The sequence below is a fragment of the Typopeltis vanoorti genome, chromosome 2 (assembly GCF_054136105.1).
Source record: "Typopeltis vanoorti isolate ZY-2024b chromosome 2, IOZ_Tvanoo_1.0, whole genome shotgun sequence".
In the NCBI taxonomy this organism is placed as follows: Eukaryota; Metazoa; Arthropoda; class Arachnida; order Uropygi; family Thelyphonidae; genus Typopeltis; species Typopeltis vanoorti.
In genome coordinates, this window is record NC_143550.1 from 22,122,069 (window position 1) to 23,037,435 (window position 915,367).

General features: G+C 36.0%; 3 protein-coding genes across 8 annotated transcripts; 2 read left to right on the forward strand and 1 right to left on the reverse strand.

Moving 5' to 3' along the window:
• The first annotated feature begins 19,674 nt into the window (after nucleotides 1-19,674).
• LOC150108870 (sphingomyelin phosphodiesterase 4) lies at nucleotides 19,675-315,496 on the forward strand. Of its 3 annotated transcripts, none has more exons than XM_090403908.1 (17): nucleotides 19,675-19,722; nucleotides 42,851-42,934; nucleotides 69,049-69,264; nucleotides 100,400-100,502; nucleotides 111,271-111,332; nucleotides 129,155-129,321; nucleotides 155,250-155,535; nucleotides 169,853-169,915; nucleotides 188,599-188,744; nucleotides 198,517-198,607; nucleotides 234,181-234,296; nucleotides 255,492-255,615; nucleotides 270,767-270,806; nucleotides 281,041-281,240; nucleotides 296,642-296,860; nucleotides 309,942-310,217; nucleotides 315,002-315,496. In XM_090403908.1, the coding sequence occupies exons 1-17, from the start codon at nucleotides 19,678-19,680 to the stop codon at nucleotides 315,365-315,367; spliced, it is 2,604 nt and encodes an 867-aa protein (XP_090260034.1). In that variant the 5' UTR covers nucleotides 19,675-19,677; the 3' UTR covers nucleotides 315,368-315,496. The 3 variants fall into 3 exon arrangements, with proteins under 3 accessions (XP_090260034.1, XP_090260041.1, XP_090260049.1); XM_090403923.1 differs by lacking the exon at nucleotides 19,675-19,722 and adding an exon at nucleotides 20,018-20,084; XM_090403915.1 differs by lacking the exon at nucleotides 169,853-169,915.
• Nucleotides 315,497-351,244: 35,748 nt separating this feature from the next.
• On the forward strand, nucleotides 351,245-661,616 carry LOC150108871 (beta-1,3-glucosyltransferase). Of its 2 annotated transcripts, XM_090403934.1 has the most exons (13): nucleotides 351,245-351,392; nucleotides 390,998-391,057; nucleotides 424,027-424,154; nucleotides 461,169-461,248; nucleotides 498,199-498,310; nucleotides 514,496-514,632; nucleotides 520,599-520,659; nucleotides 546,376-546,492; nucleotides 560,409-560,478; nucleotides 593,377-593,593; nucleotides 627,582-627,704; nucleotides 633,113-633,260; nucleotides 661,437-661,616. In XM_090403934.1, the coding sequence occupies exons 1-13, from the start codon at nucleotides 351,362-351,364 to the stop codon at nucleotides 661,575-661,577; spliced, it is 1,425 nt and encodes a 474-aa protein (XP_090260060.1). In that variant the 5' UTR covers nucleotides 351,245-351,361; the 3' UTR covers nucleotides 661,578-661,616. The 2 variants fall into 2 exon arrangements, with proteins under 2 accessions (XP_090260060.1, XP_090260068.1); XM_090403942.1 differs by lacking the exons at nucleotides 514,496-514,632; nucleotides 520,599-520,659.
• Nucleotides 661,617-664,220: 2,604 nt separating this feature from the next.
• Nucleotides 664,221-886,636, reverse strand: LOC150108872 (uncharacterized). 3 transcript variants are annotated; one of them, XM_090403964.1, is made up of 11 exons: nucleotides 886,498-886,636; nucleotides 854,873-854,960; nucleotides 829,840-829,905; nucleotides 825,726-826,975; nucleotides 772,010-772,241; nucleotides 757,252-757,382; nucleotides 754,118-754,295; nucleotides 740,014-740,161; nucleotides 725,485-725,552; nucleotides 702,686-702,822; nucleotides 664,221-667,223 (listed from the first exon to the last, which is right to left on the reverse strand). In XM_090403964.1, exons 4-11 carry the CDS (start codon nucleotides 826,908-826,910, stop codon nucleotides 667,158-667,160), a joined length of 2,145 nt encoding a protein of 714 aa, XP_090260090.1. In that variant the 5' UTR covers nucleotides 826,911-826,975; nucleotides 829,840-829,905; nucleotides 854,873-854,960; nucleotides 886,498-886,636; the 3' UTR covers nucleotides 664,221-667,157. The 3 variants fall into 3 exon arrangements, with proteins under 3 accessions (XP_090260090.1, XP_090260082.1, XP_090260100.1); XM_090403956.1 differs by lacking the exon at nucleotides 829,840-829,905; XM_090403974.1 differs by lacking the exons at nucleotides 829,840-829,905; nucleotides 854,873-854,960 and having other exon boundaries at nucleotides 886,498-886,629.
• Between the last annotated feature and the right edge of the window lie 28,731 nt (nucleotides 886,637-915,367).

Sequence of the window (915,367 nt, forward strand, 5' to 3'; positions counted from 1 at the left end):
AGAATAAGTACAACATTAGTGTTTGAAAGCAAATTATAATGTTTTTGTAGTTTCAAGAATCTTGTAAAGCAAGTTTGTGTCAAGTTTTTCAGAAATAAATAACATCACTAGAGTTACATCAGTGAAATGCGTATGAATGTGTTCTAAAAGTATACGTATAAGCGAGCATTCATTCTGCGTAATGATCAAGACTTTCACCAGCTTTACCACTCATCACAAGTCCGAGTTCTACTGGCGCAGTCGACAGGATCTACAAGGTGAGAGCAATTCGTTATGTAAATGCATGCTCCCATGTTTTAGAGTTCTATTTTGATTATTTGGGTGTAAGTCTGTTTTAATACAAAAAAAATAGTGTTCGGAGTTTGTTCCATCCTGGAACAGTAGTAGTTTTGACTTCTCGCCAGAGAAAAAATACATCAGTATTCAAATTTTGTTCCATCCTGGAACAGTAGTACAACAGTTTAGATAAATGAAGAACACGCCAGTGTTCGAGCTATATTTTCGATAAATCAGAATAGTTTTTTTTTTTTTTTTTTAATTTTAAATTTATTTTGTTCTGCAGTTAACGATTTGTCCTGTTTTGCATGTTAGTTCCATCTTGGAACAGTCAGTACTTGTGATTTCTCGCCAGAGAAAGAACACGACAGTGTTATCATAGTTAATTTTTGCATACTGTTTTGATAGTTCTGTTTCGAGATTTCAGTTATTATATAGTAGCGGTGTAAAATCGGAACTTTTTTTTTGTTTTGTTTTTGTTTTATATATTCACACAGATATATATATATATATATATATATATATATATTTGTGTATTTGAAAGTGTAGTAAATTGTGTAGTTGAAGTTTTTATCTGATAATATTGTAAGATTTATCTATGTTTACAAATGATATGTTGAATTTAATTATGAGTCCCATAATTGGAAATGTATACATCTCTTTTTGAGTATTTAAAAAAAAAAATTGCAATTGATTCTTTTTTAAGGGTGATTTTTTTTTAATCAGTAAAGAGAGTTATTGTTTAGCACCATGACTTATTTAGCAAAAGGTAGAAAGGAAGATTTACGTAAATTGGCTGAAGAATTGGGAGAGAAGCCAACTGTTGAAATGAAAGTGATAGATCTTAAAATGATTATTATGGGAAGTAAATTTTATGAAGAAGAATTTGTTAAAGGGATGTTGGAGACGATTATTAGTACCAGACTCGAGGAAGAACTGATGAAGAAAGAAGAACTAGAAGCCCAATGCCGGAAAGATGAATTGGGAGCCCAACAGAAAAGAGAACAAATGGAGTTCGAGTTGAAGAAACTGGAAATTGAAGCGCGTGTTCAACCAACCTCAACTCCAGTATCCAGTGACAATAAACCATATTGTCTTGAACTAATTAAGCTAATGTCTAGGTTTAGATTACAAGAGGATGACATTGTGATATACCTATCCCTGTTTGAAAGACAAGCTAAGAGAACAAAAATAGATGTTAAAGACTGGATATCATGTCTCTTGACTTTGTTACCATTTGAGATTGTCCAATTAATTGGTAGAGAGTCAGAAGAAAATTGCGAAGATTATGAATATATTAAAACAATTCTAATAAAGAGATTTAGACTGAATCCTGAAAGTTTCAGAAAAAAGTTTGTGATGCACCAAAAGGTTGCTGAAAAATCTTGGAGGGATTTCTGTTATGAAATAACTAATTATTTTGAAGAGTGGATTGGTGGCCTTGATATCAAGGATTTTGAAGGGTTAAAAGATCTAATTATTACGGATCAACTGAAGAAGAAAGTACCACATGAAGTGAGAGAACATCTCTTAGACGACTGGGCAAAATTCGTTTCTCCAACCAAGTTAGCTGACAGATTGGACGAATACGACAGTGTTCGTAGTACATCAAGGAAGCCCATCGGAGCTATTCCGAAGGACAAGGTTACTGAAAAGTTTAGACCTTATACTCCACCTGCTGAGCGAACATTCAAGAATAAGTTATTATCTCCCTCTCAAAGTCCACCGAGATGGTACCAGCCGCGGCGAAATGATGATTCATACAAGCCTCACTACAAACCAACTTGTTTTACTTGTAGAAGGGAAGGTCATATCGCCAAGTTTTGTATGAAAAATAGTCAACCAAAAGGTACTCCTACTACAGCACACAGTAACCTAGTTCAAACGTCTACCACTGGGGATGACGATAAATCAGGTGTGTTGACTGCCAAAATTTCCATTCCAGTATCCAAATCAGTGGACATTGATCGAAACGTAGATGATTTGAAGGTCATCAAAATCAAATGTGGAAGTAGGGTTTTAAATGGAATAATAGATACGGGAGCGCAAATATCGGTAGTGCGCGAAGATTTAGTGGCAGATACGCCCCATGATGGAGAAAGTAAGATAGAAATATCTTCTGCTTTCGGAGAAAATGAAATAACACCCTTAAGGATTTTTGAAATGAAGATTGATGATAATTTACATGGTAATGTTCCAGTCACCTGTGCCGTCTCAAGAAGACTGGTTATCGATCTGCTACTGAGCTCCTCTGCCTATGAAATGCTGGTCGAAAGCGTCGAGCTACATGAGAGTAATCATCATTGGGAGACACCGGTTCTGAAATCAAAAGATTTAAGTGATAAACGGTCAGAAAATGATGAAGACGAAGACATGCCTTCGAAAATAACCAGTACAGCATTGGCAGTAAGTACGATAGAGTCCCCACCAGGTGCAGAAAATGAGTGTATACCAGAAAAAACAAAATTCGAATTTGGCAAACTTCAAAAGGATGATGAGACGCTTCGAAGGTGTTTTGAATGGGCAAAAAGGCAGAAAAATTCCTATGCGTTTGACAATGGGGTTCTGCTTCATAACGAACATATTTGTGGCGAGAATATTAGACAAGTAGTGCTACCGCGTGTGAAACGAGAAAATGTCTTAAAGATGGCACATGAAATCCCCCTTGCTGGCCATCTCGGCGAAAAGAAAACCCGTCAGCGAATCAAGCACTCATTCTTTTGGCCTACCATTAAACAAGATGTGAAAAAATATTGCGAAAGCTGCAAGGAATGTCAAATGAGAAGGACTGCTACATATAGAGATGGAATCCCCATACGACCTATCGTCAGACCAGAAACTCCGTTTGAGGTATGGAGCGTGGATTGTATCGGACCGTTAGAACCTCCATCGGGAAGAGGACATCAATTCATAATATGTGCTGTTGATTTATGCACTAGATGGGCCGAAGCCATACCTGTCAAGGAAATAAGTGCTAAAACCACATGTAGCGTTCTAATGAGGATTTTTACTCAGACTGGATTTCCTAAAATGGTCTGTACCGACCAAGGTACGAATTTCACATCTAAACTCACTCAAGCTTTTGAAGATCTGCTAGGCATAGCTCCACGTTTTTCCACTCCAGGACATCCTGAGAGTATGGGCGCTGTTGAACGTTGGAACAGAACTTTAAAAGAGATGATGAATAAGAATATACAGGAACATGGAAGAAACTGGGATTTACATCTTCCCTATCTTCTATTCGCATACCGAGAAGTACCACATAGCACTACTGGGTTATCACCTTTCCAGTTGGTATATGGAAGATTACTTCCAGGCTCTTATCTTTGTTAAAAGAAATTTGGACTGTCGGACGAGTCATCCCAACTGCTGCTTCTCGCTCGGTTGAAAATTATTTACAAGAGCTTCTTGAAAATCTAAGAAAAGCTCATGAAATTGCATCCGAGAATGCCAAAGGGTCTCAAGAACAATACTCCTCCAGATATAATCTTCGTTCCAAAGAAAAATCCTTCATTGTTGGTGAAAAGGTTTTAGTATTGTTACCTTCATCCTCTCATAAGCTTCTAAATACTTGGACAGGACCTGCTACAGTCGTCCAACTTACTAGACCACATTCTGCGACGGTTGCGATGAAGGATGGAAGTATCAGGGAGCTCCACATAAATAAGCTTCGACCATATATTCAAAGAATTAATCATGTTGGTCTAGTTTTCGAACTAGATGAAGATTTCGGAACACTCCACTATGCACCTGCTGACAAGATGAATAAATCAGTTGAAGATATTAGGAAACACCTTGAGGATATGAAAGCTCTCTTGACGGGAGAACAAAAACAAGAACTTTTTGACATCCTCCGGAAATATGCAGATGTTTTTAGTTCCAAACCTAGTCATGCCAAAGTTGATGGACACTCCATCAAAGTTACAGAGAATTGTTCCCCTAAGAGACTCAAACCCTATAGGGTGCCAATCACTCTACAAAAGGAAGTAGATCGACAAATCAAAGAACTGTTAGATATGGGTCTCATTGAGTCAAGTGTCAGTGAATGGGCTCATCCCGTGGTTTGTGTGGCTAAGAAAAATGGAAGTGTCAGACTATGCATTGACTTTAGATTGCTAAATAGTTTTACTATTCCAGATGCTTATCCAATGAAAATAGCTAGAGATTTATTATTTGAGGTAGGACAAGCAAGATTTATCACTGTAGTTGACCTCACCAAGGGATATTGGCAAATCCTTATGGAAAAGGAAGCAAAGCCCTTTTCCGCATTCGTGACGCATTCTGGTCACTATCAATGGAACGTCTTACCATTTTTAATGAAGAACGCTGGAAGCACATTCCAGAAATCATTAGATAAAGCACTAGCTCCTCATAAGGCATACTGCCGATCTTATATCGACGATTTGGCTATATTTTCTAAAACATGGTCTGAACATCTCACCCATATAGATGAAGTCTTCAAAACACTAAGAGAGGTAGGTTTAACAGTAAACCTAGAAAAATGCGAATTCGGTAAAAATCAAGTGAAGTTCCTAGGTCATTTGATTGGATCTGGTCAACATTCCCCAGACCCATAGAAGGTCAAGGTTATAAAAGGTTTAGCGACACCAGCAACAAAGAAGGAAGTAAGAAGTCTACTTGGACTGGCTAGCTACTACCGTGACTACATACCACGATTCTCCCAAATTGTATTACCACTGACAAATCTGACTAAGAAAAGTGTCCCAAACAACATTCCTTGGACTACTGATGCTGATGAAGCTTTTACAAAACTCAAAGAAGAGCTTATAAAAATGCCTTCTTTGCATACTCCAGATCTCGGCAAGCCGTTCCAGTTGTATACGGATGCATCAGCAACAGCAATTGGCGCATGCTTAGCTCAAAACAACGAACAAGGAAAAGAATTGCCCATTGCTTTCTTCAGTAAGAAACTAAATTCCTGTCAAATGAAATGGTCAACCATTGAAAGGGAAGCTTTTTGCGTCTTGGAGGCGTTGAAAAAGTTTGACACATGGGTATTTGGTGCTGAAATACAGGTAATTTCAGATCATAACCCTCTGACCTATCTAACTAAAAGTGCCCCTCATGGTGACAAGTTGTCCCGATGGGCTTTAGCCCTACAACGTTATAATCTGACCGTTACATATAGAAAGGGTAGTCGTCATGGTAACGCTGATGCCCTTTCCAGATTAAAAACTGATATAATTAATTAATGTTATTGACTTGTTTCTTAATAATGATTATATATTTTCTTGATGTTTAGTTAATGATAATTATATAGTTTTTTTTGTGTGTGTGGGAGCTGCATCGCACCATAAAGCTCTCACCTCATTTCTTGTATTTTAGAGTCAATTACTCGCCTGAGTTTTTTTTTAGATGCAACATCGACACTCCTGTGACGGATGTGCTTCCCCCAAAGGGAGTTGTAAAGATTTTTATCACAAAGACTTGCGAATTCTCTTTAAACTGTGTACTGTGGCAAGGAGGCGCTGCAGTCGTGACAGAAGCAGACGACGTTTAGGACTTCATTAGCAAAGTTTCCGTTGTGTGTGGTATCCATTTTTTTTAAATTTGCCCGAAGTGAAAGAATAAGTACAACATTAGTGTTTGAAAGCAAATTATAATGTTTTTGTAGTTTCAAGAATCTTGTAAAGCAAGTTTGTGTCAAGTGTTTCAGAAATAAATAACATCACTAGAGTTACATCAGTGAAATGCGTATGAATGTGTTCTAAAAGTATACGTATAAGCGAGCATTCATTCTGCGTAATGATCAAGACTTTCACCAGCTTTACCACTCATCACAAGTCCGAGTTCTACTGTGTTCGTCAGCTGAAATGGCTTTTATATATTTCTCTTGAATCAAAATTAAAATTGCTAATGTAATTCATTTTTCCTCGTTTAATAGATAAAATTGCACATTTATCTAAGCCAAATTCCATTTTGATGTCCTGACTGAAAATGCGAACTATGTTCAATAAAGAGTATTTGCTATAAAGAGTATTCGATTTTCCATATAACTTCAAGTCATCCATATACAACGAATAGGAAATTTTAATATTACATTTAGGAATTTATGCAACTTTCTGTTTTCTTTCTAGAGATATACTCAAAAGATCTGAACCCAAAGCATACACGTCATTCATCAGATAACCCTGCTCACTGACATTCACATCATTATCGTATTTTCATACCATACTGGAAACACACACACACACACACACACACACACACACACACACACACACACACACACACACACACACACACACACACACACACACACACACACACACACACATTTTCACTGTTCCTCTCATTAAGATCTAGTTTCCCTGACTCCCTGTATTAGGTATTGCTCCAGACTTCTTAGGTCAAATTCATTCACGTGCAGGCCATCCCTCTAAAACAAGTCTTTTCCTCAAACTTACTCTACACATCTGAAGACTGGCATCCATTTTTTTCCTACACATCCTGCGCACTGATAATTTACTCTCCTTCTTAACTCGGTACTGTCGTATCTTGACAACAAACCAACAATTTTCACTCTGTTACTTTTCTTTCCTGCTTCTTAGAACAGTCCTTTCTTATCATTTCTCATACTTTTGCTGCTGCTTAAATGATTAGTTCAAACAATCACCACTGTCTCTTTTTTTTTCTGTTCCTTTATTACTTTTGTAACATTGTAATTTTCGTCCCAGGGAGGCTCGAAGGAGTGCCTCTTTCGACAAGTCAAATTTCAGAGATTGCATCGTAGCACCATATTACTTCATTTTACTTATATTTTAATTGACTTATCTTGTTGTTATTTTTATTATTCTTACCAACCTCAGTGCTTTCCGGCTTCTTCTTCTTCTTCTTCTTCTTCTTCTCCTTATTATTATTATTATTATTATTATTATTATTATTATTATTATTATTATTATTATTACGGGCAACTCCAAGGAGTCCTTAGACTCATCGAAAGAGGCCCTAACATCATGTCAAGAACAACTATTTACCATTCACACAGTATCTATCATTCTTCGCCTTGAACTCATTCACAGTCATTGCACCCACAACAGACTCTGGCAGTTTATTCCACTCATTCACCACTTTCCAAGTAAAAAACCTTGCTCTAACACCCTTGCAAACCACACTCGCGCCCAGTTTCCATGGATGGCCACTAGTCCTCCAACCACCAGTCCTGTTCTCAAAATATCCTCTGAATTAATCCTATAGAAACCCTTCAGTAATTTGAATGTCTCAATCATATCACCCGTTTTCCACCTATCAACCAATTTCTGCAACCCACAAATCTTCAACCTGTTCTCATAAAGTTCATTCCATAGACCTACTATCATCTTGGTCATTCGCCTCTGGATCCTCTCCACCTTCTCCCCATCAAGAAGAAACCCTGGCTCCCAGATCTGGGCACAGTAGTCAAGATGAGGTCTTATGAAGGCTCAATACAGAGGAACAATAACTTGCATGTCTCTGCTCGTCTAAGTATTCTTCAGTAACCAAGTGATTCGATGAGCTGATTTAGCCACTTTTGCGATGTGCCCCCTAAACGTCAACTCCTTATCCACCAAAACTCCCAAATCCCTGGCCTCGTCAATCTCCTGGAGTACAGTTCCACCAATGTGGTATACTCAGGGCCGGTTTTATCATTAGGCAAACCTAAACAATCGCCTATGGGCGGGTAACAAGACTTCGGGGCGTCAGATTTTGCTATATATAAAACTATATAAAACTAACAGGCACTTCTGTATTCCATAAAATTCATGTACGTAAGCATACCATTTCTTTGCTGGACGTATATGCCCGTCCAGCAAACCTGGATAATATTCTGTCCACCTGCTGAAAGAACATGGATAAGAAGTGTAATTTAATAGTCATGTCCATTAAAAGGGACAATAATCCTTCACGCTGAAAAGAACACTTAACTAGATTACTTGGAGTATGTTGCAGCTATGTTCAGTTGCCTACATTAAGAAACGCAGTTGCTTGCCGTTTGCTCGGTACCGGAATCTAAGTTATATCAGACTAAATACCTATGAGTTATATCATTTTGCTGCTTGTTTTATCGTATAATTATAGTTTTTAATGCCAGCGCAAAATAAGAAATCCTTTCATATTTCTTCACTTCATATTGTATCACTATGGAAGATCAATGTCACTATCAATTTTTTAGCTAATTATTTTAATCACCAATACATTTTAAAATTCTCCCAGAACTTGATTGAAGATAATTATTTTTATCAAACAATTATTTTATAAATTCATGAAAATCCGAATCTAAAAAGGAATATAGCCTCCCTCTGTTCCAAATTAAGCTTTCTTTTTTATTCATAATCTTAGTTCGAAGGTTAGTTCACAGATTGCGCCAAGGTTCGCACTTTTAAATTTTGCTTTAGAAAGAATCATATGTAATGAATAATTTTTATAAACGTAATCTGTAGGTTTTTGCATTTCAACTTTCTTGGTTTCTCCCAATCACTCCCTACAAATCGAAATAAACGGCAGTTATGAAGTCAACTGTTATGTACTGTACATATTTTCGGTATTATGCAGCAGTTTTGAAGCAGCGATATTTTCCCTACACACTTTATCCTTCGAAACATGTGTAGGTGCATGCATCACAATGAAATTTTATTTCCAAAATTTTCATAACAGAATTAATTCGCCTTTAATGGCTAACTTCCCCCCTCCCAAAATTATCACACACACACACACACACAACAAATACTGCTAGATAACATATGTGCACTTTCTTTTTTTGTTTGAATTCGTGCTAATTTTCCAAAGTAATCGTACTGTTGTAGTTTTAAGCAAAAGACAAAGGCGAAGAAACTCTGATAAAATACCATTGGATATAAATTTTTGATATTAAAAAGACTCACAATCGGAAACCCCGAGTAACAATTTAACATCATTTTTTGTTCATTAAAAAAAAAAAAAAATCATTCCTAAAATTGAAATGTGCGACCCATATAATTTTATTTCGCAAGGAAAGAAAGCAAAATGCCATATTTATTTCAATAAATGTTATTTTAAAAAATATAAATATTCGACATAATCTTTCCAATGTAAACAAACGTTTTGATTATTTATTTTCGCACATGTGAAATTCGTTTTTATTTGGGAAGAGACACAATAAATAAATTGCGCAGCAAAAAAGTGTCAAATATCGTAGGACAGAAAAGAAATTCCAAGTAATACAGTGCACATAACGACAATAATACGTTAATGGCTTTTGGGGGGGTTTATTGCATTTTAACAGATAGAATGCTGATGAAGTTTCATCAGCTTTCTACATTTTTATTAGGTCAAAGGGATTTTGAGTATATTTGCAAACAGATATATTCAACATAACTTAGCCAGTTTTGTTGTAAAAAGTGCCGCATTTGAAGAAATCTTCTTCTTCTTCTACGCGTTATTCCCGCTTCCTATGCAGGGTCCGCGTGTTACTTTAGATGCGACTTCTTGTTAGTACCACTCCCAACCGACCCGTCGCCTGGTCTGCCGCTGGGAGGGGGGGGGGTATTTTATTGACTGTAGAGGCGTATGTTCACGGGGCCGGTTTGCCTGTTTGCCTGTTTGCCGGTTTGACTAGGCTAACCGCGCTGTCATTTGAGAAATATTAGCGGCATAATAATAAAATAGCAAAATTCATAATACTTCAGAATAACCTCATAATTTTGATAATACCAAAACAAGATGAGACACATCTGTAGAAATCTATTATTATTGTTATTATTATTAGAGTCCTTTTAATTATGAACTCTATAAAGATATATTTAATAAATTGGCTGTATTTTTATGTTTTAATTAAATAAACTAGTTTCATTTTGTCACAGATGTTCTTCGCTTCTGAACTACCTGGACTATTGTTCTTATCAATATTACTAAATTCCAATCTCCTTCTCTGGAAATTTTCTCTTACTAAATGTTTGACTTGCGTTGACCAATATTCACTGACTTAGCAGTTTAATCCAGAGATTAAATATATGGTCAGTTTAATTCATAACGTTCTTAAGAATATTTCACCCTGTGATTTCCCTGATCCTGTTAGGAAAGAACAGATCGCTGAGTATTGAACTAGCGATCATTTTGAACCACGTTTCTGAGACAACAGAGGTTTTTTTTGTGTGTGTGTGTGTGTGTGCTGCTGCTATTTGTATTAATTAGTGGGTAAGAGCAGTTTAAACACAGAATATGATTTTCAAGTTTATTATTATTTATAAATTAAATTGATTTTTCAGTTCATTTTTTTGTACATCAAGATTCTAGTTATTTTAGGGTAAAATGTCGAGTAAAAAAGTGGATGTTAGCAAGCATAGCAAGTTATCGTTACTATTTATTGCCTCTACATTTTAACTAAAGCTAGAATTATTATGCTTATTACTGCAACTTAAAAAAAATCAAATCTGGAGTTGAATAAATCTTAATAATTGTACTGTAAAGTTGGAACTGAATTAATCCTATATATATATATATATATATATATATATATATATATATATATATATATTCAATTTTTTTCAATTCAATTTTTTTTTTATTTTAATGAGAATATCTGAACTTTACAGTTGATGAAGTTTCTATTTTTTACCTTGATTAGCAAGCTTAATTTGATTGCATTTAAATTCTTTTCTTTTCTTTAAGAAAAAAAAATCTTTTATCCTTATACAATTATTTAAGACGCAACTTGCACCAAAAAAACAAGTGACCTGTCGTTATTATGCATTGAATCAGATATAATGGACTCGATTAATTATGATGGCATTATAGATATATTTGCTAAAACTAAAGCCAGAAAAAAAAAATTAGTTATTATTTTTTTTATTTAAATTTGAACTGATTTATTTTTATACTTTTTTAAAATGCAGATATATGTATACAATGTTGTATTGTGTTATTAAAATTAGTTATCATTGAAATGTTGACTTTTATTTTCAATAAACTAAAAAAAGTGCTTATTTTTGAGGCCTCATAATGATGTTGCGCCTCGGGTCTCCAGAAGTATAAATGCAGCCCTGGACACTGTCTGTTTGTAATGTTAGCAGTGAACGCTCATTTTCTATACTTAAATTCGTTAAAATATTTACACAATTCGTTAAGTCAGATGCATTTGAGAAGTATGTCAATTATGTTCATAGAAAACGATATTGTTGAATTGTTAGATTACAAATGTATGATAGATAATTATATAGTTATAACTTATATATAATTGATAAATATTTCATTAAGTAAATGTATAAAAATTTATTTGTGAATTACTGAATAGTTTAAAGTCCATAGTTTTTATAATTAAGTTTATTTTTATTTATAAATATTTCAGTTACTGGATTTTGAAAATGGATAAAAAGAAATCGTGTTTTCAATATCGCAAACGTAAAGCGGAAAAATAAGAAAGTTTGAAAAAACAAGGTGCATTTTTAAAATATCTTTGTCGAGAAGATCGTAATCGCATATAAGAAGAAAATCTTCAAGATTATTCGTTGGATAATTCGTCTATAGTTTCGATTAATGAATCGGAGGAGAATTCTACAGATACCAAAAATTGGATTAAAACATTGAAAGAGAAATCTACAGATCATATGAGTATTGTTGATTCTGAAGCTGGTTGTTCTACAGATTCAATCATAAAAGGATTTGATTTTACGAATTTAAATTATAATGATCCAGCAACTTGGTGTCCTGTAAAATTTTCCAATATCAATCAATTACGTGAACTATTAGTTAAACATGGACCTGAACAGATTCATAATTTTGATTTTCCGAAAGAACAATAATAGAAAATTTTCAATGCCTCATTATACTCGAAGACTATTTAACGGCGAGACAATACAGCGTTTGTGGTTATTGTATTCAAAATCCAAGAATTCTGCATCTTGCTTCTGCTGTTTATTATTTGATCAATGGCGGATTAACCTTGTTGATTCTGGATTGAGGGACTGGAAAAATGCTTCTTCTATTTTAGCTACGCATGAAAAAGTCAAAGACACGTTGAAAATTACCATAAGTGGAAAGAATTAGAAATTCGAATAAAAGAAAAGAAAAAACCATTGATGAAGAGAACTTGCTAGTTATTAGAAAAGAGGAGAAACATTGGGTGCAAGTATTAGAACGATTCTTTGCTTTAGTTCAGACGTTAGCTATTCAAAATTTATCATTTCGAGGAACAAATGAGACATTGTTTTCGCATAAAAACGGAAATTTTTCGAAATTTGTCGAATTTCTAGCCAAGTTTGATCCAATAATGAATGAACATCTTCGAAGAGTAAAAGATAAAGATACATATGTGCATTATCTTGGAAAAGATATTCAAAATGAAATGATAAACATCGCCAATGCGATAAAAAAAAGAAAATTTTAGAATCTGTTATTGGCGCAAAATATTTTTCCATAATTATTGACTGTACGTCCGACATTGGTCACACGGAACAAATGAGCATAGTACTTCGTAGACACTAGTAATAACACGGTTTCTATTAAAGAACCTTTTGGGATTTACAGAAATAAAATATATCATTGGAGAATTTTTATCAAATGAAATACTAGGAACTCTAGACAAATTTTTATTGCCAATACAAGATTTACGAGGTCAAGAATACAATAACGCCAGTAATATGAAAGGTGATATAAAAGGTGTGCCGCGACGAATTTCAAAATATTAACCCGAGAACAATGTATGTACCCTGTAGTTCACATTCATTAAATTTAGCAGTGAATTGCACTGCTAATTTTTTGAAATTGTGTGCAATTTTTTGAAAAAATGCTCCTGCATCTTAGATGTCACAGCATTTTTTGACGCGGTACATCGTCTATATGTATTTTTTTTCAGGTTCGACTCGTCGATGGGAATACCTCAAAAGGCACATAAGTAATTTTACACTCAAACCAGTCTGTGATACACGACTAGAGAGTCGAATTGACACATTAAAGCACCTAAGATATAATTTGTCCGATGTTTGCGAAACACTGCAAGAAATATCTCAAAATGATAGTTTATGTGGATTAAGCAGAAATACCATGAAATTAAACGCAAGTAGTTTTCTTAAAACTTTAAGGAAGTTCAAATTTATCGCATCCTTAGTAATGTGGTATAATATACTTTTTGAAATAAACTTTACAAGTAAACAACTTCAGACTACAAGCCTTGATATAAATGGTGCCATAAATTGTATTAATGACACAAAGAATTTCTTAATGAAAATCCGAAATGAGGATGAATTTAAAAAGATGTTAACAGATGCGGAGAAAATAGCTTAGGTCTTAGGTGTAACGCCTAATTTTGAACAAGTAACAGTTAGACTTAGGGGGGAAAAAAAGAAACAATTTGTGTGTGAAGCAGAGGATGAATTCATAACAGATTTTAAACAAAAATTTAAGGTAGATTTTTATTTTTCAATTATTGATACCGCAATTGCATCTTTTGATGAAAAAGTCAAGCACATGTCTACAATTAACGAAAAGTTTGGTTTTCTTTTAAATATATATGAATTTCAAAAAATTACTTCAGCAGAACTGCTTAAAAAATGTTTGATATTGGAAAATATTTAACACATAGTAATTCTAGAGATATTGACGGAACAGATTTATGTAGTGAATTACAAATAATATCAAGGCGAATTCCAGAAAATACTTTCTCATTAGATGTCCTTACACTTACACTCGCTCTACGATGGCTCAGGAACGACTCACTAGTCTAGCAATAATATCTATAGAGCATGAAATTGCATCTACAATCAATATAGATGAATTAATTCAAAACTTTGCCCAAAGCAAAAGCCCGAAAGATTAATTTTTTATAATTATTGTACTTAAGATGTAATAATTTTCTTGTTATACAGATATCAGGAGTAATCATATATGTATACAAATGTATTGGTTTTGATTAATAAATTTTATATATGACATTTATATATAAATTTTATATATAAATGTTCATAATGATATTATTTTTATAAATATCAACATGTGTAGGCATACCTGTGTTTGTGTGAGTATGACAAAATATATATACAGTAATCCCTCGATTAGTGCGCCAATGCGTTCTTTAAAACAGGCGCATTAATCGAATATAATAACCTATGGGAAAAAGTATAATTCGTTCCTCAAATTTCTTTTTTGAACCTTATTTTTTTTAAAATGAATTAAGGTAGGTCTCAGGGCCTAGTTAAAGGAAAACCATGAAGCTGAAAGACTATAAAATATATTTAGAATATAAATTTTATTATTCTACTTCTTAACAAAGAACTGAGCTAACGTAGTTTGGTGGGCATTTTGTTTATCTTTTTCATACAACCGACGGTATGGCTCTATTGCTGTTCTACTCTTCTGCAAATTTTACTGCTTCTCTATTCATCAGGGTTAGCTTCTGCATTGCTGCTTAAAAACTTCGCTTGTACGAAAAACATTATACGCCGCCGATTGTTATAATCCGCTTCAGGCAATTTTTATGACAGATCAAAAACAGCGGCATTCCCTTTCCCAAATGGTGAAAGGTTTCGATGTGTGAAAATTAAGACACAAATGTTATTAGGCGTTCTGGGTCCGAGCTTTTCGACATATTCTCGAATATTATTCTCCTCAGAATATTTCCACTAAAAATATTTATTCATAAAAAATGTTTAGAAAACTAAAACGACAAATTCCAGGAACTTCTCGCAGAACACAGTTTGTGAAACCCTGGTATACATAGTGTACATGAAAGTAGTGTAGTATGCCATTAAAAATAACTTTGTAAAATGTTTTAAATCGGTAACTAAATTATTTCATTCTAGTGAGTGATTTTTTAAAATAGTTAGCCATAAAAATGTATAGATTGAAAATTTTTTAAATCTGTAACATTTATTTTTAAGATGTATATAGGCGCACTAATCGAATTTTAGAGGTGCACTAATCGAATTTGGGTATCGAAAAAAATGACGCACTAATTACTGCATAGGGACATTGTATAGGAGCGCCTAAATTTTCTTTGCTTAGGGGCGTCAGGTACTCTCGCATCGGCCCTGGGTATACTGCTGCTAATCTTTTCACCCCAAAATTCATAACCTTACATTTTGCCACATTAAATTGACATCCATTCTCCTTAGCCCAGTCCTCCAAACTATCTAAATCATCCTGCAAAATTTTGACATCATGTGTATTCACTACCGCTCTATCCAACTTTGCATCATCAGCAAACAAATGAACAGTTCTCAGATCCTTTCCTATATCGTTAATGAACAAATTAAACAGTAGTGGTCCAAGAACCCTGCGGCACACCACTAGTCATAGGCTGTCTTAAGCACTATGCTCCTGAATAAACTACTTTCTGATACCTCTCCATCAACCACCCTCCTATCTATCTCACCGACCCTATATCGATCCCTATATGCTGCAGTTTACTGATTAGAATTCATTGTGGTATCCTGTCAAAGGCCTTTGCAAGGTCCAGCAGAATCACTGTAAACCCCCGCTCGGTTAACCTAGTGGCTATGCGCTTCTCAATCATATGCCTCGGGAAGGAGTGTCCTGGGTTCGATTCTCGTCGCTGACGTGAGGCGCTTAAGGATCTTCCTCAGCCATAGCCAAGTTAGCTGGTCTTGGGCGTGGACAGCAGTTTATCTGGGATTTTTTCATCCCGCAAGCAGGTAAACCGGCCCCGTGAACACACACGGATCTACAACCATAAATACTTAACCCTATTGCGGCTCAACTCTCACTAATAGGGACCAGGGAGAAAACTCCATATGAATAAATAAATAAATAAACTGTAAACCTATTACCCTTATCCTTCACTGTGCTAAAAAACGTGAGCAAGTTACTAAGGCATGATCTATCCTTCACAAAACCATGCTGTCCCCCATACAGTATCCCATTTTCATCTATCCATTCCTGTATTTTTCTCTTGACTACTTTCTTCAAAACCTTGACAACGACTCCTGATATGCTGATCGGTCGGTAATTTGCAACAGCAGTCTTGTAACCTCCTTTATGCAGTGGAAATATTTTCCCCTCCTTCCACCCCCTCGGGACTAACCCAGACCCGAGACTCAAATTAAACAAAATGGTCAAGGACATTGACAATTCTTTAGCCGCTTCACGTACGACACGAGCTGGTATACCATCCAATCCCACCGATGTATTCACATTAAGGTTTTGTAATAGACTATTCACCTCCACTTCATTCACCACAATTCCCGCATAAGCTGTTGGTTCCTTCATTCCTGCAATATCACCACCAAGATGATATACAAAGTATACAATATACAAAAAAGTATAAAATATACAAAATATAAAATTCTTTTTATGATTATCTTCCATATTCTGTCTAATAATAATAACATCATTATTAGGTGGTGTTGTATACAGTTTTAAATACTCAATTTGTTCCGAATGTATCTTTTGTACTGAGGATACTTTATTGCAGTGTTTCTCAAAGTGTGGTACGCGTACCCCCATGGGTACGTGAAAGGTGTTCAGGGGGGGTCCTTGGCAATTTTCGGCTATGCATCATTAACTCATGGAATAAAATTGAATGTATCCGTGAAGTTCGAGATCGTAAAACGTTGCTATTGTATCACTGAATAAGGTGTCCGTGCGGTTAGCCTAGTGGCTGTGTGCTTCGCAACCATATGACTGGGGAAGGAGTGTCCCAGGTTCGATTCCCGTCGAAGACGTGAAGAATTTGAGGATCTTCCTCAGCAATAGTCAAGTTAGCCAGGCTTGGGGACGGGCAGTAGGGTTTTTCCGCCAGTTTATCTGGCATTTTTCATCCCACACAAGCAGGCGAACTGGCCCCATGAGGTTGAGCCCCCTCATGGGGATACTTAATCCCCATGAGGGGGGGGCTCAACTCGCCCCAATAGGAACAGGGGAGAAAAAACGGAGGAAATTCCATACGAATAAATAAACTGAATAAGTACAGAGACATCTGCAGGCTGTGTAATATGTTTCTCAACAAAGAGTGCAATTACAGAACTGGGATAAAAACAGCACTAACTAATGAATCGCATGTCCCCTCCCACATAAAATGCTGTATAGTAGACTCAAGCAAAACCATATGTTGCACCGGCAACATATGGTGTTGTTTGAGTGAACGTGTTAAAACTAAGAAATATATAGTGAATGTGTTTCGGATATTATATGAGAAAATCGGTTGAAGAGAATTAGCATTTCAACTCAACTGTCGGCTTGCCTTTGTTATTCAGTAGCGCGATTTTTTGTTAACACCGCATCAATCCTATGAACGTCTTCATAGCTGCTTTATCTCTACTGGCCTACCAGTGCTGTCTGTTTCGAGTTCTGCTTTCACTAGCCATTTGTTGAAGGACTGTTCGTTAAATACGAAAATTTTTTTAGCTTTCAAATTCTTAAGTGTGGATCATTGGTTAAAGGCTGGATTTTTAAAATGCACAAAAGAGAGGAACATGGCAGATATGTACAAGTAGCTGTCAGCAACAAGAAAACGTTGATATTGTATCTGGATCAAGTGAAATTGATAAGGGTATGTCATCTGACATCTCTAAAGATCCAACTAGGAAGAAGATGAGAAAACTTCGTAAGTACGATATAAATTACTTGAAATGTGGATTTTCATGGACGGGAAATGAAGAGGAACCTATTCCATTATGTGTAATTTGCGGTGAAACTTCAAAAAATGAAAGCATGAAACCATGTAATTTAAATCGTCGTTTTGAATTGAATCATAATGAATACAAGCACAAACCTGTCGAATTTTTTCAAAATAAACTAAAAAATTTAAAAGAATTTCAAAAAGAGGTGTTGATCGTGTCAGGAAGTGAAAATATGAAGGCTTTAGAAGCTTCATATCGTGTGTCGCTATTAATAGCAAAAAGTGGTGTGCAGCAGAAACAATTGGTGAAACTTTGGTCAAGCCTGCAGCAAAAATAATAACAGCAATTATGATCGGAGATAATGCAAAAAGATAATTTGATCGGATTTGCCTTTCAAATAGTAATGTTCATTGAAGAATCACTAAAATAGCTGAAAATATAAAGCAAACATTATCTGATATACGTAAGAGTCATTATTATGAGTCGCAGGTAGATGAATCCACCGACATATTTGCGAGCAAAGGTTGGTCGATTGGTAGAGCCGCTGCTACTAATGGCTCACGTAAAAAGTTAAGCAAGTTTGAGCGCGGTTAGTAGTTGGAAGGGATCAATCGCTCGATGCTGTTGGCACGCTCTCCCTCGATGAGTCTCTGGACTCCCTGGAGGTGTCAAATAACAATAACAACAATTACAAATTTTTCAAATCTTCTAGTGTTCGGTAGGTACGAAAAAAATCAAAAAAATTCAAGACGACCTTTTATATTGCCAATCCTTGCCAGAAAATACAACAGGAGAAGAAATATTCAAGAATATAAATACCTTTATGCATCAAAACAAGCTTGATTGGAAAAGTTATGTTGGTATAAGCATGGACAGAGCAAAATCCATGGTCAGATCTAAAAAAGGGCTTGTTTCAAGGATTCCATCTGTTGCACCACCGACATTAAATGCAAAGTCGACATACTGCTGCATACACAGGGAGGCTTTGGCTACACATATGATGTCTACAGACCTAAGAAAAGTTCTTGACGAAGCTGCAAAAATCATTCATTATATTAAAGGCCATCCTCTAAACGCCAGACTATTCTCTCAACTTTGCAAAGAAATGGGAAGCAACTATACACAACTTCTTTTCCATACCGATGTTCGTTGGCTTTCTCGTGGAAAAGTTCTTACTCGTTTATTTGAACTTCGGAATAAACTACAATTCTTGATGAAAAGTTTGAATTGAAAAAGCATTTACATAATTGAAATGGCTCAGTCAATTAGCATACCTGGCAGATATATTTACTGTATTAAAAAAATTTTAGCTCTAAGGTTCATTTTTCTATTTCCAAATTCATATCTGTATGAAGTTGGATTTTCGGCCCTTGTAAATATTAAGACGAAGAAGAGGAATCGCATTATAGATGTCGAACCGCATCTGAGATTGAAATTAACAACTATAGAGCCAAATTTTGCTGAAATTTTATCTCACCATAAGCAATTTCACTCCTCTCATTGATGATAAATTATTTCAAGGAAAAATTTATAGTATCTTTATAAAGTTTGTTTTATTAAAAATAAATCATATTGTTTACATGTACATCTAAATTCAAATAAAATAGACATTTAACGAAATATATTTTATTTATTATTATTATTATTATTATTATTTTGATAAGGGGACACTTGGTAATAATGAAAATTTAAAAAGGGTACGCGGATGTCTGAAGTGTGCGAAACACTGCTTTATTGTGTAAATTATTATAATTTATTAAATCGAAATTGATCCGCAACGCGGGAAATTTTGAGTTCCGATAGGTGGGTAGTACGTTGTATAAATTTTGGGTTTTAGAATAAAGTTAGAAGCATGGCGTCGTCTTTTGGAAGTCCGGCGCAAGTTCAATCACCTGCGGTAAGTGTTTACAATTAACTTCTTTTTTTTTATTTATATTTATTATAATTGAAATAATGCAGTATTTCACCTTGATATTTAAAAATTGATGGAATGCGATAGCATAAATACCATTCCGTGAAACCACGCAATGAGTCGAAAGGAGTGTAAGGCCGAAGGTTTGGCGTTTCCAATTAATCTCCAATGCGGAAAGTTTTCTTCTAATCCTTTGAAGATAATGAGCTCCTTCATTTGAGGGTGGATACGGAAAATATAACTTCGTCACTTGAAGAATTTCTTGCATAGTAACTGAAACACTATGAGCATGTGTTTACTTTCAGGTTGAAATACAGATACACATACCATATTCGTATTTGATCAAGGTAATATCTAGTGCTGAATAAGACGATCTATATGATGATGAATAACAATATAGAAGGCGTGTATCCTTGGCTTACTCTGGATAGAGTATCAAACCATCGTATTTTACTACCTCCTTTTTTAACTGCTGACTTACAACTCGCATTTAGACTATATTTTACTCTGTATGATGTAAGCAAAGATATATCAAAACTTTGAGCATTACCGCCATTGTTTATTTATCCCCCACCCATTATGTTTTGGTTAAAGGAACGGTACTTCTAAACCCAGAATCAACCCAATACTGCTTTTTCTTTCATTGAGTTGCATCTGTGGTTTTTAGAATAATTTCTTTTTAATAAATGCACATATGTACTTAAAATCTCATTTGATATAAGTGCTTTTCTTAGAATTAATATGAATGTGCGCCGGCCTGGGTGGCGAGAGGTTAGCGTATCCACTTTCCAGCCAAAAGGGTGCAGGTTCGAATCCTGCCATGGGAATGGTTGTTTGCAATTGTCTCTGGAAATACCAGTGGGTGGTGGCAGTAGATGGCATTGGTGTAGTTGCAGTTTTGTGGAGACAGCTGTAGAGTAGGTGCCCTCCCTCGATGAGTCATTGGACTCCCTGGTGGTGTCACATAATAATGTGAAGGCTGCACTTTTTTATTTGAATTTTTTTTTCCCTTTCAAGAAGACTTCCATGTTTGTACCAGTAGCATATCTTTTGAATGTGTGCTGGTTAGATAAGTGCAAAAATTAGGAGGTGCTTCTTAACAACCATGTTGGCATTAAGCATTTGTTACTTTTAAAGTATGCATGTTTATCAACATTCATCACCAGTGCTCTTGCATCTAATGCAGATTTTAGCATCCTTTGCCATTCCCCTTTGTTCAGCTGATTCAGATCCTGCATACTCTCTCTCCACACTACTTCTTCACATCATCTACATATTTTTGTCATGGGCATCTCTTCTGTTGTACATCTATTCTAACAAACATCAAGTTTTTGATCTTTCTGCTCTTATCCATCATGCAGATATGTCCTAAATGCCCATATTTCCTTCAAATTAGTTTCTGCAGTAGATTATATTTGTACTTTTCTCTATAGTTCATTTGTTACCTTTTTGCATCCATTCACTTCATAAAATCTTTCTATAATGTGTTCTTTCAAATGCCAATATTCATCTTGGGATCTGACAGAACCATAGCATGCTTGTGAAGATGCATGCTTCCAACAGTCTTAGCTTTATGGCAAGGCTTGCTGATTTATTTTTCCTTTGACCTTTATTTGTCTTTTCATCCTCTTCTCTCCAAATATCATTGTTTTAGTTTTTTTTTTTTTTTATGGGATATTCATATCTCCTTCTTTCTTCACTTAACGTCTCAGCACTGTTCTTTCTATTTCTACATCTTCTTCAATAATGACTTTCATTTGTAAATTGTAAATTATTGATGATTGTACCTTGAACTTGTACTTCATTCATTTTATATTCTTCTTTGACCTCCATTGTTCTTTCCAACAGCATCATAAAAAAGCTTAGGGTATTGTCTCATGCCTCTTGTTGTCCTGGAACAGTCTTCCTGTTTCTTCAACATTTGTCACACAGCCTCTGCATAATTGTTTGATATTCTGCAGTAAATATCAGGTTCCTTTCCATTACATTAAGATTAGAGTACCATGCCGCTTCTTATCTATACTGTTGAATGCTTTCTGAAAATCATCAAAGCAGATATGGATATTTTTTTAGATGGAGCTTTCTCCACAGTTCTTAACGTTAATATTTGACGAACAGTACTTCTGCCTGTTCTGAATATTGATGGTTTAACTTCTAAATTTTCTTTAATTAGTTTCAACCTTCCTGTTTAATATCATAAGTACTTTTCTCACACGATTTGTTAAAGAATTGTTCTGTAGTTTTTGCAGTCCATTTTTGCTTCTTTTGTTGTGAATCTGTGTTAGAATCAATCTTGTCCATTCTTTTGGTGCTTTCCTTTCATGCTATGCATTGTAACACAACTGGTGTAGTTTTCATCACCTTGTCTTCATGTTTCAATATCTCCCCATATTTTTAATGAATTTAACAGTAGGTATGTGCTAAGTTGATATTTGATAATGAGATAGTCAAAGATAGCCAAAACAGGACTATAACTATAAATTTTGAGGTAAAGACAATGTATACTGTTATATTAATTAAAAAACTTTAATTAATACTTCCTATATTTCGGTAATGTTACATTACCATCTTCAGGGAACATAAAATTAATGATATGTGCACGCAGGCACTAACACTGAACAACTATGGCTAAAGACAACTTAAGTCAGTCCTAAACAGTGCCACCTAGTGGGCTAAAGTGGGTGGTAGTCTTGGCTGATGTTTTAAGAATGCAAGTTTCCAAATTTGTTGAGGTTTGGGGAGTTTTTTTTAGAGCTGAGGCGGATTCCAAGAATAATCTCTCATATTTATGCTTGCTGCTGTGCAGTAAGGTAGCTTTCTTCCAGCGTATTTTGTGGCTGGTGTCCAAATCATGTCAGCAAGTCCTGAGTGGCTGTATTGGTGAAAACGGACATAATCCTTATGTTTGGATATCCTGATATTAACTGTCCTGCTTCATTGTCTATAGTAAGACAGTTTGCAACTACAAGGGATCTGGCATACTCTAGGTATGTCTAAGAGAAGTGACTGGTCCTTGGGGGAGCTGATAAGAGATGCCAATTTTTTATATGGTTTATAACAAGTTGTCAAGTCATATATTTTTTTTTAGGATTTTTGTTAGCTTTTTGGAAGTATCCTGAATATAAGGAATGGTGAAAATTTAGAGTAGTCCCTGTTATGAAGGTGGGAGGGGGGGTTGAAGTTAATTGGTTTTAATATTTTTAGGATTTTATGGGGGTTGTAGCCATTGACTACAAATGTGTTAAGAATATGGTTACATTCAGTGGTAAGGGCATTGTTATCTGAACTGATTAATTTTGCCTTGTTATATAGGGTTTTATAATCCCATATTGTTGGGAGAGGGGGGGGGAGATTTCTGGTGAATTTATCTACCTGTATGTGTAGCTTTTTTGTAAACAGAGAAAGCCAGGGATCTATCAGGTTGGCATGTAATCAGAGTGTCTAGGAAAAGGAGATTGTTACTGTTTTCTTTTTCCAAGGTAAACTGGATCCTGGGGTGTTGATTGTTTAAGTTTTGATAAGACGTTGTGGAGAGTGTCCAAGCCATGTGGCCAAATAGCGAACACATCATCTACATAGTGCAGCCAAACAGTAGGTTTAAGTGGAGCCGAGTTTAAAGCTTTTTCTTCATAGGCCTCCATAAAGAGGTGGAGAGAGAGTGGAGAACCCATAGCTGTCCCTTCTATTTGTTTATAGAATTTTCCCTACCAAATGAAATTTCCTGAGTTCATGGTAAACTGAAATAGGGCTGGGATATTGGGAGGAAATTTGGCTTGGATGAGGTCCAAAGTATCTTTTAGCGGGACATTGTGAATAAGGAGGAGACATCAAAACTGACCATTATGTCAGTGTGTTGGAGTGAGAGATTTTCTATACTGGCTTTAAAGTAGGCTGAATTTTTTATGTGTGAAGGTGTGTTGCTGGTATATTGTGTGAGCACTCTGGCTAAATGTTCAGCTAATTTGTGTGTGTGGGGGGAATCAATGCTATCCACAATGGGACGTAATGGCACATTCTGTTTATGGGTTTTTTGGAAGTCCATATATTCTGGGGGGGGGGTCTAGAGCTAAAAGGTTTTAGTTTGTTAGCCACTTCCACAGCCCAAGAAGTAACCTTCTTAAGGAGCCTATGGAATGTTCTGATTTGCCACAAAATATGCTGGAAGAAAGCTATCTTACTGCACTGCAGCAAGTATAAATATGAGAGATTATTCCTGGAATCAGCCTCAGCTCTAAAAAAAAAAAAAAAAAAAAAAAAAACCCCAAACCTCAATACATTGGGATGCATGCATCTGAGACTACCCTAAATATGGGAAGCTTGCATTCTCAGAGCATGAGCCTAACACCCCAAGACTACTACCCAATTTAGCCCACTAGGTGGCACCTTTTAGGACTCTAGGACAGTGTTAGTGCCTGCGTGTGCATATCATTAATTTTGTTCCCTGAAGATGGTAATGTAACATTACCATAATATAAGAAGTATTAATTAAAGTTTTTTTATTAATATAACAGTATACGTTGTCTTTTCCTAAAAATTGACAGTTATGTATCACAACATATAAGTTTATCTACAAGAGCCAAAACAGGAGTGCTGTCCATAGAAAAAAATAAGGGACAGGGGAATCAAAAACTCAGTGTACACATTTCTTCCCATATGCAAAGTGGCTAGTTCAGTTTAATGCACAATTAACATGTTCAAAATTTTGTTCAGAAATTTAAATCAATTTGAGTTGTTTAATCATAACTGGAATTCATAAATGAAGAAGAGTGAATCCATTATAATTTTTGCTCCCAATTCTGAATAGAATTGTTGGAAATTAGCTTCATTGTTAGCAACTGTATTGAGTAATCTACCTTATTATACATTGGCAACTCGCAGGAATGAGGAACTTGACAAGTGCAGGGAGGCGACTTATACAAGTCATGTTGAGAGTTTATTTTTCACTTGGTTAGACTATAATAAGTTTAGTTTAATCCTTTATCCAAGTGTGAGCAAACAAAGAGTGCACCTGAAAGTATCTTCAGGACTGGGGTAAGGTAGTGCAACACCAGGAAACTCGTTGCAAAGGTGGAGAAAGCTCTCATTACTCCTATCTCAGTATCTCCCATAATGCAAAGCACATCTCCTTGCGGATATGTGTAATGCTATGCATTAAGGCAAGGGCCACTACCCATACCAGTTTTGACCTTTATTAAGGTCTCGTCAGTGGGAGCCAGGCCCAGTAGTGGAGATACAAAGGTAGAAGCATTGAGAGGTCATCCTAACCTATAGGAGATGCCAAAGGGTGTGCAACCTTATTATTAAATTACTCTGGATTCAGAGAAAGATGTTGAGAGTTTATTTTTCACTTGGTTAGACTATAATAAGCTTAGTTTAATCCTTTATCCAAGTGTGAGCAAACAAAGTTTGCGCCTGAAAGTATCTTCAGGACTGGGGTAGGGTAGTGCAACACCAGGTAACTCATTGCAAAGGTGGCTCCCACTGACGAGACCTCAATAAAGGTCAAAACCGGTATGGGTAGTGGCCCTTGCCTTAATGCATAGCATTACACATATCTGCAAGGAGATGTGCTTTGCATTATTGGGGATAATGAGATAGAAGTAATGTTAGCTTTCTCCACCTTTTGCAATGAGTTGCCTGGTGTTGGCACTACCTTACCCCAGTCCTGAAGATACTTTCAGATGCAAACTTTGTTTGCTCACACTTGGATAAAGGATTAAACTAAACTTATTATACAAGTCATATTATGTGATACCTTCAAGGACTCATTGAGGCAGGGCACTCTACTTTACAACACAACTCCCTATCTTCACTAAATGCTTACCATCATCTCTCTACAATGGCATCTACTTCCCACCACCACTATTTTTTTTTTCTTTGTCTGTAAATTGCATGTTTCCTTTTGCCAAATTTGCTTGTATGTGGGATGAAAAACCTGAGTTTCCAGGAGGGAAAAAACCTGCTACTGCCATATGAATTAGCTAACTCACCTTCAATGAAAAAAGCTCGCATAAAGATTTCTCTTGTTACAACAAGAATTGAACTTGGGTATTTTCCAACTCAAGGATGCAATGTTATCATAATTCTTCCGGTTGCACTACGGAGGAGGTTTATTCTATTTACTCACCGGTTGCTGTGGGAAACCTGGACTGTATGTGCTTCCAGTTTACCCTTGAATTCTTCCTCTCTCTCTCTCACACACACCTGAGGTGGTGTGATACTAAGACAAGTGATGAGCTTAGTCCACCTTTACCATGAGTTGCCTCAGTCCTGAAGATACTTCAGGTGCAAACTTTGTTTGTTTATAATAAACTAAATTTATTATAATCTAACCAAGTGGGGAAAAAACTTCCTGACAGGTAATTGGTTAGTAGGCACTGGAACCGAAGTAGCATGTCACATGCTAGGGGAGAGGACTAGCAACAGAAAAGAGAAACATGCCAGATCTTACATGTTATTGCAATTTGTAAGATTGTGTAATACTACATGATTACTAGTTTCCTGTCAATAATTTTCTTCCAGCTTAATCTTATTTGTCAGATATTCATATTATATAAAAAAAACATGGAAACAATTTTGCATTATTGGTAGACACCTGAATATTTCCCTTTTAAATCATTTATTTTCATTGAAACCATGTGGGAGCAGTAACTTTGAGTTAAAACATAGCCACCAAATGTTTTGACCTTCATATATGAAAGTCATCATCAGGAATACAGCCTTAGCCTGACTGTCTTGCGAGAGAGAAAGATGGGGGGGGGGGGAGGGAACAAAAAACCCCAGTAAATAAATATCTTGTATATATATGGAACTACATCAGTAACCATTTTGCCCAAGGTTTTTTTTATTTATTTATTTTTTTTAAATTGTCTGAGGAACACGCTTGTAGTATTGTTTTTTTGCTAGCTTTTGCATCTATTATGTAGTTACTTTGTGCTTGGCTTTTGGGGTTCTTCAGTCATGTTCTTTATATAATCCTTATCACTAGATGGTATTCAAGATGTTGCAAATAGGCCATCCATCCAAGGTCTAAGAGTGAGGTATGTGGATGAACTATCTGCAACAGATCTAACTTTTGGTGACAAGGATTATTAAAAAATCAGGCTATAGACACTTCCACAATTCCTAAAGGCCAAGCATAAAATAACCAAATATTGGATATAGAAACCAGCAAAAAGAGAACTATAGGCCAATGGTGTTCTTTAGAATTTAAAAAAAAAAAAAAAAAAAAAAGGACAAAAAATAACAAGACTAGAAAAATAAGCATTAGCCAGTAGCCATTACTGTAGTTCCACAAATGAGGTCTGACTGTTAAATAATGAGACTGGTTGCAAAAACGTGGTTTATTATTACAATTGTACATCTTAATTGTTATCGCCTTCAACATTCTCCTCTATCTATGCACTGTTGCATACGAATTTTCCATTGTTGGAATCAGTGCTGCAAGTCATCAGGTGTTATCTGCTTCAGTAGCACTGCCGTTTTCTCCTTTACCAATGACTGAAAATGGATGTCCTTCAATGCAGATTTCAACTTGGGAAAAAGGTATAAGTCACATGGAGCCAAGTCTAGCGAGTAAGGTGGATAGTCCAACACTGGGATCATCTTATCAGCCAGATATGCTTTACAGACGGTATCTGGCTGATAAGAATGCTTATCTGGCGAATGCTCCAGCACTGTGGGCTGGAGCATTCGCCTGATGGAGAATCCAAGCATTGTTCATCCACAGATCAAGTCTCTTCTTCCTCACTCATTCTCTCAGTTTTTGCTAGAAACTTGAGATAATAATGTTGATTATCTGTCTGACCCTCTGGTATCCATTCAACCATTTCCGTATTGAAGGGCACCCATTTTCACTCAGTGGATGAGGTAAAGGAGAAAACGGCACTACTAAGCAGATAACACATGATGACTTGCAGCACTGCTTCCAACAATGGAAAATTCGTATGCAATGGTGTATAGATAGAGGGGAGAATGTTGTAGGGGATAACAATTAAGTTGTACAATTGTAATAGTAAACCACATTTTTGCAACCAGTCTCATTATTTAATAGCCACATCTCGTATAATCAAATTGTATTTATTTTTTCTTCTGTCTAGAGGTCAGACTAGAGTCGAATGTTAACCAAAGCAGTAATGTTTTAATCCACTGTGGTGAATGATTATGTAGCTTGTGTTCCTATGTGTATGTATTTCTGATGATATCCTTAATGTAAAGGTTGAAATGTCAGCTAGTTATTTTGAGTTACATTTTACACCACTATAGTAATTATTTTCATAACATTTTTCTTTAATGAATGTTGATCTTGTAACAGTGAAAGAAAAGATCTCTGTTATTGCCATATCTAACATTATATTCATCTAAGGCACTGCTGATCGATCCACCTAGATCTTGGACATCTTCTGGTTCTTGTTCCTGCCATCCTAACATCAAAGAACTGTTTTGCTGAAAATTCTGTTCATGTGATCAAACCAAATCACATTAGCTTTACTTGTCAATTCTTAAATGCTAAATTTGCGAAGTTCATCTCTAATCTTCATTTGTAATGATTTTTTCCAATGTTGCCACTTATTCATGCCTCCCCCCCCCTCCAATTTTCTAACGGTCCTGATGTTTCTGTAGTCTTTGATCAATTTTATATCTAACCCTTGTCAACCATGCCCTTATACAATTTCCAGGGGCAATCCCTCATTCTCTTCCTTCTTGCCATGTATTGAAAAAATCTTCAGTGTTGATCTATAAAAATACCTTTTTTAATAATATTTCTGTTGAAAGTTTTTCACTTGGTTATATTATAAATTAAAGATACCAAGAAATTATATACTTTGTTTAATCCATTATCCAAGTTAGGCAAACAAAGTTTGTGCCTGAAGTATCTTTTAGGACTGGGACAACTCGTGGCAAAGGTGGCATGACTTTACATCACTTGCCTTAGTATCCCATAATGCAAAGTACATCTCCTTGCAGACATGTATAATGCTATGCATTATGGGAAGGGTCACTACTCAGACCGATTTAGACCTTTATTGAGGTAATCAGTGGGAGCCAGAGATGGGATTCAGACACGAACTTTGTTTTCTTACACTTGGATAATGGATTAAACCAAGTATATAATTTCTTGGTATCTTTAATTTAACTTATGTTTCTATTATGCCCCCTTTTTTTGCTCTCCTAAAGGAATCCATGCAACCAGATTCACAGTGCCTGTTGTAATCAATATGTGGCTTTATAAAGCATAAAAGGGAATGATGATGATTATTCCTGCTTCTCAGTGTGTTCCTCAGCATCCATGTAATCAGATGTGCTATTTTAACCACCTTTCAATGTGTTCTTTAAACTTGGAGGAAGTAGGGGAGACAAGAGATCTGGGGTTGATGATTGATAGAAACCTGAAGTTTAGAGGACATATTGCAAAGGTGGTGAAGGTAACACAGAGGATTACTGCAATTATGAGAAGGACACTGACCTGCAGAGATAAGAGGGTTATCATTCCGTTGGATTAGTCTTTCCCTCAGCCGATCCTCATAGTTATGAGGATCGGCTGAGAGAATGTGGACTGCAGAGTTTGATGGATAGAAGGAGGAGAGGTGATACGATTGAGACTTTTAAACTATTGAGAGGTGGTTACAGGGTTGACACTGGGGAGTTCTTTCGCTTGGTTGAACAGCGGGAAGGAGTGATGACAAGAGGCCATCCCTGGAATTTACGAAAGGAAACTGAGCAAGAGGGTGAGGAGTGGTTTCCTTGCGTGGAGGGTGGTTGAACCGTGGAATGCATTGCCTGATGGAGTGGTGAGAACGAGAACGGTCAGTGAGTTTAAGGAGTGGTATGATAGACTTTGTTTCTTAGGGCGGGGGACCTCCCCTAGATGAGTCTTGACAGACTTTATGTTCTTAGGAAGGACCTCCCACGATGAGCCTTCTGACTCCATGGAGGCCTGAATAATAATAATAATAACTTCTGTCCATTATCACGCCTAAATCCCCCGCCACATTATCCTTATGCCCATAGTCAACCATGAGTCGCATCATGGTAGTCAACCTCCTGGATGGAGACAACACACATGATGAGTCTTAGTAACTCCTGAGACCTTCAACCTGTGCTCATGAGACTGCGAATCCTCTCCATCACTTTCTAATCCTAAAGGTATCCATGCAAAGTCTGGTTTTTTGTCCTTCAGAACAGGCAAACCAGTCCTGTGGAACACACACAGCCTTAAATACCTACAACAATGTGGAAGGGATAGGGTTCTCACCACATTATCCTTAGGCCTGTAGTCAACCATGAGTCACATCATGGAAATCATTAATAATAAATTTAATTTAATCCTTTATCCAAGTGTGAGCAAACAAAGTTTGCGCTTGAAAGTATCTTCAGGACTGGGGTAAGGTGGTACAACACCAGGAAACTCGTTGCAGAGGTGGAGCAAGCTAATATCACTCCTATCTCAGTATCTCCCATAATGCAAAACACATCTCGTTGCGGATATGTAAATGTGTTTTGCATTATGGGATTAGGATTAAACTAAATTTATTATAGTTTAACCAAGTGAAAAATAACCTTTCAACATCATGGAAGTCAACCTCCTGGATCAAGACGACACACATGTTGATGAGTCATAGTACCCTGAGACCTTCAGTCTGTCCTCATGAGACTGCGAATCCTCTCCATCACTTTTTAACCCTAAAGGAATCCATGTAAATGTGCCTGCTATAGTCAATATGTATCTTTATAAACCATAAAAGGGAATGATAATTATCCCTGCTTCTCAGTGTGTTCCTCAGCATCCATGTAATACCGATGTACTATTTTAACCACCTTTCATGTGTCCTTTAAACTCTAACTCCTGTCCATTATCATGCCTAAATCCCCTGCCTCCTCATTTTCCTGTGGTGAATGATTATGTCATACAGTGTAGTATATAGCTTGTGATCTCTTCATTTCAAAGTGGCAGTTTTTATCCCATCCATACCCAATGCTACCATTCATCTTGCAGGATCTCTACATCTTAATTAATTGTCATTCTATTTTCTATTATTGGCTGACAAATATTTCCCCTTAATCATTTCGTATATTTCATGTACAAGATAAACAGCAGCAGACCAAGTACCAAGCCCCACAGTAACACTGTCGCCTGCTGTTTCCTGGATTCTGTTTTCCCATATACTACTATTTGATGTCTATCCGTTAGTTACCCCCCTGCCCAAATCACCTGCATCATCCATTTTCCATCTGAAACAGTTTATATAACAATTCTGTATGGTATCCTGCCCATTGCCTTTGCAAAGTTTTGTCATTTCCTTTATCTAACTTAAACTTTTGCCAATTATCAACATCCCAAGTACTGCAATTGCCACTCCTGATTAGCTTATAATTGGCTGTCTGTGAGCCTCCTTTATACAGCAGAGCTGTTTTGTCCTCTTTCCACTTCCTAGGCATCAAATTCCTGACATGTATCCTCAGAGTGTATAGGATATTATGATAGTACTACATGAAAAAGTTACATCATTACTAACTTCTTATAAGATTAGTTCTGCTAACACATTCTTGAATGCTAGCAATGTCAGTTCCTAATTTTTAATTTATTGCTGTCATTGATGCCATCTGTTCACTCTCCTAATCCTTCTGACCTCTGTCTATTGTCTTTGATCAAGTATTTTGTTTCTTATCTAACTCTCAGATCCATAAGTTAAAACAGAACACTGTACTGTGTACAGCTAGTTTTGTTTTGACTAATTCTTATTCCATGTAAATTTATTCAGTTTACTTCTTACCATACCAGCTTTATTTTGTTCTAAGTTGCCTATTGGAAATTGTCCATTTCCATATTTAATTTGCTATCTTCACTAAAAATTGTGCAAAAATAGCTAAAATCTTTTGTGTATACATTCTCTTTCAGGATGTGGTTGATGTTTTCAGCGATTCTGCTTGTTTTCATTGCCTTTTTATTGTTGATTTTCATATGAAATTTATTACAGCAGTCATTCAATTTAGTCAAGGAATGGTGCAGACTTGTACTGAATTTATTTAGAAGTATGACATCTCTAAAATACAGAGCTGAGATTAACATCTCCAATTTTGATATCAGATTTAATACCACTTTTCTTCATAGTGTATTATTCATCATCAGTATAAGGTGATGAATAACATCTTATACTGACGTGGAGATATTGTGTACCCGATTTACACCAGGCTATCTTCCTGTACTTCTTTCAATTCTAACTACTGACTTCAGTTCAAATAAGTATTGTTTGTTATAATGTCCCATTTATGCTATATAACTAGTATTTTGAACAGCTTTTTTCTTGCCACCTTTTCCAGGTCTAAGAAACTTAAATACAGATCCTTGTTATTCCCATGATTTCTCAACTATTTTTCTTAAAGTGAAAATCTGATCATGACAACCTGTTTGGCCTGAATCCAGCTTGTTCTTTTCCAAGCTTGCCTTCTGCAGTTTTTCTTGTGCAGTATTTCAAGAATATTTCAAATAACTTGCTCATGTTTTATAATATAGTGACAGCTGAGTTGGATAAAGGTAACGGTTTTTCGGTAATAGTGCTGGACTTTGCAAAGGCTTTTGACAGGATACCACATGAATTCTAATCAGTAATTTACATCACATGGGAATGGATATAAATTGATGAAGTGGATAAGGGGGTAGTTGACGGAGAAGTATAAGAGATTTGTTTATTCAGGAATTTTTTTAAAAGAAAAACTGCAGGTTATGTGGAGGGCACACCCAAAGGCATTGGTCACCAGGTAATTTTTTGTACAGTGGGTTAACTTGGTCCTTGGTCCTGCTGTTAAGGAATGCCTTGAGGTCAATGCCTTACCCCTGCAAGCCTTTCTTGTCCTTGACAATGCTCCTGCCCATCCACCAAACCTTGACGACTACATCCTGGAGGAGTTCAGCTTTATGAAGGTTCTCTACTTTCCACCCAACACCACCCCTATCCTACAGCCCATGGACCAACAGGTGATCTCCAATTTCAAGAAACGTTTTACTAAACACATGTTCTGATGCTGCTTTGAGCTTACGGAGAGCACAAACCTCACCCTTCGAGAGTTCTGGAAGGACCACTACAACATTGTCATATGCCTCAAAATTATTGATATGGCCTGGCAGGGTGTTACTAAAAGGACCGTGACCTCTGCAATGAAAAAGCTGAGGCCGTGGCTGAAAGGGACTGAAGGATTTAGACCTGAACAGGAAGTGCTGGAGGAGATTGTGTCCCTCGGAAAGTCCATGAGCCTGGAGGTGGATGAGGGAGACATCGAAGACCTTGTCGCCTCACATTCTGAGGAACTGACGACGGAGGAGTTGATGGAACTACACATTCAGCAACATACAGAGGTTCTGCAGGAGATTGGTACAACTGTAGAGGCAGAGATCTCTTCAAGTGAGATAAAGTGTTGGCAATATGGGAATAAAGTTTCGGACTTTATTGAAAATAAACACCCTGAAAAAGTTGCAACTGGTCGTGCAGTGGTGCTATTTAATGTCACTTGCCTAACTCATTTCAGAAACTTTCTAAAAGGGAGGAAGAAACAAAGCTCCTTGGACAGGTTTCTATTGAAATGCCCTGCGGATGAAAGTGCCGAAAGCGTGGCAAAAATAAAAAAATAGTGAAGAAGAGAATTAAGTTAAGCAAAAGTGAAGTGAAAGAAAAAATTAATACCATACGATAATCTGCTCTGCCAACATCTGTTTATTTCTTTAGATTCTCGTTTACATGTATGTATGTACAGTATTTGGTTTTATTTTGTTTGTATACAATATTTGTTCATTATAAATACATTATAAAAAAATTGGAGTGGCTTTTTAGGGACTGGTACGAATTAATCTCGTTTTAATTAATTTCAATGGGGAAAATTGATTTGAGATAAGAGCATTTTGATTTATGAGCTCGGTCATGGAATGAATTAAACTGGTATCTCAAGGTGCCACTGTATTGACAATGAAATAAACACCTTACTACTGATACTTTTTTTTTTTTTTTTTAACAGCTTGCGACACATTACCTCTTTGTTTTATATTCAACTCTTCTATAAGTGACCTTTAACTGACCTCTCTTTTTTCAGACGACTCCTCACTAAACTAGCTTTGCTTATTATGTTGTTTTCATATTTAATTTGCTCTTTTTCACTAAAATCTGCCTAAATAGCTGAATTACTTTACTTTATAAGTTCTCCATTCAGGATGCAGCTAATGTTTTCAGTGTTCTTATCTAGTTTCAATATTGCCAATAAAAATATTTGTCTGTTTATTGGCAATACTGATTTTCATAACAATTTGTTATGGCAATTATTTAGTTTAGTTAAGGACTCCTTCAGACTTAGACTGGATTTAAGAAATGTTATCTGGTCTTTAAATGTGGATTGGTGATTGCTAATGCTACTTTTCTTTGTAATGTGATCCATGTAGATGATGAATAACAGTGGAGATGATGTGTGTGTGTGCCCTTGTCTCGCATGATTTGACATCAGATTATTTTCTTGTACATTCTTTACTTCTAACTACTGGCTTGCATCTCAAATATAGACTATATATTGTTCAATATACTGCCTCACTTCACCGTATAATTGTAACATTTAAAACAACTTTTGTCTTATATCTTGTCATATGCCTTTTCCAGGTCTACAAAATTTAAATACAGATTGTTGTAACATTATCCTCTTGCTTTCTCAACTACTTGTCTTAAAGTGGAAATCTGATCCTGATGCCCTCTATTTGTCCTAAACCCAACTTGTTCAGGTTTTGATTTCACATAGAGAAATTTCTGTAATTCTCATTCAGTCCTGTTTTCCTTTCTATAGATGGGTGCTATGAGATCTCTACTTCAATTTTAGGAAATTCTATGTTCCGATTAGTCTTCTGAATTATGTAATTCAGTCACTGTAAAATTTTTCCTTCCTTCTCATCCATTCCTTAGGATGGGTCAAGTCTCCTAATGAAGAAGAGTTTGAATGAATTAATGCAGCCAGCTCGTCACTTTTCTGCTGCATCCTCCCAAGGGTAAGTATTTATGACTGTAGATCCATGTGTGTGCACAGGGCTGCTTTGCCTGTTCTGAGGAATGAAAAACCCAAGCTTCCAGGTGAAAAAACAGTCTCCTTGTGAGATTGGCTAACTCTCCTTTAGTCGAAAGAGACCAGATAAAGGTTCCTTGTGTCATAGACGGGAATCGAACTCAGGTCTTTCTGATCAAAGGACTCAGTCTATACTGACTGAGCAATGGAGGCTCTGTAAAATTTTTATACCTCTATATTTGAACATTTCTGTTTGAATATCATCTATTCCAACTGCCTTTCCTGAATTTTTAGATTTTTTTTTTTTTTTTTCCTTACCTCGCATACCGGTGAGCATTCCTCATTGCATTCTTCTTGAATATTTTATACTCCTGTTCGTTCACTTCTTGTTCATTTAACATTATTTCAGAATACCGCAGACACTTAGGATGTCTTAATCTTCAGTTTTCATGACACTTACGTCTGATTCCTTTTTACTGTACTCTTCCTCTGTTTCAGACTATTTTGTTTCAATAGCTTTCAAAATATTATGCCACCTTCCTTGGTGTTTATTTCCTGTATTCTTACAAGTTTTCTGATGAGTTTTGTATACCTACTTTTACAATGCTTTTCTTTCTTACATTTTAATCCATGTGTTAAGGCTTAAGTGCTGGGAGGACATCATGTTTGAGATTTAATGGAATATTTACAAAGAAAGGATTAAAAACTAATTTTAATGCTTCCAATATGTCGTCTCTGTCACTGAGACATCTTCAGGGATTACAAATAACTTTAATACACATACACACACCATACAATACTAAATGAAACACGTGGGTGACTTTAAAGTATTATTTAGGTGGTGTGCCCTCTTTAGGCGTTGTAGGCAGCCTAGGATGTAAAGTGGGATCTCTGGCAATCGTTTCCCAAATTTTGGGAAGTTTTATGCATCTGTAGAAAGGCTTAGACGTTGGTTATACATGCTTATTAAATTACTTAAGGAATTTACACCGTACAAATGATATAAATTAAATTTTAATCTATATTCCAATATTTCAGCAACATCACGTTGCCATTTTCAGGAACTTAAAATAAAGACGTGCACGCAGGCACTACACAGAGTAACTGAGGATGAAGCAGGAAGCTGTTATTTCTCCTAAAAGTTCTGATGGTTCCTCCCTAGCAGGTTATGTACGTATTCTCGGCCATTGGGAAGGTCTTCTGATGCAAGTCTCCCAAATTTGGGGCAGTCTCATGCAACCAAATTTGTTGAGGTTTGGCATGTTTCTTAGGGTGAGGCTGATTCCATGAATAGCCTTTCAAATTTGAATTTACTATGGTGTATTACCGTGGCTTTCTTCCACCGTATTCTGTGGAGAGTATCCAGGACATGGTCTGCAAGACCAGAGTAGCTGTACTGGTGAAAACGGATGTAGTCCTTGCGTTCTGAAATTCTGATATTCCTGTCCTGCCTGTTTGGCCAAAGTAGGACAGTTTACAGCTGCATGGGACCTGGTATACACCAGGTAGGTTTAAGGGAGGTGGTTGGTCTTTAGTGGAGTGGATAAGGGATGCCAATTTTTTATATGGTCTCTAACAAGAGGTCAAGTTATGTTTTTTTGGGATTTTGGTAATTTTTTCCAAGGTGCCTCGGATGTAGGGAATGGTGATGGATTTAGAATAATCCTTGTTGTGAAGGGAGGGGTTAACTGGTGTAAATATTTTTTGGATTTTTTTGGGTGTGGGGTAGCCATTGGCCGAGAAACTGAGGATGTGGTTTAGTTCCGTGGGTAGGGCATTGTCATTTGAACAGATACGTTTAGCCCTGTTGTGTAGTGTCTTAATAACCCCATATTGTTGTGAGGGGAGGTGGTGGGATTGTTGGTGAATGTATCTGCCTGTATTGGTGGGTTTTCTATAAACTGAGAAAACCAAGGTTCCATCAGGCTGGTGGGTGACTAGTGTCCCTAAGAAAGGGAGGCTGTTATTTTTCTCCTTTTCCAGGGTGAACTTAATTCTGGGGTGTTGGTTGTTTAGGTGTGTGTTAAGAAGGAGAGGAGTGTATCAGAGCATTGTGGCCAAATAGCGAACACATCATCAACGTAGCGAAGCCATATGGTTGGTTTCTTTAGGGCAGAGTTTAAAGCTTTCTCTTCAAAAGTCCATAAAAAAGTTGGTCAAGGGTGGGGAGAGTGGTGAACCCATGACTGTCTCCTCTATTTGTTTGTAGAATTTTCCATGCCAAACAAAATAGCCTGACTTCATAGTGAACTGAGATATCGGGAGGAAATTTAGCTTGGATTAGCTCTAAGATTTCTTTGAGTGGGACATTGTGAATAAGGAGTAGATGTCCAAACTGACCATTATGTCAGTATGTTGGAGTGTAATGCTGGCTTTGAACCACTTCCCTTAGACCTAACTGGTGTATACCAGGTCCCTTGCAGCTGTAAGCTGTCCTATTTTGGCCAAACAGGCAGGACAGTGAATATCAGAATTTCAGAACACAAGGACTACATGTGTTTTCACCAGTACAGCCACTCTGGTCTTGCAGTCCATGCTCTGGATACTCATCACAGAATACGGTGGAAGAAAGCCATGGTAATACACCGTAGTAAATTCAAATTTGAAAGGCTATTCATGGAATCAGCCTCAGCCCTAAGAAACATGCAAAACCTCAACAAATTTGGTTGTATGAGACTGCCCCAAATTTGGGAGACTTGCATCAGAAGACCTTCAGCCCAACAGCCGAGAATATGTACATAGCCAACTAGGGGCACCATCAGGACTTTTAGGAGAAACAACAGCTTCCTGCTTCATTCTCAGTTACTGTGTGTAGTGCCTGCATGCACGTGTCTTTATTTTAAGTTCCTGTGAAAATGGCAGGAACTATTGGAATATAGATAAAAGTTTAGTTTTTAATTTATATCATTTGTACATTGTAAATTCCTTAAGTAATTTAATAAGTAGTTATGCATCTGTATTTATTTAAGCTAGGTGATTTCTGAGTGCCGATGCAGATTCTAAAAACAGTCTTTCGTTTTTAAATATGCTATGGTGGAGCATGGTAGTTTTCGTCCAGGAGATCCTGTGGGTTGTATCCAATATTTGGTCTGCATGGTCTATAATCCAGATTGACCATAGTCGCTGATCTTCCTGTCTGTCTTAAGTATGCCAATTTGCAAGAACGGATTACTTTATAAACTCCAGGCACTGAGAGAGGTTGCAGCTGATCTTTGGTAGAATAGATAAGTATAGCAAGTTTCCAGTGGGGTTTAAAAGCTATGTAGAGGTTGTAGTTTTTTTAAAGACCTGGCTATTTTTTCGGATGTAGGGGATGGTAATGAGATTTCAGAAATCTTTGTGATGGCCAAGGAATGGAGGAGGAGCCGATTATTTTTTTTTTTTAATTCCATAATTGCTGTAACCATTGGAAAGTAAGGTGTTTCATAAGTGATTGAGTTTGATTGGAAGGGAGTTTCCACTGGAACAGAGATTATATGCTTTATTGGTTAGCTTTAATAATGTCATATTGTTCAGAGGGGTGGTGGTGGGAAAGTTTGTGAATGAATCTTGCTTGTGTGAGTAGATTTTGTATATACAGTCATACCCCGACTTACGCAAATCCGGAGTTACGCGGTTTCATGTATGTACACATTCCTTTCCCACTTCATGCCTCGCCACTAGTCGTATCTTTCCGGCCCCAGCTGCATTTGCCAGTGTCGCGTATGCTGTGAACAAGCACTGACGTGTTTCGCGCGGTCTCCATTCATACACGATTTTTATAGTTTACAAACCTTGTGATTGTTTAATGTTATGTTCTTCATAAAAATTTTATCACAAAAAATAATGTCATCCAAAAGAAGCAAGTCTGATTCTTCTACAGCTAGCAAGAAAAGAAAAACATTGACTTTGGAAACAAAACTTAACATTATTAAGGATTTTGAAGGCGGAATGAAAATATGTGAGCTAGCAAAGAAGTTTGATCTACAGGAATCCACAGTAAGAACAACCATAAAAGAAAGGTTGACAGATTTTGGAGGACATAGATTCTAACAAGGAACGAATTGTAACCACAAGGTAATGAATAAAAAACTCATTAGCTGGCTATGAAGAAATTTTGCATGACAAGAAAAATACATTATGCTGTCAGACGAATCTATTAGATTTTATGAAACCATTGACATCGAAATAACTTTTTTTTTATGTATGAAAAACTACAATTATGATTATATTTCTTAAAAAATATAGGTGTTTTTGTAAACCTTTGGTCCCAATTAACTAATATTTTGTATATTTGTATGCAAAATTATACCCGAGTTATGCGAATTCGACTTGCATGCTTTTTGTTGGTCCCACTTACCACATAACTTCGGGGTATGACTGTACAAGAAAGAAATGTTTGGAAGGTGTGTTGCTAAGCTGTCTAGGAATGGTAAATTACTATTTTCCTTTTCCATCATAAACTGGATTCTTAGATGTAAACTATTGCAGTGACTGAGGAAGGAGTCTGTCTCTGAGCCATGAAACTAAGTAGAGAAAACATCATCTATGTTACCTAGATAGGTTTGAGAGGGGCTGAATCTATTGCTCATTTTTCAAAATTTTCCATCTAAAAATTGGCCAAAGGAGGTGAGAGAGGGAACCCATGGCTGTTTCCTCTATCTGTTTGTAAATTTTGTTCTTCCAAGAAAAATAATTAGAATTGATGGCAAAGAAAAAGAGATCTAAGAAATCAGGTATAGAATGTAGATGTAGTTTTCCTGTTTGTGTAAGGAGAAAAGCAACACGAGCATAAATAACACATTTTTATTCACTTTTATTAATGCATTCTCAGGCTGTACTGTTCAATGTTCTGGCATGCCACAAACTGCATCCTTTGCACGGTGTGTTCAACAGCAGAATGCAGCTGGTCTGGACTGATGTTGTGCACATCTTGCATTATACTGTGTTTCAGTATCAGTTATTTGTGGCATCGGTTATCAGGATGATCCAGATTAAACCCTGTCTTTGAGAAATCCTCAGAGCTGGAAATCACAGGGGATCAGGTGAACGAGGTGATCATGCAGTGAGAAACACCCACTGATGTGTGGAGGGGCCTCGTCCTGCGTGAAAATGATTGAATCCATGCACAAGTGCTGCTGTAGCTGTGACACAATAAAATTGTTTATCATATTGCTATACCTCTCAGCAGTAGCTGAGCAGATCACAAGACCCAACTGGCAAACATCCTCAAAGAAGAATGGTCCAATGATAAATGAAGCTGTAACCCTGCACCAGACAGTAACTCTGTATGAATGCAAAGAAATTTGTTGGATTACATGCAGGTTTTGCTTGGCCAAAACCTGGTAATTGCAAGCGTTCAGGTGAACGTGAGCCTCATCTTCCCACAAAATCATCCACGGCCACACAGCATCCAGCTCCACTTGAGCAAGTGGAGCTGGATGCTGTGTGGATAGTCAATTGAATGTCGGTTGACTATCCACAATGTAATGCAGGTACAACTGTCAGGGCTATCTTGAATGGGTAGAAATGCAGAATCTTCAGTAGAATTTTCCAGACAGTTGTGTGAGGCATGTGTGTCTTTATAAAGCATGTGCACTGCAGGAACTAATACTGTTATTCATGTTCTGCCCCACAACAGCAGTAGCAATTTCATTCACTTGTTGTGAGCTGATTGGTTTGTGACCTTGGCCAGGTCTTAACTTCAAACAATTCTGTTTCTTCAAAATGACTAATCATTCATTGAAGAGCACATGGAGATAGTGGAGCTCGTCAACATTTGTTTAGGTGATGAAATTCGTGGAGTGCAGCAACAGCATTGCAATTATTTAGATAGTACAGCTTCACAAGCAAAGCACATTGGGACAAGGTTAGAGCCATCACTGAATGGTATTAACAACCAGAATGAAGGGAACAATCCTGTGTCCATCTTTTTAAACCATGCTTGCACCTGCCAAGTTGCGCGATATGAAAATTTCATTCATTTGGTGTTTACAATGCCCATGGTCATGGTCTTCTCACATGGGAGAAGAAGGTGCCAGAGAAATATGTCAGGTTGGTGCAGGAAATGTACAGAAATGTGAAGACAAGTGTTCGGACCTGTTTGGGACAGACAGAAAGTTTTCAAGTAACAGTTGGCTTGCATCAAGGGTCAGCATTAAGTCCTTTTCTGTTTAATATTGTGATGGAGGTGGTAACAGAGGAGGTGAGAGAAGATGCACCTTGGACAATGCTGTATGCAGACATCTTGCTGTGTGTAGATTCAAGAGAAGAAGCGGAAACTAAACTGGAAAGATGGAGAAAAGTACTGGAAGAGAGAGGTATGAGACTGAGCAGAAGTAAGACAGAGTATATGTGTTGCGCGGTGGGCGGTGGCCAGGAGACAGACCTGGAGCTGGAAGGAAATGTCATCAGGAAGGTGAGAGACTTTAGATACTTAGGTTCGACAGTGGAAGAAGATGGAGGAGGTGAGAAGGAAGTGGGATGCAGGATACAAGCAGGTTGGAGGAACTGGAGGGAGATGGCTGGAGTGTTATGTGATAAGAGGGTGCCGATCAATCTGAAAGGCAAAATTTATAGGACAGTAGTGAGGCCAGCTATGACATATGCTATAGAAACTGTGGCCCTGAGGAAAAATAACATTAGCAGGATGGAAGTAGCAGAGATGAGAATGGTTAGGTGGATGTGCGGTGTGACCAGAAAGGATCATCTGAGAAATGACTATGTCAGGGGAACAGTGAAAGTTACGAACTTAGGAGCGAAAATACAGGAGGCAAGGTTGAGATGGTTTGGTCATGTGATGAGGAGGGAGGACGAATATGTGGGAAGAAGGGTCATGCAGATGGATGTGCAAGGAAGGCGGAAGCGTGGGCGGCCAAAGAAGAGATGGAGGGAGCTGGTAGAAGAGGACTTGAAGATGAAGAACTTGGATGTGGTGACAGCCCAAGACAGGAAGGTGTGGAGGAGACTCATAAGAAACAGTGACCCCACTTAAGTGGGAGAAGCTGCAGAAGAAGAAGAATGCCCATGGTCATGAATATTGGGTTTTTTTTTTTCCCCTCAGATATTGCTTTTGCATGATACACAATGTATTCTTGCAAAGTTTTGCAGCATTTCGATCAGTGGATGGCACTTCACAAGGCCTTAAACGGGGATACTTTAATTTTGATCACCCTGTACTTGCGTTTTCTGGATCGTTGTGTGAAGTTATTACTGTCAGTGATATCATAGTCAGTTACTTTTCTTATTCCTTGTCTGTTCTATCCATGGTAATTGGTACACATCTTTATATCAGAATGTTGTGTTAGTAATGTTTAGTGCATGTCCTAAACAGAAATCCAGCAAGTACTCACCATTATTTTTAACTTTGCTCTTTTGTCCAAATTTTCTCAACATGTCTATGTATAGTATTCATTTCATACTCTTGCTGTTTGGATCACAAACCACAACCAGCTTTTCTTTTTTTTTATTTATCACCTGCCTTCTCTAATTATTAGAACAATTCTTCTGCTTCATTAGCATAACCTTCTGTTTAAACAAAGGCACAAATTAGTCTCATTGTCCAATTTCCTATTTAGATGTTTGCCAACAGCACTACTTAATATTGCTTGCCCTTCAGGAAGATTATCCTCATTTTTAATGTTGAATACTGTGGCTGCTTCTTCCTGGTCCATTTTCATTTATAAATTATAGTACTATCACCGATACTTCATTTCTAGCATTGTATGACTAATTGCTTAATGGTTAGATACAGTATTCAGTTGCTGTTTTACTTGTATATATACAAAATTTAAGAGCCCATGTTTTTTTATGACTGGAACATATAGGTATTTAAATGATCTTATTAAAAAGTAATTTATAGCAAAGAATATCATGCTATGTAATGCATAATAATAGTGATTTTCATTCCTAACTCTCAATGACTGTCAATTCAATGTGTCTTCCACTACATGACATTCCACTACGCATACTACAAGGCAATTTCCTTACTTTTTTTTTTTATTTAGTCTTTTATATTTAAAAATATAAGTTTTAGTTACTATGAGTTACCTTTTAAGTTGAGTAAGTTTGGCATAAACATTTGATCTATTGAAAAATTTGATAGGTAGTGTTCCAGAATGCATTACTTGCCCCACTTTATCAGAGGTGTATGGACTTGACACAGCTGCTGCAAATTGCTACGCCCAAAGTGAGTGATATTAAATGCAAAGCAAGTTTTAAGTTCACTCGTTTTCTTAATTTTTCGCAGTAGATTTTTATTTATTTTTTTTTTTGCGTTCCTGAATTTATTATGAAACATTTAAAGATTCTGCATAAATTTAAAATCATTAATGTTAGTATAAAGAATAGTAATATAGTCATTTTTCGGTTATCTTTGCATTCATATGACAAATAAGTCAATTGACAACTTAGTTATTTGCTCTTTAATGGGGTGGATGCATAACAAATATTCATAACAGAATTGCTATTTATTTAAGAATCTATGAGCATCTGAAATAAGGGAGACAAAATTGTCCCGTGCCTTGATTGATCTCATTGCCTAAAAATTTTGAAAATAAGTGAAACATGATAGGGTGAATGTTGATATTCTGATAGAAATGGGAATATACATTTTTTGGGAGGAGAGAAAGAGCAAGAAGGGAGGTAGTGTCATTGATGAAAGTAAGGGAATAATGCCCACATAAGGTGAAGATTGAAAGGAGAAATAGTGGCAGTGGTTTTAAGACAGTATGGTGTAGGGTGTGACAGAATGAGATGTTAAGTTAGATGTTGGTCTAGGAATATGGCAGCAGAGACACGGAAATGTATAGGATAATTGGCTTAGGGAACAACAGAAGGGTAATCATTGAGTGATTTTACCAATTATATATTTGGTTTAATCCTTGATCCAAGTCTAAGCAAGCAAAGTTTGCACCTGAAGTATTTTCAGGACTGGGGCAACTCGTGGTAAAGGTTATTATTATCCATGCCTCCATGGAATCAAGAGACTCATCGTGGGAGGTCATTTTTAGGAAACACAAAGTTTATTATGCCACTTCTTGAACCCATTGACCGTTCCTACTCTATCCACTCTCTCAGGCAATGCATTCCACAGTTCAACCACCCTCTATGCAAAGAAACTGCTCCTCACTCTCTTACTCACAGCCTCCTTTCGTAACTTCCAGGGGTGGCCCCTTGTCATCACTCCTTCCTGCTATTTGACCAAGCAAAAGAACTCCACAATGTCTACCCTGTAGCTGCCTCTTAACAGTATAAAAGTCTGTCATATCACCTTTCATTCTTCTATCCACCAAACTTTGCAGTCCACATTCCCTCAGTCGATCCTCATAACTGGCATTGTACTGTCCTGAAACCATCTTTGTTATTCACCACTATACCCTTTCCACAGTTAATTTATCCTCTTCAAATCCTGGGGACTAAACATGAGAACAATAGTCTTAAGTGTGGTCTGATCAGGGTCTTATACAACGGAATGATAACTCTTTTATCTCTGCAGGTTAGCGTCCTTCTCAGTATTGCAGCGATCCTCTGAGTTACTTCACTACCTTTGTAATATGCTCCCTGAATTTCAGTTTTCTATCAATCATCACCCTTAGATCTCTTGTCTTCCCTACTTCCTCCAGTATAGTTCCTGCCATCGATGGTTCCCAACCTTCAAGACTTTACATTTTGCTCCATTAACCCTTCCTCCCATTCATTTGCCCATCTGTCTAGTTTATTCAAATCCTCTTGCATTGCTGCCACATCTGCACTATTACTGATAACCCTTTAGCACAGTTCTATAGCACATTCTCTCAAAACCCATGGTGAAATAGAAAGTTCTCATCACTTGCTTTTGCATCTCTCATAATGCAAAGCACATCTCCTTGTGGACATGTATAATGCTAGCTATGCATTAAGGGAAGGACTTCAATAAAAGTCAGTCTGGGTAGTGGCCCTTCCCTTAATGCATAACTAGCATTATACATGTCTGCAAGGAGATGTGCTTTGCATTATGGGAGATACTAAAGCAAGTGATGAGAACTTATACCACCTTTACCACGAGTTTCCCCAGCCCTGAAAATACTTCAGGCACAAACTTTTGTTTGCTTACACTTGGATAAAGGATTAAACCAAATATATAATTGGTAGCATTAGTAAAGTGAAAAAACTTCCATCAATTGTGAGTGAATTTTATTATAGTTATTATATATAGGAATGAATGACAATGGAAATACTATGGAAAATGAAATTTTTCGATTTTGAAGAATAGCTGTCTTAGGCATGAGGATCAAAAATCTTAGATCTGATCATTATCAAATATGAATGGGTTGTCAAACCTAGGGAATAATGCCCACACAAGGTGGGCATTATTTCCAATGTTTGAATAGGGAATAGGGATGTGCTAACCCATGACTTGGCTGAATACTGAATGTTCAGTTTGAAATTCAGCCAATGCATACCAAATTAAATTTTAATAAATATATATATTATAACCTGATAAAATTTTAATGTTTGTGTGTATTTTGTTCAGAACATTTAATTCATAATGTTTAAAATTTAGCATGCTTCAGTCAAACTGCAGAATGAAGAAAGAGTGAAAAATGTGTGTAATAATACTTCATTTAACCTGTAACCACATGAAAATAAAAAGCACCACCCTTATTTCATAACAAATTATATATATGTTATTTGATGCAATGGATTTACTCAGCTGTATGACATAATTTAAATAAATTTAATGACTTGCTCAAAGCGTTTTTCTATTTTGGTAGCTGAGAAATACCAAAATAGTATTTTTCTATGTTATTCTTCTAAAAAGACTAGCTTAGTCTTTTTAGAAGACTTCATCAGTTGCATAACATGAAAAGAGAAATACCAAAAAAAATAAGAGAACAAACAGCTATAAATTAACTTGCAGATGTATTGGTGACGTTTGAAGGATGCCATAATATTGTAAAGCATGTTCACATAGGCATAATCTCATGTGTGCCAAAGTTGAATAGCTGAATAGTGACAATCAGATAGGTTATAGCTAAGGTTAGAAATTGTCCTCAATCTGGTCCATTAAGACCAACTGGATTGAGGACAAGTCGGTTGATTCCACAATTCTTCTCTCCAGCTCATTGTGGCATCTAAAAATGTTTTCTGATTTGTTCTAGAGCAGTGGTTCTTAACCTGGGCAGTAGCGCCCCCCCCGAGGGTGCTGTGAACACTATTGGGGGCGGTAAGTGTTATAAATACTACTAATATATAATAAAAGCAAAAAATTCTGTATTCAATCTAGCATCCCTGTTGATATTTTATGTTTGGCAACACTGTTCAGAATATTGTATATCTGGCAATACTGTTCAGATCTATTCGCTACTTATTTTTAGAAATTTTACATTGAAAGTTAAGTGGACTACTTTTTTGGTCTTAGTTTTCTACACTGAAAATAATTAATTTAGGCTATTTTTAGCAGAATCCATGACTTTTATAAGCTTTATTTGCTACTTTTCCTAATGCCTATATGACAACCCTGGTTTGCAGTTTCCATCTGGCCCTTGGTATTGTGTGGTGCACTTCGTTGATATTGTGTTGCACTGTAGCTCATTAAAATTAGTGAAAAGAAAGTGTCATGAACATTTTAAAATATGGAGTTATTCTGTTTATAAATAATGAGCAGTTACCAATGTGCTTAATATATTTAAAAAAACTTTCTCAGATGAAGTAATGGAGCCTTCAAGAATGATTGAGCATTTAAGAACAAAGCATCCAAATAAAGCAAAACAGGATGTAAAGTACTTTCGCAAATTAAAGATTAAATTTAAAAATCATCCTGGACTTAAAGGGTTGGTTGCAAAACAAAGTAACCAACAAGAGAAGGGATTTGTTATAGCTTACAAACTTTCAAAATTAATTGGCCAAATATTGGGAGAACTGAAGTTTCCAGCTATAAAGGAAGTTTTAGATATGATGATTGGCCCAGGTAAAATGATGTCAATATGAGTATTATGATGTCGTCGGTTCCATTCAGCAATAGTTCAGCATCAAAAAGAATTGACAAAATGGCAAAGGACATTGGGGGGGGGACCCACTTTGTGATGATTTATAAACCACAGAATTTTCTGTGACTCGAGACAACTTTATATAACAACGAAGCTTTGTTAAGGGCCTATGTATGTTTATATAAATACTGATGAAGAAATTATTGAAGAGTTTCTATTTGCTGAACAACTGAAAATTGACAGGATTCTACAATTTTTAAGGTTGTTAAAGACTTCTTAATGCTAAAAACATTCCTCTCACAAATATTATTGCATGTGCAACCGATGGAACTATGATTGGTTGTGACCAGTAATTTATAGCACATATAAAAGCAGTTCCAAATATCTCTACAATTCACTGCATTCTTCTTGGACAGCACTTAGCGATAGACTAAAGATTAAAGGCAGTGAATAAAATAAAAGCCCAGTCATTGAATACCCATAGTTTTTGGGAACTTTGCCATTAAAATTAAGAATTCGAAACGTCTTTTGCTTCACAGTGAAGTTAGATGGCTCTCGAATGGAAACTGTCTGTAATGCTTTAACGATCTCTACTATACTGTTTTGGAATTTCTTTTCACATGATGACATGTGTAATGTTCTAAAAAAGGAAAAGGTTGACATTGCATATCTTTCTGATATTTTCACCAAATTAAATGACAGCTAACATCAAATTGCAGGGAAGCAACATGAATATCATGTTGCTTCCCTGCAACTTGCTCAAATCTTATTTAAGTCAATTCCCTGCTTTGCTCAAATCTTATTTAAGCAGAGGGAATTATAAATGCTTTTATCAGCAAATTAACATTCTACAAGCAGAGCATTGCAAGATGAGATTGTCTGCTGTTTCCAAGTCTACAAATAATAGATAATGATTTAATATTAGATACAGATTTGGATTGTTATTGTTCTCATCTTCTGACACTGAAAGAAGACTTGATGATCAGATTCAAAGACTTTGAGCTTAAAATACCAAATTGGTTCATAAATCCATTTCTTTCTGATGCCACTTCTTTTCATCCAAATTTGTGTGAAGAATTTATTGACTTAAAAAATTAGTTTGAAGCTCAAGTACAATTTCAACAGTATGGATATGAAAGATTCTGGCCAAACATGCCAGAATCTTTCATATCTTTAATTCCAGAATTAAAGCTTTGGCGAGAAATAAAATTAATGCTCATTGCTTTCCTTCTTCATACTTGATTGAGAAAAGATTCGGCATCATGTTGCAATTAGCTAAGCAGCGAAATAGATTGCAAATAAGTGAAAGAGGAGATTAGATTTTGTTTGTCGAACATTGAACCTAATATTGAAAAATTAGCAGAATCTCATCAGGCTCAAGGTAGCCATTAATGATAGACTTATTAAATACAGTATGTTTTACATCTTTTTTTGAGTAAAAATTAATTTGTATCAAAGTAATTTTTAATTAACTATCAGTTCAAATATGTTGATGGTAATTTAGGTTTGATTATTAATATATGATAATTATCTTGAGTCATTAATCTAGTGTAAAATTGAGCAGGGGCACCAGGCCATACAAATTGGCAAAAATAGCCAGACAAAAAAAAAAAAGGTTAAGAACCACTGTTCTAGGGCAATAGATGAGTGACAGAATCATCATCGTTAGGTTGAGCAGAATTAAGAACATGATTACATACTGTGCTAGCCCTAGTCTTGCTTATGTGATGTCTCTCATATGTTTTTCCATATGCAACTCAATGGATGATGCCTAAAGTATCCAGGAGTATACAGTCTGTAACTGCAGTGTGCCCTATTTTGGTCAATGTCTTCATTTTGGCATTTGCAAAATAAACAGTTCAATCTATATTTCATAGTAAGGTGTGTATGTATGTGTGTAAACATGGAAAGTTTTAAAAGTGAAAGTAAAATTTTTGCTTTTCAGAAATATAATAAAACTGTCAAATATTAAAATTAGAGCCGAGGTCCTTCAGATTGGCAATAGCAATATATTGAAAGGAGGATATTATGAATTATTAATCACCTGATTAATTACTCATCTCTTACCAACTCATTCCTCCAACTTTTGCATAGGCATTTGGTTTCTGCAATATGTGTACTCTATAAATATTTCCTTAATTCTATATATCAATATTTGTTTATGCACCTACCAAGAGTTTACTTATAATGATAACCTTTTGACTTTGGGTTGCTGTGGAATATTTAACACAGGGTGTTACTCTTTTTTGTCCAAGGAGAATGAACAGTTTGTAACATTTACATCTAGCTATAAAATATAATTGAATTCATATTATTCTCCATTACAATACAAATAATAAAACTATCACTAAATTTTATAGGAAACATGCATCTTCACTTCTAAAAAGAACTAGGATTTCTCTTTCACCCAAGACATCACTTTGCCTCTGAACAGCTGTTAACCTTGGTCAAATCACAAATCTGCTTAGCTATTGAATACTGCTCTTGCATTTGGAGTGGAGTCCCTAAGAGCTCCCTAAAAATGCTTGACTCAGTACAAAGGAGGACAGTTAGATTAGATTTATAACCCATCTCTTACTAACTCACTCCTCTCACTTTTGCATGGCCATTTGGTTTCTGCAATATGTCTACCCTATAAATATTTCCATGGCAAATGTTCATCTGAAGTAGCATCAGTAATTCCCCCACTCAGTACTAAGTTAATCGGATACATGCAGCTGCCACCCAGCATTCCTTCACTGTCACAAGTACACCTTGAAACTCACAGAATGAGTTTTTTTCCTCCTCCTCCTTCATCCCTGTTACTGCTGTATTGTGGAACAGTCTTCCCCCTGATGTGTTTCCCAAGGAATACAATATGCAGGCTTTTAAATCAAATGTAAGCAAGTTCCTCCTTTCCCAACACGCTAATTCATACATGGTACTAATGTACTAGAGCTTGATTAACCAACCTCTCATGTATGGGCTCAAAATAAAATTTAAAAAGCAGTACAGCATAAAAATCAGAACATATATTGCCTATATTTCTTGAATCTTGAAATAAAATAAAAGTATTAACCGAACTATAGAAGTTCAGTTAATACTTATAGAAAGTATTAATGGAACTTAGTGAAATATAGAGCATAATTATGGGTTTATATATTAATCAACATGAATTTGCAATAAATTATGATGTAGGAAAAGAAATTTTTCACTGTTCTGGAGAAGCCTACATTGTTTTTCGTAAATATTTCTCCCTCATGAAAGAACTGTGGTGAATAAACTATTAGCTGGTACTGAAAGAAATTATAAGATGGAATGAGTTTATTCATTAGTCTTGTCATTTTTTTTTTTTGGAATAATTGTGTATGGCCTGTTATCTAATGCAGTGATTTAAGCTACGTGGAAAGATTTTGCCTGTTTGTCATCTATCCATTTTTTGCAAAAATGTAAAACATGCAAAATTTTAAGACTGCATAATATAAACTAAAATAAAACCACCGAAATATGAAGTGGCAGAAGATAATAGGTTTTTCTGATTCATTGCCTTAGTTATGCCACGTGTAAAGGAATTTTTATGCTTCGGCTGGCCAAATACTGAATCATTCCGCAGATCCAGCTGAATACTGAAGCAAAACCAAATGTTCAGTGCATCTCTAGTCAAATCTTGCCTTAGTTGGCAGGAATTCTATAAGGTCACTTTTGCAAACCTGGGTGGTTATCAGCCATGTGAAGACTGCGAGGAAAGGATGTAGAACTACAAAGCTGGTAAATTGTAAAATACTATAGAAGATGGCTCGGAGCTATTGCATAGAATCAGGAGTTAAGCAGAAAGAAGACAAATACTGTATGGCATTGATCAAGAGCTATTTAACACGTTCGCTCCACGCTACTTTAGCATGGTCTGTTCCCCTACGCCGAGCAGTTTTACTTCAAGGTCAGTACGATAATCTCGTTACCGGAGGTAAACGTCCTACGAGTATACTCGTAGTTGGCTTGTACAGAGCATATACGGTCTATGAGAATACAGTTTTGATGCTAGCCCCAAAGCCAAGGATTTTCACTTCTTCAAGGTCACTACAATAATCTCGTTCCCGGCGGTGAGCGTCATACGAGTATACTCGTAGCTGGCTTGTGAAGCAGGTTTTCCCACTACGAGTATACTCGTAGTTGGCAGCGAACGTGTTAATAGCAACAATGTCTGAATGTATTCCAAACTTCAGAAGATTAAATAAGGTAGGTATGAGTAAGCATCCAGTTTGAAGGAAATCATAAGAGACAGCATAGCATGAGGAGTACAAAAAAAAGCTGGTTAGGAATGTCACTCCACATGGGGCAGCAAACATGATAGAGCAGAAGTTACTCAGGAAAAAATATACCTGGCAAATAGAAAAAAAAAGTTAGAAAACACTAGATTAGTAATAACTGCTATAGAGGATGTAGTATAGGTATATTCACTGAGCAGTTAGACATTTCACCCTTATAAGTGAGACATCACAAGGAGCTGCAGTGTAAAGTATACAGTGAAGGAGGGACTTGACTAGTGGTGAGTGAACAGGAGGTATGAGAAATTAAGTACACTTAATATTAATATGGGCAGTAGGACCTGATAGTGTATCGCTGCATTAAAAGAATGTTTTTCGTGAAGTTAAAAGTAGCTGTGGCATACCTTTTTTAAATAAGTCTTGGAATAATGTGAACAGAGTGAGAGGGTAAAATTTTACTCCACAGAGGGGTAATACTGATGCTTGAAGTTGTAATGTACTGATATATAGGCTTAGGTGTCAGTATTTATCCATAACAGCACTTTTTTTTTTTTTTTTTTTGTATTGTTTATACTAAAGTTCTTCATAAATGTAATCTTGATGCTTCTTTCAAACCATACATCCAACTAGCAATCTTGATCCATTCTATTATGGATCAGCATCATTTGCCTGCATGCTGTGGAATGTATGTTCCTTGTAACTGTATCGTGGCTTTCTTTGGACAGAACAGTAGATCTTTTTAATGCCTATTCTGAACATCAGAATTACATTACTGATCACCTGTATGACCAGTTAGGCTGGCAGACCATGCTCTAGATAAGGATTAAATGAAAGCATTTACTGTGCTGTATAGAGGCACAGTGAAATCTTATTTTTAGAATCAGTATGAGCTGCGAAACACTCTCTTACCTTCAGTAAATGTGTGTAACAAATACACTTATTACTACTGTTATAAACATTCTGTATTTTTATTAACCTGCTTTGTCATAATTTTCTTTACTTAATATGCATGAATGGCCGACTGCTGCCATTTATTTCTACTATATCTTATTTCTCATGCTCTATACTAGTCTAACAAATTTATTTGTTTTATGACTGTGCCAGTCTGATTATGTATTGAATGTGAGATTATAAGATTTTAAACTAAAGACAAAGCAGATATTGCTAGCATTCCCCGCTTTTGTTAATCTTTACTGTTAATTAGTCGTGGCTTGTTTATTGATAGCCTACACTTTATCTTATGCAGGTTCGAAATTTTCGGGATAGTGCACTGACAGAATCAGTCCAATGTATGGTTCACAAACCATTTGATTAAATCAAGAAGGAATATTTACAATTTGATTTGCATTCACACACACACACAGTTAATGCAAATCAAACTGTAAATATTCCTTTTTGATTTAATTAAATGGTTTGTGAACAATACATTGGACTGATTTTATCAATGCTTTGTTATTTTCAATTCTTCCTAATTCAAACTTAGTTCTACTTTAATTCCTTAAGCTAAATCACAATCTAGAATTTCCTGCTAGTTATGTATACACAAACTGACAATAAAGCATACCTTTTGAGTAAGTCTAATTCAATATCAATTTACATTATCTTATTGTACCCATAAACAGACATGCTAGATGTACATTCTTGTTGTGAATTATCACATGCATAAGTACTTACAATTCTCGTTCAGCACTGTCTTTTTCATGAATATTTTGTTCCCACACAAAAGTGCTCCTTTTTGTCTTTCTTTCCATCTGCTGGCTCATTCTTGATTTCCCACCAAATGGCAGCAATATGCAGCTCTTTCCTTTCGGTTCCTGACATCAGACCTCGCGTGGTGGTGGACCCGGGTAGAAAACTCGGAAACTTGCGTCGCTTCTCTTTCAATTACTGACAGCGAACCTCACATGGTGATGGTGGACCCAGGTAACAGAAGGTGAAAACCCCAAGACGAAGTCCTTCTCGACATCTCACCTCATATAGGCCCAGAGTTCTGTTGTTTTATCATGCACACATCTCTCGAAACTTTCATATATGGGCATGTATTGACATCTGACCATGATGATAATGTCATACTTTGCATCTTTTGAAATTACCATATATGGCAATTCTTAAATTCTTCACTATTCTTAGAATTAGTCTTGCTAATTAGATGTCGTGCATGATGGCGTCATGCACGACATTATTTTAACAAAGGCTCATGGTTAAATTATTACAAATGCAAGATTTATTGCAGACAAAATTGCCATTTCTCCTTAAAAAAAACATATAAAAGCGATCAATCACAATAAGCCACATAGTTACATATCATGAGATTTTACACTACAACTGTTGGTATGTTTAGATTTTGAAGGTTTGCCACATAAGTAAATTGCAATGGATGGGGTCAGATAATTGATTGGTAACTGGCTGTCAGATAGGTATTATCAAGTTGTGTATAAGGATATTATCCCAAAAGAGAATGGCTACCAGTGGAGTGCTATAAGAGTCCTGTTATCGGAATCTTTGTTGATTAACTTGCATTGTTAACAATATCAAGACAGGTATTAACTAGAGATATGAGACTGTTGCAAATAGAATGTTGGCAAGAACTCAGAGTACAGCCTAATATAGCCTTAATGGATGATTTGAATAGACCACATTGGACAAGTTAGTGTACCTGTACATGTCAATAAATTTGGCATGCAAGGATAGGGGGGTAGAGTACAATTAGGTGAAAATTTTTAAAGGTGGTGTGGAAAAGTTGGAGCATCTGGAAGTGGGTCATAATTGCTATAATTTTAGGATTAGAGCTAGCTGTATAAAGTTTTTTCCAGTGTATTAACTACTAATGCAGACAAGAAAAAATTTAAAAACTTTTTGGAAAGTGGGATCTTGGAGGCATTCCTTTTAGACTAATCCCTAAGGGAGAACCCCTCATTATACTTGAATTCCCTTCTCCACATACCTAGTATTACCAGTTCAAGAACTTATACAAAATTTTGAAACCTTAGAAGACAGAAAAATAGATCCACTTTCCTTTTCTTCTAAAGCCATAGTACAATACTTAAAACCATAATTTTTCATGTTTAGTCGTAAATAATAAATATTACAGGCATCACAGAAGCTGAAGAAAAGCAATTATTATAGTAAGCATGTGCAATTTTTTTGGTTCAGCCAATATCAAGAAGCTAAAGGAATTTCTTCAACTATCAAAGAAGCATGGAAGATTTGGGCTTCCAGTCTTAAAATTCTGCTATTTAAGTAATATAGCTTCAAAAATCCATAAAATATTGCAGACCAGTCACACTCGTACAGACCTTCTCCTACTACCTGGGTTTTCATCTTCTTCTGTTTGGAATGAATGATTATAAAGGTCCAAAAGCTGAGCGAGTTCCTGAATACTACAATACTCTGTGCTTAACTCTGAGGATGGCTGCCATCAACATAGCATAGCCAAACCACTGGTTTGAGAATTGCTGTATTCAAGGTTAGCTTTTCCAAGTGTTTTATGTAGAAGCCACTCTCAAACCAGTGGTTTGGCTGCGCTATGTTGATGATGTGTTTGTTAATTGTCCACATGTTCCCAAAGACATAGGATACATTTTTAGTGCATTTAAAAAATAGCGAACACTCTAAAATGCAATGGGGAAACTGACTGTCTGCCCTTCCTTGATACACTAATAACACTGCTTCCAGATGGTTCGTTATTTTTTTCTTTATAGAAAACCCAGTGAGCTAGAGCTGTTTGTTCCTTTGTTGCTGAACTCGCTCACTTATGTCACACCTTCTTAGCCAATTGCTATAATCTCCATAGGATAGAAAAAATATTGAATGCTCCCTAGAAATTCCCTGCATGATCTACCACACAGGACTGTAGCAAAACTGTTACTATTCCATGCATTCAAGCACACCTAAAAAGATATCTAGAGTGCTCAATAAATATCAGCTACACACCGTTGTAATATTTTTTGTTATATTCTGATATTATTATTATTGATTTAATCATTTTTCTAATTCAAGCAATGCTTTAAACTTAATATCCGTCAGTTGGCTATTCTATCTTCAGGACATACAGGTTCTATATTTTATGAGACAGTGCATTGGTAAGGCAGAATCAGGCAAGCTATTATCAAACAAAACTGTTTATTCATTCGAAGTCAAGATACTTACAAAGATTAAAATTACACATATCAAAAATATCTGTCTCTGATTAGCTTTGCTAAATAACACTGCAGACAAAGTAAAGCACGTGTCTTGTTCTCCACTCGATTAGATTAGCCATTCTTGCTTAAGCTCTATGACAAAGAATGTGTGTGTGTGTGTGTATATACACATACACACTCATGGCAATCAGACATGGGTAGACATATACACACTCTAACTAAACTTCACAATCAAGTTCCCTTTCATCACATAACATTAGCAAATTTCTCTGAAATCTGTATACAGTTAGATCACAATTAATTAGAAGTGCGGCTTTCCGCGTTCACAAAATTGTTCTTTACCTTAACTATGGGATTGGCATTCTTAACCTTAATTTTCGCAATCTAGGTAAGTTCTACAAAATTCTTACTTGCAACCTTGCCAGCTAGTTCATTGCACTAGATCCTAGAGATCACGTTCCCCTTCCTTCCGGTAAAAACCACATTTGGGCACTAGTTCATGGCAGCAATGATACAGCATATTTGGAGATCGTCAAGAAACTTCATGGCGGGACTTCTAGAATAGACCGTCACTGCTATTTTACGAACCTATCATTGTTGGACTTCTGCTGGCAGGACGTGATTCCCCGTCCTTGGAGCGGCTGGATACAGGAACCTCTTCGAAGCGAGGTTGGAAATGAGAGCCAGGAACAGAGCAATTTGGCCCCTCGATTTCTCCCTTTTATCCTATTTTCTCTCAATCTTGGACTGAAGAAGAACTTATCCACTGAAAATTCGTAAGTCTAAATTCACTTTCTGTGGACCTGTGTGTGTGACGTGATGTATATCTCTAGACTAGTGTGGAAGTTGTTCATGGCATGACATTTCTTAGCAGCATAAAACTAACCAAAGGAAATCGCCTATCTTTCCATGGATTCATAAAAATGAATGAAATGTTGGTGGTAAAAACAGACAAAAATGAGAATTTTAAAATTGCATGTATCTTGGATATAGTTGCAATTACTTATAATCCCCACCCCCCAAAAGAGGGAGGGGGAATGAGGGCTTGGTATGTTCTCAGCTGCCATAATCTCCACACCTTTAAAGCTTGTGATCTCTGCTGCAATGGGATGGCTTACGTACCATACCACAGATCACCATATCTTGTGCTAAGTACCATTGTGAATGTCATGATTGTGCCAGTTCAGTCATAAATTGTTCATGCTTAAACTTTTATTTTTCATTTTTTTTTTTAAATTTTATGTATATACCCACACAGGGTGTCCCAAAATTCACGCAAGAAGTAATTTTGATAGAAAACACAGGTTTTTAATTAAAAATTGTAATTTCTTATTGATTCATAAAGTATACAGTATAGGGTTATGCATGGAATAGCATATCGGGTAAATGGCCCCCACGGCTTTGCTGGCACATACGCGCTCTTTTGTCGAAATTTTCCATGACCGTTTTGCATAAATGTGGCTGAATTTCATTGATACAGCGCTCGATTTCCTCCTTCAAGGCGTTGTTTGTCGTGGGCTTGTTGGCATAAACCTTAGACTTCAAAAAACCCCAAAGAAAAAAGTCCAATGGCGTTAAGTCACATGATCTGGGCGGCCAATTCTGATCACCAAAACAGGAAATTGCACAACCAGGAAATGACTCATGCAGTAATTGAATTGTTTCTCGGGCTGTATGGCATGTGGCACCGTCTTGTTGAAACCACATGTCATCCACTTCCGTATCTTGCAATTTAGGCACAAAAAACTGTATTATCATGTCGCGATAGCGAGCACCATTAACTGTTATTGCCTTACCAGCCGCATTTTCGAAGAAGAATGGATCGATGATGCCTAGCCCAAAATCCGCACCAAACAGTGAACACATTGTGGATGTATTTGTTTCTCAACAATCGCTCTTGGATTTTCTGAACCCCAAATGCAACAATTTTGTCGATTAACAAAGCCATCAAGATGAAAATGAGCCTCATCGCTGAAGATGATTTTGTTCGAAAAATAAGCATCCACTTGTTGTTGTTCCATAATCCATTCAACGAACTCTCTTCGCTGTGTGTGGTCATTTTTAATAACCCTGAACTGTCAACTGTCACGCTGTCTTTTTTTTTCTCGTTGGCAACACTTTACCGCACAAATGGCGCTAAATTTAAATCTTGCGTGAATTTTGGGACACCATGTATAAGGAATTTATGAACATATTGCAGGTAGTGATGTGACCTTTAAAGAAATGTTTTAGAATTTTCAGCTTTCTTTTGATTTTATTGCATCAGCTTTTATAAAAAATTGGAAAGAAAAGGAACTGGTTGTATGCTCCTTTACTTAAGCCTTTTGCAATGAAGGAATGAGGGTACTTTTTTATATATATTATATCCAATTATATTGTTCTTTGTTTTTGATTGTAAATAACCGTAAACAGGATGGTACTGAAATTTGCCTAGCATACTGGGATTTAAAAAAACGCACGCACACACAAAAAACACTGTCTTGTCAATTAAGTACAGTTATAATTTTTTCTAAAAACATAGTAGTTTCAAAATTTTGATATGATATTTTCTTTCTCATTGTTTTCTCTCTACCTGACATGAAATTCAAAATTTTACTTGCATCCTATACTGTACAATCCTTTAACTATATATGTTTTTTTTATATATCCTTTCATCCTCCTATTTCTCAAGCTTTGAAGATATCATTTCTTCACTCTTTCATATGCACAATTCCATAAGCCATACTATCCTTTTAGTTACTGCATCCTTTTGGCTGTCTTTCTTTATAGGAACCTAGGTGAACATTAAGAATAACAGTCTGTATGTAGCCTTCTCAAAGACCTGAAAAGAGAGAGACAAAATGTTATGACATAATCATTTTTACAATTCGGCATTCTTTTCAACATTGAAAAGATTGATGGGAAGAGTTGACTACCTAAGTATTTTGGCTCATAAAATTCCATTGGCATCTGGCTATATTGACCACTTGCAGCAATATTGATGTCCTCGTTTGAGGACTGTGGTACCTGTGTGGGCACACAGGTATTTAGATACTCACTATCCTCCCTTTAGATTTAAGTCTAAAGGGAGGATAGTCACTATCCATATCTCAGTTTCTGATACCTGTCAGCCATTTATTATCCATTACTCAAGTATGTACACCTATCCCTTTTGAGGTGTAACATCCTCTCATATGGAACTATTTCCAGATAGCTTGCAAAATCCAGACATATAACATATGTCCATTTTCTTTATCCAAGTGTTGTCGTTGCTATAGAATGGGAGTATTCTCTTTACAGGCAAGTTGGCATTCTGAGAAACGTGAAAATAGGGCTGTAAATAATGTACTCTGAGGACCCCATACTTGCTCTACTGTATATGCATATTATATACAAATAATATTGTGAGTGGTGTGTTCGTTGACGTATAGCTGATCATCATAAATACTGCTAATGTGGTGGCTCTGAATTATTGAGTTTGAATCTTTTAGTATTGCAATTATTTGAATGGTGATGTCAGTCTGTTGTGGTTTATCATAACAGACTGACAATTTAGGATTTAGAGATATTGGAATGTATGCAATTTCAGTGGACTACATTCCTGAAGGTGGTAAAGGGCCTTCATTGCCTTGTCTTCAAATTGTTCTAGTTCTAAGTGCATATGAGTGAATTTTATTCTATCTTTATTGTCTGAATACTGCTAGTCAGACTGCATCTATTTTTCGGCTGTCCTTAAAGAAAATGTCCAGCTCATAATAGGATTAACTGCTAAAGCAAGGGCCTAGCACCCGTTCCAAACTGCTGCCACTGGAGGTACAAAGTCACAAGAAACAACTTTTTGAAGACTAATTCAAAGGAAGCATCGCTTCTAGAAACAAGCAGCAAAACTGAGTATATTTTCTTAAGCTTTGTACCTTTTAGAAAACTTAGCAGTTCAATAGGAAAGTTATAATACTACAACTTTGAGTAATGTTAAGATGGCAGCATGGGACAAATTAGAGTTCAAAAAAAGCCCTCAATTTGCTGCATAATATTGCCAAAGTAACCTGTAATCTAAGAAATTATTTGAAAAGGACATTAACTGCAGTGAGCGAACTAACAAATTTTATTCAGAAAAATGAAACTGAAGTATCGGCAGAACTACAGTCTACTACGAACAAGCAGGAACAGGATAACTTAGCTCGGCCTACTCAGCTCTATTTGCAAGTCATTAAAAACGATACTAAAAACAGACGAATCTGAAAGCAATCCTTGTTATAAATTAATAGTGAAGCCGATATCTCAACTAAACAGCTAAAAAACCAAAAATATCATAAAAGAAAAAATAGACTCAAGAAAAATCAGAATCACAAAAAAGAAAAGTATTTATAATGGAGGAGTCTTAATTGAACCAAAGAAAAGACCAACATAGACCTGCTACATAACGAAATATCTAAGGAATGCAAAGACACGTTAGTAGCAAATCCCATTAAGAAACATCTTCCAAGACTAATTATATAGGATATTCCCAGTGAAATTGATACAAACAATGCAGTGGATTCAATCTGAAAAAACTCTTCAGTGGCGATACAAAGATGAAACAGAAATTCATCCAAAAAAATAAATAAATAAATACGAACAAGATAAATTTAATTATTGAAATTGATTCAACGGTGAGGACCAAATTGCTGAAAACCGATGTTAAAATGCTGTAGAGAATTTGCCAGTGCACAGACTACGCAACTGTTCTGTAGTGCTTTGATTGCAATAAAGTCCACCATCGTACATGAGAGTGAAGGGGGAGAAAAACCACCTGTCCATTCTGTTCTAAAGAGCATGGGTTCCCCAAGTGCCCACTTATTTCGTGGGCACTTGGGAACTGCTAAATTGCCAAAACCAAAAATTGCTGCAAACACATGGCACTAAGCAGAGACTGCCTGACATACAACTACTATAGACAACTCAAAATTCAAAACATAGCTTATGGAAAGTAATAATAAAGTTAGCAGAAACAGTACTACTTCTCTGGTGTAAATAACTTAATAAAACTTATAAATAGAAAAAATATAGGCCTAGGATTAATACAAGAACCTTACAACATCAACAAAATATGTAGCTTTTCAACTAATTATAAAATATTTTCTCAAGGATCAGAAAAAGAGAGAGAGAGAGAGAGCTGCAATACTTGTGGTCAACCCTGAAGTTGAGGCAGTACTACTTTCTCGGTACAGTAACGAGGACTCAATACTTATTGAAATTACATACAACAGAATTAAAATTTTTGTTGAGTATGTATCTAGACTATCATATTGATATAAAATAAGACTTTGAAAAAATGGGCAACATCATGGATTTTACCATCAATCACAACCTAATTCTTGGAATAGATAGCAATGCCCATTCAGTTTTATGGTTTAATAAGAGCACAAACAATACAGGTAAAAATCTGGAAGAGTTCTTAGCATCAAATTCCCTACACATACTAAACAACTGTAACATTCCATTTGAAAATACCAGAGGGTAGCAGCTTCATTGATCTGACAATAGCAAACAGTGCTATTTTACCCCTGGTTTCTGAATGGAGATGACTGAATATAGACTTCCTTCTTGCAAGGAAGAGGAAAGCTGTTCTAATCATCACATATTAAGTTTCATCATCAGTAACAAAAAATTTCAACGGAATACACAACACAAACCATCACATTAACATCAAGTACTTCACCAATAAAACCAATCTAGAGATATTTGTAAAACCATTAAAAAGAGAATTTGCATGCTTAATGCTTATCTCAGAGCATCACTTTAATGGGATCAGCGAACAACAGCTCAGCTTAGACAAGAACCTAGTCATTTGGGCATCAGCATAAGTCAATATAGACTTCCTTGCTTCTGTGTTTTCATCAGATCTGAAAATATCAAGCGACCAGCCATTCAGAACAACCAAGAAGCTAGACATGGAAGAAAATCAGTACCTTGGTGAAATGATGAACTAACGCTCTAGAAAAAATACATGTAAATGCACTCAAACGACTATATCAAAGAACATACAATAATCAAGATTTAAGACAGAGTAGAAGACAGAACTGCTACAATGCCAAATACAGTTATCAGTCCAAAATTACAAATATAAAAAACAGAATCATGGAAAAAATTCTGTACTGTCTTATTGAATCCTTGGAATTGTATATATCAATTAGCAGCAAGCAAGAATAAGGCAGTGCCTATATTATCAACTATTAAGAAAACATAGCACATACTAAAAACTTAGCATAAACTGGCTATTATGATAAACAAGTTTATTCCTGATGACAATGAATCGACAGATGAAGAAATCCAAGACTTATTTGCTAGAAACTTTTGGTATGCTTTCTTTTTTTTCCAGGACTGCTTCTTTAACTTCTTGTGTCCACCATGGTGTTTTTATTTTTCTATTGTTGCAGACAATTTCACCACATAAGTGCCACTGAGACATAACAAAGAATGAAAACGGACACATTCCTAATGACTTATAACTTATGAAATCGAGTCAGCAGTAAGATCAATGGACCCAAGAAAAACTCCTGGAGAGGATACAATAACCAATGATATACTCCTAAGAGCATAACAGTTTACAGAATGCCTTAAAAAAAAAAAAAAAAAAAAAAAAAAAAAAAGCAATTTTCTTTATTATGGAAACACTCTAAAATTATATCCCATGATCAAACCAAGAGAAAAACCATCTGATGAAATTAGCAAATACAGGCCAATCAATCTTGTAAATGTTGCTGGTAAGGTACTAGAAAAACTTTGATAAACCAAAGAATGCGCTTTGTCTACTCAAGAAACCTATTAAGCAGCAATCAATATGCATTTAGACTTCAATCAAGCACAGTAGATGCAATTATGCAGGTTAAAGAGGTCATAGAAGACTGTCTACAGCAAAAAAAAAAAAAAAAAAAAAGTACTGCTGATCTCACTTGATGTACAAGGAGCCTTCGGTGCTGTGTTGGTGGCCAGCCATAATCAATCAATTGAGATTCAAAATGTCCATAAACTTATTCTACCTTACAAAAAATTATTTTAGACAGAAGAGCAACCATGACATTAAAAACCACCGCTGTAACAAAAGAAGCCAAGCAAGGCTGTCTGCTGCAAGGTTCCTTCTGTGGACCAGGATTCTGGAACATGATCAAAGTACTCAGTCTGCTATAAAAACATTTGCAGAAGAAAGAATGGAAGACATCAAAAAATGGATCAACAAAAGAATTCTTGCCATGTATCAGAAACAGACTATTGCTGAAAAAACATGCCTATTCTCCAGTGTGAGTCATACGAGAGAGTAGGCATGTTTTTTCATGCCTACTCTCTTAAGACTTCTCTGTACTACTGAAACAAGTCATCGCTTTTGCTGATGCGATAATAACGATTTGGGAATGCATCAGCTTGCAGTTAAAAATAATGGCCAACAAAGAACTCTTTAAAATTTCAGAGTGGGCATGCGAGAAGAAAGTTATCTTCAATAGCACCAAGTCTAAAGTACTCCACATCTCATGTAAAAAAAAAAAAAAAAAAAAAAAAAATCAAAACAACCTGTAATGCTCTTCCTAAATGGGGAAGTTCTTGAGGTAGCCAGTGAACTAAAATACCTGGGCTAACAATAGATGAAAAATTTACCTTCAACAAGCACGTCTCATATCTTGCCAAAAAAAAAGCTTACAAATAGTAAATCTTCTTAGCTAAGTCAGCAAGGATTTAATGGAGATTAGTCCTGTGAGTGTTGAAAACAATATATATTTATACCAGAGCTATATACCACTGGTATCTTGTGCTTCACCTTCCTGAAAACATGCACTAAAATCAAATAAAAAGCTAAAAACAGAGTTCAGTGCCTTATAGCAATACATGTAATTAAAGGATACAGGACAGTATCTTTCGATGCAGCTTGTTATTGCTGGTCTAACATTGATCTACCTGAAAATGCAAGAATCCTCTTATGCGAAGTCACTTCCCGAAGATATAACAAATTCCAACATTGATCCAATTTGCTATGAACGTCCGTTTCACTACAGTAGGTGGCCTCACCCAGCAAAGAGACCATATATTAAGGAGAAGGAAAGCTCCACATATACATTGACGAAGCAAAACCGAAGGGAATATCAATTCTTTTATTGTATATAACAGATGTTCCATTATACAAAATGCTGCTCTAGACTGCATCCTCTGTTCCAACAATCAAGCAGAACAACTTGCTACAGTTCATTCACTTACATATCTCTGGGAATTAGAACTTTTTATTTATTCATGTGGAGTTCTCCCCTTTCCTAGACTGCCCCTTAGGACTGGTTAAGCCCTCTTAATGAGGGATTAAGTACTGTAGCCTGTGTGTGTTCACTGGGCTGGTTTGCCTGCTTGCAGGATTAAAAACCTCAGATAAACTGGGGAGAAAACCCTGCTGTCCTTGCCCAAGACTGGCTAACTTGGCTATGGCTGAGAAAGCTCCTCATGTTGTCGACAGGAATCAAAAACCTAGGACACTCCTTCCCCAGGCATATGGTTGTGAAGTGCAAAGCCACTAGGCTAACTGTGTGGAATTAGAACTCAACACCTCTCATCAAAAGACAGCAACAATTTACAGTGACAGTCGAAGTCTTAAAAAAAAAAAAAAAAGAAAGAAAAGAACAACCATATAACATTAACAGAAATATTAACAAGAAATCTTGTTTAGAATCTCTAGAGGGATGGGAAATCAAGTTCTGTTGTGTGAATGTGCATACTGGGGTAGCAGGGAACGAGAGAGCAGCTAGAAACAGGTTACCAAAAGTACTCAATCTGCTATAAAAACATTTGCAGAAGAAAGAATGGAAGACATCAAAAAATGGATCAACAACAAAAGAATTCTTGTCATGTATCAGAAGCAGACTCTTGCTGAAAAAATATGCCTACTCTCCAGGTTTAACCATGCTACTAATGAGACACGGAAAACTAAGGCACTATCTACACAGATTCCATATCATGGAATCCCCATCATGCTGTAAAATGTGCCATATTTGCATTATTAATATTATTTATACTTTGACGTACTTTATGTATGTCAAAGGCTACGCCATTGTAATATGTGTGGCTATATTGTATTATTGTAAACTCTTATTTATTGCAACTTTGATGTTCTATCATATACTTTGTAATACTTATTATTCAATTGCCTTTGTTAATTTCTTTATATTTAATTTACTTCTTCTATATCTCTATTCTTCATTATCCTTCGATCTATTTATCTTTACTCTATATTTATCTTTAATTTCTTTCTTCTATCTATGTATTTATTCTATCCCCTTTTAATTCCTCTTTAACTTTACTTAATCCTTTCATGTACTATTAACTTTGTTCTCTTTTGCTCTACCTTCAATATTCTTTATTCATACCGGAGATCTCTAGAAATTTATTTTTGAATTAATGACTGCACCACCACAAGACTCCTTGTGGTATAAGAAATATCAATACTTCTAATAAGGCTCACTTTCTATCTTAAGGCCTTTCTCAATAATATTTTACAGTCGTGGCTAACACTTAACTTCAATTTGCAGCTAATTATAAACTCCCCGCTCACAGGATCGCATTTTGTTGGAAACAGTGCATTGCGTAAAAGATCAGACGGCACTCTTTGTAAATAAAATGAATATGTTTATTTGTACTGAAACAATTAAACAATTTACACATTAATGACTTACTACTTCTTATTTAAGGTGTTACTTATTCAAAGTTTAACACCTTAGAGAAAAACTTCTTATAGAATATTTACATAAGCATGCAACATAATACAAATCATTAAGCAATTTAAAGAGAAACTATTAGCCCATTTACAATACAGGAATTATCATGCCTTGTTAATTAACTATAAACTCCTGCTCTCACTTTATATAAACTTCACTTTATGCAAATTATTTTTCATACTATGTATAGTAACTATAAACTTGTTAGTCTTTCTAAAACAGTCTCTCATAACATAGACAAAATTTCACTGACAATAAACTCATGTGACTTCTTTTTCTGTGTAGTGCACTTGCTCACATTTCCTTTACTGAATTCTCTGGCTTCTCTTCCATATCTGGTCTTTGGCTTTTACTTGAAGATTTCAAGAACACAGACATTTCATCGTCGAATGGCTGGCAGAACTTGCAGCACAATTTCCTGGCGTTATAGACTCAGGCAAAGGTCTAACGATCAAGGCCTCATGCAGGTCGGCCCACTGGCAATGCATTAGGTCGAGTGGCGTTGCTCCCACAGTAATTAATCAGCTCTTGGGGCTTTCCGTCTCAACGTCATCTGAACTGGACGAAAGTCGTGGATCGACGATACTCTCTCCTCTTTTCCTCCTTTTTCTTCTCCTGGTGTTGATCCCATTTCTTTTTCCATGATGCGTTATATTCAGTTTTCGCGGGATCCTGGACGAAGGTTTCAGACCCCAAACTTTCACGCATAAACTCTTGACCTTTTCTTCAACACGGACTTCTAGCTCCCTGAAGTATGCATTTAATCTCCTTAACAGAATGGCATAGCCACATTAGATGTATGCCACCCATTTTAACACTGAACTTGAAGGCAGTATTGGACTTGCAGGTTTCTTTTACATTTTATCTTAAATACTAACATCAATGTATTTCTGATTTCTACAGCATTGCCCTTGAACTTAACATGTTCATACATCTTATTTACACAATTTATCATGCTAATTCCTCTGGACTTTAATACATGGGCTCTTAGTATTATTTACATAGAAAATTACAAATTTATTTTGGTGAATTTTGGATGTGACCCCTGTAAAAGTCGATGTAATAAAAAATGGAAAAATTTGCTCTGCATTGAATTTTACAATGCATTTGTCTGCACCTTCAACAGATTGTTGATCACATACTTTACAACTGTTAGCTACTGGACACCATCCAGATGCCCCTAATACATGTCATCACTTTTGGAGGCAAGTGGCCAGTGTCAAAACACTTATCCAGAAGTATTACACAAAATTAATTAAATTTGCTAATAAGATCAACTTCCAGTCATTGTAATGGAACATAAATTACTGATAATATATGAATTATGTATTCTAGTAGTAAGACTTATACGTTGGTTAGACATAACTGGTAATTAATTTACGGAATTGACAACGCATATAAAGTAAATTAATTAACGATAACTTTAATGAATCACTTCTATATTTCGGCAATGTCACATTGCCATCTTCGGGAACATAAAGATATGGTATGTGCACTAAGGAACTAACAAAGCAAATGAGGAAGAAAATAAGAACTAATTTTGTTCCTAAAGTCCTAATGGTGCCCTCTTGCGGGCTAATTTGGTAGTTGGGCTGAAGTTCTCAAAATGAAAGTCTCCCAAATTTGGGGCAGTTTCATGCACCCAAATTTGTTAAGGTTAGGAACGTTTTTTAGAGCTGCTGAAGATTCTTTGAATAGTCTTTCGTATTTAAACTTGCTGCGATGGATTATTTTTGTCTTCTTCCATTTAATTATGTAGTTGCCAGCATGTGTTTTCTTACTGTGGTGTGGTTGACTGAGAAACGTCGCTAGCAGACACTCTAGTGTTTGAGTGTTTACTGAGCTACTACGACATATATGTATCAAACTTAATTTTAATGTTGAATATACCTAATTGTTCTATTTAATTTTTTTTTACATACATGCGTATTAAAATTGATAAAGTACGTAATTACATACTCTGATAATAGAAGTGCAGAAAAATTAGCAGAACTTGGTGTTAAGAAGGCACGGAAATCAATCGCACTTGAAAAGAAGATGGAGGTGATTCGAAGAATGGAAGATGGGTAGACACGTGCTAATGTCTAGAAGTATGAACTTATCCCAATCGACTGTTACTACAATTATGAAAAATGCAGATGAATAAAACAGTGCGCAACAATCTACGGCAGCACTAAATGCAAAACATGTACATTATAGCAGGGATAAACTTCATGAAAAAATGGAAAATTATTGTCATTATGGGTGGATGACTTGAATCAGATAAACATTCCTCTGACACAGGCTGTTATAACTAAGAAAACAAAAAAAATTTTTTGAGGATCTTAAAAAGACAGATGGAGGTGAAGAAACATTTTTAGGGAGCAAAGGTTGGTTCATGAGATTTCAGTCTCGAAGTAAGTGCCACAGTGTCAAATTATGTGGTGAGGCGGCAAGAGCAGATGTTGTGGCAGTGGCTGCTTTTCCTAAAAAAAACTTCAAGACTGTGTAGAATAAGGAAGTTATCCTCCTGATCTCATTTTTGTTGATGAGACTGGGCTCTACTGGAAAAAATTGCCATCGCGCACCTTCATTTCCTGTGAAGGACGTTCCGCTCCAGGTTTTAAAGCTGCAAAAGATAGGCTTGCGCTTTTGTTGGGTGTAAAATGTCTCCGGAACTTTGAAGCTTAAACCAATGTTGGTGTACCATTCACAGACACCATGCACCTTCAAGGGTCTAAAAGCCATGCTGCCAGTCTATTGGAAATGGAACAAGAAAGCTTGGATTACACAAGATGTTTTTATAGATTGGTACACAAATTATTTTTGTCCTACCGTGCTTCGCTTCTGTAAAGAAAATGATTTGCCAGCCAAGGCATTGCTTCTCTTGGATAATGCCCCTGGACATCCTCAAAACCTTGCTGAAGTAAGAACACCATTGGATGTCAAGGTTGTTTACATGTCCCCAAGCACATCGCTTTTGCAACCGATGGATCAGGGGATTATATCAATCTTCAAAGCCTATTACCTCCATATAACATTTATGGAAATGGTAAGAGTCTTGGACACTTCAGGAAAAATATTAAAGACTATTGGCAGTCTTTAATATTTTTCCTGAAGTGTCCATGCATCCATATCAGGAAAAATATTAAAGACTATTGGCAGTCATTCAATATTTTGAGGGGCATTAACAACATTGAGGAAGCTTGGAACGACGTGTCAGCAAAGTATTTAAAAGGAGCATGGTGAAAACTTCTTCCAGCATTTTTGCATGACTTCGAGGAATTAGAGCAAGAGGAGAATGTTATTGAAGATGTTACCAAGCTTGCACTGGAGGTGGGATTGTACAATATTACAGCTGAAGATGTGACAGAAGTCTTAGAGAGCCATGATAAACCGTTTTCAAATGAAGACTTAAAAGAATTAGCCGAACAATTAAGTCACCATCCAAAGGAAGAAAAAGAAAATGAAGAAGGTATCTTTTCAAAGTTTCATATTTTTTGTATATAGTTTTGTTTTCGTTATTAATAATTTTATTTTAACAAATATATATGTGTTATCAAAGCTTTAAACATAACAATGTTACACATATTTCATGTGCATATTTTTTGACTGCAGAACATAACATCATGCCTCCCATTAAAATTGGGTTCGTTTTATGCCCTTTTTTCAGGAATGGAACTGAGGCATAAACCAAGAGCTGCCTGTATATATAAATATGGATGTAAAGGTCGGAATATGTACATATAGATGTAAAAATATATGAATATTGATACAAAATTGGAAATATAAATGTTAATCTGTACTTGGAAGTTGCATTTAATATATGCATTGTATGCGATGGAGCATGTAAGAATAAGATGGGAGGAAAATGCAAAACACACAGAGATGAACAAGGCAGTTTGACTATAGGAGAGGGGTGATATAGAGGTTAAAATTGAGAACTTACTAAATAGATATTAGGGAATTTTTTAGAGTGGAAGGAATAAAAAGGTTAGAAACTCTATATAGGTTATGGTAAGTGTCATGAGGAATATTTTTTTTTGTATGTATAGCAGTGGATGAGGGTGCATTGTCAAAGTACAATAACTATGAGGATTTTAACAGAATTTAACGTTCTCTCCATGGAGGTATGTTGTATAATCTTAAACTAATGCACTCGTGCATTAACATATTTATAATCAATGAATTTTAACTTGTATTAAGAAAAAAAAAATCATTTTTATAGTAGCTGTAAAGAGTTTTATTTTTTTATTTTTAGGATTTACAGAATCTTTTTACTACACTTGTTGAACATATCTTTGGATTTGGAAATCACCCAGGATGGAATCTAGGATTGCTTGTTCGGAATTACCACTATAGAGATTTTGATTCAGTAAAGGCATTTTTAGCACCTGAAGGCCCTCTCTTACATTTGTCATATAGACTGCTTGCTGATGATTATCCACGATATGAATTTCCCATCTCCTGTCTTCCAGTATGTGTTATGCTTAATTTTCTTCTTTGATAGAAAAGTTTTACACATCAGTATAAATTTTATTAAGTAAGGAGCTAATATTTGATTGGGACACATTTCCTGGAGAACAATAGTTAAATTTTGAACTGTCAGATCTCAAGAATTAAATGTTATAAGAGTTCCCAACTGAAAAAAATCATACCCTAGTTTGTTCTTGTGGAATATAAAAAAAAGCTTCATGAGGAAATTATGATTTGCAAATATATAATTACTTCATTCACTCCAGTAGATTATGATAGTAGAATATTATTATTAAGAGAGACCTCCAGGGAGTCAGACTCGTTTAGGTAGGCTGCATGCACCAGCTATCATACTTATTCTTGAATTCATTCACACTGCTTGCACTAACAACATCCAAAGGCAATCCATTCCAACCACGCATCACCCTCTGAGATAAAAAAAAAAAAAATCTAGCCCTCGCATCCTTCTTGGCGGCCTTCATTCTCAGCTTCCAAGGATGCTCTCTTGTCCTTTGCCAACCCTCCATAAATTGAAAAATTCCATCAGTTGAAATCCTGTATGACCCTTTCAGAAGTTTGTAAGCCTCTATCATATCACCACTCTTGTTTCCTAGTGTCTGCTGTCTACAAATTCTTAATCTGTCTCATAATCAGTATTCCATAATCCTGGTATTATTTTTAACCTCTCCTTTGCACTCTCCCCATTGTATCAGAATCGCAACGGAAACCAGGAGACCACACCTTGGCACAATGGTCTAAGTGATGTCTTATATCAAGGCTTTGTAAAGAAGCAAAATGACATTCTTAACTTCATATGAACGTTCATTTCAGCATTGCAATTATCTTTTGAGTTGTATTTGCAATATTTGCTACTTGGCTCCTGAACTCAACTTCCTATCTATTAACACTCCAAGATCCCTAGTCTCATCAGTTTCTTCTAGCCTAATCCCACCAATATAATATGACATTGGATATCTAATCATGCCAAAGTGAATAACTTTTAACTGACATTGAACTGACACCCATTTTCCCATGCCCACAATTCCAGCCTATTCAAATCATTCTGCAAAGACTGCATATCAGCAGCATTTTTGCATCATCAGCAAATAACTGTATGCCCCTTGTCAAATCCTTCCCAATGTCATTAATGTACAGATTGAATAACAGTGGGCCAAGCATTGATCCTTGTGGTACACCACTTGTTACCTTAACCCGTGCAGACTCAGATCCCCCGTATACCACTTTTTGATATGTCAGTCAGCCATCCTCTTATCCATGCTAGTATTGTATAACCCAAACCCATTTTCTCCAATTTATGCAACAGTCTTCCATGCTGTATTCTGTCAAAAGCCTTAGCAAAATCCAAAAGTATCATAGTGTATCCATTTCCCTTGTCTGGTTCAATGGTAACATTATTATAGAATGTGAGCAAGTTGCTAAAACATGACCTTCTCTTAGTAAACCCATGTTGTTCATTGCAAAGTAGATTCACTGTCAACCCATTTCTGAATGCGGGCCCTAACCAATTTTTCCAAAATCTTCACCACCACTCCTGAGATACTAATTGGTTGATATTTGGATTTATCAGTCTTTGCACCACCCTTGTGCAATGGAATTACCATACATTCCTGCAGAATCTTTCCTGTTCTGAGACTAATATTAAACATCCTGGTTGAAGGAATGGCCAGTTCAGCTGAACACTTTTAGCACACGTAATATTCCATCAGTGCTCTCACAGCTTTGAGTAGCTTCAGCTTTAAATCCAAATCAATCATCCAACAAATGTTCTGGATAAGGATTATTGATCTGAGCAGAGTTTACAGGTGGTAAAAGAAATTGGCTATTTGGTGTATGTATGACGGTATGCTAAAAAGTTGTGATAATCACCATGAAGGAATTGAGATATAACCATGTAACATGCATTATTCTACATATTCACTCATGAAGTGTTACAGTGCTACTGCATCATTTGCAATCCTTTGAGAAAAAGTCTTTCTTGTTGCACAAACCAGTCCTCAGCTGTAGATATGATTTCATCATCTGTGATAAATTTTGTTCCTTCAAGTGTTTCTTTAAATTTGAGAATAGGAAATAGTCAGATGGAACCAGGTCTGGTGAATAGGGGTGGGCAAGGCAGACATCCAAAGCCCCAAGTTGCATATTGTCTGTTGGGTTTCATGAGCAGTGTGAGCAGGCGCATTGCCCTCCTGCAAAAGCAACATGCCTCTACTCAGTATCCCACAGCGTTTTTTCCTTCAGAGCTGTTTAATAGACTACTGCTATAAGGGGAGTTCTGGCTTTTTTCAGTTCTTGGTAAGGATTACACCATCAATATTATCATCTCAGACCTCCAGGGAGTTGAGGACTCATCGAGAGAGGCTATAAATCACCCAAACCAGCTATCATGCCTTCCCTTAAATTCATTCACACTAGATTCACTCACTCTACCCTAAGGTCAAATTACTCCACTCACCCACTGCTTTCTGGGAGAAAAACCTAGCTCTTATCCCTTTCTTGACTGTGAACAAACTTAACTTCCATGGATGCCCATGTTCTCTCCCCACTGTCCATATAATGAAAACTTTCATCAGTTGATATCCTATAACACCCATTCAAAAGTTTATAGACGTCTATCATATCACTCCTCTTTTCCCTGTTAACCAGAGTCTGCAATCCACATACTCTGCTGAACTGGTCACCTATTATTCCTCCACTTTCCTCCAAAATCATTAAAACAAGAGCCACTGCTAACCAACACCCTTTTATAGCCCATCTCGAAACTCACTGAACGAACTTCACTGCCTCCTCCTGTCATTCCATCTACTTCTGTTCTTTGGAACAGTCTCTTCATTCCTTCCCCAAAGATTACAACCTTCAGCTGTTCAAGTAAAATGTGAACAGATTCTTCCTTTCTTCTATCCTCTGGACAACACATGGCACTAATGTGCTATAGGTCCTGTGGTTTTTCATGTATGGATCAGATATAAAAAAAAAAAAAAAATTGGCAAATAACACTTGGCATTTCGGCCTCTATATCAAGGTCACCATCAGGTGACCACTGCTAACATACATATCCACAACATACATATCCACAAGCTGCATTACATACATATCCACAAGCTGCATTACACTACACACACAAATGCAAGCTAAATCTATATATATTGTTAATCATTTACACTAGCCTGCCTTTTTGTGAAAAAAATAAAATAATTAAATGGATATATATATATATATATATATCAGTGACATCACGAGAGGCTGTGTAGCTCAGTAGAAGTGGCATTTGCATTCTACGATGCTTGACCGCACGAAGAAAGAGACTTTTGTTCAAATCTAGTCGCTGACTAGAGGAACATTTTGTAAGCTTTTTTTTTTTTTTTTACCACTTCTGAAGTTAGTCCATCTCTGGCACGAGCAAGCTGATTTTTTAGTCCCATAAACTCGAGAAATCAGCTGTCGGACTCGCACTATTTTCAGACATTAAAAATATTGTGTTGGAATAGGGACCAAGAGATGGCAGTACTTGTTAGTTGCCTTCTTCACTGCATACCGATTAATTAGTGATAACCTTGGGTAAGCTATCTCTAATTGGCTACCAGGGGAGATTGAACTGCCCACTCAGTCTTCAAAAGTTAGTTAGGCCTAAACCAGCCTCATCTACTCCCTATATGGGAACAAAAAAGTGTTTGCAGATTTTTGATATCAGTGATGTCACCAGTGCCATGCTGTGGATAGGAGGCACCTTGTGCAAAACGTTTTCAGCGCCCCCATAAAATAAGTTTCCATGAAAAATGTTTGCAAAAAATTTTATTTTGTCAAAAGTACAAAACAGTTTATACGCATACATAAAAATAAATTTTATTTAACAATAGTAGAACATTGTATAGTACGCCCACACTTTGTAGAGCATTGCTTGGCTTTCTGCCAAGAATAGTGTCGATTCATGCTGAAGGAGAGAAAGAAATGAAGGATGTACGAATTGGTCGCCAACATGCGAAATCACGTGCTTTCTTGTCTGTCGCTGTACTGGTTTAAAAACTACAATGTTCGTAAAAGAAAAGCTAAATTTTCCGACCTGTAATAATAAACAAACTCATCCCAGAAGATAGATCGGTTACCTTACTATTGGAATGGATTCTCCTTTTTGTGACATGCGCAGAAGTGTCGAAGGGTCTCGAATATGTGGGCGTACTATAATCACTAAAATTCATTAATAAGGAATTTTTAATAATAAACATTTTCAAATATGTTTAATTCGTTAATATATAAATACAACAGAATATATATATATATATATATATATATAAACAAAAATTACTTTTATTTTAATATAAAAAGAAATATTACATAACAAAGATAATTTGGAGATATGCTTTTTACTATATAACAATTAGGATAAATGTAGATTTATTTTGCATATTTATCCGTCTTGCTTTAGCCACCACAAAATTTTTAATATCTTTAATGTCTAATGAATCCATAATATTATTTTCAATTGATATACATTATTATTTTATAATAATGTAATATAATATTATTTGTAATTGATAAATCCGTTACATGCTCTCCAGACATTGACCTCAAATAATTTTTTTTTATTATTTGTAATGTTAAATAAATACGTATTACAATCGCGGTATTTGGAAACGTGTCGGTTAATTTATTTTCGTATATATATAATTTAAAACATCCTGAGGAGCTGACTCTTTTTTTAATAAAACATTCCAAAGTTTTTAATTCCTCAAAGTCATACCATCAATATTGCGATTGTCGCTCAGTTTTAAGTGCAAATCTTTACAATGTTTCATTAAATCTTCATTGCTTCAATCTCTTAATTTGCTAATGTCTCTTGTAACTTTAAAGTCCTTGCTATGTTGTTTTAAGAGTATGAATCTTTCTGTGACTGAAGTTATTGTGTCTAAAATCGCGAAGAAAAAATTTATTTAAAAATTTTGTTTGTCATGCGATCCTAAACAAAATTAGAATAAATTTATATATATATTTTTTATTTCCCGTGGTGAAATGGCATCCCTCATCTTCAAGCGTCCTTGTGCGTGGCACAACCGCACGATGCAGCCCTAGATGTCGCATGCCCATTTCAGTTGGGTGTGCTGTCGTGGCTTATGTAACCTACACTACAAAATTCACTTGACCGTATGATTGCATTTTTATCAATATATCCAAGTTTTTTAAGGTGCTCATCTTAATCACATCAGTGCTCATCTTAATTGGTCTAATGCAATTAATTGTAGGATAACTTTGAACACAAGTTATCAATTAATTATAACCAAATCTGTGTAGATTGGGGAACTGTGTGTGTTTTCTAATATACAGTATCTTAAAACAATGGAGAATGCTATTTTTGGTTGGTATATCTGAATTACTCAAAAATATAAAATTTTGAAGAGGAGGACGAGGTTTACCTTCTTTGATTACAATACTGTTTTCCATTGTAAATATAGACAAAAAGTTATAAATTTATGAAAAATTATGTTAAAACTGTGTCTATATTATGTATAAAAACAGATGAAACTCAGAAAACAAAAATAGCAACTCATGACAAATGACAATATTCAGTTGGATTGGCTGAAGCAATAGCCAATCACAGCCTCTAGGTGCTATTGTCTTAGAGTTCATCTTGCCTCACCTTCTAGCTGGATTAAAACTACTAGAGCACTAAGAATTTGACCAGCTGCACTATCTGTACATCTTTTCAAAGGGCTCAAAGGTGTATGTATTTTGAACGCACATCCGGACTAATAACGCAAATGTGATGCAATGTTTGCGCATTGAAAAATGTCCTCTTCATGATGCATTAGTATATTGTGTTTACTTTTAGGAATCGCACAGTCTGGAAACAATTAAAGGAGTCTTTAACATTAATAAATGCAAAAAATATATTGGTTATGTTGCTATTCGGTGGATCAGCACCATTCTCTTAGCACACCCTGAATATTCACCCCTGATATATGCACATTAAATTTTAAAAAAAATTTAATGTACTTATAAAAAAATGTAAATATATATATTTTTTAAATTTTATATACAGGTATAATAATATACAGATGATTAAAAAAAATTACAATGGAACTACATCAAACACAAAAATGTCTAACGTCCTTTTATCTTTATTGTTTTCTTGTGTTGGGATAATGCCTTCATGGTCGAGATCAGTATTTCTCAAAGTGTGGTATGCGTAACCCCAGGGGTATGCGAAAGGTCTTCAGACAATTTTCGGCTATGTATCATTAATGCATGGAATCATTATTAAGACAAAAAGAATTATTTTAAACGTATATATTTCTTAATAAATTATATATTATATATGAATTCTCCTACTCAAATTGCGAGTTACTATTGCCAGGACATGAACGTCCTGGCAATAGTAACTCACTCCTTACGGTAAACAACACAGAAGAATAAGTAGTTTTATTTTATCACTGAATAAGGTACAGAGACATTTGCAGTCTGTGTAATATATTTCTCAACAAATAGTGCAATTAGAGACAACTGGGATAAAACGGCACTAACTAATGAATTGCATCTCACCTCCAACAGAAACTGCTATATAGACTCAAGCAAAACCATATGTTGCCTGTGCAACATGTGGTTTTTGCTTGACACCACCCCACACATAAAAACTAAGAAATATATAGTGAATGTGTTTCAGATATTATGGAATTCGGTTGAAGAGAATTAGCATTTCAACTCAACTGTTGACTTGCCTTTGTCTTTGATTCGTGCGATCTTTTGTTAATACTGCACCAATCATATGCACTTCTTCATGGCTGCTCTATTTCACTGGTGCTGGCCTACCACTGCTGTCTGTTTTGCTCTCTGCTTTTACTTCTCATTAGTCATTTGTGAAGGATTGTTCATTATTTATCCCAAGTCTTGTAAATTACTGATAATTTTTGCTTGAAATAATGGGAAATAAGATGAAGCTATTTGGGCAGATGACTTTGACAATGCACACAAGGAAACTGTTCTCGATGCCAAAAGTAGCCATAGTGAATACGGAGCTTCTTGGTAAGTCGCACCATTCTCAGTTTTTTTCTGAAAACTTTAGTTTCCGAATACCCCCTCATATAACTAGCAAGATTTATTAACTTTAATTTTGGGGAAAAAGTGAGTGTTATATTCGAGTAAATACGGTAATTTTTTTTAGTTTTCAAATTCATAAGTATGGATCATTGATTAAAGACTGGAATTATGAAACGCACAAAGAAGAGCAATATAGCAAATACAAGTAGCTGTAAGCAACAAGAAAACATTGATATTGTATTTGGATCAAATGAAATTGATGAGGGTGTGTTGCCTGACATATCTAGAGAACCAACTAGGAAGAAGATGAAAAATCTTCCTAAGTATGATATGAATTACTGGAAATGTGGATTTTCGTGGACTTGAAATAAAGAGAACCTATTCCAAATTTTGTTCTATTAAAAATAAATCATATTTTTTGTTTACATGAACATATAAATTCAAATAAAATAGACATTTACAATTAAATATACTTTATTTATTTATTATTACTAATTATACGAAGAGCCAAAGGCTTCAATTCGGCAACATGAACTTATTTAAGTTAAGGGATATTACATCCCATATTGTTTCTTAGCCGAATAAGAAACTCAGAGTTTCATGCCGAATATAGAAACTATATAAAGTTCGGTGATTCCAAGCATAAGCAAATACATGAATAGTGCAACACCTGACCCATTTTGTAGTGCAAACTGAGGCAACTCATAGTAAGGGTGGAGCAAGCTCCGATCACTATTCTTGGTATTTACCCATAATGTGAACTTAGCTCCTAGCAGTTGTATTTACTGTTCTACATTATGAGAGAAGGTCATTACCCAGACCGGTTTAAACCTTTATTGAGGTCTCATCAGTGAGTAGTTAGACCTAGTTAATACCAAGTTTGTAGCGAACAGAACTTGCATCCCTTCTATGAGAATTGCCAAAGGTTTCAATTCGGCGACATGAACTTAGTTAAGTTAAGGGATATTACATCCCATATTGTTTCTTAGCCGAATAAAAAACTCAGAGTTTCATGCCGAAGTTCACATTATGAGTAAATACCAAGAATAGTGATCAGAGCTTGCTCCACCCTTACTATGAGTTGCCTCAGTTTGCACTACCAAATGGGTCAGGTGTTGCACTATCCAGGTATTTGCTTATGCTTGGAATCGCCGAACTTTATATAGTTTCTATATTCGGCTAAGAAACAATATTGGATGTAATATCCCTTAACTTAAATTAGTTCATGTCACCGGACTGAAGCCTTTGGCTCTTCATATAATTAGTAATTAATTAGGACACCTTCTTGGCAGTTCTCATAGTAGGGTATGTAAGTTCTGTTCGCTACAAACTTGGTATTAACTAGGTCTACCTACTCACTGGTGAGACCTCAATAAAGGTTGAAACCGGTCTGGGTACTGACCTTCTCTTATAATATAGAACAGTAAATACAACTGCTAGGAGCTAAGTTCACATTGTGGGTAAATATCAAGAATAGTGATCGGAGCTTGCTCCACCCTTGCTATGAGTTGCCTCAGTTTGCACTACAAAATGGGTCAGGTGTTGCACTATTCATGTATTTGCTTATGCTTGGAATCACCGAACTTTATATAGTTTCTATATTCAGCATGAGACTCTTTGAGTTTCTTATTCAGCTAAGAAACAATATGGGATGTAATATCCCTTAACTTAAATATTTATTATTATTTTGATAAGGAGGTACATGGTAATAATGAAAATTTAAGAGGGGGGGGGGGTATGTGGATATCTGAAGTTTGAGAAACTCTTGTCTAGATGATAGGTTGTTGATGGATCCTCCAGATTCTTGGAATTAATGATCCATCATTCTTGTTGAGATTAGGATGATATTTCAGTCTCACATGCTTACTTGAATTATCTTTCCAACCAGGTTTTCGTGCATGTAGGGACTTGGTGCCTTTTCAGATGATTCTGCAACATGTTTGAAGTGCATGGTCTAACAGGCCTGTTTTATCACAGTGAAAGAATTAATGTGGCATTTATGTTCATCCTTTCTTGTTGGAATGGTGCATTCTGTTTTTTCCCATATTTAGGATAGGTTGCAAGTGCAATGAATTTTGTAAACCCCTGTGTAGGCAAGGTGGTTAAGGGGATCCTTGGATGAACTGATTATACTTTTTAATTTTGTGGGAAGTTGGAAGGTTTCCTTAATGTTGTATTTATGTAGTGTTCTTGTATGTTTTCTAATATACCCCTAATGTATGTTATGGCTTCTTTGCTTTGCATTCTACCATAAACCTGCACACTCAGGCCAATACATACACAAAAATTCATACCACTATCTAACACAAAAACTAGAGTTTATTAGCACCCTCAAACATAATAAATCCCAAAAATTGGCTCCAATGAGCAAGCACTGAAGAAGGAATTTGAAATATTAGCGAAACATTCATAAAAAAATAGCTAAACAGAAGAAAAAAAAGTTCAAAATGATATCATGAAAAGCAAAAATGATTGCATACTACATTTAAAAATGATTACTTACTACATTTAAGAATTCTTTACCTTTAAATGTATTCTGCTGATATATAATTGTATTCTTTTTCTTGTTTTCTGTCTTTATGCATCATTATTCAAACTCCTTTAGATTTTCTTTCATGTTTTTCTGTTCCACATATTATGTAGTTTCCAGTTTGCTTTATATACTTGCTATATATATATATATATATATATATATACACAAGGTGTTCGGGATAAATTTGACAGTTTCGTAAGGAAAAAGAAAATCTTCTTTGTATCTATTAAATTTAATGAATTGACAAAAAAACATTACAGGCAGAGTTAATTACAATACTATCAACAAGATTTACTCAAAATAACCACCATTAGCATCGATCACAGCTTCAATTCTGCTTCGGAACCTCGAACAAGCTGATGCTACAGTCTCCCTGGGAAGGGCCGCAAAAACTGTTTTAATTTTATCCATTAACTGGGCTTTTGTATTACTGGAAGTGCGATTGGTGTCTTTTTCAACTGCGCCCCATACAAAATAATCCATGGGGTTAAGGCCTGGGGAGTTTGGAGGCCAAACATTTGGACTGGTGAAGTCGTAGAAATTTTCAGACAACCAACTTTTCCCAGAGGTGTGGCAAGGGGCCGAATCCTGCTGCCATACATACGGCCTACCATTGGCTACCCTTGTTATCCAGGGCTTGACTACAGTTAGCAACTCCACGAACAAAGCCCGAATTCCAATGCCAGGGTTCTTCAACACCTGTTCCTGCAGATTTGCGAGGAATTCTGCTGTACGAACGCAATCAGATCGTCTGCTAGGGATCTTTCTTCTTGCTACATCCTCGTAGTCACCATTGCAAGTCTCTAGTTCATGCCTGATTGTTTTTACTGTATTCAGGGAGCATTGGGCAGCAGTCGTAATATCCTTATTTTGATGGCGGGCACGAATCATCATGATACAAGTTATTCTCTTCCATGATTCAGGTGGGTTCCAGCTATCCATCCTTTCTGACATCTTGTATATGAATGAAGAAGGGTCCAAACTTTTAAATGAAGAGAAGTGTGTGTTAATACATGTAACTTACGGAAAAATATAATTAATTATAAATATGTCAAATTTATCCCGAACACCCTGTATATATATATATATATATATATATGAATTAAATTTTTTACCTTGGGGGTATTGTATATTAGGATAACCAAGTTATTTTATAAACTTGGTTATTTTAACTCCTAATCCCAAGTATGCAAACAATTAAGTTTGTGCCTGAAACAAAGTTCAAGTCTAAAGATGATACAACACCAAGGCAACTCATTGTAAAGGTGGGTAAAGCTCTGATCGCTATTCTTCGTATTTTCCCATAATGTAAAGCACATCTCACTAGAAGATGTATACTGCAATGCATTATGGGTGGGGTCACTACCCAGACCGGTTTCAACCTTTTTTGAGGTCTCCTCCAGAGATTTTTATTAAAAATAAAAACACCTTGTTGCAACTTCTATAGGTAAAGTTGATAAGGCTCTGTATTACTATAACCTTGGTATTTAGGGTCTAGCTACTAACTGAGGAGACCTCAAAAACAGGAACAAATGTTTTGTTGCTGCAATAAAACACCTGTTCTATGGGTCGAAACAGACCAACCCATAAGAAAATTTTAAGAGAGACAAGGCGTCCCAGAGTCGAGGGTGTAAGATTACATATCTCAATCACTTTTACAATTGTCATTTGTGGGATTTTTTTTACTCTATGGGGGGGGGGGTTGCAGGATTACTGAATACTTCTGCATAGAGTGGAGGGAGGACAATCTGTGGGTTTTAGGATTTATTAGAAAACAATGAAGGTTAATGCTATACTTAGTTGGTATATTTGAAATACTCAAAGATGAAAATAAGTGAACCATCATTTATAAGATATGTAAGAATAGGAAAGAATAAGTGTGAGTAGAAACACTTTCATTAATGGTAAACGAATTATTAATAATTATCATTTGTGATATGTGTCCTATAAGTTGCTGGGTAGAGCGAATAGCACGATCCTATAAAGTCTAAACATGAATAAGTGAATTTATCATGACCTAATTTAAAAAAAAAAACCTTGAGGGAGAGAAAGTGTTGCAGGAATAAATATGGTTTGATGGAGCAGCAAATCATCTCATAAAATTTGTTGGATGTGTTGTGTATTTCTCTGGTTGATGTATATTTCGCTCAGTTTTCCAAGAATTTTATTTTGTGTAATGAGACTCGGTATACATAACATCCGATCATTATCAGAATTATCCATACTTTCGGGAATTACATTCATTAGGTTTTTTAATTTTTATTGTTTTAGTATCCGTGGTTCTTTTGTCTTATCGATCTCACATGGTATTTTGTCGTAAATCAACATCTTATAATACACAGAATATTCATTTTTATTCAGGAATAGATATTTTTTTACTATCTGTTTCTGAAGACTAGAATAAAAATGTCTCTATACCGTTAAAAAAGAACTTTGCGACCTCAACAGATGCTATACTGCACAAGCAAAAGAAAAGACAATTAGCATTTTTCTTCTAACATCCGCTTTGAAATTTTCAGTTCCAGAAAACAGCTCTTTGTAATGCAGCCATCGGATACAGAAAGTGCACAACTCATGACAAGTGACACCATTCAGTTGGATTGGTTGACACCAATGTTCCCTCTAAGCTGTGCGCATGTGCACACGTACACATTTTACAACTAGCACACAAAGCAAAAAATATGTGCACACTAGATTTTCAAGATGAAATTAAAATTTATTAAAGAAGTTCCACCTAAACATTAACCTATAAATTCTTTAAAAAATATGGTAACTCGATGCTCAAGCCTATAACCTCTCATTTTTTATTACATTCTCAAAGTTGCACAAAACTTGTTAAATTATTAACAGTAACCCTATTTGAGGCTAGTGATTTGATGCCAAAGTGAAAGGGGTGTGGCTTAAATGTGTCATTTTTAAGTAGCATTTAGAATGGCGCGGTTTGTTTACATCTCAGGCTTGACTCATGGAAAATTCCCAAATGTGATTGGCTGATCAAATTAGTTCAAGATCATGATGAATTAAAACAACGGTTTCATAATTTTAATAGAAATAATTAAATATTTTGCCAAATTATTCAAATTATTCAGTGAATAGTGTACATTCGTAAATTTATAAAAACAAAAAACATTCTTCAAATAACAAAATTGCAAAAAAACTGATGCACCATGTCAAATTCAAAGGAAGCAAAAGGTGTGAAGCGAAAATGAATCGCTAGCTGCTTTAAAAGTGAATGGCTGGATGAAATAGTGAAAACTGCTACGCCAAAAGCTCATGAGTTGATAAACATTCAGCTGCATGAAATATTTATGTATGATGCTACAATTGGTGTTGTTTGTATGTATTGTCGTGATGCAATGGTTGCTGGGGATTTTGCTAATGGGAAGAAGTTTGATGTCACTTGGAAATTGGACTTTTTGAAATGCCAATTGACAAGTAAAATATATCTGAATGGTGTGCACAAACTTAGGCAACAAAATTGTTCATTGCCAGCTACAGGAGTACTGTGTATGCTTCGTGAAAGTTCAGATGACCGAGAGAGAAAACGATCAAACCCAGAGCAGATTAAAGTTCTTATTGACTGTGTCTTATTAGTTAAGATGAATAACTCTTTACTTTCAATTCAACATATTAATGAACATATGGAAAAGTATGTTCAACTCCCAGACAGCTGGCGAAGCAAAAATTATGTGTGTGAATTTCTGGAAACAATCAATTTAATTGTTGAAAATGACATGTTTGAGCAAATTGCATCTGCAAATTTTCACACCTTAACCATTGATGAAAGCACTGATATAACTGTTAACAATTGTCTCATTCTCTATTTTAAGTTTAGACCTAAAGATTGTAATGAATATAAAACATATTTTGGCAGAATAATTCAGTTGCAGGCATGTGATGCCTCCTCCATTGTGTTGGCTATTAAACAGTTTTATCAAGAAAAGAAACTTCATCTCCAAAAAATTGCGATGTTTACCTCTGATGGAGCCGCAGTGATGCTGGGCAAAGTTAATGGTGTTGCTGCAAAACTTAAATTAGAAGTTCCACATCTTGTCCAGCAACACTGTGTAGCTCACCGTGAGGATTTGGGGATCTGTGATACGTGGAAGGAAATTAAACTAATCAGAGATATTAATACATTGATGAGAACAGTGTACACACTATTTTCTTGTTCCACAGTGAAAAGACATGAATTTAAAGAAATTGTCGAGGCATCTGAAAATGAAGCTATTGCCTTCAGACCATTCAACGAAGTGTGGTGGCTATCCAGACATTTTGCATTACAGGTAATAATAAGAAACTATGAGGGACTGATCACATATTTTGAAAAAGACAAATCAAATGATCCCGTGGTTAATTATTGTCACAATAAATTAACTAACCTGACATTCAAAGTAGCTGTTAATGTTTTAAGTGATGTTTTTGAAGAAATGGCTTCCCTGTGCAAAATCTTACAAAGGAGTAACCTTACACGACTAGACAGTCATCATTTTGCCAGAGGGAAGATTAACGGAATCAGTATTTGAAAGGTGATGCTTGCTGGAGTGACAGAGTAAATGCTTTACTTAAACAAGAAGATACTGAACCAGTAGATACTATGCTCCTGTTAAATTTTATAAATTGTTTATGTGCACATTTAGAGGACAGATTCCCTGAGAATGAGATAGAAGAATGGTCAGTGTTTGATATCTCCTCTATTTCACATTGTGATTTCTCATTTGGTAGTGAACATGTTAATGCCCTTTGTCTTAAATATCACGATTTTCTGGATGATACTACAGAAATAATTAGTCCGTTTAATGATTTCATATTTTCTGTACAAGAAAAAATTAAATGCAAAATGATATCAAATTTTACAAAATGGTTGTATTTGCTCTTTAAAATGAGCAGTTTTGTGATTTGGCAAAGTTGATGGATATTGGAGGAACCTTCCTTGCATCTATTGCAGACTGTGAGCGAGGTTTTAGTCTAATGAATCAAATAAAAAACCAACTTAGAAACCGTTTAGGAGAATGTCATTTGGATATGCTAATGAGAGTGAAAAGTTACCAATTATATGGAAATTCAATTAATTTAGATAGTGTGTATAAAGAGTGGGTGAATGTCAAAGACAGAAGAGAAAAAAAATAGAGGTAGAAGCTAGAACTTAACAAGATGAGAATTAGTAATGGGAACATTTTATTATGTATGTTTAGAGTTATTTGCAAAGTTAAAAAATTTAATTAAAGGCAATCAGTCACTAGTGTTATCTTTTTTTTTTTACTTTATTTACTTATCAGATCAATATTAAATACATATAAAATATTTGTTAGCTCTGTGATTGATGTCACACAACCTACTTGGTGATGGTAATAATACACACACGCTTATCTAGTACAGTTGGTATCGTGTTGGCCTCGCATGCACAAAGTCCCCGGATCGAGTCCTGCCCAAGGCTTGTGAATTGTGATTTCTGACTGTTTACTGGGGAGGCTACTGCTGTGGGGAGTTGGGGTGACCTGGCTGATGTCTCATTGACACCAGAAGGTAAAGAGTGAACTAAAATCTTTTAACTTTTTTGCTTAAATGATCAGTATGGTGACTTGTATGGGTGCGCACATACTTTTCAAAAGAAGGCAAGTTTTGCACAAATGCAAATTTCTGCGCACACTCACAGCAAAAAATTAGAGGGAACATTGCTTGACACAATAGCCGATCACAGCTGCTAGGTGCTGAGTGAGCTCAAAATGTTAGCTCACCCAGCCTCGCCTTCTCAGCAATTTAAAAATACTAAAACGCTAACAATTTGACCAGCTGCGCCCACTTTACATCTTTTTGAAGGGCTCAAAGGCGTATGCATTTTGAAAATACACTCATGCTATTAACGCAAATGTGACACAATATTTACTTGTCAAAGTGCCCCTCTTCATGAAGCACTAATGCTTTTATCACCTGCATGAAGAGGACAATGAAGCATTGGTATATTGTGTTTAATTTTTAGGAATCGTCGAAGTCTGCAAACAATTGGGGAGTCTTTAACGGGAATGCAAATATATATTGGTGATACTGATATTTCGTGGATCAGCAATGCACACCTAGCACACCCGGAATATTTGACCCGATATATATATATATATATATATATATATATACAGGGTGTTCGGGATAAATTTGACATATTTATAATTAATTATATTTTTCCGTAAGTTACATGTATTAACACACACTTCTCTTCATTTAAAAGTTTGGACCCTTCTTCATTCATATACAAGATGTCAGAAAGGATGGATAGCTGGAACCCACCTGAATCATGGAAGAGAATAACTTGTATCATGATGATTCGTGCCCGCCATCAAAATAAGGATATTACGACTGCTGCCCAATGCTCCCTGAATACAGTAAAAACAATCAGGCATGAACTAGAGACTTGCAATGGTGACTACGAGGATGTAGCAAGAAGAAAGATCCCTAGCAGACGATCTGATTGCGTTCGTACAGCAGAATTCCTCGCAAATCTGCAGGAACAGGTGTTGAAGAACCCTGGCATTGGAATTCGGGCTTTGTTCGTGGAGTTGCTAACTGTAGTCAAGCCCTGGATAACAAGGGTAGCCAATGGTAGGCCGTATGTATGGCAGCAGGATTCGGCCCCTTGCCACACCTCTGGGAAAAGTCAAAAATGGTTGTCTGAAAATTTCTACGACTTCACCAGTCCAAATGTTTGGCCTCCAAACTCCCCAGACCTTAACCCCATGGATTATTTTGTATGGGGCGCAGTTGAAAAAGACACCAATCGCACTTCCAGTAATACAAAAGCCCAGTTAATGGATAAAATTAAAACAGTTTTTGCGGCCCTTCCCAGGGAGACTGTAGCATCAGCTTGTTCGAGGTTCCGAAGCAGAATTGAAGCTGTGATCGATGCTAATGGTGGTTATTTTGAGTAAATCTTGTTGATAGTATTGTAATTAACTCTGCCTGTAATGTTTTTTTGTCAATTCATTAAATTTAATAGATACAAAGAAGATTTTCTTTTTCCTTACGAAACTGTCAAATTTATCCCGAACACCCTGTATATATCTGATAGCACACAACTTTTAATGTTACAATTTTCAAGTTCTCACATTATTCTTTTCCTAGCAGGATCATACGTTCGAGGAGCCAGTATTCAGTATTTCCTCATTTGGTTTTGTTTATTCTATTTCACGTCGGTTCCAGTAGAGTCATCTTAGTTTCTTTTGAATAATTGGGTTTAATGTTCTCTGGTGAGCTGCTAAGCCAATCAGAAAACACCTGTGTTAGCCAGTTATGGGATATTGATGATGTAGCCTTTCAATACCTAGGGTGGCCCTTCTGGATGTACATGCTTCGGTATGCTTTGCCTACATCACCTGTTTATTTCCACACCAAGATGGGATAGGATTTGTGTTTTTCAGTTATCTTATTTAATACCTCTCACTGTTATGCTGATTATTATTAGTTTGTTTATCTTTAATACCAGAGTCCAAAGAATTAGTTCTCATGTTTGTAATTGTTAGTCTGTTCTCTTGCATTGAAAATGTCATTAATATATTTTTTACATGATTTCTCTTTTTATTATTATGAAATGTTTTCCCTGAGGCTACATGGAAACAATTGTATTCTAATATTGATCTTATGTAAATTATGGATTGCTTAAATGAGATTTGATGTGGGCTACAGAGAGGCAGTATTGTTCTCTTCACTGGGTGAGTCTGCAAGGATGTATGACAGTTAAAAAAAAAAAAAAAAAAAAAAAAAAAAAATTAAAAAAAAACGTTCCATTGTTCTAATTTTGAATATGATACTGTAGATTATTCTCCTTAGAACTAATATGTATATGGATAAGATGCTCAGTGTTTTTTTTTATTTGTTTGAAAGAATTCTCAAATTAAGGTGTTTAATTATTACTTCAGCTCTCAAAATACTTTTTTTTTTTTAATGGATAAAGCCTTCTACACTTCGACTTTATATCCTGCTAATATACTTAGCTAGTGATCTTTATGACTTCATTTTTGCTTTTTATACAAAAAAAAAAAAAAAAAACGTGTATACATCAAGAGATACAAGAGATACCACAGAAGATTATGTGACAAGCTTCTGATTGTTAATTTTTTTTCTTTTTTTTCTCTAGTTTATATCATTTGTCAGATATCTGCAGTTTCAGTTTTCTGAACTTCTAACTGCTCCCAATCTCTTAGTGTTCTTCTGTGTCTTCTTCCTACCATTTGTTCTTCAAACACTTGTTTTGATAATCTTTCATATCCCATTCTTTAAGTGCCCATACCATCTTAGATTTTCTTCTCATATGTTCTTGAATATTACTTTTTTTCCATGTGAAATGTATCTAAATAGCAAAAAAGTGTAATTTCTTTGAGTTCACTCCTTAGAATGCATTTGATTTTTCTGGCCTATAAAAATAGGCCAGATATTTTTTATAATCTCACTTTCATGCCAAATTTGTTACTGTAATTTCTAGACGAGTTCGGGTGACCTTTAGGCATTGGAAGGCTACAATCTTCACAGATTCCTCATAAGATTGCACACTTCATACATAATACATTTTGCTAAAATTATAAAGGTCATATGCATACAGCATGAATATCGATATCATAACATTAAACAAATATTAAAACTCTTAAATGTGTTTTATTTATAAACAAAAAATTATTAATAAAATTAATTTAATAAAATTAACATAAATGTTTGCATTTATTTGCACTAACATGCAATAAACTGTGTGAAAATGCACCCTTCCATTGTGAACACCACATACATTATGCTGAAGCAAGTTCCTGTGGGCATTGTTGGCACATTCAGACACTGCCCAGCATTGATACGTTTAAAAGTTAGAGGTTGTAGTCTCCATGAAATACTTAATGGAGAAGACTGTTTCATATAACAAGTAAATGGAATGAAAGATGACTGGGTTTGGTGGGTCAGCAGTTCAACTGTAAAAGGGCAGCTGTTGATCATGCTGCTGTACGTTTAGCAAAAATGGGGGTGAGGGACATAATGGATGCTAGTTCTGCTGCTGCCTAAAAACAGTGCAAATTGAAATAGAAGAGACAATGTGAAAACTGTCTGTGAGAAAATGGCCAGAGAGGTCGTTAATCAAGAATTTCAGTGATGTTTTAGATGCACTATCTCATTTGAGAACAGTATCCAAAGGGTGGTTGGATTTGGGATTTACATAGTAACTGCACTGATGAAAAGTAACATAGCAAAAAAAAAATAATAAAAAAAAAATGGCAAGTTTTCTGGAAACTGAGGATGCTATAGAAGTGATGTGATTATGACAGGAAAGGCTAGAAGTAAAATAACATTAGAGTAACAATTTTTTTTGCAAGTAAATAGACAAAACTGTTTTGGAAGTGTTGAAGGTGGCTAAGTCATTACTGCATTATGAAATAATGTTATGGAGATCATTGTTTAAGGCACTTATCATAGATCTTGATGTTAGAGCGCTACAGGGTTTGTCACGAGGAGGATGCGCAGAGAATGCTTTCATCAAAACTCAGCAGGATTTTGAGGCCAGTGAAAGCAAGTTGTTTAATCATGTGATGAAGAGAGTGGATGAAATAACAGGATCCTGAGGAACACAGACCTTAATAGTAAAATATAATCAAAACAAACACCTTCAATTGCATGGTAAACAACCTAAGAGAAAACTGGCAATCATTTTCAAATTGAGGAAGGCAAATCACGAGAGATTCAGATATTGCTGAGAATCTCTGTGTCAAACCCTATCAAATGCCTTTGCAAATGTCAAGTGCAACAGCATCCACGTTTCAATGATGAGTCCCAAAGTGAGTGATGTATATGAGATCTGCTATGAATCTTGATTGGTGGAAAAAAAAAAATCCACAGTAATGGTTATTGATTAGTCAACAGTTCTCCAGGCATCAAAGAAAAATTACTATGGATGATCATTTCCATTACTTCAGACTACTGATGCAAGAGCAGTTGTCAATGGGTAGATTCCTCTTTTTTGGAAGGATTTATGTGGGATTGTCACATGCTGTAGGATGGATGCCAACTGACAAAGATGTTAGGTCAGAACTCTTCTCTGGAGCACAGTTGGTAGTATTCCATCAGAACCAGAAATCGTTATCTAGGTTTTACAATATTATTTTGGTGTCTTGTTGGTTGAAGGTCATAGGAGGCATTCATTGCATCATTCCAGATAAAGTAATTTTGTCTCAGTGTTATTTATTCTAAATTTATCATCAAATTCCTGACATGTACCCTCAAGGGGTGTACAGGATATGATAGTACTACATGAAAAATTTACATCATTACTAACTTCCTATCTACAATTTTCCTCCAAATCAGTCTATTACTTGTCAAGACTCCAACATTATCAGATCTTATATTTCTATCGTCTAAGGCACATTGTACCATATCAATCCACCTATATCTTGATCTTCCTCTGGGTCGTTTTCCTGCCAACCTAGCAGAGAACACTAGTTTTGCTAATCTTTCCTCGCCCATTCTGTTTAAGTGACCATACCACATGAGATTAGCTCTGCTAATGCATTCCTGGATGCCGACAATGTCAAGTTCTTTCCTAATATCCTCGTTTTTAATATGATATTACCATTGATGCCATCTGTTCATGCCTCTAATCTTTCTCAGGACTCTCATATCTGTGGTCTCTAGTCTTTGGTCAAGTGTTTTACTTCTGACCCAGCTCTCAGATCCGTAAGTTAAAACTGGTTTGAACACAGTCTTGTACACAGCTAATTTAGTGTTCCAACTAATTTCTCTCTTATTCCATATGAATTTATTCAATTGACTTCCTACCATACCAGCTTTGTTGATTCTGTTGTCTATTTCCATATTTAATTTACCATCTTCGCTAAAAATCGTGCCTAAGTAGCTGAAATGTTTTACTTGTTCTACCCGTTCACAACACAGTTGACATTTTCAACAATTCTACCTATTTTCATTGTCTTTGTCTTTTTAATACTGACCTTCATACCATATCTATTACAACAGTTATTCAATTTAGTCAGGGAATCTTGCAGACTTGTAGCAGATTTATTCCGAAGTATAACATCATCCGCATAAAGCAAAGATCTGACATTAACATCTCCAATTCGGATATCATGTTTAATACCACTTTCCTTTATAATGTGATCCATATAGATAATGAATAACAGAGGGGATAATGTACATCCTTGTCTCATACCAGATTTAACATTTAAACCATCTTCCTGTACATCCTTCAATTCTAACTGCTGACTTACAACTCAAATACAGACTAAGTATTGCTTGATATTATGCATCATTGACACGATATAGCTGTAGCGTATTGAATAGCTTCTCTCTTGGCACCTTGTCATATGCTTTTTCCAGATCGACAAAACTTAAATACAGATCTTTGTTATATTCTCATGCTTTCTCGACTGTTTGTCATGAAGTGAAGATCAGATCCTGAAGATCTGATTCAGGCTAAATAGTGTCCTGAATCCAGCTTGTTCACCAAGCTTTTCTTCCACAATTCTTCTCGACCGTTTCTAAGTATACTTGCTAGGAACACTCAGTAGGGGAAATACCTCTGTAATTCTCACATTGTTTTATTTCCCTTTTTATATATGGGTACTATTAGAGCTCTACTCCAATCATCGGGAATTCGTCCCTCTGTCCAGACTTTCAGAATTATGCAGTGCAGCCACTGTATAACTTTTATACCACCATACTTCAGCATTTCTGATCGAATATCATCTACTCCTGCTGCCTTTCCACATTTCAAACCTTTAATGGCTTTTCTACTTCGAGTATGGATATGTATTCCTGACTGTATGCCTGTTGGGTGTTTTTTTACCACTGTGCTGTCATCACTGCTTGTTTCATTTAACAATTTTTGGAAGTAATTACTCTGTACTTCAAGGATATCTTTTTCTCCTGTTTTCATGTCACCTTTATCATGTCTAACTCCGTTTACAGCACTCTTTCCCCCATTTCTAAACTTCTTCAACAACCTCCAGAATATCTTACCACCTTCGTAATATTTATTTTCTATGTTCTTGCCAAAGTCCTCTCATGACTTTTGTTTAGCTAGTTTTACAGTGTTTCACTTTCTTACATTTGTCTCTGTATTCTCTAAGAGCACAAGCAGACTTATTTGCCAGGAACTTTTGATATGGTTTCTTCTTTTCCTTCACTGCCTCTTTAACTTTCTGTGTCCACTGGAGTCCTGATTTTTCTATCCTTGCAGACAACCTCACCACATGCCTCTCTGGCTGAATTAATCAGAGTTTTCTTCAAAGCTTGCCACTGAATCTCCAAGGTTTGGTTCCTGTTCTCAAACTCTTTCATTTTTTTCTTCAATAATCTTTGTGTATGTTATTCTACTGTTCACATCTGAGAACTGTTCAACTTTTATTTGCTTAAAAACTTTCTTACATGTTATTCTTTTCAATATGAAATTCAATTTTATCCTGCTCAAGACTAAATAGTGATCACTTCCAATTTCAAATCCTCTGTACACTCTGGTGTCCTGCACCAGGGAGAAAACATCATTATCAACAATAACATAGTCAGTGAGACTTTTCTTACGCCTTGCCTCTTCTCTCCATGTGAATTTGTGCACATTTTTATGTTGGAACATGGCGTTAGTAATCACCAGTCTATGTCCTGAGCAGAAATCCAACAGGTATTTGCCATTATTATTAGCTTTGCTCTTTTCTCCAAATTTCCCCAAAATATTTTTTGTATGTCACAATCATTTCCTACTCTGCTATTTAGATCCCCAACAAGGACCAACTTTTCCTTTTTCATTGTGTCGGTTGCTTTTTCTAAAGCATCAAAAAATTCCTCCACTTCTTCCTTAGTAGAACCTTCTGTGGGACCATAAGCACAAATAAGGCTCATTGTTCAGTTCCCCATTCTCATATTTGCCCACATTACTCTACTTGAGATTGCCTGCGATTCAAGAAGATTAGCCCCGTATTTTGTGTTGAATACTATGGCTACTCCATCTTTTCCTTGATTGTCATTTCCTGAATATAACATTTTGTATTTATTGCTCAGAAAGATCTCACCAGTTTTTGTCTTTTTTGTTTCAGTCACCCCTATTATGTCTTATCTGGTACTTATCTAATTCCTCAGCTATCTCCATTTCTCCATTTCTAGCTCAATTTTGTCATGTTAAAGCTGTATAACTGAGAGGAGACCTCCACATAGCCTTTAAAGGAATGCATAGAACCGACCAGGGCTTTTGACCTAATGTCCAATCTTCACCTTCTCTGGTGCCCCCTGTTGGGTATCTACCTGGATACTGAACGAACGAGAATGGGCTGGCAATTTGGGATTTAGCCGACCAAATTGTATTCTTATTGGTTAAACCAAAATAAAAAAAATATTCTAAAGTTGGGTGATAAAAATGATGCAAGGAGATCAATTTTATCTTTAAGTGATCTTATAGTACTATCATCTAGTTGATAGAGGTGAATGCATTATTATTATTACTACTACGGGCAACTCCAGGGAGTCCTTAGACTCATTGAGGTAGGTCCTAAACATCACGTCCACACAGCTATTCGACATTCTTACAATATCTATCATACCTTGCCTTGAACTCATAGAACCCACAACAGACTCTGGCAGCTTATTCCACTCATTTACCACTCTAAAAGTAAAGAACCTCTAACACCCTTGCTAACCACATTCTTGATAAGCTTCCATAGATGTCCCCTAGTTCTCCCACCACCAGTCCTGATCTCAAAAATATCCTCTGAATTAATCCTATAGAAACCCTTTAGCAATTTGAATGTCTTAACTCCCCTTTTCCACCTATCAACCAATTTCTGCAACCCACAAATCTTCAACCTGTTCTCATAAGGTTCATTCCATAGACCTGCTGTCATCTTGGTCACTCGCCTCTGAATCCTCTCCAGCTCCTCCCCATCAAGAAAAAACCAAATCTGGGCACAGTAGTCGAGATGAGGTCTTATCAAGGCTCGGCATAGAGGAACAATAACTTGCTTGTCTCTGCTCATCAAAGTATTTTTCAACAACCAAGTGAGTAGATGAGCTGATTTAGCCACTTTTGCAATGTGCCCCCTAAACTCCCTATCCACCAACACTCCCAAGTCCCTGGCCTCATCAATCTCCTGGAGTACAGTTCCACCAATGTGGTATACTGCTGCTAATCTTTTCACGCCAAAATTCATAACCTTACATTTTATCACATTAAATTGACATCCATTCTCCTTAGCCCAGAACTCCAATCTATCCAAATCATCCTGCAAAATTTTGACATGTGCATTCACTACTGCTCTACCCATCTTCACATCATCAGCATACAAATGAACAGTTCCTCTCAGATCCTTTCCTATATCATTAATGAACAAATTAAACAATAGTGGTCCAAGAACAGAACCCTGCGGCACACCATTGTCACAGGCCATTTTAAGGACTATACTCCTGAATAAACTACTCTCTGATATCTCTCCATCAACCACTCACCTATCCATCTCACCAACCCTATGTCCATTCCCATATGTTGCACTTTACAGATTAGAATTCCATGTGGTATCCTGTCAAAGGCCTTAGCCAGGTCCAGCAGTATCACTGTAAACCCATTACCCTTATCCAGTTCAGCCGTCACTGTGTTATAAAACTTGAGCAAATGACTGGGGCATGATCTACCCTTCACAAAGTCATGCTGTCCCCTGTACAGTATCTGATTTTTATCAATCCATTCCTGTATTTTTTCCTTGACTACTTTCTCCAAGACCTTGACAACGACTCCTGATATGCTGACGGTTGGTAAATTGCAACAGTAGTCTTGGATCCTCCTTTATGCAGTGTAACTATTTTCCCCTCTTTCCACACCTTCGGGACTAAACCAGACTCAGATTAAACAAAATGGTCAAGGGCACTGATAATTCTTTAGCCGCTTCACATAAGACCTGTGCTGTTATACCATCCAGTCCCACAGAAGTATTCACATTAAGGTTCTGTAATAGACTATTCACCTCCACTTAATTCATCACAATTCCCATATAAACTAATGGTTCCTTCATTCTTTCAATGTCACCACCTGGATGATATACTCTTGCAAAGTGCTCACTCAGTAATTCCACTATATCGAATGATTCAGTGACCTCCTTACCATCGGCATTCCTTAAAATCATTCTGCTATGTACAGTTGCTGTTTTTTTTTTTGCTTTCAGCATATTGAAAGAGCTGTTTGGGATTCTCTTTAGCTTGCATAGCTAGTTTCCTTTCATAATCCACTTTTGCTTTTCTTACCACACTCATTACCCTTCTCGCCTGCACTTTATACCATTCGTGTGCCTGCAGGTCACCTTTCTCTTTAAATTCCCTCCACAGTTGTTTCTTTTTTTTTTTTTTTTTTTTGCAGCTCAAGCTTAATGGTGTTATTCATTCATTTAACCCCTACTTGTTTTACTATTCGGACCCTAGGTATACAATCAGCCATAACCTCCTGTAAATACTCCTTGACCACTTCCCATGCTCTATCGACATCCACCCTTGCAGTTTTACATGTCATGGCACTGAACTAGGCAATCTCCTAAGCTTGTCATACTTGCCAGCATGGTAATTCCACATATACCCTGTCTTAATCGAAAATTCTACACGTTTAGCCACCTCCCAGGTCAAGACCTTATGATCACTCTCACCAATAGGTGGCAACATGATCATATTCATTACAGTCAAATTCTCAGATGCTATTACCAGGTCAAGCACTCTCAAACCCCTAGCATTTTCAATTACATGCTGTCTCAGATAGTTATCCCTTAATAATTGAATAAAATCCAGTTCCTTCCTCACATGTGTCCTCTCCTCCTTCCAATCAATGTTACCATAGTTGAAATCTCCCATAATAATTACCCTCCTTCCACTCATTTCATCAATTTGTTTTTGCATACTATCTCCACCATCTATTCTATAGCAGCATCCAACTGTATATTTTGTTCTGCCAGTCTCAGTCTCACACCAAATATCCTCAAATGAGTTCTTTTCACTATCCTGCAATACAACTTCAATTCTCCTTGGCTGCAGTTCATCAGCTATCATCAATAACACTCCCTCCCTCCCCAATTTATTCTCCCCCCCTTAACACAGTATAACCTACACATTCTATCCTGCTAACTATATCATCTTCCATCAGCCATGTTTCACTAATGCCAATAATTTCTGGCCAGGAAGAGCCAACCAAGGCCAAAAATTCTTCCTTCTTGTTCCTAATACTCCTGGCAATAGTATACATGAAATGAAGAGGTCCCTTTGTCCCACCCCTATCTTGATGCGTTATTCTATCCCATTTCGATTACTTGTCCTTAGTACTGGCTCGGGTACATAATATATATATTCTTAAAATCAACTGTCTCACTGATGTCTGCATATCCACTTCCCTCCCTCCTTGGTAGTTCTAGTTTCCCTGATTCTGCACATTCATTTTCACTTCATTCAACAACACTTTTTCCAGTCTCTGCACACTAAATCCATTCAAATGCAGGCAATCCATCTTGTATAAATCCTTTCACCCATCAAACTCATTCCACATCCACAAATTCCACACCACGCCTTCTGCATAACCTGCACATAACGTCATTTGCAATTATGGCCCTCCTTCTGAACTCTGTCGTACCGTGGCAACAGACTCGCCATCCTAACTCTGTCGCTCTTTTCTTTCACTACCTTTAACAATACTTTCAAGTCCTCATAAAATATTTATCTCCTTTCAATTCATTCATACCTGCCACAACTATCGATTCTTTCACCCTCTGTTTTTGCGCTCTAATACTCTCACTTACATCCTTACATTTCGCACCCAGTAAGTACGATTTAGTTAAAAACTCCCATCTATCACACCTCTTAATAACGAGTCACCGTACAATACTCTTTCCTTCATTTCTGAAACTTCCCACTCTTATGCTTATTTTTCCTTTCAAACACTTGTTTATTTCCATTAGCCAAGGCACTCTGGAAAGAGAGTTGCAGGTGTTCCAACTGCCGCTGCGCAATGTGTATTACTCCGCATAACCTTGCAATCTCACTCCTTAAAAATAATTCCTCATTTTTTTCATCATTTAAACCATTTTCTCTCTGTATAATTTCTTTCACTCTCTCTTTGATCACCACTCCTCTCATTACCATCTTGTAGAACATCGCAATTCCCTATTAAGCCACTATTTTCACTCGCATTCTGACTTTCTTCAACCACAACAATCTCACGACCTGACACATACTTCAATTCCTCACTTTCTGCACAGTCTCTCACCACTATCATTTTCCATCCAAACTCCAGCCTCTTTTGGGAACGCACACATCCCACACATCACACTGGACAAACTCCCTCACATTAAAGTTTTTGAACAAAGGCATCGTATTTTTGGACGCCATTATTTTTCGTCGCATTGGTGCCATGTGCTATTCTATGAAATGTATCTTTAAAATACTAAGTTAAATAAAACTGAATTCACACCAAAATCACATAGAAGCAACAAGCTACCAAAAATAAACAATACTACATTAAGATTTAAACCAATATTCTAATTTTCACTCAAAATTATACTTAGCTTTCGGGAGCTCTCTGAAAACGCTACACACCATGTAGCCCTCTAGCAGCTCTTTGCATAGATACAACATTTGTGCCAGACAACTTTGAAGGACCAGAAGGTGACAACTACCAATGCCATAGGTGGCAGTTTTCTACTTTCAGCTATTTCAAAGCCAGATTTATCCCTGTTAGTGATGAACTTGCAAGTGTTATAGGTTTCAGTGTAGGCTTCTTCATTCATAGCCTACAATGAAACTTGAATAAGATTGTGATATGAGTTACCAAAAGGAGCAGTCACCTCAGTAATGAACCTGGAAGGAGAATTAGTTAAGTAAAGATTGAGTGTTTGGTAAGTGAAGAGAATTTTCAGAAATTCTGGTTTTGAAATGAATGCTTTGCTTTATGTCATTGCTTGCAGTGAATACATCCACTTTTCTTCCAACTTGGTTTGTGAAGTTGGAGAGAGGAAGCCAGTGGGAAGGATAGAGATGGCAAATGAGTGATACATAATGTGGCAAGGAGATCTTAAGCTACAAAAACACAAGGAGATTGAAGATTAGGCATTCTCTGGCAAGGAATATCAAATTGTGCAAAAGCACAGGTACCCAACTGTGTGGCAGAAGGAATCATACATGATATAGTTTAGATAAGATACAATGGTTGTTGACTGATTTGGGTATGTCAAAAATAGAACATCAAGTTTGAATATCTGTTTGGATGTTACCAACAATCATGATATTATGAATGTTAATAAAAATAAATGTAGAACTTTTTTTTTCTCTCTCATTTTTTAAATATTGTTTTAAATACAAGATTTTGAAATGTTTTGTAGGAATTTTTAGGGGTGGGTGAGATAGGTTAGTCTTTTATTTTAACTACAGTGATTCTGTATTTACTACAGGTGTATTGTTATGTTGATATTTCAAAGGTAAAAGCGGGGGGGGGGGGGGAATAATGGGTAAGACATACTCTTAAACATATCACCCATGTAGAGAGCATTCAATCCTCATGTGCCACTGTGTTTCAATTGCCATGTGGCAGAGCATTGTGTATGTTTATTAGTGCTTCTGAACGATTGCTCAGTTTTTCATAATGTAGTTAATAATATTAAGTCATTGGAGTTTGTTTTATATAGGTGTGTGATTGACTGAGTTTAGCTAAGTAAACCTATTTTTTTGTTTAAATTAGATGTTGTTGGTATGGTGCCAATGTGCGGTAGAGCAATAGAGGCAAAAACGTCATTGGAGTGAATTGAACTTACGTGATTTTGTGCAACATAGTGTGTGAGATGTATTCTTCTTAAAAGTTAAAGGGTTTATGGAAGGAGAGTGAAACTGCTGAGCAAGTATGTGTTAAGTGTTTTGATAGTGAAGTTGAAGTTGGGTGGCAAGAATGAAGCAAGTGTTAATAGAGTAGATAGTATCGACAGTAGAATTGAAACGTTAATGCAGCAATGGAAATACAAGAGAACAAAATGGACCTAAATAAGGAAATAGCACACTTGCATGTTATCCTTCACAGGACAGAGCGCAAAATCAAAAAATTGCAGAAATGAGAAATTAGCAGGCCTGAGAAGAGAAAGAAACAGTTGAGCCAGGGTAAGAATTGAGATCATATTAAACAAGAAAAACATGGTAACGAGAAAATTATGTATGGAGACTATGTGATCAGAAGAGTACTTGCTGAAATTATAACAAAATCATGTTTCCCTGGTGGACAAATTAATGAAATTAGTCATGCTACCTGGATGCAGAAAGGTAAGGCAAAAGAACTAATTGTCTTGGTTGGCACTAATGTTCTGTGGGGAGTATCTTATGAGAGATGATGTGAAGGATTTGTTGGATGAAGAAAAAATGAAGGGAGACAAGTGTTAGGATTAGAAACGAAATCAGCTGTTGATTGCATTAGATATTAATAAGGATGTATGAATGGATGACATATCACCACTTATTTTCATGAAATGTGCATAACAGTTAGCATAACTCTGCAGAATGACTGGATGAATAACTTTAATAAGTACTGGTGGTGATGAGATGACAGAAGCAGATGAAATTGTTGAGCTACTGAGTGACCACTTTGTAAAGGTATATCATCCAAGTGAGGTTACTGCTGTGACCTATGTGTATAATAGATAAAAATTTGGAGAAAAAATGTTGTCCAGCAGAAAGCAACAGCATTATGGTAGTATGGAGAATATCTCAAAAACTACAGGTGTTCCGACAAGATAATGCACATTGCCTATATTGCTTCAAAGTGTTTTATTGAATGTGACAGCAACTTCCAGGTTGAATTCACTGGATTGAGATATTCCCTGTTTGTGAATCCTACATTCCCGAACACCCATATTTGTGACAAGTAGTCTGGATGGTGTCATGCAGCATACCATGTAGTGGCATTTCTAGTGGAGGGGGGGGGTGCTTTTATTATATAAAGTATTAGGATGGTCAGTGCCTGCATTTAGTCTTTTTCTTGTGTGCGCGATTAATGTTCGGTGCCTTTCCAAAAAACGTTTTTTTTTTTTTTTTTTTGAATAAAGTGTGAATAAAACAAACAGGAAATGAAAAACAAATGAAAACTGCATTTACAGTATAATGTTACCTACACAGACCCAGCTGGTGGCGTGTGCAATATACACAGACACCACAGAAAAAAAGTGCCTAAAAGATCTCAGAAAATATGAGATAAGAATTTAAACAAACAATGAATGGTACATATAATTATGAATGTGCGTCGTCTTCCATTCGGGCCCCTCAGAACTTCCATGTTGAATTCGCTGGATTTTAATCCCATATACCAATTATATCACTGTAATTTTTGATTAAAATTTACGAAAATATACCTAAATTAGTTCTTTATTTTTTGATGTATCATAAATCAACTTATGATTAATTATTGAGTTCCATGTAAAAAAAAATTTGTATAAGCAGGACTAATTTGTAGGTAACATTATACTGTAAAGCGATTTTCATTTGTTTTTCATTTCCTGTTCATTTTATTCATACTTTATTCAAAAATAACTTTTTTGGAAAGGCGCTGAACATTAATCATACACACAAGAAAAATACTAAGCGGCGGTGCTGTACCTACGGATTAGTCCTGCTTATACAATTTTTTTTTACATGGAACTCGACAATTCATAAGTTGATTTATGATACATCAAAAAATAAAAAACAATTTTTGGTATATTTTCATAAATTTTAATAAAAAATTAGTGATATAATCAGTTTCATCCTTTATCCAAGTGTCCAAGATACAATTTCAGAATTTATTTGTTCGTTTCCAGGAAGATCTGAAGGGACCCGAACAGAAGACGACGTACATTCATAATTATATGTACCATTCGTTGTTCGTTTAAACTCTTATCTCATATTTTTTGACATCTTTTAGGCACCTTTTCTTCTGTGGCGCCTGTGTATATTGTACGCTTCGCACATGCCACCAGTTGGGCCTGAGGATGGTGATCATAATATTTTAATTGTACTATGTAGCATTAACATATACAACACAGGTATTAACATATAAATTGAGAACAATAATTCTAATTGCAGGAGCTGCATTTGTTCATGCAATATGTTATCAGAAAATTGTAGTTTAGTAATACACGCATGGTCATAAAATCACTAGATCAAAACCAATCTTTTTCTTGTTTTTAATTACTTTATTAATATGCTTTTTAATTATTTTAAATAATTTTTTCCTGCACCAGCTTTTATAAAAGTATATAGAGACAGTTCAGAAACATTTTATTACATACACATACATAGGGCAAAAAAAAACTTGACATAAGTATATTATAAAAATCAGTTCATCCAATGTAAAAAGCCTGTTATATAAATCCTGATGCAAATCTGTTGTTAATAAATAAATTTAGGTAAGAATGACAGCACTTTCAGGTTTGCCATGTTAAGTGCTTAGAAAAGTCCTTAAAACATTGTGTATCAATGTATTCCATACTTCAGAGATTTGCTGCTTTGACTGCATAAGAGATGGGTGCAAATAAAGTAATTGTCTTAATTATTTTTGCAGACTACTAGCCGTCGCATGTTAGAAGAAGGAACTGTTCCTCTGTTATATACAAATAAGCTACAGTTTCATAGTCCTGGACGTCCAGCATCTCACCTCTTGCTCAGTATCCTTAAATTGATGAAATTTTAATAAATGCAGCTTGTATGATTATAAATTAGAAACCTTTCTTGAAAGTTCTTTTTCACTTGGTTATAATATTAATTAAAGATTCCAAGAAATTATATTCTTGGTTTCATCCTTTTTCCAAGTGTAAGCAACTAAATTTTGAGCACGAGGTCACTTCACAACTGGACCACTTGTATATAGAGGCCATTGACTTCACATCATTTGCCTTAGTATCCCATAATGCAATGCACATATTCTTACAGACATCTATTTCTAATCCAGAGTATTTTAGTAATTTATTTGACACCTTTTGACTACTTATATTATATATGGAAATAGGACTTCTGCATTACTTCAACCTTGGCATCGCTTCTGGGTCTGGTTCCCACTGATGAGACCTCATTATTGGTCGAAACCAGTCTGTGTAGTTGCCTTTAATATGTATAATGCTATGTTTTCCATAATACATAGCATTATACATATTTGTAAGGATATGTGCATTGCATTTGGGATACTAAGGCAGTTGATGTGAAGTTATAAGCCTCTGTATACGAGTAGCCCAGTCGTGAAGTGACTTCACGTGCATGCTTTGTTTGCTTACACTTGGATAAAGGATGAAACCAATAATATAATTTCTTGACGTCTTTTAATTTATAGAAAATTTTCTTTTATATTGGCTTTAAATTTTCCATTTTGATTAGAAATTAGTGACAACATCCACTCTGTTAATATTTTCAAAGTTTTTAGGAAATATCTGCGTGCAGAAGGCATTTGCAGATATCTTTAGTAATTAGCAAACAATAGTACAAATACAGACACCAACAGTATGCACTAACTCCAAAACTACAGTGAACGAAGGTGATATCTGGAAATAAAAAATATGATGCTCAGTTTTCTCCGCATCAATCCTATAAAAGTCATTTTAAGTAACTTAAGTATTTCTATCACATCTGTAATTTTCTGCCTGTCAATCAACTTTTATACCCCCCCCCCCCCAAAAAAAAATCCTCAATCTATTCTCATAGAGAGCGTTCCACAGACCACTTGCCTCTGAATCTTTTCCACCACTTGTCATTCCTAAAGATCCAGGTAACAAAACCTGTGCACAGTAAGCTTTATAAAGAGGAATGATGACTTATCTCTGTCTGAGTGTTCCTGAATAGCCAAGCAATCCTATGAGTTGCCTTGACTTTACAGTATGTCCTCTGAACTTCAGTTTCCTATTAATCAGTACCTCAAAATCCTTTACACCATTGATTTCTTGCTGTACAGCTCTGTCAGCTTACTGTCTGTCCTTTTCCTTATTAACATGGTGCCTGTTATTTTTTGCACATACTGTGAGCTAATTAAATCGTCTCACAAGCTCTTTGCATCACCGTAACTACTATTATTAAGAAAGACCTCCAGGGAGTCAGGGACTCATCGAGGAAGGCCATGTACTGCATGCACCAGCTATCATTCTTGAATTCATTCACACTGCTTGCACATCCCACATCTCATGGCAATCCGTTCCAATCATGCACCACCTTATGAGAGAAAAATCTAGTCTTTCTTAGCAGCATTCATTCTCAGCTTCAAAGGATGCCCTCTTGTCCTTTCCCAACCCTCCATAAATTGAAAAATTCCGTCAGTTGAAATTCTGTATGAACCTTTCAGAAGTTTGTAAGCCTCAATCATATCACCACTCTTTCTCTTGTTTAGCTAGTGTCTGCAGTCTACAAATTCTCAGTCTGTCTTCATAATCAGTATTCTACAATCCTGGTATAACTTTTAATCTCTCCTTTGCACTCTCTCCACTGTATCAGAATCACAATGGAAACCAGGAGACCGCACAATGGTCTAAGTGAGGTTGTATCAAGGCATTGTAAAGAGGCAAAATGACATCCTTAACTTCATATGAACGTTCTTTTCTGCATTGCAATTATCTTTTGAGTTGTATTTGCAATCTTTGCTACATGGCTCCTGAACTTTAACATCCTATCTATTAACACTCCAAGATTCCTAGCCTCATCAGTTTCTTCTAGCCTAATCCCACTAATATAATACGGCATTGGATATCTGATCATGCCAAAGTGCACGATTTTACATTTATTACTGACATAGAACTGGCATCCATTTTCCTATGCCCACAATTCCAGCCTATTCAAATCATTCTGCAAGTACTGTATATCAGCAGCATTCCTGATTACCCTACCTATCTTTGCATCATCAGTAAATAGCCGTCTCCTGTCAAATCCTTCACAATAACATTAATGTGTAGATTAAATTTTGTTAGCAAACAGCTGAATATTTTCCTTGAGATAATTTCCTATATCACTTATATAAAAATTAAACAGGAGTGGTTCAAGCATGGAGCCCTGCAGCATAACTGCTAGTCACTTGCTTTCTTGGAGATTTTTTTCCTCCTAATGCTACTATTTGGTATCTGTCCTGTTAGTTGCCCTTGTATCCACATCAGCTTCATATCCACTCCTATTTGTTCCCATTTGTGTGCCACTTTCATATTTTATCCTGTTAAATGCCTTTTGTAAAATCCAACAGTATATTTGTATAGCCATTCACTTTATTCAACTCAACTGTCACGCTGTTGTAAAAAGTGAGTAAATTACTGAGGCATGGCTTTCACAGAGCAATGCTGGCCCTATAGAGTATGACATTCTTATTCACCCATTCCTGAATTATGTCTTTTTGTCCACTTCTGAGGACATATTTTGCTCTATAGCTGAGTTAGAGGTATTGCCAATAATACATAATGAGCTGATATGAGAGTAGATATGAAGCTGGTAGCAATAATGGGGGGGAACATACCAGAATAGTATTGGAATTTAATCTAAAAGAATGGGAGTTCCTCAGGTTTGGTACTAGAGCCACTACTCATATATATATATATATTGATATAGCAAAAGTTTTTTTTGGTGGGGGGGGGGGATATTCAGTTGTTTGCTGATGATGCAAAATTGGGGAGGGCGACGGTTGATAATGATGAAGTAGATATCTCGTAGGATGATATAAATAAATTAACATTGTAAGCAAAGAATAATGGTTGTCCGTTTAATGTTGAAAAATGTAAGGCTATGCACTTTGGTTTGAAAAGGTTACAGACTGTGTATCACATTTGAGGTTAGAGACTTGGGTGGGAGGGGGGTAATGGTGGACAGAGAATGAAGGACATTTTATCAAAGTTGGTAAAATAGCTTAAAGGATTGCTTGGATGTCAAAAAAAAAAAAAAAAAAAATAGTAATAAGTAAAGATAGGGGTTATTTGTTCTTCTTTATAAGGCTGTGATTCAGCTGCATTTTCACTAATTCTGGTAGTAAGGCTTATGTTGATTTTTCGTAACTGCTTTTTAAGGAAATTACAACGTATGTGGAATGTTGATTACAATAACTTGAATACTTCTGATATTTTGGGCAGTCAAATTACCATCAGAGAATGCAGTGCAATATGACATGTGCATGCAGTCACTAACATAAGTAAATGAGGTCTAAGGATGTCAACCAAAGTTGAACCCTGAAGTCCTAAATAGTGTCCCTTAGTGGGCTCATATGGGTAATCTTAGATGTTAGACCGAAGTTCTGAGGATAAGTGCTTCCCAAATTTGGGGCAGTTGCATGCACCCAAATTTGTTGAGATTTGGTAAGTTCCTTAAAGCTGAGGCAGATTTTAGGAATACCCTCTTATTTGCATTTGCTGTAGTAGAGTAGAATGGCCTTCTTCCAGTGCATTCAGGTGTTCAAGCATAGTCAGCAAGTCCTGAGCTGCTGTAGTCTTGGAACCATGTGTTCAGCAATTTTGATGTCGACTGTCTTGCCTGTTTGACCATAGGACAGTTGGCAATTGCAAGTAAATACCTGGCAGGATTAGGGAGTGTGGCTGGTCTTTGATAGAGCAGATAAGGGAAGCCAATTTCTTATATGGTCTGTAAGTTGTTGTAGGGTTGTATTTCTTTAAGATTAATTTTTCAGATGTGCCTTGGATATATGCAATGGTGGTAGATTTTGTGTGGTCTGTTCTAGAGCTGGGGGTGCAGTTTGGAGATTTAAATATTTTTTGGTTTGGTGGGGATCAAAAGTGTAATTGTTTTAAAACTATAGTGATATTCCCCTTATCCACTTTCATAATTACCATTCTATTGTTAGTGTTTTTTTTTTAATTTCCTGTAGTGCTTCATATTCCTTCCTTGAGCAGTTACTTTTAAATGATGGTTTTCCTTGTGTCTGGCTACTTCCTGGCTGCCTTGAACACAGAGCTCATACAATCTGCTCCTCTGATCCCCTTTTGTTATATGAAATGAATAAAATTAAAAGCAATCTGTTTTTGTTGTATCCATTATATTTATACCATTCAAAAAATTATTGATACTGCCTACAAATTCCTATAGAGGATGCACGTGGGTGACTAAAGTCCTAGATAGGACTTTAGAGTCACCCACATGTTTCACTTAGTATTGTATTGTATTTGAGTGTGTTGTTACAAAAGTTTATTTGTAATCCCTGAAGATGTCTCAGTGACTGAGACATTTTAATTGGAATTGGAAGCCTTTTAAAAAAGGACAAAACTCATGTATTCATTGTTCTTTCTTTACATATTTTTTAATTTAAAAAGTAACTTACTATGTCAGATTAAAAAAAAAAAAATTTATTATTATTTTTACAGCTATTTTTGCCTGTTTTCATTTAAGAATGTTCCTTATTTTAAAAACATTGGCTTTTTACTCAAGAATTCTTAGGGCATTATAGGTGTGTTTTAAAGATAAATATATGCAACCTAGTAGAGGAAGAAATTCTGCACATACCTTGTTTGGATGTTAGGTTGTCTTTGTTAGGCTGTTAAAAGGGAACATTAATTAGAAAACCCTTTTTTTTTTTTTTTTTAATGTTTAATAATATATATTATGTTTAAGGGCACTTCTTTGGAGAAGGGTGAGGGTTTTATGGGAAACAGGCAGGGGAGAGTGTTAACGGGGTGCGAGCCATTTCAATCGTCATCGGAATATTTTGGGATAAGTGTAGGGCTATGTCATGTCAGCTTGGTGTTTCTGTCTTTGAGGTGCTTGTGTTATCAATTATTGGTCGAAGTTGTGACCTAATTTTTATGTTGTGGAGCTTCCAACATTCAGAGATTAAGTAGGGTCGGGGACGTTGATTGAGTTTTCATCACATTTTATGGCTATCGTTTCTGATATTCTAAGCATTGTTTCGTTGTCTTGTTTGTCTATTATTATGACCTTGTCAATTTGCAGGGTATGTTTCTGTTCAACGGCGGGAACTGCTATTTCTGTCTTCTCTGTTTTTTTTGTGTTTAAATGTTGTTTAATTCTGGTTTATTATTTATTTTTTGTTTTTCATTTATTTCTTTGATTTGCTATTTTAAAGTATGCTCTTTGTAGGTTGGTCATCTTTTTTTTGGATAGTGATGTAAATAGATATACTGTGCTGGGAATTATTCTTGTACTCCATGAACTAGCTGGCTAGTGTCAGTATCTTGGTTATTAATAATAGTTTATTGAAAGTTAGTTGGAACTAATCTTAAAAGAAGCTTATTTCTCCAATTGGTAGTGTTTTTTGGAAATGAATGTAAACTAACATTCCCATAGGTTACTTATCTACTTTGTTTCCAGACTAATTTTTATGTATTAATCTTGAGAAAATAAGTTCTTTTGTTACTTAAATAAAGAGCCAGTAGGCTTCACTTCGGCGATGTAACATTATTTAAATTAAGGAGATATTAATTATTTGGTTTTGAAACAATGTGGGATTTTGTCGTGACGTTCTATTTTCATGTTATGTTCTAAATCTGCCATCTTGGTTTCAATTCACTCTTATAAATAAAATAACTAATTTGCAAATTGATCACCGATCCAAAAGTAGGGAAATTTATAATTATACTGCGCCACCCTATTTTAGATTAGTCTATATAAGATAGTAGGATCAATTCTTAATTAAGTTAGCAGTCTTCTCATTTAGGCAGAATTATTTACTATTCTACTTGGGGCACCCGCAAGATTCGAATTTTTTATGAACGGTGCAATAAAAAGGAATTCAGGCAAACACAATAATTAGATTAACAAAATAAAACATTTAATATAAGCTATATGACACATACATAAATTCTACCTCTAATTTTAAACAATACAATAAAGTTAAATATTAGGTCAAGTCAATCACATTAGTTCAATCTTCCAAACATTACATCCACTTTCTTAGTTTCTGAGTCACAAAATTCCTACACTTAATTAAACACAATAGAACTTCCCATCTGAATGGTTTCCACACAGTTCTCAGCTAAGCTATACACTTAAAGAACACCGCAGGCACTAATTGCTGTAAATATCTCTCAACAATTCTTATTTTCAAATTCTCATCCGTAAAGAATTTCCACAGTTAAAGTTAGGTTAAATGTAGCGTAACTAATATTCAATTCTTCATACATTGAAAATGATCAATATGTCAGTGCTTACCAGAAACAGTTCCTAGTACATCAATTACGTTGCGAATAACTTTCAAAATATATTTGTTGCACTTAAGAACACATTTATAAGACTTCTTCGCAGTTATAACTAAAACACTATTGATCACGTTTCACGACTATGGATATCAACTGTAAGGTACTTTGATTATCCTTGTTACCACTCAATAAATAATTAAACACTGTGCAGTTCTGCTTAGGGCGATTTACAATTAAGTCGCAATTCTAGATTAACTGGGTTTAATCAGAATTCTTCACTGAACGTCCAGTTTCTTCATATTATCTGATTGCGGCATTAAATTCCTTTAATTATCACTGCTGACTTTACTTTCGGCTAACTATAAAATTCACTTCGTCTTTACTCGCTTATAATTATTATCCCGCCCTTGAGAACTTTTTATTTACTTCCACCTCTCTAGTTTATACCCTTGCTTCCTTTCACTTCAAAATTTCCATTCCAACTCCCTCTTGTTACCTCTATATAATTTCTTTTATTATCCTTCTCCTAGCTCATGCTCTGTTCCACTCACGCTCACTTCTTCGTGCGTCTCCATGACAACAAATAAAATATAATAAAATTGAGCTATTGCATAACTCTAAACTTCTATAACAGAAATAAATAGAGACTATTTACATTTCAATTAATACGCAGTTAAATTACAAATATAAGTTCTTACAATATTGACAAAATAATAAATAAAACAGCTTAATAATATTTAATACAGAATTATTTACCATTAAAACATTTCTTTGATTAAGCAATTAAATATTTGACATAATTAAGGTAGTTATATGATATCAATTACAATTTATGTTATTTACATCAAATAATATTTACAAATATAGTTCTTGTGACGGAAAGTCATGTTGGATTCTGAATCAAACATTTATTCTATTTTCTACATAATTAGAATCCAACAATTTAATATCCCCTTAATTTAAATAAGTTGTTTTGTAGTAATTCTTGTATAGTGATGCCATTCATTCATTCATTCATTCTCACAATGGAATCTTAACCTCTATTTGGTTTAGATGTGGAAGTATTCATTGTCATTTATTTGAAACTATATAATTTTTATCATTTGGGACTGATATCATCACTAAAAATATTCTTTTTTTAAGACTACAGGTTTGGGTAGGAATATAGTTTCACTCTAGCTAGATGGAATTTATCACTTTGTCTCATTCTAAATAATGTTTAAAGTGCCTTAAAATTATCTGATTTAGTACTGATTGTCAAAAATCCATCCATCCAAAATTACACGTCATTAGAGTAACTAGATGGATTTAAACAAGCTTGTTCTTTGTAAGGATGATGTAGGGCTAAGCTTGCTGCATTTTATGATATATGCCTAAAAATTCATAGCTGTTATTACATTTTAAAATAAATAAATAATAAAAAAATCTTCTTTCTGCTTATATGCTTAAAATACTGTTATGTGAATACTGCAAAAGGTTATGAACATTGGTACAGTGCATGGGCCAAATGTGAAACTTTTCAAACCAATTCAAGCCTCCAGTAGGTAGGATTAGTCTTACATTAGGTAAAGAAATTTATCTTCTACCTAAAGACATTCACAAAATCAGTGAGATTTCAATCGATAACTTGTTAGTTGGAGAGCAGGTACACTGTCCACTTGACCAACCAGACTGGCATTATCTTGCATTTTGAACATACTTATCTGGAGAAGAATAAACAAAATTTGATTTTAAAATGTTTGAAAAATGCTTAGATGAATACAATCACTTCTTACTATAGAACACTGGCTCCTTAACTGTCAAACATTCCTAGCATCATTTCTGTGTTAGAGCAATTCACTATAGTAAGCCTGTTCAAAAAAATAAAATAAAATAAATAAATATATATATATTCATTCCTTTTGGTTTTTCCAAGTGAATTATAGTGTTTTAGCTTGGGGTGGGATGTAAAGCAATATCTTGCACCTTTACTTAAATTACATCACACCAAAACTTGGTATAAGTGCAAATTTAAAAAGGCATGTGAAATTTTTGATTTACCACCCTAATCTCAACAGCAATGATGGTCTAAAAATCCCAAGAAGATGGATGGCACACATTCTATCCTTTGAAATCACATCCTATCACTTTGAAAAAGCGTTCGACAAAGTTAAAAGAAGCATTTTATTTAACATATTAAAAGAAAGGTAAATTCCAAATAATATCCTAAAAGCTATAAGTATATATGAAAATAATCAAATACAAATGAGATTAAATCATGAGCTATCATATACGAGAGAGATAAACCAAGGAGTCTGACAGGGATGCCCCCTCTCAGCAACTCTCTTTAATAATAATAAAATGGAATAAAAATTTCCATCAAGGTATCCAACTTTCTCCTACTGTTAACTTAAACACTCCTCTTTTTGCCGACGACCAAATGATAATTACAAATTCTGAAGATAACTCACAGAAAGCTATTTTAGATCTAAATGAGATAGCCAAAGATTATGGTATGATAATATCAACAGAAAAATCAAAAACTATGGCCTTTAAAGGAAAAGATCCAGTGAGAACTAAAATAGTAATAGATAACAAGATCTTAGAACAGGTGAATTCATTTAACTACCTAGGATGTATGATCACATATGAAAGAGATATAAACCTAAAAATGAAAAATATTTAAAAATAGCAGGTGTAATTAACTCTATATTTAAACGAAACCTAGTTCAAAAACAAACCAGACTAAAAGTATATAATACATTAACCCTACCAGTCTTATTGTATGGAAGTGAAATCTGGACAATAAAACAAAGACGAACGAAGATTAATAATAGCAGAAATGAAGTTTATGAGAAAAACTGCAAAGTATTCTCTATTCGATCGCAAAAGAAATGAAGAAATTATGAAAGAATTAAACCAAGAATCAGTAATAGAAAAAATTAAATATAAACATAAATGGATGGAATATGTTCAAAGAATGAAAATAGAATGGTCACCAAAACATGCCTTAAAGTACAAGCCATTAGGAAAAAGATGATGATGACACATTCTATCCACATAATCTTTTGTTTAAGATGTCACTGTAATTTATAATTAGAACTGTAATACTCCATGATGTTAGCCTTAATGTAGCAAACATTTATATTAAATTATTGATTAGGCCATCACTGTTGCTGCATTAAGAGTATTTAAAAAAAAACATGAAATTGTTCTGTGTGGGGGGGGGGAGATAAAGTTTTAATGTAGTTTTTTTTTTCCTTCTTACTCACTAGAAGTTAGAGGCTAGCAGATCAAATTAGTTTCACTTTGCCATACTGTTGAAATTGTAATGTACACTCGCTTTGTGTGTGTCTCCTTCAGATGTGATGACCTTAATATGAAGTACAAAATGTTGGGAAATTAAAGTAATTATCCTGAACATGGTAGAAGTCTCCATAATTTATTAAAATGAATGCTGATTACCATGTAGCATTAAAAGAGAAGGGGGGGGGCATTGGAAGTTGTCATGCAAAATGTAAGGGAAAAAATGAAATGATACAGCATGCTGATTCGATCATTAAATTTGTGCTTGATACTAGTTTTTGCTTTCCAGAAGCAAAAAGCAGAATGTGATAAATGCAGTTGTTCATCAGTAGAAAAGAAAAGTTATAATAGTGCTCCTAGGAACAAATGTTTTAAGTAGTGAGAGGACACCAGAGGATTTCTGGAAAAAGCAGGAATCAAAGAAAGTAAAAAAATGGTTACTCTATTATAAAGATAAATATTGAAATATTTAAATATTGAAACATAAGCAGATGACATGACAATAATATTTATTATTTGTAGAAATGTCAGCTAGGTTTCTTAGTTAAAATCAGTACATTAGTAGAAAAGAGATGAACACAATAAGAACAATTAAACTTGCAAAGGTGTAACAATATATGCTATCAATTGCAGGAGGATAACTCCATCTATAAACTATTAGAATTCAGAGAAATAAATTTAATTAATTACATTATTAAGGAACATGGAAATGAGAGGTGCTATTTAGGATGACTTCCAAAAATTGGGAAAGTTTAAAGGCATCATTTTTTTGTTAAGGTTCGGATTGTGAATGCGAGTTTCACAACTTTGTTTATATAATCTTTCAAGAAGAAAATAGCTAATGTATGGCTTTAGTTTTGTTCCAGTGAATTTAATCTATGCCATAGATTAAAAATTTTTGTGATATTTATTAGGGATAAATTGAAATATTCTTACTGTTTTGAATTACATTACTTTAACAGAGTACTTGTTTGAACATCCAGAAATTAAAAATTTTGAATAGCAAGTCGTGGTTGACCTTATCTATTTGCAGATGCCTTTGAATATTATCTATTCCATTTTTCTTACTATATCACTAATCCTTCACAAAAGAAAGTAAGTATTCTTATTTTACATCACCCTTTAGAACATATTTTTAGCTTGATTTTATTCAATTACTTGTATATATTGTTTTCATTACTTGTAGTGTGGTGCCTCCATAGCACAGTTCAGAGAACATTGTGACAGTGCACCCTTATGGCAAATACTGGGTTTCATTTCGGTTGAAGGTGGAGATTAACTGTTCTCAGAGATGGAGGTAATGGGATTATCTCTTCTGGAAACCCAGTTTTTATCGCTTTCAAAACATGTACACTACTAAACTAGACAAAAACACATCTGTTGGATGGATTGTGTAGTTCAGAATTGGCTCCTACAATTAATTCTGAAACCTCATTGGAGCATGTAATGTCAATATCAAAGGGAAGTTGAGGTGACTGGAAATGATAGAGGAATAAGCTTATTTCACAAACATGTTACAAATATGTAATTTGTAGCCTGTTTGTTAAAATGTACAGAAATTTTAAATAACTCCAGTAAGACTTAAAAATATCACATAATCTCTCAGAATGAAGAGATTTCAGACAAGAACAGAAATTAAGACAAATTACTGTGCATGAAAGATCATGCACAGTTTATCTTAAAACTAAAGACATGAATTTAATTTGGAGATACATTTAGAGTACCAGAAAGCTTTGATAAAACAAGAATATCAATTGCATTTATTATATAAAGATACATAAGGTTATACTGTTTGTTAATAAATTAACAGATGAGATTGAAATTAAGATGTATGATGGGAATGTAGCTGGTCTCCACCTCTGTTCAATATACACACACTGATTTAAAAAAAAAAGTCCATAAGAAGGTATATGGAAAACAGTAAAACCAGGCATCCAGTTAATGAGAAGAAAAGTTACACCCCAACCGGCCATAATGTCTATAGACGTCCAGCTAAATCTAGATATGATTCTGAAAAAAACACCCGTTGAATAACATGAATAAGAAGTGCAATTTGGTCTCGCTATTTCATCCACCTTGGCCCGGTAGGAAGGTTGATATAATGCATTGCTGTATGCATATATTACAAGATAACAAAGATGGCTTTCAAAAAACAATTAATGAATTAAATAAGACAATACAATCTAAAGCACAAAAAACAAAACTCATGGCATTTATGCACATTGGATCAAAAATAGTCAAAGATAAAATAAGTGACACAATTATTTTGGGTGCATAATAATATATATATAAAAGACAGATGAATAATATATTGTAGTTTGGCTCACTGTTATTTTATTATTATGTGACACCTCCAGGGAGTCCAAAGATTCATCGAGGGAGGGTACCTGCTCTACCACTCAACCCAACAACTACAATGAATTGCACCTACACCAATGCCATCTACCACCACCATCTAGTATTTTCACAGACAATCGCAAAACTTCCATGCCCCTGGCAGGATTCGAACCTGCAGCCTTTTGGCTAGAGAGTGGATACGCTAACCACTTGGCCAACCAGGCCGGCTATTAATAGTTGATTTGATATTGATAATTTTATGCTCAGTCCAGCTAAGCATGAATCTGATCAGTATTGTTTTTCTCATCAATCCTAATAGCCTATTTTGCTTATTTTCTAAAGGACCCCCCCCCCCCCTTGTATTCCCTTGTATTAAATCATTGGCTTTTTACTGGGATTAAATTAAGACATGAATGATATGTATTTTAAGCATATATTGAAAGAAAAATTGATACAAGAATAATTTTTGACATACCTTTAAGAGAATCTTCATGTTTCCTTTAAAATTTTTAATGCAGAAAATATAAATGGTAAAATATAAACATAAGTCTTAGAACGATAACGAGTTTTTATACAATAATGAGCTATAAAAGGAGTTGTAAGGACTGTCAATTAGATTAAAAATGCATTGGGACTTTTTTCAGAAGGGAATAGAATAGAGATAAAAATATGAAAATTAAAAACAGAGGAATACATACAGCAGTGCCATAATGGGCTCTAGGAAGAATGAACTACCGAAAAAGATAAAAATAGAAATTACGGAGTGTGAGACATTTTGACATATGAGTCATCTGCAGAGCTCATTTTATCTCTGAAGTATGTATTCCTGTTTTTAATTTTCATATATTTTTATCTCTATTCTATCCCTTTCTGAAAAAAAAAAGTTCCAATGCATTTTTAATTTAATTGACAGTCCTTAAACTTCTTTTATAGCTCATTATTGTTTTAAGCGTTCCGTTTTAATTTTTACCATTCATATTTTCTGACATAGTTTCATCAAAAATTTTAAAGTAAACATGAAGCTCCTCTAAAGGTATGTCAAAAATTATTCTTCTTGTATCATTTCTTATTCAATACATGCTTAAAGTACATATCATTCATGTCTTAATTAATCTTAAATTCCCCAGTAAAAAGCCAATGATTTAATATAAGATGCTCTTTTAGAAAATAAGCAAAATAGACTATAAGGATTGATGTGAACTTTGAGGAGCAACATGAAAAAATTTCAGAAAAATATTGTATATTTAGTTTGCTTTATGTATTTTGTAAGGTTCACATTACAGGAAATCTGCAGAGCAATTAAAAGGACACTAAAGGAAAGTATGAAATAAGAAATCCAACTTAAATTTTATTAAGTAATGGCCACTTCTACTTTAATGTAGTTCAGAAATATGGACTATTAAAAATTAGGTGTTTTAAGAATGATTAAAGGGTGCACAAAATTATATCATTTAAAAATGAAGCTATTAGATAGTTTATAGTTGAAATGAAAAGATCAAGGGATATAGAGAGAAATGGGAAGGGCATATGTATAGGGTGTAAAGATGGATTACCAGATGAAGGGGAAATTATATATATCAGAGGTGGATATTCTAGGCGTGCGGTGTACATCCACAGAATAGTAATATCACTGATATTTTTGTATTTATTCCTGTTAACGACTCCCCTAACTGTTTCCTGGCTTTGTGCGATTCCTAAAATTAAACACAATATACCAATGCTTTGTAAAGAGGACACTTTTCTATACATAAACATTGCATCACATTTGTGTTAATAGTCTGGGTGGACAGTCACAACAAATACATACACCTTTGAACAGATGGTGCAACAGGTCCAATTCAGTTCCATAGAACCAGCTTGGGAAAACTGTCTCAATCCCATCGCAATCCTGGCCTGACCAGATAGACCAGCTGCCACCTCACCCTTCTATGTTGGTGACTTTAACTCTCATCTCACCATATGGGGCTGTTCCTCTAACAACCAAGATGCTGATAATCTGGTTAACTGGATGGTTACATATAACCTATATTTGATCTATAACACCAAGCAAGAAGGCACCTTTCACTCAGCCAGATGAAACAGAGCCTACACCCCAGATCTGTGCATAGTCTCTAAAGATGCTGAAGACCACCCTATACCAACAACCAGAACCATCCTCAACAAATTCCTAAACAGCCAGCACTGTCCTACACTAATAGAAACCGGCACATCAATCCCAATCTTCGCTGGCACAGCAATTGCTAGATGGAACTTCACAGATCCAATTGGAATATATTTGAGAAACAAATGGAACAAACCATTACAGCAACACCACCCACCCTCTAATAGCTACCAGATAGATTTGTTAAACTAATCAAAACTGCAGCCAAAGCTTCTATTCCCAGAGGTTATTGAAAACAGTATATCCCATGCTTGAGCAAGGAAACTAGGAACTTTTAGCCAAGTATGAAGAAACTGAAGACTCAGCTGCTAAGGAGCTCATAGCAGTGTTTGACAAAAATAGAAAGGATAAATAGATCTCAACTATCTTATAAAGATCTACATAATAGATCTCAACTTGACTTCGCTAAGACTAGCCAGAAAAGCTAGTCACTTCTGAGAAAATTAGGTGGGGCAGAACCAATAACATGCAAACCACCAGAGATAACTCCAGACCAAATGGCTAATCATCTGTTGAAAACCTCCAAGATATGTCCCAGCTCTATCAGAAAAATAACTGTGCAATCTACCACCTGAACTTGTATGCCTAGTATCTTTTGGAGACGTACAGGAAGCCTTAAAACTCACCAAGAATGGCAAGGCTGCAGGAGTGGCTGCCTTGTTCACAAAAATTATAACAACTGGATAACTACCAACACTATAGTGAGAAGCCAAAAAAAATTGCTGTACCCAAACCAGGAAAAGATGCAAATAATATCAAGAATCTACAACCTATCTCTTTGCTTTACTCCACCTTTAAGCTCTCTTGAAAAAGTTCTTCTTAAAAGAATTTCACTATTCATTGAAAGAGCATTCCCGATTCAACAAGCTTACTTCAGGAGTGGGAATAGTTGCTGTGACCAGGTCCTGATCCTGACAACACAGATTGAAGCAGGCTTCCAGAAGAAACTTAAATCTGCAGTCAGATTTCAGTAATCTAGCATCATCTTATGAGATTCTGGATCAGAGGCCTCCTTCTAAAACTAGGCAATATTATAAGATGCAAAAAAAAAAACTGTTCAGCTTTTTGAATCCATTCTCTCCAACAGAAAGATCCAGGTCCATATTGGTGGAAAAAAGAGCAGGTCCAGATTCCTTCACAATGGTCTCCCACAGGGCTTTATGTTAGCCCTATACCCTTCAACATACATGTCCAACATACCAGCTCAAGCAAATATATGTATGCCAATAACCTAGCGATCTTACACCAGTCTATCTCCTATGTCAACTTGGAAACAACCTTGAACACAACCCTAAACATGCTGGAAGAGTACTTCAAGCAGTGGTACCTGAAGCCAAATCCAACAAAAACTGTCCACAGCATTCCACCTAAAGTGTGCAGAGGCAAATCAACCCCTCAACCTCTTTGTGCAGTGAGATGGAAGAACATGCGCCTCACCCAAAATGCCTTGGATTGAGCCTGGACAGAAGCCTAACCTATAAAAGGCACATCACCGACCTGTCCAACAAAATAAAAATTAGAAATAATATCATTTGAAGGCTTGCTGGAACAACCTGGGGAGGTCCTAAGGTCATCTGCACTGGCCTCGCATCACACTAACATCATGGATACCCAGCTGAACTCTACCATGTGCACAATTAATGGGAGACTGATAAGCATCCCTCTCCCTTGGCTGCCTGTCCTATCCAACATTACTCCACCAAACATCCGGAGAAGACAAGCCTTGACTAAATCATCATCATCAAATTCCTGACATGCCCTCAAGGGGTGTACGGGATATTATGATAGTATTACATGAAAAACTTGCATCATTACTAACTTCCTATCTACAATTTTCCTCCAAATCAATCTGTTACCTGTCAAGACTCCAACATTATTAGATCTTATATTTCTATCTTCTAAGGTACTTTTTACTGTATCAATCCACCTATATTTTGGTCTTCCTCTGGGTCCTTTTCAAGTGACCATACCACCTGAGATTAGCTGTGCTAACAATTTCAAGTTCTTTCCTAATATCTTCATTTTTAATATGATATTACTATTGATGCCATCTGTTCGTGTCACTAATCTTTCTCAGGACTCTCATATCTGTGGTCTATAGTCTTTGGTCAAGTGATGCATATGTTAAAATTAGTTTGAACATGGTCTTGTATACAGCTAATTTAGTGTTTTGACTAATTTTTCTCTTATTCCATATACATTTGTTCAGTTGACTTCCTACCATACTGGCTTTGTTGATTCTGTTGTCTATTTCCGTATTTAATTTACCATCTTCACTAAAAATTGTGCCTAAGTAGCTGAAATGTCTTATTTGTTCTATAGGTTCTCCATTCACAACGTAGTTGATATTTTCATTGTCTTTGTCTTGTTATTCCTGATATTCATACCAAATTTATTACAACAGTTATTCAATTTAGTCAGGGAATCTTGAAAACTTGTACTGGATTTATTTAAAAGCATAACATCATCTGCATAAAGTAAAGAGCTGAGATTAACATCTCCAATTTTGATATCAGGTTTAATACTGCTTTCTTTCATAATGTGATTCATATAGGTAATGAATAACAGAGGGGATAATGTACTTCAATTCTGACTTACTACTCAAAGACTAAGTATTGCTTGATATAATGCCCCATTGACACCATATAACTGTAGTGTTTTGAATAGCTTTTCTCTGCACCTTTTCATATATGCCTTTTGCAGGTCTACAAAACTACAGATCTTTGTTATATTCCCATGATTTCTCAACTATTTGTTGTAAAGTGAAAATCTGATCTTGACACTCTCTATTTGGCCTGATTCCAGCATGTTCTTCACCAAGCTTCCCTTCCACAATCCTTTTCAACCATTTTTCAAGTATACTTCCATAAATCTTCCAGGAACACTCAGTTGGGAAATTCCTTTATAATTTTCATATTCAGTTTTATTTCCCTTTTTATATGGCTACTATTAGAGCTCTACTTCAATCATCTTGAATTTGCCTTGCTGTCCAGGCCTTCTGAACTATACGTTGCAGCAACTGCAAGACTGTCATACCTCCATATGATATACATATATGTATAAATTATACATACAGAGTGATTCTAAATTATTGTCGAGGTTTCTGTGGCCTGTAATTTTCAAACCATAAACAACAAAATGACTTACAGAATATAAAAGTGCAACTCAAAAAAAATTTATTTGGCAATGCTGTCCTCGTCACATTGATGTCTGGGAGATAATATGATGTCATACTTCAAAATGGCAACTTCAAGGCATACTTTGGTTTTTCGAAACAAAGTCCATTACCATAGCACTGCATCATTACAGAACTCAGCATGGAAAACATCCACCTTCAGATAATGTTATCTGGCGTTGCTTAAAGCAATTTCAAGAAACTGGTAGTGTTTGGCACCAAAATAGGAGTGGGAAGACCAAGCACTTCGTATTTATTGAATTCACGAAGCACAAACAGCTGTTTGGAGGGTTGTTTAACTGCCTTCAATTCCACGCCTACAGACTGCAGATTGTGTGCAGGCTTTTCAGCCAGATGATAAACCCTGCCATTTCCAATTTGCTCAAGACATTTTGTCAAAAGTTGAAACTAATGAATATTTAGTGAAGAAGCAATGTTTTGTGTCTCAGGGAGGATAAATTGTCATAACTGCAGAATAAGGAGTTCATGAAATCCTCGTGCTATTCGAGTATTCGAAAGAGATAGTCCAGAGGTGAATGTCTGTTGTGCTTTATCATGTTCAGAAGTTTTGGGGCCCATTTTTCTTTGTGGAAAAAACAGTGACAGTGGTGAATTATCTGGTAAGAGCTGTATCTGTTACCTCAGTTGGAAGATCATCGGCCAGATGTGGTGTTCCAGCAAGATGGAGCACCGCCACATTGCTCTTATTGTCCGAGAATTTCTTGACATGGATTCTCCTGGGTGCTTGGTTGGGCATGGTGAACCATTCTGTAGCCTCTGCACTCACCCGATATTACACCGCTTGATATTCCTGTGGGGATACGTGAAGGACATTGTTTAGCAGACCTCTGCGATCTCCCTCGATGAACTGAAAACCAGAATTATTGCTGTGATAGAAACATTTACACCACAAATGGTGGCAGACACTTGAAGGGCTATTGATTATCACTTAGACATTTTATGTGTCACGAAAGGCACACGTTGAAGTTGTTTTGCATTCTGCAGCATTGAATGTAAGCATTTTTATTTTATTGTTTCCAGTTTGAAAATTATAGTCCATAGAAACCCTAGCAATAATTTAGAACCACCCTGATTCAAGATCCATAGATGACATGTATCTTGAATAGTGGAATCCATACTGGTGGTTGCAGATTCATTTACCTCTAGAGGGTAGAGAAGTTGACTTTGTTCACTTTCCCCATTGTATCAGAGAGGATTAATGTGATTGGAGATTGGTCAGTAGCAAATCTCCATCACCATCAATTTGATAGTAACCTTCTCTCTTTTTCAGAATATGCTGAGCATGTGATTGCTTCCACGCTTTAGGATAAGTGCTAACTAAGTATAGAAGACTGTAGAGATAATGCAGGATGTGTTAATCTCTAGAGCACAAATGGTTGATCATAGTTGGAGAGATGCCATCAGAACCAGATAACTTTTTCGTGTCCATCTTGCTTAGTATTCTGGTATGGTAGGAGATGATTTGCCTTGATCATCTGTTTAAGATTTGGAGAAAGAATAATGCTAAGAGGTCAGCTTCATCTTTGGATGCTGTAACAGTGGTGCTATCTAGAAGAGAGAGGTGGAGGCAAAGGTGAGCAGAAGTTTTGTCTAACGGCTTTAGCAAGGGATCAGAAGGCACATCTTCAACTTTGGTACATTTTCTCTTGAACATGAGGAATGAAGGCCTTCATGCCAGTTAGGATAATTTCTGTGACATGTTCAGAGTAGGTGCTTGGGTCAGAAGAGCCAAAGAAATAGTCAGACCCTGGAAAGGAAGAGTAGAAATTATGAAGGTCATCCCACTTGATAACTTTGTTAGTGCCAAAGGGCACAAGGTTGAGTGTGTTAGAGGAATCGAATTCTATGCAAGAGTAAAGTTGACCTCTGCAGGATATCTGGAAGAACCAGTTTAAAAAAAAAAAAAAGGCAAGTATTGCGAGAGTGAAGAGGGTTATCAGGAATTTGAGTAGGTTGATATGTGATTTGCAATGAGTCATTGTTTATAGCATTGACTGACTACTGTATCTTATTCAGCTTGATCAGTAGTGCTGTAAAAGGGGAACTAGTTGGAATCATGCATGTTAAGGTCACTTAGGAAGATTACCTCAGTATTCGGATAGGTGGATTGCAGATGGTCAAGTTCTGTAAATGCAGCATAGAAATCTTGAGCCAAAGGAAGGCAAATGCAGGGGATTTTAACTCACTGCACTTGGACTCTGACTGCAGGACACATGCAGTGAGAGTCCAAGTAGTTTGGAGTTCATAGTTTGTGTACCACAAACAGAGGTCTGAGGCCAAACCCAGGAAAAACCGAACTATACCATCACACTGCTACCTCCAAATTTCATAGTTGGAGTTATGCCCTCTTGTAAGAGACATTAACTGGGCATCTGCCTCACCCATCCATCTGCTTGGTAGCAGGTGTAGCATGATTCATCGCTTTATATCACAACTTTCAAAGTTTCCAATTCCCACTGTACATACTCTTTGCACCGTTGAAGACTATGCTGTGTATTGGTTCATCTAATGTGGGTGGGGTGCTTGCATATTGTGGTCCTGCCATGGAAACCCATGATATGAGCTTCAGTTCTTGTTTTTGTGCAGATTCATGTTCCAGTTGATGGCCAGAAGTCCACATTCAGTGTTAGCTGATGAATGGCAGTTTTCACATTATCCTTCATAGCACCCTAGGTCATGTTGTTCAGTGAGTGTGGTGGATAGCACTTGCAGTTAACTCCCTGTGCGTCCATCTCAGTAAGGTATCATGGTTTGTTGATACCTTACTGAGATGGAAGCGCAGTAAGGTATCATTGTTTGTTGACCTGGTCAAGTCATGAATAGGCCTGCAACATGGCATCCTATCACAACACCTCTTTCAAACACCGTCAGTTCCCTTTTTGTAGCCATTTCACCCAAATCCAGTTGCACTGACTTGAGAGCATCATATTCCTCCAGTTTATACCAGCTACAAACACATTACTTGTTATGGCACGGTGCACCTGCCTCATGGGAATGTCTGTTAACTTCTTTCCAAGCAGTGTAGTCAAAGCTTATCTGAAGGAAGCAATATTGCATTGTATACCCAAGGTTAGGAGAGTAAATCAGGTGGGAATAAGATGGATGCATGGTATTATTAAGCATGAGCATTCAAAAAAATTAATATTGTGGAGGGTATATAAGGAAGAGAATAACCAGCTTACTCATGATTACACAACAGTAGGCTTGGTTTGTTTTATTGCACAAAGACTGCAGCAGTCATACTGCACCAAAACAAAAATCTTGCATACACAAGATTTACAGAAAGTTACAAAAAATTAAGCAAAAGAGTATTTACACATAGACAAAATGATAGCAAAGGCTATAGCTGTGTGCAGATAGTCAGATACATTAGTAAATAAAAATATGTATACTAAAATGTACAACTTTGTACATTTTAGTATACATATTTTAAAGTTAAGTCTTCATATAAATAAAATTACAACAAAAGTTACAGCTGCACATAAGGGCACAATAGCACACAAAATAATGTAATATACATTAGTACATAAAAATGGAAATGAAAATATGTATAAAACTGTATAAGGTTAAACAATACATTATCTGCATATAAATAAAATTACAGCAAGGTTACAACAATACATAAGGTTAAACAATTATTCACAGGTAATCAAGGATAAAATCAGTGTGTATGTACAAAAATCAAGTAAAACAATGTGGCTTCTACACAAAAAAAAAAAAAAAAAAAAAAAAAAAAAAGCTGCAAAGGCCAAAGCAGTTACAACAGTTTGTCAAGCAGTAAATGTTATGGACAAGATTAAATTAAACAGCATGATATTTACATATAAACAGAAGTGCAGTAGAAGTGTACATCGGCACACAAGTAGTTGAGGAAACTTAGCATATACTATAATTGTACATACAAGGATCAAATTAAGCAGTTACCATTCACATATAATTAGAGCCACATCTAAGGCCACAGTAGTACTTAAAGGTGGAGATTACAGAGCACATAAATAGTTGAGGTGATGTATTAAATAATATATTAAACGTACCAAAATCTAATTGAACAATGTGATGTCTACATATGAGTAAAATTGTAGCAAAGTTATAGAGCAGTACATAAATAGTCAAAAAAAAATAAGTAATGAGATTGTGAATGTACAAAATTGAGCAATGTGGGATCTACTTATAGATAAAAAATTAGCCAAATGTGCTTGTACATGTGGATTTTTTGGTAGAAATTTAAAAGCATCATACAACTTGTCTGAGTGTATAGGGTTTGGCCAGATGAGTAAAGATGCTATTCTTTTATTGCGTGAAGTGCCTGCATTCCACCAGAATATGATTAATGGTGACATGGGTGTTGCATTCCTTGCACATAGGTGGGTTATCAACCCTCAGTAAATGAGTGGGTCAGATGGCTGGCCTATGCAGAGCCGAGCTAGAACTACTACTTCTCTCCTGTTCCTATGTTGACTAGATTGCCATTGCCTAATTTCATATTTAATCTCATGCAGTTTGTTTGTTAGTTCTTCTGGCCAGGAGTGCTGCCATTGGGCCTTTAACTTTGATTTTATTATTTGTGTGTAATTTATGTATGGAACGCTCAAAGAAGATGTTGAGAAAGAATGAACTGATCTAGCAGCTGCATCTGGGATGTCATTTCCCATAATTCTGATGTGGTTGGGTATCGAGCAAAACTGAACATCGAAATTAAGGATCTTTATTCTATATAACAGTTGTAACACCTCACCAAGCACTGGGTGTGGATTATACACCAGAGAAGAGATAGCCTGTAAAGAGCTTAAAGAGTCTGTATAAATTACACTTTTGGTAGGAGTTTTCTTTTATATGAATAAGTGTGAGCTTTAATGGCTTGTAACTCTGCTATATAATTACTACAATCGGATGAGATTTGGTTCAAGATAGGAAACACAGCAGCACTGCCAACAGAGATCTCTGATCTTGAACCATCAGTTTAGTTGGGCAAGAAATCAGAGTGAACTGCTCTGTGGACATTGAACAGTTGAAGGTAGACAGGTGGGAGTGTATGAGAATTCTGTAGTTGATTGAGCTAGGGGGTTGCAAGATGGGGGGTGCTATTTTGTTTCGTACAGATAGTGTTGTTAATGTTAATGCCTATAGCTTCTTTGATGCGCATACCAAAAGGATGAATGACAGTCTGGCATGTGTAATATTGAGCCTCATGAAGTAGGGAAAAGAGACTGGTCTATGTAGGGTGATCAGGAAGGTACTTTATTTTTGGACCATAGTTGAGTGACACATATTTTTGTTGTTGTTGTTGTTGTCTTGTCCTTTGAAGAGTCTTAGATGTTTCCGTGCGCTCTTTGTACTGCTTTGGCTATGTCTGTGATTTTGTTTGTATAGAGCTGTTGTTCAGGATTAGGATCTATTTCTTGCAAGGCTGCTGTAATTGCTGGACAGGTAAAGATGTGAGTGGGTGTCAGTTCCGTATTGGGGCAGTTGTTGCAGTTTCTATATGTTCTCGTATCATCTGTATTGATCTTCATATTTTTGTCTCAGACATATTTTTGTCTGAGTGATAAAGGGGGTTCATTTTATTCTACATAAAGGCTTTGAATGAGTGGTGTACAAAAGGCACCAGTTATTCGGATACCCTGATAATAGATAGGGTCCAACCACTGGAGTGTGCTCTTCCTTGCAGAACTACTGGGATCCATAATCAAGTTTTGAGCACACAAGTGCACAATAAATGCATAGTAAAGAACTTCAATCGGCACCCCATTCAGTAGAGGATAGGGTGCAGAGGATATTCAATGTTTTTTGCACTTTTCTCAAAGATAACGAATATGCGTAGAGAATGGTAATTTTCTTATAAAGATAAGTCTCAGAAATTTGGCCTCTTGTGCTACTAGGATATTAGTCCGTCCCATTCTTGAATCAGGGTGAAGGGTGTGTTTCCAGCAGAAGTGCACACAGACTCTCTTCTCTGCTGAAAGCTTGAATCCATGACAATGAGCCCAGGAAGAGACATACTGATTGCTTGTTGGATTTGCCTTTCATTGACCCTCGTATTGAAAGAATGACAAATTGTGGAGTCAGCATAAAATCAATTGCTTATTGTAGGAGGAAGCTGTTCAGTGATAGAGTTCACTTTAACAGTGAAGAGAGTCACACTTAAGACAGCCTTTAGCAACACCCTCTTCTTGGTAATATGGCCTAGATAATGTACTTCCCACTCTGACTTGGAAGACTCGGCTGGAAAGAAAGTTTTTAATAAAATGGATAGGTGTCCCCTGAGAACTAAATTGAACGGGTCTTTTAATATACCATATCTTCAGGCTGTGTCATAAGCTTTTCAATGTCAAAAAAAAACTGAAATCACATGTCCTTGTTTCAGAAAAACATATCTTATGTATTTACTTTACTAAAATAAAGAGCCAAAAGGCTTCGTTTCAGCAATGCAAAATTATATAAATTAAGGGGATATTAAATCCAGCATTATTTCAAAGCCGAATACAGAAACTCTAAAAGTTTCATATGAAATTTGGCCAGAGAGCTCACGGGAATGCACTTGCCAACATTTACGAGTTGCCCTAGCTGAAACGAAACTTTTATAGTATTGGCATTTGAAATAATGCTGGATTTAATATTAAATCTGATTAATTTATATAAGTTTGCATCATCGAAATTAAGCCTTTTGGCTCTTTATTTTAGTAAATATGTACCGACAAAGAGTTCGCTTACAAAAAAATACACCTGACACTTTGAGAGGTGTTCTTTAGTACCAAATGAGAGTTTTTGCTCTCTTAAGGTTTCTGTCTGGTCTTTGAGGAGAACCAATCGGTTTGAAACAGCTGTCAGGTCAGTCAAACCTTATCAAAATAGACCAGTAGGAGGCGAATATATGGACGCTTGGGCAGCGATCATGTTCTCCTATAAGGTCTGGCTAGAACAACTAGTAAATGATAAGTGATGTCATTGGTATACTCTTGGATCATGGTTGGGTTGTGGCTGTTGCACTTTTGATCATTATGGCGTAGTTGAAAGAACAGATCACACTCTATGGCTGAGAGATCTGAATTTGAATCCTCTCCCAAATGTGTGAGAATTCTTTATAAGGATTTTTTTTTAAGTTAAGATGAACAAGTATTGTCATTCAACAATGGCAAGGATTTTACTTTTGCAAAATATATGAACTAAGGAACATATAAATAGAGGATATATGCTTGCTTCATACACAAGCATTATTGAAGAAAAAACGAAAGAGTTTGGGAATAGGAACCAAATCTTGGAGGAGATTCAGTGGTAAATCCTGAAGAAAACATTGATTGATTCAGCCAGAGAGGCATGTGGTCTGCAAGGATAGAAAAATCAGAACTCCATAGTGGACACAGGAAGTTAAAGAGACAGTGAAGAAGTTGATAAGAAGTAAGCTTATCAAAATTTCCTGACAAATAAGTCAGCTTGTGCTCTTAGAGAATACAGAGACAAATATAAGAAAGCTAAACACTGTAAAGCTAGCCTAAACAAAAGTCATAGGAAGACTTTGGTAAGAACATAGAAAATAAATATCAAGAAGGTGGCAAAATATTCTGGAGGCTGTTGAAAAAGCTCAGAAATGGAGGAAAGAGTACTATAAAAGGAATTAGAGATGATAAAGGTGACGTGAAAACTGGAGAAAAAGATATCCTTGATGAATACAGTAATTACTGAAAAATTGCTAAGTGAAACAATCAATGACATCACAGTGATAAAAAAACACTCCCCAAGTAAATCCATACTTAAAATAGAAAAAGCCATCAAAAGCCTGAAATGTTGAAAGGCAGCTAGACAAGATGGTATTTGACCAGAAATGCTCAAGTATTGAAGTATAAAAACCTTACAGTGGCTATACTGTATAGTTCAGAAAACCTGCACAGAGGCCTGAGAAGGATTTGGGGCGTAAACAGATGGCATCAATGGCAATATCATATTTAAAAACGAGGATATTAGGAAAGAACTTGAAATTATTAGCATCCAGGAATGTGTTAGCACAGCTAATCTCGGGTGGTATGGTCACTTAAACAGAATGGGAGAGGAAAGAATAGCTAAACAAGTCTTCGCTGCTAGGTTGGCAGGAGAAGGACCCAGAGGAAGACCAAGATATAGGTTGATTGATACAGTAAAAAGTGCCTTAGAAGACAGAAATATAAGATCTGATAATGTTGGAGTCTTGACAGGTAACAGATTGATTTGTAGGAAAATTGTAGATAGATAGGAAGTTAGTGGTGGTGTAACTTTTTCATGTGGTACTATCATATCCTGTACACCCCTTGTGGGTACTATCAGGAATATGATGATGATGATGCTTGCCTCATATTCTAAGTTGCTTTGCCATATTCTCTATATTGGGGAAGAAAGCAGTATAAATGTTGATCATGGAATTAAGCTTTTCATTTTTCTGTCTCATCTGCATTTTTGGCTAATCATCTAACCTTCTTTTAATTGTAATGCCTTTGAACGTGTCTCTAAAATTCCTATTTCCTTCTGAGTCAATAGAAACTTGATCATAGCTCTTCGTTTATAGCAAACCTTTCTTTATAATTCTATTTTTAAAGGGTTGTGAAAAGTAATCAAAGGTGGAAAACTCAGTAAAAAATATTTGCCTGGTTTAGCTTGTTTCATGATTACTAAAAGAGGTAAGATTGTTCATTGCACTTTCATTATAATGTCTCATCTCTTGCATGTTAAGCTCGGACTGTCACTGCCACGTAACTTGGCTTCTTAGTCACCTGATTAATGCTTTGATAGAGCAGTTAATCCTGTCTGCATAGTATATCATAGCTGTCAATTACATGTGTTCCTGAGTTTCCAGGAGAGGAAGCTCTGTCAGCTCCATATGAGACTGGCTAACTTGCTGTTAGTTTTTTTTTTTTTTTCCCATTCTAGACAGGTTTTGACCTCACATCTTTCCAACCAAAAGGCATTGTTGAAGCCACCTGAGTGAGCTATTGAGATTCTTTAAATATGGTGTAGGAATGTCAAATGAAGCTCTGTCAACTGTATTTGGAAAAATGATATCAGGAACAAAGATGAATGTGAAATAAATTAATGGAAACAAGCCAGATGTGTGAGGTAGAAGTTAAATTATCCAAGAAATTGAAAATTTGTTCTTGTATTAAGGTTGCATTTCATGGCCTTCGCCTGTGCCAAGAAGCCAAGAGAGTTGTGGCACAGGCGAAGGCCATGGCATATCAAGATCTGTATGATCAATTAGAAACAAAGGAAGGACAGAGAAAAATTTACCAACTAGCGAAATGTAGAAATAAAGCAGCTAAGGACATCTTACATGTGAGGCAGATCAAAGATGCTGAAGGAAGAGTATTATGGAGGGATGTAGACATAAGAAACAGATGGAAAATATACTTTGAGGAACTTTTGAATGAGGAAAATGCAAGGACTCACAGAGGAGATGGGCAGCCTTCTGAGGGGATGGTGCAGAACATCAGTAGAATGGAAGTGACGGAGGCCATGAAGAGGATGAAGAATGGAAAAGCAGTGGGCCCCGACAGAATTCCAGTGGAGGCATGGAAGGCACTGGGGGAAGAGGGAATCGACCTGCTGTGGGACCTGTTCATGAAAGTTTGCCAACAGGAAAATATACCCGAGGAATGGAGGGAGAGTACTCTTGTTCCCATCTACAAGGGTAAAGGGGATGCACAAGACTGTAAAAATTACAGAGGAATAAAGTTGATGTCCCACACAATGAAGATCCTAGAAAGGGTTCTTGATGGTAGATTGAGGGAGGAGGTGGAGATTGCAAAGGAACAATTTGGCTTCATGCCTGGTAGATCAACAACAGATGCTATCTTTGGGTTACGACAGATGATGGAAAAATATCGAGAGAAACAAAGGGAGCTACATCTGGTATTTATTGATCTGGAGAAAGCATACGATAGAGTGCCAAGGCAAGAAGTCTGGAGGTGTCTGAGGGAGAAGAAGGTGCCGGAGAAATATGTCAGGTTGGTGCGGGAAATGTACAGAAATGTGAAAACAAGCGTTCGGACCTGTTTGGGACAGACAGAAAGTTTTCAAGTAACAGTTGGCTTACATCAAGGGTCAGCATTAAGTCCGTTTCTGTTTAATATTGTGATGGAGGTGGTAACAGAGGAGGTGAGAGAAGATGCACCTTGGACAATGTTATATGCAGATGACATCTTGCTGTGTGTAGATTCAAGAGAAGAAGCGGAAACTAAACTGGAAAGATGGAGAAAAGTACTGGAAGAGAGAGGTATGAGAGTGAGCAGAAGTAAGACAGAGTATATGTGTTGCGCAGTGGGTGGTGGCCAGGAGACAGATCTGGAGCTGGAAGGAAATGTCATCAGGAAGGTGAGAGACTTTAGATACTTAGATTCAACAGTGGAAGAAGATGGAGGAGCTGAGAAGGAAGTGGGATGCAGGATACAAGCGGGTTGGAGGAACTGGAGGGAGATGGCTGGAGTGTTATGCGATAAGAGGGTGCCGATCAATCTGAAAGGCAAAATTTATAGGACAGTAGTGAGGCCAGCTATGACATATGCTATAGAAACTGTGGCACTGAGGAAAAATAACATCAGCAGGATGGAAGTAGCAGAGATGAGAATGGTTAGGTGGATGTGCGGTGTGACCAGAAAGGATCATCTGAGAAATGACTATGTCAGGGGAACAGTGAAAGTTACGAACTTAGGAGCGAAAATACAGGAGGCAAGGTTGAGATGGTTTGGTCATGTGATGAGGAGGGAGGACGAATATGTGGGAAGAAGGGTCATGCAGATGGATGTGCAAGGAAGGCGGAAGCGTGGGCGGCCAAAGAAGAGATGGAGGGAGCTGGTAGAAGAGGACTTGAAGATGAAGAACTTGGATGTGGTGACAGCCCAAGACAGGAAGGTGTGGAGGAGACTCATAACCAACAGTGACCCCACTTAAGTGGGAGAAGCTGTAGAAGAAGAAGATTAAGGTTGCATTTCATACTAGAAATGAAAGAAAAAAATTGGGTAGTGAATTGTTTTGCTAATCCAGTAATTACTAATACTGATTTTTATATGAATTGAGCTGTAAATAGATTCAAATAAATAGCTATGATAATTTTGTCGCTGATGTTTGGTTGTTACTGCTACAGCAAAATTTTAAAATGAAACTAGTGTGTTTACATTTATTTATTTATTTATTATATACTTTCTCACTGTAATATTGTGCTAGAATTTTAAGTGAAGGTTTATTTTATATTTTCTAATACAGCACGTCCTTGAATCTATCAATTTATCACCTTCCCTATACTGCTGTCTCCTTGAAGATTACTTGGCTTTTTTTCTACCATCAGATGGTAGTACCATTCCACCATTACCAATCCCTACTAATCTATTAACACAAGCTGGACAGCAAGCATTTCCCACATCTTACTTCAGGTAATGCATAAAATTTTAATTCTTTTTTGTTACATTATGTGCATTTTTGTGTCAGTGTACTTGAGCATTTCTCATCTCATTATTGTTTGTTATTGTTGTTGAAGGTGTTGGCAGCTTGGGGTTGAGGAATGCATTTCATCTATTTCATTTTCCCACTTCCCACTATATTTTTAACATTAAATTCAGTCTGCCACTTGTAATATATTACATGCAGCTCTCTTGATTCAGGGCATTGTTCTTCTCTTGTATCACTGTTATGGCTGTAGCAAAACAGGATATTCAGAAGATAAACATTTCCATTATCAAAAGAGATTAAAGATTTCTTTTAAAGAAAACAGAATCATTCAGAAGGTTCAAAGAAATTTACTCGAAACATAAGCAAACATGACTTGAAAGTATCATTTAATAAAAAATAAAAAAAATAAAAAAATTATTTCAATCTCCAAATCAGACTATAAAAGCAGCAGTGATTCTCTCATATGTACAATCAGTCACAGATAAAATAGCAAGATTGCTTCACCAACAAAACTTTAATGTTAGCTTTTTACCAAATCAATAAAATCTGTAATCGCCTTAAACCGCCACATCTGCCACTTTAAAAACCAGATATCTACAAGGTCAGTTGCAATTGTGGTCTACACTACATAGGACAGACAGGCAGATCTGGAAAGATGCACTGATCGGAACACTTCAGGAACATTGAAAATAAAAGCACCGATCAAGGCTGGCAGTTCACTAGAGATGTTAACTGTTTTTTTACTTGCTTTCTAATTTTTTAGTTTATTCATGTTATTTCCTGATGAAGTGAAATAAAGCATTTCACGAAATTAGTTGAAATAAAAAATAGTATCTATTTGGCATCTTTGTGGTGAAATAATGGATAAAATATTTCTATAATTTAGTAATTAACATTGAATGACTTTCATTTTGTGTGGGTGAGATTAATTATACTTTGATTGGTCGTTGCAAGCAAAGAACTCTCAGATGATAATTTCAAGAGATCAGTGTAATATGATACTTTATAACTTCAGAAAATTTTAAAAAAATCTATTGATATTAGAGGCCTAACATACTTAAGACTAATTTGTTGTAAAAGTTAGTGCTACATGTTTAAATTACTCATATCATGGTATTCTACATCCCTTGAGTGTACATACCAGGATTCTGATAAAGTAAAAACCATACTCTTGAGAATTGTACATTGTTCACTCTTTTACTAGATAACTAAAAGTTGTTGAATTTCTCCATGGGGGTCAGCAGACTCATCATGGGAGGTTCATTCAACTAACAGTATGGTTATCATATTGAATTTTAAAATCCTTAACACTCCCTGCATCATTCACATTGTAATGTTTTCCATTCACTCACAATTCTCCAGTAAAAAATCTACTCTTTACACCCTTCACCATGCTGTTATACAATTTCCAGAAATGGCTTCTGGTTCTTCCTCTTTCACCTTCTATTTTTATATTAATCTGATAATTCTCTCCCTTACTTAAATATACATCTGTCATATCACCTCTTTTCCTCCTCTCTGCTAAACCCTGTAATTCCTTTTAACCTCTCTCTCCCCCACATTCAAGAATGCTCTGATAATCTCTTAGTCATTTATCTCTGGATATTCTCCAATGTTTGCACATCACAATGAAACCAGGTGACCAAATATACATACCAGATAACATCTAACATAGATTTTGCTCTTTAGCAGAACATGCATATACAGAATATCATATACTGACTGACTGTATGTTTTGCTATCACTATTATTTTATTATATAACAATAAAATAAAATATAATAATAATAATCTGTTTCAGTTGTTGTAAGCAGGCAGCAAATTTTGAACCTTGAAGTTAAGCATCGCTGCATAATAATTTCTAGTTACTTGCACATTGTGATCAAATGTAATTTATCCACATTCGTAACAAAGTTCAAATTTAAAAAAGGAATAGAAGTTGTAACAAATCAATAAGTTGAAAGTATCTGATTCAGTTATTGTTGCATTAATGGAAGCATCACATAAAGTTTATAATGAATAAATAATGCTTCAAATTTCAAATTGCACTTTTTAATCAAGTGAGAGAAAGACTTAAATTTGATCACTCTGTAGACACATGGATATATAATACATACATGAAAATTGAGGAAATAAGTTTTCACTGCATGAAGAGCTGTTATCTGATTTTTCTTCTAACATTGTGTCATATAATTTGAGAAATAATTCTTCTCTTGAACCATGTGTTAAGCTTTTTTAATGAATGTGCCTATATGAAAGTAAGTTTTAACATTTAATAAAACAAGCAAAAAAAAGCATTTATCATATTCATTTGGGCAGATATTCTACAGTAAAGCTTTTATTAATGAAACTCACTTCAGGAATATCTGAATTTTGTTCAGATATGAAAGTTCAGAATTGAAGATTCTGTTAAATTTGAGTAACATCAGTGCATCTTAAAATTATTAATTACTGTTATTTTGTTAAGATAATGGATATATTTTTCTCTTATAATAGGTGTGAATCAAAATGATGTGCACAGTTTGATACATTTATTGAGGAGAAAAAAGTATTTGAAAAAAAAAGACATTATTATTATATGACACCTCCAGGGAGTCCAAAGACTCATCAGGGGGGGTGAGTGCCAGCAGCATCGAACAATTGAATCCCTTCCAACTACTAACTGTGCTCAAACTTGCTTAACTTTTTTGCATGAGCCATTATTACCAGAGGCTCTACCAATCGAGCAACCTTTGCTGGGATTATGGCATCATTTTGACTCATCCTGTATTTAACTATTCCAAAGGGATGTTACATGTTTATATGACACTAGGTTCCAATTTTAGTATATGAGTGGCAAGATGCATGTTATTACTTGAAAGCATTCTTTTTTTTTTTTTTTTTAAATAACAAAACCTGTGGTGCGTTCATAATTAGAAGAAACACACGTATAAACCACAGTGAAAATTATTTAATTGTAAATATTTCATCCTGAGTATCTGAGGACATCATCAGAACAGTATTTAAACAAAATTAGGAATAACATACAGTTAGTGCACATGATTACAATAGAATCTCATGAAGACGTGCATAACGTGCTAAAGTAGTACAAAAAAACGTTAATTATTTAACACAATTTTGTATGATAATTTCCCATACTTTAGGAATAGTAAGAACATCGTTGCGGTTTAGGTTTGGTCTGTGTAGTAGGGCTTCAGAACTTTCTTTGTATAAACGTTCAATAAAGATCTATGTAAAAGTTCTCGGAACATCAAGACCACATTCGTCTTCTTAAACCGTAGAAATCTGGCCTCTCTCAACATGGAATTGAAAATCCAAACCATAGGATCCATTGGGAAAAGGCTAAACTTTTACATAGATCTTTATTGAACGTTTATACAAAGAAAGTTCTGAAGCCCTACTACACAGACCAAACCTAAACCACAACGACGTTCTTACTATTCCTAAAGTATGGGAAATTATCATACAAAATTGTGTTAAATAATTAATGTTTTTTTGTACTACTTTAGCACGTTATGCACGTTTTCATGAGATTCTATTGTAATCATGCGCACTAACTGTATGTTATTCCTAATTTTGTTTAAATACTGTACTGATGACATCCTAAGATACTTAGGTTTGAAATATTTACAATTAAATAATTTTCACTGTGGTTTATACGTGTGTTTCTTCTAATAATTAAAGCATTCATTGTTCCAACTTGCAGTTCTTTACACCTAGAAGGGGAGGAGTTTTTCATCAAAATATTTGGGGGGTATGTTAGCACGTAAATCAACATACTACTAGTACTTTAACTAGCAAATATTGCAGTCAGGTGGTTTATGTTAGCTTGGTATGTTATTATTGAAAATGGTTGTGTACATTTTTGTTGAAAAATATAGTTAGCATTTTGTGCATTTTTTCGTTTTAAACATGTTGTTATGGACTTTACAACTGTGTTATAAATAACTATTTTAATTTCCCGACATTTCACCCTTCATATTAAGGTCATCTGAAGTATATACAGAGACAAGCTGAATTACATTTCACACAGTATGCTAAAGAGACAATGATTTGATCAATGGTTATTCTACTGGCATGACCTCCAGTGAAAATAGAATATTAAAAAAAAATTAAATAACAAAAAATACAAATAAAAAATAAATTAATTAAAAACTATATCAAAGCTATATTCTACTTAAGATAACATCAGAGAAACATTCTTTCATATAGATAGCTTTCTTACAGTAACAATGATGTCCTAATTTTACATGACAATTGTTATATTAGATTTAAGATTCTGGATTACTTATGGTTGTATTTATAGTTAACACTGAGGGAGGAAGGTTAAGTGGGTAGAATATGTGCCTTCCATATGCTTGGAAGTTTTAGACCATCATTATTGTTAATGATTAGGGTGGTCAATAAGGATCTCACAAGCTTCCTTAAATTTACGTTCATACCATGTGTGTGATGTAAACAAATAGATCTTTTCCAGTCAATTCTATGTAAACTGTTCAGGGCATGATCAGAAAGACCAGCTTCACCATAATTATTTAATGTGTTGTTTGTTTCTTTTGTCTGATAAGAATTGTTCATCCTGTTTCCCCTATATAGGATAGATTACAGGTGCAATAAATATGGTATACTTCAGGGTGGGCCAGCAGAGGGAGCGGGTCTTTAGATGAGCTGAGTAAGCTCTTTAATTTTGTAGGAGGTTTAAAGGTGGTTTTAAGGTTGTATTTCTGTAGTATTCTGTTTATTTTATCTGATGTTCCTTTAATGTATGGAATGGTTATAGTTTTATTGTGGTCTAGTTTATCTTTGTTTTTTAGTGAGGTCTTGTAAAGAATTTTGTTGATAATATTTTGGCTGTAACAATTTTTTAGGAAAGTATTGCTGATAACTTTAAATTCATCTTTAAGTGCTTGTTCATTGGAGCAAATATTCAAAGCCCTGTTTTTTAGAGTATTAATGACACCTAGTTTTCGTTTCGGGTGGTGGTGGTAGGAGTTTGTGTGTATATATTGGCCACTATGTGTTGGTTTCTTGTAAACATTGGAGGAAAGACTGCCAGAAGGAAGACATGTGACAAGTGTATCTGGAAACGGAAGTGTTTTCTGCTTTTCAATGTTCTGCTTAAAGACCCACTCCCTCCGCTGGCCCACCCTGGAGTATACCATATTTATTGCACCTGTAATCTACCCTATATAGGGAGAAACAAGATGCACAATTCCTATCAGACAAAAGGAACATAAACGACACATTAAATATAATAACAATGATGAAGCTGGTCTTTCTGATCATGCCCTGAACAGTTTACATAGAATTGACTGGAAAAGATCTACTTGTTTACATCACACCAAAACATGGCAAATTTAAGGAAGCTTGAGAGATCCTTATCAACCACCCTAATCATTAACAATAATGATGGTCTAAAAATCCTAAGCATATGGATGGCACATATTCTACCACTTAACCTTTCTCCCTATCCAGAATCTTAAATCTAATATAACAATTGTCATGTAACATTAGGACATCATTGTTACTGTTATAAAGCTGTCTATATGAAAGAATGTTTCTCTGATGTTTTCTTAAATAAAATATAGCTTTGATGTAGTTCTTAATTAATTTTTTATTTGTATTTTTTGTTGTTTAATTTTTTTTTTATATTCTATTTTCACTTGCTCTCATGCCAGTAGAATAACCATTGATCAAATCATTGTCTCTTTAGCATACTGTGTGAAATGTGATTCAGCTTGTCTCTGTATATATGTATATACTCCAGATGATGACCTTAATATGAAGGTCGAAACGTCGGAAAATTAAAATAGTTATATATAACACGGATATGCGAATGCTGATCACCGTGTAACACTAAAGGGAAGGATTGTGCATGATTTGTAACTTCGTTTTGACAACTGTCACTGATAAATATATATCAGTTTTGGTTTTCATGAGTTCTCAAATTAATTTGTGTTCATTAATGGTGAGCAAGCATGTTATTTCCAGGAGTGTGTCATTTACTGTTTAGCACTGTGTGCACGCGCGCGCGCACACACACACACACAGTCGATGTTAATACTATAAATACCTTAGTATTTCTTCCTGTGAATCTGGAAAATGTTTAATAAATGATGTATTCATATCAAATGAATTCAACAACTTCACCATGCAGAGAATCCTACCATTGGTTTGGTGTACACCTGATTTCTACAATTTTTTTGCCAGCAGGATAAATAAAATGCAATGTGAGGTAACATTTCTTGACGTGGAGTTGAAACTCCCTAATTGATGGATTTATTGTGATCCTCTGCAATTTATATTGCAGTAGTTAAGTGATAGTTATGCTGGATTTTTAATATACAGATAACCACCCTCTTAGAGAATATTCCTCTGAAACCTCAGACCCAATTATTGAAGTATATCACCATGTATTTAGACTTAGATCCTTGGTTACTCATAATAAAATTTAATAGAATGAATACAGCATAGTGAAATAATGAATGGCAGGTTTAATTGTTCTGACATTCTCTCTCTCTCTCTCTCTCTCTCTCTCCTCTCACACACACACACACAAAATCAGTAAAAAAAAATTTTTAAGCCTAAAGCCCTATGAGAGTTGCTCTGTATGGATGCTGTTTGGCAGCAGACATAAGAATTAGTTTCCCAAATCTTGAAGTTTAACACAACCATATTTATTTAGATTATGGCTGTTTTTTAACCATAATATCATTGTTTGAAATTTAGATTAAAGATTTGAAATGATTGAGATTTTTTTATGAGATGAAGTGTGACCAGTAAGTGAAATTAAAGGTTTTGGCTAATTTAAAGGAGGGGAGGTCATCAGCATCTGCTATGGGATGGAGAGGATAATTTGGTTTATGAATTTTAGTTGATTTTTATTGCTTTGAGGGGAGGGAATAGGACTAAAAGGTTTTTTAACAACTTCAGGAACCCAAGATGTGACATTTTCTGCTATTAACGCAGCCATTAGCTCTTCTCTTCTATTTTCGACCCTGAACTTTGGAGCATTCTCTGATATTTTAGATAAATCTGCCCACAAAGAATTTCAGAAAATAAAGGATAAACATATTAAACAACATAACCTTTACAGATCTTCTCAGCAACAGATGCAGCCTCTTGAAGCTGTCTTTAACCTTTAAAAAATGTATATTTTTTAAAATAGCTTTTAAAAAATAACATCCTGGCCTCCTCAAGTTATTAAAAAAAAACTCAAACCTTTTAATCTCCCCCCCACCACCAATATATACAGATTAACCTCATTGTCTCATAGTAGATGCCACTTACTTCTCCCCTCCACTCCTCTAAATCTTTAATCTCACGTATTGGCCACAGTTCATCTTATCTAAAAAAATTCCAAATCTTTAATCCAAAATTTAGTTTTAACCAATAATGATATTGTAGTGATCTTTGACACCTGCTTATTTACAAATATCCCTCTTTCTGACACTTTATTTAAATTTACTGAAAAGGTTTCTTATCCCCCCCCCCCCAAACATCATTGATCTCTTTTTTTGGCATCCTTACTTCTCTTAGAAGGACACCTTATTGAAACAGAAGGTACTTCCATGGGTTCACCCCTACTCTGTCCAGTTTCTGTATAGAGAAACATGTTATTGAAAAACATGTTTCTCTTGATGCTGCCATTCTCAAACCTTCTATTTGGATAAGATACATTGATGTGTTCTCTGTTTGACTAGATGGCTCAGACACATTACTCTTTCCTCCTCCACCTCAGCCAGCACTGCAGAATCTGGTTCACTATAGAAAAAGAAAATAATAGCCTGCCTTTTTTGAATATTCTAATTGTGCAATGGTCAAATTGGCATCCTTTCTTCCTCAGATTACAGAAAACTCATCAACACAGGTAGATGACTGTCCCACTATCCCCCCCTCCCCTCTTTCAACAATATGGTCTCATTAAAACCATTGTGAACAGAGCATCCATCCACTGTTCTATCCAGGCTTTAATTAGTAAATTTCCTTCATAATGCTTATTTATTTATTCATGTGGGTCCCCCCCCTTCCTCGACCGCCTCTTAGGACTGGTTGAGCCCTCCTAATGAGGGATGAAGTACTATATCTTAAGACTATCATCTGTGTTCACGGGGCCAGTTTGCCTGCTTGTGGGATGAAAATCTCCAGATACATCGGGGGGGGGGGGGGAGAGATAAGAAACCTTTGGGCATGGACCCTACAGTCCATGCCCAAGACCGGCTAACTTGACTATGGCTGAGAAAGATCCTTAAGCACCTCACGCCATTGACGGGAATTGAACCCAGGACGCTCTTTCCCTGGACATATGGTTGCGAAGTGCATAGCCACTAGGCTAACTGTGCAGACCCTTCATAATGGGATCCATATGAATAATGAATAACAGAGGGAATAATGTACATCCTTGTCTGACACTAGATTTAACATCAAACATCTTTCTATACTTCAGTTCTAACTGCTGACTTACAACTCAAATAAAGACTAAGCATTGCTTCAAATAATACTCCATTAACACCATTTAACTATAATGTTTTCAGTAGCTTTTCTCTTGTCATATGCCTTTTTCAGGCCTACAAAACTTAAATACAGATCTTTATTATATTCCCATGATTTTGCGGCTATTTGTCATAAAGTGAAAATCTAATCCTGGCGGCCTCTATTTGGCCTGAATCCAGCTTGTTCTTCACCAAACTTCCCTTCCGCAAACCTTCTCAAGTATACTTGTATAAATCCTACTAGGAACACTCAATAGGAAAATGCCTCTGTAATTCTCATATTCAGTTTTATTTCCCTCTTTTTATATATGGGTATTATGAGAGCTGTACTCAAAATATCTCAAATTCATCCCTCTGGCCAGGCCTTCTGAACTATGCAGTGTAGCCACCATAAGACTTTTATACCTCCATAGTTGAGCATTTCTGGCCGAATATCATCTACTTCAGCTACCTTTCCACATTTCAGGCTTTTGAAGGCTTTTTCTATTAAGTATGGATATATATTCCTGATTGCAAGCCTGTTGAGTGTTTTTTCTACTGTACTGTCATTGCTTGTTTCATTTAGCAATTTTTCAAAATAATTACTGCATATCAAGGATGGGAGAGGGGGGGTGCTTAAGGATCAAAGCTGTATAACTGAGAGGAGACCTTCACATAGCCTTTAAAGGAATAATACAGAGAACCAACCAGGGTTTCTGACCTAATGTCCAGTCATCACCTTCTCGTGTGCGCCCTGTTAGGTATCTACCTCTATACCAAATGAACGATCATGACTTGGCAATTTGCGATTTTACTGGCCAGATTGTATTCTTATTGGCTTAAATGATGTGGCAGAATTCCATGTTGGCTGGGGCATTGGCAGGTTAAACAAGGCCCTTATTGTCTTTTCCAGGGAACCTGGACGAACTGGAACACATCCTGAAACACGCCCCAACTCAACATCACCAGAGTTCAAGAACGGTACTATCAACATAAGAAGCCTGAATGGCAAAGAAATGGAGCTAGCAGAGAAATTAGATAAATACCAGATTGACATAATAGGAATGACTGAAGCAAAAAAGATGAAAAGTGGTGAAATCTTTCCGAGCAGTAAATACAAAATGCTATATTCAGGCAATGACAATCAAGGAAAAGGAGTAGCCATAGCATTCAACACTAAATACAAAGCAAATCTTCTTGAATCGTAGCCAATATCAAGTAGAGTTATGTGGACAAATGTCAGAATGGGGAACTGGACAATGAGACTTATTTGTGCCTATGGTCCCACAGAAGGTTCTACTAAGTAGAAGTGGAGGAATTTTGGGGGGCTTTAGAGAAAGCAACTGACGATGAAAAAGGAAAAGTTGGTCCTTGTTGGGTATCTAAATAGCAGAGTAAGAAATAATTGTCAGACATACAAACATATTTTGGGAAAATTTGGAGAAAAGATCAAAGCTATGGCAAATACCCATTGGATTTCTGCTCAGGACATGGACTGTATATTGCTAACACAATGTTCCAACATAAAAATGTGCACAAATTCACATGGAGAGAGAAGAGGCAAGGAATAAGAAGATTGTCATTGACTATGTTATTGCCGATAGTGTTATTTTCTCCCTGCTGCAGGACACTAGAGTGTACAGATGATTTGACATTGGAAGTGATCGCCATTTAGTTTTGAGCAGGAGAAAATTGAATTTCATATTGAAAAGAAGAAGAATGTTTTAAAGCGAATAAAAGTTGAGCATCTCTCAGATGTGAACTGTAGACTAAAATACACAAACATTATTCAAGAAAAATGAAAGAGTTTGAGAACGGGGACTAAACCTTGGAGATTCAGTGGCAAACCCTGAAGAAAACATTGATTAATTCAGGCAGAGAGGCATGTGGTGAAGTTGTCTGCAAGGATAGAAAAATCAGAACTCCATAGTGGACACAGGAAGTTAAAAGGCAGTGAAGGAAAAGAAGAAAGCTTATCAAAAATTCCTGACAAATAACAGAGAGAAATGTAAGAAAGCTAAAAAAAAAAAAAAAAAGTCATGGGAAAACTTTGGTAAGAACATAGAAAATAAATATCAAGAAGGTGACAAAATATTCTGGAGGCTGTTGAAAAAGCTCAGACATGGAGTAAAGGGAGGAAAGAGTGCTGTAAAAGGAATTAAAGGTGACATGAAAACTGAAGAAAAAGATATCCTTGATGAATGGAGTAATTATTCTGAAAAATTGCTAAATGAAACAATCAACGACAGCACAGTGGTAAAAGACACTCTACAGGCATGCAATCAAGAATACATATCCATACTTGAAATAGGAAAAGCCATCAAAAGCCTGAAATGTGGAAAGGCAGCTGGAGTAGATGATATTCGACCAGAAATGCCGAAGTATGGAGGTATAAAAGTCTTGCAGTGGCTGCACTGCATATTTCAGAAGGACTGGACAGAGGGATGAATTTGAGATATTTTGAGTAGAGCTCTCATAATACCCATATATAAAAAGAGGGAAATAAAACTGAATGTGAGAATTACAGAGGTATTTCCCTACTTAGTGTTCCTGGTCAGATTTATGCAAGTATACTTGAAACGGCTTGAGATGGCATCAATGTCAATATCTTATTAAAAATGAGGTTATTATGAAAGAACTTGACATTGTTAGCATCCAAGAATGTGTTAGCAGAGTTAATCTCAGGCAGTATGGTCACAACAGAATGGGAGAAGAAAGATTAGCAAAATAAGTGTTCTCTGCCAGGTTGGCAGAAAAATACCCAGAGGAAGACCAAGATATAGGTGGATTGATAATGTTGAAGTCTTGACTGGTAACAGATTGGAGAAAAATTTGTAGATAGGAAGTTAGTAATGATGTAAGTTTTTCATGTAGGACTGTCATATCCTCTCAGGAATTTGATGATGAAATAACATAATTCCCCATGTCACAAACTTACTAAATCTATGCCTAGAAGAGGGAAAGATTCTAGAAAACTGGAAGGGAAAAAAATGCTACTTTGATATTTTTATTTAAAAAAGGAGACAAAGAAGTGGTAGAGAACTATAAACCAATCTGTTCAAAATTATCACAGAAGTAATAACAAACAGGTTATCCCCTCTTCTAGACTCAAATCAACTTATAGAACAAGCAGGATTCGATAAAGGCTTTACCACAATTGATCATATTCATGCATTACATTTATCGTCTTTGGTAATAGCAGTGTATTCGTTAGTTTTCAGATTTTAAGGCCAATACTTAGTGGTATATTGTAACTTAGTATGTTAGATGTTTTTATCTCTATTCTATTGGTTATATTCAGAGCAAAGAATTGCAAACAAAACCAAGAAGGAAGCCAAGTCTGGAATTTGTTGAATGGAACAACTGTCTGTACCATGTTTTGAGGATTCTTGAGATTGGTTTGGAAAATACCTGAAATGTTTGGAATTGAGACTATGTGCTGTTTCAGGGTTATTTGAGGCAGGCTTATAAGAATCAAAAACACATTATAGTCCTTAGTGAGAAGCTATTTAGTTATATAATATGGATATGGAGAAGTTCCTGTTTGAGATCTTGTGGGTTAGAGCATACAACATGAGCATGATGCGGTAAAGTTTTTATGATTCCAAATTTTGGGAAAGGATGGTGGGTAGATTGTTGTTCTATGTAGCGACCTGTGAAGGTCAGTTTACAATGGATGGAGATAGTTCACCTGAAGAAGAACAGTAGCAGGACATTGAGACATCTAGTGAAGCCAATTTGTTCTTTTCTTTTCAATGGTGAAATTTATTCTTCAGTGTAGATTATTTTTGTTAGAAAGTCTAGTAAGCAATGTTCCTTCTAAGCTATGTGCATGCACACCAGTTGAAAAGGGAACAAGCATACATAGTAGCTGTGCATTTTTGCTTTCAGAATTTCTAACTTACAGTGAATCATTTCTTAATGCACCATAGAAATGTATTATGTGATAAATCATACTTGTTACTTATTTAGTAATTTCTCCATTGTTTCCACTGAAATATTACTCTAACGTATTCCAACTTAATACACTAATTAGTTACATTTAGCCTCTGCCATGTGGGTGAATTGCCACTGATATCAGTAAGTTGCAGAGGCATGTTTCTTTAGAGCATTGTTTCCCAAACTTTCAGAATCCCCTTCTTCCTTTAATAATATTATTTCATTCAAAAATTAATAATTATAAAGGTATTTATTTTTTAACATTTAATATAATGAATTACAAGCATGTGAAACACTCAACAACTCTTACAAACATGGAACAGTTTCTTTAGTTATGTGAATCCATAGCAAAAACAAAAATTGTGAAATTAAATTTTTAGTAATAAAAAAAATTTTAAGTTTAATGAATGAATGAAATTGTTGGTTGGGAAGAACTTAGGTTGGTGAAATCTAGTTCTGTTGTGCCTTTCAAATATTCCATTTTTAACCAGTGACTAATATTAAAGGGTTTAAGAAATGTGAAAGAGAAGGATAGCATAGAATAATTAACTATTTTAATATTAATCATAATTAGAATGCAATTCGAGAATTGTTGATAATCAACACAACTGTTAAAAAAAAAAAAGTATTATCTGAGCACATAACTTGTACATCTATCACAACTTGTGAAATGAACACGATTAAACATGTACAGATGCACACAGATATGAAACAATCGCTGAGCACCATGTGTCCTCAGTGATTGTATCAGTCTTCAACGAGACACAGGTCTAACAAAACAGTTGATGCATGCCAAGAGACATGCTGTTTAAAATTCCTTTAGGTTTTTTTTTAGTTATTAAAAAGTTACCGAATACAGTGACATATATATAAAAGATAATCAGAATTAAAAAAAAAAAAAAAAAAGTGCCTCTTATCTCCTAGACCTTTTGCAGACTCTTAAGAATATTCATACCACACTTTGGAAAACACTTGAACTCTTGCAGAAGGCGATGAATTTTTGTAGCTTTCAGCAAATTTATTTAGTGCCTGCAATTTTACAGGTTTTTGCTAGTCAAAAAAAGGGCAGCATTATGAGAAATATTACATTACAGGTTTTGGTGTGCTAAACTCTCAAAATGTCACTTCCAAAATTATAGTGGAAAAGAACTGCAAATTCATTTTAAATTTGAGTGGCTGGACAAATTAACATTTTGTTTATAAAGTTGCATATGTGCAGTATTTCAATAGCTGAAGGAGTAATTATGTTCTAACTTATAGAGAGAAACATTTTAGCATGCGATAAAAAATCTTTTAACAAAGATCCTGTCATCAATTTTAGGCATATCAGATTAACACGTTCATTGCCAATCGCGCGATGCGAGTTTTCACCAAAACGGCAGATTACACGTTATCGCGTGGACGTAGCTAACTAAATAAAAAAAATAAATAAAACAAAAAAAAAAATTGGCCACCACACGAAATTCCAATTTTCAGCTTGGCAATGAACGATATCATGGAATGCGAGTTCTCACTAAACGGCCGATCACGCATTATCGTGTGGACGTCGCTAACTAAATAAAAAAATTTGGCCGCCACACGAAATTCCAATTTTCAGCTTGGCAATGAAAGTGTTAAAAGTGTATGGCTTGTGGCATTTGCAGACTGGAAACTTTCACACAAAATGTTTCTCACATGCATGTGGGCCAACAAAAATTAGTGGGAACATTGTGAAGATAAATGGTGAAAATGTAATCGATGTATTCTTTTCTGTGGAGAAAATATTACAAGAACACCAGTCTTACATTGTTTATAAGAAATCTGAGAAATCAAGTCTAGCAAAACATGGAATCACCACCAGCCACAGAATCTTCTGGTCTAAGATGTGCTTACTCCACTGTTGCCAGTTCAAGTTTAAATAAATGTTCAAAGAGTGCTGAAACCCTGTTCCATCATTCTAACCAAATCATAACAACTGCTTATCCATACCAAAAATGTTTTTCTTGTAGAAAGGCTTATACGCTGGTTAAACATGATTATTAAATACTTAAGGAATTGACAGCGTATACTTTGCCAACAAAGGTTGGTCGACTGGTAGAGCCACTGCTACTAATGGCTCGCAAAAAGTTAAGCAGCTTTGAGCGCGGTTAGTAGTTAGAAGGAGAAAATCATTCGATGGTGTTGGCACAATCTCTCTCAATGAGTCTTTGGACTCCCTGGAGGTGTCAGATGATAATACTAGAATATAAATTAAATTAAACTTTAATATATACTTTCCAATATTTCGGCAACATCACATTGCCATCTTCATGGGAACTTGAGATAAAGACACGTGCACACAAGTACTACACAACAACAAATGAGAAACGAAGCGAGGAAGCTACCGTTTTCCTAACGTCCTGATGGTGCCACCTAGTGGGTTATATTAGGTGTTCTTGGCCTTTGGGCTAAAGTTCTCTTGATGTATGTTTTCCCAAATTTGGTCTGTCGCATGCATCCAAATTTGTTGAGGCTTGGCATGTTCCTAAGGGCTGAGGCTGATTCCATGAATAGTCTTTCATATTTGAACTTGCTGCAGTGTATTAATGTGGCAAGTATCCAGAGCATGGTCTGCAAGCCCAGAGCTTTACTGGCTGTACACTGGTGAAATCGGATGTAGTCCTTGTGTTCTGAGATTCTGATATTTGCTGTCTTGCCTGTTTGGCCAAAATAGGACAATTTACAGCTGCAAGGAATCAGCCTCAGCCCTTAGGAACATGCCAAACCTCAACAAATTTGGATGCATGAAACTGCCCCAAATTTGGGAAACATACATCAGGAGAACTTCAGCCCAAAGGCCAAGAACACCTAATATAGTCAGCTAGGGGGCACCATCAGGACTTTAGGAAAACGGTAGGTTCCTCGCTTCGTTTCTCATTTGCTGTTGTGTAGTACTTGTCTGCACGTCTCTTTATCTTAAGTTCCCATGAAGATGGCAACATGACATTGCCAAAATATTGGAAAGTATATGTTAAAGTTTGATTTAATAATCATGACTACATAATGTTGTTCCTTATGCCATCACTTGGTTCATATATTTTAAATAATCCATTCACACTGTAACGTTCTGCCTAATGTTTGTCTGCCTAACAGCCACTGATGACCTGTAATAAGATTGAAATAAATAATTTTATTTTAATCCTTGTGTCCATGTGTAAGAGTCTCATTTTGTGGCAAGTGTTGCTAAAACATCACTTGAACTTGGACTGGAAATGGATGCTTGACTATCTTACTCTCATTTTTATTTTATAGGCTGGGGCAAAGTTCAGGAAGATTATGGAATGGTAACTGAGCTGATCTCCGTGCAAATATCTATAGAGAAATATAAAGTAGAAACATTATCTCCAAGATAGCAGTTATTAAACTAGTCTGGGTAGTGATCCCTTTCCCATAATGCATAATGTTATAATACATATTATAACAGTATTATATTATAAGACTGCTTGTCTATATACAAGCAGTCCAGTCGTGAAGATGCTTCACATGCAAATTTTTTTTTTTTTACACTTCAATAAAGGATTAAACCAAGAATACGATTTCTTGGGATCTTTAATTTATGGCTGCAATGTGTCATTGATGTATACAACTTTTTTGTCAGGAATGATGAAAGAATTAGGGCATCTCAAAATCTACCTTAACAACTTGCACCGAAACATAAAATTCACTGTAGAATTTTATGATAATCTAAATTGGAACTAAACATTCTGGATTCACCCACAAAAAAAAACAACAACATTGGAATATATAAAATTCACTGCTCTTTCGACATATGCTACATAGGCCAGACAGGATGTTCTAGAGAGAGAGAGAAATATCCGTATGTTGAAACATGTAAAAGTAGAAAAGAAAACAGACTGGGATTACCTGTCATACAACTAACAAAGGGCACAATGTATTATTGCAAAACATGTAAATGCTTGTACATTGATCATAACTGTTTTAAAAAATGCTGTGCATTTCTTAAACCTCACATTATAGTAGACTCTAGACTATCCAGAGCCCGGATTTTATCACGGAGAATTATAATAATACAGTAATTCTCCGTGATAAAACGAGGAATATGTACTGTAATTTACTTTGCCAAGGCGTTGCAAGTGGGCGTTTGCTACAATCCTCCTACGTGCCATGTGCATAACACAAGGTGAGACATGCAAAGTGTGGATTTCCCCGCTTCGTCAGTTGTGTATCGGATGTCCACTGCAGAATACGTTTGCCACTGTTCCTGGTTACGTTAGTAAATTGTTAGTAAAGAGATTCGAAACCTATCACTTGTCAAGTCTTGGAAAATTCTTTTGGACCATGAAGGTGGACATTTCAACCTTGAACCCATGTGTGAAACCGAATTGGAAGATGAAAACGATAAACTTGTTTCGTTGCTCAAAATTGTACCGAGCTGTGACAATGTCAATGCAGAGGACATTACAGAATGGATGTCAAACGACAAAGTTGATGAAATAACTGACAACGATATTGTGGAAATGGTGACACAGGGGGGAAGAGGAGGAGGAGGAGGCATCCTTAGATGACAGGAAAAATCTCATCCCACATTCAGAAGGGTTCAAGATGATTGAGGCAGCGCTGCAGTACATTAGTGAGCAGGAGGAAGTGACGCCATCTGATATCATCTGCTTGCGTAAGTGGAGGGACATTGTGTTGTGGAAGAGGACTAAAATGGTGAAGCAGTCATCTATCAAGGACTTTTTCAAAAACTAAAAACTGTAAGTTTTGACTCTTTCATCTTAGGCCTATCTTTTCACATTTGTGTGAAAAGGTAGGCCTAGAACTCCGGCCTATCTGGCTTTTGTGTTATCCGGCCTGCCCTTCCGCCACATTAGGCTGGATAGTCGAGTCTACTATATAGTAAAAACTAAGGCCTGATGCTACATCAGGTTTGGTCTGTGTTTATTAAAATCTGTGAACTTCGGATATGACCTGCATTATGTCACAGAACATGACAGTATTAACTTGTGCTTGTTCCATTGCATGTATATTGTTTATTTCAACTGTTTTCACTCTGTTGATGTGTATTACTTTTAACAGAAGTTTGTAATTTTTTTGTGTGATTATACTTTTTTTTTTTGTTAATCAGTTCAGTTCTACTCAAACCTTTTCTCCTAATGATGTGAGTGATAACTTATGAAACTAGTTAAGTTTTATTATTTTTCATAAAGCTAATTCTCTTTGCTAAATATCGCTATATTGGCATCTTAACAATTTTCTAAAAGTATTGTAGCTCAGCTAAGGATATGCCTGGATAATTTGCTTACTTTGGACAGTGGTGGAGAGCTGTGTAAGTACAATATAAGAATTATGAACATAACACACAATACCCAGGGAGTTACCCAAATGTTCCCAAACTGATTGAAACACAAAATACAGATTTAAGTACAGATCACCATTGTTTCTTTCAAAATAGTGCTCTTTTAAATAGTACACAGACATTTAAGGAATTCAACCACTTTTATGCGAAATGTAGAACTAATTATGACAACTGACTAATCATAATGAAGCAGTACAATAATACCTGCTGGCAGCAAGTTGTATTACCAACTGTCTGCATCTTGCATTATGCCAAGGTCTGGATTAGCAGATCATACTTCAGATACCCATGTCTTATGCCTAACTGATGCAGATTTGCAACAGTTAGACATAAGTCCATAAAATAACCATAACTTTTGAAAGGCTTTCTATTGCATTTGCAAGGACTTTGAGCCATTTGCTCTTCAGTTGGTTGGAAAGGCCCTAATATGAATCCTGCCTAGGATGCCAACCTTTATAAGAATGTTTCACTTGAAAGCAAGTTGGCCAATTTCATACAGAAGGCAGGGTTTATTGTCTTCTAAAAAAAAAACAGAGAAAAACTGAAGATATTGTGGAACCAAGTGTGCAGGAGTGGTCTGAGATAGTGGTCAGCACTGGTGGGGGGCCTGCTCACAAACTACCATTTTATGGTTTGCCTTCTACCATTTGTCTCGGCTCTTTGTATATAGTCACCTCTCCTCAGATTTCCCCAATAATTCGGGAGTACCACAGCTCTGTACCATAGTACTTCAGAATTGGATACCCATTCTCTTCCTCGTAATTGGCATTACTGAGATAATGTCAATTACAAAGACAAAAACAGGTAAGAGCCTACCAAATAATAAGTATAGGATGTTATATTTAAACAATGATCAAAGAAAGGAAAGAGTAGTAATAGCATTCAACACCAAACACGAAGATAAACTTCTTCATTGGAAGGTAGTTTACAGTAGTGATGTTGGCTCATTTCAAAATGGTGGAAATGGACAATGAACCTTATTTGTGCCTATGGTCCCAAAGAAGGTTCTTCTAAGGAAGAAGTCGAAGAATTTTTCGTGTCATTAGAACAGGCAGCTGAGTAGGAAATGAATCCCACCAGACAAATGGGTGTCAGTTCAATGTCAGTAAATGTAAAGTCATTCACTTCGGCATGATTAGATATCCAATATCGTATTATATTGGTGGGATTAGGCTAGAAGAAACTGATGAGACTAGGGATCTTGGAGTGTTAATAGATAGGATGTTGAAGTTTAGGGGCCATGTGGCAAAGATTGCAAATACAACTCAAAAGATAATTGCAACGTTGAAATGAATGTTCACATGTAAAGATAAGGATGTTATTTTGCCTCTTTACAAGGCCTTGATGAGACCTCACTTGGACACAAAATGATATCAGGATTGTGGAATATTGATTATGAAGACAGATTGAGAATTTGTGGACTGCAGACACTAGCAAACAGGAGAAAGAGGGGTGATATGATTGAGACTTGCAAACTTCTGAAAGAGTCGTACAGGATTTCAATTTATGGAGGGTGGGGAAAGGACGAGAGGGCATCCTTGGAAGCTGAGAATGAAGGCTGCCAAGAAGGGTGTGAGGGCTAGATTTTTCTCTCAGAGGGTGTTGCGTGATTGGAATGGATTGCCATTGGGTGTTGTGAGTGCAAGCAGTGTGAATGAATTCGAGAATAAGTATGATAGCTGGTGTGTGTAGTATGTGGCTTCCCTCTGAGTCTCTAATTCTTTGGAGGTCTCTCTTAATAATAATAATAATATAAAAAAATATGGGAAAAAGAGCAAATCTAATAATATTAAATACCGTATATGTCTGCATATAAGACGACTCTCAAATACTACAGAAAACCCCCTCGAAATCATGGGTCGTCTTATACGACGAGTATAAAAAGGGAAGCTTAATTTCTTGGATGAACATTTAGGTAGTTACAATACATCGTTATATAAAAAAAAAATAGGCAGCATTTATAAACAAATCAGATTAATTTTAGTTTCATAAATTTATTTAAAATATTACAATAGATGTAAAAAACAAAAAAAAGTCTTAAAACAAATAATTAACTTCAATTTTCATGTTAATTTTCTTCATCTGTTGAAAATAGTTCTTCAGCTTCATTGTTTAAATGATCGTCATATGGATCCCACTTCTAATCCGGTGAATTGATTTCATTTTCATCGTCATCAATGTCCCACAACAGATCATCTTCCATGCCATCCATAAGATTAGAGATACCACACTTTTTAAATGATTTTATTACAGTCTCTACTTTTTGGTTATTCCATGCTTTGATCACAAAATTGCACAACATATCAAGTGATGCAGCGTGCATAGATCCCTCATTTGTAAATGATTTTTCACCAGTCAACATACAATTATTCCACTCTTCTCGCATGTGATCTTTAAATGGTTTGTTCAAGCAGACGTCTAGTGGTTGCAATATTGAAGTTAAACCACCTGGTATAACAGCAATTTTTGTGTTATTTTTTTTTTTTTTGTAGATGACTTTTAGTATTCTCAGTTAAATGACTATGAAACATGTCCCATACTAATAAACTGCGTTTCTTTATTATACCGCCTGGTCGTGTGTTCCACACATTATTTATCCATAATTTCACACCATTTTCGTCCATCCATCCTTTTTTGTGAAAATGTACAAAATCACCTGAAGGAAATTTTATCTTGGGTTTAGTTTTACGTTTGAAGATGATCATTGATTTTAACTTGGTATTTGACAATAGAAATTTATGTTCTTGTCTCAACTGAATAATAAATTTATGGAAACTGGTAAGTTTGTGGTCGAGATCTGGTAATTTTTATGCAATTTTCATTTTTTGTCGTATTACCAGATTTTGTCTGTTCATGAAACGATTATGCCATTCTGAAGTAGCTTGAAATTCTATACTTTCATCCAGATTCAATCATCACCATTTTAGTGCATATGCTCTAATCATATTTCTTGTAACAAGATAACCATTCTGCCTTTGTTCGAATACCCATTCTGCAACGTGATTTTTCAGTTGCGGCCATTCAGTGATCCCCGTTCTCATTGCACATTTTTTCTTTGGCAATTTTTTTTTAAATATCTTCTTTCTTCCTCCATTCTCTTACTATCTTCTCAGTTATGTCAAACTTTCTTGCAGTAGCACATTTATTAGTTTGCTTTGCCATTTTAATTATCCTTATTTTAAATCGAGCTTCATACTAAAGTCTAAAATTTAGGCCTCATATTATACGCCGGTTGTCCTATATGCTGACATACACGGTATTTGCTGGATTTCTGCTCAGGACATGGACCAGTCATTACTAATACTATGTTCATAATAAAGATATACATACACAACATAAGTTCATGTGCAGAGAAAACACAAGAAATAAGAAAAATCCTCATTGGCTACATCATTGTTGATAGCGATTATCTTCATGCTGGTTCAAGATATAAGAGTGTGAGGATTTGAAATTTGTAGTGACCATTACTTAGTGCTGAACAGGATAAAAATGGATATTACATTGAAAAGAATATGTAAGAATGTTTTAAAAAGAATTCAAGTTGAGCAGCTTTTACAAGTAAACTGTAGATGTGTTTATACAAACATTATTGAAGAAATTTTGAAGCAGTTTGAAAATAAGAACCATACCTTTCAGTCTCAGTGACAAACTCTGAAGAAGACATTAAATGATTCAGCTAGGGAGGTGTGTGAAGAAGTTGTCTGTATGAATAGAAAAATAAGAACCCCCATGGTAGACACGAGAAGTTAAAGAAACAGTTCAGGAAAAGAAGAAAGCAAACTAACAACTAAGTTTGCAGATGCCCTCCCTCAAAAAAAAAAAATAATAAATATGCAGAGAAAAATGTAAGAGAACAAAGCTATGTGTGAAAGTAGCTAAGCAGAAGTCATTGGAAGACTAGGGTAAGAGTATGGAAAATAAATATTAGGAAGGTGGCAAAATGTTCTCTTAGAAATAGAGGAAAGAGTACTGTAAAAGAAATCAAAGATAATGATAAAGGTGATATGAAAATTGAAGATATGGATATCCTAGATGTCTGGAGTAATTACTTTGAAAGACTGCTAAACAGACCAAGTAGTGATAGAACAAAATTTTCAGGAGAAATGCAAAGAGGAGTATATATCAATACTTGAGGTAGAAAAAGCTGTCAGAAACTTGAATTGTGGAAAAGCATGTGAACTAGATGATATTTGACATGGACCTAATACTACCCCCTAAATGCTTAAGTAGGGGAGAATAAAAGTTTTGCGGTGAGTACATTGCATAATTCAGAGGTTCTGGTCAGAAGGTTGAATTTCAGATGATTGGAGTACAGTTGTAATAGTTTAAAAAAAAGGGAATAAAGCTGAATGTGAGGATTAGAGGAATTTCTCTTCTAAGCATACCAGGTAAGATGTATGCAAGGATACTTGAAAGAAGATTGAGAAAGATTATGGAAGAGAAACTTAGAGAAGAATAAGTTGGGTTCAGGCCAAATAGAGGCTGTCAAGATCATATTTTCACTTTGCAACAAATAATTGAGAAATCATGCGGGAATATGACAAGGATCTATACTTAAGTTTTGTAGATCTGGAAAAGGCATATGACAAGGAGCCCAAAGAAAAGCTTTTCAAAACACTAAAATTATATGGGATAAATGAAACATTAGAGAAATACGTAGTCTATATTTACATTGTCAGTCAATAGTTAGAATTACAAGAAATACAGGAGGATGGTTTGATTTAAAATCTGGGGTAAGACTAGAATGCAGACTATCTCCACTCTTTTTCATCATCATACATGGATCACATTATGAAAGAAAGTGGCATTAGGCTGATATTACAATTGGATATCAAACTTAGCTTTTTGCTTTATGCAGTCAATGTTGTACTTCTAAACATCTATTGAAAGTCTCCAGGATTCTCTAAGTAAACTGCATAACAGCTGTAACAAGTTTGGCATAAAAATACACAGAAACATTTAACATGTCAACTGCATTCTGAATGGAGAGCCTTTAGATCAAGTAAAATATTTCAGCTTTTTAGGCTCAGTTTTTTTTTTTTTTTTTTACTGAAGATGGCAAGTTAAATCTGAAACTAGACAATAGAATAAGAAAATCTGGTATGGTAGGGTAGCCAACTGAATAAATTTATATGGAGTAAGAGAGAGAAATCAACCAAAACACTAAACTAGTAAACACTGTGTTCAAACCAGTTTTTAAGTTATGGATCTGAGAAGTTTATTCAATAAGAAATGCAGTACGTGGTTTCTTGTAAAGGTTAGAGAAAAAGCACTTGATCAAAGAGAAACCATAGATGTGAGTGTTCTGAGAAAAATTAAGGGAATGAACAGATGGTTTCAGTGGCAGAATCATATTAAAAATGAAGACATCAGAAAGGAACTTGACATTATTAGCATTCAAGAATGTGTAAGCAGAGCTAATCTAAGATGGTATATCCACTTAAATAGAATTGGTAAAGGAAAAGTTAGTAAAACAGGTGTCTGATGGCAGGAAAGACACAGAAGAAAACCAATATCTAGGTGGGTTGACTCAGTCAGAGGTGCCTTAAAAGTAAGAAATGTTAGTTCTGACGAGAAATAGACTTACTTGGAGGGAAGTCATAGATAGGAGATTAATAATAATGTAAACTTAATCATGTATTGCTGTCATAGTAGGCTGAACACATCTCACTCAGAGGTACATGTCAGGAAATTGATGATGATTCTCATTCTAGTAATGGAATTATAAATACATATATAAAAATATATGATATCTATATGTAATGTAATATGATATATTCCATTCCCCTCCTTCATTGTTACAAATGAAATGCAGTACGTGGTTTCTTGTAAAATCTTGCACTACTTTCCCTTTTATTTATATATATATATATATATGTGTGTGTGTGTGTGTGTGAATCTGATCTCCAAACAGGATAAGATTTTTCTTCTTGGACTTGATTTTACGTCTGCAACCTCTTTAAAAAAAAAAATCCTTTTCTGCTCAGGACACTACTCACCTGTAGAACTGCTTTACAAAACATAAATCTACTCAATCTTGTAATACTGCTTTCAAATTGGCAGTGTTGCTCCAGAAACTACCCTAAAAGTGCTAGATTCTGATCAGAACAGGATAATCGAACGAATTGCCAACCTCTCACTCTCTTTCTGATGATTCACTTCTCATGTATTTTGCCTTCTTCTATAAGTATTTTTAAAGGCAATGTTCTGAACTGGGTACTGCCATTCCTCCACTTTTTTAGAAGAGGTGTATTAGCAAAAGCAGCTGCTGATCAGTAAACCTATTGAATAAACTTCTCTTCCTCATCTTTCATTCCATCTACCTCTGTTCTTTGGAAAAACTCCTTAATTTGTCTATCCTAAAGATTACAACCTTCAGCTGTTCAAGAACATAAGACTCCTCATTTCTCATAGCATTCCAGCCTTCACGTGCCACTCGTATGTTGATGTGGGTTTTTGTAGTGTTTGTTGTTAAGGATAGATTAAAAAAAAGAAGAAAGCTGTCATTGATTAAAAAATACAGTTTAAATGTATAATCCAAATAAGTTAACCTTCTTTTTCTGCTTTCAGTAGAGACCAGCTTTCTCCCACTTTCGTTCATAGTTGATCATTGTAGTTTGCTTGTAGAAATAATATAAGACTCATTACATTCATTGAACCAGAAAAATTTTGAACTACAAGCCATAGAAATTCATGGAAAATGAACAAAGAACTTTGCAGATGGGTATTTTTAGCATAAGAGACAAATTTGTAGATGTCCATTTTTAGGAAAACTCCAGAAGAAGGCTCTAGGACTATATATAATAGAGATATAAAGCCATACAATTATTATGTATAGTGGTTGTATGATGTACATTAGTTGTAGATTTTTTTTTCTTCAATGTTATATGTTGTATTAGTAATATTAGTTTAGTTAAAACATGTTTTTATAGATCTATTCAAATATACTGCAGGCACACTACCTATTTTCCAGCATCCTTGGTTCCAGAGCGTTGCAGGATTAGCCGTTTTTCCAGACCAAACCTAGGTCATGTAATAATAATTCATCAGTACACCTTTGATCCAATAATTATACATTTCCCATGTTCTCTGAAGTGCCATGTACCTAGAAAATTAAATGTTATTTAAGTGATTAAATGAAGTACATTAGTATAAAATTAAATAAGAATCATCAGGATTCAGAATAATATAATTTCAGAACCCATACTGAATAAGTCATTTCTTTGTTAGTGTTCATCCAGTTGGCCACATTTTCTTCATTAAGTGTACTTGGTATGCCCTGGGTGCAGATCCCTTAACACATCACATACTCAAACAACTCAAGAACAACTTTCTTGATACATTAAATCCTGTAAAATCATTGCCAGTGTTTCCGTTAGAATTATCAAGCATCAAGACATGCCACAACTTATGCCAAGTATTTTTCCTGTAGTATTTACACGTGTGCCTTATGTAAGTCACTAGCAAGATACCAAAGCACATCTTTGATGTTAATTTCTTTACGAAATGTCTACCGACTTGCCAGCATTTTCATCTGACAAATATTTCAGTAAAAGTGAGTGATACTTAGCCTTCACAGAGCATAATATTCTTTGTACGTTTGTCTTGGATAAGGAATGTACAGTTTGGTTGTAAATACACCATATAAACTTTTTCTTACACAGGAGTTCAGATCTGGAGTAAGCTGAACAGTAGTCCAGAATGTGAAGAATCTTGGCAATCTTCAGGTAGGCCTATAGATGTGCATTTTCATCAACATTATACACCCACTAGGGACTTAGACACTCGTCAGTTATAGGTTTACCAATCATCTGCATACTCAATAGTTCCTTAGTGGTTTGCAGACCATTTTTCACTGAACATCACAGAGAGAAATTCCATGATGCTTCTAAACATTTGAAGCCATCCTTAACCACAGTTACTCACATTAATTAAGTGAGCAATTGCATCTCTAGTGGCCCCTGTGAAGTAGTCCAGTGGTCACAGGAATTTCAAATGTGTTCTTATAATTTTGTCTGGACTGAAGGAAGTACTGGAAAATTAGTGGCATACCTGTAGTTGTAATCTAAGAAAAAAAGGATTGAAATAATTCATACAGCATCTTTTAACACAGTTCTAATTAAAATGTTGTTTAAATTATTCTAAATATGTTAAACTTTATTTAGTTCAGTATATTCAAGTTATGGTACAGGCCCAGGAAGAATAGGAACCCTTCATAGCCCTACTCATCCAGTGGTAGCAAGACCACATCTGTATATGTTTCCAAGGCCGTCCATCTTTAAACAGAGTGCTTATGCTTTGTTACCATCTCCTGGATGCAGCTCATCTGGACCTGCCGACTCTAGTCAAGTGGAAACCTGGCGATCTGAAACATTAGTTTTAGTACTGACTGAATTCTGGTTAAATCAAAATTCTCTGGAAAATCGAAGAAATAGTTTGAGCCAGTCTGTAGTAAGCAAACTTGATTTTGGTCAAAAATCTTATACATAAAAGCAGCTATTCTTTTTCTATAATTTTAGTAAATAGGCCAGTTGGATTTTATTAAGATTTCTCTGAATGCATTTCATTGCCTGTCTCATATTGTAGGTGACAGGAATTTTATTCCTCATGGAAACTTGAGGTTTTCACCATCTCATACACTCTCAAGAGGTGAATAGGATACTATGATAGCACTATATGAAAAGTTTATGTTATCCTCACAAAACAGGGGGTGGGGACTTATTAGAAACGACTGTGAAAATAGCACTCCCATTTTCATAGTTGTTTAGAAAGTGTTTTTTTTTTTTTATATCCCTATCTCTTTCCCCCCCCCCCCCCATCTCTATACATGCACATGAAATCACAACACCTTAACATTACAGTTGCATGTGGAGAGGGGATTAAGCAAAAAGGAATACATGTGCTTCTTGAACAGCAGGATGTAGTCTTTGGGGAAAATAAAGGGAAGGATGTTGTAAAGAATGGAAGGATGCATTCATGTAAAGAATGGAAGAATGGATAGAATAAAAGAGGAGAATGAAAAATTGGTTCAGTAAATTTGAAACTGAACTCTGTATGACTGTCTAGCAGTTGCTTGTGATTTTATGTTTAGGGGATGGAGAAATCATGATATGGCCAATCCTGTTTTTTTGTAATAGTGATATCCATAAAATTGCCTAAAGACAAATGATAGAAGCATAATATCTATGAAAAAGTGGTTTTAGTAAGTCAGAGAAAAAAAAAGTTGGGTGTATATTGGATGGATTTAGGATTTATATAGTATTAAATTGTAAAGGTGAGAAGTAATTTCAAGCAGACAAGAACATCAGTTTTTTTTTAGAAGTTCTTCAGCTTCCAAAAGTTGGGCATATGGATGGATTTAGCATGAGTATAATATGTTTCTGCCAGAGTAAGGAGAGCAAAGTAAGATCTTTCTTATGAGAAAGAATATTGGACTATTTTGGTAGGGTTGAAACTCACAAAATTGTTCTCACACCAGTAGTAAGTTGATTACTATTTAAGACATTGGTTAAAGATGAAGAAATGAGGGCTGATTTTAAAGCATGGTTTGTTTGTAAAGAGAAGGAATGGGACATGTATTTCTTGAATATGTATCATTCAAGTGTGAACAATATATTTTAGTGAAATTACTTACCTCTGCACAATGGCATATTTCAACAGCAATATTGGAAATTTAAGATGGAAAGATGGAAGGACTTGTATGTTACTGATGTAACCTGAGATATTATGCAACATCTTACTAGCAACAGACAAATGGTTTTGAAAATAGCATCTGGGATCAGATAAATGGTGGAAAATTCAAAGTTATGGATTAATCAGGATTGACACTTTCCATAAGGTTAAAGAATAAAACAAAAGTTAAGTTCATTTTATGGCAATTGATATGCTGATATCAGTCTTCTTACAAGAATGTTTTGAGAAAACAAATAACTATTAATAACACAGTCCAACACAATTTTTGCTGACTTTTATACGAGACTTGTTTTTTACTAATTTGGGTGCACTGATTTCAAATATCAAACCCATTTTTCTCTATCACATCAGGTTTTTCCTCTATGGCATTTTCTTTTTGCTAATTTGTAAGTTTTTGATAGTTTTAAGGAGGCAGTACTATTTAGAGGATCAAAAAAATTGATTTTTTAATATTATTTTCTGAAAGTATGTACTTTTAAAAATCTGTTCCTAACTTTTTATCAAGAAATTTGAAAAATTCCCGAAGATATAGCCTATTATTCAAAGCGGTGCACTGATCAGAATCGGAGCGCTCGCTGCTCTCGCTTGTTAGTAAACGAATAAATGCGTAAGAACCTGCAACGGCATGTATTGGCGCTTTGAATGTGAGAGAGGCTGATAATTAGATACATAACTAAACAATATTCATTAAAATTACAAGAATATTTATAAAAAAATAACAATTTTACTTGCACATGAGTTTCAGGGAATAAATTTTTGTTTGTAGCAATTTCTGCTGTGTGTTCTGTTTTGGCAATCCCTTTGAATACTCCAACAGTAGTCGGCCATCATGTGAGAATCCCATCTTCCATAGTTAAGTCTTGATGAAATCTTTCGCCTTGTTCATCGCTTACAGCACCTAAATTCTCAGGAAATCTATCAAGATGACTGTATGGGAAATGAAGCTTTATGCTCATGTTGCAACCTAAGCGCTGGAAATTTTCAAGCATTGTTTCCACTAGATCTTTGTAATTGCATGCTTTTTTGGTTCCAAGAAAATTATTCGCAACCATCGTAAATGAGGTCCAGGCCTCTTTCTCAATTTCGTTCATAGAGTTGATGAAATTTTGGTCTCTCATTAAAGTTCTAATTTGTGGTCCATCAAATACACCGGCTTTAATATTTTCATAACTAAGTCATGGAAATTTTTCACATATGTATTGGAAACAGTTACCTTGTAAATCTAAAGCTTTAACATTCTGCTTCATAAGACCTAGTTTGATGTGTAGAGGTGGAAAAATGATTTTTTCTCTGCCGATTAAAGGTTGATTTCTAACATTCTGTTCTCCAACATTTAAGGATATTCTAAGAGGCCAATGTTTCTGACTCCAGTGTTGGTTTTTAGCTCGACTATCCCAGAAGCACAGAGAACACGGAAACTTTGTATATCCTCTTTGAAAGCCAAGTAAAAAAAGCTCACCATTTTAAGATCCACACAGATGATCCAGTTATGGTCTGTATATTTTAATAACTTCAGCACCTTTTTAATGCCCTCATATGTTTTCTTTAAGTGGACTGAATAGCCAATAGCAATTGAGCCATATACATTCCCATTGTTTAGTTAGACACACTTGAGACTTCTGCTTGAACTGTTGATAAATAAATGCGACTCATTTGGATGATATTGTACAACACTCATTTCAGTTAGTAAACCTGACACATTGTTACAGTAAACAAACCTACACTCATGTTTAAAATGTTGTACAAGATTACTTTCCCTGCTGTGATAAAAAGTTATCTTCGCATCTTGCTCCAGTAAGTTTTTTTTCATTTAATCTTGAAGCTAACAATTCCAATAATTCCTTTGATAGGCCCAAATCTCTCACTAAGTCATTCAATTCTGCTTGAATAAAACGTTGTGGTCCAGAACTAGAAATTAAATTTTCATTGTCTAAATCAACATCCGGGTCTTGCTCCTCAGGACCATCTGGCATATCCCGATCATGCTCGTTCTCAAGTAAAGGAAGTCCTTTATAAATTGGCATGGCTATTTCATTGGAATGAGCAACTGGCCGAATTGCTGAGTTGAGATTTGGATACACAATTTTTTTCTTATTCTTCTTATTATAACCAGAAGTCTGAACTAAACAAAAATAGCAATCATCTGCATGATTTTTCGGTTCACGCCAAATCATTGGAATGCCAAAAGCTAATTTTGGCGTTTTCCCTTGCTCCACTGTCATAAATTTTCTATACATGACTTACACACTTTATTTGGACCCCATGACTTGTCCTGATGTGCAATTTTTACGTCAACATATGCAAAGTACACTTTCTTAACGAAATCAGTGATATTTGTCCTTTGACTGGGAACAGTAAAGCTGCCACAAATGTAGCAGAAGGAATCTACACTATTGACACAATTTTGAGTAGTAGACATGATGTATTTTCTTCACTGCCGACTAACATGCAATTAACAAGACAAAAAAAACCAGAGACTTTATTGAAACGTTATAAGTGCTCATCATACTTTCACGATAGATTAACGATTGACTGATTTCGATCGTTCTTTGTCCGCTATGACGCATATAGCATTCATTTGTTTTAGGCAGTTGTCATCGCCTACTTTTCATCACCTAAATGTATTAGGTTGGTTATTGGCCTCACTAGCATTTAAAGTGCCAGTATGTGTCATTGCAGGTTCTTACGCATTTATTCGTTTACTAACAAGCGAGAGCGGTGAGCACTCTGATTAATTTTTTGGCTCTTTGGCATTCAGAATAGGTAAATACACCAAAAAAAGAAAAATCATAAACCCATCATTACAGATGGGTCTTCAGCAATACTATAGATAGCATTTATGGCCAGTGAAAGAAAGTTGTGAGGTATAGGAGGAAGAGTAGCAAAAGATCTGTCATTTTAAGTGCATCCTCCAACCTTAGTCCAGTAAGAGCAGGAATTTGATCTAGCCATCTACTGTGGAGCCTGCTTCTTATCACCTTGCCCTGCATGATGAGTTTTTCACTGTTCTTCCATCAGGCAAATTTTGGACACATCTCAAGAAGTGGTCTCTCTTCTTGAGATGTGTCCAAAATTTGTCTGAGGAGTCTTCTCTCCACCATGTTATTGCAGAGCCTCATTTCAAGATGCAACTGATCTAGATGTTAGTTTTTTTCTCTATTCAAGGAATCCAAAGCATCTTCTTCTTCCAGGTCCTTGTTATAAAAAAAAATGATTTTCTTAATTGCCTTCTTCACTGTTAAAGATTCTGAGCTATAAAAAAACCACTGAGAAGACCACGGATCTAGCCATTCTGATCTTTGTCGATAGATATTTTTCTATTCTTTCACATCTTATTGAACTGAGGCATTGTGGATCTTCCCATTGTAATCTGTCTTCTTATTTCCTCTATATGTCTTGTTGGTAGAGAGCAATGAGCCCAGATAGATAAAATGATCAACTTTATGTTAGTAAGCAATCTTGAAGTATTTCCATTATGATTCTTATTTAGGATCATCATCAACATCATTGTTTTATTGATGTTTATCCTGAGTCCATATGCTATGTGATTGTTTTTCCAAGATGTTATTTTCCTTTTCTGTTGTTAGTACTATATCAGCAGCATATCTTAAGTTATTGATTCTTGAGATGCCTATTAGTATGCATCTATTCTAGTCATCCAGAGATGTTTTGATCTCTACACCATAAAGATTGAAGAGTCCAGTGAATAGTAAACAACATTAAATGGGTTTACGTGTTGGCAGTTCATGATTAGTTTATTTAACAGTTTTAATTCGCAAAATTTGCAAAAGAATAATAAGAAAATAATTAATATTTAACTTATTTTTCTGATTTTGCTGATTATATCTAGCATCTTCAGACCTCAAAAACAGTTTGTCACAGTACATGAAAAGCGACAATTAGATAACAGTGGGACCAGTTTAAAAATTCTAACAGACAACACTAGGAGCTAAAGTCCTATTTGGCACCACCTATTATTGGTAAAAGAGACAGTTAAGAAGTATTAATTTGATCCTAAATGACTTTCTCTCAGATTTTTGGTAAATTGATACAGCCATACTTGTGGATGTTTGGGAAATTCTTTAAAGCTGCTGCTGATTCCAAAAACAGTCTCTCTGGCTTATAATGACTTCTATGTAGCACTTTTTTTTTTTTCATTTGATGCTATGTGAAGGTGTTCCCAAGGAATGGCCTGCTAGTCCTGACTTGCCATAATGATGGTAATGAATATCTTTTTTATGCTCTCCAAGACAATGTCAACAGTTCCTGTCTGTCCATAGTAAGTCAGGGCACTTCATACACTTGATTTAAGGAGAGAGAGGGGTATCCCTTTTACAACCTTGCCGTACTCCTGTTTTTGTAAATAACCAACCTGAGAATGTGTTATCATTTATTATTGTCAAGTTGACTTATAACTGGATAAGATGTTAGGGAAAGCTGTGCTTAGACATTATTTCAGGCATCAGTTTCCAATTTGCAGTGTGGCTTAGGTGAAATCAATAAAGCATAAGTATCCAGGGCTATTGAAATTCTGTTGATTTTTCTATAAGTGTCTGAGATTTTAGATTTGGTCTCTGACACCTCTTCCCTTAATGAACCCTGCCTGTTCTAAACAGATATAAGCCTTCAAGTGTTTATTAATTATTTCTTTGATAATACAGAGCATGATTTCACTTGCATTTGAGATTAGTGCTATTTTTCTTGGTTCTTCATCTTTTATGGATTGGCATAAAGACTCTTCACCCAACCATTGGTCAGATGCCAGGCACCATACTTGAATGCATAATTTTAGCATTCAGTCCCTGCTATGCCAATTCTCTTTATCATCTCACTATAAATTCCATCAATACCTGTTGCCTTTCCAGTTTTTATATTTTTGATAGCTAGTTCCACCTCATCTCCTGAGGATAGGAATTTCATTTTCCCATGTTGATTTCAAGTATTCATTATCTATCCGAATTTTTGTGTAGATACTCACAGTATTCTTTCCATCTCTAAAAATTTTTCTTTTTTCATTTAGGAGGTGCTCATTTGTAATTTGTGTTGTAGTTTTGCCTTGAAACTATTAGAGAACACTTTGATATTTGAGAGAAACTTTGTTTTATTACTGTCTGCATGGGACTCTATCTCCTCACAGCATTTTATTACTGTATGTTTCTTTGTAATAATTATTGTTGCTTCATTGACCAATTCCTGTGGATTTTACAATGTTTTATTTTAATGATTTTTAAATGGATCCTAACATTAGCACTCATCAATTGGTGATCTGATCCACACATGGTCTGCTCTGGAAAAGTCTTTGAGTTTTGTACCATAGTTTTCTGTCTGTTTCTAATCATTATATAGTCTATTTGTTTTCTAAGCCTATCTCCATTGTAATGTTTTCTCTTATGTTGTTGAAAAAATGTGTTCATGATGGACAGTTCATTCTCAGGGCAAAAATCTATTAGCGTTTGTTTTTTGCCTCTAATTTCTTCCCATTCTTAATATTTTCCTAAGGTAGATTAACTTGTTTCTTGACTAATTTGATGTTGAGTTGAGAAATGGATCAATTTGGTTAACGTCATAGTCTCTCAACAGTTGACTTGACTGAGGATGCATGTTCCTTTTTCCTGTGTGCACAGAGGTGCCACCTTAGTATTACAGGTTGGTGGCTGCCCAAGTCTATTTTGAAAACATAATACATTTAGGGTCTCATAGGTTAATAGCAGAATGGTTTCCCTTTGCCTTCTCTACAACATCACATTGCAAACAAAGTTGATCATTTCAACCCTGCTCGTGTGGGTCCATTCTGCTCAACTAGGGCTCTGCCTTCCATAAGTACTAATAGATCTGCTTCCATCTATCAGGGTGAAGAGATTCTTTAATGTTGGTCCACAACTTGCTATGTTGCAGTACCATTATAGGAGATATTTGAGGTGTTTTATAGGAATGTTATCGCCACATCCCAATTTATTCTGGTAGCTTTTCTGCTTGTCCATATTGACTTATTTGGCTGATGATTCAGCCTTATTCACAGCTATCCAGTATATCCAATGGATTTTTCCCCCAAATCCACTGGAGACAGTGGATATAGCAAAAGTGCTTATCCCACCATTATAGGATAATCTGGAGCAAGGAAACCATCCACTATAACATGCAGTGAATAACCAGAAAGGAAATTGGCAACCTATTTACAAAAGGCTGAAGGTAGACCATAAATTGATATCATGGCAAGACCTGACCAAATGCTCTGGAAATGTTTCTCCATATCTTTTCATGGTTTGTGTCCAAAGGTGGATAAAGTCTACTGTCCACGATCTGTGGCAGTCAGTACAGAATGCATATTAGCGATCACTGGTTAGTGTACCTTCAGGTAGTAAAGAAGTTGGTTATTGATGATCTCCTTTTTTTTATTTTATTTATTATTATTTATTTTTTATTTTTTTTGAGAAGTTTTGATTGAAGAATGAGAAGACCAGTTGGATGATAGTTTGGTTGACTTTTATCTCCCTTTTTTAATATGGATGAGCTGCACATAGTCTAGCTTCCATGCTGTCAGATATCTACTAGATAATTATGCATTTTTTTGTAGGTGATATCACATGGATATTAATTTTGGAATACAAATTGTGAATACAGTTTGGGTGGAGATTCCATGTGGAACAAGAAACTTATTGTTATCTAGAATATGAAGAATTTTTCTTCATTGCAAAATCAGAAGAAAGATGCAGTGAGCTATTCACGATATAGTGAAAGATGATTTTCCTTCGTTGTCTGTACAAGTTCAGTTATATCTTTGGATGCTGTTAACATACTATTATCTGAATGAGAGATGGGGAGGAGTATGGAAGAGGTTATTTTCAGTAGCTTCAGAAAACACGTCCTCCTTTTTGAGCAGGATGTGTTTTCTGCATTTAGCCCTTTAAAAATCCGGTTTGGATTTGATGGTTTCTGTTGCACATGTTGCAGGATATAGTGTAGGCTGAGTATGAAGCTTGGGTGAATTTTTATGTGGATTGCTTTGACATGTTTGTTAAACCAATATGCTTGGAGAAATTGTATGTGAATAGTGGTTTGGAAGTTTTGCATGATGTGAGGATGAAGCCACTCTTTACAGGTGAGGATTGTTTCAGTTATTTGTTTAACATGGATATTTAGATCAGGAGAGTAGTAGCAGTTATCAGATTATGAGAAAGAGGTGTAGGAATCATGCAGTTCATCCCATTTCATCCCAGTTCTGTGATACTGTTGGGGTACCACAGAACACAAGAACTATGATTGGCTATGAAGGAAAAGGAAAACAAAAATGAGTTTATGGTCAGTTACTGAAAAAGAAAACTGATAACTAGTGTATTTGGAGGGGGAACTGGTTAACATGAAGTCCAGGATGTTGAAAGAATGATGAGAATTATCTGATATTCTCCATAAAAATAACATTTTTAGATTCACTTTCTTAATATTCATGGCTTTAATTCAGACTCAAATTATGTGCAGCACTTCTTACATGCATCAAAACTGGAGTAGTTTGTTTCTTCTAGGCAGTACGACTCCTGTGAGAAGGGTGGTATATGTGCATTCATCTGCCTGCTGAACTTAAAATCTTCCCTGTACAAACTGCTCCACTTCAAAAATTTCCTTGCTACTTTGCACCACAATTCTGACATTTACTTTGCCTTTTGATTATTTTTAAATGTTATTTTTCTATAGGCACATTACCCAAACAGATAGCATCATCCTTGGAAATGTCACAGATCAGGCCAGAAGATCTTTAATTTTTTTTAGAAGCTGAAGTAACTCCTACACAAACAAGCATAGAAAGAACCTGTAGCATGATGAACTTATAATTGGCTATCAAGAAGAAAGTATAGTGTTCCTTCTTTCCTAACCTTCTTATACCCTACACCCAGCACTGATGTATGCATGGTGTTGAGTGGATTGGTAAAGAAAGGACCTTTTCACGTGCTTGTTGAAAGCTGGGTGTTGCAAGTTGTTTGGGAACACTTTGTGAGGAAGGCTGTTCCAGAGAACTGAGACAGATGAAATAAAAGTGGAAGTGGAGGAGCAGGTTAAATGCATTTGCAGTTATACTATAAAATAATGTTGATTCTGTTAAAACACAAACTACAACTTTGTTTTAACAAGCCCAATGGAATGTAGAAGAATGATAGCAGATGTCAGTTTAGTGAAGCAATGTCCATAGAAGGTATCTCTAGAGAAGTCCTGCAGTTGAAACAGTCTGTGAAATAGTGGCTGAAGTAAGTCAGAGAAGGGTCATCAGCTGAATAGTTTTCCTCTAAACAGCATCAAGAACTTTTAGGTTTTTGATGCATCATTTCAAATCTGTGAACAGTATTCTAAGGATAGATGGATTTGCAGCAGAAAGTTAGTAGCTGTATGGATGAAAAAAGTTGCAGTCTTGAGCAGAAAATGATGCTTTTTTTTAGAAGCTGTTGATGTAATGTGTTTATGTCAGAAAAGGCTAGAAATAAATCTTAGTCCAAGGAGAGAGATTTATTCCTGTCCAGTGATTAGCTTGTTATCAATTGAAGATAAGGAAAGGAGAATTGAGGGTTTTTTTTGAGGAAGAGGTCTTCAAGAGCTTATAGCTTTGAATGTTTAACTACTGCAGGGTTTGTTGAATGAGCAGGATGAACAACATATACTAACAAAACAGTTGATAGGATTATTGATCAGTGAGACAGTCATGAAAAGACTTGAAATTGGAATTTTAGGAATGAGTGAAGTTAGGTGGCCAGGATCAGGCAAAACTCAAGTCTATGACATGACAATGTATCACTCTGGAAGTTGTGAAAACAACCATCAAAACTGAGTTGGAATAATAATAAACAAAGAGATCAATAAGTCACTGTTGAGCTTCATCCCTTACTCAGATAGGATGATGTTATTAAAACTGAAAGGACAACCACTAGATGTTAATCTTATACAAGTCTATGCCCCTACTGCTGACAAGAGTGATACAGAGATTGAAGAATTTTATGATCAATTAAAAGAACTAATGAAAAATACAAAAAAAGAATGATATTAACATAGTCATGGGTGATTTCAATGCTAAAGTTGGGAAAGGTAGAAGTGGAGATGTAGTTGGCGAACATGGACTGGGCACAAGAAATGAGAGAGGTGACCGTCTTTTTCAATTCTGCCAGGAAGAGGAGCTAATAATCACAAACACATGGTTTAAGCTACCACCTCGGAGATTGTATGCTTGGCGATCACCGCAGGATAATAATGGAAATATAGTCAGAAACCAAATTGATTACTTACTAATTAATCAACGATTCCGAATCAACTCCACTATCCTAGTGCAGATATTGCTTCTGATCATAACCTACTGGTGGCAGTGTTACAACTTAGACTGAAAGCTATGCTTAAGAAACATCAACAAAAAAGGTTTGATTTGGGAAAATTAAAAAACACAGAGATAAGAAGCAAATTGAGTCAAGATCTGAATCAAGAGCTAGCACTTATCAAGAATGATGACATCACGAGGGTTGATGAATCGTGGGACAAATTGAAATCTGTCTTCATAGAGAAATGTACCAATACCTTATGTCCTAATAGAGCAGTAAAAAAGAAAGATTGGATGACTGATGAAATTCTTTCTCTCATGGATCAACGCAGATCATATAAAAATCATAATCCAACAAAATATACAGAGGTTCAGAAAATTATTAAACTCAAGATCAAAAAAGCAAAAGAAATCTGGATGAATGAAAAATGTAAAGAAATAGAAATTCTACAGGAAAAACATGACAATTTTAATCTACACAAAAAGATGAAAGAGACCTCAGGTATATATAAGAAAAAACAATTCTGTATCCTTCGAAACAAAAAGGGAGAAATTATATCCAAAAAGGATGACAAAATACAAGAATGTGTGAAATATATAGAACTCTTTACTGATGACAGATAGAACCCAGAAAATACTTATGAACATATGGAAGGTCTATGCATTCTAAAATCAGAGGTAGAATGTGCATTGAACTCAGCTAAAAATGGTAAAGCCCTAGGACCAGATAGAATACCGGCAGAAATAGTAAAGTTATTAGAAGGTGACAACATTAACATATTAGTAAAGCTATTTAATAAGATCTACGATACAGGCATAATCCCTCAAGACTGGTTACAGTCGACCTTCATCATGCTACCTAAAAAAGTAAATGCGAAAACTTGTAATGACTATAGAATGATCAGCCTAATGAGTCACGTTCTCAAAATGTTTCTGAAAATAATTCAAAAAAGAATATACAGAAAATGTGAAGACACCATCAGTGATAGCCAATTCGGCTTTAGAAATGGCTTGGGAACAAGAGAGGCTCTTTTCTGTTCTCAGATCTTATTTCAAAAATGCATCGACCAAAACAAGGTAATATTCATTTGCTTCATCGACTTCGAGAAAGCATTTGACAAAGTCCAACATGCTAAAACGATTGTACTATTAAAAAGAATTGGATTAGATGGTAAAGACATCAGGATCATTGAAAACTTATACTGGAACCAAAAAGCATCTGTTCAAGTTGATGACATTATTACAGACTCCATTAACATCAAACGAGGAGTAAGGCAAGGATGTGTGCTGTCACCTCTTCTTTTTAACATCTACTCAGAAGCCATATTTCAAAAAGTCTTGGAAGGAAGAAAGGAAGGGATTAGTGTAAATGGTGAAATCATCAGTAACATCCGATATGCCGATGATACAGCTCTTCTGGCTGACAATATTCAGGATCTTCAAAATCTTTTGGAGCTAATAAATGCAGAGAGTGAAAAAATGGGATTAAAAATAAATATCACCAAAACTAAATTCATGGTCATAAGTAAGAAACCAATTTTTAATTTAGCACTTTCTTTAAATAGGAAACAAATAGAAAGAGTGGCAAAGTTTAAATATCTCGGATGCTGGTTAAATGAAGATTGCAATCCAGAAATGGAAATAAAAGTTAGAATTGAAATGGCAAGAAAAAATTTTCTCTTGATGAAATCAACACTGTGTAACCGCAGTTTAAACTTAGAGCTTAGAATACGCACGGTTAAATGCTATGTATGGTCTGTACTACTGTATGATGTAGAAACTTGGACCTCGAAGAAAACATCAATAAAAGACTTGAAACTTTTGAGATGTGTTATACATATGAATGGTAAAAATCCCATGGACAGCAAAAACGTCCAATCAGGAAGTACTGAAACAAATGGGGAAATCACGTGTACTTTTAGATACCATAAAAAGGAGGAAAACTGCATATCTTGGTCACCTACTTCGTAATGAAAAATATAAGATACTTCAATTGATTATAAAAGGGAAGATAAATGGAAGAAGAGGACAAGGAAGACGAAGAAAATCTTGGCTGGCAGATATCAGACAGTGGACTGGTATGAACTCTGAGAGACTGCTCAGAATAGCTGAGAATCGCTCAAAATTTGCCAAGGTGATCGCCGACCTCCGATAGGAGATGGCACTCAAAGAAGAAGAAGAGACAGTCATTTATGTACAGGAGAAAGAGACTAAGCAGTAGAACAAAGCCGTAGGGAACACTTGCATTTATGTAGAAGTTGAAAGAGAGGAAGCTTTTACCATGCCATGCAGTGAATTACTGGATAAAAACCTGGTAATTCACTTTACCGGTAAAGGTTGAGTAAATATTGGAAAGTTACTGAGCAAATCTCGGCTGCAGATAATGATGAACAGTGTAAGTAAGAGATCTGCTAAGGTGGCAGAATTCACACTGGTGGTCATTGATACCAAGTGTTCATGCTTGGTATATTCATTTCCAAATCATTTATCTTGATTCTTGCTGCTTTGTTTTGGGTGTTGCCAAATCCAACCTACTTTTCCTTTTGGCTGCTGCTGAGAGTCTGTATTTTTTACACAAAAAAAAAAAAAAACCTACATTTTTCTCATTATCCCCTCTCACTTAAAAGATTTAGGGGAGGCACTAATGAACTACTGTATGCAAAATTGGTTTGGACATTTATCTTAAGAAAAGAGGATGATTTAGGAAGCAGTTGAAGCCATAAAGCAAGCTAACACCAATAAGAATTATGATCTTAATGATTTCTGAGAAGATATGAATAGCTTCTTTTCCTCATCCTTGACAAAAAGTTTTTTAATAATTAAAATATATCCCAGACTGTGACTTTAAGAGTTCTTTTTTATTGGTTATTGTTCTCAACAACAAAATTAACTGAAAACATACATAAACTGTTCATTTTTGGTCTAAGCTGTTAAAACCGAGAACTTTTATTGTTAAAAGACCATAAGATTTAATGATTACAAATACAAAGAGCCAACAAGTTTCACTAGCCACTGTCTAGCATTTTCAAGGCTGTACTGGTATGAAAACAAATGCATCATATTACATGAAAATATACACTTTAGTAACTGTTAGGCTGTTACATTTGAAAATTCATGTTTGATGGCGTGCATGTGTTCAAATGCTTTGGTCATGTACTGGATTCTGACTGAAGCATTCGAACGCATGCACGCCATCAAACACAAATTATCATGTGTAACGGCCTAACAGTTACTAAAGTGTATGTTATCATGTAACTTGATGCATTTGTTTTCACACACCAGTACAGCCTTGAAAATGCTAGACAGTGGCTAGTGAAACTTGTTGGCTCTTTGTATTTGTAATCATTGAAAACATACATATTAATCCATCCATAAAATGCATAATGGCCAGTGACGAATAGAACTTTCGATGGACTTAGATAGTCTTGAGGATTGGGGGGAGGACCTAGACTTCACTTTTTTTTTTGAGAATTAGATCACATCTTATTGAACTTCTGCCATATCGTTTTTTCATCTAAACCAGTTCTACACGAGGTCCTCATGATGACACAGTCATTGGTGTCAGATGTTTTAATGATTCATATAGCCCACAGAAGCTTGATATCAGTGTAATTTTCTCTGCAATTTAGAATGATTGTTTCATCAAACCACTTTATTTTTTGATTTTTTTTTTTTTTCCAAATCTCTTAATTGTGTAAAATATTTATAGTAGCATGACTAATTTGCTTTTTTTTACCTCTTATTAAAGAATATCAGGTTATCACAGTATGCTTCTTTTACTCACAGGCTCAACGAACAATTTTTGCAGAATCGCCTGAATTAGAGAATAGATTTGTTACACTTTTTTCCGTAAGTTTTTATCTGTTTCACATCCAGGGACTTTATATGATCATTTACTAACAGTAACCCACTCACTTGTTTACCTTAATTGAGCTTGATTTTTGAAAACTAAGGACTACTGAGAATACTAAACCAAGAATAAAATCTTATTTTTTATTAATAAATAAAGTTTATTTATTTTCAAAAAAATAAACTTAATTATATTTGAAAAAAAAAACTTTTTTAGAAGTGGCAAGAGCATAAAAATTATTAAAGAATGTAGATTTTTAGTATTTAAATGTGACTTTTATTCTTAATCAGGAGCTTAATGATAAAAAGTTACATACTGGAGCATCAACGTGTTGGTAACATCTACCTCTTGAACTTAGACATAAGTTGCATAAATGAAAACTAAAGTGTGAAAAACCTAATATTTTTAATAGGTAGCTTCTATGGGTTTAAAGGAGCTTTGGTTAGTCAACTTAGTCCCCTAAATTTTGGATAGTTTCACATATCCTTGAGTTTGGCGGTTTTAACTCTCAAATAATTCAATTTTTCCGATTTTATCTCGGTAGGTGTAGTTCCCACTTCCAGTGGTGTGGGACACCATATTTATTATAGAAATTGTACCATGTGTTTTAAGCTGATGTTTGTAGTTCTCTCACATCAAAGTGTAATTTGCAAACAGATAGCACCTTTATAGCTTCTTGAACATGCTAATACTACATTTGTAGTATTCAAATGTAGCAGAGGTTATATTTTGTTAGTACTTTGATCTTTGCTGATGTGCACTATGTATGAAATTGGAATGGATTTGCTGGTAGGTGCTTGAAGGGAAGTCAGGGGGTGGGTGGGAATGATATTCATTAATTTTCTGGGCAACATATAACTGGTGGCAGAAATGTAAATCTTACATTTTTGAGCTTATTAGAAATAGCAGATTTTGGCTCTGTTTGCTAAAGTTTTGATAACTTACGTTTCCTGTAAATATTCTCTTTAGATAGGTATCAGAAGTCTTTTCTAACTAGATTAAAAAGTCTGAAATGATGGAAATGTTCAGATTGTCATGTAACTTTTTGAAGACTTCCAGGTTAGTTGTAGCAAATAATCTTGCTACAACTATTCTACCAGCTTTGTCCAGAAAGATTCTGAGTGGTGGTATGTGCAGAATTGCTAAGGTCACAACTTGTAAAAGAGTTGAGTGAAATTCTCCTTATATATGTGTGTCTGAGAAAAGACTCCTACATGTTGAGTTTGTCATCAACATGCCTCTTCTCAATTGCATCTTACCTTAAACAGCAACTATGAAAATAGAGAAATAGATCAGAAGGTAAAAAAAAAAATTAAAAAAATCCTTCAAACTCTACAAATATAAATGGTTTCAGTTTCAAACTTAGTTGATGTCCAATTCCATAACTATTCTGTCAAATTACACTAACTAAAACTGAACTTTTAATTTCAATCAATTTCACTTTTTTTTTTTTTTTGCATACATTACTTCTTATATATCATCCTCTCTCTCTCTTTGTATGTGTGTGCAGGTGCAACTTAATCTCCTTTTTTATCTTTGGCCTAAAATTTTTATATACCATCATTCTATCAAATTTGTTTGCTGTTCCTGTTGCTCTGTAAATGCTGCCATTCTGAACTTTTGTTTTTTTTTAATTCATCATCATCAAACAGGATATGATAGCACTACATGAAAAATTTACATCATTACTAACTTCCTATCTACAATATCCCTCCAAATCAGTCTGTTAAATGTCAAGACTCCAATATTATCAGGTCTTGTATTTCTGTCTTCTAAAGCACTTTTTACTGTATCAATCCACCTGTATCTTGGTCTTCCTCTGGGTCTTTTTCTTGTCAATCTAGCAGAAAACACTTGTTTTGCTAATCTTTCTTCTCCCATTCTGCTTAAGTGACCATACCACCTGAGATTAGCTCTGCTAATGCATTCCTGGATGCTGACAATGTCAAGTTCTTTCCTAATATCCTCGTTTTTAATATGATATTGCCATTGATGCCATCTGTCATGCCCCTAATCTTTCTCAGGACTCTCATATCTGCAGTCTCTAGTCTTTAGTCGAGTGTTTTACTTCTAACCCAGCTCTCAGATCCATAAGTTAAAATTGGTTTAAACACTGTCTTGTATATAGCTAATTTAGTATTTTGGCTAATTTCTCTCTTATTCCATATAAATTTATTCAGTTGACTTCCCACCATACTAGCTTTGTTGATTCTGTTGTCTATTTCCATATTTAACTTACTATCTTCACTAAAAATCATGCCTAAGTAGCTGAAATGTTTTACTTGTTCTATAAGTTCTCCATTCACAATGCAGTTGATATTTTCAATGTTACTAGCTATTTTTATCATCTTTGTCTTTTTAATGCTGATCTTCATACCATATATTTTACAACAGTTACTCAGTTTAGTCAGGGAATCTTGCATACTTGTAGTGGATTTATTTAGAAGTATAACATCATCTGCATAAAGCAAAGAGCTGACATTAACATTCCCAATTTTGATATCAGGTTTAATACCACTTTCCTTCATAATGTGATCCATATAGATATGAAAAAGAGAGGAGATAATGTACAGCCGTGTTTTTTAATTTTTTGTTTAATGTTTTTGTTTTTTAATTTTCTTTTTTTAAATCTTTTGAATTTCTTCGGTCAAACTTTTCTAATAGTTCTATTGGTTGTAACCATTTGAACTCTTTTCTTTTGGATTTTTCTGAGATTCAGTTTTCCTAAAAGTGAAATTGCCTTCCTAGGATTTTTTAATCCATTTGCTTTCTTTTGCTGACTACACTAATTCAGCAGATAAAAGCTCCTCATCACAGTTAAAAGGAAGACTTCACGTTTGCCTTTTTGTAGGAAAAGTCTGTGTTCAAATGCAGTTAAGACATAACTGGGTTTTACGGTGATTCGAGTTAAAACAAACTGGATGTAGAAATGTCAAAGTTTAGGCTATAGTCATAAAATTAGCACACTTATTTGTCTTGAGATCTTATAATGATAAATGTTTGTCTTAGGGGAGTTAAGCTCACAAGATGTGAGCTTAACTCCCCTAATTTCTGAGTTAAGAATTTTGAATTTTTAATTAAGAATTCTAAGTTAAGAATTCTGAGTGCAGATTTCTAGAGACAGGCTAGGAAAGATAAGGAAATACATCTGAACAAAAGGTGCAAGGAAATTGAAGAAAGCAATATTACTGGTAGAACAAGAGATATGTTTAGAAAAATGATGTTACAGGGAAGTTTATCCTTGGATTATGAGTTGTAAAAATTAATTTGGGAAAATGTGATGGAAGAAGGAATAAAAAAGATGGAAGAGTATGTAGAAGATTTGTACAAGAAAGGAGAATTTGTCGAGGAAACTATAATAATGAAACGTGAAGTAATATCAGCAATGGGACAGCTGCCAAAAGCTGGAACTGATGGAGAGTTAGTGGAATTATTGGGAACAGCTGAGGATGAAGTAGTGAATATATTGACTAAAATTTGTCAACAGGTTTGGAAGAAAATATGTCTTAGAGATTGGAAAATATAAGTATTCATCCCAATTCCAAAAAATTCAAATCCATGAAATTGTGAGAATTATAGAACCATCGCTTTAATTTCACATGCAAGTAAAGTTAATGCTGAAAGTGATCAAACAAAGGCTTGAGCCATGAATAGAGAAATACCATAAGAACAGACAATGTTTGAGTGGGGAAAAAAAAAGGTGTGGCAAATTTTAATATGTATGGTGAATATATTATGAGAATAACTGACTTGGACGAGGATCCAGCTGGAATTAAGAATAGTGGTGAAAAAATATGTAATTTAAGATATGAGATGATACAACCCTCATAGCAGAAACTAAGGAAGATCTGGAGCAGTTAATATTGGTTAAGACGGAAAGTAACAAAGCCGGGCTTAATTTAAACATCAGCAAAACAAAAGGGATGGCTTATGGCAATTTAAATGAATTTATAATAGAGGGAGATAAAATAGAAATTGTTGAAAGTTATGGTTTACTGGGATTCAGAATCAGAAATGATGGTAAATGAGAAAATAATTAAAAAGGATAGTTATGAGGAAAAAAACTATATTAAACCTGACAAAAATTATGAAAGATAGAGGTGTGAGTAAGGCCACAAAAGTTAGAATTGTTGAACAGTGGTATTTCCAGTAAGTATGTATGGATTGTTCACAAGATCACCAAGAGTTGAAAAGGACTAGATGGCACATAACATGGACATAGGACAAGGCTTGTTGAATAAGAAAGTGAAGTGTAATCATTAGTCAAACTGCAAATTGGATTTTATAGCAAACTGGAAAAAGTTTGTGATGTACAGAAATTGGACGAGTAGGTGAAAGAATGGTGGTATCCGAATATTTATTTCACTTACATCACATCACATGCTCACATTTCCTCAGAGTTTGAGGGAATGTGATATTGAATGGATTGCATAAGTTAAAAGTTAGTAGTCAGTTGTAGAAATCAGAAGTGAGACCATATGATTGGATCTGCATATTAGTTCTTTAAGCTTAGATGTCTTAGAGATAAACAGCAATCACTTTGAGTATCTCCTAGCTTCATTTTTCCTAAGGTGGATTACATAAGCAAGAAGATCCCCTGTTAATTGATAGCATCTGAATCTATTACACTGTCATTTATTAGGTGAGAGATTACTAAGTAGCATTAAAGTTAATTCATGAATTTCACTATTACTTTAGAATGATTTAAGAAAGAACAATAGGATAATGATTTGGCATTAAAATTTGTCAGTCTTAAGAATACATTGTATAATTTCCAAGCTGCAGGATAAATATCACTGGAACAAGTAAGTATATAAAAAAAAAGTCAAAAAAAGGTAAGTCAAGTTTGTACGTGAAGTAAAGTGATCAAAGCTTACTCCACCTTTACCACGAGTTGCCTCAGACCTGAAAATACTTCAGATGCAAACTTGACTTACCTGCTTGTTTGTTTACTTGGGGAAAAGGATTAAAATCAAGTTTATAAAATTGCTTGGTATCTTTAATGTATAGTATACCCAAGGTAAAAAACATTTTGTACATCTTTCTCTCATCCTGAGATTTTTATTTAATAAGGTTAAAGCACTTTGTGGCAACTTGTATAGGTAAAATTTATAAGCTCTACATTACTTCAACCTTGGCATCTCGGGGTCTGGCTCCCACTGACGAGACCTCAATAAAGGTTGAAACCGGTCTGGGAAGTGGCCCTTCCTTTAATGCATAGTATCATACATGTCTGCAAGGAGATGTGCTTTGCATTAGAGGAAATACTAAGGAAAGTGATCAGAGCTTACTCCACCTTTACTACGAGTTGCCTCAGACCTGAAAATACTTCAGGTGCAAACTTGACTTACCTACTTGTTTGATTACTTGGGAAAAAGGATCAAAACCAAGTTGATTAAATTGCTTGGTATCTTTAACATATATAAAATTTGTGTGTGTGTATCAGGTTACAATGTAAAAAGTATTTATTATTGTGGGTTGCAGCCAGAAAAGTTTGAAAAACATTGGTCTAGGATGATGAATGACTGTACATGTAGTAGACAGGCATGTTTTCTAGCCATCTAGAATGCTGACCATGCTCAAGAAGTATGTAGCTGTCAAACAGCATGCTATTATGTGTTCCTTATGGGCAAAAGGACTTACTATGCAAAGAACATGCATGAAGAGGTAAATGCTTCTCACCATAAATAGAATGTCACATGCAGCAATTTTTGCGTGAACGCTTGACGCTTCGTGATGAATGCAGATCCCATTGTCCTGTTGGGATTGCAACAGAAACCACTGTGATATGAGTGGCACAGATAATCTGAGATGACAAGTGGATAATGGGACAGTGTAACAAATGCAATAGGTTGTTCTCATGGTCTAGCCTACAGCTTTATGCATGATTGCTTAAATTTTTGGAAACTGTGTGTTTGGTAGGTGCCCATATAACTGAGCCCTCAACACAAAATTAACTGGATGTATGGCCTTGCAACATCTCTTCCACTAAGGCAAATGGAGAAAATTAAACAGGATTTTTACATAAAGTGTGCATTCAGTTCAATGCAAACATCCCATTTCACCTGCAAGCAAGAAGGTTTAAGGTTATGCCGCCAGGGAAAAAGCTTATGCTTAAGTCTTTTGAAATTTCCAGAGGGTAATGCTGGCCCCTTTCATAAGTGTGGTGAAAATGTGAATGCCATGTTGTACTCTGAAATTTTATTGAACCTTTGGGATGCAATTTGCTGAAAATGTCCAGGTCTACTGGCAAAAGGAGTATTGCTCCTTTATGACAATGCAAGATCTCACAGAGCTACATGAACCCTGGAGAGAATTCAAGAACTTCCTGGCAACTCGTTCAACATCCATCTTACAACAACTTAGTGGCAAACATTTTGCTAATGATAAGGAGGTTGAAAATGAGGTGTGGTATTTGTTGAGGCTGAGACAACAGACATAAAAATTCTATGCTACCAGTTTTGAAGGACTGATAAAGCAATGGGACAAGTGCATATGTTTTGAAGGGGGATTATGTAGAGAAATAAATGTTCTGAAGATCATATTTCAGTTGTTTTATTTTTTTATAAACATTTATAACTTAATGACTTTCCATCCTAGATACATATTTTTGTTTACAACTAGAGTTAATCATTAAAACTTGGAATAAATCATTGATCACAAAGTTTTCCAGAATACTTATGCTTATTTCCGGTGAAAAGCATTTTTGTAAAATAAACAATTTTTTAGATGCCCAGGTGTAAACTTGGCCAAATATCTGGCAACTGTTGGGTATGCTGGGACACAGCACCCTAAAGTCTCGCACAAAGTTTTGGTGAATCTCAGTTGTGGACTTTTCTTGCAGCATAAAAAGCTTGTTGGCCCACGCTTCTGTATCTTCGAATTTTTTCAAAACCTCTGATATGTCTTCTTATATATCCTAAAAGAAAAAGAACAAATGATTGAATTTGATGAAACATGGGGGTTAAAGGTTTTTAAGATATGTTCTTTCTTGTGGTTATATCAGTTGCTTTAATATTATTTTTGTTCTAGGTGTTTATCAGAACTTTTCATCCCCCCCACACCTATAATGTACATTTTATTAAAAACATACTCAACTACCATTGGGTTCTGTTCTTTCACTCACTCTCTTCCTTTTGTATATAAATGACCTGCTCTCTCAGACTTCTAATCCTATCCATAGCTTTGCCAATAACACTGCACTCTATTCCTCCTTTTTATTCAACAAACCTTATAGTGCTCGGGTATTAGGAATCCTCAAGATATACCACAACCAAAGAGGATAATCCAGCCAATTAATGAATCCTCTCTCACAGACCTGAATTCTGATCTCAGTGGGGCAAGGACAAACTTGTTAACTTCAATATCACCAAAAGTCAGTCCTGTCCAATCTCTCACAAGGAAGAACTTGTATCCCTCCCCCCTCCCTCCCCACCACCTTACCTTCAGTATTACTGAAATATCCAAACATGATCAGATTTCTCCTCTTGGATTAACCTGCTCGTTTGATTTTTCCTGACAGAAACGCATTTCAATTATAGCTTCTGCAGCTGCCAAAAAAACTTAGTGTACTTATTTGTACAATTTTACATTGCTTCACACTTTCAGATCTGCTAATTATATATAAAGCTTAAATCTGCCCTTCCAATTAATATTGCTCCCATATTTGGGGTGGTACACCAAAATCCTCTCTAAGATTGCTTGATTCTATCCAGAAGGGGGAAGGTTAGCTAATTAATGAACCCTCTCTCATGCAATCCCTCTCACTTTCTGCCTTGTGCCTCTTCTACAGATATGTTCATCGATTGCACTCTGCTGAATTGGCCACTATTATTCTTTCACTCTTCTCCAAAATCATTAAAACAAGAGCCATTGCAAAAGGATGTTGGTAAGCTTAAGCATAAGCTAACCAACATCCTTTTGCAGTCCATCTTGAAACTCACTGAACCAACTTCATTGTCTCCTCTTTCATTCAATCTACTTCTGTCCTTCTCCAAAAATTGCAACCCCTCAGCTCTTCAGGCAAAATGTGAACAGAATCCTCCTTTCTTGTATTCCTCTTGTCCACACATAACACTAATGTATTATAGGTCTTGTCGCCTTTCGTATGAGGATCAGAAAAAAGAGAAGAAGAAAAAAAAACAGCCATCACCACCCATACTAGTAATAACATTATCTTTATTAATTATGTGACAGCAACCAATAGTTTCATCATCTTCCCACTAAAGAGTCGCAATATGTTTTCTTTCTAAGTCACATTATCTCCATTAAACATGTTTATTCTCCTGTAATAATTCTTTTCCAAATGGCTGTATAATTAATCTGTGGTTTCCTTTTTCTGTTAGAACCTAAAATGTGAAAAGGAAGCCAAAAGTTCTATATTCTCAAAATATTTCTACAAACTAGTTTAAGGTAACACCAGTGTAAGAGAGTTCCACAGAACCTTAATATGACTTAAGACAAACTTCAAATTCTAACTTCTCTAGTTTTCTTCATATTAACTTGGTGATAGTTTCATGTTACTTCTTATTAAATTGTTAAACTTGAAGAACTAGCTGGTTTCTGGCTAAATAAGGGGTAGTTAGGATTACTAATGGTTATTAGTGATAAAACCATTAATAATAATGGCTTAATAAATGATCAGTTACTAAGATGAGCAGTTGAGAAAATCATGAGAATATAACATGGATTTGTATTTAAGTTTTGTAGATCTGGAAAAGGCATGTGATGCACCAAATGAAAAGCTGTTCAAAACCTTATATATTTATATGGTGTAAATGGTATTTAAATGGAACATTATACAGGGAAATATACACACTATATTTAAGTTGTAAATCATCTGATAGAATTGAAGGAAGTTCAGGTATATGGTTTGATGTAAAATCAAGTGTAAGACAAGAATACATGCTATCTCCAACTGTTACTTATCTGTATGGAGCACATTAGAAAGGAAAGTAGCATTGAACTTTGAAATTTGAGAAACTAATATTAGCTCTTTACTATATGAAGATGTTATTCTGTTAAACAAATCCAGTCTGTCTTCTTATTCTTAGCTAAATTAAATATCTGCTATAAAATATTGGCAGAAAAATTCCCAATGAAAAGAAAGACTATGAAAATAAGAAAGAAAATGAAAATAGCTGCATTCTGAAGAGAGAACCTGTAGAATTTATAAAATATTTCAGTTTTATATATATAGTGAAGATGGCATATTTAATATAGAAATAGAGAGCAGGATAAGTGAACTGGTATGGTGGAGAGTCAGCTGTTATGAGAGAAATTAGTCAAACACTAAACTAGCAGTATATAAGAGAGTTCAAAGCAATTTTAACTTATGGATCTGAGAGTTAAGTGAGAAATAAAAAGTTGGTCAAAGACTACATTACAGGTGTCAGAGGGGGTATCAAACAAATAACATTAATGGTGGAGTCATGTTAAAAAAGGCAGATATTAGCAGGGACTTACCATTGTTAGCATTTAAAAATGTGAGAGTAGAGCTAATCTAGGGTGGTTACATGTCATCTGAGATGGTATGGATTAAACAGAAGAGGGGAAAGTTAGCACAGGCCTTGATGCTATGATGGCAAGAATATTCAGTGGAAGACCAAGTGATCTAGCTGGAAGAATGTAGTTGGTGCCTTTAGAAGATGGAAATGTAAAATCTCTCATGATATGTGACCTCGTAACATATCATGTTTGGTTTTGCATTTTTTTATTTAAGAGAATGTATTCTGAAAAATTGTTAAATTTTGACTGAAATAATCCTTTATGTAAAAATATTGTATTGAGCTTTTGTTAAAATAGTGTGGTGCAAGACATCATCATATAAGGCTACTAAGTAATGTTAAATCAGTAAGTTAATGCTAAGATTAGTGAGAAAATTTTGAGAATTCCCATGGATGGAAATTTCCAGAGATGCACGAAGAATGACAGCATCATATCCATAGGTCAATATGTGACCATAGTCTCCATGGATAAAGAATTCCAAAGATGCACAAAGAATGACATCAATATGTCAGAAAGTAAATACATGACCAGTTTCAAGAGACATGCGCACAACGGCGGTCTGGGCCTATATAAGGCAGATTGTCCAAGAAGAAATTTGCCTTAGGATTTGTCATTTCTTCTCTTATCCAAGTTCCCATCATGCCGAGTCAGCTGTTGGAAGTTGAGAGAGAAGTGTCGTTTGTCTTAGTTTTTTATCACTTCCCTTACCTAAGAACACCATCATCTAAGATTTCGTTGTCAGAAATTGAGGGAGACGTGTTGTTTGTCGTCTACCTGGATTGCCACCACGTAAGAAATATGTCGAGTCATTGTGAAAGGAAGGGACTGATTGGATTAGATTCTCTAATCTAAATAAAGATTAGATAGAGAGAATTGGGAATTATAATGACATTGTGTATATATGTAAATTGCTCTGTAAATAAATACTCCCTTTCGACTTAAATGGTTTGTGATCAACACAGTGGACTGATTCTTTCAATGCACTATCCTAAAAATATTCTAATCTGCATAAGATAGAAGTTATAATGATTTACGTTTAAGCCACGACTAGTTTAAAGTAAGAATAATATAGGAATATAAACGATAATATCTGCTTTGTCTTTGGTTTAAGATCTTATACTCTTGCACTCAATATATAGTCTAACTGGTGCAGTTGTTAAACAAATAAATTTGTTGGGCTATAGAGCATGAGAAATAAGATACAGTAGCAATAAATGTATGGCGGCAGTTCATAGCTTTAGGCAGTCGACCATTAACAATAGCTAAGTAAAAGAAGATACAAAGGCAAAGCAGGGTAGTTGAAGTACATAGTATAATAAAAGGTGCAGCTGACAAGATAGAATGAATGTACTTTAACAGAAATGTAACAGAATTGAAATACTGACAGTTTGAAGGAAATATGAATAATAATTTGAAGGAAAACTGTTGATAGGAAGTTGATGATAATGTACTTATATATTATTATAATTGTACCCTGCACTCCTTGAGATTTAATTATCAGTTTCTGATATTTATATGTCAGGAACTTGATATATAAATAAAAAGGAATATTTAAATTTCACACTGAACATTATATTGCTAGCCATCATATTACAAGGTGAATCTCATGTCTGCAACACTGGTCTATTTCAAATATTCTATTATTACTATTACTGTTGACTTGCTTGTTAATGAACTAATAGAAATCAAATTTATTTATTTCTCCAATGACAGTGGACTATAATGTACCTGAAATTGGCAGACATTAAAATACATGTATAATTGTTCACTACTATCATGCAGTTTTTTGAGTTAGATAACATTGAATATCATATTGAAAAGTGTATATCAGAATGTTTTAAATAGAATCAAAGATGAACAGCTTTTAGAGTTCAGCTGTAGAACAAAATTATGCAGATACTGTTCAATAAAAAATTAGTTTGAAATCAAGGACCAATCTTGGAGATTCAGTGGCAGACTGAAGGAAATGTGGATTCAGCCAGATAAGGCATGTGGAGAAGTTGCCTGCAAAGATGGCAAAATCAGAACCCCATGGTGGACTTAAGAAGTTCTGGAGGAAGTCATAAGAAAAAAGAAAGCGTATTGAAAGTGCCTAGCAAATTAAGACTGCATGTGTTCTGAGAGAATACAAAAAAATGCTAGAAAGTGAAACAATGTGTAAAAGTAGCTAAACATATGCATAGGAATACTTTGATAAGAATATAGGAGATAATATCAAAACAGAACATAATCATTAACACTTTATAAAAAAAGCATAGTTGAAGGACAAAGCTCATTCTTCCCATCTTAATGTCCTCTCTTTATTTATTCCTTCTGTATTAATCTGATAGAATCCCTCAACTAGCTTGAAGGTCTCTATCATATTTCCTCTTTTTCTTATGTTCACCAAACTCTGTAATCCACATATTGTCAACCATTCTGCATGACCAACAGAGTCAATATTGGTCATTTATCTTTGGGTCCTATAGTGAGTTCATATTACAATGAAACCTAGACATCCAAATTTGAGCACAATAGTCCATGTGTGGTCTGACCAATGTAAAGGCACCACCACTTCATCCTTATGTCAATGTACTTTTTTATCATAGCAGCAATATGCAGTCTTTGCGACACTTGCAATGTGCTCTCGGAACTCTAGTCCACTGTCTGCCTTCACCCAAAGATCCTGAAGCAGCTCCACCAATACATTACATAGCCTTATATCTCTGTATCCCAAAGTGTAACACCTTGCATTTATTAATATTCAAACTGCAACCCGACTCATTTACCCAAGCTAAAAGTCTATTAAAATCTTCTTAGAGAATTAACTTCAGCACTACTGATAATTATACCTAACTTTGTATCATCGCCAAACATTTGAAGAACCCCAGTCAATCCACATGAAATGTCGTTAACAAATAAGTTAAATAGTAGAGGCCCAAGAACAGAACCCTGAGGTATGACACTGGTTACCTTCCTTTTCTGAGACACTGCTTCATCATATGCAACTTGCTGATTGAAGATTGGCTTCAGAGAGCCAATCCATCTAACCAGTCTGTCATGTGGTAATCTATCTATGAGGAAATATAGTATAGAAATCATGAAGATCTTGACACTTGCCATTTTGCAAGACATGTGAATAAGACTTGTTGTGTATATTGGAACTTGTTGCTCCATGGGAAAAGTAATTACTGTTAGATTGTAGTTTAAATTGTCTACAGGACAAACATACATAACCCTGCAGAGGTCACGGTTGAAAAAATTACAGCGTGTGTCACGTGTATCTGAGAGGTACATTCATTACTAGTATGTGCTAAAATGCGATAAAACTTAAAAAAAAAAAAAAAAAACACTGCAGATATGATACATGATGGTTTATTTATTTTCAGTTACAATCTAGAAATTATTGAACAAAGAAGAAAAAAACAACTAATCCAATACTATACTGACATCGGAGTTTGCGGTATCTCAGGTATAATTTACTATCAAATATCACTTTCGCATTCGACTCTATCATTTTCTCATCATTGGACTCGAGTAGCATTCACTGGATCTCTTCAACATCTGATGAATTATCCAATCGATATATTTTTCCGGCCATTTTCAACGGTAAATTTAAAAAAATAAAAAAAACTAAACCAATACTAACATCATAGTTCATGGTATCTCTCAGATACAGTTTACTATCAAATATCACACACCTTTACATAACACGTGCTAAACCAAAACTGACTGCATAAACAGTGTGGAATAGCACTCGTAATATATGCATGCACAGCTAGTCATGACCTCCAAGCTATACACTGGATATGTGTAAGAATATTTATATTAAAGAATTTGTTTGTATCTGTCATCATATCAGCCACAACCTCCGCAGGGTAAAAAGTTCACTAGTAAGAAAGCGATCACTCTTTTGAAGAGTGGATAGGATTTTCTGGTATTATGGTAGTTACATGTGAAATTGTTGGTGATAACAAATGCTATTTGTACATGCCAAAGCAGTGTAGTTGGAGAAATAAAATCATTTGAAATTGTGAACATAGAGATCTCTGAAAAAGATGACTTCATTATTAGGTTAGGTAAAGCGTTAGCAAATTTATAAATGCACCCCCCCCCTTTTGCAAAAAGATGGTACAATATAACATCAAATGCCATACAGTAAATGTAAATATGGGTGTGCATATTGTATATAAATCCATTTTTTAATACATTTTTATATATTTATTTAATATTTATTTATATTTAATATCACTTCCACTTTTCCACTCTTCAGATAAGATTTTTCTTCTTCTTGCACTATCCATACACAGTCAAAACTTATGAAATCAACTTCTTATATTTTCTTTCATCCCTCTGCCTTTGTTCATTAGAACAGCTTTTCCAGTTTTCTCATGATTTAAAAATGTCAGTGAAGTTTTCTCATCTCCAGCTCACATTTGGCATTGCTGTTCTGTCGTGACCTCTTAGTTGTGAATTGACATGACAAAATCTGAAGTGTATTGAAAAACAATAATTATTAGATATTGTGAAGAGGAAAAATGTCAATGGGAGAATAGTGTGTGTGCTGCCTCGTTTTGACAATTACGAGTTAAGTAGACGAGCAATGATAAGAAAAAGAGGTCTGGAGTTTGTTGATGTTTGGAGTGTGTTTGAAGGAAAAAGGCAGCTGTATGCTAGAGATGGACTGCATCTTAACATGGAAGGACATAAGCGATTGAAGAAGTTATTGTTTTCTGAACAGGTTGAAGTTATTGGGCAGGGAAACTAATATTGAAAAGGTTGAGTGTAAGAGAGAGAAACTTTAGCACTGATTGTGTATTTATTAATCCTTATAGGCAGAATAAATTGCAGAAGAGAGGGGATAAAAATCGGCATAGGACTACGGTAGTTAGTGACTTATATATCAGTTCTAAAGCCGGTACAAGATCTAGAGGGAATCTGCAATTTTTGTATACCAATGCTAGAAGCATTCGAAATAAGAGAGAAGAATTTTTGGCATTAGTCAGTGAAATCTCACCAAAAGTTGTAGGCATTAGTGAAACTTGGCTGTCAGCAGAAAATGTGGTCACTGGAATTGAATGTGATGGGTACAGTATTTTCAGGGAGGATAGAGAAGATAGAACAGGAGGAGGAGTACTGTTGATGATAGCTGATGTGTTGCAGCCAAAGAAAGTAGTATATCATGATGATAGACATGTGAATGAGAGTTCATTTGAGGCAGTCTGGTGCGAAATAGTGACCAACGCAACCAAATATACAGTTGGATGCTGCTATAGGCCAGGGAGTACGGGGGAAGATATTGAATTCATGCATCAGCAACTTAGTGCAATGAGTGAAGGCTTAGTGATTATTATGGGGGATTTTAATTATGGTGATATCAATTGGAAGGAGGAAATATCATGTAGCAAAAAGGAAATGGAGTTCATACATCTTCTACGAGATAATTACTTGAAACAGCACGTAACTGAAGGGACACGTGGTGTGAGAGTGTTGGACCTGGTTATTGGTTCAGAGGTTATATGCATAAGTAAGGTATCCTCGTTACCTCCAGTTGGTGAAAGCGATCATGTGGTATTGACTTGGGAGGTTGCAAAATCTGTGGATTTTTCTATTAAGAAGGGGTATGTACGGAACTACAGGTTAGGCAATTATAACAAGCTTCGGAGTGAGCTTGCAGCCATCCCATGGCAAAACATATTGCAAGGGAAAGATGTTAGCAGTGCTTGCGATAAAATCAGCGGGTATCTGAGGAAAGCAATATCAGATTGTGTCCCTATGGTCAGGAGGTCAAACAAGGCAGGCATTAGATGGATGAGCAGTAGTATCAAGCTTGAACTGCAAAAAAAGAAAATGTTATGGAGAATTTTCAAGGAGAAGGGCGATCAGGACACCCATGAGCAGTACAAGGCTCAAGCTAGGAAGGTTACCAGCATAGTAAGAAAAGCTAAATCAGATTATGAGAAGACCTTAGCCAAAGAGATCAAGGGTAATCCCAAAGAGTTCTTCTGCTATGTGGCAAGTAAGAGGAAGAATGACTTCGGAAGGATAACCTTAGTGGGTGCTGATGGTATTGAGGTGACAAAATCAGAAGTAATAGTCGAGTTACTGAGTGATCACTTCTCAAAAGTCTATCACCCAAGTGAGGATATCTCTATACCTATAGCAATACCTAATGTGAGAATTGAAGCTAAAAAATCAGAGGTATTAAATATATTGCAAAACTTAAATGCAAACACTGCGGTAGGCTTAGATGGAATATCAGCTCGGGTGTTGCGTGAATGTGCAAATGAATTGTCAACCCCTCTTACCTGGATATTTAATTTAAGTTTGAACTCTGGTATGGTCCCTAGGGAGTGGAAGTTAGGCAAAGTGGTTCCTTTGCATAAGGGTGGCTCTAAAACTGCGGTATTGAATTACAGACCAATCACCATCTCAGGAGTAGTGGTAAAAGTATTGGAAAAGTTGGTTAAAGACAAAATTCAAGAATGGGTGGATCAGGATATGATACTCTATAGAGGCCAACATGGTTTTGTTAAAGGTAGATCCTGCCTTAGCAATCTATTAACTATTCATAATAGAATAACATCCGAGTTGGACAAAGGAACTGGCTACACAGTGGTACTTCTGGATTTTGCTAAGGCTTTTGACAGGATACCCCATAGAACACTGTTATGCAAATTGGAGCAGATGGGAATGGATATTAAATTGGTGATATGGATAGGAGAATGGCTCAGGGAGAGATACCATAAGGTGGTGTATGGAGGAGCCGAGTCCAGAATGAGGCAGGTGACCAGTGGTGTACCTCAGGGCTCTGTGCTTGGGCCAATGTTGTTTAATTTGTATATAAATGATATAGGAAACGGCTTAAAGGGAGATATTCAGTTGTTTGCTGATGATGCAAAGTTGTGTAGTGCAATAAAAAATCAAGCTGATGTTGAAAGTTTGCAGGAGGATTTAAATAAGCTGGTAAAATGGGCAAAAGAAAATGGATGTCAGTTCAATGTGGAAAAGTGTAAAGTCATGCATTTTGGAATTAAAAGATTACCGGCTGTGTACTACATCGATGGAAAGGTACTCCAAGAGATTGATGAGGCTAGGGACTTAGGGGTATTGGTAGATAGGGAGATGAAGTTCAGAGGACACATTGCTAAGGTGTCCAAGATTGCACATAGGATTACTTGGTTGTTGAGGAACACACTGACATCCAGAGATAAAGAGGTTATTATTCCCTTTTATAAAGCATTGATACTTCCACATTTGGATTACTGTGCTCAGGTCTGGTCACCTGGATTCCTTGGAGATGAGGAGGCTGTGGAGAGGGTTCAGAGAAGAGTGACCAAGTTGGTGAGTGATATAAAAAATGCTCCCTACATTGATAGATTGAGAGCTTGTGGATTGCAGAGATTGGTTGATAGGCGAAGAAGAGGGGATATGATAGAAACATTCAAATTACTAAAAAGTTTTTATAGGATTGATGCAGGGGAAATGTTTCAGCTGTGTGATAGTGATGGAAGAACAAGAGGTCATCTCTGGAAATTAAAGAAGAGTGTGGTTAACAAAGGTGTCAGAACAAGGTTTTTTGCCTGGAGGGTGGTGAATGAGTGGAATTCATTGTCTGACTTAGTTGTGAGCTCTTCGTCTGTAAATGAATTCAAGAAGAGATATGATAGATATTGTTTTGCTAGATTGGGTCTCCCGCAATGAGTCTGCTGACTCCATGGAGATACCCGTAATAATAATAATATAATTTTTGTTACATTGCTTATTATATGGTACAGGAAATTATATCCTTTTTTCATCCATATTTTACCCTTGCATATGTGCCTTTGTAACAGCATAGTCATGAGAACCTAGCAACATTTTCCCTTTGAAAAAACCTGAGTTTGAAGGATTTTTATTCTTGGAATCTCAACTTTTTTAATTCCAAGTAGCAAGCAAACCAGCCATAAAATACACAGTTAACAGACATGATTTACTGGCATAGCCTTAGTTGCTTTGGCCATAAATTCCAACTCTAGTATAAGCGAACAAAAGTTTTCACGTGAAGTATATCTACATGAATAAGCTGCTTATATATAGATAGTATTTGACTTCACAAGTTGTTCTCATCCCACAATACATAGCACCTTTCTTCAGAGAAAATGCATAATACCATACATAATGGTGTGTTTGCTGTTTACATTGGTTTGACCTTTAAGGTCTCATCATTGGATGTGATGTATATTTACAAGTATAAAATACTTGTACATTTCTTAAATGCAAGTATAAAAATGGTGTATTACCACATATTTACTATACCATAGATGTGAGATAGTTGTGAAAAAGTTTTTCACTTGAGTGAAGTAAAATATAGATGAAAGGTATTTTCAGCTAAACTCTTGTATAGTTGAAATTCCTTTTACAAGTTCCTCTTATATAATGAGAATCAGACCCACCTTTTTAACTAAAGGATGTTGTTACTGCTAGTGGATCTATGTAAGCTCCATATCTGTGCATATATGTTATAAAATTTGGAAATATATCCTCTTCTGACTAGGATATATTAATTATATCCTAGTCTGAAGATAATATATAAATATATATTAATAAGCAAACTAGAAGTTTGCTTAATAATGATATACTGTAAATAATGACTCTTACCAGAAAAATAAGGTTAGTCTATTAACCAGACACCTGTATTGCAGCCTTTCTGGTCAGCCACTGTCCAATGCTAAGTTTTGTTTTCTCTGTACCATAGATGTAATTTTATTTTATTTCATTCAAAAATTGAGGCTAAAATTGATCAGTTTTATATTTCTCTTCCATTCTTTCTCAAAAATATATCATTAATATATAATAAATGAAGTTTATTTTATAGATGATTTTGTACTTTCTTTAGCAGTAATGTTTGAGTATAAAGGTGTTGAAGTAAAGTACACTCCTTACCTTCCCTAAAAAATCATTCTACTAAGTTGAGTAATACATATTTTGAAACTAGTTTAGCTGATCTACTTGTCATAATTATTATTTAAATGTATGGTTGCTGAAATACAAAAGTTCATGTGATAAGATTTAAAAAATAATATCACATCATAAGAAGCTTAGTACTGGATGCATTTATATCTATGGTACATTGCAATACTTGTCCTGAATTAATAAGATATTTTGCATATTTATCCATTCATCTTTAATCTAGTTACTAATGTTGACATTGCAGGAAACTTTTGTTCTATCTCATGACCATGTCCGAATGGTTCGCATATTTATCAAACATCTCCATTATTTTGTAAATAGTACTCGACCATCAGCTCAACTTCCTGGCTATCCTCAGATGCCTGCTAATGCAATGGAAGAATTGAAATGGTAAATACGTTTAAATCTTAAAGTAATTTAAACATTTTCAGTAGCTGCCAGTGAGAAAAGAAAAATCATATAATACTAATTTTGAATTTTAGTATTAAATATATATAATATTGTGATTATATTATAACATAATTAGCCTACTACAGTGATTTCAGGCTGTGATTTGTAGCATATACAGAATAAGATGGGTTTTATAATTAGTTATAGCAGGTATAGAGAAGTTTCATTCAAAGCGTGATGTGTCGGATATTATTTGAGACCTCCAAGGAGTCAAGGATTTGTCAAAAGCGGCTATAAATCATCTATACCAGCTGTCATACCTTCTTAAATTCATTCACACTAGATTCATTCGCGCAAACTATTCCACTCACTCACTGCTCGGTGAGAGAAAACTTAGCTCTTACCACTTTCTTGACTGTGAACAATCTTGACTTTCATGGATGTCCCCGAGTTCTCTCCCCACCTTTTATATAATGAAAAATTTTATTATATCCTGTAACATCCATTCAGAAGTTTATACACCTCATAATTTAAATCCCATAATCTGGATATAATCTTTGTGACTGCTGTTTGCACCCTTTCCATAGCTTCATTATATCCCCTATAGATTTGTGTTTGTGTGTGTTTCAGTTATTTTGAATCGTGTATTGCATTTCATGTACCTTACATGAGATGGCTGTAGTATATGTTGGAAAAATTAAAATTTGTTTCTACTTTCACTAGCTTCCAGAACTTTTTCTGTCTAGCAATATTTATTGCAGTGGATACAATAAGATTGCAATTGATATAACCCCCCACCCCCCCCCCCCCCCACCCCCCCCCCCCCCCACCCCCCCCCCCCCCCACCCCCCCCCCCCCCCACCCCCCCCCCCCCCCACCCCCCCCCCCCCCCACCCCCCCCCCCCCCCACCCCCCCCCCCCCCCACCCCCCCCCCCCCCCACCCCCCCCCCCCCCCACCCCCCCCCCCCCCCACCCCCCCCCCCCCCCACCCCCCCCCCCCCCCACCCCCCCCCCCCCCCACCCCCCCCCCCCCCCACCCCCCCCCCCCCCCACCCCCCCCCCCCCCCACCCCCCCCCCCCCCCACCCCCCCCCCCCCCCACCCCCCCCCCCCCCCACCCCCCCCCCCCCCCACCCCCCCCCCCCCCCACCCCCCCCCCCCCCCACCCCCCCCCCCCCCCACCCCCCCCCCCCCCCACCCCCCCCCCCCCCCACCCCCCCCCCCCCCCACCCCCCCCCCCCCCCACCCCCCCCCCCCCCCACCCCCCCCCCCCCCCACCCCCCCCCCCCCAACAGAGAAAGAGAAATTTTTCTGGTAGCCAATATAAGATGTGCTTATGAATATTAATGTGGTGCAAGTTGAATGAAACATAAATTTTATCTTCATATTCATAACATCACAAAATTACAGGTCACTCTTCAAATGAAATGCTGCACTTAAAACCAAGAACATTAACAGAACAGCAGGGAAGATGTTATGTGAAGGCTCCAGTTTCAAGTAGCATTAAGTTGTAATTCATCTTTTAGAATAAAAAGAAACATAGGAAGATAGTCTGATGTAAAATGATGTGTAAAACAAAGGTACACACTATCTCCACTCTTATTTATCATCTATATGGATTGCATTATGAAAGAAAGTGGCATTGAACCTATATTAGAATTGGAAATATCAAACTTAGCTGTTTGCTTTGTGTAGATGTGCCTCTAAACAAATCCAGTGCAAGTCTCCAGGAGTCCCAAACTAAATTGAATAGCAGTAACAAATTTGGCATGAAAATGAGCAATAAAAAGACCAATGCCATGAAAATAGGCAGGAATATAGAATACTTTAATTCTCAGTGGAGAACCTCTAAGAACAAGTAAAATATTTCAGCTACACAGTTTTTAGTGAAGACAGCCAATTAAATTTGGAAATAAACAACATAATAAGCCAAAGCTGGTATTGTGGGAGTCAATTGAATAAATTTATATGGAATAAGGAAAAAATTAAATACAAAAGTGTTCAAACCAGTTTTTAGTAATGTCCACACCCTGAGAGTTGGGTTAGAATAAAGCTTGATCAAAGCCTAGAGACCACAATATGAGAGTTTTGAGAAAAATTAAGCAAGAATGAACAGATGGTATCAGTCACAACATATTATATTATGATACTAGAGATAAACTTCAATGCTTAACTTTGTTAAGCATTGAAGTTTATCTCTAGTATCATTCTGATTTGCCACTCTTTGTCCTCTATTTTTCATATTTTTCCACTTTGGGTATTCTGTATTTAATTTTTTTATTCTTTCCAGTAATTCATAATAGTATTTTTGCTAGGTGGCTCTTAGACTTCGTTATGTAATCTTCACATTTGGCTGTCCCAGCCATTTTCAGAATGGTTATAAAAGTGGAGTTCATCAAGAACACATCTATTTTCTTATATATGGCTAGTTTTCTTAGCTCTTCTATTCTGCTTTTTCCTATATATTTCTGGATGAATATCAACTTGACATGGTGCTTTTCTTGTGTTCATTGCCCTATAGTTCTTGTTATTGGAGGGACCATCTTTGAAATTGTTAAATTTGGGTATTATTTCTCTCTCTTCATCTATGAAAAAGATTTGAAATCTATCCTCAGCCACCTTTTCTTAATTTCTCAGTTTCGAAATAACATTTTACCATCGGCTCTCGTGATGGAAAAGTTCTGTGAATCATTTATATTCTCATTTGTCATTTCTCATATGTTTTGGTGTACCATTCAAGTTTTTTTTTTAATTTTATTTTTATTTTTTTATAATTCTATATATTCTGTTTCCTTTGGCCTCTCTGCATGCTTTTGTTATTTTGTTTAAAGGGTTTTTGCTAGCTAATTTAATATACTTTCAATCTGTAATTTCCTTCTAGTTTGAGTCTTGGTTGAGGGGGGGGGGTACGGACATAGGCAACATATTTAACAGTCTCCTTGAAATTTTTCTATTATTTCCAAGACGATGAAAACATCTTTTAATTTTTGTTAAATGCTTAACTTTAGTTGTCATTCTTCATTTAGTTGAAATCCAGGCAAGGTCCTTTATTTTTACTCTTAGTAACTTTTAGTCTTAATTTTGAGACAACTGGAATGGTCTGAGTCCGCTCCTGGGGTATTGTATTGTTTGAACAATATTGTTTTGAAATGTTTTTCTAATTATTATATAATTGATCTGATTTTATCATCTTGGCTTTCCCAGGTATATAGTCATCTTTTTTTTGGTTTGCTAAAAAACTGTATTTGCTATTATGAGATCATTTTGCTCACAAAACTCAGACTTGTATCATCCGTATGATCCAACTTTTGCACAGTCCAGTATATTGAAGAATGCTGGTGGATCCCCCCCCCCCCCCCCCCCCCCGTCATGATTCCAACACCTCGTGTGCTCTTTATCTCCTGAATAGATCAAAGTCAAGTTATCACTTTCAATTTTTCAGTGTCCCCTCCATATTATCCATCTTGGTACATATACTTAAATACATATGTTCTCTGAGTAGTTTGCATGTTTCACAAGAAGAGAAGCTAGAGTTCTGAGAGAGAAACTCTAGGTAACTTAACTCTACTGTTAAGTTTCTTTCACTTGAAAGGAACCCTGGCCCTTCCAAATTAAGAGCAAATGTTTTTTTCACCTTTATTACTGCACAATGGAGGTACGAGGTTTATAAAGGCTTCTGTTTGGCATAGATAAGATATTAAAATAGAGGATATTATAGATTCAGCCATATTTTATAGCCAAATGTAGAAATAAAATTTTTCTGAACTTTACCACAGAGGTTATAAGACTATACCCTTTGACATCATAGTTACCTAGGCTTTATACTACTATAGACCCCCCCCCCCCATCCACAGGTTTGCTATCTGCAGTTTCAGTAATCCGCAGGTAAACCACGATCCAAAAATATTAAATGAAAAATTCAAGAAATAAATAATTTATAATGACATCGGCAAAGTGGATATTAGATCCAACATTATTTCAAAGTTGAATGTGTGTAGAAACTATGAAAATTTCGTAACTTGACCTGAGAGCAGTGGCGGCTTGTACATAAGCACTGTGACACTGCAGCACCCCCAAAAGAAAAAACAAAGAAAATTAAATTTTGTTTCTGTTTATAATTAATAACAATGCTTACAACATTATATTAATGCACTACAACATGTTAAAGGTTACAGCTTATGTTTCGACATTGATTGAATAGTTAACAATTGGAATTGTTCGATTAATGCTTTAGATTATGAAACAAGTGCACTGTGATCTAATGCAGTGTCAGAATTATCACGTTCGGTCAGTTGCAACTAGGCTCACCGATATTCGTTTGCACTTGTCACTGCACGTAACAAGTGAATCTGATGGTGTACAATTTATCTGTAGTGTCGCTACAGATAAATGTATGCTTGTGCACATTATTTCTGTTAGATACAAAACTTATTATTGGTGTGTGTTCGTGGTGGGGGTGAAATATTTTTGGTAAATCTTATTTTATTCTGTTAAAATAACATTATTTATTTATTACAGATACAATGCTGAATTATGATGAGTGCAGCTATTGAAAATATGAATAGAATTATATTTTCTCAATTATCATTACACGAAACAAATGCACTGCGATCTAACGCAGTGTCAGATCGTTGAAACTGATGCTGCTCATTGAGCAGTATCGCTGCAGATAAATTGTATGCTTACGCATGTTATTTCTGTGTATGAAACTTTTATTATTGATGTGTGTTTGTGGTGAGGGTGAATATTTTTAATATGTAAATTTATTTATTAATAAATTGGTTACTGATTAGGAAAAAATGAATTATTTTTTTTATTTTGCATATGCAGCACCCCCACTTAAAATTTTCACCAGCCACCACTGCCTCTGAGAGCTTACGAGTACAAGCCCCCCCCCCCCCCCCCCAAAAAAAAAAAAGTTGCACCACCTACTTGACTTAGCTAAGGCAATTCAGGGATGCCGAGGATTGTATTCTCGTAAGCTCTCAGGCAGTGGTGGCTGATGAAAATGAAAGTGGAGGTGCTGCATGAAACTTTAATAGTTTCTACAAACATTCAGTTTTCAAATAATGTTGGATCTAATATCCACTTTGCCTATGTAATTTTACATCACTGAAATGAAGGCTCTTTTAGTAGTAGACAATTTGGCTGATCTCAGAGGTAATCCAGCACCAGGGCAACTCGTTGCAAAGGTAGAGAAAACTACATGCACCTTGCAGCCTTTTGGAATTATGATTGATACTTACAAACTTCTGAAAAATTCAATTGATGTAATTTTTCATTTTATGGAGGTTGGGGAAAGGACAAGAGGGCATCCTTGAAAGCTGAGAGTGAATGCTGCCAAGAAGGTGGTGAGGGCTAAATTATTCTCTCATAGAGTGGTGCGTGATTGGTGTTGTGTCCCAATTTATAATTATTATCCTATCTAGTGAAATTATGCTTATCTATGTGTTCAACTTTTATCTATGTACGAGTTATCACCCCAAAATACAAATATTTAAGTTATTTCTCCCCTTAGTGTCCCTAATATTTATATTATACTGCACCTTTTGGGACATTTAGTTTGAGATATTAAATACAAAAACAAGGAGCAATTATAAAATATGTCTGAATGTGAAACAATATTGCAGTTGTGACACTTTATCTCGGTTTTTTTTTTTTTTACACGTTAATTTTCCCGCGTGATTAGGTTCATACGTTTTTCAAGTGGTGCATTGGGCAGCAATTTCAGACAACTGTTTTATCAATGAACAAAGGTTTATTAAACTCAATAGTATGGTACAATTCAATTTTTAATATAATTCAATACTAAGAAAACATTTACAAATTAACATTAGCTTATCACAAGTAATTTGGCTATGATCCTATATGGGTGTTGCGATCATGCCGCCATATCAAATTCAACACATACAATCATATGTATAATCCCAGATCTAATTAACATCTTAGTTAACCCTATATTAGTCTGAATATACGCTATATGCTGTAGCACATGGACATATGTAATCAATTCACTCTATTTAACTATCCAAAACTATGTAGATTAAATTATCCTTTCACTGTACTAACACATAACTTTGACATTTAAAACTTTCCTATAAGTTACAATACACATGCATAAATCTCAAGACATATAATTACTTATATAATATTAATATTAACAAGCACACTTTCATTATAATCAGTCATACACTAAAGTCCTAGTATAACTTTCCTTAGTCTCTTCAACAGTTCAATAATAGAATAATGATAACAATTACAGACGATTTTCAGTTAACATGAGATTTTTACAGTACCTTTTTTCTCTTGAGTTTCTCTACCTTTTTCCGATTGAACTATCCTGGTATGATCTCTCCTATAATCAGTCACTCCTAAGCTCTTTTGGCAATAAACTGTGCTTACGCGATCTTAACCTTTCGTACTTAAATTAAGGACACTTTTAGAATCATCTATACAGTGGCTGTGAAACTCACCACGTGGACACCGACTTCTTTACAGATTTCCCTTTCTCGTAGTTGTCACTGGACGACGAAGCACATAGATAATACCTTCTTTCCTTAGCTAAATGGCATTCCTCGTTTCTTACCATAGGAAATACGGAATTGAAATCCCGCTCGCTATTGTTTCCTTGTTGTGACGACGGAGATAACTCCAATCCTGCCACTCAGGAAAACCTCGTGAAACCTATATGAAGGAACTCGTGAAGAAACTATCTGGGAAAAAAGCCTTTTGTGGGGGGTTTCTAATCCTTTTATACCTTGACCCCTAACGGCACCCACTTTAATTTCTTTTCTCCTCCCCTTACTTGAATTGACTTCACCGACCAATTAGGGTGGCGTTTTTCTGCCAAACATGCTTTGGTCGGCGAGCCCGTGACGATGTCTCAAATCCGGGAATTGACCCTGAGCGATAGTCTATTGTTTTTCTTTTGCTAGCACTAAATTAATCCCCCTTCCAAATTTTTAAGAATTTACTTAATATTTTAATCTCTAGCCTCTCACATACAATTTCTTATTACTAATCTTTTCTGTTTTACTTAGCTAATTGTTTTATATCACAACTGTAAAATTTCCTTCTTTTATTATTTAGTTCTTCAAACACTTTTTTGTTATATATTTTACTTGGATGCAAGAATATTTTTCTTTCTTTTAAATAATTCATCTATTAGCTTTTATACAGGGGTTTTATTTTATTTTCTCTTCGTGTTACACCATGATAACTGGGAATTCTACATTCTCAAGGTATCAGGGTGTAACATTGGAGTGGATTGCCATTGGAATTCAAGAATAAGTATGATAGCTGGTGCATGTAGTATGTGGCTCTCTCAATGAGCTCCTGACTCCTTGGAGGTCTCTCTCTTTCTTAATAATAATAATGCATCCTTTTAAAACTCTCGCATGATTTACTACCTCCAAAGTTAAAGCTGCTTGATCACATATCAGTTGGAGGCAAACCATCTATCTTGTTATATAAAGATTTTGAAATGTCATTGCTAGATCGAATATTCTTGCACCCCAAATCCCTTCCATCACATGTTATTCTTTATTAAGATATTTGCATTTTTCATTGCTTTAATTTAAGGTGATTGATTATCTTCAGTCCACTATGAATTCTTTCCTCGTTGTGCATGCTTTCTCTTCTCTCCAGTCTCTATCCCAATAATTGAAATTAACCATGATGATAGTCCCCCTTGTATCCATTAGATTTATATTCTATGCAGGTAATCCTCTTCAGATAATCTGGCCTATTTCGACATGCTACTTTTTTTTTGTACTGTTGACCTCTGCCTCGCACCAAACAACCTTGACCTTACTTCTAATATACTCATACTACTGCCATTTAGAATCCATAACTTACTGGTTTTAATTCCTCTGTAATGAATATTACTGCTAATGATTACAGAGGAATTCACCATTGAACTGTTGACTAATTGCTCTTGTGTCTGTTCTCATCTACCAACTAATCAGTGATCACCAATATGGATTCCACCAGTTGCAGTCTATATCTAATCTTCTAGGTTTCATCACTCACCTCTGGACTCAAGCCATGGAAAAATTTTAAGAAACTCACATAGTTGCTCTTAACATTTCAAAAGTATTTAATCAGGTTTGGCACAGGAGCCTGCTTAGCAAACCACCATCCTATGATCTGCTCTCCACACTTTATAGTTGGATTGCGAACTTTCTCACTGGTCATTCACTATGTGTTATTGTGAATGGTTTCCTCTCTTCAGATTTCTCTACAAATGCAGAGGTACCCTGGGATTCCGGTCTTTCACCGACTCTCTTCCTCTTGCACATAAATGACCTGCTCTCACAGACTTCCAATCCTATCCATAGTTTCGCCAATGACAGTACACTCCTTTTCATCTGAGAAACCTTATAGTGCTCAAGTATTAGAATCCTCAAGATCCACCATGACCAATGTCCTCATCTCTGATCTTAATGGAGCAAGGACAACCTTGTAGATCTCATTGCCACCAAAACTCAGTCCTGTCTGATCTCTTGCAAGAAGGGGGATCATTCCTCTCCCTTGCTTGCTTGTTTCTAAGTACCCAGATATCAAAACCTAATCAGCCTCTTCTCAACCTTATATCAGAAACACATTTCAACCATAGCTTCTACAGCCACCAAAATACTTCGTGTAATTTTTTCAGACGCTACTTCACCCTCACAGCTGCTAACTCTATACAAATTCCAAATCTGTCCAACAATCAAATATTGTCCCATTTTTGAAGTGCCAACTTGGTGCACCAAAATCCTCTCTAAAGATTGCTTGATTCTATCCAGAAGAGCGCAAGCTGGTTAATTAATGATTCCTCTCTGACTTATCCCTTTCAGTTACTCTCTCAGGCATTCATTTCTTGCCTATGTGCCCCTTCTACAATACCTTCATGGACAGTGCTCTCTTGAATTGGCCACTACTGTTCCTACACTCTCCTAAAAAAAAAGTTAGCAAGGTGTAGCTAATGCCAATAATTTTGATCCCATATTATTTACCACTACTATTTTTTTTTTTTTTTTTTCATTTCTCTGATGCTTATTCAGATAGCTCTTAAACATGATTGGTTCAAATAAGCAGCCTAAGTTCATCCCTCATCCAAATTATACCCTTCTGCCAAACATTAATTTTAAAAAAAAATTAAACTACTCTAGTCATTTTTGAGATCCTCTTCTTTATACTATCCTTCTCTTGTCACAAATATTCACTCCCAGAAAACATGCTTTATTTATGCTCAACCCTGATCATGGAATAATCACCATACATAGCTATCTTTCACCCTTTACTTCAACTTTTCTCCCCCCCCCCCCATGCACACACAATTTCCTCATCTTTTGTAGCTTTTATAATATTAACCAACCAGTTTTCCAGCCTCTCCACCTTCCATTTTCGTATGATGCACTTGAAGTATTGTACAATACAATACTATAAGGATATTGTTAAACTTGGTTTGTGTTATCCAGTTTTGATGGACAATTCTTTCCATCAAAAGCAAGAAATTGCATCAGTTGTCACATGATTAAGGATTATTGGTATTCTTAATTCTTGTTTCATCATACTTCCTTTTTTTTTTTTTTTTATGGTTAGTGTGTTAGCATACTAATACTAAAGAGTAAAAATATTTTATGTTCTGTTAAATATTTTTAAGATATTTACATTTTTTCATTCCTTTAATTTTTTTAAACCAGTAAGATCAAATGTTTTGGATCATTTATTCTCTTACAGTTTAAAAAAAAAAAAAAATGCATATTTCACTTTCCTGTTTTTTTAGTAATGTTCTTCCACAGATGGTCCAAAAGAAACTATACACCTTTTTACGACTTACTTTTGATCACTGGCCTTTGGATGCATCCTTTCGTTTGGTAAGTAATTTATTGGTGTGGTGTTTCATGCCTGCTTTACAAAATTTGCGTCAATTTGGCCATATGATTGCATTTTTATTGCTGTATAAAAGTTTCAAGAGTGCATAGCACATCAGTGCTCATCTTAATTAGTTCAATGCAATTAATTGTAGGATAACTTTGAATGTGCTTTCCATTTTGGGATACTAAGGCAAGTGATGTGAAGTCATTAGCTTCTATATAAAGCTTGCAAAGTCCTGAAATTACTTCAGCTGCAAACTTTGTTTGCTTAAGGATTAAACCAAGAATATAATTTCTTGTCATCTTTAATTTACGGTGTGTTGTACTTTCCTCATTTTCGACTCTTGGTGATCTTGTGAACAAAGACTCTCCATCCTACATGGCCTTTTATCCTTTCTTTCAACAACTTTAAGTTCAAGTTGGTAAGTTCTTTTATGTTGTCCATCCAATTTGTTTGTGGTCTTTCTCATCTTCTCATTCCCTCAGTCATTGGCAATCATTGCCTCCAAGGAGCATTCTGTCTTTATTTTCTCTAAAACCTTCATACTGGTCATTCTTGCAGTCCATGAAATTCTTAATAGTCTCCTCCACACCCATAATTCAAATGAATCAATTCGCTTTCTATCTGTCTTCTTAACCCTACCTCCGCATGACACTGGCTAACTCGTCGAAAGAGACCAAATAAAGGTTCCTCACATCGCTGACGAGAATCCAACCTACGTCTTTCCGACCAAAGGACTTCATCTATACTGACTGAGCCACGGAGGCTCTATTACAAAGTAATTCAATGATATCTGTCAGAGGGATATGTGTCAAGAGTGAGACTACATAAAAACTTAGTAAATCTGTGAAATTTTATTCTTGAAATCTATTGAATTTTTTATGAAGGTTTCTTGTAAATGGAAAGAAGATTAAATTAGGTATTTTGAGAGTTTATAAGTCAGATATCCTACGCAGTTCACAGCAGATCTTAAAACGACACATTTTCTTTATGTAATTTAGGAAGGCTCTACAGTCTCAGAGCAAAAACCTGTTGAACTTTAGCCATTTTACCATTGCTTCATCCTAAGCATGAACATTTTCCAAGAGACTGCTAAGTATATTGATTTTTCTGATTGAGTTGGGTCTCTTTCTCAGTGCTTCTGTACATAGAATGATTTTGAAGTAGAAGATTAGGTTTTCTAAAATAATTGTTCTTGTCATGAATTACAACTGCACGACCATTGTCAGTCTTAGTAATAACTGTTTTTATTACATTTCAGAGAAAATACGGTTTGAAAATTAGCTGAAAATTTTAGAAATAAAGATATTTATATTAATGTAAGTGATGCTAAATAGCATAACAACCTCCCTTATGCAGTAATTGCATAAGGGAGGTTCTAAGACTACAGTAGCAAATTATAGACCAATCAGTATCTCAGGCGTGGTGGTAAAAGTACTAGAAAAATTGGTAAAAAAAGAGAATTCAAAAATCAACATCATCATCAAATTCCTGCCATGTACCCTCATGGGGTGTACAGGATATGGTAGTACTACATGAAAAAAATTACATGATTATTATTTTCCTATCTACAATTTTCCTCCAAATCTGTCTATTACTTGTCAAGACTCCAACATTATCAGATCTTATATTTCTATCGTCTAAGGCACATTGTACCATATCAATCCACCTATATCTTGGTCTTCCCCAGGGTCGTTTTGCTGCAAACCTGGCAGAGAACACTTGTTTTGCTAATCTTTCCTCGCCAATTCTGTTTAAGTGACCATACCACCTGAGATTAGCTCTGCTAACACATTCCTGGATGCTGACAATGTCAAGTTCTTTCCTAATATCCTCGTTTTTAATATGATATTGCCATTGATGCCATCTGTTCATGCCTGTAATCTTTCTCAGGACTCTCATATCTGTGGTCTCCAGTCTTCGGTCAAGTGTTTTACTTCTGACTCAGATCCATAAGTTAAAACAGGTTTGAACACTGTCTTGTATAAAGTTAATTTAGTGTTCTGACTAATTTCTCTCTTATTCCATATGAATTTATTCAATTGACTTCCCACCATACCAGCTTTGTTGATTCTGTTGTCAATTTCTATATTTAATTTACCATCTTCAGTAAAAATTGTGCCTAAGTAGCTGAAATGTTTTACTTGTCCCACAGGTTCTCCATTCACAACACAGTTGATATTTTCAATGATTCTGCCTATTTTCATTGTCTTTGTCTTTTTATTGCTGACCTTCATACCATATCTATTACAACAGCTATTCAATTTAGTCAGAGAATCTTGCAGACTTGTAGCAGATTTATTTAGAAGTATAACATCATCCGCATAAAGCAAAGAGCTGACATTAACATCTCCAATTTTGATATCATGTTTAATACCACTTTCCTTCATAATGTGATCCATATAGATAATGAATAACAGAGGGGATAATGTACATCCTTGTCTCACACCAGATTTAACATTAAACCATCTTCCTGTAACTTCAGTTCTAACTGCTGACTTACAACTCAAAGACTAAGTATTGCTTGATATAATTCCCCATGACACCATATAACTCCAGCGTATTGAATAGCTTCTCTCTTGGCACCTTGTCATATCCCTTTTCCAAATCGACAAAACTTAAATACAGATCTTTGTTATATTCCCATGCTTTATCGACTATTTATCGTAAATTGAAGATCTGATCCTGACAGCCTCTATTTGGCCTAAATCCAGCTTGTTCTTCACCAAGCTTTTCTTCCACAATTCTTCTCAACCGTTTCTCAAGTATACTTGCATAGATCTTGCCAGGAACACTCAGTAGAGAAATACCTCTGTAATTCTCACATGCAGTTTTATTTCCCTTTTTATATATAGGTACTATGAGAGCTCTACTCCAATCATCGGGAATTCGTCCCTCTGTCCAGGCTTTCTGAACTATGCAGTGCAGCCACTGTAAGACTCTTATACCACCATACTTCAGCATTTCTGGTCGAATATCATATACTCCTGCTGCCTTTCCACATTTCAAGCCTTTGATGGCTTTTTCTACTTCAAGTATGGATATGTATTCCTGACTGCATGCCTGGTGAGTGTTTTTTACCACTCTGCTGTCATCACTGCTTGTTTCATTTAGCAGTTTTTCAAAGTAATTACTCCATACTTCAAGGATATGTTTTTCTCCCATTTTCATGTCACCTTTATCATCTCTAATTCCTTTTACAGCACTCTTTTCTCCATTCTTAAGTTTCTTCAACAACCTCCAGAATATTTTGCCACCTTCTTGATATTTATTTTCTATATTCTTGCCAAAGTCCTCCCATGACTTTTGTTTAGCTAGTTTTACACAGTGTTTAGCATTCTTGCATTTGTCTCTATATTCTCTAAGAGCACAAGCTGGCTTAATTGACAGGAACTTTTGATATGCTTTCTTCTTTTCCTTTACTGCCTCTTTAACTCCCTGTGTCCACCAGGGAGTTCTGATTTTTTTATCCTTACAGACAACCTCACCACATGCCTCTCTGGCGGAATCAATCAATGTTTTTTTTTTTTTTTTTTTTTCAAAGTTTGCCAGTGAATCTCCAAGGTTTGATTCCTGTTCTCAAACTCTTTCATTTTTTCTTCAATAATCTTTGTGTATTTTAGTCTACAGTTCACATCTGAGAGCTGCTCAACTTTATTCGCTTTAAAACTTTCTTACATGTTATTCTTTTCAATATGAAATTCAATTTTATCCTGCTCAGGACTAAATAGTGATCACTTCCAACTTCAAATCCTCTGTACATTCTGGTGTCCTGCACCAGGGAGAAAACATCACTATCGACAATAACATAGTCAATGAGATTTTTCTTATTCCTAGCCTCTTCTCTCCATGTGAATTTGTGCACATTTTTATGTTGAAACATGGTGTTAGTAATAACCAGTCCATGTCCTGAGCAGAAATCCATCAGATATTTGCCATTATTATTAGCTTTGCTCTTTTCTCCAAATTTTCCCAAAATATTTTTTGTATGTCTCACAATCATTTCCTACTCTGCTATTTAGATCCCCAACAAGGACAACTTTTCCTTTTTGATTGTGTCAGTTGCTTTCTCTAAAGCCTCAAAAAATTCCTCCACTTCTACCTTAGTAGAACCTTCTGTGGGACCATAGGCACAAATAAGTCTCATTGTCCAGTTCCCCATTCTGATATTTGCCCACATTACTCTACTTGGGACTGACTGCCATTCAAGAAGATTAGCTTCGTATTTTGTGTTTAATACTATGGCTACTCCTTCTTTTCCTTGATTGTCATTGCCTGAATATAACATTTTGTATTTATTGCTCAGAAAGATCTCACCAGTTTTTGTCTTTTTTGTTTCAGTCACCCCTATTATGTCGATCTGGTACTTATCTAATTCCTCATTTAGCTCCATTTCTTTGCCATTCAGGCTTCTTACGTTGATAGTACCGATCTTTAACTGTGGTGATGTTGAGTTGGGGTTTGTTTTCAGATTTGTTCCAGTAGCTGACTTTTCGCTGTTTGCCCTGGTTCTCTGGCAAAAACAACGGGGGCCTTGTTTAACCGGGCGACGCCCCAGCCGGCATGAAATTTTCTCATGTTGTGCCATCATTTTTTATTTTGGTTTAACCAATAAGAATACAATTTGGTCGGCTAAATCCCAAATTGCCTTCAAGAATGGGTAGATAAAACTATGTTACTGTATGAGGGTCAACATGGCTTTGTGAAGGATTGGTCATGCCTTAGTAATTTACTAACTTTTTATAATAGAGTAATAGCTGAGTTGGATAAAGGAAATGGCCACATGAGGATTTTGCAAAGGCGTTTGACAGAATACCACATGGAACGCTGTTACGCAAATTAGAACAAATAGGGATGGATATGACACTGGTTAAGTGGATAAGAGAGTGGCTGTTGGACAGATATCAAAAAAGTGGGTGCCACAAGGTTCATTACTGTTTAATTTGTACTTAAATGATATAGGAAATAACCTGAAAGGAAATATTGTTGTTTGCTGATGATGCAAAATTAGGTAAAGTAATAGTTAAGACAATGTGGAGAGCTTGCAGGAAGGTTTAAATAGGCTGTCAGTATGGGCAAAAGTTAATGGGTGTCAGTTTAATGTCGAGAAGTGTAAAGTTATACATTTTGGGATAAATAGATTACAAACTGTGTATCACATTGATGGCACTGTCCTCCGGGAAATAGATGAAGCTAGAGATTTTGGGGTGGTTGTGGTAGACACCAATATTTTTTGTAAGTGAGTTTAAAGTTTAGAGGACATATTGCTAAGGTTGCTAAATTAGCCCATAAGATTACTTAGCTAGTGAAGAACACATTAACAAGTAGAAATAAGGAAGTTGTAGTTCCTCTTTATAAGACCTTGATACACCCACATCTGGATTACTGTGCTCAAGTCTATTTCCTGGGTTTCTTGGAGATGAGGACGCTGTGGAGATGATTCAGAGGCTAGTGACCAAGATGGGGAGTGGTGTGTGGAATGTTCCCTATGAGGATAGATTGAAGGTTTGTGGATTGCAGAAGGTGGTTGATATGAGAAAAAAGAGGGGATATGATAGAAACATTTAAGTTGCTTTAAGGATTTTATATGATAGATGCAGGGAAAATGTTTCAGCACTTGGCTAGAGGAACCAGAACAAAGGGTCGTCCCTGTAAGTTGAATAAAGATGTGGTCAGTAGGGGTGTGAGGACTAGATGTTTTGCTTGGAGAGTGGTGAATGAGTGGAATGGGTTGCCAGAGTCAGTTGTGAGTGCTTTGTCTGTTAATGGGTTCAAGGAGAGGTATGATAGATTGGGTCTCCCACAATGAGTCTTTGGACTACCCGGAGGTGCCCATATAATAATAATATTCTGTTATTAATATCGAACAGTGAATTCTTCCTCTTACATCTCGATTTTTAGAAGAATACTATTATTAATATTTACAGAGTCCTCCAGGGAGTTAAGGACTCTCCAAGGGAGGCCACATATTACCTGCACCAGCTGTCATACCTTTGCTTGAATTCATGCTCACCACCTTCAGTGGCAATCCATTCCAATCACACACCACTCTATGAGAGAAAAACCTCACCCCTTCTTGACGGCATTCATTCTCGATTTCCAACAATGCCCTTGCATCCTTTCCTCACCCTTCATAAACTGAAACATTCCATTTACTGATATTCAGAAGTCATCGCAGTCATCTTTTTCTTGTTTGTTAGTGTCTGCAGTTTACAAATTCCCAAACTGTCTTTACAGTCAGTATTCCTCAATCCTAATATCATTTTTAACACTCTCCTTTGCACACTCTCCACTGCATCTGAATCACCATGGATATCAAGAGACTAGCCCTGTGCATAATAGTGAAGGTGGGGCCTTGTAAGTGTACAACATGACTTCCTTATTTTGATATGCCAAGGTTTTGTTCAGTATTCGAGTTATTGTCTGGGTTGTATTTGCAGTCTTTGCTCTATGGCCCTTGGACTTTAACTTCCTATAAACAAAAACTCCAAGGTCCCTAGTCTGATCATTGAACTGACATCCATTTTCCCATGCCCACAATTCAAGCCTATTCAAATCATTCTGCTAGCACCTGCATTCCTGATTATCCTGCCTATCTTTTCATCTTCAGCAAATAACTGTATGTCTCCTCAAATCCTTCCCAATGTCATTAATGTCTAGATTGAATAACAGTGTAGCAAGGACTGATCCTTGTGGTACACCACTGGTTACCTTAAATCTTACAGCCTCAATTCTTCTATATACCACTTTTTTTGATATGTCAGTCAGCCATCCCATTCTCTTATCTGTGCTAATATTTTATAATCCAGTCCCATATTCTCTGATTTATGTATTCCATGCTGTATTCGGTCAAAAGCCTTAAAATCCAAAAGTACCATAGTGTATCCATCTCCCTTATCTATCTCAATGGTAACTATTATAGAATGTGATGAAGTTACTCAAACATGACCTTCCATTAGTAAACCCATGCTATTCATTGCAGAGTATAGATTCTCTCTCTCAACCCATTTCTGTATGCAAGCCCTAACCAACTTTTTCAAAATCTTAACCCCATTCCAGTGATACTGAGAGGTTGATAGTTGATGTCAGCTTTGTATTGCTCTTGTGTAATGGAATCTTATGGAATCTTCCCTGTTCTGAGACTCCATTTATATAGCCTAGTCAAAGAAATAGCCAGTTCAGCTGAATACTCTTTCAGCATCTGTATGAAATCCCATCATTCCCTGTTGCCAAATTCTTATTCAGTTTGTGCAACAGTTCTAGTACCTGTCTTCATCCAGGGAAGAAATAGAATTTAGCTCAATGTTGCATAGACCAGGCTGATAGATTGTATTATAACCAATGGTTTGGTATTGTAAGAGATCTAAACTGTTTGAAAATTATCCATGGCTATTTTAGTTATATTGCATTGTCTACATGCTTGCAAAGATTGACCAGTTGCATATTTGACTCCCACCTGTGCATGATGTAAAAGCTTCTAAAACATCTTTACTGCCCATGAGTATTCATTGTGTCTGGTCAATAATGGTAGCTAGCATGTAGTTGGTATAAGCAAGACCATCTTGGGTCTAAAAGCTTATATTATATCATTGTTACATTCATGATATGGGCTTCAGAGAGATGGAAAGAACAGCCATATCAGAATACATTTTATAAATATCTTGTGTTCATTACTTTTTTTTAAAGCACAGTTTGAGTATTCTTTATTTTCTCACTAAATATGAAAATAAACATTTTTTTTTTAATCTTAATAATTTACTACTAAGTATCACTGATTCATTTTCCTTGATTTTATCAGCTGTATTTAAAATAATAAATAAGCATGAATTCTGTGAAATTGGGATATATTGTGTAAACTGAAGTGTTTGCATGGGATCACTAAAAAATATATATTTCTAATGTGTATCCTAACTGGATGTATAGGATCCTATGATAGTACTACATAATTAAGCGCATGCTATTACTAACTTGCTATCAGTTTTTTTTTTTCCTTCCCAAATTAATACGTTCATTTGCATCAATCCACAAAGGTCTTGTAAATAATAGTAAAATTGATAATCTGTTAAAATAACTAATTTCAGTGGTCATATCACTTAGATTATGTATTTTCACACATTTTGAATACTAATGAAATTAGTATTCAAGTTGAGTTCCTTTCTGCTATCTTCATTTTTAATGATTCTATCATGGATGTCATCTGGATACTGTTCTAATTTTTTTTTCAGAATTCTGTGGTTCTTTGTCTTTAATCAGCTGTTTTATTTTTAATCCAACTCTCAGATCCATAATTTAAAATTGGTTTAAACACTTGTTTTGCACATTGCTAGTTGTGTGCTTTGCATTATTTCTGTTCTATTTTACATAAATATGGAAATTGATAACAGAATAAGACAAAGTTCAACTGTATTCCCAGGCATATCAGCTTGGCCTTACTCTTTATCTAGTCCCATATTCACTAATAATAGTGTTTAAACACCTGAAAGAGGTTGCTTATTTTATCAGTTCTTCATTGCAAATGCAGTTGATGTTTTCCATGTTCCTTACCTATTTTCTAGATTGTCTTTTTTATTGCTATTTCGATACCAGATTTGTAACAGTTATTGATTTGTAATTAAAAGGCAGCCTGAAGACTTGTAGTAGACCAGGAATATATTATCATCTGCATAAAGTAAATGCTGAGATTTTAATGTCAGGTTTAATGCCACTTGCTTTCATCATGTGTTCCATATAGATATTGAATACCAGTGGAAAATGTACGACCTTATTTTTAACCAAACCATTTTCCTGTGCATTCTTCAAATTATAACTACTGACTTGCAGTTTAAATTAAAGATGTCAGGAAATTATATTCTTGGTTTAATCCTTTATCCAAGTATAAGCAAATGCGCATGAAGTAATTTCATGACTGGGCAACTCGTATATAGAAGCTGACTTCACATCACTTGCCTTAGTATCGCATAATGCAAAGCACATATCCTTATGGACATATATAATGCTATGCATTATTGGAGGGGCCTGTTTCAACCGTTATTGAGGTGAAAAAGGAAAAGGATGTTCATCATAGCCCTAAAGTAGTTAGTATAGGGGTGCAAGAGAGCCTGATAGTATTAGGAGAAAGACAAGACAGATAGATAGTATGAGAGATAGAGAAAAGGCCTTAGCCTCTCCTCTTTTATATCATGATATAGCAAAAGGCTGTCGCTTTACCTTTTTTCACCAATCTCATAGAGATGAACAACCAAAAGACCAATTGAAATTAAAGAACAAAGATGACTGATACCCAGGTGGTTAGCCCTATGTGAGATAACTGACTTGAGTTGGCCTTCTCTGCCTCATATTGCTCTCCAGTCATCCCTGCAATTGACTCTAAGACACCACATTAAATTAAGAGGATGGAACTATTTAAAAAACCACTCATAGCAAAAATAGACAGAAATTTATCTCCCCTGGTGAATATTGCATAATGTGAGTGGTGTACACCATCTAGTCAAAAATTTGATATACCTTAGAATAAGGGAGTCCCTAAACATCATGTCAAGAACTAGTTAGCATTCACACAGTACCTATCATACTTTGCTTTGAGCTCATTTACAGTCATAGCACACACAACAGACTCTGGCAATATTCCACTCATTCACCATTCTCTGAGTAAAAAACCTAGTTCTAACACCCTTGTTAGCTATGCCCTTGCTCAGTTTCCATGGAGGGCCCCTAGTTCTCCCACCACCACCACACTTTTTCTGAAAAATTTCCTCTGAATTAATCTTGTAAAAACCCTCAAACCTGTAGAAAGGCTTATGTGTTCATCGTTCATGTTGTTTAATTTTGACAGTATATATCAGAACACAGAATTATAAGTAAATAATTATTTATCGACTTATTGCTGATATTTCGCTGGTGTTATAACCAGCATCTTCAGGGCACAAAAACACAGTTTGTCACAGTACATGAGACTACAACATGGTGTAACAAAGGGACTAGTTTAACAAAATTGTAGCAACAACACAAAGACTAAAGTCCTAATTAGGTGCCCTCTATCTAATATATATCTATATATATGTATGTCCCATCTAATTGTTTGTATATTTTCCCTTTTAAAGGCCTAAAAAAAAAAAACGAGAAAGAAAGCAGGTACTAGTTATGTCTTAAGATGAGTGTCTCCCAAATCTTAGGCAAATTTATACTGCCATATTTGTTGAGATTTGAAGTATGCTTCTGTGCAGTACTTTTGTTTTCTTCCAGTTGATCCTGTGTGCAGGATCCATATCTTTTCTGCTCCATGTCAAAGCTTGCCATGATTTCATCTTCCTTAATAATGATATCTTTTATACATGGTACGAAATCCACGGAGTTTTTAATAAAAGACAATGACTTGCCAGAAAAACATTTGAGAGATTTTGCCAGATATTTGGAAAAGTGTATGTTGGAGAGTCAATTCCTTCTATGATAGGTCAAAGTAGGGTATTTACCTTGTGAATTTTAGGTAGTCCATATAATCGTGGAATAAATGGATGGAGAGAACAAAGAGAAAGGCGAATGTTTCTAAGTAGTTCAGAGGTAGTTCTCAGCAAACTATTTTGTTAAATTCTGGAGTACAGTCTTTTCTGCTCCACCTCCACACTTCCCTGATGATGACCAACCTATGATATTGATATCCATTCCTGCCCTTTAAATATACCAGCCTGTCTCCATCCAGGAGATCAAAGCAGCTCTTCCATCCAATTTCTCCGCCTCTGGACCTGATGGCTTTCCTGTGGCTAGGCTTCGGAAGATGCCGTTGAAGATTCTTCAAGACTTACTGGACATTCTCCTTTCCAGTAAAGCAATACCATCATACCTACACGCTTCAAGAACTATCTTCATTCCGAGGAAAGAAACTTCAAGCCGTGCATCAGACTTGAGACCTATTACCATTTCCCCTGTGATACTTTGACTCTCTCATAAAATCTTAGTTAAACGACTTCAGCAACATATACAGCATGATTATAGACAGAGAGCTTTTGTCCTTTGGATGGCTGTGCCGAGAATATATATCTCCTTTCTTCTTATCTCTCTGATTCCTGATGCTGTCTTAAGCCTCTATATATGGTGTTGCTGGACCTCCATAAGGCCTTTGATAGTGTCTCCCTTCCTGCTCTCCTTTGAGCGCTGTATTGCTGGATGTCCAGAACCCTTTCTTTCCTGTGTTATGGAGCTATACTTGGGTAGCTCCATAACATAGTAATTATACATATTATAATATAATTATAATAATCATATCATATTATAATTATTACACAGAATCGTAGTTCCATCACTTAGGTGGCTGATCCCATGCCTGCAGCTTTCCAGAATCGCGAAGTTAGAACTATCTTCTTCCCCTATTTGCAGAGAGGCTTTTTATTGCCCGTTAATACAAGAAGTCTTTAGGCAGACTAAAGGCTGGTCCCATTATCAAGGTACCTTAATTGAGTCAGCACCCGCAGAACACAAGAGATGGGCATCTCTGCTGCACTGTTCTGTAGATGGTGCTCCCTTAAAAGAGTCATCTAGTGCCTCTCCAGCATGATTGGGTAAGGATGGCACTAGGCTCCTCCCTGGGTTTGAGTATATTGACCTTATCTGGACGAAGATAATGCCCTGCCCACTCGAGCCCGCACAGCTTGATGGGATAGTGACGACTCAAACTGTAAGGCTGGCTGCCACTACAGTGAGACATTGTCTCATATAGCCCAGTGTTGCTTTCGCACCCATGGGGTCTGCTTGTGGATGCATGCTGCCGTGGTCTCTATTCTGAACAACCGCTTTAAGAACAAAGGTTGGGAGACCGCGGTGGAATCACATTATGGGATTCCGCGGGCTTGCGTAAGATTAAAAGAGATGGTGACATTTGGGTAGTGACCATTCCCTTTGTGTAGTCATTTGTATTTTGGTTCCCAGAGTAGATTAAGTAGTGACGAGAGTTTAATTTGATTTTTCCAGTTCCTGTCCATCTTGTTTAGCTTATCCCATTATTTAATCCTATTATTTCTAATCTGCATTTTTCTAGAACTCTTGAGACTTGGTATGTCTTCCCAGTCTAAGCTTGTCTTTTGGTTGGTGTCTTTCACTTTCTTCCGCACCTCTGCTTCCCCACAAGGGCTTTCATAGAGGTGCCTCGTGTTCATTGCAGTTCATGTTCTATTTTCTTCATCCAGTATCATATTTTGGAAGGTTTCAGTTTGCATAGCAAAAAATCTTTTTTCTGAGACTGGGTTGCTAGCCCTGCGCTCAACCCTCCCCATTTATCCGGGCTTGGGACCGCAATGCCAAGTTTTCAATAAGCATGACTGGGTTATATTGGTGGGATTAGGCTAGAGAGTAACGAGACTAGGGATCTTGGAGTGTTAATAGATGGAAGTTGAAGTTCAGGGGCCATGTGGCAAAGATTGCAAATACAACTCAAAAGATAATTGCATTGCTGAAACGTACGTTCACATGTAAAGATGAGGATGTTATTTTGTCTCTTTACAAGGCTTTGATAAGAACCTCATTTGGACTATTGTATGCAGATCTGGTTTCCGTTGTGATTCTGATATATTGGAGAGAGTACAAAGGAGAGTATTAAAAATTGTATCAGGAATGTGGAATACTGATTATGAAGACAGATTGAGAATTTGTAGACTGCAGACACTAGCAAACAGGAGAAAGAGGGGTGATATCATTGAGACTTACAAACTTCTGAAAGGGTCATACAGGATTTCAATTGATGGATTTTTCAATTTATAGAGGGTGGGGAATGGACAAGAGGGCATCCTTGGAATCTGAGAATGAAGGCTGCTAAGAAGGGAATAAGGGCTAGATTTTTCTCTCAGAAGGTGGTGCATGATTGGAATGGATTGCCATTGGATGTTGTGAGTGCAAGCAGTGTAAATGAATTCAAGAATAAATATGATAGCTGGCGTGTATAGTATGTGGCCTCCTTCAATGAGTCTCTGACTTCCTGGAGATCTCTCTTAATAATAAGTTACAGTTCTTTACATATATTATTAATAAATCTTTTGAACACGGAAAATTTATAGAAAACCTGCTAGTTAAAGGTGGTAACAGAAATGAAATAAAAAAATTACCAATCAATATCTATACTATCCACAATCTCAAAGATTATTGAAATCCTAATAAAAAAAAAAATTTAAATAACTATCTAAATACCATATCCTTTTATGTATTTAATCAATACAGGTTTAAATCCAGATGCAATACCGAAAAAGCACTACTGGAGTTTCATTATATACAGTATAGTGGAATAAACACAGGAATGTACACTGCAGCAGCCATTTTTCTTGATATATCTAAAGCATTCAGCAGTAGTAAGTCATGATGAACCCAGCTGTGAATGCCTTAGACATATCAAGAAAAAAATGGCTGCAGTGTGCAATACTGAAAAATCACTATTGTAGTTCCATAAAAAGTTTATAGTACCTTTTCAGTATTGCATCTGGAGTTAAACCCGTATTGATTAGATACGTAAAAGGATATATGGTATTTAGATAGCTATTTAATTTGTTTTTTTATTAGGATTTAAATAATCTTTGAGATTGTGGATAGTATAGATATTGATTGGTAATTTTTTATTTAATTTCTGTTATCCTTTAAATAGCAGAATAACTGAAGCAATCTTTAGGTGTTCTATAAATTTTCTGTGTCCAAAAGATTTTATTAATAATATATGTAAAGAACTGTAACTTATGTTTAATGATAATGTTTAGTTTTTAGTCATTTATATGGTCACATTCTATCTAAATATTAGAAAACAATATATCAGCTATATGGCACATTTAACAGTGCAACAAAAATAAAAATATGGAGTCCCATAAGGTTTGGTGCTAGAATCCATACTATTTTTAATATATGTTAATGATTTGTGTAAATACAATATTTTTGGCAAAATGATATCGTTTGCTGATGATACAGCATTAGCATACACCGAAAGGTAAGAGGATATAGAAAAACGGATTAATCATGATATGTTGGAACTAAATAAGTGGTTTATCAATAATGGTCTTAAAATTAATACCGATATATGTACTTCATGTTAACAGATAAGCTAGATCACAATATTAACATAAAAGTGCTTGAAACGAAATGTAGTGATATACAAAGTTGTAATTGTAGCTTAGTCAAAAAAACAATATCAGTCAAGTATTTGGGCCTCCACATCGATAGCAATCTGAAATGGAACTCCCACATCACATTTTTAACAAATAATTTGAGTTTTGTAATTAACAGAATATATTATGCTAAAAAATGTGTATATACAGCATTCTTAAGAATTCTTATACCATTCTTGGGTAAATTCCTTACTGCAATATGGTATCTCCTGTTGGGGTGAAGATTATTACAACAATCTGCTTCTATTGATACGAATACAAAACAGAATAATTAGAGCTATAGCCATTACTGACTTTGCACACATTCAACCAACAACCTGTTTATCATTCATAAGGGGGGGGGGGGGTGCTCGTGAGTCAAGCGTGGTGGACGTGTGTAAGAAGAGCTCCAGATTGAGATAACTATTCTTGGAATAATTAAGTATATATGAGTATTTGTTTGAGTAAGAGCTGCTGTAAAATTTGTACGCCATCAGTATTACTAGTGTGGGGATTTTCATTTGCCTAAACTTAATTAAGAATTCTTTATTATTAGACCTTAGAGTAGTAACCGGCAGAGGAAATAACATGGTGGCGGCTTTGTCATTCCATGAATTTAATTTAGACTTCAGTTGTTTCGTTAAGTGTGAGATTTGTTATGTATTCTTTCGATTACATAAATGATTTGTGGATGTTTAGGGCAGATGGAAGGAGGGTGTGTGCGAAGTGTGACCTGAACGAGGAATTGATGAATGCAAATATGAAATTGATGACAGAAAGTGTTAGCAGTAGTGAGAATTTTGCTAGGGAAATGGGTGCACGTTCAAAAGTGAAGGATGGTGTGACAGAGAGGCAAAAGAATGTTAAAAATTCGGTAAAAAAGAAAACGAGTGATTTAAAAACCATAACAGATATTAAAAAGGACAAAAGTGAGGGCGGAAAGAAATGAAATTGAGAGAACAAATGAAACTGGAAATGGTGTGAAGCAGGAATATTGAAAGTGGAGAAAATCGAAAGAATGAATGATAGAGAAAGTTGGACACATGTTGGACTGAAAGTACAGAAGCACAGAAGGATAAATGAGAGTGAAAGTGAGAAGAGAGTGTCGAGAGTTAGAAAATTAGAAACATTGAATGATAGAGAGAATGTGACTCCAGATTCGGAAGTTGAATTGGATTAGATGAGCAAAGAGATGAAATGGATGCGAAATGAAATTAAGAAAATTCGGGTAAAAATTATTAAAACTAATCATGATGGCACGAAAGATGAGCAAGTCGCGTTATATGGTGACTCCATTATTAAAGGTGTGCTGGATGATAGGATGCACAAGGTATGTTTTCCAGGCGGTAAAATGAGTAGAGTGATTGGGGCATTGGATATGAGGAGGGAGCGAGCAAAGGAGTTGATGGTTTTAATCGACATGAATGATTTGACAGAGGACAAAGAGCAAGTCAGAATGGATATCAGGAGGCTGCTTAGAAGGATAAAAGAGAATAGTGTGACAGGAAGGGTAGTCAACGTGTTGCCTAGGTATGACTGTGGTGAGATGAGGTGGAGAGCAAGGATTATGAATGATATGCTGGCTGAAATGTGTGAGGAGGTGGGAGTACAGTTTGTTAATGTGTGGTATGAGTTTGAAGGAAGAAGTGAACTGTATGGGAACGATAGACTGCATTTGAGTGGTTATGGTGTGAGTCGCTTGGAGAGATTGCTGCTGGAAGGTAGAGAAGTGAGTAGAGTGAGAGATAATGAATCAGATCAAGTGGGAAGTGATGTGGAAGAGCAGGAGAGATTGAAGAGGTGGTTATGAATGAGGAAATGTGTGGTATGATTATAGAAAATGAGTGAATGCGTGTGCAACAGGAGCAGGGAAATGGGGAGGCTCAGGGTGGACGGGTACACAGTGTGAGAAAGGTGGATGCGCTGAGAGGAGGAAAGAAATGGGATGACCTGGGATCAAGGGAAAACAGTTGGAATTGAAAAGGGTTTTAAAATGAATAAGCAGAAAGGGAAATGGCCCCAGTCGAGTGATGTGATCTCTCTCAAGTGGAGAGAGATCACATCGAGTGAATGGTATCTGTGGAACTAGCTGTAGATCCAGAAATGAGTTGTTGTGTTTGTATACAAATGCTAGAAGTATAAGAAACAAGGCAGATGAAATGGTTGCATTAATTGATTGTGTGTTCACCCAAGGATTGTCGGAATAAGTGAGACATGGTTGGAAGAGGATGACATCCTGACAGGAATAGAGATGGAAGGGTATGATGTGTTTTGTGAGGATAGAAGGGGCAAAAAAAGGAGGGGGGTGCTATTGATGATAGAGAAAAAGTTATGTCCATACAAAGTAGAGATGCAAGAGTGGAAATAGTGCCAGTGGTTTTGAGGCAGTATGGTGTGAGATAGAGATGAATGGAATCAAATACTTGATTGGATGTTGTTATAGACCAGGTAATGTGGATGGTGGTGATAATGAAATGTATAATCAAATTAGTCAAGCAAATAAGAAAAGGGTGATCATTATTGGCGATTTTAATTATGGCAATATAGACTGGAATGATGAGATATCAACTGGAAGTAAAGAAAATGAGTTTCTTTAGATTTTCTCAGACACTATGTAACAGAGGGCATGCTAGGATTGAGGTCTTGGATTTGGTCATCTCATCAGAGGATGTAATTATAAATGAGGTGTCAGATCATCCACTGATTAGTGAGAGTGACCATGAGGTGATTGCGTGGGTGGTTGCCAGCAGTGTGAGGACCTCAGTGAGAAAAGAGTATATGTGGAACTACAAGGGGCAGGGGCGATTATGAAGAGCTCAGGAGACAGCTTGTGGGTGTAGCATGGAATGAGGAGTTAGCTGGAAAAGAGATCAATGCAGCTTGGGAGGATTTCAAAAACTATCTAGTAGATGCAATGTCTAAGTGTATTCGAAGTGTGAGATGGATGAATAAAGAGATTAAGCATGCAATACAGAGAAAGAGAGCATTGTGGAGGCATCATAGAGAAGTGGAAATAACCAATTTCATGAGGTCTACAAAGACCAGGCAAGGAGGGTAACTTGGTTTTTGAGAGTAGCTAATGAAGCCATAAAGAATCCTAAGGAGTTCTTTCGATGTGTAGCCAGCAAAAGAAAGAATGACTATGGAAGGATGACATTGATAGGAGAAAATGGTATAAAGACAGCTGTTGCAGAATGTGTGGTGGAGATAAATTCATAAAGGTCTTTCAATCTTGTGAATGTGACTTCATGGGGAGGAGAGACTGACTGTGAGCAAGAGGTGTATGCAGAGTTGAGTAAACTCGATGTTAATAAGGCTGTGGGACTTGATAATATATCACCACATATTCTGAAGGAATGTGCCAGGGAGTTGACACCTGTCTTGATATTTTTTTTGATACGAGTCTTGCACTTGGTCAAGTCCTTAAGGAGGGCAAGATTGTGCCACTTCATGAAGGAGGTAATCAAACTCAAGTCAAACTATAGGCCTATCTGTGTGTCAGGTGTTGTGGTTAAGTTGTTGGAGAAGCTTGTGAGAACTAGGATCCAGAATTGGGTTGACAACAACGGTATTATCTTTGATGGACAGCATGGATTTGCTAAAGGGAAGTCATGTTTTAGTAATCTACTTACTTATTACAATAAAGTGACTTCTTCCTTGGACAGAAGAAAAGGATACACAGTAATATACTTAGATTTCGCAAAGGCTTTTGATTGAGTACCTCATGATAAATTGATAGTCAAACTAGAGCAGATGGGGTTGGATATTAGATTAGTGCATTGGATTGGAGACTGGCTATCTGATAGGTATCAACAAGTTGTGTATGGGGGAATGATATCCAGGAAAAGGAAAGTCACTGGTGGAGTGCCTCAGGGGTCTGTTTTGGGGCCATTACTGTTTAACTTGTATATTGATGATATAGGTGAAGATTTGGATGGAGATATTCAGTTGTTTGCAGATGATGCAAAGTTTGGATGAACCATGTACTGAAGATGTTGTGGCCTTACAAGAAGACTTGAATAAATTGGGTGATTGGGCACGGGAATGGGGATGCGAGTTCAGTGTTGCAAAATGTAAGGTTTTAAAATTTGGAAAACAAAGATGGGATGCAGAATTTATGCTTGGTGAGGATATATTGTTGGAAGTGGAAGAAATAAGAGATCTGGAGGTTATAGTAGATGAGGATCTGAAATTTAGGAGACACATAGCCAAAATTGTGAAGAAAACACAAAGGCTTCTGGGAATGATGTGGAGAACACTGACATGTAGAAGTAGGGAGATTCTTGTTCCATTGTATAAGGCTTTGATTAGGTTACACATGGACTATTGTGCCCAGATTTGGTCATCTGGTTTTCAGAAGGATGAAGAGTTGTTGGAAAGGGTCCAAAGGCGATTGACTAAGGTAGTTTCTGACCTGGTGTCGAGTATGAGGAATTAGAAGAAACACACGTGTAAACCACAGTAAAAATTATTTAATTGTAAATATTTCATCCTAAGTATCTTAGGACATCATCAGTACAGTATTTAAACAAAATTAGGAATAACATACAGTTAGGGCGCATGATTACAATAGAATCTCATAAAAACGTGCATGATGTGCTAAAGTAGTACAAAAACAAAAAAAAAAATTTAATTATTTAACACAGTTTTGTATATTTAAAAAAGTTTCGTTATTTAAAAAAAGTTTTACTACAAAATTGTGTTAAATAATTAACTTTTTTTTTGTACTACTTTAACACGTTATGCACGTTTTCGTGAGATTCTATTGTAATCATGTGCCCTAACTGTATGTTATTCCTAATTTTGTTTAAATACTGTACTGATGATGTCCTAAGATACTTAGGATGAAATATTTATAATTAAATAATTTTCACTGTGGTTTATACGTGTGTTTCTTCTAATTATGAACGCACCACAGGTTTCGTTATTTAAAAGAGTATGAGGAAAGATAGACGATGTAATTTGGACAGGAGGAAGATGGGAGATATGATAGAGACCTACAAGTGGGTAAGGGTTGTTATAGGATCGATGCTGTGGGAGATCGGGGAGAACCAGAGGTCATCCCTGGAAACTGTATAAAGAGGGTGTGAGTAGGGGAGTGAGAGGCAGGTTTTTTTCGTGCAGAGTTGTAAATGATTGGAATGCCTTGCCTGAGAGTGTGGTGTCTGCAGGGAGTTTGAATGTGTTCTAGGCACAGTATGATGAGCTGTGTGTGTGTGTGATAAAAGGACACTTCCCTGATGAGTCTTTGATTCCATGAGGTCTTGTGGTAATAATAATGATAATAATAATATTTTCCCATTACAGAAACTATATCTCTATGGTCGTGTAAAAAAAAAAACTATGTAGCTTAAAAATATCAAAGCGCTTTACATCGATTTTTTTACATAGGTCAAGTTCCATGAGAGCTGTAAATAACCTTGTTTGTTTCTATGTATATTTTGCAAAATATTAATGTAGTTAACCCTGTGGGAAGTGAATGTATTTACTGTTTTAACGTCAAAAACAAAGGCAATGCGTTCCCATCAGGAGACTTTGTATATAGTTGTGTAAGAGTGCAGGAAAAGTTATTTGCTAGTTTTGTATGTAAGAGTTGCTTACAAGTTCTGCGCTAACATTTTTAAAGATAGTATCTAAGAGTGCTACTAGGTTTAGAGAAGTTTCTGATACTCGAAAGGAGAAGCAAAGCATCAAAGAGTTCTGCTAATTTTAGACAAGTGTTCGCTGCCCAGCAAAATATGATCATAAGAATGCACGGAGGAGAACAAAGAGCTGGTTAAACCAAAAAGAAGATAAAAGAGTCATGTCGATTTCTTTGGGGTTTACTACCCTTAGGGCAAGGCACCAAGATCACAAAATAAAAGGAGACTGAGCCAAGCATATGGGACTTCCATGTCGCCAAAGAGAGGGAACAGATTCGGGAGTCCATAAGAGAGTCAGTTGGTAGCAATTACGGTCATTGGAGGCGGCAGTTAGAGCTATTGGAAACAGCAGATAGAAAAGCCAATCGTCCAGGCCTTATGGTGAGCCCAAGCAGAGGAAATAAGGTGATGTAAATTACCTGAAGCAACTTCGCTCTGAAGATTTTCTTTTCGCCGTGGGCGAACAACCTTTTGCCAGACGCAGCCCACTATTTTCCTGATGAGATGCTACTGAATGCCAGACATTCCTGAAGGAAACTCGAGATCTGAGATGACAGAAATGCCATAAGACTGTAGTGAAAGACTTGACTGTATGTGCTCTGCAGAGTTTTTTTTGTAAGTTCAACCTTTTTGCATATTCCCTCTTAAGTTGTAGATGCACTTTTAAGAAATTGTTCAATAGTAATAAGAAGTGTCTTTAAGAGAATCAATTGGCATGTTGGAAGTTGATATAAAAATTTGTAAAATTAACTTAACAGAGAGTTAGCTTACCTCTTTACGAGTATACTAGAAGTTTAATAAGTTGGATTGTAAGCAGAGAGTACATAAGTTTTTGAGTTAAAGAGATTATTTAATATTGAAGTGAAAGGGTTCTAATTTCATGCTGAAGATTTTATAAATGGATAGAGAAAGCAATCTCCCTATTGTTTAATTCATGTATTATATGTAAATAACTATGTTTTAATTATTTGTTAAAAGAGTGCTACCTGATACAACTGTACTGTTCCTAAATAAATCGGACTTGTGAGCTGGAAACAACTAAGGCATTAAAAGTGCAGTTTTATTACTTAAGAACCGTGACTGTTTATGTAAACTTGGTTGGAGGAATTATGCTAGTGAGAGAGAGATCTACCGGACGTTTTATTTAGTGTTATGCCGATATGGATATACTGACGGTGCGGTCTCGATAAATACATTTTCAGTGTTCTTAGGCATAGGGCTAGTAAATACGGAAGGTGGAAAAACATAGTAAGCAGCAGAATAAATGAGAAAGGTTACAAGAGAGAAAGCGCGCACTGCTAATTAGACTAACGGTATATAAAGTATAGAGTAAAGACATTTTAAATAATAGCAACAAACAGCTGATATTACAATAGAATAAAGATAAAGCTAAATAGTAATAAAGAATAGAGATATAAGAGAATAAAGATATTACAATACAAGTATAAGAAAACAACACATATTATTACAGTTGTATATTATATATAAGAACAAATGTAAATTTTTCTGTATATAATGTAGACTATGGTTTATGCTGTGGCCAGAACTTGCTGGTAGTACCCAAGGCAAACAGAAATTTTTCATAAATTCTTTAAATACCAGCAACAAGCAGCTACAATAAACTCCCAAATTAAATCAAAACAATAACCTCAGAATATGCTTTCAGAAAAAGATTGAGAGACTACTTCATGTGACTAAATAATGTTGACATTTATTTTAAATGTATATTATAAAATATCACTATAACTTATATATCATGTCCAATTATGATACCTAATATATTAACAAGTATATAGCATGTTTTGTGAGCCCTTATAAATAGTCACTGGATTTTGCGGTGACTGTATCAAGCTAATTTAATTTTCTAGTAACCAGTATGGCTACGGCCCTTGGTTACACACAAAAAAGTATTGTAAACCCACCAATTATTTTTATGAAATATAAAAACTATCTGATAATGTATTTTACTCTGGTATATATAAGGAAAATATTTTTATTTGTCTTTTACAAAATAATGAGCCAAAAAATAAATGTAAAAACCTACAGAAAATATGACAGTAATATTTTAATTGTATATTTATAAATATTATCTATACATGATGAGAATAATAAACTTTTATTGTATTGTAAAAAAAAAATTGAAAAATTCAGTGATCAATTTATAAGGGTGCTTCATCCTCATTCAGGGTGAAATCATGAAAAACTTAAGTGTTGAGGATATGGTGTGAATGACCAAGTTAGGAATCTAGTCTCTCAAGTAAAAATATTGAATAGGGTACTCCTTTCAGAAAGTAAAGGTGGGTGGGAGTCTAAAGGGATGCTGTAGTTTTTGTATACTAATGCCAGAAGTATCACGAACAAGAGAAAGAGGTTTTTGGCATTGGTAAGTGCAACCTCACCAAAGGTTATAGGCATTAGTGACACTTGGCTAACAGCAGATGATGTAATTACAGGGCTAGAATGCGAAGGGTTTAGTATTTTCAGAGAAGATAGGATGGGTGGGTGTGGGGATACTGCTGATGATAGCAGATAAATTGCAGCCAAAAAGAATAGGTGATAGACAGGAGTGTGGCTATTCATTTGAAGCACTCTAGTGCAAAATTAAGTCAAGTAACATAAAATGTACAGTTGATTGTTGCTGTAGGCCAGGGAGTTCTGCAGATGATCTAGAAGACATGCATTGCCAAATTAGTACAATGAGTACAGGTTGAGTGATTATTTTGGAGGACTTCAGCTCTGGAAATATAGACTGGAAAGAAGAAAGATCACAAGGCAAGAAGGAAATAGAATTTTTACACGTACTAAGAGATAATTACTTAAGGCAGCATGTGATGGGGGGGGAAACAAGGGATAGGAGATGTTGTAATAGATTTAACAGTATTGATATGAACACAGATGGATAAGAAAATAACTATTTATTAACTTAAAAGCTAATATTTTGCTGGTATTATATCCAGCATCTTCAGGGCACACAACACAAAGTTTGTTACAAATGCAAGACAACCACAATCCGGTGTAACAGTGGGACTAGTATAAGTAATTGCAGCGTACAACACAAGACTAAAGTCCTAATAGGGCACCATCTAGGTTTAAAAAAAAAAAAAGTTCAAAGTTTTGAGATAGTAGTCCAAATGGCTTCCGTTGAACGCAGGATATACCACTTGCCTCCAGCTATAGCCAATAATATTAGGTTAGACGTGGCCAATATCCTAATCTATTCTAAGCCTCCCAAAAATAATATCCCACATAAAGAAATAATAGCTCTAAAAGAACTACGCAATAATAACCACATTACAATAACCAAATCAGACAAAGGAAACGCCACTGTAGTAATGGATACAACAGAATGAATCAAAATGCATGCAGTGCTCCAAGACTGGTCTACATATCAAATCATAGATCGAGATCCCACCAACTTGCAAAAGAATAAGGTGTGCAAGTTACTGAACAAAGTCACTTCCTGGCCAAAAGAAATTGTCAAAAAACTCAAACCCTTGCACGTTAAAACATCCAGAATATATGGTGCTCCTAAAATACACAAACAGGGTACACCTTTGCGTCCTATTGTAGATGGTATAAACAGTCCTACATATAAGCTAGCTAAACATTTAGCCAAATTACTGGCCACTTACACAAACAATTCTCCCTCTTTTGTTAAAAATTCTACCCACCTAAAAAGTATTTTAGAAAACCACACTTTAAATAGTTCAGACCTAATGGTGAGTTTTGATATCACCTCATTATTCACTAATGTACCACTGATTGAAACACTTAAGTACTAAATTCACAATTTCCCCCAGATATATTTCAGCTATTTAAATTCACAGTACAGGCAGGTTATTTTACATGGAAAGGGAAAATATACAAACAATTAGATGGGACAGCTATGGGTTTTCCCCCCCCCCCTTAGCCAACTTCTACATAAAACATCTGAAAAAACATCATCAATATAGCATAGTCTCTGGCTATGCTATGTTGATGATGTGTTTGCTATTTGGCCACATGGCTCAGACACATTGAATACATTTTTAGTGCATCTAAATAGCCAGCACCTTAAAATCCACATTACAATGGAACTAGAAGCCAATGACTGCCTGCCCTTCCTGGACACACTGATCACACGTCTACTAGAAGGTTCCTTATCATTTTCGGTTTATAGAAAACCCACACATACAGGGAGATAGTTACACAAACAATCACACCATCACCCTTCTCAACAATATGGTATCTTAAAAACACTAACCCTTAGAGCTAGAGCAATCTGTTCCAATGACATAGCTCTCACTGCTTAACTTTCTCACCTATGTCACACCTTCTTAACCGATGGTTATAATCCCCATAAGATAGATAACATACTAAATGCTACTCAGAAATCTCCTCTATCTACCACAGAAGACTACAACAAAACTATCACCATCCCATATATTAAAGGCACATCTGAAAAGATATCTAGGGTGCTTAACAAACACCAACTGTTAGTGTTTTGTGAAATTAGCAACTCTCATCCATTCACCTAAGGACAAATGCACTCCTTTATCACATCCAGGAGTCTATGAAGTACCCTGTTCTTGCCATCAAGCCCACTACGGACAGACAGGAAGAACTGTGGACATTTGCCCCAGTGAACACAAAAAATATATCCAACACTTTCACTATGGCAAGTCGGGTCTGGCAGACCATGCTTTGGATACCTTAGCACACAGGATCAATTGGAAAAAAAAAAAAAAAAAGTAATGCACAGAAGCTTCTACAAGTTAGAGGGGTTGTTCCTGGAATCAACAGAAGCCTTAAAACATACTCCAAACCTTAACAAGTATGGCTGTATAAATCTACCAAAGATTTGGGAGACAGCCATCCTAAGACCAAATTAATATTTATTACTTTTATTTATTTATTTATTTTTTTTTTTTTAAACTTTCTAAGACTATTATTTGGACTGTTATCTCAAAACTTTTAACTTTTTTTATTTATTTTTTAACCTAGATGGCACCCTATTAGAACTTAAGTCTTGTGTTGCACGCTGCAATTACTTATACTAGCCCACTGTTACACCGGATTGTGGTTGTCTTGCATTTGTAACAAACTTTGTGTTGTGTGCTCTGAAGATGCTGGATATAATACCAGCGAAATATTAGCTTTTAAGTTAATAGTTATTTTCTTATCCATCCGTGTTTACATCAATACCGTTAAATCTATTACAACATGTCTGACAAACACATAAGCCTATCCATGCGTTTAAGGAATAGGAGCGTATTGGACCTGGACATAGGATCAGAAGAGCAGTCTATAACCTAGGTGACCACATTGCCTCCAGTTGGTGGAAATGACTTTTGATTGCAGTCTTCACTTGGGAAATTGTAAAACATGAGGAGTATCCTGTCAAGAAGTGGTATATGTGGAATTACAAGGAAGGTGATTATGACAAGCTTAGGAAGAAGCTTAATCTGTGCCATGGCATTAAAACACTGCAGGGTAAGGATGTTAGTAGTGCATAGGATATAGTTGAGGATAATCTAAAGGTAGCAGTATTAAATTGTATACCTAAGATAGGGAGGGTTAATCAGAAGTTAGATGGATGAGTAATGTCATCAATCATAACTGCAGTGGAGAATATATAAGGAGAAAGGTGACCAGCAAACCCATGAACCAGTACCAGACTCAGGCAAGAAAGGTGACCAGCATGGATTGGAAGGCAAAATCAGATTATGAGAAGAATCTAGCTGAGCAGGCCAAAGGAAATCCCAAAGAGTTATTTCATTATGTGGCAAGTAAGAGGAAGAATGACTGTGGAAGATTAACCTTAATGAATGATGGTCACGAGGTGACAAGTAGATAAAATAGTTCAGCTAGTGAGTGACCACTTTGCAGAGTATATCATCCTAGTGAGGTTACGACACTTATGTGAGAACAGAGGGAGATGAATAGGAGATTCCTAGGATATTGCGGAATATTAATGTAAATATATCTATGGGATATCAGCTAGGGTTTTTGCGAGAATGTGCAAAGGAACTGGCAAATCCTCTGACTAGGGTTTTTAAGTCTCAGCTCTGGTAGAGTTCTAAGGGAGCAGAGAGATGGCAAAATAATTTCATTACATAAGAGAAGTTCTCAGACTGCAATAGCAAATTATAGATTAATTAGTATCTCAGGTGTGGTGATAAAAGTACTAGAAAAATTGGTCAAAAAAAAGAATTCAAGAATGGGCAGATAAAGATATGATACTGTATGAGGGTCATCGTGGCTTTGTGGAGGATCAGTCATGCCTTAGTAATTTATTAACTTTTTATAATAGAGTAACAGCTGAAGTTAATTGAAATTCAGGGCTAAGAGGAAACAAAAGGACAGTATCAGATTTGATTTAGGTACTATAAATGAAGCATTTAAAGTAGAAGTCAGTAAGAAATTAAAAAATTTAGAGAAGACAGGAAGAGAATTAAAATTAAAAGAACTGTGGGACGAAATAAAATGTACAGTCATAGAAGCAGCAAAGAAGACTCTGAATAAAGTAACAAGAAAGAAAGATTGTAAATGGTTGTCAGAAGAAGCTATTCAAATAGTACAGGAAAGAAGGAAAATGAAACTTCAGAGAATCAAAGGGTTAAACAACTAAGTGCAGATTTCCAAAGACAGACTGCAAAAGATAAGGTAAAACATCTAAATAAAAGGTGCAAGGTAATTGAAGAAAGCAATATTATGAGTAGAACAAGAGATCTGTTTAGAAAAATAAATGATGTTACCAGAAGTTTATCTCAGTAGGAGTTGTTGTAAAAAAAAAAAAGGGAAACTGAAAAATGTCTGATGGAAGAACAAGCAGTGAAAAAAAAGATGGAAAGTGTGTATATAGGATTTGTACAAGAAAGATAATAATATTAAAGGAGAATTTGTTGAACCCATTATGATGAAAAGTGAAGTGATATCAGCAATGGAACAGATGCCAAATGGAAAAGCTCTGGAGCTGATGGTGTCTGTGTTATTATTGAGAACAGCTGGGGATGAAGTAGTGAATATATTGAATGAAATTTGTCAACAGATTTGGAAGAAAATATACTGGTTTAGGGATTGGAAAACATACGTATTCATCCCATTTCCAAAAAAAATCAAATGCCAGCGATTGTAATAATTAAAAACCATTTCTTTAATTTCACATGCAAGTAAAGTTAATGATGAAAGAGATCAAACAAATGTTATGTGAATAGAGAAATGCCAGATATTTAGGAGAGATAGAGAACTAGAGCCTAAATAGAAAACATGAGATTGATTATGGAAAGAACAAGAGAATTTCAGAAGGAAGTATTCATTTGTTTTATTGATTATAAGAAAGCTTCTGATTGCATTGATCACAACAGATAGTGGATTGTAATGAGATCAGTGGGAATACCTGAACATCTAATTCTCTTGATTAGAGCTGTATGACAACCAAGAAGCTTCAGTAAAAACAGTCTTTGGAGAAATAGTGTTAAAGTTGTAAAAGGAGTGTGGTAGGGTTGTATACTGTTGCCTTACCTTTTTAATATTTCTGTTATGAGATTGGCTGATTTAGACAAAGATCCTGCAGGAATTAAGATTGGTGGCAGGAAAATAAATCATTTAAGATATGCAGATTATACAACCCTCATAACAGAAACTAAGGAAGATATGGAGCGGTTGATTATATTGGTTAAGACGAAAGTGCAAAGCTGGGCTTAATTTAAACATCAGCAAAACAAAAGTGATGGCTTCTGGCAATTTAAATGAATTTATAATAGAGGGAGATAAAATAGAAATTGTCGAACGTTATGATTTATTATGCTCCAGAATCAGAAATGATGCTAAATATGAAGATAATTAAAAACAAGGATAGTTATGGAGGTGAAGCTACGTTAAACCTGACAAAAATAATGAAAGACAGATGTGTAAGACCACAAAAGTTAGAATTGTTCCAGTAATGATGTATAGATATGAAAGCTGGATTATTAAGAAGAAAGACAGAAAGTGAATTGTTACATTTGAATTATGGGTGTTGAGGAGACTAAGAATCTGATGGACTGCAAGAATGTCTAGTAGGAAGGTTTTTAGAGAATATAAAAACAGAATACTCCTTGGAGGTAATGATTGTTAAACAGAAACAGGCTGTTATGTTGATGTAATTTGAACATTTTATGCGAGCAGATGAATCATTGGAAAAGGCTGTTATGTTGGGAAGATTGAGGGAATGAGGAGAAGAGGAAGACCACAAAAGTTTGATGGACAACATAATAGAACTTACCAACTTGAACTTACAATGACTGAAAGACAGGACAAGAGACCGAGTGGGATGGAGAGCCTTTGTTCACAGGATCACCAAGAGTCGTAAATGACTGGTTGGCACAAAAGAACATCTGAATTTGATAGTTGGATAAAAGAAATGGCTACACTATTTTTCTATCAAAGGCATTTCACAGAATACTGCATGGAATTCTGTTACACAAATTACAAATGCAGATGGAAATGACACTGGTTAAGTGGAGATAAGAGGTGCATGCTGGACAGATATTTTCAAGTGTTTATTATGAAGGGATAGAATCGAGGCAAAAATTTGTGGTTTGCTGCAAGATTCAGTACTGGGACCATTGTTGTTTAATTAGTACATAAATGATACAGGAAATATTCAATTGTTTGCTGATGATGCAAAATTAGGTAGAGTGATAGTTAATCAAGGTGATGTGGGAAAGCTAGCAGGAATATTTAAATAGGCTGTCAGTATTGGCAAAAGTTAATTAATTTCAAGAAATGTAAAGTTATGCATTTTGGGATAAATAGATTGCAAGCAGTGTATCACATTGAAGGCACTGTACTCCAGGAAATAGATGAAGCTAGAGATTCAGGGGTGGTGGTAAACAGAGTTAAAAATTTAGAGGACATATTGCTAAGGTAGCCAATAAGATTACTTGGCTATTGAACACATTAACATGTAGAGATAAGGAAGTTATTTCTCTTTATAAGGCCTTGATATGTCCACATCTGGATTACTGTGCTCAAGTCTGGTCCCCTGGGTTTCTTGGAGAAGATTCAGAGCCATTTGACCAAAATGAGTGTCTTGTCAAATGTTACTTATGAGGATAGATTGAGGGTGTGTGGATTGCAAAATTTGATTTATAGAAGAAAAAGAGGGGAATATGATAGAAACACTTAAGTACCTTAAAGGGTTTTATAGGATTGATGCAGGGGAAAATGTTTCAGCACTAGGATAGAAGGACAAGAACAAAGAATCATCCCTGGAAGTTGGATAAAGGTGTGGTTAGGAGAGCTGTGAGGATGAGATTTTTTGCTTGTAGAATTCTGAATGAGTGAATTGTGTTGCCAGAGTTATTTGCGAGTGCTTTGTCTGTCTTTGGCTTCAAGGCGAGGTGTGATAGCGTGGACTCGTTTATCCAAAAATAAAGCCTTTAATTGCTGGTGCAGAGTCCCCATGAACTACATCTAACTCGGCTTTGTTCTGCATGGCCGTCCACTTCTTCAAATAAAAGTATTTTATCACTGCACGAAACTCTTTTTTTCTCCAGTTTTATGAAAAAATGCGAACATGGTCATTTTAAATGTTTACCAAACGAGAACTACGCGTTGCATGTGGCTAAAATGAACGAATTGTGTCGCCTGCTGTTGGAAATTTATCAAACAACCCTCGTATGTCTCAAACATATCCTTGCTGCTCCTCCTATTCACGAGGGTTTGCAATTTACATTCTCTCAATCTGTCCCTGTACTCTAGATTCCAAAGACCACTGACCACTTTTGTGAATCTTCTCTGGACCCTTTCTAACATAATATTGGCATCATAACCTCTTTATTTCCGAATGCCAGGGTCCTCCAAATCATTGTCATTATCTGATGTAACGTCTTCACAACTTGTGCAATGTGTTGCATTAACTTCAGTTCCTTGTCCACCACTACCACTCCCAGATCTCTCATCTCCTCTAAAGTTTTCTCACCAAGTGTATATTTGCATCCCATTGTTTCACTTATCTGCTCATCCATGCAATCTATTCCAGTCCTGCTGTTAAGGCAGTAACATCTGCTCTCTTCAATTTTGCATCATCTGCATATCACCAGTCAAAATCCATCCCAATGTCTTTAATATACAAATTGAACAGCAATGGTCCCAAAACGGACCGATGTGTCACACCACTAGTGACCGTCCTCTGTCAGGATACTGCACCTCCCATATAAAAACTTTTGATACCTATCTGAGAGCCAGTCACTGATCTGTTACCCAATCTTATTCACTTCAGTTTATTTAACAACTTGTCATGTGGCAGTCTATCAAAAGCTTTTGCAAAATCAAAGTGTACCACTTCATATTTATCTCCCTTTTAAGACATCTGTCACCTTACTACAGGTAAGTTAATAAAACATGATTTACCTTTAACAAACCCATGCTAAAAAGGACAGAGAATACTGCTGTTATCAACCCATTTCAATATCCTAGTTTTTACCATTCTCTCCAATAGCTTAACCACAAATGAGTATATAGATCAGCCTATAAGTTGTAGCCACAACCTTATCTCACCACCTTTATGCAGTGGAATAATTTTACCTTTGTTCCAAACTCTTGGAACCTATGCCACTGTAAGACTTATTAAACAGGCATGCCAATACTATTGCCAATTCCATGGAATATTTCCTTAAGATATGGTGATGTCAAATTGACATCAAGGTTATTTCCTTGTACACCTGCTCACTTGCAATTAAACCATCTTCTCCTATTATTATTACATGGGCACCTCCATGGAGTCCAAAGACTCATCGCGAGAGACCCAAACAACCCTTGTATGACTCCATTGAGACATACGAGGGTTTTTTGATAAATTTCCAATAGACGGCGACACAATTTGTTCATTCTAGTCACATGCAACGCGTAGTTCTCATTTGGTAAACATTTAAAATGACCATGTTCGCATTTTTCATAAAACTGGAGAAAAAAGAGAGTTTCGTGCAGTGATAAAATACTTTTATTTGAAGAAGTGGACGGTATTGCAGAACAAAGCCGAGTTAGATGTAGTTCATGGGGACTCTGCACCAGCAATTAAAGACCATTTATGGATGATCGCCCAGTGAAAGTGCGTGAGATCGCTCAGATTGTAGGAATCTCAACTGAATGGGTATATAATATCCTGCATGGAAAATTGCACATGAAAAAGCTGTGTGCTCGATGAGTGCTGCGATTGTTGACTGTCAATGAAAAACGCATCCAAAAAGACATTTCACTGCAGTGTTTTGCGATGTTGATCGCAGTTTGCAGGATTTTTTGCATCGATTTGTGACTGTAGACAAAACTTGGATCCACCACTATGCACCTGAGTCCAAGCAGCAGTCAAAACAGTGGATAATGCGTGGTGAAAGAGCACCGAAAAAAGCGAAGACCATTTTTGTCAGCTAGGAAGGTGATGGCCACTGTTTTTTGGGATTTCCAACGATTTATCATGATAGACTACTTGGAAAAGGGTAAGACAATAACAGGAGTCTATTATGCGTCATTGTTGGCCCATTTAAAAGAACTGAAGAAAAAACGGCCAAGATTGGCACACAAAAAAAAGTGCTCTTTCATCGAGACAATGAACCGTCCCACACAGCGGCTGTTGCAATGACAAAATTGCACGAATTGAGGTTCGAATTGGTTCCACATCCACCATATTCTCCGGACTTGGCCCAGTGCGACTTCTTGTTCCCAAACTTAATTCAATATCAATAGATTTTTCATCGAATGGGAAAAGGGAGTTGAACAAGATGCCATCCCTGGAAACTGTATAAGGAGGGTGTGAGCAGAGGAGTGAAGTTCTTTAAATGGAGTGTTGGTGAGTGGAAGGCATTGCCAGGGTGTTGTGAATGTAGACACATTGAATCGGCTTAAGGCACAGTTGGATGAGCTTTGTGTGTATCTTATATGATGAGTCTGACTCCATAGAAGTCAGATGTTAATAATAGACATAATAGAGGATTCTTGTATATGATGGTGATGCATGTCATTGATGTTCTTTATTACATGGATTTTTGTTTTGCTGGATTTAGGGGAAGTTTTTTTTTAACCACAGTGTCATTATAGATTTTTATACTGTCTTTCATGGTAGTGGAATATTGAGAAAATTTATAGCAGGGTTGGTTGCATGTAATAAGTGTAAATGACTAGGATATGACTGCTACACAGGGATTGCTCAGGCTATGTTTGAGGTATATTTTTGACAGGTGACCTTGCAAGCAGCAGCAACAGGATTGTTTGCCATGTGATCAGGAATCCTAAAGTGTTACAAACAGGTTTGGTTTTGTGTACCATCCATTCACTGGTGATGCTGGCTCCAAATTTAAATAATTATGATATAGAGAGCATGCCCAGGAAGGTTACTGTTCATACTACATGTAGGAAAGGAGGGGGGGGGGGGTTTCAGCAATCAGATACCCTTTTCTAAAGACAAAACATGGCAATAGACACTTCATACCTTTAGTAATCAGGACAGTGGTTTTTTACCAGTTTTTTACCATCTACCACCCAAGTCCATATGACACTATATAATTAGTATTTTTTTTTTTGAAGAAATTCTCCTACACTTTGTTATATGCCTTTTCCAGATTTACAAAATTTAAATTCCCTGGATTTTTTTAATATTCTTCTTAACACAAAAATCTATTCTTTATAACTTTAATTTTTGCCTGAATCCAGCTTTGACATTTCCTTAAGTTACTTTTGCACTTTTCTCAAGTATGCTTGTATATGTGTAGAAAGGCTTTACCAGATAACCATATGGTTATCTGGTAAAAAACCACTGCTCGAGTCATCCAGAATTGTGCCTTCTGACCAATTCATCTGAATTGTATACTGTAAAACTTTTGTTTGGTATTTCTGGTCATCTACTGCTAGTATTGATGTGACCCATAGTTGTATTTCATCTGGATATTTTTTACTACTGTTCTGTCACTGCTTATTACATTTAATAATTTTTATGTCAGTTTTATCATCTCAGATTCCTTAATAGACTTTCTTCTATTTCTAATATTTTTAATAGCCTCTGGAACATTTTGCTATCCTTGTTCTATCTTCTGATAGAACTGATTATCCCTAAATCTTTCAGTGACTTTTGTTTAGCTACTTATATAACTTTCTATATGTCTCTGTATTTTCTTAGTGTACATATATACATGATGTTTCTTTGCTAGAAATCTTATCTAAAAAAGAAATCTTTAGATAAGCAAGTTTATAGATAATACTTTTTAGCACTACCATAACCTCGAGTCCACGAAGTTCAGATTTTTCTTTCCTTGCAGGCAACACTCTACCTCCTGCTGTCGTCGTTCAATTGATGTTTTCTTCAGATTTTGCCATTGGGTCTCTAAAGTTTGGTTATTGTTTTGTCAGTTACTTTTTCTATGGTATATTTGTGTATTGGACTTGGCAATTTACTTCTGAAAGCTTCCCTATCTTGATTCTTTTTAAAATTCTGTACCTATTTTTCCTTTAAGTGTGATACTCATTTTTATTGTGCTCTAAATTAAAATATAATTTAGACAATATTAACTAAAATATTCTTATTTCTCATACATATTTCATAACATGAACGGAAGCTGATCCAAAAGAATTTTTCTGTAAATTTTGTTCTCATATTTGCATTTATGCAAATTGTTCACGAGTGCTTTCACAATAGCAGAAACATTATCTGTGTAAAAAGTGAAAGACAAATGACTTATAGACTTAGCTCCTCTCTCTTGTGTATTAGGAATTTCAAGGGAGCTCTTATCACTGCTAGATGTGAAAATAGTGTTACATTTTTGTTCAGAATAAAATAAAGGAGTAAAAGAGAAAAAGTAGTTTTTTGAATGAGGAGATGGTAATATCTATGATGTGCTTATGCTGAGAAAGGCTGGTGGTTAATGTTAGCACAAAGAGAAATGTCTTAATCTTGTCTAGAAATCTGAATATTATTGGAAGCAAGAATGGAAGGAAAGATTTCTTTTCTTACCTATTATTCATAAAATATCATTTAACTTTATCTGGTATACCTCTTTAGAAAACAGCAGTATATGACATAATCCATGCTTCAAATTCAGAAGTCAGCAACTTTTCAAATATCAACACAAACTACTAATTATATCTTATTGAGATGTTTTTCATGAGAAAAATATCAGTATTGTAAGTTTTTGGTGAATGACAGTATCATTCTGAAAACAAAATATTTTGTTAAATTTGTTTAATTTTCAAATGAAGAATAACATTACCTGGTATCACATTTTTTATTTTGTATGATGATAGTTATATATTTTCATTGTTGCCTTAGTTCAAGGATGTTCAACTTATGCACTACCCAATCATGTCCCACTAATGTTGGTTTTTCTTCAAGAATATATCACGAAATCAGTCTTAAAACATTTGTGTATATAAAGTAAAATCAGAGATATAGGAATGTATACACACATTTAAACACACAACCAAAGATGACATGTAATCATTTACCACTTATGCAAGAGTGTTACACAGGCCTTGGCCAACCACTGAATTGTTTTTGTTACCTTTATTTTAGTTCTGCTCTATGTTGTATTGTTATCGCACATTTGCACTCATATTTTCCCTCGTGAAATTAATAAAATTGTAAAAAAGAAATTGGATATAACTCAGTCTCATTATTTCAAAAATTAGCATATCTTTGAAACTGCAGTAGTAAAAAGAAAAAAGTTATCAATATACCTTCTCAAACATTCCATTAATATTGGTATTTTTTGTGAAACAATCTTTTAATACAACATATTCTTCATTAATAAGTTTTATGTTCTATATTTTGTGGCCAATATTATTTTGTGCTTTTCTTCCTCCCTTTCCAGAATTAAAAGATATCGCTTTTTATCACTGTCACTTGAAATCCAACTTCCAGCTTACTCCTTTTTCTTAATATCCAACCCACTTGCATGAAAGGTTGAACACCACTGTATCAATTGAAATTTAAAAGAATTATTTATCCACATTATCTTTTGCAATCCACCAAAATCTGTGTTGACTTTGTAACTTTGTTACAAATTCAATCTTTTCTGTTATAAAAGATTGAATTTGTAACAAAGTTGAAAAGTCAACACGGATTTTGGCAGATTGCAAAAGATAATGTGGATAAATAATAATGAAATGCATTTATGTAAATTGCTTAATATGGGCAAAATTTTCAAGCCATGTTTCCCGACTGCTTCCTTACAAAATATGGGTTACAACCAAGCAGAATTGAACAACAGTGAAATGTAAGAATAATGATGTGTATGTTCTAAATTGAAGCTTTATCTGTATTACCTTTGGTTAAAAGGAATAAAGTAGTTAAATATGAATGGAATGATAATCTTGTAAATTTGAACTTAGGTGGGAGATGAACTACAACTTCTGGTATGAGACCAAGATCACCAACCACTGAATACTCCTACAAAAACAGGTTTATTGGAAGCCTGAAGTGGCTTGAAAAAAGTTCCATATTTGGCCTTTAGAGCAAGGTTTCCAGACTATGTAAAAAAACAATACATAAAAATATATAAAATTAATAAAAATAGAAAAAACCCATAACACACGCATTGTATAAACGTACTATGGGTGTACAATAAACCTTTCCTGGGTGGGATCAATATAAAAAATAATAAATAAAAAATAATGCTGAAAAAAAAAGTACAAGAGATGGTCTGGTAAGATTCGTAAAATCATAACATATCATAATGTCCATTAAAAATAATTATCTGCTTAGTTTATGTCATAACTAAACTTGAAGAGTGGGGAGGGAAAAAAAATCAGCCTTCTAACAGTTGAAATATTCCTATTTGTAATGAACTGATATGTATTATTCTTATTATATAGCCATTAGAGACATGGTTAAGCTACATCCAGCCTTGGAGATACACAAATACTTTCTCTGATGCTCATAGATTTACTAAAGAAAGAGATGAAAAAGAAAGAACTGTTGATCCAAAGTGGTAAGTTTCTAAGTAAATTATTCCATTTCTTTGTGATTAGAGTACAGATATACTGTCACATTTAAATGCCATGTCAATCACGACTCTCTTGAATTGTTTAAAGTGTTTTTAAATATACCTTCTTATGTGGAGCTACCAGGTTTGATTGTATAAAAGTAATTATGCTGCTAAAAATATAATATATGCAACTAATCTTTTCATATTGTGCATATAAAATTTTTCATTAGAGTAAGGTTATTTTGATGCAGGGCATATTTCTCATGGCAAGTACTAGTAAGAGCTATCAGTGTCTGTTAAGTCATCAGAACCATCCAAGTGTGAATTAAGCAAGTGATGACATGTATGCCACTACCTTTCTCACAACAGCCCTTATGTGACGACACCACACTTGATCATCACATTGAAGAGATATCTTACAGTATCTATATACCTTATGGTATCTCTTTAATTCTTCCAGGATTGTGGAATGTTAATTATGAAGACAGATTGAGAATTTGTAGACTGCAGACACTAGCAAACAGGAGAAAGAGGAGTGATATGATTGAGACTTACAAACTTCTGAAAGGGTGATACAGGATTTCAGTTGATGGAATTTTTTCATTATATGGAGGGTGGTGAAAGGACAAGAGGGCATCCTTGAAAGCTGTGAATGAATACTGCTGCTAAGATTGCACTGAGGGCTAGATTTTTTTCTCATGGGTGACTGGAATTGATTGCCATGGGATGCTGTGAGTGCAAGCAGTGTGAATGAATTATAATAATATTAATAATAATACTGTGTGTATCTTATAAACAACTCATTATACAGATTGAAGAAAAGGTGTGCTTTGTTCCATTAGTGAAATAATTGTACCTGTCATTGTCTTTCACTTGATTTTTGTGTCCATTCAAAAAAAAAAAAAATAGAGAGAGAATGCATATTTGAAATTTAAATAACATGGAAAACCATATTCCATAAATGGGCAATACAATACTTTCAAAGGAACACTTTATTTTATTTGTATGGATATTTTTGGCAAGAATCCAACTTGTGAAAGTTTATAAACTTATAACACTTTTTTTTCTGTCATGTTGTACCATCATTTATGTTTTGGTTTAAGCCAATAAGAATGCAGTTTGGTCGGCTAAATCCCAAATTACCAGCTCATCCTCATTCGTTCAGTATCCAGGTAGATAACTAACAGGGTGCACCACGAGAAAGTGAGGATTGAACATTAGCCAGAAGCCCTGGTCAGTTCTCAGCATTCCTTTAAAGGCTATGTGGAGGTTTTCTCTCAGTTATACAGCTTTGCGCTTAAGCACCCCCAAAAATACAAAAATATTTTGGGGAAATTTGGAGAAAAGAGCAAAGCTAATAATAATGGCAAATACCTTTTTGGATTTCTGTTCAGGACATGGACTGGTTATTACTAACACCATGTTCCAACATAAAAATGTGCACAAATTCACATGGAGAGAAGACGCAAGAAATAAGAAAAGTCTCATTGACTATGTTATTGTTGATAATGATATTTTCTCTCTGGTGCAGGACACTAGAGTGTACAGAGGATTTGAAATTGGAAGTGATCACTATTTAGTCTTGAGCAGGATAAAATTGAATTTCATTTTGAAAAGAAGAACATGTAAGAAAATTTTAAAGCGAATAAAAGTTGAGCAGCTCTTAGATGTGAACTGTAGACTAAAATACACAAATATTATTCAAGAAAAAATGAAAGAGTTTGAGAACAGGAACCAAATCTTGGAGATTCAGGGCAAGCCCTGAAGAAAACATTGATTGATTCAGCCAGAGGCATGTGGTGAGGTTGCCTGCAAGGAAAGAAAAATTGGAACTCCATTGTGGACACAGGAAGTTAAAGAGGCAGTGAAGGAAAAGAAGAAAGCATATCAAACGTTCCTGTCAAATAAGTCAACTTGTTCTCATAGAGAATACAGAGACAAATGTAAGAAAGCTAAACACTGTGTAAAACTGGCTAAACAAAAGTCATGGGAAGACTATGGTAAGAACATAGAAAATAAATATCAAGAAGGTGGTAAGATATTCTGGAAGTTGTTGAAAAACCTTACAAATGGAGAAAAGAGCTGTAAAGGTAATTAGAGATGATAAAGGTGACATGAAAACAGGAGAAAAAGATATCCTTGAAGTACAGAGTAATTACTTCCAAAAATTGTTAAATGAAACAAGCAGTGATGACAGCACAGTGGTAAAAAAACACAGACCAGGCATGCAGTCAGGAATACATATCCATACTTGAAGTAGAAAAAGCCATCAAAGCCTTGAAATGTGGAAAGGCAGCTGGAGTAGATGATATTCGACCAGAAATGCTGAAGTATGGAAGTATAAAAGTCTTACAGTGGTTGCACTGCATAGTTCAGAATGCCTGGACAGGGGGACAAATTCCCGATGATTGGAGTAGAGCTCTCATAGTAGCCATATATAAAAAGGGAAATGAAACTGAATGTGAGAATTACAGAGGTATTTCCTCTGTAATTCCAGGAGAGTGTTCCTGGTAAGATTTATGCAAGTATACTTGAGAAACGGTTGAGAAGAATTGTGAAAGAAAAGCTTGTTGAAGAACAAGCTGGATTCAGGCCAAATAGAGGCTGTCAGTATCAGATCTTCACTTTACGACAAATTGTTGAGAAATCATGGGAATATAACAAAGATCTGTATTTAACTTTTGTAGATCTGGAAAAGGCATATGACTAGGTATCAATAGAAAAGCTATTCAGTATGCTACTGTTATATGATGTCAATAGGGTATTATATCAAGCAATACTTGGTCTTTATTTGAGTTGTAAGTCAGTAGTTAAAATGGAAGGAAGTACAGGAAGATGGTTTAATGTTAAATCTGGTGTGAGACAAGGATGTACATTATCCCCTCTGTTATTCATTATCTATATGGATCACATTATGAAGGAAAGTGGTATTAAACCTAATAACAAAATCGGAGATGTTAATGTCAGTTTTTTGCTTTATGTGGATTTCTAAATAAATCTGCTACAAGTCTGCAAGATTCCCTGACTAAATTGAATGACTGTTGTAATAGATATGGTATGAAGGTTAGCAATAACAAGACAAAGACAATGAAAACAGGTAAAAGCAATGAAAATATCAACTACGTTGTGAACAGAGAACCTGTGGAACAAGTAAAACTTTTCACCTGCTTAGGCACAATTTTTAGTGAAGATGATAAATTAAATATGGAAATAGACAACAGAATCAATAAAGCTGGTATAGTAGGAAGTCAGTTGAATAATTTCATATGGAATAAGAGAGAAATTAGTCAGAACACTAAATTAGCTGTATACAAGACAGTGTTCAAACCAGTTTTAACTTATGGATCTGAGAGCTGGGTCAGAAGTAAAACAGTTGATCAACGACTAGAGACTGCAGATACGAGAGTCCTCAGAAAGATTAGAGGCATGAACATTTGCATCAATGGCAATATCATATTAAAAACAAGGATATTAGGAAAGAACTTGACATTGTCAGCATCCAGGAATGCGTTAGCAGAGCTAATCTCAGGTGGTATGGTCACTTAAACAGAATGGGAGAGGAAAGATTAGCAAAACAAGTGTTCTCTTCCAGGTTGGCTGGATAATGACCCAGTGGAAGGCCAAGATATAGGTGGATTGATACTGTACAAAGTGCCTTAGATGATAGAAATATAAGATCTGATAAATTTGGAGTCTTGACAAGTAACAAACTGATTTGGAGGAAAATTGTAGATAGGAAGTTAATAATGATGTAAATTTTTCATGTAGTACTATCATATCCTTTACACCCCTTGAGGGTACATGGCAGGAATTTGATGATGATGGACACTTTTTTACTGCGGCTAGATTAAAGATTAGATAATCTGATTATTGCTCTAGATAGACGAAACATGGTTCTTTATTCATGCCATTTCCCGTCTCCAATGACAAGGATGAAATTTATCACCTAAAGACGCTCACAAGTATCCTGTCGTTGGAATTTGAATCTGTTGGCTGGTGAATGGCGATACTGTCCACTTGTTTTTCCCTCCTCCTCCTCCTCCACACACACTGTGTAAGGCACCTGTTCTTGGTAAAGAGTGACCATTCAGTTACCATACTAGCCATTTTCATCTGTTTCTGTTCTTTTCTTCTTGTTCTTCTCCTGAGTCATTTTACTCTCCTTTCATCCAAATCACTATCACTAGGATTTGACATATGGGTATCACAGTGAGCTTTGAACAGGGTCCAAAGTTTGCAGTGGTCCTAGTATGCATCCTGGATAATCCTAGTGTACTGCTTAAGAGCACAGCCATTGCTTGACAGATAGTGGATATCCATATACAGATAACCCTCGTATAACGCAGATGTTAGGTTCCATAGAAATGTTGCGTTATGCGAGACTCAGATTACATAGAAAACGTAGGGTTAGGTTCCGAAATTGTTTTTTTTTTTTTAATTATATAAACAACAATGACATACCCAACAAAAATATATTTTTATTTAATTCTTGTAATTCATGTAAGTTAAGAAAACATATAAACTATGAAACAAATATATAGTATAAACTTATAAAATTACAAATTGTACATAAACTTCATTGCACATAATAAAGTGCATATTACAATCATCACTCTTCAAAACGAACATTTCATAGATATTCTTTATTTATGAGTGGCCAGAAGTCGTCATCACTTGAAATCTCTTGGATTTCAAGCGATGGTTTCATTTGTATGATTCTCATTGCATACTTCGGTGGGTTTAATTATCAAGAAGTGAGTTATAAGACCTTGCTTACCACTATGCTGCAATTTTTTATCTAGTTCATAATATGGAGCTAAACAAATATCCAATTGTCTCGTGAATTTTCCAGAGCCCTCCGTTCTGGGGTCATTATCCGTAAAATAGGCTTCCTAACTTTCTTGCCAAGTCCAATCCTTCTGCTAATTTCTTTAAACTGAATTTTTTTAACGGATTCATCGCAATCAGAATCTTCGACAGAACTTTCCATGCCATTTGGTTCGCCGCCATCTATCAATTGTACCAGTTCTTTTTCATTTAAATCTATTTCCCCATCAATTAATTCACTAATTTCGTTTTCAACCATATCACAAAAGCCCTCTATGTGGCCATTACTATAGAAATAATTTTTTTTACATAAAAAAAGCATTACATATTGTATGTAACTCAGAAGAAAATGAAGTGCTCAGCTTGAGAAGATCAACACACTTATGATTTTTAATGCGCTTTCCTGGCAGAAAACTAAGACAACTTTCAACAATAATTAACACTTTATGCGGTAAACAATTGACGTTCATGTGTGTTAAAGGATATTTCCCCTAAAATTCGCTACTTATAACTACATGCGCGATACTGGCAGACACAAATTTAACGAAGATAAAATTTGATTTTTAAGTCACACGGTGAAAAAATATGAAAAGATAAAGGGTTACTGCAATTTGTAGACCGCGTTATATCGAAACTGTGTTGTATAAGTACCGCGTTATACGAGGGTTGCTACAATTTGTAGACCGCATTATATGAGGGTTACCTGTATTTTGCTTGGTGGCAAGTAGCGTCCTTGACAAGCAACTCCATTCAGGTTCAGAAATCACTGCAACATCAACAGATAACAAAAATTAAAAAAACAAAAACATAAATAGAAACAAATGCATTGCCATTTTTCATATTATGTTTGACAAAGGAACACACTATTGTGAAAATGATAACCCTTCTTCATTCAGAAGGACTGGCAGAAATACCAAAATCCATCTATAAATCTCCATTCATGAGACTTACTGGTTGAAATATTTTGCCATGGACTGGAGATACTATCCATTTGTTCAACATCACTTGGTCATGCCAGTTGTTATGGTAACCCCCCCCCCCACACACACAAACATTAATAGTAGTGATATCATTGTGGGACTCCTTGATATTTCTGATAACATGATTTGCTTTGAATTGAAAGATCAGCAAGTAACAGCTACAAGAAAAATTCTCAATACATAGAAATATTATCCCCACATATCAGAATTCTTGGTACTGTGCAAAATATAATCCTTAGATTTAACAACCTAAAACCACCATCATTGAAAGCAAGGAATCTCATTTGTACTTTCAGGCTCTACATCCTGAAGCCTTCTTTTATGCTTTAAATATCAGAAATATGATTATGCTCAGACAGCTTGTCATGACTCTGTCATCTCTGATCACTGTACCATGAAAGTGCATGAAAATAAAGATTTCGAAAGAAGTTGCCCTGAGAAAGAGAAAGGAAAACCTGTTTTCCTTATTGAGCATCTGCAGGTTATAATCCTTGCTGAACACTAATTAGTAAGTCTACTTCTAAATAAATATAGAATGGATGTAATGAGAGAAGTTGGGCTGTTTTTATGGGAGTTGACCAGCTTCCACTTGCATTTTTGTAGATTACAGTTCAATAGTAGAATGCCATTTTAGGTAATGAAACACCTCTCGAGGGTATTATTATTATTACAGAAGACCACCACGGAGCCCAAATACTCATCTAGGGAGGGCACCTGCTCTACAACTCTCCATCTACCACTGATCACCGCCGCTATTTTCACAGACAATCACAAACATCTATGCCCATGGCAGGATTCAAACCCACAGCCTTTTGGCTGGAGAGCAGATATGCTAACCACTCGGCCAACCTGGCTAGCAAAAAAATATAAAGATATCTCTCATCATGGCAAGAATCGAATGCATGTCTTTTCCAGTCGTAGGGCTTAATGGTCCATCGTGCTTCCAGTTGCACTGTGGAGACCATTTAGTGTCAGTAAATTGATTAAGAATTATTAGATTATTATACTAATTTGCCATTTTCTGGACATCATCAGGAATTTCATTGTTTTTATTCTTATGAGGCTTTGGATTTTGTTTGAATATTATCAAAGGTAAAGGAAGTATACGTAATATTTTGAGAAAATGGGGGGGATCATGCTTTGATGACACTGAAGTTGATTAGATTGTTCTCTTCTCATAGAATGAATATTTAAGGTGGGTTATGGATGAGTGGATGAATCTTGGATCCTTTCCCCATTAATTCTGCATGAGGAAAGGATGTATTATCCATAACTACTGAAAGATGCAAAATCAAGTGAGAGAAAGACATTGAAAGAGGTTTGGTTGTTGATTGGAAAGACCTGAGTTCAAATCCTATCTACAACCAAAGAACCTTCAGAAAAGTTTGTCCATCTGAAAGTGAATTAGTCTGTCTCATCTCCATATGGAGATGGGTTTTTCAGCCCACAAAACAAACAAGCTGGCCAGAAGCATATAATTTACAGGTACTATATTTCTGGCTTCATCTCCACATTCCTTAAAATGCAGTGTTGAGGTCTTCTCACAGTTATCTATCTTTGACCCTTAAGCTACCCTGGAAGATAGCTACTTGGGCTGTAATTCTAACCACCCACAACCAAAGCATAAGGGAGGTAAAATAGTGTGTTTAAAGAGCATATATCCATTCATCCCTTCCTGTATGAATAGAGAAATCTGAAGAAAGAAAGAAAGAAAATCACAAAAGGTGAAAATTGCCCACTCCTCCTTCAGAGAAAGGATAAGGCCTTTTTAAAGGGAATTTCGAGCAACAATTTGTCTCCCTATTGCATCCCAAATATGTTCTATGAGATTGAGATCTGGGGAGCATGCTGGCTACTCAATTCCATTAATATTGTTGGTCTCCAGAAGTATCTTCTGCTCATCTAACACATGGTGTGGCATTGTCATCCGTAAAAATGATTCTTTGCCTACAGCACCATAGAACAATTTAACATGGCATTGAAAAAAAACTTCGATGCAATATCATTCACCAGTCATGGTCCATATTTCTAGCACTTGTAGCTCGGTACTTCCATTGAGCATAATGCCTCCCCACACCATGACCCTAGCACCGCCGTATATGTCCCTTTCAAGAACATTCTCACAATGGTGAGCAGTACTACTTTCACGTCAGATCACGTGTCATCTAAAATTGGAGAAAAGACTAAAACTCTGTATATTAGCCCATTGGTATATTTTCCAATTTTTATGGATACAACACCATAAAATACACAAACATTATTCAAGAAAAAATGAAAGAGTTTGAGAACAGGAACCAAACCTTGGAGATTCAGTGGCAAGCCCTGAAGAAAACATTGATTGATTCAGCTAGAGAGGCATGTGGTGAAGTTGTCTGCAAGGATAGAAAAATCAGAACTCCATGGTGGATGGAGGAAGTTAAAGAGGCAGTGAAGGAAAAGAAGAATGCATATCCCCTGGCAAATAAGTCAGCTTGTGCTCTTAGAGAATACAGAGACAAATGTAAGAAAGCTAAACTGTGTAAAACTAGCTAAGCAAAAGTCATGGGAAGACTTTCATAAGAACATAGAATATAAATATCAAGAAGGTGGTAAGATATTCTGGAGGTTGTTGAAGAAGCTCAGAAATGGAGGAAAGTGCATTTTATCATGCACTTTCCTCCATTTCAGAGCTTCTTACTCTGAAAATTGCTAAATGACACCATCAATGACCACACAGTGGTAAAAAAAAAAAAAAACACTGACCTGTCTTGCAATCAGGAATACATATCCATACTTGAAGTATAAAAAAGCCATCAAAAGCCTGAAATGTGGAAAGGCAGCAGGAGTAGATGATATTTGACCAGAAATGCTGAAGTATGGTGGTATAAAAGTTACAGGGGGCTGCACTGCATAGTTCAAAAGGCCTGGACAGAGGGACGAATTCCTGATTATTGGAGTAGAGCTCTCATAGTACCCATATATGAAAAGAGAAATAAAACTGAATGTGGGAATTACAGAGGAATTTCCCTACTGAGTGTTCCTGGCAAGATCTATGCAAGTATACTTGAGAAACGGTTGAGAAGAATTGTGGAAGAAAAGCTTGGTGAAGAACAAATGGATTCAGGCCAAATAGAGGCTGTCAAGATCAGATCTTCGCTTTACGACAGATAGTTGAGAAAGCATAGGAATATAACAAAGATCTGTATTTAAGTTTTGTCAATCTGGAAAAGACATATAACAAGGTGCCAAGAGAGAAGCTATTCAATATGCTACAGTTATATAGTGTCAATGGGACATTATATCAAGTAATACTTAGTCTTTATTTGAGTTGTAAGTCAGCAGTTAGAATTGAAGGAAGTACAGGAAGGTGGTTTAATGTTAAATGTGATGTCAGACAAGGTTTACATTATCCTCTCTGTTATTCATTATCTATATGGATAACATTATGAAGGAAAATGGTATTAAACTCTTTGCTTTATGCAGATGTTACATTTCTAAATATGCTACACGTCTGCAAGGTTTCTGACTAAGTTGAATAACTCTTGTAATATGGTATGATGGTCAGCAGTAACAAGACAATAATAAATTTAGTTTAATCCTTTATCCAAGTGTGAGCAAAGAAAGTTTGTGCCTGAAAGTATCTTCAGGACTGGGGTAAGGTAGTACAACGACTGGCAACTCGTTGCAAAGGTGGAGCAAGTTAACATCACTCCTATCTCAGTATCTCCCATAATGCAAAACACATCTCCTTGTAGATATGTATAATATTATGCATTATGGGAAAGGCCACCACCCAGACTAGTTTCAACCTTTATTGAGGTCTCTTCAGTGGGAACCAGGCCCAAGTGGAGATACCAGGCAGAAGCATTAGCAAGGTCATCTCTACCTATAGGAGTTGCCAAACGGTGTGCCACCTTTTTATTAAATTACTCTGGATTTAGAGAAAGATGTTGAAAGTTTATTTTTCACTTGGTTACGCTATAAGTAATGTACTACCTTACCTCAGTCCTGAAGATGCTTTCAGGCATAAAGTTTGTTTGCTCACACTTGGATAAAGGATTAAACTAAATTTATTATAGTCTAACCAAGTGAAAAATAAACTTTCAACATCTTTCTCTAAATCCAGAGTAATTTAATAAAAAGGTGTCACACCATTTGACAACTCCTATAGGTAGAGATGACCTTGCTAATGCTTCTGCCTGGTATCTCCACTTGGGCCTGGCTCCCACTGAAGAGACCTCAATAAAGGTTGCAACTAGTCTGGGTAGTGGCCCTTCCCTTAATGCATAACATTATATATATCCGCAAGCAGATGTGTTTTGCATTATGATAGATACTGAGATAGGAGTGATGTTAACTTGCTCCACCTTTGCAACGAGTTTCCTGGTCTTGTACTACCTTACCCAAGTCCTGAAGATACTTTCAGGTGCCAACTTTGTTTGCTCACACTTGGATAAAGGATTAAACTAAATTTATTATAGTCTAACCAAGTGAAAAATAAACTTTCAACATCATTCAATTCAGTAACAAGACAAAGACAATGAAAATAGGCAGAAGCATTGAAAATATCCACTGCATTGTGAATGAAAAACCTATAGAACAAGTAAAACATTTCAGCTACTTAGGCATGATTTTTAGTGATGATGGTAAATTAAATATGGAAATAGACAACAGAATCAACTTAGCTGGTATTGTAGGAAGATGACTGAATTAATTTATTTGAATAAGAGAAAAATTATTCAAAACACTAAATTAACTGTATACAAGAATTAAAGTTCAAACCAATTTTAACTTATATGAGAGAGAGCTGCGTTAGAAATAGAAGTCTTTGTCAAAGACTAGACCGCAGCTCCTGAGAAAGATTAGGGGCATGAAGAGATGGCATCAATGGCAATATCATATTAAAAACGAGGATATTAGGAAAGAACTTGACATCGTTCGCATCCAGGAATGTGTTAGCAGATCTGATCTCAGGTGGTATGGTCACAAACAGAAAGGGAGAGGAATCATTAGCAAAACAGGTTGGCCAGAAAAAGACCCAGAAGATAGAAATATAAGATCTAATAATGTTGGAGTCTTGATAGGTAACAGATTGGTTTGGAGGAAAATTGTAGATAGGAATATGCTACAAGTCTGCAAGATTCCTGACTAAGTTGAATAACTCTTGTAATATGGTATGATGGTCAGCAGTAACAAGACAAAGAAATGCCATCCAGTCCCACTGCTATATTAACATTTGATATTTTTCAATATGCTGAGCCAGAACACTTCCTGTTCTGGCATCAGTCTCTGTCACATCAGCAGCTGCAAAATCTCCACTAGGACGATAAATCTTGGCAAAGTGATCACTCAATAACTATTTCTTTTGCTTCTGTCAACAGACAACTGTAATTTTGACAGACATCTAAAGTAAGTGAAATACTCAGCACCATCATCATCTCATCTGCTTGATAATGGCTTGAGTCCACTAAGAAGAAAGGTTCTCCACTTATTACGATCTTTAGCCATCAAGTAGTACTATTGATAGTACTACATCATGTAGTACTATCGTATCCTGTACACCCCTGTATCCCCTTGAGGATACATAGCAGGAATTTGATGTTGATGATGATGTTTTTTTCTGATGTAAGATGGTGGAAATTATCTTTGTATAAAGGTAGTTATTTTTATAAGCTCATAAATGCTTTTCATCTTTAACAAAATTTATTTTTAGACTGTTAGCTTTTCCTTGTATTGTGTTAGTACCAATCTTCTGCTAGTTGGAGACCAGCAGTTCATTAATTTCCTTGCCACATCCACAATAACAGCTTTCTGTGAGTTGAAGCTTATCTTTGTTTATCATTAGGTTATATTATATATAAAACATGATGTTCTTCCCATAATACGTGCCTGTTATGGCACATGTTTGATCTGAGTTTATTATGTTTTCTTAGTATTTTTCCCATTTTGTTCACCACTATTTTTTGCTTTCCCTGAAATTTACCACTTCACTATTTGAAATTGCCTACCATTCAAGAAATTTATTTGTCTGTTTGGTGTTGAATGTTACAGCTGCTCCTTCCTTTTCTTGAATATAATATTTTTATAATTATTTAGAAACATCTCACATGTTTTTATACTTTTTCTCATTATCTCCTTATGATCCTTACATTGATGCTTCCTGTCTTCAGTTCATGTGAATTTCAAGTTGTTCCAGTTTAAATGACTGCACTGTTTCTTGATGAAAACAGTAGAAAGTGTAACTGGACAGTGGTTTAACTGAGCTATACTCCAACTAGCATAACATTTGATCATGTTGTACTATCATATATTTCTGTCATTTAAATCAGTACAGAAATATAGTCTGCTTGACTAAGAACCAAATTGTTAGTCTGTCCTGATTAAAATTAAGATGAAGTTATGTGCCACTCACCTCCCATTCTTATTTACATACAGCACTGGAAAGTTTTTCATCCTGCAAAATAACCAGAAGAACACATGCATTTGAGGTGCAGTACACTCATCTCAGTTCCTTCAGCCATAATTCTAACAGCAATAACAACAGCTGGCTAATTATGATTCTGTATAATTACCTTAATACATTCTAATAATCTACTGTTATTTCAAAACATAGTATATAAGCAGTTAAAAATGGAAGCTCTATCATATCCAAACGTATACTATATTTTATTTATGCTGATATGTTTATTGGTCTCTAATTTGCTACTTCTGTCTTGGAGCCACAATTATCTAATAGATTTATCTTACCCTCTTTCCACTTCCTTGAACCTTGCCAAAGCTAACACACTGCCGATTCTCATGAGCATTTGTGTAGCACACAGGCAGACATTGCCATCCAGTCCCAAAACTATATTAACATTTGATATTTTTCAATATGCTGAGCCAGAACACTTCCTGTTCTGGCATCAGTCTCTGTCACATCAGCAGCTGCAAAATCTCCTCTAGGAAGATAAATCTTGGCAAAGTGATCGCTCAATAACTATTTCTTTTGCTTCCATCAACAGACAACTGTAATTTTGACAGACATCTAAAGTAAGTGAAATACTCAGCACCATCATCATCTCATCTGCTTGATAATGGGTTGAGTCCACTAAGAAGAAAGGTTCTCCACTTACCTCGATCATGACTCTATAGCTGGTCAGATGGGAATGTTCTTTCAGCATCTTTATTCAAGTACTTCTTGGTCTGCCTCTAGGTCTTTTACTTCCTATATATCCATTCAGAGCTAAATATGGCAGTATGTGAGGGGCCATTCTCTGGATGTGACCAAACCATCTCAGTTGATGCTTAATAATTGTATCTATTATATCATCTGGGAAGTTTAAATCTATTCTGACTTGATCATTAGTCTTGTGTTGCATCCAGTGGGTGTTATTAATTTTTCTGAGGCATTTCATTTCAAATGCTTGAAGTTTCTTGATTGGTTGTTGAGTTAATCTCCAGGTTTCTGAAGCATAAGTAGCCGATGGGATGATAATTGTTTTATATAATTTTAGACTTGTTGGAATTTTTTTATTTTTCCATATTTTATTAAGTTTATTCATGTTGGTCCAACCTAGGTTTAGCCTGTCTTTTACTGTTTCCATATGGTTGAGATTACTAGAAATAAGACTGTCAAGATAAACATATTTATTAACTTGTTCCAACAGGTGATTTTCGAGATTTATAGAAATATTTTCTTCTCTACCTATCTTCATTATTTTTGTTTTATGAAGATTTATTTTCATACCATAAGTTTTACAGGAGTCATTTAAAATATTAATATTTTTTCTAGCTGTGGTTTAGAATCTGGGATAGCAGATTCTAAACTAGGATAGTGATTATTCTATCCTAGTTTATATAAATGATATCATTATTCTAAAGCTAGGATAATGATGTCATTAGCATATTTAATGTGATTAATGTTGGTACCATTGATTTTTACACCTGGTTCATCAGCTATGGTTTTACAGACTTCTTCTAGGAAAATGATAGAGTTGGGATGAGAGAGAGGGCATCCCTGCATTACACCTTTCTCAACTCTGAAATCCTCGGTTTTAATGTTGTTTGTTTTAACAAAAGCTTTGGTGTCTCCATAATAATTTGTAATAAATGTTAAAATATCAGAATCAATTTTTACGTTTTTTAAGATAGTGATCAATTTGTTTCTATTAACTGAATCAAAGGCTTGCTTGAAATCTATAAAACAACAGTATATGGGCAGGTTGTATTCCCAATATTTTACTGCTATATTATTAATGGTGAAGATGTGGTCTCTAGTGGATCTATGTGGCCTGAATCCTGCTTGATTTTCCTCTGAATTTTTTTTTCTGTAAGCAACTGCGTTCTTGTTTGTGTAATTCGGATGAATAGTTTATAACTATGAGTGTTATGGGTCTATAATTTTCACATATTCTTTTGTCTCCTTTTTTGTGAAATTGTATAATAATTCCTGTTTTCCAGTCAGTTGGAATTACTCCAGTATAAAGAATTTGATTAAATGAATTCATTAAGAAATTAATGGCTTCTTTGCCACCATATTTCCAGAGGTCTATAGATATTTCATCTTTGCCCATAGCTTTCGAAAGTTTCATTTGGATTATTGCATTTTTAATTTCTGCTGGAGTTATGGGTGGTGCCTTTTCATATATCATCTCTTCTTTATACTTTTCTCCTCCTGTTCTTTTTGAAATAATGTTTGATAGTAGTTCTTCCAAATTATTATAATATTTTGTATTGATCCAGTTTCTAGATTGTTTTATCTTTCATTGTTAATGGTTTATCTTTATAGATCTTAGTTAATTCTTTTATAGTTTTATGCACTGTTTTATTGTCATTTCTTTTATTAGCTTCTTCGCACAGTTTTGCTTTTTCCTCCAACCAATTATTTTTGGCAGATATGCACATTTTATCAATTTTGTTTTTAAGGTTCTTATAATGTTGTTTATTTCCTTCTGTATTTTTTATATTTAATGTATGCTTTGATGTTCTTTTTTCTTCTAAAGTATTTAAATTTTCAGGGGTCATCCATTCATGATTTGGTCTTGATGTTGTAACAATTTTTTTACCTTGATTCCATGTATTTTCTACATTATCATAGGTTAATCATCTAAGCTCATTTCCTATTGGTGGTCTTGAATAAATTTCTCTTTCAGTTTTGACAGGTCCACTTTGTTGATAAGAGCTCGTGATTTACGATACTTGAATTTTAGTTTAATTTTTGTTGCAAGCAGTTCATGGTCAGTGTCGAAGTCTGGAGTTTTTAGAGTTCTAACATTTTGCACTGATGATTTCCAATTGCATTTAATTAAAATATAATCAATACAGTTCTTTATTGTACCATCTGGTGATGTCTATGTGTGTATTTATGGGAAGGTCTATGAAAAAAAAGGGTATTACAGATAAATAGATTATTTGCTTTATAGTTCTAATATTCTTTCTCCTTTCATTTCTGTTATCAACTCCGAACCTGCCCATCACATCCTCCATGCCTGGGGTGAACTTCCGAATTTTGCCATTAAAATCTCCCATCATGATTAATATATCTTTCTTATTAGTCTTGTCTATTAGATCTTGCAACTTTATCATAAAAGGTATGGATTTCTTCATCTTCATATGTGACAGGGGGGGCGTAGATTTGAATTATTGTAAAGTGAACATTTTTCTCTTTACCTTTTAATCTGATAGCGATGATTCTTGGGCCATGTGGTTCTGTGGCCATGACTGCATTTTGTAGACTATTATTCACTGAAATGGTGACTCCTTCTCTATGTATATTGTCCTCTCTGCCCGAGTAGAATAGTTTTCCTGAATTTAGATTTATAACTCCTTCTCCTGTCCAGTGGGTTTCAGCCAAGCCCACAGTGTCCCATTTAATCCTAGCAAGTTTTGTTTTCTCAGGTTTTAGCAGTGTCCTTATATTTAAAGTTAAGAGATGAGAAACTTTTGGCTGACCACATAACATACTTCTCGACTGCTCCCTGTGATCTAGGATCAGTCACGTCTGCTTCCTCTGACGCAGTAACGTTCTCTTGACACAGTGGAGATTCCTGATTCGTGGGGTTTAAAGGCAAAATAATGCAGCCGGCTTGCCACCTCTCTGCTGCATTCTTTGGTCCACTGCTCCTTATTCTTTATTCGGAGCAGCCCGTTAGGGTTTCCCTCATCTGCCACCCAAGGGACGTGCCTGGTAGGAGTCAGGCGAAATACTACCAAAAATAATTAAGCTTATTAATATTCATTAAAATAAGACCTATCTATAAGCCTTATTCTGAGTTCACCTCCAGTTAATTTAATTAAATTATAGTTTATTTTAATTAAAATAACTAATTAATATATTAATTATTAAGCAACCTTGGACAAAGAGTAAACTCTTTAATCTAGTATTGTTTTGTTTATTAATTGAAAAAGAAATGTCAGAAAGAATTGTTAATTTTGCCTAATTTATGCTTAGGTAACTTAATGAAATTTGTTCAAGATTATGAACAAATTATAAATTTTAATTGTTTATATCCTTAATTAGATATAACTTCATTGAAGGTGTACTTTCCACACCTGTTTTCTTTGTAGAACAGAACAAGAAAGATATAATTCTAAAACTAGCTAAAACCTCATTTCCCTTAATTGCTCATTGCAGATCAATTCAACAAAAACTTTGTAAATATGCAACAAATTTTAATATTTGGAAAATATAATATTTTATATAATTAGAATTCTGAATAATTTCAGCTTTTCTCTCAATGCCACCATGCTCAGAGGGAAAAGAAAGTTGTGCTGAAATAATCAAATTATTAAGAAATGACCCAATTTCAAAGTGCATTGAAACATATGAAATGCTTCGTTTGGATGCTATAGGATTGTTATTTAGCTTGACAATTTTATTAATTTTTGAAATGGGAAAATGGGGTAAGAGATTTGGGATATGATACTGAAATGTGGAACATTCTGTGCAAAGAAGTTCAAAATTAGTAGGAAATTACTCACATAATAGTTAATGTAAATGCAAAAAAGGATAACCATCCATTCATCTTCTCTTAATCTGGTGGATTCATTGGCTTGTCACAGCACAATGACTTGGCTGTGTAGATACCTAGTCAATGCTCTCTGATAGTGCAATTAAATTTATTTGTCTGTCTTTCACTTGTCTGGAGGATAAAGTTGATACTGACTGGTCTGTAGAAACAAATGGATATTATTATTGCAATGTGTGTATGTGAGTGAAAGAGAGTTTAGATTTTTCAACCAAAAATTGAATATAACAAATTATAACTAACACAGGGTTTAACAAGTCATAACATAGATAGTTAAACCTACTAGTTTCATCACATATGCTAGTGGCTTCTTCTGGGTTAAGAAGGGGGGGGGTACAATAAGTGTTATTATACATGGACCATTACATAACTAAAACTGAATTTGTAGGAACTGTTACACAAAAGTTTAAAAAAAAAAAAAAAAATGCCGATAATGGAAACTGGCAAGGGTCAGTCATTGTTCAGCAGATATGCATGATAGTTAGTAGAAAAGTTACTCTCATGTGTTGAAAGATCTAATAAGCGACTTCTAAATATCACAAAAGCATTCCTTGGTTTCTGTTGAGAGTGCCCTGTGAATGGATAACCATTGTAGCCTCTTTTGATGTTGTGGGCACTGAAGTTGTTTCTACGTAAGGCATGGAGCTCTTGTCCCATTCAGTATTGTGGTGAGGATGGGAGAATTGGAATGCCAGGCCTGAGCTGTCTTCTCTGTGGTTATTAATGTCTCCAATATGCTCTTTTTGCATAATTCCCAAACTTCTAGATGTTTGCCCTATGTGAGCAAGGCCACAAGAACAGTGAATATTGTAAACTCCGTGGTGTTTGTTGAAAAGGTTGTGGTCCTTAGGTGAATGTATAAGAGCACATATAGTCACAATGGGCTTGAAAGCCCATTGTGACTATCCTTTCCTGTCATGTGATTTCAGGATATTGGTAATCTTGAGAGAAAGTTTGCCAATATAAGGGATGGAAACTGAGGTTGTCCACAACAAATGTCGGATTTGTTGTGGAGAAAGTGTAGAAAAAAATATTCTTTTTACCATTTTCTTAGAATATCCATTGCTCACTAATAGTTGGAGAAGAGAATGTAATTATTCTTTTAGTGTTTCTTGATTTCCTTAATAGAGATTGACCCTTTTTTTCAGCATATGTATAATACCTAATTTTTGAGATATGTAGTACCATGAAGAGAAGTGTAAGTAACAACCTGTATGAGTGGGCTTATGGTATACACTAAGAGAGAGAGGACCACTTCTGCTTTTTTCAAAATTAGAACATCTAGGAAAGGTAATTTTCCTTCATTTTCAATATCTAAAGTGAATTTAATTTTATGGTGGAAGGAGTTAATAGATGAAAAAAATAGTGCAACTCAGCCACGCTGTGTTTCCAGATTATAAATATGTCATCTGCATATCTCCACAAAAGCGATAGCAAGAAATTTTTTTCAAAGTTTAAAGTTTAACTTATCTATATTAAGATCTATTAAACCAGTGTCAGTATCATTTGTCACATTCGTTTTTTGGTTGTTTACAGACTCATAATGGACAGGCTTGATGGGGAAGTTAAAAGAGAGATGCGAAAACTAGAAAATCTAAAATGCAAGAAAGTAAGAAACTAAGACCACAACCCCTCTCTCTTAATGATACTACTAGCATATGTGGTGAAACTAATATGTTTAACTATCTATATTATGACCTATTCAACCCAATGTTAGTCATTTGTTATATACAGTCGGGTCTCTTTTTATGCAGTAGATATGTTCCACAGAAAACTGCATATAAAAAATCGCACAAAAAAGGCTTAACTTACGTTGAAAACTTAGGGATATGTTCCATAATTTTCTAAATCTGCATAAAACCGAAGCAATGAATTAAAATAAACCTAAAATCACATAAAAAAGTTTATGAAAATTGAGGAAAATAAGAATGCCTAAGTTTGTTTTAAAGCTTTATTCATTTCATTTTATTGAAAAGTAACGATTTTTTTTTTTCCATCAGAATTATTGCTATTAGACAATATTCGGCAACGTTTGTGAATTAGTGCAAAATCACTTTCATCACCAGAAGAGATAGTCAGCTCATCAGATCTGTATGGTAAAGGCAATGGTTCTTCACAAACAGAATTCGCTTCACCCTCGTTCTGTGCTGATTTTTTTCTTCTGACAATGTAATCGGTGATTAAACTTTGCGATGATGATTTCACTAATTTTTATACAGCTCGCGATATCCAGTTCTTCATCTCACATTGGAATTGAAAGGCTCGTTCAGAATTTGTGTCATTAACAAGAAAATGATTTTCCAATTTATTGCACAGTTCAAGACCATCTTGAATTATATAAAGTTTGTGGTCTTATTTCAGCGATAGCAGATGCAACATGATTTAAGCAGTCCAAAATAAAAATAAAAATTCCAAACGCCAGTTACTGTAAATAATTCATTTTCTCGTTTATCCAATATAAATTGAGAAGTGTGCTTACCGTAATGTTTTTTAAAAGTAGCAGTTATGCCTTGATCTAATGGCTGAATGATGCTTGTTGTATTGGGTGGAAAAAAGATTACCTGTACATTTGGATGTTCTAAATGCCAGTGACTTGATGCATTGTCAACAATTAATAAAACTTTAAAATCGAGAGCTTTTTGCTTCATATGTGTTTCCACTTCTGGTACAAAGCAATTATTGAACCATTTAGTAAATACAGCAGTTGTTACCCAGGCCTTTGTATTAGCCATCCAATGTACCGGCAGCTGTTTTAGATCTTTGCATTTTAGGGCACATGGTCTTATAAATTGATTTACTAGGAGGGGTTTCAACATTCACTCTCCTGATGCATTGCTACAAAGTAACAACGTTACTCAATCTTTGCTTGTTTTAAACCCACTTGATTTTTGCTCAGACTTTGCGATGTAAGTTCAACTAAGCATTTTCTTCCAAAACCATCCTGTTCTGTCAGTGTTAAACACTCAATCGGGACAATATCGATCAAAAAAAAAATAAATAATAATCTAACGCCTTTTTGTTTGCCATATAGGGAGTAGCCGAGGCCGTTTTTAAGCCCTATCTAACTTTTGGAGACTGAGTGGGCAGTTCAGTCTCCACTGGTAGCCAATCAGAGATAGCTGGTCCAAGGCTATCACTAATTAATCGGCACGCAGTGAAGAAGACGGCTAGTAAGTGCTGCCATCTGGTGGTCCCTAACAATATATTTAATGTATGAAAATAGTGTGGATTCGACGGCCAATTTTCTTGAGTTTACGGGACGAAAAACCCACTAGCCCGTGCCAGAGAAAAATCTAGCTCTTACTCCCTTCTTAGTGGCCTTCATTCTCAGCTTCCAAGGATGCTCTCTCTCGTCCTTTCCCCACCTCCATAAATTGAAACATTTCATCAATTGAAATCCTGTATGACCCTTTCAGAAGTTTGTAAGTCTCAATCGTATCCCCCCCCCCCTTTCTCCTGTTTGCTAGTGTCTGCAGTTTACGAATTCCCAATCTGCCTTCATAATCAGTATTCCACAATCCTGATATCATTTTTAACACTTCTTTATACTCTCTCTCCAATATATCAGAATCACAACGGAAACCAGAGGAAACCAGACCTGCACACAATAGTCCAAGTGAGGTCTTATCAAAACCTTGTAAAGAGCCAAAATAAACATCCTTATCTTTACATGTGAACATTCGTCTCAGAATTGCAATTATCTGTTGAGTGGTATTTGCAATCTTTGCCACATGGTCTCTGAACTTCAATTTCCCATCTATTAACACTCCAAGATCCCTAGCCTAATTCCACCAATATAATAGGACATTAGATATCTAATTACGCTGAAGTGAATAGCTTTTATTGACATTGAACTGACACCCATTTTCCCATGCCCACAATTCCAGCCTATTTAAATCATTGTGCAAGTACCATATCAGCAGCATTCCTGATTTCCTTAGCTATCTTTATTAACATATGGATGTTACTTTGATTAAGAATAATACAGAGAACTCAGAGGGACTTCCTGTGCCTTTAGTCAGATTTTTCAGTGGTTTGTTATAGTGAGTGAGCTGATTAGAATGATATATGCTATAGTGAAAGTCAGTTGTATTTTATTTATGATGTTTCACTTACACTTTTAGTGTAAATAAAATATTATTGTTAAAATGAAATTCTGAACATCACTTATCTACCCTGTGTGACTGAAATTGTTAAGTGTACTTCATTAATGGGATTAATATTTGGCTCTCAATATAGCAAACATAGTGAATTGTTTTCATTTTCTTTTACTGACTGCCAAGTCTTAGCTGAGTCTCATATCTACATAACAAACTATTCCTTTGTTCACAAGTTTGCTATACTGAGAGTCAGCTGTAATATAAGCCTAAAATACTAATCTTGCATTGTGATCTTTTTAATAGGAAGAAATTTGTAGCTGAGAACCTGCTGTTTTATACCATGATTTTCCAACAGCTTCTGCCGAGGTTTCTGCGAATGGAATTAAATTCACCAAAAAATGCCTATATGTTGTTTCGTGTAACTAAGGTAATATTGGTAATTCTGTTTTTAGTATGATAGCTAAAATGTAATAGAGTTAGAATCCTCCTAACATTTTTAATTCTCTGTTATTTTTTTTAAGAATCATTTACTTGATTAAAAAAAAAAGCTCTTGTTAAAAAAAGAACTGAGCAAATTTTAGATAGAGAACTTTTTTATAAAAAAAATTCATTCAGTAATTTTGACAATATTAACCCCCTCTCACGCATGAATTTTTATATTCATTTATAAAAAAAAATTATAATGATGATACAGTACCATTTAATCTTACAGTATTACCATGAATTCATGTCTGTTAGCCTAGTGGCTTTGCAACCATATGCCTGGGGAAGGGGTGTCCTAGGTTTGATTCCCGTCGCCGACGTGAGGAAGCTTCAGGATCTTCCTCAGCCATAGCCACGTTAGCTGGTCTTGGGCGTGGACAGCAGGGTCCCACCCAGTTTATCTGGGATTTTTCATTCTGCAAGCAGGCAAACCGGCCCAGTGAACACATGAATCTACAGCCATAAATATTTAACTCCCCATGAGGGAGTTAAATATTTATGGGAACTCGCTCCAATAGGGATGGGGGAGAAAAGGGAGGGAACTCCATATGAATAAATAAATAAATAACCATGAATTCATTAATTTTGCTAAATTTGTCCTGTATATGTTAAAAGTGATGTCCTCTTCTGAGGACATCATTTTTATGTGTCCTCATATGAGACCCTTATGCATGAGAGGGTTAACTAAATTTCAAGAAAAAATATAGAAATGCTGAATGTATCACACACACAGCATTTGCATTCACAATACACCCAATTCTCTATTTACATGATAGATTGGTTGCAGAAAAAAACTGTGTAAATGACCTTGAAATAAAAATAATACAGTGCATATGAAAAAATAGAAGAATGGTTCCGGATGTGAAAACCTGATATGAACAATAAGTTATTTTCAAACAAAATATATGAAAATCATTGAATAAAACTAATTTTAAGGAATTTTTTTATTATTTTAAATGCTTATTTAAAGTATATACATATGTATCTTTCTTAATGAAAATAGTGTCACTAATAAAAGAGAAATTCGAAAAAGCTCAAAGACACAACGCATATGGTTATTAGTTAAATTTTATTTGCCGTCACTTTCTGACAGTAGTCACATTCTTTTGTGTGAGACTGGAATAAAATCACTTCCATCACTTGAAACACTTTCGCCTTCCTGTTCATTCTGCAGTGACGAAACGTTTCCTTTGGTAAAAGGAACTAAATTAGCATTAATTTCCAACAATTCTGAAGGTGGATTTTTTTTTTTTTACCATGAACTCTGTAATTAATCATTGCCATCCTGTTTTGATTAGATCTTTGTATAATTCTTCATATCACACCATACATGACTTCAGTTCACATTTAAATTGTTCAGCTCATTCAGTATTTGGATCATGTCTAAGAAAATGACTTTGCAATTTACTAGCCATTTGAAGCCCTTCTTTAATTATTCCTACAGTGATTGGAATCTCTTTATCATCACTTTTTTCTTTTTCATCAAGATTCTCAAGGACATCTTCTATTATCTGCAGACAAAAAATCATCAAATCCTTCTCTGCCAACAGCATGTGCTAATCTAAAGTCCAGATTTTTTTATCAAATAGCGTTTAACTTCTGGAACAAAACAGTGATGGAACCATTAATTAAAAATTTCTTTTGTAACCCAACCTTTTTTGTTTGCCTTCCAGTGCACTGCTTACTAACTTAAGGAAATTACAACATACAATAGAATATACATTAAATTAAACTTTAATATATTTCCAATATTTCGGCAACGTCACATTGCCATCTTCAAAGGAATTTACAATAATGACGCAGGCACTAAACACAGTAAATGAGAAATGAAGCGAGGAAGCTATGGTTTCCCTAAAAGTGCTGGTGTCCCCCCTAGTGGGCTATGTAGGTATTCTTGGCTGTTGGGCTGAAGGTCTCCTGATGTAAGCCTCCCAAATTTGGGGCAGTCTCATGCAACCAAATTTGTTGAGATTTGGCATGTTTCTTAGGGCTGAGGCTGATTCCATGAATCCTCAGTCATCCTGATTCCAACTTTCAAATTTAAACTTGCTACGGTGTACTATTGTGGCTTTCTTCCACTGTATTCTGTGGCGTGTATCCAGAGCATGGTCTGCAAGACCAGAATGGCTGTACTGGTGCAACTGGATGTTGTCCTTGTGTTCTGATATTCACTGTCCTGCCTGTTTGGCCAAAGTAGGACAACTTACAGCTGCAAGGGACCTGGTATACACCAGGTAGGTCTAGGGGGGAGTGGTTGGTCTTTAGTGGAGCAGATAAGGGATGCCAATTTTTTATATGGTCTGTAACAAGAGGTCAAGTCACGTTTTTTTAGGATTTTTGTAATTTTTTCTGAGGTGCCTCAGATCTAGGGAATGATGATAGATTTAGAGTAATCCTTGTTGTGAGGGGGGTGAGGGGGTTGTGGTTTACTGGTTTCAATATTTTGGGGGGGGGGGTAGTCATTGTCTGAGAAAGTGTTGAGAATGTGATGTAGTTCATTGGTTAGGGCATTGTCATTTGAAAGATTAGTTTAGCCCTGTTGTATAGTGTCTTAACAACTCCATATTGTTGTGAGGGGGGGGGTTGTTGATGAATGTATCTGCCTGTATGGGTGGGTTTTCTATAAACTGAGAAAACAAAGGTTCCAATAGGCTGGCGGATGACTAGTGTGTCTTCCAGTGCACTGGTAACGTGTTAAAATCCACACCTTTCATTGTACATGGTCTTAGGGATAGATTAATGAGTAATGGTTTTAATATACGATCTCCTGAAGCATTGCTGCAAAATAATCACACGATCCTTAGCTGCTTTAAAGTCATGAACACGTTTTTGTGATTTTGCTATATAAGTTCAATTTGGCATTTTTTTCCAAAAAAAAGGCTGGTCTCATCTGCTTTCCAAACTTGATCAGGAGTGTAGCCACCATTTTCAATACTTTTAAACAGTTCTGAAAGAAATTCCCTAGCTGCTGGCTCATCTGCAATTGTGGATTCTCCTTTTATTTTTACATTGTGAAGCGCATATCTTTTGAGAAATTTTGCCAGCCAACCTTTATTTGAAGAAAAATCAGTTGTTGTTTGATGTTATTGGCTCCTTTTCCTGAATCTGTTTGTACAACCGTAATGCTTTCGGTTCAGTGACATTTACGTCTAAAGGTATTCCTTTTTGTAAGCAATCTTCTATCCACGTCACTAGGGCCTTCTCCATCTTCACATTTTATAAATGTCTCGTATACAATGACGACGGGGCGCCTAATTTTGTTCCATAAAGAACAGATTTTCTAATGACCTCTTCATTTTTCATAATTGTTCTGATGGTAGCTTCGTTCAATCCAAAATATTTCCCTAAGGATGTTGAACCTTCTCCAGCTGCTAAATGATCTAAAATTTTGATCTTAGTTTCTAAAGAAATAGCTTTTCTTCTTCTAACTGAATTATTTGACATCATGATTAATAGGGTAATGTTATGAAAATGTATGAAAATAATCACTATTCATTTTACTAATTTGATATTATGCACACAAACTCCAACATTTAATACATACTTGCACTAACTCTATTGCACAAACAAACCTTCACATACAAAATGCAAGACGTGTAAATGTTTTGAATTGTAAACAAGAAATGATTGTTTAGCAAACAACTTACCTCCTTCCAAGCAGCTTTATGTAGGTGGACCTCCCATAACGGACCAACTTGACTTCGAAGAATCAGCACATAGCATCCTTCTGCTTCCAGAAACCAACAGCAAGTGAATCATCTGTTGGCTTCACTTCGGGGAATCAGAATTACACAAATCGATTTTTTTTTTTTTTTCCCCACATTTGTCTATATTCGTAGCATAGAATAATCCCTGATATTTAAAACATTGGGGGGGGGTCCCAAAAATTCAAGTTTATATGTACCATTCTAATCATCATCAAATTCCTGCCATGTACCCTCAAGGGGTGCACAGGATATGATAGTACTACATGAAAAATTTACATCACTACTAACTTCCTATCTACAATTTTCTTCCAAATCAGTCTGTTACTTGTCAAGACTCCAATATTATCAGATCTTATATTTCTATTGTCTAAGGAAATTTGTACCGTATCAATCCACCTATATCATGGTCTTCCTCTGGGTCATTTTCCTGCCAACCTGGCAGAGAACACTTGTTTTGCTAATCTTTCCCCACCCATTCTAGCTTAAGTGACCATACCACCTGAGATTAGCTCTGCTAATGCATTCCTGGATGCCGACAATGTCAAGTTCTTTCCTAATATCCTTGTTTTTAATATGATATTGCCATTGATGCCATCTGTTCATGCCTCTGATCTTTCTCAGGACTCTCATATCTGCGGTCTCTAGTCTTTGGTCAAGTGTTTTACTTCTGACTCAGATCCATAAGTTAAAACAGGTTTGAACACTGTCTAGTATACAGCTAATTTAGTGTTCTGACTAATTTCTCTCTTATTCCATATGAATTTATTCAGTTGACTTTCTGCCATACCAGCTTTGTTGATTCTGTTGTCTATTTCCATATTTAATTTACCATCTTCACTAAAAATCATGCCTAAGTAGCTGAAATGTTTACTTGTTCCACACGTTCTCGTTTCACAACACAGTTGGCATTTTCAATGATTCTGCCTATTTTCGTTGTCTTTGTCTTTTTGTTGCTGACCTTCATACCATATCTATTACAACAGTTATTCAATTTACTCAGTGAATCTTGCAGACTTGTAGCAGATTTATTTTGAAGTATAACATTGTCTGCATAAAGAAAAGAGCTGACATTAACATCTCCAATTTTGATATTATGTTTAATACCACTTTCCTTCATAATGTGATTCATATAGATAATGAATAACAGAGGGGATAATGTACTTCCTTCAATTCTAACTGCTGACTTACAACTCAAAGACCAAGTATTGCTTGATATAATGTTCCAGTTCCATTGACACCATATAACTGTAGTGTATTCAATAGCTTTTCTCTTGGCACCTTGTCATATGCCTTTTCCAAATTGACAAAACTTAAATACAGATCTTTGTTATATTCCCATGATTTCTCCACTATTTGTTGTAAAGTGAAGATCTGATCCTCACAGCCTCTATTTGACCTTAATCCAGCTTGTCACCAAGCTTTTCTTCCACAATTCTTCTCAACTGTTTCTCAAGTATCTTACCAGGAACACTCAGTAGTGAAATACCTCTGTAATTCTTGCATTTCGTTTTATTTCCCTTTTTATATATGGTACTATGAGAGCTCTTCTCCAATCATCGGGAATTCGTCCATCTGTCCAGGCATTTCTGGTCGAATATCATCCACTCCTGCTGCCTTTCCACATTTCAAGCCTTTGATAGCTTTTTCTACTTCAAGTATGGATATATATTCCTGACTGCATGCCTGGTCAGTGTTTTTTTACCACTGTGCTGTCATCACTGCTTGTTTCATTTAGCAGTTTGTCAAAGTGATTACTCCATACTTCAAGGATATCTTTTTCTCCCGATTTCATGTCACCTTTATGATCTCTAACTCCTTTTACTGCACTCTTTCCTCCATTCCTAAGCTTCTTCAACAACTTCCAGAATATCTTACCACCTTCTTGATATTTATTTTCTATGTTCTTGCCAAAGTCCTCTCATGACTTTTGTTTAGCTAGTTTTACACAATGTTTAGCTTTCTTACGTTTGTCTCTGTATTCTCTAAGAGCACAAGCTGACTTAATTGACAAGAACTTTTGATATGATTTCTTCTTTTCCTTCACTGCCTCTTCCTGTGCCCACCATGGAGTTCTAATTTATCTATCCTTGCAGACAACTTCACCACATGCCTCTCTAGCTTTATTAATCAGGGTTTTCTTCAAGGCTTGCCACTGAATCTCCAAGGTTTGGTTCCTGTTCTCAATCTTTTTCATTTTTTCTTCAATAATCTTGGTGTATTTTGGTCTACAGTTCACATCTGAGAGCTGCTCAACTTTTATTCGCTTTAAAACTTTCTTACATGTTATTCTTTTCGATATGAAATTCAATTTTTTACTGCTCAAGACTGAATAGTGATCACTTCCAATTTCAAATCCTCTGTACATTCTGGTGTCCTGCACCAGGGAGTAAACATCACTATCAACAATAACATAGTCAATGAGATTTTTCTTATTCCTTGCCTCTTCTCTCCATGTGAATTTGTGCACATTTTTATGTTGGAACATGGTGTTAGTAATAACCAGTCCTTGTCCTGAGCAGAAATCCAACAGGTATTTGCCATTATTATTAGCTTTGCTCTTTTCTCCAAATTTTCCCAAAATATTTTTGTATGTCTGACAATCATTTCCTACTCTGCTATTTAGAACCCCAACAAGAACCAACTTTTCCTTTTTCATTGTCAGTTGCATTTTCTAAAGCCTCAATAATATTCCTCCATTTCTACCTTAATAGAACCCTCTGTGGGACCATAGGCACAAATAACTCTCATTGTCCAGTTCCCCATTCTCATATTTGCCCACATTACTCTACTTGAGACTTCCTGCCATTCAAGAAGATTAGCCTCATATTTTGTGTTGAATGCTATGGCTACTCCTTCTTTTCCTTGATTGTCATTGCCTGAATATAACAATTTGTATTTATTGCTCAGAAAGATCTCACCGGTTTTTGTCCTTTTTGTTTCAATCACCTCTATTATGGTGATCTGGTACTTATCTAATTCTTCAGCTAGCTCCATTTCTTTGCCATTCAGGCTTTTTATGTTGATAGTACCGATCTTTAAATCTGGTGATGTTGAATTGGAGTGTGTTTTCAGATTTGTTCCAGTAGCTGACTTTTCGCTGTTTGCCCTGGTTCCCTGGCAAAAACAACGGGGTCCTTGTTTAACCGGGCGATGCCCCAGCCGGCACGAAATTTTGTCATGTTGTACCATCATTTTTTATTTTGTTTTAACCAATAAGAATACAATTTGGTTGGCTAAATTCCAAATTGCCAGCCCATCCTCGTTCGTTCAGTATCCAGGTAGATGCCCAACTGGGTGCACTATGAGAAGATGAGGATTGGATATTAGGTTCAGAAGCCCCGGTCAGTTCTTTATCTGCATTCCTTTAAAGTCTTTAAAGTCAGTTCTCTGCATTCCTTTAAAGGTTATGTGGAAGTCTCCTCTCAGTTATACAGCTTTGACCCTTAAGCAACCCATGTACCATTCTAGGAAATGATAATTATAATGGAAATACCCTTTTTAACAGAACTGATTCAAACAGAAATTTTTTAAATAAACAGCATTTGAACCATATTAAATCATAATGTATCATATTGTTTCAAAATTGTGTATTAAAAAAAAATAAACGTATGAAAATAGAATTAACTGTATATTGAAATAAAAATTCAGAATTTGAAATTCTTAATGACTGATGTAATGCTTTCTAATGTTGAACATGCATAACTAGTTTTCTGGGGGTTAATATGCATTTTAGTATGTTTAAGAATATATTGAAATAGATTAATTCACTGATTCCTTAGTTTTCTGCACTTAAGGACCAGTTGCTTCATCAGGATTTGCAGGTTAAGGACTATAAATTAAAACAGAAAACCATTAGAATACTATAGTAACACTTTTATCTAGCACTAATGAGGTGTATCAGCTTTTTCTTGATATAGTTATAATTTGTAGATATGAAAAAGTTGAATTTTTGTATATTGCCATCTGTCATTTTAGATGATTAGTTTCTGTTGAGGGAGCCATGTGAGTGAATAGTTGCAGTGGCTCTATTGATTCAGTGTAAAAGGAAGTTGTCCATTAGGTCCCAATGGCTATTTCCCAAACAATGATGTGATTCATGGTAGATGTGCAAGCCCAGGTGATTCTCTGTTTCATTTCCCTGTAATGTTCCTTTTCTTATTTCAAATATGTCTCGCCTATGTATGGTAGATCACAAGATGATGGAAACACCCAGATCTGTAGAAGAGAGAAAGGATTGATGTCTGTGAGTGATCTAGACTAGAAAAAGGCTAGATAAATTTATAATTTCCTCAAGATTTCACAGTAAATCAAATTTTGATTTACTTGATAAAAAGATTCCAATGTATATGATGGAAAAGGGTTCTGTTTAAATTTTGGTGGTATGTATCACAATTTCCATCGAAATATCCATTAGGGATAAATAGCTTTAATTTGCTATCTCAAAGAATTAGGTATAATTTATAAAAAAAATAAAAATAAAAAATCATTTTAATATGTACTAAAACTCTTTAGTACATATTAAAATGGTTTTGCCAGCGTGGCTAACATACCCACTCCTCAATCAACGGTTCATAGGTTTGAATCCTGCTGTGGGCATGGATGTTTGTAATTGTCTTTAGGTGAGAGATGAATTTCATTGCCTGGTGTGAGACCACAGCCCTGCTTATTGGAGGATAGAAATGGCTTGAAAAAGTTCCATGTTTGGTCTCTGGTTCATTGTTTCCAGACTAAAATTAAATTTAAAAAATTACAAAAATATATAAAAATTGATAAAAATAGAGTGAGGGTCCTTAGCACATTGTGGTACAAATGTACTAAAGTTAACTAAAAATTCACATGTATACCACAGTAATTAAATTTTAATAGTATGTAGATATTTTGTCTTAAGTATCTTAAGACTCAATACAGTTATTACAAACAGTACTAGGAATTACATTCAAAGGAGAACAGTTAGTGTGCATTTGTTGTTTTAAGGATACTTGCGACATAAGACTGAATGATATAATCACGTAATCAAAATAAAGCGTGGAGGCCTTGCTCCATCATCCCAACCTGAATCGTAATGACTGCATATCTATATCAAAAATCTGGGAAAGCCTAATCAAGATTACTCATTAATTTTTTTTTTTTTTTTTTTTTTTTTTTTTTTAATAGCAAATTCAATCATGTTTCTACTTCAAAATATTTCGTTTCATACTTAGTGATATAACATCACGCGGCATGTTCTAATTTCAACGATCTATTGTTAGTATTCTAGCTTGTATATTTTTTAAACTGTTCTTGTAATACCACCGACGATGGTCTGCTATTTCCAGACCGAAATATTTGGTTAAATAAATATCTTTCTTGTGATTACGTGATTATATCAATCAGTTAGTGTGCATGCTTACATTGGAATCCCTCTATGCATACAGTAGTGTGTTTGAGGACCCAAACACGCTACCTTGATTAACTATTACTCTACTTAATTTCCCATTATCAGTAAACAATTGAATATTTCCTTTCAGGTTATTTCCTATATCGTTTATGTACAAATTATAAACAGCAATGGTCCCAGCACTGAACCTTTCGGCACACCACTAGTCACCTGTTTTCGCCTAGATTCTGCTATCTCCATATACCACTTTTTGATATCTGTCCAGCAGCCACCCTCTTATTACTTAACCAGTATCATATCCATCCACATTTGTTCTAATTTGCTTAACAGAATTCCATGTTGTATTCTGTCAAATGTGTTTGCAAAATCATAATCATCTTGTAGGCATTTCCTTTATCCAACTCTGCTCTTACTTACTATGTTATGAAAAGTTAGTAAATTACTAAGGCATGACTGACCCTTTACAAAGCCATGTTGACCCTCATAGAGTATCATATTTTTATCTACCCATTCTCGAATTCTCTTTTTTACCAAGTTTTCTAGTACTTTTACCACCACGCCTGAGATACTGATTTGTCTAAAATTTGCTGCTGTTGTCGTAAAACCTCCCTTATGCAAAGGAACTATTTTGTCCTCTTTCCATTCCCTTGGAACTCTCTCTCTTAGAGTTCCAAGGGAATTTACTGTAAAAGCAATGCCTTTAACTAAACAAACTAGTTAAAGGCATTGCCAGTTCCTTTGCACATTCTTGCAAAACCCTAGCTGATATCCAATCTAATCCCACAGCTGTATTTACATTGAGATTCTGCAATATCCCAAGGACCTCCAATTCATACACCTCTGTTCCTGCATTAGTGTATGTCACAAAGGTTAAAGCAGTAACCTCACTAGGGAATATATCATTGCGAAGTGGTCACTCAGTAACTCCATTATTTTATCCACTTCTGTCTTCTCGTGACTATCATCGCTCATTAAGATTGTTCTTCCTATTACTTGCCACATAATGAAAGAACTCCTTGGGATTTCCTTTTGCCTGTTTGGCTAAATTATTCTCATTTTGCCTTCCTTGCCATGCTGGTCACCTTTCTTGCCTGAGTCTTGTACTGTTCATGAGTTTGCTGGTCACTTTTCTCTTTATATACCTTCCACAGCATTTTCTTATGCAGCTGATACTTAAAGACATTACTCTTCCATCCAACTCCTACCCAATTAAGCCTCCTTACCGTAGGTATACAATTTAATACTACTACTACTTCAATACTTTAATACTACTTCCTCTAGCTCAGCACTTCCCAAACTGTGGGCTGCAGCCCCCATGGGGCCATGAAATAATGAAAACAAATTTAAAATGTTATTATTTATTTCTTTTTTGTTATTTTTTATATTTTAATCGAAAAAAAAAATCACACATTGGTGCGAGTTCACAAATTTTGCTTCCTGTGTATTTCGACGCTTAATGAATATTAGTAAATATATGCTTATTCATATAAATTTCATTTCATAGCAGAAATCTAAGAATTGCAGTTTCGAATATTTCACCCGATATTGACCTTTCATGTAGCAGTATTGAAACACATCCATCACATTAAATTGTTATTAAACTTCTTTTATGTTTGTAATTCTTTATTTATTACTAATCGTTTTACGTTTCATGTGCTTGTACTGCAAATGTGCAATAACAATATATCTATATAAAAATATGAGATAATGTGCCATGTGAAATGTGTATGTAAGATGCTAAAAATATAACATTTGCATTTGACTTTTGCAATATTTGCTGGGGTTGTGAAATATTTTAATTTTTCCATTTCCTTCCTGCCACGTGATCTTTCTTCCTTCCAGTCTATATCTCCATAGCTGAACTCCCCCATAAATAATCACTCGACCTGTACTCATTGTACTAATTTGGCAATACATGTCTTCCAGATCATGTGTGGACCTCGCTGGCCTGTAGCAACAACCAACTGTATATTGTGTCTTACTGGCCTTAATCTCACACCAGATTGCTTCAAATGAACAGCCATCCTCACGCCTCTGTTATTCTTTTTGGTTGCAATTCATCTGCTCTCCCCCTCCCATCCTATCTTCCCTAAAAATATAAACCCTTCACATTCAATCCCTCTATCTATATCATCTGCTGTTAGCCAAGTCTCACTAATGCCTATAACTTTTGGTGAGGTTACACTATCAAATGCCAAAATCTTGCCCTTCTTTTTCCATGATACTTCTGGCATTAGTATATAGAAACTGCAGCATCCCTTTACTCCCACACTCGCCTTTACTTTCTGAATCGACTACCCTATTCAATATTTTTGCTTGAGAGACTCGATTCCTCACTTGGTCATTCTCACACTCAGTCGCCTCATAGGTGCCTTCACACAAACTCACTTGCTTCCACCCTAACTAGTTTCCCTGAATTTGCACTTAAGCATGCTCGGTGAACAAAGCTCTCTCTCTCTCTCTAGACGCCTAACACCAAAACCATTTAGATGCAGTCCATCAGCATTATACAAATCCTGCTTTCCTTCGAACAGAGACCTCAAATTCTACATCATTCCTTTTGCACAATCTACGAAAAACTGATTGGCTATGAATGCCCTCCTCCTCAGTTTGCATTCTATCATAGCATGGTAGGGCAAAAGGCTATACTAGGTAAATTATGTTTGAAGGAAGCTCTTTTCATTAAGGAATAAAGTTGCAAACTTGTATGTCATCTAATGTCTTAAAGACATCTAGTTGATTTCATGCAAGGAAGAATTATTGAATTATTGGAAAGCTTGAAGAAAACCACAGAAATACTGATATTGCCAGAGAGTTTGGAATCTCACATAATATATCTTCCTCATCATTGATCCTTCCAAATAAACTGTCAATTTAGTGGGGTCCCCTAGGTAATTCCACCCACAATGTAGTGCTAGTCTCCTTTCCCATGCAACAAGGCTTATACATCCACTCCCATACAGGAGTAATTTGGCACAACCTCCATGAGTTCTATGCCTCATTCTCTTGGTTGGACTGCTGTTTCCAGTCTTCCAACCCAAAGATATGCACCGAAGTAATTCTTACTGGCATGGAAACATGCATTCCCCACACTACTCTGAGTTGCTGTCCCCTAATTAAATCCTGGTTCTCCAAAAAATGTGCCAAGGCTGCACAAATAAAAAATCAAACAAACCACTACTGGCTTACATCTTTTAGTGTTCATATGCAAGCCCGAAATAGCTGCAAGAAAACTATCAAAGCTTCCAAAACAGTTTGAAAGAGCAAATAGTAAGAAACTTGCAGCCTGTACAAACAGCAGCTGAGCCTTTTGTTCTTTTGCTAAAGCGATAGGTCATAACTTTTGCTCAACACTATTCCTCCTCCATCATATCCAGATAGCTCTTTTACATCTTCACTCACAGAAAAAGCCAATCTCCTAGCTTCACACTTTGCCTCCAATGCATGCATAACTGACCATGGTAAATGCCCCCACCCACCCAATATATAGTGCCCCCTATATCCTTTTGCTAGAAAGAGATCAGAAAAATATTGTTTAAATTAGACACAAAAAGAAAGTCTCCTACCTTTGATGGCTTTGTACACCAGAACTGATTCCTATCCTATGTCACTAATATATACTCTTATTCCACTGATATCTATCCCACACAGCCAGGAAATTGGCCTATATTCAACCCATTCCCAAGAAGGGTGACAAATCACTGCCATCAAACTATCACCCTATTTCACTCACTTCCGTCCAATCGAAAATAATGGAGCATATCAATTCCCAACTACTATACTACCTTCAAGCCACCCAGCTAATGAACGACCACCTACTGGTGGTTTCTGTCACTGCTGATCAGGAGATCTACTTACATATATCACCCATCTCTGACAGATGCCGTGGAGAAGTTTGGTGAATCTCAAGCAGTTGCACTTGATATCCCCAAAACTTTTGACCTGGTCTGCCACAAGTATTTGCAAAACAAACACCTATTATTTGGTCTGTCCCAGGACTTCTGCAGTTGGATTGCCAGCTTTCTGTCTGGACACACTGTGTGATGGTGGATGGTTCCTTATCGTCTCATCATTCAACTAATGCCAGGGTTCCATAAGGTCAGGGGTGCGCCAGTAGTGTCTGGCCTGTGTGCAAAACTTTAGTTGGCATCCCTACCCCCCCCCCTTTCCAATAAAAAAAAAAAATCACTTTAAAAAAACATTTTTTTAAAAGTATTTCCTCCTCTTTGGCACCTGTGTGTCACACACATTGCACATATGGATGCTGTGCCCCTGCATAATGTCCTGTTTTCTCACCAACCCCTCTTCCTTCTATATATATATCAATGACCTACTTCAGTTGACCTGCAACCCAATACACAGTTTTGCAGATGATAGCACATGGCACTCCTCCCTTTCATTTGATAAACCTTATTCAGCACAAATCACCTTAACCTATAGAACATCAACCACCACTGCCCTCAGTTCTGATCTCCAAGCCATCCTGCAATGGATTTCAGATAACCTCATCAATTTTAAAATGCTAGTAAAACCCATTCTGTCTTATTTCTCACAAAAAAAAAAAAAAAAAAACATTTTCTCCCAGTATTATCTTTGACAACACTCAAATTTCCAGACAAGATTTTATTTCTCTTCTCGGAATCACCCTGATATAAACACATCGCAACCATTGCATTCTCAGCTTCTAAACTAGGATTTCTCTTTTGCTCAAGACACTACTCCACATGTGAACAGCTGTTAACCTTATAAACATCAAAAATCTGCCCAGCTATTGAATACTCCTCTCAAAGTGGTAGCAGGATTAGAGACAAAAGAAAACTTTGATAAGATACAAGAAAGTTTTCTGGGGTTGATGTAACCATCCAACTCTTGAAAAAAAAAAAAAAGTAGAGGCAGGATTGAGCAGAGAAAAAAAAATTTCATGCTATCGCATTGCCGCTTCAAACCCCTACTTCTTGCCACTTCTGCCTTGCACATGGGCAAATGCCTCAGACGTGGAGTTGGACTTCTGCATAGCCCAAAAAGTGCTTTAGAAGTCAAATATAAATATGATATTAGTCATGATAAATAACAGATTAATTCTGAGGATATGTTGATAGGAAGTTACTAATGGTGTAAATTTTTTTATGTTCTATCGTATTGCTAATATCTGCATGGCTGAAAGAATAAATACCTGCAGTTTTGCAGAAGCACTGTGTACATTAAAATAAATTTTAATTTTGTAAGAAATTTTTTCAGGACTTTACAGTAGTTTATAAATATATATATATATATATATATATATATATATATATATATATATATATATGTATGTATGTATATATATAAAGATAAGCCGAAATTTGAAACATTTTTATGTCATGTTTTGAAACGTCCAACAATGTGTTTGCCTTCATGAGACAATTTGTTTAACCGAAATTTGAAACAAAATTTCTCACGTTTTTATGTCACGTCTTCATTGTTTTGAAATGTCCAACAATGTGTTTGCCTTCATGAGACAACAGTTTTATCTTTTCAGGATTACAACAATCAAACTCATTGTTGACCATTAGTACGTGTTAGTATTCATTACTGAAATTAGCATAATGTGCATGTCATGACTGATTATATAGTAAATATTTTATTTTCATTTCGTGATTTCGAATGATTAAAGTGAGGTTCATAAAGAATGGGCCTACCAGCCTGGAACTTTGGGGGTTGGTTGTAATGGGGGGGAAGATCCCTCCTGCAGAGTGTGTGTGTGTGTGTGTGTGTGTGTGTGTGTGTGTGTGTGTGTGTGTGTGTGTGTGTGTGTGTGTGTGTGTGTGTGTAGTGAATTTGCTGTAATGCTTTTATTAGTGAGAGTCAACTGTATACATCTTATGCTTTTTTTTTGTAGCTTCTCTTAATTCTGGATATTTCAAGTACATTCATGCAATTTTTTTTTTTTTAATTAATATTTGACTATAATTATAAACTTTTTTTATTATTTAAATGAGTGTTACAAAAATATTAAACATTTGTGGTTATAGGTTTTTTCTCAACCAGATCTTGCCTCTATGATTTCTGAAGGTATGTTTGTATCATTTAATTTGAATAATTTGCATTAATAAACAAATAGGATAACTGAAGTATATATTTATTGCTGCTTAAAATATTTGAATATTTTTCAATATTTATATTGTAGTAGTGGCATTTTAACAGTATGGTGTGTCTTAAGTTATTCAGATATCAGATAGTTGAGATCATCATATAAATTAATTGTTTTTTTTTTTTTTTTTTTTTTTTTTATGTAGTCTTCATATGTAACACTAATCAACAAATTACAACTTTTTTGACGTTCTGAATCCAAATTTGTAATTTTTTAAAAAAAATCCATTAGATGAATTTTTTTACCTTATTCTTTTTTGTATGTTTTGGAATAACTTATGAATTAGTTCTGTAATAATACCAGAATTTTAAATTGTTTTCACTTATTCCCATTTTTGTAGCTGTTCAGACTCGAGGCATGTGATGCTTTGAGAGTCCCAACAGCCTTCATTCATATTTAAATTTAGTCTTTTAATTCTCACTTGTTTGTGCTTATATATCTTCATTCATGTTTCTTTAATTTATTATGTCACATTTGTCCTATTTTCCCTTGCATGTTAGGCTCAATCGCCTGTCACTGCCAAGTAACTTTGTTCTTTGAAACCTAATTAGTTCTCTGATATGGTGGTGATCATCATCATGCATATCAAGAATTTAGGCCCAGCATGGCCTATTCTGGCCTTAGAAGTCATCGATGAATCTTTTAAGAGGATGTCCTGGTTTTCTTTTTTCATCTTTTTTATTTCAAATTCATCAAATTTATTTTAATGTACACAGTGCTTCTGCAAATATGGTGGTTAATTGTATTATAGCCATCCATTGTATGTTCTGGCCAGTATTCCTGCTTTACAAGATGAAAAAATAGTTTCGCGGGAGTAGAGGAAAGCCTTGATAAGTGTTCTTTGCATCCTAGATGAGATTAAAACCTAGTTCTTTCCAGCCAGAGGGAACTATTGAAACCAACCAAATTATGAAGACTCATTTGTCAGAGGCTGTAAATATGCATGCGCTGTTGTTATTTTGCAAATGGTTTATTTAAAAGTATGAAGTAGCAACATATCTCATTGTAAGCTGTATGCTTGCTGTACTTTCAGTTTAATATAGGGTACCTATATGAAAAAAAGTATACTTCTCATCATCAAATCCAGTGATTTTGAAAGTATTCAAAAATGAAGAATTAAGAAGAAACTTACTAAAATAGAAAAATATTTTTGAAGAGTTTTGGAACAGCAATACAGCTGAAAATTATAAAGAATTAGTTGATCAAAGGTACCTATGATGGAGACTTGGATCTCAGTGAAGTTAGTGAATGGTTCCACCTGGATAGCATGTTTATGAAATAACAGCATTACAGAAATTGGAATGGTAGTGCTCTATTATAGGACTGACATGCTGAGGATGAAATTTCATTTTTAAATTCCATACTTTTTAAACAAATGCTGTTTTAAAAAAATTTGCTGTGTTTTCATTCTGTGATTGGAATCTGTGGTTACTGCTATAATTCAAACTTTGAAAATGGTTAAATGAACTTACATCAGTGCAGTAAAGATTTGAAAATGAGGAATTGTGATAATCTCTGCTACTTTCATTTTGAAATTATAATTAAATAACTTTCTGTCACTGTCAAATGGATCTTTATCACTGTTTCAAACACAATACTGAAACCAGTATTGGCCATGCACATTGATGTGAGCTGGAGCAGAAGTTGATCTAGTGTGTTTTTGAGCATGCACAGAAGTAAAAAGAACATTAATGGGCATCACTAAGTGTACATCTGAGGAGAACTGTGTAGTTTCTGTATCTTCAGTATATGAAGACTGAGACTGAAATCCTTTAAAAGTGAGATGTGAAGTTCATTGTAGTCATTAATCCATATAGAATTTATTTGATTATAAAACTGAAAGACACATTAGATAGAGTGCCAAGGCAAGAAATCTGGAGATGTCTGAGGGAGAAGAAGGTACCGGAGAAATATGTCAGGTTGGTGCAGGAGATGCAGAAATGTGAAGATGAGTTTAGACCTGCTTGAGAGCGACAGAAAGCTTTCGGGTGACAGTTGGTTTGTATCAAGGGTCAGCATTGAGTCCGTTCCTATTTAATGTTGTGATGGAATTGGTGACGGAAGAGGTGAGAGAAGACACGCCTTAGACAATGTTGTATGTGGATGATATTGTGTGCGTGCAGAATCAAGAGAAGTGGCGGTAACCTGGAAGGATGGAGGAGAGTACTGGAATAGAGAGAAGGGGGTATGAGGCTGAACAGAAGTAAGACAGAGTACATGTATTGGTGCAAAGTGGATAGCAGCCAAGTGACAGATCTCGAGCTGGAAGGAAATGTCATCAGGAAAGTTAGTGACTTTAGGTACTTAGGTTCAACAATGAAAGAGGATGAAGAGGCTCAGAAGGAAGTGGGATGCAGGATACAAGCTAGATGGAGGAACTGAAGAGAGAGAGAGATGGCCAGAGTGCTATGTGATAAGAGGGTGCCAGTCAGTCTAAAGGGAAAAATCTACAGGACAGTCATGAGACCGGCTATGAGAATTGTGGCCCTGAGGAAAAATAACATCAGCAGGATGGAGGTAGCAGAGATGAGAATGCTTAGGTGGTTGTGTGATGTGACCAGAAAGGAGGGGCTGAGAAATTACTATATAAGGGGAACGGTGAAAGTCACAAACTTAGGAGTGGAGATGTAGGAGGCAGGGGTTGAGATGGTTTGGCCATGTGACGAGGAAGAAGGAAGAGTCTGTAGGAAGAAAGGTCATGCAGATGGATGTACAGGGGAGGAGGAAGCAAGGGCAGCCAAAGAAGAGTTTGGGAGAGCTGGTGGAGGAGGACCTGAGGATGAAGAACTTGGATGTGGTTACAGTCCAAGACAGGAGAATGTGGAGGAGACTCATTAGAAACAGCTACCCTACTTAAGTGGGATAAGCTGCAGAAGAAGAAGAAAACTGAAAGAAATTTTGTATAGAAATGGATCCAGTAAAGTTTGTGAGTCATAATGTAATTTTATTTAGGATTCTTAGTGTGAAGAGTAACTTGAAACTTTTGATATGGTTTGTTATTTCTTCAATGAAATATTTGAAACTTTCATATAGAAAGTAAATTCAATAAGTGATGAAACTGCTAGTATGGTTTTAGTTGTTCATGCAGTGCAGCTTGTTATGAATTAAGTTTACTGAACTGTTTTGGGTGAAGATAAGATATACTGTGTTTAGTGTTCTGTAATTTGAGATGCAGGAAGAATTTGACTGACTTATGTTGCTGTCAGATAGGAAGCAGTTTTTGTGTTAGTTTTATTCTCTTGAATTCATGCAGGAAGAAAAAAGTTCTATAAGAAACAAGAGACTAAATTTTATGAAGTTTTGTCCCATAAAGGATAATAACTATCCCATACCATCTGCATTCAGTTGATTTATTCTTTCTTTTACTTGCAGCATAACAATACAACTTTTGAGTTGGCTTTTCATACTGAGACCTGGCTTTCTGTACAACACTTGTGACTCTTCTAGCCTGCTGCTTATAATAATCGTAATTGGCATCACCTCATGTAACTGAAGGGAAGTTATGTACATTGAGGTGTTTTTCATATTGTTCAAAGTTATGATTTAAAGAATATATTGGCACTTACATATATTACTTCTTTTCGTATATTAACGAGTTTTCTTTTGGTTATAAAGGCATCTAAAGAATCAGTCTCTTAATGAGTTTAAATGGCTAATATTATGTTAATTAAGAGGATAAGTTCTGTGTGTGATATCCTATCTGCAAGTGTAGTTTAGTTCAGATGTTTCTTTTTATTTTGAATTAAATGACTTAGAGTTGAGAGAGTACTTCATGTAATATACTTGTGCAAGTGAAAAAATACTTTCCTCCACACATTACCAATCTGTTAGAAATGGAACATTTTTGTAGTTTTCACATATAAACTGGTGTCATGTGGGGAGGGTGATTTTTGATTAAGTCAGTTATTACTCAGTCAAAATATAATAGAACTGGAAATTATTAATACAGTATTTAATGCATTTATTTTGAAATGTTTAAATTAATTAATTGCAGATAGTGTCATTTTTAAGCATTTTAGCCTACTTACTGTAATCTAATTTAATTGGAGTATTTAAAAAGTTTTGAATATGGAAATATTTTTCAACCAAAAAATTAATGTTTTTAGGACGTTTTAGGTTAACTAACCAGAGTTCTGTGTATATTATTATTACTTGACACCTCCAAGGATTCCAGACTCATCGAGGGAGGACACCTACTCTTCATCTCTGTCTCCACCACTCAATCCCCCAACTACATCAACGCCATCTACCACCCACCACCACTAGTATTTGCCCAGACAATCACAAACCTCCATGCCCACAGTGGGATTCGAACCCCCAGCCTTTTGGCTGGTGAGCGGATACGCTAACCATTCGGCCAACCAGGCTGGCATATGAAGGAAGAAAAATTACTGTTCTTATTATTTTGATTACCTGAGTCCTCAAAATTGATCCCTCTCTCAAGTTTTTAGCTTGATCTTTATATCTGTTTTATTATACTGTGTTACGTATGTATAGGACTATGAATACAAATGAGTCAATATATAGGAGGTCTGGTATGGAATTTTTAGATGTTTCGAGTGAATTTGATGAATTGAAGGACTTGCATAATGAGTGACTTGCCCTTGAATGGATTTAGAGTTGGGTGTCCAAAGAAAGTGTTGCTCAGTGAGAGAATAGAAGTACAAAGTCATGGAAACTAAGACTTTTGTGAAGGACATGCAGTTGAGCATGTATGTAAGTATTTCCAGGAGAGTATGAAAATGTGAAAGAGCAAAGAATGCACTTTGTCAGGTTTCAGAACTCAATGGGATACATTAAAGGATGCGTGAATAATATCTGGGTTCAAAGCGATATTGCACAGTGTGTATATTAGCTAGAAGCACTAGGAACAAAGCGAGGCCAACTTGACTTGACCACAAATTATTAACATTAGTTAGTCCTGGTTGTGACAGAAGATAAACTGACAAGGTTAGAATTAAGAATTCTGTATTTTATGGAAGATAGAACAGGACAGGTGGAAATGAGGGCGATATTACTAATGCTAATGGAAGAATTGCAACCAGCAAAAGAAATTCTGCAGGATGCATTTTTGGAAATTATGGAGACAACTACCATGTTTGAATAAAAACTTTACTTTAATATTACTAAAATTTTACAATTCGACGTTTCGGCCTTTATGTCATGGTCATCTTCTGGAGCATACAAATATACACAAGAAACAAGCTATACTACAATCATACTGGTTCGTTAAAGACACTGACCAACCGCTACCACAATTGTTAGCCTGACCTCTGGTGGGAAAAAAAAATTATACATCAATGCTAGACAACACAAATAAATAGGACTCTAGCGTTGATGTATAATTTTTTTTTCTTTTTTTTTTTCCACCAGAGGTCAGGCTAACAATTGTGGTAGCGGTTGGTCAGTGTCTTTAACGAACCAGTATGATTGTAGTATAGCTTGTTTCTTGTGTATATTTGTACGCTCCAGAAGATGACCTTGATATAAAGGTCGAAACGTCGAATTGTAAAATTTTAGTAATATTAAACTAACGTTTTTATTCAAACACGGTAGTTGTCTCCATAATTTCCAAAAATGCATTCAGATCACCGTGCAAGCCTAAAAGAAAAAATTCTGCAGGAAAGTATGGTTGAGAGAATCACTAAGATGAAAGCCATCAGGAATAAGTTGTTGCCATAGGCTAAGGGTGCACAAGGCTATGTGAATGGCATGCATCAGCAAATTTACTCAATGAAAACAGAACAGGTAATTAAGAAAAAATTGACATAATTATATTGGCCAAAGGATTTTAATTGATACTAAGTAACAAATACCAACACAATTCGCCAACTTTGCTGTTTGGTTACTTCAGGGTGAATAAAAGAGATACAAAACAACTTAAACTGTTCATGAAGGAATGAACTGAATACGATTGTATTTTTTTTACAAATACAGAAGAACATGTACATCAAACGCATTGAGAAATTTAACTCTGACATGCTTAATGATCTTATTAAGGGTCTTCCAAATATCAGCTAGAATTAATCCTTGGTTTCTATTAAGGTTGTGTTTAGAATGGATGACATATGGCTTCTTTTATGTATCGGGAACAGAAATCTTCTAAATAGGGCATGGAGCTTTTGTTCCATTCGATGGTATGGTTTGTCCTCGAGAAATAAAGGGCTAACCCAGAATTGTCTTCTCTGTTATTGTTTACATCTTCTATGGGTTCCTTTTTTAATTTCCAAATTTCTTGAAGTCTGACCAATGTAATTTAATCCACATGAACAGGGGATGTTATAGACACTGGCATATTTGAAGAAGGCATGACTGTCTTTCAGAGATCTTAAAAAATGGTGGATAGTCTCTAGGTTTAAAAGTCACTCGTATTTCATGTGGCTTGAAGAGTGTAGCAATCTTTTTAGAAACTGCCCTAGCATAAGGAATGCCGATGGTTGATTTATAATGTATTTCCTCAAGATTGTTGTTGTTGTGGAGGTTGCAAAAAAGTATCTTATGGATCAATTTTTTTGGGGTGGGTAACCATTGTCTATCAGGATTTTTGATAGGTGTAATAGTTCATCTTTGCGATCTTTATCTTAACGTAACAAGTTGTTTATTTCTTGTGGGGTCTGAATATGGACAGCTGGCCAACAGACTTAAAATGAAGATTAAAGTCGTTACTAACGGCACGACTATATGGCTCTCAAAGCGCATAAAAATGGAATACTGCTGCTGCACCCTATAGTGGATGGAATTAATTCTACTATATACTAATTATCGAAACACCTCGTAAGTCTCCTTAAGGCACACATCTGGAATTTGGATACCTACATAAAAAATTCACAGCATTTCGTTGATAAATTGAAGAACATCTCGATCTCCAAAACAGACATTCTTGCAAGCCTGGATGTAATATCCTTATTTACTAAGGTTCCAGTAGAAGAATTACTTTTGAGATCAGCATTTTGAAAAACCTCTAACCTCAAGATATTACATCACAAAATAAAGTTCACCTTAGAACTTGAGAAAGACAAACAATTACCATTCCTGGATACTTTAATTAAGAAACAAATGGATGGACATATCAGCCTTGCAGTCTATCACAAACCAACCAACACAGGTCGATACTTGCACTTCACATCTTCGCATCACATTTCTCAAAAACTAAGCATTGTACACATGCTAAAAAATAGGGCCCTCTAGAAGATAAAGATCTCAATGATGAACTATCCCACATATCAAAAACCGTGATAGACAATGGTTACCCAAAAAAAAAAAAAAAAAATGATCCATAAGATACTTTTCTGCAACTCTCCCCCCCCCCCCCCTCCCCAACAACAACAACAATCTTGAGGAAATACGTTATAAATCTCCATCGCCATTCCTTATGCTGGGACAGTTTCTAAAAAGATTGATACACTCCTCAAGCCACATGAAATACGAGCGACTTTTAAACCTTTAAAGACTATCCGCCATTTTTTAAGATCTCCGAAAGGCAGTCATGCCATCTTCAAATATGCCAGTGCCTATAACATCCCCTGTTCATATGGATTAAATTACATTTGGTCAGACCTCAAGAAGTTTGGAAATTTAAAAAAAAAAAAAAAAAAAGTAGCAGATGTAAACAATAACCGAGAAGACAATTCTAGGTTAGCCTTTTATTTCTCAAGGACAAACCATACCATCGAATGGGATAAAAGCTCCATGCCCTATTTAGAGGAAGATTTCCATTCCCGATACATAAAAGAAGCCATAACAGTCATCCGTTCTAAACACAACCTCAATAGAAACCAAGGATTAATTCTAGCTGATGTTTGGAAGACCCTCATAAGATCATTAATCATGCCAGAGTTAAATTTCGCTGCTAATTACAGAACGTTCCTGCATAACAACAGTTGACATCATACACACTCCATGCGTTTGATGTACGCGTTCTTCTGTATTTGTAAAAAAAAAAAAAAAAAAAAAAATTCAATTGTATTCGGTTCATTCTTTCTTGAACAGTTTAGGTTATTCACATTGAAGAAGCCAAACAGCTAAGTTGGCGAATCATGTTGGTATTTCTTACTTAGTATCAATTAAAATCCTTCAGCCAATATAAAACCTAGTTTATGCCAGTTTTTCTTACATTCAGATGGTCGAAAATATCATAAAATCATTGAGAACAGGTAATTGTTATGCAGGACAAGTATGGGATGTAGATTGGAAAGAGACAATGAAATTCAACTTTTCAGGGAGTTTCCTAAAAAAAAAAACGTGCTAAAGGGGTCCTTGAGTTTTGAGAGTGTTGGATGTGGTGATAGCATCAAGGTTTACATTGATCGTGCATGTAGTCTTGATCTGGAACAATGTTAACCATGTGTAATTTTCAGTTAAGAAGAGGTATGTGTGGAACTGCAGAGCTAATGGTTTATGACAAACTTAGGAGGCAGCTGGAAGAGTGTTATTGTATGAGCATTGGTTATGGGATTGTCGAGGGAAGCATTATCAGACTGCTTATCCAAGGTCAGAATAATAAATTAAGTGGGATTTAAATGGATGCCTTGTCAATTAAAAGAAAATGTTGTAGAGGGAATATAAAGAGTTCTCACGAGCAGTGCAGTGCACAAACAAGGATACTCAGCATGGTAAGGAGAGACAAAATCTGATTATGGTTAGGAAGAAAATCTTTGATCTACTTGGCAGTCAATGCCAAGTAGACTACAAGAAATCTGAAAGAGATATTTTGCTATCTAGCAAGTCAAAAGAAAAATAATCATGGAAGAATATAACTTTAACAAATATTGATGGTGGTAACAGAGTGAAGAAATAGTTGAATTGTTGAGTGATTCCTTTATATCATCTAGGTAGAGATTTTGCAGTGACATTTGTGCTCATCACAGATTTTGAAAAGAGAGATGGTTGAACTTGGAAGTGTTCAGGATATTAAGACATCTCAAGGTGAAGACTGACCATGAGAATGGATGAGATATCTGCCCATATGTTAGAAAAATGCAAGAGAAATGGCAGTGCCTCTGACCAGGCCATTTAAGTCTCAGTGCTTGTAGAGTTCTAAGGGGATGGAAAGAGGACAAGATTGTCCTATTACATGAAGGGGGGGGGGGGGGCTCCAGCGGTAGCAACTTACAGACAATTCATTATCTCAGGAGTGGTGGTGGTTAAAGTCTTAGAAGTGCTGTTAAAGGCTAAAGGCAGAATTTAGGAATAGATGGATGGATACTTTATAAGGTACCACATGACTTTGTGAAGAAGGATGAGGAAAATGGCTGCACTTTTATTTTATATTGATATACTGATGGTGGTGACAGAAGTGAAGAAAAGTGTTGTAGCAAGGGTTGAGGCAAAAAGATGGACATGAAACCAGTGACATGGATAAGAGAGCAACTTTTGGACAGACATCAGTATAGCATATGGTGAAGTTGTCTAAGAGAAGGCAGGTAATTGGTGGTGTGTCAGACAGCTCTGTTCTTGGGCAGCTGCTGCAGATTTTGTTCTCAGGACTGCTGCTGAATTTAATTTAGATGATGTAGTGGTCCTTTATGTTGGTTTGAATAAAATGTGGCAGTGTGGGCAAAGGATAATGGTTACTGATTTAACATGGCAAAGTGTAAAGTTATTGCACTGCAGGAAATAGATGAGGCTAGACATTTGAAGGTGGTGATGACTGGCATGGAGTTGAAGTACTGAAGATATATTGCAGACATTGACAGAATACTCAAAGGATCACTTTGATGTTAAGAAACATACTGATGAGCAGGGATGTGGAAATGGTATAGAGAATTCAGAGGTTAGTGACCAAAATGGTGATTGATCTGTGGTGTACTCCTTGTGAGGATAGACTGAAAGTTTGTGGGTTAAAAAATTTAGCTAATGGGTGGAAAAGAGTGAATGTAATAGAAACATAAGTATTAAAAGTTTTATGGGGTAGGTGCATCTGAAATTTTTCACTACATGATTGGATGGGAGAGGGCAAGGAGGTTATGTAAGGGTTTGGTTATCCAAGGGCATGAAGACTAGATTATTCTCATGGAGAATAATGAGTGAGAGAATGAATTGCCATAGGCAATTTTTTATGCTGTTGGTAAATATGGTTTAGTGTGGGTCTCCTACAATAAGTTCTGGGACTCCTTGAAGATGCCTGTGTAATGTATTTATTTGTTTTTTTGCTAGCTGAATCACAGCTGCAAGATGCAAATCCAAGATCTTCATTATCCTGGACAACCAGCAGCCCTGGTACTTCAACTCACCATCAGTCTACTCGAGCTCCAACTGATCAATCTATTTTTAATTCCCTCAGGCAGCAGTTGGTGGAACTAGAAACTTCAGATTTTAGATACGTTCCACTTTTTGGAGATGAAGTATCTTCTCAGGTAGAGTATTATTAATATTTTCATTACTTCTTGCATTCCATGGAGTTATATATTTCTTGAGGGGAAATAATTCATTTGCATAGAAGACATTTCCTGTACCTTAACTTGAATTTTCTATTAAAAGTAGATTGACATTACCAGAGTAGAGCATTGTACTTGCCCATAACCATCCATACATAGAATGGATGGTTGTATATGTATCCATTCTATGTATACATAGAATGGAACAGCTTCTAGGAATGATTCCTTATTCTCCTATCATTCACTAACCTTACAATACAACCACATAAATGCATTTTTATTCTCACTTGGCAGTATCTTTTTCAGTATGGTAGCAATTTCTGGGTGGCTTTTTCACCTATTGTAATGGATCCCCTAAACTTCAGCCCTTTTTTCAGTTATTATCATATCCTACTGTAAAATATACCTATTTTACATATCCTCTGTTTTTTCCTCTATCTTTAGGGTTATTGTTCCACCAATCTAGAAACAGCATTCTGTTTCCTATGAAAGTGCAATAACATTAAGCACTTCCTAGCATTCAGCTTCCTCATCTGGCAACTGAACCAGCCCATTCAAATTGCCCCGAAGTGACATCACATTAGCATTTTCTGCATAGCTTTCCCAGTTTTGTTTCATCTGTTAGCAGGTAAAATGTCGGTCTCAGAACAGAACCCTGTATCACACCACTTGTCGCTTCCTTTTCGCATGACATATTGATATTTGTCATGAGGTATTTATTAAATTCTGCTGTAAAATTCAGAAAAAAAGGGTCAAAGAAACAGAAGCAGACTGATAGAATTCTGAGCTGAGACCAAACATGCCACCTGCCCTAGATTTGTGATAGGAAGAAGAGGTTTAAATTCTGAAGAGACATTAATTTGTGTGTATTCTAGTGGAAGTATACATCTGTAGTTTTTTAATTTTTTTGTTGATTGTAAAATAAGCTATTTAATTAATAAGCATTTAGGCTTATTAATTAAATAGCTTGTTTTACAATTCAGCTGTCTTACTGCAGAGACTACAATGTATGAATAATATCTGCATAAGACTTCAGGAGAAATTAATATTTTTAAAGTAATTATGGATTCTGGAAAAGAATATAATCGTGGTATAAACCTTATTATATTACAGAATTTATTACTAATTATAAGTAATTTATATAGCAAGGTTAATCAACTTGGGTTAAACCCCATGAGAGGGAATCTTAGAAATTTTTTTTTTTTTTATTTTTTTTTTTTTTATTTTTTTTTTTTATATACAGGGTGTTCGGGATAAATTTGACATATTTATAATTAATTATATTTTTCCGTAAGTTACATGTATTAACACACACTTCTCTTCATTTAAAAGTTTGGACCCTTCTTCATTCATATACAAGATGTCAGAAAGGATGGATAGCTGGAACCCACCTGAATCATGGAAGAGAATAACTTGTATCATGATGATTCGTGCCCGCCATCAAAATAAGGATATTACGACTGCTGCCCAATGCTCCCTGAATACAGTAAAAACAATCAGGCATGAACTAGAGACTTGCAATGGTGACTACGAGGATGTAGCAAGAAGAAAGATCCCTAGCAGACGATCTGATTGCGTTCGTACAGCAGAATTCCTCGCAAATCTGCAGGAACAGGTGTTGAAGAACCCTGGCATTGGAATTCGGGCTTTGTTCGTGGAGTTGCTAACTGTAGTCAAGCCCTGGATAACAAGGGTAGCCAATGGTAGGCCGTATGTATGGCAGCAGGATTCGGCCCCTTGCCACACCTCTGGGAAAAGTCAAAAATGGTTGTCTGAAAATTTCTACGACTTCACCAGTCCAAATGTTTGGCCTCCAAACTCCCCAGACCTTAACCCCATGGATTATTTTGTATGGGGCGCAGTTGAAAAAGACACCAATCGCACTTCCAGTAATACAAAAGCCCAGTTAATGGATAAAATTAAAACAGTTTTTGCGGCCCTTCCCAGGGAGACTGTAGCATCAGCTTGTTCGAGGTTCCGAAGCAGAATTGAAGCTGTGATCGATGCTAATGGTGGTTATTTTGAGTAAATCTTGTTGATAGTATTGTAATTAACTCTGCCTGTAATGTTTTTTTGTCAATTCATTAAATTTAATAGATACAAAGAAGATTTTCTTTTTCCTTACGAAACTGTCAAATTTATCCCGAACACCCTGTATATATCTTGGTGGTTAATTTTTTGCAGAGATTAATGTTCAAAAAACATTAATATGTTTAAAAATAGTAGCAGTTCAAATCATTATTTCTCAAATTTTGAAATTTTTGTGCAGTCACCTCGGTTTAATTTGGTTGATTCTGGAAAGCTTCATAACATAGAAGAAAACATATATAATCTGTCCATTCTGATAAATGGATGTCTATGGTACAGCAAGTCTGTATAACATAAGAGAAATTTCAGGAATCTGGTAAACCATGGGGTGCAGTAAGAGAGGAATTATTAAAACACTTAAGGAATAGAACAACGTAGTTAAGGATATAAATTAAATTAAAGTTTAATAAATATTTTCCGATATTTCGGCAACGTCACATTGCCATTTTCTAAAGGAACTTACAAAAAAGTTATGTGCACGTAGGCACTACAACACAGAAAAAACTGGGAATGAAGAGATGAAGCTATTGTTCTCCTAACTTGTAAGAGAGGAAGTTTATTTATTATTTTATTTTATTTTTAAAAGGAAGAATGAAAATACATTTTTATTTCTTTTTTTTTTTTTTTTTAACTGGCTTTTAGGTTTTCTGGAAATAAATATTTTTAGAGCCCTGGAAAGCTGTTCCAAAATGCTTTGATATCATCCTCCTAAGGTGGGTTGAGGATACCATGACCTACAACTATTTGCAATCGGTATATGTAGATTTTGATAGGAGTTTGGTCCAGTTATGTTCTTGATATTTTCTGTCCATTTCCTTCTGGGTTTTCTCAGTGGTATCTATACTTCTACTGTTCCATTTTTGAGAATTTACAAAAGTCTTTCAGTGGACTTTTGATATAGGGAAAGGATGTTTTCTTGATATCTGAACTGCTAAAATAGATGATTCACTTAGGTTTATTTTATTTTGGATAAAATGTAGCCATTGACTATCATTGATACATTCTTGTCTGAGAGAATGCTCAGTAAATCAGATCACATATGCTGTGTGGGTGGAGAGTCTTTACAGTTCCTAATTTTTGAGAAAAGTAGTGCATAAAGTTCCAAAAGATATATCTTGCAGTAAACATGGATTTTCTGTGAAAGCTAAAAGAGTCATTATCTTCCTATTTTATGATACTAAAGAATGGAAGATAAGGTTTCATTTCTAAAGTGAAAGATGTCCATCTTTGCAGTTCTGCTGAGCTTTGAAGTTGTTTTGCTCTTCCAGTTTGTCATTACAGATCTCCTTTCTAAAGACTTTCCAGCTGACATCATCAATATATGACTTCATTGTCGTTTGAACAATTTAGGTATGGGCTTTTTTTTTTTTAATGTCCTGTTCCTGCTCTGTAGATGAGGTTGATCTTTCCATCTTGTTCTTGGACGTCTATGGTCTCGTCTTCGTGTAAGTTTATATTCTAGTGCTATTAGGAATCCTATTGTTATTCATTCTTTCTATGTGATGTAGATAATTTTGCTGGTATTCTTCTGTTTTTTGTATCTAATTGTTCTCTTATTTCTGTGTTTTTCTTTTTATCTAATCTAGTGAGTCCCAGGAAAGGTCTTGAAACTTCATCTGTGCTGCTTCCAATATTTGTCTGATTTTTTGTTTTATAATCCAAATTTCACTTCCAAATTTGAGAGATGTTTTGGAAGGCATATTATGTAATGTTAATTGAGTTTCTTTAGTCATTTGTTTTCCAACATTTATTTTAATTATTCCATTCATTCTATTGTGAATTAGTATTGAATTGTGAAATTATATTTCCATCTGAATTCCTTAACTTTTTCTATTATTTTATTGTTAAGCATAATTTCGACTTTTTGAATGGTGTTTCCACACATCGCCATAGTTTTTGTTTCAGAGATTTTCGTTTTAAATCTTTTTGCTATTTCATTTAGATGGTTAGTTGCAATTTGGAGTTTATCTTCTGAATTTGAAATTAATACTTGATCATCTGCATAAAGTATTGTATTTAGCTGTATATTATTTGTTAGTTTAATTCCATAGTTCAGAAAGCCTGGACAGAGGGACGAATTCCCGATGATTGGAGTAGAGCTCTCATAGTACCCATATATAAAAAGGGAAATAAAACTGCATGTGAGAATTATAGAGGTATTTCCCTACTGAGTGTTCCTGGCAAGATCTATGCAAGTATACTTGAGAAACGGTTGAGAAGAATTGTGGAAGAAAAGCTTGGTGAAGAACAAGCTGGATTCAGGCCAAATAGAGGCTGTCAGGATCAGATCTTCACTTTACGACAAATAGTCGAGAAAGCATGGGAATATAACAAAGATCTGTATTTAAGTTTTGTCGATCTGAAAAAAGCATATGACAAGGTGCCAAGAGAAAAGCTATTCAATACGCTGCAGTTATATGGTGTCAATGGGGCATTATATTAAGCAATACTTAGTCTTTATTTGAGTTGTAAGTCAGCAGTTAGAATTGAAGGAAGTATAGGAAGATGGTTTAATGTTAAATCTGGTGTGAGACAAGGATGTACATTATCCCCTCTGTTATTCATTATCTATATGGATCACATTATGAAGGAAAGTGGTATTAAACATGATATCAAAATTGGAGATGTTAATGTCAGCTCTTTGCTTTATGCGGATGATGTTATACTTTGCTGATTCTGTTGTGAATGGAGAACCTGTGGAACAAGTAAAACATTTCAGCTATTTAGGCACGATTTTTACTGAAGATGGTAAATTAAATATAGAAATAGACAACAGAATCAGCAAAGCTGGTATGGTGGGAAGTCAATTGAATAAATTCATATGGAATAAGAGAGAAATTAGTCGGAACACTAAATTAGCTGTATACAAGACAGTGTTCAAACCAGTTTTAACTTATGGATCTGAGAGCTGGGTCAGAAGTAAAACACTTGACCAAAGACTAGAGACCACAGATATGAGAGTCCTGAGAAAGATTATAGGCATGAACAGATGGCATCAATGGCAATATCATATTAAAAACGAGGATGTTAGGAAAATACTTAACATTGTCAGCATCCAGGAATGCGTTAGCAGAGCTAATCTCAGGTGGTATGGTCACTTAAACAGAATGGGCGAAGAAAGATTAGCAAAACAAGTGTTCTCTGCCAGGTTGGCAGCAAAACGACCCAGAGGAAGACCAAGATATAGGTGGATTGATACGGTACAAAGTGCTTTAGACAATAGAAATATAAGATCTGATAATGTTGGAGTCTTGACAAGTAACAGACTGATTTTGAAGAAAATTGTAGATAGGAAATTAATAATAATGTAATTTTTTCATGTAGTACTATCATATCCTGTACACCCCTTGAGGGTACATGGCAGGAATTTGAAGATGATGATGAATTCCATCTTTGACAGTTGTTTTCTATTCTTTTAAGATTCTGTTTATATAAATCTTGAATAGAATTGGGGATAAGCCACAGCCTTGTCTCACTCATTTATATATGCTATAAGTTCTGATAATGTTCCATCTGCAAATTTATTGCAAATTTTTGTTTCTCTGTATAGACACTATTGCATGAATTATTTGAGGAGGTATTTTATCTTCTTTTAATATTTTCCAGAGTAAATTTCTGTGCAAGTTATCATATGTAACTTGTAAAGGAGGCATCTGTGCATCCTCTCCCTCTTCTAAAACCACACTGTTCTATAAATAATTTTCTGTGTATTTAATTCGTCTATTCCTTAAGATATTTGCATATAGTTTAGATGCTGTCATTAAAAGATTAATACCTCTATAATTTCCGCATTTGTTCTTGGGACCTTTTTTGTGAATATTCATTACTACTCCAGTTTCCCCTTCTTTTGGAATCTTTTGATATTTCCAGATATTATTGAAGAGTTTAAGTAGGTTTTCTTTTAAGCTATCGTCTGCCTATTTAAAGAGTGCAATGCATATTCTATCCTAGGCCTGGGCTTTTTTCTATTTCTTGATTTTTTAAAAGTTTTTTTCTAATTCTTCCATTACTTTCTTTACTTTCCTGTATATTGATATCTTCAGTTTTGTAAGTTTTGTCATTGTTTTTTCAACAACAAAATTTTGTCATTCCAATCTTCTCTGTATACTTCTGGAAAGCTTTCAGACTTCAGCCTGTAATTTCTTATATTGTATATAGTCGCAGTGTTTTTGCTCTGCGGATATATTTTAAAAGCCTGTTTTTTCCTTTAGATTAATTCTTTTAAGTCATTATTCCAAGTTCTGAGCCATTTTTTGTTTTTCTGTGATTTGCATCCAAAGCTTTCTTCTATTGCTTTTAGTATGGTTTTTTTTATATTTTTCTAGTCGGTTTTAATATTATTTGTGGTTGCTTTTATTTTATCTCTTATTCTGCTTTTATATAATCTTATATAAAAGCAGAATAAGAACTAATATAAGAACTAATACCAACTTTCCCTTGTGAAAGCATTGTTGATTTTATTGTAGATAATTAAACATGCAAAAATTCCTTAATAAAATATCATTGTTATTGATTACTGATTCTCCCTTTGATCCAATGCATCCTTTTATTGGGTTACTTCCCACTCTAGCATTGTAATCTCCTATCAAGGTTGTTCCTTTTATTATTTGTTTCATCAATACATTTATGTAGTTTTCCATAAAATTCTTCTGTCTCTTCCTCTTTTCCATCTACTGGTGCATAAATTCCGATAATATTGAATGTTTAATTCATAATTTCCATTCTGACTTTGATTATTCTGTCGGAAACCCAAATATAATCTGCGATTTTGTTTTCCATTTTTTATTAATCCAAATTGCAACCCCAGTTGAAGCCCATTTGTTTTCTGGGACTCCAGAAAAGATTATAACATAATCTTCCAGCATTTGAGAATCCTTTCTTTTTCTTTTTTGTCTTAGTTATTGCTGCTATATCAGTGTTTCTATTTTTTAGTTCTCTGTTTAGCTTGTGAATTTTGTGTGCGATTCCATGGACATTCCAAGTAACTATTGCTGTCCATTAGCCAGGTCATTTCCAATTAAATTCACCCTATTTTTCTTCTTCAGAGCTTTGTGAATAATGTAATAACCCCTGGATAAGCTACTAACCTTTCACAGGGTGAGTTTGCTGGTGGGGCTGCCACCTTAAGGCCTCTGAACCTACCTTCTGGGAGGGGAAGCAGACTCCCACTATGTGAGATGAAAGAAAATAGGAAAGATTCAACCTTAGCCCTCAAATACTCAAATAATAGCATTGGGGGCAGAGAGGAAGAAGCAAGAGGAGCAACAAGAAAGAAAGAACAGTAGGGACTGGCCTACAGATAATATACAGATGTTTATTACATGAAGTATGCATGGTCCAGCATCAGATACCTTGAGTTCACTACTGCCATACCACTAAAGTGAGCCCTTGAGGAGTCTATATGACTTAGCTATGTAATTCTTACTTTTCCTGAAAACAAGCTATACAAACAAATGTGAGATTCAGCCAAGGTTTCCCTTGTGTTTCTGCAGTTATCTATTTTATGGAATACTTTGAAAAAAACAACTGTTTGCTGCAGTCACTCCTTGTTACTCCACATTTTCATTGTGTTGATTGTGTATTCTCTATTTGACCATAACCTGGTGAGGCATTAGAAATTTTGAAACAGGAAGCCCATTTTGCCCTTAAATTTTATAGGAAACCTATATTTACTGGAAGATACATTCTTTGTGATTGCATGTACCACCCTTTCAAAAATTTAGAATTGTCAAGATCCTTACTCACTGGGCAAATTTAGTCTGCTATTCTAAGGGTTCTCTCATACAAGAATGTACTATATAATGATGTGCTACTCAATTGTTGCTGTCTATCCAAAGTAAAACATGTGTATAATTAGTGTCCAATTATCACTTCATTAGATTATCAAGAGAATAGCTATTCCTTATATCAAATGCATCATCATGATTAATGCTCATGCGTAGACCTGCACTTCATCTTGCCGGTATTCAAAACTGAAAATCCTACAGAATAGGTTGATCAATCTTTATTCCAGGAGTGTATGTAGATGCATGTGTTCATGGGACCAGTTTGCCTATTCTGAGAGACAAAAAAAAAACCTCAGTTTCTGGGTGAAAAAACCCTCTACCTCCATATGAGACCAGCTAACTTACCTTTAGTCAAAAGAGATCAGATAAAGGTTCCTTACATCATGGATGAGAATCGAACCAAAATTACAAAATGCTGAAGTCCATAAGGAGTTTAAAATAAAATTCAAGTAAAATGTAGGTAGTAGTAATTTGGATGGAAAAGACAATAAGAAATTATGATATAGAAGCTAGATGGAAGAAAAAATCTTAACAAATATAGTTATGTTATGGATCTATTTCGGATGGAAAGATATCAGCTATCAAAAAAAGATGGATAAATATAGACCAATGGGGGGGGGGGGAGAGACCAGCTACAAGATGGAAAGATTAGTGAAGCTGAAACAGGCAAATACCTAATTCTTGAAGAGAAGAAGAACAATTATGATGGAACATGTTTCATGATATGCCAAAAGCAAGAAAGAAGAATGGTTATCAATGGAAACCGGAGACTAGTTGATTATATAAAAAATATAAAGCTTTAAAAATACTAAGGAAAGGAGAAATTGTAGTAATTGAAGGGGCATAAACCCTCTGAGTTAGCAAAAAATTTTTTGCAAGATCATCATTTTTAAGGATCTGTAATATGTTAGATGAGGGTGTGAGAAGACTGCAGTTTGGTTTTAAGCAAAGTAGATCATGTATGGATCAGATAGATACCTTAAGAATAATAAATGAATTATTAACTCTCCTTTATATCAGTCTGGTTTCATTTATTGAGTATTTTTTCAGATCAGCCAGTGTATTTTGAGTGTGTTATTGTTGTTTTTATTAATTTTCTTGTATTTGTTATATTTACTAATACCTTTGAGAAACAGATAGTGCATGTTGTTATGGCAGAAATAGTAAAGTAATTTTCAGATGTGAAGACCGGTGTGGCCATTATTTCTGGCGGTCTTATACCTTGTTCACAGCCCTTGGATGTATCTGTTAACAAACCATTCAAGTACTATGTACGAAAGTTCTACACAGAGTGGATGGCATTTTTGCGACTACAACCTACTCTGGCGGGGATGATTAAGAGACCATCATTAGAACTGGATTTTGAGAGCTTGGGACATGATTTTTACCTAAAATAATTGCCAAGAGTTTTTTAAAAACCGACATCTCTAATGCCCTGAATGGGAACAAAGATGCCACTGTTTGGGTAGATTGACAATGCACACAAAGAAACTCTCGAGACCAGAAGTAGTGATAGTGAATAGGAGATTCTTGGTAAGTCATACCCATTTTCAGTTTTTTAAAATCATAGTGATCTTATGATTCTGAAATGATAAAAGGACAAGCAATAATGAAACTGTTTGTTTTAATTTAATTACAGACGCTAAAGATTTACATATCGTGTGATGAAGGCAAGTGGCCATTTGTGTAAATAATGTGAACAATTTATTCATTTGTTCACATTTATCCATTCATTATATGGGGGTCCTTTCTCCCCCATCTGCTGGGGGGGAGGGGTTGAGCTCACTTAATAAGGACTGGCTTGCCTGTTCTGAGGGGCCAAGCACCCAAATTTCCAGGTGAAAAAAACCCCTCTACCTCCTCCTTATGAGACTGGCTAACTCACCTTTAGTTGAAAGAGACTAGATAAAGGTTCCTCATGTCTTGGATGGGAATCGAACCCAGATCTTTCTGACCACACAGCTTCATCTACATCGACTGAGCTTTGGAGACTGTATGTGAGCAATTAAAATTATAATTGAATAGCGAGGATTTAAATGTCAATTTAGTTTTATCTGAAAAACTTTAGTTTCCGAAAATCCCCACATATATTTGAGGAAAAACGTTCAAATTAATACAGTATATTTTGTGTTAAAGTAGTTTTTAAAAATGACTCCAAAAACCCTGCAGAACAATAATGTCAAAAACTAAGGATAATGATAACATGGAACCTGGAAATGCAAACTTTTAAAGTGATGACTTAAATGAATGAAAGATAAAGAAATCAATATTAAAAGGAATTATTTGAAAATAAACTAGGGAGTTGGAGAAAACAGAAATGTTTACAAGAATTAAGACACTAAAAGAAAAAATGAGAACAGTAATGGGAAGGAAACCATGAAAATTCATGTTATCAATGAATAATAATAAGGAAAATCTCTTAAAAATATAAGAAAAGAAGTTATATGTTATGGTGACTATTATTAGCATCAGACCTCCATGTAGTCAACAACTCATCACGGAAGGTCCTCCATCATACCACAAATTGAATGAATTCACTCTTCTCTCACACACACCACACTTCCAGGCAATGCATTCCAACCATCCACAACTCTGCACACAAAAAGCCCACTTCTCATCCTTTTGCTCACATCCTTCTTATACAGCTTTCATGGATGGGCTCTTGTTCTTTCCCTATCGACACCCATTCTGTGAAAAATCTGATTCCATATTAATCCATTAATAACCCCCCTTATTAACTTATGTCTCAATCATGTCCTTCTGTCCACTAGACATTGCAGTTTGCATTCCCTCAATCCTGTCTTCATACTCAACTTTCTGGAGACCAGAAAACACCTTAGTTAATCACCTCTTTCCAACATATCTTCATCCTTTTGAAAACCTAGTGACCAAATGTGCAAGTAATCCATATGCTGTCTGATCAAAGCCTTATATAAAAGGAATCATAGCTTACTCCTACATGTCAGTGTTCTCTGCATCATTTTCTGTGTTGTCTTTACAATTTTAGCAAAATGTCCCTGAATTTTCAGGTCCTCGTCTCCTCCACCTCCTCTAAGATATCCCACAAATCTTATACTCTTCATCCCATCTGTGCTTGCCAAACTTTAAAATCTTATACTCTACTATGTTGAACTTGACACCCCATTCAGAAACTCAATTCAACTCCACTTGCAAGGCCATAAAATTCATTCTATTCCTCATAGTTCTTTCAAACTTTTCATCATCTGCAAACAACTCTATATCACCATTCAACCCCCCCCTCCAGTATTATTTACATACCAATTAAACAGCAATGCCCCAAAACAAACCCTTGGGGAACACTACTAGTTACTTATCCTTCTGGGATATTGCTCCCCAACTTGCTGGTATCTATCAGAAAACCAATCATCTATTCCAGTTTAATTACCAGCTTGTCATGTGGCAGTCTGTCAAAGGCTTGAGAAAAATCTAAATACACCACCATATATGCATCCCCCCTTTGTCCAGTGTGCCTGTCATCTTGTTATAGTAAGTAGAATTTTAAATCATTATCTCAATTCAGCAACCCATGCTTTCCATCAAAGAGAATGTCAACAACTTCTAAATCCTGGTCCTCACTAGCTTCTCTAACACACCTTTACCACAAATCCAGACAAACAGATTGGCCTGTAATTTGAAGCCTTATTCTTATCACTCTTTTATGAAGAACAATTTTGCCTTCTTTCCACTCTTTAGAACTTGGGAAAATCTGACATGCATTCCCCCTTTGTCCAGTGTGCCTGTCATCTTGTTATAGTAAGTAGAATTGTAAATCATTATCTCAATTCAGCAACCCATGCTTTCCATCAAAGAGAATGTCAACAACTTCTAAATCCTGGTCCTCACTAGCTTCTCTAACACACCTTTACCACAAATCCAGACAAACAGATTGGCCTGTAATTTGAAGCCTTATTCTTATCACTCTTTTATGAAGAACAATTTTGCCTTCTTTCCACTCTTTAGAACTTGGGAAAATCTGACTCGTTAAAGAGATAAGTTAAAGCTTGTTAACTCCCTGAAACATTCCTTCAAGACACATGGTGATATACCATCAAGTTCTACTGTCTTATTATACATCTCAAGTTTACTCAATTCCTCATATACCTCCTGCTCACCCACCATCAGTGGCTGGCTCTTTCTCTCTCCTTGCTGCTCTCAAGTTTAACATGATGTTGCTTTCACAAGGATGAAATATCTGTGTGAATTGTATTCAACATATGTATTATATCCTCCTCAGTAGTTATCATTCTACCATTCTCTCCACCCAGCATCATCTTTCCATAATCATTCTGGGATTCCTTTTGGCCTCATTAGCTATCTGCTGCTTATACTGCACTTTTTGCTACCATTACCATGCCAGTTATCTCTCCTGCTTGATCTTTGTACTCCTCTTGCAACTAATACCACCACTACCTCCATAATGCCTTCTTCCAAATTGCATGCTTCACCTTTTCATTATTTCACACTCACCTTATTTAACTGCTTGACCTTTTGAATGCATTTAGGCATTGCATCTGCCATACATTTTTGAACAGGTTCCAAGCAGCATTGATCTCCTTTTTTTTTTTTTCAAATTCTTCATTCCATGATATAGCTATAAGCTGTCTCCTCAGCATGTTATAATCACCAGCCTTATATTACCACATATATTTCTCACAGATGTTTTCATACAGCTGGCCACCACCCAAGTAATCACTTAATGGTTACTGTCACCAGTTGGAAGGAGATTTAGCACCTCATTTACAATAGCATCCTCTAGTGAAATAATCAAGTCCCTTGATCACCATGTACTCAGTTATGTGCTACCTAAGGTAATTGTTTCTCTCAAACATTCAAATTCACTCTCTTTGCTTTCAGATGCTGTCTCTTCATTCTGATCGATATTACCTTAATTAAAATCACATTTTCTTCTCGCTGCCCTCCACATTACCAGGTCTGTAGCAACTCAACTAGATATTTCATTCAGTTTCCCTCCATCTCACACCATACTGCTTCATAATCACCGCAATTGTTTGCTCCTTTCATCTTCACCTTGGATGGGGGATAATTCCTCTGCTGCCATCAACAGTACTCCTCTCCTTCTTCCCCTACCTATCCTCACAAAAAATATCATATCCATCCATCTCTATTCTTCTCAGAATATCATCACTTATTCATCATGCATCACATCACTTTTCACTTATTCCTACAATTTTTGGATGAATATACTCTATTAATGATACAATTTAATTTCCTTCATTTCAAATACTTCTAACATTTGTAAACATGCATACTAGCTTATTTCTGGTTCTATAACAAGCATCACCAACCTCACTCCTCAGATAGGACTGCTCCTTACTCCCTCCCTTGGCTACTCTTCTCTATTGTCACTGATCTTATACCTCTCCTCAGACCTGTTTATTTCCCTTGCATCCCTGGTCATCCCATTCCTTTTATGTACATGCACACATCCACTCTTCTCAAGCAGTGTCTCCCTGTCCAAACTCCCATTTCCCCTTTGTCTTGTGTTCCTTCTGTCTCATTCTCTTCACTCATGCCAGTCACCTCTGCTAGTTAAACATGACTCCTCTGTACTCCCAGCTACTCGTCCATCATAACTGATCTTACACCTCTCCAGAAACCTGTTTGTTTTCCTTACATCCTTGGTCACCATTCATTTCTTGTACACACCTGCTCCTGTATCCACCATCCACTCTTCTCATGCAGTGTTTTCCCTGCCTCATGTACCTTTTTTTTTTGTCTTGTGACCCTTCTGTCTCATTCTCTTCACTCATGTCAGTCACTTCTGCAAGTTAGAAGATGACTCATCTGTACCCCCCGACACTCCTTTTCATAACTGATCCTTTCTGTCTCATTCTTTTCACTCATGCCACTCGCCTCTGCATTCACAAGTTCTCGTATTCATGCTCTTCCACATCACCTGTGAAACACGTGTATATTTATAGTCTCTTTTTACATATACTTGTATTCTTGTGGTCTCTTCATTCTGTTGGCTGTGTTTAAATTGTTCCTTGTTTCCTTATTGGTATTGTATTCCTTATCTGACAGGAAAAGAATGCACTTAGTAATGCTTGTTATCATTTTCATTCCATTCTTGCTTCATGAAACTATCCACTTGTGTTCACTTTGAGATATCCATCATGAAATATGAGTATTTTTGTATTAAATGCTTTCTTTTCTTTTATTTTTATTTATTTTTTTTGTTTGTTTGTTTTGTAATTTACACATGTAATCAGTTTATTTTGAACTGATTACATGTGTAAATAAGATACCTGATTCTTATTATACCATAACTTAACACAAATTTGAAGGAAGTTGGTTAACGTATCTGCTCTCCAGTCAAAAGGCTGCAGGTTTGAATCCTGCTGCGGGCATGTTTGTTTGATTGTCTGTGAAAATACTAGTAGGGGTGGTCAGCGATAGATGGCTTTAGTGTAGGTGCGGTTCGTTGTAGATGAAATTGGTGATGGAGACAGAGTTGTAGAGCAAGTGCCCTCCCTCGATGAGTCCATGGACTCCCTGGAGTAATAATAATAACTTAAGCTAATATAATATTTAGCCGGCCTGGTTAGCATATTCCGCTCTCCAGCCAAAAGGCTGTGGGTTCAAATCCTACCATGGATGTTTGTGATTGTCTGTGAAAAATACTAGTGGTGGTGGTAGACAGAAGGCATTGATGTAGATGATGTGGTTCGCTGTAATTGGTGGATTTGAGTGGTGGAGATGGAGAGCTGTAGAGGTGGTGCCCTCTCCCGATGAGTCTGGGACTCCCTGGAGGTGTCAAGTAATAATAATATGTATTTAAATTAAGGGGATATTAAATCCCACATTATTTCAAAGCTGAATAAGAAACTCAAAGATCAGAATCAAAGAGTTTCATGCTGAATATAGTAAACTATAAAAGTTTGTAGCATAAGCTAAAGCACATAGTTCAACACTAGGGCAACTCGTAGCAAAGGTGGGTAAAGTTCTGATCACTATTCTTAGTATTACCCATAATGTAAAACACATCTCCTAGGAGATGTATGATGTTATACATTATGGTGGAAGGTCGCTACCCCCAGACCGGTTTCGACCTTTATTGAAGTCTCATCAGTGAGTAGGTAGACCAGGTAATACCGAGGTTATAGTGAAAAGAACTTATATACTTTGCTATACGAGTTGTCAAAGAGGTGCACCCATAAATTACTTAAATAAAAGAGCCAATAGGCTTCACTTCAGCGATGTAACAAAACGATGATAATTGTAGATAAAATTATTAATTATTGGTAATTAATCTAGTATTTAATAATTACAAAATCAATGGAAATGCTTGACATTTCCATTGATTTTGTCAAAATTAATTTTTTTATCTACAATTAGAATTAGAAATTGTTAAAATTACAATGCTTTACTTCTCAAATTAATCAGCTATTTTGGCAAATTAATATTTTTGTATTTTATATCTAGAACTACAAATTGCTAAAATTACAATGTTTTACTTTTCAGGTTAGTCGGCTATTACTGTTGATAATTCAAGCTAAGGAAACAGCTTTTAACCAGATACGAGCACAAGGAAGTAGTGGCTGTGGATGGTTCTTGTCAGTGTACAAAATGCTTTCCTTTAGTGAAGGGCCATATGGAATAGAAGAATATAGTCCATCTGATTCTCAAAAATTAGAACTACATCTGGAAACTGCAGCTAATCAGCTATGCCAGATTTTTAAGGTATTGAATTTTTTAATCATTCAATCACAATTTGTTAAAATCGCTTAATTGTGGCACAATAAATAAATACAGATGGTAGTATTTTACTGAATAAAAATATTATTTGTAATAAATAAACAGGAAAAAAAATACATCTTAATTTTTTTTTTTTAACCCAAATTCTCAGTGGTGGTTGAGATATTTTTCTCTTCATATATGTTGCTGCCAGTTTGTTTTGAAAACATTAATTCTGATCAGTGTAATTAAAGAAACAAACATAGCACTTGTGGGAATAATCATGTGAGAAATACTGGACAGAGCTGATTGTACCGTTTGTAATAAGATAATTGAATTTTTGGAATTCTTGAAGGATAATTATCTCAGGTAGTAAGTGGTGGTGGTGAAGAGTGAACACAAGAATCAGTTTTGGATTTTGTCATAATATTGGAGAAAGTGATTATAAATGCAGTGTTATCTGTAATCCCATTTAATGAGTATTTAGAAAAGAATATGTGTGGAATTGCAAGGACATGAGAATTGGCTTGGGCCATGGGTGGAAAATCTTGAAGGGAAAAAGATCAGCAGTGCACAAAAATTACTTATGTGAATTCCAACCATGAAAATTTGTAAACCTTACAGTACAGTAGTAGTAGCATGGGTGTGTGCTGAAGTTTAGAGAAAACCTTGATTTAGATGTACTGTGTCTTTAACGACTTCAGGTCTGTAATAAGCAGGATGATGATCATCTTCTACCTCAGGATGTTTACAAAACATCCCTGCTCAGAGTGGAACTTAAATCCACAATCTTTTCAAGAGTTTAGGAAATATTAGTCAGTGATTGCAGTGACAAATTGTATACTTAGAGTGAGAAGAATAGTTCGATCTCCTTTAATATTTGCTTCGTTCTAAACAGGAATTTTAGGGGAAGAAGAGGATTGCATTACCTAAGAAGATTTGATTCTGTAAATTCAGTGATTTTAAGGCATGATCAGCTGATGCATGTGATAATCACTGTTAGGTGTTTGATAAGGTTTTAGATTTAATATCTTAAAAAGTGTAAATTTAAAATAAAAAAATTTCAATTCTTATTATCTTCCTGTTCTAAAGTAAATTTGTGTTAATTACATTTGTTCTGTGAGATTATTTATAGTATTATATAATAAAGAGATAACAGAATGTTCACTATAATTAGAATATCACCAACATATCCTCCATATTATTTTAAAGTTGAATAAAGAGCATCTATTATAATTATTATTGCATGGGACTATCCACACAGTACCCATTGTACTTGAATGCATTCACTAAAAAAAACACTCACAACAGACTCTTGCAACTCATTCCATTTGCTCAGCACTCTCCAAGCAAAAAATGTAGTCCTCACATACACTTACTAACCATACTCAGTTTCGGGATGACCCCCACCTCTCGTTGATCTGTCTCTTGAACCAAGTGCTGAAAGTTTTTCTGTGTACCAGTCCTATAAAATCTTTTTAGTAATTTAAATTTCTCTTATATCCCTTCTTTTCTGCCTGTGGACCAACTTCTGCAACTCACAAACACTCCATTTATTGTTGTAGGGAACAGACCACTCACCACTGGATCTGCCAATTCCTTATTTCTGGAAACTCAGGTAACTTGTGCAGAGTAATCCAGATGTGGTCATATTACAGCATTTTAAAAGGAAATGAGAACTTCCTTATCTGTGCTTGTTAATATGTTCTTGAATAACCAAGTAATCTTGTCGGCTATCTCAGCCAATTTTGTAGTATTCCCTCTGAACTTTAATTCCCTATCCACCAACACCCCAAAAATTCATTGCTTCATCCAAATGGTACAAAGTTTGTAATCTTCTCTACCCAAAATGCATAACTACTTTTTTTTTTTTTTTTTTTTTTTGCACATACCATCAACCTGCTTAAATCATTCTGCAAGCTCTCTGCCTTGCCTTGATTAACTATTACACTACCAAATTTTGCATCATTTCCCTTCAAATCGATGTACAAATTAAATAGCAGTGGTTCAAACTCAGATTCCTGTAATACACCACTAGTCACCTGCCTTCTCCTAGATTGTGCTCCTCCATATACTACTTTTTGGTATCTCGCCATCAGTGAAATGTCTTCGCAAAATCCAGCAGTAAAATTGTGTAGTTATTTTCTTTATCCAACTCAGCTATCACTCTGTTATACAAAGTGCGTAAATTACTAAAGCATTGATTTACCCTTCACAAAGCCATGCTGTTCCCCACACCCATAGAGTATTGCATTTTTATCTACCCATTTGTTAATTCTGTCTTGCAAAATCTCCAATACTTTTACTACCACTTCTGAGGTTCTGATAAGTTGATGATTTGCTACCTCAGTATTAGAGCCCTTTTTATGCAGTGGAGTTATTTTGCCATACTTCCACTCTTGTAAGGAGAGTACCAGAGCTGAGATTTATGTTAAACAGCCTAATCAGAAGCACTGCCATTTTCTTTGTCACATTCTTGTAATATTAAATAATAAAGAAACACGTAAAAACCACAGTGATATCTTTAATTAGTAAAAGGACAGATATTTCCTACTAAAATTAATAGCACATCTTCAGTGTCTGTTACAGTAATAGGAATGGAATACAAGCAAAACGTTTTGATGGATTACCTATTAAAATACAATTGTTGTCGCGTGCTAGGAAACAATAGAAAATAACAAATTAATCTATTAAGATACATGGTTTTTTACATAACATAAAAGTCTCCCAGATCTTTGAGAGAGAAAGGCAGTCATTTCTATTTAAATTTGGTCAGTGTAAAATAGTTTCACAACTTTCTTTAAATAAGTGTTCATATTTGAATCTGCATCTATGGAGGAGAACAGCTTTATCCCACTGGACATTGAGTAGAGTCAATACTGTGCTGTGCCAGACCAGACTTCAGAGGTTTGTTATATTCAATATAATATTGATGCTCTTTTATTCTTTTTTCCAAAGAACGGCCAGTTTGTCCAAAATAAGTGACATCACATTCGCAAGGTATTTGGTAAATGCTAGCCAAAGATAGAGAAGACAGTTTATCCTTTGTAGAAGGTAATAAAGAAGAAATTTTGTTGATATGAATATATGTTGGAATCAATTGATACTTTTTCAGAATTCTGCCTATAGGTTCTGAGATTCCTGGAATGTACGGAATAGGAACTCTGCAGACTGTTGAAGAGACTGTAGGTATTGGAACATAAGAGTCAAGTATCTGTTGGATTTGATTGGAGTTGTAATCATTTGATTCCATTAACTTTTTAATGATGGAAAGTTCTTGTTGTAAGATTATTGGGGAAGAGCAAACCTTATGTGCTGTATGAATTAGAGATTTAAGAATGCCAAATTTTTGAGACGTGTAGTACGCAGACTTTTTGTGAAAGTATCTGCCAGTAAATGTGGGTTTTCGAAAGACGCTTGTAGATAAGGTACCAGAAGACATTCTAGTAATAAGGATGTGTCCAAAAATGGTAAAGTACCAGAGTTTTTCCATAGTGAATTGGATGCGTGGGTGAAGGTTATTTATTTGTTGTAGAAAAGTGGAAAGTTCATCTTCAGTGTGTGGCCAAACAGCAAAAAAATCATCGACGTAACGGTACTAAAGAGATGGTTGAGGATGAATGGATGAGAACATAATATCTTCGAATTGTTTCAAATAGTAGTTTGCCAAAGGTGGAGACAGAGGGCTACCCATGGCAGTACCTTCAATTTGCTTGTTGATTTTGTTTTTCCAACTGAAATAACCTGAGTGGATAACATATTTGAATATCCTTGCGATATCTGGAGGGTAATCTTCATATAAACAAGAACTTTCCATCATTAAAAAGTTAATGGAATCAAATGATTACAACTCCAATCAAATCCAACAGATACATGACTCTTATGTTCCAATACCTACAGTCTCTTCAACAGTCTGCAGACTTCCTATTCTGTACATTCCAGGAATCTCAGAACCTATAGGTAGAATTCTGAAAAAGTATCAATTGATTCCAACATATATTCCTATCAACAAAATTTCTTCTTTATTACCTTCTACAAAGGATAAATTGTCTCTTATTTTGGACAAACTGACCGTTCTATGGAAAAAAAAATAAAAGAACATCAATATTATATTGAATATAACAAACCTCTGAAGTCTGGTCTGGCGCAGCACGTATTGACTCTACTCATAGTGTCCAGTGGGATAAAGCTGTTCTCCTCCATAGATGCAGATTCAGCTATGAACGCTTATTTAAAGAAAGTTGTGAAACTATTTTACACCGACTGAATTTAAATAGAAATGACTGCCTTTCTCTCTCAAAGATCTGGGAGACTTTTATGTTATGTAAAAAACCATGTATCTTAATAGATTAATTTGTTATTTTCTATTATTTCCTAGCACACGACAACAATTGTATTTTAATAGGTGATCCACCGAACGTTTTGCTTATATTCCATTCCTATTATTGTAACAGACACTGAAGATGTACTATTAATTTTAGTACAAAATATCTGTCCTTTTACTAATTAAAGATATCACTGTGGTTTTTACGTGTTTCTTTATTATTTAATTTACTATGCCACAGGTTCCTCTAAAAATTTCTTGCCTATATGTTGTACTAATAATAGTGAGATTACTCATCTTTCTCCTTGTATGACCTATAGAACCTGTTTTATGCAGCTCCTGCTTAATGATGCTAATCGTCAATTTAATTCTCATCTGATATTGCTTCATTGAGACTAGGGTTTGTAGGTTTTTAAATTTAATAAAACAGTTTTAGATATTAGAATTAATATGTAAAAATTAATTATTTAATTAAAAACATCAACATTTTGACTAGAAACTGGTGTATGTGTTACAAGTGAGAAATCAGAAGATGATGTAGAACGTGAAGATGACAATGGCGAGGATTTTTTAAATTCTCTAAAACTAGATAGCGCCTGTGGATTCTCTGTTGTCTGACAATTACACACAATCAATTTCTCAAATTAGAAAAATTGCAAATTTTTTAGAAAATCTCCCATAAGAGATAGCATCCTTCAGAATTATGTAAAACAAGAAAAAGAAAGGAATTAAGTCTGATTCTTGACTGCCAAACGAGATGGAATAGTTACAGGTCATGAGTGAAAGGTTTATAACATTAAAAGAATGTGTTGTTTTAGCTTTGAATGATATTGGTGCATCTCATGCAGAATGAAGCTCAATATCCTATAATCAAGGAGCTTCTTAAAGTGTTGGGACCAGTACGTCTAGCAGCTGAGGCCTTAGGGTGGCACGATGCCAATTTATTAACAAGTGAATGCATATTTGAATTTCTGTTAAATGAACTAAAAAATATAGACTGAAATTAGTTCCAAATTATGAAATGCTTTAGAAGTATGAATTCAAGAAAGAAGACAAGTTGGATTGGTAACCCATTTGTTATATTTGCAAAATCCACAAAAAAATTTTAACAAAGAAATCTAGTGTGTTTCCACTAGCTTCAAAACTCTATATTAAAAACTATAACTCATTTTTTAGGAATGTTAGTCAAGTGAGTAACAACAATACGCATGTTGCAGGTACATGATTTATGGGTTGAGAGACATAATGTAATTGACGTGAAAGTTAATTTCTTTAGTGTTAAGTGATCTAATAAAAGTTTTCCAAATATCAGATAGGATTAGACCTTGTTTCTTATTGAATGGGCGACTATAGCAGCTTCCTTGAAGGTTCTGGAATGGCTTCTCTTCTATATAGGGCATATGACTCTTATCATTAGTCATAGTCATTCTACGAGAATGACTCTTATCCCACTCGATAAGATGGCAAAGTGGGAAGAAAGTCCTGAAATATCTTGTCTGTTGTTTCTAACATAGCCTATGTGCTCCTTCTGTCTCGTTTCGAAGCTTCTAGAGGTCTGACCAATGTAACTAACACCACAGGAACAAGGTATATTGTATACTCCAGAGTACTTGTAGAACGGATGAGGGTCTTTTGGTGATCTTAAAAATTTCTGAATAGTGTTGACTGGCTTGAATGTTACTCTAATATTGTGTGGTTTTAGAAGGATAGCCAATTTTTTTAAAAAATGGAGCTAACAAATGGAATAGTTACAGTGCTGATGTATTGGGTGTCATCACGTTGTCTTTGTGGTATATCTGAAAAGAGAATCTTCTTGATGTGTCTTTTAGGATAACCATTTAAGGATAGCTCTCTAGATATTGTAGTTACCATATTTTTCGGACAATAAGACGCACCCCAAATTTATGAGACGATTTTTAGAAAAAAATATTAATTTTTATTATATAAAAATATTTACAAATTCTTACTTAATTTTTATTTATTGTTACAATATTAGCAATATTCAGTTCATCTTCACTCTCGGTATTATCACTAATCTCGTTAATATCGCCATTCGTATTACTTTCGTCTGAACTTTTGTTGTCACTCCCTTCAAAAACTGCGTCCTCTTCGGTACCATCCATCGCATGACTTATCCCGCATTTCTTAAATAACTTTATAATCATCTCTTCTTTCACAGCTTCCCATGAATTTTTCACCCAGGTACATACTTCTGAAATTGTTGGCCGTTTCATACGTCCTGTTGCTGTAACATCGTGATTCGGCTTTGCCATCCATTTGTTCCACACTTCCCGCATAAAATTTGTGAATGGTTTATTAATAAATCCATCCAACGGTTGTAATTGACTTGTAAGACCTCCAGGAATGACAGCTAATTCTGTATTCATTTCTTTTAGAAGCTTCTTGGTTGATTCTGTTTTATGCGCTCTGAATTGATCCCACACTAACAACGCAGGCTTTTTAAACAACGCACCTGGACGTTTTGCCTATATCCTTTGTATCCATAATTTCATTCCTGTTTCGTCCATCCAGCCTTTATCTTGAACGTGGATAATAATGCCACGAGGAATTTCATCTCTTGGTAACGTTTTTCTCTTAAAGATTAACATGGAGAGTAGTTTTGTTCTGTCCGCGCAACAAGCTAAAACTACAGTGTGGTGAGTTTTTTCGTGACCCTGTTGTTTTGATCACTATTGATAAATTTCCTTCTTGCTGATATGACAAATCTATGGAATTCTATAATTTTTGCTTCATAATCAGCTGACATTTCTTGGGCTAGGGGGATTTTTGTACGTAGGCATAACCCGTGTCTTTTCATAAATCTAAAGCACCAAGACGGTGATCTGGTAAAATCTAAAATTCCATTAGCAATTGCCCATCATTTCGCCTCAAAAATTATCATTTTCATAGAAACATATATTCCCATGTTTAGATGATTTGTTACCCAATTTTTCATTTGTACTTCTAATTCCAGCCATTTTTCTAGGTTCGAATGGAATGTTTTCTTGTGTTTACATAGTTTTAATTGTTCCTCTTGTTTTCACCACTCACAAACCATTTTTTCTGTTGATGGTGGACCAAAATGTCTTTCTGCTGCTCTGTTTCCATATTGTTTTGCATAATTTATCACATTTAATTTATAACTCGCATTATATGAAAGTCGTTTTTGTTTACTCATTTTTTCTAATTTTAAAATAAAAATTTTAACGACTTATAAAAAATAATTCAAATGAACCGTACAAAAGCGCATATGACACACTAATGACTATTGATGCTCTAAATCGGTGATTCACCCACAGCAGCGAGATAACTTGGGTACCTACTTTCAATGGTGTACTTACTAATTTTATGAACATATTGCACCGGTAATTGAACTTCGTTAACACTTCGGTACAGTGTAAAAATTCATATTTTAATGTTACCTTCGGACCATAAGACGCACCCCAATTTTCAGTTGATTTTTCTATGTAAAAAAGTGCATCTTATGGTTCGAAAAATACGGTAATTCTTCTTGTAAGTCGTCTTGGTTTGTGGTATACTGCATAGCTCTTTTCTTAAGCATATGGATAATGCTAAGTTTCTGGGATATATGATGTGACGAGTTGAAATGGAGGTAACGTCCAGTATTCGTAAGTTTTCTGTACACAGATAGGTTGATACTGTTATTGGTTTGTTTCTTTATTAGGATGTCTAGGAATGGAAGGTTTCATCTTTTTCAATTTCTAATGTGAATTTGATAGTATGGTGGAAATGATTGATTTTGTTGAGATATTCCATTGGTTCTTCTTTCTTATGATTCCAAATGATAAAGATGTCGTCTACATATATTTTGTTTGGCAAAAATCCCTCCACAAACAACTTACTGGATTAGCCATGGGTAGCCCCCTCTCTCCTTCTTGTGCTGACTTATTCATGGGAGACCTACAAGATAAAATCTTATCTCAAATTACCCCAAAACCTATAACTTGGTGCAGATATGTAGACAACATCTTTATCATTTGGAATCATAAGAAAGAACTAATGGAATATCTCAACAAAATCAATAGTTTCCACCATGCTATCAAATTCACATTAGAAATTGAAAAAAAAGATAAAAAACTTCCATTCCTAGACATCCTAATAGAGAAACAAACCAATAACAGTATCAACCTATCTGTGTATAGAAAACTTACGAATACTGGACGTTACCTCCATTTCAACTCGTCACATCATATATCCCAGAAACTTAGCATTATCCATATGCTTAAGAAAAGAGCTATACAGTATACTATGACCCAAGATGACTTACAAGAAGAATTAACTACAATATCCAGAGAGCTATCCTTAAATGGTTATCCTAAAAGACTCATCAACAAGATTCTCTTTTCAGATAGACAACAGACCATAAAGACAATGTGATGACACCCAATACATCAGCACTGTAACTATTCCATTTCCAAAAAATTGGCTATCCTTCTAAAACCACAGAATATTAGAGTAACATTCAAGCCAGTCAACACTATTTGGAAATTTTTAAGATCACTGAAAGACCCCTCATCCGTTCTACAAGTACTCTGGAGTATACAATATACCTTGTTCCTGTGGTGTTAGTTACATTGGTCAGACCTCTAGAAGCTTTGAAACAAGACAGAAGGAGCACATAGGCTATGTTAGAAACAACAAACAAGATATTTCAGGCCTTTCTTCCCACTTTGCCACTACTAACCATCTTATTGAGTGGGATAAGAGTCATATGCCCTATATAGAAGAGAACTACCATTCCAGAACCTTCAAGGAAGCTGCTATAGTCGCCCGTTCAATAAGAAACAAGGTCTAATCCTACCTGATATTTGGAAAACTTTTATTAGATCACTTAACACTAAAGAAATGAACTTTCACGTCAATTACAGCCAATAAATCATGTACCCGCAACACACGTATTGTCTCACGCACATTACTAATTTTGTATGAATTAGAACTGTCAGTTAAAAACCTAGTCTGTTACCTTCATATCGCTTACCAATTGTATCCCTGAAGATGCCGATAGCAAAAATCGGTGACACTAGTCTGATAATAAATATTACTCACTTGACTAACATTTCTAAAAAATGAGTTATAGTTTCTAATACAAGTAGTCAAGAAAAAAGTCACACTATCAATATTATTAAGTTATCTGTAAAAATATTGTCTAGAATATATCCAAATTCTTCTATGGAAACAGATTCCTATGATGAATATATCAGAGACAGAGAAACTATTAATCAGGGCAATGCTCTAAAAGAAGCCATGGAAAAAACAATTCATGGGTTTCTTGAGGAACCTGAAGAAATAATATGAAATCCGATGACACTGAAGACCAAATTTTCAGTATTTCAATCGACCAATAAATGAACAAAGAATTTAGATTTAATATTTGATGCCCAAAAACAATAAAACCAAGTTCAGTAGCCAGTGAGAGAGTATTTTCTACTTCAGGCAATTTTGTATCTAGAATAAGAAGAAGATTAAGTAATCATTCAGTGAACATTTTATGTTTTTGAAATCATATTTCCTGAAGAAAAATACTCAATGAAATAAAAATTTATATTTTATACGGATTTTAGTTGTTTTTTTTTTTATTTGGTTTTATATGGAGTATATTTTATTTTGTTATACTTGTAGTTCCATAAATATTAAATAAACTGAATGATATTAAAATAAGTATAAATATTTCGTACTGTTTCAATTATTTTTTTATTTTATTTTTTCGTAAAAATTCGAAAACCAGTTTTTGTATAAACCCTAATTGAGACATTCCCTTGATCATCTCCCATGCATTGCTAACATCGTTTCCATGCAGATTCTTGTGCCTTGGCAATGCTATATGCTTCAAGCTGCCTTCTATATGTTCCATATAGTTGGCAACTTCCTAAGTCAAGACCACATGATCTTTCTTTCTATTCAAAGGCATATTCTTATTATAATTGCTATGAACAGATCCTCTATTGTCATCAGATGCAGCTCTCAAACCTCTAGTCCCTCTGTTATGTGCTGTTTTAAAGTAATTATCTCTTGGTGAATAAATTCCATGTCTTTCCTGCCTTGTAATCATCTGCACTCATTGTTCTAATTTGCCAATGTATATCGTCCACACCTTGCCCTCCCCAATAGCCTATAGCAGGAACCAACTTTGTATTTTACTTTTTTCATTTCAAATCTTCATCCCAGCCACAGCTTTAATGCCATTGAGTGATGTCTGTCTTGTAGAATGAAAAGTCCATTTCTGGGAGGAGGTGGGGGGGAAAACCCTGCTGCTTTCATATCAGACAGTTAATTCATCATCATTTGGCCTTATAATAATGATTCTTTGCATCTTAGACAGAATTTGAAACAGACTTTCTAACCACTGGGCACTATTGATTAACTGAAGTGCGATCTGCTTCGTTTAAAGTACTTATGTAGATAATATTTAAAGCTTTTAAGATAACTAATTAGTGAACAAATATTTCATATGTGATTCAAAGGCATTGTTTGTATGTGTGGTTGTACAGAATGGTGCAAAAAAAAACGGTATTGAACTTTGACACCCCCCCCCTCAGTACCCATGCTGTGACATATGCCATTTGACTGCATGCACATTAATAGAAGAGTACGTGTAGAGTCTACACTATTACATTTAGCTGTAGCAGTGGTAATGACATTGGAAGAAAATATGTTTTATTGTTGACCATTATTTTCATTAATACGGAGTTGATAGAGCAAATGGTCTAAGCTTATGACATGTTTGCAAGAGTGTTCATCGTATCCTTAAACTTTCCCCAAGCAATAGTGTCATCATTGCCTTCATTGAGAGGGTCCAGCATACCAGGAGTGTTCATTACCAATGCAAAGAGCATTTGGGGAGACGATGAACTGTTAATACAAATAAGAATTATGGGCATGTGCTGGAGCAAGTGTTACAGTCTCAGAAACACAGTCAACGCCGAACAGCAGTAAAACTTGGATAGCGAGGCAGTCACTACAAAGAATCCTCAAGGAGCTCATTCAAATGGGTCAGTAGTTAACAGTAATGGATTATGCTGTACAGCGAGAATATGTCCTCATAGATCCAATGCGTATGAGGATCTATCCTTCCTCCATGGTGTCTAGTTCTCAGACAAAGCGCATTTCCATCTAAGTAGTCACGTAAACAGATAAACCTACAGGTTTCTCAAGACCTGAATTTATCCAAGAGAAACCTTTTCACATCGAGGTTATTGCATTGGTTTGTGGTTTCTGGTCATGGCATAATTGGGCCCTACTGAATTGAAGAGGGTGATGTAACCATGACCTTCAATAGCAAATGCTGCATCAAGAATGTGTTGGTTTTGTTCACCCAGGATTTACGTAGGATTTGTCATGCAAAAAAACATTCCAATTCGTGTGCACAGGTATTCCAACAAGATGGAGCAACCTGTCTCACATCACATGGTTCTAGAGCCTATTTATCAGAACACTTCCCCAGGAGGCTCATTTCGAGGTTCACAGAATTCCCGTTTCCTTCACGTTCTCCTGATCTCACATCTCTTGATGACTTCATTTGGGATATGTTGAAGGAATGAGTATTCCACCATGAACCACCTTCAAACCTTGTTGGACTAAGGGATAAAATTATACGATATGCCCAGCAGATGGCCAAACCCTTGTTCTCTAATATGACAGAGAATCTTCATATGTTATGAAACCTGTCTTGAAAGAACAAGCTGCTCATTTCAAGCATGTAATCTACTGTTGTTAACAGTTTATTTGGCCAAGATTCCACCAATGGTTGTGGATGTACATGTCATTATGTGTCAATGTATTTCTTTAATAAACCCATTTACTCCATAACATATATCGTTGTAGTTACTCGGTATTGTTTTTTTTGCACGATACTGTATTAAATTCAGAAGTAGACATTAATTCAATAGTGATGCAATAGTATTGCAAAAGGATATAGATATCAAAGAGTGATTTATGGAGGAGTTGAGTCCAGGAGAAGGCAAATGACTAGTGGTGTAGACCACAGGGCTCAGTACTTGGTCCTCTGTTGTTTAATTTGTATGTCAGGTGATATAGGAAATGATTTGACAGGAAGTATTGATTCGTTTGCTGATGATGTAAAACTGGGAAGAGCAATAGTAAATGAAGATGATATAGAGATCTGCAGGATGGCTTAAATAAATTAACAGTTTGGACAAAAGTAAATGGCTGCCAGTTAAATGCAATGGAACTGAACTTATTAGTGGTTGTACACACTAATAAGGTCCATTGCATGGCAGGAAGGAAGAGAATGAGGTGTCACTGGTGGAATTTGTGTGCGAGTGGTTAGAAAGTATGTTAGAGCTAGATTATTTTTGCTTGGAGGGTTTCAGAGAGGTGGTTGTGAGTGCTTCATCAGTGAATGAGTTTAAGAAGAGGTATGATAGGTATTGTGCGAATAATGGATCTCCTGTGATGAATCTTTTGACTCCATAAAGATACCTGTATAATAATAATAACTAAATGAATGTATTAAACAATTTGCCACCATCCTGATGTAGATACTTTAAAGTTATCATTTTATTACTTAATTGGGAAAGTGAATGGTAAAATAATAACCTACTAATTAACTTTTCATGCACTTGTTTTTTTCCCTTATGCTTTTCCAGAATAATTTAATGACATAAATTATTTAAAGGGATCTGAGAGTGTTATAACTATTCACTTATAATTAGAAACTAATATAATTTAAGCATACTTTCTAATATCAGTTATATTTTCTCATTTTTCATTTAAAAATTTCAGCTTCAGACTCCGAGTCTTTCATCAGTGCAAAATTTGCAGTCATTTAGAGAAAACCATGGACAATTCTCACCTCATAAAGCATCACCACCACCTGAATTTATCATGGAAAATCATGTACCTCAGCTGACTCCTTTGGGACGTTATCAGTTAATAAATGGACTGAGAAATTTTGATGTGTCTTATCAAGGAAACCCAGACCTTCAGCCAATTCAGAGTACTGAAATCACATTTTTAGTCCGTATATTATGGATCATCTCCTCTTTCCTTAATGAAAAGGTAAAATTTATCATTTTAATTCTCTTTAGAGTCATCTGTGTAATAGCAGATTGGATGATGATGATTATAATATTTTAGGCAGTGAAAAGTTTGAAATAAATAATCAAGTACTGCAGTATTTGAAACAGTTATTCCTCTGGTTTGTGATATTTATATTGATTGACAACAAAGCAGTGTCATTAGCAGTAAAGTACATAATTTTTTTAACTGTTATGAGCTATTTTTTTATTTTTCCCTTCAAGAATTTTTTTTTCTTTTTTTTTTTTGATAAATTTTAAAAATGGAATTAACTTGATTTAATTAGTACATTAAACTGGTTTTCATAGTTTCTTTATATGTGCTTTGCAAAAATGTCTAATCTCTAATAGATTCATTTTTTAATTCTATCTGCATGAAAGGTTATTCTCAGATGTGACATCTAGGTGGAATTCATTGAAATTCAATATTTGGGATACTTGAAAAATATTTTCACACTCTGAATTTTTTTAGACCATTTACATGGGAAAAATTTGGCAAAACATTTCAAAATGAAACATTTAGACAAGGGTTCTCAAGGGCCAAAGCTTGGATAACTGGGTGGTGACCACGTAGCCTTTAAAGAAATGCAAAGAACTAACCAGGGCTTTTGATCTAATTGCCATTTTAGATTAAAACTGGACTGAATACTTACTTTTTTGTGTACTGGTGGATTAGTTTTTTCCAGCTAATTTCTTATTCCATATAAATTGATTGAACTTTGTCATCTTCACTTAAAATTATGACAAAAGCTGAAATAGGTTACATGCTCGATAGGTTCACCATTAAACAGTTGAATGTTTTCCTTGTCCCTTATTTTGATCGTTTCTTTTATTGCTGATTTACATATGCATGCTCAATAGAGGTCATAAGACGTATAACACAACAGTACCATGTGTGGAGCAAGTGATAGAAGAGAAAGAAGTAATCTGTTAGCATGTTTCTTGAAAAGATAGTTTCACTCATTGAGAAAAAGAGTATGGGATGTCTGTTTGAAAGAACAATAGATGAAATGCAGAAAATTGATGGCACACTGGTTTGATAAGTTTGAAGTTGTACTATATTACAGATGTTGACTAGTGGCTGCTCTGGTTCTTAGAACAGCCACTGCAAGCAATGTAAGCTCTCTTATTTCAGCAGTGAAGATAGAAAATGTGATTAGAAAATTTTTAAAAAGCTGAAACACAGGATTCAATTAGAAATTCTCAAATATGGAGGTATAAAAATTTTGGTGGGTGAAGTATGCAGAGGATGAATGTTCAGAAAAACCTTATTATTATTCTTTCAAATTCTGGACCTTTCCTTAACCAGCTCTCCCTCTGAAAACACTATAGATGTCTGTTCTCCTCTTGGCAACTACAACCATAATCTTATCCATGTCTCCTTTTCTACAAATCTATCTCCTCTTAGCAATCTATGGTACTACAACTGTGTCAACTGAAGTGACCTCTAAGATTTCTATGCTTCATTTCCACATTCAAATTACTGTTTCTACTGCCCTGAACTAATGACCAAAATAATCCTTATTGGAATGAGAGCTAGGGCTATCATTCCCCACTGTAGAATGATAGCACTATATTACAAACCCTTGGCTTTTATCCAAGTCCTTGTTCTATGAAAAATGTGACTCTGCATTCGATGATAAAAATACAGTACGTGTTCAATCGCTTGAGTCCAAAAACTCCAGCTTCTCAAAGCAAGTATCGTCAGATCTTATATTTCAGTCTTCTAAAGCACTTCTTGCTGTTTCCGTCCCAGATCTTGGTCTTTCTGAATCTTTTTCCTGCCATCCTGACAAAATACATAGGTTTTACTAACCTTTCCTCTCACATTCTGTTTGAGTGACAAAACCACCTAATGTTACTCTGTTCACAGATTCCTGAATGTTAACGGTGTTAAGGACCTTCCTAATATCCTCATTTTTAATGTGGTGCTGCTAATGATGCCATCTGTTCATTCCCCAGTTTTTCTCAGAAAAAGTTTCATATCTGCAGTCTCTGATCAAGTATTTTATTTCTAATCCAGCATTTGATTGGGGGGGGGGGGGGGATTGGAATACTTCAAAATGAACATATTTAAATCAGTTCCATGCATGACATGTCTCAGATGATTAAGAAAGTGAATTATTGTTACTGAAATGTGCACTCTACAAACAATAATAACAATAATCTGTTTCATTTTCAAGTCGAGAGGTCATAAAGGTTGCAATTCTTCTTAAAAATAAAATTAAAAAAATGGTGAAATGTCACTCTTATAATTATATCAGATACTTCATTAGTAAAAAAAAGCAAAACAAAAAAAATCATGTGTACTTTCTTTTCAAAACACAAAGGACATTATAAATTCACCCAATGAAAAAGAAAATACATATTTTTCTTCCATTTTTATGTCTTTTTTTTTTTTTTTTTTTTTTGTTGTTGTTATTGCACAAAGAAGAAATCATTGCACAGTTTAAAATGACATTTTCTTCTAGTTGAGATACATGCCAATGTTGAAGTAGCTATACTTTTACAATTATTTTCCACTAAAATGTATAAGCATGTTCCCCAAGTCATTTACGTTTCTAACAATTGTCTTGCAAATGATTTTGAAAATATCAAAAATCTCTGAAATATCCACAGGTCAAATAGTTCAATAACCGACCCAAATACTAAAACTTATAATTTCAGCAGACAGCTGAACAGCTAATTTTAGATTGCAAAACCAATAGTCCAGAATTAGAAATACCTGCTTTGACAGATACTGCCATTTTATTTCTTTCTTCAAAACAGAAAAATGAATTATACATTTTAAAATTTCTACTGGTATGAAAACTTTCATACCAGTAGAAATTTAGACAGAGCAGTTATGTAATTCAGTTCCAGGAGCGAAGAAGGGGGTGGGGGTCCAGTTGAAAATCTTCAAAAGTAGCATAAAATTTTGAATCAGTCCGTATAGGAGATCCATATATTTTCAACATATCTACAGTGGTTAAGCACTATATATTATAGTATTGTGCATCCTACCAAAAAAAAAAAAAAAACTGTTGTAATCTGTAGCAAAAGACAAAGACGAAGGAAGAATTGCTGCTGAAATATCATTGGATATAAATGTTTGATAATAAAAATTAAAAAAAAAAAAGTCGTGATTGAAAACCGAGAAATGCAATTTAACATCATTTGTTGTTTATAAAAACAAAACAAATTTGTTTCTAAAACTGAAGTGTGATGAACTATATAATGATATTTTGCAAAGAAGGAAAGCAAAAGATCATATTTATTTCACTGGATATTATAGTATTAATACCTTTTAAATAATATTTTAAATAAATGTTATTTAAAAGCTGCACAAAAAAAATTGCTTTTTATCATCAGTAAAATGAAAGAACATAAATTTTTTTGTTTTATTGCACTGATTTGAAGAATAAAAGATATGAAATTTACTACTACTAAATAAATTCATTGCAAAGGCTGATCTCTAGTCATTTCAGGATTGATTATTTATTTTTGCTCATGTGAAATTTGTTTTTATTGTTGGGAAGAGACACATTAAAAAATTGTGCAACAAAAAAAGGTCAAATATCGAAGGAAGTAAAGGAAATCCCAAGCAACGCAGTGCAGGTAAAGACAAGTGATGCAATGGTCGCTTCAACACAGTTAATCCACTAATGGCTCTAAACTCGCCATTAAGCGATTAACAGCAAAGGAGGGTAATTACGTTATAAAAGGTAGAAAGTCGGTGGATTTTTGATCCATGAAAAATGCTAGGGTGGTCTGGCTCTTTCATCTGACTTGGCCAGTAGGAAGGTTAAGTTTTGTCATTTATATAATTTATTGTTCTTTTAACATTTTGATAGTTTCCTTATGGTTGGCAAATTTTCTTAACTGAATTTTAATTTTGTATTTTCCAAAAGTAATAGTTTACATTAGCATTGCAATATTAAAAAGTACTAAAGAAGTATTATATGATTACACAAAAAGTTTTAGAATAATTTTACTTTGTTGCTCTAGAGTAAATTAGAGTTTTAAAAGTAATATAATGAATTGGAATAACATTAATTGGCAATGGCACTTGATCAAAATATTTATCTTTACAAATGTAGTGTCTTTATTATTCATACTTGTATACTCTCTTTAATGCACATAGTAAAAATAAAAACCTACCTCCATTGGTAATAAAATTTAATTAAATGATAAAAGGAGAATGGCAAATTGATTATATTCAGTTTTTGTGATCATATGTGTATAAGTAATTGTATAGTTTTTAATTAGAAATAAAACTAAGCATTACTAGATTAATTATTTTAATTAAGCTTAATTTTATTTACACAAAACATTGCTTAGATAAGTAAAACTAAAAATGAATATAAAAGCAAGTACTGTATGAACTATAGAGAACTATATGCAACTATTTCCTACTTTTATTAATTATTCATTTGCCTTTGGCCTGTCTGGTGAAATGCAAAAATAGCAGTTGTTTTTCTCTGATATTCATTTTAGTGGATAATTGTAAATAGAATTATCAGGTACACACCTGATAACAGAAAGGATTACCGACTTGAACATGCATTCATGTTAAACATCAGTCATTTAAAAATGTGCTTAACATTCTTGTTTAGCTAAAGATATTTGAGTACCACTTGTTGGGGAAGAGGAATAGGCAGTTAGTGAGAGTTCTGAATAGCAGTTGTTTTTCTCTGATATTGATTTTAGTGGATAATTTTAAATATAATTAGTTTATTTTCCTTGAAATTAATTTATAATTATTTGCATGATTATTTTATCTTCTAGTTTGGAAGAGAGATCCATGACCTCTACTATCGTGATGATTTGCTTGGTCGTATTTGTCACCAACTACTGGCCCCTCCAGGTATTTATTATAGAGAAATCAAGGATGGCACAATGACTTCATCACCTAGAAAGTCGCATATACTTCCACCTCGTGTTAATCTGCGATTTTTGGCACACAAACAAGTTGTGGGATATCTTTTGGGACTTTTTTTGCTTGCATATTCTTGGGGATATAGTCCTCTTACTGTTATAATCATATTAATTTTATTAGCTTTTCTAACTGTAATAGCTAAATCAACAGTGCTTTCTTCACATATTGGTTCAACAGTTAGTCCATATGATGAGTCTACATCATCAATAAGGTAGTCTTGTAATATAACTCCATCCTTCAGTCACTTTTACAAAAATCTAATACTGTAAGTACTAAATTTTAAGCTTAATGTGTTTTGCATAATATTTATGTATGACATTTATTAAAACTTGTTGAATAATTCACCAATGTATTTTCAGAAGAAATAATATGTAAAAAATTAATTTTATAAGTAATCTGTAAATATTTTATTTAAAAAATACATTTTATATAATTGCGTTGTGAGCGTTCATTTTAATACACTAAAAATGTCCAATAGCACTACACTTGAAATGAATTTCCTTGCAAGTAGTTATAATGATTCTAAGGGATCTTGCATGTTCACATAGAAATTCTTAATGAATTTTTAAAGTAAAAAATTGTAATTCAACTGAAAATTAATTACCACCATACTATTAGAAAGAATATTTAGTTTATATTCTTCTGCTACAAGAAAAAGAAAATGAAAATAGGCAGAAATATTCAAAACATCACTGTTTGCTGAATGGTGAAGCTACATAACACAAAACATTTCGGCTATTTAAGCACGATTTTTAGTGAAGCTGGCAATTAAGTATGCAAATAGACAACAAAATTAGTAAAGCTGGTATGAAGTAAGCTGAATAAATTTATATGAAATAAGAATAAAATTAGTCAAAATACTAAATTAGTGTATTGCTTGATATAATGCCCCATTTATACCATATGACTAATTTAGTATTTTTGTACATTACTTCTGGTGCTATTTATTATCTATATGATCACATTATGAAGGAAAGTGATATTAAATCTATCAGAATTAGTGATATTAATCTTAGATCTTTACTTCATGCAGATGATGTTATCAAACCAATTTTAACTTACGAATCTCAGAGCTGGGTTAGAAATAAAATACTTAATCAACGACTGGAGACCACAGATATGATAGAAAGATGGAGTGAATAGGTGGCAAGCTTCTCTTTCATCATTCTGAAGATTGATTAGTTATAGTAGCATGTCATAACATCCTGTATTGTGACCTCCTTTTTATCTCTTCATAACTCTTAGCCCTGGTTAGCATCATTGTGTTATTTATATATGAAATTCTGCCTTGTGGCCTCTTTTCTTCTACAGTTCCCCTCCATTATTTCTGTAATCAGTCCCCCATGCCTCAGATGGTGTCCAATTAAGCTTTTTCTTCTCTTATTAATGTGATTCATTAGTGACTTCTCTTCAAACTATATTTAAAACTTCTTCATTAGTTTTTCATTCTGTCCAACTAATTTGCATTATCTTTCTCCAGCACCAAAGTTCAAATGTCTCCAACTTTTTGATGTCTTGTTTTGTTAGCGTCCAGGCCTCACAACCATATAATGCAATGCTTCATATGTATGTTTTCACTAGCCTTTTTTTGAACTGGATGCTTAAATCCTTTACTGGTGAAAATGTTTCTTCTATTGTAGAATGCCTTATTAAGTTCCTCTCACTGTTATGAAGAAACTCTAGATATGGAAATTTTTAGGCACTTAAGCAAAATCATGTCCTTTGGTGAGTACAGAAATTTCTGTGTGTGTGTGTGTGTGTGTGTTGGGAGGGGGGGGGTGCAAATATTTTGACTAACCATTTGTTTATAGAAAGGCTAACTTTGGCTGGTTTTTGCTTCTGTATGTGGGAATCAAACCAGCAGTCAAGAGTATCTATACTTAATGTAAGATCATTGTCCTGACTGTAAGATGTCTAAAAAAACACCTTGAGGAGGTTGGTGTTTAGGATGGAGGATATTCTCTCTTGAAGAAGCTTGGAGATGTTACGAATGTTGAGAGTAAGATTTTATTTGGTAGCTCATGCTGATTACATACAAGCATGGGTATGTTATCTGTGTTGGTTGGTGTTACTGGAGGGGGGGGGCATGCCAATGGATCTTTCACCCACATAGCATGTTTTTTTTTTTTTTTTTTTTTTTTTTTAACTCAACTCAACTATGCAAGCCATCATTCGAGGGTGGTTTGAAAAGTTCTCTGCCTCGACCATAGATGGCAACACTATCAGCACGATTTCTTTTTCTAAGTTGGTACAGCTGTCTGAAGCAAAAGTGTTGTCTGTATCCCTTGAAATGGATAAAATTGAGTATCGTGTGGTTATAAAATTCTTCATAAAAGAAAGTTTAATGCCAAAAGAAATTCATTCGAAGTTCATAAAAGTTTGAGCTCTTCTCCTTCGTTTTTGACAATTAAGAAATGGATTGCCGAGCTTAAACGTGGCCGTACCAGCCTTGAAGATGATCCACATGAAGGATGTCCAAAAAGTGTAACAACACCAGAAATCATTGGTCAAGTGCATAGGATGACCTGCAAGTCAAAGAATGTGTAGGATATATTTTGCATGAAGAATTGCAAATGAAAAAGCTTTGAGCAAGATGGGTGCCATGCTTGCTCACAGCAGATCAGAAATGCACTCGCATGAAAATCTCTGAACAGTGCTTGGAGCATTTTAGGAAGAATAAAACTGATTTTGTGCGTCGATTTATTACTATGGATGAGACTTGAATTCACCATTACACACCAGAATCCAAACAGAAGTCAAAACAGTGGATAGAAGCCAGCTTCTGTCCACTGTTTTGACTACTTTCTTCTTCTTCATTCTTCTTCAGCACAAAGAAGACAAAGTCAGTTCAGCAGGAAAGGTCATGGCATCGGTGTTTTGGAATGCTAAAGGCATTTTGTTTATTAATTATCTTGAAAAGGGTAAGACAATAACTGTGGAATATTATTCTGATCTTTTAACCAGACTAGACGAAAAAATTCGTGAGAAAAGACCTGGTTTGCAGAAGAAAAAATCATCTTTCATCAGGACAATGCACCTGCCCACAAAGGTGTTTTGGCAATGTGAAAATTAAGGGATCTGCACTATGAATTATTCGAACATCCACCCTATTCCCCAGATTTGGCTCCCTCTGACTTCTATCTTTTCCCAAAATTAAAACTCTTCCTCGCTGGTCAGCGTTTTTCTTCGAATCAAGAAATCAAGTGACTGCAGCTGTAGAGGGATATTTTGCAGATCTTACTGAGAACCACTACAGGGACGGGATAATGGCGCTGGAGCATCGCTGGAATAAATGTGTCTTAAAGGAGATTATGTTGAAAAATAAAAATGATTTTTAAATTATAAATTAATTTTTCATTGTTAGGCCCAGAACTTTTCAGACCACCCTCATAAATAATTTTAAGAACCTTTCAGATAAAAAAAATTCTCAAAACAAAAAAAAAATTTAACCAAAAAATTACAAACTGACATCAATGAGTGGTATCCAGAAAATTCACTGAATGGCAATTTATTGAAAAACAGTTCATCAAACAACAATTAATCGAAAGGTAATTCCTCAGAAAAGCAATTATTGAATGCCAATTAATGGAAAACAAAATTTAATAAGGCAATTGGTTGAAAACCAACAGTTCATTGAAAAATCACAAGTTGCTGAAACTACAAATCACTGAATGAACAGTTCATCAAAAAATAAATTATAAGATATAAGGTGTATTTGTGAAAAAGAACTGCAGATTTTTGGATTGACTTGTGATGTTATTGAAGCTTAGCATGATATTATTATTAAGAGAATCCAGGTAGTTGGGGACTCATCGAGGGAGGTCACATACTACACACACCTGTTATTATACTTACTCTTGAATTCATTCACACTGCTTGCACTCACAGCAGCCAATGGCTATACATTCCAATCATGCAGCACCCTATGAGAGAAAAATCTTGCCCTCCCTTAGCAGCATTCATTCTTAGCTTCTAAGGATGCTCTCTTGTCCTTTCCCCACCCTCCATAAGTTGAAAAATTCCATCAACTGAAATCCTGTATGACCATTTCAGAAGTTTATAAGTCTCAATAATATCACCTTTCTTTCTCCTGTGTATTAATCTTTGGAGTCTACAAATTCTCAATCTGTCTTCATAATCAGTATTCCACAATCCTGATATCATTTTTAACACTCTCCTTTGCACTCTCTTCACCATATCAGAATCACAACAGAAACTAGGAGACCAGACCTGCACACAATAGTCCAAGTGTGATTTTATCAAGGCATTGTAAAGAGGCAAAATGATATCTTTACATATGAATGTTCATTTCAGCATGGCAGTTATCTTTTGAGTTGTATTTGCAATCCCCTACATGGCCCCTGAACTTCACCTTCCCATCTACTAACACTCCAAGATCCCTAGCCTCAATCAACTTCTTCCAGCATAATCAAACTAATATACGACATTGGATATCTAATCATGCCAAAGTGAATGATTTTACATTTACTGACATCCATTTTCCCATGCCTGCAACTCCAGCCTATTCAAATCATTCTGCATATCCGCAACATTCCTGATTATCCTACCTATCTTTGCATCATCAGCAAATAGCAGTATGTCACTTGTCAAATCCTTCCTAATATCATTAATGTACAGATTGTGAATAGCAGTGGACCAAGCGCTGATCCTTGTGGTACACCACTGGGTACCTTAAATCTTGCAGACTCACATCCCTTGTAGATGACTTTGATATCTATCAGAAAGTCATCCTCTTATCCACACTAATATTCTATAACTCAAACCCATATTCTTCAATTTATTCAACAGTCTACCATGCTGTATTCTGTCAAAAGCCTTAGCAAAATCTGTATCCATTCATGGATACAGATTTTGTCTAGTTCCCCTTATCTAGTTCAATGGTAGCATTGTTATAGAATGTGAGCAAGTTGCTAAAACATGACTTCCCTTAGTCCATGTTGCTCATTGCAATGTAGAGATTCACTGTCAACACATTTCTGAATGTGAGCCCTGATCAATTTTTCCAAAATTTTCTCCACCACTCCTGAGCTACTAATTGGTTGATAGTTGGATATATCAGTCTTTGCACCACCCTTGTGCAATGGAATTACCATACATTCTTTCCATTCCTGTGGAATATTCCCTGTTCTGATACTCATATTAAACAGCCTGGTAAAAGCTGAACTGGCTATTCAAGGAATAGCCAATTCAGCTGAACATTTTTTAAGCACAGGTGCTGATATCCCATCAGTCCCTATTGCTGAATTCTTACTCAATTTGTGCAACAGCTCTAATACCTTGTCCTTGTACATCTGAGTTTCTTCATCCAGTGAAGTGGTAGCAGTTATCTCAATGTTGCATACACCAGGTTGTAGCTTTTAACAAAATGGGCACTCATTAGTTGAACAACCTCTTCTGCATGTGTTACCATTACACCATCTGCATTTAAGAGTTATTCTTTCTTTTACTTACAGCTTATCGATAGAATTCTTGTGGATTGTCTTTAGCACACAGAGCCAGTTTCTTTTCATACTCAGACTGTGACTATTCTTGCTGCTACTTATAATTTTAATAAGAGATATGATCCTCGTGCACACAGTATTCCTTCCACATCATCCTTTTCTTACGAATCTGTTGCTTAATAAGATTACACAACCATTTGACTTCTACCCTATTTATTCATCGAACTCTCGGGACACATTCTGATATCTCATCATTTAAGTATTGTTTAAATGCTTCCCATACACTGTTGATATTCTTCCAACCATCAACTGATCCCATTCCACTGAACTCAGTATACTCCTCAGTTTGTCATAATTTCTTGCTTTGTAGTTCAGCATGTAACATTTTCTGAATGGAACATTCATAAACTTAGTCGCTTCCCAAGTGAGTACCGCATTATCACTGTCACCAACCGGGGGCAAATAGTTACGTTTGAAATGCCCTTTGACACTATTATCAAATCTAGCACTCTTTAACCTAGAGTTCCTTCTGTCACGTGCTGCTTGAGGAAGTTGTCCTGGAACAGCTCAATAAATGATATTTCGTTCTTCTCATAAGATTCTACAGCTACTCAATTGATTTTTGGATAATTAGTCTTCCATTATAATTACTATTTTCGTGCCCATCGTTTCTATTTGGTGATACATTTCTTCATGACTAACAACCCATCCACCAGGTCTAACAACACCTCTCTGTGTATTTGACCTTGTTAGATTCCACCTTACACCAGATGGCTTCAAACTCACTGCTACATGAAATACTGTTAGTAAAGTCTGACCACAGAAGCAAGAGCTGTCGTTGGCAGCTCTTGCTGCCAAGAAGAGTCAATTCATGTTGAAGAGGAGAAAGAAATAAGGCGATGTCGAATTGGTCACTAACACACGAAATCATGTGCTTTATACGTAAAACTTTCCACCTGTTATACAAGCAAAATAGTCACCACTTTAAAAACTACAATGATCATAAAAGAGAAGTTTAATTTTCTGATGTGTAATAATAAACAGTCATTCCACAATACGGATTGATTACCCTATTATTAGAATGGATTCTCCTTCTTTTGACATGCGCAGAAGTGTCGAAGGGTCTCGTATCTGTGGGCGTACTATAGTAGTACTACAATCATGGGTCTCAACTCTAACTGCATTCAGGTCATCCAATATCATTAGCAGCACATCCCCTCCTCTCCTATCTTCTCTATCCTTCCTAAAAATAGTGTTCCCTTTACACCCGATACCAATTAGTGTGTCTGATTCTAATAGCCAGGTCTCACTAATGCCTGCAATCTGAAGTCCCAACATATTGACCAAGGCAATATATGCATGCATATATTGAAAGTTTATTTTTCACTTGGTTAGACTATAATAAATTTAGTTTAATCCTTTATCCAAGTGTGAGCAAACAAAGTTTGTGTCTGAAAGTATCTTCAGGACTGGGGTAAGGTGGTACAACACAGGGAAACTCATTGCAAAGGTGGAGCAAGCTAACATCACTCCTGTCTCAGTATCTCCCATAATGCTAGCTTGAGCAAGATGTTAGCTTGCTCCACCTTTGCAACGAGTTGCCCTGTGTTGTACCACCTTACCCCAGTCCTGAAGATACTTATAGACACAAACTTTGTTTGCTCACACTTGGATAAAGGATTAAGCTAAATTTATTATAGTCTAACCAAGTGAAAAATAAACTTTCAACATCTTTCTCTAAATCCAGAGTAATTTAATAAAAAGGTGGTACACCATGTGGCAACTCCTATATGTAGCGATGACCTTGCTAATGCTTCTGCCTGGTATCTCCACTTGGGACTGGTTCCCACTGAAGAGACCTCAATAAAGATCGAAACTAGTCTGGGTAGTGTCCCTTCCCTTAATGCATATTTATACATATCCAAGGAGATGTGTTTTGCATTATGCAAGATACTGAGATAGGAGTGATGTTAGCTTGCTCCACCTTTGCAACGAGTTGCCCAGTGTTGTACCACCTTACCCCAGTACTGAAGATACTTTCAGACGCAAACTTTGTTTGCTCACACTTGGATAAAGGATTAAACTAAATTTATTATGCTTGCATATATTGTCTTGACATATATGCCAACATATTGACCAAAGCAATAATTTTTGAGGAATGTTGCTTTGTCACTATATGCGTGTTGTGTATTTTATGTATATTAGACAATCTGGAAAAGATTATATTAAAAAAATCTTAACTATTATTATAATTATTCCCCCTTATCCTCCTCTCTTATGCTAGAAAACAAGATGGTTTCCTATCGTCGTCTTTATGTCCATAGATATGTGTGTTCATGTGGACCAGGTTGCTGAATGTTATTGCAATTATTATTAATAATATTGCAGTTCTGCAATAATCGCCTGAGTTTCCAGGAGTAAAACTTGGCAATCTCCTTATGAGACCGGATAACTCAACTTCAGTTGCGGAGGACGGGAAAAAATTCTTCGCTTCATGCACAGGATTCGAACCGAGATCTTTGCAACTAAAGGACTTTGTTTATACCTACTGAACTACAGGTGCTCCTTTATTAGTAGTAGTAATAGTGGTATCAGCATGGTTACCTCTGCACGCACACCAGTTAGACGGGATAGATTTTGCTCAGATTTGGTATTTGAACCTTTTACAAAAATTTGCCAAACTTCCATTTTTAAGTTCAGCTATATTTGGGGGTACAAAGGGACAACGTGTCAACATTGTATATTGCAATAACTCTGACAGTGGAATATGTGCAAACTTCTGAATTTGTAAAATGCACAAGAAGTCTGTGTGGTTCAGTTTTAGTAGAAAATTTTGGTAAAGAAGTTTCAAAATGGTTTCAATAATTCCGCTCTAGCTGGATGAAATTTAATGCAGTTTTGTAGTTAATATCTATATTAAAATTTGTCAGTTTTGATTTCAATCTAATCGTTGTTATGGAAAAATTAGGTAGAATGAACTTTTTTGTTTAAAGATAAATTGCTACAGAATGAAGTAGCAGAATAATGTAAAAAATAAAATAATTATATATTTCTCAATGATTACCTACACATGTTGTCTATATCTTGGGTGACATTAGGTATTCTTACTGAACACTTTAAAGCAATAGTTTTCAAAAAAATTAATTCATCAAAAAATTATCATTGAATTGTTTATTCGATGAATTTCCATGGAATCCCATTGAATTCCCATTCCTCATTTGCTACCACTAACAGACATCTAAACCTGACATTTTTCACAGAACTTCAACTGATGTCCTCAATCACTACTATCCATTTTAACCTTTCCATCTTCATTTTTCATGAATCCTTCTACCACAGAACCCATGTATCTGCATTCTCTGAAAATGGTGTCAAATCTGACATCCTGTATTAGAGAATGCTTGAATCCCAACTTTATAAACCTGTTTCAGCTCAAAATTTCTTTGTCCATTTGTGTGCCTTTATTTGTAGGCTCTTTTGCTCTCCAGATTCTCAGACTTATTTCTCTAATTCCAACAATCGAAATATCATTAACAATCTTTCATGAATTGTTCATCTGCCCCACCAGAATTCCTGATGAGACAGATGAGCACGAAGTATGAACTTACCTCCATCGACTGTTACTACAATTATGAAAAATGCAGATAGAATAAAACAGTCTGCACAACAGTCTATGGCAGTACTAAATGCAGAACATGTAAGTTATAGCAGGGGGTAAACTTCATGAAAAAATGGAAAAATTATCATTATGGGTGGATGACTTGAATCAGAAAAACATTCCTCTGATGCAGGCTGTTATAACTGAGAAAGCAAAAACAATTTTTAAGGATCTTAAAAAGACAGATGGAGGTGAAGAAACATTTTTAGGAAGTAAAGGTTGGTTCATGAGATTTAAGTCTCGAAGTAAATGCCGTAGTGTCAAATTATGTGGTGAGGCGGCAAGTGCAGGTGTTGCTGCATTGGCTGCTTTTCCTAAAGAATTTCAAGACTGTAAAACAAGGAAGTTATCCTCCTGATCTCATTTTTAATGTTGAGACTGGGCTCTACTGGAAAAAATTGCCATCACGCACCATTTCCTGTGAAGATGTTCTGCTCCAGGTTTTAAAGCTGCATAAAATAGACTTATGTTTTTGTTGGGGGCAAATGTCTCCTGAACTTTGAAGCTTAAACCAATGTTGGTGTACCATTCACAGATACCACCTGCCTTCAAGAGTCTAAAAGCCATGCTGCCTTTCTATTCGAAATGGAACAAGAAAGCTTGGGTTACACAAAACATTTTTATAGATTGGTACACAAATTATTTTTGTCCTACCGTGCTTTGCTTCTGTAAAGAAAATGATTTGCCAGCCAAGGCATTGCTTCTCTTAGATAATGCCCCTGGACATCCTCAAAACCTTGCTGAAGTAAGAACACCATTGGATGTCAAGGTTGTTTACATGCCCCCAAACACATCGCTTTTGCAACCGATGGATCAGGGGATTATATCAATCTTCAAAGCCTATTACCTCCGTATAACATTTATGGAAATGGTAAGAGTCTTGGACATTTCAGGAAAAACTATTAAAGACTATTGGCGGTCATTCGATATTTTGAAGGGCATTAACAACATCAAGGCAGCTTGGAATGAAGTGTCAGCAAAGTGTTTAAAAGGAGCATGGCGAAAGCTTCTTCCAGCATTTATGCACAACTTTGAGGAATTAGAGCAAGAGGAGAATGTTATTGAAGATGTTACCAAGCTTGCACTGGAGGTGGAATTGTATAATATTACAGCTGAAGATGTGACAGAAGTCTTAGAGAGCCATGATAAATTACTTTCCAATGAAGACTTAAAAGAATTAGCCAAACAATTAAGTCAACATCCAAAGGAGGAGAAAAAAAACGAAGAAGGTTCTCTGAGAGATATAAAAAATACCAATTTACAGCGTACCTTGCAAGCATAGAGACATTGAGTGATGAACTCTGCGAAATGGACAGCGATTGGGAACGGAATGCGAACGTAAAATGGAGTGTAATCGTATCTATTTGACCTTGCACTGAACTCCTTAAAGAAAAAGAAAATCTATGCAGTTAACACTGGATACTTTTTTTTAAAAAAAATGCAGGTGATCCAAAACCAGGAACTTCAACATAGAAATATGTAATATCTTTTCGAAGTTTCATATTTTTTGTGTATAATTTTGTTTTGTTTTTGTTATTAATAATTTTATTATAACAAATATATATGTATGCATTATCAAAAGCTTTAAATATAATAATGTTACATATTATTTTTTGACTACGCAGAACATAACTTTGTACCTCCCATTAAAATTGAGTCCGTTTTATCAGGAATGGAAGTGAGGCGTAAATCGAGGGCTGCCTGTACAGCTACATGGTGGTGTACCAGGTGGCATGCATGGGTCGGTTAATTGAATTTCAGATAAATGGTAATTACTGTAACTTATAATCTCATTTACTTCTCTTAGAAGGAAACTTCACCAGGGCTGATTGTTGTTTTTGCTCTCCTGATCCAAACAATTACTCTGACCAAATAACCAAAATAATTCTTACTAGAATAAAGATCTCCATTTCACTTAAAACCTCAGACTCTATACTTTTCCAGCAAGGGAAAAGTATAACTTTTGTCCATCCATGCCACCATCTCTTCTCTCAGCATATCTTTTATGGTTTGAGCCAGAGCTCTAGCATCACACTCCAAACATTACAGCATGCAATAACTGGGGCAAAAAAAAAAAAAATCAACAGTTTACAAACTTTGAAAGGGCCAAGTGCAGGAAACGTTTTCTCAAATTGCATCTGAGTCTTCTGGTCACTTGTCAAAACCACTGGGCATGACTTTTGTTCATCCATACTTTCATCTCTATCATCATAATCCAATGACAAGATTGATCTCCCAGCATCATTCTGCTCTACATTGATGATAGTCAATGTAGGAGTTCATGCAAAAGTAAAGGTATCTCTACTTTTGTTAAAAAGTCATGAAAAGAATCCAGACAGCTTAAATACCAAAAAATCAGGTTGGTTCGCTCTGCAGTCTTTTTGCCCTATAGCATGAACACAAGCCTACATTTCACTCATCCCAAAGAAAGAAGATAAAAGCTAGCCATCTAAATATCATCCCATTTCACTTATGCTACTGGAAGTAATGGAGAAAGTCCACCACTCAACTTCAATGACCACCATTGTGGATGCTGCCACTCTTCACATTAGGTCTAATTGCTGACATCGCCCATCTCTGAACACAATTATAAGAAAGGTTTGGTTGAAACCCATGCAATCATTCTAGACATTTCACAGGTGATTGATTGCATCTGGAATAAAAACTTACCATTTATAATACAACACCAATCCATGCTGTTGGATTGCCAATTTCATGTCTAATCATTCACTTGCATAATAGTTGATAAATCTTAACATGTTCATATCAGGAAATGTTTCACATGTTTATCATACCCATAGCACTTCTCATTACCATTCGTGTGCCTCTTCCATGTTGAACAGGTGGGCTCAATAAATGTGGATAATTAGTCTTCCATTATAATTACTATTTTCATGCCCATCATTTCTATTTGGTGAAGCATTTCTTCATGACTAACAACTGATCCACCAGGTCTAACAACACCTCACTGTATATTTGATCTTGTTAGATTCCAACTCGCACCAGATGACTTTGAACTTACTGGCATATGAAATACTGTTACTATTACTGCAATGGCCCGTGCGGTTAGCCTAGTGGCTTTGTGCTTTGCAACCATATGCCTGGGGAAGTAGTGTCCCAGGTTCGATTCACGTTGTAGACCGTGAGGAATTTGAGGATCTTCCTCAGGCATAGCCAAGTTAGCCAGTCTTGGGCGCGGTCAGTAGGGTTTTTTCCGCCAGTTTATCTGGCATTTTTCATCCCGCAAACCGGCCCCATGAACATACGCCTCTACAGTCAAAATATATCCCCCCCAGCGGCAGACCAGGCAACGGGTCGGTTGGGAGTAGTACTAACAAAAAGTCGCATCTGAAGTAACACACGGACCCTGCGTGGGAAGGGAGAATAACGCATAGTAGAAGAAGATTACTGCAATAATAGGTCTCAACTCTAACAGGATTCAAGTCATCTGATATCATTAGTAGCATGCCTCCACTTTTATCCTTCCTAAAAATACTGTACCCTTTACACTCGATACCAATTAGTATGTCTGATTCTGTTAGCCAAGGTGTCACAAATGCCTATAATCTGAGGTCTAAACATATTCATCAAGGCAACAAATTCCATCTCTTTGTTTCTGATACTTATAGCATTTGTGTACAATCCACCTGCATGTTCTTTTGTATACAACAGTTGGACAACTTTCCATTTCCATTATAATGCCCATTCCCATCATTAGAACAGTTATATAACAATGTTGCTGCTAAACTCATATTCTGACCATCTCTGTGTTAGGTTTCATACCAGTTATTCGTTTTCAAGACTCGTGATACTTAAACACATTCAAGTTTTGGCTGTCCATCTTGTACAAATCTAACCTTCCCTCAAACTCATTCCACACATCTTTTCCTTCTACAGAGCCAATGCATGGAATTATCTGCCATCATAGCTCTTCTTTGTAATTTATTTTTTTATCAAATCGAGGTAATATACCAACATTTTCACCTTCTCGCTCTTCAGAAAAACAAAATCGCACATCAGAAAGAGGAACCTTTTGACAGACAGTTGCGTTCCACAGCAATTTATCCTGCACAACAGCCAACACATTGAACATAATCTCCATTGATCATACAGATCTCCTTCCATCATGTCAACTCTGTGATATATTTTTTGTATCATGTTAATTTATTGAAATAAGCAGGGGGAAAAAAATCTAATAACCTCATTTGCCATCGACTGAACATTTCATCATCGCATACTATCAAGTTCATCCCATCCTCTTTCAAGTGCCATTTATTTAGGTGGTTGACTACTGTGATGTGACTCATGAATAATTACAGGCGTTGCATGTGAGGACCCTTTTTCTTCTGCATATAAAGTATTCACGGCTGTAAATCTGTGTGTGTTCACAAGGTTTGCCTGTTCTGGGGGACAAAAAATCTCCCTATTTCTGTGCCACATTTCTGCTTTGGACGTTTTATAACATTTTTTTATTGTCAAAACCTTTTCCTTATGATCAGGTTAGAGTACACTAATGCATCGGATTTCTCTGCAGATTGCTCTGAATAGATAGAGGTACTTTAATTTGAAATACCCTGTAAATAGCCTAGTTACCAAGATACTTAATGTCCATGTTTTCTTTGCTACTGCTTGAGTAAAGGATTAAAGCTAAAATATAGTTCTTCTCGAACATATCTTACTACAGCGTTTAATGTTAATCAGTTGGTTTTTTTTATAATAGGGCATGATTTTCGTGTGCCATCTTAGCGTACCCTGTTGTGATGTTGGACTCCAGCCATTTCCTATCAGTAATCTGCATAACTACATTGACAATTCCTTTCAGTTGGAAACATCTGGGTTTGAATCCATTATAATAGGATGTCAAGAAACTTGATAAGGGATTTTAATCTGCAGGTAAGTTAGTCCTTCCACAGAATTTGAACTGTTTATCCTCCCAGAAACAGATTTTTTTAATTCCACACCGTCTTCGGTCTACGTTGGTTTAGCCAAATTCAAAACAAACAAGCAGCAAATCACTTCCCATCCTCAAGTTATAAACAATTTTTAATTGTTTATAATAGTTTCACTAAGCTATGCTGTTATCATATCTTATTGAAAAAAGCATTCCATAAATTATTTTCTCTTGCTCAAAGAGTGTTACCCTTAATTTTAATTCCGTATTTCTTGTACCAATGTGGAAATATTTTAGGTATCCAAAAGCGTTGAATACGAAAAAAGATTAGCTTAATACTGTGAATGCTAAATCTGTATCAGTTGTCCTCCAATTATCATTCACGAGTAGAAGTTGCATAAGGATTTTTTTTTTTTTTTTTTTTTTTTTAACCATTTATGGGTCAAGGCCGTATAACAGGAGACCTCCACATTGCCTTTTTGGGAATACGGTGAATGGACCAAGGCTTCTGATGTTGAATCCTCACCTCGAGATGCACCCTGTTAGGTATATACGAGGTGGTATCCAAAAGTTTCGAGACTGGGTTTGTAACATGCCAACAGGTGGCAGCACAAGGCTGCAGTCACAGGGAGCACCTACCTTCATAAGTCAGTGTGCCAAAAGACATCTGCGATTTCATCATGGACAGCAAGTTAGAACAAAGAGCAAGAGTGAAATTCGAGGATCATTATTGGTGACGAAACAGTCCTCACAGTGGAATAGCCCATCATCTCCTCTACCGAAAAAGGCAAGGCAGGTCTGCAGCTCGACCAAGTGCATGCTCATCGTCTTTTTCGACATTCACAGGATTGTGCATCGAGAATTCGTCCTCACGGGTCAGACTTTCAATAGCGAGTTCTGCTGTCAGGTTTTAAGGCATCTGAGGGAGTCACATTCGGCGAAAGTGACTGGATCTGTGGCGCGCGAGAAACAGGATACTCCATGACAACAATGCACCCTGTCACCGAGCGCTCCTCACGTGAGTTTCTCGCCGGAAACAACATGATCTCACTTCCGCACCCACCCTACTCACCAGATTTGGCTCCTGAAGACTTTGCCCTCTTCCCGAAGATGAAGATCCAGCTCAGGTGCTTGACATGCTTTGAAAAGAAGACTTCCAGGACACATTCCAGACGTTGCAAGAGTGCTGTATTGATATGCAAGGGGACTATTTTGAAGGTGATGGTGTGTAAACGTAGATAAATAAAGTAATTTCTTGTAAACAGAGCTAGTCTCGAAACTTTTTGTTACCACCTCGTATCTACCTGGATACTGTACGAACGAGTATATGGGCTGGCAATTTCGGATTTAGCCAAACAAATTGTATTCTTTTTGGCTTAAACCAAAATTCAATCAAAATAATGGTACAACATGATGGAATTTAATGCCAACTCAGGTGTTGCCTAGTTAGACAAAGCCCCGGTTGTTTACCTCATGGAACCAGGATGAACAGCGAAAAGTCAGCTACTGGAACAAACCCCAACTCAGTGTCAGCAAAGATCATGATTAGTACCATTAATATAAGATAAGCATCAATGAAAAACAAATGGAACTAGAAAAAGAATTAAATAAGTACAAGATCAACAATATGTGAAACTTGAAACAAAGAGGATGAAAACAGGATTATATTCAGGAAATAATCAGGGAAAAGAAGTATCTATAATATAATATAATATTAAACACTAAATATGAGGATAATCTTGAATGGCAAGAAATATCAACTACAAGCTAAAATCAGAATGGGGAACTGGACAATGAGACATTTGTGCTTATGGTACAACAGAAGGTGCTAGTAAGGAAGAAGTGGATGAATTTTTCAGGGAATTAGAGAAGGTAGCTGACAAAATGGAAAAGTTAGTCTTGGGGATGCAGAGTAGGAAATGGTCAGATATATAAGAATATTTAGGAAAAATTTGGAGAAATGAGAAAAGCTAATAATGGTGAGTACCTGCTAGATTTCTTCTCAGAACGAACTAGCTAATAGTAGCACCATGTTCCAACATAAAAATACACAGATTCACATGGATAGAAGATGCAAGGAATAGGAAGAGTCTCATTGACACCCACTCCAATTGCTATTCTAGATTTGTTAAACTATTCAAATCTGCAGCAAAAGCCTCTATCCATAGAGGCTGCAGAAAACAATATATCCCATGTTGGAGTAAAGAAAGTGAGGAACTCCTAGCCAAATATGAGAAAGCTGAAGATCCAGCTATTGCTAAGGAGCTCATATCAACCCTGGATAAAAAAATGAGCCTGGACAGAAGCCTAACTTATAAAAGGCACATTATCAACTTCTCCAATAAAATTAAAACCAGAAATAACATTTCAAGGCTTGCTGGAACAACCTGGGGTTGTAGTGCAAAAGTCCTAAGGTAGTCTGAACTAGCCCTCGCATTCTCTGCAGCAGAATATTGTGCCCCTGTCTGGGAAAGAAATTCACACAAACTAACATTATCGACACCCAGCTGAACTCTACCATACGCACAATTAATGGGACAGTGAGAAGCACTCCTGGCTGCCTGTTCTATCTAACATTGCCCCACCACACATACGGAGAAGACAAGCCTCGATTAAGGAATTTAATAAAGCAATGAGCAACCCACTCCTACCCCTACACCAGACTCTCATAAATCCACCTAGTCTTCGCCTAACATCTAGAAAACCTCTCTGGTCCATGGACGAACTTTCTTAAGCTGTGTTGCCATCAATATCTGACATGGAGAAAATACTGATCCAACAGACGGCTTCCTGGTAGAAGATCCCTGTGCTCCACAGCCTGGTTTTGGTCTTCCTAGGAAGATTTGGTCATCCATAAACAGGATCAGAACTAGTCAGGCAGATGTGGCTATTTTCTACAGAAATGGGGGCTGTCAGATCACCCTTATTGTGATTGTTCTCCCTTGGCTCAGACGATTACTCATATTGTGTACAACAGCCCAAGATGCCAATTTCACGGTGGTGGCCTACAGGACATCCACAAGGTGACAGATGAGGCCTTGAATTGGCTTTCCAGCCTGGACCTTGACCTGTAGTTGGTATAGTGGTGGCGGGGGTTATGGAGGAAACAGAAGATCACGGTCCCGTCTCACCACGAAGACGTTATTCTAGTAGTCACTCTCATAGTCCTCGTCATAGTATCAGTAGAACTCCTCATGTTTGAAGATGATGATACAGTGTGAAATGGACCTCCTCTAATGGATTAAGTTTTCTCTCACAAGACAACTGCTCTCTACTTAAACCTCGGATACAGCTACTTTTATGTTGTGAGAACATGCAATCTTGTTATACTCGGTGCAGCAGGGCGATAATTGTCCCTGGCTTAATTATGACAAGTTACTTTTGCTTTATTTATATTTAAAAAAAAAAAAAAAAAGACTTAGTAAGCAGGTTGTGCCTTTTATATGTTAAGATTTTCATCATTTGTTATTGGAAATTGTGATTGTATTTTTCACTTACCAGTTTCATGTAGCCATAAGAATAAAATAAATTGACTATCTTATTATCGACAGCGATGTTTTCCGACTAGATCAGGACAGAGGAATTGAAATAGGAAGTAATCGCTATTTAGTGTAGAGCTTCATATTGAAAAGAAGGGTGTGTAAGAAATTTTTAAAATGAATCCATATATAGCTATCAGATGAACTTTAGACTCAAATACACCAACATTGATGTAGACAGTTTTTCACTTGGATATATTATAAGTTAAAAATGAGAAATGAAAGAAATGTTCCAAGCATAAGCAAACAAAGTTTGTATGTGAAATAACTTCATGACAGAAATTTGTATATATAGAGGCTAATATCTTCATCACTTGCATTAATATCCCATAATGCAAAGTACATCCTTACAAACATGCATTGTGGAAATTGTCACTATCCAGACCAGTTTTGACCTTTATCGAGTCCTCATCAGTGGGAGTCAGACCCCCAAGTGATACCAAGGTTGAAGTAATGCAAAAGTCACATTTCGATATACGAGTAGTCAAAAGATGTCACACCTGATTACTACTAAAATACTTTTTATTAGTCATTAGGCTCTGTATACGGGTTGACTAGTCGTGGAGATACTTCACGTGCAAACTCTGCTAAGTCTTGGCATCTTTTAATTTATACAGAAACATTCAAGAAAAACTGAAAGAGTTTGAAAACGATACCAAACCTTCAAGATTCAGTTGCAAACCCTAATTAAAACGTCAGTCAGAGAGGCATGTGGTGAGATAATCTGAGGAAATTTTTGAAATGAATCCATATAGTTATCAGAACTCGATGGTCAACTTGGGAAGTTAAAGAGGCAGCCAAGGAAAAGAAAGCATATCGAAATTTCCTGGCAATTAAGTACCCTGTCTTTAAGAATACAGAAAATGTAAGAAAGCAAAGCATTGTATAAAATAAACAGAACTCCAAGGAAGACGTTGGGAAGAACATTAAAAATAAATATCAGGAAGGTGATATAATGTTCTGGAGGCTATTGAAAAAGCTCAAAAATGCAAAGGGTACAGTAAAAAATTAGAGATGATAAAGGAGGCATGAAAAGTCAGGATAAATATAAATATATTCTTGGTGTATGAAACAAGCAGTGCAAGGTGGTAGAAATCCAATAGGGATGCCATTGAGAACATACACTAATTACCAATAATTGTCTAGACACTCCTTTTGAAGTTATGGAACAGAACAGTTTAATAAAATAAAACGCAGTGTACAGATAGGATGCAGTGTTTCATCGTAGCAGTTGAATACAAGTGGTATTTCAACACGATGTGAACTCGGTGATTTCGAGTTGGGTGTCATCGTAGGCTGTTGCATTGTTGGCATGCCCATAAGTTCCATTTCTGCTCAACATGAGCATCCAAAATCAACAGTTGACGATGTGATCAACAAATGAAGATGTTCTAGCATCAGTGCAGGAAGACGCCCAGGGTGGCTGCCAAAAATGACTCACGGGGACAGGAGTGTGTTAAAACAGGTCTCACGCCAAAAACCGGCTATAATCTCAGAATATTCATGATGAGTGCCAGTACCATTATGTTGAGCAGTAATATTGTATACGAAAAGAACTCCATTTACTGGGTTTTCACTGATGAGCAGTGGCACAAGCCAAACAAACCACTCGTCTGGCTTGGTGGAAAGAGCATGTGAACTCGACAATTGACCACTGGAAAACGGTACTTTGGAGAGATGAATCAAGGTTTCCAGTCTGATGGCATGGTGTGGAGGCAGCCTAGTGAGTGCTTCCTAACACCATGTTGTATCTACAGCAAAGTTTGGTGGCAGAGAAGTAATCATGTGTGGGCTGCATTCAGATGGTCTGAACTCGGACCACTGGTCGTTCCACGAAGGCAGCTTAGTACCTTGATATTCTGGATAATCAGGTGATGCCTACAGTGTGGAGATGGAGATTTTATGGAATGGAACCCTGTTCCTATCAAGACTGCCACAAAGATGTTATGGAATGGTTAGAAGAGGTGGTGTCAAACGAATACTCTGGTGTGGTCTTGACCTGTACCCCATCTAACACCTTTGAGACGAATTGGAGCACCATGTCCTCGATCTGTCGGTGAACTCAGTGCTGCTCCGATGGAGGAATGGAGAAAAATTCCACTTGTCTGCCAGACATTGGAAAGCCTCAAAAGATGCAAGAGGGGATCAAAGCCAAAGGTGGACAACCCTGATATTAGAGTTCGCCTGCTGGTATCAATTGTAAATTGCTAAAGTGTCCGTACACTTTTTGTTGTAGAATTATTAGTAGATAGTGTATATCTGGATTTGAAGAAGATAAACCTATCACAAACCTTGAAATGTTGAAAGGCAGCTGGAATAGAAGATACTTCACCATACATGCTGAAATATGGAGGTATAAAATTTTACATTGCCTAAACTGCATAATTCAGATGGCCTGGTCAGAGGGACAAATTCCAGGTGATTGGTGTAGAGTGCTCACAGTACCCAACTACGAAAAAGGGGAATAAAGCTCAAATGTGTGGCAAATGTGTACGTTATCTCAGCTGTTATTCATCATAAATATTATGTAGAAAAGTGGTATTAAATCTTATATCAAAATTGGAAATGTTAATCTCAGCTCTTTACTTTATGCAGAGGATGTTATTCTCCTAAATAAATCCAGGAAACATTTCTGCAGGATTCTCTGACCAAAGTGAATAATTGAATTATTTGGTATGAAATCTGCTTTAAAAAGACAAAGACAGTGAAATTAGGCAGAGACATTGAAAACATCATTGGAATTCTGAATGGAGAACCTATAGAGAAAGAAAAATATTTCATATTTCAGCTATTTGGACAATATTGTGTGAAAATGGCAAATTAAACTTGGAAATATACAGCAGAATTAGCCAAGTTTTTATGGTAGGAAGTCAAGTGAATAAAGTTATATGGAATAAGAGAGATTAGTCATAACAGTAAATTAGATGTTTACAAGACAGCGTTCAAACTAGTTTTAACTTATCGATCTTAAAAGCTTGGTTAGAAATAAAACTCATAATCAAACACTGGAGACTACAAATATCAGAATCCTGAGAAAGATTACTGGACTGAACAGATGTCATCAGTGGCAGTGTCTTATTAAAAACAAGGCTATTGGGAAAGATTTGACATTGTTGGTATTCAGGAACGTGTACGCATAAAAACATAATGGGAAGGAAAGATTAGCTAAACAAGTTTTCTTTGCCAGGATGGTAGAAAAAAGACAAAGACATAGGTGAATTGATACAGTTAAAAGTGCTTTAGAAGACAAATATAAGACCTGGTAATATTGGAATGTTGACAGCTAATCGGGAGGAAAATTGTTGATAGAAAGTTAGTAATGATGTAACTTTTAATTTACATTAAGATCCTGACACCTCTGAAGACATGTCAGGAATTTGATGAAGATGACGATAACACTGGCCAAAAAAAAAAATTTCTGCTGATTATGATCTGATACTTGTTTTTTTTTTACTAATTTGGGTGCGCTGATTTCAAATATCAAACCCATTTTTCTCTACCACGTCAGGTTTTTCCTCTATGGCATTTTCTTTTTTGCTGATTTGTAAGTTTTTGATAGTTTTAAGGAGGCAGTACTATTTAGAGGATCAAAAAAAAAAAAAAATCGGTTTTTTAATATTATTTTCTGAAAGTATGTACTTTTAAAAATCTGTTCCTAACTTTTTATCAAGAAATTCCAAAAATCCCGAAGATATAGCCAATTATTCAAAGCGGTGCGCAGATCAGAATCGGAGCGCTCACTGCTCTTACTTGTTAGTAAACGAATGCTATATGCGTCATAGCGGACAAAGAACGATCGAAATCAGTCAATCGTTAATCACTCGTGAAAGTATGATGAGCGCTTATAACGTTTCAATAGTCTGTTTTTTTTTTTTTTTTTTTTTTTTTTTTTGTCCTGTTAATTGCATGTTAGTCGGCAGTGAAGAAAATACATCATGTCTACTTGAAATTGTGTCAGTAGTGTAGATTCCTTCTGCTACATCTGTGGCAACTTTACTGTTCCCAGTCAAAGGACAAATATCACTGATTTCGTTAAGAAAGGGTACTTTGCATACTTTGACGTAAAAATTGCAGATCAGGACAAGTCATGGGCTCCAAATAAAGTGTGTAAGTCATGTGTAGAAAATTTATGACAGTGGAGCAAGGGAAAACGCCAAAAATTAGCTTTTGGCGTGAACCGAAAAATCACGTAGATGATTGCTATTTTTGTTTAGTTCAGACTTCTGGTTATAATAAGAAGAATAAGAAAAAAATTGTGTATCCAAATCTCGGCTCAGCAATTCGTCCAGTTGCTCATTCCAATGAAATAGCCGTGCCAATTTATAAAGGACTTCTTTTACTTGAGAACGAGCATGATCGGGATATGCCAGATGTTCTTGAGGAGCAAGACCCGGATGTTGATTTAGACAATGAAAATTTAATTTCTAGTTCTGGACAGCAACGTTTTACTCAAGCGGAATTGAATGACTTAGTAAGAGATTTGGGCCTATCAAAGGAATCATCGGAATTGTTAGCTTCAAGATTAAATGAAAAAAACTTACTGGAGCAAGATACGAAGATAACTTTTTATCGTAGCAGGGAAAGTAATCTTGTACAATATTTTAAACACGAGTGTGGGTTTGTTTACTATAAAAATGTGTCAGGTTTACTAACTGAAATGAGTGTTGTACAATATCATCCAAATGAGTCGCATTTATTTATCGACAGTTCAAGCAGAAGTCTCAAGTGTGTCTTACTACACATTGGGAATGTATATGGCTCAATTGCTATTGGCTATTCAGTCCACTTAAAGGAAACACATGAGGACATTAAAAAGGTGCTGAAGTTATTAAAATATACAGACCATAACTGGATCATCTGTGTGGATCTTAAAATGGTGAGCTTTTTACTAGACTTTCAAAGAGGATATACAAAGTTTCTGTGCTTCTGGGATAGTCGAGCTAGAAACCAACACTGGAGTCAGAAACATTGGCCTCTTAGAATATCCTTAAATGTTGGAGAACAGAATGTTAGAAATCAACCTTTAATCGACAGAGAAAAAATCATTTTTCCACCTCTACACATCAAACTAGGTCTTATGAAGCAGAATGTTAAAAAGCTTTAGATTTACAAGGTGACTGTTTCCAATACATATGTGAAAACTTTCCACGACTTAGTTATGAAAATATTAAAGCCGGTGTATTTGATGGACCGCAAATTAGAACTTTAATGAGAGACCCAAATTTCATCAACTCTATGAACGAAATTGAGAAAGAGGCCTGGACTTCATTTACGATGGTTGCGAATAATATTCTTGGAAACAAAAAAGCGTACAATTACAAAGATCTAGTGGAAACAATGCTTGAAAATTTCCAGTGCCTAGGTTGCAACATGAGCATAAAGCTTCATTTCCTATACAGTCATCTTGATAGAGTTCCCGAGAATTTAGGTGCTGTAAGCGATGAACAAGGCAAAAGATTTCATCAAGACTTAAAAACTACGGAAGATCGGTATCAAGGAAGATGAGATTCTCACATGATGGCCGACTACTGTTGGAGTATTCAAAGGGATTGCCAAAACAGAACATACAACAGAAATTGCTACAAACAAAAATGTATTCCCTGAAACTCATGTGTAAGTAAAATTGTTATTTTTTTTATAAATATTCTTGTAATTTTTAATGAATATTGTTAAGTAGTTATGTATCTAATTATCGGCCTCTTTCGCATTCAAAACGCCAGTACGTGCCGTTGCAGGTTCTTATTCATTTATTCGTTTACTAACAAGTGGGAGCGGTGAGCGCACCGCTTTGAATAATAGGCTATATCTTCGGGAATTTTTCGAATTTCTTGATAAAAAGTTAGGAACAGATTTTTAAAAGTACATACTTTCAGAAAATAATATTAAAAAATCGATTTTTTTGATCCTCTCAATACTACTGCCTCCTTAAAACTATTAAAAACTTACAAATTAGCAAAAAGAAAATGCCATAGAGGAAAAACCTGACGTGATAGAGAAAAATGGGTTTGATATTTGAAATCAGCGCACCCAAATTAGTAAAAAACAAGTCTCATATAAAAGTCAGCAAAAACTGTATTGGGCTGTGTAATCAATGAATCCACATTGTGTTGTAAATGATTGTGGCTGCTGTAATATGAAATTTTTTAGTTTCTATGTTTTGATTTTTAAGGATAAAATAATATAATCAAATAAGCCATTCATCTATATCCATACTTTTGTCAAAATATAAACAGGTCTGTTGCTGAACTCAGTGCCGCTCCGATGGAGTAATGGAGAGAAATTCCACTTGTCTGCCAGACATTGGTGGAAAGCCTCAAAGGGTTCAGTAAGTGATCAAAGCAGAGGTGGACAAGCCTGATATTAGAGTTCGCCTGCTGGTAGAGTGAGAAGATCTCTGCTGTACCAAGTTCTACGTCTTCAGCAAATAACTGAATATTTCTCCTCAAATGATTTCTTATGTCATTCATGTTCAAGTACATAGTCAAGTGGCATAGCACTAGTTAAAGCTGGATTATACACTTTTTAAAGGGATCATTCAGTAATTGAACTATTATGTTAGCTTCAGTCACTTCCCTGACATCATTATTCATCATAATTATTGTACTATTGTCATTCTATCTTGCTACATACCTAAAGAGCTTCTTTGGATTATCTTTGGTTCACTCAGCTAATTTCATATCGCACTCTGATTTTGCCTAACGTTTAGTCTTTTGGCCTGCACGTTTTACTATTCATGGGCTTGCTGATCAACTTTCTGTTTAAAAACCTTCCACAAGTTTTTTTTTTTTAACTCCAGCTTATTCCTGTTACTCGTTCATTTAATTTCCACTTTTCCTCCTGACTCTAAGTATGCAGTCTACTTTATTCTTTCAAATACCCCTTGACTTTCCCTTATAAGAGTAACATCTTTCCCCTGAAGTTGTATCCTCCCATAATACCACTCCAAGCACTCTTCTAAATTTATCATAATCTCCATCTCTATGATTCCACTTGTAACCCTTCCTTACTGAAAATTCCACATGATTAATTCACTGTTGCTTTCACCGACTGGTAACTCAGCAACAATCTTAGGTTATAAACAAATCCTTTGATGCAGTCATAAGATCCAACGCATTTGATCCCATATACCTTTCATAGCATGCTTCTATAGATAATTATTCCTTTGTAGCTGCATAAATTCTATTTTCTTCTGTTTGTGTGGCCTTTCCAATCTAATTTCCCATGGCTAATGTTCTCAATAATAATTACCCAACATTTACTTATTGATTTTACTTGCTGATACATATCAACCACATATCTTTTGTGTTCTCTGGTCTATATTTTCATTTCTTAAAATCTTACTGATCTCTTGTTGAACCACAAACCTTTCTGAAATTCATTTATCATCATCACTGTCCCACACCGTTCTGTTTGCTCTATTTGTCCTGAAAATTCAACATTTACTTACATTTACTTATTGATTTTACTTGCTGAGATACATATTAACCACATATCCTCTGTGTTCTTTGGTCTATATTTTCATTTTTAAAATCTTACTGATCTCTTGTTGAACCACAAACCTTTTTGAAATTCATTTATCATAATTACTGTCCCACACCATTCTGTTTGCTCTATTTGTCCTGAAAATGCAATAGCCTTGATATCTAACAAATGCCAATAACGTTTAGTCATTTCTTAATGGCTAATATTGGATATCTAACCAATGCCAACACTCCTTGTTCCGAATGTTTCTGGCAATAGTGTATATAAAAGGTATTATCTTTAGCACTAAAACGTATGCGTTTTACTGACAATGTCATTCCTAATTGCTATCTCAGGAACTAAATTCATTATTTTATGCCCACTCACACACTAATTTATCTTAATAGTGCAATCCTGATCTGCTTCCTCCTTAATAACTAGTTTCCGATTTTGTATTAATACTTCTAATCCTGCTCCATTATTTAAGTGGTGAAGTCAATCTGATTTGCACCGCACATCCAGAAACCACATCATTTCACTTAAGCTTTCATTTGCTATTATTGCAAATGTGACCTTTAAACTTCAGTTTCCTCTCCACGGCAACTGCAATATCCCTAGCCTCATCAATTTCTTGTAACATAATCCCACGAAGATAATATGCCTTTGGAATTTCACCATGCGAATGTGCATAACTATACACTTACACTGAATTGCTATTCATTATCATTTGTCGACTATTCCAAATCATACTGCATGCACTGTATATCAGCAGCATTCCATATCACTCTGCCTGCATTTCATCATGAGCAAACAGTTGAACAAATTTAACAGATCTTCCCAATATTAATGTATAGGATGAAAAACAATAGTCCAAGGACTGCTCCCTTGGGAGAGTCATCCTATCACAAAATAAAAATTGGGCCAAAACATTTTTAACTTAGGCCTGTGTAGCTCATTGGAAGTGATGCTTACACTCCTGTGCCAGGCCACCCAAGATAGACTATTAGTCCAATGTCTAATTGCCTACTGGAGGAACTTTTTCTAAGCCTTTCTTCTACAGCTTCACAAGTTAGTCGATCTCCGGCATAGGCAAGCTGGTATTTCTCTCCGCGAAACTCGGGTTTTTCGTCCCGTAAACTAAAGAAAATCGACCGTTGCACCTAAATTATTTCAGACAGTAACATTATGTCAGGGTAGGTATCAAGAGATGGCAGCCCTTGTTTGCTGGTCTCTACATCGGTGGCCACCTATAATTAGTGATAGGCATGAGCCAGCTATCACTAATTGGTTACTGGTGGAGATTGAACTGCCCACTCAGTCTCAAAAAAACTGGATAGGGTTTAAAGACCTCGTCTACTCCCTATAAGAGAATAAAATGTATTATCTTATTTTGTTTATTAATGTTTAACATTTTGAACTATAAAACTAGCCAAAGACTGGAAGTAGGTAGCCAGTTATTATCACAGAGGAGCGGTGGCCATTCTGTTATATCTATAATGAGTTCAGAGTTTGAATAACTGATATTCAAACTAATTTGGCATCATTTGATTAATGAGCAATATATTTGATTCTGTTTGATATTTTAAAATTTAAGGTGCCGAAAACATCTAAAGTGAAGGGTTGGCCTCGTATAATCCGAGATATGTATACAGTCTAGTCCAAATATTTTCACCATCTCCATTATATTTCGTAGTTTGGCATTCCATTCTTCCAGGTTGTACTCATAGCACTGTGAAAGTAAGAACGCATGATACTGAAAAGCGTGACATACTGCTGTTCATTTCAAGTTTCTGATTGATGTGGGCAAAAGATGTCATCCAGCAGATTGAAAAAAGGCATGCTGAAAGGGGAAATTAATAGTGTAGTTAGTCTAAAAGTGGAAGAATATTGGATAGAACAGCAATGTAGAGTGACTTGTTCATGACCATGGGCAGTAATTATGGTTATTGCAGATGGTTCTGCCTTGTGCACTTCCAAAGGAAAAATTGCTGAATGATTGCCTGTGAAATTGAACAAGGGTACCTCACTCTGAATTAAGCACCAAATAAGGGAATACATTAATATTTTTATGGCTAATATAGCTTCCGTTTAGGAGTGCCTTTTTTTTACAGTCATTGGCTCTTTCGTCAAAACTTAGGGCATTAAAGATGTGTTATAAAACTAATATATGAAGAATAACATAGGAGGAAAATTCGGACATACGTTTTTTTTTTATGTTGTTGTCTGTCTACGTATCAGCGATATGCATTCATCTGCTGTTATGCTGTTAAAATGAAGTGGCGATAAACCAACGTGGGGAATTATTGGAAAACCCCGGGTATTTTATAGTTCCGAAGACGATGCACGGCTCACACCCCGTTACTTCCGCCACTGACCTTTTCCCATCCTTCCTCTTCCCCAAAAATAGTTTCTATTTTCAGATCCTTCTTTCTACCCACCCTTGATGATAATAATATTATACATATAAAAACCCCACGTTTTTTCAAATAATCCCCTACATTTCTTTACCTTTTCCCAAACACCTCTATTAACAGCTTAACAGATGAATGCATATCGCTGGGATAAGGAGATAACCAACAACAACATCCAAAAACGGTATGTCCGAATTTTCCTTCTGTGTTATTTTTCATATATTAGTTTTATAGCACATCGGTAATGCCCTAAGATTTGACGAAAGAGCCATTGTAAAAAAAAAAAAAGAGGAGCACTCCTGAACGAAAGTAGGCAATATTAGCCATAAAAATAATAGTTCTTTTAGATAAGTAAAATGGTAATTTTCCCAGAAATAATACCTATAAGGGAATACGTGCCCAGATCGATGCCGAGCGTTTGGTGTAAATCTCCCGCAATTGGACTTAGAGCAGCAGAAGCGTGTTTTCTAGAGTAATAATCACACTTCACTATCTAGGAGTCCTAGAGGCGATTCTGAGTTTGCCGAATACAGGAGAATGGTTACATGAATGTGATGTTCTATGATCGATTCCAGTCGCTGACTTGCGATTATTGGGGCAAGTCGAAGGCAGGCTACGACTTGTCCCCCCTAATTAGCCAATCTTTGGCAAGGATAAGCAAATTTTTTTCTTTAGATAACTGGGATTTTTCGTCCTGCAAATTCATTTTGAAGAATTTTGTATGCTGGTTGTCAGGCTGACAATGTCTTAAAACTGTAGAGTGGCAACGGACTTCAATCCGAAATTGCTAACTGAATTTCGTCGATAAACATTGCATATAGTGACATGAAAAATCCAGCAGAGAGAGCGCTTATTGTGGCTTCCTTTGTGCTTTTCGTTGTCCCTTCCAGCTTGTGTAGGAACTATCTACTCTAGCAGTTTTACAAATATTTTTCAAAAAACATTGCTTATTTTTGCTTACACTGCTTAAGGTAATAACATTCCCATGCTCGACGTAATCAACGATGCCGTTTAAAATTAGTGACTTTGGAAATGCCTGTGGGGAGTATAAAAGAAGTTAGCGGTTTTTTATTTTTATTATTGTTATTTTTTTTTAATTGCAGCCTGATTGCCGAGTTGTTAGCTTATCCGCTTTCCACCCAAAAGGCAGCTGGTTCGAATCTCGCCGTGGGCATGGATGTTTGTATGTGAAAATACTAGTGATTGCGGTCGGCGGTACATGGTTTTGGTGTAGATGATGAAGGTAGTTGTAGCTGGTGGATTGGTGGAGACCGAGAGTTGAGTAAGTACCATCCCTCGATCAGTCTTTGGTCTCCCTGGAGGTATGTAATAATAATAATGGTTGAGGCATTCGAGTATTGTACTTTTGACATGGATTTCATGAAAAGTAATAATTTCAACCTCATTTGTTCGTTGGCAATAAATCCGGTAGTTTGGTTTTGCATTTCTTGGTCAGGGTACCTTCACCTCATTTCCATCAGCTGATAATGTGTCCTACAATTCATTTTATGAGATATTTTATTTTATCAATATCAGGAGGTAGCCGACTATTTATAGTACCTTACGATAATGCCTCGCTCAAAATGCACAAATTATTATCAGTCCACTCTGGAGCTCTCTTTTAACTCTTCACTTACATATGGTTTAGCATCCAAAATTAAAATTACTTTGTCTCTAATAGCTACTTATCTTTGTGTGTAAGTAACACACTATATATTGCATAGCCTACATGTGAGAAGAATGCAAATGAGTGTTTCAGAAGATATAACATTACTTTCACTAAAGTGCCAAGTATCTCAAAAACAACCAAATACTAATTTATTTATGAGAGAGGGCGAAATAACTGAAGATATATCTTGGAATAATATGAAAAATCTGAACTAGCTAACTCGCGCTACATCTAATAATTTGTATTTTTATTTAATGGATAATAGCCAAATATTGCAGATACCCATCTTTGATTACAGTATTCTGATATCACATTTATCTCTCTTAAAATGTTCAATGCGATACAGGTATACCAACGATTTTCCGGCATCTCTGGACAACTGACACTGTGGGGAAAAATGGCTTTAAAAAGCGTCATGGAATTTCTATCCATAACGTTTGTAGTGGAAAATGGTCTGTAAACTACGAATAAGCTATCGAGTAGAATTCTCATTCTTGAACTATTCAGCTCACTCCATAGCTGAAATCCCGCGTAATAAAAACGTTTATACAGTGTATTTACCATCAAACTGCATCATGTGCCAACCCCGAGTCAACAAAAAAGCAAAACAAATTACGGACAAAATTATTTACACAGACTCAATGATCAGGGGAGTTCTTAATGAAAATGAGAAAAAACTGTTTCCCTGATGCAAAATAACACGATATTAATCACACCTTCCGGATGCAAAAAGGTAAGACGATGGAAATGATTGTCTTGGTTGGCACAAATGATTTGAGAGGCGAGAAATATTCTTTGAGTAAGGATGCAAAGGAGTTGTCAGAAGTGGCAAAACTGCAGAGCAACGTGATGATTGTCTCCTACCACGCTATGAAGAGTCGAACTCAGGAGGAGGGCGTTGTTAGCTAATGAGTCAATACGTAGGTTGTGCAGAAAGAATGATGTAGGAATTGTGGATCCGTGGTCTGTATTTGACAGAAGGATTTGTACAACTCTGATGAACTGGAACGAAATGAGTTCGGTGTTAGGTGCCTAGAGAGAGATTTGTTAACTGAGCATGCTGAATGGCAAATTCAGGGAAACGTAAGAAATTAGGGAGAAGCAAGTAAGTTTGTGGGAAAACACCCCTGAAGCAGGCCAGTGTGAGAATGACCAAGTGTGAAATTTAGTCTCTCAAGCAAAAATATTAAATAAGGTAGTCAATTCAGGAAGTAAAGATAGATGAGGCCTAAATGGGTAATGCATTTTCTATATATATATACTAATCACAGAAGTATCAGGAACAAGAGGGAGGAGTTTGGGGTTAGTGCAACCTTGCCAAATGTTATAGCAATTAGTGAGTCTTGGCTAATAGCAGATGATTTAGTTAAAGAAATAGAATGTGAAGGGTTTAGTACTTTCAGAGAAGATAAGATGAGTGGAGGAATACTGCTGAACAGTGCATGAATTTCGGCCATAAATAACAGTAGGTAGCTTGGGAGTGGCTGTTCATTTAAAGCAGTCTAGCGTGAGATTACCGTCAGTAAGACGAAATATTCAGTTGGGTTGCTGCTATTGGCCAGGGAGTTCCACAGATAATCTGGAAGACATGCATTGCCAAATTAGTATGAGTACAAGTCCAGCAATTATTATAAGGGACTTCATCTATATCTCCATAGGAAATGGAATTTATACACCTAATAAGAGAAGATTAATTGAGGCAGCATGTGATGCAGGTGACTATGTGGTGCGAGGGTATTGCATCTCTCATTGGATCAGAAGAACTATCCATAACCAATGTGGTTGAATTGCCACCGATTGAGAGTGACCATGTGATCTTGATTTGGAAAGTTGTAAATCATGAGGATTATTCTGTCTAGAAATAGCAGATTGCAAACTATGGTGCAAGATTATGAAAAGCTTAGGAGGAAGCTAAAATCTGTGCAATGGTATAAAACATTGAAGCGTAATGATGTTAGTAGTAGTACACAGAATATAGTTAAGGGTCAGCAGGAGATAGCAATATTAAATTGTACACCTAAGTTAGGAGGGTTATTCTGGTAAGAGTGGGATGGATGTGCAATTTTATTAAGCACTAGCTGCAGAAGAAGAAAATGCTGTGGAGGATAAAGAATGGTGACCAACAAACTCATAATCAGTAGAGGGGCTCAAGCAAGGAAGGCAAAATCATATAAAAAGAAATTAGCCGAGAAAATCTAGCTGAGAAGAATCTTGGTCAAAAGAAATCCCAAAACATTCTTTCATTATGTGCAACTAAAAAGAATGAATATGGAAGATTAACCTTAATGAGCGATGGTGGTCACTTTCACGGCACCTGGTGTATCTATTTGTTGCCGCTTTCGACAACAAATAGATACATCAGGTGGCGCTACTAGTTTTTTCTATTTTCAACATTTCTTTTTGGACAGAGGGTGTACTTTAAGTCTGAGCTCTGGAGGAGTTCCAATGGAGTGGAAAGAGCATAAAATAATTCCTTTGCATAAGGAGATTCAAAGAGTGCAGTAGGAAATTATTAACAAGTGAGCCTCTCAGGCGTGGTGATAGAAGTACTGGATTAATTTGTCAAAACTAGAATTCAATAATGGGTGGACGAGAATATAATACTGTATGAGAGGCAACATGGCTTTGTGAAGAATTAGTCATGTTTCAGTAATTTATTACGTTGTTACACTAGAGTAACAGCAGAGTTGGATGAAGAAAATGGCTACAAATTGATTCTACTGGATTTTGCAAAGGCACTTGACAGACTGCCACATGGAACACTGTTACACAAATTAGAACAATTGGGATGGATATGACACTGATTAAGTGGATAAGAGGGCGGCTGCTGGACAGGTATCAAAAGTGGTACACGAAAGTGCAGAATTGACGTGCAAAAGGCAATAATTAGTGGTGTACTGCTAGGTTCAATGCAGCGACCATTGTTTAATTTGTTCATACATGATATTAGAAAAAAACCTGTAATGAAGTATTCAGTTGTTTACTGATGAGGCGAAATTAGGTACAGTAATAGTTAATCACAGTGGAGAGTGAAGCGACGTGGCACTGTAACAGATATCCATTAAGAAAAATAGGAGGCCCAGAGCATTTCATTATCCTTCTGAGGAATCTTTATTATGAAGAAGGAGCTATTGTCCGAATAGATCTTGGAGAAACTGAGTGTTTCACAATAGGTAAAGGGGTGCGACAAGGATGTATTTTATCTCCATACCTATTTAACTTGAACCGTGAATACATTTTAAGAATGGCAGGGCTGAAGGAGTCTCCAGTTGGAATTAAAGTTGGTGGGAAAAAATATGAATAATTTGAGGTATGCAGATGATATCACCTTGCTAGCAGAATGCAAAGAACATGTGAAGGAACGTATTATGAAAGTTAAAGAAAAAAGTGCTAAATATGGTCTTAAACTTAACCTCAAAAAGACAAACGTTATGGCAACATGTGAACTTAATGATTTTGAAGTAGATGGGGAGAAAATGGAAGCAGTTAACAATTTTGTGTTCCTAGGATCCCGAATTGATAAAGATGGTTATCGTACCGAAGAAGTTAGAAGATTATTACTCGGAAAAAAAGCAGTGACAAATTTAAGCAAGATCTTTAAAGATATTAGCCTCACAACAAGAATCGTGAAAGCAATGGTATTCCCTATGGTGCTGTAGGGATGTGAAAGTTGGACCCTGAGAAAGAGTGAAAGAAGGAAGATAGATGCATTTGAATTATGGGTTTGGAATACTTACAAAGAATACCATGGACTGCAAAGCAAACCAATAAATCATTGATAGACAGAATAAAGCCAGATTGCTCCCTTGAAGCTATGATCATCAAGAAAAAATTGTCATACTTCGAACATATTATGCGAGCAAATGACAGTCTGGAGGAGATGATGATGATGCTTGCTGAAGTTGATGGAAGCAGGAGAAGAGGAAAACAAAGAATTAAATGGGTGGATGGAGCTAAAGAAGCAACTGGAGTGCGCTTAAAGGTTCTGAAAGACATGGTCAGAGACCGATCGGAACTGAGAGTGTATGTTCGTGGAGTCGGAACCGATTCGATGGATCATAACAAACAACACAATAGTTAATCAAGGCGATGTGAAGAGCTTGCAGGACGATTTAATTAGACTGTCAGTATGGGCAAAAGATAATGGGTACCACTGTAATGTGGAGAAATGTAACTTCAACTCTCTGTCTACCACCACATCTCTGTCATCTATTTCCTGGAGTAATGTTTAAAGCACATATTGCCAAGGTAGCACATAAGATTACTTGAATATTTAAGATATATTAACCACGTCGCCGTCAATATGGATAAAATACATCACTTGTCTAAACTTCTCATCCATCTATTTATATATGGATGAGTCATATATTTCAACATAGTACCGATAGTATTACTATTTTAATATGCACTTCGCATCCATAACCTGGACGTGGAGATAAGAAAGTTGTTATTGCTCTTCATATGTTCCTGATACGCTCACATCTGGATTACTGTGCTCACCTCTGGGCTCCTGGGTTTCTTCGTGATGAGGAAGCAGGAAAAAGTTTTGGAGGCAAGTGACCAACATGGTGAGTGGTCTGTGTAATGCTCCCTATGAAGATGGATTGGAGAAGTTGACTGATAAGAGAAAAAGAGGGTATATGACAGAAACAAGTTGCATAAAGGGTTTTATAATATAGATGCCAGAGGAATGTGCTGAGGTTTTTTTATGTACAAATGATCCTCACTTAGGGAAAGTAACAGTTAATAAAAGTTATATCGAATTCTGCATGATCTAGATTCTAGAGTGAAGTAGTTTGTGCAGAATAACTGCTAAATTTATACACCAGCCTCATGTTGTGCATAAAATTATAATATACATTATAATTTTTATAATTATAATATACATAATTTACTTGTCTTATAACCACAACATAAAATTGAGGTCAACCCCGACCAATAGGCGATAACAATAACACTTCAAAAACAGAAGTACCTACCCGACCTGACATAGCATCCACTTTCCCAATGTGTTCAGATGACGACCAAGAATAGTCGAAACGGAACGCACCCCGTCCACCCCCTTTTCCCCTTCCCCATATAAAAAATTAACCCTTTCACACCCTATATAATATAATATATATATATATATATATATATATATATATATATAACTGAAAAAAACACGGGTTTTTCTATTTTAATTCTCCCAAATTGATTACCCTCCCCTCCACACACTCAGTAGTTTTTGGACATTCCAGAAAGAATAAAAGCCGCAACACCCAGAAAAAGGTGTGTAAATTTCTCTTCCTCATGCTACATTTACTTTTTGGTAAATTTACATCTACAATGCCCTAAGAATCCGTGAGTAAATAGCCAATGACATTTAAACAGGGGCACTCCTAAACGGAAGCAGGCAAAATAGCTGTAATTATAATAGTTTATTAAGAGGAGTAACATGGGAGTTTTCCCAGAAATAATATACATTTTTATTGTTATTCGACTGGATGTTATGGTAATTACTCCAGAAGAACAGCTTTCTTATGGCATCTTCTATAAACTTAAGCTAGGGATAGTCAACTGAAGCTTTTACTTTCTCGTTTAGACTTATTCTGTGGTCGAGCAATCAAGGCTAGATAGGAAGCAAAACTGCACTGTCGTTTTTAATGGCAAGTGATAAAATAAACTGTAGCGTTTTCTTAATTCCAGCTCGACGGACTATTTCCGATTGTCTTTCAAGCTTACTCGTCATCATGGTAGAAAAGTTGCTCATTTCCTTTTCCCTTTTAAAAGCATGAATAAGTTATATCCAATATTTTCAACCTGAGTGTCGTAGCAGTCATGGGCAATAGTTGATAAAGGTGATGTAGATATTATTATTATTTGACACCCCCAGGGAGTCCAAAGACTCATCGAGGGAGAGTGTGCCAACAGCATCTAGCGATTGAACTCCTTCCAACTACTAACCGCGCCCAAACTTACTTAACTGAGCCATTAATAGCAGAGGCTCTACCAATCGACCAACCTTTGCCAGCAATCTCTTACAGGAATATTTAAATAAATTAGCAGTGTGTGCAGAAGACAATGGTTGTCATTTTAAACTGAGCTTAAAATGACGAGTGTCATCCTGAATCGGGAAACAAAAGAAAACAAAGAATTAAGATTAAGAAATAATGCTGTTGGATATAAAAGAAAAGATTTGAAAATTAAAATGAAAATCACCAGGACATATTTCAGGAATGGAAAAGAATCAATGGACAATCACTCAGTGACAATTTGAAGGAAAAAATATCTTACGTACCAGAAAGGAAGAGATTGAGTGTATGAAATTTTTATAGAAATTATTAGAAAGCAGGAGTATGGAAGTCTGATGTAGTTGAGAATGATCGGAGAATGGGGAAATCGAATAACCAAAAACTCTTATAACAGTGATGTAGAAGAAGAAAATCAAACTGAGTATATATTATAAATATAAATAAACAGTCTCCTTTCAGCTTTTTAATCTTCGAAGGGAATAGATGGCACACTCCTACTGTCTTTTTGGAAATAAATTGGTAGCTTATCTTCATGTTTGACATGACTTGAAGATTAGTGCAAATTTTGTGACGTGCATAGGTGAAAGCACATGAGAATTGGGCAGACAACTCTCACCACCTCGTGTTCCTTGTCTTAACTGATAATGTGTGAAATAATATGTAATTCATTGCTGAAAATTCCGAAATACTCCACCCCAGAAAGAAAAAAAAAAGTCTGGTTTTCTTCTCCAGAACGTCACAACCAAAGGGAAAAAAGGCTTAGAAAAACTATCTCTACCTCTTGACTGGATTTAAACCTGTAAGGTCTTACAACGTCACAAGTTACTGTTAGAAGACACAGAACCATTTATCATTTCATGTGTATGAAATGTTAATAATTATTATTATATTGTAGTACCGTATAAAATTTTCATTTCATGTAGAGGGTGCTTTTAGATATAAATTTTCGTATGAAATTCGAAATCGTGAAGAAATGTATATAATTAGTTATGTAGTGTGTGGGTAATTAATTGAAATAACTGACATAATCTGACGGTTGTTTAATCTGCTTTGGGTAATTCTTATGGGCGTAAAGCAACATCTCGTGTTGAATCGTGCGGAACCATGTATATACATATTAATATAAACATATCAGGTATCTCAAGGTTTATACGATTTTCTCTGAGAATGAAATTTATAAACTTAAACATGTCATTTACAGACATAGAGTAACGTGTTCAAGCATATCATAATTTTGTGGACACCAGCCTGAAATATTTTAGTCTTAAGATAAGGTTTTCAATCGTTTCAAAATTTCAAGATTGCTCCAAGATGAGCACACTTTTGGATTTACATAAATACTGTTGAATATAAGCTGTTGTTTAGCAGTATTTAGTTGTGTTTCTTTATAGGGTGGATTAATTAGGCGTATTAAGTTGCGTTTTTCTGTAGGGTGGTAAATATACGCTCTCATTTGTATGTGAAATGGAACTTGCTTAGGAGCATTAGCTAGTGGGGTTTAATGTAACTAAACAGGCTAACAATCAATCAGAATATATATATATATATATATATATATATATTGTAGAGAAGTTCTGCGAGCTGCTGACGTACGTTTCATGTTGGACGCCACCAAAGATAATCCACCTTTTACATTTTTCTTCGAGTTTTTTTTTTTTTTTTTTTTTTTTTTTTTTTTTTTTTTTTTTTTTTGCCCATTGTGGTTGGGTGTGCTGTCCTGGCTTATGCAACCCGCGCTACAAAATTCACGTCAGTTTGACCGTATGATTGCTTCTTTTTTTTTTTTTTTTTTAATCGATGTATGAAAGTTTTAAGTGTGCATAGTAGATCACCTGCTCATCTTAATTGGTCTAATGCAATCAGTTGTAAGATAACTTTTAATAATTTAATTTATCAATTAATTTTAACCAAATCTGTGCAGAGTGGGGGACAATGTGTTTGTTTTAAGATACTGTATATTAGAAAACAATAATGAAGGAGAATGTTATATTTCGTTGGTATATTTGAATCACTCAAAGGTGTAAAATTTGGAAGAAGAGGATAAGGCTTACCTCCTTCAACTACAGTACTGTTTCCAATTGTAAATATGTGCAAAAAGTTATAAATTTATTTAAAATTATATACTGGCACGGGCAAGCAGGTTTTTCCTCCCGGAAACTCGGGTTTTTCGTCCTGTAAACTCAAGAAAATCGACCGTAGAACCCACATTATTTCAGACATTAAATATATTGTGTAAGGGTTAGAGACCACGAGATGGCGGCACATTTGAGCCGTCTCTCTTCACTGCGTACCGCTTAATTAGTGATAGCCTTGGGCCATCTGTCTCTGATTGGGTACCAGTGGAGATTGAACTGCCCACTCAGTCTCCAAAAGTTAGATAGGGCTAAATGGCCTCGCCTACTCCCGTATATACGGGAATAAAAAGGCGTTAGCTGATTTTTTTTTTTTTTTTTTAAAATTATATATTAAAAACTTGTCTATGTTATATATAAAAACTTGCCACGTCAATGCACACTTCACGCACGCAAAACAGATGAAACTCAAAAAACAAAAACAGCAATTCATAAAAACGACAGTATTCAAGAGAATTCTCAGATTCAATACTCAGAGCTCATCCTGCCTCACCTTCGGAGTGGTTTAAAACTACTAGAATGCTAAGAATTTGATCCGCTGCACCATCTGTATGTATTTTGAATGCATACAGGGGCTACTAATGCAAATGTGTTGCAATGTTTATGCATCAAAAAGTACCCTCTTCATCAAGCATTAGTATATTGTGTGTTTACTTTTAGGAATCATGCAAAGTCTGGAAACAATTAGGAGAGTCTTTAATGGGAATAAATACAAAAATATAATATCAGTAATATATTGTTATTTGGTGGATGAGCACTGCACACCTAGCGCATCCTAAATATTCACCCCTGTTTTTTATATATATATATATATAGATAGATAGATAGATAGATACACACACACACAAGGATGGTTCCATAAGTTTCTGGCCTGACTAATGGTTAGAGGTGACAGAAAGAAAACAACTGTATCACTTAAGTTATCAACATAATCTTCCTTTACTTCAACACAATTTTCACATCTTTAAATTAACATTTTTATGCCTTTGAAAAAATAGTCTGTACATTTTGTCTGCAAAATGGCCTAAACTTCATCTTTCACCTTATTGTCATCTGCAGATTTTCTTCCTTGAAGATCTGGGCTATAGGGTGGGTTCTCAATCTCCTGGAAGCCACAGTCCTTCACTGCAGCCTTTGATACAATAGCCGTGTGGACTGGGGCATTGTTGTAAAGCAGGCGAACATGACTCAGCATTCCTCGTCTCTTCTACTTTATGGTGTCATGCAGCTTGTGCAGGATTGAAGCATAATATTTTGCATTCACAGTGATATTCTTTTCTTGAAGTCAAGAGAATTCCCCAGCAGTCCCAAAAGATCTTGATTTGTTGCCATGATCTTGGTGGACTGAGTGACCTTTGCTTTTCTTGGTGGGGCTTTGTCCCACTCCATGGATCCTTTTGAAAAGAGGAACATAATAAAGGACCATGTATTCGTTTCCAGTGACAATGGATTCCAGCACTTCTCTCTGATCCCCTTGGCAAAGCTCTAAGAACTTGTGTAAACAGCTCACACAGTGCTCCTTCTGCACTGAAGAGAGAAGTCGGCACCCACCTTGCATCTCATGTGAAGCTTCTCATGAATGATGTGAAAGACAGTTGTATAATAGGGCACCACCCTTACTGAGATTTCTTTGAGCTTCAGCTGTCTGCCATTGAGTTGTTGCTCCTCAACAAGAGAGACATTTTCCTCAGTCATCACTTCCTCAAGCTGACCATCACAAGGATTATCTTGGATGCTCTCTCTTTCTAGGTGAAACTGTTTAGCTCATTCCTTCATGGTAGAATATGAAGCAAAAGTTTCCCCATAAACACCACCCAATCACTGTTTGATAGCACTTGGAGAAAGGCCTTCTTTGGTGTAAAACTTTATCACCATGTGGTAGTCAGTTTTTAACATTACAGCCACATAGCATGCCACGTGTTAGTCAAATGAGTGCTTTCAACTGAATGATGCAGGAAGAGAGTTGAAACTGGTATATTAACCTCTTAGGAAAGAACTTGATATTGTCAGCATCCAGGAATGCGTTAGCAGAGCTAATCTCAGATGGTATGGTCACTTAAATAGAATGGGAGAGGAAAGATTAGCAAAACAAGTGTTCTCTGCCAGGTTGGCAGGAAAACGACCCAGAGGAAGACCAAGATATAGGTGGATTGATACGGTACAAAGTGCCTTAGATGATAGAAATATAAGATCTGATAATGTTGGAGTCTTGACAAGTAACAGACTGATTTGGAGGAAAATTGTAGATAGGAAGTTAGTAATGATGTAGTTTTTTCATGTAGTACTGTCATATCCTGTACACCCCTTGAGGGTACATGGCAGGAATTTGATGATGATGATGATGATATTAACCTCTCCATAGGTGGTGTTTTAAAATTGGCATGAATTTTGTATATCAGGCCAGAAACTTTTGGAACCTACCTCGTGTGTGTGTGTGTGTGTGTGTGTGTGTGTGTGCGGAATGGAATTTGCTTAGGAGCATTAGCTAGGTTTAGTGTAACAAAATAGGCTAAGAATCAATTAGAATATATATGTGTGAGAGTGCGTGTGTGTGAAATGGAACTTGCTTAGGAGCCTTAGCTAGGGTTAAATGTAACAAAATAAGCTAAGAATCATTCAGAATACACATGCACAGAGTAAGTTAATGATGGTAAGCATCAAAATTTCTAATTTGATCTCATGAAGGAGGGCTGCTCATTTGATGTTGGGCCCTTAATTGAAGTTATGTTCTGATATGATGATCACATTTTTTTGAAAAAGGAAATAATATACAGTTCAAGATTTTTGAAAAGCCATGTTGATGACCATAATCGATTTTTGAAAAACTGCATGTGATGAATGGTGGAGTGGAATCAAGGCAAATGAGGGTGACTAGTGGAGTGAACCGAAGGTTTGTACTAGGACCACTACTCAAATTTGTATAATAATGATATAGAAGAAGATTTGAGGGGGGGGGGATATTCAGTTGTTTGCTGATGATGCAAAACTGGGAAGGGCAATATTTGATAAAGGTGATATATATATATATATATATCTTGTAGGATGATTTAAATAAATCTGTTGTATGGGCATAGGACTATGGTTGTAATTTAATATTGTAAAATGCAAGGTAATGCCGTTTGGGATGAAAAGATTACATACTTCTATCATGTTGATGATACTAGATTACAGGAAATTGATAAGGCTAGAGATCTGGGGGTGATGGTCGATAGAGATTTAAAATTCAAGCAACATATTGCAAGAGTTGTCAGAATAGTTCAGAGGATTATTGGACGTTGAAAAACACATTGGCAAATAAAGATAGGGAAGTTATTATTATCCCTCTTTATAAGGCTATGATTCGGCCATATGATCTACTATCCACAGATTTGGTCGTTTGTATTTGTAGGGGACCAGGATGTGCTGGAGAGCATTCAGAGACGAGTGGCCAAGCTCATCTTGGTTCTGACAGGTCTGTGGAATGTATCCTATGAAGATAGATTGAAGGTGTATGTGTTGCAGTGTTTAGCTGACAGGTGGAGAGGGGCTATGATAGGAACTTATAATTTACTAAAGGGATTCTATAACATTGACACAAAAGAATTTTTTCATAACATGGGGAGTATGTGAAAACAAGAGATCACACTTGGAAATTGTTTACGAGTGTGGTTAGTAAGGGTGTATGGACTAGGTTTCTTACTTGGACAGTGGTAAAGAAGTGGAATGTTTGCCAGAGGTGGTTGTGAGTGCCGTAGCAGTGAAGCAAGTTTAAATTTAAATAAAGTGAATAAGTTTATGATAGGTATTGTGTGAATAATGGGTAGTGTGGGCCTCCTGTGATAAGTTTTGACTCTATGGAGTACGCATATAAATAATAATATTACAGGTACACTACTGATTTTCCAGCACTCTTAGTTCCTGAATTCCAGACTATCGTCGTCATCATCATCAAATTCCTGCCATGTACCCTCAAGGGGTGTACAAGATATGACAGTACTACATGAAAAAATTACATCATTACTAACTTCCTATCTACAATTTTCCTCCAAATCAGTCTGTTACTTGTCAAGACTCCAACACTATCAGATCTTATATTTCTATCGTCTAAGGAACTTTGTACAAATATCAATCCACCTATATCTTGGTCTTCCTCTGGGTCGTTTTCCTGCCAACCTGGTAGAGAACACTTGTTTTGCTAATCTTTCCTCTCCCATTCTATTTAAGTCACCATACCACCTGAGATTAGCTCTGCTAACACATTCCTGGATGCTGACAATATCACGTTCTTTCCTAATATCCTTATTTTTAATATGATATTGCCATTGATGCCATCTGTTCATGCCTCTAATCTTTCTCAGGACTCTCATATCTGCGGTCTCTAGTCTTTGGTCAAGTGTTTTACTTCTGACCCAGCTTTCAGATCCATAAGTTAAAACTGGTTTGAACACTGTCTTGTATACAGCTAATTTAATGTTCTGACTAATTTCTCTCTTATTCCATATGAATTTATTCAATTGACTTCCCACCATACCAGCTTTGATGATTCTGTTGTCTATTTCTATATTTAATTTACCATCTTCAGTAAAAATCGTGCCTAAGTAGCTGAAATGTTTTACTTGTTCCACAAGTTCTCCATTCACAACACAGTTGACATTTTCAATGATTCTGCCTATTTTCATTGTCTTTGTCTTTTTATTGCTGACCGTCATACCATATCTATTACAACAGCAATTGAATTTGGTCAGAGAATCTTGCAGACTTGTAGAAGATTTATTTAGAATTATAACATCATCTGCATAAAGCAAAGAGCTGACATTAACATCTCCAACTTTGATATCATGTTTAATACCGCTTTCCTTCATAATGTGATCCATATAGATAATGAATAACAGAGGGGATAATGTACATCCTTGTCTCACACCATTCCTGTACTTCCTTCAATTCTAACTGCTGACTTACAACTCAAATAAAGACTAAGTATTGCTTGATATAATGCCCCATTGACACCATATAACTGCAGCGTATTGAATAGCTTCTCTCTTGGCACCTTGTCATATGCCTTTTCCAAATCGACAAAACTTAAATACAGATCTTTGTTATATTCCCATGCTTTCTCAACTATTTGTCGTAAAGTGAAGATCTGATCCTGACAGTCTCTATTTGGCCTGAATCCAGCTTGTTCTTCACCATGCTTTTCTTCCACAATTCTTCTCAACCATTTCTCAAGTATACTTGCATAGATCTTGCCAGGAACACTCAGTAGGGAAATACCTCTGTAATTCTCACATTCAGTTTTATTTCCCTTTTTATATATAGGTACTATGAGAGCTCTACTCCAATCATCGGGAATTCGTCCCTCTGTCCAGGCATTCTGAACTATACAGTGCAGCCACTGTAAGACTTTTATACCACCATACCTTCAGCATTTCTGGTCGAATATCATCTACTCCTGCTGCCTTTCCACATTTCAAGCCTTTGATGGCTTTTTCTACTTCAAGTATGGATATGTATTCCTGACTGCATGCCTGGTCAGTGTTTTTTATCACTGTGTTGTCATCACTGCTTGTTTCATTTAGCAGTTTTTCAAAGTAATTACTCCATACTTCAAGGATATCTTTTTCTCCTGTTTTCATTTCACATTTATCATCTCTATCTCCTTTTACAGCACTCTTTCCTCCATTCCTAAGCTTCTTCAACAACCTCCAGAATATTTTGCCACCCTCTTGATATTTATTTTCTATATTCTTGCCAAAGTCCTCCCATGACTTTTGTTTAGCTAGTTTTACACACTGTTTAGCTTTCTTACATTTGTCTCTGTATTCTCTAAGAGTAAAAGCTGACTTATTTGCCATGAACTTTTGATATGCTTTCTTCTTTTCCTTCACTGACTGCCTCTTTAACTTCCTGTGTCCACCAGGGAGTTCTGATTTTTTTATCCTTGCACACAACCTCACCACATGCCTCTCTGGCAGAACCAGACTAATCCTTGTCAAATTAGCTGTTTTGCCAGACCAACAGAGGTTATACGACGGTGGTCTGAAAAGTTCTCGGCCTAACAATGAAAAAATGAATTTATAATTTAAAATTATTTTTATTTTTCAACATAATCTCCCTTAAGACTAATCCATTTATTCCAGCAATGCTCCAGTGCCATTATCCCGTCCCTGTAGTGGCTCTCAGTAAGATCTGCAAAATACCCTTCTACAGCTGCTATCACTTCTTAATTCAGTGAAAAACGCTGACCAGCGAGGAATAGTTTTAGTTTTGGGAAGAGTAGTCAGAGGGAGCCAAATCTTGGAAATAGGGTGGATGTTCCAACAATTCAGAGTGCAGATCCCTTAATTTTACCATTGCCAAAACACCTTTGTGGGCAGGTGCATTTTCCTGATGAAAGATGAATTTTTTTCTTCTGCAAACCGGGTCTTTTCTCACGAATTGTTTTGTCTAGTCTGGTTAAAAGATCAGAGTAATATTCCTCAGTTATTGTTTTACCCTTTTCAAGATAATTAATAAACAAAATGCCTTTAGCATCCCAAAACACCAATGCCATGACCTTTCCTGCTGATGGAACCGACTTTGTCTTCATTGGCGCTGAACAACCTGCTTCTGTCCACTGTTTTGACTGCTGTTTGGATTCTGGTGTGTAATGGTGAATCCAAGTCTCATCCATAGTAATAAATTGATGCACAAAATCAGTTTTATTCTTGTTAAAATGCTCTAAGCACTGCTCAGAGATTTTCATGCAAGTGCGTTTTTTGATCCACTGTGAGCAACTGTGGCACCCATCTTGCACGAAGCTTTTTCATTTGCAATTCTTCACGCAAAATATATCCTACACGTTCTTTTGAAATGCCTATAGTTTCAGCAATTTTGAGCACTTTGACTCGCTGATCATCCAATACCATATTGTGCACTTGATCAATGATTTCTGGTGTTACACTTTTTGGACGTCCTTCACGTGGATCATCTGCAAGGCTCGTATGGCCATGTTTAAACTCGGCAGCCCATTTCTTAATTGTCAAAAACCAAGGAGAAGACTGCCCATCAACTTTTATGAATTTTTAATGAATTTCTTTTGGCATTAAACCTTCTTTTACAAATAATGTTATAACATATTCAATTTTAAGGGATACAGACAATACTTTTGCTTCAGACAGCTGTATAAAACAAACTACTTGATAGAATGATTTGCAATTTCAAACGGATGCTTACGACAGATGTACCAACTTACGAAAAAAAATCTTGCAGTTAGTGTTGCCATCTATGGTTGAGTCCAAGAGCTTTTCAGACTACCCTCGCATAATAATAATTTATCAGTATACCTATGACCCAAAATGAAGCTTATTTTGTTATATTTAACCTCACTAATTATCACCACCACTGTGAAATGGAACTTGTTTAGAGGCCTTAGCTATGGTTAAATGTAACAAAATAAGTTAAAAGTCATTTAGAATCAAGGGATTGTCACCAAGTGCAAATGTAAATGATTAAGTGAATGTGTGTCATATCTAGTGGCCTCTTCAATTGGTTGGGTGGTCACAGGAATTTCAAATGTATTCTTGTACTTGTCCTGACTGAAGGAGCTGCCAGACCATCTGTTGTGCAGAAAATTTGTGGCGTACCTGTATAAGTAATGCAACATTTAATTCAAGCATCAGAATGAGATATTTGATATATAAAAGGGAAAAAAAAAGTCATATATTTAATGCTATATATATTCAGAAGATTTTATTAAATAACTAACTCTTGAAATGATTTTTATAGTGCAATCCACTTTTCTGTTCAAAGTTTTTTTTCACTTGGTTATACTATAAATTGAAGATATCAAGAAATTATTTTCATGGTTTAATCCTTTATCCAAGTGTAAGCAAACAAAGTTTATGCGTGAAGAATCGTGATAATTGGGTTATTTGTATATAGAGACTAATGACTTCACATCAGTTGTCTTAGTATCCCATAATTCCCTCCCCCCATGAATGTGTATAATGCTATTGATACATTATGAGAAGGGTCTTGGTTTCGACCTTTACTGAGCTCTGGTAAAGTGCAGGAATCCTCTCCAAAAATTCTGAATGATTGTGTAGATCACTCTGAGTTTTTGGAGAGGATTTCTTAATCACTCATCAATCACTGCAGGACAGGAGACTTAGTGGTGGATCCACCCAGTAACAATTAAAAAATCGGCCACTGAGCAGAACCTCTCTACTCCCCGAGGAACAGGTTACCATCAGTGGGATCCAGACTCAGAAGAGATACCAAGGTTGAAGTAATGCAGAAATCACATGCACTGGTATTCAAAAGCAATATCAGTAATTCTGCAGCCTTCCTTCAAGCTTTCCAATAATTTTCCTATGTGAAATCATCTAGATGATGTCTTTGAGACATCCAAGTTTGCATCTTTATTCCTTCATGTAAAGAGCTTCCTTCAAACACAGTTTGCTTAGTACAGCCTTTTGCCTTTTATCCTGTTGAGTGTTACCATGTGACCCCTTTATGTGCAATTCAAAAATTTGAATATGTACTTGCTTTCTACTCAAAATCTTCAGTTATACAAATTACCACAAGCTGATTCGTCTGAATTTGCAGTTGTAATCTTCAGAAGTAGTGTTTGTCTTTAGGTTTTTGGACACCAGGTGCATTTCCATATAGAAGTAGTAAAAAGGTGTATCACGTTATTCATAAAATACTATGGATCAGAGATAGATTTTGAAAGTTTTTTTTTTTTTTCTCTCTCTCTCTCTTGTGTTTATACTATAAATTAAAGATGCCAAGAAATTATATTCATGGTTTAATCCTTTATCCAAGTATAAGCAAACCAAGTTTGTGCTTCACGAGCAAACTTTGCTTGTGAATATAATTTCTATATTATAAAAAAATATAATTTCTTGGCATCCTTAATTTAAAGCCACTTTTTAATTTTTTAATTATTTCTCATGCTGATAAGAAACTCAGAAAAGTGTAATCTCAGGGTGTTTAAGTGTCAGCTAATCAAGAAACCTTGCTCCAGGACTCCAATAATCAGAATAATATCAAGGTGGTGGAACTGCTTACTATCACCTACACTTAAGGGATAGTTTTCCTTTTGATGATGGGGACACCATTTTTAAATGAATCACTTTTTACAAATATTTCATTTGTGCACATGTAATTTATGATGAATTTTTATGAGACTTAACTAGGTGCATAATTAACAGGAGGTTATATTTTTGAAGAAATGTATCTTCTGAGAAATTAGATTATTTGCTGCCAATTTCCTCATTGAATACCTCACAAGATAAGTAAATATTTATTTAAACTTCTATAATAGCTCATAATGATTAATATGATATGGAAGGGGGGAAAACATGGACTATAATTGACTTGCAATTTCAAATGGATGCTTACGACAGATGTACTAACTTACAAAAAAAAAATCTTACCGATAGTGTTGCCATCTATGGTCGAGGCTGAGAACTTTTCAGACTACCCTCGTATAATAATAATTTATCAGTATACCTATGACCCCAAATGAAGTTGTTTTGTTATGTTTAACCTCAGCTAATTATAGGTTTTCTATCTAGAAAATAATGTAACTAATGATTGCTACTACTTATGCAATAAATGCACATATGCTGCTGTAATATTCATAATGTGTGTGTTTCATGAGTGACCAGAATACTTTTTTACACAATTCTTCATCTTCTATTGCTTACATATATTTTTTATCTCATCATTTTTAAATGGAGTTCATCCCTCGCATGTAGAAAGAAAAATCAGAGGAGTGAATGAATGGTATCAATGCAGTGGCATAGCTAGGGGGGTGCGGAGGGGACAATCCACCCCAGGCGGCACTTTGAACCTTTTTGAACTTTTGCAGTTAATTCTAAAATACAGTCTCGAGAAATCATTTCCAAATACTGTATTGTAATACTACTGCGAATTTTCCTCACAATTGCTGTAAGTGTTGCTGGTTGTGAGAGGAGTTTTTCTAAATAAAACAAGAATTACCTAGGTTACTATGAAATAGACTTTGCCATTGTCATAGACGATTTTTTATTATTATTATTATTATTATTACGTGACACCTCCAGGGAGTCCAAAGACTCATCGAGGGAGGGCATCTAGTCTACAACTCTCCGTCTCCACCAGTTACAACGAACCGCAACTACCATCATCATCTACAACAATGCCATCTACCTACCGCCCACTACTACCACTAGTATTATCACAGACAATCACAAACATCCATACCCACGGCAGGATTCAAACCCACAGCCTTTTGGGTGAAGAGCAGATACACTAACCACTCGGCCAACCAGGCTGGCTAACAGAAAAGCAAGAAATATAACATTTTAGAATGTTGAAGTTAAAGTTTTATTTCAAAAATAAACATAGTGTTTTAATTTATTTCCCTATACGTTGTTTTGACTTTCTGTAGTATTTTTAGTGTGTGTGTTGAGAGGGCTGGCAAACTCAGGGATCACCCCGGACGGCAAAAGCTCTAGCTATGTTACTGTATCAGTGGTTGAATCATATTTAAAGTGAAGATATTAGAAAGGAACTTCACATTTTTAGCATTTAAGAATATGTGAGCAGACTAAATGTAATTTAGTCTGCTCACATATCAAGAAATCGATAATGATGATGATGTATATTTTTAATGTGATGCATACTGAATTCATTCATTTAGTCATTATGATATACTGAATATCCAATTTTTTTTGGAAATTTGATTCTTTATGGGGCCAGTAAGACAATCTTTAAAATTAAGGGTCCCGGAAAATATTTTCATACACTCAGCATATATATATGTATATAGATCAGTTGTTCTCCCACTGTAAGATGTCTTTCTCATCCATGTGAAGCAAATTGTTATTGTTATTACTCCATACCTCCGGAGTCACAAAACATATTGTGGGAGCCCATCATAGACAACATAAAATTTGTCTTACTACGCCTTAAACCCATTCACCACCCTTATCAGACAATGAATTTCATGGTCCAACCACATTCCTCTACACACACAAAAATAAAGCCACTTGTCATCTTCCTACTCACCACCTTTTGCAACTTCCAAAGATGACCCATCTTCTTGTTTCTTCTTCTTCTGCTATAAGAAAAATCTCCCTAGTGTCAGTCTGGTAAATACCTCTCAGTAGTTTAAATATCACCCCTTTGGTCTTTAAACTCTATAGTAGTTTGCATGCTTCATAACTGACATTGTGCTCAGATCTGGTCACCAGATCTGAGCACATTAATCCAGATGTGATCTGGTCAGGTCTTTATACAATGGAATCACTGCTTTTTCATCTCTACTGGTCACAGGCCTTCACAGTATTGCATCAATCCTCTAGGCTACCTTCACCACTTTTCAACATGCCTCCCCCCCACTTCAAATTTTTATTCACAGTCATTCCAAGATCCATTGCCTCATCCACTTTCTCTAATATATATCTGCCAATAGAGTATGCAGTCTCCTATCGGTAGATCCTGAATTTCAAAACCTTACATTTGGTTGCCTTGAACCAATATCCTCATTCATTTTCTCATCTGTCTAGCTTATATAAATCTTCGTAAAGGTCCACCACATCAGCAATGTTACTAATAACCCTTCCAAGCCTCACTTCATTTGCAGCTAACTGAATATCTCTCTGCAACCTAGTGATAGTATCATTGATGTAGAGATTAAAAAGCAAAGATTCCTGTACTGACGCTCAAGGAATCCCATTTGTAACCTCCCTTTTTCTTGATACTGCTCCCCCATCTATCAGACAGCCATTTTCCACCCAGTTCACTAACTTGATATCTAACCCATGTATTGCAATCTAAATATCAATTTATCATATGACACCTTATCAAATGCTTTTGCAAAATTCAAAAATATGGCACTGTATGCCTTTCCCTTCATTATCACTCTTGTCACTTTATTTATAAATGGCAAGCAAAGTACTGAAACAAGATTGTTCCTTAACAAATCCATTCTGACCTTTGTAGATAATATCTCCAAAATCTTAACACAGAGTGGTTTATACAAAGTGGTCTATAGTTTGATATCTGCATTCTACCACCATTGTGTATTGGAACTGTCTTACCCTCCTTCCACTAACTGGGCACTTTCTCAATAGCTAAACTTTCACTGAACAGCTAGATCAGCGGAACAGTCAGTTCCTTGCACCTTGGGATATCACTGCATGGTTTTATAGAATGTGCTAAGGAACTGATGGCTCCATTGGCCTGACTGTTCAGTTAAGGTATTGGGAAAGTGCCCAGTGAGTGAGAGGAGGGAAAAATAGGTTAATTGCACAAGGGTGATGTTGGTAGAATTCCAGTCCCATTGCCTTATTAACTTGGGAGTGCTTAGTGTTTGAAACATATATTCTCCCCATGCACTTCTAAACTTTAAATCCTCCCCATTCCTCCAAGAATCAAACCTGCTTTTCCAGGATGAAATGCCCTACTAAAGTGATCGTTAAACAGCCCCACTATGTCATCTGCATTGGTCACTCAGTCACCTTTTACCATCTAACAGGATCATATATTCACAATCATCATCTTACTGGCTATACAATGAAAGAATTCCTTATGATTTTTCTTAGACTGTAGTGCAAATCTCTTCTTGTATTCTATTTTTGTCTTTCTTACTATGCTGGTCACATTCCTGGCTTGATTTGTATATTCCTCATCTATTTGCTCTCCATCTCTCTCTTTATACTATTTCTGTAATGTCTTTTTCATATGAAGTTTCCATTTAATTTCATCTGTCATCCATCTTACACTTAATGATATTAAATTTTTCAGAGGAATTCAGTTTACCATTACTGTTGATAATTATTTCTTTACTCTCATGCACTGGTGGATAGCTCTCTCTCTCTCTCTTGTAATTCTTTCATTCTTGGAACTGCCACAACCTGATTTCTAAGATTATTATGGTCATTTGCCACATATTTCTACATAAATTTCCACAGAACAGGATATATTTCCTTGATATTTTTGCATGTCTATTCAGTTTCCAAGTCAAGACTGCATGGTCACTTTCACCAGTGGGGGGGGGGGGGGCATGACTGACATCTTAGTTACATTCAGATCCTTGGATGCAAGGACCAAATGCAGAACTCATGTTCCCTCTACTACTCTACTACATGTTGCCAGACACATTTGTCCTTCAAGAATTCCAGAAATGTATGCTGTTTCATCTGTTCAATTTATTCTGCTATAGTTAAAATCATCTATAAGGATCACTTGCCAAACTGATCTACAAAAAGTTTCCTGCACATCATCTTCCATGTTCCCTGGCTTATAGCAGCATCCTACCAAATATCCTGTTCTGTCCACCTTTACATCACACCATACACACTCTCAAAACCATTAGTGACATTTCCTTCCAATTTCTCTACTTCGGGATACAAGTTATTATTTATCATGAGTAATACTCCAACATCTGTTTACCCTTCCTATCCAGCCAAAATATGCTATAGATATCCTTCGACTTCTATTTCTGCTGTGATATAATCATCTCTCAACCATGTTTCGCTGATTTCAGTAATCATTTGGACAAGTGGGGGCCGTCAGTCCTTTCAGTTCCTTCCTGTTATACCCATTACTATTAGTATTTATATAAAGAAGCATCAATGCTTTATCAGTATTTCTATACATGTTATAAAATTCTCCAGATTCCTTATACTCTATGATATACCATATATTCTTCCTTCACCAATGCTACTATCCTCACAGGCCTCTGCCTGTGAGGATACTTGCCTAGAGAATAACAATCTTTCCAAATGTTTACCTCTTTCTATGTTGAAATGCAGTCCATCTATCGGACTAGATGGACTATATGCACACGTCTCACTATTTTTGGAGGTTGAGAATTCAAAACTGCTAATTCATAATATTAATGTATTTGTTGCAACCATGACATTGGTAGATTTAGTAGGGGGGAGATGAGGCTGCTAATGATTTTAAGTATTGTCTTTGTTTTTGTGTGTTATTTTGCACTCAATGTAGGATGACATAATCATAAAGTCAAGATTCAAAATCATTGAATCAAAAAAAAAAAACATGCTAAATAACTACAACAATATATATTATGGAGTAAATAGGTGTCGAAGTTCAGTACTGTTTTTTTTGTGCCATACCATATATTGATATCTTTCATATGCATTCATATATACTTCAATGGGTGCAGAAACCAACACATGTATGCAATGCAAATTTTCTAAAGCAATTTTTATTTATTATTATTTTTTTAATGACTTGAATAACATTACATTTGAGATTTTCTATACCATTAAAACAATTCACAAATCCTCATTTTTATGACTTGAGAATAAATAATGCATTCTACCAGTTTAAATAAAATCATAAAATAAGATGGAGAAGTGCCTGGAAACATATCCACAGTAGACTATATAATAACAAATAGAAACATTAGTTCTGAAGAATTTATTATTATTATTAACATCTGATCTCCATGGAGTCGGAGGCACACACTATCACACAGTGCTCATCCAACCATGTCTTAAATTGATTCAGTGTGTCTACATTCGCAACATGCTCAGACAATGCATTCCATTCATCAACCACTCTCCATGTAAAGACCTCCTCACTCCTCTATTCACACTCTCCTTGTATAGTTTCCAGGGATGGCCTGTTGTTCTAACCCCTGCCCTCCCATTCTCTAAAAATCTCTTCCTTGTCAACCTGATAACAACCCCTGACTAGCTTATGTCTCAATCATATCCCTCCCCTCCTCCTCCTATTCACGACACTTTGCAATTTACATTCTCTCAATTTATCCTCATACTTCACATTCCAAAGACCACCGACTACCTTTGTGAATCTTCTGTGAACTCTTCTAGCATATAATCGTTACTATGAAAACCCAGTGACCAAATCTGTGCACAATAATCCATATGAGGCCTGACCAAGACCTTATACAGCGGCATTCATAACCTTTTTATTTCTGCATGTCAGGGTCCTCCATGTCATTGCCATCATCTGATGTGATTACGGCCGGTGTTACCATTTAGGCAAACTAGGCAACCGCCTAGGGCACAAGCCATGAAGGGGTGCAAAACTTCAAGCTATGCTTTATTCATACTTGACTAAAATATCAAAATTAAATAGTGATATATGATTTAGGTATCGATTCTTTTTCCTTATCCCTCACACATCACACTATTTTACTTTTTAACTCTTGGTTCTTTTTTGTTCCTTACCTAAATGATTTGAACTTACCGCTATATAAAATTCGGTTAAGATAAATATTTTAAAACGTTAACATTTTAAAATATTAAATTTCAGTATTTTATAACTTTTTTTTTTGTAAATGAATTATAACAGAATTTTCAAATTAATTAAAAAAGAAAATAAAAAAGCCTTATTAATTTGCCTATTAATTTAACCTGAAAGACAATTTTATTTTGTTTAATGTCAATTAGAAACATTTTAGTTTATGAAATAAGGGGCACACTGTAAACTTTGCCTAGGGCACAAAATAACCTGGCACAGACAGTGGATGTGATGACTCACAACTTTTGCAATGTGGTCTCTCAATTTCAGATTCTTGTCCACCACCACTCCCAGATCTCTCATCTCCTCTACCTCTTTTAAAGTATCCCCACCAAGTGTACTTTGTATCCCATCACTGTTTACCAAATTTCAAAATCTTACACTTTGCAATATTGAACTGACGGTTCCACTTTCCAGCCCATTCATGTAATGTATTCAAGTCCATTTGTAAGGCCAAAACATCTGCATTGCTCTTCCCAATTTTGCATCATCTGTAAACAGCTGCACATTACCAGTTAAACCAATTCCAATATCATTAATATACAAATTGAACCACAATGGGCCCAAAACTGACTCCTGTAGTACACCACTAGTTACTTTCTTTTGGGATACTGTACCTTCATATACAACTTTCTGATACCTATCTGACAGCCAGTCACTGCTGATCCAACTCAGAAATATGTTATCCAATCCCATCAGTTTCAGTTTATTTAATAGCTTGTTGTGTGTCAGTCTGTCAAAAGCTTTGGCAAAATCTAAATACATATACAGTAGTATACTTATCTCACTTGTTCAAATATTTGTCACCTTATTAAAGTATGTAAGTAAGTTAGTAAAACATGACCTCCCTTAAACAAACCCATGCTGATAATCACAGCAAATACTGCTGTTATCAGTCAGTTTCTGTAACCTGCTTCTCACCAATCTTTCTAGTTCCTTCACCATAACTCCAGATATACACATTGCCTATAATTTGTAGCCACAGCCTTATCATCACCTTTTTTGCAGTGGAACAATTTTTCCTTCTTTCTTAGAAGCTTACTTATTCCCTGAAACCTGTGCTTTTAAGACTTATGACACAGACATGCCAATGGTGATATGTCATTAAATCCTATCGCCTTATTGACATCAAGGTTATTTATTTCCTCAAATGCATCCTGCTCACTCACAATTAAGCCATCCTATGAGTTTTCCATGTTTTCACCCTGATCAGGATGAACCCTTATAAATTGATCACTGAATATCTCAATAATGTCTTCTGCAGCAGTTACCATTATACCACTCTCATCCATTAACATCATCTTACCACGATCATTCTTCCTTCTACTTGCCACATATCTAAAAACTCTCTAGGGTTTTTCTTTGCCTGATTTACCAATTTCTGCTCATACTCTACTTTTGTTTTCCTTACTAACTGATTCACTCTCCTGGCTTGGTCTTTATACTCTTCACGTGATGATTATCACCATTATTCATCTTGTACTTCCTCTAAAATACTTTCTTTTTCCAGATTTCATGCTTAAGGTCCACATTCATCCATTTTACTCCTACCTTATTCAGCCTTTTGGCCTTCAGAATACATTCTCACATTGATGCTGTTATGTATTTTCTTTATCAGTTCCCATGCAGCATTTATTTCCTTACCGCTCAACTCCTCGTTCCATGTTATAGCTCCAAGCTGTCTCCTATGCTTGTCATAATCACCAGCCTTATAATTCCACATATATCCTTTCTTCACAAAAGTCTGCATATGACTAGCCACAACACAGGTGATTACTTCATGATCACTTTCACCAACTGGAGGAAAGTGTGAAACTCTTCTCACCATTACATCCTCTGATGAAATGATCAGATCTAGACCTCTTGATCCTCGTATGTCCTCCTTTACATGCTGCCTGAGATAGTTATCTCTCAAGAACTCAAGAAATTCATTTTTTTTCTTATTCCCAAATGCTATCTCTTCATTCTGATCTATGCCACCATAATTAAAATTACCCATAATAATTACCCTTCCTTTGTTCAATAATCCAAGTTGTTTATATATTTCTTCATCACCAACCTCCACATTCCCAGGCCTATGGCAACATCCAGCTAAATATATCTTCTTCTCAATCTCCACGTTACACCATACTGCCTCATAACCATTGCCACTATTATCATGTCTATTGTATCCTTCCATTTCTATTCCCATTATGATATCATCTTCATTCAACCATATTTCACATATTCCAGTAATTTTGGGGCAAATAGTTTCAATCACTGAAATTATTTCATCCCCTTATTTCTGATACTTCTGGCATTTGTAAACAAACACAGTAATTCATTTTTATGTCAATTGCCTATTCAAACCACACCTGCCCAATCACCTTCATCACCACTTACCACATGTATCTGCTCAGTCTCAACTTTCCTACTCACATCACAATATGCTCGACTTCATGCACACATTCACTGCCACTTTCAACATCCACTTTCCCTGTGCGATGTCTTCCTGTCCACCCAAGCTTCCCTTGTTTCCTTGTTCCTCTTGCATTCCTGTTCTCTCTTCATCTCTCACGCTCCTAACTACTGTTTCCACTGCCAAGCACTTCTGTCTCTTCAGTACCACTCTCCTGATTTTTTCTTTCATCTCTTTCTTCTGATCTCTTGCAAGCATCACACACTGTACTTCCACACACTGAACTTTCATCCAGCAACACTCACTCCAAAGCCATTTAAATGCAACCCATAATGCCTGTAAAATTTCATTCTTCCCTCAAACACATGCCATACATCCACAAACTTCACTCCCTTCTTTTCTGACTGCTCCGCTAGCATACCATTCATGATTTTGGCTCTCCATCACAACACATCATTTTCATACCTCGTCAACACACTGTCAACTACACTGCTATCTTTCACACTTCTCAGTAGTCTTCTGATATTCATCCTTGCATCCTTCTTATGTCCACTTAGATCATTCGTCCCTACAATCACGACTAACTCTCTTTCTTATTTCTTTCTCGTGTCCAATGCCTTAATTATCCTACTCATTCTCCCACCTGGATAGCAGACCTTATGGATTCTCTCAGTAACTAGCCCTCTAATTATGGAGTTTCCATATACTGCTATCCTGGAATCACTCATCACCTCTTTTACTCTTTTTTCTTTCATTCTGTTCTCTTGCACATCTTCATTAGTTTCCATTAGACATCTAGCATCACTTCATCCTTTTGGAAACATCATGTCAGCAACATTCTGAGAAACTGCTGAGAGCAACATCAATGAGTGGAATACCAGTCACAGTAACAGCTCATAAAACACTCAATTCTTGTAGAGGAGTAATATCAGAATGTGAATTCCTTGATGTTTCTGATAAGCAAATTGTTCAGAGCTTAAAGATCAGGAAGTGACAGGTGTGAGGTGCATCCTGATACATAGGGATGGTCACCTAGTTCCAACCAGGAACATCATCCTTACTTTTGATACACCTAAGCCTCCACTATCTGTAAAAGCAGGGTATCTCAACTATCCTGTTAGATCTACATCCCTAATCCACAAAGATGTTTGGTCATGCTCATATTTCTGACATTTAAAGCCTGATGTAGTAGTAAAAGATGTGCCTGATGTAGTAGTAAAGAGCATGATAACAAATCTTGCTCTGCAAAGAAGGCTCAACATCTCCCTGAATGATCTCCCTGACAGTTGACACCAACAATCTTGGTGTCAACTGTCAGGGAGATCATTCAGTTTAATCCTGTTCATGTCAGAAGTGGAAAGATGAAAAATAAATAAAAAAAAAAAAAAATTAAAACCAAACAAAATATATCATATCAGGATACAAAAAAGAAGTTAGTTATTACTACATCTGTTCTGAGATCCTCTTATGCTGAGAAATGGCAGCTAAGAAAATGTCAACAGCATCTCAAATATATATGTCTATTCCAGTATTTGATAATTTCAAAAATGGTGCCATTCAATGAGTATCCACTTGTCATACAAATTATCGCAAGGTTATCACTTAAAGATAAACCACCAGATATCCCTACAGAAAAAATGGATACTTTGATATCCACTGAAAGTAAACTTGCCAACTGATCCTGACACATTAGATGATGTATTGAATATTTTACCAGAGGAAGAGATGAACACTAATCATCCATACTTCTAAAGATCAGTTGATAAATATAAACTTGATAAAGGTATGCCTTCAACCTCCTGAAAACCAGACAAAGACCAAGCCAAAACAATAGGAAAATTTTTACAACGGAACTTGTGGGTTTCAGCAGAATATTGATGATATCAAGATTTTGCTGCAGAAACACAAATCTTTTTGTTTCTGTCTGCAGGAAACATATTTAATACCCATTGAGTACCCCTTCCTTAAGGAATTCACCATTGTACACAAGGACAGAACTGGAGGTGATCCTGCTCATGATGGAGTAGCTAGCATAGCGGGTGGTCATATTCCTTTCCATCATGTCTAGCTTAATACTGCTCTGGAGGCAGTAGTGATTCACCTTTCCATGGGATTTCTTACTAGAGTGTGTTCAATTTATTTACCACCAGGTGCTGATTTAAATGAAATCGATCTTGATAACTTTATCTTGCAACTGCCTGAGCCATACTTCTTATGGGTGATTTTCATAGGCATAACACTCTGTGGGATAGCCCCAACACAAATGGATGAAGTCGTATCATTGAACAAATCCTTGACAATAACGATCTCTCCCTTTTAAACACTAGACTAAATACCTTCTTCCATATGCCTACCCACTCCTATTCTGCAATTGATCTTATAGTCTGCTCCCCTGCAATTTTTCCATTGCTCATGTGGGATGTCGATGATAGCATCTACAGAAGTGATCCTTTTCCCATTATTTGCACAATATCTTCATACAAACTATGTTCTCCTTCACAGATGCCCATATAGAATGATACAGTCAATCAAACACCTATTAATGAAGTAGTAAAGTCAGGTTAATGATGCATTGTCCAGGCATCATTAACCTCGATTCCAAAAACATCCTCTCAGTTTCTACTGTATCCAAAGCCTTGATGAAACCCAGAGTGCCAGGCAGCAAAGAAGATCAGCAGAGCATGGGGCATATTTTATAGATATCTCACCACATCAAACTTAATAGCTTTTAAGTGTGTTCTGTATAAAGCATGTTATGTGAGACATCAGAATCAGAAACAATCATGGATCCAATTTACCTTATCAATTAATCAAACAATCGATTCAAAAATTGTATGGGATAAAATCTGGAAAATGAAAGATAGATACATAACTCACTGTTTCTCTACCTTAGACCATAATGGATGTGTTGTTGCTGATCCCAAAGCTATAGCAGACACATTGAAAGAATATTTTGCCAGAATCTCAGCTTTATATCCTGCTTTGAATATTGAAAGAGCAACAAGAAAAACAGCAGCTAAATTTTTCTACCAATGGACTTGAGCTGTACAGTCAGCCATTTGTTAAGGAGGAAATAAAAGGAACTCTTTTATTGTCTCACTCTAGTGCAGTAGATCCTGATGACATCCATTATGAAATAATAAAACATCCTCCATCTTCTATGGATCTCTTTCTCTTAATATACAACAGAATATTGCAGGAAAGAGCTTCCAGATTCTTGGCATAGATCAGCTGTCATTGATATCCCCAAAACCAGGAAAGGATCCATTACAAGCAAATAATTATCGGCCTATTACTATGGATTATAAAAAATGTTTTATTAACTTGCTTATATATATATATTTTGCTCAATTTCAAATCAGCATCTTCAGAGCACAACACAGCATATAGGCATGACAGTGAGTAAGTGAAACAATACAATTGTAAAGGACAAAAGATCTAAAGTCCTAATTTGGCACCCTCTAATGTTGTAAATACACACACACACACACACACACATACCTGGGGGATACCTGACTTCTACCAGGTGCGTCCCTCAGGTGGCGGATGAGGGAAACCCCAATGGGTTGCTCCGAATAAAGAATAAGGAGTCGTGGACCAAAGGATGCAGCAGAGGAGTGGCAAGATGATTGCATTATTCTGCCATTCAACCCTATGAATCAGGAGTCTCCACTGTGTCAAGAAAATGTTACTGCATCCGAGGAAACTGACATGACTGATCCTAGATCACAGGGAGCAGTCGAGAAGTTTAGTATGTGGTCAGCCAATAGAGTTTTGCATCTCTTAACCTTAAATATAAGGACATTGTTAAAACCTGGGAAAATAAATTTGATGGAAAAAGAACTTGCTAGGATTAAATGGGACATTGTTGGTTTGGCTGAAACCCATTGGCTGGAGAAGGAGTTATAAATCTAAATTCAGGAAAACTATTCTACTCGGGCAGAGATGACAATATACATAGAGAAGGAGTCACCATTTTAGTGAATAATAGTCTACAAAATGCAGTCATGGCCATAGAACCACATGGCCCAAGAATGATCACTATCAGATTAAAAGGTAAAGAAATAATGTTCACTTTACAATAATTCAAATCTATGCCCCCAACCAGTCACATGAAGATGAAGAAATCAATACCTTTTATGATAAGTTGCAAGATCTAATAGACAAGACTATTGGCGAACCCAAAAAAAAAGAAAAAAATAAAACACTAGAAAAATTTCCAAAAATATTTTCCTAATTAAAATTACTTTTTTTTTAAAATTTATGTTGCGTCTTCTATTTCTATGCTACTTATGAATTAGCGATCACATAAGGTGGGAATACCCTATAGCAGTGTTTCCCAACCTTTTTGGTGTTGCAGAGGATGCTTTGTAGCAAATGCTAATATGTCGCGGACCCCCCATAGCGAATGTTAATATGTCGCGGACCCCTTGTAACGAATGTTAATTCACCACGGCGCCTATAAAATCCAAAATGGAAATTTTTTATATTTTACATATCATAAAGTTGAAGTAATAAATTACAATTTTACAACACTAAATGTGTCATTTATGACAATGCAATACTGTTATAAATGGAGATATTCGGAAGAATATGAACATATCAATTAGGCCAGGTGTGAACAAGAGGTATGAGCAACATGTAAGATAAAGTTTAATGAAAATAAACTATCCTGCGGGCCCCCCTTTGAATTACTCATGGATCCCCGGGGGTCTACAGACCACAGGTTGGGAAACACCGCCCTATAGCACTTGGGAATCCTGGCCGCTGTAAACGCAAAGCGAATGAAATAGTGCTCAGGCGCTGCTTTGTTTGCCCGAGCCGGGCCATAGGAGATCATGGGTATCGTGCATTGTGCGATCACTGCAGATGCTCAGTCATAGCTCATATGCAATGTGTAGTGTGTATTCTCAAATCATCTACTCAACTCGCCCCCCCCCTCCCCCAAGATTAAATCTTGAGTGCCTGGTCCCCTCCAAGATTAAATCCTGAGTACACCACTGGACAAGACCAATAAGAAATATATATTAATAGTGATGGGAGATTTTAATGCCAAAATTGGGAACTTCACCCCGGGCAGGTTCGGAGTTGATAACAGAAATGAAAGAGGAGAAAGAATATTAGAATTTTGTGAAGCAAATAATCTATTTATCTGTAATACCTTTTTTTCCATAGACCTTCCCACAAATACACATGGACCTCACCAGGTGGTACAATAAAGAACTGTATTGATTACATTCTAATCAAATGCAATTGGAAATCATCAGTGCGAAATGTTAGATCTTTAAAAACTCCAGACTTCGACACTGACCATGAACTGCTAGCGGCAAAAATTAAACTAAAATTCAAGTATTGTAAATCATGAGCTCCTATCAACAAAGTGGACCTGTCAAAACTGAAAGAGAAATCTATGCAAGATAACTATCAGATGCTAATAGGAAATGAGTTTAGAAGATTATCCTATGACAATATAGAAAATACATGGAATCAAGGTAAAAAAATTGTTACAAGTATTGCAAGAAACATACTTGGTACAACATCAAGACCAAATCATGAATGGATAACCCCTGAAATTTTAAATACTTTAGGAAAAAAAAGAGCAGCAAAGCATATATTAAATATAAAAAAATACAGAAGAAAATAAACAACATAAGAATCTTAAAAACAAAATTAATAAAATGTGCATATATGCCAAAAATAACTGGTTGGAGGAAAATGCAAAACTGTGCAAAGAAGCTAACAAAAGAAATGATAATAAAACGGTATACAAAATTATCAAAGAATTAACTAAGATCTATAGAGATAAACCATTAACAATGAAAGATAAAAACAATCTAGAAACTGGGTCAATACAAAATATTAAAATAATTTGGAAGGACTACTAACAAACATTATTTTAAAAAGAACAGGAGGAGGAAAGTATAACAGAAAAGGTGATATATGAAAAGGCACCAGGCATAACCCTAGCAGAAATTATAAATGCTATAAACCAAATGAAACTTTAATAAGCTACAGGTAAAGATGAAATATCTATAGAACTATGAAAATATGGGGGAAAGAAAGCCATTAATTTCTTAATGAATTTATTTAATCAAATCCTTTATACTGGAGTAATTCCAACTGACTGAAATACCAATTCACAAAAAAGGAGACAACAGAATATGTGAAAATTACAGACCCATAATACTCAAGTTATAGATATAAAATATCAATTTGAATTATACAAAAGAGAATATAGGTGCTTACAGAAAAAATCATAGAGGAAAAACCAAGCAGGATTCAGGCTCCATAGATCCACTATATACCATATCTTCACCATTAATAATACGAGCAGAAAAATATTGAGAATACAACCTGCCCATATACTGTTGTTTTATAGATTTTAAGCAAGCCTTTGATTCAGTTAATAGAAACAAATTGATCACTATCCTAAACAACGTAAAAATGGATTCTGATATTTTAACATTTATTACAAATTATTATGGAGACACCAAAGCTTTTGTTAAAACAAACAACATTAAAACTGAGGATTTCAGAGTCGAGAAAGGTGTAATGCTGGGATGCCCTCTCTCAGCTCAACTCTTTATCATCTTCCTAGAAGAAATCTGTAAAACCATAGCTGATGACACAGGTGTAAAAATCAATGGTACCAACATTAATCACATAAAATACACGGATGATATCATTATTTTAGCAAATTCTAAACCACATCTAGAAAAAACTATTAATATTTTAATTGACTCTTATAAAACTTATGGTATGAAAATAAATCTTCATAAAATAAAACAAAAATAATGAAGATAGGTAGAGAAGAAGAAAATATTTCTATAAATCTCGAAAATCACCTACTGGAACAAATTAATAAATATGTTTATCTTGGCAGTCTTATATCTAGTAACCTCAACAATATGGAAACAGTAAAACAGGCTAAACCTAGGTTGGACCAACATGAATAAACTAAACAAAATATGGAAAAATAAAAAAATACGAACTAGTCTGAAATTAAAATTACATAAAACAATTATCATTCCAACAGCTACTTATGCTTCAGAAGCCTGGAGATTAACTCAACAACAATCAAGAAACTTCAAGCATTTGAAATGAAATGCCTCAGAAAAATTAATGAACCCACTGGATGCAACACAAGACTAATAATCAAGTCAGAACAGATTTAAACTTCCCAGATAATATAATAGACACAATCATTAAGCATCAACTGAGATGGTTTGGTCATGTTCAGAGAATGGCCTCTCATAGACTCCTATATTTAGCTCTGAATGGATATAGAAGAAAAAGACCTAGAGGCAGACCAAGAAGTACTTGGATAAAGTTGCTGAAAGAACATTCCCATCCACCCCGCTATAGAGTCATGGTTGAGATGGCTAAAGATCGCGATAAGTGAGAACCTTTCTTCTTAGTGGACTCAACCCGTTATCAAGCATATGAGATGATATATATATATATATATATATAGCTTTTTGGGGGTTGCTCTTAAAATAATAGTCTCCTAGATTTGATTGAAGCACCTTTATGAATTGCTTATTTAATATCTCTTATCCTTTGCAGTGGTTATCATTCTACTATTTCACCAACCAGTGTCATCCTTCCATTATCATTATTTTTTTTTTTTGCCTCATTAGCTAATTGCTGTTCATGAAATTCTGCTACCTGTACCAAGTAAATTATCCCTTTCTCTCCTGCTCTTTATACTCTTCATGCAACTTACTATTACCACTTGTCTTGTGATGAGTAATGCCTCCATAATGCTTTCATTTTTCCAGGATGCTGCCTCACCTCTTCATCAATTTCACACTTACTATATTTAACCTTCTGGAATCTAAACTAAACAAACAATGGGTCTGCCCATCGTTGGTTGAGTTTTAACTAACAAATCAGTTTTTTAAATGTTCATATTCTCTCTCTCTGTTTTTATACCAGTAATCATCTGATACAATTATGTTGTTGCTTATGCTTGTAATTGTAATGACGTTCACTAGACATTATAATTAATTTTAAATGAGATTTCCAGGGAGTCAGGAACTCATAAAGGGAGGCCACATCACTCATACCATGTCACAGTTACTTTTGAATTCATTCATACAATTTGCATTCACAACTTTCAAAGCAAGCCATTTCAGTCGTGCACTGCTCTGTGAGAGAAGAATCTAACTCTTATCCTGTTCTAGACTTCATTCTCATTCTCCATGGATGTCCTCGTCCTCTCACCAGCCTCTATAATGTGAAAAATTCCATATACTGGTATCCTGTGTGATCCTTTCAGAAGTTCATAGGTCTCTCTATCTTATCATCCCCTCTTTCTCTGTTTGCTAAAATCAGTCCACAGATTTTCAATCTCTTCTCATAGTCTCTATTCACAGTCATGATATTATCTTTAACACTCTCCTTTTACTCCTTTCCAATGTATCTGCATCACCTTGGAAACCAGGACCAGATCTGTGCACAATAGTTCAGATGAGGTCATACCAAAGCCTTGTGAAGAAGCAGCATGACTTCTTTATCCTTATGTGCCGTTCTTTGTTTCAGTGTTGCAATTATCCTCTGAGTTGTATTTGCAATCTTTGCTATATGGTCACTGAGCTTCAGCTTCCTACCTACTAAAGCTCCAAGTTACCCAGACTGGTCAGTTTCTTTTAGCATAATCTTGCCAATATAATATGTTATTAGATATCTGATTACACCGAAGTTTGTAACTTTACATTTCCTAACATTTTGTTGAGTAACATGCTGTTGAGTAGGTGCCCTTTCTTGATGAGTCTTTGGACTCCTTGGAAATGTCACAAAATATTAATAATAATATAATAACATTGAACTGACAGTTCTTTATACAAATCCTGCAAGCACTACATGTTAGTCTGTTTCTAGATTACCCTACTTATCTTTGCATCATCAATAGAAAACTATATGTGTCTCCTGTTAAATGCTTTTAAGTGTCATTAATTTTACATTAATTGTAAAGTAAAGATTATTATTCAATCTTTACTTAGTAATTAATGTAAAATTACTTGTAACGTAATTTTACATTAATTGTAAACAGTGACTGATCTGTGGGGTACACCACTGAGCACCTTAAATCTTGCAGACCCACATTCTGCATGCATGACTTTTTGATATCTGTCGGTTAGCCATTCTCTTATCCAAACTAGTAGTTTATAATCCAGTTCCATATCATCGATCTCAAGCAACAGCCTTCAATGCTGAATCTTGTCAAACTTGGCAACATGACTTTTTTTTAACTATTTTAAAATGTGAAAACGTTACTCAAACATGGTCTTCCCTTAGTAAACCAATGCTCTTCATTGCAGACTATTATTTCTCTATCAACCCATTTCTGTATGCAGTCTTTACCACCTTTTTCAAAAATTTTACCACCACTCCTGAAATACTGATAGGTTGGTATTCAGACATATCAGCCTTTTCACCACCCTTGTGTACTTGATTTTCTACAAGATAAAGTTTCTGCCTAAGTTTCAACACTGCTTTAACAGCATGTGGTCCATTGAGCATCCCTAGTGTTGTGTAGTGCTTTTTGACAAATTAAGCATGCCATCCAGCTGCTGAGTGTCATTTTCATGACACTTGGCACCCAGATAGTATACCCTCTCAAATTTATTGCCCAATAATTAAACTATTTCTTCTGCTGCTGTTACCTCTCATTATTCTGTATTCATTAAAGTTATCCTTCAATAATTGATTTGTGATTTCAATAAATGTAATTTGGATAAATGTTTGGCAATTTTGTAGGTAGGGCTGTCTATCATAGGATGAAGCAAGGGTATTAGTTTGTGAGGCCCCTTATATCCTGGGTGTTTGACATGATGAGGTTTGAGTTTTTCGGTAATTTCTGTGGTAAATTATTAAAAAAAAGTTACATCTTGGCCCAAAGGAATTACCAAAAAACTCCATCCTTATCATGTCAAACCACCCAGAATATACAGGGGCCCCTAAAATTCACAAACCTAATAACCTCCCTCCCTCCCTCATCTTATAGTAGACAGCATAGGCAGCCCCCCCCCCATTCTATACAAACTGGCCAAATATTTATCCAAACACTTTCTTCTCTTACAAGCAACTCTCCCTCATCTATCAAGAACTCTCTACACTTTAAAACATTATATGAAGAGTGAAGTAATATCGAAACTGACCATGATGTCAAAATCTGTCAAACTTAGATTTTCTATTAATGTTGTTCATTTGACATACTTCTGGATTTGTTCAGAAGTATAACATCATCTACATCAAGTAAAAAGCTAAGATTAACATTGCCAATTTTGATATCAGATTCAATACCACTTTCCTTCATAATGTGATCCATATAGATAATAAATAACAGTGGAGATAATGTGCACCCTTGTTGACACTTGATCTTGTACTTCTGAATGAATCAGTACAAGTCTGCAAGATTCCCTGACTAAATTGAATAACCGTTATAATAAATTTGTTATGAAAATCAGCAATACAAAGATGAAGACAGTGAAAATAAACAGAAGCATTGAAAACATCAACTGTATTCTAAATGGTGAACCTATTGAACAAGTAAAACATTTTATCTATTTAGGCACAATTTCTAGTGAAGATGGTAAATTAAATATGGAAATGGACAACAGAATCAACGAAGACAGTATGGTAGGAAGTCAACTGAATAAATTTATATGGAATAAGAGAGAAATTAGTCAAAACACTTAATTAGCTGTACAAGAACATTGTTCAAACTAATTTTAACTTATGGATCTGAGAGCTGGGTAAGAAAAAAATCACTTGATCAAAGACTGGAGACCTCTGGTATGAGAATCCTGAGAAGGATTAGGGGAGTGAAATAATGGCAACATTGGTAGTATCATATTAAAAATGAGAATATTTGGAAAGAACTTGCCATTGTAGAACTTGCCATTGTTAGTGTTCAGGAATGTGTAAGTAGAGCTAATCTCAGGTGGTATGGTCACTTAAACAATGGGAGAAGAAAGATTAGCAAAATATTCTTCGAGGAAGACCAAGATGTAGATGGATTGATATAGTAAAAAGTGCCTTAAAAGAACAGAAATATAAGATCTGATTATTATTTTTATGGCTCTTTTGCCTGCTTTTGTTTAGGAGTGCCCCTATTTTAATGTCATTGGCTGTTTACTCAAGAATTCTTAGGGCATTGCAGATGTATTTAAGAGAAAAATATATGTAGCATAGTAGAAGAAAATTCACACATACCTTTCTTGGATGTTGTTGCCTGTCTTCTTTCTGCGGTGTGCATACTTCTGCTGTTATAGTGTTGAAAGGGGAGTGGGGGGGGGGGCTTAGGCAATGTGGGAGAATTAATTTTAAAAAACCCGTTTTTTTTTTTTTTGTATAATTTGTACATATGTTATTTTTAAGGGTGGGTGGAGCACTTTTTTTGTAGGATGGGAAAAGATGAAAAAGGGAGCTGAAAATAGCAACTGTTTTTTAGAGGAAGGGGAAGGCCCCCTTTTCCCATAAACCTTTCCCCTTTCCTCTAAAAAACAGTTGCTATTTTCAGCCCTTTTTTCATCTTTTCCCATCCTACAAAAAAAATCGGTCCGCCCACCCTTAAAAATAATATATGTTTATATTATACAAAAAAACCTGGGTTTTTTAAAATTAATTCTCCCACATTGCCTGAGCCCTCCCCCCCTCACTCCCCTTTCAACACCATAACAGCAGAAGTATGCACACCACAGAAAGAAGACAGGCAACAATAACATCCAAGAAAAGGTAGTGTGAATTTTCTTCTCCTATTCTACATATATTTGTCTCTTAAATACATCTGCAATGCCCTAAGAATTCTTGAATAAAAAGCCAATGACATTGATACAAGGGCACTCCTAAACAAAAGCAGGCAAAATAGCCATAAAAATAATAGTTTTTAGGAGGAGTAACATGGGAGTTTTCCCAGAAATAATACCTATAAGATCTGATAATGTTCGTATCTTGACAGATAACAGATTAATTTGGAGGAAAATTGTTGATCGGAGGTTAGTAATGGTGTAACTTTTTCATGTAGTACTATCATAATTATCCCCCCCCCCGAGGGTACATATCAGCAATTTGATGATGATGCGAATATTATTATTATTATTACATGACACCTCCAAGGAGTCTAAGACTCATTGAGGGAGGACATCTGCTCTACAACTCTCTGTCTCCACCAACAGCATCTACTGCCCACACCATTAGTATTTTTTGTCTGTTGTAAATTGTGTGTTCTCAAGGCTGATTTGTCTGAATGCAGAATGAAAATCCCGAGTTTCCAGGAGAAAAAGACCACCCTGCTACCTCTGTATGAGATCAGTTAACTCACCTTCAGTTGAAAAAAAAAGCATATAAAGATTCTTCTCGTCACGAAGAGAATCGAACTTGCGCCTTTTCCAGTCAAAGGACGCAACATACCAGGTTCTTCCAATTGTGTTACAGAGATGCAAGTTATATATGCAGAATATATGCAGTTTATTTTCTATGGAAATGAAAAATATACAAATAGTTGGATGGGGCTGATGTGGATTCCCCCCCCCAACTAACTTCTATATTGAATATGTTGAAAACCAAGCACTGCCAAATTTAAACCAACAGTTTGGCTGTATTATGTTGATGATGTGTTTGCTGTTTGGCCCATGGTCCACACACACACACACACATTAGATATATTTTGGTGCATCTTTACAGCCAACACCCTAAAATAAACTTCATAATAGAAAAAAGAAAGCAATAATTGTCTTCCTGTTTTAGCTATACTAGTGACATGACTTCCTAATAGCTCATTATCCTTCTCCATTTATAGAAAACCCACTTATACAGGAAGGTATTTACATAAGCAGTTACACCACCACCTTTCCCAATAGTATGGCATCCTCAAACACTTGCCGAGCGAGGGCTATTTGTTCAAATGACACAGCCCTTGAAACTGAGCTCAGGGACCTTTGCAACACATTTTTAGCCAATAGCTACAGCCCGTGTAAAATGGATAAAATATTGCATGCATCCTCTATCCCTCCAACACCCAGCATGCAGGATCACAGTAAAATCACTCCCATCCCATATGTTAAGAGTACATCAGAAAAAATAGACAATGTTCTCTGCAAATATGATTTCCATGCCACTTTCAAACCTTTCATTCGTCTAGCTTCCTTCATACGTTCTTCTAAAGAACAACTACATCCTCTTGAACACCCTGGAATTGTAAAGCTCCTTGTGCTTTGCAGGTTGTCCTACTTTGGACAGACTGGTAGATCAGTTTATATATGCCTTGAAGAACACAAAAATTACATCTGTGATCATCTGTATGGCAAGTCAGGATTGACAGACCATGTTCCGGATACTCCTTTATGTAGTATCAGATGGAGAAAAGCATTTTTATTAGATAGAAGTCATTATAGTTCTGAGAGACTATTGTTAGAATCAGCATCAGCTATGCATTACTCTCCTAAGCTCAACAAGTATGGCTGTATTAATTTACCAAAGATCTGGGAGACTGTTATTTTAGCACCTGATAGCCAGACTTCTCTTAAATCTTAAATAACTTTGTGGTTATCTGATCCATAGAGTATAACATGTCAGGAGAGTAGTTCTGTAGTCAGTTACAATTTAAATTGTTTTTCTCAATTATGTAGTTTAGTGCTGTGTGCCTACCATAGTTATAATTGTACTCTGATAGCTGGTTAGAAAATCAGTGAAATATTAATGAGTTGAATAAATACACATTTTTTCCTCCCTTGGTGCTATTTTTACTATAAAGCACTACTATGGCACACATAATGTGTGCTTTTTCTCTCAAGCTTACAACAAGAACTATCAAAACTTTAATGGAATTAAATGATGATGAGTCTTTGACTCAATGACTCCCAGATGAGTCTTTGACTCCATGGGGTCTGGTAATAATAATAAATGGTTATAACCAGGGGTATAGTCCTAAAAGAAATAGTGCCAGGACTCTACCTTGGAAACCAAAATCCAGAGCACGAAGTGGGCATTATTATTATTGCGATGGCCATATGGCAGAGTGGCGGGCATGGTTCTGAGAGGAGAAGAAGGCTTGTGGTACACCCTAACACGATGAGAGAGAGATTGTGTGGTTAAGACCCGTCCAATCCAACTGGGTGGGATAATCTGGCAGACTTCTGTTTGAAACCAAACATAGACGCAGGTCATTGCCTTGTTTTCTGAAACGAAAATGACAAGAGCAGCAAGCTGCTATTTTTTGACTGAAAGCTGGAAATGCATTATAAGTCTCATTATTATAATTCTTATAGTGATGTTTTCTCCCTGGTGCAGGACACCAGAGTGTACAGAGGATTTGAAATTGGAAGTGATCACTATTTAGTCTTGAGCAGGATAAAATTGAATTTCATATTGAAAAGAATAACATGTAAGAAAGTTTTAAAGCGAATAAAAGTTGAGCAGCTCTCAGATGTAAACTGTAGACTAAAATACAGAAATATTATTGAAAAAAAAATGAAAGAGTTTGAGAACAGGAATCAAACCTTGGAGATTCAGTGGCAAACTCTGAAGGAAACATTGATTGATTCTGCCAGAGAGGCATGTGGTGAGGTTGTGTGCAAAGATAAAAAAATCAGAACTCCCTGGTGGACACAGGAAGTTAAAGAGGCAGTGAAGGAAAAGAAGAAAGCATATCAAAAGTTCCTGGCAAATAAGTCAGCTTTTACTCTTACAGAATACAGAGACAAATGTAAGAAAGCTAAACAGTGTGTAAAACTAGCTAAACAAAAGTCATGGGAGGACTTTGGCAAGAATATAGAAAATAAATATCAAGAAGGTGGCAAAATATTCTGGAGGTTGTTGAAGAAGCTTAGGAATGGAGGAAAGAGTGCTGTAAAAGGAATTAGAGATGATAAAGGTGAAATGAAAACAGGAGAAAAAGATATCCTTGAAGTATGGAGTAATTACTTTGAAAAACTGCTAAATGAAACAAGCAGTGATGACAGCACAGTGATAAAAAACACTGACCAGGCATGCAGTCAGGAATACATATCCATACTTGAAGTAGAAAAAGCCATCAAAGGCTTGAAATGTGGAAAGGCAGCAGGAGTATATGATATTCAACCAGAAATGCTGAAGTATGGTGGTATAAAAGTCTTACAGTGGCTGCACTGCATAGTTCAGAAAGCCTGGACAGAGGGACGAATTCCCGATGATTGGAGTAGAGCTCTCATAGTATCCATATATAAAAAGGGAAATAAAACTGAATGTGAGAATTACAGAGGTATTTCCCTACTGAGTGTTCCTGGCAAGATCTATGCAAGTATACTTGAGAAACGGTTGAGAAGAATTGTGGAAGAAAAGCTTGGTGAAGAACAAGCTGGATTCAGGCCAAATAGAGGCTGTCAGGATCAGATCTTCACTTTACGACAAATAGTCGAGAAAGCATGGGAATATAACAAAGATCTGTATTTAAGTTTTGTCGATTTGGAAAAGGCATATGACAGTGTGCCAAGAGAGAAGCTATTCAATACGCTGCAGTTATATGGTGTCAATGGGGCATTATATCAAGCAATACTTAGTCTTTATTTGAGTTGTGAGTCAGCAGTTAGAATTGAAGGAAGTACAGGAAGATGGTTTAATGTTAAATCTGGTGTGAGACAAGGATGTACATTATCCCCTCTGTTATTCATTATCTATATGGATCACATTATGAAGGAATGTGGTATTAAACCTGATATCTAAATTGGAGATGTTAATGTCAGCTCTTTGCTTTATGCGGATGATGTTTTACTTCTAAATAAATGTCTACAAGTCTGCAAGATTCTCTGACTAAATTGAATAGCTGTTGTAATAGATATGGTATGAAGGTCAGCAATAAAAAGACAAAGACAATGAAAATAGGCAGAATCATTGAAAATATCAACTGTGTTGTGAATGGAGAACCTGTGGGACAAGTAAAACATTTCAGCTACTTAGGCACAATTTTTACTGAAGATGGTAAACTAAATATAGAAATAGACAACAGAATCAGCAAAGCTGGTATCGTGGGAAGTCAATTGAATAAATTCATATGGAATAAGAAAGAAATTAGTCGGAACACTAAATTAGCTGTATACAAGACTGTGTTCAAACCAATTTTAACTTATGGATCTGAGAGCTGAGTCAGAAGTAAAACACTTGACCAAAGACTAGAGACCGCAGATATGAGAGTCCTGAGAAAGATTAGAGGCGTGAACAGATGGCATCAATGGCAATATCATATTAAAAATGAGGATATTAGGAAAGAACTTGACATTGTCAGCATCCAGGAATGCGTTAGCAGAGCTAATCTCAGATGGTATGGTCACTTAAATAGAATGGGAGAGGAAAGATTAGCAAAACAAGTGTTCTCTGCCAGGTTGGCAGGAAAACGACCCAGAGGAAGACCAAGATATAGGTGGATTGATACGGTACAAAGTGCCTTAGACGATAGAAATATAAGATCTGATAATGTTGGAGTCTTGACAAGTAACAGACTGATTTGGAGGAAAATTGTAGATAGGAAGTTAGTAACGATGTAATTTTTTCATGTAGTACTGTCATATCCTGTACACCCCTTGAGGGTACATGGCAGGAATTTGATGATGATGATGATGATGATGAATTTAAAAATTTTGATAGTTTTAAAAAAGTACCAGGACGTGGCCCTGGCTCAACTACACCCTTGGTTATAACCCTCATCAAATCTAACAGATAATCGATCCCTATGTTCTGACACCTAAGGATTTTTCAACAGATTACAGGGTTCTAATCCCATATGGTATCTCTGAACCTATTGGTAGAATTTTGAAGAAGTACACCTTAATCCTGCATATTTTCCTATCGATAAAATTTCTCATTTGCTACCATCTGCAGAAGACGAACTGTTGCCTGTATCTTTAGCTGGTGCTTACCAGATCCCTTATGAATGTAATTTGACATATTTTAGTCAGACAGGTTGTTCTGTAGAAAAAATAATTAACAAACATCAGTACTACATTGACTATGTAAAACCTCAAAAAGTCTGGTCTGGCACAGCATAGCATTTGTCACTAAAGACAGTATTGTGTGGGATAAAGCTCATCCTCTCCATAGCAGCAGTTTTAAATATGAATGCATTTCAAAGAAAGTTGTGAACCCCTTTTATTATTATTATATTATTACATGACACCTCCAGGGAGTCAAAGACTCGTCAGGAGAGGGCACCGACTCTACAGTTGTCTGCTTCCAGCACTCAATCCACCAACTACAACATTGATTTAACCTGAATTGGAATAGTCGTATGTTTCCCAAAAGTTTGGGAGATTCTCAGATTCTCATTTTATGTAAACATCAAAAATAGTTGTAATATTATTTATTAATATTAATATTCATTTTTAGCACGGGGCAACCGTTTTTTAATTGGTAAACTGATTGTTGTATGTATGTTGTATCCCTATTCTTTGACTTGTTCATTGTTTCTACATACAGTGTACTGTTATTTTCAGTATGAAATATATTTCTACTTTCATTAAAGTTTATTACTGTAGTTATCATGTAATTTTGTTGTTTTATAGTTATGCCACAGATTTGTTAAATACAAGATTAGACAGTTCATTAAAAACTTGTTTATTAAAGTTTTGTGATTGATGTCAGTTACTTGCATTTGGAGGATAGTTATATGAAAGGTCAACATTTAATTTAATTTATTGTTTTTAAAATAGATCTTTTATTATTATTATTACCCAAGACCTCATGGAGTCAAAGACTCATCTGGTAGGTCCTTTTATCACACACACACATCTCATCATACCGTGTCTTAAACACACTCAAACTCCTTGCAGACACCACACTCTCAGGCAAGGCATTCCAATCATTCACAACTCTGCACGAAAAAAAAAACCTGCCTCTCACTCCCCTACTCATACCCTCTTTATACAGTTTCCAGGGATGACCTCTGGTTCTCCCCCGATCTCCCACTATTCTCTGTAGAACTTCTCCACCATTGATCTTATAACAACCTCTTACCAACTTGTAGGTCTCTATCATATCTCCCCTCTTCCTCCTGTCCACCAGACTCTGCAAATTACATCTTCTCAATCTTTCCTCATACTCAACATTCCAGAGGTCAGAAACTACCTTAGTCAGTCTCCTTTGGACCCTTTCCAACATCTGTTCATCCTACTGAAAACGAGGTGACCAAATCTGGGCACAATAGTCCATGTGTGGCCTAATCAAAGCTTTATACAACGGAACAAGAATCTTCCTACTTCTACACGTCAGTGTCCTCCACATAATTCCCAGAAGCCTTTATGTTGTCTTCACAATTTTGGTGATGTGTCTGCTAAATTTTAGATCCTTATCCACTATCACTCCGAAATCTCTTATTTCCTCTACCTCCAACAATATATTCTCACCAAGCATAAATTCTGCATCCCATCTTTGTTTTCCAAATTTTAAAACCTTACATTTTGCAACATTGAACTCACATCCCCATTCGCTTGCCCAATCACTCAATTTATTCAAGTCTTCTTGCAAGGCCACAACATCTTCACTACTCTTTTTGGTTCCTTCTAACTTTGCATCATCTGCAAACAACCGAATACATCTCCATCCAAATCTTCACCTATATCGTCAATACAAGTTAAACAGTAATGGCCCCAAAACAGACCCCTGAGGCACTCCACTAGTGACTTTCCTTTTCCTGGATATCGCTCCCCCATACACAATTTGTTGATACCTATCAGATAGCCAGTCTCCAATCCAATGCGCTAATCTAATATCCAACCCCATCTGCTCTAGTTTGACTGTCAACTTATCATGAGGTACTCTATTAAAAGCTTTTGCAAAATCCAAGTATATTACTGTGTATCCTTCTCCTCTGTCCAAGGAAGCAGTCACTTTATTGTAATAAGTAAGTAGATTACTAAAACATGACCTCCCTTTAGCAAATCCATGCTGTCCATCAAAGATTGTACCATTGTTGTCAACCCAACTCTGGATCCTAGTTCTCACAAGCTTCTTCAACAACTTAACCACAACACCTGACACAGAGATAGGCCTATAGTTTGATGCTTGAGTTGGATCACCTCCTTTATGAAGTGGAACAATCTTACTCCTTCCACTCTTTAGGAACTTGATCAAGTGCAAGACTCGTATTAAAAAAATATGTCAAGGCAGATGTCAACTCTCTGGCACATTCCTTCAGAATACGCGGTGATATATTATCAAGTCCCACAGCCTTATTTACATCTAGTTTACTCAACTCCCCAAACACCTCTTGCTCACTTACAGTCAGTCTCTCCTCCCCATCATCAACTGCTATCAATCTCTCCATTAAGTCACATTCACAAGATTGAAAGATCTTTATGAACTGCTCATTAAGTATCTCCACCACACATTCTGCATCAGCTGTCTTTATACCATTTCCTCCAATCAATGTCATCCTTCCATAATCATTCTTTCTTTTGCTGGCTACATATCGAAAGAACTCTCTAGGATTCTTTTTGGCTTCATTAGCTAACTGCTGTTCATACCGCTCTTTAGCTACTCTCACCAACCACGTCATCCTTCTTGCCTGGTCTTTGTAGACCTCATGAAATTGGTTACTACCACTTCTCTTACGCTGCCTCCACAATGCCCTTTTTCTCTGTATCGCATGCTTTATCTCTTTATTCATCCATCTCACACCTACCTTATTTAACCTTCTCACCCTTGGAATACATTTAGACATTGCATCTACTAGATAGTTTTTGAAAATTCCCCAAGCTGCATTGATCTCTTTTCCAGCTAACTCCTCATTCCATGCTACACCCGCAAGCTGTCTCCTGAGCTCTTCATAATCACCCCCCTCCCCCTTGTAGTTCCACATATACCCTTTTCTCACAGGGATACTTGCACTGCTGGCAACCACTCAGGTAATCACCTCATGGTCACTTTCACCAATTGGTGGATGATTTGACACCTCATTTATAATTACATCCTCTGATGAGATGACCAAATCCAAGACCCTTAATCCTCGTGTGCCCTCTGTTACATACTGTCTGAGGTAGTTATCCCTCAAAAACTCTAGAAACTCATTTTCTTTACTTCCAGTTGATATCTCTTCATTCCAGTCTATATTGCCATAATTAAAATCACCCATAATGATCACCCTTTTCTTATTTGCTTGGCTAATTCGACCATACATTTCACTATCACCACCATCCACATTACCAGGTCTATAACAACATCCCACCAAATATTTGATTCTATTAACCTCTATCTCACACCATACTGCCTCAAAACCACTGGCCCTATTTCCCTCTTGCATCTCTACCTTGTATGAACATAACTCTTTCTCTATCATCAATAGCACTCCTCCTCCCTTTTTACCCCCTTTTACTATTGTTAGAGACTTAATATTGTTAAATTGCTATTATTTTAGAAAAGAGAGGTTGCTTTGCATTTTCTTTGTAATTATTATTATATAACACTTCCATGGAGTCCAAAGACTCATCTAGGGAGGGCACCTACAATACAGCTCTCCATCTCCACCACTCCACTAACCTCAACTACCTTCATCATCTACACCATCGCCACTATTTTCACAGACAATCACAAACATCCATGCCCACAGTGGGATTCGAACCCGCAGCCTTTTGCTTGGAGAGCGGATACGCTAACCACTTGGCTGACGAGGCCAGCAATTATCTAATTGATTTGATTGTAATATTTAACTGTTTGCTTTTTTTTGCTTTGTTCACTCTGGCAATAATGTTGCACTAGAGAATATTAGCTGTTCAATCTTTAATGGAATAGAAATTTTCTAATAAACTTGAATGTATATTACGGTCTTCTAATAAATTTGTGTTTCACTTCAATTTATTTATTTATTTATTTTTTTGTTTGTTTGTTTGTTTGTTTAAAATTTAGGCATATTAGCCATTGTGATTATTGCACTATTTTATTGTTAGTGTGTTATAAAGATTTTTATAATAGCATTATTATTATATCTTACAGTATTATGCCTGTGTACCCTAATTGTCAGCTTCATTACTTGCAATAAAGAGAAAGGATCAGGTAAGTTTTGCATGGAAAACTTCTTTTACATGGTTAAAAAATAAAATAAAATAAACAAATCATTATTATTATGTAGTAGTAATCCATTATATCTGTAAACAACAAATTACATGATAACCACAGTAGTTAACTTTCAATACAGATATTTTGTATTGAAAATAATAATACATCATCAGTGCATAGAAACAAGCAAATCAAAGAAACAGGAATACAAGATACATACAACAGTACGTAATTGTCTCTCATCTAATGCTCTTGTAACTTTATCATAAAAGCATATGATATGTTCTAGCATATTGCTAAAACAAGAGCCCCTCCCCTTCACAAATCCATGTTGACTCTCACTGATAACATTACCCTCATCTGCCCAATGCTGTATATGGTCCCTCACTACTATCTCCAAGATCTTACTAACTACTGATGATGCACAATCTGGCCTATAATTAGACACTTCCAGTCTGCTACCGCCATTATGCAATGGCACTATCTTACCTTACTTCCATTCCATGGGCACCTTTCCCGCAGCCAGACTTTCATTGAAAAGCCAGGTCAAGGGCACTGTCAGTTCCTTAGCACATTCTCTCAAAACTCGTGGTAAAATACCATCCAGTCCCACAGCTTTACTAACATCCAGAGTACTCAGTATGTGGAACACATTCTCTTCCTGCACCTTTATCGAACCTGCTCTATCCCTCTAGTATTCAAATTGACTCCTCCAGGATGAAATACTCCAATAAAGTGTTCATTGAACAATTCCACTATGTCCTCTGCATCAGTCACTCTATTCCCATTTTTATCCCACAATATCATTCTTCCACAGTCATTTCTCCTCCTGCTGGCCACATAGCTAAAAAATTACCTAGGATTTTGCTTGGATCTAAGGGCAAATCTTTTCTCATATTCCAGTTTCACCTTTTTTACTATACTAGTCACTCTTCTGGCCTGTGTCTTATTTCATGCATCTTCTCTTCACCTGTCTCCTTATATCTCTTCCATAGTCTCTTTTTCGCATGTAGCTCCTGTTTAATATTGTTTGTCATCCACTTTACTCCAAATTGTGTCCTCTTCTTTACTCGTGGAATATGAGTAAAGAAGAGGACACAATTTAGAGTAAATTATGTCCACTCTCCAGCCTTTTGGCTGGAGAGTGGATACTCTAACCCAGTGGTCACCAAATGGGTTGATATTGACCACCTGGGGTCGATATGACATTGTTAGTGGTCGATTGGGGGGTCGACAGATATAAGACATCATTGTATGGGTAATCTTTAATTCGGTTAACTTGGATTACCTCCATGACAAAAGACATGGAGGTAATGACAACGCAATTAAGATTAAGAGTGAATCGTGGGATCAGTACCTCCATCTTACAGGTCCATGAATAGGACCTGTAAGATGGAGTAAGGTCATGAAAATAGTTACTGAGGCCAATCAAGTAGGCCAAAATGACGTATTTACCAATAAATGGATGTTGGTGGTTCCTGCCGGCCAGTGCAGTGGGAGCGAGATTGCAACACGTGCGTGGTTCTTATTTACTGGATCCCAGTCTCATTTTTGCGCATCAACATACAAGTGAGCGTTAATGTTCTAAAATTCATCAACATACATATTATAATTCAATCGTTATTCATTCACAAACTAAACTTCTGTATGTTGAAGAGTTGAGCAGCGCTGGTAGTAATACCAGTGATATTAATACCAGTAGTTTATTAATATCACTAGTAATACCAGTGATATTACTAGTAATAGTAATAGTAATAGATATAATAATATATACTATATTATACGTACAATAAACACTGTAACTATAAAATAAAAACCTAAAAACTCACATAAGCATCTTTTTTTGCTTGTCCTATTATAATTATGTAATAGTAAAATATAGAGAGTCGATAAAAAAGTCAAGAAATGCTTGAAGGGGTCGACGGGCAAATGACTTTGGCAACCCCTGCTCTAAGCACTCGGCCAACCCGGCCGGGCCTGGTTGGTAGAGTGGCATTATAATGATCTGTATTTCTTTTCTGACTTGTGCTTTATCTGTTTTGATTTGTTTCATTGAGTGGTGATTATAATAATCTTAGAAATCAGCTTGAGGAAGTTCCATTAGTGGAAAAATTTGAAGGGAAAGATATCACCAGTGTGTCTGTGTGTGTGTGGGAATTGGTGAAGAAATATTTATCAGTAGCAATGGCAAGTTGTATTCCTTAGGTAAGAAAGTGAGAACATGATTTAGTTTACAGTGGATGACTAATGATATCAAATAGGAACTGCAGATGAAAAGCTCATGTCAAAGTGTAAAGGTAAGGATGGAGAGCCAGTTGAATGAGGAATATAAGATTTGGGATTGATTATAGGAGTGATTATAATAATCTTAGAAATCATCTTGTGGCAGTTCCATAGGTGGAAGAATTGGAAGGATGAAGTAGGAAGGGTGAATCTTATTTCACTAGTGCATGGGAACTAATGAAGAAATATTTAATAGCAGCAATGACAAGTTATATACCTCAAATTTAAATAAGAACATGATTTTGGTTTAAATTGGATGACTAATGATATGAAATTGGAACTACAGATAAAAGTGAGGCTATGAAAAAGTGTAAGGGAAGGGGGAAAGCCAATATCATGAGGAATGTAAGACTAATGCTTGGAAAGTGACTAGCATGGTAAGGAAAGCAAAACTTGAAGAAGAGATTAGCACTGAAATCAAATGAAAATCTGATGGAATTCCTTTGTTATGTGGCCAGCATGAGGTGAAATGATGGTAGAAGGATGGCATTGTTAGACAAAAATGATAGTAGAGTTCTGATACAGAGGACATAGCAGAGTTGTTTAATAAACTTAGTATTGTCCATGTAAATGGACTGTGCACTTAATTTCCTCTATTCTTGTGGAACATTTCTTTCAAGTTATATTAGGCAACAAAATGTCCCGACAACGAAAACTTAATAACGATCTTCCACAAGGGGTCAGTATTGACGCCCTTACTTTATAATCTATATACATATGACTCGCATGTCACCATCTCACATAAGTTCTGTTATGCTGATGACACTGTAATTGTCATTTAACACAAAAACATGAGTCAGGCTGAAGAGGTACTTACAAAAGATCTGAAAACAATAGGTGAATATTACAAAAAATGGATGCTCCATCTCAACCCAGACAAAACAGAAGTATCAGGCTTTCACCTTAGTAATCACATGGCAGATGCCACTTTGCATATCTGCTTTGAAAGATGCTTACTATGACACAATAAGTTTCCAAAGTATTTGAGCGTGACCTTATACTGCACACTCTCTTACAAGCAACACCTAACAAATGTTGCTGCTAAGTAGAACTCATAATAACATAATACAAAAACTAATAGGCACTACATGGGGGAGCAACAGCCGATAATCTACAGATTACAGCTCTTGGACTAGTTTTCTCTGTTGCTAAATATTGCTCACCGGTGTGGCTAAATAGCGCACACATGTTAAACTTGTTGATAACAAACTAAATAATAAAATGAGACTGATTTCTGGCACAATCAAATCAACATCCACATACTGGCTCCTAGCTCTTATCAACATTGTTCCATCAAGTCTGCACAGGACCAAAGTTCTCTAATAATGGTATAAGAAAATCCTGGAGAACACAGCCTAACCAGTACACTTAGATCTCCCAGACTTGAATGTACAATGACTGAGATCGAGACATCCACCACTGCAATTAGCCCAACAATTATTATAATTTCAGGTCGAACTTCGACCTGAAATTTGTGGAGCTCAAAGACAAACCATGGACCACATTGTGACCCAATGTTATCTTAGAGCATATTCAGGAGACAAATTGGACTTTTTAAGTGCTACTCCTGAAACTATGAACTATTTGATTAACATGGATATAATCTTTTAATTTTTTTGGTTTTTCAAATGACTTTTAATTTTACCTGCTTTTAAAATGACTTAAGTTTACCTGCTTTTAAAATGACAGTGTATTGTACTGCATGTTTTGTTATTTATGCCATATGAATAAATAATTAAAGCCTGGAAAAGTAACTTTTATTTCTAGAGGGATAGTGATAGGTTTAGAAATGTATGTGGAGAAAGCTTTTCACATAAGAGTACTTACTCTTGATTGTGGGAATGCATGGATTTTGCCACATGTTTTAAGAGAATGTGCTAAGGCAGCTCCATTGACTTAGTGTTTCAATGAGAATCTGGCTATGGAAAATGTGCCCAAGTAGTGGAAGGAGGGTAAGATAGCACCATTGCATAAGTGTTGTGGTAGAATGGAAGTATCAAACTATAGGCCAGTTTGTATGTCTTCTGTAGTTGTTAAGATTTTAGAGATATTAATGGGAGATTATGTACATCAATGGTTAGGATGATGGTAATGTTATCTCAAGGACCTGTGATTTTATTAAGGGGTGATTTAATTCCCCGATTAGAGCACCCCTTAATTAATTAAAACAAATCTAATTGCCTTTTATAATAAAGTAACAAGAAAGGTTGATGAGGGATAGGCATATTACCATTTTTTTTTTAATTTTAAAAAGGCATTTGATAGGGTGCCATGTGATAAGCTGATGTTTAAGTTGCAGCATATGGGTTTAAATATCAGGTTAGTCAATTGAATTGGAGATCAGCTGACTGATATCAGAGAGTTGTGTATAAAGGAGCATTATTAAGGAAGCAGAAGGTTACAAGTGGGCAGAGTATTAGGACCCAAGATGTTTAACTTTTATATCAGTGACTTCAATGAATTGCAAGGAGATATTCAGTTCTTTGTATGATGTGAAGTTTTATAGGGTTATTGATAATAGTGCAATGTGGTAATTACCCAGGAGGATTTGAATAAGCTGGGAATATGGGAAAATGAATGGGTTGCCAGTTTAATGCAACTAAATTGCAACTAAATATAGGATCTTGAAGTTTAAAATTCAATAATGGGAGGCTGAACACTTAGTTGGAGGAACTGTACTAGAGAAAGTTGAGGAGGTAAGGGACCTTAGAATGATGATTAATTTTATTTATTCATATGGGGTTTCCTCCCTTTTTTCCCCCATCTCTATAGGGGCGAGTTGAGCCCCCTCATGAGGGGTTAAGTATTTATGGCTGTAGATCCATGTTTTCACGGGGCCAGTTTGCCTGCTTGTGGGATGAAAAACTCCAGATAAACTGGCGGGAAAAAACCCTGCTGTCCATGCCCAAGACCGGCTAACTTGGCTATGGCTGAGGAAGATCCTTAAGCCCCTCACGTTGGCGACGGGAATCGACCCAGGATACTTCTTCCCCAGGCATATGGTTGTGAAGCGCATAGCCACTAGGCTAACCGCATGGACTATGATGATTAATAGAAACTCAGGGCCTTACAATGTTAGCTATTATGACATACTAAGGCCATGAGAACTGTAGAGCTTGGTAGATAGAAGAAGGAGTAGGAGAGGTGATATAATTAAGACATATAAACTCTTGACAGGAAGTTACAGGGTTGGCACTAGGAAGTTTCTTTCATATGGTAGAGCAGGAGGAAGGAGCAAGGACAATGGACCACCCTGGAATGGAAGTTATGAGTGTAAGTGATGTTTAAGAGGATGAGAGTGGCTTTTTTTTTTTTTTTTTTTGCATTTGATGGTGGTTAGACTGTGGAATACATTTCCTTATAGTGTAGTGAGAGTATGTGCAGCGAATGGGTTTAAGGAATGGTGATAGACTTTATGTTGTTTAAAATGTTATCCCATGCTGAGTCTTATGACTCCATAGAGGTCCTGAATAATAATATTAATAAAATTACAACTTTTAAATGTCTATTATATCTTAGTATATTAATGACATTAAATTATTGAGCACATATTTTTTCATAATATGGAGCTGATAATTTTTGAAAATTTCTCAACAGTTTTGTTGCGGCAGCAAGTTATTTCAAATGTAATCAGAGAATAAGAAATTGAATGCATTAGTTATGTAGTGGAAAAATCAGAAGTGCTATATACAACCTAGACGTGTAGAAGAGTTATGTATCAGAAAATTTGATAACAGTGTTAGATGTTAAATGAAATGAAAATTTATTGTGTAGTGACTATTTTGAATTCCAAATCGCAATCATAACCTACAGTGGAAGCCTCAGCTGTGTTTAATACTTTATTGTATTGAATTAAGACGGAATATCGACAACATGCAGGATGATCAAAAATGAACAATAACATTAACTATTGCTTCATATCCTACCTAGAAAGAGTCTCATATCCCTCTCCTATTCCCTGGGGCTGGGGAGAATGCATTCCAAAGTTTGGAAACTATTGTAGTAAGAAGACTTTAGAAGACTAAAATATAAGACATTACAATATTGGTGTTCTGGCAGATAAACAGATTAATTTGAAGAAAAAGTGTTGATAGAAAGCTAATCATGATATAAAGTGTTCATGTAGTACTATCATAATATCCTATATCATCTCTCAGGATACATATCAGCAATTTGATGATGATGAATTAGGGATCTATATGGAGACATAACAGATGGATTCTAACTTAAAAAACAGTTTTAAGGACTACCCAAGGAGAAGGACTTATTCTAATACTTATTAGAAGAAGTATTTTAATTTACCAAAAGAGTTTCTGCACTATTTTTTAGAGAAAAGCCAGAAATAGGTAGACCTGGAAGAAGAAACTCACCATAGAAATAGGGAATGTGCCTTAGAATGTTGATGATGTATACTGATTTTAAAAAAATATCTACATACATCTGCACAAATTAATTTTTGTTAAAATTTAAGAGAACATGATGAATATTGTGATTTGGATAAAATCTGCTTGCTTGTGTGTGTAGGTTTGTCTCTAAAAATATTTTCCTGCTCACTTTCATAGTTCCTATCATTTTAATCCTTTCCTTTAGTGTTGCACAGTGATCAGTATTCATTTTAGAAATTCTAAAATGAATCCTGTCATTTTAATTTTTGCATTTATGCTAATTTCACAGATGAAAGGCTGTCCAAATTTCAGTACATTAGTACCTTGGATGGGCAAAAAGTTGAAAAGAAAGAACATACTTGTTAACATTAGATTTGAAACTGATTGATTGTACTCTTTAGGAAGTGCACTGGATAGAAGATTGCCCAAGAAGTTAGTTATGTGGCTCTATAGTTATGTGTCCAAAAATGGTAAAGTACCAGAATTTTCTTTTTCCATGGTGAATTGGATACGAGGGTGAAGGCTATTTATCTGCTGTAGAAAGTTCATCTTCAGTATGTGACCAAATGGCCAAAAACATCATCAACATGACGATACCAAATGATATAACGATAATCAAATCCAACAGATAATTGAATCTTATGTTCCAATACCTAAGGTTTCTTCAACAGTCTACAGAGTTCCAATCCCCTACATTCCAGGAATCTCAGAACCTATAGGTAGAATTTTAAAAAAAGTAACAATTGATTCCCATGTATATTCGTATCAACAAGATTTCCTCCTTATTGCCTTCTACAAAAGATAAACTGTTATCTCTGTCTTTGGCTGGTGTTTGTCAAATACAATGTGAATGCGATGTTTCTTATTTTGGACAAACTGGCCGTTGTGTGGAAAAAAGAATTAAAGAACATCAATATTATATTGAATACAACAAACTTCAGAAGTCTGGTCTAGCACAACACAGTATGAACACTACCCATAATATCCAGTGGGATAAAGCTATTCTCCTCCATGCAAGTTCAAATATGAAAGCCTTTTTTAAAAAAAAGTTGTGAAGCTATTTTACACTAACCGAATTTAAATGAAATGATTGCCTCTCTCTCTCTCTCTCTCGAAGATCTGGGAGACTTTTATTTTATGTAATCATTAAAAAAAACAATTATTTTAAATATTAATTAATTGTTATTTTCTATCATTTCCTAATGCGCGACAACTATGTATTTTAATAGGTGATCCACAGAATGTTTGTTACTTGTATTCCATTCCTATATAACTGTTTGTAACACTGAAGATTAAAATTAAAATTATAATTATAGCAATTAAGTGAGGTGAAAGGATGGATGAGATGAGATGATTGTGATGGTGGGTATGAACAACTTGAGAGGCAGTCTGAATTGAATGGCAAGAGATCTGAGGTTCATGCTTGAGGTTGTACAGAAGAAAATTGAGAGAGGAGGATAGTGAGTATACTGCCCAGGTATGATAATGCAGAACTGTGGAGAAGAGTATCAGTAATGAATTATAATAACCAGAATGTGTCGAAACAGAAGCTGGGATTATGTGGATGCTTAGAGGACATTTGAGGATAGAAAGGAACTGTATGCAAGAGACAGCTTGCATTTAAATGAGGAAGAATGTAGGTATCTGGAGAAAATGTTGTTCTCTGAATAAGTTAGTGTGTCAATGCAGGGAAACTAGAATTATCAGGAAGGACAGTAGCAAGGGTGACCTCTTGTGAGAATAAGTGCTTGGAGAAGGGGAAATACATTGAGTAATGCTGAATATAGTGTAGTCTGGAGGGGATAATGATAAGTATAGAAACAGTGACAATGCCTGATTCTTTATACTAATATTAGGAGTATCCGGAATAAAGGACATGAATTGGTGGCTCTGATAGCATCAGCCGGTCTAAAGATTATTGGGATCTCTGAGACATGTTTGACGGAAGATGATATACTAACAGAAATAGAAGTAGCAGGGTATAGCATTTTTTGACAGGATAGGAAGGGAAAACGGAGTGATTGAGTACTGCTTATGATAAATTGATGGCTCAGAGTGGAGGATTTGGAGAGCAATTGCACAAATGGTTTTGAAAGCATATGGTGTGAGGTAGAAGTAGGCAAACAGGATATTTAGTGGGGTATTCCCATAAGCTAGGGAGTATAGAGGGTGAAGAACAGGAGTTGTTTAGGGCAGCTGAGCTTGGCAAATGCAAAAAGAATTATTGCTATGGGAAATTTTAACTACAGCAGTATAAATTGGGAAGAGGAATCTGCATGTAGTAATAAGGGAATGGAATTTCTGGAATTCTTGAAAGTCAAATGTCTTACATCTGTAGTAGAAGAAACACAAGGTTCAAGAGTTTTAGATTTAGTAATAGCATTAGAAGAGCTGATTATAACTGAGATGGAATCTCTGCCCCCCAGTTAGAGAGAGTGACCATGTGGTTTTGACTTGGAAGATGAATAGACATGCAGGAGTATCAAAGAAAAAGGAATGTATGTGTAATTATAAGGCAGGTGATTATAATAGTCTTAGACATCTTAAATATAAAGAGCCAACAAGCTTCATTTCGGCGATATAAACATTAATTAAATTAAGGGGATATTAGATCCCACATCGTTTTAAAACCGAATAAGAAACTCAAAGATTGGAATCAGAGAGTTTCATGCCGAATATAGTATAAAAAAACTATAAAAGTATCGGCGAATACTAGCTTGAGCTAAATGCAAGTAGTCCTAGTACGTAGTACAATCTTGCATTTAGCTGAAGCTAGTATTCACCTAAAGATACTTTATAGTTTTTTTATACTATATTCGGCATGAAACTCTCTGATTCTAATCTTTGAGTTTCTTATTCGATTTTAAAACGATGTGGGATCTAATATCTCCTTAATTTAATTAATGTCTTAGATATCATCTTGGTGCAGTTTCATGGAGGGAGGAATTGGAAGGTTGGAAGCTTGTGAAGGAATATTTATTGGCTGCAATAGCAAGTTGTTTACCGCGATTGAAGTGGACACAATTTGTTGTAAAGTGGGTGTCAAACAGAAACTGCAAGTAAAAAAGTAAAAGGAACTGCAAGTAAAAAAAAAAGTTATGGAAGATGGAAGAGATATAAGGAGATGCATGAACAATATGAGACTCAGGCCAGGAGAGTTACTAATATGGTAAGAAAGACAAAACTTGAATATAAGAAGAGATTGGCTCTGAGATCAAAAAAAAAAATCTTGAGAAATTCTTTCATTATGTGGCCTGTCGGAGGAGAAATAATTGGGGAAGAATGACACTGTTGAATAAAAATGGGAATAGAGTGACTGATACAAAGGACATAGTGGAGTTGCTCAATGGACACTTTATTGTGGTATTTCATCCTAGAGAAGAAGGTTTGAATAATAGAGGGATAGGAAAGGGTCAAGGTTTAGAAGTACAAGAGAAGAGTGTGTGTTTCACATACTGAGTACTCTGGACAGAAGCCTAACCTATAAAAGGCACATCACCAATCTTTCCAACAAAATTAAAACAAGAAATAATATCATTTTAAGGCTTACTGGAACAACCTGGGGTTGTGCTGCAGAAGTCTTAAGGTTGTCTGCACTAGCCCTCACATTCTTTGCGGCAGAATACTGTGCTCCCATCAGTTACTATAACTAACATTATAGACACCCAGCTAAACTCTACCATGCATCCAATTAGTGGGACACAGAGAAGCACCCCTCTCCCCTGGTTACCTGTCCAATTTAACATTACTCCGCTAAATATACGGAGAAGACAAGCCCCGATTAAAGAATTTAATAAAGTAATGAGCAACCCACTCCTGCCCCTGCACCAGACTCTCATAAATCCACCTAGTCTTTGCCTAAAATCAAGAAATCCTTTCTGGTACATGGATGAACTCTCTTCTTGCCTTACCATCAACACATGACATGTGGAGAGAATATTGGTCCAATAATCTTCCAACAAATGACTTCCTGGTTGAAGATCCCTGTGCTCTGCAGCCTAGTTTTGCTCTTCGTAGGAAGATTTGGTCATCTATCAACAGGATCAGAACTAACCAGGACAGATGTGGCTACCTACTACATAAATGGAGACTGTCAGACTATCCTTATTGTGACTGTTCCCCCTGTGGCCCAATCAATCACTCATATTGTGAATGACTGCCCAAAGTGCCAATTTCATGGTGGTGGTGGTCTTCAAGACATCAACAAGGTGATGGATGAGGTGCTGGATTGGCTTTCTGGACTGGACATTGACCTGTAGCTGTTTTGTATTCCTTTTGCCATAAGAATAAATAAATAAAGTACTCTGGATGTCAATAAAGCAATGGAACTGGATAGGATTTCACCACAGGTTCTGAGAGAATGTGGTAAAGGATTGAGAGCTCCATAGACCTGGCTTTTCAATTTAAGTCTGGACATGGGAAAGGTGCCCAAGGAGCGGAGGGATTGTAAGATAGTGCTATTACATAAGGGTTGTAGCAGACTGGAAGTGTCAAATTATAGACCAGTTTGTATTTCATTAATAGTTGTTAGGATCTTGGAAAAATTATGAGGGATCATTTACTGCATTAGGCGGATGAGGGTAATGTTATCTTTGTGAGTCAGGATGAATTTGTTCATCCTAAGTGACAAGAGCAGCTTTTGAGGAAAAGCATATTCTGCCTTTTTCTTTTTTAAATTTTAATTTTACAAAGACATTTGACAGGATACCACATGATAAACTGATATTTAAGTTACAGCACATGGTTTTGATGTCAGGTTAGTGAATTGGATTTAGGATTTTCTATCTGATGGGTATCAGAGAGTTGTATATGAGGGAGCTGTATCAAGGAGGCAGAAGGTTACAAGTGGGTCCCACAGTTCTCAGTACTGGGAACTGTATTATTAAATAATTATATCAGTGACATTGTCAGTGGATTGCAGGAGAATATTCAGTGTTTGCAGATGATATGAAGTTGGGAAGGGTTATTAGTAATAATAGAAATGTGGTAGCCCTTCAAAAGGATTTAAATAAACTAGACAAATGGGCAAATGAATGGGAGTATCGGTTTAATGCAGCTAAATGTAAAGTCTTGAAGTTTGGGAGACATCGATGGGAGGCTGCATACTCGATTGGAAGAGCTGTACTGGAGGAAATAGAGGAGATAAGAGATATGGGGGATAATATTTGATAGAAAACTGAAATTCAGGGAACATGTTGCAAAGGTGGTGAAGGTAATCCAGAGGATCGCTGCAATACTGAGAATGATGTTGACCTGCAGAGATAAGAGTTGTCATTCCATCGTATAAAGCCCTTATCAGACCACACCTGGACTATTTTGCTCAAATTTGGTCCCCACGATTTTTATTATTATTATTATTATCCAGGCCTCCATGGAGTCAAAAGACTTATCGTGGGAGGTCCTTCCTAAGAAACACAAAGTCTATCAAGACATATCGAAGGGAGGTCCCCCCCCCCTAAGAAACACAAAGTCTATCATACCACTCCTTAAACTCATTGACTGTTCTCACTCTCACCACTCCATTAGGCAATGCATTCCATGGTTTAACCACCCTCCATGAAAAGAAACCACTCCTCACCTCTTACTCACGGTTTCCTTTCATAACTTCCAGGGTTTTGAAGGAAATAAATTAATTGTGGAAATAGTACAGAGGCATATAACAAAGATGATATCGGAACTGTACAATGTTAGTTATGAGGATAAGATTAGGGAATGTGGACTGCAGAGTTTGGTAGATAGAAGAAGGAGAGTTGATATTTACAGGATTGATACTGGGGAGTGCTTTCATTTGGTGGAACAGGAGGAAGGAAGTTACAACTTCGTTTTGTAACTTCCTTCTCTGGAAGTTACAAAAAGAAGAGGATAAGTAGTGGTTTCTTTGCATGGAGAGTGTCTGAACTGTGGGATGCATTGTCTGATAGAGCAGTAAGAGCACGAACAGTCAATGGGATGAAGGACAGGTATGATAGACTGTGTTTTCTTGGTTTTAAACAAAACCAAGTAATGGTTTGGTTTAAAACCATTACTGCACACAATTAGTGCAGTAATTTTATAATTATAATTAAAAATTTTCAAAATATTCAGTTTCATCTTCTTGTTTTTTTTTTTTTTTTTTTTGCTACTTTTAAAGTAGTTTTGAACAAAAAGCTGCATCCATTGTAGAGTGTCCTTTTCTAAATCTATTTTTACATTCTAATCATATTTTTTCACTGTATGTTTTAAATTTTTCATTAAGTATTCTCCTATATATATTTTGTAGCATGTATTCAATAAACTAATATGTCTGTAATTAATTAGCAGGTTTTGTTTTATCCCCTTTTTTAAATATAGGTATTACTATACTTGTATTCCATTCTATTGGTATTTGTCTATTTGTATATATTTTATTTAAAAATTTTAATAATCTCTGATGATATTTTTTTCTGGCAAATCTATCAAGTTTGGATTTTATCCCATCATCTCCTGCTGATTTACCATTTTTTATTTTATTTGGGTTGTCCTTTAATTCTTTGATTGTTATTATATTTTAAAGCCTAGCTTTTTATTTTAAATTATTGTTTTATTTCATTGGTCTATATATGTACTTTTTAAAAAATTTTATGATATTTTTTGTGTTCCTAGCAGTGGTGGCCCGTGAAGCTTTAAGTGGGGGCACTGCCTATACAAAATAATTTTTAAAAAAAATTCTTTTTTTCCTAATCAGTAATCAGTTTATTAATAAATAAATCTGTAGATTTATTTATTAATAAATTGGTAAATAAATTAATAAATTTAAGTGCGGGGTGCTGCCTATACAAAATAATTTTTAAAAAAATTCTTTTTTTCCTAATCAAATTTATTTATTAATAAATTGGTTACTGATTAGGAAAAAAAGAATTTTTTAAAATTATTTTGTATAGGCTGCACCCCCACTTAAAACTTCATGGGCTGCCACTGGTTCCTAGACTTTCATATGCTGCTTTCGTATGTATTTTTTCTTCTTCTTCTTCTTTAGTATTCTACAATTGAGCAGGTTCTTCTTTTAGTAGCATAATCTTTCCTTCCACTCTCTTCTTTTCTGAGCCTTCTCTTTCAAGGTTGTGTACTTGTCTCCATTCAGCATGTCATCTAGCATTGTTTTTCTTACTCTTCCTCTGGGTCTTTTTCCGTCTATTTTTCCTTCGATGGCATCGCTGATGATTCCATTCCCTCTCAGAATATGTCCGATCCAGTTTCTCTTGCTTCTTTTTATTCTCCTTAACAGACCTCTTTCTTCTTCTACTCTTTTTAAGACCTCTTCATTAGTTATTTTATTAAATTAATAAAATAATTTAATAAAATAACTAATCTGTCCTTTTATCTGTCCATTTGATTTTTTTCATCCTTCTCCAAATCCACATCTCAAAGCTTTTCAACATCTTAATTTCTTCTTTCTTCAATGTCCAAGTTTCAGCTGCATAGAGGGCAGCACTTCACACATAACATTTTATTAGTCTTTTCTTTAGGTTTCTATCCATTTTACTTCTGAATAAATTCCATTTTCTATTAAAGGTATCTCTTCCCATCACTGTTCTTGCTTTTATGTCACTTTTACACCTTCCATCACTACTAATAACACTTCCTAGATATTTAAATGTCTTTACTTGATTCAGTTTTTCCCCATTTATTCTGATATCCATATTTGCCTCTTTCTTTGCCATTTTCATCACCTTTGTTTTTCTGATGTTAATTTTCATTCCATAATTGATACAGGATCTGTTCCAGTAATCTGTTCAACAGATGTTGTAGTCCTGTTTTGTTTGATAGTAATGCCTTGTCATCTGCATATCTTATTGCAAATATCTGTCTACCTCCCATCTTTATTCCTTCTTCCGAATTCTCCAGTGCTTCTTTTAGCATTGCTTCGGAATACATGTTGAACAAAATTGGTGACAGAGAAAAGCCTTGTCTTACTCTTCGTCCAATGATACCTTGTTCTGTTGTACCATATATGTCTCTCACCATGGCAGTTTGTCCCATACATAGTGAGATTATTAGCCTTCTGTCTTTCCAATCTATACCAATCTTTTCCATTACTTCCACCATCTTATCCCATTTTACATAGTCAAAAGCTTTCTCGAAATCTATATAAGAGATGTTAACTTCTTTATTCACTTCTAGACTTCTTTCACTTACTATTCTTAACAGTCCAATTGCATCTCTTGTTCCTCCTGAAACCAAACTGATCTTCTCCAAGAAATTCTTCCACATTAGATGCAATTCTTCGTGTTAAGAATTCTCATAAATATTTTTGATGTATGGGAAATGAGGCTTATTGTTCTAAAATCCTTGCAGTTCACTGCATTACTTTTCTTTGGTATAGGTATAAATATTAAGGTCATAGAATCTTTTGGTAGTTCTCCTTTGTTATAAATTAAATTTATTATTTTGGTTATTTCTTCAGTTCCTTTCTTCTGAAGTTGTTTCAGGAATTCTGCAGGTATTTCATCTATTCCTTCTGCCTTTCCACATTTTAATTCTATAATGGCCATTTCTACTTCTGTCTTCAAAATTTCTGGGCCTAGATCGTCTTCATTTACCTTCTTTATATCTTCTAATGGCAACTCATTTGGTCTATTTTCCTCGTCATATAGATCTTCAGTGTATTCCTTCCATCTCATTAGAATTTTATCTTCTTCAGTTATGATTTTCCATTCTTATTTTCTATGCCTCTAGCTCGAATTCCATTTCTCTTGTGATTCATGCTTCTTGCTTTTTCATATAAAAGATCATACCTTCCCACTCTCTCATAATTTTCCATTTCTTCAGATTGTTTTTTAAGTCAATCTTCTCTACTTCTTTCTGCTTCCCTTCTCAATCTGTCATTCACGGTTCTATATTGTATTTTCTCTTCTGGGGTGTGTTTATTTTTCCATTTTCTTCTTTCTTCCATTAGAGAAATTATCTCATTAGTTATCCAAGGTTTTTTTAATTCATTTAGCCTCTTACATATTCATTTTCTTATTCTGCAATCTTTTTTATTTTCTCTTTAACTTGTTCCCATTTCTTTTCTGGATCTTCAGTTTTGACAAAACTTGTTTCCTCTAATTCTTTCTCCATTCCATTTCCAAATTCCTTGGTATTTTTTAATTTCTCTAAGTTCCATTTTTTCCGTTTCATAGCTTCTTTTATTTTCTTTAGTTTCACATTTATTTCTATGAATAGTAGGTTGTGGTCAGAGTAAATATCAGCTCCAGGATATGTGCATGCATTTTTTACACTATTCTTGTATCTTTGCTTTACTATAATGTAATCAATTTGATACCTTTTCATATCTCCTGGTTCTTTTCCATGTGTATAGTCTTCTCTTAGATTTTTTAAACCAAGTATTTGTAATAATTAGCTTATTTTCTTTACAGAATTCCACCAACCTTTCCTCTCTCTCATTTCTATTACCTAGTCCATATCTTCCTACTACACTCCCATCCTCTTCTCCTAAAACTCCATTCCAATCTTCCATTATAATCATATAGTATTTTCCTTTTTCTTCTTTAATTAGTTCTTGTAACTGTTTGTACATTTCCTCTATTTCCTCATCTGAATGGTCACTTGTTGGCATGTATACCTGCATTATTGTTATGTCCACTGGTTCAGCCTTCAATTTTACCACCATAATCCTGTCATGGCGTGTTTAAGGGTCAAAGCTGTATAACTGAGAGGAGACCTCCACATATCCTTTAAAGGAATGCGGAGAACCGACCAGGGCTTTTGACCTAATGTCCAATCCTCACCTTCTCGTGGTGCACCCTGTTGGGTATCTACTTGGATACTGAACGAACGAGGATGGGCTGGCAATTTGGGATTTAGCCGACCAAATTGTATTCTTATTGGTTAAACCAAAATAAAAAATGATGGTACAACATGACAAAATTTCATGTCGGCTGGGGCGTCGCCCGGTTAAACAAGGCCCCCGTTGTTTTCGCCAGGGAACCAGGGCGAACAGCAAAAAGTCAGCTACTGGAACAAATCTGAAAACAAACTCCAACTCAACATCACCAGAGTTAAAGATCGGTACTATCAACGTAAGAAGCCTGAATGGCAAAGAAATGGAGCTAGCTGACGAATTAGATAAGTACCAGATCGACATAATAGGGGTGACTGAAACAAAAAAGACTAAAAGTGGTGAGATCTTTCTGAGCAATAAATACAAAATGTTATATTCAGGCAATGACAATCAAGGAAAAGAAGGAGTATCCATAGTATGCAACACAAAATACGAGGCTAATCTTCTTGAATGGCAGTCAGTCTCAAGTAGAGTAATGTGGGCAAATATGAGAATGGGGAACTGGACAATGAGACTTATTTGTGCCTATGGTCCCACAGAAGGTTCTACTAAGGTAGAAGTGAAGGAATTTTTTGATGCTTTAGAAAAAAGCAACTGACACAATGAAAAAGGAAAAGTTGGTCCTTGTTGGGGATCTAAATAGCAGAGTAGGAAATGATTGTGAGACATACAAAAATATTTTGGGAAAATTTGGAGAAAAGAGCAAAGCTAATAATAATGGCAAATATCTGTTGGATTTCTGCTCAGAACATGGACTGGTTATTACTAACACCATGTTCTAACATAAAAATGTGCACAAATTCACATGGAGAGAAGAGGCTAGGAATAAGAAAAGTCTCATTGACTATGTTATTGTTGATACCGATGTTTTTTCCCTGGTGCAGGACACCAGAGTGTACAGAGGATTTGAAATTAGAAGTGATCACTATTTAGTCTTGAGCAGGATAAAACTGAATTTCATATTGAAAAGAATAACATGTAAGAAAGTTTTAAAGCGAATAAAAGTTGAGCAGCTCTCAGATGTGAACTGTAGACTAAAATACACAAAGATTATTCAAGAAAAAATGAAAGAGTTTGAAAACAGGAATGAAACCTTGGAGATTCAGTGGCAAACTCTGAAGAAAACATTGATTGATTCTGCCAGACAGGCATGTGGTGAGGTTGTCTGTAAGGATGAAAAAATCAGAACTCCCTGGTGGACACAGGAAGTTAAATAGGCAGTCAAGGAAAAGAAGAAAGCATATCAAAAGTTCCTGTCAAATAAGTCAGCTTGTGCTCTTAGAGAATATAGAGACAAATGCAAGAATGCTAAACACTGTGTAAAGCTACCTAAACAAAGGTCATGGGAGGACTTTGGCAAGAATATAGAAAATAAAAATCAAGAAGGTGGCAAAATATTCTGGAGGTTGTTGAAGAAGCTTAGGAATGGAGGAAAGAGTGCTGTAAAAGGAGTTAGAGATGATAAAGGTGACATTAAAACGGGAGAAAAAGATATCCTTGAAGTATGGAGTAATTACTTTGAAAAACTGCTAAATGAAACAAGCAGTGATGACAGCACAGTGATAAAAAACACTGACCAGGCATGCAGTCAGGGATACATATCCATACTTGAAGTAGAAAAAGCCATCAAAGGCTTGAAATGTGGAAAGGCAGCAGGAGCAGATGATATTCGACCAGAAATGCCGAAGTATGGTGGTACAAGAGTCTTACAGTTGCTGCACTGCATAGTTCAGAAGGCCTGGATAGAGGGACGAATTCCCGATGATTGGAGTAGAGCTCTCATAGTACCCATATATAAAAAGGGAAATAAAACTGCATGTGAGAATTACAGAGGAATTTCCCTACTGAGTGTTCCTGGCAAAGATCTATGCAAGTATACTTGAGAAACGGTTGAGAAGAATTGTCGAAGAAAAGCTTGGTGAAGAACAAGCTGGATTCAGGCCAAATAGAGGCTTTCAGGATCAGATCTTCAATTTACGACAAATAGTCGAGAAAACATAGGAATATAACAAAGATCTGTATTTAAGTTTTGTCGATTTGGAAAAGGCATATGACAAGGTGCCAAGAGAGAAGCTATTCAATACGCTGCATTATATGGTGTCAATGGTGCATTATATTAAGCAATACTTAGTCTTTATTTGAGTTGTAAGTCAGCAGTTAGAATTGAAGGAAGTACAGGAAGATGGTTTAATGTTAAATCTGGTGTGAGACAAGGATGTACATTAACCCCTCTGTTATTCATTATCTATATGGATCACATTATGAAGGAAAGTGGTATTAAACATGATATCAAAATTGGAGATGTTGATGTCAGCTCTTTGCTTTATGCGGATGATGTTATACTTCTAAATAAATCCGCTACAAGTCGCAAGATTTTCTGACTAAATTGAATAGCTGTTGTAATAGATATGGTATGAAGGTCAGCAATAAAAAGACAAAGACAATGAAAATAGGCAGAATCATTGAAAATGTCAACTGTGTTGTGAATGGAGAACTTGTGGAACAAGTAAAACATTTCAGCTACTTAGGCACGATTTTTAGTGAAGATGGTAAATTAAATATAGAAATAGACAACAGAATCAGCAAAGCTGGTATGGTGGGAAGTCAACTGAATAAATTCATATGGAATAAGAGAGAAATTAGTAGAAACACGAAATTAGCTGTATACAAGACAGTGTTCAAACCAGTTTAAAGTTATGGATCTGAAAGCTGGGTCCGAAGTAAAACACTTGACCAAAGACTAGAGACCACAGATATGAGAGTCCTGAAAAAGATTATAGGCGTGAACAGATGGCATCAATGGCAATATCATATTAAAAACGAGGATATTAGGAAAGAACTTGACATTGTCAGCATACAGGAATGCGTTAGCAGAGCTAATCTCAGGTGGTATGGTCACTTAAACAGAATGGGCGGTGAAAGATTAGCAAAACAAGTGTTCACTGCCAGGTTGGCAGCAAAACGACCCAGAGGAAGGCCAAGATATAAGTGGATTGATACGGTACAAAGTGCCTTAGACAATAGAAATATAAGATCTGATAATGTTGGAGTCTTGACAAGTAACAGACTGATTTGGAGGAAAATTGTAGATAGGAAATTAATGATGTAATTTTTTTTCATGTAGTACTATCATATCCTGTACATTCCCTTGAGGGTACATGGCAGGAATTTGAAGATGATGAAGATGATAATCCTGTCATTTATTAAAAACTAGTGCAACTCCTTTTTCCTTTTTATCTCCACCTGAGTAAATTACTCTCACTTCATCACTATAAAAATCACCTATTCCTTCCCATCTGACTTCACAAAGCCCTATGATATCAATTTTTCCTTTTTCCATTTCTTGTTTGAGATTTTCTAATTTTCCACATCTGTTCATTGTTCTCACATTCCATGTTGCAATTTTGATTCTCTGACGATTTTTCATTTTCAGTTTGTTTATAGCTTGTTTTAAGTCACTTTTAGAAGTTTGATTGGGAAGAACATCAGCCCTTGAAGCGTCCTTATTGCCTGATAGTGTATCTATTCCAAAGGTGCACCTTCTTTTCCTCTCTGTACCAAGAGACACCACGTTAGTTTGCCGGGCTGGTAGCTGCCCCCTTATAAGTTCTATTCATTGCTACTAAAATTTTCTATGGATATTAGTGGAGTGGTTTCCCATTGCCTTCTTCACCGCAGTGCTCCATCAAGTACTAGTAGAGCTGCTGCCCTCTACTAGCTAGAGTAGAAATTGGGAAAAGGAGAAACATCCTCGGGCTTCGAGTACTCTAATATCCTCGGGGTCAAAGCAAGCAAGAGTCAGCCAAGTGAGGCCTTATAGGAAAGAATACAGAAGGAACCTGACACAAGTAAGTGGAAGCAATGCCAGGCTCAGCTCGGGACCCCGTGGCTGCTAACCACGTACTCCCAAGACAGGAGCCCCTGGGGCAGTATTTTTTCTGAGTGGTTATTAATCCTTTGTTGGTATAAATTTCTTATATGTAAATCGTTTAATAGTCTTACTTTGCAATTAGATTTTATTTCTGTAGTTTGTTTATTTTTTTGTATTTTTTAAACCAATTTGGTGGAGACCTTATTTAATTTTGCCCACACAAAATGATGATCTGTATCTATTTCTAGCCCTCTTCTGACTTTAAGATCTAGAAAGAAGTTTGCTGCTTTTTCATTTGGTTTAAAGTAGACTTAGTGATTTTTGGCCTCTTGCACACCATGTATATTTATGTATATTTTTATGTTTGTAGAATATATTCATTATTTTTCAATTATTATATATTATATAATCAATGAGTCACTTTCTATTTTTGCTTTCTGTTGGTTCTCCAAATTTTTCTATATTATTATTATTATTAATTTTTTTCATTCCGATTCTGACATTAAGATCTCTGGCTATAATTATATGGTCTGTTTTATTTAATTTTTCATATATTCCTTGTAACTGTTTGATTTTTTAATTGCACTTCTAATATTCTTTCATTCCGGTATGTATAATGGGTTATTTTTTTAAAATTGATTTGTGGATCCAAATCATTACATCAGCTTTTGCATGTATTTGTTTTTCTATTCCATTCCACTATATATATATATCCTCAGGGGCTCACTTTAGTGAGTACGGGTGTGGCAAACTCGAGGTACCTGATGCTGGACCATGCCTTACTTCATGTAATATACATCTGTTATATTATCTGTAGACTGGTCCCTCCTCTTCCTCCCTTGATTCTTTCTTTCTTCTCTTCTTGCCCTTTCCCCCGAATGCTATTAGAGTATTTGAGGGAAATCTTTCCTATTTTTCTATATCATTCCGTCTTGTGCTAACAGGACATTATCAAACACTGTAACATGATCAGGCCATCAAAAAATGTTCATACCGCATTGTCCGTGCGGGTTACCAAGGGATGCATTCGCGTTTTAGGCAGAGGGACCCGTTCGAAAAATATGTTACAGTCTCCTTTAGACACCACTCCTCAGTACTCTACTAGAGGAAACTTCATCAATGGGCCCGCTACCCGTTTGGGGAGGTGTTTAGGGGCAGCGGAAAGAAATGGTTCTGCAAAAGGATGGAAATGGCAACGACAACGGCACCAGACTATGGCTTTAGGCAACTGGAACATCTTCTCTCTGACAGGGAAGGAGTTGGAACTGGTTGAGGAAGCAAGCGCTACCGGCTAGACTTAGTCGGGCTTTCTTCAACCAAGAGGAGAGGCTCTGGAACTGTCGACCTGGATAAGGGGTGGAAGATCTACTACTCTGGTGTGAGCCTGACAATGTCTGCTCACAATGGGTGTGGGGATACTCACAAGCCCCCAGCTGTCAGACTGTGTTGCTGAGTGGATTCCATTGGGGGGATGGGTATGTGTATTAAGGCTCCAGATGAAAAACCATGATTTGGCTGTGGTGCAAGCCTATGCACCTAATCTGGAGTCAGACTACTCTGCCTTCCTAGAGGAAGTGGATGCTGCTTTTGACAGGGTGGCAGACATGGAATCAGTCCTGCTAATGGGTGACTTCAATGCACATGTTGGAACAGATGACCAGACATGGAGGGGTGTGGTTGGGAGGAATGGTGCCCCTGACCTTAACATGAATGGGTTGAAATTATTGGACTTCTGCTGTACTAACAGCTTGTCCATAATGAATACCTTCTTCCAGCACCGAGAAGTCCATAAGTATACCTGGTACAGGGATACACTAGAACAGAGGTCTCTGATTGACTTCTTTATAGTCTCAGCAGACCTATTTTCCTCAGTGTTGGGCGTTCGTGTGAGAAGAAGGGCAGAATTGTCAACTGACCACCACCTTGTTGTGTGCACTCTACGGCTTCAGAAACCAGATGCTACCATCAGAGCTGGCAGGCCTAAGCAGCTATACTGCGTGAAATGGGAGACATTGGAAAATGAGGCTGTGAGGAAGAATTTTGCAGATGACATTTCCTCCAGGTTCAAAGAGATTCCCAAGCATACTGCAGATGTTGAGGAGGAATGGAAGCTGTTCAGAACAGCTGTCACTGCCTCTGCACTCTCATGGTGTGGCAGAAAGCGGCTCGGCATGGCAACGGGCAGTGAGTAAAGGACACCTTGGTGGAACCAAGAAGTCCAAAAAACTGTCCGGGCAAAAAAGGAGTCCTACCTAACATGGCTTAGAGTCAGGTCACCTGAGATGTGTTTGCAGTATGCTGAGGCACGAAAAGCTGCTGCTAAGGCAGTAAAGACAGCAAAGCAGAAGGCTTGGGAATCCTTTGGAGAAAGATTAGATTCATCCTATGCAAATGCAAACAAAGTATTCTGGCAGACCATCTGCTGCCTTCGAGGGAGGAAATTGTGCACAGCAAGGGTAATTAAGGCCTCTGATGGTGCACTTTTAACAACCGAGAAGGATATCCTCCACAGATGGAGGGAATACTTTGAGAGCCTTCTTAACCCGGGTGGCCCAGCAGTTGCGGACATCCAAGAGGTGCAGATCGGGGCAATGACTAGTCTCACAGCAGAAGAGGTCCATTTAGCAATAAAATCGCTAAAATCGGGCAAGGCTGCTGGCGATGATGAAATTCGGCCCAAAATGCTAAAAGCCTTAAATCGAGACGGTGTTCTCTGGCTGACTCGAGTGTGTCAGGCTGCTTGGATATCTGGGCGAGCACCAAAGCAGTGGCAGACAGGCATAATGATACCAATCTTTAAGAAGGGAGACCAGAAGGATTGCAGTAACTATCGTGGCATCTCTCTGCTCAGCCTGCCTGGGAAAGTGTATGCTAAGTGCTTGGAAAGATGGTGCAGGAGCATAGTTGAGTCAAAGTTCCAGGAAGAACAATGTGGCTTTCGTCCTGGTAGAAGCACAACTGACCAAATCTTCACTTTAAGGCAAGTCTTTGAGAAATCTTGGGAATATGCCAAGAATATCTACACATGTTTTGTGGACTTGGAGAAGGCATATGACCGGGTTCCTCGGGATAAGCTTTGGCAAGTAGTACAGGAGTATGGAGTGGATGGTCAGCTATTAGCTGCCATCAAGTCCCTGTATGAATGCCCAGAATTTTGTGTCAGGGTAAACAGCACAAAGTCTGAACCTTTCACAGTCTCCGTTGGCCTCCGCCAAGGGTGTGTTCTGTCACCCCCTCCTTTTCATAATATTTATGGACTGGATTGATAGGCACAGCCGAGGCAGTGAGTGTGTCAGAATTGGAAAATGTAGCATTGGACGTCTGCTTTTTGCAGATGACCTAGTTCTGCTAAGCTCTTCCACAGATGACCTCCAGTGGACCCTGGATAGGTTTGTAGCTGTTTGTGCAGACACCGGAATGAAGATCAGTGTGGCCAAAACTGAAACATTTGTGGTCTCAAGACAACCATCCCAGTGCACTCTAAATGTAAGTGGAGTCCCAATAAGACAGGTGGAGAAGTTTAAATACCTTGGGTCCATATTCACGAATGATGGAAAATGGGACGTAGAGCTAGATACTCGAATTGGCTTAGCAAGCTCAATATTGCGGGAGCTTGGCCGTTCAGTAGTATTGAAGCGGGAGTTAAGCCAGAAGGCAAAGCTGGCTGTCTTCAATACAGTCTATGTCCCCATCCTCACCTATGGTCATGAGAGTTGGGTAATGACCGAAAGAATGTGGACACGAATCCAAGTGACTGAAATGAGGTTCCTTCGAGGGGTTGCGGGGCTGACAAAACTCGACAGAGTAAGAAGCTCTGCAATTCGGGAAACCCTCAATACTCAACCGCTGCTTCTCCGTGTTGAGAGATCACAGTTACGCTGGTACGGGCACCTGGTCAGAATGCCACAAGAGAGGCTCCCTCAGCAGGCCCTCTTTGCCAAGCCAGAGGGTCGGAGGCCACGTGGAAGGCCAAGGACTCGCTGGATAGATTATATCCAAAACGTTGAGTGGACAGGTTTGGGAATCCCACCAGAACACCTGAACTTGGTGGCAGAGGATCGTGACGATTGGAAGTTCCTCTTGCAGCTTTTGCCCCCACAACCCAATTAGGAAGAGTGGGCCTTGAAGATGTATGTATGTATGTATGTATGTATATATATATATATGATATGATATGATAATTAGTTGTCATAATAAATTGTTCCTTCAAGTTTCTTTTTTGTTTCTATAAGAACTGTAATTTCTGTATTTTCATCATTTAAAATTTTATCTAATTCTTCTCGTGCTATGCTTCTAAACTTCCATGTAGCGTATTTCACTACATTTTTCTTTTTCCAAAGTTTTTAACCTTTTCCAGTTTGTAGTCTTTTCTCATGATTTCTGTCCAGTGTGGATTTCGTTGAGACTTAAAAGTAACATGTGTTTCCCTATGTCAAGTTACTAGTATGATGATAGGTATCCTAGCTCTCAGAACCTGCAGCTTTTTGGCTGGAGAGCAGAGACGCTAACCACTTGGCCAACCAGGCTGGATTTATTATGAAAATATTGATTTGGAAAGGGGACAGAGCATATGAAAACAAAAAGAAGAGTGCATTTTTAGATTTTCTTGGGAGTGTTTGGCAAAATATGATAAAAGCAGCATAAGTTTTAGAATGTTTGATTTTACAGTAGCTTCAGGGTGTGGTTATGAATGAGGAAGGTGAATGAAGATATCAATACCACTTCTGGCTGGTGAGAATTTTTAGGTGTTGACTTGAGAGTGAACAAGCCAAGGAGGGTTATCATTAAGAGGAATATATATATATATATATACACATGTATGGAACTATGAGGTGGATGATTATGGAAAATGGTGTAATCCATTAATATTAATATTATGAGAAATGGGGCAAAGAGGGTTAGGCCAAATCTAACACAATCCGGTACAACTCTATACCAAGAATCAGGCAAATTAATGAAGTGGGAGTGAAATGGGTGAACAGTGAAAGCAATGTGAAAAAAATAAGTTGTTATTGAGGAGATATAAAATAGTTGGCAATGAACAAATGCTAGAGAAGTAAAGTAATAAACATGGTAAGGAAAGAAAAAAGCATAATATGAGAGGAAATTCAAGGGAATTCTTGCATTGCGTGTGTGTGTGTGTGTGTGGCAGGCAAGAGTAAAAAAAAAAAGCATGGAAGGATGACACTGGTAGATTTTGATGGAAGCAAAATGCTATATAGAAGTAGTAGTAAAATGATTAATGAGCATTTTGTCATTGCAACACCTTGAAGGTGTGGAAAATGGTATATAACTGGAAGTTGAATGATCCAGAAGTGTCTGGATCCCATAGGTGTTGAGTAAGCTAGGAATGGGATTGGATAACTTTTCATCACATATAGCCCCTTTATAGTGCAATGGAAGAATGATGGGATATTGTACCCTTCATTTGGAAAATACCTGAGCTCGATTCTCATTGTAACAAGAGGAATCTTTATATTTGCTTTTTTTTTCAAGTGAAGGTGAGTTGACCAATCTCATATGGAGGTAGGAGAGTTTTTCTTCCTAGAAACTCATATTTTTAATCTTTCTTACAGGAACATCATGCAGAGTACACGTTCAATTTACAGACAAAAAATATTAGTAGACAGTATTGTGTATAGATGGAGGATTAAGTAATGTAGATTGTGGGTTGTGTGCAGTGGATTGCCTTCTTGTGATGATTCCTTGGAGGTGTAGATTGTGGGTTGTGTGCAGTGGATTGCCTTCTTGTGATGATTCCTTGGAGGTGTCAGCTAATAATAATAATAATATTTTTAGGATTTTATTATCAAGGCTGCTCCCTTGACTTACAATAGAGAGAATCCTTAAGGAGGGGAAAGAAGAACAAAAGTTGCCAGTGCTGGCCTTTACTAAGGCTGCTAAATTGACTGTTGTTTTCTTTTCTTTTAAGTCACTTAGTTCCCCCCCCCCCCCCACACACACAGACACAAGACCATAAAACCTATAGCACAGTATAATGCTGGGTAATTGGCTAAGGGAAAAAAAAGAAGGAATGAAAATGTGAGGTTTTAGTACCTGGAGAAAACATACAAGGAAGACTTCTCTTAATAACAGAGATACAATGATAAAGTAAGACGAAAAGTTCATTTAGTACGTGTGAAGCTGGACAGTAAATGGGTTGATGGATTGATGGGTCTCCAGAAGTTATTTGGTGAAAAAAGTTGGCTGTTCATAATTTTTCTCCTGATATTTGAGAAAACTAACTTGAGGGTAGTGAGATATTAGTACTGTGAGATGATAGTACGAGTGGTGGCAGAACTGTAATAGAAAATTTTCAAGAGAAGTGCAAACAGGAGTATATCTATACTTGAGGTAGAAAATGTCATCAAAAACGAAATGTGGAAGGGCAGCTGGAGTAGATGATATTAAACTAGAAATGCTTAAATATGAAGGTATAAAAGTTTTCAAGTGGTTACACAGCATAATTCAGAGGACCGTAGTCAGAAGGTTTAGTTAGAAAACTTAGTTCTCATCTATAGAATAGGGAATAAAGCTGAACAGGAGTTTTGAGAGAATGTGCTAGAGAACTGACAGCGCCTTTAACCTGGCCTTTCAGTGAAAGTCTTGGCTGCAGGAAAGGTGCCCAGGGAATGGAAGGAAGGTAAGATAGTGCCATTGCATAAGGGTGGTAACAGACTGGAAGTGTCTAATTATAGGCCAGTCTGTGTGTCATCAGTAGTTGTTAAGATCTTGGAGAAAGTAGTGAGGGACCGTATACAGCATTGGGCAGATGAGGGTAATGTTACCTGTGAGAGTCAACATGGATTTGTGAAAGGGTGCTCTTGTTTTACTAATATGCTAGCCTTTTACAATAAAGTTACAAGAACATTAGATGAGGGAAAGGCATATACTGCAATTTTCTTAGACTTAGCGAAGGCATTTGACAGGGTGCCTCATGATAAGCTGATATTTAAGTTGCAGCACATGGGTCTGGATGTCAGATTGGTCAACTGGATTCAGGATTGGCTGTCTGATAGGTATCAGAGAGTTGTGTATGGTGGAGCAGTTTCAAGGAGGCAGAGGGTTACAAGTGGGGTCTCACAGGGCTCAGTACTAGGACCTATTTTGTTTAACCTTTATATAAATGACATTGCCAGTGGATTGCAAGGGGATATTCAATTGTTTGCGGATGATGCGAAGCTGGGAAGGATTATTAGTAATAGTGCAGATGTGGTAGCCCTGCAAGAGGATTTGAATAAGCTAGATAGATGGGCAAATGAATGTGTGTGTCAGTTTAATGCAGCAAAATGTAAGGTCTTGAGGTTTGGGAAACATCGATGGGATGCTGCATTCTCTATGGGAGGAGTTATACTGGAGGAAGTAGGGGAGACAAGAGATCTGGGGTTGATGATTGATAGAAACCTGAAATTTAGGGGACATATTGCAAAGGTGGTGAAGGTAACACAGAGGATTGCTGCAATTATGAGGACACTGACCAACAGAGATAAAAGGGTTATCATTCCATTGTATAAGTCTCTGATCAAACCACACTTAGACTATTGTTCTCAGATTTGGTCCTCAGGTCCCCAGGACTGTACAAGGATAGTTATGAGGATCGGCTGAGGGAATGTGGCCTGCAGAGTTTGGTGGATAGAAGAAGGAGAGGTGATATGATTGAGACTTTTAAACTGTTGAGAGGTGGTTACAGGGTTGACACTGGGGAGTTCTTTCGCTTGGTTGAACAGCAGGAAGGAGTGATGACAAGAGGGTGAGGAGTGGTTTCTTTGCATGGAGGGTGGTTGAACCATGGAATGCTTTGCCTGATGGAGTGGTGAGAGCGAGAACGGTCAATGCGTTTAAGGAGTGGTATGATAGACTTTGTGTTTCTTAAGCGGGACCTCCCCCCTCGATGAATCTTGACAGACTTTATGTTCTTAGGATGGACCTCCCACGATGAGTCTTTTGACTCCATGGAAGCCTGAATAATAATAAGTCAAAATTGGTTTAAACACTGTCTTGTATACAGCTAATTTTGTGTTTTGGCTAATTTCTCTCTTATTCCATATGAATTTATTCAACTGACTTCCTACCATACCAATTTTTCTCTTGTCTATTTCCATATAGATAATGAATAAGAGAGGGGATAATGTACATCCTTGTCTGACACCAGATTTAACATTAAACCATGTTCCTGTACTTCCTTAAATAAAAATCTTCAATAAAAATCATGCCTAAGTAGCTGAAATGTTTTACTTGTTCTATAAGTTTTCCATTCACAATGCAGTTGATATTTTGAATGTATCTGCCTATTTTCATTGTCTTTGTCTTTTTAATGCTGACCTTCATACCATATCTATTACAATAGTTATTAAATTTAGTCAGGGAATCTTGAAAACTTGTAGCGAATTTATTTAGAAGTATACCATCATCTGCATAAAGTAAAGACCTGAGATTAACATCTCCAATTTTGATATCAGGTTTAATACCACTTTTTTGGATTTGTTTATAGCATCAAAAGAGTTGATAATAACTGAGATGACATCTCTCCCACCAGTTGGAGAGAGTGATCATATGGTTTTGACTTGGAAAATGAATTATCACTCTGCAGTCATTCTATTCTAAAATGTGAGATGGGAACTTATGTGGAATTATAAAGTAGGTGATTATAATAGTCTTAAACGTCAACTTCGGGAAGTTTCATGGAGGGAAGAATTGGAAGGCCGGGATATCATTAGTGCGTGGGAAATTGTGAAAGAATATTTGTTAGTAGCAATGGTAAGTTGTATACCACGAGTGAAGAAGAGGACACAATTTGGAGTAAAGTAGAGTAAAGTAAAGGAGACAGGTGAAGAGAAGATGCATGAAGAATATAAGACACAGGCCAGAAGAGTGACTAGTGTGGTAAGGAAAGCGAAACTGGAATATGAGAGGAGATTGGCCCTAAGATCCAAAGAAAATCCTAGGGAATTTTTTAGCTATGTGGCCAATAGGAGGAGAAATGACTGTGAAAGAATGATATTGTGGGATAAAAATGGGAATAGAGTGACTGATGCAGAGGACATAGTGGAATTGTTCAATGAGCACTTTATTGGAGTATTTCATCCTGGAGGAGTCAGTTTTAATGCTAGAGGGATAGGGCTGGTTCGAGGTTTAGAGGTACAGGACGAGAGTGTGTTTCAGATACTGAGTACTCTGGATGTCAGTAAAGCTTTGGAACTGAATGGTATTTCACCACGAGTTTTGAGAGAATGTGCTAGGGAACGGACAGTGCCTTTAACCTGGCTTTTCAGTGAAAGTCTGGCTGCGGGAAAGGTGCCTATGGAATGGAACGAAGGTAAGATAGTGCCATTGCATAAGGGTGGTAACAGACTGGAAGTGTCTAATTATAGGCCAGTCTGTGTGTCATCAGTAGTTGTTAAGATCTTGGAGAAAGTAGTGAGGGACCGTATACAGCATTGGGCAGATGAGGGTAATGTTATCTGTGAGAGTCAACATGGATTGTGAAAGGGCGCTCTTGTTTTAGCAATATGCTAGCCTTTTATGATAAAGTTACAAGAACATTAGATGAGGGAAAGGCATATACTACAATTTTCTTAGACTTAGCGAAGGCATTTGACAGGGTGCCACATGATAAGCTGATATTTAAGTTGCAGCACATGGGTTTAAATGTCAGGTTAGTCAAATGGATTCAGGATTGGCTGACTGATAGGTATTAGAGAGTTGTGTATGGTGGGGCAATATCAAGGAAGCAGAAGGTTACAAGTGGGGTTCCTCAGGGCGCAGTACTGGGACCTGTATTGTTCAACCTTTATATCAATGATATTGTCAATGGATTGCAAGGGGATATTCAGTTGTTTGTGAATGATATGAGGCTAGGAAGGGTTATCAGTAATAGTGCAGATGTGGCAGCCCTGCAAGAGGATTTGAATAAAGTAGACAGATGGGCAAATGGATGGGTGTGTCAGTTCAATGCAGCAAAATGTAAAGCCTTGAGGTTTGGGATCCATCGATGGGAGGATGCATACTCGATTGGAGGAGCTGTAGTGGAGGAGTTAGTGGAGACAAGAGATCTGGAGGTGATGGTTGATAGAAAACTGAAATTCAGGGAGCATATTGCAAAGGTGGTGAGGGGTAACTCCGAGGATTGCTGCAATACTGAGAAGGATGCTGACCTGCAGAGATAGAAGAGTTATCATTCCGTTGTATAAGACCCTGATCGGACCACACTTAGACTATTGCTCTCATATTTGGTCCCCAGGATTTGAAGGGGATAAATTGACTGTGGAAAGGGTATAGAGGTGAATAACAAAGATGGTTTCGAGACTGTACAATATGAGTTATGAGGATCGACTGAGGGAATGTGGACTGCACAGTTTGGTGGATAGAAGAAGGAGAGGTGATATGATCGAGACTTTTAAACTGTTGAGAGGTGGTTACAGGGTTGACACTGGGGAGTTCTTTCGCTTGGTTGAACAGCAGGAAGGAGTGATGACAAGAGGCCATTCCTGGAAGTTACGAAAGGAGGCTGTATGCAAGAGGGTGAGGAGTGGTTTCTTTGCCTGGAAAGTGGTTGAACCTTAAATTGCATTGCCTGAGAGAGTGGTTGGAGCAGGAATGGTCAATGGGTTCAAGGAGTGGTATGATAAACTTTGTGTTTCCTAAAAATTACCTCCCACGACGAGTCTTTTGACTCCATGGAGGCCTGGATAATAATAATAATTTCTTGGTATCTTTAATCTATAGTATAACCATGTGGAAAAACTTCCAACAACACTGGTAGTCCATTCCACACACTCACCACCTGCCATGAGAAGAAAAACCTGGACCTTACATGCACCCTAACCATACAACCTTACTCAGTTTCCACGAATAACCCTGAGTTCTCCCCCAAATTAGTACAAGCTGTAAAATTTCATGTGACTATATTGTAAGATCCTTGTTACCAACTTATGTGGTTCTCTCATGTCTTTTCTGATCAGTCTAGTACTCAGACTTTGAAAACTACATTCACTCAGTCTATCCTTATGTGGACATAGGCCAGATATCATTTTGGTTACTGTCCAATGGATATTTTCATTTATTTTCTCATCTCTTCTGAACTCGGGTGACCACATCGAGGCACAGTAGTCAAGATGTGATTTTATCAAAGCTGTGTATGGTGGGAGAATAATTGCCTTATTTCTGTTGTTTAGTGTTCTCTTCAATGCTTTATTTATCTGATATGATAAATAAAGCACTGAAGAGAACGCTCCCTCCCCTCCCTCCAACATCTCTGATTTCATTGACTATTTGCAGTAACTTCCCATTATTATACCCAATGCCTGCAGTGTCCTTTGAAATGCATAAATGCAAGTGTAAGGCATGGCATTTGGCAATACTGAATTAACATTCATCATCATTTGCTCATATAACTAGTTTGTCGAGTTCATCCTACAAGGATTCTGTATCGAACTATCCCTTATCACCTATTTTTAACTTTGTAATAACTGTGTTTCATTATATGTTACTATCTTGTCCAATCCTAGCTCTATTAATGTTAGTGGCCTAAGTACAGAATCCTGTGATGCCCTTACTGGTCACCCTCGTTCCCTTAAACTTGGCACCTTCATACATTATTACTCTCTGTATTTGCCATTTCAGCCACTCTCCTATCCATGTCATAAGCATGTTTTGCTTACATATCGTCTTGAGTTACTTTAACAACCTTTCATCTGGAATCTTGTCAAATGTCCTGGCAAAACTCATCCAATTGCAGGTTGGATATGATAATCATCTAACATAATTATCACATGCAATTTGCACTTTATCCACTATCCTTATCACTCTGCAGTCATTCTATTCTAAAATGCGAGCAAATTGCTAAAGCAAGACCTACCTTAATCAAAGTCATACTGTCTCTATAGATGATCAAGATGTTATCTCTTAATGTCCTAATTAATCTCTCCATCAGAGAGCTAATTAGGATACCATAAGTTCAGAAATCCTGGATTAATAACCACTCCAGAGCTACTGATTGTTCTATGATTCATAATCAAATTATTAAAAGAACTTCTTTTAACAAATGATAGAAGTTTTTTCATTTGGCTATGCTACCAATTATATATTTGGTTTAATCCTTTATCCAAGTGTAAGCAAACAAAGTTTGCACCTGAAGTATTTTCAGGACTGGGGCAACTCGTGGTAAAGGTGGAGTAAGTTCTGATCACTTGCCTTAGTATCTCCCATAATGCAAAGCACATCTCCTTGCAGACATGTATGGTCAAAACCGGTGTGGGTAGTGGCCCTTCCCTTAATGCATAGCATTATACATGCCTGCAAGGAGATGTGCTTTGCATTACAGGGGATACTAAGGCAAGTGATCAGAACTTACTTCACCTTTACCACGAGTTGCCCCAGTCCTGAAAATACTTTAGGCTCAAACTTTGTTTGCTTACACTTGGATAAAGGATTAAACCAAATATATAATTGGTTCTTTTAACAAATCTTTCCTGTCTTAGTAATTATTTTCTCTGTTAATCCAATTTTGTATTCTAATATTTGTGTCCTTCAAGATTAGTGGTTATTATTAAAAACTATCGCTGTTATAAAACACCATTCATTTTTGAGTTGCTGAGGCATTATGCAGTTATTTTTTTTCTTTTAGCATCCTCATCATATCTCATTTCCACCAAAGTGGTATTTGTTATTCTTAGTCAGCCAAATGATTATCACATCGAAGTGTCAAAGAAAAGAAGAGATAGTCTTAATGAACAAGCTGAAATTCTTCAGTTGGTGAGTATACTAATTCTTCTGATTATGCTTTGTGATTATGATCAGGCCTCATATGGATTACTGTGCATAGATCTGGGTACTAGGTTTTCATGGTAACGAGGATATGTTGGAAAGGTTCCAGAAAAGATTCACAAAGGTGGGCAGTGGTCTTTGGAATGTGGTGTACGAGTACAGATTGAGAAAAAAAAGTAAATTGCAAAGCCTTGTGAATATGAGGAAGGAGGAGGGATGTGATTGAGACATATAAACTAGTTAGGGGTTGTTATCAGGTTGACATGGAAGAGATTTTTCATAGAATGAGATGGGGGGGGGGATAGAACAAGAGGCCATTGCTGGAAACTTTATAAGGAGGGTGTGAGCAGAGGAGTAGGGACTGGAATGCATTGCCTGAGTGTGTTGTGTTGAGCGTGTTGTGAAAGTAATCATTTTAAGGCATGGTTGGATGATTATTGTGTGCAATAGTCTGTACCTCCCACGATGAGTCTCTGACTCTATGGAGGTCGGATGTTAATAATAATAATAATAATAACTTGCCTATGATATCAAAAAATTCACCAAACACTTATTCATTGAAAATGATAGTTTAAAAGGAGCAGTTGTCTGTGTAATTAGTAAATAGCCACTACTTTGCTTCAGTAGTGGCTATTTTTATGCTTTAACCAGGGTTTCGTTTTGGAATTCTGTGCCGAAAGCCAAAACACATTGAGCATTTTCTTTTCTTTTTTTTTTTTCTATTACATTCATTAAATGAATCTTTTTTACAAAGTTATACGTTCTTCTTCTTATTATTATTAAGGATTGGGCATTTGCCTGTTCCGGCTTCACTGGTCTTTCCATCTTGCTGCTGGTCTTTTTCTCTCTCCTTCCCTTTGGTCTATATTTATCCACTTCTTCTGGTAGCCAATATCTTTCCATCTCTCTCTCTTATATGCCTTGATCTTTTTATTTACATTGCAAATACCTAGCTCTCTTCTGATTTCTTCATTTTTTGCATGGTTTGATTTTGCACATCCTTTAAACTCTTTTAAAAATCTCTTTCTGCTGATTGTATTTTACATTCTTTTTAATTTTTTTGTTTTTTTACTTTTTTCATAAATTTTTCTTTCTTTGTATTTTTTTTATTTATTATTAGTTATTTATTTTTTATATTCTACTTTCTTTTTAACAGTTCATATTTCTGAACCATATAGAGTGGGAATGACCATTACTTTGCAAAATTTGAGTTACTTATCTTTTTTTTTTTTTTTTCCCCAGTGGCCTTTTAATTGTTCCATAGATTTTCTGAAATTTCTTTATTTTTTTCATCTTTATCTTTTAGATATGTTATTATGCAGCCTAAATAATTAAACTCTGTCAATCTGTTGTATTATTTTATTTTCTATAACTATTTTTGATCCCAACCTTTAAATGACATGACTTTTGTTTTCTTTCATGAAATTTTAAAATTGTATTGTTGGATTATTTTGTTTAATTTGTATACCGATTTTTGAAGGTCATCTTCATTGTTTTCAAATATAATCATATGCTTATCATATGCATACAGCATTGTATTCATAACAGCTCTTCTGTTAACTGGATACTTTGTTGTATTGTTGTTTTCTGCATTTTAATAATTTCATCAATATATATTTCAAAGACATGAGGATATTCTTAGAAGTTGAGAATGAATCCTCTCAAGAAGGGGTAAGGGCTTGATTTTTCTCTCATAGAGCGGTGCATGATTGGAATTACTTGCTATTGAATGTGGTGTGGGCAAGTTCAAGACAGGTATGACAGCTGGTGCAGATAGTATATGGCCTCTCTCATTGACTCTATGAAGGTCTCTTAATAATAATAATAATAATATATTAAATATAGTTGGAGATAAACTACATCCCTGTCTTACACCTTGATTAATTTCAATCTCTTCTGTTAACATATCTAATTGTAAATGTTTTGTATCTTTATGTGAACTTTTTATAGCTTATACCAAATATAATGGATATCCTTGTTTTTTTTCATTTTACTCCATTTTCTTGATGCATTTTATCAAAAGCTTTCTCATAATCTATAAATGAGTCTCCAAGTTAAATTCTCATCATTTTTCAGCAATTTGTTTTAAAACATAAATATTGTGTATATATTAGAAATATATACACTTTACTGTGTATATATTAAAAATATATACACAGAAACTTATAAGTTACTAAAGGGATTCTATAAGATTGACACAAAAGAAATTTTTCAATACATGAGGAGTAGGGAAAGAACAAGGGATCCCATTTGGAAGTTGTCTATGAGCGTGGTTATTAAGGATATGTGGACAAGGTATTTTACTTGGAGAGTAGCGAAGGAGTGGAATGGGTTGTCAGAGGTGGTTGTGAGTGACCCAACAATGAAGAGTTTTGAAGAGATGTATGATAGGTATTATGTTAGGGTTAAAGTGGGTCTCCCTCAATGAGTCTTTTGATTCCAGAGTACCCATATAAATAATAATAATAATTATGTGAGGTTCCATCAGAGTGGTCACAAGCTAAGGTTATATCTATATTTAAGAAAGGAGATAGAGATGACTGTGGAAATTATAGGCAAAAAAGTTTATTAAATGCAAGTTACAAAATTTACAGTAAAATTTTGAATAAAAAGACAAAAAAATATTTTCTACTCTTTGAAGAACCAAACTGGTTTCAGACATGGAAGATCATATATACACAATGATTTTTTAATGATGCTTGTGACATAATGATTAGAAATATATACACGTTAGCACAAGAATAATGTTTAATTTGCCAAATATTTCAGTCTGAATATTACAGACCATTTCAGTGGCTACATAGGAATAGTTTTAAAAAACAAAGTGGAATACGAACAATTGATCATTCATATATACAACGTGCCGCGTGATGTCATATCGCTAATTATTAGAAGAGTAAACATTTTGTAAAAAACATGATTAAAGATATTAATTCAGAAATTCATATAATGATCTTAAATAACATTATATTGATAAAAAAAAAAATTTAAAAAATGTAATATGTTATCCTGATTAAACTTTCCCCAATTTTTGATATAGATATACAGTCATTACGATTCAAGTTAGGACGTTGAAGTAAGGCCTCTACACTTTCTTTAAATAAACGTTCAAATTTGTAGCGACATCTGTGTAGGAGGAGAGCCTTGGACCGAAGGATGTTGTAGTTTGTTTCTAATCCATGCTGAGCTAATCCAGATATTTCAGGTTTGTTGTGTTGAATTGATGACTGATGCTCTTTAATTCTTTTTTCTATGGAACGTCCATTTTGTCCAAAGTAAGAAAGATTACAATTACAAGGAACTTGATACACACCAGGTAGAGACAAGGTTGAGCATTTATCTTTAGATGAAGGAAACTGGGTGAATAATTTGTTAATAGGTGTATAAATGCCTGTTAGATCATATTTCTTTAGAATTCTCGAAATTGGTTCTGAAATCCCGGAATTGTAAGGAATTGTAACTCGACGTATTGAATCTTGGTTGTTCTGTGTTGGTTTGTAAGAATCGAAAAGATGTTGTGTACTCTTTTCGGAGAAGCCATTTAGTTTCATGTGATGTTTGATAGTTGAAAGTTCCTTCTGTAATAAATGAGAAGTTGAACAGTAGTTTTTGCTCATCGGATTAAACATTTTGTGACTCTCCTGTTTTTTGACAAGGGTGATGAGCAGATTCTTTGAGAATATAACGACCTGTGAAAGTTGGTTTTCTGTAAACTGTTGTTGTTGTAAGAATACCAGAAGGTGAACGGATGAGAAGGACGTCTAAAAAGGATAACTTGTCTTTTTCAATTTCCATGATAAACTTTATACGAGGATGTAACGAATTGATACTGCTTAAAAAGGAAGATAAGGAGTCTCTGTCGTGAGGCCATATAGCAAAGATGTCGTCTGTATATCTAACTCAAAAGGATGGTTGAGTGAATATAGATGAGAACAGGACTTCTTCTAGATGTTCTAAATAAAAGTTTGCAAGAGTAGGAGAGAGTGGACTTCCCATGGCTGTTCCTTCCACTTGGTTGTAAAATTTATTTTGACATAAGAAATATCCAGAGTTCATTATGAAATCAGAGAGTTTTATAATATCTTGTGGGAAGATGTCAGCTAGTAATTCCAAAGTCTCTTTGAGAGGTACATTCGTATATAAAGATTCCATATCAAAGGCAACCATAAGATCTGTAGGTTGTAAAGAGAAGTTTTTTAATTTATTTAAGAAATCAGAAGAGTTTTTCAAAAAAGAGCGTGAGTTGCCAATGTGTGACTTCAATAATTTAGATAGATATTTGGCTATGCGATAGGTAGGAGAATCAATACAATCCACTATAGGGCGAAGAGGAATATCTGTCTTATATATTTTTGGTAGACCATAAAACCTGGGAGGCCTTGCAAAATGAGTTTTTTGTCTTTCAATGGTGTCTACATCTAAACTTATGACCTCATCTAGAAGGGAATTTAATTTCTTCAGTTGTCTGTTGGTTGGATCGTAATTGAGTTCCTGGTATGTTGAGTGATCTCAAAGTAAAAGGGAAAGTTTTCTTTAGTTTGAAGAGTCCATAATTACTATTGCTTTTCCCTTGTCAGCTTTGGTAATGATGAGGTGACTTGTTTCTTAAGGAACGTATAGTTTCTTTTCAGAAGGAGATATGTTCGAAGGAGGAAGCTTGCCTTTAAGTAGCGAAGAAGCAACTTCTAGATGGAGAGCATTAGCACTTGACTGAGGTTTCGTTCGATATTAACTAGAAAATCTAGATATGGAATCTTTTTTGGGACAATAGAGAAATCATGTCCTTTTGAGAGGATGAGTGTTTCATTATCGGTTAAAGGCCGACCGGATATGTTGACGATCCAATTATCTGGAACTTGGAAAGGCTCTTAATTTGTTTGGAAACAAGAACATCATATTTGTGGTTTAGATGTTGATTCTGTTTTTTATAAGAACGTTGTAAAGAGCGTTTAGCTACATCCAGAACTATGCTTGAAAGATGTTGTTCTAAGTTTGTGGAGATATAGATACAGAGATCAGAAACTAGCTAAATGTTAATAGCCAGATCATGTTTAGCAGCTTTGAGTTGATTACAGATTAAAGTTAAACTCTTGTTCCTGTAAATATTATGAGCTCCAGGAGATTTAATGGTTTCTTTAATCTTAGTGAAATTAGGAATTATCTTGTTGTCGGCACGTTCTATGTTTGAATGATCAATTGTTCGTATTCCACTTTGTTTTTTAAAACTATTCCTATGTAGCCACTGAAATGGTCTGTAATATTCAGACTGAAATATTTGGCAAATTAAACATTATTCTTGTGCTAACGCATATATATTTCTAATCATTATGTCACAAGTATCGTTAAAAAATCATTGTGTATATATGATCTTCCATGTCTGAAATCAGTTTGGTTCTTCAAAGAGTAGAAAATATTTTTTTGTCTTTTTATTCAAAATTTTACTGTAAATTTTGTAACTTGCATTTAATAAACTTTTTTGCCTATAATTTCCACAGTCATCTCTATCTCCTTTCTTAAATATAGATATGACCTTAGCTTTTGACCACTCTGATGGAACCTCACATAATAATTATTATTATTATTTATATGGGTACTCTGGAATCAAAAGACTCATTGAGGGACACCCACTTTATCATTAACATAATACCTATCATACATCTCTTCAAAACTCTGCACTGTTGGGTCACTCACAACCACCTCTGACAATCCATTCCACTCCTTCGCTACTCTCCAAGTAAAATACCTTGTCCACATATCCTTAATAACCATGCTCATAGACAACTTCCAAATGGGATCCCTTGTTCTTTCCCTACTCCTCATGTATTGAAAAATTTCTTTTGTGTCAATCTTATAGAATCCCTTTAGTAGCTTATAAGTTTCTGTCATATCCCCTCTCTTCTGCTCATCTGCTAAACTCTGCAACCCACACACCCCTAATCTATTCTCATAGGGAACATTCCACAGACCTGCCACCAGATTGGTTACTCTTCTTTGAATCCTCTCTGCCACTCCCCGATTCCCAAGAAATGCAGGTGACCAAATCATTGCATAGAAGTCAATACATGGCCTCCGTTTATCCTCCTGACCATGGATGCACTCTGATACTGCCTCGCTCACACAATCCTTGACCTCTTCTCATGCACTAATAAAATTCATTCCACGTAGTTTTTTATGCCATAGCATTGCTCTGAATTGCCATCTCAGTTTGTCATAATTGCCAGCTTTGTAGTTCTTTCTGCATAAACACTTTCTTGACTGAAATTTTTACATGTTGAGCAACCTCCCAAGACAAGAATGCACGGTCATTTTTTCCTGATCGGAGATAGAATTGCTACTGTAGTTATAGACAGATCCTCTGATGCTATTACCAGATCCAAAACTCTCAAACCCCTGTTCCCTTCCATCACTTACTGTTTCAGGTAATTATCCCTTAGCAACTGTATAAGTTATGTTTTCATTTTGCCACATGCCCTTTCCTCCTTCCAATCTATATTCCCATATCTAAAGTCTCTCATGATAATTGATCAGACTGCACTCATCGTGCTAATCTGCCAATTCATGTCATTCACATCATCTTCTGGACTCCCAGATCTATAGCAGCAACTGACATTATATTTTGTCCTATTGGCCCCCACTCACATTAGACATCCTCAAATGAACCATTTCCCTCAGATCTACAATCTTTTTTTTTGTTGTTGTTTCATTCTTCAGCTACAATTAATATATCCCTTCTCCTGCCCTATTTCCTCTATCTTCTCTGAAAATGCAATATCTGTTATGTTCTATCCCTGTAACTTTTTTTTTTATATCTGATCCATATATGAAAGGCCACAAGATATATAGCACACTAGTGCTGTGTGGGCAAGAGGAATAGAAGAGAGGAGAAGTCTATTCACAACTACATCATTCTCTGTCAATCAGGTCTTGATGATGCCAATAAATAAGTAGTTATATCTTCTTCTTCCTTTCCAGGCTTATAGGCCAAGTGGCCTGTTCGAGACTCAGTTCCATCTTTTTAAGGATCTTTCTCTGCATCGAGTAACTTTTGGGGTTATTTAGAAGTTGTTTGGATATTCTGCTTCTATTCATTCTCAGTATGTTTTCTTTCCATTTTTCTCTATAGAAAATAACAGTTTCATTTAGGGAAGTTGTAATTCCAAGTTTTTTTCTGATTTCGCTGCTTTTCATTTTGTCCATTATTGTGACTCCTTCAGTTCTGTGCAGAAATTTCATTTCGTTTGGTTCAATTCTTCTTTCATCTTCTTTTTTTATTGTCCATATCTCACTGCCATAAAGTAAGGTTGATTTAGCTACTGTATTGTAGATTCTTATTCGTGTGTGTTTTTGTACATAATTGAGTTTAAAAATTTTATTTATAATGCCTGTTACTTTTAAAAAGTTTGATATCTTTGGTTCTATATCAGCTTCATTTTCATATGATGTGCGACCTAAATATTTGAATGTATTTACTTGCTCTATTATGTTGTTGTTTATTACTGTTTTTCTTCTTATTGGATTAGCACCTTTGAAGACTATGACTTTTGTTTTGTCTGTTGATATTTCCATACCATATGTTTTTATCAGATTATTTAGACTGCATAATGATTTTTGTAGTTCATCTTTAATTTTTCCAAGGATTATTTGGTCATCAGTAAAAAGAAGAGTAGCTAATCTGGTGTTACGGTTTATCTGGAATCCTCCTTAATTAGTTATCTCCCATTCTTTTATGATTTTATCTATGTATATATTAAATAAAACCGGTGAGAGAGAGGACAACCCTGACATACTTCTCTATTTATTGGTTTTCAGCTTGATGTTGAATTATTGTACTTCACAGATATTTTATTATCTTGATATATATTATATAAGGCTCTAAAGAGTTGGTTTGGTATTTCATATTCTTCTAGGATTTCCCATAGTTTTTCTCTGATAATTTTATCAAATGCTTTGGTGTAATCTATAAAAGCTATGTGTGTTTCTATGTTCATTTCTCTGTGTTTTTCAATTAATAATTTTAAAATAAATGCAGAGTCAATGCAAGATCTGTCTTTTCTGAATTCATTTTGTTCTTCTATTAATTTTGGGTCTACTATACGTTTAAATTTATATGCTAAGATTTTTGCATATACTTTATATCAGGTACTAAGTAAGCTGATTCCACGATAATTGTTACAATCAGATTTGTGTCCTTTTTTGCAGATGGGAATAACTATTGCTTTGGTCTAATCTTGTGGGCATTTTCCTTCTTTCCAGATCATATTATAAAAGTTAAGTAACCTGAGTGAGAATTCAAGTCCTGCATATCTGATAAGTTCCAAGTTTATATTGTCTTCTCCTGAAACCTTTCCTGTTTTGCTTTGGGTTAATGCTTCTGTTAATTCTTCTAGAGTGATGTTTTCTGAGTTATCTGAGATGTTTACAAAGAGTAGTTTTCTGTTTTGAATGTTTTCATCATACCATAGATCTTGGTAGTAATTTTGCCATGTTTCTATTTTAATGGTATTAATATCTGCTTTTTCTCTAGTTTCATTGCTTAGATCTTTGAGGATTTTATATGCATTAGGTCTTTTGAGCATACAGTCTCTCTCTAATTTTGTTACAAAATTGTTCCATCTGTTTCTGTTTATCTCCTGCATGCTGCTTTTGCTGTTGCTTTTTTTTCTACTGTTTTCAATTTTTGATTCTATTGTTTTTAGGTTGAGCCAGTATTTTTTATACTTTTTTTCTTTTCTTCAATAATGCATTTAATTTCGTCATCCCAGTCCCTAAGGCCTCTTTTTCTTTGTTCCTAAACTTTCTTTTGTAGCTTTTGTCATTATGGTTTGACCATTCTTTTTCTATGTTCTTATTTTGTTTTATACTTGTCATCCAGTTCTTTATTCTTTTTTGGTACAAGTCTTTAATACTATTGTCGTCCAAAAGTCTAACTTTAAAGTATTCAAAATTTCTATTTTCCTTGTACTTTTTTGTTGTTTTCCATCTTGGTTCCCAAAGTAGTTATATTATATCCAATAAAAATTCATCTTCTCCTTCTTTAGCCTTGTTCCATCCATTATTGGATATAGGCCTCACCCTTAACTTTCCAGTTCTGTCTGTTTTTAGCCAATGTCCACCATCTCATGTCAAATCTTTGTAGCTAATCCCTCCCTCTTGTTCTTTGTTGACTTTCTTTTCCTTCTCTTTCCTTTTCTTGGTATTCATGCAGTGCTTAATTTTGTCCACCTTTTTTTCTGGCAGTCTACTAATATGGCCAACCCATCTCCACTTACATGCTTTACAACACTTCAGTCTGTAAATTGTGTGTGTGTGTTCTGAAAACTAATTTGTGTGTATATGAAATGAAAAAACCATGCTACCTCCAATCTCATATGGAGGTAGCAGGTTTTTTCTCCTGAAAACTCGGGTTTTTCATCCCACATACAGACAAATCAGCCTTGAGAACACACACAATTTACAGACAAAAAATACTAGTGATGGTGGTGGGCAGTAGATGACATTGGTGTTGTCAAGGCTGATTTGTCTGTATATGGGATGAAAAACGTGTGTTCTTAAGGCTGATTTGTTTGTATACGGGATGAAAAACCTGAGTTTCTGGGAGAAAAACCATGCTACCTTCAATCTCATATGGAGGTAGCAGGGTTTTTTCTCCTGGAAACTCTGGTTTTTCATCCCATATACAGACTAATCAGCCTTGAGAACACACACAATTTACAGACAAAAACTACTAGTGGTTTTGGTGGTGGTGGGCAGTAGATGGCATTGGTGTAGATGATGATGGTAGTGGCGGTTTGGTGTAGTTGGTGGATTACATGGCGGACACGTAGAGTTGTAGAGTAGGCGCCCTTGGAGGTGTCACGAAATAATTTTATTCTCCAGTCATCTCGCTAATTCTAGTATTTCTTATTCCATTCCTTTTTGTTATGTGGAGCATTCTTCTCCTAAGGCTCTTTGGGCCACATGTAGCCTATCTTTTTTACTTGTTACCCATGTCTCACTTTCATAGGTAAACACTGGAATAATGTACATATTAGAGAGCTTTATTTTTAGGAATATAGGTAAATCTCCTAACAAGTAATCTTTATACAACCAAAATGCTTTGTTTCTTCTTGTGTGATTCTTTTACTTATTTCTGTATCTTGTTTTTCCTTAAAACTAATTAACTGACCAAAGTAAATATAGCCATCCTCTACAATTTCAATACTATTATCCATTAATTAAAGATTGGTATGATTTGAATTTGTCATCAGTTTGGTTTTAGTTAGATTAATCTTTAAACCATTTTTCTTGCTTTCTCTATCGATTTCATTTAGCATTACCTGAGCCTCTTTATTTTTTGCTGGCTCCCACTGATGAGACCTCAATAAGGGTCGAAACTGGTCTGAGTAGTGACCCTTTCCATAATGCATAGCATTATACATATCCATAAGGATATATGCTTTGCATTATGGGATACTAAGGCAAGTGATGTGAAGTCATTAGCTTCTATATATGAGTTGCCCCAGTCCTGAAAATACTTCAGGTGCAAACGTACACTTGGATAAATAATTAAACCAAGTATATAATTTCTTGGTATCTTTAATTTATAGTATAACCAAGTGGAAAAACTTCCAATGGACAGTTAAAATGAAAGATGAAAGTAAAATACAAGCTGAAGAAATTAGTTTTTTAAGAACAGTTAAAAGATGCACAAAATTGGACCATATAAGAAATGAAGACATCAGAAAAGAACTAGATATTTATAACATAAATAAAAAGATCAAGGAATATAGAGAGAGATGGAAAGTACATCTATTCTAGGATGGAAAGATATTTGCTACCAAAAGAGGTGTATAGATATAGACCAAAGGGAGAGGGGGGGGGGATGATCAGTGAATCCAGAACAGGCAAATGCATAATCCTTGAAGAGATCAGAAGAAGAACATAAAAATAATTAAAAGTACAGTAATTGAAACTCTGATTGTTATTACTATTATATTCTATTGACAGAGTTCACAGTCAAAGAGTAACAAGAAACATAGAATAATGAAATCTTTGCCTGCAAATAAGTCCAATTTGGACCTTATCCAAAGGCCCAGGAATCAATTAGATATTGTCATAAAATGTGAGAGGTCCCTAAAAGTTTAGTTTTCTAGAGTTGACATGGTGTTATATCTGGGAGGCTCAACTTTTCCAAATGATTCATAAATGGTATTACTCATTGCACTCCTCTAACAATCGGAACTGTTCTTGCTTTCTTGTTCCAAAGTCACTGAATTTTAATCTCCAGATCACTATACTTGTCAGTTTTTCATGCACTTTTTCTTTGACTCTATTATCCTCTATTATCTAGTATTGCCACATCAATAAACTGCACTTGTTGTTGTTGTTCAACTACAGTGATGTCTCACATATTATGTTCAAGATATTTGTCTGTCGGAATTTTAAAGTCCTATAATATCTTGGCATTTTCATTTTCAATAACTGTTTCAACTGTGTGTGTGTGTTCCCAAGGGATTTTGCAAGTTGAAAACCACATTTCCTTCAGAAGGCTCCGATCATACCTTTGTTTATAGTCTGTATGGAGAATCTTGCTGCAAGAACTAACTAGATGGTCCACTGTCTCTTCTTTATCTCTGCACAGTTGGCATTTGCATTCATTACAGATCTTTTCAATCTTTGCCATTATTGCATTTGTTTGAAATTCTTGTTCTTGAGCTGCAACTATCAGGCCTTCTGTATCTCTCTTGATTCTGCCCTGCTGAAGCCATTGCCAAGTTAAGCATCTGTCAACTTTCCCTTCAATATTTTCCAATTAATGATCATGAATTACTATAGTTTTCAAACTTTCTGATCTTTTTGCCATTTCTTTCTCCTTGTACCGATTTTTTGAATCGACTACATTCACTACTTCTGCTTTGTAAGCATCAATTAACATCTTTTCTGTGCCTTCCTTGATATAATCATTCAGCAATCACTTTTCTTCCTCTATTGTTTGCTTCACTTGCAAAAGGCCACTTCCTTCATGACCGTCATATGAGAGTGGTGCTAATGCCGTGCCAAGGAGTATCAGTGTATTTGAATGGTGTTATGAAAAGTGTTTTTTTTTTCTCTAAATCATATCTTATAAAATTGTATGTTGTTGAAATAGTGCTTGTTTATCACCACCAACACTATTGTATAATAGTGCTGGTGTGTGATAGCCAGACTGGATTTAATCATTGTACTGTGGCATTGTGGTTTTAAAAGTGTTTGCTTCAGTTGTTCCTTGATTAACGTGGAAGTGCTAGTTAACGTTATAAAAATGGTGGCAGTAGCAGCAAAGAAGCATACTCTAGCAGTGTGGAAGGTCTCAACTTGTAGATCAAGTTTTTCCCTGAACTTTTTGCAGTGGATAAGAAACGATGATTGTTTTATGTATACATCCAAAAAAGTTAAAGATTTAGGGAGTATCAGATCGAATGATAAATAGGAACATATTATAGTATGTGAGAAGTGGGACAAAAGGCTAGGACATTCCTAAAATGAGAATGGTGTTACTAGGAATAATCAGAAAATGGATGGAAGTGCTTGCAACACTAATAATACAATACAAAATTAATAACGGAAAACTCATGTACAAAGATTATTTAATAGTATAATTTTTGCCTGTGTGTCACAGGCATCTTCAGTACATTTTAAGCTCAAATTAAACAATAACTGACAATTCCAAAAAGTGTCACCTGAGTAGCTGGTGTAAGATAACTAAAAAGGTCAATAAATTTCCTAACAAAAAAAAAAAAAGCATACAATAAAAAGTTAGGAAAGATTAGCTGATTTATAAAATACTATCTCCCATAAAGGGGATAGACGTAAGCCGTCGGATCTGTTTAAGTTAGGAGAATGAAGTAAAGTTTCACGTTTCTTTATAAAGGCATTCCACGAGGAACCGACTTTTGTGAATGACTCTTGTCTTTCTCCAATGAACTCTATGTCTAGTGAAGATGGCATGTTCTGCAAGTCCAGACTTTTCAGGTTTAAAGTATTCAATATAAGATTGGTGTTCTTCTAGCCGAATAGAGGCAGATCTTCCTGTTTGTCCAAAATAAGATAATCCACAAGAGCACGGAATCTGGTAGACACCTGGATAATTAAGATGTGGAATTTTGTTCTTAGGAGAATTGAGAAAGGTGGAGATTTTTCTAAACGGTCCAAAGGCAACAAAAATATTCAGTGGTTTTAAAATTTTTGCTATATGTTCACTAATGCCTTGTACATAAGGGATAGGAATGCACATTATTTCTTCTGTATTTGAAGAGGAAGACATACTCAAAGAAGACTACTCAAAGCTCTTTTAATGAAGCAATTCTTATAACCATTAGATAGAAAGGAAGAAGTTATATATTGCAGTTCTTTCTGTAAAAGATCATCTGAAGAACAAAAGAAGTGGGCCCAATGAACCAGTGTTTTAATAGTTCCTGCCTTTTGACTGGGAATGTGATGAGATTCAGCATGAATATTATTATTATTATTCAGGCCTCCACACAAAGTCTATCAAGACTCATTGAGGGGAGGTTTCCCCCCCCCCTAAGAAACACAAAGTCTACCATACCACTCCTTGAACTCATTGACCGTTCTCACTCTCACCACTCCATCAGGCAATTTGAACCATCACAGTTTCCTTTCGTAACTTAATAACTAATATTTAAGGAATTGACAGCGTATACTGGAAATATAGATTAAATAAACTTTAATATACACTTTCCGATATTTCGGCGAACGTTACGTTGCCATCTTCTTGGGAACTTACTAAAAAGACACGTCCACACAAGTACTAATACAACAAATGAGACTGAGGCTAGGATGCTAGCGTTTTCCTAAAGTCCTGATGGTGCCCCCTGGTGGGCTATATTGGTAGTTCTTGGCCTTTGGGCTGAAGTTCTTTTGATAAAAGTTTCCCAAATTTGGGGCAGTTTCATGCATCCAAATTTGTTGAGGTTTGGCATGTTCCTAAGGGCCGAGGCTGATTCCATGAATAGTCTTTCATACTTGAACTTGCTGCGGTGTATTACTGTGGCTTTCTTCCATCTTATTCTGTGGCGAGTATCCAGAGCGTGGTCTGCAAGCCCAGAGTGGCTGTACTGGTGAAATCGGATGCAATCCTTGTGTTCTGAGATTCTGATATTTGCTGTCCTGCCTGTTTGGCCAAAGTAGGACAGTTTACAGCTGCAAGGGACCTGGTATACACCAGGTAGGTCTAGGGGAAGTGGTTGGTCTTTGGTGGAGCGGATAAGGGATGCCAGTTTTCTATGTGGTCTGTAACAAGCTGTCCCCTCTATCTGTTTGTAGAATTTTTCCTGCCAAACGAAATAGCCTGAGTTCATTGTAAACTGAAATAGGGCTGAGATATCGGGAGGAAATTTAGCTTGGATTAGCTCTAAGGTTTCTTTGAGAGGGACATTCGTGAATAGGGAGGAGACATCAAAACTGACCATTATGTCATTGTGTTGGAGTGTAAGGTTTTCGTTTGGCAGGAAAAATTCTACAAACAGATAGAGGGGACAGCCATGGGTTCACCACTTTCCCCACCCTTGGCCAACTTTTTCATGGAGATGTTTGAAGAGAAAGCCTTAAACTCAGCCCCACAAAAACCTACCATATGGCTTCGCTATGTTGATGATGTTTTCGCTATTTGGCCACATGGCCCGGATTCACTCCTCTCCTTCCTAACACACTTGAACAACCAACACCCTAGAATCAAATTCACCCTGGAAAAAGAGGAAAACAATAACCTCCCCTTCCTAGACACGCTAGTCACCTGCCAACCTGATGGAACCTTGGTTTTCTCAGTTTATAGAAAACCCACCCATACAGGCAGATACATTCACCAACAATCCCACCACCCCCCTCACAACAATATGGAGTTATTAAAACATTATTCAACAGGGCAAAAATAATCTGTTCTAATGATCAAGCCCTAACCTCTGAACTAAATCACATCCGTGACACTTTCTCAGCCAACGGCTACCCCCTCCAAAAAATCCAAAAAATACTTAACCCAGTTATCCACAACCCACCACCCCTCCCCCTCACAAAAAAGATTACTCTAAATCCATCACTATTCCCTACATCAGAGGCACCTCAGAAAAAATCAATAAAATCTTAAACAAACATGACTTGACCACTTGTTACAGACCACATAGAAAACTGGCATCCCTTATCCGCTCCACCAAAGACCAACCACTTCCCCTAGACCTACCTGGTGTATACCAGGTCCCTTGCAGCTGTAAACTGTCCTACTTTGGCCAAACAGGTAGGACAGCAAATATCAGAATCTCAGAACACAAGGATTACATCCGATTTCACCAGTACAGCCACTCTGGGCTTGCAGACCACGCTCTGGATACTCGTCACAGAATAAGATGGAAGAAAGCCACAGTAATACACCGCAGCAAGTTCAAGTATGAAAGACTATTCATGGAATCAGCCTCGGCCCTTAGGAACATGCCAAACCTCAACAAATTTGGATGCATGAAACTGCCCCAAATTTGGGAAACTTTTATCAAAAGAACTTCAGCCCAAAGGCCAAGAACTACCAATATAGCCCACCAGGGGGCACCATCAGGACTTTAGGAAAACACTAGCGTCCTAGCCTCAGTCTCATTTGTTGTATTAGTACTTGTGTGGACGTGTCTTTTTAGTAAGTTCCCAAGAAGATGGCAACGTAACGTTCGCCGAAATATCGGAAAGTGTATATTAAAGTTTATTTAATCTATATTTCCAGTATACGCTGTCAATTCCTTAAATATTAGTTATTATGTCTAACCAGCGTATAAGCCTCTCAACAAGAATAAAAAACTTTCGTAACTTCCAGGGATGGCCTCTTGTCATCACTCCTTCCCGCTGTTCAACCAAGCGAAAGAACTCCCCAGTGTCAACCCTGTAACCACCTCTCAACAGTTTAAAAGTCTCAATCATATCACGTCTCCTTGTTCTATCCACCAAACTCTGCAGTCCACATTCCCTCAGCCGATCCTCATAACTATCATTGTATAGTCCAAACCATCATTGTTATCCACCTTTGTACCCTTTCCACAGTTAATTTATCCCCTTCAAATACTGGGGACCAAATCTGAGAAAAATAGTCCAACTGTGGTCTGATCAGGGTATGGTCTGGGAGAAATGTTGCCAAAGATATGTTGTTCAAAATGTTCCACAAAGAAATTGGAGATAGCAGGAGAAAGAGGATTGCCCATTGCTGTTCCTTCAATTTGTTGATATAACTTATTTTTAAAGGAAACATAACCAGAATGTATTACAAAATCAAATAATTTTACAATGTCTGAAGGAAATTTCTGTTGTAGTAATTCAATGCTTTCAGAAAGAGGCACATTTGTAAATAAAAAAACAACATCTAAACTGATCATGATATCAGAAACGTCCAAATGAAGATCTGAAATTTTATTTTTGAAATCCGAAGTATTTTTTATATAAGTATCAGTTCTTCTAGTTGAAGAGGAGAGTAAATTTGATAAAAATTTTGAGATTTTGTAAGTGGATTTTTTTGTTAGGAAATTTATTGACCTTTTTAGTTATCTTACATCAGCTACTTAGGTGGTGCTTTTTGGAATTGTCAGTTATTGTTTAATTTGAGTTTAAAATGTACTGAAGATACCTGTGACGCACAGGCGAAAATTATACTATTAAATAATCTTTGTACATGAGTTTTCCGTTATTAATTTTGTATCGATATGTCTACTCACAGTATACCTCTTTTAAAACTTACTAATAATACAAGTGACTTGGAACAGCTTAGGCAAGAGTTAATGAAAATGATAAGACAGGTTGTGTATGGAGGAGGAAATTGAATCTTTAAATAAGAGCATAAGTAATATAAATGACAAGGAAGTTAATAAGAAGAAACAAGTAGCTAGGGATGATAGGGTTGCTTTATATGGTGACTCAGTCATTAAAGTTGTGGTAAAATATAAAGTGCACAAGATATGTTTTAGTGGTACAATAAAACGAATATCAGTGTCTTTGCGTAGAAGGAAGGGATGAACTTCAGAATTAGTGGTACTGGTGGGCACAAACAACTTGAATATTGAGACAAAGAATGTGGAAAGGGATTTGATGAAGTTGTTTCATGAAGTGAAGGATATTAGTGTCGGGAAAGTGGTTAGTTAGTTGAAAGTTTATTTTTCACTAGGTTAGAATATAATAAATTTAGTTTAATCCTTTATCCCAGTGAGAGGAAATAAAGTTTGCTCCTGAAAATATCTTCAGGACTGAATATAGTGTTGTACTATCTTACCTGAGTAAGTAGTACAACACCAGGCAACTCGTAGCAAAGGTGGAGCAGGCTACCAACACTCCTAACCCAGTATCTCCCAGAATGCAAAACACATCTTGTGGATATGTATACTGTTATTCATTAAGGGATTGGCCACTACCCAGACTAGTTTCGACCTTTATTGAGGTCTCTTCAGTGGGAGCCAGGCCCAGAGTTGGAGATACCAGGCAGAAGCAGTAGCAAGGTCATCTTTACCTATAGGAGTTGCCTATAGGATAAAGGATTAAACTAAATTTATTATATTCTACCCTAGTGAAAAATAAACTTTCAACATCTTTCTCTAAATCCAGAGTAATTTAATAAAAAAAGGTGGCAAACCTTTTGGCAACTCCTGTAGTAAAGATGACCTTGCTACTGCTTCTGCCTGGTATCTCCAACTCTAGACCTGGCTCCCACTGAAGAGACCTCAATAAAGGTCGAAACTAGTCTGGGTAGTGGCCAATCCCTTAATGCATAACAGTATACATATCCACAAGGAGATGTGTTTTGCATTCTGGGAGATACTGGGTTAGGAGTGTTGGTAACTTGCTCCACCTTTGCTATGAGTTGTCTGGTGTTGTACTACTTACCCAGGTAAGATAGTACAACACTATATTCAGTCCTGAAGATATTTTCAGGCACAAACTTTGTTTGCTCCCACTGGGATAAAGGATTAAACTAAATTTATTATATGGTTAGTTAGTTGCCAAGTTATGACAGTAGTGAGCTGAGAAGGAGAGCAATGATACTGAATAACAAGATGGCTGAATTGTGTCAGATGAAGAGTGTGCAATTCATGAATGTATGGAATACCTTCCTCGGAAAGTTAGAATGATTCAAAGCTGATGAAATGCATTTGAATGGTTTTAGTGTTGGTCATTTGGATCGATTTTTGTTTACTAAGAGTATACTGTCAGGACTTGAAATGGTGGGATATAGAATTTTCTGAAAAAATAGGAAGATGAAGGGGGAACATTGTTCATACAAAATTAGTACCACTAAGAGTCAGAGGTTGAGAAGTAGGTTATAGATGGATGGGGGAGAGGATGAATATGAAGGAGAGGAAGTAATAATGGCAGAGCAAAGTGATGCAGTGCAAATGGTGGGGATGATTAGAATATAAATGAAAATCAGAATCAGGGAATCGGGGATGGTCAGAACAAAGAATGAAGCGAACTATAGCAGAGACAAAGTGATTGTGTTGATTGGATGTCCTCAAAGAGTGGAGAATTGCTATGCTTGTATATTAATGTATGGAGTATTAGAAATAAAAGGGCCAAATTTGTAGCACTGATTGAATCAGTATGCCCAGAGATAATTGGCATAAATGAAACTTGGTTGACTGAGGATGATATACTGTCAGGACTTGAAATGGTGGGATATAGAATTTTCTGAAAAAATTAGGAAGATGAAGAGAGAAAGGGAAACATTGTTAATGGTAGCTGTGTAATTGTGTCCTTCAAGAGTTGAAGTGGAAAATAGTAGTATACATATGAAGATTTTGAAGCTGTATGGTGTGAAGTTGAGAGCAGTAGAATAGTATATCTAATAGGATGCTGTTATAGGCCAGGGCATGTGAAGAGTATTGATTGTGAAATGTTTATACAAATTAGTTGGGCAAGTAAAATGAAGATGACCTAATGGGAAATTTTAATTATAAAAATGTGGATTGGAAAGAAGATATAGTGTATAGTAACAAGAAAGGTGAATTTGTTGGGTTTCTATATAGATAACAGAATGTGATGGAAGAAACACAAGGTTTACCGGTGTTAGATTTGGTGGGTAAGGTAGTCAAACAGGAAAAATTTGTTATCAAGGTCTATAAGTGTAAGGTGGATAATTATCAGAAGCTCAATAGTCAGCTAGCATCAATACATTGGGTTGATGAATTGTGTAGAAAAAACGTTGACAGTGCATGGGAAATGATAAAGCAGTATTTAACAGAAGCAATGCATACCAAGAGTTGAGCAAATAAATGGAGTAGAAGTATGATGGATGAATAGTATAATCAAGCAAGCAGTGCTACAAAACAAGTTGTTATGGAGGAAGTACAGTTTGCAGTGAACAAATGTCTGAAAAATATAAAACGCAGGCTGAAAATGTGACACGCATGGTTAAAAAAGAAAAAGTAAAATATCAGATTAGATTGACTAGTCAGGTCAAAGCTAATCCAAGGGAATCTAAAAGGAAAAATATTTATGGCAAGTTGATGCTGGTGAATAGTTATGGTAGCAGAGTAACTATAGCAAATGATATAGTGGAATTATTTAATGAACAGTTCATCACTATATATCATAGTGGTGTGAATGATGCTATGCAACATGTAGAAGGGAGACAAGAATTAGAAGAATTAAAGGTGAAAGAATCAGAGGTGTATCAAGTGTTGTTTGGATTAGATGTTAATAAGGCTATGGGAATGGATGACATATCACCACATATTTTTAAAGAATGTGCAAAAGAGTTAGCCATGCCCTTGTCTTGGTTATTTAATGAAAGTCTTACAGTGGATAAAGTTCCTAAGGCATGGAAAGAAGGCAAAATAATACCTCTCCACAAGTATGGTTTGAGAACAGAAGTTTCCAATTATAGTCTGGTTTGTATATCTGCAGTTGCATCAAAGTGTTGGAAAAATTGGTAATTGGTTAGAAATAGAATACAGGATTGGATTGATGAACATAAGATTCTCTGTGGTGGTTAGCTCAGATTTGGGAAGGGCAGGTCTTGTTTTAGCAAACTGTTTATGTTTTATGATAAATGACAAATGTGTTGGATAAATAGAATCATATATGGTGATATTCTTGGACTTTGCAAAAACATTTGATAGATTACCACATGATAACTTGGTGTGCAAGATGCAGGGGATAGGAATAGATAGTATATTGGTTAGGTGGATTGGAGATTGGCTCTCTGAACGATGTCAGTAAGTTGTGTATGATGGAGCAGTGTCTCAGAAAAGGGAGGTAACCAGCGGCATTACTCAGGGTTTTGTTCTTGAGCCGCTATTGTTTAACTTTTTGTTAATGATATTTCATGTGGATTGACTGGGGATCTTCAAATGTTTGGCGATGATGCAAAGTTTAGTATAATTATCAGGTGTAGTGCTGAAGTTAATTCTCTACAGAAGGAGTCGGCAAGGCAGCACCCGTGAGTGTCATGGCACCAACAGTGAATTTTTAGTGTGCCCTCAGAGAAATTATTGGAAATTGCTATTGGAAAGTGGTGCACGTGTGTAAGAAGAGCTCCAGATTGAGATAAGTATTCTTGGAATAATTAAGTATATATGAGTGTTTGTTTGAGTAAGAGCTGCTGTAAAAGTTGTCCGTTACATTATTATTAGTGTGGGGGATTTTGTTTTGCTTAAACTTAATTATGAATTCATTGTTATTATTAGACTTTAGAGTGGTAACTGGCAGATTAAACATGGCGGCGGCTTTGTCATTCCATGACTTTAAATTAGATTTCAGTCATTTCATTAAGTGTGAGGTGTGTTATATGTATTCTTTCGATTACATAAATGATTTGTGGATGTTTAGGGCGGATGGAAGGAGGGTGTGTGTGAAGTGTGACCTGAACAAGGAATTGATGAATGCAAATATGAAATTGATGACAGAAAATGTTAGTAGGGAGAAAGTCGCGGGGAAAATGAGTGCACGTTCGAAAGAGAAGGACAGTGTGAAAGAGAGGTGAAAGAATATTAAAAAATCAGTAAAAAAGAAAACAAGTGATTTAAAAACCATAACAGATGTTAATAAGGACGAAAATGAGGCGAGAGTGGTGGAAGGAAACAAAATTGAGAGAACGAATGAAACTGGAAATGGCATGATGCAGGAATCGAAAGTGGAAAAAATCGAAAGAATGAATGATAGCGAAAGTCGGACGCATGTTGGACCGAAAGTACGGAAGCACAGAAGGATGAATGAGAGTGAAAGTGAGAAGAGGGTATCAAGAGTTAGAAAATTAGAAAGAATGAATGATAGAGAGAATGTGACACAAGATTAGGAAGTTGAATTGGATTGGATGAGGATAGAGATGAAATGGAAGAGGAAAGAAATTAAGAAAATTCGGGTAAAAACTATTAAAACTAATCATGATGGCATGAAAGAGTTAACGAAAGATGAGCGAGTGGCGCTATATGATGACTCCAATATTAAAGGTGTGCTGGATGATAGGATGCACAAGGTATGTTTTTTAGGCGGTAGAGTGATTGAGGCATGGATATGAGGAGGGAGCGAGCAAAGGAGTTGATGGTTTTAATCGGCATGAATGATTTGACAGAAGACAAAGAGCAAGTCAGAATGGATGTCAGGAGGCTGCTTAGAAGGATAAAAGAGAATGGTGTGACAGGAAGGGTAGTCAGCATGTTGCCTAGGTATGACTGTGGTGAGATGAGTTGGAGAGCAAGGATTATGAATGATATGCTGGCTGAAATGTATGAGGAGATGGGAGTACAGTTTGTTAATGTGTGGAATAAGTTTGAAGGAAGAAGTGAACTGTATGGGAGCGATGGACTGCATTTGAGTGGTTATGGTGTGAGTTGCCTGGAGAGACTGCTGCTGGAAGGTAGAGAAGTGAGTAGAGTGAGAGAGAGAGAATGAATCAGATCAAGCGGGAAGTGATTTGGAAGAGCAGGAGAGTAAGACAGGAGAGATTGAAGAGGCGGTTATGAATGAGGAGGTGAGTGGTATAAATATAGAAAAATGACTGAATGGGTTTACAAGAGGAGAAGGGAAACGCGGAGCCTCAGGGTGGACAGAGATATACAGCGTGAGAACGGTGGATGCTCCAAGAGGAGGTGAGCATGTGTAGGCAGGAAAGGAATGGGATGACCAGGAATCAAGAGGAAACAGTTGGAATTGAAAAGGGTTTTAAAATGAAGAAGCAGAAAGGGAAATGGCCCCAGTTGAGCATATAGAGATCACATTGAGTGAGTGGTAGTATTAGTGGAACTAGCTGTAGATCCAGAAATGAGCTGTTGTGTTTGTATACAAATGCTAGAAGTATAAGAAACAAGGCAGATGAAATGGTTGCACTAATTGCGTCTGTTCACCCAAAGATTGTTGAAATAAGTGAGACATGGTTGGAAGGGTATGATGTGTTTCGTGAGGACAGAGGAGGTAAAAAGGGAGGGGAGGTGCTATTGATGATAGAGAAAGAGTTATGTCCATATAAAGTGGAGATGCAAGAGGGAAATAGTGCCAGTGCTTTTGAGGCAGTATGGTGTGAGATAGAAGTGAATGGAATCAAATACTTGGTGGGATGTTGTTATAGACCAGGTAATGTGGATGGTGGTGATAATTAAATGTACAATCAAATTAGCCAAGTAAATAAGAAAAGGGTGATCATTATGGGTGATTTTAATTATGGCAATATAGACTGGAATGATGAGATAGCAACTGGAAGTAAAGAAAATGAGTTTCTTGAGTTTTTGAGGGATAACTACCTCAGACAGTAGGTAACAGAGGGCACACGAGGATTGAGGGTCTTGGATTTGATCATCTCATCAGAGGATGTAATTGTAAATGAGGTGTCAAATCATCCACCAATTGATGAGAGTGACCATGGGGGGATTACCTGGGTGGTTCCCAGCAGTGCGAGGACCTCTGTGAGAAAAGGGTACATGTGGAACTATAAGAGGGGGGTGATTATGAAGAGCTCAGGAGACAGCTGGCGGGTGTAGAGTGGAATGAGGAGTTAGCTAGAAAAGAGATCAATGCAGCTTGGGGGATTTTCAAAAACTGTTTAGTAGATGCAATGTCTAAATGTATTTGAAGAGTGAGAAGGTTAAATAAGGTGGGTGTGAGATGGATGAATAAAGAGATTAAGCATGCGATACAGAGAAAAAGGGCATTGTGGAGGCAGTATAAGAGAAGTGGAAATAACCAATTCCATGAGGTCTACAAAGACCAGGCAAGGAGGGTGACTTGGTTGGTGAGGTTAGCTAAAGAGAGGTATGAACAGCAGTTAGTTAATGAAGCCAAAAAATCCTAAGGAGCTCTTTCGATATGTAGTCAGCAAAAGAAAGAATAATTATGGAAGGATGACATTGATTGGAGAAAATGGTATAAAGACAGCTGATGGAGAATGTGTGGCAGAGATACTTAATGAGCAGTTCATAATGATATTTCAGTCTTGTGAATGTGACTTCATTGGGGGATTGAGAGCAGTTGATGATAGGGAGGAGAGACTGACTGTAGGTGAGCAAGAGGTGAATGGGGAGTTGAGTAAACTAGATGTTAATAGGGCTGTGGGACTTGATAATATATTGCCATGTATTCTGAAGGAATGTGCCAGGGAGTTGCCACCTGTCTTGACATATTTTTTAATACGAGTCTTGCACTCGGTCAAGTCCCTAAGGAGTAGAAGGAGGGCAAGATTGTGCCACATCATAAAGGAGGTGATCGAACATAAGCATCAAACTATAAGCCTATCTTTGTGTCAGGCATTGTGGTTAAGTTGTTGAAGAAGCTTGTGAGAACTATGACCCAGTGTTGGGTTGACAACAAGATAATTATCTTTTCTGGACAGCATGGATTTGCTAAAGGGAGGTCATGTTTTTTTTTTTTTACTTATTACAATAAAGTGACTGCTTCCTTGGACAGAGGAAAAGGATACACAGTAATATACTTAGATTTCGCAATGGCTTTTGATAGAGTACCTCATGATAAATTGATAGTCAAACTAGAGTAGATGTGGTTGGATATTAGATTAGTGCATTGGATTGGAGACTGGCTATCTGATAAGTATTAACAAGTTGTGTATGAGGGAGTGATATCCAGGAAAAGGAAAGTCAATAGTGGAGTGCCTTAGGGGTCTGTTTTGGGGCCATTACTGTTTAACTTGTATTGACGATATAGGTGAAGATTTGGATGGAGATATATTCGGTTGTTTGCAGATGATGCAAAGTTGGGATGAACCATGAAGAATAGTAAAGATGTTGTGGTCTTACAAGAAGACTTGAATAAATTGAGTGATTGGGCACAGATATGGAGATGTGAGTTCAATGTTGCAAAATGTAAGGTTTTAAAATTTGGAAAACAAAGATGGGATGCAGAATTTACGCTTGGTAAGGATATATTGTTGGAGATGGAAGAAATAAGAGATCTGGGGGTGATAGTGGATAAGGATCTCAAATTTAGGGGACAGATAGCCAAAATTGTGAAGACAACACAAAGGTTCTGAGAATGATGTGGAGGACACTGACGTGTAGAAGTAGGAAGAATCTTGATCCTTTGTATAAGGCTTTGATTAGGCCACACATGGACTATTGTGCCCAGATTTGATTACCTGGTTTTCAGAAGGATGAAGAGATGTTGGAAAGGGTCCAATTGACTAAGGTAGTTACTCACCTCTGGAATGTCGAGTATGAGTAAAAATTGAGAAGATGTAATTTGCAGAATCTGGTGGACAGGAGGAAGAGGGGAGATATGATAGAGACCTACAAGTTGGTAAGGGGTTGTTATAAGATCAATGCTGGAGAAGTTCTACAGAAAATAGTGGGAGATCAGGGGAGAACTAGAGGTCATCCCTGGAAACTGTATAAAGAGGGTGTGAGTAGGGGAGTGAGGGGCAGGTTTTTTTCGTGCAGAGTTGTGAATGATTGGAATGCCTTGCCTGAGAGTGTGGTGTCTGCAAGGAGTTTGAATGTGTTCAAGGCACAGTATGATGAGCTGTGTGTGTGTGATAAAAGGACCTCCCAAATTAGTCTTTGACTCCATGAGGTTTTGGGATAATAATAATAATAATTACAAATGACATCATCTAGTTATCAATGCGACTGCTCTCACTACCCTTTACACCACTTCTAAATGTTGTTAGAACCATTTGTTTTTTACTATGTGTGTTTGTTGAATCACTCCCGCTATCATTGTAAATATAAAATACTTTGTTTACAAAGATATTTTAAACCCTTTATAAGGTATAAATGTGAAAGGAAAAGAAAGTACTGTTTTAATGATGATTGAGAGGAAGAGTATTGCTTTATCAATCTTAATGGCAAATGTATTTGTTTATTATGCAATAATAGTATGGCTATTTCTAAAAAAAAGTAATATAGAAAGACATTTCAAAACCATTCATACCAATTTTAATTTTGACTATCCAGTGAAATCTGAAATAAGAAAAAAAAAAGATTTTATCTTTGAAAAAAAGAAACATATTATTTAACATATTAAAAGAAAGACAAATACCAAATAATATTCTAAAAGCTGTCACAAGTATATATGAAAATAATCAAATACAAATAAGATTAAATCATGAGCTATCATATACAAGAGAGATAAACCAAGGGGTCCAACAGGGATGTCCCCTCTCAGCAACTCTTTTTAATATCTACTTAAATGAAATAATAATAAAATGGAGTAAAAATTTACATCAAGGAATTAAACTTTCACCTACAGTTAACTTAAACACTCTCCTCTTTGCAGACGACCAAATAATAATTACAAATTCTGAAGATAACTTACAGAAAGCTATTTTAAATCTAAATGAGATATCCAAAGATTATGGTATGATAATATCAACGGAAAAATCAAAAACGGCCTTTAAAGGACAAGATCCAGCAAGAACTAAAATAGTATTAGATAACAAGATCTTAGAACAGGTGAATTCATTTAACTACCTGGGATGTATGATCACTTATGAAAATGAAAAAGATATAAACATAAAAATTGCAAAATATTTAAAAATAACATTAGTAATTAACTCTATATTTAAACCAAACCTAGTTCAAAAACAAACCAGGCTAAAAGTATACAATACATTAGCCCTGCCGGTCTTAATGTATGGAAGCGAAATCTGGACAATAAAACAAAAAGACAAACAAAGATTAACAATAGCAGAAATGAAGTTTATGAGAAAAACTGCAAAGTATACCCTATTTGATCACAAAAGAAACGAAGATATTATGAAAGAATTAAACCAAGAACCAGTAATTGAAAAAATAAAAAAATATAAACATAGATGGATGGAACACGTTCAAAGAATGAAAACAGAAAGATTACCAAAACAAGACTTAAAGTGCAAGCCATTAGGAAAAAGAAAACCGGGACGTTTGAATCATCGTTGAATCATTCAAATGATTCAACGATGACTTCTAAGGCCGGAACAGGCCATACTAGGCCTAAATCCTTGATACGTATGATGATGATGATCTTTGAAATCATCCATTACTAAACAGCAAAGTTTTTTTACTAAACTGTTGCAACAGTCAGAAACAGTTGCATCTTTCTGATTAAATCCTATTGAATTTATATATTTTTTTCATTTATTATTTTATTTTTTATGGTATTTTATATTCATTCATATATGACAAAAATATGTTGTAAAAGCGAGTTAAATAAAATAATGTTAAAATTTAAAATCTCGTTTTAAAAGGCTTTGATTAGGCCACTGATGGACTATTGTGCCCAGATTTGGTCACCGGGTTTTCAGAAAGATGAAGAGAAGTTGGAAAGGGTCCAAAGGCGACTGACTAAGGTAATTTCTGACCGCTGGAATGTTGATTATAAGGAAAGATTGAGAAGATGTAATTTGCAGAGTGTGGTGGAGAGAAGGAAGAGGGGGAGATATGATAGAGACCTACAAGTTGGTTATGGGTTGTTATAAGATCATTGGTGGAGAAGTTCTACAGAGAATAGTGGGAGATCAGGGGAGAACCAGAGGTCATCCCTGGAAACTGTATAAAGAGGGTGTGAGTAGGGGAGTGAGAGGCAGGTTTTTTAGTTCAGAGTTGTGAATGATTGGAATGCCTTTCCTGAGATTGTGGTGTCTGCAAGGAATTTGAGTGTGTTTAAAACACAGTATGATGAGATGTGTGTATGATAAAAGGACCTCCCAGATGAGTCTTTGACTCCATGAGGTCTTGGGTAATAATAATAATAATAATAATAATAATAATAATAATTTTTTCTTAAAAACAACAACTCATAGAATCTCTAAGCCTGAAATGAGAGAAAAAATGCCTGTGTCACAAGCCCTCCATATTTTTCAAAGTTTGTATTGCTCTCTTCATATTATTATTATTATTATTATTCAGGCCTCCATGAAGTCAAAAGACTCATCGTTGGAGGTCCTTCCTAAGAACATAAAGTCTGTCAAGATTCATCGAGGGAAGTTCCCCCTAAGAAACACAACGTCTATCATACCACTCCTTAAACTCATTCACCGTTCTCGCTCTCACCACTCCATCAGGCAATGCATTCCACGGTTCAACCACCCTCCACGCAAAGAAACCACTCCTCACCCTCTTGCCCACAGTTTCCTTTCGTAACTTCCAGGGATGGCCTCTTGTCATCACTCCTTCCCACTGTTCAACCAAGCAAAAGAACTCCCCAGTGTCAACCATGTAACTACCTCTCAACAGTTTTAAAAGTCTCAATCATATCACCTCTCCTTGTTCTCTCTCAGCCGATCCTCATAACCAAAATTGTACAGTCCTGAAACCATCTTTGTCATCGGTCTCTGTACCCTTTCCACAGTTAATTTATCCCCTTCAAATCATGGGGACCAAATCTGAGAACAATAGTCTAAGTGTGGTCTGATTAGAGACTTATATAACGAAATGATAACCCTTTTATCTCTGCAGGTCAGTGTCCTTCTCATAATTGCAGCAATCCTCTGTGTTACCTTCATCACCTTTGCAATATGTCCCCTAAATTTCAGGTTTCTATCAATCATCAACCCCAGATCTCTTGTCTCCCCTACTTCCTCCAGTATAACTCCTCCCATATAGTATGCAGCATCCCATTGATGTTTCCCAAACCTCAAGACCTTACATTTTCCCATCTATCTAGCTTATTCAAATCCTCTTGGAGGGCTACCACATCTGCACTATTACTAATAATCCTTCCCAGCTTTGCATCATCTGCAAACAACTGAATATCCCCTTGCAATCCACTGGCAATGTCATTGATATAAAGGTTAAACAGTATAGGTCCTAGTACTGAGCCCCACTTGTAACCCTCTGCCTCCTTGAGACTGCTCCACCATACACAACTCTCTGATACCTATCAGACAGCCAATCCTGAATCCAGTTGACCAATCTGACATCCAGACCTATGAGCTGCAACTTAAATATCAGCTTATCATGTGGCACCCTGTCAAATGCCTTTGCTAAGTCTAGGAAAATGGCTGTATATGCCCTTCTCTCATCTAGTGCTCTTGTAACTTTATCATAAAAGGCTAGCATATTGCTAAAACAAGAGCGCTCCTTCACAAATCCATGTTGACTCTCACAAATAACATTACTCTCATCTGCCCAATGCTGTATACGATCCTCAGAACTTTCACAGAACTTGGGGAAGATCTTAATAACTACTGATGACACACAGACTGGCCTATAATTAGACACTTCAAGTCTGTTACCACTCTTATGCAATGGCACCATCTTACCTTCCTTCCATTCCCTGGGCAAATTTCCCGCAGCCAGACTTTCATTGAAAAGCCAGGTTAAAGGCACTGTCAGTTCCCTAGCACATTCTCTCAAAACTCGTGGTGAAATACCATCCAGTCCCAAAGCTTTACTGACATCCAGAGTACTCAGTATCTGAAATTAAAACTATATCAGTATATTCAAAAGGTTGTCAACCTATGCTTTACAGGAAGATTTGAATAGACTTTTAACTTGAGCAATTGAATATTAATAAATGCAAGGTGTTACACTTTCGGATACAGAGATATACGGATATGTAATGTATTATTGGAGCTGTACTTCAGGTAGTGGATGAGATTCGTGATCTTGGAGTGATGGTAGAGAGTATACTGCATTTTTGAGAGCATATCGTATAGCTACTTAAATAAAAAGTACATTGACATGTAGGAATAAGGAAGTGGTGGTGCCTTTTTAGACATTGGTCAGACCACATAAACTCTTGTGCTCAGAATTGGTCACCTAGTTTTCATTGTGATGTGGAAACATAGAGAGGGTCCAAAGACGAATAACCAAAGTGATATCAGGACTCTGGAGTGTTGACTATGAAGATTGTTTCAGAGCATGTGTATTACAGAAGTTGGTGGATAGAAGGAAAAGAGGAGATATGATAGAGAGCTTCGAGTTAGTTGAGGGATTCTATCAGATTAATATAGAAGAAATTATAAAAAGAGTAGATTTTAAGATCAGAAGAATGAGAGGCTATCCCTGGAAGTTGTATAAAGATATGGTGAAGAAGGGTGTGAGGAGTAGATTTTTTTCGTGGGGAGTTGTTAGGGAGTGGAATACATTGCCTGTGTGCGTGGTGAGTGCTGTAGTGTAAATAACTTCAAAGTTCATTATGATAGACTTGTTACTGGTTGAGTGGGCCTTCCCTGATGAGTCTGTTGACTTTGTAGAGTTTACCAAATAATAAACAAATAACTGATCCACATCACTGGGTGGGTGCTAGGCATGATTCACTGTCATTAATTTTTGTGTTTTCGATCAAGTGTATCCAAATTGACTTGTGTCCAGTCAGTTATCCCTGCTGTGTATCTGATTACAGGAATGGCCCATGTATTGATTGTTGCCTCCATTTAGCATGGAACTGAGAACTTTTCTCTTTTCAGATATTCGCACAGTTTTCTTTTTGACTTCTGAACTATTATTATTCTTAATTTCTTGACCTCCATGGAGTCACAAAACTCATAAAATAGGTCAACACTAGTCAATACAAAGTTTATCATACCACTCTCTAAACTCATTCATTGTTTGCACTTTCACCAACCTCACAGGCAATGCTTTCCATGCTCCTAGTCCTCTTCATGCAAAATACTTACTTTTCACCCCTTTACTCACCACTTCCTTTTGTAACTTCCAGGGATGGCCCCCTTGTCTTTGTTCTTTCTTTCTTTCTTCTCATTCTACCATATGAAAAATCTACCTAGTTAATCTGATAATAATCCTTCAACTGCTTAAATGTCTCAATCATATCCATCCTTTGTCTTCTATCCATCAAACTCTGCAGTCTGCCGTCCCTCAGTCTATTCTCATAATCAACATTGTACAGTCCTGATGTCATTTTTTGTTATCCATTTCTATACCCCTCTTCAAATTTGCTTCATCACCTTCAGATTTTGGGGACCAGATCCTAGCACAGAAATCCAGATGTGGTCTGATCAAAACTTTTTACAATGGGATCACCACCTTTTTATATTTCATGTCATTGTAATCATCAACATCGTAGCAGTTCTCTAAGCACAATCTTTGAATTTCAATTTCTATCTACAATCACCGTAAGTTCCCGTGCTTCCTCTACTTCTTCCCGTATAACTCCACCAAGTGAGTATAAAGCATCCCATCTGTGGATCCTAACTTTCAAAACCTTCCATTCAGTTGCATTAAATGGGTATTTCCCATACATTTTCCCACCTTTCCAACTTATTCAAATCATCATCATGAATAGCCAAAACATCATATGAACTTATCGATAATTTGACAATTTTTGTCTGACAAGAAGTAATAATATCAAATTTTTAAACACACTGGTTAGTGTCTTTTGCAGAGTCATACTAAATTATTAAGTATATTTTAATGAGTTATTATTTAATTATTACTACCCAAGGCCCCATGGAGTCAAAGACTTATCTAGGAGGTCCTTTTATCATACATACAGCTCATCATACTGTGCTTTAAACACACTCAAATTCTCTGCAGACACCACACTCTCAGGCAAGGCATTCCAATCATTCACAACTCTACATGAAAAAACCTGCTTCTCACTCCCTACTCACACCCTCTTTCAATTTCCAGGGATGACCTCTGGTTCTCCCCTGATCTCCCACTATTTTCTATAGAACCTCTTCAGCATTGATCCTATAACAACCCCTTACTAACTTATAGGTCTCTATCATATCTCCCCTCTTCCTCATGTCCACCAGACTCTGTAAGTTGCATCTTTCTCAATCTTTCCTCATACTCGACATTCCAGAGGTTAGAATCTACCTTAGTCAGTCGCCTCTGGACCCTTTCCACCATCTCTTTGTCCTTCTGAAAACCAGGTGACCAAATCTGGGCACAGTAGTCCATGTGTGGCCTAATCAAAGCCTTATACAATGGAACAAGAATCTCCCTACTTCTACAAGTCAGTGTCCTCCGCATCATTCCCTTTGTGTTTTCTTCACAATTTTGGCTATGTGTTCCCTAAATTTTAGATCCTTATCCACTATCACCCCAGATCTCTTATTTCCTCCATCTCTGACAATATATCCTCACCAAGCATAAATTCTGCATTCCATTTCACATTATACTAATTGTTTTATAAATACAACCTTGCTCTGTGCTTCCAGTTCATAAATAGATGGTGCAGTAGGCCCATTTCATAAACAGAATATCATATTTAATGTGCATAGCAGGATATTACATTTGATGTCTTGCCTAATGTTTTATATTTCTTATGATTTCAATGTGGCTACATATCAAACATTATTAAAAATAAATTATAGGTTTTATTTCTGAGAAAATTCCCATGTTACTCCTCTCAAAATTTTTTATTTTATGGCTATTTAGCCTATTTTTGTTTAGGAGTGCCCCTTTTTGAAAAACTCAGGTTTTACAAAAAGATTCACTGCCTCACCAATAATTCTCCCACATTGCTCTACCCCCACCTTTTCCAAAACCCCCTTCCTTTCACTCATACTCTCGTCAAACTGCAGATGAATGTTGTCGCCACATGTCAGGATGCCACTGAATAAGAAGACAGCCAGCAACATCCTAAAGGTATGTCCGAATTTTCCAACTTATATTCTTCATATATTTATATGAAGAATATAAGAATTTAAAACTTCACTAATGTCCTGGAACTGAGTAAAAAGCAAATGGCATTATAAAAAAGGGGCATCCTAAACAAAAATAGGCTAAAATAGCTATACAATTAATAATTAAGAATAAATATTACTTTTAACTTTATTTATGTAATGTAGTTATTTTGAGAACCAATGTTCATTTCTTTATCTCATTTTATCATTTTACAAGATGAGAGCTGCATTTTAAGTGTTCAGAGTTACATGTGTCTGCGGAGTTCCAATTTCTTATTTTGAACTGTGATTAAAATATTGCAATGTAAAATTCATGTAAAATATATTATTATTAAGAGAGACCTCCAGGGAGTCAGGGACTCATTGAGGGAGGCCACATATTACACGCACCAACTATCCTACTTATTCTTAAATTCATTCACACTGCTTACACACACAACATCCAATGGCAGTCCATTCCAATTACACACCGTCAGACTCACATGTTGTATACCATTGTATACCATCCTGTATACCACTTTTTGATATCTGTCAGTCAGCCATCCTCCTGTCTATGCTAATATTTTATAATCCAAACTCATATTCTCCAATTTATGCAACAGTCTTCCATGCCATATTCTGTCAAAAGCCTTAGCAACCCAAAGTTTCATAGTGTATCCATTCCCCTTGTCTAGTTCAATGGTAACATTATTATAGAATGGGAGCAAGTTGCTAAAACATGACCTTCCCTTAGTAAACACATGCTGTTCATTGCAAAATAGAGATTCACTGTCACTGTTAGGTATATATAACATATACCTAAAAATATAATCATTATTGGATTTAAAATGATGAGCAGAGATTATTTTAAAGGTACTTTGAATGAAGTACACCTGTACTAAAAAATTTAATAAATTGATTAGATATTATTAAATTTCCGGAAAACCTTGCTTTAATACGAATTTGATATGCGCAATAATCAATTAGCATGATCAAGTGACATGATACTATTTCCCACTTTAAGCGAGTGATTAATCAGTTAACGCGATTTTTTTACGTTACTTGAAATTTTTTGTCGCCAATCTGCAGCTAACGTAAAAGATTGAAATCATTAAGAGACATGAAAGTAGCGCTAGTAATACAATGATTGTGCAAGACCCGGGATACAGCGAGTCTACAGTTTAGACTATATTAAATAAGAGCAAAGAATACAAAGTACAAGGAAAAGTTGCTACTTCTTCTTTAAGCATGCAGATTACCCGAAATAGAATCCATTTAATGATCGAGATGGAGCGTCTTCTATCACTCTGGATTGTGAATTATAACCAAAAAATAATACCTATTAGTACAGGGAATATTCAGGCAAAAGCTCTCAATATTTTTACCTAATTGAAAGAGACCAAATTTTAACAGGAATGTGAAAGCTTTACTGCGATTTTAGGATGGTTTGACTGTTTTAAAAATCGAATTGGACTATAACATAAGAATAACTGGGGAATCTGCTAGTGCTGATCTTCTGCAGCCAAGTTTCCCAAAGAATTGCAAAGGATAATTCAGGAGGGTGATTATGACGATTGGCAAATATTCAACGTCGACGAAACTGGTCTCTTATGGAAACGTATACCAACAAAAACTTTCCTAGCTAAAACTGAAGTATCTCAACCAGGATAGAAAGTGTCTAAAGATCATCTTATGCTTTCATTAGGAGGGTGTGAAGGGTGAGGCAAGGTGACTTTAAACTCAAACCTATGTTAGTTTATCGTGCACAAAATCCAAGATCTAACATTATTGAAGAAATCAGCACAATTGTAATAGAACTTGGATTTAATGAACTGGATAATGAAGGTATGAGAAACTTGCTTGATTCCCATTCAGAACAGTTGATCAAGGATGATCTCCTTCAACTAGAAGAACAACATTCATACGAAGAAGAAGAATATAAGGAGTGCGAACAAGAAGAGAATGTTACTAAGAAGTTAACTGCAAAAGAACTTCAGCTAGTTTTCAATCACATTGAGTATGCTAAGGAAATTTTGTTTGATGCTAATCCTGATATGGAACAAAGCTTCAAAGTCTGTCAAAATATTGATAAAGCGATTGAAAAGATGAAAAAGTTGAGCATGATTCAAACATCTTTACTTAATTTTTTTGTGAAAAAGTAGCTCAATCAAATGTTCAGATTTTAAGTAAAAATTTAACCAATTGGTTTTTATTAACTTGATTGATTTTATCCTCTTATATAGCTTATACTATAATTTTTTCTAAATTTACTAACTGATGGATGAATTATAATTATTCCTGTTGTTTATTGTATTCGCTTAATGCGATTTCGCTCAGTGCATATTAATTGATGGATTAATTAATCGCATTAAGCAAAGTTTTCCTGTGTTTGTATTTTGATAGCCTCTTTTTCTTTTAAGTGAATGGTTTCAGATTATCATCATAGGGGGATCTTGTAGACTTCTGCATTCTGCAGCATAGGTCTCAAAAATGCATTTTACATGTAAACTCAGTGTAATTCTTGTAACATACTATTTTTTCACTTCTTTTACTGACTTGCATAATTCTTTAAAATATCATGAATATCAGAGTAAACTACAGATGAAAAATAATAGTGCAGTCTTGTTGCTATTTGATTGTGAGACTCCTGACCTATGATATGTGATCTCAAATAGTTTTAGTTCTTCCAAAATAATTCCATTATTTAGTGAACTTGGAGAAGTTATCAAAGAAAGAAAAAAGAAAGAAAGATTGTATTGAAATAAGTTAAAGAAATAGAACTTAGATGATGACAAAATGGAATGAAAATTGTTAATAAAAGATGACCATGGTTAAACAAATATAAACAGTGATGTAACATTAGATTAGTATTAGATGGGTATATTCAGCGGTGTGCTGGAGCTGGCTTACACCAGCTCATGCAGCTGATTGTTAATTTTCAAGAATTTTACAAGCCAGTTGTTAAACTAGCAATGGCTATAAACTGTAGAGTGGCTCATACTTCAATTCACAATGGCTAGTGACACTTGGCCAATAAGCTTGTATATGGTGACGGAAAATCCAGCTGGGAAGCTCTTATTTTATCACCCTTTGTGCTTCCTTCTGAATCCCTACTCAGCTGACTGTGTAGTGATAAGTGCACCCCCCCCCTGCTTATACTTGAACTACAATAACATAGTTATTCAACTATGAAAAATATTAACCAAGTTTAGAATGCTTTATACACCCTCTGTCCAAAAAGAAACCAACATTTTGAAAATAGAGGAAACTAGTGGCATCACCTATTGTATCTTTTTGTTGTCGAAAGCGGCAACCTTCATTAGTGTTTGTCAACTGTTTATGACATTTGTTTCATTAGAAGCTAAGTTATAGTGCCAAGAGTGACGACGTGTTTGGCGAACGGTTAGAAAATGAGTTTCAAACAGAGAGCTGCGATTGACTTTTGTGTTAAACTTGGTAAAAGTTTTATCGAAATGCATCAAATGCTTCAAAAAGCATACAGTGATGAATGCTTATCCCGTACTTAAGTTTACGAGTAGTTTAAGCAATTTCAAAAGTGCTTGTGATACTCTTGAGGACGACGAAAAGCCAGGCCATCCAAAAACCGTACTGAGCGAAGTGAGCATCCAAAAAGTGCTTGATTTCATCAAAGAAAAACCTGAAATCTTCCATGAGATTGATTGAAGATGAATTAGGGATTCCAAAATTAACTATGCACAACATTTTGACAGAGAGTTTGGGCCTTCGTAAATTGAATTCGCGATTTGTTCCCCACAAGTTGACCGATGACCAAAAAATGTATTGAATTGAACACTGCAAGGACATAATTAAAACTGCTCGTAAGGACTCAAACTTCCTTGAAACGATCATTACTGGTGATGAAATGTGGTGTTTTGAGTATTATGAGTCCGAAACAAAGCGCCAGAGTGCTGAGTGGAGACCACCAGAAGAGGGGTATCCAAAAAAAAGTTGCTTGGAGAAGTCAAAAGTGAAGACAATGCTGATTTGTTTCTACGATTCCAAGGGCATTATCTACAAAGAATTCGTTCCACTTGGCCAAACGGTCAGTGGTGAGTTTTATCTCAAAGTTTTGAAGCGATTGATAGCGAGAATTCGTCGCATACGGCATGAATATCGTGATGCAGGCAGCCGGTCACTTTTGCACAATAATGCACCATCTCATCGTTCGAACATTGTGAGACAGTTTTTGAGCAAAAACCAAGTTTGTCTGTTGGATCACTCAGCGTATTCACCTGATTTAGCACCCTGTGACTTCTTTCTCTTTCCCTGACTTCATTTGCTGATGAAAGGAAAATGATACGACACCATTGAAAACGTTCAAGCGGCAGTAACCACAGCCCTCAACAGTATTCCAAAAACCGGTATAAAAAAACTCATTTAATGAATTAATTGACCATGCCGAACACTGTATTGAAGCTGAGGGAGAGTATATTGATTGAAATAAATGAATGAATAATTATAATTTCCCTGTGTTTTATTTTCTATCAAAAGATTGGTTTCTTATTGGACAGAGGGTGTAAATAAATTGAAAATATATCAACACACCCAAGCTCATTGTTAAAAATTTATCAGTACACCCTAGTGTATACTTCTGCTTTGTGACTATCATCACCATTCATATCAAAATTTATTAATTTTGATTTCTGTTTTTGTTTTAATTCATTCTTATACTTTATTCTTTTCTCTTTAAATCAAGTTTGTTAATATTGTATCTGAACTATTCTCTCAAATAAGCTTGCATAAATCTTTCCTGTAATATTCAGTATCAGAATTCCTGTATTATTCCTATATTCGGTTTTATTATTCATTTTGAGAGTTTTACTATCGTATGCTTTTTAAAAAAAAAAATCACCTTCGCTTACATATTGTAATAAATATATATGCACTCTACATAAATGGAACATGCATCATGATAAAACAAAATAAACAGCATTACACCTCTGAAAGCTATAGTACTGCTATTCATAAGTGCATTTTTCTTCTTATGGCAGCCTCATCTTGCTGTTCACTTAGTTCATGAAGAATGGAGTGAAGTTGTAGGAACATGGACCATCTTTCCTCTTCTTCAAAGGTAGAATTTACTAATGGTAAATTATATCAAGATAAATGAAATTATTATAATATTAGACTTAATACAGCAATACAAACCACTTATACAATTTTTATATTACAGTTTTGTTTGTATTCTGTACAACTTTTTTAATAGCTCATATACACCCATTTTCCATAAACATTTTCTTGTGAAATGTGAAGGACGTGTTTGTGGTGAGACTGAATGGGAGACAAGTGAAAGTGCCAATTTGCAGAAAGTGCAATTTTTTGTTAGACTATAAGTATAACAAATGTGAAAAAGACTGAAGGAATGAAAGTTAGTATAAATGAAAGAAACGGAATGTAAGCTAGTGTAAATGAAACAAATGGAACGAAAGCTAGTGAAACTAAGGGAGTGAAAGAATGCAAGAATGAAGACACAAAAGTAAGTGATAAGGGAGCGAAAGGCAGTATTAATAAGGAAATGGATGTAAGGTGCAGCAGAAAGAGAGGTAGCGAGACTATGAGAGCAACAGAAATTGCCAGAACACAGATTTGAAGAAAGAGTAGTTACACAAAATGGAGCAACAGAGAGTGAAGTTGCCAGAATGCAAGGCTTGAAGAAAGAGTTATGAAAAATGAAATGAGAAATATGTGGAGTGATATTAGACATTTAGTGAAAACAAATAAAAGTGTGCAAAAGAATAGAATGAAAGACAAAAGGCAAAACAATGATGAGTGATTTGAGAATAGCACTGTATGGAAATTCTATTGTTAGAGGATAAGGTCTGCTATCTAAGAGTAGAATGAGCAAGATAATTCATGCTTTGGACATGAGGAGGAAACAAGCAAAAGAATTAGTGGTTTAATTGGTTATACCACTAATTCTTTCAACCACTAAATGTTTAAGTGGACATAAGAAGAATGTAAGGGAGGTTATTGAGGAGAGTGAAAGATAATAGTATAGTGGGAAAGGTTGTCAGTGTGTTCCAGAAGTATTACAATGATGAGTTGAGATGAAGAGCCAGAAGACTGAATGGTATGCTGGCAAAGCTGTGTGAGGAGAAGGGAGTGCAGTTTGTAGATATGTGGCATGTTTGAGGGGAAAATAGAATTATACAGGCATGACAGATTGCATTTAAATGGCTTTGGGAGTGAGTGAACTGTAGAAACTGTTGATAGATGAAAGTGCAGTGTGTGATGTAAGCAAGAGATCTGAAGTAAGAGGTGAAGTGAAAGATCATGAGAGTGGTATTGAAGAGACTGAAATGCTTGGCAGTGGAAACAGTAATAGTGTGAGAGATGAAGAGAGAATGGGAATGCAAGAGGAAAAGGGAAACAGGGGAAGCCTGGGTGGACAGGGAGACATGGCATAGAGAAAATGGATAGTGGAATTAGTAGTGAATGTATGTGGATGATCAGCATAGAAATGGAATAGATCATTATGTGAGTAGAATAGTTGAGACTCAGCGGATGTATGTGATAAGTGGTAATAAAGGTGATTTCAAGGAACAGGTATGGTGGAAAAATCACAAACCAATAAGTGGCCAAGTAGTACTGGTTATAGAACTAAAAGCGAACTGCTCTGTTTGTTTACAAATGCCAAGAGCATCAGAATTAAGGGAAATAAAATTGTTTAACTAATTTTGTTTGTCCCAAAATAATTGGAATAAGTGAAATATAGTTGAATGAAGATGATATCCTAATGGGAAGAGAAATGGAAGGGTACAGCATTTTTCATAAGGACAGAAAAGACAAGAAGGGGGGAGGGGAATTATGTGTACATAAAGTAGATTTGAAAGAGGGAAATAATGACAATTTTTTGAGGCAGTTTTGGTGTGAGGTGCAGGATAACAGGAAGAGATATACAGTTGAACGTTGTTGTAGGCCAGGGAATGTGGAGAGTGATAATGAAGAAATGTATAAGCAACTTTAGTTAGTGAACAAGGAAATTGATTATTATGGATGAGTTTAATTATGGTGGTATAGGTTGGAATGAAGAGGTATCATTTGGGAATAAGGAAAACTGATTTCTCAAATTCTTGAGAGACAACTATTTCAGGCAGTATGTAAAAAAGGGTACATGAGAATCAAGAGTTTTAGATCTGATCATTTCATCAGAGAATGTATTTGTGAGTGGGGTTTTACACTTCCCTCCAGTTTGTGAGAGTGATCATGAAGTGATCACAATGGTTGTGATCACTTCATGATCATAAACATGGCTAGTCATGTGAGAAAAGGATATATATATGGAACTACAAGGCTGATGGTTATGACAAGCTCAGGAATGCTGCTCCGAAACTGACAAAGAAATACATAACAGCATCAATGTGTAAATGCATTTTGAAGGTCAAACGGTTGAATAAGGTAGGTGCAAAATGGATGAACGAGCATGAAATCTGTAAGAAGGCACTTTGGAGGCAGCACATGATGAATAATGGTAATAATCAGTTGCATGAAGAGTATAAAGAGCAGGAGAGTGATTTAAGGACAACAAAAGTCCAGCATGAGCAGTAATTAGGAAATCAGGTGAAATAAAATCCTTGTGAGTTTTTTGATAATGTGGCAAGTAGAAGCAAGAATGATTATGGTAAGATGCTGTTAATGTATGAAAACTGCTGCAGAGGACATAGTTGAGATGTTCAGTGTGCAGTTCAATAGGGTGTTTTATCCTCAGTGTGAAATTAGAAGCTCAGAATGTAGAGAATGAAATGAGAGAAGACTTGATGTTGAGTGAGCAAGAGGTATATGAGGAGTTAAGTAAGCTAGATGTCAATAAGGCAATAGGACTTGATGATATATCATCATGTGTCTTAAGAGAATGTTCCAGTGAGTTAACATTAGCCTTGGCCTACCTGTTTAACAAGTCTTTCAGCAGCACAATCCCAGAAGACAAAATTGTTGCGCTTCACAAAGGTGGTGATAAGGCTAAGGCAACAAATTATATTGAACTGCACACTGAACATCTCGACTATGTCCTCTGCAGCAGTCACCAATCTCTTATTTTCATACATTAACAGCATCTTACCATAATCATTCTTGCTTCTACTAGGCTAATCTGTATATCTGGAGTTATAGTTAATGTATTGGAGAGATTGGCAAGATATAGGATACAAAAGTGGGTTGATAACTATGGTATTCATTGTGTTTGTCAGAATGGGTTTGTTAAAGGAAGGTCATGTTTTATAAATTTGCTTCTGTACAAGGTGACAAATGCATTGGACAAGGAAGATTATTAAAGCCTTTCCAAAATCTAAATATACAGCAGTATATTTAGATTTTGGAAAGGTTTTTGATAGATTGCCACACCACAAGTTGTGGTGTGGCAATCTATCAAAAAAATTTAGTGACCACACAACTTGTGGTCACTAAATGAAGCAGATGGGATGATAATTGATGATACTATCTCGAAAGAGGAAAGTCACTAATGCTGTGCCAGAAGGGTCAGTTTTGGCACCATTGTTATTTAATTTGTATATTAATGATATTGAGATAACTTTAACTTGTAATACTACAGCTGTCTGCAGATGATGGAAAACTGGAGAGAGTGATGAGGAATCAAGCAGATGTGGTCTTGTAGGAGAACTTGAACAGATTGTATGAGTGGGCAACAGTATGGAACTGTCAATTCAATATAACATCATGTGTAGGAACTTAAGACGTAGCAATTAATAAATAACATAAAACAGATTTATCTTGCATATATATTTTAACTAGTATAAAATTTTCACCCTAGTATCAAGTATCTTCCATATGACGTCAACTTCATAAAAGTAATGATCTCTTGGAAAGTTCATAAAAAGAGAGTTGTGAGACCTTGCTGCATTGATCTAAAGAGAAACTTAGTTCTTAGAATAGTTCTTCACAAATTCCAGAATTAACTTAAATTTTATTATATATATTAAATGCATATACAGCAATATATTTAGATTTTGGAAAGGCTTTTGATAGATTGCCACATCACAAGTTGTGGTGTGGCAATCTATCAAAAAAATTTAGTTCAGCATGGGTTTATCTTTGTTTAATTATTTTTATTTATTTTTCTAAATCTTGTTAAAATTGATTATACTAGAACCCTAATATAATTAGACCATGAAGCTGTACATCGTGTATGTGCAGTTCGCTCATGTCATCATTCTGTTGAATATACCAATTTCTATTATTTTTGTTTAATTTGAAAGTCATACTGAAGATGCCCTTGATACTAGGGTGAAAATTTTATACTAATTAAAATATACACATAAGGTAAATCCATTTTATGTTATTTATTAATTGTCAGTTCACTGTTTCTAAGTGTAAGGTTCTGAAATTTGGTAGGTAACAATGGGATGCAAACTCTACACTTGAAGGGGGCGATTTTGGAAGAAGTTAAGGAGATAAGAGACCTTGGTGGTGGACAAGGATCTTAAGTTCAGAGATCACATTACACAAGTTGTGAAGACATCGCATCAGGTTATGGCAACGATGAGGAGCACCTTAACTTATAAAAATAAAGAGGTTCTGGTTCCATTGTATAAGCCTGGATCAGTCTTCGAGTGGATTATTGTGCATAGATTTGATTCCCTGGTTTTCATGGTGATGAGGATATGTTGAACAGGGTCTGGAGAAGATTAACTAAGGTCATAACTGGCCTTTGGGATGTGGGATATTCAGGGAAGGTAGTTTGCAAAGCCTTATGAATAGGAGGAATAGAGGAGATATGATTGAGACACTTAAGTATTTAAGTTGGTAAATGGTGGTTACCAGGGTAATGTGGAAGAAATTTTTCATAGAATGGGAGAAGGGGATAGAACAAGGAGACATACCTGGAAGTTAGAGGATGGGCAGTGGAATACTTTGCATGACACCGTGGTGAATATGGATACATTGAATGAGTTTAAAGCACAGTTTGATGGGCTTTGTGCGTAGCATTGTTTGCCTCCCACGACGTCTTTTGATTCCATGATGGTGGTCTAATGTTAATAATAATAATTTCCATAATTGCATTGTCCTTGTTTTCTTTGCAGCTTATCATTTCATACTGTTAATATAAATCAACTACATCACTTTCCATAATCATCAGTCTTATCATCCATATATTCCTTCTACGTTAAAACCGTTCCCTTCTCAGCCTCCTTCCAAGTCAGTACCTTATAATTACTTTGAACAATCAGTAGCATTGTGGATTCACTCAACATTCACCCAAACTAAATCATTTAGGTGGTGCTAAAGTGTGAAGATGTAGGTAACAGGTGACATGAGTCATTAAAAAAAAAAAGATAAGTATCAGTAGTAAGCAAGGGCATTATTGTGTTTATTTCATTATCAATACTGTTGGAAGTTTATTTTCCACTTGATTAAACTATAATAAATTTAGTTTAATCCTTGATCCAAGTGTAAGCAAACAAAGTTTGCACCTGAAGTATCTTCAGGACTGAGGCAACTCGTAGTAAAGGCAGACCAAGCTCTCATTACTCCTTGTCTCAGTATCTCCCATAATGCAAAGCACATTTCCTTGCAGACATGTATAATGCTATGCAATAAGGGAAGGGCCACTACCCAGACTGGTTTCGACTTTTATTGAGGTCTCGTCAGTGGGAGTCAGACCCAGAAGTGGTGATACTAAGGCAGAAGCAATGGAGAGGTCATATTTACTTATATGAGTTGGCAAAAGGTGTACCACCTTATTATTAAATTAATCTGGATTTAGAGAAAGATGTTGGAAGTTTATTTTCCATTTGGTTAGACTATAATAAATTTAGTTTAATCCTTTATCCAAGTGTAAGCAAACAAAGTTTGCACCTGAAGTATCTTCAGCACTGAGGCAACTCATAGTAAAGGTGGACCAAGCTCTCATCACTCCTTGTCTCAGTATCTCACATAATGCAAAGCACATTTCCTTGCAGACATGTATAATGCTTTGCATTAAGGGAAGGGCCACTACTCAGACTGGTTTCGACTTTTATTGAGGTCTCGTCAGTGGGAGCCAAACCCAGAATTGGTGATACTAAGGCAGAAGCAATGGAGAGGCCATATTTACTTATACGAATTGCCAAAAGGTGTCCCATCTTATTATTAAATTACTCTGGATTTAGAGAAAGATGTTGGAAGTTTATATTCCACTTGGTTAGATTATGGGAGATACTGAGACGAGGAGTGATGAGAGCTTGGCCCACCTTTACTATGAGTTGCCTCAGTCCTGAAGATACTTCAGGTGCGAACTTTGTTTGATTACACTTGGATAAACTTGGATAAAGGATTAACTAAACTAAATTTATTATAGTCTAACCAAAGGGAAAATAAACTTCCAACATCTTTCTCTAAATCCAGATTAATTTAATAATAAGGTGGTACACCTTTTGGCAACTCATATAAGTAAATATGACCTCTCCATTGCTTCTGCCTTAGTATCACCACTTCTGGGTCTGACTCCCACTGACGAGACTTCAATAAAAGGCGAAACCAGTCTGGGTAGTGGCCCTTCCCTTATTGCATAGCATTATACATGTTTGCAAGGAAATGTGCTTTGCACTATGGGAGATACTGAGACAAGGAGTGACGAGAGCTTGGTCCACCTTTACTACGAGTTGCCTCAGTCCTGAAGATACTTCAGGTGCAAACTTTGTTTGCTTACACTTGGATAAAGGATTAAACTAAATTTATTATATTACCAATACTGGTTTTTAATACTGTAAGGATGTGAAAGCTGGTCCCTGAGAAAGAGTGAAAGAAGGAAGATAGATGCATTTGAATTATGGGTTTAGAGACACTTACTAAGAATACTATGGACTGCAAAGCAAACCAATAAATCAGTGATAGACAGAATAAAACCAGATTGCTCCCTCGAACCTATGATCATCAAGCAAAAATTGTCATACTTCAGACATATTGTGCAAGCAAATGACAGTCTGCAGAAGATGTTGATGCTTGCTAAAGTTGATGGAAGCAGGAGAAGAGGAAGACCAAGAATTAGATGGAGCAGATGGAGTTAAAGAAGCAACTGGAATGCACTTGGAAATTCTGAAAGATATGGCTAGGGACATATCTGAATGGAGAATGTATGTTCATAGAATCACCAGGAGTCGAAAACGACTCGATGGAACATAACAACAACAAACTGGTTTTTAAGTTGGCACTATTGAAATTAATGTTTTTTTGTTTTGTTTTTTTGTATGATTGTATGGTATTTTGGTAGGATTTTATTGCCTTAATATTGTTTTCAACTGTATTGATTGTATTCATCATGGCAGCCATTGGTTCTATCATGCTACCCAGCCTATCACCATTTACATTATTTGTAGTATAGTTGATGATTTCATAGCTTAATATATATGCGGTATGTACACATCCTGTTGCATAAAAATGTGGCAGGTGCAAGATGGGAATGTATGTGTACGTGAAATGCAGGTAATATGAGGTGCTAGGGGACATAAATATCTCGATCTCAGGATTTAGCAGCAGAGTAGACAATGCTTCAGAAAACAGACAAAATTTAATTTGTGAATACCAGTTATGTTTTGGAGGATAGAGAGAATGTGAATGACATACATTGGATTTAACCTTGAGCAGTGTAGCAGAAGGAGATTGTCTGATGGTACCAATTGTGTATATGAATGTCAGTTGAAAGTAAGATGTGTGGAAAGAGAAATAGAATGGCTGAGAAAGAAGATAGAAAGAACAAATATTGAGTTGAGGAGGGTGAATGAAGATATTAGGAGGATGGATGTGTTGGGTAGTGCTTGAAGAATGAGAGTATGGTATTTAACGGCATCGAAGAGGAAGGAGAGAGAAAATGGGAGAGAGAGGGAAAGAGTAGAAATTACAGAAAGTTGAGAGTGTGTAGAAGCAAGGCATCAGAGAGAGCAAAAGAGATGGAATGCCAGAGAATAGGAGAGATAGTGAAAGAGTGGAAATTGCAGAAAGTTGAAAGCGTGTGGAAACAAGGGATAGAAGAAAAGTAAGAGAAAAAGCAGAGAAGAGAGAGAGAGAGAGAGAGTGGAAGTCATAAATGTCAGGGATGCTAATGAGAGTAGGATGAACGAATCTGTTCAGAATGTCATGTATGGAGATTCGATGATTCAGGATCCGCAGAGTGGAGTGCTAGAAGAGTGCTTCCCTGTTGGAATAATAGAGAATTTGACAATGGCAGTGAAGAGGAGTGAAAGTGTAGGAGAGATTATAGTAATGGTTGGGACAGATGACCTGAGATGTAGCAAGAGATTTGAGATCAATGTTTGGGATAGAGCAGCAGAAGTGTGTCCAAGAAAAGACAATTGTAGACTTTGAAACCAACTTTCAGCAGTTTAATGGTGAAAGAATTTGAAGGAAGAGGAGTCATTAGTGCATGGGAGATACTAAGAAAAAATTGCTGACAGCAATGGCATATTGTGTACCTTGAGTGAAAAAGATAAAGCAATTTGAAGTCAAATGAATGGCAAGAAATAAAAGGGGAATTGCAGAAGAGAAAATGATTATCGAAGATATATAATGAGAGAGGTGGAGAATACTTGCATTTGGAATATATGGGTCAGGCTTGGAAAGTGACTAGAATTGTAAGGAGAGAAAAATTAGAATATCAGAGGAGACTGGCTTTACAATCCAAGGAAAATCCCAAGGTAGCAAGTAGGTGGAAAAATGATAGTGGATGGACTTGCTGGATGGAGATGGTAATCAAATGACTAAAGTAGATGACAAAGTTCAGCTCTTTGATATCATAACTTTATCAGAGTATTCTATACTGGAACGACAGGCTTTATTCCTTTATGGATAATGAACCCTGGTATGATAAAGAGGAGGAGAAGAAAAGATCACTGATAACAAATGAGATGATAGCTTAAATGTGTATGAAAAGAAGACTGGAATATGTGGATGTGTGGAGTATGTTTGAGGATTAAAGAGATAGCTGTATTGCTGCAACAGATGGATTACATTTGAATGCAGAAAGATTCAAGTATTTGACAGATGTTTTCTGGATAAGTTAGTGTGTTAGGGCACAGAAACTAGAATTGCATAGGTGGAATGTAGCAGGGATGACCTTGTGTGAGGACAGTCGCTTGAGAAATGAGAGGATGCACACTATATTACAGAGCCAGATGAAGTATGAGGGGAGTAATAATAGCTATAAAAATACTGGAAATGTACTGGTTTTTCTGTATGCAAGTGCTAGGACCATTAGAAATAAAGGGAATGAGTTTGTGGCATTGATTGACTCAGTCTCTCTAAAGGTTGTTAATATCAATGAAACTTGATTAAATGAGGAGGATGCTCTGACATTGATAGAAATTGAAAGGTATAGTGTATTTCGGCTGGATAGGGAAGCTAAACATGGTGGTGGAGTGTTACTCATGATAAGAGATTAACTGTGTCCTCTCAGAATTGAAAATCACAGTGGAAATACACACTAATGACTTTGAGAGAATATGGTGAGAGCAGATAGATGTTTTATTAGACAAGATATTTAGTGGGATGTTGCTACACGCCAGAGATTATAGATTGTGATGAGCAAGCAAGTGCAAAGTGAGTGATTATTATGGGTAATTCTATAGCAGTATAAAATGGACAGGGGAGACAGCATGCAGAAAAAAGAAATTGAATTTTTGGACTTCTTGAGGGACAACTACTTTAGGCAACATGTGGTGGAGAAACATGGGGATCGAAAGTTTTGGATTTGGTCATAGCATCAGAGGATCTGATTGTGACGGAAATATCATACTTTTCCCAGTTAGTGAGAGTGACCATGTAGTCCTGATGTGGAGGATGAACAGGCATGTGGAGGTATTAAAGCAGAAGGAATTTATGTGGAATTATAAGAGAGGCAACTATTTTAGACTTCAAAACCAACTTGCAGCAGTTTAATAGTAAAGAATGCAAGGAAGAGGATTCATTAGTGCATGGGAGATACTTAAGAAAATATTGCTGACAGCAGTGGCATGTTGTATAAATTGAGTGAAAAAGATAAAGCAAATGCATTTGGAAAAATGGCTCACTTGGAAAGTGACTAGAATTATAAGGAGAGAAAAATTAGAATATTAGAAGAGACTGGCATTACGATCCAAGGAATATCTCAAGGTATTTTTTCACTATGTGGCAAGTAGGTGGAAAAATGATAGTGGATGGAATTCTGGATGGAGATGGTAATCAGGTGACTAAAGTAGATGACAAAAGTTCAGCTCTTTGATGATGATGTTATTTGAGTGTTCTATACTGAACAGCAATCTTTATTCCTAGAAGGATAATGAGAAATATTAAAAGTGAAGGAAGAGGATGTATTCTGAATTCTGAGTATGCTAAATGTTAATAAGGCAGGCCACTTGGATGGAATTTCATTACATGTTTTAAGGGAATGTGCTATGGAATTGAATGTGCCATTACCGTGGCTGTTTAATGATAGTCTTGCAGTGGGACAGTTTCCTGGAGAGTGGAAGTAGGGTAAGATTGTACCATTACATAAGGGAGACAGTAGAATGGAGGTATCAAACTATAGGCCTGTTTGTATTTCATTTGTATTTATTAAGATTTTGGAGAAATTATTAAGGGCTCGTATACATAATTGAGCAGATGAGGGCAATATAATGTACGCATACCAGCATGGATTTGTTAAAGGGCACTCTTGTTTTAGTAATCTGGTAACCTTTTACAATACAATAACAAGAGCAGTGGATGAAGGTAGGCATACACTGTCATTGTTTTTTTTTTTTTTTTTCCAAAGGCATTTGACAGGGTCTCACATAAGTTGGTTTTTAAGTTGCAGCATTTGGTTTTGGATATCAGGTTAGTGGATCATATTTCTGATAGCTATCAGACATATTTCTAATAGCTGTCAGGCTTTCTGATAGTTATTAGACAGTCATGTTTAGGAAAGCAGTATCAGAGAGTAGGAAGGTTACAACAGGAGTTCCACAGCATTGAATACTGGGACCATTATTGTTGTCTTTATTGTCACTGTGAGATATTCAGTTGTTTACAGATGATGTGAAGCTTCAGAGGGTTATGGGGAACAGTGCTGATCTTTTGGCTCTTCAAGATGATTTAAATAAGCTGGAAATGTAGAAAAATAAATGGGGAATGCCTGTTTAATGCAACTAAATGTAAAATTTTAAAGTTTGGGAAACAAGAAGGAAGTGATCTTTGGTTAATTGTAGATAGAGATTTAAAATTCTGAGGACTTATTGGCTTTGAGGACATCTGAGAGAATTGGTGCAATGTTGAGGAGGACATTAATTATGAGAGATAAAAGTGTGGTAGTCTCATTGTATAATGCTTTGATAAGACACATCTGGATTTTTGTGCTCAGATCTGGTCACCAGGATTTTGAAGGGGATGAAGTAACCTTGAAGAGGGTGCAGAGACAGTAACCAAAATGACATCAGTTCTGTACAAAATGACTGTGAGGACAGACTGAGGGCATGCAGACTGAAGAGTTTGGTGAATAGAAGACAAAGGAGCAATATGATGGAGACATTTAAGCTGTTGAAGGATTCTTATCATAGCCTGTGGATCCCAAATTTCAAAACCTTACATTGAGTTTTTAGAGCTTCCATAGCTCAGGCAGTATAGACGACCTGTTGGTCGGAAAGACCTGGGTTCGATTCCCATCAGTGATGTGAGGAACTTTTGTCTAGTCTCTTTTGACGAAAGATGAGTTAGCCGGTCTCATACAGAGTTATTTTTTCACCTGGAAACTCGGGTTTTTCATCTCCCAGAAAGGCAAACCAGCCCTCATGAACGCACGTGGATTACAGTGATGAATACATTCAGCCATATGCTGGTCCCAAGCCTAGATTAAATTGCGGGAGTTGGGGAAAGCAATGGTGAACTACCCTGTAAAAATCTCACCAAGAACACTTTGTGGGCAATGCCTACAGAGCACCTAGGGTCAGAAATGACTGAAGGGAAAACCACCACCACCACCACATTGAGTTTTATTAGTATTAAACTGATATCCCAATTCATTTACTCATCTTTCCAACTTATTCAAATCTTGAAGAGCCAAACAATATTACTAATAACCATTCCAAACTTCACATCATCTGCAAATAACTGAGTATCTCCTTGCAACCCATTGACAGTATCATTGACATAAAGGTTAAAAAGCAAAGGTCTCAGTACTGATCCCTATGGAACTCCAGTTGTGACTTCCTCTTTCTTGATACAGCTCTCACACAACTTTCTGGTATCTGATGCTGATATCAGAAATCAAATGATATCTGATGATTTCATTTGATTTCTGATATCCAATTTCCAATCTACTTCACTAATCTAACCCTATGTGGCAAAATTAAATATCAACTTTTCATGTGGCAACCTGGCTGATGCCTTTGCAAAAAAAAAAAAAAAAGGAAAAAAAAAGCAGTATATGCCTTTTGCTCGTTAGGTATGCTTGTCACTTCATTATAAAAGGCGAGCAAGTTACTGAAACAAGAGCACCCTTTAGCATTTTATTGACTTTCACAGATATTACCATCATATGCCCAATTTTGTATATGCCTTACTAATTTCTTCAAAATCCTTAATAACTACTGAAGAAATACAATCTGGTCTATAGTTTGATGCCTGCATTATTCCACCACCCTTGTACAGTGGTACCATCTTATCCTCCTTACACTCATTGGGTACTCTCCCTATAGTTAAGCCTTCATTGAAAGCCAGGTCAATGATTGTTAGTTTCTTAGCACATTCTTTCAAAACATGCAGTGAAATCCATAAAGGATTTCAGTCCCAGTCCCACTGCTTTATTGCCCTCCAGAACACTTAGTATTTGAAACACATTCTCCTTGTGCACTTGTAAGCCTTCAGTTCTTCCCATTTCTCCAGGAATAAAACTTGCTTTTCATGATGAAATGGGGTGATAAGTAAACAACTCCACAATATCTTCTGCATCGGTCACTCTACTCCCACTTTCATCTAACAATATCATTCTTGCACAGTCATTTCTCCTTCTGCTGGTCACATAATGAAATAATTCCATGGGATTTTTTCTTGAACTGTAGAGCTAATCTCTCCTTATCTGGCTCAAGTCTTATTTCTAATGCAGTTGCTCTCCACCTCTTTATACTTTTTTCAAAACCTCTTTTTCATGTGCAATTCCTGTTTGATTTTGTTAGTTATCCTCTTTACACCAAATCATTTTATCCTTTTCACTTGAGGAATGATATTTGCCATTGCTATTCATAAATATTTCTTCACTAGTCTTCATCCACTGCTGACATCTTTCCCTTGCAATTCTTCCATTCATGAAACTGCCATAAGCTGATTTTTAAGATTATTATAGTCACTTACCTTATAATTCCACACAGATTCCTTTCTCTTTGAAACTTCTGCATATGTATTCATCCCCCAAGTCAAGACTACGTGGTCACTCTCCCCATTCAGAGGTAAGGATGACATCTCTGTTTCAGTCAGATCCCCTGATGCTAGGGCCAAATCCCAAACTCTTGATGCTAGTTTTCCTTCTACTATAGGTTACCTAAGACATTTATCCTTCAGAAATTCCCTTACTGATACTTGCTGTCTCTTCCCAATTTAAACTGACATATTGTTATTATTATTATTATTATGTGACACCTCCAGGGAGTCCAAAGACTCATCGAGGGAGAGTGTGCCAACAGCATCGAACGATTGAACCCCTTCCAACTACTAACCACGCTCAAACTTGCTTAACTTTTTGCGTGAGCCATTAGTAGCAGAGGCTCCACTAGTCGACCAACCTTTGCTGGCATAGGTTGGTCGACTGGTGGATAGGTTGGTTGACTGACATAGTTACTCCCATAATGATCACTCTTTTGCACTTGCCAAACTATTCTGCCTAAACATTTCCTGCTCATCGTCTTCTGTGTTCCCTCCCTTTTAGCACTATCCCACTAAATATCTTGTTCTGCCCATTCCGTCTTGCACCATATATTTTGAGCCTCCATAGCTCAGTCAGTATAGACAAAGTCCTTTGGTTAGAAAAACCTGTCACGTCATGGACAGGAATCGAACCCAAGTTTTTCTAACTGGTCGCTTTCGACTAAAGATGAGTTAGCCAGTCCCATACAGAGGTAGAGGGTTTTTTTCACTTAGAAACTGAGATTTTTCTTCCCTCAGAACAGGCGAACCGGCCTGTACACACACACGGACCTACAGTCATAAAATACATATTTAATATCTCACTGAGTCTCCGTATCTCAGTCGGTATAGACGAAGCCCTTTGGTTTGAAAGACCTGAGTTCAATTCCCATCAGTGATGTGAGGAATCTTTATCTGGTCTCTTTCAATGAAAGGTGAGTTAGCTTGTCTCATATGGAGGTAGAGTTCCCCCCCCCCCCACCAGAAACTCGGGTTTTTCGTTACCCAGAACAGGCAAACCAGCCCCATGAACTCACACATCTACAAACATAGGACACACCGAAAGGCATAGGGCTGATCACCTTATCCTCAAGTTACGGTTGCAGTTGCGAAGTCCAAGAATACTTGGAAAGGTAATGGGCACTTTAGCCTGTTAGGACCATTAATAGGAATAGGAATCTCTTGCTAGGAGGGCTCAACCAGTCCTAAGGGATGGGGGAGGAATGGGGGGAAACCCATACGAATAAATAAACTATATTGGATCAGTGACTGGCTGTCAGAAAATTGTATATGGAGGTGCAGTATCTCGAAAGAGAAAGGTCACCAGTGGTGTGCCACAGGGGTCAGTTTTGGGGCCATTGTTGTTCAATTTGTATGTTAATGATATTGGGTCAGGTTTAACTAGTGATATCCAGCTGTTTGTGGATGATGCAAAACTGGAGAGAGTAATGCACAGTCAGGCTGATGTTACTGCCTTACAAGAGGACTTGAATAGATTGCATGAATGGGCAGGTAAGTGGAACTGTCAGTTCAATGTTGCCAAGTGTAAGGTTTTGAGATTTGGTAAGCAATGATGGGATGCAAAGTATACACTTGGTGGGGAAACTTTAACAGAAGTAGAGGAGATGAGAGATCTAGGAGTGATGGTGGACAAGGACCTGAAATTCAGGGACCACATTGCACAAGTTGTGAAGACATCACATCAAATAATGGCAATGATGCAGAGAACCCTGACATGCAGAAATAGAGAGGTTATGATTCTATTGTATAAGGCCTTGATCAGGCCTCATATGAATTATTGTGCACAGATTTGTTAACTGGGTTTTCATAGTGACGAAGATATGTTAGAAAGGGTCCAGAAAAGATTCCCAAAGGTGGTCAGTGGTCTTTGGAATGTGGAGTACGAGAGCAGATTGAGAGAATGTGAGTTATAGAGTCTCGTGAATAGGAGGAAGGGGGGGGGGGATATGATTGAGACGTAAGCTGGTCACGGGTTGTTATCAGGTAGACATAGAAGAGATTTTTCATAGAATTTTTCAGGGGAGAGGGGAGTAGAACAAGAGGCCATTGCTGGAAACTGTATAAGGAGGGTGTGAGCAAAGGAGTCGGAAGCAGGTTCTTTGCATGGAGGGTGGTTGGTGAGTGGAATGCATTGCCTGAGTGTGTTGTGGATGTGGACACATTGAATCAGTTTAAGATGCGGTTGGATGAGCATTGTATGCAATAGTGAGTACCTCCCACAATGAGTCTCTGACTCCATGGAGGTCAAATGCTGATAATAATAATAATCTACTTTCAAAACTATTAGTGCTGTTTCCTTGCAAATTCTCCATTCTGAGAGTACTCAATTTTCCACTTATAATAAGTAACACTCCATCACCCCTTTGTCCTTCCTGTCATGCTAAAATATGCCATGCCCTTCCACTTCTATTCCTCTCAGGACATTATCTTCAGTTTGTTATGTTTCACTGATGCCAGTAATCTTACGACAGGGGCTGCGACTATGTATTATTCCTTGGATAAGATAAATCATATATCCTCTGAATAAAGCTTCTTACTTGCTTAGAATAATTTTGTTTTTTTGCCATATTATTATGAAAGCATTTTTTTAAAACACTGAACTACTTTGGACTCTCATCGATGATAATTTTCAAGAAGAGCTTTATTGGATGCTATCAAGGAACAGCTATTCTATGTTAATTCTCCAAACTAATTATTTTTATTTGACAAAAAAAAAAAAAAACAGGTTGGCCGAGTGGTTAACGTATCCGCTCTCAAGCCAAAACACTGTGGGTTCGAAAAAACACCATGGATGTTGTGATTGTCTGTGAAAATACTAGTAGTGGTGGGCAGTAGATGGTGTTGGTGTAGATGACGATTGTAGTTGAAGAATTGGGTGGAGACAGAGTAGGTGCCCTCCCTCAATGAGTGTTTGAACTCCCTGGAGGTGTCGCATAATAATAATAATAAAAAAATAATATAAAAATTATAAAGCTCCTAATTATCTTTTTTGGCAAATAAAGTGAACATATCAACTATCAAAGGAGTTTCAAGAGACTTCTGTTTGATTAGTTTTGCATTAACTTTTATGTATATCATTAAAAAATGCTTTTGAATCTGATATTAAGTGGTTTTATCATACCTTTCTGAGGCTTAGATATTAATTCATTTGTTAGTGTGAAATTATTTGAAGTAGGATCTGATATTTTTTGTGTAAGATCTGCTTAATTTAATCAATATATATCTTTTAATTTTTTTTTTTTTTCATTTTTACTCTGACTCACTAAATTTTAATCTCTTCTTTTCCAAGTTTCTAATTAATGCAGTACATTAGTTTGCATTGTAATTTCAGAATATTGTTTATGGAAAGTCTTTGTGAGTGTACGTTTATGTTTTGCATAAGTTCTGTTTAATTTAACAAATATATAACTTTTCTTTTTTTTTTTTTTTTTTTCAATTTGAGAAAAGATCAGAGCTAATAATAATTGCAAGTATCTGCTAGATTTCTGCTCAGGATATTTAATTATTATTATTATTTATTGAAATAATTGATACACAGTCAAAACAAGATTTAAACAACATTATTTAAACAACAAATATTATTTAAACAACAATTTGACTGGTGATACAGAACAATTCAGATTCTACCCAAGAATCTAAGAATAGTCTGTCAGGTAGCATCTTAAAATATGGACTGTTCCAATTAATGCTGTTTTTTGTAGGTCATATGGGGTTACTTTGTTGATGTTTAATTACTGTAAATAGTTGGATAGCTTCTTTGAAATTGCACCAAGTGCTGGTAACTATTGGGATAACTTTAGCGTGTTTAAGCCAGCCTGCCAACTTCAATTGCCAGATCTCGATATTTAGTAATTTTTTCCAGTTCTTTGTTTTTATTGCTGTTATCACTGAGTACTACGATATCGATAATCCAAATCTGTCAATATTCAATAATTGTGATGTCAGGTCTATTGTGTTCCAAATGCCGACCAGGTTGTATTCGGAAGTCCTAGAGAATTTTTGCTGTTTTGTTTTCCGATACTGTCTCTATTTTATGCTGCCACACCAGTTATCAGATGTAGGAAAGCCATATTTTTTTTTTTTGTATACATGCTAATGAATTATTTTGGCCACTTGATCATGGTGGTATTTATAGTCAGTTTGAGCTATCTTGCTGCAGGCACTGATTATCCTTTATTATTTTTATATTACTATATAATATCCTATATTACTATTTATAATATCCTTTATTATTATTAGTTATTATTATATATTTATTATTAATATAAATATTAATATATATTATATATATAATAATATATATTAATTAATAAATATTATTATATATAATAATAATATATATTAAGAATATTAATAAATATTAACATTATATTAATATAATATAAATATTTATTATTATTTTTTTTTTTTCAGGCCTTCATAGAGTCACAAGACTCATTGTGTAAGACCAATCCTAGAAAACACAAAGTCTATCATACCACTCCTTGAAGTCATTGACCATTTATGCTCTCACCACTATTAGGCAATGCATTCCATGATTCAACCACCCTCCCTGCAAAAAAAAAACCACTCCTCAATCTCTTGCTCACAACTTCCTTTCGTACCTTCCAGGAATGGCCCCTTGTCCTTGCTCCTCCTCTCCCCCGTTCCACCAAACAAAAGAACTCCCTAGTGTCAACCCTGTAACTACCTGTCAACAATTTAAAATCTCAGTTATCTCGCTCCTACTTCTTTTATCCACCAAACTCTACAGTCCAGATTTCTTCAGCCTATCTTCATAACTAACATTGTACAGTCCTCATACTATCTTTGTTATCTGCCTCTGCACTTTTTCCATGGTTAATTTATTCCCATCAAATCCTGAGGACCAAATTTGAGTACAATAGTCAAAGTGTCATCCAACACATGGAATTACAACTCTTTAATCTCTGCAGGTCAGAGTCCTCTGGCCTGTAGCAATCCTCTGGGTTATCTTCAGCTTAAATCCAAACACTTCAGATACCAATCTTTGGAAACTGAATGCTAATTTACAAAGAGACCTACCAAAGGCAAGTGAGACTAACACGCTAAAAGATCCTGATGGAAATTCAAAATAGGAGACAGGGAGGTCACAAATACATTGGCCTTTCATTTTCAAAATATAAGCAAACTAGAGATGAATACTAGGAAAGACCATCAAATATCAAAACAGGCTCGACAGAGAAAAATGCTGCAAATTCCCCAAAATATAAAAACAAATTATTCTGGGATTCATTTACAATCTCTGAATTGAGAGATGCCTTGGAGAGAGAGAGACTAGATATAAATAAATCATGTAGACCAGATAACATACAAGGAATTATGATCTAACATCTTCCTTCCCTAGTCTTCAGCTTAAATCCAGGAGGTTTCCAGGAGGCAGAGGGTTACAAGTGGGGTCCCACAGGGCTCAGTACTAGGACCTATATTGTTTAACCTTTATATCAATGACATAGCCAGTGGATTGCAGGGGGATATTCAGTTGTTTGCGGATGATGCGAAGCTGGGAAGGATTATTAGTAATAGTGCAGATGTGGTAGCCCTGCAAGAGGATTTAAATAAGCTAGATAGATGGGCAAATGAATGGGGGTATCAGTTTAATGCAGCAAAATGTAAGGTCTTGAGGTTTGGGAAACATCGATGGGATGTTGCATACTCTATGGGAGGAGTTATACTGGAGGAAGTAGGGGAGACAAGAGATCTGGGGGTTGATGATTGATAGAAACCTGAAGTTTAGGGGACATATTGCAAAGGTGGTGAAGGTAACACAGAGGATTGCTGCTATTATGAGAAGGACACTGACCTGCAGAGATAAGAGGGTTATCATTCCATTGTATAAGTCTCTGATCAGACCACACTTGGATTATTGTTCTCAGATTTGGTCCCCAGGATTTGAAGGGGATAAATTAACTGTGGAAAGGATACAAAGACGGATGACAAAGATGGTTTCAGGACTGTACAAGGATAGTTATGAGGATCGGCTGAGAGAATGTGGACTGCAGAGTTTGGTGGATAGAAGAAGGAGAGGTGATATGATTGAGACTTTTAAACTGTTGAGAGGTGGTTACAGGGTTGACACTGGGGAGTTCTTTCGCTTGGTTGATCAGCGGGAAGGAGTGATGACAAGAGGCCATCCCTGGAAGTTACGAAAGGAAACTGTGAGCAAGAGGGTGAGGAGTGGTTTCTTTGTGTGGAGGGTGGTTGAGCCATGGAATGCATTGCCTGATGGAGTGGTGGGAGCGAGAACGGTCAGTGAGTTTAAAGAGTGGTATGATAAATTTTATGTTTCTGAGGGGGGGACCTCCCCTCGATGAGTCTTTACAGAATTTATGTCTTAGGAAGGACCTCCCTCGATGAGTCTTTTGACTCCTTGGAGGCCTGAATAATAATAATAATAATAATAATAATAGTCCTAGATTGGCTATTTTGCCTATACAACAATAGCCTAAAACAAGGAAAAGCTCCAAAAGACTGGAAGACAGCCACAATCATACAATCTTAAAGCCTAACAAACCTCAAAACCAACCAGGAATTTATAGACCAATTTCGCTGACTTCAATTTCAGGCAAATTGATGAAAAAAATGATACTCCAACCTTTGAATTACTATCTAAACAAAAGTAGTATACTACCACATTTTCAGGCTGCCTTTAGAAGAAATCACTCAACAACTGATCAACTTTTCTACTTAACCCAGACAATTTAAGGTAACTTCCAGACCAAACCTACCAAATCACCATTGCAACTTTTATAGATTTTAGCAATGCCTTTCACAAGGTGTGGAGGCAGGAACTTTTTTCCAAACTTTGTCATATTGGAATAGAAGGGAAAGTTCTAAACTGGATTTATGACTTTCTAAGAAATAGAATAATTTGAGTTAGAATAAATAATACCCTTTCCAAGAAAGTGAAAATAAGACAGAGACTCCCTCAAGGTAGCATTTTGAGCCCACTCCTTTTTTCCATCTACTTAAATGACTTAGATAAAAATATAAATAAAGAAACAAAGATAGCTATGTTTGCTGATGATTTGGTCCTATTTTCAGCTCACAACAACCTAGAAACAGCAGAAGGTCACTTAAACAAAGCCATTGAAAGTTTATCTACGTACTGTGAAAACCAAAAAATCAAAATTAACCCTACTGAATCAGAAATTTTATGTATTTACGACTAATAACCACCCCAGAAAGTGGAGACCAAATATTAAGCCAAACAGTCAACTAATTACCTTTATTGAAAACCCCAAATCTCTTGGAGTTACTCTGGATCCATCACTAAGCTTCAGTAAACATATCAACAATGTTTCAGTCAGAGCAAAAAGAAGACTAAATATCATAAAAAGTATCTCAGGTGAAGTGGGGAGCCAATGCTAAAACCTTAAAAGTCACATAAACCTCTATTATCCGCCCATAATGGAATATGCTTCGCCTATCTGGATGCAAACATCACAAATCAGTTTAGACAAGCTTATATAAAAATTCAGAAAAATGCAGCTAGAATCATATGTGAACTAAGGAACATAACTCCTGGAAAAATAGCAGAATTCAAATCCAACCTCGTTCCTTTAAAAATTAGGTGGCAAGAAAATCTTACTAAATTTGTAGAAAAAAGAGCCAACCTTGCACATCATAGAACCAGTGAACTTTTTAAAAATTGGCAACCAACAAACAGAATAAAGAAAACATCAACAATGCATGAAATCATGGAAAATAAAATTCCCTTGAATTGTCCAAATAAAATAGCCAACTACCCAGCATTTCCTCCAAATCAAGACAGGAAAAATATAGTTATCAACTTTGAAATAGGGAAACATGAGAAAAAAAAACCTAGAAAACCCTGAAATCTTGAGATCATTAGCTCTTTCAAAAATAATGGAATATGGACCTGACTCAATAAAGATCTACACAGATGGCTCCACAAATCCAAATCGCAATTCTGGGAGTGGCGTACTCATCTATGGCTCTCAAAATATAGAACTAAAAACAACTAACAGTATTGGATGCAACTCATACCATGCAGAATTAATAGCCATTAACACAGCACTGCAGTATTTGGACAAACAAAACCCAAAGGAGTTTATATTTTTCACAGATTCCTTAGCAGCCCTTCAAGCTATTAATAACTGCTACACTAGCCATCAAGAAATACTTAGAGACATAGCAAAAAAAAAAAAAAACCTACATGAGGATTCCAAAATAATTTTCCAGTGGATCCCATCCCATGTGGGATTAAAGCGAAATGAAACTGCAGATGAAGTAGCAAAAATGGCCTCAACATCCAGTGATACCACACATTTCAATCTTTTAAAAACCATTCCAAAAGAAAACATAAAAAGAATGATTCTCCAGAACATGACTCACCACTGGTATTCAGCAGAAGAACCAGGAGCTAGCATCAACTCCAAGTTTAATCGTTGTGCCGCTACCATGATCTCTCGCCTCAAGACTGGCCACAAAAGACCAATCAAGTTTAGCAATAGCATAAAGGTCTTCCCCATCTGCAAAATCTGTAACATCGAGGAAGCATCGCCAATGCATTTACTAAATTGTATGAATATTTCCAAATGTGAACTTTATAACAACCCAGAAAAGGTGCTGTATAAAATACATGAATTTGACCTCTATGATCCGGTGTAATAATACCATGGGATTATAAAATAAATAAATAAAACCTTCACCACTTTCAATATTTTTCCTGAATTTCAGGTGTCTATCAATCATCACCCCCAGATCTCTTGCCTCCCATCAATGTATCCCGAACTTGAAGATTTTACATTTAGCCTCATTAAACTGATACCTGCATTCAGTCACCCATCTGTCCAGTTTATTCAAATCCTCTTGAAGGGCTATCACATCTACTCTATCACTAATAACCCAGCTTCAAATAATCTGCAAACAGCTGAATAGCCCCCTGCAATCCACTGACATAATGGTCAGTGAATGTCATTGATATAAAGATTACACAATATAGGTCATGGTTCTGAGGTTACAAGTCGGGTCCCTGTGGAACCCGACTTGTAACCTTCTGCTTCCTTGATACTGCTGCTCCATACACAACTTTCTCTGATACTTATTAGCCAATCTCAAATCCAGTTCACTAGCCTGACATCTAAACCCATATGGTGCAACTTAAACATCATTTATCATATGGTACCCTGTCAAATGCTTTTGTAAATTCCATAAAAACTGCAGAATATGCCTTTTCCTCATCTTGTCACTTTATTATAAAAGGTAGTCGTATTACTAAAACAAGAGCACCCCTTTGCAAATCCATCCTAATTTTCACAGATAACGCTCATCTGCCCAATGCTGTAAATGATCATTTACTAATTTCACCAAAATTTTAACAAGTACTAATGAAATGCAAACTGGTGTGTAGTTTGATACGTCAAGTTTACTACCACCCTTATGCAATGGCACTATCTTACCCTCCTTCCACTTCTTTGGTGTCATCATGTTGGAGGCTTAATGGATTGTATACAGCACTCAGAAAGGATTAAAACAATACTTCCTATATTTTGTCTCAGTCACTGAGATATCTTCAGGGATTACAAAAAACTAATGTAACAAATACCACACAATACTAAGCCCAACCACGTGGGTGACTCTAAAGTCCTATCTAGGTGCAGTGCATTCTCGGGGCAGTTGTAGGCGACCTGGAATGTAAGGTGGGATCTCCGATGATAAGTGTTGCCATCCACTCCGATGATAAGTGTTGCCATCCTCTTATCTGTGCTAATATTTTATAATCAAATCCCATATTCTCAAATTTATGCAACAGTCTTCCATGCTGTATCGTATCAAAAGTCTTAGCTAAGTCCAAAAGTAATATAATGTATCCATTTCCCATTCTCTAACTCAGCATTAACATTATTATAAAAGGTTAGCATGTTGCCCAAAACATAACTTACACTAGTAAATCAAAAATCAAGCTGTTTATTGCAAATTTCTTACCTGCTCCTTATAATTTTTATAATTGATATTATCCTTATGCACATGGTTTTCCTTCCATATTACTTTTTTTCTTAAGAATCTCTTGCTATGATTACAAATCTGTTCACTCTGTCCTATTTATCTTTCAAACTCTGGGTTGCATTCCAATGTTGCATCATTTAAGTATTTTTATGCTTCCCATGCACTGTCAATATCTTTCCCATTTAGTAACCGATACTATTGGACAGAACGTAATGTACTCCTCAGTTGGTCATAATTTCTTGCTTTGTAATTTAGCATGTAACCTTTTCTGAAAGGAATATTAGGCACTTCTCAAGTTAGTTCAGCATGAACATTGTCACCAACTGGAAGAAGAACAGCCACATTTTTAATTGAAACTCCCTCTGATACTAAAATCAGATCTAACGCCCTTTGACCTTGAGTTCCTTCCATCGCATGCTGTTTAAGGAAGTTGTCTCAAACAGCTCAATAAATCTGGTTTCATTCTCCTCATGAGGTTTTGCCAACACCCAGTCAGTATTCAGATAATGAAAGTCACCCATGCATTTCATCATTACTAGCAATTGATTCACTAGCTCTGTAACAACACCTCACTATGCGTTTGATCTTTTTGGACTTCACCTCATACTAGATGGATTCAGGCTAACTACCACATGGAAAATTGTTACTAATATTGCAGTCATTGCATTCTACCTTAACTGGACTCAAATCATCAAATACCATTAAAAGCATATCCTCTTCTTCTGCCCTGTTTACTTTTCTTAAAAATTCTGCACCTTTGACACTCGATGATAACAGTTGGTATATCCACCTCTGATAGTCAGGTCTCACTAAAGCTAACAATCTGGGGTCCAACGTATTCACCAAGGCAATAAATGCTATTTCTTCATTTCTGATTTTCCTGGCATCTGTGTACAGGAATAATAAGGTATGTCTGCTTATTGTATACTCATACTTTTTTTTTTGTCTTCTCACTTCTATAATCTGTGTGACCCAGCTGGACAACTGGCAAGTTTCTAATGAATCTGAACAACTTGCATGTGCTTAATAAGTCACAACTGGACAAACATGCAATCATTCTTTCCTCATAATCATTTTCATGATAATGAATATTCCTGTGATTAAGAGTTACATAACATAGTTACTCTTCTTACACACCGGTTTTTACTATTCCTCCTGTCTTAATCTAGTTTCTCTGATTCACTGTGTTAGGCCTCCATCCATCCATTTCTCATTTGCCTAAGATGGGTTGATTCCCCTGATTAGGGATTTTAGGCAATTTAATGCAGCTGCCTTGCCATTCCTTTGCTGCATCCCACTAGGGGTGGGTAAGTATTTTATGTCTGCTGATATGCATGTTCATGGGGCTGGTTTGCCTGTTCTGAGGAATGAAAAACCTGAGTTTCTGGGAGGGAAAAACCCTCTACCTCTGGCAAACTCGGCATTTGATTGAAAAGACCTAATAAAGGTTCCTCACATTGTAGACGGGGATTCAAACCTGAGTCTTTTTATCTAAAGGGCTTGTCTATACTACTGAGCTACAGAAGGTTCTTGTTGGGTCTCATACCAATTAATAATTTCTCCAGACTCCTGATACCAAATGCATCCAAGTGTAAGCTGTTCCTCTTATACAGCTCCATTCTTCCCTCACACTCACTCCACACATCCATTCCTTCTACACACCTGTTCATTGAATTGATTGCTGTCATAGCTCGTCTTCTTAATGTTCTATCATATTCTTAGTAGTATACTAGTTATTTTTACTTTCTCACTCTTGCTTCTTTCAGCAATCTTTCATAATCTTATACTGAATTTTGCTAGTTACATCATTAGTTGTTATAAGAACTACAATTCCTTTTTTAGATTTTTTTTTCTATTTTTCAGTTGCATTTGTTATATTTTAGAACTTTGCCTAGGGTAATCTCAAATTCATAATGTGCATTAATGGCATGTTTTATGAGGGAATTGCCTTACCAGATAATATCCTTCTTTTTCATAATCACCTTCACTTACCTGATTTTTAAGCAATATTTTACCTGATTCCATGCTTTGTTTTTTCTAATTTCCTTGCTTACGTTTCTTGTCCTTCCTATGTTCCTGTGAATGTCTCTTAACTTTTTTGTGTTTTCCATATTGTCTGTCAAATAATCTGTTTTAAATTTGTGATTTTGGGGATTAATTCATTTTTGATATCCTAAATTTTCTCTTCAAATAGGGAACCTTCTTGTTCTAAACTACACTGTTCTTGTTAGTGTTCCGTTTTGTTGCTGCTTGATTCCTGTATGATTTTGGCACAATTTTGCAACATTATTTATCATTGTAAAATCTCAAAAAATAAAAAAATAAAAATAAAATTGCAAATAATACCATCTTCTTCTTCTTTTTCTTCAACCTTTTGGTTCTGTCCACTGCCAGACAAAGGTCTCCCCCATGATTTTCCAGATCACTCGGTTTTCTGCTTCTCCTATCCATTTCACTTTTGCAATTTGTTCCAGTTCATCCCTCCACCTTCTTCTCGGTCTTTCTCTTTGTCTTGCTCCATCCATTGGTCTCCACTCCATGGAGAGAAGCATACTTCTCTCCATGTGATGTTGTGTTGTTCTCAGCTTTTTGTTTAAGGCTTCTGTTTAAGTCCATGTTTCTCCTCTGTATGTTAGGACAGGAAGTATGCATTGGTCGAAAGCTTTCTTTTTTAGACTCATAGGGATGTCACTTCTGAATATGTCTCTCATTTTCCCATAAGCCATCCATCCAAGGTAAATTCTTCGTTCAATCTCTTTTCTTTGGCAATCCTCAAAGGATAGCAATTGGCCCAAATATACATATGAAGTTGAAAGTTTATTTTTCACTTGGTTAGAGTATAATAAATTTAGTTTAATCCTTTATCCAAGTGTGAGCAAACAAAGTTTGCGCCTGAAAGTATCTTCAGGACTGGGGTAAGGTGGTACAACACCAGGACAACTCGTTGCAAAGGTGGAGCAAGCTACCAACACTCCTGTCTCAGTATCTCCTATAATGCAAAACACAACTCCTTGCGGATATGTCTAATGTTATGCATTAAGGGAAGGGCCACTACCCAGACTAGTTTCGACCTTTATTGAGGTCTCTTCAGTGGGAGCCAGGCCCAAGTTGAGATACCAGGCAGAAGCATTAGCAGGTCATCTCTACCTATAGGAGTTACCAAATGGTGTTTTGTGTGGAGATACTGAGACAGGAGTGTTGGTAGCTTGCTCCACCTTTGCAACGAGTTGCCCTGGTGTTGTACCACCTTACCCCAGTCCTGAAGATACTTTCAGGTGCAAACTTTGTTTGCTCACACTTGGATAAAGGATAAAACTAAATTTATTATACTCTAACCAAGTGAAAAATAAACTTTCAACATCTTTCTCTAAATCCAGAGTAATTTATTAAAAAAAGGGTGGCACACCATTTGGTAACTTCTATAGGTAGAGATGACCTACTAATGCTTCTGCCTGGTATCTCAACTTGGGCCTGGCTCCCACTGAAGACCACTGACCTGGAGAAAGCGTTTTACAGCATCAACCACAGGTACTTGCAGAACATCCTACAAAAAACAGGCGTGGGCCCGAGACTTCGGCGTACAATTAAAAACATGTATGCGGAAGCCATGACCCAACTATCTATTAATTGGTTTCTAACAGAACCAATCCGCATAAAGAGAGGGGTTAGGCAAGGCTGCCCGCTAATCCCCCTCCTCTTCTCCCTAGTCTTAGAACCCCTAATCAAAAGAATTGATAACACCCCCGCAATTAATGGTATTCCACTGCCCCAAGGCTCCAGACAATGCAAAATAGTGGCATATGCGGACGATGTAGTGGCTACACGCAGAGACTCTGTGTCCATCTATATCTATCTGCACACGCTGCAAAAATTCAGCATAGTCAGTGGTCTTCGCGTTAACGCACAAAAAACCAAAATCAAAAGTTTCGGAAATTTCCATAGCAGTGGACTTCCCTACGGTTTAATGCTACAGACACAGCCCCTAACTATACTAAGCGTGCCCTTTTCAGACACCCTAGCACTACCAATCGAAAAATTGCAGGAGACAAGCAGGGAAAGGATAAGGCTGTTCAAACCAACCTTCTCCTTTTATGGGAGCGACAGTAATAAAAACAATCGTCACCCCAATGCTAATGCACACTGTCAATATCACAGGCATCACACTGGCACAAGAAAATAAGTTATCAAAAGAACTCCTGGATTTCTTCTGGAATGGGAGAAAACGCGAAGTAAAGAAAGAATACCTACAACTCAAACAGGAAGAAGGGGGTTATGCTCTGCCCGATCACAAAAGCTTGCTACAAGCAAACACATTCAAAACCATACGGAAGGCCTTAAACTCCAACCACATTTCTGGCCTACTAATTAGATATTTTATAGGACTTCCCCCCCCCCTCTTTGGGATCATGAACTATGCTGGACCCCATGCAAGGGGGGTGCCCAAGTGGTACCGTACAGTAGTGAAATCGATCACAACACTCAGAGACAGAGGAATAGCAATCCTCACACACAAACCCAAAGCAGTATACTGGGATTTCTTCCAACTTTCCAGGCGTGATACACCCAATCTTAGTACAAATAATGAAATTCTTTTCAGAAACATCAAAAAAAGCTGGGGACAGCCTTTTCATCGGGATCCAGCCTGGAGAATAGCGGGGCGGCTCCCGGTGAAACAGGTGAAATCCCGGTATGTACCTAACCCGTGTGACCCATTCTGTGATGTCTGCCGGGATGTGGAAACGGTGGACCACTTCTTTTATTTTTGCCCAATAGCCCAAAGCATCTGGCGGAGACTCAGCACAGCATTGGGAATCCCCATGCTGACAGTAGAAGAGGTTGTACGACTACAATTCCCGCCACCAGTCCAAAAAACCCAAAAGTTCGCTATCTTCCTAATCAATGTACTAAAATATCACATCTGGAAAGTACAGAAAAAATCCCAGGTACGAGACGCAAATTTAATGTATGCAAGAATAAGAAAAGGTTTCTTTTTCTACTTACCCAAATTTCTTGCACAAGAAAGGCACTTTTCATCTTGTCTTTAAAAAAAAAAAAAATAAGGATATTATATCTAGTAACATAAAAAGAACCTCCATTAATACTGGAGTAAATCATTACTTTAGATAAAATAATATGTGAACTATAGACAAAAGTCTATGTTTGACCTTTTTCTGAACAGATAAATTGAGATTATATGTTACAGACCAATTAGCCAATAAGGCTAAACAGGTTGACTGAGGCCTCTTTTTACCTCCTACTATCCTACTCTATCATACTCCTCTTTTACTGTCTGCTGATCCTCAGCATGCTTTATTCTCCAAAGGCCAATGATGAGAGACATGAACTCCCATTCTACCTCAATAAAGGTTGAAACTAGTCTGGGTAGTGGCCCTTCCCTTAATGCATAACATTAGACTTATCCGCAAGGAGATGTGTTTTGCATTATAGGAGATACTGAGACAGGAGTGTTGGTAGCTTGCTCCACCTTTGCAATGAGTTGCCCTGATGTTGTACCACCTTACCCCAGTCCTGAAGATACTTTCAGGCGCAAACTTTGTTTGCTCACACTTGGATAAAGGATTAAACTAAATTTATTATACATATGAAGTAACTTGTTCTATGTCATGGTTTTCAACTTTGACAGTTCTATGGTTTATACACTTGTTCATCATTATTTTTGTTTTTTCTCTATTTATTTTTAATCCAATTACTTTGGATGCTTCATTTGGCTGATTTAGCCTTTCTTACAGATCTTCAAGATTATCTGCTATTAGGACAATATCATCTGCAAATTTCAGATGATGCAGCCTTTCTCCATTTATGTTTATTCCTTTTGTTTCCCAATCAAGGTTTCTAAAGCCTTCCTCTAGTGCAGCTGTAAATAATTTGGGAGATATGGTGTCGCCTTGCCGGATGCCTCTTTTGTATTGGGAACTTTTCACTGTTTTTATATAATTTAATTACAGAAGTTGCATTATTGTAATTATATGTTTTAAGGTTCCAATATATGGTTTCTCAGTTCCCTGGGTTTCAAAAGCTTTTAGTGTTGCAAATGTTTTAACTGAATCAAATGCTTTTTCATAGTCTATATAGGCCAGACATAATGGTTTATTGTATTCAATTGATTTTTCAATGAGCTGTTTTAATGTGTGAATATGGTCCAAAGTATTGTAATTCTTTCTGAATCTAGCTTGTTCACAGGATTGCATTCCCTCTAATTTAGATTTTATTCTATTATTTATAATTTTTGTGAGTACTTTATATATGGTGGGGAGTAGGCTTATAGGTCTATAGTTTTTAATTTCTTCTTTATTGCCCTTTTTAAAAATTAATATTAGAAGTGAATTGTTCCAAATTTTTGGAATTTTTTCTCTGTTTTAGGCATTTATTAAAGAGTTTAGTCAGCTGTTTGATGACAGGGCTTCCTTTCACTTTTAAGAAGTCTATCATAATTCCATTTTCTCCTGGGGCCTTTCCATTCTTCATTTCCCACAGTGCCATTTCCACTTCACCTTGTAAGATCTCAGGGGCATCGTATTCTTCCTCACTTGAGTTATCCATAGATGATTCTTGGATGTCTCGGTCTTTGTCTTCATAGAGTTCAGTATAAAATTCCTGAATTCTTTTGATTATTGCATCTCTATTTTTTATAAGTTCACCATTTTTTCCTCTTACAGCAGCTATTTCCTTTGTTCCAGCTGATAATGTTCATCTTAGGACCTTCATATTACTATTATTTTCTATTGTTTCTTTAATTTTCCTAGTATACGATCTAATATACGATCTAATTTCATGTTTCATCCTTTTACGCATAGTTTTACAGATTTCTGCATATTCTGTTTTATTGGTATCATTCAAATCTCTTTTCATATTGTTAAGTCGGAATGAAACAAAATATTAAAGAAAATTACGTTTCACTTGGACTTAACATCATTATCACTCTCTTAAAATAATTAATGATTTATCAGAAATGTAGAAGCACTTGTATAGAAATTTTACCTTTAGTTTTATATCTTATCTTATTTTGTCATGTGAAATTTCATTATAATTTTGGTGTATAGCTGCTTAGTCTCAGATACTATGTAAATAACTAACCATTTGCTGGGCGAGAGAAATTAGCCAAAATGTGAAATGGACGACTTCAAAAACATGTAGTGAGAGTACAGGTACATCTGTTATGTAGCAAGGTGCCCCCCCCCTTCCACCTTGACGCTACGAAAGTTATGAGAGGATTCCGCGAGCGGCGCTTAGTGGCGTGTGACATAGAGAACGTATGACGTAGATATCAGATGACGAATGAGAAAAATGGCGTGGCATTTAAAAGGAGTGGTAACGCTGCACACAGGGCTTTGATTTGATTTAGATCTTGCATGAAGGGAAAAACTGCACGTGCACTCAGGCTGCATTGTGAGTGATCTACTGATGAGAATAGTGCACATTCGATTCTCGGATTACGGACTAATCTCAAAATATTGGAACCATATTACAAAAGGACGACAGGATTATACAACAGAATATCATAAGTGATGAGAAAACCTACTAAGGTAAGTAGAAGAATATTTTCTATTTAACCTAGCATTAGCAAAACATGGATAAGCCCCTAACATTTGAGGAAGTCTATAGAGAGTTCCTAAGACTAGGAAAACTATTGAACGATAACTGGCCAGGGAAGGTGAAACTGTACGACACATTCCCACCCACAACAGTCACAGACGACATCATGGACAATAACGAAGAAGAAACACAACAAGACTTAGCACATTTGCCTGAACCAGAAGAACATACAATACAAAACAACACCTACCAGACAGCAGAACCACACACCAACTTCCAGAAGGTTCAAAAGAAAAGGAAAATATCGAACACGACAGAAACACCCAAAACAACAGAGACAGACAAAGGAACAAAAGAAAGAATACCCCCAGTCATCCTAAGGGCCAAGGAACACTGGATGTCGATTGCTACCTCTCTAAAGACAACAGGAATAACATTTACCAAAGCAACAAACACAGATGAAGGTATACGCATCCAACCTAAGACATCGACAGATTACAGAAACATAACAAAATTCCTGGATAGCAGCAACCTACCATACCACACTTTCCAACTCAGCAGCGACAAACATCTGAAAGTTGTACTACGGGGAATCACAGAAACAATATCAACAGAAGAAGTCATCACAGACCTACATAACAAGGGATTTAAACCAATTAAAGTAAGCAGAATGCATAGAGCAGACAAGACGCCCTATCCCTTGATCCTAGTCGAAATCTCCAAAGAACAGAAAGACATATACGACCTCCAATCTATCTGCGACCTAATTATAAAAGTAGAGGCTCTGAGACGCAAATCAACAACAACACAATGTCACAGATGTCAGAAGTTCGGTCATGCACAGCGATGCTGCAAAGTTGAATTCCAATGTGTGAAATGTGGAGGAAAACACGCCACTCTAGAATGCAAGAAACCACGCACCCAGCCAGCGAAATGTGCTAACTGTGGGGGCCTGCACCCCGGCAACTACAGAGGGTGTACAACACACCCCCAAAACATGAAGATCCAACCCCAAAGTAGCAAGCCGATACAAGAATATAGACCCACCCAACAAATCACAGCCTCCACTACAAACGGAAGAACATATGCAGAAGTTGCAAGACCAACCCAACAAGAAGACTCCAAACCCAAAACAAACCACCCACAGCAAACCAGCAAAACCAATATCCTCAACATAACAAACTGCATAGGAGAGATGCTTACAGAACACCGACAAACTAATCCAACACAAGAGGCCAAGGATATCATTTTAAAACACACACAGATTTTATTCTCTACAATCCTTAATGGATAAAAGCAAAAGAAAACCCAACTCTCTACAGATCATCAGCTGGAATGCTAATGGACTACCCAACAAAGCAACAGAACTACAAGAATTCGCAACAGAGACCCAAGCAGACATCATCCTAGTAAATGAGACACACCTGCACCCAAGTGACAAGACAAGAATCAACAACTACACCACATACCGCACAGACAGAACCTATGCAAGAGGAGGAGGCACAGCCATCTTCATTAAGAAGAGCATAAAACACAATGCAATAGCCAGACCTCAAACAGAACATATGGAAACAACAGCAATTGAAATACACATGGAGAACACAAGCAGTATAATGATATTTGCAGCCTACAACCCTCCAAATAAAAAACTCCTAGAAAGAGACCTAGAAGAAACACTGAACACAGGAAAGGCGATAATCATAGCCGGAGACCTCAATGCCAAACATCCGACCTGGAACAGTAGAAACACCAATAACAATGGAAAAATACTCGACACATATGCCACCACAAGAAATATGGCAATAATAGGACCAACAGAACCCACACACTATGGAGTTACCGGCCGTCCAGATGTCCTCGACATAGCTATACTGCAAAATATACCATACAGCTACCAAATACAGTCAGTAAACGAGCTGAGCTCAGACCATAACCCCATCATTCTACAGCTGGGCACCATACAAGACCCAACAAAAGACAGCACAACCACAGTAAACTGGAACCAACTGCCAACAGCCCTTCAAGAAAATCTTGGCCCAGTACCCCACATAACAAACACAGAAGAGATGGAAAGTGCAGTGACAACATTTGAAAAACAAATAGCGACAGCAATATCCTCTGTAACAGTCACAACCACAAGGACATCCCCAAATAAACTCCCAGATGAAATCAAACAACTCATCAAAGAAAAGAACAGACTGAGAAGACGATACCAGAAGACCATGGCCCCCACAGACAAGCAATGAACAAAGCAACAAACGAAGTCAGATACATGCTTAAAGACCATCGCAACCAACAATGGAACAACAAAATAGAACAACTAAACACAGACGCCAACACATATGGAAAATCATGAAGTCACTTCGGTCCAAGCACAGCACAAACCCCCCAATCAAAGGGGAGAACAAGATAGCATACACAGAAGAAGAAAAAGCAGAAGCCTTCGCAGACAGCTTGGAAAGACAATGCAGCCCCAACTATGACAACGCAGACCTAAACTTCATCCAGATATTCCATAAACAAGTACGCAACATAACCAGGAACACCAAACCTATCCAGAACCCAGAACCCACGTCACCAAAAGAAATATATCAGGTCATCAAAAAACTAAAAATAAAAACCAAGAAAGCCTCAGGTCCCGATGGGATCCCGAATATAGCACTTAAACTACTCCCTTGCAAGGGCATCATGCACCTAGTAGCCATCACCAACGCTATGTTACGACTAAAACATTACCCAGAACGCTGGAAACTAGCAGACGTCTTTCTCATCCCTAAACCAGGAAAGGACAAACAATTCCCACAAAACTACAGGCCCATCAGCTTACTATTTTGCATAGGCAAAATAGCAGAACACATAATCCTTGTAAGAATCCAAGAAGCAGCAGAAAACAACAACATAATACCTGACGAACAATTCGGCTTCAGAAAAGAACACTCAACAACCCATCAAGTCTACAGAGTCATAGAACATATCACTCAAGGATACGAATGGCACCAACACTCAGGAGCAATCTGCTTAGACATAGCCCAGGCGTTTGACAAGATCTGGCATTACGGGCTATTGTACAAGCTACACAAAGCCAGAATCCCAACACCGCTAGTCTAACTCATCAAATCTTTCTTAAGTAACAGAAAGTTTAGAATTAAAATAGAAGGAATCAGATCCACTGAAAGAAAAATAACGGCCGGTGTTCCCCAAGGATTCCTACTGTCTCCTCTACTCTTCTCCATATACATGGCAGACCTCCCCAACTTATCACCAACCATCACTGCACTCTATGCCGATGACACAGTCATCATAGCCAGATCCCTCAGACCAAAACTCGCAATCAAGAAACTTCAAATCGCAGCCAACACTCTAGAAAGCTGGTACAGCAAATGGCGAATAGCCATTAATCCAACAAAAAGTACTGCAGTATTATTCAGCAGAAGAAAAACAGAACCTGAAGACAACATTCAAATGTTTGGAAAAATAATCCCCTGGCAGAAATCAGCAAAATACCTAGGAGTACACCTGGACAGGAAATTAAATTTAAAGACGCACACCGACTACATCATCACAAAGGTCAACCAGACCATTGCACAGCTGTACCCACTCCTAAACAGGAAAGCTTCCTAAACCAAAATAACAAAATCCTCATATACAAGACAGTAATAAGACCCCAATTAATCTATGCCTCACCAACCTGGGGACACACGACAGAAAGAAACATTAAAAAAAACAATTCAGAACAAGTGTCTCAGGATGGCACTAAACGCACCCTGGTTTGTCAGAAACACTCAACTTCATCGCGATACTAATCTACCAAGCATCAAGACACTCATGAAAACCATCGCAGAAAAATTCTTCACAATAACAAAAAACCACAAAAACCAATTACTAAGACAGGCATCAAACTACAGCCCAACAGACCACTTCAAACACAGAAGACCAAAAGACATCTTAAAATGAAAACCTCTAGAAAAGCTCACCAAGAGCGGGCATAGTACCCACCCAGCTTCCTCAAGTAAAATAGAGATAAAGGGATAAAGAGCCAAGGGCTCACTCCACCTACCATAGAAGTTAACAGTTAACACAGGGCTTCTTAGACGTTTTCCTGCTGCTGTATTCTTGTGCCTCGGAAGTCTGGCTGATATGGAGCCTCCATGTGGGTTTCCTTTGTTCGAGGAAGTTACGACCGAATGACCAAGGGAACTCCAGTCGGAAACAAAAGCCCAGCAGATCATGATAGTGGAAAACTACAGAATTCTTTCAATATGAAGTATAGAGAAAATTCATAAAGAATATCTAGTAGAGTGTGAAGTGAAGCAGTCAGCATAGGTAGATATTTGACGAGATACTGAAGCGGTTAAAGTAGCATACCAGCAAATTGGTAAGGTGAAAACTTTATGTCTTTTAACTAATGGAATTGAATAAGAAGATTTTATTGTATGGGCTACTAGAGACTCTTTGAACTATTAAGTGATAGATTTAAGAAAGAAATAGAACATTGTCTCATGAATGTACCCTGAGAGAGAGAGAGATATACAAGAGTTCTTAATTAGGCCTGAGATATATGTAAATTGATTAAGATTTGTCAGAAAAGATTGTGAATGGAATTTGATATATATTAAGAATGAGATTTGATCGAGTAGAGTGATACAACGAGACTAAGTGATGAAATGTTATTAATTAGGTTTCTCAGATAGTAAATTACGGAAAGGATAAATAACTGTATGTAAAAGTGCTAATGCTGTACCAAAATTTCATTGAATGATTAACTCAGTGCTTCAAAGTGTATTATATGTATTCTACTTGTAATTAAAATGTTTTGTTTAAATATAAATGTTGTCTTGTCTGTACTTAGATCCTACTGCACTTGCTCATAAAATATAGCGAACCTCGAAAGGCGGGAAAATTAGACATTATCGGGTCATGACAGCAAGTTTAAAATTTATAAATGACAAGAGTGAATGCTGACTGGATTCTAACTCCTTGGTCTCACATGTTTAGTATATCCTAGGATTCAGGGTGGCGCAGCATTAATAAATAAATTTTCTCTGAATTTGAAAAGGGAGATAGAACCAGTGCTGAGACAAAGAAATAGGCATCTGCCATTTGCATTTCTTTGTCTCACAGAACAACAACTTCACTCTCGTCAGGGATATTGGCCTAAGTAATAAGTATATTGAGATAGAAGTTAAAAGATAAATGATATTAAAAGGGTGATAAGAAAGTAATAAGTAGGAATTATTGAAAGAAAGATACATTAGTGTGATTTATGCTTACAAGAGATAGAAAGGGCCTTAAAGCACAAGGGGACGACACAACAATATCTCTTCTTTTCTTCATCAGATCTAAGGTTTCCTGTCTTAGTTTTTCCTCTCTTTGGTGCCTTTTTATACCTCCTATTTCTAGTGCACAATTCAAGATAGATTTTGTTAAGATTTCATTAACATCATCGATGGTAGTAGCTGTGTTTAACTTTTTTAGTTCATTTTTGAGTGATTCACTATAACAGCTTTTATTGTGGTAGAGGTTTTGTAGATTCACTAAATTGGACTTTTTTCTTATGAGCTTATTCTGTTCCCATTTTTTGTTGATAATACTCTAGAAACACAAAAATCACCACTACTACTGCTAATAATAATAATATACTATAAAACACCAATTTTCTAAGAAAAAAAACACAATTATTATCAATATTTTGTGACACCTCCAAGCAGTCCAAAGACTCATCGAGGGAGGGCGCCTACTCAACAACTCTCTGTCTCCACCACTTAATCCACCAACTGTACCAAACCACCACTACCATCATCATCTACTGCTCACCATTAGTATTTTTTTTTTGTCTGTAAATTGCTTGTGTTCTGAAGGCTGATTTGTCTTTATGCAGGATGAGAAACCCAAGTTTCTGGGAGAAAAAATCCTGCTACCTGTGTATGAGATCAGCCAACTCACCCTCAAGCAATAAAACAGATAAAAATTACATATTTTACATGAGCACTAAATAATTGATCACTTACATTCTTATTATGTGCTGTTCCAAGTGTTCATATGCATGTATATAGCTTAATGATTACAGGTAATTTTTAGCATTATGTAATATTTTATATTTTCATTTACTGATTTGCATAGGTTGGTTGATAAATATGGTCAGAATGCCACTTGGATATTTTTCGGGGAGGAGGTTACAGAAGTAGACCTAGAGAAGCTACTGTCTTATTTAATACAGTATAATTCTAAAAAGGTAAGGTTTCATTGTTGAAAGTTTTTTTACCTTGGTTCTACTTTACATTAAAGATACCAATAATTATATACTTGTTTTTAATCCTTTACTCAAGGAAGCAAAACAGTGTTTTGCTTCCTTGAATAAAGGATTTATCCAAAATGAGTCAGACCTTGCAGACTATAAATTTGTTACTGTGCTATTTCAACAAATGAATAATGAAACCTAACCTTACCTTCAAGATACCAAGAAATTATATACTTGGTTTTAAGTATATAATTTCTTGGTATCTTTAAGGTAAGGTTTCATTATTCATTTGTTAAAATAGCACAGTAACAAATTTATAGTCTGCCAGCACTGACACATTTTCCACATATTCTGATTGGCCAAAATATTGGAGACATACCCATGCCAAATATGGAATTCACCAGTAGCTTGCAATTAATGACATGATTAAGTCCCAGCTATAAAGAGGCAGTACATTGCTTCTTGTAGAAAGTATCTTAATTCAGTTGTATGTCAGAATAGGCAAAGATCATGAGAAATGAGTGACTGAATGATAGACAAGGTAAGACTGAATAATAGAGCAGGTAAGCTGTCGAGAGTATTTTGGAAACTGTTACCTTTCTAGGATGGTGGTGATCAGTAGCATCTTTGATATATTGTGGACAGAAACAATATATTCAAGGTATACTGTTTCTTTCTACTTGCCAGTTTTCTCAGGAAGGTAGCCAGAAACACCAATTTTTGCAGTATTTCCAATTGTCAGCACCTGTTCTTAGATACCATTCTTCATGTTTCCCCCCCCCCCCCCCAATCTTCATTCTGTAAGGGTCTTTTCCTCTATATCTGTCATAATAGTCCCTCTCGACATAATTCTTGGTCTTCCTCTCTGTCTTCTAGTGAGGTGACCAGTTAATAATTTTAAGTAAACATCATCCTCTTATTCTTCAGATGTATCCATACTGTTTCAAGGCATATGCCTCCATTCTCTTTGTAACAGGCTCTTCAACTTCCATCTCTGATTCAAATGATCCATATGGGTGGCTATCATACTCAGTTCCACAATTTTCATTTATTTCCCTCTGTCAATTAGAGTCCATTAGCTCACATCCATAATGCTCTCTATGATCACCCAATACAGCATCATCTTAGTTTCCCCTTACAAACTCTATAAAACAATTTATGATCCTAATATCCACATGTGATTATCCTATTTGATATGGTGCATCCACTTCACATTGGCCAGACCCATTTATCACGAAGCCTATATTATTATTACGTAACACCTCACCTACAGGGAGTCCAAAGACTTGTCGACATAACCGCAACTACCTTCATCATCTATATGAATGCCATCTACCGCTGACCACCACCACTAGTATTTTTGCAGACAATTGCAAACCTCCAGGATTCAAACCCACAGCCTTTTGGCTGGAGAGCAGATACGCTAACCACTCGTCCAACCAGGTCGGCAACATGCTTGAAAGCATCCACTGATTTTATGTTTTCCAACTATAGTTTAAAATCTGTTGCACTATCACCTCCAACTACTAAATACTCTGGTTTTTTTTACAAATTAACTTTTAGATCCTAATGTTCATATATATATATATATATATATATATATATATATATATATATATATATATATATATATATATATATATATATATATATATATATATATATACACACACACACACACACACACATGTATGTAGAAAGTTTTTTACCTTGGGTATAATATATGTTAAAGATACCAAGCTATTGTAAACCTGGTTTTTACTCCATTTCCCAAGTAAGCAAACAGACAAATAAGTCAAGTTTGCGCCTGCATGTAATGCAAGTCTAAGTGACCCGTAAAGTAGTACAAGTCTAGGCAACTCGTGGTAAAGGGGAATAAGCTCTGATCACTATTCTTAATATTTACCCTTAATGCAAAGCCCATCTCCTTGAGGAGATGTATGATGCTATGCATTAAAGGCAAGGGGCCACCACCCAGACCAGTTTCAACCTTTATTGAGGTCTCATCAGTGGGGGCCAGGCTTCGAAATACCAAGGATAAGTAATACAGAGCTTATAAGTATTTTACCAAAACAAGTTACCATAAGGTGCTTTGACCTTATTAAATAAATTAATAAGGTTAAATTTATTTATGTATAAATTTATTTAATAAGGTCAAAGCACCTTATGGTAACTTGTTTTGATAAAATACTTATAAGCTCTGTATTACTTATCCTTGGTATTTCAAAGCCTGGCTCCCACTGATGAGACCTCAATAAAAGTTGAAACCGGTCTAGGTAGTGGCCCCTTGCCTTTAATGCATAGCATCATACATCTCCTCAAGGAGATGGGCTTTGCATTAAGGGTAAATATTAAGAATAGTGATCAGAGCTTATTCCCCTTTACCACGAGTTGCCTAGACTTGTACTACTTTACAGGTCACTTAGACTTGCATTACATGCAGGCGCAAACTTGACTTATTTGTCTGTTTGCTTACTTGAGAAATGGAGTAAAAAAACCAGGTTTACAATAGCTTGGTATCTTTAACATATATATGTATATATATATATATATATATATACATGACAAACGATAGAGTAATCTGGTGGAACATTGCTGTTAAGAAGTTGGTAATAATATAAACTTCATTATGTGGTATCTCAGTTTCTGTACTCTTCTTGAAAGGTACATTTTGGTGATAATTAGTAAACTGACACTTGCAGGCCTCACTGAGGAAGAGAGACCTTTAGAATTACACAGTAGCTAATCACAGCAAACTAAGGAAACAGACTGGTAATGTGCCATGGTATGATCAGTTAAAAATGAGTGAGAAATCACTAATTCCTGCGACTTTGTGAGATCAGGATAATAATAAGTCTGAAAACAGAATCAGGATGTGTATCAAAGTCATCTTATGTATCTCATATATATTTGCATCTACAGCCATGTACGTTGAATCATGTAATTATGACAGGAGCTGCAAAGGAAGAAGATGTTAATGAGAAGATTAAAAGAACAGGATATCCCTTGGCAACATGAAAAGTGTAAGGCAGAGGCTAGGAAAGTGTCAAATGCAGTGAAGAAGAAGAAGAAATTGGAATATGAAAGATTTGCTATGCCACGAAAACAAAATCCTACATTATTCTGCTGTTATTTGGCAAGCAGAAGAAAAAGTGAATGTGGATTATGACTTGAGTTACTGAAGATGACACATAAATCACACCCTCCAAATTTACAGTGTAAATGTTCAATGAGGATTTTTTTTTGCATTTCATGATGAGGAGTTGAAATGAATGTTGAATAACAGTAGGAAAGAAGGAATAAGCTTTATGTTAATAAGGCTGTGGGACTAGATCAGTTATCATAATGTATACTAAAAATGTGAAAATCAGCTGATACTGCCTTTGATTTGGTTGTTTAATAGGAATCTAGCGAAATGAACAGTTTCAGAAGAGTGATGGAAGTGCCACTGCATAAGGGAGAACCAAAGTCAGTGGCATCAAACTATGTAGACCAGTTTGCATATCATCTTGTAATGGTGAAGGTGTTGGAGAAGATGGTTCAAGATAGAATACAAACTGGGGTTGATAAGAATATACATCATTCTAGAAAGCAGCTCAGATTTGTTAAGGGAAGCTCTTGTTTCAATAATTTGGTTCATTTTATATTAAGGTGATGATGAAATCTCAGAAAATTACTGGATATGAATCTTCTCTTGCTGATGCAGGAAGTTTTATAGATTTTTCTAAGGTATGCAATAGGATACCATATGACAAACTTCTGCTGAAATTGAGGAGGACAGGAATGTATATTCACTTTAGTAGCCTAGTTACAGGGATGATCAGCCAGAAAGAAGCTAGTAAGTTGTATGTGAGGTGCAGTCTCAAAAGAAAATGGTGATAAGAATGATACTACAGGGTTCTGTCCTGAGCCACTGCTGTGTAATTTATGAGGGTAGTCTGAAAAGTTCTCAGTCTTGACCATAGATGGCAACACTATTGGCAATTTTTTTTTTCTGCGTTGGTACATCTGTCATAAGCATCCATGTGAAATTGCAAGTCATTCTATCAAGTAGTTTGTTTTATACAGCTGCCTGAAGCTACAGTGTTGTCTGTATCCCTTGAAATGGATAAAATTGAATATCGTGCAGTTATAAAATTCTTTGTAAAAGAAGTTTAATGCCAAAAGAAATTCATTTGAAGTTCATAAAAATTTATGGGCACTCTTCTCCTTCATTTGTGACAATTAATAAATGGGCTACCGAGTTTAAATGTGGCTGTACCAGCCTTGAACATGATCCATGTGAAGGATGTTCAAAAAGTGTAACAACACCAGAAATCATTGATCAAGTGCAAGTTATGGTAGGGTGACCGGTGAGTCAAAATGCATGAAATTGCTGAGACTATAGGCATTTTAAAAGAACATGCAAAATATATCATGGATATATTTTGCATGAAGAATTGAATTAGTCGAGGATGGCTTAATTGCAAGTGATCAGGAGGTATATGAGGAAATAAATAAGTTTGATATCAATAAGGCAATAGGATTTGATGACATGTCACCACTTTTCTTAAGGAAATGTTCCAGAGAATTGACAGGTATGCCTGTTTATTAAGTCTTACAACAGCACAGGTTCCAAGAGAGAGTGGAAAGAAAGTAAAATTGTTCTGCTGCATAAAAGTGGTGATAAGGCTATGGCTACAAATTATAGGCTAATCTGTATAATCTGGAGTTGTTGTTGTTAAAGTACTAAAACAATTGGTGAGAACTAGGATACGTAAATGCGTTGATAATAACAATATTCTCTGTAGTTGTTAGCATGGGTTTGTTAAAGAGAAATCATGTTTTACCAACTTACTTACATACAAATGTCTTGGACAAGAGTGATGAATATACAGTGGTATACTTAGATTTTGCAAACACTTTTGAGAGACTATCACATGACAAGCTGTTAGATAAATGAAATGGATGGGATTGGATAACAGACTAGTGAGTTGGGTCTGTGACTGGCTGTCAGATAGGTATTGGAAAGTTGTATATGGGGATGCAGTATCCCAAAAGAGCAAAGTCACTAGTGGTGTCCTGCAGCGGGTCTGCATTGGGACATTGTTGTTCATTTGTATATTAATGATATCGGAATGGGTTTAACTGGTGATATCCAACTATTTGCAGATAATGCAAAATTGCAGAGAGCATTGCAGAGTCAAGCAGATGTTGTGGCCGTACAGGAGGACTGAATAGATTGTATAAGTGAGCAACAGTATGGAACTGTCAGTTCAATGTTGCAAATTTTAAGGTTTTAAAATGTGGTAAGCAACAAAGTGATGCAAAGTATACTTGGTGGGGAAATTTTAAAGTAGGAAGAGGAGATGAGAGATCTGGGAGTGGTGGTGGTGGACAAGGACCTGAAATTCAGGTACTACAATGGAACCAGAACCTCTTTATTTCTGCATGTTAAGGTCCTCCACTTCATTGTCATTATCTGATATTGATGACTTCACAACTTGCTAAATGTAGTGCCTGAATTTCAGATCCTTGTTCACCACCACTCCCTTGATCAGGCCTCATATCGATGATCATTATTATCAACAGACCTTCATGGAGTCAAGATACTCATCATGGGAGGACCCACTCTCAAATGCACAGTTCATCATATCCATCGTACTCATCATTATTGTGACTGGGTTTTCATGGTGATGAGGAAAGAGTCAGGAGAAGATTCCCAACGGTGGTAAGTGGTCTTTGGTATATGGAGTATGAAGAAAGATTGAAACCATGGAAATTGCAGACTCAGGAATAAGAGGAGGAAAGGTGGGGATATGATTGAGACATAAGTTATTCAGGGGTTGTTATCAGATTAACATGGAAGAAATTTTGCATAGAATCAGGGAGGAGGAAGTTTGAACAAGAGGCCATCACTGGACTGTATAAGGAGAGCGTGAACAGAGGAGAGGGTTCTTTGAAACTGAGAATAGTTGATGAGTGGAATGCTTGCCTGAGTGTGTTAAGAATGGTTGTAAATGTAGACATGTTGAATTTGTTTAAGTCATGATGAGCTTTGTGTGTGATATCTGACATGATGAGTTTCTGACTCTATGAAGGTCAGATGTTAATAATAACAACAATATCAAATAATAAAAAATTACACGATAACCACAGTAATTAACTTTAATGAAATGAAAGTACAGATATTTCATACTGAAAATAACAGTACATCATCATCATCAGTGTGTAGAAACAAGCAATCAAAGGAACTGGATTACAAAGTACATACAGTACTTTGTAATTCGGTTCTAATTTACAATTAAAAACTGTTGCCACATGCTAGAAATTAGTATTAATAAATAATATTTATTTATTAAGGGAAACTTTAGGAATTTATAAGAGACCCAATAATAAATGGATAACATCTAAAATATTAGAAAAATGTGAAGAAAAAAGAAAACTAAAAACAAAAATAAACAGACATACCTCAGAAGAAATATAAACAACTCAAAAATTAAATTGATAAACTCTGCAGACAGGCTAAAGAAAACTGGCTAAACAAAAAAGCAGAAAAATGATGAGGCATATAAACACCATAACTCAAAAACATTACATAACACAATTAAAGAAATTACAAAAAACTTTTCACCACTACCTATAACAATGATTAACCATCAGGTTAAGGAAACAGGAAACCCAAATGCAATAAAGGCAATATGGATGAAACACTACCAAGAAACCTTTAAGAATGAAAGCAATAACTACCTAATAACAAACCCCACACTAACTCAAGACATGACACCTTAATGATCCTTCCATCAGAAGTGGAGAATGTTCTAAAGCAAATGAAATCTGATAAAGCACCAGGGATAGACCAAATTCCATCAGAACTCTGGAAAGAAGGAAAGCAAACAACTTTAAAATTCCTTACCACGCTTATCAACAAAATCATTAAATCACGAGAAATACCAGACGATTGGAGAACAGGAATTATCATACCAATTTACAAGAAAGGTGATAAGAAAAATTGTAAAAACTACAGTCCAATCACATTACTCAGTCATGCTTACAAAATATTTACAAGAGTCTTACAGAACAGAATAAAGAGCACATATGAGGTCATTCTTAGTGAAGAACAGGCAGACTTCAGAAAGAATCGCTCCACATTGGATCAGATCTTCATAATACAAAGACTAGCAGAATTATATGGGGAACATAACAAAAATATCTATTACTGTTTTATAGATTTTAAACAGGCATTCGACTCAATAAACAGAGTAATCTTATTAAGAATATTAAAACAAAAACAAATCGATGAAGATACCCTAAACTGTTTAGAAAAATATTATAGTCTCACAGAAGCAATAATTAAATTCAATAGTATAACAACAGATAAAATAAATGTCAGTAAAGGAGTAGCCCAAGGTTTCTTGGGCTACTCCTTTACTGACACTCCCATCTCCCCATACCTTTTTAACATCTACCTAGAAGATATGGTTAACCAAGCCTTGGAAGGAGAAAGGGGTCAACCTAAATGGTTATAACCTTAATAACATAAAATATTCGGATGACATTGTAATGATAGCAGACACAAAAGATTGTGAACCTAATAACCAAACTAAACAGTATAGCTAAAGAATATAGCATGACCATAAATACAGACAAAACAAAAATCTTGATAATTGGAAAAAATGAAGAAAAACTAAACCTCTCCTTGAATGGATCAACAATTGAGCAGATAAAACAATTCAACTATTTAGGAACAGTAATAACAGAACACCTAGATACCATGACCAGTATATTAAACATAGAATATCGAGTGCATAGTCATCATTTAATAAGCTAGGTAAAATCTGGAAAAATAATAAAATCTCCAAACCTCTAAATAAAAATAAAATTATATAATGCAATTATAATACCCACTGTGCTATATGCTTCAGAAACTTGGACACTCAAGAAGACAGAGATATGAAAACTGGAGGCTTTCGAGATGAAATGTCTCAGAAAAATAAATAAAATGGACAGAAAAGAAAACAAATGAAACTATGAGACAAAACCTAAAATATACAGACTCGTTAATCGAAAAGATCAAAAGAAGACAACTTTAGTGGTACGGACATGTCGATAGAATGCCATCAAAAAGACTACTCAACCTTGCTCTATAAGCAAGAATAAAAGAAAAAAGAAAGACCAAGAACTAAATGGATAACAGCAATAATAGTCAACTCTGGATTACAAACATATAGACAGCTCACCAGCCACGCAAGAAACCGAGACTCCTGGAGGTTGTTGTGGAAACATGGAAGACTCAATCTGTCCCTGACGGAAGAGGAAAGTAAGTAAATAATATTATTAAAAACTATTTTTGATGGTTACATGAGATAAGAATCTCCCAAACTTTTGGGAGAGAGAGAGAGAGAGAATTGTTCCAATTCAGATTTGGCCGATGTAAAAGGGCTTTGCAACTTTCTTTGAAAAGCTGTTCATATTTAAACCTGTATATATGGAGAAATGAGTTTTATCCCACTGGATATCGTATTTAGTGTCAATACCATGTTGTGCCAGACCAGACTTTTGAGGTTTCATGTATTCGATATAATATTGATGTTCATTAATTCTTTTTTTTCCAACAGAACGGCCTGTTTGCCCAAAGTATGTTAGATTACATTCACACAGTATCTGAATGCTAATTAATGATAGAGGTGCCAGTCTGTCTTTTGTAGATGGCAACAGATGAGAAATTTTGTTGATCGGAAAATATGTGAGAATGAGATGATACCTCTTCAAAATTCTACCAATCGGTTCCGAGATGCCAGAAATATAAGGGATTGGAACACTATGGTCTGTTGAAGAATCCTGAGGTGTTGGAACATAAGAGTCAGTTATCTGCTGGATTTGATTAGGGTGTAACCATTGAATTCCATCAATGTTTTGATAATGAGAAGTTCTTGTTAGCTTGAGGGAGAGGAGCATACCTTATGTGCTCTATTAATTAAAGACTTGATAACACCAATTTTTTGAGAGGTGTGATGAGCAGACTTTTGATGAATGTGTCTGCCAGTAAAGGTAGGTTTTCGATCAACACTGGTTGATAAGTTACTGGAGGCTGTGCGTGTAAGGTGGATGTCAAAGAATGATAAACTACCAGCCTTTTCTTTTTCCATGGGGAACTGAATGCGTGGGTGAAGGCTATCGATCTGTTGTAGGAAAGTATTTTGGTACGAAATATTTGTACTTTCATTTCATTAAAGTTAATTACTGTGGTTATCGTGTGATTTATTATTATTTATAGTCATGCCACAGGTACTTTTAAAGATTAAACAATATCAGATAAATATTAAATCACTTCATTAACCAAGGATCCAGCAATTATGCCCATTAACCAATAGGATTGAATTAATGTTGCTTGCCTTTTCTCTATTCCAATATCATAGAGAGAGAGAGAGTTATTTTAATAACAATCTGAGATGATGTGATACTCTAATTTACACAATTTAATAAGTGGAATAGGGAGAAACCAGTAGTTTATTGCATTAGTACTGTGGGCATGCTGAGGACAAATAATTCAGAAACACAGCTCAAGAAACCAAACATGGAGCTTTCTCAAGTTATTTCAGGCATTCTATGAGTAGTAGTCTCATATTTATCATTATCATCCTCTCCATCCGTGTAAGGCAGGTTGAAGTTACTATGAATAAATAGCTTTCCAGTTATTTAAATTTCTGTAAGACTTCAGGGATCTTATATTCTTGATGTTTTCTATCCATTTCCTTCTGGGTCTTCCCAGTTTCCTTTTACTCTTTTAGTGTGGAGAATTTGAGGAAACCTTTTAGTAGTCACTCTGTAGTCATGTCAATATCACTGTAACTGTTTTGCTTTGATTCTTGTTATTATTGAAATATGTTAATGTAATTCTTTTCTTCTGATTGGTTTTCATTTCAGTCCATGCTATTTTATTTATTTTCCAGAAATGCTTCTGAGTCTCATAGTAGCAAGATTTGATAGTCAAATCTTTTATTATTATTATTATTATTATTCAAGCTTCCATGGAGTCAAAAGACTCATCGTGGGAGGTCCTTTCTAAGAAACACAAGTCTATCAAGACTCTTTGAGGGAGGTCCCTCCTAGGAAACACAAAGTCTATCATACCACTCCTTAAACGCATTGACCGTTCTCGATCTCACCACTCCATCAAGCAATGCATACCATGGTTCAACCACCCTCCATGCAAAGAAACCACTCCTCACCCTCTTTCTCACAGTTTCCTTTCGTAACTTCCAGGGATGGCCCCCTTGTCATTACTCCTTCCTGCTGTTCAACCAAGTGAAGGAACTCTCCAGTGTCAACCCTGTAACCATCTCTCAACAGTTTAAAAGTCACTATCATATCACCTCTCCTTCTTCTATCCACCAAACTCTGCAGTCCACACTCTCTCAGCCGATCCCCATAACTAGCATTGTACAGTCCTGACACCATCTTTGTTCTCTGCCTTTGTACCCTTTCCACAGTTAATTTATCCCCATCAAATCTTGGGGACCAGATCTGAGAACAATAGTCTAAGTGTGGTCTGATCACAGTCTTATACAACAGAATGATAACCATTTTATCTCTGCAGGTCAGTGTCCTTCTCATTATTGCAGCAATCCTCTGTGTTACCTTCACTAACTTTGCAATATGTCCCCTAAATTTCAGTTCTCTATCAATCATCAACCCTAAATCTCTTCTCTCCCCTACTTCCTCCAGTTTAACTCCTCCCATAGAGTATGCAGCATCCCATCAATGTGTCCCAAACCTCAAGACCTTACATTTTGCTGCATTAAACTGATACCCCATTTCATTGGCCCATCTGTTTAGCTTATTCAAATCCTCTTGAAGGGCTACCACATCTGCACTATTACTAATAACCCTTCCCAAGCTTCACATCATCCACAAACAACTGAATATTCCCTTGCAATCCACGGACAATGTCATTGATATAAAGGTTAAACAATACAGGTCCCAGCACTGAGCCCTGTGGAACACCACTTGTAACCTTTTGTCTCTTTGATACTGCTCCACCACACACAACTCTCTAATACCTATCGGACAGCCAATCCTGAATCCATTTGACCAATCTGACATCCAGACCCATGTGCTGCAACTTGAATATCAGCTTATCATGTGGCACCCTGTCAAATGCCTTTGCTAAGTCTAGGAAAATGGCAGTATATGCCCTTCTCTAATCTAATGCTCTTGTAACTTTATCATAAAAGGCTAGCATATTGCTAAAACAAGAGCGCTCCTTCACAAATCCATGTTGACTCTCACAGATAACATTACTCTTATCTGCCCAATGCTGTATACGATCCTCACTACTTTCTCCAAGATCTTACTAACTACTGATGAGACACAAACTGGCCTATAATTAGACACTTCTAGTCTGCTACCATCCTTATGCAATGGCACTATCTTACCTTTCTTCCATTCCATGGGCACCTTTCCTGCAGCCAGCCTTTCATTGAAAAGATAGGTCAAAGGCACTGTCAGTTCCTTAGCACATTCTCTCAAAACTCATGGTGAAATACTATCCAGTCCCACCGCTTTACTAACATTCAGAGTACTCAGTATGTGGAACACACTTGCCTCCTGCACCTCTAAACCTCGAACCTGCCCTATCCCTCTAGTATTAAAATTGATTCCTCCAGGATAAAATACTCCAATAAAGTGTTCATTGAACAATTCCACTATGTCCTCTGCATCAGTCACTCTATTCCCATTTTTATCCCACAATGTCATTCTTCCACATTCATTTCTCCTCCTGCTGGCCACATAGCAAAAAAATTCCCTAGGATTTTCCTTGGATCTAAGAGCCAATCTTTTCTCATAATCCAGTTTTGCCTTCCTTACCATACTAGTCACTCTCCTGGCCTGTCTCTTATATTCTTCATGCATCTTCTCTTCACCTGTCTCCTTATATCTCTTCCATAGCCTCTTTTTCGCATGCAGTTCCTGTTTAATATTGTTTGTCATCCACTTTACTCCACATTATGTCCTCTTCTTCAGCCTTGGAATGCAGCTTACCATTGCTGCTAACAAATATTTTTTCACAATTTCCCAAGCACTAATGACATCCCGGCTTTCCAATTCCTCCCTCCACGAAACTTCACCAAGTTGATGTCTAAGACTATTATAAACACCTGCTTTATAATTCTACATACATTCCCGTCTCTTTGATACTCCTGCATGTTTCTTCATTTTCCAAGTCAGAACCATATGGTCACTCTCTCCAACTTGTGGGAGAGATGTCATCTCAGTTTTTATCAACTGTTTTGATGCTATAACCAAATCCAAAACTCTTGAACCTCTTGTTCCCTCTGTTACATGTTGCCTAAGACATTTGTCCCTCAAGAATTCTAGAAATTCCATTTCCTTATTGCTACATGCATCTTCCTCTCCCCAATTTATACTGCTGTAGTTAAAATCTCCCATAAAAATCATTCTTCTTGCACTTGCCATAGCCAACTGTCTTAACATCTCGTGGTCCCCATCCTCTGTAATCCTTGGTCTGTAGCAACACCCCACTAAGTATCCTGTCTTGCCCACCTCCACCTCACACCATATGCTTTCAAAATCATTAGTTTCACAGCTTTCCAAAGCCTCCACTCTTAGAGGGCATAGGTCGTCACTTATCATAAGCAGTACTCCACCACCATGCTTTCCCTTCCTATCCTGCTGAAAAATGCTGTACCCAGCTACTTCCATTCCTGTTAATATAACCTCTTCTGTCAACCATGTCTCGGTGATCCTAATAATCTTTGGCCAGGCTGATGCTATCAGTGCCACCAATTCCTCTCCCTTATTCCGAATACTCCTGGCATTAGTATAAAGTCATAAAAATGCCATTGTTTCTATACCCAGCATTATCCCCTCTAGACTCCACTGTGCTCAGCATTACCTGATGTTGTCCCCCTTCTCCCAAGTACCCATTCCCAAAAGAGGCCACCCCTGCTACCATCCACACTGGGACACACTGACTCATATAGAACAGCAATCTCTCCGGATGCATATGTCCGTCCTCATTCAAATGTAAGCGGTCTCTCACATACAATTCCTGTCTGCCCTCAAATGCACTCCAAGCATCCACATATTCCAACCCTCTCTTCTGACACATTCTCGCTATTATGCCATTCAATATCACTGCTCTTCTGCTCATTTCGTCATTATCATACCTAGGCCACACACACTATCTTTCCTCTCTGTATCTTCTTTCGTACCACCTCAAGCAAGAATCTCATATCTCTCGCTGCCCTATTTACACCACCACTCAAGTCATTTATTCCCACCATCACAATCATCTCATCCATGCTTTCACCTCTCTTAACTACCAAAGACACACTTTCTATCTTTCCTCCTGGCAAACACTCCTCACGCATCCTATCTTGAACACCATGAATCATTGAGTCCCCATACATTGCACCTCTTACCACCCTATTCCTCGATTGCTCACTCTCTCATGCATCCCTCACTCTCTCTCTCTCTCTCTCTCCTGTAACAGTTTCTCTCTGTGCTCCCCTACTTACCTGCCTTCCTGACATCACTCTATCCCTAGTCCCTGTGCTCCCTTGCATTCCTCTCATTCCCTCTCTCCTGCTGTTTCCATTCTTTCCTCTTCTATCATTTCTATATCTGACACTCATTCCCTCTCTTCCACTTATCCTATTCTCACCTCTTCTATCATTCATACAACTCTCTCTCATTCCCTCTCTTCTACTGTTCCCATTCTCTCCTCTTCCATCACTCCCATAACTCTCTCTCATTCCCTCTCTTATACTGTTTCTATTCTCTCGTCTTCTACCATTCCCATAATTCTCTCTCATTACCTTTCCTCTATTGTTCCTCTTCTCTCATTCCCATAACTCTCTCTCACTCCTCCTGATTTGCCTTGCATTCGTCTCTTCCATCTGCCTAATCTCATCTTTCACACTTCTCATCTCATTCCCCAGACATTCCACCTGCTCTTTCAGCTCATCTATCTCTCTGTAAGTCTGCCACTCTTGTTTACCATTCATCCTCCCAATTGAGACTATCTCCTAAAACTTCAGAATCATCCAACCTTTCCATACCCCCCACTCTTACTTTATTGTTACTTTTCTCACCTTCTATCATACCAGTCATCTCTCTACGTGGTGGAGAATCTCCCATCTCTGACTCAACCAGATCTCTTGTCTCCCCTACTTCCTCCAGTACAGCTCCTCCAACAGAGTATGCTGCCTCCCAATGATGTATCCCAAACTTCAAGACTACATTTAGCTGCATTAAACTAATACCCCCATTCATTTGCCTATCTGTCTAGTTTATTCAAATCCTCTTGCAAAGCCACTACATCTGTACTATTACTAATAACCCTTTTGAGCTTGACATCATCTGCAAACAACTGACAATGTCATTGATAAAAAGGTTAAACAAAACCGGTCCTAGTACTGAGCCCTGGGACCTCACTTGTAACCTTCTGCCTCCTCATTAACTATGCTTTTATCTCCTGGTTGTTTTTATCTTGCCAGCTTGGCTGGCTGAGTTTATAACAATTCTGCTTTCTAACCAACAGATAATAAGGAAACTTAAAGTACATGATTGACAATCTACATAAAAACAGTAAGGACTATGCAATGCAGATAAATTTTAGTAAAACCAAAACAATGGCACTAGGTGGTAATAGAGAACTTAATTTAGAAGTGGAGGGAAGTAAACTGAACAGGATGAAAATTCAATTACTTAGGCACTTTGATCACAGATGGCTTAAATTATAAATCTAGGGTGGTGGTCCACTATGACCAAACTTACAAATATATGAAAAAAATGCACATTTCTCCAAGAATTTCAAATCAAAGTATGTAGCTCAGTGGCACTCCTCACATTTGCGGTGGCACGATGTGGTCGCATTTGTGTCCCGGCGATTGTATATGTGGCAGGAAGAAGGGGGGAAACGTATGTGCGCAAAATGCAGGCAATGGGAGGAACTTGGTGATTTAGAAATGACCATAACTGACCTCATTGAGTCAGAGATGAGAGATTCTCCACCACGTAGAGAGATGACTGGTATGATAGAAGGCGAGAGAAGTAACATATATAACAATTGATAAAAGAGTTGTCATTCCATTGTACAGAGCCCTGATCAAACCACACTTGACTATCATTCCCAAAGTTGGTCCCCAGGATTTGAAAGGGATAAATTAACTGTGTAAAGGGTACAGAGGTGGATAACAAAGATGGTTTCAGGACTATATAATGTTGGTTATGAGGATCAGCTGAGGGAATGTGGACTGCAGAGTTTGGTAGGCAGAAGAAGGAGAGGTGATATGATTGAGATTTTTTAACTGTTGAGAGGTAGTTACAGGGTTGACACTGGGGAGTTTCCCCCTTGGGGGAACAGGAGGAGGGAGCAAGGACAAGGGACCATCCTCGGAAGTTACGAAAGAAAGCTGTGAGTAAGATGCGGGGGGAGGAGCGGTTTCTTTGCATGGATGGTGGTTGAACCATGGAATGCATTGCCTGATAGAGTGGTGAGAGCACGATTAGTCAATGAGTTCATGGAGTGGTGTGACAGACTTTGTGTTTTCTAGGAAGGATCTCCCACGATGAGTCTTTTGACTCCATGGAGACCTGAATCAGAATAATAATAATAGAACAAATACCTGCACATGGTACTGATGTGCCACTGGAGTTTATTATAACAATTCTGCTTTTTATATATAAAAAATAAAGATGAGCCTTTTAATAGCATGGTAGGAGTATCCCTAAAAATTGAGCATAGTGTGCTTAAGAAGAGGTAGGAGGGGGAAACAGAAGTAACGTGAGTTGAGAGTGAGTGAATGGGATGTATTGCAGGAAAGTGCAGTGAGTACTTTGAATGAGCCTAACCAAAAGTGTAATAGGCATGGTAAATATACATAAAGCAGATTTTGTGTAATGTTTTGGGAATCTATGGATGGAGATTAGCTTGTAATAATAAAATTTTATCAACACCAAATTGTGTTAATTGTATAAATTATAATATGCATTTAGTAGATAAATATATTATATTATTTATATAAATTTATGTAAATACATAATGAGTTATATCATGAATGCCAGAATTTGCCACATGAAATAAAGTGTTCTAGGTTTTGTGATTTTCAGCGAACTCTATATTGATAATCATTATCAAACATTGATATCTAAAGTAAAAAAAAATTTTAGGATTATTTTCTAGGTCATGCATTAAGAGACAGTGAACCTACAATTATACACCATTTTGCTTTTCCTCAAACTGCTCAAAATTTTGCATACCCAGATTTTGCTGCTGGTTTTCTGCTAAGCATGCCTTTAATATTAAAGTGAGTATTGAGAATGTTTTAATGATTAAATAATATTTTGATATGATGCATGGATAATTTATGCATCATCTAGTTATGTTAGTCTTTCTATTTAGTCTTTTTTTTTTTTTTTTCTATTTTTATTTGTTTATTTTTGGGGATTCATCATAGTGCTAATAATAATAATAATAATATGTTCTCTGCCTTAACAATTACATCAAGAAATCTTAAACATGAAATGATATATATATGGAATTCAATGGCTTCTCAGAAAAGACCACACAACTTCTTTTTAATCCCAATAATCCTAGCTCAAATAACAAGGAAACATACATTTCTGGCATCTCAGAACTAATTTCCAGAATTCCTAAGAAATATAGTTTAATGGCTACTTTTATTAATATCAAAGAAGAATGAAGACATCACGAGGCCTTACTTCACTGTCCAAACTTAAATCAGAATGCCTGCCTCTCACTAACTAATATATGGAAAATATCTTACTTCTTATTATAATCAAAATTCATTAAAGTTTTTGTTCTTTTAGTAGAGTTAATAAATAATTAATAATATGCTAATTAATAATAGTAAGACCGTGTAACGTTATACCTTTGCATTGTTTTATGTATAACATCACACGATCTTACTATTTCAAATCAACCCATTATTCACATTCTACCTTGTAATTAACTATCATTGCCACTGATGATGGGCTGTAATATTCATACTAAAATACATGGCTTAATATAAACAAATATTATTTATTTATTCCGTGTTATCATGTGGATTAAAGATCCCACTGTGTATGCATCTCCCTTGTACAATACTTTTATCACCTTGTGCAAAAGCAAGTTGGTAAAATATGATCTCCCTATAACAAACTAGTATTGCAAGCACCAACCTCTCCAGCACCTTAAATATAATAACTCCAGATATACAAATTGGGTTATAATTTGTAGTGTTAGTTATTTATCCCCACCTTTGTGAAGTGTAACAATTTTATATTCCTTCCCACTCTTTTGGGACTTGTGCTGTTACAGATCTCTTGTTAAACATTTAGGCCAATGCTGATGCTTTCTGGAACATTCCTTTAAAACATGTGGTGATATACCACCAAATCCTATTGTCTTATTGACATTTAACTTACTTAACTTATCATATACCTGTTGCTTGCTCACCATTAAGTCTTCTTACATTTCATTCTCTACTTAGTTTGAAATCGAGCTTCTGATTTCAAACTAAGGATGAAACACCCTGATGAACTGCTCACTGACTTCCTCTACAACAGTTACTAATATCCCACTTTCATCCATTAAGATCATCTTGCCATAATCATTCTTCTTTCTACAAGCCACATCTCGAAAAATTCCTGAGGATTATTCTTGGCCTGATTTGCTAATTTCTGCTCATACTGCACTTTTGCTGTCCTTACTAAATGAGTTATTCTCCTGGCATGCTCTTTATACTCCAATGGATTATTACTATTATTCATCTTCTGCTAACTCTAAAGTGCCTTGTTCTTCCAGATTTCATGCTTAATATCCTCATTCATCCATTTTACGCCTACCCTATTTAGGCTTTTGACCTGTGGAATACATTCACATATTGATGCTGTTAAGCATTTCTTGTCAGTTCTCAAACAGCATTTCCTTTCCACTCAATTTTCTCATTCCATGTTGTAGCTCCAAGCTGTCTCCTAAGCTTGTCATAATCACCAGCTTTTTACTTCCACATATATACTTTCCTTCCAGAAGACTTCATATAGCTAGCCACAACCCATGTAATCACTTCATGATCACTCTCGCTAACTGCAAGGAAGTGCAAAACTCACTCACAGTTGCATCCTCTGATGAAATGATCCAACCTAAAACACTCAGTCCTTGTGTGCCCTCCTTTACATACTGCCTTACATAGTTGTCTCTTATGAACTCTAGAAATTTATTTCCTTATTCCCAAATGCTGTCTCTTTATTCCAGTCTATACCACCATAATTAAAATCATGCATAATAATCAGCCCTTTCCTTGTTCACTAACTAAAGTTGCTTATCTTCTTCTTTGAGTGCCACTCCTATTGGAGGTCAGCGACCACCTTGGCAAATTTTGAGCGATTCTCAGTTATTCTGAGCAGTCTCTCAGAGTTCATACCAGTCCACTGTCTGATATCTGCCAGCCAAGATTTTCTTCGTCTTCCTTGTCCTCTTCTTCCATTTATCTTCCCTTTTATAATCAATTGAAGTATCTTATATTTTTCATTACAAAGTAGGTGACCAAGATATGCAGTTTTCCTTCTTTTTATGGTATCTAAAAGTTCACGTGATTTCCCCATTTGTTTCAGTACTTCCTGATTGGATGTTTTTGCTGTTTAAAAATCCCATGGACAGCAAAAAGTTGCTATATACATTTCTTTATCACCACCCTCCACATTCCCTGGCCTATAACAACATCCAACTAAATATCTCTCCCTGTCATCTTCTACCTGGCACCACACTGCCTCAAAACCATTTCCACTATTTCCCTCTTTCATGTCTACCTTATGTGGACATAATTCCCCTAGTATCATAAGCAGCACCACCCCTTCTTGTTCTTTCTATCCTCACAAAAAAAAAACACTGTATCCTGCCATTTCTGTTCTCCTCGGAATATCATCTTCACATATAATAAATTACACAATAGCCACCGCACTCATTAACTTTAATAAAATGAAAGTACAGATATTTCGTACTGAAAATAACAGTACAACATCAGTGTGTAGAAACAAGCAAATCAAAGGAATGGGAATACATACAAAGTACATACAGCAGATCGCATGAAGGCAGACTTTGTTTCGAATCTAGTCGTCGACTAGAGAAAATTTTTCTAAACCTTTTTTCAACCGGTTCCTGAGTTAGTCGATCTTTGGCACAGGAAAGTGGGTTTTTTCTCCTGGAAACTCGGGTTTTTTATCCTGTAAACTCATGAAAATCGGCCGTAGAACCCACGTTATTTCAGACATTAAATATATTGTGTTAGGGACCACAAGAAGGCGGCACTTGTTGAGCTCTCTCTCTTCACTGTGTTCCGCTTAATTAATGATAGCCTTGGGCTATCTCTGATTGGCTGCCAATGGAGATTGAACTGCCCACTCAGTCTCCAAAAGTTAGATAGGGCTAAACGGCCTCGTCTACACCCTATACGAGAAAAAAAAGGTATTAGCTGATTTTTTTAAATATTTTTTTTGATGGGTTCATCAGATAAGAATCTCCCAAACGTTTGTGAGAGAGAGAGACAATTGTTCAGATTCAGATTTGGCCAATGTAAAAGGGCTTTGCAACTTACTTTGAAAAGGCATTCATATTTAAACCTGCTTCTATGGAGAAGACGAGCTTCATCCCATTAGATACTGTGCCAGACCATACTTTTGAGGTTTCATGTATTTGATATAATATTGAAGTTCATTAATTCTTTTTTCTGCAGAATGGTCTGTTTGCCCAAAGTATGTTAGATTACATTCACACGGTATCTGGTAAACGCCAGCTAATGATAGAGGTGCCAGTTTGTCTTTTGTAGATGGCAACAGATGAGAAATTTTGCTGATCAGAAAATATGTGGGAATGAGATGATACTTCTTCAAAATTCTACCAGTCGGTTCTGAGATGCCAGAAATATAAGCGATTGGAACCCTGTGGCCTGTTGACGAATCCTGAGGTGTTGGGACTTCAGAGTTCCAGTCCCTTATATTTCTGGCATCTTGGAACCAATTGGTAGAATTTTGAAGAAGTATCATCTCATTCCCACATATTTACTGATCAGCAAAATTTCTCATCTGTTGCCATCTACAAAAGACAAACTGGCACCTTTATCATTAGCTGGCATTTATCAGATACTGTGTGAATGTAATCTAACATACTTTGAGCAAACAGGCCGTTCTGTGGGGAAAAAAAAATTAATGAACATCAATATTATATCGAATACATGAAACCTCAAAAGTCTGGTCTGGCATAACATATGTACGAAATATCTGTACTTTCATTTCATTAAAGTTACTTACTGTGGTTATCGTGTAATTTATTGATTATAGTCATTGACATTAAACACAGTATCCAGTGGGATAAAGCTTGTCTTCTCCATAGAAACAGGTTTAAATAGGAACGCATTTTTAAAGAAAGTTGCAAAGCCCTTTTACATCAGCCAAATCTGAATCGGAATGATTGTCTCTCTCTCTCTCCTAAAAGTTTGGGAGATTCTTATCTCATGTAACCATCAAAAGTAGTTTTTAATAATATTTTTAATAATATTAATTATTAATATTCATTTCCAGCATGCGGCAACAGTTTTTAATTGGTAAACCACCAACTGCTGTATGTACTTTGTATTCCTGTTCCTTTGATTTGATTGTTTCTACACACTGATGATATACTGATATTTTCAGTACGAAATATCTGTACTTTCATTTCATTAAAGTTAATTACTGTAGTTATCGTGTAATTTATTGATTATAGTCATGCCACACACACACACACACACCTTTAAAGATTATTGCAATGATTTTTGACTGAATAAACTCAATCAGTGAAACAATTTCATCTCCCTTATTTCTGACACTACTGGCATTTATAAATAAACACAACAGTTCACTTTTAGGTGTATAGCTAGTCCTACCCAAGTCACTTGTTGGTTTTGATTTTCTCACTATGCATGCCGTTGCCCAATCATCTTTATCACCACTTACCCCATATATCTTCTCAGTCTTAACGACCCCACTTACATCCCTATCCTTTCCATTACTATGCTGATCATCCCCAATCATACATTCATTACTACTTCCAGCATCCACTTTCCCTATGCTGTCTTCCTGTCCACCCAGGTTCTACCCATTTCACTGTTCCTATTGCATTCTTGTTCTCTTTTCATCTCTCATAGTACTATTATTTTGATTGCCCAACACTTCAGTCTCTTTCATTCCACTTCTCTGATCTTTCACTTCACCTCATCTGATCTCTTGCTTGCATCACATAGTACACTTTCATCTAGCAACAGTTTCCCCTACTAAATACCACATTCTTTGTGGCAAAGGAGTATTTATTTATATCTATGCACTAATCGAAGCAGGGGGGAGCATCTGTTTCAAAATTTAAAAAAAAAAAAAAAGAAAAGAAAACTGTAGCCAATGTTGCACTATAACAAACTCTGTCATTGATCCCACAGGTTCAATGAACATCTATTGCACATGATTTAAAGAGGAAATTAAGTTTATTATTATTATTATTATTATTATTACCACCCCAAACCTCATGGAGTCAAAGACTCATCTGGGAGGTCCTTTTATCACACACACACACAGCTCATCATACCGTGTTTTAAACACATTCAAACTCTTTGCAGACACCACATTCTCAGGCAAGGCATTCCAATCATTCACAGCTCTGCACGAAAAAAAACCTGCCTCTCACTCCCCTACTCACACCCTCTTTAGGATGACCTCTGGTTCTCCCCTGATCTCCCACTATTCTCTGTAAAACTTCTCCAGCATTGATCCTATAACAACCCCTTACCAACTTGTAGGGCTCTATCATATCTCCCCCTTTTCCTCCTGTCCACCAGACTCTGCAAATTACATCTTCTTAATCTTTCCTCATACTCGACATTCCAGAGGTCAGAAACTTCCTTAGTCAGTCTCCTTCGGACCCTTTCAAACATCTCTTCATCCTTCTGAAAACCCGGTGACCAAATTTGGGCACAATAGTCCATGTGTGGCCTAATCAAAGCCTTATACAACGGAACAAGAATCTCCCTACTTCTACATGTCAGTGTCCTCTGCATCATTCCCAGAAGCCTTTGTGTTGTCTTCACAATTTTGGCGATGTGTCCCCTAAATTTTAGATCCTTATCCACTATCACCCCAGATCTCTTATTTCCTCTACCTCCAACATTCTTGGTGTGTCGTTTTATTATGTCATTGATTTATATTTCAAAAATCATTGTAATGAAGTTTGTTTTATTTTGTAATTTAGAACTGCTACAAGATGGGTAATGAATAAAAATGTTGAATTTTCTATTGATCCTAAATACGAGGTAAGAAATTGTTTATTCTCTATATTGCTTTTAATTATTATTAAATTTCTTTTTCACAAGATACTGTAGGAGGTCTCTTCTATAAATCTCAGATATATCCTGACTTGAATGCATTCATAATAAAAACCTATTAATAACAGCTTAACACTTGTAAAATATATATTTAACAGCTTTAATATTTCATAACTAGTTATAGGATATCATTAGAGATAGCAAGAGTGTATAAAGCAGCAGTAGTGCCGCATTTAAACAGTATGCAATACTTCTTTTTTACTTAGCAAGTAGTTTTGGTGGCAGCTGAACTAACAGAATATTATTCATGTCTGAACAGGCTAATAATAATGATAATAACATTAAAAGTTAATTCAACATAAAAAAAAAACTCTATTAAAGATCTGTTAATTCAGTGACAGTTAATCACTGCAGATGATGCAGTCATTTGGTCAGTCACTTCATCATAAACATGCTGTAAAGGATTTTTTTCTGGTTTCTATAATAGGATGCTCAAATTTGAATTTTTTGTTTATTTTATTTTTTGTTTAATGTCAACTTCGCCTATCAAAGATTGCTAATCTATAGCATATACATGTACTTTGAATGGCTGAGGGTTAAATAATCTGGAAAACTTGTTCTGGAGACCAACCATTGAATTGTTGATGTTTCTAATATGCATTGAAGGGGTCTAATATGAAGCAGTAAAAATTCTCTAGGAAAATTAGAACTATTCATCCTCTTATAGCTACCACTGTGTGAATTTTGAGTCCATACTGAGTTGGTTGGACAGTGGAGATGATATCTATTCAGCCAACTAGGCTAGGTTTTAAATAGTATTGTAAAAATGTCTCTATCATATCACAATAACTATCATAATTAGCTAATAATAGTGTAACTTTTACAACTAGAACTATCATAATTATCCTGTACACCCCCTTGAGGGTACATATCAGGACTCTGATGAAGTAAATATGTCTGAAAATTAAATATTTTACTACACTACATTTTATATTTGAATTCCTTAAGTTCTTCATTAATTATATTTAATTATAATGTAATATCTAAAATCTGTATCATTTAAATTAAGAATGCAATATTTTTTTTTATCATTTATACACATATTATATTTGTGGTGTCTGACATATATAACACATATGTATATTATAATGTATATGTGGTGGTGGTCTGATATGAAGCAGTGAAAATTATCTAGAACAATTAGAACTACTCATCCTCTTATAGCTACCACTGTGTGCATTTATTTATTTATTTGTGTGTTTTTTTATTTGTTATTATTATTTACTCAAATTGTGATGACATGTTTCGTAAAATTAATGTGAAAATATGATTCTTCTTCTGCAATTATGCAAAGATAAAATATTTTATTCTAAATATGTTATATATGAAAATTAAATTTACTCTATCTTTATAGTATATGTTTGCCATATAGTTAGTATTAGTATTACTTCCAAGCCTCAGTGGAGTCTGAAGACTCATCACAAGCTGTTGAAAACTCACAGACTACAATAACTATCATACCTTACCTTGAATACATTCTGTGTTAGGACATTGACCATCCACTCTCATAATGCATTCCACTGATTCACCACCTGCCAAGCAAAAAATCTCCTTTTCACTTCTTACTCAAATGACCTTGGTATAGTTTTCAGGGATCACCTCTCGTTTTTCTATTATCTTATGCAGTAATTCCCCTGTAAGTAATACTATTAGGCTATCTCAATCGAGACCACAAACTCTGCATCCTTATTCCTAATTCTTCTTGCATTGGTATGTAAGCACAGTAGCTTTCTGCTGGTTCGCCTTTCCTTCCCATCCCATTCCTATCATATGAGTCCTTTGATTCTGTTGCTATTATTGTGGTCATCCTTGTCTTCCATCATCATTTATCTCACACCAATCCTGATGGCTTATCCTCACAGTCTCACTCTCTAGTTTTTGTTTTTCTGACTGATGGACTACATGCTCTCCTCCTCTCATCAACAATCTTCCTAGCTTCCTGCTGCCACTCTCTCTGAGATGCAGACCATCTGCAGCAAACAGCTCTCTCTCCTTCCTTCAAAATTTTCCCATACATCCACGTACTCAAATCCTCTCTTCCTGCACATTCTAGTTATCATACTATTCATAATTATTACTGTTCTCCTCAATTCCCTACTACCAAACTTTCAAAGCATAAAATTCTCCATCTCCATCAGGCACTTTCTGGCAAATCATTTGTTTCCATCAGCATGGTCAGCTCTTCTGCCCTTCCTCTCCTCTCCTCTCCACTCCACATCCTCACTTTTCTTATTGTTTCCCTTTTCAAACATAGTTTTGACACTGCTTGATTTTCATTTCTTTCGCCAGCTCCTATACAGCACCACACTATGCTACACTACAGTACACTACTTTTCACCATTCCATTGTAATCATTCATCTTTGACTTGTCTATCCTGGCACCTCCACCCTCCTGTCTTCTCTAAATGTACTTTTCCTCAGTTCATTCCTCAACCTTACCAGTTATATTCTAATATCCTCACTCATATTCATACATTTCATAGTAGCTTCCTTACCATTCTGCCTTTATTCATCTGCCATTCCACTGTCTTTCCCATCTTCCTCCATCTCACTACCTTCTGCTGTGTCATTGTTATTATTCATATATCATTATATATCAGTAGATATATGAATATAGCAGATTCCTATAAAATATTTGTATTAATTTAAAGTTCATATTAGAAGAAAAGGAAACTGAACAACAATAAGCATTAAACAGGTTTCAATTTAGAACCATTGTGATGACTTTTGCTGACAGTTAAAATAAAAAGAAAGGGATATAATAATGAAAAGAAAACCTTACACATGGCCAACATGAGTGGCTGAATTCATATTTATAGCAAACACTAGCTATCCATTACACTTTGTAAGAAGAAAGTGAACTGTTGCCAATTTCTGAATACAGATTTTCATTGCTAAGTGTGTTTTTTTTTTTTCCCTGGAACAACTGTGTTTTTGTAGGATGCAGAGGAGAGAACTTAGATATTCTTCTTGTTATTAAAATACAGGTATCTCCATGGTGTCAGAAGACTCATCGTGGGAGAGCCATTATTCACGCATCAGCCATCATTCACACAAATACTTATCATACTTCTCCTTAAACTCATTCACTGATGAAGCACCTACAACCACCTTGGGTGATCCATTCCACCCATTCCCCACCCTCCAAGCAAAAACTCTAGTACTAACATCCTTGTTAACCGCACTCTTACTCAACTTCCACGGGTGACTTCTTGATCTCTCTCTCTGTCTTCTTGCCATGTACTGAAAACAGCATCTTCAGTGTTAGTCCTATAAAACCACTTTAATAACTTAAATGCTTCTATCATGTTACCTCTTTTTTACCTAGCTAAATTTTGAAGCCCACAAACTGTTAGTCTGTTCTCATAGGGAGCATTCCACAGACCTGCCACAATCTTTCTCTCTCACCTTTGGATCCTCTCCACAACTTTTTCATCCTTGACAGAATCTCAAAGTCCAGAATTGTGCACAGTAGTCCAGATGTAGCCTTATATAGGGGAACAATAACCTCTCTATCCATGCTTGTTAATATGTTTGTCGAAAACCATGTAATCTGATGTGCTGTTTTGGTTACCTTCTCAGTATGTCCTCTAAACTTCAACTCGTTGTCCACAATCAGTCCCAAATCCCTGACTTCATCAGTTTCCTACAGTTCAGTTCTATCAATATAGTGCACATCATTTGATCTCTTCCCGAAGTGACCTTACTCTTGGTCACATTAAGCTGGCAGCTATTTACCTTTGCTGATTCTACTAGTCTATTTAATCATCCATCATGATCTTTACATCACCTTTGTTTATTATTGCTCTTCTCAGTTTTTCCATCATCAGCAAACAACTAAATATTTCCTTCAAATCATTTCCTATATCATTGATGTACAAATTAACCAACCAAGGACCAAGTACTGAGTCCTGTAGTACAGCACTTGTTACCTGCCTTTGCCTGGCCTTAACTTCTCCATTAACCACTCTTTGATATCTTCCCATGATCTGCCTTCTAATCCAAATTACCAGATTCATCCATCTATTTTTGCATCAGAGTTCTGTGTGGAAGCCTATTAAATGCCTTTGCAGTCTAGTATCAGTGAGTAGCCATTTCCCTTATCCAGTTCCATTGTCACTTGATTTTAAAAAGTAAGCAAATTATTAAGGCAATACCTACTTTTCACAAAACCATGTTATCCCTTATAGAGTATCATATTCTTATCTACCTAGTCCTGAATTTTGTCTTTCACCAATTTCTCTTCTTCTTATCATAGATTTTATGCAAAGTGGCCTGTTCTGGTCTTATGCCATTGCTTTTTTGCTCTTCCAAATTCTTCTTTTTCTATTTATTTTATATCCATACAGTATTTTTGGTAGTCTGCTATTGTCCATTTGATTTAAATGTTCTAACCATTTTTGTTTATATTTACTTATATAGTGGTTAATTCCAAAGATTATATTTTATTTTCATTTGTTTTATGGTCCACTTGATATATCCAGCTGTTTTTGTTAAAAATTTCATTTCTGCTGTTTGAATCCGTTTTTCATTCTTCTTCTTTTTTTTTTATGGTCCATGTTTCACTTCCATATAATAAAGTTGGCTTAGACAGAACATTATATAGTCTGATTCTGGTGTGTTTTTGTACTAGGGATAACTTAAATATATTATTTATCATACTGTTTACTTTAACAAAATTTGATATTTTAATGTCTATATCTTTTCATCTTCATATGATAAGTCACATCCCAGGTATTTGAAAGTGTTTATTTTCTCACTCTTCCTATGGTTCCGCTAAACTTAATGAGTTAATAAGATTTTTCCATGTATCCTTTAATATTACTCCTTGGTTTCTATTACAGTTGATTCCTGTTCATAGGACCACTGCAGCTTCTTTAAATATTCGAGATCTGTAATCTTCCTCCATGTATGGCATTGAGTTGTTATCCCAGTCTATAGTGTGGTTTGAAGTTGAGAAGTGATGTGCCAAACCCGAGGTGTCTGTTCTGTTATGATTAACATCTCAGACATGTTCCTTCTGTCTAATTTCTAAGCTTCTCAAAGTTTGTGCCTGAAGTGTTTTCAGGACTTGGACAATTCATGGTAAAGGTGGTATAAATTCTCATCATTTGTCTTAGTATCTCCTTGCGGACATGTATAATGCTATGCATTAAAGGAAGGGCTACTATACAGACTGGTTTTGACCTTTTTTGATGTTGCATCAGTGGGAGCCAGACCCAGAGGTGGTGATACCAAGGTGGAAGTAATGGAGAAGTCATATTTACCTATACAAGTTGCCAAAGGGTGTCACATCCTATTATTAAAATTCTCTGGATTAGAGATAAGTTTATGGATGTTTTTTCACTTGGCTATGCTACTAATTATATATTTGGTTTTATCCTTTATTCAAGTGTAAGCAAACAAAGTTTGCACCTGAAGCGCTTTCAGGACTGGGGCAACTCGTGGTAAAGGTGGTATAAATTCTCGTCACTTGCCTTTATCACCCATAATGCAAAGCACATCTCCTTGCAGACATATATAATGCTATGCATTAAGAGAAGGGCCACTACCCAGACCCGTTTCGACCTTTATTGAAGTCTCATCAGACCCAGAGGTGGAATGATACCAAGGTGGAAGTAATGGAGAAGTCATATTTACCTATACGAGTGATGAGAACTTATACCACCTTTACCACGAGTTGCCCCAGTCTTGAAAGCACTTCAGGCACAAACTTTGTTTGCTTACACTTGGATAAAGGATAAAACCCAATATATAATTAATAGCATAGCCAAGTGAAAAAACTTCCAATATATTCATCTTAGTAAGAGAAAATAAGAACCTGTTTGTTTGTGTGTATGTGGAGGGGAGGTGCTTGAGAGTATGAATACTTAAGAGTCAAAGCTAAATAACTGGAAGGATAACTAGTTAACTTTGCGAGCCTGGTTGTCTTTGTGATTAACATACCTACTCTACAAGCAATAGGCTGTGACTTCAAATCCTGCTGTGGGTGTAGATATTTGTTATTTTCTTTATGATGGAGACAATTTCCTTTTCTGTTTTGAGACGCAGTTTAACTTATTGGAGATCTGAAGTGGCTTGAAAAAGTTACATTTGATCTCTAGAGCAGGGATTCCAAACTTGGTAAAAAAAAAAAAAAAATTAAAAAGAAATCCTTAACCTGACTGCTGTACTGATCTACCAAAAGTTTATAACCTTTTGTAGGTAGGATACACACAAGTCACCAGAGCTTATAACCTAATGTTTCCTCGTTAGAATCTAACTGGGCACCCTGTTAGTGGCATCTACCTGAATGCTAAACAAATCAGAATGGGCTAGCAGTTTATCATTCAGCTGACCAAATTATATTCTTTGTTACCATAAACATTGCATAATCAGTAACTTCAAAATAAAAACACCTGAAACTAAACTACAAATTAAACTTGCACATAGATTTGTATCCTAGGATATCGCATGCATACATATATATCTTATCTTATAAATTAACTTATTAACCATTAAGTTATTAAGAGATTGAGTTTTCACACATTTTATAAACAAAAGAAAAAATATCTTTAATTTACAAATATACGTTTGTGTGTGTGTGCACGTGCACGCACACACTTTGCTGAAACCAGTGCTGAAAAGTTATTTATAATTTCATAATGAAATCAAGTGGCACTTATAACATTTCTTTGTTTCACAATGTTTGAACATTGAAGTAAGTTCACTTAAATATTCTCGCAACATGAATTACAGCAGGTTTCTCTAATAAGTAACACCTTATGGTAAAATTTGACAAATCATATGAACACATTTATTCACTAACTTCATATCTTAATAATTTCACTTATATTATTATTATTATTATTATTATTCAGGCCTCCATGGAGTCAAAAGACTCATCGTGGGAGGTCCTTCCTAAGAAACACAAAGTCTATCAAGACTCGTCGAGGGGAAGTCCTCCCTAAGAAACACAAAGTCTATCATACCACTCCTTAACTTTATTTTTGTACATACATATTATTGTCTAGTTTATCTTTGGCTATTTATGTATTGCTGTGGTTTTGGACCTTATGTATTTGTGTAACCTTGTTGTAATTTTGTTTATATGTAGATACTGCATTGTTAAACTTGCATATTGTATAATAATTTCTTTTTGACTATTTACGTACTGTTATAATAACATTTGTTATAATTTATTTAAATATAGATACTACATTCCTTGGCTTGGTTTTTATTATTATTATTATTATTATTATTATTTAGGTCTCCATGGAGTCAAAAGACTCATCATGGGAGGTCCTTCCTAAGAACATAAAATATGTCAAGACTCATTGAGGGGAGGTCCCCCCCCCCTAAGAAACACAAAGTCTATCATGCCACTCCTTAAACTCATTGACCATTCTCGCTCTCACCACTCCATCAAGCAATCCATTCCACGTTTCAACCACCCTCCATGCAAAGAAACCACTCCTCACCATCTTGCTCACAGTTTCCTTTCGTAACTTCCAGGGATGGCCTCTTGTCATCACTCCCTCCTGCTGTTCAACCAAGCGAAAGAACTCCCCAGTGTCAACCCTGTAACCACCTCTCAACAGTTTAAAATTTATAAGTATCAATATAATTACGGCTACTATAGCCTGTTTTTGTTTAGGAGTGTCCCTTATTTTAATACATTGGCTAACAATACTCAAAAAAGGGGTATATATATATATATATATATTTTTAGGGCATTATGGGTGAGTATAGAAGGCAATTATGGCAGAATAAAAGAGGTGGGAAAATTTTGTACATACCTTGTTTTTGGTTCTATGATGCCTTCCAATTCCAAGATCCTGCTGAAGGTTGTTTATAAATGGGGGAAGGAACATGGGGGTGTGTTTTGACGCCGGAAATAAGTTTGGAAACCCGGGTTACTATTAATAATATATATATAAATATATATATATATATATTATTTTGTTTAGGGCCGCATTTTTTGGGGGGGAGAACGAAGGGGAAGGGTATCCTTATGTGAAAACTGGGATAGGGGTTAACGGGGTGTGGACCATTTCGGTTGTCATCTGACCATCATCGGAACCTTGTCGGAATGAGTGTATTGCTATGTCAAGGCTGCAAGTTGCATCTGCCAAATTAGGGCATTTGTGGTGGCTACATGGCTGGAGGCATGGCTTAATTTGTAAGTTCTGGATCATCCAACATTCTGAAATTAGGTAGGGGCGGTGGACGTTGATAGAATTTTCATCGCATTTTATGGCAATAGTTTCGGATATTCTAAGCATTGTTTCGTTGTCTTGTTTGTCTATGATTATGGCCTTGTCGATTTGGGGGATATATTTTAGTTCAAGGGTGTGAGCTGCAATTTCTGTCTTCCCTGTACTCTGTGTTTTGTTTTTCTTTTTGATGTTGCTGTGTTTTTTTCTGTTCAGATATTCCGGAATGGGAATATTGCAATCTCTGAAGTGCTCTTGTAGTCTAGTCCATAAGGATCTAATAGTTGAGCCAGTGTAGTGTAGTTGAGCCTTGTCAAAAAGACTGTGATGTCACCTACACTGGCTCAACTATTAGGTCCTTATGGACTAGACTACAAGAGCACTTCAGGGATTGCAATATTCCCATTCTGGAATATCTGAACACAAAAATACACCGCAACATCAAAAAGAAAAACAAAACACAGAGTACAGGGAAGACAGAAATTGCAGCTCACGCCCTTGAATTAAAACATATCCCCCAAATTGACAAGGCCATAATCATAGACAAACAAGACAACGAAACAATGCTTAGAATATCCGAAACTATTGCCATAAAATGTGATGAAAATTCTATCAACATCCACCGCCCCCTACCTAATTTCAGAATGTTGGACAATCCAGAACTTACAAATTAAGCCACGCCTCCGGCCATGTAGCGACCACAAATGCCCTAATTTGGCAGATGCAACTTGCAGCCTTGACATAGCCCTACACTCATTCCGACAAAGGTTCTGATGACGGAATGAGTGTAGGGCTATGTCAAGGTCCACACCCCGTTAACCCCTATCCCAGTTTCCACATAAGGATACCCTTCCCCTTCGTTTCCCCACTCTCCCCCCCCACAACAAAATAATATATTTATATATATATTATTAATAGGGACCCAGGTTTCCAAACTTATTCCCCGCATCAAAACACACCCCCATGCCCCCCCCCCCCATTTATAAACAACCTTCAACAGGATCTTGGAATTGGAAGGCATCATAGAACCAAAAACAAGGTATGCTGAAATTTATACAAAATTTTTCCACCTCTTTTATTCTGCCATAATTGCCTTCTATACTCTCAGCCATAATGCCCTAAAAATATATATATACCCCTTTTTTGAGTATTGTTAGCCAATGTATTAAAATAAGGGACACTTCTAAACAAAAAAAGGCTATAGTAGCCGTAATTATATTAATAGCGTTTAAGAGGAGTAACATGGGAATTTTCCCAGAAACTATACTTAATTTAAAAGTATCAATCATATCACCTCTCCTCCTTCTATCCACCAAACTCTGCAGTCCACATTCCCTCAGCCGATCTCCATAACCATCATTGTACAGTCCTAAAATCCATCTTTGTTATCTGCCTTTGTACCCTTTCCACCGTTAATTTATCTCCTTCAAATCCCGGGGGCCAAACTGAGAATAATAGTCCAAGTGTGGTTTGATCAGGGTCTTATACAACGGAATGATAACTGTTTTATCTCTGAAAGCAAGATTTCATTTGCCAAATGAAAAAATTACAGATCTTTCAAACATATAAAAAGAAATAAAGGTTGAAGTAACTTTATAAACTAGTTTATTTTTTTATTTATTTTTTTATTTATTTTTAGGATATCTGAATTTAATATAGTTATCCTACAGAGAAACCAAGGTAAAAAAGTGAAAAGTCAGTTACTGAAACAAACTCCAGGCCAACATCAGCAAAATTCAAGATAGGTACTATTGGCATAACAATTTCAGTGGAAAAGAATAGAAGTTATTAGAGAAGTACTGCTTTGACATAATTGGTTTTACTGAAACAAAAACTGGTAAGATTCTTCTAAATAACAACTAACTGCAAAATGTTATATTAAGATAATAATGATTGAGGAAAGGAAGGAGTAGCTATAGTATTAAACAGAAGACATGAGGATAAGCTATTGAATAGCAGACAATATCAAATAGAGTGATGTGGGTCTATATCAAAATGTGGAATTGAAAAATGAAACTTATTTGTACCATCCCACAAGAAGGTCCTACTGATAAAGAAGTGCAGGAAATTTTCATATCATTAGAGCAGGTGGTTGACATAAAAAAAGTAAAAGTTGGTTCTTAGTTGGGATCAAAACTGCACAGTAGGATATATGTATATCACATAGAAACATTTTGGGAAAATCTGGAGAAAAAGAACAGAGCTAATAATAATTATAAATACTTATTGGATTTCTGTTCAGGACATGGACTAGTTGTTACTAATGCAATGAACAAACATAAAGATGTGCACGGATTCACATGGGGAGAAGATGCAAGAAATAAAAAAAATTATCATTGACTATATTATTATTGTTATTATGCTACACCTCCAGGGAGTCCAAAGACTTATCGAGGGAGGGCACCTACTCTACAACAAACTTCATCATCTATACTAATGCCATCTACTGCTGACCATCACCACTAATATTTTCACAGACAATCACAAACATCCATGCCCATGGTGGGATTCGAACCTGCAGCCTCTTGGCTGGAGAGCAGATACGCTAACCACTCAGCCAACTGACCAGCAATTTATCGGCATATTTTCTGGAAGAACATGCATCAGCAAATTGGTACAATGAGTCTGGATCAAATGATTATTATGGATGACTTCAACTATGGAGATATAGACTGAAAGGAAGAAAGATCACATGGCAGGAAGGAAATGGAATTTATACATCTTCTGAGAGATAATTACTTGAGGCAGCATGTGATAGAGGGGAGTGAGAGTATTGGTCCTGGCCATAGGATCAGAAGAGCTATCCATAACCAAGTTGGCCACTTTGCCTCTGATTGGCAAAAGTCTTGAGTTGGGAGATTGTAAAATATGAGAATTATTCTGTTAAGAAGGGATATATATGAAACTACAAGGCAGGTGATTACGACAAGCTTAGGAGGATGCTTAAATCTGTGCCATGACATCAAACACTGCAGGGTAAGGATGCTAGTAGCACATGAGAGATAGTTAAGGATCATCTAGAGCAGTGTTTCCCAAACTTTTCTTACGACGGAACACTTCACAAATCCTGAAATTTTCACGGAACAACTTGGTTATTTTATAACGTATTAATTAATAATTAATTGTTAATTTAGCCGATTTTTATTAATAATTAATAATTGATCATTAATTATTAATTAATAATTAATTAAACATTGATTAAACATAAACATCGTTAAATTTATTTGTGCTGATTTTCATTGACATATCACATTCTGATCACCAAAAATTTATCATAATATTATAAGTACTTACGAGTGAATGCAGACTTTTTCTCCTGTGTACTGGTAGTTTTCCCCTCCTTATGTACATTCTGGAGATCGCTTTGTAGACTGGTGGTGGATGACTCACTATCTGTTGCATCACAAACACCTTCAATAAGAGATTTCTTAATACCAAAATTAAACAAAGTCCCTTGTCTCTTATTCATATTAAAATTTAAATCTGCAGGCCTATTATTTTTAAAAAATCACAGTACTATGGTTTTGAAACTTTCACCCTGCAATACGAACTTTAGAAGAAAGTATTCAGTATTACTAGATTCGAGAACCGGATACAGACTACCTTGATCTTCAATTTTAGTGGAAAAATTTTCTTTATACTTCCTTGCTGATTGGTCACTAACATTTGCAACACAGATGTTATTTCTTTCAGTTTTAAGAACAGAGGATACGCCGCCCATTGTTGTAATCAGCTTGCAGGCAATTTTTATGATCGGTCATAAACAGCGGTATTCTCTTTCCCGATTGTTGAAAGATTTCGATGTGTGAAAAGTAATGATAATTCATGAATATTTCCATGTTTAAAAATATGCTGCTTGGTCACTGACATTTGCTACACAGATGTCATTTCCTTCAGTTTTGAGAACAGAGGATATGCTGCCCATTGTTATAATCCGCTTGCAGGCAATTTTTATGACCGGTCATAAACAGCGGTATTCCCTTTCCCAAATGTTGAAAGGTTTCGATGTGTGAAAATTAACGATACACAGATGTTATTAGGAGTTCTGGGTCTGAGCTTTTTGACATATCCACGAATATGATTCTCCTCAGAATATTTCCACTATAAAATATTTATTCATGAAAAATGCTTAGAAAACCTAAATGACAAATTCCAGGAGAACTTCTCGCAGAACACTTATTCACATTCTGTGGAACGCTAGTGTTCCGGGGAACACAGTTTGAGAAACCCTGATCTAGAGGAAGCAATATTAAATAGCATAGCTAAGGTAAGGAGGGTTAATCAGATAGGAGTTAGATTGACAAGTAATTATTCAAGAAAAAATGAAACAGTTTGAAAACAAGAATCAAATATTGAAATCTCAGTGGCAAACTGTGGTGGACATAAGTTAAAGAAGCAGTTCTTGAAAAAGAAGAATGCATACCAAAAGATTGTCAAATGAGTCAGCAGATGCTCTAAAATAATACAGAGAAAAATGTAAGACGAGAGATATGCTTTGTGAAAGTAGCTAAACAAAAGGCAGTTTGAATAGATGATATTTCCCCAGAAATGCTCTATATGGAAGTACAAAAGTCTGACAGTGGCTGCACTGCATTATTCAAAAGGTCTGGTCATAAGGTCGAATTCCAGATACTTGGAGTAGAGTTCTCATAGTTCCCATCAGTAAAATCAGAAATAAAACTGAATGTGAGAATCAAAGAAATTTCCATACTGAATGTTCTAGGTAGGATTTATGCATGCACACTTAAGAGGCTAAGAAAAATTGTGAAAGGGATGAAAAATGATGAAAGGAATGAGATGAACCATCTGAGGTCAGGCCTAATAGAGGTCATCAAGATCAGATTTTTCCTTTACGACAAATAGTTGAAAAATTGTGGGAATATAATAAGAAACTGTGCTTAAGTTTTATAGATTTGGAAAATGCAATGACAAGGTAGGTGCTCACAGAAAAGCTTTTTTTAATTGCTGCAGCAATATTTTTTAATTTTTAATAATACTTAATTATTTTTTAATACTGAGCAATATATGAGGGTGGTCTTAAAAGTTCTCGGCTTCAACCATAGATGGCAGCACTATTGGCAAGATTTTTTTTTCTAAGTTGGTACATCTGTCATAAGCATCCATGTAAAATTGCACGCCATTCTATCAAGTATTTTTTTTATACAGCTGTCTGAAGCAAGTTGTCTGTATCCCTTGAAATGAATAAAATTGAGTATCGTGCAGTTATAAACTTCTTTGTAAAAGAAGATTTAACACAAAAGAAATTCATTTGAAGTTCATAAAAGTTTATGGACACTCTTCTTTGTTTTCAGCAATTAAAAAATGGGCTGCCGAGCTTAAACATGGTCGTTCCAGCCTTGATGATGATCCACTTGAAGGACGTCAAAAAAGTGTAACAACACCAGAAATCATTGATCAAGTGCATGATGTGGTATTGAATGACCGGCGAGTCAAAGTGCGTGAAATTGGTGAGACTAGGCATTTCAAAAGAACGTGTATGATATATTTTGCATGAAGAATTGCATATGAAAAAGCTTTGTGCAAGATGGGTGCTGTGCTAGCTGACACCAGATCAAAAATGCATTCTCATGAAAATCTCTGAACAGTGCTTGCAGCATTTTAACAAGAATGAAACTGATTTTGTGCTTCAATTTATTATTATGAATGAGACTTGGATTCACCATTACACACCAGAATCCAAACAGTAGACAGAAGCCGATTGTTCAGTGCCAAAGAAGATAAAGTCAGTTCCATCAGCAGGAAAGGTCATGGCATCAGTGTTTTGGGATGCCAAAGGCATTTTGTTTATTAATTATTTTGAAAAGAGTAAAACAATAACTGGGAAATATTATTTTGATCTTTTGACCAGAGTAGACGAAAAAATTTGTGAGAAAAGACCTGGTTTGCAGAAGAAAAAAATCATCTTTCATTAGGACAATGAACCTGCCAACAAAGGTGTTTTGGCAGTGGGAAAATTAAGGGATCTGCACTCTGAATTGTTGGAAAATCCACCCTATTCCCCAGATTTGGCTCCCTCTGACTTCTGTCTCTTCCCAAAACGAAAACTCTGCCTTACTGGTCAGCGTTTTTCTTCGAATAAAGAAGTAATTGCAGCTGTAGAGGGATATTTTACAGATCTTACTGAGAACCACTATATTGATGGGATAATGGCGCTGCATAGCTGGAATAAATGTATTAGTCTTACGGGAGATTATGTTGAAAAATAAAAATAATTTTGAAATTATAAATTCGTTTTTTCATTGTTAGGCTGAGAACTTTTCAGACCACCCTTGTATAGTCTATATTTAAGTTGTAAGTCAGCAGTGAAAATCGAAGGACATACAGGAAGATTTGGTTTGATGTAAAATGAGGTGGAAGACATGGGTGCATGACATCTCCACTCTTATTCATCATTCGTATGGATCACATTATGATCAAAAGTGGCATGAAACCTGATATTAGAAATGGAGATGTGAACCTTAGCTCTTGCTTTATGCAGATGGTGTTGTTTTTCTAAATATATCCAGTTCATGTCTCCAAGATTCTTTAACAAAATTGAATAACAGTTGTAATCTATTTAACATGAAAATTGACAATAAAAAGACCAAAACTATTGGTCTTTGTATTGTCAATTTTCATAGAAAACTTCAGCTGCATTTTCAATGGAGAAACCTTCAATATTTATATTACTTCCAAGCCTCTGTGGAGTCCAATGATTCATTTATGGATGTTTTGAACACTCATAGGCCACGATAACTCTTATACCAAAAGTTCAATGGCCATGTAGCAAAGATTGCAAATACAACTAGAAGGATAGCAGTGCTGAAACGAACTTTGACTTGCAATGATAAGGAAGTAATTTTGTCTCTTTACAAGGTTTTGATAAGATATCACTTGTATTATTGCACAGGTCTCATCTCCTGGTTTCAATGACAATTTCTGATACAGTGGAAAGAAAGTGCAAAGGAGAGTGTTAAAAATGATATTGGGACTGTGGAATAGTGATTATGAAGATGGAGATTTTTTTAGACTGCAAACACTAGCAAGTGGGAGAAAGAGGAGTGATATGAATTAACTTCTGAGTCATACAGGATTTCAGTAGATGGAATTTTTCATTTTATGGAGGGTGGGGAAAGGATGAGAGCATCCTTGGAAGTTGAGAATGAATGCCATCAAGAAGGGGAGGGGAGAGCTAGATTTTTCTCTCATAGAGTGATGTTCAATTGGAATGGATTGTCTTGGATGTTGTATGGGTGATGTATGGTGATTCGATTATTAGAGTTGTGGTAAACAAGTAGATGCACAAAGTTTGTTTTCTGAGAGGTAAAATGAATAGAGTGATTGAAGCATTGGCTTCACTTGACTAAGCAAGCAAAATAGTTGGTATGATTGGGACAAATGACTTGACTGGGGACAAAGATAATATAAGATTAGATATCAGATGGTTGTTGACAAGGATAAAAGATAATTGTGTGATAGGAAGTGTAGTGAGTGTGTTGCCCAGGTATGACAGTGAAAAGATGAGGGAGAAAGCAAGAATTATTAATGATATGTTAGCAGAAATGTGTGAAAAGAAAGGAATGCTGTTTGTTAATGTGTGGAATGAGTTTGAAGGAAAAATTGTAAGAGATGGACTACATTTGATTGGGTTTGGTGATAGTCATTTGGAGAGACTACTGCTGGAAGGGAGAGTAATAAGTTCAGAGAATGAATCTGAGCAAGTAAGAAGTGATGTGAAAGAGCAAGGAAGGAGAGATTGAAGTGGTGCTTATGAATGAAGAAGTGAGTAGCATGAGTGTAGAGAATGAGAGAACAAGTGTGCAAGATAAGCAAATGGCAAACAGGAGACTCAAGGTGGATAGGGGAACGCAGCCTGAGAAAGATTGATGCTGTATGAGGATGTGAATGTGTGTATAGACAAAAAGAGTGAGGGATGACCTGGGATGTAAGGAAAACAGTTTCGATTTGATGAGGGTTCTGGAATGAGCAAGGAGAAAAAGAAATGGCAGAGAAAAGTATGGAGAAGTCATATCTAATAAGTGGTATCAGTGTAACTTGTTATAGATCCAGGAATAAGCTGTCATGTTTGTATATGAATGCTAGAAGTATCAGAAACAAGGGAAATGAAATGGTTGCATTGATTGTGTTTGTTCACCAAAAAATTGTTGGCAAAAATGAGACATGGTTGGATAAGAATGGCATCTTGACAGTAATAGAGATGGAAGAGTATAATGTATTTCATGAAGATAGATAAGGTAAAAAGGGAAGTGGAGTGCTATTGATGATAGAAAAAAGAGTTATGTTCATACAAAATAAAGATGCAAAAGTGGGGGGGGGGGAATAGTGGTAATCAATTTGAAGTAGTATGGTGTGAGATAGAGGTGAATAGAATGAAATACTTTGTTGGATGTTGCTATAGACCTGTTAATGTGGAGGATAGTGATCAGGAAATGTATAAGAAAATTAGCAAGCAAATAGGGAAAAGGGTAATCACTATGGGTGATTATAATTACGGCAACATAGATTGGGTGACAAGATAGCCACTGGAAGTAAAAAAATGAGTTTCTTGAGGGACAACTACCTCAGGTAGTATGTAACAAAGGGCACATGAGGATTAAGGGTTTCGGATTATTATTATTATTCTCAACCACTACACCGAACCTCTACTACAAATTTGATCATCTCATCAGATGATGTTATTATAAATGAGGTGTCAAATCTCATTCCAGTTGATTAGAGTGACCATGAAGCTGGCAGCTTGGGTGGTTGCAAGCCATTTGAGGACTTCTCTGAGGAAAGGGTATATGTGGAACTACAAGGCTTGTGGTTATATGAAGCTCAAGAGAAAGCTTGGAGCTGTAGTATGGAATAAGGAGTTAGGTGAAAAGGAGATTAGTGCTGCTTGTGTGATATTCAAGATCTAGTAGAAGCAATATCTAAATGGTATTATTTCTGAGTTTTAAAAGAGGTAAACCGTGAGTAGACATAACTATACATAATAAATAACGGAAAAACTCACGTAGAAATATTATTTAATGGTATAATTTTCGCCTGTGTGTCACAGGCATCTTCAGAAGAAGATGAAGATGCCTGTGACACACAGGCGAAAATTATACCATTAAATAATATTTCTACGTGAGTTTTTCCGTTATTTATTATGTATAGGTATTATTTCTGGGAAAATTCCCATGTTACTCTTCTAAAATAAACTATTATTTTAATGGCTAATATAGCCTACTTTTGTGTTATGAAGTGAAGTGTTATTTCGTGAAGTGTTATAAAACGAAAGTAGACTATGAAAGTAGCCTACTTTAGTTTTATAACACTTCAGTAATGCCCTAAGATTTGAATAAAAGGCCAATGACATTGTAAAAAAAAGGTGCACTCCTAAACAAAAGTTGCTGTATTAGCCATTAAAATAATAATATCTAAATGTATTCCAAAGGTCAGAAGATTAAATAACGTAGGCGGGAAATGGATGAATGAAGAGATTAAGCATGCAATACAGATAAAAAGCATTATGAAGGCAACATAAGCAGATTGGTAATAATCAATTCCATAAGGAATAAAAAAACTGGCAAGGAGGATGACTCAGTTGGTAAGAGTAGCAAAAGTTGAATATTAGCAGTTAGCTAATGAAGTCAAAAAAATCCCAGGGAGTTCTTTTGAGATGTAGTCAGAAAAAGAACGATTATGGTTGCAGCATTGATTGGAGAAAATGGTATAAGGACAACTGCTGCAGAGGATATAGTGGAGATATTTAATGAGCAGTTCATAAAGGTGTTTCATCCTTATGAATGTGAATATCATGGAGAGTTTGAGAGCAAAGTTGATATTGATAAGGTTATGGGACGTGATGATATATATCACTATGTATTTTGAAGGAATGTGCCAGAGAGGTGAGATCTGGCTTGACATATTTGTTTAAGGTGACAGAAGTCAAGCATCAAATTATAGGCCAATCTATATGTGTCAGGTGCTTGTGGTTAAAGTGTTTGAAAGACTGGTGATAATCAGGATCCAGAATTGGGTACAATAATGGTATTAACTTTGCTGGATAGCACAGATTTGCTAAAGGGAGGTCATGGTCATTTGGAGAGACTACTTGTTACAATAAGGTGACAGCAACATTGGATGTGGGAGGTGGATACACAATAGCATACTCAGACTTTGTAAAGGCTTTTGATAGGTTACCACATGACAAATTGATAGTCAAACTAGAGCTGATGGGGTTGGATATTAGACTAGTTCATTGGATTGGAGATTGGCTGTCTGATAGGGTGTGTGTGTCTGTGTGTATGGGGGAGCAATATCAACGAAGAGGAAAGTCACTAGTGGTGTGCTTCAGTAGTCTGTCTCAGGGCCATTGCTGTTTATCCTGTATGTTTATGATATTGGAGAAGATTTGAATGGGGTATTCAATTGTTTGCAGATGAGGCAAAGTTGGGGTGAACTATGAGGAGTAGAGCAGACATTGTAGCCTTACAAGAAGACTTCAGTAGACTGAGTGAATGAGTACAGGTGTAGAGATGACAATTCAGTGTTGCAAAATGTAAGGTTTTATAACTTGGAAAACAAAGATGGAATGTAGATTTTACTTTTGGTGGAGATATATTGTTAAAGGTGGAGGAAATAAGGATCTGAAATTTAGAGGATATATTGCCAAAATTATGAGGACAACACAACAAATGCTTAGAATGATGCATAAGACACTGACTTATAGAAGCAAGAAGGTTCTGTTTCCATTGTATAAGGATCTGATTAGGTCACATATGGACTACTGTGCACAGATTTCATTATCTGGTTTTCAAAAGGATGAAGGGATGTTGGAGAGGGTCCTAAGGAGATTGACCAAAATAGTTTCTGATCTATAGAATGTTCTTGGGATAATAATAATGATGATGATAATAGTCTTCTATGCTCTTTTCTAATTTTTTCCCATTGATTAGAGAGAGGGCACTAGCATCATCCTTAGTAGTAGCTACCATACACATGGTACTCAGATAAGTCATTATTTTTTAGTAGATACTAGCAGTATTGTTATATAGAATTAGTGGCCTTTTTTTTTTTTACTTTGTTGTTAAGTGGTGTTGTTTAGTCAACTATTACACAATATACTTCAGAAATGTTTTTTGTTATGGCACTGATGTGCATGAGAAAAATCAGTCAATATCAAGACATTGATGTTTGACTGATATCACTGTGCCAGATGTAGTAGAATGTAATGTAATGTATGATTAATGTATTCATTGCAGAGAGTGTGTGGTTTGTGGTATGAGAGTGAGGATGGAGAAAATATCTGTCAAATGTTTTGTAAGCAAGTATAAGAAATGTGAGTCATATCGGGAGCAAAAGAATGAAGTGATTGATATTATTGATATAAATCAGGATTATCACTTGGCTAAGCCACTAGGCTACCCATGCGGACTGCGTGGTTTGCCTAGTGGCTTTGAGCTTCGCAACCTTATGCCTGTGGAAAGAGTGTCCTAGATTCGATTCCTGTCGATGACGTGAGGGGCTTAAGGATCTTCCTCAGCCATAGCCAAGTTGGCTGGTCTTGGGCATAGAACAGCAGGGTTTTTCTCCCCAGTTTATCTGGGATTTTTCCTCCAGCAAGCAGGCAAACCAGCTCCATGAACACACACACACACAGATTGCAGTCATGAACACTACCCTTAGGAGATGCAGCAAAGAGTGATGAACCGGCTGCATTAATTTTGTTGTGAACCCCTCATTAGGGGACTCTACCCGTCCTAAAGGGATGGATGAGATCAATCAATCAAATCTGTGCAAAACAAAAATAGGAAGTCAAGTCATCTACCATTTCCACTTTCATTACCCTTTTAGGCAATGCTTTCTGTGCTTGCAAAAAAACTTACTTCCTACCCGTTTACTCACTACTTCATTTTGCAACTTCTGGGGATGGCCCCTTGTCCTTGTTCCTTCCCTTCATTCTACCATATGAAAAATCTTCTCAGCGTTAATCTGATAATAACCCTTCGACTCTTCAGTGTGATGGAGACATTTAATTGTCTCCATCATATCCATCCTTTTCCTTCTATCAACCAAACTCTACATTCTGCAGAGTAGATAGGAATATGATAGGAATAGTAATAGCAATAGAAACATGATCTCAGTCTATCCTCACAGTCCTGATATCATTTTTGTTATCCATCTCTGTACCCTCTCTTCATTCTCTTCAAATCCTGGTGACCAATCTGAGCACAGAAATCCAGATGTGGTGTGATCAAAGCTTTGTACAATGGGACCACCACCATTTTATCTCTCCCGGTCAGTGTCCTCCTCAATATTGAATATTGCAGCAATTCTCTGAGATATCTTCATAACCTTTGCGGTATGTCCTCTCTGAACTTCAAATTCTGAAACATTAGCACTATTACTAATAAACCTTCTGAGCTTCATATTATCTGCTGCAAACAACTGGGTATATCTCTCTGTAGTCAGCTTTTCTAAATCCTGAAGAGCAAAAAGATCAACATGGTTCCTAATAGCTCTCCAAAGCTTCACTTCATCTGTAAACAACTGAATATCTTGCTGTAGTCCCATGACCAGTGCCGGATTTACATATAAGCTAAAAAAGCTACAGCTTTGGGCCTCGCAATCTGCCGGGGCCTCAAATAAAAAAACAAAAAAATATAAAAATTGATAAAAAAATATTCGTAGAAAAATCCCTCAAACGAAGTCAGACATATCACGATGATAATTTCTAAATAATTTTAAATATACAAAATATAACATTAAAATAATTTTGGGGCATTGTAAAAGTGATTGAGATATTTTGTCTTCTTTTTTTTTTTTTTTTGGAGCCTTATTTGTCGTTTTTAAAACCCTTTAATTATATAATTATTTCTGTGATTTTGTAAACGCATACTTTATTATTTTTTTAATAAAAATTAAAAGACAATATATTTTCATATATTAAAAAGGCGTATATATTTTAAATTTTTCTGAGACCAGCTGATGTAATTTAAAACAGAAGGGGGCATCTGGGTTTTGTATAGCTTAGGGCCTCAGCAAGTCTAAATTCGGCCCTGCCCATGACAATATCATTGACATAAAGATTGAATAGTAATGGTCTCAGTACTAAACCCTGTGAAACTACACTTGTAACCTGCCTACTCCCTGACACTGCTCCCCATATACATCTCTCTCTCTGAAATCTATCAGAAAGGCAATTACCAATCAAATCCACTAACTTGATATCCATACCCATATGGTGCAATTTAAAAACCAACTTGTCATGTGGCATCCTGTCAGGTGTCTTTAAAAAATCCAAAAATATGACAGTGTATGCCTTACTCTCATCAACTACTGGTCTTGTTACTGTATGTAAAAGTAACCAGATTTTTTAAACAAGAGCACCACTTAACAAATGCTGGCCTGCATAAATTATATTGCCCTTACTGCCTAATTCTGTATATGAGTTTTACTCATTTTTCTAAAATCTTAACAATTACAGAAGATATACAAACAGGCCTGTAGTTTGTTACCTCCATTCTACCACTACCTTTATGCAATGGCATTATTTTTCTTCCTTCCTTCCACACCCATGACTTTCTTTAAACAGCCAAGTCAGTGGAACAGTTTAGTTTCAGCACATTCCCTTAAAACACGTAGTGAAATTCCATCTAGTCCTCTTGTATTAGTGATATTTAGTTTACTCATTATTCAAAACATGTCCTCTTTATTCACTTCTAGCACTTCACTAGTCCTTAAGTTAAAATTTTGTAGTCATCCAGTTGATTTCAAATCGCTTTATATATGGCCTAACGGATTTGATTTGAAATATCTAACAATAAGTTTATGGATGTTCACCTATAAGTCTGCTTCATTTACTCAAATTTTGTCAAAAATTGTTTGTTTCAAGATGTGGGAAGATACAATATTATCTTCAAGGCTTTCTGAGTCATCTTCAATATACCAGTTGTAAACAAAACTGGCGGTATTTGCTTGTGTCTGTCATTAGTTTATATCATTACACTGGCACTCTTTAATTTTAACAAAATTTATATTTGAATGATTGACATCTGCTACTACTGTCATACCATCAGATGTTACAATATCCAGAAAATTCACCAAAAACAATTTATTGAATGACAATTTACAAAAAGCCAATTTATCAAAAAAACAAATTAATCAAATAAACCATAAATTGAAAGACACTTCATTAACAACAGTTTCTCAAAAAAGTGATTCATCGAATGACAATTAATTGAAAATCTAATTTTTTGAAAGGCAATTTGTTGAAAACCAACAATTCGTCGAAAAATCACAGTTCACTTAACTACAAATCATCGAATGAAAAGGTCACCGAAAAATGAATTATAAAGACATGAAGCGAAGTGTATTTATCAAAAAGAACTGTGGTTTTTATTGAATTAGCTTGTAACACATTGAAGCTTAGCATGATATTCTCTTTATATATATATATATATATATATTAGATCTGGTAATTTTTATTTTTATTATTATTTTTTTTTTTTGAAAGATAATACTCTTAGTCAGTATATGCCTTTCATGTATTTTATTTGTGTTTTACACAATCTAGAAAAGACTATATAAAAAAAAATTGCATGGAATCCTTACATTCCTAATTTAAAGCGCTTATTACTATTACTGCTAATTATTATTAATAGTAGGTGCATTATTATTATTATTAGTAGTAGTAGTAATAATAATGGTTATTATTATTCACCCTCATCAACCATCAGGTTGATGAGATAGCAATGCTACATTAGATATGTGTGTAGTCCCATAAACACACATATCTGTAGATATGTGTGTTTATGGGACTCTTTTGCCTGTTTCCCAGAGACAAAACCCTGCCATCTCTATATGAGGCCTGCTTTCACAGGGAATATTATGTTAAATTACTAGGGAATAATGTTAAAAGTAGTCCTGCTTTAGCAATCTATTAACTTTTTATAATAGAATGACATCTGAGTTGGACAAAGGAACTGGCTATGCAGTGGTACTTCTGGATTTTGCTAAGGCTTTTGACAGGATACCCCCATGGAACACTGTTACGCAAATTGGAGCAGATGGGAATGGATACTAAATTGGTGATATGGATAGGAGAATGACTCAGAGAGAGATACCAGAAGGTGGTGTATGGAGGAGCTGAGTTCAGGATGAGGCAGGTGACCAGTAGTGTGCCTCAGGGCTCTGTGCTTGCGCCATTGTTGTTTAATTTGTATACAAATGATATAGGAAATGGCTTAAAAGGAGATATTCAGTTGTTTGCTGATGATGCAAAATTGGGTAGCGCAATAAAAAATCAAGCTGATGTTGAAAGTTTGCAGGATGATTTAAATAAGCTGGTAGAATGGGCAAAAGATAATGGATGTCAGTTCAATGTGGAAAAGTATATGCATTTTGGGATTAAAAGATTACTAGCTGTGTACTACATTAATGGAACAGTACTCCAAGAGATTGATGAGGCTAGGGACTTAGAGGTGTTGGTAGATAGGGGGATGAAGTTCAGGGGACACATTGTTAAGGTGTCCAAGATTGCACATAGGATTACTTGCTTGTTGAGGAACACACTGACATCCAGAGATAAAGAGGTTATTATTCCCCTTTATAAAGCGTTGATACTTCCACATTTGGATTACTGTGCTTAGGTCTGGTCACCTGGATTCCTTGTAGATGAGGAGGCTGTGGAGATGGTTCAGAGAAGAGTGACTAAGTTGGTGAGTGATGTAAAAAATGCTCCCTACATTGATAGATTGAGTGCTTGTGGATTGCAGAGGTTGGTTGATAGGAGGAGAAGAGGGGATATGATAGAAACATTTAAATTACTGAAAGGTTTTTATCGGATTGATGCAGGGGAAATGTTATATAGTGATGGAAGAAAGAACAAGAGGTCATCCCTGGAAATTAAAGAAGAGTGTGGTTAACAAGGGTGTGAGAACAAGGTTTTTTGCCTGGAGGGTAGTGAATGAGTGGAATTCATTGCCTGACTTAGTTGTGAGTTCTGTCTGTAAATAAATTCAAGAAGAGATATGATAGATATTGTTTTGCTAGTTTGGGTCTCCCAAGATGAGTCTAGTGACTCCATGGAGATACCTGTAATAATAACAATAATAATAATTATTATTATAGAACAACATGGTTTCCTATTGTCTTTCTTGTCCGATAAGTTTTTCCTGTCTGTAGATATGTGTGTTTATGGGACTCTTTTGCCTGTTTCCCAGAGACAAAACCCTGCCATCTCTATATGAGGCCTGCTTTCACTTTCAGTTGCAGAGAACTGATAATAATTATTCGTGTCATACACAGGATTTGAACCCAATTCTTCCAATTAAAGGGCTTCATTTTTGCCAAGTGACCTACAAAGGCTTTATTATTTCAGTAGTAGTATTAGTATTGCATGCACTATTGCACGCACGCGCACACACACACATACCAGTATTATGGGATTTATTGTATTTGTGGTATTTAAATTTCAAATACCAATATGATATATTGGTATTTGAAATTTTTACAAAAATTTATCAAACCATTTCAGTTTTCGATTCAGCTGTATTCTGGGCAGTGTGTTAAAATGATATATTACAATAGCTCTCTTAGTTAGTGGAATTCAAAGAAGTTGTCTGTGCAGTTTAGTTTTAGTTCCAACTGGATCACTTTTATTATAACATTTTTGTAGAGAAGTTTTGAAATGATATTAGTAATTCTGCTCTGGCTGGATGAAATTAAATGAAATTTTATAGTTAAGATCTCTACTAAAATTTGTCAGTTTTGATTTCACTCTAACTATTATTGTTGTGATAAAATCAAGTGAAATAAAATTTGTCTAGAGATAAATCACTATGAAAACAATGAAGCAGTATGTATACTTTCAGAAAGTTTGTTCAAAAATACAACAAAATATTTATTACGTCTCAGTGACTACTTACATATGTTGCCTATATTTTGAGTAACATTAGGTATTGTTACCGAACACTTTAAAACTAGGTCACAAGAAAAATTACTCTTTCGATGAATTCTTTCATAATTCATCGAAAAATTATCAGCGAATTGTTTATTTGATAAATTACCTTCTCTATCACATGCCATTCATTAAATTATCGGTCAATTAACTGTTTATTCGACAAATTGCTTTTTCAATGAATTGCCATTCAGTAAACTGTCTTTCAATTAACTGTTTTAGATGAATTTTCATGGAACCATTGCTTAAGTTGGTCAACTATATAACTAGTTTGGAAAAGACTAAAAATTAAAAACAGAAATGACATATATGTCAAGATTTTTTTTTAATACTCTAATCACAATGAAAAGTTATATAATCAACCATAACTTTTGATTTAATTAATTTTCTGTTAATAAGTCTGTGTGAATATTTTTGATTGCATAACCTTTTTGTTTCACAGATTATTGCTTTTCCTTCGTTTTAGGTACTTATTTTGCTCATATTTATTTTCAGTTAGCAAAGTATATATGGGAAGATGGTAAGGGAATTCATCTTATTCATGAACCTCGCCTCTGTCTTCAAAAGAAGAGAAATTGCATCTCTTGGATTACTGAATCATTCCCTAATTGTGTAAAATATTTTCTTTATGTGTATATGTATGCATGTAAAAGTATTTCTTTTATGGCATAATCACACATTCAACATAATCATGCAGTGTATATACTGCGTGATTGCATTGAGTCAGTTGTGATCACAGCTGTCTCTGTATTAATTTTATTAGGCTCCAGTGAATTTCCTCAGTATTTAACTCAACTAACTGAGCTTCTTATACTTATTATTTATTTATTTTATTTATTTATTGTTATGTTGCAGAGTTTAATATAAAGTAGACTAAAGCTTTACTGGAAAACAGAAATATATGGAAACTAGTTAAAAACATTTTTATAAAGTATTGTTAATGTTATCTCTAATTTCACCAGCATGGTGTTAAGCATCTACAGTTATTAAGTAAAGTTAATGTTAATAATCAGAATGCCTAACAGAATAAGATATAGACAAATTAGAAAGATGATTAGCAAATCTGTTGCATTGTAGTTTAACCTTGGCTAGTTTATGTGGTTTTCTCTTGGTTTCAGAAAGCCCATCCATTATCACTTCAGAATGAAATCACAGATGGCTCTTTCTCTAAAACATGAATGTGGGTTGAGAGATTTTGAATTTGTGGATCTTTCAGTTTCTTTAAATCTTCTAGTATGATTGAAGTACAATACACTAGAACCTAGACTACTTTGATGTTGAAAGTTATCTTTCTCTAAATCCAGAGTAATTTATTAAAAAAAGGGTGGCACACCAATTGGCAGCTCCTATAGGTAGAGATGACCTGCTAATGCTTCTGCCTGGTATCTCCACTTGGGCCTGGCTCCCACTGAAGAGACCTCAATAAAGGTCGAAACTAGTCTGGTAGTGGCCCTTCCCTTAATGCATAACATTAGACATATCCGCAAGGAGATGTGTTTTACATTATAGGAGATACTGAGATAGGAGTGTTGGTAGCTTGCTCCACCTTTGCAAGGAGTTGCCCTGGTGTTATACCACCTTACAGTCCTGAAGATACTTTCAGGCACAAACTTTGTTTGCTCACACTTGGATAAAGGATTAAACTAAATTTATTATATATCTAGACTACTTTGTGGAAAAAGGAATGAAGTTGAGTGTCCTAAAGCAGATAACAGACACAAACCAAATGACTGATTTGCAAATTTTAAGGTTCCTTTGAAAGTGAGATATGAGATTGTGAAGCAAATTTTTATAATATTTAGTGGACCCTTATGAAGTAGTTAAAATATTATGATGAAAAATGATTTCAATTAAGTGTATTCCAATTCAATGTGTTATCAATTGTAATGGTGTCATCCTCCAGATAATACATCAGCATTAGATGCACAAGCTGTAATTAACAATATGAAATGTTGATGACTTCAGTCATGGGGAAAAAGCAAAATTAGACTGTGCAAAGCAGGCACTACATGCAAAGGCAAGAGGATTTTTTCCTATGTGTAAAATAAAAGGAAAAATGACAAAAATAACCTTATTGAATGCAGAAGGTAGAAAAGTGTCAGATGATTTATAAATATCAGAGTTAGCCAATTGCTTAGCATATCACCTCTGCATTTGAGAGACTGAAGGTTTGCAGATTGCCATAGGCATGGATGTTTGTGATCGTCTTTAGGTGAGAGATGATTTCATCACCTGCTGCAAGACTACTGCTTTGCTTATTGGAGACCTGAAGTTGCTTGAAAAAGTCTCATGCTTAGTCTCTAAAGCAGGGTTTCTCATCATCATTAATTTTCTCCAATTCCCCATATGTATTCTTAGGAGTGTATAGGATATTGCGTAATACTAATAATAAAAAATTAGATCCTTATTGACTTCCTATCAAGAAGTATCCTCCAAATTAATCTCTTATATGTCAAGATTCCAATATGATCAGAATGTATATTTTTGTCTTAAGGTACATCTTGCCATATCAATCCATCTAGACCTCTTTCGCTGGATCTTTTTCCTGCCATTCTGAAAAAGAAAAAACACTTGTTTTACTAACTTTTCCTCTCCCATTCTGTTTAAGCGATCATACCTCCTGAGAAGCATTGCTAACACATTACTTAATGCTAACAATAACAAGTTCTTTCCTAACTTCCCAATTTTTAATATCATACTACCATCGATACCATCTGTTCACTTCCCTAATCTTTCTCAGAACTCTCATATCTGTGGCCTCCATTCTTTGATCAAGAGTTTTATTTCTAACCCAGCTCTAAGATCTATAAGATAAAATTGGTTTGAACTCTGTCTTGTATACAATTAGTTTAGTCGTGACTAATTTCTCCCTTATTCCATACAAATTTATTCATTTGAATTCCTACCACACCAACTTTGCTAATTCTGTTGTCTATTTCTATATTTAATTTGTTCCATATTCAATAAAAATTGAACATAAAATGGCTGAAATGTTTTATTTGTTCTGTATGTTCTCCACTCAGGATGTATTTGGTGTTTTTGATGTTTCTGCCTATTTTCATTATTGTGGTGTTTTTGATGTTTCTGCCTATTTTCATTATTGTGGTGTTTTTATTGATTTTCATGCTAAATTTATTATAGCAGTTAAGTTATATTATTATTATTACCCCAAGATCCTCATGGCGTCAAAGACTCATCTGGGAGGGCCTTTTATCACACACACATCTCATCATACCGTGCCTTGAACACATTCAAACTCCTTGCAGACACCACACACTCAGGCAAGGCATTCCAATCATTTACACAATTCTGCATGAAAAAAACCTGCCTCTTACTCCCCTACTCACACCCTATTTATACAGTTTCCAGGAATGACCTCTGGTTCTTTCCCCGATCTCCCACTATTTTCTGTAAAACTTCTCCAGCATTGATCCTATAACAATCCCTTACCAACTTGTAAGTGTCTATCATATCTCCCCTCTTACTCCTGTCCACCAGCATCTGCAAATTACATCTTCTCAATCTTTCCTCATACTCAACATTCCAGAGGTCAGAAACTACCTTTGGACCCTTTTCAACATCTCTTCATCCTTCTGAAAACCAGATGACCAAATCTGTGCACAATAGTCCATGTGTGGCCTAATCAAAGCCTAATACAATGGAACAAGAATCTCCCTACTTCTACACGTCAGTGTCCTCCACATCATTCCCAGAAGCCTTTGTGTTGTCTTCACAATTTTGGCTATGTTCTGCATCCCATCTTTGTTTTCCAAATTTTAAAACCTTACATTTTGCAACATTGAACTAACATTCCCATTTCCGTGCCCAATCACTCAATTTATTCAAGTCTTCTTATAAGGCCACAACATCTCCACTGCTTTTCATGGTTCATCCCAACTTTGCATCATCTGCAAACAATTGAATATCTCCATCCAAATCTTCACCTATATCGTTAATATACAAGTTAAACAGTAATGACCCCAAAACAGACCCCCTGAGGCACTCCACTAGTGACTTTCCTTTTCCTGGATATCATTCCCCCCATACACAACTTGTTGATACCTATCAGATAGCCAGTCTCCAATCCAATGCACTAATCTAATATCCAATCCCATCTGCTCTAGTTTGGCTATCAGTTTATCATGAGGTACTCTATCAAAAGCCTTTGCGAAATAGTATATTACTGTGTATCCTTCTCCTCTGTCCAAGGAAGCAGTCACTTTATTGTAATAAGTAAGTAGATTACTAAAACATGACCTCACTTTAACAAATCCATACTGTCCATCAAAGATAATACCATTGTTGTCAACCCAACTCTGGATCCTAGTTCTCACAATCTTCTGCAACTTAACCAGAACACCTAACACACAGATAGGCCTATAGTTTGATGCTTGAGTTGGATCACCTCCTTTATGAAGTGGCACAATCTTGCCCTCCTTCCACTCCTTAGGGACTTGACCGAGTGCAAGACTTGTATTAAAAAAATATGTCAAGACAGGTGTCAACTCCCTGGCACATTCCTTCAGAATACGTAGTGATATATTATCAATTTCCACAGCCTTATTAACATCTAGTTTACTCAACTCCCCTATACACCTCTTGCTCACTTACAGTCAGTCTCTCCTCCCCATCATCTACTGCTCTCAATCTCTCCATGAAGTCACATTCACAAGATTGAAAGACCTTTATGAATTACTCATTAAATATCTCCACCACACATTCTACAACAGCTGTCTTTATACCATTTTCTCCTATCAATGTTATCCTTCCATAATCATTCTTTCTTTTGCTGACTGCATATCGAAAGAGCTCCTTAGGATTTTTTGGCTTCATTAGCTAACTGCTGTTCATACCTCTCTTTAGCTAATCTCACCAACCAGATCACCCTCCTTGCCTGTTCTTTGTAGACCTCATGGAATTGGTTATTTCCATTCTCTTATGCTGCCTCTACAATGCCCTCTTTCTCTGTATTGCATGCTTAATCTCTTTATTCATCCATCTCACACTTAACTTATTTAACCTTCTCACCCTTGGAATGCACTTAGACATTGCATCTACTAGATAGTTTTGAAAATTCCCCCAAGCTGTATTGATCTCTTTTCCAGCTAACTCCTCATTCCATGCTACACCCGCAAGCTGTCTCCTGAACTCTTCATAATCACCCCCCCCCCCTTGTAGTTCACATATGCCCTTTTCTCACAGAGGTCCTCACACTGCTGGCAACCGCCCAGGTAATCACCTCATGGTCACTCTCACCAATTGGTGGATGATTTGACACCTCATTTATAATTACACCCTCTGATGAGATGACCAAATCCAAGACCCTTAATCCTCGCGTGACCTCTGTTACATACTGTCTGAGGTAGTTATCCCTCAAAAACTCAAGAAACTCATTTTCTTTACTTCCAGTTGCTATCTCTTCATTCCAGTCTATATTGCCATAATTAAAATCACCCATAATTTGACTAATTTGATTATACATTTCATTATCACCACCATCCACTTTACCTGGTCTATAACAACATCCCACCAAGTATTTGATTCCGTTCACCTCTATCTCACACCGTACTGCCTCAAAACCACTGGCAGTATTTCCCTCTTGCATCTCTACTTTGTATGGACATAAGTCTTTCTCTATCATCAATTGCACTCCTCCTCCCTCTTTACCCCTTCTATCCTCATGAAGCACATCATACCCTTTTATCTCTATTCCTGTCAGGATGTCATCCTCTTCCAATCATGTCTCACTTATTCTGCCAATCTTTGGGTGAACAGACGCAATTAATGCAGCCAATTCATCTGCGTTGTTTCTTATATTTCTAGCATTTGTATACACACACAACAGCTCATTTCTGAATCTACAGCTAGTTCCACTGATACTACTCACTCGATGTAATCTCTCCATGCTCGACTGAGGCCATTTCCCTTTCTGCTTATTAATTTTAAAACCCTTTTCAATTCCAACTGTTTTCTCTTGATCCCAGGTCATCCTATTTCTTTCCTGTCTACACATACTCTCACCTCCTCTCGGAGCATCCACCTTTCTCACGCTATGTACCCCGGTCCACCCTGAGCCTCCCCGTTTCCCTGCTTCTCTTGCACACCCATTCTCTCATTTTGTATACTATCATATCATATATCATATCATATCATATCATATCATATCATATCATATCATATATCATATCATATATCAAATCAAATCAAATCAAATCAGTTTAGAACTTGATTTTTTTAGAAGTCTGGAATACAACATTCCTTCATAATTTGATCTATATAAATGATGAATAACAATGGATGTGCACCCTTGTATAATACCTGATTTAACATCAAACTATATTCCTCTACCTCCATCAGTTTGAAGTGCTGACTTATAACTCAGATATAGACTATGTACTGCTTGATATAATATCCCATTTACATCATTAAAATTGTAGTGTTATGAACAGCTTTTCTCTTGCCACCTTGTCATACGCCTTTTCCAGATCTACAAAACTTAAATGCATATACAGATCCTTATTATACTCCTATGATTTTTCAACTATTTGTCTTAAAGTGAAAATCTAATCCTGAAAACCTCAGTTTTTCTGAACCCAGCTTGTTTTTCTCCAAGTTTCTCCTCCAAAATGTTACTTACCTGTTTCTCAAGTATACTTGCATAAATCTTACCAGGAACACTCAGTGGAGAAATTCCTCTGTATTGCTCATATTCAGCCTTTTTTATAGATGTGTACTATGAGCACGCCACTCAAATCATCTGAAATTCGACCATCTGACCAGGCCTTCTGAATTATGCAATGTAGCCACTGTAAAACTTTTATACCTTCACATTTTAGCATTTCTATTTGAATATCATCTACTCCAGCTGCCTATCCATATTTTAGTTTTGTGATAGCTTTTTATAACAGACTCGGAAACAGTCCTTTTATTTTTCTGGAAAAAAAGGTGCCCGTACTCACCATGAAGATGTTATTACAGCAACTTTCACACTTTTAACATATCCTCCGATATACCCTCATCGTCTCTAGATCGCTTCTTCTTTTGGTATCAACTGCAAAATGATGACCTCGGAGCAGCCATGAGTCCACATATTTGCCAGGGTTGAACTGTATGAGAGGAAGTCCTTATCCTGATGAACATCAGTGCAGAAGTTGTCCATACAGAGATGACCTAGATGAAGTTACTAAAAGATTCATCTGAGAGAAACCCCTTTAACATTCACTGGGAGATATTGCAATTGTGCCCAAAGTGTGCTTTAGAGGAAGCAGTATATCCGGGACTTTATTTTCTTGAAGATATTCACGGAAACCATGAACTGCTTCTCTTTCATTTAAGTGAAATTTGCGTGCTAACTTTTTAATTTCAGCTTCACCAAATGTCAGATGCTTCTCAGGATTTTCTGGCCAATACTTGGAATCTAAAATCTTAGCACATTCAGGCAAATCAGCATCATCTCCTTCAAGCAGACACTTTCCAACAGCTTCTTTGAGACTTTTATAGAAAGCAGATGAACTTATTGCAGGACTGTGGCTTTTGTTTTTGTGGAGCTCAATCCCTTTGAACTTCATGTTCTTCTGACTTTGAAGAGAGCTCTGTGCTTGGGCCAATGTTGTTTAATTTGTATATAAATGATATAGGAAACGGCTTAAAGGGAGATATTCAGTTGTTTGCTGATGATGCAAAGTTGTGTAGTGCAATAAAAAATCAAGCTGATGTTGAAAGTTTGCAGGAGGATTTAAATAAGCTGGTAAAATGGGCAAAAGAAAATGGATGTCAGTTCAATGTGGAAAAGTGTAAAGTCATGCATTTTGGGATTAAAAGATTACCAGCTGTGTACTACATCGATGGAAAGGTACTCCAAGAGATTGATGAGGCTAGGGACTTAGGGGTATTGGTAGATAGGGAGATGAAGTTCAGAGGACACATTGCTAAGGTGTCCAAGATTGCACATAGGATTACTTGGTTGTTGAGGAACACACTGACATCCAGAGATAAAGAGGTTATTATTCCCCTTTATAAAGCATTGATACTTCCACATTTGGATTACTGTGCTCAGGTCTGGTCACCTGGATTCCTTGGAGATGAGGAGGCTGTGGAGAGGGTTCAGAGAAGAGTGACCAAGTTGGTGAGTGATATAAAAAATGCTCCCCACATTGATAGATTGAGAGCTTGTGGATTGCAGAGATTGGTTGATAGGCGAAGAAGAGGGGATATGATAGAAACATTCAAATTACTAAAAAGCTTTTATAGGATTGATGCAGGGGAAATGTTTCAGCTGTGTGATAGTGATGGAAGAACAAGAGGTCATCTCTGGAAATTAAAGAAGAGTGTGGTTAGCAAAGGTGTCAGAGCAAGGTTTTTTGCCTGGAGGGTGGTGAATGAGTGGAATTCGTTGCCTGACTTGGTTGTGAGCTCTTCGTCTGTGAATGAGTTCAAGAAGAGATATGACAGATATTGTTTTGCTAGTTTGGGTCTCCCGCGATGAGTCTACTGACTGCATGGAGATACCCGTAATAATAATAATAAAAATACTGTAGTATGGACCAGAATTTTCAATTCTTTCTTCAAAAAGTTGAACTGTATTCTTTATCTTCCTGTCTGCTTTGTATAAGTCAATATTTCTCTCTTGTAAATCTAGACTTAGTTCACTAAGTTCTTGGAGAGCATCACACATAAGGCCCAAATCAAGAACAAACTTGCAAGATGTTATTTTTCTTAAAAGACTCTCATAAAGAAAGTGATCATTTTGCTTCTTCTGCTCTATTCTTTTGCCTCCAGAAAGTGATGGACGAGGTGGCAAGTGGCAAAACTTCAAAGTCTGTTTGAAGTTTTGCCACTTGCTTAAGAAGTTTTTGCCAATTTTAAGAAGTTAAAGTTCTAGAGTCGCTGCACATTCCTGTAGTTCCCTAGTATTCTTAGGTAAAGCATGGTAAGTCACAAAGTTTATCCATGAAACTTTTAAAGCGATTCACTCCTGCGACATTATTCACTGTGTCACTAACAGACAATTCAAGACAATGGCTAGCGCAATGCCAGAAAATAACACTGGGAAACGTTTCTTGCATTAGCCTCCTTACACAATTATGCACACCAAACAACATGGCTGCACCATCACAAGTTACAGACAATAAATACTCCTTTAAGTAATCATCAGGTAATCCTAAACACTCAAGATAACTAATTAAAATTAAATTAAATTTTATAACTAATTAAATCAATAAGTAATAATGATATTTTGTCCTTGGAGTTCACTATATTGTCTATTAATGTTTTTATCGTTTCATTTGTGATATAGCTCACAATATTAATGCAAGCATTTGCAGAATGAAGAATATTCATTCTGCAAATTCATTCATTGTCTAGGCCATTAAGTTCCTGTAAATTTATTTCGTCTTCAAAGTTGTTAAATGATTGATTCCTGTTACGTCTTTATTATGAGACAAAGTATTTAGGAAAACTTTCTCTAATGTTTCATTTTTTGCTTCAGATTTTATTTTTTGGCATGCTTTGTGCACTGCACTCTCCTTATGATCGTAAATCTTTTTTCTTAATGACATTAACTGTTGTTTGCAAAGTTCTCCAAAATGACTGATTTTACCATTTGCCCACTCCTCTGAAATTTTCATTCCCATGTGTTTATCAACAGCAAGACTTTCGACATCACGACACACTTTACAGCACCCAACATTTTATTCTTGACATACAGCCACTCGTTTCTCTCACAGAAGTCATTTTTCTGCTAAAGTATCCAACATTTGGACCAATCATTATCGGAATCTGTTTCCTTTTGACCACATGAATCTTCGGTGTAGGTTTCATGATCCTCTTCAACAAGTGTATTTTCGGTAATAGTTTTTTGTTTTATAGGCTCACAAGTAGATTCAACAATTTCTGCTTCTTCAGCTTTCCTTTTTTTACTCATTGGCATAAAGTAACTACTTATTTTACTCATCTTGAACTGTGATTGCACTGATTTAACTTAGATTAATTCAAAACTCACATGAACACTTGCCTATTGCAGAGTGAATCTATAACTGATAAACTGATATGATATTGGAAGCAATCGGAAGTGAACACAAATTCCTGTTTCCAGTTGCATACCAACCTATGGAACAGGAAAGCAAGGTACCAACTTATGAGTAATCAAAACTGAAAATTCACTTCGTGAATACAATACCATCTACCAGAATATTTATTATACATTTTGCTTTCAATAAATCGCAAATTTTCAAAAACTTAAGAAAAAAGGTGCTGGTACTGCGTACTGTTGCATGCCACCAGAAAAAAAGCATTGCTTGGAAGTCATATTTCAAAAAATCTTAAAAGGAAGAGAGGAAGGGATTAATGTAAATGGTGAAATTATCAGTAATATTTGATATGCTGACGATACAGCTCTGCTGGCTGACAATATTCAGGATCTTCAAAATCTTCTGGAACTAGTGAATGAAGAGAGTTAAAAAATGGGACTAAAAATAAATATTGCCAAAACTAAATTCATGGTCATAAGTAAGAAACCAATTCTTAATTCAGCACTTTCTTTATATGGGAAACAAATAGAACGAGTGACAAAGTTTAAATATCTTGGATGCTGATTAAATGAAGACTGCAATTCAGACATGGAAATAAAAGTTACAATTGAAATGGGAAGAAAAATTCTCCTGATGAAATCAACACTGTGTAAACACAATTTAAATTTAGAACTTAGAGTATGCATTGTCAAATGCTATGTATAGTCTGTACTGCTGTACGGTGCAGAAACTTGGACCTTGAGGACAACATCAATAAAAAAAACTTAAAGCCTTTGAGATGTGGTTATACAGACAAATGATAAAAATCCCATTGACAACAAAAACATCCAATCAGGAAGTATTGGAACAAATGAGGAAATCATGTAAACTTTTAGATGCCATAAAAAGAAGGAAAACTGCATATCTCGTCACCTACTTCGTAATGAAAAATATAAGACACTTCAATTGATTATAAAAGGGAAGATAAATGGAAGAAGATGACAAGAAAGATGAAGAACAATCTTGGCTGCTGGACATCAGACTATGGACTGGCATTAGCTCTTCGGGACTATTCAGAGTGGCTGAGAATCGCTTGAAATTTGCCATGGTGGTTGCCGACCCCTTGATAGGAGATGGCATTCAAAGAAGAATTCTTGTAGATAAACTTATACATTGGTTATACATGACTAAATTTTTCATGAAATGACAATGTATACTAAAATATTAATTAAAAAAAAACTTTAATCAATACCTTCCAATATTTCGGCAATGCTACATTGCCATCTTCTTGGAACATAAAATCATGAAATCTGGAAGAAGGCACTATGTAGGCAACAGAAAATGAATTTTGGTAATAATCAGTTGCTTGAAGATCACAAAGAGCAGGCCAGCAAGATGACTCAGTTGGTGAAATTAGCCAATGAAGCTAAGAAAAATCAGTGAGATCTCTCAGTAAGTAGTAGAAAAAATGACTATGGGAAGAATGAGTTGATGGCACTGGCAGATTGGTTTACTGATTCAGAGGATATAGTTGAAGCATTCTTGAAGGAATCTAGGGAATTAATGGCTCCTTTGACACACTTATTTAACATTAATCTTGGAACAGGACAGGACTAATATTAAGGAACGGAAGATGAGAAAAATTGATCCACTTTATTAATGGTGGGGAGGATAAAATAGACTACAAATTATAGGGCAGTTTGTGTGTCTGGAATTGTTTTTAGGTGTTAGAGAAGTTGGTGATGACTAATGATTCAGAAATGGGTTGATAATAGTAGTATTCTTTATGATGGTTAGTGGGGGCTTGTTAGGAAAAGGTCATGTTTTAGCAATCTACTTACAGATTACAAGGTGACAAATTCATTGGATGAAGGAGATGTCTCTGCTTAAAAATATTCCCTTTAATACTTAGTGATATAACATCACACGGCTTGTTCTATTTTTAAATGATCTATTGTTAGTATTCCACCTTGAATTTTTTGTATTTTTAAAACTGTTTTTGTAGTGCCACTGAAGATGGTCTGCAATTTTCAGACCAAAATATTTGGCTAATTAAATATCTTTCTTGTGTTTACGTGCTCATATTATACAAAATATTACAAAATTAAAAAAGACCCATAACATCATATGCATGGAGCACGTGTTTCATTATTTATTGTTGTGTGTGCATGCTCTGTAGTTTGCAGCGAAATTATATTCTGGCAAGCTTAGCAATCTTATTAGGTTTTTTCCATATGCCAGGCAGGATCATTCCTTGATATCTGTTTAGGCTGCTTTCAGAACAGAGAACCACTGTGGCTTCTTTGAAATTGCGACATCAGAAATTTTCTTCTAGATAAGGCATGGAACTTTTGTTCCATTCAGTGGTGTGGCTTGTGTTGGAGAAGTGGAGGGCTAATCTGGAACTATCTATTCTGTTGTTTTTAACATCCCCTTGTGTGTTCCTTTTCTCCTATTTCAAGACTTCTTGATATCTGATCTATGCAGTTTACACCACAAGAGCAAGGGATGTTGTATACTCCATCATATTCAAAGAAGGCATTGCTGTCTTTTGGTGACCTTAATATGTTTTGGATTGTCTTGATCAGTTTGAAAGTTACTCTAATTTCAAAAGGTTTGAAGAGTGTTGCAATCTTTTTTGACACTGTTCCTGCATAAGGGATGGCAATTGAGGATTTATATCGAGTCTTGGCAGATTGTTGTTGTGTGGGACTGCTATGAAGAATCTTTTTAATTAAATATCTTGGATAGCTGTTGTTTACCAGGGTCTGTGATATATGAGTTAATTCATTTTGGAGGTCTTTTTCTTCTGATATGATGCTGGTGGCTCTATTTTTGAGCATGTGGATGATGCTAAGTTTTTGAGAAATGTGATGAGTAGACGAGAAGTGAAGATAACGTCCAGTATGGGTTGGTTTATGGTAGACTTTAAGGCTGATATGCTCATCTGCTTGTTTTTATTAGGGTATCTAAAAATGGTAGTTGTCTATTCTTCTCAAGTTCCAAGGTGAATTTGATTTTCTGATGGAAGGAATTTATCTTTGTTAGAAAGTCAAAAAGTGCTGTTTTAGTGTTTCTCCAAATTATAAAAACATCATCAACATACTTCCACCATATTAATAGCTTGGGGGGTCTAATTGGGAAAGGATGTTATTTTCTAGTTTCTCCATGAATAGATCTGCACACAGAGGAGATAGGGGACTGCCTATAGCCAAGCCAGTTAGTTGTTCATAGATAGTACCATTACATTTAAAGAAGTTTGATTTGAGGCAAGTACTGAAGGGGTTAGCAGTATCTTGAGGATACAGAGTGTGTAAAATGTTGTTAACTTCTTCTACTGGGATGTTGGTGAATAAAGATGCCACATCCAGGCTGGCAAGAATATCTGTTTCAAAAATAGAGATGTTTTTCAATTTAGTAATGAAGTGCTTCGAATTCTTTATGTAGGTATCAGAGTTTTGAATATGATCCTTTAGGAAACAGGCAAGGTTTTAGACAAATAGGTAGGTTGGAGAATTTCTTCCATCTACTATGGATCATAGAGGGACTCCACTTTTGTGAACTTTAGGAGAACCGTATAATCTTGGTGTCTGGGTGCAACGACTTCAATTTCTGTTGTAGATCTGTAGACCAACTATTCATATTACATAATAAATTATTAGTGGCCTCATGGTTTTCCATGTAGAGTCTGAGTCTAATATCCGATAAGTTGATGTATCTGAGAGTAACTCTGTGATCTTAGCTGTGTAGTCTTTGGTGTTGAGGATAGCCATCGAGTTTCCTTTGTCTACCTTTAAAATGATGATTTGTTTCTTCTTCAAGTTGGAGAGAGCTCTCTTTTCTGAAGGTGTTATATTTTGGTTTGGTGGTCTTGAAGTCACTTCACGACTGGGCTACTTGTATATAGATGCTAATGACTTTGCATCAGTTGCCTTAGTATCAATTAATGCAATGCACATACCCTTATGGTTGTGACCAACAGATGTAGAAGAGTGGCATTTTCATCATATAAACCCCTGATCAGACCACACCTGGATAAGTGTGGTCAGAGGCCGATAATAAATTATATCAAGACTGTACAATGCCAGCTATGAGGATAGACTGAAGGGATGCAGACTGCAGAGTTTAATAGATCGAAGAAAGAGAGGTGATATGATTGAGACATTTAGATTGTTGAGAGGTATTAACAGTGATTCCACTGGGGAGTTCTTTTATATGGTAGAACAAGGAAAAAGCAGCAAGGATAAGGGGTCATCCTTGAAAGTTATAAATGAAAGTAGCGAGCAGGAGGGTGAGGAGTGGCTTTTTTTTTGCATGCAGGGTGGTTGGACTATAAAATTCATTACCTGATAGGATAGTGAGAACACAAATGATGAATGTGTTTAAGGGGTGGCATGATAGAATTTGTGTTATTTAAGATGGGCCTCCCACAATGAGGCTTGTGGCTCCATGGTAATAATAATGATAATTTCAAAATTCAACTTTGTAACCCCCAGCTGACATACGAAATTTATGTTTTAGGCTTCTGCTGTTTCTGAGAACGAAATACTTTTTGCTGTAAAAACTTGGGAGAAGTTCCATAAACAAAGAGGTAAATATTCCGGTAAAATATTTTTTCTTAATTTTCAAACTTTTTTTAGTATCTGGCTTATATTAAAAATTATAAAAGCAGTTAAATTTTTTTTAATAAAAGCAGTTTTAATTTTTTTGACGTGAAAGTTTACATATAGTGAACTAAGGAACAATATACAGGCAGTTCCCACTTTATGAGTTCTCTCTTTTCAAGTGCTGAGTTTACAAATTCTATTTTTTTTTTCAAGTACGAATTATCAACAAAATCAAATATATAAATATTAATTGCAATAAATAGATGCTAAACATTCACATATATGGATTTCAAATCACGTGCCTAGGTACACAATACAATATTCATCATAAAATATTAATACCACAATCGCTTTTGTTTATTATTTTTATTTGTAAAATTTGGCTAAGTTTCATAGCCATTGTCAATGCAGTTATAGGAAAACTAAAAAGAACAACAATTTAATTGAAAGCATGTGATATTATGTGCACTATAGCATGGTTATTAGTTGGAAGAGGATCAATCATTCAATGCAGTTGGCACACTCTCTCGATGATGAGTCTTTGGACTCCCTGGAAGTGTCACATAATAATAATAATAATAATAATAATAGACTGCAGGAGAATATCTCCATCTGCATTACTAGAGAGGATCTAGTAATGCAGATGGAGATATTCAAAATAAATTACAATAAATTAATTTAGTTAATTATTTTTAAATATAAGCAAAATTTCATTACAATTAAGGAACACACAAATGATGAGTATTAGTTAATATAACTTTGTTCTGCTTACATCTCGATTTTTAGACGAATTGGTTAACAATACAGTACTACTTTGGTAATTATTGATACAGTACTGTGTTCAGTTTATTGATAAATTTGAAGGATTTCAAGAACCAGCAGAGACTGTACAAAATGCAACAGAAGCTATCATTAATATTGCTAATTGCAGCTTGAGGTTTCTACAACTGACATCACTGATCTGCTTCAAGCACACAATGGAGAGATCAGAAATTCATAAAGGCCATCTTGTAATGGCAAAATGTGAAGAATTTGAGGAAGAAAAGGATTTAACAATTGACACCCCATGTTCATTCCTTTATCTTCAGGGGACTTGATGAAGCTTTTCAACAAATAGAAAAAAGCAGCTGAGATTTTAGAGTCACAAGATTTAAATTTCAAGCACACTAGAAGAGTTGCTACAGATTTAAGAAATATTTACGCATACATTTCTTGGAAACAAATGGCTCTTATCATTTGCTTGATTTTAGGCTATAATTTCATACTTATGACTTTTTGGAAAAAAAATGTAAGTTTTCATTTCTTTGGATAAATAAATTAGTTTAAGCATTGTTGTTTTGTTTTAACTATGGTCTTTTTAACCTTTATTTAACATTACTATGGTCAAATTTCACTCATCATATTATATGCCTGTAGAACACACTGACAAGCTGAGATAAGGAGGTTATAGTTCTTATAAGGATAAGGACTGGCTTAAAGGGGCGAAACAAGAATGCTTTTTATCCCCCGTTATCTGTAGAGGACAGTGTAGGGATGATAAGGTGTTTTGAGCTATTAAAGCTCTGATCATGGCAAGAGGGTAACAGCAATAGCTGAGCCTCAGTTAGAACTTCATTGGCTACAGCATTGCCATCTATTACCCTCCAAGGATATGATTTTGTTTCCCTTTTATAAAGTTTTAATAAACCAAATCTGGGTACTCAAATCTGGTTGCTTGTATTTTATGGATATGGAGAAGTGGTGGAGAGGATTCAGAAGAAAGTGACCAAAACTGTGGCAGGTCTATGGAATGCTCTCTTTGAGAACAGACTAAAAATTTGTTGATTTCAAAAATTAGCTAATAGTCAAATAAGACAGGAAATGTGGAAGCACATAAGTTATTAAAGTGGTTTGTAGGACTGATATTGAAGACTTTTTCAGTACATGGCAGGAAGGGAGCGAAATTGTATAACAGGGTGGTTAACAATGTTGGAGGACTAGATTTTTGCTCGGAGAGTAGTGAACCGTTTGAAATGTGTTACGAGACTTATAGGTGATTGTGATTGCTTCATCAGAGAATGAGTTGCCAAAGATAGTTGTGATTGCATTTATCAATGAATGAGTTCAAGAAGATATATGATAGGTATTGTGTGAACAGTGGTTAGAAATCACAATGAGTCTCTGACTCCATGGAGATGCCCCAGAAATAATAAATTTCAGGTCCTTGTTCATCACTCCGAGATCCTTTATTTCCTCTACCTCATTCACAATATCCACAAATTGTATGCTGCATATCCCATCCTTGCCTTCAAGATTTCATCACCTTGCACTTCACAACATTAAACAGTTTGCCCTTTCAGTCTATTCAGATACTTGAGTTAAGCCACAACATATGCTCCATTCTCATAGCTCTAGCTCTTTTCAGCTTTACATCACCTGCAAACAACTGCATATTCCCATCTAAACATCTCCAAGTATTATTAGCATATAAATTAAATGGTAACAGCCCTAACCCATTTGGCATTATAACAGTGCCAAATTGGACAGTCTCTGAGACTACCATGCTTCATTCCCATAGTTGGACTATTGTTTCCGGTCTTCCAGTCGAAACATATGCACTTAACTTATCACCAAAGTAATCCTCACTGGCATGAAAACATACATTTACTACTCAGAACTGCCATCCCCTAACTAAACCCTGGTTCTCCAAAATATGTGCCAAGGCTGTACAAATGAAAAATACAGGCGTACCACAGCTGGCTCAAATCAAGAACCCCCATCCTCCTTTAATGCCTATGCTGAAGCCAGAAACAGATGCAAGAAAATTATCAATGTTTCTAAAACAGAATTTGAACGGGCAAAAAAGGAGGAAGCTTGCAGTCTGTCCAAATATCAGCCATGCCTTTTGGTCTCTTGCCACGGAAGTTGGCCATAACTTTTGCCGTACACTATTCCTACCTCTGTCATATCCAGATGGCTCAATTGGAACATCTCCCATAGAAAAAGCTAACCTCTTGGCTTCACACTTTGCCTCCAATGCACACATAACCGGTAATGACAAATGCCCTCCAGTCATTCCAACTGCCCAACACACAATGCCTCCTGTATCCTTTTGCCAAAAAGATATCATAAACCTGTTGTCTAAATTAGACACAAAAAAGTCTCCTGTCCCTGATGGCATTCCTCCAATTGTCCTGAAGGTCTGTGCTCCAGAACTGATTCCTATCCTATGCCATCTGTACACAGTCTCTTACTCCACTGGTATATATCCCAAAGCCTGGAAACTGGCCTATATTCAACCCATTCTTAAAAAGGATGACAAATCACTGCCATCTAACTACTGCCCTATCTCACTCACTTTAGTCCTATCTAAAGTGATGGAGAAAACTATCAACTCTCAACTCCTAATCTATCTTGAAGGTACCCGCTATTAAACGACCACTAGTATGGATTCCGTCAAAGCAGATCAACAATAGATCTACTCTCATACATCACCCATCGCTGGACAAATGCCATGGAGAAATTTGGTGAATCCCAAGTAGTTGCACTTGATATCTCTAAAGCCTTTGACCAAATCTGGCACAAAGGCTTACGAAGCAAACTCCCATCATTGGACTCTCTCAGGACTTCTGCAGATGCCAATACACAGTTTTGCAGATGACAGCACATCACACTCCTCCCTTTCATTTGACAAACCCTATCTACACAACTCACTTCAACCACCACTGCCCATAATTCTGCCCTTCAAGCCATCCTCCAGTGGGGCTCAGATAACCTCGTCAACTTCAACGCTAGTAAAACCCAGATCTATCTTATTTCTCACAAAAAAGAACCATTTTCCCCCAGCATTGTTTTTGATAACACTCCAATTCCCAGACAAGATGAGATTTCTCTTCTCGGCATTACCCTGACATCAAGCCTCTCCTGGCATAAACACATCACAACCATTGCATCCTCAGCTTCCAAAAAGCTAGGTTTTCTCTTTCGCTCAAGATGCTACTAAACCTCTAAACAGCTCTTAGCATTATACAAATCACAAATCCGTCCAGCTATCGAATACTGCTCTCACATTTGGAGTGGGGCTCCTAAAAGCTCCCTCAAAATGCTTGACTCAATACTGAGGAGAGCAATTAGACTGATAAATGATTCATCTGTCACCAACTTGCTTCCCTCACTTTCACATAGATGCTTGGTCTCTTCAATTTGTATATTCTACAAATATTTCCATGAGAAATGTTCATCTGAAACAGCATCAATAATTCCCCCACTCTGTACTAAGCCCACTGGAACACACCACACAGCTTCCATCCAACATCCTGTCACAGTACACCTTGAAACCCACAGAACAAGTTCTTTTCCTCCTTTTTCATCCCTGCCACTGGGTACTGTGGAACAGTCTTCCCCCCCCTGACATATTTCCTAAGGAATACAACATACACGCTTTTAAATCAAATGTAAACAAGTTTCTAATTTCCCAACCCATATACAGTACTAACATACTATAGGTTGACCAGCCAACCTCTCATATATAGGCCCAACATACCCCCCCCCCTGTTGTACACCACTGAAGACTTTCCTTTCCAGGATGTGCTCTCCCAAAAAAAATAACTTACTGATGACTATCAGCTAGCCAGTCTTTTATCTTACCGAGTTTCATAAAACTATTTATCTAATCCTCTCAGTTACAAGTTAATTACCATTTTTTCATATGGTGATATGAAAGCCCTTTACAAAATCTTAATAATATACCAGTGTATTTGCATTTTCCTTGTCCAGTGCTTTCGTCAGAAGTTTTTTCACTTGGTTATACTATAAATTAAAGATGCCAAGAAATTATATTATTGGTTGAATCCTTTATCCAAGTGTAAGCAAACATTTGCTTACACTTGGCTTGAAGTGGCTTGAAAAAGTTCCATGTTGGTTTCTAGAGCAGAGTTTCTGTATTATGCAAAAAAAAAAAAAAAAATACAAATACAAATATATATATATATATATATATATATAAAATTGATAAAAATGCAAAAAATAAAATAAACCCTTTGCTTTTCCGTGATACAAAAAATGTACTGTAGGTTTGCATATAACTATTCATGGGTGGGAGCAACATTAAAAAAAAAAAAATCTTTGTGCTTAATTTTGGGATGAAAAACTTGTGTTTCTGGGAGGAAAAGTCCTGATAAAGGTTCTTTTACATCCTTGATGGGATTCAACCGAGGTCTTTTTAGCCAAATGGCATCGTTAGAAACTGACAGCTATAGAGGCTCTCTATGAAGTATTTTGATTCTACATAATAGTGATTTCAAATAGATTAAAGCATGGTATTTCAGCTTATTTTATAAAATTATTTATTTTCAGATGCGAATCAAAATTGTTTAGGACCCTACACTTAATAAACAAGTGGAGCATAAATAATAGAAAAAATTATATTTTAATTGAGCACTAATAATTATACTGTAAACAAGATGATTAAAATGGTGATGACAAGCAAGACAGGTTTTAATTATAAAATTTAGATAAATAACTTATGGTGCTGGATTAGCTAATCACATGTCAATTTTTTTTTTCTTCTGTATAACTTAGAAAAACTGAACATATCATACTTGTTAGTATTAGGATTAGATGTATTTGAATTGTGGGTTTGGAGACACTTACTAAGAATACCATGGACTGCAAAGCAAACCAATAAATCGGTGATAGACAGAATAAAGTCAGATTGCTCCCTTGAAGCTATTGATCATCAAGCAAAAATTGTCATACTTTGGACATATTATGCAAGCAAATGACAGTCTGGAGAAGATGATGATGCTTGCTAAAGTTGATGGAAGCAGAAGAGGAAGACCAAGAATTAGATGGGTTGTTGGAGTTAAAGAATAACTGGAATGTGCCTGGAAATTCTAAAAGGTATGGCCTGGGACAGATCCGAATGAAGTGCGTATATTCATAAAATCACCAGGAGTTGAAAAAACTCGTAACATAACAACAACAAAACATTAGTAGATTTGGATACTGAACAAATGAAGATAAGCTTTCAGTCTGAAAATTTTAGTCAACCAAATTTTATTGTGTATTGTCTGAAACTGTATGCACAACATTATAGTAAAACAATCAAATATCAAGCCAGTGCAATCTATGTATGAGTGTTTGGAGAGAAAGCAATTAATAGAACAAGAGTTGACATCAGATTTGGTAAAAATGAGAAATGAGATGAAATATATACAGCATGAAATTAGACAACTGGTGGATATAAATAAACGGATTCAACCACCATCCATGCAAAGAACCCACTCCTTATGCCTCTGTTCACACCCTCCTTATACAACTTCCAGGTATGTCCCCTTGTTCTTCTCCTATTCTATGAAAAATTTCTTCCACATTAACCCAGTAACAACTGTTTACAAGCTTAAAAGTCTCAGTCATACATTCCCTCAGTCTCTCCCCATTGTTGGATTCTGAATGAGGAGAATTGGAAATTGTTAATACTTCATTCAGAGTCCAACATAATCAGCCATTCCCTAAGCCAAATTTGCTCATCAGACTAATAATCTCTTATTAATAGTATGCTATTCATATGATTTCTTTCAAGTTATGTTTATTAATATTTATTTGTTCATTTATTGTTTTGAGATGAAGTGAAGTTGTGAAAACTGTGTATTAAATATCACTTATTATTATGAAATTAATATTACTAAAACAGAGATAAAAACTGTGAAATATGTAATCTTTTTATGTTATTAGTAAAATGTAATGTATCCAAGTAATTCTTCAAAATAAGATTTGATTGGTTGTTGTGAGAAATGTTATTTTTAGCCAGCGCATGCCTTATCGTAGTTACTGTACAGTCTGTAAGAAGCCAGTTCAGTATCAACAAAACCAGTTAGAACCAGATTTTGGCAGGAAGGGAGAGTAGGATGTCATGAGTAGTACATGAAAAAGAAGGACACAATAAAGAAGTAGAGAATTAACCTGGGACTGAACGAAGTAGGAAGGACTGGGAACTGCTCTGTATTTGACTAATCTTTCTTCGAGCTCTTATTCTTTTATAAATTCCTCTATCGCCTCGCAGAAAGATAGCGTTGGTCAAAAGGATAATAAGAATGAGTAAGAAATATTGAAAGTTAGGCTATTACGAGCAAGAAAATAAATTCTCCCGAGTTAACTAATCAGTTACTTAAACCAAGGATTCTATAATATTTGTGTGTTCTCAAAGTGAAAGTATTCAAGAACCAAGGAGAGTTTCCAGGATTCTCAATAATGAGGAAGCTATACTGTCTATACCGGTAAGGAATATGATATAGTTCATATTGCTGAAATTAACAGTTCAAGATTGAATGTGTGATAGAGTGAAACTTTTCCTCGTAAATGTAATTTATGAAGTATCTCTGGATTAATAGTTCAAGATTGAATGTGTGATATAAAGAAGCCTGTTACAAGAGAACGTAATGTAAATTTGAGACTGAATTTTCTGAAAACTATTTTGTTAGATTGATAAACTTAAAGGTTGCTGAATAAGTGTCTGATGACTTGTGCTTTGCGATTGTTCTGAATAGTTAAACTGAATCGGTATTTGAACGATAGCTTGGCTTAGAGTGAAATTGTATTTGGAATCTTGGATAATAAGCAGAATGGAATTTATATGCATAAATTCTAATTGTAAATGATATACTCAGCTGAGTAAATTACTAATGTCTTAATGAGGACTTATTCATTCTTAAATTGTATTATCTCTACTAGAAATTTTTGTTTCAATGTAAATTTATGTGTTAAAGCATTAAATAATTTTTTTTAAGTTGAATCTTGTGTTTGCCTGATTTCTTTCATTGCACCACTCATTAAAATAATTCGAATCTTAGCGCGGGAACCCTATATATACAATAAGGAGAATTTCGGCCTGAATTAAGTTGATAACAATATTGTGCTAGCTGATGGTTGATTTCACAACGTTGCTTATGCAAATTAGAACATAGAGTGGTGCAGTTAAAAATAAATTTTCTCTGTGTTCGAATGTGGAGTCAGTCAACAGCTAGAATATACATCGGAGTAGAACGTAGGATCCAACACCATATCCCAAAGGCCAGATACAACCTTAGTCAGTTTTCTCCGGACCCTTTCCAACATATTCTCATCACCATGAAAACCAGGGAATTGAATCTGTCCACAATAATCCATACAAGGCCTGATCAAGGCCTCATATAATGGAACCAGAACCTCTTTATTTCTACAAATTAAGGTTGTCTGCATCATTGTGATAATAATAACTCTTGCAACACACCATTAGTGACTTTCCTCTTTCGAGATAGTGCCCCTGCATACACAACTTGCTGATATCTATATACCAATAGCCATTCACCTGTCCAACTCACTAGTCTATCTTGTTGATTAATTTTAACAGTGTAGATGAAAACACAGACTGATAAGAAAATAATATTTATTAACTTATTGGTGAATTTCGCTGGTATTCTATCCAGTCTTCAGAGTACAAAAACAGTTTGTCACAGTACGCGAAACAACAGCAATCTGGTATAACAATGGGACTAGTTTGATCAGTTGCAACATACAACACAAAGACTAAATTCCTAATTAGGCATGCCATCTACGTTTGGAAGGAAAAAAAAAGAGAGAGAAAGCAGGTCTTGAGATGACTGTCTCCAAAATCTTTGGCAAATTTATACAGCCATTGGGGTTTGGAATATGTTTCAAGGCTTCTGTTGATTCCAAGAACAATCTCTCTCTCTGACTTGTAAAAGTTTCTGTGCAGCATTTTTGTTTTTTTTTACATTTGATCCTGTGTGCAAGGGTATCCAAGGCATGGTCTGCTAGACCCAACTTGCCATAGAAATAGTGCCAGATGCATTTCTATGTTCACTGAGGCAGATGTCCACAGTTCTTCCTGTCTGTCCATAGTAAGCTTGATCACATGAACAGGGCACTTCATAGACTCTTGGATGTGATAAAGGAGTGAATCTGTCCTTAGGTGAATGGATGAGAGTTGCCAATTTCACATAAGGTTTAAATACTGTGCATAGTTGGTGTTTGTTAAGCACTTTAGATATCTTTTCAGATGTGCCTTAGATGTAAGGGATGGTGACAGTTTTGTTGTAGTCTTCCATGGTAGACAGTTGGGAAGAGGATTTCTTGGAAGCATTTAGTATTTTGTCTATCTTATTATAGCCATTCGCTAAGAAGGTGTGACATAAGTGAGTGAGTTCAGCAGTGAGAGCATTGTCAATTGAATAAATCACTCTAGCTCTGTGTGTTAGTGCTTTTAGGATACTATATTGTTGAGATGGGTGATGGTGTGATTGTTTATGTAAATATCTTCCTGTATGTGTGGGTTTTCTATAAACTGAAAATGATAAGGAACCATCTGGAAGATATGTAATTAGTATATCCAGGAAGGGCAGAGAGTCATTAGCTTCCAGTTTCATTTTAAAGTGGATTTTTGGGTGTTGGCTATTTAAATGTGCTAAGAATGTATCCAGTGTATCTGGGCCATGTGGCCAAATAGCAAGCACATCAACATAGCATAGCCAAAGCCTTGGTTTGAGAGTGGCTGTATTGATAGCTAGCTTTTCCAAGTGTTCTATGTAGAAATTGGCTGGGGGGGGGGCTGTGATGAAGATGGATGGAAAAACATCTCTCTGGTCCAATGTTGAGAAAGGTGTGAGACAAGGATGCATACTCTACCCTGATCTATATAATCTTTACAGATAATACTTTACAAGAAAGGCACTTAACAGATACGATAGTGGTTTCTCAGTTGGCAGGAAAAAGATAAATAACCTTAGGTATGCTGATGATATCGTTCTTACTGCCAGCAGCAAAGGAAACTGGAGTTCCTCATTAAAAGAGTTCAATGGGAAAGCCTGAAATATGTTTTAAGAATTAATCATGATAAAACAAAATGTGGCCACAGATGAAAATGACAATTTCATCCACAACACTGACTTAAAGAAGGTGGATGAATTCATTTATCTTAGCACTGTAATAAGCACCAAGAATAGATGTTAACTAGAAATTAAAAAAAGAATTACCATGGTGAGGTCAGCAGTGGTGCAATTGCAGAAAATATGGAAAGACAGAAACATTTCTATCACCACTAAGTCAACACTGCTCAATAGCGTGGTGTTTTTGATTTTCATTTGTGGTGCTGAATCTTGAGCACTCCACAAAAAAAATATGGGCAAGATAAATAGCTTCGAAACGTGTTGCTGAACAAGGATGTCGAGAGTCTCCTGGATGGACAAAGCTTCTAATGAAAATATAATAATAATTATTATTATTCAGGTCTCCATAGAGTCCTGAATGATAATAGTTTCCTAGGAAGGTCCTTCTCATCATGGGAGGACCTTCCTAGGAAACACAGAGTCTATCATACCACTCCTTGAACTCATTGACTGTTCTTGCTCTCACCACTCTATCAGGCAATGCATTCCACGGTTCAACCACCCCCCACGCAAAGAAACCACTCCTCACCCTCTTGCTCACAGCTTCCTTTTGTAACTTCCAGGGATAGCCCCTTGTCATTGCTCCTTCCCACTGTTCCACCAAGTGAAAGAACTCCCCAATGTCAACCCTGTAACTGCCTTTTAACAGTTTTAAAGTCTCGATCATATCGCCTCCTCCTATTCACCAAACTCTGCAGTCCACATTCCCCTCAGCCGATCCTCATAACTGACATTGTACAGTCCTGAAACTGTCTTTGTTATCTGCCTTTATACCCTTTCCACAGTTAATTTATTCCCTTCAAATCCTGGGGACCAAATTTGAGAACAGTAGTCTAAGTGTGGTCTGATCAGACTCTTATACAACGGAATGATAACCCTTTTATCTCTGCAGGTCAGTGTCCTTCTCATAATTGCAGCAATCCTCTGTGTTACCTTCACCACCTTTGCAATATGCTCCCTAAATTTCAGTTTTCTATCAATCATCACCCCTATATCTCTTGTCTCCCCTACTTCCTCCAGCACAGCTCCTCCAATTGAGTATGCAACCTCTCATTGATGTATCCCAAACTTCATTTTGCTGTTAAACTGAGACCCCCATTCATTTACCCATCTGTCCAGTTTATTCAAATCCTCTTGAAGGGCTGCCACAGCATCCTCAAACAATTGGATATCCCCTTGCAATCCATTGACAATGTCATTGGTATAAAGGTTAAACGATACAGGTCCCAGTACTGAGCCCTGTGGAACACCACTTGTAACCTTCTGCCTTGTTGATATTGCCCCACCATACACAAATCTCTGATACCTATTGGACAGCCAATCCTGAATCCAGTTGACTAACCCGACATCTAAATCCATGTGCTGCAATTTAAGTATCAGCTTATCATGTAGTACCTTATTAAATACCTTTGCAAAATCCAAATAAGCCAACTAAGAGGTGGCTTTGGACATTGTAAATGAAAGAATTTCAGTTTTGGTCACATTTCGAGTCTTGAAATACAACCTGGAAAAACTTATCATCTAAGGACAAAGAAAAGAGGATGACCAAGATGGTTGGACCAAATTAAAAAGATCACCGGACTTACTTTGGAGTTGGCCCCCTTGCTGCAACAAAAGACAAAGAAATGGAGAGAGAGAGACATTGTGGCTAAGATCACAAGTCCTCATACATGAGGAGACCGAGCGATAGATATACATTTTTTTCACATAGTCTAGGAACCCTGCTCAAGAGACCAAACATGGAATTCAAGTCACATCAGGTCTACAGTGTGGGATGGTGGTTTCACAACAGGTGATGAAGTTCATCTCCCACCAGTCACAAACATTTGTACACATGGCAGGATTCGAACCTGTCCTTCATATCTGATTCTCTTTCCTTAATCTATGAACCATTTTTATTATAATCAACAGGATTATCACAGATTGACTTCCAGAATTAAGGATTCCTCTCATCATGACAAGAACCCAACTTAGGTCTTTTCCAAATGAAGGGTACAATGTTTCATCATTCTTCCAATTAGACTTATTCATTTAATTAATTTATTTTATTTTAATATCCATGGTGGCTTTGAACACACAATGTGTTGATTGGAGAGTGGTTATGCTAGCCACTTGACAGCCAGATGTCATTTGCTCTCTTGAATCATCTGCAGTGACAATTTATCAAGTTTCAGTAATTTGATAAGTGCTTATTTAATAATTATATTCCTTCTGCTGTAGCAACACTATCAGCTCAATGTATATAATATCATTTTCCTAAAACCATTACGTACTGCTTCTGATAATCCGAGAATGTCAGATTTTAACTGCTTTCTTTGCTAGTCTCCTGTATTTATTTCTTCTTTTCTTATATTACTTCAGAAGTAGTGCAGTTTTTTTTGTTTTTTTTGCTTCATTTCTTGCTTAATATCATTGTTTACCCATTCCACTGCTTCCTTTTAGTATTTATTCTATAATAGATATTATCATAACATTTTCAATACATTTCTTCAGTGTTGACTGTATTCTTTCATTGTCCCTCAAATGCTGTTAAATGAATTATTTCATCTTCAAGTTTCTTATAATGCAATACTATAATACGCTTTTGAGTCAAGGCAATGGGTGATGCTAGCATAGCACAGAGTAGAAGTGGTGTTGCATGTGTCCTACAAATGTCTTTTATTTTAGTGAATATTAGTAGTAATTTTAGTAAAGTTGAGCGTGCATGTTTGTTTGTTTCAGAAATTTAATATGGGATATCCTTTAGAAAGCATTTTTTCATGGCATCGATGTTTATAAGGAAAATAGTGGCCAGGGCTTAATTGTTCACCGAGTTTAGCATGAGAGATTTTGTACGACGTAGTGTACGTTCTATGCATTCATTGCCTAGAGTAAATGGGATGCAGAATTTATGCTTGGTGAGAATATATTGTTGGAGGTAGAGGAAATAAGAGATCTGGGGGTGATAGTGGATAAGGATCAAAAATTTAGGGGACACATTGCCACAGTTGTGAAGACAACACAAAGGCTTCTGGGAATGATGCAGATGACACTGACGTGTAGAAGTAGGGAGATTATTGTTCCGTTGTATAAGGCTTTGATTAGGCCACACATGGAGTATTGTGCCCAGATTTGGTCACTGGGTTTTCAGAAGGATGAAGAGATGTTGGAAAGGGTCCAAAGGAGACTGACTAAGGTAGTTTCTGGAATGTCGAGTATGAGGAAAGATTGAGAAGATGTAATTTGCAGAGTCTTGTGGACAGGAGGAAGAGGGGAGATATGATAGAGACCTACAAGTTGGTAAGAGGTTATTATAGAATTAATGCTGGAGAAGTTTTACAGAGAATAGTGGGAGATCAGGAGAGAACCAGAGGTCATCCCTGGAAACTGTATAAAGAGAGTGTGAGTAGGGGAGTGAGAGGCAAATTTTTTTCGTGCAGAGTTGTGAATGATTGGAATGCTTGCCTGAGAATGTGGTGTCTGCAAAGAGTTTGAATGTGTTTAAAACATGGTATGATGAGCTGTGTGTGTGATAAAAAGACCTCCCAGATGAGTCTTTGACTCCATGAGGTCTTGGGTGGTAATAATAATAATAAATTGGTTTGGGTTGGTTTATAGTTTATTGGTGCAAAAACAGCAATGGTCATACTGTACTTAGTAAAGGTTACAGCAATACATAAACAGTCAAAGAAAAATTGTAAGCAACATGCATGTAAAAATACCAAGCCAAGCAATGCAGTATATACATATAAATAAAATTACAACAAAGGTTACAGAAGTACATATGTAGTTAAATAGAAATCAGTAAACAACATGCATGCACAAAATTTAAGTTTCATGATGCTGTATCTACATTATAAATAAAATTGCTGCAATACATAAAGTCAAAAGTTACAGCAGTACTTAAATAGTCAACAGTACAAAGGTAAACAAAATGCATGTGAAGCACGTGGCGGTGAATTTGAGCTGTGCAGAAGAAAGTGATTTTTAATTGGTGAATAGTCCATTCTTTTCCCGTTTTTCTACGTTTTTGAGTGCTAAATTGTTTCTCTGAATCCGAGTGTACTTCAGTGGTTGTTTTTTGGAAGTTAGTTGCTGTCGCGATATAATATATTTTGGTTACTGTCGGAATCGAATGCATAACGGTGGAAGACAAAACGAAGCTAAGTTTTCATTACTGTATTTAGTTATATTTCATTTTATTTAATTATATTTAGTGTACTTAAATGTTTTGTTTTGCTTGTAATTGTTTGTACTTTTTTCTTATTTATTTAACGGAATTTATTAATTAAATAATTAACGATTACGCTACTCAGCAGTAAGGAATAATGGCGGATTCAGCTGCAGTCACAAGTGGCGTATCGCCAAGTCCTCCACTATTTAAGAACTCTATTATAAGCAATATCATAAGGGACTTTGTGGTATGCAGTACTTGCGGCATGTATACGTCTCGGGAATTGGATATGTGGCTTGTTAAAGAGAGCGTATGTGCGCAAAATGCAGGCAGTGGGAGGAAATAAGTGCATTAGAAATATCAATATCCAACCTTGTTTTTCCAGGAATGGGGAATGAATGTAGGAAGACAAGTAGTGTGATAGGAGAGAATGAAAAAAATATATATATGAATGAGAAAATAATAGTTGATAGTGTGGAAGGCATGAGTGACTGTGAAAGTTTAGGAGATGGTTTTGTTTGGGAGAGTGAATTTAGATTAAGAGTGACTGACCTGCAGAGGGAGACAGATGAGCTGATAAAGGAGGTGGAATGTCTTGTGAATGAGAGCAGAAGTATGAAAGATAAGATTAGGAGAATGGAAGAGATAAATGCAAACCGAATCAGAGTAGGGGAGAGAGAGAGTTTTGGGAGTGTTAGAAGAGGAGAGAAAGGAAACAGTAGAAGAGAGGGAATGAGTGAGAGGTATGGGGGTGCTAGAAGAGGAGAGAATGGAAACAGTAGAAGAGAGGGAATGAGAGAGAGGTATGGGAATGCTAGCAGACGAGAGGATGGAAACAGTAGGAGAGATGGAATGAGAGAGAGATATGTAAGTGCTAGAAGAGGAGAGAATGGAAATGGTAGGCGAGATGGAATGAGAGAGAGGTATGGGAATGCTAGAAGATGAGAGGATGGAAACAGTAGGAGAGAGAGGTATGGGAATGCTAGAAGAGAGAATAGCAGTAGAGGAGAGGGAATGAGAGAGACCTATGAGAGTGAAAGAAGAGTAGAGAATGGAAACAATAGGAGAGAGGGAATGGTAAGAGGTATAATATATGGCGACTCAATGATCTGTGGTGTTCAAGATAGGATGCGTGAGGAGTGTTTGCCAGGAGGAACCATAGAAAAGGTGGCTATGGCAATTAAGAGAGGTGAAAGGGTGGATAAGATGTGATGGTAGGAACAAATGACTTGAGTGGTAATGTAAGTCGGGCATTGAGAGAGATGAGATTTTTACTAGAGGCTGTATGGAAGAAGACAGAGAGAGGAAAAATAGTGTCCATGTTGCCTAGGTATGATAATGACGAGCTGAGCAGAAGAGCAGCAATATTGAATGACATAATAGCTAGAATGTGTGACAAGAGAGGACTGGTATATTGTGGATGCTTGGAGTGCATTTGAGGAAAGAGAGGAATTGTATGCGAGAAGAATTGACTGCTTACATTTGAATGAGGATGGACGTAGGCATCTGGAGAGATTGCTGTTCTGAACGAGTCAGTGTGTCCCAGGGAGAATGATAGCAGGGGTGGCCTCTTATGTAAGAGGGAATGGATGAAGGGAGAAGACATCAGGTAACACTGAGCCCAGTGGAGTCTAGAGGGGATAATGCTGGATATAGAAACAATGGCATTTTTATGCTTTATACTAATGCCAGGAGTATCCGGAATAAGGGAGAGGAATTGGTGGCCCAGATAGCATTAGCCTGGCCAAAAATTATTGGGATCGCTGAGACGTGGTTGATAGAAGAGGATATAATAACAGGAATAGAAGTCACTGGGTACAGCATTTTTCGGCAGGATAGGAGGGGAAAGCATGGTGGTGGGGTACTGCTTATGATAAGTGACGACTTATGTCCTCTAAGAGTGGAGGCTTTGGAAGGCAGTGAGACAAATGATTTTGAGAGCATATGGTATGAGGTAGAGGTGGGCAAGACAGGATATTTAGTGGGGATGTTGCTACAGACCCAGGAGCACAGAGAATAGGGACCAGGAGATGTTTAGACAGTTCAGTTTGGCAAGTGCAAGAAGAATGATTGTTATAGGAGATTTTAACTACAGTAGTATAAATTGGAGAGAGGAAGATGCATGTAGCAATAGGGGAATGGAATTTCTAGAATTCTTGAGGCAACATGTAACAGAGGGAACAAGAGGTTCAAGATTTGTGGATTTGGTTATAGCATCAGAAGAGTTGATAATAACTGAGATGACATCTCTTCCACCAGTTGGAGAGAGTGACCATGTGGTTTTGACTTGGAAAATGAATAGACATGCAGGAGTATCAAAGATATGGGAACTTATGTGGAATTATAAAGCAGGTGATTATAATAGTCTTAGACATCAACTTCGGGAAGTTTCGTGGAGGGAGGAATTGGAAGGCCGGGATATCATTAGTGCATGGAAAATTGTGAAAGAATATTTATTAGCAGCAATGGTAAGTTGTATACCACGAGTGAGGAAGAGGATACAATTTGGAGTAAAGTGGATGACAAACAATATTAAACAGGAATTGCATGCGAAAAAGAGGCTATGGAAGAGATATAAGGAGACAGGTGAAGAGAAGATGCATGAAGAATATAAGACAAAGGCCAGAAGAGTGACTAGTGTGGTAAGGAAAGCGAAACTGGAATATGAGAGGAGATTGGCCCTAAGAGATTGGGGAGATTGGCCAGTAAGAGAAGAAATGACTGTGGAAGAATGATATTGTGGGATAAAAATGGAAATAGAGTAACTGATGCAGAGGACATAGTGGAATTGTTCAATGAACACTTTATTGGAGTATTTCATCCTAGAGGAGTCAGTTTTAATGCAAGAGGGATAGGGCAAGTTCGAGGTTTAGAGGTACAGGAGGAGAGTGTGTTTCAGATACTGAGTACTCTGGATGTCAGTAAAGCTTTGGGACTGGATTGTATTTCACCACGAGTTTTTAAAGAATGTGCTAGGGAACTGACAGTGCCTTTAACGCTTTTCAATGAAAGTCTGGCTGCAGGAATGTGACCAGGGAATGGAAGGAAGGTAAGATAGTGCCATTGCATAAGGGTGGTAACAGATTGGAAGTGTCTAATTATAGGCCAGTTTGTGTGTCATCAGTAGTTGTTAAGATCTTGGAGAAAGTAGTGAGGGACCGTATACAGCATTGGGCAGGTGAGGGTAATGTTATCTATGAGAGTCAACATGGATTTGTGAAGGGGTGCTCTTGTTTTAGCAATATGCTAGTCTTTTATAATAAAGTTACAAGAACATTAGATGAGGGAAAGGCATATACTGCAATTTTCTTAGACTTAGCGAAGGCATTTGACAAGGTGCCACATGATAAGCTGATATTTAAGTTGCAGCACATGGGTCTGGATGTCAGATTGGTCAACTGGATTCAGGATTGGCTGTCTGATAGGTATCAGAGAGTTGTGTATGGTGGAGCAGTTTCAAGGAGACAGAGGGTTACAAGTGGGGTACCACAGGGCTCAGTACTAGGACCTATATTGTTTAACCTTTATATCAATGACATTACCAGTGGATTGCAAGGGGATATTCAGTTGTTTGCGGATGATGCGAAGCTGGGAAGGATTATTAGTAATAGTGCAGATGTGGTAGCCCTCCAAGAGGATTTGAATAAGCTAGATAGATGGGAAAATGAATGGGGTTGTCAGTTTAATGCAGCAAAATGTAAGGTCTTGAGGTTTGGGAAACATCGATGAGATGCTGCATACTCTATGGGAGGAGTTATACTAGAGGAAGTAGGGGAGACAAGAGATCTGGGGTTGATGATTGATAGAAACCTGAAATTTAGGGGACATATTGCAAAGGTGGTGAAGGTAACACAGAGGATTGCTGCTATTATGAGAAGGACACTGACCTGCAGAGATAAGAGGGTTATCATTCCATTGTATAAGTCTCTGATCAGACCACACTTAGACTATTGTTCTCAGATTTGGTCCCCTGGATTTGAAGAGGATAAATTAACTGTGGAAAGGGTACAGAGACGGATGACAAAGATGGTTTCAGGACTGTACAATTTTGGTTATGAGGATCGGCTGAGGGAATGTGGACTGCAGAGTTTGGTGGATAGAAGAAGGAGAGGTGATATGATTGAGACTTTTCAACTGTTGAGAGGTGGTTACAGGGCTGACACTGGGGAGTTCTTTTGCTTGGTTGAACAGCGGGAAGGAGTGATGACAAGAGGCCATTCCTGGAAGTTACGAAAGGAAACTGTGAGCAAGAGGGTGAGGAGTGGTTTCTTTGCATGGAGGGTGGTTGAACCATGGAATGCATTGCTTGATGGAGTTGTGAGAGCGAGAACGGTCAACGAGTTTAAGGAGTAGTATGATAGACTTTGTGTTTCTTAGGGGAAGGGGGGGGGGCCTCCTACGATGAATCTTTTGACTCCATGGAGACCTGAATAATAATAAAAAAAACCAAGCCAAGGAATGTAGTATCTATATTTAAATAAAATTATAGCAAATGTTATTATAACAGTACATAAATAGTCGAAAAGAAATTATTATACAATGTGCAAGCATAAAAATTAAGTTTAACAATGCAGTATCTACATATAAACAAAATTACAACAAGGTTACACAAATACATAAGGTTCAAAACCACAGCAGTACATAAATAGCCAAAGATATACTAGACAATAATATGTATGTACAAAAATAAAGTTAAGAAATGCAGTATCTACATATAAACAAAATTACAGTCAGATGTGTTTGCACAAATTACTTCTTTGTAGAAAGTTAATAACATCATGCAATCTTCCTGAGTGTATATGGCTTGGCTAGATAGGTAAAAATTTTATTCCTGTCTCATGTAAAGTTCTGACACTCCATAATTTGACAAATAGTAGACATGTATTATATTTTTCATGCATGGGAGGATCATCAGCCCTTAGTAAATGTGGCTGTGTAAGATGACTGACCTATGCGGAGCCTAGCAAGAACAACTTCCTCTCTTCTCTTTATATGTTTACTAGAATGCCAGGGCTTAATTCTAGGCTTAATGTCATATAATTTGTTTGTCAGTGCTTCCTGCCATGATGATTGCCATTGAGCAATTAGCTTTGATCTTATAAACTGTCTGTATGCGGTACTGTCAGACAGTATGTGGAGATAGCATGAGCTGATCTAGCATCAGCAGTCTCATTTCCCTTAATTCCAATGTGGCTGGGAATCCAGCACAACTGAACATCAAAATTAAGGGTTTTCATTTTGTACAACAGATGTAACATCTCATATACAGCACTGAATGTGGATTAGTAGAGGAGATAGCCTGTAAATAGCTCAATGAGTCTGTATAAAATACACATGTTTGGTAGTGGTTTTCTTTTATATACACAAGTGCAAGCTGAATGGCATGCAGCTCTGTTTTATAATTACTGCAATCAGGTGGGATCTGGTTGGAAATAATAAGGCCAGGAAACACAGTAGCACAGCCAACATAGGTATCAGTTCATAAACCATCAGTATATATAGATGAGCAAGAAATCAGAGTGGTATGCTCTGAGTACATTCAACAATTGCAGGTAGACAGATGATGGAGTATGAGACTTCTGTAGCTGAAAAAGTGAGAGGTTGTAGGATGGAATGCAAACCTGCTATGGAGGGATGCTGTTATGTTTGGTGGAGGCAATATTGTCAACATTCATGCCAACAGCTTACAAGTCCCTTTAACATGCATACCAAAAAGGACGTGTGGTATTAAGCTTCCCAGTGCAGAGAAAAGCGACTACTCCATGTAGGATGATCTGGGAGAGATGTTATTTTTAGGACATAATTAAGAGACAACTGTTTCTCTCTAAGTGATAGATCTGGTACATTTGTTGTAACATAAAGACTCTGAGTAGGTGATGTGCAAAAGGCACTAGTAGCTATCCGTATACCCTAATGATGGAAGGGATCTAACTATTGCAGGTTATTCTATCTTGCAGGACCATAGATTTGAGACCCATGATCCAGCTTTGGACCATGGGTCTCAAATAAGTGCATGAAAAAGACAAAGCAGTGAAGATTGATTGACACCCTATTAATTAGAGAATAGAGTGTGAAGGTGGTTCAACGCTCTCTTGCTCTTTTCTCATAGTTGATGAATGCATGCAAGGAATGTAAATTTTCTGTCAAGGATGAATCCCAAGAATTTGGCTTCTAGCTACTGGAATAACAGTTCATCTCATTCTTAATTCAGGATCTGGGCAACGAGTGCATTTTTGACAGAAGTGTACACATAGGACACTTTTTTCTAGTGAAAACCCAAACCCATTACTAAGAGCCCACAGAGAGAGATATGATAAATTTCTTGCTGAAGTTGTCTTTCAGTTACCCCCATATAACAAGAGTGATAGTAAATTGTGACATTATCAACATATAGAGCATTGTCTACAGTAGAAGGAAGCTGTTCAGTGATTGAGTTAACTTTGATAACAAAAAGGATCGCACTTAAGACAGAGCCTTGGGGAACACCCTGTTCTTTGTGATATGGACGAGACAGCATACTTCCCACTATGACTTGGAAAGTTTGCCTGGACAGAATGTTTTAATAACTACAGGAAGCTGTCTTTCGAGACCCTGGTTATAGAGGTCTTTTAATATGCCATATTTCCAGGCTGTGGCATGATCTTTTTCCATGTCAAAGAAAAGTGAAACATGGTGTCCTTGCTTCAGAAATGAATCTCTTAAACAAACTTAACCATTTTCTCTAGTATCTTACAAAGAAAGTTGGTCAGAGCAATAGATCAATAATTATTTGCATGTGTTAGATCCTTTAATGGTTTTGGGATAGCAATGACAACTGACTTATGCCAAGAATCCAGAAACTGTTCCTCTGCAAGTGTTCTATTTTTTTATTAAGAGAAGGAGATGCATAGAAAGTGATTGTAGATGTTTTATTATTTTGTAATGGATGTCATGAGGCCATACTGCACTAGGGTGAGACAGTAGAAAAGCACTTTTTAGTTTCTCCTTAACAAATGGTCAATTGTATGTCTCAAGTCCATTGGTAGAAAAATTTAGCTTTTGTTTCTCTTGCTGCTCTTTCAGTATAAAAAATTCAGGAGGATATGAAACTGTTGCAATGATTCTGGCGAAATTTTCTTCCAAAGTGTCTGCAATAGCCTTGAGATCAACAATAACACTTCTATTATGGTCTAAGGTAGACAAATGGTGTGTTCTATATCTACGTTTCATTTTCTAGATTTTATCCTACAATGTTTGTACTGGTCATTTGATTAATGAATGAGGTGTATTGGATCCATGATTATTTTTGACTCTGATGTCTCACATAATGTGCTTTAGCCTGAGCATGCTTAAAAGCTATTAAGTTTGATGTGGTGGGGTATCTATGAAATATATCCCATGCTCTGTGTTGATCTTTTTTTTGACTGTTTGTCATTCTAGGTTCAGGCTTTGGATAGAGCTGAAATTAAGATGTTGTTCTCAGGATGGAGGCTGTTACTGTCTGGAGAATACACTCTTTTATATACTTTTACTGTTTCATTGATAGGTGTTTGACTGACAGTATCAGCATTAAATTTTGCTAGATGAGAAAAAGTGATCCAATCAGCCTGGTCCATTTTTCATATGGGCATCCACTTAGGCGAACATGGCTCCTGTGCAGATATTGTGCAAAGAACAGGAAAGTGATTGCTTCTGTATATGTTCTCTTCAGCATGCCATGGAAGAATGGAAGGAGAGCACATTGTAAGATCAGTTGCAGAATATGAGTGGTAGGCATATGGAAGGAAGTATTGATTCTATTATTCAAAAGGGAGAGGTCATTATTGTCAAGGATTCTTTCAATGATTCAACCTTGTCTATTTGTGTTGGCACTACCCACAAAGTATTGTGACTATTAAAGTCACCCATGAGAAGTATGGGTTTAGGCAGTTGCAAGATAAGGTTATCAGGATTGATTTCATTTAACTCAGCACTCAGTGGTAAATAAATTGAACATACAGTAATAAGAAATCCCACTGAAGTAAACAAATCACTACTGCTTCCAGAGCAGTTTGAAGTTGAACATAATGAAAAGAAGTATGATTTCCCATTATGATAACTATTCCTCCATGAGCAGGACCACCTCCAGTTCTGTCCTTACATACAACAATGAAATTCCTTAAAGTGGGGTCCTCATTGGGTCTTAGAATGTTTCCTGAAGACAGAAACAGAAAGGTTTGTGTTTCTGCAACAAAATCTTGATATCATCAATATTCTGGTAAAACCCATTACAGTTCCATTGTAAAAATATTCCCATTGTTTTGCCTTTATAGACTTGTCTGGTTTTTTCGGGAGGTTGAGGGCTTACCTTTGTCAGGTTTATATTTATCAATTGTTTTTGGGAAGTATGGACGGCCAGTGTCTATCTCTTCCTCTGATAAAATATTCAATACAGCTCGTGTGTTAGGTTCAGTTGGCAAGTTTAATTTACTTTCAGTGGTGGTTTATCTTTAAGTGATATCTTTGCCATAATTTTTTTGATAAGGGATTCTCATCGAATGGAACAACTTTTGAAGGTGTCTCTGGAAAGAGAGAGAGAGAGAGAGAGAGACAGGTCAAGCAATTGATGCACTCAACAGAGATGTACTTGCAATTCAGATATGGGGAAATTATCAGATGGTGGAATAGACATATGAGTTTGAGATGCTGTTTACATTTTCTTAATTGTTACCTTCTCAGCATAATCTCAGATCAGGTGTGGTGGTGGCTAGCTTTTTTTTTTGCATCCTGATATAATATGTTTTGTTGTCTTTTAATTTTTTCTATTTCTTTTTCATCTTTCCACTTCTGACATGCACGAGAGTAAGCTCGGTGATCTCCCGACAGTTGACACATTCAGCTTTCTTTGCAGAGCAAGATTTGTTATCATGCTCTTTACTACCAAATTGGGCACAGTTTTTTGTACATGTCCATATTCTAATCAACAGAATGTGATTTGTTTACAATTTTGGGAGTTCTTGCCAGTCCTTCTAAACCCTTTTGAATAAAGAACAGTGCCATTTTCCCAATTGGCTTTTCACCTGTTGCATGGATGATAAAAAACACTGGTACATTTATACCAGTGTCTTATATCTTTTGTTTCTTAATTCTGTTACCAAATACTGTATGTATTGGGACTTTGTTAGGTCCCTGAAACACTTAAGGATGAAGAATTCGTGTTCAAGGAGTTTTTGGTTTGGTGCCAGAGCTCCCCAGCCACCATGGAGCCACACACTGATGCTCACTGACCAGCAAGCAATGGCTGCGCTCAGGAGTGGAACGCCAGGACTATCCCGGATGCTATACCAGCACTACAGCAACCCTTGAATTTCGACCCTGGACCATGGGGTGAGAGACTTACTGCAATACCATTGATCTTTGTAGGCAAACCCACTAGCCAAAGTAGAGAACAAAGTAATGCAAGACTACCAGGATTCCCCCTTTCTGGTTTTCCATGGGTCACATCGCATAGAAAGCATGGCGGCATGTTTTCTGTGCAGTTCAAGTGTGTTTCTGGGTGATTGCAAGAAATGTGACTTATATGAAAAGTGGAAGAATGAAGTGACTAATATTGACAATGTAAGAAAACATAGTGCTAGTGTTCTGGAGGAAGTGGAAGTAGTGAATGCTAGTGTGTGAAATATAAATGACAGCATGAAAGACATGGCTGAAAGCAATGTGGAGGATAATGTGACAGTAATGAGTGAAATAGCCCACTGAAGTGCATCCTTCACTGGACAAAACAGGAGCTAAAGGAACTAGAAAAATTATTGTTATGTGATACAGTAGGCTTAGAGAATAAAAGAAAAAGTGAAAAAGAAACTGCCTTTCTATATTTCAGGCTTTTTCTACATCAAGTATGGATATGTATTCCTGATTGCATGCCTATTTTATGTTTTATATGACTGTGCTGTCAGTACTTGATTTATTTAGCAATTTTTCAAAGTAAATTACTCCATACATCAAGGATATCTTTTTCTCCAGTTTTCATATCACCTTTATCATCTCTAATTCTTTCAGCACTCTTTCCTCCATTTCCAAGCTTTTTCAAGAGCCTCCCAAATATTTTGCCATCTTCCTGATATTTATTTTCTATGTTCTTGCCAAAGTCTTCTCATGACTTTTGTTTAGCTTTCTTACATTTGTCTCTGTATTCTCTAAGACCACAAGCTGACTTATTTGCCAGGAAGTTTTGATATGCTTTCTTCTTTTCCTTCACTGCCTCTTTAACTTTCTGTGTCCACCATGCAGTTCTGATTTTTCTATCTTTGCAGACATTTCAGCACATGCCTTTCTGGCTGAATCAATCAGTGTTTTCTTGAGGGCTTATCACGGAATCTCCAAAGTTTGGTTCCTGTTCTCAAACTTTTTAATTTTTTCTTGAATAATGTGTGTATATTTTAGTCTACAGTTCACATCTGAGAGCTGCTCAACTTTTATTCGTTTTAAAACTTTCTTACATGTTCTTCTTGGTGACCTCCATGGAATCAACAGACTCTTTGTGGGAGGCCCCACTCAATCAGCAACATGGTTACCATAATGAAATTTGAAGTTATTTACACTGCTGCACTCACAATGCACTCAGGCAATGCATTCCACCCACTAAAAACTCTCCCTGTAAAAAATCTACTCTTCACACCCTTCTTCACCACATCTCTATATAACTTCCAGGGATGGGCTGTCATTCTTCCAATCTTAACATCCAATCTTTTTATAATTTCTTCTGTATTAATTTGATAGAATCTCTTAACTAACTCGAAGGTCTCTATCATATCTCCTCTTTTCCTCCTATCCACCAACTTCTAGAATCCACATTCTCTCAAACACTCTTCATACCCAACGCTGCAGAGCCCTGATATCACTTTGGTCTGACCAAATTCCTTATATAGATGCACAACCACCTCTATTATCCCTACGTGTAAATGTACTTTTTTATCATAGCAGTAATATGATGTGCAGTCTTTGCGACGTGTGATGTGCTCCTGGAACTTCAGTCCAATGTCCACCATCACTCCAAGATTCCGAATCTCATTTACTACCTGAAGTACAGCTCCACCAATACAACATGTTTCCTTATATCTCTGTATCCCAAAGTGTAACACCTTGAATTTATTAACATTAAAACTGCAATCCCACTCATTTGTCCAAGCTAAAATCTATTAAAATCTTCCTCTAGAGAATTAACATCAGCACTACTCCTGATAATTCTACCTAAATTTGCATCATCAGAAATATTTGAAGATCCCCAGTCAATCCACATGAAGTATTATGAACAAACAAGTTAAACAGCAAGGGCCCAAAAAAAACAACCCAGAGGAACATTGGCGCACCAAGGGAGGGGGCCAAGGGGCCCTGGCTCCCCGCAAAAGAAAAAGAAAAAAAAAAGACTAGAAAATTTTCCAAAAATCTTTTCCTAATGAAATTTATTATTATTATTATTTTCATTTCTGTTGTTTCGTGTCTTCTATTTCTATACTACTGTACTTATGAATTAGCAGTCGCATAAGGTGGGAATCACGGCCGTTGTGAACGCAAAGCAAACAAAGTAGTGCTCGGGAAATACTTTGTTTGCCCGAACCGGGCCAGAGATCACGGGTATCATGTATTGGCGATCACTGCAGATGCTTAGTCATAGGTCGTATGCAATGTGTAGTGTGCATTCTCAAATCATCTACTCATCTCTGCCCTCCCCCCCTTCCCAAGATTAAGTTATGAGTACTCGGCCCCCTCCAAGATTAAATCCTGAGTGCGCCACTGCAGAGGAATGCCATTGGTCATTCCTTTTCTGAGACACAGCTCCATCATACACAACTTGCTGGTATTATTCAGAAAACCAATCTCCAATTCCAGGAATGGTCTGTCGTTCTTAACATCCGATCTTTTTATAATTTCTTCTGTATTAATTTAATAGAATCCCTTAACTAACTTGAAGGTCTCTATCACATCTCCTCTTTTCTTCCTATCCACCAACTTCTAGAATCCACATTCTCTCAAACACTCCTCATACTCAATGCTGCAGAGCCCTGATATCACTTTGGTTATTAACTTTTGGACCCTCTCTAGTGTTTCCACATAACAATGAAAACGAGGTGGCCAAATGTGAGCACAACAATCCGCATGTTTGACCAAATTCCTTATATAGATGCACCACCACCACCTCTTTATCCCTACATCTCAATGTACTTTTTTATCATAGCAGTAATATGATGTGCAGTCTTTGCAGCATGTGTGATGTGCTCTTGAAACTTCAGTCTAATGTCCACCATCTCTCTAAGATCCCAAATCTCATTTACTTCCTGAAGTACAGCTCCACCATATATATCACCTTGAATTTATTAACATTAAAACTGGAACCCCACTCATTTGTCCAAGCTAAAATCTATTGCAATCTTCCTGTAGAGAATTAACATCAGCACTACTCCTGAAATATTATGAACAAACAAGTTAAACAGCAGGGGGCCCCAGAGGCATGCCATTGGTCACCTTTCTTTTCTGAGACACAGCTCCATCATACACAACTTGCTGATATCATTCAGAAAGCCAATCTCCAATCCACGTAACCAATATACTATCTATTCCTATCCTCTGCATCTTGGACATCAACTTATCATGTGGTAATCTGTCGAATGCTTTTGCAAAATCCAAGAGTATCATTGTATTGATTCTTTCTTATTCAACACTTCATTATAAAACATAAGCAGATTGATAAAACAAAACCTGCCCTTCAAAAACCCATGCTGACCATCATAGAGAATCTTGTTTTCATCAACCCAATCCTGTATTCTATTTCTAACCAATTTTTACAACACTTTGATCACAACTGCAGATATATAGACCATTCTATAATTGGAAACTTCCATTCCAAACCATGCCTGTGGAAAGGTATTAATTTGCCTTTGCACACCTTATGAACTTTACCCACTGCAAGACTCTCATTAAATAACCAGGACAAGGGCATGGGTAACTCATTTGCACATTCTTTAAAAATACGTGGTGATATGTCATCCATTCCCACAGCCTTATTAACATCTAACTCGAGCAACACTTAATGCACCTCTGATTTCTTCACCTTTACTTCTCCTAATTCTTGCCTCCCTTCTACATGTTGCACAACATCATTCACACCACTATGTTATACATTGATGAAGTATTCATTAAATATTTCCACTATATCATGTATAGTGAATTTAAAGGGTATTGTATTTTCACTATACATGATATAGTGAAAATATTTAATGAATACTTCATCAGTGTATAACAGAAGATAGAGAGAAAGAATACAACAGGAGGTGGGATATTGCTGATGATGGCTGAAGAACTACAACCAAAAAATTAGAACTTAAACATGATTTTAGGTCTGATGAAATATTGTTCATTTGAGGCTATCTGATGTGACAAAATGATTAGACAAAATATACTGTTGGTTGCTGCTGTAGACTAGGGAGTCCAGTGGGAGATGTAGATGCCCTGGAAGATTACCACAATTACTGCAGGCCGAACAATTATTATGTTAGACTTCATTGGAGTGAGTTACGGGACATGGCAAGACAGAAGTGGAATTTATACAGTTGCTAAGGGATAATTACCTGACACAACATGTTGGAGAGGTGACCAGGGGTTTGAGAGTGCTGGATCTGTTAATAGCATTGGAAGATATAATATCCATAACCATGATAGACACTTTGCTTACAATTGGGAAGAGTGACCATGCAGTCTTGTTCTGGAAAGTTACTAATCTTATGGAATTCTCTGTCAAGAAAGGTTTTTTGTTGAAGTATAAAATTGTCGATTAAAGGTCAGGAGGATTAAATCAATGTGTAGACATATAAAGCAAGAGCTGCAAAAAAAAAAAAAAAAAAAACACCGTGGAGAGAATATAAGGAAAAAGGTGATCAGTATACTCATGAGTGGTACAAAGTGCATGCAAGAAGAATGACTAGTATCATAATAAAGGCCAAATCATATTTTGAGAGAAAATTAGCTAAGAAGATCAAAATAAATCCAAAGAGTTTTTTCATTGTGTAGCAAATAAAAGCAAAAATAACTATAGTAGGACTACTTTAATCAATGTTGATGGTAAGGAGGTGATAAGAGGCAAAAGAAATAGTTGAATTGCTAAGTGTTCATTTTGCAAAGATGTATCATCCAGGCAGAGATTTTATCACACTGCTGATGTGACAGAGATCCATGTCAGAATTGAGGCATATGAATAGGCAGTCTTCAGCATATTGAAAAATGTTGTAAATACAGCAGTGGGACTGGATGGCATGGCAGCTCATGTGTTACTTGAATGCGCAGGAGAATTGGCATTGCCTCTGCCGAAGCTGTTCAATATAAATCTCAGCTCTGCAGGATTTCAAGGAAGTGGAATGAGGGTAAGATAGTTCCATTGCATAAAGGTGGCTCCAGAACAGAGGTAGCAAACTATGAACAAATTAATATATCAAAAGATATCAAAAGTGGTTGTTAAAGTATTGGAAAAGTTGGTTAAAGATAAAATCCAATAGTGGGTGGAGAGGGATACGATACTCTATAGTGAGAAGCACAGCTTTGTAAAGGGTAGGTTCTGTAGTATTTTATAATCAAGTAACAGCAGAATTGGATAAAGGAATTGGCTACACCATGATACTGTTAGACGTTGAAAGGCATATGAAACAATACCACATTGAGACCTATTACAAAAGTTAGAGTAAATGGGAATGGATATGAACCAGACAGACACCAGAGAACAGTATATGGTATAGTGGAATCTAGGAGAATGAGAATGATTAGTGGAGTACCTCAGGGTTCTGTACTATGGGCAATATATATAATTGACTTTGTATATCAATAATATACAGAAAGATTTAATGGGAACTATTCAGTTGTTTGCTGATGATGCAAACAACTGAATAGTTCCCATTAATATATAAATTGAAAGATAATATAAATTGTCATTGTGGGTGTTACTGTACTTCAGGAAACTGATGAGGCTAGGGAAGGGGATAAAGTTGGTAAAATAGCTCAGAGGAATACTTGGATGTTGAAAAACACACTAACAAATAAAGATAGGAATGCGATTATCCCTTGTTTCAATAATTAAATACTGTGAGTTTGCATATTTATTTATTTTGTATCCAAACACAAGTGGTACAACATTATTTACAACAAATTAGGATACATTACAAATGAGAACAGCTTAAATTTGGTAGGTGAATTACACAAGAACTAATAAGTAAAATATGAAGAAAAAGGAAACTATATATAAGTTATATACAATAAATATGGTCAGATGTTCCTCAAGTATCTTGTGCAATCAACTGCTCTTTCTGTGCAGGATATAAGGTCCTCTTTTGTGCAAGGTGATTGAAGAAGGTGTTCCATGGATTGGGTTGTCCCACACTCACAAATATCTGGTCCGTTGAGTAGCCCCATTTGATGAAGTTTTGTTCGCAGTGTCCTGTTGTTCGAAGTCTCTTGAAGCTTTTCCAAGTATTCCAGTCAAAGTGGGCACCATGTGGAAGATGTTCGGCTGTTGGAATACCAGTATTATTCTCTTGGTGCGGTGCAAGCCATTGTTGAAGTCTTGTCTCTGGAGGGTTTTAAGATGGTTCAAAAGTTGCTAGGAAGCTATGTCGGGATCTTAGTCTTTGGGACACTGTGATCTGGCTGAATAGTGGGTAGCATTCATTTGTCTGCTTCTTTTGTCAGCTGAGAATGCAGATCTTTAAATTGAAGGGAGGTGCAATACCAGCCAAAGTATACAGGTCTCTTAGTAGTGTTGATTTCAAGCATCCTGTAATTAAGTGGCAGCTTTCATTCAATGCTGGGTCAAGTTTTTCAGCATGGCAGGATCTGGACCATACCAAGCAGGCATATTCAGCAGAAGAATAGCAAAGGACCAAGACAGAAGATCTCAGTGGGCTAGGGTCTGCACCCCATTTGGAGGAGGTAAGCTTTCTTGGTATATTGTTTCTTGCATTCACTTTTGCCTTTGTTTTTTTGAAAGTTTGCATATTGAAAAGGATTATAACACTGGAGGAAAACACTTAAAATACTTTATTAATGTAGAATTGTCACCTGAGTATCGTAGACATCATCAATACAAGATCACAGAATGGCAATTAAACATTAACAGACAATTCTAAAAAAGGGCCACTTAAATAGCTAATGTAAGATAATTATAAATAGTCAATAATTTCCTAAATTATTAAAAATATATATATATATATGTATATATATATATATTTAAATAATATAAAGTTAGGAAAGATTAGTTGATTTAAAAAGTACTATCTCTCACAAAGGGGATGAATGTAGACCTCCAGGTCTGTTTAAGTTAGGACAGTGAAGTAAAGTTTCACACATTCTTTATAAAGCTGCTCTATGAGGAAACGATTTTTATGAAGAACTCTCGTTTTGCTCCAATTAACTCTATGTTTAGTGTCGATAGCATGCTCTGCAAGTCCAGACTGTTCATTCTCATGGTATTTAATGTAAGGCTATGTTCTTCTAGTCAAATAAAAGCAGATCTTTCTGTTTGTCCTAATAAGATAACCCATAAGAGAAAGGAATGTGGTAGATGCCTGGATCAGTCAGAAGTGGTAGCTTATCTTTAGGAGAAGCAAGAAAGATGGAGATTTTTCTGATGGGGTGAAAGACAATAAAAATATTCAGTGGTTTTAAAACTTCATTCCAGAATCCACTTCTCCTTAGAAGAAGAAGTAAATAAGCAGTTAGCCTTTTTAGATCTTTTAATTCTTCGTCAATCAGATGGTAGTCTACATTTTTCAGAAGACTCACACATCACACAGGCCATTATATGCATGCTGAATCTCATCACCATCCTAGTCCAAAGGCTGGAACTATTAAAACAGTAGTACATTGTGCCCATTCTTTATGTTCTTCAGACGAACTGTTAAAAGAATGACAACATGTTAATTCCACCTTTTTATCTAATGGTTTTAAGGATTCTTTCATCAAAAGAGCTTTTAACAGTTATGGTATCTCTACCTCTTCAAATACAGAAAAAATAACTTGCATTCCTATCCTTTATGTGCAAGGCATTAGTGAACATATAGCAAAGTTTAAAAAACACTGAATATTTTTGTTGCCTTTCACCTCATCAGAAAAAACCTCCACCTTTCTTGATTTTTTTATGGACAAGCTTCCACTTCTCAATTATCCAGGCATCTACCAGATTCCTTGCTTTTGAGGGTTACCTTATTTCAGACCAACAGGAAGATCTGCTTTTATTCGGCTAGAAGAACACAAGGCTTATATTAAACACCATGGGCCTGAACAGTCTGAACGTGCAGAGCATGCTGTCAGCACTAAACACAGAGTTCATTGGAGCAAGACAAGAGTTCTTCAAACACTTCCTCATAGAATGGCTTTATAAAGAAATGTGTGAAAGTTTACTTCACTGTCCTAACTTAAACAGATCTGATGGTCTACCTCTATCCTCTTTGTGAGAGGTAGTACTTTTTAAATCAACTACTCTTTCTTAACTTTATATATTCTCTCTATATATATATATATTTAAATAAGTTAGGAAATTATCTTACATTAGCTACTTGGTTAGCACTTTATAGAATTGTCTATTAATGTGTAATTGCCATTCTGTGATCTTGTACTGACGATGCCTATGATACTTAGGTGAAAATTCTATGCTAATAAAGTATTTTACATGAGTTTTCCTCTAGTTATAATTGTTTTCAGTGATTAGCTCTCTTTATAAGGCTATGATTCAACCCCATCTTGAGACTGAACCATCTCATCACTGAGGTAATAGAGAGGATTCAGAGACGAGTGACCAGGCTGGTGATAAGTCTCTGGAATGCTCACTTTGAGAATAGTTTGAAGGTGTGTGGATTAGAAAGTTTACTTGATAGGTGGAAAAGAAGAGACATGATAGAAACTTATTAGATAAAAGAGGTTTATTAAATTGATGCAAGGGAAATTTTTCAATATATATGAAAATAGTTAGAGAACTAGGAGTCATCTGTGGAAGTTATTAAGAGTGTGGTTAGTATAGGCCTCTTTAACTTAGTGGAAATGGAGTTTTATTTCTCAGTGCTAGTCCACCTGAAGAAAGACCTAGGTTCAATTCTACAGTAGTTGCCAACTAGAGGAACTTTTTCTAAGCCTTTCTTCTACTGGTTCCCAAGTTTGTCAATCTCCTGGCACAGACAAGCAGGTGTTTTCTCCTGGTATCTCAGGAACATTAATCAAAGAACCCACACTGTTTTCAGACAATAACATATCTCGTGTTAGGGATCACAAGATGGCAGCACTTGTGCAACTGTCTCTTCTCTGACTGGCCCTTAAAATTAGTGATAGTCTTGAGCCAGCTATCTCTGATTGGCTAACAGTGGAGATTGAACTGCCCGCTTTTTCTCCAAACGTTCGAGCTAAATGGCTTCGCCTATTCTCTGTAAGGGAATAACAGGTGTTTCTGATTTTTATGAGTCTCTGGACTTCATGAAGATAGTGTATAATAATAATAATTATCCCCTTCTCATAAGTCCATTATAATTTTCTCTGCTATAGGTCTATAAGTATAATTTCCCAAGTATTTCTTCATGTTTGTGAGATCACCCTATTCATTCTCTCTGTTTGGGATAGAACACCTAATATGGAACATTCTCCATTACTGTTATTAGATTTTAAACTCTTAATCCTTTTTGTCTTCTTTTATATATTATCCAAGACAGCTATCTTGTTAGCTCATTAAATTCTCTTTCTTTATTCTCAATCCTGGTAATTTTATAATAAATTTCCTTTCCTATGATTTGTCAACATAATGTAATTCATTTATTTTATTTTAGTATCTATAGTACAAGACACATGGGCCAAAGGAAAGAATAATGTGATCTTTTATAGTGATGTTCAGGATCAGTCAATTCCAACTGTCAGCTTAGGCATTGCTAATGTTCCTCGTGGACATTGTACAAAGACAATGGCTATCTTAAAAGATGTAGCAAGGAATGATATCTTAAGAAAGAAGTTATGGCTAGTAGTGGCTGATGATGATACTCTTTTAAGGTAAGAATAGTTTACTGATTTTTTTTATACTAGTTGAAGTTTTTTTTTTTATATATAACACTTTTCATGGATTTAGGCCTACAATGACCTGCTTCAGCTACAGAGGTCATCATTGAATCTCCTAAGAGGACTTCCTGATTTTCTTTTTCCTAATGGTTTGTAATTTAATACTTGTTTTGGTAATCTTTCCGTTTTCTTTTTTTCAATGTGTTCCATCCATTTATGTTTATATTTCTTTATTTTTTGTGATCGAATTTTGCAGTTTTTCTCATAAACTTCATTTCAGCTGTTATTAATCTTTGTCTTTTTGTTTTATTGTCCAGATTTCACTTCCAAAAAATAGGACTGGTAGAGTTTATATACTTTTAATCTAGTTTGTTCTAGCACTAGATTAGGTTTAAATACAGAGTTAATTACGCCTGTTATTTTTAAACCTTTCACAATTTTTAGGTTAATATCTTTTTCATTTTCATATGTAATCATATATCCTAGGTAGTTAAATGAATTCACCTGTTTTAAAATCTTGTTATCTATTATTATTTTAGTTCTTATTATACCTTGTCCTTTAAAGGCTTTTTTTATGAGAATATTAATGCATATATATATATATATATATATATATATCCCAAGAAGGCAGATGTATTTTCTATGCAAGTAATTGTGCAAAAAGAAGAGTATTATTTGCAAAGAAAATCTGTGCTTGTTTAAATATTAGATATGTAAAAATGCACATATTATTAGTACCTATTATTATTATTATTATTGACATCTGACCTGAGAGTCTGGTGAGTGTGAGAACTGTGAATGGGTTTAAGGCATGGTTAGGTGATTTTTTTTTTTTTTTTTTTTTTTTTTTTTTTTTTTTTTTTTGAATATGTGTGTGTGTGTGGATTTCCTACGATGAGTCCATGGAATCCACACACTCTCTCATGCAAAAAAAAAAAAAAAAAACTTAAACCCATTCACAGTTCTCACACTCACTACACTCTCAGGTGATGCGCATTCCACTCACTAATCACTCTGTGCAAAGAACTTGCTTCTCATTCCTGTGCCTCCTTATACAACTACTAGGGATGGCCTCTTGTTCTACCCTTGTCTCCTCTACTCTATGAGCAATCACCTTCACATTAATCTGGTAACAACCCCTCACTAACTTGTATATCTCAATTATATTGCCGCTCTTTCCATTCACAAGGCGCTGCAAGTTGCATTCCTTCAGTCTCTCCTCATATCCAACATTCCATTCACCTGACAATGACTTAGTGAACCTTCTCTGTAATCTCTTCATTATCCTCATTCCCTTGAAAGTCAGGCAACCAAATCTGTGCATAGTAGTCCACATGTAGTCTGATCAAAGTCTTATAAAAGGGAACCATAACTTCTGCTTCTGCATGTCAATGTCCTTTTCATTATTTCCATAATCCATTGGAGTGTTCTTACAATTTTAGCAATATGATGCCTAAATTTCAAGTTGTCCACCATCATGCCCAGATCTCTCATCTCTCCCTACCTCCTTCAAATTTTCTCCATTAATTGTATACTATGTATCCCAACCTTGGCTACCAGATTTCAAGACTTTAAACATTAAAGTGCAAGGACACAGCATCGGCTCTATTTCTTATAGTTCTTCCTAACTTTGCATTACCAGCAAACAGCTGCATATCTCAAATTATGCAGGTCCAATGTCAATTAACATACGAGTTAAACAATAATAGTTCCAAAAGAGATTGCTGGGGCAGTCTACTGATCACCTTCCTCTTTTTGGATTACCACTCCTCCATACACAACCTATTGATACCTATCTGACAGCCAATCAGCTATCCAATTCACTAGTCTGTTTCAGTTTAGCTACTAGCTTAACACGTGACAGTCTGTAAGAGGCCTTTGAACAATCCAAGTATATTGCTATGTATCTTCTTTATCCAGTAAATTTATCACCTTGTTGTAATATATAAGCAGATTGCTAAAGCATAACCTACTACTAAAAAACCCATGCTTTCCATGATAGAAAATGCTGCTATTATTGAGCCTCTGTAACTCAGTCAGTTTCAACAATGCCTTTCAGTTGGGAAGACCTGGGCTTCAATCCTGTCTAATATGCGAAGAACCTTTATCAGGGCTTTTTAACTGAAGGTAAGTTAGCTGGTCTCATATGGAGGTGGAGGGTTTTTTTTTTCCCCCTGGAAACTCAGGTTTTACGTCCCTCAGAACAGCAAACCAGACATTAAAACATATATACAATTAACATACATAATACACTGGCCTCATAGCCTGAGTTGCTTCGATTTATGACTCATAAATCTAAATAAATCAAACCAAACCAAACCAAACTAGAAGCTGTAATTATCAACTAATTCTGAATTCTGTTTTGAAGAACTCCTGATTCAGATAGGTTTTACTAGGAATAATTAAGTATATATGTGTAATTGTTTAAGTAAGAGCGGCTGTAAACATTGTACACTACCGATATTATTAGTGTGTGGTTTTTTTTCTTGCTTAAACTAAATACGAAAACGTTAATATTAGACCTACTAACCTGAAGAGAAAAAAAAAAAAAAAATGGCGGCGGCATTGTCGTTCCATGATTTTAATTTGGATTTCAGTCGGTTCGTTAAGTGTGAGGTCTGTTATATGTATTCCTTCGATTACATAAATGATTTGTGGATGTTTAGTGCGGATGGAAGAAAGGTGTGTGCAAAATGTGACCTGAACGAGGAATTGATGAATGCGAATATGAAGTTGATGACAGAAAGTGCTAGTACCGATTGTGTCACGAGTGTACGTTTGCAAGAGAAGGATGGCGAGAAAGACAGGCGAAAAAATGTTAAAAAATCAGGAAAAAAGAAAAAGAGCGATTTGACAACCATAACGGATGTTAAAAGGGACGAAAGTGAGGTGGAAAGAAACGAAATTGAGAGAACGAATGAAAGTAGAAATGGCGTGGTGCAGAAATCGCAAGTAAAAAAAATCGAAAGAATGAATGATAGCGAAAAAAGAATGACTGATGGCGAAAGTTGGACGCATGTTGGAACGAAAGTACTGAACCAAAGAAAAATGAATGACAGTAAAAGTGAGAAGAATGATAGCGAAAGTTGGATGCATGTTAGTCCGAAAATACGGAAACAAAGAAAGATATGTGAGAGTGAAAGTGAGAAGAATGTTAGTGAAAGTTGGACGTATGTTGGACCGAAAGTACGGAAACAAAGAAGGAAGAATGAGAGGGAAAGTGAGAAGAGGGGGTCGAGAGTTAGACAGTTAAAAAGATTTAATGATAGAGTGAATATGTCGCGAGGTTCAGAAGGTGAATTGGATTGGATGAAGCAAGAAATGAAATGGATGCGGAATGAAATTAAGAAAATTCAGGTCAAAACTATTAAAATAAATCATAATGGCATGAAAGAGTTAACAAAAGATGAGCGAGTGGCGTTGTATGGCGACTCCATTATTAAAGGTGTGCTAGAGGATAAAATGCACAAGGTATGTTTTCCAGGCGGTAAAATGAGTAGAGTGATTGAGGCATTGAATATGAGGTGGGAACGAGCAAAAGAGTTAATTGTATTAATTGGTACGAATGATTTGAGAGAGAACAAAGAGCATGTCAAAATGAATGTCAGGAGACTGCTTGGAAAGATAAAGGAGAATAGTGTGACAGGAAGGGTGGTCATTGTGTTGCCTAGGTATGATTGTGGTGAAATGAGGCGGAGAGCAAGGATTATGAATGATATTCTGGCTGAAATGTGTGAGGAGATGGGAGTACAGTTTGTTAATGTGGGGAATGAGTTTGAGGGACGAAGTGAGCTGTATGGGAGCGATGGACTGCATTTGAGTGGATATGGTGTGAGTCGCTTGGAGAGACTGCTGCTGGAAGGTAGAGAAGTGAATAGAGAGAATGAATCAGATCGAGAGGGGAGTGATGTGGAAGAGCAGGAGAGTAAGACAGGAGAGATTGAAGGAGTGGAAATGAATGTGGAAGTGAGTGGTATGAGTATAGAAAATGAGAGAATGGGTGTGCAAGAGGAGCAGGGAAACGGGGAGGCTCAGGGTGGACAGGGATACACAGCGTGAGAAAGGTGGATGCTCCAAGAGGAGGTGAGAGAATGTGTAGGCAGGAAAGTAATGGGATGATCAGGGATCAAAAGGAAACAGATGGAATTGCAAAGGGTTCTAAAATAAAGAAGCAGAAAGGGAAATGGCCCCAGTCCAGCATGGAGAGATCACATCGAGTGAGTGGTATCAGTGGAACTAGCTGTAGATCCAGAAATGAGTTGTTGTGTTTGTATACCAATGCTAGAAGTATAAGAAACAAGGCGGATGAAATGGTTGCACTAATTGCGTCTGTGCACCCAGAGATTGTCGGAATAAGTGAGACATGGTTAGATGAGGATGACATCTTGACAGGAATAGAGATGGAAAGGTATGATGTGTTTCGTGAGGATAGAAGGGGTAAAAAGGGAGGGGGAGTGCTATTGATGATAGAGAAAGAGTTATGTCCATACAAGGTAGAGATGCAAGAGGGAAATGGGGCCAGTGCTTTTGAGGCAGTATGGTGTGAGATAGAGGTGAATAGAATCAAATACTTGGTGGGATGTTGTTATAGACCTGGTAATGTGGATGGTGGTGAGAGTGAAATGTATAGTCAAATAAGCCAAGCAAATAAGAAAAGGGTGATCATTATGGGTGATTTTAATTATGGCAATATAGACTGGAATGAAGAGATAGCAACTGGAAGTAAAGAAAATGAGTTTCTTGAGTTTTTGAGGGATAACTACCTCAGACAGTATGTAACAGAGGGCACAAGAGGATTAAGGGTCTTGGATTTGGTCATCTCATCGGAGGATGTAATTATCAATGAGGTATCAAATCATCCACCAATTGGTGAAAGTGACCATGAAGTGATTACTTGGGTGGTTGCCAGCAGTGCAAAGACCCCTGTGAAAAAAGGGTATATGTGGAACTACAAGGGGGGTGATTATGAAGAGCTCAGGAGACAGCTTGCAGGTGTAGCATGGAATGAGGAGTTAGCTGGAAAAGAGATCAATGCAGCTTGGGGGATTTTCAAAAAATATTTAGTGGATGCAATGTCTAAATGTATACCACGGGTGAGAAGGTTAAATAAGTTAGGTGTGAGTTGGATGAATAAAGAGATTAAGCATGCAATACAGAGAAAAAGGGCATTGTGGAGGCAGCATAAGAGAAGTGGAAGTAACCAATTTCATGAGTTCTACAAAGACCAGGCAAGGAGAGTGACTTGGTTGGTGAGAGTAGCTAAAGAGAGGTATGAACAGCAGTTAGCTAATGAAGCTAAAAAGAATCCTCGGGAGTTCTTTCGATATGTAGCCAGCAAAAGAAAGAATGATTATGGAAGGATGACATTGATTGGAGGAAATGATATAAAGACAGCTGTTGCAGAATGTGTGGTGGAGATACTTAATGATCACATTCACATACTTGTGAATGTGACTTCATGGAGAGATTAAGAGCAGTTGATGATGGGGAGGAGAGACTGACTGTAAGTGAGCAAGAGGTGTTTGGGGAGTTGAGTAAACTAGATGTAAATAAGGCTGTGGGACTTGATAATATATCACCGCGTATTCTGAAGGAATGTGCCAGAGAGTTGACACCTGCCTTGACATATTTTTTTAATACGAGTCTTGCACTTGGTCAAGTCCCTAAAGAGTGGAACGAGGGCAAGATTGTGCCACTTCATAAAGGAGGTGATCGAACTCAAGCATTAAACTATAGGCCTATCTGTGTGTCAGGTGTTGTGGTTAAGTTGTTGGAGAAGCTTGTGAGAACTAGGATCCAGAGTTGGGTTGACAACAATGGTATAATCTTTGATGGACAGCATGGATTTGCTAAAGGGAGGTCTTGTTTTAGTAATCTACTTACTTATTACAATAAAGTGACTGCTTCCTTGGACAGAGGAGAAGGATACACAGTAATATACTTGGATTTTGCAAAAGCTTTTGATAGAGTACCTCATGATAAGTTGACAGTCAAACTAGAGCAGATTTGGTTGGATATTAGATTAGTGCATTGGATTGGAGACTGGTTATCTGATAGGTATCAACAAGTTGTGTATGGGGGTGCAATATCCAGGAAAAGGAAAGTCACTAGTGGAGTGCCTCAGGGATCTGTTTTAGGGCCATTATTTAACTTGTATATTAATGATATTGGCGAAGATTTGGATGGAGATATTCAGTTGTTTGCAGATGATGCAAAGTTGGGACGAACCATAAAGAGTAGTGAAGATGTTGTGGCCTTGCAAGAAGACTTGAATAAATTGAGTGATTGGACAAGTAAATGGGGATGTGAGTTCAATGTTGCTAAATGTAAGGTTTTAAAATTTGGAAAACAAAGATGGGATGCAGAATTTATGCTTGGTGAGAATATATTGTTGGAAGTAGAGGAAATAAGAGATCTGGGAGTGATAGTGGATAAGGATCTAAAATTTAGGGGACACATCGCCAAAATTGTGAAGACAACACAAAGACTTCTGGAAATGACGAGGAGAACACTGACGTGTAGAAGTAGGGAGATTCTTGTTCCATTGTATTAGGCTTTGATTAGGCCACACATGGACTATTGTGCCCAGATTTGGTCACCTGGTTTTCAGAAGGATGAAGAGATGTTGAAAAGGGTCCAAAGGTAGTTTCTGACCTCTGGAATGTTGAGTATGAGGAAAGATTGAGAAGATGTAATTTGCAGAGTCTAGTGGAGAGAAGGAAGAGGGGAGATATGATAGAGACCTATAAGTTGGTAAGGGGTTGTTATAGGATCAATGGTGGAGAAGTTTTACAGAGAATAGTGGGAGATCAGGGGAGAACCAGAGGTCATCCCTGGAAACTGTATAAAGAGGGTGTGAGTAGGGGAGTGAGAGGCAGGTTTTTTTCGTGCAGAGTTGTGAATGACTGGAATGCCTTGCCTGAGAGTGTGGTGTCTGCAAGGAGTTTGAATGTGTTTAAGACCCGGTATGATGAGATGTGTGTGAGATAAAAGGACCTCCTAGATGAGTCTTTGACTCCATGAGGTCTTGTTTAATAATAATAATAATAATAATAATTACACACACACACACACACACACACACACACACACACACACACACACACACACACACAGTTTGTCCTATAAATTGTAGCCTGTCTTATTTCTCCTCCCCACCCCTTGGTGAAGTGGAACAATTTTCCTCACCTTCCATTCCTTTGGAACTCACCCTTCTGCAAGACTTGTGTTAATCAGGTGTGCCACAGATGTTAATTCCCTAGAGCATTCCTTCAAAACATGTGCCAATATATTACCAATTCCTACTGCATTATTAACATCATGTTTACTTAATTCCCCATATACTTCCTGCTCATTCATCATTAGTTCCCTCCCCCACCATACCCTCTGCACTCCAGCTTCTCGTGATTGCCTTTATGAGGATGAAATACACCGATAAACTGTTCATTGATTACTTTAACTATATCCTCTGAATCAGTTACCAATCTGCCAGTGTGAACTAACATCATCCTTCCATAGTCATTCTTTCTTCTACTTGCCACATATCAAAAGAACTCACTAGGATTTTTCTTAGCTTGATTGGTAATTTAGGCTCATACTGCATTTTCCTGTATTTATTAACTTTTGCATTCCAAAAACCAGTGGGAACTGATTTTTGAAATGTAGAGTATGAAGGCAACGGGAAACCACCTTGCGTCACTATCTCCCTAGTAATCAGCTGCAACCCTCTCAAGAGAGGAAGCCACAGGATCAGATCAAGAGCATGAAGAAAATGGAGGGAATTCAGTTTGCAGATCCTCAGTAAAGCTTTGTTGCTAAGATAATGTGGAAGATTTTTCACAGAATGGGAGAGGAGTAGAACGAGACCGTCCCTAGAAACTGCATAAGGTAAATGTGAGGAAGGGGGTGAGAAACAGGTTTTTTTGCACGGAGGGTGCCTGATGAGTAAAATGCATTGCCTAAGAGTGTGGTGAACAATTTAAAATCAGATGTCTGATGAGCTTTGTTTGTGACAATGTGTACCTTCCACAATGAGTCTTTTGACTCCATTAAGGTCTGGTATTAATAATAATAACAATAATACTAACAGTAGTTTGTGAATAGTAGAGAAAGAAACCTTGGTCATTTATACAAGTGCCAGAGGTGAAGACTGATACCTAGAGGTGGGGGGGAAGCATGTCATGGCAAAGTGACATAAAAGTCTGTGCCATTTAAACAGAAGGAAAGCTTAGTGCATTTAGCCCTTACAAAGTCTGTTTTAGATGATTTTTTTTTTACTGATTCTTTGCAGTTTTCATAGTCTGTAAATTAAGTAGTGAAAAATAGTGAAAAGGTGCATCACCTTATTATTAAAATACTCTGGATCAGAGATAGATGTTGAAAGTTTTTCGCTTCATTATAAATTGAATTAAAAAATTTCAACAAATTATATTCTGGTATAATCCTTTATCCAAGTATAAACAAATAAAGTTTGTGCATGAAGTATCTTTACAACTGGACTATTTGTATATAGAGGATAATGACTTCACCAAGAATATAATTTAGAGTATGTATAACCAAGTGAATAAACTTTCAATATCTATCTCTGATCCAGAGTACAGGAAAACCTCGTTTTACATGAATTCGATATGTGTGATAATCAGTTAGCGCAATTGAGTGAAATGATACTATTTCCTGCTTTAAGTGAGTGGTTAATCAGTTAGTGCGAATTTTTTACATTATGTAAAATTTTTTGTCACCAATCTGCAGGGAGCAGTGGCACATGTCAATGTAGTGGTCAGTGATGGCAGTTGACTCAAAGCTATCATCGCAAGCGCACGTGCAAACTCTGTTCTCTTGCTTAATCACTTCTTTCATTTTGCTTTAATTTAGATACCTATAAGACTTTATTATATTCAACCCTTGATATGGAAAAGAGAAAGACTGATAAAGGAAGTGGCAGTAATAGAAAGAGAAGAAAAGTAATTACATTAGAGGAAAAGCTGAAAATCATTAAGAGACATGAAAGTGGCACTAGTAATACAATGATTGTGTGAAACCTGGGATACAACAAGTCTACAGTTCGGATAAATAAGAACAAAGAATACAAAGAAAGAAATGTTGCTAATGCTACAAGTACAAGGAATATTCAGGCAAAAGCTCTCAATATTTTTACATCATTGGAAGAGACCTAATTTCAAGACGAATGTGAGAGCTTTACTGTGAGTTTAGGATGGTTTGACTGTTCTAAAAATCAAGCTGGACTGCATAATGCAAGAATAACTGGGGAATCTTCTAGTGCTGATAAAGATTCTGTGGCCAAGTTTCCTGAATTGCAAAGGATAATTCAGGAGGGTGATTATGAAGATCATGAAATATTCAACATCAACAAAACTGATCTCATTTGGAAGCATATGCCAACAAAAACGTTTCTAGCTAAAACTGAAGCATCTCCACCTGGATATAAAGTACCTAAAGATCGTCTTACGCTTTTATTAGAAGGCAATGCAGAAGGTGACTTTGAACTCAAATCTGTGTTAGTTTATTGTGTGCAAAATCCAAGATCTAACATTGAAGAAATAGGCACAATTTGAAAAGAATTTGGATTTAATGAACTGAATAATAAAGATGTGAGAAACTTGCTCGATTCCCATTCAGAACAGTTAAGTGAGATTGATCTCCTTCAACTAGAAGAACAGTGGGCATATGAAGAAGAAAAAGATAAGGAGTGCAATCTAGAATAGAATGTTACAACTAAGAAACTAACTGCAAAAAAAACTTGAGATAGTTTTCAATCACGTTGTGCATGCTAAAGAAATTTTGCTTGATGCTGATTCTGATATGGAACAAAGCTTTGAAATCTGCCGAAATCTTGATAAAGCGATCACTAGCTATTGCAAACTGCATGACAAGATTAAAACATCTTTACTTAATTTTTTTGTAAAAAAGTAGCTCAGTATGTTTAGACATTAAATAAAAATTTAAGCAGTTGATTTTTATTAACTTTGATGATTTTATCCTCAAATACATTTTTCGCTGTAAATTACACTGCAATTTTTTTTTGGATTTACACTGATGAATGAATTATAATTATTCTTAATGTTTATTGCATTTGCTTAGCAATTGATGGATTAATTAATTGCATTAAGTGAGGTCCTCCTGTAGTTTAATAATAATTGTCATTATTATTATTATTATTATTTCGGGCGACTCCAGGAGTCCTTAGACTCATCGAGGGAGGCCCTAAACATCATGTCCACACAACTATGTGATTACATTCTCACAGTATCTATCATACCTTGCCTTGAACTCGTTCACCGTCATAGCACCCACAACAGACTCTGGCAGCTTATTCCACTCATTTACCACTCTAAAAGTAAAGAACCCAGCTCTAACACCCCTGCTAACCACACTCTTGCCCAGCTTCCATAGGTGTCCCCTAGTTCTCCCACCACCAGTCCTGATCTCAAAAATATCCTCTGAATTAATCCTATAGAATCCCTTTAGCAATTTGAATGTCTCAATCATATCTCCCCTCCTCCGCTTATCAACTAGTTTCTGCAACCCACAAATCTTCAACCTGTTCTCATATGGTTCATTCCATAGACCTGTTATCATCTTAGTCACTCGCCTCTGGATCCTCTCCACCTCCTCCCCATCAAGAAGGAACCAAGGTGACCAAATCTGGGCACAATAGTCGAGATGAGGTCTTATCAAGGCTCGGTACAGAAGTACAATAACTTGCTTGTCTCTTCTCGTCAAGGTAGTTTTCGACAACCAAGTGAGTTGATGAGCTGATTTAGCTACTTTTGCAATGTGCCCCCTAAACTTCATCTCCCTATCCACTAACACTCCCAAGTCCCTGGCCTCATCAATCTCTTGGAGTACAGTTCCACCAATGTGGTATACTGCTGCTAATCTTTTCACCTCAAAATGCATAACCTTACATTTTGTCACATTAAATTGACATCCATTCTCCTTAGCCCAGAACTCCAATCTATCTAAGTCATCCTGCAAGACTTTGACATCTTTTGCATTCACTATTGCCCTACCCAACTTTGCATCATCAGCGAACAAATGAATTGTTCCACTTAGATCCTTCCCTATATCGTTAATGAACAGATTAAACAGTAGTGGTCCAAGAACAGAACCCTGTGGCACACCACTAGCCACAGGCTGTCTTTTGGACTCTACTCCTGAATAAACTACTCTTTGATATCTCTCCATCAACCAACCACCTATCCATCTCACCAACCCTATATCCATTCCCATATGTTGTAGTTTACGGATTAGTATTCCATGTGGTATCCTGTCAAACGCCTTTGCCAGGTCCAGCAGTATCACTGTAAACCCATTTCCCTTATCCAGTTCAGCCGTCACCTTTTTATAAAACTTGAGCAAGTTACTGAAACATGATTCTACCCTTCACAAAGCCATGCTGTCCCCTGTACAGTATCTCATTTTGATCAATCCATTCCTGTATTTTTCCCTTGACTACTTTCTCCAAGACCTTCACAACGACTCCTGATATGCTGATCGGTCGGTAATTTGCAACCGTAGTCTTGGATCCTCCTTTATGCAGTGAAACTATTTTCCCCTCTTTCCACACCTTTGGGACTAAACCAGACCTGAGACTCAGATGAAACAACATGGTCAAGGGCACTGATAATTCCTTAGCTGCTTCACGCAAGACCCATGCCGGTATACCATCCAATCCCACAGATGTGTTCACATGAAGGTTCTGTAATAGACTAGTCACCTCCACTTCATTCATCACTATTCCCGTATAAACTAATGGTTCCTTCATTTTTTTCAATGTCACCACCTGGATGATATGCTTTTGCAAAGTGCGCGCTCAGTAACTCCACTATATCGACTGATTCAGTAACCTGCTTACCATCGTCATTCCTTAAAATCATTTGGCCGTGTACAGATTTTTTCTTGCTTGCAGCAAATTGAAAGAACTGTTTGGGATTCTCTTTTGCTTGCAAAGCTAGTTTCCTTTCATAATCCGCTTTTGCTTTTTTTACCACACTCGTTACCTTTCTGGCCTGCACTTTATACCGTTCGTGTGCCTGCAGGTCACCCCTTTCTTTAAATTCCCTCCACAGTTGTTTCTTTTTTTGCAGCTCAAGCTTAATGGTGTTATTCATCCATTTAACCCGTACTTGTTTTACTATTCGGACCCTAGGTATACAATCAGCCATAACCTCCTGTAAATGCTCCTTGACCACTTCCCATGCTCTATCAACGTCCAGCCCTTGCAGTTGTACATGCCATGGCACTGATCCAAGCAATCTCCTAAGCTTGTCATACTTGCCAGCACGGTAATTCCACATATACCCTGTCTTAATCGAAAATTCCACACCTTTAGCCACTTCTCAGGTGAAGACATTATGATCACTCTCACCAATAGGTGGCAACATGGTCATATTCATTACAGTCAAATTCTCAGATGCTATTACCAGGTCAAGCACTCTCACACCCCTAGTATTTTCAATTACATGCTGTCTCAGATAGTTATCCCTTAATAATTGAATAAAATCCTTTTCCTTCCTCACATGTGTCCTCTCCTCCTTCCAATCAATGTTACCATAGTTGAAATCCCCCATAATAATTACCCTCCTTCCACTCATTTCATCAATTTCCCTATGCATACTATCTCCACCATCTAATACATCACCTGGTCTATAGCAGCACCCAACTGTATATTTTATTCTGCCAGTCTCAATCTCACGCCAAATAGCCTCAAATGAGCTCCTTTCACTATCCTGCGATACAACTTCAATTCTCCTTGGCTGCAGTTCATCAGCTATCATCAATAATACCCCTCCCCCCCATTTTATTCTCTCTGTCCCTCCTAAACACACTGTAACCTACACATTCTAACCCACTAACTTTATAATACAGTAGTCCCCCCCCCCCTTATCTACAGGTTCACTTTCTGCGGTTTCAGTTACCCGTGGTCAATCCCAGTCCAAAAATATTAAATGAAAAATTCCAGAAATAAACAATCAATAAGTTTTAAATTAGCTTTACAAGTTAAGTTTTTAAACTATCTTTTAGGGTAGCATGATGAAGTCGTTGCGACGTGAATCATCCCTTTGTTCAGCATATCCACATTGGTACTGTATACGCTACTTGGCCATTAGTCACTTGGTTATTGCAAATTGCACGACAAGATGAAAAAAGATATGAGATCGACTGTCACAGTATCGCCATGCTTGTGTTCAAGTTATCCTTATTTTACTTATTAATGGCTCCAAGTGCAGGAGTAGTGATGCTGGCAATTCAGGCATGCCAAAGAAAAGCCATAAAGTGCTTCCTTTAAGTGAAAAGGTGAAACTTCTCGACTTCACCAGAAACAAAAAAATCATATTCTAAGGTTGCTTAAGATCCCATTTGCATTCACACATAACTTTTATTATAGTATATTGTTATATTGGAAGTTTATTTCCACTTGGTTAGACTATAAATTATATATTCACTTTAATCCTTTATCCAAGTGTAAGCAAACAAAGTTTGCGCCTGAAGTATCGTCAGGACAACTCGTATCAAAGGTGGACAAAGCTCCAAAGTTGAACAAAGTTGGAGAGGGCGCTAGTGAGCCAAACGCTGCGGATGCGATTTGAAGAGCTCCTGATTCAGATAAGTTTTACTAGGAATAATTAAGTATATATGTTTAATTGTTTGAGTAAGAGCAGCTGTAAACATTGTACGCTACTGTGTTATTAGTGTGGGGGATTTTTCTTACCTAAACTAAATTACGAAATCGTTATTATTAGACCTAGTAACCAGCAGAGAGAAAAAAAATGGCGGCGGCATTGTCATTCCATGATTTTAATTTAGATTTCAGTCGTTTCGTTAAGTGTGAGGTCTGTTATATGTACAGTCAACCCTCCTATAATGCGGTTTTCATATAACGCAGAGCCAAAATTGCGACAGCCCTCCTATAACGCGGTTTCTGTTCAACAACATTCCATCAACTTAATTGGTTTAAGAAGATTCTCTATAGCATGAATTTATCTATGTGTTAAATTTTTACAGTTGAAATTAACGGGGAATTCCCTTCTTTTTGGTGAAGGCGCATCACCATTTTCCAATTTCAGTTATCAAGGAATTCCCCTATAAGCAAAGAAACGATGTGAGATTGTTCACAGTGCTCAGTTGTAATGCTTAAAATAGACCGTATGATTGGCTGTTGTATTTGCGTGAATTTTTTTATCCAATAGCGCTGCCGAACTTTCGCTGTTGCAACCACCCACTTTGTCATCAATTTTAAGTGCAACTTAGGAAACTGTCTGTAAACCCGTGCAGACGTAAATATCACAGATTAGTGTTTAATAAAGTGCCTTTTGCTTGCTTAATTTGTGTTATCATAATTGGACAACATTACATAATATTGTAGGTAATATTTTTTATTTGTTGTAATATAATAATAATAAAATAATTGTTAACCCCAGGTTTGCATAATGTCTGACACAAAAGAAACAAGAAAACAGTTAAAAAGAAAGTTTATATCTCTTGAGAACAAAATCCAAATTTTAAATCGTTTAAAGGGTGGTTCCCATATAACGCAGTACGAATCAATCTGATTCGTACTAATTCTGAGTTTCTTATAGCGCGGTTTCCATATAACGCTGCACGAATTAACCTGGTTTGCAAGTTAAATCTGAGTTTCTTATAACACGGTTTCCATATAACGCGGTACGAATTAATCGCGTTATAGGAGGGTTGACTATTACATAAATGTTCGATTACATAAATGATTTGTGGATGTTTAGCGCGGATGGAAGAAGGGTGTGTGCGAAGTGTGATCTGAACGAGGAACTGATGAATGCAAATATGAAATTGATGACAGAAAGTGTTAGTACCGATTGTGTTGCGAGTGCACATTTGAAAGAGAAGGATGGTGAGAAGGAGAGGTGAAAAAATGTTAAAAAATCAGGAAAAAAGAAAAAGAGCGATTTGAAAACTGTAATGGATGTTAAAAGGGACAAAAGTGAGGCAGAAAGAAACGAAATTGAGAGAACGAATGAAAGTAGAAATGGTGTGATGCAGAAATCGTAAGTGAAAAAAATCGAAAGAATAAATGATAGCGAAAAAAGAATGAATGATGGCGAAAGTTGAATGCATGTTGGACCAAAAGTACTGAAACAAAGAAAGATGAATGACAGTAAAAGTGAGAAGAATGATAGTGAAAGATGGACGTATGTTGGACCGAAAGTACGGAAACAAAGAAGGATGAATGAGAGGGAAAGTGAGAAGAGGGGGTCGAGAATTAGAAAGTTAGAAAGATTTAATGATAGAGAGAATGTGTCGCGAGATTCGGAAGGTGAATTGGATTGGATGAGGCAAGAAATGAAATGGATGCGGAATGAAATTAAGAGAATTCAAGTCAAAACTATTAAAATAAATCATGATGGCATGAAAGAGTTAACGAAAGATGAGCGAGTGGCGTTGTATGGTGACTCCATTATTAAAGGTGTGCTAGAGGATAAAATTCACAAGGTATGTTTTCCAGGCAGTAAAATGAGTAGAGTGATTGAGGCATTAGATATGAGGCAGGAGCAAGCAAAAGAGTTAATTGTATTAATTGGCACAAATGATTTGAGTGAGAACAAAGAGCATGTCAAAATGAATGTCAGGAGAATGCTTGGAAAGATAAAAGAGAATAGTGTGACAGGAAGGGTAGTCAGTGTGTTGCCTAGGTATGATTGTGGTGAAATGAGGCGGAGAGCAAGGATATGCTGGCTGAAATGTGTGAGGAGATGGGGGTACAGTTTGTTAATGTGTGGAATGAGTTTGAGGGACAAAGTGAGCTGTATGGGAGCAGTGGACTGCATTTGAGTGGTTATGGTGTGAATCGCTTGGAGAGACTGCTGCTGGAAGGTAGAGAAGTGAATAGAGAGAATGAATCAGATCGAGAGGGGAGTGATGTGGAAGAGCAGGAGAGTAAGACAGGAGAGATTGAAGAAGTGGAAATGAATGGGGAAGTGAGTGGTATGAGTATAGAAAATGAGAGAATGGGTGTGCAAGAGGAGCAGGGAAACGGGGAGGCTCAGAGTGGACAGGGGTACACAGTGTGAGAAAGGTGGATGCTCCAACAGGAGGTGAGAGCATGTGTAGGCAGGAAAGAAATGGGATGACCAGGGATCAAGAGGGAAACAGATGGAATTACAAAGGGTTCTAAAATGAAGAAGCAGAAAGGGAAATGGCCCCAGTCCAGCATGGAGAGATCACATCGAGTGAGTGGTATCAGTGGAACTAGCTGTAGATCCAGAAATGAGCTGTTGTGTTTGTATACCAATGCTAGAAGTATAAGAAACAAGGCGGATGAAATAGTTGCACTAATTGCGTCTGTGCACCCAAAGATTGTCGGAATAAGTGAGACATGGTTAGATGAGGACGACATGCTGACTGGAATAGAGATGGAAAGGTATGATGTGTTTCGTGAGGATAGAAGGGGTAAAAAGGGAGGGGGAGTGCTATTGATGATAGAGAAAGAGTTATGTCCATACAAGGTAGAGATGCAAGAGGGAAATAGGGCCAATGGTTTTGAGGCAGTGTGGTGTGAGATAGAGGTGAATAGAATCAAATACTTGGTGGGAGGTTGTTATAGAACTGGTAATGTGGATGGTGGTGATAGTGAAATGTATAGTCAAATAAGCCAAGCAAATAAGAAAAGGGTGACCATTATGGGTGATTTTAATTATGGCAATATAGACTGGAATGAAGAGATAGCAACTGGAAGAAAATGAGTTTCTTGAGTTTTTGAGGGATAACTACCTCAGACAGTATGTAACAGAGGGCACACGAGGATTAAGGTTCTTGGATTTGGTCATCTCATCGGAGGATGTAATTATAAAAGAGGTGTCAAATCATCCACCAATTGGTGAAAGTGACAATGAGGTGATTACCTGGGTGGTTGCCAGCAGTGCAAGAACCCCTGTGAAAAAAGGGTATATGTGGAACTACAAAGGGGGGGGGGGGGATTTAGCTGGAAAAGAGATCAATGCAGCTTGGGGGATTTTCAAAAACTATTTAGTAGATGCAATGTCTAAATGTATACCACGGGGGAGAAGGTTAAATAAGGTAGGTGTGAGATGGATGAATAAAGAGATTAAGCATGCGATACAGAGAAAAAGGGCATTGTGGAGGCAGCGTAAGAGAAGTGGAAGTAACCAATTTCATGAGGTTTACAAAGACCAGGCAAGGAGGGTGACTTGGTTGGTGAGAGTAGCTAAAGAGAGGTAGTATGAACAGCAGTTAGCTAATGAAGCCAAAAAGAATATCCTAAGGAGTTCTTTCGATATGTAGCCAGTAAAAGAAAGAATGATTATGGAAGGATGACATTGATTGGAGAAAATGGTATAAAGACAGCTGTTGCAGAATGTGTGGTGGATATACTTAATGAGCAGTTCAAAAGATCTTTCAATCTTGTGAATGTGACTTCATGGAGAGATTGAGAGCAGTTGATGATGGGGAGGAGAGACTGACTGTAAGTGAGCAAGAGGTGTGTGGGGAGTTGAGTAAACTAGATATAAATAAGGCTGTGGGACTTGATAATATATCACTGTGTATTTTGAAGGAATGTGCCAGGGAGTTGACACCTGCCTTGACATATTTTTTTAATACGAGTCTTGCACTTGGTCAGGTTCCTAAAGAGTGGAAGGAGGGCAAGATTGTGCCACTTCATAAAGGAGGTGATCCAACTCAAGCATCAAACTATAGGCCTATCTGTGTGTCAGGTGTTGTGGTTAAGTTGTTGGAGAAGCTTGTGAGAACTAGGATCCAGAGTTGGGTTGACAACAATAGTATAATCTTTGATGTGCAGCATGGATTTGCTAAAGGGAGGTCGTGTTTTAGTAATCTACTGACTTATTACAATAAAGTGACTGCTTCCTTGGACAGAGGAGAAGGATACACAGTAATATACTTGGATTTCGCAAAAGCTTTTGATAGAGTACCTCATGATAAGTTGACAGTCAAACTAGAGCAGATGGGGTTGGATATTAGATTGGTGCATTGGATTGGAGACTGGCTATCTGATAAGTATCAACAAGTTGTGTATGGGGATGTGATATCCAGGAAAAGGAAAGTCACTAGTGGAGTGCCTCAGGGGTCTGTTTTAGAGCCATTACGATTTAACTTGTATATTAATGATATTGGCAAGGATTTGGATGGAGATATTCAGTTGTTTACAGATGATGCAAAGTTGGGACGAACCATAAAGAGTAGTGAAGATGTTGTGGCCTTGCAAGAAGACTTGAATAAATTGAGTGATTGGCAAGTAAATGGGGATGTGAGTTCAATGTTGAAAAATGTAAGGTATTAAAATTTGGAAAACAAAGATGGGATGCAGAATTTATGCTTGGTGAGAATATATTGTTGGAAGTAGAGGAAATAAGATATCTGGGGGTGATAGTGGATAAGGATCTAAAATGTAGGGGACACATTGCCAAAATTGTGAAGACATCACAAAGACTTCTGGGAATGATGTGGAGGACACTGACGTGTAGAAGTAGGGAGATTCTTGTTCCATTGTATAAGGCTTTGATTAGGCCACACATGGACTATTGTGCCCAGATTTGGTCACCGGGTTTTCAGAAGGATGAAGAGATGTTGGAAAGGGTCCAAAGGCGACTGACTAAGGTAGTTTCTGACCTCTGGAATGTTGAGTATGAGGAAAGATTGAGAAGATGTAATTTGCAGAGTCTAGTCTAGAGAAGGAAGAGAGGAGATATGATAGAGACCTACAAGTTGATAAGGGGTTGTTATAAGATCAGTGGTGGAGAAGTTTTACAGAGAATAGTGGGAGATCAGGGGAGAACCAGAGGTCATCCCTGGAAACTGTATAAAGGGTGTGAGTAGGGGAGTGAGAGGCAGGTTTTTTTCGTGCAGAGTTGTGAATGATTGGAATGCCTTGCCTGAGAGTGTGGTGTCTGCAAGGAGTTTGAGTGTGTGATAAGAGGACCTCCCAGATGAGTCTTTGACTCCATGATGTCTTGTTTAATAATAATAATAATAAAAGCTTTGCATCACTTGCCTTAGTATCCCAATAATGCAAAGCATATCTCCTTGTGGACATGTATAATGCTATGCATTATGGGAGGTCACTACAAAGACCAGTTTCAACCTTTATTGAGGTCTCTTCAGTGGGAGCCAGACCCAGAGGTGATACCAAGGTTGAAGCAATGCAGAAGTCATGTTTACCTATACGAGTTGCCAAGAGATATCACACCTTATTATTAAATTACTCTGGATTAGAGAAAGATGTTGGAAGGATTAAACTGAATATATAATTTATAGTCAAGGCACAAACTTTGTTTGCTTACACTTGGATAAAGGATTAAACTGAATATATAATTTATAGTCTAACCAAGTGGAAATAAACTTCCAACATCTTTCTCTAATCCAGAGTAATTTAATAATAAGGTGTGACATATGGCAACTCGTATAGGTTAACATGACTTCTGCATTGCTTCAACCTTGGTATCACCTCTGGGTCTGGCTCCCACTGAAGAGACCTCAATAAAGGTCGAAACTGGTCTGGGTAGTGACACCTCCCATAATGCATAGCATTATACATGTCCACAAGGAGATATGCTTTGCATTATGGGATACTAAGGCAAGTGATGTGAAGCTTTGTCCACCTTTGATACGATTTGACCCAGTCCTGACGATACTTCAGGCGCAAACTTTGTTTGCTTACACTTGAATAAAGGATTAAACTGAATATATAATTTGTATATTGTTATAATTGTTCTATTTTATTATTAGTTATTGTTGCTAATCTCTCTTATTGTGCCTAATTTATAAATTAAACTTTATCATAGGTATGTATGTATGTATGCAAAAAAACAGTATATATATAGGGTTCAGTACTATCTGTGGTTTCAGGTATCCACTGTGGGGGTCTTGAAATGGATCCTCCATGGGTCAGGGGAGACTACTGTAAGTTGATACATCTTTTCACTACTTATATATGGGAAATATTCTACATTTGCTTCAAACCTTGGTATTTCTTCTGGGTCTGCTGATGAGACCTCAGTAAAGATCAAAACTGGTCTGGGTAGTGGCCCTTCCCTTAATGCATAGCATCATAAATATCTTCAAGGAGATGTGCTTTGCATTAGGAGAGATACTAAGGAATGTGATCAGAGCTTACTCCACCTTTACCATGAGTTGCCTCAGACCTAAAAATACTTCAGGTGCAAACTTGACTTACCTGTTGTTTGTTTACTTGGGAAAAAGGATTAAAACCAAGTTTATAATATTGCTTGGTATCTTTAACGTATAGTATACCCAAGGTAAAAAAAAACTTTACCTTGTTCATGTTAATTTCTTTTAGGAAGATTTGAATGAGGTTTAGCTTGAATAAATGGGTGGATTGTAATTTTAATATTAATAAATGCAAGATGTTGTATTTCAGAGTGCAGGATTGTAAAGCCGTGTTGATGGAAATGTGCTATGGGAAGTGGATTAAGATCTGAGGAGTGATGGTTGACAGCAGACTGAAGTTTAAAGGGCACATTGCAAGTTTTATTATTAATATTAATAAGATTATTATTATTATTAATAAGACAATATAAATTGTCTTATTTAGTTAAGATGTTGGAGAAGGTGAGAGAGTATGTACAACACTGGGCTGTGAGGGTCAGCATGGATTTGTTCAGGGACACTCCTGATTTATTAATCTAGTTGACTTTTATAAAGTAACAAGAGTGGTTGATGAGGAAGAGGAATATACTACTGCCTTTTTTTGATTTTACAAAGGGATTTGATAGTGTAAATATGAAAAGATGATACTTAAATTACAGTATATAGGTTTACATATCAGATTAGTGAAATGGATAGGGAATGGGCTGTCTAATAGATATCAGAGAGTTGTGTATGAGGGAGTGGTGTCAAGGAAGCAGAAGGTTACAAGTGGGGTCACACATGGCTCAGTATTGGGACCAATATTGTTTAAACTTCATTTAATGGCACTGTCAAAGGATTGCAAGGGAATATTCAGTTGTTTGCAAATGATGTGAAGTTGGGAAGCATTATTATTAACAGTGCAGATATTGTAGTCTGTCAGAAGGATTTGAATAAGCTGAACAGAGGGGGAAGCAGCTTAATGCAACTAGAAGTTTGGAAGTCTGCAATCCATTGATGAGAGGCTGCTGTTGTGGGAACTATACTAGAGAAAGTGGAGGGGACAAGGGATCATGGGATGATGATTAATAGAAACTTGAAGTTTAAGGAGCATATCACAAAGATGGTGGTGAAGGTGACCCAGAGGATTGCTACAATATTGAGAAGGATGCTAACCAGTAGAATAGTGATTCCACTATTCTACATTATAAAGCCATGATTCAGACCAAAACTGGATTACTGCTCAGATTTAGTGCCAGGATTTGAAGGAGAGAAATTAACCTTGGTGCAAAGATAAGAAAAATGATATCAGTACTGAACAATGTCAGGTATAAGGATAGACTGGGGGCATGCAGACTACAGAGTTTATTAGATAGAAGAAGTAGGAAGAGGTGATATAATTGAGGTTGACAACAAGTTGACATTGGGGAATTCTTTCATATGGTAGAACAAGAGAAAGCAGCAAGGATAACATGTCATCCCTGGAACTAACAAATGGAGATGGTGAGTACGAGCATGAGGGGGGGCGAGTTTTTTTTGTGTGGAGTGTGGTTGGATTGTGGAATGCATTGCCTGATAGGGTGGTGAGAGAACGAATAATGAATGAGCTTAAGGATGGTATGATAGACTATGTTGTTTAAGATGATCCTTCTATGATGAGTCACAAGACTCCATGGAAATCCTGAATAATAATAATTTGATTTACCATTGACAAGAAAAAAAATTTATTGTGTTTGGAGAGTGATTAGAATTATCTGATATCACTTTAGATAGTTATGTGAACATTTATGTGAAATCATGACATCTCTACCTGCTGAATCAGTATAGTTGCAAAAGAGAGGCTATCTGGAGCTGAGTACATAAGGATAAACTCCATCCCCTAACATATCCTGTAGTGCATGAAGTTCCTTGTGACTGTGACATAGGAAGATCTGTTAACCATCACCTTGGAGAACATAAAAAATACATTCCTTATCATTATTATGATGGCAGGTAGACCGTGCTTTGAACACTCCTTCACACAGGATTAGATGGAAGAAACCCAATGTGCTATTTAGAAGTTTTTATGGGTCAGAAACATTCTTTTTAGTCAGCCATGACTATGAAGAATTCAGCTAACCTCAACAAGTATGTTGCATTAATTTGCCAAAAATTTGTCAGATGGTTATCTTAAGATCAACTCCTACATAGCTGTAATACTTCTGTTTTTTTACCACATTAGCAGGCACCAAATTAGGACTTAAGATCTTTTGTCCATTACAATTTGAATTGTTTCACTTACTCATTGTTGCATGTAAACTATAACATGATGCTTTGTGCTTTGAAGATGCTGGTTTGAAATCAAGCAAAATATAAGCAATAAGAAACATCCTTTTTATAAATTAGTTTCGCTTGGTGTTGTTGTCGTCTAGTCCATTGAAGAGCTTCTAGATATGACTGTGGATCTGTAGAACAAATTGATCAAAGTTCAACAAATTGTTGGCAATTTGTTGAACTTTGATGGAGTAGAGCTTTTTTCTAAGGTTATTGTCAATTTTTTGTAGAGCAGCAGCAATTGCTGGACAACAATAGATATGGGCAGGTTCAACTCCTGGACAGTTCTTGCATGATTCATAGCTCCTACTACCGCCTGGCTGTATTTTCATGGCTTTAAAATGTTCTGTCCTTAGTCTGGTGATGAGTGTCGTTATCTCTATTTTCATTAATTTCACTGATTTCATTCTTCTTCTTGATAGTTTGTTTTACCAATCTTATTTTTTCGACAGAGTTAGCATCAGTTAGTGATGGTGGATGTAATTTTTGAGGTAAGTATCTTGCTCCTTTGGCTAGTCTGTCTGCTCTTTCATTGCCTTCGATATTTACATGGGCTGATATCCATTGCAGTATACAGTTCTTATTTTTCAAATTTAAGGTTGTTAGTAGTTAATGAATTTCCTGTGTAAGTTTTGTTTTTCCATTTTTTAATGCCTCTAGTGCAGATTTTGAGTCACTGTAGATGGTTATTACTGGATTTGAGAGATAGAACTTGAGAGCTGTTTGTATGGCTGTTAATTCACAAGTGAAGTTTGAAGCTATTTTGCCAGCTGTGGTTTTGATTTGCATTTCCTCTCCTCCAAATAGAGTTAGAAAAACCCCTGAACCTCCTTGGTTGAATGCTTCATCAGATAATCTATCAGTGTAGGCAATGACACGGTTTGGATTATTTAAGTGATGTATAGTGTCAAGTCCTTTTCTTTTATTTTCTTGCTGTGAATCCTTTTTTGAACAGGGTTCTAGAGATTTAAGTTTATTATTATTATCATTATTATTATTATTATTATTATTCCTGATACCTCCAAGGAGTCCGAAGACTCATCACGGGAGGACATCTTCAACTATCTCTACACCTTACCTCTACTACGAATCAACGCCATCTACCGCCCACCTCCAACACCACCACTATTATCATTGTGTTTTTTGGTAGAATAATGGAAAAGAATGGCTCTTTGCTTATTTCAATGGACAGGTGCTCTAAGTTGATTAGGTTTCTAATTTCATGATCGTATTGTAAAGTAGATGATCTCTGTAGTCTAGATTTTCTTGTCCAGTCATCAAAAGTCCTGAGTGAGATATGATCCTGTTGTTGGCTCCTGATTTTGTTAGTGAATTTAACTGTGAAGAGTTTTCTTCTGTCTTCTAGTATGTGAAGCCCACACCCTTGTTGAGCTTGATATAAAATATAAACCAATAATAAACATCCTTTTTATAAATTAATTCGCTTGGTGTTGTTAATACCAATAAAATCAGTTATGAATAACATTCAACACCAAAGCTTGTCTATTAGATAACCTCAACAACTCTCTAAACACTCTGGGCCTCTTCCTCACTAGCAATACCTTCACAGTATATTTGGAGGTGACCACAACTGTGTGCTTATCTCTTCTCCCGCTGAGCAATATACACATAGCCATTCTCAACCAAGAGTCACTGGCATTATAAGAATACAAAGTGGGATGACCTCTGAGATTTCTATCATTCCCTTAGTTGGATTATTGCTTTCAGTCATCCAACCTAAACATATTCAATGAACTCATCACTAAAGTAATCCTCCCTGAAATGGGAGCATATATTCTCCATTCCACACTAAATTTCCACCTTCCTGGTTCTCCAAAAGATGTACCAATTCTGTACATCTTTTGTTAAGAACCATCTGTACAGAATTGGTACCAATCTGTACCAATTCTGTACAGATGAAAGTCCAAGCAGATTGCTGCTGGATATCATCAAGAACTCCATCTTCTCTCACTTTTTACACCGTTGTGCGAAACTGTTACAAGAAAATCATTAATGTATTAAAGATCTCCAAAGAACTAAAAGGAGGAAAATGACAGCTGTGCATTTTGGCCTCTTGCTAAAGCAGTTGGCCACAACTTTTGCACACCACCCACAGAAAAAGCCAAATTAGATACCAAAAAGTCCTCTGGCACTGACAGCATTCCTACAACTAGCTTGAAGATATACACTCAGAGTTGATTCCTATTCTATGTTACCTCTTTATACGCGGTTACTCAACTGGCATCTACCCAACACCTTGGAAATTAGCCCACATCTAACCTATTCCCAAGAAGGATGACAAATCCTTACTATCAGACTACTGCCCAATCTCTTTCACTTCAGTTCTCTCCAGAGTAATGGAGAGAACCATTACAAAACGAAATACCTATGTTACGTTGAAAGTAGTCAGTAAATGACTGCCAGTATGGATTCCACCAATGTCATTCAGCAGGAGTCTTCTCACTTATGGATTGGTGAATTCCAAATGGTTGCACTTAATATCTTCAAGGCTTTTGATCAGGTCTGGAACAAGGACCTTTTAGGTAAGCTCCCATCATTTGGTGTGTACTATGACTTCTGCTACTGGGTTGCTAGTTTTCTTACTGTATGCACTGTACATGATGGTGGATAGTTCCCCATCTTCTAACTATGCAAACAATGCTGGGGTCCTTGCAAGGTTCTGTCCTCTCATCCATCCTCTTTGTTCTATACATCAATTACCTGCTCCAATTGAACATTAATCCAATACACAGTTTTGCTGATGACAGTACATTAGATTCCTCCTTTTCACTTAAGAAACCTTGCACCAAAAAAAACACCACAACCCACAGAGAAACAACCTTTGAAAATTTAAATCCTGATCTCCAATCCATTCTTCAGTGGGACTCAGATAACTTTGTCAATTTTAATGCCAGGAAAACACAGTTCTGCCTTATTCTCCCCCCCCCCCCACAAAAAAAAAAAAAACATCTTTGTCCAGCCTTACCTTTGACAACACCTAAATCTCTAGGCAAGATGAGATTTATTTCTGTAGGATTATCTTGATGTCAAGACTCTCTTGGCATGAACACATTACAACATTGCCTCTTTGGTATCCAAAAAATTAGGATTTCTCTTTTTGCTCAAGGCTCTTTACCTTTGAACAGCTATTAATTCTGTACCAATCACAAATCTGCCCATCCACTGAGTTACTGCTCACACATCTGGGATGATACCCCAAAAGCTCCCTAAAAATACTCGACTGACAAGAGCAATCAGACCGAGTCTAATAGGGAAAAAAAGTACGAACTAAATTATATCTTTTCAGGATCTTAGCAGTCAGCTCAGACTCTATGTACTATATGGGATAGAGACTCACCATACATGCTCAGATTTTTTTGCAATGGGCTTGTAAGAGTCCAAGATGCATTTAAACTTCCTTGAGGTGAAACGATTCTGTAGTAAGATGCAATGGAGAGTGTTCGATTCTTGGTGTTCATATATTGCATGCATCTCTGAGCCGATTGCTAAGATCCTGAAAAAATATCATTTACTGCTTACTCTTTTCCCTATAAACAAAATCTTCTCTTGGTTACCATCCATGAAAGATAAATGCCCCCCTCTCTTCCTGGTGTTTACCAAGTTCAATGTGAGTGCCTCCACTCACACTTTGGACAAACAGGATGTTCTATTTGCTGTTTTAAGAATACTTGTGAAAGTATTCTTAAAACAGCAAACACCTAAATGAATGAATGATAAATGCACGTAAGAATGAATGATAAATGCACGTAAACACAAGAAAGATATTTAATTAACCAGATGTTTCGGTCTGAAAATAGCAGACCATTCTCAGTGGTATTACAAGAACAGTTATAAAAAATACAAGCTAGAATATTAACAATAGATCGTTTAAAATAGAACAAGCCACATGATGTTATATCACTGTGTATGAAACCGAATATTTTGAAGTAGAGACATGATTAAAAAAAAAAAAATGAGTAATCTCGATTAGACTTTCCCAGATTTTTGATATAGATATACAGTCATTACGATTCAGTTGGAACGATGGAGCAAGGCCTCCACACTTTCTTTGAACAAACGTTCAAACGATTGTATATCTATATTTGAACATTTGTTCAAGGAAAGCATGGAGGCCTTGCTCCATCGTCCCAACCTGAATCGTAATGAATGTATATATTTATCAAAACTCTGGGAAAGTCTAATCAAGATTACTCATTAATTTTTTTTTTTAATCATGTCTCTACTTCAAAATATTCTGTTTCATACTTAGTGATATAACATCACGCAGCTTGTTCTATTTTAAACGATCTATTGTTAATATTCTAGCTTGTATTTTTTATAACTGTTCTTGTAATACCACTGAGGATGATCTGCTATTTCCAGACCAAAATATCTGGTTAATTAAATATCTTTCTTGTGTTTACGTGCATTTATCATTCAGGATGTTCTATTGTAAAACGACTACAAGAATACTAATCTTATATTACCAACAATAAACCTGAAAAATTTTGCCTTCATCAGCATGGAGTGGACACTAACCATGATATCCTATGGTCCGATAATCGCCTTTTACTTCAGTGAAGGTTTAGGTTTGAGCAGCTATTTAAAGAGAGTGCTGAAATACTACTACTACACCACCCAAATTTAAAGTGGAATGACTATCTGTTTCCAAGATTTAGAGTCTCATCCTCATAAATTGCAAAAAATAATGTACTCCCCTTCCTACTCTAATTATTATTATTTATATTTGTCTTTCTTTTTTAAAAAAAAATATTTTAAATCACTTAATTTTAAATTTAGGCATTAATGGTAATCTTATTTTATTATAACCACTTACTATGCGGCATCCAGCACATGCCTCATCTCTGTAAATATGATTAACCATTTTCTGTTGTAGCTTCACCTTGTGATTATGTTGATGAACTGATGACCAGTTTGTTTCTGGTTGAAATATTTGCAGTAATAAAATCACCATATTCTTGTGAATACATGTGTTTAATAAAATTTAGCATTAAAGCATGTCCTGGAAAATGGTTTCATCTAAAATCAGGTATAAAGCAAAAAATTCCACAAAGGTGCACAGTATCTTCTGGATTAGAGATAGATGTTTGAAAGTTTTTCCACTTGGCTATACTATGAATTAAAGATGCCAAGAAATTATATTCATAGTTTAATCCTTTATCCAAGTGTAAGCAAATAAAAATTTGTATGTGAAGTAACATCACAGTGTAACACCTCTTGACTACTTGTATGTGGAAATATGACTTCTGCATTACTTCAACCTTGGTATCACTTATGAGTCTTGCTCCCACTGATGAGACCTCACTAAAGGTTTCAATTTCCCTGAAGAAAGGACTATCACCCAAATCTGCCTTGATGGTGAAAATGTCCGCCACTCAAGATATCCATGACTCCTTTCAAAAGCACTACAAAAATCTGTTTGAAGACAATAGTACTATGGGAAATTATAACTCTGCGAACATTAATGGCATTCCTGTTCATATCCAAGATGGCTTGGCAGGCCTATTACAGCATCTAATATTACCACAGTCTATAAAGAATGCCAGACAAGATAATCACCAGGACCTGATGGTCTAGGGACAGAACTTTGCCACAAAGCCTGAGATTTTATTCATCCAATTCTAGTTATACTGTTTAATTCCTTTCTCTCACCAGGACACATACCAAGTGAATTTGCAGTAAGCATTCCAAATTTAATAGAGATCATACCTTAATCAGCAGCTAGAAACCTATTTCTCTATCTAATACTGACTATGAGATATTTTTCCTCATTATCAATAACAGGATCAGAGTAGGAATGAGATATATAATTAAAAAGCACATAGTATTATGGAGTTCCAGGCCAAGCAGTAGAATTTAATCTCTTCCTGCTACATGATCTACTCTGCATACTAAATATGAAAAAGCAGCCAATAGTAGTGCTATCAGTTGACCTTACTCAAGCATTTAATAATGTCTGGCATCCCTTTCTGTTCCACATCCTCCAGCAAATTGGTGTGGGTAAAAAGCTGCTATCCATTATCAAAGGAGCCTTTGCCAATTCAACTACCTTCCTCCTAGTTAATAGGATCCTGTCAGACCCAGCCAAAATTCAAAAAAAAAAAAAAAAAGAGTCAACAATATACACGTGCCTTTATACAAAACCTTTATCTGGATGTGAGGAACCTTTGACCATAAAGAAAAAACATGATTGTTCTCTGATGCCTATACAATCAACAGCCAAAACATGCCGGCTCAGACATTGCCCAGATGAACAAGGTCCAAGATACCATTTGAGCGACTTAGATTGAATCGAAAAGTGGGATACCAAAAGGAAACAGAGCTACTATCAGTGGGAACATGAAATGTATAAGCACTTTGGATGTCAGGAAAACTAGAACTACTTCGAGAGGAAATGAAGGGATATAGGTGTGATATACTAGGACTGACAGATGTGATGGACTTCATCAGGAGAGATAAATGGATGCGAAGTCATACAGTCAGGGCATGACACTAAGCAGGAGGTTGGCTTCCTTCTTAACAAAAGAGCTAGAGAGGCTGTTAGGCTACAAGCCAGTCAATGAACGAATCATAGTAGTAAGATTTCAAACAAAACCATTTAATATATCAATAGTCCAGATATATGCACCCACATCTCACAGCACAGATGAGGATATTGACTTATTTTACAAAGATCTGACAGAGACAATAGAAACAATACCAAAGCAAGATGTAATAATTATTGAAGGAGATTGGAATACCAAAGTCAGAATAGATAATGATCGTTGGGAAAGCATCATGGGAAAATATGGTTTTGGAGAAAGAAATGAATGAGGTGAAAAAATGTTAGAATTTGCACCACGAGATGATGATCTGTAACACAAGATTCCAACAAAAGGACTGTAGAAAATGGACGTGGCAATCAAATGATGGGAAAACCAAGAACATGATTGATATGATTACAATTAAAAGAAGATGGATAACATCAGTTCAGCAGTGTCGAACTTTTCAAAGAGCGGATATAGACTTGGATCATAGCTTATTGATTGCAAACATCAAGTTGAAATTTAAAAAAATATAAACCCCATTGTCAGGAACAAAGAGATATAGCAAGAATAAGTGAAGCAGAAATAGGAAGAAGGTACAGAACAGTATTAGAAGAGAAACTTAAAAGTGTGGACAAAGAAAAAAATTCGAATCTAAGAGTGAAAGGAGTAATAAAGGCGATAGAAGACACAGTTGAAGAAAGAGTACCAGAAGAAGAGAAGATCGAGAAGAAGTGAATTAGAAAAGAAACACAGAAGTTAGTACAGGAGAAAAGAATGTTGAAGATAAGAAGGGATACATCAGAACAAATAGAGGAGCAATATAGAAGAAAGTATAATGAGGTGAAAAAAGTAGTCAGAATGGATAAGATGAAATGGTTAGAAGCCAAATGCAATAATATAGAATAGCACTGTGGAGAGCATAGTGCTATTCTATATTATTGCATTTGGCTTCTAACCAAATGCAATAATATAGAAGCCAAATGCAATAATATAGAATAGCACTGTGGAGAGCATAAACCTAGGGAAGTGTACAAAATGATCAGAACCATTAATAAAAGGTGGCAACAAAAACAGATCACAATTAAAGATGAAAAAGGCAAAGTATTGATAAATAAGGATAAAATTGTACAGCAGTGGACAAGATAATGTAGTGAGTTATATCAGAGCTTCTTAAACTGTGGGTCGCGACCCCAAATGGAGTTGCGTAACCGAATGTGGGAGTCGTGAAAAATTTGGCAACAGTAAAACATTTCTGAATACACAACGACCAAAAATTAATTCAGATTCGATGCTGTTGTTTGTAATAAATTTTACAATTTACATAATTCTTTATGTAAACGGTAAAATGGTAAAAATGATAAATTTTACCATTTACATAATTCTTTATGTAAATGGTAAAATTATATGTATACCAAAGAATTCTTTTAAAATAAATTTCTTCATGATTTATTATCAGTAAATGTTTGATTTGTATACCTATTTTATATACCTATATACCCTAGGTCGCGTAAAAATTTCTCCGGTGAAAAGGGTTGCGAGTGGAAAAAGTTTAAGAAACACTGAGTTATATGAAGAAAAACTAGATTTAGATAGTGCTCAGAAACTGACTGAAGAATTGAAGCAGATATCACCACCAGATAATGAGTATGATATGGACATTTTAAGAGGAGAGGTAGGAAAGGTAATAGGATGGCTAAAACACAACAAGAGTACTTGTAATGATAACATCACTGGAGAAATGATTAAATGTGGTGGCGAAAGTATGGTTACTGAAATGCCCCAACTATGTAATATGGTATAGTAAAAAGGCAAAATGCCAGAGGTGTGGGTGATATCAATATTAGTGACATTATACAAGAAAGGAAATAAGCTAGAATGTAAAAATTATAGAACAATTGCCTTGCCAAGTCATCTTGGTAAGGTGATGATGATATTGACAGAAAGATTGAGAACACAACTGGAAGCATACCTTGCAGACGAGCAAGTAGGATTTAGGAAAGATAGAACTATAATTCAACCGATTTTGACAATGCAGTTAATAGCAGAGAAAGTAGGAGAAAAAACAAAAACATATATACGGGTATCCCTTGCTTAACGTGGGATTTGATTAACGCAGCAAAATTAATTGTGACAATCCCTTGATATACAAGTCAAGAATTTTGATTAACGTGCCTTTAAATGTACCAAAATTCCATCAAATACAACATCATTGCTACAAACCATGAACATGGGTGTCATTGCAACTTTCAAAGCCTATTTTAAAAGACATTCTCAAAGGCAGTGGAACAACAACAGGAGAAAATGCGATTAGGCACCAAGAAGTTTGTAAAAATTTTAACATTAAACACGCAATTGAAAACATTCATGACTCATGGGAACAAGTGTCTTCTAGCTGCATGAGAGCTGTTTGAAAAAAACCTTTTGCAGAATGCACTAATGACTTAGGTGGTTTTCAAAATCCTGTGAACAACGTGGTTGAAGAAAGTGTTGCAATTGGTGAAGACCTTGTTTTGATATGCTAATGCAGATGTTAAAAAATTATTGGATTCAAATTCAAAAGATTTTGCTGGCAACGATCTTCTTAAAATTGAATAACAATGCGTATATAAAGACAACGAACAAATGGAATGTGAAGATGAGGTTCCAAAGGAGATAAAAATCGAAGAACTGGATGGAATATTTTGCAGTTTCGAATTGCTTAAGCAACAAGTAATGGATATGGATCCAGATGTTAATCAAAGAATGCTTGTTTGCCTAAGTCTAGAGAGTCATTTTCCTTGTTATCATAGAATTAATGCTGATAAGAAAAAAATTAAAACTGTTCAAACGACTCTTGGTAACTATTGTTTTTGATAAAAATTGCTGTAACCGATGTAGGTACAAGCATTTATTAAACATTTATTATTATTACGGGCAACTCCAAGGAGTCCATAGACTCATCGAGGAGTAATCATGAGTTCATAGACTCATTTATTTTGCATTCATTTTTTATCTTTCCTAAAAGAGTACCATATAAAACGAATTATTAATACAGTAATCGATCATGGATGAATTGCAATTTATACCATTGATTATTATATTTGATTAACGTGATTTTGATATACGCGGTAACATCAAGGGATTAATTAATCGCATTAATCAAGGGATACCTGTACTCGCTTTGTTGATTTTCAGAAGGCATTTGAGAGTATCGACCAGAAAGTGACATTAGCAGTGCTAGAATCCTATGGAATTGAAAGGAAACTAATAATTATATTAAAAGATGTTTATAAGAATGCAATTGCAGCAGTTAGAATAGGTGATGATTTGGGGAAAAGGTACTAGTCAGTGGGGGATCCAATATCACCAAGCATTTTCATCGTACATTTAGAAAGAGCAATGGATAAAATGAAGTAGAATGCAAAAGGAATAGCAGTGCATGGGATGAGAATTAACAATCTGAGATTTGCAGATGACATTATTATTGAAGAAGGTGAAAGAGAACTACAAAAAACATTGAAACTGTTAAATGAGGAAGGGAAAGGATTTGAACTTGTTATGAACTTGGAAAAACAGACAATGGTATTTGGTGAGAAGAACATAAAACAAAAGATACAAGTGGATGGAACTGATATAGAAAATCTAGAACAATTCACATATTTGGAAGTAAAATTACTTATGATTTGGACTGTAAAAAAGAAATAAAGACCGGGCTTGCAAAGGGAAGAACAAATCTGAAGGCCATGGATAACATCTGGAAAAGTAAAGTGATCCGCCCAAAAACAAAACTAAGAGTAGTGAAAACATGCATTTTTACGGTACTGTATGGATCTGAAATGTGGATAATAAATAAGGAATCAAGAAAAAGAATTCTGGCATTTGAAAGAACTTTTTACAGGAAGATTCTAAGAATAGGATGAGTACAGAAAGTTACAAATGAAGAGCTCTATCGGAAGATACAACCAAAGGAGCATCTAATCCAGAAGATTATAAAACAGAACCTGCAATTATTTGGATGCATCTGCAGAATGAGTGAGGACCGGAAAATAAAGATATTCATGTATGCAGGCCCGGCTGGTGGTGTGTGCGAAGTGTGTAATATACACAGGCACCACAGAAGAAAAGGCACCTAAAAGTTGTCAAAAAATATGAGATAAGAGTTTAAACGAACAACGAATGATACAGAATGGTACATATAATTATGAATGTATGTCGTCTTCCGTTTGGGCCCCTTCAGATCTTCTCAGAAACAAATAAATAAATTCTGAAATTGTATCCTTGACCCGATTATATTACTGTAATTTTTGATTAAAATTTACAAAAATCTACCTAAAATAGTTCTTTATTTTTTGATGTATCATAAATCAACATATGATTAATTGTTGAGTTCCGTGTAAAAAAATATTTGTATAAGCAGAACTAATCTGTAGATAACATTATACTGTAAAGCGGTTTTCATTTGTTTTTCATTTCCTGTTCGTTTTATTCACACTTTATTCAAAAAAAACTTTTTTGGAAATTCGCCGAACATTAATCGCACACACAAGAAAAATGCTAGGCGTTGGCACTGCGTGTATGGTATTATGGATGGTGTAAACAGAAGAGGTAGACCATACGACATAAAGGACTGGTGGTGGAATGGGTGTACAGAAACTGCGTCACTGTGCACTGGACAAAGAATGGCGGAAGAAGATAGTGAAAGAGGCATCAGACACCAAAGGGCAATGAGCCCATGGTTTGTGATGATGATGATGACATCATGGATGGGAATCTAACCTAGGTCTTTCTGACCAAAGGACTTCGTATATACGAACTGAGCTACTAATGTTCTATATTTACAATATAATATATTTATAAATATATATTTCATATATTTATTAGGTTTCACAACTATTGCACGTTTTAGCAAAAATGACTTATACGATTATATAGCCGAATGTTAAATAGAAAAAAATAACTAATTTATTTATTTATATATAAAATTACTAATATATATATATAATTTATTTTTCTTAACATAGTCCGCTGAGGCTTAGAAAACTATTAAGTTGCTATAATTCAACAAGCATGATGGTATTAGGTGAGAGATATGGATATGGAGTGGCTTCAGAACAAGGTTATGATTACATAACAGGAGGAGGGGGGTAAGAATATTCATGCATCTTTTAATCTTGAATTATTACTACTTCAGTTGTAGAATTATCTAATGTATTTAGATATATTTTGCAAGCATTTTTAGATTAATACAAAGATAATAATGATCAAAGAGTAATTTTAAAATGTGAAGGAATTTAAATTTTAAATGGTACGTGGTTTTATACACATGTAAATACATAAATATTTAAATGTGAAAAACTGATTATAAAGAAATATGTTTGCATTATGAAATATAACATTATCAGACCACTGCCCTGCTTTATTGGAGGACAAAGAGGCTTGAAAATTTTAAATTTCCACATTTGGTCTCTAGAGATGGGAGTTCCCCACCAAATAATGTACTATAGGTATACAACTTTTTGTAAGTGGGAGTCACATTAAAAAAAAAAAAAAAAACACTTATAATGCATATACATTGCTTGGAAAGAAGTAAAGTTTGTTCCTCACAACCATATTATGAGGAACAAACAGTCATGGCACATACCTTAATGAGATGTAGATTCTCTGATCCTCCTTTAATTGTGGTGACTGCACCAATCCTAAAGGGCATACAATAGCAATCAATGGGAATTTTGGACCATTCTTTCTGTAGACATGAAATAAGGTCCTGGACTGTTTTGGGGTGAATGTCCCTTGACCTCACACAGTGCTCCAGTTCATCCCACAGATGTTTATTAGGGTTGAGATCAGGGCTCTATGGAGGCCAGTCAAATGTGGTGATTTCATGACCACAAACCTTGCAGTTACAGCAGCAGCCTTATAACACAGTGCATTGTCTTGCTGAAAGAGACGATGGTCAGTTCTGTAGAAACACCACAAGGTAGGAAACATTGCATTTTTCAGATACCTCTTGCAGTTCAATGGTTGTAGCACTACAGTGGTCCAAGGCCAAACCAGAACCACAGACAAATTGTGATTTTTACATATTATCCTTTGTAGCACTCAACAGTCAGGTTCGGTGATTGTGGTGGGTTGTCCACTGCAGGTAGCACTTGCAGTTCACTCCCAGCACATGGGCTGGCCCAATTTGTCAACAATTTGCCAAATAGATAGGCCTGCAATGTGACATCTTATCACAACTTCTCTTTCAAACTCCATCAGTTCCTTTCTTGTAACCATTTCATCTAGACACAGTTGCACTGATTCGGGAGTATCATATTCCTTCAATTTATACCCACTACAAGCACATGACTCATTACATGGAATGATGCACCTAGCCGGTGGGGTTGTCTGTTGACTTCTTTCTAAGCAGTGTATTCATCAAAATTTTGACAGTCAAATGTTACTATAATTTTTGATTTAGTATATTGTTATATATGTATTCATTAAACAAAACATTAAACTCTTGTTCTTTTATCACTTTTTGAATATCATGATTACTGTACTTGTCTTCCATTTTATTAGTATTATGTATTTATTAATTAAAAAAAAAATTTATTAATTTAGTTTGGTAAACCTTGATATTTGTTCAGATTCCACTCTGGGATGGATACCTCTGAATGTCAGTGTAAAATTACCTCCCTTCTTATGGGAGGCATGAAAGACGTTTCATGTTTGGTCTTTGGATTATCTAGCCTTTTACAAATGATCTTCAGTACAGTCAGATAATTTGAATATGTTTACAACATTTAGTGAAGAGACAATTCACATAAAAATAGAAAATACAACTCAGTATAATAATTGTAATTTATTATATTAAGAATTTTACCTTAAATATTCTCTCTCCTCTCCATCTTTCAATAAAGCAGTGCATCAAGAAAAGAAATTTCTAATATAATTTCTAAATTATCTTGCATTAGTTATTCCAAGAGGAAATATTGAACAACCAGTAATTATTTAAAATATATCCATTTATTTTAGAAATCATGGACTTTACAACCCACGTTTCGATCTTCATATTAAGACATCATCTGGAGTATACACAAATACACAAGCAGAGTTACATTACATACAGTGAGTAAAGAAACAATGAATTTGATCACAGGTTATTCTACTGGCATGACTGCTAGTGAAAAAAAAAAAAAAATTAATTATTTATAAATTACATCAAGCTAAATTCTATTTATGATAACATGAATAAACAATTTTCTTACAGATAGTTTTCTTTTAGTAACAATGATGTCCTATTTTTAGTATTACAGTTGTTATTTTTGATTTAGGAACCTGGATTTTCTACAGTCTTGTTTATAGTTGCTCTTAGAGGGGAGGGTTCCATGGGTCGAATATGTGCTTTCCATATGTTTGGAATTTTTAGACCATCATTATTGTTCAGATTGGGGTGGTTGATAATAATCTCACCTGCTTCCTTAAATTTGTGTTCATACCATGTTTTGGTATGATGTAGACAATTAGTGCTTTTCCAGTCAGTTCTATTCATTATATGAAGATCGAAACGTCGGGATATTAAAAGAGTTATTTTTAACATGTTTGTAAAGTCCATAATTTCTAAAATGAATGCTGATCACCGAACAACACTAAAAGAAAGGATAATGATAATTCATGGGGATTCAACCCACAAGCGATGCAATCAGTATGGTGAGCTGAAGATTCATGTTTCTAGTTTGATCAATCAGCTGGCTTTTTTAAAATGGTGTAGGGACAGCAATATCATTCCAAATTGCATCAAACTGAAGAGAAAATTCACCTCAACAAAGGCGCAACGAATATACCACCGAATGGAGAAAGCCTACTCAGAGAACAGATCCAGGCTACCAGAAAGAACTTAGCTACTACTCAAAAACCAGCTACAAAATGAAAAATCTGAACTTTCAAGCTACTTAAACCCAGATATCTTGATGATCCTGGAAAAGATTGACAACACGATAAACCATATCCTTCAGACGAAGAAAGAAAACCTAATTTCCAAATTTCATAGACTAAAAGATCGACAGAACCAATGGCCATATTCAAATGTCTCCACAGTGAATGATAACAACCAACCGGAAGCAAGAAACAACAGGAGCCACCAATCGCCTGCAGGTAACAGTAACGTAGTTAACCTATCCGACAACACTTTAAACAAAGATGAACTCTCAGTACTTAATAAAGGTCTAAATTTTGCCATAGCACCCAAATCGAGTAACAAACTTGAATTTATTTCTAACATTGGAAGAGGCTTAAGATTCTTCCCAAATAACATAGCAGACAAAATATGTTTAGAAACTGCCAACATTTTAAATCATAACAAAACAATGACAAGCAACTTAACAAAACATGAATTAACAATGGTGAAATCATTAAAATCAAATACGAACATCGTAATAACTAGAGCCGATAAAGGAAGTGCCACTGTTATTTTAAACCGAACCACTTATTTGGAAAAAATGAATCTGCAAGTTTCAAACAATAATACATACCAACTTGTTAACTACAACCCAACCAATAGAATAAAAAAGAAAATAGAGAAACTACTTAAGTCAATTACCACATGGCCCGAAGATACAGTCAAAAAACTATTTCAGCACTGCGCTCGTTCCCCAAGAATTTATGGGCTACCGGAAATTCACAAAGAAAACACACTACTCCGGCCAATTGTCAAAGGGATAGATAGCCCGAATTATCACATAGCCAAGAAATGCTCTTTGCGCATGTATTATTTTTGCCACTGTTATTTTAAACCGAACCACTTATTTTGAAAAAATGAATCTGCTAGTTTCAAACAATAATACATACCAACTCGTTAACTACAACCCATAGAGAAACTACTTAAGTCAATTACCACATGGCCCGAAGATACAGTCAAAAAACTATTTCCGCACTGCGCTTGTTCCCCAAGAATTTACGGGCTACCGGAAATTCACAAAGAAAACAACACACACCACTTCGGCCAATCGTCAAAGGGATAGATGGCCTGAATTATCACATAGCCAAGAAATGCTCTTTGCGCATGTATTATGTTCTGGTTATTTTGTATGGCAAAATGCTTTCTATCTACAAAAAGAAGGCACAGCCATGGGCTCGCCATTATCCCCCCCCCCCATTGCTAACTTTTATATGGAATATTTTGAGCAACGTGCTCTAGATCCCTCTCCTTTAAAACCCAAAGTCTGGCTTAGATACGTTGACGATGTTTTCGTGATCTGGTCCCATGGCTGCTAGACACATTCCTTAGCCACCTAAACAAACAACACAAACGCATAGAGGTCACAGTTGAGATTGAAAAACAGAACAACTTCCGTTCCCAGATACACTTGTCACATGTCTTCCTTCTGGCAATCTTTCCTTCACTGTTTATCGGAAACCGACACATACACAAACTCCTACCACCACCCGACACAAAAACTAGGTGTCATTAATATTCTAAAAAACAGGGCTGTGAAGATCTGCTCCAGTGAACATGCACTGAATGACAAATTTAAAGTTATCAGCAATACTTTTCAAAAAAATGGGTACAGCCAAAACACTATTAACAAAATTCTCTACAAGACCTCAATTAAAGACAAACCAGACTACAATAAAACTATAACCATTCCTTACATTAAAGGGACATCAGATAAAATAAACAGATACTACAAAAATACAACCTCAAAGCCACCTTTAAACCTCCTGCAAAATTAAAAAAGCTTACTCAACTCAACTCATCAAAACACCCATTCCCTCTGCTGGCCCACCTTGGAGTATACCATATTTATTGCACTTGTAACATACCATATATAGGGGAAACAGGACCCACAATTCCTGTCAGACAAAAAGAACATAAACGACAGATTAAATATGATTATGGTGAAACTGGCCTTTCTGATCATGCCCTGAACCTTACATAGAATTGACTGGAAAAGCACTAGTTGTTTACATCACACCAAAACATGGCATGAACGCAAATTTAAGGAAACAGGTGAGCTTATTATCAACCACTCCAATCTGAACAATAATGATGGTCTAAAAATCCCAAATATATGGAAGGCACATATTCGACCCACGGAACCTTCTCCTCTAAGAGCAACTATAAATAGGACTAGAAAATTCAGATTCCTAAATCAAAAATAACAATTGTAATGCTAAAAATAGGATATCATTGTTACTAAAAGAAAACTATCTGTAAGAAAGAATGTTTATTCATGTTATCATAAATAGAATTTAGCTTGATGTAATTTCTAAATAATTTTTTTTCCCACTAGAGGTCATGGCAGTAGAATAACCTGTGATCAAATTCATTGTTTCTTTACTTACTGTATGTAATGTAACTCAGCTTGTGTATTTGTATATACTCCAGATGATGATCTTAATATGAAGATCGAAACGTCGGGATAAAAGTTATTTTTAACGTGGTTGTCAAGTCCATAATTTCTAAAATGAATGCTATTGACTGCGCAACACTAAAAGAAAGTATTAAAATATATCCACTTCTAAATTTTTTAATTTTTCCCAAAAATAAGTTTTTTTTTTTTTTTTGAAGCATTGTATTTACCATGACAACTGTCCATCAGATAATATCTAGTCAGAAGTGTGTTTGTCCTTCAGATGATTCTCCTGATGACATGTGGTTGGGGATTTGTCTTAGAAAACTTGGTATTCCAATCACACATTCTCCACTATTTCATCAGGTATGTTGCTAATGTCTATAGATTTATTTATTTATTTTATTTAGTATAGAAGTTTATTGTCCTATATGACAAAAAAGAAAGCAAACTTGATTAATCATGTCTAAAGAATCCATTTAATTTTGTTAGAATAACGAACATGATTCTTTATCTGAACTTATGTGATAGCCAAAATGAAAAGAAATACCATCACACGTGCCCATTGTTCTGTATGTACTTAACTGTTACATAGCCCTGTTGTAATTCTGGTGGTAAGGCTTATACAAGGGTGGTCTGAAAGGTTCTCGGCCTCGACCATAGATGGCAACGCTATCGGCAAAATTTTTTTTCCTAACTTGGTACATCTGTCATAAGCATCCATGCAAAAATTGCAAGTCATTCTATCAAGTAGTTTGTTTTATACAGTTGTCTGAAGCAAAAGTGTCTCTTGTCTGTATTCCTTGAAATGGATGAAATTGAATATTGTGCAGTTATAAAATTCTTTGTAAAAGAAGGTTTAATGCCAAAAGAAATTCATTCGAAGTTCATAAAAGTTTATGGGCACTCTTCTCCTTTGTTTTCGACAATTAAGAAATGGGCTGACGAGTTAAAATGTGGCCATACCAACCTTCAAGATGATCCATGCGAAGGACATCCAAAAAGTGTAACAACACCAGAAATCATTGATCAAGTGGTATTGGATGACTGAGTGAGTCAAAGTGCATGAAATTGCTGAGACTATAGGCATTTCAAAAGAACGTGTAGAATAACTTCTGCATGAAGAATTGCAAATAAAAAAACTTTGCGCAAGATTGGTGCTGACAGCAGATCAAAAATTCTTGCTCACAGCAGATCAAAAACGCACTTGCATGAAAATCTCTGAACAGTGCTTGGAGCATTTTAACAATAATAAAACTGATTTTGTGCATCGATTTATTACTATGGATGAGATTTGGATTCACTATTACACACCAGAATTCAAACAGCAAATAGAAGTTGGTTGTTCACTGCCAAAGAAGACAAAGTCAGTTCTATTAGTAGGAAAGGTCATGGCATTGGTGTTTTGGAGTGCTAAAGGCATTTTGTTTATTAATTATCTTAAAAGGGTAAAACAATAACTGGGGAATATTATTCCAATCTTTTAACTAGACTAGATGAAAAAATTCGTGAGAAAAGACCCAGTTTGCAGAAGAAAAAAATATTTCATCAGGACAATGCACCTGCCCATAAAAAATTGTTTTGGCAATGATAAAATTAAGGGATATGCACTATAATCTGTTGGAACATCCATCCCATTCTCCAGATTTGGCTCCCTCTGACTTCTATCTCTTCTCAAAGCTAAAACTCTTCCTTGCTGGTCAATGTTTTTCTTTGAATCAAGAGATGATTGCAGCTGCAGAGGGGTATTTTGCAGATCTACTGAGAATCACTACAGGAATGGGATAATGTCGCTGGAGCATCGGTAGAATAAACGTATTAGTCTTAAGGGAGATTATGTTGAAAAATAAAAATAACTTTGAAATTATAAATTCGTGTTTTCATTGTTAGGCCGAGAACTTTTCAGAACACCCTCAGACACTCCATCCCACATTATAGATACTGTAATAGCCTTATCAGAATTGAATGCAGACATCAGCAATAAACAAGAAACTGGAACAAGGACTACAAAAATACACTGTAGAAATAACTGGTAAGAGTGAAAGAGAGGGAGAAAAAAATGTATTTATATTTAAAAATCTTAAATGGTGAACATTATATCTTGAGAAAAAGAAGCTAATCACATTGGTATGAGCTTCTTGGATGACAGGGGATCTCAAGTAAGTTGAGGTGAGAATATAAATTCTCACTACTAAAGAGCTTTTCAGATATAGATGGATATAAATTTATATCCAAAGGTTTGTATCCAGGTAAATAACCTGGACACAAACAAAGCATCTGGTTCTGATGGTATCCAACCTACTGTGTTAAAAAATTGTGCCCCAGAACTAACACCTATTCTGTATTGCCTCTTCAATCTAGCCTATACAACATGGAAACAGATCTTCATCCAAAAGAGAGGTGATAAAAGTCAGCCAACAAACAACCATCCAGTTGCTCTCACTTCTGTTTGTTCTCTCTAAAGCTATGTAAAAGGTCATCAACAACCAACTCTTGAACTACCAGTCATACCAACTAATCAGTAGTATCCAAACTACTCGCTCTTTAATAACTTTCATCCCAAGGGTGATGCCTGCGCATACATCTGCTCTGACATACCTTGCCAGAGAGCACCCAACTTTGACCTTCTTTGGTTGGAAATATCCCTTCCCCACTCAGTCAAATTCATTTGCTGCCTCTACCACTCCCCTAACGCAACCAATCACTCTGAGCTCTTTAATTTCCTCTCCTTAAAAATTGATTTTCTCCAATCCAACTTTCCCAACAGCGAAGTTATCCTCCTAGGAGATTTTAATGTCCATAACACTAGCTGGCTTTCCTCCTCCATTTGTATAGATCTTGGAGGCAGATATGCTGAAACATTTGCAATTACGAATTACCTTACAATCTGTTCAGATGCCAACCAGAATACCACATAACCCAAACCACTCCCAAACATCCTGGATCTCTTCCTCACCAATGACGCCTCCAAATACACAGTAAAAGTAGTGACCCCCCCAGGGTAATTCTGATGACAATCTAGTGCTCATCTCCTCCCCCATGCAACAACACTTACACAGACACTCCCAGACAAGAGTAGTTTGGCATTATAACAGTGCCGAGCGGGACAGCCTCTACAACTTCTATGCCACATTCCCATGTTTGGAGTATTGCTTCTGCCCTTCCAACCCAAACATATGCACCGAACTTATTATCAAAGTAATCCTCACTGGCATGAAAACATACATTCCACACAGTACTCTGAACTGCCATTCCCTAACTAAACTCTGGTTATCCAAAAGATGTACCAAGGCTGTACAGATGAAACACCAGACATACCAAAACTGGCTGAAATCAAGAACTTCATTCTCCTTTAGAGCTTATACCGAAGCCCGAAATCGATGCAAAAAAACAATCAATGCTTCCAAAACAGAGTTCGAAAGGCTAAAAAGCAGGAAACTAGCAGCCTGTCCAAATGGCAGCTGAGCCTTTTGGTCTCTCGCCAAAGTAATTGGCTGTAACTGCTGCCCAACACTATTCCCACCCTTATCATACCCAGATGGCCCTATTGGATCATCACTCACAGAAAAAACCAACCTTCTGTTTTCACACTTTGCTTCCAATGCATAACTGATGATAGTAAATGTCTCCCAACCATTCCAGACACCCAACATACAATGTCCCCTATATTCTTTTGCCAGAAAGAGATCAGAAAATACTGTCCAAATTAGAAACAAAAAAGTCTCCTGGTCCTGATGGCATTTCCTCAATTGTCCTGAAAGTTTGTGCACCAGAATTGACTCCTTTCCTATGTCACCATATATATTCTCTTACTCCACTGGAATCTATCCCACAAACTGGAAATTGGTCCATATTCAAGCCATTCCTAAGAAGGGTGACAAGTCACTGCTATCCAACTACCACCCTCTCACTTACCTCAGTCCTGTCTAAAGTAATGGAAAAAATCATCAATTCCCAACTACTACACCACCTTGAAGACACCCACCTAATAAATGACTGCCAGTATGGATTCCGTCGCTGCTGATCAACAGGAGATCTGCTCATATATGTCATCCATCTCTGAACAAATGCCATGGAGAAGTTTGGCAAATCTCAAGTGGTTGCACTTGATATAACCAAAGCCTTTGACCGGGTCTGGAACAAAAGCTTACTAAGCAAACTACCATCATTCGGTCTGACCCAGGACTTCTGTAGTTGGATTGCCAGCTTTCTGTCTGGATGTACACTGTGCGTGATGGCTCCCTATCCTCTTCCTGCTATATATCAATGACCTACTTCAGTTGACCTCCAACCCAATACATGGTTTTGCAGACGACAGCACACTACACTCCTTGCTTTCCTTTGATAAACCTTACCTACAGAACATCAACCACCACCATCCTCAATTCCGATCTCTAAGCCATCCTACAATGGGGTTTGGATAACCTCATTAATTTCAGTGCTAATAAAACCCAGTTCTGTCCTAATTCCCATAAAAAAAAGAACCATTTTTTCCCAGTATCCTTTTTGACAATACCCAAATTTCCAGACAGTTTGAGATTTCTCTTCTTGGGATTACCCTCACATCAAACCTCTCCTGGCATAAACACATCACAACCATTGCATCCTCAGCTTCAAAAAAAATAGGATTTCTCTTTCGATCATGATGTTACTTCACCCCTGAACAGCTGTTAACATTATACAAATAATCACAAATCTTCCCAGCTATTGAATACTGCACTCACATGGAGTGGAGCCCCTAAAAGCTCGCTCAAAATGCTTGACTCATACAGAGGAGAGCAATTAGATTTATTAATAACCCATATCTTACCAACTCTCTCCCTCCATGTTTGCACAGATGTTTAGTTTCTGCAGTATGTATATTCTACAAATATTTCCATGGGAAATGCTTATCTGAAATAACATCAATAATTCCTCCACTCAGTACTAAGCTCGTTGAAACACATGCAGCTGCTGCTCAGCATCCCTTCACAGTACACCTAGAAACAAACAGAACAAGTTTCTTTTCCTCCTCCTCCTTCATCCCTGCAACTGCTGCACTGTGAAACAGTCTCCCCCCCCCGTGCTGTTTCCCAAGGAATACAATTTACAGTCATTTAAATCATATATAAACAAGTTCCTCCTTTCCCAACCTATTACCCATACACGGTATTAATGTACTATAGGTTGATCAACCAACCTCGTGTATGGGCACAACATAAAAAAAAAAAAAGTATGGGTTCTTTCACTCACCATTTACAGCTGATCTTGCTTTCAGCACTATCTCTGGACTCTTGCCATGGAGAAATTTGGAGAAACTCATGTGGTTGCCCTCAACATTCCATAGGCATTCGATTAGGTTTGGCACAGGAGCCTATTTAACAAACTGCCATCTTATGGTCTGACTTCCTCACTCTGCAACTGGATTGCAAACTTTCTCACTGATCTCTCTCTCACTATGTGTCATGGTGAACAGTTTACTCTCCTCAGATTTCCCCACCAATGCAGGAGTACCCCCAGGGCTCTGTTCTTTCACCCATTCTCTTCCTCTTGTATATAAATGACCTGCTCTCTCAGACTTCCAATCCTATCCAAGCTTTGCTGACAACAGTACACTCCATTCCTCCTTTTCATTTGATAAACCTTCTAGTGTTCAAGTATTAAAACCCTCAAGATCTACCATGACCAGCAAACTGAACTGTCTCCTAGTTATATCTCAGTGGAGCAAGGACAACATTGTAAACTTCAATGCCACCAAAAGTCAGTCCTATCTGATCTCTCACAAGAAAGAGCTCACATCCTTCTCCCTTACCTTCAGTAATATTGAGATATCCAAGAATTATCAGATTTCTCTTCTTGGCCTGACATGCACTTCCCATTTTTCCTGGCACAACCATATTTCAACGACAGCTTCTGCTGCCTGCCAAAAAAACTTGATGTACTTTTTAGCACAAGACGCTCTTCGCACCTGTTAACTCTATACAAAGCCAAATCCACCCAACCATAGATTATCATTATCATCATCATCAAATTCCTGCCATGTACCCTCAAAGGATGTACAGGATATGATAATACTACATGAAAAATTTACATCATTAATAACTTCCTATCTACAATTATCCTCTTTTTTCTCAGACTTCCAATCCTATCCAAGCTTTGCTGACAACAGTACACTCCATTCCTCCTTTTCATTTGATAAACCTTCTAGTGTTCAAGTATTAAAACCCTCAAGATCTACCATGACCAGCAAACTGAACTGTATACAAAGCCAAATCCACCCAACCATAGATTATCATCATCATCAAATTCCTGCCATGTACCCTCAAAGGATGTACAGGATATGATAATACTACATGAAAAATTTACATCATTAATAACTTCCTATCTACAATTTTCCTCCAAATCAGTCTTTATCAGATCTTATATTTCTATCGTGTAAGGCACTTTTCACCGTATCAATCCACCTATATCTTGGTCTTCCACTGGATCGTTTTCCTGCCAACCTAGCAGAGAACACTTGCTTTGCTAATCTTTCCTCGCCCATTCTGTTTAAGTGACCATACCACCTGAGATTAGCTCTGCTAACGCATTTCTGGATGCTGACAATGTCATGTTCTTTCCTAATATCCTCGTTTTTAATATGATATTACCATTGATGCCATCTGTTCATGCCTCGAATCTTTCTCAGGACTCTTATATCTGCAGTCTCTAGTCTTTGGTCAAGTGTTTTACTTCTGACCCAGCTCTCAGATCCATAAGTTAAAATTGGTTTGAACACTGTCTTGTATACAGCTAATTTAGTGTTCCGACTAATTTCTCTCTTATTCCATATGAAATTATTCAATTGACTTCCTACCATACCAGCTTTGTTGATTTGACTGTCTATTTATATATTTAATTTACCATCTTCACTAAAAATCGTGCTGAAATGTTTTACTTGTTCCACAGGTTCTCCGTTCACAACGCAGTTAACATTTTCAACGATTCTGCCTATTTTCATCATCTTTGTCTTTTTATTGCTGACCTTCATACCATATCTATTACAACATTCATTCAATTTAGTCAGGGAATCTTGCAGACTTGTAGCAGATTTATTTAGAAATCCACATAAAGCAAAAAACTGACATTAACATCTCCAATTTTGATATTAGGTTTAATACCACTTTCCTTCATAATGTGATCCATATAGATAATGAATAACAGAGGGATTAATGTATATCCTTGTCTCACACCAGATTTAACATCAAACCATCTTCCTGTACTTCAATTCTAACTGCTGACTTACAACAAAGACTAAGTATTGCTTGATATAATGCCCCATTGACACTATATAATTGTAGCGTATTGAATAGCTTCTCTCTCTCTCTCTCTCTCGGCACCTTTTCATATGCCTGTCCCAGATCGACAAAACTTAAATACAGATCTTTGTTATATTCCCATGCTTTCTCAACTATTTGTCGTAAAGTGAAGATCTGATCCTGACAGCCTCTATTTGGCCTGAATCCAGCTTGTTCTTCCACAATTCTTCTCAACCGTTTCTCAAGTATACTTGCATAAATCTTGCCAGGAACACTCAGTAGGGAAATACCTCTGTAATTCTCACATTCAGTTTTATTTCCCTTTTTTTTATATATATAGGTACTATGAGAGCTCTACTCCAATCATCGGGAATTTGTCCCTCTGTCCACGCCTTCTGAACTATGCAGTGCAGCCACTGTAAGACTTTTATACCACCATACTTAAGCATTTCTGGTTGAATATCATCTACTCCTGCTGACTTTCCACATTTCAAGCCTTTGATGGCTTTTTCTACTTCAAGTATGAAACATCTGTTAAAGCAGTATATTTCAATTGTCCCATTAGACTGTACCTCGCTAATCCACTAAGAGATTACACAGTCCAACACAATTTTTGCTGACTTTTATATGAGACTTGTTTTTAACTAATTTGGGTGCGCTGATTTCAAATATCAAACCCATTTTTCTCCATCACGTCAAGTTTTTCCTCTAAGGCATTTTCTTTTTGCTAATTTGTAAGTTTTTGATAGTTTTAAGGAGGCAGTACTATTTAGAGGATCAAAAAAATCGATTTTTTAATATTATTTAATATTAAAAAATTTAATATATTAAAAGCGCCAGTATGTGCCATTGCAGGCTCTTGCGCATTCATTCGTTTACTAATAAGCGAGAGCGGTGAGCGCTCCGATTCTGATCTGCACACTGCTTTGAATAATAGGCTATATCTTCGGGAATTTTTCGAATTTCTTGATAAAAAGTTAGGAACAGACTTTTAAAAGTACATACTTTCAGAAAATATTAAAAAATCGATTTTTTTGATATTCTAAATAGTACTGCCTCCTTAAAACTATGAAAAACTTACAAATTAGCAAAAAGAAAATGCCATAGAGGAAAAACCTGACGTGATAGAGAAAAACGGGTTTGATATTTGAAATCATTACACCCAAATTAGTAAAAAACAAGTGTCAGAAAAAAAATTTTTTTTTGTTGGCCAGTGTTATTGCCCCATATTTGGGGTGGTGCACCCAAATCGAGTAAGATTGCTCGATTCTGTCCAGAAGGGGCATTCCAGCTAATTAATGATCCCTCTCTCTCTCACAAATATTTAGTGGGGTGTTACTACAGACCCAGGAGCACGGAGGGTGGGGACCAGGAGATGTTTGTTTAGACAGCTAAGTTTGGCAAGTGCAAGAAGAATGATTGTTATGGAAGATTTTAACTACAGTAGTATAAATTGGAGAGAGGAAGATGCATGTAGCAATAGTGGAATGGAATTTCTAGAATTCTTGAGGAACAAATGTCTTAGGCAACATGTAACAGAGGGAACAAGAGGTTTATGAGTTTGGGATTTGGTTATAGCATCAGAAGAGTTGATAATAACTGAGATGACATCTCTCCCACCAGTTGGAGAGAGTGACCAAATGGTTTTGACTTGGAAAATGAATAGACATGCAGGAGTATCAAAGAGACGGGAACTTATGTGTAATTATAATGCAGGTGATTATATTAGTCTTAGACGTCAACTTCGGGAAGTTTCGTGGAGGGGGGAATTGGAAGGCCGGGATATCATTGGTGCGTGGGAAATTGTGAAAGAATATGTGTTAGCAGCAATGGTAAGTTGTATACCACGAGTGAAGAAGAGGACACAATTGGGAGTAAAGTGGATGACAAACAATATTAAACAGGAATTGCATGCGAAAAACAGGCTATGGAAGAGATATAAGGAGACAGGTGAAGAGAAGATGCATGAAGAATATAAGACATAGGCCAGAAGAGTGACTATTGTGGCAAGGAAAGCGAAACTGGAATATTAAAGGAGATTGGCCCTAAGATCCAAAGAAAATCCTAGGGAATTTTTTAGCTATGTGGCCAGTAGGAGGAGAAATGACTGTGGAAGAATGATATTGTGGGATAAAAATGGGAATAGAGTGACTGATGCAGAGGACATAGTGGAATTGTTCAATGACCACATTATTGGAGTATTTCATCCTGGAGGAGTCGGTTTTAATGCTAGAGGGATAGGGCAGGTTCAAGGTTTAGAGGTACAGGAGGAGTGTGTGTTTCAGATACTGAGAACTCTGGATGTCGATAAAGCTTTTGGACTGGATGGTATTTCACCACGAGTTTTAAGAGAATGTGCTAGGGAACTGACAGTGCCTTTAACCTGGCTTTTCAATGAAAGTCTGGCATCGGCAAAGGTGCCCAGGGAATGGAAGGAAGGTAAGATAGTGCCATTGCATAAGGCTAGTAACAGACTGGAGGTGTCTAATTATAGATCAGTCTGTGTGTCATCAGTAGTTGTTAAGATCTTGGAGAAATTAGTGAGGGACCGTATACAGCACTGGGCAGATGAGGGTAATGTTATCTCTGAGAGTCAACATAGATTTGTGAAAAGACACTCTTGTTTTAGCAATATGCTAGCCTTTTATAATAAAGTTACAAGAACATTAGATGAGGGAAAGGCATATACTGCAATTTTCTTAGACTTAGCAAAGGCATTTGACAGGGTGCCACATGATAATCTGATATTTAAGTTGCAACACATGGGTCTGGATGTCAGATTGGTCAACTGGATTCAGGATTGTCTATCTGATAGGTATCAGAGAGTTGTGTATTGTGGAGCAGTTTCAAGGAGACAGAAGGTTACAAGTGGGGTCCCACAGGGCTCAGTACTAGGACCTATATTGTTTAACCTTTATATCAATGACATTGCCAGTGGATTGCAAGGCGATATTCAGTTGTTTGTGGATGATGCAAAGCTGGGAAGGATTATTAGTAATAGTGCAGATGTGGTAGCCCTGCAAGAGGATTTGAATAAGCTAGATAGATGGGCAAATGAATGGGGGTGTCAGTTTAATGCAGCAAAATGTAAGGTCTTGAGGTTTGGGAAACATCGATGGGATGCTGCATACTCTATGGGAGGAGTTATACTGGAGGAAGTTGGGGGGACATATTGCAAAGGAAACATCGATGGGATGCTGCATACTCTATGGGAGGAGTTATACTGGAGGAAGTTGGGGGGACAAGAGATCTGGGGTTGATGATTGATAGAAACCTGAAGTTTAGGGGACATATTGCAAAGGTGGTGAAGGTAACACAGAGGATTGCTGCAATTATGAGAAGCACACTGACCTGCAGAGATAAGAGGGTTATCATTCCATTGTATAAGTCTCTGATCAGACCACACTTGGACTATTGTTCTCAGATTTTGTCCCCAGGATTTGAAGGGGATAAATTAACTGTGGAAAAGATACAAAAATGGTCTCAGGACTGTACAAGGATAGTTATGAGAATCTTCTGAGGGAATGTGGACTGCGGAGTTTAGCAGATAGAAGAAGGAGAGGTGATATGATTGACACTTTTAAACTGTTGAGAGCTGGTTACAGGGTCGACACTGGGGAGTTCTTTTGCTTGGTTGAACAGCGGGAAGGAGTGATGACAAGAGGCCATCCCTGGAAGTTACGAAAGGAAACTGTGAGCAAGAGGGTAAGGAGTGGTTTCTTTGTGTGGAGGGTGGTTGAGCCGTGGAATGCATTGCTTGATGGAGTGGTGGGAGCGAGAACGGTCAGTGAGTTTAAAGAGTGGTATGATAGACTTTGTGTTTCTCAGGGGGGGGACCTCCTCTCGATGAGTCCTGACAGACTTTATGTCTTAGGAAGGACCTCCCACGATGAGTCTTTTGACTCCATGGAGGCCTGAATAATAATAATAATATTCAGTTTCTGCCTTGTGCCTCTTCTACAGATACTTTGGGACAGTGCTCTGCTGAATTGGCCATTATTATTCCCCCCACTCTCCTCCAAAATCATTAAAACAAGAGCTGCTACTAACCAACACCCTTTTACAATCCATGTTGAAACTCACCAAACCAACTTCACTGCCTCCTCTTTCATTCCATCTACTTCTGTCCTTTGAAACAGTCTCCCCCACTCTGCCTTCCTCAAAAATTAGAACCGATTCCTCCTTTCTTTTAGTGTTGCATGGTGATTGATCAGCATTCATTTTAGAAATTATGGACTTTACAACCATGTTATAAATAATTATTTTAATTCTCTGACGTTTTGACCTTCATATTAAAGTCATCATCTGGAGTATATACAAATATACAAGGACAAGCTGAGTTACATTTCACACAGCAAGCTAAAGAAGCAATGATTTGATCACCAGTTATTCTGTTAGCATGACCTCTAGTGAAAAAAATAAAAAATAAAAATACAGATAAAATTAGAAATTAATTATATATTTAGAAACTACATCAAAGCTAAATTCTATTTAAGATAACATGGGAGAAACATTCTTTCATATAGATAGATAGTTTTCTTACAGTAATAACAATGATGTCCTGTTTTTTTCCATGGCCATCTAACATAACAATTGTCATGGTAAAAAATAGGACATCATTGTTACTGTAAGCAAACTATCTATATGAAAGAATGCCCATGTTATTTTAAATAGAATTTAGCTTTGATGCAGTTTCTAAATATTTAATTAATTTTTAATTTTTCTGTATATATATATTTTTTTTTTTTTTCATTCCATCTACTTCTGTCATGGTAAAACTAGAGGTCATGCCAGTAGAATAACTGGTGATCAAATCATTGTTTCTTTAGCTTACTGTATGAAATGTAACTCAGTTTGTCCTTGTATATACTCCAGACGATGACCTTAATATGAAGATCAAAATGTCAGGGGAATTAAAATAGTTATAACACAGTTGTAAAGTCCATAATTTCTAAAATGAATTCTTCTTGCCCACACATGGTATTGATATGCTGTAGGTCATGTGGCGTTTCGTGTGTGGATCAGATATACATATACACACACACTTATACTTAAGAAAACTTATACACGAGGTGTGACAATTTAAGTCCCAGAATGCATCTGTAAAAAACTGACATTCAGAACTATATTAGTGGCTACTGTCGCTTTCGACGTAGCCCCCTTGTGCATTTATAGGCTGGTCCCATTTTTGGAAACAGGCAAACATGGCTGGAACTCTTTCTGGAATACTCGAGTTCCTTTATCACATTATGCTGGATATCAGTGATGTCAGAAAATCTTCATCCTTTAATTTTGAAAACAGCCAGAAATCACAGGGAGCTAAGTCAGGTGAATAAGCAGGATGACCTAATTCAGTAATCAATTTTTTGGCCAGAAACACTCTCACGATGAGCACACTATGGCTTGGCACATTGTTGTGATGGATGATTCACTTTTCAGGTCACAACTAGTCTTATTCTCCGAACAGAATCTCGTAATCTTTTTAGCACCTCTAAATAGCATTGTTGGTTGACCATTTGTCCATGTTCAATGAATTCATAGTGGACTATCCCCTTGTGATCAAAGAAACACACCAGCATGGTCTTGAACTGCAGATGTGACATGCATACTTTTTCCGGACATAGTGAACTCGGTGGTTTTCCACTGCATGCTCTGGCATTTTGTTTCAGGATCATGTGTAGGATCGTACTGGAAGCAACAGGTTTCATCACCCATAATTACTCTTGGAAACGTGCTTATTTGCAGAAAGATCAGTCCCAACTTGAACTCGTTCTGTTCATCCATCAAGATTCGAGGCACAAACTTCACAGAAATCTTTAGCATACCCAGTTCTTCTATTAAAGTTACCCTTACTGTTTCTCAATTCATTTGCAATTCATCAACCATTAATCACCTGTCAGACCATACCAAATCTCGCACTCTGTTCACATTTGTGTCTGCCATTTTTGTTTTTGGTGGCCCACTTCTGGAGTTGTCATTCACAACTTCTCACCCACCTTTGAATCTCCTATGCCACTCAAAGACACTTGACTTTTACAGAGCATCCACACCATATGCCACTTTCAACAGCTCCAATAGCAGTTTTGCCAATTTACACACAAAATTTGATGTTAACACACTGCTCCAAATTTCAATCGCACATTTTTATGCCAAAGTTTACACACAGATGTCTATTGTTTTTAGCCAACTAGCAAATGGCTCTATCAGCTTGAGGTTTACGTATGCATTAGTTAAAACGTGTACAAAGATGATTACTCACATGGCTCCAACCAAATCACCAATTAAATTGTCATACCTTGTGTGTGTATATATACAGTAGCATACAATAATCAGTTACATTTGAAAAGTATAAATCGATAATTTTAAGATACAGTGGAATACTGTACTTTTGCTGACCAAAATGTAAACTTCGATTAAAACTGTCAATGATGTTTCTCATCATTTTTTTTGTCTCACCAAGCTAACAATCTCTGTTTTTATCACTGTCAGTTGAGGCTCATGCATATTAATGTCTAAGCAGTGCTTTATAGAAACAAAGCATGATTGTTCATTTGTACTGAGCAACAAGAAACAAGCACTGTAATCTTGACATAATACAAATATAATTGTGGAAGTAGAAAAGAAAAAAACCGAGTTTTTTTTTTCAGAGATTTTACAGTATTGATAAGAATGGAATTTTTTAGAAAAAAGGTAACAACCTAAAAGGGAATTTTTTCTGTGAGTTGTAGGATAGAATATAGACTATTCAATGTTAAAATGGCTTCATACTTATTTGTTGTATTATAATGAAGAGATGAAAAGCAATTTCTTCAGGATTGATTATAATAAAATTATGGAGACAACTACTATGTTATAGTAATAACTTCAAAAATAATGCTTGGTGCATATTCAGTTGAAGGTATTACAGGTGAGAGCAATTAGGCTAATTAATGACTCCACAGAATTTGTTTCTCCTGTTTGCATTTTTCTAGATATTTCTATCGTCAATCTTCATCATAGTTGGCATCACTAATTTCTCCACTCTTTTAATTCTGTTAAATTACATAGTAACTACTAAAGGGCTTTTTGCAGTTACTACCAAATTTAAATTAAAGAACATTTTTATCTCTGGTTTCTTCTTTCTCATCAACTTTCTTGCTATTCATAGTACTAGTATACCATAGGGATTGAACAACCTTTCACATGTAAGATTACCATAAAACAACCTGTTTATCAGAAGAATTATGTGACTTGAAAAAGTTCATGCATAGTTTCTGGAGCAGGTTTTCTGGTTAGGTATGTTCAATAAGAAAGGTTGTAAACCTTTCCTGGACATTTGTTCTCTTCAGTGCGTGTGGAGGTTTAAAGTATCTAAAAATGATGGAAACTCTTTAAGGGACTAAAGTTGCTTTTTTATATTATTCTTTAAATTAAGTGCTAACTTATCAGTCATAAGCTTTATGGTGCAGCATCTTGTCTTTATGAATATGATGTTGATTGGCATTTGATAAACATTCCTTGTAGCATAATAACAATTTTTCATCAAGATGGCTTTAATGTAACAGTTCTATTCTTTTTCTTTATTACTTCAGATTGAATGAATATGCTTTATCGTGGTCTATAAGATACCTCTCTCTCTCCTCTGCAGCATAATGATATAGCTTTTCATGTAGCTATGCTAATCTTTTTTTTATGCCCTCATTTCTTAATATCTTTGCACAGGAGAAACAAGGTATAAGCCATACAACAGCTACATAAGAAAGTTCTTATATGAAAAGGATGATATATATTCTGACAAAATGTAACAAGGAACAAGTACCAGCACTCACAGTCAAGTAATTTGATATAGCTGAAATGGTCTGTGGGAGGCAACAATAAACTTACTAATAATGTCATATATGAGGGTGGTCTGAGACGTTCTTGGCTTTGACCATAGATGGCAACACTATCAGCAAAGTTTTTTTTTTCTAAGTTGGTACATCTGTTATAAGCATCCATGTAAAATTGCAAATCTTTCTATGAAGTAGTTTGTTTATACAGCTGTCTGAAGCAAAAGTATTGTCTGTAACCCTTGAAATGGATAAAATTGAGTATCATGTGGTTATAAAATTCTTTATAAAAGGAGTTTTAACGCCAAAAGAAATTCATTTGAAGTTCATAAACGTTTATGAACCTTCTTTTCCTTTTTTTTTTTCTTGCTGAGACTATAGGCATTTCAAAAGGTGTAGGATATATTTTGCATTAAGAATTGCAAATGAAAAAGCTTTGCACAAGATGGGTGAAACGATTGCTCACAGCAGATCAAAAATTCACTCTCATGAAAATCTCTGAACAGTGCTTGGAGCATTTTAACAAGAATAAAACTGATTTTGTGCATTGATTTATTACTATGGATGAGACTTGGATTCACCATTACACACCAGAATCCAAACAGCGGACAGAAGCCAGTTGTTCAGCACCAAAGAAGATCAAGTCGGTTCCATCAGCAGGAAAGGTCATGGCATCGGTGTTTTGGAATGCTAAAGGCATTTTGTTTATTATCTTGAAAAGGGTAAAACAATAACCAGCGAATATTATTCTTGTCTTTTAACCAGACTAGACAAAAAAATTCGTGAGAAAAGATCCGATTTGCAGAAGAAAAAAATTATCTTTCATCAGGACAATGCACCTGCCCACAAAGGTGTTTTGGCAATGAGAAAATTAAGGGATATGCTCTATGAACTGTTGGAACATCCACCCTATTCCCCCAGATTAGGCTCCCTCTGACTTCTATCTCTTCCCAAAATTAAAACTCCTCCTCGCTGGTCAGCGTTTTTCTTCAAATCAAGAGGTGATTGCAACTGTAGAGGGGTATTTTGCAGATCTTACTGAGAACTATTACAGGGATGGGATAACGGTGCTGGAGCATCGCTGGATTAACCACCTTACTGACCATTATGGATCAAATACGCATCCTCATACACTTCATATCCATCATATATTTCAATATAATATCAATGGTATTGCAATTTTAATATGCACTTCGCATCCATAGTAACCTGGACGTATATATATACGTGTTGGCTGGTAGAGTGGTTAAGGGAGATTATGTTGAAAAATAAAAATAATTTTGAAATTATAAATTCGTTTTTTCGTTGCTAGGCCGAGAACTTTTCAGACTACCTTAGTATGTTGGTTATCCATAATGGTATTATGTAAGGAAATTAATAACATATTAATTAGAAAAAAAACTTAATATTTTCAGTATTTTGACATCAAATTGCTGTCATCATCACAAAATAAATTGATATGTTCACACAGGCCCTACACACAGTAACCATTACTGGTGCAGAAACAACAAAGGTAAGTCTAAAGTCATAAATAGTGTCCCCCCAGTGGGCTGGATGAATGCTTCCTGGATTTGAGACTGTTTAATACAACCAAATTTATTGATGTTCAGGTAGTTCCTTAAGCCTATAGAGAAGAAAGGCAGAGAAATTAAAAGTAATATTGGTTGAAACAAATGTAACAGGAATTGTTATTAGAGACAGAGGAGTGTGAGAGAGTGTTGTAAGGTATAACAGCAGGCAGCTAAGAAGATCAATAATTATAAATGGTATAATAACTAAGATATGTAGTTAGGTGCATGTATAGGATAAATTTGATGGCTGGAAGTTTATTTTTCACTTGGTTAGACTATAATAAATTTAGTTTAATCTTTTATCCAAGTATAAGCAAACAAAGTTTGCGCCTGAAAATATCTTCAGGACTGGGGTAAGGTAGTGCAACACCAGGCAACTCAGACAAAGGTGGACAGTTCTCATCACTCCTTGGCTCAGTATCTCCCATAATGCAAAGCACATCTTAAGGATAGGGCCACTACCCAGACCGGTTTCAATCTTTATTGGGGTCTCATCAGTGGGAGGCAGACCCAAACGTGGAGGTACTAAGGCAGAAGCAATAGGAGAGGTCTTATTTACCTATACAGGTTGCCAACAGGTGTACCACCTTATTATTGAATTAGTCTGGATTTAGATAAAGATGTTGGAAGTTTATTATTCACTTGGTTAGACTATAATAAATTTAGTTTAATCCTTTATCATTTAGGATTAAACTAAATTAATTATAGTGAAATACCATGAATAACCAAGTGAAAAATAAACTTCCAACATCTTTCTCTAAATCCAGAGTAATTCAATAATAAGATGGTACACCTGTTGGAAACCTGTATAGGTAAATATGACCTCTCCTATTGCTTCTGCCTTAGTATCTCCACGTTTGGGTCTGCCTCCCACGAGACCTCAATAAAGGTCGAAACCGGTCTGGGTAGTGGCCCTTCCCTTAATGCATATTTATACATATCCAAGGAGATGTGTTTTGCATTATGGGAGATACTGAGATAGGAGTGATGTTAGCTTGCTCCACCTTTGCAACGAGTTGCACCACCTTACCCCAGTACTGAAGATACTTTCAGGCGCAAACTTTGTTTGCTCACACTTGGATAAAGGATTAAACTAAATTTATTACGCATGCACATATTGTCTTGACATATTGACCAAAGCAATAATTTTTGAGAAATGTTGCTTTGTCACTATATGCATGTTGTGTATTTTATGTATATTAGACAATCTGGAAAAGATTATATTAAAAAAATCTTAACTATTCCCCCTTATTCCCCCCCCTCTCTTATGCTAGAAAACAAGATGATTCCTATAGTCTTCTTTATGTCCATAGATATGGGTGTTCATGTGGACCAGGTTGCTGAATGTTATTGCAGTTATTATTAATAATATTGCAGTTCTGCAATAGCAGTATACATGTCCTCAAGGAGATGTGCTTTGCATTATGGGAGATACTGAGACAAGGAGTGATGAGAGCTTGGTCCACCTTTGCTCGGAGTTGCACCGCCTTACCTCAGTCCTGAATATTTCAGGTGCAAACTTTGTTTGCTTACATTTGGATAAAGGATTAAACTGATGGCTGTTGTTGAAAGGAGAAAAGAGCACGTTATGACAGGGAAAACAAGAATTAGAGTTGGGCTATGAGGGCAAGTCTATTAGGGAAGGTATAGGGTGAATGATGGAGGTATGGAAGAGTACTGTAGCATAGCCTCATTTGGAAAAATGTATTATGGAATGATATTGCGAGGAGGAAAGAGGCAAAGCAAACTCTGTACTAATTTTGTGAAGTGCATGCCTCATGTACTCTTTGTACATGAGGCATGCACTTCACTTGGAATATGCAAATAAGCTGTATATTTAAATTGGGTGGTAGGAGTGTATGGTATAATTTAAACGCAGTTATTGGGAGTTGAGTAATCGGTGACTAGAGCGATGAAAGCATGAATATACCTGCAGTGAATGGGACAGGATTGAGAATGATTAGCCTCTGATAAATAAGAAAGTGGAAAAGCAGCATATATAATTTAAATAATTTAAACGCAGTTATTGGGAGTTGAGTAATCGGTGACTAGAGCGATGAAAGCATGAATATACCTGCAGTGAATGGGACAGGATTGAGAATGATTAGCCTCTGATAAATAAGAAAGTGGAAAAGCAGCATATAATAAGTGACAAAAAAATAAATGATCTATGAAAGTTTCGTAAGTTGACCATCAAAGAAATCAGTAAAAGTGGTTATAAATTGCATAACTAAGATATGCAGGTGGATGTATCAGATAAATTTGATGGTTGATGTTAGTGAGATGTGGATGATAAAAGATACTGATGGAAATAGAATAAATTAATATAGCACTTTTTCAAAAGAAAGGAAGAAGAAGAAAAGAAAAGTTTGGTATTACTGATATCAAAAAAGCTGCATCTTCTCCAAGTATGGGTAAAAAAAATGGTAGATTATTGACTATAAGGCTAATGTTAAGATGAGATGAGCAAATATACCAGATTGCAGAAAGGCTGGGAAATGTAGTGTGAGGTTTCTAACATAGTCATAGGTAGCTCAAGCTTTAACTGGAAGTAGAAATAACATGTGAGTAAAGAGAATGAGGTCCTTGAGCTACTTTGGGATAACTACTTTATAAAACATGTGAGGAAAATGAAAGGAATATGAATAAATTATATTCTTATTACATAGGCAAAGTGGATATTAGATCCAACATTATTTCCAAGACAAAGGCTTATAGAAACTATGAAAGTTTCATAAGCTGACCTGAGAGCTTACAATCCTCGACATCCCCAAGTTGCTTTATTTTGCACTACTTAAATGACATGAGTGCTGCCCAAGTGTCCATATATTCACCTTTTGTTAGTGTGTTTGATAAAGGTTTCACTTTATGAAATGCACTATCAAATTTTAACTGGTTGTTTCTCTTCAGAGACCAAGCAAAAACTAAGGCAACTCGGGATGCCAAGGATTGTATTCTTGTAAGCACTCAAGTCTACTTATGAAACTTTCATAGTTTCTATAAGCCTTTGTCTTTGAAATGTTGGATCTAGTATCCACTTTGTCTATGTAATTTTACATTGCCAAAATGAAGCCTTATTGTTGTTCCCCTTAGTAATTATATTCTTGTTTTATCCTTTACCCAAGCAACAGCAAAGTTTGCATATGAAGTATCTTCACAACTAGGCTACATGCAGGCTGTTGACCTCACATCAGTTGCTTTAGTATGATATCTCAATAAAGGTTGAAACCAGTTTGGAGAGTGACCCTTCCCATAATGCATAGCAATATACACATCTGAAAGAAAGTGTTTTGCATTATGGGATATCGAGGCAATTGATGTGAAGTTATTAGCCCTATATACTAGTAGCCTACTTTGCAAGCATTGTTTGTTTACCTGGATAAAGAATTAAACAACAATCATTTCTTGGCAAGCATAATAATTTAGTTTGTAATCAAATTAAAAAAAAAATTCTAAAAGGAACACAAATGTTGGATTGAATAGCAACATATTATGCACTGATAGCAGAACAAGTCACCACAATGCTATCAGTGACAGTTATGTAGTTTTTACATGGAGGATAGCTGGCTAGTAGCAAGAAACTAAACAAACACAGTAAACAAATGAGTGACAATGTCTGACTGCAATCCTGAATTTAGTAGGAAAAAAAAGTGGTCTGATATAGATTAGTCATGATATTATGCAAAGAAAGGATGTTATAAAGGGGATTTTAAGAGGACAGTACTCATGTGCACAAGGAGTAATAAACTTCAGTTCAGAAAGAATAAAAAAACCCACATAATTTTGCAGTTATGTGACTACTAAAAGAAATGCCAAATATTAAGGACTGACTTTAGTTTCTGGAGATGTCACATGCAGAGATGAAGATGTAGTACAAATGCTCACTGAATATCAGTGTATTTCATTTACTAAAATAAAGAGCCAAAAGGCTTCAGTTCAGCAATACAAATTTATTTAAATCAAGTGGATATATTAAATCCAACATTATTTCAGAGCTGAATGTAGAAACAATTCTGGTCAAACTACACACGAAACTTTCATTGTTTCTACATTCAGCTTTGAAATAATGCTGGATTTAATATCCACTTGATTTTTTTATATAAAAGTGTATTTCATGTTGGAGAATTGGAAGTATTACTGAATACAAGAAGAGAGAACAGTCTAGAAAATGTTAGGGAATGTTAACGTAAGTTTGATGTTAAGGCATTAGTATTGCATCATCTCCAATCAGTAAGAGAATGTGCAGTACATTTGACATTGTTCAACAAGTTTTGTTCCTGTTACCAAACTATAGGTTTGAAAGAAAAATAGTGACAATATATAAGCAGGAATCTAAATCTGCAGATGTTTATGCATTGGATGGACAAGAATAAGAATCCTTTTCAGCATGGATTTCTTAAAGGGCAGTCTTGTTTCAGTAATCTGGTTACATTCTATAATAAAGCATTACTTTTATCCAGTAGGATAGAAGTAATGCTTAAATGTGCTTTCTCTACATTTTAATGTGGAAAAATCATATATATATATTTCATCAAATGCTACATGACAATGCAGCATTTGATATTATTACAAGCTTGGATACATAGACAGTTTGCTAATAGAAGATAGCGAGTTATGCAGGGACAATGTTTATCCTTCTGCTTTAAGATACACAGTAATTTTTTTTATTATTTATTAATAACTAATGTTATATATATAGGGTGATTCTAAATCATTGTCAGGGTTTCTGTGGCCTAAAATTTTCAAACCAGAAACAACAAAATAAAACTGCTTACAGAATATGAAAGTGTAACTCAAAAAAGGTTTTATTTGACAACACTGTACTTGCCGCATTGAAGTCTGGAAGATATTAAGACATCAAACTTCAAAATGGCAGCTTTTTAAGAGAAAGCAACATGTGTACTTTGGTTTTTCAAAACAAAGTCCATTATCACAACTCAATATCATTACTCAGTATGGAAAACATCCACCTTCAGATAATGCTATCCAACATTGGTTAAAGCAATTTCAAGTGAGTAGTGTTCAGCACCAAAAAAAAAGAGAAGGAAGACCAAGCACCTCAAAGGAAGATTTTCCTTGAGTCCAGGAAGCATTTTATTGAAGCCTACAAAAAATAAACTAGAAAAGCTTCTTTGCAGTCAGGTATACCACAAATGACTGTTTGGAGGATTGTTAATAACCGCCATCAACTCCATGCTTAACAAACTTCAGATTGTTCAGGCTTTACAGCCGGACAATAAATTCTGCCATTTACAATTTGCCCAAGACATTTTGTCAAAAGTCGAAGCTGATGAAAAATCACCTTTGGAGATGGATTTTTAGATGAAGAAATGTTTTGCATATCAGAGAGGGTAAATCATCATAACTACAGAATATGGGGGATCAGAAAACCCTCATGCCATTCAAATATTTGGAAGAAATAGTCCAAAGGTGAATGTCTGGTGTGCTTTTTCATGTTCGGAAGTTTTGGGGCTCTTTTTCTTTGCAGAAAAAACAGTGAAAGTGGTGAACTATCTGGACATGCTGTGTCTGTTATCCCAGTTGGAAGATCATCAGCTAAATGCGGTGTTCCAGCAAGATGGAGAACTGCCACATTGGGCTCTTATTGTCGGAAAATTTCTTGATATGCATTTTCCTGGGTGTAGGGTTGGGCATGGTAAACCAGTTCCATGGCATCCATGCTCACCTAATATTACACTGCTCGATTTCGTCCTGTGAGGATAAGTGAAGGACATTGTTTACCAGATCCCTGTGACCTCCCTCAATGAACTGAAAACCAGAATTGTTGCTGCAATAGAAACGGTTATACCTCAAATGATAGCAAACACTTGAAGGGAAATTGATTATCACTTGGACATCTTACATGTCACAAAGTGCATGCATGTTTTAGCATTCTGCAGTATTTCTTTGGTACTAAAACATTTTGAGTTACACTTTCCTATTCTGTGAGCTATTTTATTTTGTTGTTTCTGGTTTGAAAATTATAGGCCATGGAAACCCAGAAAATAATTTAGCATCACCCTGTATATTGATGATTAGTTCAGAGTGTGAGAAAAGATATTCAGTTCTCTGTAGATAATGCTAAAATTAGGGATGTGATGTTGCTATAAGAGGATTTGAAAAGGCTGCAACCTTGGTCAGATGCAAGGGCAGTCTGTTATTACCTTAGTAATATGTAAGATCATGCACTTTGTTCTACTAAAGGAAATGGTTGGAGGTGATATAGGGTTAATGATGGATAGGGATTTGTTCAGAAAATTGCTTCATAATATGAAGGACATAGACAAGTAGGGATAATGAGATGATGGTACCATTATATAATATATTAGGTCCCATCACAATTTCTATTCATATATCTGGTCACCTGGAGATGTGCATGACAAAAGAATTATATGGCATTTATACTGGAACTCTCAATAATTTCAGCAAAACCAGAAATCTTAAAAGCATAATAATATACATATGTTTTGATGTGCAAGATGAAAATGCTTCTACCTATGTGTATCATATTAGTTAACTCATCTTTTGTTCAAAGGACCTTTATGATTATTTGCATCCCAGGTGGATTTTGAATCCAAGTCTTACAAACCAGAAGACATTTTCGCTGCTGACTGAACTGCAAAAGATCTACTCTTCCTGATTATTAATTAACTTAAGGAATTCACAATGTACACTAAAATATAAATTAAATTAAACTTTAATATATATTTCCAATATTTCAGCGTCACGTTGCCATTCTTCAAAGGAACTCAAAATAAAGACACATGCATGCAGGCACTACACACAGTAAATGAGGACGAAGCTATTATTTCTCCCAAAAGTTCTGATGGTGCCCCCTTAGTGGGCTATGTAGGTATTCTTGGCCGCTGGGCTGAAGATCTCCTGCTGTATGTCGCCCAAATTTGGGACAATCTCTTAGAAATTAGAGCTGAGGCTGATTCCTTGAAACGTCTTTCAAATTTGAACTTCCTATGGTGTATTATTGTGGCTTTCTTCCACTGTATTCTGTGGAGTGTATCCAGAGCATGGTCAGCAAGACCAGAATGGCTATACTGGTGAAAACAGATGTAGTCTTTACTGTTTGTAGTGTCTGCATGTATGTGTCTTTATTGACACATACATGCAGGCACTTTGAAAGGACCTTTTGAGTTCCTTTCAAGATGGCAACGTGACGTTACCAAAATATTGGAAATATATATTAAAGTTTAATTTATATTCTAGTGCATGTTGTGAATTCCTCAAGTTAATTAATAATCATGTATAAATCTTTCTACGAGAATTACTATCATCCACGGAGATTCCATCGCACGCAAGGCCTGCCAATAGGGTAAAATGAAGCTGAAGTTATCAAAACAACTGAATCTTCTGACCTTCCTAAAACACTGCTGGGATAATCAGGTAATCCCAAATTGTGTGAAATTAATCACCATTTCTTTTCACAAAAGGCTCTCCGAATTTATAATCACACCAGCTACGCTCTGCAACACGCATGTTCTCCTAGCTGATGCAAACAAAACTATTCGGGTGCTTGAAGAGCTTTCAAACACATTAAATCATGAGCTTTGGTCAATTTTATATGACGTCTCGTGCACTGCAGGGTCGACATATCAAGAAATTTGAGAAATTAAAAAAGAACTTGCCCTCCTAACCAAAACCGTAGTCACCCTTTCTTCAGTTACCTTGAAGCCTGCAGCACTCATCGTTCTTTCACGTGGCCACAACTTTGCCATTGCTCCAGAAAAATACCAGCCATAGATATAATGATCCAGATTGAACGCAGGATCTGCCAACAACATTAGACTGGATGTGGCTTGTGTTCTCACCAAAGCAAGACCACCAAATACCAACATACCCAATAGTGAATATAAAGCCCTGCAGGAAATGAAGAATAACAAAGAAAATAATCACCAAAGCGGATAAGGGAAATGCCACCGTAGTATTCAACCAAACGGACTACACAGGTAAGCTTAATGCTCTATTATTAGATTGGGCTACTTACCTCCCCATTGAATACAATCCCACCAACTCACAAATTAGAAAACTCCAGGCTCCTTAAGGTCACTTCTTGGCCTGTAGAAGTTACTAACAAATTAAAACCGTTTAACTCTATACCCCCCCCCCATATATATTGGCTCCCAAAAATACATAAAGAAAATGTGCCATTAAGTCCCATAGTGGATGGCATTGATTCCCCCACATACAAATTAGCTAAACATTTGGCCAAAGCACTCACATACTATACTGGCAACACACCATCACACATAGATAACTCAGCCCACCTCAAAGCCAGCATAGAAAACCTTACACTCCAACATACTGACATAATGGTCAGTTTTGATGTCTCCTCCTTATTCACAAATGTCCCACTGAAGGAAACCTTAAGCTCATCCAAGCCAAATTTCCTCCAGATATCTCAGCCCTATTTCAGTTCACAATGAACTCAGGCTATTTTGTTTGACAGGGAAAATTCTACAAACAAATAGAGGGGATAGCCATGGGTTCACCACTCTCCCCACCCTTGGCCAATTTCTTTATGGAGACTTTTGAAGAGAAAGCCCAACAAAAACCAACCATATGGCTTCACTGTGTTGATGATGTGTTCGCCATTTGGCCACATGGCTCTGATACACTCCTCTCCTTAACACACTTAAACAACTAACACCCCCAAAATCAAGTTCACCCTGGAAAAAGAGGAAAACAACAGCCTCCCTTTCCTAGACACACTAGTCACTTGCCAGCCTGATGGAACCTTGGTTTTCTCAGTTTATAGAAAACCCACCCATACAGGGAGATATATTCACCAACAATTCCCCCCCCCCCCCCTCACAACAATATGGAGTTATTAAAACACTATACAACAGGTCTAAACTAATCTGTTCAAATAACAATGCCCTAACCACTGAACTAAATCATATCCTCACTTTCTCAGCCAATGGCTATCCTCCCAAAAAATATTGAAACCAGTAAACCACAACCCTACCACTCTTCACAACAAGGATTACTCTAAATCCATCACCATTCCCTACACCTCAGAAAAAATTACAAAAATCTTAAAGAAACATAACTTGACCTCTTGTAACAGACCATACAGAAAATTGGTATCCCTTATCTGCTCCACTAAAGACCAACCACTTCCCCTAGACCTACCTGGTGTATACTAGGTCTCTTGCAGCTGTAAGCTGTCCTACTATGGCCAAACAGGCAGGACAGCGAATATCAGAATCTCGGAACACAAGGACTACATCCGTTTTCACCAGTATAGCCACCCTGGTCTTGCTGACCATGCTCTGGATACACGCAACAGAATACGGTGGAAGAAAGCCACAATAATACACTGTAGCAAGTTCAAATTTGAAAGACTTTTCATGGAATCAATCTCAGCCCTAAGAAACATACCAAACCTCAATAAATTTGTTGCATGAGACTGCCCCAAATTTGGGAGACATACATCAGTAGACCTTCTATGTAGGTATTCAGCCCAACGGCCAAAAATACCCACATAGCCCACTAGGGAGCACCATCAGGACTTTTAGGAGAAACAATAGCTTCCTCACTTCGTCCTCATTTACTGTGTGTAGTGCCTGTGTCCATGTGTCTTTATTTTGAGTTCCTTTGAAGATGGCAATATGCCATTGCCGAAATATTTGAAATATACATTAAAGTTTAATTTATATTCTAGTGTGATTATGAATTCCTTAAGTTAATTAATAATCATGTTTAACCAACGTATAAGCCTTTCTACGAGAATCTACTCTTCCTATGTGTTTATACAGGGTGTTCGGGATAAATTTGACATATTTATAATTAATTATATTTTTCCGTAAGTTACATGTATTAACACACACTTCTCTTCATTTAAAAGTTTGGACCCTTCTTCATTCATATACAAGATGTCAGAAAGGATGGATAGCTGGAACCCACCCGAATCATGGAAGAGAATAACTTGTATCATGATGATTCGTGCCCGCCATCAAAATAAGGATATTACGACTGCTGCCCAATGCTCCCTGAATATAGTAAAAACAATCAGACATGAACTAGAGACTTGCAATGGTGACTGTGAGGATGTAGCAAGAAGAAAGATCCCTAGCAGACGATCTGATTGCGTTCGTACAGCAGAATTCCTCGCAAATCTGCAGGAACAGGTGTTGAAGAACCCTGGCATTGGAATTCGGGCTTTGTTCGTGGAGTTGCTAACTGTAGTCAAGCCCTGGATAACAAGGGTAGCCAATGGTAGGCCGTATGTATGGCAGCAGGATTCGGCCCCTTGCCACACCTCTGGGAAAAGTCAAAAATGGTTGTCTGAAAATTTCTACGACTTCACCAGTCCAAATGTTTGGCCTCCAAACTCCCCAGACCTTAACCCCATGGATTATTTTGTATGGGGCGCAGTTGAAAAAGACACCAATCGCACTTCCAGTAATACAAAAGCCCAGTTAATGGATAAAATTAAAACAGTTTTTGCGGCCCTTCCCAGGGAGACTGTAGCATCAGCTTGTTTGAGGTTCCGAAGCAGAATTGAAGCTGTGATCGATGCTAATGGTGGTTATTTTGAGTAAATCTTGTTGATAGTATTGTAATTAACTCTGCCTGTAATGTTTTTTTGTCAATTCATTAAATTTAATAGATACAAAGAAGATTTTCTTTTTCCTTACGAAACTGTCAAATTTATCCCGAACACCCTGTATGTCATTACCACATAAGCAAATTGGTACCACTCATGTTATTAGTCACACTTTCCATAACTAATAACTGTCACATGACTATGGAGCATTATTTTTCTTTTAATACCTCTGAATCTTTGACTAAAACAGAATTTGAAATAGTTAAGAAACACTATATTCCCAAAGAAGTGTGAGATCAACAATAATTACAGTACACCCATGTTATGTGCCTGATTGGCTAAATATATTCCTTTTGCACTATCCTCCCCCCATTCAATAGTTATGGATGTCTGTGCAAGTCTTAGGGCAGTAGTGCATAATACCTGTCATCTAGTAGGAGAGAAGTGAAATATTCCAAGTATCATCACCCTATTTTGAATTCTGAAATAGCTTGAAAAAGCTCCATGTATGGTCCTAGAACTAAGGTCCAAGATGATCTACCTTATGGTAGTCCACTAGTGGTACAAAATGTGCAATAAGTTTCCAACGTCTGCTGAATTTCCTATAAAAATAACATCCCTACTACATAAATCATTGCTCTTAAAGGAGATTGATTACCAAGACGGAAAAACAGATGCTAGTATTATGCATAACTACTCAAACAATGAACAACCTCCAGAAAGACTACACTATATACTAACTTTAAACTTATGCCTCACTTAACACACAAATGAAAGTTTATAAGTTACTTTACAAATGCATCCTGGCTTTTGGGAATGTTTATTAATTTATGCCCCCCCCCCCCCCCCCCCAAAAAAAAAAAAAAAATTGAGATTCTTTAAGATCCTTAATCTGAATTACCCACTGTGGCTCGTAATGAATTTGACTGCATTATCTTACAAAATTTCCCTTCTTACTGGCAACACCCATTCACACTTCAAACCTATTACAGAACTGTTAATTTAAAATATTCTGAATTACTGGTCAGTGCTGATGTTAAGTACATAAAAAATGTCAAACTTATTTACTCTATATGCCAGTCAGCATGTGCACTGATTTTCTCATGATCAGGAAAGATTTCTATCTTTCCTGGTCATGAGTCCAAGAACGACTCAGAGTATCAATGATATTTATAATAATTATAATAATAAATATCTCTGAAATTTACAGTACAGGATTTATGTAGATTAGAATCACTCGTTCATGATTCATTATAACTATGAGGAACCTAACGATGAAAGCAGCTTAAATGATACAGTTTTCAATTTTTTTTTTTTTTTAGGCTCGTCCTCAAGATTATGCTCCTGAATATTTAAGTCACCAGATGCCTGTATCATTTCATAAACACTGGATGGTGGATCCTAGGGAAGTGTACGAAAGATGGCTAAATGAAGAGTCAAAGAGGATACACACTGAGCTATAACTATTATACTTGTTTTGAAAATAAATACATTAAAACTGAATACAAAGTATTATTTTAAACTTTTATGGAGTCAAAAGGCATACCATTCAAGGTGCAATCACTTTAGCCACCAAACTGTAATTTTACTTGCTTTACATACTTTAACTACCATACCACCCTTGACACGTACAGGATGTAACAATTTAATCCCGGAATGCACCTGTAAAAAACTACGTTTTTTACAGGTGCATTAATGGAACTATACATTAATGGCTACTGTTGCCTACTTTGAAGGTAACAGTAGCCACTAATGTCAGCTTCAAAGTAGTCCCATTGTGCATTTATACACTGGTTTAGACGGTGTTCCCATTTTTGGAAACAGGCCTGGAACTCTTTTTCTGGCATACTCTTCACATTTGTCTTTTCAATATCAGGTCAAGACTACTGAAATATCTCACTTCACTTTTTTTTTTTTACCTCTATTCTACAGTGCTAAGTCAGTGTTAGTGTATTTCATTAACACTGAAATACACTGACTACTGAATATACCAGCAAGTTTCTACCATCTTGACATAATAAATTTAGTTCAATCCTTTATCCAAGTGTGAGCAAACAAAGTTAGCACCTGAAAGTATCTTCAGGACTGGGATAAGGTGGTGCAACACCAGGTGACTCCTTGCAAAGGTGGAGCAAGATACTATCACTCTCATCTCAGTATCTCCCATAATGCAGAACACATCTCTTTGCAGATATGTCTAATGTTATGCATTAAGGGAAGAGCCACTACCCAGACTAGTTTCGACCTTTATTGAGGTCTCCTCAGTGGGAGCTAGGCCCAAGTGGAGATACCAGGCAGAAGCATTAGCAAGGTCATCTCTACCTATAGGAGTTGCCAAATGGTGTGCCACCTTTTTAATAAATTACTCTGGATTTAGAGAAAGATGTTGAAAGTTTATTTTTCACTTGGTTAGAATATAATAAATTTAGTTGAATCCTTTATCCAAGTGTGAGCTAGGAAGATTTGGTCATCTTTCAACAGGATCAGATCTAACCAGGGCAGATGTGGCTACCTACTGCATAAATGGAGACTATCAGACCACCCTTATTGCAGCTGTTCCCCGTGGCCCAGACGATCATTCATATTGTGGATGACTAGGTTTTTTACTTGGAGAGTGGTGAATGAGTGGAATAAGCTTCCAGTCTGTTGTGGATGCTACGACCGTGAATGAATTCAAGGCAAGGTATGATAGATACTGTGTCAATGTCAAATAGTTGTTCTTGACATGATGTTAGGGCCTCCCTCGATGAGTCTGTCGACTCCTTGGAGTTGCCCAGAACAATAATAATGACTGCCCAAGGCACCAAAATTTCATGGTGGTGGCCTCCAGGACATTCACGAAATGACAGATGAGGCCCTGGATTGGCTTTCTGGTCTGGACATTGACCTGTAGCTGCTTTTGCCATTGGAATAATAAATTCAGATGGTCAGAATTTGTCAATAAAAATAAGCTGGTCAACGGCAAACTTAAACCACATGAATAGATTGTAAAGATTTTTATACATTTCAGAGTGGAGTTGCAGCAGTGAATATTTTCTACGTGTTCTGTCCCTTTGTATTCAATCATGTTAATGGCATGATTGAATCAAAACATTGGAATGGCTCAACATTTAATAATTCAGAATAGCAAATTTCCATAAAATCTGTCTTGTTAGAGTCAAGGAATAGTTTGTGTATGGACAGGTAGATGAATCCAACCAGTGCTTATACATTTGGCAAAAGACACCTAAAAAGCAAAGAAAAAACATCACAGTAAAAGGTTAATATGATATAACTCATAAATATAGCATATTGGGCAGATTATTGCATACTAGTAAGCATACCCCCCCCCCAATAGCAATATGACAAATGATATATACTGTATTTAATATACTAATTATAAGGAAACATCATACATCTCAAAATATTTCTTTGTACTTTACATATATATCTTTAATCAGAAAACTAAAAATAGATACAACATATTGGCCACTAAATTAGAAACTTTTATGCAGATGTATGCAAATCACTTACATAGCATATATGCAAAATACTTGGTCACATGCATCGCATATTCTAGGCAAATGTTTAAGAATGCTACCAGTCAGTAATCATCAGTAGTGTTGATCACAATGAGTAAAACAAGGGACCTTTCAGAGTTTGATAAAGGGCTTATTATGGGTGATATCCCAAGTGTTTAATCAGTGGAAAAATAACTTACATTGCTTGTCTAAGAGGTGTTACTGTAGTCCTAAGACAGTGTCAAGAATGAGATCACCATTGACTAAGAAGAGTTATATACAGACAAATAGATCTTCCTGTGTACAGCAATTGACCAAAGAATTTACTGAAGGCCATTCCTGAAACATCTAACTGAACTATAAACAGGGAATTGAAAAGGTTTGGTATTGGCAGTTACATGCCTATACATAAAATAAAAGTTTCTAATTCAGTGGCCTGTATGTGATAAAGGGGTAAAGTAATATTATGCAGAAAAAGTTTGGTAGAGACCAGGCAATTTCCACACATTATGAAAAAATTAACTCCAAGTACTGGAATAATGCCTTTGTTGATTATTAAAATGTCCCATACTTCAATAACAAAAATATCTGTAAACAAATGCTACAAAGAAAATACACACCAGTTGTCATAAAACAAATTTATTTGAAGTATCTAGAACAGTTTCATTTTTCACACAAATACAGTTTCCTTTAACATCATTTAAACCAGTTATCTACAAAGAGAAAGTACAACTAACAAATATCATAAATGCTGAATCTAAATGTTTTAACAATCCACGTAACAAATCTGATAAGTTAGCAAAGATTATAAACTAAATGCTTGATCGTCTACACATGTACATCTTGCATTCTCAGGGTTCATAACAAGAGGTAGGATTAAAGCCATTATGACTTGATACTATTATATAACAAAATATTGCATAACACACATACTATTTACAGTGAATCAAAGAAAATTACAGCACCTTGTCTTCTAAGAATTAAAACTGCTGTTTACTACATACTGAGACACAGATGTTAATTCCTTAACACGACTGTTAATAATCAATACTAAATATCTCAACGCATCAACATCATCTTCAGAGCACGTGTGAGTGGGTGAAAAAACTAATTACCAATTCATGTAATTACAAATGATTCCTGCTGAAACTTTATGACAACCATACACATTCAGTTATCAATATGTGGGTTCACCAATCATTAATATTAACCTTATCCAATCTCAAAACCTTTTTATGAGTGTCTAATGAATATAATATTATGTATGCTTTTCCAGGAAGTATAAAGACTTATTGCAAGAGGGTCATTTTAGTTACTCAAACACCTATCGGATCATTTCCTGAATACTAGTATAACGACTTATTTCAATTTTCAGCAACTCTACAGTAGTCATACTATTATGCATATGTGATCTGGTGATGTGTGTAACAGTGAAATATGAGAAGGAATTACCACTGAACTAATTTTTTCTAGCATCTGTAATGTTACCTCCTATTATGCATAGTGATGTTAAACATCCTTCATGATTATAATTTCACTTTTAATAAATGAACCTCTTAAAATTGTTTTTCACACTTAGATCTGAATTTTTCCAATCCTTATTTTGCATGTTTTCCTAACATGAAGACTTTGATATGGTTCTCTGTAAGAGAGCCTATAATATCTAAAATTCGACAAGTTAATTTTTTTTTTAATTCTAATTGCAAAATTTTATTTGGTTTATAATATTTCCTTTTCAGCAAATTGAAAACATTCTTTTTTGGATTTGTTCAAGTATAAAATTAGGAAAACCAAACCAATAAAACAGAACTGATTCATTTTTGAGGTTACTTACTCCAAATTATCCACTTGTTATAATCCCTTCAATATCATTTAAAATCGCTCTTGTACAATGTTTTCTGATGTGTAACATGATGAGGAAAGAAAATTTTGCAATTTTTTTATATAAATATTTAATCAAATCAAAATAAATAAAACTGTAATTAAAAACATATGACTAAATATTAATCTTTCAGAATTTTCATGAAAGAGTGGATATCAAAAGATTTCTAATTTCTGTATTATGAAATCAGATTCAAAATTCACAATTTCATTGGTGTTTAATCCAAGGCAAGAAAAATACATAATTTAATCTGACAAATACCACAGATAAATGAAGCATACATACCCAAATTGTTATTAGTATGCATTTTGAAACTTGTTCAAAGTATTTATGTTTTTCTTTTTTGAAATATAAAGTTCGTGGGTTAAAAAAAAAAACTACATGCATATTACAAATAATTACGAACTGGATTCTTATTTAGAATTGATATTAAGTCTTAAGCAAGCATAGACTGTCAATGTTGCTCAGTGCTAATGGTTTCAGCATACATACATACATCAGTTAGGTTATTGATAGTACTTTAATCCTACTCAATTATGAACCCTGTAGTATTTTAAAGGCACAGATTATGGATGCGATAAGGTATGGCAAATTTTATTAGGAGCCTAGCTTCAATAATTTAACAAAATATAACAGAAAGAAGAGTTGTTTTTCTTTTAAAAAACATTCCCCCCCCCCCCACTTCTGAACTGAGTGTGTGATTACCCTTATGGCTGACATTTCCACTAGTTGGGGATGAAAGGGAAAACACTGTAATGTTAGAAACTAAAAACATCCTCCCCCCCCCCCCCCCTCACAAAAAAAAAAAATATAGCAACAGTAGTAAAGTAGATTATGTAATCATAAGAAAACAGGCAGCTTTCTAATTAAATTTTAAGTACAACCCATGCTTCTAAAAAATGCTGTGCAAATGTTAGCTGCAAAAAATAAATAACATCTTAAAAACAAACTATTACATAATGACATCATTTCAAGTTCCACAATATAATTCAATGACACCCTCTTCCATTTTTTTTTAATAAATATCACAATTGTCAAATAATTATGAAATAAAACACTATGTCAAATGTAAAGGTCCTCTATTATATAATATTTTAAAAAATACATGTGGACAGATTTTCTTGTATTCATAACAATTTATTTCACCATTTGAAAACATAACTGAAATCTAGAAGTAAAAATGCTTACTAAATATCACTGATATATACAAAAAATAATTTCTACTTTACGTAAAGCTAATGCAAATGTCTCATTCTCATTATAAAGAAACTACCTAAGTTAGGTTTATTACCCTATCCTCCAGAAACATTTTGAGAAACATATGCATGTTAAAATAGGATACCTTACCCTATTCTACCACTTGTTTCAAAACTGTGAAAGAAACAGAACATAAAATGATGTCATAAATTATAATTCTTCATAGCATACTACAATACCACACATGAGAAAAATAAGCTCTCTCTTTCTATATATATATATCAAATGCAACACTTTTTAATTTATTTGAGCACTATAAAAACTTGGAAACACAATATTTGTGTGACTTTGCCAATTTTCTTTACATCTGCAACAACAAACAGCTGCTGCCACTTTTCAAGTTCACTGACAATGGTATGTCAGCAAGAAGGAAGGCGGGATTCATGATGAAACTTAAGGAAGAGTTACAGTTGGTGTTCTACCCATTGTGCCACACCTCGACTGACTAATTCACGGTTAATGAACACATTCTGTAAAAGATAGAAGAAAAAAAGAAAGAAGTGATTCATAATGAGAAATGGTTAAGAAATGCAATCAATGTTCACTTTTCTATAAATGCCCTTCAGTTCTAGTAAAAAGTATAATTCATTCAACTGAAAGAATAAGAACACCTTACTGCATGAAAACAATGCATACTATCAATTATAGATATAAAGCGCATGTAGCAAGGAGCTAAAAAAAAAAAGTCTTATGCCAATATTTTAAATAACAAGGAAGCCTAAATACACAGTGAACTGTTATAACAAAATTTTAGGTGCCAAACAAATGGTTATAGCAAGTCTGCTACACTGAATTTCTTTTGGAATTGAGGCTTACTATAGGGCTTCAGCAGAACTTTCAGTACATCATTATACTAAGTTCACTACAGTATACTTTTCATACTTTTAGATGATACTTTTGTCTTTACAGTGCATAACATGAGGTTATATATTTAAGCATATACCTCAATTTGTATTGAAAAGGAAACAAATTCTCTGACGTCTGCATAACTCATTTACAAATAGGAAGAAAGAGTTTGCTGATATTACAAACATATGTAGGAAATTAAATATATGACGGAGGGGGCTGAAAAGTTCTGATAAACGCCTAGAACAAAAATGATATTAAAGCAACTGATAGAACCACAAGAAAGAACATATCTTAAACCCTTTAACTCTCATGAAACATGGGGGGGGGGGGGGTTGAAAGTATGTTTATTTTGATTTTTATGCAATGGTCTTGATAAGTACTGAAAGTGCAAAAAAAATGAGCCTTTCTTCATTTTCAAAAGTCTAAGTTCAAGAGATAAAAATGACACAATGGAACTAATGTTGCTTTATAGCCACTTATCAAGAGCTCAAAAAAATTACAAATCTTTATTTGATTGCCCACAACTTGTTTGGGCTTCAAAGTAAACCATTTTAAATTCTGAGATTTTTCTTCATAGAAGAAAGGCATCAATGGAGATGATTTTGGACATATGTAACGTATGCATCGATATCCATATATATATATATATATATATATTAAAAAAATCAGACTTGTGTAGGGTCTAGAGCATAGAGCATAAAATGGATTAAAAAAAGCATTCAAAACACCTAAAGCAGGTGACCATGCTAAAACAATTGTTGGTGTGAAAATGCAAATAAGAAAATCAAAATATACACACATTGAGCATTAAAATGGCAATAAAATTTAAAAATAATAATAAAAAAAAAAAATCAGAAATTGGACAATCTGAAAATAAGCTTTTAAAAAACTTTCCAAAATTGTAAAAGTTCTGAGGATTCAGCAAATAAAAATGACTGCCATAATTAATAGGATGCTGGAAAATATATGAATTATATATTTCTTCTATTTAAAGGATAAGGTGACAAAAATAACTAATTTTTTGGTAAAATAATCAAAATTTATACAGCTATAACCCCCTCATGATTTCATTTGAAATGATAGAAAACAGAAAGACAAGCTTGATATGTCACAGCTGACCAGATGAGCAAGAGAAGGAGAAAGAAAAAAGAAAACCAAAATTAATTCATTTTAATGTAGGATGGCATGTAGCATTCTTCCTTGATTTTGGAACTATGCAACAATGTTTATACATATAATAAATTTAGTTTAATCCTTTATCCAAGTGTGAGCAAACAAAGTTTGCGCCTGAAAGTATCTTCAGGATAATAAGGTCGAAACTAGTCTGGGTAATGGCCCTTCCCTTAATGCATAACATTATACATATCTGCAAGGAGATGTGTTTTGCATTATGGGAGATACTGAGATAGGAGTGATGTTATCTTGCTCCACCTTTGCAACGAGTTGCCTGGCATTGTACTACCTTACCCCAGTCCTGAAGATACTTTCAAGTGCAAACTTTGTTTGCTCACACTTGGATAAAGGATTAAACTAAATTTATTATAGTCTAACCAAGTGAAAAATAAACTTTCAAAATGTTTATACAATATAGAGTGGCTAAGTTTATCTATGACCATAGTGGAAAAAGGAATGCATTAAACAGTGAAACATCCAGAATAATATATATTATTTCAATTGCCTTGAGTTCTATAAAAGATGAAATGATACACTGACAACCTTTTAGCAATTTTAATCGAGAATAATTAAATAAATAAATAAAAACATAAGTTAGCAAACTGGCATCATTTTAACATGCTTTCCTTTAATAGCTTTAAGTCCACAATTCACCACATTATTTACACAAACACAAGACATGATTTTGTTTTTTTTTTAAATTATTAGTTTACGACAATTAAGGGCTAGATAAAGTAGAAATCATGCTCTCAAGACCAAGCCAAAGAAATGAGTTGTGCAGGAGGTTCCAAAGAATCAAGTAGTGAAGAAAATTAAGCCATATCTACTGAATATCTTTAGCTACAACTAAAGATATTCAGAAACAACAATGAAGCAATGGAATTCAAATCTATAATCTGCATATTGGGAGTGGATGTCAGCTTTTTATACTTGAGTACATTGATGGACAAGGGTCATCTAAAGACTAAACATGGTATTTTTTTGTAAGCCAGTTCAAACTTAAAGAATCATGAGGAAAAGAAATATATTCAAAACAGCCTAGAATATCATTTATAGGTTACTTGTATATAACTAATCATTATATGCTTGAGATCCAATTCACATATGGAGGAAATGCTTGTAGTGCTCTTAACAATCTTTGTAAGATGCAAATCAATGTAAATTGAAGCAGTGTGATTAGGACAGAGAAACCAGGGATCCTTAATTTTCTTTAGTCTGCATTAAATAAATAACTCACTGCAGGTCTAGATCAAAATTAATGAAGCAATGGATGAACATTATAATTTTTTATCTTCTTTCTTCTTGTATTTACCATTATTGAATCATTCCAGACTGTAATTTAAGTACCATAAATTTAAGCATTAATTAAATGGCACCTTTCTTTATAATAATTTTCATACAAAAATGTGATTTTTTTTACAATAAAGTTCAATCCTGTAAATTTTGCTTAACATTATGGACAACTGAGCATTTATTACTATTGTGTGGACTAATCATTTTAATGCTTTTTAACCAATCATTTTAACCTCAGCTGAATTTCACTAATAAGAGTAATTCATTACCTGGTTTACTTAAGCAAAGGTTTTAAAAAAAATCAGATAACATGTTTTTATTCCCGTATAGGAGTAGGCAAGGCCATTTTAGCCCTATCTAACTTTCGGAGACCGAGTGGGCATCTCAACTGGTAGCCAATCAGAGATATGCTACCAGTTGAGGCCCAAGGCTATCACTAATTAAGCAGCACACAGTTAAGAGACGGCTCAACAGGTGTGGCCATTTCATGGTCCCTAACAATATATTTAATGTCTGAAATAGTATGGGTTCTATGGTTGATTTTCTTGAGTTTACGGGATGAAAAACCCAAGTTTCAGGGAGAAAAAGCCCACTTCCCCATGCCAGAGATCGACTGACACAGGAACTGGTAAAAAAAAAAGGCTTACAAAAATTTCCTCTAGTCGCCAACTAGATTTGAAACCAAGTCCTTCTTTCGGCCATGCACTGCGGTGTGCAAACACCACATCCATTGACACAAATATGGAAGGAAAAAAAACATGCAGAAATCTAAAGGTTAATTTTACACACAGATTCATCAATTTAGACTGAAACCTGTTGTTCATAAGAAATTTCTATAGCAGTCTAGATGCACAGTGTGGTCTGCAGGACTCTTTCAGCAGACAAGAAAGTATACTGCCCAAGAAAGGTGTGTGTAAAAAATGAACTGAATGCTTTTTCTGCCATTTTAATAGTAAATTATATTTTTTGTGTTAGTTAAAAGGCCTATAGATACTGAAGTTTTGGTGGTCATGGAACTGAATTACAATTTTTTAGTATCACCCCCTCCTCCAACACAAAAACAGACTCAAGACCTCAAAAAACCTAGTTTTTTGAGGCCTTGAGTACATATATTCTGTGCTTTGTTAAGAAGAATGAAAGAACCTGTTAATTTTTTGTTTTTATAAATAAGTTAGTATCGATTAGATTATATCGTGATCTTTAATGGAATGCGGAACTCAAAAGTGATGCCAAGTGCTGACTGTGGATCTGATCTAGACTGGTCTTAATGAAATGAATATTTGCCTGAAAACAATAAAAATTAAAAGAAAACAACCCCTAAAATGGGATCTGCAGATAGTGCAAAATCCAATAGTTAAAATCAAAATATAATGAAGATGTTTCAGAACTGCTGTTTGCACAGTTGCAAGACCCCTCTCAGTGAAATAAACTACAAGCAGCTATCATAACATCTGCTAAAAACGACATCAATAAACATGAAAAAATAAAGAAAAAAACCATACATTACACAAGAAGTAATCGATCTTATCAATGAAAAAAGAACATGAAAAAGAGGAGTGAAAGAGGAAGAAAGATTAAGATATAAAACATTGGATAAAAGATGTTGAAAGTTTATTTTTCACTTGGTTAGAATATAATAAATTTAGTTTAATCCTTTATCCAAGTGTGAGCAAACAAAGTTTGCGCCTGAAAGTATCTTCAGGACTGAGGTAAGGTGGTACACACCAGGGCAACTCGTTGCAAAGGTGGAGCAAGCTACCAATACTCCTGTCTCAGTATCTCCTATAATGCAAAACACATCTCCTTGCGGATATGTCTAATGTTATGCATTAAGGGAAGGGCCACTACCCAGACTAGTTTTGACCTTTATTGAGGTCTCTTCAGTGGGAGCCAGAAGCATTCGCAGGTCATCTCCACCTATAGAAGTTGCCAAATGGTGTGCCACCCATTTTTAATATATTACTCTGGATTTAGAGAAAGATGTTGAAAGTTTATTTTTCACTTGGTTAGAATATAATAAATTTAGTTTAATCCTTTATCCTTTGCAACGAGTTGCCCTGGTGTGTACCACCTTACCTCAGTCCTGAAGATACTTTCAGGCGCAAACTTTGTTTGCTCTCACTTGGGCCTGGCTCCCACTGAAGAGACCTATTTGCAGCATTATTCGCCAAGACGTGAAAGAGAGCTCCAGTTCGAAGAAGAAAGCACCTGTGCCTACTAGTCCAAAAGAGGATCCAGTTCCCGCGGCCCGAAGAGAGAGCTCCATGCTCATTTTCTGCAGAAGTACCTCAGTGTTGGTAAGACCTTTTTTCTTATTATTGGCTCTTTTACCCATTCCTTCTGGTATCTCTTCGCTTGTTGTGAGGGACACCGGGCGTTCCCCGACTTCGCTCTCCTTTACCCCCCCCCCCTTCTACAGCCAGTAGTTAGGTCTTCCCCCAACAATGCCTTTATTCTTACCCAGAACTAGAACACTTGGCATCGAAGTCAAGCGGCTCCCAGATGAGCGGACGTTAGTGAAAGCTCTAATTGATACAGTAGGGGCAGAAAACATATACGGTTTCACACCGTACTCAAAAGAAAGATTCCAAATTGTAGTAAAAAATGACCAAACAAGAAGCAAATTATTAGAGGGTTTCCCCTGTGCGGGACAAACGATCACACCTTATTTAATAGGGAGTTTACGGAAAACCTTAAGAATAACTAGATTTCCCTTGGAATACCTGGAGAATGAAGACAACGTCAAGAAATTTTTTAGCCAATGGGGCGATATTATTAGTATCAAAGCATTTGAACATCCAGATTACAAAGGCTGGAAAACAGGCGACGTTGAAATACAAATGGATATGAAAAAGGAAGTTCCCAACTTCATTTTAGTGGGCCAAACAAGGGTCATGGTTAACTACCCGGGTGTTAAAAGATTGTGTTTCCGATGTAACTCTGAGGGTCACCTAGGGGCAGAATGCCCAAAACTACAGTGCAGAAATTGCAAATCAACAGAGCACAAAATAGTAAACTGCACAGAAGCTTGTCTTAAATGTGGGGACTTGACCCATAAAGTGGACACGTGCTCACACAGAACACTCTCAGAAGCAGCTGGAGGGACCATAACACTGATCAGGGCTATACCCCTCGGTAAACCTGAGGTATCATCACGGAGCGATTTTCCAGAGCTCCGGCAACAGACCGAAAAAGAAACACTAGCAGAAAACACAACCTCCATGAAACTCGTAACGGGTAAGACACCCAGGGCAACCCGCCACATCAAGGAAATAACAGCCAACTTCGAAACCCGCAGCAAAGAGGAAGAAGTCGTAACAACCAGTGCCCCAATAAAGCGCACAAGAGAGGCAGAAACAGAAGAGGCAAAAAAGGCTAAACAAAGCAGCCTACTCTCGTCAGAAGATGAAATGGACAACATCCAAACTACAAGCCAACGCGAAGGCACCCAGCCCCTTGAGGAGGTGGTAACAAAGACAGGAAACCTATCCCCAGTAGCAGACCAACCTGCAGAACCCCATTCACATATCTGCAGCACGGACATTTATAGCATCACAGAAATGGAATTTCAAAACGACCTCGTTATGGATATTCCAAACAGCTCCGATAGTGAATCACAGGTGGAACATGTAGAGCAACAAACAGATAACACCCCCCCCTTCCTCCAAATACCAACATGGATTTTAAAATTGCCACTTTAAACACCAACGGTTTACGCAACCCCTTCGCACAAAGCACTGTCTGGAAGCTAATGTTAAGGTACAAAATTAATATCCTCCTGATTCAAGAAACCCATTTTTATAAGCATTGGGACGTGGAGAACTTCTCGAGAAGCTACCCAGTTACCAGCTACTGGTGCTTTGGGGATGCTCACTCGCGAGGGGTGGGGATACTAATTCGCCCCCCAATCGCGGGGGGGTTCTTCAACGTCCAGAAGGACGCCATGGGACGTCTAATAACGGTAGACTGGAAGTACGGTGGCCGTACCATCCGGCTTGTTGCAGTATACGCCCCGAACAGCCCATACCACAGAAGCGGTTTCTTCTCTGCCCTTGAAAACTACCTCTTGGGAGCAGAACACCTAATAGTAGCCGGGGACTGGAATTGTGTGGAAGACACACGTTTGGACAAAGTAGGCGGGAACGCAAACTCCGGAACCGGCGGAACCGCCGCTCTAAAAAGATGCTGTGTAAATTTTGATCTCGTCGATGTCTGGAGGAGGAATAACCCATCGAAGGTAGAAACAACGTGGTGCCGCGGCCAGATATCGACGAGACTAGATAGGGTGTACGTGTCCCGAAACTTGGAACAGTATGTTCAAAGGACACGTCACACCACAGCACACAACATGTCAACAGACCACAAATTGGTCATTTTAAAAATTACACTCCCAGAGGTTATGGAAACAGCCAGAGGTCCTTGGAGGCTTCCTCCTACCTTTCCCAGTCTTTTTAGCGACCAGCTACAGAAACTCTGTGATGAATGGACAAACATCAACTGGGACTGGGAAAACTGGCTGCACTTTAAGTGGCAGGCTAAGGAACTGTTTCAAAAATGTGGGCGCGAAAGGGTCTACCAACAACATAAACGGCTGAGGGATCTGTACAGGGAACTCGGCTGGTACCGGTCAAGCGAACGGAGCGGAGTTCCCTGCGGACATCTTATCAGACAGGTAGAAATAGAGCTGCAGCAAGAGCGGCAGAGTAGAGTCGATGACCTCGACTTTCGCACGAGACTCTATCTCAGAAATTTGGAAACACCCTCTGCCGCATTCTACAATCAACAACGGGTGGCAGCAAACGATGAAAGAACGATTTACCGGATCGAGGAGAAAGGCCAGATTCTAAATTCAACCCATGAAATACTCCGTCACTTTCACCAGCAGTATCTCGGCATCTTCGCTGACCAGCAGGGCACGGATGACTTCAGTGAGTGGGACGTCAAACGTTTTCCCGAGCATCTTAGCGCCCTGCATGACAGGCCGATAACTCCAGCTGAAATAAAAGCCATGTGCAAAACGATTAAGACAAAAAAGACCCCAGGGCCAGACGGACTGGGGATAGAATTCTATAGATCTATCTGGGACCTTGTACTGCCAGCACTAGTAAAGATCTTTAACGAATTCCTCACTTCGGGAAACATCCCCGAGGAATTTGCTAAGAGCTATACAATCTTTATCCCCAAAAAAGACCGAGATCGGACTTTGTCAAATAACTGGCGTCCCATCTCCTTAACTAACCTAGACTATAAACTTTTCGCAAAAATTATCTGTACACGCATTAAGGGCGGAATAGAAAACATAATAACAAGTTCACAGGTCTATGGAATCCCAGGTAGATCTATGGAATTTAATCTCTTCCTGCTAAGAGACCTAATCAGACTGGCCAAGGAAAAAAAATACCCCCTGGCACTTCTCTCCACCGACCTGGAAAAAGCGTTCGACAGCGTCAGCCACACGTACTTACAGGACACCCTAAAAAAAGTGGGCATAGGCCCGAGACTTCGGCGTACAATTAAACATATGTATGCGGAGGCCTCGACACAACTGTCTATTAATGGGTTTCTGACAGAACCAATCCGTATAAAGAGAGGGGTTAGGCAAGGCTGCCCACTAAGCCCCCTTCTCTTTTCCCTAGCATTAGAACCCCTCATCAAAAAAATAGAGAACACCCCTGCAATTAATGGTATTCCACTGCCCCAAGCTTCCAAACAGTGCAAAATAGTAGCATATGCAGATGATGTAGTGGCCACACTCAGAGACTCTGAGTCTATCTGCATCTATCTTGACATACTGCAAAACTTCAGCATAGTCAGTGGTCTCCGAGTTAATGCACAAAAAACCAAAATCAAAAATTTTGGAAATTTCCATAACACCGGACTTCCCTACGGTTTAACGCTGCATACGCAGCCGCTAACAATACTAGGAGTTCCCTTTTCTGAGTCGCTAGCTTTACCAGTTAAAAAATTACAGGAAATAAGTACGGAAAAGATAAGTCTATTCAAACCGACCTTTTTCTCCTTTTATGGCAGAGCCACAGTGATAAAAACAATCATTACCCCAATGCTGATGCACACAATCAATATCACAGGCATCACACTGCTACAAGAAAACCAATTATCCAAAAAACTCATAGATTTCTTCTGGAATGAAAAAAAACATGAGGTTAAAAAACAATACCTGCAACTAAAACATGAAGAGGGGGGGTACGCTCTGCCTGATCTCAAAAGCTTGCTTTATGCAAATACATTCAAAACCGTACGGAAGGCCTTAAACTCAAACCATATTTCAGGCCTCCTAATTAGATATTTTATAGGACTTTTCCTCCCCCTCTTTGGAACCACGGACTATGCTGGACCCCGTGCAAGGGTTGTGCCCAAGTGGTACCGCACACTAGTAAAATCACTCACAGCACTTAGAGACAAAGGAACAGAAATCCTCACACACAAACCGAAAGCAGTATACTGGGATTTCTCCCAACTCTCCAGGCGTGATACACCAAACCTCGGGACAAACAATGAAATTCTCTTTAAAAACATCAAGAATAGCTGGGGACAGCCTTTTCATCGGGATCTGGCCTGGCGAATAGCTTATGGGCGGCTCCCGGTGAAACAGGTTAAATCTAGATATGTACCCAGTCCGTGCGATCCCTTTTGTGATGTCTGCCGGGGCGTGGAAACGGTGGAGCATTTCTTTTATTTTTGCCCACCAGCCCAATGCGTCTGGCAAAGACTGAGCACAGCACTGGGAATCCCGATGCTATCACTAGAAGAGGTCATATACCTGCAATTCCCGCCACCAGTGAACAAGACCCAAAAATTCGCCATTTTTTTAATTAACGTCTTAAAGTATCACATCTGGAAGGTACGGAAAAAATCCCAGGTACGGGACGCAAATTTAATGTACGCAGGAATAAGTAAAGGTTTCTTTTTTTACCTTCCTAAATTTCTTGCGCAAGAGAGACATCTACTAGGCGACTTTAAATTTGTGAACAAATACTGCAAACCACCGAAAATATGCTTTCTTATACAGGGACGCATCAAGCCCTGTATATTTCTTTAGTATCTCCAAAACTCCACCTAACTCTCCCTAGGAAAAGTAACAACCACTCTGTTCTTCCTCGCCACAAAGCTTTCGCTGGCACGGTTTCCTTTATTCCAAATAAGGGGGGTAGATCTGAGAACCCGGGCTGCGAAGGCTTACTGCGAGGCGGTGCTGCTCCTTGTGAGCGGCATCTCCCGGGCCAGTCTTCTACCCCATTCTAAGTCCCAGTGGTACCAGGTTTGCAAGTTCCTTATTTTGTTTCCTTTCAGTTCAACTGACTGGACCTTAAGTCCTTTGATTTTTATGTAATTTAAAAAAAAAAAGTTCTAACTGAAATTATTGTTCTCAAAACAGGTCAATGGATCTCCTTCATAGATAACTGACGAAATTATTAAGGATAAATTTATAAGTGAACTATTAGTCAAAATTTTTATGGTTAAATTTTCTTTTTTTTTTAACAGATAAATTGAGAATATGTGTCACAGACCAATTAGCCATATAAGGCTAAACAGGTTGACTGAGGCCTCTTTTACCTCCTACTGTCCTACTCTATCTTTCATTATTCTCCTCTCTTACTGTTCGCTGACCCTCAGCATGCTTTATTCTCCAAAGGCTGATGATGAGAGACACGAACTCCCATTCGACCTCAATAAAGGTCAAAACTAGTCTGGGTAGTGGCCCTTCCCTTAATGCATAACATTAGACATATCCGCAAGGAGATGTGTTTTGCATTATAGGAGATACTGAGACAGGAGTATTGGTAGCTTGCTCCACCTTTGCAATGAGTTGCCCTGGTGTGACCTTACCTCAGTCCTGAAGATACTTTCAGGCGCAAACTTTGTTTGCTCACACTTGGATAAAGGATTAAACTAAATTTATTATATTGGATAAAAGAATCAAACAGTTATGCAGGAGATTGAAAGAAAACTGGATAAATAGGCAGTGCACTGAGATTGAAGAATTACAAAATAAGAACAAAACCAGAGAATCATTTCTGAAAGTGAAAGAACTTAATGGAAAAGCAAAATCTACACAGTCTAATAACATCAAGGGCAAAGATGGGAACATAATCATTGATAAGGGAAAAGATAAATGGAAAATGGGTGGAGTACTTATCAGATCACTATGATGATGATAATGGTAACATGATAGATGTTTCACAACATCTTAAGTTAAACATAGCAACAGAAACCACTCTACTGACTAGAAAGGAGATACAACACATAATTAAGAATCTTACTAATAATAAATTCCCTGGGGTGTGATAATATTCCGGCTGAGCTGCTGAAAGCTTTGACTGGTTATAATAACTATTTAGTGGAATCTGCAGAGAAATCTGGCGAATAAACAGCCATCGACCAACAGTGGCTGAGCTATCAGGACGCGGGGGGGGGCAGAAGTGGCAACTCTGTCTCACTAAAAACCTCACAAAGCCCAATGACAACATGACAACTCGGTGACATGGCAAGTAGTGCCGCCATTAAATAAGCACCTGCTGGAGCCACTGCCCCTGACAATGGAAAGCAGCATTGTCAGTACTGACACAAGGTTGAAGCTAAATGATGACAGAAAAGCTTGTGATCATAGATTTGCAGATGGCAATATGATTATGTTGTGTATATCTGTAATACTGCAGAGCAGAAAGCAAATGGAGAAACTACTGCTTTACCTTATCTCCAGAACAACCACCATGGCGAGCAAACTCTTACAATTGGCCCCTAGTTCCCAGCGTCCCTTAAATGGGACAGGGGTGCAAAGAATCGCCGGGCTCAAAATGGTGTTCCACTTTTAAAATCGCAACTTGGAATGTCAGAACTCTATATGAAGCTGGCAAATTAAGAAATGCCACAAGAGAAATGAAGAGGCTGGGCATCCGGATTTTGGGAATTTACGAGACAGGATGGCCAGGATCTGAAAAGTGTCAACAAGATAATATGACAATGTATTACTCTGGGAATGATGAGAACAAACATCGACATGTTGTAGCTGTAATAGGATGAAGAAATCACTAAATCAGTAATAAATTGGATCCCATTTTCTGAAAGAGTAATGCTGTTATAACTTAAGGGAAACCCTGTTAACATAAATATCATCCAAGCTTATGCACCCGCAGCTGACAAAAGTGAAGAAGATGACGAGTTTTATGAACACTTAAAAGAGATTAAAAACCTAACAAAGAAACATGATATAATGATGGGTGGCTTCAATGCAAAAGTAGGCAGAGGTGGTGATGGAGATATTGTTGGAGAACATGGCTTAGGCACCAAAAATGACAGAGGAGATCGCCTTGTCCAGTTCTGTCAGGAAGAAGATCTAGCAATAGCAAATACCTGGTTAAAACTTCCACTCAGAAGACTGTACACTTGAAAATCGCCTCAAGATAACCGACATAACATTGTCAGAAATCAAACTTATTACATACTGATAAATAAAAGATTCCACAGTAGTATAAAGAGTGCAAAGACTTATCCTGGAGCAGATATCTCATCAGACCACAATACCATAGTTGCAGAAATACGTCTTAGATTAAAATAAACTAAAAAATCACAAAAGAAGAAAAAGAAAATTGATGTAGAAAAACTAAAAGACCCGAAGATAAATATAAGTGCCAAGACATAGCTGCGATTAGAACAGATTAACATAGAAGAAAATAAAAGTGGAATCTCTTTGGAATAGCTCAAAGAATGCCATCGTAACAAGTATTGAAGAAGTAGGTTATGTGAATAATGTAAAACAACAGGAATGGATAACAAATGAGATTCTTTCTTATTGGTACAAGAAGAATGTACAAAAACAAAGACCTAGCCAGATATACAAAAACACAACATCATCAAGAAAAAAATAAAAGAAGCCAAGGAAAATTGGATGAAAAATTTATGTACTGAGATTGAACTGCTTCAGAAGAAACATGATAATTTCAATCTGTATAAGAAAATCAATGAAATTTCCAGAAAACTCAGAAAAAAAAACAAACAGTGCCGAAAAGAGATGAAAGTGGAAAAATAGTTCTAGAAGAAGAGAATCGAGTACAGATTTGGATAAAATATATAACAGAACTTTTCAATGATATTAGACAGAAGTCTATAAATATAAAAGATAACATTCAAGGACCAGCAATTATGAAATGTGAAATAGAGAATGCTATAAGATCAAATAAAACAGGAAAAGCCAGTGGATCAGATGGCGTGCAAACAGAATTTTTAAAATTAATAGAACCAGATAACATCGAACTTCTTGAAAAACTATTTAATAAAATATATGAAAGTGATGAATTTCCATCAGATTGGCTGAAATCTACATTTATCACTATCCCAAAGAAACCCAAAGTGAATTCCTGTGGTGACTTCCGACTTCTTAGTCTAATGAGCCAAACATTAAAAATATTTTTGAAAGTAATTCAGAATCGTATTTATAGAAAAAGTGAAGAAACTCTAAGTGAAACACACACACTAACTTTATAGAAGTCCTTCAACAAATAGGGCTAGACGAACAACACATAAAACTAATAAGAAATCTATACTGGAATCAGTCAGCTACCATTCAATTAGACAACATTACCACCAGTGATATTAACATCAAAAGAGAAGTGAGACAAGGATGCATGCTCTCACCACTCTTGTCAACATATACGCAGAGCATTGGAAAAATGTCCAGAGGGAATCAATAAATTAAATGGAAAGATTGTTAACAATCTACAATATGCAGATGACAACGTGCTAAATTACAGATAACATTATGGATCTCCAAAAACTCACTGATAGAGTATACATAGAAAGCCAAAGAATGGGAATAAATATAAATATCAACAAGACAAAATACATAGTCATCAGTAAACATCCAACTTCATCAATGAAACTGACATTCAATGGGAAAAATATCAAGTGTCAAGATATAAATATCTTGGTTGCTGGCTTAATGAAACAACATCAAGGCATGGGCAAGAAAGAGCAGCACACAACTGCTCCGATTAATGCAAGAACGCAGTTTGTTCGCTGACCTTTGATAGAAGATAGCACCATAAGAAGAAGTGGAATCCATTCACAACATCTAAAAAACTATAGAATTACCTGAAGTTTTTACAACATCTATCTGCATACCAATTCCAAAGAAAAATAATGCACAAAATTGCAAGGATTACAGAACTGTGAGCCTAATATTCCATGCATCTAAAATTATTTTAACCATTGTTAACAAAGAAATTGAGAGAGCCTTAATCAGCAAATTGAGTGAACAACAGAAAGACTTCAGAATAGGAATGGGAACCATTAATGCTATCCTGGAACGAAATATAATAATAGAAAGATCACTTGAAAGAAATAGGAACATATACATATGCTTCATATACTTTCAGAAGGCATTGAACTGGGTAAAACATTATAAAGTGTTCAATATATTAGATAAATTATACATAGAAGATCACGTATTTAAGATTATAAAAATTATTTACACCAAACAGAAAATGCAGCAGTTTCACTCTGACTTCTGAAGTGAAAATAAAAAGGTGTTAGACAAGGCTGCATCCTTTCAAATTTATTTAATATCTATAGTGAGACAGTGATGAAAAAGACTGGAGAAAAAAAGTATTAGTATCAATGGTATAAAATACAATAATCTTAGATATGCTAATGATACCATTCTACTAGCAGAAAACAGAAACAAATAATTATTCAAATTACTGCAGCTGCGAATTGAAGAAGGTAAAGAGCTTGGATTATATATAAGTGCAAAAAAAGACAAAATTTATGAAAATCTCAAAAGAAAACAGACCGAGCCAGAAATATTCATAAACAATATGAAAATTGAACATACAACAGAATACAAATATTTAGGCACCTACTTTACTACAGGTGGAAAGCAAGATAAAGATATAAAAATAAGAATACCCATAGCTAAAGATGCCTTCTGGAAAAATGAAGAGCTGCTCAGAAGTTCTGTGGGTGTCAAGACAAAGAAATGAATGATAACAATGTTAGTGTGGCCAGTTTTCACAAATGGAAGTGAGAACCTGGGTATTCAAGAAGAGAGTAAGACAACAGATAATTGCCTTTGAAATGTGGTGCTATAGGAGAGCTCTGAAGATCTCATGGACAGATCATGCAATAAATACATATGTTGTACAGAGAATGAGAACACAGATCTTTATTAGTGTAAATGATCCATAGAAAGATGAGATTGGCAGGAGATGTACTGAGAAGTTCAGCAGGACACAGAATACTAACAGTTTCAGAAGGAAAAATAATGGGAAAAGATCAAGAAGTAAAAATGAAGGACATGGTTTGAAGATATAAGATCATGGGCAGGATCACATGTTTTGCAGACACAAAAAGGAAAGCCATCAACAGACAGAACTGGAAGGACATGGTGCTGCACCCTCTCACTGAGGAAACTATATGATGATGAAAGAGGAGAAGTTGATTTGGTAGATGTGATGGGATTTTCATCCTCTTATCACACATTTTTAAAAAGATTTTCAGTGTACCATCCCAAATGTGAAAAGAACATAGGAGAGGTCTGGGATTTATATAGCATTAGAAGTTGTACGAGAGAAGTAGCATTTGTATAGAAAAAAATGCCTAGTTTCTGGAGCAGAAAAGACTATAAATATAATGTGCTTATGTAATGTGGATATGACAGAAATGGCTAGAAGTGTAAGTTAGTTCCATGAAGAGATACCCGATCTTGTATGGAGATAGGAGTATTACTTTAAAATAAAAAAGAGGAAAGCAAATGTGTGACATTTCTTGTATGAAATAAGACAGAACAAACACATCATCCAAATACCCGAGTCCAATCTTTGATTTTAAAGTAGTGGCATTAACAGCCATTCTATTGAAATGATTCTATAACAATTAGCAATGGGAATGAAAGGATAAGTTTGTGCCTATGCTTTTTCTGTAGACACAAACTGTTTTTATCAAGAAAAATATCTAGATGGAAGGACAACCAAAAAAGAGACAGTGGTGCTAGCTAGAAATTTATTCAGTAATAGAAAAGCAGTAATGTCTTGCAGTGATATGGTACAGTATGACCCTTGCTGTCCTTGTGCCAATAAACTATAAATCAATTTACCAACCAATCTTGCAGCAAGGCACTGAAGAGTATCGAGATAAAACTTATAAAGAGGCATTATAATCTTTTTTATTTTGCATATTGTATTCTTCATAAAAATCAGAGAAAGAATTATGAGTAATTCATTGCAGTTATTTCTATGCTAAGATGTAAACCAGACAATTAATTCCAATCATGTGTTACAATTAGTACATTATTTTTTCTGGACTTAAATTATGTGCCACAGACCATAAGGTAAGTTATTGGCTCTAATTTTGTTATGCCTTCAGATGATATGACTTCTAAGAAACTGATGGTCATAACCACTAATTCCTTCTTGTTTATAAAAACTACAGATTTTTTTTTCCCCTCCTCCAGCTCCTGTTACGAGAGTGGTTCAATAAATTATGGGCCTGACTAACTTTTAGAGGTGATAGAAAGAAAACAACCCACTTTTCATTCTCCCTTTACTTCAACACACTTTCACATCTTTGAATTAACATTCCTATGCCCTTGAAAAACAGGGTCTTCTTTTGTCTGCAAAATGGCCTAAAACTGCATCTTTCACCTCACTGTCATCTGCAAATTTTCTTCCTCGAAGGTCTTTCTTCAGTTTTGAGAAGAGGTAGTAGTCACTGAGTGCTAGATCTGGGTTGTAGGGTGGGTTCTCAATCTCTTGGAAGCCACAGTCTTTCACTGCAGCCTTCACAACAATGCCATATAGTGGAGCATTCTTGTGAAGTAGGCAAACCACTATGACAGCATTCCTGATCTCTTCTCCATTATGGCATCATGTAGTTTGTACAGGATGAAGCATAATATTCTGCATTCACAGCAATATTCCTTTCCTTGAAGTCAATCAAGAGAATTCCCTGGAAATCCCAAAATATTACTGCCATGATCTTCTTAGTAGAGTGAGTGACCTTCGCTTTTTTTGGCGGTGCTTCGGCTGGTTTGCACCACTCCATGGATTCCCTTTTGGAAAGAGGATCATAATAAAGAACTATGGTTTCATCCCCGGTGACAATGGATTCCAGCACTTCTCTCCGATTCCCTTGGCAAAACTCTAAAAACTTGCAGGAACAGGTCAGACGATGCTCATTCTGAATTGAAGAAAGAATTGCACTGACCTTTTTCATATGAAGCTTCTCGTGAATGATGCGAAAGATGGTTCTTAGGGAAAGCCCCAACCTTGCTAAGATTTCTTTCAGCTTCAGCCATCTGTCATTGAGCGGTTACTCCTCAACAAGAGAGACATTTTCAGTTCATCACAAGGATCATCTTTGATTCTCTCTCTCTTCCAAGGCTAAACTGTTTAGCCCATTCCTTCACAGTGCAGTACTCAATTTTTAACATTACAGCCATTTAACATGCCACATATTAGTCACACGAGTGCCTCCAACTGAAAAGAGGTTAGGTTAGGTAATGACACAGGTAGAGAGTTGAAACTGGTGCATTAAGCTCTTCATAGGCAGTGCACAGCATTCTAAACCTGGCACAAATTTTGTATGTCAGGCCCGAAACTTATGGAACCTAACCTTGTATAAGAATATCTTAGTTTGCTTTTAGCAATTTAGTAGCTTGTATTTCTCTTTATTAAGGATACTGAATATTATTATTTTCATTACAATTACATTGGCTGTTTCAATGTTAAACCAGAAACCAATTTATTCATTTAGTTCTAATTAGTCCTCAATTAAAACTATTTAATGGTATTCTCCCTTATACAGAGCTCCAAGGCTTATTCAGCAATAATTTAACATAACAAATCCACTAACAGGACACTAAACAAAAGCTTCATGTCCTGTTAATTTTCCTTGATTTCCCTGTAAATTTTCCTTGATATTGTTATGTCGTTGCTCTTAGTACTTTTCTGTAATTTAGTTCTATTATGTTTGCCTTACTATACTATAATTAACTCTCTTCTAATTCTTGATTATCTTTAACACTCAATTCAATTTTTGTATCTATCACTCTCTATATTCTACTCAATCTATAATTTAAGCCATTTCTTAGACCAGTCACATGTATTCTTTAAATATTAGAGGCTTTATCTTAGTTAGGAACAAAACCCTTAATTCTATTATCTGAGACTGTCTCCTAATCAAATATTGGCACGTTTATTTTTTAAAGCTGCGCCAGCCAATATCCTAGGATAGATGAGACTCTTATCCAAGGAGACCTTCTCAGAATAATATACAGCGGTGAAAGTTCTAGCACTTATACTCATATATAATCTAATTCAATTCACCTATATCAAACTTAGTATGCAGTCGTGGCACATAAATTTCTACTATACTTCTATATCCCTCCCGCTTAGGTTCAGTTTTATGAGTGGTAATTTGAATTCATATCTCAGGCCAATATCAGGTATAAAATACAAAACATGTTTATTGAGGTCTAAAATTTATATACAAGGAATGCACCAAACACATGGTTATTTCAACTTAATTCTAAGTAAAAGAATTAGATAACACAGCTAAATACCCTTGAACATGAATAATAACTCGCTCTACTGAATTGCTCATAAAAATACAAAATTGCTAGTTTATAATTTTATCCCCTCAATCATTTCTAAGTTACTTAATATTTCTCACATACAATCTCCTTCTCGGACATTTCTTTCCAGTTGGGAAGGGTCACTGCCAAATATGATAATCTCTTAAAAGTTCACTATCAAATGTCCACGCTCTAAATTACATAGTGTCCACTCATTTCTTTAACTGGAAACATAAAATAAATTCTCTACTTTACCATCCCCTGGAATGATTATCTGGTCCATTCACTGCTTTGTTTAGACGTCTCGATCTTTCTGCTGGCTTTCGCCCACGTGGTCACTTACGATGATTGCACGATATAGTCGCTCTGAAACGATACGCCGATGTGCCACCCTGGTCTCGTTCCGTTACCACTTACAGTTTTCAGCATTGCCGGTTCTTCGGTCTTGCTCAGCTGCTCTGCTATGAAGGGTTAGCTAGCTAGGAAACTTGATCTACAGGAAATGCATAACTTCTACGGCCGATCCAGAATCACCCAGCTGGTGGGAGAGAGAGAGAGCCAACGTCCACGAATAAAACAGGAACCAGGAACCTTGAGAGAAGGGGGGAAACCCCTTTTATATCCTTTGGTGCCCTCTCTCTCTGCTACGTTTTTCCGCACGGTACGCATCTTCGGTGTGTGGCGTCTTCCGAGAGCTCGTTCGAGCTTCATCTTCCATATAATCTCTCTCTGCCTTAGGCCATAAGTTACACTGGATGACTAAGATGTGACCTTTAGACATTAGCTTACACTCAATTAATTCACATACACTGCATAGGATATTCTATTTTAACTACGATTTTATACAAAATTCCTTTCATGACTTTGTGTAAAGAGGATTAATTTCACATTTCTAAATCAACGTTCTTTCAGCTCTACTTAAGGTTAATATATGTGTATTTACTTTCTTGGCCAAGTACAAGTTTCTCATTGTTTACATTTTTGACTTGTTAGATTCTGAATGAATTAATTCCTTTCCAAATTTGATCATTCAGGATGTAACAATAATGTATTTTTCTCATTAGAAGTCACCATGGCTGTATGTACTAAATTAACTTAAGTAAAGCATTAGTCTTGCCTTATTGTGATGGCCAGACTGTACATTTTACTCCTGAAAATAAACTTAAATTGTCGATTTTTTTTTCCCCTTCTTTTAGCAGTGATTAATTCCAAATTACTGAATAATTTTAAACATGTGTCCACATGAAACTTACAGACTGCTTATCCACAGCAAGATGTTTATATATCAATGCAGACCTGGCTGCATCCACCTAATTAAATTATTATTGGAATTATTTAAGTTAAGGGATATTACATCCCATATTGTTTCATAGCCGAACATGCCGAATATAGGAACTATATAAAATTCGGCGATGCCAAGCGTAAGCAAATACCTGGATAGTGCAACACATAACCCATTTGGTAGTGCAACACTGAGGCAACTCATACCAAGGGTGGAGCAAGCTCCAATCACTGTTCTTGGTATTTACTGATAATGTGAAACCCAGCTCCTAGGAGCTGTATTACTGTTCTACATTATGAGAGAAGGTTATATTGAGGTCTCATCAGTGAGTGGGTAGACCTAGTTAATACCAAGCTTGTAGTGAACAGAACTTGCATATCCTGCTATAAGAATTGCCAAGGTGTCCTAATAAATTACTAATTATATGAAGAGCCAAAAGCTTCAATTCAGCAACGTGAAATTATTTAAGTTAAGGGATATCACATCCCATAGGCAACCCCTTTGGCAACTGGCATATGGAAATATGACTTCTGCATTACTTCAACCTTGGTATCATTTCTCGGTCTGGCTCCCACTGAAGAGACCTCAATAAAGGTCGAAACTGGTTTGGGTAACGATCCTTCCCATAATGCATAGGATTATACATGTCTGTAAAGAGATGTGCTTTACATTATGGGATACTAAGGAAAGTGATCAGAACTCAGTTCACCTTTGCTTTCAGTGGATACCGAAGTATCCATTTTTTCTGTGGAGATGTCTGGCGGTTCATCTTTAAGTGATATCTTTGCCATAATTTTTTTGACAAGGGGGGGGGGGGGGGGTTCTCATAAATATGGGATGTAATATCCCTTAACTTAAATAATTTCGTGTCGCCGAATTGAAGCCTTTGGCTCTTCATATAATTAGCAATTTATTATTGGAAGTTCTTTTCACTTGGTTAGACTATAAATTATATATTTAGTTTAATCCTTTATTCAAATGTAAGCAAACGAAGTTTGTGCCTGAAGTGTCTTCAGGACTGGGGCAATTCGTGGCAAAGGTGGACTGAGTTGAGTTCTGATCACTTCCCTTAGTATCCCATAATGTAAAGCACGTCTCCTTGCAGACATGTGGATTAAACTAAATATATAATTTATAGTCTAACCAAGTGAAAAGAACTTCCACCATCTTTCTCTAATCCAGAGAGAATTAATAATAAGGTTTGGCAACCCCTTTGGCAACTTGCATATGGAAATATGACTTCTGCATTGCTTCAACCTTGGTATCACTTCTCGGTCTGGCTCCCACTGAAGAGACCTCAATAAAGGTCGAAATCGGTGATCCTTCCCATAATGCATACGATTATACATGTTCGCAAGGAGATGTGCTTTACATTATGGGATACTAAGGAAAGTGATCAGAACTCAGTCCACCTTTGCTTTCAGTGGATACTGAAGTATCCATTTTTTCTGTGGAGATGTCTGGCCGTTTATCTTTAAGTGATATCTTTGCCATAATTTTTTTTGACAAGGGGGTTCTCATCGAATGGGACCATTTTTGGAGTTGTCTCTGCAGTAAGGCCATAGGTCATGCGACTGATGCACTGAATAAAGGAGCACTTGTGATCATCAAGTTCAGGTATGGGGAAATTATCAGGTGGTGGAATAGATATACAAGTTTGAGTTGCTATTGACATTTTCTTAATTGTTACCTTCTCAGCATACGAGGATCTCAGATCAGGTGTAGTGGCGGCTAGCTTTCTTTTCGCATCCTGATGCGATATGTTTTATTCTGTTTTAATTTTCTGTACTTCTTTTTCATTTCTCCACTTCTGACATGCACAAGAGTAAGCTGAATGATCTCCCAGGCAGTTGACACATTAAGCTTTTTTTTTTTTTAGAGCAAGATTTGTTCTCATGCTCTTTAACACAACATCGAGCACATGTGGCAGAATCACGATAGGCAGTTTGGGAATGCCCATATTTCTGACATTTAAAGCATCTTAGCTGATTAGGGATGTACACTAACAGGACAGCTGAGATACTCTGCTTTTACAGATGTTGGAGGCTTAGGTGTATGAAAGGTAAGGACAATGTTCCTGGTTGAAACCAGGTGACCATCCTTACATATCAAGATGTGCCTCACACCCATTACTCCGTGATCTTTAAGCTCTAAAGATATTCACCTCATCAGGAACATCACGGAGATCCGATTCTGATATCATTCCTCTATAGGAATCTAGAGTTTTATGAGGTATTACTGTGATTGGTATTCTATCCATTGATGTTGCTCCCAGTAGTTTTCTCAGAATGTTGTTGACACAAGGATATCACCAGAACGTAATTTCTTAACAATTTTGGGAGGTCTTGCCAATCCTTCTAAGCCCTTTTAAATAAAAAAAGGGCAATATTTTCCCTATTGGCTTTTCACCTGTTGCATGAATGATCAAAAACACTGGTACATTTATACTAGTATCATATATCTTTTGTTTCTTACTTTTACCAAATGCCATATCTACAGTATCAGTACTGGTTGGGACTTCGTTAGGGTCCCTGAAACGTTTGAGGATCAAGAATTCATGCTCAAGGAGTTTTTGGTTTGGTGCCGCTCTCCATCTACAAAGGAGCCACACAGGGATGCCCACTGACTGGAAAGCAATGAGTGTATCCAGGAAAGGATCACTGGTCACATGTTTTCCCTCAGGCAGTCTATCCTTTACTGTCTACCGCAAGCCTACACATACCTGCCAATATATACATGCTAACTCATATCACCACTCTTCACAAAAATTTGGAGTCATTTATACCCTCATAAACAAAGCTATAACAATTTGCTCTAATGAACAACCTATTAAACAAGAATTACAAATTATTAGCAACATATTTATAAATAATGGCTATAGCAAAAATACTATCCATAAAGTACATAAAACTTCAAAAAATACATGCAATATAGATTATAGTAAAACCATAGTTATCTTATACATTAAATTTTATCATAAACAATAAATAGGATGCTACACCATTATAATCTTAATGCCACTTTTAAACCACCTATAAAATTAAAAAAAAAAACATATTCAACTTCTCTAAGGATCCTGTCATTTCATTGGCTCACCCTGGAGTTTATTGTATCCATTGCACCTAACTTACCTTATGTTGGTGAACTGGACATACAATCCCTATCCATAAAAAAGAACACAAACAACACACTAAATTTAATAATATTGGTGAAGCAGTACAATCAGATCACACCAAATTGATTTGTAAAGTACCTATTCTTTACATCATACAAAAACCTGATATGAACACAAATTTAAAGAAGCCTGTGAAATTTTGATTAACCATCCTAATGGCTGGCCTGGTTGGCCGAGTGGTTAGCGTATCCGCTCTCCAGCCAAAAGGTTGCAGGTTTGAATCCCGCCGTGGGCATGGATGTTTGTGATTGTCTGTGAAAGTACTAGTGGTGGTAGTCAGCAGTGTTAGATGATGAAGGGTTGGTGAGCAGTGAGATGGAGAGGTGTAGAGTAGATGCCCTCCCTGGAGGTGTGATGTGATGTAATAATAATAATAACGATGGCATAAAAATCCCAAGAATTTGGATGGCACACATTCAGTCCACTTAGTTTAAATTTTCCAGCAAACCCTCACTTTAGGACTCTAATCAATTATTTAATTGGCTATCATCCATACTGTTTTGTTTTAATTTATATGTATACTTATATGAGTAACTTTGTGTGAACATGTTGCTCTCTAGCTTAATTTATTTTTGTAACCAAATAGATAAAAATAATAATGACAAGAGGACTCTAGGTTGATGAAGTAAGTTTTTTTCCCACGAGAGGTCAGGCCAGTAGTTTTAACAGTTGACTAAATCAAAGTAACTTTAGCATACCTCTTAACCACATGGCAGCTCTGGTGATACTAAGCTTATACAATTGCATTAATAAATGCAAACACATATCATATAACAAAAACGTATTCCTTATTAATAAAATTTTTCAGTAATAAGGAATATATAGTATATATCAAAACTGTCAAAAATACTTTGTTGATTCTGTTGTCTATTTCCATATTTAATTTACCATGTTCACTAAAAATTGTACCTAAGTAGCTGAAATGTTTCACTTCTTCTCCATTCAAATGCAGTTGATATTTTCATTGTCTTTGTCTTGTTATTTCTAGCCTTCATACCATATCTATTACAACAGTCATTCAATTTAGCCAAGGAATCTTGCAGACTTGTAGTGGATTTATTTAGAAATTCACATAAAGCAAAGAACTGACATTAACATCTCCAATTTTGATTACTTTCCTTCATAATGTGATCCATATAGATCAGGCATGGTCATCTTCATTCTATATGAGGGCCAATATATGATTAGTGGTAGCGTCACGGTCCGCACACTTTTGTCTAAAAGTGTGCGGCCTTCAATAAACTTAAATAAAAAGCTCTGCATTTTTTCAAGGTAATAGTTATATTGTATTGAATTACTAAATTTGTTATATCATTTTTGCTACTGGGAGAACAATATAAAATACTTCATTGATTTAAATAAGTTGTTAAATTAAATTTAATTACATATTTTTGTTGTTTTTTTTTACATGTAACGCAACTTAATGAGACCACTGTGGGAATTCATGTGCAGCATTAAGTTCATAAAAGTCGATTTTCAATGATGATGATGACGATATTCCTAACAAATCCTGAAGGTGGTCATCAGTCCGTCGGCTTCTTTGTGATGATTTAACTGCCCTCATAGTTCAGAAAGTGCATTCACATACATATGTGAATATGTATGTGAATGCACTTGATTTCAGCTTGAGATGCAATTCTCAAGCTGAAATCACTCAATGCAGGATATTTTTCCCTTGGTACTAGTTTCCAAAAGTCAATGCCTATCTCCACTCTTGACTGGAAAAAGGGGATTTTTTGAAGGTCACACAACTCCAATCGAATAGTGTCATGCCGTTCTGAAATGTCGCATTTGATTGGGTTGTTAAATAAATGTCATTTGTGGCCGTCCCTGTAACTTCACGTTGAATTCATTCATGTGGTGTGTGATGTCTGTTAGAAAGGTGAGTAAGCTGTTAAAATGAGGATCACATAGTTTTGTGATTAGTTCTTTGTTTGTCTTCTCGTGTTGCTCTAAAAACAGTTTTATTTCCTTTCTCAAAGCAAAAAACCGTTTCAAACAGTTCTCTCTGCTTAGCCAACATACTTCTGTGTACAACACTAAATCGTCATATTCTGCCTCCATTTCTGTTACAAAAGAAAGAAACTTGCGGTGTGTCAAGGCCAGATTTCCGCCCTTAATTATATTCGCACACTACATTACAGTTTCATAACATCCTTTATCTCCAGAATTTTACCACACAGAGCCTCCTGCTGTATAATGCAGTGCAATTGATTCCAGCCTTCCTTAGTAAGCTAACTAAGCCTGTTTGAGTACCACGCATTAATTTGGCAACATCTGTCACAACAACTGTAAGATTGTTGATGTCACCAGTACCATTTACAACCTTCATAACTGCATTATAAATGTCTTAACCTTTGGCTGTGTTATGCAATGATTCTAATGCTCTTCATTAATAACAAAGTCTTTGGAAACAGTTTGAATGAAAATTAGAAGTTGAGTTGTATCTGCTATGTCAGTTGATTCATCCAGAGCCAATGAGAAGTATGCTGAATCTGTAATAACACTTTTTAATTTATTTAATATGCGAGAACCTATTTCCTCGACTCTTTTTGTTACCGTTTGTTTTGATAGTGGGATACTTTCAAACTCACTGGCAATTTTATCTTCCCCGAATACACGTGCCATTTTCACAGAACAGTGTTTTACAAATTCACCATCAGATAATGATTTTTTTGCTTTCTCTGCGCTTACAACAAACGATGCCAAGAGTAAGCTTTTTTGTATTGATGTTGGTTTAGTAAAAATAGATTTCTGAGCACTAACCTTTCTCTTCAAATTACGTGCAATTTTAGTACGTACTTGTCCAATGTATTCTTGGTATTTAGCGGCATGGTGTTGTATGTAGTGCGTTTGAGGTTATATTCCTTGTGCACAGACAATACTTGCAAACACACAAGGCACTGTGGTTTGTTGTCGTTATTGTTTATAAACAGAAATTAATTTTCTCATTTCTCCTGAAATGATCTATTTTCTTCACAGATCTGACATTTCTTACTCATAGTACACAAAGGCTGAAGTAACTGACCAGGGAAAACAAACTGCAACAATAACACCGTTAACTGTGAAACTGATCACTGTAACCACAGGAGAGCAAGTGACTTTCAATGATATGTTGCTCTGGAGCGCATAGAAATCTACCATTCCCACTACTACAACTCGCACAGAGAAGCAGTAGATTTCATAAATTTTATAATCTTTTTAAAGCAATTTTCATTCCGTGTTGAGAATATAAATTGTCCCAATCATCAGAAATAATGAATATAATTACACCACTGTAGACATCCAATAATCGGAACATGTGGATTACTTCCATTTTCATCAAGGTGAAAAATCTAATCTTTGCAGAACACAAAGTTTCTATTAGACACGATCCTATGTGACAATGGAAAAATGCACACAGTACTTTCCAATTTGACACTTGAAAGAATGTTTTGTTGAAGCTCTTTACAATCAACCCAATTATAATCAGAATGGTGGTGTAAAATTTTTAAATTCTGGGAAGAATTTGGAAAAGACCAAATGCTCACCAATAATCCAACATTCAACTAAAATGTCTATCTGTAATGCTTAAAGAAATAGTGTTTGTGATATATTTATTTATATATATTGAATCAGAAAATCTGATTGAATATATATAAATAAATATATCACAAACACTATTTCTTTAACTTTTAGCTTTAATTTAGTTTTAAATTTCAAAACTAATAGCTAAATTGATAATACAATAATTTAATATCAGTTTTTTATCAAATCAAATTTTACAAATCAAATAAAGACTAAGTATTGCTTGATATAATGCACCATTGACCATATAACTGTAGCGTATTGAATAGCTTCTCTATTGTCACTTTGTCATATGCCTTTTCCAGATCTACAAAACTTAAATGCAGATCTTTGTTATATATCCATCATTTCTCAACTATCTGTCGTAAAGTAAAAAATCTGATCCTGATAGCCTCCATATGGCCTGAATCCAGCTTGTTCTTCACCAAGCTTTTCTTCCACAATCCTTCTCAAGTATATTTGTGTAAATCTTACCAGGAACTCTCAGTAAAGAAATACCTCTGTAATTCTCATATTCAGTTTTATTTCCCTTTTTTTTTTTTTTTAATATATATATATATATATATATATATATATATATATATATATATATATATATATATATGGGTAACTAAGAGAACGCTACTCCAATCATCCAGAATTCGTCCCTCTGTCCAGGTTTTCTGAACTATGCAGTGCAGCCACTGTAAGAATTTTATACCTTCATACTTTAGCATTTCTGGTCGAATATCATCTACTCCTGCTGCCTTTCCACATTTCAGGCCTTTGATGGCTTTTTCTACTTCAAGTATGGATATGTATTCCTGACTGTATGCCTGTTGAGTGTTTTTTTTTACCACTGTGCTATCACTGCTTGTTTCTTTTAGCAATTTTTTGAAGTAATTACTCCATACTTCATGGATATCTTTTTCTCCAGTTTTCATGTCACCTTTATCATCTCTAATTCCTTTTACAGCACTCTTTCTTCAACTTTTCTGAGCTTCTTCAAACCTCCAAAATATCTTGCCACTTTCTTGATATTTATTTTCTATGTTCTTACCAAATCTTCCCATGACTTTTGTGTAGCTAGTTTTACACAGTGTTTAGCTTTCTTACATTTATCTCTGTATTCTCTAAGAGCATAAGCTGGCTTATTTCCCAGGAACTTCTGATGTGCTTTCTTCTTTTCTTTCACTGCCTCTTTAACTTCCTGTGTCCACCACGGAGTTCTGATTTTTTTTTTATCCTTGCAGACAACCTCACCACATGCCTCTCTGGCTGAATCAATCAGAGTTTTCTTCAGGTCTTGCCACCAAATCTCCAAGGTTTGGTTCCTGTTCTCAAACTCTTTCATTTTTTTTTCAATAATCTTTGTGTATTTTAGTCTACAGTTCAAATCTGAGAACTGCTCAACTTTTATTTGCTTTAAAACTTTCTTACATGTTCTTCTTTTCAATATGGAATTCAATTTTATTCTGCTCAAGACTAAATGGTGATTACTTCCCATTTCAAATTTCACTCTGGTGTTCTGCACTAGAGAGAAAACATCACTATCAACAATAACATAGTCAATGAGATATTTCTTATTCTTTGCCTCTTCAATCCATGTGAATCTGTGCACATTTTTATGTTGGAACATGGTGTTAGTAATAACCAGTCCATGTCCTGAGCAGAAATCCAACAGATATATGCCATTATTATTAGCTTTGCTCTTTTCTCCAAATTTGCCCAAAATATTTTTGTATGTCTCACAATAATTTCCTACTCTGCTATTTAGATCCCCAACAAGAACCAACTTTTCCTTTTTCATTGTGTCAGTTGCCTTCTCTCTAAAGCCTCAAAAAATTCTTCCACTTCTACCTTAGTAGAACCTTCTGTGGGACCATAAGCACAAATAAGTCTCATTGTCCAGTTGCTCATATCACTCTACTTGAGACTTCCTGCCATTCAAGAAGATTAGTTTGTATTTAGCGTTGATTACTATGGCTACTCCTTTTCCTTGATTGTCATTGCCTGAATATAACATTTTGTATTTATTGCTCAGAAAGATCTCACTGTTTTTTTGTTTTGAGCAAATACCAGAATGGGGAAATGGACGAGATTTATTTGCGACTTTTTATCACACAGCAGGTTCTACGAAGAAGTGAAGGAATTTTTTGAGGCATTAGAGAAAATAAACGATAAGATAAAAAAGTAAAAGTTGGTCTTTACTGGAGACATAAAGAGCATAATACAAGTACAAAGAACAGAAAAGTACCTGTTGGACTTCTGTTCAGGCCATGGACTAGTTATTACTAACACCATGCTCCAACACAAATTCATGGAGAGAAGCTGCAAGAAATAAGAAAAGGCTCATCGACTATGTTATTGTTAATAGTGGTGTTTTCCCACTGGTTAAGAACACGAATATCTGAAAGGATTTGAAATTAAAAGAAATCCCCATTTAGTCTTGAGCAGTATAAAACTGAATTCCATACAAAAAAGAAAAGCGTGTAAGAAAATTTTAAAATTAATCAAACTTGAGCAGCTTTCAGATGTGAACTGTACACCAAAGACATTAGAGGAAATAGCTGACATGATGAAAAAGGAAAAGTTGGTCTTTATTGGAGATCTAAAGAGCAAAATAGGAAATGACTACCAAACAGAAATGTTTTGAGAAAATCTACAGAAAAGAGCAGAGAAAAAGAATACACAAGAAGAAATGAAAGAATTTGAAAACAGGAAAAATAAAACCTTTGAAGCTGTGGCAAAAGCTGAAGAAAACATTAACTGATTCAACCAGGGAGGCATGTAGTGAGATTGTCTGCTAGCATACAAAAATCATACAATCAAAAAGCATAATAAAAATTGAAGGGTACAGGGGAAAAACAACGTCAGTCCAATTTGGCCTTCAGGCCATTATTTGCCATTTGCTTTTTTAAGTACTATTTAAATAATTATGCTTAATATACATGAATGTACCATATCTGTTATTTTTTTTATTTTGTTATGCTATGTTTACTTGCATTTTGACAACAAGGAAAATTTAATTACGTTTCTTTCGGAAGTTAATATCGTGGACTGAAGTTGTTTTTCCCCTGCACCCTTCAATTCCTAGCAAGTAAGTTAGTGCTATTAGAGAATCATATATTTTATAATTTATAACTTTTACAATTTATAATTACATTTATAATTTTACAATTATAAATAGGGAAACTAATCAAAACAAATAAGTAGTCTGTGTACACTAAGAAAACGACTCTGAGGTTCTCATGCCATGAAGGAAAACCAGGCTTCTCTGTCATATGCTAATTGATGGATCTCTGATGCAGAGAATTGGGGGGAAATGGGGAGAATATTGCTGATGTATTTCCAATATTGAGTTCGGGATTAGCCTCTTTTTTTCTTTTTTCATCTGTAGGCTTGCAGAGGGTGGATGTCTGAGTTTGTGACTGAGCCATTTATTTGGTTTCTTTGAACAGTGCTGACAAGAGGATCTTGCTGGGTTTCATTTAATACAAGAGAGTTGGGAATGTGGCCAGGGGTAATCAAGGATATTTCTTAGACAAGGAGTTCCAAAGCTATTTTATATTGGTTGCTGCTTTTGTTGAGATGTTAGAGGTCTGGGAGCCGTACAGAACAATAGACTGGCTGGTGCACTTGTAAAGACAAATCTTAGTTTCCTTTGATATGAGGCTCGGCTTCCATACTTTATTAAGACCTCTGTGGAAATCTAGCGCTTTCTGTTTTCTGGTCTTATTGTGTGTTAAGGAATCTGAGATATGTGATCCTACGTCCTCTACCTCGTCAAGATGATCATTTTTGATTCATATAGATGTACCCATGTATCTGATTTTTTAATATCTTTATTTTTTGGGAGTTTATTTTTAGTCCAAATATTTCTGTGGTTCTCCTAAGGCTGTTGAAGTGATTTGGGGCATCTGTAATGCTGGAGTCAATGAGGACTATATCATCTGCAAAGCTAAACTCCTCAAGGTGCATCTGTATATATGAGTCTTTGATGAGGATTCCAAATTTAACTTGAATCAATTTAAATATATAGTCAATCACTATGATGAATAGATATGGGGGGCCAGAGTATCTTCCTATAGGACTCCTGTGGTGATGGAAAAACTGTTTTAAATTCATTAACTAGTACTGTGGCGTGATATCCCTGGTAGGGTGCTTTGATTGCTCTGATTATTTTAGGTGGAATGCCATAAAGTTTGAGTGTTTCCCATAGTCATTCCCTGTCAACAGAATCAAATGCTTTAGTAAAGTTCAAAAGCAATGGTGGTAAGTTCCTGTCCTTTGAACCCTCTATTAGTCTTCTGATGCAGTGAATGTGTTCTAGAGTACCACATTTTTTTGAGGAATCCAGCCTGGTTTGTACAAAATAATGGAGTTATATGTAGTTCAATTCTATTTAATATCATTCTATTGTAGATTTTTAATGGAGTATAAAGGAGTGTGATTCTTCTGTAGTTTTTCAGGTTACCCTTTTTTTTTTTTTTTGGAACTGGTATTATTAGACCATCTTTCCATTGTTTAGGAACTTTCCCGGAGGAAAGTTCCTAAACTATTAGAGAATACGAAGAAAATATAAGAAACTGAAGCACTGTGTAAAACTCACTAAATAAAACCCTTGGAAAGACTTTGGCAATGGGAGAATTCTAGAAAGGTACTAAGAGTAGGATCTCATAGTACCCATCTATAAACAAGAGAAGAACAAAATGTGAGCTTTAGCAACTGGAGAAAGGATTGGTGTTTGATTGACTGTGTTTGACTGCAGGAGCAAGAAAGAAAGTGAATGGAAAAGCATAACAGTGCAAGAAACTCACAGAAAAAAGAAAATGTTGTATGAGATTTGATGAGAGGTACACTTAATGAGAAAGTAAGCTTGCAGAAAAAAGAAGTGAAACACTTAATGTTCTGTATATTGTTTAAGAAAATGAAAAACTTATTTGTTAATAAATAAAATTATTTACTTATTATCCTATATTTTGCAGAAGTCAAATCAGCATCAACAGGGATTAATACACTTGCATGCAGGCACATTTCAGTAACAAATATCAAAAAACCAGAGAGATACAGGAAGACCTAGTCCTACAATTATGCCACCTATTGGCTTCAGTTAGATGCTCTTGGTAGTTGGGCTCAGTCTGCTGATGAAGATTATCATATGGAGAAGGAGGGTCTGATACAACCATATTTGTCTAAGTTGGGATAATTAGTGTGGGCTGCAGCTGATTCGAGGAAAAGCCTCTTGAACTTGAATTTGCTTTGGTGGAGTAAGGTGGCTTTTTCCCCAACGGATCCTGAGACAGGTATCCAGGACATGGGCTTTCAATCCAGAGCAGCCGAAGTGGTGGAATCAGATGTAATCTTGGTGTTCTGATATATGAATGTTGGCTGTACTACCTGTTTCTCCATAATAAGAAAGGTTGCAGCTGTACGGTACCTACTGAACTCCAGGTAAATCCAAAGGTAGTAACTGGTCTTTTGGGGGGGGGGGGGGCACAGATAAGACTGCTAGCTTTTTGTGTAGTATATAGGTGGTCATGAAATTGTGCTCTATTAATATCTTGGCCACCTTTTCTGAAACACCCTGGATATAGGGGAATGTGACAGACTTGTTGTAATCTATGTTGGAGGGGTTAAAAATTCTTTGTATTTGGTGGGATGTGTAGCCATTGGCCAGAAAAGTGTATTTTATGTGGATGAGTTCTGTATTGAGTGCATTGTTATTTGAGCAAATTAATTTTGCCTGGTGTACTAGTTTTTATAGCCCCAAACTGTTGGTGGGGGAGGGGGACATGCAATTATTGATGGATGTATCTACTTGTATGTGTGTGTGTGTTGGTTTCCTGTAGACAGCGAAGGCTAGGGTGAAGACACCCTAGTTACAATCCATCTTGTAACTAGGGTGTCTAGGAAGGACAAACGGATGTTACTTTATATTTCTGTTGTGAACTAGATCCTTCAATGTTCGCTGTTCAAAAGAAAAAGGAAAACGTGCAAGGTATTCTGGTGTAATATGTGTATTATTTACTTGTTATTTATATATATTTTTCCTTTCTTATTCTCACTATTCCTTCTTACTATGAGTTTTATGCCTATGGATACCAGAAAATTTATTTGATAAGACTGCGGCACCGGTATCTTTTAATTGGCATAAAACTCAGTAATACGGCCAGCTGATTTCTCTCTCTCTAACAGGCCCCAGTTACAAAGAGGAGAGTCCAGGTCCAGTTGCCAACAGAGGAGAGCCGAGATTCAAGTGCCAAGAGAGCAAAAGGCAAAGCGCTGTTACCAAAGAGAACTAGATCAGTCATTGCCGGTTGGCAGTTACAGTCACAGTCTATTTTCCACTTAACTATACGCTTAGGCTATCTTACTTGGTCTCTCGCTCTTAAGTTCAAGTTTTTTTTTTTTTTTTTTTTTTTTTTTTTTTTTTTTTTTTTTTTTTTTTTTTAAGGACCAGCGCAATGTAAAATAAACAATCAGGCGGCACTCTATTTACATATAATTAAAACATTTATTTACAATTAAAACAAAGTACATTAAATAAGTGATAAGGAGGTTACTCTCTCTCTCTCTACCTATCCTTAATACTTTTAGTATAAAGAAACAAACTTTCCCTTTTCAATATTGAATGACTATACAATATATTTAATTAAAAGAAACATGTATTAACCACAGTGAAAATTAATTGTAAATATTTCATCCTAAGTATCTTAGGACATCTGATTCTATTGATTCTATTACAATGAGATTCTATTGTAATCATGCACCCTAACTGTATGTTATCCTATTATTGTTTTAAACTACTGTACTGATGATGTTCTAAGATACTTAGGATGAAATATTTATAATTAATTAATTTTCACTGTGGTTAATACGAGTGTTTCTTTTAATTATGATTGCACCACAGGTTTCATTATTTAAAAAAAAAAATATATATATATATATATTTACTCTGTAACTTCTCTGCTTAAAAAAAATCAAATAGCCAAGACTAATTTACTCAAAGAGATTAGCTAGCTATGGCAAGTTATCTTACAATTTATATTCCAGCTAACAACAAATCAGGACTCTCTTATAGATATTTCTTGTTACTATTTCTTATCAGTCCATCTATGACATCTCTCTTAGATTACAAAAAAGAATGCACATTAAAGGATGTAATACACAGACAGAGGCTCTTCGCCACGACACCTTCCAAAAGTCCTGCATCAAAGTCTCCATGGTTTTTCTTTCATCTCATGCCTTAGGTTTCCATCTGGAGAGTCTTGTTTCAGGGGGCCGCTTTGTAGGAATATCAGCGGGTCTTGGACTACAATCTTCCTAGTGCTCAAAAGTTCAGGTAAGACGTTTCAGCATACAGGCTTGAAGATCACTCTGCGGCTTTTGGCTTCGGTTGACTTCTCGCAGCACTAGGACATCCGACCGGCACTTGGCATCGGCTGTTCTCCCAATTTTTTTCCTCTGGGTCCGACTACTTCTGGTTCTCTGCCGACTACCTCTCCTGCTTCGGTAACTGGACCTCGCCTCTGCTCTCTTGGCAATTGGACCTGGACTCCCCTCTCGATGTTCAACTCAGTCTCCTTTTATTTTCGCCTTCTCGGGCCCTTGCACCAAGGGTTGTAAACTGTGAAAAAATCGGCAATTCACCTTGATCCTTTTGTTAAGGCCGACCCGTTCTTTCTACTCCTCTGTGCACTCTTTTTTTTCTTTTTTTTGTCTTGTTGGGCAGCAGAAACTTCTCTGAAACTAGAGGATCTCTTTGATACTAGCTTTTGAAGGTGTTCATGCGCAGAGCTTCGCAAACAACTTTCTCACACACACTTAATCATAAACAACTTTCTTGTACTCTTATACAAAGTTCTGATGGCAAAGCATTGCCCTTTTTTTTTTTTTTTTTTTGACATTCTAGAAACTTTAGTTAAAAACAGTAAATACAATCGATTCCCACAGGGTTATTTACATTAATCTTTAACATAAAATACATAGAGATAAACAAGGTTATTTTTTGTAACAGTTCTCATGAGACTTGACCTCTGTAAAAATCTATGTAAAGCACTTTGGTATTTCTAAACTACATCGAATTTTACACCGGACATGTGGCCAAACTGCAAACACATCGTCCAGATGGCATAGCCAAATAGTGGGTAACAACAGTCTAACCTTCTAGACACCCTAGTTACAAGGGAACTAAATAGATCCCTGAATTTAGATAAGAAATCAGGGCATTATTTTCAGTCTCCTCCTTGAAGGAGGAGACTTTGTCCCATTTAAAGACACCTTGGCACTTATCCAAGCATAATCCCCCCCCAATATATCAGCCCTTTTTAGTTTGCTATGAAGTTGGGCTATTTTGTTTGGCTAGGAAAATTCTACAAACAAATCAAGGACACAACCATTGCCCCCCCCCCCCCCCCGGACATATAAACATTTTTATATGTCCAGGACTCAATTACTACTCTGCTGTTTGGATCTCCAACAAGAACCAACTTTTCCATTTTCTGTCTACTACTAATGATTTGAAATATTCCTCTCCTTTTTTTTCAGAAAACCTTATATAGGATACATAGGATTATGGTGACTGCACAATATAGAGCTTCTCCCAGCCAAGTCATTTCCTTTTAGGAAGCATCAAGTTGCTTCCTAAAAGCATATCTTTCCTACTTGGAGGAAATGTAGTTTTTGCTGCATTTTGTCTCTAGAGTAAGGTTTCTTGTTTCCCCCCACACACACCCACACACACACACTTCCTGTTCTCTTACTACATACACAGTATACGTTAAAACCTCCATGTTCATAATTACTGCTGTACTCCTATTTGAGGAGCTGGAATAGAAGCTGAACTTTGCTGTTAGTGATGACTTAACACAAATTGTTCACCAAACCAAACTTTTTGCTCTGTTCAAGTATAACAGTTTTCGGTAGCAGAATTGTTTAGCAGAAACAAAAACTAAATGATATTTTTGCTATTTATTAAAGCAATAGAATACTGACAAACTTGATACATGCATTATATACTTACTGATACTCCCTGCACTTTATATAAATGTACATAGGGTACTCCATCTTCTGCATAGGCTACAATTAGTGCCTGGAGAATTTGTCCCTGGGCTAGTTCCTCAAATGTACCACATGCCTCTAATGACCAACCAGTCTCTACTGCGAGTAAAAAAAAAAAAAAGCTTTCTTTTATGATAATAACAATGAAAACTCACATATGAAGCATAACAGAGCAGTGAGTGAGTGGCCATTTTAACTGATGATAAATGGAAAAATAAAATACACTTTTGTAAATGATTGAATGACCATGGTCAAATTAAAAACAAACAGAAGCCACTTAAAAATTATAGGAGTTCACTGATACTTACTGATGAAGAAGTACTTACTCTGAAGAAGTTAAAAAAAGATGATTCTGAACAGTTTTATGAGAAGATACAAAAATACTTAAATGACTGCAATAAATGACAATTCCCAAGGGCACCCTTTCTTTGTCAGTTTACAGACAACCTATCCACACAGGTAGATACATACACCTTTTCCACCATCCCCCCCACCCTCTCTCTCAACAATATGGTGTTATCAGAAACCTGTGTTAACCTTTGATCTCTGTTCTACCAAGGCTGAACTCTCCTTTATTCACTAGACTTTCCTGTCCAATGGCTACAAGCCAAAAAAGATCAACAAATTAATTGTTCCTCCCATCTCCTCACATCCCTCTCAACATGTTGACTATAGTGATGCTATCATTGTTCCTTGTATCTGAGGCACCTCAAAAAAAATACCCAGAACACTAAAAAAAAAAAAAAAAAAAAAAAAAATACAATCTCTGCACTGCATTCGAACCTTATTTGAACCAGGCGGGCCACCCTCATCTGCCCTCTCAAGGATCCTTTACTTCCTCTGTTCCAGATGCTTACAAAGTTCCTTGTTCCTGCAACTTGCATTATTATCAAACTAGGAGATCTGCTAATATCTGCCTACAAGAACATTATAAATATATCTGTCACCATAAGAATGGTCGGTTAGGGAATGCTTACCATGCCTTGGATACCTTGTACAGAATCAAATGGAAAAGACTATTATGTTTCACCACACACAAAAAAAACCTAATCATAATAAATATTAATAAATATGGTTGTATTAAACTTCCCAAGATTTGGGAAACTAATTCTTCGGCCCAACAAGGTCTTGCCCAACATAGCTAAGGCTAATCAACAGCACCCAAGTCCTCATAGAACTTTTGGCTTTCAGTCTAATCTTTTCCACTTGTTTTGTGCAAATCTGTATGTTTTTACAATTTTAATATTGTTTCCCTGATGATGTCTAAGCGATTGATATAAAATATAGGAGAGCTTAAACATATTCGGTAATTCTTTACATGTGCTGTATTTATTCCATTAAATCTTAAAATGATTGCAATAAAAATTATTATATAATGATAGTAAAAGACCTTAATGCTACATCTGGAATTAATCCAATCCCAAATACAGGTAAATATGGAAATGTACATGAATTAATGGTCAAAGACTATTAGATTTTTTGCACAGATATAAAATGCAAGAAATAACCTACAAAATATTGAATAAATTCAATAACAAGAGAAATGGCACAAATCAATACAAAAAAAAATAATAATAATAATCTTTATTATTATTATTATTATTACAATTCCAACTATTATAAAATAATGGCTACTTAAACTATGAGCCATGTTGAGAAGAAAGAACAAAAGAACGGGCTTGTTCTTTCTTCTCATCATAAACTTGGCATTGGATTACTGGGTGGCGCTCCACAAGGCTTTAAACAGGGATACTTTAATTTAGATGACTTTGTATGTGAATGTGTGTGCATGTATGCATATATGATGATGAAACAGCCTATTTTTCTATCCACTGCAGGGTGAAGGTCTCTCCCATGTTTTGGGTCTACTACATCTATGGTGACCCAGTCCATATTGGGAGAGTATCTATACTTGGCTGAATGAATGTATGAAGGTGGAAAATAATTGCAAACATCCATGCCTATGCAGGATTCGAACCCGCAGCCTCTTGGCTGAAGAGCGAATACACTAACCACACAGATTTCGTAAAATGCACCTAAAAACACACACACACACACACATTATATATATATATATATATATATATATATATATATATATATATAAGAAAAACAAAGGAAAAAATACTCCACATCAAAACAGTCAGCCTGCTTATTTCAATGTTGATGGGCATGTCGAGAATGTGGAATCTGTTGATAGTAAATAAGCAACGAAACTTCAATTGTGGTAGACTATCAAAGTACTTGCTTGGAAATTATATAACCAGAAATGATAAAAGAAAATTCTAAGATATCCATGAACTGAATCCTTAGTTTTCTCAACCACTGATTTTTACATTGGTATGTGATTCACCTCTTCTGCTTCAATACAGATTTAAGGATTGCAATATTTTTGAAAATAATCATTTCAAAAGTTCACAAATGCACAAGATTTATGCAATCTCGAAACAATGTTAATAATCTGAACTATGTATAATAAGATGAGAACACACCGTTAATTATTGATCCTTGGAAATGTCACATGGTGAAACTTTATTTTTACTGCTCATAATTATTCTAAACCCTGGGTAATAATGTTTAATATGATCTGTAAACTTTACTCACTTTTTAAATTAGGCTGGCCATACTTAATGTTCGAAAATGAATTCAACAATTGCAGTAACACTTTAGTCATTGACGATATACACACAATGTTATATGTCATAGTGACATAATGTTATTTTCAAATTTTTTGAGTATGAATGCTCATTGATACCAATAGCAAAGTTAGGAAAATGCAGGAATAGATATATTTTGAATACCTCTATGAAGAAATTTTGAAGACCTCAGAAAATGTACCAAAATAATCAAAATAACTGCACAGATCGATCAAACTTCAAAAATGAAGATCATGTACTGCCAAATTTTTTTTAGGTGCATTTTACAAAATCTGTGAGCACTTCATGTTTGTTTTATCCATTCACTGTGAAGTTATTCTTGGACTATGAGAGGATGGATTTTTTTACTGAATCATCATCATCAAATTCCTGCCATGTACCCTCAAGGGGTGTACAGGATATGATAGAACTACATGAAAAAAAATTATTTCATTACTAACTTCCCATCTACAATTTTCCTCCAAATCAGTCTGTTACTTGTCAAGACTCCAGCATTATCAGATCTTATATTTCTATCATCTAAGGCACTTTGTACCGTATCAATCCACCTATATCTTGGTCTTCCTCTGGGTCGTTTTGCTGCCAACCGGGCAGAGAACACTTGTTTTGTTAATCTTTCTTCGCCCATTCTGTTTAAGTGACCATACCACCTGAGATTAACTCTGCTAATGCATTCCTGGATGTTGACAATGTCAAGTTCTTTCCTAATATCCTCGTTTTTAATATGATATTGCCATTGATGACATCTGTTAACGCCTATAATCTTTCTCAGGACTCTCATATCTGTGGTCTCTAGTCTTTGGTCAAGTGTTTTACTTCTGACCCAGCTCTCAGATCCATAAGTTAAAACTGGTTTGAACACTGTCTTGTATACAGCTAATTTAGTGTTCCGACTAATTTCTCTATAAATTCATGAATTTATTCAATTGACTTCCTACCATACCAGCTTTGCTGATTCTGTTGTCTATTTCCATATTTAATTTACCATCTTCAGTAAAAATCATGCCTAAGTAGCTGAAATGTTTCACTTGTTCCACAGGTTCTCCATTCACAACACAGTCGCCATTTTCAATGATTCTGTCTATTTTCATTGTCTTTGTCTTTTTATTGCTGACCTTCATACCATATCTATTACAACAGCTATTCAATTTAGTCAGAGAAGTTTGCAGATGTAGCGAATTTATTTAGAAGTATAACATCATCTGCATAAAGCAAAGAGCTGACATTAACATCTCCAATTTTGATATCAGGTTTAATACCAGTTTCCTTCATAATGTGATCCATATAAATAATGAATAACAGAGGGGGATAATGTACATCCTTGTCTCACACCAGATTTAACATTTAAACCATCTTCCTGTACTTAATTCAATTCTAACTGCTGACTTACAACTCAAATAAAGACTACGTATTGTTTGATATAATGCCCCATTGACACCATATAACTGTAGCGTATTGAATAGCTTCTCTCTTGGCACCTTGTCATATGCCTTTTCCAAATCAACAAAACTTAAATACAGATCTCTGTTATATTCCCATGCTTTCTTGACTATTTGTTGTAAAGTGAAGACCTGATCCTGACAGCCTCTATTTGGCCTGACTCCAGCTTGTTCTTCACCAAGCTTTTCTTCCACAATTCTTCTCAACCGTTTCTCAAGTTTACTTGCATAGATCTTGCCAGGAACACTCAGTAGGGAAATGCCTCTGTAATTCTCACATTGTTTTATTTCCCTTTTTATATATGGGTACTATGAGAGCTCTACTCCAATCATCAGGAATTCGCCCCTCTGTCCAGGCTTTCTGAACTATGCAGTGCAGCCACTGTGAGACTCTTATACCACCATACTTCAGCATTTCTGGTCGTATATCATCTACTCCTGCTGCCTTTCCACATTTCAAGCCTTTCATGGCTTTTTCTACTTCAAGTATGGATATGTATTCCTGACTGCATTCCTGGTCAGTGTTTTTTTGTGCTGTCATCACTGCTTGTTTCATTTAGCAGTTTTTCAAAGTAATTACTCCATACTTCAAAGATATCTTTTTCTCCTGTTTTCATGTCACCTTTAACATCTCTAACTCCTTTTACAGCACTCTTTCCTCCATTCCTAAGCTTCAACAACCTCCAGAATATTTTGCCACCTTCTTGATATTTATTTTCTATATTCTTGCCAAAGTCCTTCCGTGACTTTTGTTTGGCTAGTTTTACACACTGTTTATCATTCTTGCATTTGTCTCTGTATTCTCTAAGAGCACTTAGAGACTTATTTGACAGGAACTTTTGATATGATTTTTTCTTTTCTTTCACTGCCTCTTTAACTTCCTGTGTCCACCAGGGAGTTCTGATTTTTTTTTTTTTTATCTTTGCAGACAACTTCACCACATGCCTCTCTGGTAGAATCAATCAATGTTTTCTTCAGAGTTTGCCACTGAATCTCCAAGGTTTGATTCCTATTCTCAAACTCTTTCATCTTTTCTTCAATAATCTTTGTGTATTTTAATTTACAGTTCACATCTGAGAGCTGCTCAACTTTTATTCGCTTTAAAACTTTCTTACATGTTATTCTTTTCATTATGAAATTCAATTTTATCCTGCTCAAGACTAAATAGTGATCACTTCCAATTTCAAATCCTCTGTACACTCTGGTCTCCTGCACCAGGGAGAAAACATCACTATCAACAATAACATAGTCAATGAGACTTTTCTTATTCCTAGCCTCTTCTCTCCATGTGAATTTGTGCACATTTTTATGTTGGAACATGGTGTTAGTAATAACCAGTCCATGTCCTGAGCAGAAATCCTACAGATATTTGCCATTATTATTAGCTTTGCTCTTTTCTCCAAATTTTCCCAAAATATTTTTGTATGTCTCACAATCATTTCCTACTCTGCTATTTAGATCCCCAACAAGGACCAACTTTTCCTTTTTCATTGTGTCAGTTGCTTTTTTCTAAAGCCTCAAAAAAATCCTCCACTTCTACCTTAGTAGAACCTTCTATGGGACCATAGGCACAAATAAGTCTCATTGTCCAATTCCCCATTCTCATATTTGCCCACATTACTCTACTTGAGACTGGTTGCCATTTAAGAAGATAGCCTCGTATTTTGTGTTGAATACTATGGCTACTCCTTTTCCTTGATTGTCATTGCCTGAATATAACATTTTGTATTTATTGCTCAGAAAGATCTCACCAGTTTTGGTCTTTTTTGTTTCAGTCACCCCTATTATGTCGATCTGGTACTTATCTAATTCCTCAGCTAGCTCCATTCCTTTGCCATTCAGGCTTCTTATGTTGATAGTACCGATCTTTAACTCTGGTGATGTTGAGTTGGGGTTTGTTTTCAGATTTGTTCGAGTAGCTGACTTTTCGCTGTTTGCCCTGGTTCCCTGGCGAAAACAACGGGGGCCTTGTTTAACCGGGCGACGCCCCCAGCCGGCATGAAATTTTGTCATATTGTACCATCAATTTTTTATTTTGGCTTAACCAATAAGAATACAATTTGGTCGGCTAAATCCCAAATTGTCAGCCCATCCTCGTTCATTCAGTATTCAAATAGATACCCAACAGGGTGCACCACGAGAAGGTGAGTGATCGGATATTAGGTCAGAAGCCCTGGTTGGTTCTCCGCATTCCTTTAAAGGCTATGTGGGGGTCTCCTCTCAGTTATACAGCTTTGACTCTTAAACATCCCAAAGCTAATAATAATGGCAAATATCTGTTGGATTTCTGTTCAGGACATGGACTGGTTATTACTAACACCATGTTCCAACATAAAAATGTGCACAAATTCACATGGAGAGAGAAGAGGCAAGGAATAAGAAAAGTCTCATTGACTATGTTATTTTTGATAGTGAAACAATATATGATGCTGATCAAGAGTTACAATAGAATAAGTTATCTTTTCTAGCAAATGGCCTAAATAAGACCTTTGCCAACAAAGCATTCAATAATTACAGGATTCCTACTACTTTGGCTGAAGAAGAAATCGCTCGCATTCTGCCTTCTTATGTCAAATAAATATTGAAATGTATTAAAATTTTCAAATAGCTTAATATTTGTGTAGCATTTCATCCTGCCCAGAAATTCTCTGCTTTTCTTTCTTCACTTAAAGATCCCTTAAAGAATCCCTCCATTAACCTTCCCATTAAGCTAGTATATTATTTTTTCGTGTAAACTATCTTCTATTGTACAATTTGGAAGATCTGTCTCTGTTCTTCATGACGAATATAAAACAGACAGCAAGTAATGTGAAACTAAACAAACTGACCTTATGGACTATCTCTACTAAACACAAGGTCATATGGAAAAACACAAAAATGCTACACTAAAGTAGATTCCTTATGGAAAGGCTTTATAAAGAAAGCTGTGAAACATTATCATCTCCTAATCTGAACAGATAGGATGGCCCATGTTTATCTCCCTTATATTATTATTATCATTACAAGACCCCATGGAGTCAAAGACTCATCTAGAAGGTCCCTTTGTCATACACACAACTCATCACACCATGCCTTAAACGCATTCATATTCGCTGCAGACTCAGAGGCAATGCATTCCAATCATTCACAACTCTCTGTGTAACTCTCTTTATACAGCTTCCAGGGATGACCGCTTGTTCTCTCCCAATCTACCACCACTTGATGGAAAACCCTCTTCAACGTTAATCCTATAGCAACCCATTACCAACTTATACATCTCTATCATATCACTCTGATCCACTAAACTCTGCAAATTGCATCTTCTCAACCTTTCTTCATATTTATCAGATATCAGCAACTACCTTAGTCAATAGCCTCTGAACCTTTTCCAACATCTCTTCATCCTTTTGAAAACCAGATGACCAAATCTGTGCATAGTAGTCCATATGTGCCATATGATATGATATGCACCAGGAAGCATCAGTGAATAAACTACTCTAAACTTGTGCTCCTGCATTTTATTATTATTGCAGGTATTTTTCATCAAAATTAATCATTAAACTGAAATCTTAACAGCAAGTATTAAAAGCGGATTACTTCTGCACAAACTGTAAGCACTTATAGTGCATTAAATCAGCTATCTTTCCAGTTCAACCGTACGAAGTAAAGATGACGGAAACAAAATCAAATGACGAACATTCACCCCATGGCTCACCAGTGCAGCACCATCAATCGCTGATGACAAACCAACAACGTGCTGTAATCAATTCTAAAAATATCGTCAGGTGCCATTGTTTCAGGCCCATAAAGTACATCTAAATTAATAACAGCAATAAACAAGTTCAAAGACGCTTGCCCCCAATCGCACATATATGCTCGACCAGAACTAACATTTGCACAGAGGGAACAAGAACGTCATCTTCGAAAAGAACTTGAAGAAAAACGTCCAAATGGAGATGCCAGTTCGACCATCAACTACAAACAAGTTAAAATAGTGCAAAAATCAAATAATGCCACTAGTAGCCACCATGGAAATCAGTATGCGGGCACTGCATAGGAAATGTGCAAAACCCCTGTGGTAAAATATATTCCTCACAGAACTGTGCATATCCACTTCACCACAATCCCTGGCCTAAACTCCAATCTTAATAGTGTCTGGTACCACCTTCAGTCTACAAAGCCAGACCTACTCATTCTGGCAGAAACTCAAATCTCACCCCCCACCCAGCACTATTTATCTCAAATTTCCAAAATACACACTCTTGAACTCCTTTCGACCCAAGGGTGGCATCTGTGCATATATCCACTCTGACATACCTTGCCAGAGCACACCCAACCTAGACTCAACCAACTTTGACCTTCTTTGATTGAAAATATCCCTTTCCCCACTCAGTCAAATTCATTTGCTGTCTCTATTGATCCCTCAATGCAAATCCAACTACTCTGAGATCTTTAATTTCCTCTCTTTAAAAATTGATTTTCTCCAGTCCCACTTTCCCAACAGCAAAATTATCCTCCCAGGAGATTTTAATGTCCATAATGGCAACTGGCTTTTCTCCTTCAGTTGTATAGATCCTGCAGGCAGAGATGCTGAAACATTTGCTATCATTAACGACCTTACATAACTTGTTCAAATGCCAACCAAAATAAAAGATAACCATTCCCCAAAAACCCTAGATCTCTTCCTCACAATGATTCTTCCAAATACACAGTGAAAGTAGTTGGCCTCTAGGTAATTCTGACCACAATCTAGTGTTCATCTTCTCTCCCATGCAACAACACTTACACAGCCACTCGCATCCAAGAGTAGTGCCAAGTGGGACAGCCTCTGCAACTTCTATGCCACATTCCCATGGTTGGACCCAAACATATGCAAACATATGCACCGAACTTACAAAAGTAATCCTCACTGGCATGGAAACATACATTCCCTACTCTGAACTGCAATTCCCTACCTAAACCCTGGTTCTCCAAAAGATGTGTCAAGACTGTACAAATGAAAAAACAAACATACATAACTGACTTAAATCAAGAACTCCATCTTCCTTTAGAGCTTAAACTGAAGGCCAAAATAGATGCACAAAAACAATCAATGATTCCAAAACAGAAAGAGCAAAAAGCAGGAAACTAGCAGCTTGTCCAAATGGCAGGTGAGCCGTTTGGTCTCTTGCCAAAGCAATTGGCCGTAATTTATGCCCAAGACTATTCTTACCACATCATACCAAGATGGCTCTATTGCATCACCAATAGAAAAATCAAATCTTCTGGCTTCACACTTTGCTTCTAATGCAGTCATAACTGACAATTGTAAATGCCCTCCAACCATTCCAGATGCCCAACATAAAATGCCCCCTATATCCTTTTGCAAGAAAGAGATCAGAAAAATACTGTTTAAATTAGACACAAAAAAAGTCTCCTGGCCCTGATGGCATTCCTCCAATTGTCCTGAAAGTTGGTGCACCAGAACTGACTACTATCCTATGTCGTCTGTATATACTCTCTTACTCCACTGGTATCTTTTCCTCAACCTGGTAACTGGTCTATATTCAACCCAATTCCAAGAAGGGCAACATGTCATTGCTGTCCAACTACCGCCCTATCTTACTTACCTGTCTTGTCAAAAGTAAGGGAAAAAATCATCAATTTCAAACTCCTACACTACCTTGAGGGCACATACCTAATAAACAACCACGAGTATGGATTCTGTTGCTGCTGATCAGCAGGAGATCTGCTCACACTTGTAACCCATATCTGGACAAATGTCATGGAGAAGTTTGGTGAATCTCAAGTGGTTGCACTTGATATCCCCAAAGCTTTTGACCGGGTCTGGCACAAAGGCACAACTACCATCATTTGACTGTCTCAGGACTTCTGTAATTGGATTGCCAGCTTTCTGCCTGGACACATACTGTGAATGATGGTGGATGGTTCCTTATCCTCTCACCATTCAACTAATGCCAGGGTTCAACAAGCTTCTGTCCTCTCAGCAACCCCCTTCCTGTTATATATTAATGATCTACTTCAGTTGACCACCAACCCAATACACAGTTTTGCAGATGACAGCGCATTGCACTCCTCCCTTTCATTTGATAAACCTTACTCTCCACAACTCACCTCAACCTACAGAACATCAACCACCACCACTGCCCTCGATTCTGATCTCCAAGCCATTCTCCAATGGGGTTCAGATATAACCTCATCAATTTCAATGCTAATAAAACCCAGTTCTGTCTTATTTCTTGCAAAAAAAGAACAATTCCCCCCCCCCCCCAGTATAATTTTTGATAACACTCAAATTTTAGACAAGATGAGATTTCTCTTCTTGGAATTACCCTGACGTCAGGCCTCTTCTGGCATAAGCACATCACAACCATAGCATTCTCAGCTTCCAAAAACCTAGGATTTCTCTTTTGCTAACAAGATGTTTCTTCACTCCTGAACAGCTGATAACATTATACAAATCACAAATCCGCCCAGCTATTGAATACTAGAAAAAAAACCCAAAAAACTACGATTTCTCTTTTGCTCAAGATGTTACTTCACCCCTGAACAGCTAATACCATTATACAAATCATAAATCTGCCCAGCTATTGAATACTGCGCTCACATATGGGGTGAAGCCCCTAAAAGCTCTCTCAAAATGCTTGACTCAATACAGAGAACAATTAGACGTATTAATGTCCAATCTCTTTCCAACTCACTCACCCCATTTTTGCACAGACGTTTGGTTTCTGCAATATGCATATTCTACAAATATTTCCATGGGAAATGCTCATCAGAAATAACATCGATAATTCCAGCTACTTAGTACTAAGCTTGTTGGACACATGCAGCTGCTGCTCAACATCCCTTCATAGTGCACCTTAAAACAAACGGAACAAGTTTCTTTTTCTCTTCTCTCATTCCTGCAACTGCTGTATTGTGGAAAAGTCTTCCCCCTGTTGTGTTTCCCAAGGAATACAATACAATATACAGTCTTTCAAATCAAATGTAAACAAGTTCCTCCTTTCCCAACCCACTAACCATATATGGTTGATCAACCAACCTCTCGTGTATGGACTCAACATAAAAATGCAGTCAAGACTTTATGCAAGGGAACCAGAATCTCCTTATTTCTACAAGTGTCCTCTGCATCATCCCAGAACTCCTTTTGTTTTCCACACAATTTTGGCAATGTGTCCTCCAAATTTTAGATCCTTATCCACCATCACTCAAAGATCTGATATTTCTTCCATTTCAAACAACATATCCTCACCCAGCATAAATTCTACATCCTATCTTTGTTTCCCAAATTTTAAAACTTACATTTCACAACATGTTCTGGCATCTCCACTCTCATGCTCATTCACTCAATCTATTAAAGGCTGTCTTCTTGTAAGGTCAGAACATCTGCTCTATTCCTCATAATTTTTAAACAGCAATGGTACTAAAACAGACTGCTAAGGCACACCACACCACTCATGACTTTCTTCTTATGGTATATTGCTTCCCCATATACAATTTGCTGATACCTATCAGAGAGCCAATCTCCAATCCAATGCACTAGTCTAATATCCAACCTAATCCACTCTATTTGACTATCAACTTATCATGCAGTCTTCTATGAAAAGCCTACACAAAATCTCAGCATACTAATATGTATACTACTCCTTTGTCCAATGAAGCCATCACCTTATAGTGATAAGTGAGTAGATTACTAAAACATGACCTCCCTTTAGCAAATCCATGCTATCCACCAAAGATAACACAAAGGTTGTCAACCTAATTCTGGATTCTGGTTCTCACCAGCCTCTCTAACACTTTACTCCCAACAACTGACACACATATAAGCCTATAATTTAATACTTGAATTCTGTCACATCCCTTATGAAGCAGCACAATCTTGCCTTCCACTCCTTTGGAATCTGACCCAATGTAAGGCTCATATTAAACAAAATATGTCAAGGCAGATGTCAACTCCCTGGCATATTTCTTCAAAATATGTGGTGATATACCATCAAATCGCACAGTCTTATTAATATCAAGTTTACTTATTTCCCCATATACCTCTTGCTCATTTACAGTCTGTTTCGCCTCCTCATTTCACCTTCTGCTCTGAAACTCTCTATGATGTCACATTTATAAGAATGAACTCCTCATTAAATATCTCAACTATATTCTCTGCAGAAGCAGTTCTTATACCATTTTCTCCAATCAATGTCATCCTTCCATCATCATCCTTCTTTTATTATTTATGGCTATATACTGAAAAAACTATTTTTTTTTTTTACTTCATTAGCTAATGCTGCTCATACCGTGAACTTTTACCACCCTTCGAAACAAGTCACTCTTCTTGCCTGCTCTTTGAAATCCTCACGGAATTAATTCTTAGTGATCTCATGTTGCCTTTATAATGCCTTCTTCCTTTGTACAATGGGCAGCACTATTGGCAAGATATTTTTTCTAAGTTGGTACATCTGTCAAGCATCCATGTGAATGAAATTGCAAGTCATTATATCAAGTAGTTTGTTTTATACAGCAGCCTGAAGCAAAAGTGTTGTCTGTACCCCTTGAAATAGGTAAAATTGAGTATCGTGCGGTTATAAAATTCTTTGTAAAAGAAGGTTTAATGCCAAAAGAAATTCATTTGAAGTTCATAAAAGTTCATGGGTAATCGTCTCCTCCATTTTTGACAAGAAATGGACTGCAGAGTTTAAACGTGGCCATACCAGCCTTGAAGATGATCCACTTGAAGGACGTCCAAAAAAGTGCAACAACACCAAAAATGGTGCTTGCTCACAGCAGATCAAAAACGCACTTGCATGAAAATCTCTGAAACAGTGCTTGGAGCATTTTAACAAGAATAAAACTGATTTAGTGCATCGATTTATTATATGGATGAGACTTAGATTCATGACATAGTATTGGATGACTGGGGAGTCAAAGTGCATGAAATTGTTGAGACTATAGGCATTTCAAAAGAACACGTAGGATATGTTTTGCATGGAGAATTGCAAATGAAAAAGCTTTGCGCAAGATGCTTCCTCACAGCAGATAAAAAATGCACTCACATGAAAATCTCTGAACAATGCTTGGAACATTTTAACAAGAATAAAACTGATTTTGTGCGTCGATTTATTACTATGAATGAGACTTCGATTCACCATTACACACCAGAATCCAAACAGCAGTCAAAACAGTGTACAGAAGCCGGTTGTTCAGCGCCAAAGTAGACAAAGTCAGTTCCATCAGCAGGAAAGGTCATGGCATCAGCATTTTGGGATTCTAAAGGTGTGTTGTTTATTAATTATCTTGAAAAGGGTAAAACAATAACCGGGGAATATTATTCCAATCTTTTAACCAGACTACACGAATTTTAATCATGAAAAAATTTGTGAAGAAAGACTAGGTTTGCAGAAGAAAAAATTCATCTTTCATCAGGACAATGCACCTACCCACAAAGGTGTTTTGGCAATGGGAAAATTAAGGGATCTGCACTATGAACTGTTGGAACATCCACCCTATTCCCCAGATTTCGCTCCCTCTGACTTCTACCTCTTCCTGAAACTAAAACTTTCCTCGCTGGTCAGCATTTTTCTTTGAATAAAGAGGTGATTGCAGCTGTAGAGGGGTATTTTGCAGATCTTACTGAAAACCACTACAGGGATAGGATAATGGTGCTGAAATAAATGTATTAGTCTTAAGGGAGATTATGTTGAAAAATAAAAATTTTGAAATTATGAATCTGTTTTTTCATTGTTAGGCTGAGAACTTTTCAGACCACACTCGCATTTGCATGCTTAATCTCTTCATTCATCCATTTCATACATACCTTATTTAACTTTCTGACCCTTGGAATACATTTAGAAATTGCTTCTACTAGATAGTTCTTGAATATCACTAAAGAAGCACTGAGCTCCTTTCCACCCAACACCTGCAAGCTGTCTCCTGAGCTTCTCATAATCACTAGCCTTGTAGTCCCACATATACCTTTCCTCGTGGAAGCCCTCACATGGTTTGCAACCACCAAAGTAATCACTTCATGGTTATTTTCACCAACTGGAGGATGATCTGACAACACACATTTATAACATCCTCTGAAATGATTAAATCTTAGATCCTCAATCCTCATGTGTCCTCTGTTACATATACTGCCTGAAGTAGTTGTCTCTCACATACTTGAGAAACTCATTTCCTTTACTTCTGGATGCTATCTCATCATCCAAGTCCATATTGTCATAATTAAAATCATCCATAATAATCACGTTTCTTATTTGCTTAGCTAATTTGATTTTATTTTATATTTCATGGTCACTACCATCCACATTACCAGGTCTATAGCAACATTTTACTACGTATTTCATTCTTTTTACCTCTATCTCACATCATACTGCCTCAAAACCACTGCCAATATTTCTCTCTTGTATCGCTACCTTATATTGACATAACTTCTATCAGCAATAGAACTTAACCTCCCTTTATATCTTCACTAAATACATCATTCCCTTTCATCTCTATTCCTGTCAAGATGTCATCCTGATCAAACCATGTCTCACTTATTCAAATAATTTTTGAGTGAACAAAACGAAATCAATGCAACCATTTCATTTCCTTCGTTTTTTGATACTTCTGGCATTCATAAACAAACATAACAGATCATTCCTGGATCTATAATAAGCTTCTCTGATAACACTTATTAGATATGACTTCTCCATACTTTAATTGAGCTATTTTTTTTTCTCCTTACTCATCCTGGAACCCTCTTCAAATCCAGCTGTTTTCCCTACATCCCAGGTCTTCCCATTCACTTCTTGTTTACACACACACATTCACATCCTCTTTAAACATCAACCTTTCTTCAAATTGCCAATGTACATCATCATCATCAAATTCCTGCCATGTACCCTCAAGGGGTATACAGGATATGACAGTACTACATGAAAAAATTACATCATTACTAACTTCCTATCTACAATTTTCCTCCAAATCAGTCTGTTACATGTCAAGACTCCAACATTATCAGATCTTATATTTCTATCATCTAAGGCACTTTGTACCGTGTCAATCCACCTATATCTTGGTCTTCATCTGGTTCGTTTTCCTGCCAACCTGGCAGAGAACACTTGTTTTGCTAATCTTTCCTCTCCCATTCTATTTAAGTGACCATACCACCAGAGATTAGCTCTGCTAATGCATTCCTGGATGCTGACAATGTCAAGTGCTTTCCTAATATCCTCATTTTTAATATGATATTGCCATTGATGCCATCTGTTCACGCCTCTAATCTTTCTCAGGACTCTCATATCTGTGGTCTCTAGTCTTTGGTCAAGTGTTTTACTTCTGACCCAGCTCTCAGATCCATAAGTTAAAACTGGTTTGAACACTGTCTTGTATACAGCTAATTTAGTGTTCCGACTAATTTCTCTCTTATTCCATATGAATTTATTCAATTGACTTCCCACCATACCAGCTTTGCTGATTCTGTTGTCTATTTCTATATTTAATTTACCATCTTCAGTAAAAATCGTGCCTAAGTAGCTGAAATGTTTTACTTGTTCTACAGATTCTCCATTCACAACACAGTTGACATTTTCAATGATTCTGTCTATTTTCATTGTCTTTGTCTTTTTATTAGGCTGACCTTCATACCATATCTATTACAACAGCAATTGAATTTAGTCAGAGAATCTTGCAGACTTGTAGCAGATTTATTTAGAAGTATAACATCATCTGCATAAAGCAAAGAGCTGACATTAACATCTCCAATTTTGATATCATGTTTAATACCACTTTCCTTCATAATGTGATCCATATAGATAATGAATAACAGAGGGGTTAATGTACATCCTTGTCTCACACCAGATTTAACATTAAACCATCTTCCTGTACTTCCTTCAATTCTAACTGCTGACTTACAACTCAAATAAAGACTAAGTATTGCTTGATATAATGCCCCATTGACACCATATAACTGTAGCGTATTGAATAGCTTCTCTCTTGGCACCTTGTCATATGTATGCCTTTTCCAAATCGACAAAACTTAAATACAGATCTCTGTTATATTCCCATGCTTTCTCGACTATTTGTCGTAAAGTGAAGATCTGATCCTGACAGCCTCTATTTGGCCTGACTCCAGCTTGTTCTTCACCAAGCTTTTCTTCCACAATTCTTCTGAACCATTTCTCAAGTATACTTGCATAGATCTTGCCAGGAACACTCAGTAGGGAAATACCTCTGTAATTCTCACATTCAGTTTTATTTCCCTTTTTATATATGGGTACTATGAGAGCTCTACTCCAATCATCGGGAATTGGTCCCTCTGTCCAGGTATTCTGAACTATGCAGTGCAGCCACTGTAAGACTTTTATACCACCATACTTCAGCATTTCTGGTCGAATATCATCTACTCCTGCCTTTCCACATTTCAAGCCTTTCATGGCTTTTTCTACTTCAAGTATGGATATGTATTTCTGACTGCATGCCTTGTCAGTGTTTTTTACCACTGTGGTGTCTTAACTGCTTGTTTCATTTAGCAGTTTTTCAAAGTAATTACTCCATACTTCAAGGATATCTTTTTCACCCGTTTTCATGTCACCTTTATCATCTCTAACTCCTTTAACAGCACTCTTTCCTCCATTCCTAAGCTTCTTCAACAAACTCCAGAATATTTTGACACCTTCTTGATATTTATTTTATATATTCTTGCTAAAGTCCTCCCATGACTTTTGTTTAGCTAGTTTTTTTACACACTGTTTAGCTTTGTTACATTTGTCTCTGTATTCTGTAAGAGTAAAAGCTGACTTATTTGCCAGGAACTTTTAATATGCTTTCTTCTTTTCCTTCACTGCCTCTTTAACTTCCTGTGTCCACCAGGGAGTTCTGATTTTTTTTTTTTTTTATCTTTGCAGACAACTTCACCACATGCCTCTCTGGCAGAATCAATCAATGTTTTCTTCAGAGTTTGCCACTGAATCTCCAAGGTTTGATTCCTATTCTCAAACTCTTTCATTTTTTCTTCAAATAATCTTTGTGTATTTTAATTCTACAGTTCACATCTGAGAGCTGCTCAACTTTTATTCGCTTTAAAACTTTCTTATATGTTATTCTTTTCAATATGAAATTCAATTTTATCCTGCTCAAGACTAAATAGTGATCACTTCCAATTTCAAATCCTCTGTACACTCTGATGTCCTGCACCAGGGAGAAAACATCACTATCAACTATAACATAGTCAATGAGACTTTTCTTATTCCTAGCCTCTTCTCTCCATGTGAATTTGTGCACATTTTTATGTTGGAACATGGTGTTAGTAATAACCAGTCCATGTCCTGAGCAGAAATCCTACAGATATTTGCCATTATTATTAGCTTTGCTCTTTTCTTCAAATTGTCCCAAAATATTTTTTTATGACTCACAATCATTTCCTACTCTGCTATTTAGATCCCCAACAAAGACACACTTTTCCTTTTTCATTGTGTCAGTTGCTTTTTCTAAAGCCTCAAAAAATTCCTCCACTTCTACCTTAGTAGAACCTTCTGTGGGACCATAGGCACAAATAAGTCTCATTGTACAGTTCCCCATTCTCATATTTGCCCACATTACTCTACTTGAGACTGACTGCCATTCAAGAAAATTAGCCTCATATTTTGTGTTGAATACTATGGCTACTCCTTCTTTTCCTTGAATTTCTTTGCCTGAATATAACATTTTGTATTTATTGCTCAGAAAGATCTCACCAGTTTTGGTCTTTTTTGTTTCAGTCACCCCTATTATGTCGATCTGGTACTTATCTAATTCCTCAGCTAGCTCCATTTCTTTGCCATTCAGGCTTCTTATGTTGATAGTACCGATCTTTAACTCTGGTGATGTTGAGATGGGGTTTGGTTTCAGATTTGTTCCAGTAGCTGACTTTTCGCTGTTCGCCCTGGTTCCCTGGCGAAAACAACGGGGGCCTTGTTTAAACGGGCGACGCCCCAGCCAGCATGAAATTTTGTCATGTTGTACCATCATTTTTTATTTTGGTTTAACCAATAAGAATACAATTTGGTCGGCTAAATCCCAAATTTCCAGCCCATCCTCGTTCGTTCAGTATCCAAGTAGATACCCAACAGGGTGCATCACGAGAAAGTGAGGATTGGACATTAGGTCAGAAGCCCTAGTCAGTTCTCCGCAATCCTTTAAAGGCTATGTGGAGGTCTCCTCTCAGTTATACAGCTTTGACCCTAAAGCACCCCTATGAAACATTGCCAATGTTTCAGATTTTAATTAACTCTTAGAATGGATTGACCATTCATTACCTTAAAGTCATCATAGGACTTTGTTGAATTCTCATTTGTTAAGCAATATATGGTATGTTTTGGAATGACGATGTCAATATGATCAAAAATCCTACCAATAAATAATTTTATAAATGCTATCCATCTTTTATTCCTTTTAATTATGTTCTATTTATATTCCTGTGTTGAAACAGTGCTGATACAAGGATTTCATAATAATTATGAGCATGAAAAAACAATTAGTCACTTAGTGGCTTTGATCCATAGCAACTATTAATCGATTATAGGTCAAAGCCAAATAACTGGGAGGAAACCTAAACATCACCTTTAAGGAATTCAGAGAAATGACTAGGGCTTCTGGCTTAATGTCCAATACTCACCTTCACATGGTATATCCTGTTAGTAGGTATCAGCTGGGTACTGAACGAATTAGAATAGGCTGGCAAACTGGTACTTAGCTGACCAAACTGTACTTTCTATTGGCTTAAACCACAAATGCATATGAATATGCAATGATTAGATTTCTTTCCAGCTGAGGCACTGCCCAGGTAAACAAGGTCGCTGCTGTTTTTGTCCAAGACAGATAGTGAAAAAGTCAGCTACTGGAACAAGCTCAACAATTAGAACAAACCCAATGTTAGAAGAAGAAGAAAAAGAATAAACCCAATGTTAGAAGCAAAGATAGGAACCATCAGTATAAGGATATTAATGGAGAGCAAATTTAGCTTGGAGACTAGAAAAGTACCATGTGGACATAACTGACATCACTGAAACAAAGAAGACAAAAAACATGTGAGATCATACTAAATAATAAGTATAGGATGTTATATTTGGGCAATAATGACCAAGGAAAGAAAGATAACACCAAACATGAAGATAAACTTCTTGATTGGAAGGCACTTTCAAGTAGTTGTGGGCAAACTTCAAAATGTGGAAATGAACAATGAAACTTATTTGTGCCTATGGTCCCACTGAAGTCTTCTAAGAAAATAAGTAAAGGAATTTTTTTTGAGTCAATAGAGTAGGCAGCTGACAAAGAAAATGGGAAAAAAGTGGTACTTGTTAGAGATCTAAACAGCGGAGAAGGAAATGACTTCCACCAGGAAAAGAGAAAGCTTTTGGGAAAATTCGGAGAAAAGAGCAATAATAATGGTAAGTATCTGCTGGATTTCTGCTCAGGATACAGATTAGTAATTACTAACACCATGTTCAACATAAAGATATGCACTAGTTCACATGGGGAGAAAGAAATAAAAGCGTCACTACCAACAATGACTGTTATTGTTGATAGTGATATGTTCATGCTGGTTCAGGATACAAGAGTACAGAGGATTTGAAAGAGAAAGTGACCATCACTTCATTTAAACAGGATAAAACTAAATAGCACATTGAAAAGAACAGTATGTAAAAAAGTTTTAAACAAAATTAAAGTTGAGCATCTTTTACAAGTATATTGTAGACTCCACTATACAAGTGTTATTGAAGAAAAAATGAAACAGTTGAAAAATAAGAACCAAAACTTGGAGTCTCAGTGTTAAACTCTGAAAAAAAACATTGATTCAGCTATGGAGCTGTATGGTGAAGTTATCTTCAAGGATAAATAAATAAGAGCACCAGGGTGAAAGCAAGATGCTAAAGAAGCAGTCCTGGACAAGAAAAAAACATACCAAAAGTCAGCAGAATCATGTTAAAAACGAAGACATTAGGAAGGAACTTGAAATTGTTTGCAATCAAGAATAAGTGAGCAGGGTTAATCTAAGGTAGTATAGTCACCTAAATAGAATGGAAGAGGAAATGCTATCACAACAGGAGTTTGATTTTTTTCCTGCCAAGTTGGCAGGAAAGATCCAGAGGAAGACCAAGGTCAAGGTGAATTTATTCAGTCAGAAGTGCCTTAGAAGAAAGAAATGCTAGATATAACAATACTAGAGTGCTGACAAGTAACAGACTAATTTGGAGGATAACTGTTGATAGGAGTTTATTAATAATGTAAAAGTTAATCACGCCGTACCCCAATGGTCTACATAAACTATGGGTGAAGAAGAAGAAAGTAGTGCTGTCAATATTAGCTTGAATACCCCTTCAGGGTACATATCAGGAATATGATGATGACAATGAAAAAATTATTAATTCAATTCTCTACTAGTCTCATACACTTCTTCAGGAAAGTTTGTTAAATAAGTTTAACAAACTTTCTTAAATATGATATAATTTTAACAAACTGTATCACTGAAATGGAATCAATAGTTGAAAATGGGTTAACAATGGAGATGGCTGATTGAGTATGTCCTTAATAAGAATTGTAACATTTAACAACATGTGTATTATATTCAAGGTTGGTATGCACAAGATTTCTGATGATTCATGACAAACTTCATATAGTATGATGCACTGGTTCTTACTGTACTGAGTAGGTGTGCATAACATTTTTGAAGCTTCCTTGAATTTTCTGACACTGTATCATTTTTGTCTTTTGTCATAGTACAGGATTATCATCATTAACTTCATGACAGATTAAACCAAGTTTTGTGTTTTCATTCCGACATGTTGACATGCAGATCTCTGACAGTCCTGTTTGTCTTAAATATGAACAGTAGATTTTATAAATCTACTAGCTTATTAAGGGATGGTAGGTGAAATCTTGAATAGGGGGAATGAAATCTACTTTTATGCCATGGTGTAGTATTTCAGAAATTTCAGCTGCTAATGCAAGATATGCAGAAGAGTTCCCACATCTTCACATTCTTACTTGTCTGTCACTGAAGGGAGGGGAATGGGGTTGTAAGATATTGTGGATCATCTTGTATCCATTTTCAGATAGAGAGTATGGCTGAGATATTTAAGTTCTTGATTCCTCTTCTCCATATCATTAGAGATCCTGTATGCTCTGTTACTTAGTTATTTAATTAATCACTATCTTTTGAGACCAGGTGGTGATAAGATGTGCATTGACACATATTAGTGGGATGGATTTCTTTACACCAAATAAATGTGCTCTAATCAGAAACCTGTAAGAAGATGTCAAGAAAGAGTGAGGTCCTGTTGTTTCAAATTCAAGATTGAAATTTATGCTAGGGAGTATCTGTGAATTGTTGTAGTCATTATGTTGAAACTACCCAGATGATGGATATGTCATAATGCAGTCATATTTAATTTTTAATAGTGACTTTCTTTTTAAATAAATCAGCTGAAAGCTGAGATAGAGTTGAGTTCGCAAGATACTTTTTTTGTTGACAGTATTCTTCTTGAATACAAGAAGAAAGTTACAAATTAGAAAATACATAAAGATACATAAAAATAATGTCCCAGAGATATAAGAAGTATCAAGATTTACCTACCTCCAAGCTGTTCAAACATCTGTCACATGCAGTAGTGTTATACATAGGAAAAACAAAGTCCTTTATTTAAAAATATATTTTACAATACATTGGAAAAAAAATAAACAAATGAATTGGTGAAAAAACCAACAGACCTTTTAGCAATCCCAGATGTTACAAATCCATTTACAAATGTCCCCAGAAAATAAACTAAATCTACAGTGAAATCTTTTCCCATCACATGCCATCCTACATTGTTCAAACATTGCAAAATAATAATAAATCAGAGCATAACTGCTCTGTCAGAAAATTCAAGGAAGCTTCACAGAATGTGAAGGATTTTTGAAGCTTCAATGAATTTTGATTCTAAAAACCGCGTGGTTAGCTTAGTGGCTTTGCGCTTCGCAACCATATGCCCGGGGAAGGAGTGTCCCAAGTTCGATTCCCGTTGTAGACGTGAGGAATTTGAGGATCTTCCTCAGGCATAGCCAAGTTAGCTGGTCTTGGGCGCGGTCAGTAGAGGGTTTTTCCCGCCAGTTTATCTGGCGTTTTTCATCCCGCAAACAGGCAAACCGGCCCCGTGAACATACGCCTCTACAGTCAAAAATATCCACCCCACCCCCCACCCCCCCAGCGGCAGACCAGGCGACAGGTCGGTTGGGAGTTGTACTAACAAGAAGTCGCATCTAAAAGTAACACGCGGACCCTGCATAAGAAGCGGGAATAACGCGTATAAGAATAAGTGAATTTGATTCTAAATTTAACGTAGTAAAATGCTGGTCATTTAACTTATATTTAACAAACTCTCCCAAACATACCTTCTGGTCTTTTTCTTCTCCAATACAAAAGACAGGCAATACAAAACTGGGTTGTCACCGATCCAGCAGCAGAAGTCAGAAACTTTAATTATTTATCCTTAGTGTGTAAATAGCTAATAATATTTTAAAAGTAGCTTATATAATAGTTTATGATATTTAATAAAAATATTATTTAATGTCACTTTTTGTTTATGAAAATTAACAGTAAAAACAAGTAACTAAATGAAATGATAATATTATCCTACAAAACACTTGCAAAGATAGTTACAACAGATGTAGTGAAATTTAATACTTACAATCAATAGGTTTCACATTGGCTAAATAACACTCAGAAGCTTGAAATGGCAACGTCATGAAATCACTCCTTTAAAGGAAAAAAAGAGGAGAGAAGATTGGATTTTTTTTTACATTCAAAATTTAAATTACAAAGAAGAAAAGTATTCAAAGAAACTACAGTTATATATCTTGAATATAAATGTACTTGATAAAGCAAATTTGAAGAGATGCTTAATTATCAATTATTTGTTTGTTTTGTCATGAATTAGTATTATATACTAATTCATGTTGCTTTAACATAGGACAAAGTAATTTAGCAAAAGATACTGGAAACTTGCATACAGCAAATGCATGTCTTCTTTTCTGTTTAACATATCCACATTGTTCATCAGATTGGAAATGAGTAATTATTAGAGTTCATGAATGTTATAAATAAAAGCAGTTACTTTAACTGATTTAACTGCTTATGATGTTTTGGCTTCAACTGCTGATGCTGTTAAAGGAGACACTGTTTTCTCTAAATTGAATAGAGTGCATTTCACAAGATTACTGTGAATAATCAAACTATCAAAAACCATTCATGACTTATTTTTCTTGGCATTAACAACACCACAAACACTTTTATCAACAAAGATGTTTTATTAACGCTTATATTTCACTGATTTTCAACTCAGCATCATCAGAGCACAACACAGATGTAAATGCAACAGTGAGTGAGTGAAACAATATAATTGCAAAAGACAAAAGACCTAAAGTCCTATATTTGGTGCCCCCTAACGAGGAAAAAAAAAAAAAAAAAAACAGCAGTTATCCAGGAGTTTTTCTTAGGATAACAGTCTCCCAAATTTTTGGCAAATTAATGCAACCATATTTGTTAAGGTTGGGAGAATTCTTCAAAGCCATTGCTGACTCAAAAAATAATCTTTCAGATCTATAATGACTCCTAAATAGCACATTCGTTTTCCTCCATCTAATCCTGTGTGAAGGAGTGTCCAAAGCGTGGTCTGCCAGTCCCGACTTGCCATAGTAATAGTAGCGAATGTATCATTCATGTTCTTCCAGGCGGATGTTCACTGATCTTCCTGTTTGCCCATAATAGGCCAAGTCACAGTCACATGGAACTTCGTACACTCCTGGGTGTGCTAAAGGGTGAAGTTTATCCTTAGGCGAGTGGGATCAGAGTTGCCAGCTTGACATTAGGTTTGAAAGTGGTGTGAAGGCCATGTTTCAACAATACTTTGGCTATCTTTTCCGATGTACCTCTGATATAGGGAATAGAAATGGTCATGTTGTATTCTTGTGTATACACCCAGGAGTGTATGAAGTTCCGTGTGACTGTGACTTGGCCTATTATGGGCAAACAGGAAGATCAGTGAACATCCACCTGGAAGAACATGAAAGATACATTCGCTACTATTACTATGGCAAGTTGGGACTGGCAGACCATGCTTTGAACACTCCTTCACACATGATTAGATGGAGGAAAATGAATGTGCTATTTAGGAGTCGTTATAGATCTGAAAGATTATTTTTTGAGTCAGCAATGGCTTTGAAGAATTCTCTCAACCTTAACAAATATGGTTGCATTAATTTGGGAGACAGTTATCCTAAGAAAAACTCCTGGATAACTGCTGTTTTTCTTTTTTTTTTCGTTAGAGGGCGCCAAAAATAGGACTTTAGATCTTTTGTCTTTTGCAGTTATATTGTTTCACTCACTCACTACTGTCGCGTTTACATGTGTGTTGTGCTCTGATGATGCTGAGTTGAAAATCAGCGAAATATAAGCGTTAATAAAACATCTTTGTTGATAAAAGTGTTTGTGGTGTTGTTAATACCCTGAAAAATAAGTCATGAATAACCATCGACACCTAAGCTTATCTGTTATCAAAAACCATTTATATGAACTGTCTTTAAAACACATAGGCTAATGGGATGTTTTCCAATTAGCTGAGAAATTATGCCTCCCTTTTTGCAAGAAGCTCCAATCAAGGACTTATCCAGATTCTATAGCAACTTATCAGGATTCTCTAACAGCCATTGCTAGATTTAGCAATGGCAGTTAGAGAATGTTATGAGAAAATAACTGTAATGGTTTGAGAAAGGCTGTAATGGTATGAGAAAAATATCAATCTTGAAGTGCAAACAGATAATTCTGGAATAGGAAAACTTTCATAGCATATATAGAACTGTATTTATAAATTCTGCATTGTGGCCAATGTACTTAATGTGTGTGTGTGCGCGGACATGTATGTAATCATGACCATGAAACATGCCTTAGTGTAACAAAAAAATAAAATAAAATAAGACAATGCAATTCTACCTTCACCTGCTCAATCTCATGCTTCCAACCACCCACCTGTACTCTAATGAGCATATATCTATAATAATAAATGAGTGTATTACAGCTATGGTGTCTGTAACAGCTATTTCTCATCAGAAAATAAAGGGAAATGTATTCAAAATTTAGCAACAATATCAGGATGACCAAGAGAATTGTAATGTAAAATATAATTATTCAAATTAAGATCCACTCCAGAAAGGTTGCTCCACAAAATGAGCATTTTTTTATATTAAATAACTGACATATCATTTTAAAAGGCTTTTCATAATTCTAATGAAAGCTAATGCAGTACTGATGAGGGTACTACATAGCTAATATAGTAATGTATGTAAGAGTATTGTGTGAGCTCTGAATACTGAAAATCATCACCACTTTATGAGCACCCACCGTAGTGCAATATTCAAGACAGTAAAACCCCACCTTAAGATGCTTTGCTTTACAACAATCCACTCATATGATGCTTTTCAATTATGATCAATGCCCATTTACACTATGCAACATTTTCTCATACACTGGGTTCAGTGACATGAAGCTCCCATGAATCAACCGATGCACAGTTTTGTAAATTGTTTATGGTTTTGTTGCATCTCTGTGTTTTGGTGCTTTTGCTGTGAATTATACACTGTTTATAACCATTATTTTATTTTGTTAAAAATAACAAAAGAATCAAAGAATTGATTGAATCAAAAGAATCAAAGTTGAAAGAAACAAAGTAAGAATGTCGTTGCTTCCAGTGAAAAGACATGTAGCCCTATTGTATTACATGCTAAGACTGAAATTAAGTTTAGTGAAGATAGTGTATCCAACAAAGAGGCAGTACTACTGCTGTTAGAATTGTTAAAAACAAAGATAAAAGCTCTTAGTCAAGTGAAAAGAATCATACCAATTAATACTTCAGTTATTCTTAAATGTGAAATCTTACTGCCAAAAATGGGAAAACTTTAAAGATGTACATTGATGATCAAAGTGGTTACCAAGCTATTCAGAATAACCTTTCAATGTGGAAACTTATTCTAAATTTTTAGTTGGTGTATCTGATGCCAATGCTATATTTATGACACTTATACACATATGACTGCTTAAAAACAGTATTAAACCATTACATGCATCTACAAGTAGAAAAAGGCAGTGATTCACTATACAATGAAAGTTGTATATAGATATAAAGTAAACAGATATACACTGTTTGATATATTAAGAATAAATATACCTAATATTTTACTACATGCAATATTGAATATATATAAAGATAATGAAATAAAAATAAATGAAAAGTTGTCTGAAAAACAATCTATAAACCATGGAGTAAGACACGGATGCCCTCTGTCTCCAACACTTTTTCAATATTTACATTAATGAAATTTTAATACAGTGGAACACCTTAAACAATCAAGGTACAGAAATTTCCTGGAATAACAAAATAAATACGCTATTATTTGCAGATGATCAGATAAGGAAGACAATTTACAAAGAGAAATATATAATTTAAACATTATGGTAGAACAGTTTGGAATGAAAACTTCCATAGATAAAACTAAAATAATGGCATTTTGTGGACAAACTCCAGGTAGAAGCAAAATAGTTATTAATGATAAAATAATAGAAAGATATATACTTTCAGTTATCTTGGATGTGAAATATCATATTTAGGAGAAAAAGACAAAATTAAAAACTTCGAAATTTTTACAGATTATAGGCCCCGATAAATAGAACACTCAACCCAAATATAGTACAAAAAGAAACATGCTTGAAAATATACAATACTTTAGCAGTGCCCACATTATTATATGGCAGTGAAATTTGGGCAATAAACAAACAAGATAAACAAAGAATAGAAACAAGTGAAATGAGATTTATGAGAAGAACTGCAAATATACATTATTAGATCAAAAAAGGGAACGAAGACATTTTAAAAGAACTAAAAACAAAATCAACAGAAAAAAAACTAAACATGTTGTAATAGGTTTCACGGTATAATAAGAACACAGATGGTTAAAAATAGTTATTTTCTTAACTATCTGTGTTCTTATTATACCATGAAACCTATTACAACATGTCTGACGAACATAAGCCTATCCACGCATGTAAAAAACTGAACAATTATACACAAAAATGGATTGAACATGTAAACCGAATGGCCAACACACAACATCTTAAACAAATACTAAAATATAAGCCAATTGGAAAGAGAAAGGGTAGACCTCAAAAAAGGATATTGGATGGATAATGAGACCAGAACAGACCAATATAGTCTATACCCATAATTAGTGTTATGATGATGAAATTTGCTATACAATGATGGTCTGGAACCTAACATATCACATATTACTGGGATATACCCATAATCTGTAACATATGGACTGAATTTTAAGAAATCTTTCATGAAACTGCTTATGGTAAGTATAGACAGCATTTTATGATTTGTGTTTAGATTTAATACAGCTGAATACAAGTATTCAGCTGTATTAAATGCTATTTATTCTTTTTTTTTTATTCAAGTTATAAAAAATAACTGAGAGAGAAGCCATCTGCATCGTCATAAATTTCCTGATACGTACCCTCAAGGGGATAGCACTATATGAAAAGATTACATTATTACTAACTTCCTGTCAATTTTAGTCCAAATTTGTTCTGTCAGGATCTACATACTATCAGATCTTTCAGTATTCTAACATAGTCCTCACTGCATCAAGCCGCCTAGACGGGGTCTTTTTTCCTGCCATTTTAGAACCAAACACCTGCTTTGCTAACCTTTCCTGTCTCATTCTATTTAAGTAACAATATCAACTCAGATTAGCTCTGCTGGCACATTCCTGAATGTTAATATCTTCATTTTTAAAGGGATTCTGCCATTGACATCACCTGTTTACCACCCTTGCACAAACACCATGGGGCGCTTAAGAGTCAAAGCTGGATAACTGTAGACTTCATGTAGCATTTTAAGAAATACTACATGAATAAATGCTACTAGAACTTCTATCTTCACCTTCTTGTAGTGCACCTCATTTGGTATCTACCTGAATACTGACCAAACACAGATGAGCTGGTAATTTGGGATTAACCAAACAAACCGTATTCTCATTCACTTAAAACAGTGTTTCTCAAACTTCAGATATTCGTGTATTCACTTCTTAAATTTTCATTATTACCAAGTACCCCTATCCTTATCAAACTAATAATAATAATAATAATAATAAATAAAAATAAAAAGTAATTTCATTGTAAATGTCTATTTTATTTGAATTTAGATGTACATGTAAACAAAACAAAAAAAAAAATTTATTTTTAATACAACAAAATTTATAAAGATACTATAAATTTTTACTTAATTTAAATAATTTATCAATGAGAGGGGTGAAATTGCTTAGTGGGATAAGATTTCAGCAAAATGTGGCTCTATAGTTGTTAATTTCAATCGCAGATGCAGTTCAACATCTATAATGCAGTTCCTCTTCTTTCTCGTAATATCTACAAGGGCCGAAAATCCAACTTCACACAGATATGAACTTGGAAATGGAAAAATGAACCTGAATTAATTATCTGTTAATTCAGGAAATTCATTCTGTATTTGTAGCCAAAACGATGATAATGTATTCTCGTTGTATTTATTCCATATATTATTAAAGCCATTATATCACTGTAAAAGTAGTACAAACATTTTAATCATTATTTTAACTAACAACAAATTTGTAATGTGATCAAATAATGAAGCACATTGATTAAAATCTGCTTAACTGTCTTAATTTCATCTACTAAAGATTCATATAAGTACTTTTTTTTTTTTTTTTTTCAATCAGTTGCTATCGTACGCTCTTCACGTTATTGCAGGCTCGCAACGTACATTTATATATGAAGCTGAACATAGATTCACGAGTGATCGCCCGCAAATTTGCAAACTATTCAAATAAAGCAGTTATCACAATTTGAGTAGGAGAATTCATACATAATATATAATTTATTGAGAAATATGTATGTTTAAGTAATTATTTGTTCTTAATAACGATTCCATGCATTAATGATGCATAGCCGAAAGCTATCGCGTAACCCCTGAAGGCCTTTCGCATATCCCCAGGGGTACGCGTACCACACTTTGAGAAACAGACTTAAAACATAATTCCAAAATGATAGTACAACACAACAGAATTTCATGCTAATTGGCTCGCTGGTGAGTTAAATAAGGCCTGCCGGTTTTCATCAGGGAACCAGAATGAACAATCAGTGACGACCAACATCAGCTGAGTTCAGGATTGGCACCATCAACATATGGAAAAGAAAAGGAACTAGCAGAAGAATTGCATAAGTATCAGAACATGACAGGTGTTACCAAATAAAGAAGACAAAACCAGGTGAGATCTTTCTAAGCAAGATTTCTAAAAACAAAATGTTATATTCGTGCAACAACAACCAGGGAAAAGAAGTATTAGCTATAGTACTTAACATTAAATATGAGGATAATCTTCTTGCATGGTAGGCAATATTAAAGTGATGTAAACAATTTTATCAGAATGTGGAACTAGACAATGAGGCTTATTTGTGCCTATAACCACAGTGTTCTACCAAGAAAAAAGTAAAGGAATTTTTCAAGGCATTAGGAGAAGGCAGCTGATACAATGAAAAAAAGAAAAGTCAGTTCTTGTTGGAGATTCTAAATAGCAGAGTAGGAAATGAATACCAAACATTTCTAGGAAAACAGGAAATAGGAAAGTTCTCGGAAAATTTGAAGAAAAGAGCAAAGCTAATAATAATGATAAGTACCTGCTAGATTTCTGTTATGAACACGAACTAATTATTAGTTATTAGTAACACCATGTTCTAACATAAAAATGGAGACAAATCCACATGGAGATCACAAGAATCTGTGCAGGCTTTTACAAGCATTCATGTCCAAGTTGGGATTCAAACTCACAACCTGTTGGTTGGAGAGAGCAGGTAAGCTATCCACTCAGACATTCAAATGAAATAAGCAGTGACAGCATGTTGAGAGAAAATACTCAACAGAAATGAAATCAGTAATCTATATAATTTCTTGAAATAGAAAACACCATCAAAAACCTGAAATGTGAAAAGGCAGCTGGAGTAGACGATAATTTAGAATTTTTGTTTCAGTCACCCCTATTATGTCGATCTGGTACTTATCTAATTTCTCAGCTAGCTCCATTTCTTTGCCATTCAGGCTTCTTACGTTGATAGTACCAATCTTTAACTCCGGTGATGTTGAGTTGGGGTTTGTTTTCAGATTTGTTCCAGTAGCTGACTTTTCGCTGTTCGCCCTGGTTCCCTGGCGAAAACAACGGGGGCCTTGTTTAACCGGGCGACGCCCCAGCCGGCATGAAATTTTGTCATGTTGTACCATCATTTTTTAATTTTGGTTTAACCAATAAGAATACAATTTGGTCGGCTAGATCCCAAATTTCCAGCCCATCCTTGTTCATTCAGTATCAAAGTAGATACCCAACAGGGTGCACCACGAGAAGGTGAGGATTGGACATTAGGTCAGAAGCCCTGGTCGGTTCTCCGCATTCCTTTAAAGGCTATGTGGAGGTCTCCTCTCAGTTATACAACTTTGACCCTTAAGCACCCCTGTTCAAAGTTTAGAAGTTCATAAGTTAAAACGGGTTTGAACACTGTCCCGGTATATTGCTAATTTATTGTTCTGGCTGGTTTCTTTATTCCATATAAATATATTCAGATGTTTCCAACCATACTAACTTTGCTTATTCTAGTATCTATTTCCATATTTAATTTGTAGTCTTCACTACAAATTATGTCTAAATAGCTGAAATGCTTGACTTACTTAATACTTACTACTAAAATTCCTGACTAAGCTTTGATCAAATTTTTGTTGGTTCAAAACAACTTGGGAAGGGATATGCATAACTAGAACAAAAATATTACTTGGATTATTTGGCATATCAAAAAATTGATTTCTCTAATTTCAAATCACTGCAACATTTTATTTTGCTAAAATATCATCCAGCAGTGATAATCATATGCATTTGCTTCGTGTATAATTGACATTACAGACAAGGCAACTAGTATATTATGTCTGTTAGGTGCAAATATTCTCTAGCTGTTCTACTCTTTTTAAACCTCACTCAAAAATTAATTTCAACAAAAATGATAAACAAGATATAAAAGTGAAATTCACTGACATCTGTGCCACCCATCTACCAACCTGAATACCTGATAACATGCTCCACTTTTCCAATATCCTTGATCTTTTCTTAAGCAGTTATTCCAGATATACTTAGTGGTATTCCCTCTTCTTGGTAATGTGAACCACAATCCTGTTCAATCCTTTCTTTTAAGGTTACATCGTAATTAGCATTCATATTTATAAATTTAGGGACACAAAAACACACGTGTTGAACAGATTATTTTATTAATTACTAATAAAATAAAACTTGACGTTTCGATCCATGTATCGAGGTCATCATCAGAAGGATACAAGTGTAAAGGAACCAAACTACATGCTCTAGCCCTGTATACCGGTAAACTAAATCTACGTAGTTAATTAATCCTTTCCCATAGCCTGACCTCTAGTGATAAAAATAAATAAAATAAAATAAAATAAAATAAAAAATACAACTACAATAAACTGCTAAAGTCCTCATGTATTAATATTCTTCTGGATTTGTACAGTTCTGATTGATATAATATGATTTCCTTCAGTTGCTGTTGAATGTTACAAACACTTCACCAGGTTGTTTTCTTGTAGTGGGATTTTTCTATGGCTAGTTTCAGTTGTTATACAGGTTGTAGATGGGTCCTCTACATTAAAAACCTAACAAAGAAACATGATATAAACATAGTGATGGGTGACTTCAATGCAAAAGTAGGAAGAGGGGGTGATGGAGAAATTGTTGGTGAACATGGCTTAGGCACCAGAAATGACAGAGGAGATCGCCTAGTCCAATTCTGTCAGGAAGAAGATCTAACAATAGCAAATACCTGGTTTAAACTTCCACCAAGAAGACTGTACACTTGGAAATCGCCTCAAGATAACCAACATAATATTGTCAGAAATCAAATTGATTATATACTGATAAATAAAAGATTCCACAGTAGTATAAAGAGTGCAAAGACTTATCCTGGAGCAGATATCTCATCAGACCACAATCCCATAGTTGCAGAAGTACGTCTTAGATTAAAATCAGCTAAAAAATCACAAAAGAAGAAAAAGAAAATTGATGTAGAAAAACTGAAAGACCCGAACATAAATAAAAGTGCCAAGACACAGCTTAACCTGCGATTACAACAGATTAACATAGAAGAAAATAAAAGTGTGGAATCTCTTTGGAATAGCTTAAAGAATGCCATCGTAACAACAAGTATTGAAGAAGTAGGTTATGTGAATAATATAAAACAACAGGATTGGATGACAGATGAGATTCTTTCTCTTATTGATACAAGAAGAATGTATAAAAACAAAGACCTAGCCAGGTATACAGAAACACATAACATCATCAAGAAAAAAATAAAAGAAGCCAAGGAAAATTGGATGAAAAATTTATGTACTGAAATTGAACTGCTTCAGAAGAAACATGATAATTTCAATCTGTATAAGAAAATCAATGAAATTTCCAGAAAACTCAGAAAAAAAACAAACAGTGCCGAAAAGAGACGAAAGTGGAAAAATAGTTCTAGAAGAAGAGAATCGAGTACAGATTTGGATAAAATATATAACAGAACTTTTCAATGATATTAGACAGAAGTCTATAAATATAAAAGATAACATTCAAGGACCAGCAATTATGAAATGTGAAATAAAGAATGCTATAAGATCAAATAAAACAGGAAAAGCCAGTGAATCAGATGGCGTGCAAACAGAATTTTTAAAATTAATAGAACTAGATAACATCAAACTTCTTGAAAAACTATTTAATAAAATATATGAAAGTGATGAATTTCCATCAGATTGGCTGAAATCTACATTTATCACTATCCCAAAGAAACCCAAAGTGAATTCCTGTGGTGACTTCCGACTTATTAGTCTAATGAGCCAAACATTAAAAATATTTTTGAAAGTAATTCAGAATCGTATTTATAGAAAAAGTGAAGAAACTCTAAGTGAAATACAATTCGGCTTTCGGAATGGTTTTGGTACTAGAGAGGCTCTTTTCTGTACCCAAATATTGATACAAAAATGCAGAGAAAAACAGAAATCTGTCTTTATGTGTTTCATAGATTTTGAAAAAGCATTCGACAAAGTCAGACACACCAACTTAATAGAAATCCTTCAACAAATAAGGCTAGACGAACAAGACATAAAACTAATAACAAATCTGTATTGGAATCAGTCAGCTACCGTTCAATTAGACAACATTACCACCAGTGATATTAACATCAAAAGAGGAGTGAGACAAGGATGTGTGCTCTCACCACTCATGCTCAACATATATGCAGAGGTAATCTTTAAAAAAGCATTGGAAGAATGTCCAGAGGGAATCACAATGGAAAAATTGTTAACAACCTACGATATGCAGATGACACCGTGCTAATTGCAGATAACATTATGGATCTCCAAAAACTCGTTGACAGAGTATACATAGAAAGCCAAAGAATGGGAATAAATATAAACATCAACAAGACAAAATACATGATCATCAGCAAACATCCAGCCTCATCAATGAAACTGACACTCAATGGGAAAAATATTGATCAAGTGTCAAGATATAAATATCTTGGTTGTTGGCTTAATGAACGGTGGGATCCAGAAATAGATATAAAGACAAGGATTGAAGTTGCACAGCAGTCCTTCATGAAAACGAGAACACTATTCTGCAATAAAGACCTAAACATGGAAGTCAGATGCCGGATGCTGAAATGTTACGTGTGGTCTATTCTGCTCTACGGAGTTGAAACTGGACATTGAAGGCGACAACCATCAAGAAAATCGAAGCCTTTGAGAGATGTGGCTATACAGAAGAATGCTAAAGATATCACGGACAGAAAAAATTACCAATGAAGATGTCTTAAAATCCAATGGCAAAGCTAAACATCTTGTACAAATAATCAAGAAACGAAAAACATCATATCTTGGACACATCATGAGAAACAGCAAATACCAACTTCTACAAACTATTTTGGTAGGAAGAATTGATGGCAAAGGAACTAGAGGAAGAAAAAGAATATCATGGTTTGACAACATCAAGACGTGGACAGGAAAGAGCAGTGCACAACTGCTCAGATTAGCACAAGAGCGCAGTTTGTTCACCAAGATGGTCGCTGACCTTCGATAGAAGATAGCACAATAAGAAGGAGATGGGTCCTCCACATTCTTGGAATGGTTAGGCCATCATTTTTGTTGAGATTTGGGTTATGTCTGAGCATTTCACGACTCTTTAAATTTTCTCTCAAACCAGGTTTTGGTGCGGTGTAGGGACTTGTTATTTTTCCAATCAATTCTGTGGTATCTTTGGAGTGCATGGCAGAAAGGCTGATTTTTCCAAAATGGAGGTATTTAATGTGTCGTTTGTGTTCATCTTGTCTGATTGGGATAGTTCGCCCTGTTTCCCCTATGTATGGTATGCTACATGTGCATTGTATTCTGTATACCCCTGGGTGGGCTAGGTGTGGAAGAGGATCTTTAGAAGAACTGAGTAGGTGTCTTACCTTATTTGGAGGTTTAAAGGTGGTTTTAATGCTGTATTTGCATAGTGTTCTGTCTATTTTTTCAGAAATGCCTCTAACATAAGGAATGGCAATAACATTCCTGAAATCTTTTTTGTTCTTACTGGTATCTTCGTGGAGGATCTTGTGAATAGTTTTTTTACTGTATCCATTTTTTATAAATGTTTGGTTGATGATCTTGTATTCCTGGTTTAGAGCTTGTTCATCAGAACAAATAGTTAGAGCTCTGTGTTTAATGGTGCTTATGACACCCAGTTTTTGTGTTGGGTGGTGGTAAGAATTTTTGTGCATGTATTGGCCTGTGTGTGTAGGTTTGCGGTAAACTGAGAAGGAGAGACAGCCAGAGGGAAGACGTGTGACAAGTGTGTCTAGGAAAGCAAGAGAGTTGTTTTTTCCATTTCATTGGTGAACTGGATATGTTTGTGTTGTTTGTTTAGGTGGCTAAGGAATGTATTTAGAGCTTTGCGGCCGTGGGGCAACAATATGGCAACAATATCGTCGACGTATCTGAGCCAAAACCGGTATACAGGGATAGAGCATGTAGCTTGGTTCCTTATACACTTGTATCCTTCTGATGATGACCTCGATACAGGGATTGAAATGTCAAGTTTTATTTTATTAGTAATTAATAAAATAATCTTTTCAACAATCCTGTTCAAGTTTCCTCTCTAAGAACACAGTCCCTCCACCACTTCCAACCTCATTTCCTTTGGCATTACAAAAGGTACCATGTGGGATAGCTGCTGGAACTTCTACTCTTTCTTTTCATGGTTAGATTATTGCTCCCTTTTCTGATCCAAACACCTGCTCTAAGCAAGTTGTAGAAATTATCCTCACCGGTGCAAAATCTCTCCATACTTTCCAAGACATGGTAAAAGGTGTACTAATCAGCTGAAGAACAAATTCAGTATACTACAGGTTTACAGTAGGCAAGCACGAATCCTTGTTTCATGCAGAGTCAATGTGAAGCACATAGTAAATACAAAACATTCAGAAATTCCAAATTTGCCTCTAACGTTAAGTAGCAATCATCTGTTCAAATGGAAATCATGCAATTTCTTGTCCATTGCAAAGATTATCAAATACAACTTCTGCTCTCTGAGCTACCACCTCTCTCATCTAGATGGCACCATTACAGCACAAAAATAAAGCTGACTTCCTAGCACTCTTCTCCTCCAACTACTGCAAAGATGACCAAGACAAACTGTCTCTTATCAAACCAGAAAAAACAGTAGAATATTCAATGACAAATAGGAAAGCCTTGCAGTCCAGATAGCACTTTCCAACTGCTGTACTGAAAACATCGTGCTCTAGAACCAACGCATGCCCTATGTTTTCTTAAACTTTTATACTCAGGGTAGCACTTATCCTAATGCATGAAAGCAAGCTTATATCCAACTAATTCCAAAAAAAAAAGGAGATAAAAGCATACTGTCGAACTACCAACCTATCACCCTCACTTCAATGCTCTCCAAAATAATGGAAAAAGTCAATCAATTTCCATACTGCCTAGAGACACAACAGTTCATCAGTGACAACCAACATGGATTCTGCCAATCTAGATTTACAGTGGGCCTCTTAGTCTATATCACCTGCCATTGGACATACCACAAAATATTTGCTGTTGAGCTTAACATTTCCAGAGCACATGATTGTGCTAGGTATCCTGGCCTGCTCAGTACACTACCTCCCATCTTCTGTAACTGGGTAGCCAGGTAGCCAGCTCTCTCTCTGGTTATTCAATGCATATCATGGTGAACAGCTTCCTCTTTACAATCTTTTCCACCAATGCTGGTATAAAGCTGGTGAAATGGATAAGAAGAAAACTGATGGACAGCTATCAAAGAATAATATATGTGAAATAGAATCCAAAAGAAAGTAGGTGATCTGTAGTTTGTACCTGGAGTGCTGCCATTTAATTTGTACATCAGCAATACAAGAAATGATATGAGGGTAACATCCAGTTGTTCACTGATGATACGAAACTAGGAAGGAGAATAATGATGCAGAGAGAGAGAGAGATACTGCAAGACAATTTAAATAGACTGATAGTACTGGCAGAGGATAGTGGTTGTCAGTTTAATGCAGCACAGTACAAGTCATTCACTTTGGAATAAAAAGTGTAAAAGCTGCATGTTATAGTGATGGAGCTGGGCTGTAAGAGAGTGATGAGGCTAGGGAACTGGCAGTAGCAATGATGGTGAAATGATTTGAAGTTCAGAGGACATATTGCAATATTAAGCAAAACAATTCGCAGGATCACTTTGAATGCTGAAGAATATCACTAACTAGCAGAAATGAGGTGATTATTACTCATTATAAGGCTTTAGTAAGGCCATATCTAACATGTGAAAAGATCTGATTGCCTGAATTACTAGGGATGTGGAAACAATGGAGAGTATACAGTGTTCAAAATGGTAGCCACTCCATGGAGGTGGTCCCAATGAGGGGGGGGGGGGGGTAAATTACCTTGCTGTTTTTCATATTTCCCAATGAGATGTATCCTAATGATCAATGTAATAGATTAAAATTTCAGTTCAAAAACTAATTGGAAAAAAAAAAAGCATAAACTAACCTGATTTGCCGTAATGAAGACACAGAAACTTGTGAAAATCCTCCATAATCAACAAATTTGATGTCACATTCTTCTAAACTGTCATATACATACATTAACTGAGCCCTATACCAACCTCCCATCACTGTAGCAGCACAGATTATCCCAGCTAAAAGAGAAAAGATACTTTATAATAAACCAGTACAATCAAATATGCTTATTACACTAACTACAGTCAACTCTCACTACAGCAAACATTATCAAAATAGGTAAATGCTATTACAATGGAAATTCATCACAGAAAACTATTCACAGTGAACTATTCCTGTTGCTTAGGAATTTTCTATAATTAGTCATCTGTAATGAAGACTTGAATCATTTTACATTTAACACTTGAATCATTTTAAGTTTTTTTTTACAGAAAAAACTTAAAATGATTCAAGTGTTAAAGCATTAAATTGCTCTCATTTCAATTATTATTATTATGCATTATAGAACTTCAATACAGAATAATAATCAAAATATATATTTGTTTTGACATATATCCTGGATGATCAGTAGGAAAGGTTGAACTTAACAAACAGGAGATTTCTTTTTGAGAATATGTCATAACAAACATGGCTCTGATATAATATATGGTTAGCTATGATTACATTCGTGCATTCCATGTAGGAACATAAAATGTACGTACACTTTGGATATAGGGAAAACTAGAACTACTTTCCGAGGAAACGAAGAGATATCAGTGTGATATACTAGGACTGGCGGAAATGCGATGGACATCATCAGGAGAGATGAATGGATGCGAAGTCATATGGTCAGGGCATGACACCAAGCACGAAGCAGGAGTTTGCTTCCTACTTAACAAAAGGGCTAGAGAGGCACTGTATTATGTTACAAACCAGTCAGTGAATGAATCATAGTAGCAATATTTCAAGCAAAACCATTTAATATATCAATATTCCACATATATGGTTGGTTGGTTGGTTGGTTTATAGTTTATTTGGCACAAAAACTGCAAAGGTCATACTGTGCCATACTAAAGGTTACAAGAATAGCATTTACAGAAAATTGTAAACAATATGTCTGTACAAGAAATCTAGTTTCACAAAGCAGCATCTCTAGGTAAACAGAACTGCTGCAGAGGGCACAGCAACACACAAGGTCAGAGGTTATTACAGTAGTGCAAAAATAGTTAACAATATAAGTTATTACATAATATATGAAACATTAAGCCAAGGAATGCAGTCTCTATATATGTAAAATTATAATAGATGCCTTTATAGCAGTACAAAAATAGGCAAAAAGATTATTATACAATATGCATGGATGAAAATTAAATTTAGCAATGCAGTATAAGGGGCTATATATATAAAGGGCTATCATACTCAGGGGCTCACATTGGTGAGTACGGGCATTGCAAATCCGAGATACCCAAGCTAGACCTGATCTTACTTCATGCAATATACATTTGGTATATCATATCTGGAGACTGGTCTTCTACTCTTCTTTCCCTCTACTCTCTCTTACTTCTTACTCCCCCCCCTCCCCCCCAGTGCTATTAGAGCAACTCGAGGGCGAGGGAGATGATTCTTTCCTCTCAAACTGTAGTTTCCACTATCTACTAAAAAAAGCGGCTGAATTCAGGTCAAGGAGTGGTGGTTGACACTTGATGAAAATTTAACCATTGAAACCGAATGAACTCTAACCAACCTAAAGATACATGCCAGCTTGACCGTTGCCCGGTCAAACAAGGGTCGCAGCCAATATTAGAGAACCAAGATAGTGAAGGCGAAAAATATGCCATTGGAAAAAACATCACCTAATAGACAGGAAAAACATAACAAGCATAGGAACATAAGAACTCTTCACCAGGAAGGAGCAATGGAAATACTACTGCATGAATTACACAACTACCGATGGGAAGTGATTGGACTCTGCGAAACCAGATGGACTGGAAAAGGAGAATTCCACCATGGACAGTACAAAATCTTAACTTCAAGCAGAGAGGACAACAAATACCAAGGAGTAGCACTTATATTAAAACCAAAGGCTCAAACTCTCCATTGTCCTACAATCCCATCTCACCTAGAATAATTAAAGCAAGATTTAAAACATCAATTGGATCACTAACTATTATTCAAGTATACTCACCAACTTCGACATCATCATCAGAAGACATTGAGGAGTTCTATATAGAATTGCAAAAAGCAGTACAGCAGACATCAAGTCAAGATCTCTTAATTGTAATGGGGGACTTAAATGCAAAAGTAGGCAAAGACTGTGATACCTGGCCAAGAGTAATCGGAAAGTTCGGATATGGAGAAAGCAATGAACGTGGCAAAAGACTACTAAACTTCTGCTCAAATAATAGACTAACGATAACCAACACTCTCTTTAAACATCCACAACCCCAAAAGAAAATGGACATGGATATCACCAGACAGACAAACCAAGAATATGATAGAATATATTATTGTAAACCAAAGATGGAAATCAAGTATCCTAAACTGCAGATTGTGGATCAGACCATAAGCCAGTATTAGCAAACCTAAGAATAAAGTTAAAATCTGGAAGCACTTTTAGAGTCAAAAGGAGACTGAATGTAAAAAAACTACAAGACAATAATATTCTAAGAAAATATCAACTAGAACTAGATAAAAACCTAAAGGAACTACCAAAACAGAATATAAACATTGAAGAACGTTGGTGCAAATTAAAGGAAATAATATTAAATTCGGCAGAAAAAACAATAGGTTACACAGAAAGAGAAAATAAAAAGGATTGGATCTCGAATGAAGTAAAAAAGTTAAGCGATCAAAGGAAAAGCATGAAACTAAAACAGAATTATAACAGAAATGAATATAATAGATTAACCAGAGAAATTAGAAAACTAGTTAAAATAGACAAGAATAACTGGTTAGAAGAAAAATGCAAAATGGCAGAAAAGCTATCAAAAGAAAATAACCTTCATGGATCATATAAACAAATAGACCAAATTAGTAAGACACAGACAACAAAAATTATAATGATCAAAAACAAAGAGGGACAACTAACTGAAAGTAAAACAAAAAGAATGGCCAGATGGGAAGAATACTTCAAAGATTTATATAATAAAAACAGCTCCCAGGATATTACAATTCCAGCCACTGAAATGGAGCAGGAAACAAATACCTTTACCAAAGAAATAATAGCACACAGCATAGAAAAACTCAAAACTAGGAAAGCACCTGGCATTGATCAAATACATGCAGAATTCTTAAAGCCAGGAAAGGAACAATTTTGGAACCATTAAAAACATTATTTGAAAGGATCTACCAAAACAAAGCAGTGCCTACTGATTGGACCAAATCAGTCATAACTCCTATATACAAAAAAGGAGATAAAACAGAATGCAATAATTACAGAGGCATTAGCCTCCTCAGTATTCCAAGTAAGGTTTTTACAAAAGTACTCCAAAAACAAATTAAGAAACAACAAAATAAACAAAATATGGAACTGGCACTAGGAGAAGAACAAGCCGGTTTCAGATCAGGGCGAAGCACAATTGATGAACTATTCACCTTAAAACAGCTAATAGAAAAGACACTAGAGTACAACCCAAGTTGCTACATAAATTTCATAGACTTTCGTCAGGCATTTGATTCAATCCATAGAAGAGAACTATGGAAAATGGAAGAATTTGGAATTCCCAACAAAACAATAAGAATAATAAAGAATCTATATGAGAAATCTGAAAGTGCAGTATGAATGGAGGACACCTTAACCAACTGGTTCCACACAGAGAGTGAAGTACGACAGGGATGCAATCTGTCACCAGACCTGTTCAATCTTACACTGGAAGAAGCAACCAATAAGGCCTTAAACAATGAAGACTCCGGAATCAAAATATATGGGGAAAATGTGACAAATTTAAAATTTGCAGACGACATTGCATTACTTGCAAGCACAGAAGAAAATCTACAGCGAATTTCTGATAAAATAAAGGAGGAGTGTATAAAATCTGGATTAAACATAAATATAGACAAAACAAAAATTATGCAAATATGAAAAAGAAGCACCAATCTGAAAATTGAAATTGATAGTAAGAATCTAGAGCAGGTGGAAAACATCACCTACCTTGGAGGAGTTATTGAGTACAATGGTGAAATTATAAAAGATATAAACAGACAAATCAGTCAAGCATCCCAAACTTTTGGACGACTTAATAAAATATGGAAGTCAAGAGACATCAAACAAATAACTAAAGTAAGAATCTATGAAATAATGGTCCTACCAATACTCCTCTATGGAAGTGAATGCTGGAATCTCAAAAAGGCTGAAGAGAAAAAATTATTAGTTACTGAAATGGGCTGGCTAAGAAGATTACTTGGAGTATCTCTGCTGGATCGACTAAAAAACGAAGACATAACGAAATGACTAAAACAAGAAATAACAATAATAGACGAAATCCAAGAAAGAAGACTGCGATGGTTTGGCCATGTGAACAGAAAGACTACCACTAAAGCCCTGAATACAACGATGGAAGATGAAAGATCCAAAGGACGGCCCAGAATTAGATGGATAGATAAAATAAAAGAGGACCTGAAAACCAAATCACAACAAGCGACACCAAACTGGATAGAATTGTTCGGACTCTCAAGGGACAGACAGAAGTGGAAAGAGTTCATTCAGACTCATAATCATCCACATAGATAATGGAAGAGAGAAGAAGAAGAATGCAGTATAAACAGAATTTAGAATACATATAAACAGAATTACTAAAAAATTTGCAAATAGGTAAGATGTCCTACAGCAGTACATGATTATTCAAAAAATAAAGTAGTAAATAAGATACATACACAAAATGTATGTTAAGTGATGCAGTATCTACATATAAACAAAATTACTGCAGAGGTTTCAGCAGTACATAAATAGATAACTATAGGTTAACATATGTATATACAAAACAAGTCAAAGAAAGTAGATTCTACTTTCCTTGACTTGACTTACTACCTACATCTAGTAAGATTACAAATGGCTGAAGAATGTTGATAGAAAAATTAAGCTTTTGTTTCTCTTGTTTCTTTGTTTCTGTTCTTTCAGTATTAAAAATTCCGGAGAATATGAAGCTGTTGCTGAGATTCTAGCAAAAGTTTCTCCCGAAGTATCTGCAATAGCTTTGGGATCAGCAAGAACACTTCCATTATAGTCTAAGGTGGACAAACAATGTGTACTATATCTGCCTTTCATTTTCCGGATTTTATCCCATACAATTTTTGGACTGGTCATTTGATTAACTGATGTAGAAAATTGGATCCATGATTGTTTTTGACTCTGACGTCTTAAAAAACATGCTTTGCCTCGAGAACGTTTGAAAGTTATTAAATTTGATGTGGTGGGGTATCTACGAAATATGCTCCATGCTCTGTGTTGATCTTTTTTGGCTGCATGACATTCTGGGTTCCACCAAGGCTTTGGATAGACTGGAAATCGAGATAATGTTTTTGGGATGGAGGGGGTTTTGCTGCCTGGACAATGCATTCTGTTATATATTTTACAGCTTCGTTGATAGGTGTTTGACTGATGACATCAGCATTAAATTTTGCAAGATGAGAGAAAGTGTTCCAGTCAGCCTGGTCCATTTTCCATATAGGTATCTGTGTGGGTGAAAAGGGTTCCTGTGAAGACATTGTACAAAGAACAGGAAAGTGATCACTTCCATATATGTTCTCTTCAACGTCCCACATGAGCAGTGGAAGAATGGAAGGGGAACAGATTATAAGATCAATTGCAGAATATGAGCAGGTAGGCATATGGAAGAAAGTATTGAGTTTATTATTTAGAAGGGAAAGGTTATTATTATCAAGAATTTTTTCAATGATTTGATCTCATCTATTAGTGTTGGCACTACCCCATAGAGTATTGTGATTGTTAAAGTCGCCCATCAAAAGTATGGGTTCAAGAAGTTGCGAGATAAGGTTATCAAGATCAATTTCATTTATATATGCACCCACATCTGACAGCATAGACAAGGATATTGACTTATTTTACAAAGATCTGACAGACACAATAGAAACAATACTAAAGCAGGATGTACTAATTATTGAAGGAGATTGGAATGCCAGAGTCGGAATAGATGATGATGGTTGAGAAAGAGTCATGGGAAAATATGGTTTCAGAGAAAGAAATGAATGAGGTGAAAAAATGTTAGAATTTGCTGTGGACCACAAGATGATCTGTAACACAAGATTCCAGCAAAAGGAGTGTACGTGGCGATCAAATAATGGGAAAATAAGAACATGATTGATATGATTACGATTAAAAGAAGATGGATAACAACAGTACAGTAGTGTCGAACTTTTCAAGGAGTGGATCTAGACTTGGATCATAGTTTAATGATTGCAAACATAGAGTTGAAATTAAAAAGAAAATGCAAACCCCATCTTCAGAAACGAAGAGATACAGCAAGAATAAGTGAAGCAGAAATAGGAAGAAGGTATAGAACAGTGTTAGAAGAGAAACTTAAACATGTGGACAAAGAAAAAAAATTAGAATCTAAGAAGGAAAAGGAGTAATGAAGGTGATAGAAGATGCAGTTGAAGAAACTGTACCAGAAGAAGAGAAGATCAAGAAGAAATGGATTAGACAAGAATCAGTGAAGTTAGTACAGCAGAAAAGAATGTTGAAGATAAGAAGAGATATATCAGAACAAATAGAGGAGCAATATAGAAGAAAGTGTAATGAGGTGAAAAAAGCAGTCAGAATGGATAAGATGGAATGGCTAGAAGTCCAATGCAATAATATAGAACAGTACTATGGAGAGCATAAATTTAGGGAGATTTACAAAATGATTACAACCATTAATAGAAAGTGGCAACTAAAACAGGACACAATTAAAGATGAAAAATGCAAAGTATTGATGAATGAATATAAAATTGTACAGCTGTGGACAAGATACTGTAGTGAGTTATATGAAGAAAAACTAGATTTAGATAGCGTTGGGAAACTGACTGAAGAATTGAAGCAGATATCACCACCAGGTAATGAGTATAATAGGACAGCTAAAACACAAGAGTCCTGCTAATGATAACATCACTAGAGAAATGAATAAATATGGCGGCGAAAGTATGGTTACAGAAATGCACCAACTATGTAATATGATATGGAAAGAAGGGAAAATGCCATACAAGAAAGGAAATAAGCTAGAATGTAAAAATTATAGAACAACTGCTATGACAAGCCACCTTGGTAAGGTAATGATGATGATATTGACAGAAAGATTGAGAACACAAATGGAAGCATACCCTGAAGATGAGCAAGCAGAATTTAGGAAAGATTGAACTACAATTCAACAGATTTTGACAATGTGGTTAATAGTACAGAAAGCTAGGAGAAAAAAACATATATACTTGCTTTGTTGATTTTCAGAAGGCATTTGACAGTACTGACCAGAAAGTGATTAGCAGTGCTAGATTTCTATGGAATTGATAGAAAACTAATAGCTATATTAAAGGATGTTTATCAGAATGTAGTTGCAGCAGTTAGAATAGGTGATGATTTGGGGAAATGGTTTAGAACAAGCAGAGGTACTAGTCAGGGGGGGGGGAGACCCAATATCACCAGGCATTTTCATCGCACATCTAGAAAGAGCAATGGATAAAATGAAGGAAGATGCAAAAGGAAATCAGTGTATGCGATGAGAATTAACAATCTGAGATTTGCAGATCACGTTATTATTGAAGAAGACGAAAGAGAACTACATAAAACATTGAAACTGTTAAATGAGGAAGGGAAGAGATTTGGACTTTTTATGAACTTTGAAAAAACAAAGACAATGTTATTTGGTGATAAGAACATGAAACAAAAGATACAAGTGGATGGAATTGATACAGAAAATGTAGAACAATTCCCATATTTGGGGAGTAAAATGACGTAAGATTTGGACTGTAAAAAAGAAATAGAGATCAGGATTGCAAAGGGAAGAACAAATCTGAAGGCCATGGATAACATCTGGAAAAGTAAAGTGATCAGCCTGCAAACAAAACTAAGAGTACTGGAAACATGCATCTTTAGCGGTGTACTGTGTGGATCTGAAATGTGATTAATAAATAAGGAATCAAGAAAAAGAATTTTGGCATTAAAAGAACTTGTTACAGGAAGATTCTAAGAATAGGGTACGGAAAATCGCAAATGAAGAGCTCTATCGGAAGGTACAACCAAAGGAGAATCTAATGCAGAAGATTATAAAATGAAAGCTGCATGGACACATCTGCAGAATGAGTGAGGACTAGAAGATAAAGACATTCATGTTTGGTATTGTGGATGGTGTAAACAAGGTAGACCATACAGAGAATGGATAGACAACATTAAGGACTGGTGTGGAATGGGTGTACAGAAACTGCAACACTGTGCACTGGTGGGAAGGTGCAGTGTTGCAGTTTCTGTACACCCATTGACACCAACAGGCAGTGAGCCCATGGTTCATGATGATATACTATTAGCATTGCTTAGCAATCAATGAATAAATTTACTTATACATTTATCTATGATAAATATTATGTGTTTTGATGGCAATATAATGCCTTTTAGGTCTTATAAAACAGTTTGAACAACCAAGTTCAAACAACCCATAAAACAGTTTGAACTTTATTATTTTCTATAGTTCAAAACAATGACCTATAATGCATAAACAAAATATAATATGTCAACTCTTGGGGAAAGTCTGGTTGTTGTTTTTTTAAGCAGAAGTCTACTTAAAACATCCATGTCCACATCATAGACATGATGACTATGAATGTCTTTTTATGGGAGATGAATTTCATTATTAGCCATGTATGAGACTACTGAACTACTTTATAAGGAGGAGGAAGTGAACTGATAGGGTTTGTGTTTAGTTTCTAGAGAAGAGTTCCCAGATTATCTAACCAATGCCCATCCATGGTTTTATTTATTTACAACAGCTTTAAGATTAATATAAAATTAGATTACCGAAAGCAGCTGATTTAACAAATTACTTTTCTTTTAACGTTACATGGTGATCAGCATTCATTTTGATCAATTATGGAGACTACAACCGTGTTAAGAATAATTATTTTAATTTCCTGACATTCCAACCTTTATATATAAAGGTCATCTGCAAACACACACACACACACACACACACACACACACACACACACACACACACACACACACACACACACACACACACACACAAAACACAAGCTATATTACATTTCAAACAGTATGCCAAAGTGACAATGCAAACTATTCTACTAACCTGTCCTCTAGTGATTAAAAAAACCCTACATCAAAGCTATAAATTTATAACATATCAAAGAACAAATTTATATTAATACTTTTATTACAGCAATAGTAGTGGCCTAATCAATAATATAACATACATGTTATATTAATGCTAAGATCCTAGATTACTACAGTCCTCATTATAATTAATGATGAACTCTCAGAACAAAAAAGTTATGTGGTTAGAATACGTGCTCAAGAACAGTATGTGCTTGAACAAACAATATGGAATGTGTGTCCAAGATGGTCTAAAAATCCCAAAAACATATTCATGGAATTTTTAAACCATCATTATTGCTGAGATTAGGGTGGTTGATTAAAATTCCAGAGGCTTCTAAATTTGTGCTCACACCACATTTTGGTGCAATGCAATGAACATGTACCTTTCCAGTCAATTCTTATGCAAATTATTCATGGCATGATCAGAAAGGCCTGATTTACCATGGGTTTTAAATTTAATATGTTGTTTATTTTCCAAAGGGGATCCTTTGGAGGACTTGAATAAGTAGTTTAATTTTGCAAGAGGTTTAAAAGGTGGCATTAAGTTATATTTCTGTAGTATTCTGTTTATTTTTATCTAATATCCTTTATTGTATGGAATGGTTACGTGACAGTTTAATTGCAATGTACTTTTTTATTAGGTGCAGACTTATGAAGAATTTTGTTAATAGTATTTTTTGTTATAATCATTTTTTAGGAAGTATTGTTGATAACTATTAATTCATTCCTAAATGCTTGCACGTCGGACAAATCTTTAAAGCCCTGTGTTTAGGGTGTCGATGACACCTAGTTTTTGTGTTGGGTGGTGGTGGTAAGAGCTCATGTGTATGTACTGAACAGTGGTGAATTCTCCATGCTTCTCTATATTAATAAATATTACTTCTTTCTCATTAATTGAGAAAGAAGTAATATTTATTTGTTAATAAATGCATGCATTTATAAGCATTCCATTTAGGCCTTTTATTTTTGTAGACAGAAGACACGCAAGCTTTTGCGTGGCAATAATTGAGCTTTGCGTTGTGTAGAGGTCCGATGCTTGCTCATCTAGTCAAAGCTACTTTGGCTTGCTCGGTTGTAGGAGCTTCCAGGTCCTCGCTGTGGCATTGTAATTTCATGCATGCGCATAACCATTTCCGCTCCCTTCACATCGTCTTAAACACAAGGCTATACGCAGTCAAAGTAGCTCTAGCCAGTAAGCTTCTGCCAGCCTTTACAAGTGTGCATGTTGCTTGGAAAAATTAAGTTACAACCAACTTTTTATGACGATGTTATTGACCAGTTCATAAAGAAGAACCGTAGGGTAGAATTTGTATTCAAGTAGCTAAATTGAAAAAGATAGAATATCATTTGTAAAATAAATGTTGTATTTGTATGATTAAATGTACATAAATTTCAAAATATATAGTTTTAAATGGTCAGTAATTCATTATTTCGCTATCACACCTCTCACTCCCTGAATGATAACAGGAGCGAACATGAATTTCAAGACTAGCATTCGCCCCTGGTACTGACAGTATGTGTAGGCTTACGGTAAACAGTGAAGGAAAGACTGCTGAAAGGAAAATGTGTGAGAAGTGTATCCAGAAATGAAAGTGTTCTGACTTTCAATTTCAATTGAATTGTATGTGTTTGTGTTGTTTAAGTGGCTGAGGAATGTGTCTAAAGTCTGGTGGCCACAGTGTCAGATAATGAAAACATTGTCAATGTATAAGCCAGACTTTAAGTTAGTTTTAAAAAGTATATAAATCTAGAGCACATTGCTCAAAAGCTTCCATATAAAAGTTAGCAGCTGGGAGGGGAGATAACAGCAAGCCCATGACCGTACATTTTTTTTGCAGGTAAAAAGTATTTTGCCACACAAAATAACCAGAACTTAGCACATGGGGAAAGAGCATCATGACAATGGGCAGATATTAGTTCTATAAAAGAAGAATTGTGTCGTTGATTGGGGCATTTGTAAAAAGTGTAGAGACATCAAAACTGACTAATAAATCACTTTTACTAAATATAATCAAAGTGATGTCCTTAATTTTGTTCACAAAGTGTTGTGTATTTTTTTAATTTTTAATTTCAATATTTTTAATAGCATGATAAATATTGAATGTTTTCCAAAATTGCACGAGAGTCTGGTCATTTCCTCGAGTAGCAGAAATGAATTGTGAAGAAGTTCTCCGTAGATAATAAGCCTTAAAAACACTACAAAAACTCCCTGGATCAATGAAGTAGTGTTTGGATGGAGAAACATGACCTTGTACTTGGTGAAGATCACCGCTATAAGACGTACAAGACGGATAACCTGGAGCATTATATAGAATTAATAAAATTTTATCTACATTTTCTTTCACACAATAGCTTTTTATTTCACTTGCATAAAAGTTGATTAAGGCATCCTCAAACAATTTTTGAGTCATCCACGACTTCTTATTGCTCCGATAATGAACTGGGAGTATGCTTCTTAATGTTTGTGAAGATTCATGGATTCTCACTGTGCCATATCCAGCCAACCTGTAAATCGCAATACAGGCATTAAGAACTTTGAAACTAGGCACAGATTTTAGCTTTTTGTGGATGAATGTCTGCTCGGGCATTTTTTCCGAAATAAGGACATCTCATCTCATCCATATTAAATAATATTTAATATGGATGAGACTAATTTAAAAATTAAATATTTTCCTTCGTAATAATTTTATCCAATTTTTCCACAAACTCATTGGCAGCCTTCTCAGCGCGCACACACACACACACACACACACACACACACACACACACACACACACACACACACACAGATTCCCATGCAGTTTCACACTATGCAGCGGTAAATACTGCTTAAATCTCAGGAACCAACCGGAAGAAGCGTTGAATTCGTAGTCATAATCGGGTTCTGCTTTCTCCTTCAACATGTTGAAGAGACTTGGTGCCTTAGTGGTTATAGTCACAGTGATAAAGGGGTATGCTCTTTTGGTTCAGGTCCTCTATCCATGATGCAAGTAGCTTTTCCATATCACCGATAGGACCTTGTCGTTGCTTCGTCGCTATCGTCGATTTAATGGAAGCAGAACCTTTCACAGCCTCTACGATTTTATCCTTATTTTTCAAAATGTTCATCACTGTAGAATGAGACCATCCGAAGTCATGTGCAATCACACTGACTAGCTTACCAGCTTCATGTTGCTTTATATGCAACTTCATTTCAAGATCAATTGCTCACCTCTTTTACTGTGATTCTTCACTAGGTTTTTTGATCGTGCACGTAGGAGGCATGTTGCACAAAATATCGAAATATTTAACGATAAATACACAAATAACCCATTTCTCGAACACAAAATCAACAGAGGAGCTGTTGAAGACACGTGCCGACTGCCGAGGGAGATTGCAGCTGAAAGCGCTGCTGCCACTGTGCATGCTTTACTTCACGCTCGCTTGAGTCTTGTTTGAAAATATAGCTGAAAATGTTATTTATTCCCTTATGGGATCACGGACGTATCTTCGAAAGGATGTAAGTCGAGGGATGACTGTATATATAAATTTCTTGTCTGGCATGATAGATATATTGGTGAATCCACTCCTTAGAGACATTTCTACTAAACCTACAGTATGGTACAAATATAAATCCTTTACCCAAGTGCGAACAAAGAAAGTGTGCTCACGAAGTATCTTCATAACTAAGTTACATGTATTAGAGGCTGTTGCATAATGCATCATACTTCAGTAAAGGATTAAACAAGAATATAACAGAATATAAACAAGAATATGTTGATATATTTGAAATGTGGAATGGTTCTCCATCTGATTTGAAACTGTCTCAAAAACAAATAGGATACATCCTAGAATTCGTTTCATTTTACACAAATTATGGACTCTACAACCACATTATAAATAATTATTTTAATTTCCTGACGTTTTGACCTTCGTATTAAGATCATCTAGAGTACACACACACACACACACACATATTTATTTAAAATTAACTCTTAGAGAGAAAGGTTAAGTGAGTAGAATATGAGCATTCCATATGTTTGAGATTTTTAGACCATCATTATTGTTAAGATTAGGGCGATTGATAAGAATCTCACAAGACTCCTTAAATTTACGTTCATACCATGTTTTGGTATGATGTAAGCAACAGGTGCTTTTCCAGTCAATTTTATGTAAAGTGTTCAGGGCATGATCAGAAAGACCAACTTGACCATAGTTATTATATTTAATGTGTTGTTTATATTCCTTTTTTTCTGATAGAAATTGTGTGTCCTGTTTCCCCTATATAGGGCAAATTACAGGTACAATGAATACGGTATACCCCGGATGGGCTGGCGAGGGAGTGGATCCTTGGAAGTGTTGAGTAAGTTCTTTAATTTTGCAGGAAGTTTGAAGGTGACTTTAAGGTTGTATTTTTGTAGTATTCTGTTTATTTTGTCTGATATTCCTTATATGTATAGAATGGTCACAGTTTTATTGTAGTCTTGTTTATTTTTGTTTTTAAGTGAGGTCTTGTACAGAATTTTGTTGATAGTATTTTGGCTGTAACCATGTTTTAGGAAGATGATAACTTTTAATTCATCTTTAAGTGCTTGTTCATTGGAGCAAATCTTCAAATCTTTGAAGATTAGAGTTTAAACGTTGATTAGAGTTTAAAGTGAAGATTAAAGTGCTATTTTTTTAAATTATTTTTAGTTAAAAAAAAAACATTTTTAACTGAATATACTTCCTGAAAGGCTCCAAAGATGCAAAACTGATGGATAAAATATTAATACAGAATTTCTATTTTCACAACAAAGTAAATCACAAATCAATTTTACTCAATAAAAGGTTATGAAAATTTAAAAAAACAACTTACGTTCTACAGGTTTAGGCAGTTGAGGTGTATCCATTCTTGAATAACAAGCAAGCATACACTGATCTAAACCACTTAAAGAAGGATATGTGGGATGAGTTGGCTGCTGAAGGAAAAAATGGCCAGCACTTACCATACTTGATAAAATTACATCGCAGGTAACGCCCTCAGGTAAATGAAGCTGGAAATAATACAATGCATTAATATTAGAATGTTATGGCAAATTAAACTAGTTGTGAAAAATGTACTAAGCTCTGAAATTTATACCAATTCATTATTAATAGAAAGCACTTCAATGTTGAGATAAATACTGATTAAGAGGATTATTTTAATAATGAATTGGCATAAAAAGGATTGCCTATAGTTCTCCTGTTGTTAGCCAAACATTTATTTATAATATAATCTCCATTCTGCCATATCATTACTGTCCAATGTTTGGTCTAGTGTTCTGAGGCTTTTTTTTCCCTGATGTGTTTGCAACTATTGATGGTCTAATGTAACGAAGGCTATTATTTGCCTATATTGTAAGCCTGTTTGGTTATCGCACTATTGTAACGAATGAAGTCTAATACGTTATTGTAATATCTTTATTCTAATTAGTAGTGTTTTGCTTTCGTGACTTTTCTTACTTATTCTGTTACGTACTATGTTTAGCCACCTTTCGTATTTACTAGTCTTATGCCTATGAACACTGGAAAATTAATTTGTTAAGACTGCACCACCAGTATTTCTATATCGGCATAAGACTCAGTAATACGTCCGATAGATCTCTCTCTTACTAGCATAATTTCCTTCAATAAAGTTTACATAAACAGTCGTGGTTCTTAAGTACTTAAGCTACACTTGTAATGCCTTAGTTGTTTCCCACTCACAGATCCCAGTTTATTTAGGAATAGCGCATTGTAAAATAAAAGATCAGGTGGCACTGTTGACATATAATTAAAACACATTTATTTACATTAATAACAAAGTACATTAATTAAACGATAGGGAGGTTACTCTCTCTACCTATCCGTTAGACTTTTAGCATAAAGAAACAAACTTTCCCTTTTCAATACTAAATAACTATACAATATAATTACTCAATTACTTCTCCGCTTATTATATCAAATTATTGAAACTAATTTACTCAAAAAGAGGTTAGCTAGCTATGCCAAGTTATCTCACAAATTATATTCCAATTAATAACAAATCAGAGGATTCTCTTATAGATACTTCTTATTACTATTTCTTATCAGTCCATCTATAACGTATCTCCTGAATTACAAAAGGAATGTACAACAAAAGATGGAACAAACTTACAGAGGCTCTGTGTCGCACACTCATCCAAAGGTCTTGCACTAAAGTCCCTATGCTTTTCCTTTCATCTCGGGTAGGCTTCCGTCTGGATAGTCTTGCTTCAGGGGGCATTTTGTCAGGCTTTGTACTGCAATTTTCCGGTACTCCAAAAGTTCAGGCAAGAGGTTTCAGCATACAGGCTTGAAGATCGCTCTGCAGCATTTGGCTTCGGTTGACCTCCTGCGGCAAAAAGACGTCTGACAGACACTTAGCTCAAGTGTTTACATCAGTTGTTCTCTTTCTCTCGTCATTCCGATCAGCTTCTCCTCTGGCATGGCTGGCCGTAACGTCGAGTCCTCTGAATCCTACTTCTGGAATTGCTGCCTCTAACTGCCGACTCCATGGTTTTCTGCAGACTTCCTGGTTCTCTGCTGCCCACGATGTTCAGCTCAGTCCCTTTTTATTTCACATTCTCCAGGACCTTGCACGAAGGGTTGTAATCCCCGAAGAATTCGGCATGACTCCTTCATCTTCAGTTAAGACCGACCCATTCTTTCTTCTCCTCCATGTACTCCTTTAATCCTATCTTGTCGGGCAGCCGAAACTTGTCTGAACGTTGCCAATTTCTTTGACACTAACTTTGAAGGTGTTTATACACAGAGCTCATAAACAACTTTCTCATACACTTAAATCATAAACAATTTTCTTGTGCCCTTATACATAGCTATTATACAAAGTTCCAGTGGCAAAGCATTGCCTTTGTTTTTTTACGTACTAGAAATTTTTGTTAAAGCAGTAAATGCGGTCAATTCCCATAGGGTTATTTACATTAATATTTAGCATAAAATATATAGAGCCTTATAAGGTTATTTTTGTAGCAATCTCATGAGACTTGACCTCCGTAAAAATCGATGTTAAGCGCTTTCGCATTTCCAAGCTACATCGAGTTTTACATGTTTGATAAATTGAGTCACTTTGGCAGAAACCTGATCAACAGTAGTGGAGCACTGAGTGGTTCTTTCAACTCAATGAACAGACTGTAACCTTGAGGGTTCATGCCAGAACTATATAACAGGGTTAAGGAAACACCGTCTACACTTTTCAGAAAGATCAGATCAGTTATGCAAAATGTGGCCTCTCACTGTTATACAAAATGCATGATATCTGACCTGTGTCAGATTCTTCCTTCATTTTGAAGTCTTATTTCATATCAGAATAGGAGAACAAGGCATTTTTACAACCTAAGTCTGGATTACAACCTAACTCGAAATTGGAAAATCTATTATGTTGTTGCACTGGCCACATGAGCAGTGTGCAGAACTTTTGAAATAATCCACACACACACACACACACACACACACACACATAACCAAGACAGTCCTATATAAGTGTACCGCTTGAAATAATAACTGAGCTAATAATCTTTCCTATATCACCTATTCCAGCTGTTATACATGTTTTGCATTGACTCAACAACAGCTTGAAAGCAGGCCTATATCCAGTCTTATCTCTTTCCAACAGATAAAAGTTGGTCCTCGAACTACTGTCCAGTTGCTCTCACCTCAAACCCTCTCAAAATATATATATGAGATTCCAAAGTATTGTTTGTTCAGCACACCACTTAAGATTTTGCAAATAAAAAGTTCTTCTAATGACCAAATAAAAATGATAAATATTTTAAAGTCTGTTTTACTGAGCAATAGGTATAATTTTTTTTACATGCATAACATGTAAAAAATTTGAACAATCATTTGATGTTTTGCAAATAGCTTGTAAAAAAAAACATAATTAATAAATCTATAACACTTTCCACTAACAAGAGAAATTATCATCACTAACCCTCAAATAAATCATCATACCTGAAGTGTCTCTGGAATTGGAATCCCACAAGTAGTTGTATTGACCTGTGCTAATGTAACCATTGGAAACTGTGTCAGAGGGAACTTTTTTCGGATTAAATCTAAGGCATTCTGAATTTCAGGTTGTGTTCCTGTTAAAATATTAAATTTGCTACCATCATTAAATTATTACATAAAAACTAATTAAGTAAAGGAAAATTAATCATATAAACTATTTAACATAGAAAAAACATTTAAAGAATGTGAAAGTTTTTTAAATGAATGATTTAAAGCTCAAGTGAGCAAAAGAACAGAAGACAAGTTGTTAAAGCTAAGAGGTATGAACATTCTTCTCACCTTTGCAAAAAGGTTTGATGAAAATTCATAGTCTTAACTAGTAATGTTATAAACTCCAGAGTTCTTTTAAAGGATAACTAATTTACATTAACATTTTATTATTACGGGCAACTCCAAGGAGTGCTTAGACTCATCGAGGGAGGCCCTAAACATCATGTCAAGAACTATTCACACAGTATCTATCATACTTAAGTTGAACTCATTCATAGTCATGGCACCCACAACAGACTCTGGCAGCTTATTCCACTCATTCACCACTCTCCAAGTGGAAAACCTAGTTCTAACAAGCTTCCTAACCACACTCTTGCCCAGCTTCCACGGATGGCCCCTAATTCTCCCATCGCTACACCTGTTCTGAAAAATTTCCTCTTGGAAAAAAACTCTCAGCAATTTGAATGTCTCAATCATATCACCCCTTTTCTGCCTATCAACCAGTTTCTGTAACCCACAAATTTTCAACCTGTTCTCATAAGGTTCATTCCATAGACCAGCTACCATCTTGGTCACTCGCCTCTGGATTCTCTCTACCTCCTTCCCATCATCAAGAAACCCTGGTGCCCAGATCTGCACACAGTAGTCAAAATGGGGTCTTATCAAGGCTTGATAAAGAGGAATAATAACCTGCTTGTCTCTGCTCAAAGTATTCTTCAATAACAAATCTGATGAGCTGATTTAGCCACTTTTGCTATGTGCCCCCATACTTTTAACTCCCTATCCACTAACACACCCAAGTCTCTGGCTTCATCGATTTCCTGGAATACGGTTCCAATATAGTATACTGCTGCCACATTAAACTGACATTTATTCTCCTTAGCCCACTCTGCCAATCTATCCAAATCATCCTGCAAAATTTTGAATATTCCATGTGTATTCACTATTGCTCTACCCAACTTTGCATCGCTGGCAAATAACTAAACAGTTCCTCAAAAATCCTTTCCTATATCATTAATGAACAAATTAAATAGCAGTGGTCCAAGAATAGAACCCTGCAGCACACCACCACACATTTCTGCTGAAGAAGAAAAAAATGTTGCACAATGAAAAATTTAAAGACAAATTAATGCATTATCATCCTCTATGGCAAATTAATTTTGGTTGTCTGATGAAAGTGAAATGTAAAGGAGTTCTAAAAATAATAAATTAGTCAATGGTCAATCATCACTCTATAAGCTGATATGTAAATTCATTTCTTTTGAAAATGTGGAGAGAATATAATGAACACATATCAGCCAAAGAAATAAAGCTCTTGTTTTTCCAGTATATACAATATATGGCATGGGACATGACTTTTTTTTTTTTTTTCAAATATAACAAAAAGAATTTTTTAGATTAAAAAAAAATAAGGTTCCATCCATCACATCACAAATCAGTTGTTCTACTCATATTTTATTCATAGCAATGTTTTATCATTTGCTACTTATATTTCGAATTACAGAAACGGTGAGCCAAACAGAAATTAGGAAGTCTGTCAAAAAAAGGTGGGAATAGGTACAGAAAATGGAAAAACTTGATGCATTATTCCTATTCCTTAGTACATAGAGATTAACAGATAAAACTCTCACTTCAGACTATATAAGGATATTGCAGATAAACACACCCTATCCTTATATATCAAACATTAAAGTAGGCAGATATTAAGTGACCCAAAACAGTTCCTGCAGTTACTTGAGGGAAAAAAGTGCTTCATATCCAATAATATTATCCCAATGAGGTAATTTGTAAATATTGCACCTATAAAACTCCTAAATTAAAAAAAAACATTTGAGTCTATCTCCGATGGCTCATGGGTTTGAAACTTTCGAATGTGCATATGATTGTTCAGCAATAAGAAAAGGTGATAACTGACATTTTAAAGGAAAATGTGTTATAGACATATATTTATAATGGTTGACATGTACAGAAATTTGAATTTGTTTAACTTATTATTAACATCAGACCTCCATGGAGTCAAGACTGGTGTGATCAAAAGATTATCAAACTGTGTCTTAAACCCATTCGCAGTTTCTGCACTCACCAACTGCTCTCCATGCAAAGAAGCTACACTTCACTCCCTTGCTCATATCCTCTTATACTTCTCCCAGGGATGGTCTCTTGTTCTTTCATTGTCTCTCTCTATGCTATGAAAAATCTCCTTTGCACATTAATTTGGTAATAGCTTCTCTCTCTCTCTCATTCTATTAACCAGGCTCTACAAGTTGCATTCCTCAGAATGGGCAATGACTTAGTGAACCCTCTCTAACATATCCCCTTAAAAAATAGGAGACCAAACTTGCATATGTATGTGGCCAGATCAATGTCTTATCTAAAGGAACTATAACTTCTTTGCTTCTGTGTGTTGGGGTCCTCCTCATAATTATCATAATCCACTATGATGTTCTTACAATTTTAGCAATGTAACCCCTAAACTTGAAGTCTTTATCCACCATCACTCCTAGATCTCTCATCACTTCTACCTCCATCAAAATTTCCCCATTAACTGTATCTCTGCATTCTAACCTTGCAACATTAAACTGACATTCCCTGGCCTATAACACCCAATTAAATATCTCATTCTATCAACCTCCACCTCACACCATATTACTTTCAAAACCACTACCACTATTTTTCACCTCATGTTAACCTTCTGCAGACATAATCCTTGCTGTTATCTGTAGTACTCCCACTACCTTCTTTTCCCTTTATATCCTCACAAAACTACATCATATCCATTTCTATTCTCATCAGGATACCATTTTCTTCCAACCATGGTTCACTTATTCCAATTATTTTGGAACAAAATTCAATCATGCAACAATTTTCGATACTCCTGGTATTCATAAATAAGCATATTATCCTTGTATATATTCTGGTTATATATTCTTTGCTTGGTCTATATAACCAGTCCAGCCATGCAAACTCTAATCTGCGACTTCTCCATGCCTGCTCTCATCTGCTCACTCTTACCCTTTGTCCCACATATCTCCACAAACTCAACTACTCTCCACACATTCCAGACTATACCATTTCTATGCTGACCAACCTTACATATACATTCATTACTACTTCCAAATCCACTCTCCCTGACCTCCCTAGCTCCTCCTCCTATTTCTCTGTACTGCTTTCATTCCTGTTCTCACATTCTCATCTCTCATGCTACTTTCATCCCCATTCACAATTACTTCAGTTTCACCTGGTCCACACCTGCCTGGTTAACCAAGTGGTTAGCGTATCCTCTCTTCAACCCAGAGGCTGTGGGTTTGAATCCCACAAGGGGCATGGATGTTTGTGATTGTCCTATGAGCTGTTTACCATATGTACTGCTGTAACCTGTGTCCTGGCACAGAATGACTATGTCTTTGCACCATAAAAATCAAAAATAACTAACCTGGTCCACTCTCCTGCTCGGTTACATCACTTCTGTGGATACCTTGTTCGTACCATTCGTTACACTTCCTTCTAGCAACAATCTCTCCACTTATCCATCTCTTTATCCAAGTACCCAACCATTGTCTTTCACACTCCTCAACAATCTCCTGATATCTATCCTTGCATTCTTCATATGTCCAACCAAATCATTTGTTCCTACCACCACTAACTCCTTTGCACATTTACTTCTCATAACCAGAGCATCATCACACTGTTCATCCTCCGATCCTGGAAAACAGATCTAGTGCACCTCTCATTCACCACACCTTTTATATTAAAATCTCTGTACAGTGCTATTCTTGGATCATTTACCACTTCTTTTTCTCCACTATCTTTCAATTTATTATTTTGCACTTTTCCATTCATACCATCATATGTTTTGTTTAATCTCATTTTGCATAAGCCTCATCTCTTCTCATTTCTCATCTTAGCCATTTTATTCTTCAATTCTTGTATTCCATGTCATGAGTAGGGATCCCAGACGTCCCGTAAAATATGGGATCATCCCGTTTTTGGCTAATGTGTCCCGCTGTCCCGAGAAAACTCTTTTGGACAGCTTTTTGTCCAATATTTTAGAGTTCAAGACTGAATAACAAAATCGATGAGTTACAATTTCTATTCTATTACAAACACCACTCTCCGTCATTCCGGGGAACTGTAGACGAACTGTTATTTTCTCAAGGCGAGTGATGGCAACACTGCAACAATGATAAGTTTTGTATCTATAATAGTAAGTAAAAAAACTATTTGAAGGCAACTTAAAGTGGTTTAATGCCTAACAATTTGATTTACTATTTGTTTACTTATGGTTAGTAAAGTGTGTGCATAGTAAACCTTACCACGCATACACTTGGAAAGTTAGAAGCATTTTGTAAGACTGGCATATGTGATGGATGCGCATCCTAAACTTTCACCCTCAGTCATAAGTGTCCCGTATTTTTTTCGAATGTATCTGGGATCCCTATGACAAGCACCTGGTCTCACTCACCCTTCTGGATGATACCATTCTTAGTCTTATGCCTATCACGACTATTTGTCTAATATTCTTTATTTTTTGTTCTCAACTTTCATTTAAATCATACAATCCATAAATATGTCACGCTTTCTGCATACCCTCATCATCTCACTTCTCCTGTTCAACCTCTCAATAAACACATCTGCCACTTTTGCCCACACATGCCTATTACATTCCTGACAATAAACCATCTTAGAAAAATACACACTGCTTGTCACACTTGCCTTTCATGCCACACATCTCATTGTTCTAACTGCCATTTTACTTTTAAGTACTACACACTGCTACCAAAGCCTCGATAATCATTATTTATTCAATCTCAGGTGTACTACAAAATAAATTTCTAGTGAAATGGATACACTTTTTGAAAATAGTACAAAAAATAAAATTTATCTTTGCTCCAACCACCTGTCATGTACTGACGCCACAGAATATCTTTCATCTTATGTTGTCATCAAAGAGAGAAAATCAGTTGACAACATTCAAAATATGAATCACAAATCACATGGCATGTGCTTACTTGCCTATGACTCAGTCACAACTGAGATAACGGGCAAATGCACTACTACAGTTTAAAGGGAACAATAGTTACCTTTTGTAATTCAAAATGACTTAATGACATGATAACTTATTTGTTGCTTAAGTTATTGAGATAATACTTAATTGTTCAGCTTCTTTTTTTTTTTGGTACTGAGTTATGCAACCTTATATTTAAATTACAAAAGCTAACTGTTATTTCTGTTTGAACTTTAATAGTACATTCTCTTGTTAACTCAGCTGTGATTTAGACAAGAGATTTAGAGAAGTAAGCATGTGCTACATGACTCAAGTTTTGAATGTTTTTAATCAATCTTCTTGGGGAGACCAGACTCCTACCAGGTGCGTCCCTTGGGTGACGGATGCACCAACAGGTTGCTCTGAATAAAGAATAAGGAGCTGTAAACCAAAGGGTGTGGCAGAAGAAAGGCAAGCTGGCAACACTAAAATGCCAAACACGTCCATGGATTACACGATTACTGGGAATACATCTTGCGCTTCCGCGTACGGGGTAGCTGACGCACCAACACAAGCCTCACATATTGTTGGTGAGAAATCTTCTACGTGGTCAGCAAAATGTGATAAGTATATAGCTACTGTAAATATCAGATCTCTATACAAAGCAGGAAAACTATAAATTCTACAAGAGAATCTGAAAAGGATAAAGTGGGATATCATAGGAATCTCAGAAACTCACTGGAAGGAGAAGGATTCTTAAACATACCAGAGGGCAAATTATTCTATTCAGGAAGAAGAGACAACATACACAGAGAAGGAATTGCAATCCTAATAAAACACAATCTTACTGCAAGTGTAAAACATATTAAGCCTACCTTATCCAGAATAACAGGAATTAGACTAAAAGCCAAAGAAAAAGGACTATACAAAGGTTATCCAGATTTATGCACCAGACGAAAGTCACAATGAAGAAGACATCTAACTATTCTACAATGAACTCCAAAAAGAAATAGATAATACAAACTCCAGAGACATCTCACTCATAATCGAAGATTTCAATGCTAAGATTAGAACTTTCAGAGAAAAGCTAAAAGATGTAATGGGGAAATTTGGAATTGGAACCGAAAATGAAAGGGGAGAAACAATGCTCAATTTCTGCAAAGAAAACAACCTTTTCATCTCAAACACAATGTTTTACCATAGACCTAGTTTCACCTGGACCACACCAGATAGAGAAAAACGAAATTGTATAGACTATATCCTAATTAGAAGTAAATGGAAAACCTCAATGAAAAACGTAAGAATGCTCAAAAGCCTATATCTGGACACAGACCATGAACTACTCTCTGCAACAATGCAGATAAAATTCAAAGTGAACTATAAAAGAAATAGAATTGATAAACTCCACATGGAAAAGTTAAAAGATAACCAAATAAGATTAGACTACATCAGGAAAATTGAAGAAATAGACAGGACTCAAACAGATGAAACCAAAAACCTTTGGAAAACAGGAAAAGAAATATTAATTAACCCAGCATACCTCAAAAGAAAACAAGAAGAAACACAAACAACTGAAAACAGGCAAAAGAAAACTGGCTAAACAAAAAAGCGGAAAAATGCAGTGAGGCATATAAACACCATAACTCAAAAACATTGCATAACACAACTAAAGAAATTACAAAAAACTTTTCACCACTACCGCTAACAATGATCAGGGTGAGGAAACAGGAAATCCAAATGCAATAAAGGCAATATGGATGGAACCAAGAAACCTTTAAGAATGAAAGCAATAACTATCTAATAACAAAGCCCCACACTAACTCAAGACATGACACCTTAATGATCCTTCCATCGAAAGTGGAGAATGCTCTAAAGCAAATGAAATCTGACAAAGCACCAGGGATAGACCACATCCCATCAGAACTCTGGAAAGATGGAAAGCAAACAACTTTAAAATTCCTTACCACACTTTTCAACAAAATTATTAAAACAGGAGAAATACCAGATGATTGGAGAACAGGAATTATCATACCAATTTACAAGAAAGGTGATAAGAAAAACTGTAAAAACTACAGACTAAAGGAGTAGCCCAGGGATGTCCCATCTCCCCATATCTTTTTAACATCTACCTAGAGGATATGGTTAACCAAGCCTTGGAAGGAGAAAAAAGGATTATAAGGTTATAACCTGAATAACATAAAATACACAGATGACAATGTAATGATAGCAGACAAAAAAGAAAAAACAGTGAACCTAATAACCAAACTAAACAATACGGCTAAAGAATACAGCATGACCATAAATACAGACAAAACAAAAATCTTGATAATTGGAAAAAACGAAGCAAAACTAAACTTCTCCTTGAATGATCAACAATTGGACAGGTAAAACAATTCAACTATTTAGGAACAGTAATAACAGAACACCAAGATACCATGACCACTATTAAACATAGAATATTGACTGCATGGTCATCATTTAATAAGCTAAGTAAAATCTGGAAAAATATAAAATCTCCAAACCTCTAAAAATAAAATTATATAATGCAATTATAATACCCACTGTGCTATATGCTTCAGAAACTTGGACACCCAAGAAGACAGAGATATGAAAACTGGAGGCTTTCGAGATGAAATGTCTCAGAAAAAGAAATAAAACAAAATGGACAGAAAAGAAAACAAATGAAACTGTGAGACAAGATCAAAAAAAATTTACAGAAACATTAATCAAAAAGATAAAAATAAGACAACTTCAGTGGTATGGCCATGTCGAGAGAAATGCCATCAAAAAGACTATCCAACCTTGCTCTGTATGCAAGAATAAAAGAAAAAAGGGAAAAAAAGGAAGACCAAGAACTAAATGGATAACAACAAAGGTAACTCTGGATTACAAGCATACAGACAGCTCACCAGCCACGCAAGAAACCGAGACTCTTGGAGGTTGTCGTGGAAACATGGAAGACTCAACCTGTCCCCAACGGAAGAAGACAATAAGTAAGTAATCAATCTTCACTTCTCTTTCTGATGTCCATGTAATACAGGATGAATACAATAGGAACAAATAGCCATGCTGCCCAATTTAAAATGTAGTACCTCTTTTGTGATTACTGCACCAATCCTATGGGGCATGATACCAGACAAGTATACAATAGCGATCAATGGGATTTTTGGACCATTCTTCCTGTAGGCATATAATGAAGTTTTGGACTGTTGGGGGGGGGGGGGACGTCCCTTGACCTCACCTGATGCTCCAATTCATTCCACAATGTTCAATAGGGTTAAAATCAGGACTGTGGAGGCCAGTCAAGTGTGGTGACATTCATGTCCATAAACCATGCAGTTACAGCAGCAGCCTTGTAACACAGTGGGTTGTCCTGCTGAAAGAGACAATGGTCAGTTCTGTGAAATGCCACAAAGCAGGAAGCATTGCATTCTCCAGAATGTTCAGATTTCTCTTGGAGTTCAATCTCTGTGGCATCACATACAGAGATCCAAAGCCAGACTAGGAAAAACAGGACCATACCATCACACACTGTCACCTCCAAATTTCATAGTTGGGGTTATGCACTCTGGTGAGATATATTCACTGAGCATCCGCCACGCCTATCCATCTGCTTGGTAGACAGTGTAGCATGATTCATCACACTATAACAGCTTTCCAAGGTTCCTGACGTTTTTGTGCAGATTTACGTTCCAGTCAAAGCCCGAAACTCCACATTCATGTCAGCCAACAAATGGTGGTTTTTACATATTATCCTTCGTAGCACCTTACAGTCATGTGTGGTGAGTGTGGTGGGTCGTCCACTGCAGGTAGCCCTTGCAGTTGATTCCCAAATGCTTCCTTCTCAGTATGGTATTACTGAGTATCCTATCACAATGCCTCTTTCAAACTCTATTAGTTCCTTTCTTGCAGCCATTTCACCCCCCCCAGACACATTGCACTGACTTGGGAGCATCATATTCCTCCAATTTATACTGGCTACAAACACAACTCGTTACATGGCATGATGCACCATGTTCATAAGAGTGTCCATTGACTTCTTTTCAAGAAGTGTATGTTGGGGGTTACATAAAACTATTTTTTTGTGCATTTGTGAGTTAGACATATAAAATATTATAATCATTTGACAAGCAGATATTCATCTGCCTATAATAATACAGTGGAACCTTGGTTATCAAACTTAATTCATTCTCGAAGGCTGTTCGGAAACCGAATTGTTCGAAAACTGAAACCATTTTCCCATAAGAATTAATGTAAAATGGATTAATCCGTTCCCGAACCCAAGATGATCGTTTATTTAAACCTTTACAACAGTACTTCATGCATAAGATCGTATACAAACATAATGAAAATGCATAAAATCTTACATAAAAAGAATAAACACAATAAATAGATAAAATATAGACGAAAATTGATCGCCTCTTTATTTTTGAGTATTGTACAGATGGTTGATTTCGCCATACCGAACTGCATAGCAAGATCCGAGACACGAACATTTTCAAGTTTGGATATGATTTCTTTTTTCATCTTTATCGTGGTTCTAACAACTTTTCTTTTCGCTTTGCTGCTATCACCATTCTTCTGCAGCCCCATGGTGGCTTAATTATTAATAATTTATGAAAAAAAACAACAACAAAACACAAAGAAAATCAAGAAAACTCGCTGCAAATTCGAGCAGGTGCCTGCACTGAACGAAGGCTGCTGCGTAATTGATGCTTTCCTGCCTTACAGCTCAGCATGTGGTTGCCCGTTTGCCTGTTTGGGAACCGAAATTCTGTTCGGAAACTGGGTGTTTTTTGTTCGGAAAATATGTTCGGGAACCGAATTGTTTGAGAACAGAGGCGGTCTACAACCGAGGTTCCTCTGTATAAAAGATTAGACAGAATTTCTTAACCAACTTTGTGAAGAATGTCCAAGGTTGTTCATAGCAAAGGAGGCTTTCCAGTGTCCTGAAAAAACAATTCACAATTTGGCTGACCAGTACAGCTGCTTTAGGAATAGTGCATCATGAACCCACTAAAACAGCTGTGTGAGAGCCATTTAGGTGATGAGAATGAAGCAAATGTAGTAGAGAGGACAGTATCAATTGTAGGATAGAAAATGTCAGAATTAATGTTGAATATGCAGAGACAGAAATAAAGGAAAACAAAATGGACATGAAGGAATAGCACACTTAAATGTTATCCTTCACAGCACAAAGCACGAAATTGAAAAGTTGCAAAAGCAGCAAGAGAAGGCTGAAAAGAGAAAGAAGCAGGTGGTCTGAAGTAAGAATTGAGACCATGCGAACAAACGAAAAAAATAAGCTAATGAAAAAGTTATGTACAGAGACTCAATGATCAGGGGAGTACTCAATGAAAGTATAACAAAATCATGTTTCCATGGCATAAAAATTAATATTAGTCATGCCATCCAGATGAGGGGAAAAAAAAAAAAGGTAAGATGAAAGAATTAATTATATTGGTGGATACTCTCAGAGGTGAGGAGGATTTTATGAGGGAGGATGTAAAGAAGTTGTTAGACAAAGCAAAAATGAATAGTGAGAAGGTAATGAATCCAAGTCTCCTGCCAAGCTATAACAGAGGCAAATTGAAGAGGAGGAAGTTGATAGCCAGTGAATCAATACATAGATGTGCAGAGAGAATCATGTAGGTCTTGTATAATGCTGATGGACTGCATGTAAACTGTTTTGGTGTTAGGTGCCTAAAGAGAACTCTGTTAACTGAGCATGCTGAAGTGCAAAATCAGGGAAACTTCAGTAATTAGGATGGAAGCAGGTAAATTTATATGAAGGCACCCACAAGGCGGGTGAGTGAGGAATCTAGTCTCTCAAGCAAAAATATTGAATAAGATAGTCAAATCAGAAAGTAAGGGTGAGTTAGGGTCCTAAAGGGATGCTGCAGTTTCTATATAATAATGTCAGAAGTATCGGGAACAAGAGATAGAAGTTTTGGGCATTGGTTAGTAACCTCACCAAAAGTTAGAGGTATCAGTGAGATCTGGCTAACAGCAGATGTTCACTTTTGCCTGTGATAGGCAAAAGTGACCATGTGGCCTTGACTTGGGAGATTCAAAAACATGAAGAATATTCTGTCGAGAAGTGGTAAATGTGTAACTACAAAATAGGTGATTATGACAAGCTTAGTAGTAAGTTTGAATCTATGCCGTGGCATAAAACTGCAAGGGAAGGATGTTAGTAGTGCATGGGAGACAATTAAGGGACATCTAGAGTAAGAAATATTAAATCATATATCTAAGATAAGGAAGAAGTTGGATGAGTAATATTATTAAGCATAAGATGCAGAAGAAGAAAATGCTGTGGAGAGTATACACAGAGAAAGGTAACCAGCTACAAGTACAAGGATCACACAAGAAAGATGACCAACACGGTAAGGAAGGCAAAATCAGATTACAAGAAAAATTTAGCCAAGCAAGTGAAAGGAAACCCCAAAAAGCTCTTTTGTTATGTGGCAAGTAAGAGGAAGAATGTGACAGAGACTGATGTGGAAAAAGAGGTGGATGAACTGGAGGTTCTTAGGATACTGCAGTATCTCAACGTAAATACAGCTGTGGGATTAGATGGGATATCACTTCAGGTCTTGCAAGAATATGCAAGGAACCGACAATGTCTCTGACTAAGCTCTTTAAGTCTTAGTTCTGACAAAGTTCCAAGAGAGTAAAATAATTCCCTTGCATAAGGGAGGTTTCTAAGACTGCAGTAGCAAATTACACACCAATCAGAATCTCAAGATTGGTGGTAAAAATACTGGAAAACTTGTTCAAAAAGAGATTTCAGGCAAAAATGGATAAGAATATGATACTGTATGAGGGGTAACGTGGCTTTGTGAAGGGTGGTCAGTCATGCTTTAGTAATTTACCAACTTTTTATTCTATTATAAAAGGTTAACATCTAAGTTGGATAAAGGAAAGCTAAACAATGATTCTCTGCTAGAATTTGCAAAGGCATTTGACAGAATACCACACGGAATTTTGTTATGCAAATCAGAACAAATGGGGATGGATATGATGCTGGTTATGTGAGTAAGAGATGAAGCAGAATACAGGAGCAGAATACAGGCGAAAGCAGGTGACTAGTGGTGTGTTGCAAGGCTCAATGCAGGGACCATTACTGTTTAACTTTTACATAAATACTATAGGAAATAACCTGAAAGGAAATATTCAGTTGCTTGCTGATGATACAAAATTAGGTAGAGTAATAGTTAATCAAGGTGATGTGGACAGTTTGCAAGGGTGATTGGGCAAAAAATAATGTCAGTTTAATATGGAAAAAGGTAAAGTTATGCATTTTGAAAATAAATAGATTACACACTGTATACCACATTGATGGAATTGTACTCCAGGACATTGGTGAAGCTAGAGATTTAGGGATGGTGGTAGATAGAGAGTTAAAGTTTAGAAGACAAGTTGCTAAGGTAGCTCATAAGATTACTTAGCTGTTGAAGAACACACTAACAAGAAAAGGTAAGGAAATTGTTATTCCTCTTTATAAGGGCTTGATACATCCACATCTAGATTACTTCTTCACTGCTTTCTCATTGCCAAGAAACTTAGGAGACCAGACCTGACAATGAGAAAGCAGTGAAGAAGATTCAAAGACGAGCGACAAAGATAGTAAGTAGTCTGTGGAACGTTCCCTATAATGACAGTTTGAGAGTGTGTGGGGTGCAAAAGATGGTTGATAGGAGAAAGAACAAAGATATGATAGAAACATTGGGTAACTTAATGGACTTTGTTGGATTAATGCAGGGGAAATGTGAGGGGCCACAAGAAGTGATCGTCTCTGGAAGTTGAATAATGGTGTGGTTAGCAGGGGCATGAAGTTTCCTTATACCCCTTCTAACCATTTTTAGTTAACCATTTTTTTTCCAAAACCTTGCACAAGCATCTGATCAGAGCAATTGGATGGTAGTTGTTTGGGAACTTTGGATCCTTCTCTGGCTTATGAAAGGCAATAATGATAATTACTTTTTGCCAGGTATTCGGAAATATATGCTTTCACAAAAGATTCTTTTGTAAAGGTGCAACAGCTGATCCATGGACAATGTTGAAAGATGTTTTACCATCTCATAATAAATATTATCTAGTCCAACAGCAGTTGGACAGCATTTATGCAAAGATGTCATTTCCGACATTTAAAGCACTGTAAGTGGTTTAGGATTGACAGTCATAAGAAAATTCCTGATATGTAGAGATGGGCATCTGGTTCCAACCAGAAACATTATCCTTACCTTCAACAAACCAAAACCACCACCATCTGTCAAAGCAGGCTATTTCAACCGTCCAGTATGGTTCTATGACATTTAAACTTTTGTGGGGATAACTGATTAGTATTCCCCTTGATAGATGTCAGAGTAATTTTTCTGAACGCTAAGACTAATCCTTCCAAACCCTTCTGGATGAAGAAGGGTATATTTTTCCAATTTTACGTTCACCTGTTGAATGTAAGATAAAAAAACAGTAATGTATTTACTACAGCTTCTAATTTTTTTTTTTTGTTGTTTGTTTCTTACTTTGCTTTTTTATTGGTGATGATGTGGTTTCTGAACCTGGTTGGGACTTGGGCCCTGATAAACAATAGGATGAAGAAGTGTTCATTCTCAGGAGAAGTTTAGTTCGGCACTAGAGCTCCCCCCACCCAACACAGAGCTACAAATGGACACCCACTTTGGCAAGCAATGCCTTTGGGAAGTAGAATACTAGGACTACCCCGGATGCTATATGAGTACTACAGTAAGCTTTGGACTCTTTCCCAGACTATGGAGAAAGAGACATACAGGAACACCACTGACCTTTGTAGGCAGGCCCACTAGTCAATTAATTCTGGCCACGCAACCCAGGACTCTTGCCAAATCAGAAGCCAAAGTATTGCAGGACTACCAGGATACACCTTTCCAGATGTCCAAAGTTCGTACACTGCATACAAATATGGCAGTGAAGTTTGGATTGCAGAGTTGGTAGAATGGAAGATCTAATATTAAAAAAGACTCAACAGATGAATCCAGGAAGAAAAGCAAAGAAAAAGAGGAAGAATGAAAAGAACCTGTACCATTACTAGGAGGTTCCCTCCACAACAAACAGGTGTCTCACATGGAGGGACTACACATACAGTAAGGAAAGCACAGACAGGATATTGTATTTCTAAACAAAGCTTCTAGTAGTAGCACTTAGTCTTCTAACAGGGAAAATCTCTTTTTATAAAAAAATATTTAATTTTCATTTATGAGGCTGTTCATTTTATCCTGTCTTAGTGGATTTTTCTTTTCTTCAGCATCTATAATATAAAGTAAGAGACTAGCACCTATCAAGAGTAAATTCTTAAATCATAAGACAAGACATCTCAGAAACAATTTAAGAAATACAAACAATTCAAATATCCATAAAATACTTATAGGGCTAAACAGCCTCGCCTATTTCCTATATGGGAACAAATAAGCGTTAGCCGATTTTTTTTTTTTTTTTTTTTGATAAAATACTCATATCATTTACCTTCCACTGCACAGAGTTTTAAACGAGGATTGAAAGGGTGCCTCTTGATAAAAATATTCGCATTAGAGCAGTCCTTTATATGCTTGACCTGCTTTCCTTGTCGACCAATCAATCGACCACACAAACTGTGAGGAAGCTCAAATTCATAGATTTTTACTTCTGTGCTGGATGACTGTGGAATATCATTCCCAATCTGGATATCACTTCCACCTTTTCCACTGTCAGTAGATCCCTATAACGATAAACAATTTAATGCAACATTCAAAACAAGTTTTCCAAAAATTAAAAAATACATCACAAAAATTCAAATGTGTTTGAAAGTAAACTTCTCTATTTCATATTTATAATCACAATTAATAATCAGTTGTAATTAAAGAAAATACAGATCTAAAATTTAAATATGGTTTCTTTTAAAGAACTGGATGGAGATGAAAGAAATGTAAACATGACTAGAATTGGACTTTTATGGTGAGAATATTCTTTCTCATGATGTCAGCTGCAAAATACCTGTGGCTAACAACAGCCATTTAACATTTTGTGCATACTCTACTATATATATATATATATATATATATATATATAAATATAAAAAGGTTTAATGACTATTACCGAGAGAAAAGATGACAAGATATATTTAACAAGATACTACTAGTTTACTAGTTTCGTTACATGAACATCCTCAGGTATCATAATCAAAGAAGTATATTTACGATGAACTCGAAAGAAAGATTGTTGAATCTAGGGAAATTTCTCTAGATTCCTCGCATATCAACAACAGCCTGAGTTACAATCTCTCTGATGCACACATCGCTTCTGTTCAGTACTGGCGCACTCGCAACAGCGCGGAGTATTCGTTTGTTTGGAACTCATACTTGCATTTTTTCAAACACGCTACTGTTTTTTATACTTGTTCTGTTAGTACAATTTTAAGTCTCTGTAATTTTTTATATACTTCTTTGATTATGATACCTGAGGATGTTCATGCAACGAAACTAGTAAACTAGCAGTATCTTGTTAAATATATCTTGTCATCTTTTCTCTCGGTAATAGTCATTAAACCTTTTTTTTTATAATATTCCAACCGAGTAAAAATGAATTTTGAATATATATATATATATATATATATATAAATAAAGATACAGTATGTACACACACCATATCTTTTGAATTAATCTGATTTCATAAACACCAATGTTTATGAAGAAAAGAAACATCACAACCACAGAACTCAGAACAAATGGCCTCAATTAGAAAAACAAGCTCCTAAAATAACATTTATTGGAGGATGGAGGGAGGGGGGAGAGAGATAGCAGTATCTAGATACTACACAAGTCTCCACTTACATTCAGGAAATAACAATCAGGGAAAAGAGGAAGTAGCTATAGCATTCAACACTAAATATGAGAATAATCTTGGATGCCAGGCAGTATCAAGAAGAGCGATGCGGACAAATATCATAATGGGAAATTGCACAATGAGACTTATTTATACTTATAGTCCCACAAAGAAGAAATGAAAGAATTTTTTTGAGGCATTAGAGAAGACAGCAGGCACAATGAAAAAAAAAAAAGGAAAAGTTTGTTCTTGTTGAAGATCTAAACAGCAGAGTTGGAAATTATTGCCAAACATAGAAATGTTTTGGGAAAATTTGGAGAAAAGAGCAAAGCTAATAATAATGGTAAATACTTTGTGGATTTCTGTTCAAGAAATGGACTAGTTATTACTAACACCATATTCCAACATAAAAACGTGTACAAATTCACATGGAGAGAAGATGCAAGAAATAAAAGTCTCATTGACTATGTTATAGTTGACAGCAATGTTTTCCCAGCTGGTTTTGAGTAGGATAAAATTGAATTGCATACCAAAAAGAAAGAGCATCCATAGCTCAGTCGGTTGAGACAAAGCCCTTTGGTCGGAAAGATCTGGGTTCGATTCCCATCCATGATGTGAGGAAGATCTTTATCTGGACTATGGAGGAACCAGAAACTCAGGTTTTTCATCCCTCAGAACAGGCAAACCGGCGCTCATGAACATATACACATCTGCAGACATAAGACACTCCTGGAATAAGGATTAACCAATCTATTCCAAATGGTTTTCAGTTTTAAATGCCTGCACAGTGAGATGTTGGTCTATGCATGAGTGTAAATCAACAACAACTAAAAAGAAGAGTGTGTAAGTAAGTTTTAAAACAAATCAAAGTTCAGCAACTTTCAGAGGTGAACTGTAGACTCAAATCCACAAACATTATTGAAGAAAAAATGAAAGAATTTGAAAAGAAAACAAGAACCAAACCTTTGAACCACAAAGAAAACATTGATTCAGCCAGACAGACATGAGGTGAGATTGTCTGTAAGGATAGAAAAATTAGAATCCCATGGTGGACTCAGAAAGTTAGAGGCAGTGAAGAAAAAGAAGAAAGCATATTGAAAGTTCCTCGAAAATAAGTCAGCTTGTGCTCTTAAAGAATACAGAGAAAAATGTAAGAAAGCAAATCACTGTGTAAAACTAGCCCAACAAAAGTCATGGGAAGACTTCAGTAAGAGCACAGAAAATAAACATCCGGAAGGTGGCAAAATATTCTGGAGGGTATTAAAAAAAATTTTAAATGGAGGAAAAATTACTGTAAAGGGAATCAGAGATGATAAAGGTGACTTGAAAACTGAAGATAAAGACATTCACAATGTCTGAAGTAATTACTATGAAAGAATTCTAAATGAAACAAGCAGTGTCAGCATGGTGGTAGAAAACTCTTAATAGAAATGCAGTCAGGAATACATATCCAAAAAACAATAAAAAAAATCTGAAATGCAGAAAGGCAGCTGGAGTAGATGAAATTCAGCCAGAAATACTCAAATATGGTGGTATAAAAGTTTTACAGTGGCTACATTGCATACATAATACAGAAGCCTTGTCAGAGGGTTTCCAGATGATTGCAGCAGAGCTCTCATAGTACCCATCTATAAAAATGGAAATAAAACTGAATGTGAGAATTCCAGGAGGTATTTCCCTATTGAATGCTACTGATAAGATTTATTCAAGTATACTTGAGAAACAGCTAAGAAAAATTGTGGAAGGGACACTTGGTGAAGAACAAGCTGGATTCAGGCCAAACACAGCTTGGCAGGATCAGATTTTCACTTTACGACAAACAGTTGAGAAATCTTGGAAATACAACAAGGATTTGTATTTAAGTTTGTTGATCTGGAAAGGTATATGACAAGGTGCCAAGAGGAACGTGCTTCAAATCACTATAATTATATGGTGTAAATGGGATGTTATATCAAGCAATTCATAGTCTCTATGCAAGCTGTAAATCAGCAGTTAGAATTGAAGGAGGTACAGAAACAATGATTTGATGTAAAATCAGTTTGTGACAAGGATATGAAGAAAAGTGGTATTAAATCTGATAGCAAAATTGGTGATGTTAATCTTAGCTCTTTACTTTATGCAGATGATGTTATACTTCTGAATAAATCCAGTACAATTCTGTAAGATTCTCTGAATAATTCTCATAATAAATTTGATATGAAAATCAGCAATAAAAATACAAAGACAATGAAACTATACAGAAACATTGAAAACATCAACTGTATCCTGAATCTACAGAACAAATAAAACATTTCAGCTATTTAGGTACAATTTTTAATGGAGATAGTAAATTAAATATATAGAATAGACAACAGAATTAGTTAAGCTGATATGGCTGGAAGTCAGGTTAATAAATTTATATGTAATAAGAAAGAAATTGCTCAAAACACTGAATTAGCTATATATAAGATGGTGTTCAAACCAATTTTAACTTATGGAATCTGAGAGTTGGGTTAAATATCAAACACTTGATCAACGACTGGGACCTCTGATATGAGAATTCTGAGAAAGATTAATGGAAGTGAGGTAAGAAAGTTTTAAAAGAAATCAAAGATGAGCTGCTTTCAGAGGTGAACTATAGACTCAAATACATAAACATTATTGAAGGAAAAAAATGAAAGAATCTGAAAACAAGAACCAAACTTTTGAGATGGCAGTCATTGGCAGTATCATATTAAAAACGAGGATATTAGGAAAGAACTTATCATTAGCATTTTTTATTATTATTATTACTTGACACCTCCAGGGAGTCCAAAGACTCATCGAGAGAGGGCATCTACTCTACAACTCTATCTCCATCACCCAAAAATCACCAACTACTGTCCACCACTAGTTTTTTTTTTTTTTTTTTTTTTTTTTTAATACAGACAATCACCAACATCCAAGCCCAAGGCGGGATTCGAACCCACAGCCTTTGGCTGGAGAGTGGATACGCTAACCACTCGGCCAACCAGGTCAGCATGGTCACTTAACAGAATAGAAGATAGGCTAGCAAAACAAAGCAATAAAAATCAACACTGAAAATAGGCAGAAAACATCAATTGCCTTCTGAATGGAGAATCTATAAAACAAAACGTTTCAACTATTTAGGTGCAATTTTTAGTAAAGAGCAAATTAAATATGGAAATAGATAGCGAATTACCAAAGGCTGCCATTATTAATCAGTTTGAATAATTGAATGCAATTACTGAATCAATATGCAGCTGTTACAGACACAAAGAGATAGTGAGGATGAAAACAAAAATCAAAAACACACAAGTAAAACAAATGAAAAGGATAGGAGACCAATTAAAAATAAGACTGAAATCAGGACTTTGGGCATACACTGCAACTCAAGTTTGTGGCACAACATCGCACACTGAACTCCAGAGAGCCTTAATTTTTCAGAAGAAGGGCTGTGTACATAAACATCAATCCAAACAATTCTTAGGGTCAGAAAGCAGACCACTAGAAAGTTGGGATGCAGACTGACAGGTTACAATACATACTATTTAAGTCAGATGGACAACATATTTTGGTATAGTGGCCACCAGGAGAACATCATTTACCAGTATACTACTCAAACCAATTGTTTATATATGTTTCTTGTAGCTAGTATGGATTAAGATCAATAGTCATAGTGCACAGAAAAATAACAAATAATATGACATTCTGGATATTCCAGAATACTGTGTTTAACAGTAATTAAGAATTATCATGGTGGGTATCAATATGATAAGCAATATATAATACTGCAAGGAATGTAGAAACATGGTTTGGGGAAATGAGATTGATATATACACTAGAAGCTCTAAGACTTGATATGAACCACATAGTGCACTTTTAGGAAGAGTTATAACATCAGCTGAGATGAATACGTTCAATTCACTATAGAAACTAATTTTGGAAGAGGGGTCGATCAAAATATCTGTGTATATTTTTACTCAATATTTAATAGAATGGTCTACCCAGAAGAGGGTATCAACAATCATAATTGGAAGCTCAATAATAGAATACAAAGTATATGATATCTTCAAAGGACAAGAAGGAACAAGATGAGGAAATGATCTTGCCAATGATAGCAGAGGAATAAAAGCCAAAAAGAATTAAAGTACATCAGGGGGGACAGTTCATAAGCAGCTATCTGATGTGAGATAGAGACCAACAGGAACAAAATATGTAATCTGAGAGAATGTAGATTACATACACTTGGAAATTAGCACGATGAGTGCAAGTCGTGTAATTATTACAGAGAATCTCAACTATGGAAACATAGATTGGAGGGAGGAATGGTCATAGGGAGGGAGCACGTGGTTTGAGAGTACTAGATCTAATGATAGCATCAGAGAATTTAACAGTAACTAATCAATCTAGTTATGCTGTCTCCACTCTACAACAGAAAGTGTATGTGGAATTACAAAACAGGTGATTATGACAAGCTGAGGAGTCAGCTTTCAGCAGTGTCATGGCATAGGAATTTGGAGAAGAGTGATGTCAGTGAAGTATGGGATGAAGAAAGAAGTTTCAGAATGTTTTATCTAGAGTCAAAAGGATACATTAGGAAGGGGTTATATGGATGAATAGCTTCATCAATCAGGAGATGCACACAAAGGAAAAGTTGTGGAGGGAATAAAGAAAAAGATGACCAGCATGCCCATTAGAAGTACATGGCACAGGCAAGAAGTGTGATGTCTATGGTGAGGAAGACCAAAGCTAATGAGAGAAAGTCAGCTGATGAGACCAAAGAAATCCTAAAGAGTTCATTTGCCATGTGCCAAGTAAAAGGAGGAATGACTATGTAAGGATGACTTTAAAAAGTGTGAGGATGGGAGGTAATTAAAGCAAATCAAACAGTTGAATTACTAGGTGATCAATTTACTATCTAGATAGTAATGTTGCAATGCCAGATGTGATAATGACTGATGGGAGAATAAAGGTTGAAGAAATGGAGATGCTTAGAATATTGCAGAACCTCAGTGCAAACACTGCCATTAGATTAACTGGCATATTGGCCCATGTATTATCAGAATGTGGAAGGGGAATTATCAGCTCCTCTGATAAAGGTGTTTAATTTAAACCTCAGTACTAGAAAGTTGCCAATGGAGTGGAAAGAGGGCAAAATAGTTCCATTATATAAAGGAGGCTCCAAGAAAGAAGTAGCAAATGATAAGTCAATCGGTATCTCAGGAGTGGTGATTAAGGTATTGGAGAAATTGGTGAAAGACAGAATTCAAGGACTAACTGGATAGGAAAATATGATACTTTATAATGAGAAACATGGTTTTGTGAAGAAAGATAAGGGAAATAGCTACTCAGCGATGTAAAAATGTCCAAAGACATTTTTCGACAGGATTATTATATGGGCACCTTCATGGAATTCAAAGACTCATCACCCGAGACCCAATCTATCCACACGAATTATCATACTTCTCCTTGAACCCATTAAGAGACAAAATAGTACTATGCAAACAAAAATGTATACTGAGATCACATATTTCATTTGTTTCAAAATTAAAAGTGACACTAAAACTGCTAGCAGAAATAAAGAACCTCATCTGGATTTCATTTACCTAAAGAATGACTCAATTAAAAATATTCATTTATATTTTTATATAGCTCAGTGTATGTAGCTCAGCGGATGTGGCGTTTGCACACCGCCGCGCTTGGCCGCACGAAGGAAGTTATTATTATTATTAGTAGTAGTAGTAGTTGTAGTTGTAGTAGTTGTAGTAGTAGTAGTCGCCTGTGTAGCTCAGTGGATGTGGCGTTTGCATACCACCGCGCTAGGCCGCACGAAGGAAGTCTTGGTTTCGAGTCTAGTCGGCGACTAGAGGAAATTTTTCTAAGCCTTTTTTCGACCGGTTCCCGAGTTAGTCGATCTCTGGCACGGGCAAGCAGGTTTTTCCTCCCGGAAACTCGGGTTTTTCGTCCTGTAAACTCAAGAAAATCGACCGTAGAACCCACATTATTTCAGACATTAAATATATTGTGTTAGGGTTAGGAACCATGAGATGGCGGCACATTTGAGCCTTCTCTCTTCACTACGTACCGCTTAATTAGTGATAGCCTTGGGCCATCTGTCTCTGATTGGGTACCAGTGGAGATTGAACTGCCCACTCAGTCTCCAAGAGTTAGATAGGGCTGAATGGCCTCGCCTACTCCCATATACGGGAATAAAACGGCGTTAGCTGATTTTTTTTTTTTTGCTATTTTTATATTAAATTTTATATTAAATAAATAAATAAAAATAAATCTGTTTTCATGTGTATGGTGAATGTTAACAGGAAAAAGTGGAAAGTTTCAAGGAGGACACTGCATCCTAAGAAGAAAGCCATAGATCTCATCAACAAAATAAGAAAAGCAAAAAATAAGCCATATAATATAAATATGATATATTATAAACAATATAATAAAGAAAGCATGCCGAGAAACCAAAAAAATATGGCTTACTAATAAATATTATTTTTATTATTACGTAACACCTCCAAGGAGTCCAAGGACTCATCGAGGGAGGGTATCTGCTCTACGACTCTGTCTCCACCAACCACAACTACCTTCATCATCCACACCAATGCCATCTACCGCCAACCACCACTAGTACTTTCATAGACGATCACAAACATCCATTCCCACAGTCGGATTCAAACCCAGTCTTTTGGCTGGAGAGCGGATACACTAACCACAGCCAACCAGGCTGACAAAAAAATGCAAGGAAATAGAAGCCCTTGAAGAAAATCAATGCATCACAGAAGCAATTGTATTGCCAACAATGATGGCAAAATGTTACTTGAAACTGAAGAAATTAAGAAATAGTGGATTGAATACACGTCCGATCTTTTCAGAGATGAGAAGAGTGATAATACACGAGCTAAACAATCCTCAAGACAGTCCTCCAATAAATGAAGAAATATTTATTCTTCCAACTGGCCAACGTGGATAAAATACTCAGAGCACCTTAGGATTTCCATGGATCAAAACCTCATCAGCATTCTGCCTTTTATCATGTAATTACCCTTCTCTGTCATTAATCCCTTAACAGCAATTGTATTGCCATCAGTGGATTAACTGTCATGATGCAACAAATCACATTCTTATCCTTGTTCTTTCAACAGATGGCATGTATCGTATCCAGATTCTGCTTGCTGTGTGTGTGAGAGAGAGAGCAACTGAAGATAAGAAATATACCAGGTCAAGATAGCATTCATACAGAAATGCAAAAAGCAATAGAAGAAAATGGAATAGAAGAGTAAGGAAGTTGTTTAACTATATTTATGAAAATGAATATGTTTCTAATGAACTCAGGAATTTTACCTTTATAAACAATCCACAAAAGGCTGGGACAACTGAATGTAAAAAAATTACAAACCAACAAGTCTAATAGTCATGAAATAAAGGATGCCCAAAGTGGATTTATGAAAAAGAGAGCAATGAACAAGAAAGGAATCTTCAATATCAGAATGTTACTAAAAACTTGGAAATGCAGAAAGATGTTTATATTTGTTTTATATATTATAATAAAGCATTTAATAGTTTTTGCCATAAGAAATTAGCAAACATTAGATAGATACAATAGATAGAAATGATATGACTAATGGAAACCAAACTACAAACATAAAAATCCACAAGGAATGGTCAGACACTTTCCAAATACACAAAAAAAAAAAAAAAAAAAAAAAATGTATTAAGTAGGGTTGTGTGCTTTCTCCTCTTCTGTTCAATCTCTACAGCAAGAACCAGAAAGAGGAAACATGAGAAATATAAGCTTCATTACGCAGATGATAATGTACTGATTGCTGAGAGAGAGAGAGAGAGAGAGGAAGACTTGTAAAAATTAAGAGCAATTTGTTCTATTTTTTATTTTATTTGTTCAATTTTTACAAGTTATAAAATTGTAAATTTTACAGGGTCATAAATTTGTAATTTTTTTTACAAAAATTTACAGATTTTTACATGCAGAGAGTAAAAATATGGCTGGACATTAACTAAAATGATGAGAATATGCAGAGAAAAATATACTACTAGTTTAAAATCAAATTACAGAACAAGTCAAATGTTACTTATTTAGGACATTTACAAAGGATAGAGCATGCAGAGTAAAAATCATGCAAAGAATAGAATTCACAAACTTAAGCTTTAACAGGATGAAAAATATCCTAACATCAAGAGACATAAAGCAAAAAAAATCAAGAAGATGAATTAAATATTTGGTCTACTTTTTTCTCTATGGAGGAGAAATATGGACAACAAACAAGGACAGTAGAAAGACAGATTGATTTTCAGCAGAAGCAAGCAACAACTCTTACTTTGAATTTTATCTGCCATTATTAAAAACAATAAAATAGTTTAAAACAGTTTATTAATCACAGCAAAACATCAAATCACAAAGGGTCGTAGCAATCCATGACATCATAAACATTCACAAAAACTGCATTGTGATTCACGGGATCATGTCACTAAAACAGTCGTATGAGCAAATGCACATCATGTAAATGGGCATCAGTCATAACTGAATGAAAAACATTGTATGAACAGTTCGTAAAGCTGGGTATATTGTATATGCTTGCTTGTAAATTGGATCTCCTGGAATTTGCTAAATGCCCATAATCCACAACCAAAATTTACTGAACGCAGATACTGTTGTCAGTCTATGTGGTGAGTTAAGTTATGTGGCGAGATATGAGTAGATAATCCAAAAACACTTAAACCTATAGTCTGGTGGAAGTATGAGAATGATATATTCACACTCTGAAAGCATGACTTTTCTGCCAAGCAGCAGTTTCTCCTTTATCTCCAATGTGAAATTTATATCTCACATTAACATTATTTGCTCTACCTTATTGATTATGCTGATACACTGATGATGGCCACTTAATTTCTGGCTGAGATATTTGATAATAAAAATTATTAATCTTTATTGTTATGAATACATGTCTAATAATCTTTACTATGTCAGAAGCGTCATTTAAATATCATTTAAAAAAAGGAGAAGAAAGGTTAGTGAACGAATATTTTTTTTGCCATAGTAGTAAGAAAATAACCCACAAGTTGTCAAATCCATGTGTACTGATTCAGTCAGAAGTACCCTGAAATACAGAAATAAGATATTGTAGTACTGGAGTGCTGAAGAATAATACACTAATTTAGAGAAAACCTGTTGAGATTAGTAATAATGTAAACTTAATCATCTATTACTGTTATCGTATCCTGTACACTTACATAAGGTACATATCAGGATATTGATGATGACCATCATAATTCCAGTACACATGTATATATATGTGTATGCTCCAGATGATGACCTTGATATGAAGGTCGAAACTTCGAATGTTCATTTTGGTTTATATTAAACTGAAGTTATGCTCTAATACGGTAATTGTCTCCATAATTTTCCATAATGTATTCTGATCAGCATGTAAGCATGAAAGAAAGGATCATAATTACAGCAGCATAATCATTCAGTTATGATGAAATAATATTTGTTGCTCAAGTGAATGAAACAACTTCAAAGAGCTCTGAAAAAGACATCTGAAGAATACTTAATAACTAACACTAAAAAATCTTCTGATCCTGATGGAATCTCTACAATTGTATTTAAACACTGTATTCCACAGCTTACACCTGTCCTGTATCACCTCTACAATTCTTATTCCAATGCACGGAACCAATCATACATCCAGTCTATTAAAAATGGATAGAAGTCCATCATTAAACTACTGACCAATCACTATCACTTCAATCCTCTCTCAAATAAGAGTCATCAAGCTGGATACCCAATGTACAACTTGGTACCAGCTTTCTCTCATTATTCACTGTGTGTATTCACTGTGGATGGCTTCCTCTCTTCGAGCTTTGCCATCGATGCACAAGTGCCTCAGAGCTCTTTCCTCTTGTACATAAATGATCTACTTCTCAATTACCACTAATCCTATTCACAGTTCTGATAATAGTAGTACTCTCCACTCCTCCTACTCATTTACAAACTACACATACTCATTTACAAACTACACAGTGCTCAGATGTTGCAAGCTTCAAGATCATCGTCAACCAATGCCTTAAACATTGTTCTCCATACCATGCTTCAATAGGGAAAGAACAAGCTAGTCACATTCAATGCCACCAAAACACAGCTTGCCTTTTTTTTTTTTTTCTAAAAAAAGGGATCTCAGCTCACCCATTCTTACTCTCAATAATACACAAATCACCACACACCACAACCTGCAACACTTCAAGAAAAAAGTCAAACTTCTCAATCTTCACAGACATCCTACACATGGTTACTGATGTGCTTATAGGTTTTTAGACCTCTTGTGAATGGGATCAATATTAAGTACTTATAATACTGCAAAATCTCAATGCAAATATGGCCATGGGATTAGATGAGATATAAGCCTGTATATTATGAAAATGTGCAAAGGAATTGGCATTGCCTATCACTAGGCTCTTTAACTTATGGGATCAATATACACTCTGGTCTCTTTTTATGCAGTAGATATGTTCCACAGAAAACCACATATAAAAAATCGCACAAAAAAGGCCTAACTTACGTTAAAAAATCAGAGATATGTTCCATAATTTTCTAAAACTGCATAAAACCAAAGTAATGAATTAAAATAAACCTAAAATCGCATAAAAATTTTATGAAAATTCAGGAAAAAGAATGCCTAAGTTTGTTTTAAAGCTTTATTCATTTAATTTTATTGAAAAGTAACTTTTTTTTTTTTTTTTTTAACATTTTGTCATTAGAATTATCATCGCTATTCGACAATATTCGGCAACATTTGCAAACCGGTGCAAAATCTCTTTCATCACCAGAAGAGATGGTCAGCGCATCTATCTGTATGGTAAAGGCAATGGTTCTTCACAAACAGAATTAGCTTCACGCTCGTTCTGTGCCGAATTTTTTTTCTTTTGACAATGTAATCAGTGATTAAACTTTGCAATGATGATTTCACTAATTTTTTATACAGCTCGCGATATCCAGACATACTGCATATCTTCAGCTCACGTTGGAATTTAAAGACTCGTTCGGAATTTGTGTCATTAACAAGAAAATGATTTTCCAATTTATTGCACAGTTCAAGACCTTCTCGAATTATATTTGCAGATACAACATGATTTAACCAGTCCAAAATAGAAAATTTTTTCCAAACATCAGTTACTGTTAATGATTCATTTTCTAGTTTATCCAATATAAATTGAAAAGTGTGCTTAACGTAATTTTTTTTAAAAAGTAGCAATTATGCCTTGATCTAATGGCTGAATAATGCTTGTTGTATTGGGTGGAAAAAACACTACCTGCACATTTAGATGTTCTAAATGCGGATGACTTGGTGCATTGTCAACAATTAATAAAACTTTAAAATCAAGAGCTTTTTGCTTCATGTAAGTTTCCACTTCTGGTACAACGTAATTATTGAACCATTCATTAAATACAGCAGTTGTTACCAGGCCTTTGTATTAGCCATCCAATGTACCGGCAGCTCTTTTAGATTTTTGCCTTTTAGAGCACGGTGGTCTTAGAAATCAATTTACTAGGAGTTTCAACATTCGATCTCCTGGTGCATTGCTACAAAGTAACAACGTTACTCGATCTTTGCTTGCTTTAAACCCATTTGCTTTTTTCTCAAACTTTGCGATGTAAGTTCGACTAGGCATTTTCTTCCAAAACAATCCTGTTTCATCAGCGTTAAACACTTGATCGGAACAATATCCACCATCTTCAATAATTTTGGCTAACTTCTCTTAAAAATTTTTGGCTGCTTCTTCATCTGCTGCTGCAACCTCACCTGTAATCTTCACATTATGAAGTGTATTCCTTTTTAAAAACCTTTAATATCCTTTGCTAGCTGAAAATTCTTTATCAGCCTGGGAAGCAGAAGTAGACGGCTTCAATTGCTTAATCTGTTCATAAAACCGAAAAGCTTTTTCTTTAATTAAATAACCACTTATAGGAATTCCCCTTTGAGTTAATTCTTCAATGCAAACTACTTCCATGATTTCTAATAAATCATCTCTTGAGTATAATAATAATTTGGCACTTAGTTTTGTGCCAGAAATTATAGATTTTCTTACTACGACTTCATTCTTTTTAATTGCTCTTATAGTAGATTCGCCTAAATTCAAATGTTTACTGATCACTGTAGATCTATCTCCTTTTGCTAAGCGATCTAAAATTGCAATTTTCATTTCCAAAGAAATTGCTACAAAATTAATAACGGAAAAAACTCACGTACAAAGATTATTTAATAGTATAATTTTCGCCTGTGTGTCACAGGCATCTTCAGTACATTAAACAAATTAAACAATAACTGACAATTCCAAAAAGCGCCACCTAAGTAGCTGGTGTAAGATAACCAAAAAGGTCAATAACTTTCCTAAAAATAAAAAATAAAATAAAAATAATAATAATAATAAAATAAAATAAAATAAAAAAATAGATACAATAAAAAGTTCACTGATGCCTTGTACGTATAGCAAAAGTTTTAAAACCACTGAATATTTTTGTTGCCTTTCGACCATTTATAAAAATCTCCACCTTTCTCACTTCTCCTAGGGACAAGCTTCCACATCTTAATCATCCAGGTGTCTACCAAATTCCGTGCTCTTGTGGATTATCTTATTTTGGACAAACGAGAAGATCTGCCTCTATTCAGCTAGAAGAACACCAATCTTATACTGAATACTTTAAACCTGAAAAGTCTGGAACATCTTGCAGAACATGCCATCTTCACTAGACACAGAGTTTGTTGGAAAAAGCCAAGAGTCCTTCATAAAAGTCAGTTTCTCATGGAACGAATGCCTTTATAAAGAAATATGTGAAACTCTACTTCATTCTCCTAACTTAAACAGATCCGACGGCTTACGTCTATCCCCTTTATGGGAGATAGTACTTTACAAATCAACTAATCTTTCCTAACTTTTTATTGTATTGATTTTTTATTTTATTTTATTATTATTTTTAAAAAAAATTTTTTTTTTATTTTTAGGAAAGTTATTGACCTTTTTAGTTATCTTACACCAGCTACTTAGGTGGCACGTTTTGGAATTGTCAGTTATTGTTTAATTTGAGCTTAATGTACTGAAGATGCCTGTGACACACAGGCAAAAATTATATCATTAAATAATCTTTGTACGTGAGTTTTTTCCGTTATTAATTTTGTATCGATATGTCTACTCATGGTATACCTCTTTTAAAACTTAAAGAAATTGCTTTTCTTCGGTGCTTTTTTTCCTCCACTGGGCCAAATTTAATTATCAATTAATAATTAATGATCAATTATTAATTAATAATAAAAAAATCAGCAAAATTAACAATTAATTATTAATGAATACATTACAAAATAACCAAGGTGTTCCATGAAAATTTCAGGATTTGTGAAGTGTTTCTGTCATAGGAAAAGTTTCGGAAATGCTGGATCATCTGAAAATGACAATTTTTTTTCCTTTCCACTTCAACTGAAAATTTTACTAAGTTTAGGAAATGGCAAAAATTATTTCTTCAAATCTTTCAACGTCTGGATTGACCACTCGGTAAGATGGGGAAGTACTCGTTGCTTGGTCAGGTATTTCAATCTGATAAACTTGGAATTTGGAGAGGAAACTTTGAGAGTTTATCTATTATCGGAATGGATTCTCCTTCTGTTGACATGCGCAGAAGTGTTGAAAAGTCTTTTATCTGTGGGCGTGCACCGCATAACTTCAAATCCGCATAAAAAGAGACCCGAGTGTACATATATATAAAAATAGAAGTTCTTAGAACAATGTCTCAATGCAAATAGAGTCATAGGATTAGATGGGATATCAGCCTATGTATTATGTGCAAAGGAACTGTCATTGCCTCTATAATATTTAATTTAAGTCTCGGCTCTGGCAAAGCTGAAGTGAAACATGGCAAAATAGTTCTGTTGCATAATAGCAAATTACAGACTGATCAGTATCTTGGGAGTGGGATTAAAAGTATTCGAAAAGTTGATCGAAGACAGAATTCAGGAGTGGATCAAACATGATACTCTGTGTGGGATAGCATGATAAGTAACAAATAGTAATTTACTAACTTTTTATAATGGTGATGGCTGAGCTGGGAGAAAATTGCTATACAATGATACTGCTAGATTTTGCAAAGACATTTGAGATACCACATGGTACACATATACAAACTGAAACAAATGGGGATGGATATGAAATTGGTTAAATGGATAGATGGTAGTACGTGGACATAGTATTATAGGGAGATACCTCAAGAATCCAGGAGAAAGCTGATTACTACAGGTAGATAGCAGTGGCATTGGTGGCCAATTTTGGTTGGGTGTGTGCTGTCATGTGGGTTATGCAACCCGTTCTACAAAATTCACGTCAATTTGATCATATGACTGTTTCTTTTAATCGATTTATGAAAGTTTTAGATGGGCATAATGCATCAATGCTCATTGATAGGCTTATGTGTTCATCACACATGTTGAATTGGATTTAAACAGTATTGATGTGAACACAGAATGATAAGAAAATAACTATTTATCAACTTAAAAGCTAATATTTCGCTGGTATTATATCCAGCATCTTCAGAGCACACAAACAAAGTTTGTTAGAAATGCGAGACAACCACAATCCGGTGTAACAGTGGGGCTGGTATAAGTAATTGCAGCATGCAACACAAGACTAAAGTCCTAATACGGTGCAATTTAAGTTTAAAAAAAAAAAATAGTAGTCCAAACTTTTGAAAAAAATATAGTAATCCAAATAGTAGTCTTTGAAAGTTTTGAAAAATAGTAGTCTAAAGTTATTAAAAAAAATAAAATAAAAATAAATAAATTTAATTTCCTCTTAGGATGACTGTCTACCAAATCTTTGGTAGATTTATACAGCCATACCTGTTAAGGTTTGGAGTATGTTTTAAGGCTTCTGTTGATTCCAGGAACAACCTCTGACTTGTAGAAGCTTCTGTGCAGTACTTTTTTTTTTTTTCCCCCAACTGATCCTGTGTGCCGGGATATCCAAAGCATGGTCTGCCAGACCTGATTGCCATAGCGATAGTGCCGGATATATTTTTTGTGTTCACTGAGGCAGACGTCCACATTCTTCCTGTCTGTCCGTAGTAGGCTCGATAAAAAGAACAGAGCACTTCATAGACTCCTGGATGTGATAAAGGAGTGAATCTGTCCTTAGGTGAACAGATGAGAGTTGCCAATTTCACATAAGGTTTAAATACGGTGTACAGTTGGTGTTTGTTAAGCACCCTAGATATCTTTTCAGATGTGCCTTTAACTATGGGATGATAATAGTCTTCTGTGGTAGATAGTGGGAGGGATTTCTGGGTAGCATTTAGTATTTTATCTATCTTATGGGGATTATAGCCATTGGTTAGGAAGGTGTGACGCAGGTGAGAAAGTTCAGCAATGAGAGCAATGTCATTGGAACAGCTCTAGCTCTATGGGTTAGTGTTTTTAAGATACCATATTGTTGAAAAGGGTGATGGTGTGATTGTGCAAATATCTTCCTGTATGTGTGGGTTTTCTATAAACAGAAAACGATAAGGAACCTTCTGAAAGCCATGTGATCAGTGTGTCCAGGAAGAGCAGGCAGTCATTGGCTTCTAGTTCCATTGTAAAGTGGATTTTAGGGTGCTGGCTATTTAGATGCACTAAAAATGTATTCAATGTGTCTGGGCCATGTGGCTAAATAGCAAACACATCATCAACATAGCGTAGCCAGACTATTTATTTTTATCACACCTTTGGACTACTATTTTTCAAAACGTTCAAAGACTACTATTTGGACTACTATATTTTTTTCAAAACTTTGGATTACTGTTTTTTTTTTTTTTTTTTTTTTTTTTTTTTTTTTTTTTTTTTTTAACTTAGATGACGCTGTATTAGGACTTTAGTTTTGTGTTGCACACTGCAATTACTTATACTAGCCCCCACTGTTACACCGAATTGTGGCTGTCTCGCATTTGTAACAAACTTTGTGTGCTCTGAAGATGCTAGATATAATACCAGCGAAATATTAGCTTTTAAGTTAATAAATAGGTATTTTCTTATCAATCTGTGTTCACATCAATACAGTTTAAATCCAAATCAGCATCAATGCTCATTTTAATTTATCCAATGCAATTTATTGTAGGATAACTTTGAATGCTTTAATTTATCAATTAATTGTAACCAAATCTACATAGAGTGAGGGACAATTGTTTAAGATATATTATAAAACAATAATGGAGGAAAATGCTATATTTGATTGGTATATTTGAATTATTTAAAGGTGTAAATATAATAAAAATTTAGAAAAGGAGGACAAGGTTACCTCTGACTACAATCATACAATCTGCAAAAGTTCTGGCAGAAAATGGGACATTCAGTAGATCATCAAAATTGTTTCCCATTGTAAATATGGACAAAAATGTTAAAATGTATTTATAGAAAATTATATATTAAAAACTTGTCTATATTGGTGCCCTAAAACATGCCAGTTCACACGACATGCATGTAAAACAAATGAAACTCAGGAGGGAAAAAAAAGCAACTTGTGGCAAACGACAAGGCTCAACTGGATTGGTTGACAGAAAATCAATCACAGCCACTGATTTCTGGGTGCAGTTGTCTCAGCACACACAATGCCTCACTTCTGGGTGGTTTAACACCACTGGAACCCCAAGAATTTGACCTGCTGCACCATCTGTATGTCTGTTCAAAGGGCTCAAAGGTGTCAGTATTTGTGACCACACACCCAGGCTATTAACACAAATATGATGCAAATGTTTACATGTCAAAAAGCGTCCTCGTCATAAAGCATTAGTATGTTGTGTTTGATTTTAGGAAACACAAGAAACAATTAGAGAAGTCTTGAACAGGAATAAGTGCAAAAATATAATATCGATGATATTGCTATTTCGTGGGTGTGCACAGCACACTTAGCACATCAGGAATATACATCCATGGTAGAAAGTTACAGTTCAGAGGACATACTGCTAAGTTCAGTATGCTAGCTCATTGGATTACTTGGATAATGAGAAACATACTGAAAAGATGAGAAAAGAAAGTGGTCATTTGCATTTTGAAGGCTTTAATATAGCCACATCTGGATTACTATGCTCAGGTATGGTCAACTGGGTTTCTTGGGTATGAGGAGGTAGTGGAGAGGATCCAGAGGAGAATGACCAAAATAGAGTGTGGTCTGTGGATTGCTTCCTCTGCATGGTAATAGATCGAGGGTTTGTGGGTTGCAAAAGTTGGTTGTTAAGCAGAAAAGAGGAGATATGATAGAAACTATTTAAGTTACTAAAAGGGTTTTATAGGAGAGGAAATATTCAGCAGCTGGCTAGAGAAGGGGGGGGTAAGGCAAAACAAGGGAGTCATCCCTAAAAATCAAGTAACAGTGTGTTAACAAGGGTATGACTAGATTCTTCACTTAAAGAGTGGTGAATGACCAGAATTTGTTGCAAGTTCTGTGTAATAAATATTGTGTAGATAATCTGGATCTCCTGGGACAAGTCTTCAGTCTTCATGAAGGTACCCATGCAATAATAATTATTTTAAAACAAAAACTACATGTTTTTCTTTTCAATGAGATGTTTTTTTTTTTTTTTTTTTTATCCTGCTCAATAGCAGATGCTAGTCACTTTTAAACCTCCTGTGCACTTTTGTATTAATCTGAAAACACCACTATCAATATTTCTTCACAAATTTAATTTCTAACCAAGTGTGTGTGTGTGGGGGGGGGGGTACATTTTACAACTATCTCTGATCTGGGGTATTTTAATGAGATGATACACTCCCTTTACTATTTATATATGAGAAATACATGACTTCTGCTTTACTTCACCATTAGTATCTCTTGTAGGTCTGCTCTTCCTGATGAGACCTCAATAAGTCAAAACTGGTCTGGGTGGTGACCCTTCCCATAATACATAGCAATATACATTTCTGAAAGGACATGTGCTTTGCATTATGGGATACTAAGGCAACTGTTATGAAGTCGTCAGCCTCTATATACAAGTAACTGCTCAAAGATTCTTCATGCACAAATTTTATTTGTTTACATTGGAAAGGATTAAACAAGAATATAATTTCTTGGCAAGTTTAATTTACTGCTATTAATAGATAACTTAAAATATATGTAGGATCTTGGTTTGGCATTTATTCATATTAATGTGAATATAATCATTTTAAAATTTTTCTTGTTTTGACCATGTTTGCTCTAAATGAATTTATTTCATTCATGACTTATTTTTCACGGTATTCACCACAAACACTTTTATCCGCAAGGATGTTTTATTAACGCTAATATTTCGCTGATTTTCAACTCAGCATCATCAGAGCACAACACACATGTAAACATGACAGTGAGTGAGTGAAACAATATAATTGCAAAAGACAAAAGATCTAAAGTTCTATTTTTGGCACCCTCTAACGAAAAAAAAAAAGCAGCAGTTATCCAGGAGTTTTTCTTAGGATAACCGTCTCCCAAATTTTTGGCAAATTAATGCAACCATATTTGTTAAGGTTGGGAGAATTACGTTCTTAGCCAACGGCTACAATCCCTACAAAATAGAAAAAATACTACATAGGCCCATTACTCAGCCCCCCCCCCCCTAATACAAAAGAATACAACATGACCATTTCCATTCCCTATATCAGAGGTACATCGGAAAAGATAGCCAAAGTATTGTTGAAACATGGCCTTCGCACCACCTTCAAGCCTCATGTCAAGCTGGCAACTCTGATCCGCTCGCCAAAGGATAAACTTCACCCTTTAGCACACCCAAGAGTATATGAAGTTCCATGTGACTGTGACTTTGCCTATTATGGGCAAACAGGAAGATCAGTGAACATCCGCCTGGAAGAACATGAAAGATACATTCGCTACTATTACTATGGCAAGTCGGGACTGGCAGACCACGCTTTGGACACTCCTTCACACAGGATTAGATGGAGGAAAACGAATGTGCTATTTAGGAGTCGTTATAGATCTGAAAGATTATTTTTTGAGTCAGCAATGGCTTTGAAGAATTCTCCCAACCTTAACAAATATGGTTGCATTAATTTGCCAAAAATTTGGGAGACGGTTATCCTAAGAAAAACTCCTGGATAACTGCTGCTTTTTTTTTTTTTCGTTAGAGGGCGCCAAAAATAGGACTTTAGATCTTTTGTCTTTTGCAATTATATTGTTTCACTCACTCACTGTCACGTTTACATGTGTGTTGTGCTCTGATGATGCTGAGTTGAAAATCAGCGAAATATTAGCGTTAATAAAACATCCTTGTGGATAAAAGTGTTTGTAGTGTTGTTAATACCGTGAAAAATAAGTCATGAATAACCATCAACGCCTAAGCTTATCAGTTAGATTAATAGAATTTATTTCATGTTTTCATCACACTAGGGCTAGTAATAATGAGATCATGTTCTGAACAAAATTCAAGCAAATAGAGGTATCCCTCGATGTTACCGCATATATCAAAATCGTGTTAATCAAATCTAATAATCAATGGTAAAAATTACAATTCATCCATGATCGATTACTGTATTAATAATTTGTTTTATGTGGTACTCTTTTAGGAAAGATAAAAAATGAATGCAAAGTAAATGTTTAATAAATACTTGTACCTACATTATTTACTGCAATTTTTTTTTATCAAAAAAAGTTATCAAGAGTGGTTCGAACAGTTTTAGTTTTTTTTTTTTCTTATCAGCATAAATTCTACAATAACAAGCAAAATAACTCTCCAGACCTCAGCAAACAAGCAATAAAACATAAAGAAAAATATTGCATCCCATATTGTTTCTTAGCCGAATAAGAAACTCAAAGAGTTTCATGCTGAATATAAAAACTATATAAAGTTCGGCGATCCCAAGCGTAAGCAAATACCTGGATAGCAGCACCTGATCCCTTAGGTAGTGCAAACTGAGGCAACTCATAGAAAGGGTGTAGCAAGCTCCGATCACTATTCTTGGTATTTACCCATAATGTGAACTTAGCTCCTAGGAGCTGTATTACTGTACTACATCATGAGAGGTCACTACCCAGACTGGTTTCAACCTTTATTGAGGTCTCATCAGTGAGTAAGTAGACCTAGTTAATACCAAGTTTATAGCGAACAGAACTTACATCCCCTTCTATGAGAATAGCCATGAAGGAATACCAAGAATAGTGATCGGAGCTTGCTCCACCCTTTCTATGAGTTGCCTCAGTTTGCAGTACTTAAGGGATCAGGTGCTGCTATCCAGGTATTTGCTTACGCTTGCAATCACCAAACTTTATATAGTTTCTATATTCGGCATGAAACTCTGAGTTTCTTATTCAGTTAAGAAACAATATGGGATGCAATGTCCCTTAACTTAAATAAGTTCATGTCGCCGAATGGAAGCCTTTGACTCTTCATATAATTAATAAAGAAAAACATTGCAAATACAGTAAAACCCCCAAAGTTATGCAATAGGTGGGACCAACAAAAAGCGCATAAGTCGAATTCGTGTAACTCAGGGTATAATTTTGCATGTAATTTATATATAAAAACATACAATTGGACAAAAACACCTATATTTTTTAAGAAATATAATCATAGTTGTAGTTTTTTGCACATAAAAAAAGAAAGTTATTTCGATGTCGATGGTTTCATAAAATCTAATAGATTCGTCTGATGGCATAATGTCTTTTTCTTGTCAGGCAAAATTTCTTCATAGCAAGGTAATGATTTTTTTACTCCTTGCCTTGAGGCTACAATTCATTCCTCGTTAGAATCTATGTCCTCCAAAATCTGTAAACCTTTCTTTTATGAATTCTTACTGTGGATTCCTGTAGATCGAACTTCTTTGCTAGGTCACAAATTTTCATTCTGCCTTCAAAATCCTTAATAATGTTGAGTTTTGTTTCCAAAGTCAATGTTTTTCTTTTCTTGCTAGCAGTAGAAGAATCGACTTGCTTCTTTTGGATGACATTATTATTTTTTTATGTGATAAAATTTTTATCAAGAACATAATATTAAACAATCGCAAGGTCTGTAGACTATAAAAATCGTGTATGAATGGAGACCATGCAAAACACGTCAGTGCTTGTTCACAGCATGTGTGACACTGGCGAATGCAGCCAGCGCCTGAAAGATACGACTAGTGGTGAGGTGTGAAGTGGGACGGGAATACGTACGTATAAGAAACCGCGTAACTCCGGATTCGCGTAAGTCGGGGTAGTGTAAGTCAGGGTATGACTGTATGATACATGATGGTACGTATTAAGTGGGTATTGAATCCAAAATTATTGCATAGCCGAATATAGACACTACAAGAGTTTCGTGCCGAATATATAGAAACTAAAAGTTTCGGCAGATGCAAGCATAAGCAACCTTATGGGCAACTCATAGTAAAGGTGGAGTAAGCTCCAGATCATACTTTCCTTAGTATTTTCCATAATGTAAAGCACATCTCCTAGAGGAAATGTATGATAAATAAGCCTTTGGTTCTCTATTTCAGTAATACATGATGGTTTATTTTCAGTTACAATCTAGAAATTATTGAACAAAAAATAAAAAACAACAACTAAACCATACTGACATTGTGTTAAACCCAGCTGACAGGAAAAAACAGTGTGGAATATCACTCGTAACATATGAATGCACAGCTACTCATGACCTCCAAGGTCATTCTTACACTGAATTGTGTAAGAATATTTATATTAAACATTTTGCATGCATCTGTCAGATCAGCTGCAAGCTCTGCAGGGTTAAAGGTGCGTTAATCAAAGCTCTTGCCACGTATATCAAGGGATTGCCACAATTAATTTCACCGCATTAATCAAATCCCGCATTAAGTAAGGGATACCTGTACTTGATATCATTATTACACAAGCCCTTTTTCTCAATTTTTTCTGAACATATCTATATGTCTGAGATTAATTTATTGTCTGTTCAACAGAAACCCAAATTTCCTTCATCAGTCATAAGGGAGGACTCAAAAAAAAATTTCCTCCCTAGAAGAATCTTCTATAAGACCATAAATGCATAAAGTTTCACTGTCCAATTTTCCATTTTGAAATCTTCATGCATCACTCAACTGAAACCAAATCTTCCATTCAAGATATTTATCTGTGTGTTTGCTTTCCAAGATCTCTATGCCTAAGTAAATCTTTTCATACTTAATAAAAGACTCATTTTAAGTGTTCATAGTTTCAGTATTAAAAACTGATTTGATACTGCACTTTCCTAATTCTTCTAACAGCTTCATTTCTTGTTCATGGATACTTTGCAAATTCCTAAGGCTGAGTTGTCCCACTACCTGTTTTTTTTTTTGTTTTGTTTTTTTTTTTTGTTGATGTTGTTGTTGTTTGTTCAACTCGGCGAAAACTATTCATAAGGGCCTTTTATAACTTCTTGATGCCTTAACTGCATAACATCTGTTTCATTATTATAATGCATATGAACAATTTGTCTGGCTTGCTACCAACTACTTTTTTTCATTTTTATTCTATTCATTCATTCATTTTAGTGACATGCCATGCCATGGGAAAATGAGGACTGAACAGTGAGTACGACATCCTAGTTGCTCATTGCATTCCTTACAGACTAATTGAAAGAATCATTCCTTTGAATACATACGGCCATATACAGCATATAGTAAATCATACATAAGGATAAATCATTAAACACGAGGGTATGTTTTTACACATTTGAAAACGATGAGTCTCTGACACAAAGGGGATCAGATGTTAATAATCATTTTAAGTTTTTCAGTAGCATTTTAATGCTAAAGTAATATTTATGAACAGTCGTGATATAGAAAATATCTCAAAAATTATGTTCTCTTTCCATTTTATATATAAAAACATTTGCTTTTAGAAACATTTTGCATGACAAATATACTGGGTCCAAGGTTACATCTAGAGAGCATGGTTTATTTAACACTTATTATTTCCCAAGACCTCATGGAGTCAAAGACTCATCTGGGAGGTCCTTTTATCACACACACATCTCATCATACCGTGTCTTAAACACACTCAAACTCTTTGCAGACACCACACTCTCCGGCAAGGCATTCCAATCATTCACAACTCTGCACGAAAAAAACATACCTCTCACTCCCCTGCTCACACCCTCTTTATACAGTTTCCAGGGATGACCTCTGGTTCTCCCACTATTCTCTGTAGAACTTCTCCACCACTGATCTTATAACAACCCCTTACCAACTTGTAGGTCTCTATCATATCTCCCCCTCTTCCTTCTCTCTACCAGACTCTGCAAATTACATCTTCTCAATCTTTCCTCATACTCATCATTCCAGAGATCAGAAACTACCTTAGTCAGTCGCCTTTGGACCTTTCCAACATCTCTTCATCCTTCTGAAAACCCGGTGACCAATCAAAGCCTTATACAATGGAACAAGAATCTCCATATTTCTACACGTCAGTGTCCTCCGCATCATTCCCAGAAGTCTTTGTGTTGTCTTCACAATTTTGGCGATGTGTCCCCTAAATTTTAGATCCTCATCCACTATCACCCCCAGATCTCCAATTTCCTCTACCTCCAACAATATATTCTCACCAAGCAAAAATTCTGCATCCCATCTTTGTTTTCCAAATTTTAAAACCTTACATTTTGCAACATTGAACTCACATCCCCATTCGCTTGCCCAATCACTCAATTTATTCAAGTCTTCTTGCAAGGCCACAACATCTTCACTACTCTTTTTGGTTCCTCCTAACTTTGCATCATCTGCAAACAACTGAATATCTCCATCCAAATCTTCGCCAATATCATTAATATACAAGTTAAATAGTAATGGCCCTAAAACAGACACCTGAGGTACTCCACTAGTGACTTTCCTTTTCCTGGATATCGCAACCCCATACACAACTTGTTGATACCTATCAGATAGACAGTCTCCAATCCCATGCACTAATCTAATATCTAACCCCATCTGCTCTAGTTTGACTGTCAACTTATCATGAGGTACTCTATCAAAAGCCTTTGCGAAATCCAAGTATATTACTGTGTATCCATCTTCCAAGGAAGCAGTCACTTTATTGTAATAAGTAAGTAGATTACTAAAACATGACCTCCCTTTAGCAAATCCATGCTGTCCATCAGAGATTATACCATTGTTGTCAACCCAACTCTGGATCCTAGTTCTCACAAGCTTCTCCAACAACTTAACCACAACACCTGACACAGAGATAGGTCTATAGTTTGATGCTTGAATTCGATCACCTCCTTTATGAAGTGGCACAATCTTGCCCTCCTTCCACTCTTTAGGAACTTGACCAAGCGCAAGACTCATATTAAACAAATATGTCAAGGCATGTGTCGACTATCTGGCACATTCCTTCAGAATATGCGGTGATATATTATCAAGTCCCACAGCCTTATTTATGTCTAGTTTACTCAACTCCTCTGACACCTCTGGCTCACTTACAGTCAGTCTCTCCTCCCCATCATCAACTGCTCTCAATCTCTCCATGAAGTCACATTCACAAGATTGAAAGATCTCTATGAACTGCTCATTAAGTAAATCCACCACACATTCTGCAACAGCTGTCTTTACACCATTTTCTCCAATCAATGTCATCCTTCGATAATCATTCTTTCTTTTGCTGGCTACATATCGAAAGAACTCCCTAGGATTCTTTTAGGCTTCATTAGCTAACTGCTGTTCATACCTCTCTTTAGCTACTCTCACCAACCAAGTCACCCTCCTTGCCTGGTCTTTGTAGAACTCATGAAATTGGTTACTTCCACTTCTCTTATGCTGCCTCCACAATGCCTTTTTATTCTTTATTGTATGCTTAATCTCTTTATTCATCCATCTCACACCTACCTTATTTAACCTTCTCACCCTTGGAATACATTTAGACATTGCATCTACTAAATAGTTTTTGAAAATCCCCCAAGTTGCAATGATCTCTTTTCCAGCTAACTCCTCATTCCATGCTACACCCCGCAAGCTGTCTCCTGAGCTCTTCATAATCACCCCCCCTTGTAGTTCCACATATACCCTTTTTTCACAGGGGTCCTTGCACTGCTGGCAACCACCCAGGTAATCACCTCATGGTCACTTTCACCAATTGGTGGATGATTTGACACCTCATTTATAATTACATCCTTCGATGAGATGACCAAATCCAAGATCCTTAATCCTCGTGTGCCCTCTGTTACATACTGTCTGAGGTAGTTATCCCTCAAAAACTCAAGAAACTCATTTTCTTTACTTCCAGTTGCTATCACTTCATTCCAGTCTATATTGCCATAATTAAAATCGCCCATAATGATCACCCTTTTCATTTTTGCTTGGCTTATTTGCCTATACATTTCACTATCACCACCGTCCACATTACCAGGTCTACAACACTAAGTATTTGATTCTATTCACCTCTATCTCACACCATAACTGCCTCAAAACCACTGGCCCTATTTCCCTCTTGCATCTCTACCTTGTATGGACATAACATTTTTCTCTATCATCAATAGCACTCCCCTCCCTTTTTACCCCTTCTATCCTCACGAAACATATCATACCCTTCCATCTCTATTACTGTAGATGTCGTCCTCGTCTAACCATGTCTCACTTATTCCAACAATCTTTGGGTGAACAGATGCAATTAGTGCAACCATTTCATCCACCTTGTTTCTTATACTTCTAGCATTGGTATACAAACACGACAGCTCATTTCTGGATCTACATCTAGTTCCACTGAAACTGCTCACTCGATGTGATCTCTCCATGCTGGACTGGGGCCATTTCCCTTTCTGCTTCATTTTAGAACCCTTTTCAATTTCATCTGTTTCTTCTTGATCCCTGGTCATCCCATTTCTTTTCTGCCTACACATGCTCTCACCTCCTCTTGGAGCATCCACCTTTCTCACGCTGTGTACCCCCTGTTCACCCTGAGCCTCCCCGTTTCCCTGCTCCTCTTGTACACCCATTCTCTCATTTTCTATACTCATACCACTCACTTCCCCAGTGATTTCCACTTCTTCAATCTCTCCTGCTCTTCCACATCACTCCCCTCTCGATCTGATTCATTCTCTCTATTCACTTCTCTACCTTCCAGCAGCAGTCTCTCTAAGCGACTCACACCATAACCACTCAAATGCAGTCCATCACTCCCATACAGCTCACTTCGTCCCTCAAACTCATTCCACACATTCACAAACTGTACTCCCATCTCCTCACACATTTCAGCCAGAATATCATTCATAATCTTTGCTCTCCACCTCATTTCACCACAATCATACCCAGGCAACACACTGACTACCCTTCCTGTCACACTATTCTCTTTTATCTTTCCAAGCAGCCTCCTGATACGCTCTTTATTCTCTCTCAAATCATTTGTACCAATTAATACAATTAACTCTTTTGTTCGCTCCCACCTCATATCCAATGTCTCAATCACTCTAGTCATTTTACTACCTGGAAAACATACCTTGTGCATTTTATCCTCTAGCACACCTTTAAATAATGGAGTCGCCATACAATGCCACTCGCTCATCTTTCGTTAACTCTTTCATGCCATCATGATTTATTTTAATAGCTTTGACCTGAATTCTCTTAATTTCATTCCACATCAATTTCATTTCTTGCCTCATCCAATCCAATTCACTTTCCGAATCTCGCGACACATTCTCTCTATCATTAAATCTTTCTAACTCTCGACCCCCTCTTCTCACTTTCCCTCTCATTCATCCTTCTTTGTTTCCGTACTTTCGGTCCAACATATCCAACTTTCACTATCATTCCTCTCACTTTCACTATCATTCTTCTCACTTTCACTCTCATTTATCTTTCTTTGTTTCCGTACTTTCGGACTAACATGCGTCCAACTTTCGCTATCATTCATCTTTCTTTGTTTCAGTACTTTCAGTCCAACATACATCCAACTTTCGCCATCATTCATTCTTTTTTCACTATCATTTATTCTTTCGATTTTTTTCACTTGCGATTTCTGCATCACGCCATTTCTACTTTCATTCGTTCTCTCAATTTTGTTTCTTTCTGCCACTCTCGCCTCACTTTCATCCCTTTTAACATCTGTTATGGTTTTCAAATCGCTCTTTCTTTTCTTCCTGATTTTTTAACATTTTTTCGCCTCTCTTTCTCACCATCCTTCTCTTTCAAAGGTGCACTTGCGACACAATCGTTACTAACACTTTCTGCCATCAATTTCATATTTGCATTCATCAATTCCTCATTCAGGTCACACTTCGCACACACCCTTCTTCCATCCGTGCTAAACATCCACAAATCATTTATGTAATCGAAGGAATACATATAACAGACCTCACACTTAACGAAAAGACTGAAATCTAAATTAAAATCATGGAATGACAATGCCACCGCCATTTTTTTTTTTCCCCCTGCAGGTTACTAGGTCTAATAATAACGATTTCATAATTAAGTTTAGGCAAGAAAAATTCCCCACACTAATAATACCGGTAGCGCACAACGTTTGCAGTCGCTCTTACTCAAACAATTACACATATATAATTAATTATTCCTAGATATATAGGTGATTTTTTTACTTGTTTAAGTGTGTGTGTTTCCTAAGAAAATTACAGTTTTATAGCATATTAGTAATGATTTTTCATGTTTTTTTGTATTTGGTACATTTTTTATAATGATATTGGGGCCGAGGTTATATAGTGTAATTTAGCGCTTATGTAAAATGGGTGATTATTACCTTTTCAATGAGTTTTTACTTAGAAAATTAGTTTTATACATTATTAGAGTAGATTTTTCTGTTTTTATAGTATTTAGTGTCTATAACATATTTTGATTGTGATATTATAATATTAAATACAACTTTAAAATGGCACCAAAAACCCACAAGAAACAGAACATTAAGTAGTGATAAAAAGGTTTTCTCGACTAAAGCTGATATTGAAGAGGATATTGAAAATAATTTAACCTCAGAAATTGCTAGTTAAATGAGATTGTTAGACAATGAGGGAATTATAAGAACATCAAGTACCATTAGAGGACAAAGGAAGAATAAAAACTTTCAGCAGCAAAATGGAAAACAAAGGCACAGAATCAGGTAAGTTAGTGCCTAATAACAAAAATCTGATAAGTAAAGTTGATTGTAAAAAGAAAGATGTCATTTAATATTGTGGCTATCATAAAACATGCCATTGATGAGCAAGTTATAACATTAAGTTTTCCTGGAGCAAAAATTAAAAATATAATGCAAGCAATTGAAATACAGACAAGAAAAACAAAAGACGTCATAATTCTGGCAGGTACCAACAAATTAACTAGTGATAAATTCAGCATGAGAGAGGATATGAAAAGGTTGTTGGAAGAAGCAAGAGTAAAGAGTGAGAAAGTAAAAGTCATTAGGATATTACCTAGGCATAATGGAAATTAATTATGAAGGACTATGATGGCAAAGGATTCAATGCATATGCTGTGTAGAAGGAATGGATGCGAGTTTTTGGATGTGTGGAGTGAGTTTGAGGGAAGATTGGATTTGTATAAGAGGGATGGCCTGCACTTGAATGTGTTTGGTATCGGGAATCTTGAAAATTATTAACTGATGAGAGACCTAACAGCCAGGGAAACTGAATTCAGATGAGAGGAATCATGCGCTGTGTGTAAGAGTGACAATGTTAGGTAACTGTGTTGATGACAGGAATGGTTATTATTATGGATATGATTATGAAGAGAGAACGATTCTGTATTTGCCTGGTTTGGACCTATCAAGCATATGCAAAGCAGTCTGCATAAGTAAGGAACTAGATAAAAAAAAAAAAAAAGAGATCTGAAAATTGTCAAACTTGTCTGTGTCATGCAGACCACAGACAAGAGTATACAAAAGAGCATGCAAGTAATTTATGTCTATACACAAAGGAGCATCAGAAACAAAGGAGCGGAGTTTGTTGACTTGGTTAATACGGTGGGACCTCATATTGCAAGCATTAGTGAGACCTGGCTGTCAGAAGCAGACATACTAACTGGTATCAAGTGCAAAGGATAGAGAATTTTTAGAAAGAATAAACAGGATAGGAGAGGAGGGAGCATGCTGATAATATCGGATGACTTGAATCGAGTTAGAATTGACACCAATACTTCTTCCTTTCCAGGCTTATAGGCCAAGTGGCCTGTTCCGGACTCGATTCCATCTTTTTAAAGGTCTTCTTCTGCATCGAGTACCTTTGGGGTGGTAATTTAGAATTTGTTTAGGTATTCTGCTTCTATTCATTCTTAGTATGTGTTTTTTCGATTTTTCTCTATAGCAAATCACTGTTTTATTTAGGGAGGTTGTAGTTCCAAGTTTTTTTTCTGATTTCGCTCCTTTTCATTTTGTCCATTATTGTGACTTCTTCAGTTCTGCGCAGAAATTTCAGTTCGGATGATTCAATTCTTCTTTCATCTGCTTTTTTTATTGTCCATATCTCACTGCCATAAAGTAAGGTTGGTTTAGCAACTGTATTGTGGATTCTTATTCGTGTGTATTTTTGTACATAATTGGGTTTAAAAATTTTATTTATAATGCCTGTTACTTTTAAAAAGTTTGATATCTTTTTGACACCAATACTAGTAACAGTTTTTCATATGCCAGTGAGTCTGGAGCCATCTGGGGTGAGGTAGAGTCTAACAAGAATAAATACATAGTGGGTTGTTGTTACAGACCTGGTGGAGCAGCTGCTAGTGACAAAGAAATGCATGCACCAAATAAATATGGGTGTGAAAAGAGTAATCATAATGGGGGACTTTAATTATCTAAATGATGACTGGGTAGCTGTGAAATCGCAGCTACCCAATCATGAGAAGAATGAAACTGAATTTATTGAGCTGTTCTTCCTCAAGCAACATGTGACAGAAGGAACTCGTGGTCAAAAAGTGTTAGATCTCATCAGTTACAGAAATAATTATTGTGCCTCTGGTTGGTGACAGTGATCATGTGGTACTCACTTGGGAAATAACTAAGTTTATGAATGTCCCATTCAGAAAAGGTTACATGCTGAACTACAAGGCAGGAAATTATGACCAACTGGGGAGTATACTGAGTTCAGTGGAATGGGATCGGTTGCTGGATGGGAAGAATTAAAAAAATACTTAAATGATGCAGTATCAGAATGTGTCCTGAAAGTTTGAAGAATAAATATTAGGAGTCAAATGGATGTGTAATCTTATTAAGTAAGAGATTCGTAAGAAAACAATGATGTTGAAGGAAAACTGTGTGCATACGCATGTCAGTTATGATAATTATAAGCAGCAGGATAGATGGGTCACAACTGTTGCACATAAAGCTAAGTCTGACTATGAAAAGAAACTGGCTCTGCAAGTTAAAAGATAACCCAAAAGAATTCCATCATTATGCTACAAGTAAAAGAAAGAATAAATATATGAGAGAATAATGCTACTGAATGCAGATAGTATGAGAAGTGATTGTTCAACTAATGAGTAGCCATTTTGTTAAAAGCTATCAACTTGGTATATGCAACATTGAACTCGTCACCTCTTCACAACATGAGGAAACTCGTGTACGAGGAGATGGCATTAGAGCTGTTGCACAAATTGAATACGAATTCTGCAATAGGAATAGATGGGATATCAGCACAGATGCTAAAAGAGTGTTCAGCTGAACTGGCTATTTGTTTGACCTGGCTATATAATTTGAGTCTCAGAACAGGAAAGATTCGACAGGAGTGGAAATAATGTATGGTAATCCCATTGCATGAGGGCGGTACAAAGACCTATGTAACCAACTATCAGCCAGTGTCTCAGGAGTAGTCATGAAGATTTGGGCAAAGTTCATCATGGCTCTCATTCAGAAATGGGTTGACAGAGAATCTCTACTTTGCAATGAATGGCGAGTTTTCTTAAGGAACGTCATGTTTTAACAACTTGCTCACATTCTATAATAATGTTATCACTGAGTTAGACAAGGGATACACCATGATAAGGCTTTTGAAAGAATACAGCATGAAAGACCGTTGCATAAATTGGAGAATATGGGACTGGATTATAAATTAAAGGCATGAATAAAAGGTTGACTGACAGATATCAAAAGGCCGTATATGGGGGGGGTGAATCTGCGAGAGTCAAGGTAATTTGTACATTAATGAGATTGAGAAGGATTAGACATGCAACATACATCTTATTTAATGATGCAAACATAAGTAGGGTAATCAGGAGTGCTGCCGATATGCAGTAGTTGCAGAATGATTTGAATAGGCTGGAATTGGGGTATGTGAAAAGACTGTCAGTTCAATGTTAGTAAATGTAAAGTTATGCACTTTGGTATAATGAGATATCCAGTGGTATTTCATATTCATGGAATTATGCTGGAAGAAACTGATCAGGCTAGTTATCTCAAAATTTTGGTAGACAAAGTTGAAAAGTTGAAGTTGAAGTGTCATATAACACAACTGTAAATATAACTCAGACTAATTCCAATGCTGAAACAAACCTTGACATGTAAAGATATGGAAGTCATTTTGCCTCTTTACAAGGTCTTGATACGACCTCACTTGAACTATTGCATGTAAGTCTGGTCTCCCTTAGTAGTGATTCTGATACAGTGGAGTGTAAAGAAGAGTGTTAAAAGTAATATCAGGATTGTAGAATACCGATTGTGGAACACAGCCTGTTTCTCCAAAGATTGTTTTTACTGAAGCTTCTTGGTTGTCATAACAACTCTTATCAAGAGAAGTGGATGTTCAGGTATTTCCATTGGTCTCATTACCATCCACTTTCTGAACTGACCACTCAAATTGAATATTTTTGCTTGAGAGACTAGATTCTTCACTTGATTATTCACACACTCACTCACTTCATGATTGCCTTCACACAAACTCACTTGCTTACACCTTAATTGCTTAAGTTTCCCTGAATTTACACGTCAGCATGCTCAGTGCTCTCTCCAGACATCTGAATGGTTTTGATGTTAGATTCCATCTGCATTGTACAAATTGTTCTTTCCGTCAAACAGAGACCACAGATTCTATATCATTCTTTTTGCACAATCTACACATACTCATTGGCTATCAATGCCCTCCTCCTCAGTTTGCCTCTATCATAGTGTGATAGGAGACTTACAATCTTCACCTTCTCGCTCTTCAGTTTTGCCTCTTCTAACTTCTCCTTTACATTCTCCCTCATAGAATAATTCTCGCCTCTAAAATCACTGGTATACCAACCAAGACAATCATTTACTTTGACTTACCTTTTTGCAACCAAATTACTTGGCTAATATCGTCAATTTTGCTCAAGGTAAACACGATTTTGTCTTACTTTCGTTAAGTACTTTCCTCATTATTGAGTCTCCATACACAATTTTCTTCTCGTTTTTCTCATTTGTTTAGTCAATCTTTATTATTCTTTTGGATCACCTGCCTCTTTTTTTTTTTCAGCCCTGCTTAACCCTTGCAGCTTCTGAGGTTTTTCAATAATTTCGTGCTTTGTCCTATGAAAGATAACATTTAATCATGCTACCAGTCATGGATACAAAGTGCATATTGACACGTTCGCTGCCAACTACGAGTATACTCGTCTGTTGATTACCGACCTCCTATGCTCAGCACGAGTTAACCGTAAGTATAAGCACGTTAATTTGGGCCATTGACTTGTGAATAAAGCGGAGAGCACATCTGGGGGCTTGGTAGAAGGAAAATAATTTCAGCAAAAGTATAGTATATTATAAGAGGTATTGTTGCTCAAACTGTGTATTTATTAATGCAAATAAAACATTTTTTTTTTTAAGTTTTTTCAACATATACATATATTTATATATGATATATTGTCATCTGAGTCATCACTAGAGTCATCTGTAGGATTATAATCATCTTCGGAATTGGAACCAAATAATTCATTCCATTTGTTAGATCTTGAATGAAGAGTTTTTTTTTGTTTAGATATACTTCATTCAAGATTTAACAAATCAACAAAGATATACTTGTACATAGGTAAAGATGCAGATTGTTCAAGGATTTATAAATGAATACCTTTAATGTAGAATTACTCTATAGAAAAATAATAAATGTGATCTGATTTGTAAGGTTTAACAATGAAAGAAATATTCCATGAAAAATGTCTATTACAATGTAAGAATAAGAGTACAAAGTTCACTGGCGAAACTTTCGGATAAATGTTTAACCTGCGGCAATCGAGTATGCACAGGGAACGGCGCACGATCGTAATTCCCGGAAGACACTGCAAAGGAGGTCATCTCACGTGCAAAAAGATCAATATCTGGGATGATGCATTGAGAAGGGAGAAAAGAAGTAACATAAAAGGGGTCTGCTCCCCTTTCTCGAGCCTTTTTTCTTCTCGCCTCTTCTTGGGTTCTAGATAGTCCTCTGCTGCTCGGCATCGACACCCATGGTTAAAGGGTCCTGGCTCGAAACATCTTTGGAGATGAGTAGCTGAATGCGACCATCAGAACGGCATGTCAGACGGAGACAAGCGGCGACGGAGCGGGCCAAGAGTGGACACATGGTCGGCCTTCCGTACAGATCTGTACCCGATGATTGCCATGAATGACCATGTGTATCAAAATTAAACTGAGCTGTTTCTAGTCCACTTCGGAGGAAGAGACCTAATATTGAGTTCCAAGTCAAGCCATGTGAGACAATTGTCCAGACAAAGAGCAAGCATTTCGTAAGAATAGTTGAAGAATAAATGACAGACCTGATGAATTTCCTGAGGGTTGGTAATGTACAACCTTTAGTTGTACATTACTAACTCATTCTTTCGTTGAGAAAGGGAAGAAATGTTATGAATTAGTAAGCAGGAACATTCTATTATAGAACTCTTAGTGATTATTTAGTAGCAGTGTCATAGGTCGATGAACATATTAACGAGTGATTGTATAGATGAATTATGTTATGCATGTTATGTGAAATAGTTAACAAAATTAATAGAATAACTGTTTTGGAGGAAATTATAGATTGGTGTATTGATGAGAGCTAAGAATTATTCTAGAAGTAATAATTCATGATAAGATTCAGTTGTATCTATTGTGGTTGCCATAATTAGCTTTAACCTAGAATGCCATTAATTTAGCTGAGTGTATAATTTTGGATATGTATTCTAAGAATTAAATAAATGTATTTTTGTATTTTAACCTGACTTGTGGCCTGAGAATAAATCCAATGCACCACTCATTTTAAACAGAACCTGAGCGGAACCTTGATAGAAGGAAAATAATTTCAACCTGTGTATTTATTAATGCAAATAAAACAATTTTTTGTTTTATTTGCATTTTTCAACATATACATATATTTATATACGATATATCGTCATCTGAGTCATCGCTAGATTTGCTTAATTGAGACCACAACTGCAAATGAAAATTAGCATACGTGATTTAGGTAATTTGATATTAAGTGTATTTGATAGATTGATCAGTCTTGTATATTTTCTGGGAGTTGTAGCTTGGTTAAGAGTCCTAACCTAAAAATATTGGCTGGCACAGCTAAAACAAATAAATTTGCCAGTACCTAATTGAGGAGTAACTCCAGATAGTCGTTACAAAGGATTTGGCTCTAACCCAAGACAAACCCTTTGTTTAATTAATTAATACATGCGATCAATCACAGGGACAGTCAAATGTGTAGATAGCTCTTCTACCTCAAGTAGCGAAGAAAGATTTTAAGTTAGTCTCGCATTTTAGAGTGAACAAAAAATACAGGTAAAAGCTACACCTTACATAATAAGAACAATAAAATAAAATAAGAAAAGATACCAACAAAAATAACATTAAAAGAACAAGATATAACACATTCATCATTGCTCATATTAGCATAAGCTTCTAATTCTTCATCAGTAAGCTTTCTTTTACTGGCCATGGCGTAATTGAAGGTTTTTATTTAGATAATTTTAAATAATTGTAAGACTAGATGCAAATAAACCTTACTGCACTGACTCTGAACTCAAGTTAACAGTAGTCAGTGCATGTAAGACATAGGTGGGGGGTGATAGGAGATTAGTCGTAGTTGGCGTATGAAACAAAATTCTGCCTGATAAGCCAGCTACAAGATAACTCGTACTGACCTTGTAGCAGTGAAAGTGCTTTTTTGTGTGGTAATGAACTATGCCAGAGGAGAGTGGCAGCGAATGTGTTAAAATTGTAATACCACTGATATTACATTGAAATATATGATGGATACGAAGCAAATGAGGATGCATATTTGATCCATAATGCCCAGTAACATGGTTAAGCATGCTATTTCTTTATTGATATCCATTTCATTCACCTCTATTTCCACAGCTGCAAGTTCAACATTACTAACATCATTTTCCATCTTACTGTCAGTTTTTGTTGCATTCTCATCACCTAACGGACACTCACTTTCAAAACACTTAATACATACTCTCTCTCTCTCTCCAGTTTCAATTTCCTTCCACATATTCCTTAATTTGCTCGATGCACACATTAAAGAATATGTAGAAAGAAATTGAAACTGGAGAGAAAATGTATTAAGTGTTCTGAAAGTGAGTGTCTGTTAGGTGATGAGAATGCAACAAAAACATTGCAAAAATATCAATATCACAATAAAAATGTTATAAATATACTAATACTCTAGAAACATCAAAATTTACACTAATACACTATAATACTCTAATTTTCTGATGTAAAAATCACAATAAAACAGAAAAAAAATCACTAAACTACAAAACCACTCGCAATATGAAATCAAAACCCAAAACAATTAACTTTGGATGTGCTTTGAAAGCACATATCCTTATGGACATGTATAATGCTATGCATTATGGGATTATACATGTGCTTTACATTATGGGATACTAAGGCAAGTGATTTGAAGTCATTAGCTTCTACATACAAGTTGCCAGTCCTGAAATTACTTCAGGCACAAACTTTGTTTGCTTACACTTGGATAAAGGATTAAACCAAGAATATAATTTCTTGGCATCATTAATTTATAGTATGTTGTTGTTGTTGTGTTGTCCAGTCATTTTAGACATTTGGTGATCTTGTGAACAAAGGCTCTCCATCCTGCTCGGCCTCTTATCTTTTCTTTCAACAGTTCAAGTTGGTAAGTTCTTTTATGTTGTCCATCCAGCTCGTTTATAATCTTCCTCTTCTCATTCCCTCAATCTTCCCCAGCACAACAGCCTTTTCCAATGATTCCTCAGTATTGCATAATATGTCCAAAGTACATCAACTTCTGTTTAACGATCATCGGCTCCAAGGAGCATTCTGTCTTTATATTCTCTAAAACCTTCTTATTGGTCATTCTTGCAGTCCATGTGATTCTTCCTAATCTCCTCCACATCCATAATTCAAATGAATCAATTTGCTTTCTATCTTTTTTCTTAATAATCCAGCTTTCACATCCATACATCACAGAATCACTACTGATTCTAGACCCCAGTAAATCATAACTTTTAACAATTTCTATTTTATCTACCTCTATCATAAATTCATTTAAATTGCCAGAAGTCTCACTTTTGTTTTGCTGATGTTAAATTAAGCCTGGCTTTGTTACTTTCTGTCTTGACCAAAACAATCAACCACTCCAGATCATCCTTAGATTCTGCTATGAGGGTTGTACCATCTGCATATCTTAAATTATTTATTTTTCTGCAACTAATCTTAATTCCAGCTGAATCTTTGTCTAAATCAGCCATTCTCATAACATAATCACTATAAATATTAAAAATGGCAACAGTATACAACCATGCTGCATCCCTTTTACCACTTGAACCCTGTCTGTTTCTCCAAAGACTGTTTTTACTGAAGCTTCTTGGTTGTCATACAGTTCTTATCAAGAGAATTAGATGTTCAAGTATTCCCATTGATCTCATTACAATCCACAGTCTGTTGTGATCCACACAATCAAAAGCTTTCTTATAATCAATAAAACAGATGAATACTTCTGAAATTCTCTTGTTCTTTCCAAAATCCATCTCATGTTTGCTATTTGGTCTTTAGTTCCTAAACCTCTCCTAAAGCCTGCCTGTTCTTGTGGCATTTCCGAAATCACATATGGCTCCAAATCTTTGTTGGATCACTTTAAGCATAACTTTCCTTGCATGTGAAATTAAAGCAATGGTTCTGTAATTCTTGCTATCTCTGGGATTTGATTTTTTTGGAATTGGGATGAATACTGATGTTTTCCAATCTCTAAGCCAGTATATTTTCTTCCAAACCTGTTGACAAATTTTAGTCAATATATTCACTTTATCCCCAACTGCTCTAAGTAATTCCACTGACACACCATCAGCTCCAGGAGCTTTTCCTTTTGGCAGCTGTTCCATTGCTGATATCACCTCACTTTTCATTATCGTTGGTTCCTCAATAAATTCTCATTCAATATTATCTTTCTTGTACAAACCCTCTAAAACTCTTTCCATCTTTTTTTTGCTGCTTCTTCCATGAGGCAATTTGCCAAGTTACTTCTTACAACTTTGATCTAGAGAAACTTCCTTGTAACATCATTTATTTTTCAAAACAGATCTCTTGTTCTAGCCATAATATTTCTTTCTTCATCATGCTGGATGCTTAATGGATTATATACAGAACTCAGAAAGGATTAAAACAGAAAAAATAGCCAAGATTTTAAAAAATTACAACCTACACACAGCATTTAAGCTCTCTGCAAACTTGTTACCCTTATCCGTTCTACAAAAGATCCGCTCCCTCCTCTCTCAGTGCCTTGAGTTCATAAGGTACCCTGTTCCTGTAAGCTGGCATACTTTGGACAGACAGGCAGATCAGCAACCATCTGCGTGGAGAACACGTCATACATCTGCAACCATGACTATGGTCAGTCAGGCCTGGCTGACCATGTCTTGGATACAACCCACAGGATCTCATGGAAAAAACTACCATGCTCCACCACAGCAAATTTAAAAAAAGAGAGGCTATTTTTAGAATCAGCAGCAGCTCTCATGGAAAAAACTACCATGCTCCACCACAGCAAATTCAAAAAAAAGAGAGGCTATTTTTAGAATCAGCAGCAGCTCTCAAATCTACCAAATCTTAAAAAATACGGTTGCATTAAGCTTCCTAAGATTTGGGAAACACTTATCAGAGATCCCACCTTATATTCCAGGCCACCTACAACTGCCCATAGAGGGTGCTGCACCTAGATAGGACTTTAGAGTCACCCAAGTGGTTGGGGGCTTAGTATCAGTGACTGAGGCGAAATATAGGAAGTATTAAATTCTGTTTTAATCCTTTCTGAGTGATGTATACAATCCATTAAGCCTCCAACATGATGTCCTCACAGCACTTAAGCCTCTACACACGGATTGCTTTCTTCAATTTCCTTGACCTTTTGTTTAGATGTTTTTCCTTATCTTTCCTAGCATGTCTTTGGAAATCTGCACTCAGTTGTCTAACACTTTCTTTATTTCTCTTAAGTTTCATTTTTCTTCTTTCCTCTGTAATCTGAATATCTTCTTTTGACAACAAAAAAGAAAGACTGTCCCTTGCTATCAGTCACTAGATGGAAAGGATAACAATAGTGCATGGAAAGAATTTCAAAAATACTTAAATGATGCACTATCGGAATGTGTTCCCTGGATGTTCAAAGAATAAATGGGGGCCGAAATGAATTGGTTGTGCAATCTTATTAAACAAGAGATTCTTAAGAAAAATATGACATGGAAGGAATAAGAATGATGTCAGTCACAAAAAAAATTATAAGGAGCAGGTAAGAAGAGTTATAACCATTGTATAAAAAGCTAAGACTACATATGAAAAGAAACTGGCCTGCAAACTAAAGAAAACCCAAAAAAATGTTATTATAATTCAATGGTAGCATTTTATAATAATGTTAGCGTTGAGTTATAGATGGGGAATGGATACACCATGCTACTTATGGTCTTGGCTAAGGCTTTTGACAGCAGACAAGACTGTTGCAAGGGGATAGTTGACCGACATTAAGAAGTGGTATAATAAGAGATGCTAGTCTGCATCTCTTATTATTACAGGAATCAGTTCTTAGTCTATTGTTATTCCAACTTTACATTAATGACTGAGAAAGATTTCATTCTATTTCAGACATGCAGACAGGTTAATCAGGAAAGACTGGCACGAGTATTTGCAGAATGATTTGAATAGGCTGGAATTGTGGGCATGTGAAAAGGATGCCAGTTCAATGGTAGTAAATATAAACTATGCACTTTGGTATAATGAGATATCCAGTGGTGTTTCATATTCATGGGATTATGCTGGAAGAAACTGACTGACCAGGCTAAGGATATTGGAGTTTTAGTACATATGAAATTGAAGTAAAAGTGGTATAGCAAAGATTGCAAATACAATTCAGAGGTAATTACAATGCTGAAATGAAATTTGATGTATAAGGAAGAGGAAGTGATTTTGCCTCTTTACAAGGCCTCAAATATGACCTCACTTGGACTAATGTGCACAGGTCTGGTCTCATTTCCATGATGATAATGATACAGTGGAAAGAGTCAAGAACAGTGTTATAGATCAGTGCTTCACAAACTTCTGCATGTCAGGACCCCGTTTTGAAAAATTAAAATATTTCACAGCTGCCCCCCCCCCCCATAAAAAAATCGTAATATAGACATATATGATAATATGTTTTATATTTATATTCAATACAAAACGTACACAGCAAATATTGGAAAAATCAAATGCAAATTATTACATTTATTTATGACATTTGCATTATTACATAATGCAAATCAAATAATATTACATTTTTAGCATCTTACATACATATTTGACATGGCTCGTTATCTCACATTTTTATATAGTTAGATATATTGTTATTGTACATCTGCAGTATAAGCACATGAAACATAAAACGATTAGTAATAATGAAAGAACTAAAAACATAAAAGTTTAATAACAATTTAATGTAATGGACGTGTTTCAATACTGCTACACCAATATCAGGTGAAATATTTGAAACTGCAATTCTGAGATTTCTGCTTTGAAATGAAACTTATATGAATAAGTATATATTTACTAATTTTCATTAAGCACCAAAATACGCAGGAAGCAAAATTTGTGAACCCACACCAATGTGCAATTTTCCCCCATTAAAATATAAAAAATAACAAAAAAGAAATAATAAATAATAAATATTAAATACGTTTCTTTTAAGATAAAAAAACTACTTAGTCGTAAAAGATTTTAAATTTGTTTTCATTATTTCACGGCCCCCTAAACAAAACCTATGGCCCCGAAGGGGAACGGGGCCCACAGTTTGGGAAGCACTGTTATAGATGATATCAGAATCATGGAATACAGATTATAAAGATATGAGAATTTGTGAACTACAGACACTAGCAAACAGGAGAAAGAGGGGAAATATGATCGAGATTTAGAAACTACTATAAGGATCATAATGGATACTCGTAGATGTAATTTTTCATTTCGCAATGGGTAGGGAGAGGATGAAAGGACATTCATTCAAGTTAAAAAGTCAGAAAGGGGGTGAGGGCTAGATTTTTTCTCTAATGGTTCATGACTGGAATAGCTTGACTCCAGAGGTAGTGAGTGTTGGAAGTTTTTTCCCACTTGGTTAGACTATAATAAATTTAGTTTAATCCTTTATCCAAGTGTAAGCAAACAAAGTTTGCTCCTTAAGTATCTTCAGGACTGAGGCAACTCGTGATAAAGGTGGACTAAGCTCCCATCACTTGTCTTAGTATCTTCCATAGTGCAAAGCACATCTCCTTGCAGATATGTATAATGCTATGCATTAAAGGAAGAGCCACTACCTAGACCAGTTTCGACCTTTATTGAGGTCTTGTCAATGGGAGCCAGACCCAAAGGTGGTGATACTAAGTTGGAAGTAATGGAGAAGTCATATTTACCTATACGAGTTGCCAAAAGGTGTCTCACCGGATTATTAAATTACTCTGGATTCAGGAAAGATGTTGGAAGTTTTTTTTCCAGTTGGTTAGACTATAATAAATTTAGTTTAATCCTTTATCCAAGTGTAAGCAAACAAAGTTAGCATCTGAAGTATCTTCAGGACTTTACACCTTTTTGGCAACTTGTATAGGAAAATATGACTTCTCCATTACTTCCACCTTAGTATCACCACTTCTGGGTCTGGCTCCCACTGACAAGACCTCAATAAAAGGTAGAAACCCGTCTGGATAGTGGCTCTTCCTTTAATGCATAGCATTATACATGTCCGCAAAGAGATGTGCTTTGCACTATGGAAGATACTAAAACAAGTGATGGGAGTAAGTCCACCTTTACCACGAGTTGCCTCAGTCCTGAAGATACTTAAGGTGCAATTTTTGTTTGATTACACTTGGATAAAGGATTAAACTAAATTTATTATAGTCTAACCAAGTGGGAAAAAACTTCCAACATCTTTCTCTAAATTCAGAGTAGTTTAATAATAAGGTGAGACACTTTTTGGCAACTCGTATAGGTAAATATGACTTCTCCATTACTTCCACCTTAGTATCACCACCTCTGGGTCTGGCTCCCACTGACGAGACCTCAATAAAGGTCGGAACTGATCTGGGTAGTGGCTCTTCCCTTAATGCATAGCATTATACATGTCAGCAAGGAAATGTGCTTTGCATTATGGAAGATACTAAGACAAGTGATGGGAGCTTAGTCCACCTTTACCACGAGTTGCCTCAGAAGATACTTGTTGAAGTATCTTCAGGCGCAAACCTTGTTTGCTTACGCAAGGATAAAGGATTAAACTAAATTTATTATAGGTAGTGAGTCTAGGTAATGTGAATGAAAGACCTCCAGGAACTCTAGACTTCCTGGATGTCTCAATAATAATAAATGTGTCATTTTCTATGCCATGTATATATATTTCTATTTTATCGTTATAGCATTGCACATTATCTACAAAAACATCAAAAGAAAGCAAAGGCAAACATTATAATTAGTAATTTAATTTATATACTGTTGCTGAATATTACTGTTTACATAAATATGGGTTTTATTATTATTTCCCACTAGTACATTGTACAGAAAACTAGTCAGTTATTGTTCCTTTCATAAAATAACTGATACTTTCTCTTTCATATATTACTTCAAAAAAATTTTCAAAATCATCTAATATATTTCTCATATTTCAGTTCAAGTAAAGTCTCTGATACTACATCAGGGATGGAAATGCAGTTTCAGAAGTTTCATAATTCTTTATTCCTTGGGTTATTTCCAAAAATAAGCTAAGCTTTGCTAAATCTTAGGATTAGCCAGGCTTAACTAAATAAAATTCAAAAACTAAAATCCTTTATTTCTTGGGATTAAAGAGTAATAGAAATAGGTTTGAGATCATTGAAATTCTTGAAAGAACTTCCTTTACCAGTTATTTTTGAAATAGGTTTTTAGAGTACTTTACTGTATTTCCTGCTAAGTAATACATTTACTTCATTTTGCTTGTGACTCGGGATTGCCTGTGCAGTAGTGGTGTGTGTGTTGAGGGTGGTGGAGGGTTACTATATACAGTTCATTGCATTGCAAAAAAAAAAAAAAAAAAGTCTTAATAAGACATAAAATGACTCCTGTTTTACAAAAAAAAAAAAAAGATCTGCATCTAGTATCTCCAACAACATCTTACACATAATGATTTGTTTGATAAGAGTTCTGCCAACATATGTGTAACTGATGCCATGCCCAGTAGTAGTCATGTAGTCACTAATGAGCTAATGAAATACAAAAACTATTCATTATTGGCTATTTTTCGAAAAAATTTTTCACTTGATTAAACTATAAATTAAAGATGCCAAGAAATTATATTCTTGGTTTAATCCTTTATCCAAATGTAAGCAAACAAGGTTTATGCAAGAAGTTTCTTCACAACTAGGTTACTTATATATAGAGGCTAATGACTTCACATCAGTTCTCAGTATCCCATAATGTAAAGCACATGAATTAAGTTTCTTCATGATTGAGCTACTTGTATACAGAGGTTAATGCCGTTGCATTAACTGCCTTAGCGTCCCATAATACAAACTACATAGATGAAGTTTCTTCACAATTGGACTACTTTTATATAGATGCTAATGAATTCACATCAGATGCCTTAGTATCCCATAATGCAAATCACACGGTTTAAGTTTCTTCACATGCTTGGATAAAGAATTAAACCAAGAATATAATTGTTGTTTAATTTTAACAGTATATATCAGAACATAGAATTATAAGTAAATAATTATTTATTGACTTATTGCTGATATGACGTTGGTGTTATAACCAGCATCTTCAGAGCACAAAAACACAGTTTGTCACAGTACACAAGAATACAACAACATAGTGTAACAAAGGGACTAGTTTAACAAAATTGTAGCAACAACACAAAAACTAAAGTCCTAATTAAGCACCCTCTATCTAAATATATATATATATATATATATATATATATATATATTATAGCATAACAAAAAAAGTCCTAAAAAAAAAAAAAAGAGAAGAGAAAGCAGGTGCTAGTTATGTCTTAAGATGACTGTCTCCAAAATCTTAGGCAAATTTATACAGCCATATTTGTTGAGATTCGGAGTATGTTTCAGGGATTCCGTTGCTTCTAAAAACAATCTTTCTCTCTCTGATTTGTAAAAGCTTCTGTGCAGTACTTTTGTTTTCTTCCAGTTGATCCTGTGTGCAGGGGTATCCAAAGCACCAGCGAAATATCAGCAATAAGTCAATAAATAATTATCTAAATTATACACATTTTTGGTCGTAAAATGCTAAAAAATAATAAGATTTATAGATAAACTGACCATAGATTTTTAATTTGTTCGTACAATATTGCCTACCGGTTTCGCTAGTAACTGACTAGCTTTTTTTTCAAGGCTTGCACAGTACAAAATCTATGGTCTGTTTATCTATAAGTCTTATCTACTTATCAATCTCTGTTCTGATACATACCGACAAAATTAAACAACATGAACAATGAACACATAAGCCTTTCTATGCGTTTCAAGAATATAATTTCTCGGCATGTTAAGTTTATTACTGGCTAGTTATTTTATTTAATTTTGGAATTCCACAAATAAAATAAAACCAGTAAAGATATCCAATAAAGATACGCGTGGATAGGCTTATGTGTTCATCAGACATGTTATGATAGGTTTCACAGTATAAAGAGAACACAGATGGTTAAGAAAATAACTATTTATTAACTTAAAAGCTAATATTTCGCTGGTAATATATCCAGCATCTTCAGCGCACACAACACAAAGTTTGTTACAAAGGCAAGACCACCACAATCCAGTGTAACAGTGGGGACAGTATAAGTGATTGCAGCGTGCAACACAAGACTAAAGTCCTAATTTGGTGCCATCTAGGTTGGGAAAAAAAAAAAAAAAAAAAAAAATCAAAGTTTTGAAATAGTAGTCCAAATGATAAAAATAAAAGTAATAAATATTAATTTGGTCTTAGGATGACTGTCTCCCAAATCTTTGGTAGATTTATACAGCCATACTTGTTAAGGTTTGGGGTATGTTTCAAGGCTTCTGTTGATTCCAGGAACAACCTCTCTGACTTGTAGAAGCTTCTGTGCATTACTTTTGTTTCTTTCCAATTGATCCTGTGTGTAGGGGTATCCAAAGCATGGTCTGCCAGACCTGACTTACCATAGCGAAAGTGTCGGATATATTTTTTGTGTTCACTGAGGCGGATGTCCACATTTCTTCCTGTCTGTCCGTAGTAGGCTTGATGGCAAGAACAGGGCACTTCATAGACACCAGGATGTGATAAAAGAGTGCCCTGAAGGTAGACACCAGGATGTGCTATGAAGTGCCCTGTTCTTGCCATCAAGCCTACTACGGACAGACAGGAAGAAATGTGGACATCCGCCTCAGTGAACACAAAAAATATATCCGACACTTTCGCTATGGTAAGTCAGGTCTGGCAGACCATGCTTTGGATACCCCTACACACAGGATCAATTGGAAAGAAACAAAAGTAATGCACAGAAGCTTCTACAAGTCAGAGAGGTTGTTCCTGGAATCAACAGAAGCCTTGAAACATACCCCAAACCTTAACAAGTATGGCTGTATAAATCTACCAAAGATTTGGGAGACAGTCATCCTAAGACCAAATTAATATTTATTACTTTTATTTTTATCATTTGGACTACTATTTCAAAACTTTGATTCCCCCCCCCCCAACCTAGATGGCACCATATTAGGACTTTAGTCTTGTGTTGCACGCTGCAATCACTTATACTGTCCCCACTGTTACACCGGATTGTGGTTGTCTTGCCTTTGTAACAAACTTTGTGTTGTGTGCTCTGAAGATGCTGGATATATTACCAGCGAAATATTAGCTTTTAAGTTAATAAATAGTTATTTTCTTAACCATCTGTGTTCTCTTTATACCGTGAAACCTATCATAACATATCCAATAGAGTTATGGCAAAAACTAAACAAAAGCCAATGGAGATGGAAAAGAGGTGAACTTGAAAAAGACAAAGTAAGAGAAACAAGCATTAGAGTGTCATTTGCAAAAAAAGAGGAAGGGAGGTACACGAAAGATGAGCTGACAGATAAGAGTAGAAGACGTCAGAAAGATCGGAAAGATCTGGACACAAAGAGAGAAGCACAAAACAGTCAGATGGTGATCCATGGTTGAGGCCCTATGCTTGCAATGGCGTGACGAGAAATAAGTAAGATTTTTTGCAGAATAATACTCACTACTATTTTTTTTTCTCCAAAACAAACCTCTTCAATTAAGTATAACTAGTTTATTGGATGACATGCAATTCATTCCCTACCAGAGTAATTTACTGCACCACCCAACTGTAGATTATTAGACATTTATTTGACAGTAAAAAATCTATTTACATTCATGATTATTCTTTTCCTCAGACGTGCCTGTCATATGTAAAGAGTTCCTATCTGATTAATGCAGATTAAAATATAATTACTGCCTGTCATATGTAAAGAGTTCCTATCTGATTAATGCAGATTAAAATATAATTACACACACACATTTAGAATTAAAAATAAGAATTTATCATAATAATCACTGAATTATCTAACTGGAAAGCAAAAAGTCTTTTCCTTTTTAACAAAGCAAATTAGAAGTATGAGATGAATTGTCATGCCCCACCACTTAGGTAAGCATTGAATAATACAATTTGTGTCTGGGAGAACATATAATATATTTGCCTGCCTGAATGGACAAATGAACAGTATCTCCACTATTTTAAGCTACAGGCTGTGGGTTTGAATCTCACTATAACATGAAAGTTTGTGAAAGACTCAGCAATAGATGATTCTCACTGCCCAATGTGAGACCACTGCCATCCAAGTTATTATTAGAAGCCTGAATTAGATAAACAGAGGTATTCTGTTATTTAGAGCAGGCTTTCTAAAATATCTAACCTTCAGCTCACATTCTAATATGATGTAGCTTTACACTGCACCTTTTGTGAATGACCTAACAAATAAATATATTTTTTAAAAAAATCAGGAGGAAAGATATACATTTAATGCAGTGTATTTTTAAGAGCCTCTATAGCTCTTTGGTTGAAAACACCTGGGTTCAAATCCCTTCTAAGATGAAAAAAAAATTTATAACAGTTTATCAACGAAGCAAGTTAGTCAAACGCACATGGCAAAGGCAGGTTTTTTATTCCACAAACCAGCAAGAACATACACAGCACCTCAATCCTAACAAATTAAAGCTATAGAAACCAAGACATTTGGCTGATCGTGGGCCATACCATAAAAGCCTTTAAGTACCAATAATGATGATGATAATGATCACAATGTTTTGCTAAATAAACATATTGAAATCTGAAATGTAATCTGAATAGAATTTATAAGGAATAATAAATCTGTTGTATACAATAGTGTTCAAAACAAAAGTTTTATAACTTATGGATCTGACAATTAAGAGAAATATAAAATGTTGATCAAAGGAGAGATACCAAGGATTATGAAATTTCTAAAGATTACTTTGGAGGAAAATTGTTAAGTAGCTGGTAATAAATGAAAACTTAATTAAACTATCAGAGCACCATGTACAACAATTGAGGGTACATATAAAAAAAAATGATAATCAATGAATCAGGACTATCAAATTTGGTATACTGATTCTTACTATTTAATCATGACTAAATTTACCTTTTCGTAACTATTTCTTATTGAGAAATGTTACTAATGCAAGCAAATGCTTTTCTCCCATGTATGACCTGTTGTTTCTCCCTTTTTATTTCAATTTTCTGGCTTCATTAATTATTTAGTCTTATTATATTTTTCTTATTATACCATATATCATTTACATCATAAATGATGCTATGTTTAGCATTTTTATCAAGATCTAGCTAACAGCATTTATATATATTACCAATATTACTTAAAATTACTTGTGCAACTTGCATTTTGGTCAACTATTTTTCCTAGGTCTAACATTATTTTCTGATATTTTCATCATCTGACTCAATAACAATATTCAAATATCACAGAAAAATAGAATTAAGCATATAAAAGGGTACAGAAGATGCATGTGTTGCACTAGTTATATTTCCATTTAGTAATACAGTAGTCCCCCCCTTATCCACGGGTGAAACGTTCAAACACATCCTGTGGATACCTGAAACTGCGGATAGTTCCCAACCCTATATATATATATATATATACACACACACACACACAATGTTTTTTCCTATACATACATACATACCTATGATAAAGTTTAATTTATAAATTAGGCATAGTAAGAGATTAACATACCGTAATAAAAGTCATCTGAATGTGAATGGAATCTTAGCAACCTCAGCATACTTTTATTGTTTTTTAATTTATTTTATGAAGTCGAGAACGTTCATCTTTTTTCACTTAAAAGGAAGCACTTTACGGCTTCTCTTGGGCATATCCAAATTACCAGCATCACTACTTTTGCGTTTTGGGGCCATTATTAAGTAAAATAAGGGTTACTTGAACAAATGCATCACGATACCATGACAGTCAATCTGATAACCGAGAACTACTCAGAATGGCATGCAATTTAAAACTTATGAATATTGTCTAGTACTAAATAAAGAGTTATACAGTTTCATTTTGGCAATGTAAAATAACATTGGCAAAGTGGATATCAGATCCAACATTATTTCAAAGGTGAATGTTTGTAGAAACTATGAAAGTTTCATAATGTTGGATCTAATATCCACTTTGCTGATGTAATTATAAATTATTTATGTCTGAAATTTCCATTTAATATTTTTGGACCGGGGTTGACAGTGGATAAAAGGGGGTCTGGTATTTAATTATATTTCCGTTCAACTGCTTTCTCTCCCCGAGATGGTAGTAGAGGTACATAGCAAAGGCATTCATATCAATGTTTTCTTGAACAATGCGGAACAAAGAAGGAAATAAATAATTTAATTAAATATTCACATCAATGTTTCAGTAGCTCAAGATATCATTATCTAGGCACTTGAAAGATACATAACAGCAAAATTGAAGTGCCCTTTGGGTCATTTCTGGTCCTTCAGAATATACATACTTGTATTCTATTAGATGTGCAAGTTGTGCTCCTCATGACAATCCTTTTGAAATTAGCTTTTTTAAAGATAAGAAAATCTATCTTTAAAAAACTTGAAATCATATCAAAACAATAAACATAACAGTAGTTAAGGTAAATAAAGGAAGCATCACTTACCATAATAATAAAATTAAGGAGATACTAATACAGAGATCAAATGATTTGAAATTTCCATTAAAAAATAATAATAATAAATAAATAAATAAATAAAAACTAGAGTTGTTTTAGATAATACAAATGGGAAAAATGAACTCAGAATAAAATTAAGATTTATACTCAAATCAGCAGAGATACCTAGTGCTGTATACTGTGGCTGCTATTACCAGACAATAGCTTTATGAAAAAACAGTTCTGACTTGTTTGTCAGAGCTGTTTGTTGCTATTACCAGTAATTTTCTGTCAGTGATCTGATATATTAAAAGCAGTCTTCAAAACTTCTATGTTTCAGTCTGTAATGACTATGCCCTTTGGTTGGAAAGTCCGATTCAAATGGCATATAGGATGTGAAGAACATTTATTAAGTATATGCAAGTAAAGATTAGTTGGCCTGTTGTGGGCCAAACCCTCCCACAACTATGTCTAACACAGTTGTGGGAGGGTTTTTCTTTGTGAATACCCAAAATAATGTACACCTAAACCTCTTTTTATGCAAATTATTTTTATGCGAATTGGGATATCAAAAATAATTTTTTTTACGCAATTTTTATTCACTTTTACGCAACCAACCTAAAGTCTAAGTTATGAAAAAATCCCTAATTCAAGAAAATTCTGAGAATTTTGTAGAATTGCAATTAAGAAAATAAATTTCAATTTAAATGAGATTTTCAATTAAGAAAATCTCATTGCAATTAAGAAAATAAATTCTTACGAATTTCATTTATTGGGAATTCCCCGAATTACATAACTGACTGCGCATAAAAAAAGCAGTTCTTAGCAGTTTTAATTTGGTGTTTGAGTAAACAACACAGTTATGGCATTTTTTGCATTTGCATTTTTTAAGTGAAATCAAAATAAAAATTACATTATAAAATTAATAATTTTCCCAAGAAATAATAAATGGTAAGCTATATATAATTTTCAAACTTTCATTTCATTAACCAAAGATTTTAATCCAGCCCTCACATGATGTTGCCAATAACCAAAAAAAAAATAATAAATAAAATAAAGGAAAGAAATTTCCTTGGATATAAAAATTCAAATTTTAGATAGTCTTCAAACTGGGGAAGATGCAATGGCTGTGTGGGTGTGTATTTTGGAGTCTGTGAATCAACTGGCAGATCTATAAAGAAAAATGAAGAGGCTATTAGAAAAGCGGTATGTTCTGATACAAAATCGAGTGCAAAATTATCATCATACACAAGAGATGTTGTTCTAGAAAAGGCCGTAAAAGCTTTAGTGATGTGGATAGAAGATAATGTACAAAAAAGAATGCCAATTGATGGAAATTCCATCAAGCAATCAGCATTGAGATTTTATGAACAGATTAAAAAATTGCAGTCAGATACTTCATCTCAATCGAGGAAAAAATATGAATTTCATGCAAGCAATGGTTGGCTGGCTAAGTTTATTAAAAGACATGCTCTTTATAATAAAAAATTAAAAACGGCTTCTGCTGATGAAGCAGCTGCTAAAGCATTTCCACAAAAACTTGCTAAAATAATTGAAGATGGAGGTTACACTCGTGAACAAGCTTGGAATATGGATGAAACCAGCCTTTTCTGAAAAAAAAATGTCAAACAGAACTTGCGTATCAAAAATGCAAAAAACTGTTGGTGGGTTCAAAGTAGCAAAGGATTGCATAACACTCCTATTTTGTTCGAATGCTTTAGGAGATCAGATGTTAAAACCACTGCTCATAAAACGATCATTACGACCACGGCCAATGAAAGGCGTAGATTTTCAAAAATTGCCAGTTCATTGGGTGGCCAACAAAAAAGCTTGGGTGACCATTGATATTTTCACTGAGTGGTTCCACAAACATTTTGTGCCTGAAGTTAGACACTATTTGAATGCCAAAGGTCTCGAATTTAAAGTGCTTTTGATTCTTGATAATGCACCCAGTGTGCATTATCAAGAATCAAATGTGCAATTTTTTTTTTTGCCGCCCAATACCACATCATTGCTACAACCTCTAGATCAGGGTATAATTGCGACTTTTAAAACATATTATGTCAGACGAACATTTCAGTACGTTTTGAACAAGTTAAATGATGAAACACTGTCAGTTATGGATGTGTGGAAAAAATTTTCAATTATGGATTGTATTGATCAGGTTCGATTATCGTTATCTGAATTGAGACCAGAAACTATGAATGCATGCTGGAAAGCTATTTGGCCTGTATGTGTTAAAGAGAATGCTCCTGTTCCCTTCAATCATACTGCAGAATTCCCCAATATAAAAAGTTTGGCATGCGAAATTGGCGGAGAAGGATTTGATGATCTTACGCCGGCAGATATCGAAGAATTGTTAATTGATAAACCTCTTAGTGAAGTCGAAATAGTGGAGATTGTTTCTGAGACTCCTGAAAGCAAAGAAGTTAATGAGAATGATCAAGATAATCCTACTTTTACTGCTGATATAATTAAAGAAGGTCTTAAACTGGCTAGTAATTTAGGCAATTATTTCGTCCAACGTGATCCAAATGAAAAACGTGCTGGGAAGTTTTCACATGAGCTTAAGTTGTTAATATCTTCATACAGAGAATTATATGGCGACTTATCTAAAGCTTCAACACAGCAATTAATAACTGAGTTCATGTCTAAAACTACTGAAACAACCAGTGGTACTTTTGTTCAAGACATGACAGGAAGAATTCCACAAGGCAGAAGTCGATGACGATAATACCATATCTAGCAGTTCTAGTGATATTAGAAAACGAAAGCTTTCACGTTTATTGTCAGAAACTGATAGCGAATAACATAATTTTTTTATAGAATCCTTAGCAAACAACTGAAATGAATATGTTTTTTTAAAGTTATTAAAATTCATTATATGTATGTGTGTTCTCCATGAAATGTAAATAAAAATCTTATGATCCTAACGAATTTAATGTTTGTTTGTTTTTTTCATTATTTTGCTTATATTTCAGGTCTGGAACCAATCTTCACTTTTTCTATGGAGTGAAGTTATTTTTACGCAAATTCTATTTACGCATAATTTTTAGGAACGTATCTATTGTGTAAAAAGAGGTTCAGGTGTACTGTCTTTCACCACACCGCACAAGACACACAAATAGACCAAAGAATACATGAATATAAAAAAATATTAGCAACTTCTGCTGACATGAATAACTAACATATGAGCATTAATTAGGTTTATCTGAAACCAAGTAATACAACTGTGATAGCTTGCTCAGTAAGCCAAATGTTAAGGGAAAAGTGACACCAACAATTCAGCATGCTGTAATTTTCAGTTTGGAATCACAGCATACTTACAATCTGTTAATACAAGAATTGAAAATTCAGATCAGTAATGCCTAGCAATTAAGATTACGCACACTAATAGTTTAAATGAAATTTTATCACAGAATTCAAATTCAAAATATATTTATCATCAAATAAATCATACATATTGCCACAATAAACCCACAGCATAACTCTGCAACAAACTGGCTTCCTCACCAGATAGTGGTGGGTAAAGGGTGTGGGGGGGGTGTCTTAAAAAGGTCCAGTTATGCTACTGAATAGCATTATTTTTGAGGGAAGTTGTTCCTAAAAATTAATCCAGCACACAGATATATTTCTTCCTAAAATCTATTACAGTAAATCTTACATTATGATGAAGTGGTGTGTCTATCTTAGTATATAAAATAACTTTATATTACAGATAAAATAAAAAAATAAAACATAAGTTTATAAATAAACTCCATGAAAAACACTCTTGGTAACAATTACGAAATATTAATATTTCAAGGATTTTCCAATATGAATGGACAGAAGAAAAGATATACTCACTCACCTCACTATGGACATCAGAATAACTTCCTTGAGCAGGATTATCTAGGATGTCTTCAGAAGGAAATGAATGGACTGTTACAGGCGTATGGTACAAGTGATCATTACAATCTTGAGTTCCGTAGGGCTCCTCTTCCTGTACGGAACTCTGAGGAAAACTTGACAAAACTTTGTGATTATCTGTTGATTCAGATTTGTTATTTTCAAGTTTGGAAATTATTCTAGATACACTGCTAGCAGAAAACACCATGGAGGCTGCCTTATTCTGATACCCATCATTTGAATGGCTGTCATCATCTGCTGATGAAGTGATTTTCAAATCCTCATTAAAAATTTCTTTATGTTCCATTTTGTTTTTTCCTGTGTCTTCAACCTCAACAACTTCAGCAGGAGAGTTTATTATATCTGAGTCATCAAATTTAGTTAGATCTACAATATCTTTAAATATATCATTCTGCAAAGTGTCACTATCTGAAACATTGTTATCTATAGAACATACAGGAATTTCACTTTGAGTTAATTTTTCTTTCATTTCCATCTGACACTCTACAGAGGCTTTACTTGAAATGGAAGTTTCTTCTTGATTCTGAAAAGTCAAAGATGTAACGGCTGGTGTGTCTGACTCAAGTTCAGCATAGACCATGTTTTCCACTTCACCACTGACAAAAAAATGCAAGTGCTTATTATTGTCAGAAATGTCTTCTTGAACTAAATCAACTGGACTTGAGGGGATTTCTTTAATTTCACTGATTTCACTATTATTCTCACATCCTACTGTACATTCTTGATTACATTTGTTGACCTGTGGCACCTCATTATGAGATGATTTTAATACTGAAGCAGCTGAATCTTCACCATCATTCTCTAACAATGAGTTATTAGCCACTGTTGCTGCTTCAGATGATTCTCTTAATTCTTCTGATGGAACTGATTGGTGATTAAACATTACAGGTAAAATTGGTCCTGATACAGTTGTGATGTTTGCTTCTTTACAATCAGTAAACTTTTCTTCATTATTTTTCACAGATAGTTCAGAAGAACTGAAACAAATCTGAAAACTTTCTGTTGTTTCAAAAGACTGATTAATCCTCAATGCCCTCTTCTTTCGAAACCAGAAGAGTGACAAAATTGCAATTACTGCTGGGATGGCACATACCAGAAGACTGCGGGATGTAACATGACCAGCCATGGGCCACGTTGATGAGATTCTTGATGTCACACCACCCCAGTTGCTCGTTGGAACAAGATAACCTTCTGGAAGAGAAATGACACTTATCAAAGATACAAACAAATATATATTTAAAATAACTAAACTTTCAACTTTTGTTCATCTAATATTAACTTAATGCGAGTTCAGTTAATATTATAAAACCCTTCATTTCTATTTTTCATTTACAAAGTATTACCAAAAATTGCCAGTTCAGGAAGGCTACACATAAATTTGACAATAAAGGTCTAGGAACAACATGGCTGCAGTCTCAAACCCTTCATATTACTCAAATCGAGTTATTTTATTTTTATTTTTTGGAGATTTTAGATGTGAAAGATGGCCCAAACTCGGGAGGAGGTACTGAAAAATCTCAAAAGGAAGAAACAGCAGTAGTAGAATTGTTACTATGTGGGAAATAAAATTATTTAAATAAAAAAACTACATTTTAATTTTCAGCCAGAACAGCAACTTATGAGTTGCTGTTCTGGTCACAAAATAAAAACGAAAACAACACTACACCAGTAACTAACTTCTACAATAACTACTATAAGCAGCTACTAACACATAATAAAATGGGCTACTGAGAGGGTTGGTAATACACATATACCTTCTCCTAACCAAACCAATCCCACCTTACTGGATGCAGCTTGTTTCAAAAAATGGAACTCCAAATGAGCATTGTTGCTAAAAGCACACTTTCAGTAACTAACCTCTACAATAACTACTATAAGTAGTTGCTAACACATAATGAAATGGGCTACTGAGGGGGTTGGTAATGCACATATACCTTCTCCTAAACAAACTAATCCCACCTTACTGGATACAGCTTGTTTCCAAAAATGGAATTCCAATGGGCATTGTTGCTAAAAGCACACCTTCCCTAGATGGAGAAAATGCCAATTAGACATCTAAGTAATAGATGACTTCTGTAAAAAGTTTCCAGTACTGAGACCATGTTTTTAGATATATAACAAGTTAATAAAATAAACAAATATAACCCTAGAAACTTTGTAAGTTGTCAGACTTGCAGTGTCAAGAGTACCAGCAAAAGCTATACATCAAAAGACTAAAGACAATTACACATATTAGATGTTATCAGAACCTCACAATTGGTACTTACAAACAAGTAACCAGAATGAAAAATATTAAATTAATTACTGTATATGCATTGGAACAATGCTAGTTGTTGCTGTCACATTCTGTGGCATCGTAAGTGTCATATCCTATGTCAGCAGCAGCTACATTATTAGTGAAAGCAGACCAAACTTGGTGCAGGAATAAGGCCTTGATATTTGTTACACTGTGTGGGGATGCAAAGCATTTCAGAGGCTTCCTTGAACTATCTTATATAACAATTATATCAATAAGGCATTTTTGTTTGTTGTCAAACTACTTGATGGCCTGTGGTAGTTGCATGGAATACAAATCTGATTTATGATGCCTTCTTTTTTCAACGAAACTGAGTCTCATGTTTCAGATATATGGATCTCCTCAGACCTTCCCATCTGTCCTGCATAGCAAATATCACAAGAGCAATGAATCTCATAAATGCCTTGCTTTTTGTGGAATGATGCAGCGGTTTTAACTGATGTAAAAATATGGATATTTTATACAATGATAGACAACCTACTTTAATGTTATAATCAATGAGTAATATTGTCACTTTTTTTGGAACATTATTGATGTATGGTTGTGCAATTGCATTCTTAAAATCTTGTTTAAGTAAAAGAGCTGGCGGAGGTGTACTAAGAATTTTGTTGATCATCTTGGGCTCATAACCATTGAGGGCAAGAGCATGCTTCAGGTAGCACAGTTCTTCATTCTTGTTAATTGATGTACTATAAATATTGCATGCTCCATCCCATAATGTTTTAATCATGCCTATCTTTTGTAATGGATAATGGTGTGAAACAGCATGTAAAAATCTTCAAGTTGCAGTAGGTATTCTGAAAAGGTCGATCTTTTATCTTTTTCATTTACTTCAAACAAGGATATCAAGGAACAATAATTTTTTGCGATTTTCAAATTCGAGAGTGAATTTTATGTTGGGATGCAAACTGTTAAGATAATCTTTATATTGAATTAAGTCATCCGTTGTTCCTGACCTAAAAGCAAAAATATCAATGTAACCAAGTTTTTGGTTTCTTATTGAAATACCGGTCATTTCAAAACTTTCCATAAAGAGGCTGATCAGGGCTAAAAATAGGGGAAAACTTATGGCAACTCCTTTTTGTTCCCAATATTTGTTCTGAAATATAAAGAATGTATTTTCTATAATGTTTGAATAGTCTGCTATATCGGGTGGGAAAAGCTTCTGAAGCAGATCCACTGTGTCATTCATAGCTCTCTTCTGCTTCTTATCATGGGTTTTAGGCCAAGTTGCCTATTTCAATCTCATTGCATTCTTTGTAAGTGCTAGGATGTCTGAAGGTTCTATATTTAAATCGTTTACCTTTTCAATAAAATGTAAGCTGTTCTTCACATATGATTTTGTCTTTCCTATATGTGGAGCTACTAGGTGTGATGGATACCTCGCAAAGTTTGAGGTCGTGGAAATTCTCCCATCTACAATTGGACATAACAGAATATCTTTTTTGTGGATTTTTGGTGCTCCATCTGTTAGTTCCAAATTCTTGGAGCTAACAGATGTTTTGATGTAAAAAAATTTTTAAATTCTTCTGGCCAATTAAGTAACTTTGAATAAGTCATTAGTTTTATTATTTGTATGACATGTGGGATCAGAGTCTAAGGCTACGCAGGTGTTCGAATCTTCTACTGTGGTGTTGAATTTAATTTAAAGATCATCGTAACAGCTTGCTTACAAACATAAAATTCACTCTTGAAGTGAATTTGATGTTTGCAAAAACTTACCATTCATTGATGAAGTAAATGAAGACAAAAGACTGACCTTTTCAGTATCCAGAAAACCTACTGCAACTGGAAGTTTTTTGCATGCCCTTCTCACCATCATCTACTACAAAAGATAAAACATTAGCAGATAGAGCATACAATATTTCTAATATGTCAATTAACAAAAATGAGGAACTGCACAACCTGAGACATACTCTCACACTTAATGGATATGATCCCAAAATGATAACAAAATTCTTAATACACCTCCGACAGCTCCTTACATTAACAAGATTTTAAGAATTCAATCACGCTAACTTACACATCAAGAATGTAAAGACAAAGTGGCAACAGTGCTAATGGATTACGAAGAATTAATATAGCTTTTTATCATTATATAAAATTTCCAGGTTCTTGAATCCACAGAAACTTCCGTATCATCCTATGAAAAAAACCCGAGTTTAAGATGCGTTTAAGATTCATTGCTCTTGTGATATTTGCTATGTAGACCAGAAAGAAAAGTGGGGAGAGATCTGCATGTCTGAACACATAAGACGTCAAAAGAAAACAGCATAAATCAGATTTGGCATCTAATACAACTAACACAGGCCATCAAGTAGTTTGGCAAGAAACAAAAATGCCATATACTAATCAGAACTATTTTACAAGAAAGCCTCTGAAATGCTACGAATTCCCAAACAATGTAAGAAAAATCAAGGCTTAATCGTACCGAAGTTTGATTTGGTTTCTTTAAAAATCAAACTATGCAGACTTAGGATATGACATGCGGCATGCTACAGAACATGACAGAAATACCTAGCGCTGTTCCAATGCATATAGGGTAATTAACATTTTTCTGGTTACTTGTATGTAACAGTTGTGAAATGCTGACTTCATCCATATGTATAATTAATTGTCTCTAGTCTTTTTTCTTTTTTTTTTTTGTGTATAACCTTAGGTAGTAACGCCGACAATGCAAATGTAACGACTTACAAAACTTGTAGGATTATTTACTAAAATAAAGAGCCTAAAGGCTTCATTTTGGCGATGCACAATTATATAAATCAAGTGGATATTAAATCCAGCATCAATTCAAAAAGCCAAATGTAAAAACTATGAAAGTCTCGTAAAGAAGTTAACCAGAGCGCTTACAGGAATACATTCACTGGCATTTAGGAGTTGATCAAGCATGAACCATATAGAAAACATAGCCACTGCCAAAAGCGTCTATATATTCACCTTTTATTGGTCCATTTTGATAAGGTTTTCACTTTAGTAAATACTTTACACACCAACTGAGAGTTCGCTTAAGAAAAACACATCTCTCTGACACTTCGAGTTCCTTAGAACTGAACAAGAGTTTTTGCTTTCTTAAGGTTTCTGCCTGGTCTCTGAAAAGAACCAACCAGTTCGAAAGATCTTCAGGTCAGTGAAACCTTATCAAAATGGACCAACAAAAGGCGAATATATAAATGCTTAGGCGGCACCTATGTCTTCTATATATTCAAGCCATTCAAAAAATACAAGTGATAAATCAGTGAACAAATAATTATTCACCTGCACTTACTTCAATTCTCTCAAAAAACTCACGGGGAAGGTTATCAAAATCCAACTTCTTCACCACCTGGAGGCCCAGCTAATCAGTGAAAAGAAATATGGATTTCACCATTTTCATCCACAGCTGATCTGTCATCATCATTATTTGACAAATCTACAAGGTTGGTAAAATGAAGAGTCGTATAAGCTTCAAGATCCTCCATAAAAAATGCCTTATGCTATTCACCATCAGGGCAACGATAACTCAACTTCAGTATAACCAAAACTGTCTTATTTCTCACAATAAAAATCTCACTTCACTTGCCTTTGCTGTTACCCAGATCTACATGATCATATTTGCCTTCTTGGGCTGACTTACACTTCTAGTATTCGTGGCACAAATACATCTCAGTGACAGCATCCTCAAACTAAAAAAACTTCGCATAGTTTTCCTCATGGTATTACTTCTCACATATAGAACTGTTAACATTAATAAATCTAGTTTAATCCTTTATCCAAGTGTGAGCAAACAAAGTTGGGGCCTGAAAGTATCTTCAGGACTGGGGTAAGGTGGTACAACACCGGGACAACTCGTTGCAAAGGTGGAACAAGCTACCAACAATCCTATCTCAGTATCTCCAATAATGCAAAACACATCTCCTTGCAGATATGTATAATGTTATGCATTAAGGGAAGGGCCACTATCCAGACTAGTTTCGACCTTAATTGAGGTCTCTTCAGTGGGAGCCAGGCCCGAGTGGAGATACCAGGCAGAAGCATTAGCAAGGTCATCTCTACCTACAGGAGTTGCCAAACGGTGTGCCACCTTTTTATTAAATTACTCTGGATTTAGAGAAAGATGTTGAAAGTTTATTTTTCACTTGGTTAGACTATAATAAATTTAGTTTAATCCTTTATCCAAGTGTGAGCAAACAAGTGAGCAAAAAAAAAGTGCGAGTAAGTAGAGATAACCTTGCTAATGCTTCTGCCTGGTATCTCCACTCGGGCCTGGCTCCCACTGAAGAGACCTCAATAAAGGTCGAAACTAGTCTGGGTAGTGGCCCTCCCCTTAATGCATAACATTATACATATCTGCAAGGAGATGCGTTTTGCATTATGGGAGATACAGAGATAGGAGTGTTGTGAGCTTGTTCCAAGTTTGCAACGAGTTGCCCAGTGTTATATCACCTTACCCCAGTCCTGAAAATACTTTCAGGCGCAAACTTTGTTTGCTCACACTTGGATAAAGGATTAAACTAAATTTATTATAGTCTAACCAAGTGAAAAATAAACTTTCAAGAACTGTTAACACCTATTCTATACTGAATTTTCAATCTTTCCAACTCAACTGGCACCTCTCCTATAGCATGGAAACAAACCTATATTAAAGGCCATTAAAAAAAAAAAACAGAAATGATAAGTCAGTGAACAAACAATTATTCAACTGTACTCACTTCAAATCTCTTAAAAAATAATGAGAAAGATTATTAACATACAACTTCTTCGCCTTGGAGGCTGACAGGATTAATATTGTGTTAACTTTGGAATACTGCTCACATAAACTAGTGCAACCAAAACTCCACTAAGAAGGCTTCATGCTAAGTAGAAGATAATCCAATTAACCCATGATCCCTCCATCATCTCTCTCACACACACTGTTTTGTCTTCTCTACAAACAATTTCCATGGATAATGTTAAGCTGCTGGATGCCAGCATTCCACAATCTTTCTTCTGAAACGGGAAGAACAAAATAACTTATTTTGTTTTAACCCAATAGCTTATTGGGTTAGGCTTGGTGTTGCACTGATTAGATCGTCGGCTTGTCGAGAGCTCCTGAAAAGATTAGTAGTATTTTGTGTTAACATCAGAAATTTTACTAGAATTTTAAGTAGTATTGTTTGCTTTTGTTTCTTGGTGTGTCTGTGCAATTTTTGCGTGTTTTCTGTTATTTTAATTATTAATTTTAAGATAAGATAGCGTATATATGGCACCGATAAAGAAAAAAATGGCAGCCAGGTCGGCATGTTTGTTTAAGAGTTTGATGTAAACGAATTTATGCAATGTGCTGTCTGTGAGACGTATGCCTTGCGAAGAGCGGTGGAAGTCTGGTTAGAAAGTGATAGTGGAGTTAATATGTGCAGAAGGTGTAAAGAGAATGAGGATTTCAAGCATGTTTCGTGTGGCGAGAGTGATATCGTTCACGATAGTCAGAATGTAGAAAATGGCGGTGTGCTAGAGAATTGCGTGGTAGTGCCAGATAGGTGTGAGAGCATCGTTGAAAGTGTAAATGAAGTAGAAATACAGAACGAATGGATGATTTGATTGATAATGAAAATGGTGAGATAAATGCGAGTAGTGAAATTGCCTGTTTGAACGGTGCAATACACAGAGCTAAAAGGCAACTGGAGTGTATGAAAAAATGTGTGCTGAACATACCGACAAATAACCGGCGAAAGTCTGTGACGGCAAATAATAGAATGTTCGTAAACGTCAATAAAATGAAGAAGCGAGTGCTGTATGGGGATTCGCTATTAAGAGGTGTAATAGTTGAAAGTTTAACGAAGTCGTACCAGCCGGGTGCGAACATAAAGGACATCGGCGAATCTATTCGACTGCAAAAACAGAGGGTGAAAGAGATGATAATCATGGCAGGAACAAATGATTTGAAAGAGGACAAAATGGAAATGATAGAGGATGTGAGGGAATTATTTGAGGTAGCAAAAGAGAAGAGTGAGAGAGTTAGGATGGTGAGTATCTTACCGCAGTATGACAGCGAAGTGTTTAGAAGGAGGGCCATAATTGCCAATGACTTTATGCGTGGGTTATGCATGGAGAGTGGTGTGGAATTTGTGGATGTGTGGAATGAGTTCGATGGGCGAAAGGACTTATATAAGATGGATGGGTTACATTTGAATGGAGTTGATGTATGGAGACTTGAAAAAGTGTTGATGAATGATGTGGAAGTGGATGTACAGACTCAGGGAAACTAGATTTATTAAGGGGGGGGGGGGGGTAGATATGCAGACTTTAGGGAGGCAGTTGAGTGTATGAATGAGTATATTATGCCCGAGCGAGTACGAAGGACAACAAATCAGAATGGGATAGTTAGTACAAGGCATCAAAGTAGGGATAGGACAAATGGGCTTCTGCAATTCATGTACACTAATACCAGGAGTATTACGAACAAGAAGGAAGAGTTTTTGGCCATGGTTGGCACTTCCAGGCCACAGGTTGTTGGTATTAGTGAAACATGGCTGACAGAAGATGATAACGCTAGTGGGATTGAATGCGATGGGTATAGCGTGTTCAGGAGTGACAGGGTGAATAAAAAGGGGGGAGGAGTGTTATTGATGATAGCTGATGAGCTGCAGCCAAGGAGTATAGAAGTTGAATTGCAGGATAGAGAAAAGAGCACATTTGAGGCTGTTTGGTGTGAGATAGAATCTAGCAGAACAAAATATACAATTGGGTGCTGCTATAGACCAGGTGATGGAATAGATGGTGGAGATAGTATGCATAGGCAAATAGAAGAAATGAGTGGAAGGAGGGTAATTATTATGGGCGATTTCAATTATGGTAACATTGACTGGAAAGAGGAGAGGGCACATGGGAGGAAGGAATTGGGTTTTATGCGGTTATTAAGGGACAACTATCTATGGCAACATGTAGTGGAAAATACCAGGGGGCAGAGAGTGTTGGACCTTGTAATTGCAACTGAGAATGTGGGTGTAACGAACATGACCATGTTGCCACCAATTGGTGAGAGTGACCATAAGGTCATGACTTGGGAGGTGGCTAAAGGAGTGGAATTTAAAATTAAGACAGGGTACATGTGGAATTACCGGGCTGGTAAGTATGACAAGCTTAGGTGTGTGCTTGGCTCAGTGCCATGGCATGTAAAACTGCAAGGGCTGGATGTTGATAGTGCCTGGGAGGTGGTTAAGAACTGTTTGCAGGAGGCAATGGTTGACTGTATACCAAGAGTCCGAATAATAAATCAAGTAGGGGTTAAATGGATGAATAACACTATTAAGCTTGAGCTGCAAAAAAAGAAACAATTGTGGAGGGAATTTAAGGAGAAAGGTGCCCATCAGGCACAGGAACAGTATAAAGCTCAGGCCAGGATGGTAACAAGGGTGGTAAGAAAAGCAAAAGCAGATTACGAAAGAAAATTGGCCATGCAGGCCAAAGAGAATCCCAAACAGTTTTTTCAATATGTTGCAAGTAAAAGGAAAAATGCTCATGGTAGAATGATCTTAAAAAATGCTGAAGGTAGGGAGGTAACCGAATCAGTCGATATTGTGGAATTACTGAGCGAGCACTTTGCAAGAGTATATCATCCAGGTGGTGACTTTGCAGGAATGGAAGAACCAACAGCTTATACTGGAATTGTGATGAATGAAGTAGAGGTTACTAGTCTATTATAGAACCTCAATGTCAATACATCTGTGGGATTGGATGGTATACCAGCTCATGTCGTACGTGAAGCGGCTAAAGAATTGTCAGTACCCTTAACCATTTTGTTTAATTTGAGCCTCGGGTCTGGGTCAGTCCCAAGGGGGTGGAAAGAGGGGAAAATAGTTCCGCTGCACAAAGGTGGTTCCAAGGCTGCTGTTGAAAATTACCGGCCAATCAGCATAACAGGAATTATTATCAAGGTCTTAGAGAAAATAGTCAAGAGGAAAATACAAGATTGGATAGAAGAAAATGGAATACTGTATCGGGGACAGCATGATTTTGTGAAGGGTAGGTCATGCCTCAGTAACTTGCTCACGTATTATAACACAGTGACGGATGAACTGGATAAAGGTAATGGGTTTACAGTGATTCTACTGGACCTTGCTAAGGCCTTTGACAGGATACCACGTGGAATTCTAATCAGTAAATTGCAGCATATGGGGATGGACATAGGGTTGGTGAGATGGATAGGAAGGTGGTTGACGGAGAGATATCAGAGAGTGGTTTACTCAGGAGTAGAGTCCACAAGACAGCCTGTGACTAGTGGTGTGCCACAAGGATCTGTTCTTGGACCACGGCTGTTTAATTTGTTCATTAATGATATAGGAAAGGATCTTAGAGGAACAGTTCATTTGTTTGCGGATGATGCGAAGTTGGGTAGGGCAATAGTGAATGCAGATGACGTCAAAATTTTGCAGGATGATTTGGATAGATTGGAGGTCTGGGCTAAGGAGAATGGATGTCAATTTAATGTGACAAAACGTAAGGTTATGTATTTTGGGGTGAAAAGATTGGCGGCAGTTTACTGCATTGGTGGAACTGTGCTCCAGGAAATTGATGAGGCACGAGATTTAGGAGTGTTGGTGGATAAGGAATTGAAATTTAGGGGACACATTGCAAAAGTGGCCAAATCAGCTCATCAAATCACTTGGTTGCTGAAGAATATGCTGACAAGCAGAGACAAGCAGGTTATTGTTCCTCTGTATCGAGCCGTGATAAGACCCCATCTCGACTACTGTGCCCAGATTTGGTCACCTAGGTTTCTTCTTGATGGGGAGGAGGTGGAGAGGATCCAGAGGCGAGTGACCAAGATGATAGCAGGTCTGTGGAATGAACCTTATGAGAACAGGTTGAGGATTTGTGGGTTGCAAAAATTGGTTGATAGGCAGAGGAGGGGAGATATGATTGAGACATTCAAATTACTGAAGGGTTTCTATAAAATTAATTCAGAAGATATTTTTGAGAACAGGGCTGGTTGTGGGAGGACTAGGGGACATCCATGGAAACTGGGCAAAAGTGTGGTTAGTAAAGATGTTAGAGCTGGGTTCTTTACTTTTAGAGTAGTGAATGAGTGGAATGCGCTCCCTGAGTCTGTGGTGGATGCTGTGACAGTGAATGAGTTTAAGGCGAAGTATGATAGATACTGTATGAATGTCGAATAGTTGTGAACCACTACAGGGACAGGTTAATGGCGCTGGAGATCGCTGGAATAAATGTATTAGTCTTAAGAGAGATTATGTTGAAAAATGAAAATAATTTTTCAATTATAAATTTGTTTTTTCATTGTTATGCCAAGAACTTTTCAGCCCACCCTTGTACAAGTAACCCAGTCATGAAGTGGCTTCACACACAAACTTTATTTGCTTGCACTTGAATAAAGAATGAAACCAAGAACATAATTTCTTGGCATCTTTAATTTATAGTATAAGCAAGCTAAAGAACTTTCAACATCTATATCTAATCCAGAGTATTTTAGTAATAAGGTGCGACACCTTTTGGCTACTTGTATATGGAAATATGACTTCTGCATCATTTCAACCATGATATCACTTCTGGGTCTGTTTCCCACCGATGAGGCTTCAATAAAAGGCTGAGACATGACTGGGTAGTAGCCCTTCCCTTAATGCATATCATTATACATGTCTATAATATGCGTTGCATTATGGGATACTAAGACAACTGATGTGAAGTCATTAACCTCTATATACAAGTAACCCAGTCGTGAAGTGACTTCTCATGCAAACTGTTAGCTTCCACTTGGCTAAAAAAGAAAAGAAAGAAACCAAGAATACAATTTCTTAAGATATTTAATTTGTGTTGTATTACTGTATTGTATATTGAATTGTATGCACATTCATGTTCATGCATATGTAAATACTATGGTTAAATATTTAGCTATTTAAAAATAATGTATATTTATTAACAAATTAATGTACTGTGCATTTTGTACTGTAGAGAAAAAATAATAATGTTTTATTGTACATATGTAATAAATACTCTGTATGATAATGAATCTTGTCACTGAGAGAGAAAAAAAAATCATTATTATTATATATAAGGTGTGACAATTTAATTCTCGGAATGGCAGTGTTAGTGTTGCCCATTTGGTGATTTGGTTGGAGTCACATGAGTAATCATTTTTGTACATGTTTTAACTAATGCATGAGTAAACATCAAGCCGATAGACCATTTGGTAGTTGGCCATTGCAAAAACAGAGATCTACGTGTAATCTTTGGGGTAAAAACGTGTGATCGAAATTTGGAGCAACGTGTTAGCATCAAATTTTGTGTGAAAATCGGCAAAACTGCTACTGAAATGTTGGAGCTGTCGAAAGTGACATATGGTGCAGATGCTCTGAAATAGTCATGCATCTTTGAGTGGCATAAGAGATTCAAAGGTGGGTGAGAAGATGTGAACGACAACCCCAGAAGTGAGCAGCCAAAAACAACAATGGATGCAAATGTGAACACAAAGTGCGAGATTTAGTACGGTCTGACAGACAATTACGTGTGCAATTAATGGCTGATGAATTGCAAATGAATCGAGAAACAGTCAGGGTAATTTTAACTAAAGAATTGGATATGCAAAAGATTTCTGCAAAGTTTGTGCCTTGATCTTGACGGATGAACAGAAGCAGCGGCAGCTTCCAGTTGCGACTGATCTTTCTGCAAACAAGCACATATTTCCAGTAATTATAGGTGACAAAACCTGGTGCTTCCAGTACAATCCCAAAACAAGACACCAGAGCATAGAGCTGAAATCTCATTCGCCATGTCCGAAAAAGGCATGCATGTCACATTCACAGTTCAAGACCATACTGGTGTATTTCTTTGATCACAAGGGCATAGTCCACTATGAATTCGTTGAACAGGGCCAAACAGTCAACCACAATGCTATTTAGAGGTGGTAAAAAGATTATGAGATTCTGTAATGCAGAATGTCTTAATCTTTTAAGGCCTGACAAGTGGATGATCCATCTCAACAATGCACCAAGCCATAGTGCGCTCATCGTGAGAGTTTCTGGCCAAAAAATCGATTACCAAATGTGGTTATCCTGCTTATTCACACGACTTAGCTCCCTGTGATTTCTGGCTGTTTCCAAAATCAAAGACTGTGCTAAAAGGTCGAAGGACGATCTTCTGACATTGCTAATATCCAGCATAATGTGATAAAGGAACTCAAGATTATTCTAGAAAAAGAGTTCAGGCCTGTTTACAAAAATGGGAACACTGTCTAAACCAGTATATAAATAAACACAAGGGGACTACTTCGAAGGCAACATTAGCCACTAATGTTTGGTTCCAAACATAGGTCTTTTACAGGTGCATTATGGGAATTAAATTGTCACATCTTGTATAGAGTGAGGCACCTCCATTGAGTCATTCATTCTTGTGGGAGGTCTATTTAAAAAAAAAAAAAAGTATGACAGTTAATGGTAATTACTTTCAAAACTTTGGGACAATCATATCAGAGTGGTCAAGATTCAGACAATGTCAAAGTTTCAGAAGCTTCAAGAAACAGGCAATCAAATTTAAATCTAATGGGGCAAAGAATCTTGATTCCAAAGAGCTCTATGTCTAGCTTCAATGACATAACAAACAGAGCCAGACTTTTCAGTTTCTAAGAATCTGACAAACAATCCTGATGTTCTAAGATTCCCAACACAGCAAATTGGTGTGTCTATCCAAAATAACAAAGTCAACATGAAAAGATGGTATTGATAGATACCAGGGGTCAGAAGTGGTAATTTATCTTTGGTAGATGGTAGAAAAGAAGACAGTTTCCAATTTGGTTTAAAATGGTGTATAGATTACCCTTGTGAAGAACTTGTGCTACTTGTTCTTATGTCCCTTTAAAGTGGGGGTATGGAAATTCTTTTTACATCAGATTGCAGTATGATTTAAGGATGATATTCGTCAGTGATTTTCTGGATGTTGATTTCTTTATCCATTCTAACAATCTAATTTCCCTGAGAACAGTGTTAACTTATTTAAATTTATCATCAAAACAGGCTTATTTTATGTGGCAGTAAAAGTTTATACAAGCAGATTGAAGGAAAAACCATGGACAGTCCTATTTCACTAGCTTTGGCTGATTAATTTATGAAACATATGGAAAGTAAACTCTTCAGAAACATTTTCCCTTCAATCACACATTTACCTTTGACTCACAGATGACATAATTGCAGCTTGTTCTTAGTCAAGCACAGAATTACTGCAATTTCTAGATAAAATAAATTGCATGTTCCATATCAAGTTCACTATTGAACATGAATTCAACAACTATCTTCCCTTTTTTAGGAAGACAGTTATTGGAACAATCCATACTTCAAATAATACTGAATTTTGTGTTTACAGAAAATATTCTCACACTGGCAGATACATCGATCCTTGATCACTCCTGTCCATCACAAAACAAAGGAGTGATCAAGATTCTTATACAGAGGATACAAGACATCACCAAGAAAATTATCAATAAATATCATTCCCACAAAGACCTAATCTTTTTTTTTTTAATGTTGCTCATGCCCACGAAAGATAATTTGCAAACCAACAGTAAATTTTGTAGAGTAGATGGGCTGAGGATTTTTTTCTATCAATTATATATATATTTTTTTATGTGTTTAATTTATTTCTTTCAGTTCTAGAGACCAAACATGGAACTTTAAGTGATTTAGTAAAACTGTTGTGCAACAGCTCTAGTATCTCTTTCTTCCTTCTTCCAGTGTGGTGGAAGCACAGTGCACTATGTTACACACACACGGTTAATAGATAAGTGAAGTGAGCACTCATTATTTGAACAACCACATCTATTTCTAACAAACTGTCTGCATTCAGTAAAGTTATTCTTCCATATTCATTCTTTCTTTTATTTACAGCATAATAAGAAAAAATTTAGGTTGCTTTTAGCCTGCACAGCCAATTTCTTTTCATAGTTCAACTTAGATTCCTCTACAATACCTTTAACTTTTCTGGCCTGTACTTAATACATTTTATAACTCTTCCCACTCTTATTCTCATTATATTCCCTTCTATGTCTTGTGTAGAGGCTTAAGTGCTGTGAGGACATTATGTTGAAGGTTTAATGGATTTTTTACAACACTCAAAAAGAATTAAAATAGAATTTAATACTTCCTATATTTCGTCCTAGTCACTAGGACATCTACGGGGATTACAAAAACATTACATTAATTGTTGTTACATTAATTGTTTTTGTAATCCCCATAGATGTCCTAGTGACTAGGACGAAATATAGGAAGTATTAAATTCTATTTTAATTCTTTTTGAGTTTTGTAAAAAAATCCATTAAACCTCCAACATAAAATCCCTTCTATGTCATCTTCTTATTGATCTCTTGCATAATAAGAGTGCACATCTATTTCACTCTCATCCTATTTGTTCTCTACATCTTTTCAAAGCTTTCCATGCACTACTAACATCCTTTCATTCAATAACTGACACCATAGGACCGAAGATAGTATTCCCAAGTTTGTCACAATTTCCAGCTTTAAGATTGGAACATGGAACCTGCCCTCACTGGAACATCCATATTGTTGGCTATTTCCTTGGTCAATATAGCATAATTACTGTCACCAACTGGTGGCAAAACAGGTCCCTTGTTAACTCAGACATCTTCTGATGCTATAATCAATTTTAACACATTGCTTCTTTCACATGCAAGTACACACACACACACACACACACACACACACACACACACACACACACACACACACACACACACACACACAGAGAGAGAGAGAGAAAGAGAGAGAATTCAATATTTTAAATCATTCTATTTATCCTTCTACAGGATAAGTGATATTCTTCACAGAATTTAGATTAGTAAAAATTTTCTTACTAGCCTGTATGTCTAACCTTTAAATTCTTATTAATTACGAAGGGTAACTATATGAGTGTGACCATTCTAGAAGTTACATGACGTGAACCTTTTGGAAATGTTCGCTCTCTCTCTCTCAAATTCATTTCTGAAGGATTACAAAGAATGAACATAGCACAATACTGAAAAGTAGACTGCACACCTTCTGCAGCAGGTCTATTGTGAAGATGTGGATGGCTGGGCTTCTTGTTTCTGTTCCACTCCAGTATATTTTTCATTAGATAGTAATTTCCTTAAAAACTGTTTGTTGGATTTTATATGGTCATAAAAATAACTACAAGAATACTTGGTCCATGTTTAAAAGTTACTTTATTGTTGACACCTGAAATAGACTTCTTTCTAGTGACCAAATGTTCCTCATAGTTGAGAAAATCCTTTCTATTGGAGTTGATATATACCTGGTAAACACATAGCAAATTCTACTAACTTGAATATATTTCTGAAGGTGATGCCAGTATTCTTGAAGATCTCAAATAAAGACAAACATTTATCTTGAATGCTTAATGGGACTTAAAAATGTTTGATTTCCATTCTTATTTTGGTTGTTGTAGAAACTTTGTTTAGCATTGACCTTTCATCAAATAATTCATCTGTGTTTACTGAATTATGTACTATCAATCATGTTGACAAAATTTGCACTCTGGTTCAGCCAAATTCACATCAGAAGCTTTTCTTTATTTCACATCAAAAGCATTTATTTACCAATGCTAGAAGTAGTCAAAATACGGGGAATGAAATTGTTGCTTTGCTTGAATTTATTTGCCCCAAAATTGTTGGTATAAGCAAGACATGGTTGGATGACATTGACATCTTGACAGGAATAGAGATGAACAGATACGATATTTTTCATGAAGACACAGGGAAGAAAGGAAGGAGTACTGTTGATGGCAGCAGATGAGTTGTACCAATCAAGGTGGATTTGCAAGGTGCAAATAGTGCCACAATTTTGAGGCAGTATGGTGTAAAGTGGAGGTAAACAGGATGAAATATTTAGTTGGGTATTGCTATAGACCTGGTAATGTGGAGGGTAACGAGAAGGAAATGTATAGGCAAATTGGCCTAGCTAGCAAGAAATGAGTGATCATTATGGGCGACTTTAATTATGGTAATACAGACTGGAATCAAGAGACTGCACCTGGGGGCAAAGAAAATAAATTTCTAGAGTTTTTGAAAGACAATTACCTTAGGCAGTATGTAATGGAGGGTACATAAAAATCAAGAGCATTGGATTTGATCATCTCATCAGATGATGATATAAATGGGGTGTCAAATCCTCCACCAGTTGGTAGGAGTGACCACGAGGTGATCACTTGCAAGGTGACCAGTCAATCGAGGACGTCTGTAAGAAATTGATATATGTGGAATTATAAGGCTGGTAATTATGAAAAGCTCAGGAAATAGCTTGCAGTAATAAATTGGAAAGAATATCAATGCTGCTTGGGGCCTTCTCAAGAACTATTTGTGGAGGCAATTTCAGATTGTATTCCGAAGGTTAAGAGGATTAATAGAGCAGGTGTGAAATGGAAAGGTATACATTCTGGAAGAACCACAAGATGAGTAGTTATAACAACTAGTTGCATGAGAAGTACAAAGAGAAGGTGACTCACTTGATAAGGTTAGCAAAAGTGCAGTATGAGCAGCAGTTAGGTAAAGTGGCCAAAAAAAAAAAAAAAAATCCTAAGGAGTTTTTTTGATAGGTGGCCAGTAGAAGAAAGAATGATTATAGTAGGATGAGATTGATAGATGAAAAGGGAGGAACGATAACTGCTTCAGAGAATATAGTCAAGATATTTAATGAGAAATTTATAAAGGTATTTCATTCTTATGAATGTGACATCATGCAGAACTTGAAAGCAGTGGGAAAGAAAGAGGAGGAGGAGAAACTGTTAATAAGTGAACAGGAGGTATATGAGGAATTGAATAGACTTTATGTAAATAAAGCTGTGAAACTTGATGCTATTTCACCACGTTTTAAGGGAATGTTCCAGAGAGTTAACAACATGAGTCTTTCACTGGATCAAGTTCCAACAGAGTGGAAAGAGGGTAAAATTGTTCCAATTCATAAGGGAGGTCATAAGAGTAGGGCTTTGAATTATAGACCAGCCTGGGTGTCTGGAGTTGTGGTTAAGGTGTTAGAGAAGTTAGTCAGGACCAAGATTCAGAATTGGGTTGACAACAGAAAAATACTCTTTGGCGGCCAACATGGATTTACTAAAGGAAGATCGTGCTTTAGCAATCTGCTTACTTTTTATAATAAAGTGACAAATACATTGGATAAGGGTGTTGCATATACGAGGGTATATTTAGATTTTGCAAAGACGTTTGATAAATTGCCATATGACAAGCTGGTAATTAAACTGGAACACGTGGGACTGAACAGTAGATTAGTTCAGTCTACTTACTAGTCATATACAGAGATGGGATGTAGAGTACAATCAGTGGAAATATCTTGGAAGAGGTATAGGAGAGAGAGATCTGGGAGTAATTGTAGACAAGGAGCTAAAATTTCTGGTACATGTTACTAAAATCGTGAGAACAACACAGCATATAATAGGAATGATGTAGAGGGCACTGACTTGTAGAAGTAGGGATGTTATAGTTCCCTTGTATAAGACTTTGATCACACTACATATGGATTATTTGCCCAGATTTGGTCACCTGGTTTTCAAAAAAATAAAGATGTATTGGAAAAGGTTCAAAGACGATTGACTAAGGTGGTTTCTGGTCACTGGAATGTTGAGTATGAAGATACATTGACGAAATGCAATTTCGAGAAATTGGTGGATCGAAGGAGGAGAAGAGATATGATTGAGACATAAGCTGTTAAGAGGTTATTAACAGATTAATATCGGGGAGGTTTGGCACAGAATGGGTGAAGACAGGAAGAGAACAAGAGGTCATCCCTGGAAGCTGTATAAGGAGAGTGTCAGCAAGGGAGTGAGGAGCAAGTTTTTGGCATGGAGAGTGGAGAGTAAATTGGAATGCATTGCCCAAGAGTGTGGTGAGCACAGAGACAGTGAACATATTAAGGCGCGGTGTGATAAACTGTGTGTATAACAGTGGACCTCCCACGGTGAGTCTTAGACTCCATGGAGGTTTTTTTATAATAATAATAAGCTAAAAAATCCAATTAAATGTTTCTGCCTGTTGAATACTCTTCTTCCAGGACAGTAAATAGTTTATACTGACCTCATAAAACTTCCTGATATTCTCATAGAAAACTTCCTGATTAATTTCACCATTTGATACTAGCTTACTTCACTGTTGTTTGCCAAAAATGGCACACATGAAGTCTTTTTTAAGTTTATTTTCCAATTCAGAATATTTCATTAACACTTTGGTTGCATTAATAGAATTGCACTCTGCTTATTTGATTGAAGTTTGAAATAATTGTAAAGTTCCATACAAAAACAAAAGATATACTTCATTTACTGGTTTTTCAAAAAATCTTTTAAAATATTTGGGCATTGTTTGCTTGAAAGAGAATATGACTTTAGATCCTCAAATATATCAAAATGCTTCGTATTGCAGGCAATAAGCTCAAAAATCTTAAACTACTGTGAGACAAAATTGTTTTGTATATCTAGAAATTCACAGAATTCTTCAAGTTGGGTGGTTATGAATGTGTATACATGAAAATATTTGTATATTTTAATTACCATCACTTCAATATTCATAGATAGTGTATCTGCAGCAGTTGAAAAACAATTATTTACTATAAGTGCCAAATAGCCAATGCCTAGAACAGGATGAGATACGCTTCTTTCAATTTTTCTGAATACATTTTTCTCACCGCTCCTATTTATTCTTCCAAAATTTGTATTGGTATTATCGATGCAGTAACATATCTTTTTATCAAGGGAGTATTTCTTGACATTTTTCAAAAGATAATCACACAAGATGTCTGGAGTTTCTCCTGATACATCTTCAAAATGTAGGAGTTTTATCTGAATCTCGTGATCTAAATAAAGTAAATTACTGAACCACTACAGAGACTGGTTTTATGTTTTTATGATTTGAACTATCAATTGAACTAACAGATTTTAAAGCATCCAACATTTTAGTGAAAATTAATGACAATATCATATTTATCGCTTCAGTTTTTGTGCGAGTGGCTGAAAAAACTGATTTCATGCATTGCAGGCAGATAAGCAAACAAAGCTTCTTTACACATTTAAGGTCATCATCAGTAGCATCTGTTGATTTAAAATAAACAGCAATATTAGAAGGTGAAACACTACTTACTGCTCTCTTGTGTTTAGCACTTTTTATATGATCTTCTATATCACCTCTTCCCTTGTGTGTGTGACTGAGAAGTCTTCATTACACAAATGTGCAACTTACACGATCACTGTCATAAGAAGGTTTTAAAAACTTATATTCAGCTTGCAACTTTTCATGGAAACTGCAAAGTAACTAAAGTAAGGAATGCAAAAACTAAAAGAAAGGTAGCAGACTTTTCAGACACAAACATCAAACACACAAGGAGAATTACTAAACACGTAAGCACCTGTAATTTAAAAATCCCGGACTCTTTTCAATCCTGGACATAGCCCTGGACGTAATTACAAATCCAGGCCTCTCCAGGCCAATTCCTGATGTCTGGTAACCCTAACACTGTTGCATTCTTCAGTTGACAGCTATATCTTTAACAGCTTTCACCATGTTTTTTGCAGTCTTTGTATTTGAATACACTTAACACAAATCAATTTAGTATTGTAATCTACTTGATACTTATAACCGTTTCCTGTTATCTGCTGTATGAACATAAGAAAAGTCTGCAACATTTAGTGTCCTTAGAAAGGGTCTCCATTGATAAACTAAACATTAATGTCATGCACAGATCTATCAAGACCATGATGTTATGTCTATTATCAACAAAAATAATTGCCTTGGAGCTCTCTGCTATAAGTTTCACAATATTGGAAACTTTTTCATCCACTATGTTTGAAATTTTTTCTTCTTAGCGTTATGTCCTGCTTGGCGCAGGCTCTGCTGATGCATGATACAACTTTGGAAGATCCCAAATGGCTTGTCACAGAGCCTGACATTGGGGGAACACAACACAACACAACACAACACACACACACACACACACACACACACGCGCGAATGCATGAAGGTGAAAGACGATCACAAACAACCATGCCCTAGGCAGGATTCAAACCCTGGCTGGAGAGCACTAACCAGCCAAGCCAACGAGGATGGCTATGTTTGAAATTTCTAGCCCATTGAAATCTTGAGTGACCCACACCACACACACACACCTATCTTTCTTTTTTTTTTTTTTTTTTACTGTAGTCTATGATTTTACAAAGACCACTATCATCTACCCTCTACTGTGATCTTTCATTTACCCATTTCATTCAAAACTCATTAAATGTCTGAATCCATTTTAATGCTGATTGTTGGATCTTCTAATGTTTTGAAGTATTTGAAACTGATCATCTTCTTGATCATTTTGCAGGAGGAATTTTATTCTGTGAAGTCTCTCTCTTATTTTTCTTTTTTCTATTAGCAAAATGAATTCTTTTTGATGGTCTCTCTTGAGATGCTTTGTGAGATCTGTAGAAGTGTGCTTCAAAAGAATCACAATTACTTACCTTGCAAGTTGCTTTTCCTTTCTTACTACCATTAATACCCAAATATGAATGTATCTAATTTTTGGGATAGACTATTTTCATAGGACTACAAAAAATATAAAAAAATGCACAAAAGAAAATCAAATGAAATTAGAAAAACATCTTGAATGAAGATGTTTGTGGAATAACTTTATTATCTTTTCTAGCATTTAAATAAAACAAGACACTCCACGTACCCACCTGTCAGACCATTAGATTCCAATGACCTGATTCAATCTGTCTTACCTCTCAAATTTCTTAGATCACTTATAGAAGAACTCAGTGGATTGTTATGTTTGCATATAACAATCTAATAATCAAGGTTGAAAAATATCCTTCTTTCATCTCCCAGATGAAGGAAGGATGTTTAGGAGATGAATTTTATCACTCTAAGCAGGGTGAAGGTTTCCATTACTCGGCCAAATAACATGGCTTGCAATTGTATCAGTACTAGCAATGCAATTTCTTTGATATTTTCTATCAAGTGTATGGTGTTTTTTTTTTTTTTACATAAGAAGATGTTTGCCTGATGTACGCACGTAGATGTGCTAGATGTTTAGCTAGTAAATAAGTTGGAGAGTATCTTGAATCAATAATTGGTCTGAGTGGCAAGTCTTGTTTATGCAGTTGAGGAACTCCATATATTCTAGGAAGAAGAGGTTTAGATTCAAGGCATTTTTTTTTACTTGGTTCCATCTTCATTAGTAGACATACAAAATAAATTGCAATAAAATAAGACTATTTCGACAGATCGACTTACTTACTCAAAAGAGTTTTCTTTTGGAAAGACTGTAAAAACAAAGCTGTCAAAGAATATTATGTGCATTATTGGTTGCAGGAGAATAGTTCCATCTCATTAATGGACATCCAAAATAAATTACAATAAACTAAAGATTATTTCAGCCTGACTGACTTAAAAGTCTCTTCCCATCCAGTTCGCAAACTTAATACCTTCCTTTTCTCTCCTAAAAGATACTTATCCTTCTCTTTCGTGTCCTGGAGTTCACAGAATCCCCTGCTCCTGCAACTTATGTTATTATGGACAGACTGACTGTTCTGCACAAATTTGTTTTGAAGAACATCAGGAATACATTTCATTTAAAGAATCCAACAAATCTGGTTTAGCAAGCCACATTATCTATGAATCACAGAATTTGTAGATAATGATAATGACTATGAAACAGCTGAAATTTTACAAATAAAGACATTTAACTGAACGTAATTGATTCCATCATTAATATGTTACGGTGAATTCTTCCTCTTTCTCAATTTTTAGAATGAAGATTTCAAATCTTATCAAAGAAAGAAACAACCATAGTGAATGATTAACACTCAGTGAACTAGTTATTAACATGTCCTCCAAAAAGTTATCTGATCCTGAAATGAACATCATTTCCTATTGTTTCAATTTTCTGATCTCGCCCAGTACGATTCCAAAATTATATATTATGGCAAAGGTGGAAAAAAAGCCTCCAAAGAATTCCAAGAGATGCAGCAGATTTTCTTTGCATTCAAACACCAACATACAAGTAAAGTCTCCTACTAATATCACAAAAATTGAATTAACACTTAAAAAACATTAAGAAGTACAAAAACATTGTAATATTGAAAGCTGATAAAGATCAGTTATTTTTAAATTCTACAGAATATGTAGAAAAAATCTTCTAGAAGACAAACACCTATGAAAAGTTGGAGCACCAGATCCCACAGGATATTTCCATAATAAAACCAATAACTTAATTAAAAAAAAAAACATGCTGAACTGATCTGAAAGATGATCCTCGTGATGGTAAGCCTGTGGAAGTGAGGAAGTGATGACTGAGGAAACTGTCTCTTGTTGAGGAGGAACTGCTCAATGAGACTGCTGAAGCTTAAAGAAATCTCAGCAAGGTTGGAGCTTTCTCTAACAACCATCTTTCACATCATTCATGAGAAGCTTCACATGAAGAAGGTCAGTGCAAGATAGGTGCCCCGACTTCTCTCTTCAATTCAGAATAAGCACTACTTGACCTGTTCCTGCAAGTTTTCAGATCTCTGCCAAGAAAATCGGAGAGAAGTGCTGGAATCCATTGTCACTGGGGATGAAACCATGGTCCTTTATTATGATCCTCTTTCCAAAAGGGAATCCATGGAGTGGGGCAAACCAGGCAAAGCACCGCCAAGAAAAGCCAAGGTCACTCAGCTCACCAAGAAGGCCATGGCAACAAGCTTTTGGGATTTGCTGAGTATTCTCTTGATTTGCCGGCTTGGTTGGATGAATAATTAGAATATCCGCTCTCCAGCCAAAGGCTGTGGGTTTGAATCCTGCCGTGGGCATGGATGTTTGTGATTGTCTGTGAAAATACTAGTGGTGGTGGTTGCGGGGTGATGTCATTGGCGTAGATCAGTGATGGCGAACCTTTTTACCCAGGTGTGTCAAACTTTTTTTTTTTAAATATTGACGTTGTTCATGTGCCACTTGCATACATGCATTATAAATGTAACTTCATAATCATAGATGGTGACTTATATCATATTAGGCTATTTATTTAATAGGACATTGATATAAAATCTATGAATTCATATTATACAATTAATTTAATAAACTGAAATTACAAACTTACATTACATTTAATGACTTTTCTGTTGCCGACTACTGGTAGAAAGTTGTTTCAATGAACAAAACCTACCTTCGCTTTAACTGAGAGCGATCTTACACGATTTATCGCAGTTTTTTCATCAGAATACCAATATTTTTCAACATCCAAGGTGTGTCACCTGAAACCCTCAAGTGTGTCAGTGCTGACACGCGTGTCGTAGGTTCGCATCACTGGTGTAGATGAAGGTAGTTGCGGTTGGTGGACTGGCGAACACTGAGAGCTGTAGAGTAGGTAATCTCCCTTGATGAATCTTTGGACTCCCTGGAGGTGTTAGGTAATAATAATAATAATAGACTTCAAGGAAATGAATACCACTATGAATGCAGAATATTATGATACACTGTTGCACAAACTGCACAATGCCATAAAGGAGACGAGACGAGGACAGCTGCAGTGAAGAACTGTGGCTTTCAGGAAATTGAACACTCACTCTACAAGCCCAGATCTAGCACCCAGTGAATACTACCTCTTCTTGAAACTGAAGAAAGACCTTTGAGGAAGAAAATTTGCAGATGACAATGAAGTGAAAGATGCAGTTTTTAGCCATTTTGCAGACAAGGGTACAGACTATTTTTTCAAGGGCATAGAAATGTTAATTCAAAAATGTGAAAAGTGTGTTGAAGTAAAGGGAGATTAATGTTGGAAAGTAACACAGTTGTTTTCTTTCTATCAAGTCTAAAAGTTAATCAGGCAGCAAACTTATAGAACCACCCTCGTATGATCTAAACCACAGTAGCTACATCAAAAACTTCTGGACATCAAATGCTATATGCATCTGAATGGACTATACAACATATTTCGGATTCCTATAAGTCTAGCTCAAACAGCAATGGAACAACATGAAGGGTTCCTATTCCATATCTTTCTGGAATCGCAGAACCAATCTCAAGAATCATGAAAAAAAAATAATAATCTAGTGGCTTTCATCTTCAAAATATAAATGATCACCTGTCTCTTCCTGACATCTACCAAGTTCTGTGTGAATGTCACCTTTCTTACTTCAGACAAACTGAACTATCAGTAGAGCCAAGACTGCGAGAACACCTATCCTACATTGCCAATAAAAAAAAATCTGAGCAATCTAGCCTAGCACAACATGGAATTGATACTGACCACAACATCCTCCGGTATGAAACACACGTATCTCATTGTTGCCAGCATAAGTTCGAACATTTGTTTAAAGAAAAACTGGCCAGAATGGCCAAGTGTTTGCATATCTGTTCTCCAGCCATAAGGCTGCCGGGTTCGAATCCCACCGTGGGCATGGATGTTCGCGATTGTCTGTGAAAATACTAGTGGTGAGAAGTAGATGGCACTGGTGTAGATGATGTGGTTCACTATAGTTGGCGGACTGAGTGTTGAAGACAGAGAATTGTAGAGCAGGTGCCCTCCCTCGATGAGTCCTTGGACTCCTTTGAGGTAGCACATAATAATAATAATAAACACTGAAACTGTGCTCCACCAACCAAACCTGAATCAAAATAACTGCCTCTTTGTTTTTTGAAATAATACAATTTTTCTTTTGTTATCAGTTTGTGTTGTTCTACATAACATCAAGTGGCTCTTAATATTTTAAATAATTCACTGTTTTCGTTCTACTTCATATTCAAACTGCCTGATGCCAGTGATGATCAACCATAATTTTCAGGCTGAAATATTTAGCTATTAAAGTTTATTATTCACTTTTTCTTGTATTATCATTATGTTAATTTTTTTAAACTTCAGATCTGCAATAGCTACGATAAGATAAGCCACGGATACAATTAAAACCATTAGATAGAAAAGTACATTTTGTGTTTTCTATTTCTTTCTGTATGGTGTTTGCATAGCAAAGAGAATGAGCTTGATAGATGATGGTGAGAGAATGATTATAATATCCAGCATCAATCTTCTTCCATAAATAAAGCCCTATGTGGTTAATGAAAAATGAGAAGGTGTAAAAAGTAGATACAATTCCTATTTTCATTTTTTAAGGTAAACTGTATCCTGGAATGAATGGCATTACTTTTGTTTACTCAGAATTAGATTATCTTAATGCTTGGGATTTATTCTGGATATCAATCTGCTTACTGACATTCCCATTGACTGAATTTGTTCAGTCTATTAATCTACAGAGACAGATTAACAGACTGAACAAACACGTAGATGAAGTCACCAGACAGGAAGTTAAAAATAAACTGAATACATACCATGGCCATCCACCTAGACCAGTAGTTCCTTACTCTTTTTGACTCAGGAACCCCTTCCAATGTAATATTTTTATCGCAGACCACTTAGCCTACATTCTCTGAAATCTAATAATGGTTTTCAATTTACATTATAGGATATTTCTATTATTATTAATTAGGTACTTATATGTAATAATAGTCTGAGAATGAAAAAATTAACATGGAAAATATATTTAACACTTCTTTAATATGATATAATGTAAGATAGTAAACTACGTTGCTTATAATAGCAACGTATGTAATACAATCTTTAAGCATATATCAAAATAAAGCATAAATATAATATGATTATTGGGTTTGTTTAGCCAAACAAAGAGTAGTAATATTTGCTTCCACAGAAAACAGAGCTTAATGAGGAGCAAGTTGAAAAAGCTCTCTCATGCATGTAGGTAACTGAAAATAGCAACTGGATTTCCACAGCTTTTTCCTTAAATTATGAATATTTCATTTTTAATCCAAGCCAAAAATTTGTAAGATTTTCAGCAAATAACTCCTCTGCAAATAACACATTGCAGACATGGATAATCCATATATCCAAAAATGAAAAATCAAATTTAAAATCTTCACCATATTTCCTCTTGTTTAATATTAATTTTTATGACAATCTTTTGAAAAACTTTATATAGCATTTGCAATTTTCAACTAGCTGAATGAATTTTTATGAGTTTTTCTTATTTTTTTCGTTGAGGTCATCTTGGACTATATTTGAAGGATGATTTCATTTTCATGCTCCTCATTAACTTATATTCAAACATCACTGTTTGAACATCATGAAGTTCAAAAATAGTATGAATTTTATGTCAGAAACAATTCAATACTGTGTGGCATTCAATTCAGAGGATGACCCCGAATGCAATGGAAAGACAACAACAAAGACTGGAAAGGTAAGAGTCTTACAGAAACAAGAGATGGAGAGGAATGTTCATCAGCTACAATCTTCTCAAAAGAGGAGGCCAGATTATTAGATGACATTCAAATCCAAACATAGTACAGCACAGATAGCCCCAACAATATGTCTACCCTACATATATAAAATGATAAGCCTTTTTATGTCACGTAAAAAGCATCAGCTACAATCTTCTCAAAAGAGGAGGCCAGATTATTAGATGACATTCAAATCCAAACATAGTACAGCACAGATAGCCCCAACAATATATGTCTACCCTACATATATAAAATGATAAGCCTTTTTATGTCATGTAAAAACGTGACATTTTCTACCCTTTATATATATATATATATATATATATAAAATGATAAGCCTTTTTATGTCATGTTTTTTGAAACGTTTTGAAACTCAGAGGCTACCCTGAGTGTTGAGTCTTCAAAATTCAAGTCATCAGATTTCAAGGAGAATCGGCCTACCAGTACGAAACACGGGGTGGGTATGCGCCAGGGGGCATAGCCTCCCTAGTGTATGTATATATATATATATACACACATGCACACCACACTATGATGACATGCGATTGAATGATGCAACTCACATTGGCACAGACTTGCCTATTTTTCTCCTGCTAGCACTTATTACACATGCTCACTATTTAAGGATGCAAGAAACAAAGTATAAATTCAATTAAGTATAAATTTTTAAAAAAGAATAAATTTTACATCAAACCCCATTAATTAATATTAACTCTTTTGTAGTTTACAAAATCATAAGTAAATCTAAGAAGACAGATGCCATTACAAAATTTTTAGTGAGAACACCAGTTGGGAACCTATGATGTAGAATATATGACTTAATGTTTCATAAATAAGCTGCTTAACTAAAACCTACAAAATACGAGTTGTTTCAGTTACAAGCTTTATAAAGAATTATCCATATCACTATCTGCTTTTATAGGTAAATTTCAATTGGGTATAAAAGTTACATTTTAAATTTTAGATTTTAAATTTTCTAAACCTCTTGCATCCATGATACATACAGAATTTTAGGTTTTAAGTTTTCTGAACCTCTTGCATCTATGATGCACCCAGACTAATTAGTCTGGCATTTCATCATTTACTAACATCTTCTAAAGCTACATTAGATTTGCACAAATAGTATTTCCCACCTGATGATAGTGAACCGATTATAATCAGGTTATTTCTGGTTATTTAATTTGCTGAAAGAAGTGCACAAACAAATTTAAGAGATAGTGATCTGGCTCGGTTTATTGATATACTATATTAGTATCTAAGACTATAATGCACCAAGTCCAAGGTTAAAACACAAGTAATCATACTATACAAACTACACATAAAAATTTTTCTAAGATGTATACAGAATAAAATTGGTATACATATATATATAGATAGATGAAAGGGAAGTGGTGATTACTGGAGTAGAAATTATAGCATCATCTATAGCAGAAAAGAGAAAGGACAAAATGACATGGGTTTGATACTAAAAAAAGATTGGGAAAAGAAAGTGAAAAATACTTACCACCTAAACGACAGAATGCTGTTGATAACCTTAAAAGCAACCTCAGTGGATCTTGTCATAATTCAAGTATTGGTGCCAACAAGTGACTCTGAAGATCATGAAATAGAAGAGGTATATGAGCAAGAGGAACGAATAACATCATAAAAATTATTTAATTATGAGAGATTTTAATGCAATGGTTAGAGAAGCCAGTCAATGTGAAGCAACTGGACAAATTCGACTAGGCAGAAAGAATGCATCAAGAGAAAGCCTGTTAGATTTGTGTAAAGAACATCACTTTATAACTGGTAACACTTTTTTAAGTATCAAAACAAAGATGCTATACATGGAAATCACTAAGGGGTGTTGAATGATATTCAGTGGACTACATACTAATTGAGAAGTGATACAGAAACCAACTAGTTATGTTACAACTATCCAGCAGCTGAAATAGAGAGCAACCACTCACTCATTATTGAAAATATAAAATAAAACATTAAAAATTGTAGAATAAGGAAAAGAAGAAAGATGAAATATTGAATTACTTACCGAAGAACTCAAATATAAAAAATAAATTTAAACTAAGGGAATATTAAATCCCAAAGATTGGAATCAGAGAGTTTCACACCGAATATAGTATAGTAAACTATAAAAGTATCGGCGACTACTAGCGTGAGCTAATGCACGTAGTCCAAGTACATAGTACAAACTCGGACAACTCATAGCAAAGCTGGTAAAGTTCTGATCGTGATTCTTGGTATTTTCCATAATGTAAAACACATTTCCTAGGAAATGTATGCTGTTATTGCATTATGGTGGGAGGCTGCTACCCAGACCGGTTTCAGCCTTTATTGAGGCTTCATCAGCGAGTAGCTAGACCAAATTAATACCAAAGGGTATAGCGAAAAGAACTTATATACTCTGCTATATGAGTTGTCAAAAAGGTGCACCCATTAAGTTACTTAAATATAAAGAGCCAATAGGCTTCATTTCGGCAATATAAACATTATTTAAATTAAGGGGATATTAAATCCCACATTGTTTTAAAACTGAATAAGAAACTCAAAGATTGGAATCAGAGAGTTTCATGCCAAATATAGTATAGTAAACTATAAAAGTATTGTCGACTATTAGCGTGAGCTAATGCACGTAGTCCAAGTACGTAGTACAAACTCGCACGTAGCAATGGTGGTCAAGTTCTGATCGCTATTCTTGGTATTTTCCATAATGTAAAACACATTTCCTAGGAAATGTATGCTTTAATATCCTCTTAATTTAAATAATGTTTATATCGCCGAAATGAAGCCTACTGGCTCTTTATATTTAAGTAACTTAATGGGTGCACCTTTTTGACAACTCTTATAGCAGAGTATAAGAGTTCTTTTCGATATACCCTTTGGTATTAATTTGATCTGATTACTCACTGATGAAGCCTCAATAAAGGCTGAAACCGGTCTGGGTAGTGACCTCCCACCATAATACAATAACAGCATACATTTCCTAGGAAATTTATTTTACATTATGGAAAATACCAAGAATAGCGATCAGAACTTTACCACCTTTGCTACGAGTTGCCCGAGTTTGCACTACGCACTTGGACTACATGCATTAGCTCATGCTAATAGTCGCCAATACTTTTATAGTTTACTATACTATACTATATTTGGCATGAAATTCTCTGATTCCAATCTTTGAGTTTCTTATTCGGTTTTAAAACAATGTGGGATTTAATATTCCCTTAATTTAAATAATGTTTATATTGCCGAAATGAAGCCTATTGGCTCTTTATATTTAAATAAATTGAAACAAAAGAATACATAGTTAAGATGAGGAAAGAAAGACTGCATGGTCAGATAATAGAAAAATTAATTAAAAGATCAGACATTTGAGGAAAAGCCTCTCAAACCTGCTGCAGCCCTTACCCATTATCCCAACCTAAACAAATGTGGTTGTATCAAACTGCCTCTCATATGTATCTTGCATACTAGAATGTATGCAAGATAAACCCTTATCTTGAATACATTCAACCCAACGGCCAAGAACACCCAACCAAAGCCAATAGGTGGTGCAATTATCGGACTTTAGGCCAGCTTTATCTCTTCTGTTCCATTTTTGTTACTGAAGTGTGCTTGCATGTATATGATACCAATGTATTAATTCCTGAAGATGTCAATTTAACGTTAGTGAAACATATGAAGTCATAATTAAAATTTTTAGTTATTATTTAGTTCAGATTATGAAATATCCTGAAACGACACAATGCTGGGGGAAGAATGTTCTATGTTCGATTCTGCTTGCTGACTAGAAGAACTTTTTCTAAGCCTTTCTTCAAACTGGTTTCCAAGTAAATCTATCTCTAGCATGGACAAGTAGTAAGAGCAATTAATTACTTAACTGGAAAATTCTTGGAACAGATGATACCAGCTGAATTTTTTTTTAAAAATCTGGGAGAGGAGATGAAACACAAGAAGTTATTTAAAGTGATTAGGTTAATTTATGAAGAGTGAAAATCGCATGATTTCTATGAAAGTTTGGTGGTAACAATATCCTAGAAAGGGAATTCAACAGACTATAAAACTTTTCAAACACTAAGTTTACTCCATCCACATTTCAAAGATTATACTAAATATGGTAAAAAATAAATAAATAAATAAAAAACCGAATGCTATTTAGATGAGAACCAGTTGGGATTCCAGAATGGAAAAGGAACTACAGCAATAACAGACCAAAAAACAGAAGCAAATATATCTACATATCTACATGCATCACCTTTAACAGATTTGGAAAAGGCACATTCATTAATGTACAATGAATCAGGCTTTTTCAAATACAACAGGAAATTGATATTAACTGGAGAGATAAAAGAAAGTAATATAGAATATGTTTCTAAATAAGCCAAACCAAAAAATAGAGATATGAATACAGAAAAATGAAGGAACTGCAGAAAATATAGAAAGGTGTAAGACAAATTGAGCTTTATCTTATGACCCTTACTTTACAAACTGTATACAGAAAATAAAATGAAAATAAATTGTGGGGGGGGGGTAGCTAAGTGCATTGCAGATACATGAGATATGCTATGCTGATGATATAGCTATATTAGCTGAGAATGAACATGGTTAAAATAGATTTTGGAAAGATGATGTTTTATTTGATTACGGACTTAATATAAATGTTCTTCCAAACATTAATATATATGTTGCAAATATTCAATATTCTTAACTCTATTTAATTTTGAACATTCAACATAAAATAAAAAGTAAAGTCATTCGTATATCTGGAAGGAACTATTCAAGAAGATGGAAGGTATAAGTTTGAAATACAAAGAATTGCTGCATTAAAAAAAATAATAATAATAATAAAATGTATTTAAAAAAAAAAAAGAGATTACTCATTACAAACAAGATGAATAATGATATACAAAAATTATAAAGACATTTGGAGCATGTCTTTTCCAGCTAACACTAGAGAAGAAGAGAAGCCTGGAAAAGAATTGAAATATACTGTTAAGAGAATATTACTAGTAGTTAAATGGTAAGAAATGAAAACCACAGAAGGTGTCTTACTGTGAAATACAAGAGAACTAAATACTGAAGAAGACAGCCAGGAAAATGGAATTTATTCTTTATTTCTTATTAGTTTTCGATCTTCCAGTTTATTCACTTCTTGTTATCTGTTGCTATATTCTTAAACATTTTTGATTTCCTCAACGCTATATTTAAGCCCATAGGAAATTAAAGCCAGATTATATCTTGGACATAGGATAGTTCCGCAATTAGGCATCTGAAGAAGATGCTCAAAGCTTTGTTATGAGCCTTGCCGCTGCTTTTTTGCATTCTGCCATGACTAAGTTGATAAAAGGTGGAAACTAAGTTTAGGATATTACATGTGGCTGTATTATAAATGCTAACATGATTCACTGCTTTTGCTAAAAGAGCAGGTGATTGTGATTTATTTTCCCCCTGTGATAGTGTTTTTTTTCCCATGTTTGACACTTCCCATTTATGCAGTAGGAACAGGGATAGAGAACTGCTGGTTAAGATGACAGTAGCAAATGTTAGGGAAGATTATTATTAGTAATAATAATAATAATAATAAAGATGTCATTTCCAATGTTAAAGAAGAAGAGCTTATTGCTGATAATGTACTCAACAATCCTCCTGACATTAGTATTTGCACTAAACCTAGGGAGTGTTATGGACAGCAAAATGGGATCATCAAGGTCATCCTGTGAAATATCTACACCAAGCAGGAGGGAGAGGGGGGGGGGGAGAGAGAGAGCAACTGCCTCTATGTTGGTATTGGGGAAGAATTGGTAGGAATGAGATATGGATGTTTGGTGGGTGCATCAAAATCCTGATTTTGATTCCATACGTTCCCATTTTAATTGATGTTTTGAAGGACTGCTGAATATGTCTACAATTTCTTCATCCTCGGGAAAAAATGTTTAGAACATAATTATGCCAAGGATATTTGATATCTTAATAATTATTGATCCTTTTGTGAATACAGGAGGTATCCATTTTTATATTTGGGTGTCTGGAGGCTTCTCTATGGTGCCCATATCATTATTTTTTCCACCAAAGAATTTTCCATGTACTTTCTGAAGACACACATTACAAGACCATGCATTCTAATGAAAAGGCAGACTAAATCACAGAATTCAGGAATGATGTAACTGTGAGAAGGTCAGATAGTAATCTTTATTAGTTTCTCAGCATAAGGGGATTTTCATTAGGTGATGTTGCAATACTTATGCTTTACTTTCTGATATAGAATGCCCAATTCTTTCTTGATCTTTTAAATTGCTTTCTTATCCTTCAACCAACATCCTTCAGAATGCAAATTAAATATCCTGATACATTTATATGCTTTATGAGTGCCAGTGCCATCTTTGATTTCATGTTCAACTCCCACACTAGGCACAGAGAGAGTACAATTATATGATACTGTACCAGAAGTCAATCATGGAAGGACCATTCAAGGGTTGATTCTTTGGAGATTTATTCGTTTGAAAGTGGATTAATTGCTAGACAGTTTAGTTTAAGGTTTTATAGGACCTACTTGCTCTGAGTTTTTTGTTGCTTTGACAAGGATATCACTGAACAGATTTTTACAAATTTTGGGAATCCTACCAACACTTTTAAACCATTCTGATGAATAAGGTTTTCCTGATTGGATACTAGTCTCAAATAATTAGAGTGCCAAAATCTACACTCTCATATCTCATACAGCAGCAAGAGAAACTTGAAGTTAGGTACTGTACAAAAGACAAGAGGGACCTTCAAAAAAAAAAAAAATAATAATAATAATAAAATAAATTAAAGCATGAAGGTAAGGATCCAAATGAGGAGGCCCTCAATTAATGTTCTCTATTGTCACTGGATGAGGTGTACACGTAAGAAGCTCACTGTTAAAGAGTAGGAAGAATAAATCAACAAAAGAAAGAAGTGCCAAAAAATGGAAATCGACAAAACTGCCAATCTTTTCAAAAATTCAGTTGATGAAACAGATCTATTTTATCATGCTGCACCAGACAGTTCTGTGTAATAAACAGGACTCCAGAAATCTACTTGTCCACTTGCCACAGGCAAGTAATCAGAGACAGGTGGCAAGTGAATTTTCAGCCAGGTTCTAAATATACTGAAAATATATGGTTTGCATATCTAGCAGGTATGCAGCAAATCATGATTTAAGGTCTTAAAATTTGGGAAACCATCATTTGACTTGTGGTTTAAGCCAATAAGAATACAATTTTGTCAGCTAAATCACAAATTGCCATCCCATCCTTGTTCATTCAGTATCCAGGTGCCCATTCAGTACCCAACCTAACGGGGTGCACCAGGAGATGGTGAGGATTGGACATTGTCAGAAACCCTGGTCGATTCTCTGCATCCCTTTAAAGGTTGACAGAAATTAGTCAAAACACTAAATTAGCTGTATACAAGACAGTTTTCAAACCAATTTTACTTTAACTGGATCTGAGAGCTGGGTTAGAAATAAAACACTTGACTTGACCACAGATATGAGAGTCCTGAGAAAGATTAGGGGCATGAACAGATGGCATCAAATGTAATATCATATTAAAAAATGAGGATATTAGGAAAGAACTTAACATTGTTAGCATCCAGGAATGTGTTAGCAGAGCTCATCTCAGGTGGTATGGTCACTTAAGCAGAATGGGAGAGGAAAGATTAGCAAAACTAGTATTCTCTGCCAAGTTGGAAGGAAAAAGACCCAGAGGAAGACCAAGATATAGGTGGATTGATATAGTAAAAAGTGCCTTAGAAGAGAGAAATATAAGATCTGATAATGTTGGAGTCGTGACAGATAACTGATTGATTTGGAAGAAAATTGTTGTTAGGAAGTTAGTAATTCTATAAGTTCTTCATGTAGTACTATCATAATATCCTGTACACCCCTTCAGGGTACATGTCAGGAATTTTATGATGATAATGAAATTTGGGAAACAAAGATGGGATGTAGAATTTACACTTGGTGGGGATATATTATTGGAGGTGGAGGAAATAAACAATCTTGAGGTGATGGTGGATAAGGATCTAAAATCTAGAGGACACGTTGCCAAAATTGTAAGGACAACACGACAAATTCTGGGAATGATGCGGGGGACAGTTGTAGAAGTAAGGAGATTCTTGTTCCATTGTACAAGTCAATGATTAGACCATACATGGACTATTATGCACAGATTTGGTCACCTAGTTTTCAAAAGGACAAAAAGGATATTGGAGAGAATCCAGAGGTGACTGACTAAGGTAGTTTCTGTTCTGTGGAATGTTGAGTATGAGGAAACATGGTGAAGATGCAATTTACAGTCTAGTGGATAAGAGGAAGAAGGGAGATATGATAGAGACCTACAAGTTAGTAAGGGGTTGTTATAGGATCAATGTTGGAGAGGTTCTACAGAAAACAGTGGGAGATCAGGGGAGAAGAAGAGGTCATCTCTGGAAACTGTATAAGGAAGGTGTGAACAAGGGAGTGCAAAGCAGGTTTTTCACATGCAGAGTCGTGAATGATTGGAATGCCTTTCCTAAGAGTGTAATGTCTGCAGAGAATCTGAATGTTTTTAAGGAATGGTATGATGAACTGTGTATACGATAAAGGGCCCTTCAAGATGAGCCTTTGACTCCATGGGGTCTTAGGGTGGTAATTATAATAATAAATTATTTTGTTTGCATAATTTACTTTTTTTTCATTTTTAAACATCCTCATTCACTGTCAAGTTATTTGATAACAGCTGTTGCCAGTGAATTTGATAAAGAAGTTTTATTTTCATCCAGGAGATAGCATATTATAATTATAAAGGAATTAACTTATTAATTTAGCTATTATCAAAATGACATATTAGTTACTGCTGACATTATTAAACAAGAATTAATTAGGAAATCAGATTCCGGTAAAGTGAATCTTCCTCTAGATCAAGGGTTCCCAATCTGGGGTACCCGAACCCCCGGGGGGGGGGGGCTACAGTGAATAGCAGGTAAATAAGTATATTATGCTATTAATATATTCCAAAAATAGTTATGTTATCAACATTTCCAGGATATTCCATGTTGGTACTGTCTGTCAGCCACACCAGCAACATTTCAGGTCTCTTTTTGGACACGGACACAGTGAGGTTGCATAGACTTTTTCTCACTGCAGGGTCCGATAACTCAAAATGCTCAGTTAAGATTCAAGATGGCTAGTGAAATTGCCAGATCAGCGCTCACTCGAGGTTCGCTACGCAGCATCTGCACCTCCTGCGCATGTGTGTGACGTACTGATTGATACACACTCTGACTGCTTCATTTCGACATGCTCACAGTAAACACGTTTTAGTGATAAACATAGTTTAGCTAAATTACTTTTGCAGACTAAATTTTAATCTAATTGTAAGTAGCTTTTTATTTTTAGCTTATTCTAAAAATGATATTATAGATCAAGATTTAAATATATTAAAATATTATTTATTTTTTAGCTTATTTTTAAAATTAAAGGTTAGATCAGGATTTATATACAAAAAAATATTATTTTTGCAGATCCAAGGAATAACCACGCCAAAGAAACATTGTTACCAAGATTCATATGCAATATGGTTTTACTTTTGTGCTTGAAAAAGAAGGTGTGCAAAAGCCACTTCATTTGCTCCAAGATATTCAGCAATGGCAGTATGAAGCCATCAAAATTGAGAGAGCATCTTCAGAATGTTCATCCCGAACATTCTAACGATTCAGTAATGCTCGTTTAGAATAAAACGAGCATGATTTGGTAAGAATATCACCCTTCATGACCATGGATTTATTACTTCGAAGAAGCCAGCACTGGAGGCCAGTTATCACGTCGCATTGAGGGTCGCCAAAGAAAAGAAACCACATACAATTGCTGAGACATTAGTGAAGCTGTGTGCTATGAACATGGTTGAGTTGAATTGTGGTAAAGAAGCAAAAGAGAAAATTGCACAAATACCGTTATCAAATAATAAAATTTGTGATCGGATTCGAGAAATGTCAGAAGACATACGTGTACAGGAAGTGGAGAAATCAAGAAAAGTCCAGCAAGAATTAGTTTACAGTTGGATGAATCAACTAATGTCTCTAACTGCGCAATTTTTTGTAAACCCTTTTTTTTTTTTGTAAAACTTTTTTGTAAACCCTTGAAACAAACAACAAAGGCAGTAGAGATTATGAATTTGGGGAATGATTTTTTTGATTCAAATGGCCTTTCATGGGAATAAGTAGAATCTATTTGGAGCAGATCATATGGGGAAGAAGGGTGGAGTTGGGTAACTTTGCCAATTTCAAATCTCTTGATGAAATCACTTCAGATATGGCATATGAACTAAAACAGGAAGTTTGTGATAGCATTATATTACATTTAAAAGCTTTGAAAGAGGCACTTGCAAGAATAATTCCTCCAGACCAAATGAATGAAGTCTGGATACGTAACCCTTTTCATATTGATTTAGAAAAAATCAGTGACAACGACCCAGTAAAAAACGAGCTAATTGAATTCCAATCAATCAAGTTACAAAATTTTTGGTGTAACTTGAAGAAGCATATCCCGTTATCACCAAACGTGCTTACATGGCTATAATTCCATTTATAACAACTTATTCATGTGAATCAGGATTCTCAGTTCTGTTTTCAATCAAGTCCATAAAAGAAACAAACTGGAGGCTGAACATGATATGCAGGTGTTACACCTGATATCTTAAGAATGTAGAATTCTCAGCTATCATGGTGTAACATGAAGAATAAATAAATTAAAAACCCTGCATAAAAGATAATAGATAAATTAATTAAAAGAAAAAGAAATATTCTTGCATCCAATAAAATATATAAAAAAATAAAGGTGTTTGTTGAACTAACTAACAAAAAGAAAGAATATATTAATGTTGTAATATGATATAAAAGAGAAAATTTAACTAAATAAGACAGAAAAGGATTAGTCATAAGAGATGGTATGTGAAAGGCTAGAGATTAAAATATTAAGTAAGTTCATAGAGAAATTTTGTAAAGAGGATATAAGTTAGAGGCTAGCAAAAGAAAAACAACAGACTATCGCTCAGGGCAGATTCCCGGATTAAGACATCGTTACGGGCTCGCCGACCAAAGGACGTTTGGCAGAAAAACGCCACCCTAATTGGTCGGTGAAGTAAAATCAAGTAGGGGGAGGAGAAAGGAAGTTATAGAAGGTGCCGTTAGGAGAGCAAGTATAAAAGGATTGGAAACCCCCCCCCCCACAGGTCTTTTAGACCTTTTTGGCTTTTGGTTTTTGGTTCTGTTCCAGGAGAGTTCTTCGTGAGCTCCTTCGTATGGGTTTCACGGTGTTTTCCTGAGTGGTGAGATTGGAGTTATATCTCCGTCGTCACAACACTGAAACAAAAGTGAGCGGAATTTCGGTTCCGTATTTCCTATGTAAGAAGCGAAGAATGCCATATAGTCGAGGAAAAGAAAGCATATTCTTTGTGTTTCAACTTCAGTGACAACCACGAAAAAAGGGAAAGCTGTAAAGAAATCGATAACCACGTCGCGAGTTGCACGGCCGTTATTTAGACGATTCAAAGTGTGTCCTGAATAACGAAAGGTAAAGACCGCGTAGGCATAGTTCAATTCAAAAGGGAACATAGGAGAAGCAGATTATCGGAGAGGTTATACCAGGATACTTCAAATCAGAAAAAGATAGAGGCCCATATGGAAAACTCAGGAAAGAAAGGTACTGTAAATTATATCGCGTGTTAACTAAGATTCGTCTGTATTAGTTATCATTATTCTAATACTAAACTGTTGAAGTGAGCAAGAAAACAATACTAGGACTTTAGTATCTGACAGAATATATTGAAAGTAGGCTGACTAGTGTTAATGTTATATGAGTAATTAAGTGTCCTGAGAATTTTGCATGTCTATTATATTGTATAAGAAAGTTTAAATGTCACAGTTATGTGTTAGTGCAGTAAATGGTTTAGTTAAGCTACTTAAGTTTGGATAGTTAAATAGTGTGAATTAATCTTATATGTCCATGTCATATGAAGTTATGTGTTGAATGTGTATGGCGGCATGATCGTAATACCCATTATAGAATCATAGCTTAATTATTTATGATAAGCTAATGTCAGTTTGTAAATATTTAGTATAGCATTGAATTGAGTAATAACTAAAATTTGAATTGTACCATGTTAAGGAATTTAATAAACCTTTTGTCCAATGATAAAAGTTATCTGAAATTGCTGTCCAATGCACCACTTGAAAAATTACGAACCTAATCACGCGGGAAACTGATGTGTTAAGAAACGAGATAAAGTGTCGCGACTGCAACATAGTTACACTTTCTGACATATTTTAGTTCTTTCTCCTTGTTTTTGCATATAATATCTTAAACTAAATATCCCAAAAGGCGCAGTATAATACAAATATTAGGGATACTAAGGGGAGAAATAACTTAGATATTAGTAAAAATTTTGGTGATATCTCGAGCATAGATAATAGTAGAACATAGATGAGAGGAAAATATTAGATAGATTAAAAATCATAAATTGGGACACAACAGCGGGCATCTATTTCAAAAACTGTACCAAGAATAAAACTGTTGGTGGATAAGAAACAGAATCAAGGATCTCACTAGTCGATTTTACTGCAGTTTAATAAAGATTTTACAATTTTATGATAATGTAACTGATTTATTTCCCGAATAAAGCTTTTATGTAAACTTAATTACTGTTTATTTCTTATATTCTTTGAATCTGTATGGTAAACTTAAAAATTTATTTCTTATATGATTATATGAATAGGGGGTAACGAATAATTTACTAAAAGCCATGGGGGTACGGGGGACAAAAAGGTTGGGGAACCCCTGCTCTAGATGCTTCTACAGATATTTCAAATGAGAAACTTGTCCATTATACGAGGTACATAGATAAAAATCAGAAACTGAAAGATGCATTTATACCATAATTCCTCTGCAAATCTCAACATTTGCAGGATACTTTAATATAAAAAAGGGTGGAACAAATAAATAATTCTTGTCATGGAATGAACTGCTAATTGATTAGTTAGCATTGGAAAAGATGGAGCAGGTAACATACTGTGAAAAAATAATGGACTTAGAGCAATATTAGAAAGATGTGCCAGTTCTTATATCAACACACCATACTGCACATAATCGAATCAGTTTTAAATTGTATTAAAAATGTTTCCTTTGTTGCTGAAAATAAAACAGTACCTTTTACTGTACGCCCACAGATAAAAGACCCTTTGACACATGTCAGAAGAAGGAGAATTCATACCGATAATTCTTGTGGAATGATTTGCTTATTATTACATGTAGGAAAATTAACTTTACTTTTATGAACATTGTAGTTTTTAAAGTAGAAACTATTTTGCTTGTAAAGCAGTTGGAAAATTTTATGTATAAAGCACGTGATTTCGTGTGTTGGTAACCAATTTGTACGTCCTTTATTTCTTTCTCCCCTTCAACATGAATTGACTATTCTTGGCAGTCTGCCAGACTAGGTTCTATGAAGTGTGAGTGTACTATACCAGAATTTGCCAAAAAGAATGGAAAAAATTGGAAAACGTAGTAGACATGTTACAAATAAAATCCTGAGCTTCAAGTAGCTGCATTCAGTAAAGTGAGCATCTAATAGTGAAGTACTGATTGACTTGTTAAAAGAGCTACTCTACAGCAGGAATGCATTTGGAAAAGGGGATGATGCTGCAATATCTTGTTAACAAAAATGAAAACATAATGGTATTCAGATAATGTGCATATAGAGAGCTATTCATATATTGGAAAAAAAATCTATTGGGTTGGCAAATAAGTTCGTTTGGTTCATGCGTTAGTACAAGTTTACACCTCTTCACCTGTCGCTATTGTTGCGCAACAATATTGCGCAGTTGAAAGGTGACATTTCACATAACCTTTCGGTGAATTTTCGTTCGTCCTACTTCAGTTGCATGTGTGGAAGGAAATAACGTACATTACCAGCATATTTTGCTTTTTTATTTCAAAAAAGGCAAACAAGCTGGGGAGGCTCATAAAAAAAAATATGCGGCATATATCAGGATGATGCCTTAACAGAATGCGTATGCGCCTCGCGCCGGTCGCCCAACTGAGGTTGATTCGAGTGTTGTGAAGGATTTCATCGTGTGAAGAAAATCCGTCACAAACAGTGCAGGAGATTGCTGCAGTACTGAACATATCTACAAGCATTGAAAACCATTTGCACAAGCTGGGATATGTTTCAAAACTCAATGTTTGAGTGCCGCATAAATTGACTGAGGCCAATATGACTGCTCGCATATCCATCTGTGATTCGCTGCAATGTCGTCAACAAAAACGACCCATTTTTGAAATGGATGATTACGGGAGATGAAAAATGGGTCATGTACGATAACATAGTACGTAAAAGATCATGGGGGACACAAGAGCGAACCACCGCAAACAACCTCGAAAGCGAGATTGCACCCAAAGAAGATTACGCTCTCTGTGTGGTGGGATTATAAAGGTGTTGTCCACTACGAGGTGCGGTCAGGCAGAACGATTGATTCGACCGTCTATTGCTCACAATTTACGTGACTGGCCCGTGCAATTAGCACAAAACGTCCTGAATTGGCAAATCGGAAAGGAGTTGTCTTTTGCTACGACAATGCCAGACCCCACACATCGTTAACAACCCGGAGTAAACTGTTACGTCTTAGCTGGGATGTATTAACCAGACCTGGCACCTTCCAATTACCACTTATTCAGATTGTTGTGGAATTCTCTGAACTCTTGGGGGTGGGTTTGAAACAGCCTTCCCATGCCCCCCCTGCCTGTGGTGTTACCTTGTGGTACACTGTTGGTGCATTCAGACAAAAAGCCCCAGAGATGAATCACAGGTAATATGAAGGTAATTTCTCAAATAATGCGTCCAAGGGTACCAAGCCTCCTGGACCACTTGCAGCAACCATGATGAATTCAAAACTTAAAAATCTCCATACCGGCTCGATCGTCACCCGAAATAACAAGGATCATGTTGCTTGTTGGGGTGGAGGGCAAGCTTCGAAAAATAAGTTACAGTCCCCTAAACAACACTCTCTCAAGAAATGTTCCCAAAACATAGGACCATCTAAATCCAAAGCCAAAGTCATTGGCAAAATAGCCAAAAGACAGCAATTGATGTCTTGGCTCTTCAGGAAACCCGTGTGCTTGACACAGCTCTCAATACACTAAAGATCCCAGGCCTAATTCTCGTGTCTTATAACTGCCATCCCAAGCATGGCCTGCCAACCTACATCCGGCTTGGCCTCAAGGACATAACCCAATGTGTACCTGATACAGAATACTCCATAGGCATTAAAGTTCGAAATATCACCATCTACAATGTCTACAAACCACCATCACAATCCTGGCCTGATCAGATGGACTGGCCACCACCTCATCCTGCTATCTATGTTGGTGACTTCAACTCTCATCACACCATGTGGGACTATTCCTCTAATAACTAGGACGGTAATAATCTAGTTAACTGGACAGATACATATAACCTGTATTTAATTTACGATGCCAAGCAGGAGGGCACTCTCCACTCAGCCAGATAGAACGGAACCTACATCCCAGATCTATGTTTAGTCACTAAAGACTCTGAAGACCACCCTCTGCCAACAACCAGAACCATCCTCAACAGATTCCCTAATAGTTAGCATTGTCCTACATTAATAGAGACAGGCACATCAATCCCAGTCATCAGTGAAACACCAATCGTTAGATGGAACCTTTCCAGGTCCAACTGGAATGCATTTCAGAAACAAATCGAGCAAACCATTAGAGCAATTCCACCCACTCCTAATTGCTATCCTAGATTTGTTAAACAAATCAAAACTGCAGCCAAAGCCTTATTCCTAGAGGCTACAGAAAACAATATATTCCATGCTGGAGTAGAGAAACTGAGGAACCTTTAGCCAAATACAAGGAAACAGAAGACCCAACTGTTGCTAAGGAGCTCATAGCAACCCTGGATAAAAACAGAAAGGAAAGATGGATCTCAACCATCCATGAACTCTATTTCACCACATCTAGCCAGAAAAGCTGGTCACTTCTGAGAAAATTAGGTGGAGCAGAACCAACAACATGCAAAACAACAGATATAACTCCTGATCAAATGGCTAATCATTTATTGAAAACCTCCAAGATACATCCCAGCTCTATCAGGAAAATTGCTGTACAATCTTCCATCAGACAAATCCTGAAGATGGGACCCAGAGCTTCCTGAACTTGGATACCCAGTATCTCGGGAAGAGGTAGCCTGTACTCACCAAGAATGGCAAGGCTGCAGGAGTGGATGGTATCCTCCCCGAGTTTTTAAAACATTGCGGTCAACAAGGCTAAACATGGCTGGCCGCCCTTTTCTCAGAAATTATGACTGGTAAATTACCAAATCTGTGGTGGATAGCAAATTGCCATGCCCAAACCAGGGAAAGATCCAAATGATGTGAAAAATCTACGACCCATCTCCTTGCTTTGCTCCACCTTGAAGCTCTTTGAAAGAATTCTCCTTAAAAGAATTTCACCACTCATCGAAAGAGCACTCCTGATTGAACAAGCTAGCTTCAGGTCAGGAAGAAGCTGCCATAACCACGTCCTGGCAACACAGATTGAAGCAGGCTTCCAGAAGAAACTTAAATCTCGAGCCACTTTCATTGACCTAACATCAGCTTATGACACAGTCTGGATTCCTCCTCCTAAAGCTAGGAAATATTATAAGATGCAAAAAAAACTTTCCAGCTTTTTGAATCCATTCTCTCCAACAGAAAGATTCGGGTCCATATTGGCAGAAAAAAGAGCAAGAGCAGATTCCTTCACAACGGTCTACCTCAGGGCTCTGTGTTATCCCCTTTACTTTTTAACATCTACATGTACAACTTACCACACACCAGCTCAAGCAAGTACATGTACACTGATGACCTAGCGATCCTACATCAATCTACCTCCTTTGCCAACCTGGAATCAACCTTGAACACAGACCTGAACATCCTGGAAGAGTACTTCAAGCAGTGGTACTTGAAGCCAAATCCAACAAAAACTGTGTCCACAGTATTCCACCTGAACAATGCAGAGACGAATTGACACCACAACCTTTCTTTCTGTGGAAAAATGGTTGAACACAAGCCCCACCCAAAATATCTTGGAGTGAACCTGGACAGAAGCCTAACCTATAAAAGGCACATCACAAACCTGTCCAACAAAATTAAAACGAGAAACAATATCGTTTCAAGGCTTGCTGGAACAACTTGGGGTTGTAGTGCAGAAGTCCTAAGGTCGTCTGCACTAGCCTTCACATTCTCTGCAGTAGAATATTGTGCCCCTGTCTGGGAAAGAAGTGCACACACTAACATTATAGACACCCAGCTAAACTCTACCATGCACACAATTAGTGGGACATTGAGAAGCACCCTGCTCCCATGTCCTATCTAACATTGCTCCACCAAACATATGGAGAAGACAAGCCTCATTTAAAGAATTTAATAAAGCAATGAGCAACCCACTCCTACCCTATGCACCAGACTCTTATAAATCCACCTAGTCTTCCTACCCATGCACCAGACTCTTATAAATCCACCTAGTCTTCGCCTAAAATCTAGAAAGCCTCTCTGGTCCACAGACAAACTCTCTTCAGCTACCCTGCTATCCACACCTGACATGTGGAGAGAATACTGGTCCAACAATCTCCCAACAAATGGCTTCCTGGTAGAGGATCCCTGTGCTCTGCAGCCTGGATTTGCTCTTCCTAGGAAGATTTGGTCATCATTCAACAGGATCAGAACTAACCAGGGCAGATGTGGCTACCTACTACATAAATGGGGGCTGTCAGATCACCCTTATTGGGATTGTTCTCCAGTGGCTCAGATGATTACTCGTATTGTGAACGGCTGCCCAAGGCACCAATTTCACGGTGGTGGTCTACAGGACATCCACAAGGTGACGGATGAGGCCTTGGATTGGCTTTCCAGTCTGGACATTGACCTGTAGTTGGTAGGGTGGTGGCGGTAGTTATGGAGGAAATAGAAGATTCAAGGTCCCCGTTCACCACGAAGATATTATTGTCATAGCCGCTCTAATAGTCCTCGAAGTATCAGCAGAGCTTCTCATGCTAGAAGATGATGCAAAGTGAAATGGGTTTTCTCTAATGGATCAAGATTTTCACATGTCACAACTGCTCTCTAATAAAACCTTGGATACAGCTCCATTTGTGTTGTGATGTGTTGAGAGAACATGCAGTCTTGTCATATTTGGTGCAGTAGGATGATAATTTTCCCTCACTTCATTATAACAAATTACTTTTGCATTTTTTAAAAAAGGAAGACTTGGAATACAGTTCGTGCCTTTTATGCAATGAACTTTTACATGTTAAGATTTTCATCATTTGTTTCTGGAGATTGTGATTGTACATCTCACTTGCCAGTTTCACAAAGCCATATGCGTAAATAACCAGACCTGGCACCTTCCGATTACCACCTATTCCGATTGTTGCTCTGAACAGGAAAACCTTCACTAATGAGGAGGCTGTCAAAAGACATCTGGATCAGTTTTTTGCCAGTAAACCTCAGAAGTTTTATGAACGTGGCATAATGAAGTTGGTGGACAGATGGCAAGAGGTCATTGATAAAGAGGGTCAATATATAACTGACTACTATGTATTATATATATTAAATAAAATGTGTTTAATTCCACTCTGAAAAACCGAAAGAACTTATTTGCCAATCCAATAATAGGTGAAAGAATAATGTATTTGATGAAAATATATACTGTAAATGAATCAGAATAAAGCTCAAATATACTTGAAGATTTTAGAGAAGAGGAAATTAGAATATTTGTGTAAACATTTCAGCAAACATTTTGATGAAAATGAATCAACAGTTTCAGTAAATTTGGTGAAAGTGTAGTAATGCGCTCAAAGTTGTGGGGAGGCATTGAAACAAAAACAATGAGCAATAAGAACACATTTCCCTTTCTTTCAAAATTGCTTGAAATTGTAACCATTATACCAGCTAGTACATAATGTGATAAGATTTTAGTGAAATGAATGTAATAAAAGTAAAGTTGAGATTGTCAATGTATCAACCCTGAAAGATTTATTGTTGATACATATCAATAAATTGCCCCTCTGTGGACTTTATTCAAGAAAAGAAACACTGAAGGACTTACGAAGTCCTTATGTAAATGAAATGTTAGTGGTGTACATTTTAAACCCACAATGAAAGGAAAAGATGTTTCTGTATAATGTGTAGTAAGAATTAAATAATAATGCATTATTTTATTTTGTGATAATAATATTTAGTTTAAAACATCACTTAAAACCATATTTATATAACAGACCTTGGACAAGTGTGTGTGTGTGTGTGTGTGGTAGATTTAAGTTATTTTTGGATCCTTGGTTATAAATAACTACACTATTTTGATCCAATAAAGCAATGAATCGTGTAACTGCTTTATGCTGTTTAACTAGGGTGGGAACTGATAAACAAATGCGGTTAGTTTAATGCCAAAAGGGTGGTCCTCAATGCTTTAAAGGGTACAGAATGGAGAGTTTACATTTTCAGCACCATGGCAACAAAACTATGTGGATAACATCTCAAATTTTTAACTGGCTTAAAAGTTGGGACATGGAATTGCAAGAGAAACTGACAAAAAATTTTTGACAGGTTCTTGACAACTGTGCAGCAAATATCCACATTTAAATTCTCTGAAAATTATTCAATTGGAATTTCTACTTCTCAATGCCACATCCTTGCTACAACCAATGGAAATCATAAAAAAAAGCTAATCATTTACAAGCAATACAGTTTATGGACAATAGTTGGCAAGGAATAAATGAATTCATTCAAAACTGTTTTGATCACTGTGAATGAATGAATGCTTAAAAGCATTCATTCATGGTCATGACATCCCATCAGAAGTGAACACATTAGGAACTATGAAGAGTTTGCATCCATTACTTGAATGCTATAATGAAAATGAAGATTTTCATGTTGGAGGTTTAATGGAATATCTAAGCACTAGGAAAGGATTAAAATTAAATTTTTAATGCTCCCAATATTTTGTCTCAGTCACTGAGACAAAAGATTGGGATTCAGGGATTACAAATAACTTTTTGTAACACACAAATACAACGCAATACTAAGTGAAACACGTGGGTGACTCTAGAGTCCTATCTAGATGGTGCACTCTATGGACATTTTTATGCAACCACGTTTATTTAAATTTGGTTGATTTCTGAGTGCCACTGCAGATTCTAAAAACTCTTTCTTTTTTGAATTTATTACGGTGGAGTTATAGAAGCAGTCCTGGAAATGAAGAAAGCATACCAAAAGTCCTAGCAAATAAGTTGGCAGAGGGCCTAAATCAATACAGAGAAAATTGTAAGAGAGCTAAGCTGTGCGCAAAAGTATCTAAAAAGATCATGGGAAGACTTCGTTGAGAATACAGAAAATAAATATCACAAAAGTGGCAAAATGTTCTGGACTATTGAAGAAGCTTAGAAATGGAGGAAAGAGTACTATAAAAGGAATCAGAGATGATAAAAGCAACATGAAAAAAAACTGGAGATAAGGATATCCTAGATGTGTAGAATAATTACTAAAAAAAAAAAAAACCTGAAATGTGGAAAGGCAGCTGAAGTAGATGACATTAGACAAGAAATGCTTAACTACCACATTTACTCGAACATAACTTGCCCTCGAGTATATCTTTAACCTCTGATTTTACTTTACAAAAAAAAAAAGAAATCAAAACATTTCTCATATACCTCGCACAGGAAAAAAGTTTAAAACGAAGAAATAGCAAATGTTATGACAGTTTCAGATATTTTGGAATTCGGTTGAAGAGAAGCAGCATTTCAACTCAACAATCATCGGCTTCCCTTTGTCACTGAGTCATGCAATATTTTGTTCATATGTTAGAGTTGGAAGCAACCACTAGAAGAAATGCCCACATACAACAATAACAGTAAACGGTGAAAAAAGTGTGGTAATGTGCACAACTGGAAATGAAAAACAGTGATGCACAATCATGCTCACAATTATTGCTAATGGAAGAAAGTTGCCTCCTTATGTAATGTTCAAAAGGAAAACAATGCTGACGGGGAAATTTTCCCCTGGAATTTATGTAAAGAGTTCAAGGAAAAAGGATGGACACTACAATGGTTCAAGACTGGATTAGAACAGTTTGGCTATCAAGACCAAGAGTAGCAATAGTGAATAGGAGATTCTTGGCAAGTCATACCCATTTTCAGTTGTTTTTTTTTTTAAATCATGGTGATCTTATGATTCCAAAATGATAAAAAGACCAAGCAATAATGAAACTGTTTGTTTTAATTTAATTACAGAAGCACTGTTGCTAAAGATTCAAATATATATCGTGTAATTATTATTACAGGTATCTCCATGGAGTCAGTAGACTCATCATGGGAGACCCAAACTAGCAAAACAATATCTGTCATATCTCTTCTTGAATTCATTTACAGACGAAGAGCTCACAACTAAGCGAGGCAATGAATTCCACTCATTCATCACCCTCCAGGCAAAAAACCTTGTTCTGACACCCTTGTTAACCACACTCTTCTTTAATTTCCAGGGATGACCTCTTGTTTTTCCATCACTATCACACAACTGAAATATTTCCCCTGCATCAATCCTATAAAAACCTTTCAGTAATTTAAATGTTTCTATCATATCCCCCTCTTCTCTGCCTATCAACCAACCTCTGCAATCCACAAGTTCTCAATCTATCAATGTAGGAGCATTTTTTACATCACTCACCAACTTGGTCACTCTTCTCTGAACCCTCTCCACAGCCTCCTCATCTCCAAGGAATCCAGGTGACCAGACCTGAGCACAGTAATCCAAATGTGGAAGTATCAATGCTTTATAAAGGGGAATAATAACCTCTTTATCTCTGGATGTCAGCGTGTTCCTCAACAACCAAGTAATCCTATGTGCAATCTTGGACACCTTAGCAATGTGTCCTCTGAACTTCATCTCCCTATCTACCAAGCCCCTAAGTCCCTAGCCTCATCAATCTCTCGGAGTACTGTTCCGTCAATGTAGTACACAGCTGGTAATCTTTTAATCCCAAAATGCATGACTTTACACTTTTCCCACATTGAACTGAGGTCCATTATCTTTTGCCCATTCTACCAACTTATTTAAATCATCCTGCAAACTTTCAACCTCAGCTTGATTTTTTATTGCGCTACCCAACTTTGCATCATCAACAAACAACTGAATATCTCCCTGTAAACCACTTCCTATATCATTTATACAAATTAAACAACAATGGCCCAAGCACAGAGCCCTGAGGCACACCACTGGTCACCTGCCAAATCCTGGACTTGGCTCCTCCATACACCACCTTCTGGTATCTCTCCTTGAGCCATTCTCCTATCCATATCACCAATTTAGAATCCATTCCCATCTGCTCCAATTTGCGTAACAGTGTTCCATGGGGTAGACTGTCAAAAGCCTTAGCAAAATCCAGAAGTACCACTAAGTTTTTTGCCAGATCATCAAAAAAATTAATTAAAAGTACCTTACCAAAATCCAGCGATGAAAGTGAGTGGCCGATCGTTTAAATAATGTTAATAATTAAAATTTAAATGTATTCATTTTATAAATAATGTACACAATTATAAATTATAATGAATACTGATGATTTAATTATAACATCATTTCGTTTTTTTTCCTGAAAAACTTGAGTTTCCGAAAATTCCAACATATATCTTGCAACGTATTTTTAACTTTAATTTCAAGGAAAAAAAGTGTGAATTATATTAGTAAATACAGTATAGACAGAGGTTTTGGAGTGGCTATACTGCATAAATCAGAGGTCCTAGTCAGAAAGCCAAATTCCAGATGATTGACGGACAGCTCTCATAGTTGTCATCTATAAAAAAAGGGAATAAAGCCAAATGTGAGAATTACAAAGGAATTTCTGTTCTAAGTGTTCCAGGAAGATTTATGCAAGCATACTTGAAGAGGATGAGAGAAAATGTGGAGGAGAAACTTGGAGAACAAGCTAGATTCAGGCCAAATAGAGGCAATGAAGGTTGAATTTTCACTTTAAAACAAACAGTTCAGAAATCCTGGAAATATAACAAGGATCTGTATTTTAAGTTTTGTAGATCTAGAAAAGGCATATGACAAGGTGTCTCCATCAAAACACTTTGAAACATTAGACAAAGCAATACATAGTCTATTTAAGTTCCAAGTCACAATTAGAATTGAAGGATATACAGGTTTGATGTAAAATCAGGTAAGAGAATGATGCACATTATCTCCACTTTTATTCATCTATATCAGTGATTTTCAACCGGTGTGCCACAAGATTTATGAAAACAAATTAATTGAAAGAAATAATGTCGTAATTTGCGCATTTATTTATTAGTGTCTGGTCTTCCATCTTCTTGTGTGTGTAAATCAATCAAAATTATGCCTATTTTTTACCAGATCATCAAAAAAATTAAAAGAATATATTTTTAGTGTGCTGAAGAATTTTAATAATTAGTCTAGGTGTGCCGTGTTATGAAAAAGGTTGAAAATCACTGATCTATATTGATTGCATCATGAAAAAAGTGCCATTCAACTTGATATTAGAATCAGATGTAGACTTAGCTCTTTGCTTTATACAGATGTACTCAAACAGATCCAGTGCAAGTCTCCAGGATTCTCTAACTAAAATAAATAACAGCCATAAAAAATTTGGTAGGAAAATTGGAAATAAAAACACAAAAACTATTAAAATAGGGGGGAAAATACTGCATATTTTCATCAGCAGCATTCTCAATGGAGAACCTACAGAACAACTAAAATATTCTATTTCAGCTATTTAGGAACAGTTTTCAGTGAAGATGGCATCTATATTTGAAAATAGATAAAAGAAGAAGCAAGGCTGGTGTGGAAAAAAGCTAGCTGAATAATTTTACATAGAATAAGAGAAAAATTAGACAAAATACCAATATTTTGTCTAATTTCTAATGCTAGTTACTTTATAACTAGCATTATAAAGTAACTTTATAGCTTACACGTAAGAAACAGTAATATTATTATTATTCAGGCCTCCATGGAGTCAAAAGACTCGTCATGGGAGATCTTTCCTAAGAAATAAAAAGTCTATCATACCACTCCTTGAACTCATCGACTGTTCTTGCTCTCACCACTCTATCAAGCAATGCATTCCAAAGTTCAACCACCCTCCACACAAAGAAACCACTCCACACCCTCTTGCTCACTCCTTATGCAACTTCCAGGGATGGCCGCTTGATATCACTGGGTTATCATCTGGGTTACCTTCACCACCTTTGCAATATGCTCCCTGAATTTCAGTTTTCTATCAATCCTCACCCCCAGATCACTTGTCTTCCCTACTTCTTCCAGTACAGCTCCTCCAATCAAGTATGCAGCCCCCCCCATCGATGTATCCCATACTTCAAGCCTTTACATTTTGCTGCATTAATCTGTCTAGTTTATTCAAATCCTTTTGCAAGGCTGCCACATCTGCACTATTACTAATAACCCTTCCCAGCTTCATATCATCTGCAAAGAACTGAATATCCCCCTGCAATCCACTGAAAATGTCATTAATGTAAAGTGAAGTATTGAGCCCTGTGGGACCCCAATTGTAACCTTCTGCCTCCTTGATATTGCCCCACCATACACAACTCTCTGATACCTATCAAGGCAGCCAATCCTGAATCCAGTTGATTAACCCGACATCTGAATTCATGTGCTGCAACTTAAATATCAGCTTATCATGTGGCACCCTGTCAAATGCCCTTGTAAAATCCAAAACAATAGCAGCATATACCTTTCCCTCATCAACTGCTCTAGTCACTTTATTATAAAAGGCAATCAATTACTAAAGCAAGAGAACCCCTTAACAAATTCATGTTCAACTCTCACAGATAACATTACCTCATCTGCCCAATACTGTATATGGTCTCTCATTAATTTCTCCAAGATCTTAACAACTACTGATGAAACACAAACTGGCCTATAATTAGACACTTTCAGTCTTCCACCACCCTTATACGATGGCACTATCTTATCTTCCTTCCATTCCTTGGGTACCTTTCCTGTAGCCTGACTTTCATTGAAAAGCCAGGTCAACAGAGCAGTCAGTTCTTTAGCACATTCTCTCAAAACTCGTGAAATACCATCCAGTCCACACCTTTACTGACATCCACAGTACTCGGTATTTGGAACACTCTCCTCTTGCACCTCTAAACTGCCATATCCCTCTAGTATTAAAATTTACTTCTCCAGGATGATATACTCCAATAAAGGGTTTATTGAACAACTCCATTATGTGCTCTGCATCAGCCACTCGATTCCCATTTTCCAGAGATATCACACATCTCTGGATAAGCACCATGGAAAAGTTTGGGGAATTCCAAGTAAAGGATTTCGATGGGTCCTGGCACAAGGACCTATTGAAGTAGGCTTCCATCATTTGTCTATCCTGTGGCAGCCATGCAGTGGGTCACCAGTTTTCTCAATGGACAAACATATTGCATGTGATGGCTGACAGTTCCCTATCTTCTAACAGAGCAACTAATGCTGAGGTTCCACAAAGTTTTGTCTTCTCACACACCCAGTTTCTATATACATCAATGACCTGCTTCAGTTTACTACTGATCCAATATTTTTGCCAATGACAGTACACTACATTCATCCTTCTCACTTGACAAACCTTGCACCAAACAAACCGCCACAACTCACAGAGAAAGAACTTCTGCAAGTCTAAATTCTGATCTCCAAACTATTCTTCGTTGGAGACTGGACAACCTTGTCAATTTCAACACCTGCAAAACACAGTTCTGCCTTATTTCTCACAAAAAGAAAATAAATAAAAATAAAAAAATAGAACCATATTATACAGTCCTTACCACTGACAACAAATAGATCTCTGGGCAAGAGGAGATCTCTCCTTGGGATTAGCGTGACATCAAGACTCCTCTTACATAAGTACATTACAACCATTGCCTCCTGGGTATCCAAAAAATTAACTCTTTTGTTCAAGGCGTTATCTCCCGAACAGCTATTTACCCTGTACAAATCACAAATCTGCCCATCCATCAAGCACTGCTTGCATATCTATTAAGGTGTAGCTAAGAGCTCCCTAAAAATATTCAACACAATACAGAAGAGAGCAATCAGACTGATTAACGACTCATCTCTTACCAATTCACTCCAATCACTCTCACGTAGGCATCTAGTATCTACTGCATACATCTATAAATATTTCCATGGTAAATGTTCATCAGAACTATCATCAATAATTCACCCACTTCTCTCTCTCTCTCTACCCCCCATCTCCCAAATCCATTGAAACACAGCTACCACCCAGCATCTGTTCACAGTCAAACTCCAAACATACAGAGCAAGTTTCTCTTCCTTCTCCTTCATCCCTACTGCTGCTGCATTCTGGAATGGCAGTCCATCCCATGTTTCCAAAAGAACACAATGCACAGGCTTTCAAATCCAATGTGAACAAGTTATTCATTTCCCAATTCTCTTCCCATACATGGTACTAACATACCATAGGTTAACCAATCAACTTCTCATGTATGGATCCAAAATAAAAGATTTGTTTAAATAAAAAATTGCCACGTTTCATTCAATAGGCAGGACAGAGGATTTTTTAGTGGGTAATGAAAATCATCTACCACTTCTAACCAGAAATGTCTATACAATGGCCCAATATTGTCTCTCCAAAGTCAAATTTATGAAAACAGGTCTTTATACCATTATTATTATTTATTATTATTATTATTCAAGACTCCATGGAGTCAAAAGACTCATCGTGGGAGGTCCTTCCTAAGAAACACAAAGTCTATCAAGACTCATTTATTATTATTAGACACCTCCAGGGAGTCCAAAGGCTCATCGAGGGAGAGTGTGCCAACAGCATCGAACGATTGGTCCCTTCCAACTACTAACCGCACTCAAACTTACTTAACTGAGCCATTAGTAGCAGAGGCTCTACCATTCGACCAACTGACCTCCCCTCGATGAGTCTTTTCCAGTAGAAACACCACACTGTACAACTACTCGCATTCTATAAATCTCAAACACTCCACAAAGATTGAGGCTGCACACTAGAAACCATCCTAAAAATACTTGATGTTATCCAGAAGACAAATCTAAATAAATGATGCCCACCGATATAGATATTCAGTTTCTGCCTTATGTATCTTGTATAAATATTTCCGCTGACAATGTTTACAAAGAAAAAAAAAAAAAAAAAAATTCAATTTTTGGTTCTCTTGTTTTCTATATGCATGTACTATATCCATCTTCCTCATCACATGAAGATGCTCATAACCCATTGCGTAAAAATTCTATAAGATATCATTTTAACTTAATTGATCAGACTTTATTATTCATACACACTTCCTTAAAGCTTTCACTGGATCCATCTGAACTCTGCAGTCCCTACCTCTTTATTTGAACTTTTTTTTTGTGATTACACAAGAACCACAGCAAACAGCTTATTAGCATTAATTCTCAAACTTCAATATGATGTGCAAACTAGTATGTCATCTCTCTCGATGTGTCCCTGTCTCCCTGGAGGTCTCTCTTAAGAATAATAATAACAAATTTGAATTTGCTATTTTCATTTCAATAAACAAGAATGGCAAGGATTTGACAGGCAATTGACAGGATTTGACATACAGCTGTTGATGATGCAAAGTTAAGTGGGATAATCAGGAATGCTGCTGATATGCAGTTCAATGTTAATAAATGTAGTCATACACTTTGGTGTGATTAGATACCCAATGTCATATTATATTGGTGGGATTATGCTAGAAGAAACTGATCAGGATAGGTATCTTAGTAGATAGCAAGTTGAAGTTCAGGGATCATGTAGCAACAATTGCAAATACAACTCAAAAGATAACAGCAAAGCTGAAACGAACTTTCACATGTAAAAATGCCATTTTGCCTCTTTACAAAGCTTGATAAGACCTCACTTGGACTATTGTGCTCAGGTCTGGTCTCCTGGTTTCTGTTGTGATTCTGATACAGTGGAGAGATTGCAAAGGAGAGTGTTAAAAATGATATCAGGATTGTGGAATACTGATTATGAAGATTATGTGTTGACCTCCCAGATTGAGAATTAGTAGATTGCAGACACTAGCAAACAGGAGAAAGTGGGGTGATACGATTGAGACTTCCAAACTTCTGAAAGGGTCATACAGGATTTCATTTGATGGAATTTTTCATTTTATGGAGAGTGGGGAAAGGAGAAGAGAGCATCCTTGGAACCTGAGAATGAATGCCACTAAGGGGAAGAGAGCTAGATTTTTCTCTCACAGAATAGTGTACAATTGCAGAATGGATTGCCATTGGATGCTGTGAGTACAATCAGTGTGAATGAATGTGTAGTATGTGTCCGTCCTCAATAAGTCCCTTCCCTAACTCCTTGGACGTCTCTTAATAATAAATTTGAATTTATTTCATTTCAAGGACATCAATAAACAAGAATGGCAACTAATTTATTTTTTCTTGTCATTAAACACATTTTTATTTTTGTTCATGCTTGGATACACAACGACTGCATTTGATGTACTAGATGGATATCATCTGGTATCTGTGGAAGAGATGTGGAAAATATTTTCCAAATAAAGAGTAGGTTGATACCTGAAGATGTACTGCACTGTCTTGTTATTTTCGAAATTTTTCAAATTATATATCAAATGTTCAAACAATATATGCAAAAAAGTAATGATAAATACTTGTCAAAAATTGAAGTTTTTATATCGCACAATCTTTGATTCAAAATTTCTCCATTTATTACTTTTATTTCGAGAAACCCAAATTGTTACTTATCTTTATTTATTGATTTATTTATTTTGATTGGGGGGGGGGGGGAAAACCGTTACTGGAACAACCTAAAACAATGATGTATACATCAGGATAGAAAGCATCAATAGAAATTAGACTAGCTGAAGTAAAGAAATACCATGCCGACATTACTGATGTTATCAAGAAAAACCTCTAATTTGAGATTCACGTGATGGTCCCACTGTGTAAAGCTTTGATCAGACCACATTTGGATTTCTGTGCTCAAAATCTGGTCATCAGGATTCAAAGGGGAATGGAGTAACCTCAAAGAGGATGCTGAGACAGATAACAAAAATAGCATCAGGACTATACAATGTTGATTATGAGAACAGACTGAAGGGCATGCAGGCTGCAGAGTTTGGTGGATAAAAGACAAAAGGGGGGGGGGGGAATATGATAGAGACATTTATACTGTTGAAGAGTTATTGTCATGTTAACACTGAGGAGATTTTTTTTTTATGGTAGAATGAGGGGAAGGAGTAAGGACAAGTAGCCATCCCTGGAATTTGCAAAAAGGTGTGGTGAGATAAAGGATAGGAAGTAAGTTTTTTTGCATACAGAATGGTGGGGGCATGGAATGCATTGCCTGAGAGGGCAGTGAACGTGCAGACAGTCGATGAGTTTAAGGAGTAGCATGATACTGTATTGACCTCCCATGATGAGTCTTGTGACTCCACGAAGGTCAGGAAAATAATAATATTCAGAAACAGTGATCAGGAAAAGAAAGGAGTACCTACAGCATTTAATACCAAACACAAAAATATCTTGCAAAAAACTGGCATGCCTGCAGAAGGCAACATAAAGATTAAATTACAGAATGACATGCATTGGCAAAAAATAGTATCAATGGAATTTTTGGCCATGTTTCATGACGATTTTCAATATACATGCAAAAAGTGATAAAAACAAATGAGAATAACAGTTCACATTAAAGCACATGTTAAAATGCATGATATTCATTGCATGTGAAGTGTTCTACCTATAAACTATTTGAATCCAAGGGGGAAAAAAATTATCAAAAAAAAAAAAAATCATTAATACAAAAAAAATGAGGAATAATGCTTAGCATATCCCAAAATCAGGAACTTTTCATAATGAAAAACAGTTAAATTCCACAGCAAGTGGGAGTTAATTATGCTCCCTTGCAATGTTTTAAAAAGGTTATTCTATTTATACATTTAGCTCTTTTCACTATTTCCTTTCCCAGATTTTTTTTTTGTTTTGTTTTTAAACAATCATCTGAAGAAGACAAACACCACAAAAAATTGACGTGTAAACAGAAGACTATATAAAGATTAAATTACAAAATGACACACTGGGTAAAATTATTATTAGCAGAATTTTCAAGGCATGTTTTACGACCATTCTCAATGAATAAAGGAAAATATTTTTTATTCTCCATAAGCGTATCTATTTTATTGTAATTATTTACATGCATGGTTGATCTTTTTTTAATAAACAGATTCATGAAGCTAAAAATCACATACTGTGTATTAATTAGCATATTGCTTGCTTGCTATTTCCACTGAGTTTTATGTGTTTTTTTTTTTATCAACTGATGATTATAATACTGTCTACATAATTGGTGTAAAGTGTTATTATGATAAAGGATGTCGTATCCAAAAATTTCAATGAAAGTTAAACAAGATGAATCAACCCTTTGAATCCCATATCAACTCCAAGAAAATCATTGTTAATATATCAGGCTGTCCACTATCTAAATGAAATCGCTGAGTAAAAAGAATTTGATTTTGCAGTAGCTATGAAAAGTATTCCCATCACAAACTTCATGTGTGATACTGATAAAGGCCTCCATAACATCCCTTATTCTATTGCAAGTAGAATTCATTTTCAGGTAGCATATATATCCTGTTCAAATGTGTACTTCTTCAAGCCAATCTGTCTAGAAATGAAATTTTAGTTCTTTCATCTCTTCACTGTCAACCATAAGATATATTGCAATAAGAATATCATTATAACCAAAGCTGATGTGCTACTGTCATTCATGTTAAAACTATTATGAATGTGGGAATGGATGAACTATCAACCACATATTTTTAAGGAATGTGCACAATAGTTAGCTATGCTCTTGAACTGGTTATTTAATTAAAGTCTTGCAGTGTGTAAGGTTCCTAAGGAGTGGAAAGAAGGCAAAATACTACCACTCCACAGGCATGGTTCTAGGATAGCAGTTTCCAATTAAAAACCAGTCTATACAACTGCAGTTGTAGTCAAAGTGTCAGAGAGAGACTGTTAGGAATATAATACAAGATGGGGTTGATGGACATAGCACTCTTTATGATGATCAGAATAGATATGTAAAGAGTAGGTCTTGTTTTAACAATTCACTTGCATTTTATGATAAGTTAACAAGTGAGTTAGATAAGGAACAATCATATAGAATGATATTCTTGGACTTTGCAAAAGCATTTGATAAACTACCACATGATAAGTTGGTGTACAAGCTGCAGAGAATGGGAATGGATAGCACATTGGTTAGATGGATTGATGATTGGTTCTCTGAAAAATGAGACACCAGCAAGCTGTGTATGATAGAGCAGTGTCTCAAATAAAAGAGGGTAACCAGTGGCATGTCCCAGGGTTCTGTTTTTGGATTCCCTGCTGTTTAACTTGTTTGTAAATGATATCACGTAGACTGACTGGGGATGACTGCTGATGATGCAAAGTTGGGGAGAATTATAAATAGCACTGCTGATGTTAATTCCATTTGGAAAGATTTGAACAGACTTTTGACTTGAACAAAGTAGTTGTATTTTAATATTAATAAGTGCAAGGTATCATTTTGGAGTGAAGAAGTAGAAAGCTGTGTACCATATTGATAGCGCTGTACTGCAGATAGTGGATGAGATTCGAGATCTGGGAGTGATGGTCAAAGTACAATAAATGCGAGTTGCATTACTTAATATAGTCATGTTTATGCCTGTCCAGTGTTCTAAGGTTAAAAACAAATACATTTTAGAAAATATGAAGCACGATGTAGTATGAAGATAAAGAAATTCCAGAAGATTTTTCATGGTTAATAATGCATCACATTTATAAATGAAGATAACTATGTCCATAGCGTATGTCATATCACAGAGAAAGTTCTCATATATTCAGTTACATCACTCCCCACATCTGAAGCTTGAACTTTTTTGCTACAAATATATACATTAATTATGATATTCAAATAATGAAATCATGTAAATGCCATCTATAGAATTTATTTACTGTTGGACTACTAGCTATATCTATAATGTAAGTAATCAGTCTTAAATTCAGTGAGGAAAAACAATTTACTTCTGAATAATATTTTTTAGTCCTAAATTCTTAATTTAGAAAAAAAAAAAAATATATATATATATATATATATAAGAGCTGAAATGTATGCTATGACAGGCAATTGCATCCTAGAGACTACCCCACCCCACAAGTCCTGCTGGTAGCAAATACACGATTCAAGCTGGAATAGATTGCACATTCTTCGGGTTGACTTCCTTGCCTGTACTAACATATCAGTGATCACTACGCGATGAAGTTTTGATTGAGTTGCATAATTTAAGGTGGCCGTCACATTACAGGTTTGAAAACTGTAAGGTAAACAAACAATCGAAAAACACAAATACTTTAGCCTTTCAGTGTTATTCATGAATGTCCTGAAATTTGTATTATCCGTACTTCAAAATGAAACACTGTACAATATCTTGGCGTTAAATTCAATAATAGTAATCACAGCACAGATGACACATGGGGTTAGCTAGTGTCACGCGGAGGTAGCGAAGTTTTCCCCGAAGCCGTTTTTAACTCCGGCAAAGAAGGCAAATCAACACGCAAAAACATGTACATCAGAACACAATAAATGCACTTGACGGATGACATGTAGTCAAATCGGATTTATGAACTAGCCTCTCGCGATAAATCCCACAACTACACGGAATATGAACTATACTATTTAATAAATCCAGCGTTTACAATACAATTAGAAACATGACTTTGGTAATAAACAAATCGGAACTAAAAAATTGATGTGTGTATGAACTTTACCCAATCAGAATCAAAGGAAAAAAAAGTGAGAAACTTGGGGAAGGTGAGAAACTGAAATGAATGCAAAGCCATATTTACAAAAACCATCACAAAAATAATAACATTATAGAAGTCGAGAGAAATAACACACCTAGGTCAATCACAAGGTGAGAAAATAACTTTCCAACAATATGGTGGGTTTCTAGAAATAAACTAACATATGAAGTGCAGAACATTCCTTACCATGGCTGATAAAGCTTCTTATTACATAGATTTGTACTACTTATTTATATTGTAATTCACAATAACACATTTATTTCTTGATTTCAAAATAAAGTGAATGAAACAGGAGTAGCACCACCACGTGGATGATCCCTTCGCCATGAGTGAAAACAGACTATGGAACATTATACTCCCCCACTTCTTTCACGCGAGAATGAACAGGGGGGGATTTTCATTTGTTTGGGGTAAAAAAAAAAAAAAAAGAAAAGAAAAAGAAAAAAAGTCTAGTAGCAACTGGACTATATCTGGAGTCATATTTTTTCAAAATTTCATTTATATAATTTCTATTATTCCAACAATTCTATTTCAAAAACTCAATGCTATTTCAACACTAAAACTATAAAGCAAACCAGGACTTTATTTTCGGGGGGGGAGAAAAGAATATTAGGGGTAAATGCCATTTCAGAAACAAGCCACTACTTTGTTTTCAATTTCATAAAAGTTGAGCCTCAGAATCACATTTCAAAGAAGATAACGAATATGCACCCTTCTGTTGGAAGAGATCTGAATTCGGTATTCGTCCATGACTAGAGGAATTGATATTATTATTATTATTATTATTATTATTATTATTATTATTATTATTATTATTATTATTATTATTATTATTATGTGACACCTCCTGGGAGTCCAAAGACTCATCGAGGGAGAGTGTGCCAATTAGCCTGGGAAGCTCAGAGGAACTGGAGTTTGAACTCCTCAAGAGGAAAGGTTTCTAAGATCGATTCTATTCGCCGATTAGAGGAACTTTTTCTCCTTCGTTCGATCGACCGGCTCCGAATTAGTCGAGTTTTTGCAAGAGAAAGCCAAGGAAACGCAGGTAAATCGACCGTAGACCATACTATTTCAGACAATAAAAATATTGTGCTAGAGTTAAGGACCCGAGATGGTGACATTTGCTAGCCGTCACTTCACTGATTGCCACTAAAAATTAGTCATAGTCTTCAGCGACCTATTTCTGATTGGCTACCAGTAAAGGTTCAACTGCCCACTCAGTCTTGAAAAGTGAAATAGCGCTAAAACGCCATCACCTACTCCCTATAAGGAGAGAAAAGGAGTAACCAAATTTTATATATATATATATATATATTTTTTTTTTTTTTTTCATTTGAATACGCTCATACCAAGTAGTACTGGTGCTTCTCCCGGAAACTAAGTTTGCACCTTGATGAAACTTGCAAACCATCCAGAGAACATGCACAGTTCACAACACAAAACAAATGGAATTATGAAACAGACAGTCAAGTGCAGAGTGGGTGGTTACATGTAAATAGATTGAATAGTGTTGTACAGTGTTTAATTTCTCCCTGCAATGAGGACGGGCAATCCATCGATATGTCTGGTAATAATAATAATAATTAAAGAAAGGAAGAAATATGACAGTTTTTTTTTTCATGAAAATTCGCAGCTCTTACATAAGAGTCAGGAGCCTATATAGCCCAGTGCAAGTAGAATTTGCACTCTGCAGTTCTTGGCTACACAAGAAGAAAGATCTAGGTTCAGTTCTTTTCTCGAAACAAAGAATTATTTTTAAGCCCTTCTTCAACCGCTTCCAGAGGTAGGCGATCCGTTGATACGGGAAAGCGGGTTATTTTCTCTATGAAACCGCTATTTTCGTGATTTTCGTCCGATAAACACAAGTAAATTAAGCGTACAATCCACACTAACACAGATAATGAATATATAGTACTATGATTAGGGACTACGAGATGGTGGCAGTTTCAGCCGTCTCTTCACTAGATGCCATTTAAAATTAATGATATTCTTCGACCACCTATCTCTAATTGACTACTGGTGGAAATAGACCTACCCCTTCAGGCTCCAAAATTTGGTTACGGATGAAAGGCCTCGCATACTCACAATAAAAGAATTAAACGCGATAGACGATTTGAGTATATTTGACAGAAATCTTCTCAGTGTGAATGGGTGATCTCACTTAACCTCCTCCATAGGAAAGCTTTAAAGAAATCAACGCTAGACACAACTGGTATAAAGATAAATTAATGCAATAAAGAAAGTATTGCAAATACTTATGAATAAAATAATTTTTGTTAAGCGCTCTTATTCAAAAAAGTAATTAAATGAAACTATTTAATTGAAGTGACCTGAATGGAGAGGAAACCACCTTCATCTTAGGTAATTAGCTCACACACTGACATCAGACTGGAAACAGGTGAACCTTAATTCAACGCTCCCTAGTGCCGTTTTAACTGGTCAATTATACTGGTTAGCGGTTAGGTCACTTATACTTGGACGAGTGGTTAGCGTATTCGCTCTCCAGCCAAAAGGCTGGGGATTCGAATGCCACTGTGGACATGGATGTTTGTGAGTTTCTGTGAAAACACTAGTGGTGGTAATCGGCGGTAGATGGCGATGGTGCAGATGAAGGCAGTTGCGGTTCGTTGTAGTTGGTGGATTAAGTGGTGGAGAGGGCGAGTTTTTGAGTAGCTGCCCTGAGTCCTTGGACTCCCTGGAGGTGTCACATAATAATAAATATTATTATTATTACTATTATTATTATTATTATCCAGTTCACACGTTCTTTGCACTAGACCAGACTAGCAGCTTGTTCATTGTTATGTTGCTTCTGTGCCGCTTTTCTTCCATGGAAACCCAGAACTTAAAGTTCTTTTCGTACAGTATAAGTGCTCTCCATGGTGTTACTGCGCTCTGGAACTCATCTCGGATGGTCTTTGCTGATTGTAGCCGTGTTGTAAGGCCCTTCTGACCCTGTCAGTCATTTTTGGCTGCCACTTTGGTGTGTTTTCCTAAACTAGGGATGCCAAAACATCTACATTTGTTGATTACATCGCCAACCGTTGATTGTCGATGCTCATGAGCGACATCGGCACGCATGCACAAGCAATCAATGTGACAGCCCACGATAAGACCACTCTCGAAGTCACTGACTTAATGACGTGTTACTAGACCACCTATATTCAAGTGATACAATGAAATACTGCTTTCTGCTATCTGTACACCAGTTTTCATGTTATTAGCAAACATAGAATGTTCCATAACTTCAAATAATAGGGATGACCAGACAATTATTGGATGATCGTTTATGTTGAAATAGAAAGCGTGTGCATAACAACTACTTCGGTTAGAATAATAAAAGTATTTTTATTAATAATAAGATTATATGATTACTTTTGTGCAATTTTTTGCAAATTTTAAATATAATATAGGCAGGCAATTTTATATGCGCAGTCACTGTATTATTAGGAATATAAATGATAAAATAGAGCCTGTGTAGCTCAGTGGATGTGGCGTTTACACACCACGGCGCTTGGCCACACGAAGGAAGACTTGGTTTCGAGTCTAGTCGGCGACTAGAGGAAATTTTAATAAGCCTTTTTTCGACCGGTTCCCGAGTTAGTCGATCTCTGGCACGGGCAAGCGGGTTTTTCGTCCCGTAAACTCAAGAAAATCGACCGCAGAACCCACCATTATTTCAGACATTAAATATATTGTGTTAGGTTTAGGGACCACGAGATGGCGGCACATTTGAGCCGTCTCTCTTCACTGTGTACCGCTTAATTAGTGATAGACTTGGGCCATCTATCTCTGGTTGGTACCAGTGGAGATTGAACTGCCCCCTCAGTCTCCAAAAGTTAGATAGGGCTAAATGGCCTCGCCTACTCCCGTATACGGGAATAAAAAGGCGTTAGCTGATTTTTTTTTTTATAAACGTTAAAATGCAATTGCACAATCAATTTAGACTATTCGTTAATTCACTTTATATATTTTATTAGAAGTACTTCAGTGCATATAAGTAATATATTTTAAGAAGTCATGAAAAATCTGTTTTGGAAGACCTATAATGATTGTTATTATATAAAAATAGTCACTGGTATGCAATGAAAGATCTACTCGGTGGATCTTTCATTGCATACCAGTCCCGTTCCAAAATTTGAATGGGACTGCAATGGCAGGACGTACTCACTTAGAGGGGAAAAAAAAGTGTTATCAGGTTTATTTATTATTATTTATGAGAAAAAAAAATTAAAATTAAATGTATCATTGCATTTGTTTCTGATTTCATTTATATAACTGAATAACTCAGTAATCACCCCCATAAAAAACTTTTAGAGCTCTTCTTTAATTTGTTATTTTTATTTATTATGGACACACAGTGTTACAGCTAACATAAACCTAGACAACCTATGAAACAAAATATGATTATTATTATGTTCTATTTACGAAATAATGAGCACTAGGAACGACGACTTATACTACAAATCTTGTCCTCACCATTTTATAACCAACATAAGACTAATGCAATACTAGTTCGGCCAAATGGCGATGGCCATTAACAAACTGACCAATACAGAAATACACCTTTTGACTTAAACGGCAAATAAGGATATACGTGTGCGCATACAACATCGAAAGATTCCACCAATACATTCATTAAAAAAATAAATTGCGCAATCACTTAATAACTTCTTTAGAAAAAGAATGGAAAATTATTGGAATATCAAGTATAAGGCAACACCTGGAAACACTAGTGATGCAAATCATGCTTATGATATACGATACACAAAACTATATTATGCGCGAAGAACAGTACTGAATAACTACAAAGATATATGTTATGGAGTAAACGGGTTTATTAACAAAGAAATGTATGTTTACACATGATGATAGGTACACTCTCAACTATTCGTGGAATCGTGATAGAATAAAGCATCGACGAATGTAAATGATTACCCGATTTTTATATGAATATATATATATATATATATATATATATACACATACATATATATATATATATATATATATATATACATATATATATATATATATATACGTGTGTGTGTGTGTGTGTGTGTGCGTGCGTGCATATATATATATATATATATATATATATATGTTAAAGATACCAAGCTATTTTAAACCTGGTTTTAATCTATTTCCCAAGTAAGCAAACAGACAAATAAGTGAAGTTTGCGCCTGCAAGTAGTGTACGTCTGGGTGATCCGCAAAGTAGTGCAAGTTTTAGGCAACTCGAGGTAAAGGTGGAATAAGCTCTGATTACTATTCTTAATATTTGCCCTTAATGAAAAGCACATCTCCTTGAGGAGATGTGCTTTTCATTAAGGGTCGAAACCGGTCTGGGTCGAAACCAAGACCGGTTTCGACCTTTATTGAGATTGCATCAGTGGGAGCTCGGCTTAGAAATACCAAGGTTAAGTAATACAGAGCTTATAAGTATTTTACCAAAACAAGTTACCATAAAGTGCTTTGACTTTATTAAATAAAAATCTGAGGATAAGAATAGATGTAGAAAGTTTTTTACCATCGGTTTAATATATGTTAAAGATACCATGCTATTTTAAACCTGGTTTTAATCCATTTCCCAAGTAAGCAAACAGACAAGTAAGACAAAGGCAAGACAATTACGACAAGTAAATGGATTAAAACCAGGTTTAAAATAGCTTGGTATCTCTAACATATATTATACCCAAGGTAAAAACTTTCTACATATATGTCTCATCCTGAGAATTTTATTTAATAAGATCAAAGCACCTTATGATAACTTGCTTTGGAAAAATACTTATAAGCTCTGTAATACTTAACCTTGGAATTTCTCTGCCTAGCTCCCACTGATGAGACCGTAATAAAGGTCGAAACCGGTCTGGGTAGTGTTCCCTTGCGTTTAATGCATAGTATCATACATCTCCTCGAGAAGATGCGCTTTGCATTAAGGGTAAATATTAAGAATAGTGATAAATAGTGAAATTGTGATTCCCCTTTTACCTCGAGTTGCCGAAGACTTGCACTACTTTGCGGGTCACCCAGACTTGCACTACTTGCAGGCGCAAACTTGACTTACTTGTCTGTTTGCTTACTTGGGAAATGGAATTAAAACCAGGTTTAAAATAACTTGGTATCTTTTAACATATATTATATCCAAGGTAAAAACTTTCTACATCTATCGCTCATCCTGAGATTTTTATTTAATAAGATCAAAGCACCTTACGTTAATTTGTTTTGATAAAATACTTATAAGTTCTGTATTACTTAACATTGGTATTTCTAAGCCTGGCTCCCACTGATGAGACCTTAATAAAGGCAATTATATATATATATATATATCCCTTGCATTAAACGCAAGGGAACACTACCCAGACCGGTTGCGACTGGTTTCGATCACTATTCTTAGTATTTCCCATTATGTAAAGCACATCTCACTAAAAGATGTATACTGCAATACTTTATGGGTGGGGTCACTACCCAGACCGGTTTCAACCTTTTTTGAGGTCTCCTCAGTGAGTAGCTAGACCCTAAATACCAAGGATTTAGTAATACAAAGCCTTATCAACTTTACCTATACAAGTTGCCAGAAGGTGTTTTAATTTTTAATAAAAATCTCTGGAGGAGATATAGATGAAAATGAATTTTTAACTTGGGAATATTGTATATTAGGATAACCAAGTAAGTTTTACTCGTAATCCTTTTTACTCCTAATCCCAAGTAAGCAAACAGTTAAGTTTGCGTCTGAAAACCTTGGTATTTAGGGTCTAGCTACTCACTGAGGAGACCTCAAAAAAAGGTTGAAACCGGTCTGGGTAGTGACCCCACCCATAATGTATCGCAGTATACATCTTTTAGTGAGATGTGCTTTACATTATGGGAAATACTAAGAATAGTGATCAGAGCTTTACCCATCTTTACAATGAGTTGCCCTGGTGTTGTACCATCTTTAGACTTGAACTACGTTTCAGGCGCAAACTTAACTGTTTGCTTACTTGGGATTAGGAGTAAAAATAACCAAGCTTATAAACTTACTTGGTTATCCTAATATAAAAATTCATTTTCATATATACATATATATCTGACGCACACATTGCCTCTGTTCAATACTGTCGCACTTGTTACAGGATGTGTTTTCAAAATGTACTGCTGTCTTTTGTGTTAGTACCGTTAATGCAATTTTTAAGTCTCTGTTATTTTTTGTATATTTCTTTGATTGTGATACCTGAAGAAGTTGATCCATTCAACGAAACTAATAGTATCTTTTTAATAAACCATGTCAGCTTAATGAGGTAGTGATTGATACCAATGGAGGGTAACGGATGGCAATGCTGTACCAATGAAGTTTAACTGAGGTTCGGCTGTTGCTGTTACCCCCTTGGGTGATGAGATTCGAGAGTTTTTGAGTTCGCTCTCTTAGGGCTTTTGCCTTAAGGGAGCAAAATTTGAGTCTCCGGGAAGAGTGTTCTCCGGCACGGCCCGCTGAGGGGCTTTGTCGGTGAATTATTTTCCTCGGAATTTGAGCGGTTCGGCTCGGTGGTGGCGTGTGGGTGGAAGGCCATCACTGAGTGGAGCCAACGTTTTTTAAGCGCCTCCGTAGCGCAATTGGAAGAACGACGGTACATTGCGCCCTTCGATTGGAATAGGCCTAAGTTCGATTCTCGTCGCGACGGGAGGAATCTTTATCTGGTTGATTTCAATCGAAGGTGAGTTAGCCGATCTCATATGGAGGTAGCAGGGTTTTTTCTCCCGGAAACTCGGGTTTTTCATCCCGCATACATACAAATCGGCCCATCAGAACACACGCAATTTACAGACAAAAATTACTAGTTGTGGTGGTGTTGGAAGTGGGCGGTAGATGGCGTTGATGGAGATGATTCGTAGTAGAGGTTAGGTGTAGAGAGAATTGTAGATGTCCTCCCACGATGAGTCTTCGGACTCCTTGGAGGTATCAGGAATAATAATAATAATAATAATAATAATAGCTCTTTATCAGTCATTTAAACTAATTAATTATATTTTCTACCGAGTAAAAATGAACAATCACAATGTGTATGTGTGTGTGTGTGTGTGTATGTGTGTGTGTGTGTGTGTGTATGAAAAATGTTAGTTGTCTGTAGAGTTGACACGTGCAACACCTATTGGCACAAATAAATAGAATAATTATAGTATTTATATTAAAACGAAGTTGAAGGTAAATATTTAATAGCATTCGAGAACAATAAAAGAATACAATCATGATTGTCAACAATGTATTATAAATTATTATAATACAGCTATATTGCCTGCTTCATTACTATTATTAGTATTATAAATGTTTTAGAATAAATAGGCTGCAAAGCAAAGGAATTGGTAAACCATATTATTAAGTAATAAATAAAGCCAAAAATAAATACATAATTTTTAAGCGCTAGCAATTGAAAGGACTAGCATACAAGTGCTCTCATCTCGTAATCCCAAACTTTGTATGTTATTATCTGAAATCATGTGGGTTCTAGAGTCTATATTATTATTATTATTATTAGTAGTAGTAGTAGTAGTAGTAGTAGTAGTAGTAGTAGTATCTGTTATACACTTGTAATGCGTTATAAATATTATATACATATAATTACTACAGCAACTATGTATGCAATTCATCTGAGACATAAAAAAAATAAAAAAATAAAAAAAAAAATGTATATAATCCATATTGTAAATACTGTAAATATTATTATTGTATGTAACTTATACTGAGACATAATGAAATGTAAAAAAAAAAGTATTATTATTACTATTGAATTGTGAGTGTAAGCTGCATTACTGCATTGTATCGTGAATTGAGTGCACATTGATGCCAATCCATATTTAGCTAGTTTAAAAAAAAAAATGTATACTCATATTTATAAAATGTACACTGCATTTTGTATATCAAATTTTCGTACTGTACAGAAAAGATAATATGTTTTTCATTGTGTGTGTGCAGATACTCTGTGTGATAGTAAACCTTATCATTTTCATTGTAAAAACAAAAACAAATAAGTCGTTTATAAAAAAAAAAAAAAAAAAAAAAAAAAAATTATTATTATTATTATTATTATTATTATTATTATTATTAGTAGTAGTAGTAGTAGTAGTAGTAGTAGTAGTAGTAGTAGTAGTAGTAGTAGTAGTAGTAGTAGTAGTAGTAGTAGTAGTAGTAGCCGCCTGTGTAGCTCAGTGGATGTGGCGTTTGCATACCACCGCGCTAGGCCGCACGAAGGAAGTCTTGGTTTCGAGTCTAGTCGGCGACTAGAGGAAATTTTTCTAAGCCTTTTTTCGACCGGTTCCCGAGTTAGTCGATCTCTGGCACGGGCAAGCAGGTTTTTCCTCCGGGAAACTCGGGTTTTTCGTCCTGTAAACTCAAGAAAATCGACCGTAGAACCCACATTATTTCAGACATTAAATATATTGTGTTAGGGTTAGAGACCACGAGATGGCGGCACATTTGAGCCGTCTCTCTTCACTGCGTACCGCTTAATTAGTGATAGCCTTGGGCCATCTGTCTCTGATTGGGTACCAGTGGTTATCCAAGACCTCATGAAGTCAAAGATTCATCTGGGTGGTAGATATGCGATGAACACACACACACACACACACACACAACACACACACACACACACACATATTAAAAATAAATAAGTTCACCAAATTTAAAATCAGTGAATTTACTCATTTGTAATTTTGAAAATATATGTGGTAATGAAACAGATTTCATTATTATGTAGGCTGACCATATTTTCTTGAGACAAAAACGGGAGATTGGGATAACAAAAACGGGTCGGGGATTACCTAATATTCTGTATTCATGGAAAAGTAAGACGATAAAAAAAGTTTTATTCTCTCCAATATGTATGGTGATAAAACGACGTTGGTAATTATTGCTTCTAATTTGGTACGTGCTAAAGAAAATTTTGGTTCATAAATTTTATTGATCAATATCGACAAGCTGTCATTTGCGCGAAAACTTTGACTGTGACCCACAGTATGATATGAAGGTAAAAGCTTCAATTGCTGCAATTTTATCACTCGTTATCACCATCGGTCTCACCATAATATAAATAATAATAATAATAATAATAATAATAATAAAATAAAAAAAAAACGAAGCCGTGCTTTCGTCATCCTTATGTTTCTGGCTATGCACATGTTGATGTCACTTCTGCCTCCATGAGCAACGGGAAAATGGACATTACTATTTATTACTATTACTATTATTACGGGCAACTCCAGGGAGTCATTAGACTCATCGAGCGAGGCCCCAAATCATATTCATCACAACTATTTGACATTCATACAGTATCTATCATACCTCGCCTTAAACTCATTCACTGTCACAGCATCCACCACAGACTCAGGGAGCGCATTCCACTCATTCACTACTCTAAAAGTAAAGAACAGAGCTCTAACACCTTTACTAACCACACTTTTGCCCAGTTTCCATGGATGTCCCCTAGTACTCCAACAACCAGCCCTGTTCTCAAAAATATCTTCTGAATTAATTTTATAGAAACCCTTCAGTAATTTGAATGTCTCAATCATATCTCCCCTCCTCCGCTTATCAACCAATTTTTTCAACCCACAAATCCTCAACCTGTTCTCATACGGTTCATTTCACAGACCTGCTATCATCTTGGTCACTCGCCTCTGAATCCTCTCCACCTCCTCCCTATCAAGAAGAAACCTAGGTGACCAAATCTGAGCGCAGTAGTCTAGATGGGGTCTTATCAAGGCTCGATAGAGAGGAACAATAAACTGCTTGTATCTGCTTGTCAACGTATTCTTCAGCAACCAAGTGATTTGATGAGCTGTTTTGGTCACTTTTGCAATATGTCCCCTAAATTTCAATTCCTTATCTACCAACACTCCTAAATCTCGTGCCTCATCAATTTCCTGGAGCAGGGTTCCACCAATGCAGTAAACTGCCGCCAATCTTTTCACCCCAAAATGCATAACCTTACATTTTGCCACATTAAACTGACATCCATTCTCCTTAGCCCAGACCTCCAATCTATCCAAATCATCCTGCAAAATTTTGACGTCATCTGCATTCACTTTTGCCCTAACCAACTTCGCATCATCCGCAAACAAATGAACTGTTCCTCTGAGATCATTTCCTATATCATTTATGAGCAAATTAAACAGCAGTGGTCCAAGAACAGATCCTTGTGGCACACCACTAGTCACAGGCCGTCTTGTGGACTCTACTCCTGAGTAAACCACTCTCTGATATCTCTCCGTCAACCACCCTCCTATCCATCTCACCAACCCTATGTCCATTCCCATATGCTGCAATTTACTGATTAGAATTCCATGTGGAATCCTGTCAAAGGCCTTGGCAAGGTCCAGTAGAATCACCGTAAACCCATTACCCTTATCCAGTTCAGCCGTCACTGTGTTATAATACGTGAGCAAGTTACTGAGGCATGACCTACCCTTCACAAAACCATGCTGTCCCCGATACAGTATCCCATTTTCTTCTATCCAATCTCGTATTTTCCTCTTGACTATTTTCTCTAACACCTTGACAATGATTCCTGATATGCTAATCGGTCGGTAATTTACAACAGCAGTCTTGGAACCACCTTTATGCAGTGGAACTATTTTCCCCTCTTTCCACCCGCTCGGGACTAACCCAGAGCCGAGACTCAAATTAAACAAAATGGTCAAGGGTACTGACAATTCTTTAGCTGCTTCTCGTACTACACGAGCTGGTATACCATCCAATCCCACAGATGTATTGACATTGAGGTTATGCAATAGACTACTCACCTCCACTTCATTAACCACAATTCCCGTGTAATCTACTGGGTTATTCGTTTCTGCAATGTCACCACCTGGATGATATACTTTTGCAAAGTGCTCACTCAGTAACTCAACTGTCTCAACTGATTCAGTTACCTCCCTACCATCGGCATTCTTTAAAATCAATCTACCATGTACATTTTTCCTTTTACTTGCTACACATCTAAAAAACTGTTTAGGATTCTCTTTAGCCTGCATGGCCAATGTTCTTTCGTAATCCTTTTTTGCTTTTCTTACCACACTCGTCACCCTTCTGGCCTGCGCTTTATACCGTTCATGTGCCTGCCGGTCACCCTTCTCCTTAAATTCCCTCCATAGTTGTTTCTTTTTTTGCAACTCAAGCTTAATGGTGTTATTCATCCATTTAACCCCTACTTGATTTATTATTCGGACTCTAGGTATACAGTCAGCCATTGCTTCATGCAAGCACTTCTTAACTACCTCCCATGCACTATCAACTTCTAGTCCATGCAGTTGTACATGCCATGGCACTGAACCAATCAAACTCCTAAGCTTGTCATACTTTCCAGCCCGATAATTCCACATGTACCCTGTCTTAATTGAAAATTCTACACCTTTAGCCACCTCCCAAGTTAAGACCCTATGATCACTCTCACCGATTGGTGGCAATGTGGTCATATTTGTTACAGCCAAATCCTCAGATGTAATTACTAGGTCAAGCACTCTCTGACCCCTAGTATTTTCCACTTTTGTTTCATCACTACACAGCTTGTCCAGTTTTAAAAATTTGAATTCTTTCTGGAGGTCGTCATTAAAACTGCAGTTTCGCCTCTTTGACACTGCATGGATAGACTTAAAGCTTAAAAAAAAATAAAACTTTAAACTTCAAAAATTACGATTAAACTACCGGCATTGAATAACAAAGTCACCGGTTAGTATACAGATAAAACAAAAACTAATGCTACAACAGAAAGACGCCACCTCTGAGACGCGCAAGTGTTGCCAACATGTATTTATTATTTTCTCTGAATAAATCACTGCAGATATCGATATTAAGTAACGAACAATGCGATTCCATGGTTATACAAATTATTGGTATCCATGATATCGATGTACGAATATAGGTTATGAATAATAATTTATGATTGATCAATATTAAAGTATATTTATAGTTTTTATTAAAAACGGTAAAAACTGACATTTTTATTAAAACGACGGGACCGCTGGCAAATATGAAAAAAAAAACGGTACCGTCCCGTTCAAAACGGTACGTATGGTTAGCCTATTTTTATGACACTTATTTAAAGCTAGAGGTTCTTTATTTCATATTTTATTTTTCGATGCGAGGTGGATATCATAATAATAAAAGTATATGTCCTCCTTTATGGATCAATCTTCGTTAGAATTGCAATAATCTAAAGTATAGATGTAGATATAGAGATATGCATAGATTTTTATTTATTTAAGTTTGTCAAAAATGGAAACATATATGACTCAGTGAAAGTGTCATTTACATTCAGATCTAGGCCTCCGAAGAGACATAAGTTCAGCTCTAATTGAACTCATGTCTCTGATGATGTAACATTTCCTAAGCCTCTATTTTACCTCCTCCAGAGGTAGTCGAATTCTGGCACAGGCAGGTCTGTATGTTCAATCTGAAGATCGGGTTTTTTTTTCGTAAGCAGGAAAATCAACCGTACAATGCATATTAATTCACACAAAAACACATTGTGTTAAGGTTAGGGACCATACGCTGACATCTCTTGTTTGCCGTCTCTTCATAACTCTTCAGGCTGTTAGAAATTATTCATAGTCTTTAGGGCATTTATCTCTGCTTGGTCACCGGGGTGATTGTACTGGCCATTTAGTCTCCGGAAGTTAAATCGATGAATGGCCTAGTTTGCTGCCTATAAAGGAATAAAATAGGTTCCCACAATTTTTTTATTAGAAAGTATACCTTTCATTAACCCTACCAACAAACTATTTATATTTTAAAAATAGATATTAAAATCAGATATGCAATCAACATGAGAAACGGACTCAAAGAAGGGGAAAGGATGAATCCTTCTTTTCATACTCTATCCGAGTAAGTATACACTTTTTCTAATAACGAAAAGCGCTCGCAACTGCCATATTCACGTTTTTTTATTAGAACAGTGAGTGTCCATAGTACCAATAGCATTATCAATTGCAATCCGTTCATAATTACTTATGAGCTGAATTTGCAGTGTGTTCAATCCCCCTTCTTTGGAAGGAGAACTGAAACTGAAGTTGCGATGGTTTGGTAAAGCGCCATAAAGTAAGCTTCTTGAAGAAATTTAAGGAGTGGTCTCAGTTGATCCGAGATTTCTTCATAGAACACTAAGTTAAATCCTTCCAGACTTAAAGAGTTGTGCTTCAACATAGATTTACATGTCATTTTCTGTTTTTCCTTGGTTGTAGATTTCTCCAGTTTATTCTGCTCTGCAGAAGAGATTTTGTCCTTCAGTAAATGACGGATTGCATCACGGAAGGTTCAAAGTTAATTTCTACTCGATGGAGCTGATATGTATGTAAGTGATTGTACGTAATTCCAGGCAGTCCAGTTTGATGCCAGAAACACTAGTATACTGATTAAGAGAGAGCTTTTAATCTTATCTCATTGTCTGTTATGTATTTTATTGCATGTATTCTTCATGGCTATTCGCTTGTTTCTTTGATAACTCTTTCCGGATGAATACTCTTCCACTGTCGTAATTACAAAAAGTATCTTCATTACATATACCGAATATGAATCGAAATTGTTGAGCATCGCCGAAATCGATTGAGCTTGGGAAGCTCCTATAATCCTTCTTCTGGTGTAAATATATCATTCAGCATCAAACTGACATGCCTTTGATCCGACCATAAAAAAGTAAACGGAACGAGAAAAGCAGAATATATCTCACTATGTTCAGCTACTAATATATATTGAGTTGGAAGGTGTGCATCCATTTGTATATAGAAGCAAAATTCTAAGACCGTTTACGTATTAATTAAATTACGACAGTTTAGGAGGTGGTTTAATTTAGCACTGTTTCTTGTATTGACAGTAAACGCAATACACTTAAATTATACATAATTAAATATACATGATTTTGTAAAAATTAAACAATAGATGATTACAATACATAAGTTCGCACCTGATGGTCTCCATTAAGTACTTTTTGCATTTTAATTTTGAATAAAACTTATACGATACGAATTCAGGGTTTCTTGTGGTATATCTGAGAACCGCAGCACGTCTTGAATGAAAGATGATAGCTATTGTGTGTGTTCGGTAGGAGGGAGTTCAACGGTAAGTTCTTCATATTCTAGGACGTCGTGTGCCAGAATTTATCCCATCTCACTCTCATGAATCACAGTATATCCTTTGCTGATGGAGTCAAGTGCGATTATATTAAGAACAGTAGTATTTTCTTGGTTTGGCTGTAGTTCTGAGTCAGGAAAATATACAGCTATTGACTTTAGTTGTTTTGCTTATGTATTTTATTTTAATTCATGTCCATTTTCTTTGGGTACTTTGTTATGTACAAGTAATGTGCTTTTTGCATTATGTTCTGAAGTTTTATCTCTAGACCTAATTATATTTCAGATGTGGGTCTTCATCGGCTGAAATTTTCTCGAATGAAACTTGAGATTTGACTGAATTCGGCTTAGAGGTCAGACTTTTGGATTCACTGTTTTTCCATCTAGGAGTTTTAACTGAAAAGTTACCTTTCTTTTAATGTCTATTCTCTGTATTTGATTGTGCACTGCAGTGTCACACGATATCTAGTGACAGTTCTATTGTTTTCCTGATCGTCTCAATGAAAGCACTGTGATTCGACAGATACGAAGTTGTAAATAATTTTCACTATATTCGTTGATGATCGGCAAATTTAAAGAACTTGCATCGTTGTTTAGGAAGTGCGTTATTCCTAGTCTTCGGAAACTTAAGGCTTTTTACGAAATTTAGACTTTGCCTAATGCCTGCTCCGAGAATTCACACTTTTCGTGTCACAGACCGTATTTCTTTACGCACTACCTAAAACATTTATGAGGTATTTCAGAGAGAGAGAGAGAGAATGTTTGACATTATTACTGTAGTGTATAAGCGCTATAGAATCAATCGTTAGGTAATTGACGCCGATGTTAATGCATTGTTACTGCTTTACTTGTGCCCGTGGGATTTTTTTTAAATACCCTTCTATGGTTCGAAAAAGACTGTGTAGCTTTAAGAGTGGCGTTTAAATACGCTGCGCTAGCCACCCGAAAATAGACTTAAATCTGAGTCTAGTCGCTGACCACCTGAACTTATTCGAAACCTTTCTGCGACCAGTTCCAGAAATAACTTGCTCTCTAACAGTGGTAAGGAGATTTTTTTTCCAGGAAATTAAAGATTTTTCGTCCTGTAAACCAAGGAAAAGGCACCCGAGATTTTATGCAATTTCAGTCAATAACATATTTTATTAAGATTACGGCAAGCTGTCTCTTCAGAGGATGCCTCTTAAAATTAGCCATAGACTTTGGACCAGCTTAATTACAAACGAGTGGAGCTTGAAGTTCACGCTCAATTTCCGGAAGGTTTTTTTTTTTTTTAATTCAGATAATGCATTTTATTTCATTAGAGGGACAAGGCAACGTCATTTTAGCCCTAGGTAACGTTTGGAAACTGAGTTGGCAGTTCAATCTCCACTAACTAGTAGCCAATCACGATAGCTGGCCCAGGACTCTTTTTAAGTGGCATTACAGTGAACAGACGACTAACAAGTGTCATCATCTCATGGTCCCTAATCTTATTTCGATATGATGTTGTCTGTAATAATGTGAATAAACGGTCTGTTTTGTTGCGTTTATTGAATGTAAATCTCAGATTCCAGGGAAAAAACAGCGTGCCCGTTACAGAGATCAAATTTCCAGAACACATATCCAAGAAAGGCTTAAAAAAAGTTCTTCTACTAATCGACTAGAATTGAATCTAGCCGCCATTCAGGCAGGCGCTGAGGAATTAAACCGCACTTCCACTTAGCGATACAGATCAACAAAACTTAGATAAGGGTGAAATGACATGTTCTAATCCCTGTAAGAAAATAAAACTCAGGTGAATTTTATTTCTATATAGTTAATGTTAGGCGGGATGGCCAAATGTACATTACTGTCCAAAACGTAAGGACGATTTATTCAGATTATAACCGCAAATTCAGAATATTAAGCTTGTGGCAATTTGCATAAATGACAATTTCATCTAGAAAGCTGGTGCACATTTCGTACCGCAAGACATCCTCAAAAACACGCTCATTTCATGCGGAGTTTTTCGAAACATCCGCATATGTCTGCTTGAAATTGATCCAAACTTTCACACTAACCTGCCATGTTGAGTCGATTACGCATTTTTTTAACAAAAATATGATATATTTTTCCCGAATATGATATATATGCCAATTCCCGAATCTGTAATGAACATATAAGAATTTTTATATAAACTATTACACTTTTTTTATAATGTTAGTCAAGTTGCTTTTAATTTATCTTCCTACATGTTTCGCCAATTTTTCTATCGGTATCTTCAGGGAATGCAAAATTAGAAAGCTATATGGAGGTAACAGACTAGGTTATAACTGATGGTTCTAATTCATACAAAAATTAGAATTGTGCAAGGCAATGCGCGTGTCTCGGGAATGATTTATTTGTTATGACTCATGATGTTATTGTCATGAAAGAAAGTTCATTTCTTTGATGTTTAATGATCTAATTAAAGATTTCCAAATTTCTGGTAAGGTTAGACCTTGATTCTTGTTTAGGTTTTCAGTTGTGCTGGCGACTGTAGCTGCTTCTTTGAAGGTTCTTGAATTGTAGTTATCTTCTATATAGGGCATAAGGCTCTTATCCCACTCAGTGTGATGGTTGGTAGAGGCAAAGTGGCAAGAAAGGCCTGAAATGTCTTGTCTGTTGTTTCTGACATATCCTATGTGTTCCTTCGTCTCGTTTCAATGCTTTTAGAGGTCTGACCTACGTAACTAATACCACACGAGCAAGGTATATTATATACTCCAAAGTGCTTGTAGAAGGGATGAGGGTCTTTCGGTGATCTTAAAAATTTCCGAATAGTGTTGACTGGCTTGAATGCTACTCTGATATTATGTGGTTTTAGAAGGTTAGCCAATTTTTTGGAAATGCTGCTGACAAACGGAACAGTAATAGTACTGATGTATTGGATGTCATCATGTTGTCTATGTGGTGTATCAGTCAAGAGAATCTTGTTGCAGAGTCTTTTTGGATAACCATTTAAAGATAACTCTCTGGATATCGTAGTTAATTCCGTTTTTAGGTCATCTTGGTCTGTTATGTACTGTATAGCTCTTTTCTTGAGCATATGGATAATGCTAAGTTTCTGAGATATGTGATAAGACAAGTTGAAATGGAGGTAACGTCCAGTATTTGTAGGTTTTTTATACACAGATAGGTTGTACTATTATTGGTTTATTCTTTTATTAGGATGTCTAGGAATGGAGTTTTCTATGTTTTTCAATTTCTAATGTGAATTTGATGGTATGGTGGAAACTATTGATTTGATTGAAGTAATCCATTAGTTCTTCTTTCCTATGATCCCAAATGAGAAAGATATCATCAACATATCTGTACCAAATTTTCGGTTTTGGAATGATCTGGGATAAGATTTTATCCTCTAGATCTTCCATGAATAAGTCAGCATAATGAGGAGAAAGGGAACTACTCATGGCTAATCTGGTGAGTTGTTTGTAGACTGTTTTTGCCAAATAAAATAGTTAGAAGTTAAACAGTGATTGAACAAAGTAGTGATGTTTCTTGGGAACAAAATAAGAATAAAATAATAATTTTTATTTTTACTAAAAAAAGAAAGAAATTACACCGTTCAAAGAATATTTCGTTGCCATATATGATCATACCTCATCATTACCGACGCTTCTGGTTCTCATGTAGCTGAGACTATGCAGGTATATTTTGTTGTACTTCTTAGGCAGTGGTGGAAAGGGCATTGACATTGGCATAAACAATTCATAATCAACTTTGATAGCACTAGTATCTACAAAATATCGGTGTCAAAAGTCCTTCACAATAGAAATACCTCGCAACGCCTCTGAGCAAGCTGAACAAGGTACAAGCAAATAAGCAAATATAAACATATTCGCTCAGCAACCACAACTACTCCTCAGTTTACACATAACACAAGCTCGTATACATTTCTCTAATTGCGACGCACTACATAACATTCCGTGTATCGTAAAAACACCGACACAAATCGAATCCCACAAAGGTACTACTTATCGAAATGCTTCTACTGTCAGGAGGAAGTCAATTTCAGGAAGAAATGTCCCTATTTTAGTCATGAGGAAAGAAGAAACAGTTTACCCCAAATTGTTACCTAGCACAGTGAAGAGGCACATCAATCTACTTGCAGTGATACTTAATAGCATAAGAAAAATACAGTCAAATAGGATTAATAAGAATCCAACCAACAGCGCAAACCGAAAGGCAAAAATATCATTACGAATTTCATGATGAAAGTATATGATTTTGGGCTAAACAGCAAGCCATTTTCAAAAATTTCTCTCCATATCATAATAAAACAACCACACGGCATCCAATATGCCGTTCCTCCTTCTGCAGAGATGAATCAGAACAGCAGCAAACAGAAAGCACCGACAGGAAAATAAATAAACAAATAAACAAATAAACCCCAGCTCCGACTCACACAAACTCCCTCCTCTTTATCAGTCTCTAAAAACACAAATCTAAGATCGAAGCTTCACAAGAACTCCCCCTGTCCAATGCAGGAAAGTCGTAATACAAACGTCGTAATACAAAAGTCTTACAACTAAATCTCATCCTATCTCGAGAAAGTCGGATTTACTCACAAATTCACTATCAAAATCAAAATCTGCACTACAAGTTCAAGAGTGTACATTGCAAACCGACGAACCAAAAGATTAGAGCAGAGGTCACCAAGAACCAGCAGAACATACTTCCGGTTTCAAATTTTAGAATAACAATACCGAGGACAGATCTCGATAAACCAAACCAGTCACTCACAACTCATTAAAAACAATCAGGATATTCAGTATCCTGGCTTTAACTGGAAGGAGTTGTGTTTTTCCTCTATGATACAAGTTAGTTTTTCAACAGAAGGAGGCCAAAATGCAGAATTAATGCTACTTCAGGAGAACAACATACCTATCACATCTTAATTTATGTCAAGGGGGCAGGAAATAGCCTTATGAAGAAACCAATCCCCAACTCAGCAACATCGTGGTGTAGGGGTTTGCTTAATTATCAAAGGGATATTCATGCAAACTCAGGATGTTTGACGAAGTATCAGACCATATAATTTCTGCTCACCTATAAATGCCAATCATACGTTCTCCACATCTTCAGCAACATCTGAATACCACAGAGGTATGCTTTGACAATAGATATCCTACCATTCATAGAGCACTTCCTGCAGTTTACTTGGGATATACTATTATAGGTTGCGACTTTATCTGCACCCTTGACCACAAGAAATGAGCTGTGAAGTTACCACTTCTCCTGCATGTCGGTCCTCTCATTCGAGGCATCTGTCTCACAGATTCCTTTATATCAGATTACTTACTTTAATCTTCAACTTTTCGTCATTTCCAATCTACCCAGTAAATAAGTGCCTGCTGAAACTTCGATAATGACCTCCTGTGTGATCCAAAATATGTTGCTGGTATACATTCCTTAATTGGAGAGCTAATGCAATTCAAAGATACGAAAGAACCCATGAAATCATGGTAGCCTAGTCGAATTACTAAAGTATTTTACTCTTCTAGAATAGCCTCCGTAGCTCAGTCGGTATTGACGAAGTCCTTCGGTCGGAAAGACCTGGGTTCAATTCTCGTTAATGACGTGAGGAACTTTTATCTGGTTTCTTTCGACGAAAGTGAGCCCGCAGAAGGGGAAAGCCGACCCTGGAATACACGTATCTACAGACATATGACACATCGGGAGGCATACGACTAACCACCTTATCCCCGGGGAAGGGTATGGAAGGAAGGACAAGTCCGTAACAGGCAACTAGGCCTAATACGTAAAAGGAAGAAGAAGAAGAAGACTCCTCTACACGCACTGGGCAATCCAACAGAGACGCACATGAAGATCCGGGAAATTGAGCACCAACTGCATTAATTCTTAGAAGAAAGTCGATCACATCTGCTCATCTTTCAAGCAGTACAAAAATGGATGAAAGCTGAGCTATAAATTTTTAAACTTCTACCAAATCTCTCTCTCTCTCTCTCTCTCTCTCTCTCTCTTGAAACAAAATTCAAAGAATTCACCAGCATCTCTGCAATCTTTTATATTACCGTTGTATCTGATATACTACACCGCTACAACATCACATATATCTTTAATGTAGTCTCCAAGGAATTTATTACAGAACTTCTGAGAGGAAGAAAAGAATACTTCCAGCTATTCAGAGAAGCCTTGAGAAACTAATCAACCATCAAGAGATAAAATCTTTCTGTAACTCGTTACCAAAACCAAATCAGTAGGCATGAATGGAATCACAGCAGAGTTAGTGCAGGTCCCCTGGGATCTTTTTGGACCACTTCTCCTCTTCCCGAAAACAAACACTGAAGAAAATCTTGCTGTAATGAACTCTGACCACCTACGACATATTACCAATGTCTTTTTCCTGAAAAAAAATCTGAAAAGACCTTCGTAGCTTGAGACTGGTATCTGCAATCAGTGTTATATTTTAAATTATTTCATGAGCCATTACAAACAAATTGAAGCCAACCTTGCCTGATATTATTGGCCACCACTAAACCTACTCTATGCCAATGCGAAGGTTTTGAATACACGACAATCTGCCCATAATCAGGGAGTTTATCTAGATTGCCAATGTTCACAATATGAATCTAGTTCATTAGCCTTTACGAAGAGCAAACTTTGGACAGAATTTTGCATGTGCACTTTTGTTGAGGCTTTGCGAACAAGCAGATATCGTCCCTACATCAGGCAATCACCTTAGTATACATAGATGCACAGTTCTGCTTGTAAATAAACAACCACTTTACTTCTAATTTGACCTATCTATTTGGGACAAGAGAAGGCTGTATACTGTGAGGAACACTGTATCCATTAGCCATAGAACTTTTCCTAGTAAAACTGAATAGCAATCGTACGAAGCCAAATCCCACACACGTAGTGGACTATCACCATATGCCAATGATCTCACAATCTCTATAATAAACAAGAAAGGAATGTACGGAGACACCTCCGGAGCAGGAACCGAAAGTCTTGATCCGAAGAAATGGTTAAATATAATTGTTCAAATGAAGGGGAAAAGAGTAATGGGGTTGCTTATGCAACACCCAATCCTGTAAGATGCTGTACTACACAGTTGCCTCAAACATTTCTGGGGAAACTGTAGAATGTGAAAGCAATTTCGTTTACTCAGAGGCAGAGTGATTATCATAAGCCAGATGGCAACCTCTCAAATCCTAACACTATAGGAATTACCCCTCAATATTAAATTATCAATTCTTCATTTCCTTTGGAACAAAATAAAATGAAAATCCTTCTCAGTACTCTGAAAGGTTATCTGAACTATCTGAAAAGTCAGGCTAATTCTCAATTAAAACTAAGGAGACTTCTTGGAATCAACTTCTTTCTCAAGACCTTGCGACCAATCAACCTAATAACAGATTGCAAAATATTTCCTTTGAAAGGCTAACAGCGTTCCAAACATATGCACCAATAACTTCCAACTGCTAAATTTTCAACGTTAAGCTCTCTCCAGCGGTAGGAAGACCAAACCGTTCGCAAATTAAAAGTATCATTACTATCATGCTTTTGGAATTCCCTCTAGAAATATCCTCTACTGCACATCCGGACAAAAGTTTCTCTACCTTGCTTGTAACTGTAGAATAGAAACTCCAACGAAGAATAGAAATGATCGGCAAACGCCTTTGTCGAACTCACAACAGTGCAAGGCATTGAAATACCCAAATACGTATTCACAAGCAATTCACAAATACGTATTCCTAATTTTCAACATACATCACTGGACATCTATTCACGTCCTCTACACCAACTCCAGGAAAAACTATAGCTCTATGATATAACTGGATCTAATCCTTCCACCTACTTCCACCTCCTCAAATATGAGTACCATCTAAATTCATGTGGAAAGTTCCATACTAGACTTCAGGCATCAAAGCTGACACAGAAATCCAGTAAAGTCCGTGTCACAATATCCTGCCAACGAAAATTATTTGTACAGTTTCTATCTCTTCATTTACTGCAACATACCTGTAACACTGAATCCCACATACCTTACACGTTGTGTAAATGAGGGTGTGAGATATATATTCTGGATACTGGCTCTACTACTACCAATCAATCACACAAAGATTATTAGCATTTACTTGACGCAGACCGTAACAGAAAAAAATATCTAACAACTACGTCTTTATCGCTGCAAAAGCCATCATATACAGTTTCTATATAAAGAAAGAAAGAAGAAGTAAGGCGCTAGAAGTAAGAATTACGCGTGGGTCTCCCAATACAGAGAAAAGATCAACTGGAGCCTATAACGAAAATTTCAAAGGAATTACTACTAGAATAACAGAATATCACCACCACCACCGCTATTGAGAAGGTTGATCCTTATTCTTGTTCTCAACAGAATTGAATCCAACGAGCAGCCTTACCAACACTGAAGAAGGAAATAAGAATTTTCTCATATAATGAGTCCAGTCGAAATATTCACCACCAAATGCACTGATAAATGTCACTCCTCGAGTCCAACAGAATGAGTTTTTTCAATTAAAAAAAAAACAAAATTGCTTGCTCGTGTCAGAGATCGACTAAGAAGTTGAAAATTAGCATAGAAAGTGGTCCTATAGAAATGAACTTAGAACTTTTTTCGGGTGGGGGGGAGTGTCCTATCCATATCGATGCAAACGTCATTTCTAACAGGCTGTCTATATATATATATATATATATATATATATATATATATATATATATATATATATATATATATATATATATATATATATATATATATATATATATATATATATATATATATATATATATATATATATAGAAAGAGTCTGTGTAGCTCAGTGGTAGTGGTGTTTGCGCTCCTCAGCACTAGACTGCCCAATGAAAGAGCATCGGAAATTTGATTTTATCGCTGAGTAGAAACATTTTTTAAGCCTATTTTCGGCTGGTTCCCGTGAATCGATCTTTAACACACGCAAGTGGATTTTCTCCTGGTATCTCGGATTTATCTTCCCGTAATCTCAAAAAATTACAGTAGTGTAAGTACTACACATACACTTTTTCAGACATTAAAACTATTGTGTAGGGTTAGATACCACAAAATAGCGGCTTTTGGTAACTGTCTCTTCACTGCGTGCTGGTTAATTTATTGATAGTCTTTGGCCAACTATTGGCGACTAGTGGAGATTGAATTGTCCGCTCTGACTTCAAAAGTTAGATAGGGCTAAAGTTGCCTCGCCCACCTCCTATAAGGGAATAAAAGCATTAACTCATTTAAAAAATGTAAATAACGACAACGGTTCGAGGTGTTGTCATTATTTGCGTAGCCAATACTCGCCGGGGCAAAGTTATTTTACCTTATTGATATCAATAAGTTTAATGAAAGATATCAGACCTTTGTAAACTATGTTAACTCCATCCCTTAGTTGTACCTTGCAGATAACTTCTTCTTCTGTAGCTTGTCCCACATAAGTAGCGTCGCTGCTTGTAGTGAGTCTCCTCCATATCCTCCTGTCTTGGGCTGTAACCACATCCAAGTTCTGAACTTCTCCTCCACCATCTCCCTCCATCTTCTTTGGCCACCTGCGCTTCCTCCTCCTCCTCTGAATCCATCTGCATGATCTTTCTTCCCACATACTCGTCCTCACTCCTCATCACATCACCAAACCATCTCGACCTTGCCTCCTGTATTTTTGCTCATAAGTTTATACCTTTCACGATTCCCCTTACATAGTCATATCTTAGACCAGGGTTTCTCAAACTGTGTTCCGCGGAAGGTGAATAGGTGTTCCGGGAGAAATTCTGGAATTTGTCATTTTAGTTTTCTATGCATTTTTCATGAATAAATATTTTATAATAAAAATATTCTGGGGAGAATAATATTCAAGAATATGTCGAAACGCACAGACCCAGAACAACTAATAACATATGTGTATCGTTAATTTTCACACATCGGAACCTTTCAACATTTGGGAAAGGGAATGCCGCTGTTTATGACAGGTCATAAAAATTGCCTGCAAGCCCATTACAACAATTGGCCATATCGTCTGTTCTCAAAATGAAATGCAATTGTCAGTGACCAATCAGCAGGGAAGTATAAAGATAATTTTTCCACTGAAATTGAAAATCAAGGTAGTCTGATCCGGTTCTCAAATCTATTACTACTAAATACTTTTTCACAAGTTCGTATTGCAGTGTGTAAGTGCTTATTCTGAAACCGGAGTGCCGTGATTTTTTTTAAAGGAATAGGAATACAGAGTTAAAATGTAATATGAATAAGAGACAAGGCACTTTGTTTAATTTTGTTCTTAAGAAATCTCTTATTGAAGGTGTTTGTGACGGAACAGATAGTGAATAATCCACCTCAAGCCTACAAAGATATCCAGGATGTACAAATCGAGGAGAAAACTACCAGCACACAGAAGAAAAAGTCTGCATTCACTCGTAAGTACTTATAATAATATTATAAATATATTTGGTGATCAGAATGGGATATGCCAATGAAAATCAACACAAATTAATTTAATGTTGTTTGCCTGAAGAAACTACGACATGCTATAAGATTTCATTCGCCCAGTGATTAGCCCAGTAAATTTAAAATGTAACTTATATTTGTCAACATGACACACCGTATACATAAGTGCGCTAATACTCTTTATGATTATGCCATAATTAATTATCAATATTTATGTTAATGTATGAACTTTAAAAAAATTTGGAAAGGTATTTACGAGTAAATTTGTTGGTATAGCAACAGTTATGCTAAAACCTTTAGTTACAGCAAAATGACGCAAAATGATAAATTCAGCTTGCTGTATGATAATTATATTAACTCTAAACCGTCTCTACCAGATAACAAAGTGATAATAAACTATCTAAACACATTTTAACAAAACTTGAGATCTCAGTTCTCAAAAAAGGATTCAATGTTGCCTTAAAACCTACTACTATTCCTAAAATAGAGTGCATCTGCAACTTAGAAAGAGCCATCTCATTGCTTCCACACCCAATAGCTAATGACTTAAGATTAAAAAGCAGCATTATCTTTACTGCTCCGTCAAGATCTCCTAACTCTAACCAAATGGAAAGAAGATCACTACACAAATTAAAGAATAATAAAGACATCATCATACTTAAAGCTGACAAAAGCAACGATACTTTTATCTTAAATACAAAAGATTATGAAGAAAAAATTAAAAATCTATTATCAGACACGTCTGTCTATAACGTTCTCAGTACAGATCCTACTCAAAAAAATCATAACGACACAAATGGAATGACTAACTGGCTTATAGACTTAACAAGAAAGCTAAAATCCATGCACCCGTTGAATCCAAGATTGTATGGCGTTCCTAAAATACATAAAGAAGGTATACCATTACGTCCAATAGTTGATGAAATCTATTCTTTTACTTACCAACTGTCTAAATATCTAGCCAAGATTTTACAACACATTCACAACTCGGATACTTATATTAAAAACTCAAAACATTTTATTTATAAATTAAAAAACATCCCTATCTCTGAAGATGATATACTAGCAAGCCTTGACTTCACATCTTTATTTGCAAATATTCCAGTTGTAGAAGTTATCAACATCTTAGACAACTTGTTCCCAAGAAACATCACTACTTTGTTCAATCATTGTTTAACTTCGAACTATTTCATTTGGCAAAAAACAGTCTACAATAAACTTACCGGATTAGCCATGGGTAGCCCCCCTCTCTCCTTCTTGTGCTGACTTATTCATGGAAGACCTAGTGGTAAAATCGTATCACAAATTACCCCAAAACCAAAAACTTGGTACAGATATGTTGATGACATTTTTATCATTTGGAATCACACAAAAGAAGAACTAATGGATTATCTCAACCAAATCAATAGTTTACACCATACCATCAAATTCACATTAGAAATTGAAAAAGATTATAAACTTCCATTCCTAGACATCCTAATAAAGAAAAAAAAAGCCAATAACAGTATCAACCTGTCTGTGTATAGAAAACCTACGAATACTGGACATTACATCCATTTCAACTCATCGCATCATATATCCCAGAAACTTAGCATTATCCATATGCTTAAGAAAAGAGCTATACATTACAGAACAGACCAAGATGACTTACAAAAATAATTAACTACAATATTCAGAAAGCTATCCTTAAATGGTTATCCAAAAAGACTCTGCAACAAGATTCTCTTTTCAGATATACCACAAAGACAACGTAATGACACCCGATACATCAGCACTATAACTATTCCATTTGTCAGCAGCATTTCCAAAAAATTGGCTATCCTTCTAAAACTACACAATATTAGAGTAGCATTCAAGCCAGTCAATACTATTCGGAAATTTTTAAGATCACCGAAAGACCCTCATCCATTCTACAAGTACTATGGAGTATATAATATACCTCGCTCCTGTGGTGTTAGTTACGTAGGTCAGACCTCTAGAAGCATCGAAACGAGACAGAAGGAACACATAGGATATGTCAGAAACAACAGACAAGATATTACAGGCCTTTCTTGACACTTTGCCTCTACCAACTATCTGATTGAGTGGGATAAGAGTCATATGCCTTATATAGAAGGGAATTACCATTCCAAAACCTTCAAGAAGGCTGCTACGGTTGCCCGTTCAACAGGAAACCTAAATAAGAATTAAGGTCTAATCCTAATGGAAATTTGGAAAGCTTTAATCAGATCACTAAACATCAAAGAAATGAATTTTCACGCCAATTACATTATGTCTCGCAACAAATAAATCATGTTCCCGAGACACATGCATTGTCTCGCACAATACTAATTTTGTATGAATTAGAACTGTCAGTTAAAAACCTAGTCTGTTACCTTCATATAGCTTACCAATTGTATTCCCTGAAGACGCCGATAGCAAAAATCGGTGAAACATGTAGGACGATAAATTAAAACTCACTTGACTAACCTTCAAAAATAAAAGTTATAGTTATACTTCCTTTTATAACAACATATATTAATGCGAGGCAGGATTTTCATATTATGCTGCAACCAAATCAAAGTCCAGGAAGAGACTCGACACTACACCAAATATGAGAATTCAACTTTCTAATATTGTGCCTGATATCAAAAGAATTTGTAATTCAAAGACCCAAAAACTTCGGAGTCATTAAGAACTTAATTTGCAATATACGTGTTTTACTATTTTTATGTGTTTTGTTTTTACTAATTAACATTTGACAATAAATGATTTTTTTTTTTTTTTTCTTAACGCTTAGATTTACTGATTTATTTTATTTATATTGACCTACCCTACGAAATCAGCACACAGGAGAAAAAGTCTGCATTCACTCGTAAGTACTTATAATAATATTATAAACTTTTGGTGATCAGAATGGGATATGTTAATGAAAATCAGCACAAATTAATTTAATGATGGTTTAGTCGATGTTTAATTAATTATTAATTAATACTTATTTATCGATTATTAATTAACAATAAAATAAGCTAAATTACCAATTAATTATTAATTAATACATTACAAAATAACCAAGGTGTTCCGTGAACATTTCAGGATTTGTGAAGTGTTCTGTCGTAGAAAAAGTTTGAGAAACCCTGTCTTAGACGATCCTTTCTGGTCACACCGTATGTCCATTTAAGCATTCTCATCTCCGCTATCACTGTCCTGCTAATGCTCTTTTCCTCAGGACCACAGTTTCCATAGCATACGTCATAACTGGTCTCACTATTTTCCTGTAGATTTTACCTTTTAGATTGATTGGCATCCTCTTATCGCACAGCACTTCAGCCATCTCTCTCCAGTTCCTCCATCCTGCAACCCACTTCCATCTGAGCCTCTCCATCCTCTTTCACTGATGAACCTAAGTAATTAAGTCACTGACCTTCCTGATGACATTTCCTTCCAGCTCCAGCTCTGTCTTCTGGCTTCCATTCACTTTGCAACACATATTATTATTATTATTATTATTATTATTATTATTATTATTATTATTAT

What these genes read in the sequence shown, in the direction of transcription:
- LOC150108870 (XM_090403908.1), top strand. Translation starts at nt 19,678, where the DNA reads ATGGCGTCGTCTTTTGGAAGTCCGGCGCAAGTTCAATCACCTGCG. An exon ending in AGCATCTCACCTCTTGCTCA is followed by an intron (nt 100,503 to 111,270) that starts GTATCCTTAAAT and finishes ATCTATTTGCAG; the next exon opens with ATGCCTTTGAATATTATCTA. An exon ending in GATTTGTTACACTTTTTTCC is followed by an intron (nt 169,916 to 188,598) that starts GTAAGTTTTTAT and finishes TTGACATTGCAG; the next exon opens with GAAACTTTTGTTCTATCTCA.
- LOC150108871 (XM_090403934.1), top strand. Translation starts at nt 351,362, where the DNA reads ATGTATATACATATTAATATAAACATATCAG. An exon ending in AGCATGCCTTTAATATTAAA is followed by an intron (nt 514,633 to 520,598) that starts GTGAGTATTGAG and finishes TTTGTAATTTAG; the next exon opens with AACTGCTACAAGATGGGTAA. An exon ending in ATTCTCCACTATTTCATCAG is followed by an intron (nt 633,261 to 661,436) that starts GTATGTTGCTAA and finishes TTTTTTTTTTAG; the next exon opens with GCTCGTCCTCAAGATTATGC.
- LOC150108872 (XM_090403956.1), bottom strand. Translation starts at nt 826,910, where the DNA reads ATGGCTGGTCATGTTACATCCCGCAGTCTTCTGGTATGTGCCATCCCA. An exon ending in AAAACTCTGTGCAGTGGAAG is followed by an intron (nt 757,383 to 772,009) that starts GTAAATGATATG and finishes ATATTTTAACAG; the next exon opens with GAACACAACCTGAAATTCAG. An exon ending in CAATGTGAAACCTATTGATT is followed by an intron (nt 702,823 to 725,484) that starts GTAAGTATTAAA and finishes TTTTACTCGCAG; the next exon opens with TAGAGACTGGTTGGTCATTA.